This window comes from Spermophilus citellus (genome assembly GCF_964194105.1).
Source record: "Spermophilus citellus genome assembly, chromosome: 13".
Classification (NCBI taxonomy): Eukaryota; Metazoa; Chordata; class Mammalia; order Rodentia; family Sciuridae; genus Spermophilus; species Spermophilus citellus.
This window is the reverse complement of record NC_138193.1, coordinates 92,816,969-93,970,401: the sequence shown is the minus strand read 5'-3', so window position 1 is coordinate 93,970,401 and position 1,153,433 is coordinate 92,816,969. Positions and strand designations below refer to the sequence as shown.

The window sequence follows — 1,153,433 nt, the reverse complement described above, 5'->3', positions numbered from 1 at the left end:
TACCTCAATGAACACTGGAGTTCAGATATATCTTGAAGAGCCTTTTGGAAATTCTTTTGGATATATGCCCAGAATTGGGATGGCTAGATCATATGCTAGTTCTATTTTTAATTATTAGAGGAACACCCACACTATTTTCCACAGTGGCTGCACTAATTTGCATTCCCACTAACACGTGTTCAAGGATTCCCTTTTGTCCACATTCTTGCCAACACTTATCTTTTTTTTTTTTTTTAAAGGCCATCCAAACAGATACGTGGTGATACCACTGCTTTGATTTGTATTCCCTGAAGTTGAACATCTTTTCCTATACTTGTTGGTTATACTTATTTGGAGCAATGTCTATTCATGTTCTCTCAATGTCCATTTTAAATGTTTTTTTTTTTTTTAAAGAGAGAGTGAGAGAGGAGAGAGAGGGGAGAGAGAGAGAATTTTTAATATTTATTTTTTAGTTCTCGGCGGACACAACATCTTTGTTGGTATGTGGTGCTGAGGATCGAACCCGGGCCCCACGCATGCGAGGCGAGCGCGCTACCGCTTGAGCCACATCCCCAGCCCTCAATGTCCATTTTAAATTCAGATCATATTCTTTTTCTTTTTTTTTTCTGGCCCTCAATATAGTAATTCATATCCCTCAGTTCTGGAAAACCTGTTCTGAACAATTCCTTTGATAGTTTCTTCCCTTTTATTTCCTCTGTTCTCTTTCAGGAACTCTTATTATTCAGTTTTAAGACATCTGAAATAGTCCCCCATTTATCTTTTCTTTGTCATTGGAATGTTCATTTTTTTAAAATGTAACATTGTTTTATTTCAATGATGCAATATCTTTTCTTGTTTTTTAGAGGTTATTATAATATATCAATTTTTAAAATGCATCCTTTCTACATGTAAAACATTTCTGAAGTTGGGAGTTTGTTTTGGATATGTTAACTTTGAGAGGTCTGTTAGAAATCTGTATTAGTGGTCCAGGCAGGTGTACCATGCCTGTAATCCCAGTGGCTTGGGAGACTGAGACAGGAGAATCACAAGTTCAAAGCCAGCCTCAGCAAAGGTGAGACACTAAGCAACTCCGTGAGACCCTGTCTCTAAATAAAACCCCAAATGGGCTGGGGATGTGGCTCAGTAGTCAAGTGCCTCTGAGTTCAATCCCTGGTAAAAGTAAATAAATAAATAAAAAGAAATCTGTATTAGTTTCCTGGGCTGCTGCAACAAATTACTATAAACATAGTGGCTTAAAACAATGGATGGGTGTTCTCACACAGTCATGGAGGTGGGAAGTGCAGAAGCAAAGTATTGGCAGGACCAGGCTCCCTCCAAAGCCTCTAGGGAAGAATTCTTCATTTTTTATTTTTATTTTGCCATGGTGGGGATTAATCCCAGAGCCATACTAATGCTAGTTAAGTGCTTTACACCAAGTTACATCCCCAGCCCCAGGGAATAATTCTTTGTTTCTTTCAGCATTCCTTGGCTTTTGCCTCTGTCTCCTGTAACTTTCTTTCTTTTTTCCCTCTGTGTTCTCTCTCTGTGTGTGTCTCTGTGTCTTTTTCTTAGAAGGATACCAGTCATTGGATTTAGGGCTCACCCTAAATCTAGAATAATCATTTTGAGATTCTTAAACAAATTATATTTGCAAAGACCTATTTCCAAACATTTACTTGGATATATCTTTTTCTGGGTGGAACACAATTCAACCTACCACAACATCCATGCACAGATGTTGAATAGGGAATTCAATATGCAAGTTGTGCACATTTGGAATTCAGAGAAAAGACCCAAGCTAGAGTTATACATTTGGGATCATCAGCATATGGATGGTATTTAAAGCCAGATGTCTAAGTATTATTAAGGAAGGAGTGAACTGAGGATGTAGCTTAGTGGTTGAATACTTACTTGCCTAGTATACTAGAAGCACTGGGTTTGATTCCCTGAACCTGTTGTGGGGAACAGAAAATTCAAGGCCAGCCTAGGTAACTTAGTGAGACCTTGTCTCAAAAAAGGGGAAGGAGGGGCTGGGGATGTGGCTCAAGCGGTAGCGCGCTTGCCTGGCATGCGTGCGGCCCGGGTTCGATCCTCAGCACCACATACCAACAAAGATGTTGTGTCCGCCGAGAACTAAAAAATAAATATTAAAAATTCTCTCTCTCTCTCTCCTCTCTCACTCTCTCTTTAAAAAAAAAAAAAAAGGGGGAAGGAATGTAGCTCAATAGTAAAATACTGATGGACTCAATCCCCGGTACCTGGGGGAGAGGGGGAATAATAGCATGTATATATGTTTATGAGGAGGAAGTTGAGAGGTAAAAGTTGATGCCAGCAGGGAGAGAAAAGACTTTTTTGTAGTAACATATTTGAATAGGAAAGAGGAGATAGAATCTAGAACTTAAGTGGAGGGGTGGTCTTTGGCAGAAACATGGATAGTTTATCCATAGTACCAGAAGAGATGGAATGTAGGTGGGTAGGGATGCAGGTACTGGTAGCTTGTGGAAATTATTTTGTGATTGCTTCTGTTTTCCCAAGAAATAGGAAGCAAAGTCATCTACCCAGAGCAAAGATGGATTAGGAGGTTTGAGGTGTTAGAAGATAAGACTTAAGTGTCTTGGAATGTTGAAGGGACTGGACTGGGGCCCAATATTTTGAATCATGAATTTAAAGTGGCTAAGTATCACATTAGAGTGGCTGTGGCTTATCTCTAGTCATTTTCAGGTGTTTGTGGGTAGAGAGTAAGATTTTGTTAGGCTTGCAGTTTTACCAAGGAATGACTGTAATATAAGAAAGAGGCAAGGGGTTTGAAGGTTACAATGATACAACTTAAAAATGAAGGGAGAAGGTATGAGGGTTGATGAGAAAATTATGGGGTTGGTGATATAAATATTGGCTGTAATACGTAAACCAGAATGAGTGAGCTGGAAATAGGAGGGATGGCAGTAAGAGAGCAGGGTGTGGAAATTGAGATTATGAAGGTGGTTCAGTTATCATAATGACAAGGTGAGAGATATGACCATTAGAGTGAGTAGCTCATGCAGAGTAGAAATCAAGATCACTGAAGGGGAGCAGTCTAGGAATTGATTTGCTTGGGTGTGGAAGGGTCATTTATGTGAACCCTACGTGCACTCATCAGGTAAGGTAGTCAGTGTCCAAAGATATCTTGGTTAGAAATCTAGCTCATCCTTTCCCAGTTTCTTTACTTTTCTTATCTAATGGAGGGAGATATTGATAGTTTCTACATTGTGGGGCTATTGTGAGGACCAAGTGAATCAATACACATAAATTACTTAGAACACTGCCTAACATATAGCAAATGTAAAATAAGCTCTTATTTTTATTTTCTGGTTCTGGGCATCAGGGTCTTGTGCATACTTGGCAAGTGCTCTACCACTGAGCTACAGCCCCAGTCCTTTCTATTTTATTTTGGGACAGGGTCTCACTAAGTTGCTCAGGCTGGCCTTGAACTTGCAATTCTCCTGCTTCAACCTTAAAGTGGCTGGATTCATAGGTACATGCCATGCACCCAGCCAGACTTTTTTTTTTTTTTGGTGCTGGGGATTGAATGCAGCACTTTGTGCATGCAAGGCAAGCACCCTACCCCCTGAGCTATATCCCTAGCCCCCCCAGCCAGACCTTTTTTATGTAGACTCACATCTGCTCTCACTTTCACTCTCTCTCTCTCTCTTTAAACAAAAATTCTTAAAAAATTACCAATGATCTTGATCTTGCCAAGATCACTGGTTAATTTAATGCTTATATTACAGTACCTGACATGGCTTTATCATGTTTTGTTTCTGAAATTATCATAAAAATTTGTTTTTCAGGGAAAACAAAAATTATTTTCCTAAGAGATTCTTAATTCTCTTAGGCTTTTCATCTCTCTTTATTGTCATCCTTTCTCAATCTACTTTTCTGGATGTTCTTCCTCTTCCTGACTTCTTAGCTTGGGACTAAGTTCACTTTTTTATTCACATTGAACATGACCTTTCCAGTCCCATGGTTTTGAATAGTATCAGTATTCTAATGCAGTCAAAATTTATATCTCTATTTCTACTATTCGCAAAATAGTATTACCTTTCACTTATTTGTCCAGTTTTTTTTTTTTTTTTTTCTTTTTGTGGTGCTGGAGATTAACCGAGGCTTCATCTAAGGTAGGCAAGTAAATGCTCTACCAGTGGACTACATCCCCAGCCCTTGCTCCGATTTAAAAATCATTCTTTACCCATTTCTTTTCCTCACCCGTCACACCAATTCATTTAGCAAGTCCTTTTGACTCTAACTTCAGATTACATCTGGAATCTGACCACTTTTCATCAGCTTCATTGCTTTTATCAGAGTCCTACCTACCACTGTCTTTTGCCTTCACTGCAAGACAATAAGCTCTGAGTGGGCCAAACAGTACCTGACTCGCCCACCAACCCCAATTACAACCCCCCCCCCCCCCCCCCCCCCCCCCCGCGCGCAGTGCTGGGGATTAAATCCAGGCCCTCACTCAAGTTAGGCAAGTCCTGTACCACTATACTCTACTCCTGTACCTGGCGTTTCTCGAATTGGATGCATTGATTTGGTGAAACAGTAAAGAAACATTAAAAAAGAAATTTTTAAAATTTTTAAAAAATTTTGGGCTGGGGATGTGGCTCAAGCGGTAGCGCGCTCGCCTGGCATGCGTGTGGCCTGGGTTCGATCCTCAGCACCACATACAAAGATGTTGTGTCCGCCGAAAACTGAAAAAAAAAAAATTAAAAAATTAAAAAAAAAAGAAATTTTGACTATTTGCTGTAGCAACACGGGTTGACTCTCAACGAAATAAGAGGAAGTAGCTGCTCATGCCATGACTTTTACACTACTATGACAGAATAAATTATTACTGTGTACTTAACTGTAGCCTGGAAATGAATAGGGGAAAATGAAAACAGTTGTCACAATCACGGAGTTATAGATAAATGTTTCTTTTAAACATTTCGTTCAACCATTTTATAAACGTTTTTAAAGTAATGGGTCTTGCTCTGCATGCTATAGATAGCCACTTCCTTTCACACACTCACGCTCCCGAACGTTAGACCTAGGTCCTACCCGGCCACCGTCCAGAGGGCAGACCCGCCCAACGCTCGCCTGCGTCGTGACGAGCCACGCCCACAGATCCCGGCACTCCCTCAGCCCCACTTCCTCTCTTTAGGATCCGCCCCGCGCCGGTGCGCCTGCGCACGGACGAACACGTGGCTGCCGCGGACCCAGAACAGCAATGGCGGCGGGTGGTGGCGGTAGCTGCGACCCTCTGGCCCCTGCGGGGGTCCCCTGCGCCTTCTCCCCTGACAGACAGGCCTACTTCGCTTTGGCCTCTACCGACGGTCACCTGAGAGTGTGGGAGACAGCCAACAACCGACTGCATCAGGAGTACGTGCCTTCCGCGCACCTCAGCGGTACCTGCACCTGCCTGGCCTGGGCGCCAGCGCGGCTGCAGGCCAAGGTAGTGCGAGCGGGACCGCGGTGGGGGAGGGCGCTCGTTCTGATCAGGATTTGGAGCTCCCGGGTAGGGCGACCCGCGGCCCCGCACCATTCTGGGCCCTCGCTGCCTCAGGGCAGGGAGGCACTGAGCTCTGTGGCGGCGGGCACTGGGCTACCTCGCCGCCTGTGTACGGCCTGTCGGGAGGGCAGTGAGAGGGCGCGGTTCGATCCGGCGGGCTCCATGCGGTCTGCGTCCCACTGTCGCTGGGCCGCCATGTTCGCCAAGGCCCCTGACCCCCCAGGGGTGGCTTTCTTCAGCCAGGCCCCACTCATCCGCATGCGCTCATCAGAGCCCTGGCTTTTGACAGAGCCGCATCTTGGAACTATACTGCTCATTCCTATCGCAGACTCAAGAGTATTGGTTTTTCTTGGACAGTTGTAATGAACAAGTCTGTTTTCTTGTTTCCGGGACCCCATCCTCCTGGGTGCCGGCTCAACACGTGTTCTCTCACGCGTTTGGCTAACAGGGCTCTTAGGCTCTAAACTCTGGACTTTCCCAATCTCCTTTTCATTCTCAGCCTTTCAGAGTTTCTTATGTTTAACTTCTGCTCGGCTCCCTCTTTTTAGTCCTTGTCTCATCTTGAATTCTTCATTAGCATTTGGAGTTAAAATGTAGTAGCTTGACTTGGTGAATATGATGTAAATCCAGGTGAAATTTCCTGTAGATTGGAATTTGCCGAGTTAGGGAAATCTTTTCATTGTCAGGTAAATTCTCTGTTGAATCACCGGATTACATCCACTCAAACTCACTCGCACGTGCTTACTGCCCTTAATAGAATAGCCAAACCGATTCACTTCAACATGGATTAGAAGCATCAAGTATCCTAAAGTGTGACATTTTGTCATAACTATGTTGTCAAATTTCAACACTTATGTTTAGGATAGATCTTACTCTGACCACCAGAAGAGCCCATGCTAAATTTTTGGGTGAAAGTGGGGATACATCTTTACTTGCTATACTTGGGTGAATTCTTTCAGATATTTTTTGACTTTAAGTTCTGTTTGCATGGTATCTCCTGTTGATTGATAAAGGACATTTATCAAGGGTCATAAATTAGGCACAAAACTCAGACTTGTAAAGTTTTTGTTGTCATTATTAGAATTTCAGCATTCTGCATATTTTTTCTTTTTAAAATTGTTTTCAAATGTAATTTAACAGTTCTGTTAAATCCAGGCTCTCCTTCATCATAATAATTCTGCTTCTAGTTCTCCCTTTATGAAATGAGGATTATATACATTGAGAAGTTATGTAAGGTAATATATTTAATAATGCAGAAAGCACTGAGAATAATTCTTGACATGTAAGTGCTGTAAGTATTAAATATTATTAGTGTATTTATATAGTTAATTTTGCAAGGTAGTTAACACAGCAACTTGCATAAAACCAAAAAATGGAACCAGGGCTAGAATTTAGATCTTTAAAGCTCAGTTTTTAGTTAAGTGCAACATATAATTAATATTATTAGGTTGTCCAAAACTTGCCCTCCACTTTTCTGTTGACTTTCAAATCACAGTGTATGTCAGGAATGAAACTTTTTCCTAGTCTCAAATTATGAATGATAGTTGGGAATTATATGCACAACTGGATTTGTTCTTATAACCAGGACTGATTTCCGATTTCCTTTTGTCATATTAAGTTGCTTTAATTTGGAAGGTCTTATGAAAAAGTTACACTGGGGATGCAATTCAATGGTATAGCAGGTGTTCAGTTCCCATGATCTCTCTCTTACACACACACACACACACACACACACACACACACACACAATGTTCTAGGTTTCAGACTCCTTTTACTAGTATGCTCTTATTTTAGCAATATAAATATGAAATTCCCTAAAATTACTAAACTTTAAAAAACAGATTGGTGGGTCAGAATTATGAAAGTTAAATGACTTAACCAAAACCTTAGTCACTAATGAAGTAGTTGTGGTCACTAGAGTCATCATACTCTGATTTCTAGTTCAGTGCCTGTATACTCCTCTTCTTGTTCTGGAGTAACAGCTGAGAGGATTATAGAGAGCCTAATTCCTATCATCTTGGCGATATGACATCCTGGATCATCAGTTTTACTTGAAGAATGAGAGTCAGTTTTGCTGTATTAAAACAGGCTTACACATATATTATGGTGTAGAATTAAAGTCCATACAATTTGAGGAAGGGGACAAAGGGAATTGAACCCAGGGGCAGGGCCACCATTGAGGTACATCCCAGCCCTTCTTTATTTTTTGAGACAAGGTTATGCCAAGCTGCCCAAACTAACCTCAAACTTGTAATCTTCTTGCCTCTTGAGTAGCTGGGATTTTAGGTATTTGCTACCATACCTGGTTGTCAATCGATTTTTTTTTAATGTTTATTTTTTAGTTGTAGATGGACACAATAACTTTATTTATTTTTATGTGGCACTGAGGATCGAACTCAGGGCCTCGAACGTGCTACGTGAGCACTCTACTGCAGGGCTACAACCATGTGGGGCTGAGGATCGAACCCAGGTCCTGCCTGTGTTAGGTCACAATCCCAGCCCCCTGTCAAATGATTTTTAATGGTACAAAATGAGTAATTGTTTAGCAGCTGCTCAATCTTTACTCCCAGTTTCCTGGGTTATGTTCCTTGCCACATAAGTGTCAAGATGCTTTTTCTTTTTTCTTTTTTCTTTTTTTGAATCCTGGGCCTTGTGTATATGCAAGGCAAGCATTCTACTAACAGAGCTATATCCCCATCCCAAGATGGTTTTTTCTTATGAAACCTTCTTATTTTTATATCCTTGAGGTTTAAAGCGTGAGGCATGAAAAAAAATATTATTACAAAGTCCACATTTCCAGCGTTTTGTTAAGATCCTGGCATGTTGTCCACTTTCAAACCAAAAGTAGAGATAATTCCACCCTGCTTTCAGGGTTCTCTGCATTAAGTGAGGCAGTGTACATGGCCTGTGTAGTAAAGTATGGCACATAATAAGTACTCAGTAAATGTTATTATTGAATGAATCAGTGACTGTTCTGTGTGGACTCATTTAATGTTGTATTCACACTGTAAATTTTATAGGAATATCCTGCATTTGGTTTATTAATTGGCAGTTTGCTACCCAAGGAGAGACAAAACATATGATGATATTATCTATATGAAAAGAAATATGAGCTGGGTTTCTCAAGTAGTGGGTTAATGTAATGGTTGGTTTATAAATATTTAGAAAAGTTAGATTGCCATTTTTTGTTCTTGGTTATAGAATGAAATACTTTTTTTGTTGTTGTGATGGGGATTGAACCCAGGGCCTGTGCATGTGAAGTAAGCACTCTAGCAACTGAGCTATATCCCAAGTACTGATTATAATACTTTGTATTTATGCCACAGTAGTTTTAGTTTCCCAAGTTTATATGTATAAACTGAGGCTGAGTTGTTAGTGTCAGGGCAGAGTTATACAGTAGATGGCTGAGCCACCTAGGAAAGGATCCTTTTTCATTGCTCCCTTAAGTCACACACTTTTCTACTTTCCTTCCCTACTGACTGTAGAACCCTAGAGGAATAGACTTTGCCTATTGTTGGCTACCACAGTACACATTTTTGTACTGCTTAAATCTCAGTGCAGTTATATGACCCTACACAGCTTAGTACTTACTGGAGGAAGCCCATAGCGCGTATCAGACATTGGACAGAGCCCATGTGGTAGCATTAAGTATATTTCTAGGAAAAAATCTGAGCTGGGTATCACCATTGCTATCTCTTAGAGATGTAGCACAATTCAAATGTGTTGCTGTGCTCTCTCGAGGTCTCCAGTATTTAAACTTCAAAAGAAGGTAAAGATCACAGTTTAGATTCAGTTGGCAGAAATAGATGTTTCTCTATATTAGAATTTAATTATTTTGTTATAAATACTATTTGTAATTTTATGTAAAATGTAAAGTTTTTCCCCGCTATTTCACATCATACTTCTACATATGCCAGAATAAGTATCAGTAAGATAAGCCAAGAAGTGGAATAGGAAGCTATTTGCCAAGTACAAATGTAAACTTGGTCGTAATTTTTGGTATCTAGGAGTCAGTATTTTTCAAAGTAAGTTTTGATCCATTAGTGGATTCTGAGATAGATAATAGTGGGTTGTGACCACATTAAAAAAATGAGGATGGAAAACATCAGAGAATTGCTACTCATGATAAGTTTTTCTGTGAAGCTTGTTTCATTTATATATATCATGTTTTCATGAGTGCATACTGGTTTCTTCATGTGTATGTAAACTCTGCTTTGAGATTTTAGTCTAAGCCATTGCTTAAATCTGGATCAAATTCAAACTTCTTATTACCTGGATGTTTCATGGTCTCTTCACGTCATTTTTACTACTACTTGCATTAAAAATCAAGCATGTGTTCTATTCATATTCTTTCTCATTGTTTGTGTGTTGTTGTTGTTGTTGTTCTTTTTATTTTATGTATGTAGGGTGCTAGGCAAGCACTCTACCAGTGAGCTACCTCCTCAACTCCTCAGTGTTCTTATTGTCTTCTGGGTCTAATGTTCAGAAGCTTTCATCAGACAGATTTGTGCTATTTGTGCTTAGCTCAGTCTGCCCTTAGGTTGGACAAGGTGTGTTAATTTAAGAAATCACATTCTTTTAGTCTTCATTCCTGATACCTTCACTTAGAGTTTATAGTTATGAACTAAATTCTCAGCCAGCATTTCTCATTACTTTATATTTTTACACATCTGGTCAGTTGGGACCTGACATTTCTAGGTATTCTAAGAAAGGAAACAACTGTGTGTGGCTTAAGATGAAAGAAGAAAAAAGATAACTCAATTTTACTGTGTCTGTGATGCAGAGCATGATTTATTTCTTAAGGAAAAAAAGGTTTCTGTAGGAGATGGTATTTAAGGTAGACTTTGAAGCATAGATAGAATTCTTAACCAATGAAAATTAAGGCGAGTAGGAGAAGGCCCCTTCAAGTAAAGGGAAAAGCAAAATGAGGAAGTTTAAACACATGTAGGGAGTGTGATGTATGGATAGAATTGGAATCAGTAGTACTGACCTTGGTTTCAGAAATATTTAATGTGGGGTTGTACCTAAAATATTAGATTTCACTAAAATGCACATTGGTTATATAAACTTTTGATCTGGTTCATGTGTTACATGTTAGGACATGCCTATCCTGCTGAGTGGGAAGTTATTTTTAAAAAGATCATCTAACTGAAAAAAAAAACATGCAAGTTAATAGCTATATGAAATTAATTGAATTATTATTTAGCTTTAGACGGTTTTCCTCAAAGTTGCATATAGATCTTGTGGGCTTGGGGCTGGGGTTGTAGCTCAGTGATAGAGTGCTTGCCTGGCATGTGTGAGGCGCTGGGTTTGATCCTCAGCACCACATAAAAATAAATAAAGATATATATCTTTATATATATATATTCATATATATATATATTCATATATATATATATTCATATATAGAATACTCCTGCCTGCCTTTTCTTGTTTCTGCCCAAAGTAGATTCCGCACATAGGAAAATCAGGGTTTTGGTTATGTTAATGTTTAATTTCTTTTTCTTCCTTCCTTCCTTTCTTTCTCAGTGCTTTTAATGTAAATTCAAATCTGTGGTTAAAGCATATACACATTTGGACAAACCTTTACACAGTAAAAAAAAAGGTCAGTATAGATAATTTGGTTTTTCTAGACTCTTCTCTAAAGAAAATTCTTTTAGAGTTTTTTGATAAGGTAGCACATATTGAGTATCTCATCTGAGATGCTTGGGCCTAGAAGTGTTTCAGAATTCAGAACGTTTTGGATTTTAGAATATTTGCATAGACATTACCATTTGAGCATCCCTGATCTGAAAAATCTGAAATCTTTAAAGTGCTCCAAAATTTCAGATTAAGGATGCTCAACTTAACAGTTGTTTAATATACTTCTCCCTACTGCCCTTTTATGAAATAGCTGTTTGTGTTTATAACCTTAATGCAGAAACCACATTTTTCTCTGGGATTATTCACAGGTAGCTTTAGAAATTCATGTAAGTGAAGTTGGGGTTGTGGGACACTTCTAATACAAAAGTTTCATTATTCAAGAAGATTAAATGTTACTGATGCGACATTAGATTAGACTGTTTACACTTTGTCTTTTAATTGTAACATCCCTTTGGGTTTGTTAATGTAGATACATTGCTGAAGAATAGCTAAATGTTATTTTTATTCTGTAATAAAAAGTTACTTCTTTTTGTTCATCTGAGTGTCTGATAAATCAAATTCTTCAAATGTAGCATCCCCATAGGATAACTAAAAGGAAAACATTTGAAAATTCTATAGAAATTTACTCTGATAGTCTTTATATACTGATAACATTGTAGTTTCCATTTTGTTTCTTGGATGGGGTAAATTTTTATGTTTCCTAGATTTTTATGCTATAGAGAAGAGAGATCCTATACTATTAAGAAAGTGTTCCCTTTTCTACTGGACAGTTTTATGCTAAAAGAATGGATTTGTCAGCCCGGGACTGTGGTGCATGCTTGTAATCCTAGCAGATTGAGAGGCCGAGACAGGAGGATCTGAGAATGGATTTCTCAGAGCTTCTTTTTTACCAAAACATACAGACTGGTGAGCTTTAATTAAAAAAAAAAAAAAGAAGAAGTAGTTTTAAAATCATATATTTCACAATTATGAACTCAGATCTGTACTTGTGAGTTGTGATCATGGATTGTCATTTTGATGGAGAATACAAACTGTTAGAATCACATTTGAAATAAATCAAAAGAAGTCTTGCAGCATTTGCTAGTAGATGGAAACTTTTGCCTTTTCAATCATCAGAATTACTGAGCCAGCATGGAACTCAGGCCCTTGATCAGATATTGGAGCAACTTCCCTGGTTTATACTCGGAGCTTCTCTACTAGCTACAACTATTTTGTTGACTGATATTAAATTTAATGTATGCTTATAAATATAAAATTGTTTGAATTCCATTTCTTGAATTTGAGGAAAGATTGGGAAGGGGTAGGGAAAAGTTGGCTGCTTACGTATAGATCTGTGCATTCATAGATCCTTGGGTATGGGTTTCTTGTGGAACTTCACTTAGTACCTGTCAGGAGGATTGGTCGATTACTGAGAAGTGGAAGGAATATTGATGCAGCTTAGACTTGTTAAGAAAGTACCAAGAGAAAACAATACTTGACTTTCTGTGTCTGACTTGTTTGCTACTTTCCTTTCAGAGAGGTGTGAGAGAGGGATGGAGAATTTTGAGTTTCCCTTCCCATTGGATTTTGGAGTGTGTGTTTGTGTGTTTTAAAGTAATGAGAAATTATGTGAGAGTGAATCCTTGCCTTTTCTCCTTTTTAAAATGTCTTGTGGGATAGTGGGCTTTAATGCTTATGTATTAATTATGTTTTAGTGTTTGAAATGCTAATAAATTTTTTAAAATTTTTTTATAGGAAAGTCACCAGAGGAAAAAAAGGAAATCAGAAGCTGTAGGAACGAGTGACCAGATTGACTTGTTGGCTCTTGGTACAGCAGTTGGTAGCATTTTGTTGTACAGTACAGTAAAAGGAGAATTACATAGTAAATTAATAGTAAGTATATTTTATATAGAAAATAATGGCAAGGAAATGAATTATTAGAGATTATTGAAAAAACAATGTAATTACAGTACTATTCACATGAAGAAGAATGAAATCATGTCATTTGCAGAAAAATGGATGTAGCTAGAGATCAGACTGTATTTTCAAGAACTAGTTATGAATGTTTTTTTTTAAAAAGAGAGAATTTTAATATTTATTTTTTAGTTTTTCGATGGACACAACATCTTTATTTGTATGTGGTGCTGAGGATCGAACCCGGGCCGCACGCATGTCAGGCGACCACGCTACCGCTTGAGCCACATCCCCAGCCCAGTTATAAATGTTTTTAATGATTATGACTGTCTAAATTCCCACTGAATTGGATAGTCCACTTGTCATGTAACTGTTAACTGACCATTTGGGAATTTCTTTTTTTGTTGTTGTTGTTGTAAAATAATGACTTTTGTTTTTCTGTCCAATGGATTTCCTGAATTCTTAACTTAAAATTAGGGTGACAAAGAGTTTGAGTGTTATGGCTGATTTCTGAAAGAGTTTCCTTAATTTTTACTTTTATCAGCAATGGAAGGACAATACCTATATCTCAGTAGCGTTATTTCTACCATGAATATTCCATTGAAACAGCAGCAGTAAAAAAAAAAAAAAAAAATCCCCAACTAATTTGGTAGAGGAAAAATTTTATTTTTGAGTTTTAGATCTACCTTTAGAAGTCTTCTGTTTGTCTATTACAAATTATACAAATAATACCCAGCTGTTAAAAAAAGGTAAAGCATTCAAGATCTGTGTAGCAGGAAGGAACTCTCCCTTTATTTGTCTCTTCTTTCCCAGTTAGGGTGATCATCTCATCAGGTGGGATCTTATCCCACTGTAGTTAGGAAACCATCCTTTGGTCAGTTTTTGTGGACAACAGATTTATATCATCCTGTGCAATGAAGTGGTTGCTTTGGCCCTGGGCATGATGCTGATGGAGCCCAGAAGTTCTTTTTTAAGTCATTTTAATACCACACAGGGGGCTGGTGTTATGGCTCAGCAGTAGAATGCTCGCCTCTCACATGCAAGGCCCTGGGTTTGGTCCTCAGCACCAAATAAAAATAAATAAATAAAATAAAGCTATAAAAAATGTCAGAGGAAAAAAATACCACACAGGATTATAAGAATATCTTTAAGAGGGATCACAGAGGAACTCAGAGGCAGGGTGATGAACAGTGTTGTGATGGTTTGGTAAAATAGAAAAGGACCATGCAGGCATTGGAGCTAGTTTGTTTTGAGGTTGACTCCTGCTAGTTAAGTGATCATGGGTAGGGGCTGGGGGTATGGCTCAGTTGGTAGAGTGTATGCACAAGGCCCTGGGTTCAGTTCTTAGCAACACACACACAAAGTGATCATAGGTAAATTAACTTATCATCTCTTAAATGGGTATTGGATAACTTGCCTCGTGACTTGGATATAATAGTGTATTTAAAGTGCCTGGCATGTAATCGTATTTGTTAAATGTTTGTTGAGTGAGTAAGTGGATGAAAGGATACATTGCTAAATTGCTTTCAAAAGGACACTAATTTTTCACTGCCACCAGAAATATATTGTAAGGCCATTTTTATTATGTCACCATCACAGGCAGTATAATGATAAGTTGCTAGATGAACAGACTAAAAATGCTACTTTGTTTTGGTTTGTATTTGATTACTAACAAAATTGAGCATTTTGATATATTTGATATGTATTTCTGAATTCTTTCTGTGGGATTTATGTATTCATATCCTTTGTTTAATTCTTTGTGTATAATATAGGAATGAGTTCTTTGACTAGACAGCTGATAAGAGGGAAGGGAAATAATTGAACTTAATGTTTTAAAATATTCTCCTTTGTAAGTAAGAGTAATTTTATTTGGAAGTAGCTTACATGATTTTGAGTGATTACTTTAATTATAATGAATGGATATAGGTTAAGGCTTAATTAAGACCTAACATTTTGGTTACAACTTTTATTTTTTCTTTAATTTTTTTTAATATTTTATTTTTTGGTTGTAGTTGGACACAACACCTTTATTTCACTTATTTATTTTTATGTGGTGTTGAGGATTGAACCCAGGGTCTCGCACGTGCAAGGTGAGTGCTGTACCACTGAGCCACAACCCCAGCCCATAATTTTTATTTTTTTAACCTGCAGAGTGGTGGACATGACAACAGAATCAATTGTGTACAGTGGCATGAAGACAGTGGCTGCTTATATAGTTGTTCAGATGATAAATATATTGTGGAATGGAACGTACAGACATGCAAAGTAAAGTGGTAAGTAGCACTGATGGCTCTGGAATTGGAAATTTAACAAGAGTTTGATAAATCCTGCTAGACAAAATGGGGAATAAACACATTAATAAGATTATATACTGTTCTCAGGGAATCTTTAATCAAATTAGGCCTGCAAGATTTTAGTACATAAAAGTGAAATGGTACAAGGGGAAAATAATTGTAGAAGAGATTTTATTTGGAAGCAGCTTACATGATTTTGAGTGATTACTTTAACTATAATGAATGGATGTAGGTTAAGGCTTAATTAAGGTAGCATGTGGTTATTTTTCAGATGAGTACAGTAGTGTTGAAGTCCTGGTGGAATAGAAGGGATGTCAGTTGGACTAGGACAGATAGAATTTGGATAGAGGAGGGCAGGAGAGTCCTTTTAATAGTAGGTTAAGGAAAGTGAGTAGATAGCAAGAGCAAAGGCCAAGAGATAGAAAAGTGAAACATTTACTTGTGTAGTGAGTAATTTAAAGGAGGTGCGGACTAGATGATCATGCATGGTAGAGGATAGAAATATCAAATTAATAAAAATTACAGTCAGGGGCTGGGGATGTGGCTCAAGCGGTAGCGCGCTCGCCTGGCATGCGTGCGGCCTGGGTTCGATCCTCAGCACCACATACCAACAAAGATGTTGTGTCCGCCGAGAACTAAAAAATAAATATTAAACATTCTCTCTCTCTCCCACCCTCCTCTCTCACTCTCTCTTAAAAAAAAAAAAAAAAAATTACAGTCAGAAGAGGGAAGTGGTTTGGGGGATTTTTAGACAAGTTGAATTTGAAATCGTGAAAGACAAGACCTAGCAGTCAGGATGGCTTAGAGTTTAAGGGGAGGGCTCAGGACTGGAGGTACTGGTGAGGAAACTATTTGCACTCCATTTACTTATAACAGTAGTTTTTATACTGGTCACCTGCTTGAAACACCTGTCAGATCCAGAGGGTCTGGAATGGGACCTGTGTTGTTATATTCTGGATGAGAATTCATGAAGTTGGTTTCTTCACATGGAGACCAGTAATGTTCAAGGCACATTGTTCAACAGTTTAGACCATTGTGTTTAATCATAATACAGTGACGTTGGCTTTGTCCCTACTTTATAATTGAGAAATAGATGAAGAGCTTGACCTCTTGCCTTTTAAACTGTGCTCTTTTTAAATATTTGTTTACAGCTTTATCCTTAACATTCTTATGCTTCTGTTAATTGACACCCCCCCTCTCCGCATTTTAGATACTATCTACTTATTTCCTCCTGTGGAAGATGAGGATTTAACTCTCTTATATCTCTTCCTTGTTATTATATTAGATTAGATTTGGTTCAGCAGTATTTGTTGTTTATATTATGATTCCTTATTGTTAAAGCTGAGGTTTGGATTATCCCAGGTTTGCATTTTCTTGTACAAAATTTTTCTTTTCTTGGGGTTTATCATATAGTTTTCTTCACATAGTTTAATATGTACCTGATATTAGTTTACTCTCATTCTTAACAGTAGTGTAAATCTTCCAGTTATATTTAGACACATCAATTAGTTTTATTTATTTCTTGGGAGAATTTTTATTGTCCTGGGTTTGCTGAATAGCCACTGTTTTGAGATTTGCTTTCATCATCATCCTGAAAAATTTCTCTTATTAGATTGAGCCTCTGTTGCCTGGATGACATTTTCCCCTCTCTTGGTTAGGGAACACTGGTCGATAGCTTCTTAAGGAGAAGGGTGTGTTTGTGGTGAATTTTTGAGATTTTGTTTACTCACTGTTGTCATTTTAATTCTACTTTCTTCATTGATAGTTTGAGGATAAAGATTTTAGTTTGAAATTACTTTCCCTCAGAATGTTTTATTTTGTTTCATTTTGGGATAGGGCCTCATGGAGTTGCCAGGGCTCCAGTGATCCTCCCACCTCTCAGCCTCTGGAGTGGCCGTGATTACCCTGGTTTCCTTTAGGACTTTGAAGGTGTTTGTTCCATTGTCTTTTCAGTGTTAATTATTTTGGGTATTCTGTAATTTTATGTGCTCTCTAATTAATTAATTGCATTGGTGCTGGATGAGACCATTTAGCCTGGCAGCCTAGAAATTCACATGCTTCATTTTTCTTGTACTATTCATTAGATAATTTTATTCACTATTTTTTTAAGTCCCTATTACTATATACTGTTTTTCAGATCTTGTATTTTGTGAGCTGATTATTGCAATTTCTGACTTGTTTTCTCTGGTTTTTCATTTTGCCTTTTTATTTGTTGTCTGTTTAATTTTTTCAATTTCATTTTCAAAACCTTCTGTTGAGTTAGGCGTAGTTTTGTGTACACCTGTAATGCCAGAGACTCGAGGCTGAGGCAGGCTCAAGGCCAACAACTTAACAAGGCCCTTAGCAACTTGAAGTTGTGGTTGTAGACTTTATCAGTGGATAAGATTTAAAAAAAAGTGGGTATGTAGGTCAGTGGTAGTACACCCTTGGTTTTAGTCCTCAGTACTGGGGGGGAAAAACCAAAAAACTTATATAGAATTTATAATTTCTCTTGTATTTTTAACTTCTAGGAGGGTTTTTAAAATTTCTTCTATATTTCTTTATCATTGAATTTTTTTAGTTCTCTGAAAATAATGTAATATTTCAATTTTTTTCTCTTTATAATCATCCTTTGAGGGTGATGTGTGGTGATTTGTCTGATTTAGTCTATTTTTCATGTTGAAGGCATTCTTTAAATTGCTGGAGATCCTTGGCTGCCTATTGCATCTTAAAAATTAAAAAAGCTGATTGGAAGGTTTTGGTGTGGATGTGTGACTCAATTGTTGGGGCCTTATTTGTGGCTTGATTGAAGGGCCTTTAAATGTCAGTGTGTAGAATGTTATTCTCTAGTGCTTTTTATGCTTTAACCCATTATGGCTCATCATCAAAAATATATGGGATACCTACAAAAGCCTATAAGATGGGAGAATTTTTTATCCTCTTCTTCATAACATGCCATGTTGAGAGGAACCTATGAAATATGGTATATGTCTAGGATTATGGTATATGTCTAGGATTATGAACTTAACACAGGATTTTAGGGGATGCAATTGTCCTAGGATTTCAGATGGTATTTTTATTGCTTGTTTTTTTTGTTGTTGTTTTATGGTTTGTTTTGCCCCATCAGTGAAATGTGTTTACCTCTCTTCACTATACAGCAAATGGAAAGGTGACAATAGCAGCGTCACTTCCCTGTGTATCAGCCCAGATGGAAAAATGTTGCTTTCAGCTGGTCGAACAATCAAACTATGGGTTTTGGAGACCAAAGAAGTCTACAGAGTGAGTCAAATTATTTTCTAAGCTGACAATCATATACAGTATGTAAGAGAAAGATAAAGAAGTTTGAGTCGTAGAATGTTGTTTCATAAGTACAAATTCTTAGTCATGCTCCATGATATCTTATAGTTCCAGCACTTGGCAGACTAAGGCAGCAGGATTGCTTGAGCCCCGGAGTTTGAGTCCAGTCTGGGCAGCCTAATGAGATCCCCATCTCAACCCACCCCTCCCCCCGGCAACCAGCCCAAACAGATTTTTAAATTTTTAGGTACATCAATTAGATAAAAATTAGCCTCCAAATTTGATTCATTGATACTAAATACATTATAGACAAGTTTGCATTTTTCAAAAAAATGAATAAAATAAACAAATAGACTCTGAATTTAAAATCTATTCTACCATGCAAGGATTGTGGTAATTTTGTTTTCTTGCTTGTATCTAGCATTTGGTCCATTTATAGTGTTTAACTATGGAGATTAGTAGTAGGAGGGAAAAACAGTTGAATTCAGAGGTTACTCAACTTTTGGTGCTGTGATGATGCCTTAAAATTGTGGTTTCGACTCACTGAGAGTAAAATGAGGACCTACAATTCCTTGGCTGTGTCTGAGCACCTGAGCACACTTGAGAAATGCGTAGAACTGGGGCTAGGGATGTAGCTCAGTGGTAGAGCCCTTGCCTAGCATGTGAGAGACCCTTTGTTTTAATCCTCAACATTGTTAAAAAAAATAAAATGGAAGAAATAAAGTTAATGTGGTAGGATCATGAGAGTTAAAAGGAACATCTTAATTTTCAGGGTTTTCAGAGTTTTTATTTTATTTTTAAGAAGAGGGGATTATAACAAATAATATCATTTGCTTACTATTAAATAGAATTGTTACTTCCCTGTAGAGCTCTTTTGTTAGATAATATCATTTAGAGCTTATTTATGATGATACCTAGGGAATTTTAATGTTTGTAATGCTTTGAATCCATCCTCTCTTAAATAAGATTTAACTTTCTAGCACTTCACAGGACATGCGACACCAGTTTCATCACTTATGTTCACTACTATCAGACCTCCTAATGAGAGCCAGCCCTTTGATGGAATTACAGGTCTTTATTTCTTATCTGGAGCAGTGCATGACCGGTTACTTAATGTCTGGTAGGTGGTTCTTTTGAATTTGGGACACAGCTTTGCCTTAAAATCTGTCAAAGCTTATGTGGTTAATAAAAAAGAGTATGAAACTTGCTTTATTGCATTTAATGTTGGAATTACCTTGACTTGTAATAAAGAATTTAGTCTGCCTAAAAAACATATTTTGAAAACACTTAAGAACATTACATAATATAACCTTTCTGTTTGGAGATGCAGGGGTCTCAGTATTTTTGTGACTGGGCAGTTTAAAAGTAGCTTAAAATATTTTTTTAGGAAAACTTCATTCTGTTGAATATGTGGTGCCACTGGATTAATGCAATAATATCTATTTACAGATGGTTTGCTGAGGATATAAATTTTCCTGACTTATTACTAATGAGATTTACCAATAATCCCCTTTTTTTGTAGTAGTTGTTGTTACTAATTCACTCAGAAGTTACTTTTTTTTTTTTTTTTGAACCCAGGGCCTTGTGCATGTGAGGCATGCACTCTACCAACTGAGCTATATCCCCAGCCCCTCAGAAGTTACTTTTAATCCATCTTCTTCTAAATGAGATTTTTAAAAATAAAAATTAGTTTGATATTAAAGAGTCATCAGAAAGTTTTTAAATGAGAAATTTTTTGGATTTTATGTCAGCATCTGATGGTGCTTTTATTCCCAACTGCTATTCATAGGTAATAAGAGTCTTTAAAAATGGAAATAGTTTCTTATTCTAGTAATAATTAGTTGAGCACGTCCTTGACCATATAAAATTACTATGTGTTTATAAAACAGTGCTCATTTAGAAGTGCAGCTCATCAAGCTGGGTTTGATGGTATGCACATGCTATCCCAGTACTTTGAGGAGATGATGTTGTTATCTCTTATTGATGGGCTAAGATACAATTTTTACAAGTTGATGAAAAGAAGTTGATTTTTGAATAGTGTTTGTAAAATCACATTTGTTAACTCATTTTTATACAAAATAAAGTGTAAGGTCTAACTTAAGTAAACTGCATACTTCTAAAATGTACAGATTGATGCTTTGATCTACATGTACATATTTTGAAAACCTTGACCACAAGCAAGACAACATGTGCATTGCTCCCAAGAGTTTTCTGGGTCCTTTGCTAATCCCTCCCTACCCCAAGTTTCCAGATTTGTTGACAGATTAGGATCATTACAGATAGAGCTGCTATGCATGTTTGTGTACAAATCTGGACTGGCATGATTTCATTTCTCTTTAGTGAGTACCTAGGAGAGCAGTGGCTAGAGTGTATGATAGGTGAACATTTTAATTTTTTTAAGATTGTCATATTTTGTTTTTCAAAGAGGTTGTATCATTTTATATTCCTGATAGCTATATAAGAGAGTACTAATTTCTTCACATTCTCACCAACACTTGGTATGGATCAGTAGCCTCTGGTCAGAGCATTTTTTGTCATCTAGGTAATGCATAACCTTATTTTATGTGTGTTTTGTTTAACCTTATTTAGTATGTATTTTGATTAACATTAGACTCCTACCACTGTAACTCGGTCTTATTTGACATATATTTTCTTTATAAGGCACATTAGAACCTTATTGCACTTAGGAACATATTCAACACTTTAGTACTATGCTTTTAGGTAGCTATTTTTTAAAAATATTATTTTAGTTGTCAATGGATCTTTATTTTATTTATTTATATGTGGTGCTGAGAATTGAACCCAGTGTCTCATACATGCTAGGCAAGCGCTCTACCACTGAGCCACAACCCCAGCCCTTGGGTAACTTTAAACAGTGAAATTACTAATAAACAAATATAATGAAAATTCAGAAACGATGGCACTAAGTAGACTTCTTATATAAGAGCTGAAATAAGGCAGATGAAGCCTTGTTTAGATTTCTGGAAATGCTGGGCATTGGCCAGCTTGCAGCTTTCATTTTCCCACACATGACTGAATAAGCATGAATGCTCACAGACAATAATTTTGGGGTTACAAGTAAGTTTTAGCAAGTATGTGAATTCACAAATACATAGTCCATGAAGAATGAGGATGCTGAGTGTGTGGAAGGGGGTATAGACACAGTATGTCTGCTTCTGGACACTTTTCCTTGATGTTATAAAGTGAATTATTTCTAAATTGACTGTAGACTCCATGCAAACCAAAATCCCATCAGCCTTTTTCAGAGAAATTGTCAAGCTGCTTCTCAAGCTCAAATAGAGATGAAAAAGACATAAGAATGGTCAAAGTGACTTTGAAAAACAAAAAAAAAAAGTTGGACTAACATAGCCTGACTTCAAGCTTTTATCAAGCTGTTGTTAATCAAAACATTGTGATGACATCAAAATAGACAAAGAGATCAGTAGAACAGGATAGAGAATGTTATTCATTGTTTTAATTTGCCAGAAATGTATTAATACTTTGTCTTTCCAAACCAATATGCTAATAAGGTGGTGGCATGGATGTTCCCCTTATTTTGACCTTTAATAATCTTACTCAGCTTTCAAAAAATCAACAAAAACTATAGGGACTCAAATACTGTGATTTCCCTCTTGGGTAAATCTGTCTTCTTATCTAATGGTTGCTTTTGTTTTCTAGGCAGGTCCGGTCAGAAAACAAAGAAAAAAGTGCAGTGATGTCTTTTACGGTCACTGATGAACCTGTCTATATTGACTTGACTTTGTCAGAAAATAAAGAGGAGGTAAGTGGCTTGATTTTTGAGAATTGTTTTTGGATTTTATAAACTTTAGTCTTAAAGTGTGGATGTGAGGGAGTAATAACAAAATGTAACCAAAATCTTAGACTGTGGAAGCAACATTACATCACTGTGATAAGTTCTTATAAGAGAAAGGGAAGGGGAAGGTTTGTGTACAAAGGTAGTATATATTTAAGTCATCATGTAAATTAACAAAATTGTTGTATCAAATGCATTTTTTTGGTTATAAAACCTTATAGGTCCTAACTAAGATGTGTTTTGTTCCAAGAATGACATCCCATGGGCAAAGGGGCACATGTCTGTAATGCCAGTAACTTGGAAGTAGAGTTTGAGACCAGCCTGGGCAATTGAGTGACACTGTCTCAAAAAATAAAATGGGTTGGTGGTAGCTCACTGGTAGAGCTTCCCTCGATTCAATCCCCAGTAACAGAGGGTGGGGAAACCACATTATTCTGTTTGATGCTTTTTTATATTTTAGAATTTTCAGCATTAAATAAATATGGCTTTACTGAAGTTCTTCATGTTCATGTGTCTGTTTGACTAAAGCTGGGTAAGATTTTGATTTGGGCAGAATCTTTGAATCTTTTTTTTTTTTAAAGACAGTTTTATGATATTTCATAACAGAGGTTTGGAAATTTGTATGTTGCAAACCCTTAGGGATTTAGAGATGATTTGGAAATTTTTTTTTTTTAAAGAGAGAATTTTTAATATTTATTTTTTAGTTCTCGGCGGACACAACATCTTTGTTGGTATGTGGTGCTGAGGATCGAACCCGGGCCGCACGCATGCCAGGCGAGCGCGCTACCGCTTGAGCCACATCCCCAGCCCGATTTAGAAATTTTTCATCTTGTTTTAATATGTTTGAAAAGTACTGTAGTGGAATGAGCATTGGTTTAAAAATTTAAGAGACTGGTTTAGATATCGATTCTGCTGTTAGCAAACTCAGGGTTTTTCTTTGTGTGTGTGTGTGTGTGTGTGTGTGTGTGTGTGTGTGTGTTTTCCTTTTCCTTTGAGGGGGCTGGGGGGCTTGCCCAGGCTGGCCTCTAATGCTGAATCTTCTTGCCTCAGTCCCTGAGATGTCTGGACATGGGTGCATGTTTCTGTGTTGGGATTACAAGCTTGGCTTTATAATGGAAGTGTGGGGATGTTGATCAGTGATTGACTATAAGGAATTCTGTCTTTTAGGATCCAGTTCAGATAGCGAGGAGATAACACAGTTATTTTAAGTATTTTTAGAAAACTATCCTAGGAATCCAACTTGTAACCATTATATACTTTATAAAGTCATAGGTTTGAGAACATTTGGTGTGATTGGTGCACTATCTCATGTTTATTATAGAACTTTTGATCATAGGAAAGTAATACAATGAGAAACACTTTGGTATTTATTCCCATGTTATTAAACAAAATCACTTGCCAAAAAGTTTAAAACGTGTGTGTATGGTTTTTTAGTGGTAGATACTTTGAATCTAAATTCTAGTAACTTCTATAATAAGAGAAATCATGCTCAATAACTTTAGAAAATGGACTGTATTTTTCCTTTCTTATTTTGTGACCGAATTCTTTTGCTACATTTAGATTTAATTTTTTTTTATCTAATAATAATACTGGCATTATACTTAAAATTGTCAATAATAAAACAGAACTTTTTTAAAAAGGTGATGGCACAAGAAGCTAATTCTGACAAGTGTCAGCTAATTCTGACTTTAATAAAATTGTAGTTATAGTAATTTAAAGTAAAATTCCAAAACAAAACCTCAATTCTGATACTGTCCAATATTTTACTTGTGTATCTGACAGTAACACAGATTGTTCCTTTGCCAGAGGTGATCATTTTTAAGTTGATCCTCGCTGTTCTTTTCTTCTGATTATTTAAAAGGATGGGAAGAAAATTGAGTTTTCATGGATTGGGGACTGACGCATATTATTCACTGAGTTAATTGGCTACATTTTTCTTTTAGCCTGTCAAGTTAGCTGTTGTTTGCAGAGATGGTCAGGTCCATCTTTTTGAACACATATTAAATGGGTAAGTAAGAAGTTTTCCTGGTCAGAAATTTTGTTTCCCTGTTTATTTTTCGTATTTCCACCTCATATTCTTTCATTATATTACAGCTCATTTAGTTTATTTATTTATATTAATACAGTAAGAACCCAAGTTTTTGGAGTTATGGACCATTTTATTTTATTTTTTTTTTGTGTGTGGTTAGGAGAGTGACTTTTAAAATACAAGTATAGGGATTTAACTATAAAACTATAAAAGTAGTATGTACTCACTTTCAAACATTCAAGAAACTCAAATCTTCCTCCATTGAGTTCTTCTAGGGGTATCCATAAACATAGTGTGTAGCCCTTGAGACTTATTTACATAGTGGTGTGTACATGGAATGTATGATTGACGCCTAAAGGAACTGGCACCCAGACATAGTGAGCCCGGTGAGGACTTGGATATTTCTTCTTGGGTACTGGTAAGCTGTTGAAGGGCTTTAAGTGGAGCATTGATGGGATTTGATCTAAATTTTGAGGCAGTCATTCTGTGTGATATGCTGGAAATAGCCTAAAGAGAGGTAAAGGCCAAAGCAGAGATGCAAATTCTTGGTTTCTAGGTATAGTTGTGAAGTTACTATACTTGAAGGAGTAAGTTGGAAAGATAGCTTTAAGTTTAAATGATAGAGGGGGGTGCACTTAAGGATAAGTGATAATATATCTAAGGTGTGAGGAATGTATGACTGAAATACAATGAAGGGTACAATCATTGGAGGTAGGAACTGAGATACCAGAGTATTATTAGAAGTCTCTTCAGCCTGAGCATGAAATATGGCAACTACCAAGAAAGGAATTCATTAGGGAGCAGTGTTGGGAAGAAGGAAGTAAACCACTGAAGTCTTCCAGAAATATAGGGGAGTAACCCAGAGGTGGCAACAGGAAGGGTGTTGCTGACAACATTTGAAAGTTTTCAGGTGAAAGAGGGAGATAACTGTAGTCTTGAAGTGTCAGTGGAGAACGAGGAGCACACGTAAATCAGATCTTACTAAGGTCTCTGGCACAAGGGTGTGGGAGAGAAAACAGCTACAACTTGAGAGGGTTGCAAGGATGAGCCGGGGAAGAGAAGGTTAAAAATGTCCTTGGATATGGAAGACATAATTTTGTTTCGGGAGTTATATTGCAGAGGTGATGGTGAGGCTTCTGGGGGTTGGGAACTGTTGGAGATGGGACTGGCTGGAAGAGAGAATATGTGTAAGGGCTGAAGTGAGGGGCAGGTTGGAGCAGGTGAGAGGTCATTTGGGAGCTTATGGAGTCCTTTTCTTTTGGTACTGGGGATTGTACTCAGGGAAACTTAACCATTGAGTTATATCCCCATGTCTAAAAAATTTGAAATAGGCTCTCATTAAGTTGCTGAGGCTAGTCTTGAACTTGGAATTCTCTTGCCTCCTAGTTGTTGGGATTACAGGCATGTGGCATTGTGCCTGCCTGAGGCCTCCTTTTGGGGCTTTCCTGGGTCCTGACAGAGTGGGGCAGAGGGGCAGGTGTGTTTCAAGGCCAGTTTTAGCATGGAGGTGTTGGTGGGGGCAGGTGAAATCTTGAAAGGCATACTTGTGCTTCAGGTAGTGATGGTAGTGTGGAGGTTAGAGCAGGGTTACTTTACATGACTAGGTGCCAGCTTCAGAGAATTAGTAAGAGGTGTTGTTTGAAATTCTCTAATCTTAATATTTTTTTTTCCCTATTCCTAGACACTGCAAAAAGCCTTTGACTTCAAACTGTACAATTCAGATAACAACACCTGGGAAAGGCAAGAAATCAACACCAAAACCCATCCCTATTCTAGCAGCTGGCTTTTGCCCAGACAAAATGTCATTGTTGCTTGTATATGGCAGTTGGTTTCAGCCTACTATTGAGCGAGTGGTACGTAGATGCTACTCTGGAGAAAAACAATATGGCATCAACCCATCCTTGGGAAAGAGGAATTTTTTTTTTATTATTATTTTTTAAGAACACATTGGCTACTCATTGGAATACTTAAGGAGAAATAGGACCTTTCACTGGGTGGTTTATTTTAATTTGTAAGAACTTTGTGTTCTATTCAGCCCAGTATACCTAAAATAACATTTTCACACTTACTTGATATAAAGCATTGTTTTGAAATATTTAATGTTGTTTTACACTTCCCTCTTTTGGCATTTTGTCTTCTGGTGTGCATTTTATTTTACATTTATACATCTCAGTTGGGATTAGCCTCCTCTTAGTGCCCAGGAGCCTCATGTTCCTACTGTTAATGTTTTGGTTAGCACAGGTATGACTTGTGTTGAATTTTGCCTAGTTACATAAAATGGAAATCTTCATAAGAGCCCTTTTTGATAACACCCATTGTATTTTCTAAATGGGATTGCAGTGGGCAGTGCAATGACTTAACATTTTTTACTACAGAAGTTTCTTCGAACACTTGTGAATTATTGGCATGTTCATATAGGTGATTACTTGAGCTTGCATTTTTAGTACTTAATAAGGCCCTCAGGGAAACTATGAGTGGAATAATGCATGGCCACCATTTGTTGAGTTAAAAAGTATCTTTTTCGCTGGGTATGGTGGTGCACACCTGTAATCCTGGCGGCTTGGGAGACTGAGGCAGGAGGATCAAGAGTTCAAAGCCAGCCTCAGCAAAAGTGAGGTGCTAAGCAACTCAGTGAGACCCTGTCTCTAAAAAAAAAAAAAAGAAAAAAAGGGCTAGGGATGTAGCTCAGTGGTCGAATGTCCCTGAGTTCAATCCCTAGTATCCCCGTCCACAGAAAAAAATAGAATACCCTTTTTCACCATTATTTTTTTCCTTTGGTGCTGGAAATTAAATCCAGGTCTTCATGCATCTACCATGGAGTCACATCTCCAGCCCAGTGGATACTTTTTAAAAAAACCTAATGCATAGATTTAAAAATAAAAATCTTCTGGGTGGGGTGGCACATGCTTGTAATCCCAGCACTCAGGAGACTGAGGCAGGAGAATTGGGCAACCTAATGACATTGCCTCAAAAACTTAGAAAAAAAAAAGTGCTGGGGATGTAATTCAGTGGTGGCGCACCCCTGAGTTAGATCCCAGGTACTGCCAAAAAGAATGAAGAAGAAAAAAGTCCATTTGCTCCTTTAAATTATGAATGTAAAAAATTCTGCAGTGTCTTCGGAGTTTACCCATTTCCCCAGTTGCTGTAAGAGTGGTGATTGTGGCCAACATTTTAGTGAGGAAGCCTTCCACACTAATTTTTTTATTTTTAGAAAATGCACAATTAATCATTGTTTGTCATTTTGTTCTTATTCCCAATTGCTTTGTTTGACATTCTTTTCTCTTCCCTCCATCTCCCTTCTTTTAAAAAATATTCGTAGGCTTTAAACTCCAAAGAAACTCATATGTGTTTAGTAAGAGATATTTCAAACTGCTGGGCCCCAAAAGTAGAAACAGCCATAACAAAGGTAAGTACATTCCACATTCCAAGTAAATTAAGTAAAAATGACATTTGGGGGGAATTGTTCTGTATTATTAAACTTCATTTATCTTTTTAATTCTGTACTTTGTGATCTTGCCTTAAAAATTTTGTGTGATTACAGTTTTAGATACCAAGATTATAAAACTTCATTTAGGTGCTCTTGATTTGTTGACTGAGAGAATGGTTGGCTGGTTAGAATTAAAAACCTTTCTTGCCCAGGTATATGATCATCAGGACAGGGAATACATAGCAGTGAATATTAACTTTGTTAATGAATGGTTCTCAGTCTCAGTACTTTAAAAAGAAATCTTTATTGAGAAGAATATTGTGTTTTAGGGTGCAGTAAAACCACAATGAGGCTAAAATTTATTCCCACACATAAAGAGCATCATTGTGGTGCTGTGCTTTGAATATAACTAACTTGGTTAACTTGGTGTCTGCATGTAAATGTCACGTATTTAACAGTTTAAGGGGAATGGGAAAACCCAGACATGCTATGATGACAACCACATGGTTTCGCTTCTGGCTGAGTTTCAGAGATGACACTTTTCTCTTGGCTGTCTGAGCATTTCTGGCAAAGATTGATTTTTGGAGGTGGTTATAAAATGTATAAGTTTGCTCTTTAACATTTTTAAATCAGTGTGTCCTTGGGTAATCTGTAGGTTTTGCTTCTTATTTTTTATTCCTTCATTTTGAGGGGGATGACTGGGGATTAACTCAGGGCACTTTATCATTCAGTTACATCCCCAGTCCTTTTTATATTTTATTTTGAGATAGGTTCTCACTTAGTTGCTGAGAGCCTCACTGATTTGCTGAGGCTGGCCTTGATCTTCTGATCCTCCTTTCTCAGCCTCCTGATTCATTGAGATTATAGGCTTGCTCCACCATGCCCGCTGTTTTTCACTTTTAACAAAGTCTCAGAGGTTTTAAAGCCATGTATTCTCAGGTTATTATGTTAAAACTTAATTTGCCAACATTCAGTTAAAATTTACATTGTATTCCTATCATGACAATTAGATTACGTTGAGTTTTTCAATCGAAAAGCCTTTTGAAGAGTTTTGTTTTCTCATTAAGGAACCGTAATGAGTAAGGCATAATTTCCTTTTATACATTCCCAAAACTGTGTTTAACAGGTGAGAACACCAGTGATGAATTCTGAAGCAAAAGTTCTGGTGCCTGGGATTCCTGGGCATCATGCTGCTATCAGGCCTCCTCCACCAGCCAAGGAAGTAGAGACCAAGAGGAAATTAGGAGGAAATGAGGTACTGCAACCCCTTTGACCAGATACTTGAGTTTGAGTTTTTAGAGTGCTTGGGAGAGTGTAATAAGTATATTGAATAATGCTAAAGCTGAATCTTTATAAGAAATGTCCTAAGTTTGTTGCTGTTCTATGTTCCTCCCAGGCAGCTTAGGTCCCCAAATTCTAGATTGTCACCTTTATAAGACTTGACTTGGTCACTGTTAAGAGAAAGTGGAATTTTTTTTTATTAATTTTTGGCCATTTGTTAATAATTAACAGGATAATATAAAATTGAATAAGCCAGGACTTGCTGTGATGATTTTCATTGGGTTTCGCATATTGCTGAGTTCCAGTGATGCCTCTTTTCTCTTGGCTGTCTGAGCAATCCTGGCTGGTTTTGTGCCAGTTGGTCTTTAAAAATGGTCATTATAATTGCTTAAAATGTTTATAAACGTTATTATTTTTTTCACTCTCAAAACCCTTCTGTAGTTATTGTACTTAATCTCTGCAGAGTTCTCCTCTTCATCTTTCATTCACATTCTTCACTTTTGTCTAAGTAATCTAGAATTTTATCAATTCTTTAGCTGGAGGGTTGGAGGTAACCTAGCTATTCATAAACATTATTCCGTAGTAGTGTGATATCTGGCCTTAAATAAAAGTATGAGCTTTCTTTAGCCTGGCCTAGATTAATTTCTTTAATATCCTTCCTTTTTAATGTTTTCCATATGTTAGGATAGATCAAGTAGGAAGCTTTCCAGAGCACATCTGTTTGCTTTGTTAGTCATAGAACAGATTTATATCTTCAGTTTGCTACCAAGGAGCTGGCAAATTATGGTTTCAGTCAGGGATCAGTTCTTTCAATTGGGTATTTTGTATCATAGTCATGTATGTTTAAATTAAGAAATATTATCAAGAACACTTGTCTGTAGTAAAGCATATAGCTAATAAAAGCATCTAGCTAATAAAACATTTGGAATCATTAAAAAATAGGAAGACATTTTATGAATTGTTTTGAGTGCATAAGCATGCTCTGTTGATAATTTTTTTTCTTCCTTTTACAGATCTGAAGTTTTTGCCAAGAGATAGTTAGATTGGGGGTAATGGGTTGTTTCTTTTGCTTTAGTAATCAGATGCCAGATCCTTAACTCTGTTGAATCTTCCATAGTGGTATTCTGTGAATTAACATTTTCAAATCATGCTTCTTTGGCATTCATATTTTTTGTTAGCTTATGGAAACTTGAATTGGAGATGTTTCACTTGTCTTCCATGTAGTCCTTGTGGTAGTGAGATTCCATTTGAATAAAAATGAACATGTTTGGTTTTTTTGGGGTTGAAATGATTCTTTTTTTTTTTTCCTTTTTTAACAGGGATATATTAACTCAAGGGGATGGGGTTGTGGCTCAGCAGTAGAGTGCTTGCCTAGCACGTGCAAAGCCCTGGGTTTGATCCTCATCACCACATAAAAATAAATAAAATAAAGGTATTGTGTCAACTACAACTAAAAAAATATCTATTTAAAAAACCGTCAAAATTGATTTTATTATTATTTTACAAGTTAAAAATGAAAAATAATAATAGATCCGTTAAACATTAAAGAATTCTTATTAATGTTAATATGAGAGAAGGAAAAGAAAAAAAGACAGTAAATCAGTTGAGTGTTTTTTTGTCTCTCAACTATATTAGGTCTTTTTATTAAATTATTTAAATTTTTTTTTAAAGCAGATGTACACAATACCTTTGTTTAATTTATTTATTTTTATGTGATGCTGAGGATCAAACGCAGTGCCTCACACATGCCAGGCAAGCTGCAGTCCCAGCCCTATATTAGGTCTTCTCTGATTGATCTTAATAGGTTGTTTCTGTTCTGTAGGTTAGCATTGAAGAACGTCTGGGAGCAATGGATATAGATAAAAAAGAAGAAAAAGATGACCTTTTGCAGACGAATAGCTTTCCAGTTCTTCTCACACAGGGTTTAGAAAGTAATGATTTCGAAATGCTAAATGTAAGTATTTTAGCAGTGTTTCTTTTTTTTTTTTTTTTTAATTTTTAATATTTTTTAGTTCTCGGTGGACACAACATCTCTGTTGGTATGTGGTGCTGAGGATCGAACCCGGGCCGCACGCATGCCAGGCGAGCACGCTACCGCTTGAGCCACATCCCCAGCCCCTTAGCAGTGTTTCAATGAATTAAATTTTTTAGTTTTTCCTTGAAAGTGATACAGCACATGACAGTGAATCATCATGTTGTATAGCAGTTTGTAATTAATATTTTGTGAGTTTAGTCAAATGTATATAATATGGTGACATTATACAGACAGTCACTAACCTACAGTGGTTTTGTGTTGAATTCCTTTAAACCTGGAATGCATTTTCTCATAGAAATATTGTTCTGAATTGTTAGTTTTTAGGCTTTAGTTTACAAAAGCCTTTATAAAAATAGCGTAGCTGAATTATAATACTCAGCATTCTAGATCACAATTTATATTTTTTTCTGTAGGAAAATGCGTTCCTGAGTTTTTACTCTGGATTCCAGAAACTTATTTCCCCCTGGCCGTGAGAGGGGGCGGTGAGGTGGAACCTTGACAATGGGTAGGAGATTTGGGGGGAAATTCAAGAGGGTTGGGGGATATGTTGTAAAATATATGAAGGCAAAAGTACTAAAAATTATATGAAAGTAGGCATTTATGACTGCTGTGGAAGTTGGTGACTGCTTGTATGAAGTTACTCAATTTAATCCTCTTGAATTTCATAACGTGGTAGTGCTCTATATAGAATTTTTTTTTTTTTATTTTTCGTTTCTTTTTACCAGAAAGCATTTGAAATGTTTAATGAATTTTTTTTAAAGAGAGAGTGAGAGAGGAGAGAGAGAGAGAGAGAGAGAGAGAGAATTTTTAATATTTAGTTTTTAGTTCTCGGCGGACACAACATCTTTGTTGGTATGTGGTGCTGAGGATCGAACCCGGGCCGCACGCATGCCAGGCGAGCGCGCTACCGCTTGAGCCACATCCCCAGCCCCTATATAGAATATTTAATTGTGACATGCATTCTCAATGATTCAGCAGCATCATAGTTTCAGTCATAGTTGTATAATTTGTAATCTATGAATAATGTCTTTGATTTTATTTCTAAGTGGTAATATATTTGTGTCTAAAGGAGGTTTTACAAAATGAGAGAGAAAATTAGCAAGTCTAAAAACCTCAAATTACTTTTAAAGACGTTTTAGAAGGTGGATTTTAGTTTACTGTGGCAAAACAACAACAACAAAAAACACCTAGGTGAGGATTTTATAAGAAAGAAGCTGTAGAAAACAATTGACAGTATTTTTGAAACGTAATATAACTTGCCTGTCATCATTGCCTATGTAACTATGCTTTGAAACATTCCTCAGTGGGTGAATCAGGTACAAAGTTTTTTTCTTTTTTTACTAAGAAACATTTCAAACTTTTTTTTTTTTTTTTTTTGGTGGTATTGGGGATTGAACCCAGGGCCTTGTGCATGCAAGGCAAGCACTCTACCAAATGAGCTATTTCTCCAGCCCTCAAACTTTTTGAGTAAAGTGAATCACCATCATTCAGTTTCAGAAATTATCAACACTGGCCAATCTCTTATGGTTCATTTACCTCTCTACCCCCCCCCCCCCCCCAGGTTATAGTGAAACAGATCTCAGAAGTGATCAAATGCCATTTCATTCATAGATACTTACCTATTCAAATTAAAAGCAGCTATAGTCCATTGCTTAAAAAAATAACCACAGTCCATTATCATGTCTAAAAAAGTAAACAGTAATTCTTTAAAATTATCAAATGTAATTAGTGTTTAAATTTTGCTTTCTTTAAACAGGATCTCAACAAATTATATCCTGTACTTTGTTGTTATGTCTGTTCTGTGTTTTGTAATTTACTTTTTGGAGACTCTAGACAATTTGTCTAATAGGGAGTCCCATGTTCTAGATTTTTTTTTTAAATACTCATTTTTCTACCCATATTAAAAAAATTTTTTATAGTTGTAGATGGACAGCATGCCTTTATTTTTAATTTATTTATCTATTTATCTGTCGAACCCAGTGGCTCTTACAAGCTAGGCAAACTCTACCACTGAGCTACAGCCCCAGTCCTCATGTTCTGGATTTTGCCTACTCTGCCTCTGTGGTATCCTTTAGTATGTTCCTTTGTCCATCTTGTTTCCTGAATACTGGTAGTTAGATCTAGAAACTTAAAGACATTTAGTATCAAATCTCTTTTAGCAAGAACTTCTCAAAGGTGTTAATATGTAACTTTTGTCAGATGTCATAGGGTTGTTTGAAAGACAAATGCTGTTTTCAAATTATAAAGCTTTTTGTATTACTAGGTAGAAGCAATTGGAAATTAGTTGAATAAATTATGTGCTTGAAAAGATTGTAAAAGTTACAGTGAAGCGCTCTTAAAATAACCTGTTTTAGAAGTGAGAAGTAAGCCAGCTGTGGTGGGGCATGCCTGTAATCCCAGCAATTGGAGAGGCTGAGATAGCAGGATTGTAAATTCATGGCCAATCTTAGCAATTTAGCCAGACCCTAAGCAATTTAGCTAGATCTTAAGCAAATTAGGGAGACCATGTCTCAAAATTTTAAAAAATAAATAAGAAGGGTTGTGGGTGTAGCTCAGTAACAGAGTGCCTCTGGGTTCAATCCCCAGTAGGCCCCCATTCCCTCCAAAATGTTCAAAGTAACGGTGATAGTATATTACCTGGGCATTATGCATTGTGCGAGCTTGGTGATGCATGCCTATCATCCCAGCTACTAGGGAGGTTGAGACAGGATTGCAAGGTCATGACCAGCCTTAGCAATTTAGTGAGGCCCTGTCTCAAAAAATTAAAAAGTTAAAAATGACTGGGGATATGGTTCAGTGGTAAAGTGCCTCTGCATTCAATTCCTCATACCAAAACGGGGGGTGGGAGGCAAGTAAAAACAATGTTTTCTCCCACATAAAATAACTTTACCAGAAGCTGCCTTACAAAGATACATGATGCATAGGAGGACATTAAAAATAGGAATAAGGAAAGTGAGCAAGGACAGGGATATTTATTTAATTTATTTAAATTAAATAAATATTTAAATCTATTTATTAAATTAAAATTACTTAAATATTTTCTAGGGGCTGGGATTGTGGCTCAGTGGCAGAGTGCTTGCCTTGCATATGTGAGGCACTGGGTTCGATCCTCAGCACCACATAAAAATAAATGAATAACATAAAGGTATTGTGTTCATCTACAACTAAAAATAAATGAGTAAATAAATAAAAATAAATATTTTCTAAAGGTTTAAGTGAAATCTAGAACAGATCTAAAACAGATTAAAATTAAAACATTAAAATCACAATGGATGCAAGAAATTAATTAAAATGGAACCCTGCTTAATTGAGTATTGAATCTAGGGGTGCTATACCACTGGGTTATACCCCCATTTCATTTTTTATTTTGAGATATGGTCTCACTAAATTGCCAGGCTGGTCCTGACGTAGCCTTCTAAGTTAGATTACAAGCTTTGTGCCACTATATACCTGGCTCAGACTTAAGTAACTGGAGGTCTAACCCATGTTTTTATAAGTTGGAATATTCAGTATTGTTATGATGGTGAATCTCCCCCAATCAATCTATATATTCAACCCATTCTCAATTAAAATTTCAGAAGTCCCTGTCAGTCATCTTTTAGAAATTGACAAAACTGGTCTTGAAATTTATAGGAAACACAAAGGATGTGAAGTCACCAGAACTATATAACTAAGGTTGGAAGAATTACCCTACCTGGTTTTATGATAAAGCTGTGTGATCAATATAGTTTAATATTGGTGAAAAATATAGATTAAGGGACAAAAACACTCCACAAATAAACTACACACATTGGGGGGAAAAACCTATCAGCTTTGTTTCATATATCATGTAAGAATTAATGGAAAGTAGACCATAGGCCTAAATATAAAACATAAAACTAAACTTCTAGAGGAAAATAAGGAGATTTTTAAGATACATCATGAAAAGCATGAAAGGTTAAAGAAAAAATTGGTCACTGGGGTCAGTGGTGCATGCCTATAATCCTAGTAGTTTGGGAGGCTGGGGCAGGAGCATCACGAATTTAAAGCCAGTCTCAGCAAAAGTGAGGTGCTAAGCAACTCAGTGACACCCTGTCTCTAAATAAAATACAGAATAGGGCTGGAAATGTGGGTCAGTGGTCGGGTGCCCCTGAATGCAACCCCTGGTAACCCCTTACTCCATCACCACTATTCCCTTCCCCGCCAAAAAAGGGAAAAAAATTGAAAAAAAAATGATAACTTGGACTTCTTGAAAATTACAAACCTCTTCTCTTGAAAAGATAATGTTAGAGTCATGAAAAGAGAACCTGTAAGCTGGCAAAAATATTTGAAACTTGTATCAGACAAAGGTGTATCTAGATAATTGAAAGAACTAAAAAATAAGACTTCACTCAAGAAAAAATAAAAAAAAATGGTAAAGATTTGAACACTTTACAGAAGAATTCCAACAAATAATAAGTATGCATGAAAGTATATGTATTATTAATCACAGAAATGTAAATGATTACCATAAATAACAGTACATATCTGGTATAGGATGTTGAAAATTAAAAGATAGTGTAGTATTGTGGAGAATGTAGAGTAGCTCACACACTTTTTGCTGTTGGGAATATAAAATTATACAGCTACTTTGGAAAACAGTTTGGCAGTTTGTTTATTTATCTATTTATTTTTGTACCTGGGATTGAACTCAGGGGCACAGGACCACTGAGCCACATCCCCAGCCTTATTTTGTATTTTATTTAGAGATCTGGTCTCACTAAGTTGTTCAGAGCTTCATAGTTGCTGAGGCTGGCTTTGAACTCATGATACTCTTCAGCCAGAGCCGCTGGGATTACAGGAGTGCACCACTGCACCTGACTAGTTTGGCAGTTTATTAAAAATTAAAAATAGACCTACCATATGATCCAGTCATTCTGCTCCTGGGTATTTTATCAAGAGAATAACACATTGCCTCTAACCTTGATTTGCCAAATTCAGTTGGTTGTTTATTGCCCAGATTTATTTTAAATCATTTTTGTAGACAATTTTTCCTGATTGTCCTTAGTTTCTTATATTATAGTTACATTGATGATACTTTTATTTTTTTCCACAGAAAGTACTCCAAACTAGGAATTCAAATCTGATAAAGAAGACTGTGTTAAGGATACCCTTGCATGCTGTTATTCCATTGTTGCAAGAGGTAACTGCTTCTTTTTTTCATTTTAAGATCCTAATCCTTTGAATTAAAGGGAAATGCCAGTGTCTAGAGAAGTGGATTTGTGATCCTTACTCATACTTAAGGATGCATGGCATTTAGAGAGGGAGTGATGGATGAATTGGAGGAAAGTGCTTTGGAAGGGTTGAAAAAAAAAGGGTGAAATTGAATTTATAAGCCAATAAAAGGAAATACAATGGACATTTTTACCTTTATTCCATTAGCAGGGAGTATGTATCTCTTTACCTAGAATGCAGTTGCAACTTTAAGGTGAACCATACAATGCTGTTTGTACAGAAGATCACTGCATGGGGTGATTGTAATAGAAACCCACATTTGGTTTTTCCCTTTATTTCCTATAAGGAGCTCTGACCTCACTTGAAATGATTTTTGGATATGTTTTGATTTGCTTTAGTGCAGTTGGGGTGTTAATCTTTATGCCTGTCGGTGTGGAATTATAAAGAGCATAACAATGATCTGGTTCAGCCTCAGGCCTATACAAGACTAACTTTCACTGTCTCCGACAAGCGGTTGCCCTGTCTTTGCTTAAGTAAGTTTATTTAACAGTGTTAAGAAAGGATAGGTAGCAGCTGGACAAAAGAAGCCAGGAGCAAGGGAGTGGTGGAGAACAGAAAGCCTTGAGTGGTACCAAGGACTAAATAACTCCAGCTCAGGCAAATCACAGGTTTGGAGCCATTTGGGTACCTTAGGTGCATCGCATTCAACAGAATTCCAATAATTTGGTAACCATTATTACCTTAAGGAAAATCTTTCTCTTGGTTTCTTTTAAAAGCATACATAATTGTATTGAAGGCTTAAAGAGTGGGTACAAATTATTAAAAAGTATATCTAAAGATAAAGTCTGTTCTTTGTAATCAGTAATTATGCTGTTTGCTTAACATGTTGAAGTGCTTTGTGAGAGTGAGAGTGGTTTTGTTATTAATAGTGGGAGTAAGGTTTACCATTATTGGTAGTGAAAACCTCTGTATTTAAAAATGCAGTATAAGGCCAGGCGCAGTGGTGCACACCTCTGATCCTAGCGGCTTGGGAGGCAGAGACAGGAGGATTGCGAATTCAAAGTTAGCCTCAGCAACTTAGTGAGGACCTAAGCAACTCAGCAATAACCTGTCTCTAAATAAAATATAAAGAGGGCTAGGAATGTGTCTCAGTGCCCGGGTTCAATCCTTTGTACCAACACAAATAAATATGCAGTATCATATATTAGACAAGTTTATATGCTTTTTTTTTTTTTTAATATTTATTTTTTAGTTCTCGGCGGACACAACATCTTTGTTGGTATGTGGTGCTGAGGATCGAACCCGGGCCGCACGCATGCCAGGCGAGCGCGCTACCGCTTGAGCCACATCCCCAGCCCCAAGTTCATATGCTTTTTGACTATTAATCAACTCCAAGGCAAAATTTGCCTGACCCTGATTTTTTTTGTGTATTTAAAAAATTGAGATAAAATTCACCTATTTAAGGTGAACAGTTTAGTGAATTTTAATACGTTCATAGGTCGTGCAGTTGGCATCCCCCCAAAAATTCTGTACTCAGTAGTAACTCTACTTCCCCTTTCCCCAGTTATTGTCAATCATCGAGTTTATTTACTATCTCCATGTATTTGTCTATTCTGGACATTGATTCATATAAATCCAGTTCTAGATTTCTTTAGGTAATTACTCTTGTGGGAACAATTCAAAGTTTGTTGAAGATAGACTACTAAATGAAATAATTTTCAGCTCTTGTTGTACACTGGGAACTAATGAAGATTATAGCCTCTGAAGTGCTGTGGCTAATAATGTTTTTCTCTTCCTTAGCTTACAAAGAGGTTGCAAGGACATCCTAATAGGTAAGCTGTTTAGATGACTAAATTGCCTATTTTTAAAGTAAATTAGAGATTATTGTTAAAAACAGCAGTATCTGAAAGTGTTAAATAGTATTAGGTAACCCCATATTCTGACGGTAGAATTCTTCAAAATGTTGGGGCTGGGGTTGTATTTCAGCAGTAGAGTGCTTACCTAGCACGTGTGAGGTGCTAGGTTCGATCCTCAGCTCCATAAATAAATAGATAGATAGATAGATAGATAGAAGGTATTTATTTATACAACTAAAAATTTTTTTTTACAAAGGTTAAATGTCACTCTTCCCCCATTTTAGATTAAATGATTTTATTTCTAAGATTTTATTACAGTTTTTTTTTTTTTTTGAGAAAGCTCCTAATTAGATCAGATTTTATTAGGTCATTTTAATGAGTTAGACTCATTTAATGAGTTAGTCTTAATCACTGTATGTAAAATTGACAATTTATAGTATTTGCCCAACCTCTAGTAGGTGTGTAAGAGACCATAAAGAAATGTCTTAGGACTGGGGATGTGGCTCAGAGGTAGAGCACTTGCTAGTGTGTGTGAGGCCCTGGAATCAATTCCCAGTACTACCATACACACACACACACACACACACACACACAAAATTTAGCTAAAAGACTAAATTTGTAGTCTTTTAAATTTGTAATAATGCTATCATTGCTGTGTATATTGTATGGCTTTTCTTTTTTGATTATTTTCTGTTACCTTTCTGAGCTCACAAAAGAGGAAAGCTAAAGAACTCTTGAAATAGAACTGGCTCTCACAATTTAGGTCTATATTTATTTGCCTTTTAATATTGGTGTAGAAGACTTTGCTGTTTGCTTTTGAAGGTGAATATCAGATGGTGGGTTTGGATATCATGAACATAAAATGCCAAATCAGTTAAGCTCAGTTTGGATGAAGATTATTGTTGTAGTATCAGTTAATTTGAAGTAAAGCATAGGTTTTATTTTGAAGTTGTTTTGGAGGGACTGATTTTTGTCTTATTTTTCCAGTCCCTACTCTAGGAAGTTAGTGTTTTTCAGGAATCTCAAACTCAGTGAAAAATACAACATGAATATTAAATGCATAGTTTTTTTATTTATTTATTTTTGAGAACAAAGAAGTTTTATTGATTTGCTAGCAGAGAAATAATATAGTGAAGTAAGTCCTCAAAGCCTGCACTTCTAACTGCCAAGGGGAATACAGGACTTTTAAAAGAAGATAAAATGACTGTTTTCCAATATCATTAAGTATAATTAATTTTTAACTTGCATTCTTTTAAAATATACTTTTAGTTGTAGATGGACACAATACCTTTGTTTTATTTTTTATATATTTTTATGTGGTGCTGAGGATTGAACCCAGTGCCTCATACGTGTTAGGCAAGTGCTCTACCACTGAGCCACAACCCCAGTCCCTCAACTTGTATTCTTGAGAGAGCCATTGCTTCAGTTTCTAGGTCCAGAGTTGCTTTATTCTTATGGGCAGGGAGTTGTTGGTTTCTCTGCTGTACAGTCATGACCTTGTATGATGAAGATAGTAAGAGCCACAAAACCTTCCTGAGGAGAGAATTTTGCCTGCCTTCAGACTCCAGCTGCAAGGTCAACTCTTCCCTCCGCCTCCAGCCTGCCAGCCCACCTTCCAGACATCAGACTCCCACGCCTCCACAGTCACATGAGCAAATCCCTTAAAGCCTCCTTCTTGATTCCATTTCTCTGAAAATCAGTTTCAGAGGTCTTAGTCCATAGAAAGCCAGCTCCATTCCTCAGGGCTCAAGGTGAAGCAGAACATCATGGAGGAAGAGTATGGCATTGGGAAGCAGCTCACATGGTAATCAGAAAGCGGAGAGAGCTAGTTGTTGATTTATTATGGTCATCTTCACAGCATAACTTCTAGATCTTCACTTGCCTATCTGTATTTTTCTAAAATTTTAACTCGGTTGTATTTAGTTTTGAATTTGTGGATATTTACTTGGAGTTTTTTTTTTTTTTTTTCCAGTGCTGTTTTAATGGTTCAGTGGTTGAAATGTGTGTTAACGGTTCATGCATCATACCTATCCACAGTAAGTATATATTCTGAGTATCAATAGTTTGGTTTTGCTAAGCATTATAAAATTTGATAAATGCTGAACAGAACCATCTCTTATCTTTTTTCTTCACCCACTAGATGTTTCTTTTAGAGATTTTATTTTTTCCCAGGTGACTTTACATGAATCCTTTCTTAATTAAACTGTGTGACCCTTTTCCCTCCTGAATCTTAAAAGTAATATATAGTGTATAAGAAGGCTTTTAAAAATACAGGAAGGAGAAATATTATATATTGATATATTAATCATGTTTTTCTCTACACAGTACTTGCTCAGCAAAATTGTTACATTGTGTATATCCTTACCCTCCTCTTAAAAAACACTGCCAAGTTTTAAACCCTTCATATATGCTGACATGTCTGTCTTGCCTTGTCTTGGGAGGATAAAAATGATGTAAAATAACTAAACTGGTGTTTTTTGTTTTAAACCAGTCCACAATTTTTATTGCAGTGGTCGTTTTTGTGAGGGTGTTACATTGAAAGGTCTTATACAGAAATTGCCACCATATTCAATATCTTTAGTGTTTTAAGACTCACATGGTGAATATAAAATTCTTAAGATTAACAGTATACACTCAGTGGAAAACAAAAAAGGCACTAATAGCTATTTCTTTTAAAAAGATCTTCAGGTGATAGGAATGAACACTGAGGTAATAGAATAAATTGATGACATAGTTAATGAAACTTAATTGGCATTCTTTTTGGGTGATTACTCTTTTTTAAAAAAGTGTTTTAATGCATAGTGTTATATTTGTGCTGCCATGTCTCAAAAGAAGGCTTGCCAAGGTAGGTGGAGTATATGATGCTCCAGTGCCTTATGGAACTACAATCAAGTGCAACTATAAATAATACTGAAAAACGTTCACCATCTGATCACTGTATAATACTTTCAAGGCATTTAGTCTGCTTATCCTTTGCAGTATTCTAAGCCATTCACATTGGCCATCACATTTATTTTAGTGCTTGCCACAAGGGAGGCATAAAACCTGTTGTTTTGGCTAAAATGAGACAGTGGGTTCTATGTAAAAGTAACCATATTAAAGGGTCTAATGGCAATCACTGACAGGCTGCTTAAATGACTGGTATCTCCATCATTCACTGTGTTGCAAGGGCCCAGTGTGGAAAGGAAAAAACAACAAAATAAAACAAAACCAAAAAAAAAAAAATACTAATGCTTTTTCAATGGATTGAATTGGAGAAATTAAATCCCCTTAAGAGCCAGGTGGCACTTAATGGGGTTAATATACGACAATTTTTATTTAAGTGAAATTACTGTGTGGCCTCCCAGTTTCTTTCCAAATGTCGAATGGTTCTTAATATCATCCAAGCCATTTACTTGCCACTTGAGTTTAATACCTGTAAATTCTTTTTAATGGCATCTTTAGAGCTAGTATAAATCATCTTTTTAAGGGTACAGTTTCAAGATCCCAGAATATAAATAAAAGACTTTTTTATTGAACTGTTTTGTTTCATGTGTGGCAATGTACAAAGCCTACTGGCAATTATTCACAAGCAGCAACTTCACAAAAGATGTGTAAGAGTCCTCTATAGTATCACCTGTCACTCACCAAGATCTGCTTTGCCTCCTCTACAGTAATTATTTGTCTTTTTTTTAATCACTTAAACAGAAGAGAACTGTTTTCTTTCTTTTTTTTTTTTTTTTATCTCCTTGTGTAGAAGATTTCCTTACTTTCATATCATTAAAAACTTTGATGAGGGGCTGGGGTTGTGGCTCAGTGGTAGAGCACTCACATTGCACATGTGAGGCTCTGGGTTCCATCCTCAGCACCATATAAAAATTAATAAAAATAAAATAAAGGTATTGTGTCTGACTATAACTAAAATAAAATATTAAAAAAAAAACTTTGATGACTTCATCATTCACTGTAACTCCAGATGCCATAGTGTTTGAGGCTGTGATGTGTCAGCTGCTCCAGCTCTGTGGCTCTGGGAAGAGGAGGAGGGGCAGGCAGACAGCAGCAAGTGCAGGGTATGCCAGGAGCTCTAAATTGGCATTTTGTTAGAGTTGGCTGCCAGCCTTTCATTGGTATGTGAATTATATTATTTATTCAGATGGAAGAGAAGGAAGATAAAATCTTAATGTCAGAAAAAGTTTTTTTATTAGTTCTTTGTTATCTGTTCCATCAGTTATATTTTTAAACTAGAAATAGAATTAAAATTATATACTCTGATTTGATTGTCTAGCACTTTAAAAATACACCTCCACCCCCTTTTTTTTGCAGTACTTAGAATTGAACCCAGTGCCTTGCACAACTAGGCAAGCACTGTACCACTGAGCCATATCTCCAACCCACAGTATTTTTTTCCCACATTTTCTCATAGTGATGAGATTTGTTGTTGCATATTTGTACATGCATACAATATAACATTATAATTTGGCTCAATAAATTTTCTTGAAAAGTTTTAGTGGATCACTGAAAATCCTTAATTGCTCTTTTCTCTTTTTGGACTGAATCCAGAGGCACTCTACCATTGAGCTACATTCATAGCCCTTTATTTTTTACTTTTTTTTTTTTTTTTTTTTTGAGACAGAGTCTCCCTAAGTTGCCTCGAACTTGCAGTCCTTCTGCCTTGGCCTCCTAAATCACTGGGGATTACAAGCATGCACCACTATTTCTGTCCAGCTCCTTAATTATTCTTTAAACTATAGCTCTTCCTTTCTTAACATAGTTTATACAACTCCTACATGGTCCCTCTTCCTTTTCTGTGTCTCAGATTCCTTTTGGCTTTAGTGATCTGAAACAGTGAGAATTGTTAGATAATCTGCTTCGAGGTCAGCTGTGCATTCTTTGTGTGAATAGGTGTACAGACAAGCAATAGAGTGGATTAGATCTCCTAGCCTGCAGGAATCCTGGGAGGTGAATTGAGGGCAGTGGTGTGTGGAGTGGCTCTGTAGCATGGTGATCTGCATGTGATGATTAAAGCAAACATGATATGTTTTAGAACCCTGGCTAGAATACTGGGTGATACTAAATCTCAGTTATTTGCTTAGAAGCAAGAGGCCCAGAGGCCTTGAAGTGAAATCTCTTCTGGAATCAACTACTGAAGTGAGCATCATAGATTAAAGATATATTTAAGTTTATTCTCTAAGCCAGCAACTCTGTTAGCCATAGATGTTTAAGGCACTCTGATCCCCATCTTGGATCTCATAGTCTGAATGGGGGTACATAAATGGGAGATGATGATAAATTGAAATGTAATCACAGTAAACCTTGTGTAACTTATTTTTGTGCCTATCTGCTGTTTACAAACAGGAATGAAGTACCATTTTATGCACAAGTGTCAGAAATAGGAGATTAAATAAAGGTTGATTATAGGAGAAAGTTAGGGTCCCTTTTCTATAGCTCTACATGGACAAAAGATTTTCTCCTTTGATGATTTATGGGATTCAATAATAGGAATGCTATTTGGGTCAATTCTGTCTTCTTTTGTTCTGTCCTACTGGTCTCTGGGAACTGGGAAAAACTCCCTCTAACTCACTGATTCTTTATGGTAAGGATAGATAATGTGCCGTCATTGGAGAATAAGAGTCAGAGGAGAGTCCCCTCTAGCCAGAGATGTGTCATAGAGATGTTTTTTAAATTATATACATTGTACTGATTTTACCTGAAATAATTTATCAATACGAAGAACTTCCATCCTGTAGTTTTGCCCTACCTGGTAGTTTTCTCCCTCCTAACCATGTATCATCATTATTATTTTTTTTTTAGAGTTGTGTTTTTTTTTGTTGTTGTTTGTTTTTAAATTTTCCTGCTGGGATATTGTGGGCCTTTTGTGAAGATTTGTGATGTTGCTTGGCTGTGTCCCCAGCAGCCACTGCCATTGGAAGTACTTGTTAGCAGATGCTTATGTAGTGGCTGAACGCTAAAGTGGAGCTGATCTGATCTGTATATTTCTCATCTCTGTATGTGATAATACCAAACAATCATTTTTCCCCTGCTAGTTGCCTGATCTGGTACACCAGCTGGGGACACTGTATCAGCTAATGGAAAGCAGAGTCAAAACTTTTCAGAAACTTTCACATCTTCATGGAAAGCTTATCCTTCTAATCACACAGGTGGGTAAATGAGAGTATTTCTAACCAACACTTTTGATTGTGATAGGAATGGAGTATAAATAAGATTGCTTACCTAATTAATAAGCTGTTCATGGTGGCACATGCCTGTAGTCCCAGCAACTTTCAAGGTGGAGGCAGGAGAATTAGAAGTTCAAGGGTAGGCTAAGTAACTTAGTTAGGCCCAAAGCAACTTAGATGATGTCTCAAAACAAAAATTAAAAAGGACTGAGGATGTAGATTAGTGATAAAGCACCCCTGGGTTCAATCCCTGGTTACACCCCCTTTCCCCAAGGCGGTGGGGGGCATTGTTTACCTGATATTTGAGGGCTACTTCATTTAGCTGGAAAACAGAATCCAGGCTGTACCTTGTAAATATTATCTATTTCACAGTTAGGAAGATTAGTTATACCCCCCTTTCAACTTATATTTAAATTGTTTCTCACTGGGATATTTCAGTTGTTAATATAGCTAGGTTGATAATGATATTATGAACAAGATACAGGATTTTTCTGCAGTTAAATTTTTGGCAAAGAAATATACTCTAATCACCTCAGAGGTTTTCCCAACTTTTACAAAGTAATTCTTTTCTCCAGGTATTTGAAGGTGCTCCCCCCTCTCCCCCATTTGCTCCACATTGTATTCAGACCATTCATTCTTATGGGAGGAGAATGAATGGGTGATGGTGGGAGATGGGTGTGGTAGTGGTTGGGATACTTGGGATAGATATGTACTTTGCTTAAAAATTCTACTTTTTCAGGTTACAGCGTCGGAGAAAACGAAGGGAATGACTTCCCCTGGACAGAAGGCAAAGTTGGTGTATGAAGAAGGTAAAGATGGCAGGAGGGTAGAATCTTGAACTGAAATAGTGAAATGTTTCATAGTGACTCAGTTTTCTTACTGTGTGAGAACATTCATATAAAGTCTTGCTTTGAGGGGCTGGGGATGTGGCTCAAGCGGTAGCGCGCTCGCCTGGCATGCGTGCAGCCCGGGTTCGATCCTCAGCACCACATACAAACAAAGATGTTGTGTCCGCCAAAAACTAGAAATAAATATTAAAAATTCTATCTATCTCTCTCTCCTTCTCTCTCTTAAAAAAAAAATAAATAAAGTCTTGCTTTGACAAAGCTCTCTTAAAATAGTCAAAAGTCTGTGGCAAAAACCTATGATAAAAGAGAAGGTACAAGTATGATACAGTGACAGAAAAGGTGTGGAATGGAAGAATCCTGAGCAAATTTTATGCCAGTACATGTGAAAATGTAGGTGAAACTAGTACTTCATTAGAAAACTTTAATGACCAAAATTGATTTAAAAATCTAAAATTGAGTTAATTAAAACCTTATAGGATAGGATACTAGGCCCAGAGGTTTATTTTTTGGTATTGGAGAATAAACCTGGGGGCACTCAACCACTAAATCCCCTTTTAATATTTTATTTGGAGACAGAGTGTCCCTAAGTTGCTGAGGCTTACTTTAAACTTGTGATCCTCCTACCTTCACCTTCCTAGCCACTGCGTCACCGTGCACAACTCTTGCTTTCACACATTTTAAAGCCATAGTTCTCTAGCTTTTTGGTATTAAAATTCTTTTACTACTTTTGTGTGTGTGTGTGTGTGCATTTGCAAAGTGTTTTATTCACATACATATGAATTCCCCCTTAAGATGATGTAGACATGAAGAGACAGGTAGTTGACTCCATAGGTTCCTCATCTTATATTTGCTTCCTTTCTGTCTCCTTTAGTTGGAACCTCTAAATTTTGATGCAAGGTCCAAAGTTGGTTGAATTTTTTTCCCCCATGGACACAACATCTCTATTTTTATGTGGTGCTGAGGATCGAACCCAGCGCCCCACACATGCCAGGCGAGCGCGCTACCACTTGAGCCACATCCCCAGCCCGGTTGAATTTTTTAAGTCAAACATTTTGTGGGAATTTATCAATGTAAATGTGTTTTCAGATGACATCACATCCAAGAATCACATTGTGCTTATTATTACATTAATGATGCTAAAATCAGTGACATTTTCTTCTCCATTTATTTCCCAAGGTGCTTAGAAAATAATATAGCTCTGCTACTACTTATACATTTGAATATTTTTTCTCACAATCATATATTTAACATGTCAGTTAATAATATTTCCATAATTAATATTTTTATTATGGTTTTAAAAAATGCTAATACTTCCATTCTTCTCTGTTTATAAGCCAGAACTTTTGATATAATTTTTCTACATCCAGAGAAATCCAGGTTATTTGGTGGTCCAGAAATGGCTTGTATTTTAAGTTGAGGGTTTGTAGGGGTTTGTGTACTTAGTCTTTTCTAATAGCATCTTGAAGGAATAGTATAAATAGACTGCAGTTTTATTCAGATAAGCTTATTAAATTAACATTATTTCTTGCATGAATGATAGATGAATAATAAGTATTATTAAAAGTAAGTTTAGGAATTTGGTGCGTCTTAGTTTTTAGGGACATGCTCTCTGCTTTGTTCACAAAATTAAAGCTGGATTTTCCCCCTCCCCACAGAATCTTCTGAAGAGGAGTCTGATGATGAAGTAGCAGATAAGGATTCTGATGTGAGTTATTTGTTTCCTGGTACATAAATCTGCCTTTATAGCCTCATTGCTCCATGAGAATGAGCCTTTCATGATTGTTTTCTTTCCTTGACATATCTACCAGGATGACTGGGATGAAGATGAGGAACAGAAAGAAAGTGAAAAAGATGAGGACATTGATGAAGAGAATGAGGAGGAAGATGAAGATGCTGAAGAAAAAGAAGAAAATGGTGAGGACAGAGATGGGGCAAGTGAAAAAGAATTAAATGGAGATTCTGATTTAGATCCTGAAAATGAAAGTGAAGAGGAGTGAAGACAGAAGAGCAAGCCAGTCAGACTGCGAACCCTGACTCACCTTGCCCACTGCTGCGGAGTCCTCCTAGGGAGGGTTGTCCCCGTGCCAGGACGCCAAGGACTGCTGCACATTTCCACATTCACAGCGGCGATTCCCATGCCACCTTGCTGTCCTGAGTGCCCCAGACTTTTAACTGTGTAAATAAGAGTGTTTCATTCAAATGTTAATAAACTTTACACAGTAAATAGACACATTTTCTGCAATGTACTGACATGAGTGTCCAATATATGGTATATTTTTATAATATAATATCTTAATATGATTGGTTATGTCAGGAATTGACTTAAGTGAAGACAGACATATCCCACAGGGTTTCAGAAACTGGACGCTTGTGAATGAGTCAGCTCTTCTCTCAGGTTGGTATCCTTCATCAAATCCATATGTGAAGCAGCACAGTGAAAAGTTTTTAATTTGGTACATTTTAATAAAATATGAAGGAATAACTAAAAACTGGAGTTACGAATTATTGTGATTAAAAAACAGAAACAAAAACCCTATTTACCAGTATCCCTAGCTTGTGTATTAACTGTGGTTATCTGACTCAAGTCCAACTGAAGTTTTGGAGTGCTTCCTCAAAATAACCACTTATTTTTTAAGCTGTCATGTGAAATATTTTTTTAAAACAAAACAGAAAATTATGATAATTAAAAAACTAAAGATATAGCCATATTGAGAAATTTTCTTGGCTGCAGATTGCCTGTACAAAAATAATCAGTGTATATAGATTTAGAAGTGCTCATTACCCGTAACTTTTTTAAAAATTCACTCATAGCTGCTTTTAAAAAGGTTTTCATTTTTATTTAAATTACTAATGAATCAAAGAACTATTGTTTATTTTTTTCTCTTTGGTTTTAGATATTAATGATAACCTTGTTGGAATTTTTTTTTCCAAAGAAAATATTTTTATAATTCAGTAAATTTAATGTTTTTTGTCCTTTTTCATTGCCAACTTGGCAGTGTTAGGGTATCTTTATCTTTAAAACAATAAATTCAACTCAAAGATTTTTTATGTATTAATAAGTATTTTGGTGAGCTACAAAAGCTTTTTCAGATTATTAGGAATTTGCTTTGTTTTGTTTTTTAAAGAATGAGCCAGTATTTAGGAAGGGCTGGGCAGATGGATTTATCTTTTCCCACCTGTGAATATGTAAAACAAATAATTATCTCTTGAGGGACTTTTTAACATCTGTGGCAGAACAGAGGTTTCTGTGCTCAGCTTGCAGAGCTGGAACCCTCAGCACCTCTTGGGAACACAGTTTGAGCTGCTGGTATGATATATAGTGGTATGTGTTTATCAATGGCAATTTAATACCATCTCTTTGTAAAGTGAATAAATACTCATCTTTACTCAGTGCTTGTCTTGTGGTATATGTAGAGGAATTTAGCCATGTGGTTGGGTTTATGGTATGAAGGTTTTTAAAAAGGGATTTTACTCCAGTAGCATTAATAGGTAAATGCTTTCAAGATTCTTTGTATAACCTAGAGTTTTTAAATGAAAGAATCAAGAATTTTGTCTTTAGTGTTAGGTAAAGCTGGTAGTTTCTTGAAGCTGTCCCATGTGGCTGGGTTGTGACTCTACAACGTAAGGCTGCAGTGACAATAAGGAAGAGGCACGTGTGCTAATAGAACAGGTCCTGGGAGTCACATTTCCTTTACCCTAGTTTAGAAGTGAATGAGAACTATGTGATGATATCTTACTCATTTATTGATTTGTGAGTTTTTTTGGTTTAGAAAAGTCCAGAGTTGATTTAGGCTTTTTAATCAAAATTTAATCAATTCTGGTAAATTTTGCTGTCTGGTCAATTCAGAAAATGAAGTGTTGTGTGTGGGTTTTTTTTTTTTTTTAATGTTAGCCTTCTAACCACGTCACCAATCATATGTACATCATATTTAGTTGTCAAATTCTGATAATCCACAATATTCCCCCTCACTTGGTTGAAATTTAATGAGCTTGCATAAATTGTGTTGAACAGTGTACTGCATTCTGGATTTGTCTGTTTCCTTATGATTAGATTTCTGTTTTAATGTTTTGGGCAAGAATCTTTAAGTGCTTGTGTTTGAAATGAATTTGTAGAAGTAAATTCCTTGGGTCTAGATGAGAATATTGAATAAATAAGTATGTTTTGGTATAAGTAGATGTGAAGGCTTCAGGTTTGGTGCCTGAAGGTCAGAACTGAGACCTGGAGAGTGCAACATTGGATGCGTTGACATTTGTCAGGTTCCTGTCTGGATTAATTCCAAAGTTTGCCATTTATTCATCTTAGCAAATGCGTATTGATTGCTTTCTCTCTGCCTAGTATGATTTCATTGCTTGGTATAGCTGAACAATGGGGAAAAATAATACCTGCCTGTTGTGGTTTGGATAAGTGTCCCCAAAACATTGTGTCTTATTAAACACTTGGTCCCCAGAGTCACGTTCTTGGGAGGTGCTAGAACTTTTAGGAAGTGGGTCCTAGTAGGAGGTAGCTGGGGCATTGGGTACAGGTCCTCAGATTATGGGACCTTGATCAGAAGAGATCTCTTGAGCTTTGCTTCCTGGCACATGAGGTGAGTAGTTTGCTCTGCCACAGGCTCACAGCATGATGTGCTGCCATTGACAGAGGCTCAATAAATGGAGCCTTAGTTTTGGACTGGAACCTCCACATCTGTGAGCCAAAATAAAACTTTTCTTCTTATAAGTTAATTGCCTCTATTATTTAATGTTATCGATGGAAAGCTGACTTAAAACGCTTCCTTTGAGGAACTGACACATTACCAGGGAGATCTTGGCAATAAGCAATATGTGATGAGTAAGGAAATTTTAATAGTATGTAACATGATAATTGATACGGGGGAAGAAAAGCAGAGAAGGAGGTGGGTCATTGGGTTTGGGGAGTGCAGATTGCAGATTTAAGTGATCAGAGTAGGACGTACTGAGGAAGGATTTGAATGTAGACCTGGAGGAGGCCTGCGAGTTGGCTAAGTATGGTATCTAGGGGAAGGAGTCTTCTAGGCAGAGGAGATGGCTCGAGCAGAGGCCTTGGGGTCAGCATATGTTTTATTGTGTTGAAATGTGGAGAGGAGGTCAATATGGTGGATATTGAGAAAGGGAGAGTGTGTCGGAGAGATGAGATCAGAAAGTAAGTAGTTGCATAGGGCCTTGCAGACTTGTAGGCACTGGTTTATGCTCAGAGAAATGTGGAATTGTGGCATTTGAGCAGAAAAGTCCAGCTTTTGTGTTGAGAATTCAGTATCCTATAATGAGAAAGGAGGAAGGACTGTTTTCTTAGTAGGCAGTACCAAATAGGATGCAGTAATCCAAGGGAATTGAGGGTACTAACTTGGACTATCAGTAGTGGAGCTGGTGATGGTATACTTTCAGTCAGGATTGTTTTGAAATTAGGGCTAATGGGGTTTCCTGTGAAGTGTGAGAAGGAGAGGTGTCAGGTAGCACTCCAGGGTGAGGAGTGCTTCTTGCTGGAGTTACCTGCATGCTGATGTGGGTAGGAGCAGGTTTGATGGGAGAGGGACAAGTTGGACTTGTTAGGTTGTTGAGATCTATTATTCCTGGGGAGAGAAGGCGGGATGGAGGCAGAAATTTGAGCAAGTGTGAGCTTCCCTAGGGAGTCATGTAAACAGGAGTTTTGAGGCCTGGTGCTCCATTGCTGCAGGAAGAAGAGAAACCCCAGAGGACACCACGTGCACAGTGAGTTAGGAGGAATTGACATTGTTTCTTCCATTCCCTTCAAATTTGAATTCATGGCATCACTCAGCTGCAGTTTCTTTCAGCTGTGATTGATATGATTACTGGTGAAGTCGCCCCAGCTGCAGTGGTTTTTATGTTGCCCTTTATATGACTATTTGTTGATCCTTTCTTTGAAGGTAACTCAGGCATAAAATTCTATTTTTCTTTTACTCCAGTGTAGTTGTCTTGACTTTTGTAGCACCTCAGCACTGTTTCTTGTGCTGACAAAATTGTACACTAGATTACAAAGCAGTTGCAGAATGAGAGACCACAGCAGTGCGACTGGATTAGCATGTTTTATTCAAATTGAGGAAACTGAAAAAGAATCAGAGGCTAGAGACTGTGCTTTCTTTATAAGGTGCTGACTAGATTGACTCCTCAGCATTGTGGATTTACATGTATAAATGAGTTACATTTAGTGTGAAAATATTCCTGAGAACAGAGTAATTATAAATCTGTGTAGAGGACCATGCAAAATGATGTTTGCTTGAATGTAGTATGTTAACTTCACATGTCAGATGAGGGATGTCAAAAACACTGAAGTTTTTCAACTACATTGAGTTGCATGGCATATTCTAGGCAATAATGGCTCGAAGGGGGAGGAAATTTTGTATGTTTTGGGCGCTAAAGTTTAAAAAGGATTTTTGTTGTTGTTGTTGTTTGGTGGTGCTGGGTATTGAACCCAAGGCCTTGTGCATTAAAAAGGATTCTCTAATAGAAATAAATAGGTAAGGAAAGCCTTTTGTTACAGGCTTGCCCAGTTGTGGTCCAGGTTGCTCCAGTGAGATTCCTCCCTCCTGGGCTGGTGGGGGAGAGTGGAACACGCGTGCCTAGCACAAGCAGCCTGTGTGGTCATGTGTTCTGAAGCTGGGCAAAAGCTTTGCAGCTTCTTAAAGCTCCTGAGTGGAGTTGATCAGTTTTACACAGCAGAGTCGTGACAGGCTTCCAAGAAAAAATGGAGTTTCCATGATGTGTGTAAATTGTGAGGAAATCATCTCGGGTGGAGCAGCCTCTTGTGGGGTGGTAACTTGTTTTCATTCTAAACAGGAAAGTTACACACTAACCCAGTTTTAAAATCGGAAGATTGTTTTTGAGCCAGAGTTAAGAAGTGAATTGGGCAGTCTTCATGGCTGGTGAGCCTGCCAGTGTTGGCAGGGTTTGTTTGACATCCTGGCCTTGCCCCGTGCTGTACTAGGGCCTCTCACATCACGCTGCCTGTTCTGCTCTTTTTTTTTTTTTTTGTACCAGGGATTGAACCCTGGGGCTCTTAACCACTGAGCCACATCCCCCGTCGTCTCCCCCGGCCCCACTTTTAAATTTTTTAATTTAGAGACAGGGTCTAGTTCAGTTGCTGAGGCTGGTTTTGGGCTTGTGATACTCCTGCTTCAGCCTTCTGAGCCACTGGGATTACCAGAGTGCACCACCACACCTAGCCTATTAACTTTTGTTAACAGAATGGTGACTGACTGGAATTTGGCACCACTTAAAGCTGCTGGTTAGGGGATAGTTTGCTGGTGACTGAGGGTCCATACAGAACATGGGGTTATACCTAAGGAACAAACTTCACTGGATTCCAGTGAAGTCTGATCACGTTAATTATTTCTCAGTCTGGAAGTTTTCCTTTTATTGCTGTAAAATACACATAATAATTAACATTTTAACCATTTAGGTGTACCATTATGTCATTTTGCACAGTCATATTGTGCACTGAATTGGTCTCTTTCATTGGTAACTTTTGATAGCACTAAGTGCAGGAAATGAAAGATGGGCCACCAGAAATACAGTTCAGCCTATTGTGGAAAGAGACTAAATTTAGGACCAGAGTCTAGAGCACCAGTTCTGGGACTGCATTATGGTGGCAGTGATTGGTCTACTTAGTATCTTTCCTTTTTAATTTTTTGGTATGTAGCAGGAGAGTAACAACAGCGCCACCTGTCTCAAGGATGCTGCAAAAACCAAATAGAACTGTATCTAGGAACACAGTGCAGCCCCTGCCTAACCCTTTTCAGATCAATTGTTAGACATTTTTCCAGTATGGGAAAGGAGGGTAAAGCATAAGGGTAGTGGAAAAGACCTTTTGATTCTGTCATTTAAAAAAAATTCAAGGTAGACGTACGCTTTTCTAAAGACACTGAAGTGAATTTAATGATTTTGGCAGTGCTGAGGATTGATTCCACGGCCTCGTGCATGCTGGACAAGCACTCTACCACTGAGCCACATCCCCAGCCCTTTTTATTTTTCAAAATAGGGTCTCGATAAGTTACTTAAGGCCTTGCTAATTTGCGGAGGAGGCTGGCCATGAACTTGTGATCCTCCTGCCTCAACCCTCTGAGTCGCTGGGATTAGAGGTGTGCACCACCATGTCTGGCTTGCATTTTTCTTAAAATATATTATTATGAACTATTTGTGGAAGTGGTGTTACTGAGTGAAATGACAAGGCTTTAAGAAACATGCCCAAATCCCTTTCTAGAAAGGTTATATCTGTTTATTTCCATTTCATCATGACTCTCAGTTCAGATCCTTTTTCACGTTCACTGCCATTGGTATTTAGTGTGTTATGGGTTCAGATCCTCTCCATCCTTGAATTGTCTTATTTATCTCTTGTTTAATTTTTAATTGTAGATGGACACAGTACCTTTATTTTATTTATGTGGTGCTGAGGATCGAACCCAGTGCCTCACAAATGAGGCAAGCGCTCTACCACAGAGCTACAACCCCAGCCCTATCTCAAGTTTTTTTTTTTTTTTTAATATTTATTTCTTGGTTTTTTGGTGGACACAACATCTTTCTTTGTACGTGGTGCTGAGGATCGAACCCAGGCCGCACGCATGCCAGGCAAGCGTGCTACCGCTTGAGCCACATCCCCAGCCCCCCATCTCAAGTTTTTAAAAAGATAATCATCCTTTGTCAAACACGTCACAAATATTTTCTAGTTTGCTGTTCATTTTGTTTCCACGATGTAGTTTTATTTTTGTTGTTGATGGACCTTTAGGTTTATTCATTTACTTATATGCGGTGCTGAGAATCGAACCCAGTGCCTCACAAAAAATGCTAGGCAAGTGCTCTACCACTGAGCCACAACCCCAGCCCTGATATATTTTTATTTTTAAGCTTAAGAAACATTTCTCATTCTGGAGCTAGGCAGGAATTCCTTGCATTTTGTTAGTCATTTTCTTTCCTCTTTCCCTCTCAAGAATACAAGACTACAAAGGAAAATATGTGCTGTGGGTAGCTCTGGGGGAAGGCCCTAATATGAGATTCCCACACAAATTAGGGAGAGAAGCATTAGGGCCTTCCTCTGGCCCCTTTTCTCCCACCTCAATTCTCTCTGTCCTTTGGCTCCTTACTGTCTCTTGGTCATGATGCTATAATGCAGCCACCTGCTGGGATTTCCCTGTCCCCCTCTCAGTCCTGGGAAGTTGAGTCTCACAGCATCAGCCCAGCTTCCTTGGGAAAGACCAAGGGTGGGAGGTGTGGGTCAGAATCATCATTTTCTGGTGAGCGATTCATCAGGCTGGGTTGAGCAGGGGTCTCCCCGGTCCTCTGCCTATGCTCCTGCTGGGGTTCCGAAACAGTCCCTTCCATTAATGGTTTTCCTCCCTTGCCTGTCCCAGGATGCCTCATCCTCCCTTGGTTCCCTTAATTTCACCCATGACTTTAGGAACCTCCTTTGTCACCTTCTGGAATGTATTTTTCCTGAGGGGAGCCTGAGCCAGTCCAAACTCCCAATTTGGGGATGGGGGGGGGCTATTGATTGGCTACATTTTGGTTAATGTGTCCAGTCACCCACACACCAGGGACAGGGTCACACCATGCTGGAGATATGGGAAGAGGCCAATCTTCATGCTAAAAATTGGCTCATTATGAACTGAACTGGTGCCTTCCTCTCTAAGAGTTTAAGTGTTTAAAAATATATTCCTTTTTAAAGTAATGGTTAAATATATATAATAGGAAATTTATTTACCATTTTAAACGGCACAGTTCCATGGTAGTGAGCACATTCGCAGTGTTTTACCACCATAGCCACTATCAATGTCCAGCACTTTTTCATCCCCTCGAGCTGAAGCTTTTTTTACCCATTAAACAATAATTCCCTACACCCCTCTAGCTCCCAGCTACATCCATTCTGTTTTGTCTCTTATGTATTTGACTACTCAGGCATCTAATTGATTTTAATTAGGTAATACAGAAACACATCCTAGTTAAAAAAAAAAAAAAAAACAAGATGAAAGTTTACAGATAAGGTTACACACTCTTTGCTTAACCATGATCCCCTTCCAGAATCCCAGCCTGGAATGGTTCTATGCAGAGATAACCAAACATGTTACTTTGGAGTTTGGGTTCCTCTAAATCTTTTCCTATGGATTTGTATAATATAGATGTCCTCTTGGAAAACAAGTGGTTTTAATGATACACTGTGTTTAGCACACTGCAATTTAGCTTTTGTTTTTCAATCCAATGTATTTTGGAGGACTTCCCAAGTTAATAATATAGAATACTTTATTCTCTAAAATCACACCAGGGGAGATTAAAGGTGGTGGTTTAGAGGAGGGCTGCTTTGCAATCGTTGCATGTATCAGGATTCAAGCAGCAGAAGTACTGCTTCCCAGCGAGGTTTAACGTACTCACAACTACCATAACTCAAAAAATGATGCCTGATACACAAAAGTTCTTGGAAGAGTTGATGGACAAACTTTGCTGAGGGTTTTTTTTTTTTTTTTGAGGGGTGTTCTGAGGATTGAACCCAGCGGCGCTTAAGCACTGAATCGCACCCCCCCCCACTTTTTTTGTATTTCATTTATAGACAGGGTCGCACGGAGTTCCTTAGGGCCTCGCTAAGTTGCTGAGGCTGGTTTTGAACTCCTCCTGCCTCAGTCTTCCGAGCCAATGGAACCAGCACTGGAAGCTCTGACATCTTCCCACGTACAATATCGCCTCCAATTTACCCCCTGCCCAGGATGAGTGTGGAGTTTTGGGTGCACCGCCTTCTGGGGCTAGCACAGGAAACTTAGAAGTGCTTCTAGCTCTGATGTTTTCTTGAAAGAGGGAAAGAAGAGTGTTACATACCTATTGAACTACTTTTCATGATAATTTAGAAGATTTGTTTAAACATTAAAGAAAATTTAATTTAAAAACCTAAAGCTGCACCAAGATCTACTAGAGGGCTGTAAAACAGGCATTCTGACTCCAGGCTTGTCCAGCCAGAGAATGTGCTTGCTGTTAACCCCTAGCACTGCTGCTTCTCAGTGCGTTCTCACTTTTGAGAACCACTGCTGCAGCTTCAGACTCACGAGGCATCTCTTGATGGGTAATGGTTGGGTTGTTTCCAGATTCTCAGGAAAGTGAAGGTTGCAGTGACCTTGGTTGTGCTGCTCATGCACCTAAGCCAGGATCTTTCAGGGTGGGCACTGAGAAGTGGAATTTGGTCGCAGCATGTACTTTAAATTTCCATAGATTCTGTCTAGTTGCCTCTCAGTATGGCTGTAACAATTTACAGATGAATTTTCACGTACTCCACTCAAGTTACAAATAAATCTTATGGGAATACTGATTGGACTTATGATCAGCCAATAGGTTAATTTATGAGAATTGATTTCATGGAATATTATAAAGTTTGACTTTGCTCATTTAACAGGAATATAATATGATGATGATGATGATTTTTTTTAATTTGAGAAGTTGTGCTCTTGTTTCTACCTCCCTGAGCTGGGTAATTACACTGGAATAAATGATCTAGATGCTCCTTTAGGGGTCTCTGGTTATGAATGTCTCAATTTAAGCAAAGGAGATCAGACTGTTACATAATATTTGCCAAGCTTTTACTTCATGAGTGCATGACTGTGTTCATTTTAAACTTCAATGGGACAGGGAAGGACTGCATCTGCAGAGGTAGGAGCCTCTTCAATGATAAGGATTTTTTTTTAGCTACTTGCAGCTGTGTACATGGTGTTCTGCAGACAGGTGATTGCATTTGATGCCCAGTATTGGAATGTGCCTGGAAGTGGAACTGTGGCACTTATTATTTAGGCATAGGATGGGTAGAGAGACACAGTTGAGCAACTGATTATGATACAAAATGGAAAGAAGTAAATATCATGAACTTTCACAAGTGAAGGGCTGTGGAAGCCACAAGAGAGACTGATCTATTTTCAACAGGGCTCAGAGTGATTTTAGGACTTGAGGGAGGACTTTCTGGGAAGCAGGAACAGTGAAAGCAAGGGGCAACTAGATGCTTAATAGGTGCTTTCTAGGAAGTTACAACTCCACACCTTAGAACTGAGGTCTTTGCTTAAGTGTGGGAGATTATCTAGGTTAAGAAACCAAAAGGAGTTTTGTTAAGTGGGAGATCCTAAGACAAACATTTCTCAGGTTCCCCAAGTGGTTCTTTCCCTCAGTTGACTTTCTGAATTTGGATTTTACAGCACTCATGTGTGTTGCTTGAGTTTGGTGAATTTAGTGGAAGCACTTAGAACCAGAGTGCTCCAGTGGTAGTTTCTTGCATCCTCCCTCTCTAGATTACTTGTCTGGATTATCCTGGTTACTTTCTTGAGTACAATCATCAAAATAAAAAAGCAACCGCTGGGGGTCAGCCTTGGTTTGTACAAATTTCTACCTAAGACCTGCAGCCTTCCAGAAGAGCTGGAAGCTCTGACCTCTTTCCATGTACAATATCGCCTCCAGTCTACCCCTGCCCAGGATGAGGGTGTGAGTTTTGGGTGCATCGCCTTCTGGGGCTAGCACAGGAAACTTAGAAGTGCATCTAGCTCTTTGTTTTCTGGTGTCTTGAGTCCCAAAACAGTGACTGAATGACTTGCCCAGCAATATGCATTATGAGGGGGACACAGATGGATCCTGATTTGGAGGAGACTGAGTCTCTAGGTTGTGGGATGCACTTCCAGCTTCACTGAAGTGGGCAGTGCCCCAGAGTACCAGCTGGTCCACCTATATCTTGGACCTGGACACACTAGCATTGGGCTTATCCCGTCAAATGTCCAGCTAGTAGACAAAGCAGCTCTTAGTCTAATAGTTGCCCAGTGAAAAAAGCTTGAATTAATGTTTTCCCATCCTCATTTCCTTAAAAAGTCAACTAATAATAAAGTCAAAATAGAAATCACCCACACAGTTTACTACTGAATTAATTTTCACAGTAGACTTTGTCCATAGCAACTTTGATTTCATACTATTTCAGTAATAGTGTGGGGGAATAGAATTTTGTTTTTCACCTTACTTCCCAAACTTTAAAAAAAAAATTTTATTTGTAGATGGACACAATATCTTTATTCTTTTAAAATTTATTTTTATCTGGTGCTGAGGGTCGAACCCAGTACCTCGCATGTACTAGGCAAGTGCTCTACTACTGAGCTACAACTCCAGCCCTCACTTCCAACTTTTGAAAATTTCAACTATATGGAAAAGTTAAAAGGAATAGTATAATTGTATGCATACCACTTAGAGTGACCTGTGGTTCATATTTTACTTCTTTTGTATTTACATGCACATATTTATTTATTTAAATATTTAATTTTTAGCTTTTTAGGTGGACACAATATCTTTATTTTATTTTTATATGGTGTTGAGGATCGAACCCAGTGCCTCATGCATGCTAGGCGAGCATGCTACTACTTGAGCCATATCCTCAGCTCCCACATATTTATATTTGGTGATCTATTAGAAAGCAAATTAGAGATGGCATTGTACTTTTAAATACGTCAGTTAAGTTCCTAAAAATTATGACCTGACATAACCATGCTGTCATTATACCAAAAATATCAATTGGTAATTCCGTAATGTTGTCAGATATTTAGTGCCTATTCAATTTTTCTCAACAGTCCCAGAATGGTTGTTTTTTTTGGGGGGGGCGGGGGTGTTGTAGATGGTGGACACAATGCCTTTATTTTAATGTGGTGCTGAGGATGGAACGCAGTGCCTCAAGCATGCTAGGCAAGAGCTCACAGAGCTATAACTGCAGCCTCCCAGAATGTTTTTAAAGCTGGCTTCCCCCCCCCCCCCTCAGATGATCCAGTCAAGGTTCACTCTGAGTTTGGTTGTCGTTTTTAGTCACTTTTGCTCTAAGACAAATTCTTCCCATATCCTTATACCCCATAGAGAGGAAGTTGTCTAACTGCATGAGCTGGATTTCTCTCTCTGTTGTGATTTGAACTTGTTTTGGGATAGTCAGTGTTTTTGAGATTCATTGATATTGTTGTAGTTTGTTCATTTTATTACCAGGTAGAATTTGTGTGAACATGCCACAGTTTATTTATTCCTCTGTTCATGGAGGTTTGGATTGTTTCCAGTTTAATATTTATATTTTTAATTTTTTTTAAAAAATATTCTAATTTGTTATATATGACAGTGGACTGCATTACAATTCATATTATACATATAGAGCACAATTTTTCATATCTCTGGTTGTATACAAAATATATTCACACCATTCGTGTCTTCATAAGTGTACTTTGGATAATGATGTCCATCTCATTCCACCATCTTTTCTAACCCCATGCCCCCTCCCTTTCCCTCCCACCCCTCTGCCCTATCTAGAGTTCGTTATTTTTATTTTTAATTAAAAAAACCTTTTTTTGGTACTGAGGATTGAACCCAGGGGCACTTAACCACTGAGCAACATCCCCATCCCCTTTTTAAATATTTAGAGACAGGGTCTTGCTCAGTTTCTGAGTCTGACTTTGAACTCACAATCCTCCTGCCTCAGCCTCTTGAGTCGCTGGGATTACAGGCATGCACCATCCAGTTGAATATTGAAGGATAAATTTCCCTCTAAATATTGCTTTAGCTGTACCCCACACATTTTTTGTGTACTGTACTTTAATTTCCATTTAGTTCAAGACATTCTCTAATTTTTCTCTTGTGACTTTTCCTTTGGCCCATGGATTATTTAGAAGTGTGATTTTTAATTTCCAAATACGTGGGGATTTTCTGGAGATCTTTCTGGTATTACTTTTTGATTTATTTCTCTTGTGGTAAGAGAACATACTCTATATTATATAATCCTTTATATGTATGAATGTTTCTTATGCATTTGAAAAGAATGAGTTATCTATTATTTTTGGGTGGACTGTTTTATAAATATCAATATGTCAAATTGTTTGATAATGTTGTACAGGTTTTCTGCTTTTGTCGTCGTCTTCTTTTTTTGTGTGTGTGGTGCTCTTGTGCATGTGAAGCAAACACTCTACCAACTGAACTATATCCCCAGCCCAGGTTTTCTGCTTTTTGTATCTGCATAGCTGATCAGTTATTGAAAAAGCCCTTTTTATGTAAATGTGGATCATAGCCAACATTTATTTAGTTCAAACTTTGTACTAGATACCACTTTATGGTTCTATAGCAACTCATTTAATCTTTATAGCAACTCTGCGAAATAGCTACTGTTATCTTCATTTTACAAATAAAAGACATGGAGGAGATATGTGACCCTCCCAAGGTCACAGTGCTAGAATATTTTAGAGCCCTGTTTTGTATTTAGACTCTTCAAAAAGCTTTTAATGGGACATCTTATTGTCAAAATAGAGAAATATGAACATTATCACAGTAGAGTTGCCTTCAGCCTGAGAATGGCTTTGCCTGCAGCCCCTCCCAGTGATAAGGATAGGGATGTGAAGACCTGAAGGAGTGTTTGTAATTTTGATAGTTCTGGGGTCCTTGTAGGATAGCCTCAAGATTAGAAAAACAAAACCAAAAAAAAAAAAAAACTTAGTTATCTACAAGGGTAGGCTGGAATTAATAAGGCAGTACTTACTAGGCATAAATATAAAGCCCATGCACAGGTGAGAAGCTGCTGGCCAACAGATGGTGGAGGTGTGAAAAAACTTGGGTAGTGAGGTTCACACTCAGGGAACTGGGCCAGCTCCATCCCTGCAGGTGTCTGCCCTTCTCACTACTCTGTAAGAGGACTTTTGAAAAATTAAAATACAAATAAGAATTTGTTTTTACATCATTTCAGCCAGTTTTTGCTACCTATTAAACTTGGTTATTGGGTACATACACATTTTAAGATTGTTATATCTCATTTTTGAATTGACCCTTTTATTAATGTGAAATGTTCCTCTTCGTACTTTGAACGTTTCTTGTTTTAATGTCTACTCTGTGTGATATTAATATAGCTACTTTGGCTTTCAGGAGTGGTTCATTGTTTGTGTAATATATCCCTTTTCCATCCTTTTAATCTGTGCTGTTAATTTCAAAGTGTTTTTTTTTTGGGGGGGGGAGTAGCACATAATTGCATCTTCATTTTTATCCAAACCAACTCTCATTTAAATTTAAATGTTTAGACTACTTTTATTTAATGTAACAGTCAGTATGATTGAGATTAAGGATGCCATTTTGCCATTTCTTTTGTCTCATCTATTCTTTGTTTCCTCCTTTTCCCTTCTTTTTATGAATTTTGGATTGAGTATTTTAAAAATTCCACAGTATCACCACTATTGGTTTGTTAGTTCTTCTTCTTTGTTTTATTTTTAAAGAGATGGCTCTGGGGCTTATGATATGAATGTCCTGAGTTATCAACAAGAACTCCCCTTTCTGACTAGTTGGAACTCATTCAATTCACTGCATTTCAGTAGCTCTTTGTCTGACCTTTTCTGTGCACATCTTAGTTTTCACTGAAGATCAGGGACTTCTTTTTTTTTTTTTTTTTTTTTTTTTTTGTGGTGCTGGGGATTGAACCCAGGACCTTGTGCATGTGAGGCAAGTACTCTGCCAACTGAGATATATCCTCAACCCTATATTGGGGACTTCTTAGCAGATTCTTGGGGAGCAGTTTTTCTGGCTACCTCCCTCTTCTCCAGAAGTATCTTCCAGGACTTTCAGTTGTCTCCCCTTCTCTGAACTCCCATCTTTTTCTCTTCAACACAACTAGATTGGGATTCACATTCTCTGCTCTGTGGACTGGAATGTGACTCTGCAGAAAGCTGGTGTTCCTGTGGGCCTCACTTTATCTGTTTCTTCCTCTTAGGACTCATGGGCTGCCTATTGTCCAATGTCTGAAAATATTTTCTCCATGTATTTTGTCCCATTGTGTATAAATAATCCATGTTCACCATAGAACGCCTCGAAATACCAGTGGAAATGGAAATGTCTCATCATCCCCTCTGTTTTAGTCAGCTTTTTCGTCGCCGTAACCAAAATAACCCAACAGAAACAACCTAGAGGAGGAAAAGTTTATTTGGGGCTGACAATTCCAGAGGTCTCAGCCCATAGATGGCTGACTCTGTTGCTGTGGGCCCAAGGTGAGGCAGTACCTCATGGGGGAAGGGACCACAGGGCAAAGCTGCTCAGCTCATGGCAGGGGTTGGAGGGGGTCCGGAAGCAGAGAGTAGGAGAGTAGAGGGAGGGGCCACAGGGAAGATGAAGGTGACCCACCTCCTCCAGGCATGCCCCATCTGTCTACAGTTACCACCAGTCAGTCCATTCACTGTAGGATGGACTGACCAAAGGACAGCTTTCACAATCCAATCATTTCACCTCTGAACATCCTGAATCACCATAGGAGCTTTTGGAGGACCTCTCATATCCAAACCATAACACCCTCCATCCTGATGTAAGCAAAATCAATGTTTTGGCATACATTCTCCCAGACTTTCCTTTTTGCATATATACACACACACACACACACACACACACACACACACACACACACACATACAAAAATAAGATCATACTATCCCCACCCCAAGGCATCTTATAATGCAAGGGCTGTCTGTTCCCCAAGAGTGCAGGAGAGAGAAATGGTACCCATATTTTGTGCCCTATAGGTTTCACAGGAGAGCTTACTGCATTTCAGAGACATTTGTAACATCTGGTCTGAGAAATTTCATAAACAAGGCCAATTTAAAAAAAAAAATTCAAAGTCTACAAGTGTGCAAATTTAAGTCTGTAAGTAGAAAAATTATATTAAAAATTAATATTACATTTTTAAGCTCTCAAGTTGCTTGTCATTAAAAGCATTAAGCAAACGGGCAAAAATATAATATTTTTTGGATTATCAGATTTTAAGAAATGTTCCCATGTCTGGACTATTTGTGAATCAGATCTTTCAATATTAAAAAAATAAAGCAATGAAAACAAATGGGTCAGTCTGCTTAAAAAAAAAAATAGTACAAATTAAAGCTTTGTGGCCTCTTACTGTGAATGCCCCCCCACCCCTCCCGGCCCTTATAGCACAAGCTGCCCTGGCGGGGTTTTTCCTATGCCTGAATTGAGCATTGTGAAACTCTGGAGTTAGAATTGCGAAGATCCCATCTCCCACACTTACTCTGTGGTCTTTGGAAAGCCACTCTGTGAGGGTCAGTACTCTCTTCTACAACATGAATACAAGAGCAACTCAGAGGATGGCTACAAAGATGAAATAGAAGTCTGTAATACCTCCAGGGACCAGCATCATGCAGACACTTATAAAAAACCTCAGGGATGTTATGAAATTAGATCAAGGCCTAGAGTCAGCCAGTCATCAATTTCAAAGTCACTTCTTTCAATCTGCATTTTAAAGTTTTTGTTTTGTTGGAGGCAGGGTCTCTCTGGCTTGGGCTGGTCTAGAATTCTGGGATGTGATCCTTCTACCTCAGTCTCCCGAGGGCAAGAACCACAGGCACACCTCACAGTGCCCACCTTCCAATCTTAAGAACACGTGTCCCCCCATCTTCATTTATTCCCCATCAAGAGGCTCTCTTTAATAGTTAAATTGACATTTTTTTTCCTTGACATAGCAAATTCTAGACAGGGCTGTTGTCATTGTGCATTTTCTGTTGCTGATAACACAAAATCTCAGCCTCTATAAATCATAAAGGAAAAAGTTTATTTTTCTCATGGTCCTGGTCCAAGGTCAAGGGCCCACATCTGACAATGGCCTTCTTGCTGGCAGAGTCCCAGGGTGGCATAGGGAATCACTTGGTGAGAGACCTAACCAAACTGACTTTTATAGTTGAAATAACACATTAATCCATTGATTATGTAAATGGATTAATCATTCATGAGGGCAAAGCCCTAATTGCCTTGTTTTTTGTTTTCTGTTTTTTGGTACTAGGGATTGAATTCAGGGGCACTCAGCCACTGAGCCCTATTTTGTATTTTTTTTTAACCCTTCATATTTTTTAACTTATTTTTTATTAGCTACACATGACATTACAATGGGCAATTCATACATTTGATTCATTGGGGTATAATTTCTCATTTTTCTAATTGTACAGATTGCAGAATCACACTGGTCATAGAGTCACCTATATACATACAGCAATCATAATCCTATTTTGTATTTTATTTAGAGACAGGGTCTCACTGAGTTGCTTAGTGCCTCACCATTGCTGAAGCTGGCTTTGAATTTATGAGCCTCCTGAGCCGGTGGGATTACAGGCTTGGGCCACCATGCCCAGCTCCTAATTGACTCTTAAAGGTCCCACCTGGTCTGCACTCTGAATATCTCATAATGGGGATTACATTTTGACATGGGTTTGGGGTGGGGACCAACCACATTCAAACACATAACTGAGCAGTTCTTTCATTCTCTTTCCCCCTCCGTCTTTCTCTCCTCTCCCCTGCCTGTAATCTGCCAAGAGGCCATCTCGTTCCTTTATACTCTTATCCTCCTGCTCCCACCATACGCACCCTAGAAACAGCGTGTGTGCTGAACGTGCTGCCAGGGAAGCAGTGCCCTGTGTTGCCCTGGTTGGGATGGAGGGATGGAGGAGGCTGGCTGCTGGTAGCACTGTTAGGAAGATCAGCACGAGATGATTATGAGATATTTGCTCTTTACTGTCACCACAAGAATGAGCTATCCACTGTTCTCAGAGAGGACGACAAGTGTCCACCTGTGTTTAACAATGAAGCCTCAGGACAACCTGAGCACGGAGACATTTCAGCAGGATTGCAGCTGAGCTTCGAGCCAGGTTTGTGCAGCAGGCCAGCCACCTCAGGGTGGGGAGAGGCTTTGAGTTTTGCCATGGAGATCTTCAGTGCTGGTTCTAGCCCCATTTAGATATGAGGTTACTGGTATCTGAGAGGTCAGGGGCTTTGCCCAGAGCCACACAGCATTTGTGGCTGTTTGGCAGCATGTGGGGCAGCAGCAGTGGGGGTGGTAGCAGGGTGAGAAGCAGGGGCTTTGGTGCAGAAGTGGGAAGTTGCAGTCTTTCTGTGGCCAGTGAGTCAGGACACACCCAAACTCGAGCAAATGAAGATTCCAGAAGACAAAAGGCCCAAGGGGACATGGGTCATTAATGTGAACAGGTCATTAGTTTTCATGCCTGTGACATCCTGGTGAACAAAAACAAAACAAAAAGAAAAAGCAACACAAAAACCAAACATTTTGGAAACAAACAGACCTCTGTTGGAATCTAGACTCTTGGGCTTCCTGACCCTGGAGGTCTTTGACTCCTGCTTTCTTCTTGGGTTTCTATCCTTGCTTGCATAATTATAGATAAGTCATCATCCACAATCATGTGACTGCCCTGGCACATAGTAGGTACTTAATGAATGTTAACTTCCTCTGTTCTCTTGCTTTCTCTCCATTTGGATTGCCTTATATATGATTCCTATGACAGTGCTAGAACATAAGCAGGGGAAATATTCTTATTCCCCTTTTAGGGGTGAGAAAGTGGGGTTCCAGGAACTGTAATGATTTGTTTGAGGCCTCAGGGGTGAAGCTGGGTCTGGATTCTGGAAGTCCTGACCATGTATATCAACTGCTAAAGAACAGGACAGGCTAGGTTTTAATCCTGACCCTACCAGTACAAGTCGGGAGACCTCTCTAAGCCTCAATTTTCTCATCTGAACAGTGGGGATAACAAGAGGATCCACCCCAAGGTTTGTTGTAGGGCAAATGAGTCAGTATGAAAAGTGCCTGTGCCGCCAATAGCTAGTGCAGGTTTGGACAGTCTTAATTTGGAGCCATTAGTAGCAAGGGCTACTAGTGAGACCCTGTTTCAAAATAAAACACAAAGAAAAGGCTGAGGATGTGGCTCCGTGGTTAAGTGTCCCTGGGTTCTATCCATGGTACCAAAAAAAACGAAAGAAAGAAAGAAAGAAAGAAAGAAAGAAATCGAGGTATTAGGAGGCCCACTCTCAGGGCTTATTTTGGATACTTTCTTTGGTCATTCTGGAGGGTGTCCTTCAGAGTTCTGGGTGTCCTGTGTACTAGTGACATAGTACCTAGTCAAGTTACTTCTTCCTGGGAGGGGGGAGCCAGGCGCCTGCCTGTGTCCACTCCTGTGTCCACACCTGAATTTGTGTCCGCCTCGGTCCCTGAGTGTGTCTCTGCCTGCCTGCCTGTGGCTCTGTAGGAGCAGGCTCTTTATATTCAACTGGCGACTGACAGCCTCCAAAAATTGATTTATATCCATGGTAACTGTCACCCAGGCGAACAGTGAGAGAAACAAGAGTCTTTTCTTTCCATTCCCATCAAACAGAACCAGGGCCCAGAAATCACTGGGCTGCTCCCTCTCTGGCCAGCCCTGGCTGGTTTCCTTGAGGGGGATGTGCTTGTCCTCTCCTGTCCCGCTCCCTCCCAGGAAGCCGGGGCTGATGGTGTGAGCGCACTGGAGACCAGCAGGCCCGAGAGAGGAACCTGACGGCTGGCTGCTCAGGTAACAGCCGGAAGCTGCGCTTGTCAGTCACAGTCCAGAGAGGACGAAATGCACAGACAGGCTTAGTGTTTGGTGGTAGTTCAGAGAAAGGATTGATGGGGTGCATGTGGGGTCCCCGTCAACCCTTCTGAGGTGAGAAGATATTCTCTCTCTTTTTCTCCTGTCATTGAACCTGGTTTTCCATCTTCTCTGGGGTATTTCTTTCTCTGACTGCTTTTTCTTCCCCTTTGCTTGTGATGTCTTTTGCGGAGGGAAGTCATGAGAGGGTTCTTGGACCAGCTGAGGAGAGAGAGTATACATCTTGACTGCAGATCTGATCTTTCGAGAGGGTCCCAAGAGGTACAATATTATTGAAGGATGAATTTGTTATTTGGTTGTGCTCAAGTTCTGGACTAGTTGCCTTAGAAACTTTGAAACAGATTAGAGCAGAGTTTCATATTGTGTGTGCTTTAAAACTCTGGTCTTCAGAAATATTTTATAAACACCCAGGTCTTTATAGCCATGCAGATTTGGAAATTGTTTCATATGCTACCCCTTTGGAAGTATCAAAATACCTAGAGCATATTAGAGGCTCTGAGAGTTAAAACTAGAGCAATGTTATTTAAGCCCATGCTTCCCAAACTTTCTATAGCATTAGAACCTTTTCTTTTTGCACTCGCATTTGTCCCACAAAACCACTATTTTGGGAATAGCTGGGCTGGAGACTCTTTCTGGCCCTGGAAAAGTCTGGCCAAGGGTATGGTTCCAGAGTAGTCAGAATAGAATGCAAAATCCACTTGGATTCTGAGGAAATTGCCTTTCATTTCCACTATATTCCAGAATCCCTGAGCTGTAAAGGTTCTTGGTGGGGTTGAGGTCTGGGAAGTTGGAGGTTTGCTGCCAGGCTTCTTGGACATCTCTAAGGATGGAGGACGCACTGTATTTTGTGAAAGTCCATCCTTAGAGCCATTTGTTAAGAAGTTGATTCTGCACACCCATTAATTAGCATTCCAGTTCCTGGAACCACGTGGCCAAACCCAATCCACCGGGGCTTGTTTTCTTGCCAATGGCTGAATGGTGCGCTCGCTCGCATTCCCCTCTGAGTCTCTCTGTATGTCCTCGCTGTTGCTTGTGTGATGTGGTCTGGAGCCCCTCCCTCGCTGGCTGTCACATCCTCCTCCCTCTGGGTGGGCTGTGGTTTGCTGACACCTTTCCTCCTGTGTGTTGGGGAAGAAAGCAGATCTGAACCCTAACTTGGCATTTCCCCCTGCACCTGCCCCCAGGCTCTGGCTCAGGCAGGTCACCTCTGTCCCCACCTGCTTGCCTTCCTCCTTGGAGGGCAGCTCTAACGTGATGGGAAAGGTTGTTTGAAGTCCACACCAAGGGTTTGGTTGTGCTAGTCCCTGTGGAATTAGGTTCTTAGCCTCGTGATCAGGCTTCCTGGAGACCTTTCAGTCACTGCCTTCTCCTCCGCACACGTGTCTGTGACAGGACACAGAGTCTCAGTGAGCAAGCTGTCTTGTCAGAAAGCTGTCAGCGTCAAGCCACAGAAAACCTCCCACACTAGCTGGCAGGCAGCGGTGAGGTAGTGGATCAAAAGTCCTCTAATGTGCTCTTTGACTTGGTCTCTTGGTGGCATCCAGTTGTAGATGCTGTGCTCAGGATCTTTCAAGTCCCTGGGACACTGCTCCAGGGAAGAGAAGCCGACCCTGTCATGTGGAACTGCTTTTTTTCCCACATTTTTTTATTGGTTCATTATGGTTGTACTTACTGATGAGATTTGATGTTACATATTTGTACAGACGCACCATATAACAACACCAGTGGCCAATGTCACTCCCCGGCACTTACCCCTCTCTCCATCCCTGCCTCCCAGCCCTTGGTCCCTTCTACTCCCTTTGATTTTTAGGAGATGCATCCCACTGATGTTTTCCTTTTTCCTCTCTAGCTTCCGCATATGAGAGAAAACATACCACCCTTAACCTTCTGAGTTGGACTGATTTCCCTTAACATGATGGTCTCTAGTTCCTGCATGTTGACAAGAAGTCAAAGAAAACAAGGCACAAAATGTGTCTTGAATTTAGGAACTTCCTGCAAAATGCCACAATTTCCCTGCAAATGCCATAATTACATTTTTCTTTAGGGTTGACTAAAACTCCATTGTGTATATGTGCCACATTTTCTTTATCCATTCATCCATTGATGGACACCTAGACTGGTTCCATGGTTTGGCTCTTCTGAATTGTGGTGCTATAAAAGTGGGTATGCATCTATCACTATCGTTAAGTTGACTTTAGTTCTTCAGGGTAAATAACAAGACATGGTATAACTGTTGACCCACATTTTGAAATTCTTTCCCAGTTGTTTCTTCATTCCTAATATTTCACATTTCTTTCTTTTATCATTTCCTTTCTGTATGAAGAAATTTATCCATCTTTTGTCTGCTGGTGACAAATTCTCTTAGAATATTTTCATTTCATCTTCATTCTTCAAGAATATTTTTGCTGGGTACAGAATTCTGAGTTGGCAGTGTTTCTTTCAATCTTTGGAAAGTGTTGTACCTGTTCCCTTGGGCCTGCTTGGTTTTTGATGTGAAGTCTGTAGACAATGGGCCATTTCTCTCTTGACACTTTCAAGATTTTTTTCTTTTCTGAACATTGATTATGATACATCTTGATGTGAATTTCTTTGGGTTCATCCTGTTTGGGGTTGCTCATTTTCTTGAATCTGTAGATTAGTATCTTTCACCAGACTTGGGAAGTTTTCAGCCAGAATTTCTCTGGACTCCTTTTCAGTCCCATACCCTTTCTTCTATCCCTCTTGAACTACAATAATATAAATGTAAAATCTTTTATTATAATCTCTCAGGCTCCTGAAATTGTTCATTTCTTTTTAGTCTAGTCTCTGTTTGTTCATCCTGAGTAATTCTATGGTTCTATCTTTGAGTTCATTGATTCTTTCCTCTTTCATAGTCATATTCATATTGATTTGTTTATTTCAGTTGCATTTATTTATTATTATTTCAGTTCTAAAATTTTCATTTGCTGTGTTTCTATTATTTTTATTTTTGCTTTTTGTTTTGTAGTACTGGGAGTTGAGCCCAGAGTTGCTCTACCATATCCTTCAGTGGTAGAAATACCTAGTACTGAGCTCCTTCTCCTTCTCCTTCTCTTTCTTGTTCTTCTTCTTCTTCTTCTTCTTCTTTTTTTTTTTTTTTTTTGGTAAGCCCATCACCAGCCTATTTATGTTTTAGTTTGAGACAGGGTCTCACTAAGTTGCTTAGGGCCTCACTGACTTGCTAAGGCTGGCTTTGAACTTGTGATCTTCCTGCCTTAGCCTCCCAAACTGCTGGGATTACAGGTGTGCACCACCATGCCCAGGTGAGCTACCTTTGTATGTATCTATTTTTATTTTGAGACAGGATCTTTTTTTTTTTTTTTTTTTTTTTTTTAAGAGAGAGGAGAGAGAGAGAGAGAGGAGAGAGAGAATTTTAATATTTATTTTTTAGTTTTCGGCGAACACAACATCTTAGTTTGTATGTGGTGCTGAGGATCGAACCTGGGCCGCACGCATGCCAGGCGAGCGCGCTACCACCTGAGCCACATCCCCAGCCCCGAGACAGGATCTTGTTAAGTTGCCCAGACTAGACCCAAACTTGCAATCCTTTTGCCTCCAGGCGTTTTCTTCTTTGTCATCTTCTATTTCTTTGATGAGACTTTAAAAATATTTTTTCTGTATTTCTAGTATATGTTCATCATGCTCACTGAAGAATTTTTATGCTAGTTTTACCTTAAAAACCCTTGTCAGGTAATCCCAGCATCTGTGTCATATTGATGTTGTATCGTTGATTATTTTCTCACTCAAGTTAGAATTTTACTTGTTCTTGGTGTGGTGAGTGATTTTTGATTGTATCCTGAACATTTTGGGTATTGTGCTGTGAGACTCTAGATCCTCTTGTACCCTCTGTTACAGGCAGCCTTCTGTTCCGAGGCAGGACACAGATCCAGGTGGGGGTGAATATGCCATTGGGCCCCACTGCCACCATCTCAGCAAAAGCAGGCCCCCTCCTCATACTGCCAAGCCCCCCCTGTTGGCACTAGTTGGGGAGAGAGATTCTACTCCCCACTGGGACCTGCTAGGTAGAGAGTCTTTTTAAAACAATGACAACATACATATAGGAATGTACACATATCACAAGTATGTGCAACATAATCTTGATGAATTTTTACAAACTGAAAATGTGAAAGTTTTTTAAGAATTTTCTCCTTCCTTCCTTCCTTCCTTCCTTCCTCCCTCTCTCCCTCCCTCCCTCCCTCCCTTCTTTCTTTTTGGTACCAGGGATTGAACCCAAGGGCACTTAATCATGGAGCTGTATCCCTAGCCCTTTTATGTTTTTTAAAATTTTGAGACAGGGTTGCTTAGGGCCTAAATAATTTTCCAAGGCTAAATTTGAACTCAAGATCCTCCTGCTTCAGCCTTTTGAGCCACTGGGATTACAGGTGTGCCCTGCTGTGCCTGGCTAGAATTTTCTCGTTTCTTTGCATGTTCTTATGTTTCCAATTATTTTTCTCCATCAGCTTCCAGAATTATTCATTCACTTGTTAATTTCTTCTTTCCCCCTGTTCTTCATCTCTCTTCACATTCATTCTTTATTTATCCATTCATTATATGTGAGTTTTCTTCCCTCCCCCTTTCCTATCCTTCCTCCCTTCCATCTGTCCCATCCCATGCCATCCTATCTTATACTTTGTTTTATCCTTTGCCATTTGTCCAACCCATCCCTTACTACCCTATCCCGTCTGCCTACCTCCAATCATCCATCAGCCATTGGAGGAACAGGTACCTTCTCCTGTGGCTGTGCGGCAGCAGCTCTTCTCTGACACTTTTTTGGAGAAAGGGGGAGAAAGCAGAAGGGTCAGGTCCATGTGGGGTGAAGGAAAAGCTTCTCTTGGAAGAAGACCCTAAAGGGGAGCTGGGGCCAGGAACAACAGAATGAGAAGGCCTCAGTCCGTGGCCTGATTTCCTGCACAGCCCTCTGGGCTTCATCTTCCCTCCTCTGTGATAGGAAGGGTTCAGCTGGGTCCTCTCTGACCTGTGGCTTAGGTTGCATATATTATTTTGGAATTTCCTAGAAAATTCCCAGAGAGCAAGTCAACACAGAAGGGGAAGCCAGTTTTGGGGGGGGGCTCTCGTGTGCCCTTGGCAGCATCTGTATGGCCCCGCCCTGCTTAGGGTGCAGTCAGCGCCTCCTGTTCTCACAGGCTGGGCCCCAAGGAGGTGGGGTGCGTGATAAAGCACAAGCCAAGTGTGGAGGACAGTCGGTCACAGGGGCAGTCTGTGGACAGTGCTGCTTGCCTTGGCTGTCCGTTTCTCCGCAGGGTGTCTGGCAGGTGGAAGTGAAGTTTCCAGCCTCGATCCCCAATATAGGGCCTTGGGCCTCAGGGGCCTGGAGGCCATTCAGTGTCTGATCCCTTCATTTCACAGATGACAGTTTGGCACCCTAGGGTAGGCAGGGGCTGGAGGCCACATAGTAAAGCTGGTGACAGTCCTGGAACCACTCCCTTGTCCCCTTGGCCCTGCCATATGCTAATCATCCTTAGTCTGGGCTCAATTGATCCTGAGGGGTTCTGAAGCAGGGGTAAGGGGAGGCACAGCCTGAGCGTGCCACTTCCCGGGGGTCCCCACATGCTCCATGTAATCTGACCTCCAGCTCTGACAGGCTGGTCCTGATTGATAATACGGTAGCACCAGCCAAGGGGGTTAGAACTTGCTCTACCCGCCATACATGGTGCCCAGACTCTGTAGGTTGGAGACGAGGCCTGGTCCTGGGAAAAGCAGTGGGTGTTGCAGGGAAAAGAAGCTCTTGGGCTAGTACCCCCACCCCCACAGTCAGATGTGTGTCACTCACACTTGTGCTCAGTGTCTACTGTGGTCTGACTGCGCTTGGCTTTTAGAGATAGAGACTGGAGCTCACCCCCAGGAACTCACAGTCTACGTATGTGTGGCTGGGAGGGGGCAGTTGTCCACCTGTGCATGCTGGGATTGGGAGGAGATGCTGAGAAACCATGGGGGTCACGCAGCACCTGGCACTGGCCACACTGGGACCTTCACCACCCCAGGGAGAGCTGTGTAGAGAGAGCTGCTGGCAGGAGCCCTGACCTCCAGGTAAGTGGTACAGCTGGCCCCCAGGGCTCTGCTGGAAGGAAACTGGGTAATAGGAGCCTGGCTCCCTCTCCCCTCCGTCCCCTGACCAAACCCAAGGGAGGGGGAAGGCAGGAGGGCCTGTTGATGTAGCTCACGGAGCTCAGCCTTGGGGCACAGAGCAGGTGGACCAGGATGGCAGGAGTTCTCCAGCACGCGCTCCCTTTCTGGGAGTGCTTGGCATCACGGGGGCAGGTCACGCTGCTACGCCCAGGAGATGATGCTTGGTTTTCTGGGTTGCCATGACCATGAACTAGAAATTGGGCAGTTGAGAACCACAGAACATATTGCCCCACAGTCCTGGAGCCAGAGGCTGAGGTCGAGGTGTGGGCAGGGCCCACTCTCTCTGAAGGCACCAGGGAGGGATGCTCTGGGCTTCTCTCTTCTTTTGGTAGCTTGGGTTGAGGCCGTTCGACTCTGTTCTCCCACGGTGTTCTTCCCGTGTGTCTGTGTCCAAACCCCTGCTTTATGAAGGACACTGTCTTACTGACTTTGGTGCCCACCTCACTGCAATATGACCTTCTCTTAACTCATGACATCTGCAATGACCCTATTTCCAGATAAGTTCATATCCACGACTCTGGAGGCGAGGACTTCAGCTCATCAATTTGGGGGCACACAATCCAATCATAACAAGCTGTCTTGAAAGATGGGTATGAGTTCTCCAGGCAGACAGGCAGTGTGTGTGTGTGTGTGTGTGTGTGTGTGTGTGTGTGTGTACTGAATACAGGCAGAGCCAAATACACACTCGGAGCCCAAGGGCTAGCGGCATGTTCAGGTCCTGGGAACTGTGTGCTTCCAGATGGCCAAGCAGGCCCTTGTGTCTTGGTCTCCTCTTTCTCAGTCTGCCGCCCTCTCTCCCTGTAAGCTTCTGCCCAAATTCCTTCAGAGCTCCTTTCAGGCCTCCTGAGTCTCTTCCCAGTTCTGCCCACTGTCCCACCAGTGAAGCTTTGTGAAGCTTGAAGCATCTCTCTTTATTCAGGAGGCTGAGGCAGAAGGATTGCAAGTTTGAGGCTAGCCTTGACCACTTAGAGAGACCCTGTTTCAAAATAAATAATAATAATAATAATAAAAAGCCTGGGGATGTAACTCAGTGGTAGAGTGCCCCTGGATTCAAAACCCAGCACCCCAGGAAGAAAGAAAGAGTGAGCGGGAAGAAGGAAGGAAGGAAGGAAGGAAGGAAGGAGATATGAAAATATTTCCTTCAGGTGATAAATCACAGGGGTCTAGATGTCCAAGTCCTTTTCTGTGACATCTTCTAGAGTGAGTCACCAGAAAGCATGCAGGTAGTTCCCTGTCACCTGGGGCCCTTCCCATCCTGGCCACTTCAAGTACCCCGAGTCTTTCTCAGCACCTACATTCATGGTGTCCATCTCCTGGGCAGCCTGTACTCTTCAGGCTTCTCTCATGTCACATGCACAGTCCTGGTGGGCATGTGAATATTGGTGAGTGCTTGCTGTATCCCAGGGGTACCCCTAGTGGTTCCTGAGAGTCATTCATACCCACCTCCTGGGGAAGGGAGGCTCCATGGCCTCCCTGCTGGGCACAGAAGCCTGTTTCTTAACTCAGGCCACAGGATTGTTAGGGTGAGAATCAATTCTGTGTGTGTGGGGGGGTGTGGGGCTGGGTGTTGAACCCAGGGTCTTGTGCATGCTAGGCAATCACTCTAACAATAAGCTACATCCCCAACCCTTTAAAAAATTTATTTTGACAGAACAGAGTGTCACTGAGTTGCTGAAAGTCTTGCTAAACTTCAGAGGCTGGTCTTGAACTTGAGATCCTCCTGCCTCAGCCTTCTGAGTAGCTGGGATTGCTGGTGCTGCAACATTGAGTCCATCTTGAGAACTCCAGTTCTTAAGAGCTGTGCAGATCCTACCTGTTATTACAGCTCATTCAGGCATGAGCCAATGGTTACCTCTCGGGGCCTCTCTGTGTGGCTCAGCTTGGAGGGCAGTTGTGCTCTCCCTTGTGGCCCAGGTGGCCATCAGGAAAACCTGGCGCTTGATAGTCCCCAGAGGCAGAGTGCTGTGAATGAGTGAGGTGGGCGGAGAGGTGGTGAGGAAAGAGGGCCAAGCTGGGCCAGGTTGAGAGGCTCCTTGGTCTCAGTGCCAAGGTCAGGGAGACAGGCGGGAACCAGTGGGGGGGGCGTGACCTTCAGATCTATGGTTTAGCAGCTCTGACTCTGGGGGAAGAGTTCACACCTCCTCTCCCTGGCAGAGGTAAGGGACACCGAGTCCTGCCCTGTCAGTGCCCATCCTTTCTGGCTCTCACTGGTGACTGGCTCTCATGAGCTGTGCAACTTGCTGAGCCTCAGTCTCGCTATCTGTAACCTTAGGCTCCTTCAGACCTGTGTCCCAGGGGTTATTCAACGCTTAACACAGACACGTGGCCATTGGTTCAACTTTGGAGGAGGCACCGCCTTCCTGGGATCTGCTGGAGGGAGCCCTGGAGTCCAGATCACCAGCCAGTCTGCTCCCCTCCAGCAGCCCCTCTGCCTTCTGGCTGGCCAGCGCCCTCTGCAGGCAGATCTTGTTCTCCATCTTTATTGTCTGGATCTCTGGCCCTTTTGGAGCTGCTAGATGAAGCCGCTTTTTCCAGGCAAGAGGAGAGAGTCGTCAGGCCTCCTGGAGGTGTGACCAGCTACACCCCACCTTCCCTGCTCCGCATCCTGCCTGCCTGCTGATTCCTCAGTAAGGAAAACAGAAGCCGCCTGGAAAAATTCTTTTTTTTTTTTTTTTTTTTTGGTGCCGGGGATTGAACCCAGGGCCTTGTGCATGTGAGGCAAGCACTCTACCAACTGAGCTACATCCCCTGCCCTTGGAAAAATTCTGAATGTCTTTGGACGGTGGCTTTTTGCAGGGCTGAATACAATCAGACCTTGGCTCCCCCTGTGTCCCTGGAAGGGTGAGGGTTAGACCGAGGGTAGTGTGAGGAGTGGGAACAGTTCTCATCTGAGGGGATCCGAGCCGGCCTGGGCTTTCTGCATCAGGGCTAGGGCTGGATGAGGAAGCACATGGGATTGTTGGGTTCCACATTTTCCCAGAGCAGGGATGAAAAATCTGGTTGGGGAGGAGGCCGTAGGTTTTCTGCTATGCGAGTACCTCTGGGGAAGTAGGGCAGGGCCTCCCGTGAGCTAGATGAACCACAGGCCTGTTTCAGGCTCCCGTTGAGTCAGTACCTTATTATACCCATTTTCCAGATGAGGAAACAGGCTTCGAAGGTTAAGCACTGTCCAGGGGCACACAGCTGGAGCAGCAGAGTCAGGACTGGAACTGCCCAGTGAGTGCGCGATGCCTGGCTTCAGACTATGTCTGGCCTCTGCCTCTAGGAGCAGCAGGTAGACAGAACCAGACGGGGGCCCCGAGGCCAGTGGAGGAAAACAGAGTCTCCACTGCCCACCACCCTGCCCCCAGGCTGCCATGCACTTCCTGGCAGTGGCTGCCACGCAGTGGGGCCCAGCTCCCTCTCTCTGGTCTCAGCCACTTGAGGGAGGCAGAGCCTGGGTGAGCCACAGGGGAGATGAGGCCGAGGAGAAGTCTCTGGGCTCCATCTCTCCCCCAGCAGGGAGCTGTGGGCTCCTTCAGAGCGTGGTTGCTATGCAGCCGTGTTTATTCAAGGCGAGCCTGGCGGAGAGCAGAAGCCACCACCAGCAGTAGACCGTGGCTGCCCAGCACCTGTCCAGACAGGAAGCTGGCCCAGGGCTGTGAGGCTGGGCCAGGGCCAGGGAAGGCCAGGCATGGGGCCTCCCAGGACCTAGGGGCAGCATTGGCTCTGAAGAGACTAAGAACCCCGGATTCCTCTGGTGGCAGGGCTTTGGCCTCTGGACAGAGGTGAGAGGCAGTGTGTCCACAGTTTTGGGCAGGAAGGAGGGAGAAATGGGAGGGCAGGTCAGGACCCTCTGAAGTCCTTGGAGGGAGGATGAGGACCTGACCTGGCACAAGACCATGTTGAGAGGAAAGGCATCATGCTGTGGTGTGGAGGCTATGTGTCTGCTGGAGGCCCCTGCCCCTCTCTGGGCCTTCATGGATCATCTCTAAAGGAAAAGGTTGAACTTGCTGCTCTCTGAGTGCTGTGAGCCGAGGCAAGAGGGCTGCCCTGGGCTGTCCCTTTCCCTGGGTCCTGGCCTGTGGAGTGCTCTGTTTGGGGTAAATCCCAAACATGTACCATGGCTTCCTGGGACTGCCAGGGACAGTGGCAAAGGGAAAGACAGGGGGAGGGAGCAGACTGCTTGGGCTGGGGTGCCTCAAGCACAGGCCTGGTCTGGGTTTGAATTCTGACACCAGCCTGTGACACTCTTACTCGGTATGTGGACTTGGGCTCTTTGTCTCTCTGAGCCTCTTTCCTTTCTGGAAAGTGGGGTTCAATCGTGCCTCCTGGCAGGAGGGCCGTCTCGTGGTAGCCAGGGGCAGCTGCTGACTTGGGTGCCGTTATCATCCCAGGGGGAGGGCATTGTGTTCTTTTCTGGAGCAGATTTTGTTCTCCTGATACTGCAGCATCTGCCTGCCTCCTTCCTCTGCCAGGACAAGGCCCATGTAGGCTGGGGACCTGGAAGAGCCGATGCTTGCTTGGAAGTGCTGCGGGCAGAGGGGGATTGCACTTGCCGGGGCGTCAGTGCAGTGGCTGGACGCAGAGGCACCTGGCCAGGGGGGATGTGAAGGGCTCTGCTCTTCCACCCTGGAGGGCCTGCAGCCTTTCTCGCTACAGGCTGGCTGGCTTCCGGCACTGGCTCGGGTTGAGCCCATAGAGCCTGGTGGCAGATTTGAACAAAGGGAAACGTAGGAGAGGATGAGGGACAGGGAGATGCTAACCCGAGCTCTGGAGAAAGGTGCTTCTGAAGGCAGCTGCGTCTTTCCTGGGGCAGCAGCACTGCAGACAGCAGAAGGTACCGTCTGGTGCATGAGCAGCTTATGGAAGAGTTATGCAGTGAGCATCTGGGTGCAACCACCCAGGTCTCCTTCAGACACCCAGCCGCGTTCCACGGGCTCCTCCTTGTCTTTGACATGGTTGTCTCCTCCTCCCACCGGCTGGGGGCGGTTAACACTCTTTAATTTCTCTTTGCTTTGCTCTGAAGTTCTGCTCTCTCTACCTGCATATCTGAGCCCTTGGCTTAGTTTCGCCCTCCCTGGGTCTTCATGACAGTAGAGTCGCACTCCGTAACATGCTGCAGGCGTCCACCGTGTCTTCATCCCACAGTGTGGGCCCCTCTCAGTCACCCTCCATCCCTGGTGGACATTGGGATCGTCTCCATATTTTGGCTGCTGTCCACAGAGCTGCCACGAACATCCTTGTGCTTCTTCCTGGATCACGGGGGCAAGGTTGTCCTGAGGGTGGTGGCCCAGGAGCGAATTGCCAGGCACAGGGTTTGTGCATCTTGAGCTTCACAGGCCCATTTGCACCTTGCCTGCCAGCCACGGCCAGGAGTCCTTTCTTGGCACTGTCATTGACACCCGCTCTCGCTTCTCATCTCATGCCAGTGTTTGCAGGGCAGAGTCGCATCTCATTGTTTGCATCTCTCGGTTTCCGGAGGTTGGGTGCCCGCCCCAGCTTTTCTTCCAATCTCTTTGGCCACCTCCTCGCTGTGCTCAGGTTTCTGACTTCCATCTTCCTCTCTGCCCTCCTGGTGCCCTGTCCCTTTCCACCATCCTTCTCGGAGGACCATCACCCATGAATGTCCTTCCGCTGTGATTGATCTTTGAGCTGCAGATGCAGGCTCCGGGGGGGGGGGGGGGGCACCTGCAGGCCAGAGATTGGCAATTGGTCCATGTTTCAAAATCTCTGGTTCTTGGCTCCACATACGTACTTACATTCTTCCTTGGTCTCAGATTTTCCTTCAGTAAAACTAGGATTAAAAAAAAAAAAAAAGTGGCCCTCGGTGGCAATCTTCTTGACCTTCCAGAAAAAAGCCAGCCTATGCCCCGGGAAGGCGCACACGTGACCCTGGCTCTTACTCAAGGACAGTCGACTTTCTCATGGGCCTTTGGGAAAAGGACAGAGCTGGGGGCTGAAGTTTCCTGAGCTCATGGGGCACTTTGTCAAGAGCCTTCTTCTGAAGTCATGGCTGAAACCACTTTGCTGAGACTTTGGTTGGAAAAGCTGTTTCATTTCTCCTTAGTCCTTCTGAAGTTTGAAGAGGTGAACTGCAGCGGCCTGGGCTGCTCCTGGAACAGCCGAAACGTGTGCTAAGCACTCCAGGCCCTGCCGGCCCAGTGGGACCTTGTGGGGAGGCCTTGGTGGGAAGCGGAAGGAGCATTTCCTCTTCGCCCCGTAGGGCCTAACAGCTGGCAGCCAGGGTGACGTCTGGAGGGTTGTGCCAGGGAGAGGCCTTGGCTCCTGATGGCCTTGGGCATGTTTTATGGACTCAATACTGAGTCCCTCTGAATTCACACATGGAAACCCTAGTCCCCAATGCATCGGTACTAGGAGGCCCGGCCTTTGGGAGGTAATTAGGTTTAGAAAAGGTCATGGGCCTGGGAGTGGGGAGGAGTCCCCATGATGGTGTTAGTGCCCGAGTGCTCTCTCTCCTCTCTCTCTCTCTCTCTCCTGTGAGAACACAGAGAGAAGACAGCCCTCTGCCCATGACGCATGTACCCACCAAGAACTGAATCACCTGGCCCCTCCGTCTTGGGCATCTAGCCTCCAGAAGAGTGAGAGAGAAACTTGTGTGGGTTAAGCCGTTCAGTCTGTGGTATTTGTTATAGCAGCCCAAGGACACTAAGCCAGTATGTGACGCAGTCTCTCTGAACCTCCAATAATCATTCATTGACAACTGAGGGACAGCTGATAGCCAGGTCCCTCACAGTTTGAAACTGACAGACAGGAAAAGCAGGTACAGGCAATGGTGTTCAGTGGCTAGCATGTGTTTTGACTCACCTCTAATTTATATTTGCACCAACATGATATACAAAAGTGTGGGCATGTTGGGAAGATTTGAATTTCGTAAATTGATGTATAAACTATGAACCCTTCCTTTGTCCTAGGGCTGCAGCCTGCTCACACAGTTCTCTTTGTGAATTAGAAAAAAGAGCCTCTGTCCCGAGACACTTGTATTCATCAGAAGAAGGTCATAATAAATATGAAATCTGTAGCATCTGCAGCATGAATGTTGTCCCCTTAATTATGACGACCTTGTACAGTGCCCAACCTGGATAATCAAACATGGCAGCCTTACCTTCACTGCTTTTCAAAAAGACCTTAAATACAACTTTCACTCATAGACTTTCCCATATCTTTTAGACCAATGATACTCCTATCAGAATTCCCTGGGTAGGGTTGAGGGGGCTGTTCAAATGTTGTGGCCCTGGACATATGTGTATGAGGCCTTCTTCCTCTTCTCTCTGTTCCATCCAGTTCTCGTCCCCTCCCCTAACACAGGCACTGAGCTGCTATTACAAATGGAAGGTCCCGTCCTTATTGTGTTGGGCATAAGAACAGTTGGGAAGGGCTGCTTTATTCTGCCCTGTTCTGGGAGGTCATTAAGGTGTTAACTCTCTCTTACCTCGGACCTCTTGAGAAGGGATCTCTTAAGCATTTCCTGCCTGGCAAGGTGGCACTAAGTGTCCTGTCCCAGCTTGCCTCCTGCTCACCTCAGAAAACTTAGGAAATGAAAGGCCATCCTGCTCCAAGAAGCAGTGCCTACGTTTGCCACTCAACCTCAGCCAGGCCTCTGCTGCTTCCTGTCCTAAAGGCTTTCAAAAGACATAGTCCACTGGGTGCGGTGGCACACGCCTGTAATCCCAGTGGCTGGGGAGGCTGAGACAGGAGGATTGCGAGTTCAAAGCCAGCCTCAGCAAAGGCAAAGTGCTCAGCAACTCGGTGAGACCCTCTAAATAAAATACAAAATAGGGCTGGGGATGTGACTCAGTGGTCGAATACCCCTGAGTTCAATCCCTGGTACCAAAAAGAGAGAGAGAGAGAGAGAGAGAGAGAGAGAGAGAGAGAGAGAGACAGTCCCCTCTCCCTCACAGCTGAACATGGCAAAAGTTACCAAGCAAACAGTGACATGAATGGCAGTGTTATGGAGTACTTTCTGGGGGCCAGATGCAACATGAAATGTTTTTTGTATGTTTGGAACACTCTCAATAACCTTGTGAGATTGACACTATTTCCATTTTGCAGTTCAACAGAGGCTCAGAGAAGTTTAAAAATGTGCCTCAGGTCACACAGCTAGCAGGCGATGGCGTTTAATCCACCTCTACTGACTCCCAGATACACACTCTGAAATGCTGGGTGCCACCGTCTCCCTGAGCTGAGACCACTGGTCCGGACTCTCCCACTTAGCAGTTCTGTGACCCTGATTAGCCTCAATCGTCTTATCTATAAAATGAGGGCAGTAATCTCCACTTTCTTGTTGTTTCTGAAGTTCAGTGGCCTAATACTTGGAAGCATATCATACACGTAACAAATGGGACCAAGAAATGTTCATTTCCTTCGCTTAGTGTCTTCCCAGCAAGACATTCTATAAAGACGCACTCCCATTTGGGATCCATTCGTTCATTCATGCTGCTAGTATATGCCAGGCTCTGCGCTTGGCACTCTTCCTACTTGTCTTTGTATTCCCGCGGCTGCTAGCTGACCCGCACCTCATATTTGCTGGGGCTCAGAGGGTTCCAGGAGTACTGGCCCCACCTTATCTCATGATGGCGAGGGAGATGGTACCTGCAGCCAGTGAGGGTGCTCCAGAGCTGGCAAAGGGAGCGGGGTTTGGCAGGGGGGCATCTCATCTGTGAATGGCCTTCCTGCTGGCCCAGGAGCCAGTCACAGCTGGAGCCAGGGCCTGGTGGGTGTGGCCACCAGTCTCCTGGGTGGGGGCAGAGGTGGCTTTCAGCACCTTGGCTCTAGAAAGGGCCATGAATTATCAAGAAGATGGGAATCTTGGTGGAATCAGCCCTCACCCAGGCTGCCCCGAATGGAGGCACGTCAGGGAGAGAATAGAATCCATCTGTTTTTTCTGAAGTCAGAACACAGCCTCCAGGATCTTTCTAGAACCTCACTGCTCTCTAGAATTCCTCCTCCACCACTGGCCGTTTGTGGCTCCCCCATGACCCTTCCCCTGGCTGTCCCATCCCCTCTCCCCTCACTGGCACCCACCATCTCCTGGCACCTGAGGCCTCCTCCCTGCAGCAAATGCTAGGATCCTGCTCTGTCCCTCACGGTCCCTCCCTCCTGTAGTCACCCTTCCCCTCTGGCTCTTCCTCCTCCTCCTCATATGCTAGAGTATTTCCCACTTTTAAAGAAGCAGAGAACCGCATGCCTGCAATCCCAGAGACCCTCAAGGCTGAGGCAAGAGGATCACGAGTTCAAGGCCAGCCTGAGCAACTTAGCCAGACTCCGCCTCAAAATAAAATTAAAAGGGCTGGGGATGTAACTCAGTGGTAGAGCACTCCTGGGTTCAATTCCTGGTAGAGCAAGAAAAAAAAAAGTGCAAACAAAAGCACAACTGGTCTCATTCAGGCTCATTGCTCTCGGGCTATTGCCCTCTCCCTCTCCTGACGGTCGCATCTAACTTCCAAAGAGTTGTCACATTCACTGTGTCAGCTTCTCCACCTTCTACCTGCTCCATGTTGCGGCGGCTTTCTGTCCCCAGTGCACAGAGATGCTCTCACAGAACTCCTGGCAGAGTCCCTGCTGGTCACATCCAGCCAGCGTCCCTGGTCCTGTCCCACCTCCATCTCTGCTGAGCTGACCCTCTAACCCCTCTCTGCTCTCCTGTCCTCCCCAGTGTCCTTGCTCTTGCCCATCTCTGCCATTCCTGGCTCTGGTTCTCTCCTGCAGACTCCATTGCTGTGGGTTGAGGACATTTCCAAGCCCAGTCCCTCCTCTGTGGAGCCTCAGACCAGCTGCTCTCTGGATGGTTCCATCTGGGTCTCCCAGAGGAGACACAAACCATGCTGCCCAAACCAGGCCTCAGTGTCTCTCCTGGCCTCCGGCACCAGCTCCCATGTCCACCATCTCAGCAGGGAATGGTACCCCAGCACCCCAGACTCAGCCTAGACCTCCGGCTGTCCTCATCCAGGCAGTCTGTCATTCCTGCCGGCTTCCCTCCCAAACCTTCCTCAGGTGTATTCCACACGGAACTGCCAAGCCCCGGATCACACTTAGCCCCTCTCTTCACCCTCCTGCCTCGTCCACCCAAGTCTGTCCATCTGCTGCTGCCCTGGGTTTTGTCAACTGCAATTTTGCTAATGCCAGTGTGTATTGATTACTTGCCGGGGCCAGAGTATTAAGTGGTGGTCTTAATTTATTAAATATTGAAATGAGACAGGAATTATCTACATTTTTGCAGTTAAAGTAACTGGGGCTCAGAGAAGTTCAGTGATGAGCCTTTCGTCACACAGGTACTGGATTTGAGCCTCATGCCTCTGTGTCCTAGTACCTGTGATATGAGCGCGTGGACCTCAGACCTTCCGAGATAGCTTGAGCCTCGGAAGTCAGAGTCCAGGAGGTCACCCGAGGCCACCCAGGGGTTCCCCTGAGGTTTATGGCTGGACTGCATCCTCTGATGGTGGGGAAGGGTGCGTGTGTGTGATGAGGAGGGCAGTGGCTGCCCCTTACCCTCAAGTGTGTTCTATCCTTTCTATCCTGCCTGTATCTGGTGGCACATCTTGGTCTGATTGTTTCTTTTCTGGGTCCAGCCAGGCCAGAGGCTGGCCCAAGGGTCTCTAAGTTTCAGTCCTTAGAGTCTGTCCCAGCCTCTGCTCCCCTAGGCAGCCCTTCCAGAGTCTCACTGAGCGTCTGCAGGAAACACAGGTCAATGATGTCCTCCCTCTCTGTTCAGCTCCTTGGGCTGTAGAACAAGCCAGGACTCTGCAGAGCCTTCCAGGGCTCTCAGGCAGCCCCACCTCCCAGTCCTGAGACTCACGGGTGTGTTTGTTCCTCCACGTGTGTGCCCAGGCTGAGCCTTGGCTGGTGTGTCTTTCCTCATTCCTACCCCCCACCCCCACCCTGCTTCCTTCCAGGCCCAGCAGGGTGTCGCTGGTCACTGCAGCATCTCCTCTGGGTTTCCTTATCAGACAGCAGCAGGGGCTCAATGGGCGCCCGTCTCTTCAGTGGAGTGGCTCACCCAGCCTGGTTGACAGTGCGCGTCCCCTGGCCCCACCAGGTGTGACAGTCCATGTTCATTAGTCCTGCCTGATGTTGTAGCGGGTGCTGGTCTCACCTGGGGTGACGGTGAATGTTCACTCATTCTGCCTGGAGGGACAGTGACCAGCCAGCCCTTCGCCCTGCCTCACAGGGAGCACTCACCGCCCTGATGGTGTGACAGAGAGCACCATTTAGAAACAGGGCTTGTGGGTGACAGCTGGAGGAGGGCCAGGTCCTGTCGAGTTTGAGCCTCCTGCTCTAGAGACACGTCTCCTCCCTGGGACAGGCATCTGTGTCAACTGGGGCTGTCTCAGAGATGGAGGGCTGGGCTGCCACGACTGTGCGGCTGTGCGTGTGCATGTCCTCGACAGGGCCCTTCCCTTGCCCTCCTGTCTCCATCGTCTCTCAGGGACAGTGCTCTGCCCAGGCCCCTGGGGAGCAAGGTGGACACGGAGCTCTGGCTCCTGGGGCCGTGCGAGACACTGGGGCAGTGGATTTTGTCCTTGGGGCCAACACTCTTTACTGGGCCAGTCCTAGCTTTGTTTCCTCTCCTCCTGAAACCTGAGTCCCTTCTGTCACCTTACTTCATTCCTATGGTGCCAGTCACCATGGAACGTCTGTAGTCATAGCTTTAATGGAAGGGGTAGACAAAGGTCACTTATCTTGGGTCACCCTGTTCCCTGAGCTGTGAATGAGGCCAAGGGTGGCAATGCAGGGCCTCAAGGAGTGAGGACAAAATCCTGGTCACCACAGTCCACTGGCTCATTCAGCCCTTTAGGTCAGGGGCTGGCTGTTCTGACGGTGAGAGAAACACTTTAGTGCTGGTGGAGTACAGGGCAAATGGGGTCTGTGACTTGTGTCCTGGGGGCCAGGTGCTAAGGGGTCTCCATGATAAACCCAAGGCTCTATCGACGTGTGTGTTGGAATTTCTGATTCTCATTTTTTAAATTGGGGTGTGGATTGCTGAGTAGTAGATCCTGGGCCTGAGTGGTTTCCCTGAGGGAGCCCCCTCACTGCTGTCCTGTAGGATGTGGTTGTCCATAAGCAACTGTGGCCACTTCCTCTTGAGCAGATGCCTGGGAGATCCTGCTCTCTAGACCTGTAGTGCCTGAGGGATTGAAGGTGCAGATCTGATAGGGACTCACAGGAGCTCTGCTTGGTGGGGTGGCTTGGCTGGTGTGGAGTGGCTCCAGGTGTCCCTGAGGATGTGGAGGAGCCTGGGCAGCCTGGGAGGCTGGAGGTGGGGATTCTTGTTCTGCAGGCTCAGTTCAGTAGCAGTCTGTGCTCTTGGGTAGCTCTGCATCTTCTCCTAGAGAGGGAGCTCTTGGAGGGAAACGGAGGCGGCACTAACCACCTGGACAACTGAAGGGGAGAACTAGGGCTGAGTCCTTATTGCCAAATGAATCTGAACTATAGCCCAGTGGTTTTCAATCCTGCTTGAATATCAAAATCACTTAGGAGTTAATCAAAACAAAACAAAACAAACAAAAAATGGATCCTCACAGTCTCCTTCCTAGAAGAACCACTTCAGTGAGGGGTCTGAGGTGGGGTCTAGGAATCTGCCATTTCAACCAGTTCCCAGGAGATTCTGGTCCGCAGCAATGGGGAGCGCTGCTTTCCTACCACAGTTTCATATAACGGGTTTCCTCTGATCAGAGAGATGCACAGCAGATGGGGCCTGCAATTCTCACTGCCCCCAAAGCCTTGAACTCCAGCTTCTTGGCTTTAATTTAGCCACAGAACATTCCTGCTGGGCCTCGCCAACCCCTTGAGTCTACCAGCTCACTGGGCTGAAGGTTGGGGTGTTGATAACTGTGCAGTGGAATCCTCCCACCTTGCTGTGACAAGTGCTCTCACCGCCATTCGTGACTGCATTCACCCCATGTGGCCACGTTCTAATCTCCCTTTGGACAGAGAACCCATGCGACTTGGGGGGCTCAGCAAGGAGACTGGGCCCGGTGGAGCTGGGCGGGGGCAGCCGGGCTGAGCTGCCTCCTGTTTGGCCAGGGGGTTGCTAGGTGCTGCTCTGCCTTCTGGGGCCTGGGTGGGGACCGTGGCAGGCTGGCTTCCAGACAGAAGGCAGGTTTCTCAGTTCCTGAGTTGGGATTTATTGCTCAACAGAAGGGAGTTGGCACAGTACTTGCCCTGTCCCCAGATAACATCTCGAGGGAACAGCTCTCTGGGTAGAGACTGGGACGTTATTGTACCACTGACCAGCTCCGGCTATCTACCTTCCTGATCTGTCACCCTCATTTCAGCAAAGAATTCATAAAATTGTGTGAAATCACAGAGCCTTGCACAGGGAGGGTGACATTAGGTGGAGGGTAAAAGCTGAGGACTGGCCCCTGAGGCTGGGAAGAGCCTTGGAGTGGCCAAGTCTCAGCCACAGGGCAGCAAGATGGCAGAGGGTCAGAGGTGTGGCTTTTTCAATGAGGTGAGCATGAAGGCCCAGAACTCCATGCAGATGGGGACAGACAAGCCCCAACCTGCTGCTGGCTGCTTGGGTGCCGTGAGCGCAAAGGCTCGAGGCTCACATGGGCTTTGGGGGCAGCTGGTAGAGTGTGGAGGGCTTTAGGAGAAAACAGAAACTGAAGGAAAAAGTGGCAGAGTTGCACCCTCCCCAGGATCCTAAAGGTGTCTATGAAAGCTATGGCGGGTTGATTGGGTTTCGTTGACACTCTCTATCACGAATGTTTTCCACAGGATCGAGTGGCCTTGGACTTGACTTGGGACTTAGGAACTCTGAGGTGTCTGAGATAAGCCCAAATGTCAGAAAAGACGTCTGGGTGTCCTGGGTCAGTGGTAGATCTGCTCGCCTCAGCAAGGCTTTGGCCCCTGTGCTGTTGCCCATTTTTACTGACTTCTCCCTGCCCTTCCCACCACAGGTCCCTGGATGTCACAGGTCAGAACCATCCTGACCCCCGAGGCCTGCACTCAGGGCCCAGGCACAGCTGCTGCCTCTGGACAGCCTCTCCACGGGGGGCATGGGCACCCGAGACGATGTCACCTCAGGTGAGAAGCACCCAGGGAGGCGGCTACTGGCCTTTCACAGGGTGGGGGACCTTCCTCGATCATGTCTGGGAGGTGGCGGTGCCTCTCCAGCCCTGCCCGGCTCTTCACATGCTGGCACTGGCCCTCCCAGCACTGTCACCTGTGTGGTGGCTCCCTGGCCTGCAGGGGCTTTGAGGGTTCTGGAGATCCGGCCTGGGCTTTGCCTCCACTCTCTGAGACAGAGTGGGCTGGCTCCTCAAGGGGCCCCTGCTGTTCTGTGGCCAGGAGTGTGTGGACGGGCAGGGGGCGTGGGGCCTTGGGATTGTGGACGACTTGTTTCCGTAGCTGACCAGGTAGGGGAGCAAGAACTCTTTAATTCAGCCACAGAACCTTCCTGCTGGGCCTCACCAACCCCTTGAGTCTCCCAGCTCATGGGCTGAAGGTTGGGGTGTCGATAACTGTGCAATGGAATCCTCTTAGGGTCAGAAGACGGGGGTCCAGGTCTGGCTCTGCCTTTGGGGCACCTGCTGTGCTTTAGTCTCCTCTGGGAAAAGAGGAGGTTGCTTCTGCCTCAGGTGAAATGGGTACCTGTAACTTGCAAAGCTGATCAGCCCCGAGGGACAGATGACCTTTGGACAGAAGGTAGAGAATCAGGATGGGAGTCTGGGCATGGTGCTCAGGCAGGACACCCTGAGGCTCTGACAGATTAATCTGAAAGCAACTGCATAGTTTAGGAATAAATCAGCGCCTGACATTAGATTCTAGTGGGGAAGTGAGAGAAGATGTTGTGGTATGAAGCCCTGGTGCCTCCAGCTACTTGAACTTTGCGTGAACTGAGACACAGAGAGGTTAGCTTGTTTCCTCTAGGCCACACAGTGACAGAAACGAGAACCCAGATCCTGAGTCCAGTCTTGGGGCAGTGCATCTTGAGGGCAGGCAGGCTGTGTTTCCATCTGAGTGGGGGCTTCACTGAGAAGTGGGTTAGGGCCTCTGAGGTGTTTTAGGGAGGGGCTGAGCTAGGAGAGTGAAAGATTGACATTTATTAGGTGCCTGCTGAGTGGCAGGTACTAAGGAAGCCACAGGGCAGGCCTGAGGGCGAGAGAGATTGGGAAGAGTGTCAGAGCAAGGTGTGCTTGAGGCTACAGGACATAGCAGGGGGAAGGCCTTTTTATTGGGGTACCGGAATGAACTCAGAGGTGCTTAACCACTGAGCCACATCCTCAGCACCTTCTTTTCTTTGTATTATATTTATAGACGTCTCACTTAGTTGCTTAGGGCCTGGCTAAGTTGCTAAGGCTGGCTTTGCATTCTCCATCTTCCTGCCTCAGCCTCCTGGGCCACTGGGATTATGGGCATGTGTCACCGTGCCCAGCTGGGGGAAGGCTTTTTAAAAGAGGGGATGGCTTAACTGAGCTGTGCACTCATCATTTCCTGGCTCCTTCTCTGATCTCAGTCCATTGGTGCCTCCCTTTGAAAAGCCTTCCCTCTCCCTGTCCCTGGCCCCACTGTCATTGCTTGTTGATCCTTTTCTTCCCCTTCAGACTTCTCCCACTCGAGGGCTGAGTCAGTCTTGCCCCCACTCCCACCCCCTGTTATATGCCAGAGTCACTGCACAGAGCAGGGATGAGCATTAATGAGTGTCTGCAGCTGGATGAAGGATGCTGGGGGCGGGGTGCGTTTAGGAGGGAAGGTGACTTCTGAGAGGAGCTGTGGCTAGGTAATGGCTGCTTTGCAGCTAGGCTGTTAGTCAGGGCTTTGTGGGTTAGGAGGTGGTCTGAAGCAGGTGGCAGTGAGGAGGCGGCCCAACGGCAGCACCAAGTATGATAGGCGCCTTGATAGAGACTGGGACTGCACATAGTGGGGTCAGCACTTTTGGATGATGGAGAAATCTGAAAAGCCCTGGCCAGGGGTTTGGAGCAAAGTCAGGATGAGGAGCTCAGAGTGGGAAGCAGGAGATGGTATTGGCTGAGAAGCTGGCCTGAGCAGGGTTGGTGGGGTTGGATGGAGATTGCAGGCCCCCCACCTGGCGGGTCCCCCATCTGCAGGTAGGGGATAGGTGTGGGCAACCATATGCCCTTGGTCTTTCAGGCAGAGACCCTGGGGGCAGAGTGTTCAGGTGTCTGCATTTGTGTTGGATTTGTGCCTCGCCCTGGCCTTGGAGGCCTCTAAGATACAGCTATTCTGTGATTCTGTCCCTAGCCAAGGTTTTGGCTCCAGTGGCTGTGTATTGTGGGAGTGTCCCTAGGACCAGTGCTGGGCCCCGAGGGACCCTGCCTGGAGGCATCAACTCCAATCTGCCAGCTTATGGAGAAGGTAAGATGGTAGGACCCAGCCTGGTGACTCAGCCACACCAAATGGCCTTTGAGAGCCCTGTGTGGCCTCTCCGAGAACTTTGGCAGGTGATGGGGAGCTCCCCTGGCAACAGCCCAGTCAGGGCCACAGACCCCAGCGCAGAGCTCGGGCCCTAGACTGGGGAGGGGGATGAGGGTGTTGGACGCCCAGCTGTTCTCAAGCTACGTGGGTCCTTTTTGCTTCTTTTGCTTTCTTTGTCTGCTGCCTCATCTCACCTTGAACTCTTGGGGCCCACGTGATCCTCCTACCTCCGTGTCCTTAGGAGCTGGGACTACAGGTGCCTGCCACCATGTCTGGCTATGTGGGTGTTATTAGTATTGTGGTCCCTGCTGAAAACACCCATGGTTTTTGGCAGGTACTTTTGGCTCTGTGCCTCTCTTAGGGCCTGTCTTAAGAGATCCCAAGAAGACCTGCAGAGTGTCTGAAAGGTCCCCTGTCATCACTTTGCCTTGTCCCCGGGGGGATCCACCAGGCCACCTCTTCACCAGGGTCTTCCCCATCACCCCTCCCCACTAAGTGCATCGTAGGGCTTGGCCTCCTGGGCCCTTTGCTTCCCTCACTACAGGACCTCTCTTGGGGACCTGTACTGAACCTATTTATGGATGATGCATCTTCTTCCTCTAACAGATCCAAAGTCCCTTAATGGCAGACTGTGCCTCACATAGTCATGTTTGTACCTCCACTGCCTGGATAGTGCTTGGCACCTTGTAGGTGCTTATTAAATGCTGATTGAAAGAACAATTGAATAAGTGTGCCCCTGTGAGCATGACTTGCTCCAAATCTCCCAACTTCCCTATGTGGCATTATCCAGTGCTCCATGGCACTGAATGGATTTGTTGGAGATCAGTGGACAGTGGTCCCTGGGCAGTTGGCCTTTGCTAAGTACTTATGGCCTCTCATCTATGCTGTGACAGGACTGGATTTTGAATCCTCTTCTTATTCCCTGAGAACTTCATGATGTGGGTTTTGCTGGGGTCAGGTGCTTCTTAGACACTGTTGGATGGCTAGATTGCCCCAGGAAGGACAGGAACATTGAATGACAGATTCATTAGACAAGTGACTGACTACTCCTAGGAAGCCATACCAATGGGTTTGCTGGTGTCTGGTGCCACTGGGCCCTGCATGCCAAGCCACCCTTCCCTTTCTGCTTCAGCCTCCCTCCAGCCTGTGCCAAGTGTCCTGGTGAGCAATGAGAAGCCACCAGAGATCTTGAGCGGCCGTGGGGATGCAGGCAACCTCAAACTGGACATCCCTCTAAAGGACTGGAAGGCTAGGAATGGCCACCCCAGGAATCTTGGAGCTCTGACTTTAGGGCCTTGTCCCCTGGCACCTGCTACCTCTCTGGAGTCAGAGGCCAACAGTGTGGCCCGGGACACCATCCAGATCAAGGACAAGCTCAAGAAACGGAGGCTTTCAGAGGGCATGGCAGCATCTTCAAGAGGTGAGCCCTGCCACCTGCCACCACCATCCTGAGGTCAGGTACCAGGCCATTCAGGCTGTCAGGATCAGTAGGTATCCAGGTGACTTTGGGGGTCCACTGGGGCTGTTTAGTGGGCACCTGCCTAGATGATGACACTATTCGGGGTGGGATGGGGCAGGATATCTGTTGGGCACATAAAGTATTAGCAAAGGGCTGGAAGGGGGCCGTCTGTCTTCTAGGTGATGTTGGAAATGTGAAGGCGGCTGCCACCTCACTGCATTAGCTGGAAAGGGTGGGGGTGGGAGCAGAAAGGATTGATTGGCCCTGTCACATACTAGGAACTAGCTTGGCATTTTATGTAAGGGAAGTCACTGAGTCTTTGCGAGTATCCCATTTACAGAGGAGCACACGGGGTCAAAGAGACAGCGACTTGCCTGAGGTCACACCGCTGCTATCCAGGGCCAGAACCCACTGTCCTCGCTCCTATATCCCAGCAATGAGTTTTCTTGCCTTCCTACCCACACAGCCTCTGCAGTGGGTCACTTGGATTGGCATTTCTACCATTCTATAGGAATGGAAAAGGATGGTGCCTGCCATCTGCTGGCTTAGTCTACTGATAGGTGTGGGGCGGCAGGCATTTAGGAAGGAATGCCCTCTCCCCTCTTCATCCCAGCATACCCCCGGGGCACGAGGCCCTCGTAAAGCTCTGAAGTCTGCCCCCACTTCCCACCGTCCTGGGACTGACTCATTTCCCATCCTCACCTCTGAACAGCCTTGCTGGATCCCGGGGGAGGCCCTAAAGGTGTTCTTCTGAGGAGCACCATCCCGCGCACCACTTCTCAGAGGCTGCTGAAGGGGCCCAGGCCAATGCCTCCCATCCAGAGCATCCCCACCACCCCAGAGGCCAGCGGAGCCAAAGAGAAGAGCCTGGATCTGCCGGGGAGTAGGAAGGGTCCCCAGGAGGTGAGAGCTAGGGCCCAGGAGATAAAGTGGTTCTGCTGCTCTGAGTCTTGCCTGCAATTGTCCTTCTGTCCATCTTCCCATCCTCTACCAACCCCTGCTCCTGTGTTTCTGCAGATGTCTCAGGGGCTGCCCTCAAGGGTGGGGGTGGCATTGGGAGAGGCTTGAGCCCTGTTTCACCTCCTCTGCAGCATCCCAACCCTTGGGAGCTGGAACTTCTGGGTGGCTGCTGTGGAGGTGAGAGGCTGCCTGGCCACCTGTCCTCTTTGGTCTTACTGTTCAGAATTCCCCCTGCTTTCTGGCCCTCTCCATTTAAAGCCGGGAGGTGTGACAGAGGGAAAAGAACGCTGGGCCAGGACTTGGATTTGGGTTCTGTTCCTCATTGCCTGTGTCACCGTGGGTAGGTCATTTCCTTATCTAGGCCCCAGCAGGTACATCTACAAAAATAGAGATTTGGACCAGATGTTTTGAAAGTCCCTTCTAGCTCTGATGTTCTCAGAGCTTTCTGAAACAAGAAAGAAAAAAAAAAAAACCAATAATAATAATTACAACCACCAAAGAGCTTGCCAGCCTTCTCACCTGGAGTGATAAGGAAGTAAGGGGCTTTCTGGAGGCTGGGGGTCTGGTCCCTGGGTCATGGGACTGAAAAGGGAAATCTGTGGGCACTTCCCAGCACTCCGCCCTCAGGTGGCTCCTGGCAGAAGGAGCTGAGTATCCAGCATAGGACGCTTCCATGGACCAAGTACCCCTCTGCTCCCAGGTGCAGATTTCCCCGCAATACCTGCATTGCAATGACGAGAAGATGCTGAAGTCGCTGGGAGGCATCGTGATCCCACCCATCCCAAAGGCCGGGATGCCTGCGGGGACCTCCTCTAGTCGGTCTGGCTCCCTTCCCAGTCCCTTGCCTCCAGGAGGCCAGCACGTCCTCACAGGACTGAGGGTCCCACCCACACGGTAAGAGCCCCAGGTGTCTTCCTTTCCTCTCTCTGTCCAGGATCCACAGGGGCCCCTCAAGACTGAGCCTTGTTGTAATGGCAGAGCTCTGGGGCACAGGGATGGGAAGCCACAGACCTGTGGGGGCCACAGCATTGTTGCTGGGGCTTCTCTGATCCTGGGCTACAGCAGGTTGGGAGCAATGGCATCATGAACCATGTCTCTGGCCTCTTCTATAATTTCTTAATGTGTATGATTGCTGTAGTGATGAAGAAAAATGCAAATTACTTTAGAGCATGGTTAAGTTCATGTTGGTTCCTCATTTTTATGGTTTTGTTTTTTTTTTTTTGTACCGGAGATTGAACACAGGAGCACTGGACCACTGAGCCACATCCCCAGCCCTATTTTATTTAGAGACAGGGTCTCGCTGAGTTGCTTAGTGCCTTGCTTTTGCTGAGGCTGACTTTGAACTCATGATCCTCCTGCCTCAGCCTCCCAAGCCACTGGGATTACAGGCATGTACCGCTATGCCCAACTTATGTATTTTTTTAATGGATGGAAACTAAAAATTTGTGTGTATGTATGTGTGTATGTGTGCATGTGTGTAATCCACAAAATTTCGGATTTAGAAAGGAGTCTTCATACCCAATAAAAGGTTGAGAATCCGTGGGATAGAGGGTCTCTGTGCTGTAAGGAATATGGATTTGGGTTCTGTTTTGGGTTCTGTTCCTCATTGCCTGTGTCACCGTGGGTAGGTCATTTCCTTATCTAGGCCCCAGCAGGTACATCTACAAAAATAGAGATTTGGACCAGATGTTTTGAAAGTCCCTTCTAGCTCTGATGTTCTGATGTTCTCAGAGCTTTCTGAAACAAGAAAGAAAAACAAGAAAGAAAAAAAACAAGAAAGAAAAAAAAACCAATAATAATATTGGTTGTAATAATAATATATGGTTTGTAAGTAGGAGAGGCAGTGCCCTCCAGATGGCCAACGGTCAGTCCAGCCTGATGTTGCAGCAAGTGTGTGTGAAAGCGTGTTCATGTGTGTGTGCAAGTGGGGGTATGTATGTATCTGTGGGCATAAGCATGTGTGTGAGTGTGTGTGTATGTGTGTGCGTGTGCGCGCGCACGCGTGCTCCCTTGCTCCCTTGCCTGTGGGCCTGGCGCTCCTAGCATGGTCACTGTCGAGTTCCTGTTGTGACTTCTTTCTCATTGCTTTGGCCTGCTGTTCTGAATTCTCCCACTTCTCTCCAGCTCCTCACTGTCTCATCTCCTGTGCTTTCTTCCCTAACTATCCTTACCAGTGTCTGTGGCCCCTCTTTCTCCAGCTGTGTTGGGGTGTTGGAACCTGTGCACATACCGGCTTCTGGATGCACATCCTCTGCTTGATTTCCCCTCTCTGCCTCCTCAGACCTCGCCTGCTCCAGCCTCCTCCCCTTCCTCCTCTCCTGCCCAAACACCTGCCTCTTCCTCCCCTCTGCTTAGCAGTATCAGTAGTTATAATGACTCAGCCCCAGACCAGTGGCCCATTCACCTCATTATTCTTGATTTTTTTTGTGTCATTTGGGCTGTTGATGGTCCTTGAACTTTTCCTTAATTTCCTGACTCCTGCCTACCTGCTTCTGGACCTTCCAGGTGGTCTCTTGCCTGCCTTCCTTCATCTATCAGTCTCTTAAATTTGGCCATTCCTGAAATTTATCCCAGGGCCCTCTTTGTTTTCTCCTGCGGCCCTCTGTGCCGTGCTCTCCAGGATCACATGGGTGGTGATCTTGCCACTCCTGCTCTGACCTTACATCTCCCCAGATGTCCATTCTCTGGCTGTATATCTCCAGTTCTCATAGCTGATGCAGATCAGCATGGGGGGAGGCAATCTGGAGTACTTACACTTCCCCAAACCATCTTTCCCGGGTCCTCCTTATTTCCATCAAGGTGCAGGTATTTGCCTTGGTCTTCAAATCTCAGCATCATCTTTGACTCTCCTCCCAGTACCCTGACCCCTTCTTCACAGATGGCCACGTGCCCTCAAGTCTTTCTTACAACAACAAAAACACACAAAACCTCCCACCTGGCTCTTGCCCTATCGGTTCCTCTGGGGTTTGCAGGTTCCAGCTCTTTCTTGACCACCCCCAACAGCTCCTGACCTGCTCTCCATCCTCACCTTGCACCCCCCAATGACTCTTCTGTGACCTTCACCTTTATTGACCTCCTGGTGCTCTCTCCTCTCCTGGGTGGCCTTTAAGATGAGTCTTCTTGGTCTGACTTTGGGGCTCATCCTTTGCACCCCACTCCACATATTTCCTCCTGTGCTGCTCTGTAGGAACACCCCTGTCCCTCTGTGGGTGAGCTGGTTCCTGAGCGGGAGCCTTGCTTCCCCAGATGGTGCTTTCACCCCAACCCTACTGCTCCAGCCCATTCTGTCTCTACCATTCCACGTCTACACTGGCTTTCATGGGCTGCAAAGGGTGCTGCGTGCAAGTGGCCATCTCTGAACTGTCCACTTGACATCTAGCCCATGGACTGCCTGACCACAGCCTTTCAATATTTTATTTATTTAAAAATTTAAAGGTATATTTTTAGTTGTAGTTGGACACAATACATTTATTTATTTATTTATTTATTTATTTATTTATTTATTTATTATGTGGTGCTGAGGACTGAACCTGGTGCCTCACATGCGCTAGGCAAGCGCTCTACCACTGAGCCTCAAACTGCAGCCCCTATTCATTTAAATTTCATTAACACATTTTGCCTATTTACATTTATTTTGTTTCTTTTTGTATTTTTCTTGTATTTATTTTGTCTCCTCATTTTATTCTTTAACTTGCAGCATTCAAGGGCAGGGGCCATATCTCAAAAGTCTCTGTGGTTCCCAGGATGCCAAGCTTGGTGTCTGCCATAGCCTGGTTGTGACTAGATTTCTCTTCTCTGACTCTGAGGGACTGTCCAGCCAATGGGTCTCCATCTCACTCATTCATCTGTCCATACTTTTATTCTCTTAAGAGCTATTAGGCACCTGCTATGTGCCAGGTGCTGCAGAAACAAAGTGAAATAAGACCCACACTGTGTGCTCTCGGGACCCACCAGAGAGATTTAGGAGGAAATCACTGAGTTCATGTCCCATGACTGCCTGTCCTACTGGGAGCCCAGTAGAGAATCATCTGCGTCAGGCTGGGAAGATTTCTTGGAGAAATTCTGAAGGCTGAAGGAGAATTCTTGAGGTGGAGGAGAGACACGAAGGAGGAGCCCCTGGGACTTTAAGGGAGTGGCAGAGGGAGGCAGGAGGGGGTTTGGGCAGTGCTTACCTGTGTTTGAGAGACAGGCTGCCAGGAAAGCAGGGCTGGGAATCACAGGTGGTCCTCCAGGAGCGTGTGCTTTATCCTGGGGGGAATGAGATGTCACCCAAGGCTTTTTGGCGTAGAGGTGACATTAGTTCTGATTTCAAGAGGCCAGTTTGGCAACTGTGGAGCTGTGCAGACCAAGGTGGGTGGGGCAGGTGAGGAGGGCGGAGCCCAGGTGCTGGAGCAGGGCAGAGCGGGGTGAGGTGAGGATGGGGGAGAGGGGAGCCAGGAGGGGAGACTGGGAGACTTGCTGGTGGCCTCAGCTTGCCTTGGCCCCTGGGACACGCCGGCTTTGATATGTGGCAGGGAGGGGCTCCTGCCGGGCTTCAATCCCCCTCCCTGGGTGGGAAAGAAGCTCCACCACTGTTGGCAAAGGGAGGGACGAGGTCTTGAGCTGTGCACCTGCATTCAGTAAGGAGTGCTTGGAAGTCATCTGGCAACCACGAGGACATCCCACCTCACTTCTCCTGCCTTCCCCATCTTGTTCAAGCAGTGGGAAGTGGAACCGGGTTGCAGTGCCTGGGGCCACCAGCTCTATCTCCAGCCCACACAAGTCCTCTGGGTGGGTCCACACCCAAGGGCTGGACCTGTTCCAGGCAGAAGCTGAGAGTCCAGGACTGCACCCAGCGTGGAGCTCTGTTTCCCCAGTAGACTTGGGGTCCCCCTGACCTCCGTGGTCCTTATTGATTAGGGTCCCCTGGGCCAAGGCAGGCACTGAAGTGGACTCCCCTACTGCCTGTTCTCAGGCTCATCCTGACCTGGTCAGTCTGCTGAGTGGCTCTACTGAGGCCAGAGCCCAGGATGCTGTGTCCCACTGCTTTTGTGGTGGCTTGTTATCCTGCCAGCTCCCGGGTCCTGATGCCTATGTGTTTCCTTGCTGAGAAGAGAAATCATATGGGAGATGGCGCAGCTGGCCTCCATGGGGCCCAGCTCTCTGTCCATTGCACTGATGCTCTAATGCCAGGGTCTGAACAGTGCTTGGCACATTGCAGGTGCTCAGTAAATAAACATCTTTTGAATGAAAGAATGTGCTTTCCATTAAAAAAAACTGCAGTGCAACCCATGCCAGGAATGTCCCCATCTTATCCTTTCTATGTGCCATCAGGATTGAATTTCTAGTACAAAACAGTGGTGATTTCCCATCACAGCAAAGGGTACCTTCTAGATTCCCCTGGGGAGGTGCTGGAGGGGAGGAGGAATATTTAGGGGTCACTGAGCCAGGTGGAGCAGTTTGTAGAACTTGCGCTCAAAGCTCTCTGAGCCGGGGGACAGTTTACACTCTGAAGCAGCTGCTGTCCTGCCACACAGGCCCAGGAAGCCACAATGGCGGGTGGGACTGTCCTTGAAGATTCATTTCCATGTGGGTGCCAGCTGCCTGGGGACAGACCAGGGCACAGCCAGGAAGCCAGGCTGAGTGCTGTGTCTGGGCTCCCAGCCTGCATATCTGTCTCTTAGCCCCTCAGGGCACACAGGAGCTGTATCTCCTGGCCTTTTCTCTCCTGGATGGGAGCTTGGACAGGGAAACCAGCTCCCTCCCTGTGTCCCTAGTCTCTGCTCCTCATCCTGGAGCCACGCTGGGCTCCCCCACCCACCATCTCTGTCTTGCTTTTCTCACTCTTCTGTTTTCTCCCCCATTCTTTTAAGATTGGTTCGGGAGAGTGGGCCTCGGGAGAAGACCCCTAGATCTTTGGGTATGTATTCTCTATGAGCACACCCTGGTTTTTAACCCTTTGTATTCCTGGGCTGGGTCATGGTGTGGAGTTAGGCCAGAAGAGACCTCAGGGCTCTCATTTCCAAGCCCCTCATTTCATAGACGGGGAAGCTGAGTCACCTGTGGTTCCTTGCTGGAGGGTGATGGTAAGCCTGGGCGTGGGGCTGGAGAAGCAGTGTACACTGGTGCCTGCTCTGCCTATGTTGATATACAACATAGTTGTATATCACTAGTTCATGATGGCCCAGATGAGAGGGATGGCTCTGTTACCAGTTGACAGATGAGGCTCAGTCACCTGGATGTCCTCCCTGGCCTTGGAGAGTGAAAAGCAGCCCCATCAGATTTGCATTGGGGACTCTTATTCTGTTTTAAGCAAGCAGAGGTGACCTCACTGGACAGAGCATGAAATCACATTCCACAAACCCTCAGTCGGGGCAGGTCCTGGCAGGTCTAAACGTCAGGGGAACAGGGCCAACCCCAGGATAGGAGTCAGGAGCGGGGCTGGACAGGAGGCTCTCAAGTGGGCAGAGCGGGGAGCAGGGATCCTTTCTGGGCCTGATGATCTCACTCTGTGGAGAAGCAGGCCTTGGCTGTGGTGCAGGGGAAATGAGGCCGCAGCCTCCTGCCTGGTGGCTGGGTGGTTGGGGCACCCTGATCCTGGGCTGCAAGTAGTAGGAGTTGGTGCCAGCCGATGTGCTGACTGGCAGGAGGGTGCCAGCTTCCTGGCAAGTCCCTGGCTGATCAGCTCAGCAGGTGGGTCAGTTAGCAGAGGGCAGGCTGTTGCCCAAGAGGCCCCCAGGTCAGGACCCAGAGCTGGACCTGAGAGGTAGGCCTGGCCCTGAAGCCTTGGTGGCAGCTGCTTCTCCCCTGCTCCCTGACTGGGCTGCAGTGGGGTGAGCCCAGGCAGCCTGGGTGACACTCATGGCACCTCAAGTGTCCTTTAGGAGCCTCCTCTGAGATTGCTGGCATGGGGGTTTGGGCCAGGAGACCTTGTCATGAGGGCCTGGCTACTCAAAGCTTCTTAAGGTGTCCCTTAAGGGTGAAGGTGGGGAAGTGGTATATACAAAGAGCAAAGTCCTTAGAGGGCTCCCTGCCCGATGTGTGTAACATGCCTAGCACATAGTAGGGCTTCCTCAAATCTTGCAGCATTCCTGCAAACCTTGCCCTGGTCAGTTAGCTCTGTCACCACCCCCACCCCTGTGTCCTCTGCCCTGTCTCTTACCTCTGGGCAGATGGAGGCTTTGAAGCCTCTCTTCCCCCTTGGATCTTCATCCTTCTCCCTGCCCCAAAGAGAGGGATCCTTATCAGAAGGTAGGAGGTGGGCAGAGGACCATGGGACGGGACCAAAAAGCTCTTCAGGAGTCCCAGATTCATGATTCCCTTTCCAGCCTTGGGCAGCCCAAGATGGCGGCCCATCTGTGAAATAGGAGAATGGGACTAGTGGTCCCATTCTCTGGCCCTTCCAGCTCTGCTGTGGTGGTATAAATGGTCAGCAGGCCTGTTTTACTTTTTCTTTTCCCGATTCTGTTTCCTGCCCAGCCCCCTTTCCATGTCTATATAAGAATAGGGCAAGCAATTCTTGTTGAACGAATGAATGAATGAGTGAATGAATAAAGGGGGATGATGTGGTCCTAGGCACTGTGGCTCAACAGGGGAAACCCAACCTCCATTAGGGAAGTGTTGGACAGAAGCACTGAGGGTGGAGGGCTTGGGCGGTTAAGTGACCCCAGCCACAGGGTGGGGGAGAGTAGCTCAGGAGCTGACTGTCTTCACCTCTCTCCCTATTCTTGACTCCTCAGAGCCCAAACCTTTGGCTCCACCCATCAGAGACAGGTCTGCCACCTCCTCCCAGAAGCCTGTCCTGCCTTTATCACAGTCTGCTCCTACGCTGACGGCCTTCTCTTTCAACCCCGCCAAAGAAGCCCACCCCTTGTTAAAAGAAGAGGACCAGAAGGAGACCAGCACCAAGGTATCTGGGAAGCCAGAGGAAGACGAAGTCAGGATCAAAGTGGACCACTGGCTAAATCCCAGAATGTTTCTGAACTGCACAGTGTAGAGCTGGCCCGTGGGACATGGAGGAGAGCCAGGAAGAGCCGAGGCAGCTGTGTCAAACCTTTCAGGCCAGGACTGCGGGTGGTCTGGGGGTGAGGGAGGAAGAGAAAGAGAAACTAGGACAGGGCTGGGGTGGGCACTGGGTGAAGTGAAGAGTACAGAGGGCTGCTGAGGGGCAGGTGGGGAGGAGGAAGGACAGAAGGTCACATGTGGTCGGAAGGAAGCAGGATGTGGGGGAGAGGACAGAGGGCTTAGGTGAACCAGGCTGGGTAATCTGACCTGCCAGGCTGGACAGCCACCGAGAGGCAGCTGACCAGAGGCTGTGGGGCTACGGTCTGACAAATACCTTATACATTGGAGGTGACCTTGGGGAGGTGGCTTCTCTTCCCTGGACAGGACTGATTTAGTAAAACTTGAAGAGGTGCTGGTAGGGGGCGCCTGTGTTCAGAGGTAAAATAGTTCAGCTCAGTAAACACATCCAGGTGCCTATTCCATCCCCACCATGTGGGAGGCGGGGAAGCCCTGCTGATAGTGACAAGGGCCAGGCCCTGCTCTAGTGAGGGCGACAGAACATGAAGGGTCCTAATCATTCCATGTAGAGAGATGACTTTGTCCTCCACTCGGCCTCAGCTTCCCACTGCACACTCAGACCCCAGATCCCCACATTACCGAATTCACCATCCATCTTCCAGATCCCAAGTGTCCCATTGGCTCACCACCGTGTCTTTGTTTCTGCTCCATTCACCCAGCTCCAGCCCAGCACAGCTTCACCTTCTTGCATCAACAACATTCTCCCTGAAATTGGATCATCCCAGCCCCACGTTCACTCTCTGTCATCTCTTCCATCTTCAGAAAACCCGACAAAACCAAAACAAAGCTATTCCACCTCTCTTTTCCGGTTCTCTCATGAGCTTACTCCAATCCGACTTTAGTCCCCCCCCCCAAAAAAAAGGGTCGCCAGGGACTGTCACCTTCCCAAATGCAGCCACATCTCAGTCCTGTCTATGTTGACCCAGCAGCAGCAGCTTTGGATTCAGCTGGCAGTGTGGTCCTCATCAACGCTCCCTTTAGGGATGGAGGTGGGGTGGCTCTTCCTTGGTGCTGTGCCTCCATGAGAGCCAGCTCCTTCTTGACCCTTCCTTGGCCCTTCCCAACTTCTGGAGGCTGAGCCCTCCTGGGCTTGGACCTCTGGTTTATTTACATTACCCCCAGGACCAGTTCGTGGCATTGAGTACCATCTCTGAGCCAAGAACTCCCAAATGCCCCTCGCCAGTCCCCACCTTCCCCTCACCTCCATTCACATATTTAGCAGCTACTCAACGTTTTCCCTTAGGTATCTAATTATATTTGGAACCCACCATGCCTGAAGCTCAACGCCTGAATCCTCACCTCACAAAATCTCCTCTTTCTCTAATGTTCCTGCTCGGGGAATGGTGGTAACAGGCCACTCCAGCCTTCCAGGGCCTCAGGCCAAATGTCTTAGGCCCATCCCTGATTCCTCTCTCTGTCTCTTTCACCTCGCATCTCAAGTGTCAGCAAAATCAGGTCTGGTTTAAAAAATGCCCAGGGGCTGACGGGTCCACCATCCCCACCCCCCAGCCCTGGTCCAAGCCCCCACCTCATGCTCAGTGTTCCCTTGCTCTGATCCGCTGTGCCCACTCCACCTAATCTGGACTCTTCCCATGTAGCTCCATCCCTGGGATATAAAAGTCAGAATGTTCTGGGTTGTGTAAGATGGCATCATTGGAGGAGGCCGGGGGAAGCCTACACAGGGTCCTACTTTTACAACTTCTTATGAGTCTCAAACTATCTCAAAACAAAAAATTAAAAGTAATCACCCAGGGAGAAGCCAGTGCCCCCGAAGGAGGTCAGGTCATATCACTCCTCTGTTCAAATCTTAAATGGCCTCCTGTGTCTCTCTGAGGAAAACCCAAGTCCTCACTATGGACTGCAAGGCCTAGTGTGGTTTAGATCCTGCCACCTTCTGACCTGGTGTCCTGTCACTGCTGTGACTCAGAGGGCTGTGCCAGCGTCCCCCCACCCCACCCCTTGCAGCCACACTGGGCACACTCCAGCCTCAGGGCCTTTGCATTTTAGAACATTTCTTTCCTAGAAACTGTGTGTTCTTTTCCTTTTCTTTATTATATCTCTGCTTGAATTTCACCTCTGGGCCTCCTTATCTAAAGCAACAGTCACCATCACTTCTGTATCCTTCCATTTTCTTTCCCCCTAGCATTTCGCTTGACATTAGAGATTCATGTGTTTCTTGTCCATCTCCTCATTTCCCAAAGTTCTTAGGGGACAAGGACTTTATCTTTTTGGCTCCTTCTTGAAACAGTGATCGGCACATAGGAGGTGCTCATGCTTTTGAGGACTGAATGAATGAGGGTATAGAGTCCCCAAGGCTAACAGAGTTTGCCTTGATCTTGTGCCAGATCCAAGTCACCATCTCCAAGTCTGCACAGGAAAAAATGCGGCTGAAGCAGATGAGAGAGATGGAGTTGTTCCGGAGGACAAAGGAGCCTGACAGGGAGAAGGAACTCGCTTCCCAGGCCCCCGGCTCGAGGAGAACCCTAGTGAAGGAAGGTACTGGGTGCATGGGATGGGAATCCTTCAGACGGGGGAAACTTCTTGGCCAATTCCTGGATTCTCAACTCTTGAGACTGGACAGGGCCTATGTCCACTCTCATAGTCTGTTTTTTTTAGGGACTCGGGATTGAACTCAGAGACACTGACCACTGAGCAACATCCTTAGCCCTCTTTGGTATTTTATTTAGAGACAGGGTCTCACTGAATTACTTAGCATCTTGCTTTTGCTGAGGCTGGCTTTGGACTCGCCATCCTCCTGCCTCAGCCTCCGGAGCTGCTGGGATCACAGGCGTGCGCCACCGTACTCAGCTCATAGTCTGTTAATGGGACCATTTCCAAGACGACCTTGGACCCCAGGAAAGGCAGGACCAGCTCAGTTCTAGGACTTTTTTTGTCTCCACAGGCCTCCTTCCCCTACGGGGCAGTGGGACCCTGTCTGTACCCACCAGGATGAACAGCCCATGCAGAAACAACTTTGGCATCATCTTGAGGAAGCGGGCCAACCGGTCCTCTCTGCCCAGCATCCCCGTCAGCAAGCAGGAGCCCAGCTTTGCCCGCCATGCTTCAGGTGGGGCTCAGACCTCTGGCTGCGAGGCTTCAGGATACTCTGGGGCATGAAAAGGGGATATGAGCTGCTCTGCCTGCCACGTAGGACTAGCAGGTAGCCCTTGTGTGAGGGGTCAGCTTGCCAGGGAGAGAAAGAGTGTTTGGAACTCATAACCATCTATGGACCAGGCAGGGGACCCAGAGATCACACCTGGTGTAACATGTCCTAGCAGAGTCATTAGCACACCGGATTAAAGATGCTATCGAATAGCAGCCAAGGAAGTAGAGGGAACTCCAGGAGGAGAAAGAGGAGGGGAGAGATCCCTGCCTGCTGTATCACACTGCCAGGTGGGTCAGAGGATCCACAGGTCCCAGCAGGACACCTCAAGAAAGGCGCCAAGGGGCCAGGGGAGGCTCTGTCTCCATTCTATTTTGCACATAAGCCCTTCACATGAGCTTTCATTTGAAAAGATTACTTAAAGGTATTTCAAAATAAACAATTGGGCCCATTTTATTTCAGTGGGATGTGGTGGACAGGGTTGGTAGACTAAAACAACATTTTAGTGCAATAAATTATATGAACTCACTTCCATTTTCCATTCAGCCTTTATGATCTGGGCACGGATCCCAGATGATGTCATGTGACAATCCCAGCCTCTATGATTGTGTCAAGTAGAAAGTTTAATTTGGGGCTAACCTTTGGTATCTCTCTGTTTTGATGAAGAGATCCTCCAGGCCCAGTCGGAGATGTCTGAAGCTGGCTCTAATTTTATAGCGAGGGTTTTAAAATATCATTCTACTTTCATTATAAATATTCATATCTATGACAAATAATATTAGTTTATCCATTATGGTAGTGACATGAAACTCCCTTTAAAATGAATTTACTTAGATTTGGAAGGAGGCTTGACTTGAAGAAAAGTACAAAGCAAGAAAAAATGTAGATAATTAAATGATATGGCAAAAGGTCATGGAAGTGGTAACTGAATGATTGATACTGGGAAATATTGATCTATATAACTCAACTGACTCACTTTATAGATAGGGAAACTGAGAACCAGAGATCCAAGGTCACCAAAGGTCCCTCAAGTTGACGGTGGCCCATAGAACTAAGACTTTGGCTAGTGACTCTTGACCCAGTATGGTCTGTTACCACCTCTCATTATTTAAACTGGGTGTGTGTGGAGGAGTACGGTAGAAATAAGATCGTTAAGTAGGTAGGTTGGGTTGTTGGAGTTAAGAAAAAACCAACATTCTCCTCTTATATCCTCCCTAGGATATAATCTTCTTCTTCCTCCTTCCTCTTCCTCTCTCTCTTTCTTGATAGTCAACAGAGAATCACTTACATTGTACCCTGTTTTTTGATTTGCCTGGAAATGATGGAATTTCAGGACTGTAAACTTGGCTATCCTCCTGATTTTCCTAATAAATCCAGTAAGACTCTAGCTTTTCTCGGGATACCAGGTAGGTTTAGGAGAGCTTGGTTGTGTCTACTCAATTCCTCCCATTTTATGTGTGCAAAAAATGGAAACTCCTGAACCACAAGGCACCCTGTGGACATTATTGAAAAACCGTCAGGGTAAGGGACTGGGCAGGACTAAAGTAGACGCAGACCCTAAGAGATTCGAGGCTGCAGTGGCTTCTGCCAGTGCCTTTTGTGTGTCTTAAAGTCTAGGTGGATGCTAAATGCCACTGGAGAACGAGGTGGCAGCAGGTTGGGGTTGGCAGGAGGCCAGCTTGACTCTTCTCCTGAATGGACCAGTGCTTCTTGCAAGCTTCACTAGACAGTGCTTAATTCAGGCCCAGGTTGACAGGGGAGGACAGGGAGGTTGGGTGTCACCTCCTACCTCCTAGAGGGTGATCTGAGGGCTGACACACCCTTTCGTGTGCCAATGGCAGAGAATCCAGGAAGGACATCTTTGTGACTGGTTTTAAGTAAAGGGCTGCTTCTCCATTCAGATTTGCCCGGGGCCACCTGGATGTGCTGTAGAGAAGATCATCCCTGGGGGCGAGGAGAGCTAGCCAGGGAGCCAGGCCTGGGAGCAGAGCTCTGGGTTGGAGACCTTTTTTCCTGGCAGTGTAATGGCCTCTCAGGGCCTCCAATATCCCACTGTGTGATGAGGGCATTGGGCTAGAAAAAGCGCCTCTGAAATTTCGTCCTGTTCTTGTGAGATTTTGTGATTCTGTCCATAAAGAAGGAGCGTATACAAAACACACTCTATTTTTGTTTGTTTTGGTACTGGGGATTGAAACTGGGGTGCTCTACCATTGAACTACAGCCCCACTCCTTTAATTTTTTAAAACTTTTTTTAATAGTTTTTTTTTAAAGTTATTTATATTAGTAGAATCCATTTTGACATAATTATACAAGCATGGAATATGTCTTATTCTAATTCAGTCCCTAGTACCTCTCCTTCCTCTTCCCTCCCCTATGCCTGCTCCTGTATCGATCTTTCTGCCATTTTGAGACAGGGTCTTGATAAATTGCGAAGGCCGGATTTGAATGTGTAATCCTCCTGCCTCAGCCTCCTGAGTAGCTGGGATTGTAGGCGTGCACCATCGCACCCAGCACATGCACAGGCTCTGGTTTCTAAATCACTTCCTTGTCTGTTGTGGGCCACATCTGGACCCAGCACCTGGACCTTGTCTCCTCCAGGGCTTCTTACCTTTCCCTGCCTCCCTCCAGCCATCTGTCCATGGAGCGCTCACCTACTCAGGCAGAGGATGATAGCAGGAGGGAAGGAGCAGAGGCTCCTGGTGGAAGTGAGGTCAGAACCACGAAAGGCGCTCACTGAGAGACTTCCTGGGCCTCAGCCCAACCCCAGGTAGGGCAGGACTGGAGGCGTGACATCAAGCAGCATATCACAAGTCAGTGTGTCCACCATGGTCAGAGTGGCAGTGGAGGAATGGAGAAAGTCAACAAAAGGCACAGTCGGATGGTCCCCTTTGGCTCCCTGGGGCGTGAGGCCTGGAGCTTCTGACCGTCATCAGTCCCTCCTGCATACACAGTGGACTCCGAGCTGCGGGCCATTGGCATGGTGAGGGTCAGGAGGAGCAGCCACTGGGGACATTTGCCCACCTTCAGTCCTCCTGGGTGAAGTTTCTCTTTCTTTCCTGTTTGTGGGTGCAGCTAACTCCTTACCTGCCGTGCTTACTCTGGGGTCTCCTGAATGGGAGGACGAGGAGGACGAGATGGGTCTGAGAGGCTTCAAGGAGTTGAGGCCTTTCTCGAACCCAGAGCTGGGCTTGATGGACGCCCTCCAGTGCCTCAACAGCAGTGATTGGTGAGGAGACACCGTGTGTGTGTGCACAACCTTGCATCTATGTGTGTGTGTGTGAGAGTGTGTGTGTGTGAGTGTGTATGTGGTACCTCTAGCTTCCTGAGCCTGGATTCCCCCGGTTGACCCTGTGCACTGATCTGCAATACGCCAGGGTTAGGCCTGACAACTGTGACTCTGACTCCAGAAGGTGGGGACTGGGAAGGATCGCAGCCCTTTATTTCCCTAACTCAAGTTTAATTTGCTCTGAGTCTTCCTCACCCTGTGCTGATGGGGCACAGTCTCAGTCTTGAGCAGAGTGATGGCTCAGAGTCCAGAACATTTATGGAAAGCCCTCAGGGTCTTCAGTCCTCACTCCAAGTACTTCCCTTTAGGTGTCTGCTTTGTGTCAAGGACCCAAATAGGTCTTGGTCTGGGCACGGATCCCAGCACTGCCAGAGCCGAGGGCCAGCCAGGGCCCATACAATGGCTCACACTGAATGCCTAGGATTTCAGGCCTGGGTGACACTCCAGGAAGTGCTGCCTCTGAGACCCTGAAATGCCACCCTGTTCTGTGTGTGTGTGTGTGTGTGTGTGTGTGTGTGTGTGTGTGTGTGTCCCAGAGGTCCCTGGTCTGCAGAAGGAGCAGGGGTTCTTCCTCCTTATCTACTTGTGACAGTCCCGGCCTTGCTTCTCAGGCAGATGAAGGAGAAGGGCCTGGTGAGCGTCCAGCGCCTGGCGGCCTGTCACTCGGAGGTCCTGGCTGGGAGGCTGCACGATGTGTCCTTGGCAGTGACTGGGGAGGTGAGGCCTCCCGACAGACCATGAGCTTTGCCCCCTCCCTGCAGCTGCTCCCCCTTCCCTGGTGCAGCTGCTCAAGGTGAGTTTCCCAGAAGCCACGGAGGGGCCCATGGCTCCCTGGAACATGGGCATCTCTATGTCTCAGCCTTCAGCCACTGAGGTAGGAGGAGTCACCCATTCTTTTCTTTCTTTTTTGTAGCAGTGATCAACCCCAGCGGTGTTTAACCACTAAGCCATATCCCCAGTCCTTTTATTTTTTACTTTGAGACAGGTCTCACTGAGTTGCTTAGGGCTTTGCTAAGTTGCTGAGGCTAGTCTTGAACTTGTGATCCTCCTCCCTCAGCCTCCTGAATCTCTGGGATTACAGGCATGCGACACTGCACCTGGCTAGCCATGTATACTTCAGATTAGAGAGCTGAGACCTGGACTCTGTGTACCTGTAATCTTTGGAAGTGGCACATTTGGAATCCAGTGTGCCCATTTTTACACAAACTGCCTGGGGAGGGATGGCATGCTCTGGGCCAGATCCCCAACTTCAGGACAGCTGTAGCATTTCCCAAGGCCTGTCTGAGGCTGGGACTCAGCCTGGGCCCAGAGAGGCAGTCAGAGGCACTTGATCCATGTGGAGGCCTTGCAGACGGGACTGCTTCAGTGAGGGTAGGGATATGACTACAGAAGATGTTGTGTTGACATGCAGGCTGGGCTGGGTTGTGGCTCTGTGCTTTCCTGTATGTGACCTGGGGTCTGTTTCTTCCTCTGCAAAATGAGTGTCATATACCTACTTCTCACAGTACTTGTGAAAATCAAATTGGATATTTTCTTTTCTTTTTTTTTTTTTATAAATGTGCCCTGAAGACTAAGTGTTGTGAAAATTTCAGATGATAACGATAATGGTGGAATTAACAATTATGATGATCACAAAATGGGACTGTTTTGCCCAGAGCGGCTACAGGGTGTTCATTTCTAGCGTGGTGAGGGGTGAGGAGGGGGCTTGGGGTGGGGGAAGGGGTAGCGCGAGGGCTGGTTCATTTCCCATCCTCGCTGTGTTCCAGAGCCCTAGGCAGGGGCTGGCAGTCCTAGAGGCCCCTTCTCTCTCTCTCTCCCAGGTCTCCAACCTCCGCTCCAAGGTGTCCCGCCTGGCCATCAGCACCCTGGGAGACCTTTTCCGGGCTTTAAAGAAGAACATGGACCAAGAGACTGAGGAGATCACCCGCTGCCTGCTCCAGAAGATGGGGAACACCAGCGAGTTCATCCAGCGGGCAGCCAACCATGCCCTGGGTGCCATGGTGGAGAACGTGACCCCTGCCCGTGCCCTTGTGGCCCTCACCTCAGCAGGCATTTAGTATGTGGCTGCCTGTTGTCTAGAAGGGCCAGGGAGGCAGGGGAGAGGCTCTAAGATGTGAGAGAAGGAGGAAAGGGACAGAGAAGGAAGGAGGCAGAAAAGCGGGGCTGCAGAGGGTCAGCGTGCCCAAGGCGCCCACCTCAGGCTCTGAGGCACCACCAGCTTCTCAGTGGGCTTTTCCCCACCCTTTCTGGACCAGGCTGGGGATTCTGGAAGAGGTGCTGTTGTTCTGCTCCAAGGCTGGGGAGCACGGTGGCCATGGTAATGCCGCAGGAGGCACAGTCGCAGAGCAGCCTGGGCTGTGCCCCAGGGGCTCCTACCCTCCCCGGGGGCATTCTGCTTGTGTCTGATGAAATTTGGGCCAGTGAGGAGAGGAAGGCACAAATGGCCGTCTCCTAGGGAGGGAGAGGCTGCAGTTGGAGCCAGATTTGCTTTTCCCTTAAGAACAAAAAGCAAAACCAAAGGCATTTCCGGGCCCTCTCTCCCTCAGGGCAAAATGCCCCTCCACCCCAATAAGTCCACCAGCATGGGCCTCTCAGGGGACATTAGGGTCTGCTGCCGCAGCCAGCACACCTTTGCATGTCGCCAAGGGTGAGGTGCTCCTGAGCCACGTCGCCTGGGTTCCATTCTGGATCGTCCCCTCACCTCTCCAGGCCTCCTGATGTGTTTCTCTTGTCAGAGTTCAGATTCCACCTGTCACAACGACCAAACCACCCAGTTCAGTTCAGCAGACATGCACTAGGCTTCTGCGGTGTCAGGGTGCCTGTGAGGTTGCGTCGGAGATGGGGACCTGTTCTCTGTTCCCAGGGAGCTGGATGCCTCACCAGGCTGAAGGCAAGGGCACACCTCAGAGGGAACATCTCAGTGTGCCTGTCAGGCTGGGAAGGAAGAGGAGACACTGACTGGGATTTTTCTAGGTGGAGGAAAATGGGGTGGTGCATGTAGATCAAAGGATGAGTGCACTTGGGCAGGCCCCGAGAGCACTGAGCTCAGGGCGTGTGGCTTTGGGCACTTGTCCCTCTCTTCCCTACAGCCCTGTCATCAGAACTGATCTCTCTGTCCTCCAGGATTCCCCAGCCGTGTGTGGGAGCCACGGTGGGCTGGCCTGACCACGGGTCTACAGTCTATGCTTGTAGATCCATATTTTCCAGCTGGGACCCCCACATCCCCATCCTGGGACTGACCACGTGGCTGTGCTTGTTTCCTTTCAGCCACCGGAACCCATTAGTCCGGAAATGCACCGCTGAGCACCTTTCAGTCGTCCTGGAGCAAATTGGTGCAGAGAAACTTCTCTCAGGCACAAGGGACAGCACTGACATGCTGGTGCACAACCTGGTGAGGCTGGCTCAGGACTCCAACCAGGACACCAGGTAGAGCAGGGCTGGGGCCTGGGGCAGACAAGGCCACCAGCCAGCCCCAGGGGCCCTGGCCAGGGTTCAGCTTCCCTGGGGTCATTCAAGGGGACCGTCAGGTAGACTGAAGCTGATTTTCCTATTGTCCCCCCCCCATATCACAGACAAGTCTGTTCAAGAAGCCGTCAGTGCCCCCTGCCTCCACGCTGCTTCTTCCTTCCTCTCTCTACTCCTTGCCAAGTCGCTCCTATCTCCACCCACCCCGGCTCTGTTCTCTGCAAGACTGTTCAGTCATTTTGCCAAGTGTTATCTGCGGAGCACTCTTCATCCTTGTGACACAGCGTTGAATTGGAAAAACCAAGCCCCTGTTGTCTTACTCTTAGTTAAGGGAGACAGATAGTAAAAGGATAAATATTAGATCACTTTAGACACAGATAAAGGATGCAAAGGTAAAAACAAACAAGAAGATAGAGAGGAGAATGGGCTGGGAGCGAGTTTAGACTGAGGTTTGGGGAGATGTGAGAACTGACCAGCTGGATGGAGTCAGCCTTTTTGAGAATGTGGGAACGTGATCCAGGCAGAGGAGATGGTACGAAGGCCTCTGGATTGGAACTGCCTGGTGTTCAGGGACCAGGATGGCCAGCCTGGGTGGAGCACCAGGAGTCAGGGGTGTAGTGGACCGGTGCCCAGATCATGGAGGGCCTCAGAGGCCAAGGTCAGGGTTGGAATTTAGAGTTGCATAAAGCGAGGTCACAGGAGGATTTTTTTGGTTGGAGTGTGAGGACGTCTTAGAGGGTTTTAAGCAGGCCAGTGGTGGGATGAGTTTGTACACTCCAGCGGCCCTGCCCAGCTGGGGCTCCTAGCATGCTGCTTCCCGAGCCTTCCTTCTGTCAGCCGAGGTATCTGCCTCTTTGTAGCCCATCCAACAAGTGAAAATACTTGGATTTCTAATTTTTATCAATCCCATGGGTGAAGGTGACAGCTCATTGTTGTTTCTGAGTATTTTTATCCTGGTGACTAGTGAGTTTGAATTTTTTTTTTTTTTTTACATATTTGCTAGCTGTTGGATTAGAAATATCTCTTTCTGGCTGCTCACTGGAGGACTGACAGTTAGGGAGAGGAGCCAAGATCAGGGTGGACAGCAGACGATGGCTACACACGGTCTGGGCAAGGGGGACTGGAGGCTGGGCTAGGATTGTGGGTGACTGATACATTTTGAAGGCAGAGCCAACAGGACATAGATGAGTGGTGAGGGTTGCGGGGATACATAAATCAAAGATGCCTCTCAGGTGTTTAGACAGAACAACTGGGTGAATGAGAAGAATACTGGTGAAAAAGAAGGTTTGGGGTTATTTGTTTCTCCTTGCTGGTAGGTGATGGAAACGGAGGCCTAATCTCTCTCTGGGTCTAACATTCTTTCCCTTCTGACCTCCCTTTTATACTGGATGACCCTCCCTGACTTTCATTTTCTGTTTTGGAAACCCCATGCCTCCTGGTTTCAGGTCACTGGACCTCCTGGTTCTCCTTTACCCAGGGCCATTTCTCCACCCTGCCTGCCCTCTGCATGGAGGTGACTGTGGAGTCTTTACTCCTTCATTGTCCCCCTTTTCTGGCTCTCACTTCTCATGACTGCAGCCACCAGCAGACTCTGGCACTGCCCTGTCTCCCTCCAGACCAGACCCTTTTTGGAGTGTCAGTCTCACATCTCTGATACCTCTAGGGGACCTGCCACTGGATGTCCCAGTAACCATCTTCAGTGCAGAGTGTCCCTAAAGGAGCTCATTGCCATCTCCCGAAGCCTGATTTCTTTGGCTGTGTTTTCTTCACGGTTCATAGTGACCATTACTTGCCAAGTCACACAGGATGCAAAATAGGGATTCCCATACTTCATTGAACCCGAGACTCACATTTACCCCGCATGGTAAGATCTTTGAAACTGGCTTGTGTCTTACAATCAGAGACCTCTCAGTTGCTGTTGTAAACCAAGTGATTGCAACTTGGGTTTTATTATTTCACGTTTGCAAACTTTGGCATTCAAGTTTGCATTGTAGGAATCTATGCTGTAAGCTTTTCTTTCCTTGTCAATCTTTTGATTTATTTACAGAAATCATTTTGGGTGCTCTGCAGAAAATTGTTGAGTTTAATTACTGTTGAAAATGTCTTAGAAGTATTATACTAGTATTTGGCATTGAATTGAAAAATTATTCTGTACAAGATGACATGGAGACAAGCAATGGGGCATCCATCAGACGTCGGCAAAGCAATCATTCACTGTTGAAGAAATGGCCAATATTTCACATTTTCTTGCAGAGAAACCACCAAGGACTTTACCTGACCCAAGGAAGGAAAATGCTCACCAGTAATGTTACCTTCTTTTTCCAAGGCAGCCTTCACTCGTGGCACAGCATCACTGAAGATAGTGGAAAGTGCCAGCATTTTATTTTTCTGTTTTTCCTTAATGGAAAATAAAGTAATGGTGCATTTTGCGATGCTTCCTGCTATCAAATCCCGTTATTCCAACCCCCTAGCAGCTCTTGAATCTGACTGCCCCTTCTTATCCCCACTCGGCTGCCTTATTTCAGGTCTTCATCTCGTGCCTGGGCCACGATGATAGCCTCCTAATGGTCTACTGGCCCCCAGGCTTGTCTCCACCAATCACCCCTCACATTGCTGCCAGAGACGGTGTGACTAATGCACAAAGCTGGTCATTCCTCAGCTTCCTGTCGCCAGCAGCTAAACTCCTTCATGTCTCCTTAAACAGGGCCCTGCCTTCTTGTCGACCTGTCGCTTCCCGTGTCTAGTCCCTGCTCACTCTTCCTCAATCTGATCTCCTGCTGATATGTCAAATGTGCTATGGACCCTGGATGGCCCTTCTCCTCCTGCTTATTCCCTAGTCCCACACCCACTTGTGAACTCCCACTCATCCTTTGAGTCCCAACCCCAGGGTCAGCTCTTCTCTGAAGCCTTCCTTTATTTCCTCCCCATCCACCACCATTCACCAGGTAGAGCCAACCACTCCCTTCTATACTGTCTTCCTTCAGACTCTTAAATGTACCAGACTAGAAAAAAATTAATTATATTTTTTTTGTATAGAATTCAACAGAATAATGGATAGCCATTTAAAAGGATGCTGATAAAGAGTTTTAAATGACCTAGAAAGATAACGGATGATAAAGTGAAAAATCCAGATGCTAGGCGTATCTGCACTTTGGTATCAAATGTATTTGTGTGGAAAAAATATTAATATGTAAAAATGTCATAGTGATTTTTCTCTTGGTGATGGCATTATGGGTGATGTTGGTTCTTTTTATGAATCTAATTTTTAAGTGGGTAGGATTGCTTTCCTGATGAGGAGAAGTATTAAAAACTCTCCTCCCATAATTGGGAAATTACGAAGCCCAGGTCTTGTGCCCTTCTGTCGCTGTCGCTTCAGCTTGCTCTTTCTGCTATGGCAGGTTTTATGGCCGGAAGATGGTGAATATCTTGATGGCCAACTCGAAGTTTGATGCATTTCTGAAGCAGTCCCTCCCGTCACATGACTTGCGGAAAGTCATGGCGGCCATCAAGCAGCGGGTGAGTTGGTGGAGTGTGACTCTGAGTCTTTGGGGGCAGAGAGGAGCCTGGTGGCCCTCAGTGGGTCCGGAGAGTGGAGAGTAGATTCCAGAGCTTCACTTTCATCCGTTGCCCCTGACAGGTGGGATAAATGTGGCTTCTGGCCCCTGTGCTCATTTCTGGTTCTGCCCCTCCCTGCCTAAAGCTTCCTTGAACTCCCTGGGCCTACACAGCTTCATCTGCTAAGGCGGGATCTTGGTCTCTGCCCTGCAACCTCCAGGGCTCTGGAAAGCTCAGCTGTGACCTCTGGAGCTCTCCCAGGCAGAAGGGGGGTGATCCCTCATGTTGTAGTCTATACCAGAATGGTGGGCAGTTCCCTAGAGGGCAGCTTCTTTTAGCTCATGTTTGTGTGTCTTTTTTTCAAGGGGACAGAAGATAATCATGAACTTCCATCTGCCAAAGGTCGAAAGGTGTTGAGGAGCCTGGTGGCATATGAGAACGGCCTACCCACCGAGGACGGGTATGGCTGCTCTTGTCTCTCTGGGGCTTCATGTTCAAAACTGCCAACAGAAGCATCTTGCTTGCCCATGGCCCAGGGTTGCTCTGGGGGTAGAGGTGTGGATCTGGTGTACAGCTGAGACCTAATTGGGTCTGCAGTACAAATGGATAGTTTCCAAAGAAATGTTGCTCCACTCACATCTTGGGCAGACAAAATGGAAGCTGGTTCCTGCAGGCTTGGCCAAGGGAGTGCCCTTCCATGAGTGCAGGTGGGGCTTGTTGGTCCGGCCCTGTGCGAGGTCAGCCTCTCTTCATTCACTTAGATCAGCAAATCCTTTGGGCACCAGATGTGAATGCGCAAGCAGGGCATGGCCAGGGCCTCGGGGGGGGGCCCCCTGGATTAGTTCAGAGATGGAGTTGGGACACAGCAGGCCAGAAGGCCTGGGCTGAGGGGTTGGAGGGTAGATCCTGGTAGCAATTAGAAACCAAGCAGGAATCCCATGGCCACTCCCTAAAAGTTAACCATTCTGCCATGTCTTGGGAGGATGCCATCTGAACTCAGCAGGACCTCAGAAGAAGGCCCACCCCATCTTCAATAGCAGCCTCCTGCTTTCTCCCACTAGGAGATCTCAGCCAGGAGCTCCAGTTCCAGGGCCCCCTGCAGCCTCCTTCCCTGCTGTGCCTTTGTTTAGGTTTTGCAGTCTTCACCTGGACCATGCCTATTGGCCTAACAGGCTCAGCTCACTTGTTGTCTTCTCTCAGATGCTCTCTGACACTCTGTACTCTCCTCCCCCCATCCTCAGGGTGGACAGCTGCCCCTCTCCTTTATGACTGTCTTCTATTGGTCCATGACCTCCCTAAGGCAAACACTGTGCTTCTGGTCGTTCTCAGTGCTCAGCACGGCTCTTAGCACTAAGTAGGCCAGAGTGTGAGGTGTAGGAATGAATGACAGATTGGATGATGCGGAGTCCTTTTGGCTGGGAACTGGGTGTAGAGCACGAGCTCAGTGACCCTGACTTTGAATGTGGGGTGGCAGTTTTCTATTGAGCTGCTCTGGTGCTGATTCAATCAGGCCACGGGGCTCAGATGGGCATGTGATCCAAATGTCAGGGAACAGAGCTTCATAACATTTCCCCAGTTACTAGAGGAATGAGAGCAGACCTGGCCAGCAGGTGCAGGATCCAGCCACCAGGGAGAAGGTGGGTCCTGATGACCTTAAAGACCTTTCTCCAGTCTTGGATTAAATGTGCATCAGTTGGAGCTCAGTAGTTGAGCACTAGAATATGTGAGCCTCTGGGTCCAGCACCACAAAAGAAAAAAAGAAGAAGAAAAGAAATGTGTACCAGTCATCTTCTCGTGAACATTTACCCGCCACTCCAGCCTTCCCTGCCAATTTTGCACATGTCTCCTGAAAGGGGGGAAAAGGCAGGAAGAGAGAGCTCTGCCTCTGGCAAGAGGATGGGGCCCTAGGCAACCACATCATTGTCCCCTGGGGAAGAGAGTTCTCAATGCCAGTGTCCCCAAGCAGCAGGTAGAGGAGAAGCTTGGGGTGGACCAAGCTGCAGGTGCTCATCTAGAGGGATGGCATGTGGTACAAGACGTATGTTCATCCCTCCTTCTGCCTAGGCTTGGCTCCAATGGCCCACGGCGTGTGGGGTTGCGCTCCTCGGCATGGGGAGGCGGGGAGGCGGAGGAGCAGCTACGGGAGCTGTTGAGGCTACTGGAGGCCAAGGAGTACCAGTCGCGGATGGATGGTGTGGGGCGGCTCCTTGAGCACTGCAAGACCAAGCCAGAGCTCATTATTTCCAACCTGGTCCAGGTGAGCACTGCCCACCCTTCCCTCTGGCTTCTCTCTCTTTTGTGGGTGCAACTTCAATTTGGAAAACTCTGAACCAGGGTTGGACATTGTGCCAGGCCTCTCAGGGTGGAAGGGGCCTGCTTTCCAGTCGGCCTTGTAATGCCAAATGGGGTCCTGAGGGGTTGACCACACCTTTGAAATGCTCAGAGATATCTTGGATGTCTCATCTGTCTGACAGATTAATAACGAGGAAGGTAGGAAGTACAGGTAGAGGGCACCATGGGGGAGGTCTTGGATTGCTTTTGGTTAGTTATTTCCATAATGTATGGAGGCAGAGCCTGTGGTTGGACCATGATGGATGGAGAGGTGGATTAGGGGTAGGTATAGCCTTTCTCAGGTGGAACACCAGGGTGAATACCTGCTTCTTCCTGGAGCAGGATTGCTGGCAGTCACTCCTGAGTCAGAGTAGGGGCAGGCGGGGTCAGCAGACCTGGTGTCCATTCATGTTTCTTATTAGCTGTATAATCTGAAGCACAGCATTTAATCCCTTGGAGCCTCAGTTGTTGTTTATGGAAAGGGGGATAACACATACCTTGTGGTTGTCAAGGTCATTCAGTGGAAGAGCACAGAGGACCTCCATGATGCTGGGCACTTGGCAAGCGAGGAGTGCCCAGGGTGTGTTAGTTCCTCCTTCTTGCCCATCTTCCTCTTGAGGAGATGAGCTCTCCATGATTAGGAATGCTCTGGAAAGGCTGGAAGACCCCTTTCGAGGATGCTGGGGGAGTCTTGGCCAAGGGCAGTTGGTCAGGCTGGGTGAACTCCAGGGTCCCTGGCTCCATGGGACTCCCACTCAGCTTGAGCTCCCACAGGCTCTTGGCTTTTGTTCCCTCAATAGGTCTTTGATGCGTTCACCCCAAGGCTTCAGGATTCCAACAAGAAAGTGAACCAGTGGGCCCTGGAGTCCCTTGCCAAGATGATCCCCCTCCTCAAACACAGCGTGCATCCCATGCTGCTCTCCCTCATCACGGTGACTGCAGACAATCTCAACTCAAAGAACTCGGGGATCTGCACCGCTGCGGCTGCTGTGCTGGATGCAATGATGGAGAGCCTGGGTGAGCGTCACGCTCGGGCTGTGGGGCTCTGACTCCCGAGTCACCACATGCACATTCTTTTTTTTTTTTTTTAAAGAGAGAGGAGAGAGAGAGAGAGAGAGAGAGAGAGAGAGAGAGAGAGAGAGAGAGAGAGAGAAAATTTTTAATATTTATTTTTTAGTTCTCGGCGGACACAACATCTTTGTTGGTATGTGGTGCTGAGGATCGAACCCGGGCCCCACGCATGCGAGGCGAGCGCACTACCTCTTGAGCCACATCCCCAGCCCCGACACATGCACATTCTTGCTTGGGAATCATCATAGTGGTGAATGGCCCTGGTTGGTTCTCAGGCCAAGAGCCTCCCCAGAGGCTCTGCAGCCAGGTGTCAGCACCCCAGAGGCACTGAGGCTCTGGCTGGAGCCTTCTCCGTGTCCTATCCACCCAGGCACCAGATGGTTAGAGGTGGAGGAGATGTGGAGATGACTTGGTCTAGCCTCCTTGTAGCCACACAAAGGAAATGACTCCCCCAGGGCCACATGGCACCATGGTGGCTGAGTGCTGGACAAGGCTCGGCTGGGGAGGGTGTGGTGATGGGCAGAGAGGGAGGTTGAGGGGATTGGAATTTGGGTGGAATTTTTGATCCAAGTCTTTTTCCCCTCTCATGGGTTATTAGAAGGTGGTATCTGGTGTATCCAGTATATAGATGGAAGTGCAAGTTTAAAATTTCAGGTGTGCCGAGGAAGTAGGACCCCAGTAGACTTATGTCCAAGCCAGAGAGTAGTGAGTTTTCACAAACAAGTCTCCCTCGGTGCGAGGAAGCTTCTGATCTGAAAATCGCCGTTGTCGGCCTTGCTGCTGTGCGTCCTGACCAGCACAGGGCCATGTTTCGCCTTGGCATTCACTGAACAGCCCACCAGGAGTCTGGAAACGCCTGGCACATTTGTCCCTTCCTGCTCTCCGTGCCCTGGCTGGAGCCCAGCTCCTGGGGCTGGGATAGCAGCTGTGTCCTTGACGGGAACCACCAGGAGGAGTTTCAGTTACAAATCAAAGGCCTAGTGAAGCCCTCCTCTATCTCTTGAGTTCATAAATATTGTCAATTTCCACATTTCATCTCAGAGGGAATTTATGATTTGCTGAGTTTGTTGCTGTAGAACAAACAATATAAATCCAGCTCTAAATTATGGTTTGTTCTCAGCACTGCTCTGGGAAAGTGAGATTGCCGTTGCCAATAACCTAGCTCTTGGTAAATCACCATGGGCCCTGGATTTATTGGGATAACCTGCACCAAGCGGAAGGCACTTTAGCTATTTGAAGAATATGACACCTGAATCATGGGAGAGGAGTTTTAACTCTTCCTCCTTCATGTGTTTCAGTGTCAGCTGTTTGCCCATGGGTTAGTCCCCTTGAGCACAGTGGAGTCTGGAGCTTTGGTTAGTAGAATCTGGGGTCTCCTATGGTGATAAGACTCAGGTCCCCTTTACTCAGGGTCCTTTTTTCTACTTACCTGGATTGGGCACCCTGGAAAATGGGGAGCCTGGAGATGGCCTGTGTGTATCAGTTCATTTTCTGCTGCTATAACAAAATAGCTGAGGCTTTTATAAAGAAAAGAGATTTGTTTAGCTCACAGTTCTGGAAGTTCAAGAGGATGGTATCAGCTTCTACTCAGCTCTGGTGAGGGTCTCATGGAGGACGGGTGGATGGCATCACAGTAGTAAGAGTGCATACAAAAGAGATTATATGGTGAGACAGGAAAACAGAGATGGGGGCTGGGGAGAACCAATCCTGTTCTTTTTGTGACAACCCACTCTCATGGGATCTAACTTCTGAGGGGCAATGCCCTTAGTGACCAAACTATTGTCCACTGGGCCCCACTTCTTAAAGGTTCTGCAACCTCCCAACATTTTCCACACTGAGAGCCAAGTTTCTAAAACATAAACTTTAAGGGGATAAACTATATCCAAATCAGAGCAGTCTGCTTTGTGTTCTGACCACAACTTGAGGCAGAGTTGCCACTACCAGGAAGATGCCTGCGGTTTCCCCTTCCTTCTGGGACAGGGTCTTCTTGGATGTGACTGACAGTTCTCCTTCTGGCCATCAGCTAGAGGCTTCGGCCTGGGCAGGGTGGAGGCAGGCGTGAGGGGGCTGACTTCCTCTCTAATCCTCAGATCAGGGCTCCGGCTGGCATGGAATGGTGTTGGCCTCAAAGGACTGAATGAGCTAATAAATTCCTAGCCAGGGCTCCTGTGGATCCTCTGGAGTGAAGTCCCCTGCTTGGCTCTGGGCGACTTGGGGTGGAGTGGCAATGAGCTATCTGGGTCAGAAGGCTCTGCTGGGCTCCACATCCTTTCTGTCCAACCAGAAATGTCAGTTTTGAAAGTGTTCTTCACCATCTGTGGAGCTGATTTCTGTGTGCACGTGGGCCAGAGCCTGAGGGGTTCAGGTGAGTAACAGGGAGAGTTCATCACTGCCGGCGAGGACCCAGGGTAGAATCAAACTGTCGCCTCCAGGAATGGCTCTCATCTGCCTGGAGTGGTCTGAGCCTGGCTCAAAGAGGGAAGGATGGATTCAAGGACCTAAGCTTCCCATTACCCAGGGGGTTGGGTGATAGCAGCAGAGACCCAGGCAGGTGGGGACAGAAGAGAAGGGGCGGATGTCTTCCTCAATCACCCCAGCAGAGCCTGGGGGTTCTAGGGGTTCTTAGGGACCCCTCTGGGAGGCAGCTTGGAGCCCTCTGATGGAGGCATTTTCTCCAAGCTTGCTTCTTCATGCCCTCCCAGGGATCCTAGGGTCCAGACTGGAGACGGACCATGAGATGCCATGATGTTCAAGTGTGAAAAGTCACAAAGCAACAGCTCTGCTCATTACAGGGCCACGGGGATCCAGAACAGTGCCACGTGAGGTCCTGGGCCATCTTCCGACATTAAGAGAATAGAGATGGCATAACCAGATGGGCAGGTGGGCCTTCTTCCAGACCTCTTAAGATCCCCCTGGATCCTGGAGTTCCTGATGAAGAGGACTCATGAGCCAAAGTTGTCTCTCGTAGTTCCTTGGTTTTCCTGAGTGGGGGTGGGGTTGAGGGATGTGTTGGTGGACAGAGCAGGTGGGGATTTCTGCCCCTGTCTTTCTGAGGGGCACTGAGGGAGGAGACACATTGGACAGCTTTTCCCTGACCCTGACCTCTGCCATTTGTCTTTGTCCTGGGGCCTCTCAGGTCTTGAGGCTCTGCGGCACCTTTCTGACTCAGCACCAAAATCTTTGGATTTCTTCTGGGGAGTTCTTCTGGGGATTAAGGATGTTCTTGAGCAGACTGGCCCTGTCTTTGGACTCAGTTACTGGGTTAGTTACAGAAGAAACTTCACTAATGAAAACATCAGGCTGCCAGTGGCTCAGCCTTTCGCAGATGACCTTTGCATTCAGGTTTCTCAGAGCCCAGAGGAGCTCTCTTAAATTAGCCCAACTCCCGGCCAGGGCTGGAGAGAGCAGATAAGCTGGAATAGGGAAGGCTTCAGACCTACTTTCCCTACTTCGCTCTCCCGATTTTAAGCTTATTACCTTATATAAATCATATGACCAACACTGTATTATTAATGGAATTAAAAAATTCATCCATGATGCCTCTCCATCATAGCAACTGCCAAAAAAAAAATAGACCTATCCTGTCTTTCTTGTCTACCTGTGTAAGTTTCCCTAATTACACATCATAATGTAAAGATAATTGTTATTGCTTTTGGTTAGCACTACCTAGTTTCTCCCTGCCTTTATATATAGTGTGTCTAGTTAACTTGAAAATATAAAGCTTGCCTTCACGTGGTAAGAGTGTTACTTATTAATTACAGAGAAAATGGGGGAAAAACACATTTGAAAGGAAAAAAAAAAAAGAAAGCAATTCACTTAGAGTTCGTGTCAGTTCCTAAAAGAAACCATTATTAGTATCTGGTGCTTTTCATTTTAGATGTTTTTCTGTGCATATTTGCAAACTTGCATATCCATTTGAATTTGCATCCTGCTTTAAACAAATCAGAGCATGAACATTTACATATGATTACACATTGGAGTCCCTTTTAGCAGCTCAGTCTTGTGACAGTGTCATAGCTAGCTTGGGTGGATCATTCCAAGTTTTTTCCTGAGATAAACACACCTGGTTTGGGCCGCTCTGGAGAACTGTGGCATTCCTTTACTGAGTTTTTGTTTATTTCAGTTTGATTCCAGATTCTTTTCACTGCCACTGTATACATTGCCATTTTTAAAGAAACACCTTTCTTTCTTTTTCCCTTTGGTACTGAGGACTGATTCCAGGGAAGCTTTGCCTCTGAGCTATATCCCCATTCCTTTTTATTTTTATTTTGAGATGTGGTTTTGCTAAGTCAAGACTGGCCTCAAACTCTCAACCTTCCTGCCTCAGCCTCCTGAGTTGCTGGGATTACAGGTATGTGCCCACTTGCTCAGCTTGTATTTTCTTACTAGGTCTTCTCTGGCTTCCAAGCATCCTCAGGATTATGTAGCTTGATGGCCTCAGAGTTTGACTGAATGGAACAGATGTGAGGCCTCTAGACCTTTATCACATTGTAAAGGAGTGATCCTGAGCCCTTGGGAGGACAAGATCTTTAGCCTATGAGCCAATGGCTATTTTCTCCCCATTGTATGGCTTTTAAAATATTCTCTTTGTTGTAGGATCAGTGTTGGCTTCCTTGTGAGGCAGAAGAGTCTAAGGACACTTGGTCGAGGCTAATGTGGCATCAATTTTAAACTTTCAAGAGTTAGATTCTAGCCTCTTAATTATATTTCTCTACCTTGAAGGTTGCTTGGCTTTCAGAGGATTTTAGAGTAATAAACATAATAATAAGAACAATAGCTGAAGCTTATTAGAGTTATATGCTCTAGGCAAGGTCTCATTTAATCCTTGCAACCAGAAAAGTACTAGGATCATCCCTATTTTATAGATGGGCAAACTGAGGCATAGAAAGAAAAGTGGCTTGTCCAATGTTACACAGCAAAATGTGGAAAACCCAGGATTTAAACTTGGGCAATCAGTACCCAGAGCCCATACCTTTTTCCCACCGTGCTTTATGGCCTCTTATTAAACTTGGGCATGACCCAAAAGGTGAGCCTTTGTTATAAAAGTGACCAGAGAAAGAGCAACTGCTGTGGCATGGTGCTCTACTGTTTCAGCATTGCCCTGTACTCTGCAAGCATTTATCAAGCACCTATTGTGTGCTAGGTGCCTGGGAGCATGGTCTGGTACAGATGTCTGCTGGCTGTGCACGTTCAAGCACTCTCTAAGTGCATGTCTTTCTAGACCTGGGAGGCCATGTCAGAGGCCAGGGGCTAGACCGAGCATTGTAAGAGGTGGATGCACAGGGAGAAGTCCTGCCTCTTTAAATGTGAACTTGTGGTCAATGATGAGGGCAGGTGGAACAAATGGAAGCACCTGGAGGCAATAGTACAGTTGGTGTTGACATAAAGCCTATTCTTACACAATTACGACCTTACCAAGACACCCCGAGACCACTTCTTACTAACTGAAATATTCTAGAAATTGGCATCTTTTTCTCTCCTAGGACAAATCATTTTAAAGACTCTTTGTTGCCTTGTGGATGGAGCTTTGGCAAACAGCAGAGAAACACCTGTGAACACCTCCTTTTTTGCATCCCTCACAGACCTTAGGAAGGGAGCCAGGGAAGCAGGAATTAGCTCTTAGCTAGATTGTGGTCCCATGGGAGAAGCAGAACTATGAGAACACATCTGTGGGGATGCTGGGGCTCCCTGCTCAGCCCTGGAGGAACTGAGAGAAGGTGGGACTGTCTGTAAAGACTGGCCTCAAGCAGGTCTTTAGACTCCGAGCCCACCCCAAGAGAAGTTCGGCTTTGAGATATGGGTTCCTGGCCCCCACGTGCTATGGTTTGAAGGCCTCCTCCAAAGCTCATGTTGACATTGAATGGCCATTGTGAAGGTATTAAAAGGTGGGCCCTTCGAGAGGTGACTAGGCCAGAGGGCTCTGTCCTCATGAATGGATTAATGCTGTCATTACAAGGTTGGGTTATTATGGGGGTGGGTTCCTGATAGAAATGATGCGTTGGCCTCCTTTCTATCGCTGTCACACACACTTATTTGCTCTTCTGCCTTCTGTCATGGGATAATGCAGCACCCAGCCCTTTGCTAGAGGCTGGAACCAGGTTCCTGGACTTCCCAGCCTCTAGGTCCCAGAGCCAAATAAAACTTTTGTTGCTTATAAATTACCCAGTCCTTAGTTTTCTGTTACAGCTGCAGAAAATTGACTAAGACACCAGGGTGTACTTGCTGGGACACTGGGACACCAGCCTCCCACCCACCTTCCTGACAGGTGCAGGCAAGCCGCATCCATAGCCACATCCCAGAAAAAGGCATCTCATTACTTGCCTAAGCTCCTGTTCAATTATGCCGGAACTGCTGTGATTGCAAAATGCCAGGAGCTTTGCATGCTGGGGCCACCATGGCTCACAGTAGAGGCCATGTGGCAATAAAGCAGAATGGTCCAATCTCCCACATTTCTCTGTGAGCACACTTTCTCAGTAAGGGGCCACTTTCCTCACCTTGGTGTATCTGTGAGGAACAAGGGACTTCAAACTAATCATTTGAGAAGCCAAGGAACATCAGTTAGATGCGGGGAGGAATGAGGAGCTTCTAAATTCAGTACACATGAGCTCCTGCCGCAGCTGGCTTTAGAAATACAATCCAAGAGGCCAAGAGCCTTTGTGTCCTAGAGATACCCCACCATGTTTGTATGTGATTTCACAATTAGTGGTTCATCTCTGCCATAAACACTTGCACGATTTTAGTGTCTTTCAAGATACAAAGCAGGGAGGTGCTCAGTGCTAGTACTTCATCCCTGGGTGTGGCTGCTGGGTAGCTGGGTGAACTGTGCCCCTGGGCTGGGTGTGGCGGCTGGACAATTAAAGAAAAGAGGTTCAAAATCCCTCTTTTCCCCAAACCTCCTAAAAGATGGATTAGGACATATGGAAGGTAAACTTCTTTCTCCACCTGAGTTACACTCACTTTGTTGTTAGAATGTATGTTCTTGTAGGGCCTGGGCCTCAGGCTACCTGGGTTTAAAAAGCAAGGAGGAAAACAGTGAGATTAGATAAAATTCATGTTTCCTCAATCTGTAAACCACCTCCTGTGACCTCACCAGAGCTGGCTAGGTCAATCTGCTCCTGATAGGGTGACCAGTCATCCTGGGTCCTTGGATCCATACTGTCACTGCTAGAGCAGGGAGAATGCTGGGCAGACCAAATCCAGCTGGTCACCCTGGCTCCAGACCCCAGACTGTGGTTACATGAGCACAGAGCCTTCTAAGCTGGGTCAGGTTCAAGGTAAGGTCTCTCCTTGTCAAAGGAGCCTCCTGAGGGGGTCAGGGTAGACCGCATTTTACTTCATTCCTAGCTCTGTGCTTATTACATAAAGGATTTCAGCAAGTGTTCAGTGTGGAAATAAATGAGCATCTGGTGTGGGTATGCCCTATTGATTGGACCACAAGTTCAAGTTTCGAGGAGAGCCATGACTTCTAAATTCTAACCCCAACCCTTTACTGACCTTTGTGTGATCATGGCTCAGTGCCTCAGTTTCTCCTATAACTCTATATTTATTTATCCTTCTATCCATGTATGCATCATCTGTTTATCAATAGTCCATCTATCCTCCTTTGCCCCAAAATTCACAGCAATTTTGAGAATCATGAACAATATAAACTAGCTCCATGGGAGTAAATGCAGACATTTGGGAGTCTGCATAACTCTTCAAGGGTATTCCTCTTCCCCAAACACCCAGCATGCATTTACTTTTTAAGTGGCTCTACTGTGACCTGGAAACATTCATTGGGCTTCCCAAAATGCCTTTTCTCCTTGCTGGCTTGTGGGCGCCTGGCACTGTGAATGCCTGGTGCTGTATCAGGCATCACGGCCACTGAGCTCTCCATCTCTTTCAGACCACCTTTGCCTCTTACCAGCGTTTGCCGGGAGGGTGCGCTTCCTGAGTGGCCGCTCAGTCCTGGATATCACAGAACGCCTGTCAGGTGAGACTGCCCTAGGCCACCCAGCCATCTGTTCATCTCTGGATGCTTTTGGGCATGAGGTAACCACAGATTATTTAATTGAATATTTTGTGACAGTCTCCACATTGTCAGAAGATAATCTTTTGTTTGGGGTCAAAATGATGCAGGTATGTACATAACCACATAGTTTTTAAAGAAACTAGTATGCAGTTCTTCCTCTTTGCAAACCAGGCTTCCTCTAGGCCATTGAGTGTCTTTGTGTGAATCAGAAAAAGGGCCCAGCTAGACCCTGCCTGCTGGAGGCATGGTTTGATGCCTCCATCAAACAGTATTATCGTGAGAGTTAAAAAATCTGCCCTTTCTGAGGCCTGGTGAACAGGGCGTGGGCTGGATCTAAGCCTGCTCAGCCCCTGGCTGGGTGCTGGACCCATATCACAGGAGAGTGGGGCCTCAGACTGAATCTCTCTACTGGTTCCAACTGCAACTGAGGAAAGATTGCTCCAACCAATCCTACCTGGGCTTGGAGTCTGTAGGATGAAGTCCCAAGTGATTTCATTCCAGGCCTGGTTCCTGCCTCTGTGGCTTTGAGGTGCAGCACAGAAAGGGCAGGGTCTGTGGGGGTCTGTGGACCCATTTGCCTCCCACTAGTACTCAGCTTAGTTTATTATCTCTTTTATTTGCCAATCCTCCTCTCCACTATGGGAGGGTCCCTCCTCTGGAGGAGGCAGGAGGACTGTCTGTACCTTGGCTCCAGGACCATGGAGATATATCATGCTATGTCCCCATTATATCCTCCAGAGGCTCCTGAACTGTCTTAGGAGACCCTTCAGCATCCTCTGTGGTGGCCTGGCCCTGCTCCCTTCACTGGGTCACCTTGGGCCCATCCCCAGTTACATGCCCTGGGTCATTTAATCTGCACAACAAGCTCTCAAGAAGACAGTTCCCAAAAGTCTCCTTTGGGTAGAGACAAGAAAAATGGAGCTCATAGAGGTTAAACACCCGAGGTCCTTTGGAGAGTCATCCAGGATTTGTCCCCAGGAGGCCCCGCCTTTGCCTCCTGGGTGCCAGCTTGCCACCCTTGTCTCCTCAGGCCCTTGCCTGCCCACTTGAGGCCCCTCTGTGTGGAAAACCAACTTCTTTCTCCTCCTGAGTGATACCCACTTTGTCCTAGCCTCGTCCCCTCTGTTTCTCTTCTCTGTGTGCTTCTCAGGAGTGCATCCATGGAGTATCACAAATCTGCTCCTCCTCCAGGGCCTTGTGGCCTTGGGCACTCAGGGGTACTTGGCACAGGTGGCCTCAGTAAGGATCCTGGTGCCAGTTACTCATCTGGTTTATCCTCTATTCCCTGGTCTTGCCTCTGCTCTCTGGTTCAGTTCACCCTGAGTCGCCGGAGTGACTTCCTACCATGTGTCCAGATGACAGACCTTCCCCAAACAGGTGCAGCAAGTGAGGCAGGGTTGGCGGCAATGGCAGCCACGGAGCAACGCTGTGGGTGCCCTGAGGCAAGAGCAGGGGCATGGAACTAAGACCACCCAGGAGACCAGACCCTTTTCTGTTGCTCAAAATCAGTGTTCTCTGAGGGAAACCCTTACCAGTCCTGTGTAGGTTACTTAGGGGGCACAGGGGTGGGTGAGTAGCCTCACTTTCTCCACTGACTATAATTTTTTCTCATCTATTTCCAAGAGACCTCAAAGGCACAAGTTTCTTCAGAGCTCTTCTGCTAACTTGGTGTTGTCTAGGAACAGAGAAGAAAATTTCCTTTGACACAAAGCATAGACTAAGAATAGCACAGCTTAATGGGAGTAAATCTTTTGCTAATGACTTCAGCTGCTTTTTAAGCTTGAGCGTAATGGGGTTTGCTCCCTCACCATGGCTCGCAGAAGGGCTTCTGTGCCTTTGCAGTTGGAGAGACAGACCCAGGCAGCCAGGTGACTCTGCATCCCTGTACCTGGGGAACGTAGCTCGAGGCAGCTTGTGTGTTGTTAGCAGAGTGTGAACAGAGGAGGTGCATGGGCCTGAGGCAGGAGGGCTGCTGCTCTTTTGGGGTCTGGGTGTCAATGCACCTTGTTGCTCTGAGGGAGGCGTTCTGGGAGAGGAGGGATATGGCAGTAATGCACTTAGGGTAACTTGGCCATAGCCCAAAGGCAGAGACGCCCCTCCTGGAGACCTGGGGTACCTAATGTGCTTTGACATGACTTGCTCTGATGTTGGAGGCCTGGGTGCAGGATCAGCTGGCTGCTGGGTATTCTTGGGCTCAAGAGGTTGAGGGGACTCAGGGCGTTCATCACTGGAAAGGAGGGTCTGTACAGAGCCTGATGGTTTACAAACATGTTCACACGTCATGGACTTCTGCTGGTCTTGTCATGAGGTTTGACCAGATGCTGGGGGCCATGCTGGCCTCGTCCCCTGCTAGCTGTTTTAACTGTGAATAAGTCTTGACTTCTGTCCCTAGCACAGCTTTTCTTTGTTTGTGGGGACTTTCATAGGTGGCATTGTGGATTAATGCAGTTTTAATATTAGGCTCTATTTGTCACCTGTCTACCTAAAGCTGGACACTTGACACATATTTATCAAATTTCTAACAATTTTGAGAACTTGGTTCAGGATTGTTATCCTGACTTTACAAGTGTATAAAAGGCTCAGAAAAGTTGGGTGTCTTCCTCAGGCTCACACGACTAGCAGAGACAGGATTGTAACCAGGGTGCCTGCCTCCCCCACCCCCATACTGCAGAGACCTATCATGGTCATGGACTCTGTGCATGTTTGCCTTTGCATATCCCTTCTTCCATTAAAAAATAAAATGTATATTTCCTAATTGATTGATGTAAATATGAACATAAATCAGGTTGGATATATTCATCTTTGTTTTTTTCTGATGCTAAAATAAACTAAAACATTTTCCTGGGTCCCTAAATGTGCCATGATCCTTGGACATTGTGCATGGGAAATTCAGCCTGCTTGCCCTTTGAATGACAGAATCGGTCTCCCAAGAGAGGGCAGCGGGAGGGGAGAGGGTTCCCCAGCTTATGTGACCCTCCCTCTTTTCTTCCTGACAGTGCTGGTGGCCTCAGTTTATCCCCAAAAGCCTCAGGCTGTGGAGCGGCATGTTCTTCCTGTCCTCTGGTACTTCCTGAACAGCATGACCATGACCGGAAATGGCATCCTGCCTGGGCGTGGTGGGAATGTCCGCATGGTGGTGTGTCAACTGTCTCGGAGCCTCCAGGAGCAAATGGGCTCCCGCCTGCAGGACTTTGCCATTGGGCAGCCAAAGCAAGTCCTTAAAATGCTCCAGGAACTCTTAGACACAGAATCCCCAGGAGGCGGCCACAAGGTCACCAACAGGGAGACGCCACCTGACAGCAAGATGACTGGCAGCTGATGCTGCTTTCAGCTGGATTAAAGATGGGCCTGAAATGGGCCGTTGTTATTTTTTACCTTATTTTATTTTTATGATGGAATAATCTCCTGGTCTACTTTCCCCTTAGAGTCCCAGATGTATACAGTATATTTTGAAGTAGAAATAAAAGAATTTGTTATTTTTCTAAGGTTTTCTTATCTTGCATTTTGTAACCTCAGAGAATTTTCCAATAGGTGGGTTTATGAAACAAAATGAAATACGAAAACAGCAAAATTAGTTGCAGATGAAATTGAGACAAAGAACGAGGATAAAAAAAAAGGGTAGCTGTTATGGTGTGGATATGCGGTGTCCCCTGAAAGCTCATAATAAGATTGTGAAAGCTGTAAACTAATCAGGGGATTAATCCATTTGATGAATTAATCCATTTGATGGATTAATAATTTGAAAGGACTATTGTGCTGGGTGGTGAGTGTGGGCAGGTGGGGTATGGCTGAAAGAGGCGGGTCACTGTGGGCATGCCTCCCTCTTTCTTTCTGCTTCCACCTGTCATGAGCTTCTCTAAACCCTCTGACATGATGTTCTGCTTCATCTTGGGCCCAGAGTGATGGGTTCCACCAACCATAGACTGAATCTCTTGAAACTGAGCCAAAGTAAACATTTCCTCCTCTAAGCTATTCTTGTCAGGTATTTGATCAGTGATGAAAAGCCAACTAACATAGTAGCACAGGTCTACATGCTGTAGGTCATTCATGGGTGGAACCTCTTTGAGCAACCAGACATGAAGACCTCTTAAGACCCAGAGCCCCACAATTTTTCACTTTAATCTGGTCCATTTGTTATTGGTCAAATTAGAGGTAAATGTAACAAGAATCTCCAGGAATCTTGCGCTTCTCTCTGGCAAAATCTTCAGCACAGCATCTATTGATCCTATGGGAACCTTCTGGTAGGATCTGCTTATCTTGTCAAAAGGCAAGGGGAATGTGACATTTGTGTCAAGAAAGCCTTCTATAGACATTGGCAGCATGGCTTGCTCTGTTAAGGACCATAGCTACAAGGTACTTCAGTCTTGAAACTTTGCAAGTAGCAACACTTGGTAGAGCTTGGAGTGCTTTGTATTGTGCTATAAGAACCCAGGGACATAGTGTCTCTGAAACTGGGCCGATGACTGCAGTTGGGCTGAATCACAATGGTGGAGAGGTATGCAGGGCACAGCATGGGCCAGGAAGCAGAGCGAGGTGTCAGTCACAGAGATCCTAGCAGGGGGAGGGGATAGTCTGTTGTGGACTCAGGCTCTGGACATAGAAGGGGTGGCTCTGACTTGGCGGGGCCAGTGGCAGGTTAACAACGTGTGACCAGAAAGAAGTAGAGCTCAGGTCATTACTTCAATCACAAGGGTGGGACACACTGGTAAGGTGAAAGCTGAAGGGGTGACAGCTCAGCAAGTTTTCTGTTGAACCCCACCAGAGGAACTCCTGTCCACTGTCACCTGCGCCCAGGTATGACATCAGTTCCATACCACCTTTTTTTTTCTTCTCTCTCTCTCTCTTTTTTTGGTACTGGGGATGGAACCCAAGGGTGTTTTATTACTGAGCTACATCCCCGTACTTTTTATTTTTTTATTTTGAGACAAGGCTTTGCTAAATTGCTGAGGTTGGTCTTGAACTCACAACCCTGCCTCAGCCTCCCGAGTCACTGGGATTACAGTGGGCGCCACCATGCCCAGCTATTCCATACCACCTTTCTAACTCCTTCCTGGGGTATGTGACCCTGGGAGGCCTTATTGCCAGGCAGAATTCAGAGGGGCCCTCCTTATACCCTGGGGTGAATTGGACACTTGCAAGTCACCCTGGATTCTGGCTTTCAATAGACTGCTAAAGTGTGACTTTGAATAATTTCAATCTCAGTGTGAACTACTTCTCCCCCAATAGTAACCCAGCAGGGGCTTCCCTGATAACCACCTTCCTCTTGATCAATTCTGGCTAAGTTGGGTTCAAGGCCTACTGGACAGGGAACCAACCAAAGGTGCCCAAGAGACTGATTTTAAATGTTTTTAGTCTTAAACAATATAAATGATTGTGTTTGCTTATTGTCTGAGCAAGGTTTTTTTTTTGTTTTTTTTTTGGTTGGGTGACCTGAGTTTTCTGCTTGTCAAGATCTGAGAATAGATCATAATATTTCAGGAATTTTTAGGACTATAAGAACATAGAGTCTGGAAGCGATTTTTTTTTTTTTTAGAGAGAGTGAGAGAGGAGAGAGTGAGAGAGGAGAGAGTGAGAGAGGAGAGAGTGAGAGAGGGAGAGAGAGAGAGAGAGAGAATTTCCCTAATATTTATTCCCTAGTTCTCGGCGGACACAACATCCCCGTTGGCATGTGGTGCTGAGGATCGAACCCGGGCCGCACGCATGCCAGGCGAGCGCGCTACCGCTTGAGCCACATCCCCAGCCCCTCTGGAAGCGATTTTGAAGGCAGAAATTCAGCTCAACCACATTTTCCTGTCTCAGATACAAAACTCCCTATCTCTGGGTTTTATACCCACCTTCAGGTTTGGAGGTATTAAAAACGGTAGAAAAATAAAGAATAAATCTTTGCGCTAGTCTGTTTCCCTAGTAACTTCAGGTTTTAATCTGCTGGCCACACCCCTGGCACAAGGCTTTTAGGCAAGGGCTGGTTGGTTCTGGTATAGCTTGGGCAATTTCAGTCTCAAAAGATTTCCCACATCAGTTCTTGTAAAAGAAAAGAGAGGACAGCACATTAGTAACCTGGGCCCCCGCTTGTGGGCAATACCTGCAAGACCCAAGGGGAAGGCAGCCATGGGGAATGAAGATTGTTCCATGAGCCAAGGTAGGCTGGACCATTCCATTCTCTATTGGCTATGTTTGGGCCAGAAATTCTACTTGGGTAAGATGCTCCTGGGGTGGGAACACAGCCTCTGGCTACGGCAAATCCTCCCCACTTTTCTTCCTCCCCTTCAAGTGAAAGTTTTGAGATTTTATAAAATTTGGCCCTTGCCTTCAGGCCGTGCCTCTTGTTTTCTCTTGTCCAGCTCCTCCCTTCTGGGGTAGTTAAGGGGCAGTTAAAGTGTCTCCTCTGGAGCTGTGCTTCAGAACCACCTCACAAGATAGAGTACCTTGTCTGGGCTCCCCAGGGTTTTTGTTTGTTTTTGTCCTGGGGTAGAACCCAGGGCCTTGTGTCTGCTAGGTGAGTGCTCTACCACTGAACCACATCCCATCCCTCCCTAGGGCCTTTGACTCAGTTGGTCTGTGTTGGGGCCAGGTAGATCCTTCCTCCCTCCCTCCCTCCCTCCCTCCCTCCCTCCCTTCCTTCCTTCCTTCCTTCCTTCCTTCCTTCCTTCCTCTCCCCCTTCTCCTTTTGTTCTTTCTTCTCCTGAGATGATTCTAATCTGTGGCCATATTCAGAAATCACAATGGCTCTGGCCCTGTGGTCCCCAGGCCCACCAGCTCACCTCACCTCACAGTCCTGGAATATCCTGGGGTTAAGGACAGACTGAGGCTAGGAACCGGAGTCAGAGAGGCCTGGGCTTAATTAAGTCCAGGCTCAGTGGCTTGCTAATGTGTGGCTTTGGATCCTTTGTCAAGCTCTCTGATTTTCACTTTTCTTTTCAATCTAGGGCGTGTGTGTGTGCGTGCCTGAGTGTGTGCGTGCGTGTGTGTGTGTGGGTGGGTGGGGGGGGCTGGGTAGTGGTGGTGGCTTAATGACAATACCTTCCTGAACCCAGCAGCTGTGCAGATTAATGAGACAATTCTTTTGACAAGCTCATGGGCACAGGAAGCCCTTGATCAACATTGGTAGTGATGTTTTGGGGGTCACTGCTTTAGGAGCAGGAGGGATCAGTGGCTTGTGGGAGCTCTGCTGACCTTGGTTTTGGAAGAAGAGACAATGTGCTGGAGACTCCTGAGACTCACTGTTCGCCTGCGGGGGCTGGTCTAGAAGAACAGGCCTGTTCTGCCCTCTCCACTAGGAAGTTAGGGCCATGCTCACCTTTGGGGGTTTGTCATTTCTCTGGTTGCCTGACCCTTTTTCCTTGCTTGACAGGCTCTCATGGCTCCTGATGCCATTTCCCACTCTTACTCTGTTACCAAACTCGTTTTGGAAGATTGTCCCACAGATAAACCCATATCCTAGAGATGCCGTGAGTGTTGGGAATTAAGAAAAGCTTTATTTAGTGGTCAAAGAATGAGGTGGGAGCCCCTGCTTGCACATCAACTTCTTGACTCCAGGAGATTGAGGGCCTGTAGAAATGGGATGAGAATCATGAGAGAGAAACAGGCTAATAAAGGGGAAGAAGAAACATGTCTTTTCTGTGAAGATGTAGAGATCCTGGAACTTGGGTGCCACCTCTTTTCACGCTGATCCTGGTCTGGTGTTTCTGGTCATGGTGGCTGGTAAAGATATCTTGAGCCTTTAACAGGGAGAAGTGAGGACAAGCGAGTGTGAGTTAAATTAACCCTAAGTTATAGTTTGGGGCAAAACATTTCTCAGACAATCCATGTGTCTACGTGAGCTGAGTAGAATCTGACACAAAGCTTAAGGCAGCAAAGGAGACAGACGCAATGGGAAGACAGATATGTCAAGTCTTTTCATCTCCTTCCCGCCACCCAGCAAACTTCTTCAGGCACAAAGAAGGGTCAATGTTTGCAGCAAAAGCAAACTTCAGACCCCGGGGAACTATCCCAGGCAACCATTATCATCATAACCCACCGGTCAGAGGTGTGATCTTGAAGCAAAGCTAGTGGGAGTGTAATAATGTAGTGCCCAGTTGTGTGATTTTTAAGTCAACTAAGAGCAAGTGAAGGTAGTGGGTTTATTTAGTCCGTCCCCCCCCCCGCATTCAGTAACACTCTCACTAAGAAGGAAGCCTGGATGCCCTTCTTCCCACCAGGCTGCTCCCTGCCTCCCCTCCTCTAGACTCTTGCAGCTGCAGGCAGAAGGATTTAGAGGACAGCAGAGTGCTTTCTGGCCCAAAGCATTTCCTTTATAACTCAGTGCCACCACTAGGAGAGAAAAGGGGGATGGGGAGGGTAAAGAACATGGCTTGTGTTGTTCTTGGCGGAGGTAGGAAGATGGAGGCCCCTAAAGGGCAGGTGGAGGAAGAACCAGCCTCCTATTGAATGACTGTGGTGTTTGGGGTCTGTCTTTCTTCTTCCATCCTTGAAGGAAGAGATCATTTCTCTCATTTCCTGATGAGGACACTGGGCTCCAGAAAGGTCTAGTAAGCTCCTTAGCCAGGGCACAGGGGCCACCTGGGAATCTTGTTAGAGGGCAGACTCTGATTCACCAGGTTTGGGTGGGGCTTAAGAGTCTGCATTTCCCACAAGCTCCCAGCTGATGTCAATGCTGCAAAGCTGCAGGTCTGGCAGGGACCCCACCTTAGGTGTCAGGCCCTAAGAAGCAGCTAGAAAGTTATCTGTGCTCCTCTCTTGTAGTATGCTCCATGGCTCCAAGAGATTCACTTCCCCCTGGGTCGGTCAGAGCCCTTAGAGAAGACCAACTAAAATCCCCTGGACTCCTGCAGTTAGATAATTCCAGAGTTTTACTCCCATAACTTCCGGGCAGAGAGGGTTTGCTTAGTCATCTCTGATCATGAGAACATGCTGTGGCGTTGGGCTATCCAACCATGGCACTGCTGGGGATAGGATTTGTGCAAAGAAATGAGAGCCAACCAGAAGCTAAAAGCACAGAATTTCCAGAATTTGCTATAGCAAGGGAGTTATCCATGATTACTAGACACTCAGAGGCAGTCAGGGGAGGGCTAAAGACTTGTAGTGGGCAAAAGAGAAGCTTCAGGTGTGCCTTGGCAGGAGGCTGTTGGTATGGGGTGACAATGGCCTGCCACAGCATTGTCTGTAGTACTTGGTAAAGTGCAGAGCCCTGGGCTGTGCTCCAGATGTGCTAGACCAGAATCTCTGACATTGCGACACACTCTCACACACTCTCAGGGTTCAGGACCCCTGCCACAGTCTTAATACTGGGACGGTTAGGTTCCCAGGCTAGCTCACACCTGGAAGTTGGCCACCCTAAGCCAGATTTTTCCAAACATTGTTTATGTAAAGACTTTCTTGGGGGAGGGGAAAGGAGAAGACTAGGGTGGTGCTTGTTAAAAACTCAGATTCTTAGCCTCACTATAGATCTGTCCCTGGGGGGAAGGGCCTGGGAATCTGCAAAGGATCGGACCACTCTCATGGTGGGTCCTAAGATGAAGGAGGTTGGAGGAGGAGCCCTAATTGCCTGATCCCAGCTGGGCTCCTGCAGAATGGGGTGGCATTACCAGCACACCACACCAGGGCTCTCTGGGTGGGTGTTTCTGAGTCAGGGACTGTGCTAGGTCTTCATTCCTGGGGCTTATTCAAGGGGTGGACTGGTTTCCAGTATTCTATCAGCTGGTGTTTTAGTGAAGAAGGTTATAGCATTTGAAGGGTTTGTTTTGTTTTAATCACAGCTTTATAATTACCTCTCCGTGGGTTGACAGCTGCTATTAGCATCACCTTGGGTTCTCCTTGAGAAATTTTACATCCAGAGAGTGAACCAGCACCTCTGGGGCTGGTGTCAGAAGCCATTAACTAAACAATAGCTTTCAAAAGTCACCAGGTTTTTGTAAATACAGCCAATCCTGTCTCCTTCCAAAGGAGAGGAAAAAAAAAAGGTAGATAAATAATTTTCACGAAGGCAATTTGTTTCCCAGGGTCTATATATTTCCTTTCTATCTCATCCGCTGGCTTTCATGGCTTTGGGGCACTGGCAATAAAGTCGGTGCTGTCTCCAGAAGGGGTCTGCAGCTGCTCTTGCAGGAGGATTGTCACCTGGCAGCCACTATGTGGGTTCATGGCAATTAGGAGCAGTTTTTTGAAAAAGTTTTTTTTTCCTTTTTTTCTTAATGCTAGGAGCAATTTTGTATGTGTGTATTGGGGTGGGGTGGAGTGGTTGGGATTTGTAGAGGGGGCTTTTGTTTACAATTCTCTTAGAAATTTCACTTTTCCATCCAAGCTAGTTTAAGATGGTTAGCTAAAATTATAACTGGACAATTTCCAACATGTAAACATTGGGAAAAAATGGAGACCCTCCTCCACCCCCTTGACCAGGAAGGTTTTGATAATCTTTTTCCAGAGCTGCCCTCTGCCTCCTAGAATCATGTAGATGCAGCTTGCATCATGTGTGGTGATAACCGGCTGACCCAGGGCAGAGAGGCCTGTTCTGCACCTGGTGACAGCGAAATATGGCATGAGCTGTCTGCCTCACTTTTTTTTTTTGTTCTTGTCAAAGGTATTGAAAAATACTTTGTTCATAATCTCAAAGGATTTTTTTTTTCAAAAAAATTATGGAAACAGTGTCAATAATTTTATTTTGAAAATGAGTGTTACATACAAAGAAAAAGGTGTCATTATTATTAACTCTAGCCTCATCCCAGCACTCTCTAGCAGACCTGTTCAGAAACCAAAGTAATTGCCAACCATCTATCTGACTGACAGATGATTCTGAGACTCCATGTGGGGATGACCGAGATTCTGAAGCTTAATTTGTTGTTTTTTTTTCCATTTGGGATATTTGACACATGGACTTGTGATTACAAGCAAAATGTTTTAAAGTCTTTTCATTTTGAAAGACATGAAAACCTTCAAAGAAGGAATTCAGTTCTCACTGAGTTTGGCAGCTGTTCTTAACTTTCTCTAAGGACCAAAGTGCTGGTCTGGAATGAGGGGGAAATGATGCTGAGTTCTTAATCAGAATCTCAAAGGGTAGAGATGGGTGGAGCTGCCTACCCCCCCCCCCCCAGGAATCCTTTTGATGGGATCAAAAAATTGTGTTTTTTTCCCCCTGGGGGCAGATCTGTTTGCTATGGGCGGAGATTGGGGGGGGGGGGGAAGAAGAAAACAAAAGCAAAAGGGGCTAATGGGATTTTGAACTCAGTTTCCCAAGATGGCTCAAAAAGGTGCTTTAGAAAAGACTGGTGTGCTCCATGTCTTGCAGGTGGCAGGAGAAAGTGTTATTATCACTGCTGTACAGACGAACAGACAGGACAGAGAGCAGGGTCTTGGAGGTGTCAGGACTCGCCCCTCTGTGTCCTGTCCCAGTGATTAGCTGTAGCTCCCAAGAGTGAGCCTTGCCTTGACCACACCCTCATCTCTTCCTCTTCCTCCTCTAACACTCCTGTCTGGGTGTTTCTTCCCATTGAGGTTTGTCCAGGAGCATTAACTGGGCCCTGCTTATCTGTCATTTTTTTTTAGAGAATTTTTTTTAATATTTATTTTTTAGTTTTTTGGTGGACACAACATCTTTGTTGGTATGTGGTGCTGAGGATTGAACCCGGGCTGCACACATGCCAGGCGAGCGCGCTACCTCTTGAGCCACATCCCCAGCCCTATGCTGTCATTTTTTGTCACTTCAACCAAAACCAGTTGCCGCCTCCTGTGTCAGACATCAAGGGTATCCAGAATGACAGACAGCATTCAGCACCCAGGTGGCCCGATCAGTAGGTGGCCACAGTCACTTGACGAGGGGCCCATAGACCATTGGCGAAGGGACTTTCTGAAATCCATGAGTGTAATCAAGCTGGCAGAGTCCAGGGCCCTCCATAAAATTGAATTACAGGACTGAGTGAATTAACTGTTTGCTCCTCTTCGTGAGCAATGCATCTTTAATTACATTTCATAAAAACGTCTGGATGGATTGATGGAACTTTATTTAAACTTTAGGTAGGCACAGGGAGTAAACGATAGTGCAATATAACATGTTCTGTTAATATAGGTTCAGAACACATTTACTTTATGGCAGTTCAACAGAATCTTTGATGTGGGGCTACTTAAAAATATATTAACTTCCAAAAGATTTCCTTTGGAAGATAGAGTGAGTGCTTGGCAGCTTGTAGGCAGTCAACCAGATGATCAATTGACAAACATGTCAACACTTACAATTCACTGTACTGGCTCCCCTGAGACATGCAAAAACACTGGTTTATTTTAGAAAAAGAATATATTTCTCCAAATCCCTTTCATTCACATTGTAGAATTTATGAGGCAAGTCTTGTCAAACATAAGCTCTTCACAATGAAAGAAAAGTCTCTTTGGTCTGTTTGCCCTGAATTTTCTATCTACATGGATTATTTTAGGTTCTGGATAGGTATGTGACATGAGGAAAGAAAATAGATGCTGCTTATAGTAAACAACGGCACAGACCCAAGCCGCAGAGAGAGGTTATATTTCATCTTGAGGATTGTATTTATACTTGCAAAAAAACTATCACTGTTCTGCCAGAATATTATATTTGCCTCCCTGCCACCCCCATGAATCCTTTTGATGGAATCAGAAAATTGTGTTTTTCTCCTGGGGCAGATCTGTTTGCTAAGTTACTAATGTGTTAGATAAAGGCTGTGCTAAGCACCTCCCTCCTTACAGCTCTGGGGTCCCCGGAGGTATAAAGGAGGAAGGCTGTAACCCCCAGAAAGGAGTTGGCCCAAATAAGGAAACTGGTTTGTGGAGGTTCCTCCTTTATACCCAGTGTTTCTTCTTAGTTTCTTACTCTATGAAGAAAAAAGTATAGGCTAATGAATCCTTGATGGGTTGGGTGCATTGGCTTAATTAATAAGCAAAGAAAAACTGCCTTCCCTTTTCTCTTGAGTGAAGGAAGTGGATTGGTCTAGCAAGGATAAGGTGGAAAGAGAGAGGTAGGGAAGAGTGGCCCAGCTGAGAGGCTGTGGTACTGAGATCATCCCTCACAACCACCAGCACTTTGCTCTCAGAGGCAGAACCATAGACCTGGATTTGTGGAAAGGCCTCGCCTCCAAACTGAGCTGTTGACACAAAACTATTTTGCTGTGGTGGACTTAATTTCTTTAGTACAAATTCTGTTTCACATGGAACTCAAGCTAGGTGAAGTTAGCATGGTGGCCCAAACCCCACATCTTTGTCCCATCTGCTCCTGGGCCAGCTTAGCACTGCTTTACCTTGAACTTTCTCCCCCAGCCCCAGCTCCTTGGCCTTGGCAACCTCGTCTGTCTGTCCTGGGAGCAGCTGCCTTGGAATGCCCATAGCCTTTGTGCTACTGAGCAACACAATGGTAACACCAAGTCATTGTCACTGCTGCCTGGACCTGGTAGTGGCTGGAGCCTCTCATTACATCACACAGAGGGACCTAGGGTAGGAACCTAGCACTGTCCTGGTACATGAAGTTTCTCAGTAAATGAAGAAATCCTCCAGGGGGGTAAGGAAGTGTCACAGGCTGCTCCGTGGTTGACAACAGGAACTGGAAGCTGCTGTCCCCTTGTCTGCTACCTGCAACATGGCAGGGGTGAGTTTTTGCTGCTTACCAGCCTAGGGTGGGAGGGTGACGGCAGGTCTCAGGAGCCTTCTGCCATGCACAGGCATGGAGGGCAGATGTAGTTCACTCTAGATCCCTGCAGGGAGTTCTCTTTGATGTTGATCCCTCTATAATGTGACATTGGCTCCTGGCTGTCCACTTCTATCTCTTACCAATTTGGTGGGGGACACTCAAGCCAGCCTGGACTTGTACCACACAGACTTTTTTTTAAAAAAATGTTTATTTTTTAGTTTTCGGCGGACACAACATCTTTGTTTGTATGTGGTGCTGAGGATCGAACCCGGGCCGCACGCATGCCAGGCGAGTGCACTACCGCTTGAGCCACATCCCCAGCCCCGCACAGAGACTTTTAAGGAGAGAGGTCTGGAGGTCAGGTGGCTCCCCTCCCCTCCCCTTAGGCTGATCTGGCTCCACTTCATATTCTAGTTCCAGAAATTTCACTTTTTATTGTCCCTGTGGTTATACCCCACATTGTACCCCTGTTCATCCACTGTGTCTGTTCAGTCCCTGCAGCTGGATTTCTGCCTTGTTTCTTAAGACCTCCAGGAATCCTGTTCTAACTCTTTGCACAGGGCAGGGCACACTTTCTGACCAGTGTTCTCAGAAGTCACCTACCTGTGGGCCAGGTCTCATGGGCCACCCACACTGCCACCTGCTTGCTCAGCTGGGGTCCAGCTCACCCAGGACCCGCCTTTGTTTTGACCTCCTTTGACTGCCCAATCATTTGGGGACAGTGCCCTGATCCAGAGGAGGCAAATTTCCTTAGCTGGTTTCATTTGCAGGCTCTTACCCCACTCCACCCATTGCCTGCAGCCCAGGCAGTTCCCAGGTGTCTACCCAACCGGAGATGTGGCTCCACTGGTCCAGCTGTGGTTTGAGCATTGCTCTGAGATAAGCGTAGCCACACTAGCAGATGTGAAAAAATGTGTACAGACAGTTCCAATAGACGGGTGGGTGTGGCCCTTTTGGTACTTTAATCAAGTGTTCTTTAGGTGTCTTTGAAGAGATAAGCTCCATCACCTTGTTCATTAATAAATGGACAAGTCAGGTGAGATCCTGACCTCTGGGGGAGGAAGCTGGAGTCCCTGGCACCCACTGTAACATGTTCTTGAGCCCACGATCTATTTCAACAAGAAAGGATTTGAGGTCTATAATTTTCCCAAACTTTAAAATCAGCTTTGCAGCAGAACTGGAAGATTGCCCCTTAGCTGTACCCGTGGGTGAGAATTCTTGTCTTTTGACAACCCACTGAGCCGGCATTGAATCACTCAATTACTGCAAATTCTTTTCTAAATAGAAAGCACTCCACAGCCTCCGGTGGAAACATTCCAAGATCTGCAGCAAATATCTAGTTCATTGGCAGAAGTAGTTTTTGGCATGAAGGACCATTCTTTGCTTTAATTTCAGCTCTAGTAGAAGGTCTACAGATGACCTGGGAATAAACTTGGCCAAGAAGGTTAAGGGGGAGATGGGCATGAGGTGACCCACACCATCTCATCAGCTCCAGTGCCCACCGGATGTGGAGACTAGGCTGCCTTGTGTGGGAGGCCTGGTTGTGTCCACTTGGTCCAAGAATCATCCCACGGGCTTGTGTAGGGCTGCACTCATATTCCATACACATTGAGGCCAAGGACAGCATGGCTCTGGCTGGGAGCTGGAAGCTTTGAATTGATAGCATTGAAGCTGAGCTCTGGCAGGAGGGAGGATGGGTGGGGCTGTGTGTTCTAATGCACCAGCCTTCTCATGTCAGGGGCAATTAGCTTCTAAACAAAGCTCTTTTTTTGGGGGGGGGGGATAGTAGGGGTTAGGAAAGGTAGCAGAATAGAACAATTACTAATAGCGCATTATGTAAAATTGTGGATGTGTAACCGACGTGATTCTGCAATCTGCATTTGGGGTAAAATTGGGGGTTCATAACCCACTTCAATCTAATGTATGAAATATGATATGTCAAGAGCTTTGTAATGTTGTGAACAACCAATAAAAAAAAATCCCCCCCCCCAAAAAAAAATAAACAAAGCTCTTAATGGAGACTTCGATGCTTTGCCAGCACTCAACCTTACAAAAAACCAAAACCAAAACCAAATCTTTCCCACCAATTATATAACTATGAGTGCTGTAGGCAGCTGGAGTGATGGAATAAATTAGGGCAACAAAATTCAAGGGAAAAAGCATAGGTTCTTGGGCCATCTATGTCTGTACCAACTGTTGCTTTTTTCCTGGCAAGACACTTGGGGGAACTCCTCCCCACACTTTGGTTCTCTTATCTGTTTAACTGGAGAATGCTATTTATTTTGTTCGATGTTGTGGGCATTAAATGATTTCACAATTGTCATGTAATGAATCTATATCCTCCCTAAATTAAGGCCAGCACTTGAAGGGTTAAAAAGTGTCATTGTGGGGTTTAAAGTTTTGGTTAATCTTTGAACCCCCAAGGCAAAGCAGGATCTGTGATTGACAATAGCCATTGTATAAAGCATCTTCAAAGCCTTTCCAAGATACCTCATTTGGAGCACATCTGCCCACCATCTGTGGGGCACTGTGGATGCATGGCTGTCACATTGTGTCTCTGGGGTGACTGTTGTCAGCGTGAGAGTCAGGCCATGTCCTTCTGCTGGGGCTGGGTCTCTGGCTGGGGTTTGTCCTGGATGTGGCTGGTGCGGGCCTCTGGCTGCAGCCCATGGCCCAGCACACAGAGCTCTGGGGGTGATGCACACCTGCTGCCGCCACCCTGAGGTTCTAGGGCACAGGGGCTGCTCCAAGTCACTGCATTCAGCTTGGGGCTGTCCTCACTGCTGCTGCTGAGAGAAGGACAAGAGCAGATCAGACAGTCCTCCACTGTTCCTTCTGGCTCCCTCCCCCGCACTACTCTGTCCCTTCCCATCCTCACACCAGTGGGCCCACCCTTGATGTCAGGCCTCTTCCTCTCGGTTGGGCTTATGGGCTTGCCTGCCTGGTCTGGAATTGGGGAAGCAGCTCCCAGGGCCTCAGCTGACAGGTTGAGTCCTGTTCCTTCCCCTGATGCCCAGGATCCTGCTGCTAGAAACACAGCAACTCCCTCAGGGGCTCTGGAGCTGTGCCTTGGTTTTGTTTTTGAGTCTTGAGCACTCCTTGTTAATAAAGGCCTGGGCTCAGCTAGTGGAATTAACAACAACAACAATAACAGCAAAGAAAAAGCCTGCTTTGCACAGCTGCCACCCTTTTCCGGAATGGAATAAAATGGAAACTCCTTGGCCCGCCTTGCCCAGCATTTAGCTAGAGCAGAGCTTCCCAGCTGCTGAGTGACATGGCCAAGGGGGGCTATGCATGGGAAAGGGACCCCACATGGTCTCCAGTCTGACTGTGCATACTTCTGGAGAGCAGAATGGAGGATGTCACAAAGCATGGAGCAAGCCTAGGTCGAAGGGACCAGCTCCAAAAGTCATACTGGCTATCTATCTGAGGTAGGCTGGCCCAAGGAGTCCTGGTGGAGGTTGGAGTGTGGCTGCCTAGGTTCAAGTCCTGGCTTTTCCACTTACTGACCATGTGTCCTGCAGCTGATTAATGAATCCCTCTGAGAGAAATTGTAATAATCTCATCAGGCGCTCATGGGTATCAATGTTAGATGTAAAACTCTCAGCATAGGAATGGCACATACGTGTGTAATAAATGGGTAACTGTCTATGGGGCTACTTTGTAAAATTAATAGGAAGTCACATCTGGAAAGAACTCCAGGGACCACCTTATCATGCTACTCGTGGGCCTAGGTCAGAGCTCTCAACCAGTTACTTCAAGACCTGGACAAGACTTCTGGTCCCCACCTACAGACCAGAGGGCCCTTCTCTCTGCCACTGATAGCATGTTCTTGATTTTTCTGTGAGCTTTATAAGGAAGTGTGCTCAGCTCTGCATCTGACACCAAACCAGTGGAGGATAAGTTTTGCAAGTGGATCTGAACAAGATCAAGAGAGAAGGAGTAGGACCGGTGTGGATGCGATGGACCCACATCCTTGGTTTCAGGCAGTGAGAAACCCACTGTGTGCCTTAAAGCAGTCTGTGTCTAGCTCCATCACAGGTCTTTTCAGGTGTTCAGGGCCCAGTGTGATTTTGCCACCTACCTTACTTACTTCTTTTCTCTGGGGCTGCTTGGGGAATGGGAAGGCATAAGCAGGGTGCATTTCATCCCTGAATGGCCTTTGCTACCCCCCCCCCCCCCCCCCGGGGTCTGGCAGGAAGGGGAAACACATGCATACAGGAAAGTCCAGGCCAAACTACTCTGGAGGCTGACATGGAGCCTGACAAACAATTTGGTCTTGAACTCTTTTTTAGCCCCATCCAGGTTTTGTGTTTATATGAAATTTGGTTCAGGAAACTGATTTCCCTGGTTGTTACCCAGTGGCTGGGATTCTACCTCTTCTTGGCACCTCTAGGAAGGCAGGTTACCCAACTGTTGCCCTGCTAACCACTGGGCTACCTGAGACAGGGGACTGGGAGGGGGCTGCAGAGAGCTCCTGTCTCATCAGTTCAGGCCAGAAAAAGATGAAGAGTATTGCATTTAGGGGAAAAAGTCTGGACCTTTCTTGAGGTGCAGACAGTACCCCAGCATTCTGAGATCTAGAGACTGGTATCTCACTAGGAGAGTCAGCTCAGGCCTAACAATTAAAGCTCAGCCATTGAAACCTCTGAGAACTGTTCCTGTTCCCGGGGCCCAAAGGTCAAGAGGATATAGCATGCGGTGACAGGAAGATAATCAAATCCAAGTACAGGCCAGTTGATCCTGTAAGCCTGCCCAGACTGCCAGACGCAGTGGGCATGACAGGTCCCTGCAAGCCTCTGCTTGAGAAAGAGTCTGCTCTGAGCAGTCTCTGGCTCTTAGCATCCGCTTGTTGCTCAATCTTGGGGAAACCATGCCTTGGTCCCTGCTCTTGTTTTCTCACATGCAGAATGGCAGAAAATAAGCTTGTCTTCAACAGAGAGGCAAAGGCTGGCCTGTTTCTGCTAACAGACACCAAATTCATACCTTGGTACAGGATGGGATAGGGGAATGAGCGTATTTTCATATGCACAATTTGGAATGGCTTGGAGGTGTGGTCATACCAAGTGACCCTCCATGTGACCTTGAACAGGTTACTTCTTCAGGCTACGCACACACCAAATATTGAGATTCAAGACATAAAACAACTTTTAGGCCTCCCTATTCTGGGGAGAAACCTGAGAGAAAGGCATTATTTTCTTCTTGAACAATTTTATGTTCTTCAACAATTTTATAGCTCCTGCTGTTTTAAAATGTTAGTGTTTTTAATTAATGCCATTTTATTGTCCCTGTTCTCTCAAGCTCTTCCCCTGAAGGGCACAGTTTTAAAAATCTAATAACTGAATAAGGAGCTAGTGTGAGGAATAATGCATTAACATTTATAGAGGTTCTTAGATGAAAGCCACTCTGCTGTAGGAAGCTCATTTTAGATTTAAGAAAAGAGCAATGTTACATTAAGATTCTTGCAAAAATAATCAATATTTCATTTCTTTCAAGTGGCTGGGGGAGTTTATATAACTGTTATAATGTGCAACTTTCTTGAGATAATATCTTTATTTAAAATTGACTGCCGAATACTTGGAAAAAAATTACCATTATGCTGGACAGATTGTGAAGCTGGAAACATGTGTCACTCAGGCAGAAATTAACTGCTGATTTACACAATTGTGGGCAATGCAGCGAGATAGCAAGGACTGGTGTTGGTTGAACTTTGTCTGATCTGATATTAAGATACACTGAGGGAGTTCCTTTTTAATGGTCTTCAGATATTCTGTGATTGCTCATGCAAAGGCTGTACTGATTCATGTCCCCTTGCAGCTGTGTGCCCAGGCTGTCTGCAGGCTGGGCCAGTGACATGCAACTCACTTCTCCATGCTGAGAAAGGCACACTTAGAACTCAGTCTGCCAAGGACAGGAACAGCAGCCCTTCACCTGGATTCTGGTGCCTATGTAGGATTTTGTTCTTAATCTACAAGGCTCTGAAGTTGGTGGAGAAGTGGAGTCAGGTGATCAAGGGCCTGGGAAACCAGAAATTTATATTCCATACCTCTAGGACAGGCCATTCTGGAGTTGTGGACTGGGGATTCCTGGGGACTCACCAGACACTTTCAAGGGAACTCGTGGGTTAAACCTATTTTTATCTTCATACAAAGATGCTACCTTCCCTTTTCACCCATTCTCTTGGGTGTGTGGTGCTGTCACACATGATGTCACACATGTCACACACGATGATATGAGATATCACCGCAGATTGGCTACAGAAGCAGAGGTTACAGCAGAGGCTCTTTTCAATTAAAATCTTTGAGTATTTGGTTGTCTTCCAGTTGAGCCAGACACCAAAAGGATTTGCAAAAATGGAAGACAGTGCTGCCATTCTTCTCATTAAATTTTTTTTGTGGTTGAACAAAAAAATGTTTCATGGGAATGTATCATCTGTGTTAACAGAAAATCTGTTTATTCTTTTTAAAAATAATATTTTATCAATTTCTCAGTTTTAGCTTTTAATATAGTAAAAATGGGTAGACATAACCCACATATATGAAGGCTCTTTGGGGTTCTCAATATTTTTTCAGAGTTTAAAGGGGTCCTGGGACCAGATAGTTATAGAACCTCCCAGAATCCAACTGCTGGGTCCAGACAAGGTTGCAGGGAGTGGGCCATGATGGCAAGTAATTTCATCTGTAAAAAACAGTTTCTCCACCTGTAAAATAAGGGCTATGAGGTGTAGGGCTAACTTGGTTGTTTTAAGATTTTCTCTTCTTTATTTTTTAAAAAAATTTTTTTTTTTTTAATTTTAATATTTATTTTTTAGTTCTCGGCGGACACAACATCTTTGTTGGTATGTGGTGCTGAGGATCGAACCCAGGCCGCACGCATGCCAGGCGAGCGTGCTACCGCTTGAGCCATATCCCCAGCCCTATTTTTTAAAAAAATTTTAATACAGCAGAGGCTCTTTTCAATTAAAATCTTTCTCAGGAATCAAAATATGTAATGTAATAGATAAAAGCACAGTCCACAGTCTGTTGTGGTCATATCTACTCTTTGGAAGTATTTCTCTTAAACATATTGAGTCTTGTGCCATAAGAAATTCCTTTGTTCTTTTATAGAAAATTAATTTTGTGTTCATAATTAAGTGCCGAACCAGTAAAAATGAATGGTTAGCTGGAAGCCAGGGTCAGGTAAGAATCTGAATACAGCTACATTTTTCAAAAATGAAACATCTATCAGAAGTAAGTTTGTTGTATTAAAGCCTAGTATTTAATAAAATGGACATTACCCTAAGTACATGTATGAAGACACGAATGGACTGAAAATACTTTTTGTACAATCAGTGACTTGAAAAATTGTGCTCTATATGGGTAATATGAAATGAATTGCATTCTGCCATCATGTATAACAAATTAGAATAAATAAATAATAAAAAACAAAATGGACAATGTATAAAGTCTAAAAAAAAAGAAAAAGAAAAAAAGCACAGTCACTCATGGTGGCGAGGAGACCCACACCTCTTTTTCCCATCTGATTCTTGGAACTAAGTTTGAAAACTATTGACCCAGACAATCCGTTGGGCCCACTGCCTCTGCTTTTTCTCCAGGGAAGGGCAGTGACCAAGCTCACTCCTTACCTGCTCTGGTCAAGCTGGGGTTCCCAAGAGGAGCCAGTGGAGCTGGAGCCAGGCAGCTGAATCCGGACACCAGGGTGGCAGGCAGGAGCTGTCCTTTTGACGAAAGGCAGAGGGTTGAGGGCACATAGAGCCATTCTCCTCTGTGAATCTGCCTTCAGTCGAGGCTCCAAGCTGCTTCTCCAGCATCCTGCTGGGGTCCCAAGAGCGCCCCCGGGTTCTGGTGGCAGTGATGTGGAGGCCTGCAGGTGGGCTGTCAAGGATGGTGATTTAGCTTCAAACAGAGAGGAGGTGGCAGGGCAGAATATGGAACATGTGTTCCGGGATGCTTTGGCTGTAGGGGCTTGACTGCCTTCCGAGTCTCTGGTCTCTTTGCATCCCTGAGAGGGGGACCCTGGGGGGGATGGGGAGGGCACAGAGGAAGGGGGGCTTGCTTCCGTGTGCTGGGCAGGACTGGAGACCTTGGGCTGCGCAGGCGGGCTCCCCAGGGGTGGGCTGGGCAGCTTGTGCTGGGGTGGCGGGGAAGTTCGCTTCTTTGTGTTTGGTGGGCTTAGGATCCCAAGGCTTGCTGTTGGGCTGGGAGCTGCGGGGCTAAGTGGTGGACTGGAGGAGCTGAGCACAGTGCTTGGCTGAGCAGGTCCAGGAGATGAGGGTAGACCCCGCTGCTTCCTGTCTACTTGGGGTGCCCAGTGTGCCCTGGTGGGAGAGCTCTTCCTGACTACTGGGGGGCTTCTCTCTCGGCTCTGCCTGGGGGCCTCAGGAGAGTGCGGACCACGTGTGAGTCTGGCCAGGCTCGGTTCTGAAGTCCTGCTTTGCCCAGATGTGGGGCTGGTGTGGTGCCAGGGAATTGCCTTCCGGTGGTGCTTGGAGAAGCTTGTGGCCTTCTCTGCCTGGGCCTGACTGTGAGCCCCGCCCTCCGCCTCTGGGTTGGGGCTGGCTGCAGAAGGGAGGTTCGGATCCTGGACAGGCTTCCTGGGATTGCTGCCACTCTTGCTGCTTCCTGGCCCTGCGCTGCACAGCCTGGTGGGGCTGGCAGTGCTCTTGCTGGGCAGCAGGTCAATGGGGCTCATGGAAGCTCTCAGCTTTGGGGAAGCCCACGTTCTTCTGGTAGGGCCAGCCCGTCCCAGCCCTGGTACTGGGGACCCTTCAGGGGAGCTGCCTGTTGACTTTCTGCTTTCTGGATTCTCCAGAGAAGTGAATGATTTATCCATCAGGACTTCCAGAGGTGGTGGAGGGAGGTGCTCTGGGTCCCCCTCTACTTCACAGTAGATATCCTCATTCTTGAATGCTTCTGCTGTAGGCAGAGGGGGAAATATCGGTGCTACAGGTCTCCAGCCTGTGTCCACCTTGAGACATTCTCTGCTTCCTGTTGGAGAAATTTGGGGCTTACTATACATAGGAGCAAGGCCCCTATAAATGGGAAGTCTGGGAGGCATGATGGGGACTCCCCACTTCCTGAGGCAGGGGCTTGACCCCGAGTTCCTGGAGTCCCCCAGTGTCTTCACACTCTCAGTGGGACTGAAAGTTTCAATGAGTTTCTTGACGGATGTTCTGGTGGGAGAGCCCCGGACGGAGCAGTCCTTGGCCCTAGGAGTCTCGTCCTTCTCACCAGGTGGAATGGCATTTGGCAGCAGCTCGGCTCTCTTCTGCCAGGGCTGTTCGCCCTCAGACAGGGGACTGCATTTCTGCAAAATGCTCTTGTCCTGACTAGGCAAGATGCTGAAATTCTTGGTAAGGGATGCCTTGAGCTTGCTGATGGTGTTGCTGGGGCTCACCCTGCAGTTGCTGTTGGGCCATATCGCTGCTCCCCTGGACCGCACAATCTGCTCCTTTCTCTGTCCTTGCCTTTTGGGTCCCTGGGCATAAAATGCCTCCAGTCTCTGACTGAGGTCTTTTTGGACCCTTCGCAGCTCCTGGAGGGTGGGGTCCTCCACATGGCTCTTAAGGCACGTCTCGGACTGGGACCTCTGCTGCCTCTCGGGGGTCCTCCTGCTGCCACTGACCGTGCTAGGTCTCCGTGGGACCACAGTCCTCCCCTCCTCATCCTCAGACCAGTCCTGGTGCGCCAAAGGTGCAGGGACAAACTTGATCCTTTCACTGATGGCTTCCTTCATTTTCAGAATCATTTCCTGGGCCTGGGGGCTTTCCCAGTCTGCAGGTGAAGATCGTGGCCTTGCAGGTGACACGTTTTCCTGCCCTGCACATGGACTCATGTTGCTAACTTCATCTTCCTCCTCGTCGGGGCTGCTGTTCTCACTTTCACTAAGGGGTGGAACCTCCCCAGACCTGGAGCTTTTAGGAAGCTGTACTTCCACAGGGATCCCAGTCCCTGGGGAGTCACACCAAGCACTCTTGCTTGCCTCTGAAGGCCTGGAGGTCAGAGTTTCTGGGCCAGTGCTGTGGGGGCCTGGGCTCCTTACTTTGCCCTGTGAGGTTGGATGCACTTTTGCAATGGGAGGCCTTGGACAGTCCTGGGGTCGGTCTGAACCCATCCAGAATGTACTTTGCTGCCAGGCACGTCCTGATTGCCGGGCCTCCGTCTGGGGTGAGATCCCTGGCTTCAACTCTACAGCCTCCGGGACAAAGTTCCAGCTGGCCTGCTTACCCAGCTTGTCCATAGATTTCACGGACTCATTGTCGGCACCAATGCCACTGTCCTCGGAGCACAAGGGTAGATCCTGCGGCCCAGGGTTTCCATGGCCACTTGCCAGGCTCTCCAGTTGCCTCAGAGCCCTTAGGAGGCGTTCATCCACACTCCTCTTTGTGCTCAGCTTATTTTCCAAGTGGCTTGCCGTGGAGTGGAAATAGCTGCTGGAACTCTCCAGGAAGCTCCCGGTGAGGGCAGCCACCATGCCGTGGAGCACCTGTAGCTTGCTGACCGTGTACTGCAGCAGCTGTTGCAAGAGATCTGGCTGCTCCTGGGGCTCTCCTTTCTTCAATGGCCATGCCAGATCCTCCCTAACTTCCTGGAGGAGCACTTCTCCATCCTTGGAGATCTCCCCAAGGAGCTGGCCCACCTCCTCAAAGCACAGCAGCAGGAAGCTGAGCATGGGCTGCAGCAGCCCCTGGGTCTGGCTGGCCTGCTGGACCAGGTGCAGGATTGCTTCATACTTGGAGAGGCTGGCGTGCAGGTAGGTGTAAGCATGCTGGTGGGCCTTGACCAGGGGTTCAGGAAAGTCCACTTTGCCTTCTGATTCAGTAGTAGGGAGGATAGTTTGGCTGCAATGGCCCTGTTTGCTTGAGCAATAGCATGTCAGCTTCTTTTCCCACCTGGAGGTCTCCTGTGTAGTACTTTCCATACTCTCTTCCCTGGGAAAGGCTGCCCCTTGTGTCCCATGGGTACCTTTTGTCTGGAACGGAGTGTGGCTTTGTGGTTTGTTCACCCAGGATGGAGAAGTTCTGGTTTCTGAGATCAGTCCTTCCATATCTCCCATGGGCTGACCAAGGCCTTCAGCTGTGGTTTGGGACTTCCTGGAACTCAGCTGCTCCTCTGCTGGCCTCTGTCCCTGGGGCAGGCCCCCCCAAGGGTCATAGCAGGTAGAACACTGAACCAGCAAAGGGATGGAACCTCTTCCACTGCGCCCGTGACATCCTGGCAAAATAACTGTGGGCTTTTTAAAAAACTGAACACCACTTTTTGTCAGGTTGTTCACAATGTCGCTGTGTGAAGGTGTACATCCCATGACTGCAGCTGGCCTTGCACCCACAGCCTTCCAAATTTTCAGAGAATCATCTTGAAGATAGGAACAAAACTAGTCCTTCCAGGCAATTCCAGACCAGGTTCCTTTGAAGTTCATGGCAGGAGGTCTTGAACTTGGAGGCAGCTTTCTTTACTTCCTTGGTTGCACTGAAAAGAGGGAGTGGTGCTTGTTGTCCTGTTATCCTTCTAAGTTTTGAACCTTCTGCTGTTTAGTGAGCAGCGGGACAATTCGAAAGGACCTCAGTCTCCCGGATTATGGGCCTGTGTTTTGCTCGTGTCCTGACAGATGTAAATGCAAGTGGAGCTTTAAGCCTATTAGGTTAATCATGCCCTAGCCAGTCAGCACTCACTGTGTGTTCTAATATAGAACTTCTCAGCACTTACTATCTTGGGAAGCGGATTATTTTTGCACGTGCTTATGCTTTTAATTCCGTTCAGACGCCTGCCATATGAAACCTAGAGAAATAAGCTTTAATTGCAAAAGGCTCTGGAAGAGACACATTTGTGGAAGGAAAGTGAGGGCTCGCCAATTATAGACGCTGGGAGAGAAGTGACCTTCACGGTTTAATAAGGGCAAACCAGCCGAGTGTGCTCCAACCTGCTGCAGCCAAGAAGATCCCAGAACAGACAGGGACCCCAAAGCTGTACTTTGTCGTCTGTGTGGCTTATAAATCCCCACGACTCTAGTGACAGACAATGTTCTTAAATAACAAGACAGTGAATAAAGAAGGCAGAGTTGCTTTCCTGTATGTTAGAAAATTAGTCAGATAGCAGGAGAGCTATCCTTCCTGCTTTGGAGGAGGAAAGCAGGAAAACTCACCACCAGATGAAGCTCAAAGCCAGTCACTATGGACTGCAGTGACTCAGGAGGCAATGCCTCTGCTGAGATGAGCCTTTTTATTAAACATTTCTCATAGGAAAACAAGCTAAACCTGGGCACCGGAGAGTTATTTAGTCTCTAGGAGTAGAACTCAAAGGGAAAAGGTTTTTCTTTTCAATGGCATCTTGCCTTTGGACAACAGTGGCAGCTGCCCACTTAAAAGTGACTTTTAAACCTTATTTGTTGTCAGCAAAATCTAGAGCATGGACTTGGCAAAGGGAGACATGAGTTTAGATCTTGACTCTGCCTTTGAGTTGAGGGAACTTCTGAAAGCTATTTAACTTTGTGAGGCAGAGATCATCTTTAAGAGGAGGACGATGGCATCTACTTCCCTGAGCTCTTGTGGGTATTAAGTCAATCAGTGTTTGGTAAATGCTCGGTCCAGTGCCTAGCACATGCTAGGTACTCAAAAAAAAAAAAAAAAAAAAAAAAGAAGACAAAGACGAGAAAAAAAAAAAGGTGTTCCTTATTCCTTTCCCCCTGGAAGCTAGGCCACTTATAATAATAAGAAAATTAATTGTTTGTCAAGAACCAAACTCAGGTCTTTTCCTGAATTGTCTGGAAACAATTGCTGCTGGGCTTGGAGCCCTCTAAATATGTTTGGTTGGCTATTCTATGCTGTACAGGGGGGCTCTGGGCTTCGTGCATGGCTTCATCAGGATTTCTCCAAGGCCTCATTTAGTAGTTTCTCTGTTCTTAAGCACAATGATTGCTAGTACCTGCCGGAGGCTTTTATTAACCATTTCCCATTTTTGAACATCTAGGTCATTGCCAATTTTGAGTTTTCCTAGTAGCAAAAATATGGCATTGAGCATCTCTGAGCATCTCCAAGCATCTCCTGGAGTTGCACAGATCGGAGTTGTTATTCTGATTTTACAGCCATTTTCACTTACTGAGCCCTGCACAACCAGTAATAGTAATCCTGTGTGTGTCAGGATGTCCTAGAAACAGAAAGGACTTAAAGCCACTTCCCGTGCTTCAAGGAAGCTGGAGAGTGGCTACTGGGGCTGCGTGTGGAGCCCTGGTGATGCCGATCAAGGGTGATGCCCCAGAGTGCATCATTGATAAAATTCTTGGATCTGTTTATTTGAGGCAGAACTCAGGGGAAACACAAGCTGTGTGAGTGCCTGGGGCGAACCGTGTCAGACATCAAGATATTGTTTCATTTGTTACAGCGCCCGGCTGGCTGGTGGACAGAGATGCTATGTTCTGAGACTCTTCTTTCTCCTTAGGGTCTTGCATTGAACACAGTGAAAAGCTCATTTGAAATATGCTTAATGTAAATTCTTCTCCTCTTGGGATTTGGGCCCTGGCCTGAATTATCTTTGTGAAAACTTTTGATCTAAGTGACTAAAATGATTTCTAAACCAATGATCAAAATCAAAGTATTTGCCTGGAGGATCATCTGTCAGATAGCTTTGTTCATGTTAGACTGTTTTCCTTGACTATTACAAATAATTTAGGAAGCTGTTTATACATTGCCATTCATTTTTCATTAAGACCAACTTTTGTTTTTTTTCTCTTTAAAACTGAGATAGTTTCAAATGAAAACAAAAAGCTTTTTTGGGGTGTGTTTGCAAAATGGTATTACTTTGGAAAACTAACATTTAAACATACACCCTATGTTCTATCAATTACATTCATAAGAATTTACCCAAGAGTGTTAAATGCATATGAAGACAGAGACTGGTACAAGAATAGTAATAGTAATTTGATTCATAATATTCTGAAATTGAAAACAATCTAAATGCCTATAAATAGGGAAAGTATTTTTTATATAATTATATAATCTAATACTTCCCAGCAACAAAAGAAACAAACTACCCAAACATATAACAACATGAATAAATTTTAAAAGTATTATTATGGGTGAAAGAAGCCAGACATAAGAGTACCTGCTGAGCTGGGTGTCATGGTGTGTGTATGCCTGTAATCCCAAGTAACTCGGGAGGCATGATGAAGTGGGTAGCAAGTTGGAGGCCAGCCTCAGCAACTTAGAGAGGCCCTAAACAACTTAGTGAGTTCCTGTCTCAAAATAAAAAAGAAAAAGGGCTGGGGATGTAACTCAGTGGTAAAGTGCTCAGAGGTTCAATCCCCAGTACAAAAAAAGAAAAAAGTGCATATTAAAGTACTCCATTGATACGAAGTTTAAGAACAGACAAAGTAATCTATATAGAATTCAAAAGAGTGGTTATCTCCAGGAAGAACTATTGACTGCTATGGACATGAAGGAATTTCTTAGAGTACTTGAAATTGTTTATATCTTAATTGGATGGTGGTTAAATGAGGGTATAGAGATGTAAAAATTCCCTGAGTTGTACAGTTAAGTTGTGAACTTTATGTATATCGTACATTTACCCCGAATTAAAATGTAGTATTTTATTTTTTGCTTTATGCCTAAAAGAGTCTTAGCTATGATGCTGTTAGTCTTGGATAAGGATTCATGTCAAAAGCTATCTATGCTAAGCCTCAGGCTAGCATCATTCTGAATGGACAAAAGTTAAAGGCATTCCCTCTAAAATCCGGAACAAGACAGGGATGCCCTCTATCACCACTTCTATTCAATATAGTTCTCGAAACACTGACCAGAGCAATTAGACGAAAGAAATTAAAGGCATAAAAATTGGAAAAGAAGAACTTAAATTATCACTATTTGCAGATGACATGATTCCATACCTAGAAGACCCAAAAGGGTCTACAAAGAAACTACTAGAACTAATAAATGAATTCAGCAAAGTGGCAGGATATAAAATCAACACGCATAAATCAAAGGCATTTCTGTATATCAGCGACAAAACTTCTGAAACGGAAATGAGGAAAAACACTCCATTCACAATATCCTCAAAAAAAATAAAATACTTGGGAATCAACCTAACAAAAGAGGTGAAAGATTTATACAATGAAAACTACAGAACCCTAAAGAGAGAAGTAGAAGAAGATCTTAGAAGATGGAAAAATATACCCTGTTCATGGATAGGCAGAACTAACATCATCAAAATGGCGATATTACCAAAAGTTCTCTATAGGTTTAATGCAATGCCAATCAAAATCCCAACGGCATTTCTTGTAGAAATAGATAAAGCAATCATGAAATTCATATGGAAAAATAAAAGACCCAGAATAGCAAAAGCAATTCTAAGCAGGAAGTGTGAATCAGGCGGTATAGCGATACCAGATTTCAAACTATATTACAGAGCAATAGTGACAAAAACAGCATGGCACTGGTACCAAAACAGGCGGGTGGACCAATGGTATAGAATAGAGGCCACAGAGACTAATCCACAAAGTTACAACTATCTTATATTTGATAAAGGGGCTAAAAGCATGCAATGGAGGAAGGATAGCATCTTCAACAAATGGTGTTGGGAAAACTGGAAATCCATATGCAACAAAATGAAACTGAATCCCTTTCTCTCGCCATGCACAAAAGTTAACTCAAAATGGATCAAGGAGCTTGATATCAAATCAGAGACTCTGCGTCTGATAGAAGAAAAAGTTGGCTCCGATCTACATATTGTGGGGTTGGGCTCCAAATTCCTTAATAGGACACCCATAGCACAAGAGTTAATAACAAGAATCAACAAATGGGACTTAATTAAACTTAAAAGTTTTTTCTCAGCAAGAGAAACAATAAAAGAGGTAAATAGGGAGCCTACATCCTGGGAACAAATTTTTACTCCTCACACTTCAGATAGAGCCCTAATATCCAGAGTATACAAAGAACTCAAAAAATTAGACAATAAGATAACAAATAACCCAATCAACAAATGGGCCAAGGACCTGAACAGACACTTCTCAGAGGAGGACATACAATCAATCAACAAGTACATGAAAAAATGCTCACCATCTCTAGCAGTCAGAGAAATGCAAATCAAAACCACCCTAAGATACCATCTCACTCCAGTAAGATTGGCAGCCACTATGAAGTCAAACAACAACAAGTGCTGGCGAGGATATGGAGAAAAGGGTACACTTGTACATTGCTGGTGGGACTGCAAATTGGTGCGGCCAATTTGGAAAGCAGTTTGGAGATTCCTGGGAAAGCTGGGAATGGAACCACCATTTGACCCTGCTATTGCCCTTCTCGGACTATTCCCTGAAGACCTTAAAAGAGCATGCTACAGGGATACTGCCACATCGATGTTCATAGCAGCACAATTCACAATAGCTGGACTGTGGAACCAACCCAGATGCCCTTCAATAGATGAATGGATAAAAAAAATGTGGCATCTATACACAATGGAGTACTATGCAGCAATAAAAAATGACAAAATCATAGAATTTGCAGGGAAATGGATGGCACTAGAGCAGATTATGCTTAGTGAAGCTAGCCAATCCCTAAAAAACAAATGTCTTCTTTGATATAATGAGAGCAACTATGAACAGAGCAGGGAGGAAGAGTAGGAAGAAAAGATTAACATTAAACAGAGACATGAGATGGGAGGGAAAGGGAGAGAAAAGGGAAATTGCATGGAAATGAAGGGAGACCCTCATTGCTATACAAAATTACATATAAGAGGTTGTGAGGGGAATGGGAAAATAAACAAGGAGAGAAATGAATTACAGTAGATGGGGTAGAGAGAGAAGATGGGAGGGGAGGGGAGGGGAGGGGGGATAGTAGGGGATAGGAAAGGTAGCAGAATACAACAATTACTAATAGGGCTTTATGTAAAATTGTGGATGTGTAACCGACGTGATTCTGCAATCTGCATTTGGGGTAAAATTGGGGGTTCATAACCCACTTCAATCTAATGTATGAAATATGATATGTCAAGAGCTTTGTAATGTTGTGAACAACCAATAAAAAAAAGGACTCATGTCTTAGTTGTGTATTGTTGCATAACAAATTAGCATAAAATTTTGCAGCTAAAACAATACATATTATTTCACAGTTTTTGTGGGTTAGGAATTTGGGAGCAACTCAGCTGGGTGGTTTGGCAAAGGGTCTTTGTGAGGTTGTAGTCTAGATACCATCCAGGGTTACAGACATCTGAAGGCTTGCCTGGAGCTGGACTATTGGTTCCAAGAGAGCTCATCCACATAGCTGTTGATGGAAAGCCTCAATTCCTGAGTATATTGGCCTTTCCACAGGGCTGCTTGAGTGTCCTTACAACATGGTAATTGGCTTCCCTGAAGCCAGTGGTCCAAGAGAAAGCAAGGAGAAGGTCTCTATGTCCTAATCTCAGAAGTCAAGGCTGGGGCTGGGACTCAGCAGTAGTGCACTTGCCTGGCATGTGTGAGGCACTGGGTTCAATTCTCAGCACCAAATATAAATAAATAAAATAAAGGTCTAGCAACAACTAAAAAAAAAAACTAAAAGAAAGTCACCTTTACTTTATCCATATTCTTTTAGAAGCCAATCACTAAAAACAATCACACTGAAGAGGAAAATTACGTTCCACCTTCAAAGGTCATTTAAAAAAAAATCGAACTGGGCATGGTGGTACACACCTGTAATCCTAACTCAGGAGGCTGAGGCAGGAGGATCACAAGTTCAAAGTGAGCCTCAGCAATTTGGTGATGCCCTAAGCAATTCAGTGGGACGCTGTCTCAAATAAAAAGTGCTGGCTGTGTTGCTCAGTGGTTAAGTACCCCTGGATTCAAACCCTGAAACAAAAATAGATCTAGGCATATCATAGGTCAAATCATGGCATCCCAAACATAATTATATACAGTAAACATTAGTTTATAGTGATGCTAGTTCTTGTCCTTCTGCATGTTAAATAAGTTCCACCTCATTTTGGTCAGTTTTTGGTTACTATGGTCAAAACACCTGATAAGAACAACCCAGAGAGGAAAAGTTTATTTTGGGCTCATGGTTTCAGAGGTTCAGTCCATGGTTGGCCGACTCTGTTTTGGACTTGAGATAGGGCAGAACATCATGGGAGAAAGGTGTGGAATGGCAGAGTAGAGCTCCTTGGTTTATGGAAGCTGGGAAGGAGAAGGGGAGAGGGAGAGGGAGAGGGGGAGGGAGAGCAAGGAACAAGTCGTAGTCCAAGGGTATGTCTTAGTAAGTAAACTATTTCCTCCAGCCATGCCCCACCATTTAAATTATTAAACCATCAAATGAATTAATCCACTGATGATTATATCCCCTAAGATATAATCATTGCCTAAAAGTCCCACCTCTAAACCTTGCTGTAATGGGACCTTGCTTTCAAAACATTTTCAGGGGACATTAAAAGTCCAAATAGCTCTGAACTGATTCATCAACAAAAGATGGTTCCAATGTGGCACCAGTTTTGAATTAAGATAAAATGCAATGTAAGCACTGTCTAGAATTATGTATAGATGAAATCATTTAGCTTTTTTTTTTTTTGGTTAACTTTTTTTCCTCAACACAGTTAATATTGGGAGTAATTCGTGTTGTTGGATGCATCAATAATTCATACCTTTATGTTGCCATGTAGTGTTTTCACATGATTGACTTCTGATTAATAGCTTTACCCTTCTCCTAAGAGAATTTGCCCAACTCATATGTAATTTAAAATAAAACTGAACCGGTCTGCTTTTAGCACTGATCATCAACCTCAAAATACCCTACTGTTAATATGAGCATTAAATGCAATTTTTTACTGTCTTCATCATTGCTGACATGAAGCAAAATATTGTGTACAACTCCAATAATAATGGGTAAGGTTAAAAACATCACTTCCCCCCCCCACCAAAGTAGCCAAAGGGAAATGTAAAACACGAACTAATCTCAAATATTATTGTATAAATTCTTGCAAAACCAAATCTAATTCAAGTGTGTTGTGATGGAAAGATGAGTCATTCAATTTTTGTTTCTGTTTCATTGTTTTAAACAGTAAGACCTTTATTAAGGGAATCACATGTACTTTGAAATGTTTACCAAGGATTCTTCTAACTCACAATCTCTGTGAGGTGGATACTAACCCTATCTTTTTTTTTTTAAATGAGAAAATAAACACAGGAAATTAACTGACTTGCTCAGAATGAAATGTTTCTTTTTCTTAATAAAAGTATTACTTAACATCTTTTTAGGTTATTTGAAAATAGAAATTTCATATATGTAGTGAATGAAAGGTTGGGTCGTTAACAAGAGTGAGAAAATTTAAGGAACTTTTGAGTAGTGATATAGACTGGAGGACTTAAGGAGTATAACTTATTTAGCTACTATCTTTTTAGAGATGCATATTTTTATTATAGATATAATATGTTAAAAAATTTATATATGAATATTCCCAGCAGCACTATGCAAAATAAAGATGTAGGTAACCCAAGTGTTCATTAGCTGATGAATGGATAAATAAAATGTGGTATATATAATATTATTTAGCTGTAGAAGGAATGAAATACTGATATATACTACAACATAGATGAACCTTGAAGATATCATGCTAAGTGAAAAAGGTTAGAAATAAAAGGTCACATATTGTATGATTTAATTTATATGAAGTATCCGCTACAGGAAAAACCATAGAAATAGAAAGCAGATTAATTGTTGACAGGGACTGGGGGTTGGAGAAGGGCAGAAACAGCTTGATAGATACAGGGTTTCCTTCTATAGTTATGAAATGTTTCAGAACTAGATAATGGTGATGGTTATACATACCCAAACTAAATGACATTGAATTGTACACTTTAAAATGTTTAAAATGGTAAATTTTATGGTATGTATACACTGCTATGGAAAAACAATATATGCTTTGTAAAAATTTAGAAAACATAAATAAGCTTGAAGGAAAATAGAAATCTATCATATGTATGTATGTATGTATGTATGTATTTACCTAGACTTTCTAGCTATTTCTTATTCAATACAGAATCTTGTTCTACATACAATTTGTTACCTAGGTTTTCTTTTATTTATTTATTTTTTTTGGGTAGATTTACATTCATACCATTAGTATGCTTTATACCATTCTTAATGACTATAATATTCTACCGATTGAAGAAAGATAGATGCTTTTTTTTTTAAGAGAGAGAGAGAGAGAGAGAGAGAGAGAGAGAGAGAGAAAGAGAATTTTTTTTAATATTTATTTTTTAGTTTTTTTTCCGCGGACATAACATCTTTCTTTGTATGTGGTGCTGAGGATCGAACCCGGGCCACACGCATGCCAGGTGAGTGCGCTACCGCTTGAGCCACATCCCCAGCCCGAGATAGATGCTTTGGTTAGACTCATTATTGAACATTTAGGTTAGATTGAAGGTAGGTATTACTAAAATATTCTTGTAGGTAAATTTACTCACATAATTTTCTTTTTCAGGACAAATTCTGGGATGTGAACTTGTTTTGCTAAATAATGTAAACTTTTTTAAAAAGTCAGAAATTTTCTTTTTCAGAATAGTTCTAGATTGACTGAAAAAAATGAAGCAGAGAATTCCTGGGTCCCTCTCCTCATCTACACAGTTTTCCTTATTATTAACATTTTACAATACTATGGTACTTTTGTTACAATTAAGGAAATCAGTCTTGATATGCTGTTATTAACTAAAGCCCATCCTTTGTTCAGGCTTCCTCAGTGTTTAACTGTATCCTCCTTTTGTTCAGGATCTGAGCCAAGATATCACATGACATTTAACAGGCACTCTCCTTAGGCTCCTTTTAGCAGTGACAGTTTCTCAAACTTTCCTTGTTTTTGATGGATGACCTTGATAGTTTTGAAGAGTCCCAGTCAAATACATTGTAGGACATCCCTCAGTTGAGAGTTGTCTTGTGTTTTTCTTATAAACAGGGGTTGTGGGATCTTGGAAGGAAGATCACAGAGGCTCTCTGTCATTTTCATCACATCAGTTCAAAAGCACATACTGTCAACATGATTTATGACTGTCAATGTTGAACTTGATCGATCACCTGGATGTAGTGGTGTGTGCATGCTGCAGTACCCCATTGTGAGTTTACTCTGCCTTCCCTGGGCATCCTGAACTCTATGAAAGTCACTGTGTGTAGCTACACTTAAGAAATGGGGAGGTATGCTCCCCCTGAATATAAACATTTTTAAGGCTTTAGCTACATAACTTTCCAGAAAGATTATACTAGTTTCTTAACCCCCAGCAGTGATGTAAAAATCCACTTTATTGCAAGCTTGCCAGTGCTGGGCATTAGCCTTTAAAAAGTCTCTGCTGATTTGAAAGAAGGAAAATATGGCATCTCATTTTTGTTTGCAGTTCCTAGTTTGAGAGTTTGCGTATTTAGAAAGTATCTTTTTTTCAAATAAAATATTCTATTTTTTAGTATATGATGGTTTAATTGCTTTATTATTTATTTATTTTTATTTGTTCTAATTAGTTACACAGTAGAATGCACTTTGACACATCATACATAAATGGGGTATAAGTTCTCATTCTTCTGGGCTGTGCATGATGTAGAATCACACCAGTCGTGTAATCATATATGTACATAAGGGTAATAGTGTCTGATTCATTCTACTAGCTTTCCTACCCCTATCCCCCCTCTGCTACCCTCACTCCCCTCTACCTAATCCAAAGTAACTCTATTCTTCCCTAGCCCCCCTCCCTTTTTGTGAATTAGCATTCACATATCAAAGAAAACATTCAGCTTTTGGTGTTTTGAGATGAGCTTATTTTGCTTAGCATGATCTTCTCCAGCTCCATCCATTTACCTGCAAAAGCCATAATTTCATTCATCTTTAAGGCTGAGGAATATTCCATTGTGTATATATACCACAGTTTCTTTATCCATTCATCTGTTGAATGGCACCTAGGTTGGTTCCATAGTTTAGCTATTGTGAATTGAACTGCCATAAACATTGATGTGGCTGTGTCATTATAGTATGCTGATTTTAAGTCCTTTGGGTATATACTGAGGAGTAGGATGGCTGAATCAAATGGTGGTTCCATTCCAAGTTGTCTTAGGAATCTCCATACTGCTTTCCAGAGTGCTTGCACCAATTTGCAGTCCCACCACCAATGTGTAAGTGAACCTTTTTCCTCACATCCTCACCAACATTTATTGTTGCTTGTGTTCTTGATAATTTGCCATTCTTATTGGAGTGAGATGAAATTTTAGTTTTGAATTTAATTTCTCTAATTGCTGGAGATGTTGAACATTTTTTCATATTTGTTTATTGATGTTCTGAGCCACTTTCCTTGACCACACTTTTCTGCCATGGTGTTCTGCCTCACCTCAGATGGAAAGCAATGGAGCCAGCCATCTATGGACTGAGGCCTCTGAAACCATGAGCCCCCAAATAAGCTTTTCTTTTTCTATAATTATTATTCTCAGGTCTTTTGGTTACAGCAATGAAAAAGCCGGCTAAAACAATGGATTACCTGTAACATATCTTTGTTCATTTAAAAAATCGATATGCTTATTTTTATCTTATTAATTTTCTGGATATTAATATCTTAGCTGGTAACTTGTATTCCTACTTTTGTTGTTGTTGTTTGTTTTTATTTTGCCTTTAACTTTTATGATATTGTGGTATAGTTTTCATGTAATTTTTCTTTGTAATTTCTATCTTTATTGTCATATTTACATTTTGTAAAATATATAAGGCTAAATTTACATTTTGTAAAATATCCTGATCAATTTGTATTGAGAAAATCATTATTTTTTAAAGCAGAGACATAGTGTGGGAAACTTTGGTTTGAGTGGATTGAGCTTTGTCATGATGATGGGAAACAGCAGACAACATTTCAAGATGGATAGCTGTAAATTACAGCCTCTCCGGCATTACACAAGGGGTTTAATGTTTCAGAGAATCTCAAAATGGAAATGAACTGGCTGAACATACCATGATAAGTTCTTAGGCCAAAAAAAAAAAAAAAAAAAAGAACAAATGGGTGAGTTGGAAACGTGTACATGTGAGCCCCTGAGCTAGAGATAAGCTTTAGAGGGTCCCAGGATAAGAGCTGTTCTTGTGAAGTCAAGAAACTAGTGTTTTCACCATCTGTATTAGTTTTCTTGGGCTGCCATTACAAAGGATCACAGACGGGGCAGTTTAATCAACAGAAATGTATTTCCTCACAGTGCTGGAAGCCAGAGGTCCAATGCTGGCTCACAGAGGCCATCCTGCAACTCCCCCTGGTCACCTTCTGGGTGCGCCAGTGCATGCCAGGATGGGAAGGAAGAGCGGAGTCACCTTACAGTGCATCCTCTCATAAGGATACTAGTCACATTGGATTAGAGCCCACCCTGATGGCCTCATTTAACCTTTATTACCCCTTTAAGGACCTCATCTCTAAATACAGTTAGTTTCTGATGCGCTTTGCTCTTTCCTTATGCTCATCAGATTTCCTCAGTGTTTCTCAGGCACCTGAGGCTTGGTGACACACAGAAGCAGAGTCATGAACCTTTTTTTTTTTTTTTTTTTTTATACCAGGGATTGAATTCAGGGGGCTTAGCCACTGAGCCACAGCCCTTTTTAACTTTTTAATATTAAGACAGGTTCTTGCTAAGTTGCATTGGGCCTTGCTAAGTTGCTGAGACTAGCTTTGAACTTGCAGTCCTCCTGCTTTAGCTGCTGGGATTATGGCCATGTGCCACTACACCTGGTTAAAGTCCATGAATCTTCGACTTCTGCACTGACAGACTTCAGCTGTAAGATGGGAAAGGTCTGAAGGGGATGAGAGCAGACAGAAGACCCGAGGCTCAGGGAGAGTTTAGAGAGAGGTTGCAGGGTGATCTGAACGTGGGGCTCCCTGTGCCCCACCTCTGACCACAAGGCCTCCTCTGAAGGATCCTGAGAGAAGAAGGATGCGCTTGTGCTTCTCTTCCTGGTAAAGTCTAAAGCTGGGGAGCAAGTAGGCCATGGGGCAACTGCCTCAAGTAACCTTGATGTGCCAGAGTAGGAATGGTGTCTGGTACCAAAGGATGGGAGACTTGGGCAGCAGCCTCCCATCAGAGTGGTATGGGAGGGCACCCACAGTGTCCTGAAGGATTCCAAGTAAAACAAAATTTCTCAGCACTAGTGAGAGCCAGGTGAGGACATAGTCGCACTCTCAATGCAGAGAAGTAACGGGAACCTTCATGTACCATGAAATATGCAGGTCACTTTTCAAGAGCACACCTGACATCTGTGATGCCCAGAGCCAAACAGGACAAATTAGGATCAAGAAGGGGACCCCCTTGGTTAAGCCTTGAGGAGCTTCGACTTAATTCCAGGAAGAAAGAGGGGGGAAAAGACAGATTTTAAACTTAATTGTGACTGAGTTATAAATTTGAATTGATGAATTTGAATGAGTTTATCTGAAAGTGACTAGATTAAATTTTCTCCACTTTGAGGCAGAATGGAGGCTCAAGACAGAAATTATACTCAATTATAGGAGAATAGAGAAAATTACATTTTTGCACACACAAGTCAGTGACTGTGAAATTTGTACTGGTTCCAATAATTACAGGCAGCCAGGTGTCAGTAAAATCTCAAGAATAGACCAAAGAATCTTTATGTGCTATTCTCCCAAGTTATTATCTGATCTGCCGCTATAGCTCAAAAGATCAGCACAGTGTCTTATCATCAGAAATTGTGGTGAAACCCAGTAGAATTTCTGCTCAAAATGTTCTCTTTAAATCAGAAAGCAGAGCCAAATGTTGTAGGGTAGAAAAAAATTTTTTCCCCTGAGTTCTGAGGATGCCCATATAACCCTATGACCAAAAGGGGGAAAATATGAAATTTCAGGTGACAGATAGCTCCTGTTTGCCCCAACAGGTCTGCTCTTCACCGGTTCTCACCTCTCGCTGAGTCCTGGGAGGCAGATATCTGTGGATGCATCACTAGGTCTCCTGCCTTGGAGGCATTTAGGCTGGAAGGAGCTCCTAGGAAGAAAAAGAATGCTTGGGGAATATTGAAATATTGATTCCCCCATCTTTCCATGCTGATCACCATGGCTTGGCTGGCGCCCTCTCTGGAAGACAGCCTTCTCCGCAGAGCTCTCTTCTGAGCTCCAACCTTGGCTCTCTCCTTGCTTTTAGGCTGAGGTAGTAACATGCTATTAATATTGCCTAAGAGTACTGCTCTTTCCCTTGGGAGTCTCCTAAAAGTTTGCCCCTCCCTTGAAAATTTGTGCCTTTATTAAACTCTTCTCTAACTTCCCCACTGAGTCTACTGTGATATCTTGGCTAATCCTTTGGGGACAGTTATGGAAAGTTACGTGCTATTTGCATGAGTTGAGGAACTGGATCATGCTGACACCTGTAGTATAAGGAGCATGTTTCCCTTGTGCAGCTGACTCAGAAGCCCTGAATGAGCAGGACTAATGATATTAATACCTATTTTGTAGGTACTAATAAATTCCAGAGTCTTCAGTGCCTAATTGTGGATGTACTTCAAAATCTTCCAACTCTTAGGTTGTTCATTAGAAATAGTTGATTATTGTATAGCTGTGAAAAAAAGATAAACAATAGAAAATTCTGGATACCAAAGGGATAGATGTTCTTTTTAGAATGATTGCATTAAGCAATTCTTGGCTAAGGATTTTTATTAGGTAGACAATGGCTGAGAATTCATATTTGGATTGAAAGAGGGAAGGGAGGAGTCACTTGGCATGTTTGCTCTCTGTTCTGTTGTACCCGGCAGTGTTATTTCAATAGAAACCATGATCTCTCCAACTCCTAGCCAACCATTTTCTGGTTAAAGAAAGTTCGAGAAGCTCTAAGGCCTCCCTCACGTTGATAAGAGGGAGGGATATTTCCTGAATTCAATGTTCCTTTGCCACTAACTAAACACTTTTTATTTTTTAATAAACTTATCATTCTGCTAACTGGAATTTTCCTTTTTTTTAGGGGGAGCAGCTTCCTCTTAGATGTGGTTCAGTAACAGCTGGATTAAAAAGACTTGCACTTTATTAAGAGCTAGAGTCTTCACGGTGTCATATGTGTCGGATTTATCTCTGTAGTATGGTGACTAGAAAATTGTCACTGCAGGTGATTTTCAGTGGAATAATAGACTTTGTCTTTTCAAAGACTTGCCACAACCCACGAAGCTCTGGGCTTGCCATTGGGGGGCATTTCTCGCTTTGAACATGATGTGATGGCTGATCTGTTTGCAGAGGAGAGACCTACCAAAGACCCGAAAATTCTCTTGCTCTGCTCTATTCTTTTTTTTCCTTTAAAAAAACCATTTATTTATTTATTTTTAAATAATTGAGGATTGAACCCAGTGCCTCACATGTGCTAGGCAAGCGCTCTCTACCTCTGAGCCACAGCCCTAGCTCTCGCCCTGTTCTATTCTTAAGAGCAGATGGGAAAGCGCAGCTCCAAACTCACTGGGGGTCCTGCGCCTCTCATTAGTGAAAGAAACCCCTGAAGCCCATCCTAGGTGATGAGGGAATTTGAACAGAAACAGGACTTTTTCTGCCCTCCAAAGGTAAGCCTCTGACAGCAGTGACCACTGATACCAATGAGGCTTCTTTACCTCAAATAGACTGCTACCTTCTCACACCCAGGATTCCACATGAGCGAAGCTTATGTCTTATAGATGCAATTTAGTACCTAGTTCTGAAAACAGTCTCTTCTTAGCTCCCCAGAAGAAGGTAGACGACACTTCAGGAAGCTTGGTTAGAGTTCAGGGTGACTAAGCTCCTAAATAATTTGACACTGACTTTGAAAGAGTCTCTTAAAACTTCCTGGGCTTCTTCCACGTGAAATGATGGGCAAGGCCCCATTAGCGGTTCTTCTCTCTCTGCCATTATTGCTAGAAGTCTAGGAGGAAAGTTAAGGGTCATAATTAATAGTCCCTGGCCCTTTAAATCTGGTATCCACAGCACCACAGGTCATGCCATTATTATGTATTTGTGGCCTATAGGAACACTGGCTGGGCACTCAAAGGAGGACTCCACCAAAGAGAGGCGAGCCAGTGCCTGCCATCACCACCCTGGCTTTCTGCAATTGGAATCTGTGGAGGAGCTAAAGGGAGCCCATTATGAAAACACTCATTTCCATATACTCCCAACCACCACGCTAAACAATTTGTACACTTGCTGAGGAAGACCCATAAGTTACTGAAAAGGTTTTTCCCAGGTGACATTTGAGAAGACAGTCGCATGACCAGGGTAAGTCTCATTGTATTATAAATCTCTTGTCCATTCAGACCTCTGATGAGACTTATTTCTGTTTAGGCAGAGCTGAATAACCTGAATGAAGCATAGTATTATTTTAGACAAATTAATATGGGTTTCAGTAACTGGTTATGTATACTGTCAGGCAACTTAGACATATCTTATAGAGATTCAAAAATGTCAGCTCACTGCTACGAAACCAAAGTATTAAAGATGCTTCATAATCTACTTTTTCCTCCTTTTTACAATCAAATTGTTTTTTGATACATTATTATTAACTAAAGTCCACAGTCTGCTTTAGGACTTGTTTTTTTGTGTTGTACAGTATGTTTTTTTGACCAGTGCATAATGTCATGTACCTACCATTAGGGTGTCATACAGAAGAGTTTCCTTGTCTTAAAAGTCTCTTTTGTGCTACCTCTTCATCCTTTCTCACTCTTCTCCAGCCCCTGGCAGCCACTGTCCATTACTGTCTCCATAGTTTTGATTTTCCAGAATGCCATATAGTTGGAATCTTACAATACTAGCTTTTCACACTGGCTTTTCTTATTTAACAATATGCATTTAAGTTTCTTCCATGTCTTCTGGTAGCTCAATAACATTACTTTTTGTCACTGTATAATATTTCATTTTAACCAGTTTGTCCATTCACCTATTAGAGGACATCCTGGTTGTTTCTAGCTTCTGGAAATTATTCATGTGCAGGTGTGTGTGTGGGGCGGGGCGGGGAGGGAAGGAGAACATAAGTCATAAGTTTTCAAATCACTTGAGCAAATGCCTGGGAGTGTGATAGAGGTGTCATATGGTAAGACTTTATTTCAGCTATGTAAAAAGCTGACAAATTGTGTTCTAGAGCAATTATACCATTTTGTACCCCAGTCCTCTTCATCAGCACTTGTTGCTGTTAGCGTTTCTAATATCAGACATTTTAGAAGGTGTGCCAGTGGTATCTCATTTTTGTTTTAATTTGCATGTTCCTAATGATATATGACATGAGCATCTTTTTCATAACCTTATTTACTATCCTTATATCTTCTTTGGTGAAGTATCTGTTCAGATATTTTGCCCATTTTATTGTTGAATTTTAAGAGTTCTTTGTAAATTTTGGATGACAGTTCTTTACCAGACACGTTTTGTAAATATTTTTTTTCCAATCTTTCGTTCAACTTTATTTTCATATCAGGGTTTTTCATAGAGCAGAAGTTTGTAATTCTAACGAGGTCCACCTTGCCAATTCTTTCTTTCATGATTGTACCTGTGATGTTGTATCTAAAGGTCACCAAATTCAAGGTCACCTGCATTTTCTCCTGTTATCTTCTGAAGTTTTATAGTTTTGAATTTTACATTTATGTCTATCTTCCAATTAGAGTTAATTTTTGTGAAAGATATGTGATCTGTGTCTGGATTCATTTTTTATTGGTATTTTTAATTTCATAGAACAATGGGTTTCATTGTGACATCAAACATAATATGATGAATTTCATTTCCCAATACCTCCCATTATCCTCCCTTTCCCATTCCCCTGATTTCCCTCCTCTTCACTAATGGTCTCCCTTCTACATTCCTGACATCTTCTTTGTTCTCCCTGCCATACCTTCCACATTTAATGGAAACCATATAGTACTAATTTTTCTATTTCCATTCATTTTCCTGCAGATGACATAGCTTGGTTCACTTTTTAGGGCTCCATTATATACTACATTTTCTTTATCTATCTATCGGTTGATGGGTGCCTCAGCTGATTCCTTAACTTGGCTATTGTGAATTGTGCCACAATAAACATGGGTATGTTCATATCTCTGTAGTGTGATGACTTTAAATCTTTCAGGTAAGTACCAAGGAATGGTTTGGCTGTTTCCTGTGGTAATTCTATTTTTAGTTTTTTGAAGAATCTATATACTGATTTCCATAGTGCCCACCATACTTACATTCCTTCCAACAGTGTCTATTCCTTTTTTCCCCACTCCATGCATTTATTATTATTTATATTCTTGATGATTGTCCTTCTATCTGGGGAAAGATGGATTTGTATTTCCCTGATGGCTAAAGACATTGAAATTTTTTTTCACATAATTTTTGGCCACTTGTACTTTGAGAAGTGTCTATTCATTTTATTTGCCCATTTATTAAATGGATTTTTTGGGGGGTGTTGAGGTTTTTGAGTTCTTTATGTATTCTGGATATTAATTCTCTCAGAATTGTAGCCAGCAATGATTTCTCTCCCATTCAGTAGCTATCTCTTCACTCTGTTAATTGTTTTCATTGCTGTGCAGAAGCTTTTAAAATTTGTTTTATCTTGAAAATCCCATTTATGAATTTTTGCTATTATTTTCTGGGCTATAGGAATTCCATTCAGGAATTGTGTATGGTGTCTACTTGTCAAAGTTGTCTTCCTTATGCTTTCTTTTTGCAGTTGCAAAGTTTCAGGTCTTATAGTTAGGTCTTTGATCCATTTTCAATGGTATACAGAATGAGAGAGAGGGATCTAGTTTAATTCCTCTATGTATGGATATTCAGTTCCCCCAGCACCATTTATTAAAGAGGCTTTTAATTCTCCACAGTATGGTTTGGGTACCGTTGTAAAGAATCAGATGACTATGGTTGTGTGGGTCTGTCTCTATGTCTTCTATACTTTTCCATTGGTCTACATGGCTTTTAATACTAGTACCATGCTGGTTTTGTTTTGATGGCTCTGTAGTATAGTTTGAAGTTGGTTACTATGTTGTCTCTAGCATTGCTCTTTTTTTGCTCAGAATTTCTAATATTTTAATAAGGATTTTTTGTATCTATGTTCATCAAAGATATTGATTCGTAGTTTTCTCTCCTTGAAGTGTCTTTATCTGGTTTTGGTATCAGGGTGCTGCTGACTTTGTAGCATGAGTTTGGAAGTGTTCTATTACTTTCTATTTCATGAAGTAATTTGAGGACCATTGGCATTAGTTCTTCTTTAAAGATCTGATAGAATTCAGCTCTAAATTCTATCAGAATTCTAGTGTGTCTAAGGGTTTATCAGTCTTGTTTATGTTTCAAAGAATCAACTCTGTTTTATTGCTTCTTTTAGTCTCTGTTTCACTAATTTCAGCTCTGATCTTTATAATTTCTTTTCTTCTACTGGTTTTAGGATTGTTTTACTTCTTGTTTCTCTAAGACTTTGAGATACATCATTAGGTTATTTATTTGAGATTTCTCTGATTTTTTAATGTAGACATTTTATATCTATAAACATCACTCTTAGAATTGCCTTTCCTGTATCCCACAGATGTTGGTACATTGTATTTCTAATTTTTGTTTGATTCTAAGAATTTTTAAATCCCCCTCAATTTCCTCAATGACACTCATCATTCAAAAGTATATTGTTCAATCTCGGTGAGTTTGAATAAGTTTTGTAGTTTTACTTGCTATTGATTTCTAATTTCATTTCATTATGATCTGATAAGATACAAAATTATTTCATTTTTTTATTTGCTAAGATTTTCTTTATGGCCTAATTTCATGATCTATTCTGGATAAAATTCCATGCATAGCTGAAAAGCAGGTATATTTAGCTGTTCAATGAAATGTTCTATAGATGTGTGTTAAGTCCATTTGATCTATAGTATAGCTTAAGTCTATAGTATCTTTGTCAATTTTGTTTTTTCTGGATGACTTATGCACTAGTAAGAGTCATGCATTAAAGTTACCCACTACTGTTGTATTGGGACTTATCTGTTCTTTTAGGTTAAGTAGTGTTTGTTTTATGAAGTTGGATGCACCAACATTTGGGGCATAAATATTTGCAATCATTATTTCTTCTTATTGGATTTTTCCCTTTACCAATATGTAATGACCTTTGACTTTTATGATGAATTTTGGCTTGAAGTCTGTTTTGTTGGATAGGAGATTCCTATTTGTTTTCAGATTCCACTTGCATAAAATATCATTTTTTATCATTTTGTTTTCAGCTTACAAATATATTTGCTGGCAAGGTGTGTTTCTTGCATAAAACATACAGTTAGGTCTTATTTTAAAATCCAATCTGCCAGTCTATGTCTTATTTGAAGAATTATGACCATTTCAATTTCTATGTTATTATAGAGAGGTATGTACTACTTCCTGTCATTTTGTTTATCTCTAATTCCTAATTCTCATTTACTTATCTACTATTCTAATGAGATTTATTTTTTCCCAAATTGGCTTGGATATTTTTATCTTCTTCTGTACGTATGATTCTTTTTAAAAAATATTTATTTTTTAGTTTTAAGTGGACACATATCTTTATTTTACATTTATGTGGTGCTGAACTCAGTGCCTCAAGCATGCCAGGCGAGCACTCCACCACTGAGCCACAACCTCAGCCCCTGTGTGTATGAATCTTTTAAGTATCTTCTGCTGTGCTGACATAGTAGTCATGAGTTCTTTTAGTTTATCCTTTTCTTGGAAGGTTTTTATTTCTTATTCAACTTTGAAGGATAGCTTTGTAGAATATAGTGATATAGGTTGGCAGCTATTTCCCTTCAGAGCTTGAAATACATCATTTCATGTTCTCTTGGCCTTTGGAGATTCTGCTGAGAAATCTATAGTTATTCTGATGGATTTACCTTTATTGGTGACTTGATGCTTTTCCCTTGAAGCTTTTAAAAATTTCTCTTTGTTCTGAATTTTTGGCACTTTAAGTTTAATATATCAGGAAGAAGTTCTTTTCTTGTCATGTCTATTTGAAAGTCTACATTTCTCTAGTATCTGCATGTTCTCATTCCTAAGATTAGGAATATTTTCTACTATTATTTTTCAGAATAAGTTTCTTTGCCATTAGCCTGTATCTCACTCCTTCTCAAGACCTGAGTCTTAAATTTGATCTTTTAATGTTGTCCTAGAACTCTTGGATATCCTGTTCATAGTTTCTCCAATGTGAACTGGAGAACTAAGAAGCACGGCCCATACAGGGTCAATGAACTATGACACTATTTTCAGCTGTATCTATTCTGTAAGAGGTAGAATAAGCAACATAAGATCCCCTATGTTTTGGCTTTAATGACTTCATATCAGCAACCAGAGATAAAGAACCATTATTTTCTTCTGCATTTATTAGACAGACAACTGTCCTTTTTTCCATTGAATTGTCTTTGCTCCTTTATCATGTTTGATTTGTCAGTGATCCATTGTCTATATTGGGGGAGGTATATTTCTAAGCTTGCCTTTGATTTGCCTATTCTTTTTCCAGTTCCACATTATCTTGATTATAGCTTTGAAGTAAATCTTTATGCTGGTAGTGCCAATTCTCTGACTTTGTTCTTCTTCAATATTGTGGTGGCTATTTGGGTCTTTTAATTCTCCACATATACTTCAGAATTTGTCAATATCTGCAAAACAATTTGTTAGGATTTTGAGTAGGATTGCATTGAATCTATAGATAAAGTTGGAAAGAACTGACATCTTAATGATATTGAGTCTTCCTATTCATGAACATGGAATATTAATTTAGACCTTCTTTGATTATTTTTCATCAGAATACTGTAGTTTTTCTCATGTAGATCTTGTACATAGTTAGCTTTATATACAAGTCTAGACAGTAGAATGAATCAGTCATAACTTTCCTATGTTCGTATATAAATATGCAACCAGTGTAATTCCACATCAACCACAAAATGGGAAGTTATACTCCATGTATGTATATGACAAAATACATTCTACTGTCATGTATAACTAAAAGGAACAAATAAAACAATTAGATTTATACATAAGTCTTTTTTTAAATGAAATTTCAAATTCTTATTATTGCTGGTATAGAGGAAAGAAACTAAATTTTGTACACCAATTCATGTATTAAATGCCTTTTTTCCTTTGATTTTTCCTCTCTTTTGTTTCCTATTATCTGTTAAAAGAAGGAAACTCAGACTTTGTAGAAAGATAATAAATTAGTCTTTAAAATTAATAAACTTTGTTTATTATACCAAGTTAAGCAGATGGTACAGAGAATTTCTACATATCCTTCACCCACTCACATTTTCTCCTCCTATTAATATCTTGCATCATCTTGCATTCAATTTTAAGTTTACTACAACAAGGAGGTATTGAATACATTCTTTATTCTTTGCCCTCACAGAATTTACAATTACACTGAGAAGGCAGGGCAAAGTGCTTCCATGTAAGAAATTAATACAAAATAGTGTACAACTGAGTTTTCATATGTATCTTCCCTTAGCAAAGGGGAGAAATTAGTGTAGTTTGTAGTCGTTAAGAAATGAGAGGTAGGAAGGCTCTGAAGTTTTGAAGAGCAAACAGGACAGGGGGCCTGAATGTTGGTGTGAGTAATCAGAACTAGATAAAGGCTTAGAATTGATTTTTCTAAGCAGATCCTTTGGGTTTGGTTCTTTTGGGATCTTTGGTTTGTGGTTTACATTTATCTTTAGGTAGATATTCAGCACAATTTGCTTCTTTGAACCAAACTGAAAGGCTCATGTCAAGGAGCATTTATAAAGAGAAGCAATGCCTTTGTGGGGAAAAAAAAGTTACCAAATGGGACCATGTCTTTTTCATTTGCCACAAGAGTAGAATTTTATGTGTATTCATAAGAAAGGACCAGATAAAAAAAATAGTGACACAGACCCCATGTGAAAATTGCCCTGAGTTCTCCAGATCCCTCCCCTGCATTGTAATCACACTGTTTGGAGAAGTTCAGGCAGGAGAACTCTGTGGGATCTCTTGGGGGGTGGGGAGGAATGAGAGGAGGTAAAAAAAAAATCCCATTGCTTTTAATTTTTTATCTCTTGTCACTAAGAGGGGGAAAGAGCAAGGAGAGCATTAAGTGTCCTGTCCCCACCCCACCCTGCCTGCCACCCTTTAGTTAACTTACTTCCAGAGGCCTCTCTAGATTTACATGTAATTGCTTACTTGGGTCACCAGTAATGAAGCTACACTACTTAAGAAAGTTCTGGAAGTGGCAGAACACATTCATATTCACAGCTTTGGTCACACTTCTCCACAAACATTACCTTCTTTCATAATATATCTGTGCATCCTCTCCTCCTGATTTTCTTTCCTCTACTTCCACTACCAACACCCGAGTTCAGGCAGCCCCTCTGACTTCAATGGCAGATACTAACTTAATCTTCTGTCTCACAGTGACTGGGTTTTAAAACATTAGTGGCATCTTGGATCGATTCAGTCTTTTCCTTCATGAAGTCTCACTCTTTCTTCCTTGAAAGCATCTCTTCTTATTTTTTTTTCTTATTTCTGCCTTATTACAGGACCCCTACCACACCTTACTTTTAACTCTTCCATGCATCAAATCTAGACTTTTGGCCAGGATCTCCAGGTGTTCCCTTTTGAAACTTAACAAGACTGTCCCATTCACTTCTTTCTTTAGTCCATGGTAGCCTATGCTTATCCCTGTGCCTATCCTTTCTTTCTCCAAATAAGAATTTATGTTCTCCCTTTCTGTGTGGGGTTTCCATTTTGAGCAAATAAAAATAACAGTTACATTTAGATCTCAGATAAACAAAAATAATTTTAAAAAAATATGATATAAAATATCACTTATTTGTATAAAATTTGAACTTGTTTGGGCAATTGAGATTTTATTTGTCAACCTTACTTTTATATGGGACCTTTTCTTAATGGTCCAGTTTTCTCTGATCTCCATTTTTAGTTCCTGAAACACCTAATTCAATCTTTAATTATATTCACAGTATTGACACATATGGAGAGAATACTCATTGTTGGATACTGTACTAAGACTTTTTTTAAAATGCAAGAATAGTTCATTGAATTCTAGGAAGAAACATGGGATAAAGTGGGAACTACTATGATGCTCATATGATACATAAGGAAACTGAGACTTTGAGAGGTTTTAATTTTGTTCACGTTCTCAAAGACAATTAAGAACTTGGTTTCAATTTGTTTGTAGATCAAATAACTTGTTCCGGTTTTCTTGGCACTGTTGTCTTTTTAAAATTCAGAGTTGCACATCCTGCGAGCCCCCTCATTTCTAGGCAAAGCCTGTATATCTGAATTCAAAGCCTTGGATTCTATCCTATTTCCAAGGTTTTGTGAGTTTTAATTTTGTTCTATGTTATGTTATAAAGCCCCTAAGGGCCAGGGGCACATCTAGTGGTATTCGCTGATACTAAGGATTACTTGGCAGGTGCTTGACAAATGGAAGGAGGAGCTTTCCTCACAGACCACACCTTCTTTTCTTGGGCCTCTTTGGATTGCAGAACTGAGGACTGTGTTGATCAGTGTGCTGTGGGTGTCCAATCTCAAGATTCATCTGAGACCTGAGCATGGCTGGTGGTCTTTGCATTACACATGTTTTCATAAAGTCACTGGATATTGCTTGCAAAAATGCTCGGCTATTGCTACCAGCAAAGATGCCTCTAAATTGGTGAAATGCAGCTCCCTAGCAGGTGTGTGGTGTCTCACTCTGCAAGATGAACTTGAGAAGCTCCCTGCTGAGAAGTCTGGGTTAGGGCACTGAGTGAAGCTGGAGAAATCAAAGTCATTGTGCCATGTGGAAAGGGTACATAGAGTGGGCAGGCAGCCTATTGGCGCCTTGCTGGATGGAACAGGACCCTAGCAAGTGGGGTAGCTGCTGCTCCTTTGCTGGGACTCTGCTTTGATCCAATAGGTATATTTCCCAAAGATTATTATATAACCAAGTGGATAAGATGACGATATGTGGGTGTTATTGTTATACAGCAAGGTGGTTAATGGGGTGTGATGGGAAAGGCAGGAATGATAGATTTCTATCTCCCAAGGGCATCTGTATCGCTTGTCACCAGTTCATGTTGAATGCAGGTTGCTATTAAGCACACATTAAATATTAAAAAAAACAAGCTGTTTATGGAGAAACATTTGTAAAAATGATTTACTGTTTTTAAAAGTCTAAGTTGAATTGATAGAGATTAAGGATCAAGGCAATTTTACTTTCAGCTGCTAATTTTCACTTCAGAATGCTTGAATTCTTTCATATGCTTGTGATGTTCAGGTTTCTCTTTATTAAAAGGGTGTAACAGGTAGCGGGGCATTGAGGGTGGGCAGGAGTTTCCATTTTGAACCGTGCTGACAGATTCTGTAGTCTTTTCTTCCTTAGAAACTCAAGGTGGTTTTTCCTTGACCCTATGGGACAGTCTTTCAGGCTAATGTGTGACATTCAAGGCCATTCTAACACGAATCTATCTCTGTAGCTCTTCTACTAGTTTCTTACTGTAGGCTCTGCTCTAGCTAGATGATTATGGACTGAATATTTATGTCCCCAAGGTGAAGGATTTTGAATATGGGGCCTTTGGGATTTTATGCCCTTTTAAAAAGAGACCCCAGAAAGGTCCCTCCCCCTTACACCATATGAGGTCATGATGAGAAGTTGGCTGTCTGTGAACCGGGAAGAGGATGCTCATCAGACACTGAATCTGCTGGTACCTTGATCTTGGGCCTCCCAGTCTCTAGGACAAATAAACCTTGGTGTGTAGGTATAGCAGCCTGAGGGGACTAACACATAGACTCTCCTACCATCATCATCTAAACACACACTGAGCTTTTCTTCCTCCAAGTCTTTTCTCTTGAAAAGCATTCTGGTTAAGAGTTTAATCTTTGGATCTAGGCTCTTTGAGTTCACATCCTGGTTCTGATGCTATGTGCTCTTGAGCAAGCTGCCTAACTGCTCTGTGCCTTAATTTCTCCAACTGGAGAAATGAAACTTAAATCGTATTTATTTTTTTAGGTGTGAAAGAATGGAAGTATTTATAACCATGCACAGCATATATGAAGCACTCAATAAATGCTAGCTCCTTATTTACATAACTTGATCTCATTTCCTCCCTCCCTAGCTCAAAATGTGTCTCTTCCTTGAAGCCTTTCCTGACCCCCATCCCATCCTGCCATGTGATCCCTTTTTTGGAAATCCTAAGAGCTGGCACTATTTCTTTGGCAGATGGTTGGTGTCCTGTTCTCATGCCATGTCTCAGCACCACAGCTATTTATCGAGTATCTGTGAGTCATATTTATAGAGTGTCACTCAATGTATTTGGTGGATAGCACTTAGAGGCAGGAATTCTTTATCTCATTTTGCAAAAGAGCAAACCAAAGCTCAGGGGAGAGTTCAGAGATGCTGTAGTGTTGCACAGATAGAGAGAGATGATCCTGGGCTTCCAGTTTAGGCTGCCCATGATTGCAGCCATGACATTTTCCCTCCTTTACCAGAAAGCCAGAATAAAGCTTACCCCTGTTTAGAGCTTCCACTCTGACCTTGAAGGAAGAGGCACTCAATGTGTTTCTGGTGATTTAATGGGCCATATGCAATCTGCTTGCCTTTCTAAATGCTTTCCAGTCTTAGGACTGTGATTATGGTTTTTTTTTTTTCCTTCCTTTTTTCCTTTCTGTACTGGAAATTGAACTTAGGGCCTCATGCATGCTAGGCAAGTACTCTACCACTGACATATGTCCCCAACAGGGCTGTTGATCTTGATGCTGATAAAAATATTGCACCATATATTTTTGACCTTAAAAAGAATAGACTATAATTTATTATTCTTGTGCTGAACTCCATATGAATCTAATTCTCGCTTCTTTTAACCTTGACTGTTCCCTGCTGTTTTGAATATGGTTATATGAGGAATGTCAGAAACAATCTTATTATCAGTGTTATTTGTCACAAAGGAGACTTTCTCATGACTCAGGAACAGCTAATTGGTCTGTCAATGGCTTTCTTTGGTTAGGTGAGTCATTCGATCCATTGTAGACAAGGTGCAAACTCAATGGCACTCTTCTGTAGGTGTGACATTCTTCTAACCCCTAATCAAGATGTCATTAAAGTCATTGATGGTTTATACTGAACTGGGATGAAACTGGATTGGTTTTGTGAACAGCTGTTGAGAAGACAATTTGATGGAGCTTTGGTGATACATGAATGCTTTGCATTTTCAAGTATGTGCATGCATGTGATCCACAGGCAACCTCTGTGATTTCTAAATGCCTTGGATGTGGTAGTCTATCTTGACTGAGACTGAAATCTTAATTATTGGCCCATTCAGTCAACACATTTCATGAATTTGTACTATGTGCCTGATAACTGTTCTAGCTACTTGGGATATAGCAGTGACAGCAATGGACTAAAATTTCTGTTCCCTTGGAACTCCTTTTTAAACATTTTTTGGTATGAAAAAAATTCAAATTAATATAAAAGAAGAAAGAAGAATATAGCCATCATTCACTTTTAATAATTATTTATATTTAATAATTTAACAATAATTACTATTGTATCATTCTTTTTCATCCATCTATTCCCACTGCACCCTTATTGCTAATGGAACACTTTAAAGCAAATCCCAGACATGAAGCCTTTTATTATATATTCTTCAATATGAATTTTTCATGTAACCAACAATGTCATTGTCATATCTAACAAAATGCACAAAAATTTCTTGGAATCATTTATCATCCAGCCTGGGTTAAATTTCTCCCAATTGTCTCAAGAAATTATTTTTCATTCGTTTGTTTGAATCCAGATCCAAGCAAGATCTGTGCATTGCAGAGTGTGAATAGGGCTCTATTCTTCTCCTTCCACAATTTTTTTTTTCTTTTGGTACTGGGGATTGAACTCAGGGGCACTCGACCACTGGACCACATCCCCAGCCCTATTGGGTATTTTATTTAGAGACGGGGTCTCACTGAGTCCGGCTCCTTCCACGTTTTTTTTTATTGGTACATTAGAGTTGTATATAATGGTGGGATTTGTTGTTACATATTGGTACATACACACAACAATATAACAATATACTTTGGCCAACATCACTCTAGATAGGGCTCTTAACCCACTTTTGATCTATAACAGACTTTCTCGGCTACTTCTTTGGCTGTAGGCATGGGTTATTGGTCTTGCGGAAGCTTCCACATTTTGAATTTGACTGGCTGCATCTCGGTGGTGTGTTTAATGATATTCCTTCACGCTTCAACTTTTCTATACCATGATAGTTCTATCTAGATGCTTGGTTTTAGAGTTAGTTTCAATGGTGGGAGGCAACAGTGGGGGCTGGTGGTCTTTGAAATTCATATACTCACAGAAATTGGCACAATGCTGTTTTTGTGTGCCACTGCTGTCTTGGAAGCTAACAATATGGGTGGCTGATATGCAAAACTTAGTTCTTTTTTTGGAGGGGGGTGGGACTGGGGATTGAACTCAGGGGTATTTGACCACTGAGCCACACCCACAGCCCTATTCTGCATTTTATTTAGAGACAGGATCTCACTGAGTTGCCTAGCGCCTCACTGTTGCTAAAGCTGGCTTTGAACCCATGATCCTCCTGTCTCAGCCTCCCAAATGGCTGGGATTATGGCGTGCACACCACCATGCCCAGCCAAAACTTAGCATTTGTGTCACTGCTTGGCAAACACTCTGGCACTGAGCTACATTCCAAGCCCTTTTATGAACTTTTATTTAAAAACAGGGTTTTGCTAAGTTGCCCAAGCTGATCTATGAACTTGTAATTTTCTTTCCTCAGCTTCCTGAGTAGCTGAGATTATAGGTGTGTCCCACCAGACCAGGCTTATAAGGAAGAATTTTAAAAGTGGTTGTCTTATGTGATGTTTGGAGGGCTTGGAGAGCAGCGCTCCACATAGTAATAAGCTGGGTTTGAAAATTTCATGTTAGTATCTTCTGCGGAGAACTGAAGAGAGAATTAACTTATAAGATAGCATGAATCTAAATTAGACCAGTGAATCAGACTATTTGATCAGGTCTTTAGGGCTTATTTTGCAAAAGATACCCAAATGATTAAAATGTGCAACCAGAAGTGAGTAGCACTGATTCAGATAGTAAGACTTGCACAATTTGGCTAAGTTCTCTTCAGTTTGTGATGTACTTCAGCAAGAGGTCCCTAATTGTAACCTTGAGAATAAAGAGGAGATGGGTCAGAGGGAGACAAGCCCAAGTAGAAGCAGTAGGAGGAGGTTCCTGGATTCTCTAGCTGCTATTGATTTGTAAGGATTTCCATGGCATTGATGAATTTCCTCAATAAATATGATGTCATGAACTTTTAAAAGAATGAGATCAGCGGTTTTCATTTGGAGAATCCAGAAGGAATGACACTAGTGAGCACACACAGAAGAGATTTGCCATTTGCTCACATGGGGAAAGTTTCCATTTTGAACATGTTATATTTGAGCTGCGTAGTATATACCAGAGAGTAGATGTTGAGTAGGCAGAGTTAGGAATATAAACTTGGGTATTATAAAACTACAGATGGTATTTAAGGCCACCAACTGTGTAAGGTCACCTGGTGAATGAGAGATTGGCTGCCTGGAAGCCACGTGAAGAAGGTGCTTCGGACAGTTGTAAAAGTTTTTCTGAGGTATACTGAGGAGAGTGTCTGCAGAGTCCTAAAGCATACTGTTTTTATTTTTATTTTTTTCACTAAACACAGACAGATTGCTGTATAGAATGTGTTTGCTAGCTTAAATTCCTATCATCAGTGCACAAGGATTACCATTTCCCCATATCCTTGGCAGTCGGTGGGATTATCTTTCTGACATTTTGCCACGTGCATGGGTAAAGCAGCCGTATGTTGAAGGAGCAGCTCACAAGAGCTGAATGAGCACATTTCTTCCCAATTTCTTGTCCAGTGACCTCACACTGGTGGTTTGAAGTCAGTGATGGTAAGAATATGTGCACCATGGAAATTAGCAAATACTACAAATGAGTACTCGCCTCCTCCCAGGGAGCTGGTTTTAAAGTCTGTTCCAGACAGTGGTCGCACTGTATTTGAGTATGAGCACCTCTTCTGAACTTGCTCGCTATCCTAGCCTTCCCTGCCATGAGCTGCCTGCTCTTATCCTTTCATTATTCTATTTTTAAAAAAAATATTTATTTTTAAGTTTTAGGTGGACACAATATCTTTATTTTACATTTATGTGGTGCTGAGGATGAAACCCAGTGCTTCATGCATGCTAGGCGAGCACTTTATCACTGAGCCACAACCCCAGCCCCACCTCCTTTCCTTATTTTTATCTTGGATTGTCTGATTGCTTTTTATTGACTTCTCCAAAGTTTCTTATATATTTTAGATTCTAATCTCTAATTGTTTTTGTATATAGCCCATGTCATTTCCCAATTTGTCAGCTCTTTCAACTTTTTTCTAGGGCTTTTTTAATTGAAGAGAAGACTTATTGTGATACATTTAAATCCTCCAATTTTTTTTTCTGTTCTGAATATCAAACTTGGGGCCTCACATGTGCTGGGCAAGTGGTCTACTACTGAGGTACATCCCCAGTTATGCAATCTTGTTTTTCTGAACTGAACTTGTATCCCACATTAACAGAGTTGGTCTCCCACAGTTCCTCTCTCTCATATGCAGGTCTTAGGTTTATCTGGAGTTTTCTTTGTATGTATATGGCTTTACCTTTTCTTCATTAACTAAGCCAGTTTCCTCAACATGATCTCTAAATATTCTATATTTTTTCTCATTGGCTTATGGTATCACCTTTCATATATCAAGGTGCAGTTGGTCTATCCACAGGTTTACTTCTGAGTTCTGCATCCTGTCTCATTGCTCCTCTTTTCCCTGGAGCCATACCATTTTGTTTTTATTTCTGCATTTTTACTTTTCAAAATTGACATAACCATTTTAATTTCTTTTGTGTGTGTGGTGCTGGGGATTGAACCAGGGCCTTGTGCATGCAAGGCAAGCACTTTATCAACTGAACTATATCCCCAAACGTTTTAAATTATATTTCATTATACTTTTTACAAGGTTATTGAGTTATTTAAAATTTTAGTTCCTACTAGAATTTTGGCTATACCAAAACATTGAATTTAGAGATGAAATGGGCATTTTTACATCTTCATGCTTTCAATTTTCTTTTATCCAGTCTTCTTTTATGTCCTTAAATAGTTTAAAAATATTCTTCATAACTTTTTTTTTTTTGCAAGTTTTGGGTTAATTCCTGGATATTGTGCTTTAAAGTTTTATTGCTATGGTGAATGGTCTCTGATTGTCTATTGTATTTCCTACGGCTTGCTCCTGGTGTAAACTATTGATTTTTATAAATTGATCTAGTACTTGACAACTTTGCTAAACTAACCTATTACTTGTAGTGTGCGTTGATTTTTTGGGGTTTTACATGCTGATAATTATATCATTTGCAAACGTGATAGGAAGATTTTAGGGGTTGAGTAAGTGCTCTGCTCTTTTGCATTTAACTACTTCTAGTTGTGCTCTCATCTGTACTCTGGATTTTGTCAGCAAGGTGTCTGTTTGGTTCTAAGGTCTTGGTCCCCCTACAGTCAAATTATGGAAATGAGTTCTTTTCTTCTTCCTGTGAATGAAATCCTGCCTAGTACCTGCCCACAGAAGTGCAGGATGCTTGCCCTCTTTTGCCTATTTCCTCTAACTCCTTTCTCAAAGTGTGGGGTTCTGACAGCTGCTGAGAACTTTTCTGAAGCTAACTGAATTTCTGAGTGATCCCTACTGCTCTATGCAGCCATTTCTGGTTTCTTACAGCCTAGAAGGACACTTATATAGGTGAAGCAAACAGTGACTCAACATATGCTTTCAGATCAGACAGGCTTAAATTTGAATCTCATTTTTGTCCCAGAATACATGAAGAAAGTTATACAGCTTCCCAGAGTCCATTTCTCCATTTGAAAAGTGAAGACTAATAAGATCTGGTAGGTAAAGTGATACACAGTGGACATTCAGAAGTTGCCTTTTCTCTACACTGATATTGACCACCACTGTAGACCCCTTCCTTGGTTTGCTGCTATATTGCAACTTCAGCAGCTGCTGTTGGATCATATTCCATGTGCCTTTCCAATTGATAGTTCCAGCTCCAAGTTCTGGCTCTGTATCATTGTCCAATATCATTCTTGATAACTGAACAATACCTAGTTCTAAGACTTTGTGAGGGGTTGATGGGGTGGTTCCACGGAACATGAGTCCACTGGGTACTTGTATTCATGATGATGGGCAGGGGAGTAACTCTAGTTTTTGAAATAAAGAACCAGGTGAGTTAGGGACTCTTTCTGGTGACATGGTGTCCTGGGAATTAGTCTATGTATTGTATGATGTTGGGTGTAGCAGAAAAAGCCAGTGATCTGGGTGGTTCTAACAGAGACCTTTGTTAGAGCTAATAATGGCTCAGCTAGCCACACCCTGTCATCTACTAATAGTATTAACTTAGAGGGATGATTTAAATCAGCAATAAAAGCAAACTGAATACTTGTGGAAATTTCACCAACAGCTCCTTCTGTTACAATAGATCTTTATGAGTTTCTGTGACAATAGTCCTCATTTACAGTTGTTTAAAGTTCACCAAAGGCAGACTGCCTTCCCTCTTGTAACCAATTGAAGAGGGAGGTGGGTAGGTTAGACAAGAAAAAAGTATTAGGAAAACAGGGAAAGGGAGGTGGAGTCCTCATAGGGAGGAGGAAGTATCTGTGTCACATTATCTCTGAGAGTGCATGAAGATGCAGAGCCTGCAGGGATAGAGAAGCTGGCAGCTGACCAGGGATGTGGGATGGTGATGGTATTTAATATTGCATAAGCACCGTGGGTTTTAGTTGGCAGTGTGCTCCACCCAATTCAACAATGTGATGTGACTACTACAAACAACCACTTTGATATTTTGAGCTATGTTCACAGAAGCATAGGCGTAGAAAGAGGTGGCAGGCTCACTCCTCTCTGCATTCAACAGGCCACCCATTCATTCCTGAGCATCACATTTAAGAGGGCTCAAGACAATCTGTGATACATCCTGAGGACTCCTTCAGCATGCTGGTGAGTAGGTTTGTAACAATGTTATATAAGTCACAGCCTATGAGACAGACAGTGCTTAAATTGGAGTCAGACTTGATCTGAGTTTCCAGGGTAGAAACAACCAAAAGAGGAGGACTGGCAGGGAGCCAGATGTTAGCTCCCAAGGAGGGAAAAACATTTCCAAAAAGCTGGTCCGAGACAAGTTGGCTATTTTATGAGATAGTGAGTTTTTTGTTACTGGAGGTGTTCAACCATAGCCACTGTGGGAGATGTTCTAAGAAGGAATGAAGTAACTGGAAAGTTTTTTTGCCGCCCGCCCCCCCCCCCCCCCCAATCAATGGTGCTAACAGGAAAAGATGTTCTGGTATGTGGTGTGCACTCATTTCAGCTCTTCCAGAGACACTGGTGACATTCCTTCAGTCATTGATTTATTCAACATATTCCTGCCAGGCATTGTGCTTGGTGAACATGGAAGGACAGCAAAACAGTGTGTGCCTCAAAGAGTTGTTATGGTGTGACGCTATTGACTCAGGCTTAAAAACCTCAGTTGTAGTTTCATTAGGTCTCCGCCTGAAAGGGACACAGGAAAACGTCAACACCTTTCTTTTCACTGAAAGGCAGAACCAGGAGGTGAGTGTCCACAACTGTTAGGTGTCATAGTTTCACCACTTTCAAATTCTTAGGAGATAGAAAAGGAGATCAGGATAATGTAAGTAAGGCAGGGGAGGAGGGAGCAGAGTAGGGGACATCAACTCCTGCAGTGACTACTCCCTTCTCCCCTCTGCCTCCTCACTGCTCAATGTGGGTGTGGCATTGACTAGGGTTTCTACAGCAAGATCTGCAAACAGATAATTGACTGATGGATCTAATCTAGGCGGTGCAGGTCTGCATGCCTACACTACTCGAAAAGGGTGAGACACTGTCCCTGCTCCTAAGAGCAGTGGTGGAGACTCTAGCCCAGGATACGAGTGAGCAAAGCAGGCCAGCCTGGCACAGCTAAGGGCTCTAAAGAGGAGGATGTAAGCAGCGCCAAGAGCTGCTGCACCAAATGTCTGTCCGGCCAGGGGGGTTTCTGGGAGAACTTGGCTTTGCGGCGCTGAACAGATCCCCGCTGCCGCTGCCCATGCCCGGGAAAGTCACGAAGTCCATCAGACTGTGCTGGCGTCGAGGACCCGCCGCGCTGCATGCGGCTGATCTTCCGCCTGTTGAGGGGCGCAGGGGCGCAGGCGGCAGGCGAGCGGGCGCAGGCGCGTGCGCCGGGCTGAGGCCGAGGCCTGCGCGCAGCCGGGGCTGCTGCACTGCGCGCGCGCGCCGACCCGCGTGGGGCCCGGCTCCGGCGCGCGCGGCGCGGAGGCTGCCGGCGGGAGGGGCGCGGGAGAGGTCGGGGAGCAGCGCAGTGGGAGGTTCCGCGGCGGCCACCGGACACAGCCGCCCGCGGCGAGCGCGCTATCGGTTTTTCCTTCGCGCCCCAGCGTCCCCAGCTGGCTCTCGGAGAGGACCTGGAGGAGGCAGGTGGGGCGGGGCGCGCGGGGCCTCCTGGGCCGCGGGTGGGAGGCAGGCTCCAAACCTGGGAGGGCGGCGGCGCGGGTACCGGGAGCTGTTGGCGGTTCAGGGAGGGGGCGCGGTGGCGCTGGGGGCTCTGGAAGCCGCGCGGCCGCCTCCTGTGGACGCTGGTGTCACCCGCTGCAGGGAGGCCTCCCTGGGGCGGCGCGGCCCACAGGGCAGAGATGTGGGGTCTGGTTTCCGCAGCTGTCAGACTGTTTAACTTTAGCGTGAGATAGGTGTCGCGGATTGTGCGGGTCCCGCAGGGCCATGCGGAGCCGGGCAGAGCTGGGTTCTGGCCCACGCTCTGCAGCCGCTGCGGTGGCGGCCGCGGACGCCCTAGGAGTCCTTCCCAGGCGCATTGCTGTGCACCATCCGTCGTGGTTTATCCAGACATCAGCCTCCTTAGGTTTCTCACTCGCTACCCTTACCACCCCCCACCCCTTGTTTATTAAATAGTTGAGAAAACCGTTTGCCCAGTGGGTATTCTAAACTAAACCGTCTGACTTTCCTTCCAGTGCTTTGCTACCTTGGAATTCCTTAATTCTAAATCATCTGCGTTGGTAAGGGAAGTTGGAAGAACACCTGAACTGAGACCTGCCCTAAACAGACACACGTTTTAGCCCGTGTCCTTGTGGATGAGACTGATGGGTTTACAATGTTAGCATTCTTTTGAATGAGATGTGAAGTTTTACACTTCATCCAGAGACTGTCCAAAGGCCATTTGGATTTCAACTGTTCTGAGACAATGTTTTGATACGTATCAGAGGATGATACTCTGAGGGGATACTTATTTTCTGTATGTTTCAATCTAGGCTGTGGCTCATATTGTAATATCATAGTATAAAACAGTGCCTTTGTTATAATAAATACCTTCCTCTACAAAACATTCGTCAGATACTTTATACTTCACTTTCACTTTGACACTTGTCAGTTATGAATCTCCTGCACAAAAGTGAGTGTCTAAATGGCCCAAGAGCAGGTGTACAGGACAGGGAGGGAAAGCAGAGACTTGAAAATGGTAAAAGTCTGTTCCCTACATTTTTATGATGCAAAATCCTCTGCTTCCATCCTAGTTTGCTAATGTGAATATGCATTTTTTTTGTAATGCTTTCATTAGATATGGACTACCTGGGCTGAAAGATTGAATCTTGGAATATGACAAATGTGTTCACTTCTATTTTGAAGAAAATTTAGCACATGGTATACTATTTGTAGGCTTTATTTCTAACATTTTGTGTTTACCAAATATAGTCCCATCAGCAAGACCTTTTAAACAGGTGATAATTATGTGGTGTTTTATTGCTCATAACAACCCTAGTTTTGAAATATATAAATTAGTGATCTTTATAGGATCAGCTTCACTCTTTCTCCTTGTTTAAACCTACAATTATCTCTTTACTAAAAGTCTAACAGTTCCCTCATTAATTATTTATAATAATGCTTCTTGGACTTGCTTAGAGAATTAGCCTTTGTTTTTTCTTGATTCAGGCATCTGTATATATTTTTTCATTTTAGAGAGTAAACTGCACTGTTTTCCTGCTGTTCAGTACAACTTTCTGTGACGAAGTGTTCTTTGTGCACTTGTGCAGTATAGTAGCATTAGCCAAAGACAGCTTGAGCTTTTGAGCCCCTGAGTGGAGCTGAAGCCATGGATGAACTGAATCTGAAATTTAATTTAAATAGCCACGTGTATCTGGTGGCTTCCTAGTTGGACATCACAGCTTTTAATTATTAATGCCCCAGGAATCCTTCACTAACCATCTTGAGTCTGTGCTCATAGTTTGCAGCTCTTCTCAGCCACAGCACTTGTTACAATTACAGTGTAATCACAGCTTTCTCATAGAAATTCAGTGCTAGGCTGGAATCTACATGAGGGCAGAGGCAAATCCACTTTCTTGGCATTTGATAAGCCCAGTTTAGGGCTTGGTAAGAAACAATAAATATTTGTTGAATGCATAACTGAACTTGGAGGCAGGTGTCTTACTTTGATATTCTCTTTAGGGCCTAGGGGTAAGTAAGTGTTCAATGCTATACATACTTGTTTAGTGACTGAATAGATGTTTTGTGGGTAGCAAATGAAAGGATCATTGGAGGTGTGCTTTTCACATGTTAGTCAGTCTTATTTTGGAATCCATGAAAATAAAGTCTCTTGACAGATTGCTGTGGGAAATTGAATGAAGGGCCTTATGATTCTGAAGATCGTGGTTTCCTGTTATTTGAGCAGCTTGAGGATGCTGCTCTTAGCTATATTCTATAAATCAGTGAGGCTCTTTCTAGAGTCCTCTAAGCCCTGAACCACTTGGAAGAAGTTGGTGGACATTTCTTACTACTTCTGTGATGAGGCAGAATCAGGGGGTCTTTGAAAAATCAAAAGATAGTAGAGCCATGTGTGGTTCCTTAACAGTTATTTGTTAAACTTTGTTTCTTACCTCTCAAGGAAGCCTCATAGCCTTTGCAGAATATAGGCCCATATTTACTCCCAAGCAAGCAGAGGGCAGCAAGTAGAAATCCTGAGTTAGGGAGAAGCTGTAGTGTGAGGGAGGGCTGTCCTTGGGCTTGGAGTTGACAGTGTTCGAGGATGATCACAATTAGTTTTCTTTCTGTTTATGTGGCAAGGCTCATGTCAAAATGTTCAGAGTATTGGGTGACAAGTAATTTTGTAGCATCCAAGAAAATTTAAATACCTTCAAAATAATAACAACTTGTTTAGGTTATTTAATATGCAATATCCCTGTTTATATAAATGCATACTCCTTGAGGAAAAAAGAAAGCATCTTACTCTTACCAGTTTCTTCTAGTGTTGAGTCAAATTTGGAAGAAACCCATGCTCAGAGAAATGATGGTTTCCTTGGAGAGGGGTGGAATGATAGAGATGATTAAGTAAGTACAGGGTTGGTTAATCAAGAATAGAGCTCACGTTGAGTAATATCTAGTATGGCATTATCTGCGACTAGATCGAGCTATCATTGAAAAACTTTTTCCCGTAACTTATTCTATTCTTTCTACTGAAAATAATCTAAAATCATTTTCATTTAGTTTCATAATATGATTTTCTGCTTATATTTAAAAAATATATAAGGGCTCAAAACATTTCAGAATAAAGACCTGATGCAAAAGAAACTGTAAAGTTTTTATCTGCATAGTTAAGTTTTACTTAGCATTTCTCTGCTTTCTATGTCATTTCTGAGATGTAGGCTAGGGTAGCACAAGTCTAATTTAGAGCAAATGTATTCTAAGCACTCATGTTTTCTGGGAAATAGAGGTAATAAAAGTGATATGGTTTAAAAGGCATGGCTTTCCATCTTCTGCTAGGATAGAATAAATAGACCCTCGTACATTAAGTGGAACATTCTCAGTAAGCTCTTACATTTGTGAAAGCGACATGATTAATTTTCAGTAAAGTTTTCTGGGATATCAGAAAATAATGGAAACATTCTAAACTAGATTATTTTCATGGGATGAGCACATGGCACCAGCTACTGGATGACAAATGATACAACCCGTGTCAGCATTGTAAGAAGTCCAAGATCCACCTGCAGGGATAATATGCTCTTGTTTGTTACCATGAGTAAGAGGATGTCATCTATTTAGAATAGCTCAGCATTTTAAACTGTTTTTTTACCTATTATTGGGAAATATCTTTTTACCAATTATAGTTTATTATTCTTGAACTCTGTCTAGAAGAGATTATGTATGCTGCTGACTGGATAAGAAGCAGTATGAAGCAATGTGTATTTTACACAACAGTTTTGCTAAGAGAACTGTTTTCCTGTCATAAAAGAGATTCTTAAAGATTGAAGTTGAAAATGTCACTAGCTTAGATATTAAAAGAATTTTAGCATTTTTTTGTGATTGAAGGCAATCATTCAAAATTGCATATAAATAAAGAAGAAATACTTTATTTTTCCCCCTTTCTTTTTCACTTAGGTGGCTTCCTAGAAGATGACCATAGAGGACCTTCCAGATTTTCCATTAGAAGGAAATCCTTTGATTGGAAGATACCCCTTTTTATTTTCAGGTTCTTATACACCAGTTATCTTTTCCATTTCCGCTGCACCAATGCCTTCAGACTGTGGTATGTGACATAACTCTGTTTTCTGTAAACTGGTAACTTGACTTCTGTCTTATGCCCTCTTTGCACTCATAATTTTTTTCTGAAACCATTTGCTCTGGTTTTTATAAAATTGCTAAAGCTTTCCTTTTTCAAAATACAATCGCTTATTGCATTTTCTGCCTCTTAAGCTAAATACTTTATTTCTGCTGTCAGCATTTTTATTATGTAAAAACGTTAATTTTAAGCACCATGATGGATTTAGAGGATTTTATTTTTAGAATGTAATGGTGCTTAGATATCAAGCATTCTTTTGCTATTGATGTATTTATTTTGGTTAAATACACTGAATTGCTAAAAAAGCTGTGTACTAAGGCAAAGACTGCAAGAGACCCTTCCCTGGAATATGGAATGAGATTGATTCCTGTTTAAATTGGTCCATTTAATTCTCCTTTGTAAACTGTAAATTTAGAAGTATCCTAGTTTTTGTCTATTTTGATTTATTTCCTGAGGACTATATTTTATAAGTAGTTGATAAAAGAAAAAGAAAAAAGGAAACCAGGAGGTAAATTTGATAGAATTTCTTACATTTTTAATTTAGAGTTTTTCAGGTAAAATATTGGGTCACTATTTCAAATCGTCTTTGGAGGTAGAAATAATACAATTTTTAAATGTTAGTAGATATAAAGTTATTGGATTAAGAATTTGTCTTTTTACTCATGTTTGTTCTAGTAATTTCTCTTCTCCAAGTTTTCTACATTTTTTTGTATTCTGGTTCTATAGGAGTTTCATACAGCTGTCACCCAAAGTATTACCTAAAACCTGTACCCCAATCCTGGGAGTTATTTGCAGTTCCCCTTGCCCATGGTGCTGGGGATTGAACCCAGAGGCACTCTACCACTGAGCTCATCCCCAACCCTTTTTAATTTTTTATTTTGAGACAGAGGATTGCTGAGTTGCTGAGGCTAGCCTTTAACTTGTAATCTTCTGCCTCAGCCTCCTGAGTTGCTGGGATTATGGGCAGGTGCTACTGTGCCTGGCTTGTTTGCTGCTTTTATAAAAGTTGACTGGGTTTATTTTCAGTTATAACAAAATCATTTATACTGAGGAAACCTTGAACTAAAACCTTGAACATTTTACCTTGCTTATGATGTTTTTTCTATCTTAAATTAGAATCATCTTATTTCCTTTCCTAGACTGTAGGTCTTTGGGATGGAGTAACAGTCACGTTTTATTTTTGCTTACCTAAAGGCTAATATAGCCATTTGTTGAGATTAGTTATTCAACATTTGTTGAATAAATACATTGAATGAAAGATGATAATGAATATAACTTTGTATAACTGAATTCAAACGTTCCCAGTAGTTTTCAGGCCCCAGATTCTGAGAATCTTTGTGGTCCTGTGCTTCTGCTTTTCCTCCCTCCTGGTATAGAAGGACCATTTGCAGGCTCTCTGACAGATAACCATCTAGCCTCTTGCATATCTTCAGTACTTTGAAACTAATGAAATAGTTAATTATTATCATTAAAAAGCTTTAGTTGTAGTAGATTTGTTTTTGAAAATGGACTAAATTATGTCTCCCTGAAACTTTGGCAAACTGGTACAATATGGGACAAACACCTCTTTCTATGACAGCCTTCAAGTATTTAAGATAATTTGAACCTTTTCTCACTCTGTACATCCTTTGGCCACCTGTTTCTAGTTCCCTCAGCAGGTCCTCATTGTCAGGACTTTTAGACTCTTTCCATCCTAGTTATTTTCTTATAAATTGAAGTCAGTGTTCCCTTAAAATGCGGCATTTGGAATTGCATCTGTGGAGCAGACGTTTATCGAGGGTTTCCCGTGTCCTTGGTACTGCCCTACGTGCTGGGTTGCCACAGTGACCAAGACAGATCTTTTTGAAGGGAAGACAGACAATAAACAAACAGATGAATTAAATAGAACAAAAATAGATTGTAATGAGTTCTGTGGAGAAAAGAGATGGGTACTGGGGTGGGGAGTCATCGGGCGGGGTGGCTACTCTGACAGATAACCAGAGTGGGGGGGCTTTTCTGAAGAATCATGAGAGGTTCTGGGGAGAAGCATTCTAGAAAGAACTAGGGGGGAAACGTTGGTGTACACTAAGAATTAATAGAAGACCTCTTGCTGAGAAGATAAGGAGCTGAGGGGCAGAGTGGAGGAGGTGAAGTTGGAGAGAAGTCCGATCATGTAGCCCCGAGTGGTCCCAATAAGATTAAAACCAAGAAACAAACCAGTTCACACAAACCAGGCCTTGGTTGTGGAGCCCACTGTGGACCCTCTAGGTGGCTGCCCCAGGAGCTCAGTGTGTCCTAATGCAAGACAGTTTTGCAATCTTTTGCTTTGAAATGTCTTCAGAGCTAATTCACCCAGAGTACATGCTATAGATGTCATAAACACCATGATGCTTTCTTTAAATAAGAATGGGGAAAATCTTACTCATTTAGGTTACCATTCCTAGTGCTCTTCCTTCCCATGTGTGGACCCAGATTTCCATGGTACCATTTTCCTTCTGCCTGGGGGACCTCCTTTAATTTTCTTATGACCAGTGATGAATCCTGTTAGTTATTTTATGTCCAAAGCATGTTTGTTTCACCTTCTGTTTTGAAAAACAGATTTGCAGGGTGTATAATTCTAGGTCCTTAATTGTTTTCTTTCAGTATTTTAAAGATGTTGCTCTTCGGTGTCCCCTCTTGCATTGTTTCTGATGGGAAATCTGCCATCATTGCTATCATTTTTGTTTCCCTGCATGTAATGTGTATTTCCCCTCCTACCCCCAGATGCTTTTAAGATTTTTCTCTTTATTACTGGTTCTGAGCAATTTTACTATTATGTACCCTAGTATAGTTTTCTTTATGTTCTTGTGCTTGGAGTCTGTTGAGCTGCTTGCATCGGTGGGTTTCAGTTTTCATCAAGTTTGGGAAATCATTATTTCAGGTCTCTTTTCTATTCTTACCAATTTTTCAGAGACCTAGGTTACATATATGTTAGACTGTTTGAAGTTGTTCTTCCATAACTCTCTGATGTATTTTTCATATTCTAAAACATTTTTCTGTGTTTCATTTTGGATTGTTTTTACTAACAGTATCTTCAAGTTCCTTAACTTTTTCTTTTACAGTGTCTAATTAGATGCTGATCTCATCCAGTTTCATTTTCATTTCAAATGGAGTTTCATCTTTTAAGTTAGATTTGGGTCTTTTAAAATGTCATCCACGTCTCTCAACCTTTGAACATTTAGCCTATAGCTATAGTAACTATTTCAGTGTTCTTTCCTATCATAAAATCTGTGTCAACTCCAGCACTGTTTTGATTTATTATCCTCTTGATGGTGCATCCTGTCTTCCTCTTGCCTTGCATGCTTCGTAGTCTTTAACCAGATATCAGATGTTGTGAATTGTACCTGGTTGGGTGCTGGCCAGTTTTGCATTTTTGTAAGTTTTTTTGTTTTTGAGCTCTGTTCTGTGGTTATTATTCCCCATGCCTGAGTACTCTTTTCAGTGCCCTGTGAATTATAGGAATTTTGTTTTTCAGTTTTTCTGGTAGGTGTGAGCACTGATCCTGCTGGGTATCTGAGGAGGCACCTCTGTAGATCTCTGGGGTTCTTGTGTAGCACCCCTGTTTCTTCTGGAACTCTGCCCTGACCTCTTCCCAGCTTGGTTTCTGTGATACTCAGCTCAATCTCCTCAAATCAGGGTATCTATGGGCTTTTTTTGATACCTCTTTCCTGCACTGAGACCTGGAAACTCCCAGGGTAGTAGCTTAGGGCTGTTGAAAGACTCAGCCTGTTTGTTTCCTGTTCCTAGAAGTTCCTGTCTTTCACGGCCTCATGTCGAGTGCTTTAACAACCATTGCTAGCTCCTCTGGTGTTTTGGCTATTTCAGATGGAAGGGAAATATGTTCCCTGTTATTTCTGACATCTTCCCTAGTTCCTCTTTTACCTCACTTCATTTTGATTAATTTTTTTCCAAGTATGGAAGTTTAAAATTTGAATGTAGCTGGATTTTTTTCTAGCCACATTCAAATTTTAAATTTGAATTAAATTAGTATTAATTTATTTCATCATAGAATAGGGATTTATTTATTTATTTTAATTTTTTCTAATTATACATGACAGCAGAATGTATTTTATTTTATTATACCCAGATGGAGCACAACTTTTCCTTTCTCTGCATGTACACAGTGTAGAAGTTGCACCATTTGTGGAATTATACATGTACCCACAGTATCTGTTTCATTCTAGCATCTTACCTACCCCTATGCCCTGTCCCCTCCTCCTCTCTCCTTTGCCCAAGCTAAAGTTTCTCCAGTCTTCCCATGCCCTCTCCCCCAATTATGGATCAGCATCCACTTATCAGAGAGAAACATTTGGCCTTTGGTTTTTTGGGATTGGCTTACTTTGCTTAGCATGATATTCTCCAACTGCAAATTTATCTGCAAATGCCATAATTTTATTCTCTTTTAATGCTGAATAATATTCCATTGGGTATAGATACCATAGTTTTTTAAATCCATTCATCTATTGAAGGGCATCTATGTTGGTTCCACAGTTTAGCTATTGTGAATTGAGCTGCTATAAACATTGATGTGGCTGCATCACTATAGTATGCTGATTTTAAGTCCTTTAGGTATAGACTGAGGAGTGGGATAGCTGGGTTGAATGGTGGTTCCATTCCAAGTTTTATAAGGAATCTCCATACTGCTTTCCAGAGTGGTTGTTTCAATTTGCAAGCCACCAGCAATGTATGAGTGTACCTTTTCCCCCCCCCGCATCCTCACCAGCACTTATTGTTGCTTGTATTTCTTGATAATTGCCATTCTGTCTGAAATTAGAATAGGGATTTAAATGAAGGGTCATGCTGGCTTTAATTGTAGGTAAATTGCTTATTTTCCTTGTCCATTTAAAATGAGATAAAATGAGAATGATAATGGTACCTATTACATATGGTTATTATGAGAATTAAATAAATTAACATACATATGTTCATAGCAAAGTCGCTGGCACCTATTAAACATGTAATAAATATAACCTATTACTGTTTATTATCCAAATACACAATCTGCTATTTTGCAACATTTTTCTCTTTTTTTCATTTTTTGGTTCTTTTTAGACATACATGACAATAGAGTGTATTTTGACATACTGTACATACACAGAGTATAACTTATTCTAATCAGAATCCCATTCTTCTGGTCACATATGATATGGAGTTACATTGGTGGTGTATTCATATATCTGATTCATTCTACTGTCTTTCCTATCCTATCCCCCCTTACTTCCTTTCATTCCCTAATCCAGTGTCTAATCCAATGAATTTCTATTCGTCCCCTCTCTACCCTCCCTTGTTGTGGGTTAGCAACCACATATCAGAGAGAACATTTGGCCTTTGTTTTTTTGTGACTGGCTTATTTCACTTAGCATGATATTCTCCAGTTTCATCCCTTTACCAGCAATTGCCATAATTTCATTCTTCTTTATGGCTGAGTGACATTCCATTGTGTATATATATACTATATATTTTTTTAATTCATTCATCTGTTGAAGGGGTACCTAGGTTGGTTCCATGGTGGCTGTGTCACTATAGTATGCTGATTTTAAGTCCTTTGGGTAGAAGCTGAAAAGTGGGATTACTGGGTCAGATGCTGGTTTCATTCCAAGTTTTCTAAAGAATCTTCATATAGCTTTCCATAATGATTGCACCGATTTGCAGTCCCACCAGCAATGTATAAGTGAACCTTTTTCCTGACATCCTTGCCAACATTTATTGTTACTTGTACTATTGATAATTGCCATTCTGACTGGAGTGAGATGGAATCTCAGTTTATAAGTCTGGAGGGCAGCCCATGAAGAAGACTTCTAGATTTGACCTCAAACTATCTTTAGCTGGTGAAATAAGGTTAGCAGTTTCAGTCTGATGAATTTTCCTGGTTTGTAATTTAAATGTCTTTGGTGATATCATCAGATGTTCTAGTGAACTCTCTGAGTAACTCTCACAGCAGCAGGCATGGAGGTTGTCCATGTTTGAGCTGTTGGAGTGACTTCTTTGAAGTTTATATCAAATTGTTCAGCTTCAGCTTAGAGGGATTAGGGAAAGGGAAGTTTTAGGAAATTGGAAATGCTAGTTTAGAGAGTCTGTCCTAACTAGATATTGGAGGAAATGAGTAATTCAGGATCCAATCAAATTTACAGGTTGGTTGGTAACAAAACATCAAAGATAATGGATAAGATTAGCTAATATGGTGGCTCTTGCCTGGTGACTTGGGAGGTTGAAGCAGGAGGAGCTCAAGTTCAAGGCCAGCCTCAGCAACTGAGCCAAGACCCTGTCACAAAATAAATAAGAAGTGCTGGGGATGTAGCTCATGGTAATATCCAAATGTCCTCATTGGCTCCATAAGTTCTTTAAAACTGGCAATAAGAAACCTTAGATTAGACTCTTTTTTTTTTTTTTTAATGATGGGGATTGAACACAGGGCACTTTACCACTGAGCCACATCCCCAGCTCTTTTTATTTTTAATTTTGAGAAAGGGTTTCACTAAGTTGCTGAGGCTGGTTTGAACTTGTGAAGTTGCTGGGATTATTGTGTACCAGTGTACCCAACTCAGATTAGACTATTAAAAGCATTTCAGGCTAAGTAAATAAGCCAGTTACTTTTACAAGTATGTCCTATTGTAATGAAAACAGATTATTATTGAATGTATATAAATATAGATTTTGCCATAAACATAAATAATATTCGGAAAGAGTTTATGAACTCTGGAAGGGTCAGGTAGAGAGAAAAAATGGGCTTCATTTTTGTTTACAAAAGTATGCTTTACCCAATTGTTGTAAGTTATAGGTCTCAAGAGAAGGGTTCTTTAAATCTGCAAAACAGGGGCTGGAATTGTGGCTCAGCGGTAGAGCGCTAGCCTAGCACATGCAAGGCCCTGGGTTCAATTCTCTGCACCACATAAAAATAAATAAAATAAAGGTATTGTATACAAATAAAGAATAAATATTAAAAAAAAAATCTGAAAGCAAAACATTGAAGAACCAGAAATATTTTGAACAAAGTCACAGAAATTATAATCATCCATCAGTTTGTTAGTCCCCTGTAATTAATTTTTGATTCTGGTCCAGCAGTCTCATGAATCCATTAGTTTTTCATTAGAGGTCTGGAAATTCTTACCCAATCTAATGGTATGATTTTAAAGTTATCAGAAATTTGTATTTGTCTTTTCCCTGAATCGTTTTGCAGTTTTGTATCATAGATGCTTGTCAAAGCTTTCAGGAAGAAATGAGAGCCAAATAATAACTGCCTGTTTGGACAAAAGCCTTAAGGCTATGGGTAAAGATTATGGGAGTTCATTATCATACAGTTGATGAGGAAATTTGGTCATTTCTTTGACACTTTAAGATAACTGGAATCATAACTGATAATATTATACCAGGACCTTTCAAATTACTAAGAATTTCATACCATTTCTGGAACAGTTATTGATAATATACCCATACAAATATAACGTAAGAGGGTTAAGTATGGCCTTTATTTGATAGTGCATCTTGTGCCTAATTGGTTTTACTTTTGCTTGATAATTCTTCCCATGCAAATAAGCTTAATTACTTTAACAACTCTTTCTGTTTGGGGGTTTTGGGTCTTTCTGAAATATCCCAAAGTTAATCTGAGATCAAAAAGTCTTCATCCAGAATTGGAGTTTTCATAAGTTTGCAAAAAAATGTCAGAAGATTCAAAACACTTAATTAAATAGGATCATGGGTACTTAGTTATCTATTTTACCAAAATGACAAAAATTTCAAAGGTAAATACAGAAAGCCATATAGTTGAAAAAAGAGAAAAAGAAGAAGAAAGACAGAATAAAGAGCTTTGGCTCTTTTCATGGAAAAATTTAAGTAACCCAAGACCTGGCAAAGATAACACGAAGCACAGGAAATTATCTTACAAACCCCAGAATCTTTGTTTCCTAGGAGGCCCTCTGAAAAGTTAAATCCAAATTTTAATTTTTAAAAATTTTTTAGATGTTGATGGATCTTTATTTTATTCATTTATTTATATGAGGTGCTGAGAATCAAACCCAGTACCTCATGCCTGCCAGGCAAATCTCTACCACTGAGCTACAGCCCCAGCCCAAACCAAACTTTTTACACTCTCCTATCAAGGGAAATTTTATCATTTTAACTGAGAGATGCTCACATTCTGTTTTTGCATAATTTTGAAATTAATCATACATTCTTTTATTTTTAGCTTGCTTGGCAGCACAAGAATTTCTTTCTCTCCCATTTCCTATAGCCATTTAGTTTTTCTTCATTTTCCTTTTCCTCAACAAAAGCCACGTCCTCACATTTTTTCTTAACTGTCATGATAGGATTCTGTAGATTGGCAAATTTATGAATATACCTGTTCATAATTCCTAGAAGTGTCCTTCCTTGTGGTACAGTTTTTCACTGTAGCGCAGGACATGTTTACTAACACCTAGACATCTTTCATTCATCTGTCCAAAAGCAGATATACTTTTTTTTTCAGCAATTAATGTTTCAGTATTTTATGTGGACATAATCAACTTAATTCACTTGTTTTAACAATTATACTTTGATTACTCATTAAAATTTCATAAGACATTAAATAGCTCATTATCATCTAAGTTTTTTTCTTGCTGAGAAATTTTGTAACAGATAGCATGAACTTACTTGTAATTAATTTGTTTTATATCATGAGCTTATTTGAATGGTAAACCTAAGTAGAATTAAAGTTTGTTTGTGTCATACTTAATGCTAACACTCTGCAGGCATATCCATTTTTTTAAAGTAAACCATTAGTATTTTTATTTATCAAAGATTACCTAAGTGATGTGATCTTAAAAGGCACTTTTGGGTTAGTTCCTATTTTTCTGAATGTTTTAGGAATACTTAGTATAAGCACTTGAGATTTTTATTCATGTCTGTTTAACTTTTGTTTATATGTTTAACTTTTGTACATATGAACATATAGACCTAAGCATAGATAGTTTAGCATTCATTTCAAAATTTTTGCCAATACTCCAAAGCTTCTAGTTTGATAAAGGAAGTTGGATCCACCTTGTGCCTCTGGCAGTTAGAAGGTTACCCATTCTGATGGCCAAAACTTTGTATTAGAGATTTTTCATTTGCACGCTATAAGGATTCTTTAGAGAAGTTTTTTTTCCTTTTTCTTTTTCTTTCTTTTTCTTTTCTTTTTTTTTTTTTTTTGAGTCATTTTGGTTTTAGAAGGTTCTGCATCCAAATCGAAGGATGCATTCCATTGTCTGAGAGCTTCAGGATCCTTCCTGTTCCAGAGCACTGCCACAATGAATTATCTTGTCTAAATTAAAGGTTTCCCAGAGTGGTCATTGTAATTCCAAGTTATCCGTTGTAAATTTCATCCATTTTTCCAAAAAGGCACACGATCTTGGTCCATAGTTGGTTTTGTACCAGTTGGAATCCATCCTTCTCTTATATTCTTTAAGAATTCTTACATTCTTAGATTCTTTTTTTTTTTTAAGAGAGTGTGAGAGAAGAGAGAGAGAGAGAGAGAGAGAAAGAATTTTTAATATTTATTTTTTAGTTCTCGGCGGACACAACACCTTTGTTGGTATGTGGTGCTGAGGATCGAACCCGGGCCGCACGCATGCCAGGCGAGCGCGCTACCGCTTGAGCCACATCCCCAGCCCCAATTCTTAGATTCTTAACTGTGTGAAGTGTCCCATTTTTCCTTTTTTTTTTTTGTATTGGGTATTGAACCCAGGGAAACTTAATCACTGAGCCACATCCCCAGCCCATTTTTGTATTTTCTTTAGAGATTGGGTCTCACTGATTTGCTTAGGGCCTCACTAAGGTGCTGAGGCTGGAGTTTTACTCTTGATCTTCCTACCTCAGTCTCCTTAGCTGCTGGGATTACAGGTGTGCACGACCATACCCAGCTTCAAGGTCCTACTTTTCAACAGTTGTTCTGAAGCACTGGGAATCACGTTTTCCCCTCAGTCCCTCTTTGAACAGAGTAGGATGACTGGCCAAGGAACTTCAGCAGAGGCCACTAACAAAATGCACATGGCATAGGCCTGTGATCCTAGTGATTCCAGAGGCTGAGGCAGGAGGATTGCAGTTTCAGGGCCAGACTTGGTAACTTTTTGTGAGACGCTCTCTCAAAAAATTTAAAAAGTGCTGGGGATGTAGCTGGGGATGTAAATGTCCCTAGGTTCAATTCCAGTGCCTCCCTGCTACCTGCATGTGTGTATGGGTGGGGGTATTGGAAAGTTGATTCTTCTCTAGTGGATGCTGCTCTGCTTTTTTTTTTTTTTTAAAACAAGCCCCTTTGGGCTGGTTTGGTGTTTCTCCTTTCATATTTTCATTATCCCAACTCTGTGAAGTAAGACTTATGTGTACATATTATGATTTTGGAAAATATGTAAATATACAAAGAAGAAAAATTAGCCCTGTGAGTACTACTGCTTATGTTTGCTGCTGTCCTCGGAGCTCAACAGAGTTATCTCAGCCAGCAGCCTAAGGGAGGAAAGAAGACAGGCTTGGGGACAGACCTCGCTTCCCACCCCAGATTTCCCATTCAGTAGCTTCCTGACTGTGAGCTAGTTGTTTAATATGATTTTCTCTTACATAAAACAAGAATAACAATATCTGGCGGGTAAGGTGTTTATGGCAGTTAAATTCTAAGTGCTCAGCAGACTTTAATTTTCTAATGTTTTCCTTTTTAGATATGTCTTTTTTTTATAGTCCCCATTTTTTTGTTTGGATGAAGACAGTAGCATTGATTTTTTTTTTCTCCTTGAAATATTTTATTTTCTTCTTGAGCCATTCCCTTCTTCTGTAGTTGTAGGATGATCAGTCTTTTTCTCTAAATCTTGGGAAGGGCATTTTAAGAAATATCTAGATCACACAATCAATTTTGTCTCATATTCTGTGGTTTTTACTAATACCGATTTCACAACCACCCAGTCATTTTTGTCCCAAGTTTCTATGTCCTTATCTGTTGGAATAGCCTTTCTCCTCAGATTTCTTCAGTAGGTAAAAAGCAAAGCTCTTTATTATAGAAAATTAGGAAAAGAGGAAAGTAGAAAGAACATTTGAAATCACAAGTTTTTATCTAGTGTATTTAATATTTGGCATATTTATTATTTTCATTTTTGTTATCATAGATGTGATTCTACTATTCATGACATTTGTGTTTTGAGAAGAAGACTACTGGTAAAATTAGATAGGTTTTTTTTCTGTGACTTAGAAAAAATACTTGGAAAATTCAGGGTTTGAGATCTGTGTACTCACATTTGGTTTCATCTAAGATAAAAAATATAGTGTGATACATGGAAGTCTCATTGCCTCAGAAATTTAGACAAGCCTTGTTTTTGGTCACCCTGTCACCGGTTTTGAGAATTATGTAAGGTCGAGTCTACTTTTTGTCTACCATTTAAAAAATATCTGTGTCATTTGAGTTTTAATCCTATTATTTATTATTTTCAATATATTTGAAACTTGTAACAAATCTGAATTTTACCTTTTTTTAAAATTTCAGAGTTTTCCTTCTTTGATCCTAATGATGCCTCATGCCAGGAAATTCTCTTTGATCCCAAAACTTCCGTCTCAGAATTATTTGCCATTTTAAGACAGTGGGTTCCTCAGGTCCAGCAAAACATTGACATTATTGGAAATGAGGTAAAAAAAAAATTGTTGCATTTTCCATTTTGCATTGTTGTTAGGATTGTTAATGGTATAGATCCCTCCCACCCCACCCATCTGAATGGGGAGATAGTGATGAAGGTGAAGCCTTCAAGGTTTTGCTTTTGTCCTTTGTGTTTCCATGGGCAGCAGGTGGGTGCTCTGATCTTGTCCTCCTGCTCCTCATGCTCTGTACTTTCTTACACCTGGGGTTCCAGCACTGGAGACATTTGGGTAGGGGTAGGGAGAGGCACTTGCGTATTTTCTCCTTTATACAAATTGCTTTTGCAAACTTGCATGCATTTCTTGAAGGGATTTGATCACCATCACATTCTGTCTACAATTTTGAATGATTTGACAAAGATCTGGGCTTTTAAATATAAAAATGTTTGATTCTTGGAGGGGGCTGTTCTTGACCCACATGTTGTCATATTATAGGAGGACAGTGTTTGTACTTTCTTAAAGTAGTATTCTACTGATTGGGGAAAAGTTTTTTTTGCTCATTTTTGAGAAGAGCAATATTTTGAGTAACAGATTACTTTGGAGTCATCTTTTAAGAATTTTCTTCTGTGGGGAACAAGTTCAATATTCATTATGTTGACTGCGGGATATTCATTATTGTTGGGTGTAATTCAGGTAGGACAGACTAACTCGGCTCCCCAGCACTGATTTGGAAGTCACTGGTACTTCTGTAGTTAGATTGTAATCGTGTTTTTTCTTGGCTTTCTTAGATTCTTAAGAGAGGTTGCAATGTGAATGATAGAGATGGACTGACAGATATGACTCTTTTACATTATACTTGCAAGTCTGGAGCTCATGGTATTGGTAAGTATGTGGTAATCTGTTGCTTGCTTGGGTCATCTGCATCTGTGCTTCTGTATGCACCAGTCAGAGACCTGGGAAGACAGTCAACAGGCAGAACTCTTCAACTGGGTGAGGAATCTGTTAGGTCCTTCCTAAACCTTATTTCTTTTTCTTTGGAAAGTTTTATACTCTCCTGCTACCTCTCAGCTTTTCTGCAGCAGGCTCCCTGTCTAATTGCTTCCTAGCTGGTCTGTCCTAGAATTTTCCCAAGGGCTTCCAGCAGGATCAGTCCAAAGTTCATTTGCTAGGCATAGCAATCTCCACAGAATCCCAGATTTTGTAGGCTTGAAGGAGGTATGTTCCAATTTAGGAAACATCTATGTGTGTTTTCCAAAATTGATACTCTCCTGTGGTTTAGCATTTTATAAGTCTGCCTCTAGCTAAATTATAGATTGTGATTATCTCTCCCAATTTCAGTAGTCCAATACGGAGTGCCTTAAACTTTGGATGGTGTAAGACTCTTCCCCCACCCCCTCCATAATCCATCATTGACTGGTACTTTTGTAAAGTAAAAATGGATTTATAATATAAAAATGAAATAAAGCCCCAATATTTTTAAAAAGGCATAAAATTATATTTTAGTCAGTATAGTCAGAAGAAATATTAACTAGGGAAAAAAAGTTACAAAAATTACAGATTACAGCTTGGAACTTCTAGATCCACAGTGCTTATTTTTTTATGATTCTTTTTAGTTATACATGACAGTAGATGCCATTTTGACATAATTAAACAAGCATGGAATATACCTGTTCTAACTCAGACCTCAATATCTCTCTGCCCCCTTCCCTCCCCCAACCTCCTGCATTCTTCCCTCTATTGATCTTTCTGCCATTTACCCGTAGTTATTTTTCCACAGCACTCACTTTGAGTAGCACATTATTTTTAAAGGCTTCATAGTATTCCATAATATGGGTGTCTCAATTTATTTAACCAGTTTTAATATTGTACTTTTAGGTTGTTTCAGAATTTTATTTTTAATAAACAGTGCAGTAATGAAAAAATTTATAGATGAGTGTTCACAAACTTGAATATGATTATTTTCTTAGAATAAATTCCTGAAAGTGAAGCTTTTGAGGAGTTAAGGTATATTCAGTGTGCTTTGACTTTTTCCATTGGGACTTAAAAGGTGTACTGAGAAAAAATAATTTAGAAAATCTTCTCTAGGTGATGTAGAGACAGCTGTAAAATTTGCAGCTCGACTTATTGACCTGGGAGCAGATGTCAGTTTGCGGAGTCGCTGGACAAATATGAATGCTTTGCATTATGCTGCTTATTTTGATGTCCCAGAACTTATAAGACTGATTTTGAAGACCTCAAAACCAAAAGGCAAGTATTATCAGATCACTGTTAGCTGTTATTAATTGGAGATTTTAATAGTAGCATAAAATTATAGTTTAAGGCAATTTTTCTTCTAATGCATCTTGATATGCCTTCCTACCTCATTCCTCATTTTATTTCTGAGATAGTTTAGAATCTTTTTTTCTTAAAGATTAATTACTATCCTTTCACATAAGTCTTAGTATAAAAAGACACAAAAATAGCATTCTTTGGGTTTTCCTATCTTTTCAGATTCTCCAATGTAACATGGGTTTATGTGTAATTGATTCTAGGTGCTTTATAATTCTTTCATCTTGCTTGGGTAGCCAGGAATAGAGCAATAAAGCCTTCGGAGGTAGGCATAGAAGTAATAAAGGATATTTCTTTTAGATGGTGTTCATTTCTGAAATTCTGTGATTCTACTTAACAGATGAAATTTCAGTCCGATCCCCGTTGCCCTTCCCCACAAAATCTCAATGGTGGTATACTAAAATTGAAGATCTTATCATCTAAATCCCAAGCCTGGCTTTTGACTTTCTGGTTCACCTCTTGCGGGGGGGGGGGCGAGGGGGTGTCAGTTATCTTTGGAGAGCAAGTGAAAAGCATTTCTTTAGTAAAAGAGAGTGTGCTGAATTGCCCCTACTGTAGAAGACATGTTTTAGAGATTCCATAGGAAAATGGAACATTAGTTTCTAACCACAGATTCACAAGGATGGTCAATTTTCTCTTTGAAATTTTACCTTTTCACTTTCTTAATGGTATTGGGGAAAGCCTGTATTGATGGTACCTTGTCTTTTTTGAAAATATTTTTTTAGTTGTTGATAGACCCTTTATTATTTACTTATTTATATGCAGTGATGAGAAATGAACCCAGTGCCTCACACATGCCAAGCAAGTGCACTACCACTGAGCCCCAGCCCCAGCCCCAGCCCCAGCCCCTTGTCTTTAATAGTTGAAGAAAGTTTGTCCTGAGCATATCTGGCTTGCCTGCAGTTGTAGGTAGGGCATGCAGGGATGGTGGTGTGTCGATTAAGGTAAATCTGCAGAACCAGAGGCATATTAAATAGAAATATTGCAGAAAATGTTATAGGAAACATTCAACATGGGATTCCCAAGTCTGGAGGATTTCCCATGGTTAAGTATACCATAATGACGATTTATTGAAAGATATCAAAATGTCCTTAGAATTTCAAGATTTCTTTTCTTGTAATGAACTCCAACCCCTTTTCTTATAATGATTTGTTGAATAGGGTATTATGAATGATGGATATATATTTATATATATATGCGTGTGTGTGCGCTCGTACATTTATATGTTTAGTCTTTAATTGGTGAGATAATTCTGCATTGTTTCACCTAGTGGGAGTTGAAGAATTAGCAGTCTTTTTTCCTGCTAAGAACTAAATAGTAAATAAATATTTTATATTTTTCAGACCATATGATCTGTTAAGTTCATGATTATAAGCATGAGAGTAGCCTTAGAAAAATGTCAGTGAATGAGAGTGCCTGTGATCCAATAAAACTTAGAAACAGATGGTGAGGTGGGTTTTGCCCATGGGTCATAGTTTGTCGATCCCTGACCTAAACCCTATTGCTTCGCTGTGGTTGTCAGAGAAAATGTGAAAGAGATTTAGTGAGAGGTCATGGGAAAGCAGTAATTTATACAAATACAAATTATTGCCATTCATTACTTTTAATATGATTTGGTTTGTGATAGCTGGAAAACCCATGATAGTATCACTTGATTTTAATAATAATGAACTTTATTATACTAGAAAAATATCAGTTGATTGTTTTGGCCAGATTGTAATGCAAAGATTTTATTCCATTGTGAAACAGTACTTCTGGTGGGTTAATTTAAGTCTTATAAAAGGCTAAAAATCCCCAAGCCCTCAAGCTTTCCATTTCCTGTTAAATTATAATAGCTAAATTTAAAATTTTAGTTAATATACTTGTCATGTTTAATTGCAGATGTGGATGCCACTTGCAGTGACTTTAATTTTGGAACAGCTTTGCATATTGCAGCGTATAACTTGTGTGCAGGTGCTACAAAATGCTTACTGGAGCTTGGAGCAAACCCCGCATTTAGGGTAAGAGGTTGAAGTAAAAGAACGAGAAAATTTATATTATCTCCTAACAGAGAGCTGAATTCAGATGTTGTTATCAATAGAAGAACTCCTATATGACTGAGCAATTTATATATATATATATACACCTAAATGTATATAGACATAAAGAGTATGATGAGATTTATCTTAAATACATTTAAGGCATGAATTTCAGTCCTTTTATATTAAGTTCTACAACATTTGCATTTAGGAAAGTAAACTCATCTTAAAAATATCATAATATTTGAGTTTTAAATATCTTTAGGTTTTGGATATATTTATAAAAAGTTAACTGTTAAATACAAAGGTGTATATTAAGGTGATTTTTAAATTAGATAATACTTTAAATTATTTTGAAAAGAAAACTTTTGCCAAAAAGATTAAAAGTTAAAATAAGTACAAACTTTAAATATACCTCTAAGAATGTAAAAACACATTTGAAAAGCACAGTTGGCATGTGCCGCGTCCCTTGGAGCACAGGGTGATGGCCACAGTGTTAGAAGAACATGGAATTCTGTAATGATAAGCCTGCTCACGTTAGGAAGACATCATCATCGTGGCTATTTTGTTTTCTTACCACAAGTTTCAGTTGCTAAATTTCACGGTAGCAGAATCGTGCAACTGGCTTTCAAAAGTGAGGACAAGTGCAATGTGCAGGCTCAGGGGACTGAGGCAGGAGGATGCAAGTTCAAGGCCAGCCTGGGCAATTTAGTGAGACCCTATCTCAAAATAAAAAATAAAAAGGGCTGTGGATGTAGCTCAGGGATAGAGAGCCCCTGAGTTCAACAGTACAACGTACAAAAAAAGAAAAAAAAAAAGCGAGGACCCTACAAAAGACAAAAGACTACTTATGACTCATCAGCACAGTGTTTAAATATTTTTTTGGGGGGGGGAGCTCGGGATGTGGCTCAAGCGGTAGCGCGCTCGCCTGGTATGCGTGCGGCCCGTGTTAGATCCTCAGCACCACATACAAACAAAATGTGTCCGCCGAAAACTAAAAAATAAATATTAAAATTCTCTCTCTTTTTTAAAAAAATTTTTTTTGTGTTTCTCCACGTGTATTCATCTCTCTAGGAGTACACATCAGTGCTATGCATATGTTTCTTGTATTTTGTAGTTTTCTTTGAAATCTCAGATTTAAGTAGTCTATCACTATCCCAGAAATCTGGGAACAGGTCTTCCCTTCTCAATTTTACTCAGGACCAAGCTGACTTGAGTTTTAAAACAAAACAAACAACAACAACAACAACAACAACAACAACAACAAAATGTTGGGCAGTTGCAAACCGCGTGTGCACTTAAAGACTTAATTTTAAAAATCTGTATGGATCCTTTGAAGATCATCAGCAGAGGAGAAGAAATGGTTTTCCATTAACAAAACTATCTTGATTCATCATATTAAAAAAGATTGAAAAATCTGGACTTTCTCATAAAGTCCAAGGTTTTTGGTTGGGGAAAATAAGGAAGGTGTCTTTTCTAAGGGAAACATAGTATGGAGAATAGGAAGGCCAAGGACTTGGTTGGGTCAAGGTTAGGGTGCAGACGGCAGGGACTGTAACGTCATCTCTGCCAGAAATCATATCAATGATTTTGAGCCATTAATCTCTTTATCTCTGATTTTCCTAATTGGCAAACTGGAAATTTCAGTATTTTTTTATTTAATTGGTTATTGTCTCTTCCACTTTAATATGAACCTGCAAAGGGCAGGGATTCTGCTTTGTTCACAAGCTTTTCCCTGACCTGAGAAGGAAGGGAGATGGCTTGTACGACAGGGTTTTCGTTATATGGACACCATGCTGATAAAGTGGGTTTGTGTCTGGTGTCTTATCTTGTCACAGGATAAATTCCAGGCTACAGTCTCTTCTTTATAGTGCTAAAGAGCATTTTTCTTGATAATAGGCCAAATTTTAGAAACATGAGAACTAAAGTTTCTGTTTCTGAAATCTGAGTTACTTTATGAGTGGACAGGAGGCCCAGGTCACCAATCCCAGGTGGCAGCGGTGGAGTAGTGGACTATAGTCAGTGTTCCTTAATGATGGGGATGCATTTAAAGCAATGCATTGCGAGGTGATTTTGTCCTTGTGCGGACATCATAGTGTGCATTTACCTAAGTGAAGTGGCTGTGCCATCACAAGGTGATTCAGTCTATGGGAGCACTGTTGTATATATGGTCCCTTATTGACCAAAATATCATTAAGTGGTGCATGGCTGTGGTTGGGTCTGGGAATGGAAAGCCAGTCAGCCTTGTGACTTCTCTTTCCAAGCTTGCCCTCTCTGTACCTGAGCAGCCAGACATGCTATCCACCTGGGCTTTGGAACCTGTCCTTCCCAGCACACAGAACACTTCTCCCTCATTTCCTGAGGATCTCCATATACACACATCTTCCAGGGAGGCCCTCCCTGGCCACTCTGTATTAATAACTCCTCCTACACCTACCTCTGAGCCCAGGGTCTCCATTCCTTTTCTTTTCTACTGTTTTCCTTTTCTCATTCCTTTTCTCTTACTACTGTGTAATACACCATATAACTTACTTGTTTAATTGTTTAAATTCTGTCTCTCCCACCAGAATATATGTTCTTCTTGCATAGAGTAAGTGTCCAGTAAATATTTTTGAATAAATAAAAGATACATGCGTTTAACTTAAAATTCTGCCATAAAAGAATTTCATGTGACCATCCAGGGCTCTAATTCAGTAGGAGTTGAAGATTTTCTCTTTATTTGTAGAATGACAAAGGACAGATCCCTGCTGATGTTGTTCCAGATCCAGTGGACATGCCGTTGGAAATGGCCGATGCTGCAGCCACTGCTAAGGAGATCAAGCAGATGCTTCTAGATGCGGTGCCCCTGTCGTGTAGCGTCACAAAGGCCATGCTTCAAAACTGTGATCACGTTACTGCCAAGTCAATGCTTACCTCTCTCGGCTTGAAGTTAGGGGATCGTGTGATGATCGCAGGACAGAAGGTACAGTAAGCAACTGTGGGCCCTGAAGCTATGTCCATGGCCTATGTTCAAAGGTGTGTGCAGCATGGTCAGAGTTTTGAATTTTTGGGAAAAGGTTCAATGTAGAGGTAGGAGGTCCCTTATTGACTGAGAATATGCAATTTAGATGTAAGTTTACTATGAAATCTGATTTATGGATGTAAACTTATTAGAACTTGATAGGGAAAGTGTCTGCGTTTGCATGGGAAAGAGTGGAGCAGAGTGGAGCTGCTGAATAAATTTAGAGGCATGAGCTGAGCAGTGATCTAGCCCCCTTGTCTGTGCAGTCCCCACCCCACCTCCAGGGGCTCCTCCCACTGCAACGGCACAGAGGCCAAGTGAGGGAGACCCTACTGTTCTTCAGTGTTTGGCTCCAAGATCCCACAAACAGAGACATGTAACCTGACAGGAAAGAGTTCTATGCAAAGGAAGACTCCTTCCTCCCCTGACCCCACCCCACCAACAGTGCAGCAGACTGCAGATCCCTCAGAGTGGCAGCTTCTGTGTGGCATTTGTGGTGGCCAGTCTTTTAGTTTTCTGATACCTTCTTTTCTTTTTGCCATGCTGGGGGTGGAACACAGGGCCTTGTCCATGCTAGCCAAGTGCTCCATCACTGAGCTAAGCCTCCAGCTCCATCGGAGGTTCTGTTTTTGTTTTTAATTTTGACATCACTAGAGAACTTAGTGTGGAGCGTAGTGTAGAACAGGGAGTTCCTGCTTGGATGCTGAAATTCCCAACATCTTCACCTTTCAATATTTGAATGGGTTTTGTTGGGGGTGATGGAGATTTTTCAGAAAATTGCAATTTACAGACTTGATATATTAAGAAAATTGATTCAAAAAGGAATCAAAGCTACAAATAATTAGGTCAAGAATGACTTTTACCAAAATAATGCCTTCACAGGACATTTATTAGGTTTTCACTGTCTGTGGAGTTAAAACACCAGGAGATTATGAATGCATGGCTTTTTAAATTTAGATTGAGTGTTAATCTTTAGTAGTATTCATTCCTATAACTATGTCTGAGAATGTGGACCCTTAAGAGAGTTATTCTGTTATTTTATCTTATTTTTCATTTTGGTTAATTCTAGCTGCACTGAAGAGCAGTCTCCAGTTGTAACGTGGACTTGTCTCTCTTTCCTTTCAGTTCCATTGATAAAGAGCTTCATGCTCTGAAGCTCCCTAACTGGGTGCCTGCACACGTAGGATTCTTATGTCTTCTTGATGAGTTAACTCTTTTATTATTATTTCATGTCCCATTTAGTGTTCCTTATTCTGAAGACTACTTTGAGACAGTGAAATTTTTAAGACTTCTCTGGTAAATTTACCAGGAGGAAGACACTTGGAATTACTAATAATTCTAAAAATTGTTTTGATATATATTTTCTTTAGGTTGGGACATTAAGATTTTGTGGAACAACTGAATTTGCAAGTGGGCAGTGGGCTGGCATTGAATTAGATGAACCAGAAGGAAAAAACAATGGAAGTGTTGGAAAAGTCCAGTACTTTAAATGTTCCCCCAAATATGGTAAGGTTGATGCTATTTAACTTACTAAGGATTAACTAAAAAATAATCAGATTTTACTCTTTTATAGATTTTTGTTTGTTTGTTTTTGTTTTTTTTTGATGATGCTGGGGATTGAACCAGGGCTGACGCATGCAAAGCTCACACTCTACTACTGAGCTGCACCTCCAGTCTCTCTTACAGTTTTTAAATGAAACTTTTCTCCTGACTACTTATATGATCGATGAGGGGAATGGGGATTTAGGGAGGAGTTTTTAAAAGTAGGAGATGTTATAGCATGTTTATTCACATTGATAAGAATTACAGAAAAGAGAAGTGGAGGCTGCGGGAGTGGAAGGGCAGTCACAGGAGGAGAGCCCTCGAAGAGCTGACGAGGCTGGAATCCAGCCTAGGGGTGACCTGGCATTGCATCAGGCACAGTTCCCCCTCCCCAAGGAAAGAAGTGGTGGGGAGGTGGGGAGATTCTCTTTTGACTGTGGGTGTCCTTTCAAAAGCTGAGAAGTGAGACCATTAACTAATATTAGGAGAGGGAAGGGTATTTGGAAGTTTGAGGAAAGAGATTCAAGAAGTTCATTGAGGAGAAGGAGAATGTGGCCAGGTCAGGGAGATATGGTAGATGGCCAGGTGCTGCTGAGGGCCAAATGGGAGCCTGTGGTCATAGACTTATTCGAGTTAGACCAGCATGCAAGATTAGGTGTTTTTTTTTTTTCCCTTAAGTCATATTAAACTGTTTGGTTATAGGTGCTGATTAAGCAGAATCTGGTTTCACCAGGGCTATTTTTTCTCAAATTACAAATAGGAGGAAGTCGGCAGAGGAGTTGAGGATTTTAGGAGAGCGGTGAGCATGATGAATGGTGGAATCTAGGACAGCTGGTGGGGAAAATGAGGATGCTACTGGGGAGATGGACCATGACAGCATGATGGGATTGGCTATTTCCATGTGGTGGAGGGGCCATGGGGTGCTGGAGTTAGTGACCTGGAGTGGTTGAGGCTCCAGCATACCTTGTGGAGAGCTATACAGGTTACGATGAGCCTGGCAGCTGAGCTGGAGGAGAGGGAAAGCTTATGGGAGGGGCAGTGCTCAAGGAACAGACAGCCTGGGTGTTAGGTGGCTGCCTGGGTGGGTGTGGCATTCACCATGAGCCAAGCCAGGAGGAGAGGAGTGGGGGAGGTCAGGGAGCCAGCCAGCTGCTGGAGGTTTTTACTGGATGAGGATGAATATTAGTGACTCCAACTTCTGTTGTGGCTTCCTGAAGGAGAGGTAGGAGTGGTGCAGTCAGGTTGCAGCCCTTGCCTCGGATCCGCATCTCTATAGGAGCACTCAACAGATGTTAACCCTTGGCTCTTATAAATTTACCAAAATTACTAGTTTCTTTTTTGTTACATTTAGGATGGAGCCTTGGGGATTTGTCTACTAAGAATTTTTTTGTGTTTACAAAATTTGCTCACTGTGTAAAATTAAAAAACAAAAAAGGAGAAAGAAGAAAATAAAAATCACCTGTACTTTTTTTTTTCTCTTTAGTATTTCTCCCACAAAATTTGGATCATGTATATAGTATAGTTACATGTTCTGCATCTTTACTTGACATCCTATTATAATTTCCCTGAATCTTTACGTATTATTTGAAAATGGGATTTTTAATGGCTCTATTTCCTTTAATTTTTCCAATTGGGTGAAAATTTCTGTTTGGATTCACATTTCTCTGGTTGTGGCAAAATAGAAAATTTAAAATGTTTTGTTTTACTATATGTATTTTTTGTGTTATTAGCAGTTGTCTATTCATATTATTTGCCCATTTAAATTGATATATTAATGTTTTCTTTAAAAAAGAAACTGATATGGGTTTAGAAAATACATTATTTAGAATATTGGCCCTTATATTTATTATAGATATTTTGCTCAATTTGTCATTTGCCTTTGAACTTTGTTTGCAGTGTTTTGGGGCATCTGGTAATAGAGTGAAAAGGCTTTTCTTTTATAAATTGTTGTATTGCTTTCATTCCTTGTTGGTTAGTTTTTTTCTAATCCAAAGATTAGTAACAATGTATTTTATTCCTTTGAATATTTTAATTTTTTTACATGTGATTATGTAATTCACTTAAAGCTTACTGGTTAGTGGTGTAAGATTAAGGTTTTAATTTTAGTTTTCCTCTGGTAACTGTCAAGCAGACTAAGGGCAGGACCAAAAACCTTTAGCAGATGTAAATCAGACTTAGGGGAAATAGTTTGTCTAGAAATTTTATGTGGATTACCAAACCCATCATTCCAAGGTATTGATTCAGCTCAGCACCCCAGGAGCAGTCAGTCCTGCTTTACGTACCACGGCCTGCTGGGGTGGGGATCCTGTGTTGGATGTCTGAAGGTGGGAGTAACCCTTCCTGCTGACTCAGCCAGGCTCCCTAAGGTCCTTAAGGTGGAGGAGTTGGTGAATCCCCTGCAAACCAGAAGCCCAAACATTTGTTTCTTCTGAGCAATGTTTCTCTTTCTCTGTTTTGAAATCTGTCCTTTTCCCTTCTTTTATCACAAATTAAGTTCTTATAAATGCTGTGGTCTGTTTCAGGATTGCTTTTTTTCTAATGATCTTTTGATTCTAGCACATATTATTTTTTAATTGTAGAAGTTTTATAATAAATTTTAATACTCGGTGGTAATACTGGCTTAATGTCTTTTAATAAATTACCAAAGTGAATACATGAACCTAGTTTGATAAGTTGATTTATATTCTAAAGCTTATTAAATGAATCAAAACCCTCCTTTGACTTATCTTTCCCTGCCTTCTGAGTCTGGCTCTTTAGCGGCCAAAGCTTTTTCAACTCCTTTAGCTGTATCTTCTGATATTAGTATCCATGTTTATAAATAGTATATTTATATGACTCTTTCTTGATTTTTCCAGCTTTAGACATCTTTTGGCTTAGTATTTAGAGATTCATTGCTCTTACTCTTCTAAGTCAGTTTCTTTCTTGTTGTTTTAGAGGAGCCTACTGTTCAGTAGCTTTCTGACAAAGGATGCATGAGAAATAAAATGTTTTGAGACTTTCCATTCTAAAAATGTGTTTATTTTGTTGGGCAGGGAGTGCATGCTTGTAATTGTAGCAGCTTGGGAGGCTAAGGCAGGAGGATAGCAAGCTTGAGATCAGTTTCAGCAATTTAGCAATTCCCTGTCTCAAAATAAAAATTAAAACCAGGACTGGGTTGTGGCTCAGTGGTAGAGCATTTGCCTAAGATGTATAAGGTCCTGAGTACTGCAGTCAATCAATCAATCAATCAATCAAAAATATTTTTACCACCCTGTATTGCATGATGATGATGGTTTGGGATAAGGAATGTTGAGTACATGTTCCCTCACTATTTTGAAGGTGATCCTCTGTTGTCTAATGTAGAGTTTGGTGAACTTTCTGTAAAGGGACAGGTAGTAAGAGGTTTAGGTCTTGTGGGCTACAGCTTTGTCTCTGCTGCTGTAGTGAGGAGGCAGCCACAGACAGCATGTAATCTGTGCCAGAAAAGCTTTACAGAACAGGCGGTGGGCACGTTGTCTCTTGGGTCCATAGTTTGCCAACTACTTTCTTGAGCTTCCAGTTTTGCCAGTTAGAAGTTTCAAAGTCTTAAAGCCTTTTGTTTTTGACCTTTTTCCTTCTCCTGGAAGCTTTGAACATTTTTTTCCCTTCTTTTTTAGTGTTTTCTTTTAGAGTTCATACTATTTTTATTCCTTCTTGATATTTTAGTGGGGGTTTTGGGAGGAACTGGAATTAAAGACATATTTATCTGGATATTTATTATTCTTTATTTAATTTATTAACTTTTAGTGGTACTGGGGATTAAACCTGGGAGCTCTATCACTAAGCTACATCCCCATCCCCTTTTATTTTCTTTAGAGCCAGGGTCTCCCTAAGTTGCCCACACTGGCCTCGCAGTCCTCCTGCTTGAAGCCCCCCCCCCAGCAGCTGGGAGCACAAGCGTGGGTCCCCACACCAAGCTTTATTCCTTTTTTTTGAAAATGATTCTTCTTTATGTGTTTATTTTTAGTTAAACTTTAAAGTTGTCTGTCAAGATCCAGGGAAAATCTCATCAGAACTTTGGTTGCCTTCAGTGACCAGATAACTAGACCTGTATACTGTGCTCACCGTGGACTTGGTATCCAGGCTCTGCTTTGACTTTATTTTTGTTTTATTCTTGCTTAGCAAAAAAAAAAAAAAAAAATCAAGAAGAGGGATGGTTCTATAAATGAGGTTTTATATGCTATATTCATCTTTTTAATTCACTGAATAAAATATTTAATTTTTTAAAAAAACAAATACACTTTATCCTACGGAAAATTTCTGGTAGACCTTGAAAGAAAAACCATATATTTTCCCTGAATTCAGAAAAAAAAAAATTAATTGAACTCCATTATTACGATATTACTGACGCTAATCAAGTAAATTAGAAAAATAATTCATACTGTTTTCATGTGTGTTAATTTTCAGTTTTCCCATTTATTTATCTATATCTACACATGGAATATTTTTTAGTAAAGGTAATATTGTATTTTAATAATGTATAAAACATATAACTTGATTTTTGTCTTCTTGATTTACTTCTCACATTTTCAATATTATTGTATAATTGTCTTATTTGTCAATGGTGATACAGCACAGCAGTCCCCCTTATTCTTGGTTTTGCTTTGTGTGGCTTCAGTTAACTATGGTCAGATATAGACCAAAAAATACAGTACAATACAGGATGAGGTTTTGATAGTGAGTACATTTACATAACCTTTGTTACAGTATACAGTTACACTTGTCCTATTTTATTATTACCGTTGTTGATTTTTTACTGTGCCTGATTTATAAATTAAGCTTTATTGAGCTCATTATATATAAGAAAATAACTCAATACGTGCAGAGTTTGGTACTGCTTGTGATTTTAGCCACCTGCAGAACATCTTGGAATGTGTCCACTGTGGATAAGGGGCACTACTATAGTTCACAGATATGATTTATCCTGCTACCAGACAACTTTGTTTTCTCCTCCTTACGAGTAATGTTGCAGTAAAGACATATTTAGGTGTACAGTCTTTTCCTCCTACTTGGATTATTTCCTCATGATTAATTTCTGAAAGTGTGATTGAGATATAGTAGTAAATTAAAAATTAGGACATTCTAGTAACTATAAATGGTTTTGACTTGTGAAATCTGTCTTCTCCTTATACTACAGAAATGTAAACTTTTAATCTTTGTGTGCACTTCTAAGCATCATTATTTCTTTACAATTAATTCCATAAGGTTGATTATGTCAGGATTTTTGTGTTCCAGAAAGATTGTACAAAGTTACATCCCCAGAGCAACAATTTGTGTCTTCAAACCCTCAGCAATACCAGTTGTCATCGTAGGGCTTTAAAGTGTGTGTGTGTGTGTGTGTGTGTGTGTGTGTGTGTGTGTGTGTCTGTGTTAGGCTGTAAGAATTGAGAAGAGTAGAGAGACAAGGAAAAGCTCATGAGTAGGAGACAGGAGAAAAATGGCAAATAAGTGAAAGAAGGAGAGTCAGGAAAGCCAGGGCGAGGTATGGGATCCAAGGCAGGAAAGCGTTTCAAGATGAGCAGAAAAGAGATCCAGAGGACACTTTTTATCTGTGAATAGTGCACTCGGTTTTTGTATTGTCCTGAGCATTTCTACCTGGCTGTAAAACAAATTGTTTTTAATATGTTACTTTTTGGTCATAATATGTATTTGTTAGGTTGTAAACAATAAATGAAAGAGTGTGACCTCCATATATGATGACCTCACTTTCTCTTTTTAAACGCCCTGGAGGTAGACTTGGCGTTCTCGCGCTCTGCCATCTCTGCATACTTGGGCTGGATATTTTGTTGTCTTGTCAACTCCTTTCTGAAGGAGTGTTGTGCTCCCAGCTGCGACAGGCAGCCCCCACCCCCGCCCCCACCCTGCTCTCCTCAGCACACTTTGGGTTGCTTCCAATTGTTAGGAACTGAGGGCCAGGCCTTTCGGGAAAACTATATTTTATAGGCAAAAGAATGCATCTCTTCCATATGTAAGGCACTGTAATTGGGCACAGTGGGGAATGCAGAGATGAGTAATGTTTGAATTTTGTCTTTCAAAGGTATAAAGTCTGGGAAGAGAGGTAAGACATGGCATAAAAGGCTATAATGTGAGAAAAACATAAATCCTGAGGAGTTATAAAGTGACATGGAAGAATAGGTTTTTATATTATATACTGCATTTTTATTTACCGGTAGCTTGGAAATAATAGAAGCACTATTACTTTAAATCATTTCCCTTTCCCCCAGTTTCTTAGCACCTGGTTATTTATCTCTTATGTGGCTCTTAAACCATCACTGGTGTGAGTCTTAACTAGACTGTAAGCTCTTTGAGGAAAAGTACCACCTTACTTGCTTTTCTGTCCCTCACTTCAGGACCTATATTAGGCTCTAAGAAGGAACTTGCAGATTTATGTCACCAAGCATTTATACTTGCCCCTTTATTTGAAATGCTTTAAATTGTTTACACTGACCTAAATTCTTCCCTGTCTCTTAGGTATATTTGCACCTCTTTCAAAGATAAGTAAAGCGAAAGATCGAAGGAAGAACATAACACATGCTCCTTCCATGAAAGCCGTGCCTCTCATCAGGTCCCAGAAAATTGATGTAGGTCACGTCACCTCAAAAGTGAATACTGGTAGGTCAAATCAGAAAGGAGGCAATCCTCCTCAGTGTTTTTGCTTTATTCCTGGGATTCCTAGGCTGCTTTGCTCTCCTTCCTTAGCCAGCCGTGAAACCTGAATCGAGTACAACTGCAGGTTTGTGTTTCCCAGCCGCAGTCAGGTTTAAAGGCTTCAGCTTCTAACAAGGGTGGTTCAGATTTGTCCCTCCCTTTCCTTTCCTGTTGTCTCCATACCTCTAATCCCCCATAATCTAACTCAGAGCTGGCTTTGGTACCTCTAACAAGCCTGCGTGAAAAGGCTCACTTCACGTTCCTCACCTGTTCAAGGACATGCAGAGACTCCTGTCACCACGCCCGGACTCCTGACACCAGCAGAGTCCTCCTTCATCTGCTGCAGTCCCTTCTGTTGTTGAGCCTCGGTTTGCGGAATCTCTCCCTGTCTCTGTACTCATTGTGCTTGTTCCTTCCTTCAACCCCGTCTTGGGCACAGGTGTGACTTCTGCTTTGGGGTGTCCTTGCTGGGCTTGACCTCCTTACCCACACCCTCTTTCTCCAAGGAAACTTGCCCAGGGTCTCTGTTTTACCTAATCTCTTTGTTCTCTGGCCTTGTACTTACTTTTTACCCACGCTTCCCAATTGTGAGTTATTACTTTGGATTTTGTCCACTGATTGCTTTATTTGTGCAAATCTTTTATTCTCTCGGCAGAATTTTAATCTTTAAATGGGCTGTGAGAATATTCTGTCTTCTATTCAGTGTGGCACATAGCAGAGAATTAGGGGCTCAATAAATAATTTGTTAACTCATTAACAGCTGAAACGTGATGAGAGAATTGTCTCCAAAAACTTGGTGTGGTGTTTCTATTCTGTTCCATTGGGCTATTTGAATATTGCTGTGTCAAATTTCACTTCATAATTGCTCTAATTTAAAATTAATAAATCTTGATATCCAGTAGAGGAAAGTCTCCCACCTTATTCTTGAAAATTGTCTTGCCTATTTTGGGGCTTTATACATCACACTTCCTTATTAATTCTAGAATAAGTAGTTAAGTTTCTTTTAAAAAATAATCTGCTGTGGTTTTAATTGGTATTAAATTTAAACCTTAAATAAATTTAAAAAGAACTGACATCTTTACAATAGTTAGTCTTTTAATTATGCCCTTGGAATAATTTTCTATTTAATTGTGTTCTTTAAAAATATCTCACTACAGTTTTTTTTTTTTTTCAATTCTCTTTCACCCCAACCAGTGGGTGAGCAGGTACCGAAAATCCCAAGGAAGGGCAACCCTTGTTTCTGAATGGAGAAACTGTGGTCCTAAAAACATGCATGGAGTCCCCAGAGTTCTTTCTGTTTTATCATAGCTGGACCCTAGAGGCAGAATCCATCTCATGACAGAGTAGGGAAATGAAACCGTGGGAGGTGTTGTACTCAGGATGCAAGGAAGGAGTGTCCTGGAGCTGTCAGGGAGATCAAGAGAAGATGGGCTGGAGAGAGTGACCTTCAAATATTAGACAGGAACTCCCAGGCCTGTTTCCACGTTGGGTGTGTATGAATCTGACCGAAGGTGGTGGTCTCTGGATAGACTACTTCCCAGGCACAACTGACTACTTGGTGGCATAGCGCATAAAATAGATTTGAATGTCACTGCAGAGATTTTGGAAACTCAGTGGCCCTGGGAACTGCTGTGCACAGAAGGTGGGCAGAAAGTTCTAGCCTGAACCTAACCAGGTTGTGACTTCTGCTGAAACAAAAGAAAACCAACCAACAAAACAACATTCTCCAAAGGGTTTAATGTGACTCATTGTCCAATAACAAAACATTCAAATAGGAACTCTAAGATGATACAGATGTTGCAACTAACACATAAAGACTTTAAAGAATAGAATAATTGTAAAGAATAATTGTAACTATGCTCCAAGAACTAAGGGTGAATTCTCTTGAAACAAATGGAAAGACAATTTTAGCAGAGAAACAGAAGATGTGAAGAGTCATATATTGTGTGTACACACACACACACACACACAAGTAAACCTTGGATGATTTGTGTAAAATCACTGGATTATATCAAGGTCGGTTTCCTGGTTTGGGATTATAGTTTTGTAAAACATTATCTTTGGAGAAACTGGACAAAGTGTACAGGGATCTTCTTATATTACTTTTTACAACATGAATTTACAGTGATCTCAATTAAAACTTTCAAAAAAAAAAAAGGACCAAATGGATAATTAAGACAGAAAAACATAATAATTAAATTATTAAAAAATAAGAAATCTACCCAGCAGGTTGTCTTCTCATTCCATTTATGGTGTCTAGTTCAGGCCCTCATCCCTGATTGCTGTCATAGTTTCCCCAAGTTTCTGCAATCAGATTCTCCACCTCTGGTTTTCTTTTAGACCTTAAGTTGGAAAAATGTTACATAACCAGGACTCTGTTGAGGCCAGTCCTCCTTTTTAAAGCCCAGTGGAGGCTCCTTCACTACAGAAGAGCTTCCATTCCTTAGGCAGGCACTCTTACCTAGGAGGTCTTCTGACACCTGTCCATCTAGTCTTACTTCTCCATCCAAAAACTACTCCATTCCAGCCAAGTATTTACCATGCTCTGTCTTCCTGCAAGAGCTACTTTCTCTCCATTCTGAGCTTCCAGTCTTAATTCTTCCTGACCGTACCTCCAGTGTTCTGGGGAAAGATCTCACTTGTTCTTCAAGGCCTATCTCAGTGTGTTGTGGCCTTGTTGATGGCGCACTCATTTATGGTTACAGCAGCAGTTACTGTCTCCTTCTCCTGTCCTCATGAAGAGTATTCTCACATTTTACTCATGCCATCCATATTGAACCGAGCAGGACCTACCTCCTCAGGGCATGGACCATGCCTTGTTAATCTTTGAGTACCTTGTGATATTCAAAGTCCCAAGGACAGTTCTTTGTTAAAAATGCTTCATAAGTAAATAGAATTCTACCAGACAGAACTTAAAATTATGTGTAGTCCTTTGATTTCCTATTTAAATTATTTAGTTCTGTACAGTTGAAACAAAAGTCTTAATAAGGCAGATTATTATTTAAGAGCTTCCCTGCTCCATGTAAAAGTTTTGTGGGAGTAGGGTGTGGTAGAGTGGGGTAGTCATTTTCAGAATACCAATGACAAAGTACAGGACTTCTTACCATCTGAACTCCCATAAGTGAAGAATTGCTATAATAATTGGCAAAAATTTTTACCCCAAATTCACTGCACAGAATACCTGCTGCAATGAATTGCATGCAAACATTGGTGAACTAATTGTTTGCATGTTCCAGTGAGCTGTGGCCCCTGCACGTCCTGTCTTCAGTTTGCTGTACCTGACAGCACGGTGCAGTTGTGCTCTCCAGAGGGTGTGTCAGCCGTCAGTGAGGCACCTGGGTGGCACATGCTTTGTATTCCTTGGAAATCCTTAGCAGATCATGAAATTGGGGCTTTCATATTGGCTGCAAATGCGTTCTTTTTCCTCTAAAGGTGAAATATTGGTTTCTGTGTTTATTATCCAGCATGTTTTCAGAAGAAGGTAAGATTTAGATGAAGAGGAATGCATGTACTTTTTAAAACAAATAAAGTTTTTTGTGTGTTTAATGTTAAAGAAAATTCTCTTTTGCTGAAAGTGCTTTATTTTCATGTCCTAGGATTGATGACATCAAAAAAAGAGAGTGCTTCTGAATCAGCACTTTCGTTGCCTCCTAGTGAAGAATTGAAAACTTTAACAGAGAAAGATGGTAATATAATTTATAACTTCTCAAAATTTAATTTGCTGGTGGAATTTTAATATCATAGAAAAACAGCTTTACATGCGGGTTAAGTTTTAAAGTTGGTAAGGGAAAAATGAGTATGATAAAAATTACCCTTGAAAATCTCTTAAGCAGCTCATAATAAAGTGTGTACTTTAAAAGAGATAAATTCCTATCCTGCATTTCTTATGTAGATAGACTTAGAGAACTACTGGACTGGATTAAAAGGGGGAATAAAAGGAGATTGCATAGTTACAAATGGCCTGACAGCAATGTTTAAGTTGCCTTACCTGTCAAATCCTTAGGTGAGCAGTATTGAACTTTGGCCATCTTAAAACATATTAATGACATTTTTTTTGTGCTTTTTTAAAAATGTAAATAAAATAGAACTCTACTGTCAGTATTTACCTAAGGTGAGAGGTGAGTATGGTGGTCAGATTAGATAGGTAGTTAACATTAATGGAAACAGTAGCACCTCCTATTTAAGATTGTGCTGAATCCTTAAAAAACAATTACTTGTGTTATAAATTCGTTTTTTTTTTTTGAGTGGGGGGGGTACTGGGGATTTAATGCAGGGGTGCTTTACCACTGAGCTACAGCCTCTGTCCTTTATTTTTTATTTTGAGACAGAGTCTTGCTAAGTTTCTTAGGGCCTTGCTAAGTTGCTGAGACTAGCCTTGAACTTGTGATCCTCCTGCCTCAGCCTCCTGAGTCACTGGGATTATAGGCATGTGCCCAAAGTCTTTTTTAACTACAGTATATTTGGATGACATCAGGTATTTAATTTAACACTGGATAATCCACAGTTGAGGAAGCTAAATGGAGCATTTCAGAAGGATTTGCCTAGAAAAGCATCTCCTTGGCCCACTTCTTATTTTCTGCACTTGAATGTATTCTTTTGTGTTCCTGTTTTAGTTACCCTGCACGGATCCATCAGCAGCTCCTCCTCCACATCTTCTTTGGAACACAAACAGAGCTACCCCAAGAAAGCGAATGCAAGCAGCAATAACAAGAAGACCATGAGCAAAAGCCCTTCTCTGCCATCTCGAGCCAGTGCTGGTATCTATGGCTTTTTCAACCAGGCTTTCTTGGTGTTTTTTATCTTGGTTTGTTTGTAAGTAGATTTGCTCTTTTTAAATGTGTAGAAGGAACTCTTTACTGCAGTCAGATTGAACTACTTGCACTCTTCTTTGTCTTCCCCTGGGCCTTAAGCCAGGTCTCTTTGTTTTGCTGTTGGATATAAGATATTGCATTAATTTTCACTTAAATTTGCTCCTGGGGGTTTCATCCCATCTGAATTTTGTTTCTTGTGTCTTGCCTGTTAGTCTTCTTTAAAAGAGATAAATTCCTATACTGCATTTCTTATGTAGATAGACTTAGAGAACTACTGGACTGGATTAAAAGAGGGAATAAAAGGAGATTGCATAGTTACAAACGGCCTGACAGCAATGTTTAAGTTACCTTACCTGTCAAATCCTTAGGTGAGCAGTATTGAACTTTGGCCATCTTAAAACATATTAATGACATTTTTTCTCACATGCTTCTATATCATCTTCATATTTAAAAAGCATGTTTTCTCTGCTTTTACTCAAGTTATTGTTTAAAACTATGTAGGACAGGGTCAGAGAGCCCCTTCCAAGATGCCAAATGGCAGCCTGTCCTTATGTGACTTTTTAACTAACTGGCTAAGGGTCCAGTCCCCTTTTCTCCAGCTATATGTGAGGATACACAGAACAATTATTTAGCCTTGTTGAAATTGTGTCTATTGCAGTTTACTTATTTACTTAAATAGAAAACTTGTCCAGAAATTTGTCCATCTAGGCCCAAATCAATTGTGTGTGTGTGTGTGTTCTTGAGGATCAAACCCAGGGGTACTTTACCACTGAGCCACACCCCCAGCCCTTTTTATTTTTTATTTTGAGACAGGGTCTCACTAAATTGCCCTTGCAATCCCTACTGTCTCAGCCTCTAGAATTGCTGGGATTGCAGGCATGCGCCACCATGTCCAGCTCCAAATTATTCTTAATGACCCTCATGATAACCTCATGAAAATTACCATACTTCTTTTTTAATACTTGTGCTCCTTTTAGTATTTTATTATAGAAAATGTTCATTATGTAATTTTTTTCTTTAAAATATTAATGGGAAAAAAAAGAAAAAGGGAAAACCAAAACACCCAGCAGTAACAGTGATATAATACATCTGAAAGTTGGGACCCTAAAATTGGGGAACCCAACTTGGAGATTTTGCCTACGAATGTTCACCTGACCAATTTCTCCTTAACACAGTGAGGCACAGAGGAGAGAAGTTGCAATGATGCAATCCTACTTGTGTGTATTTTATTTATAGATTAAGGTCCCTCTCAATTAGTATTTAGATTTTTGATATATTTTTTTAATTTTTACATATGTATGTGAGAATAGAATCACCTTTTTTTTTAGCTTTTATAAGTAATAGTTCTAGTGGGCCTACATGCATACCTTTTTTCCTTTTATCAATTTGAATGTTATATAGATAAATAATAGTGAAGATGAAGACAGTGGTCAGAGTAGGAAAGCAAACCTTTCAGAGGGAGGGGGAACAGAGAATGGAGGTGTGTTTGGAACCCTAGTGACATTTCCTTAATAAATATGTCCAGAGTGTGGGTAGATATTCCACTTTTCATATATTTGTTTGCATTTGAAAGAAACATAAACTGCAGAGAATGGACAATAATGGAAGGACAGGCTAAAGAATTAGAGGAGCAGAAAGGAAGGATTAGGGCAATGGGGGGGCAGGGAGGAAGCTGTATTCTGGGTTGGCCTCACTGTATCCCGTTTTTGATCTTGCCATCTTTGGCCATTGTGGGCAGGCGGATGGGGACAGACAAGGATTTCTATTAATCTGGGTGTACCGCCTTTGAGCTGCAAACACCGTGTCTCAGATCATTCCTTGGTTTGTGTCTTATTTTTCATTTTAGCTTTTATGAAAGGTACTATGTAAACTATAAAGTGCTATGAACTCTCAGTTATTAGGGGGACCCAGGACTTCTTAGTCCAGCAGCTGATCCAGACCTTCCTTCCCCATGGGCTTAGGTTCCTTCCGTCGTCATTGTGTTTTCAGCTCCTCTGTTCACAGAGTGACTTGTTCCTTCCCAGGCCCTCACCTTGGGTTCTCCAGACTTCCCAGGGGGTTGGGTCTTCAGTCTGCTCACATGCCCACAAGACTGGGCCCAGGGGCCCACCTGTTCTCTGCCAGCCTTGGTAATTAGATAGCTCTGGAGATGGTATTTCTCTGGAACTTCTGATATCTAATAGGGTGTATTGTAGGGTTTAGTTTTGAATCAAGTAAAGAATGGTTTTGTTCTTTAATTAGGAAATAAATTGGGAGTAACTGGATTGAGTTATAGGCTTAGTATCCCGTATCCAAAATACTTAGGACCCAGAAGTGTGTTGGATTTATTTTTTTCAGGTTTTGGAATATTTACCTGGATAACTGGTTGAGAATCTCTAAGCCCCAAAATCTGAAATCTGAGAATTTTTGAGTGTTAAAACTCCCTTGAGCTTTGGCAGTTTAACCTGAGTGGGAATTTGTGCATTGGAGCTCAAAATGGTTTAGATTTTGGAGCATTTTAAATTCTATATTTTTATATTATATTAACTACCGTAGCAATTTTACCTTCAAATCACATTTCTGTGTGTATCATTTACACTGAATCCAGGTAAAACGACAATGACTCTAGCATTTTGCTAGAGTAGGGACTGGCAAATTACAGCCCGATGGCCAAATCTGACCTCCACCTGATTTTGTAAGTGTGGTGGTTTTATGGAAACACAGCTGTGCCTATTCCTTTATGCATTATGTACATCTGCTTTCATGCTTCCACAGCAGAGCTGAGTCACTGTGACACAGACAGTATGGCTTGCAAAGCTTAAACTATTTACTGCTTCACATAAAAAGCTGGCTGGTCCTGTCCCTAGTAGAGAGTACTACAGGTGGTCCTGGCAGAATTGATTCTACCCAGAATCAAGTGTGTGAATTTCCTCTGGCAATAATTTTCTCAGAAAACCCTTATACTTTTGCTCTGTGTGCCTTGGCCTTCCCTGTGAGAAATGCAATCACAGATGACATACATAATGAAAGGTATCTGATGTCGAAATTTCCAGCTAACTCATTAGAATGCATAGTGATTTCTTTTTGGACTAATGTGCCTTTTGAGTTTTCTCCTTGTTTTTTTTTTCCCTCTTTTCCTCTTATCTCCCACCCACCACCCCAACAGGTTTGAATTCCTCAGCAACATCTATAGCAAATAATAGCCGCCGTGAAGGGGAGCTCCGCCTTGGAGATAGGGTGTTGGTGGTTGGCCAGAGAGTTGGTACCATTAAGTTCTTTGGGACAACAAACTTTGCTCCAGGTAACTCATCTCAATATTCTTTGCTCAATTTTAATTCTTTAGAGTATAAAAGGTTTAAAATTTTATAGGTAAATAAAATTGAATCATAGAGAATTCTCGATTAACAGCTTTTGTGGATAATAGCAATAGTATGTGTGTACATGCACACAAGCACACACACATACACACACGTAAAACAGTGAGCCACACTCAGATTGCCTGGATTGACTTGCATCCATAAATTTCTCTTATTGATTGTGTTTCCATTTGTCTAATGTTAAAATTAGTTGTCATTTCCCAAGTTTATTCTTACTGATTGCTGAGTGTGCTAAATGACAGGGGAAACCTTTTCAGGATTAGGGTTTTTTCCAAGGATAATCCATAAAGTGAGTATGTAATGAATTAAGTGTACAGTTTTTTTAAACAGGGTGACTTGGAGAAAAAAGCAGAGGAAAATGAAAGAGCTTCTGTATACCCTTCTGTGTACCTTAAAAATGCATATTTGTGTTTTTGTATATTCATCCCAACCTACCTATGCTTTATATTGATTTTTCAAAAGTAAGGGTTAGTTTCTTGCACATTTTCGAATATTATAATTTTACACTGAAGTTTCAAATGAAATTGTACGTTTTAAATAGCAATATGCTATTTTAACACATGGTGGCATTGCTGCATTTTAGGAAAAGGTTACCTAGAACATTGATTAAAAAAAAAGTTTGTGGTGTAGCGTTCTTTCAAGAACCACAAAGGATCTGAGATTTTACCCTGTTTGCAAACTATCAAGTTAGCCTGCCACAGTATTAGGTGTTAATGGAAGATGGGAGAATTCAAGGTCAAGAGACAAAGGACTTTGGTACTTACAAGAATAGAAATAGCCATAGAATTAGCATTTTCTTGCATTGTTCCCCAAGCTTGAGCTTCAGTTTCAACAGGGTGGGACTGAGGGATAGGTGACACCTGGTCACCAGTGGTTTATGAGCTTAAGAAGTCTGAACATTTACGTGGACCGTGTTTTTCCACAATGTACACCTTTTGCTCTGGAGGGGACTCCCATCTCTATCCTCCAAGATGTCCTCTACACACACACACAGCCATGGAAAGATAGTCTGGAACACAGTCAGTAGTGCCACTGTCTGTTGGACACTCAGAAACATGAGGCAGCCCCCAACATCTTCTTGTTTCAGCAATACCACTTTTAACTGCAAGTTAGTAGGTTGACTTGAGACAGCTTGTATGTTTTATATTTCATGGCTCTTTGGGGGACTCCAGGTAGCAGCAATTAAGATTAGTTAGGATGTACTTAACAGTTCTCAAGTAAAAACTTAGAGAACTCACAGGTAGGTTAATTTTCACAATCTCTCTCTATCTCTGCACTTCCCTCTTTCTGACCTTATTAAACAAGGCTAGGATGGTTTGATTCTTTGGATACAATTCATTATTTTAGGTTTACTTTTAACTTTTAAATTTTTAATGTAAAGCATTTCGAAACTTGGGTAGTAACAAGCAAATGCAATAGAATTTGGAAGGTTTTGTGTTAAAGTCATTCTGTCCTTTGAGGAAGTGGTAGCATACACTTCTTGTGTCATCAAAATTTAGATCAGTCATTTCTATAGTACAATGATAATGTTAGACTTTTTATAGACTATAAGATCTAGACCTGGAAGAGGGTATGTTTGACCTCTTCAGCATTTTTTTCATTGCCACATTGGAAAGAAAATTAACATTTAAACAGGAAGATATCCATGCCCTACCACTACCAGACAGTGTGGAATCACCGTTGCTAACACTTTTCATATGTATGTTACACATTTTTTGAAAGCTGTATGGTAAACATGTAGCAGTAATATGGTAAATTAAAATGGTAAAATGCAAAAATTATATAAGAAAGTATCAAAGGCAGAAGGAAGTAGAACTTGAAAAGTCCTAATTGTGGTACTCAGAGAAGTAACAGTGCTAACGAGAGTGTCTTAGTGGACCTTCTTAAACAAGGCTAGGATGGTTTGATTCTTTGGATACAATTCATTATTTTAGGTTTACTTTTAACTTTTAAATTTCTAATGGTGACTCTGGTTCCCTCCTTCCCTCCCTCCCTCTCTTTTTTTGCATGTGATTTTGTTTGCATGGCTGCGTCTGCACAGTGGGTGTGTAGACTCTGCTCTGTTTCACGACACTGTAGGGCTCTGCAGATAGACACTGGTCGTGCTTTAGCCTTTCCAACCCCAGTACCTGGACATGGGCCCCGGTTTCATCTTTTTGAGCATAAGAGGAAGAGAATAAAGAAGTTTTTGGATGGCTTATTAGCAGCTCTATAATTGACTCAAAGAGCTGATATTCTGAGAGAAACAATATATTTGTATTTTGTAATCTACAGTATCTTTCTTGATATGTATGTCCTCATTTTTATTTATTATGTATTGTAGGAGACCAAATGCAATTACCATTGTACTCTCCTTTTAAATCACGAATGAGTGAACTCCTAGGCATTTTTAAGCTGGTCTAAGGTATCCTCAACTTGAAAATCCTTGCTCTCAGAGGGTCTCCATTTACCTTAGGCTTGCAACCTTGCTACTTCAGTTTTAGGCTTTCTAAATTCCTATCACTTTCCTCAGATTGGGCCTTTAAATACTAAAAATCATTTAGAAAATTCTTCCTAAAAGGAAAAAAAAAAGATTTTTCTTTCCATCTAGACATAGAAAAAGAGAGAGAGAAGGGGGGGAGGGAAAGAGAGGGACAGAAGAAGGGAAGGAGAGGGAGAGAGGGAAGAAGGGGGGAGAGAGGGAGGGAGGGAGAAAGAGGAAGGAAGAAGGGAGGGAGAGAGGGAAGAAGGGGGAGAGAGGGAAGGAGGGAGGGAAGGAGGGAACCAGAGTCACCATGATGTCTGGTGGTATTTTCCATATTATCTTTGTCCTTCTTAAATTATTTAAGAACCATTGGTGGTGTTCTAATATTGGGAGTGTGAAATGAAAAGATTGCACATTTACTGTATGATTTGCATCTTGATGTTATATTATACTTGTGAAACACAGCGTATTAGAGTCAAGGACAGTTTCTTTTTCTTTATAGTTTTAAGATACATTTTGGCTGCAGTCTACTTGCATAATAGCTAATCCTCTCCAAATTTGTGTTTGTACATTTTATTTTCCTCCCTTAATGTACTGCTCAGCAATTACACTTGTAAAATGTTTTCCCCACTTTTAAAATTTTCAAGTTTTATATTTTATAATTTTATCATTTGAAAGCTTAATGATGGTGATGATATTCCATCATTTTGGTCATTTGTGAAAATGTTAAACCATCCAGATTTTGGGTTAGTATAATAGCATAATGATTTTGAGCAAAGTGTAGACGCTTTTAAAATGCAATATTCATGTTCTAGGGTATTGGTACGGTATAGAGCTTGAAAAACCCCATGGCAAGAATGATGGTTCAGTTGGAGGTGTGCAGTATTTTAGTTGTTCTCCAAGATATGGAATATTTGCTCCCCCATCCAGGGTACAAAGGTGAGAAAAAGGGGATTTGTGTATGTTTACATAAATGTTTTGAAATTTGAAGTTGCACACAGAGACCCTAATTTGATCTGGAGACACACACCAAGTGTAACTTGTGCCTTCATTTAAGGGTTAACCAGCCACCTTCTTCAGAGAGAAGGCTCATGGAAAGCTAAATTTGCCTTGCTAAGGATTTGCAATTTTAAAAACCTTTTTTCCTCATTTGCAAACCCTATGAGTATGTGTAGGCTATTAGAAGTGGCGTTTTGAAGCTAAGAACAGTGAGAGCAGCAAGCTTAATCTGTCATGCAAACAAAAGTAAAAATGCTCCCTGATTGCTTCAGTCACATCCTAACTACATTAAATTTCCTGCCAGCAGGCACCCATTCATTCTCCTGCAAACCTAATAGAACCAAAATGGCTTTTCCTCTGATTTCTTTAGTTTTCAAAAATAGATAGGCAGTAGATCTTTGGGGGAAGTGAAGTTTCAAGGACTTATATATAATAAACCTCCTCGGTGTTTCTTCGTAAGACAGTAACACTTCTGTGCACCTTACTCTGGTTTTAAAAAACAACTTGAGCAGAAAAAAAAATCCCTCTGAAATTCCAGGTGGAAAGTGAAGTGCCTTATGTGCTGGAAGAGCTGGCTTGGTGTGCTTTTCAGTGGCTGGGAAATAGGATGCGAATCTTTCAATAAGGGAGAACATACATGGTCTGATCATATTCCTAAGTCTAGAACTCTGATCACACTCCGGCTCCCTTACGAGCCTGTGACCGCTTCCAGGCAAATTCATTTTAGTTTCTCTTATCAATTTTCGTCCTCAGTTTTTTTTTTGTGTTGAATAACTGCATATACTTTTTGTATTAATTTCCTTCTTTTTACAATGCACTTGGTATTGTCATTTTCTTCTTTTTGATAAATATTCAGCATACAGTGCTTTTGTAGTTCCTAAAGTATCCTCTGTTAAATGTTACTTCCTTTGATCCTAATAGGCGTTTGTTTGGTCAGGTAAGCCAGAAAATAACCATATCTGTTACAAACATTTATTGAGCATTTAATAAGCAGAGGGCTCTATAGTGTGTGGCCTGGCTGCTTATGTCACTGTGGCTCCTCTGTGTCCAAGCCCAGGCAGTGTAAGCCATTATGATTATTCCCGTTTTGGCAGGTGAAGAAACAAATTACAAGAGATAAAGTAACTTAGCTAAAGTCATGTGGCTAGTTAGGGGTGGAGCTGGACCCAGCCCAGGTTTGTTATTTTATTTTTTTTAAGTCCATACTTTTAGGCACTTTGCTGGTGCTGCTCCTCCTCCCCCACCTCCTCCTCCTTTTTTTGTAGTCATTTTTTAAATGAAGAAAAGGACATGCTAGTAATGAATCATGTGCACAACTTTTGGGCCCTGTTTTCAGCACTGTTCATGTATTTAGTCAACTACAGAGGAGGAAAAATTTATTTGAGGGCTCAAGGTTTCAGAGGTCATAGTCCATCGAAGGCTGGGTCCATTTCTTGGGGCTCAAGATAAGGCTGAACATTACGGCAGTGTGTGTGGCAGAGGGAAGCAGCTCACATCATGGTGATCAAGAAGCAGAGAGAGAGACTTCACTCTGAAGATACAAAATATATACATCAAAACCATCTCCTCCAGCCACACCCTACCATTTTCAGTTACCACTCACCTAATCCCTATCAGGGGATTACATCACTGATTGGGTTAAGATCTCACAACCCATTCATTTCTCCCCTGAACTATCTTGAATTGTCTCACACATGAGCTTTTGGGGGGACACCTCACATCCAAACCATAACAGATGATTTACTTCTCCACACCCGGTGAGTCAGGCACCGTACTTCTCCCTGATTCACAGACGAGGAAGGCAGGACCCAGAGAGATTAAGTCAGCTATGCTCCCAGTGGGGATTTGAACCCTGACCATCTAGAATCAGGATGTGTGCTTCTTAACATAGCTCTGGTGGATAAAGGAGCTCTGGTGACTTCCTTTAAGAAGTTGCAAGGGGTGACCTTGGGAGTGAGGTCCACTGAGCCATTGGTCAGGCTCCTGCGCTCTGCTACTTGGGAAAATCCTCATTGGCACGTTGCTACAGGCTTATACAAATTTTGTTTCCTAGTCATGAGGACTGGGATTCGTTTCATGTTCCATTACCCAGAGTGTGTAGTTTGGTGCTTTTTAGGCACAGTAAGTATTGGTCAGCTCTGATTCCCAGTTCAATGCTTTTCTGCAGGAACAGCCCTTTTTTCCTCCTCTGCACTGTGAAGCCACATTCTTTCTCATGGTTTCATTTTTCCTCTGGCTTTGTTTTTGACTTTGTGTTTTGCTTGTCTTCTGTTTGGTCTTCTTTAAGGTGTTGCATTTGAAAGCAGCTCCCTCTTAACAGAAACAGGGCTGTCTCTAAATGAACTGCTGTCTCAATCCAGCTGTCTTCCTGTCATCTTCTGATTGTCTCATTCATCATCATCAAATACTATTAAGTGTCTTTTAGCATTTTGTGCTGTGCTAGGCATTCTATAAGCAAATAAAACAGACATGGTCTCTGATTTTGAAGAGTTTCTCATCCAAATCAGTTTTGATCTCTTTAAAGACCCCATTGATCCCCACGATGGAAGGATTTTTAAATTAGGGACTGCTGGAGGACAGTCCTAATAAGGTAGTGACCTATCACATCCTCACCTTGCATCTTTCTCCTTGGAATTATAGCTGCCTTTTATTTTTCCCCTTTCCATTTAAAAAATGTGCCTCCTATCCCAGAATTGTTGCACATATTATTTCCTCTGCTGGGTTGGCTTTTTAGACCTACCCACCATTACCCAACTTCCATTCAGCTTATATATATCTATATATCATATATCTATATACATTTATATATTTGGTCAATATATAAATCAATCAGTGTTTCTTTTAATAAATACTCTGAGAAAACTCACTAAATCTAACCCCCCTCCCCAACACGTGTGCATATTGACCAGATGATCTTCATTAGCATAGTATTCATTTTCTTAGTTCTTATCAGTAGGCACTTAACTTAATGAGCTGATCACCTTTAGGATTCGGTTACTCTCTACTGTCCATCACCACTTCATCCAAGTCTGTCCTGTTCGCCATTCATCAAGTCACATTCTTTGTGTCCCTCAATCCCTCATTGACTGCAGTGTGTTGTATGCCATGTGAAAATAATGCAGGTGGCTTGTGTGTGGAGCTGCAGATGCTGCAGGAGTTGCAGGATTCCTTGATGGAAGTGAAGCGTGTTGCAAGAAGGGATTGACACAGGAGGCCTTGCAGATTTAGGTCAGTAAGCAGTTGAAAGAAGATGAGGCTGTCAGGGTTGGCTTTTCAAAAATAAGGAATAATTTGAATATCAAAAAATGAAGAGAAAACCCATGGGGAAGGTGACCTTTATGATTGTGCTTAAAGTCAAATATAAAGGGCCTTGAATTAGGTTAGCCGTACAGTTTTATCAGAAAAATTACACACACACACACAAACTTGGCCAATATCTTTTTTTTCCAACTTAAGAATCAATGATATTTTTATAATTTTAATCTACTGTTTGTTAAATTTAATAAAATAAAAATATTTTCATATTTTTTAAGTTCATTTGAAAATAAAGTTCCAAAGAAACAAAATCAGGTTCCTATTTTAAGTTACTTTACTTTAAATTGACTTTTCATACTTTTGATTCTTAGATAGTGATTCTGATTGTTCCATTTGAGTATTGCCTATCTCCCACACTAGGCTGAAGCTCATTCCTGGCTTATATGGGTGCTCAATAAATGTTTGTTGAATGAAAGAAGTAACAAATACTAATTGGTGTGAAAACCTTGGTTGAAAACCTGAACACCAACTACTATTAATGAGGTATGCTTTGTCTGTTCTGTTTATAGACTAACAGATTCCCTGGATACTCTTTCAGAAATTTCTTCAAATAAACAGAATCATTCTTATCCTGGTAAGATAACATAGTTTTATATTGCTAGTAAATATTTGTAGCCACGGGTAATGGTACAGAACTGTAATCCCAGATACTTGGGATGCTGGGCCAGGAGGATCACAAGTTTGAGGTCAACCTTGGTAATTTAGTAAGTCTCTGTCTCAAAAAAAAAAAAAAAAAGGAAAAATAAGGTTTAGGGATGTAGCTCGGGGTAGAGCTGCTTGCATAGCATGTGTCTGTTGATTTGATCCCCAGTATTGGGAAAAAAAAAAAAAAAGAAGTTCTTTTGTTTTAGTTCATTGTATTGTCAAGTTTGTATGTAAACAAAGTAGTACATGAATGCATTTGTATAGTTCTTCTAATCATGGAGCAAGTATCTGTTACCCACCCCTCAGCTGAGGATTACCTGTGTTGTAGAAACTCCTGAGTACCCACCTGCTTCTCATCTTCCTCCCTCATCATATATCCCATCCTAAGGTTGTGAGCCTTGAATATTACGTTAATTATTTTCTGTGTATATCATATATATGTGTGTGTGTGTGTATAAATAATGTTTAGTTTTGATTAGTGCTTGCTATTTTGTTATGTAGCATCCCATTAAAATGCAGGATGGTTATTTCAGGTTACGTCCTATTTTTTGTTAGTACAACGTGTGTTGTGGTGCATGGGCGACTGTGTCTCTAGGTTGCCAGGTGAGGATGGCCGTGTCCTCAACATTCCCTAGGGAGCGCCAGGTGCTTGCAGCATACACTCTGTCCCTCTGTACCTCCTGACACTGATCTTGTTTGGCTTAGGAATCTTTGCCAGTCTGATGGTTTTCAGTGGTATCTCACTGTGGCTTTAATTCATACTTTCCAGATTACCGAAGAGGTGGAGCCAGGCTTCAGTTTATGGGCCATATCCATTTGCTCTTTAACCAAGTACCTGTTTAAGTCTCTTGCCCATTTTTTTTTTTTTTGGCATGTATTGTTTTTTATCTTATTAATTTGTAGATCTCTCTTTGTGTATTCTAGGTGCTAATATTTTTTTCAGTTTTTGCCTAGTTGATTGTTTGTCTCTTCACTATTTTTTTTTAATCTTTGCATAAATAAAAGTTCTCGATTTTTATGTAGTCAAAGAGCAAACCCTTTTATGGCCTGCATTTTTTTTTTTTTTGTCTTAAGAAGTTATTTCCTAAGACAGATATCATAAAGGTATTTTTCTGCATTGTGCTTTAAAAGTTTTTATATATTCATTTTTCACATTTGTTGTCAGTTCACTTGGAATTGACTTTGTGGGTGGTACGGATCAAATGTAATTTTCTTTTCCATATGGATGACCATCTATGAGAGAGTTATTTGTATTAACACCAGCCCGTAAGTCCTTGTTGAGGTCAACTTATGACATATGGATGGATTTTCACCATTCTGATAGCCGTGTGTTTTAATTGGGGGTTCCCTGAGGAGGTGCGGTGTTGTGTTGGTGTGCTGGAGCTGCCTTGGCTGGCAGTGGCTTCTTCCTCTGCTGTCATATGGTCTCTGTGTCCTGATCTCCTCCTCTTGTAAAGATACCTATCATATTGAACTAGGGCCCACCCCAGGACCTCGTCTTACCTTAATTACCTATTTAAAGCCTATGTCTGTGTACAGTCTCATTCTGAGGTATTGGAGGTTAGGAGTTAAGCTTATCAATTTTAGGGGGACCCAGTTCAGCCCCTGATAGAGGTTGAGTATTTTTTCACATGTTCACCCCTCAGTGAACCTTGTTTGGTGAGGTGTCTGTTCAGATAGGTTGTTTTTTTCTTGGTATTTTCTTGTTGTTGAGTTCTTTGTGTATTTTGAATACTAGACCAATAAGATAAGTGTTTTGAAAATATTTTCTCTCAATCCATGGCTTGTCCTTTTACTCTCTTTTTTTTGGTGTGTGTGTGTGAGGTACCAGGGATTGAACTCAGGGGCATTTGACCACTGAGCCACATCCCCAGCACTATTTTATATTTTATTTAGAGACAAGGTCTCACAGAGTTGCTTAGCACCTTGCTTTTGCTGAGGCTGGCTTTGAACTCGAGATCCTCCTGTTTTAGCCTTCAGAACTGCTGGGATTACAGGCGTGTGCCACTGCGCCTGGCTTCCTTTTACTCTCTTAAATGGTGTCTTTCACAGAGCAGAAGTCTTAAATTTTAATGAAAACCAAGTTAATCAGTTTTGGGGGGATGCTGTTAGAGATCCCTGTGTTATTGGTGGTGCTTTACTAGGATATTTCTAGGTGGAGGTTTTTTGTTGTTGTTGGTTTTGGTTTTGGTTTAACCTGTTTGGTATCATGGGTCTTCCTGGATCTTGGAATTAGTATCTTTGATCTTTGTTCAAGTCAATAAAATTTTTACTCATTATACTTCAAGAGTATTTTCTCCTCCATTTTCTTTATTATTTCCTCCTGAAATTTGGATTGATTGTTATATTGGACTTTCATACTTTTTTCCCCATGCCTCTTATATTTTTTTCACAACTTGTCCTCCGATCACATTCTGAATATCTTCAGAGTTTTCTTCCTGTTTTCTGATTCTCTCTTCAGCAGTGTTTATTCTCTTGCTTAATCTAGACATAAAGTTATTAATTGTAGAAATTTATTTATTTATTTTTAAAAATCTGGTTGTTATTTACTATCACTTATTTCCCCATATTTTCAAGTTTGTTATCTTTAGACATTTAAAATTATTTTTATTTTATTTTATTCTGTGTTAAGTAATCAATATCTGAAGATTTTGTGAGTCTAATTCAGCATCTGTTTCTGTTGAGCCTGATTTAGGGTGCCTTCTTTTCTCGTGAGTTTTCAATTTATTATTGTGAGGTGCTTCATTTACTTGGAGTTTTAAAGATGAGAATTCTTTGAGGCCTGGGTTGATGCATTCTGGGATTATATTTACTTTTGCCAGTGGCCTGGAGGCACTGCTCCAACCTGGGACTTTAACTTATGTTCTGTGCAGCACTTTTTATTTTTCACACAGATAGCATGAATTTGACTCATGGTCACAAACTGTGAGGGTAGAAGTTTTTGCCTTTTACTGAGTGGGAGGTTGGACACAAATCCCTTTCCTTTGTCTTCATTGGAATGTGCTTCCTTCTGTTTCTTACTTAAGCTTATGCTGAGTGAGCTCCTTTAACCAGACTCCCTTTTAGTGAGAATCCCCCGCCCCCCTACCCGCTTGGGTAGGCCCTTGCTGCTTTCTTCCCATTCCCTAGTGCATCCAGAAAGGCAAGAGCCATGGTTCCTAGAATTGAGTGAAAACTCTGTGGTGTGCTATCTGGATGCCTGGTGATCACTCATGCTTTCTTTCTTTTTAAAAATTTTCTTTGAAATTGTGCCTTTTGTGTAAGTTCATCAGTACTTTTTTTTTTTTTTAATATAGTTGTTTTAAATTAAGGTTGTTCTGGGGCTGAGGATGGGGCTCAGTGGCAGAGTGCTTGCCTAGCATGCATGAGGCCCTGAGAATCCTTTGTAAGAATTTATCTTTTGTGAAGTCTTTTTTTTAAAAACTCTCTTTTATGTATACAGCAACAATCAAGGAGTTCAGCTCTGAAGTTTATTACTTACTCTTTTATAAATGGAGTATTTTTAATAATGGTGTTCTAAAATCATCATTTTTTCATGATTATCAAGATTGCAATATCCAGTCATAAAAGGAATCAACTGTATCAATATATAATTCAGTTTATTTGAGAAATATTATGATAAAAACTTCCAAAAGTACTCTCATGATCTTAACTTATCCCGTACGAGTGTAGTTTGCTAAGGAAGGTAAAGGTAAGGTAAAGGTAAGAATCTGTCAAGAAATCTGAATGGCCAATATGCTCTGAGTTTACACTTTTTTTTCCCCCAAAGAAATATTTCATATCATAGAACATCTGTAGAAGAGAAATGACCAGAGATAACTTTTTAAATAAGGAGTTAAAAATGTGTGATTTATTTTTCTTCTTCTGAAATTAATTTCATATTTAGGTTTTAGGAGAAGTTTCAGCACAACTTCTGCTTCTTCCCAAAAAGAGATTAACAGAAGAAATGCTTTTGCCAAGTGAGTATTAAGAAGATTTAGAAAAACACCTTTCAAGATGAGCATGACGGGATTCTGTGAAGGAAGAAAAGTGGATTTCTGTGTAGTACGTTGCTTGGTAGAATTTTGACACGTAAGAGAGAAGGTGTGATCAGTGTACTGAATTCTTCCTCTCTCCTTTGCAAGCTCAATTAAAAATGTCACCAGTGACTAAATAGAGCAGTCTTGCATATATTTTCTCAGAGGTTAGTACTGCTAATAAAAGAGGAATTTACATTTTGTGTTTTCCTTGAGTAGGGTGGATTTATTTTAAACACTGCTTATTAAAGTAATCTGAGATTTGACTTAATATGATCAATGCATGAGAGAAATGTAAGGCCTGTTTACATAAGGTAATCTTAAAATATTTTTTAAAAATGCATGCCCCCTCCCCTTAATAAGCATGTACTGCTCAAAGCCATCACCAGTTTTGAGAGTTTTGAGATTGGTCTTCTCGCTGGAGTTTAAGAGCAGCAGTAACTCTGTGCTCCAGTTTATTGAAGATATTCAAGAATTCTTAGGCAGAGTGGAAGATGTTACTAAGAAGAGACAACCAGGAGATGAAAGACTGCTGAAGGGAAAGAGGTAGAAAAATCAGTGTGGGGATTGTGGTGAGTGGAAGGACATGATACAGAGGAACGAGGGGAGGAGCAGAAAAGAAAAAAAGCTGAGCCCTGAGAATGGATGTCAAGCCAGCATGTCTGGGCGTGCTCAAGACCGGCTCTTGACCCGGGGAGGAGACCGCAGTGCTCCTTTCCTATAAAAATAGAGATTAAGCTTTACTAATAAGGATACAGATTGACACTAGAACCTGTTTAAAACTGACTATACTTTTACCGAAGATATAGAACCCATTTTTAGAATTATGTATTTATTTTTACTTAAAGAGAGTGTGTGACCAAAATGTTTGGTGACCAGTGTTCTCAGGAACAGAGGACCTGTAGGTGCTGGCAGTTGGTAGGAAAGTGGCCCCTGATCTTCGGAGTAAGAGAGAGAGTGCAGCGACTGGACCTCCACCTACAGAGTTGATGGTGTGTCACGCTGTTGTTAATCAGGAAACATGATGTATTTTGAAGGATCTGTATTGAGAAAGTGAGTTTATTGAGGTTGGCCAAACGCTATGTTGTTTTCTCGCTTATTTACATGGAAATAAATAATATTTCCAGAAGAAATGTGAAAAATGTAGTCAGAAGGGGTGAAAACTCCTGGGTGAGAAGTGTGGAGGACTTGGGCCAGAGGACACAGTGCCCACGCATGTGAGAGGGAACCGCAGAGGGGCGCCATTTGTGTGGAAGAGCAGGTTGGTTTTCTATTCGTGGGGGAGATGGTAGCGATGAATGCACTTCACTCAGAGGGAAAGGTGACTGAGTGCCTTGGAAGCAGCTCTTCAGAAGCCCATGCACATCTCATGCCAGGAAGGGGAGTAACAAAGAAAATGAGCTTAGAGAGTACTGTAGGAGCTTGGGGACCTGTCGCCACCAGGCATGCGTCCCCTCTCCTACTATACTCATCCTACTGTGTACATTCTGTGTCTGACCAGCATCTCACCCTCTCCCTGCCACGTGGCTTCAGCTCCTCTCCCTGTTAGGAGCCTCTGCTCATGAGTGCGTGCTGGGTCCTGTCTGGAATGTCGCACAGGGGCAGGGGGGCGGTCAGCTCAGGTTTAAGTATCTTTAGGCCAAAGTTCTGCAACTCAGTTGCCACAGGGTCCATCATTTCACACCCCGTCAGTGTGTTCTGCCTCCCTTCTCACTTCTGAATTTCTAAGCAGAGTGAGGTCCAGACTCCTGGGCACAGTTTACAGTGGCCTGCATGGCCAGCGCCTGTGTGTTTCCCCTGCCTTACCTCATGGGCTGTGCTCTTTAGACCCTCTGAAATGTGCCTTTTGCTCACCCCATGTACTGCTTTTCTGTCCACGACCTCCCTAGTTATAGCCCCAGTGTCACTTCCCCACCAAGTGCCTTCCCTGGGCTTTCAGGAGAGATTCCCTCCCCCCCTGCACCCTTGGCACCTTCCTCCATCTTTATTGTAGCTTAGAAGATTTTAGTGCTTTGTTATGTAGGGTTCCTAGAGCTTAGCCCATGCCTGCCACTTCATAGGTGGCCAATGAATGTTTTTGAGTGAATTAACATAGTTCTCAGACATACTATAATTCTGAGTTTCTCAGTTCCCCGGACTTCTGAGCTTTGATATAACTTGAATCAAAATAATTTCTTATTAGAATGTTTAGTGTTTATCCAAACCATTAATTTTGATTTAGATAGCGAATTCAGTTTATTACCCATTGCTGTCTTTTTCTTTTTAAAAAATATTTACTTTCTTTTTAGTCATAGGTGGACACACTATCTTTATTTTACTTTTATGTGGTGCTGAGGATCGAACCCAGTGCCTCATGCATGCTAGGAGAGCGCTCTACCACTGAGCCACAGCCCCAGTCCCCTCTTTGCTCTCTTTATAAGCTCTTTGGTTTAGGAAAGTTGAGTGTACAACATTTAAAACATTAAGGAACACTAGATGCGGATAAGGAACAGCTGTAATTTTGTCACCTCCATGAGATTATCCCTATAAGCACCTTGGTGTGTATGCTTTTCCAGTTTTTTTTTTTTCCTAATGCATGTGTCTGAGGGTTTTTTTGGGGTAAAGTTAGATGGATCAAACTCAGTGTTTATACCCTTTAGAAAGCTTTTTTCATAAAAATATCATGAACATAATCCCATGTTCTTTAATATCTTTCCTCACTGACTTTGGCAATGTTTTTAAAAAGACCTGCACTATGCTATGATATGGAAACATTTTTAAAAAATAAACTCTTTTATTTTAGTTATAGGTGGACATAATATCTTTATTTATTTTTATGTGGTGCTGAGGATCGAACCCAGTACCTCACTCACGCTAGGCCACTGTGCCACAAACCCAGCATCTGGAAACATTTTTATATCATAATAGCATATGAAAAAAATCATAGCTTGACTAATAATAGATGCCAAACTTTTAAAACATGTATCTCTTCCTCTCATCACCCCCTTTCTCTGTGTGTGTGGGCACATGCATGCTATGCACAAGGTCAGATAAATATCCAGCATTATTTTCTTTCAGTGTTTTTTTTTAAATTATGCATTAGTACTTAAATGTATTTGGGATTCATATTTGGAATTTTGAAATTTTATGAGTTGTGAGAATCACATTCATCTCTCCCAAACAACCAATTGCCCAGCATCCCTAATTCAGGGTTCCCTGTTCTGAAGTTTTACCTGTCCTCACATAAAATAATTCTGTATATTTTTAATTTTTCTAGATTAATAGTTATTTTTGTAGGGGTTAGATACACCCCAGGGCCTCTCACCTGCTAGGCAAGCACTCTGCTCCTGAATCATAGCCTCAGTCATTTCCTTTGTTATTTGTCATTCTTATGCCAGAGCCACATTGTTTTATGGGTTGTGACTGTAATTAAAAAAAAAAACAGCAATGTAAATATGGCCTCATCATTTTTCAACCTTTTCTTGATGGCTGATGCCCATCTGGTGGTGAGTTAGCCCTGGCCTGTGTGCCTGGGCAGCCTGGGCCTGAGGTTCTGAGCCTGTGCTCCTCTTAGGTGAGCAGGAAGGAAGCAGGACCTCTTTCATGGATTTGTGTAAGGCAGAATGAGATAATATACGGAGGTATAAGGCACGTACTAAGTGCTCAGGAAGTGATAGCTCACTGTCATTATGTGGAGATTACTATAATTTTGTCATGATTCAAAAATTGTCCATTTGGGGTGAATTTGAAATATTAACAAATGTATGTTTCTGTTTAGAAAAAGGACTTTCATTTTTCTTTTGTATGTTCTTCAGTAAAGATCTGTGCCTTTTCTCACACATTGTTTATTATTGTGTTTGTGCATTTGACATAGCAAATAATAATTTTACAAGTATTTTATAACTAGAATTCTGTTACTTTTATTGGCAAGGGCAACTCAGAATAAGCCTCTAAGCCTCAGCTTTCTGCCCATAAAATTCATGTCCTCTTCCTTTCTGCGTTGTGGTTGATAGGAAATGAGATAGTGTTTTTGATAGAGTATTTAAAAATATATAAAAATGAAATAAAATAGAAAAATAAGTAGGGTCCAGGTTCTGTTTCCAATGAGATCTGTGCAGTTTGGGTAATAGATTCTGCACTGTATTTGCTGTGGTCCTGGGGAGAAGGGTTTCTTTTGGAGCAGTGGCATGGGACAGACGGTGGAAGGCTCAGGTAGGATTGGTGGTTTCTGGAAGATCTCTGATGAGAGGGCAGCAAGATCTGGGCCGCAGTGGACCCATCGCGGGTGAACCTCAGGATCAGCGACTTCCAGCACATCACGGAAGGTAGCTCTTGGGCGGGGCAGGCTTGAGGCCTTGGCTGAGTTCACTGGTGAGTGAGTCCCAAAGAGTTTTGTTAACCAGGTCACATTGGCAGCAGGTGCTGGGAGGTATCTGTAGTCCATCATGAGGAAGGAAAAGGAAGGAATCCTGCTCAGGGCACCCAGACCTCATTTGGTGTTAGTGATGCGATAGCTGCTGCTTAGCATTTTAAAAAATCAAGCTGTTCCCATAAAGTGTTCTCTTTTGTGAATTACAATGACGAATTCTGAATCTGGCTGTGGGATAAGTATGGTCAGTTGTCTTCTGTGGCTGTCACACCTAAGGACTGTTCTCACTTTCCCTTCTGGACAGGTCCAAGACCGCTTTGCGTCGCAGCTGGAGCAGTACCAGCACAGCAGGTGGCCTTGAGGGGAGTGTGAAGCTGCACCGGGGCTCTCAGGTCCTGCTCACGAGCTCTAATGAGATGGGTACCGTTAGGTACGTGGGCCCCACGGACTTTGCTTCAGGGATCTGGCTTGGACTGGAGCTCCGAAGCGCCAAGGGGAAGAACGATGGCGCCGTGGGTGACAAGCGCTATTTCACCTGTAAGCCGAACCATGGAGTCTTAGTTAGACCGGGAAGAGTGACCTATCGGGGAATCAATGGGTCCAAACTTGTGGATGAGAATTGTTAAGCTTCTAAAATATGAGTCGAGCTCAAAAGTGTGTGTGCACAGTGCACACACACACACCGTGTAAAATAAGAACCCATGGCATATGGTTTTACTTTCTTTAGCCATTATCTAACATGTGGAAATGCAGCATATAGTCATCTTCGTACAAACCCTTACAACAATGAGTGACTCCTTAAAAGGCCACAAGCATGAGCTCTAGATATCATGGTTCTCTTAAAAGGTTTCCAAATAAGCACTTTTAAAAGCTTTAAAAGCTTTAGGTCCCAAGAAAAATTCCAGGACTCAAAAAAGGAAGAAAGGAAAGAATGTGCCACCAGGTGATAAATGGATGTATTGCTTTGCTTGTTGTGTTTCATTTTTGCACATGATGTTGGATTTGTCACGATTGTGAAGGTTTTCACTAGCTTTGGTTAACACAGTGTTTACATGACCTTTTTCTGTCACGTGTTTTCTGAGTTTTTCTTTCTGTCTGAGTTTTATTCCTAATAATTACCTTAAGGTAATAGCAACTAGGTGTATTTTTGATATTTCTGATAAAATCACACGCCCCTTCAGGAATGGCTCACCTCAAGGTGTGTTAGAATGTGAGGTGGATGAACCCTGGGCAGTCTGGCTTGGCCTCTGGCCCCTTTGCTGAATACAGAAATGGAATCTGTCCTACCCAGGGCCACCAACTAGTTGGTTGGCAAACAACCATGAATCTCCTGACTTGTGGCTCAGTGCTTTTCCCTCTATGCAAAGTAGGTAACCTCTGAGTTTTCTGCTGCTGCTTGCCTGTCTAATCTGTATGAACTACAGAAAACCCACAATTAAGGTTTATGAATTCAGATCAGAATGTTTTGCACATACTTGTTTAACTTCTTCGCTAGATGTATCTATCTCACACACGTACACACACACACGCTCACTTGTGCACACATGCACGCACACTCAAAGCACTTTTAAAACATGATGCACTTTCATCTTTGTAGATTCTTTGACATCCTTTCCTCCTGGAATATGAAAAACATTTAAAAAACGTATTCAACAGAAGAGAGCAAATTAGGATGTGTCAGGAAGGGCGTATTACTTGTTCATTTAAATGTGTATGATTCCCGGGCTTTTTTGTTCTGTCACTGGTCAGCCTGGTGTTGTTGGCTACAGTGGCTGTTCTTCGCCCCCAGAGGTTGCAGAGGTCAGCCTCTTACAGAGCGACAGATGGCACTGTCTACCATGGTCCTCCTTAAGTATATGTTACAAACTAAGCTTTGCTAGAGTGATGTAATAATGTCCAAAGTCTGTCTTGTGTATATGTATTGAAGTTTCTGTCCTATGTGTGTAAAGATTTATTGTCAATATTTAGACTTCAAACTACCATAGAAATATTGGAACAGTTTATAAGATTAAGTATCCTTCAGAATGGAGCTTGCTTTGTGCTTAGAAATAAAATATGCTGAACTATTTTGCAATATACTATTTTAAAATCTAAATTCTGTTACTTTGTTGCCTTTTTTTTTTAAAAAAAGTGTGGTATGTCAATAAATACTGCTAGACTTATTTTCCTGAAATACATTTGCAAAATAAGGCTGCTTTATAACCAAGGATTATTTTTATTGATTGAAGAAAATAAGTGTGCTGTGATTTAAAAGTAGATTTATTTTATTATATAGATTATTTCTTAAAAACTATTTATACCTGAACATGAAATCCATGACTATACTGAACTTGAAATTTATAATTCTGTTAAATATAAAACTCTCCGAGTTAAAAACAGTAATGCCAACACTGAATTTATTTTTGATGTCAAAGAACAAATTCTCATCATATTCAGATCAAGATTATTAAATCCATTTAACATGTATGTTTACATATACTATAGATACAAATTAGGTGTTTCCATTGTGTTTTGCTTATTAAATGTCATTCAAAGTTCACTTCTGGAGCATTAATAAAAAGGGAAGCTGCTTGGTTTTGGAATGGTATCTTGTCATTTACCCTGTTTACAATTCTTCTCTTAGTAACTGAGGGCACCTGTGCCCTGGGCTTTTCTCCCCCCATAGTGATGGCTGTCCTGTCCCTATAAACAATCTTAAAAAGTACCATGCTTGTTGTTCAACAAGGAAAACTGTTTTTTAGCTACCCTCCTGTTAGTATTATTTTGAAGAACAGAGTCGTTTCAAGATGTTTTTCTATAGTTTTTTTTAAGATCACTTAACTTTGCCTGGGATTCATTTAGAACATGAGAGAACACTTTGAATTGAGGCAAAAAGCAATCACCTTTCTACTGAAAAGCTTTGTTTTTGCTTTTTAGGGTAAGTCGGGGGAATAATTTTAAGTGCTTAAAAATGTTCGGATAGCTGCTGAATGTGGACTGAGACCTTGTAATCTTGGGATGAATCCCCTCCACCCTCCTCCCTCTCACAAATCATTTTCTCCTTAGCATCCACCACCCTTGGCCATGCCTAACTTTTTGTTTATTATTCCTCTCATGAGTCCCTAAATTGAGGGGTAGGGTAGATTTAAACCTGCTTTGTCCATTGCTTTATCTCCACACCTAGAGTAACGGCATCTGGTAGATGCTCAGCCAAGATCCGCAGAGGGAGCAGAGACTGGGAAGGCCATTGGTTGCTTAATGTCCAGTTGCCACACAGCTAGCTTGCAGTAGAGAGGTGGCTTTGAGAGACAAAGCCTAGAAAGGAGGAAAGAGGACCAGAAAGGTTTGAGTCCAGTGACCCAACTTTGTCCCTACAGAGTGACAGGTTGGAGATTAAAAGATGTTGAGGGGCAGGAAGAGGGAAGGGGGAACCCAAGAGGGTCATGGAGGCAGCTCCCTGTCTGTTTTACTGGGGGCTGTCTTTGAACTTCTGTTTTGATGTAATAATTTAGAGAACATCTCTAATATATGTAGAGAACTGGATCCTATGCCAGTGTGCACAACATGGGTCTCCAGCGCTAAATATTTTCATTTTGAGGCTACCTATTTAGAATGCGTGATCATATGCTTTCTGACTGACCAATGTGTTAGGAATCATTCTTAATTGAAAAAAACATATAGAAATTTTAACTGTTTACCAGTTATCTGTTATCTAAATGATTGGCCCAAGGGTATATATATCACCACATTGTAAGCCAAGGGGAGAATTCATTTAAAAATTTTTCTTCATGTTCTTTTCTTCACTACATTTATTTATAATATGAGGACAGTAGTTAATACAAAACTCACATTATCACATATATTTTAAATATTGTTTATTAACATCCCTTGTTACATTGGCTCCTATTTACAGTGTCACATAAGCTTTGTGAATACATAAACATTCTTAATGAAGCTTTTGAATAGACTGATCAGGTTCAACTTTAGAATTCTTGGATTTTAGAACAGTGGAACATGATGCTTTTGCATAGGCAAAATATTTTTCTATCAAACTTTTTGCAAATTCTCCTTTTACAGGAGGGAAGTTCTTATGGTAGAATTAGAGGAGATGGGCACATGTCACTGACATCAATATAGGTTCACTCTGCTTGATGAAAATGAGACTTTTTCTCTTTTATAGCTCTCCCTTGAGGAGAGTAGGATCAAGGTCTGGGGGAGACTTTTCCCCTCTTACCTTTTCAAAAAGTCTAATAAATAGAGTTTTCATGGCCAGTCAATAGCGAGTCCTCTCATTTACTGCACCTTTCAAATAAGGAAATATGGTCACAGTGATACTGAGGAGGGACAGAGTTTTGAATCATGTAAAGATATTCTAAGTGTCTCAATTGAGGCCTGTAGCTTCATATAAACCTGTCCTGAGTGATTACCAGTGTCATTTACAAGATGCTAAGTCTGGTTGAAGTGCAGCTCTACAATTCAAAGTGTACCCAGATCTGGGTCTGTTGCAGAGTAAATAGTCATACACATGTTCTCCAACAGAACCCTTTGGTCTCAGGACTGGGCTTTTTCTCAGAGTTGTTTCAATTGGCTAAATAAAATGAAACGGGAGCCTCAGAAGTGTAGGAGGTTTAAATATCCAAACTAAACACCATCCTGGACCCACATCAGTCTTGCGGAGGTTCAGTTCTTTCAGTTACAGCCAACTAGGGTTCTTCGTGGCTTCGTGATGGCTGCCCTGTCCCTATCAACAATCTTAAAAAGTACCATGCTTGTTATTCAACAAAGAAAACTGTTTTTTAGCTACCCTCCTGTTGCTCAAAGTAGGTTCACCTCATTGAAGACTGAACGAATGATTGTTTTTCACATAGCAGGTCAAATCACACTGACATGGAATTGAATTGTGCTAAAATGATGCGTACAGCTTCCAGCCATCCCTTTTCTTCTTTCTCAGACTCATCTTAAAACACAGTCAACAGTGTTAATGACATTGGCTGCCCCCGATAGTTCTTGTTAAGGATGGGGTGTCACCCTCTGATACCTTGGGGGAAGGATCTCCAAATGGGTTTTTAAATGAATTTTAATAGTCACAACGAGGCTCATATTGATGGCAGGGGAAATGGCTTTTGTTTATTATAGACAATATCACAGAGCAGAAGAGCACAGCAGAAGAGCATGGGTACCCTTTATGAACTTGCTAATAAAGATGGATTTTTAATGAGCATTCCAGTGGGTTTATACATATCAGTTAAAAAGATCAAAATTTCCCCAAAGTGATCTTCTCTGTTTCTTGAAGAAAATAAGAGCTTAGGGAATTAAGAAATGGCCCAAGATTCTTGCAGCCTCACTTCACACTCCCTGGTGTGTGACAGAGGAAAATCCAGTGTGAGGCTCTGCTTCAGTTTCTCGTCTTTTTAAAAACAGAACCAGCTGCTTGTTGGTACATACACAAGAAAAAAGAATTTCTGTCTTTGAAATTATTTCTTTTGAGAACTGTGAAATACTACATAAATGTTACTTTGAGAGTAATGCAGAAAGATTTAAATTGTTTTTTTCCCTCAACTATTAGGAGCAGTAAAACGTAGGAAACTTGCCTACAGCCTTTAAGGCCTTATCTTTGTGGGATGTTTGAATTGGCTTTGTTTTTTAGATTTCACATTTCAGGATCCATTATAAAGCTGTCTTATTCACAATAGGTTTCCAGACCCTGCCTTCCAACAGTGGTGGAGAGCTATATAAACCTGAAAGGAGGGATTCTCTTCCAAGGTAATTGGGACAGAGGACTCCTCAATGAATTCCCCATCATAACAGCACCTGGACACCCATGTTGAGGGACGCCCCGGTCCAGACACCTCCTGGTCCCAACACCTGGCTTATTCTGGGCTTTGCTACCTTGCTTTGGGAATGGGCACTGAAAGGTGAAAATCGCCTGCGGACAGAGGGCGTGGGTGTCTCATTAGATATTCTCTGTGGTGAAAGGTAAGCTTTAAAAATGAGTTTATTATTTTACTTTGCTAATAAGGCTGCAGTTGTAGCAAAATATAACTGAAGAAAATAAGTAGTGTGACACTTAAGGCATAATGATCATTAAAAGGATGTGACACCTAGTCCTGTCAACTGCTTATTTCCGATCTCTCCTGATGGACTTCTTTTTGTATGGTAGTGGTTGTAGGTTGGTTAAGGAGATCTTTGAATAGTAAGGGAAAACACAGAACTGATGCCAAACTTTCTGGTTAGCTTCTATATAAATATTCAATTTGGCTCATAGGATTGCGCTCGTAATTATTTGACTTTGGCTCTAAGTGAATTAAGAGTCAAGCGCACACACACACACACACACACACACACACACCCCTACTGATTATGGTCTGGGTGTTGGGCTTACCTTTCACAGATGAAATCTTACAGAACCTCAGACTTCAACATTAGAAGGGGCCTTTGAGACCAAACCACTGGTTTTTCAAATGAGCGTTTCAGTCACCTGCCTGAGTCCCGTAGGTAGATAATTGCAGTCTGGTACCCAGTGTCTCCTCTACTGCCCAGTCCGCTTGTTGTTTTTCAAGTAATTGATGAGTGCTAAATTATCCAAGATGACATACACATCTAGAACTTATCACTCTGATATTCATCTAAATAGCCACTATTAAAATGTAAATATTCCAGGGAGAGTTGTGCCAGGCTTTCAACTGACCTGAGGGATTCTCTTCTAATTGGGAGTTGTTTCAGTTGGCTAAATAAAATGAAATATCACTTTAGATGGGTAGAAATGAGCCTAGCAAAGGCACATTAGTGTGGAGGAAGAGTTGTAAGGGATTGCTTACGAGGAGGCAGCAGGCCTTAGATTGTGGGAGCGCAGAGAGTGATTGAGGGGGTGTCAGAAGAGGAACTTACAGTGGTGGACACTTACACAGACTTTGGTACCTGCAGCTTTTCTGAGGGTAGACTGATGGTGCCATTGTCACATGAGAGGGGAGCACCCAGTGCATTCCCTGCCCTGAATGAAGCAGGGAGGACGTTGCTCTAGTTTTGTGGTTATAGGTCCCCTCCCTCACTAATTTTATGTTGGTCTGCTCCTATGAAACTTCTCCAAGTTCTTCTCCTTGATGAGCCAGAGCTAGACAATACCTTTGTACTCCAGGAGTGCATTAAAAACCAAGTGTACCTGCGCAGGATACCAAATGAAAACGATCTTAACAGCTCCTCTGTTCTCAGTCATCCTCTTAGATTTCAGGGCATACTGGTGAGGAGCTCAGGCACGTGGGGGTGGTTTTGTGTTCACACAACTTGGGGAACCATCTGTTGTCATGAAATCAGCAAAGTCAAATGTGGATTCTTCAGGGACTCATTTAAAAAAATCATTAGCCACAGACAGATTGACAACACACTGCATACAATTTTATGAATCTTGTCATGGGGAGCCTGTTACTTAAAGTGGTCTGAATTCATACCTGTCTCGTTTTTGGTCTGCAAAGCTCATCTTGCTGTATTACTAGAGAAAATCTATTAAAGTAGCCCAGCTATGTTTTAAAGAATGAAGTCAACCTGCAGTTACGTAATATCTTACAGCCCTAGGGTTGACCAAGAAATAATTACATGGAGATGCCAAAAATATTTTTTAAAATAATTGCTCAAATTAGTTTTCATTCTGTGGTGCTTATTGTAACACTTGGAACCTAGTTCTACAGTGGTAGAGCGTTGACCCATTCTTCTTTTTCCATTGGGTGGACAAGAACTGCTGAATGGGAGGGTAGGAGGCGCACAGACGCTGACCCCCACCCACCCAGCCTCATGTCACTCCCCAGGTGTAAGGGGTGCTGTGCAGTCACAGTTTATGCTCTCCCACAGGGCAACTATAAGGCACAGGAGTGTTATTGTCCTTCTTTTATATAGGGGGGAATCATTGGGTCAGATAACCCAGGGGAGCCAGGACTCTAGACTCTACCCTAGTGGAAGAAGATTTAGTCTTTTAACTATTAAGTAGAACATACTTAAAAAAAAAGTGTATTCCTGCTCCTTCAGTTTGCTATAATTGTGAGGAGCCATGCATTGACAAACTGGTCATTCCTCACAAATTGCTAGTTTCCCAGTGGAACTGTTGTAACCTTTTGATGGCTTTTTTAATTGATGTGGAATATAAATAATTATGCTAGATTATGGTTTAATTAACATGACTTCTGCAAACTTCAGTTGTGTCTGTCCACTTTCTAGGTGGAACCTGTTATCATAGTTAATAAATTTATTAGAGTCCACAGCATCTGCCTGGATTGCTGTAGCCAAATGGCTGTAGCAGCATTCAGTGGACAGTAGTCTATGTTAATCATGCTGGTACCTAAGGTTACACCAACTTCAATGAAACATCTCGAGGGCATAATATCTCAGTGTGGAGTTGTTTATTTCCGTATCCATGTATACAGGCTTTTAAGATTCCACTATTGTTTACATGAACATTGACCAACAAAGACGATCAGAGAAAAGCAACAAATCAACCTCCGTGGTAGTAAGGCACAACCTGCATTTTGTTTTTTAAGAGTGGAAAGGGCTATGATCCACCCCTCCCCCATCTATTACAATAAGGAGTTGGCTATTTAACCATGTGGCACAGTTCCTTCTTAACTGGTTACTGGTGTTACTGATGTAAAGTGGAATTGTTTTCTGTTATCCTTTAGGAGAGAGTGTTTCTCAGCGTGAAATTCTAGAGCCTCTCCGGGTGGTTTGTAAGCTGGAACAGAGTTTATGTGATTACTTTGCACCTGGCATGAACCATACTTTACGGATAGTTATTTAGAGATGAGTTCATGGATGTTTCAGCTTCATGTATATTGATGAAAATATTTTGGGCAGATAAATAAAAGTAATCCCCAAGGTACCAGTGCATCTACAGATACACAGAACCACCAATTCTGGGACCAGGCAACTGCCTTAAGGGAAATGAATAGTTTTCTGGTTTTGGTGTAGAATACAATACCTCTCTTCATTCAAACTGATACTTCCTATATAGATAAAAAGGAGAAGATTGGAAGAAAAGTACATATGCACCTACCCGCCCTGCAGTCCCTTTGCTTGGGAATGTTTCATGCATAGCAAGTAACAGAAAATGCTTTCCTCCCAAAGAGATGCTACCACCGGGAAACAGACTGGACACGAGCATAGAGGAGAAGCACAAAGAATGAAATGAGCACTTAGAGATCAAAACATTACATAAGCATGTATATAAATTTTAATGGGTTCCTGATGCAGTTTTATAGAAATAAATTTCATCTGTGAAAACCAGGTGTAGAACTCCCACAATAAGATGTCAGTGTCATCCCCTACACTCCAAGCTTTCCTTAGTTGCTTTCCTCTTCGCCGCCTAGAGGGAAAAAAATCTTCATTTTAATCTGCATTTGGTAGCTATACAAATTATCCTATAAATATTTCAACATATTTGGTCCCAATATACTAGGATCACATGATTAAGGGTCAGAAAACTCAAGTGAATGGGGCCGGGGAGGTTATGGCCGCAATACTTTCCTAGGACCACTGGAGGGCCTGGTCCCCCAGGGACCCTGCCCATCAGGACAGGGAGAACTTCAGCACAGTGAACTTCATGACTGAAACTGTTCAAAGGTTTTTGGCCTGAGATGTACTGAAATGAATGTCTCCAAATGGATATGTTTCCACACTTCTCTGCTTAAGATTTTTGTTTTAAAATAGATGAATAGATTTGAATTAGTGGCAATTTTGAAAGCAAGTAATTTAAGTCGTGATTTCAAATCTAGTAGGAAACCTCACACTCAGTTTTTCACTTTTAGGAGGAGGATTTTCTTAAGGCATGAGGTATGTCAATAGGGTGTTTGAATCTCTGGATCTGTCCTGGTGTTTCATCATACTCAAAGCACTTGGGATGTATGTATTTTGTTTAGATGAGCATATTCACATATTTTTTTTCTCTATACTACTGAACTATTCACGACACTTTAAAAAAGATAATTGGCAAGGAATCAGAACAATTAGCTATCTACCCATCATCTAAAGTGATATTTCAGTTAATGGTCTATGGTTTTTCTTTTCCGAGTGAAGAAGTCTTTCCCCATGCTGAATCATTATAATTAGCTCCTTTATTCGCCATCCCTCACCCCTCCAATGGTTCATGTCCACATCAACGAGGAACATTCTTACTCCCACCACGAGACATGTAAGCAGCTGGTTCTGACGACATTGAAGCAGAGCACACACAGGTTAAAAGAAGCATAAGGATTAAGAAGTATACAACCACCATGCGGAAAAAACCTTATGCAACCAATAGGGCCTGGTAGTGATCAGTTTTTATATTTTCTTCTTTTGAAAGAATAGGATGAACCCATGCTCAAAACCTTTCTAAAGCATTTTGAGAATACACTTTTTTAAAAAAAACGTGGCACTTCGAAACAAATTGGCACAAAATGAAAGTGACATTTGGTCTCTGATTGGTGATGGAGCCATTACCTCCCCTCCCCCTGTCCCATGGGCTCTCCAGGAGAGAGAAGGAAGTGGCCCGGGCTCAGGGCCCAGGGTGGTTTGCCTTGTTCTTGTTTTTCAGAACGCTGTCCTCGTAATGACTGGCTCCGGGGGCAGTGGTGGCCTCTAAAGGTAAGCCCTGCTGCTGGTAGCCGTAGTTGACATTCCCACAAGGGAAGTGACGCAGCCTGAACAGAGGCACCTCCTTCATGGTGGCAGTCAGCGAGGAGGGTTCCAGGAGCAGCGACGCCCCCGCGAGTCTGCCGGGAGCTGCGCCGGCCGGGACAGTACAGCGTCCCGTCTCCTGTGACTCCCTCTTGGCTGGAGGGTTGTTCTTTTTGGTGGGTTTCTCCGTAAACCAGGAGCCATAAGTTGGGTTCCACAAGCTGGTGGGCTTGTTCCTGGACCCCTGGACCTTGTGCAGCTCTGCTGGCGGGTTGGACTGAGAGAATGCCATGTTAACGTGTCCCCCTTCCGCGGCTGGCCCTCTGGGGACGCGCGCGGAGGCCTCGGCAGCGCCGGGTTTCTTCACAGCCTTCCCGGAGGAGGGGGCCGGCAGGGCCGGGGGCGCGGCTGGGGCGCGGTCCTCCCCGCGTTTGGCCTGCTGCGGGGACACCAGGAGAGGGGGCATCCCCTCGGGGTCTTTGGGCCTCATGGGCACTTTCTCCTCCTCTTCCACGAGCGGGCCATATTCTATGGGCAGCGCAGTGTTGATGACATCTGGGTCCTATGGGAGGAGAGAGGGACCCATGAACACCGAATCGCAGAAAATGTGGAGTCCGGAAGGTACCCTAGAAGCCATCTAAACTTTAAGGCAAGGAGACCGTTCAGGATACACTGAGAATATATTAATTCATAAGCCCTGAGAATAGGAACCGAATAAAGCATCACCCTTGACCTTGAAGGCCTTGGAGGAGCCCACTGGGTGGAATTAGGAGCCCGAGCCCGGGTGCAGGGAAGCCCCGCACTGCCTGGGGCGGGGGAGTGGGACTTTGCCCTTGACCCAAATTACACTGATTAATGCATTTTTTAAAATTGTATTTTTTAAAAACTATTCCAGTCTATTATCAAGAATTAATATTTCCAACTAAAAAGAAGTCTGTGTTGACCTCAGGTGTGTGTGTGTGTGCTGTGGGCAGGGGAGGAGAGGCAGACTGTGGGCTCCTAGCCTCCTCCAGTTTCCTGCTACTTGAGTAGGTTCGCTTGATGGTGACTTTCCCTGGTGTTATCACATCATTCCATATGCTGATGTCACCATGCAGGGGTTTTTGACTGGTTTGGATGTGAATGGTCCCTTGAGGGCTCAGGAAGTACTGAAGTGTTATGAGGAAAACCATTTGCAAGAACAACTTTGTGCTAGATAATTTTTACAGCAATAGATTGTAACATAGAAAAGTAGAAGCAGTTGCTAGAGATTTAAGGGAAATTCGTGGAAGAAAACGTAACTCTGGGGGAATCTAATTCATTAATGTTTCATGCAAATAGGGAAAAGGGCCTGTAACTTGAGTTTAACAGAAGAGCACATTGGTTCAGTATTCATCAGTAAAAAAATAACCTTTCCATAGCAAGTAATTTAAAATATGCAAGTGTAAAACTGCCCACCTTGAGAGGGCTTTTATATATTTTGGAGAAAAATACTCTAGGGAAGGTATCTCTATTTAGGTAGATGTATTCCATTTGTGTTACAACATTGTAAACTGGTATGCCATCAAACAAGATTCTTTGACAGAACTCCAGTAACTCCGCCAATGAAGCCCATCTACAGGAAGATGTCAGTTCACCCGCTGAGCTAAAAGGCCTGTGAGTGTGGGATGGTGAGGCTAGAAAGTGATTCTAGTTTGGAAAAGGTGTTTTATCTTTTGTCCCAATCGAGGGAATTTAGAGAGGTGGTTGAATTGTTGAATTTTTCTGGAATATTCTCATCAGTATTCTCGTTCTGGCAGAACAAGAGCCAAAAGAAAGATAATGAAAGCAGAGAGCAGGAAGAGAGGAGATAACTTGATGATTATAATCCCCAGGGACAGTAGGTGACAGACACCGGGATGAGGAGGAGGCCTGGGGGGCGGGGTGTACCAATGACTGCAGAGGTAGGCAAGTCTACACTGTGGACAAGGAGGAAACTGGAATTCTCCTTCGATGAATTGTGTGCTTCTTGAGGTGGGAGGCAGGTGTCTGCTAGAGATGAGTGGGGAGAAGGGAAAATTCAGTATAGGATTGGACAACCTCTCCTGGCCTGGCTCCTCCTCTGTGAAATGGGATGTCTTATGTCCCTCAATGAGGACGAAATGAAATACATGAAAAGTGATTTGTGTAGTCCAAATCTACACAAGTACTAGAGATGATGTTAAATTTTCTCCAGATTATTCTGAATTTTCATTCCCTTAATACTTCTAACTTGGACATATGAGTGAGCAATTGTACACTGTGATTTAGTTCAGATGTTGTTATTTCTCCAGCCAGGCTATAAACTATTTGAGAGCAGGAGTGTTTCATCCTTCTTTGAAGCTCCAGTTTCACCTAATAAAACATTAGATCTCCAGCAGGGACTTAGTTAATATTTGTGAATTGAATTGATTTTCTACTACTACTGTCTGGCACTGTATCACATGCTGGTGAAGAAACTGGAAGTTACTAGGATTTATTGTATGAAATGGGCAAAATGAGACACCAATCATTTCATTATAGAGGTGATGAATATTCATTCTCATGATCATCAGTCTTGTTCCCTGACTGGTTTGCCTTTCATTTCCTACCTTTGTATTTGCTATCTTTAGGACTTTTCCATATAAAATTATTGCTGGTTAAGGGGAGAACATGTTTTTACCTGGGTACAGTATTCAATCCTCTCCAAAATTATGGCAAAGTTGGGCCTGTCTTCGGGCTGATGTTGCCAGCATTGAGTCATTATCCGGTATCTAGAAGAATAAGCAATTAAAGTCAGGAAGAGCACTTCCAGATGGGGTCAGAACTGGTACCTATCTTTTGAGGGCGGTAATTCATGTAGGACCCAGGTAGGCAGTATGTGCTGTCCCCTGCTGGTAGATTAGGGAATTAGCCTGACATGAAGTGTTAATATCAAAGCTCATTAACACAGACATCCTGGTGTTTATATCAAATATTCATTCCTGAATTAAAGCCACTTCTGGGACAGAATATTCTATTTCCTATCTGTCTTACTGATGGAAGGAGGCGAGGGATGCCAGATAGGAGAGTAAAAAACACAGCAAACAGGAATATTATTAAAGCAGACTCAGGATCTAGGGTGCAGGGGTGGGTGAATCTGGTACACGCGTGTCTGAGGAGTGTGGACCTGTGAATCCTCAGCCTCTGGCCAGGATGGCAGTCTTGCCTCTGAGGGGCTGGAAGACTAACCATCTCAATGAAGTTATAGACACATGCCTCTCTTGGGGCATGTTCCATTGAAGGTAGCCACCTGCCCCTCCAGCTTAAGGAATACTTTTTAGATACTTTTTAAAGGAAAAACTATGCTCAGGGGCTAGTAGAAGTGCCCTAAAAGAGTCATACACAGGCCCAGGGCAGTTCTTAGGTGGGTCCATCCGTCCTCCACTGGTGACGAACTCCAGGACTTCCTGGTTGCTTTTGCTGGGATATGGCATGTACCCCAGGGAAAAGATCTCCCACAGCAGCACTCCGAAGGACCTGAGCATGGATAGAAGACACGGGGACGGGTGTGGACATGTGTACACGTGAACACAGGTGCAAAATTTTAATCTCTTTCCCCATTATACCTTTATCTATAATAGAGGAATCTTAAGATAGAAAAATGAAAGGAATGAGAAGTACCACATTATGATGCTCTATGGAAAGATGACTGCTGCCAACATGTGACTTTTTATTTCGGTCGAATTTCTGTTTTTGTTTTCTTACCTAATTGCAATTATATTCAATATGTAATTTTGAACCTTGATGCTTTTGCATATTTTGTTTTAGCAAAAACATTTTCCATGCTAATTTTGTGAACAAAAATTTGAAATGATGATAAAGTAGTCCATTGAATAATTGGGCCTTAATTTGCCTTATCATATTGCTTTCAATTTTCAAAATCCCTTATAAATTAGTTAATTAATTTATTTATGGTGCTGAGGATCGAACCCAGTGCCTCACATGTGCTAAGCAAGTGCTCTACCACTGAGCTACAGCCCCAGCCCACAACTTTCAAGATCTTTAACTCCATGATGAACATCTTTGTGAATTTCCAAAAGGAGGATTTATTTAGGATTAATTCTCTGATTTACTACATTAGAATAATAGTAAAATAAAGAATAATTCTAGTACAAGTACATCACAAAATACAAACATTGAAACATTCTTGATACATAATGTCGATTTGATTCCTAATGCTTCACTATTCGTCTGTCAACATTGAACAAGAGTATAGCAAACACTCTCATCAACACTGAATATGCTTGTTAACAATGAGGACTTTTACTGACTTCAAAGCAAAAATGGTTAAATGTCTTAAATTATGTTTATTGACTTGCTAATTAACATGGGGGAATGTCTTCCTAAGTGTTTATAAATCCAGTTCAGTTTTTCTCCCACAAAGTGTCTGTTCATGTCTGTTGCCCATTTTTATCTACTGGGGCATATTATTTTGGTATCAATTTTGGTATCTAAAAGAGTCATACACAGGCCCAGGGCAGTTCTTTTTATGTATCTGAGATGTTAACCTTTTATCAAAAATTCAAATACTTCTCTGAGTTGCTTTCTAACCCTACTTTTTTAGCATACCAAAGATTTTCATTTTTAGGTAGTCCAATCTATTTATAATTTTTTGTAGGATTTCCTTCATTTAATTTATAGTCATACAATCCTTCCTTCACCAAAGATTAGGTAAACACTTGCTGCTCTTGTTGAGTTTGTTCTTTCCTATACTCAAATTCGGTTGAAATTTAATCTTGACTAATGATACATCTTTTCTAGGCCTAATCATTTCATCTACTTGTCTGCTTCTCACATAGATACCATTCTGTTTTACTGTTTGCATATTTTTCCCCCTCCATCTAGTAAGGCATTTTTCTCTTCTTTCTTTTTTTAAAAAAAGTGTTCAAGTTCTTGGGGCTGGGGTTGTGGCTCAATGGTAGAGCACTTGCCTTGCATGTGTGAGGTACTGGGTTCGATCCTCAGTACCACATACACATAAATAATACTAAAATAAAGAGTAAATAAATAAATAAATTTTAAAAAGTGTTCAAGTTCTTGTCTGTTATTTGTTTTAAACATTTTTTTTTTTTTTTTTTTGGTGGTAGTGCTGAGGATCTAACCTAGGGTCTCGTGCAAGCTAGGCAAGCACTCTACCAACTGAGCTATATTCCCAGCCCTCCCTACCCCCATCCCCTGTTTTAAACAATTTTTAAGATTTTTAAATCATGTTCCAAAATAACCTCCTTTGATATTTTGGTTATAATTTTATTTTAAACCCTGAATTTAACAGTGATTATTTTGAAGAAAGAAAGCCTGTCTTTGTTGTAGTATACTGATGTAGTTTTCTGCTATTAATAAATATCATCATGAAAATTGTAGAAAACTATTCTTCTAAGGAACATGAAATGCTTTTATTGTCATCTTGGTAACATTTCAAAGACTTTGGTGAGTTGGATTGGGCAAAGATATTTTCCACATTTTTCGGATGAGAGGGTTGAAGCAAAGATTCCAACTCAACTGCCCTAAGACAGACTGGAGCAGATAATTAGATCTCCAGGATTCTGTTACCTACAAATTTCCTGGCACATTATATTATCTCTCTCCGGGGGTATTTTTGCACCCAATGCAAAGCAAAGCAGGCAAGATCAAGCAAAACAATGGCAGCAAGGCCTAAATAGTTACAGCTGTATGTTTTCTGCCTGTCAGATAGATTTAAATTGATTGATAAATGGAAGACAGTAGATGGAGGTCACTGTATTTTTTTTAAGGAATCTAGATCTTATTACTTTACCTTATTCATGTCAGTTTTCCCTTTCTTTTTAAATAAATAAAAATACATATAGGTAAGCCCCACCTGCATCTCTTCTTTCTCCCCTCCACTGACATAAGAATGTGTTTTTCCTTTTTGTGTTTCCACATTTTTAAACAACATTTGAAGCCATAAACAAGAGAATCTGTATTATGAACTTTTTTTTGCACTGTAAAGTTATACTTAAATATTATCCTATTCCTTTTTGTGACATTCTTTATATTGTTTTTGTGATGTGTCTGTGTCGATACATGCAGGCTTAGCATGCGTTTTACCCTTTCTACACTGCTGAACAGTTTTCCCTGATGAAAACAAACCAGTTTGTTTTTCCACCCCCTGTTTGATGGAGAGTCAGGTTGAAGCCTTTTTTCGACTGTGAACAGTGTGCAAATGAATATCCTTTCCCAAGTCTATTGGCATCAAATTTTCTTTAAAGTAAATTCTTAAAAGATCAGATGGGTCATAGGATATACATGTGTTCAGAACAATTACTAAATCACATTATTCTACCTCTGGATGGGCTGGGTAGCTTGTGCTCTACCATTGGTGCACGTTGGTATCCTCTGTTGGGCTTGTTAAAACAGATTGCTGACCCCACCCCTAAAGTTTCTGCTTCATTAGGATTGAAGTGGGGGCTGTGGATTTTCATTTTTAACGAGTTTCCAGGTAATGCTGATGCCCATAAACCATGGTCCCCACTTTGAGATTCCCTGGGTTAAGTTAAGGCAAGTCTGATTTGTAAAGAACAAAGGCTCCTGTTTACATTATTGAACATGGGCACCGCCATTGTGGGTTCTACCATCTTGTACCATTATCTCAATGTAAGCCTTTCAGAATGGGGACTATTCATGCATCGTTTTCTTGTGTTTCCTGTGTTGTTAAGCTATTCCATGTCTTTGATCTCTGTTTATTATATTTTTTGGAAGCATGAAGAATCTTATTGGTCTGAAATTTCATGACAATGTGCTCTTGTGTGGCTCTTTTTATCCATGGTGCTTGGCACTTGGTGGATGCTTTCATTCTGCAGATTCATGTTCTATTCTAGAAAATCTTGTCTTATGTCTTTGATGTTTTTGTTCTCTTCACTTCCTCTGTTTCTTGTTTCTGGGACTCCTGTTTTGTTAGCTTTTGGGATCTATTGGTCTAATCCTCTTAATTCTCTTTCCTATGGATTCCATCTCTTTATAGTTGTTTTATTTTCCAAAGGACTTATTTAACTCTTTATTCCAACCCTCCTATTTATTTTACATTTATTTCAGAATATTTTAAAAATAAACTTATTTTTTAGAACAATTCAAAATTGTGAAGAAATTGTGACTACATATACCCCACACTTTATTTCCCACTATTTTTAGTATCACATTAGTATGGTACATTTGTTACAATTAATGAACCAATATTAAGACATTATTAACTAAAACCCACAGTTGATTCAGATTTCTTTAGTTTTTTTTTTTTTTTTTAACTGAGTTTCCTTTTTCTATTTCTGAATCCCATTAGGAATAGCATGTTACATTTAGTTGTCAAATTTCCTTAGGGTCCTCTTGACTGTTGACAACATCTCAGACTCTCCTTGTTTTTGATGACATTGTCAGGCTTGAGGGAACTGGTCAGGAATTTTGTGAAATATTCCCCAATTGGGTTTGTCTGTTTTCATCATTATTAGACGGGAATTGTGAGTTTGGGAGGAGGATCACAGGGATAAAGTGTCATTTGCATTACATCATCTCAAGGGTATGTGTTCTCAGCCTGACATATTGCTGTTGCTGTTGACCTTGATCATCTGGCTGAGGTCACATTTGTCTGGTTTCTTCACTGTAAAGTATCTCTTCCCTTTCCCACCCCTGTGATCTTTGGAAGGACATCGATATCAGTGGCCACATATGTTTTTAAGGAGTTATTCTCCATCCCCTTAAGAATTCCTATCATCATATTTTATTTCCAAGAGCTTTTTGTTCTGCTAAAAATATTGCTTTAAACAACTTTCTGCCCTTCACTTATGATTGCAATAGTTTTTTCCTTATCTTTCTGAGCATATTATAGTTTAAAATAAGTTTTCCTAAGTTTTCTACATTTTCTTCCTCCAAGTTCCCTCTCTTGTTTTCTTCAGATTATAATCTTTTTCTCAAATGTTTGTTGATTCTTGTCTGCCTATTTTTGTTTTAAGGCTGAACAATAAAAGCTGGTGCCAGGCTCTGGGAGGGGCCCTTGGCACCTGTGGGCAGCTGTGCGATGGTTTCACCGGATGTGTTCCTTTCCTGTGGCTGCTGTAGGAAATTACCACAGGCTTGTTGGCTTAAAACAACCTAAGGTTGTTCTCTCAACAGTTCTTAAGGCTGGGCATGTGAAAACAGTTTCTCTGGGCTCAAATCCACAAGTCAGCAGGACTGTGTTCCCTCCCGAATCTCAGAGGGAGAATCTGTTCCTTCTTCCAGCTTCAGATGGCGGTTGGAACCCTTGACTTGTGGTCACATTGATCCAGTCTCTGCCACTGTGGTCATACTGCCTCCTACTATTTGTCTCTGTGTGAAATTTTCCATCCCCCTCTTATTAAAAAAACTTGTGATGGCATTTAATCTCCCCCTCCCTCCAGTTAATCAAGGAAAACTAACCCACTTCAGATTCCCAACTTAATTCTCTCTGGGAAGGCTCTTTTGCTAATAGGCTAACAACCGCAGGCTTCTGGGTTAGGACCTCCGGCCTTTGGGTGGCCATTATACAGCCTGCTACACGGGTGACCCCCCTTGCCAGTGTCTGTGGTTTTCTCTTCATCACTCAGTGCCTCCAGGGATTCTCTGATCTCCTGCCTGGCTGCCAGTGTTCTTGCTACTGAGGGGACCAAGGGGGCAAATACCCTTAAGACTTAAAGAAATATTCCTGTGAACAGTAGAGCACCTCACCCATGGTGAGGTTTATGTCCCCAAAACCAGAGGGACTTCATTTGAATCTCTGGGAGAGAGAGCCCCACTCTTGATGGCAGAAGGAGCATCGACACTCTTTAGTGATGAGAGGATGGGCCAGAGGACTTAGATACTTCTTCATCAGACCTTGAACTAATTTTCCTGTAACTCTTTTTCAGTTCCTGGGCCTGTCTGGGGCTCCCGGGCCGAGTGCACAGCCTGCTTCTGGACCTGAACTGTTGATTGGGATGTCCATTTTTGTTCTCCTCAGTAAGGGGCCACTTCTCCATGAGCTTTCCAGTGTTCCAAATTGTGTCTTTGTGGTATTCTTTGTCCTTGTGGAGTTTAATGCAATTCAAAAGATTCCCTTTAAGTGAGTGTGTGCGTGTGAATGTGCATGCATGTGTGTGCATGCTTTCGGAGGGAGCTTAGGTTTAATCTTCCATTTAAAATGACTTGGGGGGGAGGGCTGTGGCTGTGGCTTAGCAGTAGTGCACTTGCCCGGCATGTGTGAGGCATTGGGTTTGATTCTCAGCACCACAAATAAATAAACAAAATAAAGGTCTATCAACAACTAAAAAATAAAACTAAAAAATTAAAAATAAAATAAAATAAAATGACATGAGGTTCCCAACATGTGGTCACCCAGCCAGCAAAGTCAGTATCATTGCAGAACTCTTTAGAAAGGCAAGTTCTCAATCGGACACAGATCGTCTGATCTTGGGGTGGGGTCTTTAAGCAGCTTTCCTGATGATGCTGGTGTCTGCCAACGCTGGAGTACCACTGTGATGAAGTAGAGCAAATATTTCCTTCTTGGGGTCTCCCCAAGGAGAGTGTGGATCATTTAGACCAAGAGCAGTACCTAAGGTCACAGTGATACCTGGAGGAGGGGAGTAGCAAGACTCACCATGTGTCTGTTTTAGAAGTAAATATTCCTTCCATGAAGGCCTCTGGGGGCATCCATTTAACCGGTAGCATGGCACACCCTCCCTTTCGATAGTAGCTGGCCCTGTGGGGAAGAAGAGGAAACCAAGCGTGGTTCTGGAGGCGGCACTGCACAGAAAGTGTCAACAACATCGTCTACCCATTAAAGGATTGAAATTAACGAGAGGTCCTTGGTGGATCAGGAGAAGAGCAGAGGACCACAGATCATTTGGTTAAGAACTCTGGTGTCATTTAATGGCTCACTAGAGGCACAGAAGAAAAGATCTATGCAATGACTAAGATCCCTGCTAGCAGATGCTTAGATTTCCCTGTTGGGTTTTGTTTATTATAACTCAAAATGAATAACATTACTCCTACCTTATGAGGACAGTGTGTTTTGATCACCTGCAGTAACATAAGATGCTAAATGGGAGAACTGAGAGCAGAGCTGGGTCTTATCCATTCGGCTCCTCCATGGCTCGCAGGCAGAGCCTTTAGTTCAACGTGGGCTCTCAACCAATAACCTAGAAGGCTGTTGGGGGAGGCCTTCCACGGATACTCCCAGATGGGAGAACATGGGACTAGGCATGGAATTGGCTTAAAAGGTAGATGAATTCATTTATTCATGTTCATCAGGAATGCCACTAATGCAACTCACTGATAAAACCAAATCAATGGACTCATCTACCTTTTAAGCCATATTCTCAGTCTGGGTGTGTTCTGGGAGGTAGCCTGCCAACATTAATTGATTACTTCAATAAGTATGTATTGAGTACTTGGTATCAGGTCACTCTGTCATGTGCTGAGGACATAAGTCATAGCTCTCTCCCAAGGAAATATTTCAGTGGAAGGAACAGAACAACACACAGAGTAATGTGGACAGGGACAGTCTTCAGTGACACAAGTGAAGCATGGATTTGCTCTGTATGAGACAGGGAAAGCTTCAGAGAGAGGCACTGATGGAACACTCTCAGGCCATACCTGACCCATGAACTTGGTGGGCACATGGGGAACTGCGGCACTGTCGGTGGGCGAGCAGAAGCTAGTGAAGCTGGATGAAGAGCAGTTACAGTTTGGATTTCCCCAGAGTCTTTGTGTTTGGTGACCAGCCTGTAGTGCTAGTAAGAGGCCGGGGGACCTTTAGGCAGTGGGGCCTGCTGGGAAGAAGTTAGGTCCCTGGAGACATGTCCTTGAAGGAGATATTGGGACCCAAGCCCCTTTTCTCTCTCTTTGCTTTCAGCTGCCATGAGGTGGGCAAGTGTCTTAAACCAGGAGTTCCTGCCATCATTCACTGTGTCACCACTGACCCAAAGCTTCAGGGCCAAGTCGCCATGGACTGAAATCTCTGAAACCATGAGCCAAAATAAATCCTTTCTTTTTTATAAGTTTATTTATCTCAGATATTTGTCACAGTGACAGAAAGCTTACTAACAGTGGGGGGCTGTCAGAGCAAAGACCCTAGTAAGGAAGGAAGAGCCGGGTGACATGCCACAGTGTTTGCGTTTTAAACTGGAGGCAATCCTGGGTGTTCTGAGAAAGCAGGGGAAGGAGTGCTGAGACTCTGGGTATGGAAGGTAAAGTGGAACACTGGAAAACTGCATCATGATAGTGGCAGACAGCTCCAGAGTGGTCCTCACTGACTCAGCCCCACCATGTGCTGCTCCCTGGGTTCCCAAGATGGTAGTGGTATCCTCTCTCACATGGAGATTGTTACCAGTTCTGGCTGAGGCCCTTAGGAATGTCCAGGTCATCTCAATTATTCTCCAAAGAGCTAAAACTCTATGCCACCATCTCCTTGCTCTACCCCCAGGGTTAATGAAGGGGTTAATTAGTGACCATGCAGAGGAGCAACTTAACTCATGTAGTCAGTCACTGTTGTAAATAATTAGAAAAAGAAGAAACAGAGGAATAGAAGAATGAAAGTGCAATTATTATTTTTTAAAATTAAAAAATTATATATATATATATATATTTAAGGTAGCCATATATATATATATATATATATATATATATATATATATATATATTTTTTTTTTTTTTTAAGGTAGCCTTAAGAAGGGCCAGGGAAGATGCAATGAAGCTAAGTGCCCATGGTTTAAACCACACCCCATCTCTTGGTGTCCCACCAGCCCTGGGTGTTCATGCCCAGGTGATGGAATCTATGGCGTCCTTTAGATCTTGCCCATGAAGGGGAGAGGATGAATAAGTTGCAAGGTTACTTATTGAATAAGTTCCAAAGTTACTTTGAAGCTTTCCCCATCTTTAGAATCCAGGTTATTCCATGTCTCAGAACATGGCAGGATTAAGAGTTGGAACCAGAAAGACAATCCAATTAAAAACTTGGTGTCAATTCCTGCAGGTGGCTGTGTCCTAGAATTAGACCTCAGGCATGGCACTAATTAAGGTTTTGTATCCTGAAAGGAACTCATGGAAATGTCATGCGGGAAGGTGACAAGGTATCAGCTGATGGAAGGTATGAGCAGCCACAGGCCAGTCCTCAGGGCTGCGGTGGTGGAGACAGGCTTCGTTGGGGGCTGGGGGTCTTCACTCACCTGTAGATGTCTCGGGCCATTCCAAAGTCCCCAATCTTCGCTATTCTTCCACTGCCGGGACAGGTCAGGAGGCAGTTCCTGGCAGCAATGTCCCTGGGAAGAAAACAGTGTCCCCAGTTTTATCCAGTGAAGATATGTGTATAGTAGCCATGTCTAGGGCTTTCACCTCCAATCTGGAGTTCCAACAGTTCCCTCCTCTGTCCTATACTTCATTTGGTATCTTAGACTTCAGTGTGAAAGAAACAGCTGTTGCCAATTTCAGGCCTCAAAACTAACAGGGAAATGAGAAGAGAGTAGGGGAAACAATTGAAAATGCTTAATGGGACAACAATAATGAAAATAACTAATAACAGTAGCAATTTATGGGCCTCTTACTATGTGCTAAGCATGTTTTAGGTCCTTCATGTCTAATTCTCACAACCCTGCAAGACACAGGGTGCTATTATTATCATCTTCATTTTATTAAAAATTTGAGCCAAAAGCCATGATACATGGGCATAAGAAATGCTTTTTGACCTGAAGCTCTTATTAGGTACAGACCATGGGTTGGTTTTTGCCAGTTGTTTGAAGGAAAGTTCTGGAACAGCATGACTTTCATGATATCTGATTCAAGTAGGTTACAATATACCCCAATATTTCTAGTTTTAAAAGAAGTAGCCACGGTTTCGCCTCCAGGTTTTGCTAAGCTCCCTGGCTGGAGCATCACTTCTTTCAGGTCACGAGGCTGGCTTCTTTGTCATCAGGCTCCCCGTGGCCCCCTTTCCTGCAGTCTGCCTCTGAGGCAGGATCAGAAGCCTTCCGAGACTGTCCACTTCAAATCTCCCACTGCTCACCCAGTGACCTGCACATGGGCATCAAAGCTGCAGCCAGAAGTCTGCAAAGGGTCCCTAATAAATTTTAAGTTCTATGCAGAAAACACAAGAAGTACCTTAGGCAGCACAGGTGGGTTTTATATTTTCAGGTGACTTCATGAGTGTTCTGAACCTTGGTTGAGAAAGAACTTGGAAAGTAAACAACTGGCTGTTAAGATATATTAAAAAAATATGACCCAGATCATGGATCATGGCTTAGGATCCAGAGTAACGGCAGGGTGGGGAAATGAATGTTATTAATGCTGCTGACCTGATCCCTAAGGTTTAAGTTGAAATTTGAGGAGCGTTGGTTCATAAAATGACCCAATAAAATCACAAAAGCATAACAGGAATGACATCAAAAAAGAAAAAAAAAAAACTATTGTATAGAGAGCCATCAATTCTAAAGAGAAATAGAGCAAAGTGGACTAGAAATGGTATGTATGGCTCCAGAAGGGTTTTTGCTCTGATGCATATAGAATGGTTACTTAAAAAGTGATCTTGAACTTGATAAGGTATTGTAATACTATAGAAGACACCAAGAATTGGTAGGGTGACACACCGTTCTTGAAATTGCTGTATGCCATGGCCAAAGAAAACAGATTTAATGAAACCAAAAAAGCGGGGAGCCAGTGGCTGTAGTGAAGGGGTTCCTCTGAATTCAGAGGTGTACACGTACGGGGGTCCATACACTGAGCTCCACAGAGACAGTGCTGGAGCAAGTTAGAGCTCAGCGGGCAGCTGTGTCCCACTGACCAAAACAAAACAGGTCAACGTGGGCATAGAACATCCTAAGGAACCAAGAGGCAAAATGTCATCAGACACATTCTTTGTGCAAACTTGCTGGGAGGAGAACAAGAAGAAACTCCCAGATGCATCAGTTAGCTTCTCAGAATTTCTATGAAGTGTTCAGAGAGCCAAAAGGCCTTGTCTGCTAAAGAGAAAGAGAAAACATGGCAAAGGTGGACAAGGACCGTTATGAAAGAGAAATGAAAACCTCAATCCCTCCTGCAGGGGAATCCAAAAAGGAGATCAAGGATCTTAATGCACTCGAGAGACCTCCACTGGCCCTATTCCTGTCCTGTTCTGAGTATCGCCCCCAAATGGAAGGATTTGGTAACGTGGTAAAGAAGCTGAGAGAGATGTGAACTAGGGCTGCTGCCGAGGAGCCTCTGAGAAGACTGAGAAGCTGAAGGGAAAGTATGGGAAGACAGTGGTGCCCACTGGGCTACAGGAGAGCCCGAGAAGCAAGAGAGGGGGTGCCGGGGCTGAGGGAAGCAAGTGAGAGGTAGGAGGAGGAAGAGGAGGAAGAAGAAGAGGATGGGAATAAGTTGGTTCTGGTGCAGGGTTTTTCCTTGTCCATAGAGCATTTAACTCCTTTTAAAGAAAAAACTGAAATGTCAATCAGTGTAAGATTTGTTTTTAAAGTGTACAGTGCCTTTTTTTTTTTTGGTATCATTAACACCCTACCAAATATATCTCTAGATAGAAACAAAACAAAACAAAACAAAACCAAAACAAACCAACCAATCTGAGGTCCTTGCTTTAGCGTTATCTGTTGTCATACGTGAACTATGAACTCCTTTTACTTCCCCCTAAGGAGCCCAGTTTTCTACATGGGGCAACCATAGGTGATCTAGGACTTGAACGTTCAAGATGCAGGCAGGAGTCCCCACAGGAGGCGCAGAATAGCCTACAGGCCAGGGGGCGTGCGCCATGCCCATTTCACACGCGGGCAGGGGAGGCCCTGAGCCAGTTCCTCTCTCAGTACAGACAGCTCTGGAGAGAGGCTGCTTCTTCCACTCTGAGGAGGAAGACCTGGCCCTGGAGGGCGTGGGGAAGTGTGCCGAGGTGGCAGGAAGAGCGAGGCGTCTGACTCACCGGTGGATGAAGTGGTTTTCCTCTAGATACTGACAGCCACAGGCAATGTCCCGAGCTACATGCAGAAGGTCCAGCATGGCCAGGGAGGAGGGCTGATTCTGTGAGGAGACAGAAGTGATCCACTGATGATCTCTTGGGGGACAGACAAGATGCAAACTGGCTTCTGCTTGCCTGGAGGCTGGCTGCAGACGGGCTGCTCCACAGGGGCCTCTGTCCTGGCCACACACTAGAATTCAGCTGGAAGCTCTTTAAAAACACAGAGGCCTGGCCCCAACCAGCCCAGGCTCCCACCTCTGTGGGGGGGCTCAGCTCAGTCCATGTGCAACTCCCCCCCCCCCCCCCCCCCCGTGATTCTAACCTGGGGCCAGCCTCGGATGCTCAGACTGCAGGACTCCAGCCTGTGGCCCCTGTCGGTTCCTTTTTACCTTATTCTGCACATCCTATCTCAAGCCTTAGAAACACTTGAGTACCTCAAGTTTATAAACAAGCCTGTGAGGAAACTGACCAGGGGAATAACATTTTATTCCCCTGGAATAAATGCTCTATCTAAATGTCTCAAAATATTTTTTAAAACTTCAAGAAGATCTAGACCTAAAATGATTCTGAAAAGAAAAGCTTTTAGAAAAGGCTGGGCAATTGATTGTAATGATGATGATTATTGGTATCAGGAATTGAGCCCAGGGGCTCTTAACTACGAAGCCACATCCTCCGTCCTTTTTGTTTTCTATTTTGAGACAAACACCCGCTAAGTTGTTGAGTCTGGTTTTGAATTTGGGATCCTCCTGCCTCAACCTCCTGAGCTGCTGGGATTCCTGGCTAAGGGTGGCCAATTAAGGGCCACCTCAGGCTGCTCCATACAAAATCTTTTTCATGCTAAAGGAAATAGCACATGCCTTGGGACATGTCCCTTTTGACCCCTTAGCCCCCACTTGAGGGATGTGAAGACTTTTCTGACAGTGACATCTGTCTTAGTCTCTCTCTCTCTCTCTTTTTTAGTTATTGACAGACTTTTATTTTATTTATTTATATGTGGTGCTGAGAATTGAACCCAGGGCCTCACACATGCCAGGCAAGTGCACTACTGCTGAGCCCCACCCCAGTCCCTGCCTTGGCCTCTTTTAATGCCCCAACCCCCAGGACCTGCAGCAGCACACTGTCGTGCAGGGTCCTATCTACTTCAATTATTACTCTGAGCTTATTTTACCATGTCCCTAAGTAGGATGCTTTGAGGGTTGTGAGACAAGATTCCCATCCCTCGTTGCAGGGCATATTCCGGGTGCTCAGTGAGTATTGGTGGCCAGTTGACTGATTATGGTTCTGTGGACCAGGATTTGCCCAGAGGGTGTGTTTCAATGTTTTATGCAAGAAGTGTAGGTGGGCCATCAAATCCAATCCCCTGGTGTGGTTTGGATGAGTGTCTGCCAAAGATCCATGTGGTAAGGGCTTGGTCAACAGGGTGTGGTATTGGAAACAGAGTGGGCCTAGAGGGATGTCCTTGGGTCACTGAAGTGTGCCTGTGAAGAGGATTGTGGGACCCTAGTCTCTAGTCTATTTCTGTTTCCTGCCTCAGGATATAAGTGGTTTGCTCTACCATGCACTTCCATGATGCCTGTCTCAGAGACCCAAAGCAATCGGACCATCCGACCTTGGACTAGAACTTCCAGAACCATGATCCAAAAATGACCCTTTTCTCTATGTAAGTTAATTGCCTTAGGTGTTTCATTATAGTAACAGGAAGCTGACTAATATACCCTTTTAGCACTGTGTTGGATTGTTTCAGCCCCAGAGAGGTAGAAGCTGGTGACTCTGGGTCATATGGGCAAACTCCCTACAGGAAATTTCTGCTTGTTGTTCTATTTTGTTCCTCCTAAGAGACTCAGAGGCCTTTTACCTTTGGCTGCATTGAATGCTCAAGGGTAGGACAAGAACCGTGCTCTTTAGTTCTGAGGAACCCAGAGGGAAGTCACCTACCATATAGTAGTAGTGTCACCCAGGTCTGCCTGAAGAGGCTTTCTTTGTCCCTGGTCAGGCCTCCCAGGGCTCCACACAGCTGTGGCTTGGTCTGGAGGAGGCAGGAGAGAGTCCTGCTTCTCTAGGCTCTGCTTCCTGGGGCAGACAATGTAGGAGGGCAGATCCTCTGCTGCTGCCTTGCATGAAAGTCTGTGGAGAAGCTCCCCTTTGATGCAATGGACAGTGTGGTATGTAGAGAAGGCTAGCTCCATATTTAAGGTGAGGATGCCAAGGGCTCAGAGAGGTTAAGTGATCACTCCAGGTCTCAGAGCATTAAGGTAGAACCCAAACTTCCCAGAGCTGGGCTTTAAGAATCTGAGTTGGGGGCAGCAGGATTTAAGTAGTTAAAATTGAGCTTCTCAAAAAAAAAAAAAAAAGACTGCTGAAGGATGGATGGAGGATATGTGAACACAGAGCACAATACCCTGAGCATAGACTACAACACCGCACACAAACACAGAACATCATAGAGCAGCGGTCAGTCAAGCTGACCTGGGCTTCACCCCCCTGTTATCCCTTAGTAGCCATAAGATCTGGGGCCCTTTGCTCAGCCTATTTCTGAGCAGGTTCCCCATCTCTGACAAGGCCTGGTGCTGTGGATTGCCAGGAGGGCCACCCAGAGGCACAGAGGGACTCCTCATGGGGCCTGCAGTTCCTAGGCGGCAGCGGGGAGGCTCAGGAGTCCCTCCAGTGTTTGGCTCCTTCAGGGTCTTCACTGGGCCTGATGTATGGGGCACTGTGAGAGACAGCGCGACTTCCTGGGGACAAGAAAAGCCGCGTATCTCCATGACATAGCCCTCACTATAGGATTAGAAATATCTTTTCTCTCCTCAGGAGAATTGTGCCCACGAAAGGAGGACCTGGTCCCAGCTGAGGGGGAGCCTGGAGGAAGCAGAGCCTCTGTCACTCAGGATCCAGGGTCACTGATGTCTCAGAGGCCTGCGGGGACTACAGAGCACCATGCCTCAGGGCAGGGCCAGGTTTGCTGGGGCTCTCGGCCTTCCCCTGCTCAGAGCAACCACCTGCCTCACTAAGCAGCGGGCACAGCGACCTGTGGGGAGGTGTGCGTGTGTGTGGTTTGTGCATACATATGGGTGTGCTGCACATGTTCTGGGTGTGCACGTGTGTGGTGTGCATGGGGGGATAGGGGGACATGTGACACTGTGGGAAAATCGACCCCTAAACTAGCCAGTGTGGAGCAAAGCCAGCCGGTGTACCTGGTGTTCGGCTGGGGCAGAGGAGTGGGAATCAGGATTTTGCCTGTCATCTGCCTGTGGATGGTGGCACTTCTTTGGCCACCAGATGGTCTTCTCACAGGACACCTGTGGACAGATGCTGTGGGGCTCAGTGAGGATCTGGTCTGGGATTTCCCAAAGGAGAATTGTGGGTCGGAATTGGAAGATGAAATAGACATGGGAATCCCTGGCCAGGTAGGTGTCTTGGTGACATGAATGATCAGTCTTTATGTTGTGGCTTTGAAAGTCTTTTGGACTCCAGAAGTCTTGTGTGGGTGAGTGTGTGGCTCTGCCAGGTACCGGTATTCCTTTTAGGAACACCATCTAGGTGGATAGCCCTTTTTTCTAGGTGAGGAAGCAGGACTGGTTTCTTCAGTGTTACAGGAGGGGCTTCTCCTAAAAGATAACATATACTAATAAAAGATACACAAATATTAGTATCTCTCCTCCTTTTTTTGGGGGGGGTGTCTGAGGACTGACCCCAGGGCCTTGGGCAGTGCTAGGTGAGCACTCCACCACTGAGCCACACTCCTGCCTGTCTCATTTTACTACTTAGATGGAGGATCACAAGACATGGGGAAGGAAATCTACCAAGTGAAAACCAGAATGGGGTGTATTTTAAAATTGACACATATAAAGATGAATGGGGGAGACAAAAGCAGCAAAGAATGTAGACAGGGAACCCCAAAGATACAAAGCAAGTTTTAAAGCTGATGAGAAGTTTGTGCTCGTGGGCCCTCATGATTCCTGCCTCCTGATGGGGACCAACTCTTCCTCGCCACCAGGGGACCCGGCTTGCTTGGAGTCAGCATTGATATTGTCCAAGCCAGAGCCAAAGATTTAAACCCGAGCATGGTCCCTATCAGAAGTTCTCACCCCGCAACAGTAGGACCCAAGAAGTCAGCTGTGCACTGAGTGACTTGTATGGAGCCATTACCTGTAAGTGTAACCATGATCCCAAAAGATACAGACCCTATTGTGGTTGACAACCTACACCTTCAATAAGGGCATTCACTGGGCTGGGTTGCATAGCACAGGCCGGAATCCCAGTGACTCGGGAGGCTGAGGCAGAATTGCAAGTTCAAGGCCATTCTGGGCAACTTAAAATAAAACATAAAAAAAGGGGCTGGGGGTGTAGCTCAGTGGTTAAGTAACCCTGGGTTCAATCCCTGCTGGTATATATTTTAAAAAATCACTAACTTTCTCGTGGCTTTTATCATCACAGAATCAATGGATACTAAAAGACAGTTATTAGCTATATCTGGCATACAGTAAAGCCCCAATAAATATTTGCTGAACAAATATTGGTTCTGCACAAAGGTTTTTTTGACATTAAATAGAAACCTTTGTTCTTGGAGAGGTGGGGACATAGGTTCAAGCAACATTTTCATCTGTACTGTTAATTTCATTTCCATGGCAGACATGGCTGGTCTATCCATCATGTTTGTACATCTGTCACTCCATGTCTACATTTGTATCTGAGGTCAGAGCCCCTTCGACCATTTCTAAGGGCCTCTGATCCTGATATAAGTTCTATGCAACTGCAGAGCCCCGGGGCCAGTGCCCTTGTCTGAGTCTGCCCTTAAGCTTGGTCCCTGCACACAGAGATCATCAGGACCCCCCCCCACCCCCCCACCACCAGCAGGGTCTCAGAGTGAGTCATACAAGTGAATCCTGTGGAATTCAGGGCTTCAAGCCAGTCAAGAACCTGGGGGTGCAGCTCTACCCACCCCTCTCTAGGGAATGTGTTTCTCTGCCCCAATGTCCCCTGGCCACCTTGCTTCTGTGGAGGATGTACTGGTATTAGCCCCGTCTGCCCCCTAGAAATGATGTTCCTTTCTCCCCTAATGTTCATGTTTCTAAGTTGCTACTTGCAGTCCCTTGGGAGCCCAACAAATCCCTGACCCCCTGGGGGAAGGGTTGTCACAAACATATTGGCCCAGGCTGCTTTGGAAGGCTGAGCTGCAGCAGGTGAAGCCTGATGCATTATAATGCACTGATAATAACAAAGCAGTGGGTTTGGTGACCCTGAGAAACTGCTCTCTCAAGAGTGGAGTCATCCCCATCACGGGCATCCTCCGGGCAGTGCCTGCTGCTGGAGGTTGGAACTGGGCAGCAGGTCCCTGCTCTGACCTGCCTGAGGGTCGTGCTCTGGGGGCCGTGCCTTTTCTTGCTGGTGCTTTGTTCTTTGGATCATGTTTAAATCCTAAACCATCCGTATCCTCCAAGGAGAGAGCCACCTTTGTTTGTAGGAGATAGAAAAGCCCCTCTCCCCGCTCCTGCCCCTTCCACCCCAAGGTCCTCAGACTTGAGAAGTGATGGGTTCCCAGCCTCCCCCTCCAAGGAGGTCTCTCTCCTCTCTGTGCTTTCTGAATCTCAGTCACATCCACTAGGAAAACCAGACCTGTGCCTCTTCCCAAAGTGTGACGCCACTCGTCCCCATGAGACCTCTGCCAGCAGCTCTGTTGAGAATCTCAGGGCGTGAGGACTGAGGGCTCTGTCTGGCTGGGTGGCGGTGGCAAGCCAGAGAAGCTGGCACCTTGGCAGAAACCCCAGATGGCCGGCAGGGTTGCCTCTCACAGCTTCCCAGAGGACCACTCAGATAAACAGCATGGGGGGCTGGAGAGAGAGAGCCCCGAGCCTGGAGTCCCAGCCCTGAGCTCTCGTTCCAGCTTTTCTACTTCCTGGATGGTCTTGGAAGTCAACAACCTCTCTGGGACGCAGTGTTCTCATCTGTAAGATGGAGATGAGACCTGCGCTGTCCCCTTCACGGGGTGGGAGCCATGATGAAGATGGTTGTGCTGAGGAGGGCTCCTAGGAGATGGGTTGGTCCTCCCCACCCCCTCTTTCTCCTGCATGCACCCCATCTTTTCCGGGACTAAGATTGGATCCTTCTTGGATGCCCCCTGGGTCCCCCAGGGGCCTGTAGAGACAGTACCCAGGTTCCTAAGGCAGAGGTATTTAAAATCGAACCTGATGGGATGTGAAGCACTGTGACCCCCAGGGTTTCTGCCACCCACTTTAAGTCCCTGTGTGCCGCAGTCTGGCTGGCACAAATCACGAGCCACTTGAGCAGGAACAAACTTTATTTCTGAACTCTACCATCACACTCTACACACGCTCCCCGGGAACTCTCCCGAACACCACCCATGTGGCTCCTCCAGGAACCAACCGGAAATCCCTCCTCCGGCACTTCCCCAACCAATTCGAACTCTCCAGGAATCCCCGTGAGAACTCCAAAGTAGCAGGCCTAGGCAGACACTAAAGGTCTAATATACAATTGAATCAATCCAGCATCATCTTAATGGCTCGCCTCTCAACCAATACTATTGGCAAAATGCCAGGGGCCATTCCGACTGGGCTGTGGCTCTCAGCACCTGTGAGCCATGTGGCCACTCAGGGTCTTCTGCAGCAGTGTGGATGCCAGTCTTTCTCTGCTTTCCTGGGGTGGAGAGGGTGGCTCTGTTCTCACGGTGATAGTCTTTCTTGTGCTGGCTCCTTGAGGAAGCTCAGATCCTAACCCTGTATGTGCTCTGCTCCAGCTAGGAGTGACCAGCGCCTCTTGGAGGCCCAGCAGAGACAGGAGCTTCACTTGGGGACAGGGGCAGTGCTGCATTTTATCATTTCAGACCTCTGAGCTGTGTGAGTCTGACCCTCGGGTTTCACCTGTGTTGACTATGCCAGGGGTGTCTGGTGGACGTATGGCATCCGATGGTCACACAGGGCTGGAGCTGGGGCTTCCTGGACCCCTCCAGGTTCTGTACGTCCCAAGCTCTCTCCCCTTACCTGTGACCTGCAGCACCTTCCTAAATATTTCAGCACTTTGTTTTTGTAGTAAAACTATTACTACAGGAGATTGGCTATTATTTTCCCTATATGAGAGGTGATGTCAGTGGGTTTGGAATAAATGGATGGGAATGGCCTGTCCCAGGCCAGTCTGTTGTGTTAGTGATGCAGCTGGCACCAAAGTCCCCCTCTGAGTTTGTATTGGGGTTGATGTTCCAGCATCATAGGCCGTAAGAAGGGAGCCAACCTTCAAGATCCACTGTGAAGTCCTGCACAAATTTCTAGGGCTTGGGCTCAGGCTCAGCCTTTGTTCCCATTCTGTCCATTGTGTCCCAGCCAGACCCTACTGTCCAAGCCCAAGGCTGACTCCCAGGGCCCCGCCCAGCATGCTGCTTCCCAGGCTGCCCACTCTTGCTCCCCCGATCCTGCTCCTCTCCTCCACTCAACCAGCAGATGGAAGACCTCACTCACCGGACGAGGGCGTGTCTCCCGCAGGAAGGACTTGAGGTCTCCTCCTGCCATGAGCTCCAGCAGGATAAATCGTGGCAGGGCTTGAAGACTCACCCCGATACAGCGCACAATGTTCTGGTGGTTGAATTTGCTGTGGAGCAGAGGGGTGCAACCAAATTTAACTGGCTGAGTCTAGGACAATCTTGAGTGAGAAGCTTTCAGCAGCCACATTGTGTAGGCACTGTCCTGTAGGGGATGGCAGCAGGGTCCCCTGCAGGGAAGCGGGGAAGAAGAGGCCAGCCTGCCCGCAGTTTAATTTGTAGGAGAGAATTTTGTTGGAGTGAGAGGATGTTGCCCAGGCCCTGGGATGAGAATGCATGTGTGTGTTGGGGGGAGCAGGGTAGTGTCTTTCTCAGATGAACAAATTCCTGTGGAGTTCTCTAAGGAAGGTGTCAGGCAAAAGCTGAAGGAGCTGCTGGGTGCAGTGGCACACACCTGTAATCCCAGGCAGGAGGATTATAAATTCAAGCTCAGCCTAGGAAATTTAGCAAGACCCTAAGCAACTTAGCAAGATCCTGGCCCAAAAATGAATGAATAAATGAATGAATGAATAAATAAATAAATAAATAAAAGGAGAGGGTGCTGGGGATGTGGCTTGGTGGTAAAGTACCTCTGGGTTCAATCCCCAGTATAAAATAAAATAAAATAAAATAAATTGAAGGACTGGCTTCTTAGAGGATTGTATGAGACCTGTCAGGTGATAGCATGTGAACTAGAGCCAGGGGTCCATGCTGTGTCCTGTGGATTCCTCACGGGAAGGAAAGGGACTGAGTTGGGACAAGAGGCCTTGAGATTTGGTTTTCTTGTTCCCATCATCCTGGTAAGATACACAGGAGTGGGGCTAGGGAAGTCAACATGGGCGGGGACACATGTGCACCCCCCCCACACACACACACTTGTGAGAATGGGTGACTACACTATCACCAAGCAGTGAGATTGGTTCTCCTTCCAAGTGATCTCATACTTTTCAATTTTATTCAATAGTTCAGTAAGACATGCCTTTACTGCGTGTCTTCCCGGGGCCCACCAGCCCCTCCTTCCCACTGCTCTGTCTTGATTCTGGCCACCATCCACCACAGGGAAGTCCCAGGCCACCCCATCTGTCAGGATGTGTAGAGGCTTCTCTAAGCCACGGGAGGCTGTGAGCCCCCAGCAGATCAAGTTCAAACTTCTGCCTCTTTTCAGAGGAGCTGCTGCCAGAGAAGATGCCTCAGGAGCTGAGTGCTGAGACCCCAGCTGACATCCAGGCCCAGAGCCTCAGGGGGCTGAGTCCAGGGGCTGAGACACAGTTGTGCCATCGTGGACCCAGGGTGGGTGTTCTTCTATCACATTAGGGGTGTGATTCCTTCATACTAGATCCATGAGCTGGATGGGAAAAGGGCTTTGGTTCCAGAAGAATCACTTGGGGGGAGATTATATCTCCTACGGTCAAAACCTCACAATCTCTATTTCTTCAGAAGAAGTGGGGGAAATAAGAACCAATGGAGGACCCCAGGGATGCGGCTGCAGGCAGAATTGTAGCAGTTGGATTATCAGGCCACAGAGATGATTTTTGAGACAACCCCTGGGGCTGTACACTCTAGGAAGAAGTATCAATAACACTAGAAAGTTTTCCCTTGGGAGGAGGGGACATGCTGGGGACCTTTCCCTTGGAGAAGTTTGTAGAAGCCTCTCACGTTGTTGGAGGCAGGGGGAGGCAGGCTGGGGGCCCCTCTGTGGCTTTACCTGATGATCAGGGCCTCCATGAGGAAGTCCAGTTCATCCTGTTCCGAACACACCTCCGGCAGCGTCTGGGCACAGAAGGGGAGGGTGGGAAGAGGGAGGAGGCTGTGAGCTGAGAGCTGTAGCCTACAGAGACCACAGGCCAAGGTCAGTCCAATAGGGAGCCACCTCTTACCTTCACAGCCACCTGCAGGGGGCTCGGGTCATTGGGCATTCCAGACACCTGGCCTTCATAGACCTCCCCAAATGCACCATGGCCCAGGCCCCTGTTCAAAGAGAAGAAAGATTTTAAGTGGGCCACAGTACAGAGGCAGCTGGGGCCCCCGAGTCCAAGGGTCACATTTAGTGGACACACATGAGAGGCTAGGGCTGACATACACACTCAGCCCTGGCTTCGCTCTGTGATCCTGGGCCTCTAGTCTTTATTTGAATCTGGTAAGAAGGGTTCTGCTACGGTCTGGATATGGCTTGAGTGTGTCCCCCATTGCCAGGTACCAGAGGGTGGAAACTCACCCAGCTATCATGATTAAAGGTGGGGCCTGTGGGAGGTGAGGAGGGTTACATAAGGTCATTAGGGTGGAGCCCCCAGGATCGAACCCTGGTAGCATTAAAGGAGAGTCCAGAAGGTGCACACACTCTCCCTGTCCTGCGATGTCCAGCACTGCGTCTGCCAGTAAGTAGGACATCACCAAATGTGGCCCTAGACCTCAGATGTCCAGAACTCTGAGCCAAAATAACTCTTTGGTTTATAACTCACTCAGCCTGTGGTACTGTGCTATTGGCAATAACCAATTGCCAACGGACCAGTGTGGGTTTGAACCAGGATTTATCATGATGTTCAAATGTTTATTCATTCAGTGATAGTAAAGGAGTCTCTGGTATTTTCAGGGACACAGAGGTGAGTAAGACATGGCTCTGGGCTGGAAGAGGCTCCCATTTCCTGGGACAGTGACAGATCACTGTCAGATACTTGCTGGGGTCTGTTGTAATGCATGACAGGGATGGACAGGGTGCTCAGGATGCTCAGAGGAGGGCCATTCTGCCCCAGAGAGGGGTAAGGGACCAGGGGTCCTCTGGGAGGGGTGCTCAAATGGAATTTGAAGAGAACCCTGGTTCTTCCCATAGATTCTTCCTGTCATTGCATGAACTCCATAAATACATAGGGTGTCAACAAACCCCTGGACATTCAGCCTGTCTCTTTGGGGGGCTGGGGGTACCACCAGGAATGCTTTGCTGAGGCTAGAGGAATCCATGGTGCTGCGATGACATCCCACTCCCTAGACACCCCCCAACCCACCGAATGAGGGAGATGTTTTTCCGGGGCACTTCTTTCAGGTCACTGATGGAGGAGGTCTTGCCGGCAAAGCAGTAGTTGGGGTTGTAGTCGGTCATGATGGTGGAGGTGCGGAGCTTGCTCAGCTTGTACTCAGGGCTCTGCAGCTCCATCTGCATGGCTTGCAGCTCCTGGTGCTTGCGGCGGTACACTGCAGACAAAAGGAAGCCAGTTGAAATGCGGCCTGGACCAGGAGCCCTGGCCATTGAAGCCCAGCATGGACCCCCTCCTCCAGGAAGCATTCCAGGAGTTCCATGTCCTCCCCTGAGCTCTAAACTTTTCTATCTCACGAACAGTAACAAAACAATTATACTTATAAGAGTGTCCCTTTAATTAAACATCATTTAAAGCACACGTGAAGCTTAAAATTGCATAAATGGAAAGGATTCTATCAGCCATACAGGGGCAGATTTATGTTAGTCTGGGTCCCAAGGTAAAACTGGATATGCTGGGATTTTATGTGAAGGGAAAGGGCGAAGGAGCTGAAGGCTGAGGGCCAGCAGACCATGCTGCAAGTCTGACCCCATGTGAAGGAGAGGCGAGAAGCTTGGGTAGGAGCACCCTAGAGGACAAGCAGTCTAAGGTCATTCTGGTGAAGCCCTTGGGGAGTTTTGAGGCCCAGCTGGGTCCACAGAAAAGTCCCAGGTGTCCCAGAACTGGGCTTGCCATTGCACTTCTAAGGTGCTCAGTTGCGGGGTGAGGTGGCCTCCATGCGCACACAGCTGGGGATGGGCAGTGGCTGTGGACTTGGTCAGCCGTGTGCCCCATGGCCCTAAGAACTGGCAGGTCACATGGATGGAGAAGAGCCACATGGTGAAAAGTCACTGAACTGGGGTCTGAAGACCAGTTAGGAGCTGAGTGAGGCTGACCTGGCCACTTGACCTCTCTGGACCTGGCTGTCTTTCTCTGGACAGTAATTCCTCCCTGTTTCCCAAATCCCCCGATGCCCCACCCCTAGGGTTGTCATAATGAAATGCATTCACTATCATAAAGTGGTTTCAAAGAATTCTAAAGCGCTCTGCCATGAGAGTGGCGTGATTGTGTCACCTCGGTCTCTGCAGATGCTCGCTAAGGCTAACTCCCGGGAGGCAGAGAGACCATCGATTTAGAGCAGATTCTGCTGGTACTGCCCAGCCCCACCACTTATTGGCTCGGCAAGTGCTGCCCGTGGTCAGCTGTGATGTGCTCAGTCCCCTCTGCCAGGAAATGCACCAGCCATGAGCATATGAGCATAGGATTTTTCTTTTCTTGATGGGGAAGGGAAAAAAGAGAGGCTGTGCCTTGTACACGGAGGACAAGGAACGTGAAGGGACCCATGGGGGAACAGGAGGGTGTGGGGAGTTAAAAAGGCTGACACCAGGAGTGAGTGGAATGAGGTGGAGAGTGAAGGAGGGGTCAGACAGGGAGAGGGCAGTGCTGTCCCCCCCCCCCCCCGTTTTCTTCAGGAGCAACTCAGAGTCCCCTTGTCATATTTAGTTTTATGAAATGCTCAAATTGCTAGGCACACAGTAAGTGTGCAAGGTGTGTTCTCTCTTATTCTCCTGTCCTTTTGAAGGATGGCACCATATGGGGACACAACATGGGCTGCCATCTCCCTGTCCATCCACAGCCTCTCTCGCCCTGAGGGGGCAGGCCTGCGGATACTGCCAGCGGTCTTTCCTTGGCCTGTCTTCTTGTCCCTGTCCATCTGCCCTGGGCATCCAGCTGCCAGCAGTAGGCCGAGCTGGATCCTGCTGTGTTCAGCTGGATCCAAGCTGAGCTCTGGGGCCTCAGGTCAGCTCACCTTGGCCAAGTGGGGAAATCCCTGGAAACCAGCTTCCTGTTCCCTCTGCTTGGGTGGGAGGGCCTGGGGAGTGGGCCAGATGGGTCCTGCACCTGCCGAAGCACATAAGAGCTGAGGGCCACGTCTGGGGGCGGAGGGAGTGCGTCAGCCCCTGCAGGGTGGCTGCTGAGGAGTACCCCTCATCCCCTTGAGCAGTCAGGAGGCCACACTTGGGGCTAAGAGTAAGGGTCGGTGTCTCCTTAGGGAACTGCCCCTCTGGTGGGTGGAGGGGCCGGGGGTTTCTTTTCTGGCTTGACCAGGGCTGCTTTCCTCACCACTAAGGGGGTAGCTGACGGGTGTAAAACCAGGGTGTACAGGGACTAGTGGGACAGAGTGACACCTTGGTGTCTGCTGCATGGCCTGAGACACATTCACCTCTGCCGCCCTGCCTACTGCGATTAGAAGCCCCAAGGCTCTGACACACTCACCAATCATGATGCCGGAGAAAGCCAGGACAAGGGCGGCCACCAGGGCAGAGGTCACAACGGAGAGGATCAGCGAGAGTGGCAGGTGGGGCTCCGGGGTAGGTGACACTGGAAGACAGGTCCCAAGGGGGCATTGACAATGGCACTGCTTCTCCTCTGAGTTGGCCTCAAGTCACAGATATCCTCCCGAGCTGGGACAAAAGCCAACTGGTGCTTTTCATCCTGTCACACCTTCTTTTTTTTGGGGGTGGGGTGGGGGGGACCACTGGTACAACGCAGGCACATCCTGGATTTACAGGCCAACCGTAGCTTTTGGGTGGAGGGAAACTTGAACAGGAATGAGTATCAAATTCTGGGTGTTGGTCCAAAACATCCACTGTCCCAGTGTAGGAGGAAGAGGAAGGAGAAAGGGAAGTGGATGCAGAAGAGATTTGAGGACCTGAGGGGACTCCGCCCTGGGTAAGAACCAACAGTAGACAGTCCTCAGTGACACCCTCGGGCCCAGTACAAGTCCAGGAGGATCCCAGGCTCCCCCTGCTGGCCAGCCCACACGGAGGCATCTGGCCCTATAGGGTCACAACTCTGGAGGGGCGATGGCACCAGGAACACATGCAGGTGAGGGACAGCAGGGGAGGGACGGGGCACACAATTGAATCTGTATGATCAAAACAAACAGAACATTTAATCTGGAGATGATTGAAAGGAAAAAGAAGTCCTGTGTTCACACCTACACCTGAAAGGCCGTGGTGAGTTGAACACGGATGACCCCTTTGTGGAGAGGTCCCAAGCGAGGGATCAAACTAGATGACTTTCAGACTCCTTCAGGGGCTACAGCCCATTTTCCCATAAGGTCCCTCTGCTGGTCACCACAGCACTGGCAGTCGAGGGACAGGGTGCTTACAAAATTGAGTCGGTGTGTCCCCAAACCATGGAAAGCAAGTGCTCAAGGTCCAGTTCTCTTCCCCTGTCCATCCTGTCCCCTTACCAATGCAGGAGACGCCGTCTTCAGCCAGCACTGTCCCATGGTCACAGAAGCAGATGACCTTGTGGCTCTCGGGGTCCATGTGACATTCGTCTACCTCACAGTGACTGCAGTTTAGGTAATGCTTAATATTCACTTCCCCGTGGCCCTCCATCACTGGTGACAAGGGGGGAGGGTCAGATTGGGCTGAGCCTGTGAAGACCACCCGGCTCCCCGTTTCCTGCCTTTGCACTTTATCTCCAGCTGCTCACTGTGGGGTCTCTGGTCCCTGTTCCCAGGTCCTCCTGCCACTGGAAGCACATCTCTGTGGAGGGAAGCTTCCCCACACATCTGATGAGTGCATCTCAGATAGAGGATGTGAGCATTTTGTGTGTTGATGGGAAATTCCACACACAGGGCCCTTAGGTGGGCAGGTACCCGTGTGCCGGCTACTGCTGCATTTCTAGGACCAGCCAGCCTGGTAATATGGTGCCTCTATGTCCATGTTAAATCCTGACTTCCAGAAAACTCAGCGAGAAGAGCCTAGGAAGACCTGCCTGCAAGGGACCCACAATTGTGTCTTTGTATCCTGGACATGTGTCAGGAACCTTGAGGTTTTAGCTTGGTGGGACAACTGGCCCCAGGAAATTTGTTCCACCACCTGGCAGAGGGTACCTTTTAAAGCTGGGGTGTATAAGATGCCCAGTGGACTGATAAAAGAAACCCCATCTTCCCCATCCATTTCAGGGTCATTGTTTGAGGCCGCATTGCCACCTGTGGCAAACCAGAAAAGAGTTGAACACAGAGAGGTGGGCGCCAAAATCTCAACACACATGCGCATCAGCGGGGCATGCAGCTCTGGCCAAAGCCTGGGGTCATGGGAGGCCTCAGGGGCAGGGGGGTGGGGAGGGAAGGGAGGTTCAGGTCACAGAGGCTGTGCTTGGGACTTGGCTCAGTAGATGCTGGGTGTCTGGGCCACTTTCTCCTCCAGGTTGGGGCCAGCTCTACAGGGGGGTCTACCACTCGGCTGAGGCCCCACCAGGAAGCCATTGGTGTGAGCAAGAGTCCGAAACACTTGAGTCTTTCCAGGCTGGTTGGGGCCTCTTTCAGGGCCAACCAGGACGACAGCACTGAGGTGGGGACTTGCTCTCCAGTCCCATTGGGTCAGGGCTGGGGCATGGGGGGAGCTGAGCCCCTGTGCCTTCAGGCTCCTGTCCCTCCTTTCATCTGGGGCTGGGTTATCTTGGGGCTCCCCCGCCAGGGCTCCTCCCACCCACCCTTGGCTTGGAAAAGAGCGTGTGGTTAACACGAGCATCTCATACAGAGCATGAAAGCAAACACAGACATGAACGGCACGGGGCAGGCATGCAGTGTGTCCTAATCTGGGGGGGGGGGCAGCCAGCGTCTTCCAGCCTCAACTTCAGAAGGCTCTTTTGAAGGCAGCTGGGGTCAGTGGCTGCTTGCTGGAGTGTTGGGCGGGGGCTACCTGCAGTGGCCCTCAGGAGGAGCGCCATGGGCACGGGGAACAGTGCTCTTTTGGCCACTGTGGGCTGGGCAGGGGACAGAGTGAGGAGCCAGTGAATCCACAAAGGAGTCCCTTAAGGAGCTGGTTTGGCCAGGCCACTCAAAGGAAGGCATGGACCTGGGGGGGTCTGGCCTCCAAGGTTCTCAGGCCAGAGAGTCCTTGCAGTGGCTCGGAGAATAGTGGGGGAAGCCAAAGCCTCCTGTCTTTGGCTTTGGGGGAGATGGAAGATCACCTGGGATCTTGATGCTGTTGCCAAGGAAGCCTGCAGGCAGGGTGCTAGCTCGAAAGCCAACACCCTGCCTCTGGCTGGCCCTGCTGGGCTCGGGGGAGCGTGCAGTTACATCACAGGCCACACTGGGGAGGGCAGGGGGGAGGGAGGGCCGGGACAGGAAAGGGAGGGGAGGTGCCTAGGACTACGTGGGGGAGGGAGTGACACCTTGAACACGAATCATCTTTACCTATATATCCTCCGCCTCCTCCACCTGAGGAGCACCCCCCTCCACCCCCTCCGAAACCCCCTCTTGTCTCCCACCCCCACTTCTTCATGGCCTGGGGGCAGGCATGTCCTCCAGTGGCGCCCTCCAGCAAAGACTTTCCGGCCCAGAGCAAGGAAGTGTTATCTTTCCAGCCACCTCCACCACCTGCAGGGGAGAGAGAGAGAGAAGGCCTCCTAAGGATGCTGGTGCTTTGAGGGGCACTCCGCCAGCTCCAGTTCCGGGGTGACTTCAGTGGGACCTGAGGGCTCCAGATTCTACAGCTGGAAAACCAGGAGAGTGCCATTGGGCTAGGAAGACCAATGGCCACAGTTTATACTTAGAGGATTTGCCTGGTTGCTTTGCTTCCTCTCAGGCCTCTCTGGCTCAGAAGCAGGGAGTGTGCTTAGGGATTGTGGAAACAGGACAGGCAGCCAGACAACTCTCTCCCAATCCGGAGGCACCACAGCTTCCTTTCATTAACTGCTTCTCACCCTGGTCTCAGTCAAGTGTCAGAGGCCTGCAGAGGTCACTGCATTAAAGTTTCTTGTGGGGATCCTGGACTAGGCACCAGACAGCCCCAGGAGCTTTATTGTTTGCAGGCTGTGAAACTCTGGGCATGAGTTTCTTTCTGAGCCTCAGTTTCCTTACCTGTAACTTGGGGATAATAAGACCCACCCCATGGGGTTGATGCTAAGCTTAGTGGAGAGAGTGGGGGCGTGAAATGCACCACCGACCACCAAATGTTGGGATTGTTGGGGGTTTGACAGGCATGTGCGCAGGTGGCCTCATGCCATGGCTCACTCTGCTTTAGCCATTCCAAAGCCGGGAGCAGAGAAGGCAGGGGGAGGGGGTAACACTCCCATGACAATGGTCCTTAGAGCTAACCCCTGGGGCTGCTTTAAGCAGCTGCAAAGGAAATTAACCTACAGAGCTGAGGTTGGATGTGGCCCAAGTTGACCACAACAAATCTCTCCTGCTGGTCTTTGACAATCCAAGTCCCTAATTGTTCCTCCAATGGCATTTCAATAGGATTTCTACTCCCCAAGAGCCCAGTAGGTGAGGGTGGCAGGGCCTGGAGACTCATGCAGAAAGAACAGAATCAGCAAGGTATGTGTCTGCTGGGCCGGAAGAGCCAACGCCTGGGGAAGAACTCTAGGTTGAGGTTCTCCCTACCCAGAGGGGGCAGCAGAGGGCCGTGTAGGTGAGGGAGCTTCAGATAGAGCTGACTGTGGCTAGAAAGAGGAGCCAGGGTTAGAAAATGAAGCTGATATCAGCCACAAGCTTGGCTCTGCAGGGGGTCAGCAGAGCTGAATGGAGGCCTGGGGCGGGCTGTGGGGAAGGAAGGTTAGTGCTGGGAACTCCATGGCTGGCCAGAGTAGCAGTTACGGCCCTGGGTACTATCTGCCTTCCCTTGCTTGCTACTGGCACCAGTAGCCAGAGCTCCCAGCATGTCAGGGGCCCGTGACTACTGTGCCTCTAGGTGCCTAACGGCAGCCTGGTGAGCTGAAGCCTGTGGGAGATTTCTGGGGGTGGGCTTGGGGGCTTTACCTGCGGCTCCGGAATTGCCGTTCAGCCCTAGAACTGAGGAGTTATTCTCCAGTCTCTCTGGGTGGAATGTGTCTGTCTTGGCCCCATAGGCCCTGCCGCCACCACCGGCTGCAATGATCAGGGGCACCGGCACTCCATCCTTCATCTGGCCAGGGGAGACATTCAGAGATTGAGAGACTGAGAGGGCGTCCACTCTGGAGATCCCGCACTCTTGGTTAAGTGTTTAAACCTGGCTGTTTGCAGGGCATCAGGGTGACCTCTTGGTCTGAGATGGTTTGAGAGCCCCAACAGTTCTTGTGTCAGTGGGGGATCTATCAGAGCAGCAAAATCAAGGGTATACATAAATGTGCATGCGTGTGTGCGCGTGTGAAGGTGCATAGTCGTATATAGTTACATTATATATATTGGAACTGGGAATGGATCTTGGAGGCCACTTATCCCAGTCCCTTTCCTGAAGCTTCTCAGACTAGCCTTGGACATCTGGGTGCTGGTGATTAGAAGCAGGTCCCTCTTCTCTCCCCTTCCTCTCCACTCTTTGGCATCTCTGGCTCTGACCCCACGTTCAAGATCAAACCTCAGCCTCACCATCCCATGGCAGAAGTTCCCAGAGTTTAGCTTCTGGCCTGGCTCTGATGGTGTCTGAAAGGTCTACCTTAGGACAGACAGCTGGCCCAAGAGAGCAGAGGACCTTCTTGGAGCCCTGAGGTGGGGCCGCAAAGCACTGGTGAACCTGAGCTGATCAATGAGTAAGAGGAGAGCTGGGACAGACATGGCCCATTTTCCTTTAGGTCTCAGCTCCTCATCTTTCTAGGGGGATAGAGTACCTCAGGACTTTCTGTCCCAGTGCTGTCCTGAGGTGACAACCCCATGAGGCCCAGAAGTCACTGTCTTGGAAATCTGGCCAAGTGGACCTTACCTTAAACACGTAGGTGGCTCCCCCCCCACCTCCTCCTCCTCCTGCCCACTCGTGCACGCTTCTGTTCACGCGGATTTCTTCTTCGATCACGTTGTTCTCCCCGATGCAGACTTTCTGGATCAATTGGTTTGTCTGTAGAAACAAAAAGCATGTTAGGTTTGTGCCCAAATCAGGGTTCATCATTTCCAGCAGACGAATCTCGGATGCTTAACGTCAGGATCTGAACCTTCTTAAATAGCTTACAGTTGGGTGGAGTAGAAAAAACACCTACACACAAAAATTTCACTCTGGGCCACGTAGGGAAGGAGCACAAGCTTAGATACAAAATGCTATGAGGAGTGGGGAGAGCAAGGAGGAGGTTTGTTGTTTTTGGTGGTCAGGGAGGACTGCCTGCAGGAGGTGGCTTACAGTTGGGCTTGGAAGGATATAGGGGGGATTAGCACAGAGAACAGGGGAGTTCTGTCATTCCAGGAGGAGAAAGCAGCAGAAATCAAGTGGGAAACGGGGTGTTAAAGTATAGGACTTTCTTGCTTTTAGAGAAATCCATTTTAGGACAGAAAGATGGTCCTGGAGGACCTGTCAGGAAGAGGAGTGTCAAGCCCCTGTGTGGTGAGATAGGGCTCAGCGTACAAACCGGGTCATGGCAGGAACCCTTGAATGCAATCAGAAGAGTTAGGTTTCCTCTTTTAGGCAATGGAGCCGCTAAAGGTTCTGGAGAAGGTGCAGTTCTGAAGCATCATGGGAAGAGTAAAGAAAAACAAAGCAAACGAATCCCCCCAAACACAGTGGAAGGATGGACTCAGATTTCATTCCCCGCTCGTCTTTGGGAAAGTCATTTCTCCACTTTGGACATCTCATTCCTTCCAGCTAATGTCCCATTTCTTGTCTCTAAAAATCCCTGGCACAGCCCTACATAGAGCTCTCGGTCTTACCTGTGGAGCTTGCAGGAAGATATTCTGCACTCACCACCCTCCTTGGGTGACTTGGTCCTCCATTGTGGGACAGTAATGAAGGACAGGTTGGTGGGATAGTGTGAGTAAGGTGCCAGCTGAGTGTCTCACACGTTAGGGCCTGGATAGCTGGCTGCCGTTATTATTTTATTTGCATTGACTTCTGGACCCCACAGATTCCTGGTGGGGACTCAGAGGTCTAGGAGTCCCTGGGATTGTGCTGGAAATTTCTGTAGTGCAGACTCCTGGAATTCCTGCATAACCAGGGTATTGCCTCAAGAATAGCTGCACCTGCTTGTCAGCCACCAAAGCTCAGATGAATTCTCCAAGCATCAGCCTGACCTCGGAGGAAAATGACTTTTCTTTCACTTACTGGAGAAAATAAACCAATAAAACATCAAATTTCCATCAAGTGGTGCTGTGTAACCAGCCAGTGGACATGGCAATTCATCTTGAGCCACTCCTTATGCTAAAGCATTCAGGGATGCCAGCAATGAGTACTAGAGAAATTTCCAGATAAACAGCCGAGATGCAATTTGTTTTATGGCATTTTGGATTTAATGATGGAAATAATTTGATATTTTTTAGAGTGGATTTAGTGTGGATGGAAGGCTCTGAATTGCTATTGTAGAGAACCAATCTCTCTCTGGTGCATACGTAACCCTGTTCAGGCTGGAGGGAGATTGCTGGAAGGGAGCATTCTAATGGTGGGCTGGGGCAGGCATGGGCTGCAGGCCGAGAACAGAAGCCATGTCCAGGGTAAGAGGGAGGAAGTGTGGGCTTCCAGCTAAATAGGATATTGAGTCCACACTGGGTTACTGACAGCTCTTGCTAGAGATTTGCTGGGCCATGTGGGTGGGCGCCTCACATCCCTGGACTGACTCCATTTGTAAATCAAGGTGCTGCCCAGTTTAAACTAGCAATGCTAAGAAGGCCCATCCCCCAGACCCTGCTCCCTCCCCTCTTCTTCTTTGGCTCAAAGCATTGGGTTCCACATCCCCCCTGGGTCGGGGGGGGGGGGATGTCTGTTTCAGTAGAACAGAATCTGGAGACTGTTGGGGTGAGGAAGAGAGGGCCACGGGGTTTGAGGATGGCCTTTTGTTTAACTAAATGGGGACCCATGCCCATCCTCCACTGCTCCTGCTCCAAGGACACCCTTTAAATTGGTTGGGGGTGAGGAATGGTCCATTCTTAGCCTGTGTCTTACTGGACCTAGAAGCAGCACTTGGCAGAGTTGACAGACTTTCTCTGTCTGCCTGCCAGGAGTCCACACCCTCCAATCCTCTCCCACCTTACAAACTTCTCCTTTTTGGTATCCTTTGCTGGTCTCTTCTTTTTCCTGGCCTCTAACTGTTGGTCCCCAGGGCTCCTCCTTGATTTTCTTCTCTACCTGTATGACACCCTAGGCAATCTCAAACCATCTCAGCCTTATGCTGATTTCTCCAAGCTCTATGTCTTTACCCTAGACCTCTCTCCTGACTCCAGTGGCCTGCCTCCTGTTGTCCATCCAGCGTCTCCCTTGACCCCCTACAGCCCTCCATGTCAGTATAGATGGACTTTGACCTTCATATCTTGCCCCCAATGTGCTCCTTCCACATTCCCCAATTCAGATGATGGTAGCTTCCTCCTTCCAGTGGCCAGAATCTGTTCTTAGAATAATCCTTAACTCTTTTTTTCTCTCTCAATTTCTCATCTAATGAAGCAGGAAATCTTTTTGGATTTTACATTCAAAATATGCCCAGAATTCAACCACTTTCACCATCTCCACTGTCACCCTTGTATCTTGCCTGGACTAATGCAATAGCTCTTGGGTTCATTGCCCTGAGTCTTCCCTTGAGCCCATGCAGTCTTCTCTTCATGGTGAAGCCAGAGTGAGTCTTCTGACACACACACACACAGTACTAAGTCACTATTTGCTCAACCCTCCTATGGCTTGAACATGTCCTTAGAATGGGCTGCTCAGCACCATTACCCCGACCTCCTCTCTTACCTCCCCTTTCTCTGCTCCCTCTACTGATTCCCATGGGCATAGGACAGGCTCCCACCTCAGGTACTTGGCCTTTGCTGGCCATTCTTTTCCCAGATACTTTTCTCCTCCCCCTGCTTGAACATAAGCTCCTTGTGAATAATGACTTTTCTTTTCCCCCTCAAAGTTCCTAGAATAGTGACTGGCACACAGTAGGTATTCAACACATATTTGTGGAATAAATTTGAATAAATTGAGGGTTATCTGGCTCATGAGCTGATTTTTCATAATACTTGCCTGGGGGCGGGGTGATGGTGGTGATGGGATTTAACACGTAGACCAGTGCTTTTGCTCCCATAGAACCCTGGATTGTCCTTTCTGGGGAACACTACTGGCATCAAGTGGGTAGAGAACCAGCATGCTGCTAAATATCCTGCAATGCACTGGGAAGCTCCACCCCCCAGAGAATATCTGCTCCAAAATGTCAGCAGTACCTCTGGTGGGGAAGCCTGATTTCAACTTCTGCCTCGGGGTGGGTCTGGAAGGATGGGAGGAGCAGGGGCCAGGTGAGTGTGTGAGTGAGTGAATGAGTGTGTGTGTGTGTGTGTGTGTGTGTGTGTGTATGTGTGGTGGGGGTTTTCAGCAGGTGGAGCCCACTTCACACTCAGGAGTGGCCAGGTACATGGAAAGAGCGACCTTCACAAATGTGCAGTTGAACTAGCAAAGTTGCCAAATCCTGTGGTTTAATTCTTAGAGTTAACTTCATTCTTTCAAGATCATCTCTAGACACTATTTTTTTTTTTTGATAGACAGAACTGGGGATGGAGATAGTAACTGAAAATATGTTTTTTCCCTTTCCCAACAACTCAGGAGGCTTAGAGCAACCAGGGTACACCAATTACTTTCCCCTTATACCCATGCTATGCCCCACCCAACCAGTAGAGGGGGCTCTCTGTGTCCTTGACTGAGAATTGCCTCCTCCTGCCCTGGGGACTCTCCCTGTGTATCAACTAAGATTGAGAGTAAGTAGGTTGATTAATAAAAATGATAAAGGGCAGCAACCCAGAGGAACAAGTGGATTACAATTGAATTAAAACAAAAAAGACACGTTCCTGTGAAAAGACATAACTGATTACAATCCAATCAAGTAAAAGTTCCTTGCTGAAGTCAATGCAATCTTTCTGCTTAGATGAAAGAATTGCATTAGCACTCAATGAATTCCTGTGAAAATTACAGCAGCCTGTAATTTAATGACTTAATATATTATAGCAGGTTGGAAAGTCCTGATTATAGTTGCTAAATAAAAGTTGAAGTGGTGACCTTTCTCAGACAGAAGGTTGCTCCTCTTAGCTTACTTCTGTTCTTTGCCTTCACCTCATGAGGGATGGGGCAGGGAGGAAAGCTGAGCTATACTCTTGCTTGCCATCCTCAGGAATCTCAGTCACAGCCTGGCTCTTCTGCATTTATTTTGTGAATTGACCTGCTGTGAATAGACCTGTTTCCCTACCTATTCTCCCAGGATACTCTCTAATATGTTCCTGGAGAAGGAGCTTCCCTGGGCACAGGAACCCAGCTCCCTGCCTGGGCACCTACCCCAAGCAAAGCTTATTTCATGTGAGGCTGGGGTCTGGCCCAATCCACCTTGCAGCATCCTGGGTTTCTGCTAAGACAGCCAGCATTGCCAGGGGCCTGTCCCCTGCCCCCAACACAGACAGGCAAGAGGTAACAACTAGAGCATCTAGGGGTTTCACAGCTGCGCTTAATTAATTGCCTCTGTCTCATCCTCCTGGCAATTTTAGGCCACTCTGGGCTTTCTCAGCTCCTGCTATTGGTGTTCTCCGTCTTGGACAGATGGTCACCCTATCCCAAGAGGGCCAGAGACACAATGTCAGACTGTCTCTGGGACTACAGAGGCATGCCCAGGGATGAATTTTAGCATGAATGGGAAAATGTATATGGAAACTGAGGCAGGTAAAGGGCACAGGAAAAATAAGAGCCTTGAGCTCTGGGCCACTTTGTGAGTAACTTGGGACAAGTCCCTTTACCTCTGTGGCCTCCATTTTTCTTACCTATAAAATGTGGGAACTGGGCTGCATAGTATTTATTCTGGATCTTGGCTTATGTCTTCATTTTTTTTTTGTTTTAATCACACACATAATAAATAATATGTGAAAAATCCCTTTTTTTTGGTAACAATTCCAGTCATGATCGATCAAGCCCTCCCAATCTAGTCCTGTCCCCAGCAGTAGCCACTGTTAGCTGTATCTTTCAGAACTTCTTTTGTGCATTTATATGCATCTATATGTGGCCACGACTCTGTGATATCGAGCTGAACAAGAAGTTTAAGCTGGTATTTTTCTATTTGTAATAGCATGATTAAGTATAACAGGGCCCTAGCCAGGAGGCTCAGGAAGTGACTCCAACTTATACTTTTACAGAGAAGAATAATCAGTCCTTCAGTTTCAAAGGTCAATCATGAAACCCATGCTTCAGTCTTGGTCCCCGTGGGGATGTAAGACTCCCATAGCCACACATCACCTACTTTCTTGAGCACCCACATGACACTGGGGGCGGAGGGGTATTTACAGGCAGAACCCAGGGCAAGTCCTGCAGCTTTTGGAAGTGAACTCCCAGGGGTGTGCTGGATGTTGGTGTCCTCCAAGAGGCCTCCCCTGCTCTGGGCACTTACACTGGGGCAGGCGTCCTCTCCCTGCTGCCCGACCAGGATGTACAGCATGTCATCCTTCTCCAGGTTGAAGATGCCCAGCACAGACACGCCATGGGACCGCATCATGGTGTTCTTCCCGCCTTTCCCTCCGGCGGCTCCATAGCCTGAGATGCTGCAAGGGACAAAGCACACTGGCTCCTGCAACAGAAAGAAGACTGACCCCCCTTTCCTGCCAACCCAGTAGCTTCCAGGGGCATTGCTGCCATGGTCATGTCTGAGCATTCTTGCCCACATCAGCCTCGTGAGGCCAGTAGGGAGGGATTCTTCCTCCACTGTCAGGAGAGAAATGTAGAGCCAGGAAGGTAAGAAACTGGAAAGGTGTGAAGAGACAGAGGGAGAAAGAGGGGACACACACACGCAGAATAAGGTCGGGTGATGACTTCTCAAATACCTAAGCCTTCACCATTTTGGATTTCCCAGTCCAAGATCAAAAGACTCATAAGACCTTGGATAAGTAACTTAATCTCTCTGTTCCTCATCTGTAGAATGGGGACAAGAAGAAAAGCTACACATGTTATGAAGATAAAAGGAAGGCAGACAGGTTGTCTGAGAATTGTAGCTGCCACAAAATAGGCCCCCAGTGAGTACTTGTTATCAGCAGCATGAGTGGCTGGAATAGCAGCTGGCTTTGTGCAAAGTTTTACAGTCACCCCGCAGGGTCCTGAATGAAGGAGGTTCCACGGCAGAGGCGGAGGAGAACATGTTTATGAGCACAGACTGTTTACTTGCCTTGTCAGTAACTCCTTCTGGAGCAATCTGTGTGCAGACAACAAACAACCGATCATGATGAAAATAAAAACAGAGCATGGGGACATGGGATTGTGTCTGCTGCCTCTAAGACTGTTGAGATGAAGTCGAGCAAGGCTAGGGGACAAAGACTCGGTCTGTGAACCGTGTCGGAAGAGCAGCAGGTCTGGAAGGCAGCTAGTGTACCAGCTAACATATGCCAACAGATGGCTCCCCAGAGACCAGCTGCCAGGGAGAGGGAGGATTTGCATAATCCCATCCCTTCAGACCCAAGGTCCTTTATGAACGACTAGGAAGAGATACAAGGCAGTGTTGCCCAAGTGGGAACACAGCAGCTCCTCCACAGACAGTTCTAGGACATTCCCATGTTCTGGGCATGGGAAGGGCCTCCTAGGGACTCCTCCAAGTCAGGGTCCTCTGCTTTCCCACCGCAGAGCTGAGCCTAGAGACTGGAGACCTCAGCCATGTGGTCCTTCTTGATGGAATGCAAACAGAGAACCTCATGCCCAGTCCAGGGGCCTGGCAGGTGCTCAGAAACCAATCGGAGCTTATTGAATGTTGGGAACAGTATCAGGTTGTATGGATCAGAGACCTGAAAAACTGGGCTCCAGATCCTTGAAAAACTAACCAAGAAACTGGGGACACGGTCCTAGTTATGAGAAGAGAACTTTCACCATAGGGTGGCTATTGGAAAAGGCAAAGTGGAGGGCATTCTGGGGCTTCAAGGTCAGAGAGGACCATTAGGTCCTCTTCTACCACAAAAAAAGAATCTCATATTCTTTCCCAGACTCACATGACCGTCCAACATCAAGAAGAGACAATGGCACGAAAGCCTCACGATGCTGCGAGTCTCTTTGCAAAGTGTGGGTTGTCAGGTGATCAGCCCCAGGAGGGATCCGGAGGATGTGACAGGTGCCAGGACCTCTGCTGGTTGTGGGGCTGGGGTGGGGTGGAGGGCTGAGGTTGGCTTCATGGTGGGGCTGACAGATGGCTCCCCATCTGTCAGACAAGTAGAAAGGGGTGGAGGGTAGGAGTCAGGTTTGTGTGACCCGAAGTGAAGAGACAGGGAGCCTCTGGGATGTCTGGCTGCAGCAGGCAGCTGGAATGGGGAAGATGGGGTTGTAGGTTTGGAGAGGGAGTGCATCCTCCACCAGGAGGCGCAGCATGCATGCTGACATGTGTATGTCATCTCAAGAGCCGTAAATAGGAGAGGGTATTACTCTCATTTGACAGATGAGGAGACTGAGGCTCAGAGGGATTAAATGACTCATATGAGGTCACAGAGCTGGCCACTGGCAGACTCTGGTCTAGACCCACACATCTCCCTTCCTATAGAGGCCATCTCCTCTCCCATATGCTCCTAGGAGGCTGATGTGGATGGATAAAGATGAAGGCCTGAGAAGACACCAGCTCATTCTAATTCCCTTCGACCCTCAAGTCCCTCTGACTCACGAGAGATGGACAGAGCTGACAGGCTGAGGAAAAGGAAAGTTTTTGGTAGAAGGCGGAAACAGGGGTTGGCAGTGTGGCTTCCAGAGAATGTGCAGTCTCAGGACAGACATGGGACCTGGACTCCCTGCTCACTACTCCGGGGGGCTGGGCCAGGTTGATAAAAGAGTCATTTCAATCTGGAGATGTGCTTTGCTTGGAAGACTTCTACCTATGTCCTTGTCCTGCCCATTCCAACTTATGGCTGAGAGGTAAGCTTTACCCTGTTAATTCCTTTCTGTCTCATTTGCATATCCATTTGCATCAATCTGCATGTATTATGAATCATTCTGAACTCTTTCATATGTTTAAATTTAGTCAAATTATTATTATATTTTAGACTTGTTCTTGACTCCTTTTATTTTCTCCCACTAAATCTTTTCTATTTCTTCTACCCCTTAACCAAATTGGAAAGGCAGCTCCCCCCTAGGACTTGACCTGGCTCTTGGCAGTGGGGTAGGCTGCAAAGAGCCCAGAGCTCTGAGTCACATGCTGGTTATAGTCCTCACTGTGGAGCTGTGTGACCTGCGGCAACTTGGTCAACCTCTCAGAACCTCAGCTTCTACTACCAAGGAAGGAAATAAGGTCACAACCCTGCCTCACGTATGGGGTAAATAGTTGATTTGAAAAGGGTGCAGATGATTCACGAGGGGGGTCTCTGGGCTGGAGTCAGCTCCACATATTCTAGAGCTGACAGTAGAACTTGGCAATCAGGTGTCAGTGCCCAGAGTTTACTTTGCGGGGTGGTAGCCTCTGTCCCAGGCTCCCACCCTGGACTAGGGACTGGCTTAACGTCATGGGAGTAGGCAGCTGACTGCCTGGACTAATTGCTGGTGTCCTGGAAAGGGGTGGCTCCCTCATCATCCCCTGAAGCCTGAAATTCCATTATGCAGAGCTTCCTTCCTTTGGAAGCTTTTATTGCTACAGTAGGACTGATCTTCTTGGGAGTGGGGTGCACCACAGTTAAAAAAGGGTGACAATGCAGACAGACCTGGATCCAAATCCAAGCTCTGCTACTCGGACCAAGAGCAGGTGAGGCCATTGCAGCCTCTCCTTCCAGGTGCTCACCAGCACTGATGACCCTGAGAGCCAGAATCTCCTGAAATGTGCCTGAGATGCCTTGATTGTCTCTCCCTGGCTCAGGCCCTGCCAGGCTTACTCACTAGCTGTGTGACCTTGGCTATTTATTTACCCTCTCTGAGCCCCAAGTTTCCCTGCATACAAATGGGAGATAATAATTCCTTGAAAAATAGTTGTGAGAATCAAATGAGAGAATTCCTATAAAGACCTAATTCAGTGCCTAGAGGTCAACCAGAGAGTGACAAATGATAGCCACACTCCTGATAGTGAGCCTGTCCACTCCTCTCCTGGGGGTGGCTTCTGGGAGGCAGAAGGAGGTGAACCAACGAGAAGGGGGCAGGAGGTGGACCAGAGTGTGGCCAAGGAGATCTGGGTCAAGGCTGTACAGTTTCCCCTGGAACCCACCCTGTACACAGCCTGGGAAGCACAAGCCAGTCTTAGAATTTTTGAAGACCCCAAACCCTGATAATAACATCACACATACTCACGTCAGAATAACAACTGCAGCCCAAATCTCTGAAGTGCTCTCCCGGACCCTTGCAAACAATTTATTTTTGATGGTTGACAAATGACAAGAAATTAATATACCTGCCACTCAAGTGGGGAAAATGACTTGCAGTGATTCCAATTTACTGGAAATTACAAGATACTGCTCTCAAAGAGTTGACGCTGTAATTTTTTTGTTTTTTTCCCCCCCTCATCTAAATCCATGTCCCCTGGTCAGAATGCATGTTTATTGGGTTTGCATTTTGTATTATTGACTGTGAGCTATTGTTACCTGATGTAATTGAGTTGTGAATCTTTTTTAAATAAAGAATTAGCAGCAAATCAAAGCAACTGCCTGCCGGATCTGGAAATGACAGCACAGCTGGTGTGCAGCATGTTGGTGGCTTCTGTACCCACTTAGGAGAGGGAGGAGAGAGCCCCCACTCAGGGGAACACAGAGCACCCCATTTCTCTCCTGTACCCCCTTTGAGTGGACCAGGGTGTGGCCAAGAGAGACCTCAGGGCTCTGACTCCTGACTGTTGCTGGGGCCGGGTCCCTCCCTCCTCAGTCTCAATTTCCCCATCTGTGAAATCAGGACGCTAAGATCTGGCTGGCCTGACCCCAGAACCGCCTGGGGGGCCTGCCAGCGTGGCCAGGGACTAGGCGGCAGGGAATTTCTGATCCAATGTACAGTCATACTATCCAAATGGGTCACTTGGGCCATCAGGTGACACCCCTGGGGGTTGGTGTTAGAGGGGCCTGTTGGGGAGGTATGTGCTCCTCAGGGGCCACTGGGTCCTGTTCCTATTACATTTATGAGCTGGGCACTTGGTCTGATCTACTTCTTCCTTCAGCACCTTCCTGACAGTGCAGAGCTGGAAAGGACCTCAGCGACCTCTAACTCCATCCTGCTGACAGCTTCTTGATCTTGGCCTGACCCCCTGCCCCTGCCCCTGCCTGCTCTGTGCTCTTCATGGCGAGGGCTCCCTGTGCAAGGACTGAGGCAGCTCGTCATGCTTTGGGACATCGCTTCTACTACTGCCGAGAGCTTGATGGGCGTTGTGGGCTGCTACGGAACTTTCCCGCCCTGTGGTCTTTCCAGAGACCATGAGACTCTGGAGTTTCAGTCATGTCCTCAAGTCCTGTGGTACCTACTCAGTGCCTGGCCCACAGTAGGAGCCCCGTGGTTCAGTGCTCAGCACACAGTAGGCATCCTGCAGCTCAGTGCCTGTGTGTGTGTGTGTGTGTGTGTGTGTGTGTGTCCATGGTTGTTTGTGGATTGGGTTGAATTAAGGTTATCCAGCTGCACACGCTGGTCCCTGGAGCCAGGTAAGGAAATGAATGTCACTGATGGAGACCAGCAGGAACAGCTGTGGCCTAGGTCAGCTGGCTCCAGCTGGGCTCTGGGGCCTCTGTACGTTGTGTGTGAAGAGTGACTGCCCCATGTGAGAACTGCCAACAGGAGCTGTGGGCCGTGTTTGACAAATGTTTTTATGTGTGCTCTGCGGAGGGGGCGGGGGGAGGGGTGCTGAAGTCTACAGAGGCAGGCAGGCAGGAAGGACGGGGGGCTGGAGGGTTGGGGGGATTCAGAAAGAGCAAGAGGCACCGGCGATCAGCTGAGTGACTGCCTCTCTGTGGGCACTCCACACTCTCTCTAAAATGCCCCTCTTGGTCATTAGAGTTGGGCTCTGTCATGGTCCATCTGCATTCTAAGATGAAGCTTAGGTGAGGTCCATCTCCATTCTAAGAGGCAGGCCTCTAAGGGAGGCCCGCCCCCCAGCACAGGCTCCCTAATCCACGCTCTCTGTGGGCACTGGTGGCCTCCCACCCTCTCCATCGGGAACTCACCCCCCTCCTTAGGCACACTCTGGACATTGTCTCCTGCAGAACAACTTGGCTCAGAAGTCCCCCTTAACCAGGTGCCTGTCACATGTGCCCAACCCTTGCCTTCCCTTCTCCATCAAGCTCCTTAGAAGAGTGGCTGATATTCTCCTTGCTCCCTGCACCCCTCAAGCCAGAAATGTGGGTGCTGTCCTAAGTGTTGCCCACACCCATCCACTCAGTTCTCAAATCCCAGTCACCCCACCTCCTAAAGTCCTCCCAGCCCTGCCCTCTCCTCTCCATCCTGGTTTCCCTGCCCTGCTGTGGTCCCTTTCTCTCTTGCCTGGATGACAGCTACTGCCTGGAACCTGCTCTGCTGGCCTGGGGCTCCTTTCTGTCCCTCCCACCTCCTGCAATCAAAGGGAGCTAAAGGCATCTGGGAAGCAAGGCTCCAGTGGCCTGGCCCCAGCCTGGCCCACTCCCTGCAGGACCACAGCAGGCACCTGCCACCCTGCTTCTTCCGCCCCCCTGCCTCCTTGGAGACCACTCTTACTGCCGTCAGATGGGACTCTGGCTCCTCTCTCCTTGAGGAAACTCTTCACCTACTAAGACTGGGAGAAATGTCCCCCCGGCCGCTGACAGTGGTACCTTGAGTCAACATCCATTTTCATTCTTCTCCATCACATGGAAATGCTTGTTCCCAAGTCCACTGTACCCAGGGCTGCCGTTCCTCCGGGGCTGGGGCTGGGGCTGGGGCTGGGGCTGGCTCTCACTCACTTTGGTAAACCTGGGGTCAGGCACAAGCTCCAGACAGGTAATTATTGTGGTTCACTGAGATTTGCACGGCAGGAGGGGAACAAGTACTGACACCAGGGCAGGGGCTTGCATGGAATATGACCCCCTCACCCCTTGCTGTTTTGATAGAGGCACAGGCAAATCCAGGGCAGAGAAAGCAGGTGGCGGGGCAGAAGAGGAGGAGCCCCAACTCTACTCTTCCCAGCCCCTCCTTCAGCTCCCGCTTTCTGGGCCTCCTCCTTTGTGGTGGGCAAATGAGTAAGAAGGTGGGAGATGGGTCCACTTAAAGAGTAGAGGGTGCTTTCACCCACATACATCCAGAGGAAGCCCAGGCAATGGAGGCCCCACCCTGGCATGTGATGTTTGGTAAGTGTTAGCCCCCTTCCCCTCACCTCCACGCCCAGTGGAGACATCATAGGACCACTTGAATGGGTGGTAACTGTAGGCAGGTTGGGTGTGTCTGGAGGAAACAGGTCACTGGCCTGTGTCTTTGAGGTTTATATTTTGTCCCTGGCGAGCAGAACTCTCTCTGCTCCTGGAGGGGCATGAACCGAGCAGTTTTCTTTGGCCAGGCCCTTCTTCTGCCTCACGTTAGGCCCAGAGCGATGCCGTGAGCCGACCACGGACTGAACCTCTGAAACAGTGAGCCAAAGTAAACTTTCCCTCCCCTAAGTTGTGCTTGTTATGTCTTCTGGTCACAAAAGCTGACTAAAAACACCTGTTTCAATAGAAGAACAGCTCCTTGTATATGTTATCAATTACGCAAACACCCGTCAATGCTAGGGACTACGAGATAGTCTCAACATTTCAAAGGGAGGGTAGAAACGGTTCTCCAGTGTTAGCTGGGGTTACATCAATGCAGCATGAAAATTCTGTGGCACTTCATGCGGATCAGAAACCTGACTAGGCTTAATAAGGCTGTGATTAATAATACATGGGAAAGTGAGTTAATTATTATTTAATAAGTTTAGTTCCTCTGGCAGGCCAAATCTTTCAAAACCCAGAGCCCATCTGAAGAAGTCAGACTAAAGTCATCAGAAACAGGAAAGTCAGGAGCTAATGCTGATGGAATAGGTCTGTCCCTGGAAATGCCTCTGAAGCTGCCTGCTGCTGTTCTTGCTGAGTTCTCTGTCCACAGGGGAGGTGCTCCTCCCGCTTGGAGGCTTTGTGCTGGGTGCATCATCGTCATAAGCAGCTGGGTCGGGGCCAGTGCTCTGCTGCTGCATACTAATGGGCAGAGGAGCCTCTTCTAAATATGGAAGTGGGCCCCATGTCTAGGGGGACTGAAGCCCAAGAGGACCCCAGGTCAGGCATCTCCTGACTGTGAACTTCTGTGGGAGAAGCATCAGGGAAGTCTTTATATTTTGTCCCTGGCTGATTCCCATCTGCTCTGGAAATGCCCTGGGCTGGGAGGGGACGATGGGGTTCTGCCTACTTTACTGCTCCCTTCAGGTGGCTTGGCTTCTCTTTCTAGGCTCTCATTTCCAGAGGCTTTCTGGAGGTGGGCTGTAGATGGTTCCTATGTCTAATCTCCTTTCCTGTCCCTCCTAGCCTCTGTGTGCCTCCCAGAGTCCAGATGTGGGTGTCAGTGCAAGGAGCACAGACTCTAAGGTGGAGGCCCTGGGTTTCAATGCCAGCTCTGTCACTGTGTAGTCTTAGATCTGGAGCTGAGCTTCCCTGACTCCAGTTTTCTCATATGAAAGCTTGAGGGTATCAGCAGTAACCATGCCACTCACCTCCCTGCTAAAAGCAGGAGAAATACCAGGTGGATTCTCAACGAGCTTTCATCACCTCTCCCCAGGAATCCTTTCCTCCCTGCCCTGGGACACAGGGAGGTTCTGCTGGGCAGGAAGGGGAGGTCTGGCTTTGCTTGGTGTACTTACTGGGTCTTTGGGACATTTATTGAGGGTGGATGGGACCTGAAACAGCTAACCTGATTGCAGTCAAACCTTGTTATTATGTTCCTGCCCAGAATGTCACTTAAAAAGCACTTAGGGCCCTCCCCAGAATACACTTGCCAAGGAATCAGGATATCACAAAACACCCTTAAATTGGAGAGAGAAAACAGAGAGACCTGAGAAACCCCTGTCCTGGAACACAGGGAGGAGCTGCCGGAGGGGAAGGAGAGCACCACCAGGCGCCAACACTTACAGTGAGGATGCTTCCCGGCTAGCCCAGTGGTGAAGGGCTGGGTGGAGGAGGCTGCAGTGAGGCCACACCTCAGATGTCTGAGGTTGGAGGCTGATTCTAGATGATGTGACTGGAGGGATACTGTTGGCTCTCTGAGTCTGTCTCCTTAATTGTAAAATGAGGGCTGTTGTGTGGGCCCTCTAGAGCCTGGATAAGGACTACACAGGCTTGACTAAGTCCCGGGTCTGAAGAACTCAGAGACTCTCAAAGGCGGCATCGGTACCACCTGACAACTAGGTGGAAATTCCGATTCCCCAAACCCACCCAGACATGCGGAGTTGGCCCTCCAATCTCACCACAAGCTTTGCTTAGTGCCGTGGCCTCGAGGTAGCACAGGGGAGTCAGGCTCCTCCTGCCTGACTTTGCCCTGGTGGAAAACTGTGGAGTTGGGATTGGGGTGAGGATGAGCATCAGAGAACAGCTTGCTTTACATGCATACAGTGAAGGTCCAGAGAGGGTAAAGACAAACACAAGAGCATCAGCTTTTGTGTGCATAGTATTTTTGTTTTCCAAATATTTTTTACACACCTTGTCTCATCTGAAGAACATCAAGTAGTATTCAAAGGACAGTCCATCATAATTATAATTATTAGTAATATTTATGTAGCTAGCTAATGCATGCCTATCATCTCCACAACAGTGTGTGAGCCAGATTTGGTCTCCAGGCCTTACACCTTACTGCAGGCTGCCATGTGTGGCCCTTGAACCTTGGCATGCTTAGGCACCCCAGGGACATGCATCCACAGGCAGGACTCCAATCCTCTTCAGGGAAATGGATCTGCCCCTCGGCCTCCCCCTCTCCCATACATACCTGTAGGTGTCAGTGGCTGGCACTTTCCAGATCTGGATGCCCTTCAGGGGCCCTTCACTCCCTACCACCACACTCTGGTTGGAGTTCTGGTAGGCATTGTTGCACTGGGCCTGCGTGGGGCCATGGGGTCCGCTGGCCCCGCACGTGGTGAACAGCCAGTGAACTGTGGCACAAAAGGAGAGACAGTCACTCACTTGGCCTGGCCTGGCTTTCTCCAGAGGCCTCTCTGGGCTGTCTCCAAGTTGTCAGCTCTATAGGTTCAAACATGCATTCCAAGATGGTATCATGGTTGGGTCAAGAAACACTGATCAGCCATTCAAACTGGAAATTTCTCTTGAGCTTACTATGTGCCAGGGGAAAAAAGCCATGGAAAGATCCAGGTAATACTGTGCTATGGGCCATCTAAGGAGGGAGTAAAGTGTCCTTTTATGTGACACAGACATGGACCTGACCTAGAATTCTCCTGGTCTCTCATAGAGTCCAGCACAAAGATGGGCAAACTATAGGAGCTCCATCTGGTCTACTATGACTGTTGCTAACCTGCTTCCAAAGGCTTGGCATGTGCATATAGGAACCTTGTAGCTTTGAGAAGACAGAAAATAGAAATTAGACATAGTACTAGCCCCATGACCCCACCATTGGCCCAGGCACCCAGGACAGGTGGGAGCAGGAAGTTTCCCACTGCTGGCTATGGCTCTGTCTGTCAGACACTTGGTAACAGACCCTGAACATCAGGCCTCAACTTCCTTATTAAAACCAAGTTGGACTTAGAAATGCAATGAGAGTAACTTTCAGGTTCTGTATGCAAAAGAGAGTATTAAAAAAAAAAAAGAAAGAAAAAGTGGGTCAAATTTGTCAAATTTTGCCTTTTTTCTCCTAAGCCCACTTCTTAGTGAGCTCTGTCCTTGTCTAATATCCTTGGGTGGCTTTCTGGGGACATTGCAGGAACACTCAGCACAAACCCTCCCCCATCACCTCATTACCAACCTCTGAGCTATTTCCTTTCAAACTTTCTATCTTTGAGCCAGGCCAGACCTTGGGGAGTTTTTGGATTTCTTTTTGGCCACAATTCTAGCATAGTTTTCTTTCTTTCTTTCTTTTTTTTAACAACTTAGAAAAACTTTAAAAAATGTATTCTTGATAAATTATTTTTACTTAAAAGAAAAAAATCTCATTATCAGATTGTCAAGATTATTTTTCTTTAAAGAGAGATTAGGTCAAACTGTACCCACAGGAAATGATGGAAGACTTAATTTAAGTATACATAGCTTTGTTCACTAAAACATTAAAGTGAAAAAAATTGAAGACTTTGAACTAATTTAGTGATGAACATAAAAGAGATTAATTGGGGTTGCCAATTATAAACAAACAGAGATTATGCTTGGCAGGATTGATAATTTGAAAACTGGGCCAGTTTTGGTGGGCTTTTGTGAGAGGGCCCTGGCCCCAAGGTCAGAAGCATGAAGTTCCACTGGGGCTCCAATACATTCAGCTATCCAACACAGCACTCATGCTTCATTTTTATCAAATGAATGGTCTGTTTGTCTTCTGAAAGTCATTTCAAGGACTGGGAGGTAGTGAGTCCATGTACCTTTGGTGTGTATGGCTAATGGTTAACTTTCTGATCTATTTGTGTTATAAAGGGGGCAGTCTTATTAATTCAAAGGTCTAACTCTTTACAAAATGTATTTTAGCAGAACATTTTTGGCCAGTTGCCTTTTTACCTTCACCAGAGCCTAAATTCCACCTGCAGGCTGTGCTATCGGTGTGAAGTGGATGGACCACGGCTTGGAAATCAGCAAGAGCACCTGGGTTTGGGGACAGTCTCATCAACTGCTGTTTATGAGACCTTGATCTACTTTATCTGGGGCTGGATTGGCATGTTAAAAGAAGCAGAGGGATAGGAAAGCCATCGTGAAGTCCCAAACTCTCAAACTCTGACTTGTATCAATGGCACCTATCTGTATCCAGGACTGGTGTTGTCCCTGAAACTGGAAATGGGGTCAGAGAGAGGTTCTGTGAATATGGATCCCATGCCAGCAGCACCTGGGGATTTCAACTCAGTGGGGCTGGGAGAAAAAGAAAAGTTCTGAAAGTGAGTTGATAAATCTACCTCTCCCATTATCTCCAACCTGAAGCCTATTCTGCAGACCCATCTACACCGATGGCAAATGGCCTGGTTCTGGAGTAGCCTCATCTACCTGAGGACAGAAGCACAGTGATTTATTTGATTAATTCAATCATGGAAATAAAAGAGTTTGTGTGTGTGTGTGTGTGTGTGTGTGTGTGTGTGTGTGTCTGTGTGTATTTTAAAAAAATTTTTATTTCTCAAGAGTTTGCTGGAGGAGAGAGCCTTCAGTGGGACCCACTTTTAGCTTCAGTCTAGCTTAACTAACATTGTTTAGAAAGTTTCGAGACATTCCTAGGAATACTAGGCTTCTGTATCTTGGCCAGGTAGGACATGTGGTGAGACAGGAAGAGGGGCATGGGCTCTAGATTCAGCTGTGCCAATTTTTCTCATCCTGGATTTTTGCCCCTGATCCTCTGTGAGACCTGGGTTAGATTATATTACCTCTCTGAGACAGAATTTTCTAACCTGAATAAATGGAGATTAGCTTAGGCTTTCTGTGAAAGTGAAAAGATGATCTAGGCAAAGGGTCATTCAGCATTAGAGAGGCCTAATGAATATAGTTTAAACAGTGTGTAACTTCATGTTCACTGTGGGAAGCAGACACCCAATCTCAAGATTTATGCCTCCATCCCATAAAGGAGGGACTCTAGGGCTATTTCTCAATAAAGGGACCAGTATTTTCCCAGTTCAATGGATGTATAGTAGTCTCAGGTGGTTTCTCTACACAAAATTTTGTTTTTATTTTCAGTGATTTCTGATGGAAAGGCCCAGAGAGGAAAGTCTTTCTAAAGTGGATTTCATGGGAACAGAGGATTTGCCATCCCCGGTCAGGCTCATGATTCATCCAGCCAGAAATCTGCTGCTCCCAGTAGCCTTTGAGGCATGGAGGTGCTCCCTGCTCTCTTGGATGGCTCTGACCCACATAAATCTGCCCGATTTTGTTTGGAATCAATTTATGTTTCCCACCAGCACCACTTCTTCGGAGTATGGAGTTTGAGTTTATTACTCCTTCTGCAAGGGCTATCCTGCTTCTCGTGTCTTGTTCAAGCTTCTTCCCTTTGGCTCCCTTCATTCATTTTGTCTGAAATCTCATAGAATGTCACAGAAAGATGGGACCTTAAAAAAAAAAATCACCAAATCAGCGGTTCCCAAACCATTTAAGAACCTTCAAAATACAGATACCTGGAAATCCAGATTCAGTAGTTCTGGGTGGGGATGGGAAGGCAAGAGCTGTTTTATGTAAAAACCTTTCCAAGAGAACCTGAGAGTCAATCAGTTTTATAGACTAGTCCCATCTACCTCTTTGTCCAGATGAAGAAAGAACATTCTGGATAGAGCAAGTGGTTTTTCTGAGCCTGTCAGCATTGAAGAAGGGGCCAAAATTGAGAGTTACTCCTTCTCCTTTCTGCCTTGAAGACTTCCATCTTTTTCAGATTATCCTTACATGAGTCCCTGATCTCCCAGTCTTTCTTAGGAACTTCCTTAATGCTAGAAATCTGTTTTTTTGAGATGGGTTCACTAGAACAGTGGGTACCTGTGAGGATAATTGCTATTCTGCTTTATTTCTAGAATCCCTGTGAAGGTGCTTGCTTGGAATAGACTTTAAAATTTTCCAGATCCTTGCCCAAGGGTTGGACTATGGCTCTGAGCCTGGTGGCATCGTGGACCTAGTAAAGTTTCACAGGAAACAATCTGGAAGAGGGGATGGTGGAAGCAGGAAGGATCTAGCAGTTCTGGCAGGTACAAGATCAGCTCTAGGCTAAGGTAGGTTAGAACCATGAGAGGGTAGGCAGGAGCTAGGTGAATTTTCAGCACTGTCACAAGAGTAGAAGGCACTGGACACAACCTGTGGACTGAAGCAGGCAGGTGAGAGGCAGGAGAGTTATCAAATATCTTGGGGTACAGGAGAGACCAAGGTGAGCTTTGATCTGCAGGTGGAAGCTGCTTTTTTCATGAATTGTCTTGTCTCTCCTTTTGGGTGTGTGTGGGGTCCTGGACCTTAGATACCTAAGAGGTAAATCCACCCACGAAGGGGGCAAAACCTCTCAATATTTACTGCCCCGCCAATGTAAGTCAGGCACTGTGCTTTTATACATGTATTAAATGCCTTTAAACGTTCTGAAATTTTGTATAGCTGAAGGCAAAGTTATAGTATTCCCTTTAATTCAAGTTCAGAGCAGCTGAGTGCTTGTTCTGTAGATTATGCAGTGAGTGGATAATTGGTTAAGGCAGGGATTAAATGCAGATCTTTTGTCAAGCCAAGTTCAAGGATAAAAATAGTGCTAGGATTAAGGGGAAGTCCCCATGAACTTTTCTAAATGATATGTTTCTTCCTTTTCAATCCCTGAGCTAGGGGCTCATTTCAAGCCAGGACAGACTATACCAAGGTTGCTCGGGCACAGACAGTAGGCAAGTCACCATGAAGGGTCTGGTCAGGGTACTGTGGTGGATGGACCCTCAATCCTAGAAAGTCCCACAGTGGCCCCAGTAGTAGTTTAGCTTAGTGGAGTGTGGGATTTACTAGGTCAAGAGAACCAGCCCAGGAAAAGAGATGGGGTCAATTCTCAAAGAGGCCACTGGGAGCCAGGTGGTATCAAAAGGGAAATCCAGTGACTGGAATGTTCAAAGGTCAGGAAGCAGAGAGATATAAGAAAGAGGAACTGTACCACAAGCAACAGGGCGAAACTCTGGTTTTAGGGAGATTAAAGTCCCAATGAGACCAGCAGTGAGGCAGGCTTGATGCTGAGCTGTCAATCTAAGGTTACAAGGGTCTCCATATTTCCCTTGCAAAGGGTTCTCATTGGCCGCTGAAGCTCTGTGGAGCCACGCGAGAATCAAATGGCCCTCAGAGAGGAGCCCGGATTGGGGGCAGGGAAGGGAGAAATCCTGCCCCTTCCTTTTTCTCTTACTTAAACAAATGAATCCCTATTTTATTAAAAGTCATTTATGAAAAAAAAAGGAATGGCTTTATTTTGTTCTACAAAGCACCACACACTGCAAGTGTAGTTCAGTGCTCATTCACACCTAAATTGTATAAAAGAACCCACACACATGAAAATACTGATTGGTTATAGACAGCTGAGTAAAGAAAAAATCTATTAAGCACTGGGTTTCATTTTAAGTATATTGCAGAGCCCTTCAAGAAGAAACAAATCAATTAGTAATATACAGCACAATGTTAAAAAAAAAACCGGGCTAGAAAGCGATTGTACTGGTTTTTATTACTGTTGCTAAGCCATCTCATCTACTCAATTCAATGCAAAGAAATAAAGCATGGTACAAAGGAAAATAAGTTTTCAACTATCACTATTAATCACCACAATAAGGATCTGCCTCGTGTTGAAGGCCTGTAAGTGTTGTACCAAAGAAAAGCACTCAGTGTTTCATGTGGATAATTTGCACCATTTTGATTCTGATCCACGGAATTAAATTTTGTCTATAACCAACGACTGACCTAAACTTCTTGAAAGTTATGACATACTGAACCATTTTGATTGGTACCCCAAACCTTACTGAACAAGAATCAGATCAAAATCCAAATAAATATAATCAGTCACCCATCCATAAATGTATATGACACCATTCTTTGGCATAGATTGTATTATGATTTGGATATGAGGTGTGCCCCCTCCCCTCAAACAAATCCCTCCCCCATGTTAGGCAATATAGCAACCTTCAGAAGTGAAATGATTAAATTATGTGACCTATAACCTAACCAATGGATTCATCTACTTAATGAATTAATAATTTAAATGGATCACTGATGGTAACTGTGGAGCATGGTTGGAGGAACTGGGGGTGCCCTTGGGAATTACATATTGTCCCTAGTCCTTCTTCTCTCTCTGTTTCTGGTTGAGCAGAGAGAGAGTTGAGCAGCTTTTCTCTGCCATACCCTTCTGCCATGATGTTCTGCCTCACCTCAGGCTAGAGAATGGAGGCAGCCAACTGTAGACTGAGACTTCTAAGTCACTTTGCCTGTGACTTCATAACACCTTCAATGGCCTCTCCAATCTCAGCTCCTTCCTTTCTCTTGAAAGGAATTGTCTCATGTTCTTTCTTGTCAGGTCTTTTGGTCACAGCAACAAAAAACTGACTAACACAAATTGGAAAAGTGACCTTTTTTATACATAGCAATATTCAATTGTTCTCTTATTAGATGTGGAATTAGTTCTCCATCATCTTCTAAAATTGCCCAAATAATTATTTGTGTATCATTAAAAATTCATGAATTTAATTATATTTTTGGGTTTTAATTAATCACAATTATTATCCTGTAGAAACTCAAGTTGTCACATCTTTGGTCACTGGGAACTTCCAGAGCAAAATGAAAATAAGGTGATCGTAGTGGGGTCAAAACATCTCTACCACCTATCTCAACTCTTTAAATAATAGAGTGATGTGCCTTTCTTCAGAATCTAATCTGATATTGGCTCTATAATTAGATAGGCAACTCAAAACCACCAAAGGAATACTATGGAATCAGACGCCCTGGTAAATATTATTATAATATATACCTTTAGTTTTAAAAGTCTTGTTGTATTCCTTTGTTCTGTTGCAAGTGCAAAAAAAGAAAGAAATCTATTTCTGTAAGTATGCACTCGAGAATGAAACTGGTTCTATTTAATGGCAGGACAATATAGGTCTCCTCAGTGATGAGAAAAAAATTTAACCTTTTAATTTTAAAACAAAGCACAAAGAAAGGTGCACAAAGCAAATGTAATACGTACTTAGTAGGTCATTAAAAAGCAAATACCCATTTAACCACTGCCCAGGTCAAGAAACAGAACATTGCCCCTGACTTCATAAGAGCCTCAATGGCCTCTCCATTTTCAGTGCCTTCCTTCCTCCTAAAAGGAATTGTCTCCTGGCTTCTCTCATAATCACTTCCTTGCATTTCTCAGTAGTTTTATTACCCAAATGTGCGTCACCCCTAGGTATAGTCGTTAATCTTGACCATTAAAATTAAAAAAAGAAATTGTTTCTTTAAATCTATAGAATCCTCTTCTACCTCTGTTCCTTATTTTATCTTTTGAAGACTCTGGACCACATGGTCTGTATCTTTTCTCTGGACTTTGCTGACTGCAATCCCATGGCACAATTCAACATGTGCCTCTCTCCTGCAAATTCCCAGCTGGGTCTCTTTGCAAGACTTTAGGTGGGGTTCTTTCATCAGGAGGTACTTAATGTCTAATTATCACTGTCTTTTTTAATGTTAGCACTTGTTGAAGCTCAGGGTACAGGTCCATTTATTAATCAGGAGCTGTAAAACTATGCTATTTTAATTATATCTTTTTATCCTAATTTATAAGCTGGAATACATTTATAAAGCATACTTGCTCTCATTTCAATTCAGTTACTCCAGTCACATAGGAAAGATACTACCAATGCTCAATTCTTTCTCCTTACAAACAATTTTCAAGATATGGGATTAGTTCTCTATCATCTTCTAAAGTTGCCCTAATCACAATTATTATTCTGTAGAAGCTCAAGTTGTCAGATCTTTGGTCAGTGAGAGCCCCTCCCGAGTCCTTTTGATCCTCAAAGACATGGCACAACAAAATGTTTCTTTTTCCAGACCTGGAGTCAGATATTTTCTTAAAAGCCCTGGTTTCCATGAGTGGCAACAGGTATTGTAAACAGGAGAGCCAGGTGCTGTGGCGGCTTACTCTACTGGGTGGGTGATTGTTTCTAGGCTGTTCTAGTGAGCAGAGCTAGGAAATCGACGTGTGTGTGTGTGTGTGTGTGTGTGTGTGTGTGTGTAAACGGGATAAGCCTACGTCCATATGAAACACACACTTATGCCTGGTGAAGTCATATGAATTTTTTCCAATTCATATTCGGAATTAAATTCTTTTAAAAAAATTTAACCTCTTCTATATTACATCTGTATTTCTTCCTCCACATTGAGAATCATGTTTCTCAAGAACACAGATGACAATGGAATTAGAAAATCCTATCATTTTAATTTAGCTTTCCTTATACACACAACGGCATTAGGAAAAACAATACTTACTCTACTATCATCATTATTAATATAAAAATTGAGAGGAATTAGAGAACTTTTTGGTACATGTACACTCTATTCTCCTATCATTTCTTGGACTACATCCACATTGTGGGGCAAACTGTCATTACACGTCACTCTTTGCTCTTTAACCCTTCTTTGTTATTAGTTCTACAAGTACTATGTTTAATGGTCATGAAAGTCCTTATGTTGATGTTTCTCTTCTTATTTTTATTTTCTGAATCTTGTTTTTTAAGTAGATTTCAAAGGAAGAAATATTTATTGAGTTCTTGGATGTTGATACTATTTCTTCCCTAGAGTAGATTAAATATGCTACTCTATTTTCTTCTGACTTAAAACTGTTACTGTTTTAAAAATTCTGATAATTTAAATTTCCTTCTTTAACAAATCACTTGCTATTTTCCTTAGGTGCCCATTTTTTTTTCTTTTTCTTTGACATCCAGCAATTTTCCCAGAATTTGTGTTGCTATAGCTCCTCTGGGTCAGTGTTCTTGGGTGTGTACTGCACTCCTTTAATAAGCAGTTTTGATAAGGATCGTTGCCTTGACTTACAGCTTTAAGTATTGGTTTTGTTCCAGTTCTTTGGTTTTCTTCTTCAGGGATTACTGTTACTTGTACAGTGGAGGTTTTTTTTTTTTTACCCTTTCTTGATGGATGTCACCTACTTGATATTTAAAAATGTCCTCTTTTCACTCTATTTTGGGTAAGGCATTAACTGTTTTATTTGCTATTCATTCCTTTTAGTTTAATATTTCATTTCTGAAAATTTTCCTTTTATTCCAAATTCCTTTCTGAGAGCTACATCACCTAACTTTTGAGCTTTTAAAACATTGATTCATGTTATTTTTACGTCTTGGGTCATGTCCTCAGTGTCTTAGCTCATGTTGAAATCAGAGTTTATTGTTTTGACTTAGACCAGGACAGATCTTTCTGGTAGGCTATATTTTCTACAGGGGTGTTATTCTGCCCTCTTTGTTCTTTTTTTTTCTTATTGTAATTTTGTACAGGATTTGACCTTGATACTTCTCTGCTATGTGTTTTTATGTGAAATTAATTTTCCTGAGCTTTTGGAGGTCAGGAGCTTTTTGAACTTCCCAGGGCTCCCTCTACTCTCTCCTGTGAACATGAGAACATGGCGGCTTGTACTCCAGGGTTCTGGCTCTGCCCACTTTACCTGGATATCCTCTTATTTTTTGTCTCTACTATCCCCATCCTACTCAATACTGACTCACTTCTAGAAATTTCTTCTCAGTGTGGATGCTTTCCTGGGAAGGAGACCTGGCCAGATTCCTTGGGGGCCCTTCAGCTCTTTCCTTGGGCCCCTTGTGCTCGGGCACCTCTGGGTGGGGCAGAGCCTCTCCCACTTTAGCAGCTGCTCTTACTTGGGGCCCCCTGTCCTGCCCTCTCCTTGCTCTTGTACCAATGCTACCATACTGTGTGTGATGTGAGGTGATGCTTTGTCCTCACTCACTTGTATTTTGGGATCTGAGGAGAAAAATTGTCATTGAATTTTGTTGTAGGTGTAGTTGAAGTGTTTTTATAGGATTTCTCTGTCTTAATGTAGGGATTCAGAGAGATAAAAATTCTAGGCTGTTACCACCATCACAGCCTTTTTCTGAGTCTTTGAAAAAAAAATTTATAGCATGAAAAAATCGTAGCTCATTTGCTAGGATCAACCTCTTTATAGCACTTCTCTGGACAGATTCCCCCCACCTGCTTTTTTTTACTCCTGGATTTTCATTTTCATTTCACTTCAGGGATGTTCCCAGTGACCATGGCCTTGAACCTGCTGCTACAGCATCTTCTACCTCTCCTGGAATCAACCCACTAAGCATAATTTTATATTTTCTTGGTAGGGCTTCCCAGACTTAATAAGTTATTTAAGGCGATCTGACCCTTCGCTAAATGATCCCAGGCATAAATATTTTACATGGATTCATTTCTTCTCTGCTTCCTCAGAACCTCAGCATGTCTCTTCTGTTTAATCTTACTTTACAGTGTCAGGTGAGAGTGGTCTTTCCCTGTTTCAGGCTGAAGGGCACCCAGTCTTTACTTTGCAGTTGTGAAAAGTATTTAAATGTTGCTATTCATATTTGGTGGATGGTGGAAGGTACTTGAAGTCTAACTTCAGAGAAAAGGATCTGTGATTCTGAATGTTTAAGTCTTTGTTCCAATATATTTAATTACAGTATATTTGTGTAACATCTCCACTCCCCAATAAACTTAGCTTCTCACAATCATGTTAGGTCAGTGGATAAGGATGGGGGAAATTTGTTACTTTTATGTCATAAGATAGTGAATCATGTAGAAAAGTTACACAATAGGCCTGTGATGTCAGAGCCAACTGGAGGATGAGTGAAGAGGGATGTGTCACTGTGGCTCTTTCTACAACACAGTTTTTGGTTGAATTTTCCATGTTCTCAGACTGAATTTCCTCGCGTGTACATAGGTGCACATATACACATATGTGCCTTATTCACATGATGCAGATATGCTTATGCATACACCTGTGCCTATGTATCTGTGCACAAGTATACATGTGAACAGCTCACTTTGCCCTCCCCACTCCTTCCTGTAAAGCTTTCTGGCCATTTCTCTCTCTTTTTTTTTTTTTTTGATAGTGAGAAGTTAAGGTGGTGATGATGCTCCTTATATCATCAGCCTGCCTTTTGCTAGATGTACTCACATGCATGATCTAGTTTATACTTTTACTTCTTGGTCTTCCTCTAGACAGGAGAGATGCCTGATGATGCTGAAATATCCCAGGGGACAAAGACCTGAAGCCCATGTTTCTTCCTGCTGGGAGCTAGACAGATCTGAGAGTGAGCTGGCTCCCCATCGATGGGGTGGCAAGTCAGGGCTGTTGAGATAAAAGCTGCTTTCAGGACTGAATTACCCTAAACAGCTCTGACACCCCGCAATCTGCAGGAGTTAATGGCTCCTGTGATGGCTGCTGTGTTGTGTGCTCAACCACCCCCCTTCTCCCTGAGGGAAAGTCACTGACACATGGGAGAAGAGAAAGGTCACAGAAAAAACACTATCCTGAAAGCAGAGCTGTAAAAATTAAGTTAAGGGAGGATTTAGGGCTAATTTGGTTACTCCCAAGTTGGCTTTGGGCCAAAGCTGTGCTAATAAAGCATTGATGTTGACATGGGTACCTAGCATCCACCCATCTGCGACTACGCATATGGACTTGGTGCTGAGGCGTAAGTGGGAATTGGTGGTGGAGTTTCAGAACCAGCTCTGCCCCACTCAGGCCTGAAGAGTCATGGACTTGTGCATTCGGAAGTTTTTACATAAAAATTGGGAAAGAAGACTTGATCTAGTGCGGCACCCATGGGGTTATGTCATAAGGATTTGCTGCCTCCTAAGAGAGAGAGAGGCAACCATGTGGGAGTCCAGGCCCCTGCACTGCTGTACTTTAGAGGATCTGGCCTATTGTTTGGCCAAACTCACAGAGTAAAATCCTTACAAAGGCTCTTGGGACTGTAATGCCTCTGGGAGATGGGTTGATGGAGGTACAGGCAGCCCAACTGGCAGGGGATTTTGAGCTAGAAAGAACAAATGTTCTGCCAGGTCTAGGTCCCTGAGCATCTCAGATGAATTGGACAGTGAGACACCATGGAGGGTAAGAAATCCCAAAGTCAAGGGCAGAAAGGAAATCAGTGGGACATTAGGATCAAACAGTGGCCAAACAGAAAAGGTGAAGAATGCAAGATCAGGGGCTGGGGATGTGGCTCAAGCGGTAGCGCGCTCGCCTGGCATGCGTGCGGCCCGGGTTCGATCCTCAGCACCACATACCAACAAAGATGTTGTGTCCGCCGAGAACTAAAAAATAAATATTAAAAAAAATTCTCTCTCACTTTCTCTCCTCTCTCACTCTCTCTTAAAAAAAGAAAAGAATGCAAGATCAATAGGCTAGAGAAAGAAGGGAAGAGATGGTTCTCTCTGTTCTCGACCTATAACGTGGTCGTGTGTTTTGTAACCATAGGACAATAAGTATGAAGAAAAGGCCAAGAAGACCACAGAGCCGTGAATCCTGATATTACCAGGCACTGAAATAATAATAGTCTAGTCCCATAACAAAAATAATAGTCTAATCCCATAACAAAAATTATTTTATAGAAGACTATTGATGTTAATCAATAGTCTTCTATAAAATAATTAACATCAATAGTCTTCTATAAAATAATTTTTATTATGGGACTAGACTCTTTCTTGGGTCCCCAACCATTGTTTGGGTCCTCCTTCAGTCTGATTGGAGCATCTTTTATCAAGACCTCTAGTCTACTTTCAATGAAAGCTCCACTGACCAGAGAATCCTGCTGCTCTCAAATAGCAAAGCCAGTGGCTTGAGACCAGGTTCCCATTGCTTCTTTGGATGCTGCACATGGCCTTCAACTCCCAGGTCATTCCCACTGACCCAGAGAGCTCAGTGGAAGCACACTCCCCTTCTCCACTCACCCTCTGCTATGTCTCAGTACACTTTATGGTCAAGGTCTCTAGAGCTTAGGAGAGTGGTATCTATGTTGTGGAAGGCCTTGAAGTTTCCCCAGGGCACACCAGTTACGAACAAAAATTGGGACCCTAATACCAGTAACCATAGCATTTCCTGGTTCTGCCCTGATACACACTTGAAGGCCCCTGAAATTTTCTTGCTTAGTACTCTATTGTGCCAGGCACGGTGGTGCATGCCTGTAATCCCAAGTGGCTTCGGAGGTTGAGGCAGGAGGATTGTAAGTTTGAGGCCAGCCATAGCAACTTAGGGATGCTCTGTCTCAAAATAAAAAGTAGAAAGGGCAGGGGATGTGGTTCAGTTGTTAAGTGGTTAAGCACCCATGGGTTTAATTCCTGGTACGAAAAAAAAAATTCCGTTGACACAACACACATGCACACACCACAGGGCTCTGTTGCTGTCATCTATGTCCCCTTCCTTTTCTTCTGAGCACATCACATTTTGAAACTATGTCATGTGTACACACTAGCATGTGCACCCTCTGAGAAGGGGACTTGCTCTGTTTTATTCCCTGCCTTGTGTCCAGGACCTAAAAGTGTCAGTCACATAGGAGGTGGTTAATACATTTTTGTTAAATGAAAGACAAGCAAAACAAAATAGAAACAAGAGATTAGGCCACTTACCAGGCCCAAACCCAGTTGGGTAGTCAGAAGGGGGAGGTCATATATATACAGAGGGATCAGTGGGGCTTTTGGCCCTCCTGAGCTCCTGTATTCATATTAGAGCCATGAGGGAGGGTTAAGCAGAGTAGTTCTGGTAGTAAATAGATGTTTGATGGAAGCTACTTTGTAGCATGAATGAAAGAAGGTAGGCTCCTAAAGAACTGGACATACACATTCACACACTTTCTGGATCACACATACACATGTACACACACACTAGCACACACTCACACACACCTAACACACACAGCTGAGACACAGAGGGCCCTGCAGTCTTTGAGAAAACATGGGAGTCCCACTTTTTAGCAGTGGGAACACCCCACTACCCTAATGGTTGATGGAACTGACCAGTTGAGAGACTGAATGGACTGGTTAGCAGGATCAAAATCAGGAAGCCACTCGAGGGGAAAGAAACAGTCCTCTTTTTCCAGGCAGCCATTCTGAGCCCTGGGGAGATTTTCTGATTCTCAGTTCTGTTGCTAGACTATGCTTTATGTTCTTTACATGTTAACGTCAGTCCTGGGATATGATCATTTAATCTGTGAGTCACTTATAGACAAATAATAAGTAGATGAATACAATATGTTCTCACCTTATTATGAAGGCCCTGTCAACATTCACTATAAAAACAAATCAATTCTCTCCAATCTAGTCACTTGTGTTTGTGTAAAAAAAATTTTATGGAGAAGGTTCCAGAGCTTCCATGACTCCCAATATCTTGACAAGCTTTAAAAGACTAAAGAGATCCTCTTTCCATTGATAGTGATGGCTGAGTCCCTTGGGAGCAATCTTCTACCTGGAAGTCATTTATTTATTCAGAGTATAGCATGAGGGTTTTACTTGGAAATTGGTTTGGGTAATTCACTGAAGGAGAGGATCCAAAATATGAAATATTCTCCTTTTCCCCTGGGGCAAGATTTGCTTGAAACTTTTATAAAAAAATATTGAAGACAGTATACCTAGATGCACAGTTATATGTATGCACCAAAGAGTGTTCAGCTTGTAGGAGGAGATGGATCATAAATACCTTAAATATTTAGAGATGGCAACATTTGAGGGTTGATTGAATTGGCCCAAAATTTTAGGTTATACATTTTGCTAATAATGTTAATAGCAGTACCACACAACATTTTATATTAGAAAAGTATTTTATAACTCTTGAAGCAATTAGAAATGGTCTTGTTTGCTCACTACGATATACAGCTTTGAGAAAGAACCATGGTCTCTAGGAGTCTTTGCTATACTGGGACACTCATCAGGTGCTTCTTGAATACACAACACAAATTCCTGTGAGATATTGAACAGTCGGGTTTGAGCTGGATTTTGGGAATTCTTTTTTTTTTTTTTTTTTTGGTACTGGTTATTGAACCCAGGTCCTCAAGAATGCTCGGCAATTGTCCTATCACTGAGTGGCATTCTCAGCTCCTTCTAAAAAATTTTATTTTGAGACAGGGTCTCTCTAAATTGCCCAGGTTGGCCTTGAACTTGCAATCCTGCCTTAACCTCCCCAGTTGCTGGGATGACCTGTGAGAATCCCCAGGGGGCTCTCAGGGTTTCCTGGTGATTGGGTGATCTCTGGCACACAACCATTGTAGGATGGCTCTGAGATGGTTTCCTGTCTCCTGATGTCCACATCCTGCCTAATCCCCTACCTTTGAGCATGGGTAAGACGTGTGAGTTGCTTTAACCAATAGAACATGAAAAGGTGATGGGATGTCATTTTCATGACTTTGAAATTGTAACTTCTGTCCTGCTAGCTGGCTTACTTTTTCCTCCCTCCCTCCCTCCCTCCTTCTCTCTACTAGCTTCAGTAAAGCAAGTTGCTGTGGCCAGGAGAAACTAAGGGCGGCTGGAACCTGCAGGAACTGCCAACAACCATGTGGACTTGGGAAGGAATCCTCTCCCAGTCAAGCTTTTGGATGAGCCCCCAGCCCTAGCTAACACCTTGAAGCAGAACACCCTGCTGAAACATAAGAAACAGATTAACAAATGTGTTGTAAGCCACTGTGTTTGGGGTAATTTGTCTCAAAACAATAGATAACTACATACTCATTCAAAGTCCCTCTCCTAAAGTTTGGCTTTCTTTTTTTAAAGCACCCAGCAGGGAGGGTACTTACTGGCTGGGCTGAATTCTACCTGGGCTTTCTCTTCTCCTTGACTTGGTGATCGCTAAGGCAGTTTCACCTCTTCTTTTCCTTTTGGGAGGGAAAAGCAGGGAAGACCCCCTTTTGTAATCTAGCATTTTAGCCTCTGTCCTCCTGGATCTCTGTCCAGCTCAGACCTGGATGAATTTAGAAAGTCACACTCCTCTGTGAAGGCCCCTGACGCTTGGCTGCAACAAGCAGGGAGCAGACAGGCTCTGAGGGGATGCGGGCTCGCTTTACAGGCAGAAGCAGCGAGTCTGGGGGAAGACTGATGATTAAAAGTGCTTTTCCTAAACAGCCGGTGCTTAATGCACTCCTGCTGATGGAGGGGCCTTTGTGTGCCGCTGGTCTTTGAGCTAAATGGTCTTAATCAAGCAGTGCTGAGCCTGGAGTTCCTGGATCATTTGTTGTCTCCCACTTATGTAACCTGTCACTGAAACAAGTGGGAAAAAAACAACATGTTTTCTCAGACCAGCTGAGCAGCAAGAAGGGAACGGCTCCCGCCGGCTGCTCGGGGGAGCCACGGCCCGCTATGGCATTAGGTGACTTGCCAGTAGCTTTGCCCTAGTTCCACCACCACGGAGTGTTTGGCTGGAGTTCATGAGGCGTTCTGGACTCTGTCGGAGCTGACTGGAGTGTTCTGAAGTGACTTGAGGCCTCGCTTTCTCACAGGACACTGGGTTTCTTTTTGAAAATAATTGGTTCAGAATAATTGGTCATGCCCCATTCAGGACAGGACCAAGTCAGAGCTGTGGAGAGAGGGCCACTGGTCTAATTCTAGATGGGATCAGAATCAGAGACTGAGGAAGAGACCAGAATCTCTCTTGTGCTGGGAGAACTGTGGCTTCACTTGGGGCTCATGTGGCTCAGCTCTGGGTGGCCCATTTTTCCTGTGCAGTGCTTGTCTTGGTCATAGTCACAGGCCCTGAGGTACCCTGCGCATGCCTGTTAGATTGAACTAGAGTCTATACAAGTTCTTTTTCTAGGACAGGATTCAGGGAGAGCAGTGCTGTTGTGTGTGTCTAGCATGGAGCTGAGTCTTCTGAGAGGAAAGAGAAAGAGCCCGTGTGGACGCCCACATAGGTGGCTCCAATGTGTTGGTGAGCAGCCGGGTGACATTTGGTATCCTTCCTAGGTGGTGTGGGTTTAGAGAAAGGAAGGCTTTGGAGTTGCAGCCTTGACTTTGAACGCTGGCTCTGCAGTGGATTATTAGGGGGTCACCTACCCTCTGATCCTCTGTTTCATCTGTTCTAAAATAGATGGGGACAATGGCCATGCCTCACGAAGCTCACTCTGTCAGTCACCTCTCCAAGCCCTTGACACACATCAATCTATGTGACCCTTCTATCAAACCATGCAATGTAAATAAGGATAATAAACACACCAATTTTTGCTATAAGGAAGCAAAGTGCAGAATGGAGAAGGGAGATAGTTCACGTGAGTGGTGTGGCTGGGATTTAGAGCAGGGCTGCAGCTTTAAACCTGTGCTGCAGCTTTAAACCTGTGCTGCATTGCTTCCTCATAGTGGTGTCTACCCTCAGGGCTCAGCAAGAATCACAGGAGAGGGATGCTAAATGTGCTTAGGAACAGCCGGTAGATCTGTGTCCAAATGGAACCTGGTGGCTAACAAATGGTGGCACATACACCAGGAAGCTTTGTTGCTGGTGGATGTTCTGCCTTCAACCCAGTCTTCCGTTCTACCCTGTCACTGTCAGCAGGTCCCTGGGGAAGTGCTTTGTTTCCCTTGGCTACCGAGCAGACTCTGGTCCTTGGAGTTGGCCACCTCTTGGGGATGGATGGTGACTGGCTGTCCCATAGGCAGGGCCTCTTCCACCGGGAGAAACTCATGTGAGTAATAGGGATCACCAAGTCCCCTAAACCTTGGGGACACTAGCTCCTGGGGGTAGGGGCAGTGAGATGCACCCAAATGAAAAGTGACATTCTAATGGGGAGGGTGCCAAACCTGCTACAGTGACTGGGAGCCATGGGCCTTGCTCAGGCTGGTGCCTCCGGTGTCACTATTCCTATGCTTGCTATAAAGAGGTGATGAGCTAAAATTAGCAAAATGAAGAACACACAGCACATGGGTAGACAGCAGGTGGCTGAGCAGGGGAGTGGCTGGTGCCCTAGTAGTTTCCAAGGGTTGTATCTAGGGTCCTATCCCTCCCTCTCCTTAAAGAGTCATCCCCCTTGGTTGAAGGGGTGCTAATAGAAGTGCTTCCAGGTGCACTCATGAAGGCTGGGGTGCATGGAGGAATTCCAATTAGGGGCAATTATCAGCTTTCTTATAGGAGTGGGTATGCTGCCTTCCTGGTGTACTGTCTTAAATGTTAGTGAAAATGCTGATGTTCTGTTTAGGCAAAAACTAATATAAGAAGCAGGGTTTTTCAGAACGAAGAAATCCTTCTAGAACACCTTTCCAACAAAGGGATTTCTCTCAGGTTACTTTATCACAACTTTGCCCTTCTAGATATTATTATTGGCCTAGAAAACTTTTAATTTCTACACGATTTGTAAGAAACTTGCTCTTTAGCCTTTTTAAAAGCCTTTTACTAGCCTCTTTAGCCTTTTACACGGCAAATTACTTAACTTCTCTGGACCTCAGTTTCCTCATCTGTTAAAGGGGGCTAATGTTATGGTACCAACAAATAAGATAATGAGCAAACTTCCTGCCCCGGGGAAACTCAGGGAACAGCAGTTACTATCCATGTGTGACAAGACAATGATGTAACACCAGGCTTTTGCTCTTTGTTAGAAACTTAAAAGATGCTGTGTGGCTCTGAGCCCACTTTACCACCTTCCCCAGGCCCAGGCTGCTCCTCTGCAATGAGTTTGGGTTGCAGTTCTGGGCTGCTAAACTTTGTTGCTAACCAAGCCTTCCTGAAGGGTTATCTGAGATGTGAATTCTGGCCTCCCACTCCCAGGCATTCCACAGGGCTGCAGGGGCCCAGAAATCTGCATTTTTTAAAAATAAATATTTATTTATTTATTTTGCAGTAGAATGCATTTTGACATATAGTATACAAATGGAGTAAGGGAGTTGTTGGAGCTCCCTTACTTATTCCTCTGGCTGTACAGGTTCAGAGTTACTCCAGTAGTGTAATGATACATGTATGTAGGGTAATGATGTCTGTCTCTTTTTACCATCCTTCCCATCCCTGCAACTCCACCCTGCCCTCACTCCCCTCTACACAAACCAAAGAAATCTGCATGTTTAATAAGCAGAACTTGCAGATGCCCCCCTCAGCCTGGTTAACCAGGTGCAGATGATGTGAGGACAGTGGAGAAACCCCTGGCCTGTATCTAGGTCCCTGATGGGCTGAATAGCTTGCTGCTGCGTTGGGAAGGCCTGGACTATGCCCATAATTGGGCAATTCTAGGACACTGTTGATGACAAGAGTTTAACTTGAGTGGCTCTCTGCCCACCCCCCCCCCCCCAACTTGTCCCACTCACATCTTGGGACTTCCTGCCTCCCAAACTGGCATACGGTGAAGAGCAAAGACTAAAAGAAAGCATCTTGGCTTCCTCTCGACCCCCAGCCCGGCATGGGGTGATTGCGATGCCAATAAGCGATGAGACGATGGGACCTTTTAGAACTGGATTTGAACACATTAGTTAGGAGCAGGTGAACAAAAGGGAAGGGGCCTTCCTACAGGGGTGTGTCGCTGAAGTAAACTTGGCCAGGGAGGCAGGGGTCTGTGTGCAGAAGGCTCGGAGGGAAACAAAGCCCACTGAGTGGGAAGATGGGCTCTGGGGAAGGGGTGGCCCACGAAGCCTGCCTTGCAATAATGCCGTCATCCCTAGAAGGGCGTGCTTGGAACATAATGGCTCTAACTACAAATTCTATTAACTCTAATAGTTGTTCTGTGGTGAATGGATAATGCATTTAGCAGAAATAGACCCAATCAATTTATATGAAACACATAAAACTTTCTCATTGGAATTGGCATCTGTTCTTGAATCACAGGAGCATGTGTGGAAATGGACAGTCTGTCACCCTGACTCCTGGGCACATTAGCTGGGCCACAGGTTAATTGGAGAGATGGACCAAATAAAGCTACAGCTCCCTTATGCCAAATCCCATCAGCCCTCAGAATCGTGGGGCTGGGAATGGGAAGGGACTTGGAGACTGTCTACCTCAAACCTTGACTTTGTGAAAACAGCAATATCTGCCCTTGTCTGTGTTCACATCAGTCCTTCTCACCCCAGGTGCTACTAATCTGCTACTGGAAGGTTCACTGACATGTCCAGGAGGTCATGTGAGGTGGAGTGGCCCCAGGAATGGAGCTTGCTAGTGCAAACCAGCTGGGACCCCCTGCAGAGCTTTGGACCCCTGATCCACTGCTCTTTACAGGATTCTACATATTTTTTCATTGCTTTTCTTCCCACTTTGGCAAGAGATACACACTACACTTTGAAAATGGTGAAGCAAACTGTTACCAGATGATTTAAAGGCAAGGATGTGGTTTTGAAGACAGGACTCCACAGTTGGAACTGTGGGATTGGGTCTCATGTTCACTGAGCTGAAGTCCTTTAGATCTTCCAATGTAGCATCTGAGCTCCAAGGAGAGGGCAGAGGCGTGTTGGCCCCTGGGGACTGCTTGTCTTCACCTGGGCTTTTCAGGCAGGGAGGTGGCAGGGCATACTTATACCCCTGCACCTCTAACATCGTCTCTTACCACGAGAGAGGGAGACAGAGATAGAGACAGAGATGGAGACAGGGAGAGAGGGAGAGGTGGTGGTGGGGGCGGGAGAATGAGAGGGAGGGAGGGCGAGAGCCGGCTCTGCAGCCGTGATTGCATTATCCCAGCCATTTGGTTAGCGTAATTGCATGTGCAAAGCTGACAAATGTAATTTCCCTGGACTTAATACTTGCCCCATTTTCTCCTTCAGCTTCTTCATCTGATTAGCTAAAGTGACTCAGAGGCTTCCGAGAACCCCTTGTGAAGCACCTGGACAGCCTTTACCCTGACGAGACACTCCAGCGGCTCAGTCTGCCCCCACTGGCTCGAGGTGAGGGAGTCAGGCTGAATGGCTTGGGGGACATGAGGCGTATTTAGGGAAATTTGGGAGCTTTGTGAGTAACTGTTTCCCAAAAGGCCCGATTTGGCCTTTGTGTTTCTAGGGGTGGCTCTAACACCTGCCTGGAGGAGAGCAGAAATGCCACCAGCCACCCCTGTTCCAGCTCAGCAGAAACTGACAGCGCTGAACTTTGGAAAGAAAATCTTATTATCTTGTCTCCTCGATTCTTTGTCACAGCGTTGGGAGCTGATTCGTTTACTGATCATGCAGGGGCTCTTATCGGGGACTCTCCTACCTCTTCCCATTTTGGTGTTTATCTCTGACTGGAGACATTTGTACCTGGCTGTGGTTTAGCTGGGTGAGAGGGTGTGCACTTTGGGTTCACACCCTGGCCCCACTCCCTGCCAGCAAAGGGACTCTTAATTCCTTTTCGGCCATTTTCTTTTTCCCTTTGATGGTAACAACAGTAACCATCTCAGGGCCAATGTGGGGACAAGTTGATGCGCAAAGCCACAGTGTAGCCCAGGATCAGGGCCACTCAGTGATTGTTCCTTTTCTTCCCCCACACCAGGCCCTGTCCTTCCATCTTTCTCTAGGGGTCCCTGCCAGGTAGAAGCTCTGAGCTAGGTTACAACTGGCACTGAAGGCCCATCCTGCAGGTTCACGGGCTGCTGTCCTCCCCCAGGCCAGAAGCTCCTGAAGGGCGAGTCTGGTCAGCCTTATCCCTGTTGTAGACACACACAGTGCTGGGCACAGGGGAGGTGCTAGGGACATGTTTTTTCTGGGTGATTATTACTGAAGAGGTGTGGCCTGGCCTCAGTCTTCAAGAATCCTCCAGGACCCCTCCTTGGCCCTCTTTGTTGGAGGCATATGACTCTAGTTCAATCAATCATCTATGAACACTTTCCTCTTCTAGACTGGGAACTCTTTGAGTTCCACACCTGGGTCACATTCTTCTCAGCATCTCTGAGCTCAGATCTAGCCACAGAGCAAGTGAGCCAGGACTGCAGGTGGGTCTGGAGAAAGCCAGGGGAGGGTAGGGGTAAGGTGGCTAGTTCCTCCTGACCATGAGGCTGAGTCCAGGGGTTAAGTGGACCTTCCCTGGGAAATTGCCCCCCAAACAGAGACACCCACACCTCCACAGATTTGCAAGAATCTTTAGCAAGATGAAACTAGGGGTTTTAAGTCATGATGGAAGAGATGTCTCCTGCTGCTGAGCACCCAAGCTGCTTTTCCATGGGGCAGTGGGCTCCTGGGAAAGAAGTGGCTCCTTCTTAGGTGTCCCAGAGCCTTCTCAAGGAGCCCCGGGTGGCTGATGAGGCTGCCCAAGGATGTATTTGGCTCAATGTCCTCTTCCATCCAGAAGTGAAGAGATCACTGGTCAGTAGCTACTGCCTGTATCTTGAGGTGGGCTGAGGACTTGGGGTGGAGGTACTTGGTAGGCAAAGCTCGCATTTCAGTGGAAGTCACTCCCACCCCTCAGGCTCCACTCACTTCTAATTCTATTTGGAAGTGGTGGGGAGTCTTCACCACTTTTGAGCCATCCGTGATTTCATTAGCCTGAGTGGCCATTGGGCAGGCCCTTATTGATTAGCCTTTTAGGGACAGTGGGAGTTCTGTGGCAATAAACCCAGACTCAGGCAGGGTGGACGGCTGTGTCTTAAGTGCCAGCTGCAGGGCTGATGGCTGCTGACATCTGAGAACCTAGCTCGAGCCTCTGGCCGCCCACCAGTCAATCAATAGATGTTTCTGGAGCCCTGCTATGTAATCAGTGCTGGTAGTTAGGCTAGAGCAGGAGGTTTGCCGCCATGTTTTCTTTACACACTGGAAAGGAAAATCTGGTCTCTTTCCTAAGTTTATAAAGTTACAAATTTGTAAAAATTTCCTGAATTTATCACAAGGGGGTAGTAGTGGGCCAAAGGCAAACATGTAAATGGATGTGAATTATTGGGATTGAGTGGCAGGAAGGGACTGGTTGTAGGCTGCTTCCCTCAGGTTAGACATTTCCATGAACCATGAGGGCATTTGGAGAAATAGAGAAGGCTGGGCGTTCTGCAGGCTGGGTTCCCCTCTGTGTGGAAGAATGGAAAAGTTTTTCAGGTTCTAGTGGAAGGTGAAGGAGGCAGGAAAGGTCAGAAATAATAGGAAAAGCAACAAACTCTTTCCCATGGGGTTGGCAGTTGAACTGGATCAGGCCGGAGATAGGGATGGGTGAGGGTCAGTCTTAAGGTAGCTTTTGGGAGGGGGACAGAAAGGAAAGGAGTTCTCCAAAAATAAAACAAAACTGACATTAGTGAATAAGGGAGAATCAGTAAATTTAGTGGCAAAGCTGTAGTCTCTACCTTATTTTTAACCTTTTGTACTGTATAAGAACTTTACATCATAAGTAGAAATCAGAGATTTATCATGTCTGTTGTCATTGTGATAAACACTTACGTTTCTTAGGAAAAAGAGAAAGAGAGTGCAGGTGGTCTGTGTGCCGGGCAGAGGCTTCCATAGGTTACTGGTGTCTGAAAAGCCTCACGTGCTTAGACCCTGAGGCCACCCTGGAGGAATCCTGTCACTTTCTGGGATGAGGTCTCTATGGCCTCAGCTTCTCTGGGATTAGGCTCCCAGCCTCTGATCTCATAACTGCCAGGACTATCCACTTAATTTGGAGATAGGAAGAGTGACTGAGAAGTGGCACCTATGGATTTTGGCCAGAGGCTGAAGAGGCCTGTGCAACAAGAGCCCCCATGACAAGTCCTCTAGCCTGGGGGGCACTGATCAGAAGAGTTCTGTCAGGGATCCAGCTCTGGGGAGGCATCTGGGGCTTTGCTATGGCAGGGTGGCCCACTCTTCTGTAAGAGCTCGTTGGCCTCGAGCTCAACCCTCTTCCTGAAGAGAGGAAATCAGGTGGTCAGGTTTGCTTTCTTCAATAGATGGAGGTAGTTTTCAAGGAATTGAGTTGAGGAAAGAGTACCCGCTTGGTTCTCCCATCTGTGTGGGGCCTGGGGTTCCCCAGATGTGGAGGAAACTTGTTCCTTCACACAACCTCTGGTGGCTTCCACTGCTCAGGCAATAAGAGAATCACACAGTTTTCTCTTGGGGCCTCCTAACCAAAATGCAGGTGATGTTCCTCTTAAAGGTTGGCCGTATTATTCTTTGACCATAACTCCCCACCCCAATCATAGCACGTACCTTTCTTCTGCATTTTGAACAAGAATTTACATTGCTCAAATTTGTGAGCTGAACCCTTACCTGTCGGGTCAAAGGTGGGAGGCTGTTCAGATGTATTTTTTGAGGTTTTCTGGTCCTTGTTTGGGTTTCTCTCAAACAGATTTCTTGATTTGGGTTCTGCGTTCTGTGGTATCTTGTCCTCCCCACTGACTGCAATGAGAAGACCCCATGGAATGAGTTAGATAAGGCTCAATTTCAGGAAGAGAGGTGAGTTCATACTGGGGAAGGGAGAGAGATGATTGGGCTTGGGTTAAGGAGGGTAGTGCAGCCACGGGTCCTTGGGGTTGGGCAGACAGAGGACTGGGGCTGGGTGAACTCACTGGTGAGGTAGCAGTCCAGGCTGATGGAGATATTGTCAAAAGCCACGGTGGCTCGGGATCCTTGTCCCCACCATGCAACCATCTGCAGCCAGAACCTGTAGTGTCAAGAGGAATGTGTGTGAGAAGCAACCTGGGTCGGGGGGGGGGGGGGCATGCCCTAGAATAGTGTCCAGCATTTGTGTGCTGGTCGCCTAGCTCAGAATTTCAGTTGAGCAACTTCTCCAACACTGAGCATAACTCTTTCAGAAGGATTGCTGATAGCTGACGCCTCACCTTAAAACCAATTTGGAGTCTAGGGACTGGGCCCAGGACTCCCTGATAACCAGAAGAGACCTCTTTTGCTTTCTGGGGTTACAGGGGTTAGGCAAGTGTGGGTTTGCTATTCAGCTGGTACTTACCCATGGGACTAAAGTCATTATTAAAAGATCAAAATACTCTGTGTCTGTCAACCTTTAAAGAACACGAGTGCCCCTTGCTCATCGCTTCAGGCAAGGAAGCTCCTACCCTGGGGCCCCTGGGTTTTCCCACTGACCAGCAAACAAAGGGTTAATTCCTGGTGGTAGTGGCCTCAAGCATCCTGGGTCTTAGCCACCATCACTTGCAGTTCCCAACTGGTTGTTAAATATTGAGTGATTTGGCTATTATTCCTGGGAGTGTTTGTAGCTAACAGAGTGGGTCGTTTCCTAGCCTTGGAGGGCCAGGTCCTCCGACTGCAGACAGAGAAAGCTTTCGAGTGAAATAAACAGTGAAAAATACCTTTGGTTCATTTATTTCCTGGGAAATTACCCTCCTGGAAGGCTGTCAGCCAACCAGCTCTTTCCTGCTATAAAGTGAAGTTTTTCTGAGAATCCTAAAAACCTTTCTCGCCTTTCAGGAAGTCAATCTAGAATTACCTGCTGAATAGTGTGAAGTGTATGGCATGGATGTTAAAATATTAAGAGAGGAAAGCCATGCCTGTCAGTTGGTGCCTGGCTGAAGCCTATAGCCATACAGTGGGATACTATTCTGCAGTAAAAAAAGAGCGGGGCCAGGAGACGCGCTATAAAATAGATGGATCTCAAAAACATTATGCCAAGTTAAAGGAGCCAGAATAAGTTAAAGACCTCATAAGGAACGATTCCATGTACAGGAAGCATCTAGAATAGGCAAATCTACAAAGACAGAAAGCAGATTAGTGGTTGCCCGGGGCTGGGAGTGGGAATGATACTGACTACAAACTAGCACAAGGGCTCTTGTTGGGATGATGGAAATGCTGTAAAACCGGATTGTGGTGCTCTTGGCATTATTCTGTAAGTTTGTTAAAACTCATTGATTTGTACACTAAAAATGGGAGAATGTTATGGTGTGGAAATTTTAACTTGATAAAACTGTTAGAAAAGGGGGAAAGGAGAGAGAGAAAGAGGGAGAGAGGGAAAGAGGTGGGGAGAGATATAGAGAGAGAACCAACAAACCCAGGTAGCTTGCGGGGGTAGCAAGAGTGGAAAACTAGCACAGGGGTGGGACTGACAGCCTGGAGCCAGCAGAGTAGGGAGGGTTGCAGGAATGACCAGAGTCAGCCTGTTCACAGAGGGAAAAAAAGCACACAGGGAGGAACAGCAGCGAGGGAGTGAAGATGGAGCCAGAAGTTAGCCACAGCAGGGTGGGAAGCCCCCGTTATGACCATGATCTGATGACCTCTGGTCACCGTGTAGAAGAGACAGATGCTGGCTGGGTGATTTCTGGCCAGAGAGCAGTTAGTGCCTCCCATGGAGGAAAGTCCTGGAGTGAACTGTAACTAAATAGTGCATTTGTGATTGATTATTCTTAACGGAACGACTCCATCATTCTGCCTTGGCCTTCACCCATCTTGTGAAATCTGGTCACAATCCTTTTTGTCTGATAGTCAAAATTGGAGAACCCAAGTCTGCTTTGCTTCCAAAGAAGAAATGCCTGAATCTGTTGTATCCCTGGCCAGACACCCTGGTCCCCTTAAGCCATGTTCCCCATGGTGGGGTCTATATGCCCCTCCTCCGTAGGATAGACCAGCAGTGGGACCTGGTAGTTGGTTGGGTGTGGAAGGAGGAGTGCCCACAGTCTATTCTGGGACACGGGAGGATGCTGGGCCAGCGAGCACAGGAACCTGTGCGGTGGGCTGCGGGGAAGGGGCACTTACTCTGGGCTGGTGAGCTTGGAGGACTTCACAGAGGAGGTGGATTTAAGTTGGCTTTGAAGTAGGAGAGGATTCCAGGATGTGGGTACCAGGAGAACAGAGCATGGTGAGGAGAAGGAATTGTTGCAAGAGAGGTGTCAGCAGGGACAGGGACTGTCCCACTTGGTGTGAGGGGTGTGGATGGAGGTAAGGATGATGAGGTGCTTAGAGGCCAGGCTAAAGAGTCTCTACTGTCATTTCATAAAAGAATGGCGGTGGGGGGGTGCATTGCAAGTTTTCCAACAAACTGTTGCAAAAGCAAAGAGCTCTTTAAGGATAAATATGGTGGGATCACCATGGCAGGATGAGGAAGAATGAAAGGTACAGAGACAAGACAGGGCCGTTTGCAAGGTGAGAGGCACTTCTGCGTGTGGGTCTGATACACAGACCTGACACACCTGCATGGAGTTTCTCCATGAGCCTTGGCAAGGGCGCAGCCATGATTTCCCCAGGGTTCCACAGGAAACACGGTCTGTGGACAAGTTCTTGGCTTGTGCCTGTGTCAGCTTACACAAAGCCCGGCCTGGGAAACTTATCTGGGAACCTAGGGCCCTAATACTGCTGCCTTGTTCTCTTTAAAGCAGATGCAAGCTCTAGGGAATAGGCACCTAAGAGAACAGGCACTTAAGACTCCTCAGAAGGGGGAGTGGAAAGAAGCATACTCCTAGGTAGAAGCATCAGGAAGGCAGAGCTGCCTGATGCTCCTGTGCTGAGGTGGGCAAGGGCCCTGCAGCAGCCCACCACTCCTATTTCCACCCAGATCTCCCAATCTGTCATCCACAGATGGAGGGGCCAGGTAGGTACTGATTGCAGTGCAGGAGGACCCGAGGTGCCTGAGCAAATAAGCGATGTGTGTATGCTTGTGGAGTGGGAGGAGGGAGAAAATCCCTGCTGTCCCCTCCATGGGCCCTTCCGGAAAGCCGCATGTGTCCCCTCTCATCCCTGGTCTCCTGGCTCCTCTCTGTGCCTTCATTCTTTATAACTCAGAGAATTAACTTCTGAAAAGTTCTCTAACTGCCACTGGGCCTCTTAGCATGGATGGTAGGGTGCAAGCCGGGGCTGGAATGGTTTGTCAATGGAAGAGTCTCTAAAGTGCCTGTGAGGCAATGGCAGTGACAGCTGCTGTTTAAGAGACTTTGACTGACATTGGGAATGGCACATATTTTGAGCCAGGAGCTCTCACAACAACCAGAGAAGACTCCATGACAACATGTGATGCGGCCTCTGTCCACCCAGGGGTCACGCTGCCAACCCTTCCCCAGGGTGCCAGGCTCCAGAGGCTCAGGGAAGGGCCAGGTGGGACAAAGGCAGCATGAAGGTGAGACAAAGGTGTGCCATGGCAGGGGTGGGGAGGATAGGGTGAAGTGGAGGCAGTGTGGGAATGGGGTCTGAGTGGCAGGTGAGGGGACAGGGAGGGCACAGGACCAGTCCAGGAGTTCCTTTTCTGTGACTGGCCAAGAGACCAGGTGGCTCAGTCCCACCCAGATTTAGGCTTTTCTGTTTTGAATGGTACCTGGTTTTGTGTTTTCTCCTGAGACTTAGGTGAAGAAGAGGTCCCTCCTGGCTCTGTTTACCCTCTCCCTGCTGGAGGTGGGCCAGACTTCCTCAAGACTCTCAGAATCTTTCTGGCTCAAATGCTCTTTACTTTTGAATTCCTCAAAAGGTACAGACACAAAGACATTCTCCAGAGTCAGCTATGGTCTCTGGTCACAGTACTTTAACAGGTGGGATTGAGGGAGACAGCTGAGACTGAGGGAAACTTCTAACATGCTCCTGTGAACCACTCTGGGACTGAAGAAGAACAAGGTGCATGCCAAATCTGCAGTCCAGGTGATTCTATGAATGTACACTACTCCCCTGCTTCTAGAACTTTTGCACTGGTGGGGAAGGAAGCAGAGTCCCCATGGCTAGAAGGGACTTCCCCTTCTTCTGGTGGGCAACCTGGTCAGAGAGGAGGCGGCACTGGGAGTTCCTGCAAGGTTTCCTCCTGCTTCCTCACTGATCTGTGCTAAGAAATGTGACAGGGGAGCCTCCTCTTTCTTTAGTAATGGAGATTTCACTCCCTGCCCCTTCATATCCAGACCTGTCCAGCTCTTTCTGTTTCTCCAAAGTAGACACTTCTGATTGCATGGGTTGTTGTTGCTTTTCCTTTTTCTTCTTGCCAAAGGGATTTGGAGCTTGTTGCTAAAACAGGCTTGGCTAGAGATCTTGGTTGGAGCCTGGTTTTGCATAGAGAATGCATCCACTTTGACTCATTCAGCTTTACAGAGAGGCCTGTTGAAAACTGACCCCGGGGGATTCTGGGAGGTGGCCATTTGGGCAGTGGGCCAAGTTCTGAGGGGCAGCTTTGGAATTGGGTGCCTCAGAGACTCACCAAGCAGGTCCCTGCCTAGGAAATGTGGATGCTGCTCACACATAGCTCAGAAAAGGCACCATCTCATTCCGGCAACAGACTGTTAATGGACAGTGAATATAGGCCTTGTTTGCCACCCATTCAGCCTTAGGGATTAACAAACCTAATTAAGTTCACTTAATGATTTTAGTAGCTGACAAAAAAAAGGTGTATGTCTGAATGTGGACTGAGGGAATAGCAATGCTTTGGAGAAGGCAGGAAAGAATAACTGGACAGGGTTAAAAATACGCAATAGATAGGCACCATGTCTCAGATTCCTCCATTGGCCACTTACTGGCCCTGGAAGGAGGGAGTGTTCTGCATCCCTTTTCGCAGCTGGGGCTCATCTGGGATCTGGCTGCTTAGGATAGAACTGGCAGATACTGCTGAGAAAAACCGCTTTCTCCAATTTCTCACTGAGCAGTTGATTTGCTTGGCTAAAATCTTCTAAAATGGACTGTCATAAGGCTCAGGGCGCAGTATGCATTTCTATTAGAATAATGTATGTGATGAAAAAGCACTGCCACCCTCATCCTATTATCTGCATAACTGACTTCAGTTATTGGCTCAAGAGGAGGGGCTGATGGGTAGCCTTGAATTCCTGGGGCCACTCTTGCTTAGGTTCAATGTGGCCAAAGCAGAACATGCGGGTCCTGACTCCATGAGTCTTTGGATCCTGCTTAGTAGAGTGGGCCAGGCCATGGTACAAGGTACCAGGAGTTGGGAACATGGTACATGGTACTCAGGAGTTGGGAACATTCCCCATCCAACTCAATCCCACTCTCAGAAGCAATTTACCACCTCCTGACTTTGTTTCCCTTTTGGGCAACAAGAACAGTGAGGAAACGTCAATACATAGACCTTCCAGGGCTGCCAAAAGCCATGGAGATATTTTACAATGAGGTCTGTCTTCATAAAGGAATCCTTCTGGAAATAAGAGAGAAAATGAATTTTCAGTTGGCTGAGCAGGCATGGAGAGTCCCCCAGACCCTTCTACATTCTCAGTTGAGGCTTTAAAGCATTCACTTTCTTTGCTCACTTTTGCAGGCTGAGACCAAATGGTCCCAGCTCCTTCACGTGCCCTGACATGTCATCAATTGGAAAAGCCTCCACAAGGAAGGTCCAGACTACAGGGTGGGTGGAACCCATTTCTAGCAAGTCTCCCCTTTGTTCTTTCAGTCCCTCAATCTGTGCTATGTCAACTGCATTCTAGTGGGGACCCCAGGCTTTAAGGGGCAAGGCAAGAAGAAGACAGGCCTTGCTTTCTGGAGCCAGAGCCAGCAGGGGAGGTGCCTGGGCACAAAAATACCTGACCCACACGCTTGACTGTGGGTGTAGGCAAATAGAGAGAGAGAGAGGGAGATGGCAAGAGAAGAAGAGGAAGGAGAAAGCGGGGGCGGGGGATGGGGTGATACAGAGGGAGCATCATTGGATCTGGCAGGTTATATACATTTTGTGAAGTAGTAGATTGTGAAGTAGCAGTAGTAGAGGCTCAGGCCTCTCCCTTCCTGGGCCATTTTCTGCCATTCCTTGAAGAACCATCCAACTTGTTTAATATCATCTAGACTCATACATAGTCTACACTGTTGGTGAAGAAATAGAAGCTCCTTGGGACAACCCAGGCTGTGGAGAACTATCTAGACCTAGAAGGCCCCACATCTATTCTTCTCAGAGACTGGGCTGTCTCTTCTCATTTCTCAGGACACATAGACATTTCCTACATTAGCTTCTTCTCTGCCTCTGTCTCTGTGTTGGCTTGTGGCTTGGAGGGCTGAAATGATAACCAGAGATGGCGGCCCTAACAGGGAGGAGACCTATGAAAATGGTGGTGGCTAGATTTCTTCTCTTCTGACAAAAACATATTTTTGAATAGTCTTTTCTTTTTTAATAGTCTTTACTGCTTGTTGAGGGTGGGGTTGCTGAGTGTCAAAAAGTAGAGGAGAGAGAATATTGGACTGAATACTTGGTGGACCTCTGTGACCTGGGCAAGTCACTATCTGGGTGCCATCTTGGTTTTAAAAAACCTGTGTAACATGGTATTTTAATGGTGGAAGTCTTTATTCAGCATGAGATTCTACTTCATTGTTTCTGTTTCAAATTATATTTTTATTAGAAACCTTTTCTTCCACAGGCAGCATATTTGTAACATTTTTCAAATTACGTATATTCTTCTTTGTCTTATAGCAAAGGTTATTTGAGCCCCCATCATGAGTAAGACACTTGTGGCTGAAGATAGGAGTATAGAGATGTGTAAGTCATGGACCTTGCCCTTGAGTTCCATCAGACCTACAACTCATACTATCCACCGACTGGGAGATTTTTGAAGTTCCCTTTAGTTCTGCTCCTCAAAGTTCAATGCAATATTATTCACATTGAATCTCGGTAGTGAGAGAGAAGTCAAGAAGGACTTTGAAGAACAGAATATTTAGGGGACTGGCAGAGCTATGGACAGAAGTATCACTCTGGAGTGGGTGTGATAGTTGGGGCCATGCTGAAGGTGTGGGTGGGATGCCAATCAGGCAGTTTGAAATCTAGGTATATGCCTCAGATGGAAATGAAAATGAGTGAATCATCTACATGGACGTGAGGGTGGAAGCTGTATTGGGGAGGCTCTGGGGGACAGCTCATGTAGAATTAGATTCCGCTTTGCTTCAAATATCAGAAGATCTATTACACCCCAGTTTCAGACTTTGTGCCTAGTGGGAGTCAGGGCTGAGAACACAGAGCTACATTTTCCAGAAGCATTTAGAATTAAGAAAAACATATGCATCTGTTGATTTGTAACCAAGCTGTGGACATTACCAGGAAAATTTGAGCAGGTCTGAACATCGGTTACTCTAAAGGGGTTCACTTAGTGCCATTTTGAGCGACTGCCTCTTAAACCAGGCTCATGGGTCTGATCTGTCTCACTGCTTTGCACTCTTGATTGTGGAAACTTAGCAATCAAAAGCAACAGCTTGTCCCAAACGTCACAGTAAATCAGTGTTAGAAATAGGATTTAAAGCTCAGAATTGCTAATCTACTCTTTGCTCCAATGATCTGGGCTATTTTCTGAGAAAGAAACAGGGCCAGATCCTTCTAGAGTTATGAATGCTTGATTTGTACATATCAATGCTTGGTTGCACATTGCATGCTGTGCCACTGGCCACATCTCTTCCCTTCTTCTCAGACAGCTGAACCCAAACTGTCCTGAGCCAATGGAGCCACTTGGAAGGCAGCAGATGTAGGGGATTCTTTTCTGGCTTCGTTCTTCCCCCTTTTTGAGTTCCACTTTGAGGGCCCAATTATTTCACATTTAGTCACTCACAAGAGCCTCCAGGGGTCTCCATGCTTTAGTAACCCCACTCTTCAGCCCATCTCTGGGTTTAAAAATGTGCAAAGCACTTGGTTCAAGATCCACATCCACTGACTTCCAAGAGGACGACCTGAGGTTCTCTGATACAACCTAGTTGGTTATTCTTGAACTTGTAGAAAACATTCCTGTCTCTAAGCCTCTGCTTGCCATGATGGCCTTTCTGGAAAGTCCTTGGTCCTTTTACCTAATACCTAATTTTTCTTGAGGACTGGCTTATTAGTCTATCCCTACCCCTGCCCCATGAGGGTTCTTTGGACTGCTCTGCAATTGGGAGGTCACTGTACCATCTGAACATCCGCCATGCTCTGTAGGACCCTGCACAGTGCTGGTGTATGACTGTTAGCCTCTTAATGATGTGCTCTGTGCTATCAGTACCCTTTAGGCCCAAGAGGCTGCTTTCACACTCATTTCTACCCTCTCTTGATGGGGGTTTATTATACTTTTGCCAACAGCATGACAGCCAATGACACCTCTCCATATACTTCTTGATTCCCTGTCTTGCCCACAAGAGATCTGGATCTGTTATTTTATGCAAGTGACTTTCAAATGTGGTTACATATCAAACCAAATGTGGTTGTCCAGCATGTGATCTACTGAATCAGAATCTCTGTGTATGGGGCCCAGATCTCTGGTGGTGGGAGAGGAAGAGAGTTTTCCAGTTCACCATAATGTTCAGTTAAGTTTGTGGACCATGGCCCTAGGCTGAATTGCTAGTTTTAAGACTTTTCAAAAGTTCTTTTTTCCTGTTTATTTATTTATTTATTTGTTTGTTTTTAGACAAGAAAAATTCAGTGAGAAAAATTCCGGGGTGATTTCTGCCAGAAAATAAGATTTTTGCCGCATCATAAAATTTGGGGAATGAAACATTCATACCTCAGAATAGATACTGGAATTGATTTCAGCCTTGAATTATGAGGCTTTGTGGAGAAGAAGCTTGATCAATGCTCAGAGTTGCTAAATGAGGAAGCAGTATTCTCATGTAATACTGATAGATGCCCACAGATGGGAGCTGTATTCCTTGGCTTATTCCATGACACAACATCTCATTTCTTTTTTTTTTTTTTTTTGAATCTAACCCACTTCTCTGAGCACACAGCTAGACTACATTTCCCAGCATCCCTTGCAGTATGTGTGGCCATGTGCTTGAATTCTAGCCAATGGAGAGTGAACAGAAGTGATGATTCATAAAAATCTTTCTATGACAGATCCCCCCACCCCATGTTCTTCTCCTTTGGTTGGCTGAATGCAAAGGATTCCAAGGCTGGAGAAAAGGGTGAAAGCACAGGGTGGAAGGAGCTTGGGGCCCTGAATGACCAAGTGGAAGGCCACTCATGAACCCACACACTCATTTTTTATTTTATAAAAGCAAGAAATGTATTTCATTTTTACCCAATTCTGAGGATTGGATGTTTACTGTTATGTCAGGTAGTGTTACCCCAACTAACAGTGTATGTAGTACAAGCTTAGGTGTTCAGGTGTGCTCACCTGGCATGGTTGGGGTGATAACTGAACTGCTTGGGGGTGTTGGAGATGGGTCCACTTTACCCTTGGTGGCTGCAGGACCCTATAGTACCCTTCCCTTACAGCTGCATATTTGGCACTGCCCTAGGACTGGGCACCCTAGTGAGCCAGGTAGGGTGCGTTTAAGAAGGGTGCTTAAGCTCTCTGGGACATGAATATAATTTTCTTGTGCAAGGGTGCTGCATGCACAGGCTTCAGGCTCACTGACCAGGTTTTTGTCATGCTATGGAGGCCTGGATATTCATCTGGTTCCCAGCTTTTACCTGTGTCCTGACCACATGCCCACACCCCTACTGGGATGACCTATCTGGCCCAGTTCTCCCAAGGCTGGGCCTGGCCTGCTCCTACAGACCAGAGTCATTCTCCAGATCCTGCCTGAGGGGCTGGGCCCTGCAGGAGTTTGCTGACCTCATGGCTGACAGCTTCCTGACAGGGCCTCAGGCAGCCCAGGCCAGGCTCCATCCTCATGGTTCCTCCATCAGTTGATGTGAAATGACACCTGCTGCTTATTGTCACACAGATTCATGGAAGAGACTTTTTTGACCATGATGGCAAGGCTTTGAAAGAGAGTGAGATTTTGAGCTGGAAAATGATGGCTTGAATCCTGAATCTTCTTTCTAGCTAATTGTGTGTCTATGGACAGTTATTTACTTATTTTGAGCCAGTTTCTGAGCAATAGCCATTGCTCTCTGCTTCTGTTGGTGTGGGCATATTTGGTGGAGGAGATGCCTGCATAGCACCTGCCTTACTTCCCAGCAGGCACCCCAGTGGGCTGTGGATTTACTGGGCCTTGAGCTGTTCCGATTCCCTGGGTCCCTGTGTCCAGCTCTCATGCTCTGCCATGCAGCAGTCTGTTTTCCTGCTAGCCTCCCTGTTAGATGGTACACCCACCTTGAGAGCTGGGGCTGTGCTACTTGTCTAGGCAAGCCCATCATGGGACACCAAATGCACAATGCCTGAGGAATAATGAAGGATGGTACCATTTCATGCTTGAGAATCTTCACAGGATGCTGCCTGGTGAAGGGGAAGGCAATGGAAGCTGGGCCTCTGTGGAGGAGCCTCTATGCCTAGTGACCTGTAGGACTTCAGGAAAGTTATTGAACCCCTCTGGGCCTTGGTCTCCTTGTCTGAAAATGGAGGACATTTTCCCTGACCACTCACAGTGGGCCTGAATGGGTACCTCATGCTGTGAAGGAGTGAAGCACCCTGGGTGGAAGTGCATGGTGGAAGTGCACCTCTGTGGGTGTGGAGAGTGAGGAGGTGCAGGAGCCACTGTGACAGTCGCAGCAGCCTGTCCTGCAGAGGGCAGCAGGTGCTGGCTTATGGGGTTTGCAGTGGTATGACATCAGCTCCTCCCCACAGGTGTGCCTCCTCCCTGGGGAGGGATTAACTGGTGGAGGCAAAGCAGATGGAAACTTGAAGGAGGGGATAGAATGCAGGGCCTGGCCCCATGCTTCATTCTCCTAGGGTCAGAGAGGGCTCTATTTCGCACAGGGTGCCAACCTCATGGTTGGATTTCCTGCATCAGTCCTTTTGGAAGTGAAATTTATTCTCAGGTACAGGGTGATTTGTGAAATGTATAAGTTTCTATATTTCATTTTATGTCTTTGTTAGAGGTGGTACATTACTACATTTGCAAACAGCAAAGGCCCATCAGAACCTAGGATCATTTGGGAGTGGGTACACAGATGTAGGAATGGTCAAAGGCATGCTGACTGGTGACCTGAAAAGACACCCAGGGGAGTGGACTCAATGTCCTTGAAAGAAAAGGAGGGAGTCCTCCCCTGCTGGTGAGGCGAATGCATTGCACCTGCAGGCCTGAGGAGAGAAAAGCAGGCAGGTGGGCTGGGTGGTGGGTGGGAATTGAGCAGGAGGTGGTGGTGGAAATTAAGATGATGGGTTTTGGGGGATGCAAATGAAAAACAGACATAACTACCTGGAAGCAAATAAGAGGCGTGGCCTAAAAATACCCAGAACCAGGCTATTTGTTAATAATAAGAGCTTCATGCACAAGGCCCTGGAGAATGGAATATTACTCAGTGTTAAAAGAGAATAAAACTATGGCATTTGCAGGTAAATGGATGGAGTTGGAGAATATCATGTTAAGTGAAGTTATCCAAACCTAAAAAAACAAAAAAAACAAATGTTCTCTCTGATAAGTGGATGCTGATCCATAATGGGGAGGATGAAGCATGGGAAAAATGGAGGAACTATGATTGGCAAAGGGGAGGGAGGGTAAGGAGGGTGCATGGGGGCAGGAAAGATAGTAGAATGAGATGGACATCATTACCCTAGGTACATGTATAACTGCACATATGGTGTGACGCTACATCGTGTACAACCATAGAAATGTAAAGGTGTGCTGCAATTGTGTACAATGAATCTAAATGGATTCTGCTGTCATACATACCTAATTAAAATAAATAAATAAATTAAAAAATAATAAGAGCTAACATTGACCATGAGCATTCTGAATTATTTCATCAGGAGGCACATAGGAAGCAACCCGGCCTAAGGATGGGGGGGAAATTATCTAAGCTCGTTATCCCTCACATTCCTCATATAAAAAGGGGGATTAATTGTATTATCTCTCCCAAGGGGATGTTTGAGGATGAAAGGTGATAATGCATGGTAAGTACTTGTTAGAATGACAGGTATGCAGCAAGCACTCAACAAATGCTAATTCTAATTATTTAAAACTCCTCAAGGCTGTAAGAGAAGCTGCAATGCAATTTATGGAAAATGTGAATTCAACACAACTTTTCCAGAGGCGTGTCTAGACCTGCAAACTGAGGTCTACCCAGAATCTCACTGCAATCTACTACTTCTCTACCCAAGCAAGAATGAGTAATGAAAATGTTCCTCTAATGTCTTTCTTTTCTATGAAAGATGCTACAGAAAGATAGAGCATTGTAATCCATAGTGCCCTGTATAAAATGGGGATTCTGTAGATGATAAACAAAAGTTGAATAGGAAAAAAAATCTTGGCTCTGTGGAGTTTCTGGTCTAAATGCATGAAGACATAACTCGCAGTTTAACTGATCTCATTTGAAAGATGCATTTCTGAAACACACCACTTATCGTTTAGGACAAAGGATGCAAAAGGAACAGGAAACTTAAATATCTCCGGAGGGAACGTTTTTTCTTGTTAGACTATGTATATAGTGTACAGCTAAAAGCCTTTCTAATGACAGTGCTGGGGAATGGAGCCTACCCAGGTGTGGTAAGTTATGTACTTTACATCTGACTGTACAATTGCAATGATTTGTGGGACATGATTTGATCCATGGTATTTCCAAATCTATCTCATGATGAGTTGAACTTAGCAGCTTCTGCTCTGTAAGCACGTCAAAGCTTAGGATGGTCGGGGAAATTGTATTTAGTTGAGTAAGATCTATGATTATAAAGAGGAAAACCAGGACCGTGTCCCTGCAAGAGTCTGACAATTCAAATTAAGGGGGGAGAACTTGCCTTTCTTCCATTTTGAGAACAAGTGGAATTAATTCTAGCAGAAAGCATGGCGACTGAGATGGGGGTTGGGAGGATGCTGATAAAATAGGAAATAAATGAATAAAATGAAGAAAATTATAGTAGTTAAATGAGGTGAATGTCAAGTAATGAGGTAACTTCCAATCATACCTCAAGTCCAGGTTTGAATTGGTGTTGTCCTTCAAAATTACCTTGAGAGCAGAGATCTGTATTCCAGGGGTATTGCCACTGCTCAGAACAGCTTGAGCATGGCTCCTGGAGGTTTTTCTTGTTACTCTTTTTGTAGAGTTACTATAATTTCATAATGATGACAGACTATTACATTACTTCTAACACTCTGCATATCTGTAAATAGAAGGAATATCATTCTGTGGATCAATGCCCCCTGATGCTAGCCTCTTTGCATCTCTCCTTTATGAGCCTGTGTGGGATGACTGCCTGGTGGGGATGATCTGACTACAGCTCTTTTGTCTCAAGTGCCCAGGGCTTGTGAAATTAAGATTGGACAGGTCACACATGGGCCTAAGTGAAGGTCTAATTAAAGAGTTTGAAAGGCACCTGAACACCTGCAGGAAGTTAGGAAAATAATTAGATTTATGTTTAAAAAGATTATTCATGTAATGCCCAGAGGCTGACTAGTGTCTAGAGCTCAGGAGCTCTTCAGGGCCAACCTCTAAGCTCTGGATAGATCTCCTTTAAAAAACACAATGTGTGGAGGTTGGGGAACCTGGGAGCAGAGGCGTTTTGGAATAGCTTAGGGAATAAAGCTCCTGACACCTTTAAGATCAGGTGCCCGGGAGCTGTCCACAGGCCGGTGCTGAATGGCGGAAGCTAGGAGTGAGCTTCCCGGGTGAATGCAAGTGGAGGTTGGGGTTCGTGCCCCCCTCGGGAGTGGAGGGAGGGGCTTGGCTTTTATTTGCCTTTGTCCATTTCATTTTCCTCTTTATTTCTTTTATTTCTCTATTCTCTTCCTTTTCCCATTTTCATTTTGTGGCAATGCAGGTAGCATAGCCCACTCTCCTGAAAGGAAGCGGGAAGAGTGGGTGGCTGCTGCTCATCAGAGACTTCTCCTTATGAGGAATCAGCAGAACACTGGTGACAGTTAACTAATAAAAACCCCACTGTTATCTTAGGTTTGCATGACTGGCTATTATTGTTAAATTGGCCATCGCAGACTGCGGCATTGTGTGTGTGGGTGAGGGGGAGTATTGTCTTTATTGTATTATAGTTGTTATTATCAGTTATTGCTGATTAGGCATCTAATGCAGGCCAGGCTCTTCACCAAGTACTTTACTTTTCCAAACTTAAGAGGAGACTTATTATCTCTGTTTTATAGAACATGACTTGAATCAGAAGTTCAGTGGTTGTGATTTGTGCTATGGGTTCAATACATTATTACGAAGGCCACAAACCCAAGGGACAAGGATGAAAGATCAGAAAACAAAATTCATTGATACCTACTATGCATGAGTTCTTTGGACAATCATTCATTTGGTCTCATAGCAATCCTGTGAAGTTGTACTGTTGTTATTCTCATTTTAAAGATGAGGAGGCTAAGGTTCAGAGAGGTTAAGTTAAGGGGATGAGGTCACACAACACATACTGGCTGAGTCAGTTTTAAAAGTTGGGACTCTCTGATTCTAAAGTCTAGACTCTGTCATCCAGAGTTTCTGTAGTTTTATGGGCCAGTTACAAGTGCAATCTAGTTTGCTTTCAGCTTGCCTCATTCTCCTGCAGTTCCGTTTTCTTTGGGTCTCAAGGCCTCCCATATCAACTCTAGCTCTGAGAAGCCTGCTTCTAACACATGTTGGTAGCATGCAGGCTCACCACCAATGGAGGCTCTCTTGTTTTCTGCAATTGCACACTTTTTGGGTCATAAGGCATCCTCAAACCAAGCTAGCCTTTGTCTGAATTCCCGCTGGACAGTTTGGTCTCAGTCTCAATATTGAAAATGTCAATCTGGTACACAGCCTTTACAAGAAGGAGGAAGGCTGAGAACAAAGTCTCTTTCACATGCAACTCTGGTGGATGGGAGTGAATCCAGTCAACATCTTACTTGCTTTAAATTCCCTGGAGTGGCTATGAAAGAGAGAGGTCTTGCTCGATCAAGGAGAAAAAACCCTTTGAATCATCTGAATTAATTCTGCATCTCCCAGGAGGGAGGACTCTGCATCACTCTCTTATTCTCCATCCCTGGTGCCCAGTCTCACAATCCCAAAGAACAAAAGAGGAGTCTGTGGTGAGTAGTGCCCAAATGTTTTTTTTTTTTTTTTTTTTTGCACTTTAATTAAATCCATTTTTCCTGGGGTCACTGCCTTGGTATTTATGGGCTTTGATCTTTAACCCACACACTGAAGGAGTGGGTAACTTGTGCTCAGAGTAAGGAAGGTGCCTTCTTCCTGTGCCAGCAGAGCTCCAGCAATGAGCCCTTGGATTAGCAAACTCCGAGGTTGGGGGAGACTTTGAAACCTAGTTTCATCCTTACAAAGCTGCATGCTAACTGGCTTCAGCCTCCACTTTGCCTTGAGCCCTTGACCTTCCTATATCAAAGGTGAATCCATCAGATGATAATTTGATCATGTTTTAGGAACTAGTATGGAGTTGCTCTGGAGTGTAAGGTTCGATGTTTGGCTTATGAAAGATTTTTTTTCTTTTTCCAGTCTATTTGTCTGTTCCCTTTTTAGAAATGACCCTCTCCTGCTCTTTGGTCAGGAAGGGGTCAGCACCAACCACGAAGTGTTCAGGATGACACAGCAGAGTGTCACATGAGTGCTACTGTGCCGGGCTGTCTACACAAGCACTGCTTGTTCCAGGCTGACTGCAGGTGGCAGAGCAGTGCCATCCTGGGGAGACAAGTGGCAGCTAAACTCTGTGGGTTACTGCTCCATTTCAGTGCCATGCAGAGTTAACAACCTCCTAGCCCAACTTTCTCCATTTAAAGGCGAGGAAACTGAGGTTCAAAATAGTGAAGGTCACAGAGACCATTAGGGATAGAATCCAAACAGAAACCAGGACCTCTGGTAGAAAGTCTCCTGTTTACTGATGAATTTGTCATCTGCCTTCATCGACCTGCCTCAGGACCTGACTCCACAGAGAGTGGGCTGGGTCAGGTCTGGTTCCAGTCCTGACTCTGATGCCTGGTGGCTGGCACTTCACATCCCTGCTTCTTGTCTTATCCCCTTGCAAAAGGAAAGCAGTGGGGATAGATGATGAGGCCTGTCCTAATTCCTCGAAGGTTTTATTGTTAATAAGGAGAAAAGAAAATACCAAATGGGAAAGTAAAATAAAATGCACCAAGTAAGAGAAAATGCTAAATACATAGAACGTCTGGATCTTATTTGGGAGTAATGTGAATTGCTCAATTTAATGTTTTCCTACAGATAGATACTGGAGGCAGCAGATCAGACCAGATTAGAGATGTGGGAGATGAATGCCATTAGCACCCAAAATCCCTTGGAGAATCCTGTGCTCCTGGTAAAACCTGCAGAAAGTGTGCACATCTACATGTGTGTGCATGATTGTCCTGGGTGAAAGGCATGGGGCCAGGGAGGGAAGACATGGCACCCTTCAGCACTGTTCCTGGTAGAGAGCAAGGAGGTGGAGAGGACGGGGAGAGGCCCACCTGTCGGACACGTCGAGGAGAGGCAACACTGTCCACCGCCACAGGCTCCAGCCTTCATTGGTGGCAACGTGCCAGATCATCCTGCTTTGCTCCTTCCCAGTTTTGTTCTCTACTAGCATCAAGGACACGTTTCCCCTCAGGACTCCACGGATGAGCCAGGACATTCGGAGCTGCGAGGGAGAGAAGAGCCAAAAGATGAGTGTTAGCATGGAAAGGAAACCTTAGGTCCCCTTGTTGGGCTATCAGTGGAAGTCCAAAGGATTTTTCTGGAGACTCAGCTGAGGTTGGCCCAGTGAGGACAGCAGGGCACCCACTGCCTGATCTTGCTCATTGTCTCCCAACGTGGCTTTCATTAAGTTCAAAGAGCTGTGCAGGCACGAGCTGTGGGCAGTACTGGAGCTTTGTTCAGGTTGACAGTCTAGATTTTACAAGATTCTTTCTTGGAGGTAGATCAGTGGAGTGTTCAGTGAATTTCCTAAAGAGTAGCTAAAAATTTTTGTTCATGGCCCCAATCCACTTTGCAATCTTAGGCAAATGATTTTTTTGGACTCAATTTCTTTGACTAATTTAGGTAAAATAGATTTTTATTCCTTCCCCAAAGATTCCAATGCTCTTATTTGAACAGCAGGAACACATTGTGTATTAGTTAACTGGAGATCCTATGACTTGGTAGGTAAGGTCAGACAAAACCCTTTATATCAAGATGTTTTAATACAGTGTCTTCCAGAATGAGGGTGCCCGTTTTTCCAAAGGAAGAAGGGAACTTCATCCCAAATGAAGAGAGAGTGGTTTCATGACACCTCAGGAAACATTTGATACTTTTTGCTTGCAGTTTGGGGAGCAGAGTGGGTTAGTGTCTATCTGGAAAACTCAAAGTTTTTCTATCTGGAAAACATAAATCCCCAGAGTTTCCTTAGGCAAAGAAATTCATGAATGTTTCACAGTCTAGAGGGGAGCCAAGTACAAGTGGGTCCTGTGGGTCATTTTAGATCTTGTCCAAGAGGGCTACACCGACCATAGCAGAAGAGCTGCTGGTACCTTGAGATGCCCAAGGGCAGAGGGAGAAAGAAGTGACCACCTGTAACTGAGACAAATATGCTCTAGTCAAGATGAAAGACCCTAAGTCACAGTGGAGGTGGTGGGAGAAAGGTAGTTCTCTGAAGGAACTACAGAAGTGTCCCTGTGAGAAACAGTAAGCCTCGAACACTTGGCATGTGCAGGGAACACCAATACCAGATCCCAAAAATGTCCCAGCCAACTAAGAGTTTTCTTGGTCCCTTTATGTTTCTTTTCTTATACTTACAACCCTGAAGGGTCAGAGGTCAGCAAGATGACAGAAGAGGAGGAGAAACTGGATGGGGAACCGGAAATGTCACTGATCACACCCTTCCCTGATTTCAGGCTGTCCCGCTGCAGCAGGACCAGTTACGGTCATAGCAGGGGAGAGAAAGAAGCCCTAATTTTAGATCAAGGTTGAAGTTCTGACTGGCACCACATTTTGATTATAAAATAAGCCAGTGTTTTGTGATTTGAAGAAACTGGAGAACAGTCTGTGTTACCTTGGAGTGACCAGACAAGTAGGGGGGTCTGACTGAGTTTTCACCCAGGACCCCATACACAGAAGCTAAGTGAAGGCTCTGAGACTCCCCGACACCAGTTTATCTGCAAGATTTACACCTGCCTTACGTATTTCTGCTCCTGTACTTTTGATCCTTCCATTTCTTCTACCTCCACTTTTCTTCTCTCCATGTTAAAAAAAAAAAAAGGACATAGATTTCCTTTTCAGGAAGCTTTTCCTTACCATTCCACTCAGAAACGACTTCCTCTTTCTCTGAAGTCCTATCACTGAGGTGACTGGGATCCTCAGGGGACATGCCTTGTTTTTCCTTACGGTAAGGAAGGAACTGTCTTATTTATCTTGTACTCAGTGACTGTCAAGCTTGGGCACATGGTTGGAGCCAGTCAATGTCAGAATGAATAAAACGGTATACAAACATAGGCAGCCACTCCTGTCTTTACCAGGTTCTCAGCTCTGGTGAACCAACTTTTCATCCTCTGAAGCTTATTTGTACTTTCATGCATTCTGGAGATCAGGTTACAGGGAAGGGGAGAGAATCCCTATTTCTCAGCCACCTGACGATATTCTAAATTGCCCAGTTCTCATTGCTCTTAGGAAATATTCAGTAAGAAGCAGAGTCTGCTAGTGACATGAGCATGTCCATGAAAAACAGCCCTGTCATGTCTATGGGGGGGCCAGCTGACTGCTGAACTTTCTCATCTTCCCACACTACATTTTAGGCAAGTTAGGTTGTGAGAGAGTGGTGGAGAGAGACCCCACATGATGGTGCTAAGGCTCCGGCATCCTTTATCCTGAAGAGGTCTGCCAGGAGCCTTCTTGGTTGGTATCAGCCCTTGAGGGAGATGATCAGCTATTGATTCACAAATATTTACTGCAGACCTACTCTGTGCTGCATACTGTGCATATCTTCCCTGTGCTCACGGACCTTATCATCCAACCAGGAAGTTAGAATTTAAACTAATAATTTCAAGTGTCTGAGGGTAACCAAAGATGAAGTAATTGGAGCCACTTGATAGCCAATGCAAAAGACATAAGACAATCAAAGCATCGATATCATCAAGCCTAGGGTAAGACAGATGCTGGGCCCAACCGTTCAGAGCAATGAATAGATAAGAACTTTTTAAAATTAATTTTCCTTTCATCTTTTTTTTTGTGATGCTGGGGATTGAACCCAGGGTCTCACATATACTAGGCATATGCTCTACCACTGAGATATCTCCCCAACCCCTCCTTTCATCTTATAATAATACCACTTATGGTTTATAGCAGAAAACACATATCTAGGGCCAAAACTCAAGCCAAGGCATACACTGTCTGAGCTTCAACAATGTTGAGTTCTAGAAATAGATACAAAAGTCTTGGAATAAGATTGGCAGTCAATAAGTGGCTAGTAAAGTACATTTAGGATCATTAATTTTTTTTTTTTATCTGCTGAGTGCTCAGTAAGGATATACCCAGGCAGATGCTCTTCCTTAAGACAAGCATCCCACAACCCACTGTTTTTGCCTTGGACATCCTTCCAAGTTCTGCCTATAAGAGCCAGTGGGTGACTTGTTGATCAGATTGTGGTCCTTGGACCCATGTCTTCAATATTACCTGGGAGCTTGTTAGAAATGAAGAAGCTCTGACTGGGCCCCACACCTACTGAATTAGAATCTGGAGAGAAGCACTGAGTTAGAGAGCAGCCTCTGGAACTCTACCCTAGTGCTCCTCTGACTCATTCACCACCTTTCCAGAATGTACTGGAAACAACTGCCCTTTGCATCAACACTGATTCTTCAGGGGCTCATTTGATCATCTCATTTCCTGGCTTGTTCACTCTGTCAGAACTGGGAGTTCGTGCTCCATGGTTCGAGTGCATTAACTGTGTGACCTTAAGACTATGGCTTAGTCTCCTCTGAGCCTGTATTTTGTTACAGATAAACTTATGATCGTACTCATACTTTCCCTGCTCACCTTAAAAGGTGGTTATAAATAATGGGTGAGTTAAAGAATGTTAAAGAATGTGTAAGAGCCCAAGTGAGACTGTGTGTGGCATGGGGAAACCAGTGGTTTCCCATCTGGGCTGCAAATTAGAGTCACCTGGGGTGCTCTCCAAATTGCCAATGTGTGGGCTCCACCTGAGAGATTCTGATTAAGTAGTCTTGGTTAGGTTCTGGACATCAGAGGCTTTAAAATCCCTCCAGGTGATTCTAAAGTGCATCTTGGGATGAGACTACTGGGGAGATGGGACTACTTAGTGCAGAAAGTAGCCTGGCCCTCTCACTGAGGGGTCCATTTTCATCCTAGACTTTGAGTTTGAAGCTATTCTTAATTACTAAAAAAATGGCTTAAAGTGTGCCCACCATCACCAAAGTGTAGAGGGGGTGATTCTTCTATAGAGAGGAGGACACAGCCCTCCACAGAGAGTTTTCATGAGGTTACCACATCAGCTCCAGGCAAAGACTGAGAACAACCCAGAAAGTGAGGCACCCCTGGGCTGAGGGTGAGCAGAACTGACCTGAGCCAGACCTTGCCTCTTGCTCCTGCAGGGCAAGGTTCTCACCAATTTCTTAATTACTAGGACAGGAGGACTGATGTCAGGTCTTAGTGAGAATTCCTTATTAATCACCGGTGTCAAGGGTGTAGAGTGCTCTGGTTCCTAAGGCAAACTGCAGTTCTGAATCCGTCTCAAAGGCTGACATTTCTCCTATCTGGTCCTAGGTGACAGAGCTCCTCTGATGTCATCCTAATTATCCATGCCAAGGACACACAACTAGATCTTAACAGTAAGATTCCAGTGCCCAACTAGGCACAACACACTCTTGAAAGTTGATCTTCACACCCATTTCTATCTTGTGTCTTGTAGGATACAAAACCACTTATTTATTGAATGCCACAAAGCTGCACCAGGCACTTATACAGATGCTTATCATTGTACACTCACAGCACCCCTTCATGTAGCTATTGTTACTCCCATTTTTCAGAAGAAGAATCTGAGGCTTGCAGGGGCGAAGCCAGTCCCATGTGGGCCCATATGCTGTGGACCTGGGCTCTACTCTCTGTTCTACACTGTTCCTACCATACTTTCAGAGCTATGCACACTGAGCATGTTATGATAATCTTTAATGTATCCGGGGTCTATTGAGAAGATTTTCTTGATTCTTCTTGCTCACAGTGTGGTCTGTGGAGCAGCAGCAATGGTATCACCTGAGAGCTTGTTAGAAATGCAGGACCTTAGGTCCTGGTCCAGCTCTACTGAATCAGAATTTATATTTTTACAAGGTCTGATCTGAGAAACACTTTCATATTGGAGGGATTAGGGGGATAGTGGATTTTCAGCCATTTATAACTCTAGTCTCAGTGTGTGTGTGAATGTGCGTGTGTGTGTGTGTGCACGCGTGCGCGTGTGCACATGTGTGTTCATGTACATATCTATTATATTTATGGGAAATAACACTTGTTGGAGCCTGTAACAATATAATTTTTGATTCTCCTGGACACATCCTAATAGACATAGGTTCTAAATGGCAGCTTTTGAATAATAGACTCTTTTATATGCAGACAGCAAGTGAGACAAGTGAAAAGAAACAGCACCAAGAGCACGCCACCCGCAATTATATCTCCTGGCTCCAGCTGGCCCTTTTACAAGGGCCTTTTTTCCCTGCCTCTCTGTGGGGCCTGATAGACTTTCCAATTATGTGGGACCAGTGTTTGTCGTTTTATTAATTAAAGTCCTGTATGTAAAGCAGGAGCCTCATTGTGGCTAGGCCTCATGCTATTATTTCTCTCATGGCCCTTTCCTCCTCTGGAGGTAATGACTGCAATTTTATGTCTAGGATGTGGCCCGTGTTTGCTATGCACTCCTCGTGGCAGTTTCAGAATAATCTCTTGAACTCATAAGAAAATATCATAATGCAATTTAGCCTGGAAAGGGACTCAGTGGTATCTAATAATGTCCGTACTGCACGTCATACTCGCAGGGGTAGGGGACACTACAGGTGGAGGTGGTGGTGAGGTTTGCCATCTCTCAAAATTTATGAAGGGCTGCAAGAGTTCCAAGAGTAGAGGCAAAACCCCAAGGATGGATGCGCACCCAGTGTGCATTTCACCCCAACAGAATGAAGCGTGTCTTAGCAGCCAGAGATGTGCCAAGATGAGCTTGCTTGGCGGGTGACAGGTAGCTTGGGTACTCCCCACGCTGGGAGTCATCTGGAAGACAAAAAGACTTCATGATCAGGATTGAAATTGTTATCAGGGGCCAAGATGGGGGTCAAGACTCCCCTCCAACCTAAGATGCCACAGAGTTTTGATTCAGGGTAGGAGCTTGTAATTTTTAAGATTCCCTGGTTTCAGCATGGTATATTATTAGGAATATTGACTCCCTGAAAAATCCAATGTTTTTGTTCACCATCTTCTAATTCACCTGGAAAGAATAAACACCAGCTTTCTAGCTATAAATAGCCTAATGAAAAATCAAACCAACACAGCAAGAAGCTGCCCAGATGCAGATTTTTTTTGATAACAAGCAAATAAAATGTGATGCTGGCAAGTACTCGCAATTAGAGACGCTTAAGGAATGCTGGATTCCTGGTCATGCTGGAGACTTAAAAGACCAGAATCCTTTCTGAAGGCACCACCTCACATCTTTCTTTCTGAGACATCACATTGAAGCCAAAGGATACCCAGCTGGGGACATCCATCTGACCCCTTTGTAAAAACATGGAGGGAAAACATGAAGGTTATGTATATAAAAACAACAACATTGGAATCCCTGGGTGGTGAGGTTATAGAGTGACAGATATTTATTTTTTCTTCTGGGGTCTTTTCCAGATTTTTAGTCTATAACTTTTGAAAACTAGAACAGAACTATAGAATAAACTTAGAATAGAGATTAAAAGCATGTTTATGAGGAATAACATTGAAATAGAAAAATGTAAAATGAACTAGGGAGATACGAAATACTTAGATGATATGATATCAAATGTATGTAAACCCTTTAACTACAGCCATGCTTGGTTCTCTCTCCCTCTCTCCCTTTCTCTGGAAAGAAGTGCCACCATGGTGATAGGGGTTGTCTTTTGTGGGGGTAGGATTATGGGCAATTTTGCTTTTCTCATTTATACTTCACTGTGTTTTCCTAATGTTCTACAATGTACTGCAGAGTACTTTTATTATCAGAGAAAAACAAAAGAGTGCTACATTAGAAAAGGCAGCAATGGAGGACTCGGGTGTTGTTGGAAAGTAGGAAAAGAGAAAACCATCTTTTCACCCACCTTGGAGTGGATTGAGTTCTCTGGCCTGAGTTGTGGGCTTAGTGAGGTACCTAGAGTGGGGGGAGCTCCTGAAGGACCAGGTAGGACAGCACTGTGGACAGAGCATGGGCTTTGGGAATAGAGCGGGCTGGTTTTCATTTATTACAGAATATTTCAGATCTCAGTATGTTCTTCTATAAACTGGGGCCAATGTGCTTTCTCTAGAGAGCCACCGCAGTGCCCACATGAGCAAAGACATTTCACAAATGTCAGTTCTGTTCTCTACTGGAAAGGGCTGGTATGGAATACCATGTTAGAAATAAACAGCTCACAGAAAGTCAGAATAGGATAGTATAAAGGATGCAAAAGTCTCCTCTGTGCCTCAGTTTCTCTGTGTGCATTGGAGATGATGCTGAGAGCAGATCCATTCTATGCAATGAAACTCCAGTGCCTTCATGGACAGCTACTGGAGGCATGTGAGTGTCTTCAGGGGCCCAGAGCCCCCCAGAAATGTTGATTCCCTGGCAGCTGGGGAGTCTGTGCTCTTACCAGAGTACTCTGAATCTGGGACCCGTGAATGTGTTATAATGATCACCAGTGGGAGTCACAAGGCGCTGTGATTACCATATCGCTTGAATGGGACCCAAGTCTGTGCCAAGGGCTGAGAAAGATTTTATTCACTCCCTGAGCCTTGACAATAATTCTTCATATGCCTCAGTTTCATTGTGTAATGGGAGAGGTATTAATTTTGAATAGCTCAGAGGTATTAAATTAATTATGTCCAACTGCAATTACAATTGCTGTTGATTACTCGAGCCCATTAGCATGTATTCTGGCAGAGTCAACCACGCCACAATAAGTAGTGACAGAATGCTAGGCTCCCCAGTGCCCTGCTAGCTCTAGATGCTGAGGTAAGAATTATTTTGGCTTGGAAATCTCAGTAGGGCCTCATTTGTTGGATCCTTGAGGGTCAATGAGGAGTCTTCTTGCTAGCCCCTCTCCTTAAGGGGCTGCACAACTAATTAATTAATTAATTATTGATTAAGTGGGTTTATTGGGCATGGTTTCCTGGTGTTGCTGCTAGTAAAATAATGCTCCTAACCTGCCCCCACATTGCTAATTGACTGAGAAGAGAAATAAGAACACGCAATGCCTGTTAGCAGCCAAGAAGAGGGACAATCATAACAATTGCTGCCATTGGCAAAGTATTGTGACGATTCCAAAGAGTTTGTACATTTTTATCTGATGCTGGCAACAACCTCAGGCAGCAAGTAAAACAGGTATTTTTGTCCCCAGTTAGGGATCTCAGTCAGATGAGTGGGCTAGAGCTTGGAATTGAAGCTCCTGTGACCTAAGACAAATCCAGTGATTTGGCTTTGGAGTTGGACTGACCTGGTTAAGGTTGTGGCTGTATCACTTACTATCAGGTTAACATTGGGCTGAACATAAAGCTCTTAGCCTCCGTGTCTACATCAGTAAAAGGGGTTCACAATTTCTTACAAGTCTGTTTGATAATGTGAAGATGAAGGTGAAATGTTCAGCACAGTGCCAGCCTTATTCTAGGGAATCAATATTTTACAAATATATCCTTAGCGGGGGTGTGTAGCTCAGTGGTAGATGCTTTCCTAGCATGCAAGGAGGCCCTGGGTTTGATCCCCAGCACCAACCAACCAACCAACAAACAAAACTCTTAGTTGGCTCCAAAGATAGTAAGAGTATCTTTCCTCAGCCACAGACTAAGGGAAGATTTCTTTCTCCCATGTTGCAAAGGCTCTAAGGAAGACTTTTTGGTTTGATTTTTAGTGTAATGCAGCTGAATTCTCCATAAGTAACCTGAAGACCAGAACCTTTCATACCAGAAACACTTTCTTAACATTCCTGTTGAATAAACATCTGACAGATATTCTGGATTCCTGTGGTCTGTCTCTTAGCTTGGCTGGTCACCCCGTAGGTCTGAAATCAGTGCTTGTTGTTTCACTGCCCTTCTGCGTCCCCTCTCGGTCACCCTCCCTCTAGGTGTCTGTGAGCTCACTCAAGCCAGTCGGTTGTACTCTGCTCAGGTTCGTCATCTGTAGAGCAGGGAAGGTTTCACTCATCACAGGGCAACCACGGGGAGGTGGAGAGGCTCTGTGATCCTTGACATTAAGGTAACTCTTACTACGGTGATATTATTACAGGTATGTGGGATGGTTGCCACTGGAAATCTAAAGTGGGCCTCATTCAGTGGGTCTTCAGGAAAAGCCACTTGGAAAATGTCTCAAGAACCACTTGAGCCTCTCCCTTTACCTCCAAAGCAAAGTGGCACATGCTTAGGCCCCAGGTACAGGCTTCCTAAGAGTATCATGTCCATTGCTGATGGTGTTGGCAGGTGCCAGAGCTGAGGTCCACCCAGTGTTTCAGGTGTGTTGTCAGCTTCAAGGTGACTCACAGGATGACAGTGTCATCTCCCCTCAAAGGGACTGGGAAGGAAGGCCCCCTCTGTCAACACATTGGGGCTACTTAAGGGTAAATGGTTGTTGTTATCTTTAGAAAACAATATGGAAAGGGAGGGCAGCAGGAAAAAAGGGACGTTTGCTGGACTGAAAGAGAGTGCTCCCCAGGTCCATGCAGGGTGGAGAAGGAGCTTTTGGGGATGGTGGAGAGTGGGGACAGGGGCCCATCTGCTGTTTCCTTGGACCCCAGTTGTTGAACCAGACCACCCTCACCCCAGTCCTGGTATGAACAGGCTACCAAGGGCAGAGCAAAGGCCAAGTTCTCCAGGTTCAGGCTCGTTGCATAGAGTAGGCTGTGGAATTGGTCTTGGAATTGCCACAAAAATCCAATAATGGTACTAGCAGACACAGGGTAGCAGGAACCGTATGTGCTATTTATTAAGTACCTATGTCTAGATCCAGGTGGGTGCTTTTTACTTCCTGTTTCACTTGTTTCTCCTGCATGTTCTGCAGAGGACACGGAAGCTGAGATGAGAGAGGCAAATTTCTCAAGGTCTTCCATCTAGAAAGTAGTGGATTCCTCCAAGGTCTCTGTGACCCCAAGCCACTGCTCTTCCCACTAGACCTGACTGTCTTGATGAGGCTCCTTTTGCCCTGGTTCTACCTGGCCATCTGGATTCCTCTGGATGAGAAGATGTCATGGCTCTTGGGCCAAGGGGCAGAAAGGAGGCAGCTACTCGAGCCTTCCCAGCCCCTTGAGGAGGGATGACACTGTTACCCCCCTATGAGTCACTCTGAAACTGACAGTACATCTGAAGGCCCAGGAGGACCTCGGCTATGACTTTCTCCAGATGTTAGCATCACCCTGCAGGAGCAGAAGGGCCCTGTGCTTCCTACTGGGCTCCAAATGACATCTTCCTGGGTGGAGAGTGGATCATCCAGAGAGATGTCATGCAGGCAGCAGGAGGTCCTGACCCTGGTCCCGGTGTAGGAGGAGGCATTTCCAAATGGCTTTTCCTGAAGACGTGCTGCATGTGCAGAGAGCAGTGAGTATAAAAAAACCGACGTGATTCTGCAATCTGCATTTGGGGTAAAATTGGGGGTTCATAACCCACTTCAATCTAATGTATGAAATATGATATGTCAAGAGCTTTGTAATGTTGTGAACAACCAATTAAAAAAAATAAAAATTAAAATTAAAAAAAAAATCCCTGGCAAGACCAGCTGGATTTGCCCTTAATTTAGGCAAGCACTGAGGCCTGCTGCTGGTCTTATTTCTGAGACGAGTTGCTGCAAAAGTGTCTGAGCATCAGAGGAGAGGGAGGCTGGCTGTCCATGGGAACTCTGCCTGATGGGTAGCTTCGTCTTTGTATACCTGACAAAAAGGACTTGGGCTTGGTGGGAGGGGAGATGAGTTTGAAGCTACCCTGGAATCCCCTCTAGCTTGGCACTGGTCGCTGACTATTCATGACGAGGGTTTCTACAACTACCGCAAAGTGTTGGTGTAGTGCTGTTTGACAATATAAGAACAGAGGCTGGTTTCAGGTTGACTCTGATAGGGACTGGCTTGTTCTGCGGGTGTGTAGTCAGCCATGGCACCGGAAGAATGGGAGAGTAGAGAAAGGTGAAGGGCAGCTTCCTTTACACTGGGTAGACGCTTGTTTCATGCAAAAGGTAGACTGGGTCCAGGAAATGACAACATTATTCAGGACCAAGCCCGTGAAGCCCCGGGATAGCTTCTCCTTCCTAATTAGCTAACATTAGTTGGACCACGCTGGGCTGCATACAATGAACAACTAACATTTGAGTCCCACGTGTGAGCAGCAGTGACCCTTGGCATCATGGGGTGGTGTTCTTTTTCTGCCTTTAGAGGTGAGGAATCCATGCTGGGGTGTTGGGGGCTTTAAACTGGGTGAGCATGAGGCTGGATGCTGTGGAGTGTCACATCTACTGCCCCTAATCTGAGAAGGAATGATCTGTCCTGGCAGAGCAGTGTGACAGAGCCATGCAATCTGGGTTTGGTCTTGGCTTGTATTTGCTGGTTTGGATCTTTGGGTACATTTCTTTCCTGTCCTGTTGACATGGGCAGCTCCCATTGTCTGGGCAGCCCAGCACACACCCTGACTCATAGCAGATATGTAGATCTGCTCTGTAAAGTGAGAGAATCAAATATTCCTGCTCATCCCCCTGGGCCTACCTTGTCGGGGCTTTGTTGGGGGGCTGCTAAAGCCAGAGCAGTCTACCTTTATTTCCTCCTCCATCTCAAGCCATCTTTTAATTATTATTACTCATATCTCCCTTTTCTTGCCTTTCCACAGGAGACTTTGCCATTGAATTTAATAAACTTTAAAAACACAGCAGTTTCCCAGCCGGAAAGTCTTCTTCCTCTGCTGGTGGGGAGGAAGCAGGGGCAAGCTTGAATAAGCCCAATCAGCAGCCGGGAGTGCCTCTCACCCTAGTCTGCCACTGAGTCACACTGAGAGGCTGGAGGGAGACAAGGCATTTTTCCGGGAATGATCACCACACCCTGAAAAGTCTTACAAAATCAGCCAGCGAGCAATTTACTAAAAATCTCCCTGGCCGCCAGCCTTCAGGGCTGCCACCATAGGGGACTTCTCAGTGGGGCTTTGAGCAGGGCTTAACGGATGTCAGAGGGCAATTCCAGATGTCATCTCTTCCCCTGCACCACTCTGGGCCCCATTTACTAGTTTTAATGACACGGAGTGTGGGTCTCCTTTCCCTCCAGGCCAGCACACCTGGAGGAACCTCACGGCCAGGTATGAAGCAGCCTACTGCAGCTAATCAGAGCCTCTCTCTTCACCGCTTGGGCTGACATCAGGGCAGAAGGTCCCAGCTGTGCTCCAGGATGCCAGCGTATGTGCAGGGAGGGAATAGGTGGCCCTAGCTCTGGCTAGGTATGAAAACCAGCAGTTGGGAACTGACCCCCATTAAAACAGTGGGTGACAACCCACTTCCTGGATCCCTAGTATTCCTGCAGCTCACAGGGAGAAACACCGCTTCCAGGTTTTTGAGAGGAAAGAAAATGAGGGAAGGCTACTTTTCCACTCCCCTCCCCCTCCCCCTCCCCCTCCCCTCCCCCTCCCCCTCCCCCCAGGCCTTGTTCTGGCCTGAGAACATGGTTTAAATTATACTAGTCACAGGCAGGCTATTCAAATAAAACAGAATTACAAACCACACGGGGCTTGTTGAGACAGTCAAGCTTCCAGGGTGTGTGAAAGGCAGGGGGAGGGGCGCAGACGGCCCCTGCTCCTCGCCTGCATCCTCTTTATTACCAGCAGCTGCAATGCTAGACACATCCAGGGTGTCTCAAAGCCAAGGAGGACTGAGCAGGTCTGACAATGCGCAAGCATATGAAAGCCACGGCAAGGTTCCCCTCCCCGGTGGCAACTTTAATTATTTGAACTGGAGCTCGGTGAAATAAAAATAAAACAAAATCAGAATACATTGTAAGGGGCTCCTCAGTTTCCTGCAGAGAATAGCATGTGGGGAGGGGGAATAAAAAAAGAAAAAGAGACCTCACAATGCTCTCTCTATTTGTGGCTGGGTGAGGCAGAGGTCTTTAAATATTCATGCCCCATGTGCAATTGTGCAGAAAAGGAAGTAGGCAGTGTCTGCTGCAGCTGGCTGGCCGGGCAGAGGTGGCAGCATTGGCTGCAGGCAGCTGGAGGGAGGAGGTGGGAGCTGGCCTACATCTGGAATGCCCCAGAAGCTGGGGTGGACCCAAGGTGCACCCTGGCTGTGTCTGCTCTTCCAGCTTCTCATCTCTTCTGTCTCTGATCTATCATTTCTAGCCTGTTTTCAGGTTCATCTTTCTGAAAGTCGAGTTATGTCACACTATTTGGGGTCACATGTAGTGAAGGCAAACTCTCTGATGGACCCCAGAATGAATTTCAGCCATATTTGGCAAGCACACCTATGGGCCAGAAAAATCTCAAAAATCACAACCAAGTTACCAAGGGTTAGGATTGAAAATGCAGAGTCCCAGCTGCATTTAGTGGTGCCACTCAGGAGGTCCAGGGTGGGGCTTGAGAATCCTCATTTATCACACTTTCCAGGTGGTGGCAGGTGGAGAAACATACTTAATAGTGAGCTTGTTCCTGGAAATTCACTGACGACGACACCAGTTCTTCTATGAGAGCTCACCAATGATTGTGGGGTTTCATGGAGGAACATTTTGAGATATTCTGCCACACATTCATTTCCTGGAGATCAGGGCTCATCTGTTTTAGAGAACATACTCCATGGTGGGCATCCGCCCTAGAGCTCAGGTAAACCAGCTGCCAGTCCCTGCTCAGACCCTCATTAGGAACCTCTATCCTTGGCCCTATTTGGCATTCACTTTTTTGCCCTCAAGCCACACAGCCAATGAAGACCCCTTGGAGGGCTGAGAAGGGGTCTGAGATAACCTCTCTCAGTTTCCTATAGTAATGCCACATCCATTTCCCTACCACTGGAGTTTGGCCAACTTGAGAGAAGAAAATCAACTTCTTGCTTTGAATCAAATAAATGGTGGGGCTTATAAACTTGAAACTATATATTTCTATTTTGGTTATTTATTCATTTTTTTTCCTAAAACATTGCTCCCAACATTGGGAGTTCAAAGGCCCATCAACATCAGACAAATGGCCTGAAAACTTGAATGTGAAATAATGTGAAGGTAAATATATATATAAATATGAATAATGTGAATGTGGGATGGACTCACTCCCTTCCCTTCATTTTACCTGCTGAGCCAAATTCTGGAAAAGGGCAGGAAACAGTAGAAATAGCCTAGAGCAAATTTGACCACAAGAAACATAAAGCAGACCAGTAAGAGAACATACCTGCTTCAGCTATTGATCAATGCAAAGGTTATTACAGAAGTGATGGAGTATCAGAAAAATATCACTTTTGCCTTGACATTTCTTTTTCTGAAATTAGGCTTATATTAAATCCAGTGAAGAATAAATTTTAAGACCAAATGCTTTTAAGGCTTCTCCCGTCCTCTCAGGTGGGCCAACCATCTGTCCCTGTTCAGATTTTCTCTTAAGAAGCCCTCCTTTCTAGGCACCTGCTCTGAAGCATCTGAGAAATACCAACAATGACTCGAATTCTACCATCTGCATCAGATAGCATGGTTTCTCAAATACAATTTGATTTAATGAATCCCTTTATTTCTGCCCAGACTTCTTCCAAAAAAAGGATTTAAGGTGACTCAGAGACCCATAAAATGTAGTAAGATAACATAAACTAGAAAATGGTGAGGAAGATGGGGCAAATGTTGAGTTGTAAAATCACCAGGAGTGGGGCAGCAACAAACTACATATCCTAAAGTCCTATTTTACTTACTAAGGGGGAGCCTCAACTTTAATTTGACCATTCCTCTAATTGAAAAATTCATTTATACATCTTTTTCATTCTTATTTGTTTTATGCCTGTGAGTCTTCATTTCAAAGCAAACTGGAGACCTTGAATTTCATCTCAGAGAAGGGGGAGTCCTGTTGTCTGTGCCTCTGCTGGCCAGAGCCTCTCATCTCTGAGATTTCTACCAGCCAAAGGAGGGGAAGTGAAGCTACCAACTTCCATAATGTTCACAACTTGAATGGAAAAAATTGGTCAGAGGGGGTGGAGCTATTTTGCAAACCAAGTCAGATACGGATTTTTTCCCCAGGTATCTCCCAAAAGAGGGCAATTGGCTGAGTCTGAGCTACATATTGGATTTCTATGATATGTGAGATGCAGGTGCCTTGGGGCAGCACAAAGAAGCCCCAGGCCTGCCCTCTGAGAGCTTGAAGTCTGATTTTTGGCTGATGCCCTCTTCTTTCTCCATTCTCTTTCTGAGTGTGTAGACAGGGTTCCAAGGCACTGTTGGCTAAACTATTGGAACACTCAATTTTGTGTCAGATACTCATCTCAGCCTTTAACATATATTAACCCATTTAATTCTTACCTCTTGGGGGCAAGCACTATCAAGTGTTTGTAGGTGAGGAAACTGAGGGAAGTCAATGAACTGCTCAACTGAAGTGTACAGCCAATCAGGATGGAACCTGTCTCATACTCAGGTCACTGATTCTGGAGTCTGTGAGCTTAATCACTGTGCCACGTTGGGGTCTTAAGTGCCTTTCTCGGCCTCTTGAGGATATGACCTTTGTATGTGAAGGAACATGACTCCAGGCCTCCGATCCTCAACAGAATGCCCCTGACATCTTAGAGAAATTTATGTAAATCAAACTTTTGATGCTTCATAATATTTGAAATGTATTATAAGAGCTCGATATTTCTAAAAAAGGTTCAGTAGAAAGTCTTCTGTAAATCATTGTTACCCTTCCCTGTTATGCCTTGGGAAATTTTTTCTGGGTTTGCTTAAATTAAGGTCCTACTGTGAATAGTTCAGTGCAGCTGAGTCTGGGCATTGAAGGTAAGATTCTCTGCAGATGGGGTTTAGCATGTTGTTGGATGCCACATGCCTAAAACATAGCAAAATGGCTTTCTTGTCCTGCCAGGAAATCAACCAGCCTAGCCGTGCAGGCTCCTTTCTTACTTGTGTGGGTTCATCTGGAAGAGAGAACTAGAGGAATACTGAGACTTGCCTCACACGGAGAGTTCTTAATTGGCGCAGGAAAGGTAGCACTGGTCACGGTGGCACTCTCAGAAGTGGAGACATCAGTCGTGCTGAGCGACAGGGCGTGGCCTGGGGGAGAGAGGAGAAGAATCTCAAACACCATTTTCTTGAATCAAGGGGCCCAGGAAGTGCAAAATTAACAGACTATTCATTTTTTTTTTTAAAACCAGCTTAGGAATGTCTTTGAGGACTTTGGTTTCTTACTTCAGGAAGCTCACTTGTTATTGTCAATGGCCCCAGCTCATGCAAAAACTTTCATTCCCAATTGTCTACGAGGACACAGCACCATATACCTGGTTACTACACTCCCAGTCCTCAGGACTTAACCCAGGAGCAGCCTGACACACCAGGGTTCCCCAGCCCGACACTCCCCATGACTGGCCAGTCTTCCATTTTTCTTTATGACCTTCACTCTCTTCTCCTTGCTCTGGAACCCAAGTCATCCTGTGGCCCATGTCCTGTGGCCCATGTCCTGCCCAGGGAGACTCATTTCCTGTGTTTGTTTCAGCACGCTTGGCCTGGAAAGCTGGGAGACCATAAGCTGCTGACCCCACATGGTGGCAGGAAGAAAGTCTCTAAACCTCCTGGAACTGAAGGGCAGTTTGGAGGTATCAGTGCCGTGGAGATGGGAGTCAGAGTGACCTCACAACTTTTTATTACTATTTCTTAAAATAATCCATAGGATGTACGATCTTTGCTTGGAAAGAGAAGGGTTTTGGTAAGAGGGTCTCTAGTTCTAAAAAGAGAAGGAAAATGTGGGGGAAGGGAGGAGGGAGTCCCCTCCCCTGCCAGTCCTATGCTGCACAGAGGTGGGCATCAGGGCCTGCCCAAGTGACCAGCTATAGGCCAAGGCTGGGCCATGGCTAGATAGCCTGGCCTTTCTAGCAAACTGACTGTGGGAGCCATGCTGTCCACAGACCCTCTCTGATCCCATGCCCTGCCAGGGCTGTGTCTCTAAATCTGAAGCCAGCCTACTCAGGTGTGAGTGGCTGTCTCTTGGCTGTGTGGAGGTCCTTGGTTCCTTTGGCAGTCAAGAAGGTGTGTGAGGAGGGGAACATAGGATTTGCCAGTTAAAGTCAGGGATGGGGATAAGGGGATGGCTATGGAGGCTGGGCCTCAGGGAATGAACCAGATGCAGGGGCACGGTTTCCAGGGCACAACCTGGCAAATGACTCAAGGCCTGCTGCTGTGCCTCAATCTTCTCAGTCATGGAGGGGGGCTATGGCTTTCTCTGCCTCTCAGGAAATTCGTATGCCTGACTCATGGTTGGACCTCAACAATCACTTGAAAAAAAATGGATTATTATTGTTACTGCTATCTTTCAGTTTAATCCTTTACTAAAAGATCTCATTTTGAGTAACAAAAGGTGATATTGAGCTTGGCCTGATTTAATTGTTCTGCAGGAAGGAGGAGGGGATTGTGTGTGAGCATCCTCAGCAAGCTCTGGGCAGGCACCCTGGAGGGTGGGGTAGAGCTCTAAGTCTCTCATCAGTCCACGTGGACATTGGAATAGACATCAGGAGGGAGGGAAGAGAGGGGTACCTGGCTGGTCTTGGGACCGGGCGTCCTTTAGGGTCCTGACCTGCCACTGGGGCACATGGGGTGAGGGTGTGCCTTGGGTCCAGCCACAGAAGCTGTGCTCAAAGTTGCAGTAGAAACCAGCAGGGAGTTTACCTGTGGAGAGAGAAAGCACAGAGACACAGTCACTTCCAGGACTGCTAAAGGCAAAATATGCCAGTGTCAAGCCAAATTAGCCAGGCATGACCAAATTCTCTTCATCAATAACAGCTCCCCAGTCAGAATGCTGACTGCCTAATGATGCTGACTGTAATGAGGAGAAGGCTCAAGCCCCTGCTTGTGTATTTGCTGGTTCACAGTTTCCTGATTTTCAGAAAATAAAATAGTAATGATAACAATTCCACAGCATGGGTCACATCAGCCCAGTTTTTATATACAAGAAAGCAGAGGCTCTGAAATGTCAAAACACCTGAACAGGACTGGGCAGCTAGCAGGTAACACAGCTGGAATTGGAAGAGCACAGAATCCAGATTGTTAGCTTCTGGATTCTGTGCTTTTAATACAGATCCACTGTGAATGTTATCCCAGGAAAAGACAATGAACAGATCTCTAGAATACATTTCTTTCTTTTTTTCTTTCCTTCTTTCCTTCCCCTTCCCCTTCTCCTTCTCCTTCTTCATACTGGGGATTGAACTCAGGGGTGCTTAACCACTGAGCCACATCCCTATCCCTTTTTATGTTTTATTTTGAGATAGGGTCTTGCTAAGTTGCCTAGGGCCTTGCTAAGTTGCTGAGGCTGACTTTGAACTTGCAGTCTTCCTGCCTCAGCCTCCGCAGCTGCTGGGCTTATAGGAGTGTGCCACTGCACATGGCTAGAATATATCTCTAATGGCCGACACAATGACAAGAGCGCGTGTAGTTGGTAGTGCTAGCTGGGCTTGGTTTGGGTATCTCAAATCTCAAATAACCTCTGAGTGCTGAGACACACATTGTTCTAAACCTTCCACTTTCTTGCCTTATTTTCCTAGCAGTAAATTGAAGCCATACGACTAGTTCTAGGCCTTGAAGGGAGAGTGGTTCCTCTGGATGAGGCTGTGAAAAGCCCTTGTGTATACACCTTCAGTTCCTCTCTTTCCCTGCCTCAGCAGCTGAGGAATTCTTATTTCTGAGAGTGCCACTAGGATGACAACAGAGCTTCCATCAGCCTGGGTCCCTGAGTGATCCTGTGGAGCGGAGATCCCTCCCACCCTGATCCTCAGTGGTTGGGTTCTGGAAATGTGACTGTAAGCCATTGCAGTTTGGTGATGGATCATTATTGCAGCATAACCTGGCCTCACAATCCCTAGTCCTGCAGCTTCTGTCTCATCTGCTGGCTCAGCAGGATGGGTCCACAATCCTCTCTACACCAGACTGAACTCAGGTCCATTAAAGATACCATGGTCAGCCTTCTGGTCCATGATTCTTAGCCTCCCATGGAAGGAGGAGGAAAGGAGAAGAGGGTTAAAGAGAGCCCACTTTCTCCAGCTTCCTCTGAGAACAGCTCTGGAAACTCAGTGCCAGGAGCTACTGGGCCATTCCAGGCCCTTCCATGCTGTTCCAACAGCACCCAACGACTGCAGGCCGTGGTGTGGAGAAGCAGGGCTACCTCCCCACGTGAGGGAAGGAGCTCTCTAGCAGAGACACACAGTTCGCTCTGTCCTTCCTCTGTCTCAGCCTCTTGGCAGCTGCAGGCTGACAAAGAGGGCTCTACTGCTTCCTGGCTATGACAGCACCTTAGTGAGTTATTCTCATTTCCCCTCGATTCTCTGTGCATTTCACAGAGGCAGCATTATAAATTAAAACAGGCCGTCACTGACTTTGAGCATCTCTTTCCATTTATACCCCCCTGAAGAAATCATTTCCCCCATCCCGCATGTTCCTCTGATTAAAAATCCAAAAGCTAAGGAGATCTTCCTGTTTTATTTTCTACTCCCCCCTCAAGGGATCCCACATGCACTTCTTCTGCATAAACCAACTGGTGTCGGGAAGTGACCTTCCACAGAGCGTCCTTCCCAAGGGGGCTTTAAAAACCAAAGACCACGATGGAAGGTTCTGGCAGGTGATGGGCGGGTGGAAGAAGGGGGCAGGATGAGCTGAGGTTGCAAACGTATCACTCCCTCCTGACCCTTCAGGAGCTGGAGGGGGAACAGAGCCTGACTTTTGGGTACTGGCACCACAGTTGTACTGGGATCTGGACCGAAGGGCTCCAGTCCTAGCCTCAGTGACTAGGGGTCATAGTGCCTACTGTGTGACCTTAGGACCGTCCCTTCCTATTTTAGAGCCTCGGGTTCCTGACCTGTGAAATGGGGTAAGATTAGTGTCTGTTTCCCAGGACAGGTTTTAGGTCAAAATAAGGGAGTGTGGAAATACCTTGTAAACAGAGTTGTGCAAATATAAAATGGTGGTAGTATTCTTAATTATCATTCACGCCTGAGTGAGGGGCCCTCATCAGGGTAGGGCTCAGACACTACCTGGGGAGGGACAGACACACATCCCTTGGTGGCCTCTGGACAGGCCTCATCAAGGCTGCAGATGTGGTGGCTTTGCCATGTCTCCTACCAGGGCAGGAATGGGGAAAGCCAGGCATTCTCTGTCTTCTGGAAGCCCATCTTTGTCCTAGCTGGCCTAGGGGTCAGGGTAAGCTGGGAGAGGAAGCCCTATTTCTTTTTGGCTGATTGAATGAGGGCAGAGGGGGCAGGCAACATAGCAAGGCAGGTTCATGGATCCTTGATGTGGCAATTAAGACCCTGATGGGAGGAAGAGGAGCTGAGGATTCCCGTGACCTCAAGCCCAGCAGGGCAGCCATGCTCAGCAAGAGGCCACCCGAGGGAGCTGGTGGGGAGGGGCGTCAAAACATAGACCCCTGATGGATTAGGCCCAGTTTGGGAAATCAGTGCTAAGGCCAACGGCTCAGGGGAAGGTTGGCTCATAAAGTTGGGTCTAACAGGGTCATCTCATCCTTTTATTTTGGGGGGTACCAGGGATTGAACTCAGGGGCACTCAACCACTGAGCCCCAGCCCCAGCCCTATTTTGTATTTTATTTAGAGACAGAGTCTCACTGAGTTGCTTAGTGTCTCCCTTTTGCTGAGATTGGCTTTGAACTTGTGATCCTCCTGCCTCAGCTTCCTGAGCCTCTGGGATTATAGGCATAAGCCCAGTTTCAACTCATTCTTTGATGACCCTCTTCTCACTCATCCTGAGTACCTACTGAGTGCTTTGGTACATTGTAGGACTTCAATGTTTATTTATAGGATGAAATGGGAGGGGGGTGGATCTTTTAATCTCTTGTCACTCCAAATGGTGTCTGGGGACCTGTGTAGCTACTTGACCTGTGGAACGGTTAGAGGTGTGGAATCTGAGGCCACGGACTCAATTTGCATGTTAACAAGCGCTCCAGGCCATTCCCACGCACAGCACCTTGACATTCAAGAAGCGTTGCTCTTGCCCACCCCCTTCCTGGGTTGCAGCCGGTGTGTCACTGGCTGGATGGCAAGCTGGGCTGTGTGTGGGTCAATCAATCCCACAACATTTGGCAATGATGACACCTGATTCCACTCTAAGAGAGACGAATTGGTAGAGTCACAGAGATGTGACCTCAGCCACAACTGCAGGAGCTGCCAAGCATAAACTCCAGGCCAAATGACACTACTTCTTTTCCTCTCTGTGTGACAACTGTGTTAACATTTTTGATAAATATGTGTTATACATTTCCTTGAAAATATGGAGTCATGGGAAAAATGCTACAAGAAATACATCAAAATATTATGGTTATCTCTGAATGTCTGAGAGGGAAGATTATGGGCAATAGTTATTTTCTCCTGTGCACTTTTTCTAGATTTCCCAAGTATTTTACCACCAGCATGTTTTATTTTAAAATAAATAAGTAAACTTTTAAAAAACTGTTCTTGCCTGGCAGGAAGATCATCCCCACAAAACAGATGAAATTATTGAGTCCAAGGAGGGGCAGGACCTGTCTATAATAGCTGTGAGCTCTGGACTGTCAGGGAGGGAAGTGGGGATACCTGCCCCCTTTCCGGGGAACCACATGCCACTGAGGCTATTGGTTGGACACTCCAGGAATCCAGCATACACCCTTCCATAGGTTACAGGGTCTGGGATGTCTCACTTGGATTTGGTAAAATTTTTAATTGAAAATGTTGAAAAAGGTCTTATGTTCTAGATGAGAAAACTGAGACCTGGATAGTGAAGGCTAATGATCTGATCCTGACTTGCCCCTTCATAGAAGGGAGACCTGGTAGCAGAGACCTGGACCTCTCTGACTTTTCCTGGTCCCTCTGTCCTGGATGAGTCTGTAGCTAGATTTAGTGCTTAGCACTGCCAAATGCTGAGACTCATAGAACAGACGAGTCTCAGTGGTCCAGAGTGTGGGCTCTGGAGTCAGCCTGCGTCCGAGTCAGTGCTCAGCCTCTGGGTGAGTTTGGGCATGGACCGGCTTCCTTATCCCTGAGATGGGTGTGAGAGCATCTCCGGGGACTGTGGTGAGCATGAAATGAGTTAGCATTCTGAGCAGCTCCTGGCCCATAGTAAACACTCCATAAATGTTAGCCGCATTCTGATTGTTGTTATCCTCATGGGGATGGTGTCCAGAATCAACAGTGTGACGGGGAAAAAACAGCAAAGATGCCAGGGACTAGAACACGCACATAAGGAAAGAGATATTCACAAGAAGTTCTGCCAAGAACACAGTGGGAAAAAGACTGGACTACCTCTCCTTCTAGCAACTGATTTCTGTAGCAAAGGAATTATTGGGGGGTGGGGGTGGGGATTGTCCAGGGTTGAGCTGTCACTCTGAAAGCTGGTCAGAACAGGTTTTCAAATGTGGTTGAAAAGGCCACTGAGCCCCAGGCTCTTGCCCTCTGTACCCAAGTCAAGCTGTCTGAAGCTCAGAACTGGCCCTGGAAATTCATGATGGCAACTTCTGAAGTGGCGGGGAAATGCCCTGAGCTCACACTAATGGGCTGGATCCTGAAGGCTCAGTGCTCTAATCACAGCTCTGTCCTAGACATGCTGTGTGACCCTGAACAAATCCATTACCTTCTCTGTGCCTTCATTTTCCCATTTGTAAATCAGGGCATGGCCTGCCTGATCTGTTGGGAAGTGGGTATCAAAAAAAAAAAAAATTTCTTTTTAAAGGCAATTGCAAAATCACACAGCTCAGAGGCACTGCTGGAATACTGTGGACACAAATTAACTAGAGAGGCTCAGACAGACTACTGCTGCCAGCATTGTGGGCTGGCCAGCCTGCATTTCAGGCCACGTGTGTGGTAAAAACTCCGAGAAAGGCCAGGAGCAGAAACGTATGGGACAAACCAAGCACTTCCTGCAACTCTTCACTGAATTTTATCTAAAAATACTCTGCAAAAGCAATTCTGTTATAATTGCAAAACTTCATTTGAAAGCTTCATATAAAAATGAGGTTTTTAAAATTGAAAAATGAATGTCTCTATGGCTTCAATTAAGTGAGTATAATTGAAAACCTTTCCCCTGCAAGGAGTCCAGATGACTTGGGTGACACTGTTAAGATGTTAAAGCTATTTTGCAAACTTCTTCATAGGCCGGTGGTGTCTTAGGGTCTAAGTGTCTGAGAGGTAGGGCATTTGCTCCTGCCCGGTCCCAGGAATGAACATCAAAAACATTCTACAGCTGCTTTGGGTTTTTACAGCTTTGAGGACAGAAAACTCATACTTGTCCTGCTCCAGGATGTACCCCATTTCCTAGCTCAGCCTAGGTGCTCTATAAGCACTTGCAGTTTCTCTGGCTCTGCAGGAGTGACCTCAGGGGATGCAGCTGCCAGGAGCCCTGTGTTCATGTAGAGTGAGCGCTGGCTGGGTCTCCACTCTGCTCCTAAATACCAGTGTGGCCACAACTCACTTTCCTTTTATACAGCTCAAATTTCCCAACTCATTCATTCATTCCTTTCAATCATCCACGAGTCAGTGAGCACCTACACTGTACCAAGAATCATGAGGGATACTGGTGGGAAAGATGACCAGACCCAACTGCCCACAGAGAGACAATGGAAATCATCTCCACGAAACAGAAGGGATCCATGTTTACTAGAATGGCTAAAATAAAAGAACAGATAATACCAAGTGTTGGCAAGGAGGTGAAGAAACTGGAACCCTCATAAATTGCTGGTAGGCATGTGTGATGTTCAGCTGCTTTGGAAAAAGGTTGAAGAGTTTCTCAGATGTTCAATGCAGAGTTCAACCACAGGACCCAGAAATTCTATTCCTAGGTATATGCCCAAGAGGACTGAAAACGCCATGTCCGTACAACAACTGTACGTGAACATTCACGGTAGCGTTATTCACAATGACCCCAAACTGGAAACCCAAATGCCAATGAACAAATGAATGGATAAGAAAAATGTGGTCTATCTTTCCAAGGCAACAGTATTCTTCAGCAAAAAGAAATGAAGAAGCGATATATGCCACAACATGGATGAACATCAAAAAATGTTAAGTGAAAGAAATTCATCACAAAAGATCACATGGTGTATGTAGCCATTTCTATGAAATACTCACAATAGGCAAATCTACAGAAACAGAAAATGTTTGTTTGGTTAGGGCTAGTGGCAGGAATGTGGGAGGAAACTGGGGAGAGATGCAAGGGGCTCCATTTTTGGAGTGTTAAAAATGTTCTAAAGTTAGATTGTGGTAATGGTTGTACAGCCCAATAACCATAAATACCAAGGAATACCGAATTGTATATACACTTTAAAGGGGTGTAGGTCTATGAACTTTATCTCAAAAAAGCTATTAATAAAAGTAAGGGAAATAATTATGAATAGCAGGATATACTGAGTCGAGGGGAAAGGAGCTGAAGGAAGAAGACCCAGTTGTATTTTGGGGGATGTTCAGAAGTTTTTTTAAAATTGGTGCTTGAGGTGGTCTTGAAGAAGTGGGAGTGACTTGGGAGGGGACAGGATGCTTTGGGCAAGGGAGACCACAGGTACAAACCCAGGGGGGAATGAGAAAGCTGAGAAATGGTTTGATGTGGTTGGATTTGGGGTGCACAGAGGATGAAGGGTTTGAGAATGGCAGGTGGCTGCTGACAGATGGGGCTGGGAGAGCATGGGAAGTGGGCAGAGAGGGCTGCTAGTGTCACAGGACAGAGGTAGGGCTGATCTTGCGAGCTTTCTCTGGGCCTTAAGGATGCTGAGAGCATAACTTTGAGGATCTTGTTTGATTTTTAATGGATGTAACCACAGGCCACAGAGCACCGGGAGTTTCTAGACCACACCTCATGGCTCCATCTCTGGAACACTCTGTGTGGCCAGGAGAGCAGTCATCAGTGTCACTGGATGTCAGGAAGGCTGTCCAAGCACACATGCTTGGGGTGACAGGGACAGGAGAGGCACAGGGTGTGGGCCAGGGTGGGGCAGTCCCCGTCTACTCACTGCATAAGTGACCCTCGTCTTCTCCCTGGGCACAGTCATGGTGGAAGTCGCAGGCCTGCCCGAGCTGGAGGACTGTCCCATTCCAACATGTGAAGGAACTCTGCAGGGCCATCTTGGAGCCTGGGGATGTTCCTGGAGAGCACACAGACACACATCTTTGTCAGTTTGGGTGGTTCCAGGCACTGGCTGCCCTGAGAGAAGGCTGGAGGAGGGCCTGACCCTGCCCTGCCTTTCACAGCCCAAGGACGACTGTGTCACCTGCACCTCAACCTGGTCATACCCAAGGTCAAGACCAGCAGGCTGAGAGGAAGTCAAAGCCCCTCACACATGCCCAAGCCTGCTGGGGATCTCCCAGCCCAGCAACGGTGAGTGGCTGGTGGTTGATGTTTGGTCCAGTTTCCCCAAACACTCTGGGGTCTGCAGACACATGGTTTTGTGTCTTGTGCCAGATGGTCAGCCTCCAGGTGGCATCTCATCTGCACAGTCAGCTCTATCCTCAGGGTCAAATTCAGGGCACCAGCTGATGCCATGTATCTCTTCCCTGTCCTTGACTCCAGTGTGACTTTCTTAGTGAATTCTAGAGACATACACCACCTTATTTTGCGAAATGCAAAGAACACCCTTGTGAGAGTTGGACCCTCCGCCTGGACTGGCTCTTCCATGAATGTCTGTGTGAGGATGACCAAGTCTCTTGTCTATCTGGCTTCTGTCTTTCTTCCAAAAGGAGGTATTTGGACTATATCGCTAAGATTTATTCCAATTCTGAAGTTCTTAGATAAATCATATTATCCATGAGGGAAAGGAGAGGAGGTGAGTTATAATGAACTTATTAGCAGTTATTAGCTTCTATGCTAAGCATGATGCATTAGGATAATTAATTAGCCTCTGACCATGTGAGTCGATGCAGGCCCCACAGATCCAGCCTATAGAGAGGAGCTGTCTGCTGACTGAGTCGATAGCTTTGTCTGAGCAGCACCAGGCAAAAGCCTTGCTGGTGTCTCCTGCTACCCAGCTCTTTGTTGACAGGGGGTCTGGAAGCCTCTGCCTTCCCTGGAGATGAGTGGGAAGAGCCCCCACCTTAGTTGATCTTCTGAGAAGGCTGCCTAACCTTCTGCCTTGTTTTCTAGCTCCATTGCCATGTTAACTGGCGCCTCAACAATCACCTGAGCTGCAGGGCTGTGTGATGGTCATGGGATGGTGCACCCTATAACGTGCTAGCCATCCAGGTCCAGCCCACAGGTTCCACCTGCCACAACCTTCGCACATTCTTCCCTACACTTGTTTGGCCTTGGCTCCATTCAGCCTGGCTCTGGAATTCATGGACAACTTTCCATATTTTCCATCAAGCTGATCAAGCCTCTGGCCCTTCACCAGCTCCAGCTGGGCCTGCGTAGAAGGCATCTCTCTGGAGTCAGCCGGCTAATAGGCCTAAACAGCTGCATCGGAATCCCCAGAACCTAAGATGAATATGAATGTTATGGTAAAAGGAACTCTGCCGATGTGGGTAAGGCTTGTTAGGTGGAGAGATTCTCCTGGATTATCTGGGTGGGCCCAGTGGGGACACAAGGGTCCTCATCAGAGAGAGGCAAGAGAGTGAAAGTAAGAGGGAGAGGATGTCCCGTTCGAAGCAGGAGCTTGGAGTAATGGGAGTAAGGGGCCATGAGTCACTTGGGCAGGAGGCCTAGAGAAGCGGGGAGAGGCAAGGACTTGGATCCTCCTTAGTGTCCCCAGAAGAACCAGCCCCGCCCATCCTATAGTGAGCCTTTAGCCCATGAAACTGGGTTCAGACTTTTGCCCTCCCGAACCGTAAGAGAATAAATTTGTGTTGTGGTAAGCCATTAAGTTTGTGGTAGTTCTTTACAATAGCAATAGGAAATTAGTACACCATCCAAACCCAACTCCAGCTGAAATCACAGACAAAGGCAGCTGAGGTCCTGGTCAACTGAAGTCCATTGCAGCTTTAGATCAACTTCTTAGTTCTTTAGTGTGGTTTTGTGACTCGTTCTTTGTAGTTCTCTGATATTGCTACATCTGTGCTTCTCTTCTTTACAGGGAAGGAAAACTGCCACCCATCTGTCCCTGTGCCTTGAGATAACCTAAGACAGGGTGCCTTGAGATAACCTAAGTTCAGGGTTATGCATAATGAAAACTCACTTTCCTTCTATCCTGAATACCTTCAGATAACACGCAAGATGAAAATATCAAGGGAAGGGCAGAAACAGACTTCTGCTCATTCAAAAAGCCAAGATGTTAAATTATAGCTTTAATTTTGTGGGTCAATGTTCCTCATTTCCGTTGGGTCCTACTGGAAGCTGGCAGGTAAAACGCTTCCCTAGTAAAATCTTGTTTGGGGGAAGCTCAGTCTCTTCTGAAGGAGCAGAGGGGCTGCACTTTCCCCAGGTGCTGCCTATGGGGCTGTGCTAGGGTGCTATGGGGTATGTCCCAGGAATCAAAGGCACAACAGACCCAATACCTGCTGGCACTAAGTCTTGTAAGGACCAGGACAGGGAGACTTTATTATTTCGACTTTGTAGGAGGAAATGGGGAAGCTCAATGACATTGCATATCCTCTCTGCCCCTCTTTCAGGGCAAAGATATTGCTAGGTTTGTCCCCTTCCCCGCAGCTTATGCGGGAAACATATGTTAATGTTATTAAGAGGGTGGAAATTTAACCCACTAAGATTTAGAAGCAGGACCTTTGGAAACTGGTTAGATTAGGTCATTGGGGTAGAGCTCCCATGTTTCAATCTTGCTTGCTTTTTGAAAAAAGGGAATGAGAGCAGATAGACACAGATACAGTGTGCTCCTGCCATGACCTGATGTAGCCATGGGGAGCCCTTGCCAGAGTCTGGGCCATGCAGTTTGGACTTCCAGTTGTGGGCTAAATAAACTGTGACCAAATAAACCTCCTGTCTCTGTAAAGTAGTCTGCCTTCATTATTTCATTATAGAAATGAAAAACAGACTACATTGTTTAGGATAATAAGAAAAGTTCTGCTTCACATTTGCTTGGTGATTTCATTTCCAAAGCATTTTCGCCACTTTTGTGATAATTAAACACAGGTAGGTCTTTATTATTCTCACTCCCAGGCCTACTTCAGAAAACGGCAATAGGAAATTAATACACCATGTAACTCAAATTTAGCTGAAATCACAGACTAAAGCAGCTGAGAGCCTGGTCAATCAAAGTCCATCGCAGCTTTAGATTAAGCAAACTTAAAAACTTGTAAAGTCTCCCTCAACCAATGGGTTGTGTTTCATTCACCCGGGGCTTCCCACTGTACAGCTTCACAAACATATGAGCGTTTTCCACACTTATCATTCCCTGAATAGGTCTTACAGTTCCTTTTCCTTCATTCTAAAAACATAAACCCATTGTCTAAAGTTTGGAAGCGGAGTAAAAAGAAACAAAAATATCTGCCAGAATCCAGCCACTCACAGACCACCATTTTTAACCCTGATTTATCTTTTTTTTTCTTTTTTACAATATCCACTTTTCAGTTGTAGTTGGACAAATACCCCATTTTATTTATTTATTTTTATGTGGTGCTGAGGATCGAACCCAGGGTCTCAAACATGCGAGGCGAGCACTCCACCACTAAGCCACACCCAAGCCCATAACCTTGATTTATTTTTAATTTAATTTTTTCCTGCCTATGGTTTAAAAGTGTATACAGTCATGTCATATGTATATAAGGCCTTGAGATAGTTAAGATTATATCACGAGCTTTTCCAAGGGCTTAAAAATTCCCTCTATGAATTCCTTTTAATGGCTACAATCCAGTGTGGGATATGCACCATCATTATTTAAGCATTATTTAATGATTGGGCTGCTAGTCTGTTTATAATACCACTTTGAAGAATATCTTTGAGCATAAACCTTTGCCTGCATTTCAGATTATTTTCATAGGATAGATTCCCAGAGGTGGAATTACTGATTCAAAAGGTATAAACATTTTAAAGGCTCTTGATACATATCGCCAAATTGCTTTCTAGTAGTTAATCCAATTTACACTCTTCACCAGCTGTGTTCACATGGGCACGTCCTTCCTGCTTCATCCTGGCCAGCCTCGAGTGTTACCATAATTTTAATTTTTTACTGAAGGTATCTTCCTGTTTTATTTTGAATTTCTTTGATAGTGAGGTTAATTTTTTTTCACATTACTAGCATTTTCGTTTATTTCCCTAACTTTGATTTTTAGGAAAACCACTGTTTGTGCTGATTTATTTATTAGCCTCTTCTCCTTCAGCTCTTCCTCCTTCTCATCGTCCTCCTCCTTCTTGATTACAGTACTTGGCGGTAGAATCCAGGGCCTCATTCATGGTAGGCAAATGCTCTCCCACTGAGACCCCCCCCCCCCCCCCCAGTCCCTTTATGTTTCATATTGAGTGGCGGGAGATCATTAATAAGGAAGTAAAAGTATATCTGATATGTGTGACATAGCTTCTATTTGTTTGTAGTTATGTGTATTTTCATTCTGCTTATAATGCACTTTAGATAAGGGTATTTACAATTTTTATGTAATCTGAACCTCTCCAGATTTTCCTTGTTGATTCCTCTTTTCCTATTCTTCCCTGCCCTTACCCGCCTTCCCTTTACTGATTTCTAGATACTTTGTTCCCTGAGGGATTATACAGTCACCGTTGACTATTTTGGGGTTGCCCACCTCTAGGGGTGCCTTCTCACAGCACCTCACCTCTCAGCAATGGAGGTGTGGATCTTCCCACCTCACCTGTGTCCTCCCATTGTCCCTCTCCATGGACAGTCCTTGGATATCTGTATCATGTTGCTTCTTGCATTTAACATGGCGGGCAGTTGGCCTAGTATTATGACTAGCTGTTTGTATGCTTGCCTTCCTCACCAAACCACAAGTGACTCCAAGAGAGGTGTCAAGTTTTATCTTTAGGGTCCATAACCAGTGCCTGGTATATAGGTCTCCCTATCTTGATATTTGGGAATTGAGCTTGATATTTGGAATTGATAAAGGCCTGTAGTGGTCACACTGGCTTGCTGAGGGATTGGTGGGAGCCCACAGATTTTTGAGCTTTGTTCCTTGTCCTTTGTGCTGTGTCTGTGGAGGTCATCCAAGAGATGGGTGTCCTCAGGAGTGTGGATGAGAGGGGTATGCAGAAGAGCAGGAAGTCAGTATCCCTGCCCTTCACCCACAAGCCTCTGCAAAGAGGGGGCCAGTAGTTATTCTTTCACCCTCTGGGGGCCCTGGATGTTATTCTTCTTCCTGGGCTAAGGCACAGCAGTAGCCTAGAGAAACTGTCTCTTTGAGCCCTGCTTCCACCAACTCTCCATCTCCTTCCCCAGCTGGAGAATTCCAGGCTCCTGGCAATCTCCTGCACACCCAGGGAGCTTTATGCTTATGAGATATTCAATTAGATGGACGCTGGGTACTCTGATCTCTAGTGCCAGCCCAAACTCAGAACTAATGGGGCGCAACAAAAACAAACACTCTGTCTCCTCAAGTTCTTTTTGTTATGGGGCCATAAATTCTAAGGAGGAAAGCACCGTTGGTGAATGGTTTTAATCAAGGGCCTGAGCTTCCTAAGCACCATCCTCTCTGTGGTTGTGAAACGATTGTTCTGGCCTGTAGAGCAGGGTACTTGGGGTCCTGGGTAGTTGTATCCCACTTCTGAGTGCCCCCTTCAGGGGCTTGGATGTGAACATGCACTCCTTATGTTTTAGTCAGCTTTTTTTTTTTTGCCTCTATGAGCAATTTTAGAGGAGGAAAAAATTATTTTGGCTTACAGTTTCAGAGATCTCAGTCAGTTGATGGCTGGCTCCATTGCTCTGCGTCTGAGATGAGGCAGAACATCATGATGAAAGGGTGTGGAGGAGGAAAACAGCTCAGAACATGACAACAGGAGGCAGAGGGACACCAGGGACAAAATATAAAACCCAAAGGCAGGCCTCAGTTATCTGTCTCCTCCAGCCACACACACCTTACCTGCCTGTGGTTACCACCCAGGTAATCCCTATCAGTGGATTAATCCACTTCCTGGGTTAAAACAATGTGTTTTCCTAATTCTTCCTTGTTTGAACCTCATAAAAACCCAGCAGAACAGTTATTATTCCCACTTGATTAATCAGAAGACTAAAGAAAGATTCAAGAACCTAAGCAATCTACATTGCTTCTAACAGTAAGACACCATGATACGTAACCAGTCACTTACTGGGTGCTTTACCTGAGGTCTCTCAGCTATTAAAGCGCAGTGAGGTCCCAGAATATGGTCAGATGATTCCAGGGTGGGATCCTTCCTACAACTCAGATTAGTCTTCCAGGAGCAGTGACCTGACACCTGTGAGAGTCTCCTGGGAAGTGAGAAACACTGTTGATGTTCACCTTCTACCTGGACCATTGGCATGGGTATCTCTGGAGGAGAGGCCCTTGACACTGGTGTTTTTAAAAGCTCCCGTGGCACTTTTCAGGCATGCATGGTTAAGTACCACTTCCTTGGAGGGCTGGAGAAATCTTCAGCTGAGCGGCAGTGTATCTTGGGCAGATCCTTCACCTCTACCTATCACACCAGTGGTCCAGTGAGGGTGCTGACCTCAACTCCTATCTCCAAGACCCATTCCGTCTCTGATGTCTTGATTCTAGGGTTCTGGACAACAGTTATTTGTGGCTATTTGTTTATGAGGTGGATAAAGTTAGTGCCAGCTTGATTAATGCTGACTGTAGTTGGTGACACTCCCATGAAGCCTTCTGCCTCCTTATGCGTATTTACTAAGCCATTCACCCAGCAAACATTGGCCTTTCCTGTCTCAGTCATCTGTCATTTGCAACCTGGAACACCTCTCCCCAAACTGCATGGCACATTTGTTTGCCCATTTATCTTCTCTGTGAATGCAGTAGAAATTAGTGCAGATTTGCATCAGTGACACGTATAACCCAGGTCAGATTCATGAATTGCTGTTCTACACCATGGGTGACTTATTGGAGTCATCTTCTGGGAATGATTCCTTTTCCCAAACTGTGCATTCAAAATAGACACCCACACATACCCCCCTCCCTTGATCATGTCTTGGAGATATGATGCCACAAAATCTACAGAATGCTCCTAACTCAAATTTCTTTTTTAAACGAATGTCAAATTTTAGGGCACTTAATTAATTTTTAATTAAGGTGATTTATGTGGCATTTTTAAAAAGGCACATTTGTCTCAGTTTTCTGGCCATCTCCCACCTGCCTGCTCTTGCTTAACTGATGACACTCATTAAGAGTGGAGGGTTACTGATGCTGCTTCTGTAAGAAGGGGGTCTTGCTCTTAAATTACAGTGAAGAGGAGACTTGAGTGGAGGAGTCTTACACTCAGAAGATGCAGAGTCAGGCCTGGGGATGGAGTTGGAGCTGTGGGGCTGGGCTGGGATTCTGCCTGCCAGATGAAAACTTAATATTTTCTGGGACTAGGAGAATCAGGTGCTCAAGGATAAACAAGTCCAGAGCCATGAAATGGATGGTGACATGACAAGGATGTAGTCAAATTGTGTGTACAGGCTAACAGTTGCGGCTCTCTTGCTGACGTTAATGGGGGTGTTGGAAGGCCTGCAAACTGTGTAAATTAAGCCTGGCAGAGACCAGTTCTGCAGAGGGCTTTGGGCCTCATAAATTATACTGTGTATAACCTCATTAAAGAACTGGCATCTTGGGTTTCGACTCAAAATGTCAGTCAGCCAGGAAAAGGCCTGGCTATGGATGGTCACCATCAGGCTAGGGAAGAAAGCACTTTTTTGGGATGTGGGAGAGCTGATCCAGGCCCAGCCTTTCCACTAGCTCTCTGGGACTGTGAGCCAGTCTTTTCCCCTCTGGGCCTTAATTTCCTGACCCTCTAAAGCCATTCATCCACACTTAGCATGGGCTGAGGCTATTGCACTGATGGTATGCCCTCAGACCCCCAACTCAGGAACATGCAGGAGCTTGGGAGTCCCATTTCTTTGTGGGCCCCACTGCAGACCAACAGAAGCAGCATGTCTGGGAAGGTGGCCCTGAACCAGCATGTTCCACATATTCTCTAGGTGATAACTAAATACACCAAAATCTGAGAACCTCCAGTGTTGGAGAAATGCATCTTTAGTTCCTCTCCTCTTAGAGGAATCCCAGGCCTTCCACCACCCCCCGCTGACCTGTGCTTTCACTATGCTGAACTCCTCCAAGGCCCAGTGTTCTGTTCTTTTCACACCCAGATTGCATTTCTGAGATGGCTCCAGCAGGCCCAAGGTCCACTCTGTTCAGTTTGTGTTGACGAGATCCCTAAGGGGTAGAGAAAATAACCCTAGGCTCCAGTCTCCCTCTTCTACTTGTTGGAGGGGTGAACTCAGCTCAACCCTAATTCACGGTTTTCCTTTCTCTAAATGAGGAATACCATCTAAATTACAGGATTCTGGTGAGGAACCTATGAAGTCATGTATATACAAAATAGGATGTGGATTCTTATCCTGAATTTTGGAGACTATTCCAAGGGCTATTCATAAAGGATGGGTGGGAAGGGGTCAGCAAGGGGCTGGAAGGCTGAATCTTGGGAACAGACAGAAGCTTGGGACATCCCTCACATCACAGGGTGGAGCTGAGGCTCCACAGGGCCAGATCCTGTCAGCAAAACAATAATGGAAGCAGACCCCAAATCTTTTCCAGAACAAATAATAGCTGTGAAAAATAACATATGCAAGATGAAATTTCAGCATCATTTGTCTCTGGAGTCACTTCACCATCCGAACTAGGTTTCTGAACCCAGCTCTGTTGGGGTCTAGTCCTACCATAAACCTCTGCTGGTTTCCACAGCATTCAATCCAAGTTGGGTGGCCTGCTTTGCTAGGTCATGTCCCTTTGATCTTTAACTAAACACCATGACTGGCAGCCTCTCACACCCTTTGTAGCCTGGTCCGGCCATCTCGTCATCCCATCTGAACAATTCCCCTACCTTAGACACCCCTTTCCCACTTGCCCACTCTTCTCCCTGAAGGAAGCCAGGTGTCTCCCCATGGGGTGTTCTGGAAATAGCTATGTACCTTTCCCCTGTACCTTTTCACCTCACTCTCTTGGTCATTGATGTCTGTGCTGCTAACTTCTCCACTACATCCCTGAGGCAGGGGTCGCCTTACTTACTTTATTTCCTGGAGAGTTTCTGGCACATGGCAAGTGTGTCCCATACATCAGAGGACGACAAAAGAGATCACCGAGAGTCCAAGTAGAAGGATGTCACGAGGTGGAGTTTCCTTGCCTTCCACTAGGGATTTCTGATTCCTTTGGGTTGCACCAAAGAAATTCTACCCACCTTCTCCCTTCCCCTCAACACAATTCAATCTTTGGTTTATTGAACAGCTTTTTTTTTTTTTTTTTTTTCAGAACTTCTGACATACGCCTGGCACTGGAGTAAGAAGGGTGAAGGGAGAAAAACACGAGCGACCGTTCAGTGGGGTGGTCACATGAGTCATCTCCACAGACAGGACATGGGAAAAACCTGCCGTGGGAAAGGCTGGGGAGGAGCTGGGGGTGGGAAAGGGTGTTGTGTCCTAGAAACAGAGCAAGACCAGGATGGTTCAGGGGAGTCCTGGGGGGTCATGAGGGGCGACTGCAGGGGTGGGCAGAGGTCCAGCCAGCTAGGAACCATTGGTGAACTACATGGGTTTTATTTAAGGAGTTTAAACAGGAGACTGAAGATATTTGAATTTGATGAGTCTTTAAATAGATTATTCTGAGTGATTCAGGGAGAATGTCCTGGAGAGGGCAGTCCGAGTAGGGAAACCAGCTGACCGGCTGCGATTGTGATTCTAATCAAGCAAGTCATGGAGGTGGCTTGGGTGAGGCTGGTGACCTGGAGTTGAAGGGAAGGGAGTGGACGTGAGTGGACATTTTGGGGGGACCCTGATGGGAGTGGCTGATGGCCTAGAGGTGAGGGTGAGAGAGGGGGCAGAACCAGGGCTGCAGGCGGACATGAAAGAGCCCCCGAGGGCTTGTTTCAAAATTCCATTTCCTTGGCCTGAGTCGGTCTCCCTGTGCGTTCACTAGAACACCCTGATTCCTGGAGGCCATCCCAGGGAGGCAGAGTGAGTTTTGTTTTCATGGCTGAACTCTCTGAAGAAATTAAAAAATTTTCTTATTCCTTTGTAGCCTCAAAAGTCTCTTTATTTAGTTGCCTGGTCTTTTCCCTAAGGTTTCCCACTTCAACATTTATCTTCATTGCTTTTGCTGAAAAGACACACCAATAATTTTATTTTTAATATTATAAATGACCCTTGTGTACAGCTTACCATCCATCTCCCTGAAAAATGGTGATATTTAACCACTCTGTGCCACCGCTCCCCATAAAACATGTCATTTTCTTCTCTTGTTTGTTCAGTAAACAATGAGCAATTCCAGTTGTGCCTTGGAGAATTAATACTAATTACAAACAATTACAGTCACAACTCAGACTGCTGTGGAAACCAGGCTTGAGGCCGCGCAATGGAGAAGCCTGCTTGGCACGCGAGAGCCAAGGCCAGTGGGGATCGTTCCGCTGGAGGAATAAGACAGGGCCACCTGGATCTTGGGATGTGGCCTCTAGGTACCTCCAATTAAGGGAACAGGTAACTGAGCTCCCTTCAAGGTAGACAGGAGGTTGCCTCCATGGGCTCCACCTATGATACCCATGGCGGACGGGCTGGCTTGTGCTGAGGAGACAGCCAGTGGGTGCTGATGCAGATATTAACCATGATAGTAACAATGACACCCGCACCATTTACTGAGGGCTTATGAGGTCCTGCACTAGGATTTATGTACATTATTTTATTTAGCTCTTACAGAAACTATAGAAAGTAGTTGTTAATATCTCCTTTTTCTGATAAGGAAACTGGGATTCAAAGATTTGAAGAGTCATTCCCTAGGTGATAAGAGTATTGGCAGGGCAGAATTTTTATGTCTGCCTGATTCAGAAGCTCATGCTCATAATCAATAGTCTAGAACCATTAGGGTGAGAAAGACCATTTTAGAAGCCCCAGGAATAAACAAGAGGGAGGGTTGTGTATTTTGAACCAGAGGAGTTGCCAGAGAGAGTGAGTCCCACAGGCTAAAGACAGGCCTAGGCTAGCAAGCTGACCATTTCAGGGACCCAAAGAGAATGAGACTGTGGGGTGAGGCTGTCTGGGATTCTGGAGTAGGATTCTAATTTCTCAAAGGGCTGGTAAATGTAGAGGAATGGTGTACCAGGTAGGTACTAAGACAAAGTCCAGGCACAGGGGATTAAAATAGGATCTGAATACTAGAGCTAATAGTTTGTCCCCAGGGACAAGGCAAAATCTTATTGCCATCAGAGATCATCGGGGTCAAAGGAGATAATTACAGAAAATTACTTTGTAAACTACCTGCTGCTAGAAAGTGATTAAGATCTTATTTGTAATATTATCCATTGACATTCATACAGTATCTCACTAAACCAATAAGAAGCTCACACTCTCACCTCCTTGTCTTTACTGAAATATTCCCTTCTCAGTGATGCTTTCCCTGTGACTTCATCAAAAAATCTCTGTTCTGTCTCCACCTGTAAGTGCAGACCCGCATACCTCCTTTCCTTGCCATGTTGTTTCTTCTTGCTAGTTATAATGAGTTCTTTGCTTTCCTTATTAATTTTGCTGGGATCTTTCTCCTTGACTAGCATGCAGGGGATAGAGAGCTGAGCAAGTGTTTTCACTGCTGAGCCTCAATGCCTGGCACTTGGGGGGGGGGTCTCTCAGTAATAAGTTTGTCAAAAGAATACATGAACAATGCTCTTTGATAAATACTTTAGGTAATGGATTCAGACAGGATTTATGCTTCACTCACAATTTAGGGTTGGCATTTCAGAGGACAGGCATTCACTGAAGAGGATTTCCACATAGCCCTAACTCCCACGGCTGGCTACATGCATATGAAGCTGGGATTTGTCCCTATAAAAAGTGAATCATGCAAGAGGCTCATTGCAGCAATCATGACCTTCTGTAAAGATCTTGCACAGTGACACCATCTCCAACATTTGCACACTCATCTGCATGATAAATGGGATGGGCTCTTGTATAGGGCTGTGTCACACAGAAGAGAAAGTGATGGCTCTTTCACAGAAAGTAATGAGAGGCGGGGAGATAGTCAACAAGAGCTTCCTGTTCAGGCACAAAACCAAGAGGGAGGTTGTGATCAAGACCCAGTCCAGCAGTGTGTAAGTTAGAGCCCACCCTTCTAGCTTGGGTCAAGAGGAAGCAGTGTTTCCTTGGAGGAAATGTGAAGCTTCTATGGTATTCAGTTTGACAGGCACGGTATAGGCAAAGAAGTCTGAAAAGAGGGTGGAGTCTCCCAGGAAAAGATGAAGGTAGCTTGCTTTGGTGAGGAGTCAAGACCTGGTTATATTCTTGTTTTAGTTCTAAGACTCTTACATCAGGGTCTGACCTCGGAAATAAAAAAGGGAGAAATCCACTAAAGAAGAAAAGCAGGGATGATGGGCAAGGAAAAAAGTACATAAAAATAACAGTAATAATCATGAAGAATAGTCAGTGAGTACCTAACATATGTCAGCCATTTTTTTTGTATTACCTTTCACTCAATTCCTTTTTTTAAAAATATTTATTTATTTTAGTTTTAGGTGGACACAGTATCTTCATTTTATTTGTATGTGGTGCTGAGGATCGAACCCAGTGCCTCACGCATGCTAGGTGAGCGCCCTACCCCTGAGCCACAACCACAGTCCCTCACTCAATTCCTTGAAGGGACATAACTGAAATATGCAAGAAGATCACTGATTTCAGATGAAAAGCAATAAGTGTTGGTGAAGATGTGGAGAAATTGGAGCCCTTTTGCCTTATTGGGTTGGAATATAAATTGGTGCAGCTGCTATGGGAAACGAAATGGTGATCTCGCAATAAAAAAATAAAAAGAGAATATGATCTGACATTTCTACTTCTGAGCATATATCCAAAAGAACTGAAGGCAAAGTCTTGAACAGCTGTTTGTATATCCATGTTCATGGCGACATTATTCACAATAGCTGAAAGATGGAAGTAATCAAAACATCCGTCTATGCATGAATGAACAACCAAAATGTGACATATACATACAATTGAATATTGTTCAGCCTTAAAAAGGAAGGAAATTCTTTTACATGGATAGCACGGTTGAACCTTGAAGATAGTATGCTAAGTAAAATAAGCAAGTCACAAAAAGACAAGTGCATGATTTTATCTATTTATATGAGGTATCCAGAGCAGTCAAGTTCATAGAGACAGAGAGCAGCGTGGTGGTTGCAGGGGCTGGGGGAGGGCTTGGAATGGAATTGTTGTTTAATGGGTTAGAGTCTTGGTTTGGGAAGATGAAAGAGTTGTGGAAATTGGCTGTTTAAACAATATTGAATATACTGAACACTACCAAACTATATACTCGGGAATGATTAATATGATAAATTTAATATGTGTTTTCCAAAATTAAAAAAAATGACTGATTATACTGGTTTTAAAAATAAGCCATAATGTTTTAGTCAGCTTTTTCTCTGTTGTGATTAAAAGACCCAGAACAATTGAAGAGGAGGAAAAGCTTATTTGAGGCTCACGGTCTCAGAGGTCTCAGAGGCAGCCAGCTCCATTCCTCAGGGCTCAAGGTGAAAGTGAACATCATGCAGAAGAGTGTGGCAGAGGAAAGCAGCTCACATGATGATCAGGAAGCAGAGAGAGACTCCATTGGCCAGATTATAAAAGCAAACCCCCGTGAACTACCTCCTCTGGCCATACCCTACCCAGCCTCAGTTTCCAGTTAACCCCATCATGGATTAATCCACTGATTGGATCAAGGCTGTCATGACCTGATCATTCCTCCTCTAGATCTTCTCTCATTGTCTCACACATGAGCTTTGGGGGGACACCTCACATCTAAACCGTAACACATAGTGAAGATCACAGGACAAGAGGAAATCAGGGTGTCCTACTGAGAAGAAAACCTGCTGCTGTGGCCCTGCAAGAAGTTCAGTCTCTTCCTTTCATTTTTCTTCTTAAGTCTCCCCTCTTTGACTTTCAGTGGAAGGTGTGGGTGTGTGAGCCAGTGAACCAGCTGGAACATGGAGGCCTGGCAGTGAGGAGGCCTCAGCTCTACCCCGATGCTGTCATGAGACCCTAGACCAGGCATTTGCCTCTCTCTGTCTTTATCAGCTTATTTGTGAAATGTTGGGTTGGGTTCATTGAGCTCTAAGGAGTCTTTTTCCCCTGACTTTGGTCAAGGTCTCAGCCAGCAGGGGATAGTAAAGAAGGTTTGTGTGTGCAGAGGGGTGTCTAGTATTAGTGATAAATGTGGATTATGTTCTGGAAAGCCTCTGGGGAGACTCCCAGCTCAGCTAGAACCCTCTGGACCTCTAATCTTGCTATTAAGTATGGGGAACATTGTGAAGAGGGAGGTTTTTAGCCCAGTAGGTCCCTAGGCACACAGGGCTGCATTTCTACTTTTATGGCTATTTCCCAAACACCTGGGCCGGGGGAAGGTTCTGCCAGGTGCCTGCAGAACTGACAGTCCCAGCTTGAGCCAGCCTTCCTGTCAAGGCAGCAGACCCAAAGCAAAATCACCTTGGATCTCAGAACCAGATCTGCCATCAGTATAAGAGTATAGTGCTACTAGACAGCCTACAGTTTTATTTAGAGAAAATAGGTGTGAAAACAGATAAGACTTGATGAGATCGGTCTATGGGAACCATTCATGCCTGCAGGTCTTAGGCAGAGCCACTGAGTTTCAGGGCACAGACACATTGGAAAGGGTACAGAGAGGAGAGAACCTTTTGTGTGTGTGTGTGTGTGTGTGTGTGTGTGTGTGTGTGTGTGTGTGTAACCCCTGGTAGTTCAAGGACACTCCATTTTAAATGGACATGATATAAAGCTTTTAAGTTGCATAGTCTTGATTTCCCCTGGTCTTTTTAACTTATTGAGGATGTACTAGAGGCTAAAGAAAGGAGATGGGTTTGGGAGATAGATGGACCAATTCTGAACCCGGGTGCTGCTGCTTGGTCTTGAACAAGGTGCTCAATTGTTGTGAGCTTGAGCATCGGTCTCACTATCTCACAAGGTCATTTCTAGATTTAGAAAAACTGAAGGCTAGTCTTAGTGCTTGGCACATATTAGCTATTCAGTAAATGGTAAATGGTAAAAAAAAAGCATGCTTTATAAACTTGAAGCCATCCCATATGCTTGGACAGACATATGGGTAAATCATAATTATGATATGTGCTAAAATAGGTGTGTGTGTGTGTGTGTGTGTGTGTGTGTGTGTGTGTGTGTGTGTGCATGTTTTAAACTAATTTGAATATTCTTTTAAAATCCTCTTGGAAGGATTATTGAGGGCTGGGGATCTCTGCTTTCTCTCCTTGACTTTGGGCAGACTCCTTACTGCTTGGACTCATAGAATAGGATGGAAGGCACCAGGTGAATTTTAAGTTTTGCTCATATAAGGCTATACCATTCCCACCTTCTGTATGGATACATTTTCCTTTGAGCCTGGAGTATCTGTGTAAGTTTGACATCCCCAAGGGTACCATGCTGGAGAGGTCAAATGTAGGCATTGTAGTGACAGTCCCAGCTTGAGCCCAGCCTTCCTGTCAAGGCAGCAGACACAAAGCAAAACCACCTTGGATCTCAGAACCAGATCTGCCATCAGATGCTACCATGGGACCTCTGCTAAGGCCACGAAGGGAAAAAAACTTTCCTCATCAAATCCTACTTAAATTATTGTCCCAAGAAATCATGAGATGCAAGAAAATGGCGGGTCCTTTAAGTCACTGTGTTCTGGAGTATTTGTTACTGAGAATGCGTAAGTGGGATGTATGAATGGTGAGCACACAAGGAGGGGCGGAGGAAGCCTCTAGAAAAGGGGTGACCCTGAGTTGTACTCAAAGAATGGACAGAAGTTCATCAAACAAGGAGAAAGAACAAGGGAGTGGAGGGTATAGGGGGGGCAGGGAGCCATCTGTGTGACCATAGTATAAGCCAGAAGGGGTGAGGGAGGGGCTCACGCTGAGAAACCAAGCGAGAACCAATTCCCGAATAGACCTGAAAGACATCCCAAAGAATGTGGACTTCAGGCTTCATATGCATTCTGTTAGATATGAAGTCATTGTTATTTTATTGAGAAGGACACTGGAATGCAAGGATTTGTGAAATTGTCCCCAAGGTGATAGAACATTGGTAGATCGAGGATTTTATGTCTGTCTGACTCAGAAGCCCATGCTCTTAATATGCTAGACCCACCAGGATGGAAAAGGCCATTGTAGAAGGTCAGAAATAAACAAGGGGGGGGCTGTGGATTGTAACCCACGGGGGACAAAGAACATCTAAAATAATTTCAGAAGGGATGGGACCAGAGCCAGAGATATGACGAGGATCGTGTCTTAGAGGCTGGGAAGGGGAGGAGACAGATGCTGGTGGTCAGGGGGCCATGGGGGGGTCCAGGTAGGCCTGGGGCAGGGCAGGGCTGTAGCGTGAAGAAGAAGAAGCTGGTGAGAGGTGTTTCAAAGTCACAGTTAAGGATGGGACTAAGAGGCCATGGGAGAAGGACCAGATGACACTAGGCACAGGCAGCTGGGCAGTGCTGGGCAGTGCACTGGCCGGGCTTGTCAGTGCAGCTCTTCTTTCAACAGCAAAGGCAGGTGAAAGGCAGAGGCCACCCCCTGCGGGGTAATTCATCAAGGTCAGCGAGCTGGACTGTTCCACTTTTTCTTCTTGCAAAGCCTCCGGACCTCACAGGGCCTCTGCTGTGGTGGCAGAGAGGCTCAGGTGGTGGGGTTGTGATGGGAAGCTTGGGAGTGCCTGGGGGATTCGATGGTGGCTGGAGCATTCTGGGAAGGCAGGGTTCTGAGAGGGATGGCACAGGGGTCCTGAGTGCACATGTGCCCACTGGCTACAAAAGGGCAAGGTTCGGAAGGACAGTCTTGCCACCCCACCCAACTGGCTTTGGTCCCCGTGAATGTGGCTCCTCCACCATGAGTAGATTCCTGCTGCTCCTTCCCACTGCCTTCCACCAGCTCTGCCTCAGCCTTAGGTCTTTTTTTTTTTTAAGAAGATTTTTTTTTAATTTGACTTTATTTTATATGTATTTATTTATTGATTGGTTGATTGACTGCAGTGCTGAGGATTGAACCCAGGGCCTTGTGCATGTGAGGCAAGCACTCTACCAACTGAGCTATATCCCCAGCCCCCCAGCCTTAGGTCTTTAAGGGCAGATGAAAGGCCCCACAGGGCCCGAACTCATGGGCCTGGTAGCCCAGTCCCATGGGCCCTCCCTTTCTGGCACTCATTGCCAGAGATTATGTTGTGGGTTTCCATTGCCAGGGATTCTTATGCTGTGAAGCCAAGACTGGTCTGAAGATGGAGGAATTCCTTCTTCTTCCCCTCCTCTATGCCAAGGGTCTACCTGGCTTCAGTGCAAAGCCTGTGTCTCCCCAAAGAAGAGGTCTGAGTAAACTCCCAGGTCTGTGGGAAGGAGACACCCCTCTCCCCACGTCCCCTATGCATGCCCATAGTTGAGGAACAAGCCTTCCTGGAGAGGCTTTCTCGGTCTAGGGAGGGCCCACAACCACATCACTGCTTTGGCCTTGCTCTCTCCTGTGGCAAATGGTATGAAAGAGATGACATGCAGGTTTCTCCTGATGGTCACAGGCTTCCCAGTCACAGCACCCCCTCCTGCCCCTGCTCAGGGCCCAGTGGGTAGGGGGAAGGGGGAGTAAAGGCTGAGGAGTCAGCAGGCTGAGTTCCAGCCAGCTCAGCCACTTGCTAATTGTGGGACTTGAATGTGTCCAATCTCTGTGCCTCAGTTTCCTCTTGTGACAAAGGGAGGGAATATATATCTTTTTTATTTTTTGCAGGGTAATTGTAAGGATTAAGTGAGTTAAAGAAGTAGCCCGAGAGAGGCAGGTCCATGTTTTCCTTACTGTTCCCCTAGCCAGGACTCCATCTTACCAATAGGAGAGCAGGCAGGCAGCTCCGCCAACACTGGCTGGGCTTGTCAGTGCAGCTCTTCCGGGCAGAGCTCCCCTTCTCCCCTGGGCACACACCTGCCTCTCGCTGAATGATTGTAGGCCCTGGCTTCAGAGACGATGGCCTCTGTTCTGGCTCCCCCATCATGGCTGTCTGTTGACATGCTTGGCTCAGCAGAGGGGGGTGGGCAGGTGCCGGGTTGGGGAGGTTGCTGGCTCAGACCACGTGGGGGCAGGCAGCTCTGCATTCTGACCCCTGAATGAGCAGCAGCAGCAGGAGAGGCATTTCTGGATCTCCTTTGAGCATTGCCAATGTGCTGGCAGAAGCAGGATCCTTGCTTATTGCAGACTCTGGACCATGGACCAGCTCAGCCGATGTCAATGTCAATGACCCGGGATCATCCAACTCATTGACAGGGCCAGTTCTGCTGGCCTGCGATGTCTTCTATCAAAAGTAGGTTCTGCCAAGCAGATCCCCTAGGGGAGGCCTGGGCACAGGACATCTTTGGGCTAAGCATCCTGCTCCTTGCAATGGCCATGTCAGAGCTCCAAGGCCTCCTGCCAATGGAGGGTGGAAGTCGGTGGGAAGAAGGGAAAGGGTAGGTTGCTGTGTGAACTAGATCAGTCCAGAGTGGGAGGCTGGAGTCCTGTGAGTGTCACTATGAGCTATCCCAGAAAGGAAACGGAGATGAGGGCCACTAGCCAGACAGCCCAGGACAGACAGGGGTGTGGGCACCACGGTGTCAGTACCATGAGTAATTTTCTTTTGGATCATATACTTTACTGATGGCAAAGCTACTTTTCATCAATGAGAATAGAGAAACTTAAGTCTTTGAAAATAACAGAAAAAAATACTTAGTGATTTCTGCATTGTTCAAGGAAGTATTTGAGGTGACTTGCCGCTACATATAATGTAAAGACACTAAATATGAATAAATTAATCAGGGTGACATAAGGGCAATATTTTAGCACAACTATGTCATGAAATTTCTACATAATAACTAAAATTTGCCTAAACTATATTTCTGTGCTTCCTAGCAGCCAAAGGAAAAGAGAAACAGGATCAGTTATGAAGTTCAAAGTGTTCATGGGAAAATGAATGTTCTTTTTAAAATTGAGCTCCAAAAGAGATTGTTTTATGGGTCCTTATAAATGCTATAGTTGAAAACATCTTCACCTGAATCTGTATAGTCCATACAATAGCATGTTCATTCAGCCATTTCTTAGAATACTATATCTGAAGAATTGATAAATTGATTTTTAAAAATCAGCCTGCATCAAATTTACAAAGATTTAAAAGTCAGTACTAGCAAGGATGTAGTAAGTGAGGGATTTTTACATACAGATGCTCCTTGACTTACAATGGGGTGACACCCTGATAAGCCCATTATAAATTGAGAATGTTATAAATTGACAACGCATTTAATGAACCTAACCTACCCAACTTCACGGCTCACAACAGCACACACTACAGAGAATCTGTCGTTTCTCTTGGTGGTCATGTGGCTGGCTGGGAACTGTGGCTCCTCCCTCTGCCTAGCATCACAAGAGAGTATCACTCCACAGATCCCTACCCTGGGAAAAGAACAACATTCAACATTTGAAGTCTGAGTTCCACTGAACGTGTCTCACTTTTGCACCATTGTAAAGTCAAAGAAACTGTAAATTGAGCCATTCAAAGTTGGGGACCATCTGTACTGCTGGTGAGAATGTAAACCAAAAGAACTTTCCCAGAAGAGTTTGGCAATGTGTTTGAAAAAACCTTACAAGCTTATTCAAACTGGTAGACGCCAAAGTTCCATGGGAAGAAAGCTTTCTTGAGGAAACTGAGAGTCAGATTGATACTTAGTCCTAAAGATAATCATCGTAGATGATAAGATCATGAAATTGAGAACATAAATCTAAGAAGTCCAATGACAAGGGAATGGTCCTCCGAGCCAGTGCACCTGTCACAAAGAGAGGCTTTTAAGGAGTTTTACTATCATGAGAAAAAATGGAAGGACCAATGAAGAGGAGTCCACAAAACCAAAAGAACAAAAGCAAGACCAAAACAAAACAAAAATCCAAAACAACCCGCCTCTGTGGAAGGTTGTTGGAAAACCATGGCAAAACCCACTTACAGATGCAGAAAAAATAAACTAGAAGGAATTTATCAAATTGTTAACCAAAGTTACCTCTGAGCTGGAGGATGATGAATATTTTGAATTTTCTTTTTTTTATACTGTCTGGAATTGATGGGCTCTATAATGGGTATATTTAACTTTTATAATTAGAAAAAAGGATGTTTCTAAAGAAGCTGGAGCCAGTCAATTTTTCTCTTGCCTCCCTTCTTAGACGTTCACATTCTAAGGACACCAGTTTGATTCTGCATTTCTATTTACAAAACTCTTCACAAACTCTCTTCTTCACATGCACTATTTTTATTAGTTTTTTATAATCCATCCAGGAGATAAGCCGAGTGAGGATTGGACCCATCTTTGGAGTGAAAAAATGATACAGGAAGGTGTCATTTGAATGGAGCCTCTGCTTTATTTTCGGGAATACATATCTCATTTACACCCTCACCCATGCCTGAGAGCATCCTTCAGAGTCAGGGTTGGTACAGTGGGGATGGTGGTGGGGAAGGGATCTTATCCTTGGATGGACCACCACCCTGTCAGCAGCTCTCAGGGCCACTGCATTCCCAAACACCCTGGTGCTGGGACGAGGTTTCTAAATCACGGTGTGGGCTGGTACTTCTGACAGAGGCACAAATTGCTACTTCGCACCACAGTGAATCTCAACATCTGATTTCCATTGACAGCTAAATTAACAAATCAACTAAACACTGATATGTTTTATGTCCCGTCTTCTGCCAGATTTAATATGTTCCAGGCAAAACACAATGCAGAGGAGTTTGGATTTACAGGCTCAGGGGTAAACTGTAAACTATTCAGAGCATCCATTTCACTGGCTGAACTAGGAAGCAATTCCTGCGTCCATCTGTCAGAGTGTCTGAACTGGGAGGGGATGAATGGAGCAGAGGCAGCTGACCTGGCCAGGCAGTCCCCAAGAGCTGGCTATTGGCTCTGCAACACGCTTCCTGGTCTTTGTTTCAATCGATGGGACAATCTCCCTCGTAATTTCTTGCCCTGATGGTCTCCATCTGCTTCCCTGACCTCACTTGTCCTCCTTGAGCAGTGACTCAGAGTCATAAAGATCTTCATTTGCACAGCCCTCTCCATTTATTGAAGTTCAACAGCACAAAAGATTTTGTTTAATCCTGACAGCAACCCTGTGGCACTGCCATTTTACAGACGAGGGCAAAGGTTCAAGGTCAGATAGGTGCAAAAGGGTGAGAGGGACTAGAACTGCTGTCTCCTGGCTGCCAGTCCAGTGCTCCTTCTAGAACATTCTAAAGATGGGTCTCTGTTGCTGCTTGATCACTCCTCTGAAACCTGGTTCCCTCCCTTTGCTTAAATCTTGCTTTCTAGGTGGGCCACCATGCTAGTAGAGAAGGGACTAACCAGGTCACATAATTCTTAAATAGCTGGTACCGCCCCCCCCCCCCCACACACACACTTTAATATTAAAAAAAATTAAACTGTAGTAAAATTCTAGATACTTCACATGAGCAGAAATCAACAATGTTTGTGTCTGGCTATTTTCCTAAGAATAATGTTACCTTCTGCCTTCTGATGGGAAGAGAAGTGCCTGTTAAATGAGGAAGAGGGTGTGGATGGCAAAGTGTTCTCCATCATGACCAATGCCCAACTCATAGTTACTGGTGTGCATGTGCATACGAGCGTGCACACACACACACACACACACACACATATCATACTGCCTGAAAACAGTTCTCCCCATACCTCTCATCAGACACAGAGAGAAGCTAGGGACTCTCCACAGCTCAATGAATCCTGGGAACTCCCACCTCAAGGCCCATGGATTCCTGGGATGAGGCCCGTGGACTGCAGGGAGCCCACGAAGTCTCAGCAGGGTAAACCAGTGTAGTGAGACGCTTCCCCCCAGGCCCCTTCCAGACTGCAGGGTTCTGACTGACCATTCTGTCCACCTGCACTGACTCTGTCCCAACCAATCTTATTGCCTGGGTCAGTTTCTGTGTGTCCCCAGTCAGTCTCCAGCTCTCATCTGGATCTGATTCACCCTCACCTAAGTCATGAATCACTCTGCATCCTTCTAGGCACTGACCTCTGCAAACCCCAGACCTCCCAGGGCTTCTGCTTGCCAGCCACAGGGTCGCAGCTTGGTACCAACCTAGGCAAGATTTCTCCCAATTTAAAATGACAGAGCACCATCATGTGCCATATGGGACTGCACAAAAAATGAGACTCGGCATGGTCTCTGTTACTGAGGTGCTCAAATCAGCTATGTCACCATGCTGGGGGATTCCAGACTCAACAGAAAGTGTGTCTGCTTGCTCCTAACTACACTGCCCTTATTATAACCTGGAACTGTCAAAAACAGACCCCTGGCTTAGCAGTGAGAGGTGAGCATTTTCATGAACATTTTGGGGGAAATACTGAACAGGGCCATTAAGACAACCACTTGGTTTGGGGAGGGGGTGTGGGTGGGGAGGAAGTGACAGGGCTGATGCTCTGAGCTACTGGGGTCATCTTGCAGTTGAATTTAGTTCCTAACTTGGAGGGCAGAGAGGAGATTTAGTCCAAACTTCAGACCTTCAAGCAGAGAACTTGGGAAGTCTGCCTCATTTTATTTTATTTTTTCATTATAAGAAAATTGAACTATGGTTTGATCTCATCCACTTCTAAGATGCAGGGGTTAACTGGGCAATGAAGTGGAAGGATAGGGAGGTATCAGGTGGGGACTTTAACCTCTACTGCCTTTCAGGCTCCAGCCTGGCACTAATGATATCTCAGTAAATGAGCTGCACCAGGGCTAACCTTCTCCCTTAATCCCAGGATCACCTTTGCACCTGAAACTGAGATTTAACCTAAGAAAGGGCTCTCAAACTTCAGCATGTATCAAAGTCCAGATTCTTAAAACACCCAGAATTTCTGAATCAGTAGATCTAGGGTAGAGCCTGACAATTTGCATTTCTAATTATGCAGACTCTGATGGTGCTGGTCATGGGGCTGCATGCATCTTGAGAACCTCTGCTGTAAGGGTTTTGCTGTAAGGGAGGCTGTACAGGTGTGTGATGTCGCCTCGAAGCCTTGCCTATCAACTTGGGTGGGCTGAGGAAACTAAGGGGAAACTTGGGAGATGAAAGAGTTGTTCCCTTTTCTCAGAGGCAACATGGTGGGTGCCACGTTGGGCAGGGTGGAAGCAGGAGCTATAAGATTATGCCCCCATTCTATTGAGTCAGTGTCTCCATCTCTCCAAGGCTGACTTGGCACAGGGTACCAAGCCAGATGGTCCCCCAGGGTGGTCCATCTGGGTCTGCTTATGAGAATGAATGAACTGGGTCTGTAACGTGCTGGCAGCTCTCTGGAGAGGACATCTTAGCACAATTACTATGATAATAAGTGCTTTCTGTTCATATGGTGTGCTGTGTGTCCTCTGGGCACCCGGGTGCCTTAGCTCATCGGAGTCCTTACAACAATTGGGACAATCAAGTCACTAGAAAGCAAGGTGATAAGGTGGCCAGGTGTCAACAGTGTCATTCTATGTTTTATAAGTCAAAGCTCAGAGATACCAATTCACAATGTCAGTTGGACCATTTCAGTTAGCTATTGAGTTGCAGGACCAGGGGCAAGACACTGGCTCTTTAGAAGACAGCCACAGCATAAATGACTCCTAAGATTAAATGTCATAGTTAATGAAGCATTTTGACACATGTCATGACCTTTAATCCTGGTAACAGTTCTGTGAGGTAGATATGCAGTCAATAGGAGGTTTGGTTCTTGTCCAGTACATACAAGGAAGGAGACAGAACTGAAGGCAGCCCACGTTGTACTATTTACAACTCCTGTTGGAAGGACAGAACCCTAATTCAATGCTCTGTCAACAGTGTTCATTGAGGGTTCTCCACTGAATGGACCCAGATTCAGTCAGGACCCATCAGTGGCTGCCTGAGCTTGACTCTGGGCTCCATTACACATTTGCTCTATAAGCTTGAGGTAGTGGTTTGCCCTCTGTGAGACTAGGTTTCTCATGTGTTAAATGGGGCATGAGAGAACCTTCTTCACCAGGCCTTCATGAAGAGCCAATGAGTCTGTGTCCATCTAGCTCTTGCTGGTACCTGACGCAGCCAGTCATGCTGATGTTGGCTGCACTAGTCTGCCTCCTCCCTGTTGAAATGGGTTGCAGGGCTGCTGTCTCTGCAGGAGAGGACAGTGGAGTTGGGATTCTTCTGTGGGACTCGCTGCATCCTAATTACCATGGAGCAGAGGTTTTCCCTGCCTGTAGCGCAGCCTGCCTGGTCATTCTTGACCCCACTCTAGCTGGTGTGCTTGAGAATAGGCCTCAGTCTGGGTTTTGGCCTCTGTTTGTTTGTGGCCTCATCTAGGAAAAGTCATTTCAAACTGCTTGTTTGTGATTTATGCCTTCTCAGCTGAGATTCATGGGGCAACACGGGCTTAATAGTCCATTACGAATCACAGTGGGGAAATCCGAGTGTATTATGCTAAGGCGATTGGCTCGGTGTGGTGTCGACAAGGGTAGGAGCAGTGGCTGAAGGGAGGTTCATCTACACACAAAACAACTCCACATCCAGGAGGCCCCTGGGCTGCTTTAAGCCGTCAGCACAAAATCCATGGGCAGCTTGTGCCTTGGCCGGTGGTCTCCTCTATCATTATTTCCTGCTCTTGAGGAGGGCCACAAAGGATGCACAGAGGGTGCTCAAGTAACAACTTAGTGAGAGGGACCACAGGAGTCGGGAGAGAGGCTGGAGCTGTGGTTTATACACTCCACACTGGGATACACCGGGCTCTAGGAAGAATAGCCTGTGGTACACTGTGCAGGGCTCTGAGCTGTACAAAAACCCCAGCACTTCCTAGAGTCCCTGTCACCATGGCTACAGAGAGAGATAGTCTGGAGGGACTTGGCTGGAATGTTTGGCCTGGTAATGGAGGGATCATGGAGTCAGGAGCATTCCCTAGTCAAGGTGAAGGGACACAGTGGAGAGTCCTGGAAGGTGGCTGATAATCAGTAAGAGCATTTCTAGCAGGCAGAGCTGAGGAACTGCTGATCTTCTGGGCAAAGACTTGGCACCTGGCTTGGTCTTTCCAAGTCTTATTTCCCATATCTATAAAGGGGGCATAAATAATCCCTATTCTGTCTATCCAACAAGGTTGCTGGGATCAGAACTATCCTGTTCTGTAACTCCAGGGCATTCTGTGGGAGGTCGATGCAATCGAGGTGATGAGATAGAGGTCATAAAGGAAATCCCTTTGTGAACCTGAAGGAATTATGCAGATGCAAATGACCATATTATTTTATGCCATATGTTACATGAGAATGGCCTTGCTGGGTTTCAGGAGCTATTAGGAACCTTCCAGGCTTCTCAATAGTTTTTAAACAGAACCTCTGGAGTACCTGCTCTTGAGGAAGCTCAGAAATGGAGGAGTACCAAGAAACCAGCAGTGACCATTATCCAGCACCTGTTCAGTACCAGGCACCTTGGATGCAAGGTATACAAGTCACCTTGGATGCACTGTCATTTTATCTAACCCTATGAATAGAGGTTACCATCTTTGTTTAACAGATGAAGAAACCCAGACCGAGAGAGGTTAAGTGATTTGTCTGAGGACATAGAACTAAATTTGAACTCTGGCTGGTCCACACCTGAGTCCACACCTTTGCTACATTGGGATGTTCCATTGCAAAGCATTGGTTCTGGGAACTGTTTTTGATGCTTCATGAAAATGTGATTTCATGGCAACAAGTACAGGAAGGCTGTGGATTCCCTTTTCCTCTTGGAAATTTATACTCTATATTAGAGAATCAAAGGCTCTTATAAGTACTGCCCTGGAGAGATGTGGGCAACATTTTAAAACTCAATATTCATTATGCATATTTGAATATGGGACAGTTTTTCACCCTAACAATGTGGAGAAATACTGAAATACTGAGTGACTCTGTGGTCTTTATTTTGAATTCACATATAGAATGATGAAAGATAGATGAAAAATGTTTGCTCTTTGGGATTGGATATTTTTTTGGGAGGGGGTTAAGATGTGAAAACCAAGGAGCACCATATGTAAGCTTAGAGAGAAGAGGATTCATTCTCATGGAAGGCTTCACCAAGGAGTCAAGGACAGGTCAGTGGGGATTACTCGATAATTAAAGGAAGGTGTCTCAGGCAAGCAGGGGCATGTGGGACAGCATAGGCCCTGCACTAAATGCCTGTCCTACTGTCTTCACATCCAGAGTCCTTGTCTCCTGGAGGGCCATATCTGTACCTGCCACAACCAAGCAAGCCAGGAGCAACCAATGTCTGGACTGGAGATAACCTGTGACTTGTGTGGTTCAACTTTTAGGAGATAAATGAGGGCAATTGGCTTCTCCATTTGTGAAATCTGATCAAATACATGGCAAGACTTGATGATTTATGATAACAATCATAGCTGGAAAGTTGTGAAGTAGAATGGGGAGGCCAAGGTGCGCCTAGGGTAATTGGTTATCTCAGTGAGAGCTTGGTGCTAGGGTCGGGGAGGCTGTACTCCTAAGCAGAGGACTCTAGCTGGACAAAGATCCAAAGATAGAAGTGGCACTCAGCCCTAGCAGAGCAGAGCTAAATGTGGGTTTTAAGATCCAAGAGCTTTTTTCTGGGCCCTTGGTTTCTAGAAGCTGTGCCCAGGCCACAGGGAAAGCAAATCTATCAGCACCCCCAGGCTTTGCAGCCATAATCTCTTTTTGCAGCTTCCCTGGGCCTAAGGAGAAGGAAATCATGACCATTGGGAGCAGGGAGGTGCAGTATGTGTAGAGGACATGGGGCTGGAGCCAGCCAGCTGGGCTCTGGCTCCAGGTGAGCTAACCACTTCAGTCTGTGCTGTGCTCACACCTACACTGCTAGACTGCGGACAATGAGGAGGTGGGGAAAGCAAACGAGGCCGTGTGTGAAAGCCCTTTGTAGACTGTCATAAGTGGCATAGATTTCTTATTGCTATTAATTGTGGGAATGTAGGAAGGAGAAACTTTTAAAAACCAGGAAGGGTAAGCATTGTGGGGGAAGCCAAGAGGCCCAGTCTCAGCTGACAAGGACCGCATAGTCACAAAGGAAGTGCACTGTGGGGAGCCCTGCTTGAGGTTGTCCCCAGACTTGTTCTCTTCTATCACCCCCACAGTGCCTTGTGCCTAATTTGGTGGCAGGGTGAATACAGCAGACAAAGACAGAATGTCAAGAGTTCAGGGGACACTTAGAGATTCAACATCTTACTTACTGGGTTTTCTTACTTTGCTGATGGGAAAACAGAGGCCCAAAGGGGTGATGTGACACAGGATAATTAATCAGTGGTCAGCAAGTCCAGAACCTCCAGGTCCATTTACAGACAATGACCCCAAGATACCTAGACTGTGATGGGAGCAAGGAAGGAGAGGTTGTGGGGTAGTAAGGGATAGGAGGGCCTGGGAAGGGGCCAGGTCCAATAGTGCCTGGGAGAGAGAGTGTTTGGAAAGGGGGCAAAGTTCAGGAGGGGCCCAGGGAATGGGGGTGAATGGGCAGGGACCTCTTATTTACCATTATGACTGGCTTGTCCTGGCTGTCCTTCTTAGTCTAAGGTTATCTGGATGGTACACATCCCTATCTCAGAAATTGTTGGTGCTAAACAGGAATGGGGCCACATCTGGTCAGTTCTTCATTTTGCACAAGAGGAATATGAGTCCAGAGAGGGAAAGGGACCAGTCCAGAGTCTCCCATGCTAGCTGCTGACTTAGACCCAGGCCAGTGTCCTCTGGGTTCTATTTGACTCCCCACTCCATTCCTCCGTCCCCTCCTCCTCTACCAGGCCCTACTTGTGCTGGGAGAAGTTGCTCCAAGGGAAGAGAATGAGCTTGACCTATTGTTCTTCCCGTCAATCAATGATCAATATTTTACTTTTCCTGTATTGACATTTGCAATTACCCTAATTTTCATAGAAGAGAGAAAAGTGACATGATCTAAAATTTTCCCACCTGAGAACACAGAGCTTGGGTTGTTTTTTGCTGCGTCTGGGTCTGGCTACTAGGTATGGCAAGTTTCCATCTCTGGAGGACAGAGGGCAGAGCATTTATAAGAGGGTATCAGAGTCAAAGCTTGTTCCTGTCTGTACACCAGAGAGAAGAGTTTGGTCCATTACACACTTATGTTGAGTCGTAAATGACCCAAGGCAGTGTGTTTCACTTTCAATATTTTCTAAAGGATGAGGTCATGGTAGAGTGAGGGTCTAAAGGAAAAGTATGTTTTAAAGGCTTCCTATTAGAGGTTGAACCAGATGAAACTGCCGACGCCAGACCATTTTGGACCCATAAAAAATGGCAATTTCATGTGAGTCAACCTAGTGCATTCAGAGATAAGCCACTGAATTTTCATAGGTCACAGGGAAACCTCAGTACTTCTTTTTGTCTGCTTGGGATATGGAGACTCCAAAGTAGGGAGAAAAACAGATGAATCTTTACACTTTTCTCAGCAGTGTTGGTCCCTAATGGCTAAAGAGCCATAGCTTTAAGATAGGCATTTCTTTCCCTTGCAACTTCAACCTTTGTGCCTTTGGTGTGACCTTCAGCCTGGTCACCTGTGCTGACTACTAGGTCTTGCAGAGTTTTACTTCCGAGTGTGTCAGGAGTCCTGGAGTGGGTCTGGAGGGTACATCCTAGGAAGGAGGATATTCTAGAAAGGTCATCTGTGGCCTGCTCCCTGGACTGGTTCCCAAAGGACCCTTCCAGTCCTAAGTGGCCCTGTTGTCTCTGTGCCATTTGACCTCTTTCTAGAATGACCTGTGATTTAGGTTGCATTGCTTAAAAGTCTGGTTCGGACCTTTTTTCAGCATTTAAAGTGGAGACAGTGCTGGAAGGCTGTGGGGGGTCCTGGGTGGGTTTGGGGGCAGAGGTGGCCCTTCTGGGCCAGGTTCCAGTTACAGTTCAGAGAAAACTCATTAGGGAGCAGAGCAGCGCCCCAGCAGAAGGCAGGAGGTCATGCACAGGAGACTGTGCCTTACTCTTCAGGCTTCCCCCTTCATTGTCTCCATTTAGAGGTAAGAAGGTGAAACCCAGAGCACCCCACCTCTCCCTGAGCAGTGAGGGGTAGAACCGCTTTCCTCCTGTAGCTTTCTGGTTCCAGCCCCAGTCTGTAAACACCCTCACAATGTGTCCACTTCCCTTGTAGTGTCAGGAATGGGCATCTGATGCCATCCCTAGTGACTGACGGGCTTGGAGGTCTTTGGCCAGCTCACAGGTGTCCAGCCCTCTCTTGGATGAGTAAGCTGAGCTCTTCCATTTGCTTACACAGGTCTGTGTCCTCTTGATCTCACAACACCCTGCCGGGAAGGCATAAGGGGCATCACGAGTGCCTATTTTCAGAAGGGGAAACATGAGGAAGATTCCCAGTCCAGCGCTGCTCCTTTGAAATCTCTGACGCTGGCTCTCAGGTTGCCTTCTACCAGGGCAACTCTTGAATTCCTACTCCTAAGACTATGCCCATCCTAGTCTGGGCTCCACACCCTGCCCCCTTGTCCTTGAAGGTCTCTACGACAACACACGTCCTTATGCCACCATCCCATCCCTCAGCCCAGGCGGCTGCCCAATGGGCCCTAGCAGTAATTGAGCGGCTGCACGGCGGGGAAAGCCTCTCAGCTCCAGGAAGCTGTTCTGCTGATTCAATCTCCTCTAATTAAGAGTCACTGAACTGTCAGACTCGCTGCCATTTGGATTAGCCATTAAAATCTAAGACCTTGAACTCTCTAAATTCTTTTTCTTACTCCACCCTCTATTCATTCCCTTATGTTCACCTGACATTGGGCGGAGGGGAGCTTCATTCCAAAGTCTGGGCTACCCTACATAAGGGTGCACCAAGCCAGAGCTGGACAGGTGACACAAGATTCTCTGGCTTTCATTCTTCAGAGTTCTAGGGCCAGTGACATGCTGAAGCCAACATGTACCTCTCTTCCCAGGCCCATGTTCAGCGACTCATGGTGCTATCTTACAGCAGGAGTATTTATATGACAAAAATTGGCAAATGGTAAAATCCAGGCTTCCTCCCTCCTGCCATCCTGGAGAGACACTCCTTAAACATGTGCCCGCACACCAGTGCCCTGGGCCCATGAGGAGCCACAGACCTGGCACGGGGAGTATGGGCAGAAGATGAAGGGACAGGACTGCAGGCTCCTAGTCCTGGCGCAACCTGGGCAACCCTGCTCTTGTCTATTCCACAGAATAACAGCTGGTCTTCACTGAGCACTAAGCACATGCCAGGTTCGTGCTGAGGCTTTACAAGTATTAACTCATTTCATCTACTTAGAACCCTAAGAGTGGGTAGCATTATTAAGTGCCTTTTTGCAAATGAGGAAAATGAGGCTCAGAAGGGTCAAGAACTCATCTCAACTCACACAGCTCAGAAAGGTAGCACTAGACTTTGAAATCAGGCAGTCTGATTCTTAACTCACACTCCTAACCTCTATGTTTTGCTGCTTCTCTACACAAGATTTAATTTGCTTAAAAAGAAGAGGAGGAGGAGGAGGAGGAGGAGGAGGACGACAACGACGACAAATTCCCAGGCAAAAGACATTAGAAAACTACATAATGCTTTTACTAAAGTATTAATCATGCACCCTGAGCTTTCCCATCTACCCTCTTGCATTTTGCTGCCTTGGATTCCGAAATTTGGCAGGAGTTGCTCATTGAGTCAACTTAATCAATAAGTGATAAGTATACTTCAGAAACTTCACACTTATTCCACTCCTCCTGTCTGATTTTGGGATAGGAGACTGAGCAGACCCACTAGGGTGATGGACTCACTCAATCACACTGAAAATGGCATCTAAATTAATAAAGGAAATCAAGTGCACCATCTGAGGCCTGCACCCAGCATGGGTGCCTGTGCAGCTGCTGCTGCTGTTATTCTGGGCTGTCTTGGATGGAGGAGAGGCCTGAGTTCAGCTAAGGTTAACGGATCCTCCAGGTTCCTGGGTATGAACGGAAAACGACTGGTGGCTTCAGCCTTTGCCACCCAGTCCAGGGCTGCCCCTCACTGCATTTCCTCAAAGGCCCTAAGTCCCGCCCTCTGGAGCTTTGGCCACACTGACCATTTAAAGTGAATGGATGAAGGCCACAATTGGACCATAGCTCTCACTGTTGCCTTTACACATTGGCTGTAAGTGAAGCCTCTGGGTTTTTGTCTTGTTTTGTTTAAATGTTTTTAGTTGTAGTTGGACACACACTACATTTATTTTACTTATTTATTTTCATGAGGTGCTGAGGATTGAACCCAGCACCTTGCATGTGCTAGGCAAACGCTCTACCGCTGAGCCACAACCCCAGCCCCAGCTCTGGGTTTTAAGTTCTCTCTCTAGAACTGGAACAATGAGCTACCACATGGGTTGTGTCACTTTAACGGTGACACATTTAAAGTGTTCAGCACAAGGTTAGGACCAAATGGCCAGCAGTGAAGGATGGTGGAGATGCTGATGTTAGTTCTTTGCCCACTTCCCCTCCTCACTATATTCCTTCTGTCCTCAGCTCTTGGAACATCCTCCAGGGCTCTTGGTCCACATTCTAGCCCCTGGCAAGGCTAAGTCTTTTTATCACTTTTGTGATGCTACATATATAAAAAAATACCTCTGCCCAAGATCACCATCCAAGGCACTGGCATATGATGAGGGCCTTCCTGCTGCGTCCTCACATGGCAGAAGGCAGATGGGCAGGAAGGGAAGGATTCTTCCCATCAAGACCTTTTGTAAGGGCATCTACTCCTGTTTACAAGAGATGAGTCCCCAGCACCTAATCACCTCTTGAGGCCCAATTTCCTCACACTGTCACTTTGGAGGGAACACATTTATACCATAGCACCCATTTTCACTATTCTTTTCTGAAGACTTCTATGACTTGCAGGGCATAGGTGACTCTTATCCCTTTACATAGCATATAACACACCTCCTAGCTTTGAGAAGGACTGACTATATTATTTCTGAAATCTCAGCAGTCCTGGCAAACTTTCATGGAATATGCCTTTGCTATTTAGGGCCACAATGTGGCCTGAGCCAATTCCCATGCTGTCCTCTGGAGCACAGGTGAGGGCCATGGCAAACCCTGAGGTCTCTCTCATACACTCTGGAAATGTGGCCTCCCTTTGCCTTCCTGCCCATGGAATAGTCACAGTCTACCACGTCAAGGGCCATGCTGTGGATAGGATCTGACCTGGCCTGCTGCTTCATGTCAGGCCCCAGCCCCTGGGAGAGCCTGCAGGCTGACTTAGCAGGAGGTCAGGGCAGAAGAAAGTTGTGGACTTCCTGGAAGGGATGGAGGAAAGAATTCTTTTCTGGTGTATGGTGGTCAAGGGTGTTTTTTTCAGAAAGCAGACCCTTGATTTCTGAGATGCACAATGGTATCTCATTGGTTTGGCTCTTTCCTGGGTCAAAGGTAAAATCTCCCTGTGTACTAATCACTGTGATAAACTCAGAATGAAGAATAACTGGTTTAGTTCAGTATTTTAAAATTAATAAACCAAGGCTAAGAGAACAAAGGCCTCCATCAAGTTCACACAGTCAGTAATAAGCAGAATAAAGACTTGGGTCTGAGATGTCAGAGTCCAAAGCCAGAGTTCTTAACTGATATGATGTTGAGTTTGTCAGGGGTACTTTTGAAGGGTGTGTGAGTGTGTGTGTGTGTGTGTGAGAGAGAGAGAGAGAGAGAGAGAGAGAGAGAGAGAGAGAGAGAGAGAGAGAGGGAGAGGGAGAGAGAGACAGAGAGACAGAGAGAGACAGAGAGAACAATTCATGTGAGGAACCTGAAAAGATGTAATAAGAAAATAATGACTACACTGAGATAGGTACTGGTCTTCGAAATAAGCAAAGATATCCTCATAAGTTATTTTGTCTCATTTATTTGGAAATTTAAATCTCTGAAAGATGACTGGTAGGATCGAACAAATTCTCTAATTTTTACTAAATGTTCTGGTCCTGGTGAAAAGTAAAGGTGGAGAGGACAGCAGATCAATATTGGAGCTTCACACAGAATGAGGATTTAGCCTATTTCTGTCTAGGGCCCTCCAACTTGTTTGTCTCCAAATAAGAACAAATGTCTCCCAGCGTATGCCCCCCAGAAGCAGTCTGGTGGACAGCAAATTCTCCCAAGTGCGCCAGAGGAAACTTTTTAATCTTAGGCTTGCTCAAGTGTTGGGAAAGTCGATTGTTTACCACTTATACTTGACTGTGGATTTACTCTGCCCAGGGGTGTCCAGCTTTCTGTATGGCTTCTCATCTGATCTCCATAAAATAAGCTGGGGTCTCCGTGACAGGCAGGCACTGACACAATTTCTCCCACTTGGAATCACCTGTTCATTTCTCTGCTTCACAGCTTCTCCCATGGTGGCACTTAATTTCCTTCTAACGAGTTGTTATATATCCGTTCTCTTTACCACCTCATAAACTCACAAGAACCAGCATTTTCCTATTATGCACATTTGTAGGTGATTGACAAATAATTGGGATATTAATAAACAAATTGTTCCAACATAGGACTTTTTCAGCTAGAGATGCGCAATTAAGAATATTCTGCATGTAATCTCACACACATATGAGGAGTCAAAAAAAGTTGATCTCTACAAGTAGAGAATAGAATTGTGGCTTCTGGAGGCTTCCAGAGAGCTTTGTTGTTTTAGTCAACTATTTCTCCTGCTGTGACCAAAAGACCTGCACAGCACAATTGTAGAGGAGGAAAAGTTTGTTTGAGGCCTCACAGTTTCAAAGGTCTCAGTCCATAGAAGTCCGGCACCATGACCTGGGGCTCAGGGTGAGGCTGACAATCATGGCAGAAGAGTGTGGCAGAGGGAAGTGGCTCACATAATGATCAGGAAGCAGAGAGACTCCAGTAGCCAGACACAAAATATATATACCTCAAAGCCTCACCCCCTCTGCCTACCTCTTCTGGCCACAACCTACCAGCCTTTAGTTACCACTCAGGTAATCCCTATCAGGGGATTAATTCACTGATTAGGTTAAGTCTCTCAAAACCCAATCATTTCTCCCCTGACCCGCATTGTCTCACATGTAAGCTTTTGGGGGACATCTCACATCCAAACTATAACACTGGTCAATGAGCACAAAGCTATTCTTAGACAGGAGGAAAGAGTTCTGATGTTCTTTGGTGCTTTAAAGATATTATAGTTGACAATAATATTATGTATATATCAAAAAGGCTACAAGAGATTTTTGAATGTTCTTACCAATAAGAGTTGATAAATGTTTGAGGTGATGGACATGCTAATTACCCTCATTTCATCATCACACAATGTACACCTGTACTGAAACATGACAGTGTACCCTATAAATATGTATAATTATTATGTATCAATAAGAAATAAGTAAAACATAAAAGAATATTCTAGGTATATCTAGAAAGCCATTGTACAACATTATGCCTACAGTTAACAATACTGTATTTAAAAATTTGTTAAGATGGTAGAACTCATGCTAAGTGTTCTTGTCATAATAATAACTATAAAAACTAAAAGAAAATTCTAAGTAAATCTAAAAGGGTACACTCAAACCAGATCTTCAAAGGAGGATTTCTACTGGCTCTGTAACATCTCTGCACACGATGCTGTGGTTCAGGTTAAGAGTCATGCTGCAGCCAGACCCTTGGAGAGGAGACTTGTAGACTGGCTGGCTTCTTCTCTGCACCCCTACTTCCCTGCCTGCACCCCCTAGAGCTCCACAGAAGCTGTGTGATTCTCTCACATTGACCTCACACAGAGCAGGGTTCCTGGAAGAGGTGGTGTTCTGGGCTTCTCAGTGAGAAGCTTAGTTAATTAGCTTAGAAGTCCTGCTCCCCTCACTAGGGTACTTGGCTGAGCCTGGGCCAAGTCCTGGTATTTCATTAGGATAATAAAAGGGAGAAAGTCAGGCTCCGAGAATTTGAAAGTCTCTCACCTAATAAAAGCTGACTGGTAATTTATGGCTGTTCCACCTGAGGGTGACTTTGGGATCAATACATGCTCTAGTTGGACTTCTAGATACTCAATTCATAAAGGCTCTCAACATACCATTACTGAGTGGCTTCGGCCGGCTCACCTCACAGAGGTCTCCAGACTTCCAATCTCAGGGACAGCTCGTCTGGTTGACAGTTCCCCTATCCCCTTAGGTCCTCTCTCCGTCTTGATACAGGTTTACTTAACCCAGAGTCTCGGCAGCACAGTCCCCTGTTGGTGCCTAAGACTTTACAGCCTCCTTCAAATGCTTCCTCACTGTGGTGAGAAAGAAGACCTACATTTCAAAGTCCTCTTAAGACAAATTTTTATTAACATGTATTAACTGTACATCTTTATGGGGTTCAGGGTGATGTTTCTGTACATGCATAGAGCATGCTCTGTTCAAATGCAAGCTCCTGTTTCCTATGCTCCCCACTCCACACCCTTCCCAATCTCAAGTAATCACTTTTACTTTCACATTATCTTTCTCTAGCTTCCACATGTGAGAAAGAATATGTAGTATTTATCTTTCTGTGTCTGGCTTATTTCCTTAGCAGAATGTCCTTAGTCCCATTCATTTTGCAGCAAATGACAGAATTTTATTTATTTTTTTAATGGCTGCATAGTACTGCATTGTGTACCTATGCTGCATTTTCTCGATCTATTCATCTGTTGATGGGCATCTAGACTGATTCCGTATCTTAGCTATTGTGAATGATGCCACAATACATACGGGTGTGCAGGTATCTCTTTGGTATGCAGACTTCATTTCCTTTGGATACATACCCAGAAGTGGTATAGCTGGATTGGATGGTCATTTTATTGTTAGGTTTTTGAGAAACATCCATGTTGTTCTCCATAAATGGCTGCACTAATTTACATTCCTGCTAATACTGCATAGACTTCCTTCTTTTTCACGTTCTTTCCAGCATTTGTTACTTTTTTTAAAAAAATAATAGCCATTCTAATTGGGGTGAGATAGTATCTTATTGTAGTTTTGATTCACATTTCCCTGATGGATAATGTTATTGGGTATCTTTTCACATATTTGTTGACCATTTGTATTTCTTCTTTGGAGAAGTGTCCATTTGGATCACTTGCCCATTTTTAATTGGATTCTTTTTTTTTTCTTCAGCTTCCTTCTTATATCTAAGGCAGTGAATTGTCCAGAGTCCAAAAGCCCCAACCATATTGACAAACCATAATTCATGGCCGTTCTGGCTTTGTTGGCCTTCTATGGCCTAGGCCCTTTTCTAGGCAGAATCTTCAGAGTCATAACACAGGCTCTGGGTCCCAGTCTCCAATGAGCCCAAATGAGGCTCTGTTTCCTTCCAACTTGGAGAATGCATTGCTGTGAGTGTGCATGCTGCCCTGAAAGTGGTCAGTCAGTCCTCCCCACTCACTGACTTCTGGAGAGCAGGAAGTATAAAGAGGGGCTCTTGACCTAGAGTTTTCTACACCAGGCTCATCCCTGCATGTCATGGTTTGGATATCAAGTATCACCCTAAAGCCCCTGTGTTAGTACAGGAATGTTTGGAGGTGAATTGATTGGATTGTGAGAGCTGTAACATTATGTGGATTGTAACTGTAAGCAGGTGGGGCATGGCTGGAGGACATGGGTCACTGATGTTATGCCCTGGAAGGGTTCACCTGCCCTGCAGCCCCTTCCCTCTCTCTGCTTTCTGGTTGCCACGAACGGAGCAGCTCTTCATACTATGTCCGCCATGATGTGCTGCCTTACTTGGGCTCAGAGCAATGCAGTCAGCCCCATGGACTGAACCCCTGGAACATTAGAGCCAAAATAACCTTTTCCTCCTCTAGGTTGTGCTTATTGGGTATATTAGTCACAGCAATGCAAAGCTTACTAAAAACACCACAGAGTGGACACTGTCCTCTGAAGCTGTGTATTCAAGATGCATTTGTCCATGCCTTCACTCTGAGGTTTTATTTACTGGGCATCTCCTATGTGCATGGCTCTGGTAGGTGTTAGGTGAAGTGGGAATATAGAAATGATTCATTAACTCTTATCCTCAGACTTGCAACCTTTGGGCAGATATGACAGGAGCACAAATAATTAGGAATTGTGGTAAAACATAAGTACCATAATGGTGGTAAAAATAAAAGCCTCCAGACGTTTACAGGAGGAGAAGTTATTTCTAGGTTGACGAGATGAATTAATTATGCTTAATTTATGCACTTTATAGCTGTTGTTGGTGTATGAGGTTTGTTTAAAGATGAAGGGCAAGAAAACCATTTGTTCTCAGCTCTTCTAAGAATCGGGTATTTCTCCAAAACCTCCATCTTCTTTATTCCCTGCCCCCAGCCCAAGTTGTTGGGGCTGAGAACCAAACAGGCTGCCAAGTGCTCAGTGGGGGATGCAAAGAAGCAGAGAAGAATGGCCACATCTGAGGGGGTCCCCAAGGCCAGGCTGTCAGAAGCCAAGCAACAGTTTCTGGGATCCTTCTTGTTGGAGAGACTCTCTTTCAGGAGGCCTCAGGAAGCTGGTGAATCCAAAGGCAGACCTCCAAGGCGGTCTCGAATCGATACTCCTGATTGGCAAACGAGTCCCTGTGCTATTAGGAGTGGTGACAGATTTCAGATGGGGCATAAACCAATTGTTAAAGACCCCTCAGCATTATTCACCAGGGTTGGAAAATTGGTTTTGGTATCCGGGAAAAACAGCCGTTTGGGTAATTACATTCTGTTTCCCTGCGTCTCTTCGAACGCATTAGCGGGAGATAATATTCCTCATTCTAAGTCCAGAACCATCCCACAGAGCTGCTATTAAACAGCTGTCACCTTCCTCCCCCCCTAACTGGAGGCATTTCTCAGCAGGAAGAATGGCTCCCTGTTTGTCAGCTGCATCAATTCTGGACGTGGGCGACGGGCCTGCTGGAGCCCCAGGCCACACGTTAGGGAGGGAAGATGCTGGGCTAGGAATTGAGAGACCAGCAATGGTTTCAACCCAGCCATGACTTTCTGTGTGACCTTGGGCGAGTCACTTAGTCTCTCTGGTGATAAAAAGTGAGGAAGCTGAGTGAGGGGATTCCCATATGATCTGCAATTTGGGGTCACCGTGCAGGTTCTTTCTCACCTTGCACAGACTCTCCATGGCCTTTGCTATGGGTCACCTGATTCTTGCATGCCATGGCTTACCCACTGTCGCTGTGGAGGCACGGGGCCTGGTTCTTCCTTGTTCATCAGTGACCCGAGGCCTAAGACTGGTTGACTTTGAATCACATGATCTTTCACCCATCCTTTCCTTCACATCGTTGTTCCTCATGGGCCATCTCAGACCTCTGTCCCTGCTACTGGGGGATTAGGGAGTGAGGGGTGCAGACCCGAAGGAGCTAGGAAGAGGAGGGAGCATTGGAGAGAACGGGGGAGAGAGGGGCAGACTTGGAGAAGGAGGAAAAAGGAGTAAACACAGGAGAAGGACAGCAGGCTCTGGAAGTGCGTGCTGGGAGTTTAAGGTATCGGTTTCCTTCCTTCACTTCTTCCTTTCTCCTTTCTCTTTCCTTCCAACAAACACTAATTAGCAGCCCACACTCTGACACACTCCTTGGCATCAATATTCTAGGTGCTAAAGAGGCAGACATGAATAAAACATGGTCCTTGAGTGCCAGCAGTTGACAGTTTATTCCAGGAGGCGGGGCGTTCAGCATGTGACAAGTGTGGAGGGGCTGTCCTAGAGGGGTGTGCACGGTATCTGGATCAGCCCTGTGGGAGACAGGGAGGGAGGCTCAGGCAGATTCCCAGGGCCTGCAGGTCTCAGAGACAAGCAGCTTCCGGTGCAGCTCCTGCTAAGAGCTTCATTCCCTGGAGCCTTCTAGTGTCCTCTTGCTTCAGTCACTCCCTCCCCCACACTCCACGGCTCGGGACTAGCTTTACCCACATTTGCCTCACTTACTGGAATCACTTCCTCCCAATCTGTCTTGCACAGGGCTTGAGCGCTTTAAGGCCAGGAAACATGGGTGAATTGCCTTCCTATTTATGTTGCCTGTGACCCTAGCATGGCGCCAGCCAGCAGCAGGTACAACCCCCACCCCAACAAAACAAAACAATTATTGAATTAACTTTGAGGCATAGGTAATATCTCTTCTACTGCTTGCCATTTGTGTAGGTTACCACAACAACCAACAGTTTTTCCATCATATCACCACCATTTTGTATGAAAAAAGGGAAAGATGCTTCTTGGTATACTTTTATCAGAATCCATGACTTGCCTGGCCTGGCATCCTCTCTTTATCTTTTCCTTCTTTTCCTTTTGCACCTGCCTGTTCTCTTTCCAGGAATCTGAGTAAGAATAAGTTAGCCTCAGTTTCTCTCGCATAATAGCTAGGGGCTTCCTCCATTACTGCTGGGCTGTTTTTTAGATAATGGCCTATCCATATCCAGCCTTTTCCATGGATTGGTAACCCTCTGAGCTTATACTACTCAGTTTCAAAGAGATCTATCTTGTGACTTGAAAGTGTTGGTGGAAGTTATCTGACCTCATTTCTCACATCCTCATGAACTTGTCACTACCACCAAGATGTGTCCTATAGGTGTTGAAGCTTGCAGGGATCCGACCTCCTCTGGATCTAAAAGGCCTGGATTGAATGGTTGTCATAGAATGGTAGACTATAGACAATTACTCAGTCTATTTTTCTCAGGGAATTGTGTCTTTCAATCTTTGTACGCAAGTCTGTGGACCTCAATGATAGACACATATAAAAATCCAAATAAATCACTCTTCAATTCATCATTCCCAGCACTGAAAGCAGGATTCTTGGAAAGCTGGTACAATTTGAGTCAACAATTCAGATACAGTCTTCTCTTCAAAAACTTATTAAGAAATGCATTGAAGAACCCAAATTGCAATCTGCTTGGGAAAGCATAGGGAGAATATAATGCTTTAGCTGGAAACTGGGGTAATGCTGGTGTGAAGAGACACTCCCCACTATATGAGAACTCCCCTTACTCCCATTTTGGGAGTGAGATTACAAAACCCTCCAGTGGTCTTGCTGAAATAAATATAAGCCCTTAAAAATGCCACCCAGCCTCATAGTCCCTCATTATTAAGGGCTATAAACACAGATTCAAAATGGGTAAACTCTATGACTGAGCTAATGTTCTACATTGAATTAGAGTTCTTCATGATTAGAGATGAATTAAAAGCAGGCTATCAAGACACATGCATCTCAAACAGCTACCCAAGCTCTATGGAAGATACCTATGTTTTTGGACTAGGAAAACAAATACCTAGCTTGGGTAATGACAAGACCCAGCATGGCTGGAAGACTTTGGTGTCTCTTTTTTTCCCTATTCCTTCCTGGAAGAAAGGAAAACAGAGCAGCATGAGTTGCCATGGTGACTTCTATGGGATGCAGGAGGTCAGAGGTGGAGCTGGGGGAAGGACCAGCTAACCAGGTTGGTGCACCATGGGTTTCATGTTACTGCTTGGAAAAGCTGGAGGCCCCCAGCACACTTGTATTAAGAGGCAGTGGGCTTCAGATAGAAATCCTGCCGATTCTCTCAGAAAGACATACCATCTTTGAAGAAGAGCTAACTATCATGCCTTACACATGCTCTGAGTTTCATAGTCAAGGAAATCAAAATCTGGCTCAGGGGTCCTTGCCAAGCTCTTCCTTAAGCAAAATGGCTGAATAAAGCTGTTTTGGTGGATACTGCATGAGAAGCAGGGAGCAGGTGTGGGTAATGGAGCAATCTTAACATGCCATTTAGTCCCTCAATCATTCATCCATTCCTCTTCCATTCATCCGGCTCATCTTTACGGAGCATTTATGTCGTAGGCATTGTGCCATCACAGGAATTGGTGGTATCCATTTTGGAGAATGAGGACAGGGAGGAAGAGGAAATCAAGAACTCCAAGGGAAAGAAGGAAGAGATTCAGGTTTAAAATAAACTTTCTGTGCTGCTGTGTTACAGAGGATACTTCACTGAATCTAATCCCATTGCTTTCTTCATGCAGTCCTTTGGGTTGGGGTGGTAGATCCACTTGAAAAAATACAGGTTTTCAACAGTAAGATCTAGACTTTTTCTGAGTAAAACAGACTTTTGAACCTAAAAATCTGGAATCAAGATGGACCCCAAAACAGAACTGCAGTAAAAATCCTCAGAGGGAGGCAGAATGTGCGATGGTATGGAAAATACACCAAAGACTGGGAGCCGAGAGAACACTGGTGAAGGAGAGCAAGACAATGGCTGTGCTAGGACAATAAGGCCTTTGCCTTCCTTACCTGGGGCTGTACCTGCTGGGGATGTGGGAAGGAGTGAAAGGCCAGAATGGTTGAAGGGCCTTGTGAGCAGCAGGCAATGTGCCCTGAGTTAGGTCTGGGCTCTCAGTTCAGTCAGGAGGGTCCTGGGGGTGGCAGGTAGAGCCAGGAAGTTCTTCATAGACAAAGCTCAGAACCCAGAGCATCAGGGAGCAGCTTCCAGGATCTCAGAACCTACAGTGAAGGCCCTGAGATGGCTGATAGGGTGTGGGGAGGCCTATAGAGGCCTTGTGGCTGGAGCCAGTGATTCAGGTAGACCAGATGACCTGTAAGCAATGACTCCTCAGTCATATTCACAGAAAGGCCTCCAACCAAAGACACCGTGGAGCGGATGGCTACACTGGTACTAGATGTTACAGAAGGCTTCTCATTTCCAATTAAACCCAGAGTAATGGAAAGAAGACTAAAAAGGGAAAGAATTCTCCATTGTCTTTTTAATCTACTCACAAAGAAGGAGGAAAATTTCCAAGTGTCAGATATACTTTAAATTGGTTACATGAAGCTGTTTTCCATCAGTGGAAAAGGAAAGTTCTCCTCAAAAGTTTAATTTTCATTTTTGCACATAAAATATAAAATTTACAACCTTTATATACTGTTTAAAATCCTTTCCAATTGTCTGATTCTCTTCTATCACAACTGGTCTGGTTTTCTTCTTCTCACTGCTGCTCTTTTTTTGACTTTATTGACACATAATAATTGTACATCTTTATGGGTATAATGTGACATCTTGATACATGTATATGTTGTATAATGATCAAATCAGAGTGATTAGCGTATCCATTAGAGAGGGGGAGTAAGTTCTGGGGCCCCGTGCTCAGTATTGTTAGCTATTGTTATAGTGCACAAGAATACATCAGAGCTAACAATAAAGCACACATATTTCAAATAGCTAGAAGAGAGGATTCAGGATGTTCTTACAACAAAGAAATGACAAATACTTATGGTGATGGATATGATCCTTTCTTGAGCATGCCCTTTCTCGGGGCTGATTTGAGCTGGTCTCTTTTTGAAAATACAAGAGATATAAGGTTCCACTATGCTTATCACTATTTGATACTTTATCAGGATATCATGTATTCCATTAATTTCAATTAAAGACAACTGACTGAACATCCAGTCTGTGCCAGGTTCTGCCCTACATGGTGAGGATCAAGAGCCAAGCTCACAGGGTAGTGAGAAACAAACGAATGAACAAAAGGTCAAAAGTCATAAATTTGTCACTTGATACCTGTAGAACCTTAACTTCTTTGGGCTTCATTCTGTTAATATGTAAAATAAAGGAGGAGGGAAGATTTTTTAAAAAATCCTTTAGGCCCTTTCCTGGTACTCAATTATGTGAAGCTTATGATTTTTTTTAATTGGTTGTTCAAAACATTACATAGTTCTTGATATATCATATTTCACACTTTGATTCAAGTGGGTTATGAACTCCCATTTTTACCCCGTATACAGATTGCAGAGTCACATCAGTTACACTTCCACTGATTTACATATTGACATACTCAGGTTGAAAAATTGTATAGTCAACTGAAGCCCCAGAGGGCAAGAGGAATGACAGATTACAGTTAATACATTTGTATTCATTTCTGTTGTAGCATCCCTACAGCAGAGGCGAAGTCCCACCTTCAGCAAACTGTAGAGGGTGGGGTGGGGATATTGCTGATCACCTGCTTGGAAGTCCTGGAAGTGCTGGGGCCTATGGAAGGAGTTTCTAGATGGTGTGAGGGAGAGTCCATTCTTAAAATTTTTGGAAACAGGGAATCTAGAATTTAAGCTTCCACTCCTGGGCATATTTGTCTTTGTCTATAATTATGAAGTCAAATGCCCACATGAGTAAGTGGATATCTGAAATTATCTCAAATAATGATATATTTGCCCATCCGCTGTTTTCTAGTCACTGATCTCAATTTCCCACTCTGCTTTCCATTCACAGACAGTTCCCCAGGCCTTGCCCTTTTGGCTCATCCATTTATTCACTCATTCAACACTCTCCAAAAATTCCTGGAGCCCCTATTGTATGAGTTAAACACTAGACATACAGATCTAAAGTGAAGGCTCACCATTTAGCAGGAGGGGAAAAGAACAGAAGCAAAAGTCAAACAGGTGATAGTTCTCGGATGATCTACCCGGGTAACAGGAAGCCCTGCTTGAACCTGCGAAAGTCTTACAACCAAACCCTGGGCTGTCCTCATACCATGACAAGTGGCACTACTTGAAGGTCAGAACCAAGGACCAAGGTGGAGACACGGTGGGGAGATTTCTGTTCTGACCAAAGAAGCTCACTAGTGGTGAGTCTGTGACTTCCTTTCCGATTTTCATCATTAAATATCACCAACCAATCTTGGGCGTGGGTGACCTCACTGCCAGTGGAGCATGGAATGAAGTGGCACTACCTAATATAATAACATAAAAGTGCAAATATAATGTATTATAAAATCCAAGGAATTTTAGTCTCTCACCCGGGTCCTGGAAGTATAGATTCTTGCTATAAAATTCAATTACTGGGCTGGGTTGTAGCTTAGTGTGGTAGAGGGCTTCTCTAGCATGTTCGAGGCACTAGGTTCAATTTCTCAGCACTGCATGTTAAGTGAATAAATAATAAATAAAGATCCATCAACAACTAAAAAAAATATTCACACCATTTGTGTCTTATTCATACATGTTCTTAGGGTAGTAATGTCCATCTCATTCCACCATCTTTTTTTTTTTTTACCTCCTTGCCCCCTCCCTCACCCTCCTTCCCTTTTGCCCTATCTACAGTTTGTCTAATATTCCCATGCTCCTCCTCCCACTATGAATCAGCCTCCTTATATCAGAGAAAACATTCAGTATTTGATTTTTTGGGGTTGGCTTACTTCACTTAGCATTATATTCTCCAACGTCATCCATTCACCTGCAAATGCCATGATTTTATTCTCTTTCATTGTTGAGTAATATTCTATTGTAATATATATCACATTTTCTTTATCCATTCATCTACTGAAGGGCATCTAGGTTGGTTCCACAGTTTAGCTATTGTGAATTGTGTTTCTATAAACATTGATGTAGCTGTGTCCCTGAAGTATGCTGTTTTTTAAGTCCTATGGGAATAGACTGAGGAGTGGTATAGCTGGGTCAGATGGTGGTTCCATTCCCAGTTTTCCAAGGAATCTCCACACAGTTTTCCATATTGGCTGCACCAATTTGCAGTCCCACCAGCAATGTATGAGTGTGTCTTTCCCCCCACATACTAACCAACAATTATTGTTGTTTGTATTCTTAATAGCTGCTCTTCTGACTGGAATGAGATGAAATCTTGGAGTAGTTTTGATTTGCATTTCTCTAATTGCTAGAGATGTTGAACGTTTTTTCATATACTTGTTGATTGATTGTATATCACCGTCAGAGAAGTGTTTGTTCAGTTCCTTGGCTCATTTATTGATTGGATTATTTGTTTTTTTAGAGTTTAGCTTTTTGGGTTCTTTATATACCTTAGAAATTAGTGCTCTACAACAGACACTAGTATGGCAGTATGTAAAAAAGTGGATGTGTAACCGATGTGATTCTGCAATCTGTATACAGGGTAAAAATGGGAGTTCATAACCCACTTGAATCAAATGTATGAAATATGATATGTCAAGAACTATGTAATGTTTTGAACAACTAATAATAAAATTTAAAAAAAAAGAAATTAGTGCTCTATCTGATGTGCAAATGGTAAAAATTTGCTCCCAAGCTGTAGGCTCTCTATTCACCTCACTGATTGTTTCTTTTGCTGAGAAGAAGCTTTTTAGTTTGAATCCATCCCATTTATTAATTCTTGATTTTAATTCTTTTTCTATAGGAGTCTTGTTAAGGAAGTAGGGGCCTAATCCGAAATGATGGAGATTTGGGCCTACTTTTTCTTCTATTAGACGTAGGGTCTCTGGTTTAATTCCTAGGTTCTTGAGTTGAGTTTTAATTCCACTTTGAGTTGAGTTTTGTTTATGTGAGAGATGATTTCATTTTGTTGCATATGGATTTCCAGTTTTCCAAGCACCATTTGTTGAAGAGGCTATCTTTTCTCTATGTTTTGGCACCTTTGTTTAGTTGTGGAACCAACCTAGATGCCCTTCAGTAGATGAATGGATAAAGAAAATGTGGTAATTATGTGGGTTAGTCTCTGTGTCCTCTATTCTGTGCCATTGGTCTACCAGTCTATTTTGGTGCCAATACTATGCTGTTTTTAACAACCAAAAAAAAAAATTAAAAAAAAATTAAATTACTATGTGGTAGGGAAATGGAGAACCCAGTTTATACATCTGGACATTACCAGGCAGGGAAATTTCACATTCCTTAACCAATTAAGCACTGGGCCTCCAGGTTTGGCACAAAAGTTGAACTTCTTGGGTGAGGAGTGATTTGACTTTATAGACTTCTCCCATTTTCCTTCCTCTTCCTCTTTCCTCTTTTTCTGAGATTTTTCATTCCCTTGGAGAATCCTACGGACCACCACCGCCATCATTAGTCTGTTCTTGGAGTTGACATTTGAACCCTTGAAAATCCTGGCAAAAACTCAGAATAAAACTCTGGGAGTACAACCAAGAGAAGTTGAAATGTTCAACATGACTTTACTAAAGACTAGGAAAAGACAAGGGGGAAAATATCTCTTGAATTCACTTTGAGCTTAGACTCTGCTGTGTTGACCTAGAACAGAAGACAGCTCCTTTGAATATCACTCCTGGCTTCTAGTATCCCCCCATATAGTGGCGAAAGCAATCTCAGCTTCCAGTACCCGAGAGCTCATTGCCACTTCACTAGACCCATAGTGGAAAATGCTGACCCTTTTATTTTCCTTCATCTTTGGTTTTGCCAACTGATCCATGCTAGAAAATGTCTCAGCCTTTCCTAAGACCTTCCTCAAAAGGAGTCAGGCCCAGAAAGACAAACATTATGGTGTTCTCACTTACATGTAGAAGCTGAAAATTTGATCTCAAAGAAGTAGAGAATTGAATAATGGTCACCAGAGCCTAGGAAGTGTGTGGGGGAGGGAGGTGATGGAGAGAGGGTGGTTCACAGGTATAGAGGAATAACTTCTAATTTTTACAGTGTGGTAGGATAACTATGAATAAAAATTAATTGAATAAAAATTAATTGAATATTTCAAAATAACTGGCAGAAAACATTTAGAATGATCTCAATGTGAAGAAATGATAAATATCTGAGGTGATAGATGTGTCAACGACACCTATCAGATCCAATCATTATATACTACACAGGTGTATGGATATGTCACACTATCACATACATAGTGCAACTACTATGTGGGAATTAAAGTTTAAAAATTTTAAAAAAGAACTTCATTCTCCAACTAAAGACTCTGGCCCTTGGCAGGATTACTGTGTCCAAATGCCCACCAGCCCCCTCACTCTGTGTGTGTGCATTTGTGTGTGAGGTGGTCTCTTAATGAGGTCATGACAGGTATATAAAGAGAAGAAAGAGAAATAGGATAGGAAAAAAGAGGGAATGGAAAGAGAATCAGTGACCCTATGTCTAAAGAGAAGAAGATCCTATCTGTGCACACCTGGGGGCTGGGCCCCAGCGTGGCCAATTTGACCATTTCAGCCACCTGTCCATAGATATGGAGCCTGAGGCCTGTGCCTGAGGCCAGGGCACAGCAAGCTTCTCTTATAATTGAGGTGGCCACAGGGATCAGACAGCCAATTCCACAGCCTAGTTTTCTTCCCCTCATAAAAGGAAAAGAAGAAAGTCAAGAAGTGAGAATGAGTTCAGAGACAAGCAAAAAGTCAAAGACACCCAGACTCTGGGAGAGACACACGAGGAGAGGCTGTGGCTGAGGGTGGGGAGAAGTGGGGAGAGGCTGTCCATGAGGTGTCAAAACAAACAGCCAGGCAGAAGGTGATCTTTCTGCACTTATTTATTTATTATCCTGCAGAGTAAACCAGTAAAATGACTCTGATTTGAGTAGATGCTTTGGTGTTACACATACCCAGGAATGTAGCACAAGGACATGTCAGCGGAAGAAGGAAAGAGGAGTCAGGAGAACAGCCCTCACACATCAGTACACACATGCACACAGTGCGCCCATCAGAGGTGGGGAGGGGGAGAGCCCCAGAGAGTGAACGTGAGTTTGAATCTGTGCACTAACAAGAAGGGTATCAACCTTGGGATAAGAAGAAGGAAAACAGAGACAGCTCTCCTTGTAACTTTCTGCTTTCTGTTCTGATCCACACAAATGTAATTCTGGAAATTTCTCACCCGAGATTTACATACTCATAAGCCCAGGTCCACAGGACAGAGTCTGGAAGCTACTCTCGGGCTCCCCTTGACCTCTGGGAGTGAGACTTGCTTGCTTCCCAACACTCCCACAGATAAATTTGCCCTCTCCAGGGGAGTTCTGTTGCTCCTGTCATGCTCCAGATCATTCACCTGCCCTACTGTGCATTTCTGAACTACGGACCCTACAACCAGCCTAGGATGGGATATGGATTGGCTGCCTTCCATACCCTAGACTTGGGTCACCTATCCCTGTCGCACTGGAGCTAATCAGAGCTTTTGTCTAGGGCCAGTATTTTTTTTTTTTATATTTAAATTTTGCAAATGATTGAAAGGAGTAGTTTAGGCTTTCAACCTCTCTGGACCTTTTAAGACAGCAGACTTAATATGTTCGTGTGAATTTCCAGGAAGAATCCTCTAATTAAAGCTTATTGCCTCTCAGCTGCCATTGGTCAGCCATGTGGCTCATCCTTCCTGTTAATTAGAGCAGAAAATGCCTCCTAGTGGGCTGGTAACCTCACAGAGCCCTGCTCACCTTCCGGCCGCCTCCCCTGGTGAGCTCCAGAAGAACCCAGTGCTGCCGTGCAGGCCCATCACCCCACACGCATGGGACTTGGGGCCCAGACAGGATATTGCAGCCGTGTTCTTGAGGAAAATTATAGGACCCTGGTCTACCAGTTTCATGAATGATTAATGAGGGGCAATTAGTCAATGTTTGTTAATCGTTTCACAGATACAAAATGCTGGCTAAGAGCTATGAAGACATGGAAGCAGCAAAATCCAAAAGACTTCACATCCCCCCAAAAGCTGATCACAGAATCCCAAATGCTAGAGCTCAGGGAAGTAAGCATCTCAGAGGCCATTTGCTCTGGGGTTTGAGGGACCTTCTGGGCAACGGCCCAGTCACTGTCTCCCAGTTTCCTCCCAAAACAAATTGCAACAAGAAGGGCAAAATAAAGTTCCACAAAAACCATGGTCTCAGCATAACCCGAAGACAGAGAATGCCAAAACTTCAGAATAACCATGAGTACAAAGAGAAAGGCTGCCAAGTTCCAGCAGGGTATCTCTTGTGCTCCCAACCAATGTCCCGCAGCTAGCAAAAGGCCCCCCACTCAATGTGCAAGGTCCTCCTCTCTGGAGGACTTTGGAAAGTAGTTCCCATAGCCTCTGGTGTGAGCAGTTCTGTTCAGGGGCCTAGGGAGAGAAGAGGTAAATTGTCTGCAGGATCTTCAGATAAAGGTTCAGGACCCCTTCTCTTGTCCCCACCAAACAAACAAAAACAAAAACCCAACCACACCAAGCATAGGATCAACTTAGTCCTTTGGAAGGTTTAAGAAACTTTAGGCCAATGCACAGGAGACTTCAAAATCTAATACTTGGTGAGTTTGAATCTGACCTGGCATGTCAATTTCAGGAACTGAGCCTCTCATCTTCCACTGGTCTGTCACGTGGCTCATGTTAATTAGAGCAGAAAGGGTATCCTGGTGGCCTGGGGGCCTCATAGAGCTCCTCTCACTTTCTGGACCCCTTCCCTAGTGGGCTTCAGAGGATCCCAGTGCTGCCATGATGGCCCATCAACCCATGTGCTTGGAACTTGGGGTTCAGGCAGGACATTGCAGCCTTGTTCTTAAAGGAAATGAAAAGACCTGGTCTTCTCCTCTGCCTAATTGGGAGTTTATACCCCATTACTAGTCTCTGGTATTTCCATCTATGACTTGCACTGAAAAGACACCTTCCCTTTTGGCCCCAGCTCCCCAGATGACAACCTAAGGCCTGGTGTACCTTCTCCTAACCATGTTCCTCTGTCCCCCTGGAGTGATACTTTGCCAATGTCCCTCTGAGGTACCTCACATGGAAGGGTAGAGCGAAGTCATTTACCAGTCTTCCTATGAATGGGAAAGATTTTCCCTAGGTCGTGTTTTATCTTAAGAATTTTGTGTAATTTGCATTAGAACCTAATATATAGTCATGATGATTTTAATATAAAAGTGTCTCTTCACCCCAATCTTTTTGGTAAAACTAAAACTCTGGAAAGATGTACCTTACCGATTCTGTGGGTGGCCCCCTTTCAGACCACCACGACATATGCTACAGGTACAACATCCCGGTGTGAGAAGCACTGGTCCCAGTTACTCCCAGCTACTTGTTGGCCTCTCTCAGTCTGCCCACAGCAAATGCCTTCAGCCTTTCCCTGCAGATGAGGCTTCAGAGGAACTACTGGGAGCTTAATCTCTGACTTATGGATGAGTCCTGGCACTGAGGGACGAGACCTCTATTCCCTCCTCCTAGGGATGCCTGGACTTCCCCCGTCCACTGAGGTGCGCTAATTCACTATTGGTCCACTTTTTCCTGATGACTCGAACCAAAAGTTCTTCCAGGGGTTTAGATTTGCCAAGGCCATTCATTGGTCCAACCATACACTCTTAGGTTATTGGGAAGCTTAGAACTTACCCAAGAGGTCTATGATTATGTCAGGAGAACCACACTGTCATATTTAATTCTCATGGGGACCTTGGAGTAGACATTGCCATCTTTATTTCTCACACAAATTAAGTAGAAGTACCACATCATGGATGTGTAGCAGCCAAATGCCTCAGAAATCAAATCTTTTTTTTTTTCCTCATCCAAATCCTATCCAAATCTTTTCATGATTTAAGCTGCCATTGTTCTCTGCTTTTCTTTCTGTTGCCTTTCAGCCATTTCCCTCTCTATGTGGTCTCTCTCCTTCAGTGAATGAAAGAAGCAGAGGAAGTGAGGTTGGGATGTTTGAGTTCCTCAGCTGTTCCAGGGGGGTGGAGAGGGTGTCAGAGTAGTGGTGGATTGAAATCTGTGTCTAAATGGACATTTCTCTCTTCTCCTCTGGCAATAATTTACTTGGGTCCACCCTGTTTGCCTCATAGCCACTGATTTTCAAGCTCAGCTGCAGAGGGGCCTTAGTGAGGAGAAGAAGTATATCCCTAAGCCCCTCACTCATCTCCAGCTGGAGGACCAGTCTCATTAATAATGGGGACTTAATCCTCCCCATTCAAAGAGATTCCCATTACCCAAAACAATAATTTTTTTAATTACCCAGGCAGAGTGGCGATTGCATATTGAATACTAAGGACGATTTAAAACTAATAAATACTTTTGGAGATTCCTTGAACATCTTAATGAATTAAAAGTTATGAAATATTTATAAGCAGTAACAACACCATTTAGTACCATTAATAAAATAAATACATTAGTCAGAGAATGAAATTCATTACTATTTTACTACTCGACATTGATGTCAATGACTGAATATTGCTCCAAATTACTTGTAAAATAGACCAATTATTTTAGTGTGATTAATCTTTTCAATTATTTCTTTTATGTAGTTGTAATTTGAAAGTAATTTTCTTCTGGGAGTACAATGACCTCAGCACATTCATTCCTTATTTATTTATATTTGAAAATCTTTTGTGTCTGCCTCCATTTCCTGGTGAGTTCCAATGGTCGGTCGGATACTTAAAATAGTCTTCCCAAGCAATTGTTATTGTCCCGAAGCACTCTGTGGACATTTGTAATTGGCTTTAGTAGTGAATATGAATAAGCCATTCCAAAGTAAGGGAGTCTCTGCCAAGAGTAGCTGTGCACTGGTGGGGAGAAGGGAGGCCAGCAAAATTCCTTCCGGTTCCAGCACTCTGGCCTGGCTACTTTGGATGCCAGTCTTCTGGGAGGGAGGCAGTGTAATAGGCATGTCCAAAAGACTTTCCAACTTCCAACCATCCTCAGAGGATTGAACAGTACTATTCCTTTGCATGGCACAAAGAAGCCTGGGCATCTGATCACAAAATGATAAGGCCAACAACTCTACCAGATGTTAAAGGGTGGATGGTGGGGAAAGAGAAGTAGCAGGCCTAGAAGTCAGAATGCAGATCAGGGCTATCGGAGTCTCTGTTAGGAATGGGATAGCCTTTGCCTCCACCCAATGTCTCAGACAAAGTGCAAATGGAAAGCAGAAGGTGGGCGAGGCCACAAACATACCTCAAAGAGCTGTGCAGAGTTGTTCAGCTCTGGTTGCAGAATGAGGGGATTCAGCTTAATCAAGGGGCCTTAGAGAGTATTTATTGTATCAGGCACTAGCCAAGGGCTCTGCACACAATATCTGTTTTAATTTCCAAAAATCCCCTATACTTAAGTATTATTAGCTCATTTACTGATGAGAAAATCAAAACCCATGGATTTAAGAAATGCTTCTGAGCTCGAAAAGGTAGGACATGATGGAGCTGGGATTCCACACTCGTTCTGTCTGACTTTAAAGCCTGTAATCTCTCTCTTCTACTGGGATAAGTAAGCCTTTATGGAGTGCTCACAATGAAAACAGCATACTCTTCGTTGCTAATTGAGATGCAGAGATTAAAAAAACAGAACATTCTTTGATTCTAGGAACATCTATTAAGTGAAACACAAAAATAACTCTGGAGAGAAATAGACCATTCTAAAACAGAAATGTATGGAAACATAATTTGGAAGTGAGACTTCTTTAAGAAAATAGTATTTGAGCTGAGATTTGGAAGAAGTGCACGATTTTCAAAGAGCACCCTGAAGTTGCATAGTGGAAAGTAGCCTGAGTGGGGGCTGTTCGGAGAAATACGAGGAGATCTGAGTGGCTACATGAAATTGTAATTTTAATGCTCGTCTTTTAAATAATTCAGAATACAGATAAATTAAGGCAAGGAGACTTTGGAAATAGGGAGTTAAGGAGTGTTTTGAAAAAAGCATTCACCAACCACAAACAGGGCTCATTTGGAGGCTGTGGCTGTGCTGTCCCCCGGGTTCACTTTTGAGTCACAGACCCCACCACTACAGAGCTGATTCAGTCCCTTGAAGAGACTGACCCAGCTTGCAGCCCCTCTCAGGTTGGCAGCATGTGACTCCCATCATCCACCTTGGCATTTGGCCATTAATTAACAAGCTTTGCAGCAGGTGTCAGAGGAACCAATTTATTTCTGTGAATGGTAGCTTCTCCATGATAACCTGAGCAACAGTGAGGGAGCAATTGAACCTTAAAGACTTCAGGCAAGGAAGGGCCCAGTCAGTGAGGTTGGGTAGCCCATGGCATCATGATAGCGCACCTCCACCGCCCCCTTCTCGTGTACTCTCATGTCAAGGTCAATTCCAGGACAACCATTGACCTACTGTTATTTTCTCCTTCAATTACAACAACCATCCATGTGTCAATTCTGAAGGAGGCTGATAATGTCCCTTTGGATCTGAAGAGTTGGTTGGTTTATGGAAAATAAGAGGTGGGGAGGGGACCTCAATTCAGGACTCCTGATTGCTGATTCAGTGTTCCTTCTACGGTCTTTCTGATAAAGGAAAAGTGGTACTAGTTTGGAGGAAGACATCTTGACAAATGGGGCACCTGGTCAACTCCTCTGTTGCAAAATAAATATAAGTCAGGGATGCCCACTGGGGAATAGTTTCTGTGCCAAGGAGAAGAGACAACTTAAAGCCACCATACCAAAACTCAGCCCAGACAGAAACAGCAGTTTTATATCAATGTCTGTCTGCACTCAGCTTAGTATCTGCTTGGGTAAATGTCTGCTGAATGAATGGGGGATCCATGGATGGAGGGATAGATGAATCTGCTACATAAAGAGAGAGTTTTCTGCTGGCAACCCCAAGACAGAATGTCACTGTAATCTCCATTTACAAGCACAGACTGAGGATCCTGCTGGGGTGTTGCTTGCTGCTGGAACAAAAAATGCCCAATTTGGGCCTGGCTGCCAGGAGCCCATGAAGTAATCCCTCATTTTACCCAGCTGGATTTTTGGAGCCTACTCCAAACACTGATTGGCTCCACATGGCTGGCCAAAGATTAGAATCTGTTTGTTCAGCTTCTTTCTTTCTTCTTCTTTTTTTTTCTTGTCCCCACTGACCTAAGGAAAATGTCCTCTATTGACTATCAGTGTTTTTGGTGCAGTAGAAGGAAAGAGAGGGTCAAGGCTTGGATATGTCACCCATTTTTTACTTTTATAAATACTCATACTAACTCAGTGCCTAGTGTCTCAAATACAGGACCCATCTGAAAAAAGATCTGGCCTTGTGAAAATAGCTTACATCTCAAGTATAGAGCCTGTGCATGTTCATTATCTTTTAAAGAAGGCATGGCTAATGTAACTATTTTTGACTTTCTTTCTTTTTTTGGGGGGGGTGGTGGTGCTGAGGATTGAACCCAGGGCCCTGTGCCTGCAAGGCAAGCACTCTACCAACTGAGCTAATTCCCCAGCCCCTGACTTTCATATTTTAAATAGGATAGAATCATAGCATTAGAAAAGCTGGAGTTAACAGGAGCATTGAAGATCAGACTGTGTTTCATGAAAACTCATCATGGAGGATGTCAAGGATTGTGGGATGGTGGGTTCTGGGTTCCTATCTTCATTTCCTTAAGATACTTCTACTTGAATAATTATATATCCTCAACTCTTGTAGACTTTGAAGTATGGGTTCAGCCTCTAAAGGCTGAATCAAGTTCAAATATCTTCAATGTGGCCCCAGAGAAGTTAAGATTTTTGTTCTCTGACTCGGGGGATCATGTGTTTCAAGGCATCTGTGGGGCTCTGTGTGACATCTCGCATTCCTCGTGCTTCCTGAGCTTGAAAAAACAGTGGGCTAACTCCTCATGTGGGGTTATGACTCCCTAATGGATGAATCAGAGATAATATGTATGCAGGTGTCTCAGCAGTGTAAGGGGCCTAGATTTCTTCTTGTTAAGAATCTGTTGTGAGATGAGCATGGCTCTGGCCTGGGAACCTGCAGATGTTTCTTGCTGGTGACCTGCAGTAAAGTAACTTAGGTTCAGACAGAAGCTACCCACAGCTCCCTGCTTTTCATGGATGAGATCCTGTGTAGCTCCCTGAGATTGTGCAGACCAGTGGGTAGGGGTCTTTCTGGGTAGGGAGAAGGTAATATTGAATTGGTTTCAAAGAAAAACTGGGAACTTAACCATAAGGTAGAAGTAGAAAGCACCTTGGACTGGTCAGTAATTTACAATGTCAAATTTCAGGGACAATCTTTGTGTCTTGGTTAGATACTTTCTGGTGTTCTTTTGACAGTGACCTTCCATAGGAAGCAGAAAGAAGTGGTAGCTAAGAGCATGGATTCTGGAGCTAGATCCCCCTGCATTCCAATATCAGCTGCGGGACTTTGGGGGAACAACTTACTTCTCTGTGCCTCAGTTTCCCTAGCCATATAACTGGAGTGATGATAATAATGATATGTACCCAATGGTATTGTTGAAAGGGTTAACTGGGTTAATATAAAAAATACACGTAGAAAAGGACTTGGTGTGCGGAAGTGCTAGGTGGCTGCAGTCATGTTCCTTTTTATGAGCTTCTCAGAGGCACTCTGGTCCTTTTCAAATCCTTTTTGAGAAACTTGTCCTGCCCATTCTGACCTGTGATTTTTTTGTAGACATCGCTGAAGCTCAGAGGTCTAATGAGTATGCTGCTATCTTATTGCCCTGGGTTGTCTGCTCAAGAAAGGTTTTTGTGAATGGACTAAGGGCTCCCTGAAAGCCCAGACCTGGGTATATCAGGGGGCTGATATCCCTCTCGGCTGTGTCAAACATATAAACTGCTCTTTCACTGGCTTTTCAGGGGAAAAACCCATCCCAAGCAATTTCTCTTCACAGTAATAGGGCAATAGCCCAAGGCCATAAAACAGAAGCAACATTTATTAATTGATTGATTAACCAATCTGTCAAGAAGTATTTATGTGACATTTCCTATTGTTTACTACTGCGTTAACTGTTCCCTCAAGAAATAAAAGAAATATAGGACAGGGTCCTGAACCTCAAGTTGGGATCCCAAAATGACTAATTGGGAAATGATTGTAAAGCAGCTACTAAATTTAGATGCAGACAGCAATGTTTTCCAAGCAGAATTACAGTAGCTGCAAATATTTCCTGGCCCCAGAAATCGAGGGAGGTGTCCCAGTATAGCCCCTATATTTATGTGGGAGGGAATAAAAGTCACACGTGTGTGCCACAAGGAAATGCAATACTGAAGAGGTCTGTCTGGCAAGATGGGAAGAAATGGTAACAGTTTTAGACCAGCCGAAGGCTAAGGTAACATATATGAAGAACATAAGAAGATCAAGGTGCATGGCTAAGAAAACAGAGTCAGAAGGGCAAATGTAAGAGTCTGCAGCAGTGGCACTCGGCAATAGAACACGAGGCAGCAGCAAGCTTAGGGCTCAAGGTTATAGCCAAGGAAGTGGAGGAAGATGGGGAACAAAGATGATTCTGAGGTTTCCAGTAATGAATAAAACCCCAGCCTCTGCACATCAACCAAGATGGTAGAGGAGAGTGGACGGAAACAATGGCTTTGTGGTCAGATTCACTTAGGGTTCAGTTTGGCCTTACTTTTCACCAACTGAATGACCTGTGAGCTCAGTTTCCCCATCTATAAAAGGAGGAGATTTGTCCCTCTGTTACAGCATTATGGTTTAAGCCTGCATGAGATAACACATGTAAAAGGATTGACACTTTAGGAGTGCTCCATCAAGGTTAGTGGTGGTTGCTATCAGCCCACATTCTCAACAGAATGTGAGTCATGTAAAGATTTAAAGAGAAAATAGGCATGGCCACTGTCCTGGTGATACCTATGGATAGATATTGTCACCTCTGCAGGGAGAGTCTTCCAGTGTCTCCTGTAAGCCTTCTCCAGATTAACTAAAATGGCATCTCTTTTCATGTGGGCCAAAGAAGAGTCATGAAGATCTATAGTTGTACTTCCCTTCATATGTTGTCTGTGCCTTATCACCAAGGGACCAAGTTTCCATCAGAAAATAGACTAGAAACATCTACAACTCTGACTAGCATGTCATCAGCTTTGTTTGCCCCTGGAAGATGCTAGCTACTTTTTCCCCTTTCTCTCCCTTTGTCATAACTTAACCAAAACAGTGACCCCCAGAAAATACACTAGCCTGTATCACAGACCTCAAATATGACTTTCCCATTAAACCTCACCAAAAAATTTCTTCCCTTTAAATATGTGGGTATATGGGGCTGGGTTTGTGGCTCAGTGATAGATAGAGCACTCACCTAGCGTGCGTGAGGCACTGGGTTCGATCCTTGGCACCACATTAAATAAATTAATTAATTAACAAACAGAGAAATAAATAAATAAAGGTATTGTGTCCACCTACAACTAAAAATATATATTTTAAAAAATATATGTGGGTGTAGTTTTAGGCTAATTCCTAGGATAACAACTTGTCTACACTAGTTGAATTTGTCCTACTATGACAGAAGAATAAGAAGTTCTAAGGAACCTCTGGGATCACTTTGTTCTTCTCTGCTCTCTTTCTCACACACCCACACAAATATCTTCATGCCCCTTGATGGCTGTGTTCTTAGTGAGAGGAGGAGTGTAGAGAACAACCACTTCCTCATGAGGATCATCTCTCCTTGGATCTGGAGCCTCTGGACCTGGGTCCCGGGTAATAGGTAGACCAGGACAACCTGGCCAAGTGCCTTCCCTGGGGAAACAGAGGCAGATTTGTCTTCTATTCTCCCTCCTTTAAGAGGGTGTCTGCAAGCAGCAATTTTCTGGATCATTAGAGAAAGCTTAAAGAGGTCAACTCCATTGGTTTTATCAGGGTAGAGAAGCAGACCAGGAACAGGTCTCTAAAGCCCTGTAACAGACTCTCTGCAAATGCTACACAAGCTCTAGGGGATGGAATTTGTAGGTGAGAGGGAGCTGCAAAGTAAGGGAGAGACATCTGTATAAAAGAATCTGGATGTGGTGGGGTACACCTGTAATCCCAGCAGCTCGGGAGGCTGAGGCAGGAGGATCTCATGTTCAAAACCAGCTTCATCAACTTAGTGAGAACCCTAAGCAACTCAGTGAGATCCTGTTTCTAAATAAAATACAAAAAAGGGCTGGGGATGAGGCTCAGTGGTTGAATGCCCCTGGGTTCAACCCCTGGAACCAAAAAAAAATTGTACATCTGACGAAATTCATAATTTGAATGTGCAAGGAATTTTTGCAGGGCAGGAAATCTTTGCAGCATTTGTGCTGGGCCTAATATCTAGATATTTACGGTCTCTTAGTTTCTTCTCCTGATGTTGCTCAAATGAGATAAGCCAGTTTTAGAAACTGGATACCTTTTCTCTATCACATTCCTGTTAACTTGTTCCATTTCAACAGATGGCTTCTTTTGGAAGGTACATAGACCCTCAATATCTATGCAGCTTGATGAATTCCAGAGACATTCGCAAATCCCTAAGTCCACGAGTGCAGAAACAGACTTCCAAACTCCTGGCTAGCTCCCAAACCACAGTTTCTCTACAGTGCCTCATATTATAGGGCAACCACAATTTCAACTTGAACTAAAGTGTAATCTATCATTTTGTGGTGATTTTTCTTCTCCCCACACACAACTCCGTTCTGATTAAAATAAAAGAACAACAATAAAATTCATTTGTGAAAGATCTTGTGAGACCTGCAATGAATGAGAAGCTACAACAGTGTAAGGAGCAAGGTGGTCACTGGGGCTCCTGAACTAAGGGTGTCTCTAACCCACCCCACCTCCAAGAAGCACCAGGTTCAAATCCAGGCTTCCACAGGCAACAGAGTGCTTCTCTGTGTCCTGGGCCTTTAGGATTGTTTAGAAATAGTCAAAATTGGGAATTTAGGTCTGAGAGTACCCTGGATTTCCTTCCTGTCTGCCCTTCATTCTTTGGCCCCTCAGACCCCAGGTTTCATGGCACAGGCTAAAGTGCCCTTCAGTCAACCTCTGGGCAGAGGCAGGAATTACAGAACAGCAATGATTAAAGGTCTCTTCCTGAAGTTGGTGGAACTCAAGCTTAGCTACCCTTGATATCGGGGAATAAAGGATGCTTATAATTATGACTGGGTCTTCTGAGAAATCAAGGAAAACCATCCTCATATATCTATTGATGATCCACGTCATCCCACTTAGAAAACAGAGTTGAGGCAAAGTTTAATAAAGTTACATATAAAACATGATATTGAAAATAGGAACAGAAGATCAAAAACTCTCAGAGGAAAGGGGAAAAGCTTATCAAAAACCTATGTCTGTGTAATTACACAGATATAATTACTGTGATGGTGCATTGCATTTAGTTCAGAGTTTCCTGGCAACAAAGGAAAAAAGGAGAGAGAAAAAAAAGCCCCAACAAATTACCTTCTCTCGCTAATAGATCCTGAAATAAATTCACAATGTGGGACTTGTATAAAAGGATTTAAATGGCAAGAGTGGACCCTATCCTAATGGCTTTTACAAAATAAGCTAAAGATTTCACATATAACCATTTCCCATGTGGTCCCTCAATAATAGCTTCAGTAAAATCATTATAATATTTAGTTGCAAATTTAACCTCAGAGAAAAGAAAAAGCAAACTAAGCATTAAGTTATGGGGAAGGTGCAGAGTATGTAGAGATAAAGGTGAAGCAAAAATGGAGGAATCTTGATAACAGTTGAAGTTGCATTGAGAGTTCTTGGGGGCTCACTACACCATTCTATTGCCTGGCATCCATTTAAAATGTTCTGTGATCAAATATAAATAATTGTAAACATTTGGCAGCCAGGGAAGTTAAGCTACTATGTTACCTAGCAAACACCAGATTCTATTTGATGCAGCTTTATATTAAGTAGTTATCATTTTATTCTGCATCTTTGAAAATTGATTGTTGGGTCTATGGTGCACTGCGTAATATTTAGAATCAGCTCCTAAGCACCATAGCCTTCGATGTATAAGTGTGCACCTTCCCAGCTAAGCACCGTTGCAGGTCATTGACACACATGACAACAGGCTCTCAATGAGTGGAGCAAGCTGAGTTCAAATACCTTCGCTGCAATTCTTCAGGGCGAAGAAGTCCACTGCAGACAGACTTCGGTTTCCACTTGAGATGTATTCCAGGGCCACTCGGAATGGGTTCTCTGGGCGCCCAATTCTTCCCTGCAGCACGGTCCAGCTGGTTCCATTGGAAAGCAAAGGAAGAAAGCACAGAAAAACAGTGATGAGGAGCAGCCTCACCTGCAGAGAGGGTCATGCAGTGACTTCAGGGTTTACATTCTTTACAGGCACCAAGAGCTGGATGCCCACATAGTTCTGGGGATGATGACCCTGACAGCAGCGTGTAAACATTTACTTCCTTCTTGTCTGGCTAACTCAGAGACACAATTTTCAAACCCACTTTAGCCATGGCATTTCTTTTGTCATATTATTTTTAAGGCAATTTCAGATATTTGGAATATTTCAGTAGCTAGGGGAAAGGAGCTGGCAGCAGAGTTGAGGCAAAGTCTTCAAAACATTTATCAGTCTATGGATCATTCTTTCTGGAAATAAACTTAGTTTTTGGCACTTTATCTGATACCAGAGTCTCAGAACCTTCAGGTCTGCTATGTTGTTACTTATGGGAAGCCAGCAAGAGCTATTTATTTACTGTGGGAAAATTAAAGTGCACCCAAGCATGTATTTTGGAGTAAAAGGCACCTAAGATTGACATGGACTTTGCAAAAAAGTGCAATCAGAAGAAGATAGAAGCAGGTCAAATGGTGAGCTCTGCATCCATCTATAATCAAGGACACTGACAGTCAGAGAACAGAGAATAAGCTAAACGAACACTTTTACACCTTGCTCATGCTATTAACCTCTTGGAATGGCTCCTGTCACTGATTGGAACATCAAATTTACTTTTCAACATTGATATATACATATATATACACAAACATATATATATGCATGTGTGTATGTGTATATATATATATATATGTATGTATATGTGTGTGTGTATGTATGTGTGTATATATATATACACATATATATATATACACACAATTTTGAGTGAGAATGGAAATTATCTGGGCTATTTTCTTTCCTCAAGAAAAAAAACTTTACAAATGTATAACTGACATTTAATAAATTGAATGTACTAAAAGTATAATTTGATGAGTTAAAGTGTATAAGTCAATGGGTTTGACTTAGGTGTACACCCTTGAAATCATCACAACATTCCATATTTTCTTACCCTTAGCTTTTCATTTAAAAAACTTTTAAATCCCTCTCCCCAAATATAAAGTGATGCTTATTATAAAAATAAATAAAAACTCAACAATTGAGAAAAGTTGTAAAATAGAAAAGTCACCCAGAACCTCATTGCCTAGCAGTAGCCAAAGTCACTACCTCAGTGGGCAACCTGCCAGCTCTCATTTTATATAAACGAGACCATACTGCATATGCTCTCTGTGATTGCACTTGCCTGCTCAATAGTATGTCATGAGGCAGCAAATCGAGGTTCTATTTTCTTCTCATTGGCTGCATTTTAACAACTTGTGCATTGCTTCTGGTTTCCGTCATGATCCTGCTAAAGGTAACCATGTGATTTTATCTAAGCTCTGCCTTGGGACAAAGTCCTAGAATCTGAGTCAAAGTGTATGCCTATTTATAACTGAAGCTTCCTGCCACTCCACCCATGGTGAATCCAGGGACCCATTTCCACATTTGCTTTCTAACACTGGGTCCCATGGGATCGTTGCTGATTTGGCTAGCTGTTGCTGATACAGGTGTTGCCTGGGGCAATCAATGACTTCTCAAAGGGGTGCTCCCTGTTTCTGGCCCCTGAAAGTTGCTGGGCATGTAGAAGGTATCTTGAATGAAGGAGGTATTTCTGCTCCTCCTCTGCTCTTCTGTAGTTAATTCAGATCGCTGGAGTCAATTCCTCAGCCATTTAATAAAAGTGTATTAAGTTTCCCCACAATAGATACTGTAGAAGGGGTTATTGCTGCTGTAAAGTTTGTTCTCGGTTACTGTACCCAGCAGGATTTCTATCCAAAATAAAACCAGTGCAATTGAATAAGGAAAAGGAGGCCTTTTGGTTTAAATGTGGGACTGTCAAGGAAAGAAATATTTGAAAAGAAAATGTAAAGGAAGGGTTCTTAAGGAAAAACAAACAAAAGCAGAACTTTTCTTGTTCTTCTGAAACATAAAGGACCCTATTTTCAAGGAAGGATGGTAGGGAAAGGCATGAGCATTCATATTCTGCCCAAATCATAGCTCGCTGTTCTGAGGAATGATGGATTTTAATTCCAGGTACACAATGGCCCTTGACAATGATTTCCATTTCTATCTTGGCACTAGCCCTCTGGATAAATGTGTCAGGAGTTTTAGGAATTAGTTTCTGAGTTACCGATGCAATAACTTTTTCTGAAATTCTCTGGCCTCCCATAGTTTACTGCTGCAACTTTAATAACTTTCAGAGCAGTTGCCAAACATGTATTTTATATCCAGGGAAGCTGGGACTGGAAGAGGGCATACTAACACCTAGGGTCAGATTTGTTTAAGAGACAGCCAAAACCCAGTGAAAAACAAATCCAAGCTCTTTCCTCTGCCTGCCTCCATTTTCTTTGCTTATATCCCAGTGGTCTTGAAACCGGTTCATTAGGGTCTGGCTGTCCTTGCTTTGGCTGGTGGCAACTCCGCTTATGCTTGCATGGGGGGAGGTTGGGGAGGTTATGTTCTGACCTGAAGCCTCCCAGAAACAGTGCAACTGTATCCATGTGCTGGGGATTTGTGACCCTCTTAGCACTGGTGTTTCTATCCATCAATCTGACAGTGTGGGGTGTCCACCCAGGCCTTAGGAAGCCAGAAGGACTGTATGGAAAGCCTGTCACAATCCATTATCTTTTGCATGTCTCTCTGGAGCTCTCCAGTTCCAGTTCTGCCTGCTCTGCCCCTCATTTGCCTGATGGTTCTGAATAAGGCACTTTTCTCCAAATGCCTGAAATTTTGGATGTTTTTGGATCAATGGTATTCTCAAGCAGAGAAAGCATGTTCAACTTGAATTTTCTAAGGAAAAAACTGACCACCCACTTTTGCCGAGTGATTACATCACAATGAATAAATTAAAGTCCAATAAAAAGGCAGAAAGGAGTTGGTTTATGAATATCAAGGTCTATTTCTGACTGAGAGCCTAGAAGTAGTATATAGAAAGGCCACTAAAGTGGGAACTGAGTCCTGGATTCTGCTTCTGGATTTGCTTGCCTTTGGACAAATCCCTGCACCTCCTTGAATTTTAGTTTCTTCAATAGTAAAATGTGGACATTGAAGTAAGTGTTCTCCAAGGGCCCTTATCGATCTCATGTCCATATTTCTCCATCAGATTACAAGAGTTCGAGTGATAAAATATTTGATGGAAGTCCTAGAAGCTGCAATTAACAAATAATATCTCACAGAGGTGGGAGAAGAGCCATGAGTCGTGAAATCACAGATCTACTCATGCAAAGATGCTCAGTCCCAACCTTCTTGGGGGAAGTGGAGACTTGACCACACATTGGGTTACCTGCAGACCTAAGGTTAAAATAAAGCACAGCACTGCTCCTGGATTGCAAGAACAAGAGAAAAATGCAACTTATGGGCCAATCCAGCCCCTGTACTCAATTGCATTTTGTACCCTAGAAATAGAGAGGAAGGTGTCTATTTAATGTGACTGGAGGGATCACCAGTCTGGTTTTGAGGGTAGACACTCCAGCCAGATGGTGGCACATACTGTCAGACAATCCACCAAAAACTCCCAAGAAGCCGTCATGAAATAAAAGAATCTCTAAGGCTCCCATTGTTTCCTCCCAGGTTAGTTTCCATTGGTTTAAGGGAAACTGGCACGTCTGCCACGAGGAGAGCTGCTGACGTGATTGAAGGTTTGGCAGCTGTGACTTGGGAGGGTGAAGCAAGTTATTTTAAGCCCAGATATAAAGGGACATTCTGTGATGGCACGTGAGGGCATGGGTGGCCATTGACAAGACCGAAGATGTGTTTTACTTTCCTGCTGTGCAATATCCCAGAGGGCATAATAATGACATCAAGCTGCCCACCTAAGAGGCCCTGGCCCACTGCAAGCCACTCACTGGAGGGCCTTCTGAGATGCTTTGGCTGTTGTAGTGCAGTGAGGCAGGGCCTGGACTCCATTCTCAGCTAGTTAAGCTACTGGGGAAGTGATTTAACTTCTGAGTTTCAGTTTCCTTGCCTTAAAGATGGAGGTGAAAACACCGAGCTTTTTGAATGGGGATGGGGCTCAGTGAGAAGGATGCCTACAAAGTAATTAGAGCAGATCTAAGCACACAGTAGGGCCTCAATAAGGGGGCTTATAGAAGACTGCCACCTTCTTCATGGAACCACTCTGGTCCATGAAAAAATGCTAGTATCTATAGCTCAACTCTTTTATGAGATTCAGGAAGGGAAAAGAGTGTAGGTAAAAGAGAGTGGGAAAGCCATTTGCAATTTCTGAATAGCAGTTGACACTTTTGTTTAAACAACAACAATAAAAACTTACATGGATCTTCATAGGATAAAAAGAACCCTGAGAACTTATGTGGGAACACTCCTACAAGAAGACATGTTAGTATTTGACTATGAGAGCAGATTGACATTCTTCCCTGAATCCTCCAAGGGCCTCTATTTCACTTAGGATCAAATCATTTTCTTTGCCTTTGCAACCTCCTGTGTCTTCTCAGCATGTGGAAAGATGCTTTGTACACTATCTGTCAGTTAGAATTTGAGTCAGACTCCATTTCTCACGTTGCACACTAGATAGAGTATTAGGTTCTCTGGGGACACTTGGGTTTAGGGTTTAGTTTGTACTCAAGGAAGTTACAAACTGGTGAGAAAAAAAATAAAACTATGTACTGAAATTTACACAAATGGCAGTATATCAGGGCTGAGTGAGCACTAAGGGCTCACTGAGGCAGGCACTAAGGGCTACTGAGGCACAGAGGGCAAAGTGATGTCTCGGACTGGTTGACCAGGACAGGTGATCTTGAGGATAGGTTGTAAAAGGTGGAAGACAGGGATTTAGAAAAGAGCAATGCAGAAAGGGACAGGCATGAGTACATGAGCAGAAGTGACATATTCAGTGTATGATCAGAGAACAGGAGTTCGTGTCTGGTGAGAGTGAATATTTTTCATTGGTCTCTGCATGACCGTTGTGTCTTACTTCCCTGCCTTCTTAATTCCCCGGGGGATGGATTGCACATCATCAAGTCTCCAGCATCTTAAATATTGTCAATGCTCAAAAAGTTATCTGTTGAATGAAAAGACAAGTGCATGAACAGGTTTCTATTACTTCAGGCAACATTCTGACATGCTTGGCCAAAACTCATGTGGTAGTGGAATTGAGTTTATCTGAAAGTTCATGCCAATCATTCAAGTAAGAATGTCCTCAATTCAAGTAAGGGTGATGCCTTCCCCATGAGGGGGAATCTAAGAACGGGGAATTGTGGGTTTGTGGGAAGGAGGTGGTCCATGTGACTACATAGTTCATCACATGGCTAATGCCCTCCCCCACCATTTCCTAAGACCTAATCAGAGGGAACCAGAAAATAATAGTAATTGAGACCTGGAGGACCTGAATTCTCAACTAGAAGAGTTCCCATCTCATGCATAGATGTTCTCTACCAATTCAGGTCAGGCTTGGACCAAGTCCATAAGAACATGATCTACAGCAGCAACAGCAATGATAACAGCACCATCATTATTCTCTGTGTAGAGATGAGTTTCCAAAGCAGGTTAGTATGACTCCATAATCTTTCTGCAGACCACCTTACTCTGCCCTTCTAAATTCCTTAAGGTTAGAATCTGTCTTCCTGAGGCTTTGCTGCAATTTCTGGCACAGGTGAACTTGGCTGGGGCCCTGAAGCTAGAAGACATGGCCATCCTTGTGTTCTATACTCGTCATGACAGCTACGTCAGTTAGGTGGTGATGAACCCTCCAGCTGGGGCAGCCAACATCATGAGTTAGGTGGAGGATGACAGAAGCCACATAAATAAGACAACCAGCCAAGTCCCTGTCACAAAGAGCTCCACCCACGTGACGACAATGATTATTATGAAGCATGACCCTGTCATGGCTCAGGCTGCACTGTTGACATTCCTCTTCATGCGTCTTTTCTAAGACTCTCTCTTGACAGGGTCTGGATAAGTGTGAAGATTTGTTAGAAATAAGGAACTGAGCCTGTGGGAGCTCATCCAGAGTCATACAGGGAGCAAAAAAAAAAAAAAAAAAAAAAAAAAAAGCCAGTTGCCCCTCTTCCCCTAATCTTATCCTACAGGAAAAACACACATAACTTTCAAGTTTTCCTTAAAATATACTTTGTAGTAATTCTGCAGCAAATATAAACCATTCAGCACAATTTTTATCGTGTTCATTAAATCAGCCTGCATTTAAAGCATTTTTATGGGAAATAGCAGGGGGGAAAAAGCCAGATCAATGCAAATTTTGGTGTGAGGCCCTTTGTTGCTTGTTAATTTTCTGTAATAACAATGTGTGACACACGGCGAGGGGTCTTTTATCCTAGTACCCTTGGCTTTGCTATCCGCTTGCCTGATGCGGTATCCTAGAACCTCTAGAGAGGATCAGATCTGGATGGGAACAAGACTTCAGGTTGAGTCAGGGTCTGGTTCCCATTGGCCCAAGATGAAGAGCTTCTCCCAGGCTGAGGGTGGGCCCCAGGTTCTTCAGAAGGGGGCAAGAGGTACAGAGGCCAAGGTAGGATGGGACCCTGGAGCCACAGGGTGACTGGTTGAGCCTTAACATTGGCAACTGAAAAGCAGTATAATTCATCAGAGATGTCTGGGTAATAGATCCTGGAAGGTGGCCTGGGTTTCCTGGAATAGAGACTGAGAAGATGTCCTAAACTGTTTCCTTAATTCCTCTCTCATGCTTTGGAACAAAGGAAAAATTAGAGTTTGGGGCTTTTTTCTTGGCCTCTCTTTAGCTCTTTTGTTCCTCCATTCTCCCTCCCTCCCTTCCTTCTTTTTCTCCCTCCCTCCCTTCCTTCTTTTTCTCCCTCCCTTTTTCCTTCCTTCCATTAAGAGAAATATAATGATTAACAACAGAAGTTCAGGAGTCAGCCGGCCTGCTTTGTAATTTCAATTCTGCCTTTTATTGGCTGTGGGACCTCAGGCCAGCTACTGAACCCAACCCTCTCTGTGCCCAAACTTCATAGCTATAGTTGTAGGGAAAAATTATAGTCAAAGTGTTCTTAACTGGTCTCCATGTGACCCATCGCCTTGTTGAATTAGCACAAACTGTATGTTTTACATTCAGTGAGACCTCCATTCCCCGTGAACATTCAAGGTGACTGAGTGTTTTTCTTTAGTACCCCTGCACGCTAGAGGAGACTCCCAACACTCACGTTATGTGTCCATTGAGAATCAGTTGTGCTTATTCACTACTCTGTTTATGGCAATTGTACTCATTAAATTGATGCAATAGGCAGGAGAAAATTTCACACACTTTGAAAAGGCAGCTACAAATAATTGCTGTTGAATTAGGTGTGAATGGGGCAACAAAAAGATCAGGGAAAAAAAAATTCTAAAAAATCCAGAAAGCCTGGCAGTCATCAAGAATACAAATAATACTATAAACTGGAGAGGATGTAAAGAAAAAGAAACACTTTTACACTGTTGGTGGGATTGTCAATTAGTACAACCACCTGGAAATCAGAATGAAGATTTCTCAAAAGGTGGGAACCACCGTGTGATCCAGCCATACCTCTCCTTAGTATTTATCCTGAAGAGTTAAAGGATCTTATTACAGTGATACATGCATAAACCCATGTTTGTAACAGCACAATCCATAGGAGTCAGACTGTGGAACCAGCCTAGGTATCCATCAACGCAGGAATGGAGAAAGAAAATGTGGTAGATATACACAATGGAGTTTTATTCAGCCATAAAGATAAATGAAATTATGTCATCTGCAGGAAAATGGATGGAACTAGAGACCATTATGTTTAAGTGAAATAAGCCAAACTCAGAAGGTCAAAGGCCAAGGGTCAGCTGTTTTTTCTCCTATGCAGACGCCAGAGAGGAAAAAGGAAAAGAAAGGTGGGGGAGGGTGGATATCATGAAAATCAAAGGCAGATCAGTAGAGGAAAGGGGCAGAGAGGAGGGAAGCAAGGAGGGAGGGGGAGTGATATTGGTCAAATTAGGTTGTTATATTGTGTAGTGTGTGCATGTATGAATCTGTAAATCCCATCATTATGTACAGCTGTAATGCACCAATAAAAATATGTTAAAAAGAGAAAAGATTATGTCCTGTTTTTAGTAAAAGTAAATTATGTGCTGAAAAAAATCTAGAAAACCTCTAGAACACTTTAAAAGTATTTTAACTTTATTTTTATTTTAAAGAAACTGCCACTGAACATCAAGGATGAGGAGTCAGGAATGTGATTTATGTTAATGACAACCCTGACCTCTAATGAATAGATGACTGACCTGGTAGCAAAGGTCTTGTCCTTGCATCAAAATTGGGGGGTTAGCTTACATTTCAAAGTTGCAGGTTAAAATAAAATGTTTCAGGATGTAAGTTGATTCTCAAGCACCTATTGATCCCAATCTTATTGTCTAAGAGGGATTCTTCTTTGCTCTGGATATATAAAGTGATCCATAGAGAACTAACTAGCATTTTTTCTTCTTTTAAAGGGAAGAAACACTGATTATTCAGGCAAAAAACAAAAACCAAACAAACAAACAAACAAAAAAAAACAAGTAACAGAAAGCTTCAGATCAAGAGTAGCGACCCTGAGAATCCTGAAATTCCTCTCTCTGGATTTTGGATCAAGTCCCATGCTGGCATCTGCTCAATATCTGTCCCAAGGGAGCTGCAGGGTGGACTGGCTGGATTCTGGGCAAAGAATGTGAAAGTTTGTTTGGTGCTGGTGTTTCAGAAACCATGAAGAATTACAGAAAAGCGAGGGGACCCCAGCAGATTTCCTACTCCACAAACTTGTCAGACAATCTTTCTGGCAGGGTAGTTGGTGGCTTTTCTGATTAGAGTCCCAGAGGATCCGTTTTTGCCTTTCTAATTCCTTCTATAAGGAGGTGTGGGCATATTACCCACCAGTGGCCAGTGGGAACCTGGAATTTGGTTTTCTAACTCTTTTTTCCTTCCAGTAACTATTCAGCACCATCTGTTCTTTTCTAATATAATCTTTTTTAAAAAAGTCAAATCAGTGTTTCAGTTTCTTTTAGCTTAGTTTAAACATGTCACTCCCATGAAGAAGGATAAAGACAACATTGGAAGTTGGTACGCAGCTGTTTCTGTCGGATCTCCCCTTCCATCCTGTCTCCCTTCTGCTGGAGCCCTGTGTTCTGAGTGGGGCTGGGGTTGGGCATCCAGCCCAGATGCTCACCTTAGAGCTCCATTTCCAGGATTTCCCAGCCTTGGAGCAGTTCTCCCTGCCCTTGCTCAAAGGATTCCCAGCAGCTCATCCTGGTCCCCAGAGAGGCAGCCTAAATGCCATTTAATGCACTAATGTATTGATTGTTTGGAATAGAACACAGGATTCAGAGCCAAGCAAAATGTAGATGCCCAAGTTTAGAGCCTCCGATTCAGTCATAAATCTCTGGCCAAGTCAAGTCACTGGGCTGAAACTGCATCACAGGGTGGCCCTGGTCATAAACAATGGTCCCATATGCAAATTCTGGGGCTGGGAGAAGTTGTCAGCCATAAAAGCTTGGAGGGGACTGGTGAGGTGGGATAAGAAGAACCCACAGACTTGTGCCCACCCAAGATGATCACCCATTGCACCTTCTCTGCCTCTTTTCTGGGGTGGCCATCCGGGAAGGGGGAGGTAACTTCCAGAGGCTTTGATGGATAGAGTTCTGAGCCCCTTGATGTAGAGGAGCTCCCAAGCTCTGCTACATAGCACCGATACCATATTGCAGCCAGTATTGTGGATGATAATATCATGGCAGGGTTGACAGATGTTAAGATGAGCATGAGTCTCAGTAATGGTCATGTTTTATCCTCTCACATGGCAAAGAACGACTGAGCCCCGTGGACACATCAATTTCCACTCTGCAACCACAGGAGGGTTCCATTTTACAACCTGTGTCTGGAATAATCTCTTTAAAGCCCAATGTGACCAGGGCTCTCCAGTGTCCTCAGGCCCTGCCTCTGGCTTCCTGCACATCCCAGGGCTCTTTCATTGCCTCTGGTGCTTTCTGCACCCAAAGTCCATTTTCCGCTTTTATCTACTCAGCTTCTTTGTGGCTCCAGGCTCAACTTGGTGTCACAACTCCCAGGTTGGATCAGGTAATTTAGAACAAGGTAATTTAGAACAAGGGTGAAAGGTACTTAATCCTGCCTGAGGTTTTAGAAAAGCTCTTTGAGGGAGGCAGCATTTGCTATTATTGGCTGGACTCCGTTGGTCTTAGTAGTGTGGATGGGAAAGGAGGTGTCATTTGTTGAACTATGTCACCATATCTACCCCACAAAAAAAAAAAAAAAAGAGAGAGGGAGATGCTGAAGTCTTAACCGTTATTCCTTCAGAGTGTAATCTTATTTGGAAATAGAGCTCTATAAGGGTAATTGAGTTACAATGAGGTCATTAGGTGGGTCCAGTGCAGTGACTGTTCTCATAGAAAGGGGGAATCTAGATACAGAGGCAGGTGTGCACGTAGGGAGTAGACCATGTGCAGATGAAGGCAGAGTTTGGGGGCATAGATCTCTAAGCAGGGGACGTCAGAGACTGCCAGAAAACTACCAGAAGCGAGGACACAGGCCTGGAACAAATTCTCCTCCCAGTCCCCAGGAGGAACCAGCCCAGCGGACACCTTGATCTTGAACTTCTAGTCTCTAGAACTGTGAGAGAATGAAGTTCTGTTGCTTGGTCCACCAGTTTATGGTCATCACTGTGGTAGCTGTCATCAGCTAATCCAGGTGGGGAGTTCAAAATCATCCCCACTAACTGCAGAAACAAACTGTAAGACATTTTTTACAGTCCGGGGGTGAATGGCGTCATCTTGTGTGATGATGGGCCCACGGACGGGCAGGCTGTTGAAAACCACTCATTTCTCACAAAGCAGCCCCATTTCCCTGAGGCCCAGAAACTGCATGGGACATTTTCCTCTGCATTTACCTCTGCTTCCCTGATGAATAATATCTCCATTACCTTCTGGAAGGCACTTCTGTAGAAGGACAGGAGGAAGCGCTTGCTAAGAGCCAGGAACTAGGGGCCCCTTAGATTCATCCAGGGTAGTGTTCACACCTCTGTGTCAGGCTTGAAGAAACTAATGGAGTTTGGACTTCAGGCTTCTAATGTGTCAGCCAAGCTGGAGCCTTCCAAAACACGGCCAACAGAACCCCTTGAAAGGCCTTGAGACTGGAACTACCACTGCCAAGTTTCATGTGACTTTAGAGGGCCAGCTCAAAATCACAAAACTTTTAAGGGATTCTGAGCCTGCACCAAAAACAGAGGCACAGGAAGGAGCCAGGAGATCTACACTGGGGCTGGGCTGCGCGGGAATCCCCAGGCTCAGGCCAGTCTTCTCTTCTTATGAATCCCTTCTGACTTTGAATATTTACAGTAAGAAAACCCTCAACACTCAGAATCCTTTGACAGTGTCCTTGGCCCTATAAACTGGAAGCTGTGATTTTCAGAAAATGGCAGGCTTCTGGGTTTTGGCTGGTTCAGTCCCTCAGTGATACATTTAGTTGATAAGGGTTTGGGGAATGGTCCCCTACAAAAGAGGAATAGGCCATCTTCTTTAACCTGACTCCCAAGACATGTCTGCAAATTGTCTTAAGGAAGGGCTGCCTGGATACCTACTGTTTATAAATGTCACCATGGTCACTGGTGAACCTTTTTAACTTAGTTAAAAAGAAACCAGTAGAAACCTCCAAAAATAAAAACTGGCTCCTGAGATGAGGTTGTAAAACCCTCCTCTTTTGATGACAGGGTATGGAAGCTGGTGTCTAGCTGTTTGGCACATTTCACATGGAGCTGAGTGGGAGAACAGAAGCCCCCTTCTCCTTCCCAGCCTCCAATCTCTTTAAAGGGTCTAGGACTCAAGAATGAACTGTGACACAAAGCTGGGAAGAGGGAGAATGACACATGGGTACCTGCCTCATGTGAGCTCCAGAGTGGTTTCAAAGTTCTGCAAATGGCTTGGAGCAGTTTCAGACACTCCATTCAAAATGGCTCTGAGGACTGGGGGTGCAGCTCAGTAGCAGGGTGCTTGCCTAGGGTGCACAAGGCCCTGGTCCTTCCCTAGCAGTGCTGGGGAAAAGTGTTTTTCAAATCAGCTCTGAGCCTTTGCTCCAGAAGGCTACTGGCCTCTGAATATGGCAGCTAGTGAACATGATCTCAGGTTCTTCATGGTTGCAGAGTGAGGACTGTGTGGCAGGTGCTGCTATGGGTGGATCTGAAAGCCGTAGAAGGGGTCTATGTTCTGCAAGGGGTCTGTCTCTGGCTTTGGAAACATGCTGGTTAGTATTATCCAAACAGTGATGGTAATAATTATTGCATGATATTAGATCTTAATTACCATAATGCCCATCAATCCTTGGACACTGTTTTAGACATTGCAAAGGAATTCTTCACAGTTATCTCACTTGATCCTATTATGAGAATTAATCCTACCTATAAGATGTAAAAATCATTGCCTCCATTGTACAGATGAGAAAACTGAGTTTCCAGGAAGTGAATTTCTTGTTCTAAGAAGGCTGAGTAAGGAATAGAGCTGAGACTCCAACCTAAACCTGCCTAACTCCCAATCCATAGCTTCCAGCTTTGCATGGAAACAAAATGCAACCTGAGATGCAATCCACAGGGGATGGGACGGGAAGGATTCAATCAGACATTCAGAGCCACACTCGGGGTCCCAAGCTTCAGAGCTGAGAGGGATCCCAGACACAGTTGAGATAGAGCAGTTTCTTGAGGGCCCACATCCTTACTATGTGAATCAGAAGATTTCAAGACAAAGAGGGATCCTCGGTTCAGAATGCTATTTCCCTGGATTAGCCATGAGACCCTCAGCTCAGCACACTCGCTCCCACCTGATGGAACACATATGTCTACATACACACTCCTCTCATCTGACTCTTATAGCCACCCTGGGTGAGAGGCACAAGGGTGCTCTTATTCCCTTTTCACACAGCCAGGCAGAGTGGAATGAAGAGTTAAAGAGCTGCTTAGAGGAATAGCTAGGACGTGCTGGGTTGCTCTCCATCCTGAGAAATGGAAGTGTCCCAGAGCGTGGGTCTCAGGGCCAGACTGGCTGTCTGGTGTTTGCACAAGTGGAGCCTGGTCAATGAGGTGTCTCCTGTTTCCAGAATCATTGCATGGGAAGGGGACATGAGGGTTGTGTGTGTGTGGTTGGGGGTGGGGAGGGCTGGGACAAATAAAAGTTGGGAATCTCCTCCTTCCCTGGCATTTGCACAAAGGTGAAAATGAACATCGATTCTTGGAGGAAGGGACAAGGCACAACTTTTTCCACATTAGAGATCAGAAAATAAGCCTGGAAAGAAGAAGGAATTGAAATGCAGATTTTTAGGCAAGAAAAGAGTTCAGACACTAGGTACCTGGGACTGGTGTCCGGTGTGGACCTTACAGCCTTTTACTGAACTGAGCAAAGCTACTAGGGCACTTTAGACCTCCTCTGCAGCTACCTGGCTCTGTGGATGGCTGTGATATATTAATTTGGGGTGGGCCAGGGGCTGGAACCCCATGTTGAGTCAAATCATATGCCACTGAATTCTTTGGGATCAACCACATCATCTATTTCAAGAGACTTTATTATTTGTTTTCCTCCATTGTAAAGTCTTTTGAGCACACTGCATACTCCTTTCAGCCTGATGTTCAATATTAGTACACTTTGTTATTTTATAATAAGTAATGAGTACAAGAAGCAATGTCAACAGTACCTCACTGTATTATGCCACACATCCTGGGATGACCACAGCCATTTTGGAGGCACCAGCTCAGTCCATTGCTCTTTTAGAAGGTCTGCGCTCCTGAGTGCAGACAATCCTTCTTGCTTTGGGTCAGCCCATTTGGTCTGCTCCAGTTAGATGTCTAGGTAGTGCCTGCCCCTGCCAATGGAGGCAATCCCTCATGTCACAGCACAGGGCTGCTGATGGAGGCTCTGGGGACCCCTTCTCATCAGGCTAAGAAGTCTCATTTCCTCTTGGCCACCATTACCTGAGGACAGCACTGACATCATCCATGTATGAGCCCCCTGACTCTTGGGTTTTTTACTCTTCCCTTCAGTTTCTTTGTACCTTTTCACAGCTTGAGCTCTGTCCCTCACGCAGCTTGCTGTCACCCATCAGAAGCAGATGTTTTGGCCCACGACCACACCTTCTTTCAGTAATTAGTAACTGAACACAGAGATATGTATTTCTGCCATACAAATTGCTGTCACCAGCTACAAAGCCCTAAGTGGCTTTCCTGAGGTGGCTTCTTTAGCTACTCCCACCCCAGCATCTTCTCAGCCCCCTTTGCAACAGCCTGATCCATCCAGGTGTTGGGGGAGCAGAACAAGAGTTTGCTCTTCTCTCCCGCTATGACATGGCTGTCCCTCTGCTGGTCGTTGCTGCTTCTCTGTTCTCCTTCTGTCCTTGGTGCTGGTGTCCCTTGCCAAAACTCCACAACCCCCTCAGAGAGCACTGCTTTTACTTTCCCCAAAGCATGACAGGGTTCTCTGGAGCTCAGTGGAAGGATCTCTCCCTCCCTGGCCCTCTCATCTGAGTCCCTAGCATTGTATCCCTCTAGGTGATTTCCTGGATCGCCAACATGCATTTGCATGTTCACAGAGTTGTACAGCTTTCAAAATAAGCACAGATCTGTTTCTTGCTTTCTATGAGAGATTGCTAGAATGGCGGTGGATGGAGACCTGATTCCCAAACTCAGCTCCATCCAGAGAACCCTGAGTCTCCTCGGTAGGATTGCACGTCAGACAGGGCATCTTTTAGCTGCCTGGCTAGAGTCTCACCTGCAGCCCTCCAAAAGGGAGGTGACACAAGTTGAGTATTCAGATTGCCCAAGTCCATGGGCTGCTGTGTGGAAATAATTGAAGTCTTTTAACAGAGGTGTCTAAGAGAACGATTAAAAGGGAATTGCAATTATCGAGCCCAGAGGTAAAATTTCAGAACTGGCCCATAAATCCTGGTCTGACATGAAATTTAAAACTCCCCAATGGTCTTCCATGCTGTATTAAAAGGGTTTTAATACTAAGAAGTAGAAATAATGAATGGTAATCAGGGTATTGTCTCTGGGAGCAGGGGCAGCGCTAAGGGTTGGGCTGCTGGGGACCTGCAGGTTAGCACCTGGATACGTGTGTTTTACATCCCTTTCTTTACTGGGATCAGCAAAGGAAGGGAAGGAAGACTTAGCTCAGGGGCTGAAGTGACAAACTGGCTGAACCATTCCCCAGCGAACTTCAGCCCAAGCTCTGCTGAAGCCAGAGGCACAAACAGCCCATAGCGTTACACAGCCACTCTGGGCCAGTCTGCGGGAGCAGAGGCTGGCAGAGGGTGGGCAATCTGTGGGCTGTGGAAACCTCCAGAACTTTGGCCTCTCCCAGGCTTCTATGGACCTTGCAGATCAAACTCTTCATAGTAAGTGACTCCATGGCATCTACCCTGGTGCAAGTAGACGCTAGAAGGTGGGTGCTGGATGGATAGTCTGGAAGAGTGAGCTTGATGGAGAAAGGCTTTGGGCGAGTTCCTCCACCCGTCCACTCATGATTCCTTACTTTATCAACTCTATATGGCTTAGAAGGATGAAATGGCAGAATGAGTGGAGAAGGCTTTAAAAGCATATGCTGCAATAGGTTTCTATTGCCCTGGAGTCTGTCAGTCCTCACTAGGTATGGTTGTCCTCCTCTGGGCTTATTATTCATTTGTTACTCTAAAATTTGGTGGCAGAAATACAGCTAGATAATTCCTTTTAGCTCCTTTCAGCCCCTGGGTACTAGGATGATGGCAGCATCTTGCACTGGATGTGGTTAGGAAAGGAAATCCTGGGGCCAGTTCTAGGATTTGGGCTATGAGTTTGCGGCCTCTTACGTGATGTCCCGGCGGCTTCAACACACCATTGCTGTATCTTCACTGGTGTTTATTGTAAATCATCCTCCTCTCTATCCCTGTCCACCTTAACCCCCAATCCTTTCCATGTAAACCATTATCAAACTAGATTTTTAGATCCTACAGGTTGTAGATGAAAGGAACTTGTTGTTTAGATCCTGAGTGCAGGACCATGCCACTCCCTGTAGAAAATTTTAACTGTGATTCTTTCCTCTTAAACTGAGAATTTTTAAATGTTTACTCAAAAAGAACACCTTATGGTGCAGGCTAAACTGATGTAAGAATGACTTTAAACAATTAACAGGGCCATTCAACATGTGAAGGACCTGCTCCATAAACCTGCGGTGAGTGCTTCAGCAGTAGGACTAAGAAAGAATAAGACAAGAATTCTACCCTCAAGGAATTTTTAGCTGTGAAGACTGAAGAGTAGCATGAAATAAAAAGCAAATAAGCCCAGGGCACATATAAGCAATTTCGTTGAATTCAACATTTATTGAGTGTGGTGTGTGCCCGGCACGTGGTAGCTACTGGATGGATGACGAGACATGACCCTTGCCCCGGAGGACTTACATTCAAGAGTTTTCACAGTGAGGGTGTTTAAATGCTGAAAAAAATTCAAAGTCAAGGAGAGCCCAGCCCAGCATGGCACAGGATTAAATTAATGGGGCGGGGGAGGAATTAGAAAGTGCAGGCAGGGAAAGACAATCCAGGTAGGGGCCATGGCACAAAGAAAAGGGAGGAGAGATAATGTGTGTGTGTGTGTGTGTGTGTGTGTGTGTGTGCGCGCGTGCGCGCAAATTTGAGATCCTTGCTCCACATCTTTCCAGAATTTTAAAGTTCAAATGCCCCAGACAGATAGACACACTGATGAAAATGTTGAAAGAAGACCTCATTCATGTAAAAAAGAAAGAGATGATATTATAGGTTAGGGAATTTGTTTTCAAATAAGACTTTCTTTTTGACAGTGTCCCTTTAAATGATGTGACTCTGGGGACTAAGCATCTGCCACCCTACATAATAATTAGCCAGCAACATGTTTTCTTTGTTGTTCATTAAAGATTAATGAGAGGCAGAGCTCAGGGCCTGGTTAGATGGAGACAACCTGAAGAGGTCATTTGAACCTTTCCGTTTGGAAATTCTGATGAGCAGCTTTCCACTACAGCAGCAGCTGCCTGCCTTCTAACCTACAATATGTCTTTGGTGGAAGCTAAGACGTTTTTTGGCATTCTGTCTCCCACCATCAGCTAAAAAGCACATGCATGAAAGGTGGCGGAACAGCTGTTTGGAGTTCTGCAGTGAGCCGAGCACGTTTCACGCTGGGGTGATGGGCATCTCCAGCAAAGTGTGTCTCCCCACTTTATGCTGAGTTCCTAAGGAGCCATCAAGTAGGAGCACCAGGTATGCAGGTGTCACTGTGCAAACACAGCAAGGCCTGGCCAATTTGGAGGCAAGTCTTCTTTTGCCTATTCATTTTGTTCTAACCATTAGATTCTTCTGGTTCTCTACCCTGCAGACAGTCACACCAGGAGAGGCAGAAGGGTGATAAAGAGAAAGTTTACTTAACAAAGGGATAAAAGGAAAACTAATGGAAGCTTAAATACTTCTAGTTAAAAATAGACAGCTGAAATAATGAAGACAAGAATGATAAAGAAGACTCTGGAATAATTAATGCCCTTGTGGAACTCAGGAGGCCCTGGCCCTTTAAGATTAGCTCACACAAATAGATCCAGGCTGGTTTAGATCTTGCTATTCAGAATGATGCCTAGTTGGTCCACTTTCTGCAGTTTTTCTCTGTCTCTTTTTCCCCCTGGAGTCTGTATTTGGCACCTTTTAGCATCTTGTACAATACCGTATACTCAGAGGAGCTCAAAACCCATTAATAGATGATGCTGATGATGCCAATAATCAGAGCTAGGAGCTGTGATTGTATTATAAGCAAAGCATTTGAATAATTGCAGAGCCAACAAGACCCAGAGTGACATTTCTCCATCCCTATCACTGATGAGCATGACCTTGGGACAAGTCATTCCCTATTGCTCCCTTAGGATGCAATGCAGGAAGGTTGGTGGGCCCTCCACTAAAAAAATGCCAAAGGAACAGGTCATTCTATCTAACCTGCCACCTATGTCTTCTCTAGGAACTCTGACCTCCCCAAACCCATCCCCTACACCTCACCATTTCTGTTCTTTAGGATTTGAGATGAATAGAAATCTATGAGGCTATGAGCTGAATGAATACCAGCCTGTCTTCTAGTTTGCCGAACATGAGGCCCCTCTTTGGCTCAGAAGTTCTCACTGAATACAAGCTCACCGATCACAGAGCCTGCATGGAATTGAGATGGTGCCCAATTCATGGAACTTCTGTAACGAGAAGTTAAAACATTTGAATTTTCAGGAAAGAACTAGCTCAAATAATAATCACGAGGCAGAACTTCCTGCACCCCATCCCATGGCACATAATCGGTTGTGTCTATTCATCAGCTGTCCCCATTAGCAGCACGTCTTATTTTATGAGTGAAGCCCATACACATCACTTATAGTCCATCTTCCTTCCTGGGCAGGTAGAACTATCCTTCAACTCTCTGGCAAACATGGCTAACTGCCTAGAATTCATAACTTTTGGATCCGTGGGAGTTTTTTTAAATCTTCTTAGCAGAGCATATTATCTGCCAGTTCAACCATAAATAAGCCTGTGAATCAAATTAGTCTCTTATGGTTGAGATGAGCAACATCCGGATAAAGATTAGGGAGAACTAAGTTTCTAATTCCACCTTTGTTGTTATCTACAGCCACATTTACTGAGCTCTAATCAAGTGGAAGTCAAGGTATTAAGTACTCTACAGCCATCGTTTCATTTAACCTTTGCCACAACTATGAGAGAAAACAGAACTTCAGGAAAGTTAAATGACTCATTCAAGATCACACAGCAAGTAACAGATGTAGAGTTTGAATTTAGGACCCAGGTCTGTTTGACTTCAAAACCACTGCTCTCACCATTACCTTATTCTATCTCCTAGTCCACACAGATACAGGCAGGCCCCTTTGGGTCTCTGGGACTGTCTTCATATGCAAAATAAGGGAGTGGGTCTAGAATTCTCCTGGGTCCCTCCAGTTCTCATGTGCTGAGAATCAACATCCATATACCCCTTGATTTAGCAGCCTTTTCTTTTTTTTTATTTTGTTTTTATTTTATCAAATAAAATGTTTAAGATAGATATGATCCTTAGTAACTTTTAGAATTTTTAGTTGTGAAAATATAATTATTAAAAATGTGGTAAGTAGGTTGGAGAATTTACTCATTAACCTGTCATTTCTCTTTTTAAAAAAATATATTTTTACTTTTATTTTTTTAAATTTTAAGGTTTTATTTTTTAATTTATTTTTTATTTAATTTTTTTTATTGTTGGTTGTTCAAAACATTACACAGCTCTTGACATATCATATTTCACACTTTGATTCAAGTGGGTTATGAACTCCCATTTTTACCCCATATACAGATTGCAGAATCACATCAGTTATACTTCCATTGATTTACATATTGCCATACTAGTGTCTGTTGTATTCTGCTGCCTTTCCTATCCTCTACTATCCCCCCTCCCCTCCCCTCCCCTCTTCTCTCTCTACCCCCTCTACTGTAATTCATTTCTCCCCCTTGTATTATTTTTCCTTTTCCCCTCACTTCCTCTTGTATGTAATTTTGTATAACCCTGAGGGTCTCCTTCCATTTTCATGCAATTTCCCTTCTCTCTTGCTTTCCCTCCCACCTCTCATCCCTGTTTAATGTTAATCTTCTTCTCATGCTCTTCATCCCTACTCTGTTCTAAGTTACTCTCCTTATATCAAAGAAGACATTTGACATTTGTTTTTTAGGGATTGGCTGGCTTCACTTAGCAGATTACTGCTCTAATGCCATCCATTTCCCTCCAAATTCTATGATTTTTGTCATTTTTTAATGCAGAGTAATACTCCATTGTGTATAAATGCCACATTTTTTTTATCCATTCATCTATTGAAGGGCATCTAGGTTGGTTCCACAGTCTTGCTATTGTGAATTGTGCTGCTATGAACATCGATGTAGCAGTGTCCCTGTAGCATGCACTTTTTAGGTCTTTAGGGAATAGACCAAGAAGGGGAATAGCTGGGTCAAATGGTGGTTCCATTCCCAGCTTTCCAAGAAATCTCCATACTGCTTTCCAAATTGGCCGCACCAATTTGCAGTCCCACCAACAATGAACAAGTGTACCCTTTCCCCACATCCTCGCCAGCAGTTGTTGTTGTTTGACTTCATAATGGCTGCCAATCTTACTGTAGTGAGATGGTATCTTAGGGTGGTGGTTTTGATTTGCATTTCTCTGACTGCTAGAGATGGTGAGCATTTTTTCATGTACTTGTTGATTGATTGTATGTCCTCCTCTGAGAAGTGTCTGTTAAGGTCCTTGGCCCATTTGTTGATTGGGTTATTTGTTATCTTATTGTCTAATTTTTTGAGTTCTTTGTATACTCTGGATATTAGGGCTCTATCTGAAGTGTGAGGAGTAAAGATTTGTTCCCAGGATGTAGGCTCCCTATCCACCTCTCTTATTGTTTCTTTTGCTGAGAAAAAATTTTTTAGTTTGAGTAAGTCCCATTTGTTGATTCTTGTTATTAACTCTTGTGCTATGGGTGTCCTATTAAGGAATTTGGAGCCCAACCCCACAGTATGTAGATCGTATTAGCAGCCTTTTCTACCCCTCATTCTGGGGCTGAATATATTAAATTCCTGATACAGAAGTTTAATGAATTGGGCACTGTCTCAATTCAATGCAGGTTCTGCAAATGAGTATAGGTGCCACCAGTGACTCTCTTTCTACTGGATCATACATAGCATCTCCCTCAAGTGTCATGCTACAGTCACACAGCTGGCTGTCACATCACCTGACAAACTCCTCCCTGTTCTTCTTTGCCTTCTAAACAAGTGTAGATCTGAGAGCCTGGTAAAGGCTGATTCTGAGAAGGTTGATTATAAAAGCCAGGAAGAACCAGAGGCCCTCAGGACTAGAGGCAGAGAAACCTGGATCACCCAGGTCAAAGGAGAAAGAGTGAGCAGGCTACCTACAGGAAGGGGCCTGGAAGATTCCCAAAGGCAGAAGTTCTCTATTCTGGAAAGCCCTTTCTATAGGGCCTGCCAAGATCTCTAGAGAGGAATGAACTAGAAATGGGAAATGAGCCACCTGGAACTCACCATATGTGCAAGTGGATAAGCATGTGACACATGTCCACCAGGTCCTTCTGGAGACAATCCCCCCGCCCCCTCACCAGCCACCTGGAACTAATTAGCCCTTACTTAGTTTGGAGTCTGGGGTTCCTCAGAGGCATAAGTATGTATTACAGGGACTCATAAATAGCCTTTTCTCTTTTCAAAGAGGTCCATACCAGTATTCTGCTTTGAGAAATGCTATCTAATTCACTATATGCACTAATGACTTTGGGCAAGGCATTTCATCTTTCTGGATTTGTTACTCATTTTTTTTTAAGCAGGGGTGTTTGGATAGGTGAGAATTTTTAGTTCTATGAATTTCAGGCTGAGAAGGAGGGCACTTGGGAAGCAAACAGACCTTTCTGAGATTGCTGCCCCCTGATGATGACTTCAAGATGGCCAGTCTTGAGCTTGAGAAGGCTCAGTGAGAAAACAGAATCCAGAAAAGAGCCAGACCTCCTAATTTTTCTCTGGAATGGAATTGCCCCGAGAGCAGGAAACATACAAACTTCTGCACCTAGAGGCTGATTCATTTCTGTGGCACCCACGTCTCAATGCACACTGCTCTCTGAAGAAAAAGAAAACCAGGGCTTTGATTTATTGTAGTTTGTGTTCTGGAGACAATGGAGATGCCACCTCACTGCTGAACAATAATGTTTATGTGAAGGAGAGACACCACAGGGTGGGATTTGAGAATACTCAACCCAAGAAGGTTAGTCCGTATTTTATTCTTGTCTCTTCTAAAATGTCACTTGTCCTTGTTTCCCCACCCATCGTCACTATTATCTGGAAAAGTAGGAGGATAGGTCCTCTTTGAATTTATTTACCCAACCAGAAGAGAGTGTTCCCCGGACTGTCTTTGACCTTCCCTTCTCTCCCCTCTATGTTCTGTATAGAGAGCTCTCTCCCTCTCACAGGCTCAGTGTTGTTTTCTGTGGAGATGATTCTCAAATCTTTGGCTCTAGCTCTTGTGTGACAGTGCACATGGACCATCGGCACTTCATTTCCTGCTATGTGGAACCACTTCTCTCTGGTGGCCGTTGGAAGTGTGCACCTTCCTTTAATCAGTCAGTTTGTTCCTCTACTTTTTTTCTGTAGAAGAGGAAATACTTCACAAGCTCAGGGCTCCATGATCTCCTTCAGTCAGAGGCTATGTCTTTGGATCTCCAGCCTTCTAATTGCCACCATGGTAGTACCAATGGCTCGCCATCAAGCCTCATCCTCTTCTTCTGTGATTTGGGGCCATGGCCAATATTTTTGCTGAGTTTTGATTTTCTTTGATAAGACTCTGATCTGTGTCCTTGATTCCTAGTGGGTTTCCCACTTGCCTGCCTGATCCACTGATGACCCCTGACCTATTTTGCTCCTTGATCTTGGGGTTCTCCTGCCCACTCCTCCACCCTGTTGTCCATATCTGTCTTCTCTGGTTGCCTACTCTGTGTGCCCCGTTGGTTGCTCATCTGCTGTCAGCTTGAAATGTGATGTGGGTCAAGTTCTTCCAGCTGCCCTCTCTTGAGCCTTATCTTCCGTCACAGATACCAATAAAAAAATATGCTCAACTTCATAATATTGTTCAGGAGCTCAGAGGAGGGTATTGAAAGAACCTCTCACTGCGTTCACATGTAAACTGAGGGGGTTAAATTGGATGATTTGCTACAGTTCTGAAATGCTGCGACTTAAAAACACTAGAAGACAGTTCAGCTAAACTCTTCTTTTGAAAGATGAGAAACAGACTTGGGAAGATAAAGTTACTTGACAGGCCGGGGACTGAGCCAGAATTAGAATTTAGGTCTTTTAAGTCCTGCATCTTGCCAAAACGCTCCGCCTTGCCTTCATTGTCTCCCTTTCTCCTTGCAAGTAGATCTTAGCTTAATTCCCCTGGCCATATTTTATGTGGTTGTTTATTTGGAAATAAGAAAACTAAAAGACCCTTGCTCCCAGGTCGGTCCTTGCATTAGCAGCTTCAAGATGACATTGGGCACATGCAACCCACTTACAAAAACAAACGGTTTTTAAGGACATAAGCACATTGATTGTTTGTGTGCTAGTGGCACCACTAATTACAAATAAGTCCTGTCTATTTATTAAAGCAGGCCCCTTCCAGACATTTCCCGCATGCAAATGATCTTTCCCCACAATTAGGGTAAATTAGCAAGGTTTTACTGAACTAATGAGACAATGTTTGTGAGACTTGTCTTTATATTTTCCAGGCTGCACTGAGACAAGAGTCTATAATTGGGATCCTCAAAGTGCCATATTCAAGGCAGCCTGTACAAGAAGGGAGGTGATCAAAACTTCTAGCCACTCAAGGAAATGCTGCATGGAGGCATGGCTTCAGGCCCAGGAGCACGCACAGGCATGTATGATATACATGTCATGGACACTCATGCACATAAATCACATATATGCAGACATTGCCCCTACCCCCTTGTGTACACACACACATCAAATAGAAATGCATGCTTCTGTTCTCAGTTTTCTTTTCCTTTTCTCACTAACAATTCACCATCCAGAATACCAGGTTCTGAACTCTTGCTTGATTCATGAGGCATAATACAAATAAAGCAAAAATATAGCAGGTACCTTTTATTGTAAACTTGTCTTCTGCTCCAGATTACCAATTATCTTCACAACCTTCCAAGGGAGGTATTATTATCCCCATTCAATAAAGGAAGACACTAATGCTAACAGGTCCAAAATATATGGCTGGTAAGGTGAGTTGACATTGACTCCATTATCTTTTCACTGTGCCCTAAAGGTATATTCTTTTTTTTTTTTATTGGTTGTTCAAAACATTGGAAAGGTAGCAGAATACAACAGTTACTATTATGGTATTATGTAAAAATGTGGATGTGTAACTGATGTGATTCTGCAATCTGTATTTGGGGTAAAAAATGAGAGTTCATAACCCGCTTAAATCTAATGTATGAAATATGATATGTCAAGAGCTAAAGGTATATTCTTTATCTCTGATTCCAGTTTCTTTAGCTGAAGCTCTACTGGGTCGCCTAGCCTGGTGAGTTTTCCTCAAGAATTCTTTTTGTTCTTTTAACCTAATGTGGAGTCTAAGCTCAGGTCACTATCCTTCCCCTAGTCCCCAACCCAATCAGTGTGATCTTTCAGATCTCTGTCCCTACCCTAGGCTTAAAATGAGAATGTTTCCCAGTCACAACCACTATTTTAGGGATTGTGATTATTTATTTTATGTCAACTTGATTGGGCTAAGGAATGCCCAGATAGCTGGTAAAATGTTAGTTTTGAGGTATCTGTGATTGTGTTTCCATGATAGATCAGCACTGATGCCTATCTTACTCAACAGACTGAGTAAAGATCTGCCCTTACTAATGGACACATGCATCATCCAATTCCCTGGAGGCTTCAGTAAAACAAAAAGGAGGAAGAACTATGGATTATCTTTCTTCTTGAACTAGGGCATTCATCTTCTAATCTCAGTTTAGGAGCTTCTAGTTCTCAAGTCTTTGGACTCGTTATGGTTTGGATCTAGAATGTCTCCCCCAAAATTTATGTGTTGAAAACTTTGTCCCTAATGCAGCAATGCTGAGGGGTATGGCTTTTGAAAAGTGACTGGATCATGAAAGTTCTAACCTTAGTGGATTAATCCATTTGATGGATTAATAATTTAAATGGACTACTGGGAGGAGGTAGATATTGTGGGCAAGTGGGGTGGAAGTGGAGGCACACTCTTAGGAACTGTATCTTGTCCTTCACTTCTCCTCCTCTCCCCTCCAACTCCCCCCATCCTCTGTTTCCTGGCTGCTATAAGCTGAGCAGCTTTACTCTGCCATGACTTTCCACCATGATGTTTCTGCCTTGAAGCCAGATTACCATGGACTGGAACCTCTGAAACTGTGAGCCAAAATGAACCTTTCTTCCCCCAAGTTGTTTGTGCCAGGTATTTTGATCACAGTGACGAAAAGCTGACCATGGGACTCCAAGATCAGCAGTACCTCCCCAACCATGTTCTCAAGTCTTCAGCCTTTGACTAGGGATTGTAGTACTAGCTACTGGCTCCCCTGATTTTCATGCCTTTAGACCTAAACTAAGTTACACCACTGGTTTTTTCCTCCAGCTTGGAGACAACACATTGTGGTATTTCTTGGCCTCCAACGTCACATGGATTAACTCCCATAATGACTTCCCCTTTTTGATATCTAGATTTTTATATCTCATATTAGTTCTGTTCTTCTGTAGAACCTGCACTAACAGAAGGACGTAGGACTTAAGGGTGCAATCAGTAGGGCCTGAGAGGTGGAAAGGACACAGAGCCATCGCCATCTCTATGCAAATTCCCAATCATCTCCACCAGGTCTCTGAATGCCTATATGCACATCCAAAAAGTATGGGATTAGGGATTGCAATTTCAGTTTACAGGGAAGACATTTTTTTTAAGTATTTCTTTAGGTACATGATTCATAATTTGAAATATGACTAAATTTTTTTTTCTGGAGTTTAGAAATAACAAATATGTCCAAACCTCAGAGATCTCATTTTCAGTTTTCCAGGAGTGACTTCTAAGGGTTTAGTATTATTAACAGAAGATGTTTATACAAAAATAATTAAGTAACATAGAGATTTTCAGAGACTGTCTGACTTTGGAAAAGGTGTCAGGTCACACACACACAAATTCACTGTAGTAGCTTCAATAGAAAGAATACACTATACTTGCAACCCACAAGAAGTAGTTTCCTTTTAGTGGTTGAATTCTTTTAGTTCTTTAACTATTTTTTTTATTTGTGTAAACCACAGAGGGTTAGATTTCCCTGTCCATGACCTTTGATAGCTGAGTCAACTCTGCAATTAAAAAATATTCATCCCAACCAAAAAGCAGTCAACCTCTTATATACTCTAGCTGGTCTAACTTCTGATGTTTTCCAATCCATATATCTCAATGCTCCTTGGGAATTCCTGCCAACAGAAAACACAGACTATAGGTCTAATTTTTTATGCTCTACTTTCTTAAAGTATTTTTTGCAACTAAGGAAACCAGAGGAAAAAACAAGATTAGGAACACATTTTATCATCTTTCTTTTTAGAGATGAGTTTCTTTGCCTTGAGTAGCACAGGAAAATAGAGACTGAAGGTGAAAGAAAAGTATGTTGCAGAACTAACAAACTAATGTGTTGATAATTTACCCACATGTTTATTCATCACTCAAACACTGCCTTGAAAGTACATTTAATATGTAGGGAGGTAGACTTAAAGGTGAGAAGGGAGGATAGAAATCCCAAAGTATACAAAGTCCCTGCTTAAAATAACCCTATATTCTAATGGGGGAGGGAAGACATTTACTCAGACAATACAAGGAGTTCCAAAGGGGAATTCTCAAAACTTTCATGACCCGGAGCTTGCTTTGGAACATGACAGGTGGAGATGGAAGGTGAGGGCCTTTCAAGTAGAGAAGCAAGCATGAGGAACAGAGAGCTGGGATTAATGTGGTACAAACTGGGAACAGTTGAACCAGTTGTAAAGGATTGAACTGCCCTATGAAGGTGCCTGGTTTTCATTGGAGAGTCAATGGGCACCTTAGGGGAGTTCCTCCTTAGGAAAGTTATGCACACAAAGTTGTCCACAGGAAAGATGCTTTGGCATCAGCAGTGAGGAAGATAGAGATGAGAGGACTGTGAAGACTGGTGACAGACCTGCACTGGGAGGTGACTGTAGGTGTCACACTCTGCCAGGAGAAGGTGTGGGTGGGGGTGTGGAGAATTTCATAGACAGTTGGGTCCACACCTAAGTGAACTCCAAGGCATCGTAAAAATTCAGCCGACATTGAATTTCTAAAGAACAACAATGAAGTTGGATCTTTCCCAACCTCTGGAATCCAGGGACCGAAGGTAGTTAATAGAAGGGAAGATAACTTATTAGACAAACTTGTACAGGTATTTGAAGGTTTTAGAAGCTTCTTAGAATTGGTCAGAAATCTATCCGAGCACTAAGGGACATCAATTTCACCCTGAGGAGGCTGCTTCCAGGTTTACTGCCAGCTTTATTCAGTGGGTTATTCTCATTTGACAACAGCATCCCTGCGGAGGATGGAATTTTCCTTCCAGCCTCCCTTGCCCCAGGCCTGTGAAACCAGGGCCTCCTGACATAGCTGGTTCAAAGTAGGGAAAAATTCTTTCCTGCTTAACATTCTGCAAAAGGCACGGGCAAATCTCCGAAGTCAATCATCATGAATGAAGCCATTTAAGAGTGAGGCCCTGGATTCCTCTGTGCGGATGAATAACCAGGCGGAGTGAATCGCTGGCAGAGGAGACTGCGGGCGACTCTCTTTCTGCTTTGTCACCCTTTATGACCTGCCTGACGGTCCCAGCGCCCTTCACGCGAATGTCTTGCTTTGCAAAAAGAAACAGATAATAACCACAGAGAGGAGAAATGCTAGCCCTGCAGCCTGTGATGTTAAAAGTCTGGAGAAATGGAACGCTGGGTGGACTGAGGACTTTAACCTTAGGCACTTGCCCCTCTGCATTGCAATGACGTGCAGAATCAGCTATGGAGGCTATACCTCCCGGGATTTAGCAGGGGAAGCTCTGGTTGAGGGGCTGCTCGTGGCCCATGACCTCTCTTGCCTCCGCCCCTGCTAATCTCAGTTCAACCGAGGGTAGGTAGCCATGTAGGCTGGCACTGTGGGTTCTATCTGTCTTGGCTTCCAAGGGGGAAACTGGCTCTGATCCAGTGGGCAGTGGATATTCTCTGTTGGTACTGGAGCTGCAGCCCCTGCCATCTAGAGGTCAGCACAGCCATGAGAGGAAAAGCTGTCCAGATTAAGTACAGGCAAGAGGCCACCTTTCCAGAGCATGCATTTGGCAGCTCGAGCCTGTGTTGAATGTGCAAAGCAGCGCCGAGTGTTGCGTGATGGGGTAGACAGGAGAGCCTTGCAGACTAATTCCAGCTATGCCACCGAGTCACCAGCATATTGCGTATTCATTCCTTGCACGTTGGTTGAGCACCTGTCATGTGTTGAAGCCTGCTGGTGGCTGTGAACATTAAGAAGAATGGGCATCCTGCAGGCTATACTTAAAAGAGGAATTAGGAAAGGCATTTTCCTTTAAAAGTGCAGGTCTGGATATCATCTCTAGGGCCTCTTCCCACTCTAACAGTCCATGATTCTAAGACCGGGCACTGACTGCAGCAGAGGTGAACACTGGATTAGAGATGTGACTCCCAGTTCACCATTTCATGTCCAGCCTGGCTGCCTCCTGTATCTCAGAGACCAGAGCATCATCATTGGTCAGTCATCCTGAGTACCTCTGCCCAGATGGCAGCCACAGTGGGGGGACAAGAAGAGCCTTGTATGGGCACCTTCTCCAGGGCCTGGTTCTACAACCAAATTCCACAGGATGCCCCACTGTAACACCATGAGGAAAAGTATTTGTTTTCAAGAAATTAGGAAAGCAATTCATCTTACAGTCAACCTCTCTTTTCCTTAACCTCCAAGAGTGTACAGGATTAGCTTTTAGGTTCACTTTTTTTTTCCTGGAATTTTCCCAGAAAACTCATTTTCAGAAGGCTTCTACCCTGATGCTTCACAAGAGTTGTTACTGAAGAGAGAGGCCAAGAAATGAGAGTCTGTGTTGTCTTTTAGGAAATTCTCTGGAAGGAAGGGAGAGTTTAGTCTCTTTAAACCAGAATCACAGAATTAAAAGGTTGGAAAAAATGTGAATGATAATTGTGTCCTTTTCAGAGGAAACCCAAAGCACCCAGCAAAATCAGATGAGTTCCAGGAGGGTTTCTAGGGTCTCTTGACTTTCTCCCTAACACAAGACATAGTTCCCTTTGTCAGAGGGACAGTCTGAAGCAAGACTGACTACAGCTCCCAAATTGCTGGGGATCTACTCAGAGAACAGCCCTGATCCCCCTGGAAGCCTCTCTAATCCCAGGTTTCTTACCCGCAACGCTGAGAATTGCTTTGGCATCACTGAGTTAGGGGCCGAGTTGCATGCCATGATTTGCTGTCCCTTTTCCAGCTTCTCTAGTGCTTGCTTTCTGAAGAAAGGCTGGATGAAAGCAACACACACTCAAGGAGTTTTTATTTAGTCTTTTTTTTCTTTGCTTTTTTGAGTCTTGTTGGATATCACTTACATGCAGCTTATCCCATGGGGTAAGAAAGTACTGATGACATTTCTTGACAGCTGCTGTTGCTTTTCTTTTTTTTTTTTTTTTTTTCACTGAGTTTTCTTTTATTGTATTAGATGTCTGGTAAATCCATTCTTTTTTAAATTTTTTTTATTAGTTGTTCACAACATTACAAAGCTCTTGACATATCATATTTCATACATTAGGTTGAAGTGGGTTATGAACCCCCAATTTTACCCCAAATGCAGATTGCAGAATCACGTCGGTTACACATCCACAATTTTACATAATGCCCTATTAGTAATTGTTGTATTCTGCTACCTTTCCTATCCCCTACTATCCCCCCTCCCCTCCCCTCCCCTCCCATCTTCTCTCTCTACCCCATCTACTGTAATTCATTTCTCTCCTTGTTTATTTTCCCATTCCCCTCACAACCTCTTATATGTAATTTTGTATAGCAATGAGGGTCTCCCTTCATTTCCATGCAATTTCCCTTTTCTCTCCCTTTCCCTCCCATCTCATGTCTCTGTTTAATGTTAATCTTTTCTTCCTACTCTTCCTCCCTGCTCTGTTCATAGTTGCTCTCATTATATCAAAGAAGACATTTGTTTTTTAGGGATTGGCTAGCTTCACTAAGCATAATCTGCTCTAGTGCCATCCATTTCCCTGCAAATTATATGATTTTGTCATTTTTTATTGCTGCATAGTACTCCATTGTGTATAGATGCCACATATTTTTATCCATTCATCTATTGAAGGGCATCTGGGTTGGTTCCACAGTCTAGCTATTGTGAATTGTGCTGCTATGAACATCGATGTGGCAGTGTCCCTGTAGCATGCTCTTTTAAGGTCTTCAGGGAATAGTCCGAGAAGGGCAATAGCAGGGTCAAATGGTGGTTCCATTCCCAGCTTTCCCAGGAATCTCCAAACTGCTTTCCAAATTGGCCGCACCAATTTGCAGTCCTACCAGCAATGTACAAGTGTACCCTTTTCTCCACATCCTCGCCAGCACTTGTTTCTGGATTTTTTAGAATTTTTTTTTCCCTGATCTTTTTGTTGCCCCATTCACACCTAATTCAACAGCAATTATTTGTAGCTGCCTTTTCAAAGTGTGTGAAATTTTCTCCTGCCTATTGCATCAATTTAATGAGTACAATTGCCATAAACAGAGTAGTGAATAAGCACAACTGATTCTCAATGGACACATAACGTGAGTGTTGGGAGTCTCCTCTAGCGTGCAGGGGTACTAAAGAAAAACACTCAGTCACCTTGAACGTTCACGGGGAATGGAGGTCTCACTGAATGTAAAACATACAGTTTGTGCTAATTCAACAAGGCGATGGGTCACATGGAGACCAGTTAAGAACACTTTGACTATAATTTTTCCCTACAACTATAGCTATGAAGTTTGGGCACAGAGAGGGTTGGGTTCAGTAGCTGGCCTGAGGTCCCACAGCCAATAAAAGGCAGAATTGAAATTACAAAGCAGGCCGGCTGACTCCTGAACTTCTGTTGTTAATCATTATATTTCTCTTAATGGAAGGAAGGAAAAAGGGAGGGAGAAAAAGAAGGAAGGGAGGGAGGGAGAAAAAGAAGGAAGGGAGGGAGGGAGAATGGAGGAACAAAAGAGCTAAAGAGAGGCCAAGAAAAAAGCCCCAAACTCTAATTTTTCCTTTGTTCCAAAGCATGAGAGAGGAATTAAGGAAACAGTTTAGGACATTTCTCAGTCTCTATTCCAGGAAACCCAGGCCACCTTCCAGGATCTATTACCCAGACATCTCTGATGAATTATACTGCTTTTCAGTTGCTGATACACAGAAATGCCTTTGATTTATGCGTGTTGATTTTATATCCTGCCACTTTGCTGAATTCATTTATTAGTTCTCGTAGTTTCTTTGTAGACCCTTTTGGGTCTTCTAGGTATAGAATCATGTCATCTGCAAATAGTGATAATTTAAGTTCTTCTTTTCCTATTTTTATGCCTTTAATTTCTTTCGTCTGTCTAATTGCTCTGGCCAGTGTTTCGAGAACTATATTGAATAGAAGTGGTGATAGAGGGCATCCCTGTCTTGTTCCAGATTTTAGAGGGAATGCCTTCAACTTTTGTCCATTCAGAATGATGCTAGCCTGAGGCTTAGCATAGATAGCTTTTACAAAGTCAAGGTAAGTTCCTGTTATCCCTAGTTTTTCTAATGTTTTGAACATAAAGGGATGCTGTACTTTGTTGAATGCTTTCTCTGTGTCTATCAAGATGATCATATGGTTCTTATCTTTAAGTCTATTGATGTGGTGAATAACATTTATTGATTTCCGTATATTGAACCATCCTTGCATCCCAGGGATGAATCCTACTTGATCATGGTGCACAATTTTTTTTGATGTGTTTTTGTATTCGATTCGCCAGAATTTTATTGAGGATTTTTGCATCTAGGTTCATTAGAGATATTGGTCTGTAGTTTTCTTTCTTTGAGGTATCTTTCTCTGGTTTCGGAATCAGGGTGATGTTGGCCTCATGGAATGAATTTGGAAGAGCTCCCTCTTTTTCTATTTCCTGAAATAACTTGAAAAGTATTGGTATTAATTCTTCTTTAAAGGTTTTGTAAAACTCCGCTGTATACCCATCCGGTCCTGGGCTTTTCTTGGTTGGTAGTCTTTTGATGGCTTCTTCAATTTCATCCATTGATATTGGTCTGTTCAAATTGTGTATATCCTCCTGACTCAGTCTGGGCAAACCATATGACTTAAGAAATTTATCAATGCCTTCACTATCTTCTATTTTATTGGAATATAGGTTTTCAAAATAATTTCTAATTGTCTTCTGTATTTCTGTAGCATCTGTTGTGATATTGCCTTTTTCATCCCGTATGTTAGTAATTTGAGTTCTCTCTCTTCTTCTCTTCGTTAGCATGGCTAAAGGTCTGTCGATCTTATTTATTTTTTCGAAGAACCAACTTTTAGTTTTGTTAATTTTTTCAATAGTTTCTTTTGTTTCAATTTCATTGATTTCCGCTCTGATTTTAATTATTTCTTGCCTTCTGCTACATTTGCTGTTGTTTTGCTCTTCCTTTTCTAGGGATTTGAGATGAAGTGTGAGCTCATTTATTTGTTGGTTTTTTCTTTTTTTGAGGAATGACCACCAGGCGATGAATTTCCCTCTTAAAACTGCTTTCATTGTGTCCCATAGATTCCGATATGTTGTGTCTGTATTTTCATTTATTTCTAAGAATTTTTTGATTTCCTCCTTTATGTCTTCTGTAACTCATTGATCATTCAGTAACATATTGTTCATTTTCCATGTGATGTAGGATTTTTCCTTCCTTCTTTTATCATTGATTTCCAGTTTCATTCCATTATGATCAGATAAAATGCATGGTATTATTTCCACCCCTTTATATTTACTGAGGGTTGCCCTATGGCATAATATATGGTCTATTTTTGAGAAGGATCCATGTGCTGCTGAGAAAAAAGTATATCCATTTGATGATGGTTGATATATTCTATATATGTCAGTTACGTCTAGGTTATTGATTGTGATATTGAGTTCTATAGTTCTTTATTCAACTTTTGTTTGGAGGATCTGTCCAATGGTGAGAGAGGTGTGTTGAAGTCACCCATAATTATTGTGTTGTGGTCTATTTGATTCTTGAACTTGAGGAGAATTTGTTTTATGAATGTCACAGCACCATTATTTGGTGCATAAATATTGATAATTGTTATGTCTTGTTGGTGAATGGTTCCTTTTAACAGTATATAATGTCCTTCCTTATCCCTTTTGATTAACTTAGTCTTGAAGTCGATTTTATTCTATATGAGGATGGCCACCCCTGCTTGCTTACGAGGACCGTGTGCGTGGTATATTTTCCCCCATCCTTTCACCTTCAGCCTGTGTATGTCTTTTCCAATCAGATGTGTCTCCTGGAGGCAGCATATTGTTGGATTTGTTTTTTAATCCATGATACAAGCCTATGTCGCTTTATTGGAGAGTTTAAGCCATTAACATTCAGAGTTACTATTGATATATGGTTTGTACTTCCATCCATGTTTGATTATTTATCCTTTTTTAAAAAAATTTAGTTTGTTTCTCCATGATTATCTTTCCCCTCGCCCTCTGTCTTTACCAAGGCACTTCCTACTGATGGTTTTGGTTATTGTTTTTCATTTCTTCCTCGTGTAGTGTTTTGCTCAAAATGCTTTGCAATGCTGGTTTTCTGGCTGCAAATTCTTTTAACTTTTGTTTATCATGAAAGATTTTTATTTCGTTGTCATACCTGAAGCTTAATTTTGCTGGATACAGAATTCTTGGTTGGCATCCATTGTCTTTCAGTGTTTGAAATACATTGTTCCATGACCTTCTTGCTTTCAGTGTCTGTGATTAAAAATCCGTTGTTCACCTTATTGGTTTACCCCTGAATGTAATCTGTCTCCTTTCTCTTGTAGCTTTTAATATTTTCTCTTTGTTCTGTATATTGGATATCTTCATAACAATGTGTCTTGGTGTTGGTCTACTGTGATTTTGTGTGCTCGGTGTCTTGTATGCATCTTCAATTTGTATATCTGTTTCCTTTTTTATTTCTGGAAAGTTTTCTGTAATTATTTCATTCAGCAGGTTACTCATTCCCTTGGTTTGAATCTCTGTACCTTCTTCTATCCCGATGACTTGTAAGTCTGGTTTTTTTATGTTATCCCATAACTCTTGGATGTTTTTCTCGTGATTTTTTACCAGCCTTTCTGAGTTGGTTAGACTCTTTTCAAGATGATATATTTTGTCTTCATTATCTGACGTTCTGGCTTCTACTTGCCCCACTCTGTTAGTGATACTCTCAATTGAGTTTTTAATTTGGTTTATCGTTTCCTTCATTTCTAGAATTATTGTTGATTATTTTTTATAATCTCTATCTCCTGATAAAGATGCTTAACTTCTTCTTTTATCTGTTTATGTAATTCATTCTCAATGTGTTCTTTCGCTGCTTGAATTTGCTGTCTTGTATCTTCTTTAAGGTTCCATTCCATCTGTCTAAGGTGTTCCTTGAGTTCTTTATATGACCATTTTTCTGATGACTCTAGGTCCTCCTGAATATTTAGGCTGTCCTGCATTGTTTGTACTCATTTTCTTCCTTGCTTTTTGAAGCTGCTCATGTTACTTCTTGTTCTGTTTGACTGCTGAGTTACTGTTTACTTCTATAAATTTATTTGATGCTTGGGAGGAAAGGTATTAGAAGGGAAGGGAAGAAGTCACTAAAGAGAATGAGAGTAAGCAGGTAGAATTCAAGGAAGGGGGGATAAGATAATTGAAGAGAAATGAAAAGACAAAAGAAGAAAAAAAATAGGAAATAAAAAAAGAAAAAAAATTTGAAAAAAATAATTAAAAAAATTAAAATTAAAATTAGAAGAAAAAAATTTAAAAAAATTGTAAAAAAAAATTTAAAAAAACATCAAGAAAAATGAAAATGAAAGAAAAACCCAAATCAAAAAAAAAAAAAGAGAAAAGAAAAAAAAAACTAATAAATGCAGTCTTAGAGTTTGATTAACTTCTCTTCCAGTAGGTGGCGCTGTGCCCACCAGGCCAAGTTTCTCCTGTCAATACGCGGGAACCAATCACTGTGCAGCAGCTCCTCCCAGACTGGGCGAGTCTCCAATCCTGAGTGCCTAGGGCCTCCTCTTTTGTCTAGTCACTTCCCACATTTCCTCTAGCCAGGCCCCTCTCATGGGTGCCGCTCACCACAATACTGGCTACACGCCAGGTCTGCTGCTCCCAGGAGCCATGTTTTCATGAACGACTGGGCACACTCTTCCAGTTTGCCATTCCCTCAGACCCTAAGTTTGTAGAGTTTGGGGCTGAGAATCCTCAGCGAATTTTACTTGCCCTCTGGTAGCCACGCCCCTGGTAGCTGGTGCAAGAGACCTCAGCTGTCAGCAGTGGTAGGAGCGGTAGTTCTGCGCCGCAGGTCCCGCGCCACCTCTGATTCCCTCGGTCTGCCTATCGTGCTCACGGGAGAGCTGGGAGGGGCCCTTAAGGTTTCCCTGATGTGTGGAGAGGGAAGGCTAGGGAATTACACACCTGTACCCGCAGGTTTCAATGAAGTTATCTCCTCCGCCGCAGTCTGATGACGTCAGTTCTCTGCCATGGTGGTATCTCTTGCAAATGTCGACAGTTCGTTTCCCTTTGCCGGGCGACCAATGCAACGGGTGGGTCCTTACTGTCTCTCCCAAGCCCCGTTTCAAACCTGTGGCCACTACCTATGAAGGCTTGGTAGGCATTTACCTCCGTAGGATGAGAAGGGCCGACCAGTTGTTTCAGCCGGATGGATTAGTGCTGAGTCACAGCTGTTTGTCTGCGGGAAGCAGGCGAACGGGAGCTTGAATTCAGCCGATCCGGGCTCAGTGTGTGTTCTGAGAGGCCCAGACTGTTCACCCCAGATCCACATCAGCTCAGCATTGCCTAGTGATCCTGAGCAAACAGATTTAGGTTGTTTACGACTCCCTATGCCTGCACAGCTGAAGAGGTCAGAGACTTGATCTCTCTGCGCCCGCCACCATGTTGGAATCCCCCTCCAGCTGCTGTTTCTTCATGAGAGTCCCCATCTGAACATTGGAGGCATTTGGCATGGCTGAGGGGCCCAAGCCTTACTCGCCCTCCAGATACTAGAAGTCTTTCATCTTAAAAGCTTTTTCAGGAGCAACTTCAGCAGTGCTGCCTGGGCTTATGACAACTCCAGACTCCATCAGAGCAGCACTTGATACATTTGTGTGTGTGTGTGTGTGTGTGTGTGTGTGCGCGCGCGCGCGCATGCGCGCACATCAAATCTTTATTTAACCTAAGAGGTTTACCTTTGTTGCCAACAATGGGGAGATGGGTATTGGTGCAAACTGCTACCCATATTTTTAGTAGAAAGAGAGGGCACATGAATGCCAGAAGGAGGAGAAGGATTTTTTTTTTCTGTCTTAGCAAATGGACAAGAAACTGGCAGTTAATTGTGGAATATCACTTTATGTGTCCCTGCTCTCATAGAACTATATTCTCTCATATTTTTCATGTGTCATTTCATTTAATTCTTAAAGGAGGAGGAGGAGAAGGAGGAGTGGGTAAAGGAGGAGGAAACAGATTTCCTGGAAAGACACTGACACATACCTGTGAGCCCTCTTACTAGTAATAGAGAGAACTAAGATTTGCACCAGGATTGAAACCCTCAAGTCCCTGTGGTTTCCACCGCATGGCACGGCCTGGCTAACAGTGCCTGTCTCTGGTCTATTCACACTGTGGCCCTTCATACCAGCAGGGGAGATGGCCAGAATGAACACCTGGATCGTGCCACATCCTGACCTGTCTGCATCAGCTTGAATCTCCACTCATGGAAGCAACTTGCTATTGGTAACAGAATATGCCTTTGGAAGTACCTCTTCAATTTTCTCTGCTTCTTCATGATCAAGCTGGTATTTACTGGGCAAATAATCTAAGCAATAAAATTGCCATAAACTGCAACAGACCAAGCTAATAGAAAATGTACACTGTAGAAGAAGAAGGCACAGACAAGAATAATGATTCCCCATTTTTCCTGCTCAAGAGAGGAAAATTAAGAAGGGGTGAATGACCCCTCAGGAAACTGGGGGTACATTCTGTCTAGGAAATTTGGGCTGACTTTACCTTATACACCTGTGGATATGTACACATTCTCATGCATCCACACTAAGAATGACAATGAACATAGAGAACACAAAGAGGAAGAGAATACATTTTCCTTGTAAAATATTAAAACATTTCAGATAAGCCTAGCATTCTTTTTGACCAGCAGACTCTACCCTTCCCATTTCCATCCCCAGAGGTAACCACTATGGTAAGATGAAAACATATATTTTCAGGCCCCTTTTCATGTGGCACCTACAGAGAGATATGTATTCCTAGAAATTTTCACAAGGAGAATAAATTCATGTGTTACTTGGGTAATGAAAATTTAATTCTAAACTAGAAAAAGGAATAGAGAAAGATAAAGTAGAATTTAAAAAATTAAGTTCATTTTTGGAATGAAGCTACTGAGTCAACTTTTAGGGAGACCAATATACAAATATATTTGTTAGAGATAGACTCAGACACAATCATAGTATAAATCATTATCTGACTTGAGTTTCTTAACAATACAGCATTAAAGATGATTGACCTAGAAATAGTCAAACTGACAAATGATGCAAAAATCAAGTAATACAAAAGAATACTTCTAATGATCTGGCACTGAAATAAGCTCAAAGGGAAGTTTTTTTATATAAATTTCAGAGAGCTTAGCATTACATTTCTAGGACATTATAGCTATATAATACCAATTGATATAATTTAGTGAATTCAGAATACAGAGTGTGTTCTTATATAGTGTAATTATCAGTAAGGCAAAAGGACTAATTTGAAAAGTCAGGAAGGTTGCCATGAAGGTAGGTTGATCAGCTTGAAAGTAAAATGAGTGAGGGGTGAAGGTAGCCATGTGCTGACATGTTAGATTTTAGAGTTGGATTACTTGTTCATTCCCTTATGACTTTTCCATTCATTCAGTCAGTTCCTGTATCCCAGGCACTATTTTAGGTGCTAGAGACACTAGAACATGGGCTTTAGAGAAAGAAACTTGGTTTGGGTTTTGGGCCCCAACATTAACAGAGAGATTTTCAGTCAGGTCACATAACCTCTTAATTCTCATTTTCTTTAACCATGGAGTGGTGATAATAACAAACTTGCTATTGAGGAAATTAGAAATAAAAATTCACAGGATGCCTAACATAGTTCCTGGCACAGAGTCAATGTAGGCAGATACTATTATTTGGACACAGATTCTTTCTAGAGGAGCTCATCATTTGGTATGACAGAGAGAAAAAGAAAAAAATAAAGAATTGCGGAGGATTCCACATTTGCGATGGTGACAAAAAAGCCCTGGAAACCTGCTTCCCAGAGACATAGGCATAACTGGTGGACATAATTTTCAAGAACACAGTCATGCTGAAAATTTCCCCAAGGAAATACAGAAACAGAAAACATTTATTTTAGAAAATCTATTAAAGCTTCTTGAGAACAAGGAGAATCTGTGACATTTGAACTGTGATATACTTTTTCTCTCTCCCAACTCCACATGATAGAAACTTTACTCTAGAAAGGTTCAGTCAAGAACCTCTTTTCTAAGAGGTTTGGTATCTCTGTAGGAGAAAAATAGCACAGAATTTCTCATCTTCCCCAGTTACTGTGGCAGTCACTACATTTCAGGTGAAGCCAAGCCTCCTTTACTCTTCCTGGCTCTCCATCCACAGGGTGAAGCTTCTACCTTGAGCATGGCATGCAGAGAATACTGAAGCCCTGTGTAGCACATGTACACAACACATGTGTAGGAATAAGTTTCCAAGATGAAAGAGACAAGCTGAGAAGATAATCTAGATACCCAGAAAGCAAGGTGGCACTCCAAGAGAAGTGGACCATAACCCTCTGCCCCTAGTCCCAGAGCTATGATTCAGGTTTTGCATAGGAAAAGAAGCAGACCACGAGAAGAAAGATTTCCCCAAAGGAAATGAACTTATTTGAAACATTATGAATAAATTCAAGCCTAACGATGCTATTAAAAAAAAGTTGGTGATTTTTGTGGTAAGAAATCAGGAAGAGACTGGAAATTCAGGAGAGCAAAGATCTAAATAGTAGGTTAGCTATTTCTACCAAAGAGACCCACAGAATGAAATAGCTGAAAAGTATCTTGGTGTAAGGGAAAATCAAAACTGAAAAAAAAAATTACCTTCAAACACTGGCCTTGAAAACTTCTCTTTCAAAGGGACTCACATTTAACTGGACCAGACTTTGTAGCAATATAAAACTTTGCCAAAGACTATGGAACAATCAGCTGACAATTTGTGGACACCAACAGCTGGGTGTGATGCCAACAGAAGCAGACAGTTTAACAGAGATCAGGGAAATAAACAAAGAAACTCAGTTGAAACTACTGTCATTCTAGATGACTACATATGCCCAAGGCTGTGTCCTCTGAAGTATGACATTAAAAGCTTTAACAGTGAAAAATCATACTTCACTAAAGTCAAATAAGGTCACATACACATAGGTCCTGGGGGTCAGGACTTTAACATATCTTTTTGGGAGACATAATACAACCCATAATATCCAAACACAGATTCATGGTAAAAAATAATGAAAGAAAAATATGAAAAGAAAAAGTCTTGAGCTGGGGCTGTGGCTCAGCGGTAGCGCACTTGCCTGGCATGTGTGAGGCACTGGGTTCGATTCTCAGCACCACATATTAATAAATAAAATAAAGTCTATTAACAACTAAAACATATTTTTTTAAAAAAGAAAATCTTGAAAGCAACAAGAAAAAATGACTCTACAATTACAAAGTAACGCCAGTAAGATTAACAGCTGTCTTCTCATCAGAAACAATGAAGGTCAATAAGCAATGGAATTATATTCAAAGTTCTGGGGAAAAAAAGCAACAATTCTGTCAGCCAAGAATCATATATCTAGTCAAACTATCTTTGAAAAATAAAGGTTAAATAAAAACATTCCCAGATCAACAAAAACAGTTGCAAGAAGACCTGCATTCCAAGAAATACTAAAGGAATTTCTACAGGCAAAAGAAAGTAACACCAGATAATGATTCTACACATAGGCACAAAAAACAAAGAATACTAATAAAAGGAACTTTTCCTCCTTACTTCTTCTTCTTTTTTTAAAGATCTTTTTTGATATAGACACAATATCTTTATTTTATTTATTTTCATGTGGTGCTGAGGATCAAACCCAGTGCCTCACATGTACAAGGCAAGCACTCTGCTGCTGAGCTATAACCCCAGCCCCTCTCCTTACTTCTTTTAATGAATTTTAAAAGCAGTCACATAAAAGAATATGTTCATAATTTTGTTGTTGAGATAACATATGGAAATATAATATATTTGATAATAACAACACAAAAATGAGAGTCAGCAAGGCTGTATTGGAGTGAGGAAATGACACAAGATAGCAATTGTAATCCACAGGAACTAATTAAGAGAAATGGTAAATAAGAAACGTAATATAAGTAACACTATAAATATATACTTACTCGCTCTCCTCTTTTCCCTCCCAACTTATTTAAAGGACATAAAATCACATAAAGTATAGTTATAACAATGGACTTATTGTGGGGTAATATATATAGTTGTAATATGCATAACAATAATAGTAGTAAAAAGTGAAGGAGAATAGAGCTATAAGAGAGCAATGTTTTTGAATTTCACTGGAATGAAGTTAATATAAATCTAAAGTAGATTCTGATAAATGAAGATGTATGTGGTAAGCCCTAGAGCAACTACTAAGAAAATAATTCAAATGATTATGGAAAAATCATCAATATATTAAAATGTTATTCTAGAAAATATTAACTTAAAAAAGAGGACAGTATGGGATAAAAAGAAGAATAAAAAGTCATCAGAAACATGGGGAAAATTGACAAAATGGCAGATATAAAACTAGGTATATCAATAACATTAAGAGTGAATAGAACAAATGGTAACAAGAGATTATCAAATTGTGTATGAGTATGTGTGTGGGATGGGGTAGGGAGAGAATCAAGATCCATCTATATGCTTTCTATATAAAAACAAATTATTCTCAAATGCATATTAAACATTCTCTGGGATAAACCATATTCTGGACCATAAAAAAGGCTAAATAAATTTAAAAGGATTGAAATAATAACAGTTCTTTTCTCTGACCACAATAGAGTAAAATTAAAAATTAATAACAGAAACATGCTTGGGAAAATCACAAATATATGGAAGTATTTAATGAGCCATGGGTCAAAGAAAACTCACAAGGAAAATTAGAAAATATTTTTTATTAAATAAAAATAAAGATAAAATATACCAAACTTTAGTGGAAGCAGATAAAGCAGGGCTTAGAGAGAAATTTAAGATCAGATGCCTATATTAAAAAGGAAAGTCTCAAATCAACAACCTTACCACCCACCTTACAACGCTAATCAATCAATAAATAAATATAAATCAATCATAGAAAGAAAATAATGTAGATCAGAATAGAGCAAAAATTAATCAAATAGAAAATAGGAAAAAATAGAGAAAATTCTACAAAAGCTTTTTTTTTCAAATATCAACAAAATTGATAAACCCACAGCTAGACTGACCAAGAATGAAAAGTATTTGATTCACTAAAATCAGCAAAGAAAGAGAGGATATTGTCACCAAATTTACAGAAACAAAAGGATTATAATGCAATTAGAAGATTGCATATAAATTATGACTTAGATGAAATAGACAAATTCCTAGATAGACAGAAATTACTGAAACTGACTCAAGAGGAAATAGAATAGATATAACAATTAATGAGATTAAATTAGTGATTTTTAAAAATAAATGTAAAGAAAATTCCAGGTCTATATGTCTTTATTGCTGAATACTTGCAAATATCTAAAGAAGTACTACAAATTTTTCACAAACTCTTCCAAAAAAATAGAAGAGGAAGGAATACTTGTGTGTTCATATATGAGACTAGAAAAACCCTTATGCCAAAATCAGGACAGTATCACAAGAAAACAACAGACCAAGATGTCTTCTGGATATAGACACAAGTAACCTCAACAAAATCATAGAACATTTAATCCAGCAAGATATAAAAAGAATTACATACTCTGAAACCACGTGGAGTTTATTGCAAGATGGTTTCATATCTCAAAACTAATTAATGTAATATACAAAATCAGTAGAATAAAAAACAAAATCATGAATCACCTTGATAGACACAGAAAGACCATCTGACAAAATCCAATACTCTTTCATGATAGAATATGTAACAAAAAGCAATAGAAGGGAATGTCCTCAAGCTAATGAAGAGTGTCTACAGCCAACATCACACTTAGTCATGAAAGACTCAGTGCTTTCCTCTACCAACAGGAAAAAGACAAGGGTATTAATTTATGCCATTTCTATTCAACATTGTCCTAAAAGTTCTAGCTAGGACAATTAGGCAAGAAAAAAAAGATATAGAAGACATCCAGACTGGAAAGGAAGGATAGCTCTCTCTCTCTTTGTAAATGACATGATATTGTATATTTAAAAATCCCAAAGAACTCACTAAAAACTATGAGAACTAATAAGTAAATTTAGCAAGTTTTCAGAATAAAATAATCAGTTAGTACTTCTATACAGTTGCAATGTACAATCTATGAGTGAAATTAAAAAATAATTCTATTTTAATAGTATCAAAAATAAAATAGCTAGAAATAAATTTTACAGAAATGCAAAACTTATTTTTACTCTTTGGCCTTAGTGTCCCTCAAAGGCCCACGTGTTAAGGGCTTAGTCCCCAGCTTGGTGCTATTGCGAGGTCATGGAAACTTTAAGAGATGTGACCTAGGGGGATGTCTTCTGGTTACTGGGGCATGCCCTTCAAGGGGATAGTAGCACCCCAGACTCTTATTCTTCCTCTTTTTCACTTTCCAGCCATTAGGTGAATGGTTTGCTTTGCCATCCACTCCCCACCATGATATGTTGTCCTGTCACAGGCACAAAATCAATGGGGTCAACTCATCAAGGACTGAAGGCACAAAAGCTATGGACCAAAATGACCCTTTTCTCTCAGTTATTTGTTACAGTAGCAGAAAACTGATTAAGGCTTAGATTCTGAAAATCCATATTGTTTTCTAACATTGTTGAAAGAAATTGAAGGCCTTAGTAATGAAAAATATTTCATGTTTACAGATTCAAATATTTAATGCTGTTAGAATAGAAATAGTTTATTTATATATATGCATACATATGGAGATTTTATATAGAGAGGGGGGGATTAAATGAAATTTATATCAGTATCCCAGATGATTCTTTGGTAGAAGCTGATTCTAAAAATTCATGTGGAATTATTAGAGACCCTGTTAGACAAAGTAGTCTTCAATAAAAAGAGCAGAGTAGGAAGATTCATAATTCTTAATTTCAAAACTTACTATATTCAAGACAATGTGTTTCTAGCATAAGAATGAATCCACAAATCAATGGAATAGAATTGAAATAAACATTCACATTTATGGTTAATTGATTTTTGAGAAGATACCAAGACAATTCAATAGACTTTCAAAATAAAAAAAAAAGTTGCTAGCTCAATTGGATATTCAGTGAAATAAAATAAAATCGGACTCCTACCTCATAATGTATACAAACATTAATTCAAAATTGTCAAAACTTAAATGTAAAAGTTAAAACTTAGAAGAAAACAGGAACAAATTTTCATGACCTTAGATTTGGCAATGAATTCTTAGGTATGTAACAAAGAGCACAAACAACAAAAGAAAAAAATAGAAAAATTGGATTTCATCAAAATTTGGAACTTTGGTGTTTCAAAGTATATCATTAGGAAGGTGAAAAGCCAATCCACAGAATGGGAGAAACTATATCTGATAAAACTGGTATCAATAATACATAAAGAAGTATAACTCCATAGTTAAAAACACAATCAAATTTTAAAATGCACAAAGAATGCTATAATGCAATGGTAGGGAAACTTTTCCACAAAAGGTGATTCTCCCTAGTATGACTACGCAATTTAGCCATTGTCACAAGAGAAGAATCACAGAAAATGTGTCACAGGTTAAGTATGACTGTGTTCCAATAAAATTTTACTCACAAAAACAGGTGGCTGATTTACACAAGCCACAGTGTGCCAACCTTTGCCCTAGAGCAACTCTTACAAAACCAAATAAGTTACAGCTACTAATTCCATTGTGGACATAAAATGGAATCCATGGGTACACCCAGAGTGGCAGTGCTTATGGCTTGGCACAAAGAGAGCAATTAATGATCACTGTTTAACAAATGGATAGAGAAATGGATGAGGCAAGGCACAGGCCACTACTTGCATCTGGGTCCCCATGCACTCCCTTTGTCGGGCCATCCCACTCATCCCCTGTGTCAGGGCACCTTGACTGGGAACCTCAGGAGGAAGATATATGAGCCAGGGCAGTCCTGGTCCAGTCCATCAGCATTCCAGACTGAATGCAGCTGGGTGAAAATGCAAGGTGAAGAGGAGGAGGTTGCACTGCACAGGGAAGGAAGCCTTTTTTTTCTGACCCAGGGATTAGAGTAAGAGTTCTTAGAAACAATCCCTTCCATGAAAGAGAGCTTTGGAGATTGCAGACACTAGAGGATCAGCACAGGCTGGAAGCCAGAAAGGACAACAATACGATAGCTGAAAGGAAAGGAAAATTGATTTAGGTGATTCAATTAAATGATTTCTGATACAGGCCACGAAGGGGACTTGGGAGACTGGAAAATCAAACCAAATGATTAATATGGGAAGATACCATGCTCTCAGGTTGTGTCCCCTAAGATTCATTAATGTGTATTTAGGCTGTGTCTAAAGACAGCAGGGTGCAAGTGTGTAAGCCTGAGCTTTCAGGCTAATGGATTAAGTAGAAGATGGGAGTCAATCTTCTTGACTTTTGTAGCTGCCTGACTCTGAATTTTAGCTAAAACCAAATCACAAATAAAAATCACTGAAGTTATTTATTTATTTTTTTATTTATAATGACTTATTCAAGGAACATAGGGAATGACAAATCAATTTGGTTAAATTTTCTTTGTGCTCAGTGGAGGTCAGGGAAAGAGGAATCTGTAGCATTGCTAAGTGTAAACAAGAACAGCAACAGGGATTTGGGAGGTGTTCAGGAAGGACTGTATCTGTCAGCTGAATTGATGGCCCTGAATCTCCTGCAGTCATTTTTGTGATAGAAGCTGAGTCCATCTGAGAATTATAATTGACAAACATTCCATCAAACAGATAGGATTGAGGGCCTACTATGTACTAGGCACTTTGGGGACCCAGATATGAATCACATGCACTGTCTTTAGGAGCTCCCTGGTCAGTAGAGGAAAGATTATTTCATTCCATTCCATTCCCAGCACTTTAGCTGAGCTTTGAAAGATGGGACTTGAGGAAGGATGTTCCAGCACAAAAGGAACTCCGAAGAGACTCCCTCCCTCCTTGAGGCCTAGCTTTTGATGCCTCAGGATTGTCAGGGGATGATCAACCTCAGATCTGCATGATAACTAGGTTATTTATGTGATGATTCAACTTCCATCCTGCCCCTATCTATGGGACTCCTCCGGTATAAACTGGCCATGTTCCTATGATTCCATTTTCTCCCCTTGAGAATCTGACTCTAAGCAATGGATCACCCAATGGAAAATTAGATGTAGCCATTTTTTTTTTTTCTGACTGATCTGAAGCATTGCACAACAATTGATTTGTAAGCGATTCATCCAGACATGCCCTTCAGCTCCTGTCTTCATTTTTCAGTGAAGTGGAGGTGAATAAGCACTAGACAATCAGTTCAGAAACCCCAGTTCTAGCCCCAGCTCTGCTGTTTACTAGCTATGAACCATTGATCATTCTCCCTGCTCGGAGTTTCCTTATCTTCATGGGGAGGACATAGGTAGTCGGTAAAATCCTTCCTGGATTTTACCATCCATAATTGAATATAATCAACAACAAAAAAATGTCCTTTTAGGACCCTTAGAGAGAATCTCTAAATTATTTCCAAACGACCGGCCAATGTTCACTGCCAATAAGGGGCTACTATGACAATAGTGAATGACCCCTGTGAGTACTCTTTGATTGGCTGATTGGTTCTTAGACCCCTGTCATCTGCAGCAGTGCATCTCAAACTTTAAGGTATGTATAAGTGGCAGGAGGATTTTGTTAAAATTCAGATTTCAATTTAGTACTTTGGGGTGGGGCTGGAGATTCTGTGTTTTTAACAAGCTCCTAGGTAACACTGTTGTTGATCACACTTGGTGTAGCAAGATTCTAGAGGGCTTTGATGAGGCATCATGAGCTCAGTGTTAGGAGACTTGATACCATATCTGAGAGAATACAAAATGTGAACAAATTTTCACCCCAAGTGCTTGCTCAAAGCAGGTACCTAGAAGCGCTTGATCACTAATTGATGGGTTTCACTCTTTTGCTGAAGGTTACAAGAGAACACATCGCTTTACTTTTTATCCACCAAGGCAATGTAACCCCACTGGCTTCCCCATCCATAACATCACACCTCATCCTGCCTTCAATTATAACTTTTTGGATTCCTTAGACCAACTTAATTGAATATCTACAACAAGGTATTTTAAAACTCTGAGTTTCTTTGAACCCAACTTTTCAATAGCTGGAAACTAGTCAATGAGTTTTCATAGAGGAAAGGCAAAGTATGACAAAGGAGTGCACATAGGGATGCTGATTTTGCCCAGAGTTCTATGAAGGACATCATCAAATCCTCCTGATTTGATGGCTCACACCTCTACAGAATCCCTATTGTGTCATCTCTGGTTGAAAAGGAAATGCATAAAGTTTTCAGTTGCATAATTTCAAACTCCTAATCTCAACCTTATATATTTGTGTGACACACTCCAAGGAGGCCCCCTGTCCTTTAAAAAGAGGACAGAGGAGCATAATGGCCTAATGAAATGGGAACGAGCTAGTGTAGGATATTGGGGGATAGCTCATTCCCTTTATGAAAGTTGAGAAAGCAGAATTAGTCCGGAGACCCACGCTCACCCCTGGTTTGTCGCCTAAAATTATCAAATTCATATTGATTGCTCTCTGATGAATGATTTGCATGGTTAAAATGGAAACATGTTCATCAATTTAAGTCCTGTCTTGCTGTAATGTGTTTCTTCCTGAATGCAGCGTGCGTGACTGGGAAGCAACTCAAGTGGCATCATAAATATTGCAGCTGCCAAGTTTGGGGCTTGTTTCTTTGACCTGGTTCTTAATCAGTCAATAAGTAATAACAGTGGTTTGGTCTTGAGAGCATGAGGAGCGCCGACAACCCACATGATTAAAATTCATAAGATAGATATTTATCAAAATAACACTTAACCACAAAGGAAAGGCATTGATCAGCCCTTCAACCCATATCACTTACAACAGAGACTTGCCTTCCAAATCTAATGGACATCGCTGGTTTCGTGGTTGAATGAGGAGGCAATTGTGCTTTCTCCTTTTAGGTCAGTGGGGGATCCATTTGCAAAAGAACAGTCAATTTTGGATCACAGATCATTAGACTTGAAAGGAATAATGGAGATCTTCTAGCTCAAAGCTGTCATTTTATAGATAAGGAAACTGAAACCCAGAGAATTGGTTTGCCCAAGGTCCACCGTTATTTTAAGCACTTAGATCTTCTAGGATGTTCAGCTAGTTCAGTTCAAGAAAACATCAGACCTATATCCAGCAAAGCCCTTGGGAACCTCCCAATTTAGAGGACCATTAGCATGACTACCAATAGACTTTTTTTTTTCTTTGACCTAAAACAAAGTGAAGATGAACCAATCAACAAAGAGAGCCTCTACCACCCAGTATTCATTCATAACACAAACTGTGTATCAAGCCTGCTGTGTCCCCAGTACTCAAATGATCAAATTCTTGAGAAATCATTGAACCCTCCAATCTGGAACTTCAAAGCTTACTTCTAAAAACTCATAGGAGTCTTCACCACCAAGATCCACTGTTCTAATTCAAGAGAAACGTCTTTGTACACCGATCAGAGGTTGCCTTACTAGATACCATGAATAAGAAGGTAACTGAGACTAGCATAACATCAAAAAGACTTGGACGTTCCAGTGCAGTGCTATGTCCATGTTCTCACCTAGCTTAGCAATAATAGAGAAGTACTGCCCACTCCTTCAATTTTTTTTAAAACACTGTACAGAAGTTTGGAAATGTTTTATGAAGTCTATTCAAAGAAAACAGTGGTAATAAAAGCTGGAGCTAAGACTTAAAATCAGGACAATTTGACTCCAAGGGCAACTCAAGCTTCTCTCTCTAGCCAGTGCTATTGAGGAGCTGGTTTAGAGCGGTCAGTTACACAGACATGGGCATCTTTGAGCCTGAAAGTAGCAAAGGTAGGTTTCATTTGGTCAATAAGGTTCTTTCTTCCCACCTGTTAACCTTGGAATTTCCCCCCTTCATCTTTGGTATTTTTATTTTTTGTATAAGATACGGGCTTGATAATGCTAAGATTTGACTTTGAATGTAACGTTGGTCCAAAACCTGATGGGAAGAAACAAACGACAGGAAAACGCAAAGGCAGAATAGAGAACTTTTCATAGTGATGCAAGAAAAATGTAGTCTGAATCTTACAGGTTGCTATGTTTAGCTGTGGCTTGTCCCCCAAGGAGTCATTTGGTGGCAGCACTGTCTTCAGTGTGGCCATGTGAGAGGTGGTAGGACTTTTAAGAGGTAGGGCCTTTCAGTTGGAGGTCCTTGGGTTAACAGGGACCCTGCCCTCAGAAGGGATTAACATGGGACCCCTGAGTTAGTTCTTATGAGAGTGAGTTTTTATAACACAGGCTGAGCCTGACTGCTGAGATGCTCTCTGGCTTCCTGTCTGCTGATGTGCTTTCTTGCTCCCTTGCACATTCCTGAAGCCATCTATGGTTAGGCCCTCATCAGAAGCCAAGCCAATGGAGCTGCCTGGTCTCGTATTTTCAGCCTTCAAAACTGTGAGCTAAATAAACTTATTTTATTTATAAAGTTGTTCAGTTTCAAGTGTTTTGTTATAGTCACTGAAAAAAGAAAGAAAGGAAAAAGGAAAACCCAGACTAATACTCTGCTAAATGCCGATCAATTTTGCTACCTGTGCCTGTCTGAGCGAGGCTTGGTGGACTGACAAAGGAGGAAGGAACCCTTATCATTTCCCAGTTCTCTCTGCCTGTTCCCCCGGGGGACTGGTTTTATAATGTCATCACTTTTCAGTTGATATCTCAGCATCAAATTATTATCTCCAAACTCTTCTCCTACATCATTTTCATTAGCTCCTTTAAATTAATCTGATTTAGCTGAAGCTATTAACTGAGCTACGGCAGGTATCAAGAGTTCATCTTCCACTTGGTATCATGAGGTCTTTGAGAAAAGCCCCTTTCAACAGAGGCCAATTTTGTTGCTATCATATTGATGTTCGCTCATCAGCTGATAACTCTCTATTAGCCCATCAAGTCCAGCTTTTAATGGCCAAACCATATCTGTGACCGCAATTCAATTTCCACTCTGCACTTGTGGTTCCTTGATACCTTGGAATTCTTTAAACCTGCTTGATTAGCCACCTGAGGCAAATGGCTCAGTCATTTTAAGTTTTATGAAACATCTGTGCACTTTGATCACAGACCAGCCAGAGGAGAAAATGGATCTGGAATATTTCTCCTTAAACCATTCAGGAAGCATGCACCCCAAGATTTATGGGACACAAAATTCAGCAGGAGTGGGAAAAGTACTTAGGCATGTAAAAAAGATCAAATCCGTAGCCAACCCAAGGATTTAACTGAAGTAGTGTCCTCTAAGGAATCAAAGGGTGTAGGGTTCTCTGGGCTCACCATCTGAGGTTGCCCCCAAGGGAGGCCTGTTATGTAGTGGAAACAACTCAATCTATTTTCTTTCTTTCTTGGTTCTTAGAGATTCTTGGTGGGTGCACAAAGATATTAAAAGGAAACTTCTTTTCCTCTTGAAGATCTTCCTCTAGGGTTGGGGATGCGGCTCAGGGGATAAGCAACACACACACACACACACACACACACACACACACACACGATCTTCCTCCTTTGATTTTTTTTCCTCCCTTCTTCCTTCGCTCTTACTTAACACTGAATACATCTGTTTTTAAAATCCTATGTAGGTTCACGGTTGTTTTAGTCAGTTTTTTGACTGCTGTGACTGAAAGATCTGACCAGAACAGTTGTAGAGGAGGAAGAGTTTATTTGGGAGCTCACAGTTTTAGAGTTCTTAGTCCGCAGACAGCTGGCTCCATTCCTTGGGGCCCAAGGTGAGGCAGAACATCATGACAGAAGAGTGTGGCAGAGGGAAGCAGCTCACAGGATGATTGGGAAGGAGAGAGAGAGAGAGAGAGAGAGAGAGAGAGAGAGAGAGAGAGAGAGAGAGAGAGAGAGACAGGGAGAGACTCACCTGCCAGGTTCAAAATACATGCCCCAAAGACACCCCCCCCCCAGGACCCATCTCCTCCAGCCACACCCTACCCGCCTTCAGTCACTACTCAGTTAATCCCTATCAGGGAATTAATTCACTAATTGGGTTAAGATTCTCATAACCTTCTTGCATTGTCTCAAACAAGAGCTTTTGGGGGACACGTCACATCCAAACCATCACCATGGTGCTACAGAGAATCTGTTAGTTTGAACATATGTAAAAAGAAGAAGAAGAAAAGAGAGGTCCCTGTCATTGAGATGCTGATCCTGCCCTCATAGGCCATTCAGCTCTCCCATCAGACATGGATATGTAATAGCAAGCTCAGACACAGTGAGCCTGAGGTCCACAGTGCGGGCTCTCCCCAGACCAGCCCTGACTCTGGGACTCTAACCCAGAATCTGAGCCCTCCCTGGCACAGATCCTACTACCAGAGACATGGGAGTAGAGGGCTCTAATGGTCTCGGAACTGACATTGGCTCCACGTCATTTCAAAACCTGACCTTTACCTTGGAGTATTTGCTGGTCATGAGGGAGACACCGGCCTTGAGGGCACTTGAAAGCGTGTAAGCTCTTTTTACCATATTTGTTCAAACAAACAAGTTTTGGAGAGGCACACTCTTCTCACACCTGGAATTCATCTAGACCCCAGGGACTCTAGCACTGAAATAACATGCAGCTACTCTAAACACAACAGGGGAAAATTGACAAGCACTACCCGAGCTGACAAATTATGTATTATAATGCTATTTTAAAATGTGCAGCATAAAAGATAAGAGTGAGTATAAACTCCCTATGCTTATAGCTCTTGCATAACAATTAAACCCAAATAATTATAATAATCCAATAATTACTTAATGCAAAGTCAATATAAATGTACAAAACCATATAGTTCAAGTGAACAGATCAATTCGCCGTGATGGAAGGCACTATTTACTGAAACAATGTCACTACTCATGGGTTAAGCAGAGCATAGAACGCTCCTACTCAGTTTCTGTGTCTTCCAGAAGGATGTGTTGGAATCCTAACCCCTGGCACCTGTGAATGTAACTGAATATAGGGTTTCTGCAGATGTAACCAAGTTCAGATGAGGTCCCTGGGCTGGCCCTCATCCAACAGGCCTGGTGTCAGATAAGGATGGGAGAGATGCACAGAGAAGGTCATGTGATACAGGGGCAGAGATTGGAGTGACACTGCTGAAAGTCAAGGAACACCAAAGATTGACAGTCACCACAGGAAGCTGGAAGAGGTAAGGAAGGACTCTATCCAGAGTCTCAGTGGGAGCATAGCCTGTCTGACACACCTCGATTTTGGACTTCTGGCCTCCAGAACCATGAGAGAATGAGCCATCCAGTTCATGGGCCTTTGTTAACAGCAGTCCTAGAAAATTAATACTGATTTTTTTTTCAGGTTAACATGCCCATATTACATGGCATATGTGATGAAGAGTTTTTGGGATACCACCTGCTGCAAACCCTTGTCTTACCAAGGTCCCCTGGGCTCATTTGGCCTTCAAGGGCATAACCCTCTCCAAGTCCACTTCACTTCTTTTTCTCATGTATCACAGCAAGTAAAATACCTTTTTTTTTGTGCCAAAGTGATTGAAAATATAAGCCCAAAGAGTAGAGGAGAAAATGTCTTCCCTTTAGATTATCATCAAAATGAAAACATATCATCTAAATTACCATAGAGAACTCAGATCCTTGTGCACACACAAACTCTGATTTGAGGAGTAAAACCATCTAGATGTTTTCCCTTTCTCATTCCCTCTTGCCTTTCCCAGATTTTCTGACTCTTGCTTCTCCCTGCACCCTGAGATCAAGAGCCTCCAGCTTCAGAAATCAACTGTGGACTTCTGTGGCCCATGACCCTTGACCAGCCCTGTCTTCGCAGGTAGGGTCTGGGTGGTCAGCTTCCAGCAATGTCCTCTAGGGCCCCTGTGCTGGCATGCCCTGCTCCAGGACCAGAACCTACACTTTGGGCCTGTCTATATCAACATGAGAGCCAACAAGAATACAGAGTGCATGATACATGCACAGGCTCCTCTGAACAGCCTTGGTCTCCCTGTGAACCTCACTAAGAAACTCAAAGACAGAGTGTGATATTAAGATCATTTAGCAACCCATCTCTCCCTCCCCGGGAATAGGCATTTACCTGGTGGGGTCCAGCATAACTGTCAGGGATGCCATCTCTCTCTTCAGGGCAGGACTCACTTTGTCTAGGAGACATGCAGGAGTGGGCAGGCGTGCAGGAACCCTGGGGCCTAACTGACAGATTGGCAGCTCCTTATCAAGGCTCACCAGGCCTCCCTGAGTGGGGCAGCTGGGGTAGTTATGGGGTACTAGTAGGACGTGGAGCACTGGCTGTTTTTCTGCTAATCTGGAAACGTGTTGATGCTTTAATAACTGGCATAACCAAAGCAGTGTATTCCACCCCAACATCAGCTCTAGCACAAAAACCACAGAAGAGCCAATTATATGCATCTAAGTTGTGTTTCACAAGGGGCTGGGCATTTCTCAAGACCTTGATTTGAATATTATGATTGTACCGAGATTAAGGGGTAACTGTGTCTTTTCAAACATTGGCAGGAACGGGAATATCCATCGTTCCTCTGCAGCCCAGCAACGCCCCTCTGATGTATCCATCTGGCCCATTGTGAGACGAGTAAAAAGTTATGGTCATAGGAAAGAAAACAACTTTTAGTTATGCTGTCTTGTACAGGCACAAATCATTTTCAAACAAGCTAAATTAACACTAATTGAGAAACAGATGTCCAACTCCTTCTCTGGAACTCACTGGCTTCATTATTCAAATCTTCGCAGGAAGCAGTCTCATAGGTACACTGAAGCATACCTAGGATCACTAATGACAAGCCCAAATCATGCCTACCCTCCACTCTCCTCTGGCAGGCATTTTTTTCCTCCTCCATTATAATCCTCATGATAATGCCACTTGACCAGTAAAAAGAGCATCTGTCGGGAGAATGTACTGAATCCAAAACCTTATAGTACTAGGAGCTTTGGGGTGTTAATTACACAAATTGCCCATCAACTCCATTGTTACTTTCTTTCCTCTGATAAATTTTAAAAAATGTTGAGACTTGTAAGCATGAATGCAGTTCTCCTATAAATATGGATGGGAATCCTGCCTTCTTCCTAATAGCCAAAACCACAGAGCACTGGTCAGTTGACTGTGAGGCAGTGTGGGGTGTTGTGAAGCGCACTGACTGGGCGTGGGGTGTCTGGTTTCACACCAGCTCTGCTACATGGACCTGGGTGATCTTGATCTGGCTCTCTAAGCCTCCCTGAGCCTCACCTTTAGTACTTGTTTTCCAGGCCTGGTTGGCATAAGGAGAAGTAAAATATTGAGAGTGAAGTCACACCCAGACTCCCCAGCACGTAGGAGTGGTTTGTGTGCACACGAAGTGGAATGAATGCTGGCCCCAAAAGAGCTGGGTTTCATGCTGCTGTCTTCCCTGTGTAAGCCTAGATGAGTAAGCATTGTAAGCTTCTGGGATTCATGTTCTTCACGTGCAAAAAGTCAATGTTATACAAATGATTCCAAGGTCCCTTCCATTGCCAAGACCTCTGCTGCTAACTCAAAGCCTGGCTCTACCACTGGCTTGGTTACTTGCCACATGGTGGTTGCAATGTGACAAGGGTGCAAGGAGTGCTTCCCAAGCGTTCTGTTCAAAGGATCACTATGGAATGTAGGATGAGGACACAGACCTTGAGTGTCCCTGTGACAGTCTTTAAGTGTCTTTTCTCGTACTCCCTTTTTTCATCCTTACTTGCCTCTGTCCGATTTTTCCTGCTGAATCCTCTCCTTGCTCCTGTTTCCTCCTCTCTGAGCTCTCAGGCTTGCAGAGGTGAGTGTGATTGGGCTGGCCTCCAGACAGAACCAATCTTGGGCTCAGCTGGCCTTTCAAATTGTGGGTATAAAATGAGAACAACTGAAAATCAGGGTCCATTTAGTAGTGATGAAATTAATGGGTGGTGATTTAGGAAGGAAGTAGAGGCTGTTGTTTAGCCCTATAAACACAGGAAGTCCTTCTGCCCTGGGTACTCAGAGAATCTTGAGCTCACTGATGATCATGCTAATAATAACCCTGAGCCTAGCCAGGATGTCTCTTCCTTGGGGGTGTCCTGCACATTCCCAACTGCAGTTTTGCTCCTCCCCGCATTGCTCTAACGAGGCTGCTCTTATTGGGCCCCACTTGCAGGTGGAGATTTCAAGGCACCAAAGGTCACATGGTGCCTTGTCATTGGTTCTACTATTTTCTTAACCATTGATACTAAATAAACCACAGTGAAGAACAAGGTGATTGCCATTAAGATATTTGTTTTCCTTCCAGAACCGTTCCTGGGTGACGTGCTGGATAGGGCCATGTGACACTGAGTCTAGGGTGGGCCGACAGTTCTGTATCCCTCCTTCTTCTTCTGTTGCTTAGCTTGTGGTAGCTGAGTGTTGTGGGCAGAAACACAGGGAAAATGAGGACTGTAGAGTAGTACTGGCTCAAACAAGATGCGGAGAAGGCCAGTGACTGAGTCTTAACAAACCAGAGGTCATCATGATATACCTGACCTTCTCCAAAAGGTGAAATCTCACTGGGTTTCTTGAGAGGTTGGGGAATAGGTCAGCCCACAGCTGGCCATTACAATGCACATGTGCAAATGAGCAGATGAACACTGAGCAGATGAAGAATGGGTGCCCTGGAGATCACAGAAGACTGGGTGGGAGCACCCAAGGCTACCTCATGACTTTTGGGGCCCTAGCACTTTTGCCTTCATGGGACCCTTCATCCAAAAATCATATTAAAAATTCTATTTATAATTACATGAGTATAAAGAAAAATAAATTAATATTCCATATTAAATAATTTTATTTAACTTCAGCATTCATTTTTTTTCTTCTGATTTTATAACACATTGTAAAGTTTACTTGAAACCATACAAGTATTGGAAAATGAGGCCCTAGGCACTGACCCTCCTGTTCCTGGTGGATAAATGGACCCTAGAAGCATCCTTTGCATCCCAGCAGCTGGTCCCTCAGATCTGTCCAAGCCTGTCTAGGCCAGAATCACCCAGATTCTCAGAATTAGCCTTAAAGCAACTCTTTGGGTATCTAGGAGGTGCAGAAGCATAAATGCCTTTTAAGATGAAGAAACTGAATATTGGAGAGGCCAAGGTCAAGTCATCACAGATGGAGAAGCGAGAATTCCAATTTAGCTCCTCCTGGCTCAACAGCCCATGGTTTGCTGCCTGATTCTATTGTGGAGCCTCTGAGCTGCTGCTGTATAACCCTATTCCAGACCAGAGGCCCTCTATGGGGACCTGCACTGGAAACCTTTCTGTAGGTCTTAGCAAATGTGGACACTCATCATTAGGCAAGGGTGGACCAGTGATGGTAGATCATAAGGAGAAAAGCCTAAAAATAAATTCCACTTAATGCAATGGAGAAGGCCCCACAGAGATGCACAGAGGAGAAAAGAAATCATCCCCAGAGGATTAATGTTCTAGTAAACTGTAAGCCGCTTATATTTTCACCCCATTACCATAACTTTCAAATAACTGTCTCAAATGATAAAAAGGCAATTACTAAGGGCCAGATGCATGGGGGTGGGGCGGGGACTCTGTTCCTGTACCATCAGGGGTCCCCTTTGTACCACTTCCAATGGTGGTGTGGTCTCTCTATATAAAGAGGAAATGCTGGATTAGCAGCAAGTGGGAATGTTTTACCTCTTCTGGAGGCAACTCTGAATCAATTTTCTGAGCATCCATTCTCTGAGGTCCAAGAGGCTGGGATTTGGAATTCTTAGGTTTGCATGTAGGCATGACCATTTACTAGTGTGTAACTGAGCAAGTTTCTTAATCTCTCTAATCCCCTGACTATAGTTTCTCACAATTCCAACCCTACCAAGCACACAGGATTTTTTTTAAGGCTTTGATGAAATAAGGGATGTAAATGGGGCTTGGTTTGATTTGGGAACTGCAGAACATGGTCCAGATGATCACAACTTCACCCTGTCCCAAAGAGTTCCTTGTTCTCAGACTTTATTGTGTGTTTACCCCTGGTCACACTGAGTGGGGGTGGTCAGATCTCAAAGCTGAGCTGCCATACAATGGCAGTAGATTACACTAATTTGTTTTTATTTGACATAGTTGGAATTAAAGCTTTTTGAAAGCTCTATGCAAATGTATGTAAATGACTCCATTTCATGCAAAATAATGTGCAAATAGTGTCCCTGCCTTAGCTTAGAAAAATCTGGTGGCCAAAGGCTGTTTATATCATCACCAGAATCACGAAAATATTTTAAACTTCAGTTACCCTTCCAGATGTTTAAAAAAAACATGGATGTTTGGAAACCTGAAATTTATCTCCTAGCTTATCAGCTATGCACTTTTATTTTTTGCCATTTTTTTATTGGTGCATTATAATTATATTATTATACTTTTATAGTCTTCATCAGGCTATCTGACATCTATTAAGCAAAACTTCTTATTAATACTGGAGAAGAATGTTTTGTTGAATTAGTTTTCGAAAGTCATGGGATGTTTAAGCAGGTAGACCTTTAATGATCAATCCCATAATTTGATATCCTTGTTCTACAAATAGATAAATTGAAGCTTGGGGAAGGGATGGGACTCCACCAAGGGTGGAGCAAGAACAAGAGCCCAGGTGTCCTGACCAACTCCAGGGCTCTTTACAACAAAGAGATGGTAGTCATGGCACACATCCATGGGCACATGGGCTTCTGAAGGAAGAAATGAGCTGACCTACTGAGACTGGGGCAAAGGACAGATAGTCCCCACAGATAGTGAATGACTGGGGCAGGAAGATAGAAGCTGATTCAAAAGGAAATAAAATGCTAATACCTCCAGAGTACTTCCCCTTCCTCTGCCACCTATTGCCAAGGTCACCTGCCTCCAGGGAATTAATCCTCCTAGCAAGGAGTTGTTAATGAATACCTCCAGTGGGGCTCCTTTTCTGCCCTTTCAGGTAGATATGGAAAATAGGGAGAGGTACCTGGATGCTCTCTTCCTGCCCTTTTGATCATGTAGGGTGGGTGAAAAGAGGAGGCAGGAGAAGAAAGGAAACCTGAAATCTATGAAAGGTGCAAGACACCCCCACTCCCTGGGGCACCAGCTCTGGACCTCTTGCTCTTTGGGGGAGTCCCCCCCCCCCCCCGCTTCTGTTTCTTAAATAAAATTTACCTTTTGCTCTTGCCTTGGCATTTCTTGGTGTTTAATCTTCAACACTGGGAGAACAAGGACCTGATCCTGACTTTCAAGACCAGTTTCAGATGGTGGCTCATCTGGAATCGTCACCAAAGTAAGCACTTCTGCACCCTGCATCTTTCTGAGGTGCGCCTTGCTGTCTCTTTCTTTCTGGAGGACAACAATGGGCACTCATTGGCCAACTAAAAGCAGTTAGTGCAAACTGCCATTCTACTAGACTCTGGTGACAGGATTCACTACCTAGGTGATTCGTAATTGCCTGTCCTGCAGGTCAGGCATGTTGGGTTCTGCCAGAGCTGTTTCTTACTATCTTATGCAGGGTTGGGGCATATTTGGTATTAGTAGACAGTGTCCCTAATCCTGGTTTGCCTTTGGAGACAGACAAAGGGTTGGAACAACTGCAAGATTCTGGCCTGGGCCACTCTCTAGGGAATCTTAAGCATTTCTTCCTCCACCTCCTCTTCCAACTGACCTTATGGGGTATGCTGTGGCATTGGTTAATCAAGTGGCACTGGGCAAATGCCCCAGTAACACATCCACCTTGGTATGAGCCATACTGCACTCTCCCATGCTCAGTCCTCCCGAGCACACCCCTTCTTCCCGAAGATCAGACTCTAGCTGTTTAGGCTCCAGGGTTAAGAGAGGGACATGGACTGATTCATAAGGAAATGCCTCTGTCCCCTTTGTTTGCATATTAAGCCTTTACAAGCCTGTAGGGATTCTCCCCATTGTTGTTTCTGTGCTCCTGTGTGTTCCACTAGCTTCTTTGACTGCAAAAAAGGAGATTTATACCCACTGCCTTTCAATTCACCTTTGGCTTAGATTCCTCTGGGAAAAAGATGTTAAGGGTCTAACAACCATAAAATGTCCTCCTCACTTTCTGGAGATTCCTTTGGCCCACAGCAAGTGTAAACTCTCTATTCCAGCTTTTACCCCTAGAGTTCTTCTGCTGCCAAAAAAAAAAAAAAAAAAAAAAAGGTCTCAATACAGACTCTCCAATAGAGAATCATAGCCATCAGAGGCAAATACAAATTTTAACACCATTCTACAGCTTAGCCTGTTCTGTAAAAAGGAAGGAAATAGTCTGAGGTTCCCATGTGTAGGCATAAGGATTTCTCAGACCTTGTTTATAAACAAAAGAAGAAAGCCAAATTGTGCCAAAAATGTAAATTAGATTTAATTCTGACCCTCAATTCCAGGTGTTACCAAATCTTCCTCCTCCTGCAAAGTTTATTAACTAATGGGAGGCTCAAACACAGACAGATTAAGATTCCCTACAAAAAGGGGTCAACAGCTAGGAAAGAGATAAGTTTCTAGATATGGAAATATATTTTAGTGTGGAAAGTAGAAGGAAAAAAAATGTTTCTGAATAAAAAAGTCTTTGTGCGTGATGAACCCAGCCTAATTTCAACTGAAAATGGGGAGCCATCTTGTCACAAAGCCATGAAAAGTTAGTTTCAGTTTTATTATAAAGTACTGAGATTTCTAAACTTGTTTGGAATTCCTGCCTGTGCCTTGAACTCACCCATGCCTGGTTTTCCTTGACCAGATAACAACCCTCTCTGAAACCTCAGCAGCACCTCATAAATTCTGATGTTGGAATCTGAATTTATTCCCTACCTTGAAATCTTAAGCCACATAGATCATTAACCTACCATCTGCCTTTGTATTATGCTTGTCAAACTCCTGTTAGCTATAAGTTCTCAAGACACCGGCCTTTGCAACTTTTTGTGCTATAAAAACCTTTTCCTGGAAAGCTGGGGTGCTGATCTCTAGCTCAGGGTTGGGAGAGACAGCCGCTGGCCAGCTTACTTTGTGTACATAATATAAACTTGCTTAATTTTACTTAAAATTGGAGTCGGTGGTCTTTTCTTTGCAACATGGTTCAATAGTGTGGTAAAGCAAAAAGTTGTAGAATGTCTAAATAAGTTACAGAAGATTTATGGAAGGTAGGTTTCAAAAAGTTTTGTGTCATTAAATTGGTTATATACAGTTAGCACAATCAGTTAAAGTTATTTAAGGCTTTTTCCTAAGGTCAAATGTTAATGTACTGATATAAATCAAAGTTTAATCCTCTGTGTGTTAAAATAACAAAAATTTCTTAAAACATTAATCTGTTCTTACCTATGAAGAAAATTTTTTGTGCCTTTTAAGTTTTGTTATTTAGAGAAACTAGTCTTAAAGGAATTAAGGTTTGCACAACTCTAGTTAAACAACAGCTCTTATTTTAGAGTATTACACTAGACTACAGATTCTGAGTTTTTCTTTAAAAGATAAACTTGGTTAATATAAGAACATTGGTGTAATTGTGGTGCTGTTACTGGCTCCTTTGTATACTAAATATATTCATATCTTCCAAGTATGCAAGTCTTTAAGACTTTGAGAGAACATTTTACCAAGCTGGTGTTCTTCAAACTAAAGTTTGAAGTAAAATTTGGGGTTATAAAAATTATGTTTCTTGGTTCATAGCTATTATATGAACTAAAATGTTCTTACTCTTATTAATTTCATTATGTGGTATTTTCCACATAAACTTTATAACTATTATCAGTTTAATTCCTTACAAAAGTACAACTTTCAATATAACAAGCTGAGTTAATTTGAGATAATATGCCATTACCCATAGGACAGACAATATGTAAGCCTGACTTTCAGAACTAAAATGACCTCAATTAAATAGAAGGGGTAAATAACTATAAAGTTATTAGACAATAAAGGTAAAACTCAGTCTCTTCCTTTAAGACTGGTGAAACTGAATTGCTGGATGTTTAACCCAAAACTTGGAGAGTAAAGTTAAGGAAATAAAAGGCCAAGAAAAACAGCCAACATTTAGCTCTTGCCCTCTGAATCACTTAAACCTAGGGAACAAGGGGACTTCTTTGAGGTCTGTGAAACTCTGGGCCACAAGACCTCCTGATCAGGGGGATCAATGAGACTCTGGAGAATAGAAGGCTGACCAGTGCACATGCTACAAAGAGGAGAAGGAAATGTCCCCGTTGCTTCCAAGGAAAGCCATGTGGTCAACAAGGCTCTGATCTATCCAGGCAGATGGCACCAGAGGCTTCTCACAAGTTCCCAAGAGGAAACTCCTGAGGAAAATCAGCTGACACTTAACAATAGATAGTAACAAGGTCAATTTGACAGCTTGGTCTTAAACAAAACAGTTATAACCAAAGTACAGTCATACCTCGGCATTTACAAGAAAAAGACAATGTAACTTAAGAAGTACACTGTGTCAGCCCCATCAAGAGTAAATAGAACTAAGTAAATAGAACTAATCCTAAGGAAGATTCTTAGACAGGATTGCTAATAACTATCAAAAGAGACTATCAGAGTCAAAGCTTTTTTAGTCAATTTAAGGCCTATAAATCTTCCTAATTTCCTATGTAGACAGACTTGTTTTGTTTGTTATCCCTCAGTGACAGAAATAAAGGGATCTCTACTAAACACAGCAGTTATGACAACAGAAAGGTATTTTATAAAAGTCAGATGACATTAGATATCTTAATTACATCTTATTTTGGCATCTGTGACATTATAAAAACTAACTGTTGTGCTTACATTCCTGATAACTCTGACAATGTAACTAATATCCTTAAAGATTTACATTCCCAGAAGAGGTCATGTCCTCACTGGCCTTGTCCTGGGAACAATGTCTTAGCTCTTGCACCTCCTGGTTAAAAAAAAAATTTCTATTTTCATCATGATATTCATTGACATGTTCCAGATGCTGTGACATTTATTTTTATTAATCTCATTCCGGTACTCATATCTTTTTGTTTCACTCATAGAAGCACCCACCTCTCAGAGGACTTCCAAACCAGATTTTTACCATGGACCCCTCAACTGACCCAAAACATTCCTAAAAGGGAAACCCAGACTGCTTGCTCCATGTCACCCCTTCCCAGCCTGAAGCAGCCAGAGTGGTCATCATCTAGTTCTCCTTACAGTATTAAGGTCTTCCTTAATCAGAAGGGGGAATGAGACTGGGACAAAGGACACATAGTCCCTATAGATAAAGAATTATGGGGACTGATTCAAAAAGAAATGAAATGTCAATATCTCCAGAGTACTTCCCCTCCTTGCCCACCAGTTGCCAAGGTCACCCACGCCCAGAGAATTTTTCCTCCCAGCAAAGAGCTGCTAATGAATATCCCCAGCTGCTCCTTTCCTGCCTTTTTTGGGCAATACAGAAAATAGGGAGAGGTACTCCCCTGGAGAGCTCCGTTCCTGCCCTTTTGGTCACATCAGCAAAGTGGGAAGAAGAGGCATGAAGCATGGCTTTCCTTGGAAGCATCAGAGACACTTCCTTCTCCAAACCTGAACTCTATAACAAGGGGCAGGACACTCCTACTCTTTGGGGAACAAGCTCTGGAGCCCCTCTTTTCTGGAGGAGTCACATTCTCTCTCTCTCTCTCTCTCTCTCTCTCTCTCTCTCTCTCTCTCTCCCTTTCTCCATTCTGTTTCTTAAATAAAATTTACTTTTTACTCTTGCCTCAGGGTTTCTTGGGTGTTTAATCATCAACACTGGGGAAATGAAGACCTGATCTTGATTTTCAGGACTGGTTTCATTACGTGCTAGGGATCATTGTAGAAATCCAGGCTATCTTTGTAAATACTTACCCTCGGTAGTAACTGGTGAGGAAGCATTAAATTTCTGGACAAGTCCATTTCCTCCAGGGGATTACAATTAAGATACTATCACAATAGCCTTTGGTTAATAATAATAGTAATGAGAGTGGCCTTACACATACTGTTAAACTCTGGGTAGGACACTATGTAACCCTCTTGCATTCCTGTAGAATCTGGATTAGGGCTTCTCTACCATGCATCCCAATATCACCTGGGGAGATTTAAAACATCTGTACTTACACTCCATCCCAGCCAATTCCTTGGACTCTCAGGGGTGAGACCTGGGCAGCAAGACCCAGAGAAGTACCCTGAGAAGCCAGGCTGCAGAGAGTTCAGCTGAGGCTCTATTGCTGTTCCTGGAGAGCCTCCTGATATGCTTTGACATTATCACAAGACACAATACATTTGGTTCATTTCCCAGGAGGACACTGAACCACCACTGGGCTGTCCTCTCCACTTATCCAGAGGCCTCTTGCCATTGTTCATTACATGTCTTTCAGAAGTCTCTCTGGCAGGTACAACAGCCGTGGGCAGAGAGCAACCAGACTAATCCACCACAGGATCTGGGTGTGATGGGGACAGAGAATCCACAGGGAGCAAATCAATGGATAGATGATGCTTTTGTCAGACTAAGAAATTATTTTGAGCAGCACAGCAAGCAGCACCTTTGGGAGGGAAAAAGATCCCATGTGTTTATTAAAATGCAATCCAAGACGATTGCTCCAAATGAGCACAATCTAACAGAATTGGTTTGCTGATCACACACAAAGAAGAAAAATAAATGGACCCAGGCCCTGTCCTTCTCTTTACAGTCTGTTTTTGTTAGGTGATGACACAATTCGATAGCACCTCTGGTACAAAGAGTGTGGACAGGGGAGACTGGAGGGGTTTCAGATTGATCTAAAACAGTCATGGTGAACCTCAGGGCCGAGATCAGTTCCTGGTTCTGTTTTCACATCTTGTCTTCAGGGATGGAGGCCCTTACTACTCTCAACTCTTTCCAAACTCTTTGCTGCTTAAATTCCCGTGACTCTGTGAGCAGTTACTTGCTGAATGAAAGGCAGAGGGAAGGGTATTGCTTTTGCTGCCCTTTTGCAATTGGTGAAGTAAAAGGGTGAACAAAAAGTTACTTTTCCTTTGTCGTTTTAAATGACAAAGGAAAGTAACATTTTTGGTTTCTTGCATCATTGTTTTCTTGATAAATTTAAGGCCAGATGCAGCAATTTATGGTTTATTATTCTTTCCTGTGGCGCTTAGTAAAACATTTCAAAGCTATACCATAGTCCTTCTCCCCCCCACCCCGTTTTGTATTTCACTGCTAGCGGACACAGTTTGAATCAACTCCTAACAAAGAGAGAAGGCTCAGAGCCTGCTTGCTTGCTGAAACTGCTGGAAACCTTTTTGATTTTCTGAGGAGCCTCAGAGGGTGCAGAAGCTTCTGTAGATGGCAGACTTAATGTGCACAGTGATTCCCAGGGGAGGCTGGTTTGGTTTAGCTGGTAATATGAGTTCATTTGCAATTTTCTTCTCTTTTTAATGGACTAGAAATAGAGTGTTGAAATTCAGAAAAGGGCGTGTTTGCCTTGTGGGTGCGTTAAGGCAGAGGGTGTGTGCTGTCTATACTCCAGGGAAGGGACCGCTGGCCATGCATCATTTTTTACAGCTGTATTTGCACAGGTGGGGAAATAACAGTGTCATCTTGGAACCGCAGACACAATGATATATGTGTTTGGGGGCATCTATAGAGCACAGTGAATCATACAACACACGAGTCAGCCATGCTATAAGTCAATCCACGGTTCCCACCAAAAGCTCCTTAGGTAAGTGGAGAGGCTGCCTTTGGATTACTTTGGAAGATGAAAAATATCCCCATATATATTCAAACCAATAAAGCAGGCATGCAGGTGAATAAAAACAAATCCTGAAACTGGAGTCTCAAGGTTGGAAGAAACCTTAAAGGTGTCTAGACCGGTCGCCCCTCCAAACCAGCCTGCTTTAGAACACCTTTGCATATTCTCCCTGTTTTCTGCCTTAAAGGGCTTCCATGGTGGGGTTCTTAGTGCCTCCTCAACTTCTCAAGGTCCACATTGTCAAAATAAAAATAAACCCCTCTGCTTTCTGTTTTTTCAGAAAGGACTGCTGGATTCTAGTTCTATCTCTCATTGCAGAAATGACAAACATTTCTCCCTTTGCATGACAATCTGTCACTGGTTGCAGAAAGTTGTTATACCATGCCGTGTTGTATAATTAATATGTTTGTTCGTTCATTAGATGGACATATATTTAGCACCTATTATGTGCCAGAAACCAGGGATTAGAGATACGAGATGGAAATCTGCTCTTGTAATATATGGAATCTGCTCTTATAATATAGTGGGAAACCATACATCTAATCAAATAATTTTAATTTTCTAATTTGAATTTCTTTTCATGACTGAAGGCTGACATAATGTCCCCAAGGACCTGTAACAAAGCATATTTTTTTGCCTAGTGGCCTCCAACGGTGGTGGCCTTGGACCTGGACCTTTTCTGTAAGCTGCCTGGTAAATTCATCATTAGATTTGCATGGTAGTTTCTGCCCAGCACTGTGCTGGGTCTCTCTTGATGAAGGCTCTCACAGACACACCACAGGGTACATTGCTGCTTACAGTCAAGATCTGTCTTGCTTCACTTGGAGCAGGGAAGCCCTGAGGAGGGGTGAATGCCCCAGGAGACTAGCCACAAGAGCTGAGGGTTTATGCATGTTGGATCTTCCCCAGTCACTTCTCCAACAGGAACTGCCTATTCAGAGGAAACTCTGGTCTAAAACCCCCCATCTGTTATGCAGAGATACGGCTGCCAAAGAAATCACCACCATATCCAGCCCAAGGTAATTTTCATGAGCATTAAAGTTTAGAAAATACCCATTTGGGTGAATAAACACCCACAAAGAATACCATATTCTTTTAAAGTCAATTTGCTTAATAAAATCCCGTGAGTCTGATGTTTGCTCTCTCTAACGAGTCAGTGGTATATTTTCATATCTAAAGGTTTATTTTTAAATGTTGTAATTCAAGCAGCCTATCTTCCTGTGCCTGGGATACTAGAACAGGAATGACCTCGTGCCTGCTCTGTGGCAAATAGATTTCCAAGCCTCTCCCTGGGGTCTGTTTTTCCCTAACCACAGTCCACCTCATAGATGGTGGGCTGCCCACTCTTTCTGAAGTACAACTCTGGTAACATTACTCTTCTGGTTAAGACCTTCAATAGCTCTCCCACTGCCTCTCAAATAAAGATAAAACTCTTTAGTTTGGCTCCAATGCCCTTCACACCGTACCACCCACATACCTGCTAATCTCCCTCTCACATTCTCCTACACACATCCAAACTCCAGCCGATTTAGACTATTGCAATCTTCATTTTGCACTTGCCATCTCTAAAATCTCAGCTCATACCAAACTTTCATCAGGAATAACTTCTTCATCTCAACCCAAAATAATCTCCATCATCCTTCTAGACATCTAAGTGCTGCTTCTTCATGGCTAGTTATCTTTTCTTACAGCAATTTTTCTGTGCCAGACCATAGCTCTTAACCCACACTGCCTGGTAATGTATTTATTTGCATATTTGTCTACTAAGCTTGAAGTTGCTTAGTTTTCTCAGTCTCAAAGTATCTTCCCACAAGATAAATGATTAATTAAAAGGGGAAACCAGTAGCTTTATTATAGAAGAGGACACCATCAAACCACTGCTTCGCCAAAGGTTCACTTTGCCACTGGTAACCCAGGATGGTTAGCATCACCAAGAGTAAATAACACATGTTGACATCGGGTACCCCCTTGCTATGATGCACTGAGAAGGAGTCATCACTTCTGTAATATTCTCCCAATGATATCAAACTTCAGTCCAATCAGCAGAAAATGTCAAACAGGACTCGGAAGATGGTGGCGAAGGGAGTGCATCACCCCTGTGTGCCGCGTCACTGTGTGGGAGAAAGACGAGGTGAAACAGCTGAAGGCTGTCTTGTTGGGAAATTCCAGCGAAATTGAGGTGCTCCAGAATCTAGTAGAGGGATTTCCATCTCGTGAGATTCGGCTGCGGGGGCTCGGACGCGGGCGATTTCTCCGCACGGAGGGTCGCATTGCCTGATTGGCGGATCGCCCCGCGGCTGGAGTCTGCAGCGCGCGCTGGGAAGCGGCGAGGTGCCGGAGCGGGGGTGCAGCAATGCGGATTCTGGGGGCTCCTGCCAGCGGTGCAATGGCTGTGCTTAGTGCTGAGCTCTGGCTTTGAGACGGAGGAGAGAAGCGGTCCAGTTCGGTTCTCGACACAGGTTGGACCACAGAGGAGGACAGCGGCCGCCATCTTGGAGAGCTGATGGAATCATCCCTGTTTTCTACTGATCTCAGCTCATTCAGCTACGGAACAGGTGATTTCAGGCTGGCATTTGCCTGCGTCTCGCAGACAGATCGCTCAGGCTCAGGGCTAGAGAACCTGTGGAGAATACTCCTTGGGGCTCGCTCCTAGCAAAGCGTGCACCGAGCTCTGAGAGGCCAGGTTCTTTTTCCTGCAGCTGCTTTGGCCCAGGGCTGGGGAACCCGTGGAGACTGCTTAGTGAAGCCAGCTCCTAGTGGAGCGTGCATTGAGCTTGAAGCGGCTGGGTTCTGACCCCAGGAAGAGTTTTGGCCCAGGGCTGGGGAACACGCAGAGACTGCGTCATTGAGCCTGCTCCCAGCAGAGTGTGCACCAAGCTCGGAGAGCTTGGAGCGGCCGGGCTCTGGCTCCCGGAGCTGCTTTGGCCTAGGGCTGGGGAACCCGCGGAGATCGCTCCTTGGAGCCTGCTCCTAGCAGAGCATGCACGGGGCTTGGAGAGGCCGGGTTCTGGCTCCCGGAGCGGCTTTGGCCCAGGGACGGGGACCCTGTGGTAACTGCTTCTCAGTCCGGGTCCTGCTGGGTGCAGTGGGGGCCAGAGGGGCAGAGTGGAGCTGCCGCCTGTGCCCAGAACAGGCCAAGTGACCCGCCGGCATGGTATCACGACACTCCAACTGCAGCTGGGGCCGAAGAGAGTAGCCGCCTACGCCTGGAACAGGACCAGCGACCCGACGGCGCGGTAGCCAAGTCACCCCATTTGGAGTAGGGGCTGTGTAGAACCGCCGTCTGAGCCTGCAAGGTAGGCAGACCTGCGACCCACTGGCAGGACAGGCCCAGTAGCCTGCCAGGTGGTGGACACGTAGCACAGAGGCAGTCACGTCACACTGGTTGGAGTGGGGGTGGAGCAGAGCCGCTGCCCGTGTCCGGAAAAGGCCCAGCGACCCGTTGGAGAGGCAGTCAGGTAGCCCCATTTGGAGTGGGGGCTGAGCAGAACTGCCGCCCAAGCCCGCAAGGTAGGCAGACCTGCGACCCACCGGCGGAACAGGCCTAGAGGCCTGCCAGCGTGGTAGACACGTCACACCAATTGGAGTAGGGGCGGAGCAGAGCTGCCGCCCACATCCGGATCAGGTCCAACGACCCGAGGGCGTGGTAGTTACGTCACCACAATTGGAGTGGGGGCAGAGCAGAGCTGCCACCCGCGCCCGCAGGGTGGGCATACTTGCGACCGACCAGCATGGTAGAAAGATCATCCTAATTAGAGGAGGAGCACAGCCACTACTCACCCTGCAAGGGAGATTTTCCAACTATACAAGAGCAATATAAATAAATAGGGGGAAAATTTAAAAAACACAACAGTTTCACCAAGCAGAAAGAAACGCGAGCAGTATGAAAAGACAAGGAAAGAAAAGACCACAAGCAATGCAGGTCAACTCAACTTTAGAAGAGGTAATAGCTGCAACAGATGGAATGTCAGATAAAGAGTTCAGGATATACATGCTTCAGATGATCTGGAGTCTCAAGGAAGACATGAGACAGCAAAATCAGATAATGAAAGATCACTTTGACAAGGAACTACATAAACAAATCCAGGAAGCAAAAGATCAATTACACAGGGAGATAGAGGTAATAAAGAACAAACAAATAGAAATCCTAGAAATGCAGGAAGCAATAAACCAACTTAAAAACTCAATTGAGAATACTACCAGCAGAGTAGATCACTTAGAAGATAGAACATCAGACAATGAAGACAAAGTATTTCAACTTGAAAAGAACACAGACAGCTTAGCAAGACTGCTAAGAAACCATGAGCAGAACATCCAAGAAATATGGGATAACATTAAAAGACCAAACTTAAGAGTCATTGGGATACAGGAAGGCACAGAGCTCCAAACCAAAGGAATAAACAATCTATTCAATGAAATAATACGAGAAAACTTCCCAGACTTGAAGAATGAGACAGAATCCCAAATCCTAGAAGCCTACAGGACGCTGAAAGTGCAAAATCATAAGAGATCCACACCTAGACACATTATAATGAAGATGCCCAACATACAGAATAAGGAGAGAATTTTAAAAGCTACAAGAGAAAGGAAGCAGATTACACTTAGGGGTAAACCAATCAGGATAACAGCTGATCTCTCAACACAGACTCTGAAAGCTAGAAGATTCTGGAATAACATATTTCAAACACTGAAAGAAAATGGGTTCCAACCAAGAATCGTGTATCTGGCGAAATTAAGCTTCAGGATGGAAGATGAAATCAAAACCTTCCACGATAAACGAAAGTTAAAAGAATTTGCAGCTAGAAAACCATCTCTTCAAAAAATCCTTGGCAAAACATTACAGGAAGAGGAAATGGAAAATAACAATGAAAACCAACAGTGGGAGGTAGGACAGTAAAGGGGGGAAATTAATCAAAGAGGAAAACAAATCAGGTTTAGTAACATTAATAAACAAATATGGCTGGAAGAACAAACCATATCTCAATAATAACCCTAAATGTTAATGGCTTAAACTCACCAATTAAGAGACACAGGCTAGTTGAATGGATCACAAAACAAGACCCAACAATATGCTGCCTACAGGAGACACATTTGATAGGAAAAGATATACATAGACTGAAGGTAAAAGGTTGGGAAAAATCATATCACTCATATGGACTTCGGAAACAAGCAGGAGTGTCCATACTCATATCCAATAAAATAGATTTCAAGCCAAAGTTAATCAAAAGGGATAAAGAGGGACACTGCATACTGCTCAAGGGAACCATACACCAAGAAGACATAACAATCATAAATATATATGCCCCAAACAATGGTGCAGCTATGTTCATCAAGCAAACTCTTCTCAAGTTCAAGAGTCTAATAGACCACCATACAATAATCATGGGAGACTTCAACACACCTCTCTCACCACTGGACAGATCTTCCAAACAAAAGTTGAATAAGGAAACTATAGAACTCAATAACACAATTAATAACCTAGACTTAATTGACATATATAGAATATACCACCCAACATCAAGCAGTTACACTTTTTTCTCAGCAGCACATGGATCCTTCTCAAAAATAGATCATATATTATGTCACAGGGCAACTCTTAGACAATATAAAGGAGTAGAGATAATACCATGCATCTTATCTGACCATAATGGAATGAAACTGAAAATCAACGATAAAAGAAGGAAGGAAAAATCATGCATCACTTGGAGAATGAACAATAGGTTACTGAATGATCAATGGGTTTTAGAAGACATCAAGGAGGAAATTAAAAACTTCTTAGAGTTAAATGAAAACACAGACACAACATATCGGAATCTATGGGACACATTGAAAGCAGTTCTAAGAGGAAAATTCATTGCTTGGAGTTCATTCCTTAAAAAAAGAAAAAACCAACAAATAAATGATCTCATACTTCATCACAAAATCCTAGAAAAAGAAGAGCAAAACAACAGCAAAAGAAGTAGAAGGCAAGAAATAATTAAAATCAGAGCTGAAATTAATGAAATCGAAACAAAAGAAACAATTGAAAAAACTGACAAAACTAAAAGTTGGTTCTTTGAAAAAATAAATAAAATCGACAGACCCTTAGCCATGCTAACGAAGAGAAGAAGAGAGAGAACTCAAATTACTAGCATACAGGATGAAAAAGGCAATATCACAACAGACACTTCAGAAATACAGAAGATAATCAGAAATTATTTTGAATCCTTATACTCCAATAAAATAGAAGATAGTGAAGGCATAGATAAATTTCTTAAGTCATATGATCTGCCCAGATTGAGTCAGGAGGATATAGACAACCTAAACAGACCAATAACAATAGAGGAAAAAGAAGAAACCATCAAAAGACTACCAACTAAGAAAAGCCCAGGACCGGATGGGTATACAGCAGAGTTTTACAAAACCTTTAAAGAGGAACTAACACCAATACTTTTCAAGCTATTTCAGGAAATAGAAAAAGAGGGAGAACTTCCAAATACATTCTACGAGGCCAGCATCACCCTGATACCTAAACCAGACAAAGACACTTCAAAGAAAGAAAACTACAGACGAATATCTCTAATGAACCTAGATGCAAAAATCCTCAATAAAATTCTGGCGAATCGTATTCAAAAACATATCAAAAAAAATTATACACCATGATCAAGTAGGATTCATCCCTGGGATGCAAGGCTGGTTCAATATATGGAAATCAATAAATGTTATTCACCACATCAATAGACTTAAAAATAAGAACCATATGATCATCTCGATAGACGCAGAGAAAGCATTCGACAAAGGACAGCATCCCTTTATGTTCAAAACTCTAGAAAAATTAGGGATAACAGGATCATACCTCAACATTGTAAAAGCAATCTATGATAAGCCACAGGCCAGCATCATTCTGAATGGAGAAAAATTGAAGGCATTCCCTCTAAAATCTGGAACAAGACAGGGATGCCCTCTCTCACCACTTCTGTTCAACATAGTCCTCGAAACACTGGCCAGAGCAATTAGACAGACGAAAGAAATTAAAGGCATAAAAATAGGAAAAGAAGACCTTAAAATATCACTATTTGCAGATGACATGATTTTATACCTAGCAGACCCAAAAGGGTCTAAGAAGAAACTATTAGAGCTAATAAATGAATTCAGCAAAGTGGCAGGATATAAATCAACATGCATAAATCAAATGCATTCCTGTATATCAGCGACAAATCCTCTGAAACGGAAATGAGGACAACTACTCCATTCACAATATCCCCCCAAAAAATAAAATACTTGGGAATCAACCTAACAAAAGAGGTGAAAGACTTATACAATGAAAACTACAGAACCCTAAAGAGAGATATAGAAGAAGACCTTAGAGGATGGAAAAATATACCCTGTTCATGGATAGGCAGAACTAACATCATCAAAATGGCGATATTACCAAAAGTTCTCTATAGGTTCAATGCAATGCCAATCAAAATCCCAACAGCATTTCTTGCAGAAATAGATAAAACAATCATGAAATTTATATGGAATAATAAAAGACCCAGAATAGCAAAAACAATGCTAAGCAGGAAGTGTGAATCAGGCGGTATAGCGATACCAGACTTCAAACTATACTACAGAACAATAGTAACAAAAACAGCATGGTACTGGTACCAAAACAGGCGGGTGGACCAATGGTACAGAATAGAGGACACAGTAACCACTCCACAAAACTACAACTATCTTATATTTGATAAAGGGGCTAAAAGCATGCAATGGAGGAAAGATAGCATCTTCAACAAATGGTGCTGGGAAAATTGGAAATCCATTTGCATCAAAATGAAACTGAATCCCTTTCTCTCGCCATGCACAAAAGTTAACTCAAAATGGATCAAGGAGCTTGATATTAAATCAGAGACACGGCGTCTGATAGAAGAAAAAGTTGGCTATGATCTACATACTGTGGGGTTGGGCTCCAAATTCCTCAATAGGACACCCATAGCGCAAGAGTTAACAACTAGAATCAACAATTGGGACTCACTCAAACTAAAAAGTTTTTTCTCAGCAAAAGAGGTAAACAGGGAGCCTACATCCTGGGAACAAATCTTTCCTCCACACACTTCAGATAGAGCCCTAATATCCAGAGTATACAAAGAACTCAAAAAATTAGACAATAAGAAAACAACCCAATCAACAAATGGGCCAAGGACCTGAACAGACACTTCTCAGAGGAGGACATACAATCAATCAACAAGTACATGAAAAAATGCTCACCATCGCTAGCAGTCAGAGAAATGCAAATCAAAACCACCCTAAGATACCATCTCACTCCAGTAAGATTGGCAGCCATTAGGAAGTCAAACAACAAGTGCTGGCGAGGATGTGGGGAAAAGGGTACACTTGTTCATTGTTGGTGGGACTGCAAATTGGTGCAGCCAATTTGGAAAGCAGTATGGAGATTTCTTGGAAAGCTGGGAATGGAACCACCATTTGACCCAGCTATTCCCCTTCTCGGTCTATTCCCTAAAGACCTAATAATAGCATGCTATAGGGACACTGCTACATCGATGTTCATAGCAGCACAATTCACGATAGCAAGATTGTGGAACCAACCTAGATGCCCTTCAATAGATGAATGGATAAAAAAAATGTGGCATTTATACACAATGGAGTATTACTCTGCATTAAAAAATGACAAAATCATAGAATTTGGAGGGAAATGGATGGCATTAGAGCAGATTATGCTAAGTGAAGCTAGCCAATCCTTAAAAAACAAATGCCAAATGACTTCTTTGATATAAGGGGAGTAACCAAGGACAGGGTAGGGACGAAGAGCTTGAGAAGAAGATCAACATTAAACAGGGATGAGAGGTGGGAGGTAAAGGGAGAGAGAAGGGAAACTGCATGGAAATGGAAGGTGATCCTCAGGGTTATACAAAATTACATATAAGACGAAATGAGGGGTAAGAGAAGAATAATACAAGTGGAAGAAATGATTTACAGTAGAGGGGGTAGAGAGAGAAGAGGGGAGGGGAGGGGAGGGGAGGGGGGATAGTAGAGAATAGGATAGACAGCAGAATACATCAGACACTAGAATGGGAATATGTAAATCAATGGAAGTGTAACTGATGTGATACAGCAATCTGTATACGGGGTAAAAATGGGAGTTCATAACCCACTTGAATCAAACTGTGAAATATGATATATTAAGAACTATGTCATGTTTTGAACGACCAACAATTAAAAAAAAAAAAAAGAAAATTTCAAACAACCCCACACGGACCACAAAGGTGCGGGGCTCTCACCAAGGCAGGTCCCCAGAACCCAGCATCATAACACATTTTAGGTATTTGAGTTTGATTTAATTCAAGTAGATAATATCGTGGACCATATGCAATGGCTGAGCTCACAAGTGTAATGCCCTCCCAAGAGCATCCTCCAGCTTTTGGTGGTCAGGTTAACCGTCCTAGTTGCTGAGTGAAACTGGCCTAGTTGAAGGCGTAGGTCCTGAGGGCTGGCCTACGTGGGTCTCTAATGACTGCTGGAAACTGGAGAACAATTCAATGAAATCGCCCATCCTGGATGACCTACGGAACTGAATTTATTTTCATCTGCAGGGTACATAAAATTATGTGCTGACTCCAAATGTAAGGACACAAGAAGGGCTCAGAATTTGGGGTGTGTTTCCAGATAGAGATCATGAAATTTACTGAATATTATTTTAATTCCATACATTATCCACTAATCATGTACTTAAGATCTGGTTACACCATCTTTTATTTATTTGCGACAAAAAATCCTGTGAGGTTAGGTTAATGTATCTGCTTCACAGATGAGGAAATTTATGCTCAGAGAGGTGAATTTACTGGTCTTAATTTAGGCAGCAGTAAAGTCATGAAGTCAGAAACTCAAACCCAGCTCTCTATCATCCAAAGCTCTTCAAAAGGCCCTCAGACATCATCTAATGTAACTCTACTCTTCTTTTCCCCCTCTTCCATCCGGTATATTTAATGGGGTCTGAAAGTGAAATAGACTGAACTTTAAGAGGAAGGGCCCTGCCATTATCTCTTTTACAAGGGGCTGAAGCAGGAGGCCCATAGGAGTGGTGTGTAGAAAGCCCCAGAGTATGGTCAGCAGACCTGGGCTCTGTCTTGCATTCTTTTAGCTGTGGGATCAGTCAAGGCATTTGCCCTTTCTAAACCTTCGCTGTACCATTTGTCAGGTGAGGAAGATATGGAAGCCCACTGCTACCCTGGGAGCACAGCAAGGTGGGGCTTTCAGTCTGGTCTCTGATTTGGAGATTCCTCTTGTCCTGTATACCAGGCCAAAATGCCGGGCCTTGCTAATTATGCCAATCTTACAATCCTCTCTCTCTTCTTTCTCACTGTTTCTATTTCTGTCCTTTCTTGCCTGTGTTTCTCTCTTGTTCTCAGGTTTCAAATAAGAACTGTTTTGTTAGCTCCACAATCAAAACAATCAATTTGGCTACAGAAATGAGCATGCACAACGTCCCCAGGGGGAACCTTAGTACAGATGCAAGAAGGAAAGGTCAAAAACCACTTGACTGACCAAGAGAAGTAAGAGAAGCAAGATTTCAGAAGCTTCTATTTATAACGGTAAAACCTAAAGTTCCCGGCTGTGCACTCGACCAGGCAATTATGTTGCAGAGATAGGCTCTCCATCCTTGGGTGGCTCTTGGAAATGAGAAGAGACTCAACCAGGTTCTTCTCTTAAACAGGCTCTCTCTATGTGGTTTTGTCTTGCATCCTGCATCCCTAGCATTGTGCTGGTGCAAGGGATTCAGCAAAAAATATTGCATCCCAAAAGCTCTAGAGGAGAATGGAAACTCCTTAGCTCGCCAAGAACCTGTTGCTGAGTCACTTACCCATCATTTTTGAACCTCAGCATTCTTAGAACCTCAGAAAGAGGACTACCATTCCATACCTTGTAGGATGGCTATTATCCAACAACACTCAGAAAACAATAACTATTGATAGGTTGTGGAGAAATTGGAACCCTTGGGCACTGCTATTGGGAATGTAAAATGGTGTGGCGGCTGTGGGAAGCAGTTTGGCAGAACATCCAATAGTTAAACATAGAATCACCATATGTTCTAGCAACTTCATTACTGGGTATATACTCAAGAGAATTGGAAGCAGGGACCCAGACAGACAATTGTATGCCCATGTTCAAGCACCATTATTAACAGTAGTCAGTGGAGGAAATAACTCAAATGTCTGTAGGTGGCTGCATGAAAAAATCAGAATGTGGTATTTTATGGTGGAAAACTTTCAGCCTCAAGAAGGAAGAAATTCTGACTCATGCTCCAATGTGGATGAACCTCAGAGACATTCTAGTAAGTTAAGTAAGCCAGCCACAAAAAGACAAATACAATATCATTCCACTTACAGTTGGTACCTGGAATAGTAAAAAAAAAAAAAAAAATAGAAAGTGGAATGGTGATTGCCAAGTGTTTTAGTCAGCGTTTTTTGCTGTTGTGACTAAAAGAGCTGACCAGAACAATTTTAAAGGAGGAAAAGTTTATTTGAGGGCTTATGGTTTTAGAGGTCTTAGTCCATAGAAGGCCGGCTCCATTTCTTGGGGCTTGAGGCAAGGCTGAACATCATGGCGGAGGGAAGCAACTCACATCACGATTCGAAAGCAGAGAGAGACTCCACTAGTCAGATATAAATATATGCCCCAAAGCCACACCCCAATTCCCACCTCCTCCAGCCATACTCTACCGCTTTGATTATCACTCAATTAATCCCTATCAGGGGATTAATCTGTTCATTGGATTAAGACTCCCACAATCTAATCCTTTCTCCTTTGAAACTTCTTGCACTGTCTCACACGTGAGGTTTTGCGGGACACCTCCTATCCAAGCCCTAACACCAAGAAGTAGAAAAAGGGAAGTGAATTATTGTACAGGATTTCAGCTTTTATAAGAGGAAAAAGTTCTGGAGATGGATCATGGTGATGGTTGCCCAACAGTGTGAATGTACTTAAGGCCAACTAACCTGCATACTTAAAATGATTTAAAAAGTAAATTTTATGTTATATATATATTTAACCACAATAAAATGGTGTTATTTTGAGGATTAAATTAGATGTTATGTGCAGAATATCTAGATTAACGCCCACTACATAGCAGTTATTCTATATATGCTGGGTTCTTTCTGGATACAGAACATAGATTTCCACAGTCTCTCTTTGCCTTCTCAGTCAGGAGATTAGAAGAGCAGCCGTGCACACGGAGAGAAATTCTACAGAACAATGACCACAAAAAAGGAAGACATTAATCACGGGTCATTTTCAAGACCCTGCTTTCTTCCATGATATGCCTTAAAAACAAAGTTCTTGACGCACACTCAAAAGCAGAAAGGCCCACATGAGGGCCATTGTGAATTTCTCTTGAGTTTAAAACAAGAAAGGAGAGATGTGTTTCTGGATTTGAAAATAAAAGGAAAGTATTCTTCTTTACTTACATAAATCCACTAGGCCCATAAACATGTCAGTATTAGCTCGACTTAAGTGTGGGAGCTGGAGTTGAACCTAACTGGCTGAGTGGTGTTTCAGCTGACCTTCAGAAACAAGTGAAGCGCTAAACCAGAGGGCACGTCCCCAGATGAGGAGTGGGGAGGGGTTCTGTCACTGGTGGGAAATGGGCTTCCGAGAATGATGATAAAGAGGGCTTCTTCCAAATGACTTTTAGTGTACCTGTTGCCTCTATGTATGGACAGTCTGTATTCTGCAGGTGTCAGGCCCTGAGCCCTATCACAATTGACCAGATCAGCCTGGGACTCTCAGCCTTCTCTGTTCCTCCTTCAAACCCTATGAATTAGGGCGTTTAGCCTCAAATTACCTCTTCAAACCATCACATTTAGTTATAGAGGAAAATAAAAGTCAAAATAACAGTGCTGGGTCAAGGACCTACCAAGTGTCAGAGATGGTATTAGGTGCTTTATATACATTAGTTTATAACAACTCTTTGACATTGGTATTATCCCCAAGTCACAGATGAGAAAATAAACATTAGAGAGGTCTTGTCTGAGGTTAAAAAAATACTTCCTACAGTTTTCCCCTGCCCACCCTAATCTTTCAGCATCCTGACAGTGCTTCCAAAATTTTAGGCAGGTCTCAGATGCTGCTCTTAATAGCTTTTATGCAAGCCTAGTAGTACACTTAGCTCATAAGGAAAAAGATTCAAAGAACGACAAAAGGAGACATAAAATCTGTTTTTTAAAACCCATGACCATGTTGAGCACTTGGTCCCACAATGTTTTTGTAACGTGTACATACGGGCACTGTGTGCAGATACACACACACACACACACACACATACAAATATATTCACACATGTGTATGTACATGGAGAAGGTGCTCTGATGAGGTCAACTTCCTGCTTGACCTCATCATATATCTGCATTTGACAATCATTTTGGGATCAAAACCAACCAGGAAAACATCTGGTCACACCTAGTCACTTAACTTCACACATGCTATGTTATTGTGTTGCATGAACTCATAAGCATTTTGCTAAGGGTTTGTAGTAATTTATCATCCATCTTTCCCAACATTCTGGGCTAAGGAGATGCTACTCATCATTATTCCTTGAATTTGCTATCTTTATTGCCAGGAACTCTATACCCTTTAGAGATACTACATCAATCTTGCAAAATCCTTCAAAACAATCTTGAGGCTTGAAATCTTTTTATTGACATAGAGAATGCATTGAAAATATCCTGTTGTTCCCCGTGGATTGAATTAGGAGACTTCAATGGTGTCTACTGCAAGGGGACCTGGGTGATAGTGGCTTCATTTCACAGATGGTGACCAAACAACTGAACCATAGCTGAGGCATCCATTAAAGTCTAGGTCTCCTGGTGCTGGAGAAAATTGTCAATAATAATAAACATTGCCAGCATTATTGAGTGCTTACACCATGTGAGGGCCTGTGCTAAACAGAAGGCACAGTTATGATTCAGCCATCTCCTCCTTCTTTTGGTGTTCCCCTCTTTCATGCTTCAGAACATCCACGGAGGTGCACATCTATCCAAGAATATCTGTCTCTGCCTCGCTGGGCTGTCCCAGTGGTAGAGGGCCATAGTTTTCCATTTTAATGGGCAGAAGGGTCACTTGGGAAATGTTTCCAAATAAAAGTTCCTGGGGCTCATTGGAGATTCACCCTTAGTAGGTCCAAATTTGTATTTTAAATGATCAAGATTTCTGATACTCTCTAATGCTTTGATAATCACTGATGTAGGATACTTAGGGTCGTTCTTATTCTCTGCTGAAATTTTCTTTGTCATTCACTCCTTAACATTTATCATGTTAGCATGATAAAGAATTCCACTCCTATGGCACTTCCATTGTTTGAAAATCACTTTCACAAACATGAAGGATATAGTATTTTTTTTAAAGAGAGAGAGAGAGGATTTTTAATATTTATTTTTTAGTTTTCGTTGGACACAACATCTTAATTTTATTTTTATGTGGTGCTGAGGATCAAACCCAGCGCCCCGCACATGCCAGGCGAGCGCGCTACCGCTTGAGCCACATCCCCAGCTCCAGGATATAGTTGCCTTATTAACTCTTATCAAGTAGGTTGCAGGCAGACACGGAACAACCAGTGGATACTCCTTTTCTGTTATTTATCTTCTGACACCAGGACCTTGATGTGTCAAGAGTTAGGAAGAGATTCCTTGAAACTTGGGAGCACAGTCCTTGCACCATCCTCAGGGAAAATTTTTGGCTGGTACAAACTGGTTATTTGGGCAACTGATTCACTCCAGATAGGCATGTTCTAGCTAATGAGATACAAAGTGAAGTAAGCTGGGGAAGATCTGGAGGTAGACCCCTTTGATCCTTCTTTCTTTCTGGAAATTAAAAATGAATGGTTATATTGTGACTTCAAAGTAAGAAGCATAAAGATGAAAGCCAAAATGCTAAATATGGTAGGACAGAAAGATAAAAAGAGCTAAGGTCCCTAACAATAATAAACTTTTGAAAAAAACCTCAGCAACTCCATACTTCTGAACTTGTTCTCAAGTACGAAAAATAAGTGTTTGTTTAGATCACTGTTAATTTCTGCTAATAGCATTCCTAACTGATATGGAAGTATTATAATTATTCAAATCCCTGTTGTGTAAAAATCAGCCTCAAAGAGGTTCAGTGACTTGCTCTCTCAGCAAGTAAACAGTGGGTCCTGGACTTGAGCTTGGATAGACTGACTCTAAGTCCTCCACTCTGGACCTTCACTCTACAATGAAGAGTTTTAGTCAGTACCATGCAAAAGGAGTAGGTAGGTAGGGGTCTGGGCTCCTTAGCTCACTTCACCCAGAAGGATTCCTGAAAATCTATCTTCTAAATTGGGGCTTTCACAGAAGATTTAATTTAAAAAAAAAAGCTTTGATGATTTAAAAAAGGTCTGAAATAAAATAACATTATGTCTTAAAGCTTTCTTCTTATATGTAAGGCATTGTAAGTGCAAAGAATGTAATACCTGATTATTTTTCTCAGCATTTGTTTCCTAGTTGGGGAGATAAGGCAGATCTATGTACCATGCTGAGGAGAAATGCAAGAGTTAAAACTAAAGCTTTTTAATAGTAATGGCTACTTTTGTTCTAGTATGTCCCTGAAAACAGTGTTATAAAGCAAATCATTATACAATGATTCCTATTTCCCCCATAGGAATTATGTCATAAAAATGTTGCCCTCTGAGCCAAAAATCTAGGATCCAATTAATTATAAATACAGCCAATAACAAGCCACAAGAGCAAAATGTAACCTCATTTAAAATAGTAAAAGGATGATCCAAATCCCATAAAATGTGAATACATATATTGAACATATTATAGCACATTTGGGCTTATTATATAATCAAAGTAGTCATATAACATATAAACGCAAAAGTCTATACCATAAATCTGGTCTAAAACTAACATGCTAATAATACAAAACCAACAATATCTTATGAATGCTAATATTTTTGCTTCTTTGAAAATTTGGGTGGATTTGCACAGGATAATTTAGATGCCTCCTTTTTTATACATATGAAATATCGAAGGGAATTAGAATTTATGCACTCCCTTGTCTTGAATTGACTCTTGCAGCTAGCATAAGTGTTCCAAATACTTCATTGCTTGAAATACCAGGGAAAATGATGATTGCTGTCCACAGAGCCACAGTAGTAGGTATGGTATTATTCATATAGGGAAAACAAAGTTTTAAATGTAAAAGCCTGCTACTGCCCTTAGTTTATTCAAAGCTCCTCATGGAGACTTCTACTTTGGCTCATGAGGATTAATTACCACAGAGATTGCTCTTCTGTTATAAAGTAGAAATCTATATAAAATGGTGGATTTTGGCCATTGACCAATATAGATAGCACAAGTCTGTGATCCTTGAGAGAAGGGAAACAAGTGAAGTGAGGTTTATGGTTTTCCCAGATAACTCTCTGGATGCAATTTCCAGGCTGCACTACAGAAAGAGTTCAGAAAGAGAGCATGGTGACTACGGCCAGCTTAAGGTGGTGAGGAGAAGAGGTCAGTCTGCAGATCTGCAGAGTTCTCTTGAGTCCTTTCATGAGTATGAATTTATGTAAGCATGCAGCTAAACAATTCCTAGGGCCAATGCTATAAGTAATCTGTATATCAAATAATCAGAGTAGATTGCCCTATTAATTGATGGACTATTCAGTAGAGTCCTCAGCAGGGTCAAACTTCAATAATAGTAGGGTTAAATTAATCCCAGAATAAAGACTACTTTGAACACACAACAAATTTAAAAGCAATCTTTGAAAAGGTAAAATGGATCTGGAAGTTATATAGCAGCATATAAGAACAAAATACAATACTATTAAAGGGATTAGCAAAATCAAGTCTCCAAAATGTCCCATCACAATATCCAGTATTCAATCAAAAGTTACCAGGATTTCCAAGAAGGAAATCTGTCCCACAATTAGAATTAAAAAAAAAATCCATCAAAGGAAATAGAGCCAGAAATGATACAGATAAGTTAGTAGACAATTATCATAAAATAGCTGTTATAAACCTTATAAATATACTTGATGAAGTACAGCAAGGATTAGAAAATCTTCTCTGTAAAGAGCTAGAGTATAAATACATAAATATTTTAGGTTTTTCAAGTCATCAACTACTCAACTGCATGAGAGCAACTATGATAGTATTTTGGGAAATGGGAATTACTGTGTTCAAATAAAACTTTATTTACAAGAATCAGTGTATTGTAGTTTGTTGACCCAATATAAAGGAAGACATGGACATATCAGGGGAGAAATGAAAGACTGAAAAAGATTCAAATTGAAATTCAAATTGAAATTCTTAAGATGAAAAATATACTGAATGCAACTATATAAATTGGACACTATAAGGCAATAGTTCTTGACAAGTGACAATTTATTTCCCAGAGGACATTTGGTAATATCTGGACATAATTTCTGTTACTGCAAATGGGAAGAGGGTGCTATTGGCCTCTAGAGGGTAGAGACCAGGGATGCTGCTAAATATTCTGTATTTCGCAGGACAGTACGCCTGACCAAGAATTACCGAGCCCCAAATGTCAATAGTGCCATTGTTGAGAAAATCTGCTTTAGAGGAAAAGATCAGTGGACTTGAAAGTAACACAATGTTACTTGAAATAATAGAAACTATCTAATAGAGAGCCCAGAGAGAAAAAGACTCAAAAAATTAACAGCATCTCAATGATAATATTGAACAATCTAATCTAAACTATGTACAACTTGATTCCCAGAAGTGGTGGATAACTGGTTGAAGAAACAAGAGCACAAAGATTTTCAAATTTGTTGAAAGCTATAAATCCACAGATCCAAGATGATCAATGAAATCTAACCTGAAAAGACAAATTAAATTCATACAGACATCATAATCAAATTGCCTAAAACTAGTGATAAAGGCATTTAAAGCATCCCGAGAAGTAAAATATCCAATATATAGGGGAATAAACATAAGAATGGCAGCCAATTCATTGCTAGAAATCATGCAGGCCAGAAGGTAATAGAGAAAAATCTTTAAAGGGCTGAAAGAAAGCGCTATCAACTTAGAATTCTATTCTCAGCAAAACATCTTTTTAAAATAAAGAAGAAACTTTTTTAGATAAAAATTTGGAGACTTTCACTATAAGAAATAAAATGAAGTTCTTCAGGCAGAAGGAAAATGACACCAGATGGAAAATTAGATCTACACCAAGGAATGGAATATGCTAGAAATGGAAAATGTGCAGGTAATTTTTTTTAAAAAACACACTTCTGTAATTTTTAATCCCTTTAAAACTTTGACTATTTAGAGAAAAAATAATGACAAAGCTTTGTGGGTCTTACTGCAGATTAAAATATATGACAACAATAGCATAAAGGCTGGGGGTGGATGTTAGAAATAGCCTAATATAAGAATCTTATTACTATGCAGGAAGTGATAGTATTTAAGGGTAGATTTTAAGACATTTAAGAAGAACACAAAATCCTCTAAAATGCCTAAGAAATAAAGGCAGAAAGAGAATGCATGCTAACAAATCATAGGTGGAGATAAAATAAAATCACACAAGATTATTCAAGAAATCTGAAACCCTTCTGGCCCCAGGGCTCCAGAAAATCATGTGAAAAGCTTTCTTTCTTCCTATTTGGAAAGCCATGAAAACATCAGCACAGATCTCAGAAAATACCTCCTAAACCTCTCTAATACATCGGAGTTCTCCCGATCCATTTTCTATATTCCAAAAGTCATGGGAAACACACACACACACACACACACACACACACACACACACACCACTTCACTTCTCTCTCTCTCTCCCTCTCTCTTTTCCTCACCAAACTTTATCTGGTTTCAAACACGTGTAAATGATACCATGGTGCAAATCTATTTTAAAGTGTCAGTATGTTTTTTTCTCAAATTAATCAGACTAACAATTAATTTCTGTTACATGGAAGTCATTATAAAAAGGCTTCTCAAAAATTTTTTTTCTATTTTCTTTATTCCTGCAGATTCAAGTTACCATGATGGTGCTGTTTTTCGACTCTAATGTAACTTTGCTCCTACCTACCTGCTTTGTTCCATTATTGTGAAATACAATTCTATGTATTATAGACACAATAAAATTTATATAAATACTGTTTTATACACTTACTTTTTATTTTATTTTTTATTTGTTTGTTTATTTTTTTTATTGGTTGTTCAAAACATTACAAAGCTCTTGACATACCATATTTCATACATTAGATTCAAGTGGGTAATGAACTCCCATTTTTACCCCAAATACAGATTGCAGAATCACATCAGTTACACAACTTACTTTTCTGACTTTTTAAAAAAATTGCTCCTCTTCTTATTTTTTTGAAGGCTCCTCAATTTTGAAAAGGCAGGAAGCCATGGAACCCTTGTGATGGACTACAAGGCTTGGCCTTGAGTTTGAGATTCTCTTCTAAGCAACAAGCTTAATGATGGCTTTTCAATGGTGTGACAACCGGACCACAAAGCTCTTAGAGATTTTCTATTTGGTGAAAGTGAGGCAGAAAAAAGCCCAGGTGTTTCTTCCAAGGCTTGTAGAGTAAAACTATATCAAATGATCATAAGTTAATCACTTGATGGCTAATTTGACTGGCAAGAAACTTATTTGAATTGCTGAAGTGACCAGACCACATATTTTACATCTGATAAACTGAGCTAACACTTGATTGGCTAAGTCATTTGTTGAGAGCCCCATTCCTTTATTTTAGACTTTTTGGTTATATGAGTCAATTAATCTTCCTTTCCCAACTTTGATTAGTTTATCTTAGATTGCTACAATTTGAAAGAATCCAAGCACATTCTTTACTAATTCTGGTTTAGAAAGCTCAGAGGATGATTGGAGAAGATGAGCTTGGTTTGAGACAGAGCTCTGAATCTCTCTTTCTGGTGAAAGCCTATCAGTTAAGCTAGATTAGTGCATCTCATTGTGGCCCAGTGACCCCTGAGGGACTCTGAGACCCTTTCAGGGGTCCCCCAAGGTCAAAATTATTTTCATAATAATACTAAGATATTATTTGCCTTTCCATACCCATTCTTTCAAGAATGTATAGTAGAGTTTTCTAGAGGCTTCTATTAAAGCATACATCAGATAGACTTCTAAAAATGTACATTAATGCCACTCTTCTCACTAAATTTGCTTAGTTTGGGTAAATGTATCTGCTTTTCGTTAGTCTAGGATATTCATGTTAAATGTTATGCAATGGGTTTATTAATAGTAGTAGTATTTGTAAACACATTGATATTTTAAAAGTTTCTTAGTTTAATGTCTAATGATAGGGGCTGGGAATGTGGCTCAGGCGGTAGCGTGCTCGCCTGGCGTGCGTGTGTCCCGGGTTCGATCCTCAGCACCACATACCAACAAAGATGTTGTGTCCGCCGAGAACTAAAAAATAAATATTGAAAATTCTCTCTCTCTCTCTCTCTTTAAAAAAAAAAATATCTAATGATAAAAATCAATGGACCTGGGCTGGGGATGTGGCTCAAGCGGGAGCGCGCTCGCCTGGCATGCGTGCGGCCGGGGTTCGATCCTCAGCACCACATACAAACAAAGATGTCGTGTCCGCCGAGAACTGAAAAATAAATATTAAAAATTCTCTCTCTCTCTCTCTCTCTCTCTCTCTCTCTCTCTCTCTCTCTCCCTCCCTCCCTCCCTCCCTCCCTCCCTCCCTCTCTCTTAAAAAAAATCAATGGACCTAAGTCACATGAACAAAAATATTTGGGGTCCTCAATACTTTTTAAGTGTGTCAAGGAGTGCTGAGATGAGAAAGTTTGAGAACTGCTGATCTAGACCAATATGGAGTACTGGGGGGTCAGTAGGTATATTTTGTGGTAAAACCGAGGAGCCATGGAGGTACAGATGAGAAGAAGCCAGGTGATGGGAAGTATGAGCACAAAATAAGTCTATGAACATCAATGTCTCTCTCCAATCCTAACAGAAACATTCCTGCTTCAAACTGAATTGGCACCAAACAAACCAGTAATTACCTCACCTCTGATGGAACCGGCCAATCTGTCTTGGAAATGGCCAGTTCTAATGAGGCCTGAAATAGAGATGATGCTATGAAACCCTCCTGAAGGAAACCACTCTCATCCCCAGTCTGAGAGAGGAAGCAGGCACCTGGTCAGCAAAATGATGAGAGGATGAATATTCAGAGCCATTCCACATCTGTGGAGAGGTTGGGCCAACACAAGGAATTAGCCAAATCAGGGCTCAATGCCATTATCTTGTGCCAAATTTACCTCTCAATACCCAGAGCCCCAAATTTGACAGTTACTGAAGAGAATCTGTGGCTCCAATAGGGAAGCAGGTGGTTTTCATATATTAGAGATTTTATTAGCCCAATACTTTGAGAGTTCTCTCACTTCAATTTTAGACCCGTATTCAATGTGTTCTCTCCCAGAAAGATAAAAACCACTGTGTTTATGGAGCCCTGGCATTCTTTCTCAGGCATAGTCTACCTCTGTGATGATCAAATCTTTCCTTACTCTTTCCTGATGTTGGACCCCCCTTACACCTCTGTTAAAGGCATCATCTTTCTTGTCACAGAGATCCTCTGGCCTCAGGATGTATGACTTCTCCAACCACCAGTTCATCGATGCCCCAATCCCCACCAGGTTTCAATAAGTTTCCGATTCCTGCCAATCCTATCCAGTCTTTCATTGAGATGCCACAGTCCTGAATCATCCATTCCCGTCTGGATCAAGGTGCTCTGCCGGTGAGAGAAAATGAGACTTCTCTGAAGAACACCACCATCCAGAGCTTCTAGAATTCAGAAAATGTTACCAGAAATGACGGGAAACAAGACATGATGACTCCAAGCCAAGATAAAAAGCAAAGGGAAAAAAAAAACTAGATCTTGAAATCCAAATATTTAAAGATGTCAGTAAAGCCAATTTCACACAGTCTGAATAGAAAATAGAAAAATAAGGAAGATTTCCCATCTTGTTTTATGAGGTTAGCAGAACTTTGATAGCAAAAGATAAGAAGGCAGACAAGAAGGAAAATTATAGGTATTGGTGTTGTCAGATACAGACTTAAAAATAATTACAGGAAGAATATGTTCAAGAAAATAGATAAAGACTTTAATCAGAGAACACAAACCCATAAAATAACAATCAGATGGAAATTCTAGAAATGGAAAATATAATTACCCAGTTTAATAATTCTGGACAGAGCAGAAAAGAGAATTAGTAAACAGGAAGAGGGAGGGTATTACCCAGAAATACTCAGGTGAATCATTAGAGGAAAAAAATGCAGAAAATACAGAGAAGGGTCCAAGATATGTGAGATGCCCTGAAAAGCCTTTAAAAAATCCGTGTAATTTGAAGTCTTCGAAAAAGAGAAAAACAAACAAACAAACAAACAAACAAACAAACAAAAAAAAAAACAGAGGAAAGAATTGAAGAAATACTGAGAATTTTTCAAAACTGACAAAAACATCAAGCTTCTTTGTGAACCCCAAACAGAATAAAAAACAAATGAATGAACAAACAAAAAACCCTCACACCTGGCTGTATCACAATAGGGCTGCTGAAAATCAAAGACAAAAAGAAAATCTTGAAAAGGGCCAGAGGGAAGGAACACATCACCGCCTTCAAACCATCAATAGGATTGACAATCAACTTTTCAACAGAGGCAATGAAAGCCCAAAGAGCCAGAATGATATATTTAAAGTGCTGAAAGAAAATGATCGCCCACCAAAATTATTTACCCTGTGAAAATATTCTTCAGCAATGAAGGTGGAATAAGACATTTCAGATAGAACTGCTGAGAATTTTTTTCCCCAGAAGATTGTCTCTAAAAGGAACATTAAAATGAGCTCTTGAAGTAAAAGGAAAGTGGTCCTACATGGAGGAGCAGTAGGCAAGAAAGAGGAACCCTGGAGAGGGAAGCCATGTGGGAATATTTAAGCTGACCTGGTTAATAAACAGAATTTTTTTTTACTGTGCCAAAGGACTGGAGACTCAAGATTGTAAAGATGTAAGTTCTCTTCAAATTAATGTGCACATTCAACATAATCCAAATCAAAATATCAGCAGGTTTTCTTTTTATACAGAAATGTATAAGATGATTCTAAAATATACACAGAAAAACAAAGGGTTATGCATGGCAAGGACAATCTTGAAGAAGAATGCATTTGGAATCCTGCAGTACCAGACACCAACACATGTTATAAAGGTACATTAATTAAAATCAGTGGTATTATGATGTTGGAATGCAATGGACATTATTATCCAAAGTACATGTATGAAGACATGAAGTGGTGTGAATATACTTTGTATAAAACCAGAGATATGAAAAAATGTGCTCTATATGTGTAATATGAATTGTAATGCAGTCCACTGTCATAGATAAATAAAAAATTAATTAATAATAACAGAGTAGTATTGGTGCCAAGATAGAGAACCACTGAATGGAGTCCAGAAAGAAACCTACATTTATAATCACCTACAAGAACGATGCCATTGTAATGCAATGGGGTAAGGACAATCTTTTCAGCAGAGATCACTTGGTCAACCAGACCATTCTGTGAAAAGATGAGCCTGTACTTCTACTTCATGCTAACACAACAGCTCATTCCAAATGAATTATAGACTAGGTGTGAAAGAAAAAATAATAAAGCTTCCAGAAGATGTCATGGAAGAACACATGTATGACACTGAGGTAGGTGAAGATTTCTTAAGCATGATCAAAAAGCACTAATCATGAACAAAAAAAAATGGTGAGTTGGAAAAACTTTTCATTAAAAGGTAAAGAAATGGAAAGTCAAGCTGCAGCCTGGAGAAAATATTTTCAATATTTACCAGGCATACATCTTATAGAGGACTTTCATCTAGAATATATAAAGAACTCCCAAAACCAATAAGGAAAATACAAATATTATGATGACTAAAAAAAGTAAGCCAGGTGTGGTGGCGCACACCTGTAATCCCAGGAGCTCTGAAGGCTGAGGTAGGAGGATAGTGAATTCAAAAGCGCTGTGCTAAGCAACTCAGTGAGACCCTGTCTCTAAATAAAATACAAAACGTGTATTTTTGTGGCTCAGTGATCAAGTGCCCATGAGTTCAATCCCTAGTCCCCTGCCCCCTGAAAATAAAAATAAAAAAGACAAAATATTTGCAGAAGGAATGTCCAAAGAGCATGTGAAAGGTGTTCAATATAATTAATTCATCAGGGAAATACAAATAAAAACTACAGTGAACTACCATTTCACACCCAACAGTATGGCTAAAAATAAATGAACAAAATGCAAACTGATGCTACCCAGTTGTTGAGAATATGGGGCATATTCCAAACACTTTGTCAGAAGTAGAACAAGTTGGAACAATCACTTTGGCAAACTGTTCAAGAATATCTTCTAAGGCTCGCCAGACTCATGCTTTTCCCCTCCTAAGTAAATATCATTTTTTTAAAAAAATGATACATATGAACACCAAAATATATGTACAAGAAAGACCTAATTCACTGGCTAAGTTGTGGCATATTTATACAATAGAATATTATACAATAATGAAAATTAAATGACTGCTTCATAAGCTAAATGGAAATCTCTCACAGATAGAAAGTAGTTAATAATATTCATATGATTATTCATATAAAGTTAAATAAAATTTTAAAGCAGGAAAACCTAATCTCTAGTAAAAGGAGTCAAGTTATTTTCTTTAAGGGCTGAATAGTACCGATGGAGGGGTGCATCGGGAAGCTTCTTCCGTGCTGATAATGTTCCATATCTTGGTCTGGGGAACAGTTACATGAATTGATTTTATTTTGTAAAAATTCACCCAGTGATGTGTTGTCTTTATATGTATTTCATAAAAGAAGTTTAGATAATGAAAAAGAGAAACATTGAGGGTGGTTGGGGGCTCGGGGGGCAAGAGAGATGCTGTTCTGTTTCCAAGGCAGATATGTGTGTGCCTAACCTCTTCCAGATGCCTGACTTACGGGCTCTGGGTAGCAATCAAGTGTAGACTTCCAGTTACCCCATGTGACTAAGTCTACAGTAACAATATCTGACTATTTTGCCTCTGGGAAAAAATTGTGGATGCAGGAATACACTCTCCTTCACAAGAGCATGGCAGTGCAGAAGCTTGCTCCTGAATTCATTTCTAATTCTGTTGGATTTGGGGAAGTTTAGTTCAGGTTGGGTTTCTAGAGGGATAAAGTGGGGGTTGGGGGGAGACAGGTGTGGGGAGGGGTGATTCATCAGATCAAGCTGAAAGGCGAAGACAGAAGAGCACAGAAGCCTGAACTAATTATCGACTCAAAGCGCTTTCCCGGCCGGGGCCTGTCCATCATGCCTGCCACTTGTCAGGGCCCAGGCTCTGGCATCCCTTTGAAGAGAGACCTTAGGGGACCTCTTGAAGTTCCTGCAGAAGGCGCTCGGCTCCTTTGTCTAATCTGGAGTCCCTGCTCTTGTGTTCTCTCCTCTTATCTGCCTCACTTTGCTGTCAGCTCTTCTGTGGAATCTCTGATCCTTCCCACTTGCTTCTTGGAGAAGCACCAGGCAGTGTGGTGCCCAGCCTCAGCCTGGGGGAGGGCGGGAGCAGAGTAGCAGGAGAGGCCAGGGGCCCAGCAGCCAGTCCTGCAGGAAGCTCCTTGCTGAACCAGAGTTACCTCCCAGGCCTCGGAGCTCAAAGCCCAAAGGGAGAGAAGAGGACTTTCCTTACTGAATTGTGTCAGGTAGCATTCGCTTTTAGATGGTAAAGAAGAAGTTCTCTGCTCAAGGCCAATGTGTGTGTGCGAGTCAGAAACTGCTCTCCCTTTTCCCGGGGCACCTCTCTACTCTGAAGGGGACTTCCAGCCTCCAGGTTCACACCCTGGGGAACATTCCTGGCTGCTCTTAGCTGGAGGGGGTTATGCCTTGAGCATCTCCAGGGAAGCACTGGAGCGAGCAGCTGCTGCTCCGTCACATGTCACATTTCCTCCCTCGGTGAGTGGCTAAATCCCCTGCTCTCTAGCTAGATACCCAGGAAGCCCTGAGGCCATCTCTGTTTGGCCCTGGCCTCTGGAAAATGTGGCTGGAAATTTAAGACAGCGGGAGCCCAGCTGGCCCCATGGAGTGAAAAGCCCCGAGCCCAGAGCCCAGATAAAGGCTCATTCGTCTCCAGGAACTTCATGCTTGAGAGGCTCTGAGTGCTGGAAGAGAAACTGTGCAAACTGACATCACAATAAACAGAAAGCATGTCTATAAAATCCCAGACAGGCGGCAAATGTGACCGGCGACATCAAGTCCCGAAACTGCAATGAAATCAAAGTCTCGGTCATCTCCTGGAGGGCCGCTTCAGCCAGAGGGGACAGACAGCAGTGTGGAGACCCCAGCCAGGAAGCAGCATGCTCCGCAGCGAGTGCTGTGCCTGGAGGGAGGAGATGGTCACAAGACTCCCCAGGAACAAATTAAGATGCTAAGGCCAATAGGTTTTGTTGCCACCTGATAGATGATGAGATAGGCCCAGATCCCTGTCTTTGACTGCAGCTCATCTGCCCTCATTTCCCCATGCCTGCATTTATTCTGTTCACTCATTCATCTGACATTCAGTGAGCACATCCTAGGTTCTAAACACCACACTGAAGATTAGAGAAGGGGGGTGGGAGGGAAGAGAGAGACAGACACATGGTTTCTGACTTGGACAATCCCACAGTAGTATGATAGGGGGTGAGAGATAAAATAACCATAATAACTTTTTTAAAAATATTTTTTTAATTGTAGATGGACACATACCTTTTATTCATCCATCCATCCATTCATTCATTCATTAATTCATTCATTCTTTATGTGGTTCTGAGGATGGAACCCCAGTGCCTCCCACGTGCGAGGGGAGCACTCTACCACTGAGCTACAACCCCAGCCCTCCATAATCACTTTTAAGTATCAGCTTTTTTTCCCCATTGATAAAGATATCTCTAGAAAAAGATACTATGGACAAAATAGAAAATGTATGAAAGTATCAAGAATGGAATTTTAAAAATTATTCAAAAAACAACTTCCAGAGATAACCACCACAGATTTAGGCAGAGGGCTAATGACATGGAAGAGGACAGTACAGAGTGAGCCAGTCGCTCTGCAAGGAGGGAGAGTGTCCAGGTAAAGAAGGGGGAGGTGCTTCCAGAAGGAGCAGGAAAGCCCCCGAGTGTGAGCTGAGGCTCAGGTTGTTGAGGGTCCCTAGGGGAGAGGTGGGAGAAGAAAATGAAAAGACAGATCAGGCAGGTTCAAAGGAGGCCCTGGCTGGTGAAGAGCTCTGGATTCCTCCTGTGCCATTTCTCACTGTGGCATCTCACTGCAGAAATTAGATGTGAGATGTGTTGCTAGTAATTTGTTTCTAATGACTCTCCAGGTATTGATTGAATGACCTTTTCACAGCTGGTGTATATTGGTGTGGCTTCAAAGCGGTCACTGTGCACCTCACAGAGCTGTGAGAAGCGGGCAGGACCAAGCAGGGGCCCAGCCCAGAAGAACGTCCATGGCTCCTCCAGCTTCCCACCACCTCCCCTCCCTTGCCTGGGGTTGACCGTATGTATGGTGCATACAGAGTCCATACCCATGTCCACGTCTGCGGCCCACCTTCTAGCCCATTGCATTTACTTATTCACTTAATATGTATTTATTGGGGGGGTCTATGTATTAGACAAGGGAACCACTTCATTATGGTGAACAAATTGCCCTGCCTTCATGGAGCTGATAGTTTATTGGGGTGCAAGGGTTGGCGTTCAAAGGAATAAAACACACCAATAAATGTTTACTCATACATGGCAGCAAATATTGAAAGAACAGTTCTGGGGCCTCAGCATGGGGACAGCTAATTAGAACAAGAGCTGTGAAGAAATCGCTAAGGAAATTCTATTGCAGTTGAACCCTGAAGGCGTTGGAATGTAGTAGGCAGCAAATCCTTACTGAACAGAAAAAAAGCCACAGTCTGCCTGTGCTGGTGTGTGTGTGTGTGTGTGGCTAATGCTGGTGGAGGCTGATGCAGCCTGTCTGCTGCCATACACAGCTCTCAAGAGTTTGTAGTATGGAGCGACATGCTTGATCTTGAGTTTTAAAGACAAAAGCTGCCTCTCCTGGACCTTACAGGTTTCTATGTAACTTCCGGGAACAGGTCTAGATGATTCCTAGAAACTCTTCTACTTCTTCTGTTTAGCAATCTTTGCCCAATCTACCAACAACTACCTGATCTTAGGTAAACTTGGCAAGTGGGCAGTCATTCTTGGCCTCTCTTACCCTTTCCTCCCTTAGTGTCCTTCTTTCTCCAATTCCTACATTTGTCCTTGAGCAACTCCAATGGGCCTCATGCTGGGTCATCTTTTTATCAAAGATAAAAGATATGCTTTCATAAGGTGAAATCAAAGAGTGACACAATGCCTGATAAGGCTTAGTGCACCATTAGTTCCCTTTTAGCAACAATAAATTTTTACACCAAACAAATAAATGCCAATAGTGGAATTCCAGCCAACTCAAGGGTCTGAGTCTGTCACCGGCCCCATACTTCTCTCCTGGGCCCTGTACTCTGCCTTCAGTCTGTCCATGGTATGAGGTGGGGGTGGACTCCCACATCAATTGGGCAGAGGATGCAGGAGGGGCGAGGTGGAGGTATAGATTGGGGGCACCCAGACAACAAAGGTTGCCATGTTCACAGGAATAGGTGATCCATGAGTGAGGATTGAACTGAGCAGTGCAGATGGGGTGAGGTTTGGGTATGTGAAGAGGGACAGGGAGATGATTCCTGGGGTGGAAGTTTTGAGTGGGTCCAGGAGAATGGAAGGAACCAGGAGTCCTGGGGAAGACAACATCACCATTAACATACTTAGTGCTCCCTGTCCCTCTAGCCAGAGGTAGCATCATGCAAAGGATAAAGCTGCTTTGTCACCAGCTATGTGGTCTGGGGCACATTTCCTTAACCTTTCTGAGATTCCATATTATAGGAAATTGCAAGATTTAGCTGTCTAGCTGTGGGGAGGGTGCGGTGAGATTGAAACCATGCATTTGCCTAGTAGAGCCCTTAGCACAGATGCTTGTTTATCTGATGTTTTCTTTCTCTCCGACTTATATCAGTCAGTAAGTCCCCACACTGGGCTTGAGCTGTTTTATCAGAGGCCTTACATGAACAATTCTTAATAACCCAGAGTGGCTCCCAGGTCTTGAAGATCATGGACTAAAGGGATGACCTCGCAAAGGTGCCTGTTCTTCCTGCTTTAAAATTAGTCAATCTCTGCCTGAACAATAACCAAATGCACTAGGTCAGTGTCATCTCACCCCTCTGCACTTGCCCACGCTAGTCCACCAAGGAAAAGGCAGTTGTGCGGTAATGAATCTGAACCTGTGACCAGTTTCAAAGGTGCGTGATGGCAGATGTGGAGTCACAGAGGGACGAGAAGGCAAGCAGGGGCTTGGTGTGGGGACTTAGGATGTGGCTGGATGACTTAGAGCAGATTGCTTACCGGGTCGGCAGTCAGGAGACGTGATTTGAATCTGAATGTGACTTAGATTCAGAAAGCTTGGGTTCTAGCTGGAGCTGCTGGGTGGGAGCAGATAGGCAAAGCAAGGAAAGATCTTTTGCCAGAAGATAGCACATTGATTTTAAACAAAAAAAAAAAAAAAGAAGAAAGACTATTTTCCCTGAGTCTGAGTTCAATATTGATAAGCTGTGCAAAGCGCTGCCCCTCTTGATGTATGTGTCTCCATCCATAAAAAATGAAGAGATGGTCTCTCTTTCAGCCTCTCAGAGCTCCTCGGGTTCATTGCTTTTGGCTCCAGACCCAATAGAAAGTAATATGAATATTAATATACTCACAAATAGAAATATGAATACAAACTACACATGTGAATATAAACATTCATATGAATATGGTCCCTGACTCCCTCCTCTGATCTCTGGAAAAGGACAACTCTCACTCCAAGTTCCATTTAGAGTCAACCAACAAACCACATTTTCTGTGCACATGACTAGCATGGTCCTTATTTTGCAGAAAGTGCTTTGCAGCTTCCAAACTGCCTTCACATTCGTTGTTTGCAATGAGTCAAGGAAAGGGAGGATGGGTGAGTATGCTCATCACTGTGTGCATGAAAAAAGAGGCTTGGATAAGTGGGGGACTCCTCTCTCTGGTAGCTGCTGCCTTCTTTCCACTTCCCCGGCTCTGTGCTAAATTTTAGGAGAGGTTTGAAGTAAAAGGCTTATTCTGTGCTCTTGGGGCTCCTATAGACTGACTAATGAGTTATTTGCATATACAAAACAATTTACATCACAATGTTATTTAGGATAGATATCCAATACATACTAATGATGAGCATTGGACATATTTGAAAGAAGAGGTTATTCAAGGTCAGATGCCTAAAAAGAAGCTTCAAGGAAAACCTGAGGATTTAAGGTTGGTGTTAAAGGGCAGGTAGGATTTGGGGAAGTAAGGAAGAAGGAGGGAGTCCCAGCTTGCTGGATGGCGTGGGCAAGTGCGGAGGGGTGAGATGACACTGACCTAGTAAATTTGGTTATTGTTCAGGCAGAGATTGACTAATTTTAGAGAACTGGAAGAAATCTAGATTCTGGTCCTGCAAGATACAGGATTCTAGACCAAAGTGACTCATCAGGAATCACTATTGAATATTGAATGAGGCCCTGCCAATGACATTCTGTTTCCTTATTAGAGCCTTAATGTCCCAGGCTGGTATGAGAGATAGGATGGCTTAGCTATTGTGAGACAGGTCTGATCACACTGAGGAGAAAGGAGGTGTGTTAGAGAGCTCTAGGCCCTAGGGCAACTCAAAGTTCCCTGCACATCTCCTGCAATATGCCTGAATGCAGGTTTACTCTGCAGTAGGCAAACCTAAGCTTTTCTCGAGAAAGGTCTCACCCTGAATTCACCAGGTTTGAAGCCAGAGAGAGTCATCCGCTCTGAGTCCTTAACCATAGCCTCAGTCCCTCTTGTATATAGCTCTTGGCCAGGTCATAGGAGGGCACTAACAGCAAGCCCTCAGATGCTTGAATGCATAAGCCTGAAACTCACTTTTTACCCGCTTGATGATTTTGGAATTAATTAAATATCCCATTTTACCAAAGCTTTAGGGTGTTTTTGCTCTAGAAAGCTTCTTTTCTCTTAACTAAATTGAGGCCCATAAATGAGAAATACAGTGCATGAAATCTCTGGATGTCACACCATAAATCTCAGGCATGCGGCTTTGCAAATCTCCTTTAGGATAAATTGTAGCAATAAAGTGTTTGCATTTCCCCCAGTGTATTGCCAGGTGCAGGGAGTTGAGTCTTCTCTAGTCATGGACACTTTGATTGAAGATCACAGGGCTCTACAGGGGAATATGAGGCATCTTGGCTTTCGGTCCTGAGGACAGTCAGTCCCCTGTCCTCCTCCTATTACTACCCAGCAGTGTGGGTGCTCTTTGCTCTGGCAATGATCTTGGAAGAAGTCAGGAAAAGCTAGAGGGTAGCATTCATCTCAGAGGTGGAAGAAATGGATTTAGATCAGGAAAATAAAAGCATGGAACACTTGGAATCTGGCACAGACACTATTTGATCTACAGTATATTAAGACACATAACTAAAATTGGTTTGCCTTTCCTAAGCATCCCTCCCATTCCCTTCAGCCTAACAGCCCCTCCCTGTTGACTCATTCAGTTAAACACTAAACAGAACTTAAGGAGAATGAATGAACCCCTTCATATTTCAGCATGGGGGGGAAAACCCAAAATATAAGTGTTACGTGGTAAGTACACATTTCAAAAGATACTTTAAAAACAATAATGTGCACTGATTATGGACACATGCATTTGTAGGAGAAGCATAAAATCTCATGTGGAATAAAACTTAGAAATTTTGGAGAGTAACAGAGGAGAATGAAGGGGAATGGGGTGAGGACATAGTGATATTAAAAAGGGGGAAAACATAAAACAATTAGGGTAAAATAATATCTATTAATTCCAAGTGGTTGAGTACGTGGGTACTTGTTATATTTGTTATATTACTTTTTGCATGTCTGTAATATTTCAAAATTAAAAGTAAAATATCACTTAAAATTATGTGTATATATCTCACATTTGAAGATATGTTAAATGCTATCTTCTCAGTTTGCTGGGTCATGTGGGACTGTCTCTTAAGCTATATGGGTCTATCTAGGTTGTTGTCTCTTTATATTTATTGTCTCTGCTTTTTATTATCCCCTTTCCCTGGGGACATGTTGACGTTTCTTGCTGTTGTCAGTCAACCTACCCACTTATTTTACATAGAAGTCTGGAGGAGAGGCCAGTGAGCCACAGGAAAGAAAGAAGAACTGAGGCTGGTGGCTCCTTCAAGAGCCCAACAGGCACCTTCTAGCAATACACGTTATGGCCACAAGGAGAAACTGGGAAAGCTCCCGAGAGAAGCCATTTATCATTGGAGAAACTGGACGAGGTGACCTAAACCAATACAGCTCACACTTTAATGGACAAGTCTCCAAAGAACTTAGACTCTGATTCAGCAGGTCTTGGTGAAGGCTAAGATTCTGTACTTCTAATGAGCTCTGAGGTAGTGCCACTTGCTGGTCCAGGGACCAAGCTTTGAGTAGCAAGATCCTAAAGAAGGAAAAGAGATTCAGCATGGTCCTCTGAATTACCCCTCAGATTTCATGGGTGCATTCCCCTATTGGGTGCCCACTCTCCTATCTGTGGACCAGCTCCACATTTAGTGAAAGGGAGGTCCAAGTGATTTTTCTAGAATAGCAGGTAAAGAAGTAAAGACCTACAGAATTTTGATCACTAATCAAAGCCACATTGCTGGTTAGGGGCAAATCTGGACTAGCACTTGGAGTCCTAAGTGGTAATTCAGTGCTTTCATTATTTTACCATTTTAATATTAGTAGGAAAATAACTAAATAGTAAGAATTCACTAAATTATAAATATATGCAGATTTAAGAAACTCCCTGGTAGGAAGTCCAGACTTAAAATAGAAGAGCGATGAAGAAGAGAAAAAATTATTTTTTTTCCAGTTTTTTATCTTAGGTTTCCTATAAACTATGAGTTCCTGTAATAGACTTCATGTATAATTTGACTTTACCCAAAATCAATTTATATAGACTATTTTATCAGCACACGCTGCATTCATAAAGGCCCACTTTGACTGATTAATCTGTCCCTACCAGCCTCGGAGTCTGCATCTTCCTTGAGCGTTCTGGGATCTCTGACTTTGGCAAAACCTCTTCTCTAGCTTTCAATTTTTTGTCACCTAAAAATAGCGTTGGACCCACTGTCTCTAAGGTCTTTTCAGTTTTAATAGTTTTTTGAGTCTAAACTTTTCTTCTTTGTATACCTTAAATATGACTTTCTGGGGCTCCTCTCTCCGGCTGTCATTTTTCTCTTTACATGGTTCACAGCTTTCCTGCCCAAAAAAGTGATAAGCGAACAGAAGGGCTATTGATATAGTGGTTACTTTATATTCAGGAAAGAGGGTCGAGGTACTATTTAAAACCCTGCAACAGAATGACTTTCTGTTTGATTTTTCAAAAGCTCTTAAGCCTCAGTTCTCCCTACAAAGAAAGAAAATAATTAATTGTCCCATGTCTTGCCTGCCTTAAAAGAAAGAATACGGTCAAGTGTAGTGGGTCTATCTAATCAAGCCAATTGTGACTTTCTCTTCCTGCCTTGTGACCACAGACCTCAAACAGACAAGGCATAATCCTTCAGCTTGACTGCCTGGGTAAATTCTCCCCAGCCACTGCTTCCTTCCCTGGAGACAGGCCTGGTTTCAGACTAGACCTGGGAATGAGAACCCCCCTAGCATGGGGGCCTTCTCTTAGTCAGCTTTTCCTTGCTGGGACAAAACACCTAGAAGAAATAACTTAAAGAAGGAAAGATTTATTGGCTCATGGTTTCTGTGGTTTCAGTTTATGATTGGCTGTGTCTATTGTTAGGACCTGTAATGAGTCCGAGCATCCTGGTGGAGAGCGCGTTGAGAAGCGGAGCTGCTCACATGGCGGTGGTCCAGAAACAGAGAATGAAAGAGGAAGAGGGGAAAAGGGGATCAGGGACAAGACATAGTCCCCAAGGGCATATTCAAAGACCTATTCCTTCATCTAGGGTCCTACCTTCTACTGTTTCCACCACCCCCCCATAATACCACAAAATTATCAATCCATTGATGGGGTCGGAGTGTTCATGATCCGATCATTGCCTAAAAGTCTCACCTCAGAACACTGCTGCATTGGGGACCAAGACTTCAACACTTGGGTCTTTAGGCGACACTTCATATACAATCCATAATAGGGCTATAGAGAGTGTCTCTGGGCTTGGGATGGGTGGAAAGTAGCCGGTCAGGACGGGATATCCTCCTGCACAGGTTGCCATGAGCTGGGGAAAGTTACTCGACCACTCAGGGCCTTTGTTTCATAAAATGAAGGTGTTGGTCTATCAGAATATTCTAAACTCTTTAATTCTAAACAGTCTCAAGTCCTAGGTTTCTGTATATGGAAGTGAACTTGGACTGCAAGGCATGAATCCCACTTCTTCAAGGCGAAGAAGAACTAAGGGAGAAAGATGTCTATGCCTGCATTTGAGGGAGGAGGTATCCAATCAGGGCAGTTTAGTAAGGAAGACAGGTGAAGACTGAAAAAGAAATGTGACAGCTGGAAACACCTGGGGAAGGTTAGCAAAGGCTATAAGTTGGCACCAGGCCAATGGTGTGAAATGAGGTCATGTACTTTGGCCTTCTGCAGAAGCCATGCCATGTAGCTGAGGGGTCCTTGGGACAGAGACAAGTGCGGCTGATGGAATGTGATGAACTTCAAGTGTCTGGAACTTCAACTGATGAGAGAGCAGGAATGGCTGTAGGAAAGAAAGCAAATCAAGACCCAAAATAACCCCATCTCCATTGAAAAACTCCGGGACTTGGTCTTTGAGAAGAAAGTTCTTTGGTTTTCCATGAGACTGCATGCATTATTCAAATTTGTATCAGGAAGATCCCCTAGAGAGTTTGGGTGTATGCATGAAGGATCTGCCCCTTCTCTTTCACGAGGCTAGGCCTGCACAGCTGTTGGACTAAGAGGAGTGAATGAGCAACGTGTGCCCTAGAGTAGGAGACCCAAAGGGCAAGAATTTGTGAAACATGGCGGTACATATTTGTACTTGGGAAGAGAAGAGAAATAGGAGTTGCAAGAGTAAGTTCTAATTCCTAACAAGATGTATGACCATGGTAAGTATCTGCCTCTTCTGGGGTTTTAGTTTCATTAAGCTACAAAATGAGAGAACACCTTAGTTCAATGGTTTTAAGCCATGTAGACTAATGGCTTTAGCATACGTGTTTGTATACTAGCATCACTTAAGGAATCGCCAAAAATACCAGGGTCTAATCACCACCTCAGGTCAATTGAATCAGAATCTGTGGGGAGGATCATAGCCCCCAGGATCTTTTTAAATCTCCCCAGGAAATTCTCCTGTAATGTCCAGATTTGAAAACTGCTCTCATCCCTTCAAATGTAGTCTGAGTATCACTGGTAGCAGTAGCACTGCTTGGCAGCTTTTAAAACATGCAGAATCTCAGGTCGTAGCCCAGAGACCTACTGAATTGGATCCTGTACTTTAACAAGATTTTCTTTTCTTTTCTTCTTTTTTTAAACAAGATTTTCAAATGATTCATGGACAGCCCAAGCTTGAGAAGCCTTAAGGCAGATGACCCCTAAATTACCTTTTAATGTTAATTGTAAAATATTTTTAACATACAGAAATGCATACAGAAACCGATGTAATTCTGCAATCTGTATACAGGGTAAAAATGGGAGTTCATAATCCACTTGAATCAAATGTATGAAATATGATATGTCAAGAGCTTTGTAATGTTTTGAACAACTAATAATAAAAAAAAGACTCCCATCACACACACAAAAAAGAAATGCATACAGAATAATTAAACACTTATGTGTCCAACCTGGCTTTATCCAATCATTAATTTTTGCTAATTTGCCTTAAATTTTGTTAATGTAATTGCATATAGTATTTTTTTTTGCATATAGTATTAATTGAAGTCTCCCATGCTTTTGACCTTCTTCATGGATGCAATCATTATCCTGACTTCAGTGTCATTATCCTATAGGTAGGTATTTAGCTAGTTAGAACGACTGTGTCTATTGATTAGTATTTGATCCTATTTTTCTGTTATTCTTGAGCGAAATCCTACTAGGTCATTAGGTCATATATACATGTGAACAAATATAATAAAATGGTATTAATCAAATCCATATGTTACTATGATGCCGAATTTTGGTTGCTAGCACTGTACCTGGGGCCTATGGTATTAAATAAAATAGTGTAAAGTCTTTAGTGTAGTTGTGCTATCAAGAATCTGCTGGCCATATTAAACGAGTTGGGTAGTTCTGCTTTTTCTTAATTGCCTTAAATAGTTTGTAAAAGTATTTATCTGTTTCTGAGTCAGGGCTAGGAAAGGTTTCCTATAAAAGTAGCTGGGTCTTGTGTCCCATACAAAGCCTTGTATGGCTTTGGAGGGGGTTTATTAGTGATTCCTTTTCTTTAATGGTTATCAGTTTATTACAAGTTTCTATTTCTTCTGGAATCCTGGCAATTTATCCATTTCTAGGAAATTATACATTTCATCCAGTTTTCAAATTTATTGATATAAAATCATTTAATTCATTTTTAAAAGTTTTGTATTGAGTTATTGCATGATTGTCTCAATTATTACTTTTTTCAAAGAACTAGCTTTGTAAACTTCTTTATGCTATTTTTTCTTATACTTTACTTATGTTTAGATTTTTTTATTTGTAACTTGTTGTGTTAAATCTTGCAACTTTTAAAAAATTACATAAGGTGATAAATTTGATCTAAGTTCTCTGTAGCTGCATTCCCAATTTTTGATTAGTGTTTTTATCATTGTCTCTGAGTTCTAAATATCTAGCAATTTTCATTGCAATTGTCTCTTTAATGCATTAGTTATTTAGAAGGGCATTTTTATGTTTTCAAACATATGTTGTCATTGTTTTTAACTATTTTTTATTACTATTATTCCTTTTAATTTACTTGTACTGTGGTCAGAAAACACGATCCCTACGGCATATCTTGAGGATGGTGACTTCCTTTGGATATAGAATGTGGCCAATTTTTGTAATCATTCCATGTGTCGATGGACTTAACTGGGTTCATAATAAGATGCCATATGTTAATTTTGTTGTTCAAATCTTCTGTAGCCTTACAAATTATTTTTCTGCTTGATCTCTACATTTCTGATAGGGTGGCTTTGTTGGGAACTCCAAGTTTTCCATCAGGTTTTATACATAATAAGTCCATTGAGTTTATGAAAGTTTGCTGTTGCTGAATCTTTTGGCTAGACTCCCCGCCCCCATGTTTGTCTCTTTTTCTTATGAGTTTTTGCAGGTAAGTTTCTTTTGGACTGATAGTAATTGTTTTTCTTGGTCCAATGATACATCTTTGTTCAGTTCCTTATCTTCAATCTTACTCTTCATTTTTTAAAAAATATGCATTTTTTTAAGGAGTGGACAGTGGATCCTGTTTATCTTTTTAATTAAATGTGATACTCTGCCTTGTTAATTAGGTGAACTTAGTGAATTTACTTTTGGGGAGTAATTATCTACATATTTGATTTGTTTCTCTCAATTACCATTATGATTTAAAGTTGTTTTTTTTGTTGTTGTTGTTGTTCTCTACAGTTTTCCTTTAAGAAAATTCCCTTGTCTTTTGTTAGATCAATAAACTTTCTATATTTCCTGCATTCTCATCTCTAGTTTGGAAGCTGTCAATGATCTCTCTATTTTTTGAGACAATCTTAAATTTTTATATGCATATTTAACTATAATTAGTTTTGAAGACAAACTAAATTTAGTTCTTTTTTTTAGTATTTTATTTATTTAAATAGTTTTTTAGTTGTCAGTGGATCTTTATTTTATTTAAATGCAGTGCTGAAAAATGAACCCAGTACCTCACACATGCTAGGCAAGCACTCTACCACTGAGCCCAAGCTCCAGCCTTCTTTTTTAGTATTTTAATCCTCCTCTACCCCCAAATATAGAACTTAGCCAGTCCTAAGTACCCACTGAACACCACCTCCAATTTTGTTTTGTTTTCTAGAGTTTTACTTTTTTTAGACTAAAAGTTATTAATTCTTGCAATCAGGGAGTAATTATAAGGCTTTAAAATTTACTAATACATTTTATTCATTTTTGTGCTCAATATGGCATTTCTCTGTTATCTGTCATTATGATATATTTAAAGCAGGGTAGTATAAAATAATCTGTCTTGCTCAAAGTCTAGATTTATGGAGAGGCCCTTGCTACAGCCACCAGTTAAAAATGGAAAACCTTTTTTTTCTTGGGAGATGGGTGTGGGGGTCATACACATCACTATTACATCTTAAACAAGTTCATGGACTAGAAGTGTAACTCAGTGCTACAGTGTTTGCTTAGCATGCATGAAACCCTGGATTTGATTCTCAGTACCACAAAAATAAGTACATAAATAAATAAAAACAAAATGTTAATGGAAAAAAAAAGAATTCAAGTACCAGAAAGAGACTATGGTTCTCTACCATTCCATAAGTTTTCAGAACCCAAGAAGAATATTTGACATGAAGAGAGTGCTTTGTGAATGTTACAGAGAAAACAAAACAAAACCAAACAAATTTCTCTTGGCATTCTTTTTCTGAGCCTTTCTGATAATGTTCTTAGATTGAAATTCAAACATCTACCCCCTGGACCATAGCTTCGGTATTGCAATAAAGTCAGCACATTTTTAAGATCAATGACGTCTTGAAGTCAGCCACTAACTGCACAAGTCAAAGCTGTTTAAGAGAGATATGGGCATGCCCTGTTTTATCACAAAGGAGCAACATGGAAAAGTATTCACTGATAAGTATACTACCAGTAAATTAAAAACAATAAGCAAATATCTTCAAATTGCTTCCTCGGTGTGTTTGGTACATCTTTCTCTTTTAATATTATTTATGAGGGACAATTTACTGATACTGTTGTTACCCCCAAATTATATACCAAAGAAAATTAAAAGCACTACCGAGGAGGAAATAATGAATAGTAGCATTTAATTAAAATCAAAGTGGGTACAATCAATGACTGTCTAATACAATAATGAGCTTAATTTAATTTTCATTTAATGGGAAAAATATGAAGCTTAAATCAACTGCCTATGGAATTAAATGACAGCAATTTCAAAAATGTAAGTTTTTCTACAGTGAAGTCCTGAGAGAATTACAATGACCGAAAACAATGTCAAACAACTTATCCATATTTCTTTTCCAGTAGAGTTAGAAGGAACAGTTCATTCCAATAAGTGGGACTATACCATTTGGAGCTTCTGGAAATACGAATTAATGAAAAGGAAATACTCCTTGTGAACTTTAGAGTCATCAGAAAAGTAGACAAAACTACATTTCTAAGAATTGGAGTTTGGGATCATGGCTCAAAAGGCACTGAACTGAACCACACTAAGGGCTTAGTTTGGTTGGAGTTATTTTCTTGGCTTGTGATCTGTTTCTGTTGCACTCTTGCATAATAGTCTCACGTGCATGCACAAACTACACATACACACTAACACTCCTTCATGTTTTTTCCACCCTAGTGGACTCAACATCATAGCAGCAGGCATCACCTCATACACAGTTTTGGATAACCCCAGGACAATTCTCTGGACAAAGCAGGTGCTCTGGATATATACCTTTGTAAATTATTAGATTATTTGCATTCTTTCAGTTTTGCAGGTGTTTTTCGGGTATCTGAAACGTTCCTTTATTTCCTCCTGAATAATCTGTCACCATTCTTTACCAAGTGCCTACTTCCTGTTATTTAAGTAGTATTTCATCATGCTGTTGTATTCAGCAGAATGCTGGGGTCAATCCCTAACCCCCCAAACTGAGACTCAAACACTGATGACTCACCAGCTCTCCTAAAAGTCTAATTAATCACAGTGTCACTGGAGCAGAACAGCACTAGTGCAGGCCATGTGAGGCAGCTCCCCTGGCATGGCTGACAGCACTGGAGTGGAAGGCCTGGCTTGGGCCAGATAATGCTAGGAAGAATCCAGATAGCCTTCATGATCATATTTCATAAATTTCACTGAGGTTGAGTGGAAAAAGAAAGAATGGAAAAGAAATGATGTCTAGCCTTCTTTTAGCTCATAATTTACTCATGGTCTTCACCTCTCATTTATTCATGATGAGCTGTGAGGGCTTTAAGTTGTTTGGTCCCAGTGGGACTCCATAACTACATGCGTTCAGAGGGAGATGGGGGGGTGGTCAGAAGCTGGAATACCAGGTGGGCTTAGCAGAAAGTGAAGTTAGTGGAGCACTTTTGATCACTGCCTGGTCTTGCTCCAGCTGGGAAGGCTGTTGCTGTTGTTTAAGTTGGTTACTTTGGTTTCATGGAGCAAAGGGGAGGGATATCGCTTTATTAGCCAACTCAGTGCCAGTAATCACTGGGGTGCTGAGTGAGGCTACAGGTTGTGAGAACAAAGCAAAAGGACCAAAGACAGCCAAAGGAGAACCATAAACTGGTCATCATCAGGGTTTTTAAAAGGTCCAGTTAAAGAAGAATATGAGATAGATTATTAACTAGAGCAGAACTATGCAAATGAACATGCAAAGGAGATGAAAGGAGACTGAAATTATTTATTTATATGTTTACTTCTCATATTAGCCTCTGCAATTCTTAAAACAAGGTCTGCATCTTAGTTTTTCCCCCTTTTATCCCTAAGGCTTGATGTGATGCCTTGTACTTAATAGACAACTCAATAAATGATTAATTGAGTTCAATATCTTGCAAGTATATGCTCTTCCAAAGATGTTATATTAATCTGAATGCTTGCTACTGATGTTATATTAATCTGAATGTGTGCTACTACCCAAAATAGCAAAGCAGGATAAATGTGTTATCTGGGGCATGATGTGTATGTCACAGTAAACTCAAGTAGGATGGGTTAACTGAGACAAGCTGAAAAATGGACCACAGATTCTTACCGTAGGATGGGAAGCTGTCTCTGGTACTGATCGTGGGAAAGGTGCAGATCTGGTATCTGAAGACATAGCATTAGATAGCTGTTTTCATGGGTGTTCTACAGGGGAAGTAGTCCTCAGAAAAGAGAAATAGGTCAACAAGAAGACTAGTGGCAGGTAATGTCATAAATGTAAGGAGGTAGGAATTCTATAGGTATCAGGAACATGGCTGTTGCCCTGTATCCTGGATAGAACTCCAAACCCTGAGTATGGAAGCAGGCTTTTATTTAACAGAGACTAGGCTCAAAGAGTCAAGGGTTCCTGGACCATGGAATAAAGCAGGTTCTAGGTATCATGCTTAGGGACAAGGGACAAGGAGATAGGGATGGGCACGCAGCAATATTCCTTGATTCCTAAATCTCAGAACACTCAGTGCTTCTTAAATTGAACCTACCAAGTCACAATTATAGCTAGATATGGAGGTGGGGGTTGGTGGGCTGAGCCTACAGGCAGTAGGGTCACAAGAGCTTGTCGATGGGCAGACAAAGAGCTGAAGATCAGCCTGGATAACAGTCAGATTGTGAGTTGTTCCAGAGTGTCTGGCAGCTACTAACATAGTAGCGATGCAGTATATAAAATTGCTAACATAGTAGCAATTTTCAGATCCAGTGACCTGAAAAGTGCTCACATGCCAGATCAATGTGGGCGAGATCATCTAAATACTCCAGCCAGTTGTTCTCAAAGTGTAGTTCCTGGTTCAGCAGCATCAGTATCCCCTGGGAACTTGTTAGAAATGCAAGTGACCAGGCCTGACCTACTGAGTCAGAAATAGTTGCGAGGGAGTGTGTGTGTGTGTGTGTGGGGGGATTGGAGAGACAGAAATTTGTTCTAACAAACCTTTCAAGTGATCCCCAAACACGATCACGTTAGAGAACCATTATAGTGTATAAAGTCTAGGTTAGGCATCCTTTGTTTTTGTGAATGTTGTGAACATTAGATGGTTTGGTGATGTCTATAGGCTCCTTCTTAGACAATATTTTCAAATACATAGAACTACAAAGGAAACCAATTATGCCATATTTATCTAGAATTATAGTGAAATACAGCTATAAAAATTAGGATACAGCGATATATGTGTTTCTTTATTAATGCATTAAATAACAGTATTTTGTGGTAGGTCTAATAACATCTGTCATTTTGAAGTAGTGATGTCTTTAAGCAGAATTGCAAGCTGTCTGCAACAATTGTCCTGAGATTTCCATTAGTGACAAAATCACATAGATTGCTATCTTGAAGTGGTAGATAGGTTGTCCACATTCACAATGGAAGAAATGCTAAATTTCAGTGAGAAATTGCTAAAGTAAAGATGTAATTATTTTCATCTAACTCCATAGATCCCTCAATTCTATCCAGTCTTCTGAGAACCCGTGGATCTAGGATTAAGACCTCTGCTACAAGTACTTAATAATCACCATCTTACTTGATTCTTTTTAACAATCTTATTCTTAATATTCCCATTTTTAAGGAGAAGGAAAGTGAGGCTCACAGAACTGCAGAAACATATCCACCATCTTACATGGCTAGGATGGGGTACAGATTCAGGGCCCCTGTAGAATTGGGTTTTTCTGTCTGATCCATTAGCATTTCCTCAGTGCCTAGCACAGAGCTGGGTCCATACTATACGTGCAAGAACCATTTGTTGGATAAACAAATGGATGAATGAATTGGATTGGATTGGATGGAAGCCAATCTGGCCTACCTCCAAAGTCCACATTCTTCACTCCCCGGCTCCCCTGTACTGCTACAGAAAGTACACGTTTCTCCTTGTTCATCCAGCAGGCAGGAAAAGGTAAGTTCAATTCCCTGATCTGCCGGACCCGACAACTGAGCTTTGATTTAAAATTGATGTTGAATACACACATATCAGGAGCTATATTATTCCATCAAAATAGAAAAACAACAAATTGAGATCAGGAGCTTCTCAGCAAGGAGCAGGAGTCTCTCTGGTTTGTCTGGGAAGCAGTTAAGCTTGTTTATGAAATAGGTTGTTACCTTCACTCATTGTGTGTCCTTTAACTGACAAATTAGTTAGTGCCAGCAGGAGAGGAGGCAGTGATGAATGGGGAGAGGGTTGGGAGAATGTAGGAGATATGCAGAATGAGGCCAGAGACACAGAATCCTCCCTCTCTTCTGAGCAAACCAAATTTATCTCAGGGGCTTTTCATAGGTGTCTAATGTTCTTAACTAACCACACTTAATTACTTTAAAGGTGAATTGGATGCTGGAAATTCATTTACATAAGAGCAATTCTAATGCTTATAAATTGTATAATCAATTAAACTCTTAAGGACAAATGTATAGGCTATAAATGAAATATCTATCCAGAAGAATTCATCAAAAGCTAATCATGGGAAATATCACCCTTGGTCTGATTGGAAGAATATGCTACCATTACCATTCCAAATTATGGTATTGCAGGGCTTGCTCTAATACTTGATCATATTAATTGGCAATATTATGTTTAATGTGTTTCCATAGCCCCTCCTTCTGAATCAGAAACTCATTTATCTTCAGGCTGCTTCTTTTTGCTGCAACCCATCTTCAACATTGTTATCATTGTAAAAAAGTAAATATTTGAATGTGTTTTCCATTGAAGATATGGAGCTAGCCACTGGAGATGCACTGAGATATAAAACATAGTTCTTGCTTTTGTGGAGAGAAGAGACAAGGTTACAGATCCTTGATAGTTCAGCTCAAATTTGCTTTAAAAGAAAGGGGAGAAAGACTTAGGGCCTGAGTTTGAGATTCCACTAGACTGAACCCTATTCAGTGCTGTGTATCTCCTGTGCCTAGTTATTCCTGGTAAATAGTGGATACTTAGCCCAAGTTGGATGGCCCAGTAATTCTGCCTGAGAATGAAACCAAGAGCACAGATAGAAGAACTGCTGTTCATAAAGGTTTTTGTTTTAATTATTATTCATTTTTTCAATTTTGAGACAGGGCCTCATTAAGTTGCTGAAACTCATCTCAAATTTGCAATCCTCCTGCCTTAGCCTCCCAAGTCACTGGGATTTCAGGTATGTACCACCATGCCCAGCTCATAAAGGTTCTTAAAGATGATTTTTGAAACCAAATTGTAACGCAAGGGCATGCTTGTCTAGGCTAGGGTAACCCAAGGCTGTCCAATTATGAAATGCCAGTTTCAGAGTAAATGTAGGTAAGTGTTCTGATTTGAAAAAATCAACTTGATAGCGGTAAAATTGGCATAGATCCTTGACCCAATTTTAAAACAGATTTATAACCAGATGGTTTGGGGGGATTTAGAAAAGAACATTGGGATCATTGAAAAGCCACTGTGGGTAAACTCAGAACCAGGCATGCAAACCAATCTCATTTTCTCTTCTGATAGTCTTGGCACTCAGCGGGTTGGGGAATGCAGTGGAGAGCTTGCATCTCGGTTCAGCTTTTGATGAAATCTCTCCTGCTATCTTTTAGAGTAATAAGATCCGGATTAGTTGATAACAATTTTAAGTGGATTTACAGTTACTCAAGTGTCTATAGTGAGGAGTATGGATTAATGTCTTCGTGTCCTCTGCCCTGTCCTGTCCTAACATTCTTATCCATCACTGGGATGAGGATTGAAAGGCTGGCCTACCAGGTTTTCAAACAGCTCCCTCTCAGCAGCTCAGTCCTGAGATCTTGTTATCTCCAGTTGCCTTGATGGGTCTCCCCTCATCTCTAAACTCTATTCCCCAGCCCAGCCAAGGCCCTAGCACGTTCATCAGATAGAGATATTTCCTCCAATGTCCCACATCAAAGTGAGCTGCTGCCTTGGAAGGGGGCAGTGTAGGTACTGGTTAGGGTAGTTCTAGGAGGTCACTACATCAAGAAGAGATTGAGTAAGATAATCTCCTAAATTTCTCTGTGTTCTCTTTTATTCCCTGAGGGAGCAGCATGTAGCGAAAAGAATATTCATTTTCAAAACAGAACTGACGTCACTCTTTACACCTTGGATAGATCTTGGTTTCCTTTTCTGTGTAATGGAAATAATAACTCCTCCGGCTTTACAAAGTAGTGGGAAGGTTAAGCTACATGGCCTATCTGCAGTGTGCACTTAATTAATATTCGTTCCCTTGGCCTTCTAGCACCCAGGTCTAAAGAGCACTTTGAAAACTGGCTGATCAAGTTCCTTGAGAGGAACCAGGCAAAGCCCTGGGACCTGTTAGTAATGTAGTACCACTAAGTGATAGACTCCTCTGTCTCCGAAAGTTCTTCAATTCTGGCAGAGCAGAAGGGAGACAGTGAGGTAGATTCAGGATATACTGGTCCTTTTGCTAACTTGTGAAATACAAGGAGGTTGCCTAGTGTCTCAGGGAGCCTTCCTAGTATCCTCATAAGAGCAATAAGAAGCAGAGTCCCCAACTTGCCGAGTTTGGAGACGGTTCCAGACAAGGTATTTAAGGTAGCCTGGATTGGAGCCTGGCCTTCAGAAGGTGCTACATTAATGGCAGTTTTGTTTTTATTATTATTGATAGCAATGACAGTATCAGAAGCACAGCCCCAAGCCTTGAGGTGTTCAGACTTGGTACTTATTAGTTCACTTCAGGGTCTCTGTTGATGGTGAGGGAAGACACAGCTAAAAACCCCTTGTACAGGATCTGCAGGATGTGGTGAGCTATTTTGCTGTGCTGCCTTGTGTGGGCGTGAGCCTAATTCTTGGGCTGAGACCCAGTTCTTTGTTTTCAGCCACTCCCTAGAATGGAATGTATCAATTGTCCAGCTCCTGGAACAAACTGTCTTCAAGAAGTGCTCCTTGTTTTGCACAAGCTGGAACTGGGTGTCTCTTGCCTTGTGTGCAAGTGCTGGGTCTATCATTCTATTGGCTGCTGCTGTGTTGCTATGCGCTCTTTGTCCAATGGTGTACGAGCAGGGCTGCAGTTGAAGTATATAAGGGGTGGTTTTTTCGGGCTCGGGGTCTTTCCTCTCATCTATACCTAATGGATGCTCCCAATAAAGCGTGTTAAAGAAGAATCCTGTTGTTGTCGTCATTCCTGCTGGCGGGTAGACGCGACAGCAGGAGAAATCCATGCTGAGAGCTTGGCCAACCAGAAGGTCCATGGAAGGCCCACCACCACATTTGGACCACTGAGGTTTTTTTTATTTTTATTTTTTAGTTTTTGTATTTGTAGATGGACAGCGTGCTTATATTTTATTTGCTTATTTTTGTATGTGGTGCTAAGGATCAAACCCAGTGCCTCACATGTACAAGGCAAGAGCTCTGCCACTGAGCCCCAGCCCCAGCCCCCACTGAGATTTTTAACAACAGCAGTATGGGGGATACTAGGAGCAAGGCAGTGAATCTTAAAGGGGCTGAAAGGAAGCAGGCACTGGGCGTGGCTCCAAAAAGAGGCTCTGTCCTGTCGACATGGGTGAATGGTGAGTCTCTGCAGTTCCAGGGTGAGCTGACTCAGAACTCAAAGGGGTGGCTTGGGCTAGTTGTTCCTTCAAGGCCTTCCCAGACCTAAAATCTTTGAACTCAGGCCTGTTAGGCCTTTGAGATACCATTACAATGGGACCCTTGGGTGTCTCAATGATTTTTGTCTTAAGACTAAAGTCCCAAGATTGACTCCATGCTATTTTGAGAAATGTAAAGCTTTCTAGAGACTCTGTACTATGTGTGTATATGTGTGGTGTATGTGTGTGTGTGTGTGTGTGTGTGTGTGTGTGTGTGAGAGAGAGAGAGAGAGAGAGAGAGAGAGAGAGAGATATTGCCTGTAACTCAGAGTTCCTTGCTACTAAATCTCAGTTGGAACTATGGTATACTTTTTTTATGGCTAATATCTTTTCTACTAAAAAGAATTTCTTCTCCCATACCTAACACTTGGCATGTTTAATGTGCCTTAAGTAGGTTCCCGGAGCTGGGATGGGCTTAGGTTGTGCACCTGCCGCCATCTACTCTGCTCTTCTCTCTGCAAGAGGCTGAACTGGATGGAGAGGTTCCACTGCTACTTTGCTTTCTGGCTTCTGGTTGGGTTTGGCCAATGGGAACATCGCAGGAGATTAAAGGGAGGGAGGAGCATGGCATTGGGGTATTTATTTCTCCAGCGGCACTCTTGCAGCGCTGCACAGTGTGTGCCTGAGCTAAGGTGCCTGCCCCTCTCAGGACTGCCTTCTCTACGCAGGTTTCCCTGTGAGTTCTGGTAACCATGACTTGCCCTTCAGTACTGGGCTAGTAACTGTGGTTATCAGCCCTGGGGTTCTGCTCTATTCTGGTGTTTTTTCCCCCCTGTCTGCCCATGCATTTGTAAAGAATCTGCTTTTGTAAATATCTCAAATTATCCAATTTGAATGTACTGCCTCTCTCCTCCTGGGACCTTTAGTAATAAAGATAATTTATCCCAAACTCCTCATTTTGACAGAAGAGAAAATTCAGAAAGTGACTTGTTCAAGGTTACTCTCAACTAGAGAGAAAGGACTCAACTTGAAGAAGACTATGATGGATATACAGAAAATTGACCCAGATTTTTCTGTTTTCTTGTGCTCAGTCTTTTCCCCTCAGCCCCTAGAGAATACTGTCAGGAGGTTTCACAGTGTAATTAATTATGCTGGCACAGCCAATGAATGGAGCTATGATTTAGCAAGTCGACTCAAGATGCTGATAAATTAAATAATGAAATGCACGTTTCAGTTTCAGTTAAGAGGATCCAAACCTAGTAGAGGAAAAGAGCACAACCTCATGGTCCCTTTTTAAAAGAGGGAAGCTTTGTATAACTTACACTCTAGAATCCCTTTTCTGGGCCCCAACCCCTGTCCCCCATGCCAGTTCTTTGCTCAGGAATCTGCTATAGCAGGAATCAAATTAAATTAACTTACCTGAAGCATTTTTTTAAGTATAATGTACTTTATAAAGTGCAAAGCATTACAATCATTCAACCCATGAATATCTGATTTAAGGATAACATATGTTTTGTACCCATTACCTATTACATTGGATACAAGACTTTTAGCCCCAATTTTAAGATCCTATAAATACTCCATGCCTCTCATCTGCAACTCACTTCTCTAATATTAGAGTTGTAGGGTAGTAGAACAAACATAAATAACAGAGACTCCTATCTTGGTTCAGGGCCACTGTATACAGTTGTGCAAGCTGTATCCTGCACTGTCATGCTACATCTGAGGACATTCACACTGCAGATGCTGAAGATTTTTAGGTTCATTATGTCAATTTCCCAGAATATGGTAGTAAAGAGGCTTTTTCTCTTAAAAATTGATATATTCTGACAATTTTACAACAAATGAAAATAAAATATCTTAAGGGAGAACTTTCCCTACTTTATTGTATGTTCCTCTCCTAGGTTCATAAAAACTAACATTGAGAGTTTATGGAAGTCTTTTAACGTAATGCTGTTTTCTAATCAATGGGAATCCCCTAGAATATAGAGGGCAAATATTTGCCAGTGGGAACCATTGCACTCTCTGCCCATGGAAGACCCCATTATCTACTATGACTCTCTCTCTCTCTCACCAAATCTGGATGCAACCCCTACCAGGAAACCATTGCCAACCAAATGGTGTTGGTGTGTGGGCTGACTTCCATTCCTACCACTGCCCAGGAGGGCTCTCGAAATAAGGGTTTCAAGATGGTGAACCTACAGTGGCTTGGAACAAGATGACAAGGACACAAAACTTGCACCGGAGCTCTGTGGATGTCCCTGTGTCTCTGCAGACTAGTCCCTCTATTGACAACACTTGGCTCCCTCCTTGCCAACTGATATCTGCTACAGTTTATTGAGCAAATCTGAACGGAGCCTTGGTCTGTGTCAGACCCTGTGCTGGTGACCAGTATCCCCTGGACTCTCAGCTCTGCACACCTTCCTGTGGACTGCTGCTCACTGCCCCCCTGCTCTCCTCTACAGGCCCCACAGGACCCAGGCTCTGTTGCCTTCTACTAATCAGCACTTGACGGCGATTTGCAAATCTTTGTAAAACTCATTATAGCTCTTTTGTGTGTCTAGACCCTTATATTCCCATCAAGAGGACAAATCCCTTGAAGACAGAATCTTTTTCTTCTTTTTAAGTTCAATATTCTGCTTGCATAGAAACCCACAAACCATATTGTTTTGGTCACGTAGGAGGCCTTGAAAAATAAGGTCTGATCATTTGTTATAACCAGTCCCTGGTCACCTTTTTCATCTGAGGCTAAGAAAATGAATATAGTCATAAAATGATTATTGCTCTCTTGGTCTAGAAAGTAAATTTAATTTTTTTTCTTTCCTCTTAAGTCCAAAAACACAAAACTAATTGAGAACTCCTGAAATCTTTATAATACTATCACTTACAATAAGTCATAATAGTATAAGTCAAAATACGATTTCTTATGCTATTACTATTAAATTGTTTAGGATTCATTCCCCCCCCCCACAGTTTGGCCAAATGCATTTCAGTAAGTGCCTATGGGAGCTGAGAGGAGGATAAAGAATTATGGGTTTCAGTATGTATTCCACGCTCTCCTAATATTGCAGCTGTATTCCTTCCAGATGAGATGGCATTTTGACTGTGAGTGATACGATGAATGTCCAGATATGGTTTGAAAAGTGGAAGGGGAGGCACTCTAACTGGGTGGGGGAAAGAGGGAGATGTCCCTCATAAGTGCCGAGCTATTTAGGCAAGGAGTTACACTCGATGATGTAAATATGCAAACATGTAAACAGAATGGTTGTGAAATGCAATCCATTTTGGGAATCCAATGCATTTATAGGGTACATGAGTGGGGGGACCTGGAGATACAAGGAAATCACCAAAGCTTTCTACATCCCGACTTCCTCATCTGTAAGACGGGAGTACTGGTGCATCTAGCAGTGGTGACACTTTGGTCACAAGAGCTGAAATCAGGGTCATGGGTGCCACTGTGCAGGTTGAGTGTTGTGCTGGAGCACCCACAGAGGAGGTGGAGGTGCTCCAGTCCGGCGGGGCTCCATTTGCCAAGCCATGGCCTTTTGCTCATTGGTCTTTGCTCTTTTGTCTGCCAAGAGCTGGGGGACGTTTTCTAATTTGCAAGAAGGAGCTGGTGCTCACAGCTGCCCTGATTGAGATAAGTATGTAAGGGCATTATCATTCAGTCAAAGGGCAGCACTTTTTCCTAATGAGTGTCTATTCCTCCCACCAGTGGAGAGAAAGTGGAGTTGGATCATCATTCTAATTGAGCACAGTCAGAAACAGCAGCAGGAAGAAGCCATGGACACAGATTTACGGGAGTGTGGCATTTTGAAGCCAGAAGATGGCCTGTTCCAAACACTCTCATTTTGCAGTAAAGAAGTCCAAGACTCCAGAGTAAAATTTTCCCCCTCTGAAGAAAGAAAAGGTGTACTGGTTAGATTCACGAAACTGGCTGGTGGCAGTTGGAATGGAAACCCTGGTATCCAGACCAGCAGGTCTGCAAATTAGAAGCGGGAGTCCTCCATTCCCAGGGTAGATGCTTGTGACTGGCTTTGTGGCATTTGAGAATCCCACACCTGAGTGCTCCTCTGGCCTCCCTCCATGCTCAGGTAGAGGGACACCCAGTTTCCCAAACACTTGAGTTCTAATGCCTTGGTCACCTCACATATGCCTCCCTGAGGTCACCTTCTGGAATTCTCTCACATGTCTGGCCTGCCCCTTCATCACGATTATCGTTCAGACTAAAAGTCCCAAACTCCCTCTGTCCCTCATTCCTTCACAGTGGCCTTACCTTTTCCCACAGTGAAACCTCTTCCATGATGCCCATTGCCCCGCCCCCGTCACTTCTTCCTGGCTGACTACCTCTCCCAGGGCCTGTGGCTTTTAGCAAGCAATTTTTCTCTAGTCAGGTAAACCTTCCCCTTCCTCTCCTCTCCCCTCCCTAGAGGTTGCTTTTCTTATTCATCTGACATCTGTCTCACCACATCAGCCTGTCACCATCACTGGGCACATTTGAACATCCTCCACATTCCTTAAGCTCGGGTGGTGCCCCTCCTCGTCAGCACATCCTGGAGCCCTGTCCAACTGTGTGGTAGCCTCTCAGCCACAGTTCCAGACTCCAGTGCTCCTCACTGGACACTTGCTCCCTTCTTTCTACCTGGTCTAGCTCTTTCTCCAGGGGCGGTTGCTTCACCCTCATCAGGAAACTGAGTCTCTAACTTCTCAACATCTTCTGAGCAGATCCCAACTTCCTTGCCTCCAGCCGGACTTCATGAGCATCAGCATTATCTGTGTTCCTGGAGCACATGTCCGTCTGATCTGCTGCTGGCCCTGTCTCACCTGTAACTGGGCAGATCTTCCATTTGCTGTCTTCCTCTAGGCCATCAGGAGACTTCCTTCTCCCCCCACAGATTCCTTCAAATTTCTACAATCCTCTCCTTTGTTGTCGAAGCTCAAAGTCTTATTCTCCTTTCACTTGGCATTTCACCCTTCACAGCCTTACTTCCATGTCCACAATGCTCTCAAGATGTTACCTCTTGGATTCCAACATGGCGGCGGGCGCGGAGAGATCAAGTCTCTGACCTCTTCAGCTGTGTGGGCATAGGGAGTCATAAACAATCTAAACTCTGTTTGCTCAGGATCACTAGGCAATGCTGAGCTGACGTGGATCTGGGGCGAACAGTCTGGGCCTCTCAGAACACACTGAGCCCGGATCGACTGAATTCAAGCTCCCGTTCGCCTGCTTCCCACAGACAAACAGCTGTGACTCAGCACTAATCCATCTGGCTGAAACAACTGGTCGGCCCTTCTGATCCTACGGAGGTAAATGCCTACCGAGCCTTCATAGGTAGTGGCCACAGGTTTGAAACGGGCCTTGGGAGAGACAGTAAGGACCCACCTGTTGCATTGGTCGCCCGGCAAAGGGAAACGAACTGTCGCCATTTGCAAGAGATACCACCATGGCAGAGAACTGACGTCATCAGACTGCGGCGGAGGAGATAACTTCATTGAAACCTGTGGCTACAGGTGTGTAATTCCCTAGCCTTCCCTCTCCACACATCGGGGAAACCTTAAGGGCCCCTCCCAGCTCTCCCGTGAGCACGATAGCCAGACCAAGGGAATCAGACGTGGCGCAGGACCCGCGGCGCGGAACTCCCGGCTACCGCTCCCACCAGTGCTGACAACTGAGGTCTCTTGCACCAGCTACTGCGGGCATGGCTACCGGAGGGCAAGTAAAATTCGCTAAGGATTCTCAGCCCCAAGCTCTACAAACTTAGGGTCTGAGGGAATGGCAAACTGGAAGAGTGTGCCCAGTCGTTCATGAAAACAGGGCTCCCGGGAGCAGCAGACCTGGCGTGTAGCCAGTATTGTGGTGAGCGGCACCCGTGAGAGGGGCCTGGCTACAGGAACAGTGGGAAGTGACTAGACACAAGAGGAGGCCCTAGGCACTCAGGATTGGAGACTCGCCCAGTCTGGGAGGAGCTGCTGCACAGTGATTGGTTCCTGCGTATTGAGAGGAGAAACTTGGCCTGGTGGGCAGAGCGCCACCTACTGGAAGAGAAGTTAATCAAACTCTAAGACTGCATTTATTAGTTTTTTTTTCTTTTCTCTCTTTTTTTTTGATTTGGGTTTTTCTTTCATTTTCATTTTTCTTGATGTTTTTTTAAATTTTATTTTACAATTTTTTTAAATTTTTTTCTTCTAATTTTAATTTTAATTTTTTAATTATTTTTTTCAAATTTTTTTTTCTTTTTTTATTTCCTATTTTTTTTCTTCTTTTGTCTTTTCATTTCTCTTCAATTATCTTATCCCCCCTTCCTTGAATTCTACCTGCTTACTCTCATTCTCTTTAGTGACTTCTTCCCTTCCCTTCTAATACCTTTCCTCCCAAGCATCTAATAAATTTATAGGAGTAAACAGTAACTCAGCAGTCAAACAGAACAAGAAGTAACATGAGCAGCTTCAAAAAGCAAGGAAGAAAATGAGTACAAACAATGCAGGACAGCCTAAATATTCAGGAGGACCTAGAGTCATCAGAAAAATGGTCATATAAAGAATTCAAGGAACACCTTAGACAGATGGAATGGAACCTTAAAGAGGATACAAGACAGCAAATTCAAGCAGCGAAAGAACACATTGAGAATGAATTACATAAACAGATAAAAGAAGAAGTTAAGCATCTTTATCAGGAGATAGAGATTATAAAAAATAATCAACAATAATTCTAGAAATGAAGGAAACGATAAACCAAATTAAAAATTCAATTGAGAGTATCACTAACAGAGTGGGGCAAGTAGAAGCCAGAACGTCAGATAATGAAGACAAAATATATCATCTTGAAAAGACTCTAGCCAACTCAGAAAGGCTGGTAAAAAATCACGAGAAAAACATCCAAGAGTTATGGGATAACATAAAAAAAACAAACTTACGAGTCATCGGGATAGAAGAAGGTACAGAGATTCAAACCAAGGGAATGAGTAACCTGCTGAATGAAATAATTACAGAAAACTTTCCAGAAATAAAAAAGGAAACAGATATACAAATTGAAGATGCATACAGGACACCGAGCACACAAAATCACAGTAGACCGACGCCAAGACACATTGTTATGAAGATATCCAATATACAGAACAAAGAGAAAATATTAAAAGATACAAGAGAAAGGAGACAGATTACATTCAGGGGTAAACCAATAAGGTGAACAACGGACTTTTCATCACAGACACTGAAAGCAAGAAGGTCATGGAACAATGTATTTCAAACACTGAAAGACAATGGATGCCAACCAAGAATTCTGTATCCAGCAAAATTAAGCTTCAGGTATGACAATTAAATAAAAATCTTTCATGATAAACAAAGGTTAAAAGAATTCGCAGCCAGAAAACCAGCATTGCAAAGCATTTTGAGCAAAATACTACACGAGGAAGAAATGAAAAACAATAACCAAAACCATCAGTGGGAAGTGCCTCGGTAAAGACAGAGGGCGAGGGGAAAGATAATCATGGAGAAACAAACTAAATTTTTTTAAAAAAAGATAAATAAACAAACATGGCTGGAAGTACAAACCATATATCAATAGTAACTCTGAATGTTAATGGCTTAAACTCTCCAATAAAGTGAAAGCAACATAGACTGGTATCATGGATTAAAAAAACAAATCCAACAATATGCTGCCTCCAGGAGACACATCTGATTGGAAAAGACATACACAGGCTGAAGGTGAAAGGATGGGAAAAAATATACCACGCACACGGTCCTCGTAAGCAAGCAGGGGTGGCCATCCTCATATCGAATAAAATTGACTTCAAGACTAAGTTAATCAAAAGGGATAAAGAAGGTCATTATATACTGTTAAAAGGAACCATTCACCAACAAGACATAACAATTATCAATATTTATGCACCAAATAATGGTGCTGCGACGTTCATAAAACAAACTCTCCTCAAGTTCAAGAATCAAATAGACCACAACACAATAATTATGGGTGACTTCAACACACCTCTCTCACCATTGGACAGATCCTCCAAACAAAAATTGAATAAAGAAACTATAGAACTCAATATCACAATCAATAACCTACACTTAACTGACATATATAGAATATATCAACCATCATCAAATGGATATATTTTTTTCTCAGCAGCACATGGATCCTTCTCAAAAATAGACCATATATTATGCCATAGGGCAACCCTCAGTAAATATAAAGGGGTGGAGATAATACCTTGCATTTTATCTGATCATAATGGAATGAAACTGGAAATCAATGATAAAAGAAGGAAGGAAAAATCCTACATCACATGGAAAATGAACAATATGTTACTGAATGATCAATGAGTTACAGAAGACATAAAGGAGGAAATCAAAAAATTCTTAGAGATAAATGAAAATACAGACACAACATATCGGAATCTATGGGACACAATGAAAGCAGTTTTAAGAGGGAAATTCATCGCCTGGTGGTCATTCCTCAAAAGAAGAAAAAAACAACAAATAAATGAGCTCACACTTCATCTCAAAGCCCTAGAAAAGGAAGAGCAAAACAACATCAAATGTAGCAGAAGGCAAGAAATAATTAAAATCAGAGCGGAAATCAATGAAATTGAAACAAAAGAAACTATTGAAAAAATTAACAAAACTAAAAGTTGGTTCTTCGAAAAAATAAATAAGATTGACAGACCTTTAGCCATGCTAATGAAGAGAAGAAGAGAGAGAACTCAAATTACTAACATACGGGATGAAAAAGGCAATATCACAACAGATGCTACAGAAATACAGAAGACAATTAGAAATTATTTTGAAAACCTATATTCCAATAAAATAGAAGATAGTGAAGACATCGATAAATTTCTTAAGTCATATGATTTGCCCAGACTGAGCCAGGAGGATACACACAATTTGAACAGACCAATATCAATGGATGAAATAGAAGAAGCCATCAAAAACTACCAACCAAGAAAAGCCCAGGACCGGATGGGTATACAGCGGAGTTTTACAAAACCTTTAAAGAAGAATTAATACCAATACTTTTCAAGTTATTTCAGGAAATAGAAAAAGAGGGAACTCTTCCAAATTCATTCTATGAGGCCAACATCACCCTGATTCCGAAACCAGACAAAGACACCTCAAAGAAAGAAAACTACAGACCAATATCTCTGATGAACCTAGATGCAAAAATCCTCAATAAAATTCTGGTGAATCGAATACAAAAACACATCAAAAAAATTGTGCACCATGATCAAGTAGGATTCATCCCTGGGATGCAAGGATGGTTCAATATACGGAAATCAATAAATGTTAATCACCACATCAATAGACTTAAAGATAAGAACCATATGATCATCTCGATAGACGCAGAGAAAGCATTCGACAAAGTACAGCATCCCTTTATGTTCAAAACATTAGAAAAACTAGGGATAACAGGAACTTACCTTGACATTGTAAAAGCTATCTATGCTAAGCCTCAGGCTAGCATCATTCTGAATGGACAAAAGTTGAAGACATTCCCTCTAAAATCCGGAACGAGACAGGGATGCCCTCTATCACCACTTCTATTCAATATAGTTCTCGAAAAACTGGCCAAAGCAATTAGACAGACGAAAGAAATTAAAGGCATAAAAATAGGAAAAGAAGAACTTAAATTATCACTATTTGCAGATGACATGATTCTATACCTAGAAGACCCAAAAGGGTCTACAAAGAAACTACTAGAACTAATAAATGAATTCAGCAAAGTGGCAGGATATAAAATCAACACGCATAAATCAAAGGCATTTCTGTATATCAGCGACAAAACTTCTGAAACGGAAATGAGGAAAAACACTCCATTCACAATATCCTCAAAAAAAAATAAAATACTTGGGAATCAACCTAACAAAAGAGGTAAAAGACTTATACAATGAAAACTACAGAACCCTAAAGAGAGAAGTAGAAGAAGATCTTAGAAGATGGAAAAATATACCCTGTTCATGGAAAGGCAGAACTAACATTATCAAAATGGCAATATTACCAAAAGTTCTCTATAGGTTTAATGCAATGCCAATCAAAATCCCAACGGCATTTCTTGTAGAAATACATAAAGCAATCATGAAATTCATATGGAAAAATAAAAGACCCAGAATAGCAAAAGCAATTCTAAGCAGGAAGTGTGAATCAGGTGGTATAGTGATACCAGATTTCAAACTATATTACAGAGCAATAGTGACAAAAACAGCATGGTACTGGTACCAAAACAGGAGGGTGGACCAATGGTATAGAATTGAGGACACAGAGACTAATCCACAAAGTTACAACTATCTTATATTTGATAAAGGGGCTAAAAGCATGCAATGGAGGAAGGATAGCATCTTCAACAAATGGTGTTGGGAAAACTGGAAATCCATATGCAACAAAATGAAACTGAATCCCTTTCTCTCACCATGCACAAAAGTTAACTCAAAATGGATCAAGGAGCTTGATATCAAATCAGAGACTCTGCGTCTGATAGAAGAAAAAGTTGGCTCCGATCTACATATTGTGGGGTCGGGCTCCAAATTCCTTAATAGGACACCCATAGCACAAGAGTTAATAACAAGAATCAACAAATGGGACTTACTTAAACTAAAAAGTTTTTTCTCAGCAAGAGAAACAATAAGAGAGGTAAATAGGGAGCCTACATCCTGGGAACAAATTTTTACTCCTCACACTTCAGATAGAGCCCTAATATCCAGAGTATACAAAGAACTCAAAAAAATAGACAATAAGATAACAAATAACCCAATCAACAAATGGGCCAAGGACCTGAACAGACACTTCTCAGAAGAGGATATACAATCAATCAAGAAGTACATGAAAAAATGCTCACCATCTCTAGCAGTCAGAGAAATGCAAATCAAAACCACCCTAAGATACCATCTCACTCCAGTAAGATTGGCAGCCACTATGAAGTCAAAGAACAACAAGTGCTGGCGAGGATGTGGAGAAAAGGGTACTCTTGTACATTGTTGGTGGGACTGCAAATTGGTGCGGCCAATTTGGAAAGCAGTTTGTAGATTCCTGGGAAAGCTGGGAATGGAACCACCATTTGACCCTGCTATTGCCCTTCTCGGACTATTCCCTGAAGACCTTAAAAGAGCATGCTACAGGGATACTGCCACATCGATGTTCATAGCAGCACAATTCACAATAGCTAGACTGTGGAACCAACCCAGATGCCCTTCAATAGATGAATGGATAAAAAAAATGTGGCATTTATACACCATGGAATATTACGCAGCACTAAAAAATGACAAAATCATGGAATTTGCAGGGAAATGGATGGCACTAGAGCAGATTATGCTTAGTGAAGCTAGCCAATCCCTAAAAAACAAATACCAAATGTCTTATTTGATATAATGAGAGCAACTATGAACAGAGTAGGGAGGAAGAGCAGGAAGAAAAGATTAACTTTAAACAGAGACATGAGATGGGAGGGAAAGAGAGAGAAAAGGGAAATTGCATGAAAATGAAGGGAGACCCTCATTGCTATACAAAATTACATATAAGAGGTTGTGAGGGGAATGGGAAAATAAACAAGGGGAGAAATGAATTATAGTATGTGGGGTAGAGAGAGAAGATGTGAGGGAAGGGGAGGGGGGATAGTAGGGGATAGGAAAGGTAGCAGAATACAACAGTTACTAATAGGGCATTATGTAAAATTGTGGATGTGTAACCGACGTGATTCTGCAATCTGCATTTGGGGTAAAATTGGGAGTTCATAACTCACTTCAATCTAATGTATGAAATATGATATGTCAAGAGCTTTGTAATGTTGTGAACAACCAATAAAAAAAGAAAATAATTATCCATTAACCAGAGATGATTCTCAATTTCTATGTGATCTATTTCTAATTTAGCTGTGGCCCGCTGGAAGCAATGTCTGTCTATGCTGTAATTATTAAATCAAGACAAAGAAAAAAAAAGATGTTACCTCTTAGCTGTCAAATCCAAAGGTCTCTGGTCCACTAATGTCATCCTCTTAAAGGCCTTCCTTGTATCTCTCCAGCCCTTGACTGCCATGTTCCTCCCTGGTCTGCTGCTGGTGGTGGTCACCCTTCCCACAGCCTCCGTTCTGTGCAGGACACCCTGAGTGCCTCCTGAGCTCCCTTCTAATCCCTCTTTCTCCCTCCTTCGCTGGGAAGGCACAGGTTCTTCCCATGGCCCCATCTCCTTGGAAAACTATTGCATCTCTTGCCTCAAGCTCTCACTGGATTTCTTTTTTTTTTTCCAGTTATTTATTTATTTATTTTTATTTTAATTTGTTATATATGATAGCAAAATGCATTACAATTCAGATTACATATATAAAACACAATTTTTCATATCTCTGGTTGTATACAAAGTATATTCACACCAATTCATATCTTCATACATGTACTTAGGGTAATGAAATCCATGTCATTCCACCATCTTTCCTACCCCCATGCCCCTTTCCTTCCCCTCCCACCCTTTTGCTCTATCTAGAGTTTGTCTAATCCTCCCATGATCCTCTTCCCAACCCCATTATGAATCAGCCTCTTTATATCAGAGAAAACATTCAGCATTTGGTTTTTTGGGATTGGCTAACTTCATTTAGCATTATCTTCTCCAGCTCCATCCATTTACCTGCAAATGCCATGATTTTATTCTCTTTTATTGCTGAGTAATATTCCATTGTGTATATATACTATATATTCTTTATCCGTTCATTTACTGAGGAGCATCTAGGGTGGTTCCACAGTTTAGATATTGTGAATTGTGCTTCTGTAAACATTGATGTGGCTATGTCCCTGTAGTATGCATTTTTAAGTCCTTTGGTTACAGCCCGAGGAGAGGGATAGCTAGGTCAAATGGTGGTTCCATTCCCAGTTTCCCAAAGAATCTCCATACTGCTTTCCATATTGGCTGCACCAATTTGCAGTCTCACCAGCAATGTATGAGTGTGCCTTTTCCCCCACATCCTTACCAACACTTACTGTAGTTTGTATTCTTAATAGCTGCCATTCTGACTGGAGTGAGATGAAATCTTAAGAGTAGTTTTGATTTGCATTTCTCTAATTGCTAGAGATGTTGAACATTTTTTCATATATTTGTTGATTGAGTATATATCATCTTCTGAGAAGTGTTTGTTCAGTTCCTTGGCCCATTTATTGATTGGGTTGTTTTTTTAGAGTTTAGCTTTTTGAGTTCTTTATATACCCTAGAGATTAGTGCTGTATCTGATGTGCTTATGGTAAAAATTTGCTCCCAAGCTGTAGGCTCTCTATTCACCTCACTGATTGTTTCTTTTGCTGAGAAGAAGCTTTTTGGTTTGAATCCATCTTATTTATTGATTCTTTATTTTAATTCTTGCACTATAGGAGTCTTATTAAGGAAGTTGGGGCTTAATCTGACATGATGGAGATTTGGGCCTACTTTTTCGCCTAATAGAAGAAAAAGTAGGCCCAAATCTCTGGATTTCTTGCTAGCTTTTTTTTCCCCTTAACAAACAAATGACTTTTTATCATGCTAAAATATACACAGCATAAATTTAAGTATTTTAGCCATTTTAAGTGAACAGTTCAGTGACAGTGAGTATATTCACAGGAAGTGCAACTGTCCTCACCACCCATCTCCAGAATATTTCCATATTGCAAAACTGAATCTTCATCCCACTTTAACAATAACTTCTTCCCACTCCATCCTTACCCTGGTCCTGGGAAACCACCCTCTATTTTCTGTGCTATGAGTTCAAATTCTTAAGGCACTTCTAATAAGTGGCATCCTATAGTATTTGTCTTTTTGTGACCAGCTTATTTCCGAGTCATTGGGATACAGGAAGGCATGGAGGTCCATACCAAAGGAATAAACAATCTATTCAATGAAATAATACGAGAAAACTTCCCAGACTTGAAGAATGAGACAGAATCCCAAATCCTAGAAGCCTACAGGATGCCGAATGTGCATAATCATAAGAGATCCACACCTAGACACATTATAATGAACATGCCCAACATACAGAATAAGGAGAGAATTTTAAAAGCTACAAGAGAAAGGAAACAGATTACATTTAGGGGTAAACCAATCAGGATAACAGCTGATCTCTCAACACAGACTTTGAAAGCTAGAAGATCCTGGAATAACATATTTCAAACACTGAAAGAAAATGGGTTCCAACCAAGAATTGTATATCCAGCAAAACTGAGCTTCAAGATGGAAGATGAAATTAAAACCTTCCATGATAAACAAAAGTTAAAAGAATTTGCAGCTAGAAAACCATCTCTCCAAAAAATCCTCAGCAAAACATTACAGGAAGAGGAAATGGAAAATAACAATGAAAACCAACAGTGGGAGGTAGGACAGTAAAGGGGGGAAAATAATCAAAGAGTAAAGCAAACCATATTCAGTAACATAAATAAACAAATATGGCTGGAAGGATAACCCATATCTCAATAATAACCCTAAATGTTAATGGCTTAAACTCACCAATTAAGAGACGCAGGCTAGTAGAATGGATCACAAAACATGACCCAACAATATGCTGCCTACAGGAGATGCATTTGATAGGAAAAGACATACATAGACTGAAGGGGAAAGGTTGGGAAAAATCATATCACTCATATGGACTGCGGAAACAAGCAGGAGTGTCCATACTCATATCAAATAAAATAGATTTCAAGCCAAAGTTAATCAAAAGGGATAAAGAGGGACACTACATACTGCTCAAGGGAATCATACACCAACAAGACATAACAATCATAAATATATATGCCACAAACAATGGTGCAGCTATGTTCATCAAACTCTTCTCAAGTTCAAGAGTCTAATAGACCACCATACAATAATCATGGGAGACTTCAACACACCTCTCTCACCACTGGACAGATCTTCCAAACAAAAGTTGAATAAGGAAACTATAGAACTCAATAACACAATTAACAACCTAGACTTAATTGACATATATAGAATATACCACCCAACATCAAGCAGTTACACTTTTTTCTCAGCAGCACATGGATCCTTCTCAAAAATAGATCATATATTATGTCACAGGGCAACTCTTAGACAATATAAAGGAGTAGAGATAATACCATGCATCTTATCTGACCATAATGGAATGAAACTGAAAATCAACGATAAAAGAAGGAAGGAAAAATCATGCATCACTTGGAGAATGAACAATAGGTTACTGAATGATCAATGGGTTATAGAAGACATTAAGGAGGAAATTAAAAAGTTCTTAGAGATAAATGAAAACACAGACACAACATATCGGAATCTATGGGACACATTGAAAGCAGTTCTAAGAGGAAAATTCATTGCATGGAGTTCATTCCTTAAAAAAAGAAAAAAACCAACAAATAAATGATCTCATACTTCATCTCAAAATCCTAGAAAAAGAAGAGCAAAATAACAGCAAAAGAAGTAGAAGGCAAGAAATAATTAAAATCAGAGCTGAAATTAATGAAATTGAAACAAAAGAAACAATTGAAAAAATTGATAAAACTAAAAGTTGGTTCTTTGAAAAAATAAATAAGATCGACAGACCATTAGCCATGCTAACGAAGAGAAGGAGAGAGAGAACCCAAATTACTAGCATACAGGATGAAAAAGGCAATATCACAACAGACACTTCAGAAATACAGAAGATAATCAGAAATTATTTTGAATCCTTATACTCCAATAAAATAGAAGATAGTGAAGGCATTGATAAATTTCTTAAGTCATATGATCTGCCCAGATTGAGACAGGAGGATATAGACAACCTAAACAGACCAATATCAATTGAGGAAATAGAAGAAACCATCAAAAGATTACCAACTAAGAAAAGCCCAGGACCGGATGGGTATACAGCAGAGTTTTACAAAACCTTTAAAGAGGAACTAATACCAATACTTTTCAAGCTATTTCAGGAAATAGAAAAAGAGGGAGAACTTCCAAATTCATTCTACGAGGCCAACATCACACTGATTCCTAAACCAGACAAAGATACTTCAAAGAAAGAAAACTACAGACCTATATCTCTAATGAACCTAGACGCAAAAATCCTCAATAAAATTCTGGCGAATCGGATACAAAATCATATCAAAAAAATTGTACACCATGATCAAGTAGGATTCATCCCTGGGATGCAAGGCTGGTTCAATATACGGAAATCAATAAATGTTATCCACCACATCAATAGACTTAAAAATAAGAACCATATGATCATCTCGATAGATGTGGAAAAAGCATTCGACAAAGTACAGCATCCCTTTTTGTTCAAAACTCTCGAAAAATTAGGGATAACAGGAACATACCTCAACATTGTAAAAGCAATCTACGCTAAGCCCCAGGCTAGCATCATTCTGAATGGAGAAAAATTGAAGGCATTCCCTCTAAATTCTGGAACAAGACAGGGATGCCCTCTCTCACCACTTCTGTTCAACATAGTTCTCGAAACACTGGCCAGAGCAATTAGACAGACGAAAGAAATTAAAGGCATAAAAATAGGAAAAGAAGAACTTAAATTATCACTATTTGCAGATGACATAATTCTATACCTAGCAGACCCAAAAGGGTCTACAAAGAAACTATTAGAGCTAATAAATGAATTCAGCAAAGTGGCAGGATATAAAATCAACACGCATAAATCAAAGGCATTCCTGTATATCAGCGACAAACCCTCTGAAATGGAAATGAGGACAACCACTCCATTCACAATATCCTCAAAAACAATAAAATACTTGGGAATCAACCTAACAAAAGAGGTAAAAGACTTATACAATGAAAACTACAGAACCCTAAAGAGAGAAATTGAAGAAGATCTTAGAAGATGGAAAAATATACCCTGTTCATGGATAGGCAGAACTAACATCATCAAAATGGCGATATTACCAAAAGTTCTCTATAGGTTTAATGCAATGCCAATCAAAATCCCAATGGCATTTCTTGTAGAAATAGAGAAAGCAATCATGAAATTCATATGGAAAAATAAAAGACCCAGAATAGCAAAAACAATGCTAAGCAGGAAGTGTGAATCAGGTGGTATAGCGATACCAGACTTCAAACTATACTACAGAGCAATAGTAACAAAAACAGCATGGTATTGGTACCAAAACAGGCGGGTGGACCAATGGTACAGAATAGAGGACACAGAAACCAACCCACAAAACTACAACTTTCTTATATTTGATAAAGGGGCTAAAAGCATGCAATGGAGGAAGGATAGCATCTTCAACAAATGGTGCTGGGAAAACTGGAAATCCATATGCAACAAAATGAAACTTAATCCCTTTCTCTCGCCATGCACAAAAGTTAACTCAAAATGGATCAAGGAGCTTGATATCAAACCAGAGACAAGGCATCTGATAGAAGAAAAAGTTGGCTACGACCTACACACTGTGGGGTCGGGCTCCAAATTCCTCAATAGGACACCCATAGCACAAGAATTAATATCTAGAATCAACAAATGGGACTTGCTCAAACTAAAAAATTTTTTCTCAGCAAAAGAAACAATAAGAGAGGTAAATAGGGAGCCAACATCATGGGAACAAATTTTTACTCCTCACACTTCAGATAGAGCCCTAATATCCAGAGTATACAAAGAACTCAAAAAATTAGACAATAAGATAACAAATAACCCAATCAACAAATGGACCAAGGACCTAAACAGACACTTCTCAGAGGAGGACATACAATCAATCAACAAGTACATGAAAAAATGCTCACCATCGCTAGCAGTCAGAGAAATGCAAATCAAAACCACCCTAAGATATCATCTCACTCCAGTAAGATTGGCAGCCACTATGAAGTCAAACAACAACAAGTGCTGGCGAGGATGTGGGGAAAAGGGTACACTTGTACATTGTTGGTGGGACTGCAAATTGGTGCAACCAATTTGGAAAGCAGTATGGAGATTTCTTGGAAAGCTGGGAATGGAACCACCATTTGATCCAGCTATTCCCCTTCTGGGTCTATTCCCTAAAGACCTAAAAACAGCATGCTACAGGGACACTGCTACATCGATGTTCATAGCAGTATAATTCACAATAGCAAGACTGTGGAAGCAACCTAGATGCCCTTCAATAGACGAATGGATAAAAAAAATGTGGCATTTATACACAATGGAGTATTACTCTGCATTAAAAAATGACAAAATTATAGAATTTGGAGGGAAATGGATGGCATTAGAGCAGATTATGCTAAGTGAAGCTAGCCAATCCCTAAAAAACAAATGCCAAATGTCCTCTTTGATATAAGGAGAGTAACTAAGAACAGAGTAGGAAAGAAGAGCATGAGAAGATGACTAACATTAAACAGGGATGAGAGGTGGGAGGGACAGGGAGAGAGAAGGGAAATTGCTTGGAAATGGAAGGAGACCCTCAGGGTTATACAAAATTATATACAAGAGGAAGTGAGGGGAAAGGGAAAAATAATACAAGGAGGAGAAATGAATTACAGTAGAGGGGGTAGAGAGAGAGGAGGGGAGGGGAGGGGAGGGAAGGGGGGATAGTAGAGGATAGGAAAGGCAGCAGAATACAACAGACACTACTATGGCAATATGTAAATCAGTGGAAGTGTAACTGATGTGACTCTGCAATCTGTATACAGGGTAAAAATGGGAGTTCATAACCCACTTGAATCAAAGTGTGAAATATGATATATCAAGAACTATGTAATGTTTTGAACAACCAATAAAAAAATTAAAAAAAAAAAAAAGAAATGTCTCCCAGGGTCATCATGTTCCAGCGCATGTTAGAATTTTCTTCCTTTTTAAGGTTCCATTGTGTGTATGTACCCCATTTTTGTTTATCCATTTACCTGTTAATGAATACTCATCGTTTAAATGATCCTCTTTTTCTCAAGATCTCTAATAGGAACAGGCACCCATGGAGATGAATCCTGCCCTGGTGGAGCTTACTGCTCATGTTGTGCCCTTGAGTTACATCTTCCCTAGTGTGAGTCATTTGAAAATACAAACCATAGCTCCGTGGTACTCCCAAAATCCCAAACAGAGCTTCTGGCAGAATTAATACTGAGTAAAGATTTGTTGAATGAGCGAATGAATGAACTCAATAAGTACTTGCAAGTAGATCAGTTTTATAAATGCATAACTTGAAATCTTTTTCTTGAAGTTTTGTCCCCAGAGACTGTTTGTAGCAGAAGTTACCTCCAAATACAGCATGGATCACTCAAGCTTTTATTACTGAGAAATTATTGTTACTCCATAAATCTTGAGCTCCCCCAATGTAAATTGCCTTTGAACAAGCAGAACAACAACATGGACATTCTTTTTATCAAAGGCCTAGTATTAAGACAGATTAACTTGGAGGGAACAGCACCAGCTTGGGTATCTGCCCCATCCCTCATTCTTATTGTGATTAATGAGATGGGGCACATATTTTTTTCCACTCTGCCTGAAAACATATTGAGTTTATGCCTCATCCTACAACGTTAAATATTGTCTTAGAATTACATTATCTCTTACACAGATGGATGGGCCTGGTGCTGTGTGTACTGCTGACAGTTTTCTTGAAGTGGAACTGGGATCGCTGAGGAAATCATTCAGCCATGATTATAGTTGAAAAGCATGCAGAGAACTCCAGTGAAACCAGAATACACAGGTTGTGCAGTGAATCCACAAGCAAAGGATTAATGCAAAGATGCAAAGAGGCTGCAGACTGAGAACCAAGACAATAAGAGGTAGTCATATCTGTAGGATGGCCACTAATTAGTGATAATGCCATCTTGAGATAGAACTCTACAAATCTGTCTTCAAATTTGTATTTCAAGTGCCTTAGCACGGAGAAAAGTCTCTGTAAATATTTTTAAATGAATGAATTCATATTTTTTCAGACTATTTTTGTATTTATTATTTTAGTGTATTATTAAAACCTTACAAAATAGGGAGGTAATAAATTATTATTCCCACATTGAAAGTGAGGAAACTGAGACACAAATGGTATTAAGAATCACTCAGTTTACCAGAGGGTTGGTAACACAATCGATTGAGTTTCCAGTCAAAGACTGCTTGTCCACTCAGTTCATTTGTCTTTTTAACAAATATTTGTTGAGCAACTAATGTGGTCCAAGTCCTGTACTTGATTGTGAGGAAGGTTAGTGGAGATGGAGAAGGTAAGAAGATACCAGAGCCTGAAGAGGTACATATAGGAGAATAATCATTTCAACCAATTTGTCAAGGGCAAGAATGGAGGCATGGGTACTATTCTGCAGCAGACTGACAAACTTTGGTTGCGGAAGTTGGAAAGGTTTTGCAGAGGAGGTAGAGGTGAATTTTCTAGGGAGACATGGCAATTTAGGAATCCCAGCCCAGAAATGTGTGCAAAAGCACAGAGACATAAAATAGCCAGAATCTTCAGGGAATTTCAGGTAACATGGCAAGAATGTGGGTGTAGGGGCTGAGGAGTGGAGGAAGAGGAAGAGTGGAGACGTAGCCTGGGCTGGATTCATTTAGCACTCAGTGGACAATGTTTGTGGAGAACCTACCACGTGCCATGAACTAAGTTTGATGCTGGTGATCTTGTGGGTATAATGAGGTAGATCAGATTCTTGCCCTAATGGAGCTTTCTTTGTAGTGAAGCAGCTCAGGCAATAAACATGGAGCTAGTAATTAATTATATATTTCTAGTAGTGGTAGAAGCAACTAAACAAAATGCAGAGACAGGCAAATAGACACTGGGAGCATTCCTGAGGTGGTGGGGTTTTAGCTGAGACCCAGGTGATGAGCAGTAGATGACAATTATAGAACAAGGAAAGGTGTTCCATGTTGGGAACAGCAAGTGCAAAGGGTCTGTGACTTGAAGAGACAAATGGGCAGTAAGTCTGGGAAGAAGTAAGCAAAGTCAGGTCATTCAGAGTCTTAGACCAAGACTTTATTTTGAGGCCAATGGGAAGCCAATCAAAGGGTTTACAGTAAAGAGGCATACTGGCATAATACTGGTTTACTCTGATTGCTATATAGAGAATCATCTAGAAAGGACCAAGGTGGAGATAGGGGAAGCCAATTTTAGAGCCAGTTAGGAGGCTGCTGTTATATCAGGTGAAAGTTTATGGTGGCTTGAATGGGAGGTGGCTGGGGCAGAGCAAAAAGGGAGGAACTGGAGACATCTCGAGTTTCATCAGCAAGGTTGGGCTTGACCCCTGGGAAATAAGGAGGTACTACATGATGCTCAACAGATTAATAATATGCCCATGTTGGCCTTTTAGATGGGCATCTTGGGTGGAAAGCAGAGGCAAGGCCAACAGAGGTGATGAAGGCCTGAAATAGAGCTGACACCCAGCTATCCTGCCCTGTTAGGATAATGAAGGAAATGTGGTTCCTGACAGGGAGGTGTGTTAGTAATCGGACCTGGATAAGGAAATCCATCTGGGCTGAGAGTAATTCAAAAGGCTTTGGGTCACTCAATAGGACCTAACTGGGAACAGCAGCTGGACTTCTCTGGGATTCCCAGGAAGGAAAGCTGAGGAATTCCCTACAGGAGAAGACACCCTGAGAGCAGTTCTCCAGCCCTTGGGTCCTTAGGCATCACATTGCCTTCTCTAAGACTATAGACAGGGCACAGGGTACAGGGACCTGCTCTTCCACAGACTCCTGGGGTATCAGTGGCTCCAGAATGAGTGTGCTAATTGAACTGTCTTTGGGGGTAGAAAGTTCCTGGTAAGGAAAGTTTCAGACTGATTAGTGCTTGGCAGGGGCTTCAAATTCCAGATGGAAGTTGTATTAGATGTCCTAAGTGTCTCTTTTCTGCCAGAACTTCTAGTTCCTGTCAGGTTCCACTGAACTTGGGAACAACTCTACATTGGCTCATGTACTCCTGAGATAACTGGAATCCCATTCTGGGTGGAAAGAGTTGAAAGGACACTGGAACCGGGCCCCAGGCTTTCTTAGGCTCTGCTTATGTGGCTGTAGGTTCATAGAATTGTTTCATGTCATCAAATGGGTATAGGGCAGCCTGGAGACCACAACAGCCACCTCATGAATCCAGAGCATTCATGGAGTAACAAGAAACCCTCATTTCAAGAGGTCACCATGGACTATTCAGCTCTTTCTGTAATATAAGGTAGCTAAGAGGTGTGCTATAGCATCCCTAAAGAAAGGACAGTGGGAGGTTGAGAAGAGTTCAAATTCAAATGGGAGAGATTAATTGGGGGAAAATACCTTTGGTTTGCTTCAGTGGCCAGCAACAGCTCCACTGGGGCTATTTACCTGCATTCACCAAGGGGTGAATGGATATGGAAGAAAACTCAGCCCTTGTGTAATGTAAGTGGCTGCAGACATTGTAATAAAACCTACACACACTCCACAGCAATCCCCTGAACCAATGAATTCTGGTTTGCTGCAGATTTGTGGCTTACCCTCCCAGACTCAGTCTTCCATGGATAGCCATCTCTCCTAACCTGATGATCTTTAGGGTCAGTGTTTTCCAAGGTGACTGTATCCTGGGGAAGGACGTCCAACCAGGTGGGTACAGAGGCTCTTAGCAAGGCTCGGCCAAAGATGATTTTCTGGGGAAAACAGGACTCAGTTTCTTTTCTTCATGAACAGTTTTTGGATATGGAATAAGCTTTGAGAATTTAATCCTTTTTCTGATTCTGCATGCTTCTTTCTTTTCTTGATATTATTTCATATAATAACAAGTTCCAACAAATACCAATTGCTTTTATTACTAGGAAAAAACCAAAGAACATAGACTATGACTACTAATAGAGTAATAGGAGGTGATTATAGAATGAGACATTCATCATCATGGGAAAATATGGGTGGTATCAGGTGCATATATGATTATTTATTGGGGGCTTATACATCTGATATTTTTGAAAGTGTGGGACTTGGATTTAGAAGTTGGGTAAAATTTGAAGAGGGCAGAGAAGACTGGGAGAGTGTTTAACGTGGGACATTGGAGTAATGGCCCTTCTTACAGGTGAGGAAGAGGCAGAAGTGTTGGTGAAGAATGGAGGAACTGGAATCGATATGTACTGTTGGGAATGTAAAATGGTGCAGGTACTACAGAAGCAATATGGTGGCTCCTCAAAAAGGTGGAAAAAATGCCATATGCCATATCATCACATACCCAAGAAAATTGAAATCGGGGTCTTGAAGAGATATTGGTATCCCCATGTCCATAGTAGTATTATCCATAGTAGTGAAAAGGTAGAAGCAACCACGTGACTATCAACAGATGAATGGACCAACCAAATGTGGTACTTACATACAATGGGATATTATTCAGTCTAAAAAAGGAAGGAAATTCTGACACCTGCTTCAACATGATTGAACGTTGGAGACATTATGCTAAATGAAATAAGCCAATTGCCAGAGGACAAATACCAAATGATTCCACTTATATGAGAAACCTAGAAGAGTCAAATTCATATAGACAGAAAGTATAACGTTTGCCGGGGGCTAAGGAAGGAAGAAATGAGGATTTATTATTTAATGGGTATGAAGTTTCAGTTTGGGATGTAGAAAAAGTTCTGGAGATTGCTGTTGCTGATGATTGCCCAGCAATATGAATGTACTTGACACTCCTAACTGTACATTTAAGAAGGGTTCCCATAGTAAATTTTACATTATGTGTATTTTACCTCTATGAAAATATTAAAATAATTTTTTAAAGAAGCAGACTGCCTTCCATACCCAAATCAAGGCAGTAGGGCTGGAGTTTCATGAACACTTCTGTGGCCTCAGTCCCCAGGACAGTGAGGGCCTAGGGGGTTTAGTGTTGTAAGGATGCAGGATTATATGGAATCCAAAACTCTAGAAAAGGAGGAACTTCTCAAAGTAGCAGGAAAGGCAGGAGAAGCTGATTGAGCCCCACAGTAAAGAGAGTGGCTATCGAAGTCGGTTGACGCAGGCTTCTGCAGACCTGCTTAACTACCTACTGGTACAAAACACAGTATTTTAGCTGTCCTGGGGAGCTGATTGTCCAAGGGAAGGATTAACATCAGTTGTTACATATTCTATTGGACATTTGAAAAATCAGTTAATGACTGCATGTGTCTTTGGGGAGTGTGGTGAGCTTGAGTCCTGACCCTGCAAAAGTTCTGATCTAGAACTTGGAGAATGCACTGAAAAATGACCACCTTGCAGAGTCAAGCTGGCTTTCTTGAGAGGGATTTCTGCCATCGCTTAGGCAAAGTGCAAGGAGAGCAGAAAGTACACATGTCCCCTCTTGAATTGTTCTGGCCTCTGGTCTCAATTAACATCTGTGTGTGGGCTCTCAGATGCATTTCCTTTTAGACCCTCCCTACCCCATGTGGTCAGGTCAGAGCAGTATCAGCATCTGCATCAGCAGAGAGCTTGTTAGAAACCCAGACTTCCAGCTCCATCTCTGACCAACTGGAAGTAGAATCTGCATTTTGACTGGATTCCCAGGTGATTCATAAGCACAACAAACATTGAGAAGCTCTGTTTTGGCCATAAGTTCAGTGGGTCCCAAGACTGTCCAACCATAGGCATCACCAAGGGTGCATTATTAGAGAGATACCCAGGCTCCTCCCTTGGTGATTCTGATTTAAGAAGTATTTTAACTTTAGTGGGAAAGGAGAAAGATTTGAAATGAGATGTGAGTAGTGTGCGCAGGTACCCCATCTGTGGACAGCCAAGGAAGAGGGAGACCAAAGGCTTGTTATCAAAATGCATTTGTTTCTGGGACACACACACACACACACACACACACACACACACTGACCACAGTGCCCATGGTCATGTGTGGGAGATTTCCCTGTAATGAAAACAGCAGGGAGAAAAGGGCATCGATTGTTGTGAATGTTTGTAAGCAACTAGTAGTAAATTCCTGGCATTCAGTATTTAAATAGCATTTCTGGTTTTGACCTTTCTCAGCATCACTGACTTTAGCTTCATCTCTCATGGAAGCATCTTCAATCTATCCCTGGTTTCCCCTGATACATAAAAAGGAGCGCATTTTAAAAAAATGTAGTGGAGATAGAAAAGCATAAGGGTAGAAAAGCATAAAAGAGCAAGGGTTCCTCCAACCATAAGAAGGCTGTTTTAAGAGTAAATTAGATCAGTGGAAGCTTTCAGCACTCACTTGCACAATCCCTTCCAGTTCCTCCTTCTCTCATGCTTTTTAATGAATATAAAGCCTGAAATCTGGAATAAAAGAGCTTTTCTACCTTCTAGGCAAGTATCTTACTCTAGGTTCTCAAGAATTCTTGGCAACCTTTATTCATGAATGAATCCTTATTCCCATGAATTCATTGAATGAATTCTTCCACCCTAAATTATGAAAAAAAAAAACCAAGGACTCATAAATTGGAATCTAGATTTCTTAACATGTCTCTCTTTTTATATTCCAATTTATTTCCCATAGAATGTCTTTTGAAACAACTAAAAAAAAAAAAAAACCTTTTAGGTTAACAAATACAATGCTGACTTTTGGGGCCACAAAGAGCCACAAAAAACAAAGGTAGGGTTGGGGAGAGACATTTTAAAAGAAAGACAGTCCTAGGGAGGGAGCTTCATTTTCAAGGCAACAGAGGGGCAGTGTTTGTGGTCAGCGGTTGTGATCTGTTTGTGGTTTGGGTTTGGGACTAGCCACTTTGCAATCAGAAGAGGAAAGGCCAGGTAGTGGTTTCAGTCTCCTCTACCTGTACCAGGATTCCCTACACGGTTGTGGATGTAATGGAAGGTTTTGCACTGGGTCTGGACCAAGGTGACCTATGGAAATAGCCAGAACATCCCAACATTCCTATGGTTGCTCTTGCAGGCAAGGGGAAGAAGTCCCTGATGTGGAAAGGCAGATGGGGGAGCAGAGAAAAGAAGCTGACTCACCTCTCACTCCTCCCATCCAGTCTGGGGCTCCCTTAATTAATTAATTCCTTTTTCTGCTCTGGCAAGAATGAAATGTCCTTAGTAATTAGCATCTTAATGTCCCTTAAGAGTCCCTGGTGGCAGGTGGTTGCTATTTTAAAGCATTAAAAATATTAGTTGAGTTGGGCACAGTGGTACACATCTGTAATCCCAGTGGTTTGGGAGCTGAGGCAGGAAGATTGCAAGTTCGAGATCAGTCTCAGCCACTTAGCTAGACCTTATCTCAAAATAAAAAGTCCTGGGGATGTAACTTAGTGGTAAAGGACCAGGTTCAATCCTCCATGTCAACAGGGAATCAGTCAATAGATAAATCAATATTTGTTTATCATCTACAATGTGCTTAGCACCAAACTGGTTCCAGTGGTATGAAAAAATAAGCATAACTCATGGCCCTGGCCTAAAGGAGCCAGTTTCTATGATGTTTATGAATAGATTTTAGAACTCAGAAGGACCTGAGTTCAAATCTCAGTTCTACTGCTTTGGAGAAATGTTTCTTTGAGCCTTAGTTTTATTCCCTGTAAATGGAAGTTAATAATATTTACTTTACAGGGTTTTACAATTATCTAATATATACAATATATGTAACATGTTTAGGATATAGTAAAAATTCAATAACTAGTAGTAAAAAAAGAAATCTCCTTAAGAAAACCAGAAATGCCTCTACAATTTGAGAACAAAGATGGCTCTGGCCATTGATAGATTAAGACACAAAGAATACAGGAGAACAACCTCCCGGCATCTACTAACCAGGTAGGACATGGGAATGTTGCTTTGTAGTCTAGCTAGTTTTAAAGAGTTGAGAAAAGAAGAGGACAGAGTGGGCCGAAGAGTCCTGGGAAGGTTGACAGGTGGGGCACAGAGAGGTAGGTTTGACCTCACTGCTACTCTGGCTGCAGCTTCCCTCTCACTAATCCTGCACACTGACAGCTTCTCAGCACACTGATCTGTTGGTGCACACCCTACTTCCTCATCTCCTTCTCAGAGATTTTACTCTTGGCTCTTGGGTCTTCCCACTGTATTCTAGGTATGTTTTAAAAATCAACTTTATTGAGGTATAATTTATGTGCAATAAATGGCTTCCATTTAAAGTCTACAATTTGGTGATTTATAATAACTGTTATCCCAGGAAACCACAACCATACTGAGACTATAGAACACTTCCATTATGTCCAACCTTCCCTCCCCACCACAAAATTCTCCCCTGCCTTTGCTGTCCGTCTTGCCTTACTCCCCAGGTGACCACTGCTTGGCATTCTGGTGATACAGATTAGTGTAGTTACTTTGCATTTTCTGGAATTATACATAAGTGAAAGCCCTACTATGTGACTTCTTTCTCTCCCATAATGATTGTGAGGTTCATATATGTTGCTGTATCAATAGTTCACTTGGATTTTACCACTAGATAATGCACCATGGCATAGAGAATCCACAATTTCTTTAATTCATCTCTTTTGATGAATTATTAGGTCGTTTCCAGTTTAGGACTACTGTGTATAAAGCTGCTATAAATTTTAATACACGCGTGTGGTTTTTTTTTTGTGTGCGGACATATGTTTTTATTTTCTTGGGTAAATACGTAAAAGTGGGATGGCTAGATACATGTCTAATTTTTTAAGAAACATCCAAACAGTTTTCCAAAGCGGCCATACTGTTTTACATTCTAACCAGCAGTATACGAGAGTTGTAGTTTTTCATCTCTTTGCCTACGCATGGTAGGATCTGTCTTCCTAATTTTAGCAATTTTAATTTTCCACTGACTAGTAATGTTGAGCATCTTTTCCTGTGTTCTTCTGCTTAGTGGCCATTTGTAGATCTTCTTCTATGCAGTGCCTGTGAAAATCTCTTGCCTATTACTTAATTGGATCCAGCAAATATTCTCTTCTCTTTTGTGACTTGGCTTTTTGATTTTAAAATGGACTCCTTTGAGGAGCAAATTTAATTTTTTTTATATTCTTATTAATCAATATTTTGCTTTATAGTTTATGCTTTTTATTGTTCTAGGAAACCTTAGGTTAGCCATATTTTCAAAGACTTTCTTTTAGAAATTTCTTAGCTTTAGGTTTTATGTTTAGGTGTATGACTCATTACTAGTCAAATCCTTAGGCATCTTAATATATTCCTATGGCTCCAGTGACATGGGACATGCCAACAACAACTCCTGTTTCTTCTTTCAGCCCAGAACTCTCCTGCACACTCCAACCCCTCCATACCTGTGCCTCCTTTTTATTTTTTTCTTGCTTTAATGAATGACTGCATCCAACCAACTGGTCAAGCAAAAAAAGAAAATAAAAACAAGACAGAAAAACAAAGCCTTGCGCTTTCTCCCACCTGTATCCAATCCACCACTAATACTGTCCATTGTCCTCCTCCCTATACCCCGTCAGGACGATCCCCTAGGCTTCTGCAAAGTTCAGAGGTCTTCATACTCACTCCTGTCTTACTTCAAGCTCACTCAAAGTCCTATTTTAAAAATTACATGGGCTTTGGTTGGCTCTCAAGATAAAGCTTATGGTCCTAAATGTTTGCGATCAGTCCTCTGCCATCTTTGTCCCCAGCCTTTTCTCTGAATAGACCTCTCTTTTCTTTCAGTCGCCAATGCATGGTTTCCTTAAAACTGCCCCACCTCTTTCCCTTCTGGGCCTTCATATGCGGCTTCCACTTCTAGAAAGAGTCTTGCCACTTGTTCATCTCACTGGTCCTTCAGAGTTGATTCAAATGCCATTTCCTTGGAGAAGGCTACCCTGACACCCCCATATGGGTCAAGTCACCTCTTATAAGAACACACAGAAGCCCACTCTTCCACCACAGATCACTGTAGTAATCCTGCAATTGCAAAATTACACATGTGTTTACAACATTCCTTTCCCTTGCTAGAATGTAAACTTCATGAAGATAATGATGATTTCTGCGTGTCCCCAGCTGTATTTACATCCTTTAGCACTTTTCTCTTCACCTAGGAGTATCAAGTAGGGGAGGGAATGGTCCATGGGGCAAGATCCAGCCAAGACAGGAGAATCACAATGGAATTATGAGGTTGTGGGAAACACATCTGTTGATTTTCTCCATGAACTCACCATCAATAAATAATTTTCTTTCTCTAATCATGTAAGCAGACTATTAATTATAGCAAGACTGGTGGGACTTAGCTTTACTTTTATCAAAACCGACCTGTGACCAGCTTTAGAAGTGCCTGGTAAAAGGGTTGCAGCACAAAAGATTCAGATGTGACTTTGAATCTCTGATCCTAGCAGCTGCCTGTTTAAAGCATTTAGTGCAGGCGTCCAAAGGAAGAGGCCAGAGGGGAACGTTCAGTTAGAGGAAAATATTTTCATAAATGAATTTAAAAAAATATTTCTTTTTTCAATTTTCCTCTGGAGCTTTTAGAAGTCCTGGTCAGGCCTTTGTGAAAGGCCAGTTCAAGCCTGACTGAGTGAGGCTGGGGAGAGATCAGGGTCCAGGGATTCAACAGAGAGCTCAGGCAGCAAGAGAGCTGGATCCCTGGGCTGGTCTCAGCTTGAACTGGTGTAGACAATTCCCTGTTGCCTCAGTTTACCAGTAATGCACTAGGTATGCATCCCTTCTCTTAGTGGCTCCTTATGCAATCTTACCCAGGAATAGAATGAAAGTCCTCTACCAAGTGCACAGCTGGGGACTTGGTGAGTGTGCAGATCAGACGTGTGCTCCCAGTTCCCATGCACATCTTTAGGATGCAGGAGGAGAGGGGCAGGTAACATCCCTCTTGCTTGCAGTCAAACCCTGTGGTAGTTCTGCTCTCAGTTTTCTCAAATGGGTAATAGAGAACTCTCCATCCTGGGCCCCAGAGGTAGCTAAATTAATGGAGCCCACTGTGTAGAATATAGAGGTGCTATTTCATATGGGACATGCAGAGGAGATACTCGTCTCACTGGTGTTTGCCCCTGTCTACCTGATATGACACTTGATAGGGCTATTGTGAAATCCCTTGCTGGGGCAGGGGATGCACCTCTTCACATCTCTTGGAGACATCATATCATATAGTACAGGGGTCATGGCCTCTGGAGAAAGACCCTGTGGGCTCAAACTCCAACTCTATTTGTTATTAGTTGTGTGACTGAATCAAATTCAATCTCTTCATCTCTCTCAAATGGGGATAGTAATAATACCTTACCTCGAAGGATCAGTCGAAGTATTAAGTGGTAAAAATTAAGAGGTAAAGGCATTCAGAACAATTTCAGGCAGATGCCAAGCACTCAACATGGTAGCCATCATCATTTGAAAGCAATGAGACCAATTGGCAGGGAATGTGCCTGGTTTTCTGCCTCTGGTCAGGGAGCTTACTGCTGTCGGCTTGCCTGGCACAAAAGCATTTAGAAACCTCTCCTGTCACCAGCCTCAACTCCCAAATCAGCATTACACCATTTTTTTTTGGTTAGGTTTTGTTGTATTGCTCAGTCAACAAACACTTATTGAATACCTCTTCTGCATCAGGCACTGTTTTGCACTTTGGGGTCACCAAAAGGAAAGTACAGTGTTTGCCGTGAAGCTGAGGCAGTCATGGGAGAAATGAATAGAAGTGCACTCGGGCGGTGAGTTTCCAGGAGCCTGGGGCTGCTACTCACTGACAGCCTTAGGGATCCAGAGAGAAGGGGTGCGGGGGAGAGGTTTTCAGCCTAATGTCCCCGAGAAGGTGCCACGTTTACATTGCTGATAGTTATACATCTCAGGGTTTCAGGATCTTCATTATACAACTAATATTTTATTTCTCTTGTGTATCTAATGGATCATGATATCTTGAACATATAATTAAAATAGACTGAATAGATTCAACTGGCTTTTACGGAGGCACTGTGCTAAGAGCTTTCACACACATTAAATCATTTAACCAATTCTCTATGAGGACGTCCAGATTTCTTCAGAAACCAGGATGCCAGATAGAATAATTTTTTGATGGATGGAGTCCATTACCAGTTTAGGCCATGAGCCCAGGTGATTGAAAAAGCATAAATCAGGCAATTGTCCTGGTGTTGCCTCTCTCTCCAATTTTTAAACCTTCTGCTACTAATGGAGATATTATCTGACTCTCCTGATGATAAAAGAATTAGCTCATCAAATCACCACCCGATCGTCGGGACTGTAGCTTTGCTTTTCCACCAGTTCCAGGACATTATTTAATTTTAAAACTAGAAGGTTGGCTGGCTATCTTACTTCTTTGTTGTTGCTTGGTTTTACCTCCAAAGACTTCTGGTTGTGTGATCTGTATTTAAACCTGGATTTCATGTGGGTGTACATGATGTATAATGAAAGAGCTTCTCTTTCTTTCTTTGCTGGTCTTTATCTCTCTCTGAGATCACTGGGTCAAACTCAGTTTGTCAATCAGATCCCCAAATCTGAGCTCTTAAAAGAGCCCACCTAGTTCAAGCTCTCCCTAGAGAGATGGAGAATAAAAAGGGCTGGAGATGGGTTGCAGGGTTCCCCCATTCCCTTCTGTGGAGTCGGGCATCGGGGAATGAGTCAGAATAGTCATGAAGCTATCTCTCTGGCATTAACCCCAGACCTGTTTTAAATAACGCATCTAAATGTTAATGCACACTTAAGACAACAGTGCAGCTCATACTCTTCCCAAATTGATTCATTTTGCAGTGAGCCTGATGCAATTTACTCAGTATAAAAATGTCTCTGGCAATTAGGGGAACAAAGGGGCAAAGCTGGCAGGCTACAGGGATGACAAACAAAGCAAGATGACGTGAAAGCCGGGGCCAGAATTAAATTTCATTTTGAATCAGACATTTTTGGGAATGTCAAGAACAAACAAGAAAGGCCTTCTTTGCCTGCATGAGAAACTTGAGGATTCTCCCTTGGGAAGAAAAGACACAAATAAGCTAAGAAATGGTTTTTATGAAATGCTCTAGCAGGCTCCATGGATCCTGGCCGTGCCAACTTTAGGGTGGCCAGGATGCAGCCAATGAGCCAGTAAGCCATGCTTAAATTTCAGGAGTGGGGGAGGTCCCAGAGAACTCAAGACCAGTGGTCCCTGTGTTGGTAAGATCACATCTGAAGGCAGGCCCCTGGAAAATATGCTATAGAAGAAACAAATCATTTAGTCTGCAAAAAAAGTTAAGAGAGATGGAAACTATCCTGAAAGGAATGATTAATAACCTTGCTAGGAGAAGTGAGCTTGTTCTGTGACTCTGAAGGACAAATAAAAGGTCAACCGATATATCGAGGGCTGAAAATATTCTAGGTGCTTTATATACATTATCATAGGACTACTTCATAGGACTTTGCAAAATCAAATACAATCACAGGCTATATTATTAAAAAACACAGTAAGCATTCAATACACATTGGTTGTCATTGTTAAACGTGACATCCCCATAAAGATCCTATAATCCATATTTTTATGGATGAAACACCAGAGGCTTAGAAATATTGAATAACTTTTCAGAGACATTCAATAATGTTCTAAAGTTACAAAGCCAAGAGTCTACTATCAAGTTCTTCCAAAGAGCTAAAGCAGAGCTACAATGGGGTGATCTGTGCTTGCAAGATGGTGAGCATCCTGATTGGGTGGAACCTGGAAAATCCAAGCTAATGGAGTTTCAGAAGAGATTCTTATATTGGTTTGGAGTTGGGGTGAAGAGGCTGAATTCAATTACTTTTAAGATTCTTGAATGCTTCATGATTCTATGATCAAAACATATTCCAAGTCCTGCTAAGTGGACTGTGCCTTTTAACCATGAACAGTCTTATGGGAATGTGAAATTGGAGAAGCAGCCACAAAAGAAAGTCAAGGACCCAAGGGCTACAGACATATGGTACAGGGGTTTTATTTCCAACTGAACTCTGGCTTTGCCAATCTCTAAATTCCCTGGCTCATGTTTCATATACAATGAACCTGTGACCACCAGCTGTCCAAACCCTAGAGACCATCCTCATGTTAGAAAAGGTGGCAGAGGGTTCATCAAGGGAGTTGGTAGACGAGCAAGGATTTGTAGAAACGTACGTAGTCTAGGTCTATTGAGAGGACCCAGTGGACACTAAGGGACTCCCAGGGAAGGTGACCATGGTACTGGGGAGAAGGCTAGAAAATTCCAGACAGTGGGGGTCAGTCCAAGGTCTGCAGGCAAACATCCAGTAGAATACTGATTAGAATTTCATGCAGCCAGGGAGAAATTTTAGTCCTGGGAGAGAAAAATAACAGAGGAAATATTTAAGGAGCCGTTAGAGAGAATGCAATTGGAATTCACCCTAGCTTGTCTGAAAGTATAAAACACTCAACAGCAGTCAGTGTGGTTAAGTGGTGGTGTAAAGACTAGCAAGCCTTTAAGGAAAAAGAGGAATTGGGGGGAAAAATACCAAGTAGAATTCTTGAGTGGAAGAATAGGAAATATATAAAAAATAACCCAGAAAATTGGAGGAAATAAAAGAAGTACAGAAAGAGCAATCAAGAGTATCAGAACAATCTCATTGCCAAAGCTCACATAGACCAGTGTTTGCTTGTCTGTGTGGGATGGTTAGGGCTACAGATGAAGATGATCCAGGCTGAGGACCATTGTTAAATCTGATATAAAAGGAAGGGAGATGTTAGGGAGCCTAGAGATGAAATTTTGGCTAAGAACTTTCTTGATGTATTTTTCTTAAAACCAGGTCTCTAGTTTTCAGAGTTTCTGGTCCAAATAATTTAGGAATATGTTCATTTAAAAGGCATTTTCTGAACACATACTGTGTCAAATGCTGCGTGAGGCACTGGAGATACAATGATAAATAACGCCCATCCTGTTCTTGGGGGAGCCTAATTGGTGCAAGAGCCTTGTGAGGAAGAAGTGTGGTCCAGTGCTGTGAGCACTGGATATGGGACAGGCACAACATGTTCATGCACAGGATCCTGTAACCAAGTGGAATGGGTCTGAGGTCTTGGGAATGGCTGCAGGAGAGGCACATGTCTTCTTGAAGCAGAAGGGCTGTCCTTGGTATCAGGAAGGTGGGGGAAGAAGGAGGGCTTGAGATAGTTTGCTTCACGTGGGGAATCTGTGAGGGTTTAATACACACACGCTGAGTGCACAGAGATGGGCTGAGCCATGCTCCAGCGAGGGGTGGCCAGCTCAGAGCTTCATGTGCCAGGCTTGCAAGGAGCTCCGGTTTGACCCTGGCTGGACAGGGAGGGGTCTGCCAAATGGTTTGAGGCAGAAGATGAATAGCCTGCAACACTCACCTGCCAGTTGTCTCATTGAGGTTTTATTTTGCTTCATCTAGGGACTTTCTAAAGTCCAGGAAAAGTCACTGAGGTTATTCTCAAGGGCTTCAAGGGGACGTTTCACAGAATTAGCATGTGGCACAGAATAGCAACCTGGCTGTGGCTTCTTTCTCTTACTCCTTCTCTTGAAACTGAAACTTTGAGTCACAAATAGGAGCCCAGGAGAAGCCAGCACAGCCCTACTCTTTTTCCCTGGACTTCCCTTATGTACCAGGCATTTTGGCTGCAGTGAGGTGTACGGTTGGCCTGGATCCTCAGAAACCTGTGCCCTGGGGCTGATGGTCTCAGGAATTATCCCAGGCCCCTGGAAATGAATGGCAGCAGCTTTTATGCCCCAGGCCCAGCCTGATCTCAGGTACCACACTGAGGTCACCCCCAAATGCCTTCCCCTTCCTTACATCACAAGACTTACCCATTGGCAGAGGGGAAATTGTCGGTAATTTGAAAGCAGTGGGAACACTCATTCACTGCGCTTAGTGATGTTAGATTTTCTCAGGAATAGACATTGCACCAAATCTGTGTGTAGTCTTTTAAAGTTGAAATCCCACAGTTGCTACAGCTCTTAACTAAGGCTCTGAACCATGAAAAAATGCATTTCTGTGAAAGCAAGGAGTTTAGCTAGGCATGTGCATATGGTACTATAAACAAAACAGAGGGGGCAAAGGGAAACTTAGAAGCAGACTAGGGAATGTTTACCTTGAGGCCAGGAGTGAATGGCAAGTGGAGCTGGGCTACTGTGCAGGTTGTTGTGTGTCTACACACCTGAGCCATCAGCACCGGCTGTCTGGATATTTCTATGCAACTTAAAGAGCTGTAATTCTATCACCTGGTTCTGTCTCCTCACCACAGACAGATTTGGCTTCTGTTTTTATATCATTTTATTTTATTTTTTTGTGATGCTGGGGGTTGAACCCAGGGCTTTATGCATGCAAGGAAAGCACTCTATCAACTGAGCTATAACCTCAGCCCTCAGACTTGGCTTCTGAAGGTCATGGGCATGGGTCTTGGGTGGAGCTTCAGGAAACAGGACAGCTGAGACCTGGCTCCCTAGGTAGACTCTTTGGACCTCAGTAGTACTGGGCATAAGGCCTGCTTGACCTGGTTCTCAGGACTGCCTGCTCTCTAGAATGGGTTTCTTCTATGAACAGGCCTTAGAGTTTTACCCTTTAATTTGAATTGGAGAGATTATGTTTGCACCACAGGAAAAATATACAGCTGGATATTAATTAATAATAAATAATGGTTAATAATAATTTGTCCTTAATCATCACTTGGTGATAGGGAGGCCAATTGGGTAGTGACTAGGAGCATGAATTGTGGCACCAGACTTCCTGGGTTCAAGTTCAGTCTTTTCCTTACTAGCTGTGTGACTCTAGGCAGGTTAATTAACCTCACTGAGCCTCAGCTTCCTCACTTTGAGAAAAATAATGAGAGCATCTTCCTTGCTGAATGGGAGTAGACATGGCAACCCACTTAGAACAATGCCTGGCACCAGAGAGTGAGCACCATGCAATTATATGATTATTATTGTTGTTATTGTTATTATTCCTCCTCCTTCTCCTCCTGGTCTCTATGCAAGTTGAGAAGGTTGATGAACTGAGTGCTTCCTTAGACTCCAGGTCCTGGATCTCCACAGCAAGCACCCTCATTCTTTCCCTATCCTTTATGTGTAAGTACTTAGGAGCCAATAGGAGAGTACACTGGGTCCCTAGAGATTATCAGGAGGGAGAGACTCTCACAAGGCCATGTGGTTGCACTGGTACCCAATGCTACTTGAGAAACCCTACAGAACTTCTCATGGGGGCCAGAGAAATTGCTCTGGGTGCTAAAGAACACAAAAGGGTCTCTGAGAAAAAAGGGGTGAAGGGTAATCCACAATGACTAATCATATCAACTCCCCTTTATGCACAGTGGGGAGGGAAGGGCCATCAGGAGACTTCTGGAATCTGGGCCAACCATAACCAACAAGTATGGCAGCTTGTGTTTTGAACTCCACCTGTGCTATGGTAAAATAATGTTGCACACATGATTCCTACACAGAAGGAGTCTTCACTGGGGAGGAAGGTACCAGCAGAGAGAAGGAGAAAGTACAGCGTCCAGACCCCGTGGAGATCTTCTGAGCTTCTGCACCAGGACATTGGCTCCAAGCAGAGGTGGTGGGGATGTGAGGTCTGGGGAAGAGATTTTCTTTTTGGAGACTGCCCTGAGTGGCAGAGGTTGGGTTTTGTCACTACACAAGCCAGCACATGCACATGAGGGGATAAGTGGGGGACAGGTAGTTTCCAAGTAACAAACTCAAAGGATCACACAGCCACGGCTCATGGCCTACTTTCTCACGCTGCCCAGCCTTGACACAGGTGAGCTGTCTGCACAGGATATCTTGTTCTCACGGTCACCTGACCAACTCTCTTCTCCCTTTGGAACCAGTTCAAGTTCTCCTCTCTGGGCCACCTTGTCCAAAGGCCATCAGCACCCCCATGACACTCAGGCACAACAACCATTACTGCCCCTTCCCCACAGCATCATAATTGTCTGTCATTGTCCAATTCCAGACCTCCCTGTGAGCTTAGAAACAGGAGGGGCCACTAGAGTCCCAGCAGTGCCTGGGACTGAGGAAGGCTCCTGAATATTTGTTGATGGAAAGCATAAATAAACAAATGAGTGAATTTCTTGACACCAGGGGCTATCATCTAAATCCTTCTATTTTAGCGTCTCCTTCCCCACTGGGAAATCGAGAACCTCAGTGAACACTTGTGAGGTGAGACGTGATTGTTTCTGTCCATTTTGACCTCTCTTTGTGTACAACATATATTTATCATTATGGGGTTTGCCAGAATGCTATTCTAACAAGCCAAGGGGTGACAGGTATTTCACAATTCTCTCCTATTCCTGGTGTTCCACTCGTCAAATATCCAGGGGCAACCATCTCAAAAGAGCCCCACGACAAGGCTTCTGCTGTCAAATCTCGAAGGTCAAAACTGGCAGAAGCTGATGGTCTTTTCATTTATCTTATTTATTTATTTTCTGACGCCCATCAATGAAAGCAATCGTGAGTAAAAGTTCTACCTGCCAGGAGACGAATTGTCCTTTGTACTTAGTGGCAACCTTCACAGTTGAGGTGCACTTTGACAGCTGTTTCCTGAGCCCCAGGGAGGGCTGCATCTCTCCCTGGGTGTGGGTAGAGGGCAGGGAGAACGTGCTTTCCATCTTTCCATTGATCGGAGACTCTTCTGAGATCTCAGACTGGGCTTTAATTTTTAGACCCACAGTTTGGATTTAAGAAGTTTGCATCCAAGAACTATTTTAAACAGATCCTTCTACCAATGTGGAATACCTACTATGTGCAAGGCCCTGTACCAGATGCTGTGAGAAATTTAAATATATATATATATATATAAGCCAGGGTCTCTACCCTCAAGGTTTGTGGCCCAGGATTTGATGGCCAAATGTCAGATGAGTGTCCTTGAAAAGAGCTTTTCATGATGAATGAGAACAGCTCTCGGTTTCCTCAGAGCCCAGCACAGTGCCAGGCTTTACCTGCAAAGCCCTCTTGGAGAAATGCCATGGGGAGAGAATATGGAGCCAAGAAGAATCTGTGTTCCCCTGTGCTGCCCACGACTATGGACAGAACACGAAACCTCTCTGAGATTCAGTTAACTTGTCTGTAAAATGAGGAGAAAGATGTGTGGGACTCAGATTTGAGGGAAGACGAAATGGGTTAGTGGATGTGACCCAGCTGGTACCCTGACATTGCATTAGACACTCAGGATGGACAGGAGGACTGAGGCTCTGCTGTCTACCTGGATCTAAAGGAGAGTCAACAGCCGACATTCTCAAGTACAAAGGGGATCGGTGGGTAGGATGGAGACTTTCTGGATTCTCTCTAGTCTATGCTGTATTCTTCTCAGTCTCTTATGGCCTTGAAAGCCATAGTCCTTTTGGACTCAGAATAACAGAAGTATTGTGAGTATCCGCACCAGTGAAGACCAGTCACATTCATGGGCTTACATACACCCCAGCTACCCCAGGATAAGGTCAGGGTCAAACAGCCTTGTTACTAGCCTGTCCAACCATGAGTGGCAGAAAAATGACTGTCCACCCTGCTCATTGCTTTAGCTCACATGTCCAAGATTTCCTTTCCACTTTCCTACTCAGAGCTTAGTAAAGGGTTATAGAAAGCCACCAGCTCACATGATCAAGCAATGCAACGGAGATGTTAGCCATGATTCTTAACTTTTGATGCATGCCACAATTCCCTCAGAGCTTTCTAAAAATGCATATGCTCATGTCCATGCCAAGACGAATAAAATCAGAAGAGCTCAGAATGGGATTAGCCATAGAATTTTATAAAATCAGTGACCGATTTGTACCACCAAAGCTTGAGACCTACCGTGTTAATGGCAGAAGATCAAGTTCCCCCAAAGAGGACTAGCACTTCAGAAATTATTTCAATATGACCACTCACTCTGGAGAAGAGTATGGCAAAACTGGGAGCAGTCAGTGGGACTGGTACTTTGGGATCCCTCTTAGAGAACACAAGTGGTCACTTCAAGAGTGAGGAGCATGTTATTCCTAATCTCGGCTCTTTATGCATACTCTACACAACCCCGGGCGGCCTAAACCCCTCCAAGGGACAGCCAGGGATGTGGGGGACACGTTAGCACCTGATCTGCATGTTTTCCAACGTAATCCTCACGATGACCCAATGAGGTCAAACAATTATTACCATTTCACAGATAAGAAAGCTGAGGCTCACAGACATTCTGAGATGCCCCAAGGCTCCAGGAGCACTTAGCACCCGAGTCTCATCACCACCTGGGCTCTGAGAACTCAGTCACACAACTGTTCCTATAACAGGGTAGCCGGGAAATATGGCCCTGACAAGCCCGGGTGTGAGTTTTAAGGCTTTTAAAAATTATCTTTAAAGCCTTTGAATGGTTTTCTCTTTTTAGTGTAAATCACCTAGACATTAAAGCCCTTATTGTATATTTATTAGTGTGTTATTCAGACCAAGGGGAAAAAGAGAGAAGCTGACACTATGAATGACTTTGAAAGTAAGAAAAAGCTGGGCCTGAAATTAAATCATTGTGACACTGCCACTCGAGGGCATCAATTTCAATAAATGATCACCTTTTTTAAAAAAATTCCTGAGCCCATTCATCATGCAGGCAGGATTCGAGGAGAACTTTGGCGGAATGCTGAACTCCCCTGCGCAGGCCAGACTTGCCACAGGGCCCCGGGAGGTCTCCAGTGAAATCCAGCACAGCTTGGGAAGAGCAGTCAGGTATCTTTTCAGAAGCAAATGCCTCTGGTATGTCTCCATGAGCCCTACCCTGAGACCACCCCTCACTCAGCCTGCCAAAGCCACTCTATTTATCCTTAGGGTAGAAGGGCAGTCAGAGGCAGAGAGGTGGAGAGAAAAATGTCCTGCTGCGCCAGTCCTAGGTGGCATCTGGAGAAGGGGTAGCTGGCATTGCAGGGGTGGAGGAAGGAAGCAGAGCATGGCTTGCCACTTGAGAAACCAGACACTGGGAAGGAGTCTGGTTGCTCACAGCCTGCTGTGAATCAGCTGTGAAGTCAAGACTGAAACCACACCTCCTGCCGCCCACAGATCAATCACTGTTTGGATGACATTATTCTGGCATGCCTCCCATTAGCATTGTTGCTGGTTATAAAGCCCGATCTTGGGTCAGAACTGACTGGTTTACATAAGGGTTGACAGCTATGTGGGTTCCCAGCTCAGACCCAGGTTTTTATTCACTTGGGGTAGATGGCTGCAGCACAAGTGTCACCAAATCCTTTAGATATAAAGCATCTTTTTTGAGTATTAGGAATTTGAGTGGTTGGCAACTTCTGTCCCCTCAGGACCCAGTTCTTCCCACCATACACTGTGTGGTTCTGGTCACCCATAATAAAGTCCCCAGATACCCACAGCTGCAGGAGAAAGCCATGTGCTTAGATGGCCCCAAACATCAACCCTCAAGCTTGCACTCAGAAGGGTACCGATGTCACACAGCTGATCACCCCTGGATTCATCCTTCTAAAGCCTATGAGGATGGCAGCTTGGTGCAGTGGCCACTGACTGGGCAGAGGCCGGAGCTAGGCTACCCATACTCGTGGTGCCTGCTGCTGATCTTAGCTCAACGTCTTAATATTTCTGGGCCTCCATTTAAAAACATCAGCATGAGCATGTGCTATTGCTATTTTGCTGTGTCTTCCCTAATGGACCGGATGCTCTTTGAAAGCTGTGACCATGTTTCAGCTGTGTCATCTTTTGGCACCTATTCCATGGAAGGCACTCAGTCCACGGTGGTGAATAGAATATATGAACTGAAAAGGATGTAGCATTTATTAAGCACCTGCTCTTCGGGCATAATGTGAGCCATTTTCCTTCTGCCATCTTACATCTCACCATATTAAATAGGTATTATCACATTCATTCAATTCATGGGGACTTGTGGCCACTCATTTCTAGCTATGATGTCCTATGCCTGTTTGACGGTGTGGCTAGCCAGGTCTGGGCTGACTTTCTGTTTCCTTGCTTCTGCAGTCCTTCTGGTGGGGCCTATGAGCAGGCTCAGCGCTTGGTGGGGCCGATGAACAGTGCTCAGAATGAGCACTCGGCTCAGTCTGCCTGTCCCCTGGGAGCACCCTGCTGAAGCCATCCCGCCTGGGCAGACACGGTTGCTCATACTCTGTGAATCATTAGACCCCGTACCCTGTGCTGCTTTCCAGGCCACTTGGAAGGGAGCAGCTGCTCTGTCCCCCAGCCTGCCTTTCCCTGCTGCTGCTCCCAGAGTTGCCCCAGCAAGCTCACGACTCAGGAGTTTCTGGGGACTTGGTTGCATCTGACTTGGCATTCCTCAGCCCACTCCTCTGAGTCAGGATCTCCCCTGATGGCTTTCCTATCACAACTTCCTCCCTTCCAACTACAAACATTGAGTGCTGCTTTCTAACGATGGGTCCCCAAACCACCATTTCCTGTTATGAGAGGAAGCCAGAACCACTTGGAATCATCACAGACAACATCACCAGGATATCACTGTGTCCCCCTTGCTGCTCTGAGCATCGTGCTGCTGAGGTCATCGCTGACATTTAAGGGAGTGAGTTTTGACTGAGGGAAACCACTGGATTCTGGATGCTGGCAGTGACCCATAATCAGAAAGCAGAGAAATCTCAGTCCCTCATGATCACAAAGTCTAAGCAGAGCAAAGCCGATTAGAATCTTCAATAATAGCCCCTTGTACGTCTGTACTCGGACTGTGCAAAATTATTCATCCTTTGTTACATTGATCCCATAATAGTATGGGGGCAGGGCCAGCATCGTTATTCTCACTTTACAGTCAGGGAAATCGAGGCTTTAGAGGGAATGGGGTTTGCCTAAAGCCACAGAACAATCTTGATAGAGGGGTTGACCTTTTGTATACCTGGCACCTCTACTGTCCTAGCAAATAGCAAGTCCTCAATAAATGATTATTTACTGAACTGACAACTGAACAGTGAGTTAGGATTTAGATTTAGGACTTCCTATTCATATTTTCTGCTATGATTTTTTTTTCTGCTATACTACAGTGGCCTAATCTGGCTCTTATAGCAATGTGTAAAATTAGTCTGAAGTTTGGCTGGCTGGTCCCGAACCCCTCCAGCCTGTCTAAGTTGTGACCTTGGGTAGGTTATTTGGACTCACTGAGCTTCCTCATCTGTAAAATGGGCAATAATAATCTAGTTCATTGTGATGTGACTCTTAAATAAGAAAAAGCATCTAATGTGCACAGCAGCAAGTGGCAGTGCATCTAGGAAGTGCTAAATAAATGTCAGCAATGGCTATTATTACTCAAAGGTAGGGCCTGGGCCTTATGTGTCTTTGTAATCCAGCACCTATTACAGTGATTAGCACAGACTCCAGGCACTCAGCTACCAAAAAACGAGACTTATGATGTGACTCGGAGCAAGTCCCTTCCCCTCCTGGTCCTCAGTCCCTACACTTATAAATTGAGGAGAATGAACCTGGTAAATTCCATGTTCTTCCCAGCTCTAAAATGTTCCATCTAACTCAGTGGTTCTCCACGGGGTGATTTTCCCCTCAGGAGATATCTGACAATGCCTGGAGGTGTTTTTGATTGTCACACCTGGGGGAGGTGCTGTTGGCATCCAGTTGGATGGAAACCTGGAATGTTAGGCAAATCTGCACAGGACAGCCCCCAACAAAGGAATTGTTGTGCCCCAAATGTCAACAACATGAGGCTAAAATAAGCCCGGTCTAACTTTATACAAATACTCAGAGCTCTTTGATTTGCTGGGTAAGTCTTGCCGCTTGCCAAGATGCCCAGGGAAGCAGAGATCCTCGATGCAGTGAGCAGGCTATTGATTATCCCTGCAGCAGCCATCTTCCACCCTCGCCACATTGATCTTTAATTTGAATTTGGAATCATTCCTGCTCACTAAACTCCAAGATGGGTCTGCCAGAGTTAGGGGAGGGTATCTCTGTACTTGAGATTCGAGAGCCTGGGCCTATGACAAAGCGCCTGTAGAAGTATTGGCAGCCCCAGGTAAAACCCTGGGTCACTGGATTCACCCCAGTGTAATCCTGCTCCCTCTCTCCTGCATCAACTGACACCCTCCAGAGGGCAGGCCAGCCCCTGTGATAATGGAAAAGTCACCTCAGGAAGAGGATGCACTGGCCAGCCAGGTGGACCCTGAGGCTGGTGGCCATGGCAGCCTCAGTGTGAAGTTCATGGCCTGCTTATACCACGGTGGAGAAGTCTTCTAGTTCTCACCACCTGTGGAGGGAAGGTAGTACCCAAAGGCACTAGTGCCACATGCCCCTGGGCTCATCCTGCTGAGAGGTTTTAATTTGTCTGAAAATAGCACAAATGAAGAGAGAAGAGGCCCAGAATCCAGTTTGGACCATGCCACTATCTATTTCTCAGTTTTCTCATATGTTAAATGGGGTCTACCTAATAGTTATCAGGGGTCTACCTAATAGTTATCACCTCCCCCAGGTGTGACAATCAAATAGCAGGAAGATAAAGAGGAGAAAACCCTTTGCAAGTCCCTATGGCTGGTTATACCCAAGAAGGAGCTACTTTCTCCCTGACGGCTGCACAGAGTGGCACTGCCATTCAGAAGGTGCTGAAATGTCCCGGCACAGCTCCTCTCACACTCCTGGACATTCTCAGCCTGCCTTTTAGGGTGGTCTGTCACTCCACTCCCCGTGTGACATCAGTAATTCCCTGTCTCACCCACACAACACCACAAAGGACTGTCTGCAGGCTCAGCAGCCTGGAACAGCAGCCTGGAATAGCAGCCTGGAACAGCCAGTGCTTCCTGTCTCTCTTGGCTGGGTGGCGAGGGAACTGTGAGTGCAGAAGTCAACACATAGCTCATGAAGCTGGGCAAATACCTTTAGGATGGGACCACAGCAGAGGCCACTGCAGGCCTTGCCTTTGGGTTTCTCACTGGAAAGGTAGGATGTGCTGGAAAGCATCAGAGAACAGCATATCCAAAACAGTGGGGAGCCCAGCTACCTGGCACTTCTGATTGCTGGTTTATAGAGCAAGAGGCACTTATCCCTGGGCAAAGAGGTATTTCAAAGGCGAGAGGAAGGATGTGAATTTAGGTATGGGGAGAACATCCTTCCTGACACCAAGATGTCCTTCCTGCTGGGATTTCAGTCCCTTGTAGTTCTTCCAAGCACAACTGAATAGACAGGTCAGTGGTGGGGAGTGGGGAGCAGACTGCCAAGAAACTTCCAAGAAGATCGCATGGCCTTATTGGAAAAGCAATAGGCTGGACTCCCCTCCTCCTGCACACCAGGAGAATGGAGGATGGGTAACAGTCATTATTCAGTTGCGACCCCTCTGAAAATATGTTTTTTTAAAGAATGAAGCCAAGTCTAAGTAGAACTATAAATCTGGGCTCTTCCTCCTATAGACATGTCACAAAGAAGGATCCTTTACCATTTGATTACATAATTATCAAATTTGGGGCCCCTGGAAGCTGGAGACTTAGATGGTATTTATTATTATGAAATGAATGGAGTTTGATTTTCCATGTCACTCCCTGTAGAGACCTGATGGATCTCCGAGAAAGTGAGACCTCCAGAGAGACCAGAGGATTTTGCTGTCATAGGCATTGGGTATAACTTTAGGGTTGTGTGAGCCTCAGAGTTTCTAGTACAAAGCTCTGTTCAAATCTCTACTGAATCGGTGCTGGTGCACTATCTCTAATTAATTCTCCTACACCCCTGTAGGACCTCTTGGGTGGCCACAGTAGTCTTTCTTTTCCCTTCCTATCCAAGTTCTGCTGGTAATACCCAGTTTCTAGCATATTAAATTATTTTAATTTCAGCCATTTAACATTCTCTTTAGCTATTTTCTTCTTGGCTCCATCTGGGTTTTGGGAAATGAATATCTTTAACATCTACACATTAAATGCCCACTCTGACAGCTGGTCCTCTGGCCTCTGGAAGGACCACTAGCCAGGGAGGTCAGGGGGACCCACAGATCAATGCCTAAGACATTACCCAGGGAATATTAGCAGTCATGGTTCAATCTGGACCTACCTATTAAAGGACAATTGTGAGTTTTAAGTAGATGTCACTGAGTCTGGAAATTTGCAGCCAAAAACCAAATTGCCTTTTATAAAATCAGTTTGGGACAGTGGAAGGACTTACCCATGCTTCCCAGGAGTGGGTACCAGGAGAATCTCTCTTCCAGCCTCATTGTGGGGCAGCAGCTGGGCGACATACCTCCCAGATGGCTGCAGGTGCCTGTGCACCGAGACAGCCAGCGTGCAGTGCTCACTGCTGCTCCTCATCCAGGGGCTCAGGATGGTGTGCTTGGAGTCTGCTGAGGTGTTGAGGAGGAGGAAGGAGCCTGTAAAGAGACAGGAAAAGTGAATCTGCAGATGTTTCCAAGCAGAAGAACCAACAGCAGCTCTGTGGGCGGACCCAGAGATCAAAAGCATCCAACTTCAGAGATGCTAGAGATCTTTCTCACCTTCTTTGAACACACTGAGCTCTCTCTTTTCTTTGCTGATTTCTTTTCTTTTTCTTTGCAACTATTATTACCTGATGTAGTGGGAGAGCAATTTCCTCAGTAGGCTTTAAAACTAGTCAGGTTGAGGGTCTAACCTCAGCTCTGCTACTTACTAGCTCTATGTCCTCAGGTTTTTCATCTATGAAACAGGAACAAAACATGTCTTTCAAAGAACTCCTGCTCCTTCCCTTACTGGCTGAGTGATCTAGGGCAATGCATTTACTTTCTCAGGTTTCAGTTTCCTTGTTTATAAGATGGGGTGAAAAATGTTGGCCGAACTCAAGAATCTCTTAAGATCCCTTACAGTTCTGTGTCTATGAGTCATGTGGATTTGTAACTGGTTTCCCTATAAATTCCCCCAGTGCTGTGCCTACAGCCAAGATTTCCTGTGGGACAAGCCAACCCTGATTCCAGTGGCACAGGCCAAATGACCTCTACAAAACCTACATTTGTAGAGATTACCATCAGCAGAGCAGCAGAGCACTGTGCACTTGTTCCAGACGTTCCTTCTAAAGTGTTAATTTTACTTGCTCCACTTCTACAGGGAAGGTTTGGACCAGTAGATGCTGCTTCTGCTGCAGTGGAACTCTATTCCATGTAATCCCCACCTTCTCCAGTGGAAAACAGCTAATGAGCACTCAGCCTTCTTAAACCACTGTCCCGTGCAATTCAGAGGTTTCCTTCTATAGACAATCCAATTTACCATTTGGGCAAATGACCTCACAGCCTCTGGCAAAGAGTGATGCAGACAAAAGAGGGATTTGTGCCAGAAGCATGGCATCTTCCAAGAAGGTATTGTGTCAGAGTAGGTCTAAGTGACCTCCGGTTAGGCTCAAGATAAGGTGAGCACAAGACTGTTTCTGGGACCCAGGAGCTGGGGTCGGTTCTCTGTATCTGTTGAGAAGTTTCAACATAGCTTAGGGGCATTTGAAAAATGCTCTCAGTAAATAAGCTTTATTCTATCCCTAATTTACAGTGTGTGCATGTGTGTGCTGGGGTACTGTCATGGGCACAGAGGAAAGAAAGAGATTAAAGACACAGACTCAGAAGTGCAAAGATCATAGAACACAACCCTTTGCGTTTCTAGAGAGGCAGACTGGAGACTCAAAACATGGCAACGATTTGTCTGAAGTCTTATTGTAAAGGTCAAGACCAGATGCCAGGTCTCTGGAATTCTGAGCAGTGTTCTTTCCCGGGTGTCTTCCTCATCATTACACTGTGTCCTTTCCCCTAAAATATGACCATGATATCTTGGGTCCAGGGTGTGAAACTCAGAAACTCAGAGGAGCAGTTAGGGAGAAAGAAGAGCAGATGGACCCTTGCCCGAATTCATATTCACTCTCTCCCTTACTCTTTATGCTCTCACAATCCTTTTATTGGATGCCTATTTTGAGCAAACATTCAGGCACAGGCTCTGCTCTGGGAAAACAGATATGAAGCAGTCACAGTTCTGGACTTCAAGGGACTCTAGGTCTGGTAGGGGTCAAGAGATGGCTGCAAGAACTCTACTCAGAATTAGAGGTTATAAAGTCATCACACGAAGGTGGCTAAAACACCTTGGGAGGTGCCAGGAAGGAAACCCAAGTCCAGGTGGTAAGACTCAGCAAGAAAAGACCTTCAAGCAAGATCTCAGAAGGGAAGGAAAAGAGAGAAATTGGCAGAACCAGCATGCACAAGTGGAGGGGAAGAGGAGGAGTACAGACATAAAGGTAGAGAATGCTCTGCGGCAGAGGGGGACACGTGGAGAGAAGAGTGGGAAGTGAGAAAGGCTGGGATGATAGGTGGTGGGAACAGAACAGAGAACATGTCATTCCCGGATGAAGATTTCCATTTTCTTTTGTGGATAATAGGAAGCCCCAAATTCTGAGCAGGAGGGTGACATCACAGAGAGGACTGATCTGATCTGAAGCGGGGGAGAAGAGGAGAGATAATCTACCCAACTTCGTCCTCTACCACCAGTCCACAGGAGGACAAAGGTGTGACTAAAGGCAAATCTCAGAGGTTTGGTGTGTTTCTGTTGTAAGGAAACGTGCCATGCTGGACGATGGCTTCTGGCAATGACTGGGGTTTCCCTTTCTGCTCTGTCCAGAGCGGGTGAGGGTCCTGGAGAATCTCTGGTGGCACAGTCTTGCTCGGGACTCTTTGGGGCTATGGTATGAAGTTAGGATGTCCTGTCCCAAGCCCTGTGTGGTCATTTACACATAAGAGAGCAACAGATATACCCTAGACTGAGACTTGGCCCTAATAATTTCAAGTTGGTAGAAATTCAGGTTGAAATCAGCAGTTATTTGAGTAGCTGAAAGAAAGAATGTGGACTACAAGAAGCCCCCTCCTTTTATCTCAGGAAGAAGATAAGCATGCATGGATGTGCACATAGCACACAAAAGGACCTCAACAATCAGGCAGAAGGTGCTGGCGTGTTGAGGCTTGAAGCTCCTCCTGTGTTCATGCTCCTCATTCCCAGGTGTGGGAAGCATGTAAATTCTGTCTCTATAATTCAGTAATGCAGTACCTCAATAATGGGACTCTTTCAAAGCTGACTGGAAGATGGATTATTTTTCTAGTTCTAATATGTGAGATGATGTTTATATGAATTTTATTTTGTGCAACTGGACTATCAATAAAAGACTGAGCTTAAAGTATTTTCACTCTCAATGAAACTCTATAGTTGAGAGCTATCTTTTCATCAGCAGTTTTCCTCCACCAAAAGAAAAAAAAAGGAAAAAAATACATTTCATAAGCTCCTTGGGATATTGTCAGTATAAATCTTTTAAAGTCAGTGAGGATTTATCTCTCCTCTCCCTCTTTTCCGCTTCCTGTTTATTTTGCTCGGAATAGCTTGGGGCTGTGCAAAGACTCCTGGGGTCCCTTCTAATTAAGAAGGATCGCCTGGCAGCACCCAGACCTTCACCCAGGATGGTCATGGGGGAGTGGAGAGGCAGATCAGAGAGACTTGCTTGCTCGGTGCTGGGATGGGTATTTCCCTGTATTACTGGATTGCATTGATATGTTCCATGATTAAGCATGAGATGGCTATTATTTCTACCTCTGGTCACAATACAAGGACATACTGCTCTCATCTCAACCAGCAGGGTATACACCACCAACCTACAGCCAAGGGCCACAAACCTAGAGGTTAGATAGTGTCTTTCAGATTCAGGCTCTGTCTTTATGCAGTCATATAGGACTTAGACAAATGATTTAAGCTTTCTAAATCTTAGTTTGATCAAATTTAATGTAGGTATAGTCTACCTTATATGGCTACCTTCTATGACTGCTGTGAGTTAACTTAAGGAGCATGTACCAAGAAGCCAGCACAGTGCCTGGCCCGTGGTAGACATGTGACTAATATCAATGTCCTGTTGGAGGAATGTCTTAGTCTGGAACTCTTTTGATCGAGCACCAAACTCAGAAGCAGAAGGACTGATATTCAGCCCTTGCTCCGCCACTATCAAGTTTCCTTTGTTTATAAAATGCAAGATTGGATAGTCTCTCTCTAAGGATTCTTGCGGTTCCAAACTGTCAGTAATTCTATCTGCCTGACCACAATGTTATCAATGTGAAGGAACCAAGGCAAGTCTCCAAGCCTCTAAGCCCTAAACACTTCTTTTAATTCATCTCTCTGAGGGTTCTATACCAACAGTTTCAATCAATTGGCCAAACATACCACGAACTTTCCTGCTGAGAAGCAAACTGCCACCGTTCCCTGCTCTGTCTTGCTTTCTCCCAGTTTACGCGAACACAACCTAGTAAGGTTTCCTTGCCCTGGTCATTTTTTTTGTTTCTGTAGCTGTTTCTGCTGCAAGGCGGGTGTCACCTTTAACTGTCTGGTATTTAACACAATGCTTGCCATGTGGCCAACGTTCAAGGATCTTCAAAATCAAAGTAATATACACACATGACAACGAATCAAATAGAGAAGAATAGCTCATAATAATCATTTTTAAAGAACTGTCTCCAAACTCCTCTCTTCCCAACCAAGTCCCCAATACTGGAAGGAATATTTTAAAGTAATTTCTAATTTCTTTCGGTGACTACCTTCACAATTCTAAATATGATGATCATGTTCTTTGGGGGAACAAGAACCAGAGACAATTTATGTTGATGATGCAAAAAGGAAAATGACACTACCCCCTTCTAATTTCAATTTTTAAGATTTCCTAGGTTTTAAAATCTCCGTTCCCTCTTTTTATCGTTTTCCTATTTAACCTTACCTGGGACATTCATGGCTTATTCCAAGTCCTGGCCCAGGTCCTGGCTGTGAGACAGGGTTATTGTCCTTCCTGCCCTTTCTTGTACTTCTCTCCTGCCATATGCAACCACCCAAGCCTGCTTCGCTTTTTATTTACCTTGTCAAGGTTGTGTAAGAATGAGTAAGGCTTTTGTGTTCTGTTTGCAGGTTGATGCTGAACATTGAAAATCAATAAACAGCCCTTTTATACTGATGACTATATATTTTTTTCACTGCAGTGAAAAAGAGTTATATTTACCGTTTTCTCTATAGGTCCCCAAACTACACCCCACTCCAAGGAGAATGCTTCCAGAGTCACCAGGATCAGATGAAGTCTCTCCCTCCTTCTCTCTCAGTATTACATTGTTGCGTGTTAAAATTGCGGTGCATTTTTAATTTGCCTTATGTTTGCATTAGGACTTATTTAGGTGGGTTTCCCCACATACACAGTGGGCATGTCTAATTCCTTTCTTTCTTTCATTTATTTTATATCTGTTCTCATCATATCACTGACACTGGATGTGTTCCTTGAAAAAACCATCCCTTCTCCTTGAAGACACTGATGTCCTCTTTTAATTCATACCAGTTGCTTTGTGGGTCTTTAATTCAGCTACTATTCTGAAATTTCTTTTCACTTGGGCTCTTAGGTTAGTCTACCATCCTCAGGAGACATCCTCAGAGTGAATTTTTTTTTGTGTGTGAATCTTTGAATATCTGACATATATATTTTTCCCCACCATCACACTGGGTTGATAGCTTTCCTGGCTATGGTTTCTAGTTTAGAAATTTTGCCACAGCACTATAAAGGCCTCACTTCAATGTTTCCTAGTAACAGTGAGATCAACGAGAAGTCTGATACTGGTTTTATTTGTAATTTCTTTGTAGTTGATCTGTTTTTTTCTCTTTGGGCATTTGGAGAATCTTTCTTCAAAGTTCTGAAATTTCATTCAATTAATCTAGATCTGGTGGCATTTGATGGACTCTTTAAATCTCTGGGCAAATTTTTTTTTAATTTCTCTGATAATTTAATTCCCCATATTCTCCATCTTGAATCTTTCCGAAGCATTTTATCTTTTGAGTTAACTTTTGTTATATAATTTATCTTTGTTTCCTGCATCTTTCTTTCTTTCTCATGCAGCTGGGTTGGTTGTATGGGGAACAATCTTTGCTCAGCCCCTGAGGTTTAAACAGGAGAGGCTAGGAAGCCTGTTAGGAACTATATGTAATAGATGCTCCTTCTTCTTTATGTCAGAATTTGCCTAATGGCAAGTGTCTATGGGCAAGTGCCTGATCCCAGAGACATGAAGGATGTCAGTCTGGGCATGAACACTCCCATTGGCTGATCTGATTCTCTCACTCCACTTTTTAAAAAAAAAAAAAAATCTCCTATGGTTAAGCATTGTGCTCCCTTCTGCTCTGGAAAAAAAAAAATAAGATCAAAAAGTGGGTAGAGGCCATCATAGTTAACCAGAGAAACTTTCATTCTTCTTCTTCATGCTCACACTTCTTTCCAGGTGAGCCCTCAGCAGGTGGGCTCCCTCCTGCTCTAACCCCCTTGGAACATTCTGGGCTGTGTCCACTTTATTTCCTCCATGGACGACTTCTGTCTCCCTTTGTGCATGAGAAATAAGTCCCGCCTCCTCTCCTGTTCTGTGTGTTATTCAGAATTTATTCCTCTGTTGACTTCTTTAATGGACCTTCAGTAGGCTTTCCAGGAGAGGAGACAAATGTATGCTCGATCCACCTTTCTGCCTCTTAATCACATTCTTTGAGTGAGAACATGAATAAAAAAATTCATGGATGGATGGATTTCCATCTCAATCAATAAAACACAATCCTGGCATCATTGGCTAATTGTCCACAGTGCAATAAATGATTAAATCATTATTACAAGGTATTATTCATTCAGTTGATCATGATACTGTTCATGTTAGGTGGGAACTGAGGCACAGCGGAGGTTTAATAGGTTGGAAGATGGACGGAAGTGCTACGTGATGTGCACTGGCCTCACACCAATGCACACTGGAGACACAGGACAGTGAACATGGCCATGCCAGCAGTAGGAGTCCTGTGCCAGGACCCAGAGAACCTTCCATAGAACAACAGCCAACATGTGTTAATAGAAATTGTGAGAAAGCTTTGTGATCAAACCAGTGGGAAGATTTCTGGGGTCACCAGAAGTAAAGAGGCTTTTTATACCAATAAGACCTGTGACTCTTCAGGGGAAGGACATCGAGTGAGGTATTGCCCAAACTCCTGTGTGCACGGAACCCTTTTGCCATTATGTGTTGTATACCATGGAAAATACTTTAAAAACACTCCTCCAGACTATTTTTGTCCCAGAAACCATTTATGGAAAGCAATAGAGGAAAAAGAAGGCAAAAGAGAGGAAAATAATACATCTATATGGAAATCTGCAGCATGTATCTCTATTGAAGCCAACTCATCTTCTCTGATTTTCATGCTTTCCTCTCATCAGGATCCAAGCTTCTTGTGTCACAATCATGCTTTTGGAAAAGTTATTTTGAATTATTGCTCTGCTCTCTCTGAGGAGACTTAAAAACACTGCTACTACATTTCATATCTGACTTGGAGAATGTCACAGATAAAAATAAACATGGTGATCACATAACTTAATTGCTTGTTGCACTGGGGAGAAAACCAAACAGCAAAGGGTCTCAGGACTTGCTCAAGGTCACATTGCATGTCAGTGGTGGATCTGGGATTTGGAGCAAGGTTTTCAGAATCCCTGTGGGGGAGAATACTGGGTATCTGCCAGTGTGTGATAGGAATCTACATCGATGTCCTTGGTCAAATGCCCTGTGGGCTCCGCTGACACCAGACATCTTTTTCCTTTATCGGCACTTCCATAGCTCTGAGGCTCAGGCCCAGCGGCTGAGCAGCTCTTCAGCCTGACTGTGCTCAGAGGTCACAGATGAAGGCTCGGACAGGCGATACTCAGAGGGAGGATCCATCCTCTGTTCTAATTCACTTTCAGAGGCTTAGGGTAGCCCCATGATAGCTGGGAAGTATTTGAGGGTCTTTTCTGTTCATGTGGTCTTATAAATTGGCCAAAGCCAATGGAACCACTGAGGAGTCCCCTTATTGTTTATTTTTCAAATTTGAATTCTATTACTCTAGGTAGTCTTGACTCATGCAAAGTTTTTAAAGCAGAATTCTGAAATTTAGAAGACAAAGTAGGCATGCTTTGCCTTAATAATGAGGTAACAGAAATACAGAATGCCAAAGATGCAGGGGCTTTTGGAAATCATTCAGCCCAATCTTTCACCTGCAGGTGAGGAAACAGCCCAGCAGTATAAAGAGATTTACTTCCACAGCAAGTGGCTGAACTGAGCTAGGACCAGGCCTTTGGGCAGGTTTGGTGTCTTAACTCTGTCTCAATGTGATATATTTGAAATCGGCTCTGCTACCCTCTACTACCAGGGCACAAATGTATTGCTTTTCTGCACCTTAATTTGAAAGCATTTGGAAGAGAAATACTATCAGTTTTTGAGATCAAATGATTAGAAAAACAGTGTGTTCATTAAGGAAGGGGAGAGGGAGAGGGAGTTGAGTTTTCCTGATAGTGTTATTAATCTTAACACAATGAATTCAGTTGTAGTCCAGAAATATTGATATATTTGCACATTTAGTGGAATTCTATAAACTCAAAATGCAAAATAACCTCTCAGGCCCAAGATAACTGAAGCAAAAGTACCCTAGAAATGATCAGAGATATTTATGCTTGCATGTGTAGCAGTGAGTTTTGTGTGTGCACATATGTAGATACATACATGCACATGTGTGGATGGGATCCTGTGGGCATATATGTGAGATATGTTTTTATAACTCTCCATTTCAATCTGTGACCCTATTAAAAAAGAAAAATTATGCTCAGGGGAGACACATAGGTGGTGTTCTTAAAGCGACAGATTTACATTTAAGAAGACGGGGGAAAGCCAATGATCTCTACATTCTGAATATGTGTCCTGGGATGTCAGCAGAAAAAGATAATAAAAAGCAAACCAAATAAATAGGAGGAAACCGAAGCTAAAGTGCTGAGAAACCTTTTTCTCCCTAAGAACTCATTTTGGTAATCCTCGAGGAAAATAGAAAAGCACTTGATCTGACGAGAGAGAGAAAAGGGGAATAAAATGAAAAAGAAACAATTGATTTAATTCAATGAGAAACGGGAGGAAGGAGAGAGAACAGTACCTGCTGCAGGAGGAGTAGGGTGGACAGGGAGGGAGTCAGGGGACAGAGTCGTTTCTGAAGGACAAAATCGATTTTGGAGAGGAAAGAAGCCAAAGATGGAATTTTCCCTTTCCTGTCTGGGTTTTCAGCTCTGGAATCAGATTCTCCAACTTTTGCTCTAAGTCCTACATTGTCACAGTATAAAAATCTTCCATGTTACTTGTTCAATTTGGGGGCATTTCACTGATTCTTGTTAAATTAAAAATTTTAGAAAGCATTTTTTTTTTACCCCTTTGCTTGCAGGAATCTCAAAGGATGCTAGACTCATAATGATAAGTTCTGGTGTCCCACGTACCATGGCTCTCAGATACCCCACTACAGAAGGAGCATGAACCGTGGGCAAACAGTAATAAGCAAGCCATGTAGCCCAGAAGCCAGGGAGGCTGAGGATGCACCACTGTGTGCCGTGTCACTTGCCTGCCACTCTGAGAGCTAGACAAGTCACTGAGAGCCGCCCCTATTCCTCTGTGTTGTTCAGAAGAAGAAACGCAGGAGCCAGAAGGCGAGGACTCTGCATGGAATGGCAGCAAGGCTGAGTTCTCAAAGGTTCTAGAAAGACCTGGGCTGCTTCTAACTGGTCTTCCATTTCTAGTTTACCCAACCCCCACATCATCTGGGCACAGCAGCTACAGCCATGTGCTAAACAAATCTGAGTTGCCACACCTTGTTTTAAACTCCTCAGCGGCTTCCCACTGACCACAGACTAAAATCCAAATGGCTCACCTGGTCTACAAGAAAAGGCCGGCAGGAAACTGACCATAGCAGATTCCACAGTGTGACTGGCTCGGCTCCTGGATGGACTTCCTTATTTCTTATTCTTCTCTTTTATTGAGACTGAGAGTTTAAAAAATGACCCGATGTAACCAGCCTTTCCTGCAGGTAGGAGTTGCCTGTGACACAGTTCTGGGCAGCAAAATATAAACAAAATTGTACTTATCCTGTTGCCAGGTTCAGCTAAAGAAAATACCTTGTACAATGTAAATTTCAGATAAATAATTTTTTTTTTTTACTTTTTTATTTTTTGGTGCCAGGGATCGAACCCAGCAGCACTTAACCACTGAGCCACATCCCCTGTCCTTTTTAATATTTTATTTAGAGACAGGGTCTCACATTGTTACTTAGGACCTTGCTAAGTTGCTGAGGCTGGCTTTGAACGTACAATTCTCCTGCTTCAGCCTCCTGAGCTGCTGGGATTACAGGCGTACGCCGCTGTGCCTAGCCTAATGAGCAATCTTTTTAGAACAAATATGTCTCAAGTAGTGCACAGGACATGCTTATACTACTACTACTGCTACTAATGATAATCATTTGTTGCTTATCTGAAACTCACATTTAACTAGGCATCTTGTTTTAATTGGTGACCCTATGTGCTGGAGAGTCTTGGGGAAACTTTCCCTTTCTGCTTCTTTCTGCTTCTTCGTGCCTAGACCCTAGATATAATGCCTGGAGGTGTGGCACCTATCTTGTGACCATGAAGTGATGAGCATGAGCATATGGAATAGGGAAGTACTAAGAATCCATTCACTGATAGTGTGCCGAATTGTCTGTCTCTGATGTTCTAGCTACAAAAAAACAAATGCCTGAGATCCTAATCCGGGTAAGGTACTCTAGGGGGGCCTGTATTGTTTATAACTGATGCCCAGTGTTGGGATCTTGTCTGTCTTAGGCTGGCTGACAAATGCCTAAGACAATACCAGGGACAGTGTTCCTTCAATAAACATTTGCTGGATAAAGAAATGATATGGAACAAGAAAGGGGGGAAATTCATTTATTTCCTGGATCTTATCTAAAATAGTGTCAAACTTCTTATTTATACCAGGGGAGGGTGTTTTTCCCCTTTGAACTGACTGGTAACTACAGAAGGGCTATTATTTACAACACAGAACAAATCAATTTTTTTTAAAATGCCTGGATGTTTGGAGTCTTAAGCCAGTGTTTTTCAAATTGTAGCTTGTAACCTATTAGTGGACCATGAAATCAATTTATTGGGTCATGACCAGCATCAAATAAGGAGGAGGAGAGAGGAAGAAGAGGAGGAGGAGATGAGCAGGAGGAAAAAATGGATGAAATTTAAAGGTATCTTTATTGTGACTCTCCTTTGTGAAATAGGGCTGCTGATCTGTATGTACACACTCTCACTCACACTCACCGAGGTTCATGCGTCCTGTGTTATACAAAATGTATTTCTTCTTGGGCATTACATTTTCTAAAAAATTGAAAGCTGGTCCCAAGATGAGTGTTGCTCAAATTTCAAATCACCATGTGTGGAAATTGCAGTGAATTACCCTGGCCCAGTTCTCGTCCCCGAGCCCCCTCTCATTAGCGGGGTGACTTTAGGAGGAGAAGTGATCTCTTTGGATGGCATTTTATGATTTATAAAACTCTCACACAAACCATTTTATATCAAACTAGTGAAACAGATGCTGTCCCCAGGGACAGCCGTGTGACTACTGAGTACCTGGAAGGTGGCTGAGGAGACTGAGGAACTGAATTCTTTCTTTAATTTTCACTAACTTAAAAAATGAATATTTGGTTCAATTATTAGAAAAATATATTTGGAGCAGCTTGGGTATGTGAGTCTAATTTTTCAAATATAAACTTGATGAAATACAGATTAAGTATATTGGTTGAAAACGTAGTTTCCAAATAGAATTGTGCTGTCAGTAGAATGCACACTGGATTTCAAAGAGTTAGGCTAGAAAAAAAGAATGTACCACATTTTGTTAGTAAATTTGATATTGATCATGGGTCAAAATGATAGTATTACATGTGTTTTTAGGTTAAACCACAAACTATTTTTAAAATTAAGTCCATCTGTTTATTTTATCTGTCAAAATGATAATATTAGATATTTTAGGTTAAATAACAAACTATTATTAAAATTAAATCCACCTATTTTTGCTTTTTGCAATGTGGTTTCTAGAAAATTATAAATTTTTTTTGTTCAAATTCCATTTCTGTTGGACTGCACTGCTGTATGGATTAAGTATCTTGCCCTAGGCCACTGGATAAGCAAGAATTTCAACCACTCTTACAATCCAGGTCACTTAATTCTAAGTCCATGTCTTTTCCAACTAAACTACAACAACTACATGTCCCTAGGCCTCCCTCACCTGCTAACCTTTCTCAAGTGCCTGCCATGTCTGAACACTATGCTAACATTTTGTAAGTCTTACTGCATTTGATTTTGCAACAACGTTACAAGGTATGTATTTGATTACTGTGCCCATTTTTAGATGAAAAAACAGAGGCTCAGAGATCAATTAACTTGTCTGTTAGCTCAAGGTGATGCAGATTGAAGGGCCCAGAGCCTGGAGGTCTATGTAGATGACTAAACAAATGAGAGCCTTTCCCTGGATTTTGGACCTCCCCAGACAGCTGGACTCTGGGAAGCAATGTAACTCTATCTCTAGAGCCCTGTAAGATTCATTTCCTTTGGGGAAATAACAGCTGACTGATCTTGCTGCTGGTCCCAGCATTATATGAGAGAAATGCCCAAACTCCACAGTCTTTGAGGGAATAGTAAAGGCTCAAGAAGGTGACTTTGTATCTGGAAAGTTCTCATCCAGAAAACTGAAATTTGGGCTTCATTATTATGGGTACTTATTTAAAGATCTACTTACAATGTGAAATTAAATTTAACTAACAGCCTTCAAATGCAGAAATAAATCATATTGTCCCAGAAAATTATTTTCCTTTAGTTGTAAACATTGTCTATATTCATTAAATACAATTTGGAAAAAAAATGGTAAGAGGATTAAGCAATCTAAAATCCACTATTCAAACTTTGTTTTGTTTTATGTTCTTCCATATGCATAGGATTGTTTTAACATTTATAACTCTACTAAACACATTTTTTTCTCTTGCTATTTCAACTTACATTATGTCATAAGCATTTTCTATGCTTTTGTGTAGGATTTGCAACTATATTCATAAATATTCATATAATATTCTAATAAGCGATATCACATTTAAACTATTTATTGAGCTTAGACAATAGACAATTAGATTAGTTCCTTTACTGTTTTTTGCTCTTGTAGGTAAAGTGGTTCTCCTGCCTCTGTGACTGTTATAGTCTTCATTCTTTCTGGAGGGTTAGTCCACCTGTACATCACATGCATCACAAACTTCAAACTGTGCATATTCTTTGACTTAGTTCCCTTTCTAGGAATGTATTGTAGAGAAAAGCATTATTTAAAAAGACTTTTTGGCATAGTTTTTAAGCATGATTTATGTGAGCCAATATTTAGAAATGGTAAATGCTCAACATAGAAAATTCTTTAAATAAGATATGGTGTATCTATGTAATGAAGTGTTCCATGGAGCCATCAAAAATACTGTTTTAAAGAATAGGTGAGAATTAGCACACACCTGCAATCCCAGTGGCTCAGAAGACTGAGGCTGGAGGATCACAAGTTCAAAGCCAGCCTCAGCAATTTAGTGAGGCCCTAAGCAACTCAATGAAAACCTGTCTCTAAATGAAATACAAAATAGGGCTGGGTGTGGCTCAGTGGTCAAGTGCCCCTGAGTGGTCAAGTGTCCATCCTGGTACTCCCCCCCCCAAAAAAAAAAAGAATAGCTGAGGATTGTTAAATATGAATGACAATGACTTTCATATTTGGTATCAGTTGGGTACCAGGCACTGTGCTTATACATATTTGGGATCTAATTTCATCCTTAATATTCTATGTGTTTGATGTTAATATCTCCTTTGTACTGATGAAGGAACAAGCCTAAGGGTTAGGTGACTTCTCAAGGCCACACAGCTGGTCGCCACATAAGCAGTGGAATCAAATCACCAGCCCTGGTGGTGTGTCTCCAGAGCTGACATCCATAACCACCACACTGTAAAAACACCTACAGTGTTCAGTCTGTTGGTCAGAAAGGGCACTGAGAAAACAGCAGGGGTAGTGTGACCCCAATTTTGTAAAATGCAATCAATAGATGAATCTGTCTGTGGAAAAAGAAAACAAGCGAGGAGATTCACCAAAGTGTTAACTGAATAACTCCAGGTGGCAGAGTGTTTTTCTTTATAGTTTTCCAAAACATCTCTTATTTTAAAAGTCTTTCTGATTGTGACATGATATATATATTCCATAAGATTTACCATTTTATCTATTTTAAGTGTACAAATCAGTGGCATGAACAACGGTGGGCAGCTATCACCACATTGCAATTCTAGAGGTTCTTTATCATCCCACACAAACCCTTTGTACTCGTTAGTGGTAAACTCCCTATTTATCCCTCCCTTGAGCACCTGGTAACCTCTCTTCTTCTTTCTGTCTCTGTGAATTTGGCTATCCCAGATACCTTGTGTAAGATCCTTACTTAGCATCTAGGCGGCCATCTTAAGTGACAGCACCATTTTCCCGCCCAAAAACCTTTCCAGGAAAGGCCCACCACTTCCGCATACCAACCCCACCCTTAACCTCCAGCATTAGGACCTGCCTGGCTCTGATCCCTGAGCTTGGCCCATAAAAGCCCCCAAATCCAAGCCTGTCCTGACTCTCTCCACCATGGAGAGATGTGCCTTTATTTGCAAACTCTGAGAAATAAACTCTGGTGTGTATCTCTGCCTGGTCTCCATATTTCATTTCTCACTCGCCCATCTCCCGGTTCCTTGCTTTCCTTTCACCTTGCGTAAGTGAATTTTATATTTTACCATTTCTTCTTTTGTATCTGGCTTATTTCACTTAGCATAATGTTTTCAAGCTTCATTACTTTGAAACATGTCTCAGAATTGCATTTCTTTTTAAGGCTAAATACTATCCTGTTGTACGTACCATAGTTTGTTTATCATTCATCTGTTGATGGACATTTGGGTTTTTTTCCCCTACCTTTTGACTATTGTGAATAATGCTGCATGAACACTGATGTACAAGCATGCTTAAGAACCTGCTTTCAGTACTTTTGGATGTAAACCTATGAGTGGAATTGCTGGGTCACATGGTAATTCTGTGTTTAATGAGCAGTTGTCAGACTGTTTTCCAAAGAAGCACATCATTGTACATTTCCACCAACAATGCACAAGGATTCCAATTTATCCTTACTGACATGGGTTAATTTACATTTGTTTAATAATAGCTATCCTAATGGGTGTGAAGTGGTAGCACAGTGTGTTTTTGACATGCATTTCCCTAATGACTAGTGATGCTGAACATTTTTTTTATGTGCTTATTGGCCATTTGTATATCTTTATTGGAGAAATGTCTGCTCAAGTCTTTTACTCATTTTTAAATTGGGTTTTTTTTAATTTAAAACATTACATAGCTCATGATATATCATCTTTCATACATTTGACTCAAATTGTGTTTTGAACTCCCATTTTCACCCCAAATACAGATTGCAGAATCACATCTGTTACATATTCACATTTTTACATAATGGCATATTAGTGACTGTTGTATTCTGCTACCTTTCCTATCCCCTACTATCCCCCCTCCCCTCCCCTCCCCTCCCATCTTCCCTCTCTACCTCCTCTGCTGTTGTTCAATTCTCTCCTTTTTTCCCCTCCCTCTTGCCCCTCATAACCTCTTATAATTTTATGTATCATTGAAGGTCTCCTACCATTTCCATATGCTTTCCCTTCTCTCTCCCTTTCTCTCCCCCATTCGTCTTTGTTTACTGTAGTCTTTTCCTCATGCTCTTCCTTCCTGTTCTGTTCTTAGTTGCTCTCTTTATATCAAAGCAGACATTTGGCATTTGTTTTTTAGGGCTTGGCTAGCTTCACTTAGCATAATCTGCTCTAATGCCATCCATTTCCCTGCAAATTCCATGATTTTGTCATTTTTTAGTGCTGCGTAATATTCCATGGTGTATAAATGCCACATTTTTTTTATCCATTCATCTATTGAGGGGCATCTAGGTTGGTTCCACAGTCTAGCTATTGTGAATTGTGCCGCTATAATCATTGATGCAGCCGTATCCCTATAGTGTGCTCTTTTAAGGTCCTCAGGGAATAGTCCGAGAAGGGCGATAGCTGGGTCAAATGGTGGATCCATTCCCAGCTTTCCCAGGAATCTCCATACTGCTTTCCAAATTGGCCTCACCATTTTGCAGTCCTACCAGCAGTGTACAAGTGTACCCTTTTCCCCACATCCTCGCCAGCACTTATTGTTGTTTGACTTCATAATGGCTGCCAATCTTACTGGAGTGAGATGGTATCTTAGGGTGGTTTTGATTTGCATTTCTCTGACTGCTAGCGATGGTGAGCATTTTTTCATGTACTTGTTGATTGATTGTATGTCCTCCTCTGAGAAGTGTCTGTTCAGGTCCTTGGCCCATTTGTTGATTGGGTTATTTGTTATCTTATTGTTTAATTTTTTGAGTTCTTTGTACATTCTGGATATTAGGGCTCTATCTGAGGTGTGGGGGGTAAAAATTTGTTCCCAGGATGTAGGCTCTCTATTTACCTCTTTTATTGTTTCTCTTGCTGAGAAAAAACATTTTAGTTTAAGTAAGTCCCATTTGTTTATTCTTGTTATTAACTCTTGGGCTATGGGTGTCCTATTAAGGAATTTGGAGCCCGACCCCACAATATGTAGATCGGAGCCAACTTTTTCTTCTATCAGACACAGAGTCTCTGATTTGATATCTAGCTCCTTGATCCATTTTGAGTTAATTTTTGTGGATGGCAAGAGAAAGGGATTCAATTTCATTTTGTTGCATATGGATTTCCAATTTTCCCAGCACCATTTGTTGAAGATGCTATCCTTCCTCCATTGCATGTTTTTAGCCCCTTTATCAAATATAAGATAGTTGTAACTTTGTGGATTAGTCTCTGTGTCCTCTATTCTGTACCATTGGTCCACCTGCCTGTTTTGGTACCAGTACCATGCTGTTTTTGTTACTATTGCTTTGTAGTACAGTTTGACCTCTGGTATCGCTATACCTCCAGATTCACACTTCCTGCTTAGAATTGCTTTTGCTATTCTGGGTCTTTTGTTTTTCAATATGAATTTCATGATTGCTTTGTCTATTTCTACAGGAAATACCGTTGGGATTTTGATTGGCATCGCATTAAACCTGTAGAGAACTTTTGGTAATATCGCAATTTTGATGATGTTAGTTCTGCCTATCCATGAACAGGGTACATTTTTCCATCTTCTGAGATCTTCTTCTCTCTCTCTCTTTAGGGTTCTGTAGTTTTCATTGTATAAATCTTTCACCTCTTTTGTTAGGTTGATTCCCAAGTATCTTATTTTCTTTGAGGATATTGTGAATGGAGTGGTTTTCCTTATTTCCATTTCAGAGGTTTTGTTGCTGATATACAGGAATGCATTTGATTATATGCGTGTTGACTTTATAACCTGCCACTTTGCTGAATTCATTTATTAACTCTAGCAGCTTCTTTGTAGACCCTTTTGGGTCTGTTAAGTATATTATCATGTCATCCGCAAATAGCGATAATTTAATTTCTTCTTTTCCTATTTTTTGCCTTTAATTTCTTTTGTCTGTCTAATTGCTCTGGCTAGTACTTCGAGAACTAAATTGAACAGAAGTGGTGATAGAGGGCATCCCTGTCTTGTTCCAGATTTTAGAGGGAATGCCTTCAGTTTTTCTCCGTTTAGGATGATGCTAGCCTGAGGTTTAGCATATATAGCTTTTACAATGTTGAGGTAAGTTCCTGTTATCCCTAGTTTTTCTAGTGTTTTGAACATAAAGGGATGCTGTATTTTGTCAAATGCTTTTTCTGCATCTATCGAGATGATCATATGGTTCTTGTCTTTAAGTCTATTGATGTGGTGAATAGCATTTATTGATTTCCATATATTGAACCAGCCTTGCATCCCAGGAATGAATCCTACTTGATCATGGTGCACAAGTTTTCTGATATGTTTTTGTATTCGATTCACCAGAATTTTATTGAGAATTTTTGCATCCAAGTTCATTAGAGATATTGGTCTGTAGTTTTCTTTCTTTGAAGTATCTTTGTCTGGTTTTGGGATCAAAGTGATGTTGGCCTCATAGAATGAATTTGGAAGAGCTCCTTCTTTTTCTATTTCTTGAAATAGCTTGAAAAGTATTGGTATTAATTCTTCTTTGAAGGTTTTGTAGAACTCCGCTGTATACCCATCCGGTCCAGGGCTTTTCTTGGTTGGTAGTCTTTTGATGGCTTCTTCTATTTCTTCTTTTGTTATTGGTCTGTTTAAACTGTGTGTGTCTTCCTGTCTCAATCTGGGCAAATCATATGCCTTAAGAAATTTATCGATATCTTCACTATCTTCTATTTTATTGGAATATAGGGTTTCAAAATACTTTCTAATTATCTTCTGTATTTCTGTAGTGTCTGTTGTGATATTGCCTTTTTCATCCCGTATGTTAGTAATCTGAGTTCTCTCTCTTCTTCTTTTCGTTAGCATGGCTAAGGCTTGTCTATCTTATTTATTTTTTCAAAGAACCAACTTTTAGTTTTATCAATTTTTTCAATGGGTTCTTTTGTTTCAATTTCGTTGATTTCTGCTCTAATTTTAATTATTTCTTGTCTTTTACTACATTTGCTGTTGTTTTGCTCTTCCTTTTCTAGGTTTTTGAGGTGTTGTGTGAGTTCATTTATTTGTTGTTTTTTTCTTTTTTTGAGGTAAGAACTCCAAGAAATGAATTTCCCTTTTAAAACTGCTTTCATTGTGTCCCATAGATTCCGGTATGTTGTGTCTGTATTATCATTTGACTCTAAGAATTTTTTCATCTCCTCCTTTATGTCTTCTATAACCCATTGATCATTCAATAACATATTGTTCATTTTCCATGTGATGTAGGATTTTTCCTTCCTTCTTTTATCATTGATTTCCAATTTCATTCCATTATGATCAGATATGGTGCATGGTATTATCTCCACACCTTTATATTTACTAAGAGTTGCCTTATGGCATAATATATGGTCTATCTTTGAGTAGGATCCATGTGCTGCTGACAAGAACGTGTATCCACTTGATGATGGTTGATATATTCTATATATGTCGGTTAAGTCTAGGTTATTGATTGTGCTGTTGAGTTCTATAGTTTCTTTATTCAGTTTTTGTCTAGAGGATCTGTCTAATGGCGAGAGCGGTGTGCTGAAGTCACCCATAATTATTGTGTTGTGGTCTATTTGACTCTTGAACTTGAGGAGAGTTTGTTTTATGAACGTTGCAGCTCCATTGTTTGGTGCATACAAATTGATGATTGTTATGTCTTGTTGGTGGATGGTTCCTTTTAACAGTATATAGTGTCCTTCTTTATCCTTCTTGATTAACTTAGGTTTGAAGTTGATTTTATTCGATATGAGTATGGCCACTCCTGCTTGCTTCCGAGGGCCATGTGAGTGGTATGATTTTTCCCAACCTTTTACCTTCAGCCTGTGTATGTCTTTTCCTATCATATGAGTCTCCTGAAGGCAGCATATTGTTGGATTTGTTTTTTTGATCCAGGTTACTAGCCTATGTCTCTTGATTGGTGAGTTTAGGCCATTAAAATTTAAGGTTACAATTGAGATATGATTTGTACTTCCAGTCATGCTTCTTTATTTATTTATTTTAGTTTGGCTAGTTTTACTTTTTGGTTATTTTCCTCCCCCTTTACTGAGATACCTCCTGCTGTTAGCTTTGGGCACTATTTTTCAATTCCTCTTCTTGTAGTGTTTTGCTCAAAATGCTTTGCAGAGCTGGTTTTCTTGCTGCAAATTCTTTTAGCTTTTGTTTATCGTGAAAGATTTTAATTTCATTGTCAAATTTGAAGCTCAATTTTGCTGGATACAGTATTCTTGGTTGGAATCCATTATTTTTCAGTGTTTGAAATACATTGTTCCAGGATCTTCTCGCTTTCAAAGTCTGTGATGAGAAATCGGTCGTCAACCTAATTAGTTTACCCCTGAATGTAATCTGCCTCTTTTCTCTCGTAGCTCTTAATATTCTCTCCTTGTTCTGTACGTTGGCTATCTTTATAATTATATGTCTTGGAGTTGGTCTATTATGGTTTTGAATGTTTGGGGTCCTGTAGGCTTCCAGGATTTGGCAATCCATTCCATCTTTCATCTCTGGGAAGTTTTCTAGAATTATTTCATTTAATATGCTGTCCATTCCTTTGGTTATATCTCTGTGCCTTCTTCTATCCCTATGACTCTCAAATTTGGTTTTATTATGACATCCCATATCTCTTGAAGAGATTGCTCGTGGGATTTAAGCATCTTTTCTGTGTTGACTATATTCTTTTCAAGTTGATAAACCTTGTCTTCATTATCTGATGTTCTGACTTCTACTTGATCAAGTCTATTTGTAATATTCTTGTTTGAGTTTTTAATTTGGTTTATAGTTTCCTGCAATTCTAGGATTATTGTTTGATTTTTTTAAAGATCTCTATCTCCTGGTAGAGCTCGTTCTTTGCCATTTGAATTTGTTTGTTTAATTCATTTTCAAAATATACTTTTATTTCTTGGACTTGCTGTCTCATGTCTTCTCTAATATTCCTTTCCATTTGAGTTAGGTATGCCTTGAGTTCTTTCCCTATCCCTGTTTCTGATGTTTCTATGTCCTCCTGTAGAATTGAGTTGTCTTGCAATGTTTGTAATCCTTTTTTCCCTTGTTTTCTCATGTTGTCCACATTACTTTCCAGCTCTATTTGATTGTCGTATTTCTGCTCTCTTCTATAGATTTGTTTTGTTTCTGTATTACTCTGATGTCTCTCCTTTATGTTGTTAAACTATGCCTGCTAACGTGGATTCCGCTGGGAAGGAATTCCGATGTCCGAGCTCCAGTGACGACACTACTCTGCTATGACGGGCCCCAGTCTCCTTGCCAGGGTGTCCTAATGTGGGGGTGTGACTGGACTGTCTCTGTTTGGTTTCAGCTCCCGGTCGCGGCAGGCGAGCGGTCTCCAGCCGCCCAGTAACACAGGCCGCGGGCAGGTGATCAGTCGCCAGCGGGCGGGCGTTGGGTTGTTTGTTTTCATGTGTTATTTTATAAATTAAAAGAATAAATCACAATGTCTCTTATGCATCATTTTTAAAAACACTTATCTGATTGTATCCATTCCCTGCTCCTATCTCCAACTGCCTCTGGGATGCATTTCAATCTACCTGACCACAGATGGGACCATCTTCCTCTCCAGCCTCCTATATGGCTCCTCCTCCTCACCTTTGATGCTGCAGCCATTCTTCTGGGTGCTCCGAGACTTTATATAGACACTATACCTTTGCCATGCTTGTGCCAAGAATAACTTCTGTCTTCTCTCCCACAGCCCTTCTTCATGTGTCCCCCATTCTAATCACCCTTGAAATGCAGCTCAGGATCATTTGTTCAAATAAACCTTTTGCTATTGTTTGAATATATCCCATACCAAATTCATGTTGAAATGTAATCTCTATTGTGGTGGTATTAAGCGATGAGGCCTTTGGAGGAGTGATTTAGGATTAGTGCCTTATTAAAGAGCTGGAAGGAACTAGCTCCTTTTGTCCTTCCATCCCTTGGACAGTGTGACGACACCACCTTGAAGCAGAGGGCAGCCCTCACCAAACACAGACCCTGCTGGCACCTTGATCTTGGACTTCCCTGCCTTCAGCACTATAAGAAATCTATTTCTATTGCTTATTAATTGCTTAGCCTCAGGTGTTTTGGTATAGCAGCACAAGTGGACCAAAACACCTTCTGAACCCTCAGGCTAGGCTCTTAATTATTCATAGGCCACATACTTTGGGTGCCTCTGACATTTGTTCGCTCTTCAAGAACAGGGGGTGGGCCTTTGTCATTTGCATACACTCAATGTCTAGCATATAGAGCTCAATATTGCTTCGCAGAACTGAACTCTTGATTTATATTAACTCCCGAACTGCTTTCCAATGAGACTTGGTGGGGTTTTTTTTTTTTTTTTTCTATCAGTAATGCATGGCAGCACCTGTTTCATTGAACCCTTGTCTGAACTGGGAATTATATAATATTTGTTGTTTCAATTTGCATGCTTTTAATTACTAGTGAGGTTGAGTCATTTCCCCATATGTTCTTTAATTGGTTGTTTCTCCTCTTCTGTAAATCATCTGTTCATTTCTTTTGTTCAGTTATCTATTAGAGGCACAGTGTTTTCCTCATTGATTTGTAAGAACATCTCAAAACTAGGCTATTAACCCTTTAGCTATTATATTCTATTATATCTGCTAAAATAAATACTCACCTTTATTCTTTGCCTTTTAATTTTGATTTTTAATGTAAAAGATTTGAGCAGCTTTATGCTCTCGAATCTTATATACAAAGTTTACCAATTTGCCTTCTTATATTTATGGACTTGAGCATTCTATAATGGCTTTCCATAGTATTACTTTCAATAATATTTGATAAGGATAATCACATTAAAGGGATCCAATTGCTTTATGAATCACTGGTTGGAAATTTTAAGCGTGATTATATTCATAGAAATCATTAAATTTAAAAAAAAGAAAAGAAAAAAACCTAAGGGAGGAGTCATTGAATTTGTATTTTAAATTAAGATTTCTTTAGGACTTCCTTAGCTATTAGAGAGAAAGAACAAAGCCCTAAATTTTAAAGAGATCTAAATTGCAAAACAGTAGTCAGCCTTAGAGGATAAGAAGGTTTAGAGAAGAGTTTGCCAATAATCTGCCCTCAGAGTAGTTTGTTCATGAATGAGTTTTTGTCTGGTCCAAGTCTTAGGCAGTAATGGATTTTAAATTTGGATCAGTCATCAATGTTAATAAACAGGCTTCGATGTAACTCAGTGGCAAAGCATCTGCCTTGCATTCGCAAAGCCCTGGGTTGGACCATGTGACAATTAGGACGTAAGATGCAAGATACTAACTGCATCTTTAGACTGTTTCACTGGGTCATTTCACCATCCACTTCTTCCCTTCCACTGCCCCCCCAAAAAGCCAAGGAACCTCAATCACAAATCTGACCACAATGGGCCTGATTTTTGGTGGCAATAGCTGATTGGCTTTGAGTATCTGCTACCTTCTAATGGCCGTGCCTCTCCAGTTCCCCGCCATCCTCACCTTTCTTTAAGGTCCACCATCACTGAGGCTGGACTCAGTGGTCACTTACCATCTTAACATTTCACTCATTTCACAGGCTTCTGTGAGCATTTGCGTTTTGGTTTAGGACATCAGGTCAGGTTGCTGAAATGTTCTGAATAATCTCACCAATCATGGGGCTATAGGGATTAAATTTAAATCCAGTGGTTTTTGTTGTTGTTGTTGTTGTTTGTTTTTCTCTGAACTGGGTTCAGTTCGCTTGTGTGTTTTGATTTGTCCATTTCCAGAAGTGGAAACTACTGTCTGCTTGCACCTCTGCCCATCGCCTCCCTCTCTTCCCTGCTCCCTGGGTTCCAATCTAATGAATCTGATTTACCTTGACTTCAATTCCAAAATTCTATAACTAAAACACAGCTACAGAAGTGGATGGTGAAATGACCCATTGTAACAGCCTAAAGATGCAGTGGGTATCTTTCTTCTTACATCCTAATAGCCACAGGTAATAATGGTAAACCAACAGGGGCAGACTGTCAATTTCTTTGGATAGCAGGAAAGTTTTGAGTTTCAAAAATCAAGAGATAAAGAAGAAAAAAAAATAGTCCGAAGATTGGTCAGATGTTTATGACCAAAGAAAATGAAAAGGATAATTGCTAAATATTCAGAACTTTAGAAAACAAAAATTGGTTGTGGAAGAAAAAAATGTCTTTTCAAGGCATTAATGGTACAATTTTGAGCAGAAAAAAAACCCCATATGAAATGCCACGCTGAAGGGTTCTGACAGGAGAGGCTGAATTTGGAATCCTGAGCAGCTGCATCTTGCTGAGCGAGGATATGGTCAAAATGGGCCCTCTGCAAACCCTGGCTTTGCACCTGCAATGGCTCAGCTGGTTCCTGTCACAGCCTGCCTCGAAGGTGCTGTGGCATAGGTGGGGTGAGGCCTCAGAAAATGATATCCCACGTCCACAGCTGTGGCACCCGAGCACTTGGACCTAAAGGAGAACCAGGGTCTTTCTGATCTTCTCCTGCCCCCCTGTTTCTTGTCCCTCTTTCCCTCCTGGAGGGCAGGAAGAGGACTTTCTCTGCAGTTCTCCTATCTACCTAGAGGCCAGATCCTCCAGAGGATTAACTTACAAGAAGATTAGATTTGATGCCACACCTGGAAACCAGATGAACTTCGTTTCAGGATTTTTTTTTTTTTTTGTACAGGGATTGAACTCAGGGGCGCTTAATCACTGAATCACATCCCCAGCCCTGTTTTGTATTTTATGTAGAGACAGGGTCTCACTGAATTGCTTAGGGCCTTGCTAAATTGCTGAGGCTGGCTTTGAATTTGCAATTCTCCTGCCTCAGCCTCTGGAGCCATTGGGATTACAGGTGTGCATCACTGTGCCCAGCCTGACCCGCTCTTCATGCCCATTCATCTCCCTACAAAATCACTTACTCTTCTTCTAAAGTGCCCTTATCCCTCTAGTCCCTCTTCCCTTTGAAGAAGAGTATATAAGTGCTAAACCTGACTTGGTTACTGGGTACTAACTATGCTGTGATGGTCTCATGCGTGTAATGAAGCTATATGCTTTTTTTCTTGCTAATCTATTTATTTCAGTAGACTAAATTTTTGAACCTTCAGAGGGTAAAGGGAAGTTCCCTTTGCTCCTAAAGTGGTTATCGCCAATTGGGTCACATCCTGGCTCTATCATCTTTGGTGCAATCTTTTTTATTTTTATTTTTGGTACTGGAGATTGAACCCAGGGGCACTTAACCACTGAGCCACATTGTCAGCCCTTTTTTTTTTTTTTTGTATTTAGAGACAGGGTCTCAGTGAGTCGCTTAGGGCCTCACTGAGTTGCTGAGGCTGGCTTTGAACCCACGATCCTCCTGTCTCAGCCTCCAGATCCACTGGGATCACAGATGGGCACCACTGCCCTCAGTCTTTGGTGCAATCTTAACTGTAGGACAAGATATGTGGTTTCTTAAAGCATCTATAAAATAGAGAGAGGGATGAAGCCCTCATACGGAATTTTGGAGAAGATTCATAGCAGAAACCCACGTAGAAGCGCTGAGTGCATGTCTGGCCTTTGGCAAGGGCTCTGTAACTATTCCCTCTCCTTGATATCATCACAATCGCTCCTGTCACAAACAAGACTGTCCTGAGTAATTGTGTTGCTGTCAAGGTGACTTCCAATGATGAAAAATACAAGAATGCTGCAGAAACAAATTCTCAAGGTCAAAGTCACTATGCAGAGAGCCTAATGGTGGCAGGTAAGGCAGGGAAACAGAAGGCGGCCACTGTGAGTCCACAGATGCACTCATATTCAGACACAAAAGTTATTATCAAGAAGTCTTAGGTTTCTGCTAGTGATTTTAGTAGGGCCTTGAGGACTACCCAGGTTTCATTTAAATTTGGAAATGACATGCAGCTTAGGGTTTTCTGATCAACATTCTACCTACGATGGTTTATGCTGATGACATTTCCTGGGCTTCTCAAGGCTAGTGAAACTAGGCCTCAAGGGACAGGGTAGCTTCCGTTTGGAGCTTTTAAGCTCACACTGTTTAGTCTATGTTTTCAGCTGTAAATATCCCTCTTCCAGACAATTTGTGCTAAATTATATTTCCATATTTTGATTTCTTTCTTTTCTTCATAGTAACTAGTTAAATCAAAAATATCTGTACAAATGCTTCAGTTTTATTATCTGGCTCTTTTCTATCATATTTCATAAAGCTTGTGGTCTATTCTATGAGTAGGAACATTTGTCACACAAATGTGTAATAAAATCACCTATATTTTGTTCTCTAAGTACTGTGTAGGTCCTAAACAGGTAGATCTTCACTGACTGATTGATAGCTGGCGGGGAGTGGAGGGAGGGACCCACAAATGCAATAATTCTTTAATGGGGAAAAAAAAGAATAAGGGAACTAAGCATCACCCTGAAATTGAGGCCTATCCTCTAAATTCTGCTTATAAGTAGCCTGAAGCAGATCATTAAACACCACATTTTAGAAGTACTAAGGCATATTGAAAGTGCTTGATTCTTGACAATCCGAAGGTCATGAGCAAGCAGGTGTTCCTACCTAGCCAAGGATGCTGTTATTCTCTTAGAGAACAATCTCTGAAATGACTCCAGGTTTCAGAGTTCAGAGCTCAAAGCTCACTGGTATATTCTGAGGCTTTGAGCATGAGAGATGTGAAGGTCACTAGTTTGGGAATGGGTGGCAGAGATGGGTCTGCACCCTTTAATTAACAGGTGAACATGAGACAAAACATGAGACCTAGGACTCCGAAATGAGGCATTCTTCTTCCTTTGCAACACCTGTGAATAGGTCAAGAAATAGACTTGAAGCTCCTCCTAGATGTAGCATCGTGTGGAGCAAGGTTTATAAGAGTATGGACACCCCTCTTGTCCCAAGGGGACATGGAATGGAAAGGCAAACAAAAACAAAACAAAAGGCACAGATCGGTCATGGGTGCACCTACTATAATTGTGGCTGGGGTTTTAGATTATGAGTTTAAGGTTGCACATTTGCATATGTCCAATCTCCTGCCCCCTCTCCTCCAAGTAGACCCCAGGGAGCTGGAGCTTCCAGTCAGTGGTCTTTTGAAATCCTGTCACAGAAGTCTTCTAGGCTGAGTGAACTTAGCTCCTTTAGAGATAAAAGACAGTCTCACTCCTCTTCCCTGTGGCTAGTGATGTTTACACTGAATTCTTTATTTGATTCCTTTTGTTTCAAAAAGTCTTCTGGTTGCTAGAAAAGACCGATGTCGACCAAATCTGGTCTAAAAAATTCTTCCTTCTTCCTGGCACCTCTGACCATCACATGATTGTCTTTAATCAAGAGCCTGTCTCTTTGTTTATGGCATATGCAATAAGACTTGAGATCATTTACAGAATCAGAGAACTGTAGACTGGGAAAATCTCTTAGAATTGGAAAATTCTGACGCCATGCTGACAGAGTCCTGCTCATCTCATGACTAGTCTTTGGCTAAATGACTTTACTGCCTCTCCCAGGAGGCTCTTAGTTTTGCCTAGAGAATGAATCCCAAACCCTTTAGCCTAGTGCAATGTTGTCTGTATACCTTCCTGCCCTCAGGTCTTTCAATTTACTGTAGGACATCTCCTACCCCCCAATCAAGAGGATGGCCACTGTCAATCAAGGGTGTCCATCTCCTCAAGGCCACCAAGGCTCTGCATGCCATACCTTCTTTCATTCTCTATCTATAAATCTCCTACGCACTCCTCAAGGCCCAAGGGTTGATCCTCTGGGATGTCCTATCCAACTTCCTCCTTTCCTAGAGCCCATAACTTTGTGTATGATATTTTCTAAAACTTAATACACTATTATGACTGTGTATCCATGTCTCCGGCTGGTTTATGTTCTTCCCTTGATCCTGAACTACAACTTATTCACTCAGCATTCATTCTCTCCAGCATTTATTCCAGTCCTAGAGCAGAGTAGAGACCCATAAATGACTCCTGAATTGAACGGAAAGGGATTGTAAGTTTAGAAATATCAGGTCGTTTATAACTTCCTATTTGAGGAGTTAGAACCTCACTCTGTAGGTGGTTTGGAAGGTCAGAATCATATCTAATACTGTTGGTTAGGGGTTCAGAGAATCCAGAGACCAGCCATCTTGAGATCATGGGTAACTGGATAAGAGTCAGGTAATTGGATCAGCCCCAATTCCTGGGTGACAGAGGCTTTCTGCTGAATGCTGCCTCACTGACAAGTAATAGAGACCCCAGAATTATGACACAATTTTTAATATGCTCAGCTTTCTAATCTTTGTTGTCGCTCCACATTCTTAATATTTGCCATCAATCCTTAATGAGGTTCTACATCTTCATTTTGTGGGCTATATTTCTGTTAATTCATCACTTCAGTCCCATGAGAAATGTGTTTCAGCAGGACATGGATAAATTATTGTAAAGCATATTTATTTAGCACAATCTAATTATTGCAACATTCTGTAAAGGCAAATGAATAAATCACAATTGAGAAGTAATGAGGTAGAATTGTGGCACATGTATTTATGGTGAGCATGGGTGGGAAAGGCACCTATATGCTACATATATGTATGTTGTAGTCCTTAAGACACATTCTCCTGACCCGGTTTAGGATTCCAGGTAAGATATATTGGCAATGACAGTTTGACCTGTACTGTCCCATACAGTGACTCTTAAGGTGCCATGTGACTCGTAAGCATTTAAAACATGATAAGTCCACATTCAGATGTGTGAGAGTGTAATATACACAGAAGACTCGAACAACTTATTTTTTATTAATGTAAAATGTCTCCTTATTTGGAAATCAGTTTTGATGTTTCTTAAAATGGTATGTGTAGAATTAACAGGTACTTAGCAATTTCATTCCTAGGCAAAAAATTCTTATGTGAATGTTCAGAGCAGTTTGATTTATGCATAGTTGTCAAAGAGTGGAACAACTCACCTGTCCATTAACTGGTAAGTAAATAAATGTGGTATATCCATGCAATGGAATATTATTCAGCAATAGAAAGGTTCAAAGGAATGAATGATGTGTACTAGAACATGAGTAAATAACAAAAACATTTGCTAAATGAAAGAAGTTAGACATAAATGACCACATGTTTTATGCTTACCTTTACATCTATGAAGACAAAAAAAATATGTTGGGATGGGAACTGAGCACTGCTGCAAGTATATTGAAGGCTTCTTTTTGGGGCAAAAGGAATAGTTTAAAAATTATATTGTGGTGATAGCTGTATAACTATGTAAATTTATTAAAAATCATTGAATTTTAAAACAAAAGTGAGTAAATCTTATGGTATATAATTTATGTTCAACATCAGAAATAAATGTAAATATAATTTTAAAGCACTTATTATTCCATTAAAATGTAATAATTCTTAATATAACATTAATGATTTGATATTTACATTGTTTACATGCTGAAATATTATTTTGAATATACCAGTTTAAATAAAATGCATTATTAAAATTAATTTTACCCATTTACTTTTTTAATGTGGCTACTAGAGAATTTCTAAATTTATATGCAGCTTATGTAATATTTCTATTGGACAGCATTGCTTTGGAAGGTCCCATGATATCAACTAAGTAGTCCCCATACCTCCATTTAATTTTAGAGAATGTCCTTCCCCTCTGCTTGGCTCATGACCAACCTCATATAATATCAGAGCTTGCATCCTTAAAAAGACTCTAAAAGAGGGGAAAACAGCCCAGATTGCCACCATTTTGTACCCTGACTATATACAACAGTACCCTGGTGATTAGTAGAGGGACGTTGGGCTGGATGTGGAGGAAAGTGCTGGCCCTTTGCCAGTGGAGGCACAGGAGCATAAGGGGAACCAAGTTTAATTTCAGTAGGCCATCCATCATGTCTGAAAACAGATCACACTCATGGTACATCCAAATGTCCACACAGTCTATTTATCTCCCAATGCCAGTACTCTCTGCTAAAATAAGTTAATATAAGCTGCTCAAAGTGTCTATGAGGATCTAAGTTTAAATGGAACTTACTTATTGAGACAAGATTGAGTTTTATTTTTAACAATAATATCCTACAGCATGTTTAGTACATAATGTTAGTTGCCTAGAGGGGAGGAACAGGGTTCTTATCACATTCTCTCCTTGACTAGATCAGAGGTTCTCAGCCCTGACTCTCGTGAAAACTACATGGGGCACAGCAGGGAGAGGGGCTTTAAAGTATGTAGATGCCTGCATCCTGTTCTGAGATATTTGACTTAACTAGTTTGGGTAAAAAGTATTTTGAAAGGTTTTCAAAAAGAGTCTAATGAGAATCAACAAGGGCCTTGCTCAGCAAGTACTTAATGATGGACTTTGCATTAGTAGAAAGTGGAGGAGGAGGAGGAGATGGAAGAGGGGCAACCTCCAAATCCCACAGGCCAAACACCCTTCACAGTCCTCCCCACAAGCCAGGGCCAGACACCCCTTGCTCTCCCTGCGGTTACCCAGCTTCTGCAGGACCAGGAGGGATGTAGCCTGGGCTCGCGAGACAGCTTCTTCTGCATTAGACAAGAGAGTTACTATTAAGGTCTTTCTTTGTCTAGGTTCAAACCTGCCAGTCTCTAACGTCCACTTATGGAGCATGATCCTGCCATCTGGACAACACTGAGTCAGTCTATCCTGTAGACCACACAAAAGTTTTCCCACTATTTGAAAATAACTATCAAGACTTCTTACCTCTCTCTTTTATACCCTAAACATCCCTTGTCTCTTGATTGGTTCACTGCATGGCCCCTTTCCTAGCCCTGTAACCATCTCTCAGTACTAGTTTGACAATTTCCCCTTTAAAATGTGAAGGCTCCAAATGCTCATCTTCCAGATGGTGTCTGCCCAGGGCCAGTACAGCAGGACAATTACATTCCTTGATAAGGCCATTACAGCCCTTGTAATGTAACCACCGCACTGCATTGGCTCAAGAGCAGAACAATTGGAAAGAGGAGAGGGAAGAAGGGGGGAAAAATGGAAAGCTAGATTCCCGAAATTTCTCATCTATAAACTTTAAGCATTTGAGTATAGCACTTCACAAAATACTCATCCAAGTGAATATGGACCCAATTTACTAGAATGGAGAGTCTGTCAGCACAGAATGGAATTCTCATTGTTTCAACTTATTTCTTAACTATTAGTCTTCCACCAAGTGTTTCAGTGACCAAAGTTTGGGGATAATAGCAAAATACTCAACAAAGGGCTGCAGCAGATCTAGAAAGGTAAGCTCTATCCTGGGTAGGGCATATTCTGTTTGGGAAATGACTTAGCTCCCCAAAATAAGCTAAGATCAAAAGTAAATCCCTTCCTCCATTTGTATAGGCCATTCTCATCCAAGCTGAGAATTCTCATCCGGGCCTTACATGGCTTTGCTCACAAAAACATGGCCTCCCAAAGCTCAGTGGCCATGTTGGACTCCTCTCTGTTGGCACAGGGCCCAGATTCTTATCCAGCTTAATTACCCACATTGCTCTCCGAAGAATTCATTCTCAAATTCAACTGATGTATGTTGAATACTCATCGTCTGCGCTAGGTACCTACATAGGGTGCCTTTACATATGGTTAATACATAAACATTTTTAATTTGTTGCAGTGGGGTAACTTGGATTGCGTAATGAAAAGGAAACACCTCTTCAGAAAGGTTCACTGGACTCCAGGGGGATGGAAGGTTGGTATAAGGAATTAGGAGAGGATCGGGGAGGTATTAGAAAAACTCAGGAAGAGTGATTCTGCTCTTGAAGATCGTCATTGAGAAGCACCATTTTCTAAACCTGAACGTCCCTTCCACAGTGACTTTGCTCATGTGGGTTATACCTGCACCTGAAATGAGCACACCTCTATAGATTGACAGGGTAGAGGCTGAAAGACAAATCAGGTGGAGGGAGAAAAAATTATGATTTTTGTGACATACAAATAGCTTCTTTCTGATGTGGGCAGCCACCTTCCTCAAACTTCCTGCCATTGTCCTTCTGCACCCAGCAAGTACGCTATTCCAACTTGGACTCTCAAAGGCCATCTCAAGGAAGGACAGACACTTTCTTTACCTGTCTAGTCTACCTGAACTATCAAAACAAAAACAAAATCAAATCAACAGCAGAGCAGACATTGCCAAATGGGTCTTTCAACAAAAATGCCTGAGCCCTGTGCCTGAAACAGAGGATCTTTACTATCATCTCCTGTCCCGAATAAGGGAAGAGACTCTGCTTCCTAGCTCTGCTGAGACCATGTGGCCACATGCCCATCTCCTAGAAGGCTTCTTGTCTCTAGTGTGGTCATTTGGAGGAGATGCCTCACAATGGGTTAGTCAGCCTGTCCTTCCATCTCGCTCTCTGTTTTCTCCCCTTCCCTTTTAGGAAATCAATGAAGGCAATGGAAAGCTTTCATATTTGCAGAGTCCTAGAATGGTAGAACCACTGAGAACATTATGAGGTGAGGCCTCAGAATCGCTAGTGTGAGTCAGAGACCGTCTGAGCCACTCTTACCAATTTGGGGTTGTTGCTTTAATCTTTGGTGTGTTTGCAGGGCCATAACTTGGTGGTGGTACGGTTGCCTCAGATAAAGACATAACAGCCTCGTGATCCATCAACCAAAACCAAATCCATATCAAATTTCCCAGCAACTTGATGGGGGATGGTAAGCTATGATGGACCAGGTAATGACTGGCCAGCAGGAATCTTGCTGGGCCCTGAGCTGCTGCATATCTTTGATCTTCTTTCCATCTTAGGCTAAATTAGTGTTTTCCAAACTGGACTGCCATGGGAACCACCTGGGAGCTTAAAAGTAAAGGCTGATGCCTGTGCCTTATCCTCAAGAATGTGACTAATTAGCCTGCATGGATCTGAGCTTTGAAATTAAAAAACAACAACAACAACTACAAAAAGAAACCTCCAGGAAATTCTGATATGCAGATAAGTTTGGGAACCACTGGAATGAACTGTTAGCATTGTTTTTAGAAGAGATCCAGAAACTTCACAGTTTGACGGTTTGACCAGTTACAAACTTTGACCACAGCAGCTGACCAAGGGGCTCCTTGAAAAGCTTGTTGGCCCCACTGGGAGAGGTTTTAACAAAGGGTCCAGTTCTATTCTAACAGGAATACCATTTCTATGAGACTATTCTGCCTGCGTGATGGGTGCAAGGTAAACCCTCAGAAGCATTCTGTTCTTTCATGAAGGAGAGGGCCTTTGTCTGCCTTCAACCCTAGCCTTCATGGATCTTCCCAAAGAGGCAGGAGCTAACCTTTCCCTGAAACCACAGGCTTGTAGGCCAGTTGTAAGTAGAAGCATTTCCCAGAATACCTTTGAAGAGTAAGAGTACAGCCAATGACTTGAGGCTATTTTCAGAAAGAAATAGAAAATTGTAGTAATGACAGTAGTAATAAACACACCTTCCCTTTATTGGCCAGTTACTTCTTGCCAGAACAGAGCTGGATAAGGGACTGCTGTTCAGCACAGTTCTAGATGACAATGTGAACAGAACCCCCTGGGGTCGTGGACAGTTATGACAAATGATCTAATATATTCTCATTTAATACTTTCACAAATCTAAGAGAGGAAAATTACTATACTTGTTTTTGCAGATGAAAAGACTTAGGCAAAGAACCAAATCCAAGTACACAAAGACCCTTTGCAGCAGAACTGAGTTTGAATCTCGGCCTTACTCTAGTATACAGTTCCCTGCTGGTGAGCATCAAGGGCACTAAAGGGCAGGAAGATAAATAGGAATCTAACCTAGAACCCCGCTTCACTCTTTAACAAGCTTTAGAGAAGGGTACAGTTGGGAAGAGTGTCAAGGGCAACAGAAGGCAAAAAGAAAGCTGGAGTGTTAGAAACCAGGTATGAAGCAGATGGATTTATAGAAAACTGATGTCTGACAGCCACTAAATAGAGCCTGAGCAAATGGAAAGAGCTCTTGGGATCTACTTCTTAGATTATTCATTGGAGATTCTTCAAGACAGTGGTTAACCTCTCCTAATCGCTAGCCCCTGAGCTTGGCTCCTCCAGTGAGAAAAATCGGTAAGACAAAGCAGCTAGCCTGGCCTCACCCCACCAACACCGCACGGCCGTAACTTAATAGCACTTTGCAAAACCGATATTGTTATTCTCAACATAAACTCTGTTTTACTCTTAAAAGGATTTTATTACCTCTCAAATATGTGTTCAATGTTGGTGCGATTAAATTAGAGCAGTTAAAAAGAGGGAGGAGGAAAACAAGAAGATAAAAGAAAAAATCTATGAGCAGGTGTGGGGGACCACCGTTAACACAGAGCTTCACGTTGCAGAACCCAATCAGCTTTTATTGCCTTGAGTGATTCTTCCAGTGTGGTTATAAAGTGTTGTTTGGCATTGCTCTTAATGGTAACTTAAACCTGGTTGAGCTACATGCCTACAGACAGGAAAGCCAGGCCGGCAAAGCAGGTGAAGACTGGAGCCAGGGCCACCCTGCATGGCCACCCTGCTTGGATCACTAGTATCCAATTTATTCCTACATGATGGTAATGGCCACTTACTGTGGCCAAATGTTCATCAGTCATTAAAAAACATCCAGATGCTCTGCTCAGTCACACTGTGCGTAATCTGTATATCTTAGAGCTATACATAGAGTTTTCCAGAGCTTCACAATAGAGTTTTCCAGAGCTTTAAAGAAGGGCTGCTAGCTTGTCTGCATTTAGACACCAACAATAGTAGCAAAATCAATTTTCTGTATCCACATATAAGAAATAAGACACCTTGAGTGTATTCACTCAGATCTGCACGGAACTTTGATGATACTTGGGGGCAAGGAATTCCAAATAAACTAAACATGTTGTTAAAAAGTAAACTCTTGAAAAGTTCAAGGAACCAAGGCAAGAATTCAGAGAAACAAGTTGTTGCATATGTTGTTGGTAGGAATGTAAACAGATAATTTCTGGAGGAAAATTTGGCAAGACGCTTACCCTTAAAATTTGGCATAAATCTTAACCCCAGCAATGCAAATCAAAATTTGTTTATTGGAAATGATCATAGAAGTGGGTAAAAATTTAGGTTCCAGAATATTCTTTAAAAATATTGATTCTAAAATAAAAATAACCAATAAAAGGCATAAAAAGGACTGTGGTTAAATGAAGTGATTCATGCATACAATGAGAATAGGAGATGAAGCTGAAAAAGAGCAATGAATGACCCAGAATCCCAACATGATATATTTCTATATAATAAAAAAGCCACAAAGCAGAATTGCAGAATGATATATACACCATGTATGTAAATATATACAAAAAAAAAGCCTGAAAGGATATGTACCAAAATGTTAAATGTGGAAATCTTTAAGTCATAAGCTATGAATAATTTTTCTGGTTATCATTAATTTCTCAATGTTCTATAATAAATGTTACTTTTATTAAACTAAATTATATGTGATTTTTTCCCTAAGGTTCAAAAAACAGGGTACTTTATGTAAATGAAGAATTCATAGGGCAAGTTTGGTCTTTAAGAAAACCAGCCAGTCTAGGTGACCAAACACAACAGAATCCAGATAACACTTCTTGGTTGTCTTACCGGGTTTCTGTATTTTCACGATATTAAAGACTCGATAAATATTCCAGATATCCCTGTTAACAGATTACTTATCCTTGCTTATTTATACAGTAAGATCACATGACGAAGCCCTAGAAAGACTGGCTTTTTCAAGAGTCGACAAGAAGGATCTGCTGATGTTTTACATCTTATTCCAGTTCCTCATCAATGGCCAGGGACCTGGTTCATGCTCTTCTCCACACACCCAGCACCTTTCCTGTGAGTCAACATGGCTTTCAGTTCATCCACTCTAATTCCCGCAGGATTGATATTTGAAAGACCTTAACCCCCACAGATGTCTTTGGACAGAAGTTTCACAATCACATGGTACCATGAACTTACTGCCACACTTGGAAAAGTTCTGGAAACTTTGCCTGCTTCTACCTTAGAGGGTATTATTGCACAGACTCATGGAAACTGTTCCCAGGGCAAGTCCAGCCAGGTTTGTACTTTGCAAAAGAAGTGGAAAAGATGAAGCAATTATCTGGAGAGTTCAGATAAAATGTCAGCTTTCCTTTGAATCCCCTTTTGAGTCTAAATCCCATTCCATTTCCAAGAAAGCATTCTCCCTGATTCATTCTGCTACATTTTCTCAATTCTGGGTTTACTTTCAGAGATGGCTGAGCTTATTAGCATTAAATACTGGGCTTGGGGATGTGTGCACCTCGTGCCATCTCTTGGAGGAATATTTTACCATGAAAAATGGGCTTTAATAACAGAACGTTGAGAAAGATGACACAGAGATGATTTACCAACGTATATATTGTGACATATTAAATTGCAGACAGTTTGAGTGAGACTGGGTCTTAAATGAAACATCCAATATCTGTACCAGCACACGGCCAAAGTAACTGCAGAAAAACAAAAACCCAGAAACATCCATATGTCATCGGGAGCAGCGGGGCCCAAGCCAAGTCCTCCCTGTAGCCCCCGGCCCTCCTTAGAAATGGCTCTGCAGTGGGTTTATGCCTAGCTGGGAGCACTGAACTGAAAAAGTCGTTAATTAATGAAAAACTTAAAATTCAGCAATGAAATTACCTTTCGCAGTGACTGACAAAGGCAGTATAAATAATTCAGTCTCTCTCACAGTTGATTGAACAGAGTGCCTTTCCTCTTTTGTCAACAGCATAGAGACATTTTTTCCCCCCAACTGCCACATTTTGTAGCAGCTACAAGTGTCACTGCTTAAGTTCGGCCAGGGGAATAAGATGGGGCAAAGAAAATCTGATCGCAAATGGGTTTCAGTATGGAATTCAGATGCACAGTGTATTTTCCAGGGGGCAACTCAAAGGGTGGGATGAGAGGGTTTTCAAATGGTGGACTCCTCAGTGGTCCCTGGACATGCCACAGCCTCTTCAGGAGGGGAAGAGCCTGTTTACAAAAGTCCTTACCCTCATTGTCCTGCTTTATGTGCCCACTGATCCCACAGCTTCTGAGAGAAGGAGGAATAGGAAATGTGGGTGGTTGGGGCCACTGACTAGGAGAGATGGTGAGAGAAGGGAGAGAGCTAACTTGAATTTGAGGGACACACTTCTTCCTTTCTGGGTCCTGTTTTTTTCCCTGTAAAATTGATATATTCTCTCCATGGGACTGGGTGGCCTAAGCAACTGCTTGGCGGTGGCCCTGGGCAATGATAACTCTTCAAACTGACCCTTGCCTGAGCTGTATGGCAGGGCCCAACAGAGAATCCTCCAAAGTTAGGCTGGTTTCCTCCACTTCTCACTACTGTGAGTCTCTAGCCAGGGCTCTCTGCAAAAACCCTCTTTATACCTAAGAAAGAAGGCCAGAGACTGTGTACCCAGAGGACTTCTAAACACATTGCCCATGGCAAGCCCTCTGGACACAGATTGTTAATTTGAATCTGCATGTGGAGTAAATGACTTGGATTTCACGCAGAATGCAAGGCTCCTCATCCTGCTTCATTGAAGGTTTTCCCTCTTGATAATCAAACAGCCTGGCCTTCTAGAACTACAGCAGTGGCAGCAGTGATGGACTCTTAGGGAGCCCTTTCAGTACCCATCTAGGTCCTTACATAGATGAAGTCACTTGGTCCCATCTCTATAACTTATTATCTGCACTACTTAGAGAAATCACTTAGCTTCCCTTTCTTTTCCAAAATGAGATTGAGATACACTGTCTCCTTTTATAGATGAGGACATAGAGATGCAAGAAAGCCGACTGGGTCCTTAGCCATCACTGAAACCAACCAGGAGCACAAAAGGACTCAGGGGGCAGCACTGATTCCACTACTGAGCACTAACTCAGCAAGTGGTGATGCCCAGACTGTGGGGGACTTCAGGGAACACCCTAGTAGGATAAGAAATGACCCCAGCTCTAAAGGAAACTCCTAGTTAATTGGAGTTTAAACTCCTAACACCGTTGAAACAATTAGCCAATCTCCTTAACCACAGAGACTCTGAGTAGAGTTTATCCTTCATTCCTAGGGGAGGCTGCTTGGGATTATTCATTTCTCATTAGTGTCTCTGGGGCATGCTAAGAGCTGCACAATTAAACTCTTTATATCAAGGAAACAACTACTAAAACCTAGGATTCTAACAGATTTCTACAGAGAGGAAGACAAACAACTAATTGTGATCAATTCTCAAGATACCGAGGAGACACTAGGCCTCAAAGCTGATGTTTTAGGAAAAGAGCTGATATATGCCTACGCAGTCATCTGTACATAAGAAACTGGCTTAACTCTTAGGACCTCTTCTCCGAGGGAACCTGACAAGTTTGCTCAGTTCAGACTGTCTGTGCAAGCCTGAAAATTCTGGAGGTATTGTGTGTGGAGGGAAACACTAGAACAGAGAGTATTTGTAGACTCTCAGGTCACCTAGTGCAAACCAGTGGGTCTCCTACTGGGGTGGGTACAGTCTCAGTAGGAGTGAGCTCAGGGGCTAAGCACTTGGAGAGATCTCTTCCCCAGAACTTGGTAAAATCTGAGTCTAGAGACAGGGTCCTCAGCACCTCGGACAGGCAGGGTACAGTCTCTTCATGGTCTCTACGGTAAAGCTACTGGTCAGTAGTGATGTTGACAGGAACAGAGATCCTGGCAGAGGGCATCCTGCACAGAGAGCAGATGGCGGACATTTTATCCAGTGAGGGCTCATCTGCAGAGAAAAACTTGTGTTTACCTATTTCTGAAAGAGAAATCAGATACTGTTCTCTTAGCAGCCTTTTGAACTAGAAACAGGAAGCATAAAATCTTTTCAAATAATTTTAACAGAATAATACAATCTGTTTATACAATGGATAATCCCAGAGCAGAGACTCAGGGAGCAGGGAAGGAGAAAAAAGAGTGGGAAGAAGAGTTTAGAAAGGAAGAAAAATTTAAAAAATGAAGCGGGAGAGGGCACTCCCCATGTCTCTCTATCACCCTCCACCAAAGATGAGGTTGGACAGCAGAGGGACCTACAGTGCCTGAGAAGTCTGAGACAAATATTTAGGCACCCAGAGATCTGCAGACAGGTGATTGGCCACACATAGAGGTGGCTTATAACAAGAACACCTGCAACCATAAGGAAAACCCAGCTGAAGAATGTGCTAGCCCTGACCAGACCCAGCCAGTGGGTGGAGACTTATCACATTCTGAAGCAAAACAGGCCAGGCCTGTGTTTGGCATTCCAGTTCCAAATTGTGGTGCTTTATTTATTTATTTATTTATTTATTTATTTATTTATTTATTTTGAGAGAGTGAGAGAGGAGAGAGAGAGAGAGAGAGAGAGAGAGAGAGAGAGAGAGAGAGAGAATTTTTAATATTTATTTTTTAGTTCTCGGCGGACACAACATCCTTGTTGGTATGTGGTGCTGAGGATCGAACCCGGGCCGCACGCATGCCAGGCAAGCGCGCTACCACTTGAGCCACATCCCCAGCCCAATGGTGCTTTATTTAGAATACCTCAGCTGATGTCACTTTGCTGCTGAAGGTTTGTTTAGCCCTGAGTCTATATGGGGACTTCTTCTCTGAGAAATTACCCTGTGAGGTGGATTTGTTGCCAGGTCATGAACCTTTCACGGAGAACTCGAGATTGTAGGCCCTTCAGGGAGGTGGCTGACCATTCCAATGACAAATTTTAGATTGAACCCAATCACCTTGGCCTGGCAGGTATGCAAGGCCCCAAGGCAGCTGGGCATACTGTCGCTGGAAGAGCCTCACCCTTCTCCACCTCACTTCTCACAGTCCAGCCAGACTGATGGGCCAATTCCCGAACACACCTGGCCTGGTTCCTTCGTGCCCCTCAGGCTCTTTCTAAGCACTCTGCATGACCTTCTGCCAGACAAATCCACACTTTTCCCTAAGCTGTGCACCCATTACACTCTCATGGCACCCTTATTTCTTCTTCATAGCTTCTACCACAAATTGAATGAAACAATGTTTACTGATCCCCTCTACAATTAGAAGAGGGGTAAGGACCATGTGCACATTATCTTCAGCTCCTATCCCAGTGCCTCTCAAAACATGGAACATGTGAATGAAGACTTCTCTCAAATCTTTCCTCTTGAGGAAGTGCCTCTGACCCCCCTTGTTTCTTTGAATTGTGGGAGGGGGCTCTTCTTCTACCTTCTCTCCATGTCCAGAACAACACCCCCAAGGCAGCACTGCCCGTCTCAGGCCCTGGGTTCTGAGCTTAGCAGCTGTCTCTGTTGAGGTCCAAAGGCAGTTTTCATTAGGGAGCCCGATTTCTGGGGTAAACTTCAGGGAACACAAGATAACTCCCAGCTTCTCTTTTCCTGATAAAGAGCTTTTATAGCTCCTATCCAGTCCTCCTTCCCCTTACATGTAAAACAATGGCTTGCAAGGGTAGGGCCCTATCTGACTTCCAGAACACTCTCAGGGCATCTGCTGCTTCTTAAACCCCATGGCTGAAGGTCATCAGCCAGGATGAGGTTGAGTTATGTATTTGTTTCATTGCTGATTTAGAACAGTGGTCTGTAAGCTATGGATCCAGGGCCAAATTCAGCTAAACATCTATTTTTGTACAACTTGCAGGTAACTTTAAAAAAAAATTTCTAAATACTTGAAAAAAAAATTCATGACACGTAAAAATCTCAGGAATTCAAATCACAATTTTTGTCAATAAAATATCATTGGGACAGAGACACGTCCATTCAGACATGTCCATTCAGACACACATTGTGCAGGGCTTTCCCACTTCCATGGCAAGATGAAAAATTGTGACAGACAGCGTGTGGTTCAAAAAAAGCCAAAAGTTTTACTATTTGGGCCCTTTATGGAGACAGCTAACTTTTGATCTAAACACAGGGAGTAGAACAATGAGCATGACCGAGTCTCAACTTCCAGAAGTGGATGTTGAGGAAGGAAGCAGACAACACACAAATAAAAAGGGAAAGAGGAGAGGGAACAAGAAGGACCGATTTGACAGGCCTGAGTGTAAGATCTCTGCATCTATTGAGATGATCATATGATTCTTGTTTTTAAGTCTATTAATATGATGTATTATGTTTATTGATTTCCATATGTTGAACCAACCCTCCATCCTTGGGATGAATCCCACGTGATTGTGGTACACTATCTTTTTAATATGTTTTTGTATGCGATTTCCCAGAATTTTATTGAGAATTTTTGCCTCTATGTTCATCAGGAATATTGGTCTGAAGTTTTCTTTCCTTGATGTGTCTTTGTCTGGTTTTGGTATCAGGGTGATATTAGCCTCATAGAATGAGTTTGGAAGGGTTCCCTTCTGTTCAATTTCATGGAATACTTTGAGGAATATTAATTTTTCTTTGAAAGTCTTGTAGAACTCAGTTAAGAATCTATCTGGTCCTGGGCTTTTCTTGGTTGGTAGGCTTTTGATTGCATTTTCTATTTCATTACTTGAAATTGGTCTATTTAAATCATGTATGACCTCCTCATTCAGTTTGGGTAGGTCATATGTCCCTAGAAATTTGTTGATGTCTTCAATATTTCTATTTTATTAGACTATAAATTTTCAAAATAGTTTCTAATTATCTTCTGTATTTCAGATGTGTCTGATGATATTTTCTTCTTCATCTTGTATTTTAGTAATTTGAGTTTTTTTCTCTTTCTCTCTTCATTAGCATGGCCAGAGGTTTATCTATTTTATTTATTTTTTCAAAGAACCAATTTTTTGTTTTGTAAATTTTTTCAATTGTCTCTTTTGTTTCAATTTGAAAGCAGTATGGAGATTCCTCAGAAAATTGGGAATGGAACCACCATTTGACCCAGCTATCCCACTCTTTGATATATACCCAAAGGATTAAAATCAGCATACTATAGTGACCCAGCCACATCAATGTTTATAGCAGCTCAATTCACAATAGCTAGACTATGGACCCAACCTAGATGTCCCTCAATAGGTGAATGGATAAAGAAAATGTGGTATATATACTCAATGGAATTTTACTCAGCTTTAAAGCTGAGTAAAATTATGGCATTTGCTAGTAAATAGTTGGAGTTGGAGAATATCAGGATAAAAGTGATAAATAAGCTGATCCTGTAAAACCAAAGGCCAAATGTTTTCTCTAATATGCATATGTTAATTCACAATAAGGTGGGGGTTACTAGGGAAGAGTAGCATTACCTTAGATTAGGTAGAGGTAAGTGATGGGAGGGAAGGGAGGGAATGTAGGGATAGGAAAGACAGTAGAATTAAACAGACATTATTATTGTATGTATACATGTGACTGCATGATCAATATGATTCTGCAACATGTACACTCAGAAAAATGAGAAATTCTATCCCATCTATGTATGATATATCAAAGTGCATAGATGCATTCTACTGTCCCATATAACTAATTAAAACAAAAAAAATTTTAAAAAAATCTCACTGATAAACTGGCATTTAGCAGAAACTTGAAGAGAGATGTGGATACATGGGGGTATAAACTTCAGACAGAGGAAGTAACAAGTGCAATAACCCTGAGGGAGGAGAGTCCCTGGCCAGATACTCCCATTTGAAGAATTCCTTTTAGGGCTCTGGGATATTGGAGCAGAGCAAGCTTGCTCCACTGTATGTATCTTGGATGGTGACGGAGTATGGCAAAGTGGCTAGAATATGGCTCTGGCATCTGAAGACCTATATGTGGGTCTTTACTCTTGCTGCTCCACACCCCTGAGCCTTAAAGTAGGGCTATGACCTCTCCTCCTCTCCACCTCCCTGACAGTGAGCGAGATCCAGATGACCACCCCTCTTTCTAAACAGAACTGAATGTGAGGGGGTTAAGGTCGCGGCAGTGGGCCTCTTCTCTGCCCATCTGGGTTGGTGTTCTCTGCTTTTGATTTTAAGCCCTCCTGGTTGGCTGCCATTTATCTTGAATTTTCTGGGACAGCCCTGATTTCCAATGTTTGGTCCTGCTAGTCCTATAAACCATTGAAATGTCCCAGAAAGTCTCATATTTCAGCTTCCAAACTACATCTCCCCGATTGCTTCTCACAGGAAGTGCCTCTTGGCAGGTCCTTGTTAATGAAGATTTGGTGAGAAATGCATGACCTCTGCGCACATGGGCACAACCGGTAAAGGGTCCATGGAATTTCTCAGAGGCGGGGGCTTCTGCAGGTCAGTGTTTTCCACCATTTTTCTGTGAGGGGAGGGAGCTCTGGACTCTTCTCAGCGACTGCTGGGGTACTGGGGAGGTACTTAAGGGTCTGTCTTTGCCTTGGAAAATAGGACGGAGCACAACCCACATGCAGCCATTCCTCAGGATGGAGGTGAGCTTGCTGAAGTGTGGGTGCCTGAGATGCCTGCTGGAAAAGTACGTGAGAGTAGCAGGTGTTACATTATTAATGCCATTCTGCAGTGACTCTGAGAGTTCAGACAGGCGCCACCAGCAGTGTTCAAGCTACACACACCATTCCAGAAATCTTACTGCAATTCCCCTCTGAGAACCTCTAAATCAAACTCCATTTCTGATCACCTGAACTTTGTTTGCTGATGAACTTGGATTCATGAAGTGGCTATTCTGGGTGAAAATTTTCATAGAACTCAATTAAAGCAAATTGATTGCAGTCGGTGATAAGAATGAACAGGAGGCAGATGGAAATCTATGGAAGGACACAAGTCATGTAAAAATAACCGTTGGAAACACTGCCCCAAATAATAGCTTTTTGCTTCTTGCAAGATCCCATTGTCGCCACCAGTCTGCAGACTCTTTATTTTACAGCAAGCTGTGAATGCTTTAACCAGGTTTTATCAGTTTTCATTCTCCTTAGTCATCTAGGTTGCACTGAAGTGTGAGAGCAAATGATAGGCTCCCTGCCCCCACCGCAGACCCCCATCTGACCATGTCTCCTTAAGGATCACTGTAGCTCTGTGACATTTTAATTTGCTAGAATGAGACAGAATGTAAGCAGGCAGGCTCAAGTCTGTGCATTTATCTTGCTTGGGGGAAATTAGTGCTGGCTCTAGAGCACACCCACTGTATACACCAATGAAAAAACACAATTCAATTTGTGTTGGCAGCTTTAGGAGAGCTGGGCACCCATTTGTTAAGAGCACGGTAATTCAGCGCCTGTGTTTGCAGAGAGGCTGCGCCGAATCCCCAGATTGGCAATTTTACCAGCAGATAAGTGAGTTCCTAGTCCTCTAAAAGTTTCTGGGTAGGAGATGGCTCTTCTGCAGTGCTGTGGCCCTAGAATGGTGTTTCTGTTGACTAAGCCTGCCCAGCGTCACCAAACATGGAACAGAATGGATTCCTAGGGGCTTTGCACCAGGGGCGTGGCCCATGCGCTCTTGAAAGGCGGACTCTGAAAAGAGCGATGCAGGGGGAATGATCATTGTAGAACCTCTCCTGCATATCTTGCTGCTGAGAAGGAACAAGAAAGAACTCGAGATAAGAGCCTGCAATTATCCCATTTTACTATTAGATTGTTGTGGGGGTGTAGAGTAAGGGACTGAGACTGACTTGCTGTTCAAGACCATGTGAATTGAAATAGAGGGACATTTTCAACACTGACAATGAATGAAAAAGAGCACTGTGATGTGATGTGCTGGGAAGTATATCCCCAAATAACCACAAGACATTTAAAACACACACACACACACACACACACACACACACACTCAAAAATCAACCCAGCTTAGAAGTGTGCATTACCCCAAACTCGCTTGCCTTTTAGGCTCTCAAAAGACCAGAAGCAAAATACTAACCCACTTTTTCCTGCTCCTCCAGGGCTGTCCTGCAGCCCCCTAGTCTGGGCAGCATCCTACATTTTCCTTTCTCGGCTTCCTTCTTGATGCTTCCTTCCTGACCCTCTGATGGCAGACTCCCTGGCTGTGTCCCCCTCAATGTCAAGCCAACCTGGAGATTTTTTTCTCTGCCCACACAGTGCCCTTGGCGAAACCACCTGCTGATGGCAGAAGCCCCAAATAGTTCCCACCAACGGGTCCTCAGGAGGGCTTTGTAACTGCCTGTCAGCTCGTGTGTCACCTTCCTCAGAAGCCCCAGGCCTTATCTATGTTCACACAGGAAGTAGCGCTGGAAGATTGTAAGTGCCAGTGTGCTTGGGTTTGGATCTTGGACTCACCTCAACATTCTCTTTGCATCACTTGAGCCCTCTTAGCCTCAGTTTCCTCGTTTGTAAATAAAGACACCCACTGCAGGTAAGCTTAGAGCACAGGACATTTATAATTGTCCTCATGTACCTGACTGCCACCTGCATGTCACTCAATAATCCAGACTGCCTTTGTTTTTTCAGGTGTAACAAAAGGCAAGGAAAAAATGCATGACCAGACCAGTGCTGGGAAAGAGTATAATTGCCTTAAAGAATAGATAATAATAGTGGATCACAGGGAGAGGTGGGATTGGTAAATCCACAGGGAGATTCAGGGCCAGACAGGGAAGAATTCGTGACGGTAGAGAAAGTTGACAAGGGTCTGGCCCCAGGGGATGCTATGGCTCCCCGCATCACTGCTCATCACAAGACTCTCCTTCCAGGAGGACATTTTCCATGGTTCAGCTCCTCACAACTTCCTTGTTTTCCCTGTGGCCTGGAACACTCCTCTGAGACCAAATCGTGCACTTGGTGAATCTCTGCTCCGGTTCTCATGTGAATTGTCTGGTGATGAGTCTTTTCCCTAGATTTAAACAGACAATCTAACCCAATTCTCAAGACACAGGGAGCTCTCTTCTTGCAGGAGAAGGTCTGCAATCCCTGAATCAGAGGCGAGTTGGGAGAAGAGAAACCTGGAAGTCCAGGGAAGCGCCTACTGGCTGTACTGGGCTCTTCCCTGTCTGGGCAGAGGTGCAGGAGAGAGACCTGTGATACCTTAAGGAGGTGTCCCAGGGTATGTGCCCTGTGTTTACATGATCTCTGTCCAAACACCTGAGTCCGGGCTATCCAAGAATCAGAAACTGCTGTAGCTGCAAGGGCCTGAGACAGCTCATTCCAGTGTTTTCCCAGCCATGGTTTTTGTAGTCCTGGGTTGAGGAGTGGCCACACTCAGAACCACCCACCATCTATTTCTCTCTCTGCTGGAGTGTATGATCAATTAAGGGTTCATCTGGAAAAGGGGGTTCCACTACACATACTGTCATGGAAGCCACAAGGATTGTTGATTTCTTGCCCATGTTTTACCATCAAAGGAGCCTGGGGGTCATAGGACTGAAGAGACTTGCCCAAGATGATCAGCAGGTGAGTGCAGACCCCAGACCAGAACCACTTCTCCCACTTAGTCCACACCTTCCCTGCAGCCTGCCCTTCAGGCGATCGGTGCTTTCTCAGCTGGTGTTACCAGGAAGCGCAGCCACAGATCCCGAATAGGAGAAGGGGAAAGTCTGACCCTGTTGACCTAAGATTACACCGTGAATTAGTGGCTGCTGCACTGTGGTGTTCTGGGATGTGGCTGGTTTGTGAGGCCCTTTCTTCAACCTCTCTCAGCAGCTCTGTTGAATGGGTTTGGAAATCCAAGAACTGTAAGCAGGACCAGACCAAGGGCCCAAAGCCCCTTGTTCCAGCCCTGACTCTGCAGCAGTCAATTTGCCATGTAACTTTGGGCAGGCAAGCAATTTTGTCTTTGAATTGCCTCATCTGTGGATCGATTATTTCTAAAATCCTTTCCAGCTTTAGAATTTTCCGACCTTTAAAGATGACCTCATCCTTGTATCAATGGCTGTATATCCACTTGCCATTAAAAAAGAAAAAAAAATGTATGTTTCTCCAAACTTCATGTGCCCTTGAGATCCTTATGGCTTATTTGAGATTCAACAAGGTGAAATTCTTGTCCACATGGGAATAACAGGGTACAAAAAAGTCCAGCCAGACTTTGATGATCACAGGTACTGTCTTATGAAAAGAAATTCCAGCAGCCTGCCCACAGCCCCTCAGTGATGTTCTCTGTACACTTGGCTGAGATTTTGTTCTTTTTTATGCCCTGCAAACCAACTCAGCATATGTGGGCCATCCAGAAGCTTCTTCAAGAGCACTCATTATGTGCCAGGCCTAGAAAAACTGTAATATGAAGTCAATTCATCAGAACAGGTGCTCTTAGGGATGGGAGGATGCACATGGAGCTGCTGGGGGTGTGGAGACGGTGTAGGCAGCCGAAGGTTCCACGTGCTCTGGAGACTGCATATGTAGAGGAAAGGTTAACAGACCCCTCTGCAAAGACTCCAGTTTTGACCAAGCGAGGTACGTGGATATATTGCTCCCAGAGAGGGTATAATTCTAGAAGTCAACAGCTTCAAGTTCTTCACCCACCACAGCCCAGACTCATTGTAGGAAAAAGCAATGATTCACTCTGAGGCTTCAGAATGGTATTAAATTACATGTCCATTATTCTGTGATTTATGCTGGGAGTGAGCTGAGAGGTCTCTGCCTTCCTTTCTCCTCCTCACCCCACCCACCCCTGTTTCAACCACTGCCCAAACAGCCACAGAATTTATAACAAAGAAATTGGCTCAGAGACCCAGGACTGTGGCATTTTCTTTCTGCCAGGGGTTTTTGCTACTGTGTTGGTTTTATGCATATGTCCAGATGATTCTTATATTACGCCACAAGAAAAAAAAATTCAATTTGTTTTTTATTAAAGTCCAACCGCTGCCCTGCCAGTCAAACCCATTTATCTCACTGAGCGTGGATTGCTCATGTCAACCCGTGATTACCGTGCGCTACCTCAGTAACAGCCTACTGATTATCCCAACATCTGAAAAGCTGCCTTTTGTAAATTACATTGCAACTAATGAAGCCCAGATGCACTCGCTCTGGTGTGCTCTCTCGCTCTCTCTCCCTCACGCACAGGAGCCAAACCACAAGGCCAGTACTGGCATCTGAATGCCATCATTATCAAAGCTTAGGATTCCAGGGCCAGCCACGGCAAAGGTCCCCTTTCATACTGTGACTGTGTGGAAACCAGGTTTGCACAGCCTCCTCCCATTCATGATGCTTTCCCCCCCAAGTTCGATCTTTGGAGTCAGATTAGAGCTCTGTTATTACAGGGAACACAGAAAATCCAGACACCAGGCAGCACTTTAATTTGGGGTAATAAGGAGGATGAACAACATGTGGTGCCCATCGTGTAGGTGCAAGGGCTGTGATTTTTAAATTATGCTAAACAGATGTGGAGGGGAGAGTTGCCATCCACATGACAGTTTAGTTCAAAGATAGGATTCCATGTGCCCAGTGGTGGGGAATCAAAGGAGCTGGCAGCAAGCCATGCCCAGGGCTCAGTGGTGGTTGGCTCTGGGGTATTTTGCTGAGCGATGGCTTAAGTGCCCTCCTGTTAGCCTCCCTTGTGTCTGAGGCAGAGAGAAAGAGTATCAAGGGCCAGGATGAGGGGATGAGTGTCCACTGTGGCTCACGCAGTATCTCTTTTCCCAAGGTCAAGATCCTCTGCATATTCTAAGTCTAGACCACATGAAGCAGGGCCTGTGCAGAGTGACAGCTCACAGGAAGGGTCTTACCTACCTGGTGGAATTTACCTATAGCTTCAGAGCTAAGGGAGACACCGGCTATGACCACTCTCCTGTGCCCACTTCCTGCAAGGCTATGCTGACAATTGCTTGCTGTCAGCGCACTGGAGAAGGAGAGGGTGGGAAGAGGAAGGGTGGTTGGTGTCCCTTGAAGTCTTGGTTGCAGGTCAAAGCTAGATAATCAGGAATTTCTTGCACCAAGACCCAGAGTTCCAGGCAATGATATCCAACACAGATGACTGGGATGCAATGAGGGGTCCAGCTTCTGAATTCCCAAAGCAGAAAGGAATCTCTTTTCTGATTGTTTTCATTCTTTGCAAATTGGAATAATGCCTGAGAAGACCACATATTTGCCTCTGCCAAGAGTTTGCTTGGAGATGGCTTAAACATCCAGCCTGCCTTGTTTTTTCTTTTGTTCCTTAGGCAGAGGGTAAGGTATGGAAAGGTCAAGACTACAAGAAGAGTGGGCATGAAGGAGTATGTGGTAACTCCAAAGAGTGGGCTGCTGAAGGTACTTGCTGCAAAATTCTGCCTCTACCCCAAACTTATGTGCAGATTCAAATTGACCATTCACTCAAACAACATGTATGGAGCCCTGCCTGTGCCAGGCATGGAGCCAGAACTGTGAAGATATTAAAATAGCTCCCAGGTAGTCCCTCATCTGACGGTGTCTGTCTTTTACTATGGAGGAGAGGCTCTGCAGAGACAGAACCACACTTGCAGGAGTAGAATCTGATGAGCACCTAGGAGTGTTAGAAACTAAACACCATGAGGAGCAGCCTTATTCTTAAAGCAGTGGAGGAATGAATGTTTGAGTAGACAGCAGGACCCTGGAAGTACAGGCATTGTACCCTCTTTCTATGTGGTTTTGTTGTTGTTATTGTTTTGATTTCCTAAGTGCAGAATGGATTTTGTTCTGTATATCAGTAGCAGAATCTGGAATGGAATTTTGAGGCAGGAGCTTATAAGACCAGTCTGATGACTAGGAGCTCAAATTGGGGCTTTGGGATTGAGTTCAGATACCCCATCCTGGACATTCTCACCTGTCCTGTGCCTGCTAGGTTTCTGCAGGGCATTTGCAAATGAAAGCGACACTGTGGTGCCATCTAATTTTGTTAGTGTCTGTGTTGATGTGCTAACGGACTTTCACTTGCACAGTGATTCAGAAGAAGAGGATTTTTCAAAACCTGGCATCAAGATTCCCTTCCAAGATATGGTCACACTTGGTTCAGAGAGAGAGGGAGAGAAAGGGAGTGGGGGCCTGGTGGGGACAGGGCAGGGACGGAATAAGGCATAGATAGATGCAAAGAGAGTCAGAAATTGAATTGGAGAAGACCAGAAGTTTTTCAATGCCATCTTCACATGAAGAATTAAAGTCAGAATTAGATCCCAGAACTCTTAACCTAGAATATCTTCCCACTATACTGTTTCCTACTTTCACTTATACATAATAATAAAACCAAATGTTTGCATTATGTTGCAAAGAATTCCCTTTGCCATTATCAGTCTCTGTTTAGAGATGAAGGAACTAAGTCACACAGACACAGGATGACTTGCTTAAGGTGACCAGTGGTTAATGGGGGACCCTGCAGGATACCTCTCTGCTAATTCAAGAAAATGTCCTTGATATCACCAAACTTCCTGGCTCTTTGCTAGACCTCCAGTCAAAGCAGATTCCTCTCTGCAAAGAACCCAAGTCAGACATGTTTTGATTTGAATTCCAGCCTTTCTTGACACCTGTTTCCTGAAGTTTAACGACAGGATCAGCATATTCTATCACTTTTCCTTTCCTTCTTCCCTGAATTCTCCTTGGGGGCCCTATTCTCTGATGTTTCATTGGCCACGCATGGAAGGACAGTCCCCTGTTCCAGGGGCCTTTCTTGCTGTTTTGTCATTGTTCTCTCTCTTGCTAGTGAGTCAGATAAGGTCTTGTTCAGAAAATGTGGGATGCTAAGAGGGTAGTAGCTGGCACAGCCTCGGGCACTGTACAGCCTCCTGTTGAAACTTCATTATCTGCCTAAATTTGTTTACTAAATAAATGAGACAACCTATTTATTTATCATGTAAATTTAATTAGAGGCCTGATTTATTTCCTCTGCCTATCAACCGTCACCATCTTTTCCAGCTCTGCATCCTGGCCACTCTAGCTGCAGCATGAAATAACAGAACTTGGCTTATGTCTTTCTTGGATCCTGGAGCATCGGGGGCAGAATACCAAAAGCAAAAGCAAGATGGATTGTGGCAAGAGGGGTAGAAGTTGAAAAGAGTGAGCCCTCCCACCCTCAGTATACTAAACAAGAACAAACACACCAACAAAAAAACCCCACCAAATCAGAGTTTGGTCTCCATGAGGAGTCCCTGGGAGCCACCCCTGAGTCAAACCTGGCAGGATTAAATACAAGGGCGAGATGTAAATAATGAGACCTGGCTTTCTCTTTCATCATTTGTTATGTTCTGCAATGTTTGATGTCAATGAATGTTCCTTGGGAATTTTTACCAAAGAAAATCTGAGAAGCTAATGACGGCTTCACCTGGACCTCAACAGGAATTCAAAGAAATTAGTCAAATACATCTGATCAAACCTGGATTAAACCACAGTTTAATTGGTAATGTCCTCAGAGTCTCTGGAGAGGCATTCAGAGTAGGAGGGCATCCACAAGCCCATGTGACCGTGGAGAAACATGCCAATCAGGGACCTTCAGAACTCATTCTAGAATGGCTGCTGCAGGCATCCTAGGTGCATTGCTGGATTTAGCCACACGATCAGAATGCTTTATGATTTGCACCTTAGTATGGCGACAGAAGACTATATGTAAGGGTCACTCTAAGCAATACCCCTGGAGTACCTCCCTATGATTATTCTGATGCTATTAAATATTGGCATCTCCTCAAAGATGGATGTAAAACATTTCTTGATGTTCATAGCTTTAGACCATACTTTTTGTTAAGCAATGATTTTATATCAGACACATTGTGAATTTTCTAACTGAAAGCATTTCACATTTTATGTATGATGCCAAGAAACCTTCAACCAAATCTGTATCTTCCTCTATCCAGTATATTATACTATATGGGATATTTTTTTCATATTGAAAACATTTCAACATCCATAGTAACTTTCTTCTCCATGTCTTCTCCTTCATGTTTCCTAATTAGCTTTATTTTACTTTGCTCCTTTATTCATATTTTAAACCCTAAATTCTTTTTAGAATAAGGCGAGGTATGAATGTATAATTAAAAATGTTTAAATGTTCTTTTTAAGTGGAGGATCAAAGAAGAAAGTAAAAATTAACTATAATCTCGACACCTACAGAAAGTCATGTACTGTTAATATTTTAATAAATTTTCTGGCAATCATTTTTACAAAACTGGAATCAAACATTACATAAAGATTGTTTTTTCCCCACATATTCATGAGCATTTTTCTATGATATTAAATATTCTTTATATTTTAACACTCTTTTTCTTGGGGGCTTTTAGTATGTTTTCAGAGGGTGTTTTTTGCTATTAAAATATTGTATTAAAACTCGAGAATGTATTTTTCCTCTAGTTTCTAATTTTTCTTTTAGGATAAACTTCTAAGAGAATGCGTAGCTTGGAGGACAAAAAAATATGTTTAATGTTTTAGGTCAATATTGTACAATGGTTTTTCATGCTCCAAACTGCATTCCTGTTAGAGCACAGGAAGCTGCCTGTTTTATCACAACCTCACTGGAATTATTGTGCTATTACCATTAAAAACTTTGCTAATTTTGTAACTGAGTGGTTTGCTTTTCAATTTGCATTTTTGATTACCAGCGTCTTAATAATTTTTCATCCCTTTATTCATCTTTTTTATGTATTTTTCTTTGAATTATTACTTCATATATCAGTTGCCCATTTTTCTTTTGGATGTATTAATGCTTTAATATTCATGTGAGGCTTTTTATGTATAAATATATCAACGATTTGCCTATTATTTTGGGAAATGTGTTTGTGCTTCCATTTTGTTGTAACTTTCTGATTACAGGATTTAAATTCTCATATCATCATCTCAACAGATTTGTTCAGTTTACTCCTTATCTACATTTGGGGATGAAATAAATATCCCCCCAATATTTTCTTTTAGTTTCAAAAAGGTGCTTTGATCTTTTAGTTTTAACTATATTTCACGACAATTCAGAACTAATCTTGGTATAATCTGGGCTTTTGTTGGAGGCACAAGGCCTGGGCCCAGGATGATACATTAGCTTTCTCCCGAGGCTCTGGGATACTGGCTCCATGATCTGACCTAGGACAGAGGACCCACATTGAGCATTCATTAGGCACACCTCTTTAGAGCAAACAAAGCAGGTGACAAGTTTTGCAGAGTGACAGGAAGAGAATCAGGAAAACCTATCTCCCCCACTTCCACCTACTAAAAAAATATATAGCCTTTTAATATCCAGGGACAGTAACTAGATTTTACCACTATACATGGATCCTTTTTTTTTTTTCCTACCAGATTCAAATAAATAAAGAAAAAAAAAACAGAAATCAGGGAAAATCAAAATCTTTGAGTTGGTTCTGAGAGTTCCTGGTGATAATTTTGCAAGACCAAAAGCACTGTCCCAGACTGAGAGAGACAAAATCAAGGATGGAAGAGCATTGGAATGGGAGGATACATGATGCTGAGGTAGGTGCAGTGAGACCTGCTCCAGGAGGGCTGGGCCTGGACTACTGCTTTCCACCTGCATCTCTCTGCTCCTGCACCTTCCTAAACTGAGCAATAGCTTGAGCCTCTGAGGGTATGAGACTTGGTGATACCCCAGGGCAACTGAAGAGACATATTCTGTGTGCAGAAGGAGGGCAGGATGGTCCTGTGCTAGGACACAGAGGCCAAGTACCTGGTCTCCGGCTACAGCAGATCTGAGTCCTGGCTGTGGCTTGATGTACGTTACATGTATCTTTCATAACTGGTTTAAGCTTATTTTTCAGCACAACTCAAAGCACTGATTTCACAATGAAGTATAAAGCCCAAGATGATACAAACCCTGCTTTTCTGAGAGCTCTTTTCTTCTTCCCCTGCAAGAGTGAATCAGCTGTTTCTTTTCTTTTTCTCCCAAGATAAGCAGTTGGAGGATCCAGCGGTCCCAGTTTCTGAAAACCCACTTCCTTTTCAGTTCATCTGAATTCTCTGGCCAGTTGCAAATACTTAGCATCTTGCTCTTGGTTTCCCTGAAAACATGGAACTGTCAGTAGCTTTGCTTTTTTCTCTGATTTCTTTCACTTCTGAACTAGACCATGAGTGATGGGCAGTTTCAGTAAACCTCAAAAACAAATGAAGCTGAGACTATTTATGTTGTATTCAATAGTCTTTTATGTGCTAAAAAATTAAAATTCTTAAAAAGTAGTTGATGACTCCAAAAGCAAAAAATGTATCAAAATATGGATTAAACCTCAAGGGCCTGGGACAGGGCAAAGAGGCGGGCAGCTAGAACAGAGCTCTGCAGGACACAGTCCCACTCTCCCTGTATCCCATCCTCCCCTCCACTCTTGAGCCAAGAGCTGCCTCGTGGAGCTCAGGGAGCCAGACAATGGTCCTTCAGATTTCGCCAACTCCTTCCATCCTCACCCTGCACATATTTACTCTGCCTTGTTCACACTAGGGATTTTAAATAGGGTGACCCCATGTCCCAGCTTTCCCAGAACTATATCTCATTTTCTTCATAGTGTCCTTTCACCATCAGGTTTCCCCTGGATCAATAAGTTATATGGTTATCCTAAGTATTCACGGAGAAAGAGATGAGAGGGGAATCAAATGCTCTCTAGAGTTGGGGATTGAGGTAAATTGAGTCACTGACTATTCCAGAGGTTGGCAATTTTTTTTTTCCTCTAAAGGACCAGATAGTAAATATTTTCAGCTTTGTGGACCAGATGGTATCTCTTGCAAAAACACTCAACTCAGCTGTTGCACTGAAAGTGGTCCTACACAACATGTAAATAAATAAGCTTGGCTGCGTTCCAACTAAACTTCGTGGACACAGAAATTTGGATTTCATGTCATTTCCAGTTGTCACAAAACAGTTTTTTGTCTTTTGATTTTTCTTCCTTCAAAGTGTAAAAACCATTATTCCCTCGGGGGCTGCAGGTTGTAGCTGCCCCTGTGCTTCTCTAAATCCTTTGAGAGCACGTTGGGTGCGGAGAGACTGTCCCGTGGCCCCGCTCTGCCCACCTTGGGTATCATCATCATTGACATCTATATTTATGTGCCCAGCACACACACACATGAGGTCTGAGAGCCTTAGAGGGGGGAAGAACACTATCATCTCTGCAGTGTTCAACCACAGCTCCAGCAGTGACAGGTGAGATGTATCATAAGTAATTTCCTACTGATAATAAAGTACCGAGGCTTGCGAGTGATTTATGCCTATTTATAAGTTAAAGCAGATTTGACACTCTCACGATAATCATGTTGTTCTCCCTCACTTGCATTCTGATTTGCTTTCTCCAGATGGGCCAAGGGGTCTGCCATGAGATGACTGACAATCGAGGGTCACTGGCAGGACAAATTGCCCTGATGTCCCAAGGGCTGCCTGATGAGAGAAGATGAAGAACCCCTAGCCCCTCCTCCTCAGCCTTCTTCAGATGGAGAAACATCTTCACAACAGCCCTGCGGGAAAGGCTTGGCAAAAGAGAGCAGAGAGACCTAGGGGTTTGCTTAAGGTTGTCCAGCTTATGAACGGTAGACCTGAGACCAGAACACACGTTCGTTGGGGCCTGAGATTTGTGGTTTCAGCTAGGACAACAGGTTTTGAGTGTCACAAACCTCACAGAAGCCTCAATGACTCAGAGTCTGCTATCTTCAAGCTGTGACTAACAACATCCCAGAGCCTGGCTGCCTCTGTCATTATTGCAGAGTTGGGGCTTGTCTGTCATGGTACAGGTAGTTGTACTAGCCCCAGTTTATGGATAATTAGACTGTATCTTCAGGATCTTCTTATCCAGATAGAAAGACTCTAATTGCTATCCAGAAACAGCATAAGTACTTCCATACATCAGAACTGGCTACCAGGAAGTGGAATGTCCCTGTGCCAAGCAGAAGCACTTTGGCAGAAGAGAAAACAAACAACAAAGTGGCCTCTAGGAAGCTTGTCCAAACGCCGGGCGGGAAGGACATTGGGGGTCAAGCGCTCTAATGTGCTAGGGAGTAAGACATTATCGAACACACTGCAGGAAAATCACCCCTGGAATGCAATCCACGTACGGTGAAAGCTAGTTTGTACGCATGTCGTCAAAAGAATTTCTTTATCAGTCAACAATTTCATAATCTATAGGACAATGGTAACTGATGCATATAATTACGACCTGGAGGCACATAAGAAGAATGAATGCAATCTTAACCATGAAATAATTGAATTGTTCTGAACATTATGTTACTGGTAGCTTTGTTCTATTTTAATTCCTTAAAAATCAATCACTCATTTGTGTTGCACTAATTCGTCTATACCGTTGGGCCCAAATTATGTGGTTCCGGGGTTGGTTTTCAGTTGGTCATTTTTAAAAGTTATTTTTTTAAATATCTAAATTTATCTTCATCTTCAGTTGACAAAGATTCTTTGCTTGATGGAACTAGCTCATCTCTGCACTTCTTTGTAAAAATCCAGTTTCAGCAAGAACCTTGAAAATTCAGTTCAGCAAAACCCCTCTACTCTTGATAATCAGATCACCTATTGTATCTGATTGTATTCCTCATCCTCCACTATCCCCCAGGTAATATGTGATACCTTGGCCTGTCTTCAGTAAGAATCCTGTTAGTTTGGCTTAGCCAGGATCCCCTTTACCCTAAGGTAATATTCCTCTTTGTAATATTCTACCCATTGACCCCACCTGCTCCATGGCTATACACTGTGCTAATTGGGAGTTGACTCAACCTCTCTCCCATTGCAGTGGGGGGCCGTCCCTATACCTGTTGCAATGGTCCTCAGTAGAGTTGGTCTTCTTGTGCTTTAACAAATGGCATTGAATACTTTCTTCTTTAACAGTCTCCCCCATAGTTAAACCAAACACCCAGCTAAACTACTTTCGTTTATCAGGTCCTTCAGAAAGTGCCTCCTTCTGACAAGCGAAATTCTTTCCTTTTTGTCACTAGAAAACAGTTCAAAGGCTTAAAGCTCCTGTTAAATTTGGGACCTCAGCAATGATGCGGCTTACCAATGCATCCAGGCTGCCACAGTCAGGATGACAAACAAAAGAAGCCCAGGAAGGAACGCAGAGCATCAGGTGGGGGCAGCAGGGAGGCAGGTGGGGATGGCTGCCTCCTCAATTACACGTCAGGGCTGTGAAACATTAAAGTTGATGGCGAGAAAGAGGCAAGAATATCAAGCATCAGAGGCGCCTGGCTGAAGACGGGGCTCTGCTAGAATATAGAGAGGGAAGTAAACACAGGGCTCCAAAGCAACACCTCGGAGACTTGTGCTGTGGGTTTTTCTCACTAAAAGTCAGAGAGAAGAGGGAGGCAAGGACCCAAAGAAGCAGGGAGAGAGAAAGCGAGAGGAAAGAGGCTGCCTAATAAGAGAAGGAAGACAAAATAATAGGGCTTCTCCTCGCGATCATCAATTCCTACAGCCTCGGCTGTATATAACCTGTGGCCTTCCCTCCGTGGTGGCTGCGCTTCTCAATCTCGCTATTATCAGAGCTGAAATAAATATTTCTGGCTGTCCCAGTATTTTTCAGTGCCTGTGTTCGTTTGGGGTTTCACTCTTCCTGCTGTCTTTCTTTCTCATAGGTCCAAATTTATCCTTTGTAGCTTAGGATCCCTTTTTGCCAATCTTCTTATGATGATTCACTTAGGTGCAAAGTCAAGGCTGCCAACATACAAGTTTGGGAATATTGTCACTGGGGAATCAGTACTCCCAAAACTCAGAGGACAGAGCCTTACGGGGTGCCGGGGAGACTGAGGGAGTGATGTGAGAGGGGAAGGGACAGAGCCTCTGAGGTGCCTACAGCTGCTATCTCTTTATATACCCAGAACTCCTTTCTGCTCCCTCCGGGTCTCCTCTTGACCTTCATCTCCTTCCCAACCCCAGTCCTTTGTCCCTATCACTCTCTCAGGCTCTCCCCAGCCTTAGCCACACCCCTCTGACTGCTCTGGGCACCTGGTTGGGAAGCCCTGTGTATTCCCTGTAACCTAGCTCCCTGCTTTTCTCAGCTCAGGCCGTGTCACTCCTCTCTGTCACTCAAGCCACCCTGTCTTGAACGGGCTGCTTGAAGCTGGGAAGTACCACTCTTGATGGAATCTCAGGGCTGCTTCTCCAGTAGGAAACGGGTGCGAGGAAGGAGCAAGAGTATTTATTCCCTCCTACACCTTGGGACAAGGACAGCAAGAGTGCACAGAGTCTATTCTTCTCATTTCCTGGCTAATTTTAGTGTTGGATTGCCAGATAGTTAAATAATTTATGGAGCAAGAGAAACAACTCTTTCAGTGAATTGAACTGTGTTCCCCCAAAGATATGTACTAGTCCTCAGTGCTGGTACTTCAGGAGTGACTGTATTTGGCATCAGTGTCTTTGCAGATATAATTAAGTTTAGGTAGACCTAAATCCAAAGACTGGTATTCTTTCAGAGACAGGAGAGATTTGAGACAGAGACTCAGGAAAGAATGACACATGGAAACAGAGACTTGAGACCTGATGCTACAAAACCAAGGAACTCAGGAACCACGAGAAGCTGGAAGAGGCCAAGATAGATGCTCTCCTGGAGTCTTTGTAGGGAATGTGGCCCTGGATTTGGGAATCACAGCCTCCAGAACTATGAGAGGATCCATTTCTGCTGCTGGTTATTGATTGTGGCAGCCCCAGGAAACTAGTACCTTCCCCTAGGCAAATCCTACCCATACCAGATTATTTTCTGTTGACACACAGGACAAAGGGCTATGAATTGTTGCTCACACATTTAGACAAATTAACCCATAGGCTGTGTTCCCCCAGTGCTTGGTGGGTATGTGGAGTGGGAGTTTGGATTGAGCCAAAGGCAACTTGTATACAAAGGATGAGGGAATCAGGAAAGCAGAGGCGGCCTAGAGAGGGAGATGGTTGGAGATGATTTCCATTTTCTACAAAGGCTAAGTCACTGCCTGAAGATGAAACAGGAAATGGAAAATTAGGACAGACTTGGAGTTCTTGCCCTAGGACAGTTTCCCTGAGAATGGGGGAACTGAACCTACTTCCCCCAGACAATGCCTTAGAGTATACCCGCTCCCTCCCCAAGCTGGCCTCTCGGAAAGCACCAGAGGACCCACGGGAGGTTCCTAACTTTGACAGAGCAGAAAATCACATTTGCCTTAGAGGGAACTCTAGGGCTGTGCACTTTGCAAGAAAATTAGGCAATTTTCCAAAACACTCTTTAATTCAAAGAAAACCAAAAACATGATGAAAGAAAGATGGCGCTCGGCATTATAAAGATGGGTTATATGCAGGAACCAAAAACTTGAGAAAGGACAGTGAGCCCTCCCTCTGTTTGTTTCCTCTGATACACTATGAGACTGAGAAACATCATTGTATTTTTATGACCTGATACTCTGGGGACCAGAGAGCAGTATGCTAGAGCAGGTAGTATCGGCTTTCAAAGCTGATTGTGAAATTTTCAGGAACTTTGAGAGAACATTGTTGAATACAGACAATATCAAACTATATGAACTTATAATTAAATCTGTTTTTCTCTCTGAGGGTGAGCTTGCACCTCAGGGGACATTTAGCAATGTCTGGAGAGGTTTATTGGTTTTCACAACTGGGGGCACTACTAGTGTCTAGGAGGATGAGAGATGCTGCTAAACATCCTATATCACAGGGCAACACAGAATCGTCCAGCCAAAAAATGTCAACATCACCAAGCTTGAGAAATTCTGAATTAAATAAATTATAATTACTAAAAACAAAGGTAAATAAATAATCCCAAACTTGACTCATCACTTCCTAATGATTTACTGGTGTCTATGGGGAGTGACGAATTTGGTTACTGATCTTATATGTATTGTATCTGTCTGGTGGCAATACTAGATAATGGTGTAAACTATATGTTTCTTCCCAATCCACATTCAGCAAAATCATGTCAATAGCTTAAAGCTGGCCACAGGAAGAATATTTACACCACAACAATAGGCAAACATTACAGATAAGACCTCCCCACATTTTTGGAGAATCAGTTGTTAAATATTCATTAGCACGCCACTGGAGATACAGGTATAGGGTGTCTGTTGGAGGAATTTTCTTTGCTTTTCATTTGTTGTTTTTAGATATACGTGACAGTAGAATGTATTTTGACATATTAAACATACATGGAATATAACTTCCCATTCTTGTGGTTGTACATGATGTGGAGTTACACTGGTCATGTATACATATATGAACATAGGAAATCGAGGTCAAATTCATTCTACTATCTTCCCTATTCTCATATTCCCTCCCTGCCCTTCATTCCCCTTTGTCTCATCCAATGAACTTCTATTCTTCCTTCCCAGTCCCCTTATTGTGTATTAGCATCCAATATCAGAATATTTGGACTTTGGTTTGGGGGAATTAGCTTATTTCACTTAGTATGATAGTCTCCAGTTCTACCTATTTACCAGCAAATGCCATAATTTTATTCATCTTTATGGCTGAGTAATATTCCATTGTGTATGTATACTACATTTTCTTTATTCATTCAACTGTTGAAGGGCATGTAAGTTGGTTCCATCATTTAGCTATCATGAATTGAGCTGCTATAAACATTGATGTGGCTGTGTCACTATAGTATGCTGATTTTAAGTCCTTTGGGTATAGACTGAGGAGTGGGATAATTGGGTCAAATGGTGGTTCCATTCCAAGTTTTCTGAGGAAGCTCCATACTGCTTTCCAGAGTGATTGCACCAATTTGCAGTCCTAGCAGCAGAATATGGGGAAAGGGGAATTTTCTATTTCTCTTTTTGGCTTCTCTCAAAAGAATAAAGTGAACCCAAGACCTCATATTTTCTAAACAAAAATAGGGGCAGGGATCAAAGAAGACTGGAAAATGAAATCCCTGTTAAAAATACAAAAGGAAGGACCAGAAGGAATAACGTATTTACAAGAAGTGATTCAAGTGGAAAGGAAGTCGTGCATCTAAATCTAACTTTTTACATCATGAAAACATCTGGACAAAAAGTGAACAACCAATCCTCCATGCAGATGTCTCTTCTTTTTTATGCCAAGTAGATGACTACTTGAATATTTAGATTACGTGAAGTGTAGTAGCTCCATATTAGGATTTTCTACTTTTTTTGTTCTGGTTCAGATATTTGAAAACAATTCTACTTTTGCTAAAGTAGTGCTTGGCTTCAGAGTGATCCAAGTGGGAACTCAGGTCACCATACAGTGGCTACCTCATGTGGATTTACTACTTGTCTTATGTAGAATCTGAGATTACTCTTGGATGTGCTAAGGGATTTAGAGTCTCTCCAAATAAGAAAGCATTGGGGGGAAGGATGGGAGAGAAAGAGAAAACCACCTTAAGTAAAGGAGAATCTTGTCAATTTTTAAATAAGCGAATGAAACAAGTCTAAGGAGACAAAGTGGTGACTTAAATGGCAAAACACAGGGAAAATGTTTTCCTGAAGGTAAGAGAATTCCAGGACAGAAGGCAGGAAGCCGGGGAGCCCTGGATAAGGACGAGATGACATGGATGGAGATTAGGCATCTGTCTATGCTCTGGGAGCAACAAGCTGACTGAGAAAATGGGGCTGGGACCCCTGTTAGGGGATGTGTAAGTACCAGAGCGTCCACCAAGATCCTAGGAGGCCAGACTACTGTGCCTGGCTCCTATCCCAGAAGGCAGAGGTGCATCATGGAGAACTAAGTTACTGGGGGCCTCTCAGCTGCTGGTCCCCCACTTCTGGACACATCAGCCTCAGCTGGAGGGGTACATAAAAATTGGTATCCTAGAAAGGACACTCCAAGTAGTAAGATGGTACTGCTACTAGCTAGGTTATGTGTAGTTTCTATTTTCTTCTTTCTATAGTCTTTGCTATAGTTTAAAAATGTTCTACCTGACAGGGACTAATTTACCACTAGAAAAAAAGAAAAAAAACCCAGAAAATAAAAACAAATTGGTTGTTTCTAAAAAGAGAAGCTCAACAAAAGTGAGTATACCTAGTCTGTATCTTTCATGCTTGTAGCACCATCTAGAATGTTCCACCGAAAACCCAGCGCTGAACTGTCCTACTATAGTCTGGGGTCTTTTTTTTTTAAGTTTGTTCTTGTTTTCCAATTGCACTGACACCTGGATTTTCCTATTTAGTGAAGGCTCAGACGGAGCTTTCTGATTGGACTACTTCAAAGGCAGAACAATTTAGACCAGTGATTCCCATACTTATTCCCTTCTCCCCCGCATCTCTTCAATTTCAACTTTTTTCACACTCTTTCATACTGAAAATGAAACATCTGGATATTCATTTTATATTAAGAATTTCAGAATGATCATGGTTTTACCTTTGTTATTCTTGAAATTTGATTTCAACATACTGTCTTAAACCATTCAGGTTCCCAATAAGACAATGCTAATACTTTTATTTCAAGTTATTCAAAATGATTGTATTTATTTATATGACACATGTATTTATTTTTAGACACTTAGTGTCTATATAGTCCAGATACTGTTCTAGGTTGTGTAGACATAGAATGAACTAAGCAAGCAATGTTTCTGCCTCCTGTAGCATGACAGACACCTACCTTTCTAGCAAAACTAACAGAATTGGAATTACTGATCCCAGTAAGAGCTGGAGACCAAAATCTTTAATAATGTATATTATTTCATTAATGTGGAAACAGAGTTCAAATACATTAGTGACTTAGCTAATTAATGGAAGAATAAACATGGAACCTCTGTATTTCTAGTCTCGTATTGCTTCTACTATGCTCCAAAGGTGATGAATTTTTTTTTTTTAAATTAGTGCTCATTTCAACAGTGTCTCACCTGTTGATAAGTGTCAGTGGTTTCCTTTAGGTAGACTGAATGATGGTTCTCAATCTTCACCCTGTTGATCTCTTTCACTGGCACCATCTTGGATGATGCTCAAGGCATCATGAACTGGTTTGAATTCTAGCTACATGTTTATGAATCACCTAATACAGTATTGGTACTTACTAGTCACTCAGTGAATGTCATTTCCTTTTCACATTTCCCATGATATGCTGTTGTGACTTCCCTCTTACTTTTGATCTCTTCCAGATAGACCTGCCTCTGCCACACCCTCTACTACATTTTTCTTTCTCCAAGCCCCAGTGGAGGCTATATTTTGGGTCCTGGGCACCTGCCTCTAAGTTCCCACTGATGATTTTAAATGTATTCTCTGAAAATGACTCTTGGGCCCACAACTTGAGGTCTTTACCTATGGACATTTCAAATGTGCTGTCTACTAGTTGCAGCATGTCCAAAACAAAGCATCATCTCTTTCCCCAAACCATCTTTATAAAAAAAAAATTTAGTTATTGATAGAACTTTATTTTTATTTATGTATATGTGGTGCTGAGAATTGAACCCAGTGCCTCACACATGCTAGGCAAGTGCTTTGCCACTGAGCTACTACCCTAGCCCCCAAACCATCTTTATTTAGCCTAAAAGGGTTCCAGGTAGAGGGAGCATATGTCTGAATTCTGGGAGGCAAGAGGGACAATAGGGATATGTAAAGAAATGAGCAGGGCCATATTCTGGGGGCCTGGAATCAAGGGGAGGATTGATGACTTGATCATAATATCCAATGGGAAACTCTAACAGACAGAGACTGTCTGTAGACAAACCAGTCTATGAGAAGAGAGACTTGGGGAAGAGAGTTACATGGCCGAAAGGGCTCTGGCCATTTGAGAATTCCCCAGCAGAACTAGGGTAGGTCCTGTCTCCTAATAAAGAGCACCAATAGCACGAGGGACCCTCTGGTGACTGTGGATTCCATGCTGGCTGCTATGTCTTGAATAAGGTCAGACCTCATAAAGTATTCTATGAGGTTTTTCATCATTGCTCCTTGGGTGGGGTCTGAAGGAGCCTTGACAGGTACTGAATTCCTCTCCAGAGAGAACATTCCAGTCTAAACCTTTGGGTCTTTAGTTTGGGTAACTATGTGCCAGTCAAGATCTACATCTCTTAGCAATGAAAACACACACATACATATAAACACATACACACACACACACACACACACACACACACACACTCAAACCATTTATTTCAAGACTGGGAATAAGACAAAGTTCATGATATTGGAAGGATAGGGACAGTCTTGGAAATCCAAACTCCTGACCGGCAGTGGACAGCAAGCCTGGCCAGCCTCACAAATCAGAGACCACTTAAGTAGCTCCTGTCAACACAGTGGTGAGGGAGGTGAAATTTAGTGCTCATTCCAGAGCCATTATATCTGCTGTGCTTCAAAGCATGTGAAAAAAAATAAATCAAATAAGAATATGAACCAATACGACTAATTTGGTGCAGAATCTTTCTGTTTGCCAGGGAATCATCAGAAATTCTTCAATAAAGCCGAAAGGTACCCTTTTCTTAAAATCACATAACCAATTAAATACTAATAAATTCATTAATTTCTAATATAGAAGGTGACTCATATGGGATTTTGCATTAGGGGGAAAAATCTGACAGCTGAGGTTTTAACTGGTTCTAATGATCTGCTGAGTAATTCTATTCATTAAGGGAAGATGCGGCTTCCTGATTAATGTGGAACTTTAGCAGTATTTGGAATAAAAGTTTGAATGTGTACTGATGCTTGGCCAGTGTTACATTTAATTAAAGCCTTGGAAGCTTTGGGAGAGTTCCCTTCTCTTCCCCAGCTCCAGGATCTAGGTGGGCAGCAGGGCAGGTAGGGAGCAAGGGCTGTGGAGGTGGGGAGCTGAGCATCATGTTCATGAGGAGGGTGTAGTACCAATGCCAGGGTCTGCCAAGGGGAGCTGGACCAGTGGGATTCTGCCTCTTTCTCCAGCTCTTCATCCCATGGAGCGGAAAACAGAGGTCCAGAGAGTACTCTGAAAAGGGAAAACAACTTTAGAAAACCAGTGGTGCTATTAGGGGTACTGCATGACCCCCCAGCCAAGTATTTCTATCCTAACTCCTCTTGTTATGGATTCCATGAAAGCTCATAGCTTCGCATCTTGAAAAGGAGGAAGGGGTCAGCAAAGGAGCCCAGATAGCAATAAACACCTGGGTTTGGCTTCAAAATTATGAGACACTCTGTGAAGATGGTGGGCTATAAAACTATATATTATCAGACTCCAAATATGGAACATAGATATATACCGTTGAGCATGGAAAAGAGCCGAGAAGGAAATATCTCAAAATATTAATAGTGATTAGAAGTCTCCAGGTTAGGAACAATTTTTATTTCCTAATTTTTATAATGTATTTAGTGGATATTCTATAATGGACATGACTTACTCTTATAATTGAGAAAAGTAAAGATTATAAACATAGAATTCCTATTATAAAAATACATATTGTTTTAAATTACCAAGCACCTTAAGCCATCTGTTTTATTTCTCATTGTAAAATATATGGACACCTTAAATTCCATGTAAAAGGACGCAGAAAATCACACACCAAGAAAAAAATTTTTTCTACTTTAAAATAACGATGCCCAGGCACTTAAGCCGTATGGTGTGGAACACTGTAAAAAGATACAGCTATGTCATCAGTGGAAAAGTTACCCTCCAAGGTAGCTTAAGAAACAGGGGCTGGCTTTAAAAAGACTACAAAGAAAACCTGACAATAAAATTCACTTAAATGTCTGACTCTGCAAAAAAATATTACACTCCATCTTAGAGGAGAGCCATGTAATTGAAACGCCTGTGGTGTAACAAGAACATCCTGAGTGTAAGGGACAATCCCAGATGTGATAAAATAAAAATGTGAGCTCTTAAGTACTTTTTAATGTTTCAAAGTCAATGAAAGACTGACTTCCAGGAATAGGATGGTGACGCTTTCACTTGTTAACAGGTTTTTAAGCTGAAAAATCCCTTAGTAGGAGATATGGAGTTGTAATTAAAGGAAGGATAGAGGCAGGAATTAGGAATAACTCAGGGGGCTTTTCAACAAAGCTGTTTGAAAGAGTGGTCTCTTGGGAGCATGAATGTGACCAGGACTTTGTCTGCAGGGTCCACAGTAAAATGCTGTTTCTCAGGGACCTGCCTGGACTAGAAAAGAATTTGAACTTGAACTCTGTTCAACATGGCAAATTGACCATAAGCATACCTCATTTTCCCACACCAAACACAGGAGAGAGTAGGAAGAAAAGGCAAAATATATATAAGAGACATCTCACAAGAACAATAGGAGGACTTCTTAAACTCCCCCAAATTAAGGAAAAACATGGGAACCCATAATGGGCAATTGGGCCAATGCTTTATGCATGTAGTAAGGTCAAGACCACCTTCATGAAACTTGGTGCTGGGTCATGATTCTCATTGAAGAACCAAACTTTGAGAAGTTCTTTTTAATGTTGGAGGTGGTGTTGAGCAGCTTGTCTGGGTCTAGGAGACTAAAGTGCCACCCAGGGACACCAGGACCTAGAGCCCACACCAGTGAGGACAGAACTCAAAACCAGACCACTTATCTAAGATTGGGTCAAACCAGTGGCCAACACAGGCCTGGCTGGGAGCCCCACTGGACCCAAATGGATTATACCCAGAATGTTCTGAGGTGAAACCTCTGGTGGAAGATGAGCTTGAAAACCAAATATCCTCACACTTGTGTGGGGAGAGAAACTATGATGGGCAGACAATAAACAGAACTCACTGGAAAACAGAGGTAACACATTCACCTAAAACAGACTATTCAATAAGTGCCTAATAAACACTCAAGAGAGTTGAGGAGGTAATGGCAATAGATGATGGTGGGTTGAGAAGAGGTGGTAGCCAAAAGAAAACACTTAAGACATTTTGGAAATGAAAACTGTAAAAGTAGAAGAAGAAATTAAATCATTGTTCTTGTGGGTAGCAAAAGTCTGAGGTTAAAAAAGAAGTTCCTGGCCATCCAAGTGGGAGAAAAAGATTGGAGTCTGCTGGGAGATGGACACAAGTGTATAACTATGGTTGCCTAGTAGCGGTGGACTTGAGAGCTCAGAGGGTTGGGCTGAGCTGAACCTTGTGGGAGCAGGAGGTAGGATGAGATGATTCAAATGGAAGGGCTGGGGGTACTTTAAGAGCTGGGTAAACTGCAAACTAGAATAAATAGAGCAGAGGAGGTATGGTGGAGAGGGCTCAGGCTATATATTTGAAAATAGGCAGCTTAGCTTGAAGGACTAAGAAAGGGCTCAGGATCTCTATTGGGACTGCTTAATGACAATTTCTTAGCAGCTAAGCCCAGAGGGATATCCGCCCAGGTGGAAAGGAGAGGGTTGCTTGGGTTACCAACTCTATTGGGTTAAAGGTTTCAGAATTGGATTTGTAACCTGTTTTATAATTCTTTTCTAGAGCTCAAATCACTGTAAAATAGCTCAAAATAACCAGAATTGCATTTGCACACAGCTCTGCCTTATATGTAGAAAATTTTGCTCTGATGCCCTTTCTAAAAGCAGTTTTGAACTAGCCAATTCGGAGCTTGGCAAATGGTCACTGTGCATAATACAGAAACATCAGGAGGGGCCCCAGAAAATGGGAGCCCGGGAATGCAATTTACAGATATTTATTTAGTACCTAAGATGTGATCCAATATCCACCCTTCTTTAATGGCTTGATCCTAGTGCCTCAGTTTTCCCTGTTAGAGGGATAATCACATCTTCTCTGCCTATATATTGGGGATGAGTACCTGATGCAAGGATGTGAATGGAAAACTTTGTTAAGTGTGATGTGACACCAGAGGAGGGTTGGAGGTATAGCCAGGGAGGCAGGTGCACTGCGTGACTTGGATTCTAATTACTCATCTCCATGGGAGTGTCAAGAGTACTAGGGGTGTTTTTCTCAGTGTGATGCCACCTGGAGGGCACAGGCAGAATATAGCATTTACTCAACTTCTCTGAGTGTTCCAGAGAGAGAAGCAAACTGTGGAAAGAGATCCCCAAAGAAACAGAACAGGAAGAAAAAGTCTTAGAAATGGCGCTGGGAACAGCCGGGGTAGGGATGCCAGGTTCAGGCACTTCAGAGACACTGGACAGATTACAATGACGAAGATTCAGATCCTTGTTTTGACATTTGTCACTTGGATGATCCTTACCAGACCCAGAGACAAAGACTATCGGCCCATCAGGGTAGAGGGGGAGATTGGAGCTCTGACGGAAGCATGTTGAAGCTGGATGGAACTGAAAAGCCCCACGGCTGCCTTGGAGGACTTCTGAAGGTAGGATAGGAGGAGAACTCAGCCTGGCTCAGTGCCTGAAGGTGTAAGTGCCTCAGGGTAAAATGCTGGGACAGTAAAGGGCTACCACAAAGTTTATGGCACTAATTGCCTGTGGTTTCACTGAGGCAACTGAAAGCTGAACAACTTTGGTGTGAACCATGCAATTTGAGGTTTTCCTGCTATTTTGCTGGGGAGCGGGTAAGTTTCATCACTTTTTTAGAGAAAATGGCCTGACCTTTCCCTAGTTCTCATTGCAGGTCACTCCCATGGTCCCCCAAAGAGACCCCAGACCTAACCTGGGATGCAACACAGACTTAGAGAGGGACTCTGGTCACAAGGGCCAGCCCTTGGGGGGAGCCAGAAATCATTGAATCCAGAGAGCTTTGTGTGAAACTCTAGTTTGAATGAACTTCTTTAGCATTTAAAACAGACATGCATGGGGCTTCTCTGATTGAAGGAGGCAGGGGTCCCCACCGGGCCACCTGCTCTGAGACCCTCAATGTAAAAAAGAAAGAAATCCCTTTATTTTTCTGTTTAGGAAACTTTAAGGGATGTGACAAGTGTCACATGACGAGGTGGTGGCAGAACTGCATCTTGAACTCAGGGCACAGACTTCCCATCCTACAGAGCCTTGTTTTGCTTATCAATGTTGTGAGACCCCTCACCTGCCACCCAGGAGAGAATTGGCAGGGATAATGAGCAGGATACAGAGGCTGGAGCTCTGCAGAAATACATGATCCCCTGCAGATGGTGGGGGACTCTTCCTGTCCCGTGGCTGCACATGGCCACAACCTTCACTGGAGAATAGGTCATTCCCTCCCTTCACCGAGAAGGCTTGGTACCATAGTCTCTCTGGAAACATCCTGTAGCTCTTACTCATAAGACTAAAGAGGGGAAAACCACTGTATTTAGTTATCAATTGAGCCCATAATTCCCCTTCTGTCTGCAACTCTTTCATTTTTAATCTACTTGTACCTAAATAAATCCTTAAATCTCTGCTCCTATATTTCTGTTATAATTCCCAATCACATCCTTTATCTTCCTTCCTATACAATTAGCGATTACATGAAAACTCTTCAAATTTTTGCTCAGGGTCTATTTCTCCCATACGTAAGTTCGACAAGACAGGAACACGTCCCTTGTGGTCCCCTCTGTACCTAGGGACTAGCACAGGGTTGCGAAGTACAGACCCTGGGTCAAATCTGGCCCAGTGTCTGTTTTTTGTGTGACCCAAGAGCTAAGGATGCTTTTTTATACCTCCAAACTGTTGAGGGAAAAAAATCAAAAGAAAATGTCTCACAATGTGAAAATAATATGAAATTCAAATTTGATGTTCATAAATAGGCTGTATTGGACCATAGCCATGTTCATTCATTTACATGTTGTCTATGGTGCTTTCCTGTTGCAATGGCAAAATTGAGTAGTTTTGACCGAGAAAAAGGGCAGAGAAGGGCCATGCTCAAGCTCCATACATGTGTGGGGGATTAAACTCAGATCTCTCAAACTCCTGCAGGGTGTTTACTTATTGAATTTCCTCCACCTGGCAACAAAGACTGCAAAAACCATGGTCCAGAGTCTAGCCTGACCCACATCAGTAGGTTTTCTAGATATCCCTGATAGGTAAATATCCTGAGGACCTGGGATAAAAGGCACTTTGTTAAAAGCCACTTTGAACACCTCCTTGAGAAAAGACACTTCAAGGGATAAAACATTTTTGCTGGAAGGAGCCCACTGGATCCTGTTTGTGTCCAAGTTGAGTTTGGTTTTCATTCTGTTACAAAATGCAGCAACCTTAGGAAATTCATGTTCTGATGCTATGTCGTTGGCTCTCAGACCTTGCTTTTGTTCTTGTACACATCTCTGACATGGGAACAAAGGCTGCAGGTCCATGCAGACAATTGTTCCTGGATTAGAGACACTTGCCACAACTCACTGGTATTAATTTGTGTCTCTTGAAAGTGGTGATTTCCCCCTCAGTCACTGCTGTTGGGAGATTCTTGCTTATTTCACTCCAACCAATAAAGATAAGTCATGTTCAAGGATACCAGGGGCTGGAGGAGTGGCAGGATGCTACGGGAGAAATAATAATCAAAGGAAACATGGTTCAAAGGAAACCATGTTGAAGTCAATAGCTTGAATCTTATAAATGCTCAGGATTAGAAGGGGCCTTAAGAGGTTGTCCAGTTGTTGTTCAGCTGGTTGACTAAATGTCTGTTCTCCTCAAAATCCACAGGTTGAAACCCTAGTCCCCAGTGTGATAATATTTGAAGGGGGGTGTTAGGGAGGCAATCAGGCCCTTCCTTCATTTCAGAACTTGTGTTCTTACAAGAAAAAAAAAAAAGACCAGAGCTATCTCTCTCGCTAACTCATGCTCTCCCTCATTCCTTCCCTCCCTCTCCTGTCTTTCTTATGTGAACATAGAGCAAGAGGTGGCCATCAGCAAGCCAGGAAGAGAGCCTTCTCCAGAACCCCACATGCTAGCTTCCAGACCTCAGACTCTCCAGCCTCCAGAAGTGTGAAATTCCAGTGTCTGTTGTTCACAGGGTCCTTTGTGTGGTTCTTTGTTGGAGCAGCCCACCTGAGTTTGAGCATTCCTTCCATGGACTCTGCTTGAATGCTCACAGGATGCTGCCTCCACAACCCTATGAAAAAATCAAAGTGACTCCTAATCATCAAGTCAAATTTGCTCCCTGTTAAGCCTGACTGCATGGTCTTGCTTCCATCCCTTGGGTCCTAAAGGTAAAGTTAAATTTCTCTTCCACAAAACAGCCCTGTAACCATCTCACTTAAAACCACCTTCGCCACCATTGCCATGACTCCATAGCCTTACCAGTCTCCTGTTTCCCAGACCCAGTGAACCACCATTTTCTAACCATTCTTCACAGGCTATGTTTCCATGTTTCATATTTCCACCAAAACTTCACACAGAGACACAAAGCAGCCTTTCCTTCCCTCTCAGGAATGAGGACATGAAAAGAAGCAAGCAGGAAGCCTACTGGAGAAGCCACAATCTGGACCATTAAGAGTTGTTTTTGGTTCGGAACCAAAACACAGATGTCTTGTAGAAATGACACAGAGGGTGGTTACCTCTGGTGTTAATCACAAGGAAGGGGACAAGGCCTGAGAAAGGAAATGGAAATCTAGATGAATCACTCTGGATGTTAGATTTCCTTGCTAAAACTTCAAAAAAAAAAAAATTAAGTATATCGGAGGATGCTCCTAAGTGAAAGATAAAGAAACAACAGCCTCTGCTTCAGAGGCACACCTGCTACCTGGGCAGCCCTTTGGGCAGAACTGGGCATACCTGAAAAAGAATAAACTCATCCCTTGAAACAAATTATCTGACTCAATGGCTGGCAAACAACTATGGCTCTCTGTCCAAATCCAGACTGTTGCCTGTTTTTGTAAATAAAGTTTTATTGAAACAAACCATCCATTTTTGTGTGTGTGTGCTACACGATAAGTTCAGTGGTGGCAACAGCAACCATGGCCCACGAAGCCTGAATAAAAATATTTGCTCTTTGACCCTTTAGAGAAAAATCTGCTGACCCTTGGTCAAGTTCACTGTTTCTTATGCCCTATGGTGCTAACTAGTGCTATATAATACTCCCCTAAATATGTTGGGAGAAATACTCCATGTCAGATGTCCCTTTGGGGAACACAGAGTGTTCACTGGCCTTTTCGAGTCTCCCAGAAGTCTTGCAGACATGCATTGCTTAGCTTTGTTTAACTCAGCGTTGCTCAGAGTCACTTGACCCCATCAGCATTCCACGGAGCACAAGGCGCACGCTCGGCGAAACACCAATCTGGTTGCTTATTACTGTGCTTTGAATTGATTTTCTTTCTATTTTTTCTAAGCCTGTAGACAGGCCTTGCTTAGATTTTCCAGTCTAGTGACAGTTGTGCTGATGACATCGGAGAGAAAGGTTGTGGTTTTCCTCTTGGACCAATGTGGTAGGGAGGAGCCGCGCCTCTGGCTCTGGAGGGTGCACCCAGAAGTTGGGAGCACTCCCAGAGGGCACAGTATTCTCCCAGCAATGTCTTCTTATTTTCCCTCTTTACTGAATCATCCCTCTGAGCAGAGAAATGTATCTTTCACCTTACAACTAAACAAAACCCTCTCTGGAACTCCATTCTCATCTGGCAAACACCCTCTGGTGGCATTTACAACAGAATTCCTCCAAGTGTTATCTATTCTCATTTCCTCCAACCCCTCGCCTCCTACTTTCTCTCCATAGTCAGCCTTTCTCCTGCACTCCCTGAAATTGCTTTCTTCAAGGTCACCATGACCTCCAGGTGGCTAATCCAAAAAGTCAAAGCTCAGTGTTGTTTTTATGTAGAATATTTACTGTTTTCTATACCCATAATCCTCCTCCACTACCAAATACCTCCTCCTCTTGGCTCCTGGGGCTTTCCTGGGTCTTGCCTCTCCTCCTACCTCCTTTTCAGCTATTGCCCTGAGCTTCTTCATCTCCCTGACCTCTACCTTGGATGCCCCAAGGCCCTTGCTGGAATGCTTTTCCCTTTCTATACTTTTTCTGATGATCTTTCTGTCTCGTGGCTTTAAACACCAAGTGCATTCTGACGGCTCTTACATTTCTATCTCCATCCTTGGGTGGAATATTATTTTTCCAGAAATCTACTTGGCTTTCGCCTTTGCATTTCTGCTGAAACAGTGCATTCTCAGTGAGGTCCCCCATGACCACTCTCCATAAATATTTGTGTAAGTCATACCTGCCCCTTGCCCCTGCTGCCCAGAGCTCCTTTGCTGGGCTTTCTTCTATTCTTGGCACTTAGTACCATCTGAGGTCCTGTACATCTGCTTGGTTAGTTGTCAGCTGTCTGTCTCCCTTCACTAGAACACATGCTTCATGAAGGCAATAAATGTTTGGTTCTCTGCTATCCTCCCAGGGCTTAGAACCTCACAAAATACATTGTAGACACTAAATATATTAGGATGAACAGAGGTGAGAGTTATTTGACATGGGGTTTTAGGGCTCATCATGATTTCATAGCTGGGGGAGCTAAGGTTAGATATTTTTGTCCCAAATCACATGGTTTACACAAAATAGAGCTGATGCTAGAAGTCTGGTCACTTGCTGAGTCTCTAATAAGTGCCAGGCACCATGACAGACATCATGGACAAAGGGTTCATTTGTTCTCTCATGGAGTCTTTTTTTTTAGTGAAGATCACCTTTGAATGAACAATGACAATTTACTCCTTGGCTTCTAGGTCAGGCTCTTTCAATGGCCCCTTGCTATCACCATCATAATGATCTTTAAGACCAAAAAGCTTTACATTTTTAAATTGCCAACATTCTCTCCTGAGAGCATAGATCTTAGATACAGGACTTCTGCAGTAGAAAATGAATTTACCCCTTGTATGGAAGGCAGTTTCCTTAGTTCTTATTGAATAACAACTGTTAAAGAGATGGATATCCTGGGTAGTTTGTGAGGTATCCCAGTGTCTACCATCTGGTCTCTCACAATTTCATTACCAGTTTTTAATGCCTATGTCTTATCTTGGTGGGCAACTTTATTTCTGTCCATTCTTGGTGGTGCCCAATCCAAAGCATTAAGCCTTCCATGTGGAGAAGATTCCCTTACCCAGTAGCAAGCAGAGAGTGTCAGGGGCTCTGTCAGGACTTTTTCCCATCCTGGGAGCCCGCAGAAGAGAAATAGCAAGAACTATTTAGAGATCTTCTCTCACTCATCATTTCAGAACCTAAAATTGTCAATTGGGCTGGCATCTCAAATGCCATATCGTCCCACCATTTTGCACCAATGCAGGAATTCCCCAAACATCTGTTGCATGTGAGTTCCCTTCACTTGTGTCCCTTTTATCAACAGAATATATTTATTCTCAAACAACTTTCCTTATCTTGAGTCAAAACCAGATCCCTAAATCCCTTACACATTGGTCCTGGTTTTGCCCTTGACACCCATTCGGAGAAAATCCCATCTTTCACTGATTTTTTTCAGGTCTTCAAGAAGGGCTATGAATGTAGAAAGGGCATTTATTCTATTCATATTGGACCTAGATCCAGAATAACTTTGTTGTCTTTGATAGTAAATGTAGGTTAGTACATCTTTGCTATTTATTCCCAGCAAGAGGAGTATGAAGTACCGCCATTACCAGGGTATGGCTGGGGAAACCAAGGTATATGGATAGCAAATGACTTGCTGTGGGCTGTGCAGACAAATGATTCTGGGCTGCTTGTCCTTTGCTCCAACTCAGATTCCCTAATGTGTTGCACACTCCAGAGAAAGCTATTACAATAACGACTCCAAGAACATTAGAATTCTTATTATTGAGAAAGATGCACTTTCATTTAAAGGGCTCCATTCTTCTTAGATGAGTTCTACTTTCTGCTTTCTCTTCATTCGAGTCCAATGTTTATTATTTCCACTCCACTGCTGGCCTGACAAAGCTAAAATTCCACTCACACCAGCCAGCAAACTTGATTCCAGACAGCAGGGGATGGGAGCACTTGGTCTATTGGAGACAAAGCTTTCTCTCCAGTTTGGTCAGCAAGCTGGATTTAAACTGACAAGAGCAGAGCTCTACAAAAATAAGATCTATTAATTGTCCTGTAGAAGGAGAAGGTCATTGGGCAAATGTTAGCCTGTATCTCATTTTACAGCTAGAATCTGGGCATCAACATCAAATCATTTCTCTGTAACTAGATTCTGCCTTTCAACAATAATTAAAAAAATGACTCTGGATAAAATCATGCTGTAGTTCTGCTTATGAATTCTGTTACTTGAATATATTTCACTTATTCTGAAATCAGTCTGGAGTTGCTGACACTGTACTTTCTCCAGGACCCTACTGAAAAATTTATTAAAGGTGTCTGGGACTATTAACTGATTCTCCCAGATTCCCTTTGGAGCCCATTTCTCAGGCTATGGCTCCCAAGGTAGAACAGAAGTTTCCTGGTGGGATCCAGGTCACTGATACCAGGAGCATGTGGGAGAGCAGTAGGCATACACAGAAATGTAGCCCATAAGACCAAATGCAATTTTTCTGGAGACTCCAGGGATGGAGAGGATGGAAGGCAATACCTCTAACTTCCCAAAGGCAGGTGGGCAGTACCTAGATGGCTCTGCCTTGAGTTGGTAATTGCATATTTTCAGATTCAGCAAATATTTACTGAGCATCTATGTGTCTATCAAAAATGAAACACTCCATAAACAGAGCTTCATGTAACCCTCACTATAACCCTGTGAGGTGGGTGGAGTTTGAGTCTCCTAGTTTTTTTGTTTGTTTGTTTGCTTGTTGTCAATAGTTTGAACCAACGGTTATGCCTACCATGTAAGCCTTACCCTGAAGAGGGTAGAGCTTGGATCATGAGTGAAGGACGGTAAATAGATTCTCCCACTATGGTATCAAGGCAGGCCTCCCAACAGGAGCAATCCAGCAGGGTGACTTGGTCAGGATCACAAGGCTGGGAAGTGGCAGCCAAGGTGGAAACCAGGGCCCATGCTGCTTCTCCTTTCCCTACTGTCTTCATGTTTATGGTCTGTTTACTGTGTTTGAGCTTAAAAGATGCCTTCGTGGTCACCATCTCAGTAGTGTCCTAACACTGATTTTAAAAATGAAGACATTTTAAAAGTTGAGAATTTGTAAATATCATCTGTAGTTTTCCCCCTTCACTTTTAGCTGTGGATCTGTTTGCGTTCATCTTTACCTGGGTGATCATCAAAGTCCCTGGTCAGGTTCATTTCCCCTCTGCTTTCTCGGTCTCACTCATTCCTGGCAGTTATGCTCCTATTTCAGGGCTCTGCGCTAGAGAAAATAGAGGAATTCTGCTTCACACATGAATCATTTCTCTCTGGTTCCCAAAGCGATCATGAGGTCAACTAGCGGTGTATCAGCCGATGGGGAACAGCCTGGTCCAGGGGCAAGTTCTCCCTGTGTCCTTCTCCTTCCAGCGCCTGCTCTTGAGTTCCCCAGGCACCCACACTTCTTTCTCTCCCCTGGATCCTGGGGACTGATGTTCTTGAGGAGTCTGTGATAGCAACTCCTGTAACTCACCAATGGGGATGGGAAGGGGAACAGAGCCCCTCTCTGCTTATTAAGGCATTGTTCTCAAGGTTGGCAAGCTCATTGTGCTGAGCGAAGTTGTGCTATTCTCTCTTCTGCCTTCCTTTGGAAATATCTCCCTTAGCATGACCACAGACCAGCGTAGGGAGAAAGAAATCAAAACAAATATAAAACCTAAGGAGGAGGACCTTCCTTCATCCTAGGTGTCCATGCACAAGGGTGGCCTAAGCCTGTGTGTGAATGCAGAATATCAACCATGAGCTTCCTCAGGAAGGAACAGCATTGAGAAGAAATCGATGATCCTAGAACCATGAACATTTCGATCCCATGCTAATTGTGTAGTCAGAAGTGTTCTGCCATGACTGTGGTTGTCAGTGGCTTTCTGCAAATGAACCTAAAAAACTTTATTAACCCAAATTATTTTTTGAATGTCTGAGGCACAAGGAAGCCTAGAGCTAAATTTAGTACTCAAATGTAATAATGAACTTATCCCAGATGTCTGGCATTTCTCATTCTCTTCTCCTTTTAATTAGTTTTGGCTGCCTTTCCATTTTTAATTGTCCAGGTTTATTTGAGATTTAACTTAATAAACCACCTCGATCCCTTTTGCATTTCTCCTTAGGAAATCAAATTGGCTAACATTTTCAGAGGCTGACACTTCCTTTCAAGGCCTAAGTCCTTCTTTTACAAAACGAGTTTTGAAATCACAAGTACAAATGGAAACACAGCAGATGGGCTTGGACCCTGACCCTCCTGGTGGATGTCAGCTGACACGTGATCTTTAGCTGGGGCATATATCACCCAGGTACACAAATACCTTTCATATTTATGTCTCCTCCACTAAGAAAACCTCGTTTTCCATGGAATGGAAATCTTGATCACTAGGTAGTGTGTCTGAGAGTTCAGTGTTTTTCCACAACAAATAAACAGCATTTTTTACCATAAAATGAATTTGGACTGTCCAAGCAAAATGGCTTCGCATACTGCCAAATGTGATTATCTAGATTGATTTACTCCTGCCCTGTGGTAACCTGGTTACTTAGCTTTGCAGATTCAGCTGGACCTGTTTTCCCCTCTGGCTAAGTAGAGACAGATCTACTTCTAGTGAATCAGGGAAAAGGTGAGTTCCACAGCTTAGGGACTAATGGGCAATAAAACAGGAGCCAATGTTTCCTACTAACTGTATTATCTTGTTTCCAGCCCGTGTTGATCCTCCCCAGGATGGCCAGTGGGACAGGAGACTCAGGGATGTCAGGGCTCAAAGAAAGAGGTGCTGGGGGCAGAGCTAGCATCCATCTACCCTTCCTGTGGCTCTTTCCCTATACCAGTGCTCAACTTCTCTTGGGCGACCAAGTCCTCATATACAAGCTGACCCATGCCACCTCCTCCCGACCCCCTCTTAGCATATCACTTGCAGCTGTTTCCAGGGGGCACTGATATCCGTGGGAACTGGTTTCTAGTTCCAGGTCTGCTACCTGCCAGCTCTGCACCACCTTACCACCTGTAAGTTCAGGGTGCTTCACAGAGAGAAAAATCCCCATCTCCCAGCTACACTTTTGACCCATGTCAAGTGCCAGCATGATGGCAGGCCACTTGGAAAGCCTCCATTACAGTTAGTTCCCTTCCTTCACTCTTTATTCTCCAGCCCCTGTCCCTTCACAGGGTCACCCAGATCTCTCTTTTCTTCAAGGTTCCCTCTCTGAAGACTGACAGCAGGTTCCATCACTCCAGATGATCTGGAGACTGACAAAGATTCTCTTCTTGGCCAAACTTTTGCCAGAGTCCTCTGAAACCAACTAGGTTCCATCCTTAGGCATGTCCTCCAAGCCACAATTTTAGAAAGAATCCTGCCCCAATTCCCTACTCCTGATATCTGATCAAATTCCTCATTTTCCACCATTCTTGAGTGACACCTGATCATCCTGATAGTCCAGTTGAAAAAGAATCTCTCTTTCCCCCATGTTTCCTTTTACTAATTGTCCATCTGCAGACAACCTCTCCTTTCCCAATATTATTATTATCAGAGTTCTTCTCACATGTTATCTTTATTGTTGCATTTGATTTTCTCTGCCCCTATGCCTACCCCCAAGCCCCAGTGCTAGATCATGAAGTTTCTTAATATCAAGGATTAGGTTTTATTCTTCTTTGCACTTTTCTTCCAGTTTCACTTCACCATGGCACACAGTAGTTACTGAGCACCTGTGCCGATGTTATGGTTTAGATGTGGTATCCCTCGAAAGCTTACATGTAAGACAATGCAAGAAGGTTTGGAGGAGAAATGATTGGGTTATAGCCTTAGCCTAATCAGTAAGTTAATCCCTGAAGTGATAGAGTATGGTTGCAGGAGGTGGGAATTGGAGAGTGGCTTTGGTGTCTATATTTGTATCTGACAAGTAGAGTCTCTCTCTGCTTCCTGATCACCATGATGTGAGCTGCTTCCCTCATCCACAGTGTTCCACCATGATGTTCAGCCTCACCTCAAGCCCCGGAGGAATGGCGCCAGCCTTCTATAGACAAAGAACTCCGGAACTGTGAGCCCTCAAATAAACTTTTCCTTTATAATTGTTCTGGTCAGATCTTTAAGTCACAGAATGAAAAAGCTGACTAAAACAGCCAATAACTGTTAAGTCATGAGGATTCACAGCAGGTATTGATGGGTGTTAAAGGTTTAGCACATCCTCCAAAGCAGTTTATTTTAATAGGGGCCTTCATACAATACTTCAACAACTAGAAGTTCCTTTGAAATTTTACTTCAAGAAGTCAAATTAGATAACATTGAAGAGGATAAGGCAGAAAACTTTGAGCTCTCGGTCTTTCAGGACCTCCAAATCTCATTTAGTGCATGGCCTCAAATCCTAAACAGAAGCCAGGGCCTTGACCCCACGGAAATGACTTCTACTGAAGACACTTGCTAAGTTCTGACTGAAGGGACAGGCAGGGCCTGGCCTGGTATGACTGACATCTCCATCGTGGCCTCCACAGGGTCACAACCGAGAATGTCACATCATAAGGTGGAGAGTAGCCACAGGTCTCAGAGCAAAAAAAGGACATGGAGATTCTAAGGAGGGAAAGTAGAATTCCTTGGAGGTTTCAGGGAGGAGGAAGCATGTGAGCTGAAATTTGAAGAACAACAGAATTTCTGCTGTTGGGATTTGGGGGAAGGATAGCCTAGGAGGAGGAGGGGTCATCAGCAGTGAATTAAAAAAAAGGAGGGTGGGTATCCCATCCATTTTTGCTTAAGTTTCTATCTAGGAATTAGACTCCATTTTTGAACTTCCATAGCGTTCACTTTGATAAGAGGAAGGGTGATTTGAAATTCAAGCTTCAAGGGGTTTAAGAGGTGAGGCAATGGTAGTGTTGCAGTCTCCTACTTCCTGAATGGATGTTTCTAAGCATGTGTCTTCTCTTCCTACAAACATCTCCGAGGGAAGGGGCAATTCACAAGTGGTATCTGGAAGCATCAAATGGTGGGAAAACTTTGGGCTTGGGGATCAAAGGACCCCCAAATCAAATGCAAATCTAATGTTGGATGTGCTGTATGTAGGCTCTAGGCAAGGGGCAAACCTCAGTTTCTTCTGCTATCGAATTGAAATAAGCTTTCTTACTTAAGAGGTGTGAAGATTATATCTCCAAGGGCATAGCACCTAGGGAGCACTTGGTCTCAAAATGGCTCCCTCTTTGACCAAACTTCAGCCAGGCGCCTATAAGTCCTCTTCTTGACTCTGGTCCCCATCCTGTTCTTTGTTTGCGCAGCCCAGTTTTAGCAAGAAATCTTTTAAATTACATTAGCAAGAATGCCCCTACCCTTGACCCACTCATTCTGCTCCTTGGCAGACTGCATTTGGAATTGAGTGCAATCTCTATCTCCCGTTATAGTGCTCCAATACAATAGTGATGAATGGTCTTTCTCACTGTTGCATAACGTGTCAGGGCAGGCCAGTGATTATTACCATTGTCTTTCCTTTCTTCCAGGGCTCAGGAGACAGTGGAACTTGTCTACTTGTTTCTCATTGAAAGGGTAGCACATTCCACTGTGTGACAAATCCTCTTTCCTGGTGTCACAGTTGGGCTGGAGTCACCTGTCCTTACATGTTGACTGTAGGTAGGTGATCTGGGGTCAAATGGAGAGGATGGGTTTCAGCATCTGCCTCACACCTTAATATCTTTCCTGGGGGTCAGCATGGTATGTGCAAGAGGGACTGAGCCAGACATTCAAAAGCTGCTTAGTTCCTCACCAACATTCAACTTGATTCTGAGTAATCAAATCAGCCTTGATTGAGGGAGAGGCCTCATCTCAGGAAACCAACGTTTCTGATCAAAGGTCAGCCTCAAAATCCAATCCAGATGCAATTATAGTAGTATTTTAAGAACCAGAATTGAGGTTCAAAATCCAACTTTTCTTTTTTTTTTCTCTGAAACAACTGTCCTCTGTCCTTAGACCAACAAGATTGTATCTTTGACAACTATAATGCTATTTTAATTTCAACTCTAAAACTCAGTGATCCTTTCAAGTTGTCATCAGTTTGTCAAAAATCAGTTTGTTTTACTGAAAAGCCAAGGTCAGTATGTACGAGCTTTGCCATCTTCTTTTCCCTTCTTTCTATGTTACTGTCTCTGAACCCATTGGCCATCATTCTGCAGAAAGAAGGTCCCTCCTCAACTCCTTTCCTTGCAAATTGTGATTCCAGCGGATTCAAAGATGTTACCCATACTCCTCATTTTTCTCTCCCCACCATCTGCCCTCTCATGGTGTAGAGTTGCTCACATTATGAAATTGGTGGTTGCTAACTGTGATGTGCAAGATGATTAAAAAAGTATAACACTTTAAAAACAGTTATCATTGTCACTGATGACTTCCTAGACAAGTGGTGCTGCTAGTACTCAGTTTCTAGAACACGACTGGTAGACAAGACTGGGAACCTAACCCTGATGGATGGTGTGCTGTATTCCTCGAAAACGGCTCCTGTGTCTTTTAGAACCATCTCCACCCATTCATAGCTGAAGGCCCCACCTGGGTGTCCAATACCATGTACAGAGGGTCCCTGGGCTACTGCCCTCACTCAGCTCTACTGCTGCCTTCTGATGGTGGGAAGGATGAGAAATGGCAGGAAGCAGCCCCTGGGGCATTGGGGTGTCATTATGGGATGTATCAGGTACTTAAATGAGGGTCTCTGAGGGACATCAAGCCAGGGCTACCCAACTCCAGCAACCCTTGGGGAACTCTGGGGAGCATGAAGCCTGGCTTATCACCTGGCTCCCCGTGGGCCGTCCAGTCTTGAATCAGCGACTCCTTTTCCACCTGCTCCAGTCTCTTAATCTGCTCAGTGGCAATAATGAGTTTTTAAGTAGGAAAGCCTTTTTATTAGTTCTGCATGGAAGTATCTCATGCTGGTCGGCTTCAACAACAAAAGTTGATTGCCTGACAGTTTTAGGAGCCTAAATCAGGGTGTTATTAGGAGTTGTTTTTTTCTGAGGGCTGTGTAGGAAGGATCTCTTCCAGGGTTCTCTCCTGGGTTTGTAGATGGCTGCCTTCGTGTTCACGTGACAATTCTCTCTGTATGCGGTCTATGTCCAAATCTCCCTCTCTTAGAAGGATACCAGTCATACTGGATTGCAAGCTCCCCTCCTCCACATCCTAGCTGATTCCATGGGCAACAAATCTATTTACAAATAGCACATTTGGAGGTACTGGGGTTGGGACTTGAAGATACGGATGGGGGACTGGGGATGACACCGATTAAACCTATAACAGACCTGAAGAACTGAAGCAAGCACGAGGACACCTGGATTCTAGTCCCAGCTCTGCCACTCAGTGGCTGTGAGCCACTGGGTGGATGGACTCAGTTCTTTGGCCTCAGACTTCTTTCCGTGGGAAGGTGATTCTGGATGGTCTCAGAGGCCTTCCAGCTACAGGCGCTGACAGCTTTATCATCGAAAGTGAAACGGATTCAAATGTTTGCCAAGCATTTAAAACTTCTTACAGGGAGATACAGTATAAACACTGCGAAATAATAACCCCCCAAGCCTCAGAAGAAAGAGTGCATACAAATTCAAAGTGGTTTTCAAACATTATTTCATTAATCCTTACAAATCCCCTGTGAAGTCATATTATTAAAGAGCAAACTGACAATCGGGCTGTAATCTGGTCAAGTAAAAGAACAATATCTCAGACAAGATAATAGCAGACTTATCTGTCACACGGGAGGCTGAATATGCAAAGGGCGAGCATGTCGGAAACAAATAGGAAATTTTATCTCAGGTGGCTTTGAAATAGGGGCTGAAGATGAGGCTTTGGCTGCCATCCTGGGACTTTCCAAAGGAGGGAGGGGTGATTTATGGGGAGACTTTCCAGAATACATGCATCATTCATGGATTCTAATTTTTCATGCATAAATGTTTGAGTTGATATTTAAGATCTAGGAAATCTGCTGGGAGGGAATTACAATGTTTTCCTGCGGTGAAGAAAAAAAAAAAACCCACTGCCCTAGATGAATTTTTTTTTCTACCAAGAATGTAGAAAAGATATCAGTTTTTTTTTTTTTTTTTTCTATCTTGGCTGCCAAGGCAGATGTGCTTCAGATTATGAAGATGTGGCTACTTTCCAGAATCCCTCTCCTTCCTAGCCTCTGGCCATTGTCCTGGTTTTAACCTGTATCCTAGGACACTAATCATCCCACATGCCATGTAGAGAAGATGCAGGAGGCAATCGCAGGCCTGAAGCCAACCCTGGGCAGTGGGATGCAAGAGTATCCAGATCTGGACCTCCAACAAAGGCTCTCTTCTCTGATAAGGGGCCAAGGAGGAACTGCTATCTCGCTCCAGCCTCAGGCCACTTTCTGGCCTCTTGGCCTGAAATTCTGCCACTGGAGATTGTTGGGTTGCAAGAATATTTATCTCCAAATGATCTCCTTGAAAATCTAAATGCCTCTGGAATGGTGAGGACTGCACCTCCTAGCCACTCACCAGCACCCCAGTGGGGATGAGTCTGACCCAACGATCCTCTGTGGCATTGTGAGGTCACTTAGAGGGAAACTGGGTAGCATAGGTTTCAAATCTTTGATGGGAATTGGAAGAAGGAAGGGATAAAGAGGGTGAGGTGAGGTAGCTGGATGGCCATGAAGGTCATCTTTGCCCACCTCTCTGTGCTGCTGGAGAAGCTGCAGTCCAGGCTGATCCCGCTTAGTGAAGCACTGGCGCTTAAGGCTTATGGGTTGACTTCATTTAGTAAAGCAGGCTGACAGCGAACTTAACATCTCCTATGGAGACCCAGTGGACAGATCTGTTCATATGCAATCCAAAACTCTACTGAGGCTGCTTTTATTATTAAAATCGACCAACCAAACAAGAAACAAGTAGAAAGCAACCATTAAAGATCATCACTTTAAAAGAACCTAGCTTCTCTGCATAACCTGGCCCTAGTCTCATCTCCCCACACCCAACACCCCTTCAAATATATCCATACCTAACTCCTGGATTCCCAGGATGAGCCAGCCTCCTCCACATGCTGCTCCCTTAAAATGGAAGAAGCCTTTGTTTCCTTTCTGCTGGGGCTAAATACCATACTTCATTCAAACTCACTTCAAGCCTGGCCCTTCCAGGAGGCCTTCTCTGACCCAACGTGGCTCCTCTCCTGCACCTCTCAGCAGTGGTTGTAATTGTTGCTTTCTTTTGCAGGTTTCTAGTTTCTTCATCTACAGCATGAGCAGAACCAACACTCTCCACCTTAGTGTCCCCAGGGTGAGACCCAGTCCCTGGCATACAAGGTTTATTGTGAATGAACTAATTTTTACTTGTTAAATTTTCTGGTTAAAAAAAATAGAATTCAGTTCTGGCAACAGCAAGGTGAAGCATTCCTCTTCTGCTTTGTGAAAATATAAATTGATTCAAGGATTTTGGGAAGCCATTACACAAGAGGTATCATGACAATAGCAACTTTGTAACCTTTGACCTGGGCACTCCTCTTCTAGGAATCCATTCTAAAGAAATATAAACCATGAAAATATTACCCTAAGATATATTCATGGCAGTGTCATTTAAAATAGCAGTACCTAGAACTTACTTAAATGTTGGATAACAGAAGAATGGTTCAACCATAATGGAAAGTATTGTTTGCAACTATTAAAACATCATGGCTATGTAAAACTGTGAAGAAGAATTATGATGAAATGAAGAAGAATTATAATAAAAATGATATAAAAATACATGTATAGAATAATTAAAATTTTATAAAATAAAAATAATAGCTAACATATATAAGGGCTCAACTGATCCCATATATATATATATGTATATGTATATATATATATTTCATATATATATCCCTTATATATATATTTCATATATATCCCTTATATATATACTTCATATATATATCCCATATATATTTCATATATATAGTACATATATATATAGTTCATATATATATAATTCATATATAGAGTTCATATATATAGAGAGAAAAAGTTCATATATATATAGTTCATATATATAGTTCATATATATATAATTCACATATATTAAATTTTATATATGACTTATAAATTACATATCTTATATGTCATATATTATGTCACACACAAATATGTATATATACACACATATATAAGATTTAAATCTTGTAACAATTCTGTGTGGTAAGCATTATTATTATCTCCATGTTATAATGATGAGAGCAGAAGCAGAGAGAGGTTAAGTAACTTGTTCTAAATCACACAGCTGGTAAGTAACAGAGCCCAGATTCAAACCCAAGACACTTTGTAGAGACTGTACTCTTATCACTATGTTATAAAATTCATCTAGAGTTTAGAAGAAAATAAAACCAAATGATTATAATTTTTTTTAAGTTTGTAAAGATATAAGTGAATTTTTCAAGGGCTGGGGATGTGGCTCAAGTGGTAACACATTCGTCTGGCATGCGCGGGGTACTAGGTTCGATCCTCAGCACCACATAAAATAAAAAATAAAGATGTTGTGTCCACTGAAACTCTCTCTAAAAAAATGAATTTTTCAATATTTAAAGTTATATATAGTAGGCTAATATTACCTTTAAATAGAAAAACTTTTATAAAATCTTTAAAAATTAAATAACAATGTGGAAATCTTTCTTCCAATGTCTACTTGTGAACCATGTCTGAAACAGTTGTTGGTTTAAATATTCTGGAATTGTCTTGAAATAAAATGTTTAAATACTAAGTTACCTGATGTGGGCGTGCACACTTGCATACACACACACACACACACACACACACACACACAGCTAAAACTGTATTTGTTTGTATAGTTTTTTTCCTTTTCAATAAAGTGGATTCACTGTAATGTGTAACATATGGGATTTGATGTTTATATCCTAGCAAGACTCTTCACAGAAAGACATCAATTCACTAGTCAGGAACAACTCCTTTGTCAAACCATGTGTCCTGCTTTTCAGTTGGTAAAATATGACCCTTGTGGGGCGGGGAGCTGGCAGGCCAGGGGCAGGGGAGAGAAAGGGCGGCTTCCTCCTCCTCTGCTCACAACCCAGTGCCTGCTGCGGAGGTAGAAGGGACCCCCTCCCAAACCCTGGGGGGGATGGTTTGGGGCGCTGTTGAGAGAGACCAGAGTTTTGCCAACTTGGGGGCTCAAGGAAGAGTACTTTGAGGTCTTCTCTAACAAAACCCAACCATCCCGAATTCCTTGAGCTCTCCCGTGAAAGTGTTTCTGCGGGAGAAAGTGTGCTACTAAGGGAGGTTCAACACGTCCAGGTGAGAGAGAGAGAGGTCCTGGGCGGGTACCAGCTCAGTGGGCAGGAGAGGCCAGGAGGGGAGGGCTCCCCTACGCTCCCCCAGGGAAATGGCAGAGGGGGGTCTGCAGGGACCATTCCCGTGGCTCAGTGGCGGAGGGCCATGAGGAAGCCATCACTGCTCAGAACTTCAGGCTCCATTCCCCGCCCCAATGAAGGTGCCTCTGCTCTAGAAGCCTCCATACTAGTTGGGGAGACAAGATTACCTCCCAGGGAAAAGACACTGATGCCCCAAAGTGTGATTTGTTTGCTTTCACAATTGGCAAGGACACAAGGAACACTGGGCTGGTGTGGGGGTGTGGGGGAGGCAGGGGTCAGCTGGAGGCCCTGGGATATTAGAGGAGCATCTGCAGTCAATCATACGCCTATGCAAACCTGTCGTTATTTTATATAATTTCGTCTTCACCAACAATCTTCTATTTTCTTGATTTTGAAGTGAGAAAATTAGTGATTAAAGATGACACCACTAAAGAAGGAGCTGTAGTTCTACTTCCAAATCATCTCTGTTTGACTCCAAAATCCATAAACTGAACAAAGGAAGAACACATACACATTTGTTTGTGTGTGTGTGTGCGTGCACATGGGCTAGTGTGCATGTGTGTGTGCACATGCATAATGTAATGTATGCATTCCCAAGTGCATACGTATGATTTCTAGTAGTTTGAAACAAAACATACTTTACCATTTATGAAGCTCATCCCCTCCAGGTATTTAACTGGAGTCTCCCCATAGCTTTTCAAAGAAGTAATTCTTTTTTTTTTTTAATTATTTTATTGTTGGTTGTTCAAAATATTACATAGTTCTTAATATACCATATTTCACAGATTGATTCAAGTGGGTTATGAACTCCCATTTTTACCCCGTATACAGATTGCTGTGTCACATCAGTTACATTTCCATTGATTTACAAATTGCCTTTCTAGTGACTGATGTATTCTGCTGTCTATCCCATTCTCCACTGTCCCCTCTCCCCTCCCCTCCCCTCCCCTCCCCTTCTCTCTCTCCATCCCCTCTACTATAAATCGTTTCTTCCACTTATATAATTTTTCTCCTATTCCTCCTTTCCTCTTATATGTAATTGTGTATAACCCTGAGGCTCACCTTCCAATTCCATGCAATTTCCCTTAACTCTCACTTTCCCTCTCGCCTATCATCCCTGTTTAATGTTATTCTTCTTCTCCAGCTCTTCGTCTCTACCCTGTCCTTGGTTACTCCCCTTATATCAAAGAAGACATTTGACATTTGTTTTTTAAGGATTGGCTAGCTTCACTTAGCATAATCTGCTCTAATGCCATCCATTTCCCTCCAAATTCTATGATTTTGTCATTTCTTATTGCAGAGTAATACTCCATTGTGTATAAATGCCACATTTTTTAATCCATTCATCTATTGAAGGGCTTCTAGGTTGGTTCCACAATCTTGCTATCGTGAATTGTGCTGCTATGAACATCGATATAGCAGTGTCCCTGTAGCATGCTCTTGTTAGGTCTTTAGGGAATAGACCTAGAAGGGGAATAGCTGGGTCAAATGGTGGTTCCATTCCCAGCTTTCCAAGAAATCTCCATACTGCTTTCCAAATTGGCTGCACCATTTTGCAGTCCCACCAACAATGAACAAGTGTACCCATTTCCCCGCATCCTCGCCAGCACTTGTTGTTGTTGGACTTCTTAATGGCTGCCAATCTTACTGGAGTGAGATGGTATCTTAGGGTGGTTTTGATTTGCATTTCTCTGACTGCTAGCGATGTTGAGCTCTAATTATTTCAATTTCACAGATCAGAAAACTGATAGCCACAGAATATCAGAGACAAATAAGGTGTTGAGTGGTAAAGTAAATGGGTGACCTGTTTCCTGACTGTAAATCCCTTGCTCACTGCTCCCTCCCTCCCTCATCCAACAGACCTTCCCTGACTGCTGCTCTGGCCAGGGATCTGGCCAAGTCCTGGAGACACAAAGAAGAATGCAACTTGAGCCCCTCTAATGGAGAGGAGGCACTGGAACTTGTGGGGGTGTTGGCACAGACGTTCAATGGGTACTTCATGCTATAGGTAAGGTTGGGGAGGGTTTTGAGGATCTCTAAAGCATCTTCAAATGCAGGTTTGCCAAGAAAGCAAGATAGATAAAGGTATGGCTACTGCTTTGTGCTCTAGACTGAATGTTTGTGTGTCCTCACCCCTAAATGCATAGGTTAAACTCCAAAGCCCCTGTGTGTCTGTATTTGGAGATGGAACCGTTGGGACATAATTAGGTTTAGTTGGGTCGAGAGGGTCAGGCTCCTACGTTGGGATTTAGTGTCCTTTTAAGAAGATGAACCAATTAGTGCTTGTCTCTCCTCCCTCCACACAGTGAGCACACAGCAAAAAGGTAGTTATCTGCAAGCCATAGAGTCCCCATCAAGAGCCAAATATGCCAGCACCTTGATCTTGAATTTCCTAGCCTCCAGAATTGTAAAAATTTAAATGTTTGTTGTTTAAGACACTAGTCTGGCATTTTGTTATAGCAGCCAAAGAAAACTAAGACAGTATGCTTTCTTTGTTCTACATGGCTGCTTCCAGCAAGACACAGGCCTCCACCTCTGCAGAAAGTAGATATTCAAAGAAATAGGAGAGGCTAGCAGTGAAAAGAAAGCTCCTCTTATTCCTTCCCTAACTGTCAAACATCCCTGCACCCAGAGGATCTGCCAAACCACCTGAAAATCTGTCTGTTGCCATTGTTAGACCTGCTTCTAGGAGCTGGCTACAGTTTCCAGAGAAGAATGATACCAGTGCTTGGTAATCATGCCTATCATCCCCTAATGATGCTTAATGCCAGACGCTGCCAGAGGTTCACAGCTCAGCTGACTGGCACAGAAGCTCCACTGGGCGAGAAGCTCTCAGATGGCAAGCAGCAGCCTTTTCCAGACCACCATGGTTTTGTTTTGTAAAAGATTTCTCTCTTGCCCAATTATAACAGAAAACTCTCCTCTGTTCTCTAGCTGCAGCTGCCCTCTGCACTGTACCCAGAGAGGACAACACAATCATTTTATGCATTCCAAAAGCAGGACTGTTTGCAAGGAAGAACATTCCTGCTCATCCCTCCCTTTCCCTCTATGTGCCATTCACTGTAGATGCTGCAAATTTCTGCATTAGGTGGCTGGTAGCCCATTTCCACTCCCTAATTTAGTAGATGAAGATGATTATTGTATTTATGTTGTGTGAACAGCAATAGCCCAGGGAATTGAGAAGCTTTGATCCATCCAACTTAAGTCTCATTTCTTGCACACACGTCTCTGGCTGCTTTACTGCTAAGACCCTGGCAGGAGGAAGGAAAGATGAGGCATGAGTCACATCTTGTTTGTTACAACAGGAAGATGTCCCAGGACCTTTCAAAGGGGAGAAGGGGGTGGGATGATGAATACTTCAAGTTCTATGAATCAAATATGAATTGAACTGTAATCTGGGCTTTAAGTAGATGGCTGCATAATAAGTGTTAAACAATTCATCTTTCTGTCAGGCGGAAGAAAGTAATTTATTCATTACCATTTAAGCAAGAAGAGATCTTGTGTGTTTAAAGAGAAGAAAGTTTAGCTTGTTCCATTTTAGATGGCATTGCAAAGGGCCCAAGTTGAAAGAAAGTGCTGAACAGGGGAAAATGTTGGAGCATCAAACCTGGATTTGGCTTGGGAAGTATCATTAATTCTCTTTCTGCATTCAGTTGAGACATCAACCAGCCTCAGTTTAAGAATTCTTCAGATGAAGAATTGGTATGTTCAATAAGGCTTGATCTTACTTTTTGCATCTTAGGCAATCCCCAAACAGCTATATGTAAAGTTTAAAAGTATATATTAAGCTTCATTCTTTTCCCTTTGACTTCCATTACAAATTCACAGATATGTTTCCTTGAGACCCCCAAATACAATAAAAGCACCATTTAGACCTCTTATGATTCTCTGCAAGCATTTTCCTTTGTCATCATGCAATCATGAGCATTAAATCCTCCCACAAAACCACAAGTAAAATTTACACATTTTTCTATATAATCTTAGCTCATTTCAGATGAATCACATGTATTCTCCATTAAAACGTGCTATATAGCTAATTTTCATTTTGGTGCAATTTTTCTTGACTTTATGGGACTGAAGTGTATAAGCAGCCACAGTTACCAAGAGAATGCTTTAGGATTTCAGCCAAATTCAAGAGCTGGATAAACCATATGGAGGAGTTTTCTTGGACAGAATTCAGTTGTACCACTTCAAAGCATTATACTGTACTCATTTGTTATTGCATAGCAAATACTTACTATGTTGTATTATAAAGACATTGGCGTTGTTTAATTCTGTTTTAAAACTTAGTGGAATTATGTTTAAAATGCTTGAGTCAGAAAATATGTCTAGCTTAATAATTAAAACCAAGTCTTTAGCAGAGAGCAGACTGTAAAAATTCTCTGTCATAGTTCATATGTAATCCCAAGCAATTCAATGCAAATAACTTTTAAGTTAATTAAGCTTTAAAGGAGAGGTTATTCAAAACGAAAACCAAAATAAAACCTCTAATAAAGAGATTTACAGGATACAGATTTAGTATGTTTAAGACACTGTGTTTTGTGTTTTTCTCTTACTACAAGATGGAACGACCCCCAAAAGAGAGTGATCCTGTGCACAGAAATGAGGTATTCTCTTTAATGTAAAGAAGATGCAAGAAACCAAAATAAAAATGGAGACTAAGATTGCTATAGCAGTGATTAGAAGGAAAAGCCATTTACTTTCTTGATCCACTGCAAGGTGTTATTTGAAAGAGGCCCTTACTGTCCTGTCTAGCTGTGTATACACTAAAGCAATGGAGTCATATGTAGACCTGGACTCCACAGAGAATCTCCTTCCTCACACATGTCTTGGTGTTTACAAAGCCCCACATTCAAAGCCAACCTACAAGATTACAGCCTGTTCACTATGATTAAAATAATTTTTCATACTAAATATTTAAGCCTTGATTATACTATATAGAGTAACTCTGTATATGCACGCTAGATGGATTGGGATTCTAAGGAAAAAACAGCACAAATGGAAAATTGTTTTCTCACCACAGTTGTTTCTTCAAGCAGATACACGACAGTGAGCAGACACACAACAGTGAGCAGACACACAATGATCTACAAAGGCTTTGTATGTTCAAATCTTTCTTAAAATGAAGTATACAGCTTTCTCACTTAGCTTCCTTTAGGATTTCTAAAGCGAAGGTTTACAGGAGAATCTAAATGGAATAATCTTAAATTGCTCTCATATTTTTGTCTGTTATACCATGCACAGATTCCAAGAAACCATAATCCAAGGCATCTGCTGTCCACTTAGTAACCTTTACCTATCTTTCAATAGCAACAACAATAAAAATATCTAACATTACTGAGTTGCCAGATACTATGCTCAGCCCATCGCACATCTCAGTGAACCCTGATTACAATCCTCTGTGGTGGGTGTTGTTATGATTCCCATTTTGTACATGCAGTCAGTAATTCACGCTGCAGCAGTGGATAGATGAGGAGTTCAGTGCGGGTTGGCTTCATTCCACTGTATCTCATAAATTTTTTTGTCCTTATAATTAATAGCAAATATTATTTTTTAGGTAGTCAATATCTATGGTCTTCCTCAGGTACCACAATTACAAAGTCTGGACAGGCACTTGATGGATTGAATGTTAATGGCCACATGTGCCTTAAAGTGTTGGGAACTGGCAGGGAAGGGGATGAGGCAGAAGGATGCTTGGTTGGAAAACAATAGCTATAGATGCACAGGAGGTACCCAAAGTGGATTGTGGGTTTTCTCCTCTTTTGGCTTCTGCCAAAGCCACTGCAGAGAAAAATAAAAATTTCTCTTCTTTGCAAAGAAAGAGGAGAGTAAAGAAATTGCTAAAAGTGACCTTCGAGATTCTCTAGTATTAATAGAGCCATCATAGATAAGGAATTTTATTCCATTTTTGCAAGTGATATTAAGCCTAGCTACAGGGTCTGTGATTCTGAACATCAGGGAGTTAGATAGTAGCCTAGGGACTTTTGACACCCAATCTACTAGAAATGAGAGAAAATGTTAAATTTTTTGAAAGTGGAGAAGAAAAAAGATGAAATCAAGGTTAGCAATTATTAAGTGCCTAAGTCTACTGAGTATTTATAACTTTAATATAATTTTTAAAATATTGTGCATAAGGTTATCAATTAAAAAAGTAATACCTGGTGAGGTATTAGTGATCTTCCTAGATTAATGCTTTACTCTCTTAATAAAGAATTATATTTTCACAGAAAATATATACTGGAGTTACCACAGGGTACATTTTTGAATTTTGGTCATCTATAACTTTGAGGAACTTTGTCATTTATGCCACATGGCTCTTAGCCTAGTAACTACTGATGTCTAGTATTACTTGAGGGCAAGCCCTACAAATCCCAGCATGACATCAGCCACCATAAATCAAGATCCATTATTAACCCTTCCATAAATAGATGCAGTTAGGTGTAATTTATATAACACATATTGCTTTAGAGTCTTCATAAAAGTCAAAGACCTAAGAATGTACATATGCAAAATATTCTAATAAGAAAGCCAATACATAGATCTATAGATAAAATGACCAAGATGAAACTGCACTAATGAATATGTACAGACTTAATACAAATGAAAGTAAACATCCAACTCTTACAGTTGTATGTGAAGCTTTAAGGTATAGGAAGAATTGGAGCCTTCACTATGTCACAGATGCTCAATGAAATTGCTATAGGAAAATCCTCATTAATATGTTACCGAACAGGTGATGATTTTGTCTCAAGGCTATATCTCACAATGAGGGCAATTCAGATTAAGCCAAACTGACAAAGGAAATTTAGATTTTTATTATCACATTAGATAGGAGCTGTAAACTGTTCCTAAATTCAAGACAGTTCAGATCAATCAAGGGGAACTTGCTGATGAGGAGGAGCCTCTGCTGCTGGTCCTAGTAATGCATGTGGATCCCTGAGCACGGAAAGGGCTTTACCTTCAGATCCATCTCCCTGGAGTGTGCATTCCTATAGGAGGTGTGTGGGGCTAGAAACAAAGGTCTAGAATAGGCGTTAGAAATCTCAGCTCTGCTAGTTACTAGCTGGGGAATCTTGGCAAATTAGTTCATCTCTCTGGGCTTTTTCTTGTTTTCTTCTACTTTTTTTTTTTAATCTCTAAAACTAAGAAAACAGTATCTGTCCTGTGTGTAATTCAGAGTGCTGTATATCAAATGATAATGGCTGTGAAGGTTTTTCTGAAAGCTATAAAATATGCACTGAACTACACAATTAACCTGCCTTGAGAATGAAGATTAAATCTAGTAATGTAGCCCTCGATGCCATCTAGTCTCATTTCATGTGCCCTGCCTCAGTTTTCTCTCTATTGATACATATCTTCACCGTTTCCTCCACTTGACAGCCATGCATTGTATATTAGAGTGTTTCACTTCCATATCTTATGCATATGCCATTCAATTATAATAAACCTGGGAGGCAAACAAAAGAGAGATTGTCCCTAATCAGCACTGAGAGGTGGGAGGAAGTGAACTGCATGGGTCCCACGCAACTAGTACCTGGTGGAGCCAGGATGCTGGTCCAGATCTGTCTCCCAGTACTGTTTCATCCAGAAAGTTTCAATATGTCTCTCCTCCAGATAAATCGGTAAACACCCAGAGGGCAGAGACTGATCCTTCTCCTGCTGCCATGCTGTCTGAATCACAACTCTGCACAGAATATGAGCTCAACAAAAGTGAGTGAAACTGAACTGACCTATGAGAGATGAGAGAAAGTGTCAGGCTTTCTCTTAGGGTGAAGGGTTAGTGTCCCCATTTCCAAATTCACACATTGAACCCCTAAAATCCAATGCGATTATATTTGGAGATATGGCTTTTAAGAGGTAATTAAGATTAAATTTAGGTCATTTGAAAGAAAGGATGCAGAGAAACTATACCACTCTGGCATTGTTCATGGAAATGCAAAATGATTAAGCCACTCTGGAAGACAGTTTAGCATTCTTATAAAACTACACATGCAATTAACCACAGGACTCAGCAATTGTACTTCTGGGAATTTATCCCAAAAAAATGAAGACAAGTTCACACAAAAACCTGTACATAAATGTTTAGAGCAGTTTTCTTCATAACAGCTCCAACTGGAAACCCAGATGTTCTTCAACAAATGAATGGTTAAACAAACTATGGTACATTCATACTGTGGAATACTACTGAGCAATAAAAGGAATAAACTATTGTTACTTAAACAAAAACTTCCATGAATCGCCAAAGTTTTTAAGGTGAATGAAAAAAGCCAATCCCAAAAGGTTGTATATGATACAGATTCCATTCTTGAAAGTAAAAAAATTATAGATTTGGAGACAAGATTAGTAGTTTCCAGGGGTTAAAGAAGGAGTTAGAGCTGGGCACAGCGGCACACACCTATAATCCCAGCAGCTCAAGAGGCTGAGACAGGAGGATCACGAGTTCAAAGCCAGCCTCAGCAAAAAAGTGAGGTGCTAAGCAACTCAGTGAGACCCTGTCTCTAAATAAAATACAAAATAGGGCTGGGGATGTGGCTCAGTGGCCAAGTGCCCCTGAGTTCAATCCCTAGTACCAGCCCCACCAAAGAAGGAATTAGGATGGAAGAAAGCAGGTGTGAATACAATAGAGTACTGTATAGGATCTTTATGGTGCTGAAGATGTTCTGTATCTTACTTCTGTCAAGGTTACTATTCTGGTGGTGATATTATACTTAAGGTTTTCATGATGGAAACTGGTATTACACTAAAGGTTTTTCATTGGTGGAAACTGGGTAAAAAGGAAGGAACATCTACTATATTATTCACAACTGCATGTGAATATATATTTCCAAAAGTTTAATAAAAATATACAGTTGCCATCAAAACTGTGGGTGGGTATTAAATCCAATGTGGAATTTTGAGAGAAATTCGGGGGAAAAAATCAATGTTCATGTCAGTAAAGTGAGCAGACAGAATTAGTGTCCAAAGCAGAGTTCTATGGAGCCTGTGAAATTCTTTATTGACTCCACTCTCCCTAAAACGGCACCATAACTTAATACTTAGAGAACTCGGCTGCCTATTTCTAGCATTTCAGCAATGATGCAGAGTGGCGGCAGGAAACTGGACTCCGGCACTTGGTAACAGCATAGCCTCAGCCACCTGGGTAAGCCTCAGCTTTTCACGGGCCATGTCGGGAGATAATGGTATCTACCATGCTGGTGGTTGTGAAATTCAAAAGAGATCATGTTTCCAAAGGTCACAGAACATGATGGTGCCTTGATACACAGCTACTCTTACCAATATCAACATTCGGTGATTAATATCCACCTTCAAAGAACATCTCCTACCAGGAAGGGTGCTGGGAAGCACAGTTCTTCTCCCAAGCAATTTCCATTTTGTTTGTGGACAAGAATGAGGAAAGCCAGGTGAGCCCAGGTGACATAGAATATGTTGTCGCCTGTTACTGTCCACCAATGATGGGATGGGGAGTGGGTGTGGCGTGGTCTGGGGCAGAGGCATGTCTCTTCCTTTCTCTTCTGCCTGCCTGAGTCCTCTCCCAGCTTTACCTGTTACAGCTCTTAATCTCATCCAGAGAACAATCTGGTTTCTGCCCTATCAGTTACTGCTGCTCTTATCTCACAGGGTCTTCCCAGAGGACTGCAGATCTGGATTGAACATGGGCCCCACCTTGAGTGAGTCTCTCCCTGAGCATTTTTTTTTACCTTATATAAAATTCAAAGAATGAGCTATTTCCCAGGGAGGTTATGGAGTACCTATGTAGCATCCAGCACCCTGGTCCTCATGCTTGCCCCTGCTTTCCTTCAAGGTAGAAATGAATGCCAGTTTCCTAAAGCAAATAGGTTTTCATGGTAATGTGGAGTGCACAGGTGAACTGGAAAGTGGCCAAAATTACAGTCTTGCCTATGATAACATTCTAATTCTGACCTCATAACAGAACACTGCAGCCCAGTGGAAATCTAGTGTCATAGAGCATTTCAGGTATAGATTACCGGAGCTCACTCACCCTATTTAGCCTCACTCACCCTATTTAGCCACACCCCAGAAAAGGAGTCAGACTCCAAACAGAGGGTTACGCACACTTCTTGACCAGGTTGATAATAGCTTCAGAAAGATAATAGCTTCAGAAAGATATGAGGAACAAAAATTGCTTCTACATTCTGTTCCTGTAGGGTCCCTCTCCTAGAAATCCTGCCGTGTCCTTGTGTGGCTGAGGAAAATCCTTGCCAGCAGGGTTCTCTCTGTTCATCGCTCCTGCCAATACCACGCAGGAAGGGACCCTCTACACTTTATAGAGAATGTTTCTTAGAGCCTCATGAATTTTTTTCTTTCATATATCTCTCTGCCCCATTCCACTAAGGATTTGAGGAAGCTTACAAGATTTCATTCTTTAAAATAGAAAGCTGTAAATAATTTAATAAATCAAGACCAGAGAAGATATATTTAGAATAGAATATCAAGACCAGGACAAAGTTATATTATCAGGTGTGTGAGCCATAGGCTTCTAAAGTTGCAAAAGCTGAGAATGACACTGAGCTTCCCAGCAGACAAACCTGGGAGAGAACAATGTGGCACATGAGTTCAGTAGACTTAAGAAAACACCAGTTTCCCAAGGAAGCAAAGCTCTTCCTGACATTTAAATCTAAAAGAGACATTTCTTGGAGTGTCTTTACACAAGGGGTATGGTAAACAGCAATCTCAACATCATCTCCACAAAAGTGCAGTGCTGGGGTTTGCAATTTCACCCATGTATCATTCCAGACTAATCCAACAGCAGTTCTAAAAACCATAGATCCAATATGCTAGGGCTCCATGCTCAATTTAACGGAGAAAATACATTTTAATCACTTACGGTTTTTTAAACGTATTCTGGAGGGGTGGGAAAGATATGGCTGCAGAAGAGGAAGCTTAGCACCTGACTCTGGGAATGGGACAGGGGAGACTCAGTGTCCTTAGTTCTCCTTATGTATTTTGTAAGTTCAGGTGCCTAGCAGAGTTTGACATTCATTTTCTCAGCAAATAACTACTAAGTATCTCCTATGTGATGCCTAGGTTTGTGTTGGTATGTGTTAGACAATGAGGAATTAGCTTTGAAAGGATAGCCATGTCTTTTGAGGATTTATTATTAGTGCAGGAAGAAAGTTAATAAGCAAGTCATTACAGGTGTAGACATTCTTACCAGTGAAGAAGTACCAGATGTTACGGAAAGACATGGACAGGGAACGTTGAATTACTGTGGTAGTTCAGAAAGTTTCCCTGAGAAATAGAAGTTAAAGCTGAGATCAAAAGGAGGAGGAGGAAATGGCTAGGGAAAGAGTCTTATATGTGGGAGAAAGAGCATGTTTAAATTCCCCAGGTGAGATAGATGTTAGAACATTCCAGAAACTGAAAAGAATATGGTACAAAGGAACAGAAGAATGACTGGGAATGGGAAAGGAAGCGGCTTTGTTTATAAGGGCTTGGAAAGCCTCACTAAGGATTTGTGTTTTATTCTAAAAGAAATAGGCAGTCATTGGTAGGTTTCAAGCACGGGCATTAAAATGCCAGTTCACAGTTTTGATATTCACTGGCTGCAGTGTGAAATAAGGGAGAGTAGACAGAGTTGGTGAGAACGGAGTCTTCCAAGGAGTAGGTTATGTGAGTGCAAGAGTCTTGAATGAACAATAGGTCAGTAGCAGGAAAGAAAAGAGGACTGTGTTGGATTCTGAAAATCCACCCAATTGCTGGCAAGTTCAGCACTGCCAGTACGGTACATTATGAATCTTATCTGCTGAACGCAATAGCCCCTGGGAAAGGCAGGGGCCCTGAGACAGACACTAATAACAATGCAAAGTCATTCATGCTTTTATTGTTCAATTATAATGAGTCCACTCATCTTGGTAATAATAATGATGATGTGTTTGAATAGCATAATTGCTTAATAGCCATTCCTTACCACCACCACCACCCCCTACCATTAGCACCAAACTAAAATAATCTAGAGTATTTATCATTCTAAAAGAGGCAGAAAAAAATTGGTCTTCTATGCTGGTAGCTTTTAAAAACTGAAGTACATTCAGAATCCAGTTATTTCTGTGACATTAAAGAGGAACTTCACTTTGGGTAACAAATACACAGGAGTTCTTTCAGGAAAACCTCTCTCATATTAATAGAATCTTCCCTTATGGAATTCAAATACTCTCTGGCCCTCAGTTTTGCCTTTCCCTGATTGGGAATCAGACCAATCTGTGGTTCCCAAATCTAGTTGCACATCAGACTAAACTAACTAGGGAGCTTACTAAAAACCCACCTGTCGGGGGCCCCTCTGTGACTCTCAGAGGTGCAGCCTGGGATCCAACAGTGTATTCTAAGGTGCTGTCCAGTAAATCCAATGGTCATCTAGGTCTGTGAACCACTGGCTAGGATGAGCTCTAAGATTCATTGTATCTTCAAAACTCTAGGACCCTGCTATTCAATGTGGTCCACCTGGAAGCTTCTTAAATATGCAGAATTTCAGGACCTGCCTCAGAGCTGCTGCAACAGAATCTGCTTTCTCGATATGACCTGCAGGATATTTGGATGCACACTAAACTTTGAGAAACTCTACTCTAGTATTCTACCTTTCACATGTCCTCATTTCCTGTAGTTCAGGAAAACTTGGCAGCTGGGAAAGAAGACTACCTTCTAGAAATCTCTCAGCAACTTCCTTACTGAGCCTAGAATGCAGTTCAGTTGTCCTTTATCAGCAAGGACACAGTGCCTCTCTCACCACCATAAATAAGCTCAGAGAAAAGAAGCCAAATCAGCAAAGGTAAATCAAGTCCTGAATTGTGCTGGCTCATGCATATATTGGGAGACAAACAAAAAAGGAAGCACTAAAATCTTGTGCATATTTCTTTAAAATATATAAATAGTAGATAATCAGAGGTTAACTCCCAATCTGAGTCTTCATAAATTTCCCCTCAGGGATACTATATATCCTTCTCCCTTTTAGCTTCCTGGGTTCTTTTTGTCCTTGGATATGTTCCATCTTATCTCAGATCTGAATTTTGCCTTTTCTTCCCTCCTTTTTTTTTTAAAAAAAGCACAAAATAATATAAATAACAACAACAAAAATGTGCTCTAATTTCTTCCATCAGTATTACATGGGTAAATGTCCAGATATCTGTATTTGTTTTTCATTTGTGTATGTCCTCATGAACTTTATCAGTACATTTATTATTTACCAAAGAAACATTTATTGAGCACCCAACTAATGTGATAACCTAAGTATTATCCTATCCTATCCAACTGAGATTAAATCCATCCTTTTTCTTCTTCTGAGAACTCACAGTTTACTTAGGAATCATAATAATTCCTACTAGAAAATAACAAGTAAAGGTCTAAAGATACAGAGAAAAAACAGAGTGGAAGAAAGACAAAGGAGAGAATTCTTTTGCACAGGGAGAATGATAAAGGTTTCTTGGGGGCCATGATGACTTTGAAATATGCATTGAAAAGGGAAAATAATATGTGTGAGTGTTAAATTTTCAAGGTCTGATGCTAGAAAGAAAGAGAAACAGCAAAAGGAACAGCAGGTGTGAAGTCAAAGTGGTCACCGTATGCAGCATGGCTGAACATCCAGATACAGCAAAGTTGACTTGGGTGGCCCCTGAAGGAATACAGAAATAGATTGGAAAGATTGTGGAGGGTTTTGACTTTTAGGTTAAGAAATTTGTCTGGGAGGGTGACAGTATTAAACAAGACATCAAGAAGGTCATTTTGAAGTAAAGGCAGAAAATTCAGTTTAGCCAGCTTCATAATGAAGTCCCGGTACGATTCAAGAAGAAATGTTCAGCTGGCAATTGGAAATATATACTTAATAGCTGAAAGAGATCAAAGGCAATAATTTGGGGGATCATCAGTCTAAAGGTGAGAGGTAAGGCCATAGGACTGGGTGAGAAAGTAGAGGAAAGCACACAAGGTGTTCAGCTGAATGTTCTAAACTGGGTATGGAGGAATTGAAGACACCTTATGCATCCACAGCTCCACCCATCCATCCTTCATAGTGGCTTTCCCTGCCCTAATTCAGACATGCCCCTGCAGCCTGACACTTCAGGAAGGGCTTAGCGATACCACTGAAGCACTGAGAAGAAGAATGTCAGCTCGATGATTGGAAGGCCAGATTCCCTTCTTGGTTCTACACGAATTCCCTCCACACTTGGGCATAGATAATCCTACTTCTCTGACTTGGAGTTTGCATCCAAAGCAGAGAGGCATAGATCAAAAGATACACTGTTGAGCTCCATGCGTTCTTCCACTCGGACATGAAGGGGACCTTGAAGACCAGCTGTTGTACTCTGTAAGATGTCATTCCAACAGGCCCCATTTTCTTCATTCCAATGCTGAATTATTAATCATTTCATACCCACACCACCCAGTTCATCTCCCCTCCCTCCTGCTTCAACTAAGACAATTGCAGGCTTCCAACGGTTTCTAATATCTTTCTATATCAAATTATAAAGTTGAAGGGTCGTATCTATGTTTCCATCATTAGTTGGGTCCTACTCATTTCCTCTCATTTTCTGCCCCGAGTAGCAAAATCACCACCCACAAATAAGTAGTAAAATTTGAAACTCCTTATGTTTATATAGAACAATTTCAAGAAATAAACACCTAGCAACTTATCCTTTTAAATTTTTATGTATTTAATCACTTCTTTTTATTAAGAAAAACTCCAGCATTTTTACCCTCCTCCTTTGATTTGGTGTTGGAATCCTAGGGTTATTCAGGACAATGTAGACTCCTTGGGGAGAAAACCCTTCTTCTTAGTGCCATCCATTCCTGTGGCTCTATCTTATAACCCTTTTTTCTGAGCTGGTTCAGGTAGGCGAGGGGACGCAGGGAGGGAGGAGGAGACAAAGCTGTTGGTGATAGAAATCTAGCAGTTTCCTGCTATCTTTTGTTATTTCTCCTTAGAGCTGTTTCTACCTTTCTCTGTAGTTTCAGAAACAGAGAGATTATACTGATGTTGGTGTGTGTTTGCAGCAGCTAAAGAAATTCTATTTTTTTTTTTCAAATTAAAGGTGTTTCCACCACACTCTCCAGGGAAAGCGGAACCTTCACTATTTATGTAGGAATCCAATTGTTAGCCATCATTTTGGCTTATAATTTTAGAGAAGTTTATACCTTCAGCAACCAGGTATCTCATAGTTTGTCTCTAACACAAATGGAAGACCTTAACAAAAAGCTTAACACCTGCTAGAAATAATTATATTTTTTTTGGGGGGGGGTACTGGGGATTGAAATCAGAGAAACATCCCCAGCCCCATTTTGTATTTTATTTACAGACAGGGTCTTACTGAGTTGCTTAGTGCCCCGCTTTTGTTGAGGCTGGCTTTGAACTCATGATCCTCCTGTCTCAGCCTCCCAAGCCGCTGGGATTACAGGTATGCACTACCATGCCCAGCCTAATGTTGTAAAAGTGCTTGTTCAAAAGGTAAATTTTGAAAATAATTCTTGCATGATTTCTCAAATAGGGAGTTAAGGTGGTTTCAGAAAATCAAGATTCATTTTCATTTACTTGGTTCATTCCCTGGGAATATTTTATAAATATATGGTGTTATGGTTTGGATGTTCAGAGGAGAAATATTGAGTTGTGAGAGTCTTAATCCAATTAGTGAATTAATCCCCTGAAAGGGATTAATTGGATGGTAACTTAGGTGGCAGGGTGTGGCTGGACGAGGTGGGAATTGGGGGCATGGCTATATATAAATATATATATTTGTATCTGACAAGTGGGGACCTCTCTCTCTGCTGTCTGATCATCACATGAGCTGCTTCCCTCTGTCACACTCTTCCTTCATGGTCTCCTGCTTCACCTTGAGCCAAAAGGTATAGAGCCAGCTACTTGTGGACTGAGACCTCTGAAACCGTGAGCCCCTAAATAAATCTTTGCTCTTTTGCAGTTGTGTTGGTCAGGTCTTTAAGTCACAGCAGTGAAAAAGCTGACTAAAGCATCTGATATGTCTAGATTTCACTGGTTTTGAGTTTTAGGACCAGGCTATCCCACCTGTCACTTCTTCTCCAGGTTCCTCAGATCCCAAGACCTCAGAGACCTTGTAGTTGTCCCAAAGCCAAAAATTGCCAAGGACCCGATCCTTAGGAGCAGTGAACTGAACAGGGGAACCTCTGCTTCTCCTCTTTTGCTGTTTTGTAATATTTTTGCTACCACCAGGTGGTAGTAGGTAAGTGCATCTACTGGAAAGGTGGAGTAATCAAAATGTAAAGGCTCCGTTTCAGGAAATTACCAAAACAAACTCTTTAACGAGAGTCTGGAAACCTTAATTAAATAGGATCAATATCACACATGGAACAAAAGCAAAAATGCAGATAGAAATGAAATGTCTCTCCTTGTGGGAAAAGTCAAAAAACTGGTGTGCATATTTGTGTGTCCATCCACGTGCATGTTAAATTGTCTTAGATGACAGCATCTTGTCTTCTTTCACATGGCTTCTAATTGTCCCACACATGCCCTCCATTTTCCTCTACTCTGGGGAAAGAGCGAAGAAGCCCCATGTGCAGGCTTCAGAATCCAGATACTTTTGTGGTATCAGTTTTGTGAAAAGAATACAACCTATTTTACCAGTCTCATCATAAAATCTTAGCATTTTCAAGCTCCAAGGTAGATTTGGGGAAACATAGTTCCAATCCCCTCATTTTACAAAGGAGGAAACTGACTCCAGAGAGGTTATATGATTTTCCAAGTCCTCCAGGGTCTTGCTGAATGGACCACAGCCCTGGGATTCAGAATCTGGCCCCTCCCCTCCCCTCCCCCTCAGCTGTTCCCACCAGGGAGTGTGTGGTCAAATCCATGGTCAGTTCTCAGGCCACAGATGCTCTTCCTTGACCAGTAATACATTCATCCACAACTGGCCACTCCTCACTTTCTTTACTTGACTTCAGGATACAGGAATCCTGCTTTTCTTCCTCTCTCACCATCCTCTCCTGAATCTCTTTTGCTTCATCTTCTCAACTTGTTAATGTGGACATTCTCTGAGGCTCAGCCTTTGCAACCTCTACTCTTTGTAGGTAATGGTCATTTCCTTGGGGACTCTCATGAGGTCTCATGGATTTAAACAACACCTCCTCCTGAAGGCTGTGAAGTTGGGTCTTCAGTCCAGACCACTCCCCTGAGTTTATCAGAGGGCTGTTTATCCCTCTGGAGGAGAGAGATCTTTCTTAAGACTTCTACTTGTACATTGTTATTGTTATGGACTGAGTGTTTTGAATTCTTCACATCAAAATCTAAATTCATGATCCCACACAAACTTGATCCACAGTTATTCTTAACCTCAGTTAATTGCAACTCCATCTTTCCAAGCCCAAACTATTCTCATTCTCTCGTTTCCTATCCCCTTCCTTCCCCACTCTCGTATTCTACAGCCAAATCATTTGGTGATTTTTTTTTCCGTTCTTACCTAGAGTCTTGCAAAATGCCTCCTACACATCTATGGACATCAAGTCCTTGTGGCACTACAGTCTACTCTCAAAATAACAGCTAAAAAGACCTTTCTGAAACTCACATCAGAACAGGTCAGACCTTTGCCCCACACCCTCCAAAGCCTTCCATTTCTCTGTGTGTAGCCAAAGTCCTTATGATGGTTGACAAGACCCTTACAACCTGTCCTGATACCTTCTGATCTCATCTCGTGCCACTATCCTGCCTTACACCTAGCCACATATGTTTCTTTGATGTTTCTGGAATATTCTAGGCATTATTCTGTTTGGGGGGGTCTTTGGATTTGCTGTTCCCACTGCCTGTATGCACACCCTTAAGACAGGGACATGGCTTATTATCATACACCCTCAAATCTTTGCTCAAATGCCACCCTCACAAAAGGCTTTAACTGACCACCCTTTAAAAAACTGCCTCCACCTCTCCTGCCTCCCTTTATTTATGGTCCTGTATGGTACTCATTTCCTTACAACACACTATATATTTTACTTATTTATTTTTTCTTTCTTTTCATGAGCACATAAGTGCCAAGCAAGCCAGGATTGATGTTGGTTCTGTTCATTGATGGGTCTCCAGTGTAAAGGACGGTTCTTCACACTGTTGTGTTGAATAAACAGTCATAGAGTGAACGAAGGAGTGAATGACTTCAAATTCAGATTCCTTCTACTATAACATATTGCTCTTTTTCCAGTTGCACACTCTACTAGACTTGGCAAAAATCAGTTTCTAATACTGCTGTTCCTAATAATGTAACTACTGCTGAAGAATTCAATACGGCAATGAACCTCTGCCATTACTTCTGTATTTTGGCAGATCGGGCTTATTCTCTAAGAGCTGTTTATTTCTTAACATGTGCTATATTTACAACTCAGATGAGCTGCCCCAGATAGAATTCTGAGCTTTCGGTTAGGAGCTCTAGGTCTTTAATTCATTCCCATCTCTCCTTGTGTACTCCTACGCCTGGCCTACATAGTCTCCTGCTAGGACCCTTACAACAGTTTCTTGCCTGGTCTCCCCAAACTCAGGCTTCCTTTCCTAATTCCTACACAAGAATCATCTATAGTAGTGGTGTGCAATTTTTTTTTTTAATTTTTAGTGGTTACCCCTTTTTAATCACAGAGGGTTCATATACAGAACAGATCATTTCCTTTTGCAGCTCTCTTTCTCTCCTACCTCACTGCAAAACCATCTCTGACACAGTCTCCAAAACCCAAAGAGCTGGAGACCGCATTCATAATCCCATGACCAACTCATTACACAAGCCTGGTCTGGTTGTTGTTCTTCAGTCTAACCACTGAGGGGTTCCCATTGCCAAGAGAAGTGCTTTTTCTACCTTGATAATCTGTGCACCCCTTCATGATTTTATCCCCACAATTATATGCCTCACTTATAATTATTCACTTTTTTTTTCTTATAATGAGGTCACATTTAAACATTTAAATTTAGTTTAGGGAATTGAAATCACTATTATTACCACCATCATATAAAAACCAATGTATCTTTCATTGTGAATAGAAGGGAATCTTACAGCTAAATATATAACTAATCAAATGACAAAGGTCACGCTCACTGTAAGTGTGCACCACACGGTGGGAGACACTGGCCTACAGCCTGAAGCTGCAGCCCTCTACACAGATTGTCCAATGCCCTTCAGGGAACATGGAGCTTCTTAATGGTGTCCCCACTCTGTTTCATGCACCCTTGTCTTTGATTATGCAAGTTCCCTTTGCCTGGAATGCCTGTGACAACTAAGATTTAGTTTTAGGGAGTTTTTTAAAGTTGAACAACCAACAATAAAATAAAAATTAAAAAAAAATCATAATGATGCTAATACTGACAAATCTTTAACCCCCCCCCAAAAAAAAGTTGAATTTTATTAACTATTATCTACATATCATTTAAAAAGTCATTTGGTGCTCTAGGCTTGTTACAGAAATCACCTGCCCCTCCTTCCTCATCCCCACTTTCTAGAGCAAACACTTTCAATTCTTTTTCTTTTCTTAACGGTGGCAAAATGTCACATCGATTTTACCATTGTAACCACTATCCAGTGGCATTAAGTCCATTGGAACTATGGTGCAACAATCACTACCATTCATCCTCAGAACTCTTCTCATCTTCTCAAACTGAAACTCTACCTGTTGAACACTAGCTTCTTGCTTTCTCAAACCCCTAGTCCCTGGAAATTGTTGTTATGCTTTCTGACTCTAAGAATTGGACAACTCTAGACACCTCACAGAAGTAAAATTGTAGTTTTTGTGCTTTGGGGAGTGGGTTATTTAACTTACGACTTTAAACTTCAGCCATGTTGTGTCAGGTAACACTTACAATTGTCTCCGAGATATTCTTTTATCATATTCTGTGAATTCTTTTCTATCTTCTGGGATGGATTCTCTGAATTCTGCTTTCCTATTCCTTGTTTTATTCCCTTAGTTTGATATGGCATATCTTCCATTGTCTTTTTAAGAAATGATGTGTAAAAACTATATTTTTGAGACTTTGTACATATTAAACAATTCCTAATGGCACATTGAATGAGATTTTGGCTGAAATTTTAAATTGGAAATCACTTTCCATTGGGATTTTGAATATTCTTATCATTAAATTCTAGATCCCAAAGTTGAAGATGTTAACACAGATCATAGTCTACTTCCTGTCATTTGTTTGTGACCTGTATTTTTCCCTTTACAAGATTATAATCTTTTCTCATTTTCTATTTTTCTAAAATTTTGCAGTTATGTATGGGCCTGTATTATTCTGGAGTTAAATTGTGCTTGCCGCTTTCTGAAGGTGTTTGAGTATGTGCAGGTGTATAAAATTTAACATTGACTAAAAGCTCTCCTTAATTTTGCTATAATTTTATTTTGGGATTTAGTCATTACATCTTTGTTAGAACTGCCATCATCAAATGTCTGGTAATCATTGGTTGTCCTTTTATATTTGAATTAGAAGAAATTAAAAGTCAACTGGAATCTCTGTGCATGGATGGGGGCTGGTACCCACTGAGCTTTATAGAAGAATGATTAGGCTATTACAAGAAGCATCCTCCATGTCATTATCAATAGAGCCTTCTCTTAGGCTTTGCTGTCTCCTCAGGGAGCAACCTTCCTATTTCATCCTAAGAAGGGAACCATTAGCTTAACTCCCCATTAGGTAGACTGGGAGAGAAACAGACTGTGGAATCTCACTATTCTGAATAAGGACTCTCCATTAATCTCCCTGAGGTTGCTATGATGCAAACTCATGCTTTTATCACTGCCTTTCTCCTGGACTATATTCTTTCCTTTAGTTGATTCACTTCTACTACCACCTGATTTTTCTCACGAACTCGTAATTTTTATCTTCTCTTTAAGAAAGAATATATATGTAGATCTCTAAATCTATGCAGAGGACTGAGACCATTCGGGAGTCAAATGCTACATCCTTAGAACCAAAGGAAGGGAAGGAAGAAGGGGAAGTACCTAATTCTATGGCTGACTCCTGACTTTAAAATAGTTCCAGGGCTGGGGACATAGCTAAGTTAGTAGAGTGCTTGCCTTGCACACACAAGGCCCTGGGTTCAATCTCTCGCACCACCAAAAAAAAAAAAAGTTCAGACTGAAGAAAGCCTTCACGTGATTATACACATAGTAGATATGCTTTATTGCAACATATCAAGGTGAGCTGAATATATGTGTATGGTAGCAGGTTGTTTATTAATTGGAATTAAGTTTGAGGGTCTTTAGATGTCTTGGAGCTTCATCCAACAATGGACTTCCTGGTACTTTTTGGTGATGTGCTTCCTTTCCTGAAGCAGGGCCTTTAGTTTCTAATCTAATCTTATTTGGCATTATTCTCTAAGACATGCCAAACAGAGCTTTCAGGTTTCTGTGTATTCTGGTATCTGGATGTGTCCGACTCACTTAAAGACATTCATCCAGTGACAGTAACCATACCCGATGAGGTCGCCATGTTAACAGGGCTTAAGTGCTCGCTAACCCCTCAGGCTCTTTGGGTGATGATTCAACCAAAAGGAAAATGGGATGTGAAAGTTTGCGCCCCCTCCCCTGTGACTCCAGTGCATTGCAATAGGACTACTTTTAATATGCTTAGTGACAATTAGCTCTTGGAGCTGCAACAGCTGCACAATGCTGATGCTCTCCAGATGCAGCAAATGAATTAAATCATGCGATAATTCAATTGGAAAATTGGGCATAATTATGGAGAATGCAGAGTCTGCTAGTCTCCGCACAGTGACTTGGAGTTCTTGAAACAACAGTGGTGTGAGCTGTTTGGGGAGTCTGTGACATGCTCCGAAACTGCTACGTCTGTTTGCAGGAATCTCAGCCCCCTCTTTGACAATGATGGCATTACCTAGCCCTGCACTCAGTCAAGAGCTAGCTGAGTACCACCAAAAAGACTCCTTTGTAACTTCAAAACTTTTCACATCTATACAACCCTTCCTGTCATGACAGAGGCTGCTCTTCAAATATCTGCTGGTTAATAACATGTAGAACAAGCCAAAACTAGGGTCCCTAAAAACCAGCAATTCAAGTATTAATCAGAAAAAGCTAGTTAAATAAGAGAATCAGAAAAACATAGACGACTTTAAACATTCTATTTCAATTAGAAAACACAAATATATTCATACAGCAATCTTTTGACATAGGGCCAAGTCAAAGATCTGTGTGTTGTGTTTGTGTTATCTTTCTTATATTTATCATACCATCAATGCATTATTTATAATTTCCTGCTTGGGTTTAGATAAAAGAGAAGAAGAACCTAAAATATTTGTCGAACATTTTCAATAGACTGTTAGAGATAACTTATGTTCATCTTTCCAGACTTTTGCAGTCATCTCACCTCACCCCAATCCGAGGGCCGAACTGCAGTGATTTGCAGTTAGGCCCCATACAACTCAAGGAGGCAACATTCACAGCATGTGCCTCGGAGTTGTGTAGTGACAACCTACAGGGCTGTTCTCAGTGGCCCTCCTTCAGCAGCAACTTCCTACATTTCTTGAATCTTTCAAAAGTAGTCAAGTGAATTTTCATAGAAACATCTCTTTTCTTGCACTGCAACTTTTAGAATGAATACAACAGAATCTTGGGAAGCTAACATCTTAGCTGATGGCAGAAGTGTGCAGGTATGGTAGAGAATAGCCTGTTGACCTTGAGGGCACAGACTGCTGTGGCCATCAATCAAGATGCTTTACAGAAGGAACAGCTAATACAGTGACTTGGTAAAGCAAAGGTTAATTAAGAGAGCTTCTACTGTCTTGTGAATTTAGGGATGCTCTTAAATGAAATTGAATTTTATTCTTTATTATTGCATCTGTATTTAAAAGAAACCCAGCCCCTACAAATGTCAGTATCTTATCCTTTTAGTCCACAGATCAATTCTGAGATTCCTTCTCATATCTCTCGTCACATCATAGTGCTTACGCTGGGAAACCCTGGCATGGGGTCTTCTGCCCATAGTATAACAAATTATTGAGTTGGGTTAATAAATAAAAAGTTCTTTTACAATAATGATTTAAAATCAAAGGGGAGTAGAGTGAAAATGTCCATTGAATGCCACCCTTTTCCATAATGAAATTTTCTCAGAGGTTTGAAAGTCACAAGAAACTGATGCTAAAGGAAAAGAAAGTCACTAATATACCAATTTGGGACTTTATTCAGTTCCTACTCCTTTGGGTGTCTTTGAATCCATCACATCTTTTAATTTGACCAGGCCAGGAAGTAGTATCCTTTTAGACTTGAGAAGCCGTGGCCTAGGACAGGGAGTCTCCAGTTGGAAATGATAACTCTGCCTCTTGTTTACCTCAATTAATTTTCAAACATTAGTTTCTTTGTCTGTAGCGGGATTCTGGAAATAAGTATCTCACAGGGCTATAGTAAGGATTAAATACCCCAACATCTCCCTAAGGACCAGATATATATACTCAATAATTATATAGCAGGTACAAAGTGTAACCAAAATTTTATGAGAAAGTAAAAGAAATTGCAAAAGATATAAGGTAGGAGGTATAGCTGATGCAAAATGGGAAGAAAAAGAATATGAAAAGGAATAGTAAAAACAATATATAGTTAAAAAGTGAACTTACACACATGGTATCACTGGTACAGTCCAACAACCCTGTGAGATAGGCTGAGTGTCAGTATTCAGATAAGGAAGCCAAGGCCCCAAATTTAAGACTTGGCCTAGATGATGAGACACAGTTGGGACAAGAGACAATATCTCCTTATCCTTAGTCCAGTGCTTTGCTAATGAGACATATAATCTTCAGTTTTCTGTCTTTAGCACACCATCATGGGAACTCTGTGACAGATCCCATGTGGTCCAGAGAGAAGCTCTCCAGTCAATGCTTCAGAAAGCTGCTTCATTCAGATCTTCAGGGTCTAGCATGGCTTCCAAAATCTGCTCACAGTGAAACAGGGTTGGAGAGAGTCTATAAAAAAATAAAGCTTGGGTCATGAGGTTGTGGACAATGTGGAAAATGAAAATTGAAACTGGAGACCACCCATTGAGGCTAGGAGCTCGAGAAAAGTAACGTTAATGAGTCCTGAGTTGTTTTATTAGTGGGAAGAAAATTAGAGGAAGTGATATGTTTTGAAGATGAAAATTTTAAAGGTCTAATGTAACTCTCTAGGCATATTAAAAGATGTTATTTCCATATTCTTCTTGGGTAATCAATCATGCCATAGCAAATTAAGAGTTCTTATTTTTAGCCTTATTAGCTACACAATGATAATGAAAATTGATTATAGTCACATTCCACTCCTTAAGACACTGTCAGTAAATGAACTGAAATGCCCCAGAATCAATCCATTTAAAAAAAAATATACCAAAGGTTGAAAAAAAACAGCTTCATCAATTACTCTGACATTGTTAATAAAGAAAAGATGATGAACTGGCTGCTTTTGTCATTGTTAGCTTACTGTAGGCTAAAAAAGCAAATTATTTTGTTCCACCAACTACAGAAATCTTTAGAAAACCAAATGGATCTGAGCTACTAAAGATCCGGTTTCCAGGGAAAGAAATCAGAAAATGTCCAAAAATACTAACAGGAGAGTGCAAAAACCTAAAAGAATAAACCATGTTTGTCTCTGATTTACAAGCCTTCAAAGTCTAAGGTCTTCTATATTTAGATTAGAGAAAGGTGACTGTAGGATGTTCCTGTGGGTGGACATGTGGCAGAGTGGGATACTATTGAAATGCTAGTAGGTACCATATCAGTGACATTAATAAACCAGGGATTTGGAGAAACTGGGAACTGTACATTTTGTGAACCTAATTGAATGATTTGAGGAAAATATCATGATGTTCAGTGCAATGATAAGTAATAATATATAACATGGTCCTCTGAATCCCAGGCCCAGAATCTTTAGACTCTACCACCCTTACAGGAGAGCTGCCAATTCTCAACTCATTTTAGAGATCAAGTTCACTGAAACATAAGCTCACAAACATGGATTGATTTTGAACAATTATAATTGCTCTAGATACTTTGTAGAAAAGAAAGTGAAGTAGAGATTAATTTCTCTTGTCTGAAGGAGGAGCCTTAAGCAATTTGACTGGGTTAAATCTCAAATGTATCAATCTTTCATGTGTTTCTCTATGGATTGATATATGGCCATAGGCAAGTGGAGTTTAGGTCAAAGGAGTTGATCTCTATGCCACTAAATGCCTCTATCTCTATCCATAAACTTCCTCCTCTAATTTTGTCTACAGATCAAACATATATATATACACACACATACAAATTCAAATACAGATAAGAAGCATAACATGAAGTTTTTGATAATGGAAATGTTTTTCCTTATTTGTGGTAGTAATGATATGACTGCATTGTTTAGCAAAATTCATGGGACTATATATGAAAAGAGTGAATTTTACAAATGTAAATTTGTATGCTAAATACTTCATTAAAACTAACCTAAACACACATCTGTGTGCAGACAGACACACACACACACACACACACACACACACACACACACACATGAATTTCTTACGGGAAAAAGTCTATGATAAAGTCTAGCTTTCATATCCTTACTAGACTAGTAGAGGGATTGACTGAATAATGTATAAGATTCCTTCCATCTCTAACATGTGAATATGGTTTTAAACCACCTCAACTGAAGCACATTCATTTCTATCCTGCAGAACACTCATAGAAAAGCTAATGGCTGGAAATATGCATTTAAACCGGTTAACATATGTATAGACATTTCTTCCTGTTGGCAGGTGAACATAGTAAAAGAAAATATTAAATTCTAAACTCCTCACTAATATAACAGTTCTAGCTAATATTTATTAAAGTTAGTGTGCCAGGCATTTGTATGGGATGTATGTGTATGAATATATGTGTATGTGTGTTGTGTGTGTATATATATGTGCATATATAAAAATTTACTTAATATAACAACCCTATGAAATTGAAATTATTTTATCCATAAGGAATCTGAAACACACAGAGGTTAGGTGACCTGTTTGCAGTAAAGCAGTCAGTAAGTAGTGAAGTCAGGATTTAAAGCCAGGCAGTCTGACCCAGAGCCTACATTCTTTGTGGAGAGACTCAGAATCCAGTGAGCAGGAAAGTTCCAAACTGTACTCTGTGCAGAGGCGGATCTGGAGTTTTGAACGCCATGAGTCTCCATCAGACTCATTCACCTTCCCACTAATTCACTCCATTTTGCCTGAAATAAAATTGCTCAGAGAAATCTTAGCAATTTTTCCCATTTATGTGAGAAACATGTCTTCTCGATCGACCACCTCACTTTCTCCTTCTCACTGAGCACCTCCACGTGATCTTTATGAAGGACTAGAACATCAGTTAAGCTAAGCCCCCAACGTGAAGCAAGATTTGTGAAGATACAACAAAGATAAGCCAACTGGGTGGATCTTTGGCAACCCACTGCCCCTGTTGACCACCCACTCATTGAGTTTTTAGCACTTGGACCCTGAAGTCTTAAAGGAGCAACAGGGCAAAAGGTGAGAGTGAGGAAGAATGCAAAACCTGGACTTCAAAGATGATGCCAAGACAAGGGACTGTGAGGCAGCTGTAGAGGTCACAAGAAGCTCCTATTTGAAGTCAGAAGTCCTGGTCTTAACACCAGTGGTGTCTTTCTATAGAAACATGACTTAGGATCTGTTGCTTCTGTGGGTCTCCAGACCTACCTCATCTGCAAAATGGGGATTGTAGCAAAGACCAAAGATATGTCTTTGAAACTGATGTGCATGTTGTGTTGTGCTCATTGCATACATGAATAAAAATGGCAGAGCACCAGCCAAAGGTGGCTGGGCAAAGAAGCCAGGGAAGTCGGAGTATGGACATGGAGCAGCCATGAATGTTCTCTTCCCATAAACGCCTGGGTCAGTAAACACACAACAGCTTTGCTGCCAAAAACATAAAACAAAACAACAACATTGTGGGCCTGTGGGTAGGTATGTTTGAAAACCAATTCTGAAAGAAACCTTGAGGAAAGGATGGAGAACGTGGTGGGTGGAGAGAAAGTCCTCCCAGTGAGACAATGAAAGATGACAAGTCAGGCCATGGTGGCTGAAGAGGAGACAATGATTTGTTGTCTGATTCTCCAGGCCACGAAGGGGCTGTAACTAATGAGGCTGTTCTGGTTACAAAGGAAGCATTCAACCTCCTAATGAAAAATTCTTTGGCAACTGGCGTTAGGGAAAGAAAAAACAAACCAGCAGCTTGTTATTAGTTCCACAGCAAGTTAATTAATTTTTGCTAGTCACTTCAGGTCACTTGCTGGACAGAGCATCTGTCTCACTCAACTGAACAGCTGGAGAGATGGCCGGCGTCTCTGTAGGCCATGCCTACGTCCTGCTCTTGGTTTAGGAGGGAGGGCCAACAAAGCTGGAAAAAATAAAAAAAAAGTGAGCTTCTCTCTTACTCACTATCCACGCTCATCTGGGTCAAAGGACTGTAATTCCATGAAACAAAGAAACTGAACTTACTTAGAATGATCCTGTATCTGCCTTTGAGAAGCAGGGGGATGTGTTACTATGAGCACTGAGGTCCTAGTCCAGATTATAGGACCACCTTTCCCACTGACCAGCACAGGAGCCATGGTAAGGGTATTTAACCTCTCTGGGTTTTTCATAACCCACTTGAACTGCCTAACTGCATGGAAAGATGCTCCTTGGATATCTCTTCTAGTGTTAAGAAAATTGAGTTAATTGATACATCCTGCTACAATTTGGATTCAAGCCCACGTGTCAGAGGTTTGGTCCCCAAATTTGTGCAATCAGGGGTGTTGGAAACTTAAAGAGGGGGTGCCTAGTGGGAGATCTTTAGGTCATAGGAAGTATGTCCTAAAGGAGGCTTGTGGGATCCTGGTCTCTTCCTCCTCTGTCACTTCCTGGACGTAAAGGGGGTGGTTTTATTCTACCACACGATGCCAACATATGCTGCCTAACCACAGGCTCAGTGCAATAAGGTCAATCAATCATGGACTGAAACCTTCAAACCTGTGAGTCAAAATAAAACTTTTCACTTTATAAGTTGATTTATCTCAAGTGTTTGTTATAGTGACAGAATGCTGACTAACACATATTCCTTCTCAGAGAAAAGTCAAGTACCTGCCAGATGATACTGAACAATCCTTTCAGAAAGAATGTAGTGGTCTGGTGTAGCCCTGGCTCAAAAGTGAGAGAGCCAAGACTAGAAAAGTGTTTGAATAAAACACTCCCACACAGTTGACCTGGCCTCAAAGAATACTAGCATTTTTAAGACATGTATTATATGCAAGTTTGATGAATGCCATTTTGTTTAGCATGCATATTAATGCTAGTATATTTACTTTCTAGGGTGGATTAAGTGATACAAATTTTCTTAATTATGTGTGCTGCGTAATACATAATACACATAAATAATATTTATTACATACTCACTTCCAGAATAGACCAAGATAAAGAGGGTCATAAACTACACTGAAGCAGCAACCCTAAGTTTCATTTTCTCTTTTAGCCAGTTTAAGCTACTGCTTTGGCTGATACGGTTTTGAAATTTCTTGTATTTTATTCAAAATTATAAAGTCCTCAAAAAAAAAAAAGAAAAAGAAAAAGAAAATCACATTTGGTAAGGGTTCATTATCTCTAGCCAACCCATATATCTCTCTGGGCCTTAGAACTTGCCCCCCTCCCCTCTTTTCCACTTGAGTAAGAGACAAGGAAGTGAAAGTCCCAGTTTTAATGGCTAGCTGGTGTTCTAGAACCACATGTTTCCTCTCCTCCCTCCATCCCTGGTGCTTGTATTCACTGATGTGGATAGTTGTCAGGAGTGATTGGGATCCTCTGAACCTCCTCAAACAGAAGAGCGAGTGACTGATAGGAAGATTTTCAATCTCACTGGGAACAATGCTCCTTAATGAAATAAGTGCTGCATTTAGAGTCAGCTTTTCAGATCTTGTGGTAAATCAGCAGGTGAGACTCTCAGGAATTTAAGTATGGAAGGCTGATGTCAATTCTCCCAGGAATAGGCTCCTCTGCTGTGGGAAGGTAGGTGAGGAGATGGGGAAGGTCTCCATGGTAAGCCATCTGTGTGGCTTAGCACCACACTGGTCACCAACCCGGGCACGACTTTAAACAGGCCACCTCTTAAAGAGGGTGGGACACTCTATCCACCATTACATATGGAGGACTGACATCAGAGAGAGGAAGCGGATCACCTGGGGTCTCAGGGCTGAGCTGGAGCACAGAAATGAAATCAATCAACAGTCCCACCAGCCTGGCGTGCAATCAACCCAACCCATCTTTGTGTTTATAATGATCTGTCCTCTAGGACGAGGCGTTTCTGAGGATCTGCTGCTCATCAATCCACATCTACCTGGAAAGCATTTTCATTTTTGAAGTTTTAATTTATGTAGGAATGCAAATACACGTATTTATTTTGAGATTGGTCTTCAAACCAAGAAAATGTTAATACAGGCAAGTGAGCCATCCTCTTAGAGAGGCTCTTCCTCCCCCGCCCCCTTTCTCTTCCTGTCTGCTGCACTTCATGTTCTTCCCTACATGCTTATTTTTTTTCTTGTCTTTCCTCTTCTCATTCTGTCCTTTCCCCCTTTCCCTTGCACCAATATGGCCCTCTCTTACATATCATCTTTTCTGGTATTATTCACTAGAATCTGTCTTGTAACACACTGACACTCCTGTTCTCGGGATATAAAATAAAACAGCCCTTTAATGCACACAATTTGGAGAAAAAGACTTTGCCGTAGAAAATAATCCACTGGAGTACTGTGGAAAATCAAGGCATGGAGAGTCTGTCCAGAATGGTCCATTCCTCTGGGATGGACCCTCAGGACCCAAACAGACCCTGGGACCCAACCAGGGCTCCGCCCATGCACTGCCAGACAGTCCTGCTGCTTGGTGGTGTGGTTAAACCCTGGTCTGGAAGATGCAGTACCAACTGAATAAGGAGAGGATGGGGACTGACCATGAACACAAAGAAATAACATTTTAAAGCCTGAGTCACCTGAGCCCAATTTGTTCACAGTAGTCTGGAACAAATAGCCCAAGAAGAGTGGTCAAGACAGATGGCCATTCTTGCAAAAGCTCAACTGCTCCCTCTAAGGTGTTGCTCTGACCTGGAAATCTCCCATGGGGGCCAAGCTACCCTTGAAGGCCAACACCCAACCGTGCCAACCCTCAGGCAAATGCTTAGCTCTGCTCTCTTTCCAGAAAAAGGAGCAATGGAGATGGGGAATGATGAGGGAGGAAAAGAGGAAAGATGCACAGGAGGGAGTGAAGGCAAAATGGAAGGGGAAGAAGAATGGGTAGAGGGAGACAGACAGGCAGGAAGCTAGGGGAGGCTGGAATTGCCCTTCTCATTGAGAAGGTGCACAGCTGTCGCCAAGTGCACTGCTTTCCTTTGGGATCTTCTGAGTTTCCATATTTCATGTGTCTTCCTGAGCATCCACCTATGTCTTGAGGCACTGCCTCAGCCACAAAAGGAAAGGAGAAGTAGACCACATGCTGCTCTCATGAAAGCTGGGGTGCCCACCCTGCAACTTCACCCACCAAGTGCTCTTGATGATGTTTTCCTGCGAAAATGCACCTACTGACCCCTGCTCTCTCTGCCTCCTTGATACACCATTATTGAAAGAGATGGAAGACACCAATATCAATTGAGTGTTGAGCATTATTCTAGAGATCTTATACCCACTGACTCTTTAAACCTCATCACACCTATACAATATGATACTATTTTTACTGTTTTATGGATGATAAATCCAAGGTTCTGGAAAGTTGAGTGCCTCAGCTAAGTCATATAGCTGTAGGGAACAGAGTCAGGAGGATTTCTAGTGCATCATACCAATCCTCCTGCTTCCTCTCTCCACATAGTTAGGGACTAGTCAGAGGATAAGAAGAGACAGGCATTGTAATTTTTTGCTGATGCTATGATTGGCACATCCCCAAGACTCACCACACTGTCTGGCTCATTACATTTTGATTGAATGAATGAATAAATGTTTCCACTTCTATGACTTGGAAAAGAATAGTCTATGACAACGTTGCAAGGACACATGGGTGTGAATTCACTTCAAATTCTAACAAGAAAAAGAACAATGATTAGGTCTTCAGTGCTATTCTAATACCTTGCCAGGAATTCATTATTTAATCCCCACAGTCCTATTAAGGTAGGACCCTTTTTGCATTGCACTTCAATCCCCAGAACTCTACAAGAAAGAAGGATGAAGTAACTTTCCAAAGTTTAGATAGTGAATGGAGGCAAGATCTGAGCTGAGCAGTCTGACTCCATAATCCTTGCAACCACTTCAGACCTGCTTCTACAATTATTAAAATGGACAATCCATGTCATTTAGAAAACTAAGGGCCAACAGAGGTCTGCATGAGAATATCTCCATCAGCTGAACCCCCACCTATTTAGCAAATATCATACTATATCTTTTATACATAACTTTCTAAAATATATATAACTCAAAATTCGATAAGCCTTCCTTCCTCTCTTTTGAGGTTTAGAAAAGATGAGCTTGACCTCCAATTCTATGCCTGTGGAAGTTTAAAATTCTCTTTAGATTTCCAAAATTCCCAGGTGCTCATGGTCACTTCCAACTTCAAATTCATAGATTGTCTCATTTGTGCCAATTTCATGTACATTTCATAACAAGTTGACCCAGAAGTGAAACCTGGCCCTTCCTTGAGTCCCTCCAAAAAGGTAATTTGTGTGTTTATGGTACAACTTGTGGTGAGAGGGGCAAAACAATAAATACAGAGGAGGAATTTATACCTGAGAAATATAAACAACTTCAAAATAAGCACCAGGCATGCCAGCTCCTACAATTGCAACCATCTTTCCACAAAAGAAAGATGATCAGAGATGGCTTCACTGATCCTCTAACCCCTCTTTTTTTCTTTCAGGACATGACCCCTCATTATTTGTATGAAGAAATATGGATATCTGTGACTTCAGCTCTGCCATCTGCAAATAATTCACATGTAGGTATTTTTTCCAAATAAATGTAGTTTCCTCCCAAGTGAAACTTGTATGCCCATTTTTATAACAGTTTTTTCAACCTTTGCTAAAGGTTTGTGCCTTTCCACTCTAATGAAAGTATAAGCTCCTTGGAACAAGTGCCATATTTCTGCTCTGTATTTCCATCCAGGCTGAGAAGTGTCCAGTTGATAGCTACTCAAGAGCTATGTGATGACTGACAAGAAACTTGAGGCCAAGTCACACACTGACTCAAGGCCAAGTTTGACTACTAGGATAACACTGCCTCACTCACAGCACACTCTCTCTCAACAGCCACCTCCCATAAACCCTGTTCAACTGTCACTCTGTTTCCTTAAAGGGCAATTCATAAATCAGAGCCAACTAGACTGTGGGTCTAACTCCCTCATTGAAACCCATGATGATATTCATCTTCCCGAGCAACCATAAAACGCAATTTCAAAATGTCCTATGGGTTATGTCTCGGGGACACTGACAAAAGTTTAAGCAAAAATGTCTTGATTATATGGACACAAAATTCTGCAATGAAGCCACATTCTTATTAATCACTTCAGGTGAGTCAGAGTAAACATAATCAGTGAAAGCTTGAAAAGAAGAGTCTGAAAATAATTGTCCTCCATCTCTTTCTCTTTCCATCATCTTCCTTCACTCCCTCCCACACCCCCTCAACAGCTTTTCCCCAAGAAAGGATGTGAGCAATGCCAGCATCGGTGAGACCCTCAGGCAATTTCCCTGGACTGAGTGTAGCCTCATGAGAGTCATTTTATGTGTGACTCATAGTCTTGCTCAGATCAAAGACATAATGGATATCTTTTCTAAACGGGCAGTGAATCAGGCCACATCTGTAACTAGCTTTCCCTCTCTTTGTTCAGTGTTTAAAACAGAAAACAGGAATGAAATCTAACTTTGGATATCAGATGTTGGAAAAGTCTTGACTTTGTTCCATGCAACAGTGAGGGAAAGCCACAGCTAACAGGTCTAGTTTGCAACCTAATGTGCATAAGGGCAGGGTATTAATAATGCTTCTCTCTAGTGTTTGCGTATATATGTCAAGTAGAAAAATAAAGAAAAATTTGACTCTGTGCTAAACCGAGAGGGACTTGGGAAAGCCCCTCTTTGTTATGTAGAAACATACCAAAATGAGAGAAAAGGATATTATTGCTAGGAAACCCCTTAATTGCTAGGTTCCTTATGTATCATTTCTTGATTGACACAGCTTTCCCAATTCTTCTCCAGGTAAAAGTTCCTGAAATGTTTCTCCTACAATGTCCTTAAAGGGACATTAAAGGGCTCCATTGTCAGCATCTGAGAGTCAAGAGAAATGGCCTCAGCTCAGTCTCTGATATCTCACTTCTGTAAGCAAAGGTAGTAATGATGAGAAGACTATTCTAATCATAGTTCAGAGGCCTGCTTTGCAAGCACAAGAACAAGTCTGTTTGCAAGAACAAGTCTGTTCTAGAAACTTCCTAGGGGATTATTTTTAAAAAAAAAAACACCTCTCAATCTGCTTTGTCTGTTGCTGAGCTCCATTTCTGAGATAATGGCATTACTAAGTGTCACTTGCCCAAACTATACAATTAACTTGATAGTAATTTTCTTTTCTTGTACTATCAAAGCAGACCTTAGATTCTTAGATGCCTTTCTACTCTTAGTTCTCTTTGGGAATAGCTTTGAGTCTTAAATCTTAATCTTATATCTTAAATCACTTGGGTAGCCTCTGACCTGGTCTTCAATTGACCACTTTCTCCTCATATTCTTTCTCCATCACTATCAGGATGATCTGGAAAAAAAAAAACAAGATCTGGACAAGTTGTTCCTTTATATATAAACCTGTATATAAAAAGGATTGCTTTTCATTAAGGTTCACAGATAAGACATACGTGAATTTCACTCTCATTGTCTGCCCCATAAAGTCTAGATTTTTCATGTCTTTTTAGGTCCTTTTGCACAAGATTTGAGACTCATCTCTCCATCCTCACATCCACCCAAGCTCACCTGCCTCTCCCCGTGCCTCCACCCATCAGCAGTAGGAGCATCATGGCTGCCAACTCTTGAGTCTTAATGCTCAGCATTGTGCTACCATCATGTAGACAACCTCTTACTTTGTCCTTACAAATACATTTATGTGATCACTATCATAGTCTTTCAGATCATATACAGAGGCTCAAAATTTGTTCAAGTTTACCAGTAGTCTCCAACTTCAGGCTAGATAATCCATTGCTTCCTCATCCCATATAAGAGTTGTGCCTATCCTTTAAGTCCCTGGCAAAAAAGTCACCTCCTCTCTGAAGCCATTCTCAACAACCCTCGATTTTCCCAGCCTCCCTTCCCCGTCGCCTAATGAGCCTCTTTGGACTTTTCTATGAAATATTGCTTAAAGTGGATCACAGCAATGACCACTGCCTACTACATGTATCTGTTACCTATCTAAACCATGAACTAACTTTACCTTATATATTTATGACATTCTTGACACTTTATGTGTTCCTTGGGCCTGGTACACAACAGAAAGTAGTGGATGGTGACATATATTGCTGAGCTCCAAGGAGCTAGAGGGCTTCTAGGTGTTGAAGTTCCCAGGAGGGTATGCAGGATAAGGATATGGTGGCCACCATAGGAAGGGCTCTTAGCTAAGGCCATTGTACTCAGCTCTCAGAATTAGAGTTGAAGTTCATTCCGAGGCTGCCTGGTGTTTTCTACATCAACAGGCTTCTTCTGGGACCCAGAATGGGGTCAACCCTGGGATTAGAAGCTACGTAGACTGGCTAGCTTTCAAAGGATTTCTTTTCATTAAAGTTCACAGATAAGACGTACTGTGAATTTCACTCACGTAAGCACAGCCTCCTCGGCTTCCTGAGAAGTAATGAAATAATTAAATAGAACTGACCCCTGGCCTGAAACTCCCTGCCCCACGTCTCCCCACTCCCATGCACTGCCATTTCTCTTTCCTTTCTGCCGTCCTGCTGCCACACTGAAGTTCACGCAACGGTGCTCATCTCTAGGCCATTTTCAATTAATTTCCTGAGTAAAATTTCATGAGACACTATCAAACCTTTTGCTAAAATCAAGATATATTGCATCTACTCTACTCCCTTAGTCTACTAATCAAAAAAGCAATCAACTTTGTCTGGCATGATTTGTTCTTTTAAAACCCATAATGCTTATTGCTCATAATTCCATTATCCTAGATAGTATTTTTTTTTCCTCTTAATATTTGTTCCACTATATTAACAGGGATTGAATTACTGGATGGTTGTTTCTAGGATCCCTTTTTTTCCCCTCACTGCTTTGACAATTTGCTACTTGAAACTATCAACAAAATGGTTCTTCCTCATTATGTTGAAGGACAGAAGACAGAGAAAGAGGCTTCCAGGACTTCCTTGGACAATGCCTCTGGTCACCCTTCCAAACCATTCCAGGTCACTTATTCAATGTCTACCAATCGGGAGTTGCTGAAGCTTCGTTTGATAACTGCATTAATGATTCATGATCTTATGCTCAGGAAGAACTTCCTGGTTTCTCATCCAGGTTCATTCTAGAAGATGATATATATGGTGGAGAAGGCACAGATCTGAGTTCAAGTCCTGACAGGCCTACCACTTACTAACTCTGTAACTTGAAACAATCTACTTTGTTTTAATTTTAATGTTTAAATAAAAATATTTAAAATGTTACATTTATTTTTATTTAGCTTTTAATGACAAAAGAAATGTGAAAAAAATCTAACAGTGCAAAAAGTATATTTTCCTCCTGCTCAACCAAAATTCCACCCTCTAAAAGTAACTGACAATAATGGTTTGATATACACATCACCAGGATATTTTCTATATCTAGATAACATATATAAGCCAAAATAAGGCCATGATATGCATATTATTTTACATATTTTGACTCTATTATAACTTTCCATGTCAGTATAAAATTATCTAATTTTTTTGCAATATGTATTACTTTTATCATTAAATCCTAGTTAATTTGGCCAGTTCCCTGTCGATTGGCAATTTCCAATTTTTCTCTATTTCAAACACCACCAATAATGAACTATCACAGCGTTTAAACAATGAGTGAAAAATCAAATAAGAAAGAGTAAGAATTGAGCCTATGAAAGTTGTCCATGAACACAGGTTGCTTTTCCCTTTTCCTCTCCCCCGGAAGTCCTGTATCAACTGAGCTTGATGGAGCAGGTAAACAGGAGTAAACCCTATCCCTTATTGCTCTGAAGGATGGATGAACATCTTTCATTTTACTAGCTTGCAGTCCACTTGTGACATCCTCTCGGTCCTCCTTGGACACTTCTAGCCACAGCTTGATCCATGCTGCTTTTGTTCTGACTGTCCTCGGACAAGCTCTTTACCTTCTGTGTAGCACAGTTTATTCACAAAGCAGTGATAACCCCCTCTGAGCACAGCCATCCCTGCCACTAGCTGAGCATTTACTGTACGGCAAACACTGTGCCAAAGGGTGGTTTAATGCATTATCTTGCTTAATTCTGATTATATCCTTTTGATGTAAGTGGCATGAATCTCATTTTTAATTTAGTTTCCAGTCTTATTAAGTTATAATTAGAGTTATGAGTTATTTATATATTCTGCATACAGTTCCTTTATATATGATTTGCAAATTTTTCTCCCAGTTTCATGGTTTATCTTTTATTCTTTATTTTGAAGCACAAAAAATTTTGAATCTTGAAGTACAATTTTTTAAATCCTTCTTTTTAATTATTGTGGTTTTAGTGTTTTATCTGATAACTTTTTCCAAATCAAGTTCGTGAAGATTTTCTATTCTAGAAATTTCATAGTTCTAGTGCTTACGTTTAGAACCACGATTCATTTCATTTTTCGTGTATAATGTGAGGTAAGGGTCTATGTTTTGCCTATAAATTTCCAATCATCCTAGCACTATTTCTGTAAAAAAAAAGAAAACCCACACTGAATGGCCTAAGTTCTTTTGTCAAAATCTGTTGAACGTAAATTAAGAATTTATTTTCAGACTCTCAATTCTGTTCATTTGATATATATGCCTCTTCGGACAACTATCTTTATTACTTTAGCTTTATAGTAAATTTTGAAATCAGGTGGTGTAATTTCTTCAAATTTGTTTGTTTTAAATGCTGTATCCATTCCATATGTGCTTTGCATTTCTATATATACTTTAAACTAAAAGAAGGCTACTGGATTTTAATAGGGATTACACTATATTCATATATTTGGGAAGAAATGCCATCTTGAAACTACCGGTTTTTCTTATTATGAGAATGCAATGTTTCCCTTTTTTATTTAGATTGTCTTTACTTTCATTCAGCAATGATCTGTAATTTTCAATGGTCAAGGCTTGAACTTTTTTTGTTGAATTTTATCTCAAGAATTTTTTTCATTTTTGACTATCTTATCAATGAACAAGATAATAAAAAACATTCTTAATTCACTTGGAGAATTATTGTTAGAACATAGAAATACAATTGATTTTTGTATATTGATTTTTTTATCTGTGCCTTGCTAGATTCATTTATTTGTTCTACTAGTTTTATTATTTATGAATTATTTGGGGATCTGCTACATAAAGGAGGTTACTTGCTAACAGAAGTGAATTTATTTGATCCTTTCCAATCTGCATGTCTTTAATTTCTCCATCCCTACCTTACTTCCTTTTTTCTTATTATACTTGCTGGGTTCAATGTTGAAGTGACAAAGCAGACATCTTTGCTTTATTTCTGATATTAGGATAAAAATTAATCCAGCCTTTCATCATTAAATATGTTATTAGATGTGAGTTTCATAGATGCACTTTCTCAGGTTGAGGAAATTCCTCTCTGTCCCTAGCAGGTAAAGAGATTTTATTGAACTTCTGTGTTGGATATTATCAAATGCCTTTTCTGTGTCTCTTGAAATAATTATATGGTTTATTTCCCCTGTTAATATAGTATAGTGATTAACTTTAATGCTGAACCAACCCTGCATTCTGAATGTCAACTGGGTCATGGTGTATTGTTTATAATTATTTTGTTTAATGTTACTAGATTTGGTTTGCTAGGATTTTTACTTAAGGATTTTTGCTTTTTTTAAATTTATTTTTTAGTTTTAGGTGGAAATAATATCTTTTACATTTATGTGGTGCTGAGGATCAAACCCAGTGCTTCATGCACACCAGGCAAGCACTCTACCACTGAGCCACAACCCCAGCCCCAGTATTTTTGCTTTTATGTCTGTGAGAGATATTGGTCAATGGCTTTCTTTCCTTGTTATGTCTTTTTTTTTTTCTAGCTTTAGTATCAGAGAAATAGAATGAGTTGGGAAGTTTTCATTCCTCTATTTCTGAAAGAGTATGTTAAGAACCATTATTATCTATTCTTTAATATTTGATAAAATTCACCAGTAAAGATATCTGCATTTGGAATTTTTTTCTGGAAATATTTTTAATTGGTAACTCAAATTCTGATTTATAGTTATCTTCAGAAATTTTTCTGTTTGTTCTTGAATTGGTCATGATGATTTTTGCCTATCTAGGAAATTAGCCACTTCATCTAAGTTATTAATTTCTTGGCATCAAGGACTGTGAGGCCAATACAATTTATTTAGATTCTTTTATTTTTGTATGTAGCAACTGCACATCATTCCTGTATTAGTCAGTTTTTGCTACTTACATTGTCAAATTTGTTAGCAAAACCATGTTTACAACTTTCCCTTATAATCTTAATTTCTTTAGGGTCAATAGTGATGTTTCCTCCTTCATTCCCAACTCATACTTGTATCTTCTTTGCTTTGGTTAGTCCAGAGGAAAATGTTTGTTAATTTTGTTGATTTTTTTTTCTAAGAACCAACTTTTTGTTTGTTTCACTGATTCTCACTATTGCTTTTCTGTTTTCTACTCATTGATTTCTACTCTAATCTTTATTTTTTTCCTTTTGCATTCTTTGGGGGTTTTATTGATTTCTTTTCCTAATTTCTTAAAGTAGATATGTACATTTATGGATTTGAGACTTTTTAATACATAGTTATTTCTGAATACTTTTTCACTTACTCTTCTAAACTTTGTTCCAACATGTTCCATTCCTTTCCTCATCCTTTGTGCTGTTATTGTCATGAACATATTTATATATGTTAAAAATTCAACAATGCAGTATTATAATTGTGGATTTGGATAATTTTTTTTTCTTTTAAAGATGTTAAGAGAAAAAAGGAGAAAAAAACATTTTAATCTTTTATATTATCTGACATATTTGCCATTTGGGTCATTCTTCAATTCTTCCCAGGGATTCAAATTACCTCCAGGTATTATACATTTCAATCAGAATGGCTTTCTTCATTATTTATCATGAAACAGGTGGGTTGAAAACAAGCTCTCTCTCAATCTTTATTTATCAAGGGAATTATATTTTTTTCTTAATTTTTTAAGGATAGTTTTATTGGATGTAGAGACATTGGTTGATGTTTTCTTTCCCTTCAAACATTTAGAGCATTTAATTCCACTGTCTTCTGAGCTGCATTGTTTTAACAAGAAGTCAGACATTAATCATAATTGATAACCCCTTGCACATGATGAGTTATTTTTCTCTTGTTACTTCAAGATCTTTGGCATTTGGCATTTGGATGATGATATGTCTAGATATAAATCTCTATGTATTTATCCAAATTGAAATTTGATGAATCTCTTGGATGTGTAAACTGATTTTTTTCTCATCAAACATAGTGAGATTTGAGTCATTATTTCTTATAAAAATTTACCCCTTTTTCTTTCTTATAGAACTCCCATTAAACATATATTAAACTGCTTGATGCTGTCCTAGAATTTTCTTCAATACTTATTCTCTCTGTTCTTCATACTGGGACATTTATACTAGCTTATTTTCACATTCTTTCAGGTTTTTTTTTTAATTTGCTGTTGAGCCCCTCATTTCAGTTACTATATTTTTCAACTCAAGATTTATCATTTTGTTCTTTAAAAAATTGCTTATTCAGTCAAGTTCTCAACCTCTTAGTTAACATTAATCATTGTTGTCATACTTTCCTTTGATTCCCTTAACATTTTAGGGAGGGTTGTTGTTCCTTGAACATATTTACAATAGCTCTTTTTAAGGCTTTGTATTCTAAATTCAATATTGTAAACATGGTTTTTCTTTCTTTAGAAGTCACATTTTTCAGATTCTTTGCATATATACTAATTTTTTGGTGAAAACTGAACATTTTAGGCAACAAATTATAGCAGCTTCAGATTCTGATTTTTCCCATGAAGATTTTTGTGAGCTCTTTTCTTGTGGTTATTGTTGTATTATTTTGGTTTCTTATTGTTGCTGGTTAATTTGGTTTTTGTTTAGTAAGCTGACTGTGCTCTATCTGTGAGAGCTGTCTTCCCTGCAATGCGTGGCTGCTGAGCATCAGACTTTGCTGATACTCTTTCATGTGCTTGTTTTTATTTTATAAGTTGGCTTCCTATGGTCTCATCCCTGTAGTTTAGTGGTCTACAAATATTTGGATAGAATACATGCTCAGACACCTTCAGTCAGTAAAACTTCTATGTCAGTAGATCTGTGTGTGGGTAAAGTGATGCATTCAGTGTTTGGGATACTGAATTCTTTCATGTTTTCTCTGCACATGCACATAGCCTTAGCTCAAAGGTTGTGGTTAACTTGGTCCCTGTCCATCTCCATGGGGAATATACACAGCAATAGCCATGCATATTCCTGCCCTGTCTATGACCCAAACTTGAGACTAATAGAACACTTCTTTCTTTAGCCTGCACCCATCCTACCTACTGCTAATATCTCATCTATAAACACTGCTGAGCATGTTAATTGCTCACCCGCTTCCAAATCAAGTAAGCAGTTTTGAATGTGGCTGGGAAGATTTGTTTCTTGCTGTTTACTCTACTTTGGTAGGCCCTATGTGTTGACTCAGACAAAAGTAGTACCAGGTCAGAACTCTACAGACTACCATTGTTCTTACCTGAACTTCAATAAATTTTTGAAAGCATAAATCCTTCTTCTCTGATTGTTTTATGTCTTTGGTCAACTTTCAGAGAGCTGAAATAGTTGTTTCTGTCAATTTTATTCAATCTTGTAGGTGGTTTTGAGAGAGAGGACTCGCCAGTCTCTTCATTGAGTCATAGTTGGAAGTCTTATCTCATCTGAGTTCTTTGAACCTCATTTTATCAGTACCAAACATGGATAGCCATGCTTCTGAAACTACTCCATGAGGTTATTGTGAAACTCAAATAGGGCAATGTATAATAAATACTTTATATAAAGTAATCCTTGAGAAATACAAACAGGGTTGTTTGTGTCCTACATCAATGTATTGAGTGAAGTGTGGGTGGGGCTGAAATTCAGCTCATACTCTACTTGTCAAGCCATGAATTCTAGCACTAGGCTGCAACCATCCAGAAAAGGTATCATTTCCTAATACTTCCACCTGGAGAAGTCAGGGTGTTGGGTTTGGGGTTTTTTTTTTAATTATTATTATTTTGTTTTGTTTTCTAATTTGCACAAAGAAGCTTTATTGTTAAAAAGCCACCGTTTGACTCACATGGCTTTTCTTTCCTCCACATCCTCTTTCCTTGGTGCAGGTTAAGTTCTCTAACTAGAGCTGGCCCAAGACAATTGCGCAAATGGCCTTTATGAATGTTGTGCCCTTTGGCTGTTTCTCCTGTTTTCATTTCATTGTTTTCTTTTATTCTCCAGGGAAAATGAGCTCAAAGACTTTACTCACACATTTATCAAAGCATGAATTAGAAAAGGAGCTATAGGTTGCTGTTGCTGCTTATGGATCTGGAGAAGACTATTGCTAATTGGGTTTCCCACAGAGATTTTCTAAATGCTTCTGATAGACCTAGGACCCCTTCAGGATCCTTTTGTCACTCCATCTGTGCACCCAGATCCCTTTGGAAGGGCAGTGGGCCTCACCATCTTTTCTTTGATCTCAGAAACACAACTCAATTGATTCAGCTTATCTTTTAAAATATTTTTCTATCACATGAAGTTCTTATTTCAATTATTTCTTCATTCTCATAGGCTTCAGAAATTATCTTAACTCTCTTATCAATTTAGGCATCTAAGCTTGTTTCTCTAGCAAGCAATGTTTCTTTAGTTTATCCTTCTGTGTACCACACAACACGCGTCTGAATCTGTCTTTATTGGTAGGATCAGCTACAGCCCGTGGGCCAGCCAATCCTGTTTGTCCTGCCTTCTCTGCTTCCAGGGTTGTAAATGAGAAGGATGCTTTAGGCTTTGAAGAGGATGAAAGTAAAGAGGAAAAAGAAACAGAGGACACATGCCAACCATGACTTCTAGCACTGAGCTACACCCATCTTTTCCTAATTCCTCCAGCTGGAGAAAGAAGGTTGGTTTTTTTTTTTTTTCCTCATTTGCACAGAAGTACCTCACAGCTTAGTGCATCCCTGACCATTCCCTCTTGCTGCTTTCCCTCTCTTCAAAGCCCTTCCACTTTCCTGGTGTGGGCTACAGCTGACCCAGCATAGTCGCAGGAATGCTCTTTATTAATCCCATGCTCATGTAGAGATAGGAGAAAGAGGGTAAAGCAACAGATAGCAGAGAAAGAAGAATCAAGTACTCACATGAGGGCTGAGCAGTAATGAGGGACCTCTAGAGGAATGCCTAGCCAAAAGACAGAGACCCTTGCCTTCTCTAAGTCCCTCATTTTGAAAGCATTAATTTTTTCTTTATAGTTCTATTTTTACTGGTTCTTTTTGATTATATATAACATTAGGATTCATTATGACATAATTGTAGAAGCGTGGAGTGTAGGTTGTTCTATTTCAGGCCCCCAGTACTTCCCTTTCTCCTCCCCCTATTCTACTGATCTTTCTGATATTTATAGGTTTTCTTTTTTAAATTAGTGTCTTGTGGATGTACACGATGGTGAGATCCACTGTGGTATATCCATGTATGTACACAGGAAAGTTAGGTCAGATTCACTCTTCTGTCTTTTGCTGTACTATTCCTCCTCACTTCTCCTCATTCCCCTTCATCTACTCCACTGATCTTCTGTTTTTTGTCCCCACCCCCTATTATTTTGGATTAACTTCCACATTTCAGAGAAAAACAATCAGATTTTGACTTTTGGAGACTGGCTTATTTTACTTAGCATGATAGTCTCTAGTTCCATCCATTTACAGCAAATGCCATAATGTCATTCTTCTTTACAGTTGAGTTTTAGTCCAGTGTGTGTGTGTGTGTGTGTGTGTGTGTGTGTGTGTGTGTGTGTATCACATCTTCTTTATCCACATAGATCAGCTATTGTGAATTGTGCTACTATAAACATGGATGTGGCTGCCTCACTATAGTATACTGATTTTAAATCTTTAAAATCTCCATACTGCTCTAGTGGTTGTACTAATTTGCAGTCCCACCAACAATGTGTGTGTGTGTGTGCCTTTCTTTACCCTCACATCCTTTCCAACATTTATTGTAACTTACATTCTTGATAAATGTAATTCTGACTAGAGTGAGGTGAAATATCAATGTAGCTTTAATTTGCATTTCCCTAATTACTAGAGATGTTTTCATATATTTGCTGGCCACTTGTATTTCTTCTTTTGAGAAGCGTCTGTATAGTTCTTTGGCCATTTATTGGGTTATGTGGCTCTACTTTTTAAGATTACTCTCAGGGCTCTTGATCTAACTTATAGTTAAAGGCTTTAAATAGGGTATGATCTGTGTGAAGTCCTTGGACATGGGAGGGAGAGCAGGGACTGCATTTAGCTCCTCAGGCTGGATTCTCTGAGTACATGCTATTATAGAATGCAAACTTTTAGGGTGCAAAATATTACATTAACAAATAAAGGGAAAAAATCCCTAAGAAAGGAGGAGTATCTAAAGAATGATATTCCAATAAGACTGTGTACGTGTGTGGCCCAGTCAATATTGAAAATGAGGGGATTACACAGGGTACCCTAAACTACTACAGAGATGAATTCAATGTCTCTCTACTTTTGTCTCACGGCCCGACACAACCAGAAGGCCACTCTCAGGCACCTGCAATGATTCCTTATTCCCAGACTATTGCAAATACCTCTTCCATTGCCTCCAGGGACAGAGAATGATGATCACAACAGAGAAAGAACGTTGCCAAAGAGGACACAAGTGCAGGTCTGGAACAGAGACCTGGGGAGCGGCCACACCACAGGGACAACTGGCTGCTGTATTAATAGGTAAAAATAGCATCTAGCATATTTTAAAAGAATAACAGCTTCTGTAAAATTCAATTAGGAAAGACCTGATACATGACAAATGTATTTTGATGAAGCATGATTAACAGTCAGGTCTAAGACTCCTAAAGCAAGAAGTAGGAAGACTCAAAACAGACCTTAAAGCTTTAGATAAGAATAACTTGGACCACAGCCTTAGCCACCCAGGTTAAAGGTTCTCCTCAGTGCCTTGGTGGGGAGTTCTGGACACTGAGCTGTGAACCCTTCTGTATTTTTTTAGAGCTCCTTTTATAAATACGCATGGTCACTATTTTGGCTGCAGGCTGTCATTCTCACAAATTCACTGTGAGTTTTAGAACACCCCTAGGTGTGTTGTACACAGACACCTGGGCCAAACAGGCCTCATGCTTGGTTAAAGCTCTTAAACCAAGAAAGAGCAGCACCCTCCACTTCAGGCTGCACTGACAGAGACGAAACTCTGTCAGGCCTGGCCCCATGTTATTTTCTATGCCATTTTCTTGTTTACAGAATGGTTTCTTGTGCATTATTTCAATTGATTCTTGTAAGAGTCAGGAAAGAGAGCCAAAGAAGTAAAATGACCTCCAGATCTCTCTTCAGCTCTTAGTCAACTGGTCTTTCTTCATCTTAAATGAATAAATATTATCATTCCACTCTAAGTAAGATTTCACTGTAGTTATCCCCATTCAAGAGAATTTTATTTTACACTTTGCAAAGTCTCAGCTTTCTTTTATATCATAAATTCAGAGTGGTTCATGGCTTTTATTAAACAGGATCCATATTTCTTGAGGATGTGTCTTATCTAAGCCATTTGATATAAAGAAATCAGTGAGACTAAGAAATCCAGAGAACACTAGTAAAATCTTCTAAATAAGAGGAAGGAGAGAAATAAGACAGCCAGCCCCATATAATTTTACAGATGATCTGGTCCCACCCACACAATTCACCAGTTATGGGGCTGAGGCTGGTCTGGCAGCCTGAGTCTGTCCAGTGCTCCTTCCATTTCTAAAAGGGCGGGGCTGGCTGTGAACAACGTAGGTGGTGGTCACAGTAGCCCGATTCCACTTTCTCATGCTGACTACAGCACCTGCATCCTGCACACCTTTATGCTGTAGCTGCTTCAGGCCTGCAAAGAAAACACAGTGAGAGTGGGCTTCCAAGACTCCTCTGAAGATGTCTCACTTACCAGACACCACAATGGACACAATTTATTTGTCAGAACAAAGAGAGACACTCTGGCATCATAGGCAGGTGGATAATGCCTTGAGGGTACGGCCAGACATCTAATATAGATGAGTGGCCCACAGGAACAGACTTGGGAGACACTGCATTTGGGCAGAATTTAATATAATGGAAAGAACATGGATTTCAGGGTTCAAAACCTACTGTCCAAGATTCCAATCTGCCATAGAGCAGCTTCAGTGGTTTGGAGCACTTATTTCATCTCTGTTTCTAATCGCGGGTAGAGAAATACTTAATGAAGGTCTACAGAACTCTAGGCCTTGAGCTGGGTTCTGGGGATGTTGCAGTGAATGAGAGGGACCCAGTTTCCTCTCTTTGGAGCTTACTATTTAGGCTTGGTTTATCAACCTGTAGGTTAGGGACACTGATAATCTCCATCTTGCTCTCCTGTGAGAATCAAACGTGACTTCAGATGCAAAGTGCTTTTCAGTTCGTAACTCTTGCCAGTTCCATTCAGGACAGGACACAGGGCTTGTCCCGAGTTAGTGGAAAGCCTACCCAGCACCTACATGTGGGGTTTCACTGCCTTCTCCAACCACCCCAGGCTGGGGCTTCACAGAAACTGCCCTGAGAAGTTGCCACAGCTTCCTTCAGGCTAATTCTACAGGAAAAACTCCAGCCCTACCATCTCTGGCAACCCAGGCCCTCCCTGGGGTTGATTTTGGTCCTTCTTTCCTTAAAAGAGTTAAACTCCATCTGCTTAGGTCTAGTCTCAGCCCTGCTGCTACGGCTGGGCATTTCTGGTTTGTTTCTGGTCCACAGAGAGGTTTGCTGTGTTCACAGTGGAAAGGGCAAAGAGACTGCACCCCCAGCAATAACTTCTAGATACCTTCTATAATGTGAGTAAGTTTTTCTTTAAAGCCCAGTCTGTCCTCTGAATTTAGCCATTTCTAGAATAGTACCCTATGGAAGCACTTACCCTGGCCCCCAAAACATACAAGATTTCCTCCCAATTTGGCCCAGACCAGGTGTATTAGTTTCTTACTGATGCTGTAACAAATTACCAGAAACTTAGTGGCTTAAAATAACAAATATATGATCTCACAGTCTGGAGGTCAGAAGTCTACCCTAGGATGGATGAGATTCTGGAAATAATCCATTTCTTTTCTTTTCCAGCTTCCAGAGGCTGCCTGCATTCCATTCTCATGGTCTTCTCCTCCCTCATCGAAGCCATCAGTGACCTCTGCTTCCAACCTCTCATTCCTTCTCTGATTCTGACTCTCCTGCCTCCTCTTTTCATTTTTTAGGACCCGTATGAATCCACTGGGTCAACCTGGATACTCCAGGGTAATCTCATCTCCCAGGTTCCTTTTTCCACATAAGGTAAACTATCCGTAGGTTTCTGGGGATTGGGGCATCACGTATGGGTGTGTGTGTGTGTCTACCACATCAGTCTTTAACACTCTGCTGTCATCTCTACTCAGGTTTCCTAAGTCTCAAGGAGCCAACTAGGCAAGCTCAGCTGCTCAAATCAGTCAGCAGTTCCTCTTTCTTCCTCCCAGGATTCCACATGAGCTTCTAGCTACAGTGCTCCCATCTTGATGCTGTGGTCCAAAAGGTGGCCTAAGACACATAACTACTCATATAGTAGAAACTATGGCCAAAACTTCAGGAGAGATCTCTCTCCCTAGCTGATAGGATTTCTGTGCCTCAAATTATTTACCCATCATTTGTATTGGAGCAGGAAATAGCTTTATTGACAATTTAGTCTGAGATCTTTACCTTATAGATGAAGAACCCAAGACCCAGAGAGTTAAGATGAAGTCCCTAATATGGCAAACTGAATTCTTCCCCCTCCCCCCCAAACACACACACAACTCCTATTCTTCTTTCCTTACTCTACATGACTATTCCTTTGCCTTCTGGGTAAGGTTACACCATTCTATTAAGAAGGGACATAACATTCACAGACATCTATAATTGATCCCTTCCCAGGAAGAGGCTACCTCTAGAAGGCAAAGGAGGACACAACCTGGAATTTGTCGGTCCTGACAGGGAGGTGAGCAGTGCTTCCCCAGAAACTTCCCCTCTTGAGACAAGTAGGATATTCATTAAGACAAATCATTCTTTGAAGTTCAAGCTCCAGCTGCTAGCTTGGTGCTAGAGTCACATTAGAGTGAATCACCAATCACAGAGTGTTGATGTGATTGTGCAAGAGTCAGGATCCGAGGTCTAAAGACTTCCTTGCTCAGGAGATGAGGGACACATTTCTGCAAACAGAACCAGAGAACTAATATGGCCTTCCTTAGTGAGTTCCAGGGGCAGGGATGAGAGGCCACGCATCCACAGTGATCTCAGTTTGATGAGGAGCCATGCTCAAAAGAAAGGCATGAGCATCCAGAACCCTCGGGTAAGTGTGCAGGAGCAAGGACTGAAATAATGTAGGAGATCTATGCCACTCCTGCTTAAATGTTCCATCTGATCCCTGAGTATATTCCTCAACCCCTTGCTCATTTTGTTTCCATGATTATATTTTCTCACCATTCAAAGATAAGCCAAGTAGACAGAGGTGGTGGGAAGGATGCTCTCTACTTGTGAGCCGATGCCAATCGCCAGTGCACAGTACCCTGCATAGGCAGGAGGAACAGAGCCTGCTGTCTGTTGGCTTGTCCACCTCATCCAGCCAGAAGCAATGGCTCTTTTTGGTCATTGTGGTATAATGACTAATATTTTTACCCCTAAAAGTCTGAGATAATTCAATAGAATACAGTCTCAAATGAGAAATTTTGATCCCTCTGTATTAAGAAATAATAGCATGTTTTTATCTTGTAATGCACGTTTTTATCTTGCAATATAGTATTTTATCTTGTAAAAGTAAAGCACGTTCATGGTATTAAATTTGGAAAATAACAAAGAACATAGAAGAAATAAAAATTACTGGCAATTTAGTTATCTAGAAATTACTTCTATAATGAGGTTGGTGTATTTCCTTATAGACGCCTTTCCTTGAATATATATATACAGTTTTTTTTAAAAACAACTTCTTTTATATGTATTGTTTGACCTGCTTTTTTAAAACCTAATAATAGGCCTTCAACATTTTCCTTTATTATTAAATGATTTTAGATAATATGAATGTAATAGTGGCATGATATTTTAGGTATTCTATATTTTATTTAATTAATTCCTTATTATTGGGCATTGAAATTATTTCTAATTTTTCAATCATCATAAATAACAGCATGAAGATAATGTTTTTATATTTCTGGTAAGAAATATCTAATTGCAATGCTGTACCTTAGGTATGTCTGTTGAAAGGGAATTAAGAATTTCTGTAAAGAAAGATTCATTTAGATTTTTGAGAGTTGGTATTGTCAGTCACATTCAACCTAAAAGTCATTTATTTCCTCTCCAAAACCATGTGGATGATGAGAAAAGAGACTAAATGCCTTTGAAACTTAAGAGGAAACAGAGGGGCTAGACCTGACCATGAGGCTTTCCCAGGAAAGAGACCCCTGGCCAGCACCACCCATATTATAAAAGATGAGTGGGCAGGAAGAACCTGCCCCACAAGACTCCCTATACGACAAGAGAACTGGGTGCAGTGGTGTGTGCCTGTAATCCCAGCTGCTCAGAGGCTGAGGCAGAAGGATTATAAATTCAAAGCCATCCTTTTCAATTTAGGGGGGCCCTAAGCAATTTAGTGAGACCTTGTCTTAAAATGGAAAATAAAAAGGGCTGGGGATGTGGCTCGGTGGTTAAGTGCCCCTGGGTTCAATCTCTAGTACCAAAAAATTAATTAATTAATAAAATAAAGACTACAGAAGGGACAGAGACGTCAATAACTCTCAGGCCAGGGTGATACATCTCAGCAAATCAGGAAGTCTCTTTTATTTACAGGGGACAGTCGCCCTATAGTGGTTTCCAAAGTGTGGCCATAATTATGTTTCTTTTCATCTTAAAAAAGGACAAAATAAATTAAACTTTGTTAAAAGTATTATATAGTTCCATACATATAATTGATGAATACATACATAGCACGGGTTCCAAAAATATCTGACTGATGGGGTGTACAATAAAACCAAGCTGGCAGGGCAGAGCCTTAGAACAGAAGCTGGACAGCAGACTTAAGAGAACAGCCCAGGAAGGGCGCTTGAGGGAGATGGAGCCTGTGCATACTTGGCATGGACAGTCCCAGGTCAGATCATCCAAGCTGAAATAAATGAAAAAGAAGGAAAAAGGATCCTGTCCAGGTGTACACATGGGTGGAGCACAGTCATTCAAATCACCTTGCTCTTCTATTCCGGTTGGCTCATCCCTCCTAACTGCTCTCCTGGCTTCCATGTCCTTGTCTTTGCTAAAGGTTTCTGATATAGACAAAGTGAACTATGCAATTATTGATTTTCTTAACCAAGTGACCTTAAAGGTGACCACTGTGGCCTGTGGGCCATCAATGCTGGACTTGAGGCCTGAACTAGCACATTTCACCCAGCATGGCAGGGACAAGGGTGGTGACTCTCAGGATAAAGCTTGGTGACTCTCCAGCCCTGAAGTTCCTCCCCGCCTCATCTTACTGGCAGCCTGTCCTCCTATCCTTCCTCACCTGTGGAGCTTGCTGCAAACCCTTTTATGTGTAGCAATCAATGATTGAAGAGGCTAATTGATGAGGTCCTCGTCAATCCCCAAATGAAACCTGAAGGCACAAGTGGGTGGCTAAGGATGAGTTTCAGTGGATAAATGAGGAAGTACTGAGCAGACTTTCATTGCTCTAGTTGTCTTCCAGTGCCCCAAAGGGATAACCAGAGCATAGTACTCAGAGTCACCTCGGCTGCCCAGCTGCAGCCTGCAGGGACTGAGTGCGAAGAGGGCTGTATCCTGAGAGAACTTTCCCACCAAGGCAGCACTTGCAGCTCAAAAGCTGGCCCAAGTTCCTGAGACTCCTGAAATGGAATCTACTTGAAAGGTATTCAGAGATTTTTCAAAGAATATTTCAAACCCTGGGATAAAGGGAAAGAAATTGGAGGAAGGATAAGAAATGCTGAACCTGCCTATCTGGACCTCTTGAAGAGTCTGAGAACCCACAGCTCACAGGTGCAGGGAGTAAGACATGGGATCCACGTGCCAACCCAGAGGCAAGGGGAGGAAATTAAGGTGTAGTGGATTGATTAGTGGCTTCCAAAAGATACAACCAAATCCTAACATCCAGTATCTGTGAAAGGGAACTTATTTGAAAACAAGGTCCATGCAGATGTAATTAAGGATCCTGAGATGAAATCATACTGGGTTTAAGGTGACATAAGAAACAGATTAGAGTCAGTGAGACCAGGAGAGCACCACGTAATGATACAGGCAGATACTAGGGTGATACCTCTGCAAGCCCAGGAGCAGCAGGGATTGCCAGAAACCACCAGAAACTAGGAGAGAGACATGGAATGCATTCTCCCCTAAGAGCCTTGGAAGACACCAACCCTGCTGACACTTTGATTCCAGGCTATGGCTTCTAGAACTGGGACAGAATAAAGCATTTTATGAAGCGTCCAGTTTTTTTATGAATTTGCTTTAGTGGTTGGAAGAAACAAATATACTAGGGTTCAACAATAACCCCATTTTGGTATTTCAGTTCTCTGGTCATGTATGGAAGCATCTTTGTTCATTCCAGGACAATGTTTCTTGTGAAAACTAAGCCATCTTGATGAACAGGAGAATCCCAATGGCAGTGCTCCCCCAATCCCCCACCAAAAATAAAACAAAGCAAGAACTTGAAGATCAGAGTCCTGATACAGGAGACCAAAGCAGAGTTTAAATCCTCCCAGCAGAATTTAAACCCATCTGTCCTGTGTACACATAGGAGTGAGGGGGCTGGGAAGGGGGTTCAAGAAGGGGCTGATCATATTTTTTCCATTGTAAATCTATGGTTCTTGCTAGAGACCAAAATTTTTGCTTTCTGTAAGAAGAAAAATCATTCCCCTGAATACATTCCATAACGTTGGAAGTGGTAGACATCAAACATGCCCCTGTCACTTCTTAAAAAGTCACAGAATGCCTCAACCTGATGATTCCTTAAGATTTTATTAATTTATAATATTGTGTTCCTTCAAAATGATCCACTTCTTATTATCTTGCTGCTCTGAATTGTATTCCCCTTATTATTCTCAGCCATAGGTGCCATAAATTAAAATCATTCAAAATTGATACTCTTATAGTTCATTATCTATGAGTGGTATTATCTTTCTGCCTTTCTCTGGCCCTTCTTTACCCCGACAAGAAATATTGCAATAGAGTCTAAATACCATCCAACCAATAAATGTTCCATTAAAAAATAAAGCAGTGACTACATTACCCTAAAGGGCACCCCATCACTCCTCCTCATTTCCACCACAAGCATGTTTTATGCCAATAGCAGAGAAACTGAGGCTCTAAAGATGGGGGAGTTGGGGTTGGAAGGTGGATCCTTGCTTTGTCACTGTGCAGATGGGGCATGTCATTTTCTCTTCCTATGTCTTTGACCCTGTCCTTGAAGAGCAAGGGATGTGATTATATCAGGCTGTTTCATGAGGAACCTCCTACTTCAGGGTATTAGTAGTGATGTAATGAATTAACCCAAAAGAGATGAGAGACTCATTACTGGACGTTCTCAACCCCTCTGAGTATCACTGCAAGAGGAGTCACTGCAACGGCTGGGAAGCTGGTCCCTCTGCTTCTATGACTGGTCCATGCTGTTTGAGCGTAGACCCCTTTATTAGGGCCCATTAAAAAAAGCTCTCTGTCAGTGGGAAGATTTCCCAGGTGACGCTGCTCCCTGAAGGGCGTGATGAGGCAGGCCCGCTTAGGCACAGTGGCTTTTGCTGTGGTTGTTCACACCACTGTAATGCAGCAGACTATCACACGGTAAGAGCCACAACTTCAGAGAGATAGAAGTTGACAATATTTTCTTTAAAAATGGATATCCCAGTCTTGACTGACTCATCTAATGGGAAAAGGTCTGCAGTCAGCACACGAACTGACCCTTGAGATGAAGCTTCATAAAAACATCAAGGCATCGATATGTTTCCACACTAAGAAACACTGAGAACTGAACATTTATTTTTACCTCCCTTCCCTTCTCTCCTCCTTATTTTTCGGTGTAACACACATATGCTGGAGATCACAAGGTAGGAGACAGAGAAGAAGCAGGTCAGAGAGTGGCGATGCACAATTTATTGGCACCATTTTAAAAATTTAAAAAGTACCGACTTTCAAAGTTATAACATCTGACTCCACACAGTCTATGGAATTCCCAAGGAACATAATTGCCACTTGTCCTTTTCTCTTGATCTCACTGAACTGTGATCACTATCAATCCCTAGAATATAAATATATATATATATATTTTTAAAAATCTACAATGATCAAAAATATGTGTTTCTAGATGTTGGGTATTAGAATCAAAAGATATCCTTAGGGATAGCTGAATAGGAATGAATCTAGAAGGGAGTCCATGTCCACCAAACAAAAGCATAGTTAAGTCTCAGAATCACCTGAGAAACTTATTAAAATGTTTTTAAAAAGAATCATGGAAATTAAAATTTCCCATCAGATAGACAAAAATGACAAAGTCTAACAATACCAGTTATTGGTAAGAACATAAAGTCATGATAAGAAACACTAATACGTCAAGAGTATAAATCAGTGTGATCACTTTGCAAAATAGATTGGCATGACCTAGTAAAATGGACGAGGCACTGATTCTCTCATCCAGTAATTCCACTCTTAGTTGCATGCTCTAGAGAAACTGTTTGGACATATGTGTGCACCAAGAGACATGTACAAAACCACTTACAACAGTGTTATTGGGTGATTACAAAAATCTGGAACCATCCAAATATCCAATGAGAGTAAAAGGCAGAAATTGCAATAGTTTCATTCAATGGATTCAATCTGGTACTAAGACAATGAACCATAGCTGCAAGTATCAAAATGGACAAATCACAAAAGGACAGGATGATGCCATTTATATTAAAATGTTGCAAACATGTAAACCTAACCAAGGTGTTCACTATGGCTATATATACAAAGGTGGTTAGGCTGTAAAGAAAAATGATATAATAACATAATGCAGGTAGTGATTAACTCTGAGGAAGTAGAGAAGACTGATCTAGGTGGGAGATAGGAGGCTACAAAGGGACTGATAGCATTCAAATACCTACACTTGGTGGTGAGAACACAGGTGCTGGTTTTATTGTAATCTTTCGTGTATGCATACATTTAAGACCTGAGTTTTTACACAAGCTGCAACTCATAATAAAATTTTAAAATGTGCAAATTCCTAGTTCCATTTCAAATCTATTGAATCAATATAGGTTATAGAGCCTGAGAAGTATTTTTTTTATCATTTCTTTAGAAGATTCTGATGCATTACTGGGTTAAGACCCAGTCTCTCTCACACACACACACACACACACACACACACACACACACACACAATACACATCATCATCCAAGTTGAAAGAAGCTTAAAATATAAATCGACATTAAGCAATCTCAAGAGTCATAAAAAACAGGAAAGGTCAGCCCAGGAGAATGTGTAAAAGGAAAGGCGTCTCACAGTTCTGTTATCATGACAGAGTTCAGGGCTGATGTATGCTGTAAGCCTGAGAACATTAATTATTTGTGTGTCACCTCTACCAGCTCACCTGAGCCCCTCTCTGTTAACTCTCTGGTTATGTGGACCTGAAATAATCATCCTCAAGAATACGGCTTGAAGCAAGCTCTGGCCATAGCTATTGCTACAAAGACAGAAACAATGTGGGGAAGATGCCCTTGTCTAGGACTCACCACAAAAGCCATCTAGACCTGGACCCATAAGTCCAAATTGTGTGATGCTGGGTAGTTCCTCGGCTCCTCTGAGTCCTTGCTTTCTCATCTGCCCTTCTTCCCTCACAGCATTCAAATCCAGTGAGACAGTATAAATGCAAGTGCTTTGCAAATTGAAAGTGCTACTCTGAACATGCAGTAAGCCTATTACCATTTCAGTTATTATTTCTGCCTTAAAAAAAAAACAAATCAGAAACACAGGCTGTCAATTTGGGGTCAGTAGAGTTTTCTGTGTCCAAGGAACTAGGAGCCCTAAGGTTTGGCTTGAAGAGACCTGAAGGCTGGACATCCCTCTCTCAAAACTCCACAAAAGCATAACAAGGACCCAGCACTTATTCACAGTCTACCCTTTCAGTCCCTGATAAATTCAGAAGGGGATGCTCCTGAGCAGCTCGGAACTACTGGAAGCACCATGCAAAACAAGCATGCAGCTTGAATATTCATAATGGCTTCGAAAGGAGCATTTAACCCAGTTCCACAGTACCTTCCAAATTAAGAGAGCCTGATTTAGCAAATAAAAAATGCAGGACACCCAATCACATTTGAATTTTTTAGTATGATTGGAAGAGCTCTTAGTATACGTATATTCTCACTATGGCATGAGATATACTTATGCTGAGCAATCGTTCATCATTCATCTGGAATTCAAATTTAACTGGGTGTCTTGTATTTTACCTGACAACCTCATTTCAAACAGACAAATAGATTAGCACTTTCTCCTATATCTGACCTTAAGAAATATATGTGGAAGAGTTAGGAAATCCTATTTCTGTTACTTAGAAAAATGGGAAAGGGTTGGACTGATCTTAAAATCAGAGTTTGATATTCTCTTCCTTGCATGGTCCAAGAAGCTGTGGAGAGACACAGATATTAAAAGTAGGTTTCAAGGGAAACAGGGCAGAGCAGGAGTGAGGAAGCCTCATCATTTCAAACAGAAATGGGCATCCCCTTCTGGCCCTGGCCCATCCAGGACACTTTTCAGTAGCTTCTACCCTTACCTTTGGGCATCTCTTTAGAAAACTCTGCCTCAGGCCCATCCATCAAGTCCACCTGGGAGGCCTCCTCCGAGGACACTCGGCGCCAGGACCAGCTTTGGTTCCCAAGGTCATGCAGTGGAGGAGAATATTCCAGCTCACAAGGGAAGTCAAAGCTGCACTCCAGACCTGCAATGAGAGCCAAGGGTCAGTGGAACAAACTCTTTCGCAAATGCGGCCCCTCCACACCAGGAAGCTGTCCACCTCTCATCTACAACCTTCACCTGTCTGGGGGAAGTCAGTTGTCAATTCCACAGGTGGCTGGACTCCATACTGGTAAGAGGGAGCTTAAGAGAAGGAAATGGGGGTCCTGTCTATAACTCATATGATGACAGGTGTCCAGAGAGAAGGCAGGCTAAAAAACGAGCTGACTGTAGGTCAGTGAGAAGCTCTGACTGTAGAGAGATGATCCGTCCTAAGAGTTGTCCTCGATTCAAGTGAGTAGAGCCTACCTGAGCAACCAGTTCTCTACGAATCCGACCCTGGCTCTGAGGTTTGCCAGCTGGTTGACTGCAGGCAAGAAAAATAAACCCTCTGGCCCTCCATTTCCTCACCTGCCCATCGGGAATGATAATGTTGACCTCCTAAGTTTGCATAAGAACTCGTGGTAAAATGTATCATCTACGTTCAGTTGGAGCTCAGGAGAAGTCCTAGTCGGGCCACACCCAAATGGAACTCAAGGTCTACCCACAGTGCTGCTTTGCCAGCCCTGTAATCCACTCTCAACCTCCCCACAGTGAAGAGACCAGGATTTACTGTATCTTGGAGAGAGGTCAGGGAAAGTCATTGGGTAAGGAGAGTCACGAGAGAGAAGAGCAGGAAGAGGGATGCTCCGGGACATTGATAATATTTTTCGGAGCTTCCTTGTGTCCCAATCATTCCATGTTGGCTGCACTTTTAGAGTACACAGGCCACTCAGCTTCTCATTTCCCCTGCTACTCAATGTCCATTATCCAAGATGGCTGATTCACTTTGCAGATAGTAGGCTCTCAAAGCTTGCTGATGGATTAGTAGAAGACGTGCCAAAATACAAATCATTCAGCCACCTATTACTTTATTCTCTCCCCTCAGTCATAGCGTTATGAAAACAGATAGGATGTGATAATAAAGGACAGAATATTAGATAAGGAATATGGGGAATTCAATTTCAGTCCAGGCTGGGCCAGTCACTTCTCATGTGTAGACTTTGTTTTCCTCACCAGTAAAGTAGATGATTCTAGAAACAAGCATCTAGTGAAATCTGGGCTACATCTGCAGCTTTGCCAGTGATTTACTGGTCACCCTGAATAGCTCACTCAACCTCTCTGGGCTTTGAGGTCCTTAAATAGAAGATCTAGACCAGATGTTTTCTAAAGTTTCTTCTTGACTTTTTTTTTTTTTTAAAGATTCTGAAATCCTTGCTCTCCAAAGGGTTAGAGCTAATTTGATAAATCAATCTGTGTGGCAGTGCTAATGGGTGCTAACTCCCAATTAGCATGTGTGCTTTTTAACATCTGCTTTTGGGGCCACTACTTCCCCCATCTCCAAGACGTCTGGTGTTGAGAATTTCAGAATGCAGCCGAGAAATGGGGCTGACTCTAGTGCAGACAGCTGGAGACTGGATGATCCTTTCATCACATCCATAGACAGCAGGCCTTGCCCTGAAGTGGGAGTAAAATAATTCCCACTGACACCAACCAAACTACATTTAGAAGAGAAGAAAAGCATCCTTTGTGGGCTGGGAATGCAGCTCAGTGGTAGGGCCTTTGCCTAGTGTGTATCAGGCCCTGAGTTCAATCCCCAGTACTGAAAAAAAAAAAAAAATCCTTCAATCACACTTCTATTAAGTATCTTTCTGCTTCTCATCCAGTGGTGATTCATGCTCCCCAGCTCCTCTCTAGGAGCTGCTGCCCTTCTGGTGCTAAGGTTAACAGCACTCACACTCCCACCATCAGACAATCACCTTAATAAAGACAAGCTGAAATGGGTAGATCTCATCTGGGTTTGAGGCCACTTGATGTCTAGATGTTTTATCTGCTTGGAGACTTCCTCCCTGACTCTGGAGCTGAGCTGCTGTTACACAGTTGGCCTCCAGAAATCACAGGTGGCTTTTATCTTCAGAAGGCCCCTGATTTTTGATAGCAGAATACAAGGAAAAAATTGGTCTTGCATTTTCTATTTTGCAACACCAGAATGACTTTCAAAAAGAAAGGCATGGCCATTACACATAGGTCCTCTGGAGAGGGCCAGAAAGCTTCATCCACACTAGTGCATGATCACACGAGAAGATGAGAGTGCTACCAGCCCCCCACCCATCCCACATTGACAATTATTGGTGCCTTTCTCAAAACTTCAATGTCTGCAACCATCTTCTATCTTGATTTGCCTCCTCCAATTAAAAGATGAACTATTTCTATTTTGGACAGAGGTATGCTGTGCCAAATCAGACATTGCCTGGCAAATGTGCCACATGGGCATATTAAACAGACAGACAACCGAATATCTGCTTTCAGCACTGAGCATCAGCAATTCTTGGGTCTTTGAACTCTGGAGAGTCTAATAATCGGCTATGCTTGGGCCAGGCTCTGCCTAGTGAAACAGACTATGCAAATGTCCTGATTATCAAATGAGTTTGTTTTGAAATTCTTGCTCCAAGGCAGCCTCCCTTTAGTTGTCAAAGCCGTAGTCTCTGGCTTTAAATAGGAATGAAGTTAACATTATTGTTCATTTTGGGTGAAATTGAATTCAGCTTTTCTACATTCTGATTTAATTTCTTATAAAACATTGAGATTCATGTGTGTTTTTTCCCCTCTTTTAGTGCCTTTTGGGCAATAATTACTTGGGACCTGATTTCTATAACACCACCAGATTAAGCCTCTTTTCCTTGGGCCTTTTCTAAGGTTTTAGACCTGGGGTGCTTCTTGAATCCTTGTCTTTAACCCTTGTTGACTGGGCCTGGGAGGCAGGGACTGTAGAGTCTTTCTAGAGGGATCCAGAGCTTCAGTGAAGTGCTCAGCCTGAAGCAACCCAATAGCAGAGGCAGGCCAGGCCCAGGGAAGAGGTGGGGAGTAACATTCATGGAGTCCCTCTACTGTCTGCCAGAGACTGGGCTACGTACATTTCCTATGTCACCACGTCTCATCGCAGATCAATACTGAGAAGTAGCTGATGTTTTCTTTTCTAGGTGAGGAAAATGAGGCTCACAAAGCTGACCCTACTTGCCCAAAGTTCAAAGGACGGACCAGAGGCCTGGTGAAATACACTATGCAAATGAGAATGAGAGCCAGGCTTGGAAGATGCTGAAGCCCCCGTTTCCTCCATTCCCCCCCCCCCCCCCCCGTGCCTTCAGAGTCTCAAACCACGGCAGCTTCAGATTAAATTCAACAATGTATGAGAAACATGTGCAGTGTTTTCTTTCAGTGTTTCTTAGACCTCAAATCTGCAAACTTCTTCTATGCACAAAGGCTTATCCATTACCCTTGGGGGCAGATCTAAATGTTCTCAGTGTCAGGCCCGCTTTGCAAAGTGACTGTGACCTTCAGAAGGATCCAGAGATATCGACCTTATGTTATACGCCTGTTTTGGTCTCGTGGAATCTGACCACCGAAACACAGCTACAATAATGATGTGTCAAATAAAAATAAATAAAAGAAAGAAATAGACACTTTTCAGAAACCTGCGGACTACCTAGTTGAAATCACCGCTATTGACTTTGTCACTTCTATCGTGGAAGAAAGGTGAGTCGATGGAGCCTTCTGGAAATGGTTTGCCTGCCGAGAAGTGTACCAAGTGCCATGGTGGGAAGGGTTGGTAGTGGAGCAGAGGGTGGTTCCAGTTCTGCACACAGCAGGTCTGTTATTTCCTCTACACCTGGATTTCGGCACTTGGAAACTAGAAAGAAAGGATCACCCAACCTCCCTGGTGCCCACCATCTCAGAAAGCCACAGATCCCCTTAGTCTCTTCCTGCAATGACCCAACGGAACCTGCAGACATTGGTCCTAAGACTCTGCCTGCTGTCATCTCACACTCAAAGGGGACTTGATTTGTCTCCAGATTCTCAATGAATCTGGAAGAAAAACCCAGGCAGGTTTTACAGACGTCTGCCCCAGGATGAGGGTCTGAGCGTGTCTCTGGGCCTGTGTGTGTATTCATTCTTATCGGTATATACCAATATCCTGAAACTTTCCCAGTATGAGTCACATTTAAAAACCTGAATTCATTAACAATTAGCTTGAAGCACTGTTTGTCGGTGAAATGTGGCCATTCAGGAGAACAGCACGTTATGGTAACTGATGAGAGGCATGCCAGGGTGGCCCTGTCCAAAGATGCCTGGTCCCCTTATCAAAACCCCTTGGCTGGGGAGGAGTTGGCAAGGACCAGCTACTCCGAACACTCTTAATCTGAGGGTGGGAATCAGGTCTCTAGGAGGTATGAGGTTACCAATACCAAGGCCGCCTGGCCTGTGCCTGGAGAGCCAGTACCAGCTGCTCAGGCAGAAATGGGGCTTCCCAGCCAAATCCACATGCCATGCCTGGACACTCAAGGGCTAGGGGATAATTCTAGGTATTCTTCATAATACCACAGAAGGGTCAGAGGGGGACTTAATGCACTTTGGACACTTGGGTCTCTCCTGGGGTAGGCTTAGAAAAATCCAACAATTCTTTGTATTGATTTTGTCTCACTGACTTGAGGCCCCCAGAAATGGCTCTTTATGCTCCCCAAGTCTCAATCTGTAAACCTAGTGTTCTCTTCATGCTCCCTTCAAGACCAGCCATCCTCCAGGTGACCACATGTGACAGGGGTTTTAAGGAGCAAAGACTTCCATAAGCCCACTAAATGATGTCTTTTAGCCATGGCCCAACATAAGATTTGGAAGCAAATATTACAGTCATAGAAAAGAGACTATATATATAAGAGTCATATAAAAGGGTCTATGAATTTCATTTCGTGTCTTACTATGAAGTGTTTCTGAAGTCAAGCTGAGGGTCTGACTTACATTCTTATTTGTGGCAGCACTGAATAGTGTGTGAATAGACCCTGGGCCCCCCATACAGAGGACCTCTCTGAAGGCCTGAAGGAAGAATATTCATAATTGGTAACACATACTGGGGACTCACTAGGGTCAACACCGTGCCAGCAACCTTATACCATCATCTTATTTGATGCATTGGAAAGAGGTAGAATTCTTATTCCTATTTAACAGATGAAGACATTGGGACTCAGGAAAGTGAAGTCTCATCTGAGGTCCAGAGCTAGAAAGTAACTGAATGGTCTTTGACTAGCTTCCTGGGACACCTGGGGCCTTGACCCCATGTCTCACAAGAAGGGGATGGTGGTCTAAATGGCATGAGAGCGAGCTTCCCTCAACAGAGCCACAGTCAACTGTAGGAGTCAAGACTCAAAGTAAGGCTGAATCACAGAAACGGGACCCCTAAACGGACAAACAGCACCAAGTCAGGGGCAGGGCAGGAGCAAGAGCATCTTACCTGTCTTGGAAAGCCCTGGTACCACCTACACAAAGTCAGACCTGGGGTGTCCTAGGTGAAGAGCGGGTTCAGAGTACACATTGTCAAGATCCAAGTGTTAATCCCAGGGGGTGTATCAAGGCCACACTTGCAGGGCTCAAATTGCCCATCTAGCTTTCCTGACATCTTGCCATGCTCCTTGGGTATGGTTTGGTGTCCCAATGACAGAAGTGAGGGTGGGCTGTGCAAGATTTCCAAGGCCATTGGGATCTCTGTTCAGCAAGGGCCTGCAAGAGAATTCAATCAACTGGATTCTTAGACTTGCACAGGAAAACAAAATTATCAGGCTTGCTGATCATTTAAAATCTGGTGATATGACTGTGATTTTGTCTTGGGTTACCTTCCTGTTAATGCTAACCTATCTCTAGTTATCTTAAACTGATGTTTACGTTCAGGGATGCACATAGCCTGGCGCTGGGCCTGACTGTTCTCACTTGTTGAATGGTGGTCTCACTGTTCCCAGCCCATGATCTTTTCCTCTATGTCTGTATCCATGTGTCTTATTCATTAAGTGACTTTAATATTATCATGATTATTTCACAGGTGTAGAGCACAAGACTTAGAGATTTGACTCAAATTCTGCCACCTCTCAGCTGTGTGATGGGGGACACTTTGATTTTCTCTGAGCCTTGGTCACCCAGTGATGACACTAACTTCCTATAACTGCTGAAAGGTGATGACACAGATGCTTGGAATGGCGAAGTTCCCAGCAGACACTGGCCGAATTCACATAGCCCCGCTCTACATCAATACGGTTTCCTGTTTGTTGCGAGAAATAATGTGTGTGGGGTCTTCCGGCTGCCTGTCTGAAGGAGATAATGGCAGATTTCCATTTTCTTAGTATTTTGTTGTACCATGGCAAGGTCAGTGTGACCTTTTGGTGATAATCCCAGAATCAGAGGCCACTAGAATTTGTTGATGGCATTTGAAGTCAACCATTTTTCTATTATTCAGGTGGGGAAAAAAAAAAAAAAAAAAAACAAGGCCCAGGCAAGGGGAAAAACTTATCCAGAGTCACATCCTGGTCATAGCTCTTCACACACAGTGTGGAGGGCATTGCCGCTGGCTGGGGAGGCCATGCTGAATGCCACCTCCCCGGGGAGCATCAAGCCTGAGCCCGGCTGAATGTCAGTGTCTCTGAACCAGCAGCTTCCCCTTCCTCAGGCTCCACTCCCTGGCACATCCAGCTGGGCTAGTTTGCTTCCTGGCATACACAAATGCCAATGTGTTCCTGACAAGCCTGCTTTGTGTATTCAATAAAGAACCACACGAAGTGTCAGACATATGTGGCAATTCTTTTACAGTTGGCCTTTAGAGGCATCTGTATTGGAAGCTACAGTTCATTAAACAGAGCCTGCGAAACCAGCTTTCTAAACACTGTCAGGCCTTTAGGACTGCTCCCAGCTCTACGAAGTCCCTCCATAGCCACCAATTCTGAGGCATGAGCCAGGGGTCTCCTTTTCTCCTGGGCTTTTCACAATAGTAGACTTTTAGTGACCAGGGACCTTGGACACCATCTGAGATGAAGAAACTGAAGCCAGAGATATTCTGGAACTTGCCAAAGAATACACAATGGTGGCAGAATTGGTATGAAAATTTAGTTCCTAACCCTGTGAGGATTATTATCATTATTTAAAACTGTGGATAACAAACAAGGCTATAACTTAAGCAATTAGGAAAATTCTCAAAAATCCAGAACCTCCTGCTTTTTTTTTTCCTAGAATAAGCTGGCAAAAACATGCATGGCTCCGTTTCAATGATTGGAGGGCTCAACTAATCTTCAAAAGGGCTTTGTGGGTTCTCTCGTCTTTGAGATACTCTTCTGCCAACAAATTGCTTTGTGGTGGTTGCCGGAAGCTCCCTGCTGGTGGGCAGGTCTGTTCCCAGGCCAGAAGCTACAGTGAGAACAAGGTGAAACAAAGCAACGGACTAGGAATGAAGGGGAAGGATCACCGGAGAGTTCTTGGAAAGCCTCCCAGCTCCAGGCCAATTAGCCTTGTGCTTGGGGGCAATTCATTTAACCACTTGAGTCTTGGTTCCCTCATGTTTAAATCAGGGAGAATTTTGACACTAATGACGATGATATAAATAATCATTTCTGCTGTGGTGCTCTCATAATAAATATGGACGTGCTTTCTTAGCTATATAGATGGACGCTCTCATTCCCATGGTCCTGAGACGCACACACGTTGCTTCATCTCTCGGTGCCTGAGTTTTCTCACCAGGGATTTAGCGATCCGCTGAACTGACTTGACCTTAGAGGATCCAAGTGGATGCCAACTAGATCAGGTGCCTTTATCAACTCCTAGGTGTGGGGCACTAAGGTGACTTGGAAAGCAGGTCAGGGAGCAATTAGAAGCACATACCCTACACAGGGTCAGGCTGCACAAGTTGAAAGTTGAGCTCTGCCATACTGGGACACTTGAGGGGTCACGTACTCAACCCAGGAGTCCTAAATTCCATCCCAGGCATGGATGGAAAAGCATTGTGCTCCTCCTTTCTGGATCATCTCCTAAAGGGGCACTTAGCCCAACAGTCACCTTTGATATCAATCTACCAGCTGCCATCAACATCTGGTCACTCACTTCATAACACTAAGTACCAAACCTGGCCCCTCTCCGTCCCCACCCACTAGCACAATTCATTTGTCAGGAGGCCCCAGAATTTGAAATCACTTATTTCCTTCCCATCACCCTGCTCCCTGGAATGCATCTGGAAACCAATCACCCAATTCAAGACATCTGTTTAGCTCACTTATAATCAAGCTGCAGTGAAGAAGGGCCAAGTCTCCTTCAATCAATCAATTATATAAACACAGCCTCGGAAGGGGAGGTGCATGTGCCCGAGTTTGCACAATGGGGGGAGAGGCACAGAAAGCTTAATTCTCATGCTCTTCTCCATGGCCGTCAAATGCTACAGATAGGAAAATGAGACTCTATGTGTAATCCCAGAAAAGAAAAAGGGAAGTAGTTAAAACCAAAGTTAGCTAGTCCAGCTCCTCATTTTAGAGATGGGAAAACTGAGACCCAGGAACAGAAAGTGATTTGACTAAGGTGGCATCGTCTTGGTTCTGGGAAAGGAAGAGAACCGAGACCAGAATCCAGATCGAACGCTCAATCCAGTGTTCTCTTTGCAGTTTCTAGAAAACATGCATTTGGCATGCACATGTGAGTGTGTGTGTGTAGTGCAGGGGGCGGTGGGGGGGTCACTGATAGGATAAAGCATGCTCCAGAGGTCCTGGTAAAACCCTACCAGTTTCTGCCGCTGCTCAATACTACATCTATCTGAATGGTGTTCCTGAAACAAGAAGATTGAAGGGCACCGAGCCATGTAGCGTCCATCACAATAGGTGGGGAGCCTGATGGTCAAGGGAAACTCAGAATGTGCAAAAGAGCCCCCTTCACTTCTCCTCTGTCTCTGAAGAGATATAACCTCCAGAGTGTTGCAGGTGACTGTGGGATTGCTAGCTGGTGATGATCTTGAAATTCAGGCAGAGACCCAGGCTGCCCTGGCATGGACTCAGCCTGTCAGGGACTCCCAGTCCAATGAGGGAGATGAGGGACTTGCCCTTATCTGCCTCTGAGATAGGCAGACCTGGTGAGGCCAGGGGGCCACAGGGCATGGGAGACTCTGCCTAGGAGGCCAGAGGCTCAAAGGCAACTTCTGGAGTTCAACTTGAAGGTTGAAAAGATTTTGACAGATGGTGCAGGTTTAGCAAGGAAGTTTGCTGAGAACACAGGAGGGAATAAGGTTATTCCAAGATTGGCAGGGAACTAATAGTGCTTAATTTAGTCTAATTGTATAATGGATTTTGAAGCTGGGCTGCATGGAATAATAGTATGATTAAAGATAGAAATGATTGCAGGTTTTAGAGGGCAAAACCAGGGACTTAAAGAGTTTTAAGCCAAAAGCTTCCATTGTCTACAGCCATGACACCAAAATCCAGAATATTAGCCTCTCCATAAATGGGTCTTCTTCCATTTGAAGGTACTCTGGACATCTTCAAATCTGTCCTGCCAATTAGGAATCATGGTCATTTCCAGTTTACAAGTGAAAGACCAAAGACAGTGGACTGGTGGCTAAAGGTAATAAAACTCATAAGAATCAGGGCTGGGATCTCACGTTAAAATTCTTTTCTCATCACTCTGGGCTTAGCTTCAGACAGAGGCAGCAGAGCACAGCACATGCGTGGCTATTGCAGAGGAGACGTAGACAGGCAACATGGAGGGAACTAAAGACCTGTGGTTTCCAAACCTGGTCATGCAGTTCAGGGACTCTGAGAATCTAGGGTTTTTTTTTTGGGGGGGGGGCGGTACTGGGGATTGAACCCAGGGGTGCTTTACCACTGAGCCACATCCCCAACCCTTTTTATGTTTTACTTTGAGTCAGAGTCTTGCTAAGTTGTTTAGGGCCTCCCTAAGTTGCTGAGGCTGGCTTTGAACTTGCCATCCTCTTGCCTTAGCCTCCCAAGCCACTGGGATTACATGTGTACATGAATCTAGTTTTTAAGGTGCTCTCTAGATGATAGTGAAGCAACTAGAATGAGCCTAGCAGTGGATTCATTGAAACCAGGGAGGGACTGACCACCCACTAAACAATCCTTGGGACAACACAACACTGTGGGGCTGACAGAGTCCCAAATCATTCAGATAAGATGTGTGAATTTATAGATGGGCCTGACATGTGAGGAAATAATTTGTAAGCCCAGATATTGAGAAAAAATGCCATTGTCCCTACCTCTATTGAAGAGAAGCTGGGATGGGCTCTGCCTGACAGATGGCCTGGGTTTGAATCTTTGCTTTGCCACTACCATGACCTCCCTCAGCTTTGGTCTCCTCCTTTGTGAGGTGAGGCTATTGAACCAGACAGCCGTGGACCCCAATAGCTCAAAATGTCTATGAATTTCTCACCAAAGTATTCTAGTCATCTTCTTCCCAAATGTGCTGGTTAAATTCCTGTTAATCTGAGCCTCTTCTAACAGAGTTTTGCATCTGAGGCTGCTCTTGACAAATCATTTCATTTTAAGAGGATTTCCTCTCATTTTTCTCACTCTTGATCAGTCATTTTCCTGCATATGTTTTGGACACATGTCTTTCTAGGTTGGTTAGAAATGCTCTGTATACAATATCTCAGATGTCCCAAAGCTGTCAAAACAAAAATTCCTCAGCTCATTCATGTCTGCTGAATATGCTTTTTTAGGTTGAGTAGAGGAGGAAAAAAAAATAGCCTGCCCAAAGTTGTTAAAATCACAGCTTTGAATTCTCAACCAAAGTAAGTCCAACCTAGGAACTGTCCTCCCTTTAGATACATCTGTCTCCTGAAACCAATTAATTTGACTTCACCACCTTTTATTGAAACAGAGATCTCCAGGTTCTGCAAGCTCTAGGTTAGGAATGGAAAAACCCAAGTCCACTTCTAGTTTGCTGGATTCTCCAGCGAATATTATGGTCTAGTGTACATTTATTGAGAATGTGACTGATTATAACACCCTAGGGTAAGTTCTGTGGATATAAAAGGAAAACAGATGTGAATTCTCTGACCTCTACATGTTTATAGTCTAGAGAAATGGAGGTACAGGACCACAGGTAACAAAGACACCAGGAACAGTGTGACATCAGGGGTGTGAAGTCCTGTGGAGAGACACTATGTAAACACAAGGATAAAAGCGAGGTCCACAGCCACCAGGCTGGTCTTATTTAGAGGTCACAGCATGGTCACCAGATGCTGAGCATGAACACCTGCTGTACAATAGCCCAAAAGAAGTTTGGCTAAATCTGACAGGCATGCTGCATCTTTTCTGAGTCAGAGCAAACCTTCCTTGCAAGGATCCGAGGTCATCAGACCCAAGGAGAGTCTCCCTCCACAGGACTGTTGGGGTGTGGGGCGTACTGCACATACGTTTAATGTCATCATCCAATGGGTATTTAAGAAGCACCTTCCAGATGTTTGAGCCCATCACATCTGCCATAAAAATTAAACAGGTGAGAATCTCCATGGCAGGCAGGGACACAGAGCTGGGCAAGTTGTTACATGTGTATTGGATGACGGAATGTAAGATAGATAGGCAGACAGAGAGATAGATAAAGTGATCTGCAGCATCTTCCCCACCTTCCAGTTGGGTAAATTAGACTCACATATAATTACTTTATCAGGTGACCTACTTTACACTTGAACCACCAAGGAGATGAGTGACAGACTAGAAGAACCAAAAGGAAAAGCCTGTTTCATGAGATGGGCGTCACCTAAAGGGTTTCTTGGAGAATCTGGATGATCAGAAAATATTTCCATACAATTCAGACTCTGATTTCAAGAGGCGATATTATTATTCGTCTTGGTTAAAAAAAAATCCTATCAAAAATTTCCATCAAACAATTCCAAGGAGAAAGCAAGATCTGGGTAGTTTAGGTGCTCAGGTAAAGCTCTGTGGTACAGGCAGGGGGCTCACCTGACCCCAGGTTAGGCTTTACGAAGACAGGTTGAAGGAACAGAAAAACACTAAGTGGGGACTGAGGATAAGAAAGTGGGAAACACGGCGAAAAGAGGAAGCATGTAAAACATATAAGGTATTCAGCAGGGTGAGGAAAAATCTCTTATGGTCCTTCTCTATCTAATTTCCAGACAGCTTCAACTGATAATGGATGGCTCTTTTGTCTAAAAACTCCTCATTCTCTCGGCTTTTGTGGTTGCACCATATTCTGGTTCTCCTCTCTATTCCTCCGCTTCCATTTCTCATGCTCCTCTTCCTCTGATCTTCTTTGGGTCTTCCTCTTCCAGCTTCAACCTGTCTTGATGCTAGTGACTCCCCATCTCCCTTATTTCCTCAGAGACCTGGGTTCACCACTCCCTCCTGGCCATCTTCACCTGGATGTCCTGATGGCTTTTCAAATAGAACTCGTTCAATAGGGATCTAGTCCCCTTCTCCTCTGTCTCAATGTTTTGGACACCATCTCTCCTTGCCAAATAGGAGATGGTCTCTCCCCTCAAGTCCATCCACTCGACTTCTCAAGCTGGGCTCTCCTGGAGAGGCACGCAGGTCCTGCTTACCCCGCATACAGCAAGTCTCCCAGTTCCCTCTTGCCCCCCTTTTTCATAGCTTACTATGCTTTTCATGCTGACTCATGTCCAAACCCTGAGCACACCCAGGAGCAACTCTCTCAAGCTTCTCCCCGCGGCTCCCTCCCAGCTCCTCTTTCCCTGTGTCACAGAGCCTGACCTGTCCCTGCGTATGCCCCTCTGTCCAGGCTGCCTTCCTCAATGGTCTCAGTGTTTCCAGCTCCGCTGTCCCCATCTCCAGAATGTCTACTCCCCTGGGTCCTCTACAGAACTGACCCTTCCTCCTCTCCTCTGTGCTCCAGGATGCTTGGGACAGGCATGTGCTTGTCACAGGGTACCCAGGCCTCCTCTTCCTCCAGAGTCCCTTGAGGGAAGGAAATGTATCCCATTTGTCTTTATCACTCACTCACATGTGTCGAACACAACCAAGCATACAGTTGGTGCTCCATAAATGTTTTCACCCAGCCTCCTATTCTCTGTTTCTGGAGGCACACTATGGGTAAAAATGATACAGACAGGTAGGGATGCAGGAGGGTCCTTCACAGGGAAGGTCAAGACTGGACCAAGGATCAGGGAGCTACCTGTCCAGGTAGCTGAAACCACGTTAGTGGGAGAAAGAATACACGGAAAGGAGACCGGGCAGCCACAGGTGCCCTTCTACTTTGTCTCTCTCTCTCTTCCTGTGTGTGTCCCTCCTCACCTCTGTCTCTGCACCAACCTCTTCCCTTTGTGTCCCTCTCTTTCCTTTGTGTCAGTGTCCTTGTTTCTGTCTGTGACCGTTGTTTTTAAATGGATCCCTCTCAACTTGTTTTGTCCATCTTCATGTCAGTCTGTCCACCATTCTCTTAATTCTCTTCTTTCTGTTTCTCCTGACTCAACTCGTCACTGGCGGAGCAACACACTCGTCATATTTATTGAATGGGTTTATTCATCTTTGTTTCAAAGGTACATGACCAAGGGGAGCATTTCTAACCTGTCTCTTCTAAGCCAACTTAGAAGCTTTTTATTGAATTTCTATGGATTGAGTTAGTTGACTCCCAGCAGGTCAGCGGAGCTGAGGTGATAGATGGTTCCTGCTCCTGGGCCTTGTATGACTGCCGGCATTGCAATTCCCTTTGGGACTCGGCCTTTTTTGGTGAATGCATCCAGAGGCCTTTTGCTTATTACATTGTAGATAACAACACAGATGCATGAGCCACAAAAGAACTCGATTCCTCAGTTCAGTGGAGCAGGGCTGGGAACAGAACACAAAGTGACCTGGCCTGTTGGGGGCAGAAGAGTTGGAAAGAAAGCTTTGGGCCCTGGCAACAGACCACTAGGGAGCTGGGAGCAGCTTTTGACTGATACCAGGCTCCTGAGGGCCGGAATGGCTGATCACGGCCAGCCACATTAAATCTGTAATTTCAGAAATGTGATCAAACTGACTTCCTGCCAGAGCCACGGAGGAAATCCCATAGGGTGCTGGAGGGCCTTTCTGTTTTCCATTTTTGATTCTGTGTTGGGTTAATATTTTTTTTTTGAGAGAGAGAGAGAGGGAGAGAAAGAATGATATTTAATTTACCCAGTCTTTTCAATCAACGAAATTGATACATTAGCAGGTTGGGTGGCAGTGGTGGCAGCAGCAGGGAAAGTAATTAAAAAGTCTAATTTTTCTTTCCAAAAGCACCAGCCTCTAAATTGGATAGGTCCCCGTGGACTAGAAAGTAGACAAAGTTTTAATAGAACTTTTATTCAAAGTCCAACAATGGCTTTGTTATGCTCAGATATTGGGAAGAATACTTTCTTTTTCCAGGAGTCAATGTTCTGGACTTTGGGGGCCTGAAGGAATAAAGATTTATATAAGTTTCTTAGGGCTGTCATAATGAAGTCCCACACGTTGCGTGGCTTAAAATAATAGACATGTTCTCCTCCCACAGCACTAGAGGTCAGATGTCTAAAATCAAGGGGTTCACAGGGCCGTTCTGCCTCTAAAGCTCTGGGTGAGCATCTGGCCTATGCTTTTCTCTTAGCTTCTAATGTTGCCAGCAACCTTGGCTTAGAAGAGCATCACTCTGACCTCTGATTCCAAAGCTACATGGTATGTGTCCTGCGTGTGCTCTGTGTTCTTATAAGCACACAAGTCTTGTGGTATCAGGACTTGCCCTAATCCAGTGTGGCCTCATTTTAACTTAATTACATCTGCAAAAACTTTACTTCTCAATAAGGTCTCATTCACAGGTACAGAAGGTATGGGGAATCTTAATGGACCTTTTGAGACACAAAATTCTACCTATAAGAGAGACCTATTCTGGGGTGGAGAGGAAGAAAGGAGAGCTATACAAGACTACCTACCACGTTTAGGGAGAGGGAAGTTACCTAGCCTACCTCTTCTTAAATTGGGAACAACAAGGTTTGGGTGCTACAGCTACCCAAGGTCTTAAATATCAGACTGATCTTTCAGTCCAAACACCAGGTCTCCCAGGAAGTGTGAGTGTTCTCCCTGGAAGGCTCATCTTTAAATTACTCTGTGATGTGTTTATAGAGCCCTCAGCTTGAAACCAGAAAACCTGGGTTCACTCTTTTCTACTGCTCACCTGCTCTGTAGCTGGAGAGCACATTAATAAACTCCTTTGACCCTTGATCGACGTTTCTGTAAACATGGGATAAAAAGTAATTTCCACCCACTGTAATTTTATAACACAACTTAAATGTGAAAAATGCTTGTGAAAGGTTTTGCCAAACTATCAACAATTTTTTTTAAAAAAATAAAAATTCCCTTTCTTCTGTTTTTCTGGGGTGGAACCTCAGGTCATTCTGCTTGAAATGCTGATCTGATTCTCCTTGTACCCCAGAGTGGGCAAATATGAAGTAATACTAGGAAGGATACCAACTATCTCGGAGACTCTAGAACTCAAGGTGATCAAAACTCCCTTTCTCAATGCCCAGTGGCCTCAATCTCTCAGCAGCTAATGTGACCTGATGGGACAGATTTTTATCTGGGGGCTAGTTACAGTCTAATCCTTTAGCTGGGCCTATAAATAAGTTCGAAGGCATCAAAGATAATGATAAAAGGAAAAACAAAGAAAGTCTTTCTTCAGATGTCCTTCCCTTTCGAAGCCTTGGGGGAAGAACGTACAGCTCTCTGCTCATGATGATGAAATTAGCAGGCTCTTCCTCATTCAAGTCAGAGGCAAGAAAGAGCTAGAATCATACTGAATGCCATTGAAGAGAATCTATTTTACACAACATAAAAGACCCCAGCATAAATTAGAAGAAATATGGGGAGCTTTCAAAAAGGTAGGTCAAACTTTTTCCTCAAGCAGATAATTACAGGCTGGGGGTGAGTAAATCTTATTAGCCTCTTCTCCACCCCATCTCTTCTCATAAAACACTAGCGAGAAGAAAGCCACATTCAATTCAGGACAGGACAGCCTCCCCGAGAGGACCGGCCTGCTGCTGTCCATCATGATGTCTGTGGTTGTATTGTTGATGCTACTCTCACCACCACCCCTCCCTCAGGGTGCAGGAGAAGATGGCCAGCCATGCCTGAAGCTCCTCTGCAGACTTGCTGAGGCTGGGGGACTCCTCACTGTCTGAAAAACTATCCCTTCAGGCAGCAATTTTCCAGTCAAATTTCTCTGCCCAAGTTTGAGGCCTTAAAATTAATGAAGTTGTTAACATTTCTTAAAATGTCTTTCCTGGCAGTTGAAAGGTATAGATTTATTACCTACAAGCCTGCTGGCCTCTTTGGTTCATAGACATGTAGGCTGAGCCCCTAAAAATACCTTGAGGGAATGGGTGTATTGACCTTAACTCTGTCTTCAGCCTGCTCAGCAACGAGTCCCTTAATGTCTGGGCGTTGAGGCCAGTCCACAGAGGCCTCTCCATAGCAATGGGCCTAGCTGCCTACAGAATTATTTCCTTGGCCTACGAACTCTGTGAAGTCAGGGCCAAGGCTTACTCATTTTTCTATTTAATCAATTTCAGCATCTTTCCTGGGCTCAGCACGGATGTAGTGGTGACGTACGTGTGTGTATTAGAAGGGGGTGCATAAGTCTCCACTAAATTAAATATGGTGAGAAGATGAAAAGGATCTGAAATTATTACCACACTCAGTCAAGGAGACACCAATCAAGAATGAGCTCTTCCTCATCCATGAATCAACACCAATAATGGTGCCGACTTTGACGCCCTTGTCCAGCACTTGGGTGACAACTTGCCAATGGTTTCCGTCTTCTCTATCAAGAAGAGAAATCATGAGGTCCTAGGCCGCAAGGAGAGCATGAAAGTGAACTTGGGAAACATTCAGGTCTACTCCTTTGCCCTAAGGGAACACAGCCCTCTACCCTTATTTTACAGATGAGGAGGGTGAGGATCAGAGAGAGGAAGTAGGTTTATCAAGGCCAAGAAATGGGTAGGTAGGGGGCTTAAAAAACTATCATAGGTTTCTCCTTTCAACCTGCAACCCCTCTCAAGATGCTCCACAGGGAACAAACACATTGCTCTCTGAGGCAGACAGGAGGCAAACCTGCCTTCCTTGGACATTCTATCTTTCAAATAGTTGTCTTCCTGTTAGAGATACTGAATGACTTTGAGAGCAGATTCAAAAGTGTTATCTGAAGACCAGTTGTATTACAAATCTGGTTACAAAGCATTAAGGATACCAAGGACTAGATTTCAATTATTTATAGACACTTGCCCTTATCGTAAGATGACAGTGTCTGGCTTAAATATAATCAGGAAGTAATTCTTATCTGGAATCTCCTGAGAACCCCTGATCCTTCTTTCCCTCTGGGGATGCTTAGGAGGAGCAGGAAACATCCTAGCATAGAGTATCATCCTAAACTGCCCTAGGGTTTGTGATGCGTTCGTTTCTTTTATGTTCGAAATGAAAGGTACCATTAATACGCACCAAGACTAACTGTGTTATGGATGACGGACAGCAGGTTTCAGACCAGAGTAGAACATCTCTGTTAGGTGCATTTTAAATAGCTCAAGCCCGAGGGCATAGAATGAGCAGCAGGAATAGGTAAAAATGCCCAGAAAGGAATCTCGAACTCAGTGCTACACTGGGTTCATCAATACTTAATTGAATCAAGCCTGATGAGAGAATTCCATCTCTGGAGGCCTTCTGAATTCATTCATTATGCACAAGGCTTTAGGAGTGCTGTCCTTGTGATGAGATAAGGTGGGGAACAAACACAGCATAGTGCTTGCTCTCTTGGGGTTCGCCCAAAGGAGTTCCAGAGAAAGGAAAATGTTCCCTCGGAAATGTACCAGCTGTGTTCCAAACCTGTTCTTTGTACTGTAGAAACCCAGCTGCTATGAGCTGTTAAGTTAAGCATGGAGAACCAAGAACTCTATGCCATGTAAATATGGCCCATGTGGCTCCTAGGTTAGGATTTAGCAGGCTTAAGTGAACTGCTGAGAGAAAGAGTGAATTTAAGGGAAGAATTCTCACTTGATGGCTAGAAAACCCATCCATGTGATCATATTAAGCTCAGTTTCCACATCTGTGTAAATGGAAATTGAATCTTTTCTCCTTATTTCCAAGGGTATTGCGGAATCAAATGAGTTGAAATAATATCAAATTGCATGTTTGGGAAACTACCCAAATGTAAGAGAGTCACTGAGGGAGACATGTGGCCTTCATAGTAACAATCCACTCTCGAGAGTACATGATCTTTAGAAACATGGTGGGTTAAAACCTTATATCCAAAAAGCAACAGTCGAGCTGAAAATAAGCAGTGCATCTAATGATTGGCAAGGGGATGTCAAGAATACCAGGTGCCACACAGCAGCAACAACATTCTTGGCTTCCTCCAGTATGCACAATGCAACTGGAATGGCTTGGCTGGAATGGTCTGATGAGGCTGGGTGCCACTGGGAGACCGAGGGCACAATAAGATTTTGCAGGGGAGGTACCAGGGATTGAACTCAGGGACACTTGGCCACTGAGCCACATTCCCAGCCCTATTTTGTATTTTATTTAGAGACAGAGTATCACTGATTGCTTAGCACCTTGCTTTTGCTAAGGTTGGCTTTGAACTCAAGATCCTCCTGCCTCAGCCTCCTGAGCCTTTTGGAATCCAGGCATGTGCCACTGTGCCTGGAAAGATTTCTTTTTATGTAAGGAGCCCAGGGATCCCTGGAGCATCATTAATCACAAACTGAAATCCATAGTATCCTTAATTATAAGATAGGAATAGTGCCTCACAAATAACTATCAAAATATACTTACCGTATCGACTGCGATGAGACAGGAAAGGAAAGGAATCTTTCATTATCCAGGTGAGATTCCACACAAAATGGTCAGGAGGAGAAGAAGGCATGTTTGTTGGTGACTCCAAGGAGCTGTGACCTGGACATAAAAACAAAGAGGAGAATACTGATTTTGTGCACTTAGCAGGGGTCATATAGTTGTCACTCAATTATCTTTATCACTATAAAACAAGTTCACAAGGAGATTTCATGATATTCATTGAAAAGATGAGGAAAAAAGTGACTGAGACACTAGTAGACACTAGTAGACCATGATGTACAAGGGCAGCCAGATCTGAGATATCTGAATACTGTGACCACGGCCATGTTAAGGATCTCTGGAAGATGAACTAGAAGGCAGGCAACTTAATGGTTTGGTCTAATAGCTCTATCCAAAGTATATTCTGCCTGTAAGAATTTGTGCAACTTTATACAGAACTTATATTCGTCTTGCCCAAATAATGTCTTCTTCTCTATGCACAGACTCGTAACTTCATCTAATGTTGTTTGCTTGGGTTATTGCCTTATCAATGAGAGGGTTGAAATTGCACTCAGAAGTTATGAATACTTGACGATTATGTTATGTTCGGGGGTGGGGGGGTGTGGAATGCTAGGAGACAGGTTTCCCCACTTCCAAGAGGCCAGGGAGCCACAAAGAATTAATGTTTCCAATTTGCTTGAGAGAAAGAAGGGTTGAAGAAAAAAAGAAGCAGAGCAGCATTAGTCCATTCCTTAATAGTACTTCCAGTGGGTTTTGTGTGGTGAAAATCATTACAATATATCTACAAATCAAATGAGCGCACGCTGCATGCTCTTATATAGTTCTTCCCAGAAAATCTCCAACTCAATCACTATTTGCTAATGTTTTATGGCAGGCAAAGCTTTTTCTGTTAAAGAAGGAAGGATCTGAGAATTAGTTCCGTTTAGAAGATAGATGTGTAGCCACATTGAGTGAAGGGAGGAGGGAAGGAGGGAAGCAGAGTTTTTTCTGCAGCTTCCATAGAGCAGGTACCATGGTGGCCCCTTTATCCACAAAGTGCCACATGATGTTCATAGTGACACTCTTAGATGGGAATGATCATGTCCATTTTACAGGTGCAAAAACTGATGGAACTGAGCCCATGGTTGCTTAATACCAACAGGTCATATTCTCCCAGGTGTGGGCTGATTTGCTACTCCAGTGGTAATTGTCAACTCATTTGGAGTAACTTTGTGAAGAAGAGGGAGAAGAGAAAGAAAAAGCAACAGGCTAGCAGAACCATTTTCCTAGCTTGTCTGCCTTGCAGTTTCTTCTGAACCTCTGCAACATTGGCTCCTTGGGTCCTATATTCCTGTCTTCAACTTTATCCCCCCCGCCCCCACCCCAGGGCAGGGATTGAACCCAGGGCCTTGTACATACTAGCACCAAGATACATCCCTAGCCCTCCAACTTCTTTTTAGCATCAACCCAACCTCATATGCTTTAAGGAAATCTCTGTGGGCTTGCCAACTTTTTGCTTTCAACCCCCTCCACTGTTTCTACAGGTGCTGAACTATGGTAAAGCTGACTACAGGGCCATGAGTCCCTGCAAATAGAACAGGAGGGGCATTCTAAAACAAACAAACAAACAAAACCCCAAACCCCCTGACCTCTAGCACCTCTACCTCCTCTGCCTTCCAAAGATTTGAATTGAAATTGCAGATGGCTGGCTCCTGGGTACCTGGTAGGGAGTTTTTTTTACATTCTTCTCATTTCTGATCTAAGAGATCAGAACTAAATTGGCCACCGCCAGGTAAAACTTTGTGTAGCAATTCTACAAAATGACTCAGAGGAAATGCACTAAAAGGCCCAAAAGCTAGTGCTAGGGAGCTGCAGAGAGAAACCATCAAATTTCACTGTCACATCAACTCCATTTTGAAGATGGACAATGGGGCTCAGAGAAGTGAACCCAAGGCCATATGAGTTTTCTTGGGCAGAGTTAAATTTATTACACTTAATAAATAAATAAAATATATCCAGTACATATGAATTAGGCACTATGCCAAATACTTTAAATGTATCATCTGCTTCTTACAACCACCTTATGAATAAGTATTATTATTTGTCCTAATTTTGAGGAAACTGAGCCTCAAACAGGTATTATGCCTTGACTATAGACACAGCCAGTAGCAAGCAGGATATCAGAGTCCACAGACCAGGTGAACCTGATGTGAAAGCCCATGCTCCTTCTACTACCCTACCTAGACCCCTCAGACCAGCATAGGGTGGTCCTTGGCTCTCCCCAGTGTCTGACAGAGCCCCCATGGGCAATGGCAAAGGTTGCTAGTTACCACTGAGCATGCTCCACAGCGGCACAACAGGGTGAAGGGCATGGGAAAACCATTCAATCAAATCCTTGCAATGACTCCCATGTGAATAAAAGCCGGCATCTCTAAATCTGACTCATCAGCTTAGCTCAAATTTTAAGTAATTTTGAAGCAACAATAAAACGTAGCCTGAGCTATATTTCCCTGTTGATTTCATTGTTTCAAGTGATTTCATTGTTCTTAACCACTCTATTTGGGAATGGTATTTACTTCTTCCTGGATGTGAAGGATCAAGCAGATGGAGCTAGACTTCAGGACGCACTTATGACTCTGAGTGGGTACAGAATGGCAGATGACTTTTTACCTGGATGAGGGCCAAGTAATATAATCAGTGATATATATATATATATATATATATATATATATATATATATATACATACATTTATATACATATGTGTGTATATGTATATGAAAAGCATATATGTATGAAAGCATTCAAAAGAAAGGTCTCTGAGGGCTGAGTCATGACCTGAAAAGGAGATATGGACATTGCTCTAGGTAATACCGATAGATAGAGCTTAAAGCTTTTCATAATTCACCAAATGGCAATAACTTACTGGGCAAATTTTGGTATTCAGAGTTGAATACTAAAAAGAAAGTAGAATGTTTTATGCTTCCCTTGCAGGAACTCCCAGAATTCTAGACTCACAGGAATCCCAACCTGGTCCCTAGAGGAGGTGGCTAGAATAAATAGCTGGATGAGGCTGGGAGCTAAGGGAAGGGTTGACCAAAAGGATCAGCCTCCCCACCTGAAAAGATGAAGACAGAGAAAAGCACAACCTATATGAATGGAGCTGTTCTCCAAATTTGGAGGCATTTGGGACATCAGTGAGTTCTAATCAAAGTTCATAGAATATGCCTAAATTTTGAGTAGACAGAAGAAAGTACTTCTGCATTGAACTGGTGTAGGGTGAAGAATCTGTTTCTTCCCTTCACAGTCCTTGTCCCTCCCTATCCTCACTCCTGCTGGGAAGGAAGTTTTTCTAACATAAGGAGAAGTCATGCCATGAGAAGAAATCCATTTAAGCAAGAGCTGGCTTGTCTTTGTGGTGCCTCACTCTGAAAATGTGAGGCTCCAAAGTGGAAGGAGCCTCTCCAACACAGACTTTGGGGGCAAAGGTGTGAATCGAGACCTACGGACTCAAGTAGAATGACTCTTGGGCCCTAGGGGAAAGACTGGAGGAGAGGGTGGTAGGAGCAGGTGCCCCTGTGAGGCAGAACAATGATGGTCTAGTAGAGAAGAGGAACAGAACATCCCCAGGCTGAGGGCATCATTGACTGGCTACTGATAAAATTGCTTTTTTTTCTGATGAATTTCTGAGCCCTTTCTGGGCAATGCAGTGTGTCAAGGTGGAGTGAAGACCCCAAGCTCCCAATACCCATCTTTTTTTCACCATGCATCACCCCACTAATGTCCTCCGCTTAGTGTGCCTCTCTGATAATCCCCTGTGTGCTCTCTCAACCCTATCTGCCTCCTCCCTCCTCCACAACTGTCATGGGTACTGGTACTGGGAGAGGAGGAAGGCGGGGAGGAGGGAAAGGCAATGAAGCTGACAAGTCTCGCTTTAAATTCACGACCAGAAACCTCAAGAAAACCCTCAGGACTGCCCAGAAATCCTACTGCATTCCCTAATCGATTCAATTCACTCTCTTTCCAGAACAGCTATTTCAAACTTCTCTTACTCCTCCAATTCCCTGATTCCTCCACATTCTCGCAAACGACCTTGCTTCTTATTTTGTTGAGGGAAAAAGCAGCAAATCCGCCTGCTGATGGTGCCCTGAACATGCCGCCTTCCTCCCTGCTTTAAAGGATGAGGTATCTACACTCTAATCCTGTCCCTTCTCAAGGACTCTTTGATTGCAACTGTCCCCCTACCTCCTGCACCAATTTGCCCTCTCTGAGTCATTCTCAACTGTAGAAAACATGTACCATCTTTAAAAAAGAAAAAGAAATCATTTTTTTTTTTTTTTACTTCCATACTCTTCTTCATGCATTACCCTCTGATTCTGATCTCCTTTACAGCCAATCTCTTTGAAGGACTTGTCTTAGCCCCGGTCTCTACTTTCTCCTCCCCACCCCCCACACACTTTCTTTTAAATACAATAAAATCAAGATTGTCTTCATTATCACTGGTCAAGGTCACTGGTGACTCCAGGCTGCAGACACAATGAACAAGTCTCAGACCTGATCTTATCCTTCCAGCATTTGAACCCACAGATCCCTCCCTGATTCTTGAGACCTCACATCTCGATGGCCACATAATCTTAGTGGCCTCCTACATCAGCGTAGGTCTTCTTCACTCTTCTTTACCAGACCTACTCCATTTTCCAGATTGTACGGGAGGAAAATTCTCCACTGTCAAGCAACACATGCCTAAGAAACTTCATGCCGGAGCACTGCAGTTTCATCACAGTGGCACTGGTTAATGATGAGCGGTGAGTCACCCTGGCACCTCACTCTCTGCTTACTCATGAAGAAGGAACCTGTTTCAATCAAGCCTACATGTCCGCTCGCCACGAATCCTCTCCTTAAGCCTTTAACAACCCTGACTTTTCACCCTCAGGAATTCCTCAGTGAAATTTCTCCTTGCCTGATATGTAAATAATTTCATCTTTCTTTTTAATAACTCAGGGGTATCTTTGCTGTATTATTCATGATTGCTAAAAGGTGAAGAACTGGAGCCTTTCCCCATCTAAACTCATTCCCAAAGTGATCCTACCCAGTTTCACACTTTAACAAACACTACCTACATGATACTATATTTATATCTCTGGGTCCATCTCCTCTGAAGAAAATATCTATCCAACCACCTGTCTGAAACCTGCATTTTGTAAGCATCTCAGATGTAGCATGAGTTATACCTGATACTCTTCAGCTGAACCTCATTTCAGAAACCAACACCAATACTCACCTGATTGCTTAGGCCAAAAGCCAGGAAGGAATCCTTGCCTTTCTTTTTCTCATACTTCATTATTAATTCACCAAAATTTGTTTTGGGGGGGTGCCAGGGATTAAACTCAAGGGTACTTAACCACTGGGCCATGTCCCCAGCCCTTCTTTATTTTTTGAGACATAGTCTCACTAGGTTGCTTGCAGCCTCGCTAAGTTGCTGAGGCTAACTTCAAACCTGTGATCCTCCTGCCTTAGCTTCCAAGTCACTGGGATTACAGGCATGAGCCACCATACCCAGCTCACCAACAAACCTTGATGGCTTTTCTCTAACATTATCCCTTCTTATATTCTCTCCCATCACCTCTCACCTTCATTACTTATAAGCACCTGGCTGTCTTTGCCTCCATCATCTCTCCTTATACCAGTCAGACTGACGAAGCCATGCTGGAACAGCTTTCGAGATTTTTCGATGGCCTTTCCCTTAAAGGCTCCACATATGTGGCCCCTGGTTGTCTCTCTGATCTCATTTCCAGCCATTCTCCCCTTGCTCATGGGCTCAGTCTCATTGGCTTCCTTGCTATTCCTCAGACTCACCAAGCACATTCCCACCTCAAGGAAATTCTCTCAACCTAGAAAGTTCCTCTACCTCAGAGGAACTTTGAGGTCACTTCCTCCCTCTATCCAGGTCTCTGCCTGTGACACCTTCTCAGAAGGAACTTCTCTGATTACCCTAAGTAGCACCCATAAGTCACTATCACTTTAAACTACATTACTTTTTATTCAGAGATGTCATGTAGAGTCACTTGCTGATGGTGCACCTGTCACACTGGCCACTGCTATATCCCTATGCCCGGCATATAGTATCCACTCAATAAATATTTACCAAATGAAACAAACCAGAGCCCTGGAGAAAGTAACTCTGATACTTACCAGCTCTTTAACTTCAGGCTAAGTTCACACTCACTGAACCTCATTGATGGTAAGAATAGGAATGATGCACGCTCTAAAAACTCCCAGGGAGTCAGTGAGTGTGTGTGTGTGTGTGTGTGTGTGTGCGCGCGCGCGCGCGCGATGTGCTTAAGTATCAGTCATACTAGTCTTAAAGTTTTATGTTTCTATTTCTACTTAAGAATCCAAAATGAATGGGAGGCTTGGTGCCTTTTCTATACCTTGAAGCTCTTGTATCAATAAATACAATGTCCAGAAATAAAAAATGCTCCCAAAGAGCTACTTCTCTATTATTCACTAGTTAATTATTGACTTTGCTAACTGTCCACTAACTCAACTGCAGAAATTTTAGGCAATGAGCAACGTCTCCATTTTCAGTCTTTATTTTCACATGTCTCGCTGTGTGTCTGCTTGTTCCTATGCCAATGTACATAACATAATAGGCCTATCACACTTGTGTCAGCATCAGTAATAAAGAATTATGCATGTGTGATGGTTATTTACATGAATGCCCTGGGTTCACAATCAGGCATGTTTTACAAACCTACATCAATCAAGTGTAACAAATGTCGCTATTCGGAACACTCCTTGGAACAGCTCCTACCTTCTCTTCACATTTTACTTATTTATTTTCCTCCCAACAATAAAACAATCAGTGACAGCCTGTAAGCCGTTTCCCCCTTTATTTGAAAAACAGAGTTAATAATGCATTATTTGACAATGATTTTGTGTTGTACAACGCAAAGCTTAATGTGACCAAATAGTCATCCAGATGTCAAACAGTGGTAAGCAGGCCCAGCCAGGAGAGGAGATAGGGTGGGCCTCATTTGGGGACTGGCAGCCTAAGAGAAGCAGTCAGTATTCACTGAGCTGAGCCCACACCTGTTCAACAAAGAAACGTTCTCTGTGAATTTACATGACTACTACAGTTAGCAGTGATGTTGGAGTTGCAACAGGCAGTTAATTTCATCGAAAAAACAGAGATGTGATTTCAGAGAAAAGAAATGAGAGAGTTAGCAGATGCACCCTTTGTCCTAAAGACGTGGCGCTCCCCACACCTTCTGTAGACTGGAAAATGAAGGGTTTGAGTGAGCGGTTCGCCTAGGCCCCCCTCTAGTTCATAGGTATTTGGTTCTCCATAATTTGCTTTCATCCTTTCTTCCAGCTGCCTCTTTCAGAGAGGAGCTATTAGTGTCAGGGGCGGAATTTGAATGGAATTAAGCAGTCCCTACGCCATTTTACCTTTCTCTAAGTCCCACGCTGTGCTGTTTCTTGATCGCTCTGGTCCTGAAGCAGAAATTACTCCCCCATAATATTCTCTTGTACCATTCAAAGTTAGAGCTTCAACACATGTTTCTTGCCTCTCGCAGGCCCCCAAGGACCTGTGTATAACTACGGAGTTCATTCAATGGTGAAGCGCACCGTCAGCCATGTAAGCAGGCACCCCTTCCCTAGGTGCCACACTGGGAATATTGACAGCCCAACAGAGGAAACTGTCAGCTTTGCCCCTGTGCGTGGGGAGTCTGTTACCTGAAGGGTATACTAGAGACACACCAAAAAGGGAGTCACAAAGAGGTGTGGTCAGAATCGGTAAAGCTCATAAATGGAAAGCCCTGATACTTTGGTCTCTGTTTCATTTTTCAGCCTTATTTCCCACCCTTTCACATCCTATGGTCCCCATTACACCCTCATCTCCAAACTTTTACCCAAGCTCAGCTGCCTAGAATGTCCTTTCCAGCCCCTGCTTCCATAAATCCTACCCTATGTTGAAGGGCCAGTCCCTGAGCAGGAGCCCTGTCAAAGCTGTGGAGCTGGAATTCAGGTGGTATCCATACACAGCCAGATCTGGGACCCCTGCCATCTTGGCCATGTATGGTTTATTGACCCTCGGGACAGTGGCAGTCAGGCCATTCGCCAAACATGCTGTTTGGGCAACACTGGGTGTTTAGACAACAGATTATAATTTGGTATATTAATTTCATTTTAAAATCTTAATTTCAGATCTGTTGCTTATGTTGAATATTTTTAATTATAAATTGAGAAAAAATTTGCAAAAACGTTTCATGGGAGGCTGCTGCTCTGTCTCAGGCAGGACACACTTCTCAGGGACAGGGGCAAGGCTGGGTCAGAGAAAGACCTATTATGTCTGGTGAGATAGCAGGTCTATGTAGGCCACTGGTGACATCATTCAGGGACATAGATAATGAAGGTAGTGTGGTATTTGATGCCTCTGTTTGGAATTTATATCCTTCTTTGGAGAGTCCCAAGTCACTACATTTTGAGCTTCCTGGAGAGGACCTGTGTCCCAAGCAAGCTGCTCCTGACCAGCCAGTGAGCTCTGCCATGTCTTCACCTGTCCTGAATCCCGGCTCCAGCTGGACTTGGTCACTGGGCCTACCCTCCTCAACCAGGGTGGACTCACCAACTTTCAGCAACTGTAGGAGAGTAACTGGAATTTTCACTAATCCAAGAGAGCCATGGAGAGGGTGCCTGATCTTCACACACCTCCCCACACCTGTTTCCTTGCAAGGTCCTGGTGCTTCCATTAGCAGGGCAACAAGACTCGCTCTTCTGGGTCCATTTCTGCAGTTTGCTTGTCTGCCACCCTATGAAATTTCCTCCACTGTGATCTCAAGCCTATTTTCTCCCCCCAAAATAGGTTGACTAGAATAATAATCAAAAGAAAGACTTTGAACTGCCACTAGGCCTTTCATCTTGTGATCTCGGAAAGTTTTACCAGGCACTAAATAATTAATGTATTGATAGTGACACAAAAATGGGCAGCCTAGAAAATCAAGTCCATTAACAAAAGACCTTTCTTTTATGGAGCAAGGGAGTCCTTCTAGCAATGATCATCCACTGTGGATCCGACAGGCTCCGGGTAGGTCAGACAGGTGGCTATAAGCTATCCAAGGACAAGTGACTCTGCTCCTGACCTGATGTTTCAAGTTGGGAAGTGACAGCACAGAGACCACTGAGCTCATATGGCAAGGACCCTGGGGAGGGTATGGCCTATTTCCACAAGAGAAGAGTTCCAACATGAAAGAGTGGACACTGGCTACCAACACCTTCACATCACTCAGGTCTCATGGATGGCCTTCAGAGCCTTCCACTCATGATTATCACAATGACCCTACTAGTTAACCCCTTTCTCTGATGAAGATATTGACATTCAGAAAGCACAACTGCCCTACCCAAGGTCACCTGGACAGTGAGCATTGGGATAGAACATGAAATCGCAGTCTTTGTACATCCTACCAAGAATGCCACTCTGCAACACCAACCCCTTGGAGATGATGCCGACTCCCCAGGAGAACAGGGACATTGAATTAAACACAGCAGAAAGAGATTGATCAGATCACAGAGGCTACAGTATTCTCCTAACTATGGATGACAGAGCCCTTGAGGTCAACCAGGAAGGTAACCCAGTAGCACACACCTGCTCTCCGAGCAGCTGGCTCTCTAGGGCCTATGGATCAGCTAACACTGTTTCCATAGCAACCACCATGGGCTGGTATGCTCAGGGCCCTTCTGATGGGGTCTTGGCTGGTCCAGGAGAGGGATTCCTAGGGTGAGAGGAGGAAGAGGGAAAGAACGCTACTAACTTCCTCTTGACCCACTCATCAGTCCTTTCCAATTAGGGAAGAGTCCATCTTCCAAGAGACCACAACTCCAACGCCACGCTGCTCGGCACACAGACCTTTCACATCTCCAGAGCCTGGAAGCAGAGTGCTCTTGCAGACTGGTGTGCTAGACAGAGACCCGATTCCTGGGAACAATGATGCTACTGCATGACCTTGGGTAAGCTGCCTAACCTTTTTGAAGCTTTGTTTCTCTGCATATAAATCAGAACTCATCCTGCTTTCCCACCCAACTTTACAGAGGCTCAGAGAATTAATGAGACAGTATGTACAAAGCCCTCAGGCTCTTTTGAACAAAGGTACACTAGAAATCCTTATGCTGTTACTAAGGGGTATTGTCATGATGATCCATTTTAAAACACAGCTCACCTGTACGGCAACAATAAACTCAGTGTGAATGAAAGCAGACAGGCGGACAGCCCGATTCGCTCTGCCCCGCTCTGACGCTTCACCCCCTCTTTGCTTCCACCCATCTAGCACTGTGACAACAGTGGTCAGTGTTACCCTTGACCCCTCTGCAGAGATTGAGAGGGAGGGAGCTGGGCGAGGCTGGACCTGCCGTTTATCCATATCTTCCTGTCACCTCTGTGAGGAGCTGAAACCCAGGAAGGACGGTGCTTTACTCAAGGTCATCTTATCAGCCAAAACTCAGAAATCAGCAGTTTCCTTCATTCTATGCCTCATCTGAATCCAGAAGGTTGCAGGAAAGAAGGTTGGGAAGAAATAGGGAGACATTTATTTTTGTTTTTTAAAGTTTTAAATTGCTATGGTATGCAATGCTGGGGGGCAGGCACTGCGGAAGAACCAATATTTGATGTGTGCTTACACTCTGCCTATGCTGTGCCCATTCTGGATGCTTTGTGACCCCCCATGCCACATAGATTCATACAATTTTCTGAATGGAGGGTTATTATTCCCATTTTCTATTAAGGGAACTAGGCTCAGAGAGTATAAGTAATACATTCAAAGTCCTGCAACCCACAGGGATGGAGCTAAGATTAATTCAATTAACTACTATTTACTGAGAATCTCCCTATGCACGGAACCCTGCCCTAGGCAGCTGGGATTCAGCAAGGAGCAGGCTGAATCCTCCTAGAGTTTCAGGAACTTGGAGAACAGTGGGCAGCAGACAGTTCTGCAGACCAACACTTGCATCTCTGCAGTGCTTGACATTTTTATGTTTTATAAAATAAACAAAGGAGGGATTTGATCCCATCACAAGGGCCAGGGGGATACCTGAGATTGAGTTACAGCCCTAAAGTAGAAGAACAGAGTTAACCAGATAAAGGGAGTGGGGTAGAGTGGGAGGCCAGAGAGGGCAGGGTCTGGTCAAGCCCAAGTCTCTCTCAGTCTAGAGCCTCTGCTCCTTATTCCCCACCAAGAGAGATGAGGTGCCACTGAGAAATCCTGTTGTTTGGACCAACCACAATGTCATTGTCTGGAACAGAACTCCACAGAGACCCTACTGATTGCCCTTGAGAACAGGGACACTGAATTAAACAGCAGAAATTTTTCTAAGAATGACAGCTCCCTCCAGGTCAACCAGGAAGGTGACATAGAACTGTCATCTAGAATAGCTTCACCCCTCAGCAGGACTGATCTGTGTTTGCAGTCACCTTTCTGCCTGTTTTCTGATATTAGGCTATTGGCCAATTTCCCTGTAGGAGGGGCCTGGAATCCAGGCACCTGACCCCAGCCTCCAGCCAGCCCTTCCTTGTGATCTGAAATCTAAATCATCTTCTAGAAAAGGGAAAGGTTGAAACTGACCCTGGATCTGCATTTGCAGCCATCTGGGTCCTAATGGCAAGACCCGATTTTGCACTCACCTTACCGTGGCCTGGGCTGAGGTCATCAGAGCCTGGCTTTCTCCACCAGAATTTATTTTGCTTTAAAGATGAAGCAAAGACAGGCAAAGAGGGAAGAAGGTAGGGGGAAGAGCATGGCAAGAGGAGGGAGGTAAGAGAAAGCAGAGGCAGCACTGCAAGGAGACCAACATTATGGGATGGAGACCAAAGAAAGAAAAGTGGAGGAGAGCAAAGAGAATCATCTGGTATTTTTCACTATTTGGAAGTTACTAAGAGAAAGTTATTCACAGTACCACTGTAAAAAGGCCATAAAATACCTTGGGGAAAACATGAACGTCACGCTGCCACTATACAGATGAGCACCCTGGAATTAGCTGCCAGAGCAGTGTCTGAAAAGAGGAAATTCAATGGCCCACACTGCTGCCTCCTCCCTTCCCCCTCCTGGCTTCCACCCCCTCCAAATCGCCTGGCTCCGAAAGTAGAGGCAGTAATTTGGAGCCAGCAAGTGTGAAGGAATGTCGGCGCTGTTATTTGCCTTCATGCAGCACATCTTGAGTACATCTTTTAGAAATATAATTTAAAATACACTTTCAGTTTGACTCTAAAAAATCTGGAAAAAAAACCCAGGAAGGTATAAAGAAACAAAAAAATAAGTAACACCCACTCCTCCAATATCCACAGATCAATGTTAACATTTTATGGTATATTGTTTTGTGACTTGAGTTTCCACTCACTCAACATAGCATTTGGCTGGAAAGCAGGTTGAGAAGTACAGAAGAGCCTTCCTTTCCATCCGTGAGATCTGTCTACAGGGCTGAGAGAAGTGATCCTTTGGAACCTCCCACGGGACCAAGGCCAGTCAGCTCACACTCTGGGGCACAGATGCTGAAACCATGGAACCTGGGGATGCTCTCTGCCTGGGTCAAGGACCTGCCATTAAAGGCAGGACAGGCTTGGAGAGACCACATTTTAGCGGGAAGGATAGTTCTCTGTGGATTTGGGAGACACCTAGGATGTGAATGGGGAATAGACCAGAAGGAGGCAGATATCCTATAGTGAACCTCCTCAGCATGAGTGAGCAGAGGAGTGGACACTTTCTGATCTCATAGATACCTTGAAGAAGTCATAAAAAGCAGAGACTACAGAACTTGTGCATGTCAGTGCTTGAGCCTCAATAGTAGGTACACTACATCAATTTTATGACTTGGAAGGGATAGAAAAGTGGAATTCCATCTCATCCTCAAAGGGACAGGCAATGGGGGAAAACTGGAGATGGAGTAATATCCAGGGAGTATCATCCCTGTGGCCAACCACACATCCTACGAGTGTGTGGAAGTTCTTAAAGTCCCTTCACCAAGTATTTGATCCTCGAAGTTTTTATAAGAAAAAAAATCTAAATTATTGAGGGAAAAAACGAAAATCAGAGCAGTTAAATCAGTATTTCCCAACCTTTTCTCAGATCATGATATACACAAAAAATGAAAATATTTATATGACCCACTGGGGTAAACAAGAGAGACTACATGCAGGTAATTGGCCCACGGATTTGAGCCACTCCTGGTAAGGCTCAACCTCCCAGAGTGCTGAGGGACTCAATATTTCAGCGTCTCTGTACACCTATTGCTCACCTGGAGCACTTTCAAGGCCTCTGTCCTCTGTCAGTAAGGAGGCTGCAGACCAAGAGATGTGGCCAGCCATAGTCAAATACTAAGAAGTGTCAGATCACACCACTGCCCTGCATCTTTTCCTGGAGACATCTCCAAACAACAGTAGAGATCTTGGCCTCAGAAGATTCCTGGGGTTTATTCTGGGGATAGTCATAATCAGGAAAAGAGCAGGTATGTCCAGCAGTGCTCACTTCTACAAATCAGGTGACACAGGTGAATGAGGGTCTAGAAAGTTTCCAGCAAGTGTGCATTACTGCTAAGAGGCTTCCCCAAAGAAAAGAGGTAAAATGTGGCTCCTTTGTCTAATCTGGGAAATTCAGAAAATAATTTCACAGGACGGTTATTGAATGGAGAAAAAACAATGATTACAAATGACTGAGTTAACTGCACATAGTCTCATCTGTCATCATATGAGCATCTTATCAGAAGTCTCATCAGTATCAGGGGCTCATCATGACGGATGCCCTTTGCCAACCAAAGTGCCTTGGCTCCCTCCCTTGTCCCTTCAATCATGGTGGCAGGAGGAGCCTTATAAGGTTTGAGTATAAACTTTGAGGAATTGCTTTGAGCAATGACTCCAGAAGTGGCTTCCAAGATAATGGACTCTTTTTCTGCAAGTGGCACTCCATCTCCCTAAGACTTCCCAGGTCTTGCTGTCATTGGAGATTCTGGGCAGCACCGGGACATGGTGTCTGTTAGCACCAGATATAAAAGAAACTAAATCTTCTAGCCTGCTGAATAGAAGATTGCAGTAGATGTGTGCAGGTCACACACAGGTACTGTCTATATAATATTAAAGCTCTAAATGGAAAATGAAAATATTTCTTTAAACCCCTTAATATTTCCAAATGCAAAACAAAGATTTTCATTTTCATCATGACAATGTCAATCCAGCCTAAGAAAAGCAGCCAGGAGTAAGTGGCAAAAATATTTGGAGCAGGTGAATGAAACCTGGGCTACATGAACAATACTACTTCTACTGCTATCACTGGGCACAAAAAGCCCTCCTTACAGTTAGGGACATTCTGTCAGTGACCTGAAAAGGGTTGCAGGAAAGTGAAGTCATTTCCCTGCTAACTGTTCACACTCGGTAGTGGGATAGGAGGGGAGGAGAGCCCTCACTTTGCCCCAGGACTAGCCACAATGTAATCCTTGTTATCTGTTCAAGAAGCATCCAGAGACTTCTAGAATTCTCAAATTCATGAATACTGTTCTAGCATATCATTACTTTCATAAAATCCATTATCACAATAGGCAGAAAAAAACAAATTACCATCTAAGTGACTCACAACCCCACCCAGACTAATAGCATGACATTTCCAAATTCCTATCTCAGCAAAATGACAATTTATTACATATCAAGTAATTTGGATTCACTTGCAAATAGTAAAGATTGTGACTATTAAATCTGCCACTACTGAGAAGCTCCTAGAGTCAGAATATGAAAGAGGGATGAAATCAGTTGCAAAAGCTTTTTACCTACGTGGCGGCCCCAGATTCTAAAACAGACAGAGAAAGGCAAGCTATCAGCACACACTCTAAATATTCTAGCTGTGGCTTTCTGCTCTGCCCACATATGTAAATCTGTATAGTTCCCTGCCTCAGGTAAGTAGCAATTGTGTCTCCAATTGGTTGAGCTCACCCCTGAGGTAAGAAGACTTGCAGAAGGTATATTTATGGGTAGCAGATTGTTAGATAGTACTATGAAGTGAATGTCTGTGTTCCCCAAAATTCATATGTTGAAACATAATCTTCTTCAATATACTAGTGTTAGGAGGTGGGACATTTGGTAGAGTCCTTATAAGTGGAATGAGTACCCTTATAAGAGACTTGAGGGAGATCTCACACCTTCCACCGTGTGAGGTACAAGAAGAAGGAAGAATCTGTGAACCAGAAAATGGGCCTTCCCTCGGGCTCCAAATCTGCCAGCACCTTGATCTTGGACTTTCCAGCCTCCAGAACTATAAGAAATAAATTTCTGTTGTTTATAAGTCACCTACTCTATGGTATTTTTAAAAAAAAAAAACAGCAGCCAGTAGACTAAGATAGGGAGACCCAAAGATAAAGACATTGATCTCCTGACTTTTGAGAATAGTTATAAGTGCACTGGATATAAAACCAACAGAGAGATGCACTAGAATGTGAAGCAGCCTGCCGGGAAGGAAGCGAGGAAGTAAATCAAAGGAAATCTACTTGGGGAACAAAGAGGAGAGCCTGATACCAAAGAGAAAGTCTCAGAATGGCTAGTGGTGCTCTCACCCTGCAAGGGGAGCCATTGAGGATGAGTAACTCAGCCACACACTCTGGAAGTCAAACAGGAATTGCAGGAAGGATAAGGGAAGAGAAAACCTGATGTCACCCACGCAGAGTGAAATGGCAGCCAGGGCCTCTTCCAGCTTCGAATTGCCATTGTTTATAGAGATAGAGAAATGTAAGATTTATAAAAGGGGCTATAAACTAAATTAAGAGAAAAGGAGGCCAGATGGGGAATCCCAGATGGCACCATATCTAATCTTAGAGTTGAGATCATGAGCTCAGACGTCAGGCTGACTTGAACTCAACTCATAGCCCCACCACTTACCAAGACCTCTGTGACCTCAGGCAAGCTTTCCTCATCTGACATAGGAACAATAATAGAATGGATCTTATAGGCTTACCTTACCATATCATTAGAAAGTGCTTATGAATTGTTCAGCATAATGCCTGGCTTAGAGTAAGTGTTCAGTAAATGTTATCTGTATTATCAAACACATAATTCACAATTATACCAAGAACAGGAAATGATGAGCAAAATTTGGTCCCAGCTATTAAGTGGCCTGAGTTCTAAAACTGTGGGGAAGACTCATGTGATCTCTATGAGGGAAGCATCATCTGTAGCAGTAGGAGAAGATCTGAGGTCCAGACACACCCACAGGTATGGGCAGCCTTTCGGGACCCTGTGTGGGCAGAAGAGATGCCAATCGAGCTTGAATCTGCTGAGCTAGGGGCCTGCAGAGGCCTAAATGGGAGCCCTGAGTCTTAGGAAGGCTGGAGACGCCAGGTAGGCTGTCAATCTGGAACCAGTAAAGCATGGATCAGGTTACCCAGGTAATAACTAAGCCATGGAAAATCGAGGTAGGGACACAATTAGGGGACCTTGGGAAGAAGAAGCAGGGGACAGAGCATGGAATCAACACCAAGCCCAGGTCTTGGCCACCTTCTAACCATATGTCCAAAATTAACTGACCTAGTGATCAAGTAAGCTATTCTTTTTATACCCATTGTACCTCACTCACACTCAAGCCCAGACAAAAGGAACTGCAGGAAGTCTCTGTCACCTAATGGAAGTTTCAGGACAATCCCAGGGATTTCAAGTTGTGCCAGAAAGAGGAGAGTTGGCTATGTTTTAAATTATTTTTTTCAACTGGGGGGGAAAAAAAACACCAATGGATTTCAGGGGCCATACCCTCCGGCAAAGTTTAACAATATTCTCTGGTGAAGTTATAACATGGATAATTAACCAAATAACATAGAATCTTCAGAAACATTTTGACCATTGCAAGATAAAAGTAGGTCAGTGGCAATAAGACATGGTAAAACTAATATCTTTACTATCAAAAGAACAACCTCCCAACTCCAAAAGGATAAGACAAAGAACCTGCCCCATGAAATAAATAGACCTGATCACCTTTTCTCTTCCTCTCTCCCTTTTTTTCTCCCTCTCCTCGATGTACACACATATACAGAGAAATACCAATGGCTCATAAATATTTGGCAAAAGTTCAACTAAAATAGTAGCCAAGAAAAAGCAAATTAAGACACTTAAATACTGCTTTTATTGAACTAGAGGATATTTTAAATAATTTCTAATACTTCAAATAATGTAAATTAAACTTAAAAAGTTTTTTTTAAATAATTAGGGTCAACAATAATAAGGAAACCTCAGCTAATTTTTTACATTCTTGACAGGACTATAATTATAAATTTAATGCTATTTTAAATGATAATGCCATAATGGTTAACAATGAATGCTTGCTACATATAAATTCTTATGCAACATAATTTTATTTATCACAATAATCCTATAAGAGAGGTGATGATAGCTTCATTTTGCATATGAAGAAATTGAGAAGTTAAAGAGTTCAAATGCCCTGAGAATCTGATCCTCACATGTCTCAGGGAGGGGGTTGGTAAGGAAAAGGATGAGAGGAGAGGTGAGAAAGCCCCAAGGGTGATTCTGAGTTGGACATAAATATTTTCCTTTTTAGAATAAAAGTACTGCACTGTACCACTGATAAGGAGAGAGAAGTAGTTTGGATAAATAGTGTCTTAATAATATTTATACTATTGACTTTGATTCTTTCCTAAGAAAATATTTCAAAATGATAAACATGTTTGTGAACAATTGCATCTTCAGTGATTGTATAGTAGTAAATATTTCTCAGCTAGAAACAAAATCTAGCAATTGGACCAATGACAGACAATAGTCACAGTAACAACACTAGCTTTTATTGCATGCTTTTAGCTTATAGCTAAGCTTTACTTGAATTATCTCATGTATGCTTTATAGAAACTTTATGAACTAAAAATTATAAGTCATTCCCATATTGCAACCTCAAATTATGATCTCAGGAAACTTTCCTGAGATCATAAGCCAACCCAGAGCAGTATGGGAAGAAGAACCCATGCAGCCTACTCCAGAGCTTTCACTATTAGCCATGAAACTCTCTCTATTTAATCTATTGCCATGATGGAATATTATGGAGCCATTAGAGATAATGTTTTCAAAGAGGTTTTGATAACATAGGGAAATGTTTACATTATATGCTTAGAAAATTGCATATATAGTATGATCTCAGTTTTGAGAAAAATATACAAAGAAAATGCCTGGAAGGAAATATGCCAATTAACAGTAATTGTCTTTGAATGATCTGGTTATGAGTCATTTATTTTCTTCTTTATACTTTTCTGAATTTTTCTAATTTACTAAAATAAGCATGTGTCATTTTTTTAAAATCCAGGGTTGAAAAAACATAAGTCGTGTTCATGCCAAATTACCTTTATTTCCATTTTGACAGTGTATTTTAAAATTTGACAACGTAGCTTATATTTTAGTGCATAAAGAAATGGAAACAAGTGAACAAGTTTAACAAAAAAATAACTCAAATTGTTTATTAATGGAATAATGTTTCCTGTATTAGGTAAATAAAAGAACAAAGATTAAAGCTTAGACACTGAATTTCTACTCCCCTTACCCTAGGGTCTATCAGAGTGTCTTCATAGTGTTATCTTCTGGAAAATATTTATAGAATGAGTGATTTTATCTTGTTCAATATTTTTTAACATCAATAACAAGACATGGAAGAAATGCTTATTGAATTTGCAGAGATAACTAATGCCACAGAGAACAGAGTCAAGATTTGAAATTATCTAACCCACATCCAGGATGAAATTTAAAACTCATTAAAGTTCCTAAAGTATCAATTGTTTATGTATCAAAAATCTTAAAAAGTCTTTTATCAGTTGAATTACTGATTTTGACTCTAGAAATATCCCAGGGAAATAACTAGAAACATGTTCAAAGATTTAGCCCAATGATACTCATTGCTGTTTTAGTGAGCTTTCTGTCACTGTGAACAGAATACGTGACAAGAACAACTTAGAGGAGGAAAGATTTATTTTGGCTTATAGTTTCAGAGGTTCAGTTCTTGGTTGGCTGGTTCCAAGGCAGAGACATTATGGCAAAAAGGCATGATGAAAGAAAGATGCTTAGCTCATGGCAGCCAGGAAACAGAGGGAGGAGTGGGTGGGGGAAGTAGTGGTGGACAGATATAGTCCTCAAGGCCACACACCCTGGGAACCTACTACCTCTAGCTATGCCTTACCTGACTAAGGTTTTCATCACCTCCTAGTAAATCCATTCAAATTATTAATCCATCAAATGGATTAATCCACTGATGAGTTTGAAGACCTCACAACCCAGTCATTACCTAAAAGCCATATCCTTGAACTTTGCTTCATTGAGGGCTGTATTTTCAACACATAAGCTTTGAGGGACATCCATTGTAAACCATAACAATAGCTCTACTTAGTAATATCAAAGATTAGGAAAAATTTGGATGGAAAAAGTAGATGGTAAATATACTGTGGCATTCTTAAAAATAGAATATTATCCAGTTAAAGGATGTTATAGAAATTTGTTGTTGCAGAGATGTTTTTTTAACATGTTAAGTTTTAAAAGCAGGGAGGGTTATAAAACAATATAAATAGTGTGATTATATTTTGGCTAAAATATGTAAGTGATTACTAGAGATAAATGCATGGAATATAGATTTGAAGGCTACACATCAAAATGTTAGGGGTCGTTGTCTTTGCATGATGTAATTATGGGTAGCTTAGTGTATTTGTGTTTTTTCATTATGCTCTGATGAACGTGAAGTATTTTTTGAAGACCGATGTAAAATTATTCTCTGTGCAACCGCAGAATGTGTTTTGGGGGATTGCAGTTGGTGCTGATTTTACATTTCACATAGAAAACAAACAAACAGGGTCTGGATGTTTGATTGCCCCAAGCTCTATACAGCTAGCAATGCAGCATGGCAGCTAAAAAGACGTTAATTCCAATATGAAGTGACACAACTAGAAGCAAAACCTTCATACTACAGGCAGCAGTAACTCCCCTGGGCTCCACAGTGGGTGAAGCACATTGATACTATTGCATTCAGTTCTTATATTGTTTTAGGAAAAGAACTGACAAGCCAAGGAGTCCAGAGTACAATAAGCAGGTGGCAGACACATCTGCCATGAACTAGGTTTGCCCAGAAAAGGAGAGTCTAGTGGGAGGCATTACCTCCACCATTCTTCCCATCTTGGTGTCTGTTTTCTTTTACAGAATCCTCTCAAAGCATCTACCACTAAAATATCCTGGGATGGTTCCCCAGAATCATACAGTACATCTGCATGGAGAGTAGAAGTAGTATGAGTTGGAACTAAACCCAGAAAGAATAGAAAGGTCATGATGAGGGTAACTGAGCTGAGATAAAAGAGAAAAAGGCAAAGCAAGAGACAAAGGCAAAAATGCAAGCTTGGTGTGCCTAAGGAAGAGGTCCTTGAAACTCAGATGGTGGCACAGGAGGAGTTGAGGAGAGATTAACAGAAAGATGGCCTCCAGTAAGGCAGATCATGTTATATTCATTCATGTGTTCAACAAATGCCCTTTGTTAATACTAGGTGTTGCACCTAGTCACAGAGACAGCAAACCCAAGCGGCCTGGCCCTCATGAAACGTCGAGTCCATGTTAATGGAGAGAGAACAGCCAGATGGATTTTGGTTTTATAAATGACACATTACAAATTGCACGCTCCTTTTGCAGAGGAATCATGCTCATAACTTTATGTATCATTACTTCTTATCATAAAATGGCCTTCCACATTTCTGTCTTGATAGCATAATTTAGCTTATGAGTGCACTGGGCAAATTTTATAATGTATACAGCCATCTATTGCTTTGTTGTCACTCCAGAATGACAGGGTGGTGACCACGCAGCTCATGAGTCAAGACCTGCCCATAGTGGAGAGGTTGTTGCCAGGGTTTTAAGACCAAGAGAATTCTAAGATATGTGGATCTTAGGGCTTTTCAATGTGAGAAAGGGGTGTCAAATGAAGAATTGAAATTTCAAACAGAGACTATCAAAGGGAGACACTTATTTATCCTCTGTAGGGATTAAGTCCATTAGAGTGGTCTCAACTTGAGGTGAAAACATGGTGGTAGAACCAGTAGCCATTTGCCCCTCTGGGCAATCTAAAGCCTTATACAACATTTCATGAGATTCAAGATGGAACTTTAGAATATACTAGGAGGTTTGCTATTGATATGGCAAATCCAAACACAGCAAAACAACAATTTCCATGATGTACGATTTCAAGGCTGTGCAGGGAAGGCTGGAAAGAACATGGTTACATGGTTTATAAAGTTTAATAAACCTGGATTTACTTTTCCATCCTGCCATTTACCAGGTATGTGATTGAGGCAGATTAACATATTTGAGCCTCATTTTTCTCATGTGTTGCAAAATTTAATGGGGATGAAAATTTTGCCTTATGTGACTGTTAAAAGATTTAATGAGATGCATATTGTGAATACCAAGCACATATCCATGTCTGTTTTAATGTGAGTTCACCCTCCCTCATTAGAATCAAATAATTGGAGGCAAACATGGGTTCTCTGCAGCTGGTGATTCATAACATGGTAGTGGGAGGAATTCTATGTGCCAGGCACCAGAGGCACAACAAGAAATGTAGATAAAATGTCAAAAACACTTCCCAGTACATGTAATGAAGTTTTTTAAAAAATGCATTTGTAATGTCACTTTATCATTTTTATTGCATTCAATTCAACAAACATTTATTGAATGCCTACACCATACATATTCATTCTCTACTTCAGTAGAACCTCAGAGAGCTATTGCATTTTGATGTGAGGTCAGAGGCTGGTCTCTCATTTCAAGTCTCTCGTTCTGACATTGAGAAGTTTTCTGTCCCCGCCTCTGCAGGGCCAGTTTACTTGACCATTAAGCTCCACACTGGTACAAAGGAATTCCATCAGTTTCATAAATTAACAAAAAAAAATAGTGCTTTCCATATAGTAGGAGAGCAAATATTTATTTAATAATAAAAAGAAGAAAGTGTTCTAAGAGGGAGAGAGAAAATGATAGTCACATATATAGAGGACAGTCAGAAGAACAGACAAAAATGGCAGACAGAGGGACAATGGAGACAGGGAGAGAGACACTGTTATTTATCTTCTTGTTCTCTTATCTTTTTACCATGACAATTCTTACCTACTTCACAGGGTTACTGAAATAAGCATATTAAAAGTGACAGAAAGCATTAGGTTCTAAATAGTAATGAATAGTGTCAATGTTAAATGACAAATAGAAGAATCATGTCAACATAAGAGTATTTGATTTTTAAATATTCCTATAATCATGGTACATTCAAAAAATGGACTATTATTCAGCACTAAAAAGAAATGAGCTATCAAGCCATGAAAAGACATGGAGGAACTTAAATGCATTTTGCTAAACAAAAGGAGTCAATCCCAAGATGACCTACTGTATGATTTCAATAGTAAGCTTTCTAGAAAAGGGAAAACTATGAAGTTAGCACAAAGGTCAGCAGCTGCCAGGGTTTGGGGAATGGGGTAGGGGTGTATGAACAGGTGGAGCATAGGGAATTTTTAGGGCAGAGGATCTGAGTAATGCTATAATGGTGAATACATGTCACTGTAACTTTGCCCAAATCCATAAAATGTACATCATCAAAAGTGAATCCTAATGTAAACTATGGACTTGAGCGACAAATACACCTCTCTGGTACAGGATGTTGAACAAATATACCACTCAGATGTTGGTATGGGAGAAGCTATGTACACCTGGGGACAGAGAGTATATGGGAAATCTGCACCTTCCTCTCAATTTTGGTGTGAACCTAAAGCTGCTCTAAACAAAATTAAAAAGTCTCTTTTAAAAATTTTAGAAAACTTTCTATAGTCTGCATATTAAAGCTAACCACACACACACACACACACACAATCTAAAAATGGCCATATCCATTTTGTTTTTAAGCTGAGCTGCTTAGTTGCTAAAGGTACCCAGCTCATGTCACTCCCAGTAATGTGCGTCTGTCACTGGGAAGCTGACAGAGGCCAAGCTCAATCTTTTTCTTAGGCTTTAAGAATTACCCCTGATGATTCTTCCTACACAAACCTTTTTGGTCTCCTTTTCCTTAAAAAAAAAAAAAAAAAAAGTCTCTGGAACAAGCGGAAGGTGACACACAGATTGACTGAGGTGGGAATCCAGCTACAGAAGGACTATCGTCAGTAAGAATGGCAGCAACAAGACTGGGGTCCAAATGGGGTCTGTAGGAGGTGGGCTGGGGGCACAGGGGTGGAGGGCCGGGGTTACTCACCCCAAGTTCTGGGACTGGCAGGTTTCTGTCACCTGTTAAAAACATCTAAATATTTTCAGTAACAAAACCTGAAATCTGCCTCCATCACGCCAACAACTTAATTGCTAACAGGGCTTCCCTGAACTTGAGCACAATATCTACAATGGGAGGGCCTTCCGGTTCCATTCAGCCTCCCCTCAGGCACAGCCTGCATGATGAGGATGAGGTGGACAGGAAGGTTTGTTTTGCCCGGGGCCCTCTTGCTACAGTGAGAGCCTGGGCCAGGTTCATTATGCAAGATGCCTCCTTAAATTCTAAGAGGGGACCACCAACACCCACAGGGCAAGCACTCATTTGCTTTTCCTGCAGTAGATATGGGTGAATGACGAAGACCTCTCCTCTGGTCACTCTTGCGATCAATGGCCCGAGTGTTTAGGTTGCTTGACCCACTGAGATTTGAGCTGGCATTGAGAGGAAAGGACTGGCCCACCTCTGTTACAGGCTGTATGCGAATCCTTCTTGAGTGCAGGTCCGAGTGTCTGCGTTCATAATAGAAAGAAGCTAGACTGACTTTCCCAGTTACTCCTGGCTCTGACTTTACATATCCTATATCATATGCCAGTCCTCCACACAGCAGAGGATCCAACATTGGACACTGACTCTCTAGTCCATGGCTTTTATCGAGAGAAGCCATCAACCACAGTTTGAAGCCAGGGACACCAGGTAGGAGACCTCTGAGGCATCCAACCTGACCATTCCCATTCTAGCCAGGTGAGACTCGGTGACTTGCGTCACAATCTCCATCCATTTTCCAAACCAAAGAGATCCTTTTCCTTTGTTCTCAGACAACTACAGTGGTGCAAAGCAAAACTGCCTACACACAGTGGCAGCCCCCACTAAGGTGACAGCTGCAAAGGTCAGCAGAAGAACAGGGTCCTGGACGTGCTTGCTAGCTTTCAGTTAATGAGTCATAATGACAAATGCATCTTGCACTTTGGCAATACCTCAGCCAAATAGCACAATAATGGCCAAGCTCCAGGCAGCAAAGAGAGAGAAAACCCAATATCCCAGGAATCTAATCCAATCTCAGCAGCCTCAAACAGACCAAGAAAAACAAGTTGTGTTCTTGCTGGGCTCTTAGCATTAACTTTTCCTGACACTGAGTTTCATAATTTGCCTATCCATGGGTGGGGTTGAGAGCAGAAAAGCAATCTATTTTTCCATATTGATATTCCATAAGTTAGCGGAGATCTCTAAAGCCTATACAATCTTTTATCTTTTCTCTCCAAAGCTTACCCAGAAGTTTCCTTTGGTGAGAAGAATTTCCTGTTTCATTTAGAGGTGTGATGTGTTCAACTTGGAAACCAGGTCTTCAAAGCCACCTCTTTCAGACTGGCTTTTGTTCATCAGAGAATTCTAGCCCACGATAGTCAGCGACAGCCACATACACAACACAGCGAGACTCACCTCCGTGAAATGAAATTAGAGAATAAATGAAGGAGGCAAGAGGCTTCAAAAGAAAAGCGGATGCCTCTGCAAGGGAAGAGGCTGAGAACAAGGATTTGTGGAACAGCCTCAATCACCTTCCCTTTGTCATTAGTGGGCCCCCAAGGACTGAATCCTGTTTGACTTGGAGCCTGTAGTTTTGACAAAGTCCCTGAACATGACCCCTAAATTGATTTTAAATCCCTTTGCAGAAAAAAACTGAAATAATAAAACACACACAACCCTTTAGAGACCATCTGCCAGAAACCACCCAGCAGATGGGGGCTTAAAACTCTGCTAGCCTGAGGCCTGCCAGTCTTTGTTTAAACTTCAAGAGAATTGAAGGTATTAAGTGGGCCTCCAGGACAGCAGGTCCCTTGAGGGCAGCAGTCCTGACTTGGTAAGAATTACTTGACAATTGGATCAGGACAGGCCCGCAAGCCTCCAACCAAGCCCATTTCATGGTTCACACAGAGGTCTCCAGAAGTGCAAAATCTCCCTTGTGAATCAAAAGTGCTTAGACCATCTCGTCTTCAATTGAAAATTCACAAAGAGGACTCTGGAGCACACTGGATTTCTGTATATGCAGAACTTAGGCTGACAATCCAAAATACGACTTTTCCTATTTCCAGATTAGTTTCCTATATGACCTTGGGACTACAGATGCCCTCAAAGATTATCTAATCCAACTCACCATACACAGCAGAGAACTAGGGCCCACAGAAGAGGAACTACATGCCCCAAATCTTTCAGGCTGTTGGTAGAACAAGATCCAACTACAGTAGTGTCCTTTCATGAATATCTGCTACTCTGCAACCAGGGTTGGGGGAGACACTCTAGAGTAGGGGGTGACTTGGACCAAGACAGGGAACTGTGTCATTTCAGTTATCTGTTGCTAAGCAGCAAATCACCCCCACTCCTCAGGGCTTAAAATAATGACCACATGTATTTTTCTCATAAATCTTTGGCATGGGCAGGGCTTGCCTGAAGCAGCTCACCTCTTTCCTTGCAGGATAAGCTGGGGCATTCAAAGACTGGGGGCTGTGATCAATTGAGGGTCTGCTGGTTGATGCTGGCTCTTGGATGGGACTTTACCCGAATTGTGGCTAGAACTCCTAAAGTAGAATTCCCATGTGGTCTGTTGAGCTTTTCACAGCATAGTGGCTGTGGCTGGTTACGGGGGGGGGGGGGGGGGGGGGGGGGGGCGCAGAGATGGATACCAAGACCAAGAGCCAGATAGAAAAAATGGTACCTTTCCCAACATAGCCTCAGGCTCCCTCAGTGTTACTTCCACTGCATCCTATTAGTTAGGGGCAAGTCATCCAGGCAAGCCCACATTAAAGGAAAAGGAATGACTACTCTTTTAGATGGGGGTGACAAAGAATTTGCAGACATGTTTTAAAGTCGACACCCATGCCAAAGATTTCTTTTTCTACCAAATGGAGGGGAGTAGTTTTCCAGTATTTTAAACAATCCCACAGGAAAGCTTAATTTAGTCTGTTTCTACTGTATTATGGTAGAAACTACGTTGGCTGTTTTGGATGCATTATTTCATTCTGATTTCAATACCAACAATGACAGATGCCATACTTAACATTTGGCACATGGGGTAAGACTCAGAAATTATTTGCCTAGGCTTTCTCACTAGGAATGGCAGAGGCAGGGACCATCCCAGAAATGGACCCCATTCTGTTTTGACAAGTTACACTTCCTCAGCCACAGGCAGGAACTACACAACATCCCTGAAAGAGCTGAACTTCAGTGAACTCTGATATGATGGAACCCTCTGCCATATGCAATGAAATTAACAACCCCCCCTCTCCCCGTTGCTGGCCAGGTCTACTTGTACACAAGGAGAAAGCCAATGTTCTACTCTTGAGTGAAGTGTTCCTGATAGAATCATGTCTACCTCATGTGCTAATGAAGGGATCTGTGCCTGGCAGGATCATTTTTATCCTTAAAATCCAGTTTAAATGATACCTTCTCATAAAGCCCTGACCACCTTGTCAAAGTGGGCTCCCCTAACCTAGTACATTCCATCTCTGCCCATTGTTTACCTTCTTCATGGTGTTCATCCCAGTCTATAATCACATATTTAGTTACTTGCTCATTATCTGACTACTGCCATAGTTCCTGGCAGAGAGTTTGTGCTAAGCAAATATTTGTGGGATGAATAAATCCTTACAACAAATGTTGAATGATCCTAGACTGTGAAAATCTAAAGATGATAGAGCTTCTATTTTTGACCTCAGGATGCTGGGTCCACAGGTTCACACCCTGGATGCTCACTATGGAACAATCAGATAAAACCACAGTGGCCTTAGCAACTTACTATGAGTTAAGCCCTCTTCTAGCACTTTAAGAATCTTATCTCCCTTAATCTTTACCACAACCCCGTGGGGGCATTGGCATTAGAATTATTTCCCACTTTTTTTTTCATGAGGAAATTGAGGTTCAGATAAGATTTGTACTTTGCCTTAAGTTAACACTGCTAGAAAAAAAAGCAAAGCTAAGATTCTTGCTGAAGTCTGTTTGACTCAAAAAACTGTTCTCTTAGCTATTAGGCAATACTGCCAACTATGGGTTTCTTTAAAGTTTTGATTTTACAAAGTATGATTGGAAATCAATTTTAAAGAATTAATTTTTGTGGATAATGAGGATTGAGTACTTGAATGTCTGACAACACAGCCCTGACACAAATTTAATGTTTGAACAGTCGGTGCATGTTGGTGATAGGGAACCCAAATTATAATAGCAGCATTTATGAGCTTCTTAAATCTTCAGAATACAAATATGGAATGTTGCAACAGACTGGGCTTGCCTGGACCCTTAAAATAAGAGAATTATTTGATCTAAATTATTCTAAGCTCTCAATTTCTGCCCAGGGATAAGTTTAATGCAACACTTGGCTCCTATGAGTTCTCCAGCAACTTCCCCTTCTGAGCATTGTAACATGCTTAGGTAACTCGAAGCCAGATTAGCGAGAATCTAGATGCTTTTGTTCCTCCTCTACAACTTTAGGTCTTAGGCCAGTTTGGGGAGAAAAGTTCTTATAACTTTTCCCAGTTGCTACCTTTCAGATATTTATTGTATTCTAAGACTTTTATATTTTCTACCAGTCTCCTGTGTTTGAACCATATTCTCAGTGTCTTTCTATCTGGAGAGAAAATTAGAAGCTAGCTTGCTGCTGTAAACTCCTTTATTCATTATAATTATGTAGAAACATAATGGAATAAGATGTGTAGGTGTCAGGCTAAAAAAACTCCAAGTCCCTGAGGTGAATCTCATGCAGTCCTACAGTTCTCACAAGATCTCAAGGGTAGAAATTATTTAAGAAGCCACAAAGTCTAGGTACCTTTTCAAAGTCGTTGGCTGTGGCAGCCAATCCTTTGACCTTTCCTCCATCAGTCCCAAGTATATGGGGAGGGGGAGCTCAACTCCACAAGTGGCCAGTGCTGATTGATAGAAAGGCCTCTTTATTTAGAACTTCAACTTGACCTCCCTCAAACTGTCCTTTGGGAAATCAATAGGAATATAGTCCATTTCTTTCCCCTGATCATTGCTCTGTTCACAACAATATGTTTCAACTTGTCTAAAACTTTAAAAACTCACCTTTAGACAGAGGTATGCTAAGAAAGATTGCTTCCATAATAAATCTAAAAAAATCTAATGAATAATTATCTACAGGCAGTAGATATTTAGAACTACTTGAATAGATGAGAATGAATGAAGAATGAATGAATTTATTCCTCACACCAATAAAATGGAATTTTCTGAACTTTTAAAAAAAATTTAGTTATAAATGTACATGATAGCCTTCTTTTTATTTATTTTTATGTGTTGCTGCTGAGTATCAAACCCAGTGCCTCACATGTGCCAAGCAAGTGCTCTACCACTGAGCCCCAGCCCTGAACATTCTTTATTGATACTATTGGGTCACCTTCAGGGTACCTAGATCTTGAAGAAAGGGAAGGAGAGTATCTTAGGGACCTCAGAGGGAGGGCCTATGTCTCGGTTCCCCTTCCCCATACCAGACTGGGAGGCCAAAAGCATCATTATCTTAAATTTCCTTGTCTCCCCAATGTCCATCATAGGGCCTACCACAGAATAAACATTCAATAAATACTCCAAAGAATTTCCAGCAAAGGAAAAAGTCCCAGAAAACACTCAGCCCAATCATTTTCATCCTGGAAATGTAAGAAAGAAATAAGCTAGTAGTATTCAGAGGTTAGGTCTAGGTATCCTGGGCCCAACTCTCAGGGGTTCCCAGAATTCTATGTGAATGCCCCCCTCATAACTTCTTCATCTACTGTTGATGCCTCTAGCTTCTCTGATGGAAGACTGGAGTCTGTCATAGGGCACACTGCCAAGTTTTTATTCTAAAGTGGAAGGAGCCAAAGAAAGCATAAATTACCCTCAACACACAAAGGTATAGAGGACTTTGGCAGAACTTTCTGGAAAGCCACATGAAACTAACTATCAACAAAGAAACGAGTCATGTGAATCCTAAATCTCTGCTTCTCTGAGCTAGGTAGTAGGTCTAAATGGATGAGATTGTCTTCCTGTCCCCTGTGGGGAAACAAAAAGCAGTTTGGAAGGTCGTTCACATGGGCTTCCTTTTTAAAGAGTGTGCAAGACCCACAATACTTTTATTGTACCACATGGTACTCTTCGATCTGACACTCAGGTATGGACCGACTCTTTAGCATTTTGAAAAGACACCTATTGCCCTGTTAATTATATCCTGGGCAAACTCCAAGATATCTGAGTCAAGACTTATGGGATATAGATAATATTTTAAGGGCCCTTGGTTTATCCTAGAATGATACTTTCCACTCAAGGCTGTGTTGACTAAACTATGAATCAGCTGCCCACACACAGCAGATGCTTCAAGCATATGGTCCAAGGCAATGCTTCTCAAATATTAATATGTATATGAATCACCTGGGGATCAGGTTGGAAATGCAGATTCTAATTAAGTCAGGGGTGGGGCCTGATATTCTGCATTCATAACAAGTACTTAAGTGATAAAAATGCTACTGATTCAAGGTGCATACTTTGAATAATAAGGTCATTCTTAAATTTTATCAGGTGTAAGAAGCCCCTGGGAAGCATGCTCAATGGTCACAATCCCAGGCCACCAACCTCAAAGAATCTATTCAGCAAATCTGAAATGGATCCATAGTATCTGCATATTTAATAAGGAGCCTGCTCCCAGTGATTGGGCTATTTGGTGGGTGGGACTTTAAGAAATACTGACAGAACATCTTGCTGAGTGTGTCCTGTGGCTTATTACAAGGCAGAAGCAACTCGCCTGGCATCCACTCCTCCTGACCACCTGGGACAATGGCTCAAACTTTAAGGTACCTTAAAACCACTTGGAGGGCTCATTAAACCACAAAGTGGTAGCCCCATGCCAGAGCTTCTGATTTAGTTGATCTGGGGTAGAATTCAAGAGTTTTGCATTGCCAACAAGTTTCCAGGAGATACTGAGGTGGCTGGTTAGGAGTTTAGGCTTTCACCAGTCTAGGTGAAAGGTAATTATTTTAAAATCACCACAGCAGCTTTCAATCCACCCTCATTCTGACATTCCTTGAGGGTGTGGGGTTGGCTGCTGACTGTCTTTTAAAACAGGTCTTCATTTGTCCTCAAAGAACAAATGCTCCAAGAGCTAAATAAGTATCTTCAGGACCTCAGAAAGATGGGGGACTACTTACCACTAGGTCTGGTGGCCCAACAAGGTCATGCTTTCTATTCCTGAAAGGATATTCAGGTCCAAACCCAAAGAGACCTGACTGTTGATGAACAGAAGGGAAACTCCTATAGAAGGTAATAGAAATCTACTCCTTTCTTAAATCCCTCCAAAAAGGCAAGTCATGGTTTCTTCCCTGGCCCACAAAACCTCCAACCTGGTTGGCTTAATCATTAATTGGCCCACACAGGGAAGCCTCAGCTTAGGAGAACAGGTTAGCTATATGGAAACCAGGGTACTTGTTAGCTTGTTGAGTTCTTCCCCAGATTCCACAAGACAAGGAGAGGAGAAACGAGTCCTCTTATTTCACAGGGTAGAAACACATCCTACCTGGTCATCAGAAGAGTGGTCCCCCTCCTCTAAAACAGCTCTGGACCCTTGAAAGCAGGTTCGTGTCAATATCTCAAGGGGAGCTTTAGTCAGAAGAGATGAGGGTGCCCTGCCAGGAAGAGCCAGCTGGGAGGGCTAGTTCAGGGGGAAGGTAGCAGGAAAACAGCTGCCTCAGACAGACAGCTCATGAGCTGAGGGGGGTGTACTTGAAACAGAAGCTGGCCTTGCGGTCACCAGGGTGGTGAAAGCATTAAATTGCACGCTTACCGGGCATGGGCAGCTCAGTTTCTTTTATTCCTAATGATGATTGAACACCAGACAATTGGTTTCTTTAGGCAGCCCAGGGCCCTAATTTTCAGGCTCCTGCCTATCCCAAACCCTGAATTACCAAACCTTGGGGACAATTGTGAGGCAGTGACCATCATCTTCCCTGAGGTGACATATCACCAGGGAAGACAGAGGCAGAGCAAGTGTCCCCTTGTATCCTCACATACTAGATTTTGCAGAATAGCTTCAGCTCAAATATTCTGTCCTCTGGTTCAACCACAAGTGCTAATCTTTGTTGATTAAAATACACATAAACCCTAGTAATACAGTTAATGGTAATCATTAAGTAACAATGATAGTAACAATAGTTAACATTTTTTGAGATTCAAGAGGTGTCAATATTATTATCTCCATTTCAGAGGTCGGGAAACTGAGGATTAGAAAGCTAAGGTAATAACACAGAGTAATCGCCATTTACCCGGGTCTCTGTCACCAGACAGTAGCCATTCTCCATACCCTGTTACTTCTGCACTCACACTGCACCAACACTGTAGGACAGCCCTGAAGGTAGGAAGGAGATAAAACAGTCTTCTTACCTGAACCAGTTTACCAAGGAGACACGGGATACACACTGAGTATTGGAGCCTGAGACCTCCAAGACTGGGGACTGACAACAGAAATGGAGGCTCTGCTGGGTGGGGGCTTCCACAGCAGTAGTGGACAGCTGGTTGTCTTTCAGGGCCTGCAAGGGGACCAGAGGGCCTCTCTTCCATGTTGCATGTGTCCAGACACCACAAGGCTCTGAGGACAGAGGGCACGAGGCTCTGTGTCCCTACTTTTCTCACACTCAGCCCAGGACCAAGCACCAGTGGCCTTGGCTAGGCCCATTTCTTCTTTTGTCTACACCCTGCTGATTGTCTGCTAATTCAGAAAAGGCCTTTGAAGCTAACATGGTTCTGCCTGTGGCAGAAATACGCAGAGGGAAGAGAAAACAGCTTGGGAAGTTCGGAATGTGCAATAAAACAGAAACCCCTCCAATGTTCCCAGCACTGAAGCATTAAAATAAAATCATTTGACAATTATTTGCCTGGATTGAGAAAGTGAAGTCATTTTAGGAGCTGCCACTAATCTTAAAAAATAACAAGCATGATTTGATCCGTGCAAGAAACCAGAGTACTTGAAGATTTCTCCGCCGGAGGCCCTGCACTTTCCTGAGGTATTGACGAAGACCCGAGGGTGAGTTATGGGGGGGAGCACGACTACTGTGAGCATTTGCAGAGGTGGTAGGAGCCGGCTAAGTTAAGATCAATGATTTCCTTGATTGCCTGCCTGCCCCCCTCTCGTAAGCCTGGTCTCCGTCTCCATTTCTATTCCTATCGGCCAGAAAAATAAAGATTGTTTACAGAGCTAAAATAACACCTGCTTGGTTTATCTTATTTTAGAAACAATAAAAGCTGGGGAGTTGGAGGGATTAAGGAGGAAAAAAAATCAATTGTGTTCTTTCATGTTGGAAACATTAAAAAATAAGTCACCCTGCTACCTGCTCTAAGGCCCAATTTGGTTCTCCATTACCCAGGGCAATTTCCAATTTCATCCTGCAACTTCCTAAGGTTTAAACTCAACTGAACCATAACTGGGTGCCCTTGACAGACTCCAAGAAACTTTTTCCCCATCAGTTTTTGACAATTCCAGGCCCTGAATCTGATGCTCCCCATGTTTGCTTTGGCACTGACGTCTAAACACAGCCTAAGTCTGGCTGAATGGCTTTACATGTTTTCAAAGTGTTTTACATCTTGTTATTTCCTAGCATCTTTGTAAGAGATGTAAGACATCCCCACCCCACCCCGCCCCCATCATACTGAGTGTGTTGAAACCAAAACCAAAACAAAAACAAAAAAAAACCAAACTGACTGGCCCAAATCCACAAGGATGATGGATGATCGAGCTGGAATACAGTCCAGGTTTCCCTAATGCTGGTCTCTCTGCTCTATCTTGCACCACTGTGGGATGCTGCCAGCCCAAACGCAGGCATGGGCTTATCAGATAAGACAGCCACAGCCTCAAATCCAAGTTATCCAAGGGTGACTATGAGCAAGCTCAACGAATGCAGAACACGGCAGCCTTTCTGCGCTGTGGCATCTGCCTGCAGAAGATTTGGAGGAAGACAGGCGTTTGAAGAGTGACCCTTTCACACACTTCGTGAACTACCGTACCACAGCCACCGACTACCCCCAGTGATTTTAGGCACAATACTTTGCCTCTCCCTGACTTACTTTCTTTGTCTATGAGGAGAAGATACCAAATATTTCAAAGCAGTATTCAAAGCCTATCTGGAAATGAAGATTTTTTTTAAGCTACAAAATTTTGTTATACCATGCATGTTGGTAGCTAGACCTTAGTTGTGACTGATCTTTCTAATGAATCAGAACTTAATTTTTGAATGGGTTACCATATTTTGTTGTGGTGGGGGGGGTGGGGGGCTTGAACTCAGGGCCTTGGGCCTGCTAGGCAGGTGCTCTACCACTGAGCCATAACTCAAGTTTACATGTTCCTGCTGACAACAGCTGCTAAATCCATTTGAGGAAAAGGAGTATAAAAGTGTGTAGGACAAACTATTCTCAGTCTCGGGAGATGCTGGATGCCAGACTGCACAGGCATATGGGAAACCTCTTTTACAAGACCCCAGCTCCAGAAACAAATATGGAAGGCGATTTTGAGATTGGTGGTCTACAAAGGAACATTTATGGAAGTTTTCCCTAGCACCTTCTCCAAGAGCACTAACCTTGGGAGGGGGAGGCAGCGAGGACCCCTCTGGCAGTCTTCCACAGAAGCTGGTCACCAGCACCATAGGCTGAAGGCTGTTTCCTAGACCCTGTTTCCCCCAGAGGACAAGAATTCTTTACTCTGTGTCCCTTCCACTAATATTCATGGACTTTGAGTCCCTATAGGTCAATAGTCCTGCAGAAAGACCTTTATGGTCTCACAAAGTGACTTCGCCAGGAAGCTCCAGTGTGTCAAACACCCACACATCCTTGGCTTTGTGGTAAGAAAAAAAAATCCCCCGGCAAGTGCTTCAAGAAGGGACCTTGTTGGTTTGGGGGAGGAATTCTGCTGGACCTAGTTTACCAGAGCACCTAGTTCTGCAATGTCAGAACACCGGGATTTCAAAAGGCACATGAAGGGACATGTTTATCTCAAATCTTTCGTCTCCACAGAATGGATCATGCCATGTAGGAAAAGGCTGGGTTAGAGAAGGGAGGAAAGAATAGACAGGGCTTCCTCATTTCTGGGTTTGCTGCTTGGGCCGGGTGACAAAATGAGCACATCATGTCCTTTCTCACTGAATCTTCTTATGAAGGCCATCTCCATACCCACCTCCCCATTCCATAAGTAGAAAAATTGAGGTTTAGAGAAGGTAGTCAGCCTGCACAAGGAAGGGAGCTGTGGCCAATCCCTGATCAATCCTCAGACCTACTACCCACTTGTCCCCTTCCACCAAGGCTAAAATAACTTAAAAAATAAACACAAGTTTTGATAAGTACCCAAGGAGGCTACTCTCAGCCCAGATCCACCTCAGTGGTGCCAACATAAGCATCAAGCCAGAACAGAGTCTCTGACCATCCCGTGGAGAACTAGAAGGTGGCTGGCTGCACACTGTGATCCTGAGCCCCACCCCCTTAGGAGTCCTGGACTGTGGGCTCCTTGAACATTCCTTTCCTGCTCCACCTGCAGGCCTTGGCCTATGAGTCCCCTTGGACTCTGATGCTCTTCTTCCCGATTCCTACTTGGCTAATTTTTGATCTTGCTCATGGCTCAGCAAAGAGGAGGGTTGGTGGGAGAAGCCCTCCTTGACCTTCTTGTTAAAATGCTCTTGAGACTCCCAGGATGTTTTGTTGACAGCCCTTTATAAATTTTGTTCTTCATCACTCATAAGTGTTTGTGTTGTGTCTGCCTTTCCAGCCAGACTGCAAACTCAACAGGGGGCAAGGGCCCCATCTGTTTATTTGCCACTCTGTCCTAGTACCTGGTCAATCCCATGCAAACATGAGTTGGCATCTTTGTAGCAGCCTGTGAACCAGTGCCTGGTGAAGTACTATAGATGGTTTATTTATTCTCCAAATATGTGCTGGCTATTATGCCAGGGATTAGGAGCCTAAGAGCAAACAAGACCAGGAAGAAGCTGCTTCCCAGAGGCAGACATTCTAGGGAGAGAAGAGCATGAGAAAAATAACAGAATCAAGACCTGAGTCAGTTATGATGCCAAAGCAAACCAGAAGGGGCTGTGTGGCCGGGGAAGTTCTCCTCAGGAGACAGCATTTGAGCAAAATCCTGTGTGCACCAAGAGGAAACACCATAGGACACAGGAGAGAAGAGTGTTCTAGGCAGAGTTAGGTCATGTGTACAAAGGCTTTAAGATGGGATCCTAGAGAGAACCTGGCTGGAGTGAAGTGTGGGAGGTGAATTGAGAGAGGAGATCGGATGTAATAACAGGTGGCACTTCTTCTAATGCATTTACTACATGCCACATACTCTTCCAGGCACCCTACAAGACACCATCGTGCCCATTCTGCTATCGATGAAGTCGAGACATGAAGGGTTGACTGGCCACTTGGAAATGTAAGCGGCAGAGCTGGAATCTGGACCCTGTCAATGTGGTTCCAGAGTGGATACTCTCACAGGAAGCTGCCTAGTTATATTTGAATTTCAGATAAACATTGAGTCATTTTTTAGTATGTTTCAACTGTTGTGGGCATCCTGTTGTTATTGTTGGGCTGTTGTGTGTTTGTCAAATCTTTCAGTGCCACCTGTAAGCCATAATAAACTCAGGTTACTTTCTAATGTGGTGCGAATACTCTAGAACAGAGGCCAGCAAACTTTTTCTGTAAAGACCCAGAGAATAAATATTTTAGACTTTGCATGCCACATAGATTCTCTGTGGCACAAGTCTTGTTCTTGATTGCTGTTGCTTGTTTAACAATTTTTGGGAATGTTTAAAATTATTCTTAGCTCTCAGGGATCATCAATTTCTGATCTCTGATCTAAGGGCACCGAGTACCGGGGAGACATGATCTGACTCAGGTCTTGATTCTTTGCACCCAGGAAAAGTCTCACACATTCTTGAGACAGAATTCACACCTTGCCCAGCACTGTTCCGGGGGAGCATTCAAAGGCTTGCTATGATCTTGGGTTCCACGCTGGCTAGGGAAACAGTCACCAGGAGACCTCAGAACTGGTCGCTTTTACATGACGGTTAAATTCTGGCTCCTTCTGGACTAGGCACTGCTTCAGCCTTTTCTGAAGACCCATCTTGGCCTAGTTGCGTCTGAGATGGTGATGTAACCTCAGGGTTTCCATGTTCATGGGATGTGTCAGAGAAGAACAGGATTTGTACCTTGTGGTCCAAGTCCCCTTGGGCTCCTTTCTACTTCCCGTCCTTCTCTGTGTTTGAATCCAGGCCCCTGACATTCTCCTCTGCTCCTTCTTCCCTTCCAGGCTCTGCTCTGGCTGTATTCATCACCCATTTCCAGAAAGAATGCCCTTCCTAGCCTCTTCCTGTGTCTTCCTTTCTTCTCTTCCTAATTAAAATGACTTCAGGTGAAATGAATGCCCTCCTGTCAGTCTTTCAAGTTTCCTGTCCTCTGGATATCATAGATATGCCATGGAGAGGCTGAGGTGAAGCCTGTTCACCTGTTGTTCTCACCAGGCCCTACCAGGCCCCAAACATGTCTTACTGTCTGTGTGCTTGATTGTCCTCCAACTTAACTTCTCAAAGGTTCAAAGACCAAGTTCTCCTGTGCTTAAAAGCCATGTCCCTTCCCCTCTCTCCTGTCTCCAATTCACACTTCACTTAATGGAAGAATGAAGGTACAGAAATATTTGCAAAAAAGAAATCGCTAAGAAAATGGAACGCTTGCATTCCCCATCCTTTTTCTCTCCCTAAGCCGGCTTGTCCCTGCTTGCCCCTCTCACCTCTTTTCTGAAGCGAACCAATGTGAATGCAAGCCTGCAAGATCCTCACATAAGACTTTTGTCTTCATTATTGTACTTTCCTGTTCCTTGAGAATATTCATTATCCTTCACCTAGTTTTTCTGTTTACTTTTTCATTTAGCCAATTTAATGGGTGATTTAGCGAACTGTATGGTGCCTGATATGCAGGAAATGGTAAGTAGTAATAAAATCGCCAAGCAATACTATTGATGGAGACCTCACCAGGTAGTTAGGAAGTTCTGGAGAAATCAAAGATCCCTATATGCATGCGTGCATGCACATGGTGGGAGTCCAGAGAGAGGAATGTCATTTTTATTTAGTCTTCTGGGAACAGGACACAGTGCAGGAATCTTCCCCTTGACGTGTTCTCTGGGGAGTTTCTGATGTCTGGTCTTGACTGCTCTGGCTGTTTGAAATCAGAAACACTCTCTTGCTTTTGGACAGGTTTCAAAATCATCATGAGAGAGATGGTCATAATTTCTCGCTTCCTACAATCCAGTCCTTCGGGTTACATGATCTCGTGAAATTTGTGGCTGGAGAAACCCATTAGTGATAGTTCACCACGGTGAACACATCTGAATATTTATTTAGCAACACTGTAGATTAATAAGTCATTGCTTCCAAAGTTGAAAGCCATTGTCACATTAATTCATTTGTGCACACAAGATGTCCGCTGCTCCTAAGGGTGCAAATAATAGCTTTGCCAATATGAAAGCAAAACATAATTACTCAACAATAAACACACTGTACACTGGTAACAGCTGCTATCAACAGCATGTTTGAAGCCAAAACAAAGGAAGTAATATGGGCTTTTTTTTTTAAATCCCTGCCTATCATTCTCATGGAGGTGAAATTATATTTGCTTGTTTCTGTCACAGCAAGTGTGACTAAGCTAAAAGTATTTTACTTAGCTACTGTTCTACTCCTGCTTTCAGGCCAGGTAAGACGTTTGGCCTCATTCTGTCATTCATGAATTCTAAAGAAGAGCTATCTAGACGGTCCTCAGGACAGTTCTGTTCATTGAGCTTGTGAGAATTTTATTTTCTCTGCCCCCTTGATATTGGAGAACTAGCTTTGATAATTGCTTTGCTTAGGCTGTGAATTTTATATCAGGCTTCTAGATAAGAAGCAAGCCACATAGAAATGGCTGATCACCATTTAAAATGAGAATCTTTCCTGATACCTTTAAATGTAAGGGAGGAAAGTGAGGGTATATACAACTCATTTATAGTCACAAGAATTCTAGCACAAGTAAAAGAAATATGTAAAGTTGACATAATTGCCTCCTCCTTCAGCCACCCAGTGCTCCCCTACACACGTATATGTCCCTGTCCTTGTGGTCAGCTGTCTCTAGAGTCTGACTGACCCAAGTGGCATCTGGGACACCAGATGCTAACATTGATTATCTGGGTGACCTCAGGAAAGCTATTTAACTGCCGGAGGGCTCAGTATCTTCATGTATAGTGTGGAGGAAGATAATAACACTTATGTCCTACAGGTAAGGACAAAGTGAAAAGCATGTGAAAGTCCCGACTTCTGTACCTGGTACACAGTAAGTGCTAGAGAAGTGCAAGGAACATTATTAGTAGTGCTATGCTCCTCCAATACAGGACCTCGGCAAGGCCCACCCTTCCCCAGGACTTTTCCCAGGATATCCCAAGTGTATTTCAACATCATAGTGGACCTATCAGATTCCATAAAGCCCCAATCTTTCTGACCAAAGCCCTGGTCAAAATGAGTGCCAGTGGACTCACTGGTTGCCTTGTTTGACTGACAGCTGGCTTTTCTACAATGGGCATTACAGACATTACTGTTGGGATTGCTGCTAATTTTGTTTGATAAGAGGGGTATATTTGAGACCCTGGAACCCAAGCATGAGGAGATTTGTTTTGGCTTTTTAAAATATTCAATTATTTTAATATTCAGCTTATTATAGCTGAACACTTTCCTTTTTAGTGGTGCAGTATAATTACATATAACAGTGGGATTCATCGCTACCTATTTGTATGTGCACTGCTAAGAACCATAGCGGAGTAGGAATGACATGACACATGGCATTTTTGGTTGAAAGGTGATGCCAGCAAGCCATTGAGATGATAATGATTATGTTAAGATGTGCATTCAATTGGATATTAGACCCCTGCTGTCAGCCTCGGCCTGCTACTTTGGAGCTCTGGGGGGGGGGGGACTCCCGGAGAGTTCCCATTGGTTGGGGAAGTGCGGTAGGAGGGATTTCCTGTTGGTGTGGTGTGTCCCGTGAGAATGCCGCGTGTGTGGTTCGCCGGAGTTTTGGAAATAAAGTTTGTTCCTGCTTGAGTGGCTCGTGATTTTGTGCCCAGCCAGACTTGCAGCAGTGCACACAATACAACAGCATAATTTGATCACTTTAATTCCCCAGTACTGCCCCTTCCCTCTCCTCCCTCTACTCTACCGGTCTCCCTTGCGTTTTCATGAGCTCTCCCACCACATGTTATTGTTGTTATCGTTTCTTTTTCTCTCTAGCTCCATGCAAAGGACTTTGGAGACAACTTGCTAACCTATAGTAAGACCAGATGAGCTGTTCTCAACACACCTCAACACACTCTGCAAGTCTGAAGGAGCTTCTGGCTGTTTCCAGACTTGTGTCCATCCAAATCCTCATGGCGCCCCCATCCCTTATCAAGGACAGAAACAAATACCTGTACCCACAGGTTTCCCAGGGAGTTCTAATAAATCATCTCTGCCATTCTGCTTGTGCTGGCCAAGGAACTCCAAGCCCAATTGCCCAGAGACAACCCATTCCCCATCTTATGGACCCTATAACATTGCAGAATCTAGCAGCTGCAGGATCAACATGGCCTTGAGGATCCCCTGCCGCTAACAGAAGATATATAGGGAACAGACACAGGATTTTCTTGCTGAAGAACCAAGAGTCCCTCATGATATGAAGCCCATTTACAGATTTGGCAGGGAGCTAAGGAGAGAGGTAGAACAGACAGACTTTGAAGCAAGATGCAGATTGAGTTTCCAGTTTTTTCCAGCCGCTTTGTGATGTGGGTGATGTGGGATATGTGGCCTGGCCTTTGGAGCCTTCACTCTCCTGAATTAAATGGAAGCAATAAGCCATGAATCCTCTCTGCATGGAGAAGCAGGCACTCCTGAGGATTAGCCCTCTCCCTCTTCTGCTGAACCTGAGGGCAGCGTAACATCAGGGGTACACAAAGGTACACTTTTCCTGGAGGAGAAAATCCTTTTAAAAGCACAAAGTAAGAGCCAGCACTGGCAAAGCAAAGCTAAATAGATTGGAAATGATTTTCAGTGGAATTTAAGCAAAGAATTGGAAGCTTCTTTACCTTCTGCTGTCTACTGGGGACTCACTGGGGAGTCCTTTGATGTCCACTCATTCAAGCGGCTGCCATGTTTGTCCTCTGGCTCCACACCAGTGTAGCTAGAGGATCACAGCCCTGAAAGCCCACCCTCTGTGGATGAGAGTCACCCTCCTAGACAGAGTCTTTGGATGAAGTGAGCAATTTCTCCCTTTGGGTTGCAGTAATGAGTCCAGAAGTTTAGAATGACTTTAAGCAGGAGGCAAGGAGAATACAATGTATATTTAGTAGCTAATTTAGATGGTTCATTTAAAAATCAGAAAGCATTCACCTCTACTCAAAAATGGCCCATTCTAGGTTAAATTCTTAATTATTCTGGAAAATGCAAATGAGAAGCTATAAATATAGAGTCGGGGAATAATCATGGTCTGCACAGTGTAAATTCAAGTCAATCGGTAAAGGGGGAAAGAAAATCATTTGCCTTTGACATTAAATCCAGCTGTTCTTTAAAGTCGATTTTCCCTAGTGGAGGATTTTGCATTTGCTATGACCAAACTGTTTCCAAAACCTTCCGAGTTTAGACAATACTTAATCTGAACGTCTAATAGTTCATTCTTCTCTAACACCATTGAACGCTTCCATTAAACCAAAGTTATTATTATCAACATTATGAGGCCTGTCAGAAGCAAGCCCATTGTTCAAACGAATTGACCTCCACTACAATTGACCTTAACATTGCTCAACTGTTTGACAGTCAATTATCTCATGATCTCCCTTCAAATGGGCCTCATTGCTGAAATAACTAATCCATTACGGAGGGAAGGTTATTTTAATAGCTGAGCAGAGGGTTGCTTTTTGCAGTCACCATGTGAGTATATATTGTAGAACAACTTGTAGCCTTCAATCCATCTGACAAGAGAAAAGCGTCATGCCAGATCCACATTTCAGGCAAGAAAAATAATAATAATAAAGGGTTGACTGGGATTCTGTAATGGCTGAGATGATGTCAGCCCTTGAAATATAGCAGCACACGGAGATGTAGATATAGCCCACTTCTGCCTCTGAACTGTAAAAGAGAAGGCACCTGAAGATTCCAGATAGTTAAGCAACTGGATGAAGATGTCCTTGTCACCAAGGAGACCCAGGGACAGTTCTAAGCCCTTCCTCACCTCTGAGAATCTTTAAAGAGTGCCTTTTTAATATATATATATATTAGTTGTCAATAGATCTTTTATTTTATTTATTGATTTATGTGGCGCTAAGGATTGAACTCGGGGCCTCATACATGCCAGGCAAGCACTCTACCCCTGGGCCACTACTTCAGCCTTCAAACAAAGCCTTTTTACTAGATCATGCAACACTGGGCAAACTACACACTTTTGCTAAACTTCAATTTCTTCATCTGTATAATGAGGGTAAAAGTATTCATCATACAGGGTCGTTTTGAGGAAGAGAGGACATAGAAGGTATCGGTACAGGAAGAGGCCTAGCGTAGGTACCAGATAGGATTACTGCCATCACAAATGCCAATGTTCTAAACATCTAAAGCTTTTAGAGTTAGCTTTTCTATCAGATAGGACCCCTGGGCATCTTTCGGCTTGGATGGAGATCCCGGCATCGAGAACCACAAGAACCACTTGGCTATGAAGGCAGTAATCACCACAAATAACAAACATCGCAGATGTTTTATTTATTCATTCCTCAGACGTTCTTAGAGTGCTCACTCTGGGCCAGGCACTGGGTAAGTCACTATGTAGACGAAAATTAATTATGGGACTTGTCTGCTTATGTCTTTTGTTCTGTCCCCTGGCTGAATTTACCCCAGTAGGGTGGGCAAGGACTCAAAAAAGCAAAGACATTCAAATCTAGCCATTTTGCTTTTGTCATTAGCTTTAAAAGTAATGAGGTTTCAAGAGGATTTGAAATTTTGTGCTGGCATGAAGGTCATGTTCAAACCCATGGATGCCCCATTATTTTATGAAATTGGTTTCTGGTTGTCCTTGTGTTGGTTGTATAAAAGTATTGCCCAGTATCCATTCTCCATGAATTTCTCACCTGAATCTGACTGAAGGCGTCTGAAGTTTATAGGATGGCCTCTTTCAGGAATTTTATGACAATTCCCACCTCTCCCTCATTTTAGCAGTGCACAATTCAGGCTCCCAGAAGCTATCACAGGACTGTTGAAATAACCTCCTGATTGATCTTCCTGTGCCATCCCTCAGCAGGATATTGCTGCCAGAGTAAGCTTTCTCTTTTTAAAATTAAAACAAAAATTCTCTTAGTAGTGCATGTTGATTTTAAAACTTGAAAAATACAGATAAGCAAGAAAATCACTTCTCATCTCACCACCCAGTCAGTGGTATCCAGTTTTTTCTCCAAATATTTATGTATACAGTGGTATGCTGGAAGGTGTTTAATAAGCAGTTCTCTGTTTAAAAAAAAAAAAAAAAAAAAAAAATATATATATATATATATATATATATATATATATATATGCATTACTCTGTAGTATTTGCCAATTTCCATGATAAATACTTTTGCTTGGCTGATTTCAGGCTACCAACATGATATCACTCAACCTGGACCTGAGAAGAAATTCTAACAAATTACTTCTTGTGAGTTCATATGAGTTGACTGCAGAATACCACTGTGAAATATACATATAATTTCAAATGAAATGTGGAAATGATATATTTGCTTTATAATCCACTCTTTAAATCTTTTCATGACAGTGTATACACATTCATTAACATACGTTTAAATAGCTGTATAGTACTCTGTTGCATCAATGCATAATTGACTCAACAGAAGCCATATAAACTCCTGATTTTTGCTAGCATAAACAATGTAATGATGAACATAATATAAATATAAATAAATCTGTGTGGAAAAAGCAATGGTTCAAACTGAGAAATGTGATCTTCATTGCCTTCTTAAGCACTTGCGCTGGGTCCTTTGGGTCAGCCAGAAAGCCCAATTCCTTTGCAGAGTTACTTGGAATCTCTCAGTCCTACAAGCCCAGCATTCAAATTTCCACCATTCTCTCCCCCAGCCACCAGCAATCACTCCCTATTTTCTATACAGACCTCATATGTTGCTCATATTTGAACACCACCTGATATCTTCCCATCATCCCCTGCTTTTTCTTCATGACATCTGCCAGGCAGTGAGTACTTTCCCTGGACCACTCCACACTGCACATAGTCCACAATTGAGGCACCTAAACGAATGTCTGTGACCTAAAGCCACATACAAGTCTCAACAGGACCATGACACCTTAAGGACAGCCTAGGAACACGGTCTGCCTCATATTTGCATCCAAAGCAACTAGTGTCAGGCTTGGGGCAGAGCTGAGGCTTAATAAATGATTGCTGCATACAAATGATGCTTATACATTTCCACCTGGCCTCCTCTGCAGCACTCAGTTTTTGACAAAGAGTGGAGAACTATCCATGACAGAACCCACATCCAGGGGAAGAAGAGGGGATCGTTATTGCCAGTGTATGGCTCCTAGTTTGGAAGCAGCTCTGCAGCCTCTTCTAGAAGCCACTAAATGTTCCATCCTTCAGAGTCTCTACCTGGTTCCTCTTGAGAAGAGCAATCCAACCCAACCATGGTGGCATTGACTTTCCTAAATCCAAAACTTTTCCAATAATATCATCAATATAGTCCAGTTTTGATAATGTTCTACATGGAGTTCTAATGGGAAACACAGCTAACATTTAATAGGGCCTACTATGTGCCAGACACCTTGCAAGAGTTTCATTTTCATTTTCCATTTGTGCCACATGGTAATCTGATGTAGTGTTCACTAATATCCCCACTATTGTAGAGATCAGGCAGTAAGAGCAGGCTTACAGAGGTTGAATAACTTGCTCAAAGACACACAACTAATAAATTGTTCTGCCTCCCAATACCTTAGTGGCAATCACGTCAAATCTTTAAAGGCAGAGCAGAGACAGATATCATTAGATAGGGCTCAGTAGAATAAAGGGCACAGTCAAGGTCACATAGCTAGATAAGGAGATCAACCATCCTAATTTTCCCAGGGCTGTCGTGATTTAAAATGAAATGACCCACATCCTGGGAAACTCAGAAGTCCCAGGCAAACCAGGATGGTTGGTCACCTAGGAATCAAATCCTGAGCCACTGATTCCTAGCCCAGTGCTATTTCCACCAAAAATTGTACTCTCTCCCTTCATAGGGGACCTAATAGAAGATAAAGTCATTAGGATGCATGTATTCATTTTCCTGGGCCCTTAGTAACAGGCGTCTTGGAATCTGAGCTGAACATAAATCACTCAGATTCTCATGAAGAGACAGACCCCAGCTGGAACGGTTCTTTCTAGTGCACTCCAGTGATGGAATGCCCAGTTTCCCCCTTCCTCCTCTCCCAACTCTGCACACCTGGACTCCTGCCACTCATCTGTATCACGCATCCAGCGCCATCTGGCCCCGCATCTCATGTCCTGTCAACAGGGATGTCAAACAGACAAGATGAAAGGACATAACTCCAAGGAACACTGCTCATCTTCTTGCCCCCGTCTGGGGGAAGTCATGATGATTACTCATTAGGTAGCTACAAAGAGAGAATAATGACTTGTTACTGTCCGGCTGTCAGCTGGTGCCTGGAGGAAACTCTGCTATTTCTTGTTTTAGCAAGTCTTCTGGGGAGGATCCCAGGACTTTCACATTATGGTAGACAGAGCTGGAGCATCCCAAGAGGCTCCAAGCGGATTTTCATGGCTTAGAGATCTAATGGTACCTGTGGCAGTGTCTGTGGTCCTGCCAGGAGACAGCACGTCCATCCTCTTTGTGAAAATGGCAAAAAGAAGAATGGAATGATTTAGCAAAGGGAGCTGGAGCTCTAAAGAGCCCGAGCTTCATGTCCCTGTCTCTGAGCCAGCTTCCAAGTCCCAGAAAATGGAACTTAAATGCAATTAAACAACTTCAGGAAGAGTGGACAGATTTTTAAGAAATAGACCTCCTTGCGTCCTCTGTTCAGAAAACCTACTTGGCATATTTTCTTAATATAGAATAAGATAATGTGAAGAAAGATGGATAGCTCTGATTACATAAAAATCCACTAATGTCTGTATGTCAGGAGATATCAAAAGGAAAACAATAAGTGGATAGAAAAGACACAACAAAAGTTCAATCACATTGATCTAGAGAGGAATAATACCTAGGAATAAACGATTGAAATGATAAAACTCAAAATATTAAAATGGGCAAAAATTTAATAAAATAGTAATGATTACCTGATATCTTTAAAAAGTAAGAAGGGAAATAGTTTTCCCAAATTCAAACATCATCGAAATATATGTGTGTGTGTGTGTGTGTGTGTGTGTGTGTATGTGTGTGTGTGTGTGTGTCAATGTTTAAAGGTAGTGGGATGATCTGCAGCTTTGACTTTATACTTATCCTAATTTCTCACATTTCCCATGTTGAGTTTATATTGCCTTTATAATCAGAAAACAATCTTTCAGGACTGGGGTTGTTGCTCAGATGCACTTACCTGGCATGTACGAGGCACTGGGTTCAATTCTCAACACCACATATCAATAAGTAAAATAAAGGTCCATTGAAAACTTTAAAAAAATTTTTAAAGAAAAAAACAATCTTTCATATAAAAGAAGGCAAAGAAGAGGGAAAGGGGTTGGAGTTTCCTTTGTCCTTCAGTGTCCACCAGCCCTTCCTTTCCCCACCAGGCTTTCCTTTCTAGACTGGCTCACATTTCCCTCCATGTCTTTTTGTTAATAAAGAAAGGACAAGGAAATCTTACCACTAGATCGTCACTCCTTCCTTTAGCCATTAAGATATGGACATCCCTGTGGTTGGAGGGAGGAAAGCAGCACCAACCATAAGCTCCCTGAGCACATGGAGTGGGTCCCCCAGCAAGTGAGCTTGGCACCAAGCTGGTACCTGTCTGGGCCACCTCATGGGCTTCAGGGTAGTCTCACTTAGCATCCTGACAAGCACAGAGGCAATGCAATCTGTGGGATTCAGGTTTTCCCTCAGAGGCCAGATAGGTTTACAATGAACTATAGCCCATAAAAAGGAGGTGTCATGAAACACGCATGTGTTGAGATGCTATCAGAAATAATAACAAAGAGAAGGAGAGGGAGATAAGAACCACCACCACCATTTGTAAACTGGCAGCAAATGAATGGCTGGAGTAATAACCATCAGGTTTTGACAGATCTAAAAAAAAAAAAAAAAAAAAAAAAAAAAAAAAACAACCTGCATCATCCCCGGTATCATGGAAGCCTAAGGGCAGCCCTATTTTCCAAGCAGAACCCCTAAAACAGACACAGACTAAGGCTGTCTGTGCAACCTCAAGGAATGTGGGAGAAAAGGGGAATTGAGCAGAGAAGTTCATTCAAGATGCAGAGGTATCCACAAATTCATTCTCTTCATTCCCAGGAGACTAAGGTTTGCTGATTTTCTGGAATGGGAGATATAGACACTCCCCTGTCCAGGGAACATCAGGCACAGCACATTAATGTCCCACTTTTACTACCATCAGCAACTAGAGATCCCTGATATCTGAGGGAAATTCTTACATGAAAGATGGAAATCAAATCAACAAACAGAATAGAAGCAAGCTAATAGGAATTATGCAAAGAAAACATTTTATATTCAGAATATATTTAATATCCTGAGAGACATAAAAGAAGATATATTGCATTTATGAAAACAAGAGCTGGGTAGTATTAAAAAGAACATTAAAACAGCAAAACAGAACTGGTGAAATTAAAAATATTATAGTGGAAATGGGAAAAGTCAACAGAGGGTTATAAGATGAAAGAAAAAAAATAAGCCAGGAAACATAAGAAAAATATGTAACCAGTCTAGAATACACAGCATGCAAATAAAAAGAGTTCCGGGCTAGGCACTGTGGGACATGCCTATAATTCCAGTGACTTGGGAGGCTGAGGCAGGAGGATCACAAGTTGGAGATCAGCCTCAGGAACTTTGAGAAGTCCACAGCAACTTAATGAGACCCTATCTCAAATAATAATAATAATAGTAATAAGGACTGGGGATGTGGCTCAATGGTTGAGCACCTCTGGGTTTAATCCTCAGTACCAAAAACAAAAAGAAAAATTTCAGAAAGAGAACAAAATACACACACACACACACACACACATTCTCTCTCTCTCTCTCTCTCTCTCTCTCTCTCTCTCTCTCTCATGGAGAGGAAGTTTACCACATAGTAATGCAAGATGTCCCTAAACTGCAAGACTTGAATTTCTAGATTAAAGGGATTCATATTGTATGATAGATGAAATAAATTCAAATCAAAGCACAATGTCACAAAATTTTAAAACACAAAGGACAAAGCACAAATGATCTTTCAGGGACAAGGGTGTAGCTCAGAGTTAAAGTGTGTGTATAGCAAGCACAAGGGCTTGAATTCAATCTTTGGCATTTTTTTTTTATAAATAGGTTTCCAGACAAAAATAAAACAGATCTCATTCCAAACTTTTAAATCTGAATGGCTTTGAACTTCTCAGTAGCAATGCCAAAAGACAGAAAACAACGAAGGGATGGCTTTAAAACTCTGAAATGATTTCCAACCTAGAATTCTATCCCCAAAGTAGCTACCAATTATTTCTGGAAGGTCAAATAATGGCTTTTTCAGTCATCCAAGACCCCAGATGTCTCCCCTGCCATACTCCTTAGAAAACTGAGGATGCACTGTCCCAGCATCAGGGGGACACCGTACAAGAAGGTCCAATCTGGGAAAGAAAGCCCAGGATGCCAGAGAGTAACCAGAGGCTAAGGGCCTCCAGAGTGACTTGTCAAAGATGAGGTTGGTGGGACAACAGAAGCATGTGAAGCACAGGGGAAATCTAGACAACTGGCAGAGAGGGGCAGAAACAGTGATAAATTCAGAGGGAAGTAAGCTAATATAAAAGGATATAATGTAATCTAAATGTAAATATAAAACAAAACACAACAAAAACAAAACCTCCAGGAAAAATAAAAGATTGTGCATGAAAGAAAAAGTAAAGGCTTAGCCATGAATCTCATTCGCAATGCCATGCAATATAAACAATGAATATTGATTTGTAAGAAATTAAAATGTAATTCTATTAGAAAAGGAGAGGGAATAGGAAGCCATGTCCTGGCAAGGGTGGTAGGGAGGGGTGGGGGTGAAACATGAGGGATTTGATTCCTAACCTCTCAAAGTGGGAAGTCAAACCCCAAATCAAGAAATAGCAAAAATGCACATTAGGCACATGGAGTTTCATACCCACAAACTCAGCTAATGAGTTGGCGGTGGTCTACATAGTAAGAGGAAATGGAGAATAAGGGGAAGAGGACTATTGATTTTCATAACAGTTCTTTGAGACTGTTTACTTTTTAAAGCTGTGGGCATGTGTACAATTCCATAAAATATTCAAAACTGGAAAAAAAAAAAAGAGAATCTCAATTCTTCATGGGCCCCTTCCTCCCACAGACCATAATAGTACTGTCCCCCCCCCCCCCCAGTTCTCATGCTCAAATCAAAGGGCTGGTTTAACAGGCGATGTAAGGACTTGGGGTTAAACTGAGGTGGAAAAACTTCTTTCTTCTCAGAACTCTGAGAAAATGGAGACCGAGGATGTAGCTCAGTGATAGCATGGGCAAGGGCCCAGGTTCAATCCCTGGTACTACAAAGAAAAGGGAGGGAGAGGAGGAAAGAGAGGGGAAAAATGGGGATTACTCTAGAATATCAAGCAACATTGAGGTAGGAGCTACATTTTCTTGTTAATTTCAACCTCATGTTGTCTATGAATCAAGTTGAATTTTAAAATAAAAGAAGATTTCATTTGTAAATTATACACTTCCCATCTTTTACAATGTAAAGGTGCACGTGCATGCATGCATACACACACACACACACACACACACACACACTTATTTCTCTTTTAGAGAGCCAGTTGTTAAACATTTACTGCACACCGGTACACCTACAGTTACTGTGCAAAGTGAGGTACGAGGAACCCTGACTAGAAATAGAATTAGCCCTAACAATTCCTCGGGTACCTATGTTCTTGGCAATGACTTCAACCCTCCTCTCTTCTTTCTCTGCTACTTAGGAAGAGATATAGCCTTTGCCCTTAAGGAGGGTCTCAATTCTGATATTATAGAACAGCAGCTTTGGTGAGTTTCCCTAAAGGGCAGTAGGTTGGTGACCACAGAAGCCAAAACTCACCAGATAATGTTGGGCTTCATTAGCATAAAGTTAGGAATTATTGATAACGGACACTCATTTTTCTGAGAAATACAAGGAAAGCATCCACCCATTGGGATGCATAACAGAAATGACAATTGAAATATTTATTGCGTTAGGCACTATTTGCAATTGTGGCTGAATTTTGCTTCATGAGTTTCCTCATGAAATTCTATTCTTTTCAAAAAGATCATAAAGAAATAAGACTTCAAAGGAGGAGGAGATTAATTCGGAATCTTGAAGGGAACAAGGAAGAGGAGGAAGATTTCTGAAGACACGTTTAATGTGACGACTTCTTTCAAGAGGTCCGAGAACTGGGTTGACACCAGATTTATAAAAACTTGAAAACATAACTTAGTGGGATAATATACAATCATGAGCCAATCTCTTGAAGAAAACATCTAAAAGCTAAAAATAAGGCACCCGTCAGTGCTCAGAGCCACTGGAAGCAAGGCACAGTGGTGGTTGGAATTGGCTGATGCCACCTCCCGCAACGGTTCAGGTAAGATTTGAATTACGCTATCTTTGGCTGCTATTTCCAAACAGGATGCTTCATTAGTGTTGATTAAATTTGTACAAATGACTGTCAGCTCATTCTCTGCTCCCTGTTGCTCTGAAACTTCCTGAGTGACACGTTTCTGATTGACAGGAATGCTCAGCTCTCAGCAACTTAATCTCAACCCCTCCCAGACATCTGCAGACCCATTCTGGAAAAATCAGACTCAACTGTGCCATTGAAGGTTTGGGGTTATCTTGTTCTCTGGCTCCCCCTTCCCCATTCCATAACCATTCTGGCAACCCAGGGCTTTGACCTTATACTGTCATGCTATATTATAGTTTACTAAATGCTCTGACATACATTCCCTAGTTTGGGCCTCTCAATCACCTTAGGACAAGGACAGAGCTGGCAGAATGCCCATTTTACTAAGGATGAATCCAGGATTCCCAAAGGTCAATGCTTTGACCAAGGTCCCATTGCAGAATTCAACCGAGAACTCGCTCGATTGTTTTGGCTTCCAGCCCAGTGCGCCTTCCACAAAGTGCTGACATTTGGACTCTTAGGTGAGACTAAGAGGTAAAAATAGAATGTCACAGGTCTGAGAAATTTCTAGTAGAATGCAAAAGGCTCTGCTCTGTGGACCAGACAGATGAAAACGGAAGACCGTAATTAAACAGTAGCTGTTGCATACATATGGTCTCTCTTTGAAAATGGATAACATAATTGTATTCCCTAGAAAAATCAGTAGCTGAGACAAACTTCACCAAAGAGCTGCCGAAAAGGATGATTTCAAAGTTCTAGCTTGGAGATGGGTTAACTTAAATTTACATAGTTAATCATTCTAAAATTGAGTAAAGAGATTTATTTCTGGATATAATTAACCTGGATGCTCATGTCAACCAGACAAATAGGTTCTAAGAGAAAAGATGGAACAGGAAAGCCAGGTAGAAGATTGAGAACAGAGAAAGAAAAAGATTTCTTATTTTATCATTGGAAAGGTCATTAAGTCCAAGATTACCTTTGACTGATTAAATGATAAACCAAAATGCAACATGATGCTTGGTGCGAGGTTATAAAGAGTCATGAATTAGATGGGAATTTGGATGAAAGCGTCCTTAAAATTCCTTCCAACTCTCAGACTTTGATTAACTCTGAGCAAACCATTTTCTAACTTGTAAGTCAAGATAATGTTTTGCTGAAACCAATTATTTCTCTTACCACAACACTTGACCAAAAGACAAATGACGGTCTTGTTATCTTGCTAGCCAAAGGTACTGGAGAGGGAGTACCATGCTAGGAGGGGACAAAGTACCTGGCATGCCATATGATGGAGGACTGAGAGGCCACACCCCAACCTGGCCCACCATGCATAGTATGGGAATTTGCCCTCAGCCAGCAGGAAAACCAAATAGAATAAGGAGTCAGAGTACAACTCTGTCTTTCTTACTTTGATAGTACAGTGGTTAGTTAATTGCCGGGGTCTTCCAGGAAGACTTCTTTGGGTTCAATTTCCTGCTCGGTCACTAACTAGCCAGGTAGCCTTGGTAAAGTTACTTAATCTATAAAATGGAGACAATAATAGTACCTGTTCAGAATCTACTGGAGTAAGAGAATTAGTATGGTAAAGTGCTTAGTGTGGTGGCTGGCTGTGGGTACTAATCACTCAGTGAATGATAAAATTAGCAGTTGCTATGATTCCAAATTTTAGTGAGAAAGTGTTGCACTGAAGTGAGAAGCATAAAGGTTATGACAAGAAAAGTTCTGGCATGGCAGGGTGTTTCACAAATTCTTGATCATTTTGAAAGTCACCTGACATGACCCAAGGCACTCCCAGGTCTACGAAGGCAACAGAATCAGTGATGGAAAGAGACGTTTTCTAATTCTCACTTTTGAAGCAGTGCAACTGTGTTACTGATGGTATCACAGACCTTTCACTGAATCAGATGCTTGCTGATCACACTCTTCTTGCCGAGAATAGCAGAGACCCTCTTCCAAAAAGCAGGACATCCATAACTACAATATATAGGTGCAACTAAGATACATAAATGCAGTAAAATTTTAGAAAAAATATCTTACTGTCAGCAAGACTTGGTGATGATTTAACTGGCTCTTTAAACATGAATAATAAGGATATTCATTAAAAATTGATTGAAAAGAGCAATGATTCTTAGTCCTCTGCTTATTTCTTCCGATCCCAACCTTGATGTGGTGTTAAGCAAGAACCTGTGGTGGACAGTAGGTTGCAAATGGCCTTTGGGAGGGCAGCTCTCCCTTTATCTGTCTCACCTCTTGCACTACCTTGATCAGGTGACCAGTTTGTCTCTCAGACCCCTAGCAAGTAAGGTGGTTGGTTGATTCATTTCAAATCTGAGTTGGGTCTGTTTTGCAATTGGCCTCCAGAGAGTGAGATGTAGATAGACTCAAAACAGGTCCTAGTTTATATAAAGTTCTGAGAGTCAATAACATTTTTTTCTGATTCCTTCAAGGTACCAGCTGTGCCAAGGCAGATCTAGGATGACTTGTGACCTGAGTCATAGCCCCTCTCCAGGGGAACCCCAGAAAAGAGGGTGCTGGCCCTAGCTTACCAGCAACTGCCTCTGTAGGATCCATATATCTGACCCCATGGAGTCTCAGAGATGGCTCTTCAGACTACAGGGAGGACACCATGTGGCAGTCCAGGGGCAGCTTGAGTACACGCTCAGAGTACTGGCATAGTGGGGGCTCCCACACAAAACACATATGTTGAGAGCCATCGGTGGGCTGTGTATGGACTATATTGTAAATCATAGCCTACTGAATACGAGAATCTGGTGTCTGGGAACTTCCAGTGGACATTTCCTCTGTGTAAGACTGTCCAGACACATTGTGAGCTCTATTCTACCCTGCCTGGTCCCTCATAGCACTAGAGATCAGGTGGCCTGCCAAGATGCCAATCAACCTGCCAACTGCAAGACACCATGAAGCAAGACTCCACTCCTGAAATCTTATCCCTGCCTTTGATGGACCCCTTTAAATAAATCACAGGAGCCATGTTCTAATTGTGTAGCCCATGGTCCTGTGTGGACTGAACCTATCAGGGGCTCCAACTTTTGAAAATCTTTCTGACTTTGTCTTTTGTCTTCACTAATCATTGTTCTAGACTTTAATTTCTTAGGTGGCTTACATCCTCCTATATACTGGCTGGCTGCGTCTCTATATACATATTTGCTATTTTAAAGCAAGAATCAAAGTATTCATCAATGCAAAAATCAGAATTTCACTATATTTTTATACCTATTAGAATTTACTCTCATTTTATTTTTAACTCCATGGCAGAAATAGGAAAATGGGTACACAATAAACTTCTTAGAGAGCAGAGTATCTGAAAATTACCACCCAGCCTAAAAGTGGGAAACTGACAAGAGTTTGGGGGCAACTGGTGTGTGGAGAAAAGATTTTTGAATGTCAAAGAAGGTGAAATCTGCATCTGCTCAGAGCTCAGAACTCCCCATACCCACTCCTGTCACTATCCATTCCTTTGCCTGCTCATATGTACATTGTCCTTCAGCTGCCCAGAGACCCCAGCATGAGAAACCCGCATGGTCAATTCTTGCTAGATAGCGTCCTTCCCCTTCCCCAAGTGGACAGTTTCTCGGTACAGTATATCTCAGAGGGACACCCACTAGGAGTATATCCCATAACGCGAGGGGCTGGCCCTTTTCTCTAAGGTATCAACCGATCACCTGGGCATCTTACTAAACTGCAGATTCTGATTCAGCCTGTGAGGCTGAAGCTACATATGCTGAATGCCACTAATCTCCTAGATGATGCAGATGTCTCTGATCCTTGGGCCACATGAACAGGGGTAGACTAGAGATCCTTCTAGCTCTGACTGCCCAAGCCTGTGAGTTCACCCCAGAACCAGCTCAGCTAGCAGTTGCCAGAACAAAAGTCTCGGGGATCTTTCCTACAGATCCCTTGCCTTCTGTGCTGTCCCCAGCAGCCCACCTGGTGAAAACAGTGACATGCAGAAGTGGAAATCTTTCCGGTAGGAGGACACCTCAGCTCCAGGCAGAGCTATTGCTACAAAAGCTGACAAACCTGCCAGGGTGACTGTAGCAGGCCTTCAGTAGCTCCTCTCTTCCTGAGGGAGTCCTCAAGACAGGATAAAGAGGCTAGAAGAAACCCTGCACATCATTTGCATTCTCTTCATGGGAAAAAACAAACACATTAGGATGCACACCGTAGTCCTCTCATGTCAGGTGGCAGCGCTGATCACCTCAGGGTGGATCCAATCTGGTTGGTAGCAGTGATTTAGCCTCCCTTAAGCATCACTCATATGTGAGGATAAAAGATTGAAAACACTCACAAAGAAACAAAGAACACCTTGTGTGTCTGAACCAGGCTTGCAGAAGGGGCCGCGTCACACAGTAAGTTTTGGCTCAAATGCTAGCCTTGGAGACGGGAACAAGACAGCAGAGAGTGGCAGTGGCATGTGTGTTCCTAGACAACTCAGATTTGCTTATCAGCACCCATGTGCATGTGTACCCATATATGGTCATGTAGCAGGAAGAGGTGGGGAGGGAGAGGTCAGTCAATACACTGATTCTTCCTCTGTGAATTGGCCATCATCTGCTTAGTATCCTCCTTCCTATAACACAGAAAAGTAATTCAACTATCTCATCTCCCTGTAAAAGGCAGCACTAAAAGTCCATCCTGCAAAAATCAGACAAACCTCTTCTGAGATAAGAGGAGAGCTGTGGTTACAATGTGGCACATCCTTGACCTTCATATAACCTTCGACCAGTTTCCCTGCCTGAGAGAGAACATGAATAAAGAAAACCTTGGGATGATTTGACTGGGCTCCCAGGAAAGACCACGTTAAGAGAATTTTCCTCCGGTGTATTAGCAAGGCCTACTAAGGTCTTACAGCATCCAGCCCAGGGTTAGTTGGACTGAACTGCTATCATAACAGGGCAGGTCATATTCTCTACCAATACCCTCTACCTCCTTTGATATGGCCCTCAGATAGATTTAAAAAAAATGGAGGAGCACCTGGGAAGATTTTGAAGGTACTCTAGAAGAATGGCTTTATTGAGAAATTAAATGTTCTCTCCTAATTCCCAATTCAAGGAAGGCCCTCGCTACACTGGCAACGTGGACTCCTGAGTTGAATCCATATCGTTCCACCTGTAGATTCCTTGGTGGGTCTTTGGAGCAGCCAGTGAACATCAAATTCTGCCAAGGAATCTCCCCAAGGAAGCTAGTCCTTGGTTTTGCAGATAATAAATTATGTGCTAAATCACTCAGGGAAGTGCCACCCAGTTGTTAGAATAAAGGTTTAATTGCCAAATATTTGGCTTTAAAAACCAATCAAGTGTAGAAGGTAACTTTAATTAGACAGAAGAATCAGATAAACAGAATGTAAAAGCTTAGTGCTTGAATAGCCTGTCTCTCATTGTGCCTTCATTCTCTACAGACAGAATAAAAACAGAGATTAGGCCTCTGCTAGCCACTTTGGGACAATTGTAAGCAAAGGGAACAAGTGCATTCTTTGACTCACACCCAGAAACAGCCTTGCATTTATGGGAGTCTGGCACAAGACTCTCTGATCTCAGGAATGCTGAGAACCAAATAATGGGCATCAATTGTGGGCCAAGCAACCCAGAGAGACAATGGATATCGACTCCTGATCTCCACATGCATACTCAGAAACACAGACTGAAGATTATCAATGACTTATAGTCAATACCATCTACATACCACATTTATCTCAGAAAAATAAAATAAAATAAAATAAAAACACGTCACAGCCATTTGGACTTTGGCATCTCAACAACTCTCAGGATCTTGGTGCCTGCCACGTCTGCTAAGCACAGAGCGCTCCTGTACTCTGTCTTTAACGCAGCCCATTTCCTGAAGGTGTGAAGGTGATGAATTCACCCAAATAAGCTCATTGTCAAGCCCAGGGACCCTCACCTACCCTCACCTACAGGAACAACTTTGAACTGCACAGCTTGGTTCTCCCACTCACTGGGGTATTTTTAGAACCAAGCATGGAACAAAACTGAACTTTTCAAACAGGAAAGGAATGCAAAGTGCTTAGGGCTGGTTTTCAAAGGGCAAAGCTTATTTAAAAAGACTATTGATCGGACCTAAATGCAACATGACAGGGTCAAATGGAGTCAGGAACATGCAGGAGGCAGCCAGGTGGGGAAAGCTAATTCTTGAACACCGAGGGGGGAATCTAAGCAGCACCCTCTGCTGATTTGATGGCCCATGGAGTGCTGGGGGAAACGGATGTCACAACGAAGAGCCCATTTGGTTAAAGAGGATGAAGCTGGTAAGAAGATCTCCAAATATATCCATCATCCTTTCAGTTGACTAAGCTCTGGCCTTTTCATCATAGGGAAGTCCAAGTTCTCACTTTTAAGATTTGTTCCTCACCTACTCAGCAAAATGTTCTTTGATAACTTTCTGGTTGCTTATGTGTGCTTTGAAGAACATGCCAGGTAGGAAAGTACGCCAAGATGCCAGACATCATCTTCAAAGAAAACAGAACTACCCGAGTCCCATTCCTCCTTCCCACTCGTTCTTTGCACAAGGCCTTTCTGTGCATCTACTAAGTGTCTGGCGGCTACTAGGAATGAAGGGAACAAAGATACTTCAGACACTGCCCCCAGGGAGTCCAAGAGTTGTGAGAGAGAAATTTATAAAAGGTTAAACACACCCACTTACTTGAAGACTAAACACAAGTGCTACTCAGCATCTCTCAGGGCAGCAGAAGCAGAAACTTGTTCCGGAGAGCACCATCTTTATTTTCCATCCCCCGCCCTCCCTTAGCAGTGTGATCCCCTCAAAGAACTATACCCAGCATTTAAGATTGTACACAAATGCCTGTATTCCAGAGATGAGGGAAAAGCACCCTGAGCTTCTCTCAGGGTTACTGATGGCTGAAGCACACAAGCTTTCCTACTTGCCTGTGGACCTTTCATATCAGAATCAAGACTCCTCACCACTAGGAAGAAGAAAACGTGTCTGCAGTCACAAAGCTGATGCTCTACACACTTTTGTAAAACAGATCATCTTCAGAGTAAGAGCAGATCATCATAATATGCAAAAAAAATATTATCTCACCTATATAAAAATGACACTGCATACCTATTTTGATGGGTGATGAGCTATATTAATTCTTTTTTCTCTCTCATCTTCCAAACCTGGGACCAGAAGGTTATAACTATAAAATATTAGCTCATCAAATCCAACACTCCTATGGCCCCCGTTTTGCAAAGGAAAAGAGTGGTGGTAGAGATGGGCAAAAGAAGAATTTCTCTAGTTAGGTCTTTCATGGACTCTCTTGGTCTGCCTCCTGTCCCCTGTCTCACTACACAAAACAGACTTTCAGAGGACTTTTGGCTCTTCAAATGACTGATAGGGAGTTTCTTCTTGATAGGAAGCATTGGGTCTACAGGTAAGTCCACAAAGTGACCCAGGTATAGGCTTTAAAAGTCCAAGGATAATGGGGAATGAGATTGGCCACATTGTGTTGCTATATTGTGTGCAACTGTAACAACAGATCCCACCATTATGTACAATTATAAAAAAAATTACAAAAACTATTAAAAAAGTAAATACATAGTCAAAAAAAGTTTTTAATTAAAAAACTAAAAATAAAACTCCAGGAATAGAGTAACTGTCAAAAGAAAAGAAAGCGATAAAGTTTAGCAGGCTTGACAGTTGGAGATATTAACTGATGTGCTTTACATTCTGCCCATTTCCTCTTACCCAGTGACATGATTCCTCCCCTACTTCATTGTCTCGGGGAGGGGTGACAAGAATAATGGGGGGGAAAAGTTGTTAAATTCTAAGAGTCAGAGCTTTTTCTTTGTAAGAGTTTGGCCTTTGCAATTTCCTAAGACTTATAGAATTAAAGCATTTGTGTCTGTGTGTGTGCGCGCGCGCACGCGTACGCATGTTTCAATTTAACCATTTTTATTATTTCCCATATTTTTATTGGTGCATTATAGTTGTACATAATGGTGGGATTTGTTGTTACCTATTCATACATACACACATTATACCAATATAATTTGGCAGATATCATTCCCCAGTTCTTCCCCTTCCCCTCCCCTGGTCAGCTTTCTCTCCAGGGTCCCTGCTTGGCCCCAGGATCCCTAAGACCCACACATTCTCAAGGGATGGAGGAATGAAGCTTTTCCCTCTGGCCGCCCTCTTCCAGCCACCACCACCACCCCCACCACACACACCTCACAGTGATCTCTCTTCATCTACCCAGTACCTGCTCCCTCCTCCCCACCCTGCAGAATGCCCTCTGGCACCAGAGCCCTCCCCTGCCTCTGTGAGTCTTCCAGGAAGGGAGACCCACGACAGGGAATACTTTTAGGACCCCGACTGAAAGCAAGACCTAATTTCTCATCAACCAGCAGTCAAGGTTTGAACTGAACCAGTGACCTACCCTGGTGTGAAAAGCTCCAGATGCTGTTATGGCTCCCCAGAGCCATCTTCTGTGTTCCTCTTGCCCAGCCACTTCAATAGTGCAGTCGAATGAACTTCCAGACACATAGGCCAGCTCCTCTTCCCCAGTCTTATTCTCAGGCCCTTGGCTGAGAGTCCTCCAACCACGTTCTGGGAAGATATCCTATTATCTGAGCCAAACTGATGTTCATTAACATTACTCCAAAGAGCCTTCTCCAGCCTAACACCTGTCCTCCATGCTACAGGCTTGAGCTCCATTTCTAGGTTGATTCAAAGAAATCTGAGCCACTGTGAGGCATTTATTTTTACTCAAGGGCTGTGACTTAAAAAACAGCTGGCAACATTATAGGTTTCCTATTTTTCTCCCCAACATTTTTCTTTGGGATGTGTTTTCCTTTTATCAGCATGATAATCAATAGTTCTCTCCTTTGTGATGGATCATATCAGTCACGACTATGCTAAATTGTCACCTGATGTTTAGTTTGGATGCTATTCTCCCAGATCTGGATAGAAGACAATTTTCTCTCTCTTCAAAGCCTGGAATATTGAAAGCGCCTAAGCAACATTGTTCAATTATGTGTCAAGTCACAGTTTTGCTATAGAACTAACAAAAGAGAACACAGCCCCAGCTGGCTTTCAACTCACCATGGACCAATAAAAAGCAAACTCAATAAGTGTCAACCTGTCTCATAACAAAATCCCATTTATTATTGAGAAATCAGACACACAAAAATTAGATCAAAGGCCCACTACTGTCCATTCATGATGTACTATCCATGCTGAGCAACTATAGATTCTTTTACTAGAAAAAAAAATTAAAAAATATATATATATCCCCAGTCTATTCCAATGACAAGAGAATTTCATGGGAAATCTCAGCTGATTTCTGCTGCCCCAGGAGATGAGCCGGTTTAGCTGTTTATCAAAGAGTTTTGAAATATTAAATTCTTGCTCCTTAGGGTTAGAAAGACGAACAACATTACCTTTACGGAGACTGAGAACTGTAACATCTCTATCCTCACTGGGCTCCCTGAGGATAGAGGTCCCTCATATAGTTAACCCCCAGGGACAGAGTCATCCTGGAGCAGGTAAACTAGACATCCTTTCTGATCCCGCGGGATTCCTGGGTCAGATGGCAGATCCCTTGGGCTTTAGTTGTGGCATCTTACACATGAGCTGGATCTGAGACTCTCAAGAGCTATCAGAGCTTTGAAATTTTGTAGTTCTTAGAGGCAGAGGAATAAGGAAGGAAAAGGAAAGAGAAGATGTCTTTAACCACAAGGGAAGTATAAAAACAAAATTTTTTTGGGGGGGGGTGTGGATTAGACAAGGTAGTGAGATGAGGACAAAACACAGATGAAGTTAAAACTTTGGTGCTAATAAACGCTAATGATCATGATAGCTTCCATTTATTTATCACCTATCTTGCTGTGTACACATTTTCTTTAATATCCACAGCTTTCTGAGGTTAGTTTAAAAATGTCCTCCTTACAGGTGGGGGAAGACAGGCTCAGTGAAATTCAAAAACTGATCCAAGTTTACACTGCTAACAATTAATTGGAACTATGATGGAACCCAGGCACCCAAAACAGCTCTTCTGCTGTGTTATCCTGCTTCCTGAACCATTCTCCCAGTTGTCCATCAGGAGATCCAGTGCTCTCTTCCACTTTAGTGTACAAAACATAGTTGAGCCAGAGGACCTGTGAGAAGTCCACAAAAGCATCTTCATCCCTCAGCAGTTTGGAACGTGCTTCTGACACAGTGCTGGGGGCGGGTGATCAAGGTGATCTGCCTTCAGTCATTGACAAGCAGCATCAGGTTTGAGGATGAATCCTTCTGCAGACAGTGTAACAAATACAGGGACACTTGCTAAGAGATGAGGAGAGCTGGGCCTAGTCTCAGGCCATGTTTCTCACATGGCTCTGCCATACCTTCCTCCAAGCATTGCTGAAACCTAAGGTGCACCAGGTTAATGAGCACCAGGAGTCAGACACAGCAAGGGGCAGTTCTATCTGGATGTGAGGGCAGGTGGAACCATTGCAGCAGAGAATACTGATGTCCTGCAAGTTGTAGACATCCAGCCATTGCTTCAGGAGGGTCAGGTTCTGCTTTAAGAAAATGGGTGATTTAAAAAAAAATTACCTTTCAGAGGAGAAAAACTAGAATGGGAGTGAGATTGCTAGAGTCTTTCTCATTTTGTCCAAGACTCTGGCCTGGCTTCTGTTAAATAGAAAGCTCCCGAGTACATTTGAAAGATGATTAGATTTATGAAATTTCCATTTGTCTATGACCTTTCATATAATCTTGCATTAACAGAGGCGAGTTACACAGGTCTGAGCCCACAGAACCTGGGAAAAAGTGTAAAACAAAACATGAAACATAAAAATTTGTGCAGATCTCAAGGCTAAGACCCAGAAGGAAAGCAGATGGGGCCTTAAATGAACCTTGCAGTGGAGAAATGAATTGACGAGGGGCTAAAGCCATGAACCACCATGGGTCCCACCCTGGTCTGCCCCTCAGCACCTTCCTCCATCCCATGGATATTAGGAAGCACAGGAAAGATTCAGAGGAATTTCATCCAGCTGGAGGAGAATGTTTTAGAGCTGATAGGTTTTTTTCTCCCTACCCAGAAGGTTGAAACTAAAGATCTTTTTTTATTCACTGTTCCTGGATAAAGTGGCTTTTAGAAGTTATTCGCCATTGTCATTTCCACTTGCGCCTTCACGCACGCACACAATGAAAATAAAATGAAGTCTGGAAGTGATTGATGCTCCTTTTTTGAATGATGAATGCCACCGATTTTTATGTCCTTTGGAGTTTTTTTCACACTTGTTCCCATCGAGTCTTTTCTTTTTCCTTTACATTATCAAAAACATCTACTGAGCCCTAAAAAGACAAGGGCTCCTCCTCCAGCTCTAACCATTACTCATGAACCAACCCAAGTGGCAGTTTCATACAATATGAAAGTGGAAACCACCTCATTCCATCAAAACAAAGCATCAGCACAACCATCAGGGATCCTTTCTAGAGGGCAATCCAGAGGCAAGTGAGTTGCACTTGAACAAATAACTTCTCCGAGAGAGGAAATGGCATTCACAGGGATCGATGCTAAACCAAAATGTGTGTTAGAAAAGATGGTGCTAAAGGGCTTCCCTGAAGGATGTGGAGATTGCTGTGGTCATTCATTGGGCAAACATTTGAAAAGCACCAGCTGTTATCCCACAATGGGCTAGGAAATTAGAGAACAAGGGGAATGACACATGGTGGCGATTGGAGGTAGTCAGGGACTCAGTGAGGGCAGCCCAAAGTCCAGGTGAAAAAAATAAATGCAAATGAAGTTTCTTGCCACGCTCATGGTGCACACCTGTAATCCTAGCGGCTCAGGAGGCTGAGGCAGGAGGATCGTGAGTTCAAACCCAGCCTTAGCAACTTAGGTGCTAAGCAATTCAGTGAGACCCTGTCTCTAAATAAAATACAAAAAAAGGGCTGGGGATGTGGCTCAGTGGTTAAGAGCCCCCGAGTTCAAACCCTGGTATCAAAAAAGGAAAAAAATATATATTTTTTAAAAATTCACAAATGCTCTAAAAATTCATAAATGCTCTAATGCCCTGAAATCTTTAAAAAGGGATGGAAGCTGATTCAACAGAAAGAAAAGTCTCCTGAATTCCAATTTTCTACATGTTCCATATAGGGTTCAATCAAATCAAAGCAAATATCATTTTAGATAAGGCAAATTTGGCACCACAGCAATTCATCTGTTGACGGTTCATTAATCTAGAATACACGAACTATACCATCCACCACTATGCCCTAGACACGAGGCTAGGGGATCGTGTCTAGGACAAAGATGAATTCATCCTACAAAGATGACCTCATCAAGGCTTATCCCTTGAGGCACTTCATGTTTTTCCATGATTCCAAAAATAAAGGGCAATGAAAGACCTATGCATGTTACTTTGCAATTAAATTTATATACTTTTGCCAAAGCACTTATGGACGCATATCATGTACATAATGTATGTGAAAATAAATGATGTACAGGCTTCTCAAGAGCAGAATGATAAGCAGTCCATGGCCTGGACAAAAAGATACTCAGGAAAGGTTTTATCCTGGCCAATGTGCGGGTTGAGTAAGAATTGGCCAGGAAGAGAATGGGGAAAGGGCGTTCCACAATCAGCAGCAAATGTGCAAACAGGGAGCTGTTCTCTCAGTACGGGAACTTGGGAGAGTGAGGCTCTAAGGCAGGGGCATGAATAATGCTGAAAATGTGGGTGAAACTCCATGACCGACCACACCTTGGACCAAGGAAAATGGAACCAAAGTCACCAGTGATTCTTCTGATTCTCTTCTGTAAACATTAATTCCGTTAAAACAAGATTAGAATTGATGTCCTGGGTGGGGGGTGGTACTGGAAATTGAACACTGGGGTACTCTACCACTGAGTTATATCCATGGCATCCATGCCCCCTTGGTTGAGACAGGGTCTAACTTTCAGGGGCTGTTCTTGAACTTGTGATCTTTCTGCCTTGGCCCCCCCAAGTAGCTGGGATTATAGGCACTCATCAACTACATCTGGCTGAATCTATGCCTTTATTGAAAGTGTTAGTATATAAAAATGGTGGTGTGGCATGTAAGCATAGGTTTTTATTGTTTTTTTGTTTTTTATTGTTTTTTTGTTTTTTTATTTTGGTGCTAGGGATTGAACCCAGGGCCTTGTGCATGCAAGGAAAGCACTCTACCAACTGAGCTATAGCCCCAGCCCACATGTAAGCATAGTTGTGGAAGTAGAAATGCATCATCATTTGCTGCAGACATTTCAGATTTCTAAGAAGGTGAGAATCAAGCAGTGTTTACAGTTGATAATATCTGCCTTGTAACACCCCTTCTCCAGCTCTTAGCCTGTGACCTGTCTTTAGGAACAACCAATAGAGTTGTCTTAGCTCATCCAGCCATCTGGATATGACCAAAGAGCCTAGTGACAACTTGTTGAGGGCCTCAAGAAGTGGGTCACAGTCTAGCCATGTAGCCACAGCACCTACATGACAGGTTTCTCGACTACAAGGGCTACAACTGTCAGAGTCAGAAAATGAGGGGATGTCCAGTGGACAGATTAATCCAGCATCTCCCATCAGAAAAGAAAGGGATCTAACTGCCAAGACCAGGGAGGCCTAGACAGAACCCCAATAGCCTGTCATGGCCATGCACCAGGGCCATCACTCTTTCCCTGGCCATTTAAAAAAATTTTTTTTAATTTGTACTTTCTAGTTATGCATGGCAGTGGAATATATTTTGGCAAAGTATACATACATAGAGTATAACCTATTCTATTTAGGATCCCACTCTTGTGGTTGTACATGATGTGGAGTTACCCTGGTTGTGTATTCAAATACAAGGCGAGGAAAGTTATGTCCAATTAATGCTATTTTCTTTCCTATTCCCCTCCTCCCTCCCTTCCTTTCATTTCCCTTTGTCTAATCCAGTGAATTTCTATATCCTCCTCCCCAGTCTCCCTTGTTTTGAGTCAGCATCCACTAATCAGACCATTTGGCCTTTGGTTTTTTGGTATTGGCTTATTTCACTTAGCATGGTATTTCATCTTCCATCCATTTACCAGCAAATGCCATAATTTCATTCTTCTTATGATTGAGTAGTATCCCATTGTGTATATATGCCACATTTTCTTTATCCATTCTTCTGTTGAAGGGCACCTATGTTGTAGCCATTTTTACTGCTTGTGTGATACAAAAGCAGGATTTCTGGGGCTGAGAGAACTTTGAGGTTGTATGGGGGCTCAGGGACTTATGAGAGAGGGAAAGAGAGGGAACTAAACAAGGGCCCGGCTTCTGAATAAGAGATGGGGAAAGGTTCACAGGCAACCAAACCAGACTCGAATTGTTGTGAACACAGCGACTCAGAGGACCTCAGTGAGACTGACGTACTGTAACAACATAGAACCAAAAAGAACAGGAAGAGCCCCTGAGCTCCTGGCAGGAGGGATCCCCAATTGTGGGCTAAAGGGCTTAAGCTTTAGGCCCTGGAGGGTTACAAAACAGGAACCGAGAAATCCATTACAGCCATACCTCATATAAAGCCTAAAAAGTAAATACATTTTATTTTTCAGAGAATAGGCACTTTCTGTAGTGCCACACTTTTTCCCCCCTAAAGGTAAAAGAGCTAGTAGAATGGACATTTCTTGAACCCAAGAACTCAAGCCAGATTTTCTCCTACTTTAGCCAAATTTTGCAAATGCCAAGCCTAAAAGCACTCTGTCCCGGCACACTGTGTATGCATGTGCACATTTGTGTCTATCTGGCCGAGTCTGAGTTGTTGCAATATCCCAAGGTAATATGAGCTCATAATGGCTAGCACTTATTGAGTACCTATTGTATAGATGCTGTGAGGACCTCTTGAATCTTTAATCCTCATTATACCAGATGGTATAATTTCATTTATACTATTACAGGGCTAATGCTGAGAATCTTTAGTGCTTCCTGGCACTTAGCTTGTGATAGAAAATAAATATCATCCCACCTTCCTGCAAAAGGCAAGGTTTAGAAAAGTGATGGCCTCACTTAGGCAACCCGACAGGCCACTCTATCTGGAATGGCTGTCAGCCAACCAACTGATCTGATTTTGTCTCGTTGACTGGCTTGATACAACCACACAGTTACTCACTTCTATACCATGATTCCACAGCTTTGCAATGTGTGGACTGAGGTACAAAGTTAAGAAATCACCGCTCCTCCTTTGAGATGCCTGCTTGGACTCAGACCTCAGAAGCTTCTCCCACATACCAAACTGTGTGGTTGAGAAAGGCAAAGGGAAGCTGTGGACAGATCCTCACTCCTAGATGGACAGATGGGCTCCTTTCCCTGTATCTGCCTTTGTCTAGCTAAATCTTAACCATGTCTATTTTGAAGGAGGCTTTTAAATCATTGACGTGGGGAGGTCCCAGAGACTCTGATTAAATTGCTCTGCAGTAAAACTTGGATAATGGTATTTTTTTTAAAGGCTCCCAAATAATAGCAACATATATCCATGGTTGAGAACCTTGGAGTTTAGCTTGGCCCCTCCAAGATTCAGTCTCCTATTTATTTAATGAGGATGTCAGGCCAGGTGACATATAGGGCCCTGCGCAGTTCTATGATTCCATGTTAATCCTGATCCCATCGCCAGCTGGTGAACAGCTCTTGAAAAGACCACTTTCTCTTTGCATAATTCAATTCCCAAATGCCGCCGAGACGCCTGACCTATCACAGGGGTTTGGCATGTGGGTTAATGAGATCATATTTGCAAAGTGTTTGGGGCTCTGGGGAAGGAATCTCTAATATATGCAGCTAAAGAATGATTACAGCAACGTTAATGCCATTTTTTTTTAAGGAGAGTAAACCACAGTTCACAACCCTGCATCTGCCATAATTAGACTATCTTGTGAGGATGGAGAGTGGCAGAGTGGAAACTAGATTAAAGCAGAGCTGCTCTTGTTAAGACTAGATGCCAGGTCAAGTCCCCAAGAAGGAGGTCTATGCAATCATAATCAACAAGGATGGGACTTAAAAAATGTTAATCTATGTGAAATCCTTTTGTGCCCAAGTACCCAACAGTACTCCTTTGTGGTCTAAGATTTTCTGAATGTTTTTCCACATAACAGAGAAAGATGAATCTGATCATCTTTTTTTCTTTTCCAAGGGTAAATAACCACTGTGACTGTCACTATCTGCTGTTTCTGATGCACTGACATTGGAACAGAAAAAAAACGGTCTTCTTTAAGAACCTAAACATTAGATCTGTCCCCATGTAGAAAATGGAGCATGCCAAAGATTCTGAAGATCCAGAGACATGAATTTGTATCTAAGTCTACCTCTTACCTCTGTGACCTCAGGGCAAATCCCTTCCTTTGACCTTATTGTTTTTCTATTACATAATATGTTCAAAGCACCTATCAAAATGCCCAACATAACCCCATAAATATTTAGTTTCCTATCTCAGTACAACACATACTTGATGTTATAAGACTTGATGCAAGAAACTTCTAAGCAGTATCACCACTTCCCAGATGGTACTGAAGGCCTCTCATCCACCCATCAACTTATACATTCAACCCTTTTTAAAATATTGTGCCCTATATAGGCTCAGAGACAATCTTTCTCATTAATGATGAATTAATTGAAATTGCAGGTAACTTGAAACATTCCATTTCAGGATTGTCTCCAAACACTAAGGATGTCTCAGATCTCAGTGATTTGAAAGCCACTAGCAGTGTTTTCAATGCATGATCAGGAATCAGCAATGCAGATCATAACATCAGCTTATGAAATAAAAGTTAGAACCTTGAAAAAGATGGAGTTCATGCATGCATAGGTCTAAACAATCACAACCAAAACATATGTAAGATATCTTTGGACTTGAAAAAAAAAGATTTTAAAATTCCTTTGTTATAACAAATAGTTTAAGAAAAAACTTTAACCCAAAGAAAGTAAATGGAGGAATGGGGATTCTCTTGCTGTACATTAGGGGATTCTTAAAGCTTGAATCCTTAAAATTTGGTGCTATCACCAAAGCAGACTGGTAACACTGAATATAGGCTTCAGAAACTGGTATAGGTCTATGTAAGAATTTAACGTATAATAAATGAAATATCTCCATTTCATAGAGAAGATGGGACTAGTCAATAATTATGGCTGCAGCCACTAATTAGCTATTTGGGGAAAAATTCATTTGTAAACTTGATTCAAGTCATCTGCCAGCATAAAAGGCAGATAGAATAAAATATACACAAACTAATTGAAAATTAAACTCAATGGAAATAATATTGTGTGTGTATGTATGTATATGTATATATAGATAAGAGGACTTTCTAAGATTAAAATTAATAAAAAGTATTAGAAGAAAAAGGGAGAACATTTGGCCATGTGAAATATTGAAACTACATAAAATACTGTAAAAGATTTTCCAGTTGAAAATAACTTACAACAAACAGGGTAGACAGAGGGTTACTTGTGAAATCATTCAAATAATTTAGAAAAACAGTAAGACTAGTAGGTAAAAAGACTGTAGTCGTAGAAAATTCACACACACACACACACACACAAATGGCTAACAAATATGAAAAACTGTTCAACCTCACTAGCAAGCAAAATTTTCAATTTAAAATAAGATGGCATTTTTTTTTCTTTACCTATCAAATTAGAATATATTTTAAAAGTAATATTCAGTTCTGGCAAGTGTTCATTGAGATAAGCATTCTTCTGCACTGCTAGTGGGAGTATAAATTGTTCTGGGTGAACCTTTTTTTCAAAACTCTCTGAAGGCAAATATAGATAGCCTTTAAAATGGTCCTACCTTTTGGCCCAGTAATTTAACTTATTGAAATCCATCCCAAGAAAATGATCTGGTATACATATAAAGCTTTTCTTGCATGAGGTTATTCATTGCTATAGTCTTTATAGGAAAAAAAAAAAACAGAACTGGGATCGACATTAGCTTCCCGAAATAAGAAATGATAAAGTAAATTACAGCACATTCAAGAGGTACTCTACAACCTCTAACAAAAATGGTTATTAATAGTTTATGAAATGTTGTCATCTTAAAAATGTTATGGGGATTAGATTATCAATTCTGTTTTAAGCTCACAAAGACTAAAAAAACCTAAATTCTTAATAGTTATGTTGGTTTGATAGAAGTATGAACAATTTTACTGTTTTTAAAATAATTGTTTTAGTAATTAAAATAGCAAACTTTTATAAAAGGCTTATATAAATGCATGTTCCAATGATTACTTTGTATACAAGAAAAATGCAATGAGGCTGACAATTGTCTTTGAACTCAGTCACCCTTCTTTTATCCTTTTTTCTTTCTTTTTTTTTTTTTTTTTGTACCAGGGATTGACCCAGGGGTGCTTAACCACTGCGCCACACACCCAGCCCTTCTTGTTTCGACACGCCTCACAAAGTTGCTTAGGGCCTCACTAAATTGCTGAGGCTGGATTTGAACTTGCCACCCTGCTGCCTTAGCCTCCCAAGCTGCTGGGATTGCAGACATGTGCCTCAATGCCTAGGTCTTCTCTTCCTTCTTCATCTCTATGAGAGCTATACACATGGCCCAGAAGAAGTAAAGAATCACTTGTAAAACTGAGTTTTCTCTTCTATCCTAGCAGCCAAATGGGAAGACTTTCTCTAAAAAGGAGAGCTACAGTACTATGCAGGGAGAAAAATAGTTAAAGCCTTGACAAAGACTCTGCTAGGGAAGAGCTCCTGCAATGACCAGCAGTTTTGTCATGAAGTGTCCCAGCTCTCTTTCTAATAAGCCAGAAGTACATTTACTGCAGCCCGGTGGGTGACAATCAGCAAAACTTACCAGAAAATACTGCACGGATTTCCTCCAAATGTTAGAAGCCAATTTCACTCTGGGAGGTAAAATTACTAGAACTGATAAGCCAATATTAAGGGATCAAAAAAAAAAAAAAAAAAAAAAGCTCCTTAAATATTCCAAAGACCAATTTGAGCCGCCATCAGACCTGCATCCGAACAAACGGGAAGATGGCAATCTGAAAATTATAATAAGAATGAATTGATTTTGTACCTCTTCTCCAGTTTCATTATGATCTCTGACAGCAGAATGGATTCATTTTATGTCATTTTCTCCTGAGCCTCAGAGAATATTCTCTTTCTGGTCCTGAGATATGAGCGGGAAGCACAGATGGCCCTGTCTGGTTCAACCCAGCAGAGACTGCCAATGACTTTGGAGTTGTTTAAACTCTGTTTCTTTTCTCCAAGAAACCTGGCTGTTCTGCAGCTGTTCATTTCAAGGCTCAGAAAGATACAGGTGGAGATGGGGAGATGGGACTACATCCCTTAAAGGAATCCGAGATGGGGGTGGGGGAGGCAAAGTGCACGACATCGCAACAGGGAATGAGCTACCTGTAATAATTGTTTTCCAGTGCTGGGGGCTGAACCTAGTGCCTCCAGCATTCTGGGCAAGCATTCTACCCAAGCTTCAAGCCCAGCCCACTTAAAAAAAAAAAAAAAAAACTATTTTGAGACAGGTTCTCATTAAGTTGCCCAGGCTGGCCTCAAACTTGTGGTGCTTGTGCCAAAGTCTCCCAAGTTGCTGGGATTACCAGAGTACACCATTATACCCAGTTTGAAATAATTTTTAAAATGTAGACAAATGAATGCAAATAAAATCCTATTTGGTTTTAAGAAATACAAGGGTGTGATTTCCCAACTTACTATCAAGTGGCTTAATAATAAAATTATAATGCATTTAAATATACATGTATGTATCTACATAATCTCTATTTCTCTACACACACACACACACACACACACACACACGACCACTTATACGACAATGGTGCAATAAGACTATACTACCCAGTAACATTGTAATCATCTTAGTTTTTGTAAGTTCATCTCAATTTGTGTAGGTTGTTCTTCCTCCCTCCCCCTCTCTATACACACATGCATATTTATAACAAATATATGTGTATATGTATATATGCATTATAGAGAACACACATATAGACAGTGTATATGTATATTTATAAAGACTATGTGGCAAAATGTTGACTTAGAAAATCTTAACAGAAGGGTATATGGAGGTTTATAACACTGACCTAGCAACTTTAGACAAATCTTTAGATCTGAATCACTTCTTTCAATGTTTTTAAAATTCATTTGAAGGCTCTTTGCAGCTTGACTTCTAATAGTCTCCCTCATGTGTGCATGCCACGCAGTGCAGATGACACTCCTCCTGGGCACACTCTGCTGTCCCACTTCCTTGCATTTGCTCATGCTATTTCCTCCACAAAAAAAAAAAAAAAAAAAAAAAAAAAAAAAAAAAAGCTATCCTCCTGCTCTGAATCATGGATCTTTCAAAGATTGTTTTCTTTAAATTCTTCTCACTGAATCATCCTCTAATCTCTGCCTCTCTCTCTCTTTCCCCAATTATATTTGATTTCTTGCCTTCAAGTCTCATTTAAGACAGTTTTGTGAGAGCAGTCACCCTGGCTATGAGATGTCCAGGGCACCTCTCCTTCCCCCATCAAATTGCTTACTATTCTTTGCTATCATTACTCGGTCAATTATTCTCTCACCCTCTCCACTCTATAGACTCCACCAAGGCAGGAACATGTCTTCTCATGCACCAATGAACCCCCAAAGCCAGGCACAGCGCTTAGCACAGAAGTGCTCGCTAAGTAGTTGTTGAGTGATTACTGCTAGATCTCAAATCTCCTTGAATCAGACTGTTTCTTACTAAAGTCTATATCTATGCACAAGATGAGTATGCAATAAATATCACATTGTTTAAAAAGAGAAAAGAAATGTGAGGAGTTTCTCACTGATACCAAGGCACTATACTTGTTAATTCATATAGTCAAATGCTCCTGAATTTGGGTTAGGTAAAGTTTAGCCCTGGTCATACAAGGGGCATCAGGGGAAATCAAAGATGAGTGGGTAGCTGCAGAAGAGTGTTGGTGGCAAGCTTCCAATCTCCCTGGTCAGTATGCTAGTCCCAGGGCTCAGAGAAACTGCCTGAAGGTCAATGATCAGGATCCCAAGGGTGAGTACTGCACTGGCTTTACCATCAAGCCTGGACCAGAGGAGGCAAAGGGCAGTGGACCAGATTCCTGTCAATACCCTTTATTATTCCAGTCCATCAGGAAACAGGCTCAGAAAGTTAAGAAGGGAAAAATAACTAACATTTTGTTAATTTTATGGCCAGGTTTTGTGCATGTGTGAATATATTTGGGGTAAACTACTATTAAATTAGTATCTTCACCTACTCCTTTCCACTTCGGGAAGTACAATCACAGGGACAAAATGATTCACATAAGTCCTATTAAAGGAAAGTCCAATGAGCAGAAATATTTTCTGTTGCATTTAGAAATACGTGACTTCAAGTATTGCTGGAATGTGAATCACTGGTCAGAATTTAGAAACCATACATGACTAGGAGAGATTTTGTGCTGGGTAGAAAATATAGATGCACATTGCATAATGACATTTTGGCCAATAACAGGCCATGTAGATGACAGTGGTGCCACAAGATTGTATTGCCTTCTAGCACTATGGTCATGTGATCATCTTAGTTTGTATAAGTACATGCTATGATGTTTATGCAATGACAAAAATCTGACACATTTCTCAAAATGTATCCCCATCTTTAATTGGCACAGGACTGAGTGTAGAATTTGATCTTCCCATTGCAAATCATAAAAGTACCTGTTCCCAGTGTCCTGCTCTTTCTAGCAAATGTACTTTCATATGCAAATAAAAAATGATGGATCTCTCCAGAAGCAAAAGGACTTTTGACCATGCTTCATAAACTGCTTCTATCTCTACATTTCTAAAAGCTGTCACTTCTCCACAGACCCTGAACGGCAGGATGACAATAATCCAAGGAACTCCTTTTGTTCTTCAAACATCCTTCAGGTAGGGAACCTCTATCCCTATTTCCCAGGGATGTGCCCAGAAAGCTAGGTCCTAGAAAGGAAAGCACTCTAACCTTTCTGGAGAGTTTTCCTGAAAAGCAGAAGGGAAAGAGAATGGAGAGGCCATCTGGTGTAGCAGCTGGAAACCAGCACTCAGTCAGGGGACCTGGCTCTATTCCTTCCTCTGTGCTCTCCCTGCAAGAGAACTTGAATAAGTTGTAGAACCTTTCCGAGTTTCCATTTTACCACTTTTAAAATGGAAATAGAAAAATTGTTCCAACTACTTCTTCACAGAACTGTTGTGGAAAAATCAATGAGATAAGGGATTTGAAAATGTATGAAATCTGAACCCATGACTACACCTGCTAGCTGTTTGGGGTATGGCCCCTCCTATCAGCTAGATTAAAACAAAACCAAAAAACTCCAGAGCATCTTCTCCATAATCTCTCCTTATCTTATGACTGAAAAAAAAATATTTTCAAGAACTTCTCATTTAATTAAAACAAAACCCCCAAAACTTCAAGTGATCCATTAATATCCAACCAGAGGACTAAAATGAACATTGAAGTGGTTCAGAATGGGCTGTAGGGAAGAGATGGGATGACATAATGACCATGCATTACTTTAAGAAACTTATTTTAAAAAAGAAAGAATATTGTCAAAAAGAAAGGTGCAAAAACAATAGAGAAATGGATTTTAAAAACCATAATAAGAAGGACTTCGAGATGGTAAACAGTCATACTATTATACTCTCATCAACCAATCACATTTGGCTGATCCAGGAATGCAAAAAATTGACCTGAAAGAGGCACAACACCAACACCAGGACTGGAGCCTGTATCTCAAACTTTCATCTAATCATTCAGTGTCCCAATGCTCAGAGTTTTTCTCTTTGCTGGGCACTGTGTAGCGTTAGAATAGAGAACAGGATCAACAGTACAGAACCCTGCCTCCAAATAGGAGCAGCAAATAAGTAACAGCTTTAAATCAGTGTGGCGCATTCAGTGTTCTATGAATGATGGCAGCCCAGAAGGGGGAGGATCCTGAACTGAGTCTAAGAGGATGACCTATGGGGCAGGGTACTCATGGCTGAGAGATGGCAGGATTAACCTCCCAGACCAGACCCAAGGTAGGTCTCACCACCAATATGCCAGGCAAAGGAAAGTCTCCAGATTTAGAGAACCCTACACCCTGCATCTGAGCAAAGGAATAAATCCTTGCATGTATCTTCATCATTTTCAGAAGCTCTTGGCAAGGAGTCTAAAGCATTTGTTGGTTTTATTTATTTCAAAAAGCAATATAAGGTGATTACATAAAAGTGAGTTGGAAAGAGGATTTAGCACTATTTGGAGAAGTTGTTATGAAACAAGATTCTCAGCAGGAACAGCGGATCAATGGCAACAAGTGACTTCTTGCTCACAAGCTCCGGACAGCCACCCTCTCCCCATAGAAGCATTGGGATTATGGCCTCTGGGAACTGCTAACAATAGGGGTATCTTTCAGAAGGGCCAGGAGCTGTGGGGGCTCAAGTTTCCTACACATCAGACAAAACAGAAGGCTGTGTCTTCATTTTGAGACCAAGAAAGCCCTTTGGCCTAAGTTTATCACCACCCAGCCTACCACAAAAAGAGTACAGGCAGAAAGGAGAGCCACAACATTCACAGAGCTCAGGCCCTCCGGGTCCTAAGCAAGGTGATTTGGGGAGCTGAAGTAACTCCCAGCTTAGTCCCTTGACATCCCTGATGTATGGTGACAAGCCAGAGCCTTGCTGCCTACAGATCCGTACCTTTCTCTCCCTCCTGATGGCCCCCCATTCTGAACATGCATCTCACCCCACCCTCACCTAGATCAGCTGGGTCCTCCTCACAGCAAGGGTGGGGCAGACCCAAAGGCACACACAGCCTTCTCTTTCCCCGGTAAGGGACAGGTACTGAAGCAGCTGCCACCCACTCCCACAAAACCACACATGACCCAACCTTCAATCCAAGGAAGACCATGGAACCCAGGGAGACTCCTCCCCCACCGAGCTGATGGAGGAAAAAGAAAATAAATAACTTGCAAGTGATGTGAGAAATGTCCTCCACCTAGAGTAAGTGAAGAAAACAAGAAGCATGGGAAACAATAACCCATTTGCTTTCCCAATTTGCAGTTCCCCTTCATTGCACCTAATTTGAAAAATGCACAGAGTTTTTTAAGCTCAATGACCAGTCATCTATCACTCAGTCCCAGAGACTGTTTGGTTAAAAAAAAAAAAAAATGAGCATTCGAGTTGCTACCTATACTGAGCAATGCTTCAGCTTTCTCATTTACTTTAATGATTACAGATTCTGCTCCGAGACACAGGCTTTGCCCGCACTGTGTGTTGTTGCTCAGCCTTCAAGGATCCAAGCAGCCACACAGCCACTTCAATAGCAATTGGCCCCTATTCCAGGCTTCACCTTATTTTTTTCCTTCCTACTTCCTGTATGACTTCTTTCCTTTTTCCAGGAGAAAAGAAATTCATCTCTCCATTTGCCAGGAGCATACAGACCATAAAGTTAAAAGACTCCCTAGAAATCCCTCAGTAACCCATCAGTTCCTATTGAGGAAACAGAGGCTGAGAAATCACAGCCTGGAATCTTTGTGATTTATGGAAGCATCAGCTCTAGAATCCCAGATCACTTGTCTCTTAGGTCCGCAATCTTTCTATGAAGGTACGGACATGCAATTGTGAGAAAGTCCATTTGGGAAATGACAGAGTTAACAGCTTCTTAACCCCAAGGCTTGGAAGGGCATAAATTATGATGAGGATGAGGATAATAGACTAAATTAAAATCTACCTCTAGTTTTATAAGGCAAACTAGACTATGGAAGAAGATAGTCCTGCTCAAATGTTGACTAGGTTTAAATGTCAAAACAAAATAAAGTCTACCAAACTTAATTAAGATGAAATGTTTTGCTCAGCCACATAAGAAACCCACATATGTCTCCCAAAATAGTCACCCACTTAAGCTTATTGAGTGACATATGAAGATTGAATGAGAAGAGAAGAAAGCTTAGCAGGGGATTGCAGTAGGCTAGTCTGTGGTCCAGGGAGAGTAAGAGGGGGAGGGGGACAAGGAGTGGGAGGGGGATGGAGGGGGGAGTCAGAGGAAGAGGAGGAAAAAGTACTTTGATAGGCAATGTTGAAGTCAGGAGTTGATGATCAAGCTGGTAGGTTACTCAGAATTTTTGCTTTTCTCATCTCCCTCTGCCAATATGGTTTTTAGATCATTATTTGATCCCCTGCTACCTATACCAAGAAAGGCAAATGAAGCACAATACTGCAACTAATTTGTCTGGTTAGCAGTTGTGGCTTATAACAACAATCTGGAGGAGGAGGAGGAGGAGGTTGAAAACTGAAAGTCCAAGATGCACTTTACAATACAGCATCCCCTCTACACTGGCTCCCAAACCATGCATTTTGGCTTAAGTTCAATTTCTCTGTTTCCTGTAAATTTGCAAATCACCTAATTGGGGTTTTTAAAACATGAGAACTTTTAAAAAATAGTTAAGACATATTCAGAGGAATTCTTTCTTAATTATCTAAATGGTTTGAACCCTTATGCAAGTAAGGAAGTGCTTTTATTAAATGCCAAATCTTTCTTTAAAGCAACCTCAGGGAGACACTCACTCTCAACGACCTGTATCTATGCCAGCAAAGTAAAGTGGCAATTTGGGCAATTGTCCACGTAATTCAGACCAAAGAATCTGCCATTGTCACGATTCCATTAACATGAGGTTCCAAACAACTTAGCCAATTAGTCAAATCTGGACAGAGAATGGGCCAGAAGAGATGGAGCTCCCATAAGCCATTATGGAAACACTGAATATAGATAAGCAAACCCTTGTTTGAATTCCACTGGTGGTTTAATAATAATTAAATGACCTGTAACTTGGCTATTAATATCATAAAAATATAATCAGTTTGTTGTTTGTTTGTACAAGTCCATTATTATGTTGGGATATTCTTCCTATCATAGAAAATTGTAGAGACCTAACTATGTCTCCTCTGTCTAAAGAGAAAAACAGCTTTGAACTGTCAAGGTGCTGGTCTTCACCTTCTGAACCATTAATTCAGATTGCTGATGTCTGATCAGATCCATCATGCAGAAATTGTCTTTTTATTCTACTAAGAGAAATAAATTGACTGCACCAGGGTTGATTCATTCATGTAGAATAAACATTGTCTCGGTTGTCTACAGAGTGAAATGTAGATTTAAGAGAGTAATGCAGAGAGATAATGGGATCTCAAGCTTGGAGGTCGGGGGTGGGAGAAAGGGGCTTCAAGATATTCTGTGGGTCTCTGCCTCAATAAATCTACCATTCTCTAGTGCCCCATAGAGTATATGGGCTCAGCCTCTGTGTTCCTTAAAGGAAGCATTTTTTAAGGGAAAAAAATAACAGACTAGGAAGAAATTAACCTTCCCCAAGCAACAGTGGTAAATAGATAAGTAAGCTGGGAGACATAATATATGTATGCTTAGTATTAGAAGCCAAGTAAGAAACACCAAGTCAATTGTTTTTCAAGACAATTAGGCAATACTCAGAGGCAAACCAGGAAAACTAAATCTTTTTCCCCCCATCATTATTGCCTTGCAAAATGTAAAAGCCTGCCTATCTGAGAAGCCAACAGTTAGAACATTTTCAGAACAGTAATCTCATCCTTCAAGAACTAACTACAGAATTTAAAGATGTATTTCACAGGGAATGTGAACAGTAGTGACCTGCTGCCACTGGCCCCACAGACAAAGAACTGGGGATTCAGGTGGGGTCCAAGGCAGGGGAGGGCCCCTTGACGGCACTGCATTTCACTTGGAACTAATGAGCTCTTGGAGCAGCATTGGCCTGCATGTGGGGTATGGACTTGTCTTTGAAGCTTTACACTGCCCGGTATTCTGTAGGTCACAAAGAACTTTCATACCCTCATGTCCTATGCAGCCATGCTCACAACCAGGGACGGTAAGGAAGTACTAAAAGACTGCCTGCACTCAGCAGGTCTGACCAAAGTTCAGAGAGGTTATTGAGCCAATAATGACCTCCTTCCCCGAAGCCTGTGGATCCCACTCTGCCTCTGTGGCCTTCTGCTTTCTGAAGGAATATCAAGGGTGAGCTGAAGGTGCTGCCAGTGATAGGGGTGCTGGCCCATTAGTCCTACTTCTGACTTTCCAGTTTGGAAAATATGCCTACCTGTTCTGCTCCTTAGACCCAAGGCCCATAAATGAGAATAATAATACCGCCCACTTCACAGAGTGCATGTCGGAGGCAGTTGAAATAACAGGCTGGGAGTCTTCTCTAGGGCTATGAGGCAGGAGCCCTACATAAACAGGCACGAGAGCGTGGAGGCACTTTTTAATCATTGTTGCCATCCTCTGCTGCTGTTAGGATGCTGACTCGGTCACTGTATCTTCATCTCCGTTTCACTCCCCAATCAGAGCACTATCTTCATATTTCTGGGGAAGATAGAGACACTAGCTGACAATTACAGAGCCCACACCATAAGGAGTTGAGTATATTAGGCAAGGCACAAATATGTGAGTGTGGAGGTGAACCCGTTAGGTGCTGTGTGTATCTGTGCATGCTTGTACACGTGTGTCGTATGACAACCTGGGTAAAATAAAGATGAATCTATATAGCCCCAGGATTTAGTAGATGAGTAACTTCCAAGAGCTTTCAAACATGGTGGTCTGCTTTTATCCAAAGAGATATATCCAGGACTGGCAGTGGAGTCCTGAAAACAGAGAATGCAGAGTCCTATATATACTATGATATTTTTTCCCATCATGCATACTTTGATAAGGTTTAACTTATAAATTCAGCACAGTAAGAGATTAACAATAACAACTTATAATAAACTAGAACAATTATAACAACACACTGTAATAAAAAGTCTGTGAATGTGGTCGGTCTCTCTCAAAATACCCTATTATATCATATAAGATCTTCAGATCATGGTTGAGAGAGGGTATAACCATAGATAAGGGGAGCCTAATGTACCCAGATGTTTAAATGAGAATCCATCAGCACACTTTTTTTCATCATCTTTGAGATGTGAAAACATACAGCAAGGCCTGAATGCTTGGTGGAGCTGTTAAGGCTAAGGTAGAGAGGTAGGGGGAGTTGAATGAAAGGCTTGACACCCCTGTGTTCTTGTGTGCGTTGTGCCTGTTGCTATTACTAGGGGAAGACTGGGGGCCAAAATCTGAGGGCCTGAGACCAGCTTCTTTATAGGATCAGAGAAAGATTAATGGTGTTTTATAAGGGAAGGAGAAGGGTCCATTGGATAAAGGAAGAGAAAGAAAAGGTAAGAGAAAGCTGGGATACCCCAACAAAAAAATGGAAGATAGTTGTAGATCCTACTGTTAAGCAATTAGAATTCGGAGAGAGGGAACTGCAAACCAGCGCGGACAAATACAATCTTAGCTGAAAATTGCACAGTGGCTGTCAAATTTGGGCTCTAACCTACTGAGGCCGAATTCAAGCAGTCCTTCCTATGACTTCACCTGGCCAGGTTTTTGACCCATGTGGGTATTTCCAGATGTTGTCCAAAACACTGGAACTGGTAGAAAAAGAGAAGTGAGCACTTAAAGCTTTCCATGAAGATGCTAAGGAATTGGAGACAACATAGAGCAGTCAGGTGAGGAAATGGCTGATTGGAATCAGCCCTTCCTACCACAAGAGGAATGTCCAGGCATGGGCAACTGGCCATTGCTGAGTCACTAAGACATGAGAAGCAAAAATAAGGAATCACAAAAAAAAAGCCTCAAGTTACATGATGGCAAGAAGCAGGAGTCCGGGAAGACAACACCACTGGTCTGTGTTAAACCACTGTCAGGGAAAACAGACGCACATGCGCCTGTGCACACTCTCTCATTAAAGATCTCTCAGACAACCCGACCACTGGAGTATTTTTAAACTTCACTGGGGAGCGATCTTCAGCAAGGATTACAATCTGGGCAGATTGAAGATGACAATTAAAACTTTAGTATTTTTAAAACCCCACAAACAGTGCTTAGGGTCTTTAAGGCAAGTTGTCAGGTGCTTTGAAAGAGCTCATCTTTTCTATCTCTCCCTTGACAATCTAGAAATATCTGTCATTCTTGTCCCTGTGGCTACAACAGGGATATAATAAGAAACAAGGGAGAAGATGAATCTCTCCCCAGACTCTCATCTGGGGAAGCCAAGGGAGGTTGAATGAAAAAGAATAGAAGATCACCAGAGCCATGTGAGTCTTGTGCTATTGATTTTGCATCTGTCTCAAAACATTACTCATTGGAATGGTGGCAGCCCTCGGGAAGAAAGCGAGGGAGGACGCTTCCTTCCGCTCAGGAGGGCAATGTGCTCCAGGGCCCAGCACATGCCAGGAGGGCGGGCAGAGGGATTCTCAGGGGCCTGTTCCTTGGCCTGCTTCCAGGCTCCAGTAATTTGCTGCGTGAAAGTGTCAATGGTTTTTAATTAGCACCTGGAAGTTTTCTGAAGGTGCAAAGTATCAGGTAAGCAGTTCAGATAAATACCAGCTTAATATAGCCCAATAAGCAAGGAGTAGAAGTAAAAATATAAATGATTAATTAGGTGATCATTAGAGATAATAGATGGAGGTGATAAAAACTCAGAGTTGAAAGGGCATTAAATGTTCTTAGTACAGTGTTCCCCAAAATATGGAATTCAGACCACGGTCGGTATGACATCTCATTTTAGATGGTCCAGGAAATCCTTTATGTTTCACAAGGATGGATTATTAAAAGCCATTAAATCACACTGTAAGGAAGTTATTTCAGTTGCAATTCTCTTTTAACCCTTCTGTGTTCTATTAAAAAGAAAGTTTGAACTGATTATTACTACATCCTAAGCACATCCCTAACACTTGCCAAACTCCCTTTATAACAGAGAGAGCAATCTTCAGGCTTAGAGACTTTGATTTGACCAAAGCATCCAGCAAGAATTTAATCTCATGGTCTGGTTTTCGTTTTACCTATTCTTTCAAGTATTTTCTATATTCATTTACCATAAAAATAAGCTTTTTATGAAAAATAAATCTATTAGGCACAGTGGCACATGCCTATAATCCCAGCTACTCTGCAGGCTGAAGTAGGAGGAGCACAAGTTCAAGGTCAACCTTGGCAACTTAGGGAGACCCTCAGCAACTTAGGCCCTGTCTCAGAAAAAATTATTTTATATATATATATATAATTTGGGACCAGGGCAGAAAATGACTTGTCCCCTGTGGCTGTCGTCGCCTATGAAGGAGGAGAAAAGGTGAAAGGCAATCAAATCCAAAAAGCGACTGGCACTTGGAGAAGCCACATGACTTCTCCAAAGCTCTGGACCCCAAGAGCTTCAGCTGAAGTTGTTCTTTTCTTCTTAGGCCAAGAAACCTGAAACCTAGAGTCAATTGACTCCTACTGCAGTGCATCCCACAACCCTGACTGAATTAGTCACTTTGCCTCATTTGTCTTCTTTCCCACCAATTTCCTAGATCCCTTGGAGATAGGTACTTAAACTTGAGCCCACTCTATCAGAAAAATAGATATGCCACTCATATTCTTCACTTGCTGGTCCATTCTCCAACTCCTGCTGCCCTGAGTGTTCCAATGTTTCCCCACAGAAGGAAGTAGCTACAGGGTGGTGCAAGTATAGGATTCTGGGCCTCCAGGGTCCTGATCGCTGTCTCTCCACATGGCAGCCCTGCATGACCAGAATACAGAGTGGAAAGTGAGAGTCCACCCTCGGCTGCTTGCCATGCATCATATCCATACACAATTGCATCTTGATGGATGTGGAAAACACAACTTCGTATGTCTGCCCAGTGACCTTTCGGATTCCTGAGTTAAAAGGGACCATTATTTATCTTTATGTACAGCTTCCTATGACAGTCCTGCCTGACAAAGCCCAGAGACATTTTGATGAAGTAAATAATTTAGCCCCATCTATAATCACCTGCTATTCCAAAATCCCAATGCCTTTCCAAGGATTGCCTTACCAAACCAATGAAATATTGAGTCTCTTATTGATGACACCAGGGAAATATAGACTTTATGCAGAAGCTAAACAGCATCCAGAAGCACAGAAGTTTTAAAGAACAGCAATTCAGATGAAGGACATTTTCTTTTACATAGCTATGTAAACACAAGCCTATCACACAGCATATTTCCATTTTATATTAATAGTTACTGTTTGTTGGGGACCTACTGTGTGCTATCTAGTGTACTTAGTTTTTTTTTTTTTGCATATTTTGTTAACTCTCCAAACAGCCTTGCAAGGTAGTTGTTAGCATTGCCACTATACTGAGAGTTAGAAGTCAGTTAAGTGGCTTATTGAATGTCATCCTGGCAGCAAGCACAAAGGCAGAAAAAAAAAAAACCTGAAACCTTATTTAAAATTAGATATGAAAGAATGAATGATTACACAGCAGAGTTGGGTAGGAACTGTGGTTGGTCTCACTCCATCCATATTCACTCTATCTCACTACCTTTCAGAGAGGAATTCTGGTTTAAAAGTAGGAGGGGGTTGCCACCACTTGATGCATTGTTTTGGCACCTTGCTTCCTAACAACCCCATCTCCTGGTGGCACGGAGCATTTGGAAAAGCATGTGAACTTCCAAGGTCACTCACTTCCTACCTTCAGATGCAGTGAGTGGATGGGCTTGGGGAACTGGACCGGTCTTTGCTTCTCTGTCCTGAATTCAAAATATTACCACCCAGAGACACATATAAGGCCAGAGCATTCCAAAGAGCAAATCCTGTTGGCCAGCTGGTTTTTGAAGTCAGCAAACAAAGTGGTTGAGGACAGTGCAGCCTCCCAGGAAAAGGACCAGTCTATCTTCAACCAGTTTATACTTCGTGGTCTTATATCTTTGCCTGTGGCTTTAGAATCCTCCCAGGCCATAGATTTGAAGAGCTTAATAAGCCCAGGGATTTGTTACCTTAACTGATTCATTTCAACCGAGTCTAATAAATATATAGGAACAAAAAAAAAGTTAGACAAGGGAGAACAGTGATGCTATCAAGATGGCAGTGTGAAGGAAATTTTTTCTCCTTCACAATTTAATTTGAAATGTTTGTGACATTGTAAAATATGTATTTGGTCTTCATTCTGTTTCCCAGCACAAAAATCCCAAATCCTTGAAATCTCAAAAATGGCAAGTGTCTTTTTGTATTCAAAGGAGTTGACTCATGGCTGGCAACAGCAAGGAGACTTTGGGATAGGGGCTGATCACAGGAAAGACCAAGTTATGATTAGAGGGTTGGGGCCTTCAGCTCATTACCTTGTACAGTTGTAATGAGTAAGTTGAGAAAAGAAATCCATGGACAAATAAAGTTCTCCAGGGGCTGAGGGCCGAGATGATCACCAATGCTCAATGATTTAATTTACATGCCTGTGTAATAGAGACCAAGAGGGCTGATAGCTTCTAGGTAGTTCCTGGGAGATCATGGAAGCGCCACACCCCTCCCCACTAGCCTTGCCCCATGCATCTCTTCCATCTTCCCTGATGGATATATCCTTTGCAATATCCTTGTAATAAACAGCAAGTGTGTTTCCCCGAGTTCTGTGAGGCATTCTAGAAAGTTAATCAAACCAGAGGAGGGAGCAATGGTAACTCTGATTTATAGCCCAGCAGTCATAAGTATAGGTAACAACCTATTTGTGATTGGTATCTGTTCATAAAACAAGTATAGGCAATCTTGTGGGACTCAGTCTGTGATCTAATGCTATCTCCAGATGGTGTCAGAATCAAACTGAATTAAAGGACACTCAACTGATATTCACTAAAGAATTGATGGGTTGTTGGTAGGGAAAAATCTCCACAAATTTCTTGTTGACCAGACATCACAGATGTTTTCTGGGGGTTGACTGTTGAGAATGAGAGAAACTGAGCTTGGTTTTTTATTTGTTTGTTCTCTATTCTCAGAGATGTCATTTAAAAAAGAACAGGCATGTGGCCATTGACTAATGTTGTCCAGGAATAAGGACTGGGAATAAAATACTATTTTTTTTTTAAATTCAGGGATGACTTGGAGACTTGGGAGAACAATGGGAGAAGGTCAGAGGCAAAGTCAGAAAACTCGAGTTCTCCTCTCGGCTTCAGCATTGATGAGCCTGGCAACTTTGTGCAAGTTGAACTTTTTGAGCCCCAGATCCTATGCTAACAAAATGGCTATCATAATATAAGGCCATGGCCAGGGCAGGCATTAACTGTCTTTCATGGACTGAACCGTGCTTCCTTCAGATTCCTAGGTTGAAGCCCCGTGCTTCCCAGCATGATTATATATGAAGGAAGTAATTAAGGTTATAAGTGTGGGGATCTAATCTGATAAGATTGTGTTTAAAAGAAGAGGGAGAGACACTCGAGTGTTTGCTCATGCTCGCTCACTGGTGCTCCCTCTCTGCTCACAGGGGAAAGGTCCCATAAGGACACGGTGAGTGGCCATCTACAAACCAGGAAGAGGCCTCAACAGGAACCAACACTGATGGCCCCTTGATCTTGTAGTTTTCCAAAACTGAAAAAAATAAATTTTTGTTCTTCGAGACACCCAGTCTGTGATGGTTGGTTATGGAAACTCCGAGCCGACTGCTACTACAAGGTCTACAGCCACACAATGAAGAGCATCCATACAATGCTGGGGCTAAGGCCAGGTTGCAGGGGAGTAAGAGGGAGGTAAAGAGGTAGAGAGGGCACATTTAAACTACTCCTTTGGAACGGAAGAGCATAAGACCTGGAAGTAGCATGAGGGGGTAGCACAATGGAGTCCTCCTGATAAGTACTGATGAGAGGTGAGATGTTTTAAAATAACATTTACAATGGGTCTTCATGAGGTTGATCCATTTCTCAAAGGGAGCAAATTAGACCAAATTTAGTAGTCCTTCCAGTTGAGTGTTCCCCGATTCCGAAAGCTCTGCATAGAGGGAGCTTTCAACTTCACAGACATGTGACTTACCAACAGGCTGAGAGAGAACTGTTGCCTCCACACAGGAAATATCATGATCTTCTCTTAACTCAAGCTAATTTCACCCCAAGGAGGTGAATCTCAAGCACAAAAGCAATAGGACTTATAGCTTTACAACTGACCAAGCTGAGGAGAACAGATGGAGTTGTAGGATCTGCAGTCTGTCTGCTTCTCCATTACTGATGATGATTTGGATTCAAAGTTCACGCTATTTCTGATTCTCTTCTTTTTCCTCAAGGCTCCATAACTCATTGCAAAAATAAAGCCCAGGGTAAGGTATGGGGGAAAGATTGGGTTTGAATTTCAACTTAGCCACATACATGCTTGACCCTTGGAAAGTCATTTAATCCTCAGAGTCTCAATTTTCTTACCTATTCCATAAGGTAGATTGAATTTGGGGCCGACAAGTACATGGATTGTGCAAAATCATTTCTGCTTCCCACATTCCATTCCCTTGGCAGATATAAATAATCAACCCTCTCTCTTACTCCCACTACTGAGCTCCAAAGTAGACTCAGCAGAGAACCACCTGTATCAATGGGCTAAATTTTGGCACAAGGAATAAAATCCATACACCTTCCTGGGTACTCGATAATTCCCCTCCAGTTCAAATGTCTCCTGATTCTGTGATGCTAATGTGGTAACATTATGGCACAAATAGAATAAGGCCTGGGTAGAAATGGAGAATATGCAAGGGGAAGAAAAATTAAAGGAAAACACAGGCAAATATGAAAGATGATAAAGTAAATCCCCATTTTAAAAGTAATTCACATAATTTTTGCCTCTTTGGGCCTACAGGATGTGTTACCCAGGGAAGGATCAGTGTTCCTGAGGGAGAAAACAGGAGACCTAGATACCCACTGGATCCCACAGGCAGTCTTCCAACCCAACCACATTTCACCCAGTTCTCCTTCACAGAGCTCACTGTGCTGAGACCATCAGGGACATGGGACAAAGCCAAGTTCACATTTTCTAAACCTGCAGGGCCATAAGGGGTGAGGGTAAGTAGGACTGGTAGTGTGATGATAATGCTTAAAAGCCCAATTTGGATGGGGAACGAGGGATAAGCTCTCATTAGTGGTGATTTGGGTGGTGTGACTACTCCCACCATTGTCCATTTCTAGCTGCCAACAAAGTCACTGAATATTTGAGTTGAATTGAGAAGACAAGCTCATAATTGGCTCTTCAGGGCCTCTCTGTGAACTGACTCCAACACACTGAGGGGAGGAAACACAGTCCTACTAGCAAGTACTGAGTATCTTCTGTGTGTCACCCTAAATATTTTACATGACTATTCCATGCATGTGGTATATAAATTCCATTCCTGTTATTAGATGATGGAGTTTCAGGTTACAGTCCCTTTGCCTTCTACCAAGTGCATGTGAGCATATTGGTATCACTGAATGGTGCTCGGCTCTAAGAACCAGAAACTCAATGAAGCACAAAGAACCCTTGACTTGGATCAGGGCAGGCTGATGATGGCCCAGGAAGGGGAGAGGGCCACCTACTGGGAGACCTCCATTCAGGGCTGTTTCCTCCTATAACATCTCCTGTCTGGGTTTCATTTATTCAACCTGTGTTGCTACTGAGCCAGAAATCAGGGTGCACACACAACACACACAGTGCCACAAGTACACGTTGAAGTTTGGTCTCCTGTTTTAATCACCCACTGACTAAAGTATCAGTCCCATGCTGTCAATTCAAAATCTCTGTCCAGCTACCATACAGCAGGGCCTGTACCAGGTACGGTGATCAGTGGATCAGGACTGACTTCTCGTAGCGAAGGGCTAACTGAGCAGGGCCTGGAACAGGAAGTAGAAATGTACTACTTGATACCAGGAGCAGGGCATTCCTATAAAGGAATGACAAATGCAGTTGTGTGGGGGTAGAAACCTGGGCTGTGTGTGGAGTATGGGGTTCTGCTACAGGCAAGGGAGGCAAAGACCAGCCAGACAAGTCTCTGACCCAGAGGAGCTCACAATCTACTGGTTGGGACAGATTTGGAGTGACCATGCAGACCACCCTTGTGAAGAAAATTCTGTTCAAGTTCACCTGCACACACACACACGTCTTACGAATGGGCTTGTTGCTAGGTACCACACAGAGAATTAAGACGGGGCCAACCTGGTCCTTACTCGACCATGTCTATAGTCCTGTCAGGGAACGAGGACTTACATGTAACACAACAGGAAGGACAAAGCTCTTTTAAGAACTAGAAATAAACTCTGGAATTTCATATTAGAAAATATTTCTGGATGAAGATGCCATCAGGAGAAACTTCATGAAGGAGGCGTGTAGGGTTGAAGAACACCCTAGTAAGTACAGCCGATCTGGCCAAGTACAGCACGCTCATGCCTTTCTTTACTGAAGGTTCCCTACCATGCTGGATGTCAAAGGAGGGAGACAGTTGTCTCTTCCATGCTCCCCTTGTCCATGGTCAGTGGGCTCCTCCTTGTAGGTGAAAGTGCCAATCACTCATGTTAGTCTGGCCAGTGAGCTGCCAATCACTCATGTTAGTCTGGCCAGTGAGCTGCCAATCACTCATGTTAGTCTGGCCAGTGAGCTCCCAACAAGGGTGCAGCAGAAGTGCCACAAGCTTGAATCTGTGCACTAAGGAATTAGGAAGTGTAAGGGGAATTAGGTAGTAAACAGAGGAGGAGAAGGGAAAGAAGGCTAAGGAAACAATCCTGCTGGGGCCTCGTTGTTTCTAGTCGTTAAAAGAGCTTTGTCCTTCCTGTTGTGTTACATGTAAGTCCTTGTTCCCCGACAGGACTATAGACATTGTCAAGTGAGGACCAGGTTGGCCCCATCTTAATGATCTGTGTGGTACCCAGCATCAAATAATCCTATTAGGGGCTCCGTCGGCTGAATTCATTACTTAATGGAAAGAAAGTTGTACAAAGAAATCTGGAACATGCAGGGATATGGGTTATGTTTTCTTCCAAAATAAGGGGGGGTCCTGCCTCGACACAAATAATGTTCCATTGCAGCAACATCAGCTCATAACCTAGACCCAACCCTGAGCTCTACGACAGCCACTCCTGATGCTTCAAATCATTCAGTAAACTAAGCAGATTCTCCTTTGGAGCCCTTCAATCCATTATTGCAAGGCCAGTATGTTACACTGTCAATCCCAAAAGCAGTTTCCTGGGAAAGTTCCTTCTATTCATATCCCCACTAATAGAACGTCAGTGAATTGAATTCTGTTGAATTCGTGGCTGTCATGGCTGAAAGAAATTTAAGAAAGGATAAGTTAATGTTTTGGTACCATCAAAGAAGCTCTCTTTTAACCTCTCCCCAAAGCCTGGGGTGCATCGCTCCCACGATGGCACAAGAAATGAAGAGACATGTGGCCGAGTTCCCCAGGAGCAAGAACACAAGGTCAGGGATATGAAAAAAGAAAACAGCTAATACTCAGCAAATGTCAGGAACTGTTCTGCACACTCTCCACACATCAACTCAACAGCCCTGCGAGACTTAGTAACAGCCCTGCAAGGTAGGTATTCTGTTGCTATCCCATTTTATGGATGGGGCAGGTACTGAGGCCCTGGAAGGATAAGAGACTTGCTCTGGTCATGCTATACTATAAGTGATGGAGCTATGATTTCAGTAGAGATGGCCCAGTGGTGCCCTTTTGGGTGGCCTTGAGGGGGATGAACCACACCCATTTCCAAACCTGTACCTTACCTTTGCTTAGGGAGAAGAGTCAGATATGCCTGAGCCAAAGTCCTTAGTCTTATTAGCTACGTGAACCAGTTAACTTCTCTGAGCCTCAGTTTCCTCCTCTGTGCATGGGCTAATACATATGCCATAAAACCTCACAACTAGTAAGCTCTCGATACAGTAGTGGAATATTAGTGGCAGTAGTGGTAGTAGCTGTGCCCCAGAATCACAGACTGCTGAGACTTAAAAACACTCTACTCCAGGACTGGGATGTGGCTCAGTAGTAGAGCACTTGCCTATCATGTGCAAGGCCCTCGGACTGACCAAGCACCATAAAAACAAAAAAAACCCCCAAACAATGACAAAAAACCTATTTAAATCTGGAATAAATGAATGAATAAAATGACCTAGCCTAGTTTGTTATATTGCAGGCTTTTAAAGGAGGAACGTGTTTTATAAGTTGATTCTGGAACTTCAGATATTCCTGGTACAGCAATCTAAACTGCATTTAAATCCTTCTGGCATTTGATAAGTGTACACTGTTGGATAAGTTACCTAGCTTCCATAGCCTTTGTTCTCTGTCAAGTGAAGATAATAGCCAACTTGAGGGTTGTGAGGACAAGAGTCAAAGTTTGGGGAAGACTTAACATAGCACTTGGCATTTCTTTACAGGGTCACTACTAACCTTTCTTTAAAATAATTTTAAAAATAAAGGTGGGGGCACAGGCTGTTCACTAAAGTTTTTGAATGGCCCAGCTATTCCTGGTCCACCATATGCTTGCTTGAAATGGTTCTTTCTATTTACAATCTTATTGTTGCCACTTAGAAAGCCAGGGAGGCATCAGGACTCCTCAATGGACCCCTTGTGCTATTGGACCCTCCTGGAGAGAGGAGAGGTTCTTACTTGGAGGACTCTGCTGTTAGACTGTAGAAAGATCTCTCTTGTGGGATTCAAGGAGAGGCCACACAGGGTTGCCTGGAATCAACTGCTTTAATGAATTATATTAAGGCGGTAGTGACATCATTAATTCATGAAATAAGAATATAATTAAAGATCCAGGAAACAGGGAACAGGAGCGGGTTAGCCAGGTGCCTCCTTCCACTTCCTGCCCTTGCTCCCTTCAACCTCTGCCTCCTGATATAATCCTGAAACCTGTCCCAAGGTTGAGCCCCTGGAGCATCCTCATACACTTTCTCCCTGCTTTGTGTCTATCCAGCTTAAAGAATCCCTAAGTGTTTCATCTCCAGATTGCCCTCTGCTCTCAAAGCATCGGAAATAATTTGAAAGGAGGCAAATAGCACTAACCACATTTTTCAGGGAAGAAAGACAAACACAGATGACTAGGAAACAAGTGGATTAGGGCCACACAGCCAGTGATATGTGTGTGTGTTGGACAGACCCGATCCAGGGGGTTGAAGGCGGCAGTGGAATGCCATGACTAATTTCGTCAACAAATAAATATTGTGAACCTACTGTGAGGACTGTAGATTCTTTGAGAAGATAAAGAACTCTTGACACATGGCCCAAGCCTTCTAGCTAAGGAAGCAAGACAAATCCACATGAAACATTTACAAACAAGTGCATTCATCTGGACAGGCAGGAAGAGCTGGGGCATTTGCAGACACAGGTTCCCCTCTGTGTCGGCCTGGGTGGCTCAGAGAAAGTCTCCTCCTTTCTTAAACCTGCTTCCTCCTCTCTAGAGGAGATAAAAATAATCCCTGCCTCAAGACCTTGTTGTGTCAATGAGACAGTAATATATATGAAAGCATTTTGTAAACAACGACCTTCTAATCCAACATAGCTCATTATTATCATCATCACTGAATGCCTACTTTGTACAAAGGAACATGGCCAGCAGGTGGGGATGCAAGATTCATCGAGAAAGAGAAAGAGATCATTAATTACATCCTGATATTAACAACAACAAAAAAGCCTTCACAAGAGAGCAAGCCCCAGAGGAAAGATAACAATAGCCCTGAGTTCCAAAGAGGGAGGTTGTCCCTGTGTTGGAAGGTTGGAAGGAAAGGCCTGGCTGCAAGGACGGTCCTCCTGGGTTTATGGCCAGCTCTGCATCAGCTGGCTCTGCGACCTTGAGCAAGTGGATGTGCCTCTCTGTGCCTCCGACTTCTCATCTGTAAAAATTAGGGGGTTGGATTCAATTATCTGCACGGCTCCTCCCAGCTTGACAGGGTGTGATCTATGGTCTATAAGGAGCTGAGCCTTGAAAGCTGAATCAGATTTCAATAGAGAAGTGGGAGCTCATGAATAAAGGCACAGAAGCAGAGACAGGAATATGCAAGGAAGAGAGAGAGAGAGAGAGAGAGAGAGAGAGAGAGAGAGAGAGAGAGAGAGAGTGTGTAATAAAGAGCTGACATTTATTGAGTGCCTACTTTGGGCCCTGTTCAAAGTGCCTTGTGTGTATTAACTCCTCACAACCTAGGAAGTGGAAAAGTTACTCACCCTCCTTTTTGGGGACACAGAGGAGGAATGGGGAGGTTAAGTAGCACCCTGCTCAAGGCATTGCAGCTTGGTACGGAGCAAGGCCTGGGATTTGAGCCCACAGTACAACACTGCCATGTACTGATCTACTCTGGGGCCAATCTGGTGGGAGTCCAAGGTTTACATAAAAGAGGAGGTGAGGTATAACACTCTAGAGAGGGTCCCCCCATTCTGATCTTAATTCCTTTGGTAGTTGCTCTGCTACAACTGGACAGCTCAGCTCTTCTGGGTCTGTGTTTAGGACAAATCATAAATCACACTGTGGGTGTGGTAGGGGAACAAGACTAGAGATGACTAAGCAGCAGGACTACAGATAATCTCTCTCTTGTGGCCTCCTCTGCAACTCTGAAGTACAAGGCTAGGCCATATCTTCTGCCACTTGTCTGCCAAGAAAACCGCTCTGTCCACGGGAAGGGAACTGGTAAACTGACAACCTTCATAATGGACCATCAGACAGAGGATATTCATCTGCCAACCTCATCACCACCAACCCCTTACTGACTTAGAAACAGAAGCCCCCCCACCAAATTTAAATGCCTTTCCCAGGGACCCATCCATTCATTCATATTAAGTATCCCTTACACACATCCAAGGACATGGAGATGGAGGAGAGCTACACACAGACACACAGATAAAACAAAAGTAATAGAAAAGAGTCTCCTGATGGGGAAATGGAGAAGAATGTTGGGAACTAGCAGATGCCTGCTACAGGAAGCCGAGTTTGAGCTCTGCTCTTCAGGCTGGCTTTATCCAATTACAGAGAAAGGAAGGATTGAAACCCCAAACCCAGTGCTCATGGCCAGTCTTCCTCAGGCTTTGTGTTCAAATATTAACGGTATTTTTCCTCTCGACATTCAGCATGTCTCCGCAGGGAACAAAGTGAATTATAGATACCCCTTGGCTCTCCAAACTCCTCCATGAGAGGCAGAAAGCAGCCTTCTTATTCCTCTTATTATCCCCTATTACTGTTTGCTTCCATTTTCCCCAGGGTTTTGAATGTATAAAACAGACAAGTTTTGATGTGACCTGGATTATACAAACACCTGCGTGAATGTCACTGCGATTTTCTCTTAAGAGCAATGACTGTGTGTGTTTGAACTAACTTGGTCATTACACCATTCGAGGTTTCTTTTTTTCCCTTTTCCTTGGACTATTTTTAGATTTCTTCTTCCATCTCCCCAGCTCTATTAGAATAAGGTTTTCATTTTAATCATGCTCTCTGGGCAGGCCAAATTTAGGCATAATGAAAACAAAAGTGTTATGCAAAATGAGGCGTTAGAGGAAGCCCGGGCAGTGCGTGCACTGCATGCCCAAGACACACTGGTCAGGAAGAGTGCACAGGTTTTCCAGACCAGGCCAGCTCCGGAGCCTGAATCCTTAGCGCCTGCTGTTCTCCCCCAAAGCAAGGCAGTCCATTAGCACTCTAAGAACATGCCAGGGCTTAAGTAATACCGCTCCCAGCTGCTCTGTCCCCATGCCTCCAGCAGCTTGGTAACAGATACAAAGTCTGGTACTGCAAGCCTCTGCTTAGGGTTACCCTGGCTGGGGCTTCTGCATTGGGAAATGAGACCTATGCAGTTCTGGGGTGGGCAAGGCCACAGACAAGTTCTTAGTAATATACAGGTTTATTCCTAGGGCATTACTATTTCTATACTTTAGTTGCACATGGAAATCACTTAAGATGCTTTTAAAAATACTCTTGTCCTGTGAGATGGGAATATTCAATAAAGAGAGCATGTGTAATAAAGAGCTGACATTTATTGAGTGCCTACTTTGTGAGGATACCGAGACAATCAGAATCTGAGGGTTGGACATGGACAGAAGGCTTTTTTTTTCTTTAACGTCCAATCCTCTACTCTATCCCTATGTGATTCTAAGTCCAGCCAGAGGGGAGAAGCCTTATCTTAAGGAAAAGATGTGGGGGAAGGGAAGGGACATCTTGTAATTCAAAGTATAGCTGCTCCCATCAGTATCACCTGAGAATCTGTTAAAAATGAAGGCTCCCAACCCCCAACAGGCACCCACTGAGTCGGAGCATGCATTTTGGTGGTTTCCTCTGGATTCCAGGAGAAGCTTCATAATCACATTACAAATTGAAACACACTTTTATGCCCATTTTTTAAAAATCTGGGTGCTATATGTATAAAGTCACTGCTTATTTGAAGTTGGGAATGTTATGTAACCTCTGAGTCTCAGTCTCCCCATCTGTGCGATGTACTGAAGCACTCCCATCACAGGATTCCTTTGTGAAGGAAATTCGTTAATATTTCTTGACACAGGACCTGGCTTATTAGTTATTGCTGTGAAAGGATGACTGCTCACCTGGTGCTTTCAGTCCTGAATATATATTCACATTGTACAGTGGGGGAAAAAAATCACTGCCATAAAACTTTGCTCACCAAATTGATCTGACCAACTGAATGAAAATAAGTTTGTCAGGGCAATCAGAAAGGGTTAGAACAAGCAAACCCAGAGTGGGGACCCGGTGGCACACACCTGTAATCCCAGTGGCTCAGGAGGCTTAGGCAGGAGGGTCATGAGTTCAAAGCCAGTCTCAGCAAAAGTGAGGCACTAAGCAACTCAGTGAGACCCTGTCTCTAAAATACAAAATAGGGCTGGGAATGGAGCTCAGTGGTCAAGTGCCCCTGAATTCAAGTCCCAGTACCAAAAACCAAGTAAACCCAGAGCAATTGAGTGCATTTTGTTGGTGGTGGCCTTGCTTGACTAAAGGGCCAAATTCTGAGAGTATCAGCTCCTGTACTGGACTCCTCAGGGTTGGCTGGTCACTGAAAAATGCACCCAGAGGTGACTGCTTACCTTATACCATTCACATGCCTCTCCCCATGAGCCTGTGTCAGAGAAGGATGCCATGTCTGTCTCTTGGGGTTGGGCCCCAATGTAGGTGAGGAACAGACAATTCCTATCTTCACTGGGTATGGGAGCTGAAATTTTCTATCCTTCAGATTGGGAGGCTTTGGGTATCAGGCTTCAAATTCTTTCTTAATCCTCTCAAGAGGGAGTGCTTTGTTCCTCTCCTTGAGAATGAGCAGGACTTAGAGACTGGCTTCCAAGGAATAGAACATGGGGGCAGCATGGGACTCGCAGGGTCAGGTTACCGAAAGCATCACCACTTTGCTCTTAGACTATGTGCTCCAGGGGAAGCCAGCTGCCACGTCATGAGCTCAGTCCAGCAGCCCTGTGGAGAGGCCTGCAGAGTGTGGAACTGAGGCCCCGTCCCAGCTCCAGTCATGCCTGCCAATGGCTGTGGCAACAGCTAGATTGCAACCTTCAGGCAAGGCCCTAATCCAGAACTATCTCGCTGTGCTGTTCCTGGATGCTTGGCCCAAAAGATATGGGGAAGGTTGTAGCATCAGCCATGGAATTTTAGGGAAGTTTGTTATGCAACAGCAGAGAACTCACGCCCTGGACTTGAAAATATCACATGAACATTCAACACCTGAGCAGGGGGAACAATGAAAGAGCAGGAATCCAGCTGGGAAAACAGCAAGTCCCAGACCTAGAGGGAACAGGAGCAGCCATGGAAGCTCCTTTCCTCTGAGCTCCTAAGGTACAGAGACTCTGGAGCCTGGAAGGGCTGCGGTGGATCCCACTTCACCACTGACTGATTTTGCGGCCTTGGATGAGACCCTTAATGAACTTTCCTCTCAGAAGGGAGACGATGTGCTGTTGGAGACCAAGCACAGTACTTGCCAAGTGGACCCAAAGGCGGGGAGCACTGCTCCTAAAATGTTCTCCTCTCTGTTCCCAACGCTCAGGCCCCACATGGCCTTTAACCCGGGTTCACTTCCCTTGGGGACAGATGTCATCACAGGGTATAGGGGTAGAAATAAAGCGAGGAAAGCACTTATCTCCAACTGGAGCCTCCTGGGTGAAGGTGCCTGGCCGAAGGCTCTATCAGGAGAGCACCAGAGTGCTCTGGAGGCCCTCAGGGAAGGCACACCAGAGAGAGAACTTCTGTTCTGCCACCGGCTGGTACCAGAGAAAGAGGAGGAGGGCTGTGAGAATGACGGAGGTGCCCTCCGCACCCCGCCATCCACCGCTCCCACCCCTAGCGGGCAGGTTTCCAGGGAGGGTTCTCAGTCTCAGGGAACAGACCGCTTCCTCCCCAGGGTCCCTTCCAGGTTTTACTCTCCTCTATGCTCTCTGCAGGCCTCCTCCATTCCCCTCCCGTCCCATCTAGAATCTGCCTCTTAGAAGACTCAGAGCACTAATCCTAACTAAGGATTAAGCAAAAAGGACTGAATCCAGGACCAAGAGGCTCTGGGACCCCCAGGGAAGGTTTGGATCCCCTTTCCCTGGGAGAACAAAGACCAACCCCCACAAATGAGCACAGAAAGGAAGTCAACACCACCCCCCAGCCCTGGCCACATACCCCTGATGAAATGCATCTGTGGGGGTTCAGTCCCTCCAGACCACTGGGCTCCTGACATCTTCCTGGCACTAATTGGAAGACCTCTGGAATGCGTTTCACAAATTGAATTGTCCTGGTCTCCTTGTTCCCATTCCTCAGGCCTGGGGGGAAGAGGGAAACTCAATCTCCTGCCTGTCAGCCACAATTATGTGGAAGATCCGTCTTGTCTGAACTGCCCTTCCTGCAGTTACTTCCCTAATGATGAGCCTGGACTAGGGTCTTGGCAGTTGATGGGCAGCTCCAAGGTGGTTATCCCACACGCTGTCCTGACATTTCTTAGGGTCTGTTGGGAAGTAAAAGGATCTCAGGAAGCTTCTTCAGGCCCTGTTTCTTAGCCTCTAAACTTGAAACCAGGCCTTCTGAAGACAGGAATAATAATGATTTCTACAATTTACCTTGTTCTTCCCCCCAAGGAGCATAAAGGATTTTGTGCATGTTTCTCTAGTAATCCAGTAAAGTTAGCTCCCAGACCCTGGGGACCTCCTGATTCAGCTGAAGGAAGAGCCAAAGCACAGAAAAGTGAATGATGTGAAGTCTTGCTCCTCAAGGGTTAGATCCGGAATGCAAAGGCCTGGGCACCCAACTGGTTTGTCCTGAACCACTACCTAGAATCTGCTGGTGTTTCAGCTGGGAGAAGGGTAAAGGAAGCATGAAACTGGCCAAATCAAATTCTACCACTTGCTGGAGGCCATCATCTGGCCTCGTGTATAGTCAAAAGTCACAAGCCTCAGGAGTTGCCTCAATTCAGCTCTGCAAAGGCTGACTGAGTAGCTGATGTTCATCCCTCCTGTTCCCTAGGACTTTGAACAAGTCCCTCTGCCTCTGAGCCTCAGCGAGGGTCCTCACTTAGAAAATGCTCAAAGGATTCTTTCCATCTCTAAATTTCTAGAGGACAACAAATGTGAAATCACAGATATAACAAGAAACATGGGAAATGTTGGAACAGATATCAAGAGAGCTGGTTTCTAGGCCTAGCCCACCTAATGGGTGTGATGTTGGGTGACTTCAAGGGACTTCTCAGACCCTTGGTTTCCTTGCCTATAACACAAAGCTTATTGTTTACATTCTCCTGCCGTTTCTCCCATTTCTAATCTCTGTGAATTCAATGGGAGGAGCTATAGCAGAAAGATTCTCCTAGACACTGGCTCCCTTCTTTGCTCCCTCTCTTCATCTGTCCATCAATCCTTTCATCATATATTGTCCTTTATGTGGCCAGGCTCTTCTGTTGGGTGCTGAGGCATAACAATGTCCAAGAGGGGCACAGTTCAGTCCATGTCCTAATGAAATTCCAGTCGAGGAAGAGAGGCAGAAACATAAGTATCACAAAGTATGTATGATGATCTATAGGAATGAGAGGGCTGGGTACACACCAGGAGAGTTGGTGGGGTTGGACTGTGCGTGATGGAAGGTGCAGGGACTGGTGGCAGGTGAAGTAGGACAGTTGGCAGCAAGACAGATCAAGAGGGCTTGAACCTCCAGCCTCAGAATGAGGTTTTCTATCTAAAGAAGTCATTTGGCAATTTTAAGCATGGTTGTGATGTAATTTGATTTTTGCTTTTAAAACATTATTCTGTGTGTTCAAAATCTGTTGTGAACCAGGGACTGGGCAGATGAAGATAAAGGAAGCCGGCTTGGAGGTCACTGCAGTGGCACAGGCAGAAAATGAGTTGAACTGGAAATGGGTTGGAGATGGAGAAACAAGGAAGCATCTGGGAGATACTGAGAAGTTAGAATTGGAACAGCAAAAACAGCAACTGTCCTGGCGGTGGGGACTGGAACAGAGTGATAAGAAAGATGTTCTCAAGGTTGTGGAATCATCACCAAGGATGCTGGAGAGCTATGGCTTGGTCTTATGGCCCACTAAATGCTAAGCCAAAACCAAGATAAGTCTTCCCCATACCATTGCTTTCTAGAGCCCTTTCAGGTGACAGGTGCCCAGGTGTGACTACCACGTCCTACCACCTCCTCCCAAGCATGACCTACAGTTCTATAAGAGAAACACATATACCATAGTTCTGAAATTGCCATTGAAGCCAGCCTCTCTGAGTGAAGTAATGGAAATCCAATAGCAAAACCTCCAACTATTGGAGAAAAAGAAAGCAGCTGTGATTTTAGGACATTCTGTGTGTGGGGGGGGGATGCAAAAACAGGAAATGTGCCTGTAGCTTTTGGTGTTTGGGTTTGATCTATCATGAGCTTTGATATAGCACCACGACAAAATCCTACAATGAGAATCATTGAAACACTGAGTTACTAGACAGCGTCTCCAATTGACCAAAAAAACTTAGGTCTTTACCCGACTCTCTCTCTCTTTATGTGTCAGGGTTTAGCATTCACATACTCAGTCAGTCTTATATAAGCTTCATGCAATATTAAAATGTTTATGCAACCCTTTCTGTGCTTGAAGCAGTAGCAAATGTTCCTGGTGTGCAAGGAATGAGGAGAATAATGTTCTTACACTTTCCCAGGAGAAAGTCCAACATCAAAGCAATGACTGTCTTGCCCTCCATGATTAATTGGAGCAATAAATCAGATCACACTCTCCCCAGCTATTTGCCACCCCTTCATGGGACCCCATGCATTGACTGAGTACAGAAAAGAGGACATCATCTGGTTTCTTTGCCGTGAGGAACAGAGAATTGGACTGGCACTCAGAATGCATTTTCCTAAGCTCATGGCAACAATTTTACAGCATATATGCCATGCTGGTATTAGTCAGATGCCAAACTTCAAACCCATTTAAAAGGGTGTGTTAATGGTATGGCACTTAAAGAGACTTGCCTTCAGCAGCTGCACCCTTACAAGAGATTGATTTCTAAACATATGAATCCAAATCCAAGTGTTGGAGACTAACAGAAAAAAGCAGTCTCAATCCAGTATCTTTCAACCAATGATCATAAGACATTTGATGGAGTAAATATTGCTAAAGGGAAGAGAGAGGCATCAAATAAGAGACATCAAATAATGGTCTCAGAACAGTACACGGTTCAGAGGAAGCTCTAGATACATAGCTTTTTTTCTAGCCCAGAAAAATTAGAATATCAGAGCTAGACGGGAAATTCTTCAAGATTATTTTATATGTAAGTAATCAAGGTCCAGGGAGACTAAGGAATTTATTCAAGAGACTTAATTTCTGCTCCTCTGTTGAATGTAAAAACCCTTGACCTCCAAGGAAGGGTCAAGTCAAACATGGCCAATAAAAAACACATTTTCTTCTTGTGGTTCCCTGTAATGATTTGATGTTCTCTAAGCGTACAGGCTTTTTCTGCTTAAGAGCTGCTACCAAATGATGAGTTCTTTGTCTAGTTTATAAATTAGAGATGCTTTCTGGTTATTATGTCCCTTATTTAGTCCAGTCTGTTTAGGGAGCCCTGTTGGTCAAGGGCAGGGTCAGGGACTTAATTGGTAGGCTCAGATCCTATATTATATCATTTAATATTCCTACTGAATAACTGGTTCCTGTTCAAGACAGCTTCCCACTATATTGCAAGGGAATCTATAATGAAAAGTAGAAAGAGCTGAACTAATGCGGCTATGCTCTTGGGACTTTCTGGACCTGAGCTTTAGATTCTGGTGGCCCCTCCAAGGTCAGGGAGCTGGGTGGGAAGCAATCCAGGTGACTGGTTGTAAAAACAGAATGAGAACATCTCTTACTCTTCAGTCCTATTGCCAGGAACCCAGGACTACTACCAAGTGAGTTTATGTGTTTCATACCTATGTTTGAAGGACCAGTTGTTAGAGTCAGACTATGGGCCTGCCTTTGTATGCATGGGGTGGGACTATGACTAAGATTATTTCCACCTAAGAAGTTCAGTACGTTATTTATCAGATTACTCCTTAGCAAAGATTGAACCCAAATGAGTAATTCTGAGTTCGGGCGTTAGTAAAGCCCAGGATTCCAGGAAAGATAGTCCCAGATTCTCTGATACACATTGCCCCAAACTATGGGTAGCTGCATCTCCTCCTCATCCCAGCGAGGTCCTGGTCTGTGAGGCTCTCTCTTCCTAGCTGACTTGAGTCTTTTCAGTAGCTCTAGTTTCTGTAAACACTTTGGTATGATGGGAGCGCAGGCGCTGCCAGCCTCTGGGTGAAGATTTGAGATTTCCATTAAGTTGATGCCATAATTTGCTATCTCTCCCAAGGTTTCGCTCTCCAATCTGGGCATCCTTCATCACTCCCTTGGCAAACTGCAGTGGCACAGAGCCACTGGCTGCCGAGAAGCTTAACGTTGACTTGGCTCTGGCTTGCTGAAGATGGAGTGTTTGTGTAGCCTATCACCCCTTCTATTCAACATGAGGTGGATGTTTTAGTGGAGCTCTTGGCTGTAAATACCTTCAGGAAAACTTATTTTCAATCTTTTCCCCCCCAATGCTGTGAACAAATACACACTTTGTCCTTCACAAAGACACCAACAACAGACTTCTTCCCACTTTGAACTAATTCTGGCAGGGGGGAAAATTCCTAGTCTTCAAAAAGTAGGGTGGTTGCTAATGTAGTCTAGGAGAAAAATTACTGATGTATTTCTAGAACCACTCACAGTCATTACATTCCCAGTTCTAAGATACAAGAAGACCCCCATTGAGGGATATGGGGCTTCAACAAGAGACTTCAGGTAGGAGGGGCCCTGCTGATGTAAGGTCTTCTCCAACCCCATCCCAGAGCTCCTAAGACCCATGCTATTCAGGGTGATTCAGAACCCAGAGCATCAGCATCACATTAGAATGAGACCTAGGCTTCACCTCTCACCTCCCGAATCAGGATCGACATTTGAACTAGATCCCCAGGAGATCCATGTATGTACTCAACTGTGAGAGGTGTGCTTCTCAGCTTCTTCCTCCTTCCCCTTTGGCATGACAGTGCCACCACAGGCAGATCTCCTAGTTCCTGATCAGTTCCTCTCTTTCTACTGTTCATGTTACATTCTGTTCTGACCCAGCCCCCAAATGCTGGCGCAGATCATGCCCTATATTTGGGATTTTCATCCTATCCTCAGTCTAATTTATAGCTTTTATGCCATAAGACCGCCAAATGCATTGCCTTCTCAAGGTTCGATACTTAGTAGTTAGCCTTGGGAGTTGATTAAAAAAAAAAAAAATCACTTAACCTGTCCAGGGTATGGTTTCCCCAGATGCTAAATGGTGATATATATATGTGTCACTCTCTATGGGACATGCATGCCAGGAGGACAAATGAGGTCATTCATATTTAATAGCACTCATTATTATACAGTGAGTGCAAGGCATTATTTGTGAGCATCTGTCTGGGTTAATGGCCGATATCTTGTGAATAGGCTAACCATTTTTATTGCATGCTTAATTCTGAGAATGTTAGAAAAGTTGGAGTTTCACAACTCTGAGTAAGGTGTTATCATTCAAAGACCTCAGTGTACTTAAGTTTATGAAGAACCTCTAGCAATAGGAAAGGAATCTTAAATAAAAAGGGGGAGGGGGATTCATCACTATGACACTGGGAGGTAGAGTCTTTTGTCTGCATCATCATCTAAGTGGAAACAGACAAGGCAGGGACAGAGGACCTCTTATTCAATATTCTGGAGAGCTTGTATTGGAATCCAGAATGTTCAGATACCAATTCCACATGAATCTCCAGTAGAGACAAGAAAGGAGAGGGTGGAAGACCTAGAAAGCATGAATATCAGGCAAGCAGATGGCGGTTTCAGAAATCTGGGAGTGGGAGTGCCATCACACTGGTGTATGGCAAGAGGTCTCACGAGCAAAGGTGTGTCCATGAAGCAGAGTCCAGAATGTCAGAACCAGGGCACCAAGGTGAAAAGAAGAAGTAGGTCTCTCAAAGAGGCAAACCAACCAACAATAACCAGGAAGCCTAACATGGTTTGTCTTTGGGAGTAGGATATGCAGAATGCACGTGTGCCCAGCAGGACTTATACAAATGCACTGCATTTTGTACTACGTACAAATGCGACTATTTTGCCTGTTTCCCAATATCCACTCATCTATCTATGCAGCTAACAAATACTCAGAGTATCTACTATGTTCCAGGCTCTGAGTAAGGCAGTACTTACCTCCATAGACCTCAAGTCTAGTGGACATGAAATAAGCAAGCACAGAAATAAATGTCAAATTGTCACTTTACTCAGAGCACGAGGGGGCGGCTGCTGTATCTGGGAGGTTGGGAGAGGCCTCCTTCTCTGAGAAAGCAGCAGTTCAACTCAGCTCTGAGGAATATGTAGGAATTGACTTGACAAGGAAAAGCACGTTTAAGAAAGGCAGGGAGCATAGCAAAAAGCGGGTGGAGGGCGAGCCTAGGGGGAACTTGGTGCCGGGATGTAGAGTCACCCTGCAGAAGACAGGTTTGCTAGAGGACAAGACCTCTAGGTTCCAGCTATCTACATGTCCCCATGCTCAGGAGGCCAGTGAGCATCAGGCCCCTGATTCTCTTCTCCTCTGTTGGAATCTATAGGCATCTGACTGAAAGAATAAGGAAAAGGCTGTACTGTAACCCTGCCTCTTTTTTTCCTCCTCTATCACCCCCCAACAGCACCTGTGCAAGAATCAACTCTACATCAATAATACAGCCTCCTGGAGGCTTGGCCCCGGATCTGGAAGACACTAGACAAAAAAAGAAAATTGGGCTGCCTTCATGTTATCAGGGCAGTCTTTGCACATAATGGTCTTCCAGGCTCTGCTGTATGAATTTCCACTGGTTGAGTTGAAGAATTCAAAGACATCTGTTTTCCCTATTCTAAGCTCTCTAAAAGAGACTGAAGTTAAACATAATGAAGGATCCTATTAGGAAGGATCACTCTGTATAAATAGTTGCCTTTTATTGAGCACTTCTTATGTGCCAGGCGTACAGCATTTGCTCCACGTGCACTGTTGAACTTGATATTCACTGCAATGCTGTGTGTCCTAGGCATTTAACCCCTTTTTTATAAATGAGAAAACAGACTCAAAGATGCAGAATTCACCCAAGCTAAGATAGGTTAAGAAGTAGCCAACTCAGGATTGGAACCCAGGTCTGTCTACTCCACATCTCCTTGAGCAGCGTCTCAAGCACATAGAATCTCTTTCCTCAAACAATGACAAGCACAACTCACAATACCAGCTCTGGACAGTTTGGATGCCATTGTCCTTGAAAGCTTAATTTCATGGTTTCTGGAGACCTCTGGTAGATTTTGTCATTAGCAATATAAGCTGTGCTCTCCAGGCCAACCAGCCCTCAATTTTCTCAAGCCAGGAAATATGATTTCATCTTACAAAGTCAACAGGACTTGTGGTTAGGGGGATAAAATGGGGACAGGCATACAGAAGCCTTTTATAAACTGCAAAGGACCAAACGTTTGATATATTATTAAAATCATCCTAAGATATAAAATATGCTCATGACATTAGGTCCAGAATACCTAATGCACCCAGAGAGGTCATGCATTCTGATAAGGTCAAAAAATTACTGACTTCTCAACCAATGTTTGGGAAAAAATTGAGAATGCTTCTTTCTGCCTGAAAGGGCCAAACACACATATATTTACAGTCTACATGGTGCTTACTAAATTAGTCAAAAAGGGAAAAATTCAGCCGAGTTCACCAAGATCTGTGGACTTGACACAATACCAAATAGCCAATGTCTTCACTTTTCTCATCTGATTTGACAGGTTATAGGGGTAAACGGGTTGACAGAGCTGGAGGCAGAAAATTCTAGGGTAAGGATCGACAATTAAGGTGTTGCTAGCATGTAATTATTAGACCGGGTGGAAGGAGATAGCAAATGTTTTCCAAAATTAGTAGGGAAGTTTATGTAGACAATATTTCTAATAGAAAGGACAATCTAACAGTGAAAAATCAAGATGAAGAAGTGAGATTGTCACAGGAAATACTTTGTCCAAAAGCATCAAAGAAAGGGATGTGAATAGGGGGAGATCACACACACACACACACCCCAAATTAAATTTAAAAAGGGAAAGAAAAATAGGTATGATTCTATGCTCCCTAATTAGCAGTTGGTCCTGAACAACTTTACTGAAGCTAATTAAAGTTTTTCTACCTTCCACGAAAACATAAAAACCGGAGTTTCCTGTCTACCTTTAGTACAAATGGTACCATCAATTGCAGCAAAAGAAGTATACAACTTCAAATCATGGCAGGCAAAATTCCATTTACTTTACCTTTCAAAAGAGCACAAAGGCAGTGTAACTCACTCAGCTCTCATAGTAAAGAAAGCCACCCATTAGATAAGCTCCCCAAAGCCCTGCAATCTAAGCCAAATCAGGAGGCTACCAGCATCACTCAGGCGGGGCTGGTGAGTGGGTAAATCAAACCGTGACAAGGAAACAAGCAATTTTGATCCATGTCTTCTTGTATAGCAAACGGGTCTCAGTACCCTGCTGGCTGCCAGCAAATAATAAATAACAAGAATTGAAGGCAAATTTTAAAGTCCTCTGTTGCTCTAAGTTGATTCAGAGGTTGAAAAAGGAGAAAATGGGAAAGTTTGGGGGTGCAAGTCAGTGGCTAGACTACAGAGCATCAATAACAGTTAAGATATAAGGACCTAGGGAGAAAAGGCCTTATCTTCTGAAACTACAACCACCAGCATTTTTTATCCTCAGATGATAACATTAGAGCACCTTTACCCCCAAAGCCATTCTTAGTAAGGAATTATGGGTCTTCCCATTACACAGAACTGAAAATGAAGGTACAGAGTTTTTTCCTCTGCCATTGTGATCACAGTAGTGGACCACACTGGTGCTTCACCTAGATCCTCTGTATGGCCCTGTACTGATTCTGAGAGTTCAGGGCCTCTGGTCCTCAACCCTGGCTATGTGCAGGCATAAGAAAGCCCAGCTCCTTTGCCTTAAGTTTGCACAACGCAAGATACAACTTGTGTTGTAAGGTTCCCTTGCAAGATCAGACTGCAGCCTGTGGGAATTTGCCTGAGACTACACTTGAAATTAGCTTCTTCCCTTAGCATCCCTGCACGCCCTTAGATCCTCCCCTGGGGACAGGTCTGTAATAGACCACTTGTTCCCTAATTCTCATCTCAGGGTCTGCATCTGGGGAATCCACCTATAATGATCAACTTGTGTCAAGATCATCTGTATCTCATTCAGGATAGGCTGATATACTGTGAAAACACCCTGTCCCCCAATCTCAATGGACTAAAAACAGAGGACTATTTATTATCTGCCCACCTAAAGTTGGGAAGGAGTCTCTGTTCACCTTACTATGACCTAGGAAGATGGAGTCACCATCTTGAACACTGCCAATCACCATGACAAAATGAATAGACTGGAAGGCCCCCAAAAAACTCCACCAGAAAACTTCTAGACATCATAAATGAATTCAGCAATGTAGCAGGAAACAAAATTAATACTCATAAGTCATTTGCATTTCTATACTCCAATGATGAATCAGCTATAAGACAAATTAGGAAAACCATCCCATTCACAATAGCCTCAAAAAAAAAAAAAATACCAAGCTTGGAAATCAATCTAACAGACCTGTACAATGAAAATTACAGAACACTGAAGAAAGAAATTAAGGAAGACCTTAGAAGATGGAAAGTCCTTCCATGTTTTTAGATAGGCAGAATTAATACTGTCAAAATAGCCATACTACCAAAGCACTATACAGATTCAAAACAATTCCCATCAAAATTCCAATGTTTTTCATGGAAATAGAAAAAAGCACTCATGAAATTTATCTGGAAAAACAAGAGGCCCAGGATAGCCAAAGCAATCCTAAGAGAAAACCAAAGCAGGAGGCATCACCATATCAGACCCAAAATTATAAAATAGAGATGTTGTAACAGAAACAGCATGGTATTGGCACCGAAACAGACGAGAATACCAACAGAATAGAAGACAGAGAAACCCACAAAAATACAGTCACCTCATATTAGACAAAGTCACCAATAACATACATTGGAGGAAAGATAGCCTCCTTCAACAAATGGTGCTGAGAAAACTGGAAAACCATATGTAGTAGAATGAAATTGAACCCCTATCTCTCACCCTGCACAAAACTCAACTTATTAGACCAGAAACCCTGCACATACTAGAATAAAAGGTAGGCTCAACACTCCAACATTTTGGCTCAGGAACGGACTTCCTTAATAAGACCACTAAAGCACAAGAATAAAATCAATAATAAGTGGAATGGCATAAAAAAAAAAGCTTCACAGCAAAGAAAACAAAAGCATGAAGAGAGAATCTACAGAAAAATCCATGCTACCTCACCTCAGAGGATTAATTTCCAGAATATATAAAGAACTCAAAAAGCTTAACATGAAAAAATAAATAACACAGTAAATGGGCAAAGGAATTGAACAGATACTTCACAGAAGAAAAAATACAAATGGTCAACAAATATATGAAAATTGTTCAACATCTCTAGCAATTAGAGAAATGCAAATTAAAACTACATCAAGAGTCCATCTCACTCCAGTCAATTGATAATGGAAATTATGAAGAATATAAGCAACAACAAATGTTGGCAAGGATGTGGGGGAAAAGATACACTCACACATTGATGGTGGGACTTCAAATTGGTACAAACACTCTAGAAAGCAGTATGGAGTCCTCAGAAAACTTGGAATAGAACCATTGTTTGATCCAGTTATCCCACCCTTCAGTCTATACCCAAAGGACTAAAATCAGCATACTACAGTGACACAGCCACATCCCTGTTTATATAATAATTAAACCATGGAACCAACCTAGGTGCCCTTCAATAGATGAATGGATAAAGAAAATGTGGTTTGTATACAAAATGGAATATAACTCAGCCATGAAGAAAAATAGCTTTATGATATTTACCAGTAAATGAATGAATTTGGAGACTTATCATTTTAAGTAAGCCAGTCCCAAAAAACCAAAGGTTAAATGTTGTCTGTGATATGTGAAAACTAACCCACAATAAGGGAAGGGGTGGGAAGAATTGAAGTGCGGCAGATTAGGCCATGGGGAATGGAGGGGAGGAAATGGAAGGGGGATAAGCAAAGGAAAGACAGTGGAATGAATCTGACATAATTTTCCCACGTGATTCCCGGTGAATCCCACCCCTGTGTATATCCACAAGAATGGGACTAGAATAAGATATTCCATGCTTGTAAAATTATATCACAGTGAATTCTGCTATCATGTACAACTGAAAAGAACCAATAAATTCAGAAGAGAATAAACAAAATCTTAATTTAAAAAAAAACAACAAAAGAAAGAAAAGACTAGAAGGCCCTGTCATCAGTAAGTGTTAATGCAGAATTGACACACAGCACCTCTGTTCTCAACTTACTAGCCAGAGTTAGTTTGGTGGCCCCACAAACCCAGAAGGACATTCAAAAGTATCTTGGATCCAGAATAAGAAAATAATTTGTTAATGAGAGCTGCGAGAAACCAGAGCCTAGAACCCTGAGATCACTTGCCCCTGGCTCCATGAATATCAATTTATTTCTACAACCTCCTTTCGATACTTTCTTCCAGAGACTAGGTAGTTGGCTGGGGAAAACAGGAGCTGAAAAATGTTCTCATTATTCTAGCTTTCCCATGGGTTGGTAATGTGGAGATGCTAGATCATCCGTGATCCATGCTTTGGCTTCTCCTCGAGACAAATGAACTAATAGAACCACTTCATATGGTCTTCCAATTTGGTCAAGATACAAGTCTAACTGGTCTGCAGAACTATATGTGCTAGTGTGAACATTTATAAAACCTGAAAAAATATGTATGAAATAACTGCTATAAGACATTTGAGAGCAGGCAGCAAAAGACCACAGCCCCTGAGAAAGGGAAGCCGACAAGGTAAGCCATGTGATGGACCAGTTTTCTCTCTGGGGATACTTGATGGATCATGGCAAAACAGGAAGCCAAAACATGATTTTACTGAGGAAAGGAGAGAGATCCTTGGGTTTAAATCCACTGTGGTACCTGGAATTGGGGGGATAAGATATCAGAAAGAAGGAAAGTATACTAAGGAGGAGATCCACAGATCTGTACAGGAGTTCCCTGGAGATTTTGGATGAATACTAGCCTATACATGTGCAGGGCAAGACTTCACAGGGCTAAGAAAATATCTACCAGGGAAGAAAAACGAGGATAACTGTTCCTATACCCATTCTAGATTGTATTCCAATCTACTGCAGATTGCACAGGACTGGGAGACAGTGTTCTTACCAACCATAGAAGAGAATCTTTAATAAACATAGTATGAATACTAGAAAGTCCATGTTTAGGAGTAGACCTAAGCTAGTCCTAGATTAAAGACTGCCTTTTAGTATCCCTAACAAAGCTTAAAGAAAAGTCTCCAAAGGATCAAATTGATTCACAAATAAAGGAATCGCCAACAGAACAAAATTCACCTACCTATTAAGGAAGACAACAAAATTCAGGCAGTCAATAATGTAGTATCAATCATGTCCCAACATACATTTTTTAAATTGCCAGACAGGCAAAGAAGAAAGTGTGATCCTTTGCCAAGAGAAGAGTCAGGTTATAGAAAAAAAAAACAGAAATGATAAAAACATAAATTAGTAATTAATTATTTTGGATAACAAATACATTCAAATAATTTAAGGGAAAAAATGAACTTGATGAGGAAACAAGGCAGGAATTGCAAAAGAAAAATGGTAAGAAAAAAATCAAACTGCAGTTCTTGAACAGAGAAATATATTATCTGAAATTTAAAATTCCCTGGATAGACTTAACCTTAGAAGACTCCACAGAAGAAAAAAAAATCAGTGACCTTGAAGAAAAGACAAAGGAACTAAACAAACTATAGTCAGAAACAGGCCAAAATTAAAAAAAAAAAGAAAAGAAAGAAGTGAACAGAGGCACAGTGACCCAGGGGAAAATATTAATCAGTGCAACAAGTTTTGCCAAGTCTAAAAATATTTTGAAGAAATAGTATTGAAAATTTCCCAGAATTTGATAAAAAATACAAATCTATAGGTCTCGAAGCTCAGCATAGAACCTAAGCATATTACAAAGATGGCTGTATCAAGAAATGTCATAATAAGTGTTAGAAAAACAAATGGTTTAACAGAAATGTTCATAGCAACTTTATTCATAATAGCTACAAACCAGGAATAGCCAGCTTTCCATCAATGGATGTAAGATCAACTAGCATGCTACTCATACAGTGGAATACTATCCAGCAATAAATAGGAACAGACTACAGTCCATATAACATGTAGGAACCTTCTTCAGTGAAGAAGTCAGACACAAAGAAGATTGTACTATACCATTCCATTCCGTGAAGGTCTAGAGCAGGCAGTCGGAGCCTGTGGTGAAAGAATAGCAGTTGCCTCTGTAAGAGAGGATTTCTGGTAGGGGGCATTAGAACTCTTTCTGTGGTTACAGAAATATTATACAGCTTGACAGGAAGGAGTGTTTTACAGGTACATGCAATTGCTCAAACTCATACAGCTGTACACAAAAGATTTGTGTTTTCCATGGTATATAAATTATTTTTAACTCAGTTATAAAAACTCTGAACCCGATACATCAGGCATGCATATTTTTATTGGTATCACTTTTGCCACCCCAAATGACTTCCCTTCTGATGACTGACATTCCACTGGTAACTCTCTAATCATTTACCCTGAACTTGTATGCCTAGAAAATGGCAAAGAATTCTTAAATGAGGCCACATTGAGAACTATGACACTTTAGTGTGAATTTATCTATCAGTTTCTTTCCTAAGGATATGTTTTTTAGGGAGGAATGGCTGGGGTTAAATATACTAGGGGTCACAGGAGATAGATTTTTCTTTTGAGTTCTAATTTCTCGTCAACAAAATATTAGTTTCATTATGAGAAAAATGAAGATTTTTCTTTAAGCATATAGAGATCCTGGGTGACAGGGCCGGGTGAGAGGCTCCAATGAGATGGAAAAGTAGAAGAAGATTAGCTGAGAATTCCAGAAAAACAATTTCATAATCTTTAAGATTTCACATAACTGCCTTCCAATTCAGACCAGCAAAGCATTAGGGTAATTGAGGCAATTTCCTACAGAGACAGACATGGCAAGATATCTGTATGGAAATTTCAAAGTCAGAATGAATACATTAAGTAGATCACAACATGAGCTTTTTGTTCGTGGTAAAATGGTAGTCTCCCCATTCCCAGAACTGGCCACATCCTCTTCTGTTTCCCTCTTTTGCTTGTGTTCCTCTGGAATGACCTTCCCCTCCTCTCTGCCAAAGGTAAATTCTCTCACTTTCGAAGTGGCCCAAAGGTCTTTCCCTACAAAGCCTTTGCCGAGTGCTCCCTCTGAACTTCCACAGCCCTTGGTGCCTCTCCTGTGAAATGCAGTTGACTTGGCATCGTGGGATTGTCTGCCTATCCTTGTCTTCAATCATATTTTGACATTTGCCCATTTTCCAGATGCCAGGTCAAATGCAGGAAGTAATAAAAGATGTCTACAGTCATGACAACGAGCCAATGCAATAATGACCCTGAGCTTACCACGAGCTCCTCAGTGTGCAGGACTTCACACACACCAGCCCATTTCTCCTTACAGTCACTCTTCCAATAGACAGCATTCACACGAACTATAGGAGATGACGACTAACGTTTAGAGAAGTCAGTGATGTGCTCAAGACAGAGCTAGTGCACTTAGATTTCAGGTTAGACTTTAAGGCTGACTCCATTGCTTTTATTCCTAACCACTGATATAGTGCCTCCTCAACACGTGTCTCATTTAATAAGCAAAACAAAAATCACCCAAATCTACCTTTTATGTCACTTCCATTGCATTACCTTATCCGACCTTCACACTTTGGAGTATGGTAGGCATTTGGATTATCCCAATGTTATTAAAAAATAGGCAGAATATTTAGCGCTCCTTAAAGGGAGGGAGGATGTCCTGCACATCTTATTGCCTCCTGCATTTGACCTGGCATCTGGAAAATAGGCAGATGTCAAAATATGCTTGAAGACATGGATAGACAGACAATCCCATCCCAAGATTCTAGTTCTTTCCCCAATTCCAAAATTTCTGCTCCTAGACCTTTGAGCAACAGATGGAAGAATAAATGATCAAGACAAAGCTTAATTCCCATTTCAAAATAGTATCAATATTGGCTAGAAATCACTTGGTTTTGCTTATCTCTTGAACAACCTTCTAAGATTTGCAAATCAATTCATTTCCCATTGCATCTCAGGAGTATTTGTTTTTAGTTGTATATAGACTCAATGCCTTTATTTGTTTTTATGTAGTACTAGGATTGAACCCAGTGTCTCACACTTGCAAGGCAAGTGCTCTACCACTGAGCTACAACTCTAGCCCATCAGGAGTACTTTTATTTCTTCTAATTTATTTTGTTTGTTTAAAGTTTACAAGAAAAACTATTCCCACAATATGGAAACTTCAGTTAAAGAAAGAACTCAAGCCATTCACACATACTGTGTCACTAAAATTTGAACCATCATTATATCTATTAGTAGCTGAACACGTTGTATTATGCAAAGCACTTCCATTGCATTACCTTATCCGACCTTCACACTTTGGAGTATGGTAGGCATTTGGATTATCCCAATGTTATTAAAAAATAGACTCACGGAAGTAAAGTGATTGGCTAGCAAATAATATTAAGGTTTCAATCTAAGTCTTGCAGCTACACTGACTGCTCTCTTTCACCCTACACCATACTGTCTTCACTCATCGGTCATCAGGATGTACTCCCTGTTGACCCTCAATCTAAATGTATAATAAAACCATTTTGTTAGGACAAAACTGAAGGACAAGATGAACTCTCTTCCTTTTTAGTGATCCGTGTTGTCAGACTTTTCCTGAACATAGTTGCTGTAAGTTTTACTAGTAGAAGCCCTTAAAAGGGCTTAGATTCCACTACCCAATTATCACCCATCACTTTTTAATAGGTAAACTGATATCTAAAGATATTAGTCAAATTTTTCCAAAAAATAGTAAACAGACTCAAAACTTAAGCATATCCAACATACCAGTGTTTTGTAAAGCTCTCACAGCTAATTCCAGAAGAGCTATTTCAATGCAGTACGCTGGTTTGTGTCGTGAAGAGACCTTAAAGCTAATCTAATCCGAGCCTCCTCCACACAGCAACTTATTCTATTGCATTCATGGCACCTTTGACATACACATCCAGTTCTACCTGTTCATATAAGAAATAGCCATTATAACCGTTGCCATTATTCTCGAACCTCCCTGTAGTGACTGGCACCAAGTTTTGCTCAGTGTTATCGGGCGCCCTCTATTGGCCATGTGGGTAATGGCAGGCCACTTCTGCGGGTGGCTGTGCTGAGCCCTTGGCATTTGTACTGAACAGCAGCCAGGGCTGCTCCTTGCAGCGTCATCTGAAGCACAAACGGGGGTAAAGAAATCTGTTTGCCAAATTGAAACAGGCAGAGTCGGTAGGGAAATAAACTCCCATTTTCTCAGCTTCCAAAAATAGCCATCAAAACTAGTTAATCCAAAAACAAAACTCTGCTCTGAATCAAATGCTTCTCTGGCCTTTCTTCATGAAAGGCCCAGCCAGTAATTGTTCCTTCACATTTTTCCCAATTTCTACCACCTTGTCCTCTACTCTTACCCAGCCACAGTGTAGAGTGAGGAAGTGTAGGTAATGCAGGTCACCTCCCCAAATTATCCCCCTCCCTAGCACCCCCTCATTATTCTCCTTTCCTCTCTTTATCCCAGTAAATTATCAGAAGTTGAGTGTTAACCAGGGAATTAGAACCTGCCTGAAGGAGTCTGTCACATGATAGTCATAAATACATCTGTCATATTTTACTTATGTTAAAAATAAAATATTAAAGACCTTAGGAGAGATTCCAGTTACGTTCCTATAGTTGCAGTGAGCAGAGAGATTCCTTTGAGTTAACTGGAACAATAAGGGAGTCCTTGGAAGGATACCTCAGGAACTCAACAAGGTCCCCAACATCATACCACAGAGAAAGCAGGAAGTGGGAAGTAAATCTGAATAGGGGGGTGTTCCAGGGGCTCCCTGAGCATATTTCTAGGGCTCTACCAGGTCACACATCTACATCAACATATCTGTTCTTCTCACTTGATATTGGATCTTCTTGCCTAGTACATGAGTTATCACTCCACTCTGCAAGGCCAGACACCCAAGCTCCTACGTTAGTTGTGGTTAGGAGCAGTCAGAACTCTGGAAATTGCTGACAGCAACACAGCAGCAGCCGATTACTACCATTCTCCAGGCATAGATCACACATTGGGACCTTCCACGTGGGAAGGAAGGACAGTGAGGAAGTCCTGAGCAATTAGGGCTCATTTTTATCAGAATAGCTTCACCAAGTGCTGTATAGAAACATGGGGTCTCAACAACAGGAGTGGTGTGCTATAAGCTCCTGTGGTTATGAAAACTCCCCTGTTTATACCTACTACCATCCATATTTCTCTCTTGCAGCAGAGGTTAGTGAGTTGCATCTGGGGAACTGGGGCTCAAAGTCCTTAGATATTTGGGCGGCAGGCTGCCGAGGGAAGTGGGAAGCTTGGGCAAATGTCCTAGCAGCAAAGACATAAGAAATGAATGGGAAGGCCTCTAGCTTCCCACCTCTAATGAAGGTGGGAGGTTCTTGCAGTGTGAAGTCCCAGGACAGTCTGATCAAGTGGCAGAAGCAGGCTGAACAGGTAAGAGCAATTGGGTAAGAAAGACATTGGGGCTTGAGACTTGAATAATGCTGAGATTTTGAGGCTGTGTTGATGAAGGCGGTGGAGTGCAGAAAGGTGAAGGATCTCACTTGCTAGAAAGGGTCTTGGTGCCACCACCATCAGGCAGAGTTGGTTTCACCCCGAATTTGAATTACTGGTAGTGAAAATATGCCCGAATTTATAACCACCCATCAGGCATACACATACACATACAGTTTCCTCCAAGAGCTGTGTGGCTGTGTGTGTGTGTGTGTGTGTGTGTGTGTGTGTGTTCTTAACATCTCATGACTGTGCTTCTACAACTGCTAGGGAAAAGGGAGGAACAAGGGAAAGGAGGGGAAGGGAATGTAGACGTGAGCATGAGAATGGTTGTGATGGATGTGGTTACCATGTACCCCTACAGCCTCAGGGTGGGCAGAGTGAAGTACAAGTTCCTGCCTGTAGATGAATCCATGATAGGGAATTTGTACAGTAGAGCCCTGGGCAATAGTTTGCAAAGACTGAAGCAGTCATTGATTTACTTAGAGAAGGACAAAACCTTCCATAATTTGTCAGTATAATGGATACAAGCAGTAGATGATCATTTAATCAAAACCAGAAGCCCTGGGACCATGAAATGGGTTGCCTTGAGCTATAGTGAACACTCATGACCAAAGATCATCCCCTCATCCCACATGCTGGGCACCTACAGTGTACAAAGTACAGGTTTTGATACCAAAGATCTAGTCCTGGATTTTATGAAACTGGGGAAGCCAGAAATTCATAGTTGGTCTCAGAGAGGGGAATTTCAAGCATGATACATACTTTTTAAAGGAACACCCCCAGTGCTGTGAGAACACAGGATGGGTAATCTGACAAAGGATCTGGCAAAGGTCAAGGAAACTTCCTTAAGGAAGTAAACCCCTGGGCTGTGTCTGAAGGATACGCTGTCTGAGCAACAGGGGAAGTGAGCTATTTTATAAAGAGGGAACAGCATATGCAAAGTCCCCAAGGAAAGCAGGAGCATGGTGAGCCCAAGACCCTCCAGGGGTTTCAGCCCAACTAGATTCGCAGCAAACAGGGGCAGAGAGACTCAGTGGTGCCAACAAGACCGGGGGAGGAGGAGAATAGGAACAAATCATGCAAAGCTGTGTCTTACCATTTTTAAGAATTTTTTTTTACCTTGTCCCAAGAACAAAAGGAGTAAATGAAGAAAATTTAAATATATAGCCAAGAAAGGATTAAGGGGTATTGTGGCTGCAGAAAGGCCTGTACTCCTCACTCCTCCAATGCTCTAGGTGAAATGTTACTGGAATAACCAACCATCTGTGATTTTTCTCTGGTTTAGGTCCATCACTGTCATTAGATTCCCAAAGGCGTTCGTAATCTTCCCATGTTAGAACCATTGTCCTGGATCTTACTGGGAGAGTGGGATGGATGACTTCTCACCAGGATCCCTTCTAAGATCCATGAGCCTAAGAACAACAGAGCCATTCCAGTGACTGACAAACCAAGTTCACTCTCATCAATAGGGAAATTAGATCCCAAAGCTGGAGAATATGTGATGCTACTAGCAGAAGAGTAGAGCTCAGAACACATCACTCCAGCCCTGGTACAGCCCCCACACCCATCCTAACCCTCCTCATAGGTGGCGGGTCCTTTGAGATCAAGGAGGTTCACAGGGGACTAAAGCAAGTGGCTCAGAGCCAAAAGGGTACAGTTGATTCCGAGTGTTATCCAAGTGGCCGGAGGGGATCATCAGCATGGTAAATCACTCACCCAGGATCTGGGCCTGAGCTACTGACCCCTCAGGCCCATACAAACCCTAGCTTTCTCTTCAACAGAGATTTCCAAAGGCTGCTCCTTGGAACTTTAATTCTGGGGGATGCTAATATGAGTTCTCAAAATAAACAAGGTATCATGATCAATTAAGCTTGGGATCTTTTGGGTCTTAACAGACAAAACTTATCTTTCCTATAGGAGTTACCCCATATTTGATATCATTTTTTCTTAAACTTCAGAATTAAATCTAGGTTACAATTTTCTCCAAACTTTTCAGAGACTTTCCCCAATCCTTTGGTTGAGGAGGGTCTCCCAGCATTGGTGCTGCAAGACAGATTTGGGGAAATGTGACTCTCCAAACTGCTCTCTATGCTCTGGATCTTGCCAGTACTCTCCTTAGCGTAGGACAAAACTTTATTTCCCATTCTAGGTTCAAGTTAAATCCCACCTCCTAGAGGAAGCTTCTCCAATGGTCCAAGTTATATTTAGTGCTTATGGTCTGGACCAAACATTCAGCCCATAATTATAAAAATTAAATTTCAGACTTGGGAATATGGCCCCTTGTGATCTGCAGGCTCCCATGATTGAGCCCTGCCAATCACTTGGACCTCACCTGGAATTGGCTTCTCCCAGGCAATAAACTCTGGACTCCTGTTTTTTAAGCACCCTGGGCCATTCTTGCCCTGTCCCTATGCACTTGCTTCCCATCTTGCCCCACAGCCAGTTCACACCGACTGCTCCAGCAGCTCCCTCCCCAACCACCTACTGTTCCACTGCCCTAACTTACTCTTCACAACATTCACCTCTATGTAAAATCACCTTGCCCATTTATTAATATACTTGTTTATTGCCCGCCTTCCTCTAGAATGTACCCTCCACAAGAACAAGAGATTCGCACCTAGACGTAGCGCATAACAGGCATGTAAGTGAACAAAAGAATGCTTTCCATGAGTTGCTGCTTATAACTTTGGTCCCATGGAAAGTAAGGAACATCACTTGACGCAGAGACTATCATCAGTACTGTGCAAAGACCCACCTTTTCCCCAGGCCTTGAAGGATGGTCAACACTGCTAGGAAGGGATGCTATCTTCCCCAGAGGCTATCCAAAGACAGGCAACCTCCTTGCTGGATGGTTATCAGGAAGTACTAATAGTAATGTACTAATCAGTACTTATTGAGAGTTTATTAAGTGCCAGAAACTACGTAAAGCTCTTTATATGTGTCACTTAAGCCTCATATCAATCTAGGAAGAGAGGTTGTATTATCATTCCACATTACAGATGAGAAAAGGAAGATAGGTTATTTGTCCCAGCTTTTGCAAGCAAATCTACCTGGCTGAAGAACTCTACTCTGGCTGAACTGTAGAATTTGAAAATATATGTGAAGAGAATAGGAGTAAACATAGTCTTGCCACCAGTATCATTTCCCCTGTGTAGAAACATGGGGTGGCCAGGTGGCCCCACTTTAGCAAAGGCACAGGAGGAATCTCACTGCAGTTGGACGTGGTTTAGGAGTTTCCAAGCCTAGTTCAGCTCTGTTTGCAGGGGCTTCCCCCTCCCTCTAATAAGGTTTCACTACACCCATTTATTGTGGGGGGGGGGTAGCCGCTTCTTCTAGAGGTGGGCAGATGAGCTACTCGCCACACAGTTAGCAAAAAATACTATTGAGAAAGATGGGAGAGGGGATGGATGGGGGATACCTTGACCCTGGGCCTCTGGACAGCTGCCCCCCACTGGAGCTGAGCTGAAACTTTGCCAGCCATCCAGGGAGATGAACAAACGCTCCAGTAGCTATAAGGTGCTAGGAAACCAATAGGGGATTTTAATTAAAAGCAACTTGCTGATCAGGTACATACTTAATGTTATAATTACCCAGTGATGACAGCGCCATGAAGTACAGGCAAGCAGGAAGTACTGACCAAGCAATTTTAAAAGGTTGGTCTAATGCTCTTCATTTTTCACTAAAGTCTAAATTGAGTTTGTGCTTTCAGGGAATAGTGAAAAAGACAGAAAGGTGAACATGACAATCTAGTTCCAAGTGTATCAGATTGGGGGGAAAAATTCCTCTGAAGCCAAAGAATAGTATTCATTTATGCACACAGCAAACTTTCTAGGATTGTGTGTTGTGTCAGGCACTGTGCTCAGTGATGGGAATATGGGGTGGGGCAGGGGGAGAAAATGATGAAATGGAAAAGGAAGGAGAAAGAGAAGATGAAGAGGAGGAGAAGAAGTAGGAGGGGAGGGGGGGAGGCCACAGGAAGAGGAGAGAAGGTAAAAGAGAACTCAAGGAAAATCTTCCCAGTTCCAAAAGAGCAGGCTCACTTCAGACCCCATGTGGTTTTAAATCCCTCCATAAGTAGCAGGGATTTCCAGATCTCCTCTTGGCCACTTTTGGGGCTGGATATGCAGCTAACAGGACCCCTGGTACCCAGGGGCAGTGAGTGTGAGAGCTTTAGTCCCACTGGGCGGGGGGAAGGTCAGGAGGAGACTTTTCTTCCCCACCATCTCAGTAGTGCTGAAAGTCAATCCAAAAAGCAAAAATTGCAGAGGTTCCAAACTGTCCTTGAGAATCCCACAAATTGCCTGGAAACTGCATCCTGTGGACTCATGTGGACCACCTTATTCAAAAAGGCTTTTTTCAAGTTTGAGAACCATGGAGCTAGACTTAAAGGAAGAAACACATACCCGCAGATGTGGGCTTTCAAACCACATTGTCTTCAAGATAATTATTAAACTGCTGGAGAATTCTAAAAGCAATTCTGCAGCCTGCAGGGCTTTCTGCATAGTGTTTTAATACACAGCCTCTAAACTGTCATAAATGTTAATGGATATGCGCTCTGTCAAGGGTTACCCAGTGAGGGGGAGTGGAGGCTAAGCTAAAGTCTGTGGGAAGCAAGAAGCTCCCAGAAGGTCCTGGCTCCAAAAGCTGCCTGGGGCTGGACCCTGCAATGGGTGCTGGGAGGGCAAGGCCAGGCCAGCATAGCTCTGAAGGTCTGGGTGAAGGCCCCATGTAAGGCCATGTCTTGCGGGCCACGGTCAGTAGCTGACTTAAGAGACTGGCTGGGGAGGGAGGTTGGGCCCACATGAAATGTCCAAGTTGGGGCCACAGAGATTGGCCACTGGGGAGCCCAGATGCAGAGGTCCTGGAGTGTGAACTTTCTATTTTGGCAGCACTTGGTGGGTTGATCAGCTACAGTATATTCCTGGAACTACCATTTCCAGTACAACCAGGACCTGCCTCTGCTCTCCCCAGAATCGCCATCTCCAGGGCAGCCTCCCTGGAACACTCACCTTCTCACTGCCATGCCCCCCAGGAGGGGACTCAAGCTGGTCCCTCATCTCACGGGACTTGCCTCTATTCTCCATCTGTCTCAGCGTCACCTTCTTCAAGGTTCCACGGGAGCCACAACTCCCCTGAAAGGCTGCCTTGCCTTTCCCACCAGCCACCCTGGGGATAGGGATGGCTCCCTGCCTGCTCATGGCCCTTCCAGTAGGCCACACAGAGTCCTCTGGTGTTGAGCGCATGGACTAGAACCTGACTGCTGGCTTTGGATGTCACCTCCAGCACTCACTGTGAACCTGAGAGGGCACTCCGTCCAGCCACGCCCCAGCTTCTCCATCTGCACAGGGAGTAAGAAGAGTACTTCCCAGGGTTGTGTGAGAGTCACAGGAGGCAAGAGATGGAGAATGCCCAGAAGGGACCTGGCATGGGGCTAAGTGGTCCACCAAGTGTTTTTCAAAAGGTCCTCAAGAGGAGGATTTTATACCACACCACGCTCTCAGGGCCTACCTGGCACATCATAGATTCACAGGCAATGGTATGCTGTATTTTATTAGAAACTCATTCATTCAAGAAACATTTACCAAGTGCCTACACCAGGCCATTTATAAAAATGAGTAAGATACATTTCCTGCCCTCCGCAGGCTCCTGAGAGCAATCTACCTTGCCCAGCTTCGCTGGTACCTGGCTGCGAGCACCTTTCAGCTGGCTGCACCAGAGTCCCTTAGCCTAGGTTCTCTAGGGAAGGAGGGGAGGAGAGTGGAGGGAGGAGCTAGAGGGAGAAGGATGGGGGGGGGGTGTGAAGGGAGGGGAACAGGAGTGAGCAGGAAGAGGTGGCTTCCTTGTGCAGATATTGATCTCCCCCTCATCCCCTCTGATCTCAGTGTTAATTTTTTTATTAAATACTCCTTTCTATTTGTTTGCCAAACAGAGACAATGAGCAGTGGAAGCTGTAGAGGAAATGAATTTAGTGATAAGGGGAATCTGAGCAAACTGTAAAGGAAACCCCAAATCAACGGTTAAAAATCCAATGAAATGAGAGCTGAAAACTATCTAGCTGCCCATCAACAGGACAGAAAAATACACTGACAAAATTTACAGAATGGGGTACCAACAACAAAGAAGAGGGAGAATCCATGACTGCAGGCAACAATATGGAGAGATGTCACAAAGGATGCTGGGAATCCAGAGACAAAGACCCCATTAAAGCACAAGAACACCTTAGAAGTCAGGATAGCGATTCCTGTGGGAGGGGGATGTGCCCAGAGGGGAACAGCAGAGGTAAGGGGCCTCTAAGTATGGCAGTATCCTGCTTCTTGACCCAGGATGGATAACATGGTTTCATTTATTTAGAAAAATGATCTTGCTATGCACCTAGGATCTGTGCACTTTTGTTGATGATTATTCTTCAAAAAACTTTAAAAAAAAAAAAAAAAGTGCAAAATCCTCTGCACTAGGGACTCCCAGAATCTGAGGGAGGAGACTGAAAAGAGAATTGTCAGCAACAATTGCACAAAACAGCCCCAATACCTGTTTGAGGCATCCTAGCAGTGCCCTTGACCATGACCCCAAGGATGGCTTCATTTGGGGTCAGGATAGTCTGAGGCCTTCAGGCCCGGACTGGGGAGCTTCCTCTCTGGCGGCCTGGTTACACAATCTGGGATCAGCATGCTCTTCCCAGCCTGTAGGTAAAGCCAGTCCCAACCCCACCCTCCACGCAGAGAAACTCCTTGCTCATCTCTGCCCCAGTGCTTTCTCCCATATCATCTTCTCCTCCTCCAGGAAGCCTTCGGGTGACAATGCCAATATTTCTTTCACTACCGCATCTCTGAAATCCTGCCACAGCCAACCTGGGCTGCTAGGAGTTGAAAGTGAAGATGTTTGGTTTCGCTCACAAGTGGCCTGTGTGTCCTTGGTCTCATCTTCTCGCCTAGCCTCCTAATCCCTTGAAAGGCATCTTTTCCTGCCTAACCCAGGGCCAAGCACACAACTAGTGTTTAATATATATTCCAGGATTGGCCTGACAGTTCCTTTGTGCCTCCCCCACCCCCATTAGAGTGTAAGCTCCAATTAAGACAATTAACTGCCTTTATTGGATTGTAAGGAAATGTTTTAAAATTACAATAGCATGTTATTGACCAGAAAAAGCCCTTCCCTGGTTGGAAACCCTTAAATGGCTTCCAATTGACTTGGGCCTAAACTGCACTCCATCCCCTGGTTTAAAAGTCCCCTCACACCTGGCAGATTTCGCCTTCCCCTCTCCACCTGCTCTTTTTTCCTTCGGCCCACGCTGGATTTATTTCAAGCTCTCAAAAGGTTCAAGCTCTCTTGCACCAGGACCTTCCTCTGGAAGAGTATCCTTCACCCCATGCTCCTCTACTCTTTGCCTGGCAAAATTCTGATCATTTTTCGGGTTTTATTAAAGTGATTGCCTCAGGCACCACTTTTCCCAATGGCTACTCCAGGGGTTCTCAAGCCTGGGTGTGAATCAGAATCAGAATCCAGCCGAGGGGAAGGGGCTTTCTGCTTCAGCAGGTCTAGGACAGGGACCTGAAAGTCTGTTTCTCTCTCCTTCACAGGTGCGGCTGCTGCAGGTCTAAGGATCACTCTTCAGAACTATGGGCCTAGGCCCTGTGGCTCCCGTTATTTATCCTCCACACCAGAACTAACTTCCATGAGTGGGAAGACATGGCTGAACAAATGAAAACAAGTGCCCCTAATTTCTGTGGCACTCGGTGTCACCAAAGCACCATCCCACTCATCTCCTATCCTTAAAGCAGCTCTGAGCGAAAAGCATGGCAGGTCCATATTTCTCCTTCTCTACAGATGCACCAGCCAAGAGTGAGGTTGTCCAAGGAACTCAGAGAAACTCAGACAGGTGGCAAGCAGCACAAGGGGACACAGAACCTGCCTCTTTGTACATTGTAACCCAAAGAGAACCTTTTACTTATTATTACTTTGCTTTGACCATATCTGCGGGTGGGGAAGATAGAGAACAGAACAAAAACTCATTGATTTTTCTCTTCACTTCCCATAGAAGCCTGTGCTAGAGTAAGAAACAGCCCCATATGCAGCAATTATCCCATGACCTATAGCACTGAGTTTAACTCCTTGGAGGGGGCAGGCTAAGGTAGCTAAAGTAGTGAGGACCAATAAGCCATACTTCTTACCTGCTCATAATATCACAGCCTTCCCGAGGTAACCATCAGACAGTGGCTGACCAGAGAGGAGACAGCAAGATTTTTCCTCGCAATGAAATCCACGTGGCAGGCCCTCTCCCAAACCCTCCAGACTCAAAAACCAGGCTGAAGCTCCATCCATCATCATCCACCAAGATAGGCCACTCCAGCAGAGCTAAAGGAATGGCAGCTGCTACTGATATATTTGGAGACCTGGGGTAGGTCTCTCCATGCTCTGGGATACAGCTCTCAACTCCAGCTGAACAGATTAGAATTGGAGGAGCTGTCTGGCCAGCAGAGAATTCCAAATGTTCTAGAATCTTTCTCTCCAAATATCATCCCTCTCCTAAGTCATTCATTTACAACCCCTGATGGTACACAAGCCAATGGGAACGTTCGTCAGCTTCTATAGATGGCATATTTGTGTCCCCCGAAATTCATATGTGGAAGCCTAAGTCCCTAGTGCAAGGGTACCTGGTGGAGGTGCCCTCCGCAGACGATCGGGTCATGAGGATGGAGTAAGCCTTACTGGGATTGCTGCCCTTATAAAGGCTAGAGGCAGCAGCGCACAGGCGCTCCCTGGCTCTGGCTCACTCACTCCCTCCGCCTGTACTCACTTGCTCTGCCTCACGCCTCTCTTCTCCACGTGAGCCCTAATCTTGTTCACAAACCAGTCTTTTCTCATCTTAGCCAATGACGCTTTGATCCCTCCTAATACCCAAACTGAAAAACCAGGCTTAATCCTTAATAATCCTTTACCTCTCTCAGCTGGATACACGACCCATCAGTAAGTCCTAATGATTCTGACTCCAAACAGCATGCCAGGCTGACCCACCCACCCACGTGCTCACCCCACTGCTGCCACACCACCACATCATCTCTCCCCTGAGCCTTCACAGAGGCTGCTCAGCTACCTCCTGGCTCCCACCTCAGCTCTCCCCATCTACTCTCTCCGTATAAGCCCTGAGCAGTCCTCTTAGCATGTCCTCCACTGGCTTCAACCTCACCAAAGACCTCCCTGGAACTTGGAATATAACCCAGGCTCCTTCAGATGGCCTGGGGGATGCAGCAGGAGGAAGCCCTGCTGGCTGTCCAGCCTCATGCTCTACCTTCAAGCCTTCTGTCTCATCTTTCAGATTTCCTAAGCCCCTCCCACCTCCTAGTCCCCTGATCTTCCAGTTTCCTCTGCCAGAAATGTACTTCCTTCCCCATCCTCCTCCACCCTGCACAAGCTGAGAAAGCTCACTCCTCACTGATGGATTTAATTTAATTGTCCTTCACTGTTCCAACTATCTGCATTAATATTCCCTGTATTCTGTTCTTTATGGATTAATATAATTTGGTTTCTTAATCATACACTGTTAAACATTTAGGTTATTTCCAACTTCAGATGAACAATCCTGGGGTTAAACACTTTGCAATTAGAATATTTGTGCATCCCACAGTTATTCCCTTGGAATAAAGCCCTAATATTTGAAAGTATTCTTTATTCAACACACATTTCTATAGCACATCCTCTGGACCAGAAAATATTGTAAATGCGTTACTAATAACTCATTGATATGTATGTAGACCTTTTGTGGTTAAATATACTAATTTGTGTATGTATATATTTTATTGTGGTGAGAGCTCTTAACATGAGATCTACCCTCTTGACAACTTTTTAAGTGCACAATATAGTTGTCATATCTGTGACTTTTTTTTTGGGGGGGGTCCAACTTCTCCATTAGACTCTGAGCTCCTTGCAGGCAGAAAAGATATGTTTTGTCATGTTTTCCACTGTAAAGACCACAGTTCTGGGATTCTGGTGTGTGGCATGGTCCTGGCACCCAGAGGGGCTCAATATTTATGGAATAAACCCACAGGGAACAGGAATCTTGACCTTCTGGGTACCTTATCTTACCTAATCTTCACAGCTGCTCCATGGAAACATTGTTTCCTTTCTATAGCCGAATACTCAAGACTCATAGGTTAAGAGACATCTGAGTCAGTGTGAATCTTGAGTCCTTCCTGCTAAGGCACAATGCTGCTGCCCATGTGACCTAGGTCCACCCTCATTTCTGAGGAATGACACAGGAAGTGTTTACTCTTGTCCCTTGTACAAAGAAATGGCTGCCACACACCCCTGGAAATATGGAAATGTAAAGATGTGAATTTTGATTAATGGGCCCATGCATAACCTTTAATTAATTGGTCAATATTCAAGGATTACACCCTTGAACTTTAGGAAAAATTAACAGAAGAGCTCCTAAAAATTAATCAGTAAGAATCAACACACTGACAACTATCTCCATGCCTCCTTCAAAGAAGTGGCTACAGGAATGCATAACTCCTGCTTTTGCTTTAGAGCCTCAAGGTCAGAGAGGAGGGGACAGGTGGAGGCCTTGCCCATGTCATCTTAGCAAGGCCATGGCTTCGGACCACTGAAAACAGCCCTGATCAAAACTAGCCTTCTTCAATTATTTAGTTGTTTATTTCCTTGTAATTCACTATGTATATAGAATCATCAAATTTTAAAACCCAAAAGTACCCTAACGATCATGTTTTGTTTCTTTAATGTGTGACCCCATTTATTCAGATGACATTAATTTGAAATTCATGATAATTACATAAACATCAAGTGAGCAGTACTGTGGATCCTTCCAGTTGAAATATGCATATTCTCTTTGCTGATGTGTCGTCTCTTCTCAACCAAGATGTGAGGTGACTGCCTGATTAATGTGTTGAAGTTCTCTGAAGGAGGAAGGAGGAGGAAAACCATGGCATTATGCTGTAGATTAGGACCCAGACCTCTAATTTCAGAAAAATCAGGGATTGGATTTTTACTCCACCACTTTCCAGCTAGGGTACCTTTGTGCAAGTGACTGAACCAAGCCCCAGGTTTCTCAGCACCGATGTGGGAAATAATAAAATCCTTTCAGCACTGGGTTGTTGTAAAGGAGATAAAATGAATCTTGCAGGCAAAATGCTCAATGTATCCACCTCATAGTAAGTGTTCAGTAAAATTACTAAAATTACAATGTAACAATGTAAGTCATCATGGAGAAAGGGCCTACCATGGAGCAGGTATTTTACTATGTGATCTCATTTACCTCTGATCTCAGCCTCTGGAGATGGGTTTCTCATGAGAGGAAACTAAGTCTGAGGTTGAATTGGTAATTTGCTCAAGGTTGTGTGGTCAGGCAGTGCAAGAAGATATATTTTAATCCAGATCTGTGTGATTCTACTACAAGGCTGTTTTTTCCAGAGCAGGGCTCCTCTGAGATAGGAATGGCCTGTGGGTTGAGTGGTGAAATTCCCTGTCTACCTTTGCTGTGCACAAAATGGCTGAGGGGCAAGACAGCACTGGCACCAGGAAAGTAGGGCGTCGATCACCGAAATATCACAGGTAGAGAAGAAAAGAAACAGGCCATGTCCCCCCAGGGGGCACTCTAGATTTACCCAAGAGAGGATCTCTAACAAATTCAGGACTCTGACCTAGAGGTAGGGAACGTGCAGGAGGAGCCAGGCATGCATGTCTGTAGAGTTGGAACTGGACTCAAATTAATTCACCTGGTTTGTAAATTATTCAGACTAAGGATTGTGCAAGTACACTTTCAAATTTTTCCAGGTGACATTCATGTAGCCCACTGTTATAAGAGATGCTCTGTTAGAGGAGATAGTTCAACTTTTTAGGTCTCAATTACCACTTCAAGGGATATTCGCCATCCATAGCTGTGTCTTATTATCCATAAAACATGAGAGCACCTAGGATTCCATTTGTATAACATTAATAGGACAAAACTACAGAGCTGAGAGTAGATGAGTGGCCACTGGGAGTTAAAGATAGGTTCGGGAAGGAGGTGGGAGTGGTTATAGAAGAGCAATCTGAGGGTTCTTGTGATGGAAATGTTGTATCTCTTGACAGTGGAGGTGGATACAGAAAATAACCATGTGATAAAGTTGCATAGAACTAAACACACATATCCACACAGGTACAAGGAACACTAGGGCAATCTGAATAAGGCTGTTGGATTGTATCAATGTCAATATCCTCGTTGTGCTATTATTGCTCATCATTATTGTTCAAGATGTCATCATAGGGGGAAATTGACTAAGAGAGACATCACAGACTCTCTCTATACTATTTCTGATAACTGCATGTGAATCCAAATTTACTCCAGATAAAAAGTTTAGTTAAAAAAAATGTTAGCACTGCTAGGTCTAACACTTAGTGGTATTTGTTGAATTGAACCATTTATTTTATTGGTGAATTATTATCAATTATTAGTTATTAGCCAATTATTATCTAAGTAATAGGTTACATAATGACAGTATGTTTCCACTTAACTTTATGCAATGTGCTAGAAGCTTCCTCCTTGTCCTTATAGTCCCAGTTTGTAGACATCAGTCACACTGCACTTGTGGCTCTTGCCTATGGACTAAAGATTTCCCATTTTTTTCATCCAGTCTCAGTGTTGCTTTGTTTAAAACCTCTCTCTCCCGGTCCTTTACCTGTGCATTTTTTGCTTTCTAAAGCTCATGGGATAGACCACAATGTGTTTTTAACAAAAAATAAATAACCGTTACAAATAAATTGGACATATATACAGAGTACCACATGATATTCCAGTACATATATTCATTATTTAATATTCAAATTGGGTTAAACCTACTCTTGCAACAAGTGTATTTTTCTTCATAGTGAAAATCCTTCCTCTAGCTTTTAAAAAATATCTACAGTACACTATTATCTATGGTTACCCTAGTGTGCAATAGCTCAAGAGAACTTCTTGCTCCTATCTAATTATAACATGGTACCCCTTACACCACTTTTCCCTACATCTCTCTTCCTCCTACTTGCCACAGTCTCTGGTAATTGCCATTCTGTCAGATCAATGTTTTTAAATTCCACACATGAGTAAGATCACGGGGCATGAGTCTTTCTGTGCCTGGCTCATTTCACATAACAAAATGACCTCCAGAATTATTTGTGTTGTAGCAAATGAGACAGTTTCATCTAAAGGAAGCAATTCTTAATGACAGAACTTCCTGTTGTGCGATGGGGATTTGTTTGAGAAATGGAAACTTTAGTGTATCTCTCAAACCCCACCATATACTCTAGCTCTTGTTAAGAATCCCTTTGCTTTGCCATGAGGAAGGGTGAGCTCTGGAAGTTCTAGAAGCTGGTTAAGAAATAGTTAAGGAAGAGAAAAAAGAAACAGAAAATAAGCCAGGAAAACAAGGATAAGATAGCAATAGTAATTATCAAGATTTCTTGGCTCATCCAGGCAGAAAATCAATAAGGAAACACTGGACTTGAACTACACTTTAGACCAAATGGACATAATAGACAAATCCAAAACATTTCATCCAACAGCTGCAGAATATTCATTCTTCTCAAGTGCACACAGAATATTCTCTAGGAGAGACCATATATTGTGCCGCAAAACAAGTCTTAACAAATTTAAGAAGATTGAAATCATATTCAATTCTTTTTTTTGACCTCGATGGTATAAAACTATAAATCATTAATAGAAGAAATTTCAGAAAACTCAAATATGTAAAAGGCAAAGGATTTATACAATCTGGAAAGAGATCAGGGTATAAAAAAATTCATAAATATGTAGAAATAAAACAACATACTCCTGAACAACCAATGAGTCAAAGGAAATCAAAAGGGAAATTAAAAAATATCTTGAGACAAAATTGAAACACAACTTATCAAAACTTATGGGTTGCAGCAAAAGTAATTTTTAGAGGGAAGTTTATAAGCAATAAACACATTTAAAAAAAGAAAAAAGAGTAGACTGGTAGAGCACTTGCCTAATACAGGTGAAGTCCTGGGTTCTATCCCCAGCATGACACATACACACACAAAATCAAATCAACAACTTAATATCACACCTCAAGGAACCAGAAAAAGAAGAATAAACTAAGCCCAAAGTTGTTTTTTGTTTGTTTTTGGTACTAGGGATTGAACACAGGGGTGCTCAGCCACTAAGCCTCATCCCCAGCCCTTTTCATTTTTTCTTTTGAGACAAGCTCTCCTTCAGTTGCTTAAGGCCTTGCTAAATCGCTGAGGCTGGCTTTGAACTTACAATCCTCCCACCTTGGCCTCCTGAGCGGCTAGGATTGCAGGCAGGCACCACCACACCCAGCTCAAAGTTGTTTTTATCAGAAAGAAGGAAATAAATATCAGAGTGAAAATAAATGAAATAGTGACTAGAAAAGCAGTAGGGAAAAAATCAATAAAACTAAGAGTTGATTTTTTTTTTGAAAAGATAAACAAATTGACAAACCTTCAGCTAGACCAACAAAAAAAGAGAAGACTCAAATAAAACCAGAAATGAAAGGAAGGACATTCCAACTGATACTGCAGAAATACAAAGGATCAACCTACCACTATTGGTTGCTGATTTCTGTTAGAAAAACTTAATAGACTAATAATTAGTAAAGAGATTGAATCAGTCATCAAAAATCTCTTTTTTTCTTTTTTTTAAGAGAGAGTGAGAGACAGAGAGAGAGAGAGAGAGAGAGAGAGAGAGAGAGAGAGAGAATTTTTTAATCTTTATTTTTTAGTTTTCGGCGGGCACAACATCTTTCTTTGTATGTGGTGCTGAGGATCGAACCCGGGCCGCACGCACGCCAGGCGAGCGAGCTACCACTTGAGCCACATCCCCAGCCCCATCAAAAATCTCTTATCAAAGCTAAGTCTAGCACCTGATGACTTCCTGGCTGAATTCTATCAAACATTTAAAGAACTAGAATCAATTCTTCTCAAACTCTTCTAAAAAATTGAAGATAGAGTGCTATTTCTAAATGCACTTAATAAAGCCACAATTATCTTGATACGAAAGCCAGATGTGGGCACTAAAAAAAGAAAATAATAGGCCAACATCTTTGATTTATATATATACAAAAATTCTCAAAAAATAAAATAACTCACATCTACAGCACATTAAAAATGGGATTGATCCCTGGGATGCAAAGATGGTGTTAACATATATGTAAATCAATAAATTTGATACACTGCATTAACAAAACGAAGAACCAAAATCATATGGTCACCTCAATAAATTCAGAAAAAACATCCAGTAAAATTTAGCATTGTTTTATGATAAAAACATTCAACTAATTGGGTAAAGAAGGAATATATCTCAACACAGTAAAACCATGTGTGACAACCCCACAGCTTACTCAATGGTCAAAAATTGAAAGCTTTTCCTGCAAGTTAAGTACCAAGGCAAGGATGCCCACACTCACCACTTCCCCAAAATAGTACTAGGAGTCCCAGCCTGAGCAAACAAGCAAAATTAATAAGTAGCACCTAAATAGGAAAAATGAAATTACATCGATATGGCACACAACATCATCCTATATATAAAGCCCTGAAGACCCCACCAAAACCCCTGTTAGAACTAATAAATCAATTCAGTAAAATTACAGGATACAAAATCAAAGTATAAAATTCAGTGACATTTCCATATACTCATAATGAACCATCTGAACAGAAATTAATAAAACAATCCCATTTGGCATCAAAATCACTTGCATAATTTTAAACAAAGGGATGAAAGATCTACACACCAAAAATTTCAACATATTAATGAAAGAAATTAAGAAAGATACAAAGAAATGGAAAGCTCCTGTATTCATGAAAAGGGGGAATTAGTATTGTTAAAATATCCATAATACTCAAAGCAATCTACTGATTCAATAGAAACCTTATTAAAATTCCAATGATTGAGTTGTTTGTTTTTTTGGTGTTAAGTTTTTTGAGTTCTTTATATATCCTGGAGATTAGTGCTCTATCTGACATGTGTGTGGCAAAAATTTGCTCCCAAAATGTAGGCTCTCTCTTTACCTCATTGATTATTTCTTTTGCTGAGAAGCTTTTTAGTTTGAATCTATCCTATTTATTTATTCTTGATTTTATTTCTTGCACTTTAGGAGTCTTGTTAAGGAAGTCAGGGCCTAATCTGACATGATGGAATATTACTCAACATTAAAAGAGAATAAAATTATGGAATTTGCAGGTATGGATAGAGTTGAAGAATATCATGCTAAGTGAAGTAAGCCAATCCCCAAAAGAACCAAAGGCCAAATGTTCTCTATGATAAGTAGATGCTGATCCATAATGGGGACGGGGGAGGCATGGGAAAAATGGAGGATCTGGATTGGGCAAAGGGGAGGGGGTGGAGAGGTACACTAGGGCAGGAAAGATGGTAGAATGAGATGAACATCATTACCCTAGGTACGTGTATACTGAACGTATGGTGTGACGCTACATTGTGTACAACCACTGAAATGAAAAGTTGTGTTGCAATTGTATACAATGAATCAAAATGCATTCTACTGTCATATATACCTATTTAAAATAATTAATTAAAAAAATTCCAATGACATCTTTCACAGAAATAGGAAAAGCAATCCTAAAATTCAGATAGAACCACAAAAGACCTAGAATAGTCATAGAAATCTTGAGCAAAAAGAAAAAATCCAGAGACATCATATTATCTGATCTCAGAATCTACTACAAAAGCTATAATAATCAAAATAGCATGGTACTGGAACAAAAACAGACATATAGACCAATGGAACAGAAAGAGAACTCAGAAATAAATCCACATCTAAATCTGTGATCAATTGATCTTTGATAAAGATGCCAAAAATATACAATTGTAGGAAGGATGATCTTTTTAATAAAATGATGCTTGGGATTACTGAATAGACACACCAGAAGAATAAAATTGGAACCTCATCTCATCCCACATTAAAAAAAAAAAAGATCTATAAATGGATTAAAGACTTAAAATCAAGATCTGAAGCTGTAAAAGTACCAGAAAAAGACACAGGAGAAAAAAAAAAAACTTCCGGTATTTGCCTAAGTAAAAAGATTTTTGCATGTGACCCCCAAAACATAGACAACAAAGCAAAAATAGACAAATGAAGAGCCATCAAATTAAAAAGTGTGTGCGCAGCAAAGGAAACAATAAATACAGTGAAGAGGAATCCTCTTTCATATGGTTTATATGAAAAACTTGAGACAGATTAAACTCGACAAATTTAATTGAAAAAGAAATGATTCCAGAGTTGGGCAGCCTTGAAAACTAGAATAAGTTTGGAATGACTCTGGATCTGTCGGGTGGTGGGATAACATTTATAAACAGAAAAAGGATATGGGGTATAAAGAAAGCCAGATTGATTAAAAGTTGGGTTTGCCTTTTGTAAACACAGTTTGAATCACCAGCTGCCTGTGGTTGCCTGAAGCTCGGCTGCTCTGATTGGCTGAGACTCGGCTACTTGTTATGAGAGTAGATTACACTCTATCTACCCATCAAGTTAGGTTGCAGTTCACTATGTATGGTGAAATCTTTAGGACAAACTTAATCTATGTCTGGAAGCAACTTTAGGCAAACTGAAATCAGTTTAACACTATTATTTTTAAAAAGACAGGGAATAACAAGTGTTGATGAGGATGTGGAAAAGGAGGAACTCTTCCAAACTCTTGGTGAGAATATAAATCAGGACAGCCACTATGGAAAATGGTATGGAGATGCCTCAAAAAATTAAAAATATATCTGCCATCTGATCCTGCAATTTTACCTCTAGTTCTATATGCAAAGCAAATAAAGTGCTTGCTCCAAGACCAACCAGCTAGTACATGAGCAGAATTGGGCTTCAACCCCAGGACTCTCTGATTCCAAGTCTGTGCTCTTTCCTGTGGTTACCAACACAGACTGCTTCTCCCTCAGTCACAGGGGCCATATTCCATGTCTTAAACACACATCTTCTTCCTGCCCTGGGTCTCTGCTCACACCATTTCTGTGTCTGGAAGCTCTTCTCTTGAAGGACCTTCTCCTCTTTTGGGTCTTGGCATAGGAGGTTCTAACAAAGTAGTGCCTTCTTGGCTTTCTTACCTCTGTTCCTGGTTGGTTTCCTTTGCAGCACTCACTTCAATACAAAAATGTTTCCTTTCCTTTTCTGCATAGTGTTTCTATCTCTTCCTGCCACGAAAATGCATGTCCCAGAATACTGAGAATCATGTCTCTCTCTTTTAACATTGTATTGATAAATCCTAATACAGTGCCTAGAATATAGTCAATAAAAATTCATTGAATAAAGGAATGAATGAATAAGTGAATGCACTAGCATTGTATCTCCCCCATATATTATCTCATTTAATAATGGGACAAGCAAACATAAAGGAAAGGACAGAGAAAGGTCAAATTTATCAGATAGTAGCAAAAGCTCACTCCTCACATGCCTCAAATGGCCTCCAGTGCCAGGATGTCTCCATTGATAGGAGAGTCTGCAGCCTGCACAGACATGTGCCATCCTTACAGAAATGGCTGTGTTTTTCCTAGGAGAGATGGAAAGAGAACTAGCAGTTCAACATGCAAGTCACATCACGATGACAAACACCTCCAAGCTCTCCCCTCAAGGACACTGGAGATCAGGCAGGACTGATATCCATCAAAGATGTCAGAGATGTCAGCCAAGTCCTGTCAGCCACACTCTGTCCTGATGCTACTGAGTTCAATTGGTCTATGCCCATGGGCCCAAGGCAGAACTGTGATGCCAACGATTATATCAGCCAAGCTGATGAGTGGAGGAGGCAAGGTCAGGTTCAATGAAGGCTTTCCAGTATTGCCATGACATCCTTGCCACCCTCAAATGACCTGCCCCAGGCACATGCATTGGGGACTGTTACTTAGCACTGCTGTTCTCACTGAGCAGCTGGCCAAAGCTAGTTCAAAGTAGTGAGGCTAGAGTTAGGGTTCAGGGTTGCCAGGATCAGGAAGGAGCAAGATATCCTTCCTTGGGAGGTAGCGCCATCTCCGCTGGATGACCCAAGGCAATACTTGACAGGGCTCTTCTAAAAGGGAACCCAGCTTCTCCACTAGCCCAAGTTCCACCCTCACCGAGCTTAAACCCCTGGACCAGCTCTGAAGTCGTCCAGAAAGCAAGTGGATTCAGCGTGGAACCCAGGTCCACCTCTGCCAACTTCAGGTAACACTGGAATCATTTGACCTCCACTAGAAAGTCTCCTCTTCTTGCATCTTATACAGAACCTAACTTCTCTATTGTTACCTGCTAATATTAATTATGATCATCATTGTTGTTACTATGGTTGTCCTCCTCCTCCTCCAATCATCTCTTAAACTTTAAGTATACCTTTACAGCTTCCAAAGCATCTTTAGACACATGGCCTCATTTAATTCTGACAATAGCTCTCTCATTTTGCACAAAAGGAATGGATTACTGGGACTTTTGTAACAATGTCTAGAAACCCAATTCATAGCAGCTCCAGCCCAGCAGGGGAGATTTTGCTAGGATACAGGCAATCTCATAAAACCCAGACACAAGCAAACAGCTGGGCATCCAGAACACACTGGAGCTGGGCGGACAGAGCTCCAGGGACTCTATTACCTTCTTTTGTCTCCAATCTGCTTTGTTTATTTCTCATGTATGGATTGGTCTCCTCTACCACCCAAATACTCCTAAGTGTTACATGTAAACCATCTGCACATCCACTCACAGATTCACATTCTTCTCTCTCTCCCAACACAAGTCACTCAGTCCACAGATTCCCCAGGGAAAGAACTGTGGGCTCATCTTCAACAGACATCCATCCTTAGACCACTCAAGTAAAATCTGCCTGCCACATAGTGCTTCAAAGTAGAAGTGCTTATTATCATTACTGATATCATTATTGATAATGTTTTTATCATCCAAAGTTATATTGTCAGTAAGACTTGAAGCCAGATATCTAGGGACTTTCCCCTGAAGTTCAAGTGTGCCCCGGGGGCAACACTGTGTTCAGTCTCTGCAGTAGTGTATCTTTGACATCCACTCCTGCTTGGCAGGGAGTTGGTTCTTCATTAAAAAAAAAAAAAAAAAAAAAAAAAAAAAACACAGTTGTGTCCACTGTCTCTAGAACCAGCACCAGAGCAGCATCTTTCTCTAAAGGACAAAAAAACCCAAAAGACATGGAAAACTGTCTTGCAGCCCAGAGGGGCTCCTCCTGCTTCTCAGAAAGTGGAATGGGCTATTCACAGTGGTACACACTTGTAACCCAGTGGCTCAGGAGGCTGAGGGCAGGAGGATCGCAAGTTCAAAGTGAGCCTCACCAATGGCGAGGCGCTAAGCAACTCAGTGAGACTCGAAATAAAATACAAAATAGAGCTGGGGATGTGGCTCAGTGGTTGAGTACCCCTGGGTTCAATAAAAAAAAAAAAAAATGAAGAAGAAGAAGATGGAAGAAAGTGGAATGAGGTCACATCACCCTCCAGAGACGGGTTCTTCCCCTTTCACACCATCGCTCACCTCCAGTGCAGCTTCAGAAACCACCCTCGCTCCCCCTGGCTCTGGTAAGTGCAGATAAAGGAAGGGCAGTGGGCCCAGCCACATCTGCAGAGCAGTGTTGGGAGCTGCTGTGAGAGCACAATAGCTGTAGTACGCTGGGGCCTCAAGCAGGTGGAGGTGGCAGCATCTGATGTCTCTCGAAGCAGGGCTCCAACCCCGTGTGTGGCAGGGGCAGAGCTCTCATAGCCCACAAGGAGCCAGCCGGTTTAGTGGACCCTGTCTAAGGACCAAACTTACATGTGAGTGGAAGAATTTTTAATTTCTATGGTAATAAGGAGCTTAAACTCCAGTTCTATTTACAGGCTAAACTTATGTGCTATATCCCTGTGCCCCAGGCTGATCACTGTGATATGCAGATTTACCAGGGGCTGGCAGGGAGTAAAGGGAAGCTACTTGAGGGGGATTTACAGTTAGAAGATGAAAAGAACTTCATGATTAAAGGGGCTGAGAGATACTGGCATTGAAGGGAGAGGCCTTAAAGGCCTACTGAAAATGAGCCAGGTGGAGTCCAATTCACCTGCTGGAAACCTCCCAAACTCTCGCTTTGGCCATGTGGGTAAGGCAAGTGCCCTGGTAAGACTCCTCGGGGCTCTCTGCTAATCTAATCTGTGGTTCACAGACAGCAGTGTGCACCAGGATCTCAGGGCACCTGTCCAAACTCTTCATACCTGATCCTTTTTGGCACTCCTAAACAAGCTTGTTTCTGCCTTTTGGCTGAAATATATATACTAGTTCGATATATGAAGGGTAAAATTCATTATCTAGCTGGCACCGGATGGCAGCTTCCGGGGCAATGGAAGGATTAATAGATTTACATAAAGCAAGCCTCCAGCCAGCTCCACATTCCTCAAGATACCCCACTATATAACAGGAGAGTGCTGGGGTTAAGAGGAATCTTCAAGAAAACAATCCCCGTTTTATCAAGGCCCAGAGTTCAAATGAGCACATCAAAGGAGGCCAAGTAAAAGTTATATCCTCTGTTTGCATGTCCCTTCAAGGAAGCGTAGTCCAAAAAAAAAAAATAATAATAATAATAAATAAATAAATACAATGAAAATAAAATAAAAGATTGTCAAAATGTTTGACAGAATGAAGGTAGCTGGAGTAGAAAGAACCATAACCCAAATAGTTATTTGCTCAGTATGTAACTTCTGTATTAAAAATAGTCAAAATAGTATTTCTGGAAGGTAATTTGATAAAATTACAAGGTTCACTTGTCCCAAAAAGATATTCAACTATTTTGCTGCAACATTCATGCCATTCAACTGATTCATGAATGACAATAAGGCTGACTTGTCCCTGACCACTTGAGGGCTTGCAATCGTCTTGTAACTTAGGATTTTTTTTTTCTTTTTAATTCCCTTTTGAAGAAACTGAAACACAAAGAGCCTGAGAAGCACCTAGAGCTATGAAGTCACACAGCCACCACATCAGAAGGGAATTGAGACCTCTACATGGAGATTCATGGATTCCAAGTCAGGGACCTTGGCTCTGCCTGCTGTTCTATATGACTGTGGACGAGCTCTCCAGGTTCCTCAAACAGAGGGCCTCATACCTGTCCTCTGTGTCCCTGAGGTTGTTTAAGGGTCCAGGCTCCTGGCTTTACTTGCATGAATGGTGTAGTGGAACAAGATACCCCAGCCACAGCCGGGTAGGATGGGAGGAGTGGGCAGCTGCCAGAGAGCAGAGCCCTCACTTCCATCAGGAAGTAAAGGACAAGCAAGTCCAGGCCCTGCTGAATCAGGTAGAGGGCAAGGTGAAGAGAGGGTGTGTCTGTGCTGGAGGCTCAGAGCCTGGAGGGAGCTTCCCACTTAGGCTGAAGCAGAGTGAGCTCTGGTCATTAGAGAGGAAGAAATGAGCAGAAAGGCTTTGGAGTCGGAGTAGAGAGGTAGGAAATCAGGAAAAAGAAGGACAAGAGATAGGCTGTTTGTCTCTTTTGACTTCTGGAAAAGTCCCAAGAAAACAGGTAACCAGGAGAAAGAAGGGGGTGAGGAGCCCCTGCCCTTCATTTATCCATTCGTTCATTGAATAAGTTTGAGCACCTACTATACACTAATCACTATTCCAGACACTTGGGATACATCCATGAACATAATGGACTAAGATTCTACTCTTGGGGAGATTTTATTCTGCAGAAGAGAAAGAGACAATAACACAATAAACTATATTAGCATACCAACTATACTGCATGTTAGCTAGTAACTGTGATTAAAGAAAAGGTAAGACAAAGAATAACAGAGAGTTCCTGGGTGTGGGTGAGGTCAAATTCAATTAGTGGCCAGGAGAGACCTCACTGAGAAGGCAAGTTGGAGCAAAGATTGGAAGTTACTGATCACATGGTAATGAGCCATGTGGATATCTAGGGGAAGAAAATATCAAACACAACAAATAGTTTAAACCTCATGTTGTACTCTAGCTTGTTATAGTTCACCACTGTAACCAACTCTACCTTCATCCAAAGATGGCCACAACAGTATCTCCACTCCCACATGGTCTCCTTATAATGTGACTTTGACATTCCTTCCATCAAGTGGTGAGGTTGTTGTTCCACTGTGAATCTAGACAAACTTGTGACCATGGCAAAAGTGATCCTACATAATTTCTGTGGCTAAACCATAAAAGGCAGTAAATCTTCTACCTGGATCCCTTGGGATCCTTGCTCCTGGAATCCAGTCACCACATTGTGAGGAAACCTAGGCAACCACATGCAGAGACTCCATATAGGTATTCTGGTGAACAGCCCCAGCTGAAGTCCCAGAAAACAGCTCTCAGCAATCAATGGACAAGAAGGGTAAACTCACTTTCAGATGATTCTAATGGTTGGCCATCAAGTCACCCTTGACCTTGAGACTTCTCAATGGAAGCCTCAGACACTGGAGCAGAAACAAACCTCCTCACTGTGTCCTTTCCAAACTTCAAACTCATAATCTATGGGCATAATCAAATGGTTGTTTTATGCCTTTAAGTTCAAGTGGTTTGTTATGTAGACACATAACAACAGATAACTGAAAAAGTACAGAGTCCTTCCCAGCTAATGACAAAATGTTGTCTTAATTTGCGCATGCCTTGTGTAGGTATCTTCCATGGGAACCTCACGGAGAGGAGAGATGGTTAGGCTAAGATCAATGTGTTTTTATGTCCCTTGACCTAATAACTATGTCATAGTCTCAACATGACCCCCAAGAAAGATCAGCAAGAAAGAATAAATAACCTAGAAATAAGCTTCAATAAAAGTTAAAGAAGTATCACAAATCAGTACGGAAGGGAAGAATTACTTAAAAATTGATTCTGAAACAATTGGTGAACTATTTAGAAGAAAATCAATTTAGATTCTACCCTTAAGTAAATTCAATATGAATCAAAAAGCTTAATATAAAAAAGCCAAATGACAAAAAAGAAGAAAATACCAATAAAGGTATGCTTTATTTCTTGCAGGGAAAGGCTTTCCAAATTTAGAAACAAAGTAATTACAAAGGAAAATCTTGATAGATTAGGATGCATGCCAAAAAATTATAAGCAATATTAAAAGACAATGAACTAGGAATAATATCTGCAGCAAGATTATAAGCAAAGAACAAATATCAAAAAACAAACATACAGTACAAAAGCACTAAGATCCCAATTGATTAATGGGCAAAGGACACAAACAGAAAAAATTCTAAATGAGAAAATCCAAATGGTAAATATCCCAGTCTGATGAGTTATCAAAGAATTTCAAATTAGAATAATAATGAGGTAATAATTATCTCCATCTACAATAATAGCAAAGTAATAATAATGGTGTGCTGTCAGTGAAATTGTCTCATAGATTGCTGGTAGAAGCATACATTTAAAAAACATTTGGTGAGGTAAGTTGGTAACATGCATAATAGAAGAAAAACTCAAAAACAAGGTAGGGTAAATTTCCACCTTTAGAGGAATAATTGGGCAAATTATTATATACCAGTTTTATAAAATATTATGTATGTATCTGTAAAAATCACATTTACAAAGAGTTTTTAATGATGTGGAAAATGTAATCAAATTTTAAATAAATAAAAATATGCAAATATATGTGTGTTTTCTTCAAAAAAAAGTCTAATAAGACTAACAGTGCTGGTTATCTACAGGGATTTCTGGTGAATTTCCTTATCTATTCTGTACATTTCTGAGTACTTTCAGGAAATTAAAAAAGAAATTAGGGCAATATTTATCAAACTTGGGTCCCAGTTTCCCTGTAGCAGGAGACAAGTGTCATAGGTCTCTGATAAGCAGAACTGCCCCAAGAACCACAAGGTCAGAATGGAACGTGGCACACACAGCTCAGACGCCCACCTTTGGAGGAAAGTGCCAGAAGGCATTCATTCACACATCAGCACTTACTTGTGGATGGGTGTGTTTTGTGTCCCTTTTTTAGCTCCTTATGGCAATGGAGAGATCTGGCATTGATCTCTCACTTGAGCCTTGACATAAGCCCCATTGGCTTTAGGAAAGTTGATAGAAGCCAAGTGTTAAGGATAGGATGCCTGACTGCAGAGGAGAGCTTCCCAGTGAGATCAAGCCTACCACCAGCTTCCCTTGATGGCATCCGATGGCCTACTGGAAGTTTGTCTACTAATCTGGGCTCCCCTGGGATATTTTCAAGGATAAGCAGTATCCAGACCATAATATACCCATGCAACTATCCTGCACTGACTCCTTGAATCCTACTGAATAGAATATCCTGGACAGACCTTATGGGATCAGTAGCAATATTCTCTATAGATTCTCCTACTCTTCCCCACCTAATAACACAAGGGAATCGAAGGCTGGTTCTGGACTGAGAAACTGGCAGTGGCTTAGACCTGTTAGTTTGGAAGGAGTATGGAAAGGGAAAAAACTATGATGGCAGGCTTCACATTCTAGAATCAGCTCCCAACCAATGGTTCCAATTATATTCCTGACCATAAGAAGCTGCAACCCATGTAGGGACTGAAGATTTGTTTTAAAAGAGGCCTGTGACACTTCACAGTGTCACATGGGTCATGGAACAGTGTTCCCTCAAAGATCTTAGATATTAGCAACTTCCCTTGTTTAACAGACGAGAAAAACTGAAATGCAGAAAGGGAAAACAACATCCAAATTCATATGCAAGTTCACATCCAATCCTAGGCCAAGTCTGGTAAAATTCTGTTATTATCTTTGAAGAAGCAGTCACGCACTAAGAGTCATGATAGTAGCTGCTTCATTGGGTTGGAGGCAAACCACCATACCTGATGGAGAGGTGTACTTTTCTAACATACCCTTCTGGCCAAAGAAACCATGCAGTCTGTGTCTCCAACCCTAGGTTGGGTGTCACTAAATACTCTGCCAATAAAGATCTCATGGCACATTGCACGCACCAACCCCCAGATGTAAGCTTTGGGAAACCTCACACTCTCCACCTGCTCTCTTCTTGATTAACTTCTGGATGTGTTCAGAAAAGATATCCTAGAATATATGAACACTAATGGAGTGGACTGAACTGATCTTGAAATATCCTTCATTTGGGAGAAGAGAGGAACTTGCAAGTCTGAGGAATCTAATAGCAATAAAACACATCTAATAGCAATTTAAGAACAGAGCTGGGCAGGGTATGCAGCTGGTGTCCCCTCTGGTAGAGAATATGACATTAGGACACCCTAATCTTTCCATGCAATCTTTCCAGGCCTCAGTTTCCTCATCAGGTAAACAGACAAAACAGGTAGAAAAACTACATAATCACTAAAGTTTCTCATAGATACATGTTTCTTTAAATTTCTTCTTTGATTTCTGTTAAAGATTTCAAAGGCAAATCTCCTCCTCAATTTTAGACTAAAGAAAGCAGTTTAAAAGACACAGCATCTCTCCCTGGAAGAGCCCCAGGGAATTCCCAAAGGCTTCGTTAGAAGTGGCTTAGACTGTGTGGGTTCCTCGGCTTACTGTGTCTCTGTCCATACTCCCTCTAGGAATCAAGAGCACTGATAGTGTCCACCCCAGGCTTTGGCTCCGGCCACTGACTTTGATGTTTCATCAAAGTGACAGTTCAGTACTATGAGCTCCCATTTCAAACAGGCGAGAGATCCAAGTATCATTTGTCATGATTAATGATAAAAAGTCCAGAATCCGATGGCTTCATTTCAGCTGCCTCTTCCCTGCAACACTCCAAAGATCATATCCAGAGCCAGGATGACATTTGTAAGGGGTGGAGGAGGTGACTGGAGGAAAGATGCATGCTGGGATCCAAAGAGCTGATGCCAGGTCAGCACAGCCATGCCAAGGGAGCAGCAGAAGCTGAGGCAGGACCAGAATCCTGGCATTTGGCAGGTACAGACACTGGGAAGGGAAGACCCAGGGTTGGTGATGGGGAAACAGAAATAAGGACTGTGCTCAGGATCTGTTCCAGATCATAGACAGGAGGTACAGGGACAACAGAAATCAGTGGAGCAAACAATGATGCTGCACATCTGCCCAGAGACAGAGTCCAAAAGATACCTAAAGCAAAGTTCTAGGAAGAGAGTTCAACATCAGGTGTCAATACAGTCTTAAAGGAAGCCAGATAGGAGAAGCAGAGGCCCCACAGGAACCTCTTCCTGGGCAAAGTAGGGGCCTTTAGAGATGGAGCTGCCCCTGGGGTACCCTGTTGTCAGGAGCCATCCTTGGGTTGCATGTGGGCCACACATGGAAGTCTCATGGATAGAGACATCTGGTATCTGGGAATGGCCAATGGACATTTCCTCTGGTCAATTGCCCAGGGACAATGTGAATCTCTTTCCCTCTCTGCCGTGGCTCACATAGCACCTGAGCTGGGTGTGACCTACTAAGTTGGCAATCAACCTGCTGATTGCAAGACATCATGAAGCAAGATCTGCCTTTGAAACTTTATCCCTTCCTTTGATGTACCCCCTTAAATAAACCATCTGAGCCATTTTCTTTCTATCTAGTTCCAGAACCCATGTGGACTAGATCTATCAGGGTCTTTGTATTTTTTATAAATATATTTCTGAGAATTTATGCTTTGTTACTGATGACTTATCTGAGATTATAAGTTTTAGGGTGGCTTGGACTCCCCTGGGCAGGAAGAACCCCCCCAAAGAGATGCTGGCCATCACTCCCTTGAAACCCTATGATATGGGAAATACCACAATCAGAACACCCAATTTTTCCTCACCATCCAGAATAGTGTAATGATCCCTTGTTAACCCCCTCTACTCCAAGCCTCAAAGTGCCTTTGAGTCTTCTTAATGTCCCCAACAAAGCAATGGCCTCTGGAAAACAAAGCAGGTTTCATGTACATCGTGGGACTCTGATTTGTACAGGGGTACTTTCAGCATCACCCAAATTTAGCAGTGGAAGAAATATCAGTTCCACAAAGGGCCATTCTTGCAATGATAACCCTAACTCTAAGTAAAAACTGCTCCACCATCAAAGTATCCATTAACTACGCACCAAATCTGCCCAAGCAGAGGAAATTGTGTACAAATTCCCTAGTTCCACTGCTCAGGAGTTTGTACATCTAGAAGCACTTGGTGTGTTTCCTGTGATAGCTTCAAATGATTGTAAGATTATTTCCTTCTCTGTCACTTCCTTCACTGGTCCCCCTCCTACCCCCACCACACAGGGCCAAACAACACTTGACAACTGTCAACTTAAGCCCAGCACAAAAAAATGCTCTATTGGTGTGACAAAGGCTGACATACTTGAAATGAACTTCGGCAGTGACAAGCTGAACCCAAAGGGACTGAGTGAAATATCAGATACATCAGATCAGACATTTTCTTCCCTCTTGAGAGCAACTCAGAAACTAACATGAAAAGTCAGATGTTTTAAGTAAGGGACACTGCTGAAATCCTTACCTTAGGCAGTTGTTATGCCAGGGACAGGACCTCCCAGCCCACATACATCCAGAGGAAATACTGTTGGTGTTGCTCAAACACTCTTTAGGGACTTTGCCTCCACCTTACTAATGTCATTTTTCAACATACCGGGAAGAAAGATGGGAAGAAAGTGTGATACAGATTTCCAAGTGGGAAAACAGATACACCAGAAATCATTTTCAGAAAATTTCATTGGAACTCACAAAGGAAGTCAGGAATAGATCTGGATTCAAACATAGTTAATTCCCTTATCAGAGGAGTTTTTGGAAATGACATTGGAGGAAAATTTGTACAGACACTAACCCCTTGGACTTAAGTACAAAGAACTGCCTTTACTCCTAGCTCCCTATTTCCCTATCCATCAGGAGCACCTTCTTAGCAGCCTTCACCTACAGTCAGTCCTTCTCACCCTGACTGCACATTAGAATGACCCAAAGAGCTCTTCAAAGATACGTGCTTTTGATAGTTCCTTGAGAAGTTAAACCTAGAATTTCACATGACCCAGCAATTCCCACCTAGGTGTATACCCAAAGAATGGAAAGCCACAAAGACTCAAACATACTTGTATGCCAATGTTCATAGAACCATTCACCATGGACGGATGTGAAAACAACCCAAGTGTCCATCAACAGATGAAGACTAAAGAAAATGTAGTATATACATACAACCAAATATCATCCAGCCTTAAAAAAGAATGAAATTCTGATACTTCTACAACGTGGATAAACTTTGAAAACATGCTAAGAGAAATAAGCCAGACACAAAAGGGCAAATATGAGTCCACTTTAATGAGGTACCTAGAGTAACTGAACTCATAGGGAAAGAAAGTTAAATAGAGGTTGCCAGGAGCCAGGGGAAGGGGAATGGGGAATTATTGTTTAATAAGTGCAGAGTTTCTTTTAGAGATGATGAACAATTCTAGAAATAGACAGCAGTAATCATGGAACAACAGTGTAAATGTACTTAATGTCACTTAATTATACATTTAAAACTTGTTTGAATCTTAAATTTTATTATGTATATTTTACTACAATAAAAATAATCTTAAAAAAATAAGTGCAGGGGCTAGGGACATAGCTCAGTAGCAGAGTGTTTACCCAGCTTGCCTAAAGGAAATCACAAAGGAAGTCCAGCACCACAGAAAAAGAAAAAGAGTGCGCGCGCGCGCACACACACACACACACACACACACACACTATACCTATGCTCAAATCTCACCCAAGATCAATTAAACTGGAGTCTCTTGGGCCTGCCCCATTCTTGTGGCCAAGAATGACCACCCATTCTTGCTTTTCCTCCTAAATTAATGAATAAACATTGATCCAGAGCCTTCCTTAGTGACATTCTAAGAGCTGGATATGAGCATCTGAGGATTCAAAGTTAACCACTTAATTGGGTCCCACAGTTAAAAAAAAAAAAGTAGATGCAATGATTTTAAAATGTCCACAAATCCTTTGATATTCCTTCCATTCTAACTGACCTCCCTTGACTACGGACTGGACTTCCTATTTGCCTTCTAAAGAACAGTGTGAATTCCCATTGCTTCTGGCTTGTTCTCTCACCCTTGCTTCATTCACATTAGGGGAAGCTAAGTGCCTTGTTGAGGACCTGGGCTGGGCCTTGCCTCACCTTGTCCCTGGCCCTGGTCCTGATCCTGATGGGGCTCCTTCAGCAGCCCTGTGCAGAGGTGTTGGAGGTTTTCAGGTTTGCATTTTTCCAGGCTCATCCTGATCCAGGGTGGAGAATTGGTGAGACAGGACACTCATGGAAGCAGGGAAAGTGGTAAGAACCTGCTGCCCCATCCAGATGGAGAGAAGGAGATGGACTGAAGAAATTCTAAAGCATAGTTGTGGGTGAGTTCCTAATTGGGAGACCAGGCATGAAAAGAAGACACAAAGTGAATTCACTCATCTTGGGTGCTCCTGACTACTCATTTGTAGCTTGCCTGCCCACTTTCCTGTCACCCTTCTGTGTGGGCTTGCAAACCCACAGACTTATGATATGTTGGAACTGAAGAGCCTCAAAGATCATCTGGTCAACCCCCTTCTCCATACTAGCTGCCAGGCTGGTTATTGTTATCACTCAGTCTCAGCTCATGGTCTGTCTCAGTACATCCAACAGGAACCTCAAGGGTCACTCTTCAGAAGGTGGCTGCTGAGAGCTGCTATTCTCTCAAGACCCTACCAGTTTTCACCCTTGACAGCAGCAGATCCTCCGAAGCCAAGGAGAGCTGTGGGCCTGAGACAAAGCACTTCCTTCCCCACCACTGTCCGCTTGGCTCTGCTCTATCTGCTGATGTTCTCCTCATCCTGAACCTTTGGGTGCCTTGTGAGAATATGTTCTCCTCTCCACCCTTCCCTTGCCCTTGAAAACCACATGGCCTTGGACAGGTTACTCCAACCTTCCTGCTGTGCAGCTTTATCATCTGTAAAATGGGGATAATAATCATCCCAACTCCATAATATGAATATCATGATCAGGATTAAAGGAAGTAAGACAGAAGATGCTTAGTACAATATCAGGCACATACACAATGAACTTTCATTACATTAGCTGTAGGGATGATGGTGGTGATGGTGATAGTCGTAAAAACAATGATAATGATAAAGATGATGATGGTGGTGGTGAAATCTTCTTCCTTGGGACTATTCATGTGGTAGTAGACTCCATGTCTACCTTGAACTGGCTCCAGGTTCTGTCCAATATTTTTTTTGTCTATGCTTCCAGCTATCTTGATCCTGGCTTCTTCCTACAATACTTAACCCCCCCAGTACTCATGGTAAAAAACCCAGACCCTCCAAGGTATAAGGGAGCTTGCAGCTGATCCAATCTAACATTTCTATCATAAATGAATAAACAGGTTCAGTGAAGTAATTTGCTTTAGGATGGATGTCTCCTTCAACCCAGGTGATGTCACATTTACATATCAGAAACAAATATGTAACTTTTTCCCCATCTATAAGCTAAAGTTGGAGATGGATATGAACCAAAATACACGCCCATGCCCACCCCTGACCCTTTGTACTCACTTCTCCCTCTGCCTGGAGCTCTCTTCCTCAGGCCCTGTCACTCACATTGTTCCCATTTCTGATCTGCTTTATCACAGAGGCCTTCCCTATCCATCCTATGTAAATGAGCACCCTGTCACTCTCTGTCCCCTCACAGGCTTCGTCTCTCCCCCCACCCCCAGCCTTATCACCACCTGGTAGGCTGTTTTGTGGCTTATTGTCTGTTCTCCCTGTAGAACAGAAACACCATGACAGCAACAGAATTGTTCTGTTTAGTTCCTATTGCCTAAGATGCCTGGGCCCAGAGTGGCTATTAGATAAATAATTGCTCATTTGATCATCCATTCATTCATTCAGTGGGTAAGTCAGTCTGTTATTTGTGGAATGACTTCACAAAGCCTCAGTCCACCAACTATGCAGTTGGTTCATAATTTCACAGAACCTAGTAGCAAATTATGGGTTAGAATTCTACCTTCACCCTCCTCCCACACACTGCCTTTATTCTGCCTGTCTGTAGTTTAGGAAATCAGGCCTTTGGGGCAAGAGAGTTGTTCATTACAGTTGTCCCCTGGCTTTTAGGGGAGAATCCAGGAGGCTTCAGTCCCCTTAGGATGATGGCTGCCCCTAGGTTCCCAGTGAAACAAAGCCAAGGAAGCCCCTGTCCCCTCTACCCAATACTGAGATTCTGGGCTTCTTTTCAGACCCAGAGGAGACAAGACCCACCAGATAAGAGGGTGATGGGCCCACCTGTTCACTACAATCTGTAGGGCCATTATCCCTCTGCCCCAACTCGGGAGACAAGCTGAGTAGAACATTGTTTGATAAAAATCTCTTTTCTGCTATTACACAGAATAGAAAGCTGTCTCTTTCATTTTGTTGGATTGCAGGATAAATCAAGTACACAGTATTTGTTTACCAAGAAACCACCTGTTTACCATTTGTAAAGGGACTTGATTGCCACTAAGAAATATTAAGTGTGGAGCTGCAGTAATCTATACACTGAGGAAGAACAGGAGGCACAAAAATTGGGGAGAAAAGACAAAGAAGAAAGTTACGGGCCTTGAAGAAATGAGGTCTCCAGCAGGTGAAATGAAAATAATGGAAATTACTATAAGCCAAGCCTTGTGTTAAGAACACTGCCAACTGTTCTGCTAACCTCATAACATTCCTGCAATTACCCTGATTTCACACACTGAGAAACTGAGGCTCAGTGGGTCACATGATTTGCCTGAGCTTCAGCAGGCAGTAAACTGTAGACCTCATAGGTAATTTCAAGCCTAAATTTTGTTCTCTGACCGTTGTCCCTAGGCAAATAGACTGAACTGTCCTGCTGGGGCATTTTCTATGGCAACTTTACCTAGCTCAGATCTAGCTGTGACCAGTGGGATTCTAAGCTCCACGCCTCCACACCCAAACCCAGAGGAGAAACATAACCACCCAGATCTGTGAGTAGTGGGCCCCGCCTGTTTACTACAATCTGTAGGGGCCATTGTCCTAAATATCCCAACTTGGGAGATAAGCTGAGTAGAACATTGTTTGGATAATTCAATGTTACCATTGGACCTGGGTAAATTCTGAGGCCTAGGAATTTCCATTTTTCCCTGGAAAATCAATGAGTCGACGATCACCATAGAAAAGGAACTCACTCCTCTTCGTGGGACTAGAGAGCAAAGATAAATCCAAGTATGGGAACTTGGCCTAGCACAAAACTAGGCTGGGAGATTAGAGAGCATTACAATTGGTAGGTGTGTGGGGTGGAGGCTGCCAGTTTGAAGAAGAAAGTAGCATCAGGAGACAACACTGGCCAGGAATTCAGAATGGAGAAGGTGAGGCTGGTGGATGGAGCTAAGAGAGAAGCCAGGGCAAAATCTGCACGGAAACATGGCAGGCTGGTTGGATAGAGGCTAAGCAGAGAGGCCAAAGAGTAAGACAGAAACAGGACTGATGCCAGGAAGCTCAGCCTTGGGAGTCCTAGTTCCCCCAGGGAAGGAGATTGCAGCCCAGCATCCTGTGACTGCTGAGTCACAAGGTCCTTTGAACTCAGTGAACCAGGGTACTCGACACTGCCTTGTTTGGGACAAACGGTCTACTGTGCACACATAGCCTGGGCCTTCATGGCAGCACCCAGACACACTGGCCTGATCCAGAGGATGAGAATCCCTCCTTCAGACTGTCTTCTGGCTTCTAAGAGAATCTGGCCTAGAAACTTCCAACCTTTAGACAAAGAACTTTAAGGAAATTATCTTAGTTTAAATACTGGTTACTGACGAGATGAGGATCATGCAGCCACACACTGCTCCCTCTGCTAAGAAGGTGTCACCAGGAAAATATAATTAACCTGTGAACTCTTCGATGAGCATGATCTTCATCCTTATCTCACCCATGACTATCTATGGCCATCTGCCAGCCAGTCAGCTATTTTAAACTATTCTACTCCAACTCCTTGGTTTAATACCTTCTCTCTCCCACTCCAATCCTGAAATTCCACTTGCATCCTGGGGGTTGACAATAGGGGGAAAAGGAGCCTCAAGAATTTACCTTCTAAATGATGATCCATTAGCTAGACTCAAAGGATGGGAAGCTTATTCTATCCCTTTGCTCCCAAAATCAGCAGCATTATTCTTCCTTGAAACAAAGAGGACATGCAGGCTTATGAGTCAGAAGTGGAAAGGAGATTGCTAGGCCAAAGGTTTTCTTTTAGGGAAAACTTTATCTTACGAAGAATTCAGGAAGTTTTCTGTAAATTTCGTAACTAACAGGGCTGAAAATTCATGGGCTAAATCTGTTAAGGAGAAGAAAGGCCACCTGAATTATTTCAAAGAGACGAATTATGACTTCATTGTCATCCGATGCTAATCCAACCCTTCATCATCTGCAATGGTTTTCCCCAGCTGCCAATGTCCCATGGCAGGTTTAAAGCAGATCCAAGAACCCCATCCCACAGATTTCCTCTGTGTCGGTTAAAGGCTGATTTCCTGTCAGAAAAGGGATTGGGAAATGCCATCTCTTCTGCCAACCTATCCTTGGAGAGATGTCTGCCTCATTAATGACAAGGCCACTTTGTCATTTCTCAGAGAAAATCCCCTGGCTGCCCTGGAAGGGATGGTTCCTCTCCACCACGCTCCATGCCTCTGCAGCCTGCCAGGCCCTGTCTGAATTGGTCTGTGGTCATTCTGGAATCAGCGGAGACGGGAAGGCTGATGGGAAGGCAGGTGGGTGGAGCTGATCTGACCTGGGAGGAAGCTGAGCTGGGTGTTTGCAGAGCCCTTTACTGATTTGCTAGGTGACCTCAGGGCAGTGATTCTTAAATATTGGGGGTCACAGATCCTGTTGAAAAGAGAGGAAAGCTATGAACCCCTCACCTGTGGGCCACAGCCTCCAAGCTTTTAATTCAGTGGCTCTCCCCAACCCAAAGACCTACCTAGGCTCCTATTTTATAGCTCCCCAGAGAATCTACAGATAGATTTGGATTTCCCGTGCAAATAGAATAGCCAAAGATAGCTTATTATAAGGTCATATGCCTGGGAGGGAGGAGATCTATGATTTAATTCACCCAGGGTCTAATTGCTTGAGCATGGGAAGGCCACATTTTTCTCTAGTGCCCCCACCTTCAAAAGGAGGATGGTGAGCTTCTTCTTTAATGGATCCTGAGGGTTTCAGGGGGCAACCACAGGGCTCTAGCCATGGGCTAGATGGAGGCAGGCCAGCAAGGTTTTATGGCCATTCTCTCCCTTCCCTTCATATACCAGCTTTTCTGCTCTTAAAAAGTTTGAAAGTCTCTGGATTAGAGGATTTCGAAGATCCCTTCTAGAGCTAACTTTGTTGTATTCTAGGTTAGTCCAGGAAAGCTGGAGTCCAGAACAGATGGCTCAATTAAAGGGCCTCACTTTAAAAGGTATATTCCTTGGCTCCTGGCTCCATCTCAAAAGAATATTGGTCTATCTTTAGCCTTACAGCCTCAGGGTCTACTGGCTCACACCAGATGCTCCTGCAAACTGTATGGAACCCTGCAAGAGAGGAAGCCCATGCTGGGGAAAGGGGATTGCAGGCTGTTTAGTTCCACTCGCAGCCCTTCCAGTTCAGGGAGCTGAGTCTTGCAAAGTTCCAGGGGCACATTGTGAGCGTTGAGGGAAATGGCAGGCTGCTCCCTACCCATTCAGTGTCGAACTGTGTTACTGGTATTGTTCTGCTAACTTGCTAAATAGCTATAATTAAAACCAGGCTATTATCATTAATTATGATCCTCCTCTTCTGATTGGCAGCTTGGTGCTTTCATCAAGTTTTAAAGAGCAGCACTTCTGTGTCTTACAGGAAGCAAGGAAGATAGAAGGGGTGAATTGTTCTGACTCTGGAGCAAAGGGCACCATGGCATTGCCAGGGCAGCAAACTTTTGCGCCCACGGGGCGGGCTTCCCTGTCAGCTCGTCCAGACACAACAGGCTGCTGGCTGTCTCCTGCCTCCTCCAGGGGCTGCTATTCACTTTACAAAGGAGCAAGATTGGACCGGGAGATTGGATGAGATTCCATAGGCAAAAGTGTGGCAAAAGTTCTACCCAACATTTCAAGGCTCAACTGAAATGCCACCTGCTCCGTGGAATTTCTTCCAATTTCCCAACTCCCCCATCTCTTTCACCTCCCCCAGGTGAAAATGAATCACTCTCTCATCATTATTGTCATTGCAACTTCTCCATTTTCCATAGTCTTAAACCTCCAATTCTTCTAATTTCTACTCCCATAAACTTCAAGAAACATCTATAACCTCTTCAATCCCAGAGTCCTGGGAGTCCTGGGAAAGGGATGATGTCCCTTTTATGTTATGCCCAACTTTCCTGACCCCTAGCTCTTTATCAGCTAGAAGACCCATGACCACACCATAGCCCCCACCTGATTTGTCTGTCTTCTAACAGGTGCTCTGCTTGGTTGCCTAAATAAACTCAATAGTCCCAAGTTTGCCCTCAAGTAGAAAAAGTTGTGAAGGATTATAAAGTGTGAGAGCTTTGGTGTCCCCTCAAGGCTGACCTTGGCTTGAGGAAGAAAAATCGTCTAGAACAATGGTCGTCAGGCACAATTATGGTTGTCAAGCATACATAAGTAACAAGAATAAATCAAGTGACTAATTGCAAACAGTCATTTTTTAAAAAATAGAAACAAAAACTAATCTACATAAACAATTAAATGGGTTAAGTTGAACCTTTATTTGTTTATAAAAAATAGAAACAAAAACTAATCTACATAAACAATTAAATGGGTGAAGTTGAACCTTCATTTGTTTATAAAAATAGAAACAAAAACTAATCTACATAAACATAAACATTAAATGGGTTAAGTTGAACCTTCATTTGTTTATAAAAACTAGATAATATGAAGGAGGTATAATTTCACCTACAGAACAGACATTAGGAATCAAAGGGTGTGTTTGTATCTCCTTAATCCTAGAGTTGCCAGACAAAATCCTGGATGCCCAGCTAGCTGAATTTCAAATAAGCAACCAATAATTTTTGTTGTACACCCCAAATATTCTAGTCATGGGACATGTCTATCTGAAATTCAAACTTAACTGGACATCCTGTGATTTTACTTGCCAAATTTGGCAGCTCTACCTAATTCCCCAACTTTTTTTCCACAGTCATAAAGGGGAGAACAAGTAAATTTAATGTCAATATTAACATCAACAGGGCATCTTGGAAGGAAGGAAGAAGGAAGAGAAGAGAAACAAGAAAAAATGAAAAGATAAAAAGAAAGAGCACTAAAGAATCCCTTAATTTTCCTGAGTCTGCCTGAGGCTGCCCTGCATCCCCCAACCTGTCTCCTCCTTATTCTAGACCTTTCCTTTGAGTACCCTCCTGCCTGGATGCTCCTAACCTCAATTGTCCAATGAACTCCTCAGGGTCCATATTAGGCCACCTTCTTTAGAAAAACTTCCTAACCTTCCCAGACTCTCTGTCTCTTGGCCTCTGCCCATGGTACTCATGAGCATGTGGGGATGAGCTCCTGTGTGTAGGGACAGTAGCTTGTCTGCCATGGGACCCCAGGCAGTGCCTGCATCACCCCAGGCTCACAGGGATGCTTGGTAGAAGAAGCTAAATTGAAACACATTTCTCTACCAAAAGATGAAATCAGAGAGGGTAATCAAACTGAATGGGGTTAAGACCCCTACTACACTGTCCTTGAAGAGTGAGATGGAATTTTCTCTTAGGCCACTTAACTACATTTGAGCCTGTTGTCTTAGAACAACTCATCGCATGTGTCTCATACTGTGTGTTCACCAGTATCTTTGTGTTTGTTAGCTCTTCATCAGAGGAATGATACACTCAAAAAGAGGAGAAAGCCAACATTTAGCCTGGTGGCAGTAACCTTGGCCATTTCCTCCCAGAAGAGGAGAGAAAGGAGGAGGAGAGCTTTTAGTTGGAAGTCTCTTCTTCCCTGAAGGCAAGCACATCTCTGCCTTCAAAGCCTGGGGAAACCAGGCCTGCAAGTCAGACAGAACTACATTGAATCTCAGCTGGACCCTCCCGGGCAAGCTATGTAACCACTTTTGACCTCAGTTCCATCATTTGCAACATTCTACCTACCTCATAGAGTTGTCATGAACATTGGCTGATATAACACAGCACTGGGCTGGGTCCCTGATAGAGTAGATACTTGATTGGGGTAATTTCCAATTCTTATCAGACTTCCAATGATTTACACAGGGAGGGTGAGAAGAAAAAGACTGAAAGAGGAACATTCCCCACTTGAGATACAAACATCTAAACCACCCCCTCTTGCATTTTGACTACTTCCTGGAGTGATTCATTAATGTTTTTGTCTAGTGCTTTTCACATTTTACTGGGGCAGAGAGTACACCTACTCTCCATCCCAGGAATTTTACTGCCTAACGAACTTCCCCCAAATTTGTTGGCTGAAAACAACCACTGGATTATATCTTGTGAATTTCTGTGGTTCTGAAATTCTAGAAGAGCTTGGTGAGGCCACTCTTCTGCTCCATGTAGCAGCAACTAGGGTCACAAGGTGGCTTCACTAGTATGTCTGGCAATTTGGCAAGATTAGTGGAAGTCTGAGCTGAGCTGGGACTGTTGACCAAAGTGCCTTCAGGGCTATCTCAGACATCTTTCACAGCCATTGGATTCTGTCAGAGTGAGCAGCTCAAGAAGCCAGGAGAAAACTACATGACCTTTTTTGGCATAGGCTCTAAAGTCATCCAGGGTCACTTCTGCCAGTTGCTGTTGTCCAAAACAGTCATAAGCCTGCCCAGATTTAAGGGAAAGAGACATAGTGCCCACTGCCTCTCAATAAGAGGAGAAGCAAAAAATTTAAGCCCATATTTCCAAACTGCAACTGAGAATCATAGTGAGTCTGAGGTTGGGCCTGAGATTCTGCATTTTAACCAGTCCCAAGTACTGCTGAGGCTGCTGTTTTATCCATCACACTGTGAGTAGGAGGGGTTTTGACAAGCCCTCATGTTGCATCTTTCATTGCACCAAAATCCCGTCTCTTACTGTTTCTGTTGTCTCATTCCCTGGAAGCTTCATTTAATTTAAAACTGAGCCAGCCAATCTTTTCTCATGCTTCCTGGAAGGACTGCTATGTTCAAAGACCTTTATTTCAAAAGAAACAAACATCCCTGTGTTTAGATTTCACAAGGGAGTCTAAAATGGCTAAAGGGAAAACCTTTGGCAAATGAGAATGTCACGTCAGATCAAAACACCTTTGGGTACCTTTTCCTTGGCCATCTACTTTGAGTAGATAGTGGGTCCAAACAATGATTATGAGAACAGGACTCATCAGTAGTTTGTCATCTGTTTGAGGCTCAGACAATATCTGTGACTCAGCTAGTTGCGAACCAGTAAATATTGATGCCATGGTTTCTGGCAGTGTAAATTGATTATCCAATCACCATGACTATCCCCAGGTGTGGAGGGTTAGCTTAGGGACACAGTACATGGGGCCCAATTGTTTTTTTTTTCTATTAAATAAAAGCCTATGTATTAAACTAATGATCACTTTTTTTTTTTTTTGAACCCAGGGACACTTAACTACTGAACCAAATCCCAAGTCATTTTCATTTTTTATTTTGAGACAGATTCTTACTGAGTTGTTTAGGGCCTCACTAAATTGCTGAGGCTGACTTGGAACTTGTGATCCTCCTGCCTCAGCCTCACAAACTGCTGGGATTACAGGCATATGTCATCACACCTGGCAAACTAATGATCACTCTTAGCACAACTTTATTTACCAACATTTGCTTGCTTATTGAAAAAACTATACAATTCAAAATAGGATTAAAGGAAATATAAGTCCTTAGATACAACCTGGTGACATCTAGATCAGTTCTCAGTTGTGATATATTTCTAGCTCTACAGGACATATTTTCTTTAAAGGAAAATTTCCCCTTTTTTCCCAAAATGAGTGCAGGTTTTGCCCTGTGCAGAACTTCCAGGGGCTACTGAACCAGCTTCAGAACTCAGAGGCACTGGGCACCAGTGGCCTCAAAATCTCTTCTGCAATTTACCTGTAAGAAATCACTAATGCTTGTTTTTAGTATGCCTGAATTAGTTCCAGAGAACTCTGAGACATGTCTCTGAATTCCTATTAATTTCCGCAAAAGAACTTCCTTTATTATATCCACACTTTTTTGCATATTTTACATCTTCATTCAAAAATCATTTGGAAAAAACAAAAACCAAGGTAACAGGCCAATTTCTAAGATGGTTTCTTCACAATCACAAAAGCGTTACTACAACATCCCATGTACCCTTTCCTTTGGCTTCTGGGAACTTGTTGGTGTAACAGTGGGATTTCTGAGCTGTTTGTTCTTATCAGAATATTTTGTCAAGTGAAGTCCTAAGGGGAATTTCAGTGAGTAGTTGTGGTGGAATAAGGAAGGGGGCATCTCCATATCCAGCCACTGGGTAGAAGTTAATTTGAAAGAAAGGTGACTTTGAATAGAAATCTATTCTGGCAGCCTCCTCTTTAAAAGTTCTGTCTTTTTACTTTTTGTTTTTAATCACATTTGAATATAACAAAATGTTTCCAGAGGTATAAAATGATTTCTCTGCAGGTGTGTGTGTGTGTGTGTGTGTGTGTGAGAGAGAGAGAGAGAGAGAGAGAGAGAGAGAGAGAGAGAGAGAGAAGAAACCAGGAGGGTAGACAGTGTGGGGAGATGAACAGGGATCAGGGGTTCTCTGACGAATATGGGCTTAATATTCCTCATCTAGATGACCAAGGAGTCATTTCACCTCTTTATGATCCAGCTTGTTAAAAGAAAAGAGCAACCAGCTATTTTGCTGGACTCCACTGTGGAAGCAAGCTTATAAAACAAGATGGCAGGATGCTTTACAAATACGTTATAGAGAAATGCTTCAAAAAATGTCTATATCCTGAGGTTTCCCTGCCCTTAAACAAGTGTTTCAGGCCTTTCCCACTTTGGGCTGAATACAGAGCAGCAAGCAGGCATGAAGCAAGCACTGCTGCATCTATAACTTGGGGTTTGTTCTGACATAGACCCCACACCCTGTGCCCTGCAGCCACTGTTTAGCTGCTTCATCTAAGTGTGCCTTTTCCACCCCAGTCATGCTTCATGTCACTACAATGGGGGAGGCCATGTCTTCTATTTGGTCACCTAAGCTAACCAATGACTGGCAATGAAATATATACCCCACACCCCGTACCACCTCTTTTGGTACCTAAGCTAACCAATGTCTGGCAATGAAAAGGGTAGTAGTTTCCAAAGCTGAACAAGCCTGGGCCCAATTCCCTAAATGCTTTTGGCAGAAATCTGGATTTCAATGCACTGATTTTTTTTTTTAAAGTAAGTCTATAATTCTCTTTCATTCTTTCTACTGAAAAAAAAAAAAAAAGCTACCAATCTGATACTCCTTGCTCTGTATCCTGGGACCCTCAACGCAAACATGTTGGGGTAGGATTTGCTTCTTGCATAGAACCTTTCTTGAAGAGGGGAAGTGGCAGTTAGCTTTGCTCTTAATCCCTCCTAAGGGGAACCAACACGAGTGCTATTTATTTGAATAATATTAAACAGTTAACAAAGTATGCTTACATATATTCTCTCAAATTCACTCAGAGTCCTGTGAGTAGGCAGGGTGGATATGATAAGACCTACTTTGCATATGTGACAACCAGTCATTGAGTTAATGAGCTGTGAACCTAAATCTAAAAACAAAGGTCTTCTAGTGTCCTTGCCTCAACCCTGTGCTATTGGGCTTATCCTGGGCCACATAATCCAGAGGCAAGCTCATGTCTTAGACATCCCCTGTTATGGTTTAGATGTGCTGTCCCCCAAAAGCTCACATGTGAGACAATGCAAGAAGGTTTGGAGGAGAAATGATTAGATTATAGAATTGGCCTAATCAGGGAATTAATTCCTGATGGGATTAATTGAGTGACTGGTTTCTTGACGGTGTGGCTATGGAGTATATATTTTGTATCTGGAGAATGGAGTCTCTCTCTCTCCTCCTTGATCATCATGTGAGCTGCTTCCCTCTGCCATACTCTCCGCCATGATGGAGTTGGCTGTGTATGAACGGAGACCTCTGAAACCATGAGCCCTTAAATCAACTTTCCTCCTCTACAGTTGTGCTGGTCAGATCATTTAGTCACAGCAGCGAAAAACCTGACTAAAACACCCCTACCCCTCTTAGCTCAGAGCACAGCTCATCCAAATGGAATAAAAAGAGAACAGAATAGAATGGAAATCACAGTGAAAGAGATTGAAGTTTGGATCTTAGATCTGTTGTTCCTGACTGAACACCTTTGGGTAAGTCAATTTTTCTGGAGCCTGGTGTTCTCATCTCTAAAATGGGAATGGAAATGTTTCCCTCAAGGGGGTTTAATTAGGATTGAGAGAAATAGCATAAATGAAAGCACATAGCTTGGTGAAAAAAAAATATGGGTGCTCTATAAATATGTATCATATTGGAATAAAGGAAGAACAGGGGCCTTCTTGCCCTAAAATGTCTTCCTCCATATACCTGTAACATCGTGGTATTTGAAAGTTATTCCTTTGGAGAGGGGTAGCAATGATCAGGCATGCACACTTTAAGCATACCTTGTGCTCCTTACAATAGACTACTAGAAAGAGGTGAGGGTAGGAGAAATAAGACCTCAGGGTAACAGGAGACCTGGAAAAAAATGTTGAGGGACAATTACGCATTTATATTAATGTGGATAATGCAATGTACTTTAAATGAACACAATGTTAAGATTTACATTTACATATATTAGTAAATTTCAGATCAAGTGCTTCATACATGCCTCCTACACACTGTCAACTCATTATGGTTATAGACCATAGGAACTGGAAATGGCCTTAGAGATCATTGTACCACATCTAATTTAAAAATGACAAATCTGAGGCCTATAAAGAAGAACACTTTACGATTCTGGGGAGAACCATAAGAACTACAAAAAAAAAAAAATGCTGACTTCCGATGCTGCCTGGGAAACAAGTATTAACATTTACATCCCACCGCTCAGGGAGACGCTGGCTCCCCACCAGCACAGAACTGCATGCTGTTGAGGTCCGTGCTAAGTCACAGGTGAGGCTCAGCTGCAGCAAGACCGGAGAGAACAGTGGTGATGAGAACTTGGGCAGAGACCCCCTGATATCTGCTTCTCTCTACACAATGCCAAATTCAAGAGAAACATTTCGCAAAAGCTGATTCTCTGATCCCCTGTCCGTTGCTTTATGAAAGAGCAGCTTGCTTAGGTGCAACCAACCACACCCTGACCCAGTTAAATGGATTTCTACACCCAATCATGGGCCTAAGCATAGCTCTTAAGGGAGACTCTATTACTGTTTTGCAAATGTTGAGCCTCCCCTCTCTGCCTCCTGTGGGAGAATGTACTTCCCTACCTCTCTGAGGCCAGCCTTAGCCTCATGATGTCTTTGCCAATTGGAACATATGTAGAAGGGGCAGTGTACCAGTTCCAAGCAGGCAGTAAGGACTTTCTTGCCCTAATATCCTCTGCCATGAGACTCAGATAGGAGTTCCCTTTATCCTGAATCAGGAATAAGAAGGTATGTCAAGAAGATCTGAACCTACCAGTCGCCTACAGCAGAGCAGCCGCAGTCACCCCACAGTACCAACAAGCAACACGAATAGAAATAAAGCCATGGCAAAGCATCAGGAATTTGAGGTCATTTATGCAGCACAACCAAGTGGAAACTGTATGCTACACTCTTCACTTGTTGGGTGGGATTCCACATTAAGGGCCACCCTCTCCTTCCCTCTAATAACTGCCCCCGGTCACTTACCTGCACAGACCCTGAATGCTTCACTACTGTTATCTCATTTGATCCTCCCATTGAGCAATGGTTGAGACATTATTGTCCCTACTTTACAGATTATAAAACTGAGGCTGAGGAAACCAAGGACCAAGAGCAGCAGGGATTGTTCCTATGACTGGAAAGTGGCAACTGTAGGACTGAAACCAAGAGGATCCGGGCCAGAGCCTGGGGTCTCTGCAGGCCCTGATGGAATCAGAGCATACCACCCCACCCCCACGCCAGCATACACACTGCTTCCCCACAGAATATAGTCTTTTTTCTTTTAAATAGACTCTTAGGTGAGGGAAAAACATGAATTGTGGATCTTCAGAATGATCTAAGCACCCATAAGCACATTTTTAAAAGCATGCTGAATTCTGAGCCTTTCTCAGGGTGACACGGCCAGTTCCATCCTACCCAGAGCCCAGCCGGCGCAGTATATTAGTAAATTTCAGATCAAGTCCTCTAGCCCATTCCCCATTAGGCACCGCAGTGCCTAGTGGTGGCTATTACATCCCCCCTCTTGATTTATTGCCCCATCTATTCCAGGTCACTCCTTATGCACCATTGTCGTCTCTGCTGCCTGACAGCTTTAGGGATTCTTTTTAGGCTATAATTTCAGAATATTTCTACCCTACCTCTTCCCTGGCCCTGGAACTTCAGCTACTTTCCATTCAGAAAAAGATGGTTCCATTTATTCTCAGATTCATGGTCCTTTTTACATTTATCTACTGCTCAGCTGCTTTCCTGATCAGGTATTTAAAGATAAGTCCTCTGCTTCTGACGAGTGACCCCGCTCGCTCCTTGTTCTCGTGGCTCGCAGCTTCTCCCTTGAAGGCTCTATATTGTTTTATATGTCTGCAGGCTTCCAACTCATTCCATTATTCTTTCCTTCTTATCAAAGGAGATAATGGATGTGGAAGGAGGCCTGGGAAACTATAAAGAAGTGCATAAATATTCTTTCTTTTTGTGGTTGTTATCGTTGTTTTAACTAACAACCTCCTGAGTTAGATTCACTGGGATTCAACGTGGTGAAATGTTAACTCTCCCTGCTGGGCAGGGTCCAGGATTCATTCTGAGCCTCGACGGGGGGGCTCAGGGTCTCTTCAAGTCAGAATTCCCTGGCATACAATACTACCCACAATAAGCAGACTATTGCTAGCCTTTGCGATACTCGATTACATCGGTTTCTATTTCCATAATGTCTGCAAAAGTGTGTGGCTAGTGCTATTAATAAAGAAATGGAAAACCAGAAGTCACTGAAAATAGTTTAAACACACATAAATGTTCAAATTGAAAGCGTTCAAGTTGAATACTTTTCCCACAGAAGAAAAGATCAAGAAATCCAGAGATATCTTGGTTGTCCTGGTCTGCAGACTCTGAGGGCAGGGGCTATGTCCATTTCCTTCACAATAGGATGCTCACAGTAGGCGCTCAGGGAGTGTTAGCTACTGGTGAGGATTATGGTGTTGAACTCAGGGGAGGGAGAATGAATGTCATGGTGGCTAAAGGCAGCTATTTGGGAGTCTGCACTGAACACAAGTTCTAGCTCCACCGCTAGGTGGTTAAGATCCTTGAGAAAGTGCCTTAATCACTATCAACTTCTGTGCCATGGGAAAAATGACACCAGTTCCCTTGAAGGGCTGTTGGGAGGGTTATGTGGGAAACAGAGTTTACGCTTTACTTTCTCAGGGGAGGACAGAGGGAACACCCCAAAACATGTTAGCTTTTAAAACCATCAACAACTTAGCTAAGATGACCTAGTTAATGGGTGTGTTCACTTTTTTGTTGCTATGACAAAATCCTGAGAAAATCAACTTAAAGAAGAAAAGATTCGCCAGGCACAGTGACACATGCCTATAATCCTCAGCAGTTTGGGAGGCTGAAGCAGGAGGATCACAAGTTCAAGGCCAGCCTCAGCAACTTAGCAAGGTTCTAAGCAACTTTGCAAGACCCTGTGTCAAAATCAAAAATAAAAAGGGGGCTGGGGATGTGGCTTAGTGGTTAAGCAACCCTGAGTCCAATTATTGGAACCAAAAAAATAAAAAGGAGGAAAGATTTATTTTGGCTCATGGTTTCAGAGGTTTCAGTCCATGGTCGGCTGGATCCATTATTTTGGAGCCTGTGGTCTCTCAGGACATCATGGTAGAAGGACGTGGTAGAGCAAAGCTACTCGCCCCAGTGGCATCCAGGAAGCAAAGAGAATAAAGGAGAAAGTGACTGGGAAGAAAATATACCCTTCCAGGGCACACCCCCAGTGACCTGTGTCCTCCAACTAGGTCCCAGCTCCTACAATCTTCCACCACTCCCAATAATGCCATCAAATTATAAACTCACCAGTGGATTAATCCTTTGATAAGGTCAGAACCCTCATGTTCCCATTACTTCCCAAGAGCCCCACCTCCACACACTGCTGCCCTGGGGACCAAGCTTTCAACACGTGAGCCTTTGGAAGATGTTCCAGATCCAAACTCCAACAGTGGGAACCAGCAAGAGCCCAAGTGGCACAACTGCTAGCTAGTCCAGGACATTTTCTTCTATTGTCGAACAAGGAAACTTTTAAAATTAGGATAATGCAATGTAATTACTATCACATTCCTACTCATAGGAAACTATTTTAATGCAATATAGTCTTTTACTCTGAAGTCCCTTGAAATTCTCAAATATTTTGCTTTTAGAGGAAAACAAGGTAAAATGTAGGTGTCCATGAGAATGGTGATACTTTGAATCCACACACACACCACATGCACATATTCCTCTTAAAATGTTCTTTGGGGGTCAATATTTCCTATAGACAGATGTAGTATTTGTTTAACAATCAATGGGAAACATAAAACCCTAACATAATTTTATCCATGGTAAAACTTCAATATGTCAAGTCCTATGTTCAGGCTCCCTTTCTGAAGACTTAATATCAAGATGTCATCGTTATCCATAATGTGTTTTTGAATCAGGTCTTAAAACTTAATGTGGCTTTTGTGCCTGGAGATAAGGCAGGATTCGGGTTTGGCAAGTTAGAGTGGCACACACGAGGGCCACGGTTTGATCCTAACACTCTAAGATGATTTAAAACCTTAATTAGCTCTGAAAGTTATTACTCAGATGACCTCCTCATTGGCATTTTACACCGTGGATGGGTGACAGCCTTGGAAAGCAGACCACAATGGAGGGAATTGGGATTCCATTAGAAAACCTTTTTTTCATTCTAAAAAGCACTGGAAGTGATCAGGGGTTTTCCATAAAAAAGAATGGGCTGTGATTTGGAAGTTACTAACACTGAATGGCTTGGCAGAGAGAGAAGAATTGAGAACAGAAGCAGGAACCAGCCACTCCAAGGATCCCTGCACTGGTTGTAAGCCCATCTATACCATGGACTGGCTCTGTCCTATACCACTGCCTTCCGACCTGCTGGGCAGTGGGTTAAATAATATGAAAAAGAATTTATGGGCTTTGTAAATGGGTGTCACATGATTGGCCATAGTTTCTTATTTTATTTCTTCTAGATTATATTTGCATTTTAATAGTCCTTCTGATTCCCTAACATAACCATCTTCATTCAACAGTTAATAGTGAGCCTCAATTTGGTCAAGTACCAGTTTATCGGCTGGTGTATCAGCTCTCCCAAGATATATCTTGGCCAATGGGCTTTAAAAAAGGAGGGCCTTGGGAGTAAACCCATGGCTTGCTAGTATTCTCAACAACTCTAGATAAAGAAAGGGGTTGGGTAGTGGTTAGGACTCTGTCCCTTTCTCTAGCCTTCTATGAATTTCCCAGGCACTGTGCTTGGTGCCAGGATATTCTGGCACATTTTTCTCCATCCTGAAGAAAAAGACACTTACTGAATGATCCTGTAGAATCCATAAACTGTTCCCTGCAATGGTAGTGGGACTGATAGTGGGAAAGCACAGTCACACAGAGACTGCAAGACAGAGCACTCCCAAGTTCTTAGGAGGCATGGACTCGAAGCTCTTGGCCAGCATACAGGAGGCACTAGGTGTTTCTTATGGAGGCAGGTAGCAGGGCTACAGAGGAAATGTGTTTTAAAGAGTTGATACCCACACAGAGCATAAATTATGAAGGGCATTTCCTAGAATAGGGAGGAAGGAAAACAGTAACCTTACTCCGTCTCCTAAGCAAGAGGGAACATCTTTACAAAAGCATAGAACTATGAGGGTAAATGTATCTGGTTATATACTGAATTGTGTTGCCCCTTATACATATGTTAAAATCCTAACCCCTATGTGAGTGCATTTGAAGATGGTGCCTTCCTTCAAAGAGATAATTAAGGTCAAATGAGATCATAGGGTGGGACCCTAATCCAATAAGATTAGTGTCTTATAAGAAGAAGAGACACCTAAGATACATGTGTACAGAGAAAAGGCTTTGTGAGGACACAGTAAGGAGTAGCCATCCACAAGCCAAGAAGAAAGAGCTTAAGAGAAACCGTCTTTGCTGCCACCTTGATCTTGGACTTACAGCCTCAAGAACTGTGGGAAAGCAAATTTCTATTGCTTAAGTCACCCATACTGTGACATTTTATTACAGCTGCCCTAGCTCGGCAAAACACGGAGTCTCCATGTAGCACCTTTGTGTACTTCCACACCATCCTGTAGAACAATTAAAATTAACTGCAAGTAGGTGCTCAATAGATGTTCAATATTATATTGCATAAGTAGCTTTCTCTAAGTACACTGTAAATGCAAATCAAATTCTTGGAAAAAATATGCACCAAACTTTTAACATCAGGTATCTCCACAAAAGGAAGGAGGAGCCTAATTGATATTTTGGATAAAGAGAACCTTAGGTAAAACAATAAAGATAGAGATTCACAGCCTACCTTTAAAAAGTGAGGAGAGTACATTCATGTGTTACTTTTATAAAATAGATCTTAAAATTTAAAAGTGGTTATAAGGAGGAAGCAAATGTGCATTTGTTCTGCTACCTGAGCACAAGAGCCATCAAAGTGGGAGGCAGTGATGGGAACGGAAGGGCAGAAGGCACCTGGGAAGACACGTCCCCCGGAGACTCTCCAGCAGGAGTTCTCAGGCAGGTCCTCTGTCCAGGTCAGCAGCACGGCACTGTTACATGCACCTTGCTCAAGAAGAGAAGAGAAAATAGGCAAATTCAAGAGCAAAATCAAGAGCATGAGTGAAAATGAGATTAGAGAAGGGAAGAAGTGAAGGCAAGTCTAGAAAAAAAGGGAACACAAAGGAGGAAGAGAAGAATAAAAGGAATGAGAGAGAAAAAGAAAGGGAGGGGGATCCAGTATTTCTGTCTGGGTTCCCCACCATCTCCCTTCCACACTTCCCCAGCCCCAGGTAACCCAGAGGTGCCATCTCCCATTGCCATGAGGAGCAGACGAGCCAGTTTTGTTTTGTTTTTTTTTTGTTTTTTTTTCAATGAGCCTAGTTTGATTTCTTCTGCCAAATTTTAGGTTTAAAATTACAGGGAAATGCACATACCTAACCAAAAATAGAAGAAAGAAATGGGTTTCTTTGAAACAGATCAAATGCAATTAAGGCCGAGTGTCCAACCCATACACCTTTGATTAACCTTAATCTGGAGAGAAATGATTGGTGATTAAGAATTAGATGAGGTGAGTAATTATATCAGGAATCTGCCTTCGAAGAAATCTCTTTCAGCACCAGAGAAAACGCTGATAAAAAACAATCATGGCTGTAATGGTGCCTTTTAAGGAGAATAATTAACCTGTAATAACAATTTTGGCCTCGACTTAAGCCCTGTAAAATAATCCTTTTTCATTAACTTCAAGTTCAATTAGCATCAATAATGAGTGCTCATTTAGAAGTAACCACAGCACCAAGTTCCCTGATGGCTGAGCCTGGGGATGCTCAGCTTTTAGCTGAAGGCCATCAGCCCTGGCTGCCCAAGGCACTGAATGTCTCCCAAATGGGAAACTTGGAGGGTGCCTACTTCTGGGCAAGATAGAATGTGGCCTTCTGAAAGGTGTTTCTGATGATCTTCCTTTTTGGAAAAGAGGGAAGAAGGTGAAAGAGAAAGAATTTACCCCCACCACTTCCAGTGGTCTATTAATCTAAATGTTAATCAGCAGCACATGACAAGATCAAGGGCCTTGTTTGCTACCCACGAGCCTGTGTGCCCGAATGGTACACTTTTGCTATCTTCAGCTGAGTTCAGTCCATAATCCACATACTCACTGGGACTGTCCTAAATGAAGGGAGAGTTCCCGAGAAGATATGACTCAGGGGGAGACCAGAGCTTCATATGGGATATTTTGCACATCTACCTACTCCTCTTTTTCCCTCACTCCTTGGCCTGTGGTTTCTAACTAAACAAAAATTAAGCACATTTTTACTTTAACTTGAAGGAATTTTCAATGTATTCACCCCCAAAGTAATTTTTCAGTACCCACAGGGGTGCCTTGCATATGGTAGGATTTCACTCAAATATCTGTCTGCAATTATAGTGAAAAATCAGAAGCTTTAATGTAGCAAAATCAGAGGCTCTGCACCCCCTCAATGGGGCCTCACAGGTCAATGAAAGGTGCACAGGACACCACAGGAAAGGAAGGAGCAGACACTCTACTACCTCACCACTCCCCTCGCCCTTTAACCTGTCCACCTCAAGACAGAGAAGTGTACGAGAACAAGGCATCCCACTAGGAGAGGAGCAGAAGTGTAAGAAACAGAAAGGGAAAGAGGGACCAGGGAACAGGGAGGCTGTGGGGGAGGAGACAGACACGAGGACTGTTAGATTCTCACCTACTCCCTAGGACTCTGGAAGATAATAATAAAGTGTCTTTAAAAAATAATAATAAATTTCCCCTAACAGGGATGAGAAGAAAGCACAGGCTTGGAAGAAAAAAGGGATCTTCAGACTCCAGAACTGAAGATCAAATCCTACGGTAGCTGTTTACTAGGCACACGGCCTGGGCAAGTCCCTTAGTCCCTTGGAGCCTCATTTGTGAAATGCAGATGAAAATGCCTATCTACTTCATTTCTCAAGATTAAACAAGAATGTCTGCAAACTATCTGGAATATAATAGATGTTCAGTTGGCATCAATGTCATGGAGTTCCTCTCCATGTCCCCGTCCCGTTATTAGCTTATGTAAGGTCAAGTCTGACACTCCCTCTGCCAGGTAATGCTTGAATGTGTCTAAGTAAATAGCAATGAAATTTTTTTTTCTTTCAAAGGGAGGAAAAAGAGGATTCAACTAAAGAAAATTCAGCTTCTGAGAGCTGCACTCACTGGTTTTTCTAACTCAGATCAAATCACAAACGAAAGTTTGGAGCCAAGAAAGGAATCCTGGCTCCAAGCCCATCCACCAGGTATGGAAACCCTACTTCATCTGATCACATTATCTCCCAAGCAACTCCTCTCTTGTTGAGAATCAGTGCTTTACTTAAGAAAAGCTGCAAATCAAACAACGGGGCTGTCCAGGGAACTGAGGATTTAGCTCTTTAAACATTTCCTCCTATAAATATAAATGGTTGCTTTTCCACTAGAGGAAGTTCCATCCCTCTGATCCAGAAAGCACTGGGGAAGGTACCCAGAGGATTGTCACGCCTTCTGGTGAATACTGCCGATCACCTAATCCCTTCGCTGACAATCTTCTGATCTGACAGAAGTAGAGGTTATTGTGTCCCTTCATTTCCAAAGAATTGGGGTAAGAGGGAGTGAATCAGAGGGAAGAACAGAACACAGAATCCACCAGGGAGACAGAGGGGAGGGAGAAAGAGAGAATTACTTTTAATACAGTTGCATAATCCATAATTCAGCAAGCTTTTCATTTCTCTTATCTTCTAAAAAAACATGAAATTAAGTTCTAAGCAAAGTGCATAATTTATGAGAAGTCTTCGTGCTGATGACTCCCAAATCCCCATGCCTCGCCCTGACTTCTTACACTTCCGACATAATACCACATTTCCAATTGCCTACAGGATATGGCTACCAGCTCAGCTCCCTAGGAACAAATGGAACTCAAATCATCCTCCCAATTTCTTTTCTTCCAAAGTTCTTTTTTTTTCTATCAACTAAATCATTATTATTCTAACCTTGCTCACCTAAAATTCTATAAAATCTTGGATTCTTCCTCCTCTGTCTCTGCCCCCAAGGCCTGTGAGGTTCTCCCAGAGCCATTTTTTCTTTGCCACCCCACTTATTCCACACCTTTCTAGACTTTTTCCCATCCCCACCCAGAATTCTGACCCAAGTCTATACATACAAATTCAAACCACACACTATATTATTAGTTCCATCTTCCTAGATCATTATTCACTTCATGCCTCTAAGGGCTGCCTATCTGCTGCTGTGAGAGCAAGCATCTCCCTGTTTCCTCTCCAAGGTCCTGACCTCATCCTGACCATCCAAAGGCATTTAACACAAACCTTTTCTCCACAGAGGGCCCAGCAGAGCACAAGGTCCATTTTAGGTACTCCAGGAAAACTAGTTGATTCGCACTAACTGGATTACACAAACATACACACACACACACACACACACACACACGTAAGCATGTGCACATAGGTACACACACACGCACTCTATGCTTCATGCTTCCCACCCGGAATGCTACTCTCTTATCCTAACTATCCAAATCCTATTCATCCTCCAGGACCCAGCAAGACTCAGCTGCCTCTGGAAACTTCTACTTACTGCTGCTACTCACACTGTTCTTTGCCCCAAGACACATTTAGCCATGTGTTTATACCATCATATACTATTTTTAATGAAATATATATATATATATATATATATATATATATATATATATATATATAGAGAGAGAGAGAGAGAGAGAGAGAGAGAGAGAATCTTACTTGATCCCCTCAATGACTACAGGGTTGATACAATGCCTGTACTTCATTAGGACTCAGAGAGTTTAGGCGGAGATCATTAAACTAACTGATTGCGTCAAGTCATGAACCCCCAACTTCTGACTCAAGACTCCATGTTTTCAGTCCTCCTTATTAGACCATAAGTTCTTGAAAGTCAGAGACCATATCTTATACTGTTGCTTTTACCCTTCACAAAGTTCTGAACACCCAGAAGTTCTTAGTGATTATTTGTTGAATGGAGAACTGAAATAAGAAGAGTCAATGAGCCATTAAGAAGCAAGCAAGTAGATTTGAAAGACACACACTGGGTTCACTGAGGCACAGGTTATTAAACATGAAAAGGACTTGCTCAAGTAGCTCTTTTCATGCTCCATGTTCACATATCTGGCTCATTCTTTATTCCTTCCTTCATTGGTTCAGCAAATATGCACTGAGCACTTCCTATGTCCCTCATGGTGAGACAGACAAGTCAAATAATTCCTTAACCTTCAGTCCCAACACTATCAGAAACTTCCTGAAGTAATGAAGAGGAAAGTTAGTTTTATGATATATGTATGTGGGTAGTTATTTCTCAATGATCTAGTCTATCTCTACATCTATTGATTAATTGATTGATTGCCCCTATGCATACCATCAGTGTCTGACTGGCAATAATGATTACAACAGACAGCTATTAACAGAGCAGACTGGGTGAGTTTACTATATAACCAGAGAAGTACCAAAATAACTTGGGTTTTCCTTTGGGGCAGAAATGAAAATAAATTTCTTTAATCTTATCCTAGTCTCTAAAGTGTGTTACTTGGAGGTAAACAGTTTTTATCATAACAGGCTGTGTACCAATTATGTAAGAATAGAGAAGGTTATCATTTCTTATCACTGCCCTGTGGAATTCTAATTGACCCTGAAACTGATTTTAGAAATAATCTCTTCCCAGCAATGCTTCAGCATCAGCCCAGGAAACAGGTTAGAATCACAGACTTTTAATATGAAAAGAATAGAGATTAGAACTCATTTATTTGATATTATAGAAACTAAGACTCAGGAAGTTCAGGTGATTTTCCCAGGTTCAAATGGGGAAGCTCAGCACATCCTAAAATGAAAACCGAATCCCATGATTCCTGGTCCAGAACTGTCTCCTCTTCTTCCGCTGCTTTGACTCATAGTTTCTCAAATTTCATGATCAATTATTGAAATAAGAGGTTTTTTATGTTATGAAAGTAAAAGATTTTATAATGAATATCTTAAGAACTTAGAAATTCTCTTTTGGGATTTAATTAAAAGCCTTTGACATAAATAAATGAATTAATAAAATAACTTGCTAGTTCCATATGGAATGCTTAGGTAATGCATAATGGGGCAGAGTTGGGTTTTAGACAATTTCAACTCTTTGAGCAAAAAGGTTTCTCTAGTCCATGATATCTAAGGATTTCTTTTAAGCCCTTTGTTTCTTTATGTTTTCTATAAGATAAATTATAATTGTGAAGATAATTAAATCCCAGTAGAGAAGGTAAGAAAACCACAAAAATAATGAGGGGGGACTCTTCTACTAATACCAACAGCAATAATAAGATGGAAAATAATGGATCGTGTCTTCAATGCTTTAACCATGTTCTAAGTGCTATGCTAAACTTTAAAAATTATCTTACACCTCCTAAGAACCCTATTGAGCAAGTACTACAATGATACCTATTTTGTAAATGAGGATGGCAAGGGCAGAAAAACTGAGCTGTAGTCTTACTAGCTGAAGAACTTGTAACTAGTACATTCTGGAGACTGGCTTCCATTCCAGAATTAACTCCAAATTCTGCTTTAACGTAGTACAACACCGTCTCCTTTCAGAAATGCATGGGTTAAATAATTTTCACAATTCTATTAAAAAAAAAACAGAAACCCCACCTTTCAGATTCTCTTTGAAAGGGATGCTGCTGCTTCTGATGATAATTGAGCATAAGGTGGAATAGAGAATTATACTCTGGGCTGGAGGATTAGACTTCTATCAGGATTTACACAGCTGGAGCAAGATAATTCTCCCTCCTTCTGTTTTAACAATAAAATGTCTTCAGTAAAATGAGGACAAATAATACAAGCAAACATGCACCTATAAAATACTTTGTACTTAATCAAAGGAGAGGACATGTTGATTGTGAGTCTTTCTCCGGATGCCACTGTGCCACGTCACTCAGATATGAAAAATGCAAACACAATTTTGTGCTGCAAAATACTTTCTTGATGTTATCAAATGTTCTCATTACCTCTAAAGGATCATTTGCCGCTTTTACTCTCTTCTGATTTTTCACGTTTTCTGGGTTCTGAAATGTAAACATCGCTGCTTGTGATGGTTCCTTAAAAGTACTTAAGATTCTCATAGGTCAGGATCTTTATGTAAATTAGGCTTAAGTCTAAATTATGCTTCTTGCCTAAATATTTAAGCACATAAATAATCTCTAGCCATCCTGGCTGTCATTTTAAGCTAGTTGACATTTATTGTTCTGAAGAGAAGAAAGGTCAGATGTATCAAATCTGCATTTGTGCTTCATGACATTTTTCTCCAACCAGAATCTCCCAAATTATGGTATTGAGACTAATACTATGAAAGAAAGGAAGAGAGAGAGAGAGGGAGGAAGGAAGGGAGGGATGTAGAGGGGGAAGGAGGAAAGGAAGAAGAGAGGAGGAAGGGCATGACGGGAAGAAGGAAGAGAGGGAGAGAAAGCTTCCCTGTAGCGCGTTTCTGACCTGAGCTGTCCACAGCGACCCAGGAATATTTGGTAAGCCTTTGTTCTTTCCCCCTCCACTGCATTGGTCAAGCAGCCATGTGGGCATGAGGGGGCTGGAGCATGAAGGGAAAGGCAGGGTCCGTGGAAAGGAACGGGATGCATGGCTTCGTCCTCTATCTAGCATGACCTCTGGTCATACTCCATGGAACAAACAGATGGACACTGTCTGGCCCAGCTTCTGGGCCCCCTGCCCCTCATCTCTGTGTTGGTCCTCTGCACAGTTGCCTTCTTGTCTCAGAGAAGGAAGCCATGTCCTTTCTCTGCAGTCCTCCTGCCCATGCTTTGGCTCATTCCTACTCTAAGTTGCCATAAGACAAGGTCTCCCAATTCAAGAGCCTCACCATGCTCAGAGAATCACCCTGTCCTTTTTTGAGGGCCACACCTTAAGAACAGAGGGTTTCCGGAGGTAGGTACCATGAGCTCTGAAACAGTTCTGAGGAAGAGTGACAAGAGACACCAGAGGCATTTGCCTGCTCCACGGCACTTGTCATCATACCTTCAGTCATTAATTTGCACGTTTAATGTGCTTCCCTTGCCAATCTGGAAACCCAGTCTGCAAAGCCCACATCTGTTCGGTTCATCGTTTTCTGTGCAGAACCCAGCAATTTGAAAGGAGAAGAAAGGAAAATGGAGAGAAAGAAGAGGAGGAAGAAAAGAACACTAAGGAAAACATTCAGATTATTTGGGGAAACTGACTTCAGACATTGGAAGAACCCCCATGTTGAAGAGAGGACAATATTTGGGGACAGAACTATAGTCACAAGAGAGAACAATAAGACATACAGATTATAGGCATAGAGTTAAACAGGCTGAGATTCAAATACCACTTCCTTCACTAATAACTATGTGACCTTGACCGTATGGCCTAACCTCTCTGAGCCTTAGTTTCTTTAGCTGGAAAATGGAAATAATACTAAAATCAACTTTTCCCTATGACAACGAGGATTAAATTAAGTAATCTTTGTCCGAGGATAGCTGCTATAATTAAGTTACAAAGCAGTAACATTGCGTCACTGTTAAATAGTTTCCCAGCAGATCTATTCCACAAATACAGAGCAGTCTCATAAAATACTGGTTTATGCATCCCTATAAATATTTTTAATGAGATGAAAGAATTCTGGAGGCCACTCCAGAGCAGACGGGGACCTGGATGGAATGGCATCTAAGGGCCATCAGTGCCTAGGTTGAAAGATCTTCCTACCTGAAGAGAAACCCCTTTCTTTCTGATTCCTGAACTCTCCTTTCTCTTTAGCTTTTTCCCCTCTGAATTCTCAACATTAAAGAAGTTTCATCGATCCTTAATACAATTTTTCTCCATTCTGCTGAATCTGTTAACATCAATGTTATTTCATTTTGTTGTATTTTCATGTCTTCGCAGACGGCTTGAACGACTAGGTAAGGCATATTTTGCTTTCATTTCAGCACTCTCTCAAAATGTGCTCCTACCTGAGCCTCTCTCCATGAGGCATCTCAGTAAATTTCTCTTGGCCAAACACAATGGCCCTTTCACTCCATTTGACTGACGCATCTGCATCTGCCTCGATCAACTCCCTTGACCCCCTCAGGATCCAGAGGTCTCTCTTCCTTCTTGTAAAAAACAAAACAAAACAAAACAGAAACAATGTGACCTTCCTTCCTCTCTTATCCTCCTCAGGAAAACTCACCAACTTTCAAGAGTTAAACCACCAAGTCTATGGGAATAGCTCCCATATCCATATCAGCCTGGACCTCTCACCTGTCCCAACTTCAGTGCCAAAGTTTTATTCCACACCAGATACGCTCTTCTTCAGATGGACATCATGACTTAATTGTCATCATGCCAACCACTGTCCCCTTAGACCACATCCTTTTCCTAATCATCTTCTTTATCAGCACTCCCACAAGTCTTCAAGGTCTCCACCTCAAACCCTTAGACTTTTGGCTCCTTCCTCTTTGTATCCCATATATCTGGGCCTTTGTTGGCCCAGGTGTGAGTCTGTCACTCCCAAGGCAGCGCACCAGCCTCTCAGGGCTCCGCTTCAAGACTAGCCCTCTTCATGGTCTAGGTCCAAGACCCACTACAAAAATAGATTTGCTGAAGAATCTACAGTCAACACGTTTACAATCAACATGCATCTTCCCAATGGAAGACCTAAATGCCTTCTAATTTCTTTAGCAAGAAATTTAAATTCCAGACTAAGTGAGCCAGCCCTACCTCTAATCCACAGTATTTGACCTGGTACCTCTTCCCCAGAATTCTCAACGTTTCTCAGACCTCTCTGCTCTGGCTAGTTCTACTTTCTTAAACACAACACCACACACACACACACACACACACACACACACACTACTTTTTTTTTCTGCCTGTCTCTATCTATGTCTGTTGTCCATCTCTTTCTCTCTACTCTTTTTCCTCTCTTCTTCCTCTTCTTTTTCTCTCTCTAACCAATTGTTCTTCTGGGCATTACATTGGGTTATTGACTCATATTAAACAGCCTTCTACCCTATCCTTTACCCTATCCTTTTCCAAGAAAAATGTTTCATTCCCTCCAAGACCCTCATTCTGTAAATGTTTTTCTAACATAACTTCTATCTCAATCCCAAAAGAAATTCATCATTTTCAACAGACATCCTTTGACCTAACTCCTTGCCAAAAGGCAATACACTTATTGTTTCAAAAATTCCAACATGCACTGAACAAGTAGAGTTCATCTGCCTTTAACAGAATGGTTTTTGATATCTGGAAGGACAGAATGAATCTGTCCTTCATTGCCCCAGCAGAAATCAACCTCTCGAAGCCTGCACTGCACAACTATGACCACTTTGTACCGTTTGTTTACCATTCAAGAACTGCCTTTTATGAGAGTTATTTATTAGAATTTCTGCCTTTCTCCCAAACTTGTTTATGATCTCCTTCTGGGAGGAAGAGATTGTACTTCCTTCAACTTGGTAAATACTCTTTAAAAAATTTAACCAATAAATTTTCTCAGGAAAAAAGTCCAAACTTGCAGACAGCGACAAAAAGGATTTTTTTAATCTGATTTCTTTTTGGTAGGCACCTCTCATATGGATTTACATGGCATCTCAGAACACTGACCAACATGACCATGATCTTAAAGCTCATTATATAAGTTCCCAGCTATGAAAGAGTAACTAACACCAGACTAGTCCTTCTGACATAAATAGCTGTAAAAAATGGTCACAATGAATGAAAAAGATGTTTTATGTCATTGATCAGCAGCACAGGACTATAATCCAAGAACATGAAGACAAATAGCAACTGCCCTGACTTTCTGTCTGGAGGTATTTACCAGATTCTGACACAGGAAGAAGGGTCCTAAATAGAGCACAGAGGTCTCGCTGGCCAGAAATAACTGAAATGGGAGTCTGAGAAGCTGGAAGCAGCTTGAATTTCTAATAAGCAAACTGGAGAAGGAGAAGAAAGAGAAAAGGTAGCAAACACTCCATAACACTGCCCAGGCATCCCCCAGGAGTCTCTGACTGAACATCAGTTGTTCATTCATGAGATTCCACATCTGAACAAAGAACAGCTACCAAAGAAGAACACCAACAGAGAACTGAAGGCTGATCAACTGCCAGAGTCCATGGATTTGGGACATGTTTAGATGCCTGATAATCAGAGTGGAGGGACTTCATTGAACACCTGATGCATTTGGTGGAAATTCCAAAAAAGGCCAAACCATAAGAGTAGCCCTCAACTAATGATGAGATAGAGGCTTTTCTAAATTCCCCTCTCAAAGCTCAACAGCAATTCTTGAAAATATCAAATTGATGGGCAGGTAAAATAACTATCCAAGAAACCTTAATAGTCTTCAAATGTAGACAACAAAGCCTTCACACTCTGTAATGTAATATTTATTATGCACAGGATCAATACCGAATTATCAGATGTGCAAAGAAGCAGTTAAAAAGTGTCCTACAACCAAGAGAAAAACTAATCAATATAAACAGACGTAGAAATGACAGAAATAATAAAGCTAGCAGAAGGAAATTCAAAATGGCTATTACAAATATGTTTAAGGACTTAGAGAAAAACATAAACATATTTGGAAAGAAATAAAAATGGAAATAGACTCTAGAGCTAAACACAAACAAACAAAAAACAATTATCCAAAGTATACGTATGAAGATACGAATTGGTGTCAACATACTTTATATACAACCAGAGATATGAAAAATTGTGTTGTATATGTGTGATAAGAATTGTAATGCATTCCGCTGTCGTTTACTTTTAAAAAAAAAAACAATTAGCACATTTCCTCCTCCAAATCTCTTAAGTGTTCTTCTTAAATTCAGAGCTTTATCTACCTTTGCTACTATTACATAGTTACTGCCTTTGACTTGAACCAAGTGGCTTTTGGGAAAGTAGGGAGATGATGTGGAGAAATAAAACATTTTTGATTCCCTCTGTACTTTTTGACCTGAAGGGGCCCCCTTGCCCAGTTCTCTGGCCTGTGAAATGTGGTTTCTACCAGGGTTTCCACTGGAGTTTTGACTGCTGACCTTGATAGCTAGCTATGCAGATTCCACTGAGGGAGCACCATCATGAGATGAAAGGAAAAAGTGGAGGGATGGAGATTTATCTGCATATGCACTGAGTTACCAAGACCATTTTTCTGGCTTTTCAACCCCAAATAAAGGGTTTCTCTGGGTACTTAATTTTCCATGGCACCATCCCATGGCTTTGCAGAATGCCTGAATCTGGCTCATTTTGGCCCATGGACACAAGAGAAAACTAACTCTCTGAAGGAACCAGCCCAAAGTTCCCACTTATTAACCTGAATGATGCATGTGCAGACAAGAGTTGAAGAAAAATAAAAGGCTTTGAGTGTAAAACTAAGGTTCAAACCCCATCCAAATGTCAGACCAAGGAACACAATGTTCAGCACTTCCAGAATACACTCTAAAATTGCTCAAATACGAACACCTCCCCTCCAGGTGATCATTTCTTAAGACTAAGAATAATCAGCAGATGCCAAAAAGAAGATGATCCAGATGTTGGGATTATCAGACAAAGACTTGAAAGAAGCTGTTCTACTTATGTCCCAGAAGGTAAAAATAAAAATTCTGGAAAATGGATGGAAATGTAATTCTCAGGAGAGATAAATTATTTTTCAATGGGAAATTTAAAATTTAAACAGGTATACTATGTAAATAATTACAGCAGAATGAAGATAACAGAGGGAAAGAATGTATAAGAAGGATAATATATAATGACCACATGGGGTTTATTCTGGTAATACAAAGCCAATTCAACATTTGAAAATCAAACAATAAAATTTATCCAATTTGCAAAATAAGGAGAAAGATTCCTGTGATCATCTCAGTAGATGCTCACTCTGAGGGAAGCTGGATACCATATGCTGAAGATGTTGAAGCAGTCCTGTGGAGAAGACCACCTGGAGAAGAGTTAAGACCTCCCAACGTGAGCCAGCACAAGCTGGCCAACCCCACAGGCAAACTGCTTTCTTTGTGGACTCTGAAGCCTCAGTCAAGCTTTGTGACAGCTGCAGCCTTGTCCAATGCCAGACTGCAATCTGATGAAAGAGTCCAAGAAAAATCATCCAGTGAGCTATCCCCAAATTCCTATCTATGGAAGATAAACTATTATTTTAAGCCACTAACTTTTGGGGCGATTGACTATGCAATATTAGATATTCAATACAAAAGAAATGCAAATTAAAACCACAAGGAGATATTGACACATATTGACAACATCAAGTATCTTCTGGAATGTAGAGCAAGCGACACTCTCACATATTACTTGTGGGACTGAAAAATGACACAACCACTTTGAAAAGCAGCTTTGTAGTGTTTTATAGAGTTAAACATATATTTACCATAAGACCCAATAATTCTACAAGGGATTGTAAAAGAACTGACAATATATATCCACAAAATTACTTATACACAAAATGTTTCTAACTGCTTTATTCACTAGAGCCCCAAATTGGAAATGTCCATCAAATGATGATTGGATAAATGAATTGTCATGTATTCATAAAATGAAACATTATTAAGCAATAAAAAGCAAACTATAATGCATGCAACAACACATATAAATTGAAAAGCATTATTATTTTATGTATTTATTATTTATTTATTTGGTACTGGGGATTGAACTTGGGGGCATTCAACCACTGAGCCACATCCCCAGCCCTATTTTGTATTTTATTTTGAGAGGGTGGGTCTCATTGAGTTGCTTAGTGCCTCATTTATGCTGAGGCAGGCTTTGAACTTGAGATCCTCCTGCCTCAGGCTCCTGAGCCACTGGGATTACAAGCATGTGCCACTGCACCCGACTTAAAAAGCATTATTCTTGAGTGAAAGAAGACAGACACAAAAGAGAATACATAACTCTTCAATTTTCCACTTTTATTAACCTCCAGAACAGATAAAACTCATCTGTAGAGATAGAAATCAAATCAGAAGTTTCCTATATCAGAGAATGGAAGGTTCATGGACAAAGGTCAAAAAGAACCTTTCAGGGGTTTGAAAAATTTTTTCTCCATCCTAATTAGGGTGGTCATTACACAAAACTGTATATCTGTCTAACAACTCAAACTGTACAGCCAAAATGGGCACATTTTCTTGTATGTGAATTATACTTCAATAAATCTGAAAACAATTATTACATAATGTTGGTCTCAGGTTGAGAGATTTTGACATCAGGCCAGAATCCTTCCAGGCTAAAAAGAATCAAGTGTTTCCTCCCTTCTCCAAATTCTCTGCCATGAGTTGGGTCTCTTTTTCCATGTCTATGCCTCTCAGTGTCCCAAAGATAATTGGCTTGTTTTCCTGGGTTGCCTCTGAAACATCTTCTGCATTCCTCTCCCACTTTCTTCACAGTGTCTCTATGTTTTTCAATCATTTTTGCCTTTCTCTTTAGGTAAATGTAATTATGTTTCTGTCCAACTTTTCCTCACTCCATTTATTACTCTCTGTACTAACTAACCTAAGACTAAAGAGTTTTAAAAATTATTTATTGATTGTATAGTTTATTTTCTCTGTTAATTTTAAACTGAACATAAGAACTATTTTTATTAAGTCATTTATTAATACATAAAATGACTGATTATAATTATCTCATGTACCTTTCAGAGTCCTTGGTTGTTATTTTTACCTCTGCAGGCTAATGACCTCATTTATAAAAGCTTCCCTTACCTGCTTCAGTAAGAGTTTTTTATAGTATCCATCTGGCCACCAAAGGAAAAAAATATATAGTATCAAGAGTTGGGGATAGAAACTAACACTTGTTGAACACAGGGTAGGTATCTGGACCTTCTATATGCTTTATCCCATGTAATCCTCACAATAACCCTGGGAGTTGGATATATTTGTTCTCAATTTACAGGTTAAAAAAAACTAAAGTATATAGACAAGAAAATAAATAGCCTTGGTCCAATAAATGATAGAGCAGAACTTTGACACCAGGTCTGTGATGTGTTCTATGCATTTTAGGGGGGAAAGATTCTTTTACTTTTAACTCTCCCACAGATTCAAATCCTTGTTAGAAAAAAAGGGCAGGATTAATAAAGAAACAATGTATATCCATACAAAGGAATACAATACAGCAATAAAAAGGAAAGAATACAATTACCCATCACAATGTGGATGAATATCACAGAAAACCATGTTCAGTAAAACAACTCAAACACAAAAAAAGACACATGGTATAATCCCATCTATGTGATGTGACTATTCAAGAATAGTCACAACTACTGATGACTTATGAATCACGGATGGTTACCTTGAGGTAAGGGAGGATGGATACAGATTGGAAAAGTATTGCAGAGAACTTCGTGCTAGAAATGTTTTGTATCTCGATCTTGGTGGTGATTATATGGATGTGATATATATAAATCATCATCAAACTATGCACAAGATTAGTACTCTCAATGTACTTTACTGTTTTTGTAATCTTGCAATTTAAAAAGAATCACTTTCCGTTGTTAAAAGGAAGGTTCCTGTGTCATAATATCACATAGATTCACTGCTATAAGAGCCTGAAATTAGGCCAGGCACCATGTTGCATGCCTGTAATCCCAGCGGCTCAGGAGGCTGAGGCAGGAGGATCACAAGTTCAAAGCCAGCCTCAGCATAAGCAAGGCACTAAGCAATTCAGTGAGACTCTGTCTCTAAATAAAATCCAAAATAGAGCTGGGGATGTGGCTCAGTGGTGGAGTAAACCTGAGTTCAATCCTCAGTTACCCCTCCCCTGCAAAAGAGCCTGGAACTGGGAAAAATGACTTCTATGCTCAGACTTCCTCTGAGCTCAGACTTTTGTCACACCTTCCCTTTAGCCTTTTCCTTACTCTAAGAAATTCCAACTGCCTATCTCTCCATGAACCTGCTGTTACTTAGCCAGAAAGGTAAAAAGGCAAGGAATAAGACTTAATTTATGAAATAATTGGGTGGACCTGTCCCAAGGGAGCTCTCCTGTCCTGTTCTGAGACCTCCAACTTTCTGGAACATGTCCCAGCAAACCACCAAAGGAAGCTGATAGAATTTGCCTAGATAGGAACTCAGTCTCAGAACAGCCTGATGGAAAGTTCATTTAAAATGTATAACAGGAAAAAAAATTGTTCTGAGAAATCCAGCTCATCAAAAATGGTGGCAGATATCTCCCACCCTCTTACCACATCACCACATCACCACCAGGTCAACACTCTCTTTTAGTTACCCCTCCTTCATACCTCGACCCTATATGAAAGAGCCAAGGTCATCACAAGGTTGAGAAAACAGATGCTACTTCATAGACCAGAGAGCAACCTGAGGGCTCTAAGGAAGAAGACATCCATGAGGTTCCTTGATAGCTTTATTCTCAGCTCTTTCACAGGATCTCTGGACCTACAACCACCCAAACCAACATGTTTCATTCCTTGCTCCCAAATACGGATGATATGCATGTGCATCTTCTGGAGATGTAAATTATCATCAAATGTAAGGATGGAGGCAAGGGCTCAGCTATGGCTTGTAAAAATCATTACCTACAAAATGCTGTGTGGTTGCTTAATGACCTTTTTAAGGTTGAGGCACTATCCTGAGGCAGCCTTCCAACCAAGTCCCTGGGTTATATGTCTTCAGGGAATCTTAAAGGCTTAACTGCTCATAATGGGCCCGTGACCATTAACCCGTTGGTACTGTACCTACCTGTCCATATCTTCCACATGATGATAATGAATGGTGAGGCTGGAAACAGGAGGGAAGTGTGCAGCCCAGTTAATTAGAATATAGGAATTCCCAGAGGCCAGTGGTTCTACACATCCCTGAGAATGGCAGAGCCTGGACTGGACAGATCACCCTCAGTCAAGGAAGATCCACTATCTAAAATCTACTCTTCTATAATGTCTGTATCTTGCTCTTTCTCAGTATAAGTTTTCATATTTTCACAAAGTTAAGGTTTGGTGTCTTTCTATGGAAAAAAAAGTTGGATTGTAAATATGCTGCTTGAATCTTTGGAATGAATCCAAGGTAAAAAGACCTACAAGAGGATACATGTTGATAGAAATGAAGTAAATATCACGCTTCAATCCTCCTTCTCTTCCACAATTCTAGGAGGAAAAAAGCCTTCCATGATGAGACAACAGATACTACCCCAGTGGCCACTCCCCGCACTTCCCACGGGTCCTACCTTGCATCTCTTGGAAATAAGAAGCTAATTGCAGTAAGAAGCTATGGGGAACCCATAGCTTCACTGCTATTTCCAAGGTCACCACATGTGGTCATGCATAGGGATGATGCAACTCTGGATGGCACCATTCAGACAGACAAAAATGCACATGAAACTCTGAGAGTTGTAAAATGTGCGGCTTATAGACTGGATGCTGGAATGTTACTGGTGTGAGAAAAACTGTAAGAAATCATATTGATGGAACACTTCATTATCCATGAGGCATTTGATTAAAGATTTGTATACAACATCTAATTTAATTTCCATGACAACACCTTGAACTATTATTACCCCCATTTAGAAACACTTAGAAACCATTACTATCCTCATTTTTATTATAAGGAAAAAGGTCTCAAATATTTTAAGTAATTTTTCTAAGCCATGGCTATGGCCCACCAAATATTTGTGGCAGGGTCTCTGAAAAGCATAATGGAAAAGGTTTTCACCTACTTCTATGTCTTAGTCATTCAGAATTTGCATCTTGAAATTATCTTCTCAGTGGAAAAGGCCTGATTAGAAGGCCAGGAGAACTGTGGCTCTGGTCAGTATCTAGCCAGCATCTGGTATCTCATAACCTTTCAATGAACAAATGAAAGTTTCTAGGTCTACTGCTTGGTACTTGTCCAACCTTGAGAAAGTGTTCTCAACCTTCTGATTACAGTTATTCCACTTATAAAATAAAGTGGACGGGGCTGGGGATGTGGCTCAAGCGGTAGCGCGCTCGCCTGGCATGCGTGCGGCCCAGGTTCGATCCTCAGCACCACATACCAACAAGGATGTTGTGTCCGCCGAGAACTAAAAAATGAATATTAAAAATTCTCTCTCTCTCTCTCTCCTCTCTCACTCTCTCTTTAAAAAAATAAAAAAATAAATAAAGTGGACAACTGCCCTAGCTACTACAGGATTAATAAAAATAATAAATGGGAAAGAACTTTACAAATTGTGATGTTCCATACAACTGTAACAGGACATTAATAACAGTTATCAAGAACGGCAAAATGTCTTTTTATGGGTCAGACTGGGCAAATTCCCATGAAGTGAGATTATCAGGCAGTAATCCTAACAGTGGCAGGACGTGGCAACTTTGGCTGGCCCAGCTCCTCCTCTCTTCCCTACACACGGGCCAGTTCCTCCTGACCTTCAGAAACCCAACTTCTTTCAAAGATATTCATTGGTATTAATGGTAAGATTCTCCTCCCATACTCTGTAAAACCTCTTGTGGATCTTTTTTTCTCTTTTATGATATTGTGGAATGTTCAATTAGATGTAGACAAACTTCATCTTTGGAATAGCCATATTTATTCTCAACATTTTGAAGAATGTTCAAGCAGTCAATAAGAGTCCACCAAATCTAGAACCAATCTCTTCCTCTCAAGACCCTGTGGTCACCTACCCTGCCAATGACAGTGACACACAAAGACATACACACACACACACACACACACACATACACACACACACACACACGCACACACCTAAAGATGTGTCTTAGATATATAATTCTCTAATAAGTGTACCTTCCCCCACTGGACGTATAGACCATAACCCAAAGAAAAAAAAAATCTATGTTTAATTTGGGGGATAGGAAGGAATAAATCTAGTAATTTTTTTTGTACCAACTCAGTGGCACTTGGCCACTGAGCCACATCCCCAACCCTATTTTTTTTAAATTTATAGACAGGGTCTCACTGAGTTGCTTAATGCCTCACTTTTGCTGAGGCTGACTTTGAACTCTCGCCCTCCTGCCTCAGCCTTCCACACTGCTGGGATTATCCATCGGTGTGTGCCACCATGCCCAGCTGAAACTAGTAATTTAAAAATATTTTTTCACTAACAGTCCTATTGTGTGCTTTTCCCACCAACTTCAAAGATACTTATCAATATTTTTCTTTTCCCCTAGAAACACCAATGCCCCAAACCTCTCAGGAATTAGATCCCAAAACATCCTGATTCACTCTGCCATTCCCTGTCCCAGATCCCCTGCTTGTTGCGGACTTCTCAACATTTAAAAATATAGAACGTGAGCTGGGGATGTGGCTCAAGCGGTAGCACGCTCGCCTCGCATGCGTGCGGCCCGGGTTCGATCCTCAGCACCACATACCAACAAAGATGTTGTGTCCGCCGAGAACTAAAAATAAATATTAAAAATTCTTTCTCTCTCTCTCTCTCTCTCTCTAAAAAAAAATAAATAAAAATATAGAACGTATCAATTATGAACAATGTGGCTTGTCTGACCCACATCTCACCTGACTCCCTGCTCCCTTAGAATTCCATTCCATGGTCAGAGGAATATCAATTTCAGAAAATAAGGTTCCTGATATCTAACCTAAAGTTTCCTTCTACAAGTCTCATCCTATTACTTCTACAGCCACACTAAATAACTCCTCTCCTTCAGTGCCAGTCTCCCTCCTCCAAGATCTGTGGATTGTTACCATGGCTTTCCCTTCATCACCACTTTAGCCCAGCCATATATATTTAATTCTTTTCATCATTCATCATAAATCAGTCCTTTCAACTCTTTAATCAGCACTCTGATCTTCTCTGGACTAGTTCCAAGTCTCCCAATTCACCTCCAATAACTGATATCCCTTCTGGGAGCTCACATTTCCTCTCTATCTTCCTTTACTCTCTATGCCCTCTCCAGATGAAATGGGAAGAGACTGACTGATAAGTGTGGTCAAGGGTCAGGTGTATTGTATTGCATACCTCTACTTAAATTGCTTAGGACTCTCCACCGCACATGTAAAGACCCAAGTCATGTAGCCCCTTTCCTGGAGTGGAGGGGGAGTGTTTGTAGAAAAACAGGCCCTCCAATCCCCCAACATCCTCTAGACCCTCACCTGGAAGGGTGGAAGAAGCTGATCTCAAAACACCTACAAACCAGAATATTACCAGGGCTATGGGCAATGCCTTAGCCCCCAGGTAAACATCTTTTATGTGATTTGGGATGTCTCAGGATAGTACATCACCATTCATATAATCCCAGCAACTGCCTCTCTATTTCATCTCCATGGATGACTCTTTTGGAGAATTGCTACAGACCAAAATGTTGATTTCCCTCTAGGAATTCACAGCAACCCACAAAGAAAAAAAAAAAAAAAAAGCATGAACATGTCATTCATCATAAGGCCTCTTGGGCATTCTTTTGTCCTCTCAGAAAACCCAAACCACGAGCAATTCAAAGGTTTCACTCTGTTCTAACTGGGTACTTTCCCATTTTTTGCCACATCCTAGTCATAGTCCTGCTCAAGTTTAGGAAACTTGAATATTCAATCTGAGAAAAATAGGGTACTTCAGGCCCCTCACTACAAAAGATGGCAAAACCATCATCCCTCTTCTTCCCTCCCCACAAATAGCCACATCCACATAATTGTTCCCCTCTAGACAAGACCACCAGCCCCTTGGGCAGAAGCAGGCAAAGATGAACTGAGCTTTTCCTACTTTCCCTTTGTGATTGAAGATCCGATGCCCCAGAAGTGTTTATGTCCTTTCTATAAATCAGAGTCTATGGGAAAAGAATAAACCCATTTTCCCAAAAATGATAAACAGCAAAATCGATCCTTGTGGCAGAACCTGAGCCTGAATTTTCATACAAGAAACCAAATGGAACCACAATGATTTACATTGCCCCAAACATGAAACATGATTATAGCAGGGTGTTTCCACTCAGTGGGAAGGTCTACAATGGAGACTGCATCTGAATGAGGCTGAGGAGGTAATGGTAAAATGAGAGGCTAGTCCTTCATGGCCAGCTGCCTAACTGCAGACAGCATATGTCCTCAGAGACGGGAGGGACCAGCCTCTTCCAAGTGTGATCACCACAGGCCTGAAGTGCTTTTCAATAAGCTGTCTGTCTCTCTGGAGGTCATAGGGAGCTCATCCAGTTATACTTAGTGTCTTATTTGATCCCATCAATAATCATTTGATCCCAATCCTACTGAAAAATGCTTGGCTAAAATTTCTAGCCTTTTAATGGCAGAATCCTGGCTCTTTCTGAAACCAGCTTTGCTAGATGTGTCAAATGATGCATAAGAGCTTGGCCAAGCTGCCAAACAGACTGCACTGCTGAGGAAAGACTTGGGATGCTCACTGCTTCCTATAGTCAGTAGCAGAGCAGCTCTTAGAGAATACTCCTTTCTATCTGAAACTCCCCCACTCAGTAGTACCATCAGCTCATTATGTGGGGCTTGAATGAAGTAGTACTATATTCTTCAAATGCATTATACATGTGACTCTCAGAAACACCCACTGGTAGCATCTTGCAATCTGCATGTTTATAGTTGGCAAGTTTGGGGCTGCATGTGATCATGACAACAGCAAATATAGACTGCTTTGGCCCATAGTCATTTAACGAGAGGTAATAGAGGACGCTCCAGAAAGGCTCATAGATATGAAAGTGGAAGAAAATCTTCATTCCCAAAGAAAAAGTCATTTTTATTTCTATCACTAAAACATTGGGCACTAAAAGAGAATGTGTATATAAACCACAGAAGGCATGATGACATCAAAACCCAGCTGTTCTTTACAAAAGTATCCGTGGTAGGACAATTGTATCATTCTCCATCTCACTTCACTGAGGCACTAGCAAACTCATCTGACCCTATCTTTTACTATGGAGTGTATGAATTCCAGCACTGATCACAGGGGTCATTCTGAGTGCCAATGCCACTAATGCTGATGCTGAAATATGCATCTACTCTTGTTCTTTTCTTGGAGACGACATACCAGGATGTTTTCTGCATAATGACTACAGAACCTCAGCTTCTTAATATCTCTGCTGCATAAGAATATTGACTGTGTGGGGAGTACATGTGTGTGCTTGAACAAGCATGGGAGATACTTGTAGCTCTACAATGGCCATTTTTCAATGCTTTCCATCCAATTAATATTTGATATTAGTGGCCAGTGGAGCATAAGAACTTCATTTATTTCTAATGATGAGAATGATAGAAAAGAAGCTGGGTTTTCTCAATGGAATTAGTGTAGGCTGTTTAAAAACATGATTTCTCTTCTGTGCTTTGCTCATTCATTTGCATGGTATATTTTATTCAGGAGTTCTTCCCCAACACTCTTACAAGAGAAACATCCATTCAAAACTACCTGGTTTTCCAGTCAAATTATCATTTGGAAGAGTTAGAAGTAAGTGCTGCACACACATCCCCAACTCAGTGAATATGGGAAGAAATGAGAGAGTAAATGAAACAGAAACCTCATTTCAGGAGTCTCCAGCAGAGAGATCTGCAGTGAAACGATTGCCAGAGACTATCACCAAGAGCTGCCGCTGCAGACATTCAAGCTAAAAATCAGAGGAGGGAAGAGGAAAGGGAAGGGGAAGAGAAACAAGAAAGCCAACTATTTTTTTCCTTCCTGGCTTCATAGTGACTTCCTCAAAGCAAGACAATCTTTACAACTTTCCTCCCTCTTTCCACACCTCCTCCTGTTCCCTGATCCTTATTTCCTCTGGGATTCTCCCAGGACATCTGAGAAGATGAGGGTCTGAGAGTGCAAAGCAGACAGGGGGTAAGAGTAGAGGTAGTGCAATGAATTAACAAGGAAGAGTGAATCCCTCGGGAAGTAACAGTTGGGAGGCATTCAATAATATGAAGAGAACCTTTATATTCCCTAAGAAATTATACCCCAAATCTGTGGGTGATCATGAAGAGGAACATGGAGGAGAATGAAAGGATAATAGTTTTCAGATGTAGTACTAAGTTGGAACTTGGAAATAATAGGAGGGTTTCAACCATTCTAGGGCTCCAGGAAGAAAGGTAACCAATTCTGGCTTGGACCTTGTTAGAGGGCATTATGCCAAAAACAGAAAACTTTTCTCCCAACTCGATTGCTAAAAAGGAAGGAAGGTCCTTGGGAGCGATTGGCCTCAGGAAAAAAGTAAATTACAGTCTAACTTTAGGAATGAGGAAAGAAGGCTAAGAAGCTTTTGAGAAAGACGGGTGAGGGGGACGGTTAGAAAATAGTGGCTGCAAATCCATGTAACTAAAAAATGCGAATCCCAGCACACTCTGGCGGGAGCTGCTCACCGATCCCAAAGATCTGGAAGAGAAGGCGGGGCTGGGAGGCGCGAATCGCCGCGGACAGCCTTCCCTCTCTGCCCACTTCCGATGCCTTCTTCTCGGGCATCAGGCGGATCCTCAGCCGCCCTTCGCCGTGACGAATCCACCAGCTGAACAGCTCACTGAGGTTAAACTGGAGCAGTCCCACAGCCGCCTCTTCTGGGGGCCCAACGCAGCCCTCAAGAATAGCCTCCTCGCCCAGCTCCAGCACCAGCTGCTTGGCGCGCCGGAGCTTGCGTATCGAGCCACCTTTCAGCACCCTGGACAGCGTCGGGTCCGCGGCTGGGGACAAGGAGCTGGCCGCCGGCGGCCCCAACAGCCTAACCAGCGGGGCGCAGTCCAGAGCCAGCGAGCCGCGCGCCTCCAGCCGGCCAGCCCTCGGCTCGGAGGGGGATGGCGGCGGCAGCAGCAGGTCTCGGGCGTAGACACGGAAGAGCGAGGGTACCACGAAGTCCACCGCCAGACTCTTCCTCTGCAGGCGCGAGTAGCTGAGCGGTTCTCGGGGCTGCAGTGGTGCCCCAACTGCCTGTGAGCCCGCACGCTGCTCGGTCGGGGTCCCGGAGCCCAAGGCTGCCGCTGAAAGCAGCAGCGGCAGCAGCCACAGGAGCCGGGTGGTTCCCATCCCGTCAGAGGAGGGCTGTTTATATTAGTCTCCCGACTCTCCTGGCCCAGCCTTGGCCTTCACTTTCCTGCAAACGCAAAGGGCTACAAACAGTCCTTGGTCCTAAGGGGTTCCTTGCATCTGATCTTGATTCCTTTGCTTTCTCCAAGCTGCAAGGAGGCAAGCAGAGGTCTGAATAAAACGGAGCTGGAAGTCAGGGGCGCGTCCAGAGAACACGAAAGGCGCTGGGTTCGACAGCTGGACCCTGTACCTCTTGCTCTTCACGCTGAGTGCCGCGCCCCCGTCTGTAGCTCGCTGCGCTCCCGAATGACAGAAAGTACTACGGCTGAAGGGAGGTGGCAATTGGGTACCGTCCTCTCCTGCCCCCCGCGGCCGGACCTGGGGTCTGTCAGGTCTACCGGCAGCCTCCAACCCTCCGCAACTTTTCAGGCTGGGAACCGTGGATCTAAGCGGGCACCCGCTGTCCTGGCCTCCTCCAGCCTCCCTTTTCGCTCCTCTGAGCTCCGCTTCCCGAGCCTGGGCGAGAGTCGAGTAGGGGACTGCTTTCTAGTACCCTTCGAGGCGACCTCTGCTGCAGGAAGTCTTCGGACAGCACTGCCGGCTGAACTTCTGGAACCAGAATCGGAGACTCAAGTGCTGCAGAGTCAAGACTCTGGCCGCCGCCGCGCAAGTTTGCAACGTCCTTGCCGTCACCCGCGTCTGGGTTCCTCGGAGTTCGTAGGCTACAGAGCGGCCCCGGAGGCAGTGAAAGCATTCAGGGGAGGGGAGCCCGAAATCTTGTCCCCTCCTCACCTATCCTTAGCGCCAATGGCTTCAGGTGGCTGGCCAGAGGGCAGCTGGAAGGCGTCTCGGTGTTCCACGACTCCCCGGACAGCGGCAGCGGGGGGTGCCAGCTGCCACCGCCGCTGCCGCCCTCAGAGTCGCTGGATCTCATCTGCCCCGGCGCCCGCCACTTGCAGCTGGCTGAGCCGCGAGCGCGCGCCGGGAGGGGGCGGGGCCGCGCCGGGGGCGGGGCTCGCGCGCCAATTCTTTGCGGCTGCTAGACTCACGCAAGCCCGCCCCGTCCCGCCCATGCCCGCCAACCAATGACGAAGCGAGGTCGGCTTCCTATGCAAATCTGCAGAGGCTTTGGTGTTCATTGAGAAAAGCACAAAGTCTGCCCCGCCTTCCCTCCCTCAATTCCTCTTCTTGGTTCCCTTCCTCCAGATTCTCTGCCCTATTTCTCTCCTCTTGCAAACAGGAACGTGTTTTGAACAAATGGAAAACTGGAAGAGATCTTTGTAATCAAGCACTCTAATAATGCATTTTATAGATTAAACGGGTCCAACTTCAGAAAAGCAGGTTCCAGAATAAAACTGTGGAGACGAATGGAAGGCAGGAGGGGGAGGGGTGGCAACACGACATCACTAAATCCAAGAACAGCTTGTATTGGGGTGGTGACACAGAATTTTCTCTGACTCTCATTATTTGAATGCGTTCCTGGAAGCCTAGAGGTCACCCAATTCACACAGGAAAAGTTGACAGCAGGGGTGGAGGTCTTGCAGAGAGTTGTTCTTCAGCTACAACAAATACCTTCCAAACCTCTGTCAGTCACACCGTTTTCTCAGAATGGTATCTGAACATGTGCCACCTCCTCTAGTGAATTTGCAGTGCTGGGGATTGAACCCGGAGTCTTGGGCATGGCAAGCAAACACTCTACCACTGAGCTGCATCTCCAACCCAAGGCAAATGTTTTCAAATTATTTCACAGAGGAGGACACTGAGTTGCAGAGAACTTAAGTAATATTCCCTGAATCATAAGGTCATATGTGACCCCGAAGGCTTTGCCAAGTATTCTCAACCAGTACTCTGTCATACCCCTCCATGAATAACAGGAGAAGGTGTAGAGGTGACTTAACTGGAAGGAATAGAATGGGACACTCTTGCTTACGTCCTTGGTAATGAGAGTTGAGAATCTCAGAGCTTTTTCACTCACTTGTCAGGGCTGTACCTCTGGTCTCTTTTTCCTTTTGTCCCTTAAAAACTGCCAATACAGAATTCAGATAATGTCTGTGTTTATAACAAGCAGTTGACTAGAACCACAGACAAAAAAATAGAATTTTTAGTTCACACAAATCCCTCAGAGTTCCTTCTTCTCAAAGGTTGGTTGTCAGACCTGGTGCTAACTGTTGGAGCTAAGGATAAGGCAAGATTCCCCACTCAGCTCACAGCCTGACAGGTAGCAGAAGAGCTTACTTGAATCAGAGCACTGTGTCTGGTGGAATCTCTCTCACTGAGCCACAGAAGGTGGTAACCAAGTGGAGCTCCTGCTCTCCCAGGGATGCAGCTCATTCCAACACAGTGGCATCACCTTTGGCCAAAGGAAGACCTAATGGGCCAAGAAATGTTACTTCCTGGAATGACTTGCTTCTGACTGTATATGCAACTCACTTGATCTGGCAAGCATCTGGCTTCTCCCTGGAACTCAGACTGGATAGGCTGACTTTACAAGTTTAAGGGCAAAGATTTATCTAACCCGAGGAGAAGAAAGGATGCCCCTATATTGGGGGAGGAAGGGAGGGAATAGAAAGGAAGGAAGGAAGGAAGGAAGGAAGGAAGGAAGGAAGGAAGGAAGGAAGGAAGGAAAGAAGGAAGGAAGGAAGGAAAGACAGGAAAAGGTAAGAGCCTGGTGGTTAATAGAGTGTGTGCATATGTTTGGATTTTCATCAGATTTTGATGGTGTGCACACTGGTGAAAAATAATTTTCTACTTGAAATATGGAAAATAGTAAAATGCTAGTTCTTTCACTCTCTACTCCATTCCTTGTGTCTCTGAATAATTCTTGCATAAAGGTAAATAGACTCCCGTCAGTTGTCAGACTGATTCAAATGCTAAAACCAATGGCCACTAGGGGGCTGTAGAGACTTGAAACTAAGATGAACTGCCAGGGTGTAACATTCTCCCTGGGAAGTCCCTCTCTGTGCCTTGCTTTTGCACCCGGTGGCCACAGGGGTCTCAATTAACTCTCATGTTTTTATAAATTCTCCCAAGGAAGGACAAGTACCTTTCCCTGTAGATTAAATTACACTAAGTCTCAAAAATATTGTTCTCTTTTTGTTATATAATTTTAAAAGACAGGAATGGGTATCGATAGCCTATGGTCAGGCATTATACTTATGCATCTAGATGGTGTGTGTGTGTGTATGTGTGTGTGTGTGTGTGTGTGTGTGTGTGTGTGTGAGAGAGAGAGACATCACATGAAGTGCTTTTGGGGGGAGATACATATTATTATTTTCATTATTTATGGAAACAAAGAGGCTAAGACTCAGAGAGGCAAAATAATTTGCCCAAGGTCAAACAGCAAGTAAATAACAGGGATTGAATTTAAACCAGTGATTCTTTTCCCCCAAAATTACACATCCCACTGGGACAAATTAAGCCTTTTTGTCATGCCTACAGCTATAATTTTGACATCTTTATCCTATGTTATCACCACTAAAAGGAAAGGTGATGGGAAAATGGAGTTAACAGCAAATGGGAAAGCTGGGACTATAGCTCAGCAGCAGAGCACTTGCCTAGCATGTGTGAGGAACTGGGTTCAATCCTTAGAACCACATAAAAATCAACAAATACAATAAAGGCTTTCTATCCATCTACAAAATTTTTTTAAACAGCAAATGGGAGTAGGAAAGATAAAAAGTATGGGCTGTAATAGTTAGAATGTCTTATGCACTTCTTATGGGCTGGTATATTTCAAAATAATTAGCATGCATTATCTCATTTAATATTCACAGAAACACTGTAATGGGAAGGAATAGTATCTCCATTTTACAGATCCCAAATGGAATTTCAAGAGGAGTAACTTCTCAACAGCAAGATTATACAGGAAACTAGATTTGTTACCTGAGTTAAACCTGAATACTGAGTAAGAAGTCCAGCATCGTAAACCCTGGGTGACCTCATAAGAGAGAGAGATGGGGTGGAACAGACTGAGGAAAAGAGGAGAAAGCCAAAGTTCAAACCAGAGGGGAGATGAGTGGGTAGGAGTGGCTGAGAGGGCATATATAGACACTAGAAGCCCTGAGGAGACAATCAAGTGAGCTGAGCCATTTGGGATCACCATGAAGATGACTTAGGTGGTTAAGTGGGAGAGGAGGAAAGTGAATAGACCAAGTGTCAAGATACAAAAACACCAGGAGGGCACTGAGACCACCAAGATCCTCTGTGGGAAGTTTCCAATTTCTATAAACGAAGGAATAAATAGGGGGGCTTTGAATTTTCTATAAGGGAGGTCACAATAAAATGGCATTTTAAATCTAGGTTGTATGACTTCAGACAAAACACAATTCACAACAGTAAAATCTGACTGGGACCTACAGCACTAATTAAGTCAGACATTCATTTGGTAAACAAAATTTTCTTGAGCACCTAATATATACAAGATAAATGGAGTCCTCCACCTCTTGAAGCTCAAATTCGAATGCTGGGAGAAGAACGATAAACATGCAAAACCATAAGGTAATTTAAGATAATCAAATAAAGAATAAGTTGGCCTAATGTAGCAGGCAATGACTTGAAGCAAGGAACAGGGGAGCTAAATAGTCAGAGGAGACCTCCTTGAGAAAGCTAAATTGAACTACGTTGTAATTGGTGGGAAGGAAGTAATTCTTGCAAAGATCTTAAGGAAGAAAGATCTAAGCAAATGAATATCAATGCAAAATCCTCAAGATGTCAATAGGTTTGCATGTCCACGGGACAGTAAGAGGTCAATAGAGCTGAAATATACTAAATGGGGACACATAAAGCTGGAGGGGCAGCCAGGGCTCAGTTCATTTAGGGTTACAAAGGCCATGGTAAAGAGATTGACTTTTATTTTGATTGCTATAAAAAGACAATATCTAGTTTAATGGAAGAGTTTCATGCTCTAATATGCTTTAGACCCTCATCGTAGCAATTTGAACCAATATCCAGGTTTAACATGGCTACTGAACACTTGAAATAAGTCTTCTACTCCAAATTGAAATGTGCTATAAGTATAAAATATGCACCACATTTCAAATATTAATGATGGGGATATATGTAAAATCTCTCATTAGTAAGATGTAAATCTTTCATTATTGTTTAATTGAAAATATGTAAGGGAAAATACATAAAATCTCTCATTATTGTTTAAGTGATGGCATTTTACAGAATCCATTAAACAAAATATTATGGCTAATTTTAATTTTTAAATAGTTTTTGGAAAAGTGGTTATGGTCTTGGACAAAGATTTTAACCTCTTGGGCCTTATCTCTCAGGCTTAAAAGTAGTTTATCACCTCTTTCTGATGAATTTTTCGTGACAATTAAATATGGTAACACATGTGAAATTTCTAACTGAAAGCATGGCACATGATAGGCACTTGCTAAGCTAAAGGAAGAAAGTACTGATGGTCAGATTTCAAACATGAGGACTGGATAGGGATGTGTTCTGGCTGAAGGAAGCTGTGTTATATGGACCTGTCGGTGACCAGGCTGACCTTGACCTTCTGATTACTTTAGGATAAATGGATTGACTTAGAAATGATCCTGAACAATAAATCAATAAGTCTAAGGTACCCAGGCATGAAAGCATGTGGGTTTGGGGGAGAAGGAGGGGGATTAAGAGTGGCAGAGGCGGAGAAAGAGGAGCAGGAGAGGGGAAAAAAAGCAAGAGAAAAATTAGTAGAGTTGAGATTAGAGGAAACTTGTCACTAAGACATTTGGAAACCCATAACTACAGTAACTAACCCTGTGCCAAGAGCAAGAATCAGAACTCAGAAGACATATCTAAATGAACCAAGAATTTGTATTCAGGAAATGGGATTATTATAATCATTTTCTGGCTTCTCAGAAGCTGTGTGACCTTGGAAAAATACTTGATTTATCTGGGCTCCTATATCACATTAGAAGAAAGATATAGTCTTTAAGAGACAATTCTAAAGTCCTGTGTGAGAGTCCTTAGGTGACCCAAAGACCTCAGGCACCTGTCAGTTCTGAACTGTGCAGAGTCAAGACATTGTAGTGAATAATGCAGTCTAGGTTTCTACTGTCAAGGGCCTTGATAAAAGTTAAAAACTCAGAATATAAAATTGAATCTATACTTATGCTATACCTGGGTGAAAATTATTATTAAACAAAAAAAATAGAGGAAAACATTGAAAAATAGAGCTATTGGAATGATAGGATTGTGAGGAAATTTCTTTTGTTTTTCTTATCTTTTCTTTCAAATGGCTTTTCATATTTTTATAATAAAGATAATAGAATTTGACTTCCCCCAACCCACCCCCAAAAAACCCAATTATCAGTAACTTAAAAACAATGAAATATATTCATGTCATAGCTCATGTTCATTTCTGGGGAGCAAAAGGATCTGATCATCGCAGTCTCTTAAAGATCCAGGCTGGTGGAGTGGGATTCTTATAAAGTTGGAGGTTCTTGTACCAAGAAGTAAATACTCTAGCCTAGAAAGGGTGCATATCACTTCCACTCATATTCACAAGGTCCCACCCCTGTCATGCAAGGGCTTACAAGATACACAGAAATATCTAGCAAATGGCCTTCTTGATTCCCAAAAAAGAGTAAGACCCGAAGGTGTCACACTGGATGAGTTAGACTAGGAAGGGTCCAGAAGGCTAGAGTTACCCTGAGAAAAAAATGACCTTACTGATCTCCCAGGGCTGGGGGGGAGCATTTTATGGACAAGATGGGGAGCCCGACCACCATGAGAAAGCACAGATTCTCCTCGCATGATGTGCAAAGACAAGACATTGTAGTGAGGTACGTATGCTTCTAGTCTGCATGTACCTCATTGTGGAAGCAATAAGAGAGCCCAGTGCTCTCATCTCTCCTAAGGCATGACATAAGAGGTGGCAGAGATGCATAAAAACATCCTTTCCCAAACACCAAAGAGTGACAGCTCTCTCCTGGAAACTATAAACAACCTCATATCTACAAAAGAGAGAGGAAACAACAAGAGAGATAAAAGCAAACCATGATCACCACTGTGTACGCACAGCAATCCCTGTGTTTGCTGAACCCCTGTACATTAGGGAAGAAGGGCAGGCGCTATTACTGTAACTAACAAGTGTTGGTCTCATCACCTGCTTCCATTCTTATCTGTCCTTGCCTTTTTAATATCTTTTTTGGCTAAGGAAGATGAAAGAAAGGATTTGGGGGGTAATTTGATTTCAATATAACCTTCTTGGAGAGTCTTTTTAAGGGCTCCAAATCAAGGCTGCAGCGTCCATTTCATTTAGTTCTCTCTGATTTTCAGCCAAGACAGGTGAGTGCCTTGGCCTGTGACTTTTAGTGACATTGTGGAGAAGACTTTTGGTGCCTTAGAGCTTAGTTATGTCTGTGTGATGGATCAGATTGACTGTAAGCAAGTTAATCTCTGAGCAATAGATTAAATCCAATTGACTTGCTTCAGTTCTCTTAATGATCAAAGAAAAGCTTCCACTGACCAGTCTTATCTCATCTATCATTCCACCTCTCTGCCATCCTACCTGAGTCTCAGTCCCTGCTTTCTTTTCTTATCTGGACCCTGGGATGACTGAGTGCCTTTGACTGAGGCCAGCCCAAGTGTACACACCAATCTTAGTTCTACTTAGGAAGAATTGAGTTCCAGCAGCTCAGCATCAACTCACTCTCAATAACCCCCCTTCACTCTGAAAGCTATTGCTTCCAATGCATTGAATAAATCCTATTGTCTTAACTGTGATCAAGCCACACCAATTTCTTAAAAGGCAATATTTTAGCTTCATTTACAGGACCCTCCCCAAGGCCATACACTTCCTCTGAAGTATATTCCTTGAAGCCATTTCTTGCCAGTCCAGCTGTGTGTATGTGAGCTCCTGTTCCTCTCTCCCAGGGATATGAACTAGAGACACCTATCTTTGCTTTCCTTTCTCTTACTTCTGATTGTGCCTGCAGCCAAGGTGTCAAGGGAGCATCACTAAGTCTCTAGGTACCCTAGGCCATGGTCATAGCTGAGACAAACAAGAGACTCCAAAGAAGCCAACTCCAGGCTAGTTTGAGCCAAGTGGGTTTTCTGTTGAAATTTGAATTAGGAAGCAGAGACTGTGTGGAGCTGATCTTTGAATCATTTTCACAATGGGATATCAAAATTCCTCCTATGCTAAGAACTGATAATTATCATCAGATTTGTGGCCTTGCTCATCCCAATGTGACAAAGCCCCAGTGTCCTCTGTTATTGCCCCTTGCTTATTGTGAACTGAGATGGATTTGCACAGCACTGGGGAAACCCAGGTCCACAAAGACCATCTTTCCAAAGTCACCAATCTGGACATGAAGTCTGTTAGGACTTTGCTGTACAGCAAAAGAGGCACATCAGAGGCAGTTTAGAAGTAGCTTAGATGCTACAAGGTTCATATTTTGTAGATATTTCAAAGCTTTGTATATCAATCATTATTGATTCAAGGCAGGCAGGATGAAAGGGTATATAATACCAATGGGCAATAGAGAGAATATTCTCATAAACAGGGAGAGCTATCTAGTTTCAGGTACAAAAGGCTCTTCTGTACCTCCTTCCCCCTTCCAAGTCCAAAACCCTGCCCTGCTTGATTGTTCCTGGTGCTTTATCAACCTCGTATTAGCCTGATAACTAGTCCCTCACCTTACAAAACAGACCCCCAAACCTGCAAACCAGTCCAAGATGTCTAGTTCTGGGATACTAATAAAGCTCTGGAGGCCAAAGTCCACCAGTATTAACCAGCCCCTAAAATAGCCCCACCACTTTATATCTGCACCCTTGCACATTGCCTTCCCACATTACTAGGGCTAGTCAGTGTCACCAAAAGGATATGCAGAGTGAGTGACTTCTGAATTTGGTCATAAAAGACATTATGGCTGTCTTTTGACTTATGATCACATGCTCTGGGGGAAGCCAGCTACCATGTTGTAAGGATATTCAAGAAGGCATCCATGTGGCAAGGAACAAAGCAGTAAGTCAGTCCAACAGTAAGCCAAATTTTCCAGGCATGTGATAAGCTACTGGGGAGGCAGATCCTCCAGTCCTGGCCAAGCCTTCAGATACCTGTAGCCTCAGCCAGTATATTTTGATTGTAACCTTGTAAGAGATACTAAGCCAGATCCACCTAGCCAGGTCAAATTTTTGACTCATATAACCTGAGCAATAACAAATATTTACTGATATTTAAGATTACTATTTTTTAGATTAGTTTGTTTTTGTAACAGATTATACCACCTCTTCCAATTCACCAGGTTCCTCTGTCTTCCCTCTTAACAGTTTCTCCAACCAAGCCAGTTATTGAAGGCCAATCCACTACAGTGGGCACCATATGTACCCAAACACCCACCAAATTAGGATTCCTTGCTACAGATACAGCCAGAGGCTGGATACCCCAGAAACATTTCACTGTCCCATTAGCACCTGCAGCAGAAGCTGCTGGGAAGGGAGAGCCCTGGGAAGACATCTTTTCACTTTTTTCCTTTGTAGAATTTACTTTGTGGTTATAAAAGCAATATACATTAATTGTAGGAGATTTGGAAAATTCCAAAATATATTTAAAAGGAAGTTTAAATAACTTGCATTATAACTATCTAAAACTAATGACTTAAAATTTTGGTATACATCCTTCCAGTATTGTTTTAAATTTGTATAATTCCATTCATGCAGAGTTATGTCCTGTGCTATTTTTTTAAAACTTAACTTTATATTGTGAGCATTTTTCCAGATCACAGAGCATTCTAGGGATTTATGATTTTCAATAACTGCATAGAATTACAATATATAGATGTACCATAATTTGTTTAACCAGTCTCTATTTTTGGACATGTGGGTTGTTTCTACATCTTTGCTGTTATAAAGAGTGCTATAGCTAGTATTCATGTACATCAATCTTGGTCTGTGAATTGAATTAATTCTGTAAGTCATGAATCTCTTTGTATTTCAATTAATTTCTTTAGATTCCCCAAATTTCTTTTTAAAACATGTAGACACTAACACATGCATGGAATTGAAAAATTACAAAAAGTATAGCTTTTTCTCACCACAGTTCCCTGAGCCTTCAAATTTATTTCTCCAGAAGCAAGAATTGTAACTCATTCTGGAATATTCATGCAAATTTCTTCTAAGCATATATAATCACAGACATCTATGTCAGCTCTCCTCAAAATGGGGTCCATAAACTCCTGGGGTTCTCCTTAAGACCCTTTTGGGGAGAACATAAGGTCAAGCATTATTCACCTGCTTCACTTTTATTGTTTAGTGTACACTGAAGTTTTCCAGAGGCTATGTGACAGCTGCAACATCATCATTTTGTCAGCTAATGAACTGTGTGCTTGTGTACTCTTGAGTTTTCTAGAACTTTCTAAGAAAATCTCTTTGAGGTCCTTGATAATTTTTAAGTGTGTGAAACCTACCTGAGACCAAAATGTTTAAGATTTGTTGGTTTCTCTTTCTCTCTCTCACACACACACACAGGTACACAATCAGTTGCCTACTGTGCATAATACTTACCTTTTTAAAAATATAACAATGTATTATATGCATTTTATTTATATAACAATGTATTTTTAAAACAACCTTTTGGTGTTTTTACGTGACTATATTTCATTTCATTTTATGGTTGTTTTACGAGAGTTCAACCAGTTCCTATTGATGGAATTTAGGTTTTCTTTAAAAAACGAGCCTGTGTGGTCATTATTACTATCATATAACAATATCCATTGCACAGAATAAACTTGTGTGCTTTTCATTTTGTACAAAGGCAATGTCTGTATGGTCAACTCCTGATGATAGAATTTCTGGCACATTTAAGTTAGGTACGGCCAAACTGCCTGGCATAGAGAATACATTTATTTTTATGTTCATGATAGTTGAGAACAGCAGTTTCCTCATATCTTCACCATCCTAGTGTGTTATCAAATCTTTTACCATTAAAATCTGTTAAAAATATTCCATTGTACTCTTGAGTTCTGTTTCTCTTATTATGAGTAGAAAAATCGCATTTTCTTATTTTGAAAAATTTTTGGCATCTTCTTTTCTGGAAAGTTTCTCCTTATGTACTTATTTTCTGATGTGTTGGTTTATTCTCATTGATGATTAGGATATCTTCATATATTAAGGAAGTTGACACCCTTCTGTCTTTTGTCTTTTGATTATTTTATATTACCACACAAAACAACTTTCATAATTATCAAATTAATAGTAGTTTCAGGGGGCCTGTAGTCTCCACTACTTAGGAGGCTGAGACAGGAGGATCATTTGAGCTTCCAGTTTGAGATCTGCCTGGGCAACATAATGAGATCCTGTCTCAAAGGGAATAAAAAAATGTTATATCTTCTATGGATTCTGTGGTTATATCTAAACTACACACACACACACACACACACACACACACACACACAATATTTTCTAGTATTTTCATAGATTTTTATTTTTAGTCTTTCTAATATCTTTGGATTTTTTGGTAAAGAATTAGATTATAATGGAAGTTATACTCCATGTATGTATGATATAGCAAAACACATTCTAGTGTGATATATCACTAAAAAGAACATATAAAACTTTTTTAAAAATTATATTATAATCAAACTTTACTTTTGAATTTTATTCCTACATGGGACTCATTGCCCCAACACTATTTACTTCATAAACATATTTACCCACTGATAAGAAATGCTACCTTTATCATAAAATAAACTTTTGCCAACATTTGGGTCTCTTTCTGATTCCCACATTCAATTATATAGATCCACGTTTGACCCCTCCCTAGTCACACACCATATGCAATAGGTAGAAAGTTGTGCCCTGCTCCCAACTGTTTATTCTTTTCAGAGATTACGGATTTATTCCTGCTCATTTTGCCTTATGAATTTTAGAACTGACACAGATAGTCCAAAACAAATCACTGAGATCACTTAAAATGTACAAATTAACATGGAAAAGTCTGCCTTCTTTATAATATTGAGTCTTTCTAACACAGGAGGCATTTTTTTACAATGCTGGTAAGTAACATTTAATAATTTATTCATATAGGTCTGGCATATTTCTTGTAAAGTTTATTCATGTTGTTTCTTTTGCTATTACAAATAAAATTTTTCCCTTGCAGATGTATTTTCTAACTGCTAAATGATATTACATATTGGGATGCTATTGATTTCCTGATATTAATTTTGTATCCAGCCCTTTTTTGAATAAACATATTACTTAGTTTTTCAGCTGACTCTATATTTCCCAAGTATACAACTATATCACCTGCAAACAGTGACATGATTTTTCTTCTTTCTTTTTCAGTTTGTTCACACCTCCTTTCCTTATCAAATTTCACTGTATAACACCTCCAAAATACAGTCAAATCCTAGTGAGGGTAGTGCAAAATCTTATGTTGATCCCGATTATATGGGAATGATTCTAATTATCTCATCATTAAGCCTGATTTTGAAATTTGCCTTGAGAATTAAATCTTTTTATTGAATGATAAATCTCACCCTTCCAATCTCTGTGTTCCCATCAGCAGTCCAGCTCTCCCACTCAATCACCATGCCCCTCTCCTGCATCTGCCACACAACATGTGCACATTTCAAACTGGAAGAAAGAGCTTGCCTAGAATCATGGTGCATGCATTCTGGCCTGAACACCAAGATTAGACATTTTAAAACATTTTCCTCTAAAGGAGACTACCAAAATATATACCAATTTCAGCTGAGGGTTGCAAAGTGATAAGTTACTATGGGGCCTGACTAGTTTTCAAGGAACATTTAAGAAAGAAAAAAATGCTTGCAAAAATCTTCAAACCCAAACCTGGTTCATCTACCATTGCTCCATTGAACTCTCCTCGCCCCGCCCCTCAGACCCCTGAGTTTTTGCTTGACTCTTACTCATAAAGCATAACTGAGCCTTGACTCAAAATCATTTCAGACACTTTCTCTATCCTGACCCACACCAGCTAAGGCTGACCCTATGCAGAATGTAACACCACACTTCACAGCAGTTTCCCAACAAACAAAGATTAGCCAGGATGCTTGCTTAGAACTTAGACTCCCAGGCCCCCAAGATCTGCTGGCACCATGCAGGGGGACACAGCCTGATGGTTCCAGTGGATGCTGCAGGAACTGCTAAAGGACCTAGGAGTTCAGCCCTTTGTCCTTAGCTCTTCAAGATTTGAGTTAAATCACTGGATTGTCCCTAGAACTATCAAGTGTGCTGGGGCCACCCTAGGGGGACAAAAGGCATTTCTATACTACATTGGCTCAGAATCTCCCAGGCTGTCTATACATTTCTGGGATGGTAGAGACACACCCAAACCATCCCTGGGTAGATTCTAGTGGATACTCTGAATGAAGGAGGTAAAGTGTGCCTGTTAAGATTGGAACTAAGGAGGTGACTTTCGAACACTCTTTGAAGAAATCAGCCTTTATAGGAATGGGCACCTATGACAAGATCTTTCCAGACATGAAGATCATGTGCCCAAGGCTGGCTCTGTAGCTCCACTTCATGGATGTGGAAGCCCAGGCTGCACCTGAACTGCCTTGTAGGAAGGCAACAGGAACCAAGATGGCATCTGCGGCTCCCCTGGTTACACTGATCACTGGCCAGCTGGTTCCCACTTTTGTGGGAGGGGGCTGGTTGCTTGGTACTTATCTCTCGCCTGCTTCTCCTTCCTTCTCTCCCCTGTACCTGATGATGCTGAGGAGACCTCACCTGCCAGACTCCCAAGTTATGGCTGCAGGTGATCCGTCCTATTTACAAACGGTCCGCTGCTCAGGAACCCAATGAGAGCCACTTAGGAAAGGGGCCTGTGAACCCTGAAGAGATCCACAGGCAGTTCCTGCGGCAGTGTCAAGGGGGCCGTGAAGTGGCAGAAGGACTGAGCTGCTTTTAAATTAGTCTTTCAGCAAAAGAGTAAAGCAGCCCAGACCATTAAGGAAGCCTCACTCAGGTGCTGTCCCATTGACCTGCCTCCAGGGGCCTTCGGGGACTCAACTAATGAACCTCCAGCACCGCCGACAGTGACATCCCAGCAAGTCACACCACATCAAGGCAGTTTGCAGAGAAAGAATGCCTCCTGGCCCACCGAGGGAGCCCATCTGGTGAGTTTAGCTGCTTCTCCAGCAGCAGGACATAATGAAGGAGGCTCCTTTGAGGGAAGCAAAGCATTTTTCCAGTCTGTCTCTCTGCCACCTTCACAGCAGCGATTTTCAAAGCCTAGAGAAGACAAGAGAGAGCTCCCTCTCTGACAGGGAACACTCGATTTTCATCCTGATGCTGGACTTGGGGCTACTGAATAACAACTTAAACCTGAAGTTAGCCAGGTTTTAAATTGTGGCATCCATAAACTAAAAATAGCTCGTTACGAGTTTGTAGAGGAGTCCAATTCAACATCCACTAAAAAGTAAGGCTAGGGCTACATTTCCCAGCTCCTGCTGTGTGTGATGCCTGAGGCTCATTGGAACCCCAGCAATTTTGAGGAAGTCAGCTTCCTGCTCACCAGGTCTTTAGTTCCACTCAAGCTACATTCACAATGCAGGTAACTTGTGATTCATTCTAGAACACGTTCACAACTATTGTGAGCTAGTGAGGTTTTCCAGAGCTGCTACTTTTGCTTTTTTAAGCTATAAATTGCTCTTCATGTAGCTTCATTATTATCAATTTAGAGCATTATCAATTATTTGGTTAGTCCTGTGGTGTGCAGTGATCTATAGTAGCATCGACTGTATTTTGAGCCTATAATTTTCCACTAATTAAAGTTTGATATTAATCATCTCTATCCCTGTGCTAATTTGCTTTTATAAGGACACTTAATTTCTTATGTGCTGCCTGTGAACTTGTGTCATTTGAACAACTTGAGCCTTCTATCCAAGAAAGTATAATAAAATCACTGAGTTATTTTAAGATCACAGGGCATCGTTGTAACATTTATAAACTCTTATATGTGCTTGTTTCCTTCTTTTCCAATAAAAATAATATGCACTGTGTATTTATTTATAGCAACAAATTGACTGCCATCAATTGCCTTTGTTTTTCTCCACTTCTTTTTTTATCCCCAACCATCCATCACTAGAAAAGACAACTTGTGTGCCATGGAATTTTCTCTCACCCAAGTGGACTATGGTCAAAAACAGGGCTATGAAAGCTGAGAGGGGCACTGAAGGCAACGCTAGTGGTGGGAAGTCCAGATCCCCACCACCTCATTAAAGCACAGCAATCTGCCTCTAATCTGGGGGCTCATGGAGTTTCTACGTTTTCAGAAAGAATCCTGCTGCCTACAAGTGTTTGACATCTCGGTACTATATTTTCCTGTTCATTCAAATACCAATAACCATTTAAAACAATGCCAGAAAATCTTATTAGTTTTGAGAGTTGTTTCATTTAAAATAAAGAACAAGGAAATAGACCAAAAAAGGGGGGGGGGGGGAGAGTGAAACCCAGCCCAGAAAAACAGTAAGGTTTAATTCAGCTCAATTTAACCTAGCAAAACACCCTGCAGGCTGTTGCAAGGAGAGGGGTCAAAGTGATTCCAACATAAGTGAGATCAGATCCTAGACCTTTTGGTGCAAGAGAACAATGAGAGATATTGAAAATTGGTGATGATACAGAAAAGAGAGATGTAGATGGCATGGGCTGACAGGATAGGCAAAGGGGATCAGTGATTATGAGGAACCTAGGAGGAAGCTTATCCCCCACTCTGGGTGGTCATGACTTATTCAGTTACTCAGCAGAAACTTAACCACTGACAGGGCACTGGGAAAAGACCAAGGGAAAGGACACCAAGAACCAGATTTCCATTTTCATTTTGACAATAAGGAAAGTGATCTCCAACAACGCTTCTCAGACTTGATGGTGTATTTAAGTCATCTGAGGAGGGGGGTTTTGTTAGAAAGTGGATTTTGATTTCACAGGCCTGGGGATAGCCTGAAATTCTTCATTTCTAGCTCCCCGGTGATGCTAATGTTGCTGGTTAGCTATTGAGCAGCATGGGTCTAATAAACCCATGCTGCTCTCAGGTGTTAGTAACACATTAGAAGGCATTACTTCTGTGACAAATACTGCTACTTGCCTACCCAATATCCGTTCTCTTTTTTTTATTTTTCCATGAGAACCCCACTTTTTCTTGTTAGCAGAATATGCTCAGCTAGAGCTGTTCAGTTCCCCAGTATCCATTGCAGTTGGGTGGGAGTGTTGGGGTGACATGATTCTGGCTAAAGAGGTGTTCACAGAACTTCCTGAAGAGGTACTTTCTTTTTGAAGTGGCAAAGTCTATGGCAGAGAAAGTTTGGCTTAATTCTTGGCTTTTGATGGTTCCCCTTTTATCCTGCCTGAAGTGTGGATCTAAACACCTAGAGAAGCAGGTGACATGGACTCGAGATGGTGGACCAGGGAGAAGGAGCCTGGGTGCCCAGGCCCCACTGACTGAGCTTACCTTCAAACATTGCTGTTACCTGGGGTCATGGTTTTGGTTTTCCCCCAGAAGCATCCCTGAGACAAGAATTCAACTTCAAGGGGGTTATCTGGGAGTCGATCCCAAGAAACGCCAGCAGGAAGATGGGAAGTAACAAAGGAACAGGAGGGGAGGGAGCCAATGCCGTGTGTCACCAAGTCAGTTACCACAATGGGAACTAGAGCTTAATCCCTGGGGAAGTCCAGCTGCACAGTACAGCACACACCCGAATTATCCCACCTAATGGGGAGGAGGCTGGGCCAGGGGTATATCCTACTTAATCCCGTCCCTCTGTGAGGAGGGCTGCTTCTTTAGAGCATTAATTCTTGATCCCTCTGACTTGCCTTGCACATAGGTCAAACATGCTCCAGCCCCCTCCTAGGATTGAGATGCGGGTATTTGCAGTATTTGTAGGAACCTAATAGACAGACATGGGTAGGACACCAACATCTGCTACACCTCTGTCACCCTAATCAAACAACCTAGCTGTTAATCACCGGGAATATTCTGATTTTAAAAGAAGAGTCTCTTGCCCTCTTCACACTAACACAAAAAGCACTACTGAACACTAATCTAGATCTGTAATGGTAGACTCCAGGGCCTTATCTTTAGAGACAGGAAGCTTTTTCCAGCAGGCTTTAAAACACACTGTACAGGCAACCACCTACTCTGCCAATAGGGAGCAGCCAGCAGGCCTTTCCACAATGTGGGGATTTTGACATAACACCCAGAGCTCATAAATATGTTACTCACAGAGAATATTTTCCCACTTAGTCTAGATTTTATTTTATTTTTTTAGTTCTTGGGCAAATCAAAGAGACTTTCAATGAGTTCAGGAAAAAGCATTCTCCAGGTAGGGAAAACTCCCATCCTTCTGAATGATTAATATCCTTATGAATGACCTAGAAGATGAAATAAGAACAAAGTTACCCAGAAAGGCACATGGTACCAAGCTGAGACAAGGCAGAAATGTGAAAAAAGATTAAAAGAATGAGTTCATAAAGTTCTTAAATGTGGAAACTGGAAGAAAGCGCACTGAGATCATCTTTTATTCTTGTCAAAGCCCTTGGCTGACCTTGGGGAAAATGAACTCAGTGTGGAGAGGGGAAGGGCCCAAGACTTGGATTCCTCTCTACTGCCATTTCTCCTCTCTGCACAGAGGCTGGACCCAGGGTTGGCTGCAGCCACAGCAACGCAGACTGGAGATTAAGCAGGCCTAGAATTCCAAAGGTCATTGATTTCAAAGAAAAACTACAACAGAAAAATCAGCCATCAACAAGGGGCAAAGAATAGCAAACCTCCCTCAGCTGACCCGGGGAATGAGCTTTGGAGAGCCAGAACCAGAGACCCACTGGGAGAGAAAAACAATAATCCCAGGGTCACGCAGGGGAAGGTAAGCAAGCTTTCTATTTAAAGTATTTGGGGAACTTTTCACATTCTTAAATATTTCCAAATCAGATTTTAACATAGCCAAAGGGCATGCAATTAAGCAAATGCTTTTGCTACATAAGAGTAAACAGTCTGTTTTCTCTGTGCTGTACAAATTGCAATAATGGGATTGTCCTTCCTGAATCCCCAAATGCAATCCTCCTGAAGTTCATTTCATCAGTTCTTTCACAGATGTTTGTTGACCTGTCACTTCACCTTTGCAAGTGTCAATTTCTTTACCTATGAGATGTATCCATTCTTTCCACATCATAAGGCTTTGTCAAAGTCAAAACAGAAAGGGTATCATAGATGGGCAATGGTTTATAAACTGGAAATTAATGTAAAATACTGTGATTATCAACATTATCATTCCATAAGCACAATTGGGATTGTTATTTACATAGCATTGTCATTTATGAATTAGTGTGACCTTGGATAATAAAATGAGATAGTATGAATACAGACAGCAAAAGTCCTGGTGCATAATATATTCTCTGCATGTGCTGGCTCTTGTTATCATTATCATCATCACCACCACCATCATCACTATCACCATCATCGTTATCATAATGCCACCAAGTCAATGTACATTCTCTTCCCTTGATCATGGGCATTTGGCTGCTTGTATTTCTTTTTTGAGCCAATCTCTGAACCACCAGGCAACATTAGAAAATTGAGTAGTAAGGCTTTCTCTGAAAGCTGGGAAGGCTTTTCTTTTCTAAAAGGTGAGCAATGAATGAACACAAGATTACTTTGAAAGCCAAATCACATCCCTTGTGTATTGTTGTTGCTTTTGCCTACTTTTCTTTTTGTTGACAGTCAGAATTTGTGCAGGAGTTCTCATAACCAAGCATGGGGAAATGCGGAACTTGAACGGTTTTCAACCAATCATGGAGCAGATTTTCCATTAGCCCTGGAGCCCATCAACGTAATTTATCCATCTGCAGACAAATCAGGTGTATCCCACTCATCTCTCTTCCAAAGACTCATGGCACCATGGGATATGGACGCTGGAAAGACCTCAGCAATCTAGCCAACCCTTTCATTCTAAAGATGGGAAAATTGGGGCACAGGAAAATAAAGAGTTTGAACAAGAACATTTGATACTACGTAGTGGTTACAGCCATTCGGGTCTGCTTAAGTCTCAACCTGGCATTCTTGCCACCACCCTGTTCTGAGAGTCAGATGGCACCGTCAGAGTCTTGGCAGGGGTTGGAGGAAAGGCAATTCATGCAGGTAAAAGAAGCCAGGAGCAGCTGGAAATTAGCTGGCGGGAATGGAGATGAAATAAACATGGAAACAAGCCCCAATGCCAGATAGAGGCAGGCATGGCACAAGGCAGGGATGGAGCAAGGGGCAGGCGAACCAGATGGGAGCCCAAACCCAGCTGGCACTGGCATCCAGCCAATTTAGCAGTTACCTGGGAGCCAGACTCACAGAGTTTATAGGTTCCTCCATCTCCAAGAGTCCAGCCCTGATCTGGAGTGACCAGGGCTGAGGGCTGGATCTACCATTCTGAGACACACAGGGTTGCCTTTGATTTCTCATATTATTTTCGTCACGGTTGTTCCAACCTTGCCATTCTGAAGGGTCTCATCTGATGAAAGCTTGAGTCAAGGGTGGAACCCACAAACTGGGGACCAAAGATTCCCCAAGTCTTGAATATAAAAAATGGCAGTGGGTGGGGGGAGCAGAAATTTTCCCCCAATTCCTGATCCTGATAGCCTTCACCAGGGAGTGTTTTTCCTCAAGAGCTGACAAAAGAAACAAGTCTTTAATGAAAAAATATTTTCATTTGTTTGTTCCATGACTTATATGTACTTTTTTTTTTAAAGAGAGAGTCAGAGAGAGAGAGAGAGAGAGAGAGAGAGAGAGAGACAGAGAATTTTTTTAATATTTATTTTTTAGTTCTCGGCGGACACAACATCTTTGTTTGTATGTGGTGCTGAGGATCGAACCCGGGCCACACGCATGCCAGGTGAGCGCGCTACCGCTTGAGCCACATCCCCAGCCCTTTATATGTACTTTTTAAAATTATACTTAAAAAATGAAACCCTTTTAAGCCAAATATACAGATTGTATGGAAGACCTGGCTTCCTACTGCTCTGGTCTGAAAGTTTGTGTCCCCTCAAATTAATATGTCAAAATCCTGCCCCCCCCATAATGATATTAGGAAAGAGACCTTTGGAAGGAGATAAGGGCATGAGGGCAGAGCCTGCATGAATGGATTAGAGCCCTTATTGAGGTTCCAGAGAGTTCTTTTGCCCCTCTGCCTGGTGAGATAATAGTGAAAAGATGTCTGTCTATGAACTAAGAAGTGGGCCCACACCAGACACTAACTCTGCTGGCAGCTTGATCTTGGACTTCTCAGCATACTTACACGCCATCAGCTTTATGGTGTCCTATTATAGCAATGAGAATAGACTCACTTGAGAAGAGTGACGGCTTGCTCAGTGAGGACAAAGAGGGTGCTTTACGCAGCAAACTCAGCATGTGCAATGCTCCAGAGGCGAGTAACAGTATTCCCTGTTCAGAGGGGCAGCAAGAGTGGCTAGAGAATGGGCGTGTGTCAGAAACTGCAATAGGAAGGCAGGCAGGGGACAGACCTTGGAGGACTCTGTACACCAGAGGGTGGAATTTGACTTGATCACTATGGATCCTCATGATGGTGTTCTGAGGTACAATAGATCCTCATCATTTACAGATTCAGCACTTATAAATTTCCCTACTAAAATTTATGGGTAGTCCCAAGTCACTTCTTTTTTTTAATTTTTTATTTCTGTACTGGGGATGGAACCCAGAGGCATTTTATCTCTGAGCCACATCCCCAGTCCTTCTTATTTTTGATTTTGAGACAGGGTCTCGCTAAGTTGCTTAGGGCCTGGCTAAGTTGCTGAAGCTGGTTTTGAACTTGTGATCCTCCTGCCTCAGCCTCCCAAGTCACTGGGATTACAGCCAAATCAATTCTTCCAATGCTTTTGAGGTCATTCACAGACATATGCAGAGTAGGAGGAAATGTTTACTCACCTTCCCAGGAGAGGTGGGACACGGTGATGCTCTGTCCTTTTATTTCAGCTCTCAAACGGAAAGCAGTTCTCTTTTTGGAGACTATTTAGTGCCATGTTTTTCACATTTTCATGCTTTTTGTTGGTCTGGCTGGTTTAAAATAGCTCCCATGTGTAGTGCTGAAGAGCTTCAAGGCAAGAAGGCTTGGATGTGCCTTACAAAGAAAATACGTGAGTTAGATGTCTCATTCAGGCATGACTTGTATTATCGGCTGTGAGTTCAATGGTAATAAATCAACAATATATATTAAATAAGATGTCTAAAAAGAAACACACATCAAACAAGGTAACGTATTGATATAATGATTAAATTTCTGTGACCAACAAGCTTGCAGGAACCTAACCCTGTATTTTCCCCTAGGAGCAATGGTTTCAGGACTGACTAATCCAGCATTCACAAAAACTACATAGAACATAGCTACCATGGATAATGAGAATCAACTGTACTCGGAATAGCCTCATTTTATTTCACTTTTAAATCTATATTGCACAAACGGAGATCCTAATTCTCACAAGGCTGAGACTTGCCCAAGGCTCCATATTTACTAAGTGACAGAGCCAGTCCTGGAACACAAATGGTCTTACTCCCACTCCCATCATATTTCTACTCTGAAATGTAGCAGATGCTAACTAGCAGAAATACTAGTGTCCCTTAGGCCAGGTCTTAGAAATATACAGTCAGCCATGCCACAGAATTAAAGATAATTCAGTGCAGGTCTGCTAGGATGACATAGCAGGTTCTTTACTAGAGGAAGAAGCCAGGTAACTACCTAGACTCCTATCTGGTTCAGCTTGATTTGGGCTTTACATGGATTTAATTTATCAGTGGACCATTGCAGAATCAAAGGTGAGATATTGGCAGCCCCTGGAGGAGCCTGGTGTCTTGATATTCCAGATGCCCCAGTGCTTAGCAGCCCAGAGTCAGACACCAGCAGCCTGGGCGTGGGCACAGTTAATATTCCTTCCAGCAGCCCCAAATCGCTCCTCCTGTTTCTGAATCCTGCTATATTTTTGAGAAAGCCTGAATATATTATGAAGGAAACTCAAAAATTCTATAGTGTTGTAGGGAATGAAACCCTGAGTTGGAGGCCCTGGGGGTGAGAGAGAGCTACAACTTTCTACACCAGCAAGCTTCTTTTGGATTCTTGTTTGCCTGTTCACCATTCACCTGGTTCACGTGTGTGTGTGTGTGTGTGTGTGTGTGTGTGTATGTGTTGCAAATGGGGTTAGAAAGGAATCAAACATCAGATGAAAAGATGTTTTTTCCCACCCAATACATTGGTAATTGACCATCTCTGTGAGATTTCCCCTTCAAATCTGCCAAATTATGACAACAGAAAATCAACCCAGACTATATTCAAAGTAGAAAAGTGTCAGGAGAGGCTGCAGCAGTCCCAGGCTAATGATAGAGTTTGCCTTGCGAGCCAAAGCTTTTTTCTTTCAAAGTTATTTGCCCCATGGATACTTAGGGGTCCCACGGCCTCTCCCTAGTTTCACCTTGTAACAATATTGTGGAATTCTCCATTAAAAGGAACCCAACAGGACAGCTAATCAGAGTCCTCACCCATGGCAGGGATATATACCCTGGTATTATTAAGAGAGGATCTTTGGACCTCTCCTTAAACATCATCTTTCCTGTGATGGAGATAATGGGCAGGGGTACTTTCCACTTTCTTCCAACTGTCATGCATTCTACAGGGGCTCCTCTGGTGCAGGGTTCTCTGCACACTAGGGCCTGGGGGCTACAACTGAACTACTTTAGTACATAATGCTTTAGTGCTCACAACCTTGCTACTTAACGACCATCCATGGCTGCTTTCGTACCACAATGGCAGAGTTGAGTAATTGTGAGGACTAGATGGCCCACAAAGCCTAGAACAACTTGTGTGCATCCCTTCACAAAACAGTTTCTTGAATCCTACTTTAATAAAAAGTATGGGTCTTTCTGACATTGCACTAAAATCTGAAATCTGCCCCACTAGTCCTAGTTCTCCCCTTTGAGTTTCACAAGAGGCTAATTCCTTCTCCATCAGACAGCTGTCTACCCTCCTCCTTCAGACAACCTGCTGCTGTGTGTAATCAATCACTGTGGTTTGCTCTAGGCTTTGTCTTGGCCAAGATAGGAACCCCTTTCTTGTCCAGTCTCCATTTGCATTTTAGAAGAGGACTCATGTCCACATGTGCTTGATCATGTTCTTCTGCCTTCTGGGAAAGCTGTTTTTTTTCAAGCCCACCCCCACTCTTACTCCGGCCTCCACCCGCAAAATCTCTGGATTCTGAAATTTAAGTACTTAAACCCAGCATGCTAGGTGTATCTAGTATTTATTCAACCATCAATTCCCTTTATGAAAAGCCAGTTGAGTAAGCTTTACTTTGCTTATGGATCGATTTGTAGCCCCCAGTCAACTGGGCAGGGTAGCAAGTAAATGTAGACAAGAAGGGGGAAAGTTTCAACTCAATTTGGCTGGGTATTAGAATCAGTGATTGTTATAGCCAAAAAAAAAAAAAAAAAAGCTATGGACCAATTCTTTTATTTGACAGACGAGAAAGCAGAGTCCCTGAGAGCTTATGGTACCTGCCTGCCTAAGGTCACAAAACTGAGAAGTGGTGGGATTTAGACCAGAACTCAGGAGTTCTCACTCCAGGATCACTCTCCACTGTTGTATTTTCTCCATTCTTTTAGATATATATTAAAAATGTTTTGGGTTTGTTTTGTTGTTGTTTGTTTGTTTTTATAGTGGGGATAAACTCAGGGTGATTAATCATTGAGCCACATCCCCAGCCCTTTTTAAAAATTTTTATTCTGAGACAAGGTTTCACTAAGTTGCTTAGGGTCTCACTAAGTTGCTGAGGCTGGCTTTGAACTTATGATCCTCCTGCCTCAGCCTCCCAAGTCGCTGGGATTGCAGGGGTGCACCACTACACCTGGCCACATTTTGGGTGTCTTAATGAACATAAACTGCAAGGATTGTGGATCTTTTCTAGGCCATATCATCCTATATCCAAGGATTCCTCTACCTCCAACCTTCCCACTCCACTCTCTGAGATTCCAGAGTCAGGCCCAGGATGTTCAGAAAAAAATAATGAACTTGCATATAATTGCTATAATTTATTGAGCACTTCCTATGTACCAGGCACTCTGACAAAACTTCTACACTTATCATATAATCCTTACAACAAAAAGGCATCATTATTATCTTTGTTGAATAAATCAGGAGATTGCATGCTAAAGAACCAGCTAGGTAGCCAATTGGTGGAACTGGATCCCAAACCAGACAATCTGAGTCCAGTGCTGGTGTCCTTTGTCCCACACCCTTCTACCTCCCACTAATGGAAACCTCATTAGGTTTGCATTCTGCTTTGCACAGAGTCAAGTCTCTTCATGGAGGTGGGTGTAAGACTGGTGATCCTCTCCCTAATACCTTTCTCCATTGAGTTTCATGCTCAATGATATTTTTGATGAATCAGTGAAGATCTATAACAGTGAATTCCATTACAGTTCTACTTTTCCTTTTTTCCCTTCTTCCATTTCCCCCCTTTTTCCTTAAAGGGCTTGGATTGCCAAAAGCCCCACAAGTAATGTCAGCTCAGGCAGGGGTACACAGAAGCAGCCTGCTCCCCTTTGGATTCCTGCTCTGTTAAAGGTGCAACTAACTGATACTGTCCTCCTAACTTTTTGAGCAAGCCTCTTGTCCTGACTTGGAGAAAGAGACAAACTTGGATCCTGAATTCAGTTCTGGTCTTATTGGACCTTTTATGTGGCACACCCTATGAGTGATGTTGTAATATGAAGAAGAAAAAAAATCCAGTCCCTGCCCCCCTGGAGTTTACCACCTAGTGGGAGAGGAGACCATATAAATCTATCATTTGAGAAGTACACTAAGGAGTATACTAAGAAGCCCAGGGGAGGGGCATTCAGTTCAGGCTCAGCTTAGAAAGGTCAGGAAATGTTTCAGAGAGAGAAATGCTTGAGCTGTGTATTTGAAAATCAGTAAGACCCACTCAAACCCAGGAAGAAGTTGTTTAGGGCCCACTGAAGAAGGAAGAATCTCTTGACCTATTCATGGTGTGAGACTAAGGGTCCTTACCTCGAATAATGGCCACCTTACAGGGATCTCTTTCTCCATCCTTATCTTGTGTCTTATAAATGTTTTCTCATTTAAACACAACAAACTACTAGGTAGGTATCATTGGCTCCATTATATAGATCATGGAGGCTTAGAGAGGTTCCTTGCCCAACTTCGTGCAGACAGGCAATAATAGAGGTAGATTGGAGAGTGCTGGTTCTGTTCCAGAAGCCTGTGGTCTATCTAACCTATCTACATATTTCTGCACCAATGGTTCTCAAACTAATTTGGTTGAACCCCAGCTACTGGGTCCAAAGGGAGGTGCACACACAGGCTTCTCTGCCAACCTGGGCGTTCTCTGCCTCCTCTAGCTCAGAGTGCTCATAAGAGGTAGGGTTGACCATCAAATGCAATATTCTCAAGAAGGTCACATGAATCCTGAGCATCACCTATCAGGAAAGGCACAGGCAGCTGCGACTCCAGCAACCTCACTTCCCCAGGGAGTTCTCTCTGCTGTGCTCAGTGGCAATGCAAGAAAGGCATGTGGTGCTACAGGCAAGGTCATGTGTTTGCACACTGGCTTGGGCTCTCACAGTCTACCTCTGCTTTTTCTTCACATTTTGCAAAGGTCAGCATCTTCATAGCCCCCTGGACTGGCCTTTGGGACCTGCTTCTCTTCCCCCGCTTTTGCGAGGCTCCTGTTTGATGCCTTGCAGGGCTGTGTCCTGTGTTTGGATGCTTGCTGACTGGTAAGGACAGGTGGCTCTTCGTCCTCTTGGGTTCCCAGGGCACACCCTGCCATCTGTCTTCATCTTCCTCTGCCCTGAAGCCAGACTCAGCTCCAGATTGGTTCCAACACAACCTTGACCTGGAAGTTGCCAACTGCTTTAGTGACGAAATTTCCAATGATGGATAAAATGTTTTACTTCTTTTTCCAGGATCCTTATGTATCCTAAGTACCCAGAACTTTAAAAAACCAAAACCAGAGTAATCAGAGTTCTGATAATTAACCAAGGCCCTGGAGGCAGAACTGATGCAAAGCCCAGGTCTAAAGCAAGGCAGGGTGAGCTGGAGGTTGAAGCCTGTGTCTGCACCTCCCTTTGGGCCCAGCAGCTGGGGCCCAGCTGAGTCAGTCTGAAGGCCAGGTGCAAGATGGGAAAACCAGGCCTGCTTAGCACAGAAGGCAGCTGCTGAGGTTAAGAGAGTCTTTCGAGGCCAATAAGCAGGGAGTTTGTTTTTCCCTAAAAGCCCCCAAGGGTGTTAGTTACAGTTAGGAAAATCTTAAGTCAAACCCTGTTTTCTCCCCTCTGGTCTTGTGTGTGAGCAGGGTTAAGCTCTGAAAGGCAGTTACCTGGGTCAGGTATCCAACACTTGAGAAAGCAGGAGGGCTTAAAGCCAGAGGCGAAAGAGCTGGATGGCGTGATGCCTATCGCTTGCTGGCTGTGAACCTAACACAAAACCCAAACCTCCTCACCTGCAGGATGACTAAAGGGTATCCAGAGACCCTGAAAGCCTGCTCTAGAATCAGCTGAAACTGAGATTATGGGTACAAGGGGGCAGCACCAAGTAGGAGCTCAAGCCTTCCTTCCCTTTGGCAGAGAGTTGCTGGCTTGTGTCTCTCAGCCCCTCTTTGGCTTCCAGAAAATAATCAGAACACAACACTGATTGCATTGCAATAATGACTTCATAATGCCTTATTTCTCTGTTTTATTTAGATCCCTGAAGAATAAAGGTTGTGCCTTTCTTTTCTTCCTTTGTATTTCTAACCCTTAATGTACAAAGAGTTCTAAGTGAATTCATATATCCATCTACCTGGTGAAGTAAAGCAATTCTCTGGTGTATTTAATTAAAATTGTTTCCTCCATTGCTCTCCCCTTTTCTGGCCTTCCCCTCTTTTCATTTGCTGATTCAGCTAGTTTGTTGAATAGTTCTCAGGTGTCACCCTGCTCCAGGCATGGTGAAGGACATATGGAGGACATAAGGCTCAGTCCGTAGTCCTCTTGTCCTGAAGGAATATTGGCGCAGGTCTGAAAGCAGTATGAACCATGTCCTGGGAGGAATATCTACAGTGTCCAAAGTGCTCCGTGTGTCAGAGGAAGGAGAGCGGTCTGGGGTTGCGGTAGCAGTTTCAAGAACACATGACCTTTGAGCAGGGCCTCTGGGTTTATTTTACTCCAGTCTGAGCTCTAAGGTGCATCCACATTATCCTCAAGCCATGGGAGGCTAATGATTAGAATGCAGGCAGAAATAAGGAAGAAAAATAAAAGATTCCTCGCCATTGGCCAGGCCTCACTATAACCAGAGAAAACTTTCCAACCTATTCTCAGGGGAACGTGGGCCAATGGCACAGTCAGCCTCGAAAAGCACGGAGCTACATGAAGGACACTTCAGGCCTAAGACACAGCCAGCAACTGCTTCGCGTCATTCTGTCACTGACTGATGCCCCACCATCAATGTGCTGTGATTCTGTGTCTGGTGGTGCCTACCCCGTCAGCTACTAGCTAACTACACAATAGAAAATAATGGAGCCCATTTAGTTGGCATCACTGTGATTAGGTGATGAGCTCTTTTAACCTTAGATCATGGGCTGCAGTGATGTCCATGGATTGGTTTTCCTTGAGTCATGGCCAAGCCTCAGACAATCAGTTATGATGGGAGGAGGGAAAGAAATCACATGGCACAACATGGTATATGTTGTTTCAGGAGCTCTGCCTCCTTCAGCAGAGCTCAGGACAGAGACTCCATTAGAAGGAGGACACTGTTGAGCACATACTTTGAATGGCCTGTCCCGTCCCGTCTTGAGGCTTGGGTGTGATTTGTATATGGGGGGAGATGACAGGTGATGTGGGGGCAGGGGGAAGGAGCAGATGTCCCAGTGAAAGAACAGGATGGGCAAAGTCTTGGAGACAACAATGCTCAGGACAAAACTATCCCCCTAGATTATGTGACCTTGGCTTGGCCTCAGGAGATCTAAGGAGACTCCAGAAAACCAAGATGTTCAACAAGTGATAAATATTGGCTTTGGTGAAAAGAGAATCACTAATTCAGAAACAAGTAGGTTTATACCTCTGAAAGTTGAAAAAAAAAATGGAATACATTAAGAAGCTGTTGAAAATGTTTGTGGGATTGCTACCTCTAAGTTTAAAATAAGGATTATTGCAACCTGCCAAGGGCAGCCCTGCCCGGAGGCAGAGAGCTTGACCCCACACACCTGTTAACCAGACTGTTGGTAATTAACACTGACTCCCAAAGACAGTGGACAGTACACGTCTTATTCCTCAAAAGGCCTCATTAAACATCAAACACAATTGGAAGGAGCCATTAGCAGATCAAAAGGAAAAAGGAAATTGTTTGGTAAGTGCCGAGGAACAATAGATAAGACTGCACCCTTGAATACAGATAGAGAGGGCTACAGAGAGGAAGGGGCTCCACAGAAGGCCAGTGCAATGGAGGCTGGAGTCACAATGGAACAAAGATTGGAGATGTTTGAATGGAACAGTTTATCTCCACTTCATAGGCACAATACTGGTTGCTAGCTGTTTGCCCTGTGCAAGGAAGGAAAAGGAAAGTCTCTTTTTCTAATAAATTAAACTATCTGGGAAAGACATGACCCTTTATTGTAAGGGCTTGTGTCCTCAAGTAAAGCCATGTAAAGACATGTGAGCAGGCGGGGACCAGAATGAGGAAAAGGCAAGTTGTCCGTCAAGAAGCCCTGCCAGAGAGTTCCCTTCCAGCCCTTTCAGCCTCAACAGAAAACTAGACAAACAAAGCCTGCAGCATTGTGAAGCAACAACAGGACTAAAAGGAAGTGTTCCTGGGGAAATTTGAGAAGATTCTTGCACCAAGAAGGCAAAGTCAGGGTGCCATTTTTAAATATTAGAAAACAAGAAAAATCAAAAATATAATTTCACCAAAGTAAAAAATTAATAACTAGAATCACTAGACAATAAAGCAAGCACTGCTTTTAGAATACAGAACAACAACAACAACAACAGCAACAAAGAGAAGCAGAAGATGAGAGAAAAGAGACATGGTGGTCAATTCAGAATGTCTACATGGAATGGCAAGGATTCCTAAAAGAAAAAATGTAGTGCCGAGGAGGAAGAAAGAGACTTCCTTATATCTAGACTCATGGCCACCAAGCCCAAATAGAAATCAACAGAACTATCCAGGGGATGGGGGAGTGTTACCTATGCAAGAAAAAAATAAATTCAACTGACATCATAGTTCTCATGAGCAAAACTGGATGTTAGAATATAATGGAAGAATATCTCAAAGACTGACAAAAACGTATCTGTAAACTAGAACTTTATTACCAGCCAGTTGATTAATCAAGTGTGAAAGAAGAACGAAAAGTATTTTGATAGAGATTAAAACTTCAGGAAGTTTAGAGGCTGTGTCTCTGCTTTTAAAAGTTATTTTTGGATGTACTTCAACAAAATAGAGTTGGTAAACATGAGATCCAGGAAACAATAGATGCAATCCAGCAAACAGTATCAAAAATTCTTATTGTGATAGCATTGAAGACTGGGTCAGGGAGTCTGAGGCCCAGGAGAAAGAAGGTTCTAAGAAAAACGTCCAGGAGTGGGAGGAAGAGTTGGGGAAGGAGCAGGAGAGAACAGAGTCTGAAAACACTTTAAAAATGAGAAAAGCACCCAAAGCTTGGAACTAAAGAGAGGAAGACAATTAAGATACCCAAGGAAAACAAAAAGCTCTCAAGAAACTTATGATCCAAATATGAAGCAGCTAGAACAACAGATCATTGTCCTTGAAGGAAGAAGTGAAATGAATTCTGAACAATGAAGAGACGGAGTGGTAAGAGGAACAAGGTGAGAAGGCGTAGGTGTCTTCCCTTTCAACAATGTAAAGCAATCCATAATTTCAAGATGGGATTGAGGAAGAGCGGAGTCTGAACAGGAAATTTTTTTTAAAAAAATGATTTTGAGCAATTGCAATTGGTGGGATAATGTAAGAAAGAATAACATTCAAAATTTTTTCAAGTTGCACAAATGACATTGCAACCATAGAGAGAAAATGTAATTGGAACACAGTAATTAATTGAATGCAGTGGACAGTCAGCACCTCCTTATGATAACACAAAATCTTTGTGTTAGTTTCCACATTTAGAACAACTTAGAGACAAAGAAAACTTAATTATAGCTCCAAAATATAATGTATATACTGTGTACTTCAATAATTTAAAAGTTCAGATCACAGAAACTAAGAGGTGAAGGAAGAGGAAGTAAAAGGAAGGATGGTTTTTGTTCTTTTATTAGTGCCTTCTAGTTATACATAATAGCTGGGTTCATGTTGACCAAATTGTACATGCAAGGAATCGAATTTACTCCATTTCTGTTCCTCCTCCCCTTTCCTCCCCTCCTCCCTTTCCTTAGTCTCCTTCCTCTACTCTACTGGTCTTCCTTTCACTCATTTATTTATTTGTGTTTGATTGGTGCTTTATAGACATACATAAAGATGGAATTCACTGTGCTATATTTATGCATGCACAGAGCATGATTTCGTCAAATTCACTTTTTTTTTTTTTTGAGGTGCTGGGAATTGAACCCAGACCCTTGTGCATATGAGGCAAGCACTCTACCAACTAAGCTATGTCCCCAGCCCAATTTCATCAAATTCATTCTGCATTTCCTGTTCTTTCCTCTTTCCCTTATCTCTATCTCCGAATCCATTGACCTTCTTTATAATTTTATGATAAAGCATGGCAGTTTTGATGTTCTCACTTTACAAAATAAGAGTCAAAAGGTGTGGACTTTACCTCCTATCATGAGGCACAGAGGTTTAAGTACAAATTAAAGAGATTTAAGTACAATTGAATGCTATCACGAGACACAGAGGGTTAAGTAAATTTTAAAGCCAAAGGAATTGACACAGTGTCATCATTTTTCAGAAGAAAGAAAAGGAGAGGATGATAAGTGTTAAAAAATCTAAATTCTCCTTCATCATAGGAGGACATCCATGGTCACTGTTCCAGGCTAGACATCGTGTCAATCTACCATTTAACACACAGACTGAAACCCAGAGTTCAGAAGCAGAGATGAGGTCAAAGATGTGTAGGGTAGGGAGTAGAATTGGCAATCAGGATCAATGTATACAATGTGTATAGCTTATTTTAAATGAAAAAATATATTATTTCCAAAAGGATTCTTAAAATCCAGACTGCATGAAAAGTGTAGTGTATCTGACTTTTTAGTGAAGAGCAATTTAACTCATACATAATACAGTGTAGGCTTTAACAACCCTGGGTATTATTCTGTTTTTGTTTTTTAGTTGGTTGGTTGGTTGGTTGGTTGGTTTGGGGGTGCTGGGGATTGAACTCAGGGGCACTTGACCATTGTGCCACATCCCCAGCTCTATTTTGTGTTTTAGTTAGAGACAGGGTCTCAGCTTAGCACCTTGCTTTTGCTGAGGCTGGCTTTGAACTCTGGATTCTCCTGTCTCAGCCTCCTGAGCTGTTGGGATTACAGGCTTGCACCATCATACCTGGCAGTGGATATTATTCTTAGCCATATTATTTTTCTTTTTTTAATCATTTTGCCATATTTGTTCCCCTTCTCTCTCTTTCTCTCCTCTCTGAACTAATTTTTTTTCCAGAACTCTTCAGTAGTAAATCCATTTAACTTTATCTTTAATACTCCAATGTATTTTTCCTAAGAATAGGGATATCCTCTTATAAAACTAGAGTGGAGTTCAAATTCAAGAAATATAATGTTAATATTTTTTATCTCACTGTACACTATTTTTTCATCAATTGCCCCAAAGCCTTTTATAGAAATCTCTTTTTGTTTTGCAGAAAAGTTTTCAACCCAGGATCATATATTGCATTGCATTGTCTTTTTTTGCTATTGTTGTTAATCTTTAATCAAAATATTTATTCAGCCTTTGTCATTCATGACATTGGTGTTTTTGAAGATTATAGGTTTCTTGTCTTACATTCATTTACTAAATGTAGTTATTTTACAGAATTTTACTCAATTTTGGTTTGATTAAATGTTTGCTCACAAATCTGTTATGCATTTTTAGCTGAGATGCTATATATTATAAAATTCTTTGATTTTTTTATTCCTTCCGCTATCTTGATTCTGCTATTAAACAAATTCATGGATTTTTTAAATTATATTTTTCAATCCTGAAAATTCCATACAATTTTTTTATAGTTTCCTTTTTTTGTGTTGAAATTTTCTACTTGTTAAGTCATTGACACCATATTTTCCTTTAAGTCTTTAGACATTGTTTCCTTTAATTCTTTGAGCAAATCTGTAATAAATAACTCCTTGAAACCTGCTAAATTCAATATCTGTGCCCATCCAGAATCCATTTCTGTTGATCTTTTTTTTCTTAAATATGGAACACACTTTTTTGTTTCTTTGCATGTCTCATAATTTTTGCTAGAAATCTGACATTTTAGGTAATATAGTATAACAAATTCTGGATTCAGGAGAATCCTTTCACTCATTTATTATTTTTGATTCCTGGAGGTTTTTGTGGGGAGGGAGACAAGGCAATTTGTTAAGTAGCCACCAGTGTCTCTTCTCAGTGTTTTTATTATTAGCTTCACTTTTTTTCTTACTTGAATTTCCAGGATTTTCATAACTTAGCAGAGAGCCAACAATTTGTGTGGAGGTTGTTCTCTAATGCCCTGATCCCTTTTTCCATCCTCTACTTTGCTGATTATCTGTTTATTGTTTGGAAAGTATTCAAAGTCCAGCCAGTTCTCAGGTCTGCCTTGGCCTTCACTTTCCACTGGACTCCCTTGGGTCTCCCCTGAGCATGCACAGAACTCCATATTCAGTCAGAACTGGGTGGAGAGTTTATCTAACACTTCTATGACTCCAAGTTCTAGAAATCTCCCTGTTAAAATATCTGACTGATCCAATGTTCTCCAATTTGCTCTGGGACTCTCTTTGATTAGCAGACTTGTAGGTTTCCCCTGTTCACTTTCTACTGAGTTTGCAATTTTTACTAATAGCACTCTGGGTTTTGCCCTCTTCTCCTATCAAGTCCATACCTTTTAGCAACAAAGCCACTTTTTTTCCTGGCCAGTTGTGCAATTGTGAAATTACAATTATTGCTGACAGATTGGGGGGGTGGTGAGGGGCAGGATCTGCTGTGATTCGGGTAGTGGGAGGAGGTAGTTGACAGCACCCAGCAAGTAGTTTGCAGTCTGATGTTCTTACCAAAAGCTCTAACAGTTTTGTTTTGTTTTGTTTTTAATGATTAAATGCTTCTCAATTTTCTCTCTCTCTTTTTTTTTTTTTTTGGTCAGTTTCTGGTTGATTTCCAGATTCCTAAAATGGTTTTTGTCCAGTTTTATAATTATTTTGAGGGAAGAAGTTACGTCTAAATTTTAAGCTTATAAGAAATTTCACTCTCACTCTGATACATTTAGAATTGATTCTTCCATGCTGTATAAATTTATCATTTACTATGTGGCTATCCAATTGCCTTACATTATTTATTAAAATATCTATCTTTTCTCTAGTGATTTAAGATGCTACCCATGTCATATGCTAAATGTTTGCATGCATTGGCTTTCTGAACTTTGTATTATTCCATTAGCAGGACTGGTTGTGTGCCTGTATTGTGCTGTTTTAACTATAGAGACTGTAATGAGTTTTAATATGTTTTAGGACTTGTCCCTTCCCACCCTCCTCATATTAGTTATTTCTTTTCAATGTTTTATGGCTATTCTTTTAATTTATTCTTTCCACATGGTCTTTTAGTATCATCTTGTCTAACTTCGGAAAAAAAGAAATGTACACTAGCAGTTTATTGGGATTGCACTAACTTAAGCAAGACCAATACCTTGATGATATTGAAATAGTTTATTCTGAAACAAGGGATAGCTTTCACTTGTTCAAGTCTGGGCTTCATGGTTTTCTTTGGTTCAATGTTTTTTTTAATTTTTAAATTTGTTTTAATTAGTTATACGTGACTGTTGAATGCATTTGTGCACTGTGATATACATAGATGGGATATAATTTCCCATTTTTCTGAGTGTACATGTTGCAGAATCATATTGGTCTTTTAGTCACATATATACATACAGTAATAATGTCTGTTTCATTCTACTATCTTTCCTATCTCCATATTCCCTCCCCAACCCTCCCATCACTTCCCTCTACCTAATCTAAAGTAATGCTATTCTTCCTTAGTGCCCCCTGCCTTATTGTGAATTAGCATCCACATATTAGAGAAAACATTCAGGCTTTGGTTTTGTGGGATTAGCTTATTTCACTTACAATGATATTCTCCAACTCCAAACTTTTACTGGCAAATTCTTCTTTAAAGCTGGGTAGTATCCCATTGAGTATGTATATCACATTTTCTTTGTCCATTCATCTACTGAGGGACACCTAGGTTGGTTCCATAGTCTAGCTATTGTGAATTGAGCTGATATAAACAATGATGTGGCTGCATCACTATAGTATGCTGATTTTAAGTCCTCTGGGTATAAACCAAGGAGTGGGATAGCTGGGTCAAATGGTGGTTCCATTCTCAATTTTCTGAGGAATTTTCATACTGCTTTCCACAGTTGTTGTACCAATTTGCAATCCCACCAGCAAGTCTGGGCTTCATGGTTTTCTTCATATAAAAGTCAAACATTTCTTGATGGACATGGTGGCACACAATTACAGGCATAATCCCAGCAATTTGGGGGGCTGAGGCAGGAGGATCACAAGTTTGAAACCAGCCTCAGCAATCTAGCAAGACCCTATACAACTTACTGAGACCCTGTCTCAAAGTAAAAATCAAATTAAAAGGCTGGGATGTGGCTCAGAGGTAAAGTGCCCCTGGTTCAATCCCCCAGTACAAAAATAAAAATAACCACACATTTCATGTTTACTCTAACATATTTCATTTTTGTAGATGTCTTAACCACATTCACAATTCTAAGAACATTGACCTTCAGCCTTAAATCAATACTCAGGCAGAGAGGGATTTAAAAGAACATGGATGTCAAAGGCAACAATGTGGATTCAAATCCTGATTTTTCCCGTTCTTTTGAATCAATTATAACCTTAGACTCTCTGGTCCTCAATTTCTTCATCTGTGCAGTGGGGACGAGGACATGCATCTTTAAAGTATATTGTGAGTATGAAATGAGATAACTCTGCCAACTGCCCCTCCACACAAAATTATCACCCCCACTTCTTTGGATGTTTTGCTGATTTGGGACTCTGAGCATTTGCTTTTCTGTATTTCAGAGTCTGCTTCTATCCTCACGGCTACATCCCCTCATCCATAAATTGGTGGGAGAGGGATTGATGGGTAAACAATGAAGCAGAGTGTGTTACTTATTATTTCAGAGTGGCAACTATTCAAATACCTGCAATTTGCTTGCTTTTCAGTTTCCTTAGTGACCATCTAACCCCACTTGAGGATTATTTCATTAGAAATGGAATCCGGATTCCCCAGCACACATTCTCCCTACCCTTTCAAGCACCATGGGGTGGACAGGAAACAATCCCATCAAATTTCCTGCAGCGTTTCAAGGTCTCCTCCAGCCCCAAGATTTATTCATGCCTCCCGTCTCCTCACTATCTCACCCAGCAGGCTCTATTCTCTCCTATCTCTATTTTCTCTCTGTAAAGCTGAAATAATCCACCCTTAATGCCAGGTAAGGTGCTTTGAGATCCGAAGATGAAAGGATTTAGGCCCATAAACATGAAGTTGGGGACTGCTTGATGGTTCACATCTCTGAACCCTTTTTCAGCACTGAACAGCTCTGTAATCCTGCTCCCTTTCAAAGTAAATGTACCACGTGGGGAACAGGGGCACACTGCCTTTAAAGACACCAAATGTCCTATTTTCAGAAAACAGCCTGTTCGCTTCTAAAGCAGCCCTTGGCTGCTGCTCCAGATTCCCCGAGCCAAACAAGACCTCCCCTAGCAGCTGGGGATGCAGGTGCTTCCCGGCTCCTCCAGATTCACACCTGGGGTGAGAACAGAGAACATTCTCAGTACCATTCTTTGCTGGCCTCTGCCACCTCCTCAAGAGGAAACAGCATCTTCCAAAGCCCATGCTACCACCTATGAGCCCCACAACCTTGAATCTGGCGATCAAAGAGGGGTGCTTTCCTCTCAGTGGTAGTTTTCATATTCTTTTTTTGGGCGGTGGAGGGCTCATATCAAATTCAGTTTTCTTTTAAAATCCAGACTATATGACAAATAACATTAAGTCAAGTCTAGGTAGAGGGGGCTCTTACCTTTCTACCCGACTCACATGATTGGTCCATGTCACATTCACACACCCCTGGGGCTCCTTGAAAAATAACCTAAAAATTACTGGAAGGAAAAAAAAAGAATAATTTGATTCAATAAATGAGGGGTTTTTTTCTTTTATTTTTTTATTGGTTGTTCACAAAATAACAAAGCTCTTGACATATCATATTTCATACATTAGATTGAAGTGGGTTATGAAGCCCCAATTTTACCCCAAATGCAGATTGCAGAATCACGTCGGTTACACATCCACAATTTTACATAATGCCATATTAGTAATTGTTGTATTCTGCTACCTTTCGTATCCCCTACTATCCCCCCTCCCCTCCCCTCCCATCTTCTCTCTCTACCCCATCTACTGTAATTCATTTCTCTACTTGTTTATTTTCCCATTCCCCTCACAACCTCTTATATATAATTTTGTATAGCAATGAGGGTCTCCCTTCATTTCCATGCAATTTCCCTTTTCTCTCCCTTTCCCTCCTATCTCATGTCTCTGTTTAATGTTAATCTTTTCTTCCTGCTCTTCCTCCCTGCTCTGTTCATAGTTGCTCTCATTATATCAAAGAAGACATTTGGTATTTGTTTTTTAGGGATTGGCTAGCTTCACTAAGCATAATCTGCTCTAGTGCCATCCATTTCCCTGCAAATTCTATGATTTTGTCATTTTTTATTGCTGCATAGTACTCCATGATGTATAGATGCCACATTTTTTTTATCCATTCATCTACTGAAGCGCATCTGGGTTGGTTCCACAGTCTAGCTATTGTGAATTGTGCTGCTATGAACATCGATGTGGCAGTATCCCTGTAGCATGCTCTTTTAAGGTCTTCAGGGAATAGTCCGAGAAGGGCAATAGCAGGGTCAAATGGTGGTTCCATTCCCAGCTTTCCCAGGAATCTCCAAACTGCTTTCCAAATTGGCCACACCAATTTGCAGTCCCACCAGCAATGTACAAGAGTACCCTTTTCTCCACATCCTCGCCAGCACTTGTTGTTGTTTGACTTCATAGTGGCTGCCAATCTTACTGGAGTGAGATGGTATCTTAGGGTGGTTTTGATTTGCATTTCTCTGACTGCTAGCGATGATGAGCATTTTTTCATGTACTTGTTGATTGATTGTATATCCTCCTCTGAGAAGTGTCTGTTCAGGTCCTTGGCCCATTTGTTGATTGGGTTATTTGTTATCTTATTGTCTAATTTTTTGAGTTCTTTGTATACTCTGGATATTAGGGCTCTATCTGAAGTGTGAGGAGTAAAAATTTGTTCCCAGGATGTAGGCTCCCTATTTACCTCTCTTATTGTTTCTCTTGCTGAGAAAAAACTTTTTAGTTTAAGTAAGTCCCATTTGTTGATTCTTGTTATTAACTCTTGTGCTATGGGTGTCCTATTAAGGAATTTGGAGCCCGACCCCACAATATGTAGATCGGAGCCAACTTTTTCTTCTATCAGATGCAGAGTCTCTGATTCGATATCAAGCTCCTTGATCCATTTTGAGTTAACTTTTGTGCATGGCGAGAGAAAGGGATTCAGTTTCATTTTGTTGCATATGGATTTCCAGTTTTCCCAACACCATTTGTTGAAGATGCTATCCTTCCTCCATTTCATGCTTTTAGCCCCTTTATCAAATATAAGATAGTTGTAACTTTGTGGATTAGTCTCTGTGTCCTCTATTCTATACCATTGGTCCACCTGCCTGTTTTGGTACCAGTACCATGCTGTTTTTGTCACTATTGCTCTGTAATATAGTTTGAAATCTGGTATCGCTATACCGCCTGATTCACACTTCCTGTTTAGAATTGCTTTTGCTATTCTGGGTCTTTTATTTTTCCATACGAATTTCATGATTGCTTTATCTATTTCTACAAGAAATGCCGTTGGGATTTTGATTGGCATTGCATTAAACCTATAGAGAACTTTTGGTAATATCGCCTATTTTTAGAGAACTTTGGTAATATCGCCTTTGGTAATATCTGCCTATCCATGAACAGGGTATATTTTTCCATCTTCTAAGATCTTCTTCTACTTCTCTCTTTAGGGTTCTGTAGTTTTCATTGTATAAATCTTTCACCTCTTTTGTTAGGTTGATTCCCAAGTATTTTATTTTTTTTTGAGGATATTGTGAATGGAGTGTTTTTCCTCATTTCCATTTCAGAAGTTTTGTCGCTGATATACAGAAATGCCTTTGATTTATGCGTGTTGATTTTATATCCTGCCACTTTGCTGAATTCATTTATTAGTTCTAGTAGTTTCTTTATAGACCCTTTTGGGTCTTCTAGGTATAGAATCATGTCATCTGCAAATAGTGATAATTTAAGTTCTTCTTTTCCTATTTTTATGCCTTTAATTTCTTTCGTCTGTCTAATTGCTCTGGCCAGTGTTTCGAGAACTATATTGAATAGAAGTGGTGATAGGGGGCATCCCTGTCTTGTTCCAGATTTTAGAGGGAATGCCTTTAACTTTTGTCCATTCAGAATGATGCTAGCCTGAGGCTTAGCATAGATAGCTTTTACAATGTCAAGGTAAGTTCCTGTTATCCCTAGTTTTTCTAATGTTTTGAACATAAAGGGATGCTGTACTTTGTCGAATGCTTTCTCTGCGTCTATCGAGATGATCATATGGTTCTTATCTTTAAGTCTATTGATGTGGTGAATAACATTTATTGATTTCCTTATATTGAACCATCCTTGCATCCCAGGGATGAATCCTACTTGATCATGGTGCACAATTTTTTTGATGTGTTTTTGTATTCAATTCGCCAGAATTTTATTGAGGATTTTTGCATCTAGGTTCATTAGAGATATTGGTCTGTAGTTTTCTTTCTTTGAGGTGTCTTTGTCTGGTTTCGGAATCAGGGTGATGTTGGCCTCATAGAATGAATTTGGAAGAGCTCCCTCTTTTTCTATTTCCTGAAATAACTTGAAAAGTATTGGTATTAATTCTTCTTTAAAGGTTTTGTAAAACTCCGCTGTATACCCATCCGCTCCTGGGCTTTTCTTGGTTGGTAGTCTTTTTTTTTTTTTTTTTTTTTTTTTAGAGAGAGAGAGAGAGAGAGAGAGAGAATTTTTAATATTTATTTTTTAGTTCTCGGCGCACACAACATCTTTGTTGGTATGTGGTGCTGAGGATCGAACCCGGGCCGCACGCATGCCAGGCGAGCGCGCTACCGCTTGAGCCACATCCCCAGCCCCGGTTGGTAGTCTTTTGATGGCTTCTTCAATTTCATCCATTGATATTGGTCTGTTCAAATTGTGTGTATCCTCCTGACTCAGTCTGGGCAAATCATATGACTTAAGAAATTTATCGATGTCTTCACTATCCTCTATTTTATTGGAATATAGGTTTTCAAAATAATTTCTAATTGTCTTCTGTATTTCTGTAGCATCTGTTGTGATATTGCCTTTTTCATCCCATATGTTAGTAATTTGAGTTCTCTCTCTTCTTCTCTTTGTTAGCATGGCTAAAGGTCTGTCGATCTTATTTACTTTTTCAAAGAACCAACTTTTAGTTTTGTTAATTTTTTTCAATAGTTTCTTTTGTTTCAATTTCATTGATTTCCACTCTGATTTTAATTATTTCTTGCCGTCTGCTACATTTGCTGTTGTTTTGCTCTTCCTTTTCTAGGGCTTTGAGATGAAGTGTGAGCTCATTTATTTGTTGATTTTTCTTTTTTTGAGGATTGACCACCAGGCGATGAATTTCCCTCTTAAAACTGCTTTCATTGTGTCCCATAGATTCCGATATGTTGTGTCTGTATTTTCATTTATCTCTAAGAATTTTTTGATTTCCTCCTTTATGTCTTCTGTAACCCATTGATCATTCAGTAACATATTGTTCATTTTCCATGTGATGTAGGATTTTTCCTTCCTTCTTTTATCATTGATTTCCAGTTTCATTCCATTATGATCAGATAAAATGCATGGTATTATCTCCACCCCTTTATATTTACTGAGGGTTGCCCTATGGCATAATATATGGTCTATTTTTGAGAAGGATCCATGTGCTGCTGAGAAAAAAGTATATCCATTTGATGATGGTTGATATATTCTATATATGCCAGTTAAGTCTAGGTTATTGATTGTGGTATTGAGTTCTATATTTTCTTTATTCAACTTTTGTTTGGAGGATCTGTCCAATGGTGAGAGAGGTGTGTTGAAGTCACCCATAATTATTGTGTTGTGGTCTATTTGATTCTTGAACTTGAGGAGAATTTGTTTTATGAATGTCGCAGCACCATTATTTGGTGCATAAATATTGATAATTGTTATGTCTTGTTGGTGAATGGTTCCTTTTAACAGTATATAATGTCCTTCTTTATCCCTTTTGATTAACTTAGTCTTGAAGTCGATTTTATTTGATATGAGGATGGCCACGCCTGCTTGCTTACGAGGACCGTGTGCATGGTATATTTTTTCCCATCCTTTCACCTTCAGCCTGTGTATGTCTTTTCCAATCAGATGTGTCTCCTGGAGGCAGCATATTGTTGGATTTGTTTTTTTAATCCATGTTACCAGCCTATGTCGCTTTATTGGAGAGTTTAAGCCATTAACATTCAGAGTTACTATTGATATATGGTTTGTACTTCCATCCATGTTTGATTATTTATCCTTTTTTTAAAAAAAATTTTAGTTTGTTTCTCCATGATTATCTTTCCCCTCGCCCTCTGTCTTTACCGAGGCACTTCCCACTGATTGTTTTGGTTATTGTTTTTCATTTCTTCCTCGTGTAGTGTTTTGCTCAAAATGCTTTGCAATGCTGGTTTTCTGGCTGCAAATTCTTTTAACTTTTGTTTATCATGAAAGATCTTTATTTCGTTGTCATACCTGAAGCTTAATTTTGCTGGATACAGAATTCTTGGTTGGCATCCATTGTCTTTCAGTGTTTGAAATACATTGTTCCATGACCTTCTTGCTTTCAGTGTCTGTGATAAAAAATCCGTTGTTCACCTTATTGGTTTACCCCTGAATGTAATCTGTCTCCTTTCTCTTGTACCTTTTAATATTTTCTCTTTGTTCTGTATATTGGATATCTTCATAACAATGTGTCTTGGCGTTGGTCTACTGTGATTTTGTGTGCTCGGTGTCCTGTATGCATCTTCAATTTGTATATCTGTTTCCTTTTTTATTTCTGGAAAGTTTTCTGTAATTATTTCATTCAGCAGGTTACTCATTCCCTTGGTTTGAATCTCTGTACCTTCTTCTATCCCGATGACTCGTAAGTTTGGTTTTTTTATGTTATCCCATAACTCTTGGATGTTTTTCTCGTGATTTTTTACCAGCCTTTCTGAGTTGGCTAGACTCTTTTCAAGATGATATATTTTGTCTTCATTATCTGATGTTCTGGCTTCTACTTGCTCCACTCTGTTAGTGATACTCTCAATTGAGTTTTTAATTTGGTTTATCGTTTCCTTCATTTCTAGAATTATTGTTTGATTATTTTTTTATAATCTCTATCTCCTGATAAAGATGCTTAACTTCTTCTTTTATCTGTTTATGCAATTCATTCTTAATGTGTTCTTTCGCTGCTTGAGTTTGCTGTCTTGTATCCTCTTTAAGGTTCCATTCCATCTGTCTAAGGTGTTCCTTGAGTTCTTTATATGACCATTTTTCTGATGACTCTAGGTCCTCCTGAATATTTAGGCTGTCCTGCATTGTTTGTACTCCTTTTCTTCCTTGCTTTTTGAAGCTGCTCATGTTACTTCTTGTTCTGTTTGACTGATGAGTTACTGTTTACTCCTATAAATTTATTAGATGCTTGGGAGGAAAGGTATTAGAAGGGAAGGGAAGAAGTCACTAAAGAGAATGAGAGTAAGCAGGTAGAATTCAAGGAAGGGGGGATAAGGTAATTGAAAAAAATGAAAAGACAAAAGAAGAAAAAAAATAGGAAATACAAAAAGAAAAAAAAAATTTAAATAATTTAAAAAATTAAAATTAAAATTAGAAGAAAAAAAATTTAAAAAATTGTAAAAAAAATTTTAAAAAAGCAACAAGAAATAAAAATGAAAATGAAAGAAAAACCCAAATCAAAAAAAAAAAGAAAAGAAAAAAGAAAAAAAAAACTAATAAATGCAGTCTTAGAGTTTGATTAAGTTCTCTTCCAATAGGTGGCGCTGTGCCCCCCAGGTCAAGTCTTTCCCGTCAGTACGCGGGAACCAATCACTGTGCAGCAGCTCCTCCTCCCAGACTGGGCGAGTCTCCAATCCTGAGTGCCTAGGGCCTCCTCTTGTGTCTAGTCACTTCCCACTTTTCCTCTAGCCAGGCCCCTCTCACGGGTGCCGCTCACCACAATACTGGCTACACACCCGGTCTGCTGCTCCCGGGAGCCCTGTTTTCATGAACGACTGGGCACACTCTTCCAGTTTGCCATTCCCTCAGACCCAAAGTTTGTAGAGCTTGGGGCTGAGAATCCTCAGCGAATTTTACTTGCCCTCCGGTAGCCACGCCCCCGGTAGCTGGTGCAAGAGACCTCAGCTGTCAGCAGTGGTGGGAGCGGTAGTTCTGCGCCGCGGCCACCTCTGATTCCCTCAGGCTGGCTATCGCGCTCACGGGAGAGCTGGGAGGGGCCCTTACGGGAGAGCTGGGAGGGGCCCTTAAGGTTTCCCTGATGTGTGGAGAGGGAAGGCTAGGGAATTACACACCTGTAGCCACAGGTTTCAATGAAGTTATCTCCTCCGCCGCAGTCTGATGACGTCAGTTCTCTGCCATGCTGGTATCTCTTGCAAATGGCGACAATTCGTTTCCCTTTGCCGGGCGACCAATGCAACGGGTGGGTCCTTACTGTCTCTCCCAAGCCCCATTTCAAACCTGTGGCCACTACCTATGAAGGCTCGGTAGGCATTTACCTCCTTAGGATCAGAAGGGCTGACCAGTTGTTTCAGCCGGATGGATTAGTGCTGAGTCACAGCTGTTTGTCTGCAGGAAGCAGGCGAACGGGAGCTTGAATTCAGCCGATCTGGGCTCAGAGTGTGTTCTGAGAGGCCCAGACTGTTCGCCCCAGATCCACGTCAGCTCAGCATTGCCTAGTGATCCTGAGCAAACAGATTTAGGTTGTTTACGACTCCCTATGCCTGCACAGCTGAAGAGGTCAGAGACTTGATCTCTCTGCGCCGGCTGCCATGTTCTATAAATGAGGTTTTAAAAGAAAAACAAATGAGATTATAGCACCAGATGAACTTCCTAATGAAAACTTACCATAAAAAGAAGCATTTAAACTTTAGAGAGCAATGTCATGGCACTTAGGCGGCACCTCTCTCCCTGACCTTGAACCACAGCATGACCTTGAGGGTTACTGAAGTCTTCTATTCTTCAGCTCCTTCTTTATGTAAGGGTTAATGATATTCACTCATTCTCTTAGCAGTCATTGGCAAAGATCTCTTTTCCCCCCAATAACAGTCTATCAGGAATAATGAGAACTTATGACAAAATGTCTTTGATGCATAAAACTCAAGTTTTATAATATTTTGTGGGAGCCAAGATGTAATCCCAATTATAGCTATGTTTAAAATAATTATTCACCCACATATAATCATTCTCCTTTATTGGAGTCTAAACCTGTACTTGCAATTGATTAAAGCTTCTATATTTTATAACTTTCTATATGATGCATTTATTACCTGTGCTTTGCAATCTATCCCCCCTAAAACTTGCTCCAGGTAAGTCTGACATTTTTAGGATATGATTTTTAAGTGGTATCTATGTGCAAATTACATTAGCACACCAAATTAAATTGTTTTCTACTCTAATGCATTGTGTCAAACAGATAAATACCCAATTTGAATTTGGGGGAATAGTGAAAGTGGTATGAAAAATATCAATGTAATAACATGCTTAAAATCTGAAATTTAGAGAAAGTTAGAAATATACATTGGGGTTTTGGCTCATAAGCTCGTTTTTAGCTTAAAGTTGATCCTGAAGCTCTGGATCATAAAACAGAAATGTCAACACATTCCACATAGGAAAACAAGAAAGCCAGCCCTACATTAAACTCTCCTTTCTTACTGTTTTGTTTTTCTCTTAAGTGTCCACAACTCTGCTCCTTCCAACTTGACTCGCACGTAATTACGCTTGTCATTTTTATGACTGTTTACATTGTACACAACACTTCATGCTTGTCCTTGTTTCATTTTATTCTCACAATAATCCCAGGAACAGCCCTTTTGATACCTTTCCTCCATGGATGAGGGTTGTGTGGAATAACTGGCCACTCACACCTGGGGATGCAGAGCTCTTTCCCCTGCATGGTCCAGTCTGCCCAGCACTGATGCCACAGGTGCTGAAACCCTGGGCCCAGCTGCCCTGGGGAGCCTCTGAGGACCTTCTCAAGAGCAGGGGAGACCCCTGAGGGAAGCTGCCCAGCCATGGCCTGCTCCTTTGGGAGGACCACTGACTGCAGTCTGAAGACCCGGGTTCTGCTCCAGTTCTGCCCTTACCTGCTTCACTTAGTAACCTCAGACACTCCACTTATCTTGTCTTAGTACCAGTTCCCCATCCATCAACTGGGGACGTGAGTGTGTCTGGCCCACAGACACACTAGGGGATCAAAATAATACATAACACATGTGAAAATGGTTTTCAAGGTGATGGCTTCATCTCAATGTGCCCCATGAGTCTGCAGGGGTACTGTCTTTTGAGGCCTGTATCTTGGGAATCATCCTTCACAGTCACCCCAGACAACCAGTGTCAGCCTGGCTCAGGAACCTGGGGACAGAAAGTGAAGCACTGGTGCCCTGATCAGAGCCTGGGGACATGCCAAGGAGGCTGCTGCTGAGGGGCCCTGTCATTCCAGTCCTGGGGGTGGCTCCCTAGTTCTACCACGGGCCAGCCCGTTCCACACTCTGCCCTGCCTCAGCCACAGGCCGACGGATGAACACGTCAGCCCCTGCACTTGAAGATTGCTAAGGCAGACTCCTGAATGAGCTGTGGGGAAGGGCTGGATATCCAAGTATCAGCTGCTTCTCAGGGTCCCATCCTCAGGGACCTGCTCCCCAACCCTCCTGAGACCCCCCAGGACAGAGTTCATGGCTCTCCTCTGGCTCTTTAACTATTTATATGGCTAAAGCTTCAAACATGGATTAAAAGATTAGAATGGTCCTGGCTTGAGAAATCTGCAAAGCTAACAGAACCAGTCAAACTTAAAGATCCTGAACTGCTGCAGAAAGTTAGGGGGACACTGATCTGGGGGAGCTGGAAGGGAGAGGAACTTACACCTGGTTTAACTACATGTTACACATGCAGTTTTCTGATCTGCTTTGGAGGGACTTTCAGACCTGGGGCTGTCCAAGACCACAGACACCCAGGGTAGGATCATAGATACCTTAGCTACTCTGAGACCACTTTGTTTTCATAAAGATTCCAGGAAGAATCCATAGATGCAGAAGGTGTCTGCATCTATAGCTGACCTCAGGACTGTATCCAAGGTACAGCTGGCAGTCAGCTCCTGGGAACCTCAGACATGGAAATTTTTTCCTTGTCAATTGTCTAAGATATTCCCAGTGAGGTTGGCATTAATTGATTCTAGACAGAGCTACTCAGCCATCAGCATGTGGTATTTCATTCAGTCTTTGCAGGGATCATGATATAGGAACAAGAAGGAAGTAGTCTTGCCCAGGCAGGTCAACACAGCCAACAGGCAGAGCAAAACTGAACCAGATCTGGAACCTGACATCAGAGCCTACACTCCTCGCCATCCTTTTGTTCTGAGCTATCTCCCAGCATCAACAGGCTTTAGTAAATGACACCTGGGGGCTCTTGTGCACAGCAAGCTGAAGATGGGCCTCTTGTGCGCCTATGCTATACTCCATATTTCATATTCATTGCACTCTTCATGGCATCCTAATGAATACTCTCATCCCCAGGTTACAGATGAGAAAACTAAGACTCAGATATGGTAAATGACTTACTCCAGTTTTCAAACTGGATCCGAACCCAGGTCTGCCTGGCCCCGTGCCTGCCCTCTTCCACCTCTGCTGATCTGGGTGTTCACTTGTGATTCTCACTCCATTCCTCAAGTCCTCTAGCAAGGCCAGTAAAAGGAGAGGAAGCCCCTGGGGATGCCACAGGATTAAGAAGGAATAGAATCACGAGTTCAGGTCAGGCTCGGCAGTGACATTCTGGAAAAGTTTCTACAAATTTTGCAAACTCTGGTAGCTGCTGATTCACATTTTGAGAGTCTGTTTCAGAGCCATTAACCCAGAGAGTCTGAGATAGAAAGTCACATTTTTAAAAAAGTTTCCCAAGAGACCAAGTATCAGAAAATATGCATGCATTCTCCAGCTAACTCTCTGAGTGACTTTGGATAAGCCAGTTAACCTCTCAGGAGCTCAGTGGCCTGACAAAACCTCCTAAATCCTTCTCTACCACTGTGCTCTGATCTTGCAAAGGGATCAACCTTAGCTTCTGAGAGTGGCTCCCAGTGGAGGTGTCCTGACATGCTGACTGTGAAGTATGTTGCCAATAGTTTGTTATCAATATTAGATGTACTGACAGAGAGACCATTCAAGTAGCATCTCTCACTCATGATGAATGAGCAGGAGAAAAAGGAGTGGAATGCCAACTAATGCTAGGAACTATTTGTGATCCCTGGTGAATGTAGATGAAGACTCAGATAGCTGCAGAGCGGAACATCAAGAAGGTAGCACAGAGGAAGTGCAATTTGTGTTGGGTCTTGAAGGTCAAGGAGGAGAATTTCCCAGGGAAGAAGAGCTACCAGACAAAGGACATATTCCATCCAGATGGCTTTTGCCAACCATAACAATGGTCTTCCATGCAGCACAGGATGATCAAGCCAGACCTGCAGCACCCTCAAAGGAGGCCTGAGTCCCTGCTATCTTTGCCAGCATTCCCAGTCCAAATTAAACCCGGCAGGCAGCCCCCAGCTACGTAGGAAGGACAAGTTTCTAGGGACTGCTGGGAGCAAGAGGCATTCTCCCTCCTTCAGCAGCTCCTTCCAGAGTCTGTGACACTGTCCTGCTAGGCCTGATTCCCTGCCCAGACCTCCCCAGCCTTGTCCAGTCTTGCCCAGACTTTACTTTCCTCTGCCCTCTTCCACCCAGCCCTAGCAGGCCTGCCCAGTCCTGCCACACTCCGCCCAGTTCCTATCACTTCTGCCCAGTCCTGCTCCACACAGCACAACCATGTCTTGGTCTGCCCCATGCTGTCCAGTCCTGCCCAACTGCTTTGCCCAGCGAAGCCCTGCTCACTCCATTTCCTGTCGGCTCCATCCTGCCCGGCCAGTTGGGTCTTGCCCAGCCAGCACTCCTGCCTATCCTGCCAGCCCTGTCCAGCTGCCCTGGGCTGCCCTGTGTGGGTCTGAAGAAGCCCTCCTCCCTCCTCCCAAGGGCTCAGAGGAAGCACCCTTCCTCTAAGACAATTCCCTCTCTAAGGCTGTAGTTGGGGACATTACAAGGAACAGCTTTATGAAACCCATGACTGCATCTATATTAAGGACAGGGTTGAGGACTTAGTTACTCTCTGGATTCTCTTTCTGAAAAGCCTGGCGGAAGCCTCTCTCTGACAGTAATAGGTATTGAGCTTCTTTCAGTCAACCGGATTGTTTTTACCTCAAGAGCTCTCACTGCGGGGCCTTGCAAGGAACCAAATAAACCACCTGCTACCTAGCAAGTACCCAGGCCATCGCCATATGCATTTTGGCACTAACCTTTTCCACCTTACAGGGATAATCTTTTCTTTTTCTTTGCTTCTTTCCCCACCCACTCTATGGTTAATTTCTTTTTCTTTATAAACTACCCTGAATTCTTTTTAGAAAGATGTTAGGCACAAACAAAAGGAAACATTCATTAAGCTCACGTGTGGAGGCTGGGGAGACGGTCCTCTCCACACATCTAGACAAGGCAGTATACAGCTGCCCCAAGGCCCGGGGGCTCCACTCCACACATGGTTGTTGTGTAGGAGATGGGCCCCCGGCAAAGGGAAGTTCTTCGCCTACAGGGAACTATTGTCCACAGAGAAATAAGAGCCTGATGAGTGCTTGCAAAGTGGTTGCTCTTGCTTTGGGGACTTTAAAGAATCAACTTAAAAAAAAGAATAATTGATAGCTGTTATGGTCTGGATCTAGAATGTACCCTAAAATCTCCTCTGTTGAAGGCCTGGTCCCCGATGTAGCAACATCCAGAGACGGGGCTTTGAAGAAGTGATTGGATCATGAGGGCTCTGACCTCATCAGTGGATGAATCCATTGACAGCTGAATGGACCACTGGAGGAGGTGGAAACTGAGGGCAGGTGGGGCACACGGGGGGTACAGCCTTGAAGACAATATCTGCCCATGGTGCCCCTTCCTTCTTTCCTTTCTTTCTCTCTCTCCCCCTCCTGCTTTTTGGCCACCATGAACTGAGCAGCTTTCCTCTACCACATCCTTTCTCCATGATGTTTTTGTCTTGGAACTAACTAACCATGGACTGAATCCTCTGAAACTGTGAACTCAAATAAATCATTCTTCCTTTAGGTTGTTTATGTCAGGTATTTTATCACAGCAACGAAAAGCTGACTAACACCAATGCAGAGCAGATGAAGGCAGAGGAAAGAAGGAGCTTAGTTGACACAGGAGGGGAAAAAGGCAAGTGAACATCAAGCTGCATGCAATAGGCAAAATACATTTTTGTTCTCTTCATTGGCACTGAAAAGAGGCCAAATTAATGGGGATACCCCATGAGCAGAGTCTGAGGATGCTAATGGGAGAAAAGGTGATTTTTATCCTCAGAGACCTTCCATTCTGTCTGGGGAAAAAGTCAAAGAGGTAAAAAATTATATAAAATTGTCTACACTAAGTGTAGTTGTCAATGGCGGACCACATGGAAGCCTTCAATCAAGGAGGTTTTAGGAGCTTCTTCTGCGTCTCATGCCAAGAATGAATAGGAGCAGGCAGACACCAGAATAAAAGGCCAGCTCTCCTACCACACAGCATTCCAGGAACCCAGAGTAGGGTGGTGATAGAGGTGGCAGAAAGCAAGAGATGAATGCCCAAACAGAAGGGCATGTCATCATGCATGTATTTAATCTACACAGATCCAACTAGGTGAGAGAGAAATAATCTTAAATGTGCAGTGTCATCTGTCTGCTCTTCCACCATGAGCCAGAAGATGGGAAGCTGTGAATCTTCCTTTGATCTCAGTTCCCACGTGCCTCTGAGTGTGAGCACCTCACAGCAGGACTGTGTGAATCTAATGTGTAAAGGTTCTTTATATGCAACATGGGTCCTCAGAACAAGTATTTGTTTTTTCACAAAAATCCTATGTCCTATACTTTACGGGGGATCTAAGGAACTTTCAGGAGTAACTGGTTACATGTAATATCACACCTTCTCCACTTCAGACTTTTGAGCTGCACCCCTGAGTAAGATAAGATGCAAGGAGCTGGTGCTTGATATAATTTTGATGAGTGACTAGTGAAAGAGCAGAAGCAAGGATAAGAGTAAGCCTTAGGTTGTGATCTGGGATGATTAAAAGAGTCATTGAGAGAATCATAGAAGCCCAGAGTTGCAGTTGGTTTTGAAGAAATGTCCATAGGTCTCACTCTCTGTGACCTTCATGTCATTACCCATGTCATTTCCTCAGCCTATGGCTCCTGCCCTCTTTCTCTCCTGTTGTTCTTCAAGATTTGGTGTGTTCGATGGAGTATTACGCAGCACTAAAAAATGACAAAATCATGGAATTTGCAGGGAAATGGATGGCATTAGAGCAGATTATGCTAAGTGAAACTAGCCAATCCCTAAAAAACAAATGCCAAATGTCTTCTTTGATATAATGAGAGCAACTAAGAACAAGCAGGGAGGAAGAGCAGGAGGAAAAGATTAACATTAAACAGAGACATGAGATGGGAGGGAAAGGGAGAGAAAAGGGAAATTGCATGGAAATGGAAGTAGACCCTCATTGTTATACAAAATTACATATAAGAGGTTGTGAGGGGAATGGGAAAAAATCAAGGAGAGAAATGAATTACAGTACATGGGGTAGAGAGAGAAGATGGGAGGGGAGGGGAGGGGGATAGTAGGGGATAGGAAAGGTAGCAGAATACAACAGTTACTAATATGGCATTATGTAAAAATGTGGATGTGTAACCGATGTGATTCTGCAATCTGTATTTGGGGTAAAAATGGGAGTTCATAACCCACTTGAATCTAATGTTTGAAATATGATATGTCAAGAGCTGTGTAATGTTTTGAACAACCAATAAATAAATAAATAAATAAATAAATAAATAAATAATAAAATAAAATAAAAAAAGATTTGGTGTGTTAGAGGTTTTTTCTGGACCACTGTGGCAATTTAGTTACTTATAGTATATAGTTTTACTATAGCACCTATCAAAAGGTGCTTTGTGATCACTTATTGCAGTATGCCCAGGTTCTACTGCCTGTAACATAATATAAACCAAGTGGGTGTGTTTAATTAAAGACCACCTGGGCTTGGTAAGACCCCATCATGGTGGACTGAATGACTGGTCCTCGTTCTTTTCCGCCATGCTGTTCCCTCAGTAGTACTCTTGCATGATGGCCTCGGGAAAGGGAGAATGTGCTTCCCTGATTGATTGTGATTTTTTCCAGCAATTTTCCAAGTGTCCAAACATCTGGAAGGAGGTGGTCCCTGAGATACTTTCTGGTAGGCTGTGAGTTCAAAAATATTTTCATAATACTACTAAGACATTTTTTCTTTTCACTAAGTTTGACATTTGCACCAACTTACAATAAAATACATCAACAGTCCTTGTATCCTTCTCTGCCATTCATTCATGGTAAAGGGAGAATGACAGCTTCTCTAGAAATCTCCTAGACATGGGATTAATGTTATTTAAGCTTGTACATGTGTCTTTTCTAATCTATGTGAGGAAATGGGACATTAAACATAAAGAACTTCTGCCAAATGCCTGAGTACTATCCTCATCTCCAGGAAGAACACCAGTGTGATGGTGCCACAAGCTATCCCAGCTACATTGTCTCAAGAACACCATTGTTACTCAGAAGAATGTCTAACAAACTATGGCTATTCAGACCTGTGCATTTGGCAGATTCTTTGTCAGAACCAAACAAGACTGTCACTTCTATGGAAACACCTGACAATCCTTGGAGCTAATGGGATGATTTGAGCTTTCAAGCCAAAATTAGAATTCTGTAAAACATGTTTTACCAGGATTCTAAAGAAGCAGACTCCTTTTTAATATTTAACAGACCTTCACCTGTTCTTTCTTCTCTTTTCCCCACACTGGGAAACCAGATGAGAGAGCCCCGGGATTCTCTCTGTGGCATCCATGGAGAAGTTTAAGCTACACAAACCTTCACTGTGCACAGAACTTACTCTGCTCCACCCCCTCACCACAATAAAACCAAAGCCACCTTGTTTCACTCAAGTAATTTCAGATTGGCTTGAGTTACTAGAAAGCCTCAAAATATGTGTAATTAATTCTTCATTTTCTCTTGATCTTGTGTGGTACCATTGGAGTTGGTCATGGATGGGGGGTTGATCCTACCCTACATGGATAACCACAGGACAATGGGCAGCGTGAGCAGGATGCAGCAACCACAAGCCAAGGCTCTTTCTTACCTTGCTTTGGCTTCTAATGGCTCTTTGCCTGGTGACGGTGCACTCAGAGCCCCTGTCTGCCATCCATGCTTTCTCTGAGCTCTGCTGCACCTGCTGGAGAGCTTGCACTCTACGCTGGGCCAATTTGTGCTGCATTTGCCAAAGACTGTTGAAGATTTAACTGATGTAAATTAGAAGCTTCAATAATTTGCATTTAGGGACAACAGTCCCTAAATAGGATTGCCACCCTGGGAAGTGTGTCATGTCCTAGATTATCCATGTGTCTCAGATTGAATTATGTGTCTTGGTTCCAATATATGCCGAGGTTGACTGACACAACTCCTGTCTTCTCACTGTTGTTTGTGCACACCCACTAGGTGTTGGTACTGTTCTGTGGAGCACTGAAGGAAAAGCTAGTACCCAGTGCAATGCATGGGTCCACCAGGTAAAGAAGAGCAGCTACCATGGGGTGCACTGAGGCTGACTTTTGAGATTCCCTGAGGCCTAAAATATCTCCACTGTTATTGCTGCTTTGCTTCTGTCATAATAATAATAATAATAATAATAATAATAATAATAATAATAATAATAGCTTTTAATCCTCAGCATCATAGTTAGGAAATCCTGATGTCACAGGCCACAGACCCTAATAAAGAGTGGGCCAGAACATTTCACTCCACTTTCCCCAAAGGGAATAAGGGAAACTATAAACTTATTAGAATATTAAAAAATAATGATCACCAAAGACTTTGGGTGCCACCAACTAACAGCATGATAAATGGCCAGTCCCAAATCCACCAGGAATAGAGAGGTCTTTTAAGGCTTCAAAATAGGTGCCATTAAAGGATGGATAGCAGAAGGTAAAATCTCTGTGAAATTGAATGTGATTCCCTGGATGGAAAACCAGGGAACTTTCCTAAAGTTTTTCTCATAATTCAAAAAAAAAATGAAAAAGAAAATTCCTTTTATTCAAGTAGAAAAACCTTTTTATTCAAGAAACAGAAACGGAAACAGAAGTCTGTGATTTGGGCTGAATGAAAATTTACTAAAGAATTTATTCAATAGCAGGGTGAACAAGTCGCCAATTGGCTTTTGCACCTCTATAACACTAGTTCAGAATTAACTTTAACATCTGTCAAAATTAGCCAATTGGTGGAATATCTTGTGATCCCCAAATTAATAATTTATTAAGAAACTCACTTAATGTTTTAAAATGAGCCCATTATACATGCCCTCTGCAGCATTCTAGAGCTCATTCCTTGTCTTTCCTGGAAAACAGCCCATCCCACTGCCATGATTATAAATGTTCAGGCCTTCACTAGTTGAAAGACGCCGGAGGAGGGACAACAGCTATTTAGAAAAATTGGCCTGGTACAATGCTTTATTATCACATTGGTGAACATTCCAGTGGACTAGAGGCCCTTATTAGTCCCAAGCAGGGTCTTTTGATACTGATACAAGACAATTATTTTAAAGAAGGGAACTCCCAAATTATAAAACAGATATACTTCCCCTTATTAGCCAAGCTGTGACTATTAAGGAAACATTAGATGGCCTAGAGTTAGTTATCAGTTGCCAAATAAAAGTTTGCCTACTAATGAACAATCCAGGGAACAGGAATTATAAAGGAGGCAATGGTCTTCATAAGGGATCTCTAAGCAATCAGCCTCCCCCAAATCAAGAGCCTAATCAAAAGATCTGATATTGGAGACTCCAAAATCTGAATTTCCCAAGTCATTAATCTTGGACACAATCCTTGAAGAATAACAAGCATCATTTCAGAAGACTATGTTCCCCATAGGACCCAAGGACCTCAAAGTCAGGCTATATCAGATACGTGGCAAGGTGGCTCCAGGTCTCCATGCTCTGTCACCCTGAGAGCCATTACCCCACATCCCAATTTTAGGCAATGGCTAATTTTAGGCAAGGCTGCTAGAGATCCAGCATCTTCCAGAGACATCAGCCAACACCTGGGGATCATTGCTATTAGATCTCTCTGTTGAATCACTGGTCTTCTTACAATTGGCAAATCCTCCTGGCCTTAATCAGTACTGTGATAAGGCTATAGCTATATCTGGAATTCCATAAAATTTAACTAAGGAACCGCTATACATTTAGAGAAAATGAGAGCAAGTAAGCAAGTAAGCAGGCCTCATCTCAACAATCAGGACTTCAATCTTCCCTAAATTCTCCATAGTCAAAGCACTCACTGCCCTGAAATATTCCACAGTTGACCAAGAAAACCTGACTCATTGAGTAATAAACTAATATCAAGGTAAGTCTTTGACACTTGCTGTTGAGTTTCTCAAAATGAGATTCTATAAACTTTTCCCATACCCACTTCCACCTGGTTAAAATAGTTATAGTCCACTATTCTTTGAAACAAAGCCAACAAGAATCAATACTTAATGTATGAGGCTTTACTAAAGATGTGGCCAATGTACAAGCACGATGGCAATGACTGATGATTAAGACATGCTTGCCACAATCTTAATGTGATGGTACCCTCAATGAAGTTCCCACACCTATTATGATTGACATCTCTGAGTCCATCTAACAGCAACTATGAAGATTTGGATAATACATTCTCTTCAGTGCCGATTCTGATGGTGTCTCAGCCATAATTTGTCTTCACCTTTGAAGAAACACAGTACACCTTTATGAGCTTGGACACAGGGTATTTCAACAGCCCTGCCATCACATGCAGGCTCTGCAGGCAAGATCTTAACTACATTCAATTTCCTCTAGGAACACAGGTATGACATTATTCTGGTAACATCCTCCTCTAAGGATATTTAAAGGATATACTCACACAGAATATATGACTCTTTGTCACAGAACTTTTACAACTGGGACTCAGCCATTGTCCTCATAAACTTCAAAACTCTACCGCTTCAGTAAAATTTCTGGGCATTATTTGGTCTGTCCAAGGATGATCCGTTCTCAATTCAGGAAAGAAATCAATTCTTCACATTATCAGTACCCATTACTTTAAAGCAGACACACCACCATTGTTTCTATTTGGATTTTGGAAGCCACATATTCCTCACTTATAAATATCACTGAGCCCATTTATGCTGATGCTCTTCAACAAAAGACCGAAAAGTCTGTCCAAATGGAACAATCTTCCTAATAATGCTCGCCAGACACACCTTCTTTACTGAGGTATCAGCTACCTCTTCTAGTGTCTCCTGAATCTCTGACCCACCTGTGATGACAATTTCATGGATTTCCAGTACAGGAAGTTCCTCAACTCTGTACTGCCCACAATTAGAAACACAACTTCTGGCTGCATGTTGGGGTCCGCTGGAGATGACTGAAATACCTTCTTCTTACCCAGCTTTCCCAGGCTAGCCTATACCCAGTTGCCATTACACCTTGGGGGTCGACCTTGGGGGTCACCAAGGCAGCAGCATGGTGAGCTCCTCAACATGATGACAGAGGCCTCTTTATTGAAAGTGGAAATGGGACTTACAGGATGGAGCCAAACCTAGGACATCTGGAATGTGTTACATACAGAAGAAAAACCTTCTCCTTGCCCTCAATCCCTTGCCAAAAGCAACGGTATCAGGAGCGATCACCTCTCTTCCTCACCCAGTGGCTACCCAGGGAGCCCCTTGGAATCTACTGAGTGATCATAAAAAGAAGTCTATAGATTTTTTTGGATGACAATGACACCATCACACATATTGGAGCTCACTGGACTGATGCTTCTTGCCATTTCCCCACAAGGACATCACAGACATCCAGGATGGGACCCACAGTCAGCACAATTGGCCAAACCTCGAGTAGTTACCTTTGCACTAGAGGGTTCCCTGGCTAACCACCAGTCCCATCAACATATCTATATATACTCATGAGCCTCTGCCAATGGTAAGGTTAGCTGGTAAAATCAATGACAACAATTCCTTATCCAAATTATCCCTTTAGGATAAAAACAATCAGGAAATTTCTTGCCTCACGGATATTCAACATACAAATTAAGGAGACACTGCACATGTTAAAATCACATAACAAGCCCTCACCAAAACATTCCTCCTCACCTCTACAGTTCCAGGCACTACTGATAATAACCAAGGTACTCATCTCACTTATCAAAATACATATGCTGGGCCTATGACCATGTTTTCTATATATAACTAATGCATTTATTCTTCAGTTATTCACTGAGTACCTTCTAAGAGCCAAGCACTAGGTTAGGTCCCGGGGACACAACAATGAACAAGATAGACATAGCTTCTGCATGCCATGAGCTCATAACTGTAAAGGGAAAATGAATAGACTGATAGAGGTGATCATGGTGTGCTGAGGATGCCCAGAGGAGAGACCTATGCTGGGAACAGACTGCCAGTCACATAGAAGACAGGCATGTCTGGGGAGAAAGAGAAACTGTTTTCAGTGTGGGAGAGAGAACATGGCTTATCCCAAGAACTGAAAGATGTTCACTGTGGTTAGAGATAAAAATGCTAGATGGGTGTCATAGTCAGATTAACAGGAACCTCTCAAGGTGTTTCAAATAGAGAAGATTTAATGGAGAGAATTTTTAACAATCATGATGGAAGAGTTCTGAAGATAGAGAATGGTAAAGCACCTCAGAGATCGGTACCAGCAGGAAACCACAGGAGAAGCAGGGTCACTGAAGCCCATAGATGGAGTCTTCTGGCAGGGGCATCCTGGCAGTGGCTGCCTGGTGGGAGATGTGGCCTGGAGGAGGTAGGAAATGCAGTCGCTACTGGAGACATCATCTGAAGCCGAAGTGCTAGGGGAGTAGCAATGCCCCCACACCCTCCATCTCCCGCCAGTGCATTTGGTGGGCCAAAAACCCATGTGGAACCCAGTTAATCTGGGAACATGGACTTGTATTCTTTGGGGGGTCAGCCCCAATGTAATCCAGAGCAGAGGAAGGGAAAGAACAGATCAGAAGGCAGACCAGCAAATGACTAACACAGGGGTGATTGGAAAGAAGAGACTGAAAAAGTAGGCAGAGGTCAGATCACTCAGTATCTTGTAGGAGCTTTATTCTTAATGCAATGGGGAACTATTGAAGAGTTTTAAGCAGAAGCATGTGATGGATTTTATCTTAATAATTACTAAAGGTTTTAATGTATGCTTTTTTTTTCAATTTAGTTCCTAAGCATAAAAGATAAAATGGTTTCATTATGATAGACCTGGTCAGAAAACACCTGCAAAGAATGATGTCCCCATTTAAAAGCAACACTGGTATTTCAGGGTGTATCTGGAGACTGTGAACAAAAATAATAAGACATCTGGGAACGTGTCATCCAAGAGCCCATTTGAGGGTACTAGTCATATTTCTCTGGAGAGGAGAGCTCTGAGGGGAGGCATGACAGCTGTCACAATGTGTGAAAAGCCAACATGTAGAAGGAGGGTAGCTTCTCCCTTCCTACTCCAGAGAGAAGAGTGAGGAATCTGGGTGAAGAGGGGAAACTGGATTTTATTCCAGTTTTGAAGGAAGAACTTCCCAACCTGTAGAACATTTTAGCAATGGAATGGACTCCCTCCCCACAGGAACATAACCCCCAGTGAGGAAGGTGATCAGGTGCCATCTTGAATTGGTTGGGGCCAGGTTTGGGCAGTCACAACAGCCCATGATTTCAGCAGCTTCCTATGGCAAAAGTTCAATTTTGCACTCATGCTAACATGCCCAATGTAGGACAGCAGCCGCCTTTGATCCCTGTGGTCTCTCTACTCACTGGGGATGGGTCCATGAGCATCCATGACTGCCATTAAAGTGGCAAAACCACTAAGGGGAAAGAACCCCTTAGACCCTCTGTTCATAGGGAATGGGAACCTTCCTCTCACCCTTCAGTGGCCAGAGCACCTTACACAGGCACAACTGCTTTAGAGGCTCATGCTCAGAAAGCAGAACACCAGAAATATTTGGTGAAGAGCATTAATGGCAACCATAAACTCCAACCTCTTGTATCTGCTCCTCCTGCCTACTTTGCAGGATAATTGAGAGGATAAAATCATGCATATGAAAATTCTTCATAGGTGATAAAGTGCTATGTCCTACATCTTGTTCAATACTCTCCCTTTAGTGCCTAACACCACAGCTGACTCCTAGTAGAGGCTCAATGCATGTTTGATGAAAGACAATGAATTATTGAGCATTTTGGGTTGATCTGATTTCTTACTGAGAAAATCTAAATTGATTCTAGATGTTATTACCAAAAGGTGGTTAGTCCACCATCATTTGTCAGGATGTTGAAAACAGATTCCTTTGTTTAGAGAGAAGACAAATTAAATGGTCTCAAAAATCCTTTTTAACAACAACAACAACAAAATGCTAACTGTATAGCTTCCCCCAGAGACATAAAAACACAATGATGATCCTGAAATAAGGGCTCAGGTTTCATGGCTTGTGAAAGAGTTTTTATTCTTTCAAATAAACCCTTCCCCCAACCACTCTTTACTTTGTTGCTTTGTTTTATTACCTGGATCACATGAAACACTCTCTGGACTTTATTTGCTGTGTCCCCATCTAGCATAGTAACAGGAGGAAGCAGTCACATTACTTTGTACTCATTGGTAACCCCCATGTCAGAGGAGTGCCAGCCACAGAATAGACACCCAGTGTTTGTTGAATGAGTGCTGCTTGTTTCCATAAGAAATGAGAAATCTGAGACTTAGAAAAACAAATCAAAAGCCATAGCTTCTGACTGGGAGAGAAGTATAGAGCAGAAGAACCTATCTGAGCCTCTTAGAGTGTGAAACAGAGCCTCCAAAATCCAAAAATATCCTCAGGAAGGAAGCTCCACCCCCAAACCTAGTCACTGCACCTGCCAAGGGGGATGAGGAACCTCCCTGGTAAACACAACCCCTTTGGGGAAAGAACCATGGCCCTCACAATAGCAGTTTTCTGCCGAGGTGGCATTTTTCCCAACACATTATGCAAAAGCCAGTTGGAGAAGATGCTGAGGACTGTTATTTCCTAATTTGATTCTGCCATTTCCAGTAATGGAAAGCTGCACTCCAGCCATCCATCTTAATAAATGACAGATGCATTTCATTAAAACTTCCTTAAATAATTTCTTGTGGTTTTAGAAAGAGGGAAAAACAAGAAAGAGTGCTGTTTTGTGCTCTCTTGCATGTCAACGTTTTGAGAACCATTAAACAAAGCAAGAGCTGGTCTCAGGTTGAGAATTAAGTGGTCAACTGATGCCAGCCCAGGCATGTTTCTCAGATGCTGTTCCTCATTGGACAATGGCGTAAAAGACTGTTAGACTGTGTGTTGGTGAATGAGTAATAATAGTAATTACACAGGGTTTGACAATTTGTATTGCACTGTCCGTTCCTAAATACATTGCAGAGTAGAGATGGGTAATTTTGCAAATGGACTCTTCTCAATTTTGGAGCCCTCTAAAAGTAATCAGGTTGTGAAAATAAAGTCCTGCAAAAGAACTTCACATTGGGTTCAGGAGATTTCAATTCTAATCTTGTTCCTACTGTGACCTTGGCCAAGTCAATGACTTAATCTCCCTATGTCTTCATGTCTCTTCCTTTACATAGCAAAAATAACAACCTCGCGACATTGTCATGAGGATTCAATGAGACAACAAAGAGAAAGAACTTGTTAAACTATAAAGAAACTTCATCACAAAAACACCTTATGAAAGTAGGAATTCTTCCTTTTTTCCTCTCTTCCCCTCTCCCTCCCTCCCTCCCTCTCCCTCCCCCCTCCATGTCTCCCTTTCTTTTTTCTTTTCTTTTGTTCTCTTTCTTTCTCCCTCCCTCCTTCCTTCCTTCCTTCCTTCCTTCCTTCCTTCCTTCCTTCCTTCCTTCCTTCCTTCCTTCCTTCTATTCCTATATCCTACTGCATAGAATACCTAACCCACAGGAGGTACTCGATAAATACTATTGGATTTATGAGCATGATGGTTTATTTTGTGTGTCAATTTGACTTGGCCACAGGATGCCCAAATATTTTGGCCAGATGTTATTCTGGGTATGTCTGAGAGGGTGTTTCTGAATAATATTAGTATTTGAATGAAGTAGACTGACTTCCCACATATGGGTTGGCTTTATCCAATCAGTTGAAGACTCGAAGAAAAACAGAAAGGTTGAATAAAAGGAAATTTTGCCTGTCTGACTTCTTGAGCTGGAACATCATCTTCTGCCCTCAGAGTGGAGCTTACTTCATCAGCCTTCCTAGTTCTCTGACCTTCAGAATTGGACTGGAAATTACACCACCAGCGTTCCTGGGTCTCCAACTTGCCAAATGCAAATCACGAGATTTCTCAGTTGTAATAATTGTGTGACCCAATACTTTGTGATAAAGCTCTTGATAGATAGATGATAGACAGATATATAAATGGATAGATATTGATTCTGTTTCTCTGTAGGACCCCTGACAAATGCTATGAGTACAGCACAATAAAATGGAAAGTATTAGTAATAATAAGTCATTTGCCTTGACCTTCTAAGTATACACAAAGAACTTGAGATTGAGCCTAAGTCGGAGAAATGTGACAAGAAAATTCAATTATAACTCGGGACATGTCATTTTATCTGAAGTCCCAGGCAGGACCCTCTGAATTGTGTAGTTATGTCAATACTGCTGTGCTCTTCTCTTCTCAGCTCTCATTATATGCTTGGCATTGCACATGCATTATCTCATTTAATCCTCACAAGCCTATTATTATCCTTACTCTACTCTCATAGGGGAAACAATGAGTCTCAGAAAATTCAAATCACTCACCCAGTGTCACAGAGCTGATGATGGAGTGATGAAGCCAGACCTAAATCCCTAACCACCATACATACCACTGCCTCCTGTTTGCAACTTTTAGGGCAGAATGGTAGCCATATCCCATAGTATGCATTGTGTTGTTTATTTTAATACAATCCAAATCAGATGGGCCTAACGTGATGGGGTGTATTGATTCATAATAGCAAAGCACCTTATAAAAGGGTCTTCAGTGAGTTTCAGCCAGGTTTTTGTTCCATGTCTGTTTCTGCCCTTGTCTTATGTGCTGTCTGTGTCACTAACTGGCTTCTCACAGGAAGCAAAGTGTTCACGGTGATTCCAACACAAGGTTCATGTTCTACTTCATCCAGAAGGAAGAGAGAAAGGAATCTTCTCCTCCAAAACTTTAAATAGACCAAGAAACTTCACTCTGATTTTGACCTACCTGAGAGAAACGAGAGTGGTCAAGGTGTGGCCATACATTGTTTAGGTAAGGTCTTCCCCTGGCCATAGACCAACACCCCAGCAAGGAAGGTGAGATTGCACCAAGGGTGAGGTGGCTCCCCACTTCAGGCACAGCACATGAGGGGAACCCTGGCTGCTCTTAGAAAGAGAGGAGACTGGAGTGGATGCTAGGTGAACAACCACCTGGCAGTCCAACATCCCAAACCACCCTCCTTTCCACCAATGTGTCAGACACTTTCTTGAGTACTGGCCAATACCCTGCACTGTCCCATTCCTCTGATCCAGCTGTAGGCTGACCACTCAACATCCAGCCTCCCTTCCAATCACTCAATATTCCAACAAGCATTGATATGCACCTTACCATGTACAAGCAGCAGGGGACTGACATTCAGAGACATGATTCTTGACCTCAGATGACTTGCAGGATGGTAAAGCTGGCAAATGACCACAAAGAACACAGAGGGGGAGAGGACATTCCTAAGAGGAACTTGGATGCATATGTGTGCGGGGTCAACTGGAGTCTCATAAGCCCGAACTCTGGTGGCCCTTCAGCCATTTCCTCTGCAGGAAGTGGCCCCAATCTTTTACCTTTCCTTCAGGACTTGTTTTATCATTTCCCCTACTCGCCTTTGGACCAATGCCTAGTTCCCTATCCTCTTCTCAGTCCATGACATGTAGTGCTAATCCCACCCCCTCTTTCATTTATCCATGCTTGGCTGATTTTCAATCTCCTTTTATTGTAGACCCTGGGGAGGGGCTGTCCTTAAATATTCTTACTCATAGCCTGCTTAGAGCATAGCTGTTGTTCAGTACGTATCTATTAACAATAGTAATTGCATTGATAAAGGATTTCAATCCCTGGAGCAATTAATCAAATGCTTTTTGACCAGTTCTAAATTCATATTTGCAGTTCTCAATCATCTAGATGTCTAGTTGCTTATTTTCAACTCATAAAATTAGAAACTGGGCCTCTTCCTTTTCCTTATTCTATAGATTTTTCAGTCCTAAAGCTCTGACAGCCACCAAACCTCATGAAGTTAGGAGCAGGCAGGCTTGACTACCCCTATTTTAATGGATGGGGAAAAAACCAATGTACAGAAATAGGATGCATCTTTTCTGGGGCAACAACAGCAGGAACCATGCTCACAACCAGGTGTGCATTGCCTTCCCTCCTGTGTTTTCTCATTCCTCAAAACCTCAGTGTCTCCTCAGGGGCCAGGCAGCTGACTGTAGTGAAGGGGCAGGTATTTACTGAGAACTTGCTATGTCATGTGCTTTGTCACATGTTTTCATGTGAACCATCATTTATTCCTCCCAATGGTCTCAGGAAAGCAGTTATCATCATTCTCCTTCAGAAGTGTGAGAAAAGAAGAATGTAAGGTTCAGAATTATGTAACTAACTTTCCCAGGCCTAGTAAAGGTGGGAGTCCAACCCCAACCTCACCCCAAGCTCTGCCATAGCCTTGGTACACGGATATCGCCCAGTGTCAACAAATTCTGAACTTAAAAGCACTTAGAAATGACATTTAGGGACTGATGGAGATAGGCAGTTTCCATAGCCAACCCACCCCCATCTTGCCTGCTAATTAATGATTTGATGGTGGTGATGCGGGTCACCTGGGAAGTAGATTGGGTTCTAATCCCATCCTGCAATTAACTGGCTGAATAACCTTGAGCAATGTCCAAGTTTATTCATAAATATTTTTAAATAGATAGATGGCTGGTTAAATTATTGAATGTTCAGTGAACAGGCTGCTGATGACATTGGCTCTTTTTGTCCATAACTTCATCACCACAAAACTTAAAAAGACCCTCTGGAGTTTAATTATGACCTTAAGAGTGAATTCAGGGGGTTAGGGTTAGCACTTGCTTAGCATGGGGGAGGCACTGGGTTTGATTCTCAGCACCATATATAAATAAATTTAAAAAATAAAGTTCTATCAACAACTGAAAAATATTTTTTTAAAAAAAGAATGAATTCAGACAATATCAGCTACTGCTATATTTGGACTCAAATACACTAGAACATAAGCCCAGAATCTAGAGCACACGCATGGAGGAGAAGAGAGTGAAATAAAAGCTCCTGCAATTGCTCTCTGCGCTGGCTTTCCTTGGCTGGTCCCAGAGAATGCTCTAAAATATCAACCTTCATTCAAAGAGGAGAAGGACAGGACGAAATCACAGAAAGACAGAGTGGGAATAATAGAAATCTCCTAGGCCGGACAGGGAAGGAAGAGGAAAGACGTGAGATTCTGATACACACAGGGAACTGAACTGCTCAGGAAAAGACCAAGGTTAGGTTGAAGAGTTAGGGTGGGGGAGAAAAGCACCAAATTTGCAAACATGAAACAGAGCCCAATGCTGGCTCTGTACTGACCCCTGCATAACTTTAGACGGTGCGTTCATTCCCATCGCAACTTCTTTCCCCAGGTGTAATATATGGATAATGGATCCATTCCACCCATTTCATAAACTTACTCTGAGTTCAGTGAGATAAACCAGAACAAGAAAAAGAGGTTATTAGATCACAGGTGGATTTCAGATTGCTCTGCCTGTCATTTTAATTTTCCCTTTCTCTCCATGGAACAATATAAATATATAAAAGGGCTTACTTACACTACTTGTATGTTTCAAGGGAGAGAGGGCAGCCAACAAAAACCTATTGAGAACCTACTATCGGCAAAGTTTGTAAAGGGATGCAAATGAATGAAACATACTCTCAACTGCCTTAAGGAGTAGAAATACCTGCCTATATTCTAATACTATCTTGAGAGGGACTTTGAGAGGCAAAATAATAGTTCCCAAGGCCATTACTACTACATCCTAATCCCCAGTACCTATTGTTATGGTTTAGATCTAGAAATATTCCCCCAGAAGCTCATGTTTTGAAAGCATGGTCCTCAATGCAAAAAGGTTCAGAGGTGGGGGTTTAGGCAATAATGAGAACTCTAACCTCATTAGTGGATTAATCCATTTAATGGATTAATAATTTGAAAGGACTACTGAGTGGTAACTGTGGACAAGTCAAGTTGGCTAGAGGAAGTAGGTCCTGGGGGGTGTGACCTTGAGGGTTATATCTTGTCCCTGTTCCTCTCTCTCCCTGCCCCCCTTCTTCCTGGCTTGCTCTGCCCTTCCACCATAATGTTTACCTCACTCAGACCCAGAGCAATGGAGTTGGCCTACCATGCACTGAACCTGTGAAACCATGAGCCCAAATTAAACTTTTTCTCCTTTAAGTTGCTCTTGTTAAGGTATTCTAGTCAAAGCAGTGAAAACCTAAGTAACACACCTGTGAATATATAAATTTACATAGAAAAGGAGAATTAAGTTTGCAGTAGATTATCCTGGAGTGTGTGGGTGAGTCCAATATAACCACAAAGTTCCCTATAAGTGGAAAAGGGAGGCAAAAGAGGGAAAATTAGAGGAATGGCATTATAAGAAAGACTTGGCTCAATGTTGCTGTCTTTGAAGAGAGAAGAATAGAGCACTGAGTCAGGAAAGTGGGCAGTTTTGAGAAGCTAGAAAAAATTTAAAAAAAAATAGATTCTCCCCTTGAGCCCCCAGAAAGAATAAACCCCTGCTGATACCTTGCTTTTAGCAAAGTTAGATCCATTTTAGACTTCTAACTTGCAGAACTTAAGGTAATAATTTGGCTGTTTTAAGGTACTGTGTTTTGGTTAATTTGTTACAGCAGTTGTGTTAATCAGTTTCCCATAGCTATAACAAAATGCCTGAGAAAAACAACTTAAAGAAGAAAAGATTCAGTTCAGAGGTTTTAGTCAATTGTTGACTGGCTCCATTGTTTCTAGCCCTATGGTAAGGTAGCGCATCATGGCAGAAGGGTCTGGTAGAGTAGAGATTCTCATGTCATAGTGCCTGGGAAAAGCAGGGAGGGAAAGAGAGAGAGAGACGGACAGACAGACAGACAGACAGACCAACTGAATGACCAGGGACAAAATATCCCCTTCAAGGACAGAACCCAAAGACCTACTTCCTCTAACTATGCCCCACTTCCCGAAGTTTTGACCACCAGCTGGGGACCAAGCTTTGAACACATGAGCCTTTGATGGACTTTAAAGATCTCTAATAGTAGGCATAAGAAACTAATAAAAGAATTCAGTTTTACTTTAATTTGGAACCAGCCCTTCTGACTTATCTTGTATTTCTTTGCAAGTAAATCTCTTTTCTAAATAATTTTGCCTCTGAGTGTTCCTTGACAGTCACTATTGAATAATTCATTTTCTACCAATGAAATGTTAGCCAGAATATAAGATTTATGTTTCAGTTATCTATATATTAAAATATATGGTATAGTTCTTTATTTCAAATTACTCCACCCCACTCAGTGGTACAAAACAAACTTTTATTATGCTCATGGATTCTAAGTATCAGGACTTCAGACAGACTACAGTGGGGATTGTTGCCTCTATGTATGATAACTGATCCTTAATTGGTAGACAGAGAGGACTAGAAGTATCTGAAGGCCCACACCCTCATTAATCCAGCAGTTAATGGAATCTGTATTCTGGAACATAAGCTGGGCCTATAGGAGGGAACAGTATCACATGGCCTCCCCAGGTAGCTAGAACTACAACATGGTAACTCTTCTAGAATGTCGTAGAGTTGGAATCTTATAATAGGTGGCTTTTTTAGACTGGCTTCTTTCACTAAGTAGCATACATTTAAGCTTCCTTCATCTCTTTCCCTGGTTCAATGACTCCTCTCTTCTTTTCAATGATTCTATTGTTGGGACATACAATTTGTTTTATTCATTTACCTTTTGAAGGACATCTTGTTTGTTTGAAGCTTTTGGCAATTATGGATAAATCTGCTGTAAACATTTGTATGCAAGTTTTTTTAAAGAGAGAGATGAGAGAGAGAGAGAGAGAGAGAGAGAGAGAATTTTTTTTAAATATTTAGTTAGTTAGTTAGTTAGTTTTCGGCGGACACAACATCTTTGTTTGTATGTGGTGCTGAGGATCGAACCCGGGCCGCATGCATGCCAGGCGAGTGTGCTACAGCTTGAGCCACATCCCCAGCCCTGTATGCAAATTTTGATGTAGACAGTTTTCAAATTGTTTGGGTAATCACATAGGAGCATGATGGTCAAATAATATGATAAGAGTGCATTTAGCTTTATAAGAAACCACCAAACCATCTTCCAAAGTGGCTGCACTATTTTTGCATTCCCACCAGCAATGAATGGAGAGCTCCTGTTGCTCAACATCCTTGCCAACATTTGGTGTGGTCAGCTTTTGGGATTTTGGCCATTCTAATAGGTGTGTAGTAGTAGTAGTAGTATCATGTTTAAATTTGCAATCCCTAATGACACATAATATTGAGCATATTTTCACAAGTTCATTTGTCGTGTGTGTATGTGTGTGTGTATGTGACTGTGTGTGTGTGTGTGTACATATATATGTATGTGTCTTTAGTGAGGTACCTATTCAGATATTTTCCTATTTTTAATTGGATTATTTTCTTTCTTTTTTTTATTAGTTGTTCAAAACATTACAAAGTTCTTGACATATCATATTTCATACATTTGATTCAAGCTGATTATGAACTCCCATTTTTACCCTATATACATATTGCAGATTCACATCAGTTACACATCCACTTTTTTACCTACTGCCATACTCGTGTATGTTGTATTCTGCTGCCTTTCCTTTTTCTTTCTTAATGTTAGAAGTTTTTATGTGTTTGGGTTACAAGTTCTGTATCAAATGTGTCTTTTGAAAATACTTTTTAGATTCACTTGAACTTCTCTGGGACCGTCTGGTGACACAGAGCTGGGGCTAATACCCATTGCAGTAAGGAGCCTATCGTGGAGGTAACTGTCATTAGTATCATCCATCCACTCATCTCAGTGGCACATCAGTTCTCTCTCCCTGGAAGTCTATCTCCTGGTTTAAGGCCACATGTGCCCCAGTTGAAAAGAACTGCCACTAAAATTGTCCAGGCTTCTACAAACCATGTCTCCTGGGAAGCAGCAGGTCCTCTTGGTAGGGATTCTAGTTTTATCAGGCTCTGGTGCCTTTCAGACATGGAAAGAGGTTTGATTTTGTTTGTTCATTTGTTTATGTCTTGAAATAAAATTAGAGATAGGGCCTTGAAGTCCTCATTCTGTGAGTCTAATCTTTCTTTGTACTCCTTGAGAATTTCAGAGAAATTGTCACTGTGATCTAAAATCCACACTTGTGTTATTTTCCTGCCAAGCGTTTGCCAAGCCACTTCATATCGAACCAGATGTTTAAAGGGTTCTTTACTACACTCTCAAACCCAGTTTCCTTCCTAGTACAGGATGTTCCCTAAATCAGCTGTGACTTCTGAAAACTCCAGCTCATCCCTGCCCACCAGTGTTCTAAGGACAAGAGCCACCAACTAGTCCCTCTCTTGGGACCGTGATCCAACTGTGATTCAGAGAGGTTCCACACTGGGATTCTTAGCAGTCCTAGATGAAGTTCCCACATGTATCAGGTATGAATTCTGTTCCACACATGGAACATAAGAAATCCCATGTTACTTTTATCTGCTGGAATAAAATTGTATCGTTTCTGAGCCCTGCGTTTTACTGGGTTACTACTGGGGCATCCTTTCCTCACTTGGGCTAGCAAAGTTCCCAGAGATCTGACATAATCAAGAATAGCTCTCTGGTCATTGGACCAACACTAATATGGTCATTCTTCAAGCTCACAAAAACCACAAAGGAGAGCATCCATTCTGTCCTGGGCTCATGGCCAGAGTTGAGTGTCCAGAGACCCAGGTCCAGTCTGCCAGATGCCCAGGCAGTCATAATCTGCTAAGATCCTGCCACTCCCCTTTTTTGCCTTCAGGGATAAGGCACAGGTGCCTGCTACCCAATAAAGCTAAAAATCCCCTTTCCCTCTTGGTGTTAGGGGTTTTCTAAAACTCTCTCCCTCCTGTGGCATCTTCAACATTTTGAGCTACTTGGGTGCCGAGTCCCTGCCTCCACCTTCATCCCCTCCCCTGCAGCTCTGCACGTTCCTCTCTGGAGCACAGACTTGGCAAAAACAAAAGTCAGGAGGAGCCACTGTCTCCTGAGGGTCTAGTGCTTTTTGCAGAAGCTCCAGGTGAGAGCTTTAGGGTAGGAAATTGCTACTGTATAGCACCAAGAAAAAAAATCCAATTACTATTTCAGTCAATCATTCTGCCACAATTAAATTACCTTAATTATAAGATAGAACTCCTCTAAGGACTCTTATCATCTTAACTCCCAGAGTTTGGCTGGAAAGGCCTATGATCTGAATCATCAGGCCCATCTGCCCACCAGCATGCTGCCTTCAGTTTGCCTGTGGTTGGGTTTATTTGGGCCTCTCTTACTGGACTGTGAGTTTTTAAGGGCAAGGCCTGAGTCTTTCTATAGTCGTCAGGTCCTGAGAGAAAGTAGATGGCTCAATGAATCGGTAATGCAAAGAGGATTTATTTACCAGGAGACTCATTACAAAGATATAGGAAGGATGTTAGGAACCTCAAGGGATAGTGTGAGAAATCAGAGCTAGTAGAGACCCAAAGAGATGAGAAAGAGGAGTCAGGTTAATAGAACCCAGAGGGAAAGAGTCAGTAGAATCAGATAACAGGCCAAGGTCACCTGGTGGGGGGATCCATGGAATGCCACTATCCGGCTTCAGTCTCTTCACTCCGACTGAACTCTCCATTGACCAACCCCAACAGAAACCAGAGGGCATGGATACCATTAATGTAATTCACTCTGCTCATCCTTGGGGCAGAGAATAATTTAGCCTCTCTGGGCTCTAGAGTCTATGAGTAGGTCTTCACTCCTGGAGCAACTGTAGTCTATGTGCTCATGAGTTGTATAGTCTAGGGATAGAGAAGAAAAGCTAGCCCCTTTCTTACTGCAAGGCCACAGCAGTAAGAAAGGGGCTAGTTCCATTCTTCTTTACTATACTGAATCTCCAGGGTGATTCTGAGCCATATAAGCACTTAATTTGAAAGACGCAATCCATCACTTGTTTATAAGCTGACTTATAGTTAATGTGGGTTGTTTTGTTACTTGAACTGGACTATAAACTCTATAAAGGGAAGATTTGTATCTTATATCTTTCTTATATTTCTTACAGCTCTAAACATAGTGTATTGTCCATAGTGGGTGCCTGATACTCGTCAAATGAGTGAATGAGCCATTAAAGAGATTTCTGACCGTCCAGACAGATTTAAGCTCCAGGGATAGAAGGAGGCATCTTTTGAATGGCAGCCATACGCTGTGCTCCTACAGAGACTTCTCTGGGAAAGAACTACCTAGAATCAGGCATAGCTTCCAAACTCCCTCCTCCCCTCCCTCTGGTAACTAAAGCCTTAAAGGTAGTGTCAGACATGTTCCAAGAATAGAAAGATGATTCTGGGACACAGAGTCATTCTGTCAGCCAGTCATCTGTTCATCACCTTAACAAATAATGACTGAGGCTTTCCTAGGTCCTAAGCACCATGTTAGGTATTAGGTATACTATAGTGAATAAGATAGACACTGTGCATATAACTTACAAATTAATGTAAAATTGAAAAGTGTGATAAGCACAGTAAAACTTTAAAAAATAAAAAGAGTAGCATAAGAAACACAGAGACACGTCCTACGCACACCCTCCTGCTTGCCCCAGAGGTCACTGAAGACAGCTCCCATCAGTATAAGTGCCTTTTTTGCATTGACTCTCTGCTTTGGAGCATTTTCTGGCCTCTAGTTCTCTCTGAGGGAAGCCAAAAGTTTAAGGGAGTTGGTGCCCGTGAAACAATCTTTACCCAATGAGGGAGAATGACGGATGGAGCCCGTAGGTAAATAACCTGCCTTTCGCTCCCCTGGGGACAATTCCAAGGCATGGTGCACAAAGGCCCTCTCAAGAGGGTCCCAGAGGGATAGAGCCCTAGTGCCCACAGCAGTCACTCATTAACCTTCACTTGGCTGCCCTGATTGCCTTCTCTGAATCACTCTCTACCTCCCCTCCTGGTGCTTCCTGGAATTGCTCCCCAAATAAATTACTTGCCTCCATATTTAGCACCTCAGGTTTTCCTTTTTGGGGAGCCAAAACTAAGATTACAGAAAACCGTCTGTACTAAGGTCAATCCCCACTGTGCCATGCCTCTTCCAGTCTCAGGGGTCTGTGACGTCAGTCAAGCATACTCTGAGAGTCTTGAAATTTTAGAAGAAGTGAGTCCAAGGTTGGGGGTCCTTATCAGAAGAAGGTGGAGAAGAGATGCTGTATACGGAACAAGGGTGGGACACAGGAAGTGACTGTGTGAAGGGAGACAATGGTCCTATTCTCTCCATAGAAAGACAACTTGGTTCTTTTTCACCACTTTGTGAAAGATCTGGATGGTCAAGGTGGAGAAGGGGCACTGGCGGAAAAAGTGATGCCACCTCTGTCTTTCCTTCCAGAGGCTTGAAAGGTGGGAAAAAGGTGCTTTAGAGACCAATGATGGTCTGCTTAGAATTAATGTTCAGTAATTCCTCCTCTCCCAATGTTAAACCTCGGGAAACTTCTAGTATATTCAGGGGATGATTTCTCTGAGAGCTAGTGCAACATTTGACTTCATCTTTGAATCCCTGTCACCTAGCACAGAGAAAGAGAGGGTGAGTTTGGGGAGGTGTCATCCCCTCTCGGGCCAGTTCCCCCTTGGGTAAGGAGTCCCATTCACCATCGGACTCCAGCCCCTCCCCTGTATGCCCTCTCTGCGTCCTGGGAAGTAGAGTGTGGCCCACCTGATAGCTGGTTTGGGAAAAATAACATGGATAGGGGTAGCCCAGACCTTTCTTCTCACCTTTCTCTGCACAATGAACTGCCCAAGGAGTGCAAGTGTTCTCTCCGAGCCAGCACCTTTGGGGCAGGGCAGGCAGGCTGGCTGATTCTGAAGTTCAGCCTTCACCTTAAACCACAGGCATATTCTCTACTCTTAGTTACATTGTGAGCAACAGCAATACTTTGGTCCCTCTCAACTCCTTCATCTAATGTCTTAAAAGTCAATTGGTCCAGCTCCTACTATTATAGAAAAAGAATTCCACAACTTTAATAAACTAGAGTAATAGGAGTTAAAACAAAAAAAAAGCCTGAGTTTTGAGTTACCTTCTGTGTAGCAGCTATGTGAACTTGGGGTTGTACTCACTCCTCTGAGACTCAGTGTCTTCATGTTATAAATACTGGACCAGGTGAATTCTAAGATCCCATTCATGATTCTGAGCTCTGGGGTTTATAGGATCTTTGACTCCTGGGGAGCTTTCCTTATCCTTCCACATCTGGCTGAGTTGGCCCTTCTTTGTACAGCCAAGGGCCCTGGTCTTTCCTTCCTGAGGGCACTTGTTAACCTCATTTGCACTAATGCATCCTTATCTAGTAGGCACTACCAGGATAGGGCCATGTCTGTCTTGTCCCCTGCTGGATCCCCAGCACCTGGCATATCTCATAGCAGCTGCTTAATAAACACTGGCTAAATTTACAAATGTGATATAATCCAGGGGCCAGAGGTCCCCGTAGCACAGTCAGTCACTCCTCCCCTGTGCAAGGGAGAAAAGCATCACAGTGGTTGATATGGCCACAACTCTCATGCCCCAGGAATCTGGGAAGTGGATCAAATGCTAAAGACCAAAACCTGACTCTGTTTCTGAAAAAGAAAACGTTTTCCCATATTGTATTGCAGATTAACTGGCTAGTGCTTGGGAAGCCGCAAGCAAACATTAGGGGAGCGGCAACCACCTCTCCCATGGTCCATCTGTATTTGTGGGCATCAGGGTTATGGCTATTGGTGTCTGTGTGTGTGTGTGTGTGTGCGCGCGCGCATGCACGCGCATGTGCATTCACACATGTGCACACTCAAGTTGTCAGTGAGGCTTTTAGCCATTTGAAAAGAACAATAATCTGCTCTCCATTTCCATCCGCACAAGCCGTCGCTATAGTCATTCCCCTCCACGAGCCCTATTGCTATTTCACGACTTCCCAGCCCTGGATTGCAGGAAATGAGCAAATCAACCCTGAGCACGCTTTGGGTAGCTCTGTGACCTTGCATTCCTCCCAGTGACCTTTCTCATGTTGCTCTTTGCATGGGCAACTCCAGCCATTACATTAGCAACACACAATTACACCTTCAAGGTAGATTCAAGTTCAGTCTCTGCCAGGACATAAATACCTTAATGAGGTGACAGCCATGCAAAACTTCTGAGTGGTGTAAATCAGGGCTCTGATAGATTGCAAAGACAGGTTGGCAGCTTCATGTCCTAGCACAAAGAAGCAAGGAAGGCAGGGAGAAGGGGGGAGAGAGGGAGAGAAATAGAGAGGGAGGAAGAAGAAAAGGGAAAATAAAAGGGAGGGAGGGAGGGAGCTTTTCTGGGACCAGTCTGTGCTATAAGTTGTTGCTATAAGTGATTTCTAATGTTTTCATCCTACATTTGCCCCCTCATCCCTGCTGCTGGGATTCCTCTGCTGGTTAAAATCCCTGCTGGCACACTCAAGGTCCAGCACCTGTGTACAGCAAGCTCTCCCCAGGAGACAGCACCTTCAAGGCTCCAGGTTTTCCTTGCCTCTATTTTGTCCTCCAGATACATCTTGGTCCATGGGATGGAAGCAGAGTGGGGCCTCTATAGCAAGAATTCCTAACTTCCATCAGGGACCCAAGGGAGTATTGATCTCAGGTCCAAAGGCAGAGTGAATGGGCCACTATCCTCCCTCCAATGCCAGCCAGGAAAAAGAACCCCAGTGCTGGTGTTCTGGCCATGAGGTGAGAGGACCTTCCCATCCCTGAACCTCCTCAGTCCCACTCAAACAGCAGTGGCTGTGTTCTATATGGAATGCAGAACACAATAGCCCTGGATACTCCTCCGAGCACTTCTACCCAAACATGTAGGCCTGTGATCTGTTGCCAGATCATGACAAGAAGTGTTCATGAGACAGAATCCCAAGTCAGGGGTCAAAATGAAAGGAAATAGCAAGCAAAAGGTCTGTGGGGTGCAGTCAGCCTGATCTGTTTCCTCAGACTGCCCCTCCCTGTAAGGATTCAGTGGCCACTCTGTGGGCTTGTTTGCCTAACCTCAACATGTCTGACATGTTGTCCACTGTCTCTAGGCCTGGTTATTCCCTTCCCAGCAGTCTCACCATCTCTTGGGAGCTTCATTGCTGTTCCTACATCATGGGAGTAGAATGAGGGACTATCTTTACCTAACTTACCATGGGAACAGGAGGGGCCCAGTGTAGCATGGCCCAACAGAAATATGTTAACCACATATGTGATTTTAAATTTTCTAGTAGCAATGTTAAGAAACATAGGCAAAGAGATAAAAGTTAGTTTTAATTTCATTTTAACTTGATATGGTTAAATATGATTTCAACATGTAAGCAACATAATATATTATTGCTATATTTGGCAATCTTTTTCATGGTAAGGGCTTTGAAATCCTATGTGTGCTTCACATTTACAGTGCATATTAATTCAGACCAGCCACATTTGTTGTTCAATGATCACTCACGTGTGCCATATTGGATTGCATAGTCTGGTGGGATTCCCCAAGAGTCATACTCTTTATGTTCCCCGGCCATTCTGGAGATGCCTGCTTTAGGCATATGAGCAGGTGAGGACAAAGGCTTTCTGGGAAAACCAGAAACATAAAACATGTGGAGCCCCGGGAGCTAGGAACATCTGGTAAGGGCACCTTCGATAAGTCTCTAGCACAGATGCTCCAAAAACAGCAAAGGTGTCTACTTCAAAACATGGTCCCCAAAGCTAAAACATGATGGGGTCCTCGTTGCAAAATAATTCGCTGAGAGTTGCAACTAGTGGCTTTCAGATTTATTTTGTTCGGCCTATAGATCAATATCTCATCTGGTCTAAAAAAAATTAATTGGGTGTCCACACATAAAAATTGAGTGATTTTACAGTAAAAAGCTGACTTTCCCATTTCTCTTGTGGGATCAGAAGATTTGGGATGAACTGACCCACATTTCTGCACATCAGCACACTGATGGAGACAATGTTCCTGCCAACCTTGAGCATCACCCCTTTCATAGACAACACACCTGCCCTCCCAGTCGCTGCAGACACCACCACTCCCAATTGTCTTCCCATAGCAGCCAGAATTCAATTACCCTGTGTCATCACACCTACTCCTCTACTCCTTGCCCCTATGTGTATACCCAGAGTGGGAAAATCCAGATTGACCCAGTGAGCCACATGCTTCCTCCATCATGCTTGCCTTTCTCACTGTGACTTGCCCTGTTCCCTGGGGGCATTTGAGTTTGTGACCCCATAATGATTCTGTGCCCACAACCCACCTTGGGAAAGATAGATCCAGGGACTTTTGCCACATTTCTCTGAAAATGTCTCTTTCTCCCTCCCCTCAACTCTCTATCTCCCTTCCTCCCTTCCCCCCTCTCTCTCTCTCTCTCTCTCTCTCTCCCTCCCTCCCTCCCTCCCTCTCCACCAACCCTTCCTTGCAACAGTGAAACCATATCTCCAATTCTGAAATGCTCTGTAGCAAGCCCCCTGAAAATGTTAGAGATGAAATCAAGCTCAGGTTGCCTTTGCTTTTCTCTTTATCCAAATCAAAAAGGAGAAAGAGGTTATGACCCTCCCAGACAAATCAAAACACACAGCCCCGGATGTTTGCCAGGCTCCTCCAGAATCCTGTTTGCCTGGGGAAACTGGATGCAGTGGAGGATCTTCCTCTTCACAAGCCACACTCCTTGTCCTCATTACCACCCCACCTCTGCACCCATATGTCCAGAAAAGCACCTAGGACTGTGACTAGACTCTGTCTCACATATTTGCACATTTCTCTCTGCTCATGTGTTAGCTCCTTGAGAATAGGGTCCAGGGCTTATTTATGACATTTATCTTCTCATTCTGGCACCTGACACAAAGTCACTCTCTGTCTACAGGTAGTAAAAAAGAAACAAACAAAAAGGAAACAGACACAACAAACCTTGAGATGGCCATCCCCACAATTATAAACTTGCCGTTGTGATGATGATGATGATGATGATGATGATGATTATAATCTGCATGAACCTGGGCAGATAAATACCTTCCTAAGCCTCAGTTTCCTCATCCATAAAGTGAGAACAGTGATTTCCTTCTATTGGAGTTAACCTGAGGATTTGGTGGGGGTTCAGGAAAAGTGGTTTTATCTCTCCCTTGACCTGGGCCAGCAGAGAGGAACCAGAGGGGATAGGGCCTGGGCTGAGCTGAACTGAGCTCCTCTGGCTGCCCACAGGCTGCAGCTGGATCACAGGCTGTTCAGCACCTTGCCTCAGGCTGTTCTGATCCTCACTTTATCCCCAAGGGGCAGGTAGCAAGAGGTGTCCTCCCATCCTGGGCCTGCACTCAGAAGCACCTCACAAAGAGTGATGCTCTCAAAGGGCGCTTCCTGCAGCTCTGGTCGGCTGTGTTACCTTTCTTGGTTTCATCCTTGATGATGTTGGTTAGCTGGCTGGTCCCCTTCCTCCCTCCACTCCACACACTTCCCTCTCTAGATGGATGTCTCTCTGGTCCTCCCCCAAAGACAGATCTTTATGTGATTTTCCCCTCCTTCGCTCTCTCTGCCCCAAAGCCTTTCCCCCCTTTATTTTCCTTTAGTGTTCTTCGCTCTCTAGCCCACTTTTTTTTTTTAACCTGACCATTATATAAAATGAACGTATGCTTTAAAATGATTCAATGTTCTTCAGGTCTATGTTAAATTTTAAGTGGAATAGTTTATATTTTTCTCCCTCTTTGATCCTCCACACTTGATTCCCTCAGAGATGAGTTAGGGGTTTCCATTTTATGCTCACCAGCACCTGGTAACATACTTCTCTCATTAGACTTATTATATCGTACTTTAGTAATCTATGTGTCTCCTTCGGCTTGAGAGCTCCGTGAGGGGAGGGCCTGTATCTTGTTCATCAAAACTCCCTGCATAGGCACTGGCACAGGGTGGAACCAGTAAGTGTTGCACAGACGGAAAGAATGCAGGCCAGCATGACCAGCTGCAGGGCTACACGCTCCTTGAATGGACCAGGCAAAAGAACAATAGGATTCATTGGTTGGGGTAACAGGAAGCCAAGTAGACGTCAGGTCCATCTAGGTTCAGATGTTTAGAAATATCACCAGGAAGCTATTTATGGATCCCTTGAGGCTCAAAAAAAAAAAAAAAAAAAAAGGAAAGAACTTTTTCTTGATATTTGAGCAAGAATTCTGGAGATACACTTGTCTTTCCCAGAACCAGTGGTCAAGGCCATGGTTAGAAGGCCACGATGCTCCCACCCTATCACCCCACAGGCAAGAAGCAGGGAAAGGTGATCAGCACATGGAAAATAGAAGGTGTGTGTTTGCTAGCAGAAGAGCACAGATGAAGTCTGGATCCTGTCACTGCCCACTGCAGGGCCTCTTGTTTTCTTACGTCTTTACTTGTGCTCCACTTGTCCCCTCCTTAAGCTTGTCCACTCTTTTTTTAATATTTATTTTTCAGTTGTAGTTGGACACAATACCTTTATTTTGCTTTCTTATTTTTATGTGGTACTGAGAATCGAACCCAAGGCCTTGCACGTGCTAGGTGAGTGCTCTACCACTGAGCCAGAAGCCCAGCCCCTTGTCCACTCTTGAATACAATGCTTGTTCTCTCTTTGTAGCTGCCCACAAATTCTCACCAGCTGCTCCACCCAGAATGGCCACCACTGCAGGCCACTGACTGACTGGCAGCTGGGCATCACAGGCACCACCCTGTGTGCACACATGCAAGCTGAGCATCACAGAGCAGGTGGCTGGGAAACACGCTGCTTTGCAGAGTGCTGAGTGTTTATTTGGAATAATGATTTTCAGAGTTGCCCGATTTCAAATGTAAATCAAATATTTATTGGTGATAGGAGGCAAGGAGAAAAAGTATACTTTGGGGGTAATTATTCATGCACTCCCCCACATCTGTCATTGGAGAAGCTGAATTTCAATCCCATAAACTGGGACCCAAGCAATGACAATCTTATTTATAATTCCTCACACTTATATAGTGCTTTAGCTTTTACAAAATCTTCCCATATATTATTCATTTTGGTTCTCAGTCACTCTCCTGTGCAAGGTGAGATTTGTAGTGCCCATTCTATAGATGAGGAATAGGAGACTCTAGATGTTACGGGAGTTCTCTCCAAGAAGCAAAGCAGAGGTTAGGACCCACTCCGTCTGATTCCAACACATACCTCTCACCAAGCTGCCACTGTAGCTTCTACCCTCCTTTCCTTATCAGCACCTCTGAAACACATAAACAACCTCCTTGAAAGATTTTCAAGTTACCAAGACTTTTCATAAACATAATTGCATTTGGACAACAATCCATGAAACAGATATCTCCTTTTTTTTTTTTTTTTTTTGACAAGTGCTTCTAGGTCAAGAATTGTGAGCGTGAGAAAATGACAGAGGTGAGCCAGAGATAGAAGGGATAGTCTTACCAGTTACTGTTTTGCTAAAAAGCATACCGCTGTGTCCAGCTTTCCATGAGGGATTCAGACAAATACCACATCCTGGCCATGTTTGAACATTAATCAAATGCACAGCACGATTGTCATAGAAACTTTCCTCCTCCTGCCTGCTCTTAAAAATCAGTCTGTTCTTTCATCTCAATTTAAGTCGTCAGACATCATTCTCACAGATAATTGTCTATTTGTACAAACCAAATTTGTGACCTTTTCAAATTTTCATCTGTCTTTCAGATGACGGGCCCCACTTCACGCTAGTGCCCGACCTTCGCCAGTCCTCCAGGGTCAGCTGATGGCTCTTTTTCTTCGCCCACTTATGCTTCCTTTTACATGTCAAGTGTCTCGTTTGAAGATTTGTTTAACCTCACAGAGAATTTGATCTGAGTCCTCTGCTCTTGATAATGGCCAATCATTCCCCACCATCATGAAATCAAGCCTTCTTGCTGTAGCTGGAGAACCAGGCTAACTCATTGACCCAGGGCATGTTTGGGCTGTAAGGTCGGCTGCTTCACTGTGACGGTCTGCTAAGACCCTTCCCAAGTCAACACATGATGAAGGGTATCATTCACCTTACTGCACACCACATGTCTGTCACAGTATTCTATCACAGAATGCTAGATATGGAAAGGGCCAAACATATTCAACTGTTCTAATCTTCAAATGAAAAACAGAAACTCCAATCCTCTTGAACTATCTGATGGAAAATTTGGCTGAAGGGTAAAAACAAGACTTCCAACACTACAGACAGGATCCTTCTTCCTTAAGTTCTCTAGAAAATAAAATTGAGGGACATCTTGATCTATTTCGAGCCCTGGATCCCTCTGTCTTGCACATTCTCACATCAGTTTCTTCTTTATCATCTCTGTAATCTTGTTTGAATGAGTTATAGATTCAATGATGTTCTCTGCCAATTTAATGAGGTAGAAGAGCTCTCGGCATGGACTCATGAGATCTGAGTTAGTCCAGGCTCAGCCCTACCTGAACTGAAAAAGCAAAAGCCTCAATTATTCCCCACTTCCTGATCTCTACAATGGGGCATCATGCCAGTCTCCAGAGGACTGCTGTAGTGTCAGATGAGCTCAGGTATTTAGGTGGCGAATGCTTTCACCACCCATCTCACTTCTGCAGGACTGCTCTAGACTGGGAAGAAGACACTCAGCCTGAGAATCAGTTTGGTCCAAAAGCAAAGAAAAGAAAATTTTAAAAAAAATGTTCAGGGTCTTTGACTATCTCTTCCTCTCTGAAGCAATTGGCAGAGGACATATGGGAGTCTGAATAAAGAGCAATTGGCACTGCACTCCCCTGCTGTGTGTCACAGTGGGATGTGTGCACACACATGCAGTTTTGAGGACCAGAAATAAAGAAGGGCCTATGTTTGCATTCACAAAGGGGCCTCCAGTGATGTCAGATCTTGACATGTCTATGCCCACCCTGGACTGGTCCTCAAATTTCCCCTGCCCACTTCTGTCCATGCTGTTGGAGATGGAGTCCCTGGTTTGACGCAGATGAAAAAAAAAGTGGTTTCTGGGATCAGAACTACCCCTGTGATAAATGGTGTGAGATTTAATTTTTAAGAAGGTAGAGGCTTTGCATGTTAGATAACTGAGGAGGTCCCTCAGAAAGGAGATCCACAAGAGACCCCAAACACAAGAACAAGGGTAGGTGTCAGGATATACTCAAGAGACACCCCCATGAAGAGTTTAAGTATTTGGTTGTTTTCTCACCCTGTGGACTATGGAAACAGTGGAAGCAAGTATCAGTTCACCTTTCTTCTGCAACTATGGAATTAGCTTCAGTTAGCAGCCTTAGCCATCCAGGCCTGGAAGGAGGCAGAACGGGTAGAGAAAGGGCCAGGAAGGGTAGGGAGTGTGGCTACGACAAGTTGCTCCTCCACTGAGTTCTACCAGGCTGTCACACCCTCATCCTGTGTGGGATGGCAGTCTCCAAGTTGAGGTGGTGACAGCAGTGAGGGAGGGTGCCTGTAGTGGAGTTGGGAGGGACAGGGCACTCCCACCATGGAGGAAAGATTGCCACTAGGCAACTTGGTAGCTGATAGTAATCAAACTGCTCCTTTCTCCAAAGACACTGGAAAGTGACCCTTGAAAGGATAGAAGCTGACACAGGTAATACGTATGTGACAGTGTACTCTGCAAACTACTAAGCCTACTCTGGTAAGAAAGATGATCCGAGGGGCAAGGCTTTCCCTCCTGTGACCCACTGCCCACTGTCAGCCCTCCCACGGCACAATCTAATTGTCAGGGAGCAGACACCTGCTCCCAGCCTCCCTGCACAGATGCTCCTCTGGTCCCCAGCAAGATGAAGAAAACGTGGCATTGTGAGATGACAATGCAGATCACTTCCCAAATGTTTCCTTCCCGGTTACTGGATGTGGCTAGAGGACTTCTGGGCACTCAGCTCTTCCTATCTCCAGTGACCTTGCTGTTTCCCATGACTGGAACAGTAGCACACATCAATTATAGTAAAATCGCTCCGAGTTCTTGGCTCCCCAGTGCCACAGGGCCCTCTTGGGAGCAGTAAACTCTGTGCTCATAGAAGACAATCACCTCACTCCCTCTTGATTAACCTCTTTAAAAGCCAAGCCACTATTCCCAAGAGTAGAAAGTCCCCCCTTGAAGTGAATCATGAACCGTCTCCAGTGCCTCTCTGTGCCCCCAGCTTCAGCCTAAGAAACGTGAATAAAGCTACCACAGGGCCAGAGCAGCCTCCTGTGGAGGCACTTTGAGATCAGGTGGTCCTGCAGAGGTCACAGAGCTGGTGCAAGGTCTCTTGTCCCGGCCCATAATATGTAAGATATAGCTTCATCTTTCAACCAGAGTCAGTGATGATGTCTGAAGTTCATAAATCAAGAAATGGTTAATATGCACATTATTTAGAGGTGTGGAAATAAACTCTGGTAGGACTAAAATCAGAAACCCTCATAGTGGTGATCTGCAGGGAGTAATATTTGGGAGGGCAGACGGTGGACAGCAGGGCACTATTTCTCATTTTGAGCACTAATATATTATTTAACTTTTAACTATGCCTATTAATTTTTTCACCCTGATTCAAATACAAAGAAAATAGAAGGGATATGAAGAAGTCAAAATATAATAAAACAAAATGATCATGTGGGAATTACAGATTTAGAGAACTGAAGGAATGCAAAAAAATAATCAAAAAAGCCCCTCCTCTAGCTCACTTTTTACCCCCTAGTTATGTACATATGAGGAAACTGGCTCGGAAAAGGAGTGTTTGCTTGCCCTAAGTCTTCTGGCCGGTTTTTATACTAATATTATATCAACAAAATAATCCTGTAGCCATGGTTATGTAGGGGAGTAGAGCAGGAAAACGCAACTCTAGTTGTGCCTTGTGGATCCTATTAGCAGAACTAATTGCCACTCTTGTAATGACAGTCTCTTTTAGTGGCAAGCTATACACTGAGTTGGGGATGCCGTCCTGGAGAGTCAGGGCTATTGAAGGTGCAGAGAGAAGCGCAAGGGGAAGTTGTATCTGGATTAAAGTCTTGGCTCAGCAGTTCTCTAGTTCTGCAATGCGGGGGGGAGACACTTGATATATCTGTGCCTCGTCATCCTGGTCTATAAAATGGGGATAAATAATAAGAGCACCTATTCTCATAAGAATACTGTGAGGAATAAATAAGTTAATATATGCTCAATATTTAGAATAGGGCATGCCGTATGGTAAAAGTCACGTAAGTGTTAAACTCCCCAACTTGATATGCCAAACACCTATGATTTTAAGAAATACATGCACATAGAGGAATTTTTAATTCTAATCTAAAGTTGTGATGCATATGGGGGTAGAGCGAGAAGACTAGTAAGCTAAGATTCCACAGGGCATCCTAACACCTCCAACACACAAGGCCTACATGAAAAGCTGATGGGTCACTATACCAGGAGTCAGTGGGTCTGTCACCCTGGGCACTGCTCTAGAAGGTGTCCTCACCTGCCATGAAAGAAACAGCTGACGGCACCAGCTGAAAGGCTACCACCCCCTGGGAAGACACCAACATGTCCCAGAATTCCAGGGAAGAATCTTGCCATAGAAAATGAATGTAGAATCCAGAATTCTGAAGTGTCAGGAGAGGTGAACATAAGATAGAACTCTCTGACAAAGGAAAGAACCTCCAAGGGCGAAATACTAAAGTCTTTTCAAAAATACAGTTAGAATCCTCTTAAATATTAAATGCAAAATAGTGTCAATAAAATATTGAAATGGGTGACCCATAAAACAACAAATTTAGAGATTCTGAAATGAAAAAACATAGTTGACATGTTTAGCAAAAAGAATAGACATGTAGAAGAGAAAATTAGAGAACTGGGGGATAAAATTATAACAACAACTCATAATTAAGCCCAATGAGATACAAAGCAGGAGATATAAGAGTATGACAAATTAATCATGACAAGAAATCAAAGAATATCTTGATACTTATTCCATAGATTTCCATTAGTGAATAAACAAAAATTTATTAATTATAAATGAGGAAATAATGATTTTAAAATAAATAAACCTGAGAGAGACCATCCTAATTAAATGATCAAAGTTAATATTAGCAGTAATAAGAAAAGTTAATACCATACCCCGCACCCCCCGGATATGTTGCACTTAGAAAGACAAATAGTTTCTGTGGTATTCTTCCCAGCAGTGCTTGAACTCAATCCATTTGAGAAAAAAAAAAATCAGACAGCTCTCAATTTGGAGATACTTAAATTACAGTTGATTTGGGTCTTCAAAAATATCAAGGTCATAGAAAGCAAAAAACATCCAAGAAACTCAGATTTCCAGAGTCAGGGAGACATTCCAACTCAATGTGGCATCCTGGATTAAACCCTGGGCCAGAAAAAGTACATCAATGGAAAAACTGGCAAGATTTAAATAAGATGTATAGATTAGTTACTAGTATTGTATAAATGTCCATTTCCATGTTTAGACAATTGTACTATGGTCATATAAGAGATAACATTTAGAGAAAATGAGATGAAGTGAAGATTAAAATTTTATGCACTTTTTTAGCAACTTTTCTGTACATGTAAAATTATATAAAAATAAAATAGATTTTTAAAATATCACTTAGAACAAGTGCCTAATATAGAGTAAGCATTCAATATGTGGTTGTTGCTATTGTGATTATTTGGGGAAGTAACATTTAAGCAGCATTCCCTACATCATAGTTCCTAACTAGTGAGCCGATTTTCTGAAAAATCCACCTGTATACCACATATTGTCTTTGAAGAGAATATGCCTTTTACATTCATAGACTAATATCTTTTGGAGGCATACAAAATGGATTTAACAAATAAACTCCACACTCGTTAAGAATATAGCTGCAATGTTTTGTTTTCCTATCAAGAGGTGGAATCTACTTCCCCATCCCTTGAACGTGGGCTGGCCTCATTATTTACTTTGACCAATAGACACATGATTATGAAATGAAAACCACCAAAGATGAAAAGATCTGCAACATTGTCACAGAGACAAACAGATTGATAGCAAAGGATGACAATTAGCCTGACAAGTGAAAATAGCAATGATGGAAACCTGAAGATAGTGGAATAATATCTTCATCAGGCCAAAAGAAAACATCTGTTAGCTTAGAAAATAACTTTGAAATTGTCTTTCAAGAACAGCCGGAAATCGACATTTTAAGATAAAAGATATAATATGATCATCACTAAGTGAAATTCTAGAGGATCTACTTCAGATGAAAAAAAAAATAATCAAAGACATAAGAAGAAACAAAGAGCACAGATATAGTAAATATATAGGTAAATTTAAGGAAATTTGTTCTATATAACAATGATAATATCATATGAGGTTTAAGATAAATAAGAAAACTAAAATTCACAACAAAAACACATAATTTAGGGGGGAAGTAGCAGAGGTATACAATTTTAAGGTCATTTTAATGTTCTAAATGAGGTTAAACAAAAAAAGAATAAGATTTTCGATACAACATTAGGTATATATGTAAATATTTCTAGCAAAAAACAGAATTAATTAATTATATTCAGTCAAAATAAAAAAAAGGAGAAAAAAACACAGAAAATGTAAGAAATAAGATTGTAGCAAGAAAGAAGGTGGTAAGAATACATCTAAATAAATTGTTTCTTATTATAAATGCAAATGGACTAAAATATTATACTAAAAGACAAAAACTATAAAACCAAATAAAATAGATAATTGATTTAGAATACTACACATCAAAAGGAAAAAGCTGAATTTTTCAATAGATATCATTTAGATAATTTGTTTTCTTTATAGAGATACATGAAATTCCAAATCTCCCACCACATGTAAAAATCAATTTTAGATGAATTTAAAGATGTAATAGTAAAATGCAAATTTTTGAGGATAATATAAAAGAATAGTTTTATATTCTCAGAGTAAATAAAAGATTCTTAAAATGACACACAAAGCCAAATTATAAAAGACAAATTTGATAAACCAACTACATAAAATCAAATAACTTAATTGTCAAATACACTATAAAGACTTCCAATTTATTTATTAAACCTTCAAATTTATAACACATACTACCAACAAAGTATTAGGATGCCAAATCTTTTGTTTTAAACTTCTAAAGAGTAATAAGAAAAAAAAAATAGAAAAGTGTCCAAAATACTGAATAGGAAACTGCACAGAAGAAATTAAACTAAAGTGGTTAATAGACAAAAAGATGATCAACTATGCTAGTAATCAGAAAAATGCAAAATAAACTATAACAAGATACCATTTTATATCCATCATGTTGGTAAACTTTTCAAAACCTCTTGATTCCAAGTATGCAAAAAGACTATGTAAGTGTACATAGTCTTTTTGCTCCATATACTTACATAGTCTCAGCAAAGGGTAAATCATTACCACCACCATAAAAGACAACCTGGCATTAGGTAGTTGTAAATGTTCATACCCTGTGACTTAGTATGTGCATGTGGACCATGGGACATGTGCTGATTTATTTCTAGAAACACTGAGATAATAAAAAGATGGATAGATAGATATATAGATAGATAATTGATCAGCCTTTAAAGGGGTAAATAAATTATGGCATACTCATATGATGAAATAACTAATTATATATAGTGTTTGCAACATATAGTAGTCCCTCTTAATTGTGGGGGATATATTTCAAGACCTCCAGTAGATGCCTGAAACTGTAGATAATACAAACCTTAGATATGCTGTGTTTCTCCTGTATATGCATAGCTATGTTAGTCAGCTTTCAGTCACTATTAGGAAATACATGGAAAGGTTTCTTTGGGGTAACAATTTTGGAAGTTCCAGTCTATAATCAGTTGGTCCTGTTGCTTTGGGTCTGTGACGAGGCAGCATATCGTGGTGGAAATATGTGGTAGAGCAAAAAACTTCTCACCTCCTGGCCATGAAACCAAGAAGGGGTGAGGTGAGAAAGGGTATGGGTTCCTATCATCTACTTCAAGAGCATTCCACCAGCAACCTAAGGACCGTCCATGATGCCCCACCACTCCCAGTATCCCCTCTGTGGGGCCCTGGCCTTTAACATGGGCCTATGGGGGACATTCAACACTGTAACCATGGTAATTCCTGTGATAAAGTTTAATTTTCTTATTATGTGAGCATGAATTAGAAACTGAAAATTAATTTTCCCATTTCAGGCATTTGAGTAGCAAAACTCCAAAATTACAATATCTATGATAAATCATTATAATTAAGAGCACAAAGAATAAGCAGAAAATTAGGTATGCAAAAGCACATTTTGTTCTTAACTGGTCAAACTTCAAAACCACAGAATTTATAAGAAGGCTTTTAAGATAATTTCTTGTCACTGTGACTCTATACAAGCTAAAAATTTAAACAAATACCCTATCAACATGATTATTGATGATCCCCCCCAACATACCAATAATTGAAAATGAGAAATTTTTTAGTTTTTCCCAAATTATAAATACTCGGTACAAAGTTCTTTCTTTACAAAATGTTATGAATCACCATTCCCTGAATCCTATTCTAGAATTTTCCATTTAAAATCTTTGGACTTTGGTTGAGGGTGAGTAACTGCAACTGCAGAAAGCAAAACTGTGGATAATGAGGGAAAGACTGTGCCGGGAGCTGTCGTAAACACTATTACATTTTTAACTCATTAATTACACCCTCATGGAGTGGGCATTATTGTGCTCATGTTACAGATGGGGACAGGAGGCACAAAGTGGTAAAAACCTTGCCCACTGTCCCAGAGTGAATAAGCAGCAGACCTGGGACTTAAACAAAGACAGAACTCTAGGACTGTGCTCTTATCCACCAATCTTTCCTACCTCCCATGATACTTCATCATGGAATACACGTTCAGAAGTGCAAATTAATGAATTAAGGCGAGACAATTAATTCAGACAATTTCTGAAACAGAATGGGGCAGAGAGTTCATTACAGAACAATCCATGCTTGTGTAATTTATTTAGATAAAGCTTAAAACTTGTAAAACCAAATAAAGTTTACAGGTATAAGCATATGATAACAGATGATTGCACTTATTCAAATATTAAAAAGGAAACCTTGAAAATTTTTATAAAAATAAAAATTTATAATGTATGTGCCAAAACTCTAAAGGAAAGTAAAGAGAAGGATAAACATAAAATCATGGAAAAGGCTCGAGTGAGGAAAGGATAGAAGGAATTAGTCCTAGTGGCCTACACAGCAGGGGAACTCTAGCTGTGACAATTTATTATACCTTTCAAAACAACTAGAAGTTTCTGAAGGCTCCCAACATATAAAAATGATAAATGGTTGAAATGGAAATGCTAATTACCCTACTGAATACACGTATCAAAGGATCATTCTGTACCCCATACACGTGTCCAAATATCATGTGTCAGTTTTAAAAGGTAAAAATTGAAAGGAACAATAACTGAAATTTGACTTAAATAATATACTCCAATATACTCCAATTGAAAAGGAAAAAAATGAAAGCAGTAATTAAAATGAATTTAAAACAAAAAAAGAACAAGGGGAGTTACAAAGGAAAAGAGTCACAGAGGAGACTTCAAAGATAATATAATGTTTTCCTTACACCAGTTTTGGGAATGTATTGTTCTTTGTATTTTAATTTTGTACCTTATGCATACTTTATAAATATTTTATACATACTCAATATTTAATAAAAATTTTTAAAATAATATTTATAAAGAAAAGGAAGGAAATCTGAAAAGCACACTGTTGAATCTAAATAATTATTGATTGTTAAAAAAAAAAGGTTTTTAATAAAAGTCTGAACCCAAAGTTGTAGTCGATAGCAACATGGGGTTTGGAAAATGGAAGACAAATGCTTTTTTGTTATTATATGCAGATAAAGAGTATAAATACTAATTAACTCTAAACTTCATTAGAAAATATTCGTCTGCTTATTATGCCAAAATGGGAGAAAGACTTAGAAAAAAATCAAGATATAGTATATTACTTTCTAATCAGTGAAAGAAGTTTTCAAAACTAAAAAGTGGCAGTATACACATGTCATTATAAACTACGGCAGCAAATGATGCAAAAGAAATAACTAAAAGAACTGGAAATAGTTAACTCAGTGAGAGAGAGAAAAGTAGAAAAAAGCTGTTTTTTTATTAGAAGTCTTATAGACTATTTTTCTTTTTAACAAATGTACAGGTATAACCTTGATAAAAATTAAAATTTAAAAAATGTGATTATCTCCAAAACCGCTGAAAAGGCATTTGATATAATTCCAACAACTATCTATTATTCTTAAAACTTTTAGCAAATTGAAATAGAAGCTAAAATCTTTCATTTGGTGCAGACACCTATCAATATCATGGAAGACAAGAATGTTCACTGCCACCAATATTATTCAGCATAGCCGGAACTAAAAAAGGAAAAAAAGATACAAAAAAAAAAAAAAGAAATGAAAGCTTTAGGGAAAAAAAATATGAAATACCCATAAATGCAATTATCTACCTCAAAAATCTAAAGAAAACTAACTGAAATCTATTGGAGCTTATCTAAAAGTTTGGGTAAATAACTAGATGCAAAATCACTATACAAAAATCAGTGACTTTTTTACAAACTAGTATTTACCAATCAAAAATATTTTGGAAGACAGATCTTATTCATGATGAAAGCAAAGGTTATAAGCTATCTATAAATAAATCTAACAAAATATGCAAAGCCTTTTTTGAGGGAAAAAAAGCAAAAACCTTTTTTCGAAAGACACAAATAAATGGAGAGATCCATCATGCTCATGGATGGAGAGATTCAATATTGTATTTCATTTATCCCCCAAAACAATCTATATAATACAATCTTGGTCAAAATCTCAATGTGACTGTATCAATCAGAATCCCAGCAGGAAGCTAACAGCACACTCAGATTAGGATGATTGAAAGGAGGTTAATAAAACAGGGACTGTATCTATACCATATAGACAGAATCTAGGGAAATCATAGAGAAAAGTACCATACCCCAAAGTAAGCAATGATGTAGCTCTTACCGCCCCCAAGGCAAAGAGAGAGAGTAGTTACCAAAATCTAGAAAGAGGAAGTTGGTAAAGAGAAGACATGTGACTTTCAATAGAGGAACACAGCCAGCCCAAAGCAACCTTGCAGCCAGAGAGCCAGGAGAACAAACATCTCACCTCATCCTCTCACTCATTTTGTATCACAGATCCTTCATTGGCCAAGTTCAAGTGCTAGAGCATCCTTAATATAATCTGTATATTCCAACTTACCATGGGAGTGAGTAGGACAGAACAGATCTGAAAAGATAAATAGGACCTGTCTGATACTGTAAGGAACGGGTCATGAGAAACAGACCTTTGACTATATGGGAATTTGACAAACAACAGAGGTAGTGTTTCAAATAAGGAGAAAAGGTCAATTACTGAAAAAAAAACAAAAAATGGTACCAGAGCCACAGTCTCTCTGGGGAGAAGGAATAGTCTGATTCCTACCTCACACTAATAAAGATAACTTCTAGATGGATCAAACATCTAAATGTAAAACAGCAAGCTATAAGAGAATTAGCAAAGCAGGATTATTTTGATGCTCTTTGTTGCTAAAAGCAAAAAAAAAAAAAAAAAATCTTTCAGATAGATAAATCTGACTTTTCCAAATGTTGTGTACTAAAATAGGGCATTAAAAAATTGAGAAACAGGGAGAAAATATGCATGAATATTAACAAAGAACTAGTATCCATAATATACAAAGAACTCCTAGAAATCTGTAAGGACAGACAACTTAACAGAAAAAGTCTAGCAATATGAGCAAGCAGTTCATAGAATATTTACAAATAAGGAATAAACAGAAAATGCTCAATCTCCCTGATAACCAGGAAAACATAAATTTAAACAGTGCTATCTTCACTCATCAGATGCTCCAAATGTTAAACATTACAGTAGCAGGTAGGGGAGAAATAAATACTGGCTTGCACTGCAGGTGGGAGTAAAAATCAATATAAGCACCGAGGAGGTCAATTGACCACATCCATTAAAACTAAAAGCTTGTTCATTTGTTAACCCTCTTATTCCCCACACATTACTTGTAAGATTTGTGTTTTTAAGAAACACAAAATACTTACCAAGCCAGGAGTGAGTATATAATTGTCCATCACAGAATTGTTGGACAAGCAAAAACCTGGAAACTAACCTAACAAACGTTGCACAGGAGGACTGGGCAGCAGTTAAAAGGAGAGATCTAGTCTGTATATGTCAAAAAGGATAGAGTCTAACAGATGCTGTTAAGTCTTTAAAAAGAAACAAGTTACAGAATAATACAAATTATGTACCGTTTGTATTAAAAACACATAAAATGTGCCCAAGGGAAGTGTTTGCAGAGAATATAAACCAAACATAAAAATAGTGGTTACTTCCAGGGATCAAGTTAGAGGATTAAAATTTGGGATGGTTTGGGAAGCCTTTGGATGCTATTTTTAGTATCCTTATTTTGCAAAACATAAAATCATATTACTGTGTTATTTGTATCATTCTGTGCTAATTCTTCCTCGTGGGTCTGTCCTGGTTGCTCTTACCTTATCACTCCACACTCTCCCTCCAGATACGTCGTCTATTCTTACAGAAGCATGGGATACCCTTATGCTAATGATTCCAAATTCTGTATTTTCAGCTCAACTGGTGTTTGAGCAACGCACAGCTATCAGGGTCGAGGCCTCTGAAATTCCCTTGGCTTTTTCCTCATGGTTACGACAGGGTTGCCCGAGTTCAACAATCCTCTTTCCAAGAAGCAGGAAGGGGGAGTCCAAAGGAAGTGGTGGTGTCTAGACCATGAAAGCTAAGCTTTTCCTGGGCTCCCAGGCAGTCTTAAACCAGCCTCTCATTGGCCAGAAGAATGAGCTACCCTTAGCTGCAAAGGATGCTGGACAGCTTCAGCTGGCCCATTGCTGTTGTTAGGAGAAAGTCAGTGTTCTCAACTCCAAATGGCTAAACCATACTCCTCAGCTGCCTCCCTTGAGCTGCTCCTCTCCTGTGCTCTCCATTAACACACCCACTTGGTTCCCGGATTGGCCTCATCATTGACTCCTCCTTAACTCTTACATAGGAGGTTGTCAAGGGTTTCCAACACGTCCCACACTCATCCACTTTCCGTCCTGCCTTCTCTGGGGTCTTCTTGCCCCTCTGACCTAGTCTTTGCCATCAGCCAAGATGATCTTTCTAAAAGGCAAAAACAAATCATGAGAGGGCCTCAGCTGTAATGTTCTCACTGTGGCTCATGAGGCCCTTCAAGATCTGGCCCTTAACTACCTCTCCAGCTGTACTTCTCACCATTTTGCCCTTCACATTCTTCCTCCATTCTAAAACTCGTTTTTCCATCTTCCTAATGAGCAACACTTTTTCCTGAGCCTGTGAGTTTTTGCAAGTCAGCTCTGCTGCCACAATACACAGTCACCGAATCTCAATGGCTTGCAACACCGGCACCTAACTTTTCTTCGTACTACATGTCAGCAGCCACAGATCAGCTCTGCTTCCTGTGCCTCTGGGAGTAGCCCCAGTTTGTGACATGTGACATCTCTTGGTGGAAACATAGTGTGCCTCTTAGAACTTCTACTCAGATTGGCACAGATCACCTCCTCCCACATTCTATTGTCCATTGCATGGCATGTGGCCAAGACTGTCATCTTTGGACAGAGGACACCTACCCCTCCAGCAGGGAGACAGAGTCGCATGGCAATCAGATAGGAAGGGAGAATAAAATAATTGAGGCTGATTACAGCACCAACTACAATGATAATGATTACAGTGATAACACTTGTCATTTATTGAGTGTTCACTCTGTGTCAGGCTTCTTGTCAAATGCATTAAAATTTTTTTTCATTGTATCCCCATAACAACAGTAGGTACTATCATTGTTCCCATTGTACCTGAAAACTCAGGTGAAAGGAGTTGGGGAAACTTGCTCATGGTCTCCTAGTGAGTAGTAAAAAACCTAGATTTAAAACCAATTCCAAATCTGTCTGCTTGGAACCCATGCTTTAAATCACTGTTCATTGCTTCTTCTGTAGCTCCCCCACTCATCTCCCAAGTTCAGTCTTTACCACAAAACTGTAATTTCCTAGGTATCTCCAAAAGGAGGTGATCCATGACCAGCATGGCACCTCTCAGGGGTAGGGCTCAGTCAGTGAAGGAGAATGAATAAATAAACTGCTGCGACCTCACCTCTAATTTTCAGTTAGCTAATTTCTGCTCAAAATATCAATTTGGGTATTGTTTCCATCCAGAAGCATCCTCTGATGACTTGGATTGGGTTGGGACTACTCTACTGTGCTTCTGTGGAAACTTGTGAATGGAGCTATTCTTGTACTTACCATAATAGACTGTGATGATCTTTGTGGCTCTGGAGAGCAGAGATTCTATCATCTTTGTCTCCCTAATGCCCAGCAGAATGCTAATCACAGGCGCTTGATAAATGTTGCTGAATGAATGAACAAAGATAAGAAGACACTAGGACCTCTCGGGGATGGCCATAGGAAGGAAGCTGAGATGTCTCTCTCCTTTCTTGCTATTCATTGCCCCCTCTTACCCACTGTTGCTCAGAACCCACTGATTCTAGCTGGTCCTCAAATAGACAGCGCTCTCCTCCGTGTCTCTCTCCCTGTCCAGTTGTTGGGACATTGGGTGTATTCAGGCATCAGAGAGGCAGGAAGGGAAGCTGGAAGCTTTTCAGTCACTGTCTTCGGCACAAGCAAGGTCATACTTCACCCAGACTCTTCTCCAAAGGCATGGAGGTCTAGGGATGGGCTACTTCTGCCAAATCCATAAAGACCCCAAGAGAGGCAGTTGAGAATCTCAGCCAGAGTAGAACTAGCCCACAGGAAGGAGGTTCTGCGACCAGGCTCCTGGGAGGTTCATTGGATCTTGCACTCCTGGCATGACGGGAACCCTGCCACCAGGTCAATCTGAAGCCTCATCGTGAGCCCAACGTGGTGACGCATGCTCGTGGCTCCTCGTGTCTGAAACCTTTTCCTTCCCCCATTCCTCTCCTTCCCCTCTTGCCCTGCCTGGAGCAGAGTGATCTCTAGATGGAATCCAATTCATTCACTCACTGTGGGGTCTGCCCTGTTGAGCAGGCAATGACGTCAACTTCTTCACCATCGCGACCCTACCCCTGTGAACCCACCTGCACAAGGTGAGGATGAGACAAGGAATCACACAGAAAACAATTCCAGATTGTAAAACAAATGAAAACCATAAATAGAGAAAGTGGTAAGGCCTGGGAAACAGAAAGCGGTAACACCTTCTTACAATATTTTGAGATGGTGGGAGGATGCCAGCTGTGCCTGGCGGTGACCAAGCACACATTCCAAGCAGTGGAAACAGCACGTACAAGGTGGGATGGAGCTCACAACTCTCCAGGAATCTAAAGAAAGCATATGGCGGGAGGGTGCCGGCTACAGGGTAACGTGGCTGGGTGAGGCTGGAGGGGTCCCAAAGGGCCTTGTGGGCTGTGGTAACGATTTGGATGGCATGCCTTTGGAGGGTTTTCATTTTAAGAATATCAGTCTGGCCACTGTGTGGAATTAACTAGGAGGAGACCATTATATTGTTCAGAAGATGGTTGGTGGTGGTGGCCTAGACTAGATAAGGGGCAGGGGAGGCAAAGAAGTGGGTAGATTTCACACATAATGTGGCTTTAGACTTGTTTGGTCTGGGGTGTCTGCAGAGATCCATGCACTACTGTCAGAATGTTGGGCCTTGGAGCAGCAATCCAAGCTGGAGGTGTAAGTGGAGAATCAGCAGCTTACTGATGGGGTTTTAAGCTAGGGGGCAAAAAAGCATCACTCCAGGAGAGAGAAGAGAGTTCAGGACCAACCCTGGGTATAAAAAGGAAACCAGAAAACTCCAGAACCATAGACCCCAGGATCAATACATTTTAAGTACAAATGACAAATAAGGCTTAATGCTCTGTGATAGTTGGAATTTTTAAAAAGTTCTACATGAATGTTAATTCTTTCCTCCCCTACTCTTAGATATTTGTATGTTGAAGTTAAACCTTTACATCAAAATAAGTGTCCTCTTGGATTTATTTCATCTAATATAATGTCTTCTAGGTTTATCCATGTTTTCACAAATGACAAAGTTTCATCTTTTATGGCTGCATAGTATTCCATTGTGTGTTTATAGACTACATTTTCTTATTCATTCATATCTATAAATTTCTACAATTGTTTTGGGTCCATTAAAAATAAAATTTAGGGCTGGGGCTTGGGCACAGTGGCAGAGCACTTGCTTTGCACATGTGAGGCACTGGGTTCAATCCTCAGCACCACATAAAAATAAAAATAAAAAAATAAAGTCATGCTGTCTATAATTATTAAAAAATCTTTTTAAATGAAATTTTTTAAAATGAACTGCTATTTGTGGGATTTGGGGTGTAAGCCTACACTCCAGGATACTCAGCAGGAAGGGGAACAGTGATGATAGATCACTACTAAAATCATATGTGCTTTTTTTTTAACCTACTTTTTTTTTTATAAGCAAAAATGTTGTTCCTAGGAGAGTCCTTAGAAATCATCTAGTGCCCTTCCTTATACAGTAAAGGCAGCCTGGTGACACCAGTAATGTGCATCACATGACAAAGGCCCCAGGATGCTCATGATGTGTGTCTGTGGTTGCTTTGGGGGTGGGGCCAGCATCTGATGCTTTACTTTAACAAGCCCTCCTGGTGATCCTGATGCATGCTCCAGTTTGCAAAGCACTGGGTTTTCAGAACCTTCTGGACTATTATTCCAGTCCTAGATAATTGGTAATACAGTGGGCACTCTGGAATCAGTAAATCTGGCATTGACAAGCAGGCCTAGCTGTGCATGTCTTGATAGCCCATGGAGAGAGAACAAAGGGAGACGTGCCCGGATCACCCAGGGGCCCATGGGGAGACTCTGGAGGAGGCAGAACAACAGGGAGGACCCTGATTCAGCTGCACCCTAGGTCCTGAGTGATAATCCCCTCTCAAGGATTCTCTGTCTCAGTAATTCTGCTCTCCCAGGGGTTGCAGCCAAATGGAAATACATTAAATTGTAAATCACCTTCCCACGTGGACCAAAAGAATCCCTGGAAGAATTCATTAAAGTGTAACAGCACCTGTACCTGTCATTGCAGCACACCTCATTCAAGTAAGGCCACAAAATACGGATTATTCATCTCAAATACGGCCACTCTGTAATGAGCTCCTCCAGGGTTAGCTCCTGGTGGGGAGCAGGAAGGAGCAAAGCAGCTGCTTAGAACAAAATGTTTCCAAGAGAAGCAAGGGCGCCAGGCTGGAGGCCTCCTGCCGGTGCCACTGACTCACCGTGTGCCCTGGCAAGCCACTTCCTGTCCTGGCCCCCGTTTCCTCGACTGTGAGCTGTTTCCAGTGTCTCCTGAACTTCCCAGTGTAGAGAGCCCTAGAAGGTTACCAACCATCCCACTGGTCCCTAGGAGAGTCCTTAGAAATCATCTAGTGCCCTGCCTTACACAGTCAAGGCAGCCTGGTGACACCAGTAATGTGCATCACAAAGGCCCATTAAAAATGAAATTTAGGGAGCTCCTGGGACATCAGAGTTTCAGTGCCAGGTAAAACCAGGCCTCGCCAGTCACCCTACACCTGGAGGCTTGCTAGAACAGACTGCTGCCTGACATGGTGGCTGCATGCCTGGAATCCCAGCATCTCTGGAGGCAGAGGCAGGAGAGTCTGAAGTTTGAGGCCAGCCTTAGCCATTTAGCAAGTCCCTTTGAAGCAACTTAGTGAGACCCTGTCTCAAAATAAAAAACAAAAAAAGGGGGCTGGGGCTGGGACCCAGAGGTAGCACACTTGCCTGGCATGTGTGAGGCACTGAGTTCGATTCTCAGCACCGCGTATAAATAAATAAAATAAAGGTTTATCGACAACTAAAAAAAATTTAAAAAAAAAAAACGGGGAAGGCTGAGGCTGTAGCCCAGTGATAAAGTGACTCTGGGTTAAATCTTCAGGGTCCCTCCGCACCCAAACAGAACAAAGTGATGCCCACACCCTTAGATCTGACTCCCACAGTCTAGAAAGGGGTCCAAGAGCCATGCTAACAAGCTCCCCTGGATACCAGATGGCAGCTCCTAAATGCCTTTCTGCAGAAGGCCCAGCTACAATTGTCACACTTGAGTAGCTTTTTAAAAATACAGATTCCTAGGGGGCTGGGGATGTGGCTCAAGCGGTAACCCGCTCGCCTGGCGTGCGCTGGGCGCTGGGTTCGATCCTCAGCACCACATAAAAATAAAATAAATATATTGTGTCCACCGAAAACTAAAAAATAAATATAAAAAATACAGATTCCTAGGTTCTGGCACTGAGATTCATCTTCACTGAGGCAGAGCTGGGCCCAGGAGAATTTTTTAAATTTGTTCTTTATAGTTATACATGACAGTAGAATGTATTTTAGCAAATTACATATACCTAAGCATATAACTTACTCTATTTAGGATCCCATTCTTGTGGTCGCACACGATGTGGAGTTACTCTGGTCGTGGATTCAAATACAAGGCTGGAAAGTTATGTCCAATTAATTCTACTGTCTTCCCTATTCCCCTCCTTCCTCCCTTCCCTTTGTTCCCCTTTGTTTAATTCAATGGATTTCTATTCTTGCCCTCCTCACCCTCCCTTGTTGTGGGATAGCATCCACATATCAGAGAGAACATTCGACCTTTGGTTTTGGGGGACTGGCCTATTTCATTGAGCATGATATTCTCCAGTTCCATCTATTTGCCAGCAAATGCCATTATTTCATTCTTCTTTGTGGCTGAGTAATATTTCATTGTGTACAAATACCACGTTTTCTTTATCCATTCATCTGTTGGAGGATACCTACGTTGTTTCCACAGCTTGGCTATTGTGAGTTGAGCTGCTAAAAACATTGATGTGGCCACATCCCTATAGTATGCTGATTTTAAGTCCTTGGAGTATAAGCCGAGGAGTGGGATAACTGGGTCAAATGGTGGTTCCATTCCAGGTTTTCTAAGGATTCTCCATACTGCTTTCCAGAGTGGTTGCACCAATTTGCCATCCTACCAACAATATATGAGTGTACCTTTCTCCCCACATCCTTGCTAACATTTATTGTTACTTGTATTCTTTACAATTGCCGTTCTGATTGGAGTGAGATGGAACCTAAGTGTAGTTTTAATTTGCATTTCTCTAATTGCTAAAGATGTTTGAACAGTTTTTCATATATTTTGTAACCATTTGTATTTCTTCTTCAGTGAAGTGTTTGTTCAGTCAGGAGTATGTTTTGAACAGGCTTCCTGGGTGACATTCTGCTGGGCCCAAGAACCACTGAGCCAGATCATCTTGAAGGTTCTTGCAATTCAGACTTGGTATTGCATTTCAGACTTGGTATTGCATGCATCATTGAGAGCTCCCTGAAAATTTGATGGACAACCTCCAAGTCATTTTTTCTGGCTCGGCTTGGTCAAGCCCAGCATTGGGAATTGTGTTTCCGTTGTGCCCTGAACAAATGCAGCTACTGGAGACAACACAGGGAACCCTGCAGATAGGAGGACACACTCAGAGAGGACAAATACTCACTTACTCATAGATGCATCCTTTTGCTGCCCTAGGGGAAACCCACGCCTGTATCAAGAAGCTCCAGTGAGCAGCCCGGATATGAGCCAGGCACTGGGGCCCCTTTGGGGAACAGCATGCCCTGGATGTGTGTGTCATGCCAGGTGAAGTCAAACAATAAATGCCCCCTGTGCCCAGGGCTTAGTGATCTTGCAGGGGTCCACATCATGAGCCAGCACACTGCCAACAATTTGCAATGGAATCTAATGGAAGAGCCCCACATGGGAGTGAAGCATGATGGACAGCCCAGCCTGACTAAAGGGAGCCCAGAACCAAGTTGCCACTTTGAACGGAGCAGGTGCTGCCACCTCCTGGCTCTGGCATGGGCCAAGACATAGCTGGATGTTGTGAAATCCTGAACCAGGAATACTGGAGTGTTTGCCTCAGAAAAGACACCAGAGATCATCCACTCTTTATTCACAATGCAAACTGAGCTACTTAGACAATGGCAGGTCTGGTTGGAGTCAGGGTCAAGCCCAAGTTAGGCCCCTTTCCCTGGCACCTTGTTGATTTCCTGCTCCTTTAAGCCCCAAATTGCTCTGACCCAGAAATCTTTGCACAAAGGGAGGATCGTAGCAAAAGAAGAGGCTTGGCTGCTGTTCAGTGCTGGGACGACTTGCCTCCTCCATGCTTAACCCTCCCCTGGAAATGACAGAGACACTGCCAGAGAAGCACACTTGTCATTTCTCAGAGGAGAGAAGGGACTGCTCCATAAAGGAATGTTCTCAAATAGTAATCTCCAAAGCAAGCCAGCATGGTACGGAAAAGGGCCCCTCCTTCCCAGACACCAGACCATCATGACGGCACGATTTCTTTGTTGTTGCTGTGCTTTAGAAGCTGTTTGGGACGATGTCCAGCTCTCCCTGGGGCAGGAATCAGCAACCTGGAGAGATGGAGCATGACCAGCCAAGAACCAGGGCTTGGGGGCAGGAGAGTCTTCAGGAGGAAAAAGAGAAAGTAGAGAAGAGAAGAAAGAATTAAAGGGGAATATTAAAAAAAAAAAAAAAAGGAAGAAAAGGATGAAGAGGCTCGTGGAGGGCCAACCTGGGACACATACTGCTCACCCTTGCCTCAGTGACCATCCATTCTTCAAACAGTTGGGGTGCCTACTCTCCCACAGCATCCTGCCTGTCTCTGGAGTAAACACAATAAGGTGTCGCTTACTTCTGTCTTCAAAGGCACACACACAGGAGTCCCTACCAGACAACTACAGTATCAAGTGGAAGGTGGCAGGTACGGTGGTAGATGTTGTGACAGTACTGTGGGAGTCTTGAGGAGGAAGATGGAGAGAGGAATCAAAGAAGGCAAGGTCATTTCACTAGGCTCTAAAGTCATGGCAGGATGAGGGCATGCAAAGATGGAATTTGGTGCCTTTCAGGAGACAAAAGACATGAATTGAAGAAAGAGAGCCAGCAGGTATGGCAACAGGGTCCTGGCCACCTGCTGAAATGCAGGTGCGAGAAGGGATGTGTGGGCTCAGCTGGAAAAGGCAGGTGCTCCAGGTTCAGGGCTGGGATGGTACAATGAACTTGAATGCAAGTTAGTTCTAATCTGTAAGCAAGAGGGAACCCTGGACGCTTCCTAAATATAACAGGGGCACAATCAGAATTGAGCCTGAGGAAAACAGAGTTGGCAGCCAGGAAAAAGAGAACCCTGCGTGAACGAACACTGCAGGGTGAAGAAGGAAAGAACATGAGTCTCCCACCCACTGGGACTGTGTTTGGTAATTCCACATAAAGTGCTTAACAGTGTGTCCCAGTGTAGATCTAGCTGGGATCATATCCACCAGTTCCCAGTCTTCCTGGGCACTCACTGCCAGCTCTCCTCTGCAAGTGGCCCTAGAGAACAATAGCAGAATCCTCTGTTCCCTGCTGGGCCTTCATGCTGTTCTAGGTGTGTCGCTGCTCCTCCAAGGATTAGGCCTGTGCTTTTGATAGACTTCCGAAGTCAAAAGCAGCTGTGCTGCAGAGCCGGGCGGTCTCATGGTCACCACATGGATAGAGCCAGGCCTTCCAACATCCAAGCCCGAGCGATAGGAACATGTTGGACTTCTCTGCCTCTCTTTCCCCAGTGAGGAGCTGGTACATCAGTGGCACTGAACTACTAGAGCAATTAACAAAATGCCCAGAATGTACGAGAGGAGGACAAAAGAAGCCTCACCATGGCTGCAGGTGGGGCTCCTCCTCCAGCAGTTGATGCCTCAAACTTGCTGAATATCTAAACTTTAATTTCAAATGACGAGGCCCCGTTGTTCACAGCCAGATAATCAAATTCAGTATATTGGAAACATGTTTCAGTCTATTCTGAGTTTTTTTTTTCAATTTTAAATAAATAAGAGTTCATTCCAAGGCAGCTTTTTATTTTCTTTGCTTCACAGCCTGATTAATGATAGGCTCAGCTCTACGAAAAGCCAAGGGAACGGAGGAAAATAAATATGAAGGCCCAGGCATTTCCGTTCTCTTCTGGCCTTCTGAGAGAGCTGTAATACCCACCAACTGCTCCTGGATATGAATAGGCCTCAAACCTGAGCCAGACACCATGAGCAGGCGTGGGATAAGCCCGAATCCGGAGCTGAGCTCATTATCCATTCTAGCCCAACACTGTCTTGAAAAACCGAGTGGAAATCACCAGGACTCTACATACCTCTGGCTGTTCACCTTGACCTTCTGCCATTCCGTGATATGATGAGCAGTGATAGATTTGGAGGCAGAAGGCCAGGGTTTGAAACTTGAGGCTGATCTTTCCTAGACATGGGGCTTCAGCCAAGTCACTTTCCTCCCTGAACGCCAGTCTCCCCCTCACTTGCAGGCTTATTGGAAACATTAAATAAAACAAAGTAGGTACAACATAGTAGAAAAACACGGAATGAAGGCCGACAAAATGTACCCACTTCCCGCCAGGCCATGGGAGAGACTGTGTAAGGGCTTTGAGATCTGTATGAATGGCCCTTAAAATCAGCCTGGAATAGTAGACACATCATGAGATTTGGGGTCAAATAGCCTCGTTTTGGGTCCTGACCCTGTAGTGTTTTTTAAGCAACTCATTAACTCATTCCACGCCTCAGTCTCCTCAAGCAGAAAATGGGGATATTGATGCCCACTTCAAAGTGTTTAAAAGAAGCTGATCTAAAACTACCTCTCCGGGACAGGCTCCTTTGTAGGAAAACTTCCCTTAGAATCTCACATGGGTCACGACATGACTGGGACCAAAGACTCAAGAAAGGGATTAAACTTCTCTGCATGGGGCAAGAGGAATCTTTTAAGGAAAAAGTCAAAGTGCCAGGAACAGTGGCACTTGTCTGTAATCCCAGTGACTAGGGAGGCTGAGGCGGGAGATCACAAGTTCAAAGCCAGCCTCAGCGACTTAGTGGGGCCCTAAGCAACTTAGCAAGACCTTGTCTCAAAATAAAAAGGGCTGGGGATGTGGCTTAGTGATTAAGCAGCCCTGGGTTCAATTCCCAGTACCAACAAAAAACAAAATTTCAAAGCAAAGAATGAGGGAGAGAGGAGAGAGCAGAACCACGAGATGACCAGAGAATGGAAGTGCAGAGTTCAACTTCCCTACCTCCCATCCCACCCACTGGACAATCTATAGCAAAGTTACTAAATTCATAAAACACCTGTGTAGAAGTGGAGACCGTGAGCATGAGCAGAGGCCATGTTTTAAGCCTGCTGATTTCAAATCAGTTTAGGATGCTGAGGGAGTGAGTCTGCAGAAACCACGCAGCCAGGCTTAGGCCTCAGGTGACACCAGAGATGGTGTTATTACTGCCGCAATACGAAAAACATATGATAAATCAGGAATATTTCATTTAAATAGTTTAAACTTCCAAAGAATGGGCTTAGACTGTGCAAATACACTTGACACATCTTTGCTCCATTCTGTACCATTTCCTGCAGAGTACAGGATGGCGGGGACACCTGCCGTGGACACAATGGAATCAGGAGACTATTTCCATTTTTAGTCCATTAAAAATCAGGGGGAGAGAGGGTGAGGAGCATTTGTTTCTGAGTCTCCAATGGTAAAAAGAGGGCAGAGTTTCCGCAGCGGGGGAAATTAAAAAAAGGTTTTAAGAGGAAACTGAACTAACAATTTCCCTGGCAGGTTAGTTTGATGCCACACCTGTTCTGCAGGCTTCCTTACTTCTGCCTCAGTGACATTTTGCATATTTTACCTACAGTGCCTTGCAATCATTTAGCTTTCAATAGGTTGCTTTTTGGCAGTTCTCCTAACCTAATTAGGTACCTGCCTAAGCCAAGGGAATGACATTTTTCTATGGCCAAAGTTAACTTCCTGGAATCCCCAGCATGTCCAGCATATCCGGGTCCAGTACTCAGGGTGCACATCACTTATGCAGCTGGACAAGGCCGGCTCCCATCTTTCATCTTTGCCTGATGTTCACAGCCTATTCGATTTCCTTTGGAGAATATTATCCATGGCATCACCCGGAAAATTATTTATCCATTGGGTTATTATAGTAAACTTGTAAACAGATGAGGCTTTAGATTTTTCCATCCTGTCTCAAAGAAAAATGAATAAGGAATGCACAACACCCACGATCCCTCCTCCATCATAGTCGCTGCGGGCAGGTGGTTTGCTTCAGCTACTCACGCTGGACATCTCCCTCGCATTTCTCTCCTTTATTCTGCTACAAGGGAGAGGCCTGATCCTTTAGTTCCTTTGATGTCAGCAAAACTTAGGCTGTGGCCTCTTCTTCACGGGGCCCTGACATTGGCCTTTGTTTATAAACCCTGGCTCTGGCTTCCCTTTCCTTTTCACCTCACGTCCCCAGTCCTGGCCTTCAAAGCTTCTTAGCACTGTGCTCTGACAGACCTGAATTCTCTTCTTTCCATCAGAGTCTGTCTATACCAGGTCGCTAATTAACTTCTGGCTCTCCAAGTTACAGAGCTCATTTGCTGACTCACAAGGGACAACCCAAGGAAGTCCTTCATTAGCATTCCTGAGCTGCTCATTAGCCACTGGGAGCATCACACCATCCAAACTGTCAAACCCTTCCTCCTGCAGGAGGGAAGGAGGACTCCACCTGGATTAATAGCACTTTCCGTTCCTCCAAGGTACTTCTCCAAAGGGCTCAGCCCTCCTGAGAGAGGGTGTGAAGCCTATGCAAGGCAAATTCCTGTCCCTGAGGGAATGGAGCGGGATCCATAGCATGAAACAAACACAGTACAATATGCAAGAGGAAAAGAAGACCTCCAGACCAAGTTGGCACGGGGGCGGTTGTATTTTGAAAACACATCAGTGTAATTTGCCAATTTAAAATGACAACAGTGAAAAAAGAAAACACAATATGGTCCGTTTAATAAATGAGCAAAAATCAACTAATGAAATTCAATGCCGATTCATGATCTGAAAGAAAAAATAACTTTTTTAGTAGGAGGGAGCTTGCTTCATTTGATAAAGGATGGCTACCCAAAAGCCTACAGCAAACATTGCATTTAATGGGAAAAGTATTTAATGGGAAAAAATTTCCCTCTGAGATTAGAAGCAAAACCAAGATGAACACTATCCCCACTTTTGAATTCTAGGCAAACTGGAAAATGACATGAAAAAAATTGACCTCTAACTCAAAGCATACACAAAAATCAATTCCAGGTGGATTATAGGTCAAAATACAGAAAGCACTAACATTGCCGAGCTATCCTGTCAGAGAACTGCCTTAATGGCAGGAAAAATTCCTTAAACAGAACACCAACAGCACGAACCACAATGGGAAAAAAATGATAAATTGATCTACATTAAAATTAGAAACTGCTGTGTTTCCAAACACAACACAGAAGAAAAGACATCATACTTAACTGGGGAAAAAAAAATGAGCTTATCTAGACTCTATGAACAACTTTTGCAAATCAATTATACAGACAATTCAATTTAAAAATGCAACAAAAGACTTGACTAGGCATTTCACCAAGAAGCTATCCAAGTGACCAACAGACATATAAAAGTTACTTAGACTTTATAGCGATCAAGAAAATGAATATTAAAACAAAAGCATTTCCTCATTACACTTCTCCCAGAATGGCTAAAATTTTAGGAACTGACTATTCCAAGTGTTGGTATGCACATGGGTAAACTGAACCTCTCCTGAACTGCTGATGAGGGTGTCAATCAGCAGAACCATTTCACAGAAGTGGCAATACCTACTCAAGTCAAACACACACACACTCCATGAACCAGAAATTCTATTCCTAGGTATGTGCCCAAGAGCAATGCCTACATATGGGCACTGAAAGACACATGCAAGAATGTTTACAGCAACACTGTTCATAATAACCCCCACGTGGAGTCAACCCTACTATTAATCAGACAAATACATTGGTATACTCATGATGAAATATCATGCGACAGAAATGAAAAAAAACTACTGCTGTACACAATATGGAAGGATCACATAAACATGATGCTGAATAAAAGAAGACAGATTCGAAAGAATGCATTCTATACCATTTCACTTCTATAAGACTAAAATATTGGTGAAATGAATGCATGTGTCGTCCAGGGTTTTTCATCTATTTATAGATGTGGGCAGTGACTTTGTGGATGTGTCCACTGTGATTTTTATCTAGCTAGAATAGTGTATGAAGGTAGGTGCTTGTGGGAGCCATCTGCCCCAGCAAGGATCAGTATTTTATCACTGACATTGTTTAGAATATCAAAAGTATGATGATCCTAAAAAGAAAACGGACTACATTTCTCTTGTGTTTAAATCCTCTACAGACAGTGAACACCATTATCACCTGAAGCTGGGGTGAACTGCTCTCACTGCCCCCCAGCTACTACAAGTCACACTGTAGTATATTTAGGATTTGTACAATTTCAACATGCACACCACATTTCAGTAGAAACGTTCATTTAAAATTTCTAACGGCATCAATTATAAAAGGATGCAATCTATCAATTCTAAATCAGAAAACATCATTATAAAAGATCAATCTAAATTCATCTCATGACAGAGTTTAGCTCTGAGAAGGGAGGAAAATGTACCTTCTGTGTTTTTTGTTGTTGTTGTTGTTGTTGTTTTGTTGTTTTGTTTTGTTTTGTTTTGTGTGTGTGTTTGTAATGACAAAAGTCTCATCCAAGGCACTTTTATATCAAAGCAGCCTAATTCTTCAGGAGGAACTATGAAGGCAAACACTATAACATCACACAGTATGAGCACAAAGAAAAGTTTTATTCAAAAACAAGAAAAGGTTTAACAGAAAATTCCATGGTGCCTCTTTCTCTCATTTCTACCATAGAGAGAGACCTGGGGCCAGGGCATGTACAGAAGAGGAGCTCAGGCAAAGGACGTGGTAAGGAGGGGGGCTGTGCCAGCCTCTTCCGTCCTGCAGGGTCTGAGCTCAAGTGCAGGCAAAATGGCAGGGACCGGAGCTATGGGAGGCACCGCTGGAAATCCCTCAGACATTGGTGGAGGAAGTGGTGTGGGGTCAACCCGAGAGATGGGTGGTGCCGCAGAAGTGAAAAGGGGCATAGGGCCTCTGCCAACCACCAGGAATGTGGACTTCAGCAAGCAAAGGGCCTGGCAAGAGGAGCCACCCTGGACAAATAAAGGGAGACCCACTTAACTATATGGCAAAGGAATAAAAGCAATTCTAATCCTCATGGTGCTTTGCAGTTCTCAAAGCACGTTCCCATTCTGTTTTCTTCCCTGAGACTCTTTGTAAGAATTGGCAGAAACTAATATTTTTTTTCATTTTTTAATGAATACAAAAAAATTTTGAAAATAGAGGAAGAGGAAAAGACTATATGTAGATTATCATGCTTAACATTTTTAAATAGTATTTCACCTTCTATGAGCTATTTTGTTGGGGGTTTTCCCCTTTTACTAAATTTTAATCATACTAAATACACAAATTTGTGTAGCAGAGCATATACCCATTTTAAAGATAGGTCATCAGAAACTCAAAGAAGTGAAATTACTTGTCCAAGGTGACAGGACCACCCGGTGACAAAGCTGGATCTAGCACCAAAAAGTTCTGACACTCTTCTCTGCTTAGGTGAGTTTGAGAAACTAAGTCATCTCACCTGTGTGTCATCCCACCACTCAGGTGAGTCATTTCCTTTATAGGAGAGCCTAGAAGGAAGGGAAGAGGAGTTGTACCAAACCAGGGCCACAAAGGCTGCTGCAGGGAAACTGGGGCCAGGGGTGGCAGTCGAGGGGCAGTCGAGGGGCAGTCGAGGGGCAGGCGAGGGGCAGTCGAGGGGCAGGCGAGGGGCAGGCGAGGGGCAGGCGAGGGAATTGCTGCTGCCTTGCCATTATTCATTCTGCACCTGAGTCAGGGACCTGGTGGAAACAAGATGGCCCCATCAAAACTAGGTAAGAAAAGCAAATTTAACGAGGAGCTTGTTTATGAACATGTGGAAAGAGCTAAGAAAACTCACCAAAAAACGATAAAATTCCTTAGGGTTTAAAAAGAATGATTTAGAGCCTGGAAAATACTGGGAGAGGAACACAGTCCCCAAACCACTGTCAACAGGGGAGGAGCTGGAATAAACACCTTGACCTTCCTTTCCTCTTGGCCAGAACCTGCCAGTACTGAAATCAACCAGAAGGCCAAGGACTGGGAAAGTCCCACAGTCAGCCTCCTAGGACAGGGACAGGAGGAGCAAAGAGACAATATCTAGGATGAGTCTTCCTATCGCTGCATCCTACGAGGGGCCAAACAAGGACTTATCCTGAATTAGAACCATTTACCTAATAACAAATCAACATTCAGAACCACTCAGTGGGTCTACAGTGGGGAGGGGCCAGCCACAGATGGTGGGGGCCAAATCCAGCTCACAACCTGTTTTCACTAGGTTTTCTGGGGATGCAGCCACCCCCTTTTGTGTATGCATGGCCTAGTGGGACTTCCATGCTACAACGGCCAGGTTGTAACAGACTGTATGGTCCTCAGAGCCTAAAGGATCTCCTAGCTGGTCCTTCACAGAAAACCCACAACTCTGGGTCTACAGGAGTCACATTCACATAGCACTCGTTCTACAAGTATCTGTGGAAGGCTTGTTATTGCCAGATCCTATTTCAGACACTGGGGACATAGCAGCAAGCAAAATAAACAAAAGCCCCTGTCCCTGTAGAGCCCTTATGTGCCCATGTATGAATAGGGAGGCATTAAACAAAATACACACAAAAAAGCATATAGAATTTAAAAACTGATGAATGCTATGAAAAACAGTAGAGGTAAGAGAACAGGATGTGTTCTGGTGGGGGCTGAAACATGATGCATGTTTTGCTTCATCTTCATCATCGCACTGAACCCCAACATAATGCAATGAGTTAACACTCTCCTGCTTCCCACAGAAAATGAGAAAAATGAGACTCACATACAGGCCTGAGATCACATGGCTAATCAATGGTTTTCCTGGAATTTGAACTCACATCTGTCTGCTCCAAAGCCTAGGCTTATACTACCACGACTATCCCCAAAACAAGGGTACAGTCTCAGAAAAGCAAAGCAATGTCCAATGGACTCTATCTTTTGATGTTGAGAGTTAACTGGCCTCTCTGAAGATTTCCTGGGGGCTTCCTGATGTTTCCTGGCATCTTCCTGAAGGTGACTTACCCAAGCTCATGCTGAGAGTTCCCAGGGGGGTTGGTACCCAAGTCTTCTGAAGCTAAACCCATGCATGTAGTCTTATTTTAATCAAACAGAATTTTTAACAGGAAATGTTTTGAGGAGTTGACCAAAATTGAGAAAAGTTCAAGACATTGTAAAACTGACTCATAGAAAGCAAAGGAAGCTTTTTACACCCTAAACTGGTTTGCTGAGGGATACAGTTAAGCAAGTAAACATAGAACAGCCATGTTACTAAACATTTTGTTCCCAAAAGACGGGGCGAGGATTCTAGCATCATAACTATTAGCTTACCCAAGTCAGACTTTGACAAATATCTGTAATCAATTGTTCTCCCAACTTCTAAAGGCTAGATTCCAATCACCTTTGCATATAAGCTGTAGGTATGGGCTGTGGGAAAAGCAATGAACATCCAGGGATGTGTAAAAACAAAGAGAAATTCCCAGGCCATTCCAAGATGGCAGCAGCTCTTGCTCTGAAATGGTATGGTCTAGGGAGCTCTAAGTAGGAAGTCCAGGGTCATAAAGAGCCTGTCATTGATTCTCCCTCCCGTTAATGAAGTCCCTAGGCTAGGAGAGCTATTAAATTTCAGTGCCAAGTATTAGTACCTTTTCCTGATTGTAGTGATTCAACAGCCCCCAGTGAGGGTGAATCACAGGAAGAGTTGGAAAGCTGAATGTAGCCCTGGAGCCCACAGACAGTCATATTCATGGACATCACCTGGCATTTACATCAGCCAGGCAGCTGGGTCCTTGGAATAAATATCTGCATGATCCCATCTGACCACCATCATCCCAGCCACAGTTGCTTGGTCCTTGCCCTCAAAGCCAGGACACACCAAGGGTAAGGCTGTTCTTTGGACAGATGAAGAAAGGGAAGAAACCAGTGAAGCTATGAAATATATGTCCTGGATGTCCTCCATGGATATTTGGATCCAAGGAGTATAGACAAAAGCATAAATGGAAAAGCTGAAAGATGAAAGAGCTCAATTAAAGATTAAGCAGCAAAGGAAATGACATAAGTGGTCTTTGGGTAATAGGGTTTAAAAGAGAAAGGGAGGGAAGAGAATGAGACTTTTATAATATAGTATATCTTGCCAGGAAAGAGGCAGTTTCTTAAATGAGCTGCACCCAACTGGACAACACCCCCAACCTGGCACTTGGAATGGTGACCTCTGTGGTATACTCCCAAGACACTACCCTACTTTCTGAAAGACACTTCCTGACCTGCAGACCAAGAGTGGGTATCTGGTCCCAGGTGCCTCAATTGCTTCCCCAATTGACCAGCAATATAAAATTAGGATAATAACAGAGCCTAGCTGGGGGTATAGATTCCAAGGTTCCACCTTGTGGAGGCCACCATGGGCCCTGGGCAAATAGATGTAGAAATAGATGGACAGAAGAGCAGAGAAAGTGGCCGTCCCAGTCCTGAGGGCACCAAAGAGCAAAAGTGACATCTGTTTGCTCAGAGTCCCTGGAGAAGCCGAGTTCCATCATTAAACGCTCCCTCGGCCTTGAGCCTGTTGGAATGAGTTTCTGTTCCTTGAAATGGAACAGAAATGTGCTGGACTAAAGGTTTAGCCCTCCACTGTCATTTGAAGAGTATTACAGATGAAGGAAAGGCAATGGCTTCATTTTAGGGGAAAAAAAAGATTTTTTTAAAGAAATATAGCAGCCGCAAAAGAAATGTTCTCTTGGCATTAGCAAATCTGAGTTCATGGTTAGGGTCTGAACTAATTCACCATGTGACTTTGAGCAAGTCATAACTGCTCTCCTGGCATTGATTTCCTCATTGATAAAAGGATCAATGTTTCCCGGTCTGAAATCCATGAACTCATTCTAAAGGTCCTGCAGTAAAAATGGGTGTTCATAATGTCACATATCACCAAACTCCTCAATGGAAAGAACAGGATGCAGAGTGCCCCGCCCCACACCTACAGATCTGCAGAGCATCCACATACACCAGCTCTGTTCATCTGGCTGTCCCCCTCATGACAGGGCAAACTCTCAAAAGAGAGTATCTTGCACACAATACAAGATATAAAAACAGTCTGTTAGGTAAGTTCCTAAGAGAGAGAAAGAGGTGAATGTCAAAACCACTGCTTCTGAGAGTTAGAAATGGCTTGAGAGGTCATTGAAGACACACATTAGGTGAACCTCTTTGTTTCTATAACCTTCAATTCCTTCACTTTTCAATGGAGAGGCATGCTTGCATTTTAGCTTTGTGTTTTAGTGTTCTGTTGCTGTGCAACAAATTGCCACAGACTTAGCAATTTAAAATGACCCACGGTCTGTAAGTCCAAAGTCCAGGCCAGCAGCACGACTGGGTTCTCTGTTCAGAATATCAAAAGCCTAAAATCCAGGTATCCACCAAAGAAAACTCCTTGCTCATGTGATTAGGTTAGGCTCTTAGATAATACCCTATACTCGGGTACACTGACTAGTAATGTTGATTCCATCTGCAAAACCCCTTTAGCCAAGTACAATGACATCACCAGAGTAACACCAGGGGTGAAGGGCACAGAGGCCATCTTAGAATTCTGGCTAGCACACTCCATTATTGTTATTATTAATCCAATAGTTTCTCTCTATTTTATTATTTGAGAGCCAGGATACCAGCCTCCCTTATTTCATTTGGTCTTATCATTATTATTACATAATGTCAGCATGTTTGAAGCATCAGTGGAGTTAAACATGTTTTTGTTAAGTAAATTGTAAAATGTCATTACTTGAAGGTAAAGGAGAGAGGCAATGATTAACTCTAGATTATATGAAAAATAAGCTTCTACCCTATTGAGCCCAGAATAATAATGACAACAATGAGAATTCCTCTCGCTCTTAAGATTTTGGAATTACATTTGTTAAAAGTATTTTCTGCAGAACATGAATCCTTGAGAGAGTCCCTTAATGAAGTGGCTCCGTGGTCACACCAGATTTTCAAATGCTATATCACATTCCTCAGTCCCTGCCCACCTCTACCCCCTCCCAGCAACTCATAATGCACAATAACACAAAGCATATAGGAAACTCTGCAGTCTGTAAAGGCATTGGGGGGGGGGGGTTGGAGTTGTGGCTCAGTATTAGAGCACTTGCCTAGCACATGTGAGGCACTGGGTTCGATCCTCAGCACCACATATAAATAAATGAATAAAATAAACGTCTATCAATATCTAAAAAAATGTTTTAATAATAAAGGCAGACATTGGCCACAAATCTCTCCTGCCCTTTAATTTTTAATCAATTCATATCTTTTTTAGCTAAATTATAAGCCCTGTTCAAGCACAGATTTTTATATATATATAATAATTATATATTATATATATAATAATAATATATATAATAATTATATATATTATATATATATAAGAATATATATATATATTATCTTCTGTAACTCCAGTGCCTAGAATAGGGCTGCATGCATAGTAGTGGGTCAATAAATGGTTATTGAGAAAATGAATGAACCAGTGTTCCACTGAACACGTCTTAGGAGCTGCTGGTCTGGAATCATTCATGTGAGCTCCTCCAGTCTACAAAAGCTGATCGGGTTCAAAGATGGAAGAGAACAGTGCCATGTACTCCTCTGGAGTTATTCTTTCCTCATTGAGGTTGACTTCCAAACCAGCAGATCAGGCAACACATAGGTACTCACAAAACCAGGGGCACAAGTGAGAACAGGCAGCAGCACTCTGTGGCCACCCCAAGCTCCAGGGTCCCACAGGAGGCCTGGCCAGGACCCAGCTCAGTCACAGAAGCAAACTCAACCTTGTCCTTAGTGAACCAATGTTTACCCACGTGTAAACTTCTCCTCAGCCACACCTGACCGCCATGGTTCCTAAAAAGCCCCATTCTGGGGCTTATTCCTTTGGGTGAAAAAACGGACATCTGCAATCAGACTTTGAAAATGCGAGTACGAGAGAAACAACGTATTTCCCTCTTATTGGTTATTTAATCAGTAGTAGGACTCTTAAAAATCTCTTCTAAGACTTAGATGTATTATAATAAGAGGAAGTGGGGCTCTTGAAGGGTAGTGATGTGCAGATGTTAGGTGTCCTAAGAACCCTGCTGAGCTTGTTAAAAATGAAAGCCCCACTTCAGAGACTCAGCAGCCTAGAGCAGCACCCAGGGATGGCTTCACCAGCACTCTGGGGACAGGCTCTCCAGTCACAGTTCACCCGGGCCACCCCTCACCCCACCGCTAAAGTGCAACCAAGTATGTTTCCTGAGTACGACTGAAAAGCCTACCAAGGCCCCTCAGCCTGGGCCTCACTGTTTTATACTTACTCCTACAAATTTATTTGGTGACTTCTAATTACATATTTCTCCCTGCACTTTTCCTCACTTGATGATCTCATGAATCATCCGGGGTGGAGGTTTTTAGTAAATTTACTTTGACGTTGTTGAATATTTATAGACCTTGGGATGGTGATACTGAAGCCAGAATATATCCATGTTTTGATTTCTGTCATTGCTTTTATGATGGTTTGACAATTTAAAAAATGAACCAATTCACTTTTTCTCTTTCTTTCCATTTCATCAAAAAAAAAAAAAAAAAAAAAATCTGGTTACCAGAGAGAACAGTGTTGGTAGATAAAGTCCATGATAAGTTTAGATGCACAAAACTGGATCTTGGGGGTAAAAATGTGAGTCATTGCCAGAAAACCACTCCTCTTCTCATCTTGTTTTTGTTCCTACTTTTACTCATGGGTTGTTCCTGACTTTCAAGTGATGACAGGACCCAGCAGCCCACCAGGTACATCACAAAAGCAGTTGATTCCCTTCATCACTATTTCCTATTTTAGCAAGTAGAGATTTAGCAAGTGTACTAGGCTGAATGGTGGTTCCTAAAAGACATGCCCGTGTTCTTGCCCCCGGAACCTGTGAATGTCATCATATTTGGGACAAGCGTTTTTGCAAATGTAATTAAGTTAAGAATCTTGAGATCATCCTGTATTTTCTGGGCCCACAGGAGAGATGTGAAGGAGGAAAAGCTAAAACACTTTGTTTTCAAGAGTCCTAAAGAAAATAAACAAAAATAGCCTTTGCCTTTAGTAAGAGGCTTTCTACAGTGATTTTTAAATTATTTCATTATTGAAGCATAAATGATATACAATTAATTCATTCATTTAAAGTGTGTAGTTCAAAAAAGTTGTCCATACCTGTTTTTGGTCATCCCTGGCACTAGGATATTATGCAACTACAGATCTATTTTCTTAGTTTTTGCCTTTTCCTGAATTTCATCTAAATGGAAGCAAACAACAAAGTCTTTCTGTCTGACTTCTTCTATTTACCATATGTTTTTAAGACTCATCTATGTCATTGTGTATCTGTAGTTCATTCTTTGAATAGTATCCCAATATGTGGATATTTTATATTTTGTTTGCTCATTCAGCAATTGGCTGACATTTGGGGATGTCTATTTTACATTTTGCTGATTCCTTCTCAAAAAAAAAATTCCTTCTACTGTCTTTACATTTAATTTGCTCTTAATTTTCTAGTTTCTTAAGATAGAAGCTTAAATCACTGATTTTAGACCTTTCTGCTTTTCCAGTGGTATTAATTTCCCTCTAAACATTGCTTTAGCTGCATTTTACAAATTTTAATACATTGCTTTCTAATTTTTCATTCATTTGGCTAAATGTTCTTTAATTTCTCTAGTGATTTCTTTGATTCACAGATTATTCAAAAGTATGTTGGTTAAATTTCCATGTGTTTGGGAGCTTTTTTAATTTTCTCTGTGTTGATTTCTAATTTAATTCCATTGTGGTCTAATGATGTTAAATTTCTATGTAGAGAGTCATTACTCATATTAAAATCAAGAATATCCAGGCATAGTGGTACACACCTGTAGTTTCTGCAACTCATAGAGCTGAGGCAGGAGGATAGCATGTTCAAGGCCAACCTGGGCATCTTAGGGAGACCCTGTCTCAAAATACAAAACAAAAAGGACTGGAAATGTAGCCCAGTGGTAGATCACCCCTGGGTTCAATCTCCAGTACTATATATATATATATATATATATATATATATATATATATATATATATATATATATATATCAAGAATACCTTTGTTATATGTGATAAGGAAAAGAAAGAAAAAAATGCCAAAAAAATTAATCAGTTGTTCTAGCACCACATGTTAAAAAGACTATCTTTCACCATTATTTTAGGACCTTTACTGAGAATCAATTAATCGTATGAGTGATCTGTTCAGTATTCTCAATTCTATGCCAATGGTCTATAAGTCTATCCATACATCAATACCAGAATAAGCTGACCACATTAACTTCATAGTCCAGTGATGCGAGCTTCTGAGTAGAGTCATTTCCTCACGTATAACTCAAGGATAGCTTCATTATATATAATGAGGAAAAGGAGGGGTTCTGAGAAGTCTTTAGCCTCCTGTAAACGTGCATTCCTTCTGAAACTCTCAGAAACCTGTGAATAGCCTTAGTGGACAATTGATCAAAAGACCATAGACCTTGCCCAGCAGAGGTGCCACATTTTTGATAAAGCTTTCTCCCAAACATCCCAGACATAATTTCATCCTCTGATCTCTCAGCTTTGTTCCAAAAACATTGGTTCCTGTGTTTGCTGTGATGCCTCTCACCTGCCCTGGGTTTTAGTGAATCACTGCAGCTAACTTTACTGTGTTTATGCCTTCACTCTTGGGCCCAAGATATTTGTAGAAGATACAGGCAAAATGAATGCATTAATCAACTCATCAGTACTTTGGAACATTTCATCAGCTATTCTGTAGTTAAGAGTGGTGTAGTTAAAATCCAGAAGACATCTCATGTAAAATATTGTGGGGTTTTTTTTAACTTCAAAAAGTTGGTCAATTTTTAAATTTGTGCACAGATTGAGCAAAAATATTCTTTTTTTTTAATCTCCAAAGCAATTTCTGGTGGCATAAAAGAACCCCCCCCAAAAAAAATTCTTCATCAGAACTTTGAAAAATTCAAAATTGAAATGAAATCATGGAAATTTCAATCCTAACCACAATCTCATACCCTGGCGTGAGTGTGATTTGATTTTTGAGCCACAACTTCTACAAGGGACTAAGTTGCTTGAAGTTTTCTCATTTTCAGTATGAGTGCTTTTAAACACACACACTCACACACATACACACATTTAAAAGTTATAACATGATAAGTAAAATTCCTTTCCTCACTCTACCTGAATTCCTATTTAGAGGGAACCACTGATTAAATTTGCTATTTTTAGTGGTTATTTAGTAGCCTCTCCAAGACTATGTTCCAGTTATGAATAGGATTTTCCAGGTAGTAAATTCCTGGCATTTGTTTTTCATTCCAACTCAAATTTTACTAAAATGACAATAAATAAATACAAGGGACATAGACCTCCTCACCTTGCTGTGAGCTTCCCCACCGAGAACACTCTCTCCCAAGCACTGTGCTTCCAATCTGCTTTCTAGGGGCTCCCTGAATATAAATGATTGACAAGAACCCCTGGACATTTGCAAAAATGGAAGTCAACAGATAATATATAAAATTGAGGGGGCTGGAGTTGGAGCTCAGCGGTAGAGCACTTGCCTTGTACACGTGAGGCACTGCGTTCAATTCCCAGCACCACATATAAATAAGCAAATAAAATAAAGGACCATCAACAACTAAAAAAATATTAAAAATAATAACAATAAAATAAAATTGAAAACTCACTAGAGCACAGTATATTTGATGTTATTAGAAATAGAAGACAAATTAAAAAAAAAATAGAGTTGAAGTTCATTGCCTAAGGTGAGCGGAAGTCTAAGGTTAATAGGGAGAACAGGGCTCTATCGTTTTTTCAAACATAACTTTGCATTATTTGTTGATTTTTTCAAACAAATGCATATGCGTTAATTTATTACTACCTACGCACTATAGTTATTATACATGTGTATCCATCTGACAAACAGAATTACATTTTTAAGAAGCTACTTGGTTTTTATTTGCTTGCTTGATTTTTTTCCTCAACAGGAGTGTTTATTTCGTGTGAGGCAATGCTTCTCTTCTGACTTTGGGAAGGCATCTTCAAATGGTTTGACCAGTACTTTCACTGGTCATTGTAACATTTTCTCTTCACCTATATATCACTTGGACATTTCCCAACTTCATGATGTCAGAAAGAGGCACATTGAAACCAGGAAGTATATACCTCATTGCAGTCATATGTGACTATTTATCTATTAAACCTCCCATCTGGCTACAGGAATGACAGCACCTATTTTATCGGTGGACTATGCAAATACTCCAGCTTCAGTAGGACCCGATTCACACGTGACAAGTGCTTATGATGCACCATGGCCCATGCCAAAGCCCTTTGCATGCATTACTACACTTACTCCTCCTTCGGGCTCTCTGAAGTAGCTGTTCTTATCTTCCTCTGCATCCCCCAGCTAAGGAAACTGAGGCTTAGAAAGGTTAAGTACCTCACCTCAAATCATATGACTAGTAAATGACAGTTTCACCAGACTTCAAAATCCACACAGTTACTCACTACACTGCTCTGCTTCTCATGCATTTTATGGAATATTTCTCTACGGTGTGATCTGGTTCCTGGTTCAGTGCTACTGGAAAACACTGGTTGTCATCAAGGAAATGAGCCTTCAGATGCACATGCACGTACACACACACACACACACACACACACACACACACACACACACACTGTCTACCTCTCTGTAAGTGCTGTGAGATAAAAGCATGGTTTTTTTTTTCCTTTTGCTTCAATCCTGTTCCCACTCAGTAAGATTGCAAAGAGATTCACTCAGAAAGAATCTATGGGGAAAATGTTAAGATCTTCATAATTTAAAAATTCTTTCTGAGGATGCTTTTAAGGCTATTCAGTAGTGTATCCAAGAATATATATCTCATGGCAGAGCTTGGTCAAGGTGTCTAATGATAGCCAGGTGGTATCCTGCCTACAAATAATGGGAGAAAGAGATATGAGAATTATGTTCCCTGAAATATATAATATCTTGAGGATTTCAAGGTGACAATGCTGAAATCAGAGAAGTAAATTATCCGGGTAGAGAACACCATTTGGGTATCAAGTTAATTTTGTGTTGCTGTAACAAAATACCTGAGACTGAATGCCTTACAAAGAAAAAAAGTTTGTTTAGCTCAAAGTTTTAGAGATTCAAAGGCTTGGTGCCAGCCAGCATCTACTTGGCCCTGGTGAGGGTTTCCATGGCAGTTGGCATCACAATGCCAACTTGGCAAGAACGAAAGAAACCAGGGAGGTGCCAAATTTACTCCTTTTGTAATTATCTGCTCTAACAGGAACAAATCCACTTCTACCAGACCTGATCTGCTACCACAAGATAGCATTATCCATTCATGAAGGTAGACCTATGACTTAATAATCTTGCATTAAGCTCCACCTTTTTTTTTTTTTTGCATTAGTGCGAATTGAATCCAAGACTTTGCTCATACTAGGCAAATGCTGTACCACTGAGCTACATCCCCAGCTCTTTTTATTTTATTTGGAAACAGCCTTGCTAAGTTGTCTAGACTGGCCTCGGACCTGTGACCCTACTACCTCTGCCTCCTGAGTAGTAGATTCCACTTCTCAGAGGTTCCACCACCTCAAGACCCCTCACACTGGCAACAGACCTTCTAGCACATGAAACTTGGGGGACAAACCACATCTAAACTGTATCAGGTAGCACGCTTGGCCCTCATCACCATGGCCCTCTCATTCACAGCCACACGGAGCCACAAACCCATCCTCACACGAAGGTGCACTCTCTTCTGTGTGTAGCCTTCAGAAAAAAACATTTCCTTGACAGCATTTGCAAATCATGTTTTGTTTTTCTCCCCTAGAATAATTTACACCACAAAAAAAAATTCTTCCATATGTCAAAGTTGGTTTCATCAATTTGCTTGGAGGAGAGAGGCAGAGAAGAAGACCATAGTTATGGAGCAAGTTTAAACCAGAGCATGTATAAATATTGTAACAGCATCCTCTTGGTATAATGTTCAAGAACTTTCCATTCCTGCAGGCTTCACCCTCATTTCCAAAGTGTAGGCAGTTTTGCATTAAGCATCAGATTTGACGTGAAAAATACATCAGTGCCGCTGAAATATAGCTTAATATCCCAGATTTTGAAAATACTAACACCTTAACTGTTATTGCACATTATGCTCTACTTTAGCTAACTGATTATCATAACAACTCTGTGGATGCAGGCAGAAGCATTGCCTTGCTGGATAAACCCTACTGTCCTATAGATGGCTATATACATTTCTAACTCCTTCACTTGAGTGTGGTTCCTTGACGGGAGTGGAGAGAGTCATTAGGAGACATCCACTGAGCAATAGTGACAGGAGGTAAGATCATGCATGTCATAAAACGACAATGGGACTTGCCTTCCTTCTCTGGGCCTCTCAAACCCAGAATTTACTAAGCACAGCAAGTACGTGAATAGCCAGTCTCCCTTCAAATGCAGGCCGAGGCGGCCATGTTGGTGCACTCCACTCCCCACCTTCACAAGTACATGAGCAAGCCAGAACTCTAGGAGATGCAAGGTCTAGGTTCAGGGATGGACGCTTTCTTTTTTCCTTTTTTTCTTTCAACCTCCTGCTTTCCCTCTGGAAACTTCCAAAATTCTGCTTCCTCCTAGGTTGTTGTTAGTTTTTATGTTTTGTTTTGGTTTTTGTCTCTGTTTTTTTTTTAAAGGCCTCACTAAGTTGCTGAGGCTAGCCTCAAATTTGCTCTCCTCCTGCCTCAGTCTCACAAGTCACTGGGATTACAGGCATGTTCCACTGTGCCCAGCCTTTTGAGGTTTAATTTCTTTAAATTCTGGATTATTCCTACTGGGAGACAAGAGGGTAGGACAGGAGGTTGTATCTAAATAAATTATGAATTTATAATTCATAATTAAAAAATAAACATTTTGAATACCTCATTCTTTAAAATGTTCTCACTTTGTTACATTTGCATAAATTTGCAAATGCACAGTTTTAAATATTCCTATAAGAGATGGTTTCATAAAGCAGTTCATGTTACAAACATTGAAAGGCAATATCCCATAAGGGATTCCAGTAGGGCAGAAATCTTTATACCTGTCTGACCTGCCTTGAGGCACCATATCATCTTTTCTTTCCTGTCCTTCCTAGCTTCGCGTCTACCTTTCTTGGTCTGGGGTTGCAACCACCATCCTTTATGTCTCCAAGTCCCATGATCTTGCTCAATGTAGCTGCCAGAATTCCAGCAGTTGCTACACCCTTCAGTGTACTCATATATACCCAAACCTTCAAACAATACTACCTCCAATGCCACCACCCAGCTGGGCCTGCAGCCACGTGACACCATCCCCTGGGCTGTCTGTTACTTCACCAGAGTTCCAAGCAGCTGCGGCACCATCTGCCATATGTTTGTTTCAACCTCATTCTCTACATTTCCCTCACCTTTCTTCCACAAAGCCATCATTGTGGATGTCTCTGCTATTGCTACCAGGACCTCTTCCCAGTCAGTCAATTGAATTGCTCACTAATGATCAGGCTTCCACATGTTTCACAGTCCACGTAGCACACAGTTTATTTGCACACTTTCACCATGGACTTAGCTTTCATCCAGTGGTTCTCCATGGTGGATGCAGATTAGAACTACCTGGAGACTTTTGAAGACATACTGATGCTTGGATTCCATGCCAGAGAGCCTAATATAATTGGTCTGGGCATTGCTAGGCTTTCCAAGTGACACTGATGTGTACCCAGGTTAAGAACAACAGTTCTATTACCTCTATTGCCTCTCTATCCATACCTCTATGTGAGGCATGGGTGGTGCTTACCATTTTAACAGACCTTATCAAACACACAAGTGAATGAATATGAATTCAACTAAATGGAGTACATTCATATTCATATTTCACTAAGAGCTGACCTTGCAGTGCTCCTGGCCTGAATGCTCAGCATGTGGACATGCAGTACTTCCTTTAGCACTGATTCCAGGGTCTCTATGGTTCCCAGAACTCTGAGGACTGAGTATCTAAAATTTGTTTGAATAGTTTTGGTCAACCCAAGGAAGGAAGTGGTCCACAAATCCAATCAGGTACACTGTCCTGTTGTAGGGACAGACGAGATAAGGCACCCAAGACAGCAGGAAACAGTTTATTTGGCTGCAGCCAGGTTCAGAGGACACAGCTTTTGCTGTAATCAATCAATCCCCTGAACCCCGAGTTCAGGGAGTTTCAGAGTTTTATACCCAGCATGTAAGGGGAGGGGCTAAGAAGTTCACAGTCTGCAGAAGTTCACATAAAGCAGCTTTTTCTCTTACTGTTATGGGCAAGTTAACCCTTCAAGGACTACATCTGAGAAGGGGAGAGCTTCTTCTCCCCTTTCTTCCCTCCCCCTGCCAGCTGTTACCATGGAGCCCAGTTGGTAACTTCTCTTATCTTAGAAAGATAGACATGTCTGTGAAGCTCCAGCTCAAAGCCAGAGACCTTGTTTACACACTTCGGCAAACTACTATACTGGATACATGTTTGTAAAAAACTAGTAAGGCGGTGTCCAGCACCTGGAGTGCTGATTTCTTCCTGGCCAGTAGCCAAGTAAGACAGGGCAACATGAAAATAGGGAGTTTATCTACATTGAACTCTTTCATAGTGACTCTTTTGCTGACAGTCCTAAAATCAGCCATGGTGAAGATTTTTGAAGAAGCCCAGTTAAGACTTTTCTGTGGAGAAAGGGGGTGCCACTACAGTGCCATGATGATGTAGTCACCGATGTGCATCTCCATCTTACATTTAACAGTTATCTTCTACCCTTGTTCTCAGTGAATGGGGAGTGTCATGTGGGATTATTAAAAATAGGAGAGAAGTTACTGTTTCCTTTGACAGTTGTTGGGCTCTGAAAGTCCACTCTGATCAGTGCACTGGACCCACAATAAGGCCTTGGCTGGGCAAGGACTTGGGGAAGAGCAATAGCCCATGAATCCAGACCCCCATAACAGGCTCACCAATTAGGTACAGCTTCACTTTCAGTGACCTGGGTGAATGAAGGGCAAGAAGTAGGTAATGTGCCTCTATTTGAATTCCAAGTCCAACAACTCCAGGTTATATAAATTGGAGGTATTCCTGATTACTTAATTATGTCATAGAGTTCTTTTGAGGATTAAATGAGTAATTCATGTAAAGCTACTTAGCACAGTGCCATGATAAGTAATTAATGTTTTCTAATAATGCACATAAAAGTTTTCACTTTGCATAACTTTAGAAATCATTTAGGGGATTAAAAAACAGAGAGGACCATGGGAAGGTATTCTCATCATGATATGCACTGTTATTTTGGAGGTGAGGTGGGGAGAGTCCATAAAGAAGAAAACATTGAGGTGAAAAAGTGATTTCCTATCCCTCATCCAATGCCTCCATCTTATGAGTAGTGAGGAAAGCTCCTTCTGTTAGATTCATCAGAAACCAACTCAGACTCCCTCCTAATAAAAGATGGAGAACCAGGAAGGAAAGGAAGATTCCGAACCAGATAATTCCCAAAGGCCTTGAGCCAAAAGAAAGGCCCTGGAAGTCTCACACCATGATCACCAAGACCTCTGATACCCACTAAATGGGCTTTGAGATCCTCCATAGTTTAGCCACAACCTCCCAATGACCACTGCAGTCAGGGTCATCAAGAAAAGCTGACTCTTCCCACTTTAACAGTAGAGTGGAGTCACTTGCTGCTCTACAAGGACCCAGTTTCCCGAGTGTTGAGGCACTGAGGAATCAAAGTCAGGCTCTGACAGTTCCAAATCAGCTCTCCCCAAACCTCCTAATGTCCTTAACTTGACTTGCCGCTGAACACACTCGGGGAAGAGAAATTTTCTCTCACCTTTGGCAAATAGAAAGAAAAAAAAATCAATAAAATAATTTCCAATCTGTTCCTTACAACTTGATGCCCCACTGATCAGAGTAAGACGGGAACAAACGCATTAGCTCTGAGAGAAAACAGCTTTTAAAAATAAGATTTGATCTAGTTGACTGAGCAATCATTATGCTTGAAATTCTCTGTGCCATGTTTGCCAGTCAATAGAGCACCCAGGGAGGTAGACTGTGGGGACAGAGCCTCTCCTCCGACACCAGTTTCCAGACCGTGTCTGTAATTGCTATCAAGATCATCAAACCATCCAGGGACTTCAGGGAAAAGCTTAATTCTCACCAAAACGAAGCACCAACTAGTTTATAACAAAATAAAAGAGCTCCCTTTAGGACCAGTTCTTTATTCAAGCTTCTCAAATTGGAAATACTATCTTTCCCTAAAGGATTTTTTTTTTTTTTAGTACTCGGGACTATACTCAGGGTCTTAGTACTCAGGGTCTCAGGTATGCTAGGCAAGCACTCTACCACTGAGCTACACCCCCAACCATTTTTTATCTATCTACCTATCTTGATATAGGGTCTAAGTTTCCCAAGATGGCTTTGAACTTGTGATCCTCCTAAAAGTTTTAATCAAAGTTTGGTTCCTGTTGGCCCCTGCCCTCTCGTGCTCAGCCCTACTCATCCAGATCTTTGGGGCTCAGCACCATCCCCTCCCCAGTCCCTGAGTCAGCCCTGACCAAGACCAGAGCATATTGGAAGACCCACAACCTTTAGAGGACAGAGTCTAGATCAGTTGGTTGGTCCACAGTTTGGAGCAATGCCTGGGCCCTTGGTGTCCTCTTTCAGAATTACTCTATTACCTACCTAATTCTAAGAAAACCATTTCCCAGAGACCCCATTGTTATATCCATGCACAGGCTACAGGGTTTCTTGGATACTGACGGCTGCCCTTCTTCAGGGCCTGTGCCCTAATGAGTCTCTAGCACAGTCCTGGGCTTCTCTGCTCCCACACTTGCTCTTCTCCGGGCCCAAGTGTGTCTCCCCACCACACTGCCTGAATTAGGAGAAATTTTGGGGGTTTGCATCTTGTTTCATTTCAAAACAGCTGATCTCAGGCTAAGCATTTGAACTCTAAGCTATGCAGCCTTGGGGAAATCACCAAACACCACAAAAGGTAGACTAAGCGTTATGGGATGCAGGCTCTATCCCAATAGTACCAGCCATGTGCTCCTAGGCTAGTCAGTTTACCAGCTGTCCTCATCAAATTTGCATTTCAAATTTATCTAGTGTAATGTGCACAGCTGGTGCCCAGCCCAGAGCCTCGTTTCTAGGATGGGCACCCATCTCCCAGCACTGAGTGTTGGCTGCACACTCTCCAGCTACCCCTCCTTTGAATCACTGTTCTCTGTCAACACTCCATTAGCCTGGGAAGCCCACAGCCAGTGACTGGTTGACTCAGGGTACAAAGTGTTATTGCCCTTGCTTCATGGTGGGGCAGCCTGTGTGTTGCTGTTTCTACGCCAGAGCATTGCATGGGAACAAGCTCCAGTTGTTACTATGTCCTTGTATTTCTCCTCTTGCCGTGTTATGCTTCTTTTATTACTTTTTTCGGGAAGCCACTCTCTTAATAAATCCCTTGCATGAGCATCCCCAAACTCTCACCCAAGTTCTGCACCCAGGGCACCCAACCCAAGGTGGCTGGGATGCTCTGTGGAAAATGGATCAGAGCAGGTAAGGAGTGAAGGCAGGCAGAGGGAGTTTGGGGGCTGTTGCAATCAGCCAGTTAAATGTTGGTCCTTTTCTGTTCTCTAAAATTATATGGCTCTCTGAGTAGAATGCTGTTAGTAGTTGGCATAAGCTCATTAACACAGCTCCATATGCTAGAACTTACATAGGTCAAACTGGCACAGTGAGTTCTTTTCTCCATTGAGGCTGGTGGCCAGAGAAATGACAGGAAAAACAGAAGCGTTGCATTTACCAGGCAGCCAGATCAGAAAAACAGGTCACCACTCAGTTCTCCAACAGAACTTAAAATACCACTGGGGATCTAAAGACAGCTCTCTTGACTTAGTATGCTATTGATTATACCTAGATTACCCAGGGACAATCTGCAACCCTGAGCCATCTTCCTGCTGCCCCGAGCAGTTTCCCCTGAAGTCAGCAGGTGTTACAAGAAGGTAACTTAAACATAACTAGAAGGCAAACCTACTTCAGATCAGAGACATCAAGATGTAGCAAAACCAGATGGGTCTTGGGCTTATCTGTAATTTCAGTTGATATGGGAGTTCATGCCTTCCTTTGACAGAAGTAAGCAGGCTAGTGTTTCTCAAACAGGCCTGTAGAGATATCCTATGGAATTTGAAGTTCTTGCTGTATAAATTTTTTTTCTATTTTAATTTTTTTATGATAACCTTTAAAAGATTAATCTAAGTGTATTCTGAGTCTCCTGGATGGCCACTGATGACTGGGCACTGCCATGAGATATCAAGTTAGTGTTATAATTGGGTGTTGACCACACTGGCACCAAGTGATTACCCAGAATATCAGTGCTAACTTTTAATGAAGGGTCTGTCAACCTGGAAACTCACAGATATGTTCTCCTGAGTCTAGGAAATTTCCAAAATTGAGAAATATTAAATAAGGGTATGTTTTTTTTTCTGAAGGAGATCAATGCCTACAAATTCCAGTTGCCAATAGGATAGCAAGTAAGATGGTGGTTAGCCTGCCCTGTGACCTATCACAGAGGCATAGAGGACACCCTGGGCACCAGCGGAGACAGCACAGCTGGGAAGATTCAGAAGACATCAAGTATTCCCACACCAGGGCTCCTGTAGGTCATTGATTCTGTTATTGTTGTATGCTTTTAATTAAAATCATACAAATGATTAAAGCAGTGACCGTGAGGTTATTCCAACTTGAAAACTTGAAGACAGATCCTGTTTTCTTTTTTATTTCTGATGAGGCTTAAGAGAGATTCTTACTAAACATTCAACAAGAGATTAACTATGTGTATCAAGCCCTAGAAGTGGTCCCTCAAGGAGTTCATAGGCAGAGAGAAAAAGGCCTAGATTATAGGGGACTGTTTGATCCCAAAAAGAGCCTGTGCATTCAGAGATGCAATAACTAGAAGAAAGGAAATTATTACTGTGAAGATAAGAAGCTGATTACCTCTGATGGAAGGCCAGGGGAGTGGGGGCTGAGCAGGGGACACGGGCACCTTCTGTGGTCAAGAATAATATTTCTATTGCCTAACCTGGTGACAGTTACATGGGGCTCATTTTCAAACTATATAGCATACTATGCATTTATGTTGTGGCAACAATACCAAAATCAGTGAGACTCACTATGCTCTGCATGGAAATCTAAATCAATGAGACCACTATTATATAACAAGAAAGTGCTGGCATGAACTCCAAATTCCTAGTTTGTAACTGATTAGCTGGCAAATCATATTACCTCTCTGAGCCTCGGTTTTCCTATATACAAAATTAAATATCACCAACTTCATAGGATGCTATGATCTGAAAGGAGATAATGCATGGTGTTGCACTGCTTTGTAAAGCGAAAGCATTCTAAAAATGCAACAGAGACTCTATGTCTAAGAAAATGAGGGTCAGGGTCCCATGTCCCTCTGAAATCCGTCCATCAGTTTTGTGTCCCACGAAGCACCCCTGCCACATCCTCAGGAGTCCTGGAACTGCCTCCCATCCAGCCCCACCCTCAGACACCAACCCTGGGCTCCTGCCACACTGTACCCCTGCCCTTCGCCCGATGTATGTCGAAGGCTCCCTGAGCCTTCTGCCTCCCCATACACTCTTCTCCTGCCGGTACTCCCTTGGCCCACCCCTGCAGCTCATTGCTTATTTCTTCATATGGCAAATGTCTACTGAGCATCTCTTATGGGCTGGGCACTGTTCTAACCACTAGGGATAAGTTCCTGTCCTCATGGTACTTGAATTCCACTGATAGCCAACTTATTCTCTCTGGGTATAGGTCAACTCCAGAGCACCACTGGCTCTAGGATAACTTCTCAAATGCCCCTCCTCACCCACTCTACCACCACCTACCACCAACTAGTGAATGCAACTCTTTGCCCTCATAGTGTCCTGTGTCACACACAATCTTGTCCATACATATAGAAGGCATGCTCCTCAGTGTAGTGACTACATCTTTCAACTTCTTTTGCAGAGAAGCACACAGAGTCATAATATCCCCCTAACAAGCCCTCAAAAGCTTAATATGTGGCTGAGAGTTCTAAGCACTTTTTACATTATTAACATGTTTAATTCTCATAAAAACCATGTGAGGTGGCCATTGCTATTGAGCTCATCACTCAAGACTAGGAAACCAAGCACAGGGATAAAGGAACTTGCACAGGGTCCCAGGGCTGAGGGTGGTGAGGAGCACAGCTGAAGAAAATCACGGATGGATGGAGTAAGGAGAAAGCCATGCATCTGGCAAATACCAGGTTAAGAAGACTTCTTTATCAGGTACCTTGTAGTTGGAATGAGCCTGAGAGGAGAAAGAAATTTTCCTATCTAGATTTCTGCATCTGTCCTTGTTTCCTTTGTTCCTCCCCTCCCTAAACTTAAGCTCCCTAGGGATTATCCCAATCAATTAGAACCTGCTTTAATTAATGGCATTGTTCAAGCTGCTCTGTGTTCATTCAAGCCCCCAAAGACAACCTCATGAATGAAATAGGGGATTTGGGTATTCCAGTCTCCTTCCTGTCAATCAAGTCTGGATCCTGAAAGCATTGAACACTTCTGGGAAGCAATGTGAAGATGGGCTTTCAAGGCTCGATGGAGCCCAGAGACCACCTGGTCCAGCAGCAAACTCAGATGCCTGGGAAGGGAAGCTCTCCACAAAGCTATGGGAAGCAGGCAGGGTGCAGTGCGGGGAGAAGCGACTTGTACAGGACCCGAGCAATAAACACTGCCTCCTTCCTTCCCTTTTCCCAGTCTTATGTACAACTTCTGGTTAAGCATGGTAGATTAAACTCACGCATTTATCTCTATTTCCTCCTACACCTTAGCAGAATGACAGTGAGAGAATTTTTTACTTGTGAATCTATAAGGACAAACAAGAGAGAGATGACAGCAGATCTTCTAAGATGGAAGTGATGGTTGACAAAGTAGGAGAGAGAAAAATTAAAACCAAGCAAGAAGCAAGCTAATTCATACCTCAGAACCACAGGAAAACTCTGAATTTGGAGGAATAACTCTAATGGCTGGGGAAGGGATGGGGCTTAGAAAGAGAGGGCCACAACGAGCAGTTTAAAGCTGTGCCTTTAAGTAACCAAGTGACTACATCTCCCCACTTTGGAGAAGACTGAGGTTTTGCAGCTGGTGTGACAGAATGAGAAGGGGATCTCTTGAGATGAATCAGAAAACAGCATTTAGTGGGACCCCTTCAGAGGTTTTGCATGCCTTTCTTTCAACATATTCCTAATATTTGATGTTTTGACATTATTATGAATGTTATGTTTTTCAAATTCCATTTTCTAATTGCTTGTAGTTATTGACCACTGACCATGGACAGTGATCTTACCAAATTTACCTGATAATTTGAATCCAACACCTGTGAGATCTCCCAAACTTTCTGTATGTATTACATATAGAATACCATCTGCAAGTAATGAGTTTTATTTTTCTTTCCTTTCTACTTACTTTGCTTTTTTTTTTTCCCTTGGGCTAGCTCCCTGGATAAAACTTCCAGTATGATGCAAGAGAGAAATGGTGTTGGGGCATAACTGTCACCTTCCTGATCCAATCAAGAAAACTTTCAAGGGGGCTAGGGCTGGGGCTGGGCCTGGGGCTCAGCGATAGTGCACTTGCCTCTAGTATGTGAAGGCACTGGGCTCAATTCTCAGCACCAAATATAAATAAATAAAATAAAGTTTTATCAACAACTATATATATATATATATATATATATAAATCAACTTTCAAGACGTCACCATTAATTATGTTTACTCTAGCTTTTTTGTTTGATTTGGTTTGGTTTGGTTTGGTTAATTCCTGTTATCAGAATAAGGAAGTTTCCCTTTACTTCTAGTTAGCTACAAGGGCTTTTAAAATCATGAAGAGGAATTGAATTTTATCAAATGTTTTACTTCATCTACTCAGTTGATCATGACTTTTCTCCATTACTGTATTAATTTGGTAAATTGCATTGGCCAATTTTTTAATGTTAAACACACTTGATTTCCTATATAAATCCAGCCTGGATGTGATGTATTATCTTTTCCGTATTTTGATGAATCATTTTGCTAATATGCTATTGGGATTTTATATCATTATCCAAGGAAGAGATTTTCCTAGAATTTTCCTTTCTTAAGCAGTCCTTAGTAGCTTTGGATGTATTATTCAACATTTCTGATCTTCAATTTCTTTCTTTTTTTTTTTGTACATGGAGACAATTTATCACTATATATATATATATATATATATATATATATATATATATATATATATGGATATAAAGAGAATTTAATGAGAAAATGTATGTGAAAACACTTAACTCATTTCCTAGTACACAGTAGGTACTCAAAAAACATTTATTGAAACACTAGAATCACTGGCCTCCATTTCTAATCAGTTAAAACTTGAAAGTAAAATAGGTTCAAAACAATCCCAATCATAAATTAATGGAAGTAACAACGGCTTTCATTTCTAAAATCAGTAAGTTGGGTTTGACATGCAACAATCTAATTCATAGAGCCCTAGCCATGTTCAGACCTTACTTAACATACAGAGCCAGAGAAGGCAAATTCTAGACCAGGAAGAACAGGAGAGAGGGGCCAGACCCTCCCCCCCAACATACCTACTCTATCACTATCCAGCTGTAACTTCTAATTTCACCATCTCTGTGAAATACTGGTAAGAAGCAGCGTGAAGATGTCCTGTGTTAGTTCTTTGACCTTGCATAAATCAGGCAGGCTATAGTTTCATCTGTTATTTTTTTTTAAAGCAACAATAATTCCTACCCTGCTTATGTCACAGGGTTATTCTAAGAATGAAATGGGAAACTTTTTAAAAGTGAAAACCAGCTACATGCAAATACAAGATATTATGACTACATTATTATTAACAACAATATGCTAATGCTTTCTGCTGATTAGATCAGTTAATACTTAGATAAGCCTGTGAGGTAAGAGCAGATCAAAGGCACAGAATGATTAAGCAAATTGTCCAAGGTCCTCCAGGGAAGTGGCCCTGCAGGATGGGAATCCAGACAGCCTGAGTGTTCAACTTCTGTGTTGTATGGACTTAGGAAATTGCTAGTCTTCCACTCAAAACACAAGCTTTCATATTTTATGTGGTGATAACATCACCACATAAATTTTTTTTAAATATATTTTTATTCATTACTGATGAACCTTTATTTATCTATTTGTTTATATGTGGTTCTGAGAAACAAATGCTTTGCTAGGCAAGCTCACACATGCCAGGCAAGCGCTCTACCGCGAAACCACAACCCCAACCCCTAAACATAAAATTTTCTTATGCCTATTCCTTTTCCCTTTTGAGAATAATTTCATTTAACAACAACAAAAAAAAAAACATTCCCACAGAAATGCTTCCTTCCACGAAGCTCCAGCTAATCCAGAGTTTCCTTGACCAAGTGTCCCTGTGGAGCAAGTGGAGGACATTGAGGCTCTGGAGAGCTCACAGTTCTCCTGTTAAATCTAATACTAAGTTGTTCCAACGTCTCATGGACCCCAAGATTGCTCTCCCACCCACAGCAGCTCCCGCCTCTGGACCTTCTCCATCACCTCTCTCTTGTCTCATTGTCGACTCTGCAAATGCCCACAGGCCTCCTCGGGCATGTCCTCTCTGAACCACCTGGTGTTGGCAGCCCAGGTCTCACCTGTGAGACAGAAGCTGGCACAGGAGGAAGAGGCCCTGAGGTCCTCTAAGCCTCAGCCTCTGAGAGTTGGTTAAATGGGACTCAGCAGAGGGACTCTAAGTTCCTCCCTGGGCTGCTGCAGGTAGGATAAGACAAGGCCTGAGAAACGACTGAAAACCACAGGAAGGAACAGCTACCGGGATCCATCAGTTTAAGAGGTGAAAACACTGCTGAGACTCAGGAGTCTGTCTGTCTTGCACAGAGATCTTTTCTAATTTTTATTGCTTCCTATAATTTTGGGTCTCTTATTTTCTTGACTTTTCTTCACCTAAAATCCTTTTTAACATTTTGATTAAAAAAAAAAAAAAAAAACCTGCCTTCTTGGATTCCCCCCACCTCCTTCCCAATCAACCTCTTCTCCTTTCACAATAACAGAGAGCAGATAGAATGGGGCATTGGCTTTCTATGTCTGCCTGACCCTCTCCTCTGCCTCCTCATGAACTTTTAGCTCTCTCCCTCCATCCACTTTCCTTTAATCACTCAGAGGACGTCCATTAGTTGACCCCTGTGGCTGGCCCTGTGTTGGAGCAAGAATGTAAAGTCCAACACAAGGCAAACGCTTCAAGGAATTTGGCGTCTGGTGGGAAGGGAAGGTTAGTAAATTGACAAAAAGATGGGTGTGAGTGGAAACAACAGATAATAAATGCTATGATGGAAGAAATACCTTGGAGGAGTCCTCACAGCCCAGTCTGAGGCTGAGGCCAGGGAGAGCATCGCAGAGGAGTCGACTGGGCTAGCTCTTCAGGAATTGGTGGTCAGCTACTTGAAGGAGAATGAAGAGAAGAGAGTACCAGGTAGAGGGAAGAGCATCTGCAAAGACACAGAGGCCGAGTGAGCATGGCCCTTGGAGAAAAGTCACAAGCAATGATGAGTGTCAACTACATGGAGGAAATTCTGGAAATATGCCAGAGATTTAGGCAGAAATAAATGGAATCATGGAAGTGCCATTTGCTAAGCTAAAAACTCCAGAGAAACATTGAATAGTGGGGTGGTAGGGTTCAACCTTGTATCAGAAGGCCACAATGATAGCTCTGAGAACTCCTAACTAGTGACCAGTTAAGAAATGCAAGAAGTGAAGAGGACCTCAGCAACCTTGAAAATGAAGAGACGGGTAGACTCCAAGACATGGAAAAGAAAAAATCTCTAGGACTACCTGACTAATTGCACATGGTGTGGTAGAGGTGACAGTGAATGAGAGGCAGGGGCCTCGGTAGGGTGACTCCAGCTTTCTGTCTTTGACCTCAGAATGAATGGAGGCACCGTATGTGAGACGCTTGGAGCAAAAGTGAGACTGTCTTTGCACATGTCAAAAGTGGTGATTAGGCCAATGAAGAACTTAAGCACAGAGACTATACGTGCCATGGGATTCCGTAGTCATGAAGTTCCAGAGAAGGCAAAACAACATAGAAACAGAAAGCAGATCTGTGGTGGCCAGGGACTGACAGGTGGGCAGAGAACCAAATGCAGAGGAACAGTGGAAAAGTTTAAGGCAAGAGAACACAGAGTCAAAGCTAAGACAGGAGAAAGAACTCTTATTAAGTAAGAAAGAGTGTGTTTTTCTAAGGCCAATATACTAGGGTTCTCTAGGAACAAAATAAATAGAGATAAATAAATATACACACATACACATGCACACAAAATATGTACATATACATGCATACATATTATACAGATACAGATACATGAGTGTATATGTATGTGTACATGTATGTGTACATGTGTGTATATGTATGTGTACATACACACATATATATAATTTAATAATTTACTAGACTGGCTTACATAATCAGAGGCTGAACAGTTCCACAATGGCTGGCCGTAAGCAAGAGAACTGCAAAAACAAGTTGATTTGACCTACATGCCAATCATCTCTGGAAACACCATTACAGACACACCCAGAAATATGCTTTAACCATTTTATTGGCATCTCTCAATCCAGTCAAGTTGACAACCAAGATTAACCATCACAGCCAATATTTTAAGTGGTTAAGCAACTACATATAATCAACAAAATTCATGAGACTATTCAGCTAAAATGAATGACTTTCATCATATATAAGCTATTTTTACTCTAATAAAGCTAATTTTTAAAGAATTATCCTCCAGGATACCCAAGTACAAATGACAGTACACAGGGGTCTAGACCACTGGGCAAGTAGATTTTATATGGAAGAACAAGAGAGGCAAAGCCAGTGTCCCAGGAGATGGTGACATTTAAAAAGAAAGCATGTGGGAAGCCAGAGAACTAGCAAGTACAACAGGAGAAAATAGTGAACAAAAGTTGAGGGAGAGTTTTTCAAAGAAGAGAGTAATCAACAGAGTCGATGTCCCCAGAAAACTCCAGAAAGATCAAAGCTAAACCTGGCTTTGTTGATCTGGAGGAGCTTAGTAGAATAATGTCATAGATTTCCTCCCCCTTATTCCTGCTATTACAATAACTAGGTCACCCTTAAGCACTAGCTTTAAAACATGTTTTTAGTAGCAAAACTTTGGGAGGACAGCAGTAGGAAACTTGCCATGACCATTCCTAAATGTGCTAGCTTCCAAAAATCTACTGATTTTTGGACCTAATATTTAATTAATGAGCATTTTGGCCATTCCTGGCCATGCATTGGTTAGGTAAACAGTAAAATAATTTAGAATTGCACAAGCACTCTGTACCTAAAAGCTAAGGTCTAGATGGGTGCTGGGTGATGGCACCAAGTGTTGCTGCCAGGAACTTCTAAAACACAGAGGGCAGGTAATCCAGGCTAGCCAGAATCTCTGCTGAGATCCAAAGCCTATTTGAAAAAATTGACACAGGAAATAATACACCATTTTAAGACCAAGAGCGACACCCAGTGGTCACAGAGATCACTTCATCCTCTCAACCATTTTTGGTCCAGAGCGCAGAAGGGCTGACTCCCTGTCATTGCCAGCAGGGGCTGTCCTCAACCTTCCCAGGTCTAGGGGCAAGCCAGGCTGAGACATGGAGCTAGGTGCCCATGGGCAAATTACCTAAGCCCTGGGAAGCAGTAACCAGCTCTTCCTTTGCCATGATGAGATGTAAAGAGGGAGCCTGGCCATCTTTAAAGCATTTCCACATTTATTGCCTCATCCGACCCTTGCTATAGACTTAATGAGGCAGGTACAGAGAGCTGTTACAGACACAGAGAGGAAACAGGGTTCATCTATAAGCTGAGATCTCCTGGCTCTAAGTCAGTTCTCTCTCCACAACAGCACAGCCTCAGGACTTCACCAGGAGATGCCTTAGCTATCAGCTAGCTATATAGAGCCCCACACATCTGGAGCCCCAGTCGTAAAATAAGACTCAGTTTCTAAGAGATCTCAAAGTCATTTGGGAATCAAATGTTCCTTGAGTGCCCACTATGTGCCAGGCACTGCTTGTACACAAACGGCAGTTAGTCCTGCCCTGAAGATGGTTTCTTTCCCTGGGGAGGCAGACAAGCATGATGTGAGGTGAGGGACAGTGACAGGCAGGGCAGGGGACAGCAGGAGCACAACTTTTCAGAGGAGGACTGGGGCCAGATGGGGCCCCATCTCTCCACACCTGGCACAAAGCCTTGACCTCAGGCAGCTCAGTGAGTGCCTGAGGTCTATCACTAAATGACCTGGAGCAAGACAGCAGTGCAAGATACCTCACAGACTCTCCCTTCCAAAAGATCAGCAACTGAGAACGCTGGCCTTCAGTGAAACTGGGAAACAGCCAACACCCTAAAGTCCAATTGATAGGGAGAAAGCGCCCTGCTGGGCCAACTCCAGAGAGGAGGTAGGAATAGCTGAGCATCTCTCTAGCCCCTGGGTAGTGCACATGCCAACAGCTTGGCCATGAAGAAGTCTCAGAACCCACTCAGATCCACTCAGAGGCAGAAGAAATAGGAAGCAGGAAGCAGGCAGAATGAGAAATCTTTACCCAAAAACTAGATGCCAGGTACAAACAGCTCTGCCTCTTCTCATCAAAGATAGCCAAAAAGAAATAACTAGGGGCTGAGGCTGTAGCTCAGTGGCAGAGTGCTTGCTTGGCACATGTGAGACCCTGGGTTCAATCCTTAGCACCGCATAAAATAAAATAAAGGCATGCTGTCCATCCTCAACTGGAGAAGGAGAAGGAGAAGGAGAAGGAGGGGGAGGGGAGGGGGAGGGGGAGGGGGAGGGGGAGGGGGAGGGGGAGGGGGAGGGGGAGAAGGAGAAGGAGAAGGAGAAGGAGAAGGAGAAGGAGAAGAAGAAGAAGAAGAAGAAGAAGAAGAAGAAGAAGAAGAAGAAGAAGAAGAAGAAAAGAAGGAGAAGGAGAGGAAGAGGGGGAAGGGGAAGGGGAAGGGGAAGGGGAAGGGGAAGGGAAAGAGGAAGAGGAAGAGGAAGAAGAAGAAGAAGAAAAAGAAGAAGAAATAATAACTAAACCATGATCCATAAAACCTGGGACCAAACAAGATTTTATGCTGAGTTAGCAAACTTGCTGCTCACTCCAAAAATAGGAATATAGGAAGCAGAAAGCATGAAGCAGAGATGCACCCTCTGCAGAAGGCAGAGTAGAGCCTGTGGGGGGAAAGTATTTTGAGGACTTGTACTCAACAGACATTGCCGCAGTGGGTGGTGAGGAAGAGCCCAGGTTATAAATATCTAAGAGTATGAGACAGAGATGAGAAATGGCCTTCTAAATGCATAGCTAAGCTCATAAGAAAGCAAAGGAGAGCCACAGGACTGCGAGTGAAGAGAGAACTAGAAGAAGGTGGAGGGGAGAGGCCTGGGCTGCTCTGGGAATTCCTGCCTGAGCCTAGAGGCCCTATTGTAACAGTGTGTAAAGATCCAAGGCACAGAGACACGCAAGGTGGAGGACAGACGAAGTGAACCCTCTGCATGGGCCCAGGGTCTGTGAGGAGCCACATCCTTGGAGAAGAGTTCCAGGGGGCAGTTCAATGTGGGAATTGACCAAAAGACTAGCCAGTCTCAGACCACAGCTTGGAGTTTAAAAAAAAAAAAAAAAAAAAAGATGTTCCCTAGAAATTTATAAGCATAAGGTTTCCCTCCCACAGGAAGGGTTTGAAAATATACTCCCTCTATGCAGCAAACCTCAAGGGAAATACTAATTTCAAGTGCTTCTCAGTGAAAATCACTGACAGACACAAATGGAAAATCACTCAGACCCCTGAGGAGTTCCACAGTCAGCAAAACACGATCAAATCAAACATGGACAAAACGCACAAGAAAACAAGACACTAGGAAAAGATAGACAAAAAGGCCAAGACTTAAATCCCAAATGGTTCAGAGATTACAGTTATCAGATAAAGAACGTAAAACAAGTAAGAAGACGCGATGTATCCACAAAAACACAGGTCCAAGAATGTTGGTGGCAGCTTAATTTATTACAATGGCTGAAACCTAGAAATAGCCCAAATGTCCACCTACCAAAGAACAGATAAACAAATTGTGGTATATTCATTCAATGAAATATGACTCCGCAACACAAAGGAAATGAATCAAAGAAATGAACAACAATGTGGATGAATTCAGAAACAGGACTGAACCCAGGGCCTCACACATGCTAGGCGAGCGCTCTACCGCTGAGCCACAACCCCAGCCCCACCCATATATTATATAGTTTCCCCTATATAATGTTCAAAAAACAGATAAAACTAATATATAGGTGGGGCTGGGGTTGCGGCTCCGGCTCAGCGGTAGAGCGCTCGCCTAGCATGTGTGAGGCCCTGGGTTCAATCCTCAGCACCGCATATAAATAAATAAAATAAAGGTATTGTGTCAACTACATATACATATATAACTAATATATGGGTAATAAAAATCAGAACATCTGAGGGAAAAGAGAAAAATTAACTGGAAAGATATACAAGAGAACATTCTGGAATTATTGCAATATCCTATATGTGGATTTGTGATTTCATAGGATTAACAGTTGTCAAAACTCGTTACACTTTACATTGTGCCATTAAAATTTGTCCATTTCATCGAATATTAATTATATCTCAACAATATACATACATTTTAAAATAGGAAATAGAAATTGTGTCCCAACCCATAAAAATAACCAATAATATTTGAATAAACTCTAGAAATAAAAAAATTCCAAGTATTGAATTCAGAAGCTCAATAGGTTCTGCTTTAAGCTATGGCTTATATAAGATCAAGTCTTCTATCAACAACATCTTTAAAAGCAAGAGAACATATTTTCTATTTGAGAAGATGGTTTTCAAACATCAGAGAGCTACCGAGACAGCAAGAACCTGAAACTAGACCTCAAAGATGAGAGTGTAGAAATGTGAGTCAGCTACTCAACGGTGCTTTTTCCTCTCAGGGTATTTGCTGAAAATGGCCACTTGAGAGTAAGGGAAATTGGGGAGAAAATGGCAACAAAGATGCCAAGAAGCTAAGCAAAGATTTTGGTAATCTTAAGGGGTAGAGAGATAAAAAGGAGTTCAGGACCCTGTAAAGGATCCCCAGACTCAGGAGGTTGAGACAAGAGGATCACAAGTTTGAGGACAATCTCAGCACTGCAGCGAGACCCTAAGCAACTTAGTGAGGTTCTGTCTAAAAATAAAAAAAATTAAAAAGGGCTGCAGATGTGGCTCAGTGCCCCTGGGTTCAATCCCTACAGGAAGGAAGGAAAGAAGGACGGAAGGAAGGAAGGAAGGAAGGAAGGAAGGAAGGAAGGAAGGAAGGAAGGGAGGGAGGGAGGGAGAGGATCCCCAGGTTTTCAGGTGGTGGCCTAGCTTATCCCCACAGAGTAAGAGTGACAGCTTTTACAAGACCAAAAACAGTATTAAGTCAACTAACTGAATATCAAGTGAATTTGATCTTAGCCTGGCATAGCTGCCTGATGAAGCAAAAGTCAATCATCTTTAGAGAAAGAGATCATCCAGCACCTGAGATTATCTCTGCCATTTTTTAAATCAAAAACCAGGCCAGGGCTACAGATAGCATCCAAGACAAAAAGAGCACAAATGCCACCACCTAGTCCCCTCCAGCTTCTCCCCCTCTCCCGCTCCCCCCATACTCCACCTTAGGGGAGTCAGGGCTGCCTGGAAGATGCTCTATTGTGCTGGTAAAGGAATCTCACAATTGAATACTGGAAAAGGGACATGAAGGCAGCTGGTATCACTCTTAGCAGATTCCAGGAGAGGAAAAAAAATGCCAAGAGACTCCTCATTTGGTTTTGTGACAACATCTATCAAAAAATCCACATGCCAGGATCAGCCTCATGAACTAGGAGAACATCATTCTAGAAAAGGAAGGAATGCCATTGAGAAAGAGACTTGGTGGTTTTGGGGTTTGTTTTTTGTTTGTTTTGGTGAACACATTTAAAATCAGCTTTTTCAACAATTTTTAAATATACAATGCGTTATTATAGTTACCATTCTCTGCAATTAACCACTAAAGCTTCTAATTAAAATTTTGTCCCCTTTGGTCAACATCTCCCTAACCCCTCCACTCCACCGCTCCAGCACCCAGTGACCAACATTCTACTCTCTACTTCCATGACTTCAACTCTTTTAAATTCCACATATAGATGACACCATGTGGTATTGTCTTCCTGTGCCTGGATTATTTCACTTAGCACAATACCCTCCAGGTTCACCAAAACATCACATTGTACTCCAGAAGTATATACAACTATTTGTCAACTAAAATTTTTTAAAAATAATGTGGGAAAAAAAAGTCTTGTTTAAAAAAAACTAAAATTGTCTTCCAGGTGTGATTTTCCCATTCTCACCAAACTTATGTAAAACCGAGCCACCATGATTTCACATGATGGCTGTCCCCAGCACAGTGAACCTGCCCATCTTAGAGGAAGGCAAGGGCTGGAGTCCACAGCCACTTAGACATTTGTTCAAAATGTAGGAACCACATATTTGAGATCAAAAGTAGGTAGAAAGTTTGAGAATTTACTGCTCAAAAAAATGAAAAAGAAATTTTGAACCCAAGATAAATATTTTGTTCCTTTCTTTGTACATATCAATGGCACTCTTTTTTTTTTTTTTTTCCTTTGCATTGCTAAAGATTGAACCCCAGGGCTTTCCTCTCACTAGTTAGGTGAGCACTCTACCATGGAGCTACATTCCAACTCCTCAACGGCATTTTTAAAAAGAATGAATACTTTAGGTAAGACCTTGTCTAGAAAATGTTTGCAAAATTTTACTATCTATCATTCTATGAACCCAACAGAACATTTATATTTGGGCCACATCTTCATTTCTGTGATCTGTATGCAGTTCCAAATCTGCTGCATTGCCCATTAATTTTCTCATACACATTTTCTTCTTTGACTTGGTTCTATTTTTGGTTGTTATATAAAAGTTGTTTTCATTTTACATTGATGTCAGTGTTTCCACTGCTGTGAAATCCTGTTTTTATACTATCGATACCCTGGAAGTACCTGTCTTCCTTTGCTGTTGGCTTTCCTGTTATTGGGCTAAGTGTCTGTTGCTGTTGGCTTCCTGTTTCCTGTTCCTGTGAGCGTCACCTTAACAACACTTCTTCACCCAGGCCGCAGCAGTTCCTTCCATGGCAGCGGCTGAATTTGGTGTGCAGGTTTTCAGCTATCACAGGACAAGTGTCCTTGCACACCCTCCAAGACACTTGCGCCAGCCAGCGAGGCCCTTTCCTCAAGGTCTGCAACCCAAATCCAACAAGAGCCCCCCCTCTGATGCCAGGGACACCAGCACTAGATGAGCAGCATCCTCTTCCCAAAGGTCTGAACCCCAACCTCATGCAGCCCCCTTCCAAGGTTGCAAAGTTTTAGCAACTTCAACTTCTTTGCTCCTATAGCTTCGGGAATAGTACTTGTACTCCTCACCTTCCTAAGACTTGAGATTCTTTTTGTATTTGTTTGCTTTCAGAACCCCAGTTAATAAATGTATGCCGTGTTAACAATTCTTCATACTAAATTGTCTGTGTTAAAATATCTCTTCAATCAATTAGGTCTTCTTTGACTCCTTTCTTCACTGTTCTGTAGTTTACAGCATGCAACTCTTACACATGCTTTGATAGATTTAGATCTGATTATTTCATTATGGTGCTATCTTAAATGATACTTTAAAAGTGAGTTAAACAAGTGGGGTATTTGTTATTGTTAAAATGTCATTTCATGCCAGGTGCTGTGGCTCTCGCCTGTAATCTCAGAAACTCAGGAAGCTAAGGCAAGGGGATGTTGAGTTCAAAGCCAGCCTCAGCAATTTAGCAAGGCACTTAGTGAGACCCTGACTTTAAATAAGATACATAAAAAAGGACTGGGGAAGTGGCTCAGTGGTTAAGCACATCTGGGTTCAATCCCTGGTACAAAAAAAAAAAAAAAAAGAAAGAAAGAAAGAAAGGTGTCATTTCTCTCCAAAATGATCTATAAATTTAATACAATCCAAATCAAAATCCCACTAGGTTTTATTTACTTAGGTACTAGAAATTGAACCCAGAGGCATTTTAGCTCTGAGCTATATCCCCAGATCTTTTTTATTTTTTATTTTGGGACAGGGTCTCACTAAGTTACTGAGGCTGATCTCAAACTTGTAATCCTCCTCCCTCAGCCTCCAAAGTTGTGCCAGCACTCCTGGCTAGTCTTTATTAAATAGAAATTCATAAGCCAAATCCTGAATTGATGTAGGAAAGGCAATGAGAATCCAATTAACCAAAGTAATTGTTAAAATATTGAAGGGCCCATACTACTTGATTTCAAAACTTAATGTAAAGCTAGAGTAATCCACACAATATGTTACTAGAGACAAGATATCCATAGATGAGTGGAACAGAAGAGAGAAATCAATGCTCTTTCCCATCATAACCAGTGGCTCTCCAACAATCACACCAAGCAATCCAGTGGAGAAGGACCACCCTTCAAAAGAAGTGAAACTGGAGCAACAGACACCCACCCATCCACCCACAAGGACAAACCCAATCATGCTACACATGGTTTCAAATAAATACTAAGAATTTTTATCATTAACTGTCTTCACTAAAACCTGCAGCAATACCTCAGGAAGAAGAAAACATCTGTACTGCAAAAAAGGAAAAGTAAGAAAAGAAACTGGCAAAACATGTAGGTCAATCTACACAGATATTTCCTGTGTAAAACAATGATAATAATATCTAGTTTGAGGGACTTGAAAATGATAAAAATGCTACATAAAGCTGGGTGCAGTGTTGCATACCTGTAATCTCAGCAGCTTGGGAGGCTGAGCAGGAGGATTGCAAGTTCAAAGCCAGCCTCAGCAATTTAGCAAGGCCCTAAGCAACTCAGTGAGACCCTATCTCTAAATAAAATACAATAAAAATACACAGATAAGATAGATAGATAGAACTCTTCTGGCCAGCAGACTACTGCGGGAGCCCAGGCCAAGCCAAGATCCCCCCACCAGCCTGAGCAGGACCCAGGCTCATACTAGGCCCGGGTCCATCCCACCACCAGCACACACCCACCAGAGCCCAGCCTCCTGCACAGGACACCTCTTCCGACCAACAGACTACCGCGGAAGCCCAGGCCAGGTCCAGATTCGCCCACACAGCACATGTATCCTTCTCTAAAATAGACTATATATTATGCCACAAAGCAACTCTTAGCAAATATTAATATTAGATTAAAAAAGTAGAGATACAACCCTGCATTCTATCAGATTATAATGGAATGAAATTAGAAATCAATGATAAAATAATAAATAAAAGTTACTCCAAAACCTGGAGACTAAATAATATGCTACTGAATGAACAATGGTTGCAGAAGACATCAAGGAGGAGATTAAAAAAAAATTTAGACATGAATGAAAACACAGATACAACATATCAAAATCTCTGGGACACTATGAAGGCAGTTCTAAGAGAAAAGTTCATTGCATGGAGTTCATTCCTTAAAAGAAGAAAAAATCAACAAATAAATGACTTAACATTACATCTCAAAGCCCTAGAAAAAGAAGAACAAATCTACACCAAAAGCAATAAAAGACAGGAAATGATTAAAATTAGAGCTGAAATCAATGAAATTGAAACAAAAGAAAAAACTGAAAAAATTGACAGAACAAAAAGTTGGTTCTTTGAAAAAATAAATAAAATTGAAAACCCTTAGCCATGCTAACGAAGAGAAGGAAAGAGAAAATTCAAATTACTAACATACATGATGAAAAAGGAAATATCATGGCAGACACTACAGAAATACAGAAGATAATTAGAAATTATTTTGAAAACTTGTATTCCAATAAAATAGAAAACATTGAAGGCATCAACAAATTTCTAGAATCATATGATTTGCCCAAATTGAATCAGGTGGATATATACAATTTAAACAGATCAATCTCAAGTGACGAAATAGAAGACAGCATCAGAAATCTTCCAACCAAGAAAAGCCCAGGACCAGATATATATTCAGCAGAGTTCTACAAGATCTTTAAAGAAGAAAAAATACCAAAACTCTTCAATTTATTTCAGGAAGAGGCAGCACTTTCAAACTCATTCTATGAGGCCAATATCACCCTGATTCCAAAACCAAGCAAAGACACATCAAAAAAAGACAACTTCAGACCAATATCTCTAATGAACATAGATGTAAAAATTCTCAATAAAACTCTGGCAAATCAAATAGAAAAACATATCATCAAAAAGATAATGCACCACAATCAAGTGGGATTCATCCCAGAGATGCAAGTTTGGTTCAATATACAGAAATCAATAAATGTAATTCATCACGTCAATAGACTTAAACATAAGAATCATATGATCATCTCAATAGATGAAGAAAAAACATTTGACAAAATACAGCACCCCTTCATGTTCTAAACACTAAAAAAATTAGGGATAACAGGAACATATCTCATGTTAAGCTTCAGGCCAACATCATTCTAAATGGAGAAAACTTGAAGGCATTTCCTCTAAAAACTGGAACAAGACAGGGATGCCCTCTTTCACCACTTCTATTTAGCATAGTTCTTGAAACACTGGCAAAAGCAATTAGACAGATGAAAAAATTAAAGGGATATATATAGCAAAAGAAGAACTCAAATTAGCACTATTCACTGATGATATGATTCTATACCTAGAAGACCCAAAAAGTTCCACCAGAAAACTTCTATAACTAATAAATGAATTTAGCAATCTAGCAGGATATAAAATCAATATCCATAAGTCAAATACATTTCTGTATATCAGTGACAAATCCTCAGAAAGGGAAACAAGGAAAACTACCCCATTTATAATAGCCTCAAAAAATAAAATAAAATACTTGGGAATCAACAAAAGAGATGAAAGATCTATATAATGAAAGCTACAGAACCCTAAAGAAAGAGATCAAAGAAGACCTTAGAAGATGGAAGATCTACCTTGCTCTTGGATAGGCAGATATTAATTAATGACCATACTACCAAAAGCACTATACAGATTTAATGCAATTCCAATCAAAATCCCAGTGGCATTCCTCATAGAAATAGAAAAAAAGCAGTCATGAAATTCATCTGGAAAAAATAAGAGACCCAGAATAGCTAAAGCAATCCTTAGCAGGAAGCGTGAAGCAGGTGGCATCACAATACCAGACTTTAAACTATACTACCAAGCAATAGTAACAAAAACAGCATGATATTGGCACCAAAACAGACTGTTAGACCAATGGTACAGAATAGAAGACACAGAGACTAACCCACAAAATTACAATTTTCTTATATTAGACAAAGGTGCATATTAGACAAAGGCATGTATTGGAAAAAAATAGCCTCTTCAATAAATGGTGCTAGGAAAACTGGAAATCCATATGCAACAAAATGAAATTAAACTCCTATCATTCACCATGCACAAAACTCAACTCAAAGTGAATCATGTACCTAGGAATAAAACCAGAGACCCTTCATCTAATAGAAGAAAAAGTAGGTCCTAATCTCTATAATGTGGGATTAGGCCCCAACTTCCTCAATAAGACTCCTTTGGTACAAGAATTAAAATTAAGAATCAATAAATGGGATGAACTCAAACTAAAAAGTTTCTTCTCAGCAAAAGAAACAATCAGTGAGGTGAATAGGGAGCCTACAGCTTGGGGGCAAATTTTTATCACTTGCATATCAGATAAAGCACTAATCTAGGATATATAAAGAACTCAAAAAGTAAAGCACCACAAAATCAAATAACCCAATCAATAAATGGGCCAAGGACCTGAACAGACACTTCTCAGAAGATGATATACAATCAATCAACAAATATATGAAAAAATGCTCATCATCTCTAGCAATTAGAGAAATGCAAATCAAAACCACTCTAAGATTTTATCTCACTCCAGTCAGAATGATAGCCATTATGAAGACAAACAACAACAAGTATTGACAAGGATATGGGGGGAAAGATACACTCGTATATTGCTGGTGGGACTGCAAATTGGTTGCAGCCTACATGGAAAGCAGTTTGGAGATTCCTTGGAAAACTGGGAATGAAATCACCATTTGACCCAGCTATCCCTCTCCTCAGTCTATACCCGAAGGACTTAAAAACAGCATACTACAGGGACACAGTCACATCAATGTTTATAGCAGCACAATTCACAATAGCTAAACTATGAAACCAACCTAGATGCTCTTCAGCAAATGAATGAATGGCATATATACACAATGGAATATTACTCAGCAATAAAAGAGAACAAAATCATGGCATTTGCAGGTAAATGGATGGAGTTGGAGAAGATAATAAAACCCAAAAAAACAAAAGCCGAATGTTCTCTCTGATATAGAGGCTGATTCATAATGCGGTAGGGAGGGGGAACAAGGGAGGAATAGAAGAACTCTAAATAGGGCAGAGGGGTGGGAGGGGAAGGGAAGGGGTATGGGGTTAGAAATGATGGTGCAATGAGATGGGTATCATTATCCAAAGTACATGTATGAAGACATGAATTGGTGTGAACATACTTTGTATACAACCAGAGATATGAACAACTGTGCTCTATATGTGGAATAGGAATTGTAATGCATTCCGCTGTCATATATAAATTAAAAAATGGGATAAAATTAAAAGTATTTTAAGACAGCAAAGAAAAAAGAATAAAATTTCTATAAACATTCTTATACAAAAAAAAATGAGCAAGCAAGCGAGCTGTGAATAAGGCTCAGTGGTTAAACACCCTTGAGTTCAATTCCTGGTACCAAAAACAAAACAACAACAACAACAAAAATGCTACATAAAACATCTAATGTGGGAGGAAAACTCAGAAGGTAAAATGTCATTGAATTTTTTCAGGAGAATGATAAAAATTTTTAATCATTTTAGATTTTAAGTATGTATATTAAAATAGTAAGAGCCACTTTTAAAAATAAAGTGTGCAACTTCCAAAACAATATGGAAAATAGAATTCAACAAAAGGTAAATGAATCTGAAATAAGAAAGGAGAGCACACTAAAAAAGTGAGAAAATTTTCCCAAATGATAAATATAATATGTAATAGTGATCACAAGAAAGAAAAATTGATAATACTTGGCAGTTCAAAGAAAAATGTTTGCATTTTTGGATAACAAATAAAATTTAATGTATGCTATTTTAAAGAGACATACCTAAAAATTAGAACCCAGAAAATTTGAAAGTAAATTATGAGAAAAAAAATAGCATACAAATATTAACAGATAGAACTGATAGCTATATGTTAAAATCAGACTAAATACAACTTAACAGAAAGAAAAGCATTATTAGAGATTTTTTTAATTATTATTATTTTTAATACCTTTGTATTTATTTATTTTTATGTGGTACTGAGGATAGAACCCAGGGCCTCACATGAGCTAGGCGAGCGCTCCACCGCTGAGCTACCACCCCAGCCCCTATTGGAGATTTTTTAAAAGATCACAGTTTAGTGATGTAAGTTTCAATTCTCAGGAAAATATAATAATTCTACTTTGGTATGCAACTAATAACCTATCTTCAAAATACAACAATCAGATATTTTCTGACTAAATAAATTCAATATCATAGTGAAATCTTTTGATGTATTTCTCAGTTAGTGAAAAGACTGAACAGCCAAAGTCTATAGAGAATCTGAACAATATATTAATAAGCCTTATTTAATGGACATCTATAAAATGCTTACCCCAATAGAGAATGCAAATTCTTTTCAATTCCATGATGAACTATCACAAAACTCACTACATATTATGAAAGTCCTAAAGCAACTCTCTCTCTCTAAATTCTAAACAATATAAATAAAACATTTCATATATATATATATATATATATATATATATATATATATATATATATATATATATTTTCTTATCACAAGGCAATTAATTCAGAAATTAAAAAGCAAACAAAAACACTATAAAAATGCAAAATACCAAACAGAGTATCTGTCTGATACCTGCCCCCACCTCCCATGGCACATCAATTCAGAGGCAAAAAAAAAACTAGACACCTAAGGGCTAGGACAAACAACCTCAGAGAAAATCAACAAATTCATACGTACCTCGTCTGAATAAAAAACATGGGGAAGATGAGCCAAGGTTTTTCTTAATAAGCATGAAAAGTATAATTAATAAGTAAAAGTTTAATAATGTAGAACAGAAATTGGAAAGGAAAAAATGAAAGAACCAAGTAGAAGTATTAGATTTGATTACAGGTGAAATGAAAAATCACAACAGATAAGATAAAGAATGGATTTAGCTGAAAAATGAACTGGTGAGTTTAAAACTTAGATTTTAAAAAGAGTGAAAGAAAATAGAGATTAAAAAATTTAAAATATTCTTGGGGCTGGGGATGTGGCTCAAGTGGTAGCGTGCTCGACTGGCATGCGTGCGGCCCAGGTTCCATCCTCAGCACCACATACAAAGATGTTGTGTCCGCCGAAAACTAAAAAATAAATATTAAAAAAAAAATTCTCCCTCTCTCTCTCTCTCTCTCTCTCTCTAAAAAAAAATTAAAATGTTCTTATTAAAGGTGCCTATCTGAGAAATAAGAATATGAGAAGAAAAGAATTGAGGAGGAAATATTTAAAGAAATTATGAAGATCAATTTTCTGTAATGAGGAAAATGAACTGGACTAAAAAAGGTCCCAAGGAGTACTAAACACTACAGTGAAATATAAGAATATCTAAACAGGGAGAACTAGATAACCTTTGTGACTAGAGATGTTTACATACTTTTTCAAGTCACTAATAAATCAAGCAGAGGAAAATAGGCAAAGATATTGAAGACTTGAACAATGCAATTAATAAGCTTGATTAATTAAGCTAGCGCAAGTGAATCTACAATTCTATGACCTGATTTGCCCAGGTCAATACTGGGTAATGTCTATTGTTCTGGCTAATTATTAATAGCATCCCTTTCACCATAAAGCAAGTCACAATTTGAACAATAAATTATATGGTAGGCTAGCCATTTGAGGTTTATAGAACTCCATACTAAACATCAGAGAAGATAACTTTTTTTTAAGCAGACAAAAACCACTTACAAAAATAAATCTTGTATGAGGCCATAAAGAAAACTTCAATAAATTCCCCAATAAATTAATATTTTTACCATTGTTTCATTTAGCAAATATTTGTTGAGAACTTACCATGTGACTTGGCATTCTTCTAGTCCTGGCATACAGCCCAGATACTGCATAGCACCGATCCCAGGGCCATGTTCACACTGTTGTTTAACAGGAATGTACCCAGCAATGCCACATGGCACAGCTCCAGGGCTCGGTACTCCATCAGAATGACTCCCTGGAAGTTTTGCATGGTGAAGCCTACCAGTCAACACAGATTTGGACACTGCAGTAAACGAAACAGGCAAAAATCCCACCCTGATGAAGCTTACATAATAATGGTGAAAAACAGAAAATGCACAAAATAAATCAGGGCCTCGTTCAGTATTACAGAAGGTGATATGTGATACAAACCAGAATACAGTAGATCAAGGAGACAGAAGTATCAGAAGTCAGGGTTGAGGAAGGGTGGGCACCTTTAAATAGAGTGGTCAGGACAAGCCTACAGAGAAGGTCACATCTGAATCATGATTGGGGGAGGGAGTGTTGTGGCTCAGCGGTAGAGCCTAGCAAGTACGAGGCCCTGGGTTCGATCCTCAGCACCACGTAAAAATAAATAAATAAAATAAAGGTATCGAGTCTAACTACAACTAAAAATTAAATATTAAAAAATAAGAAAAGAAAAAAGATTGCATGCTGTTAGGAAGTATGCCACTTGGCCCTGGGGGAAGTCACAGCCGGTGGAGGGCAGTCACTGCAAAGGCATGGAAGTGGGATCCCACCTGGCAGGTGCTAGGCAGCAAAGCAGCCAGTGCAGCTGAATCAGAGAGGAAGAGGGAGAGCCATCAGTGAGGAGGCCAAGACTGTAAGATGGGCCAGGTGGAACACACTGGCTTCTACCGGGAAGGACACTGGGACCTCTAGAGAATTTTAAATGGAGGAATGACATCATCGGACCCTGTTTTTCAAAAAACACTTAGGCTGCTGTGTCAAGAATAGACTACAGGGCTGTGTGTGTGTGTGTGTGGGTGGGTGGGTGTGGGTGTGTGTTCTGATTGCCATGTCCAGAGCTGCTTTCCTCTGCTATGCTCCCCCACCATGAGGTTCTGCCTCACCTCTGGCACAGACCACGGAGTCAGCTGTCTGTGGACTGAGATCTCCAAAACAGTCTCTGGGTCAGAAAAGTGAAAGAGCTGACTGAAACAGCAGGTGACCATGGCAAAGCTACCGAAGCTGTGTGTAGATGCTGTTGAGCCCACCTCAAAACCTGCCTGAGTTATGGTCAAGGCTCCCCGGAGTCATCTTTTGCCCATCGGTCATCTTCACACTTAGTCTCGTGGCTTCCCTGGAACCTTACCTGTGCCCCTGCAGGGCTTGCACTTGACCTTGCACTTGCACTTGTGTGCTCTTTTGCATGGCTTGTACCTTGTGGATTATTTTAATCCTGCATTTTAGAACGGTTGACTGACAGCCTTTCACCCTTGCAGTTCTGCCTCTTTCTTTAAAGTGGATTCCCTGACCTGAGTCATTTGTGGGTCTCACAGTATGTGGTCCCCAAGCTCCCGCTACACAGCCACATCATCCCACTGTGCTGGACACTCTCAAAGGGGCTTTGTCAGCAATCTGTCCTGGGGCTTGGACCAGATATTTAATAAACTCCCTCCTTGTGATTTTGTGATGATGGTCATGTGAAGCCTCTGCTCTTTACCTCTGACTCCGTCGTCTGTGCCAGAGGACACTGGGTCTTAAAACTGTATAAGTAAATAAAAACTCAAAAATGAAAAAAAATGAATAGACTGTAGGGGCACATGATTCCCTCAAAAAAATCCTGTTGGGAGGCTGTTGCAATAATGTAGGTGAGACAAGGAGGTTTGGATCAGAGTAGCTACAGTGTGGACATGAGAATGGCCGACCTCTGAGTGTATTTTTCAGGCAGAGCCACCATAGCTTTCTGGCATTGAATGTGGAGGGTGACAGAAGGAAATCAAAGGTCACCCCCACACCCTGCACACAGCCCCAAGGAACTGGAAAACCGAAGTCATCATTAAACAGCATACGGAAGACTGGACATAAAGAAATTTTAGGGCAGTTGGCGGTGGCGTCTTACATTAAAAATGTCTATGAGGCATGCGAGTAGAGAAAACTGGCACTTGGGTATACAAATATGTAGTGGGGGGGGGATAAAACTTTGTAAGTCACCAACACATAGACAGGGCCTTGCTGCTTGGGACTGGAAAAATCATGAAGGGAGCAAGTGTGGGAAGACAGAGGCCAAGGACTGAGCTGCCTGGGGTGTCTGGCACTGAGACGTTGAAGAGAGAGGACACTGGGTGACAAGCAGCAGGGTTGGAAGCCATCAGAAGTGAAGGACTCTGGGAAACAAGTGACCAAAAAAAATGTTTCAAAGGGGATGCTGATAACAGATCAACTAAGATAAAGAGGAAAATTGATGACAGCTACTTCTTATACTGCCTTGCTGATGTTGGTTTAGGAAGGAAATGGAGAAAGTCAATCTAGAAAAGTTATTTCAAAGAGTCTGAGCATTAAGGAAATCCTTCAGACATGGGCAGGATCTGAAGGCAGAACTGAGATCAAAAGAGGGTTTTTTTTTTTTTTTTAATAACCAGCAAGAGAAAACACAGCATGCTTATATGCTTAACCAGGACAATCTAGAGGAGAAAAACAAAGAGGTAGGAATTAGATAGGAATGGGCCAGCATCTGGCCAGAGAATTGAAGGGCATTAGCAGGAAGGATGAGTAAGCCTGGGGGCCCATGCAGCAGGTGGGGAGAGGTGGTGGTGGGTGCTATGGAAGTTCTCAGCTCAGAGAAATAAGAAACAAGATCTTTAACCTAGTGTAGAAATAGAGAAGTAGCCTTTCAGGTGAGTGAGCAGGGAGCTTAAAAAAGCAAAGTATGAAAACAATATCACCCACCAAAGTATGAACGGACAACGAAAGCAAGTGCAACAGGATTGCTGAGCAGGCGCAACAGCCCCACTGACGTTAGTAGCCATGAATTGCAAGTGAGGCTCATCAGCCGGCCTCTCTCATCTGCACAGAGAAGATGGAATGAAGCTGTACTGCAGCTCAGGCTTTGCTAGAAGAGTGCTACCACACACAAGTGGGCTAGGTAGGTGAGAGGGGGTGCAAGACCTGGAGATGATGACTGGCCAGGAAGTGTGAGAAGGACAGGAGGGAGGTGAGGGGATGGGAAGCCGCTCTGAGTGACCATGCCTTCCAGTCCTGAACACAGGCTCTGACCATCACTACATTTCCTTGTCCCGGCTTGGAGAGCAAGGCATGTCTTCAGGTGCAGGCATCACCTGCGGGGATTGAGCTACACTCACCTGTTCCTTTGTAGTCCTACCCCTTCGTCCTGTTTGGGATAGAATGTTTCATGAAGGCTCCCTTTGTGTGCCCCCTTCTCTTGCTCTGCTTTTGATCCCCCACAGCACATGAGATGGGTGTGGTCTTCCTAGATGTCAGTCAATCAGCTGACAGCAGACATCACAAGCTAGACTCAACCCCCTGAAACCTGACCCCTTGCCTTATTTGAATGGCTTTTCCTCAAAAAAAGGGTTCAGTACATGTTCCTTGCTCTCTTTTTCCACAGACCCCTAAGGTCAGAGAAGCCATCACAAGACCCAAATAAAAAGGTATTTCTGTTTCTGTGTCATTATTTCATGCAACCCAGTTCAACTGGCGTGACCTTCAGTGTTTAGTCGTGGGACACTACAGGAGTGGGTGGAAAGGAGGCAGGACGCATGAATTTGGGACTCTGGTATAGAAGGATGGCAGTGTGTTGTGGGGAGGGGGTACTACAGGACGTGAGCTGGTGAGTTAGGGACCCTGGTCAGAGTGGAGCACTTGAGACAGAAATTGAGGAGGATCCACGGTTGTGGTTCTTGTCAAGGCACAGGGTGTGGCTGTAAGAATGAGTGACTGAGGAGGGACAGAGAACGAAAAGTCAGTGATCAAAGGGAATCAAATAACATGTTTAAAATTATTTGAAAACTTTCTTTAAAAAGAAAGACCTTCTTTTTTAGAAATGGAAACCTGGATGTAGACCAGCTTTACCTTCCCACTTGATATGATGAAAAATCATAGCATAAATGCAAACAAGAGTAGAGAGAGGACATCAGGAAATGAAGAACAGTGACCCCTGGGACATGCCGGGAAGACAGGAAGCCTAGGATTGCCCAGCTTATCACCTGGAGAGACAGGCAGAAGGCAAAGACAGGGATCCAGGCAATACCCAGAGGACTCCTTGAGTTGAGGAAACCAAACACAGAGAACCTGGGGAGAACAAAGCAGCCAGAGTTTACAGGACAGAATAATGCAGAGGAGAGAGCTATACAGAGATACTTGGGCCAGATACACCTGTAATCCCAGCAATTCGGGAGGCTGAGGAAGGAGGATTGCAAGTTTGAGGCCAGCCGGAGAAAGTTAGTGAGACCCTACATGACTTAGCAAGACCCTGTGTCAAAATTAAAAATAAAAGGGCTGTGGATGTGGCTCAGTAGTAAAGTACCCTTGGGTTCAATCCCTTGTACAGTGGAGGGCAGGGGGACTGCAAGGATCTTTAGGGGATACCCTTAAGCATTCAGCAGAATGCTGTCACCACCTGCATGCAGGATGTTACCGAGGCGCAGGAGAGAACTGCCTGGAAGGGTTAAAAGAAAGAGATCCAGTGCTCACCTAGGCCCAGGAATAGTGCTGCTCCCATCAGTCGGGTCAGAAAACCCCCTAACTGGCAAGGCTTTAGCAGAAGACTCAGGACCACCCTTCCTCAGCAGTGGGGGTTAGCCCTGGATTAAACTTGGCTCTGATACCACACATGGAATCCCAGTCTATGGAACTAAGCAGACATCACCCTTGGGACCAGAGCTCAGAGGGCCCTGGTTTACATCCTGCCCTATGAACAGTCACCCAGGCACAAGGCATTGCCTACAGAAGTTCTCAACTCTCAAAGAGCAGTGCAGAGTGTCCTGGGACACTGAGTGAAAGACACATCACATGCAATAAGGCCTCGTGACAGAAGGCCTGGGACTATGGGACAAAGAGAGAAAGCTGTTTGTAGCTCAAGTTATGACAAGACAGTTAACAATGTTGCCTCAACAGCCACTTCTACACAGCTTTTAGGGTGGCCCTGGAATCCATGGCTTCTCTCAAAATATGAAATGTTGATCTTTATCCCTCCTCCAAGGTGTGGAGATACACTCCAAGCTAGACAGAACTAGACTATGTTAAGGGAAAAAATGACAGTTTGAGTCTTTCAAAACCAAAATTTTACAGAGGAGCAACAATTTATCATGGAAAAAAAAAAAGTGTAGCAAAAGATGTCAATGCCCTGCCCCTTGGCAATTTACCTCTGGACACCAGGCTGTAACTCCCTGCCCCTGCCCCAGCCCCTGGAGGATGCTCATGCCCTGGGGAAAGCCAGCAGTGTCAGAGGGACAATGCCAGGAAGTAGACCCCAGCCAATAGCACATGGGGTGTGGTGGGAGATGCCCCAACTTCCTCCCCTCTGTAGGAATAACTCTGCCGTGTGCCTACACAGTCTCCCAGGATCCCCTGCAGGCCTGAGCTCCACCTGCCCACAGGGATAGCTTACTTTAATTAGTTCTGTATTATCTTCCTTCCCATTCCTGTTTTACTCCTCCAGGAGGATTTCCCAGGATCGCCTTCCAAAAAAAAAAATCTTGAGGAAAAAAAAAATGCTTCTGTGGAAACACAAACTAAGACATGGCAGAGGTGAACACGCACAGGTATTGGAAGCAGAAGGGCTCTTAGAGAGCTTTGAAATCCACCTCCGACATCTGACAGATCAAGGAACTCAGGTCCCAGAGCACAGTCAGGGGCAGAGTCCATGCCAGCACTGAAGAGTGACAGTACTGCTGACAGTAAGCAGCTGACAAACATGTATCAACAGTGGCTAATGTGGGGAGCCATTCTAACACGTGATTGGGTGACTCCCGTTAAGGGCCTGAGGCGCTTTGGCTGTGTCGAAGCTTTCCCGACCCTTTCCTGATGAGAGAGCCCATCCGTGTGGGGGTGTGCATGACCACTGACCCCGGGGACCCAATCACTGACCCTGACCTTGGAGTGCAGCCCCCCCTCAACCTTCATTGGATGGAATTCTCCCCTGAATCTCTTGTTCCCCAATAAAAGGCTACTCCCAGGCGTGTTCGCTCTCTCTCTCTCTCCTGCTAGCCCTGAGTAATCCTCGCTGCCCTGCTGGGCGGTTAGAGGAGGGAACCAGAGAGGGGAGCCATCTCAGACCTAGCAATAGAAATAAGATAACTGAGTCTATGTGTTTTATTTCGATCTCTTCTAACTAACTTTATGCCTAGAACCTCATTAATGAAACCATTGTGCAGGCCGCGTGGTAGAGGCTAACAACTGGGAAGCTCGGGAGTCTGCCAACACGGATTGTGTTTGTGTTTGAGTGTGTCTTAAATACATAGGTAATGCTGTAATTACAGTCTCAGTAAACATGGTTGGTGGATTAGGTATTTCCTTTGGATTTTTGCAATCTTAAGAGACTCCCAGCTGGTACCTAAGGAGATAAATAAAAAGGGGAATGCTTTTGATTGATGATTGATTTTCAGGACCCTGGAACATTCCAGAAAGGTTGTTCAAATGTAAGTGAAGGAAAATCAGCAAAGAAACAGAAAGGAGCCACTCTCCACCCTCACCCAGGCTGTGAGAGGAGGCAGGTCTACAGGTACCTTTGGGGGCTAATGCACACGGCCCTGCTGAGGAGCCCCGTGTAGCTGTGGCCTGAACTAAGCGTATTCCCAGAGTGGAAACTCACAACTGATCTGGATGCTGTTGAGTCTGCATGGATGGATACTGGGAGGGACGAGTAACCTGGGTCAGGTCCCAGCTGGACTCACACTAGCAAGCAAGTGTGTTTTTCACCCCCATCTTGAAAACAGGATGCTACTTGATACGCCCACTTTGTAGAGCTGTAATGATGACTGCAAGTCCCAGGAGGGCAGAGAGCAGTCTTTCCTCGTCATTATGTGAATGTCTGTGCCTTGCACGTGCCAGGCTCATGGGAAGCTCAGCACACATGGATGATTAAATGGTAGCCCGAGTGAGGACGCACTCCTGAACTAGCAAGTTCTACGCAGATGTTAAAGACAATCTGCCTTCATTTTTGGACTCTTATTCCCTCTTGTCCCCACTATTCTTGCTCCAGCTTTGCCCCAGTGACCAACCCACCCTTCAACCTAGCGCAGGAGAGAACTGCCTGGAAGGGTTAAAAGAAAGAGATCCTACATGACTTAGCAAGACCTTTCTTTCAGACCTCTTCAACCAGTATGAAGTCCTCAAATACCACTCTCAACCTGATCTCAAGGCCCCAAGGCCCCCAGCACAGTTAAGATCTCCTAAATTCCAGATCCCAGCATCTCCCAGGACCTCAGGCACAGAAATCTCCCCTTGGAAGGACCCTGGGAATGAGTCACAGCTGATCCCAAAGAAGCCCTCCCAGCCAAACAAATCTGCCCCCCTCAAGCTCTCAACCTTTGGGCTCCTCAACACAGCACAGTTCCTCAGTCCCCTGCTCCCACGTCAGCCCCGAGCTTCAATCGCCAAAGGTGACCCAGCATCACCCTCCAGCACTCGATGGAGGAAGAAGTGGAACTGGGAGAGTAGCTGCCCAATTATGTGCCCTTCCCTTTCGCCTTTTAGCAGTCTCCACAACTGATGTCACGGGGTGACCCAGGAGCCAAACAGGACAAATTCAACAGATTCCTGCTAACACTAATTAGATGAATGTGACATGGGGACAACAAGAAAGAAAGAGCTGATGAGTTCAAAAGCTGACTGCACCGTCTGCACCACTAAGTGATGTGTGCTGTGTTGCCCAATGTCCCCAGCGTCCACTTACCACCTAGAAAGTGAGAATCAGAGCACCTTTGGCACAGGGTGTTGGGAGGGCCAAAGGAGACTGGGTAAGTACTCAGCAGAGCCTGGCACTTAACATCTCAGTAAACGTCAGTTCCCTCCTCCCTGGTCTCAGTGCTCTCTGTTGCAGCCATGACCCGAGACCCACGGGCAGCCTTAATGCCCTGCACATGGGCTCTCCTTCCTTCAACACTGGAGGAAGGGAATGAACATTTCATTTTAAGTGCACTTCCTCGTCAAGTGGCCTTCTTGAGTATCACCTTGGGATTACTCCCCTTCTACAGAGGCTCAGAGATGTCATGTGACTTCTCAGTGTCACACAGCTCCAAGGAGGCACAGCTGAGAATCAACCTCATTCTCTGGAACTCCAAAGTCTACGTTTTATGCTTCCCACAGTATTCTCCTTCGAAAGGACACATAGGAATCAGAATCACAAACCAGTTAAAAAGACTGTACACACCAAGAGAAGAGTCTTCATCCAGGAAGGGCACTTTACTCAGGGGACATCATTATATTTTCAAACATCCCTATCCTTTGTCCTTTGAGTCTCCCTTTCCTCATCTGCACTTTCCTCTCAGTCCACAAGGTGGCAATATTCAACAGTCAAGTGCAAAGCAATGCCAGCAGGATCCCTGAGGTTGACCTCCCAGTCTATTTAAGCACCTGCAAGGACAGATCCTCACTAATGGGTACCCTGAAATACACTGGAGAGAACAAAATATTTCAACAGAAAAGCTTCCTTCAACTCCTCTCCCCACTAAGGAAAAAAGATGGACTCTCAGGGTCTTGTGTAATACTTCTTTCCAATATTACAAGCAAAGTCAGAAAAAACAAAAAATAAAAATAAAAATGGGATAAGAAATAAAAAGAAAGATAAAATAGAAGGGTAAATAATAAGGAAACAAATATAAAGACAGGAAATACAGAAAAAAATATCAAATATAAAGAGTCTGTGGCAAAGGAAAGAAGAAAAGGATGTTCTGAGTTGAGTACCCTGCATTTCTAGCATCTGAAGTTCCAACATCCAGCTCATGGCATGCAGGGAATCGGGATCAGTCATTACACCCAGTTGTAGCATGCAGGGAATCAGGATCAGTCATTACACCCAGTTGTAGCATGCAGGGAATTGGGATCAGACAGTCACTTGGCCAGTCATCGTTTTCGCTGAAAGGTAGGTTCAGCACCACTGGGGTACCAAATCCATAATTAACTTCACAGACTCTAGGATCAAAGACTCACAGATTACTAGAGTTGAAACTGACCTTAAAACTACTGGTCCCAGAAAGATGGAGCAGACATATTTTTCTTGTTTTCCTGCTAAGTCCAGCTAAAAACCCAAGACTTTTAAATAAACATAAGGTGGCTCCAAAAGTTGGAGATTTGAAGGCTCAAAACCCAAAGAAGGACACAGTGGTGAGTTCTCTGCATTTTATTTTTGCCTCAAGACTAATTATTAGAGAAACCAGCAACCTGGAAACACCAATAAGTACAGGGGAAAAGTCCCCAAGGAAAGCCTGTTCTCTCTCACCAAAAGACCAGGAAAGGAACATCCCAGAAAGACATAAAAATTATAGAAAACAGCCACTCAAGTCCACTGAAATACCATAGGACAAGCCACCCCACCCTCACTAGCAGAGGCCAAAAGGAGAGCCCAAGTTTCTGCTTTTGTAACCAGGCATCCCAACCTGCTCTTCCTCCCCACCCCCAACTGGGGAAAAGCTGGGATTTTCATTTTTGCTGAGCAGTAAACAAGCACTCCTGGTCATGCAGAATGATCATTGGAGACCACAGGGGAATGCTAGACTTTTACCCCACTAGGCAGTAATAAAGTGTCAGTGGAGACCATGTGGGGAACCTGAACCCCCACCTCTGCCCAGCAGTGACCAAGAGTCTCACTCCCCATGGGATCCATTTGGGCCAGGAAGAGAATCTGAACTTTTGTCCCAATCTGGCAATAACAAGACAATTATTTCCCTTTCTTCCACCAAGGCAGTAGCAAAGAAAACTGACTGAGATACAAGATAAAATCCAAAGTCTTACAATACAAAGTGTCCAGATTTCAATAAAATAATTCAATGAAGTAATCATCATATCAAGAAGAAAGAGCTCAACTTGAATGAAAAATAAAATCAACAGGCCAGGCACAGTTGCACATGCCTATAATCCCAGAGGCTCAGGAGGCTGATGCAGGAGGATCGTGAGTTCAAAGCCAGCCTCAGCAATGGCAAGGTACTAATAAGAAACTCCATGAGACCCTGTCTCTAAATAAAATACAAAATGAGGCTGGGGATGTAGCTCAGTGGTCAAGCACCCCTGAGTTTAATCCCTGGTACCGCCCCCCAAAAAAACAATACAATCAAGAGATGCCAACACCAAGATGACATAGATGTCTAACAAGGATTTAAAACAGTTCTTATAAAAATCCTTCAACAAGCAATTGTGTACATATGTGAAACAAATATAAAGACAGGAAATATAGAAAAGAGATCAAATGGAAAGTTTAGAGTTGAAAAATATAATAGCCAAAAATAAAAAGTGCAATGTATGGACTCAACAGCAGAATGGAGATGGCAAAGGAAAAAAAAAAATCTGTGAATTTGAAGTTAGAACAACAGAAATCAATCAGAACAACAGAGGAAAAAAATTAAGGACCCAAGGAAATACAGGACTCACAAAAGACCTAACATGTTTCATCATCTTTCGGTTCCAAAAGAGGAGAAACTGGGCTGAAAAAGCACTTAGAGAAATAATAACCCAAAATTTCTGAAACCTGGCAAAAGATAACACTTTACAGATTCAAAAAGTTTTGGAATCCCAAATGGGAGAAACCCAAAGAAATCTACACCAAGGGACATCATATTCCAACTTGTAAAATCTATGGACAAAATGGGGAGGAAAAAAACATCTGTGGGGAAACCAATGTGGCAGTTTTCACAAAAGATGCAAAGTAGTCAGAAGGAAAATGGCATGTTTTCAAGTGTTTGAGGAAAGAGAACCATCAACCCAGACTTACATATTTAGAGAAAATATCCTTTAAGAATGAAGGTAGAAATCTAGACATTCTCAGATGAAGAGAAACTAAGGTAATTTGTTACTATAGTCCTACACTAAAAGAATAGCTAGAGGAAGTTAGTTAAACAAAGAGGAAATGACTTTTCAAAAAGGAATTTCACCATCAGGAAGGAAGAAAGAGGGCTGGGGATGTGGCTCAAGCGGTAGCGCGCTCGCCTGGCATGCGTGCGGCCCAGGTTTGATCCTCAGCACCACATACCGACAAAGATGTTGTGTCCGCCGAGAACTAAAAAATAAATATTAAAAATTCTCTCTCTCTCTCTCTCTCTCTCTCTCCCTCTCTTTTAAAAAAAGGAAGGAAGAAAGAACAAGAGAAATAGCAAAGGGAGAGGCAAACACAATAGACTTTTCTTCTCTTGAGTTTTCTTTATTCTGTTTAATGATTGAAGCAAAAAACATCTCCCATGGTTCTAACTATAAATAGAAGAAAGATTTAAGACAACTGTGTTATAAATGAGAGAGGTTAAGGGGACATATAAAGGGAGTTAATTTCTATACTTAACTGGTAAAATATTGACAACAACCCAGCTTGGTGGAGCACGCCTGTAATCTGAGAGGCTCAGGACGCTGAAGCAGGAGGATCTCAAGTTCAAAGCCAGCTTCAGCAACTTAGCAAGGCCTTGCCTCAAAAAATAAAAAGGGCTGGTGCCGCAGTCTTGGCTGGGCACAGAATCACGAGCCACTACACAGCTTTGTAGATTCAAACAGCAAATCTTTATTCCCGAACTCACACCGGCCTCCACACATGTTCTGGGGCAATCCCAGTTCTGCTGCCACCCAATTCACCTCCTCCATGAGGCTTTTTTCCCAAAATGCTCTCTGAATCTCACGAGAACTCAACAGGAGCTCAGGCAGCAGGAACGCCCTAATTCCAGCAGCAATAATCCTCAACATCGAACTTCCCTAAAATCCAAGGTCTTAAACTGGGAACGCCCTAAACCCAAGGAGCGGGATACTTCCTCAAACCTGATCAGCTCTAAACCCGGATCCGCCTTCCTTGAGCAAGGTCACCTTACATGCAATGTCAACAACGAAATTCCAAGGCAAGTCATTTAACATGGGGTACGCTGGCAAGGAAATTTCGAATGCGTCATTCCTACTTGGTAATGGCCCTCAGCAGGCTGGCAATATGACTCAGTGGTTGAGGTCCCTGGGTTCAATCCCTGCTACCAAAAAAAAAAAAGTCCACAATTCTAGATGCTGATAAACTACATACATAATATAATACCTAGCACAACTATTGTTAAAGCTAACAAAGACACTCAAAAATACTATAGATAAAACCAAAGAATGTTCAAGAAAATCCAAAGAATGTTCAAGAAACTCACAGGAAGGGAGGAAGGGAAAGAAAACCAAGAAGTAAAAAACAGAGAACAAAGAGAAAATAAAAACTAAAATCACTTATTTAAGCAATGTTATACCAATACTAAATATAATCATCTAAATATGGGATTTAGAAGATATTCTGGAGATTTGGGGCAAAGGTAAAAAGTTGTAATTATATAGAAGGAATCAATAATAAGTATTTAAGGTCACTGATATGTCAACTCACCTAATCATTCCACACTGTTTACATATATCATGACGTCACTGTGCACTCTATAATTATATATAATCACTTGTCCAAAAAAGAAAAAAAGAAGATAGAAGTTGGTATAGATACACGTATTGTCCAACAGTATGCTGTCTACCAGAAACTTACTTTGAATATAACAAAGATATTTTGCAAGTAAAAGTGTGGATAAACATATACTATGAAAACATTAGTCAAAATAATGCATGATTTGCTCCACTACTGTCAAATTAAGTAAATTTCAGAGCAAAGAAAATTACCAGGGACATATAGGGACGTTACATAATGATAAAGGGTCAATACAACAAAAAGACAATGCAATCCCAAATGTGTACATACCAAACAATATAGCTACAAAGTATGTGGAGCAAGAACTGGTAGAATAATTGAAAGGCAAAACAGACCATTCACAAATACAACTGGAATGTTCAACATCCCCTCTCAACATCTAATACAACGAGACAGAAAATCAACAAGGTTATAAAAGAACTCAGTATCACCAGCAACCAACATTATCAAAATACCCAGGGCCTCGAATATGCTAGATTGACATCAGAGAACAGTCCACCTGAGGGCAGCAGAATACATGTTCTTCCCAAGTACCTGTGGAACCTATACCAGCAGAGACCATATCCTGAGGCAAAGCTCAACACATTTAAAAGAATTGAAACACAGTTCTCTGACCACACTGGAATCTTCCACAAAACAAAAATTTGCTAAATAGTTGCTTCCTCAAAATTTATTAAACAAAACTTGCTTCTTGGAGGCAGTCTATTAAGTGTGCCAGTCAGTAAGCCGTTGTGTCTCGGCTGCAGACTTACCTTTCTTCTCTGCTTGAGAAGTCATTGTCTTTGCCCCCAGGCTCTGGAAAAAGAGGACACAGGAGGGAATCTTGGAGCATGGTGAAGAGAAAAGGGACTTGCTCTTTTCTGGAAACTTCTTGTTCCTGTATCATCCAGCTATGCTGCTTCACCCTGGCAGTAGTGATTGCTTGCGATAGCAGCAGTGAATCCTCACTTGGAGAACCAATCCTATAATGTGGCTTCTGGACACGAACACCAACTGACAGCACCCTCCTCACAAGTATGGGTCCCAGGTGCTCGTTCCCTCCTCCCCACTCGGGAACACCAGGAACCAGTTGAGCAGTGCTCCTTCCTCTAAGTCTCCAACCTTGTCCTTTCTTTCTGCAGTGCTTTCTGCAGTTCTATCCCCAGGTTGCATTAGTGTCCCTCATTTGAATATTTAGTTCTTTAGCACCTAGCCAACAATTGTTCCTGTTGATTGTTCTCTTTTTTTTAATTTTATTTTTTTACATGAGCTCTCTTATTATCATTTTTTTTTTGCATTACAATTCTTAATACACCTTTGGTGATTGTTCTCTCTTAAGAGAACTAGTATGGTTTCTCTCTCCTGACTTGAACAGACAATGCAAGTTCGTTGTTGCATGCCCTGAGGCTGCCTCACTTTACACCAGCTTCCCCCACTGGAGACCAAGTGTGGTTGTCATTAATGTGACTGAGTCACATCAGGAGTTGGGAGGTGCCTTTAAGACCCCATAAGGTCAGAGTTCCCATGTAAGCAATCAGTTCACAGGAAGCTCACCTGAGCCTGGAAGGCAGCTGTAAAGGACCTTGTTCGTTCCCCTGCACCTGACTCCCTTCCCCTCTTGTCCCTCCTGCCTCCCTGGCTCTAGATTATTGGCTTCTTCTTTTTTTTTTTTTTTTTTTTTTTTTGGTGTTTCTTTTTTTTTTTTTTATTGGTTGTTCACAACATTACAAAGCTCTTGACATATCACATTTCATACATTAGATTGAAGTGGGTTATGAACCCTCAATTTTACCCCAAATGCAGATTGCAGAAGGGGAATGGGAAAATAAACAAGGAGAGAAATGAATTACAGTAGATGGGGTAGAGAGAGAAGATGTGAGGGAAGGGGAGGGAGGATAGTAGGGGATAGGAAAGGTAGCAGAATACAACAATTACTAATAGGGCATTATGTAAAATTGTGGATGTGTAACCAACGTGATTCTGCAATCTAGATTATTGGCTTCTTTTTGAGATCCTCCCGCTGCCCTTCACTGGCTGCCCCTGGCCCCCGACTTTGGTCTGCTACAAACCTGCTTCCTTTCAGCTCACCTTCTATGGAGTGGAGAGAGCACATTCACTATTTCTGAAACTGTCTCATATGTTTTTTTTGCATGCATGTCTACTGTAATAAATATCAGTGTTGTTTACCAATCTTTCTAGTTTTTTGCCTCCCTGGCACACAGTAGAATTAGACCTCCCTCCCCATCAGTAAAATGTGAATGAAAAATGATTGTGTCATATTGAAGTGGAGGCATTGAAGGGTTGGTGCATAATTCTCCATCTCCCCTTTCCGCTGTTGCTAGCAGCCAACATGCTCCAGGAACTCAGGTCTCCCTCCAGCTGGTTCTTCCCCCAGTGAAATGACATGGAACAGGAGCTCCCACTAACCCCAGTGAGCCAGTAGCATAAGTAAGAAGTAAACCTTTGCTTTAAATCTCTAAATTGTGTGGTTTTATTTTGTTACCACAGCAGAACCCAGCCTAATCTTACTGTTGCTTAGATGGCTCAGAGTGTTCCTGTCTTGTTAGCAATTTAGCATCTGATGCTTTTACATTCTGCGTTGAATGTTAATTAGGTGATGGTGAGTCAGGGCTTTCAGGTGATGGTCCCTGCTGGCACAGCATGATGGCACCTCTAGGAAAGTGACACTGCTTGGGGATTAGCGGATGCTTCTGCAGGCCTGAGGAACAGGGATGAGGCTTCCCAGAACTTGGTGAGAGTGGCAAGCTTCCACTTTGAGAAGTTAAAGTAGAAGCCAACACACCACAACAGCAAAAGCAAGCAGTCACCTTAAAAGACAGAATGAGTCCTGTAACAGGAGAGTAGGGACCATCATTTTCTTTGTCAATTAACATGTCTGAGACCAGGCGTGGGCTCCTGACCTTCACGGGGCTTCCAGCCAGGAAGACGAACTCTTGAGCAAGACATTACCATGAAGCAGGATGCTGACCCTAGCACAGAAGCACAAGCACGTGATGTTCCAGAAGTTAGAAAGTGATAGGTGTTGGCACCACGGGCAGCGTGGCTCCCTGGGTCAGCTGAAAAGTTTCAGTTATGCCTCACGAGTAAGTTCTAGAGATCTGCTGGGCGACCTTGTGCCTACCGTGGAGAACACCAAAATGTATACTTCAACTCTGTTAAGAGGATAATCTCTTGTTCTCGGCTGCCACAAAAGTAGACAAAATGTGTAAATATTGAAGAAAGAAGAATATTCTAACAGAGAGCCCAGTGTGTAGAGTTTCCCCGGCTAAACACAACAGGGCTAGAACACGGCAGCAGAGGGAAATCAGGCGCAGACTGTAGAGGAGAGGCCAGAGGAAAGGAAGCTCTGGGTCCGTGTGGCTTTGGAAGTCGAGCTGAAGATTTTGGAGTAACACAGATTTACTTTTTAGAACAGCTGCTGGGAGGAAGTTGATCACAGGAACCAGTTAGGAGAGAGACACTGGTGGCCTGACCCTGGGTAGCAGCAGCTGGATGGGAAGAGCAATATGCAGGCAGCAGAGGTGCCCACAACTGGTGCCTGACTGGCTAGAGGCAGAGGGAGGAGGCCCCAGGCGAGGTTCCCAGGTTCTGTCTTGAGTGACCAGTGAGGTGATGGTGCCCTGATGTCACTGAACTGGAGACCCAGGAGGAGGGGCAGTTTGTGGGCTGGAGCTCAAGACAGGGATCTGGGCCTGGCTAAGCACTGTCCACATGAGAAAGTGCCTGGTTTAGACAGAAGCAAAGTCCACTTGGCCAGCTGTCTTAGCTGGGCGGCCATAACAAAACACAACACCGTAAGTATTTCCAGCAGTTTAAACAACAGAAGTTGGTTTTCTCACGGTTCTACAGGCCAGAAGTCTGGCATCAGGAAACCTGAGATCAGGTGCCATCATGGCGGGCTATGACCACTGCCTTCTTGATGTGTCCCCACATGGTTGGTGGGGGACTTCCATTTCTGATCAAACCACAGTCCTATAGGATTAGGGCCTTAGTCCTTTAGGATTATGACATTATTTAAGTTAATTGCCTCCTAAAGACACCTGTCTCCAGGTTGGGGGTCACATTGGGGGTCAGGGGTCCAGCATATGAATTTGGGGAAGGGGACACTGCTCATTCCACAGCAATGGCAGAATCGGCGGGTTGGGTTACCTCAACCAAACGTCATGACTGTCATTACCCATTGCAAGGAGACAACTTGCTCTTGATGCCTGGAGCCCACACTCCAGGCCCCTTTGTGATGCTCTTGCTTCCTGTGGTGTCCAAGGGAGGAGTGCACTGTTCCGGCCATCACCAATGCTTAGCCATTTGCTGCACTTTAGGTACTGTGGCTTGATCGGTGTGGACCAGAATGCTCAAGGCGAAAACTGATGGATGATCACAGTTTGGACCTCCAGGTTTGAGAGCCAGTTTCTGGACCTTAGTGAATCCACTACAACGTATCAAACTTCATGGGTATTCTATAAACAGTATGTAATACTAATGGTCAGCCAGCCTCCCCTGGGGGAAAGGTCCTCTGCACAACACTTTCCATCCTGCCTGACTCATTTAGAAAGAGGAAATACCAGCTTCACTCGTGTAGGCAAAGTAACAGAGCACAAAGAGAAAGGGCACAGAGAGAAAGGGCTGTGTAGCAGACCACCGTGAATGAGAGCCACTGTAATTGTGCAGTGTACAACTTGTGCTGCTGCTCAGAGGCTCTACTTGCAGAAATAAAGCAAATTTCAAATGCCAGTGCCTCTACCTACCAACTGTGGAGTCAATAATTTCCTTTTTTCATTTGTCATTTTTAGATATACATGTAGTAGGGTGTATATTGACATATTGTACATACATGGGGTATAACCCATTATGATTCTGATCTTGTGGTTGAACATGATGTGGAGTTACACTGGTCGTGTATTCATATATGAGCATAGGGGGAAAGTGATGTCTGGTTCATTCTACTGTCTTTCCTATACCCATTTCCCCTCCCTTGCCTTCATTGCCTTCCATCTAATCCAGTGAACTTCTATACTTCCCCTCCCTACCCTCCCTTGTTTTGGGTTAGCATCCTCATATCAGAGATTGGTGCAACCACTCTGGAAAGCAGTATGGAGATTCCTCAGAAAACATGGAACAGAACCACAATTTGACCCAGTTATCCCACTTTTCAGCTTATACCCAAAGGACTTAAAATCAGCATACTGTAGTGATTTAGCCATATCAACGTTTATAGCAGCTCAATTCATAATAGCCAAGCTATGGAATCAACCTAGGTGCCCTTCAACAGAAGAATGGATATATTGTGATATATATGAAAATGTGATATATATTACTCAGCTATAAAGAAGAATGAAATATGGCATTTGCTAGTAAATGGATGATACTGAAGACTATCATGCTCAGTGAAATAAGCCAGTCCCAAAAAAACAAAGGTTGAATGTTCTGATATGTGGATACTAATTTCTCTCTTAAGGCAGAAAAAACATGTCTACCTCAGAAGAGTGGATTGAATGGAAAATGATGTGTCAAACCTTTAGATCAGTATCTGGCATTTGGTGGACAATCAAAAATAAAGGTGATTGTTATTTTTACTGGGAAAGAAGATTAAGAACAATTAAAAGGCATGAGAGAAGTACTGTGCATTTCATGTTGACCTGTGACTTCTGCTGTTGCTGACCTCATATTGGAGTTAAATTGCTACTCTGAACCACTCCTTCAGTTCTGCAGGGCCATGGAGGAAAGGCATTCTGTACTACAATAAAACATTAGTCAGCTTTTCATTACTATAACTAAATAACTGAGGCAGCTAACTTATAAAAAAAAAAGGCTACTTATCTCACAGCTTTGGGTGTTCTAAGTCCAAGATCAGGTGGCTCCATTAGACTGGCCTTTGGTGAGGGCGGCAGATGTGGGCACCTTATGGCAGGAGTGAGTATGTGTGGAAGAGCCCTCGTTGCCAAACAGAAGTCACAGAGAGGGGTGGGCGTCTCACAATCCCCTTCAAGGGCACACCTACAGTGACCCAAGGGCTTCCCAGAGGACTCACCTCCCAGTAGCACCACCCTGGGGACCAAGGCTTTAATCACAATGCACCCTTGAGGGACACTCAAGCCACACCCAAGCCACAACAGGGAGATAATGTGGTAAGTGGCATTGCCTATGAGGTGGCACGGAGTCCATGTTTCTGCCCAGAGGGCTCCATCTTCTATTTTGATCACCGCCTCCCTCAGTGTGGAAGACAATCTTCCTACAAAACTCAGCTAACAATGACTCCTAATTGGCATAAAGAAATTCCCAGGGATAATGGATATGTTTGTAATCTTGATTTCGTGGTTTTATGTGTCAAAACATCAAATTGTACACCTTAAATATGTGCAAGCTATTGTACATCAATTAAACTTCAACAAAGTTCTAAAGTGCCCTCAAATTATCACCACAGTTTGCCAAACTCTAGACAGAGAACACCACACGTGGGAGCCCAGGAATAAACTAAGATACAGGAGAAAATGTGCACAAATTAGAAGGAGATTAACAGTGTTCCAAAGCACATGTTAAAAGGAATAAACCCCGTGGGAGATCTATCGATCAAGACTATAATTAAAATACACCAGGAACATTTATAGATGCAAAGACTGAAAACGATTTTTATATAATGTTGAAGGCCCTGAAGAGCCAAGTGCCATCTCTACCCGCTTGAGCAGGACAGAAATGACATGGGACACAGCAAAGCCTTCAGGAAAGTCCTTACACAGTGTCTTGCCGTCTACCTTCCTGCATGCCTGTTGTCTGACCATTTCTCAAAGAACACTTCCACTGTGAACTTTTGGTCTCCAGCTTCTGTGGTCCCCAAAGGCTTCCAAGGGCAAATACTGTTATGGGCCAGGCTATAAGGGCAATGACCAAAAGACCTCATTTTAACCTGAGACTCCATATCGTGTAAGAAAGGCTGCTCCTATGGGAAAGCCCCACCTCTGTACCCATTAATAGTTACCGAGCATAGCCTACTTGGCAACGCAAAATGGCAATTCTTATATAATGTAAAATTATTCTCTTTGGTTTCCATTTTTCTTGGGCAATATACCCCGTCAGAGATTGATCGTCTAGACGTTAGTAACCATTCTCTAACTTGCTGAACTAGGGTCATTTTGACCCCCTTCCCTTCGGCTTGCTTGCTGCTATGCCAACCTGGAAAGCCCATGGGAAATACCAGTGTACCCATTGCATTGTCTCGCTAACTGCCCAGTGTAACTTGCTTGCAGCTACATCAACCTGGATGTGGTTTTTGCTGAAAAAATATCCTAAATATCTTTAAATATCCTAAAAGCTCAGGCTCGGGGCTGTTCCTTGGAGAGATAGTTATGGGTCCTGTGGGGAGTAGTCGCCAGCCGGCCGGCTAAAAAATAAAGACTTCAGTTTGGACAAAACCGGGACTTGGTGTGTTTTCTGAGTGACCTGCCCCACAACAATACAACTTCCACATTCCCTCTCTCGACTTTTCTCCTCTGCATTGATCCATGTAGCTGCTCTCCACTTGCCCACTTCCTGGGATACCTGCTTCCTTGCCACCCGGGGCCTGCCCATCCCCACTTAGACCCATCTTAATTTTATATACTCTGCCAATCCTTTCTTGACTTCACCACTAGATGATCATTTGTCTTTCTTTTCATTAAAAACCTAACTATAGAGACTTTATTTCTGAACTCAAAATTGGGACATGTGGGTGTAGCTCTGTGCTGTTGACAGATGTGAAAGATAATCCAGGAAATGTTGCTTGGATGCTTGAAAATTGAACTTTAGTAGTGGTATTGACAGAGTAGGAGGCCAGCAAGCAACATATTTGAAATAGTGGTTGTACAGGGCATCCAGAATGCATGGCTGATTCTATCATTTAGCTTTTGGCATGAGCCATGTGCAGTGTGTTATTAAATTCTTTTATTAATATCTTTTTTCCAAAACTAAACTTTAATTACTTTTAGAACAGGAACTGTGTCTATGCCTCTACTCCCAACACCTAGGCAGGGCATGGAAAACGCTGTAGGGCAAATAAAGGGTTATGAACGAATAACTTCAAATCCGTAATCTCTGTGGGAAGGGACTTGCATTTAGCAGCAGCAGCATCCACCCTTTCCCCTGGGACCGCAGCTGGCATCTGAGGCACAGTTCATGAGTGACACTGTGGTGAGGCAAGTCAGGATGCACAAGGAATCCCCCAGTAGTGTTAACACCCCCAGTGTCTGAAACAGAAGCTCGCCTACAAGTGCATTTATTAAACTAATAATTGTAGGAACATGATTAGCATTTTGCTAGATGTTGTAAATGCATTCTCTCATTTAATCCTTATGACCGAGTTATGGTTTGAATCTTTAATGTCCCTCAAAGACCATTTGCTAAAGGCTTTTGGGAGCTGGCAGAAATATTAGGAGGTGGGCCCTAACTGGAGAAAATAGGTCAGGGGTGCATGCCTTCCCCCTGCTCCTCTCTCTGTTTCCTGGCCCCCAGAAGGTGAGCATCTGGCTCTACCATGCATTCTGCCATGATGTTCTGCCTTTCCACCGGCCCATGAAGCCCATGGACCATACATGAAACAATGCGGCAAAATAAATCTTTTTTCCTCTAAGTTTCTTTTCTTATAACAACAGAAAACCACAGTCCTAGGAAACTGAGCCTTCAGAGGTGTGAGGTCACTCAGCATCACACACTGATAGGAAACTTGGGAGGTAGAACCCAGCCAGGCCTGTGTGATCCCAAAGTCCCTTTATACCCAGTATAAAGCAGGACCCCTGCATATTACCACTGCTTCTGTGATAATTGGCTGGTGGCAAAATGGTTAATATAGTAAATGCTCAAAAACTGGCAACTATTTTATTTATTTGTTTGTTTATTTATTTATCTATTTTGGTGCTAGGGATTGAACCCAGGGGCACTTAACCATTGAGCTACATACCCAGCCCTTTTTATATTTTATTTAAAGACAGGGTCTCGCTAAGTTTCTTAGAGCCTCACTAAGTTGCTGAACCTGGCTTTGAACTTGTGATATTCCTGCCTCAGCCTCCTGAGCCACTGGGATTACAAGCATGCAAGACTGTGCCCAGGAACTGGGGCTATAGCTCAGTGGTAGAGCACTTGCCTACCACATGTGAGGCACTGGGTTTGATTCTTAGAACCACATAAAAAAATAAAGGCATTTATTTAAAATAAATAAAACATTTTAAAAAAAGACTGTGCTCAGCTCAAACTTGTATTTTTGATGAAATTATTTTTCATACCTAAGTTTTTTAGAGCCCACAATGAAAGAGATAAAGGTGAAAACCGTTTCTTCCAACATTTTAAATATTCTACATGTGGAATAAAATGCATCTTGATTGAGGAAGTGTGGGGTAACTCTATGAATACCCAGGACACTCCAAATTTGAAAGCCCCAGGACTACTGGGCTGCTGTGTGCACATCCAGCTCCCCCATTCTTCAGCATAACAGGTGTGGCTTGTGAAGGGCACTGTGCTCAACCTTAAGTCAAACAAGGTGTTGGTTTGTTTGTTTTAGTATCAGGGATTGAATCCGGGGGTGCTTCCCTGGCCCTTTTTTTATTTTTCATTTTATTGTTTATTTTGAGATTAATTCACTAAGTTGCTTAGGATCTTGCTAAATTGCTGAGTAAGGCTGGCCTAGAACTTGCAATCCTCCTGCCTCAGCCTCCTGAGTCACTGGGTCAAAAAGGCTTTGAAATGGGGGTCAGTAGCATGGCTTTGGGCCTCATACTGTCCATGTTAGTAGCTACTGGGATTTAAGATGGAAAGATGCTTGAAGAGAAATTATAGTTTCTCAGTCACTGCTTCCTACATGCAAAATCCTGCAGGCCCACTCACAAAACCCTTGTAATATGAATCCTTTTCAACCCCCAGGGGCTGCCCCAAGATGATGCCAGGGTCCTCTCCCTCCTCTCTGTTCTCTCCTGACAGCTCCAGAACCACAGTGTTCTTTTCTCAGAATATAAATTTAGCTGCTCTAGGAGCAGGAATAGGCTCAGCAACTCTGCTCTCCGCAGGTGGCATGAGTCACTCCACCTCGGGAGGGGCCTCCCCTGGCAGGTTTGCCAGCCCGTCCTCCTCCTCCATCCTCCAAGGGTCAGAGGGCCTGGCTAAACACACCTGGAGGGAAAGGAGTGTCTCTGGAATGCTGATGCTCACCCACCAGGGAGCCAAAGCTGTAATTAAATCCACCCAGAAATGTTCCCTGCGCTTGGTTTCCCTAACTCCACTCAGCTTTTTTGCTCCTGCATGCAACTTATTCACAGTGGCCATGTTCCTCAGATCAGATGGTGAGAATCAGCCCAGCTTGCAGAGCAAGAGCGTGCCTTCTTTCCACCGAAAATACTAAATGCTTGAGGAATTTTTATTATTATTATAATCCTTTAAAACATGCTTTTCTCTATTTTTAAAATCTGTTCTAATTAGTTACACGTGACAGCAGAATGAATTTCAATTCCTTGTACACAAATGGAGCACATCGTTTCATTTCTCTGTACACGGATGTAGAGTTGCACCATATGAGCAGTTATTCATGTACCTATGGTAATGGCATTCATCTCATTCTACCATCTTTCCTGTCCCCATGCCCTCTCCCCTTTCCTCCCATCTGAAGAATCCTTAAGCCTAGTCTGATATTTTTCTTTTATCACTTGCCATTTCACACTGGTCTGGTTTATCGCAGTCTGTCTCATAAACATATATGCTTCGCTTCTCTCTGGGCCATGGTTTTCCCAGATGGCTAGAATATCCAAAAGGCCAGCTGTTGACAGGAGCTCTTTCTCCAAATATGGGGAAGAGTCTGCCATCTAGTGTTCAATACAGGTAGTGCAGGCATAAAACATGCCTACTTCTGAACAAGCACATTGCACCTGACCTGCCAATTTCTGGGAATTTTGGTGACAGTTTGTCACCCAGTCAGACAAGCTTCATATAGCAGGCAGAGAAAAAAGAGCTAGGTGAGAAAAATACTCTCTCCCAGGGCAGAGAGACCAGCCCTCCTGATTTACCTGAGATTAGGGAGTTAATAAAGACAGAGGAACCTTAGTGATAATATCAGCAAAGTCCCAAGAAAACAGGGATGAGTTGGTCACCACATCTGGTGCCACCAGAGATGAAATAACTCTGGGAATAAAAACTGTGAGAAATAAGAGACGTTGGGCTTCTGGCTGGAGGAGGCTGAAGACTGGCTTTAGAAGGAGAATTTTTACTTTTAGAGAAGATATTAGGTTTTATGCTTATCAACGGGAGGAGGCTCAACCAGGGAGCAGAGAAATCACTGGGGGCATGTGTTAGTCAGCTTTTCATCCCTGTGACTGAAATAGCTGACAAGAACAATTTAGAGGCTGGGGTTATGGCTCAGTGGTAGAGCACTCATCTTGCACATGCGAGGCCCTGGGTTTAATCCTCAGCACCATATAAAAATAAATAAATAAAATAAAGGTATTGTGTTCAACTACAACTAGAAAATAAATATTTTAAAAAAGAAAAATTTAGAGGAAGAAAGGTTTCCTTGGGCCCAGGGTTTCAGAGGTTTCAGTTCATGGTGGACTGTCCCCATTGCCTTGAGCCCTAGGTGAGGCAGAATATCATGGCAGAAGGACATGGTGGAGAAAAGCAGCTCAGCCTGTGGAAGCTGAGAAAAAGAGAGAGGAAGGGGTCAAGAACAAAATATAGCCCCCAAGGAAATGGCCATTACCTGCTTCCTCCAACCATGCCCTACCTGCCTACAGTTTCCACTTCCCCCCATTCAGTTATCAATGGATTATCCACCGATGAAGTCAGAGCAATCATGACCCAATCAGTTCCCTAAAGTCCCACCCCTGGACACTGCTGCTTTGGAGACCAGGCCTTCAACACATGGACTTTTGAGGGACATTAATGATCCAAACTATGACAGGTCACTCGCCAAAAATATCCTGACCAAGACACAGGGCCAAACTTAGGGACTTCTCCATAACCTTCAAACTGAAGTATAAGTTCAGATTGTCTGCCTCCTGCTGGGACAAAGGCCAGTGCTGCAGCTGCTACTAAAGACTTGGCCTTGCTGGGCAGGATGTTGCTTCTATAAATATGGCCTCAGGGCTTCAAGGAAATGAATTTCTGCCACACTCAAGAGGTGAACCAGGACTTGTGGCTTCACCGACCATCTGGGAGTCCCTCAGTTAGCAAGTAGACTTTGGGGTCAATTTGGGCTCATGTGGCAGCTCTGTGACACTAACAGGCCATGTGACATCAAGCTGGTGACTTAACCATTCTGAGGCTTCGTTTCCCTGACAGCTTGTTGTACTGATGGGATGAAAAAGAGTCTATGCCCTCCTAGCCTAGGGCCTACCATTGGGCTAGCACAAGTAAACCCTGCTTGTTGTCCAAGCAGCCCAAAAGCACAGCCTGGTCCTGGACTCTTTCTCTTGCTTCCAGCTGACCGCAGACTGAGCCTGCTTCCTTCTCTGTTTTGTCTCCACTACCTGCTTTACTCCCTGCTTCTCTTCCCACCAGGGGAGGAGATTTACCCACCTGAACAGTTCATCCCTGGGTTTCCATCCTGACTTACCTCCAGGGCTGGCTTCAGACTGCAGCTTACAGTAGCAATTGTGGGGATTTTTGAGGTGGTCCATGTGACGAGTCAGATCAGAGCCCAACACAGGCAAGAGCTTCACAGCGCCCCTGTCATTGCTGTGTTTTTCTCTCACCTGTACTCCTAGCCTCAGGCCCTATGCTTTTCAACAAATGCTGGAGTCAAAGAAGCAAAAGGTCAAGAGATTCACCTTAAAATCTAGGCAATGCTGAAAAGCCTCAAAGGCATCTGGCTCATCAATTCAATGAAGACTACGGTCCCTTTGCCAGGCTGTGGGAAGCAGGACAAATGCAGCCCTGCCCACGGTGGCCAGAAGGGAAGACAAGGTTGAAGGGCAGTGATAAGGTGCAAGAGCTGGGACTCGAGGGCTGAGGGAACAGGGTACCATCTCCCAGGTGGGATCTCTGTCAGAGGTAGTCTGAGACAGGAGGACGAGGATGGGAGGCCAGGGAAACAGCAGAGAGAATTCCCAGCCACAGGAGAGAGGTGAGGAATGCCCATGCCAAGGACCAAGCCAAGTCTGCAGGACAGTAAGGGTGACACAAAGGGCACAGGAGCTAGAGCTCCCAGGACCTTGCATATCTTTGTCAACACCCTGCATTTCTGAGGGCCACAGGGAGCCGAAGAAGAGCTTGGAATAGAGAATGCAGCCGCAGATTGGAATTTGGAAAGCTTGCTCTCTCACCTCTAAGGGTGGAGCTGAGCAAACAGTTACCCCAAGATTCCTTCTGTTCACTAAACTCAGAGAGGGTGAGTCAGGATGGAAACCCAGGGATGAACTGTTCAGGTGGGTAAATCTCCCCCGAGGACTTCCAGACTAAGAGGATCATCAGGCAAGACAACAGGACTCTTCCCAGCAAGCCATCCCTGGGGAGGGAGGACACTGGAGAGTGGGCTCTGCCCCCGCCCCCAGATGGTGGAGGAGGCTGGGAGCTGACAGCCAGGGCCTACACCGGCCTCCCTTTTCCTTATATAACTAATTTTGTTGCTGGTTGTTAGCTTACATCTTACATCTCTACCTCCCACATCAGTTAACCGATTGTGAGTAACAAAAATGGCCTTAGTGTTTTTTGGAAGTAGGGAAATGGAAATTGAGAGCCTGGAGAAGTTAGATACAGAACGGCCTTCATTTCAGTCTTCTTCACAGCGCTTTGAATCCCCGAGGAAGGAAAGCAAAATGAATAAATTCAGTAGGAGAGAAGGACGATGGCAAGCTCTGCATTTCTTGGTTGGGAAACAGGCTGGGAATGCAGGGACCCATTTGCCCAAAATTAGACTGGAGCCAGTACCACGGCGTGTCCTGGAACCCACCAGAGCAAGCTGGCTGTGGTCACACAAAGCCCCTGGGTAAGAGCCTGGGGCCCTTCCATACTCTGTGGGAGGCTGAAAGTAAATCAGAGGCCCAATCCTTAGCCATGGGTGGACCATGAGCACCGCAAGAGCCCCACTCCAGCCAGACCTTCCTTGCTTCCTCTACTAAGCCTCAGCCTTCAGTTTCCGTGTGGCTCGCTTCTTCCTCCAAGTACAGCAACAATCTGCATCCTCATAAAGGGTCCCCAAGACCCACATCCCACTGAGCCTCTCTCTTCCCGCTGGTCTGATGCTGTTCATCTTCATTACCAAACCCCCACTGGAAAGGCCCCTCTTCAGTTAGTTTCCTGCCCCTCACCACAACCCCTGGCCCACAGAATGTAAACTCCAAGAGATGAGGATCCCATCTGTGTGGTTCACTGCTATATGCCAGTCACAGGAGGCCTGAAATAAATATGGCACTCAATAGTTCTGGAAGGAATTAGTGGATGAAAGACTTTATTAAAAAAAACAAATTCACTCCAAGTAGGCTTGGAAATTATTGCTTGTAAGATCATTAGAGTCAAAGGTAGTGTAGTGGAGAAAAGGCCAAGTGAAGCAAACACAAGACAGTAATTTATATCCTAGATGGACTCTTTTCCCAATGTACTGAAAATTCTGAAACTCAGGCTGGTTTGAGAAGATAAAAATAAGAAAGCAGGGCTGGGAGTATAGCTCAGTGTGAGAGCAATTGTCTAGCATGTGCAAAACCCTGAGCTCCATCCCAAGGACCACAGAATAAAAATTCTAAATAAAAATGTATAAAATCACCTTCAAGTTATATGTATAAGGTATATTTGAAACTAAATGAATTTTGTGTTTAGATTTGATTATCATCCCCAAGATATCTCATTATGTATGTGCAAATATTACAAACTTTTAAAAAATCTGACATCCCAAATGCTTCTGGTTCCAAGCACTTAGGATAAGGGATAATAGACCTATATTAAATGCTTTATAAACTGTAAAATGCAAATAAATGTACAGTTATAACTTTACACAGAGAATTACTACAGTATTATTTATATATAAGTACTTTCCTTAACTTATTTAAAATAGGATTCAACTTAGAAAAAACTTATTTAGAAACAACATTTCAGACACTCATCTAGTATATAAATTGAATCATTCCTCCAAATGAGGGCAAAGTATATAAACTATGTCTATTCTCAGACTGTTGTTTTCTTTTCACACTGTGCCCACTGACAGCTGGCTTCACTTGTGAACAATTTCTCTCTCTCTCTCTTTTTTTTTTTTTTTTTGGTCTGACTGATTATTTTCTTTAAAAAAAAAAAAAAACTTTCTCTCCCAATTGTATCTTATAAAAAATATATGTTCTTATAAACATTTTTAGAAAATGATGAAAAATATGGAAGAAAACAAAATCACCCATAACCCTAACAGTCTAACAATAACCAAAAAAATATTTTCCAGTATTTTTCTTCCCCTTTTTTTTATTTTTAAAAACTTAATTGCATGCTTAATTGCATGTGACAGTCTCATTTTACAGAGTGAGGACGTGACCAAGATACACATGGAAGGGTATGGTGATTGCAAAATGCACAAGTTTAGTTCTGGCTCTGCTTCTTAGTAGCATGAAACCTTTGGGTAGGTTACTTAACCTCTCTATACCTCCATTTCTCATCTATGAAATGAGGAATAATTTCTACCACGTACATAGAGTAGCTGGAATCACTTGATCAAGTAAAATATGTAAATTGACTGAAGCATAGTGGGGCTTGAAAAGTCACAGACATGTCAGGGCTGTTAACAATAAAGTCTTTAAAGGTGGCACCTTGGTCTTCAAGAAAGGTGTTGAAATTGAAGCAAAGTTGGCTGGAACCAGACACAAGGGACAGGACAGGGTAGGAACTCTGAGCTTGATGCTCAGGGCCTTGTATAGCTAGGGAAAACTATTTCCCATGTCCAAGGCTCACCCTTCCAGAACAGCAATCAAGAACACAGAGGCTCCATGGGGAGCTGACAATCCCCAGGTCTGGCCACAGCTGAAGGACAGTGATCATGGCTCCCAGTCACTCACCCACTGCAGAAAGCCTAAGCGTGGCAAAGCTGTGGATGCATCCCCCAGAGCCCCCTTGAGGATGAAGGGCTTAGCCCCTGCTGCTGAAGGAGCTGCTGGAGACCACCCTCAGCTGCCAGCCCTTCTGAGGATGGCCTCACTGAAGAAAGCCGCCTCCTCAAAGATCTCATTTATTGTTCAGGGTAACCCACAAACACTGTGAGATGGAGTGGGTGTACAGAGGCCTAACCTTCTTCCCAGCTCATCGCTGTCTTCAGAAAGCTAACACATGGTGACAAAGATGTTATCTGGCCAAGATTTTAAAGCAACCATTATAAAAATGCCTCCAAGAGTAATTATAAATACGCTTGAAACAAATTTTTTAAAATACAGTGAAGAAATATGAGATATAAAGAGAAAACAATATGAACTGTAGAACTAAAAATCATAATAAATGAAATGTTTTCTTAAATTAAAAGGTCAGTGGATAGGTTTATAGCAGAATGTAGGAGACAATGTAAAAAAAAGTAAATAAACTTAAAGATAGGAAAGTAGCAGTTCCTCAATTGGTAGGGAGAAAATAAACTGGGAGCGGGTAAGTGGGGAAAGAGAAGAGGCTTGGGTTTCTGTGGGACTAAAGCAGACGATCTAACACTAGTGTCATCAGAGAGCTGGGAGATGATGTGAAGGGTCATGTTTGAAAAGTCCTCCAAGATGTAATGACTGAAAACTTCCCCAAACTGGAAAAAGACATCAACCTACAGATTATAGGCTATGCCACTGAAGCCCAGCTCAGTGGCATAGCCTATAATCCAACTACCTTGGTTTAAAATGCAATTTTTTAAAAATATTTATTTTTTAGTTATAGGTGGACACAATGTCTTTATTTTTTTTTTAAAGAGAGAGTGAGAGAGGAGAGAGGAGAGAGAAAGAGAGAGAGAGAGAATTTTTAATATTTATTTTTTAGTTCTCGGCGGACACAACATCTTTGTTTGTATGTGGTGCTGAGGATCGAACCCGGGCTGCACACATGCCAGGCGAGCATGCTATCACTTGAGCCACATCCCCAGCCTCTTTATTTTATTTTATGTGTGCCAAGGATCGAACCCAGTGCCTCACACATGCTAGGTGCGCACTCTACCTCTAAGCCACAACCCCAGCCCTAAAATAGAATTTTTTTTTTTTAAAGGCTGGGGATGTATCTCAGTGGTGAAGCATTTGTCTGGTATGTATGAGGACCTGGGTTCAACCACCAAAAAAAGGGGGTGAAGGAAGCTGAGAAAACCCTCAAGTACTATAAACCCAAAGAAATCTACCCTGAGGCATATCATAGTCAAACTTAGGAAAACTAAAGACAAAGAAAGCCTAATGACATCTTACCTGTAGCGAGGAACAATATAAATGACAACAGATGCCAGAAAGAAGCCATTGAGTCCAAAAGGAAAGTGGCACAACATTTTCTAAGTCCTGAAAAAAGTCTTGTCAACCTAGAATTATATGCAGAGAAAATATCCTTCCGGGATAAATGGAAAATCAAGATATTCTCAGAAGAAAAAGAACTTTATTTTTTCTTTCTTTCTTTTTTTTTCTTTTTTTAGCAAGACTACACTTCTAAAAAAAATGACAAAGCAGGATTCACAAAAGGAGAAAAGAAAATATTTAAAGTAATTTGGAACATTAGGCAGAAAGAACACACAAGAAAAAAATAATGGAAAAATACAATAATTTTCTTCTGTTTTCTAAATAATGTTTGGCCATTGAAGCAAATATTGTAACACTGCCTGATGTGGCTCTCTATATAGAGAAAATAATTTAGACAATTATAAATAGGAGAGCAAAGAGAGGTAATGATAAAATGTTTGCAACATTAGACAGTAATGCTATGTATATACAATGTAATATTTAAGGAAACTACTTAAAAAGCTAAAAAATATATACTCAAAAAGCAAAGAAAGAAAAAGGAATTCTTAAAAACAGTATTGAAGGAACCCACAGGGTTGGAAGAAAAATAAAACCATGAAATGAAAAACAGGGAAAAAAATAGAGAAAACAAAAAAAAAATAAAATAGCATACTTAAATCCTAACATACCATAATTATAAGTACAAATAACCTAAATGCACAATTTAAAGATGGAGACTAGCAGAGGGATTGAAGCACATTACCTAAATGCATGCTGTCTACTATACCACAAGCCAAATATAACTCTTGAAAGCAAGAGTATAAAAGTAACAGAGTTCGAAAACATTAATTGAAAGAACACAAGTGTAACCGTGATACAGATATAGTAGACTTTAAAACAAAGAAGATTACCAGGAACAGAGAAGAATATTATGTAATGATAAAAAGAAGTCATTCACACACACACACACACACACACACACACACACACACACACAGAGCAATCTTAAATGTGTATTTGCCAAACAACAGAGCTAAGATATGTGAGAAAATACTTGCTTGTGTCAAAAGGAGAAATACATAAACACACATTACAGTTGGAGATTTAAACTCTTGAAAAATGGATAAGATAAGATTAGGAAGGATACAGAAGAATTCAACAACACAATCTATAACAGGATCTAACTGACATTTAGAGAGCACTCTGTCCAAAAAAAGCAAAATACACATTCCTTTCAAGTGCCGATGAAACATTGCAAGACATAGCATACCCTGGGTCATTAATAAAACACTCAACAAATTTAAAAGAATTGAAATCATACAGGGTGTGTTTTCTGACCACAATGAAATCAAACTAGAAATCAATTATAAAAAGATACGAAGTCTTGAAATACTTGGAAACTAAACAACAAACTTCCAAGTAGGCCAAGAAGAGGTCTCAAGAGAAATGTCAAAACTACACTGAACTGAATGAAAATGAAAACACACCATATCAAAACATGTGGGACACCACTGGAGAACTGCTGAAAAGAAAATTTATAGCACTAAATGCTTACATTAGAAAAAAGGAAAACCATAAAATCAATAATTTAGCCCCCAAATTAAGAACCTTGATAGAGAAAGGGGGTGCCACAAAATAAGCAGAGAAATAACAAAATAAAAATGATAAGAATCAATAAAATTAAAAATGAAACATATAAAAATAATCAATGAAAGAGAGAGCTAGCTAGTTCTTTGAAAAGATCAATAAAATTGACAAATTTTCAGCAAGACAGCAAAATATAATGGTAGAAGATGAAATGGGAGCTATCGCTATAGATCATATATATATCAAAAAGGTGATAAAAATTTGATAAATAACTCTACATACATAAGTTGGACAATTTATATGGAAAGGACCAATTCCTCCATCAACACAAACCACCAATCTGAAATGTGTCATATGAATAGTCCTAGGACCACCAAGGAAAATTTTATAGCTCCCAAAAAAGAAATCTTCATACTATGTCTGTACCACAATTTATCAAACCATTTCCCTAGTGATTGATACTCAGATTGTTTCTGAATTGTGTTTGTGCATGTGCACATGCTACAAATAATACTTTAAGGCTCTCCCTTTTACATGTATTCATGCACCCCTGGATAAATGTTTTCATAGATTAAATTCCAACATTGGGGAACTGCTGGTTTATAGTCCTACTTGCCCTTAAAGATAACCATGAACCAGGAGAACATGCGTGGTCTTCATTTCAGGAGATGTGAGTGAGACCCTCCTTTTCCATGGACTTGCTTCATAACATTCAGAGATTCTTTGAGACTCCAGATCCTGACTGGCAAAAATTTTCCTGCTCTCTAAACATCCATAGGAGAAATGGATATATAAGGGTCTCCTGGAATGTAAGGCTCTGTACAAAAGGAAAAATCACTGCTGTCCTCTGGCACAGCAGGCCAGAGGACAGACTCTGGAGCTGCATGGCCGGAGTGCCCTCTGTTCACCATGTGCAGTGGGCAGATGATTAACCTACCCTGCTTCCGTGTTTGTCATCTATATAATATGGGGACAATGACAGTATCTATCAAATAGAGTTGATGCAGGGACTATATAAAATATTCAGAATACTGAGTAGCACATAGGAAATACTATATACACACACACTATCATTATTGCTATTATTGCTGCTGTTCTAATTTTTTGGTGGCATGAAGCAGTATTACTTCATGAAGAACAGAGTTACCTAAATACTCTTGATACATTTGTGTGGGGGTTTTTTCCTTAATAAAAACATCCTCATGTCTTTACAAATTCTATACATTTTCTCTCACCATTTCCTTCTCTTGACCTAGGTTTCTCACCCTTTATTCTGTCTGTCCTTCTTTTCAATTTGCTCATGAATACCCAGAATACCACCTACATGTCTATTCACACTCAAGACATGGCTCTCCAACGCTGCATTGAAAAAAGAAAACTCTAATGTTTTTCAATGATATCTAGGAAATAATCACAATGAGAGCACTACTCGGAGCAAATATAAACAATAAAAAAGACAGAAAAATAAAAAAGGAAAAAAACAAAAGAAGGAAAAGACTGCCAGTGTACTTCTTTGACAGGCAGCACCACAAGGTCTACTGGTGATTATTTGTGGTATGGTCACTTGACATTAAGACGGCACATCCACAAGAGACAAAGCTCAGCCCTGCTGAGATCTTCTTGCAGAATTCTGGCTGAACTTCGCTGCAGTGGGGAAACAGGTGCGGACACAGGGGACCCCTAGCGTGGTACATGTTAGACACTGTGAGCTTCCCAGGATCACAGCAGAACAGCAGCCATGGCACTAGGGAAAGGGAAAGCTATTTACAATTCAAGAAACAAGCACCAATTTACTAAGTGGCCTTTTCCTTGTGTATTGAAATTTTGCACTTTTTCTCCCTTTCTTTCTCCCTCTCATCTGTTCTCTCTCCCAAGGAGCCATCTATTTGCTCATTCTCCAAAGTCCACTTTGGGGACAGAATATATTCACAGAGGTCAAAAAATGTGCTGGTCACAAACCTCCTCCCAGTTTACAGATATAATCACAACCTGCTTCAAAAAAAGGGGCTTTTTACAAACCCCACAGGACAAAGTCCTTTCAGAACAAAGCCTTTGGGGATGGTACCAGTTACAATCTAGAACGACAGTGAGGATGTAAAGGTGTCTTGAAAGAAGTAACTCCCAAGACAGTCAGACCCCTCACCAATGTGTTTAACTGGCTCATTTAATTGATATTCAACGAAGATTTGCCTATGGTGTTCCCTTTCCAGTAGAGACTTCTAATACTAAAAACAGATTTCAGAAAAACTTGACATTGAAAACCATAAGACTAATTTAAAGTCTTTGGGATTTAAAAAGCTTTTTTTAAAAAACCTGTCATTAAACTTTGAAAGAAATGTATTGGTCCAGCCAAATTTCTCAGGCTGCCACTTCTGCTCTGTTGGTGTTTCCAACATCATCTCTGACTACTGATGCTGTTCTGTTGGAGACTCTCAGTCCTCCTGTCTTCCTGAAGCAGGCTGACTTCCTGACTTAGAGCTTTTGCTCAGGGGCAAATTAATCATCCAGGAACTTCCACAGCAGATACTGGGCTGCATCCTCCAACAACTTAAGCAACAATTATATACACTCTGTGTGTCCAGAAAAGGACCACCCTTCTTTGGTGAATACCAGTTCCCCATCTCCAACCTGGTCTGCGGGGTATCAGAATTGTCAATCATGGACTCCATACACCTAGCGATGGTAAGTGGTCTCTGATCCACCAAGTCAAACAGAATTCTTCTCTGGGACTTTCCTAATGAGCATGCAGATCAAACTTTCTGGTCAGGAAACTAAAAAGATCTAAGCAAGGAACTGCTTAAGGCATCGCAGGGAACTGAAAGGAATCAGCTCGCAGAGAGAAAAGGAAGTGAAGACGAGTCGTTCAGTCTTGGCTGTATCTAAGTTCCCTAGACCAGATCAAATCGCCCTTCCTATTTTTTGGTGATGTGAATAAATAAATTTCCTTCTTATGTTGCAGGCATTTCAAGCTGGATTTCTGCTACTTACAGTGCCAACTACTTGTGGTTGTTTTGCAAAAGATGCAAATTCTTCAGTGGTCATTATTTGCATTTATCTTCAGTCGTCATTATTTGCATTTATCTTCAGTCAAAGCCAAAACCAATGGGAAACTGAACTTTAAAATATTAGTGGTGATAACATATACAGTTTTCTAATTGTTAAATTTAAACATATGCATTGTGAAATGTGTTTAGGAAAACTAGGGCAGTGTAGAAGATGAATATTTCAGATGACTGTATATGTGCAAGTACATGTAATGATCTTAGTATTTATAAAAATTGGATCAGACTATGTATATAATCCTCCACAATTTGCATTTTCCACTTAACACTTTTGGACATTGTGATATATCAGTTCAAAAAGATATGCCTGGTCTTGGAGATGTTTTCAACATTTGTGTTCAAAAGTACATCCTCCTAAGTGACTCTCAAGGGTAATGTGGTCACTAGATTGTGTGTGACCTTGATTGACAGAATTATCCTTGAGAGATTCTTGCTATTGATTTTTTTGTGTGGAGATGTTTTGAAAGAAGTCAAATGTCTTGTTTTTCATTTTCATGATATAAATCACATCAGGAAGCATCTCCTGGGCCTAATCCTATATGCAGGAAGGAGAGAGATAAGGGGAAGAGAACAGGAGAACAAAGGAAGCTTAGGACATATAAAAAGGCAGAACACCTTCTCTTCTTGGGATACCACAATACCAGGTATGGTAACCTTCTCCCTCCCGGGAGAAGTCTATATGAACCCTTTTTAAATAAACTCTGCTTTATATATTTAAAAATAATAACAATAATAATAATAATAAATCATGCCAGATTATTGGCAGTATTTCTCGACGTTCAGGGTTGAACCACAAAAGAGAGCAGTAGGGAAGCTTAGGAGGTGAACTTATTCTGGAATATGGATGGTCAGAGAAAAAAAAGCAAACCCTGCTCATCTTGGATGCAACTTCATCATTAAGTTATAGAAATTACAAGAATGAACATGACAGCAGCATTTATTGAACACTTATTAGATACCAGGAAAATTATCTAAGCAGTGTAGCATCAATTGCTTTATTTAATTCTCATAATTATTATGATGTTTAGTAATAATTTTATACTTCTGCTTATGGTCAGGCAGGTAAGAAGGGGCAGTGCTAGGGTATGATCTTGGGCTAAATAGCTCTGAAGGTTGCACTCCTCACTGCCATTTTATTCTTCTAATTTGCCCACCTAACATCTGTTCTTACATCGAGAATCAGATTTTGAAATGTAAAAATATTTATTGTTGGGGAGAACCTGAGGAAAATTTTCTGAAGCTTTTGTTTTGACATAATTTAAGGGGGATATAATACCCTCTTGGTTGGTGTGACCTAATATCAGTCATGGTTGGTGATTGTTAACTAAGGTCTGTTCCACAACCACTTGAACTTTTGCTTGAGTCAGGCTGATGGAAATAATATGCATGTTAAAAAACTAAAACATTATAAGCAGCATCAAGAAATTAGTAAGAAAACTCAATATAAAATATGACTTTAGGAGAATCCAGCTATGTATTAGTTTCCTGCTGCTGCTGTAACAAATTACCACAAACTTAGTGTCTAAAAACATCACAGATGTATCATCTTATTTTATATCACAAGTCCAAAATGGGTCTTACAATGACTTTATGAATTTACCATTAAACAGAAGGATCTAGAGACTATCATGCTAAATGAAATAAGCAAATCCCCAAAACCAAAGGTTGAATGGTCTCTCTGATACGTGGACACTAACACACAACAAGGCAGGGAATCGAAGCTTGTGGAATATAGTAACTCCATTTTGGTTCTAGGCCAAGACAGAGTCCAGAACCAAAACGGAGTTACTAACATCTAGGAACCTAAGAGAATAGACAAAGAGGAATGAAGGGAAGCGGGCAGAAAAGACATTGGGATCAATGTGAATTTTCCTATGAACATGTATGAATACACCATAGTGAATCTCAACATTGTGAACATCCACAAGGCTGGGATCCTAATTAGAATAAAATATACTCCATGTTTCTATAAATATGTCAAAATAGACTCTACTGTTCATGTTATCTAAAAAGAACAAAGAAAGAAAAAGAAAAAATGGGTCCTACAAGGTTCAAATGCACTACACTAACAGGGCTGCATTCCTCCTGGAAGCTTTTGGGTAGAATCTGAACCCTTGCCTTCCCCAGCTTCCGGACTGCCTCCCACTGTTCCCTGGTTAGTGGCCCCACATTACTGCACTCTCCCATAGTCACATCTCTTTATCTGACTCTCCTACCTCCCTTTTTGTTTTTTAGAAAACCTATTATTTTTTTTAAATTGTGGGAAAATACATATAAAATTTGCCATCTCAACCACTGTTAAGTGGATGGTTCAGAAGGGCTACTATATTCACATTGTTGTGCAATACATTTCCAGACCATTTTTCAACTTGCAAAGCTGAAATTCTGTACCTATTAAACAATAACTCAGTTTCCTCTCTTCCCAGCCCCAGCAACCACTACCCTACCTTCTGCTTCTATAAATATGACTACTTTATTTTTATTTTGGGGTACTGTTGAGAGCCACAGCCGAAGGGACCCCAGCAAACTTCCAGCTGCCAGCAAACTTTCAGCTGCCAGCTGATGATTGGCTCACAGTGACCCCAGCAAACTTCTAGCTGCCAACTGATTGGCTCCTCTGTGGTGATGCTCATTGGGCTGTTTCCCCGCCCTTTCAGACCATGGAGCTGCTCATTGGGGGACTTTTTTGGGCTCCGCCCACGCGACCCATCCAATCGGCCTCAAGAGCAGGAGGAATGGGGGAGGTTGAGAGGCTTGTGAGAAGCCGGTGGTGGCAGTTAGGCTCTGAGGGTTTTTCCTGAGGAGCTGTGTGGTGTGGTGTGTGTGTTCTAAAAATAAAGTTCGTTTCTTTTGACAAGTGGCTCCTGAATTGTGCCCAGCCAGACTGCGGCATTTGGTGGCTCCCACAGGAACGACTGAGGGTAAGTAAACTGCTCGCCCCTGAGGGCAGAGCGAGAGGATGGGTAGCCATTTTAATATTCTTCTTTTGTTTTGCTTCACTTTTGTTTTAAGTTGCCTGTCCCTGGAGATGTGTAAGATGGAAGAAAAACCGCTCACATCTGAGGAACAGATAGGGAGAAAGGATGGATGGACATTTCAGGAGGACAGAAAGGCTATAATGATTTTCTGTTGTTCCAATTTTGTTTCATTCTGTTTCAGTTTTGTTTGGTGTTATCTTGTTGGGTTGTATTATAGTTATAGTAGAAATATTCAAGTAAAAGAGAAGGTCTCTCGAGCTAGTCAGACAGAGAAAAAAATTCAAGTAAAAAAGAAGGTCTCTCGAGCTAGTCAGAGGAAAAAATTCAAGTAAAAGAGAAGTTCTCGCGAACTAATCAGACAGAGGAAAAAATTCAAGTAAAAGAGAAGGTCTTGCGAACTAGTCAGACAGAGGAAACAATTCAAGTAAAAGAGAAGGTCTCTCGAGCTAGTCAGACAGAGGAAAATATTCAAGTAAAAGAGAAGGCCTCTCAAGCTAGTCAGACAGAGAAAGAAAGTTTAGAGCAGAAAAAGCCATCAGGGGAAAAGTTACAACAGGAGACCGCTACTAACACCTTTCTATCACCAGAGGGTGTAAGTGTCCAACCAAGAGCGCCACCTCCATATGCTGGGAGGCCTCCAACCCCTATAGTTGATAGATGGGATCCTGAGACAGGACCTCAAAGATCACCATACTCTGTATTTGAACAGTCAGGATGGCAGGGAATTCACCATGTTTTAGATTTCAAAAGAGTGAAGCAGCTAAAAGAGGCTGTAACAACCTATGGTCCTCAAGCACCCTTCACTGTAAGCATGGTCGAATCCATTAACAACTTGAACATGACGCCAGCAGATTGGGCTAATATGTGTAAAGCTGTGCTAAATGGAGGACAATACCTGTTATGGAAGGTTGCCAATGAGGAATTTTGCAAGGAGACGTCTAGGTGAAATGCAGCAGCTGGTTATCCTCAGAGAAATCTAGATATGTTGTTAGGAAAGGGACCTTATGAGGATCAGCAGCAACAAAGTGCATATGATCCTGGTGTATATGCACAAATTGCTGTAGATGCGGTTAGGGCATGGAAGACTTTACAAGGACATGGAGGTTTACAAGGTCAATTATCTAAGGTAATACAAGGAGCTAATGAACCTTATGGTGAATTTGTAGATAGGCTTATTCAAACAGCTACCAGAGTTTTTGGGAATACAGAACAAGCAATGCCATTAATAAAACAACTGGCTTATGAGCAAGCAAATCGTTGGTGCAGAGAGGTCATTAAACCATGGAAACATGAAGATTTAAACACATATATTAAATTATGTAGAGACATTAATGAACAAGGGCAAGTCTTGGCAGCTGCAGTACAACAGGTTTTAGATGCCAGGCCAAAAACATGCTATAATTGTGAACAAAAAGGACATTTTAAAAGGAATTGCCCCCATAGAAGGAGGGTTTAACAATACTAGGTATCAAAGGGGTAGAATACCAGGTATTTGCCCACGATGCTGTAGAGGGAGAACAGCAGCCAATTTGGATTCCAGAGAGATTAACTAAGGTCCTGACCCAGTGATTGTCTGGAGTCGGGGGTCTGTTTGTGTGTTTCCACAGGGAGAACAGCAGCCGATTTGGATTCCAGAGAGATTAACTAAAGCGATTTCTACAGACCAGAAAGAAGATGATTTGGCTCAAATCCATAACAGCTGATATCCAAAACTCCAGTTTGGCTATCCTTACATCTGCGACAGAACCAGGATGCTTTTTTTTCAATATCTATTTTATTATTACCCTTTCCACATCATGAAGTTCTATTTTGTTTTTTGAGCTCATACAGACCTAGGTTAATGTTTTGCTGATCAGTTTTATTTTTTGACTATAGAGTTTATAAACATTGCAATGGAGATTTCACCTGTAAAAAGTTATAAGGCCTTTACTATTATGTTATGTGTTGTATGTATTATATTGTGTGTGCACACTTGTGTTTTGTGTTTTGTATGTTTGTATGTACATATGTCCATATATCATATATGATGAGCGCTCATGAAAAAATGGATCCAAATATTGTTTTTTTTATTCACGTGATTTAAATGGTTTAATTTAAATTGGGTAAACAGCTGTTGAGGATTGTTTTAATATGTAAACAAAAAAGGAGATTAACAGATCTGTTTGTTTACTTTCACCTTTTCTTCTCATTATATTTAATAATTCTGTTCAAAATAATGTAAATTGTTCAGAAAATTGTTTTCTTTTAGTGCCTTCTGGAATGTTACATAATTTTTTTTTTCTTTAGCCATTATTGCCAGAATTCCTATTTTCATCCCAGTGCCAGTGAAGACAAAGATAAAACCAATCTACAGCTTCTGCAATAGCCATCACTGAACTGCTTGCAGAACTTGCCTGGACTATGTATCACTTGTATGCATTGTGAACTCATCTGTATGCATTGTGAACTATCTGTTGGTGCAGCGACTTGTGGTAGTGTTGGGGTATTTTTGCTGATGGTGTCATTGGTGGTACAATTTTTCCAAAAGGAGCTGTTAATTGGCTTGGTGTATCTTCCTCCCTTCTGCTTGTCATGGTCGTTCAGCTAAAATTTGGGGGCCAACAGAGGTGAGGCAAAGAACCCCACCCCACCCCTGCTGGTACAAAGACCTATCCACAGGTGTGGCTGTATGCTGGACCGGTAGTCAATGACGGGTAAGACCCAATTGCAATGGTACCAACCTAAGACAGGAGGCTGATGCCTTGAGGTCAGCTCATCCAATGACGGGTAAGGACCATATGTACTATTGGACAACCTAAGGCAGGCACGGTCCCTAAGCCACATGCTTGTTGTTTAAACAGAGAGGGGGAGATGTTGAGAGCCACAGCCAAAGGGGCCCCAGCAAACTTCCAGCTGCCAGCAAACTTCCAGCTGCCAGCTGATTGGCTCCTCTGCGGTGATGCTCATTGGGCTGTTTCCCCGCCCTTTCAGACCACGGAGCTGCTCTTGGGGGACTTTTTTTGGCTCCGCCCACGTGACCCATCCAATCGGCCTCAAGAGCAGGAGGAGTGGGGAGGTTGAGAGGCTTGTGGGAAGCAGTTAGGCTCTGAGGGTTTTTCCTGAGGAGCTGTGTGGTGTGGTGTATGTGTTCTAAAAATAAAGTTCGTTTCTTTTGACAAGTGGCTCCTGACTGCGGCAGGGTATTGGGGATTTAATCTGGGGTGCTCTACCACTGAGCTATATCTCCAGCCCTTATTATTTTGAGACAGTTGTTTAGGGTCTTGCTAAGTTGCTGGGGCTGACCTTGAACTTGCAATCCTCCGATCTTGGTCTCACAAGCTGTGAGACCAATGCACCTGGGTGAATATGACTACTTAACACCTCATATAAGTAGAATCATTCAGTTGTCTTTTTGACTGGTCTATTTCACTTACTATAATGTCCTCAAGGTTCATTTGAGTTGTAACATGTGTCAGAAGTTCCTTTTTAAGGCTGAATAATATTCCATTGTATGAATATACCACATTGTTATCCATTCATCTATCAGCAGACATTTGGACTGCTTCTACAGTTTGGTTATTGTGAGTAATACTGCTCTAAATGAGTGTATAATTATCTTTTTAAAATCCTGATTTCAATCCTTGTGACTCACCCAGAATTGGAATTGCTTGATCATGTGGTAACTCTATTTTTAACTTTTTTGAGGAACCGGCATACTATTTTTTTTTTTCATAGCAGCTGTACCATTTTGCATTCCTACAAGAGGTTCCAATCTGTCCACATCCAAGCCAAACTTTTTGGTTTTGATTTTCTTTCATAATAGCCACACTGCTGGATATGAGTTGATAGATAACTCACTGTGGTTCTGATTTGCATTTTTCTTGCTATAAGAATTAGAGAATCTCTTCCTCCAACTCTGACCCCAGTACCTCAATTTCATAAGAATCCTTAGTGATGACATTGAGTATACTCAGATAAACCAGAATAACTCCCCACCTTTAGATCATTAATTTAATTCCATTTACAAAGTCTTCTTTGCCATACAAGGTAACACATATACAGATTCTAGAGATAAGACACAGAGATCCTTGGGAGTATTATTATTCTGTCTTCCCCAGGTGATGACTATGCTACTAAGACCATGAAAATAAATTTGAATATTTGGCTATTTCAAATACTGTAAACAATTTGTGCAATATAAAATTATTTGATTAAATTTATGGCCAATTACCTTTATGACAGCTTTTAATGAAGTGAAAAGGCTACAATATAAAATAAGTTATTCATACTTCTTGTTAACTACTAATTTGTGATTATAGTCACTTATGTTTTTCTCCCTGTTACAGACTGAATGTACATGCCATGCCAAAATTCTCATGTTGAACTCTAATGTGATGGCATTGGGAGGTAGGGCCTTAGGAAGGTAAATAGGTCATGAGGGTGGGACCATCATGAATGGTATTTGTGTCCAGAGACAAATCCTGGGCTGGGGCTGTAGCTCAGCGGCAGAGTGTTTGCCTAGCATGTGTGATGCACTAGGTTTGATCCTTAGCACCACATAAAAATGAGTAAAATAAAGGCATTCTCTCCATCTACAACTACAAAAAAAATGAAAAAGAAGAGTTAAGTTCATTGGCTGTGTGAAAATATAATGAGAAGGTGATTGTCTATAAGCCAGAAAGCAGGCCTTCATCTGACACCAGGTCTGCCAGTGCCTCCATCTTGAACTTCCTAGCCTCCAGAATCAGAAGAAATAAATATTTGCTGTTTAAACCACCAAATATGAATAACTTATTTTATGGTATTTTTGTTATAGCAGCCTGAATCCATAAAAACATTCTGTAATTATGTGTTTCTAGATGGTTGCAGTGGAGCATGCCTATAATATAATTCCAGCTACTTGGGAGGCTGAGGCAGAAGGACTGCAAATTCAAGGACAGCCTCAGAAATTTAGCAAGGGCTTAAGCAACTTAGTGAGATCCTGTCTCAAAATATAAAAGGCTGGAGATGTAGCTCAGCCCCTAGGTTCAATGCTCAGTACCAAAAAAAATTTTTTTAATTTTTAAAATGTGATTCTATTTAGATTGCCCAGAGTTTTCATAAGCTTGGGTTAAAGTAAAACAACAACAACAACAACAACAACAAAATGCAGTCAAGATCCAGATTCTTTCCAGCTCATCACCCTACAATCCCAAATGGAATCCTGCTCCTTATTCAGTGGACTACTCACTGTTAAAAACTCATGCCTGTTACTCTGAGCAACATGTCTGAAATTTTTATGGAGTAATTACAAGAACAGGTGAGAAAGATTTCCATGGCTGAGGTATCAGCTTCAAAGCAAGCCTTTGCCCTGTAACACCATGAAAACCAATGAAAATGAACTACCCCAAATCCCTGTCTCAACATTTCTTCCCTTGTCACCTATTTTCTTGGCTCCCCCATTGGTCTTAGATGATAACCTCTCTCCTTTTCCAAAGCCCTACAGATACTGAGAACACTCTCGATCTTGAAACCTGGTCTATCATGAAAGGAACCTACATCTCTCCACAGCAAGGACAAACAACAAACATTTCCTTAGAACTAGGACTGTCACTTCCCTCTTTCTGTTCATGAACCATAATCTCCTCCACCCCGACCTTGATTCCTTCATTGGCTGCAAGCATTTATCGTGTCTGTTTTGTTTGGACCTGTTAAATAAAAATTACATGTGGCTATTGTTTTGGACTAAGCTTCCACACTAGTCTCCAACTGAACCAGCTAAAAATAAAAATGTGGTAACTCGCTGGGTTTGGTGGTGCACGCCTGTAATCACAGAGGCTCAGGAGGCTGAGGCAGGAGCTTGGCAAGTTCAAAGCCAGCCTCAGCAAAAGTGAGGCGCTAAGCAACTCAGTGAGACTCTGCCTCTAAATAAAATACCCAAAAGGGTTGAGTGCCCCTGAGTTCAATCCCCGGTGCACCCCTGCCCCCTGAAAAATGGGGTAACTAACATTAAAGTTCTACATCACCAACCTGAAATTAATTTATTTGAACGTCTCCAGAAATTAGGGTTAATATGTAACAGCCCCAAACAGGACAGTTTCAAATGACTCCTGAAGTTCCCTCTGCCTTAATCTTTACACAAAAAAAAGATAACCTAAAGTGACCTAATGTTAACTCATCAGTGATTTACCCATGTTCTACCTCCTTTCCCCTGCCTTACAAGGAAAATAACTTTAAAATGACCAATCTGCTTTCTGTTTGTTTCTGCTTTCTTCAATCCTTTTCAGTGAATAAAATCAACCTCCTCTGTTTGGTTCATTGGAACACTTTATTCTGTTTCATGGGATAAAGTGTTGCCTGATTCTAGAATCAAAAATAAAGCCAAATGAAATTTTTAAACCAAGTTGTTATAGTTTTGACAGATCATATATACAGATGATCTAATTTCACATTCAATACCCCAGTTTTTACCCCAGGAACCTCTTACCAGTTTGATTCTAACTTCTGTTGTTTTGTAACAGTGGTTCACTTATGCTTTGAATGTAGCCCTAGCTACTCTGCTACTTTAACTTATTTTTAAAATAAACATGTTTCTCTTCCTCTCTCCCTGCCCTCCCTAATCTCTCCCCCTCCCTTATCTCAGGGGAAACAGGATTACCTGTCTTCCCCATCCCAGATATATTTATCTATCCTTGAATACATACCCACCATAGAAACTAAGTAACCCAGACTTTAGGGATGGTACCAGAAGATCTCAGAAATTACTAACTCCCAAATTAACAACTGAATCACAACTCCAGACAGAGAACACATGGAATGTAGCCTTTGAATCACCTCTTTAAAAGTCCCCTGTTCCTGCTAATGGACACTCTCACATCCTTTGGGACAGGAGTCCCCTGTGTTTCTCCTTTACTAGCAAAGCAATAAACCTTTTTCCTTTTTCTCAAAACTGTGTCTTCATTATTATATTGGCATCCGGGACAAGGACTGAACTTCGGCAACAAGTTTACTGGAAGTGATGGGAAAAGGGGACATTCTCAAGGGAGAGAGTGGGTCCTCTCAGAGAGGAGAAAGACCACATACCACTCTTGCCCTCCAGTTTTATTGGGGAGTCCCAGGAAAGTTTCCAGAGATTGCTACCCAGGTCCACCTCTTGACTTTTGATTGACAAGACAGGAACTATGCAAGAGAGCAGGAATTAAGGAAAGGGAATCCCCTTGTTTCTGCCTCGATTTCCTGCCCTTTTAATCAGTTTGTTACCCTCTGAATAGTCCTCAGCAAGCTTTCTTTGTGAGGATCTTTATGTTTTTGTTGCCACTGTAATTGGGAATTGTGATATAGTTTCAGGGATAAGGGAGGGTCTAGGCCCCCTGAACTAGGATATGACCTGATCTTGAAACAATAGTTTTTCTTAAGGGGATGTAATTATGGCTGGGGAAGTTTTGACATACCAGATCCCCACCCTTCAGGGGCTTGCCTGGCAGGTAAGGCTCCCTACTATTTTCATTCACCCTCACTGTCCTTTCCCTGCTCACCCAGTCATTGCTGACTCACTACCTAACAATGAGACCCCAAATGATGAGGCTTGACTATTTGCAGGGAAAGAAGCAGATGGGAGTGGCTGTCCTAGTGTTCCAGAGTTTGAGGGACAAGAATTGACTAGGCTATGGGAAGTGTGAGGAAGCAAGGGGAGGCTGAGGGCTGCTCATATGTGAAAGGTGATCTCACCTCTACAGGATCAGCACCTGTTGAGAGTCCTTCAAAGAAAGGAAGGTAAAGCAGAGCGAAGAAGCACCATCAGAAAGACACCCGGGAGTCTGCAATTATTAAATGGAGTTGTCTAGTGGGGTCATAGCAGGCAATTTCACATAAGAAATACCCTCAGTAAGCAAAATAAAGGATGAAGGAATAGATGGATGGATGGATGGATGGATGGATGGATAGATAGATAAAGATAGCTTTATTTCTGATTTTTGCACTCAAAGAATGTCAGTCAGCACATGCCAATGATGAAGGAGCTTTTACCCCAGAATGCAAAGCTGTTTAATGTTGGAAATGAGTTATTATGGTACAGCCTATGAAAAACAGAATGTGGTGGGGGGACATGGTTGAATCAGTAGGTACTAAAATGTAAGAAATGACAAAGTTGCACACTCATTATTTTTTCAAAAAAGAGAAAAATTACAAATTCCTAGAATTTGTTTGATAGAAATATTTACCCATGTAGTCAAGACATGTGAAAAAGGATTTTAAAAGAAATGGCAAAATGACTAGAAAGTAGGCAGCAAACTTAAGATAATTTGCAGATAAGGAAGTTTTTCTTTCCAGAAAAATAAACTGCAAAATTATTACCTTTCCTGCAAAACAAATAACAAGTAGGAGTTATTATATATGAGACGTTCCTATTTACAGCGACCCCTTATGTTATAATTTGCTAGGGATGCCACAACAAAATACTACAGATTGCATGGCTTAAACAGAAATTTATTTGGTCACAATTCTGGAGGCTAGAAGTCCAAGATCAAGGTGTCAGCAGGGTTGGTTTCTCCTGAGGCCTCTCTCCTTGGCTTGCCTTTGGGTGTATCTTCACAGGGCCTTCAGGGTTCTGCACATCCTAACCTTGTATCAGGATATCTGTTCGACTGAATTAGGGTCCACCCTAATGGCTTCATTTTAACTTTGTCATCTTTTAAAGGGCCTACCTCCAAATAGTCACATTCTGAGGTTCCAAGTCATGATTTCAACAAATGAATTTGGGGGGGGATTGTCACATTTTAGCCCATAACATCCTCAGAAAACATACAGTACTGCAACATAATCCTAAAAATGACATTAACAATCTAGAGAAAAGCAGGTATACCTTGAGATTTTTTTCCAAAAGATATTTAAGAAAAACCTTTGAATAATGGAGAAAGGCACCATGTTCTTGGTGGGAAAGTCTTAGTATTATAAAATTTCAATAAAATATCAATGTTTTATACTTTACAGGTATAAAATGATTTTACCCAAAAGCCTAATAGGAATTTTTCAAGCCTCTTTATTTCTTACATTACCTTTTTTTTTTTTTTTTTTTTGTGGGAGGGCGGTTCTTGATTACTGAACAACATCCCTAGTCCAATTTTCTTTTTTTGTTAAAATACTTATTTTTCAGTTATAGGTGGCCACAATATCTTTATTTTATTTTTATGTGGTGCTGAGGATCAAACCCAGTATCTCACGCATGGTAAGCAAGCGCTCTACCTCTGAGCCACAACCCCAGCCTCCCAGTCCTATTTTGTATTTTATTTAGAGACAGAGTCTAGCTGAGTTTCTTAGCACCTCTATTTTTGCTGAGGCTGGCTTTGAACTTGTGATCCTCCTGCCTTAGCCTCTCTAGCCACTGGGATTACAGGCTTGTGCCACCACACCCAGCTGTTACATTACCTTTAATTGTACATTTTATTTCCAGTGGATGTACTGCCATCAGCTAAGGCCCATCATTTTTCACCCCTAATCAACATTTCCAAACTCCTTGGATCTAGCAATAGGAAACCATCACCCAACCAATCATTACAATAAAACCCCTGGTTTATCTTTGAAAATTCTATCTTCAGTCCTTTGCAGCCATCCTTGTTAAACTGGTCCCTTCAGTTCCATTCCTATCCACCCTTCTTACCTCACACTTGGACTATACCTCTGCACATCACTATCATCTAGATTAAACTTTCTAAAATATGATTTTCTTCACCTTCTTCCAAGTTTACAAATACTGTACTCAGTAACTCTACTTGGGTGACCTTGGACAAGTTAAGTAATCACTGTGCCTCAGTTAACCCAACTATAAAATGGGATGGCAACAGTACTTACATCATAAAGTTGTCAAACTTAAACGAGTTTATAATTTTAAAACACTTAGAGCAGAAAGTATTTTATATGTATCCAATAAATAATAAATAAAAATTGAACCATTATTTTACCTGGTGCTTAAAGTACTCTTTCCTGTGGGTTTAGGCACTATATTTCCTTTTCAAATGATTATATTCAGAAATAGTTGAATATTTTACCAATGAACAGGAGTGTTTATTACAGCAGTATTTTTAATAGTATGAGATTGAAGGTATATGTACATTAGTAAAAATATGTATTTTAGATGTTGTTATCTATGAAAACTGTAGAGAGACAAGGGTTAATATGTAGACAAAAGGTACATATGACATGAAAGGATGGCCATAATAAGAAAAAAATTAAATAAGAATAAACACAATATGCTCTCAAGCACATTCATTCTGGGGAGAATAGGAGGATATACATAAAGTTGTTAGCAGAGGACATGAAATGATGCAGTATGCACTTCCTGGGAAAAAGTGTTATTTTTATAATTAAAGCAAAATAAAAACAAAGGAGTAATGAGGAAAAAATAAAACCCTAAAATACATTTAAAACTGCTTTTTCTCTTGGAAAACTCACTTATCCAACAATAACTAGTTTTTGTCTTTGATCTTCAAATATATTTTGTCAGAACTGAACGAAAATACTGGTGGATTTGGGGGTTGACTAGGAGTCAAGTGCTAGAATTTGCTTCAGAATCTTTATCTCACCAAGAACTTTAACACCTTGCAAATCAACCTCAAATGCTGGTCTGTACATTTTTTCAGAAAAAGGCATCACCAAAAATGTTTGCATTACTCTCAAAGTCAGCCAACAAATATGTAATTACCTGGGAAATTCGGTTGGGAAGCAAAACTTTCCATCTTAAGCACTGAAGTTTTAGGGAACAGCTACCCTTCTCAACAAACAAATCTCAGGCTCATGAAGTAGAAAATCTAGTAGATGACTGAATTTGCTCAACTTTTTGAGACTCTCTTCCATTACCAAGAGAAAACTCAGGGAGTTGTAGTAAAGTTAAAAACCCCCTTTTCCATAGATGTTTCCAGGAGTTCCTATATGCTCAGATCAAAGGATGTGGAGTTGTAAGTAGAACATATCCCTCTTTAAAGGTGGTACGAAGAGGAAGTGGCCTTAAAGAAATGAATAACACAAGGGATTGTAGTCACCTAGTACCTGCTTCATCTAGAAAACAGCCCGTTGTTTTCATTTGCCAACACTGGACCTCATTGGGCATCAGGAAGCTAGGCCTCAGCCGCCACCTGGTGAAGCTGATGACGCGTGATGAGTCCCAGCTGCCGCAAATAGAAAGGCTGAGCCGACTCCTTTAAGAAGCTGACTCACGTGGATGCTGTGTTGTGTGCTCTCAGCTGGGAGAGGGGTGGATCCTCAGTCTCACCACATTGGCCACTTAGAGAGAGGGGGCAGGGCTAACCTCTTTGATTGGCTGTACGAGTCCGAGTCGTTGGACCAGGGGCGGGGCGATCTGCAGTGATCCAGCCCTCGATCTGCGGCTTCTGGGAGGGGTGGGCCATCAAGTGAAGAGGAGCTGGAGTGGGGGAGGGTGAGTTGGTGAATGGGCGGGGCCCAGCGGAAGGGGCTGGGTACCAGGGGGAGGGGCGGGGCCTAGAAATGAAGGGCGTTCTAGGCCAACCGGGAGAGCTAGCCGCAGGGGGGGCGGAGTTACACCGGGTGATTGACGCTGAGGCCCAACCAGGGAGAGGCGGGGCCAAGGCCTGCCTAAACCTGGAGACTCGGTTGGCTGAGGGGCTTCGTCCCAGCTGAAGAGCGAAGAGCCGCTGGCAGCGCGGATCTCACCGCCGCTCAGGGTGAGTGCTGCGGAGGGGACTGAGCTTGGGGCCTGAAGAGTCCCTCCAAGCCTGGAGGCTTTGAAACCCTCGGAGAACGGCCCTGGGGCGGGGGCCGAGGCAGGAAGTGCCTCTTTCTCGCCGTACTCGTCCCGGGGTCCCGGTGCTGCCACCCCCGACCCCTCAAGGAGGGCCTCGGCGATGGGCTGCGGGGCGGGGCGGGCCGAACCGTTCCTCTTTGTGAGGCCCAGGCGCCTCCGCCTCCATCGGCCCGCCCCCGCCGCGCAGCTGGGCGACCGGCTAGACTATATCAGCCGCGACCCCTCCGCTCGCCCGCACCCCCGTTCGCCCTGGCCGTGGGAGCCTAACGCCGCGCCCTCCACGAGTCCGCCTCAGGGGCCCGCACGCACCACCAGACTCCCCGCGCCCTCCAAGGATGGTGTGTCCCGCGACTACACCCCCACTCCGCCCGCCACCGCCTCGGCCGCCCCGCCCCCACCGGGCCGCCGTGCCCGCCGCAGCGTCGGGGGCGCGCCCGGGCTCCGTGCCGGGGTCGGCCCTGTGGGCCTGCGTTCCAGGCCGCCTCCCACCCCGCCCGACGTGGAGGCTGAGCTCAGCGCTGAGTTGTCCCGACCATGGTGACGCCGCGGAGCGTCCTGGCCCGGGAAGCGCCCTTCACTCGGCCCGTGGGGCTTTGCCCACGTCGGGCGGGGTTGGCGCCTGTTTTGTGCCCCGCGGCGTGAGCGCCCCACGCCCGCCTCCTCTACCCCCCTGTCCTGCAGGTCCCTGGGCGTGGGGTGACTGCTGGGCAGCCTGCCGGTGCTGCAGGCCCCGGGAGCCCGCGCCCGCCCAGCTGTTCGGCCTGTGTTTGTTGTGCCGGAGGAGGCCCCGCTGCCGCCGCGCTCGCCGCCCTGCGCCTCGGGATTGGTTGGCGGTATCACGTGGCCGCGATCAGCTGGGCCGGCTGGCGGTGGGGGCCCGACAGGTCTTCAGCTGCAGTCGGCGGAGCCCACCCGGAGTAGTGTCTCGGGGTCAGCAGCCTTCCTGCCTCTCGCTGGTGGGAGGATAGGCGTCATTCTGCACCCCCCTTTTTCTTCACCCCTGCGCGGGTAGGTAGTATTAACACCTGCGGGAGTGGGAAACTAAAATTCTACAAAGATCTATTTAATCCTGACACCTACTAATCCTTTCAAGGGAGAGTCCGGGAAGGTATACAGCTCATTTATTTTTAAACTTTTTCTGTTTACAGAGCCCCATTGGTAATTCGAGGATTTTTATTCCAGGTCTTTTTGATAGATGGAAAACCTGAAGTAACCTCGGGTTAACCTTGTGTTTTGGGAAAGTTAATAGACTTACTGGTGAAGTAACTGGGGTAATGGATATATGCATTTTCATAGCAACATATAAAGGGTTGCAGCTGCATTCCAACAAAGAGGAAACAAAAGACATGCAGTATTTCCAGGATACATACTTGTACCAGATGTGAAATGCTTTGGTGGATTTTTTTTTCCTGAAAGTTCATTGCATAGTTGTACTGGATTAGGTAAGAAGGAAATTACAAAGAATTTGGTCTTGACACAAGCCTGCAATTTACCAAAAAGTCAGACAAATGAAATTGAGTAACGATACAGAGTTAAATATTAGTAAAGTGTGAAATGGGTATATTATGAGAGTTCAAAATGGAGCTGTGAGAAATGAGAAAGAGGAAATAAGGAAGTAAAGCAGCATTCTGAAGTAGATTGGTGTTGATGATTAGACCTAGAAAATGAAGAGGCTTTGAGTTGCAACTGGGCAGATGCTCTTGGAGTGAAAACAGACTTGGAACATTTATAGCTAGCATCAAAGCAGAACTATGAAATTTGGCACACAAAATATTTTCCATATATCCCTGTTACCTTTCTGGGTATGTAAGCTTTGGGCTACTAGGAATACTAGGTAGAATGTACACTCTTTTGAAAGAACTGTATCTTTTTTTTTTTTTAAACACCTCCTTACATCAAATACAGACTTAAAAGATTTTTATCTCTGTAACCATCTTATCCTTAGGAAAGGAATAAGATGAAATCTCAATTATTTATACAAGGAAATTAAGTAAATTGGGATTAATATTAACTTTTCCCTGCAAAGTTCAGCCTGGTGCAGTGGCATAATCCTGTAGTCCCAGCCACTTGATAGACTGAGGCAAGGGGGTTACTTAAACCTACAGGTTTCGAAACAGATTGGGCAACATAGTGAGACTCTTTTCTGTTCCCTACTTAAGTAGAAGGAAGAAAGAAGCAGGTTTAGTAACAGTAAAAAGTAAAAGGAAATAAGGCCAAAAATTCTGTTGGAAAAAAAAAATTAAGCTTGATTCTACCCTCCAAAAAACAGTCTGTGAAATATGAAGATAGGTCTGAATATATTCATAAGATGTTTGTGGCCATAAAATCTTTTTAGGTTTTATAGTTAGTAGCTATGTAAATCCATATTAATTTCCCTGATAATCCTTTGTGTAATGTAGAAAATAAACCTTGATATGAATGTGCTATATTTGACACCTGAATCAGGAAACCAGACAGTTAAATTATACTCCGGTCCAATCAATTAGAAGCTTTTTGTATTGCATCTCAACAAATGAGAGATCATGAATTTGCCTTGCCAGGAGGTTTTGGGGGAGATTACCGACTCAGATTGTTTGCTGACTCATGACTTGCTGAGTTATATGACTGGTCTTATTTTCTAAAGATGATTAAGCAGTCAGTATTTTAGAAATATAGTAAACTTGGAAATTGCTTAACAAAACAATCGCTTCCCCCCAATAAAAAGCAATTTTAGGAGGGAAAAACAAAAACATGCTTAGTAATTACTGTCAAATGAAGACCTGGTCCCACAAGCAGGACATCATTTGACACAGCAAAGTAAACTGATCCAGTATTTGCAAGAGGATAACACGGCTTTTTTGTGTCACTGAAATCTTGTCTTGATAAATATTTTGTACAAAAACTAGAAAACTGATTTTATGGTTTTGAACTATTTTCACATGTAACTTTTCAATAGAATTTAATTACAAGTCAGTATGAAAATGGTGGAATTGAAGTAGGATTAAGTGTTTACTATAGTAATTACCCCAGCACTGTTAGAAGTTCTTTGGGTTTTATTCCTTGTTTTAAAGAGGAGACTGAAACTAGATATAAAACACACTTCCTCATGATTCCATTTTATCAGAATAATTGCAAAAGAGGAATGGAAGACCATATTTCTTTAACCCTTTCTGTACTAGGCTCCTTCTGAGGTTCCCTGCTGCAGAGTATTCTAGTTGCCTTTGTCTCTCCTGATACCTTAGAAAATCCCCTCTGGCCTGTCCAATAGTGATGTTTGGTGGAGTGTGTATTCCTTGGAAATGTCCCAGGGGTTAATTCCTTTACTAAGGAAAGGTCTGTGAACTGGGTGTTTTTCCATTAGAAAGTCCTATGAGATGCAAATAGATACCTATTGTTCTCCCTGATATTTTAAGAGCTGGGAAATAGTGTCCTCTTTGGCTAATTCCACTTGCCAGTGTTGAAATGAAACTGGATTATTAATTATAGGGAGAGCTGTTACCTATTTTAAGACCTAGAATTGTGACACTAAGAATTTGAGATGCTTCAGAATGTTTCTAGCTTTCCTCCTGCTGGTAATTTCTATTATCATTGCTGTAATTAATAGAAGGTGAAGCTACTTAATTATTACTGTTTCATATTTTTTATAAGCCTTGCTTTCCTCATCTGTGATAGTGGGAAGTTGGAATGGGATATGTTGTAGAAGGTGATCCAGTTTTACTGACCTTTATTTAGCATTCACTGTGTGCCAGTCACTGTTCTTATGATATGGTATTTCTATTTAATTCAGTCACTCAAAGATGGATATTGTTATCTTCATTTTATAGATGAGGTAGCAGAGGGTAATTTGCCCAGGATTGACAAACTATTAAGGAGAGCTGAGATGAACCCAGGGAGTCTGATTTCAGAGTTCAAGTACCTACCTAGGCTATAATAAGTCCCTAGGGGTAGAAAGAGAAGTAGCAACAGCTGGGTATACATTATTTATTTGTGTAATCTTTATGTAGTTGATCTGCAACTAGCTGAACTGGTTATAAAAATTAAGGATTTTAGCTAGAAGTCCAGGAAGAAAAGAGGAGTGGGATTAAAATGATCTTGTCAGATTTTCCTGTTGATCTTTAAAACCCGACTGCTAGCCAAGTTTCCGATTTTCTGAGAAAAGACTGCTGCCTCAAATGAAAAGCTTTTTCACTATCAGTGTATTTTTAAGCAGGGCAAACTTGTTTCTCTAAGGAGTGAGCTAGTGAATATTTTGAATTTTCAAATCTGCAAGTTTATGTAGCAGCTACTCAGACTGTCATTGTAGTGAAAAGGTAGCCAAGTATAAACAAATGGGTGTTGCTTTATTCCAAAAAAGTTTAATTATGACTACTGATGTTTTCTTTTGTTTTTGTTTTTGATACCAGGGATTGAACCCAAAGGCACTTTACCACTGAACCACATCCCCAAACCTTTTTTTTTTTTTTTTTTTTTTTTTTTTTTTGAGGCAGAGTCTTGATAAGTTGCTGAGGCTGGTTTAGAACTTGTGATCCTCCTGCCCCAGCCTCTTACAGGTGTCCACCACCATGCTCAGCTAATATTCGAATTTCAGGTAATGTTCATGTGTCACAAAATACTCTCAATGTTTCTTTTTCACCCATTTAATTTTTAGTCTGTGGGCTGTTAATGGGTTTGTCCCACAAGCCTTAGTTTACTGACCCCTGCTTTTAAAGAATACTTAGCAATGAGCCAGACTAAAAATAAGACATTATCCTTCATTTGCTAGTGTAGATAGAAAAGATACCATGGATTTTTTTTTTAGAAAATTGCTTTATTGATCTGGAAACAGATTAGGAAATTATGTAATCCATCATATTCAATTTTTAATGTATTTCCAGAGGCTTTGTTTTTCATGGATTCCTAAAAGATAAAAATCTTTTTTTCTCTCCTTCAGATTCTGTAATTTTAAAAAAATTATCTTTTTAATATTTTTAGTTGTAATTGGACACAATACCTTTATTTGTTTATTTTTATGTGGTGCTGAGAATCAAACACAGCACCTCGAACGTGCTAGGTGAGCGCTCTGCCACTGAGCCACAACCCAAGTATTTTAAAAGGCAGAGATCCTAAAATGTGATTGTTTCACCAGGATCTTCTGATTTAATAAATTGGAAGTTCATTATCGAAATCTGGTCTATGAATTTCATCCTGGCCCCTGGTTCAGGTAATTTTAGACTAATAAGAAGCCTCCAGTTAAACATTAAGTTTGGAACTTTTCTTATTTCAGCCATTTTAGGATTTTTATAACCTGGAACTTTGAAAAATGAGTACCAAAGAGACCTTACCTAAATTATCTGGGGAAGGTTTCCATAAACCTGGAAGTTCAACACTGATAGGTAGCAGAGTGAGCACTTGTATTACTGTGAGACCCCGTAAGGTGCTTCAGATTCAACAGAGGACATTGGTCATCTGTTTTGTACTGAAGATGAAACCCATGAGCACTTTACCACTGAGCCACATCCCCAGCCCTTTTTAGTTTTTGAGGCAGGGTATTGCTAAGTTACTGAGGCTGGCCCCAATTTGTGATCCTCCTGCTTCAGCCTCCTGAGTTACTGGGATTATAGGTGCACTACTGTGCTTAGCAGCAGGCACTTTTTGATATGTTTTAGAACTGTGGCTGAAGAGATTTGAGATTCCACTAAGTTAAGGCAAGTGATTAGCATACCTGGGAAATATTTTAGATGTAAAAATAACCACAGGAAGCAGGTCAGTGGTTGCTAGTGTGGGGGTGGTGGTGTCAGGAATTAGCTATAGACTGGTTTGTAGGAATTTTATGGAGATGATGGAAATATTTGAAGGGCAGTTTGTGGTGTTGTCACACAACTTTATAAATTTACTAAAGATCATTAAATTGTATGCTTATAGTAAGATTTTTTTGGATATAATATTTCTTGATACAGGAGTTTGGGGTTTTGTGTGTGTGTGTGTGTGTGTGTGTGTGTGCACGCGCGCGCCTGTGCTTTTTTGTGGGGCTAGTGATCAAACCCAGGGCCTCTTGCATGTTAGGCAGATAATCTGTTGCTGAGCTACATCCCCAGCCCAATATCCTATCCCATCAGAAAAAGTTTCAAAGTTTATGGGGAGTGGTCTCTGAGCTTTGAGAAAAGGGTGACTGAAGCACATGCCTCTGACTTTATTTAGTAGCACTAGTTCAGCATGAATGTAGTAGCACCTGTGAATGTATGTTAAACACTTGACCTTGAAATTTTATCTAGATAGGATCAGAGTTTAAATGAAGACAGTTATGAGGGGAAAGGAGGAAATCCAAAAGTGTTTTCAGAAGTAATGTCAATTTTGAGTTTTTTCCTTTATCTGTAAAAGTAGGGAAATAAGTATAAACTTTAAGAAATGTCAGAATTAATTGTGGCTTGTAACATACCAAGTGCCATGCCCTGTACAGTGGAGATATCAAATAATTGATTAGATTTATAGCAGAGTTCAGTATATCATCCAGGCCCAGAGAAGCCTGATTCAAGTGTTGAATGTTAACTTTTTAATGACCCTACTCCTTAGTCTGTTCAGGCTGCTGAAACCAAATACCACAAACTAGGTGACTTACCCAATAACGAAATTTCTTACAATTCTGGAGCCTGGGAAGTGGAAGTCCAGGATCAAGGGACCAGCAGATTTGGTGTCTGGTGGTGGCCTGTTGCCTAGTTGATTTCTGGTAACTTCTAGCCAAGTCCTCACATGGTGGGAAGGGACAAGGCAGTTTTCCTGGACCTCTTTATAAGGCTGCTAACACCATTCACAAGGGTTCTGCCTTCATGACCTAAACATCCTCAAATTCCATCACATTGGTGCTTAGATTTCAACATACAGATTTTACAGGGAACAAACATTCAGATATAGCAGTGGAATTCTAATTGATGTCAGCTTCTTGAGAGTTTGATTAATGAGTCATTACTGGTTGATTTGTAACCCGGCAAGGCTAAGGCCTACCACCTGGAACCTAATGACCATGCAGAGACTCTTCTACTTCCTAAAGACCTTTGGTGCAAGGCATGTTTTTCTTGCTTCTGCTGGATTCCATGGCATTCTAGCTTTTTTTTTTTTTTTTTTGAGGGGGCAAATAAAAATTACATTTTACAGTTTTAAATACATATATAGTATTCTATAAATGGCAAGCAACCACAACTAGGAATAGTGTAACATAAGGTTCTGCCCAGATATTTTTGGCCTTGGTAATGAATCATATATAATTGAATTCAGTAAAAATAGACTAAAGCAGAGAAAACAAGGCATATTAAGTCTATTTATCCCCAGTACCAGCTGGTCACAGCTGTATTATAATTTTGAGCCAAAGATAGAATGGTGTAGGTAGAAGGTATAGAGAGAATTCTTTTGAAGTTCAAGACATTTATTTTCCCACAAAAATCTTATCTCCCATAGTCAGTCCAGAAAGTTATAGTTAGTACTGCATTATGGTTGAGATAAGTTACAATATGAATGTTATTAAAAGTGTGAAGGAAAATTAGCTTTAAAATCTCAAGTCCCAGAAACTGGAGGCTAAGTAACTGCACAAATACTGTAGAATGTAAGAACTATACTATCACAGTTGAGCCTCAAAACCTTGCTTTTGGTTCCTTTCTTTTAATGATCAGTTAAGAAACATGACCAAAGTCAGCTCACAGGTTTGTTGAATGCTCCTTTTATATTGAGAGTCAAAAATCAAATGTTGGTACAAGGACGAAAAAGGTGAACTGTGTAAAGCAGAATGGAGAATGAGCAGCAGGGGATAACTGAAGGGGCATGTTGCTCTAGTATAGTCGGGGATGCTAGAGGAGATAACTGTGTGGACACCCTATGTTGCTAGATCTCTCCATGTTTGAAAAGAACCGTAAGTACAGGCTCTTTTCCTAAATCTTAAATATCAGGACACCATTTTTTTTTAAATGAAGAATAAAAACTGGAGTGGCCCAAATAAAATATGTCTATTTTGTTCACTGCTGGATTCCTGGGCTACTGAATGAGTTCATCCTACAGGGCTCTGACTTAACAAATATTATGTTCTTAAGTATCCTGAAAAAGTAATGCTAGAATCTTGAAAGGCTATAAAGATAGGCAATGAGTATTATTACTTTTTGTTGCTCCTTTTGCAGAAGTGTAATCAGAAAATTATATACACCTTAAATCTGTGTGTGTGTGTGTGTGTGTGTGTGTGTGTGTCTGTCTGTATGTATTGAACCCATGATGTTTAACCATTGAACCATATCCCCTTTTTATATTTTATTTAGAGACAGGTCTTGCTGAGTTGCTTAGGGCCTTGCTAAGTTGCTGAGGCTGGCTTTGAACTCAAGATCCTCCTGCCTCAGTCTCCTGAGCTGCTGTGATTACAGGCGTGCACCACCATGCCCGGCTTAAATTTGTTTTTGTGACTCTTGTTAATATACTGATTTTACTTTGACTAGCTGGGTTTTTTTTTTTTAATGTTCCAAGCTTGGAGTAATTATATTCACTATTTGTATTCCTTATTAAATTTTCATATCCTAGTGATTAAGGAAAGTGATAATGTTGTTTATAACAGTGACACTTCTGATTATAGGACTGCCTAGTGGTTCAGAAATTTATAGATCTAATAAGGAATGAAATTTGCTTTTTCAATTTATAATGATGTTCCCAAAACTTAAGATGACAGTGGTTTCTTAAAAATCCAGAAAGTCTATTTTTTTCCCCACCATAGGGGCAGCTGTATCAGCTCTGAGTGTCCTTTTAAAGATGTATATTATTAAATATTTAAAACTCAGAATTAACTCCCTTAACTTTTGAAATATTGATGTTTGATTTTCCTAGTTTCAGAGGTTTGTTTCAAGTTTTATCTGTTGAGAGTTTCAGCACTTTGGGGATGTATTGAATATGTAAGATTTCTTAAGGATAAGCAAGTTATATAATAATAAGAAAAAAAGCATCTCTTAGCATCTCTTATCTCCTTTTACCTTTTCTGTTCTGAGGTGTGACCTCAACCATTGTGGGTACCCATTTTGCGGGGAGGCCCAGGAGAGCAGTGGAAAAAGAGGTTTGTCTTTGAGTAGGGCAGGGCACTCCAGCTGATTTTTTTTTTTTTTTGTATTTAACAACTGTGTCACCTTTGGCCAGTTAATAACCTTTTTAGACTTGCTGTGGCTAATCTGTGAAGTGGGGGTGGTAACAGCCTGCCAAAGTTGTAACAATTTTGAAATAAGTACTTAGTGCAGTGTTCCTAGACTTGGGACAGAGACCTAACTATAAAGTTGGTGCCATCGCTCCTATATAGTTACAGATGTACCCAGTGATCACAGATCCACTCACCTTATGCTCTCAAACTGGATTCCCCTTCTTGTTTTTAAATTGCCCTTTTTCCTACTCTTCCCCAGTCATCCCACACATACTCCACAGGTCTTTTCTCCGATTGCACATGTTCAGAATGTATCCTCAACACCTTTGCTGAACTTTTTTTTCATCTCTGTGTCAGTGCTTTGTAAGCATTCATTTTCTGAAATTCCCACTTAGTTCTTTTTTTCCCCTTACACCAGCCATTCCTTGGCCTTGCCTAAACAAGTGTATTTCCAAAGCCCTCTGCTTTGGAAATGTTCTAAGCTTGGAATATGCCTGTTTATTTGTTCAGTGTGTGAACTTTGGATCCTTTTGTTCGGGGTCAGCTATTTTACACAGCAAGCACAGAAATTACATGAATATAAATGATTCTCTGTGATACCCCCAAATAGTAACGTGTTTTACTATAATGCATTTCTCATTCTTTTCCATTTGTTCCTAGGTTTTTTAGAACTTCAGCTATCAAAATGGGCAGAATTTTCCTTGATCATATTGGTGGTACCCGTCTGTTTTCTTGTGCAAACTGTGACACAATCCTGACTAACCGCTCAGAACTCATCTCCACTCGGTTCACAGGTGCCACTGGTAGAGCGTTTCTTTTTAACAAGGTTGGTGAAAAATGTTTCGTTCCTAAATGGACCCAGTGCACATATCTGACAGCAATACCAGAATACCCACTCAGAGCTTAGAGATACCAGGAAGATACACAATGAGAGCTGCAATCTATAGTAATTATTGCTTATTGATTTGTCTCTGATGGGACCTCTGGGAGACATTACTAGAAGATTTTTAACCTTGAAAGTTTAAAGAATGTATTATAAGAAGGATAGTCTTCATTTCTTCAGAAAGTCTCCAATATAAGAATTTGTTAGTGACTTCTGCATAGACTGTGGAAGGAGGAGCCAAAATGCCTACTTTCACCCCCATCTATCACTGATGTGTCCATGCCATGCTAAACTGTTGTAGCTTGGCAGTAAGAGGATCATCTAACCAGCTCCTCTTGCTCCAACTCATGCTCACCAGTCCTCCTGAGTATGATTTGGTTTGTTACATGGACCTGTGAACATTAAAGGCTTTTCCTGATTTGCGAATATTTGTCCAATCTGCCTGCTTCTGAGATTACTGATTTGATCAGTTAATGTTAACATAGTACAGCACAGTGTTGACATACTGTGGCAGGCAAGTTTGCCTGTTTCCTGAATTTTAATGGAATACAACATTGCCCCATTGTTTGTTTGTTTAAATATGTCTATTGCTGTTTTAATGCTATAATACCAGAGTTAAATAGTTTATTATATGTTCCTTTACAAAAAAGTGAAGTGTAAAAGTATTATTGGGTCTGCAGAATCATCTATCTTAGAACTCAACTTCATTGTGTTCATTGTCTTTGAACTCACTTGAAAACTGAATTGCAGTTTATGATTTTATAGTAGGCTTGGTCTGTCCTAGCCCATTTGTATATAAAATATATTTTCAGAAACACATTTGACAAACTTTGATGGCATGTTCTTGGTGTAATAGTTTCTTTTACATTGATTATCTTAATTTGCACTCATTGAATAGTGATTGGTAACAATTAGATCCAAACCTGTATTTCATGGCTCTAATTCCAGGACTCTTACTTCACTATGACACAGAAATAATATAACTAACATATATAAAGAGCATGACTTGGGCTAGTGTAGTAATGCATGATTGCATTAGATGTTCAGTATACTGCAGTTTCCATATATTCACTTATCTCAGCAACTTCTAAAACTAGAGAAGTTGTAGGTTTGACTAAAATAACAACTTCTGTTTTCTGAAATTGTTGTTATTGCACCAATCATAATATGTGGCATGCTTATTTGGCAAATAACTTTACATGCCTTTGCAATTTTGTTTTCACATGTTTCTTAGGTAGTTAACCTACAGTACAGTGAAGTTCAAGATCGGGTCATGCTCACTGGCCGCCACATGGTTCGGGATGTGAGCTGCAAAAACTGCAATAGCAAACTGGGATGGATCTATGAGTTTGCTACTGAAGACAGCCAGCGTTATAAGGAAGGCCGTGTGATCCTGGAACGTGCTCTAGTTCGAGAAAGTGAGGGCTTTGAGGAGCACGTACCATCTGATAACTCTTGAAGAAAAAGAGATAAATCCATCTTTTCCCAGGTCTCCTTCACTGAAAACAAAAATCTACTTACATACACTGTCACCTTAGCATCAGAGTCGGATTCATGAACTGCGGAACAAGAGGTTGTGAGAATCTAAGATGGAACCTTTCTTTTCTTTTCTTTTCTTTTTTTAATTTTGTATTTTCCATCCAACAGCAGTGTGTAGAGAGAATATTATGCAGTTGCTGTTAATTTTTTTTCCCTATGTTTACATCTTGAGGCAGAAGAGTCTCTGCAGCTAAATGGTAGGCTATGTGAGGAAAAAAATCTGGGCTATTAGAGTGAAAAAAAGTGTGTTTTATGTAAATTTTGAATGGCGAATATGTCAAGAGCATGGTTTTTAAACTTATTTGGGCTTCATTTTAAAACTTTTTTTTTTTAAACCCAGTTATTTCACTTGATTTGCTAGCTTCAGAGAAGAGATCCGAATCTGTGCCCAGCGCTAAAGGCTCAGTGTTAGCATGGCTTGTGCTGGCCCGTGTGCCATATTCTTGTTGGAGATGAACCGTAGCACCAGAGCCCATTCTTCCTTGTCAGTCTCGACCCAAAGATGTCACCATTCCTAGTTACTTGTCACCACATAACTGGTGTTGATTGGAACCTTTTTCTGAAATGGGGCAGAACTGCTTGGTTGTCTTTTTCCATGTAACTTAAGCATAGTAATATAAATAAAGTAATAGTTGGATGTTTTTGGTCCTGTGTTGCTTTTAAAAACCTTATAAAAGAAGAGAGTATTTGATAAGTAATTTCATAGTGGTTAAGTGTTTCATTTCTTAGTTAAATGGACTACTTATAAGATATTTGTGTAAATGAAAGCATACTGTTTTAAACCCACAGTATTGCATTTAGAAAACAGTTGAACAGAATGTCAATGTGCATCCATACAGAAAGCATTTAATCTGCATCTGTTTTAAAAGGAGGGGGAAATGAAGCAGCTTATCTAAAAATACTGCTTTACAAAGCTTTACAGTATTTTTCAGCCGTTCCCTCTTCAGCTGTGCATTGATTTCAACAAGTCTGTAGAGCCTGCTAGTTTCATCAAAGGACTAGATCTCACAGTAGCATTATTTTTTCAGATCTTCTCTTAGAAGTTTGGCTATTGAAATCAAAACTGCCCTTGAATAGAAAGGGATCAGATTTGACTCAGGGTGCTCTGTTAGCCCAAAATTTATGACATTACTAAGTATTGAAATGTGTTTCTTTATCCAAACTACTTCTAGAAAGTCTAATTCCTTTGTTAGAATAAATGACATTAAAATTGGCTAATTATTTAAATGAATGAATGGATGGATGTTTGCATATTCAATTTCTAGGCCTTTGGAAAGGAAATTTACCTCAGTCAAATTAGCAAAATCTTTTTGTCATTGAGAGAAGTGACTTTTAAGTACAGTTAAGTTCCTCTTACTTGCTTTTGGGCTCTTGGTTAGAGGCATAGGTATCTGATTAAGTAGGTATAGTTATAATGTTGCATTTGAAATAAGTGGTCACACATTCATTCTCTATCTTCAACATGATTAAGTCTTCAAGCATTAAGAAATAGCATTTCTTCTCATTGGTTTCCATCCTGGCCTTTGATGATATGCAGATTCCTAGTAGCATGCCTTACCTACAGCACTATGTGCTTTTGCTGTCAAAATAAAGTATATTTTGTCTTGCATTGGTGCAATACTACTACTTATTTTCCACTTATCCTGTCTACTGATCAACTTGACTTTTGTCTCTGAACACATACTTTATGCTTTTGAGTAGCTATCATTTGTTTGACAGTGTGACACTGTTAGTTAATTCTTTTTAATGTATACCTGAAGACATTGAATTTGCTAGTTTGTAACTTCTTTGAGATAATTCTTCCTTAGACACTAACTATGATTTAATTTATAGGAAAAAATTAATTTGTTAGTATGTAAGTCTAAACAAATGTCATATGCTAGGTTTTTAGGTGACTGGAAGTAATGAGCCTTCCTTTTATAAAACTTTATTTGCAAGAAATAGAAGATTTAATCGGATTGGAGGGCTTATAGGGAAGCAAATGTTCACTTAAGGTGAGAATACTGATTCTCACCTGCTTAAAAGACAGTGACTTAAGATGGATAAATACAAGAATTAGAAAAACTGGTTTTAAGGAGTACAAAAGAGCATCTCATTTTAAAATAACATTAGGTATAAAATCTAAAGACCTATCTTCAGTGTTGACTAACTTACTGGCTTTGTGACTTGGGGAAGTCAACTTCTGAACCTTAGTTCTCCCAAGTTATGAACATGGAAGTAAGCCCTGTTATTTTTGTTGGAACCAAGTGAAATATGTCCAAAAACTCAGTATGATGCAAACTATCTGGTCTTGGTAATCCTGAACAACTCTTCACAGTTTAATTTTGTTCTAAGTCAATGAGTGACCAGAACACTTTCTGGATTTGACAAGTACTGCTAAACCTTTCAGCAAATTGGTGCATGAGGTCAGGCAGTTTGGCGTGTTGCCATCTTGACTTTTGCGTATGAGGCTATAACCCATATTTTACATTGCTTTCAAAATCTAGCTCCTATACTTCTACCATGGATACCATGGAACCATAGAAAGAAATAGTGAAAGGTACATCGAACACGACCTCAGTGGTAAAATAAATAAGCTACCATCTTTTCTGACAAGGTAACTCTAAGAAGCCTACAAGATTTTCAGTGCTAACTACTGACCAGGGTTGCTTTTCAAACCTAGTGTTCTTTCTCCTGTTTGTCTCAGTCAACTCTTTCATACCATCACCGTAATTAGTCTAATTTTTAAAAGTCTCAAGATTCTGAGAGAGATGGTTTATATACATCATCTCATTTTAATCCTCTTCTGATTTGTCCTAAAAATAGCAAAGTTATCTCATCCCTGATTTAAAACAAAATGTAAAGGCAAATTTCATTTAGTAACAACAACAACAACAAAAAAAACTGTCCAGAGAAAATTGAAAAGGCAAACTTTGAAAAAGGTATCTGTGTCCCTGGATACTGGCCTGAGTTTTCAGGGACCAATGCAGTTTGAAAAATCCCACAGGTGTGCCCCTGATCTAGGACTTTGTTTCAACCCTTCTCCAGAATTTCACTTCTCTGCCACCAACTGTTGAGCCACCATGGCATGAGCTGTCAGCCTCTGGCCACACCTTCTCATCTGACTCACTACCTGTAGCCCCGCCATTACTAAGAACTTGAAAATTCCTCGAGTTTTCTCTCCAGCTAAGCCATCTCCCTTTCCCCAGGTTCTGAGCCAATTGGAAGTAAGGCATTTCTGAAACCTGCTAGTCACTATGCCCAAAGGAATGAAAGCATTCTCATTCCATTTTTGAATGAATCTCAGGACCTGTATCAGACTCCTTAGGACAACAATAGACAGCTGTCTTCAAAGATTGAGAGGAGGGTATTTTTAAGATGAATAATAAGTGTTCAAGTCCTGCTAAAGTTTACACTGAAGAAAAATGATTTTCAATAATACAAAATCAGCCGGAGCCCATGCTCCTACCACAGGAGCACCAGCCTGACCTGACCAGTCTGAAAAAAGAATAACATGGGGCAAGTCTGCTCTTGTTCCTGTTGGTCCACTATCAGGCTGAAGGAAGGGATTATCTTAGACTAATGGTGAGGAGTCCCCCCTGGGGGTGAAGTGAAATACAGGATCAAATGTTTGTGAACTGTCAAGTACTATACAAATCCTAGAACTATTGCCACTTTTTATGCTATTCAAGTTTTGTTCTGTTTTTAGCCATGTTTGTTTTAGTAGCCAAAGATACAACTTAAATTCTTTTGTCAAAAACAATTTTTAAATATTAGATTTTGTTTGTTTTGATAACAGTCACTTGAGGTCACAAAATTGAACATCACTGTGTGACCTTGAAGTTAATCTCTTAAAACCACATTTCCTCAACTTTAAAATAAGGAAAATGATTCCTAGAGAACATGAATAAAGATCTGAAATACGTTTTTATAGCCTGAAAGAGGTTTGGCAAGTTACTTAACCAGTAGTCTAAGCTCTAGTTGCTATTGAAGTATTTACTTGTTAAAGTTACCCACTCAGCAGTATTTGAGTCTTTTCCAGTAGGTGTGCTAATTTCAACACCTAGCACCCTCTGCCCAGCAGCCTGATAAAGAATTACGAAGCCCAGTAAAACATGAGCTTCCTGCTCTGCTGCAGGAAGTCAGTGGCCTTCAGTGTAGGGGGGCGTAAGCTCATGAAACAGAATAAGAGGTCTTTGTTATTCCATCAATTGATTAATTTCTGAGTTAGAAAACAGGAAACCTTCCAGATTAAATGAAAATAAATTGTCTTCCCAAATGCAAGGGATTCAGAAATTAGATTAGCCATACATTCTAAAACAAGTTTCATCTGTCTCCCAGAAGCAAATATAAATAGCATTTTCAAGGCACACAAAAGGAACATTGACTATCCTCTGACAGATCAAAGCAGATGACTTCATGACTATGGGCAGGAGCCCAGGCCCGGCGCCTTCGCACAGCAGACGTCCCAAAGAACGGACTCTTTAAGTTGGATGTGGGAGATGAAAGGTGAAGGTCAAAATGGGGTAGGGAGGAAGAGCATGAGAAGATGATTACTTCTAGATAGGGAAGAGAGGTGGGAGGGAAAGGGAGGGAGAAAGGGAATTGCATGGAAGATGGAAGGAGACCTCATCGTTATACAAAATACATGTGTGAAGATGTGAGAAAAGAAAGAATTGTGTCCCCTTAGATTGGGTAGAGAGAAGTGATGGGAGGGGAGGGGAGGGGAAGGGGGCGGGAAAGGAAGGACAGTAGAATGAAATAGACATTATTATTGCAGTGTGTATATACGTGACTGCATGACCAATGTGATTCTGCCACCTGTACACTCAGAATAAGAAATTATATCCCATCTGATTCAAATGTATGATATGTCAAGGTCATTGTACTGTCATGTGTAACTAATTAAAACAAATAAAAAATTTAAAAAGGTGAAGGTGAATAGTAAATTCATAGCAGTTCAGATTTAGACATTGTCTGATTCCCAATCTCAAACTCCAGTGCCACCAGCTTCCAGGAAGTGGCCTGTAGCAAAGCAGCAGTGACAACTGAGGGAACAGGAGAGCACAAATCAGTGAAGGACCGTCACATTCAATCGAAAAACCAAAAAATCTGAACAATTCTTCATACCTTACAGACTCCAGTTTACAATCCCTCCTCTGGTCTAACCTCTCATTTGAAATATTTGAAAACTAATGATCGAAGAGGGGATGTGACAGTTCTTGTGAGCCACAGAAACTATTCAGGGTGAGGTGTTCAGCACAACAAAGAGCAAAAGAGTGCTAAAGGGCCACTTAGTGACCATTTCAATATGATCTGTGAAGCACACTGGATGGGAGGATGGCCCTGACAGCAACGAGCCCTGCTGAATCCCAGCTCTAATGCTTGCTGACTGTGCACTTGGGCGGGCTTCTAAACCTTTCTGTGCCTCATCTCTAAAAATGGGGATAATAATAGTCCCAACTTGGTAGGCTGGTTGTGAGGATTAGATGAGTTAGTGGGTGTGAAGTGCTTAGACCAGTGACTGGCCCGATAAGTTTGCTCATTTTCATTTACAGATGAGGCTGTGCCTTAAAGGTCAAGGTCACAACTTTACTAGAGGTCAAGTGTGTGTCTGTGCCTGCTGGTATGAACTCCTTTCAGACATCCAGATTTGAAAGCCTGACCACCTAAGCCCTACAGACTCTAAAAGGCAAACAAAATGGATGACTGCCGAGAGGCCAGGGCCAGGTGCCTGCCAGGTTTTTCCAGTTCTCAGGAGGAGTGTAGGCTTCTCAAAAAGTTAGTGCAAGGAGGAGGGAGCACTTCACTTTGGCATAAGAACCACCTGAAAAGTGTGTTGAAATAGATTTCTGGCTGCACTCTGTGTGATTCAGCTGGCCTGGGGTAGGGCCTGAGGATTCACATTTCTGAAAGTAGGTGGTCTAGAGCCCAGACTTGGAGATGCACTGACATACTCCCCCACCCCCAATTCTCAATCCTTTGGCTTTGGCATTATCTATCTCCATTTATTTTGTGTGTGTGGAGAAAACCCAAGACCAGAAAATGTGACAGGCTTATCCAATATCATACCACTTAGAAGGAATAAGTGAGTTTTTAAATCAAATTGGTCTCATTCTGAAGCCTGTGTTTTTTCTACCTCACCATGAGGCATGGACATTTGTTCTCTGCCAGAGGAACAAAGATGGTTAGTGTGTTAGCCTTTCTGTTGCTGTGACAAAATACCAAAGATAAACAACATAAAAGGAGGAAATATTTATTTTGGCTCATAATTTCAGAGGCTTCAGTCCATGATCTCCTGGCCATACCACTTTGGGCCTGTGGTGAGGCAAAACATCATGGCAGGGGGCACATTTGGTGAAAGAGACTGCCCACCTATGGTGGTCAGAAAGAAGAGAAAGAGGGCCCTGGTCTCAATTTCCCCTTCAAGGATGCACCCCAATGACCTAATCTGACTACAAGGCCCTGCCTGCAGAAAGCTCCATCACTTCCTGGTAGTGCTGCAGGATGGCAACCAAGCCTTCCACACGTGGCCTTTGGGGACATTTAAGAGTGGAACCATAACAGCATCTTTGTAATGGGCAGGTGTGCAGGTGGAGGGGATAAGAGAGGAGACTTCCCCAGAGAAGGTTGTCTACCAGCTTGCCAGCTGTTCTATCTCTGTACACACCACTCCCAAGTCTGACCTGTCATATCCATGACATGGCCTTCTCCAGCACCTGCCTCCCACCTGCTGCCAGAGGCTCATTCCCCCAAAGCTTTAGCCTCACTTTCCTTGCCCATCCTAGGAAGTGACACTCTGTCCCCAACTTGCTCTGATGCATTGTTTCCCCTCTGACGAGAATGTCCATCTCCTTCTTTGCCTGGAATTGTGCCACTTGCCCTTGAAGCCTCAGCTGCTCTGCTCACCTATCCTTCATGCCCTCAATGTGGGTGACATTCTCCTTCTGTCCCTTCCCAAGAATACCCTGACATACCTCTTTTAAAGCACTTGTGTGCATTGTTCTATAATTGTCTATTTACCGATCTATTTCTCCTTCTTTCTAAATTTCTAAACTTGGCTTTTATTTCTAAGTCCCCAAGAACAATTATGATATCTGATGCAGAGTGGGGCAGTGGTTCTAAAGCTTGTCTGCACAACAGAATCAACCAGGGTGCTTTTCAGAATTTCAAAGCCAGGCACTCCAGACCAAACAGTTCTAGATTTTGGAGGATTTCAGATTTTTGGAATAGGGATGCTCAGTCAGTAAATTCTATGTAAATATTCCAAAATCTAAAACTAACTGAAATTTAAAACATGTCTGCTTGTTCCCAACATTTCCAATAAGGGGTACTCAATCTGAACCGTAGACTGGATGGCTTATAAGCAACAAACACTCGTTTATCACAGTTCTGGAGACTGGGAAATTCAAGTTGCAGACATCTGCAGTTTTGGTGTCTGGAGTGCTTTTTCATAGACGGCAACTGGCTATGTCCTCACACGTTAAAAGGGAGAACTCTGGCCCAGTCCCATTCATGAGGGTGCCTGCCTTCTGATCTAATCACCTCCTAAAGGTCTCACCTCCTAATACCATCATATTGGGAGTTACGTTTCAACACAAATTTGGGGAAGGACCCAAACATTTAGATCATAGCACAAACCAAATTCTGAACAATATAAAACCATAAGAGATAATGATTCTTTTGTTTTAACGTTTTTATTTGTTACACGGCATTAATTAGCTAATGCAGAACTGGGGGAAGGGGGAAGCTAATTCCCTCTCCCAAGTGAAAAAAAAAAAAAAAAAGCATTGGCATTTCCTTCTTCAGATATGTGTGGTCTAGCATGAGGACAGCAGGGGGAGCCATTGGTCCATTTTCTGATCTAACTGCTCATGCATTTCGCTCACTAAAGCAGCAGATACAGCTAGGTCATACTAGAGGAAAGGTCAGACCAGCCAGGAACCAGGCCAGCCACCTCAGGGCCCTGCTCCTAGTCGGTGTGCTGATGGTGGCCCCAGAGAGCAGCACCAATGCTTGGACCCAGTTCAGAGCAGGCTCCTTGCCCCTGTTGCCGGGAAGCCCAGACAACAGCAGAGTCCTGCTGCCCAGGCTGTAAAGCAAGTTTCTGGATGGGCTTGAATATAGTCTTCAACGGCCAGAGAAGTTCTTATTCTTGGGTTTGAGCAAAGCAAAGTGCAGGGGTGCTGTGTCTGTGAGGCACTCCTGGGGGACAGACTTCTATCTCTGTTTCAAGTGACTCATTTGCTCTTGAGAAGGGGCAGAGCACCCGACCCAAGTGAGAGGTCTTGCTGTCCCTCTGTCCTGTGCATATCCACACCCCACCCTGTCAGTAGCCACCATGTGGTTGCCTCATGGCTGCACAGGAGTGTCGCTGCAGGTGGGCAGTTTGTACTCTGCGTCTCACACTTAGGTTTAGGGGCCTCATCACTGACATCACTGTGTCCCCTACATGCAGACCCAGACCCAGCTTCAAGGAGTAAGGGACTGGGGCTGTCAGCAGGGGCTGTTCCAACATTAGGGATGCTGTGCAGCCTGGAACCACACCCAAGGACTGCCAGCCAGTCAGTCTGAGAGGACCACACAGAGAACTGGAGACAGAGCTGGAGAAGTTACAGAACCCATTGCTCCCAGGGAGTGAAGGAGGTCAGCCAGTCAGCTGGGCACACCTCTTGCTTTCTGTGTCCTCTGGAAAGAACAGAGAGCCCTGAGGGTACTCTTCTCTGGAAGTCTAAGACCTAGGGTTTCAGAGGGCTTCCAGATCCTTATGCTTCATCTTCCCAGAGAAGGTGGCACTTTGCCGGGGAAAGAGAGAAGGGACAGACATACCCTGTATGCCCCTCCTCATTCCCTGTTGGTGTACGGGGCTAGGGATGGGAGGCCATCCGAAGCAGTGAGAGGGTAAAGGTCAATGTCACTTAGGCAACCCTGAGAATTGTCTGGTTCCCAGGCCAGGGAAGGAGCCCTGGTACCTGTTCCCCAGCCATGGGTCTGCAGGAAAAGCAGCCAGCGTCTCCTCAAGGAAGCTTGTGGAAATGCGGAGAATGCAGTTTTCTAATGTGCTGTGCTTACCATTCATTCTTTGTAATGCATGTATATGTACTATTATGAATTACTTGTTTCTTTTTATTGCAGGGCATTATCTTCATTTCTTTGACATTATGCATAAATTTTGGATTATGATTATGGATTTTAGCATTGAAACCTATTTATTATAAAATGTGGGCTTTGGGTCTAGATGTGCAAAGAACCACTGCTGTTGGGGAGTGAATTTTGGCCCCATCTTGCCCCTTGGCAACCGGGATCCACAGTGTGAGCTTGTTTCCTTGGATCCAAAATGGTGTCATCATTATCATGACATCGCTTTGACTGGAAAAGGTGTAGGTAGTCCTTTAACCTTGGGTGGAGGGCATGTCTTAAGCCTCTCCTTGGTTCAACCCCATGGTCAGGCTGCTGTGAAGACTGTCCTTTCTTAGGGACTAATGTATGTTCTTCTTTCTTTTTTCCTCTTTCCAGGATTAACATCACAAATTATCACAAAGTGTCCTGCCCTGGGTCCCTCAGTCCCCTCCCAGATCTCAGTTCTAGCAGTGATAAGATAAACTCTCATTCCTGTGAGATCTGCACTAGAGACCAAACCAGCCCTGTCTGCCGAGCAAGTTGATTCCCGTCTCCAGATAAGACCTGATATTACAGAGTACAGTGTGTGTTTTAGTATTTGATGGGTTAATCCATGTTGATCTCTTTTGTTTTCACAATTTTCTTGGCACCCAGCAAGCATCCAGTATGTTTTACAAATGAATGCTTCAATGGTTTTATCATCGGCAAGGCACCATAAAAGTAAATAGATTAAAGAAACAGTGTTATAGGAATATTTTCATTCAAGGAGGAAAGATTAAGCACCTACTGCTTATAAGGCACTGTGCTAAGAACTGGGAGGACTCTTCAGTAAATGAGTGCCAAACACCTCCTCAGGGAACCTCTTGTCTTTGTCTCCCACTTTAAAGGGCACAGAGTGAAGTGGAGACCGGGGCCTCTCAGCTGGATAGGGTGTATTAGAACCATCACACTCCAGACCATGTTACATCTTAATTCAGGTAGAAAAGCCCAGACTTGTGTAAAATTAAAAGTGTTTTTAAACCACTGAGAAGTTGGTATACTTTTAGAAGTTGGTATACTAAAAGAACTCTCTGGAATATCTATGCAAGATGGATGAATGCAGTCAGCCCATGCACACCCTCCATTCCTGGTCTGTGCCGCAGTCTTGGCTGGGCACAGAATCACGAGCCACCACACAGCTTTGTAGATTCAAACAGCAATTCTTTATTCCCGAACTCACACCGGCCTCCACACATGTTCTGGGGCAATCCCAGTTCTGCTGCCACCCAATTCTCCTACTCCACGAGGCTTTTTCTCCCAAAATGCTCTCTGAATCTCACGAGAACTCAAAGGGAGCTCAGACAGCAGGAACGCCCTAATTCCAGCAGCAATAATCCTCAACATCGAACTTCCCTAAAATCCAAGGTCTTAAACTGGGAACGCCCTTAACCCAAGGACTGGGATACTTCCTCAAACTGCAGGATACACCCCAATCCTGGATCCACCCTGGTCATTGAGCAGGGTCACCTACTCAAACACACATGCAAGGTCACAGCAAATTTAACATGGGGTACGCTGGCAAGGAAATTTTGATGCGTCATTCCTACTTCGTAATGGCCCTCAGCAGGTCTGGTCAGCTGAGAAGAACAAGAACAAATCAGTAGAGGTTCCATCAGCTCATAACATCACCAAAGAAACACATGGAAAGCCACGTCACCCACCTCTGGGGCCAAGTCCATGGTCAGAAATGTCTTTGCCTCCTTACAAAGAAACAAACATCCCCTAGAAGAGCCAAATAGCTTCACCTGCTCCTCGGAAGTCACAAAATTGATTTTCTGTTCCCTCTTGACTCCCTCTAGACAGTGGAACTCAGTTAGCAAGCTTCACTTCCTGTTCTCCCCGGTAACCCTATTTGGTCAAATAAGAATTAGGAGTTTAATTCAATGTAGTGCAAAGCCCAATGAGATTAGCTTTATGGTTTCAAGACCTGTGCTAGGAAACGGAATCCTGCGTTCTCTATTCTTCTTCCTAAAATTGACATCCGACTCCAGAGGAGGGGAGGTGGGGCACCCGGCCTGCCTCCAGGCCCTCCTTGCTCTGAACGTGTTTGGACCTAGCTATCTAAGAATCTCGTGAAACTTGACCTGCATCTATCTTTTAAAACAACCAATAAAAAAAAAAAAATTAAAAAATAATTTAAAAAAAAATAAAACAACAGGTAACTCTTTCTTTAGATTCCTTTCCCATGTAGTGTGAAATTCAGATGGCAAACTAAGCCAAAACACAAATAGGTGACATTCTCCAGCATTTCCACCAAATGGAACTCAGTTTCCACAGGCATTGGATGTAATCCCTGCCCATCACTCTCTTTGAAGTTATCCATGACCTTGAAGTCACCCAGGGACCACACTCAGAAGGGCTGTGTACTCTTCTGTTGTCGTCTTGAAATTCTTAATAATTTTTGACCCTATATTTTCATTTTGTACTGTCCCTGAAAATCGTGTAATCAGTCCTATCCTAACCACAGCTCTTTCATTTGGTAGCTGTTGTTAATCCAATTTTAAAAATGGGACACCGGTGATCAGAGTCAGTTTAGTAACTCACCCAAGGTTGTTCAGACTGAAAGTGGCAGCTCTGCGTTTAAAGCCAGGTCTTTACCATGAACCCCAAATCCGTGCTCTGTGCAATGGGTGATACTGCCCTCCTGGCTTTGCTAACTCAAGTTAATCCACCTCAACGAATTAGGATAGTCATTCCAAGTTAAAGTGTGTTGGCAGTCCCCCCCCCAACATACACCCTTAATCACCACAATAATTAATTTAGCCCTCTAAATAGTTTTGCTTGTGAAGTGTTTATTTTCTGGGAAAAAAAAAGTTTTTCAGGAAATGTAACAAATTGTCTTTGAAACCTAGGTAATCTTTTTATCCTCATATGCTTTTTAAATGGCATTAGAGATGTTGATGTGAAGAACATTTGCTCTATGACAAAATTACATTTCTTCATAAGATGTAGTGATTTAATAATTAAAGCAATATCCATGAAATATAAATACTAGGTATTCATAAATAAATTAAGTGAGATTGTGGCTGTTAAGAACCAATTATCAGGCAAGATAGCTCCAATGGCTGAAAGAATGAGAGTAGAATATTAATTTTGACATTCTCTATAGGCCACGATTATAAATTGCTAAAATGGCCTAATAGGTTATGGAATCTTATTGAGATTCGAGATGGCCCTTAAAATATTCATTGTGTGTGAGAGATTAGTTGTCTTGATTGATTTTAGTTATAATTCCATTGTATGTTTACAAGATGGGAAAAGGAGGGGCCTCCATGGACTGAAGAGAGAAGTCTGTTCTATTTATGAAATAGTAACTAAGTAGTTAAGATGGTGGCACCACAAGTGAGAAATTCAGACAAATCTAAATTTGAATCCCAGTTTCACCACTTTCAAACTGTGTGGCCTTGAGCAATGTACCTCTCAAATGTCCTCATGTGGAGAAAAGGGTGGCAATGAGGAATGAATTAGGTCATGTATAAAGCACAAGCACAAAATAAATGTTAGTTCTTAGAATTTCTGCTGCCACCATGGGGGGAGTTGAGGAGCTTAGGAAGACAGCACTTTCCTGTCTCTATAAAGCATCGTCTTTGATCTTGAGGGTCTCTGTCACATTTCCTTTAGCACCAACTTAAAAAAATCATTGAAACATTCTCAGTGGAGGGTTGGCAAGTATTCAACAACCAGCTCTGAGCGCCAGGGAGAGTCAGGGGACCAGGGGCATCTGGGTTTGTGGCAGCTGCCAGTTTCCATGGTGTAAATACTCCTCTCTGGGCCGTCAAGCCACCAAAGTGGTGTCACTGAGGTGGAGTTGGGAAGAGATGTGCACACCTGCCTCTCACAGCCAACACAACTCAGTGAGCTCACATCACTGGTACCTTCAACCTACTAAGAAGGGAAAGATGGGTTCTCATTCTGGCTCAGCTGCCCCACCCCACGCTGCACCCTATTTGCATAACCCTGGGCAGTTCACACCCTCCCTGGGCCTCAGCTTCCTCATCTGTCCAGCAGAGATAGCAGAGTCTATCTGGCATGGCTCCTGAAGGCTGATTTGACCATGAAACGAACAGCCCATGAAAAACTATTGGAACTGGGAACACAGTGGAAAGTAACTGGTAGAGTTGTTGATGTGCAGGTGAATGCTACAGTTACCAAGGTGGCTTTGTCCCTGGGTCTGCATTTCAGCCAGGCCTAGGAGCTCCTGGTTTACCTCCCCTCGTGTTTTTCTCCTCTGTGACCACCTAGCTCACAATGATCACCTGCACGATTAACAATAAAGCAAGTTGGTCTCTTTCCTGTGGCAAGAGACAAAGGCTGGCTCCTGTTACTTAAGGCTTGAAGTGGAGCACTGAGGGGGCCCAGGAAGCCCTCAAAGCAGATGTTCCACCTCCCCCAGCATAGAGCCAGGGCTGTCCTGGTGACCTGGTCACTTTGTCTTCCCCTCAGAAAGGGAAGTCCTTAGTTCCCAGCTCTAGTCCTTCTACCAACCACAGAACTGCTTTCATGTCTGTTTCTATCTCTACTGGGCCACACTCTGCTTCAGCCATGATGGAGGACAGGGACAGTGGTAGGACAGAAATCACATGGTTTGGCCCCAGATCCTAGCACCACCAGGCCCTTTGTCTGAGCTAGTTACACAATCCTGCTGGGCCTCAGTCTCTTTATCTGTAAAAGAGAGATAATAGCACCTACCTCCCAGGGGTATTATGAGATTAAAGGAGTTGGGGGTGTGTGAAGTGTTTAGATGACCATCTGACACTCAGCAAACACTTGCTGACAGCCGTCCTCTGCTTCCTCAGCTTGATGTCTTTCTGCGACTCCCCATCAAGCCTGGGTTCTCCTTAGGTGTTCAGGGATGAACACCTGGATGAAGAATCCTCTTCCATCTGTAGAGATGTGGCTCCCTTTGGCTGTGAAGCAATATCACAAGGCACAGTGTGCAGCACATTCCAGTGAGGAGCCACTAGGGCTAGCGGTCATCTGAGGAGCACTGTGGTTGTACAGACGCCTGAGTCTCTTGGCTTCACTCCTTCACAGCAAGTGGTCCTTTTGGAGCATCTAAGAGGAGGCAAAACAAGACCAGAGGCATCTCCAAGATGACATATTCCATGGCTATGCGTAGGTGAGTGTTGGGGTGGATAGTAGAAGAAAGTAGAAAAGTTTTCCTTGTTTTTTCATTGGTGGACATTTGAGCTGCATACCCGTCACTTCCTTGGTTTGCAAATCCAAACCAGGCTGTGCTATCAACCTTTCCCTACCACGGCACCCATAAGGAGTCACTCCTTTTGGTAACTCCCAAGCCTGTGGTCTCAGGCTGAGATGTAGGAACCTCCAAGGGGCACAGATAGCTCGATAAGAAACAGCTTCTTCATTTTCCTCCAAGGGAAAGCATTTAAGAGTGTGTTTCCAAGGTTCAGTTGCTCATCTAATAACAATAATAATTACCTTAATGTTCTTCAATAGGGGATTAGTTAAACAAATTATGGTACATCCAAGGTACATGATGCAGCCATTAAATTAAATGAAGTAGAACAATACACCGTATTTCATTAATCGTTACACCACTCAAAATCTGTACCATGCTAGCGGCTTCCTAAGTATTACAAAGCCAGGTGAGGTGGGGTGGGGGGTGGTGTTAAGAATTTTGGAACTCAAAAGGCAGTGCCCAGTTGCATCTTGAATTAGAATCATATCCCTGGATGTGAGCCAAAATTGTATTTTCATCCTGGCCAACGGAAAGGGGAGAGAGATGGCCCAACATATACAAGTTTCCTGGAACACCATTGGAAAGCCAAGGGAACATTGTAGAGATGAAACTGTGGCTGGAATTATAATTTCTGGGAGACAGCATGGTTCTGAACTAGATGTTCTAAGAGGAGAAAAATTATGAGTCACTCCATTGAGGAAGTCTCTGAGACTCTTTGTGGAATCCATGTCAGCAGGTCAGGGTAGTTCAAGGCCATTACCAGCCACAGTCTTGGGGACTTATTTGCCACTGTGGAGCTGAACATCTGGGAAGGCTCAGAATGGACCACTTTCCACTGGAAATGAGCAGGCGTAGTAGGGAACCCCGTGCTGGGAGCAGGGATGATTGGGAAGAGCAAGGTCATATGCTTCAGAAATAGCACCAGGATGGATAGGCACCAGAGCAGACACGTTGCTGGACATGGGAAGAGGGGGCATTTGCAAGGTCCCACCAAAGGGAGTTGCAAAGGGGATGGCTTCTGGGTAGCCCACCCTCAATACTCTGAAGTGAGTACTTGGCAGGGTGGATGGCAACAGGGGTTGACCTGTTGAATTCATAACCTCATGGCAGGGACTCAGGGAAGTTTATGCCCCCGCAAACCATCAGAGTGTACTTTCTACCTGGGATCCAAGAACCAGGCTGTGAGGTCCATGCAGACACTCACTGAGTACCTGCTACAGTGACATCTTGGTCTGTTCCTGCTACTCTAACAGAATATCATAAACTTGATGGCTTATAAACAATGTAAATTTATTTCTCACAGTTGTGCAGGTCGGGAAGCCTGAGATCAGAAGGGCAATGTGGTCAGATTCTGGCGAAGACTTTGCTTTGGGTTGTTTTGATAGACACTTACGAAATACTCAATACCTAAGCCAGGGACTTCATGTGTATTGAATCTGATCCTTGCCTCAACTGCCAGATTGGTTTCATTGTCTCTTATTTTATAGACGAGCAAACTAAGGCTAGGAAGATGGCGTGAGTGCGTTGGTCTGGGTTCTTCAGATAACTGAAGCAATAGAAAAGAGATTTATTTGAAGGTATTGGTCCTTGTAATTGTGGGGACTGGCAAGTTCAGAACCCACGGGTCAGGACAGCAGGCTGGAAACAGGTTTTTCAGTTGCATTCTTGAGGAAAATTCCTTCCTCTTTACAAAACCTCAGTTTTTGTTTTCCTTGAGGCCTTCAAATGATTCCATGGAGCCCACCCACGTCATGGGGGGGGGGTCATCTGTTTTACTCAAAGTGTACTTACGGTAAATGTGAACCACGTCAACAGTGTATCTTCACAGCAACATTCAGATTATTGACCAACACAGGCAGCAGAGCCTGGCCCTTTTGACATGTGAAAATTAATTGTCACAGTGAGTTGACCAGAATTTCACAGCTAATAAATGGTAAGCCAGGACTGAAACCCAAATTCTCTGAGGCTTTGCAAAGGCCAGAAGTGGATGAGAAGGCCCAGGCACAAGGAGCGCACAGTGGGGTGTCGAATGCAGTTGTGCAAAGGGGAGGATAGAATGGCACAGCAGGGACAGTCGCTGGACAAGATGGCATCAGAGCCCACTCCTGGGCTTCCCAGTGGGCTCTGATGACAACTCATTGTCTGTAAAGTCCCTACAAGATTCAATGCCACGAAGAGGAAATACAAAGTAATACCACAATAATGAATCAATATATACCCACTAGGATGGCTAAACTTAAAAAACTAAAAATAGCAAATGTTGGCAAGGATGTGAAGGAACTGGAACTCTCATAAATTGGCAGTGGGGGTGTATAGTAGTACAACTACTTGGAAATTCATCAGGAAGTATTCCTAGAGCCAAATATATTCCCACTCTATTTCCCAGCAATCACACTCCTGAGTATAACAGATTCAGGAGAAAGAAGTACAATAGTCCATAAAAGATGTCTATAAAAATGTGCATATTGATTCAAAATGAGATAGGGAGGAAGAGCATGAGAAGAAGACTAAAAATGTGCATAATGGGCTGGGGTTGTAGCTCAGTGGTAGAGCGCCTGCCTCACACATGTAAGGCACTGGATTCGATCCTCAGCACCACATAAAAATAAATAAAGATATCATATCTATCTATAACTAAAAATATTTTTTAAATGTGCATAACAACTTTATTCATATTTATATATACCTAAAAACTGGAAACAGTCCGAAATTTATCAGTAGACTGGATAAATATTGGGCAGCATATTTATATAATTAAATATAATACTAGAATAAAAAAAGAACTAACTACTGTTACATGCAGCCACATGATGAATCTCATCTATATTGAGTAGGAAGAAATAGACTCTAAATACAAAATTCCATTTATATAAAGCTTTAGAACATTTTTTATGGTGTTAGAGGTCAGAAGATGGTGACCGAGGAGGGATATTGGCTGCAAATGGACACAAGGAGTCCTTTAAGGGTGTTGGAAATGTTCTAGGTCAAAGGTGCTAAAGCTCATGCATAGGCAAAAATCCATCAAGGTTTGTGAATTTTACTGTCTACATTATAACTCAAGAGATGGCCAAAGATATATATCACTGTGGAAAATATACTCAGCTATGTTTTTTAATGCAATGAAGTGATTGTCATAGGAGTCAGGACATTGCTGTTTTGCGGGAGGAGTAAAGAGATTGTAGAAAGCAAAAGTTCGAGAGGCTCCTAGAGCTAGCATTGGGGTGATATTCCTGTTTCTGAACTTGAAGGTGGTTGAATATGGATGAGTGCTCACAGGAATTCGTGAAGCTCCTCATAACATGTTTTATGTTCTTTGCTGTATATGTGTTTTTCTACGCTTAAAAAAAAAAAACTTTGAAAAATAATAAAATACTTGAAACTTTTTGCTCCTTTGATGCAACCGAAGAGCTGAGGCTCTGAGAAGGTCACCAGGCAGCATGGCTATGTCTCCAAGGGCTAACTCCCAAGCCAGGGTCTGGCTGCTGGCTCTGCTGTCCCTCCCTGTGAGGCAGGGACCCCTGGGAAATGTCCCCCCCCAGACAATTTCAGGGTTCTTTGCAGAGGCCCTGACCCAGAAGAGGCACATCGTACTGTGGAAAGCTCCTTCCGTTTCATTTAAGGAATAGCATTTTCTTCCCTTGTCTGATGGGTTGATTAGATTTCAGACAGGATTAGTGGGGTTGATGCCATTAAATAAAAAGTCATCTCCTTTGGAAACAGCCCAGAAAGTCTGGATTCCATTTTTAAAAGCCTTAGATCCCATTAAGATGAAATATTGAGAACCATGTGGATTTAGATTCAATTGGAGAAATCAGGACTCCAAGTACTGGGAGGCTCCTGTGAACACCTGGGCAGGAGTCGGGGAGGGAGAGGCGGTAAAATGGGGACAATGCACTTTGGCAGTGAGATCAGAGACTTCTCAGCAACTCTCTTCCTCAAGAACAAGTAATCAATAAATCAAATACCGCCCATCTGCCAGAGAATGGTTGAATAAATTACAGTACACCCACACCATGAAATATTGTGTATCCATTTAAAACCATAAATTACAGTTACACCAGTGGACTTGGATGGAGTTCCACCAGGTATTGATTTTCAAAAGCAAGAAATTTTAGCTTTTAAAGCATCTATAGTATGACTCTGTTGCATAAAATATTGACAACCTCCATGCTTGTAGGACAGCACACGTGTACACCCACACACATGTACATCTACATGTAGAGAGAAAAACATGGAGAAAAACATACCAGATTGTTAACACTAATTACCTGGCAGGATTTGGAGTGTCAGTGAGTGTTGAAAAGAGGAAGGGTGAAACCAAATAAAAGAGAACATTGAACATCGACAAAAAACCAGCCAGCAGGAATGATGTACACTTATATAAAAATAAATAAGGGGAGTTACACTGTGTATGGCCTGTCTCCTATCTCCAGCTCTCCTTAGGCACCATGCAGAACAGAGGAAGGCTCTTCTCACGGAAAGCTTATGCTCCCTTCGGGGAAATAAGCAAACCCCATGCAGCACTCAGCGAGCAAGTCAATGTAATCGGACTTTCTGGTTCCCTGCACCTACAACTCTAGCACACTGTTTATTTAACAAGCATTTCCTGAGCCCACGCTGGGTGCCAAGCATGGCACTGCTGCTAAGGAGCCTCTCTAGTAGTGGAAAAAGCAATATAATTAGAGATGGGTCTGTAGAGGTGCTAAGTCAATATTTATTGGGTGGGATTCAATAGCTATAACTGGGACAGAGAGCAGTGCAACAGGATATATTCTTCGTAGCCCATCACATGTGCCTATAGGATTATAAACGAACCTTCTCACTTATGTAGTCTGACTTCCATATATTGCACATGTGGAAAATGAGGCCCTGGGAGAATAAATGGGAAAAGGCACTTCCAGCAAGTAGCACAGCTCAGCAGGATGGTAGTCTCAGTTGTGTCTCCCATACTGTAGAGTCTTTGAGCAGAACTGAGACCCATAATATCTGGGACTCTTTTCTCTGGGGCAGAAAGTGGGGGGAAACATGGTGCTATGATTATGTTGTCTCCCCCTGCACCAAAAAAGATCTGTTTAGGCCTCAACCTCAGGAACCCATGACCATGACCATATTTGAAAATAAGGTCTTTGCCCATGTATTGAAGTTAATATGAGGTCACAAAGGATTAGGGCAGTTCCTAAACCCAATACGAACAGTGTTTTTATAAGAAAAGGGAAATACGGACTCAGAGACACAGACACAGGGAGCAGACCACATGAAGTGGCAGCAGAAATTGGAGCAGTGTATACAGGCCAAGGAGCACCAGAGATGTCAGCAACTCCAGAAGCTGGAAGAGGCAAGGGACAGTTCTTCCCTAGAGCTTTGGACGGCGATGGCCACTTTATTTCTATTGTCACATTTTTTTGTTTATGCTTTTGTTTGTTTGTTTGTTTAACAATGCTGGTCATGGAACCTAGGGCCTTGCACATGGTAGGCAAGCACACCACTGCCAAGCTACCTCTCCAGCCCCTATTTCTATTGTGTTAAGCCACCCAGTTTGTGGTACTTGGTTATGATGACTCTTGAAAACCAAAGCACATGGCTTACAGTGGCTTAGATCTGGAGTAAAATCTCGCTTTTGTTCTTACATGATGGGTGATCTTGGGCAAGTCAACAAACCTCTTTGATCCTTGCCTAACCATGTCTGAAACATGGATAACAGGAGCATCACCTGCTCCCACCCCCTTTGCTGACTATAGGAAAGGATATGGAAGAGCCCAGGCAGGGTGAAGGCAGCGGATGGAGCTTCTCTTCCCTCTGTGCCTCACAAGCCATGTGGAGCCAGGCTGGCCCATTCTTTGTCCTTCCCCTGCAATTAACCCACAAGATCGGCTGGCATGTCGTAGAAAAATGATGTTGTCAGCCAAGTTTGTCCTTCCCTGATGTCAGTGGCAGCATAATAGTCTAGAGCAATGCTCCAGGAAGTGGGCTGATGAGTGAAGGATGGGTCTGAGACAAAAAACCCAGGATCTCTTCCTGGCTTGGGGACCTGTTCTGTGACCTTGGAATTTATATCCCAGTAGAAATAGCAATATCTTTTGCCTCATATGGTATCAGTGCTATGAATGAATTTTAAGAAAGCACTTTGAGCCAGGTAGAGTGGCGCATGCCTGTAATCCCACAGATTTGGGAGGTTGAACCTGGAGGATCACAAATTCAAGGTCAGCCTCAGCAACTTAGTGAGACCCTCTCTCAAAATAAAAAATTAAAAGGGCTGGGGATGTAGCTCAGTGGTTGAGAACCCTTGGGTTCAATCTCTAATGCTACATAAAAAGAAGAAAGAAAAAACACAAGATATCAAATCATGAAAAGACATGGAGGAACCTTAGAGTATAGACTAAGTGAAAGCAGCCAGTTTGAAAAGGCCACATACTGAATGACCCCAACTATAACATTCTGGAAAAGGCAAAACTCTCCAGACTGTAAAGAGCTCAGTGATCAGTGGTTTCCAGGGGTTGGGGCAGGAGGGATGAATAGAAGGAAGAAAGAGGATATTTAGGCCATGAAACAATTCTGTATTATACCATAATGGTGAATAAATGCCAGTACATGTTTGTTAACTGACAAGGCATTTGTAAATAATAATAATGAAAAAGTACTTTATAAATGCAGGTAGCTTATTAAAAACAACAACAACAACAACAAAAAGTACTTCACCGGGTGCAGTGGTGCAGATCTGTGCTATCCTAGCAATTTGGGAGTCTGAGGGTAGGAGGATCACATGTTCAAGACTATTTGCAGTAATTTAGCGAAGCCCCAAGCAACTTGGTGAGACTGTCCCAAAATAAAAAATAAAGGGCTGGGGATATAGCTCAGTGGTAAAGCACCCCTGGGTTTAATTCCCAGTACCAAAAAAAAAAAAAAAAGACTTCTATTTTTTAAGTTGACATTTAAAACTAAGAAAACATCACAAATTTATATTCTTGTACGTAGTCTTATTTAGACTAGAATTACAAAAAAAAAAGCTCACTACCAGAAAATATTTTTACAACTCCCCAAAATGTTTACTTCCAAGCAGCCATGGATTCATTTTTATGGCACTGATGTCGTTTTGAATGTCAAATGACAGTCTGCAGGGACAGAAAATCAAAACAGGGCTCTATGTTTTAAAAAAAAGAACATCATCTAGCCCTTTTGAAAGATATTTGATTTTAAAAAAAAAAAACATGTCCCTTCCCTACCCTCTCAACCTCTTGTGGCCATCTTGCATGGCTTTGTGTGTGTGTGTGTGTGTGTGTGTGTGTGTGTGTGTGTGAGTGAGAGAGAGAGAGAGAGAGAGAGAGAGAGAGAGAGAGTCTGTCTGTCTGTCTGTCTCCACCACCTTCTACAGCACCGGCCTCCCCCATGCACATCTGAGCTGGCTCCAGTTTTCACTTCCTAGCTCTGTCTTCATGGGCTCTGTCTCACTGTACCTTCAAAAAGTCTGGGGGATGGAGGGAAGGCATCAGGCAAGGCCCTTGGGCAGAGCCAGTCTTGTGGCCAGTGCAGTCACACAGGGCCTCTTGTTCACAAGGGGGCCCCTGTGCTGGGGTGTAATGCTCAGCAGTTGCCAGCTTGGTATTCTCGATATTTCTGTTAGAATTGTGTTTTGGGCCATGAAGTCTTGTGTCCTTCATAGTCCTTTCCTTAGGACCCTCTTCTCTACCCAGCGGTGTCCAGGCCCTGCCTGGCATTCCCCTCCCCACCAGTGTCCTGTCATGCTCTGTGCATGGTGGTGACTGGGTTGCACTGCCGGGAACAGACCCACAGGCAAGGGGAACGCCAGGGTGGGATGCAAACCCCATGACATCTTAGGGTGGGACAATTCGGGGCTGACACCAGTGACATGGCTAGAGCCTCTTGCCCTTCCTAAATGGGGGTTCCAAGTGTGTCCCTGCATGAAGGTTGTTATCCCTTGGGACTCTTCTGGCTTAGGGGTTGGGGTGGTGACTGGTGGCCATGAGAAGGTGAATAGGCCTCTGAGGCAGCAGGGTCCCAGACTTGTGTTTTTCATGGGCCATTCCTTCTCTGGGTTCTCTCTTCCTGTCTTTCAGTGACACCAGGGTCCCCCACATTTTCCTTTATTCTTGCTGTGCCTCTGGGAAGGAACCCTACTCTCCTCTCCAACCCTCCTCCTGGTCATCTTCAGAGTCCCACATAGACCCTGTCTCTGTTTTATACCCCTCTACTTGTCCTCATCAGTGTCCCTTTCTTTCACTGCCTGTGACAATGAAGTCTATGCCACCAATTCTGACCCTGTACCCTATTCCCTTTACCTCATTAGGCCTCAATTTTCCTTCTGTATAATGGTACAGGAAGAATGTGGCCAGATCTTGGACCCTTTCGGCTCTGCTGCCCAGGGTATGATTCCTCATGTGAGGGTGCTATCTCGGCCAGGTGTGAACAGCATGAAGGATGAAGCCCAGACTTTCTCGTGTGTGCCTTGGTTCCCACCCCATGCTCAGCACCTCTCAAACACGTACCAAGTGTGTACTGAACTGAGCTCCTCAGAACAGAAGCATGGCTCTCCTATTCTCTTCAGGTATGTGGGCTAGTGTGGCTTCAGGTTTTCAGATCCATCTTGTGTTTTCCAGTTCTTCTAGCTATTCCCAGTGGGCTGAGACCATCCTGTGGACAGCCTGGGCCAACCCAGAGGGGCCTTCCAACCCATGTGTCCAGTGGAGGCCACAGTCATCTCAGCATGGATGTCCTGTGCCAGATTCCCTGAGGCACTGTAGCTGTCCTATCCAAGAGGGGTCCTTGGTCCCCAGCCTGGGAGTCAGCTGCCCTTTGCCCCAGAGTTCCCTGGCAGTCACTTGCCAGACCTTGAGGGGGATGAAAGCTGGAGGGCCACAGTCAGTCTGGGAGCCGGGCCTTCAGATGTCCCCACTTCAGGAACAGGAGCACAGGCCACAGCCCTGAACTAGCTCCAGTGATCATCATGCTCTTTTCCCAAGAGCATGATGTCAGAGGCAGAGTCTGGAACACACAGAGGGGAAGGGAAGACCCTCCACTGCCTCTGGCCTTCTCAAACTCTGGAATGTGGAGGAATCATGTGGGGAAATTATTTAAAACCCAGGATCCCAAGTCTACTCTGACTACCTAGGTCTGGAGTGGGGCCCTGGCTGCTGATGGGTGGGCTACACACAAAATGACCCACAGACACTGAGGCTCAACTTAAACAACTGGGCTGGATAAGAGACCACTGGTCTAGGCCCTGAGCTAGAAGGTCATGCAGACCCAAAGGCGAGGGCAGCCATGTTGGATCATGTTACCAGGATAAACAGATGGGGCACAGAGCAGAGCAGATAGCTGGAAAGAAACAGAGAGAGAGAGAGAGAGAGAGAGAGAGAGAGAGAGAGAGAGAGAGAGAGAGACTGAATATAGATTTGAGAACTTGTCTATGTTTCCCTGTGTTCTTATGCACTTGTGCACATTCAACACACCTTCCATTCCTGGGGTAACTTGGTTTGTCTTCCAAAGGGCTCTAATGCACAGGACAGCACTGACTGCTGGCCAGACCTGCCCCTGGTGAGATAGAGAGAACCTGTCTCCACTGTATCTAGTGCCCAGGCCTTGGTGACATCAGCAGCAGAGTGTACAACGGTATATCCTGATTGTCTATTTTCTCAAAATAGATTCCTAAAGGGAGAATTATTAAATCAATGGGTGTAAATTTTTTTTTAGGATTTCCCACGTATTGCCTATCTGCTTTCTAGAAACCCTGAACGAGTGCCTACTTCATGCTACACACCAAGTTAGCAAAACTCCCTCTCTGGGTGGAGAGATTCCAGTAACCCGGAGACAAACAGGTCTGCAGATGGCCAGCAAGGCTCTCTGCATTGAGCTGAGTCTCTACTGCTGCCATTTCCTTCAAAAAAAGGCCCTGGCTCTAATATTCACAAGTTCTATATCTGTGCCAGTCAGGCTTTCCATCACAAACCATAGAAACTGTGCTTGGTTTTCTTAAGTAGAGTAAGAATTTATTAGAGGGTGTGGTCCACTGAATGATGTCCCCCAAAGTTGTCCTTGTCCTAACCCCTGGAACCTGTGACTGTGTTATATTACCAAAGGGGACTTCACAGATGTGACTAAGGATCTTGAGATGGTGACATTCTCCTGGATCACCTGGTTGGACTTGATATATTCAAAAAGGATCCCTTGGAAGCTGGAGGTGGGAAGGTCAGAGTCAGGGAGTGACATGTGATGCAGGCAGTCAGAGAGATCTCAAAAGGATCTGCCTCTGGCTTTGAAAACAGAGGAAGGGGCCATGAGCCAAGGAATGCAGACTACCACTTAGAGATGGAAAAAAAGCAAGGCAAGGGACTCCCCACTAGAGCCTGTAGAAGAAACCAACCCTGCCCACACCTTGATTTTATGCCTGAAAGATTTCTTTCAGGCTTCTCACCTCTGGAATTGTAGGAGAAGAGGCTTGTGTTATTTTCAGTCACTAAGTTTGTAACATTTTCTGAAAGGAATGATAGGAAACGCACACAGAGGGATCTATGGAAGCTCAGAGAACTGATGACTTCATCTCTAGCTTGGTGCTGTTGAGATGTGGTGGAAATTTTAAAAGGCGAAGCTTAGTGAGAGGTTATAGGTCATTGGGATGTGACCACAAGGGGATAATGGGTCCTCAGCCCCTTCCTCTTCATCTCTCTTTACAGCCAGCTATGAAGTACATGGCCCTCTGCCTTTGTGGGGACAGTGATATGTGCAGCTCTACCAGGTCCTACCTCACCTCACCCCCTCATCTTGCTCCCGGAGGATGCAAGCAGGAGCCCTGGGCTGACCTTGTGGGTCAAGTGCCTGTGCTCAGGTGCCAGGGCTGAGGACATGGACAATCTGGCTTCTGCTGCTTCCAGTTTCCAAGGTAAGGTTGGGCCCTGCCTACCAGCTGTCTCAAGAATCCCCCAAATAGGAAAGTATTCAGATGGCAGCAGGCCAAACGGAAAAATTTGCACCAGAGTAGCTTTAGTCGGTTCACTCTCCCTCTTTAGGCCTCTTAGAATGATAAGTCAAAGAGTTACCATTTTCTAAGGTCACTTCTAGCCCTCACCTTCAATAAACTCTTGTTAATTTGGTGGCAGAAAGAAGGCCAGGAGTAAAAATTTAACCTTCACTTGCTGGCATGGGGTCCTGGGTAAGGGTCCCTATCAAGTCCAGGGACTGCCTCATTGCAGTCCCCCTAATCTCAGCAGGTATAGACTTCACAGACTTGTCTGCAGAAACCCAGGTCCTCGCCCATTTAATCCCACACCAATTTGGATTTGGACGTCAAAACTCTTTGAAAGGCTGGCTGCTCTTGGGATAAAGTGACAGGAGGCTGCAGTTCTATGTGAACCACACCACTCTCCACTGGCTCAGCCAGGGGCAGCACATCTGGCCTCCTCCCCATGGGGGGCACCCAGGCAACATGATTCAGAGACCTCAGGGCAAGGCACACACTGTAAGCCAAATTCCTCTGACCCATAAGCCACAGGAAGCATTTGAAAAAGGAAACACAAAGGAATATGCTGCTGGGAAAAGCCATCCTGAGTGCCAGGGGTTAGCATTTCCCTACTCAGTTCTCAGGCAGGGAATCAGCTGGAGATGCTTAAAGATGTATACCCAAACCCTCCTGGGTATCCGAGAAAGCACAGTGAAAACAGCTCATTCACACATATGCTGAAAAGGATGGAATTATAAGGGGACCTCTGCTCTCCATCATCCAGAAAACGTTCAACATTGCTCATGCTTTGGTCTGAGTGTTGTGTTCCTCCAAATTTATAAGTTAAACCTAAGCATCAGTGTGATGGAAAAGGAGGTGGGACTGTAGGAGGTAGTTAGTCCAGAATGGGATTAATGCCCATATCAAAGACACCCCAGAGAGCTGCCTTGCCATTTCCATCATGTGAGGAGATGCCAGAAGGAAACAGGAAGTGGGCCCTTCTCAGACCCCTCCATCCTGATCTTCCCAGCTTCCAGAGCTGTGAGAAACAGGGCTGGGTGTGTATGTAGCTCAGTGGTAGAGCACTTGCTTACATGCCTGAGGCCCTGGGTTCTATCCCCAGTACCAGAAAAATAAAAGGGTGAGAAGTAAATGTTAATAAGTTACTTGGTCAATGGTATTTTGTTACAGCAGCCTGAATTGACTAACACACCTTGTTTAACCCTTATTTTTCCTTTGCTAAACATTTTAAAGCAAATCCCAGGTATAGTGTCATTTCAGTATGCATCTCAAAAATAACTTTTTTTTTTTTTAATAGAACTCTAATGTCATTGTCACAGTACCACAATTAGCACAATTCCCTGGTACTACCCAATACCAAACTCTAATCAATTTCTAAAAAATATCTCTTCAGAGATGGTTTACTCCAATAAGGATATGAATGTAGTTTACACATTGCATCTGGTTATTCTGCCTCTTAGGGGATAATGGTCCCCCAGCCCTTCCTCTTCATCTCTCTTTGCACCCAACTAGGAAGCTTACAATTCTCTAACAATCTAGCTTCCACTGCCCCTTCTCCTTCACCCCCATTTTTCTCTTTCCTATTGACCTGCCGCAGAAACTGGGCCAGTTGTCCTATAGAACAGGTTACCCAGAGTGTCCAAGATTGAAGAAGGGGACATAGTTGTACAGTCATGGAAGAAGACTGGACTTTGTAAGTGTCTTGGGATCAAAACCCAGCTCTGATTCACTGTGTGTCACTGGGCCCTTTTCTCTATCCATTAGGGTTTGACTGAAAAGGCAGAAGCACTATAAGTAATACAGAATAAAATCATTGGGTGGATTAAACCTCACAAAATTGTGACAGCTGGTTAAGCAATCTACATAAGCAGTGGTTTCTATGTCCAAGGTTGGCCCCATCCTCAGGGCCAGTGGATGGGAAGGAAAGATACACATGAAATGGACAAAACAAGAACGCCCACAAGGACAAACTGACCCTCTCTCAAGGACCAATTGGAACACATTTGTCTCACTCCCTTTCAGTGACACAGGTGACCTACAGGATTAGTTGGTACCTTAAAGAGCTGGCCCAAGATTTGGAGAAGACCTGAAGGGAGCAGCCAGGGCAAGCCAGACCACCAGCAGTGTGCCTGAACCTGTGCCAACCTTCAGGACATAAAATAGTGGCCATCTGATTCTACCTCCTAACCTCACAAGTTCCTCTTGCGGCCAACTCTAATCCAGGGTGGTATAGGGAAGGGGATTTTTAAAACTTCTTAGTGTTTTTGGATAAGATGACATAATTCATAACCATTAAATCTCTTAACACTTCTGAGGATGATGTTTCTTGTAGAAATGTGGCCAAGCTAATGTGTAGTAGTACTTATCTCCAAGACCCCCAGTATGGAGGATGTTTGAGACCTCAGATAGTACTCAACCCTATAATTTAATTCCTTTTACATCTTAACTTGACACTTACCTTACACTGTGAGTGTAACTTTGCAGTTCAAGGTGCAACAGAAAAGCTATATTGAATTTCTTTTTCCTTTACAACTTCACCATAGACGATTCAGTCTCACATAGATGTTAGCAACCTCAGCCCAAGTTTTTCTTTCTTTATGA

At 42.6% G+C, this 1,153,433-nt stretch overlaps 6 protein-coding genes across 22 annotated transcripts; 4 read left to right on the top strand and 2 right to left on the bottom strand.

Moving 5' to 3' along the window:
• The first annotated feature begins 5,183 nt into the window (after positions 1-5,183).
• WDR43 (WD repeat domain 43) lies at positions 5,184-47,500 on the top strand. The gene is made up of 18 exons (XM_081264764.1): positions 5,184-5,449; positions 12,884-13,021; positions 15,194-15,315; positions 18,474-18,594; positions 19,593-19,732; positions 22,291-22,393; positions 24,370-24,434; positions 26,137-26,308; positions 27,775-27,861; positions 29,009-29,137; positions 30,986-31,117; positions 36,273-36,359; positions 38,192-38,223; positions 40,220-40,283; positions 44,271-44,384; positions 45,142-45,211; positions 46,906-46,955; positions 47,059-47,500. Exons 1-18 carry the CDS (start codon positions 5,225-5,227, stop codon positions 47,245-47,247), a joined length of 2,040 nt encoding a protein of 679 aa, XP_081120890.1. The 5' UTR covers positions 5,184-5,224; the 3' UTR covers positions 47,248-47,500.
• Positions 47,501-66,585: 19,085 nt separating this feature from the next.
• TOGARAM2 (TOG array regulator of axonemal microtubules 2) lies at positions 66,586-128,012 on the top strand. Of its 7 annotated transcripts, none has more exons than XM_081264822.1 (20): positions 66,586-66,606; positions 86,751-86,877; positions 89,056-89,169; positions 90,362-90,649; positions 91,401-91,591; positions 92,349-92,542; positions 97,501-97,547; positions 99,367-99,536; positions 102,055-102,205; positions 102,612-102,776; positions 105,885-106,038; positions 106,710-106,815; positions 107,919-108,154; positions 109,366-109,524; positions 112,962-113,079; positions 113,484-113,578; positions 115,183-115,375; positions 116,250-116,466; positions 124,406-124,492; positions 127,528-128,012. In XM_081264822.1, exons 2-20 carry the CDS (start codon positions 86,850-86,852, stop codon positions 127,848-127,850), a joined length of 3,036 nt encoding a protein of 1,011 aa, XP_081120948.1. In that variant the 5' UTR covers positions 66,586-66,606; positions 86,751-86,849; the 3' UTR covers positions 127,851-128,012. The 7 variants fall into 7 exon arrangements, with proteins under 7 accessions (XP_081120948.1, XP_081120945.1, XP_081120950.1 ...); XM_081264819.1 differs by lacking the exon at positions 66,586-66,606 and adding an exon at positions 76,447-76,616; XM_081264823.1 differs by lacking the exon at positions 66,586-66,606 and adding an exon at positions 76,649-76,831.
• Positions 119,567-241,401, top strand: CLIP4 (CAP-Gly domain containing linker protein family member 4). Of its 9 annotated transcripts, none has more exons than XM_081264828.1 (18): positions 119,567-120,871; positions 124,406-124,492; positions 187,550-187,697; positions 199,225-199,364; positions 200,099-200,192; positions 201,396-201,557; positions 203,520-203,638; positions 206,382-206,618; positions 208,028-208,163; positions 214,689-214,829; positions 218,462-218,551; positions 219,479-219,622; positions 222,822-222,956; positions 226,312-226,435; positions 230,320-230,384; positions 234,342-234,414; positions 234,835-235,017; positions 239,124-241,401. In XM_081264828.1, exons 3-18 carry the CDS (start codon positions 187,565-187,567, stop codon positions 239,443-239,445), a joined length of 2,298 nt encoding a protein of 765 aa, XP_081120954.1. In that variant the 5' UTR covers positions 119,567-120,871; positions 124,406-124,492; positions 187,550-187,564; the 3' UTR covers positions 239,446-241,401. The 9 variants fall into 9 exon arrangements, with proteins under 9 accessions (XP_081120954.1, XP_081120956.1, XP_081120955.1 ...); XM_081264829.1 differs by lacking the exons at positions 119,567-120,871; positions 124,406-124,492 and adding exons at positions 146,023-146,039; positions 182,016-182,098; XM_081264830.1 differs by lacking the exons at positions 119,567-120,871; positions 124,406-124,492 and adding an exon at positions 145,908-146,039.
• Positions 140,176-149,827, bottom strand: PCARE (photoreceptor cilium actin regulator). 2 transcript variants are annotated; one of them, XM_081264817.1, is made up of 2 exons: positions 145,795-149,827; positions 140,176-140,959 (listed from the first exon to the last, which is right to left on the bottom strand). In XM_081264817.1, exons 1-2 carry the CDS (start codon positions 149,472-149,474, stop codon positions 140,755-140,757), a joined length of 3,885 nt encoding a protein of 1,294 aa, XP_081120943.1. In that variant the 5' UTR covers positions 149,475-149,827; the 3' UTR covers positions 140,176-140,754. The 2 variants fall into 2 exon arrangements, with proteins under 2 accessions (XP_081120943.1, XP_081120944.1); XM_081264818.1 differs by having other exon boundaries at positions 140,176-140,956.
• A 7,722-nt stretch (positions 241,402-249,123) lies between the features above and the next one.
• Positions 249,124-920,471, bottom strand: ALK (ALK receptor tyrosine kinase). Its single transcript, XM_081265286.1, has 29 exons — positions 919,788-920,471; positions 736,577-736,696; positions 717,763-717,927; positions 577,680-577,881; positions 422,528-422,655; positions 363,141-363,272; positions 355,702-355,833; positions 354,128-354,228; positions 338,293-338,462; positions 321,726-321,820; positions 321,427-321,555; positions 297,686-297,848; positions 288,228-288,378; positions 282,623-282,754; positions 281,707-281,851; positions 280,141-280,323; positions 278,833-278,931; positions 278,182-278,334; positions 277,200-277,304; positions 274,914-275,100; positions 273,792-273,882; positions 273,620-273,684; positions 271,856-271,985; positions 264,354-264,451; positions 261,622-261,714; positions 259,053-259,154; positions 252,797-252,931; positions 252,096-252,186; positions 249,124-249,998 (listed from the first exon to the last, which is right to left on the bottom strand). Exons 1-29 carry the CDS (start codon positions 920,440-920,442, stop codon positions 249,315-249,317), a joined length of 4,836 nt encoding a protein of 1,611 aa, XP_081121412.1. The 5' UTR covers positions 920,443-920,471; the 3' UTR covers positions 249,124-249,314.
• A 194,226-nt stretch (positions 920,472-1,114,697) lies between these two features.
• On the top strand, positions 1,114,698-1,126,159 carry YPEL5 (yippee like 5). 2 transcript variants are annotated; one of them, XM_081265584.1, is made up of 3 exons: positions 1,114,698-1,114,999; positions 1,123,761-1,123,926; positions 1,125,218-1,126,159. In XM_081265584.1, the coding sequence occupies exons 2-3, from the start codon at positions 1,123,786-1,123,788 to the stop codon at positions 1,125,440-1,125,442; spliced, it is 366 nt and encodes a 121-aa protein (XP_081121710.1). In that variant the 5' UTR covers positions 1,114,698-1,114,999; positions 1,123,761-1,123,785; the 3' UTR covers positions 1,125,443-1,126,159. The 2 variants fall into 2 exon arrangements, with proteins under 2 accessions (XP_081121710.1, XP_081121709.1); XM_081265583.1 differs by lacking the exon at positions 1,114,698-1,114,999 and adding an exon at positions 1,118,448-1,118,558.
• The last annotated feature ends 27,274 nt before the right edge of the window (positions 1,126,160-1,153,433 follow it).

Bases quoted from the DNA above. Each gene is read 5' to 3' on its own strand.
- WDR43 (XM_081264764.1), top strand. From the start codon at position 5,225: ATGGCGGCGGGTGGTGGCGGTAGCTGCGACCCTCTGGCCCCTGCGGGG. The intron at 18,595-19,592 runs GTGAGTCAAATT...TTAACTTTCTAG, and splicing joins AGACCAAAGAAGTCTACAGA to CACTTCACAGGACATGCGAC. The intron at 26,309-27,774 runs GTACGTAGATGC...AAATATTCGTAG, and splicing joins AGCCTACTATTGAGCGAGTG to GCTTTAAACTCCAAAGAAAC.
- TOGARAM2 (XM_081264822.1), top strand. From the start codon at position 86,850: ATGGGCACCCGAGACGATGTCACCTCAG. The intron at 113,080-113,483 runs GTGAGTTGGTGG...CTTTTTTTCAAG, and splicing joins TGGCGGCCATCAAGCAGCGG to GGGACAGAAGATAATCATGA. The intron at 124,493-127,527 runs GTGAGACTGCCC...TCTTCCTGACAG, and splicing joins TATCACAGAACGCCTGTCAG to TGCTGGTGGCCTCAGTTTAT.
- PCARE (XM_081264817.1), bottom strand. From the start codon at position 149,474: ATGGGATGTACACCTTCACACAGCGACATTGTGAACAACCTGACAAAA. The intron at 140,960-145,794 runs GTAAGGAGTGAG...TCCTTCTCTCAG, and splicing joins CCCCAGCTTGACCAGAGCAG to CAGCAGCAGTGAGGACAGCC.
- CLIP4 (XM_081264828.1), top strand. From the start codon at position 187,565: ATGACCATAGAGGACCTTCCAGATTTTCCATTAGAAGGAAATCCTTTG. The intron at 218,552-219,478 runs GTAATATAATTT...TTCCTGTTTTAG, and splicing joins AACTTTAACAGAGAAAGATG to TTACCCTGCACGGATCCATC. The intron at 226,436-230,319 runs GTGAGAAAAAGG...TTCTGTTTATAG, and splicing joins CCCCCATCCAGGGTACAAAG to ACTAACAGATTCCCTGGATA.
- ALK (XM_081265286.1), bottom strand. From the start codon at position 920,442: ATGGGAACCACCCGGCTCCTGTGGCTGCTGCCGCTGCTGCTTTCAGCG. The intron at 281,852-282,622 runs GTAAGGTCCACT...TCCCCTGGCCAG, and splicing joins GAGCCACCTACGTGTTTAAG to ATGAAGGATGGAGTGCCGGT. The intron at 264,452-271,855 runs GTGAGTGAGGTC...GTCTCCTCACAG, and splicing joins GGGAGACACGCCCTCGTCCG to AATCAGCCCTCCTCCCTGGC.
- YPEL5 (XM_081265584.1), top strand. From the start codon at position 1,123,786: ATGGGCAGAATTTTCCTTGATCATATTGGTGGTACCCGTCTGTTTTCT. The intron at 1,123,927-1,125,217 runs GTTGGTGAAAAA...CATGTTTCTTAG, and splicing joins GAGCGTTTCTTTTTAACAAG to GTAGTTAACCTACAGTACAG.